The sequence below is a fragment of the Monodelphis domestica genome, chromosome 4 (genome assembly GCF_027887165.1).
Source record: "Monodelphis domestica isolate mMonDom1 chromosome 4, mMonDom1.pri, whole genome shotgun sequence".
Lineage (NCBI taxonomy): Eukaryota > Metazoa > Chordata > Mammalia > Didelphimorphia > Didelphidae > Monodelphis > Monodelphis domestica.
In genome coordinates, this window is record NC_077230.1 from 155,056,110 (window position 1) to 156,209,542 (window position 1,153,433).

At 36.9% G+C, this 1,153,433-nt stretch overlaps 4 protein-coding genes, 1 long non-coding RNA gene, 1 other non-coding gene and 1 pseudogene across 24 annotated transcripts; 3 read left to right on the forward strand and 4 right to left on the reverse strand.

Moving 5' to 3' along the window:
- Positions 1–1,267: 1,267 nt before the first annotated feature.
- Positions 1,268–52,541, reverse strand: STAM2 (signal transducing adaptor molecule 2). Of its 2 annotated transcripts, none has more exons than XM_007494158.3 (14): positions 49,471–52,541; positions 30,334–30,418; positions 25,997–26,072; positions 25,779–25,877; positions 24,599–24,745; positions 20,560–20,629; positions 19,546–19,735; positions 18,178–18,272; positions 16,179–16,258; positions 16,009–16,096; positions 14,645–14,699; positions 9,991–10,144; positions 7,308–7,477; positions 1,268–4,094 (listed from the first exon to the last, which is right to left on the reverse strand). In XM_007494158.3, the coding sequence occupies exons 1-14, from the start codon at positions 49,508–49,510 to the stop codon at positions 3,866–3,868; spliced, it is 1,578 nt and encodes a 525-aa protein (XP_007494220.1). In that variant the 5' UTR covers positions 49,511–52,541; the 3' UTR covers positions 1,268–3,865. The 2 variants fall into 2 exon arrangements, with proteins under 2 accessions (XP_007494220.1, XP_001372712.2); XM_001372675.5 differs by having other exon boundaries at positions 16,179–16,261.
- Positions 52,542–252,620: 200,079 nt separating this feature from the next.
- On the forward strand, positions 252,621–652,032 carry FMNL2 (formin like 2). 6 transcript variants are annotated; one of them, XR_001629939.2, is made up of 28 exons: positions 252,621–252,752; positions 457,854–457,937; positions 511,348–511,428; positions 517,072–517,148; positions 532,264–532,347; positions 535,638–535,790; positions 569,030–569,138; positions 571,713–571,789; positions 573,962–574,055; positions 606,490–606,564; positions 609,582–609,692; positions 613,096–613,245; positions 617,482–617,583; positions 619,258–619,576; positions 622,166–622,357; positions 628,157–628,281; positions 629,048–629,250; positions 630,150–630,384; positions 632,612–632,680; positions 632,826–632,906; positions 633,897–634,026; positions 636,309–636,472; positions 637,819–637,920; positions 640,815–640,913; positions 641,745–641,868; positions 644,969–645,094; positions 647,409–647,455; positions 649,813–649,828. XR_001629939.2 is itself a non-coding variant. In XM_007494168.3 (27 exons), exons 1-27 carry the CDS (start codon positions 252,636–252,638, stop codon positions 649,849–649,851), a joined length of 3,243 nt encoding a protein of 1,080 aa, XP_007494230.2. In that variant the 5' UTR covers positions 252,621–252,635; the 3' UTR covers positions 649,852–652,032. The 6 variants fall into 6 exon arrangements, 5 of the variants coding, with proteins under 5 accessions (XP_007494230.2, XP_007494228.2, XP_016289117.2 ...); XM_007494168.3 differs by lacking the exon at positions 644,969–645,094 and having other exon boundaries at positions 649,813–652,032; XM_007494166.3 differs by lacking the exon at positions 644,969–645,094 and having other exon boundaries at positions 647,409–647,502; positions 649,813–650,637.
- LOC103094525 (uncharacterized) lies at positions 439,313–449,647 on the reverse strand. The gene is made up of 3 exons (XR_001629938.2): positions 449,436–449,647; positions 441,765–441,923; positions 439,313–440,203 (listed from the first exon to the last, which is right to left on the reverse strand). It is a non-coding gene; the product is annotated as an uncharacterized LOC103094525 (long non-coding RNA).
- On the forward strand, positions 542,587–542,690 carry LOC130454141 (U6 spliceosomal RNA). Its single transcript, XR_008911822.1, has one exon. It is a non-coding gene; the product is annotated as a U6 spliceosomal RNA (small nuclear RNA).
- A 6,899-nt stretch (positions 652,033–658,931) lies between the features above and the next one.
- PRPF40A (pre-mRNA processing factor 40 homolog A) lies at positions 658,932–716,629 on the reverse strand. Of its 9 annotated transcripts, none has more exons than XM_016433633.2 (26): positions 715,967–716,629; positions 714,784–714,915; positions 696,532–696,612; positions 694,750–694,780; positions 693,027–693,046; positions 688,173–688,283; positions 686,851–686,971; positions 686,575–686,628; positions 684,014–684,038; positions 682,869–683,246; positions 681,309–681,417; positions 680,817–680,881; positions 680,262–680,426; positions 679,847–679,955; positions 675,649–675,799; positions 673,526–673,659; positions 669,854–669,968; positions 669,605–669,708; positions 669,369–669,485; positions 668,906–669,043; positions 668,099–668,194; positions 665,734–665,820; positions 665,548–665,644; positions 665,382–665,443; positions 662,114–662,245; positions 658,932–660,076 (listed from the first exon to the last, which is right to left on the reverse strand). In XM_016433633.2, the coding sequence occupies exons 1-26, from the start codon at positions 716,366–716,368 to the stop codon at positions 659,984–659,986; spliced, it is 3,129 nt and encodes a 1,042-aa protein (XP_016289119.1). In that variant the 5' UTR covers positions 716,369–716,629; the 3' UTR covers positions 658,932–659,983. The 9 variants fall into 9 exon arrangements, with proteins under 9 accessions (XP_016289119.1, XP_016289121.1, XP_001365479.2 ...); XM_016433635.2 differs by having other exon boundaries at positions 716,093–716,628; XM_001365442.5 differs by having other exon boundaries at positions 669,605–669,696; positions 715,967–716,628.
- A 218-nt stretch (positions 716,630–716,847) lies between these two features.
- Positions 716,848–817,379, forward strand: ARL6IP6 (ADP ribosylation factor like GTPase 6 interacting protein 6). 5 transcript variants are annotated; one of them, XM_007494169.3, is made up of 4 exons: positions 717,019–717,813; positions 720,589–720,642; positions 736,582–736,714; positions 816,992–817,379. In XM_007494169.3, the coding sequence occupies exons 1-4, from the start codon at positions 717,453–717,455 to the stop codon at positions 817,053–817,055; spliced, it is 612 nt and encodes a 203-aa protein (XP_007494231.1). In that variant the 5' UTR covers positions 717,019–717,452; the 3' UTR covers positions 817,056–817,379. The 5 variants fall into 5 exon arrangements, with proteins under 5 accessions (XP_056649853.1, XP_007494231.1, XP_016289123.1 ...); XM_016433637.2 differs by lacking the exon at positions 816,992–817,379 and adding an exon at positions 738,041–738,101; XM_007494171.3 differs by lacking the exon at positions 816,992–817,379 and adding an exon at positions 737,650–737,903 and having other exon boundaries at positions 717,021–717,813.
- A 54,507-nt stretch (positions 817,380–871,886) lies between these two features.
- LOC100617562 (allograft inflammatory factor 1-like) lies at positions 871,887–872,587 on the reverse strand (annotated as a pseudogene).
- Positions 872,588–1,153,433: the final 280,846 nt, after the last annotated feature.

The following is a 1,153,433-nucleotide window of genomic DNA, read 5'->3' on the forward strand; positions in this document are numbered from 1 at the left end:
AATATTACTTAAAATGGTATTGAACTAGGACTTTGAGAACTCTTTCTGGGTTTTTCTGTTTTGTTTTCTCCTATCCCTAAAATTAGTGTTTATTCAGTATGTATTTTACACATACTTCCTCTTGCACATGCTGTTTTCTGTGAGTAGAAATGTAAGCTCTTTCAGGACAGAGGCCTATTTCATTTTCTACTTATATCTTCAGTGACCATAACATGTTCAATAATTATTCAATAAATGAGTGTTTAAATGAATGCTGCCTTTTATCCATTGGCTAAAATAACAGATTTGGTAGTTTACTGCTTCTCTCATAGTATTCTATGAGGAATAATAAAAATAAAATCTTTTTTAAGAAATGGATGGTACCTAGAACCCAAGGCCCTCTAGATGCCATACATTATAAGCACTGTTGCCTTTATTTTTGTCCTAATTCAACTTTCAAAATTTCCAAATTCAAATTTAGCTTACTTAAATTCATGTAAACCATTTTTCTTGGGGGCAGCTAGATGGCTCAGTGGATTGAGAACCAGGCCTAGAGATGGGAAGTCCTAGGTTCAAATCTGATCTCAGACACTTGGTAGCCATGTGACTCTGGGCAAGTCACTTGACCCCCATTGCCTAGCCCTTACCACTCTTCTGCCTTGGAACCAATACAAAGTATTGATTCCAAGATGAAAGGTAAGGGCCCCCAAACTAAATGAATGAATCAATTAATTAAAAAGAACCATTTTTCTTATGCTCTACTTCCTGAAAAGGAAAAAAATACTAATTCTTAGTAGAAAAAAAAATACAAAACCCTCTCCATCGCTCCCATGCCATGTCTTTAACAACACACTACAAATGTATTAGTACAAGGAAACATCAAGAAATAGCCCTCCTGTAAAAACCATATCATGGCAGATTAGTTTTGAATTTATTTATAAAAATAAACTTTCCCACCATAAATGACAGTGCCAAAAATTACTCCCTTGGTTGTTTTAGAAATTTGACTTATGAAATGAAAACTTGGAAACAAAAAGATTTTTTTAAGTCCACACCAAACAATTGACCTTAAAGAATCTGAATTCTATCAGAAATTCCAGAATTTCTATCTATATATAACATAATATATAAGTATAATTATAATGATCAAATAGAATAAATTGACTTGCAAAAATAGTACTTTAGGTTCAAAACTGTGAATATCACAGGTGTTTAAGATTTTATAAGCTGCCAAATTAACATTTTCAGTAAACTTCAAATTACCCAAACTGAAAGAACACATACCCAATTTTAATTATTTTAATATCCAGCAATAAATTATATACATTAATAATAAAATTAATTTTATTATAAAGTTTCAAGAATTCTTTCTAAAGTAACAAGGTTGCATATGAAAAAGCAGAAGCGATTTATTTACTCCTGATATAAAACAGTAGGTATGTACTTAATGTAGAAATCTTATTAGACAATTCCTTTGGCAGCAAACATTTAATTATGAACGAGACTTAAAATAAATACAATACATAAGATTATGAAGGGGAAAAAATCCCTCTAACTCCTATAAACACCAAAAAAATCATGTAAAGACATAGATTTAACTTTTTTTACACTAATAACTTTACACTATCTACAATCTGGATAACTTGATTACACAATGCACATTATAAGAAAGAAAAATGGTATATGCCCAATATAAAATTGTTATTTTTAATTTAAGAGGAAGTAAATACATCTGCACATATATAAAATCCCACAGACATATGCCCATATACAATATTTATATACATTTCACATGTTATAAAGAACTAAATTAGTCCAAAATTGCATTAGTTTAACTCTTACTTGAATGATCCAAATTTAATGGATAGAGTGATTTATACTGGCTCAAAGACTATATTCAATTAAGCTTTATTCAGATATTCCAAATCACAATCATACATGGAGAACTTACATACAAACATTAAAATAACTTCTATTAAATATAGTTTGGAAAAGTATAAGTTCTTCCACGTTTTCAAATAGTAACTATTAAGAACAGCAGCTTTTCAAATAAACTGTTTATTTGTTTAAACAGAAAAAATGTTAACAAAAAAATTAAGGTGCCATTTTAGGATACATGTGTGTATGTTCACACACATATATTTAACTTCACATGGACAGAAAATATGGAATAAAAATCAGAATATGGGGCAGCAAACTAAACATTTCTTTCCAGTTATGTGTACCTGAAATAAGACAATGATTTGGAGTAGGCTTTCAAATACTAGTTTGCTTTTTTTTTTTCCTTTTGAACGTAACCCAGTATTGATCCCTTTTGTTCCAGGATATAGTCACTTTGAAAAAGGAGCACATTACTAAATAATTCCTTTAATTAGATAAACAACAAAAAATTTGGTGAATTACTACCTCTTCCTCCAAGTAATTTTTGGTAGAAAGGATTATGTATGTAAAAATCACATGTAGAAATCTTGCTTCCATGCAAATAACTATTTTTATTACTAAAGTTATGACCATTATTTTTCCCCAGTGTAAACATCAGTTATTCATAATCATATTTATGAGTATTTTCAATTTTGAGTCATGTGAAGAAGCTGGTAAATGAGGAAGTAGTGTGCAAATTTTTAGAAGGGACAACAAACCCCACATTCTTGAAATATATTACCCAACTCCTACAGTCTATAAGAACTATGAACACTATAAAACCACCTAAAATTTAGGTTTCCAGAAAACTGTCTTGGTAGATTATTTGTCGATCCATTGCATGCTATCACTCCAGATGTTCAGAATGATGAGTTAAAAGTTAATGTCCAGTATTTTAAATGAGGTGACACATCAATGATACTCAAACCACATTTTGAAAGGTTAAACACATTAAACAGAGGGCACATGCCAGGCCTACACACAATACATCAAATGATCAGGGTCCCTTGACCCTAAGACAGTTAATAATGAGCCTGATTTTTCTCCCCTTAAGAAGTTTCTAATCCATGTCAAGCTCCTTTTTAAGGACTCATGGACACTTAACATGCAAGAGAAATCCATATGTCAGAGAGGGAATAAAATTAGACCAGGTCTTCACTAGGGAATGGCCTATTGGGCAAAAGAGTCATTAATAAAAATTCTCCGCTTGATGGACCCCAGAAGAAAATGAAATGCTTCTTTTCCCTAACAAGGAGAAACAAGATTATGGGGCACTCTTTAACCTACTCTTGGAAGGACTTTTTTTAGAACTAGCTAAATGTTGCTTCCACATTTTTCTATTCTTCATACTGGAAATAATTTTCACCTCCCAATTCATGTCTGCTTCAATAGATAATAATGCTTGTAGTAGAGTTAAAGCCAATTGTCAGTAACACAAACAAAACTGCAATTTAGCTAACCAAAAAAGAATCTATTAGTAAGGTAGAGAGGTTTTAAATGAAAAGATGTTTAAACTTTGAAACAAAAATGTGGAAAATGCTAAAACACAATATGCAGACAAAATGTTTAAATAGATGAAAGTGCCCTCCCAAATACATTTTGAAAAGTATTTTTAAAAGCATGTCAAAAACTGACAATGCTTTAAAAAACAAAAAAAGGTTGGATAATATTCAAAAGACAACTTAGTACTTGTCCAAAAGTTCTATATGGAACTCTTTAAGTCAGAGTAAACTAACTTATAAGTCACCTCTGAAAACAATAGTCTAACATAACTAGTTACTTCAAAAATTGCTTCATGGTCTAGGGGAGTAAGCAAGGTTTTTTTTTTTGTGCTTTACTCATGATCCTTCTGAGTTGAGAGAAAAATGGTTGTATTCTTATATCATTCTAAGATGACTCAAATCACAAGGGCTGAGCAATATACTAATGAATGTTTTGAAGACTATGTCTGATCTCTTTTTCTTTTTTAAAGAAGAGGTTGCTGATGATAATTTGCTTGCTGTTGTGCAACTGAATGAGCTGGAACTGTCACAGGGAAGCCTGCTACTTGAGGCAAACTGGATGCAGTGTTCTGATAAGATGACATATCCATAGACATTCCCATTTGCTGTGTGTAAGATGCTGGAAGAGTAGCTGATTGAAGGGTAGAGTTCTGGTTCATATATGTGGGATTGGAAACTGTATCTACTCCAGTGCTGAAAACAAAGCAAAGGAAAATCTCATGTCAACAATTAGCCGTTTTACTAAGACCAAATTGTTAGTTGGAGGAGCTCTAGGTCTAGTGCCAACTCAGGTATACGCTAGGGAAGGGACCTTGGGCAAACCACTTCCCCATTCTAGACTTAAATTTTCACATCTATAATGAAGGCTAAACAGGGTAGATGCTTTCCAAGGAATTCTAAAGTTTCTTCCAATTTATGTATTCATATATTTCATATATTTTCAATAATTTAGCTTTCAAAAATCAACAAGTATTTTGTTTTAAAAGTTAATTATTCCTACATGAAAACAACAGATTCTTTATTCTAGATGCCAGCTACTAAAAAACAGTTATCTATCTTCAAAATGTAGAATTAGGAAATGACAAAAAGGTATATTTTAAATTTTCTTTCTCCAATGATTTTAATAACTTAGAAAGCAAGGCCATAAAACTAAGGTGTCATTCTACTAGCTCTGATTTTGGTTGCATGAGGTAGCTGGCCTGTTGATTCTTGAAAAACAAAAAACAAAAAAAACATTAAAAAAACCCTTAAAATCTTAAATAACAATCAGTTCACAAAGTTTCCTCCATTCCTACTTGCCACAGTAAAGAAGGCACCAGACAATACATCAAGGTCACTTTATCTCTATTTCTCTGGTAGAATGTGTTCAGAGGTAGTTTAAAAGGCTTTATTTAATATCTGCTCTTAGCACCAAACCACTTAGACAGTTCTAAGTCTCACAATCTTCTAAGGATGGCCATGACCAGCAGATTTATAGATTAGACAGTGATCATACCAAAAATAATTATTACAATCAAACCACTCTTAAAACTAGAATATGGGCTTATTCTCAGTTTTCCTGTGGCATATGTTTCACAGAATCATTCCCTTTTAAGAGCTAGGGCTTTATACAACTAGTCCAACTCCATAATATCACAGATGAGAGCGAGCTCTGAAAAGGTAAAGTGGATTGCTTGGATCTACAACTAGTTAAAGGCAGAGCCAATATTATTTCCTACATCCCTAACTTTATCTAATTTGATGCTTTTTACATTACTGCACCTTGTCTACTTTAAAAATAATTCTCATTTGTCCAACCCAAGATGGAAGCTTCCTTCCTATGATCTACTATAGCACCTTTTTTTGCATCAGTGTATTGGCACTTATCACAATCTATGTTACATTAGTACAGGTATAGTTATAGATCTTAGCTCCTATATAGTCCCTGAGGGCAGAGACTAGTACTTGGTATAGCTCCCTATTCCATATAGCTTCTAGGCACAATACTCTGGATATAGTAGGTGCTCAATAAATGTTTATTTGATTTATAAATTATATTACATATGTAATATCATGTATGTGTGTGCATACACACACACAATCAATTTACAATTGATTCAACAAAAGCAGTTATTGGAGCTAATTATAAGGAAGGCAATGTGCAAGGTCCTAAGGAGACAAAGACAAAAACAAAAGGTGCCTGTTCTCATGTAGCTTATGTCTGCCTGGGAAAGGGACATTAAGGAGAAGGATTCAATATACTTCAGTAAGTACAAAATAATTTCCCCAAGCAGAGTGAGTGTCACGGGAGGCATAGTAGGAGATTGTGAAATCAAGAATGGTGTCATGAAGGGGATAATGTCTGGACTGTGCTTTGAAAGACGTTAGTTAGGGCACCCTTTGAGGTGTATGGCGACCCAAATGTGCAAAGACACAACAAAAGTGGGAAAAGAGCTTTGTGAACAATAAAAATGGCTTAAAAGGACTATTTGACTGCAACAGTAAATAATATGAAATAAGATAGGAAAGGTAGACAGGAATCAGATCATGGATACCTTTAAATACCAAGCTAATTTTTTTTAGAGGCAATTGAGAATCAATGAAATTTTCTGAGTTGGGGACAGATGGAGCAATGATATGATCAAATCTGGGTTTGAGGAGTTTTAATTTGGGTGCTGTGTACATAGATATATTGCAAAGATCAAAGAATGTTAGCAGAGAACCCAATTAAGAGGCTATTGAAATAGCAGAAGTGACAGATAATAAGGGACTAACATGGGTTAGAGGCTATATGAATTAAGAGAGGCTATGAATTCAAGCAATGTTAGGAGGGCAGAGTTGATGATGCATGGCAATTGGCTGCAGAGGAAAACTGATAGATACTGAAGAGTTGGATTTGAGTAGGTTGCAAACATAGATGACTAGAGAGGTAATGGTACCCCTAAAGCAAATAGGGAAGTTTTGGCAGAAAATAGAATGAATTCCAATTTGGACATGCTGAATCTTAGATTCTATGGGACTTCCAGGTGAAGATATTCAATAGATAGTGATGCAATTATAACTCAGAATAAAGATTATGATTGGAAACATGAACCTTGGGAATACCTATGAGTGAAAAATTCTAAAACTAAATAAACTTTTCTACTCCTGGCTATACTTCACACTTTTATTTATTTATTTTTTCAAATTCAGAAGGCTTCCAATGATGCCTAAAATTATGAAAGTTAATCTTAAGACTCAATCTCAAATAGATATTGGATCATTTAAAGTAACACCAAAAATTCATTTATAATAATCAGTCAGGGAACATCATATTTTACAATTTTAAAGAAGGAAAGAGCCTTAAGATAATCTACACAAATAACTTCACACAATAAATATTTTGGTAATAATTTAGACAATTCTCTCATTTAAGGAATCAAGACACTGATTTTTAGGATACTATATAAGAAAGGCAAATTTATCATCAAGATTTTGCCTAAAAAAAATGTGAACAATTTTGGACTGAAATAGAAGAAAAGGTGATTTAACTTTATGATTGGCTTCTAATAAAACAGCCATTTATAGATACTTGATTACTTAGTATGGTTAAAGAATAGTACCGAAAAGGACATGGTCATGGCTTGATGTGAATAGGGACATTTCACTTTGTTGTGTTCTAGGACTATATACTGACCAAGGGTAGCCATCTCACCAAAAATAAGAATAATAACAATAATGAGATGATCATGATAATAATCTGCCTAAATGAACACAAATCGACAATTCCTGTATAAAAAGCTTCCCAAGGGGGGGAAACCACAAACAATTGGGCTGTATCAAAGAATGGCACTGTGATTATAAAAAGGGAGCTAAAAAATTCAATTCTGACAGTTTGATAGAAATTAATCCATTTGAGGAGAAAAACCAATCTTATAAAAAACTCACCTTAAATATGGAGTATGAGCAGGCTGTGTTGTTACTGAAGAATTTATATTTGGAGGCAGAGATCTCAAGGGGCCAATGTGATCTGGCCCCAGATTATATCCTTGGGGTATGGTGACTTGATGAATGCCCCGAACCATGTAGTTTCCACCATGATGTTGGCCAGGATATGCCTATTAACCAAAACAAAAAAACTTCATTCAATGGCTTCCAGGATTGTAATTTAAACACTGCCCCCCCCCCCAACTTAAATGAAACAAAAATATTGTAGTAATGTAGGTAGTTCAAGTCTCTTCTACCAGCCTTCCTACTGTGAAGCGGATGGTATTGGATTTTTGTAGGCCCCCTCATGGAGAGCTTCCAAGTCCTAGTGCCAAGCCCATGCCTAATTTTACTCTAAGTGGAGGGCTGGAAGGTATTTTCTGCTGGAGTCCATCCAAGCTGCCTCTTGTTAGAAAAAAGACTTGCTGACAAGCCACACAAAACTGTGCACTCCTTCAAAAGGAAGGAAGCATACTATCACTTCTTTTCAGTCTTCATGCCACTAGAACTGAATGCCTCTGCTGTGACTCACACAGCCCCTCCCTACATATGACAGCTTCCAAAGAAAAAGCCAACAGTTATGGTGTCAGTTATAGATAGAGATAAGCAAGGCACTGTGCAAGGAGACAAAGACAAGATGGTTTCTCTCTAACCCTTTCCTTTTTTTCTTCAACTAGCTAGAAACCTAATCTAGAACAAAGATAACCAGCATAGTAATAGTTGAAAGAGAAGCTATCTAAAAGTATTCAAACTAATGATAATTAAGGCATAAGATATCTTTGGCTAAACAGTTTTTGGGGGGATTTGTGTTGTTTAACCTAATTTCAGAGGCAATTCCTGGAAGAAAAAGATTATCCGTGCATACAACATTCAGCAAAAATATCTGTGTGTAGCAAGCAAGTGATGACTATTTTCTCTTCAATCCTAAATTTGCCTGTTTTTGCTACAATCAATCACACCTATAAAATACTTCTAATTTAAAATATTATTGTTGGTTTAAATTATGCTTTTATACCAAACTCATCAAGAACAAGCTAAGATTGTACAAAATGTATTTCTTCCACACTACTGCATATATAGAATATATATATACTACATATATATAACATGTATATCTACACACACACACACACACACACACATACATCATACAGAACTAAGAGTGTTACTGTAACTGCTTTCCATAAATAAAGGCCCCTTTATCTGTAGTTTCACTTTCCACAATTTCAGTTATCTGTGATCAACCATAAAAGTGCTGGAGGATCCCTGGTTTTCAGTTACCCCTGAACAAGAAGCTCCAGAAGTCCTACTCACAGTTTCAGGTATCCTGACCACAAAGCACTGGAGGCCTTGACCCACAATCCAGTGGGGGGGTAAGGGAACAGTTATCTAATCTGCTTTCATTTTCACTTTTGGGGGTGGGGAGGATAAAGATTGAGCAAGAGAGCACATATGTCTGGAGTTAGCAGGTGTTCACTTTGTCACAATTTCAGCCATCCATGGCAGGTCTCCCACCTTACAGGCTCTACACTGTATGTGTGCATGTGTTTATAGCTAAAGTAGTCAAATAACAGAACTCTTTGAGCATCTTTGATACCCTTTTGCAGGAACACTTGTGGAATGCATTATGAAAGAGGAACAGCACCTTTTACAGGGTAATGTGGCAAATCAAATTCATAGAAGGCTTTCTTTAAAAAAAATGATTTGTACTTAGGAAAGTCTAGAAACAGAAATAGTACTATAGCTGAACACAAAAGGTAGATATGAGATTAGAAAACATTCCTTTTCAGGGATTGATGGTTATAAAAATGATACAGTTTTATCCAACAACAGTGTAGACAACTCCATTCTGTTTCATTTTTCTAATAGCAACAAACATCATCTTTGAGAGACAATTGTAACACTGAATAAGTTCCAGATGTCTTTTGCACTTAGAACTCTTTTCCACCCACAAATGTAATGAATCTTTTCATCATTTTCAAAAATTCAGGGCATGACATATTGGTTAAGTGCATCTTTTATGATGTGGCAGTTACCATAGTTACTATTCTTTTTTCACTAAACAATTAACAGTCATGTAAAATGCACCTATATTATGTAACTACATTCTACCTTTTCTCCTTAGTGTCTGAAGATTTCCATTTTTGTTTTAGTAAAATAACATGTATTTTTGTCTCTGAGCTCACTCTGAATGCAATAACTAATTCTATTTGCTTGAAAATCTTTACAAGGGGATTACTTATGAAATTCATGTAGCTAGTGACATTTTAAAGTCTCACAACTTGTTTCTTTACTCCAAGTTGTGTTAACAAGTCTAATAACTTTAAATTTTTATTGTTTATTTGAGTGTTTATTTATTTGCAAAGTTGACAATTTACCCTGGTCCATCAGTACATTTACAAATACCCGAAAACTGTTTGTGCAGCAGTTATATTTAGTAAATCAAAGGAATCCTTTCCACATTTTAAGTTTTTTTAAATTCAGAAATCTAATAAGCACTAATAAAATCTTACTATCTAGCTCTAAATTTTAAAAAATGCATCCAGTCAATACAATTTAACACTGCATAGTCTTAAAAACTGGCCTGCCTTTAAAGCAAAAACAAAACAGATAAATAAGTGACCCCCTCCCAAGGTATACTCACTTGTACTGGAACCCCAGCTGATGTAGGTGGATAATGTGTTGGAGGATGAAGCTTTGAGTACACTGAATACACAGGTGTTTCATTCACCAACTTATTGTATAGTTCCAAAGCTTCTAGAACTTTTACATTTAATTCAGATAATTCTGAATGTTTCCTATTTTAGAAAAAAAAAAGGAAAAAAAGGTGCTGTATGAATCTCCTTAATCTGCTACATAATTTATTTTTAAAACTTAGTACAGTTAAAAAAGTCTTAAGTCAGTAAGAAAATAAGGAGAAAAAAATAACTCATCGACAATTTTCAGTTCTTAAAATATCTAATTCTGGAGAGTATTTTGTGCCTTAAAAACTATAGTCTCTCATAACATAATAATTAGGTGGAGATATGATTTAATAGTATGGCAAATTCCTAAGCGACCATAATCAATTTATTCTTCTGTTATCACAAATATTTTATATTATTTATAACAAGTTTTAGATGACAATTCTGTTAGGAACAATCATTTGATGGTTTAATAAACGCTTCCTTTTCTTTATTACAATCCCAAAACAAGGTAGAACAGGATGAGCCTTGGCCCCTGGTATGAAATGAAATACATGTAAAATGAAAACATACTTATGAAATACAAATACGTTTTCATTTATTAACTATTAGTGGTTCATCTATTAGTGTATTATCACATCTGAAATAAGGGATTAATTCTAATAATGAAGGTGAAAACAAGACCCTAATTAAGTGAATCTGCTATCTGTTTTTTTGTTACTGTGTGAGAAGTTTCTTTTTTTATTTCTTTCATCTGGTGAAGAATTAAGAATGCATAAAAAATTCCTACTGTAATCAAATCCTCAAATGTAGGCAGTTTTTATTCCACAGTCAAATCCAGTCTTGTCAATTTATATGAAGGGTAGATTCTCCTCTTACTCGAGGGCAAATAGCAACAGCTCCCTTTTAGCATTCATTAAGTGTAAAAGTGGGATAATGTTATATTTATTATTTTAACTTAAATAGTCCAAAAAAAATTTCAGTTCTGGATTTATCTAATCTTAGATGAATAGCCCAATTTCAGTGTAAATTTTGAGCAAAATCAGGATATGACTAGACATATACATGTAGAGACACACCCATATCACAATAAGCAAATAATGTGGTCTATTTTCTCCCAAAACAAAGAGAAAAATGATTTAGGTACCCTATGAAGTTAAATGGCTTCATTCAAGGCATTAGTGTCTATCACAGTTCATGTGCCTGAATTTCCACAAGTATATGTGAATTTCATAGATTGCAAGAATTTCAGGGGGTTCTTTTGCAACTAACCCATAAGGCTACTTTCTCACCTTCAGAAATCTTAATGAGAATCATCTATAACTAAGCAGGAAAAATAATAATCATTTATGTCTGCAAAGAACTTCCCTTATAATAACTTAGAAGGTATATCAAATGAGATCACCAATATAACATGTTTTGCAAACCTTAGCTATTATTTTTGTTGATGGATTTTAAGGAAAGTTTTTGACTCAGTAATATAAAAGGAAGCTTCACAGATTCTCTTTCTCTTCCATAAATATATTATTGAAATTTTACAGTTTAATTTGTAGACATCAAGCAATCTGTTAATATTTGTATGTCAAAAGTATTCAAAAGAGCATCATGAAAGATGTCGAGCATAAGTTCTAAATGGGGGAAATAAAAAACAGAGTTCCTTTTGATGACCTGGTTTTCCAAATTGTCCTATATGCAAATGATATATACAAATGATAACCGCCCTGAAAACTACCATAATTCCTTATGAAAATTTACACTATTGTAAAAGAACTTTTTCTAACCACCTGCATATAAAAAAACACAAAGTAGATAAGAAATGTATAGTGTCCAAATTACAATATGTAGTAGTAAGGGAATACTTCATGGAGGTAGGACATGAGCTGTCTACTAAAGGATGGTTAAGCCTTTGGATAGAAGGTAAAGAAATGAAAATGGTGTGTGTCAGTGAGGTGAGGGACTCAAGTAAAATCAAGGGTAAAAGTGGAGGAGCAGTGGCAAAGATGTATGGCAGAGTTGAACTAATTGCTTTCTTTCTTATCCAATTTAGCTAAATCTTGATTGATTTTTTTTAGCCTATACCATTTTAAATTATTAACATTATTTCTCCTTCTTGCTCATATCCTATAATTACATCATATAGGACCCCAATATCTCCCCAGGGCTAAAACCCCACATTTTTAACCTTCTTCTGGTTGGCTTATTTTTGATTCCCTTCCTGCTAGTACCTCAAATTCAACAAATCCAAAATGAAGCTTCTAAAATATAAGGCTTGTTTTGATTCTTTTAATTGAATCATGGTCCTTCCAATCATGCAGTTTCAAATCTCAATACTCATCTTTTAACATCTCCCTCTTCCTCATTCCTACATTTAGTCAGTCAGCATATCTTGTTGATTCCTCACTATCACTTTCATCTAAGCCTGACTCATCATTTCCACTACTTAGTTACATTATCTCTTCTGTAAACTATTATAGAAGGGAAATTCAACTCAATTACAAGGAAGAACTTTTATAAAAATTAAGAGCTGTCCCAAGAGAGAATGATCTGCTTTTAGAGGTAGTATTCCTCTTCCTTTACTGCAAATCCTAGGCTGGGATAGTATAGATCAATGATTTCTGGAGAGACTCAAGCTTTAGAATGGCATTAGATAACATTTGAGGTCTCATCTATTTCTGAGAATCTATGATTCGAAAGTCTCCTAAACTGGTCTCTTTGACTCTTTCCCCTCCAATCTAGCTTGTATATTGCTGCTTAAATAACCTTTCTAAAGCACAGAACTGATTGAATGTTTGTATTGGAAAACCTTCAAGGGTTCTTATGATTTACCTTTTAAGTGTTATCTCCCAGGACTCCCATTCATATACTCCAGCCAAACCAATTTACTTAAGGGTTCTCTCTCATCCTGCTTCCATGCCTTGGCTAACAAACACCATTCCTTCTGTATAGAATGTCCTTTCTCTCCCATTTTTTGTGAGGAGAATCCAAATTCTACTCATCTTCTCAGGCCAAGTCTGAATACCACTTTCTCCATAAAATCCTCTCCATTTTTCCCAGAAATGTAATTTTTCTGCCTAAGGAGCTCATACAGTACTATACCTATGGTACTATTTACCTTGTATAACAACTATTTGTAAACAAATTATCTCTCCTGCTAGAATGTCAGTGTCTGATGACCAGAGTTAACCAATGCTTATCTTTATATTCCCCATAGCAATATAATAAAAATTTTAAATTAACACTTAATACTCTCAATAGAAATAATTGATCATCACTATATACATTTTATATTCTTTCTTTTAGAAGTTGGGAGAGATTGTTTTCTCATTTAGTAATCTCTTGTAAAGCAAATATTTTGAATTAGTAACCTCTTGTAAAGCAAACATTTTGAGGAGACTGGTTGTGAAAGAAAGAACTGTTAACTGGTCTAAAAGGACCATGATAGTGAGCTGATTGAAATCTGTACTTTATAACAGCTCTTATCCAAGAAATTAAAACTTTAGAACTATTCACTAATTGAATCTTAATTATCAATTACATGCAAGTAAACAATCAATACTTGCTTCTAAATGGTAACAATGTTAAAACTGGCAGATAACAACACTACCAGTTTATAAAGAAAAGTATAGGACTTCCAAAGCCATTGGTTTTCCAATATTACAGAAAATCCAAAGAAAAATTTTCACTGCCCTTGTAGCAAAGTCTACCTTCAGCATTCAGAATTTTGTTACTATATTTTATTGTCAATATTAATAATGTACTGGAAAATTGAAATTGCTAAGGATTGAGTCAATTCTTGTTTATTCCATTTTTAAACCATCATAAGATCACAGATCTAGGGCTGTAAAGGTTCTTATCTAGTCCCACACCCTCATTTTAAAGACAAGGGAACTAAAGCCTAAAAAAAATCACAGAGGTATGTCAAAGGCAGAATGTGAACCTATATCCTTTAATTTTATCCTTCTGCTTATGCAACTTTCTTTGAAGTTTTTTTCATCCCCAATTTTGCACCTTTAATGGAACAATTATAATATTCTCCACACTGTAAGACAAAGTAGAATGCAGGAGGGACTACAAGGGATAATGCCGTGAGATAAAATCAATGAAGAGGAATAACAACAGGGAATGAATAGGATTTTACTTTTTCCCTGGATTTTATAAAATCTCTCTTATCACTATAAAAATTGGCAAAATGTAGGAAAATGCTAACTGAAACTTAAGTACTATATAACAAACCAGTGTCTACCTAACTTCTCATTATAATTCCTTTGTCTACTACTAATTTTTACGAGTCCCCTCTTTATCCTTCACTGCTCATTACCCATTTCTACCCCAGTACCAAAAAAGAACACAAGGAACAGTGTTATCCTAATTGTGCTCTTTTTTAATTAGCAAGATAACAAAGATTCCTGATTCTAATCACAATGGAAAGAATCAATGAAAAGTTTTGACAGAATCAAAGGGTTCTATGTTTATATACCCTCACATAAATATGGCTAACTGAAAGATGACTTTAGAAATGCATTTTTCTCAGTTGAATGTTCTGCCAAATACCAATGAAACAAAAAAATTATGCTTTCAATTTTGACAGGACAGATTCCAATAAGTGTGGCTTACCTATCAATCTCTTCAAGTTTTTCATCTATCATAGGGCCCATCTGTTGACAGACATCTGTAAATAGAAGGACACTTATAAATCTTTGAATGTGCCCAAGTCAAACAAGTTTTCAAACTTTTTTGATAATAGACTATAAAATACACACAGAATTAAACTTGTCTTCCAATTCTAAATTCAAGAAAAGATTACAGAACAACTAATTAATTCTTATGTTCCTCCAATATCTATACAGTATGACACAAAAGCCAGGCCAGAATTAAAAGTAAAATATCACCACCTTATAATTTAATTTAGTTAAGGATTATTAACTGGTCTTATAAAATGTAAAATTTGGAATCATCCCCAAATTTCAAAAACATTTTGGAAGACATTCTATCTAAGTAAATGAAGAAACCTGAGTCACAGTGCAAAAACAAACAAAAACACAATCATGAAGGCAAACTTGTTCAGTTGAGCTACAAAATTCTTTTACTATCACATTTATGAATAATACTGATTATTCAAACAATTTCACATTTCTCCAATAACTGAAACAATATTCTGTTACTCATAAGGAGAGTTCCAGCTACTAAAAAAACTGCTCATTTATATATACACCATAGATTATTTTTTTCCAAAAGAAAATTAAAATGAGCTTACAAAATACCATATGCCAAAATCAAAATGTAATTTATCTCACACATTCACTACTTCCCAACCTCTACCCCTCAAAAAATTTTGTAAAGTAAAGCATGAAGTTTTCCTAAGGAAATGACAGAATTTGAAATGGATCAAGTACTTCTTTGACCTTCAAGTTCTTGGCTATAAAAGGACCAACATTTCATTTTTCCCTTCCTTTTAAACCCTTACCTTCCGTCTTACACTCAATACTGTGCATTGGTTCTAAGGCAGAGGAGCGGTAAGGGCTAGGCAATGGGAGTTAAATGACTTGCCCAGGTCCATATAGCTATAGCTAGGAACTATATGAGGTCACATTTGAACCCATTTGAACTCCCATCTCTGAGTCTGGTTCTAATCCACTGAGCCATCCAGCTGCCCTCAGGTCCAAGAGTTCTTAAAACTATCTCCCCTTCAATCACTCCTTTCTCTACTCTTTTATGACATCCAATCTCTCTAGGAAAACTTACTGAAAGGTCAAAGGGCAAGTATAAGTTAGTCCTTCTTCTTGAGTATATCTACATATGATGGTTACCTCAGAGTGATGTTGGTGTTATTATGCTACCCTATTCTCATCATCCCCATCTTTGAAAGTTAACTCATATCTCTAGTAGCATACACAAATAAGAAAAAACAAGACACCATAACACTCAATATCCAAGCTCTTTTTCTCAAGCTAAATTCTTTTCTAATATTTATTAAATACCTTCTAAGTCCAGCAAGTCTTGGGAATCTGGTTTTGAATCTGTAGGATCTTTACTCTGAAGTAGCTGCAGTGCTTTATCCATCTTATCCTTAAAAACAGAAAGATGATGCTTTAAGGGAATTTAAGCGATAGAAAACACATATAAAAAATGATGATTAGAAAGACTCTACCTCATCTATATGAACTGGTTCAGGTTCCGATTTTCTAATTTCTTCTGCAGTATCATCAATTACATTTGTTCTGTCCACAGCTGCTACAGAAAAATGAATCAATTTTTTATTTCTTTAAAATTAATTTTGGTAATTATATTCATTAATTTATTCCTATAAAAACTAAATTTCTAAAAGTGGAAACCAAAGAAATTTTATTTCCCAATCAATACTGGTTAATGTGTATATGAAATAAGTTAATACTGATATGGGCAGTAATTTGGATTCTTTTTATACAACTGAAAATGTTACAATTGTGTAGTTGGAATTTTGTACCCCAGGACTACATTCCCCAGAATTCCTCTACTATTTCCCAGAATTCCTTTCCTCTGCATCCTCAAGTAGGTGTCTATGTTTTATTGTTAAGTTTCTGTAACCATGGCCTTGGGGGTCTTTTTTTCCCACGCTCTCTCACTTTAATTCCCTTTACTTTGAATTATTATTATTAATAAATCTTATTAAAAATACTTAGAGTATTTGGATATTTAATTTTAATCTTACACAATTTAATCTTAGCCCTTCTCAAGCCCTTTTAATTCCAATGCCTTTTATTGCCAATTCATCCTGTATATAATATGTCTGTACATATTTGTTTGCTTTTGTTTCTGGACTGTGAACTCCTTGAGGATTCTCTTTTGCCTTTCTTGCATTCTCTAGCACAGAGCCTAACATGTAAGGAGTCTAATAAATGCTTATTGACTGATGATTGATAGCAGCAAATATTTATCAAGCACCTACATGGCCAAACATGAGATTTAAAAACAAATAATAAATGTTCTTGAAATGAATGTATTCTAACAGGGGAAAAATTAAGTAAATATAGAAACATATGTAGCACAAACACAGTCAAAATACAAACACACACACACACACACAAATTAAATACAAAGTAGTTAAAGAGGAAGAAAATTAACAATTAGGGAATCAGGAAAGGCTTCATGTAGCAGATGATGCCTGGACTGTACCTTAAGAGAAAGGTTCCTCTGTGAGGCACAAAGAGTACATTCTAGGCATGGTACAGAGAAAGGGGGCAGTACTGAATGTGAGAAACAGAGAGAAGTCTAATTTGCCTAGAATGAAGAATAAGAGATGGAAAATGATGTACACTGGGGCTGGAAAGGTAAGTTGGGTTTGGCTCGTGAAGGAATTTGAAAGATGAACAGAGGAGTTTATATTTCATCTAAGAACAAACAGGAAGTCGCTTAGAGCTAATTGAGTGAGGGAGTTGCATGGTTTGCACTTGAAAGTTACTTGAAGACATGGTAAAGGTTTGTTAAAATTAGGGAAAGATTTGCGCATGTTTGAAGGCATAAGAGAAGTAGTTTGTTAATAGTGAGAAGTTGAAGATTCAAAAGAGTAGGGGATAATCAAGACTTCTTTACATCCACAAATTTATTTACTATAAGTGAGGCTAGCCAAAAGTTAAAAAATTAACTCATACAAATTATCCAGGGCAAAAATTTACAATAAATAAGCTATTCAAATAACATTTAATCTATTTATTTAAAGTTATATCTGTCCATTTCTAAGGAAAGTCTAAAATACAACCATTACCAAATTTTTCTTTATTTACTTATTCATTTATTTACATACATATAAATCAGTCTTATTATAACATACTGTGCTCTTCTATAGTTAAATCCTGATATAGATACCTTTACAATTAAAAATTCTGCATAATTTTCAATCCTTAACATATATGCTTTAAAAAATTAATGTCTGAACAAAATTCTAAGAGAACTATAAAAACAAAGATAGTCTATTGTGAGTTCATCCTAACAAAAACTGAGCTAGGATAGTAGCAATCCCTAGATAATAATTAGATCAAATTTTAATGTCTGAAATGTTAGATTTAAAAGATATCAAATACTAATATACTTCATAATAAAAACTATAGTGGCAATTAACAATATTAAAAAAAGAAACAGAGTTAAAATTTTTTTTATAACATTTAACTTACCTATCTCAGATTCTATGTTTAAATTAGGTGATACAAAATTTGATGGAAATAGTCCTACTCCCCTATGATTTTCTCCTTTCCACCAATTGGCATCGCTAAAAATAAAATAGTAAAAACAAGGAATGTTACTAGTGCTTTGCCCTAATTTGTTCATAATAACATTAAGTAGAATTGAAATATAATTATTTTTTAAAAATCTATTGGAAATAGTGATTTACATACTATGATACTAGATTTAGTGGATACTGTTAACATATACCAACTTTCAATACAATGAAAGAGAATTTCACCTAAAAAATTCTAAAGATGAATGTAAAATAGTCAAATTCTATTTATCCCTTCATTAAACATTAGAATTATTTCTCAACATACTCTTCCTCCCCCAAATGAATCTTTCCTTGTAACAGAGAAAATTTTGAACAAAACTCAAATAAGATGATGCATAAAATATTCCATATTCTGTAGGTGCCTCATCTGTTCCCTGACTTTTTTTTTTCTGGGCTTGATTGGTCTTTGAAATCAAGCAGCATTTGAATGTTACTCATTTTTGAAGAGAAATTCAAAATGATTGGGCAGGTAATTGTCAATTTTTATTTTTAAGATTAGTTAAAATTTCCTCAAGGACACAATGATAACTTGAATATATTATTCCACAATTACAGATGTTAAAATACAGCATTTATTTTTTAGGATCTTGTATGCTAGATAAGAGAACATTTTACACATATGGAAAAATGATTAAGTTGTGTGAAGAAAATACTGTACATTCAAGGACAGCTCATATAAAGTTATTCCTCAACTCAAAACTATCTACTAAATAAAATCCAAATTCCTCATTCTGGCATCTAGAACCTTTAAACCTCCCTTTTAGTCAAACTAACTATGCTCTTCTGTCGAAATTCAACCCATCGTTAAAAGTAGATCATTTTCACTATTTAATGTTAGGAGATAAAATCATGTTCCTACTAAAATATATATTCCCAAAGCAAAAATAAACAATGGAATTTGTTCCAATATACATCAATTTCTCCATCTACACTTCCTTTTCTTAAGTTTTCTGCCAAGTATTTTTGACTGCAGAATTCCCAATATATATGTAGTTGGTCCATATCTTTGCACTTTTGTAGCCACAAATTACTTCATATTTACATTCTATTTTTTCATTCAACAACTAAAAATGTTTTACAAGGACATTATTGTTTGTAAGAGAGAAATGCATCATTAGATCCCCTTTTCTTAAAAAGAAACTAAAATAGAGCCTGCAACTTGCTAAACTGTTATATCCAAATTCAGAGAACTGAAAACCCAAGTTTTCTGTCTTACAAATGCTTCTACACAATTCAGAAATAAAAAGGATTTAAAACATACCTGTCATCCAAAACAATAATAATTTCACCACTTTTAAAGGTGAGTTCATTGTCTTCAACTGCTTCAAAATCATATAAGGCTCTGACTTTTTTGGAAACTTTATGATTATTCAACTGAATTTCTGCAGATGGATATAAGGATTTTGTTTCTGTGTGCTGTTGCTTCTGCTCTTGCAAAGATAATTCAATAGCTAGTTTGGAAAACGTAAAATAAAAAACAATTAACATTCTGTAATTCACGAACACAATGAAGTCTAAAAATAAAAACTAGGTGGTTTCACACACCTTTTATGTTTAACCAGAATCATGCTGTGTTTCTGGGTCTAGCTAACTAACAATGAAGTTTCAGACAGAGAAACTACTAAAAGAATCACTTGATGATAACTGGCTTAACAAGTAAGATCCCAATTTTTAAAAATGAGATGGATTTTGTTACTGTGAGTCCAAATAATTTTCCATACAATAGATATCCATTGGCAGCTCATAAAGCTGAAAACTGTTACTCATTTTATCGGAAATAAAATGCTGGTGTTGATAAAATCAGGAATAAAGTGATAACAAAGACACTAACATATTAGGCATACTGGAATATAATGAGTAAAATGTAAGCTATCTGAAGGTACCACACTAAACAATGAAATCAACCTTGCTGACAAATATAATGGGGCTCAATTTTTTATTCAAGTCATTTCTCTTTCCAGCTGTAGAGATCACTATTTTTGGGTCCATGTGCAGCTTTATTAAAACTACCATTTTGTAGATTTCTAGACTTAAAAGAGGAAGTTAAAGAATAACACCTACAACTATTTCTTTTTTACAGAAGAAAACTGAGGCATAGAAAGGTTAGGTAACTTGACCAGGGTCACACAGCTGTCTTGTATCTGAGCAAGATTTGAACCCCATATTCTTTATTCTAAGTCCAATGACCTATTTATGCTGTCTCAAAGAAAACAGGAACTTTAAAACAGCAAAAATGAAAATGTTAATAAAGAATCATACATTCCTATTAATTCACCTTTGGCTATATCTTCATCTTCTTTATTTTTGTTGGATGATGTACCATTCTTGGCAGCATTTGAAAGTGTCTATAAAGACAAAGGCAAAATAAACACAGCTACTTTTAAAACAAAAATCAAAGACCCATAAATTACTCGCATCTATTGCTTTTTTTTAATTTGCCATTCCTAAATCATTTTTTCATTACAAATTAAATCCTTGACAATGACATTTTCCAGTACAACTCTAAAACATGATCAATAATCCAAATTGCTACCCTATAATAATAAGTAAAAATTTTCAATTAGAAAACTAATTTCCTGGAGGGAAGAGACTTTGTATTATACTCCATATATACTTAATATGCTTTGCATGAAGTTAGCATTCAGGATATGTCCCAGTGGTGAGATCAGAAAGAAGTTACAAAACTACCAGAAAAAGTCCACTGAAGCAGTAGCAGACAGTCTTAGAAAGAAAGAGAAAGAATAAAAAACAAACATGAGGCAAAAACCAACCCAGCTGGAGTCACTTGGATAACAGCAAACAACTGTAAATCTCAATAGTTCCTAGGGACTCATTGTACAACAATTCATATTCATAATGATGTCTCTGAGTTAGTTTGAAAAGATTCCATTATTTTCTCTTTAAGAAGACAAAAAGTTATATATTTTTGGGAATATTTTGATAGTAGATGACTAAAATAAACATAATTTGAGCCTTAATGAAGTAAAGCTTCCATGATATGAAAAATTCAAATACATGGAATACCTTATAACATATAACTATATCTTTGTGCATTTCAAATGTCTGCATTTGCAGAATGTCTAAAATTTTAACACCATTTGTTTATAATTCCTTAATTCTAAAATGGTATTATATAGTCCATGAAGTCCTAAAATAATATCTATACTAGAATGTCCTACCTTCAATGTACTTGAAAATGTGGAAAGATGAGTGGGTGAGAAGATAGAACTTAATACATGGGAAGAGCACAAAGCAACACAACAGTCTGTAGAATCAGGCTTCAAACCAAGCCTGAAGTCAGAAAGAAGATGCTTCCTCAAACATCCTGGACTCCTGTTCACCAAACTTTTAAATCCCAAGATATCCACAGACACATACTCAAAAGGACCATATCTCACCATCACTCATAATTTTGGTACGTCAGAACTCTAAAATTGCTGTTTATAATCTCCTGTTCTTTCACCTCTCCCTCTAACCTCATTCCTTTTATTTATTTTTTTAATTCTTACCTTCTGTTTACAATCAATACTAAGCATCATATCCCTACAAGAAAGAGGATATTGGAAACTCTTAAAAATTGTTATCACCTGGGGAGCTAGAAGAATTATACTTAGAGGGAACATTGACAAACTGTATAGGATGAAATGCAAAGACATAAATATGTATATTAAATATATGTATGCATAAATATATATAAAACTAGAGGTAAAAAGAAAAGAGGTTAATACTAAGAAATGGGAAAAGAAACAAAATGGGGTAAATTTATATATCATAAAGAAGCACATGGTAGGAGTGGGGGAGAACACCAATACACTGGAAAGGTAAAGAGATTGGAGATAGGAAATACTTAATTCTTATGTGCACTGAAATTGACTCAAAGAGGAGAGAACAATCAAATCCATTGAGGCAGAGAAGTAGAAGGGTAACAAACCGACTGGTGGGGAGGGAAGCAATACAAAGGACGGAGAGGGTAGGGGTTGGGGGGTAGTTTAAAAAGACCATAAAGAAAATAAAGAGGGGAATAAGAAAGGACTAAAAGGAATAAGAAAGGGGGGGGGGGTAGAAAGGGAAGTAAAATAAGTGTGGGAATTAGGGGGACTGAATAAAAACAAAACACTGGTATAGAAGGAAATAGTGAAAGAAGAAGGGCAGGACCAGGAGTGGAAATCAAAATGTAAGGAAATACACAGCTAGTAATCATAACTCTGAATGTGAATGGAATGAACTCACCCATAAAATGCAAGCAAATAGCAGAATGGATTAGAAACCAAGATCCTACCATATGTTGTCTACAAGAAACACATACAAGGAAGGTAGATACATATAGGGTAAAGGTAAGGGGATGGAGCAAAATCTATTGGGCATCAACTGAGAAAAAAGAAGGCAGGATTTGCAATTATGATATCTGACAAAGCCAAAGTAAAAATAGATCTAGTCAAAGGAGATAGGGAAGGTAATTACATCATGATAAAAGGCAGTATAAAGAATGAGAAAATCAGTACTCAACATGTATGCACCAAATGACATAGCATCCAAATTTCTAAAGGAGAAACTAGTGGAGCTCAAGAAATAGACAGAAAAATTATACTAGTGGGAGACCTGAACCTCCTCTATCAGAACTAGAGAAATCAAACCAAAAAATAAATAAGAGGTAAGAGAAGTGAATGAAATCTTAGAAAAATTAGAGTTATGGAGAAAAATAAACAGGGACAAAAAGGAATACACCGTCTTTTCAGCAGCACATGGTACATTCACAAAGATTGACCATGTACTAGGGCATAAAAACACTGCAAACAAGTGCAAAAGAGCAGAAATAATAAATGCCACCTTTTCAGATCACAATGCATTGAAAATAATTAGTAAGGGTACATGGAGAGGCAAATCAAAAATTACTTAGAAATTAAATAATACAATTCTCCAAAATGAGTTAAAGAACAAATCACAGAAACAATAATTCCATTGAAGAAAATGATAATGATGAGATATCCTTTCAAAAACTATGGGATACAGCCAAAGCAGTATTTAGTGGGAAATTTATATCCTTGAGTTCATATATTAACAAATTAGGGAGGGCAGAGGTCAATAAATTGGGCATGCAAATTAAAAAACTAGAAAGTGAACAAATTAAAAATCCTCAGATAATCCTAAAAATTAAAGGAGAAATTATTAAAACTGAAATTCAAAGAACTAACAAACAAGACTAGAAGCTGATACTTTGAAAAAACAAATAAAATAGACAAAGTACTAGTCAATCTAATTTTAAAAAATAAAGAAAACCAAAGTAACAATATCCAAGATGAAAAGGGAGACCTCACCTCTAATGAAGAGGAAATTAAGGCAATCATTAAAAACTATTATGCCCAATTATATGGCAATAAATACGGCAAGCTTGGTGACATGGATATTTGCAAAAATATAAATTGCTTAGAGATCATCCTAGTGCAAACATCAACAACATGAATACAGGTTTTGATTAAGGACACATGTAAAACCCAGGGGAATTGTGCATCAGCTATGGGAAGCGGTGGGGAGAGGGGAGGGAAAGAATATGATTCTTGTAGCCAAGGAATAATGTTCTAAATTGACTAAATAAAACTTTAAAAAAAATACTAAGTATCACTTCCAAGGCAAGAAAAGTGGGAAGGGCTAGGAAATTGGGGTTGATAAATTTACCCACGTGATTGAGGTCAGATTTAAACCCAGCACCTCTCTTCTATAGGCCTGACTCTATATCCACTGAGTCACCTAGTTGTCCCCATCCGCATTCCCTCTAGGATTGTCTCTGTTCACACTTACTGTCAGTTCTTCTATCCTTTCTGTTCTTCCAATTCATCATAACTACTGTCTTTACTTTTCTCTGTTCTATCTTGACAGTTCACTCATCAACTGTACACACTGCACACTGACTTGGCTGCCAACCAGCCATGTCTGATATAGCAATGTTCATACAATTCTTTCACCAAATAAAATCCTTTGTGAAATTTTCCTGGAGTATCAGTTTGAAGTGTTCTTACTCTTTAAATCGAACATAATCTACGGCTCTAATTCATTGTAGTATACTTATTTATATCATTAGTTATCTTTTCATATGACTATAACCTCTCTCCCAATCAGATCACAAACTCTGTGAAATCAGGGCTATCTTAAATTTTCTTTTTATCATATGTAGCATTTTAAACATAGTTGTCATTTATAAATATTAATTGGGGTTTTTTCCCAAAAAAATTAACACATTTTTCCAATTCCTCTAAACTATTTTTATGCTTTTACATGAGACAGGTTCTTTAACTCACTAAAGCAAGTTTTGGATTTACCTGTGATCCTGCTGAAGGAAAAGTAATTCCTTCTTCTTTCATGGATTTAATAGTTGCAGATATGAGGCTAAACTGTGGGTCTTTCTGAAATTCTTCTGACCACTCCACCATTAGAGATTTCAGCTTTTCACATACTTTTGGATGGGCCTTTTATGTGATAGGAAAGCAAAGATTAAAAACAAAAGCATATATATATATATATATGCATATATATATACCTAAATTACAAATGATAAAATGAATCATATAACGTTAAATAAGTTTCTAAGTCTACATTCTCTGTACATCAAATCATTATGCTAAAAATCAAACAACTGAAAATAACAGTTGTTGTACCTATCAAAATTACATGAATTCTTAAGTTTCATTACAAGAAATCTGCATCTTTTATGGTAATCTCCTTATAATTACACTTTACATTCACATTACCAGAAAAAATACTTAATATATATGATGTTACTGGGCTGTATTATATTAATATGAGAAAAATTTTTGGTGTTTGCCCAAAACAATTATGGAACAATTTCTCTGCACCATTACCATTAGATATGTTAAGAGGTAGGATTAAAACAAGGACTCTGACTGATATGTCCAGTTTGGTACATACAAACAGGCCATTCTTCATGTCTGGTACTTATTCTCTCTTTAGTTCTATCCGATGCGACTTCTCTCTTCTTCAAAGTCAAGCTCAGGAGTTACCTCCTCTACACAGAGTCTTTCTTAATACCACTAGTTGAAAGTGATCAGTCCTTTGGCAAATGCTCCCAGAGCTCTGTGTCTAGACACTCCTCATATTCCATCAGATTTCTTAGTATATATCTAGCATTTGCTTCATACTCAAATTAGATTGTTTCATCAGAGAAGGGACGATGAAGATTTTCATCTTTGTAATTCAGTATGCATAGTACAATGTTTTGCACATAGTAGGTGCTTAATTAATGTTTGCTAAGGAATTACTAAAACATACTATTTTTTTACTCACTGATGGAAATAAACTTAAAGTCTTTGACACAGATAAATATTAAGAGGCTTCTTGTTGTGTATCTATGGCATGTGAAAATTACCTTAATGATGGTATGCACCAAATGTGTAGAAGTTATGAGATTTAAATGTTTTTTGGGTGGTGGAGAAAATTGATTTTACTTCAGTGTCTTTAAGCCTTGTTTCTTAAAAAAATTACCTTGTTTTTTATCACACCACGTACTTCAGTTGCAAAATCACGAGAACATACTTCTAAATGAAATATCTTTCCACAATTTGATACACAGGCTCCAAGAAGCTGTTAAAAAGAAATATAATATTCAAAATATAACTTTAAAATAGCAATTTAATTTCTAAAATTTAAAGAAATATACACATTTAACATCCACATCAAATAATGAACTAGTTTCAACTTACAGTCAGTGCTTGCAAAGCAACATGAGGGACCTTATGATTTACTCTTTTCATTATGGCTTTCAGACAATCTTTTGCTCTAGAAAGAAATGGAAAAAACTTTAATTCAGTAAATTCAGTATTTCTGACCAAGCATGTTATTGTACATATTGCATATCTTTAAGCTTAATCCAGAGCACCCATCCCAATGTTGGGCAATGATCATCTTTAACAAGAGCAGACAAAAAATTAATCCATAAACATTTATTAGGTTCCTACTACATGCCAGAAACTACGTTAGGTACCAGGGATAAAAATGCAAAAAATGAGAAAATATGTTCTCTCAAGGAGTTTACAATTTATTAGCAAACAATATATACATAACGACAATAAATAGCTAACATTAACATTGCCATGTGCCAAGCACTGTGCTAAACACTTTACAATCACTAAACTGTAAATGATCATTGTATTGTTATTAGCTCATTTGATCCTCACAATAACTCTGGGAGGTAGGTGCTATTATTATGCCCATTTTATAGATGAGGAAGGAAACTTAGGCAAACAAAGGTTAAATGACTTGCCCAAAGTCATACATCTATTAAGTGAGACCAGATGTGAACTCAGGTCTTCCTGACTCCATGCCCAGTAGTTTATCCACTGTGCTAGCAATTAGGAGAATAAGGAATTGCTTTGGAAGAAGGTCGAATTTGAACTGCTACTGAAAAGATAAGAGTAAGTCTATGAAATAGACATCAAGAGATAAAAATACACTGAAGTTGTGGAGGTTGGGAAGTATAAAGGCCCAGGGATAGGAGATAAAGTGCCAGGTATGAGGAACAAAGAGAATGTCACTTTGGCTATAAAGTACTGGGGAGGGAATAATACATAATGAGGTTGGAAAGACAGTTTGAATACAGTTATGATGGGCTCTAACAGTCAAACGAATTTATTGATTAGAGAATGACACAGACTGACCAACACTTGAGGAAAATCATTTTGGCAGTTATGTGTAGACCATGTGGATTCAAGTAGGGATCCTGGAGGCAAGGAGAAGCCACTGCAATATTCTAGGAAGGAGCTGACAAACATCTGATGTATGATGGTGGCTGTCTAAAGGGTAATATATTTGTGATGTTTTCAAGACAGATAGTTTCAAATGTCCAAGAGGGAGTTGGTGCCACAGAACTGAAATTCTCGAAAAAGACTAAGACTGAATATATAGATGTTAAGTGACTTGAATAAGGATAATAAATTTTGATGAATTTAGCAAGAGAAAGAATATAGAAAGAAAGGGTCCAGAACAGAGCTGTGGAGAACATCCACACTTGGGTATGACATGAGTCATGAGCTGACAAGCAAGACAAAGAAAGAAAAGCAATGTCAAAAAAAACCCCTCAGAATAACAAGGAAGAGTTGCTTAACAGTGCCACATGCAGTAGAGAAGTCAAGAAGGATGAAGGTTGAGAAAAGACCAAAGTTAGAAAAGTTGAGATCACTGGTAACTGGTAAAAAGTGGTTTCAGTTGAGAAGATACACTGCAGGAGGTTGAAGAACAGAGAGGCAAGAGTACAAGCAGTAAAAAAAGGGAGACATATAGGATAATATTGCTGGAAGGTATAGTTGTAAAATGAAGTTTTTTAAAGATGAAGGAGATGAATATATAATATAAATAGGGAAGAAACAAACTGACTGAGAAAAATTGAAGATTAGAGAGATCAGAAGATGACTGAGGGGGTAATCTGCTAGAGACAGCAGGAGGGAAGAAGAGATTAACAGAGCAAAAAGAGAAGAGTCATTTCATTAGCAGAGACTAGAGGAAAGGAGAGAGTGAAGGATAATATCAAGAGGTTTTGAGTTAATTATAAGGAAGAGGAAATTTAGTGCTAATGGCCTCAATTTTCTCAGTAAAGTAAGAGGCAAGCTCTACAGCTGAGAGAGTAGGGAAGGAGAGAGAGGAGATTTAAATGAAAAAAGTTTAGGAATGATTCCTTGGGGAGTGAGATTGGAATTCAATTAGGTATGAATATAAGGCTTGCCTTGCTGGAGGGAGAGCCCAATTGAAGAAAAATAAGAATAATGCAAGGTAGATAGACTCAGTCAGAACAGTGATGTGACTCCCTCTGACTCCATTCAATAGCATGTTTATAGGAGTGGAGGAGCAGAAGGGATGATCTAGGGAAATGGTTTGGTAAGTGATAAATGGCAAGAATACAGAGAAGAGGAATTTGAACAAGACAGTATAGAGTTAAACTGAGTGGAGAATAGGAAGGAAGGAGAAAAGTGAAATGACAGCAGAGGTAACAGGCTAAGAAAGTACTATGGAGCAGAGCAATTAGATGTCATGATGAAGATAAAGAATAAAGAAGGCTTTGACCTGACCAAAGCATGACTTATGGAATAATGTTAACTGTTTGACATTCCTCAGGTAGAAGTCAAAGTTTAAGCTCCCCAAAATGAGGTCACCCTAGTACAAATATTAATATGGAAACAGATCTTGATCAATGGCACATGTTGAACCCAGGGAGGGGGAGGGGAAGAGGGAAGGGAAAGAACATGAGTCTTGTAACCATGGAATAATATTCTAAATCATCTAATTAAATAAAATTTAAAAAAAATAAGCATAGCAGCAAAAAAATGAACAAAAAAAAAGAGTTAGTTGTCCCCCTAGCTAGAGTAAGGGGAGAGTTCCCTGACTTTAGTTTTCTTCATGACAGGTAGATCTCCTCTTTCAATAAATCCACTGTGAATTCTCCAAATATAGTTTAATCTGTAACCTGACTTAAGTTTACCTCTGAAGTCTGTTTAACAAAGTTCATCTCCTTATGGGACATATGAGATTATGATTCTACTTAACTACGTTTGTTCAATTTTGATGACCCTGAAGGAAAAGTGAAATTATGTTTTTGGGGATACTTATGGCCAAAATACACTTGTTTCCTAGTTCAATTCCTCTGATTTGCAGCCCCTGAGACTCAAACCTCTAACCACGAGACTTTGAGAGAAGTCTGTCACCAATCCAGCCACCCTAAATTCCTGCCACCAATCTCCTTAAAAGAATTCTAACAAGCTCTAGATGATCTATGTAGTGAGAACACAACTGAGTTAGGTTATTTTAATGAACTCCTTTTGAAATCATAACCCACCTTTTTACTTCTGTAGTTAGGTTTTCATTGGTATGAGAAAGCTGGGATTTGAGCCCAAAAGTGGGGATTGTGGAGAAAATGTTTATTAATTCTTTATTAATATTATTAAACCAGGCTTTACGTGACTAGAAAATTATCTAATCCAAAAGTTTACTGTAGAGGACAAGTTGACCTCAGAGATACTCTAAGGAAGTCAGATGGTTATAAGGAATGTTTAGATCCTACCCACAATGCTTGTTTTGGGTGAGTTCAAGTCTTGTTTTGGGTCCATCCAAAGTTTGTGTTTCACAAATGAGACTGACTCACCTGCTGACATACATCTCAAACTGCCCTTCTTCTGGAGACTACCTACTACTGCCTACCAGGCAAATGTCCTTCAAGTCCTTATTTGTACTCTATATAATATAATAACCTCACAAAGACTCCTGGACGGAAACACTTTTTTCCCCCAGCTCTCTTCAAATGACTTAATAAATTTATAAAATAAACAAACAAAAAAACAGTAAGGAAGGTTGTGGCATTGAAAGAGATAGAATGATAGGAAGTTTTAGTCAGAAAGCACTGTCAGTTTTTGATCAAAGAAGTAGAACACTTGTGGGTAGATGCTGAGATCTTGTCAAAACAGAGAAACATAAGGAATATAAAATGAAAACATTATCTGGTGGTTGGTATGCCTATGCTACCCCCCCCCCCCCTCCGAACAGCTAACTTTGAGATGGAAAATCATGTATTATACAAAATTATGTATTATACAAATTTCATCCAAGTAGCAAGTACACTAAGTTAATTGGTCGTCAATGCTATGTCTAATACTTGCTATCATCCAGTTAGCCAAAGGCAAGGCTACTAGGAATGTCCAACTTAAGAAGAGATTACCTAAATAATAAATTCTACCCTTTGTTAAAGACTATTCTGTATTTGGACAACGAATTCCTAAGGTCAGATTTCAACTGTCTGCAAGTTTCCTCCACCCTCCAAAAGCAGAGCTGAAGGAACAAACCTGCAGGCTCAGCTCTTTCCCATTTGCTCTAAACTTCAAGACAGTCATCTCACCCCAGTCAGCACTTTACCTTCATCTCTACTCTCTCTTCACTCTCCAGCCCTTCATAATCTCTCCTTTTCCATACATTTAGTTACAACAAGTCACAAGAGACATACTATATACATCAGAGAGAAAAGTATTTAGACATACCCAACTATGAACAATCATCTTACCCATTTGGAGTACTTCCAACTTTGTCACATATATCCATAATAAGTCCCCAGTCTTCACTGGTATTGTATTCATTTGTAGCCTTTTCTACAAGAAAAAAGAAAGTACTTTACAGAACACCAAAGTATATATAAAGAAGCCATTTAAAGACTAAAGCAGCATAGAGAAATTTTATAATATTAAGTAATTTCTATTCATCCTGACATTAAATTTTAAGCAGAATATTGTAAAAAAAAAAAGGTTAAAGAAATACAACTGTTAAACTAAATAAATTGAAACTACACAAATGACACAATATGTACACTCCTATCAAATACTAGTGGGGGGGAATGTTTTAGAAAATATTCAAGATTTTAAGCATGAAAGGATATAGTATTACAATCACATGGCTTTTACACAATGTCAATGTCAGGGGAAAAAAAATTACACGATTTTCTCCTGATGTTAAGGACAGTGAACACAAAAACTATCACATCAGTAAACACTAATCTCTGTCTTGTTTCTCTAAAACCATAAAATACATTGCATTTTTTCCTTATAAAGTAAAAGGAGGATAATTACAAGATATAGTAGGAAAACAAGTAATAATTTAAAGCTATCCCCTCATCATTAAAAACAAGTCTACTCCAGTAAATATGGAACAAAAAAATAAACACCAGATCCCTAAGTGTGTTAATCTAATTTAAATACTATCTTTGAAAAATATTAAAGGCCCTACAAATATACTTTGCTTAAAGGCTGAACTCTGCAGTTTTGACAAGGTTATAGAATGGTATCTTTGAAGCCTCTAGGTAAGTAATATACATACTGAATAATATCATATTCTAATGAAAATGAAAATTAAAAAAAAGCACAAGTAACTGGGTATATACAGTACAGCAAATGTTACTCTATGAGAAAAAAAAGAACATTGGTTTGTAAACTGTATCTGGCACAAATGTCTGGCTCTCTACAACAACCAGAATAAGAGTTACAAAAAATCTCAAACCAATCCTATGAAATCTGAAGGCTTTATTATAATGGACTGCTAAAAGGAAGCCTCATTCTGGTGAGTTGAACAACTGAATATGCACTTGGGGCTATTTCAAACTAAGGGGAAAATTTAAATATTATCATTAAGAAATCATTCTTTTATTGCATGTCACATTGCCTGGTGATAGGACCATTCACCCCATGTATTTCCCCTCACCTACTCTCACATGCACAGAAGGAGACAGCATTAAGAGATTTCCTGGGGATTTAAACTATGAATTTCCAAGAGTTTGGTGGGTGTAAGTCATAACATTTCATTATCACCTTTTGATTACTGAATATAGAGAACCTTGAACAAGCAGTGAGATACTTTTAAATATTATAAAGAAACACTTTGTCAATATCCATGAGTCACCAAAAAGCTCTCAAGAGTCCATTATGTTTTAAAATACAGATTTAATAAGAATCTGAGCCCATCTATTAAAACACTGGTAAAAAATACACACTCTTAGTTGTAAAGAATATCCAATTCGCAGGGGCAGCTGGGTAGCTCAGTGGATTGAGAGCTAGCCCTAGAGACGGGAGGTCCTAGGTTCAAATCTGGCCTCAGACACTTCCCAGCTGTGTGAGCCTGGGCAACTCACTTGACCCCCATTGCCTAGCCCTTACCACTCTTCTGCCTTGGAGCCAATACATAGTATTGACTCCAAGACGGAAGGTAAGGGTTAAAAAAAAAAAGAATATCCAATTCTGAGAATAGACCAACCACATTTAGTATTTTCTATAGCCTTCTCCAACTATATTTCACAATGAATTTATAGTAGCCTTTGAGATCAATTATCTAAGATAGAACTCAGACTGAAGTCTGGAGCTGCTCTAACATGGTTCCAAATAAAAGTTCTCATGCTCTTTCTATTTATGACAAACCTTGTTGTAAGAACAACAAAAAAAATTAAAAACCCACCTTATTTAAAACTGTTTAAAATATTATAAATTTCATTTTCTTAATCTTTGAATATGATGCCACTGTTTCAGCATGGCTAAAAAGATTTCTGTTTCAGTCAGTTTTTGTAATATGTGATTCAATCACTTGATTTTGTTAATGGTTAAATTTGTTGTACTTTTAAAAACAATTTGGTCTACTCATTTGGAATTAAATTACTAATTTGGAATTTATTTCTCAGCCAAGGGTCTGAACTGAGTATTACCTTAATTAATGAATTAGCATTCATTAGAAATGTAAATATGATAAGAATTAAAGTTCAGTATACTTGAGAATTGCCCAGTTTATTAAATGACTTTGGAAGTGGATACAAGCACAATTGATTTGTAGTCTAGTGAAAAAAGTATGGAATGAACTAATCTAAGACCCTGAGGTGCTAGCCAGTCCTTCCACTGGCTACAGGAACATGGCCAAAATCGTTCCACCTCACTGGACATCAGTTTTGTATCTGAAAAATTAGAATTAAACTAGATGATCTCAAAAGTGTCTTTTAATGCTAACCTGTGATTGTTAAATGTTTACAGATTATTCTTCTTTTTAGTCTGGTCCATAGTAAGCTAATCAACTTGACTAGTCATTAAAGTGGACTTCCTAAGTTATTTTATGTGGCTGTTCTCAATTAAGATGGGCTTTTAAAAATTAATATTTAGTTTTTTAAAGATTTGAAAATACACACCCTATTGTATTGCAATGATGTCTCACTGTGTGGTGTGGAGGCTTTGCCAGAAACACAAGCTGTGGCAGGTCATAATAACCTGCAAAGACTTTGAGTATGGGCCACTAGCAACAGAAAAAAAAAAGTATATATATTTAATATAAAGGTCTGCCTGGTTAAGTTATAAAAAACTTAATGGTCACCAAGGAATGTGTTATTTCAGCCACAGTACTTCTAAAACCTGCAAAGTTATTGCAATCTACACCAGCAAAGAAAGTACCTATAACAAAGAAACTACAGATCTTAAGATACATTTTGATACACATGTATGTATATTTGTATGCACATATAAGTTTTTATATTTAATAATCCTTATAAAAATTTGTAAAGACAGTTTCCATTGACTATATCTAAAGGTTCAAAGATAATGGAATTCTAAAATTGGGATTATACAAATTGAATCAGATGGAGTGATCAGGGAATGGAGTGCCAAGTTTAACTGCTTTTTTCTAATAAGAATTAATAAAATAAATTATTGACAACTGATCTGTAGAATCAATATCTATTGATCTCTATCAATATCTGATCTCTAAGTTTTCCTCTAGTTCTATGATACTGTACTAAATGGATAAATGAATAAAGGATATATCATTGTCAAAATATTACATATGTAGAAGGATTTTAAAAAATGGGTATAGACATAATCTTTCTGACTAAAACTAGAGGTACTGATTCTCCAAAATGTTTTTTTTTAAATAAATTACTCCTAAGAGCTTATTTTCTTTCACTGTGTATATTTCTTTTATCATGAATTGGTAAAACCAACTGGTTCAATGAAGGTTCAAATTAGTTGGGTTTCTATTTAATCAAGTTATAGGATACAGTGTCCCAAAAGTTTTAGTGTTGTTTCAAGCTTTAATGAACTATTAATTTTGGGACATCTTACATATATAAATAAGAAATATGGACAATTTTCTATGACAGTATAGTAGTGACAGTAAAGAGTCACATAATCTCAAACTAAATAGAGAACTCAAAAAACCAACACAGATCCATCCGTAAAGAAGGAATTAAGAGTGAGTAATAGTATGAATATAAAAGTTATAGTTCTTTAGCAATATTGGATACACAGTAGTCCAGAATTAACTGATAAAGGAATGTTATGAACAACAAAAAGAATATTTTTAGTTATGGGAAAGAGGAAGATCAAAGAAGAGATAGGACCAATCCTAGTGGAATAGCCAACAAAAAGGGAAAGGTTGAATTGTTCAAATCATCTCATTTTTTTTCTCTCTCAAGAATAATCTTTTTTAGAAATAAAAAACAGAAATCTGGCCTTAGACACTTCCTAACTGTGACCCTGGGCAATTCACTTGAAACCAATTCCCTTGCCCTTTCCACTTTCCTGCCTTAAAACCAAGTTAGAATTAACATCTAAGTCAACTGAAGTAGGTCTAAAACAACCCCAGATTAACTGTATTCAAGGGTCAAAGAGAACTCGCACATCTTGCTGAGCTAGAAAACTGTAGCAAACCAAAATATTCAAGGCCCTAGAGGTGTCCTCACAAATTGCAAAATGGAAAAGACCATAGATTTCCAAATGTATCTATGGTCACTTAATTTCCATTCTTTGCAAAATTTTTTAATAATTATTAAGGAAACTGTCCTTCAGAAAACATTACAAAGGGATTTATTCACAAACACATGAGACAGGGAAGAGAAAGAAATGTGGTTAATGTGGTCCTAACACCAGACAATGTGATATGATATAGAATAATAGTTTTTTAATTATAATATTTACATTTCCTTCTGAGTTTCAAATACTTTCTCCTTTAAAATACTCACAAATGTACAGTCAGTTTTTTTGTTCACCGAAGAACGAGATATCTCACAATAGGTCATGATAAAATCTTCTGAGTTCAGGTGTTTTGCGTTTCCTTTTGTTATTTCAGTGTGTATATTTATAGAGTCAAGCATTTATATTACAGTTTAAAACCAATATTCTTTTATTTTTCTCATTAAAATTCAGTATAGTGAGCAATATAAATTGAATATGTTGAGCAATTTTCTATATCGTGTTTAGTCTAGCATAAACAAGTAATAAAAATAAAACTGAAGTTAAATACAACATATACTGCTCACATGTTAAAACACACTTCCTTTCTGATAATAAGTGGTAAACTATAATACAGCCACCAAGAGCAAATCTTTCACCAAAAACAAATTGTGGTGTGAGGCCCTTGCATGTATACCAGTTTCCCCTCATTTCATCTGAAAATAAAAACAAATAAAAATTCAAAAAACAAATGTACTATCAGCCCTAACCATGTTATCACGGTGGATTTGCTTGACTGTTTTTTTTTGTTTGTTTATTTTTTTAAAACCCTTACCTTCTGTCAATACTGTGTATTGGCTCCAAGGCAGAAGATTGGTAAGGGCTAGGCAATGGGGGTTAAGTGACTTGCCCACAGGGTCACACAGCTAGCTGGGAGTGTCTGAGGCCAGATTTGAACCTAGGACCTCCCATCTCTAAGGCCTGGTTCTCAATTCACTGAGCTACCCAGCTGCCTCTTGCTTAACTGTTTTTTAAGGAATAAACTTGGAAAAGAGTCAGTTTCTGCTGAGAAAGTACCTATTGTATCAAATCAAAATATATAAAATTAACACGCACACATGAAAATTATACCATTCCCAAAATTGGGACATTAATGCACTGATGGTGGAGTTGTGAATTGATCCAACCATTCTAGAAGGCAATTTGAACTATACCCAAAGGGCATTCAAAGACTGCCTGCCCTTTGATCCAGACATAGCACTGCTGGGTTTGTACCCCAAAAAGATAATAAGGAAAAAGACTCATACAAAAATATTTATAGCCACCTCTTTGTGGTGGCAAAAAATTGGAAAATGAGGTGATGCCCTTCAATTGGGGAATGGCTGAACAAATTGTGGTATCTGTTGATGATGGAATACTATTATGCTAAAAGGAATAATGAACTGAAGGAATTCCAGGTTAACTGGAACGATCTCAAGGAAGTGATGCAGAGTGAAAGGAGAAGAACCAGGAGGACGTTGTACACAGAAACTGATACACTGTGGCACAACTGAATATAATAGACTTCTCTACTAGCAGCAATGCAATGATCCAGTACAAAAATGAAAGAACGCTATCCACATCCAGAGGAAGAACCTTGGGAGTAGAAACACAGAAGAAAAAAAACTAACTGCTTGATCATGTGGGTCAATGGGGATATGATTGGGGATGTAGACTCTAAACAATCACCCTAGGACAAATATTAACAATATGGAAATAGGTCTTGATCCATGACACATGTAAAACCCTGTGGAATTGCTTGTTGGCTACAGGATTGGGGTGGGAGGAGAGAAGGGAAAAAACATGATTCATGTAACCATGGAAAAATATTCTAAATTAATTAAATAAACTTAAATTCTTAAAAAAAAAAAAGTTGTGCCATTCTAATTTAGTTTCCTTTTTAAAAAAAAAAAACAGGTTCTCTAAACTGGAAGATCAATAAGATATCATAGATACCACATATCTAGTTTTCAGCAAGACATTTGGCACAATTTGCAGTAGTATTCTTATGGAAAAGTTAGAGGACATAAAATAAATAATAAGTGAGATAGGTTCAGAACTATTTTAGTGACCAAATCCAAAGAATAGTGATCAAATCATTTAACATTGACCTGAGGAAGGGCTACAGGCTTCTATTGTTGGTCTTGTGCTGATCAACATTTTTATTAGTAACCTGAGTAACCAGTAAAGCCAGAATAAGCAAGTATACACAAAGCTGGGAGGATTGTTAGTAAGTGGATGAAAGAATCAGGATCCAATAAGCTCCCAAAAGTCTAGAAGAAAAGACTGAATCTAATAAAAGGGGATAAAGCACTTAATTTTAAGTACAGGACAATGGACATGTGGCTAAGACAATAACTGTGGTAGGTCTGGAGATTTTAATGTACTGCAAACTTTTTTGTGAGTCAACAGTTTGACATGGCAACCAAAAAGTTTAATTTGATTTGAGGCTGCTTTAACAGAAGGATACCCTCCAGAATGACTGGGATTAAAATTCCCTAGTGCTTTTCCTCAGATCATATTTGTGTTAATTATATTCAATTCTCCCACATTATTTGGAAGAATAATGACAAAATGAAAGCTGCCCAGAAGTGTGAAATGATAAGATGATGTGAAAGTGTGCCAGAAGAAAATCAATTGAAGGAACTGAAAATATTTAGTACAATGAAAGGACAATTTGGGAAATACATAGTATCTGTTTGTAAATATGTTTTAAGGAAAAAAAAGATTTTTTGCTAGCTTCTATGGGGAAAATTATGAAGTATGCTTAAAAGGCAACCTAGATCAATCTGAGGAAAAACTTTCTAACAATTAAAGCTGTCTACAAGTAGAATGGGCTGCTTGCTGGTAATAATAGGGGGAATGCTGTCACTGTTGTAAAGAACACTACTAACCCAGGTATGGTGTCATAGGATAACAGATTTGAAGCTAGAAACTCATCAAATTCAATTCTCTCATTTTTGAAGATGATAAAACTGATGGGCAAAGAAGGGACTTACTAAGGGCCCATATAATTAGCATTTGAACCTATATCCTTTCACTCCAAATCCAGGGTTCTTTCCACTGTATCATATTAGATGACATATGGCCTCATTTTAAATTCTGAAGTCCTATGATATCGCAGACATTCTTTCTATGTCTGAAATTCTATTATTTGGAAAATTGATAAAAGTCATTTCATCAGAGCCTAATGAAGTAGTAGACCAGAAACTTCTGCTAAGCATATAAAAAGAATAATTTTTTCCTTCTGACAAAGTCACTTTAAGAAATCAAGTAAAAATATGGGGAAATGTATATATCTTTGTGGTCTGCAACATAAAAAATAGAAGGTAAGAAATGAGTTAAGTTACATAAACAAAATATTTTAAGTCACAACAAGCTCATAAAAACAGTCTAATTTTTGTTAAAGTTTTAAAATTGAATTCAAAATGGTTGAGTGACTTAAACATAAAGAAGGAAACCATAAGTAAACTGGGTAAACACAGAATAGTATACATGTCAGACCTTTGGGAGGGGAAAGGCTTTAAAACCAAGCAAGATATAGAAAGAATCACAAAATGTAAAATAAATAATTTTGACTACATCAAACTAAAAAGCTTTTGTACAAACAAAACCAATATAACTAAAATCAGAAGGGAAACAACAAATTGGGAAAAAATCTTCATAGAAACCTCTGACAAAGGTTTAATTACTCATATTTATAATGAGCTAAAACAATTGTACAAAAAATCTAGCCATTCTCCAATTGATAAATGGGCAAGGGAAATGGATAGGCAGTTCTCAGATAAAGAAATCAAAACTATTAACAAGCACATGAAGAAGTGTTCTACATCTCTTATAATCAGAGAGATGCAAATCAAAACAACTCTGAGGTATCACCTCACACCTAGCAGATTGGCTAACATAACAGCAAAGGAAAGTAATGAATGCTGGAGGGGATGTGGCAAAGTAAGGACATTAATTCATTGCTGGTGGAGTTGTGAATTGATCCAACCATTCTGGAGGGCAATTTGGAACTATGCCCAAAGGGCAACAAAAGAATATCTACCCTTTGACCCAGCCATAGCACTGCTGGGTCTGTACCCCAAAGAGATAATGGACACAAAGACTTGTACAAAAATATTCATAGCTGCGCTCTTTGTGGTGACCCAAAACTGGAAAATGAGGGGATGCCCATCAATTGGGGAATGGCTGAACAAACTGTGGTATATGTTGGTGATGGAGTACTATTGTGCTAAAAGGAATAATAAAGTGGAGAAGTTCCATGGAGACTGGAACAACCTCCAGGAAGTGATGCAGAGCGAGAGGAGCAGAACCAGGAGAACATTGTATACAGAGACTAATACACTGTGGTATAATCGAACGTAATGGACTTCTCCATTAGTAGCGGTGTAATGTCCCTGAACAACTTGCAGGGATCCAGGAGAAAAAAACACCATTCATAAGCAAAGGATAAACTATGGGAGTGGAAACACCGAGAAAAAGCAACTGCCTGAATACAGAGGTTGAGGGGACATGACAGAGGATAGACTCTAAATGAACACTCTAATGCAAATACTATCAACAAAGCAATGGGTTCAAATCAAGAAAACATCTAATGCCCAGTGGACTTACGCGTCGGCTATGGGGGGTGGGGGGGAGGAAAAGAAAATGATCTATGTCTTTAACGAATAATGCTTGGAAATGATCAAATAAAATATATTTTAAAAAAAAAAGAAAAAAAGTTTTAAAATTGAAGATAAAGTACATGAAAAACTGTCATTTAGCCAAGGGTTATATCTGAAACGCTCAAATTAAATGTCTTCATTATTTTAAATAATTTAAATATTTAATGCCTCAACTAACCCGATAAGTTAGAAATAGTTGAAAAGACCAACCCCTCCCAGTCTCTTCCTTTCTCCCCATTAAATGACTATAAACACTGGATTTGACTGCAAGTTAAATTGGCAAATAAACTTTGTAATTCATTCAGCTTTCAATATAAGTCTCAAATTTACTACAGAGAAAGTTTTTTTTTTATATTTAAGTATAAAGTATCTTCTAAAATTGAAATAAGTATTTAAACACATATAAATCTGAATTTTAAAATTATTAAAATAACAAACAATAAGAATGCTTTTTTAAAAAAACCCTTACCTTCTGTCTTGGAATCAATACAATACATTGGTTCCAAAGCAGAAGAGTTGTAAGGGCTAGGAAATGGGGGTTGTGACTTGCCCAGGGTCACACAGCTAGGAAGTGTCTGAGGCCAGATTTGAAACTGGGACCTCCTGTCTCTAGGCCTGACTCTCAGTCCCTTGAGTCACCCAGCTGTCCCCCAAAATGCATATTTTTAAAGAAAATAATGATTAAATCAAGTCCTCTTAATATTGTAATTGGAACATAATGGGGTAGTATGGTACAAAAAGAGTTAAGTTAAAATTCTGACTTCCACTTAATAACCCAAACTTAGGGAAGACTCAGAACCTACTGGCCTCATATTCCTTTTCTATAAAAATAAGGAGGGTGGGGTAGTGCAGGGGTTCTTAATTTTTTTTATATCTCCGGGAACCTTTTGGCAAGTAAAGCTTATAGAATTCCTGTCAGAAGATTACAAAAGGAAACCATTGTATTAAAAATTACCAAAATAATATACAAACCCTATAACAGTGATGGAGAACCTTTTAGAGATGGAGTGCTTGGCTCTGCTTCCATCCCACCCCCCCAGACTGAGTGCTGCCCCCACACACAAACTCTGGGTGAACCCTGTCCCAACCTTACCCACACAGGGGAGGGGAAAAGCACTCCCACTGGGTTGCTGGGTGAAAGGGGGGGGGGGTGTGAAGAAAGGAATGTCCTCAGCCAGTGGGGGGGTTGGGGGGGGAAGAGCAGCTTTACCTTTCTGGTAATGAACTCTGGGGATGGGAGGTTGGAAGGGAGGGTGGTTCTGCATGCCATTTGGCACCCATGCTATTGGTTTGCCATCACTGTCTATAAGAACCCCAAGGACTAGATGATTTCTTAAGTACCTTCTAGTTCTATTCTTCTATGGTCCTATTTATGATCATGGAACCTGCCCAAATAAGAAGCAAGATAGACGGTCCCCTCTTCCATATCCTATTACTTCATTTTTTAATGAGGAAAGAACTGGGCAGTATGGCATTGGTTCTAAAACACCACACAAAGTACACAATGCAATAAAAATCTCATCATAAAACCAATTAATTTATCTGTAATACAAAGAGAAAGAATAGAAGTAGAAAGGCTCATAGTCAAAATAAATCACTCAAAACTTGTGTACTTTGCCCTGAAGTAATCTTTCAGACCTAGTTGCCATTACTTTATACATAATGCTATAAGCTTGCCAAGTGGAAAGAGAGTATACCTGGCAGTGAAGGTAAAGACTTGAAAGTGACAGCTGATAGGAGAGAGCCAGAAAACCTATTTAAAAAAAAAAAGATGCAAAACTTCAAAAAAGCAACGATGTCTTGAGTCATTAAAAAGAATAAACGGTATTTATATAACCTGAAAAGACCCTGAGGACAATAATATTTGTAAACAGCACAAAATGGATATTCATAAAGATTACTCTATGATTAAAAAAAAGGTAAAATCATATTCAACATATTTTTGGTAATGTAGTTACTGTCATGAGAAGTGAACACAAGGCTTACCTCTCAGTTAAGATGACCCATGTTAAAGGCTTGGCTATGGCACACAGTAACAGTGATTTCCCCAAATAGATAAAAGGAAAGAATTCTTCCCCACACAACCCAGGGGGGAAAAAAAAGAATTGGAAAGTGCTTGCACAGTTATATTTCTTCCTTCCTTCCTTTCTTTTAAAGGAACTGTACCTTTAAGAAAACCTACTATAACTGAACCAACAATTCTGGGGCATTGAATTGGAATTATTCAGGAAAAGTTCCCTAAACCACCATCACGACCTTTAACCAATCAATCCTATTACTAGGCACATATACACAAGGAAGTCGAAGGCAGAAATAAAGGTCTAAGGGATAACTAGAATATTCATCAAAACAGTCACTCTAATATCAAATAACTGGAAATACAATGGATGTCTAATGAAAACTACAGTATTAGAATACCATGGAGTATTGTTGTGTAGAAATAAATTAACAAATATGAAAAATTCAGAAACACATGGAGGATTTCTTTGAATAGAAGCAGAGTAAAATAAGCAGAATTAAAAGAACAACATATGTGGCTACAATAATATTAGTAAAAAAGAGTGCTTAAAAGGAAGGCAGGCTCTGAATAACTGAAATACCAAGTTGGTCTCAGAAAAAAAGATCATAAAACATACCTCCTTCTTCACCAAAAAGAAGAACATTTTATACATAGTTATATTCTGTCACTGTTTTGAGTATTTTTGCATAATTATCTTTGTTATGAGGGAAGGTTCAATTCAGAGGTTAAGTGGAAAAGATTCCCCTCTTCCAAACTCCAACAAATGACTATGACATGAAGAGAGAAAAGTCTATATAGAACAGGAAATTAGCAAGAAAACTAAAATAGCTAATATAATAGTGATTAGACTTTCTGGACACCTGCACATATAAATAGCCTCTGCCATGAAGCCACTCAAAAGCTGAATGAGAAAAGAGAAACTTGGTTTTATTAGCTGAGCAAGAGAAGACTTGTGTTGACCAGCAACAGTGGATGACCATTTCCAAGTGGGCAATATTTTCTGGGGATAATGAAAATTTCTTTTTTGGCTAAGACTACCAACCTTCTCAGTTTAAATATCTATTTTAAAGGCAATTCTATTCAATATAATTCAATATAATTTAAACTCTCCTAATACAGCCACTACCACACAAAATAAATTGTATTTTTATAATACTTGTAAGATAGCAAAATATTACAAATGACAGAATTTCTCTCTAAACAGCTAGAATTAATTAAAATGTGGAAAATTATTTAGTTCAGACCTTCTCATCTTGTGGTATTTGAAAGCAAAGTAAATTGCTTCAAACTAAATAATTACTGAAAGCTTAGATGTAAGTAATCCAAACTTTGAAAAGATTTCTAAAAATGCATTTAAATATTTAAATTCAAAACAGCAATGTTGAGAATGGTTCCCCTGAAAGCATATTAGGGATTTTTTAAATCACTTGACTTAGACATTTCTAACAAGAACTCCTTTTAATTTTATGCTATGAAAGAACATAAAGTAGTAGGCTGGAGGGGAGAAAAGAGGGATTGTTTTATAAAAAGTCCAAAAATTTTTTTTAGCAGTTTCTAACATTTTATTGTATTATGTCTATGAAGACTAGTAAAGGTATCTATCTTAATTGTCAATTAGACCCTACAACAAACTACTTCAGGGTAACTGAAACTAAGTATGACATTTTAATGGGCCTTCTTATTATTAGGTATGACTCGCTAAAGACCTTACCTTAGGGAACATTTAAAAGCCCAGTCTAGAGACCAGAGATCCTGGTTTCAAATATTTCCTCAAACACTTCCTAACTGTGTGATCCTGGTGAGTCACTTAATAGCCTAGCCCTTACCATTCTTCTGCCTTGGAACCAATACCCTGTATTAATTGTAAAGCAGAAGGTAAATGTTTGAGAAAAAAAGACCTTACTGTATTGGTAAAGGAAAAATGAATTAAGGATAGTTTTTCCCAAAAAATATTGAAGAAAAACTATCCGATTATCCTTCCAAAGTAGATAGCAACAGCACTCCACAAAAACATCCTGTTACTATAATCCAGAAAATATGCTACTAAGTACCATAAGGAAGGTCTGGAGATTCTAGGTAGACAAGGTGAAACTAGATACAAAAGAATGCAGAAAAGCAAAGGAATTGCAGCTAATGCCAAACTATCTGAAGGCCATAACAAGAGTTTTTCTATATAGCAGGCCATTCAACATATGATGAACATTTGGAAACAGTAAAGAGAGAGAAATTCAAATGGCATTACTAAATAACTAGGGGATGTGTATAAATGAACACCAAAACCATTTCAGTAATGTAGGGAATAAAACAAAGTGGAGTATGTGATTATGGGAGAAGCTATAAACCTCAGAAGGAGGGATGATATAATTTATACATGTGCAATGTTTTGATATCAAGATGAAAAAAATGTTAGAATTAATAGCCATTGAGTAAGTCAGACAGTTGCATTATATATAATAAAAAGCACAATGCTTACTATACTGTAATACCTTAAATAGTCTATTTTATTATCTAGGATGCTTCAGTATTTAACTTTTTTGCCTCTTTTCCTAGTTAAGTCAATTCCGGCTAAAAAGACACTGTTTTCTTCCTTTGATTCATTCGCCTCCTTTTCCAGATAACCTATTTTGTTTTTTAAATTTGTCTTTTTCTCATTTTTATTCAACCTGTCTTATTTGATTTTTTAAAATTCCTTTTGGGCTCTTCAAGAGCCTGAGTCTAGTTCCCAGGGTTTTGGTTTTTTTTATTTTTTTTTTAGGTTTTGCTTGAAGTTCCTTGGATCTCTGTTGGTTCTATTCTTTGATCTTTATCCCCATTGAAGTTTTCCATGGTTACCTTCTTTTCCTGTTGATTACTCATTTTCTCTTTTTTCTCCTGTGGACTATAAACTAACCCCTCCCTTGGTTTATTGGAGCTGCTCTGCCCTGAGGATGAGTCTTCAATCTTCTCTTGGCTCCCCTGGTATACTGGGATTAAGCAGGTAGAACTAACCTGCCCTAGGGCCAAATCCAGCTACAGAGGCCAAGATGTCCAGCCCCCCACCTCATTCCTCCCTGCCAGCTTCAGAGCCCAGAACATCAAGAAATGGGTCTGAGAGGCTCCTTTGTGGTTGCAGCCCCCAACCAGTAAGCCCAAAGTCAGCCCATGTCTAATCATAGGTCTCATAGCAGTATGTATATTGGGAGGGGGGTGGGCAGCCCAGTCTTGTTCCCAATTTTCCCTTTATACCATGGAAATCAACTCTCTGCCTACCTTTCAAGTTGTATTCGGCAGGGGAGCCCTGTGACTCCATCTTGTTGGGTTTGGAAGGACTGTCAGAGTGGTTTGGGCTTTTGCTGCTCCTATGCCGCCATCTTGATTCCACCTTGCATCAGTTCATCATCTAAGATGATTCTGAGCTTGTTTAGGCATAATAGGAAAGGAGTCATGCAGCTGCCTCTGTCTAACCTACTGAGGATGGTATGAACTTCTAATCATTGATAAAACATACTACTCTTGCCACCTCAAATTTGATTAAGCTAAAAGAGCCATTTTCCCCTCTATTAACTTTAAAGTCTGATGTTAAAGAAAAGCTATTTCACATTAAGATTTTTTTTAATTTAAAAAATTTTTTATTATTTACCTAAAATCTATGGCAAAACTACTGTTCTTGTTTTGTTTGATGACATTTTAAGTAAATAAGACAAACTAAAAGTTTCAAGGGAGCCACTAAGTAATTTGGGGATGAAGGCATGTTGTTTTTTAGGGTGCTTGAATGATTGCATATATTTAGTTTCTTTGGTAAAAGTGAGCTATAAACCTATCATCCTCAGCATACAATAGCTATTAACTATCTGTTTCATGCATTTGATGAAATTAAACAACCACCAACCAGATTATCAATATATTTATCAACAGAAGATAAAGACAATAATCAAATTATACCTTACACATCCTACATTTGGCACCCTCCTCTCCTTCAAATGTTATGGACAAATTTATAAAAATCTCCAGTTGTGTGGGCACAAAATTTTTGAAGTGCAAATAGAATATGAACTAGATTTTGCAGGATAGAGGAAAGTATCAATTTACAGCTGAAGACTAAGTTTAGGATGCAAGTAATTATCAAAGGCTTCAAAGAAGGGGATATATGTGCAAAGAATAGTAAGTTTATCTGGAGCAAATTGAGTAAAAGCAAGGGAATAGAAGCTGGGTAGCAAAAAGAAACAAAACAAAACTCAATGCAAGCAAATGGGGGGAAAATGTGGGATAGGTGTTTTGAAAGGGAGAAAGGGGAAGAACTGCTGGGAATTTATATCTGACAATTATTTTTCTTCAAAGGCAGCCAGAATTCTTGGGCACAGCATCCTGGAAGGGAAATAATAGCTGACATTTCATAGCACTTTAATGTTTACAAAGCACTTTAACAGCATTACTTGTTTGTAAAATTGGGATATCTTTAGTACTTAATATTATATTATATAAAAAGGTAAGCCGATGTTACAATGATATGAAATGATTATGTTACTCGCTAAATTACTACATATTAATCTGGGAAGCCTTTCTGAAGGAAGATTTGAAAATAACTTTAAAGAAAAAGGCAGCAGTTTATATGTCAGCTAGTATTGGTATTAGAGATGGTCATAAAAACACAAAGGAGAAATTAAAATTTTATGTAACTGAACCAAAGAGAATTGATTTAAAAAGATATTTATGAATATTTTCTGATATTCTAAAACAACCTAAAAGACATGACAAAAGCAATGTTAAAGCCGGATAATTTCAATTACTTTGCTACATTTATATGCTTTAAATTAAAATGAAGTAGAGAACAAGAACTAGCTAAGTACTCTCTTTTATTAAGTAGCTATGGAACTTCATGTATTTATATTGCTAAATATCTTCTCCCACTCTCCATGTACAAAAGATACAAGGGTTTTAAGATAACACAGCTTCCTTCCTACTCTACTGAGAAGACTGATGCCATCCCTATAGAGAACTCTCATATCCTCATCTCCATTCCCTAATAATACAAATTTACATTTATAATGTTAACATTTTCAGGGTACTTTAGATTTGAAGTATGTAATAGACGTTATTTTCCCCCTTTCTAAAAGTAAAGCATCTGGGCTTTAGTCTTGGTACTCCCATCTCATCACTAATCTCAGTGTCTCTGATGGGAGACTATGAACTCCAAACCTCCATTTAAGGAGGGAGCTCAGCTCAGAACCTCTCATTTCTCACCTGGTTGTATATACTACTCTGGGACTCCTCTGACTTTTACAATATTCTTCCCCAAGTTGGGTACTTTCTCCTCCCCTATTCCTACTTTTCAGTTTCTTTTTTTTTTCTGTGTTCTTTTCCCTCATAGGTTTGTAAGTTGCTTGAGGGCAGACTCTCTTTTTTTTTGTATTTATATTCCAAGCACTTAGCACAGTATCTGCTACTCAGTAAATATTGATTTATTGAAAAGAAAAATTAAATTTCACCTGACCCCACTTGCTCAAATTAAGCCCTGTAACAGTCACTATTTCATGTTGCCTTTATTGCCTGTACTTCTTTAAATCCCATTGAACTCTTTTTTTTTTTAACCTTATCTTCTAAGTATCAATTCTAAGACAGAAGAACAGTAAGGGCTAGGCAATCAGGGTTAAAGTGACCTGCCCAGCTTCACACAGCTAGGATGTATCTGAGGCCACATTCCAATCTCAGTCCTCCTATTCCAGGCCTGACTATCCATTGTGCCACCTAGCTGCTTCCATCCTACTTACTCTTAAACTTCTATCCCCAATCTTCTACTGGAACAATTCTCTATTAATTTATCCAGAAGCCCTATTGACTATGTAATATTTCTTAGCCCTCTCCTTGAAATCAGAGTCTCTCCTAATTTTCCAGTCTTAAACACTACTGAACTAAGAAGGGCTTTTACAGGTCATTTTACTGATGAGGAAAATTAGGTGCAGAGATGTTAACTGATATGCCCATAGTCATATAGATGATGTAGAAGTAAGACTAGAACCTAGGTCTTCTGATTCCATTTCATTCTACTTCACTTCATACATTCTAATGACAGCAAATTATTCATTCCTCATCTTGCCCTCTCTTTATTTTTCATGCATTGTAGACTCTCATCCCCTTATCTAGAAATTCCTCCTATAATATTTCTACCTGTGAAATTATTCTCAAACTTTAAGGCCCATCATAAGAATTGCCATTTCTCTGAAGTGATATTTTTTCCTCAGATTTCTTAATGTCTCAATCTGCTGCCTCCCACTTAGCAAATTCTACCCTGATTCTCTTTATGTACCTATCCCCCCTAAAAGTTCCTTAAGAGCGGGGAATATGCTTTTTTTCCATCTTTGTCATCACAAGTACTGTTACAATATTTTACACATAGAATCAGAGTAGAAAGATGCCATTAAGATCATGGAGTCAAAGGGGCATCTGGGTACCTCAGTGACTTGAGAACCAGGCCTAGAGATGGGAGGCCCTAGGTTCAAATCTGACCTCAGACACTTCCCAGCTGTGTGACCCTGGACAAGTCACTTAACCCTCATTGCCTAGCTCTTACCACTCTTCTGCCTTGGAACCAATATACAGTGTTGATTCCAAGACCAAAGGTAAGGGTTTATTAAAAAACAAACAAACAAAACTGAAGCACAGAAAAAATTTTTCCCAGAGATCCAGAAAGACTTTCCTAAAGTCACAAAGTACTAAGTATCAAGCTCAATATCTGAGCTCCTCTGACTACATCTGGAATTCCTTTTATTACACAAATAAAAGGGTTTCAATACTAGTTGACTTGGATCAGGAGATCCATTACAGTACTGGCTTTATCACAAATCAGTGAGGTGTCACTGCATGAGTCACTGGATCTCTACACTCCTGTTACTCATATGCAAAATGGAGAAATATTTTATCCTATATCACAGGATTGTTATAATAAAGAAAACAACTGGAAAGAACTAAAAAGTACTACAAATGTAAAATAGTTGCTACAGGTTATAAACAATTATTGGTTTTCAAATAAGAAAATCTTAATTACTAAAACAAGTGCATAATTATGAAATTTCCCATGGCTTGGGTATGCTTTCCTTCATTTTAGGGCATATTCCCCTTACTACAAGACTGACAGCCTTCTATAGTTTTTAGTAAGCAAATCATGTCAATAAGCATCTATGAAGCTTCCTCTGTGCCAGTGTGCACAAAAAAAAAGCAAACAGCAGCCCTTGCCTTCAAGTTCAAAATCTAACGGGGTAGGGGAACGGAGAACATGCAAACTATGTGTGAATAAGACACCGTATAAATTATTCATAGGAAAGACAATGACATTTATGAAACCTGGGAAAGACCTCTTGAAGGAGATTAAATTTTAGGGGAGTGTCTTGAAGGAAGTCAGGGAGAGCAGAGATGAAGAGGAAGAGGATATCAGGCAGTGGGGATAACCAGTGAAAATGTACAGAGTTGGGAGATAGAGTGTCTTGTGTGAAGATGTCATTTTAGAGGTTCGGAGAACTTAATTTTTTTTCCCCCGCTGTTCCATTAGTACTTTAAAACAATTTAGTTCCAGCCCCATCTAATGTCATTCTATTAGAACCTGTAATCTTGGGAAGGCCAAAGATCTCAAGACCCTATTAACAAAATCCACCCCCATCCTAGGACACCAGATCTGTTACTTCATTCTATATTATTTAAGCGACTAGAAGGCAGCTCTCTATCCGTATTTGTACAGAACGAACAGGAACGATCAGCAGAAGAACTAAGGTTCTTCGATCAGGACCCGGGTCAGGGAGTGGGTAAAAAGTTGTCAAAGAAGCTTTCATTCCACGACTGGAGAAACCTGGTCGGAAAGAACCAGGCTGCCCTATGGGGGTACGCCTCAAACTGCTGCATCATATCCTTAGATAGGCTGGCAAGAGGTGGGCTCGGGGGGCTAGTACTGCACTACAGACACGGGGGCAACTGACACCCCCATATCTACTTTAGCCACTTCCTTCGGGCAGAGGGAAGAGAAGCCCAGGAGTGGGGAGGGGAAGAGCGTTCGCTTACAGCCCGCCTCACTCCAAAGAAGAAAGGGAAGGGGCACAGAGAAAGAGGGACAGGGTGGTAGAGGAACCAGTGTCCAGAGAGGTGCGGCCATCAGGCCCTTCCTTAGCTCCCCAGAGCGGCACCACCGCCGCCCCTTCCTCTCACCCCGATCCTGTCTCCAGGGGAACAGCCCTAATAACCCGGAGCCTGCACCGGTGACTCACCAACATCCTGCTCAAAAGGATTAGGCGTGAATAAGGGCATCTTGCTGCTACCAGGTCCGCTCCAGACGAAGCGAGATAAGGACGACAAGAGCCAGTAGCAGCGGCGACAGAGACTGCCCCCACCTCAACCCAGTAGCCGCCGCTTCCTCGACGGTCCTCCGACCCAGCCTCAGACTTCCGCAAATGCAGCTGCCTCGGCTCGTGCCTGATTCCCAAGGAGCCGAGACCCCTTCCTGAGGCTCCTCCGCTACACCTTCCCTCGGTTTAGGCCCAGATCAGCTGTCAGCGTCTTTCTCCTTCTTCCTTCTCTATAAATAGGTTCAAGGGATGGCGACTACCTTGACCCAGGGTCACGCGATCCTCAGGCGTTAGCCTTAACCACCTCCCGATCTCGAGGTCCCCTTCCGGAATGAGGACCTTCGAAGCCCGGAAGTTGTGACAGGAGCCTATTAGCGGAGCGTCAGATTGGCGAGAGCTTAGCACAAAAAACGATTGGTGGCAGCAGGAGGCGCCCATGTCCTGGCTTCACACTGCATTCTTGCGTCCTCCCGGGAACCTACCTGGGAAGCATCGCTCCTTAGGCGGATGAAACGACTCATCAGAATTTCATCACTGCTCGGCCTCCTCCACAGACCTCGGGTTCCTGAGAAATGGGAATGAAAACAGGCTTTGGTGCCCAGGCTTGGTTCTCTCAGCATGACGGATGTAGTAGGAAGAGTAATGCCTAATGAGACCCAGGTTGAAATTCTTGTTAAGTGACATTTGATTATTTGTGCAATCCGTTAACATTTTGAAGCCTCTAATTCTTCCTCCGGGAAATTAAGAAATGTCACTTAACTTGCAGGGTTGTGAGGAAATCTTTAAGTGTAGCTGGCAGGCTTTCGATCATACATCTCCAGGTTAGAGGTGTGTCTTCCAGGACTCGCTGTGGGGACTTCTGGGAAATGTAGTTCAGGGATGTTCCTTACCCTCTTGGGAGAGAAGATTATTACCTTTTAGTCTCTGTCCGGGTGGGGCAGGACTGGATCCCCAGAACTCGGATATTTTGTTTTCTGTGTCTAATTTGGGGAGCGAAAGTGTACTCCGAAAGTGTTTAGAAGGAGAACGGATCAGGCACCAAGCAGATTTCCAATTGAAGTCCAGAAAGAGAGAGTGAAAGGGACTCCAGTTTACATTTTTGCAATGCCAGGTCTAGAAATTGGGAAGCTAAACGTCAAGAGTCACCAGCCATGAGGGGACTGCTGTCTGGGCCCCAAGTGCTGGAGCTGCCTCCACTTTCAGCAGCCAAAATAGGGACAGTTAGAGGTCACTGACGAATTAATTAAACATTTATTAAGTACATACAATGTGCACCAAGCTCTGCTAAATGCAGGGGATGCAAAAAAAGGCAAAAGGACTTTTGGAGAAGACATGAACAATTAAACTGGAAAAAAACACCTATTAAATAGTCAGAAAACCCATTCTTTAATGAAGGAAAGGGGGTTCAGTGCTTTTCTCAAGACCTCCACGCAGAGTCCCAAAACTCTGGTTGTTCTGGTCACTGACCCCTGGGAGTGCCACAGCTAGATGACAACTCCAAAGGACAAAGAATTTGGGGAACAAACAAAGGATTGGGAAATATGACTGATTTGATATTGCCATGGCTACAAGGAAATGGGAGTGCTCAAACTACACAAAGAGGATACCATCAAGCTTGGGAAAGAAACCATAGGCAAATGCTAGGGTGCCTACCTTACAATGGATACTAAAAGAATGGTCCCTGCCCTGGTGTGGGTCATCTGGGGAAAGGATACCTGATGCAATGGGATAAGTTACTGGGATAAAAGGATATTTTAGCATTTGATTGAAATCTGTTAACTCTATCTAGCTAAGCCCATTAAAATATCTTAAGGTCTCTTGTTCAGTCTGAAACTACTAGTCTGAGATTACCTTCTGGGTGGATTCTCCAGGGAACAAGGACCAGCTTTAAGGTCTGGTTAACCAGCTTTAAAGCTGGTTAAACTTGGGATTCATCAGATCTTACTAGTTTACAAGTTTGGGAGTTTCTAGATTCCACCTCAACAACAGGAAAGGGCCCGAGGGGACATAGAAGAGGTAGCATCCAGACCAGAAACTAGAGTCAGAATAACAGACAATGGTAACTGGGAAATACTAGAGGAAGGAAAAGGATGGTAGTGTTGAGTAGCATTATGACTGGGAACATCCAGTCAACCACATAGATCTTGACAAGGAATCTGGAGCCAGCTAGAATTCTGAGCACTCAAGTGAAAGTAGAAACTTATGGCAAGAACTAAAGAAATCAAATTCAAGACCAAAAAGGATCCAACCACCTCCAAGAATGAGGAAGGGGCCTGAGCCTGGCCCTGAAACAAATCTTAAAATGGGAACTGAGGGTGGAGATCAAAGACAAAAGAGAATAATAGAAGACACCAAATTATATAAAGATATATGGACTCCAGAAGAACTATAAGCAGGGCCTCAAAGGGGAAAAAAATGGCTATGCAACAAGAACTACAAGAATACCTAAGGAAAAGAAATGGGGGGAAATGCTATGGGATGGGGTGGGGAGGGATCAAAGATAAATAACTTTAAATGGTTGAAAACATGCAAGTAATGAATTCTCTGAATATTAGGATGAACCATAAAAAACTCAATGATTCCATTAGATAATTAAAAATGAAAGGTATTTCAAATTTGGTGTAGTTTAATGTATAAAAGTCATAAACTACATTAAGACTTTGGGGACATTCTATATTGAAACAAAAGTTTAAAATGTAAAAAATAAGATACATACTATCAAAAACAATTAACCTGAAAAACTGAACAAGAAGAGACAATTTAAGAATCTCTCTGAAAACAATGAAAAAAAAACCCATCATGGATACCAAATGTCATGAAATCAGAAATGTAAATTGCCCAAACTGATTGGAAACAGAAGGCAAAATAGAAACAAAAGGAATCCACTAGTTACTTACAGAAAGAAACAGTACTAGCTCCTAGGAAACCTTCCAAACTCTCCTGAAAATTTCCAGGAATGTCATAGCTAAAATCCAAAGCTTCCAGATCAAAAAAAGAAAGTGTTGCAAGCAGCCAGAAAGGAGTTCAAATACCAAGGTACTAGACTCAAGCTACTAAGTCTTGGAATATGATATTCCAGAGGTAAAGAAGAGACTTAAAATTGGATTGCTGGGACAGCTAGGTGGCTCAATGGATCAAGAATCAGGCCTAAAGATAGAAGGTCCTTACTTCAAATATGACCTCAGACACTTCCTAGCTGTGTGGCCTAGGGAAGACAGTTATTCCCAGTTGCTTATCCATCACTGCCTTTCAGCCATGGAGCTGATATTAGTATTGATTCTGTCAACTGTGTTTTTAGGAACTCCAAGTTTATCCCTATCCCTTGGAAACTTACCTTAAAAGGGGAATCCCATACAGACTTTATTCCGGACTGGACAATAGACCTTAAAGTACTTAATGATCCCAGTTTAGGTGAGACTAATAGATATAATCAAATGTTAAGTACACTTTTTGTCTTAGAAGTTTCTCCCATTGTATCAAAGTCCTCTCCTAAGTAGCCCAGTCCTTGGCTGGATCCTTTAGTATCCATTGTAAAGCATCTCTCCCTGTCTTGGACTTCTCATTTCCTTGTAACCATTGTAAAGCCAATCAATCCTATTGCTCTGTCTCTAGTTCTCCCAAAGATAAGATATAATATATAAGATCCACAGATATTTCACAATGTGTGAAAGCTGCCACTCTATAGTGGAGCTTCTACTCCATATTATCAAGTTCAAAGTAGCTACTTTATTAGATCCTGGACTTACTCATCAGCTTTAGGGCTATTCCACCAGCTATCAGGCTATTATACCACCATAAGCTATTTCTTCAAATAAAATTATTTTCTTCTGGATTGAACACAGTTTGAGTCTCCCATTCTTGGAGTGAGACAGTGCTACAAACTTGGGTGTGTTTCTTCCACATCAGTAATATTTTAAAAGAAAATGGTCAGGGATAGGGGAAGAAGAGATTTGTGGAGGAAATGATGGCTGTGTAGCCACACATCTTGCATTTAAGTTGATTGGTTAAGTAGTTCTGCCTTTCTGTTAACTGCTATCATCTTCAACTCCAACAGTAGTCCTTTCCCTTTAATATTTCTGCTGGCCTTAATGTAATTTTAAACATCATTCTTTGTTTTTCTTAGTATTCTTCATAAGCTTCAACTCCTAAGGTTTATTGTTCTTAAGAATGTGTCATGGAGACTAGGCCATTCTCCTGTTTTTGTCTTCCTGTATTTGTTCTTTTTGTCATCTTCCATATTTCATGCACATTTTTTTCAAACTACAAGTCAATACATCTTCATCATTCCTCTCTAGATGGATACTCTCTCGTTTCCTTGTCAGAACAACTTGTTTACACCATCACAGTTTCATTCTTGAGAGCTTCCCATGCTTCTTGATCATTTTTCATTAACCCCCAAATTCTCCAATCTGTAAATAAAGTCTCCGAGAGTTCTGAGCCAATAACAATTAAAGGAACCTGTCCCCTTCAACAAATAGGATCCCAGACCTTCCTCACCCACCCCACCCTTCATCCCCACATCTCCCAGGCACATACCCTACCCCACATACACATACTTTGTTCCTAGGCACAACTTGTATAGTCTTTAAGTACAAACAACAGCCTATCAATGCAGTCCCTTCTGAACTGATACAACTCAAAACATACATTTTTCAATGGTGAATTAAAATTAGACAGGAGCAGGGGTGATCTCTACCAACTCATTTCTCTGGAAATGAGGCAGGGTCACCAGGGTTAGAACATGTTGTAAAACATCTTTGTCATCTTTGTCAGTTGAGAAAGTCATGCTCTTCCTAAGGCTAACCTATCAAGTGAAGGGGCTACAGAGGACTCCCAAAATAGCCAAGGACTTTCCACCTAACATCATGATATCTTGTGCCATGAAGAATAACCCCGTGACACCCTGAGCCATGAGGAACTTGGGTGGTCAAAACTAGTCAAAACAAAAAATCCTTTTATTATGGTCAAGCAAAGGGCATTTCCTAAAATTCTTCATAGTCTAACATGAAGTAAGCTGCTGCCTCAGATAATCACTCATACTTGTATTGTGAAATTGGGGTTAGTTGGATGTCCTTTACTCACTATATATATATATATATATATGTATATATCTCAATGTCTGTGATAGCTGTGGATTGGATTATTGGACCTATCTCTTTCCTGATTAACAACTTGGTTTTTTCTGACTAGTTTTCTCTGTGTTTTTCCAAGTTGACAGTACTTCCTTGAAGACCAGAATTTCATCCAGGTTAGCAATTCCCTTTCTCTCATTCACTTTTCAAGGAAGGAAATGATCATTAAGTCAAGTTTTAAAATTTTCAGCTATTCTGCCTTTGACAGAGAGTGAGTTCCTGCATAGATAATTTTAAGTTTCTTTAAGAGTGTTAGATTTTTTTTTTTTGAAGCTTGAAATAAAAAAGATTCAGCTTGGAGGGAAATTGCATTAGAGAATAATATACTTTGGGGCAGCTAGATGGCCCAGTGAATAGAGATGGCCAGGTATGGAGTCCAAGACTGGGTCTCAGACACTTAACTAGCTAGATAACCTTCCGAAAGTCACTTTACCATGTTTGCCTCAGTTTACTTATCTGTAAAATATACTGAAGAAAGAATCAGGAAATCATTCCAGTTCTCTGCCAGAAATCCCAAATTTCTGGGGTTAGAAATAATAGTACATAACTAAAGCAAACAACCCAACTGAATAACAACAAAACACTTCCACTTCCATGGTTTAAGGGGATGTAGTGGAGGCAGGTATTTTTAATTGCATTTTATGGTCTTGTTAGGTGGTTGGGATAAAATATGAATTGACATTTTGAGAAAAAAGTGGAAAGTCTGAACTATTCACAATGGGAGGTATTTACCACCTTAAAGTATTTTGTTGTTGTTTAGCTGCCCTAAGGAAACATTTAGTGCAGAATAAAAGGAATGCTATGTAGCAGTAAGAAACACTTGAGGTGTGTTATAATGGGAGCAAGGAGGTAACAGATGAATAGCTTGAGTTTTGTGCTGGTATTCAGATTCCTCCCTCATAGTGCAGCTCCTAACTGGAAACATCTTTTTGTATGCAGTGTAAAGCATTAGTACTTTCTTGTTAATCAAGCCCTGAGCTCATGATTTCCTTTTGCTAATTAGAACTAATCAATCTTACTTCCCTTCCTTCGGTCCCCAGAGGGTAGACCCCAAGTTCTGTCACTCTTTGAGGAATCATCTTTGGGTGCATTCTCCCAGAGACACTATTCCCAGAGTGGCTTTTAAGTGCTTGTGTGGCTTTTAAGTGCTTGACTCTGTGTGGTGAATATTAAGAACTTGTCTCTTGCCTGATTAAAGATTTGATTATTTTCTGGCTATTTTAGTGGTTCTGTGTTTTTCCCAGTAGACTCCTCCCTCCACTGATTTTTCTCCTATTTATCCTGTGTAGATTTTATTTGTTGTACATGGTTGTTTTCATGGTGTTTCCTTCATTAGACTGTGAGCTGCTCCAGAGCAGGGACTCCCTTTTTTGCCAGACTTTGTATCCCTAGTGCTTAGCATAGTACCTGGCACATAGCAGGTATTTAATAAATACTTATTAATTAATTTATTGATCCAAAAAATAGAATTTTTATGGGATAGATTCTCTGTGGAAGAATTATGGAAAAAGCAAGAAACGTATAGTATGAGAAGTTATAGGTGTAGAAAAAAACAAACTGGTAACATAACAAATCCATGAAAGTAAGACTAACTTAGTTATACAATCAAATACATATATTTTTCAAGGTAGGTATTACAAGCATGGTCATCCTTATTTCTCTCTTCATTTTTCACATTTCACTCCTCCTGACTTTTCCTCTCACCAAGACACAGGAACCTCTTCAGCCTGGAAGATGACCTCAGCCCTAGAATTTGCAGTTTTCTAAATGCTTGCTCCCCCCCCCCCACCCCTTTCCCTCTTTAGAATGTAGGGTAAAAACTGTATATCTTTTTGTTTGTATTTGTATTCCTAGCTCCTTGAAGAGTGCTTTTACAAAGTAAATGCATAGCAAATGCTTGTTGACTGCCTATTTTATAGACAAGAAAATTCAATGTCAGAGTAGGGGACTTGCCCAGGGTCACACTGTAGGTTTTAGAACTGGAACTCAAAAACATTCAGATCATGTCTCCAAAATCAGTGCTCTTTCTACAGTACTATAGGATAACCAAGGAATTAAGGGTTTTAAAATATATGTTACATTTAATTATATTAAATTATAATATAAACATTGTATATTTATATGATGTATAATAATATGCCTCATAATACATTGTATGTTTTACATGTCATATAAACATTAACTTATAATTAAAATATATTAATAAAGGTAGAGAAGAAACATGTTTGCAGAACTCCAACTTTTTAGGTCTACTGGAAGATTTTTCTGTCCCTGAAAACACTCATTTCACTGTCCATGAAGATAAAAAGCCCTATAATTTGTGCTTAACAATTAGCTTTATTTAAACTTTCTTTTATCTTATTTGGAAGTTAATTTTTTTTTTAGTTGACATCTTTCAGATCTACCCACTAGATGGCAACCTTGCTTCATTATCAAACTAACTGCATTTAGCACATAGAACAAAATGAAAAGATATTTTCAAAGAATTTTTCAGGGTCATGACTTGGACAAAATGAACAAAACAAAATAAAACCGGCACTCCTTGTCCTCCATATAGAATTACGTTGTTAATAAAAGTCAAGTTAACAAGTATTTATTAAGAGCCTACTTGTGTACTTTGCCAAGCCCTGGAATAACAAAAGCAAAAAGATGGTCTCCACCATCATTGATAAGTTCATATTCTGTAGGGGAAAACAACTTGCAAAAAAATCATACATAGATGAGAGCTACAGTACAAAAAGAAGGTAATCTCAGAGAGAAGGCCCTACTGGGAAAGGCCTCTTGAATAAGGTAGAATTTGAGCTGTCTTTAAAGGAACTGGGAGGTAGAGGTAGGGAAGAACATACTAGGGATGGAAGATTGCCAGTGAAAATGCATGTAGAAGAGATATGGAGTGTCAGGTGAGAGGCAGTAATAAGTCCAATATTTCTGGGTACAAAGAAAAGAGTAATATCCAGTGAGACTGGAACGATAAGTTGGGACTCAGTTGTAAAGAGTTTTAAAAGCCAGAGTGGAGGGGTGACCCAAATTACTTTAGCTCTGGAGTGAGGAACTGGAAGACAAATCAGAAGGTATTGCAATAGTCCAGGCATGAGGTGATAGAGGCCTATACCTGGTTGGCAACTGTGCAAGTGGAAGACATTCAGGAGATGTAAAAATAGAAAAAATAGGACTTGGCAACAAATTGGATGTGCATGATGAGTGCAAACAAAGAAATTTAGATGACACTAAAATTATGACACTGAGAAGATAGTGATATCCTTGAGAGTAAAAGGGAATTTCAGAAAGGGGGAGGATTTGGGGGGAAATATGAGTTCAGTTTTGGACATAGTGAGTTTGAGTATATTTAAAGGACATAATCCTTTTATTAGAGTATGACTGCTGTGAATGCTATAGCTTCTTGGAGCCACAGGTGAAAATTGGGTGAAAGGTAGATACTGAGCAGCCCTAGAAAGTGCTTAGCAAGCCCTTACACCAGAGGTGCTAAGTCTTCCCTGCACACCCCATATACCCAAACTTGGCAGATGGGCTAAACTAGATTGAGGGTAACTGACAGGTCTCAAACCCATAAGCCACTTAGGGAGGTCTACTCCCAAACATGCGACGACTTTCCCAACAGGAGAGATGGATGAGAACAATTTGCTTCATGAAAACAGCTGAAGCAAAGCTTGGTCAAACCTCAAAGATGCCAAGGTCATCCATTATATCCCAGATTAACTACAATCATCTTAACCTTGGTCTTCCCATGACTTCAGTGACACTGGAAGAAAGAATGAGGTTGATGACTTTGCAGAAATACTTTAATAAAACCTAAATCTTCCCCCCCCCCACTATTTATAATTGGTACCCTTCAAAAACAAAGTATAAAAAATGGGACATACAGTTCAAGGTGTCTAAGAAGTTATTGGCAAGATGAGACTGGAGGTCATCAGAGAAATTAGGGCTCAATAAGGATCATCTGAATAAAGATGATAATTGAACCCATGGCACCTAGCCATACATATATCTATATAGATAGCTCTGCTCTCACCAAGCAAGATAGTATAGAAATAAAAGAAGAGGATTCTGGATAGATCTTAGAGGACACCCACAGTTAGTGGCTAATAAATCTGAATACTGAATAATATTAATACACTCTAAGAATTCCATATAAATTTCTGCTTTGATAATTGCCATTTTGTAAGTTCTTTACTCAATGCTACTTATTGAAATAAGATGAAATAACTTATTTTATTCTATTAAATATCAATGTAAACATGGGTTAGAAAGTGAGATGACCAAAACTTAAATACCATATATATTCTTAATAAAGCAATCAATAAGCATTTAATAAACATACTATAAGCTAGGAACTATAGTAGGTACTGGGGGTACAAAGTTAAGAAATGAAACAATCCTTACTCTAAAGAAATTTAAATTCTTATTTCATATCTCTTCCATTATTTTGGTACAAGGATTCTCAACCTAGGTGGGACCTGTGAACTTATTTTTAAAAATATTTTGATAACTACATTTCACTATAAGTATCTTCCTTTTTAGTTCTGTGTAATTTTATTCATTTAAATACATTATTCTGAAAAGGGATCCATAGACTTCATCAGATTGCCAATGGGTTCCTTGACACAAAAGTACTAAGAACCTCCCTCCAAAAGGTAGAGTTCAGGGAGGAACAGCCACTTAGGGCCTTATGGGACTGCTAGATGTCATTTAGAACCGAAATTGCTAATTTCAGTTGAAAAGCTAACTGTGTCTTGGCTTTCTTATTACTCAGAACTTTTAAAAGGACTGCCTTAAGTTAATGCATAATTGTTTATGACACATGACATATAATCTTTCAGTCTGCTGGTGAGTGGGCATTTTAGTCATTCATAGTATAGGTTCATTGTATTTAAGGTTTCAAACTTAATTTCCTTAATGTAATCTGCTTGATATAAATTCTCTATTATATGGGTTTTATAGTCTTGTTTTTTACTTTAATCTTGATGACATTTTCAAAAGCCTCAAATCCTTAGCTCATATTGCTACAACTGTTGCATGAAATAATGATTTATTTTGGGAAGCTAAATACTGAGAGAGTTGATACTTTTACTATCCTAAAGTATTTATGCCATTTGTTTATAATCACAAGTTCATGATTCTTCTGTTGGTTGTATGTTTCTCTCTCAACTAAGAGTTGTAAACTAAACAGAAGGAAATATTTGATTCATAGTCAAGAGTACTGACTTAAAAAAAGGACAAGTATTTAGCCATATGGGTAACTAGGTGGTAAAGTGGATAGAGTACCAGTCTTGCCATCAGAAAGATTTATCTCTGTAGTCTCAAACTCTTACTAGCTATGTGACCCTGGGCAAAGAGAAGGAAGGAAAGAGGGTTCTTTCCTTAGAAAGAGAACCTTGGGAAGGAAAATGCAAACCATTCTAATAACTTTGCTTAGAGAACCCCCAATGGGGTTATGATGAATCAGACATGCCTGAAAACAACATTTAGCCATGCAGTTAGCATATGGAGATCTTTCTTTCCTAAGCTTTTGTTAATTTAAAGTTTGCTTTAACTTCAAGCCATGTATGGAATAAAATACAAATCCAGTAGTTGCAGTGTTAAGAGCATAGATTTGGAGAATGTTGCTTCATATTCCACCTCTGTCATTAACTACTTTTTTGTTCTTGGGCCAGTCATTTCTTCAAGCCTCAGTTTCCTTATTTGCAGAATGAAGAAGTTGGGCTAGATAATCTCTAAGGTTCCTTTTAAATCTTCATCTGTGAACCTGTGACATATTTGTTGTCTAATGACCAATTTAATTGAATAAATTTGGAGTTCATCCATCTATCCATCAACATGCACTGATTAAGCACCTGCTATGGACCAGGAACTGTGCTAAGGGATGAGAATTCAAAGATAAAAGTAAATCTACTATCAAGGGTCTGGCATTCTAATGGAGAAGACAATAAGTACATATATAGTTATATACAAGACCCATACAAATCAAAATACAAGGGAGTCAGCAGAGAAGTGGCTAGGAACTGGGAGCATCAAAAAAGCCTCCCACAAAGGGTGGCACGAGCTGAGTTTTGAAGGTTACCAATAGGCAATTAAATCCAGTAAACATTTATTAAGTGACTGCTATGTGCCAGGCATCATGCTAAGCAATGGGGATACAAAAGAGGCAAAAGACAATGCCTATCCTCAAGGAATTTATAATCTTAATGAATGCCTTAAGTCAGTGGGTAGTATAGCGAATAGAATGCTGTTTTTAATAATTTACTCATTTTAGCCAATGTTTCTATATTCTCATCATTCTGTTCCTCTAAAAGTCATAGGAGAATGACATCCAGCTCCAGAGAGCTCATTCCCATCTATTCTTTTGATTTAATCTAGAAAATCCTATCTACCTAGCACATTCTAAGTATTTATCTGCTCTTCTGACCTTAATCCATATGCATCAAAGATTTGAAAGTAGAAATAGCCTGAGTAAAGATGAAGACAAAGAACCAATTTAGCCTCTATGCTTTCTCCTTTTTACCACCTCATCCATAAAGATTTGTTAAGTATTTTTGCAGGCAAAAGTCATTGGGGAAAAAAAGCTAGAAAAAAAAGAGGAAATCCTTAAGAACGGTAGTTCTGGGTAGTTGGGAATCCCAAATGGAAAAGTATATTCCATAAGAAGTATAGTTAAATCCTGTACATGAAATCTTCCTCTAGGTTGCCCTCAGGGATATAGTTATGCTATTATAGAAAAAATGGAAGCATAAAGGAAGTACTGCCTTTGCCCAGTAGACTATAAACTTATGAAACTCCAGCTTCAGAGCCAGTAGGGATTTAAAAAATATAAACAGCTTCAAATAAAGTTGACATAAACTCGCAGATGACAAATCTATAATTCTGGATTAAAGCCAATTGTGAGGGCCACTATATCTTTTCACAAAAATAACCCTTGCTACCACAAACAGAAATAGAATGTTGAGCTGAACTGACACCCTTCTCTAGATAGAAACTATGTCGATATGACAATTTGATATCTTTCCAAATGTCCCAAATTTTCAGCTACTTTTCACAAAACTTCCATTATCTGCTCAATAAAATTGCAAACAATTCTTGCTTTCTTTATAGGTTGATTTCAAACTAGTCAAGAAGATACAACTTAATCTGAAGTAGCAGAATAAAAACCCTTGTATAATATGCAATTGACTTTGCCAACTGAACCCTGATCCCATATATTTTACATTTGTCACCATTACAAAACAAAATGTTCTTGACCTTTGCATTCTGAGGAAGACCCAGAGCTTTAAATAAAGTCCCCAGTGAAAAAGGTATCTTCATCCCATTTAGCCCCTAAAAATCATTTTCACCTCTACTGTGGTATAAAGCAGGCTATAATATTCAGTCAGAAGTGCATACTACATCACCTTCATCAGAGGTGATGAAAAGAAACTAGAATTCCTGTATCTTTGTCCTACCAACTTGTTTCAAGGCACTGTGACTCATGTCTACCAATTGTCTAGGAGCTTATTGATGCAGAAATTCCTCTATAGTACAGATCTTGGCTCATTCACATTTGCCCAAGATGATGACAATATTTAGGCATTAGTATTCATTTCATGATGATAATTGTACTCTAATAATCATTCCAGTATAAATGCTTCAGCTAAATCATAGAGAAGTTAAGGCAATTTTCCTGATAATCCAGATACTACAAAAACATTTGCTAGAAATATTCAAAAGATTCAAGAGAAAAAGGATTGTGTATTTATTTGTGTGTTTGTTTTTTAAACCCTTACCTTCTGTCTTGGAATCAATACTGTGTGTTGGTTCCTAGGCAGAAGAATGGTAAGGGCTAGGCAATGGGGATCAAGTGACTTGCCCAGGATCATACAGCTGGGAAGTGTCTGAGGCCAAATTTGAACCTAGGACCTCCCATCTCTAGGCCTGACTCTCAATCCACTGAGCTACCCAGCTGCCCCCAGGATTGTATATGTTAAAATGTGTCTGTTTTCCATGAAATGTTTCCAGATTCTATTTAATATAAAAGAAATAAGACAAGATAGTTGTAGAAAAAGCTGAAAGAGCTTTGGGAAGCTATTTTGATGACTGAGTGGTTTACATGGGACAAATCACACACGAAATGGTAAAACATACTGAAAAGGATGTAATTCAAAGGATCTTCCCTTGGAATTTCACATTTATTCAACAAATGAATCCAGGTCTTTTAAAAGTTGTTGTTCAGTCATTTTTTCAGTCATGTTTCTCCATAAAAACCTATTTGAGGTTTTCTTGGCAGAGACACTGGAGTGATTTGCCATTTCCTTCTCCAGCTCATTTTATAGATGAGGAACTGAGACAAACAGGATTAAGTGACTTGTCCAGGATCACACTAAGTGATCTGATGACAGATTTGAACTCATAAAGATGAGTCTTCCTGATTCCAAATCCAGTGCTCTATCTAATACACCACCTAGCTGCCCCCACTGATCAAATCAAGCATTTTACTAAATGCTACTTGAGGTAAAAAAAGATCCCTGCCCTTACAGAATTGGCAACTATTTGGAGAGAAAAGACATATACACATACAAAGATAAATAAGAAAATAAAAATGCAAGCAATGTTATAGTGTAAAATGTAATTAAATGACAAGTGAATAGTACCAATTGAAGGAATGGAATTTTACACAGAGAAGCCATGAAGGCCGGAGGACAGTGACAAGAGGCCAAAGCTCCTTTAGAATTCTGAAGCAAGGGGCTATTGGGAAATCTAATGGACCTTTGTGGGGAGTTTGGTCTTGGACTCTGAAAGAGCGTGAGCTCCAATAGAGACTTCTGGAGACTGCATCCATTATTCCCAATTCTACAGAGAAGCCATCAGCTCTGAATCATCCTGCTGTTCTGAACTGAGAGGAAACCTATGTAAACTTGACCAACTGCCAATTATCTCAAAGGGGTCACCATGAGAGGCCCTGGGTCAAGCCTGAAGATCATCCCTTGTCCCAGTTAAACCTGGAAATCTTCATTATAGATAGCCAAAATAGGTCCATCAGTAGACAGAGAGGCTCAAACCAGCTCAGCTTTTAGTCAGGGCTGTAAAGACTTGAACTATTGATCATCATCTTCAAATAGGGACCTCCTATTTCCCTCTTTCCCAAACATCAACCCTTGTTCCCCTTTAATTAACATCTTCAAACTTTAGGCAAGCAGTCAGATTAATTTACAAAGAAGAGTAAAGGGAGATTGGTGGGTGAAGGTATTATTTGGAGGGAGAGCTTTCTCGTGCCCAGGTTAAGCCAAGCCCTGGGTCTTACATTACTTTTCTCCCTCTGGCAGATCTGTTCAAAAAAGGAGTTCACCAAAGGAAAGCTAGGTTGAGTAAAACTTCCTAGCCAAAAGTCTATTCCTTCCTTCCTGAGGTGTTCTCTATTCTGGTACAGACTGCAGCATCTTCCCACCATTCTGATTTGGCCAGGGAGAGAGAGCAGCCATTTGTTCTCTGTCTAAAGGGAAAGCTCCCCGACAGTTAATTTACCCAAATCAACTGATCACTCATTTAAACTAACAATCTGGGGGTTTATTACTTCACAAGGAACAAATTCTAATTTGGAGAATAGAGGGGGATTGTTATTCAGCCAAAAAGAAAAGAAGGCCTCAAGGAATCTGGGACAGAAGTATAGGGCTTCAAAAGCCCAGTTTAAGCACTAGAAAAAGGATAAATTTTGCCCAATAATAATAGTAGCTTATATCTATATAATCCTTAAGTTTTAGGAAATGCTTTCCTTTTAACAACTTTTTCAGGTAAGCAGAGAAATAGTGTTTCTCCATTTTGGAAAAAAAAACTAAGAAATTATGTGATTTTTTCCATGTGTGAATTTTAGATTTACTTCACCCTGCTTAGTCTTTAGAATTTTAGCAACCAGAAATATATACACCCCCACTTAAGGATTAACTATGGGGGAGGATGGTCTATGACCTGAGCATGCTAGCAAGTGACAAATCAGAACAACTGACTGACCCACTGGGTTGTCCAAAGAAAAGTTTAAGCCACCATTGGTACATGTGAGACACAGGAAGCGATGTAAAGAACTGCCTTTATATTTAGCTTAACTTCCTGTGAGAGGAACTTTTTGGTGGACTTTGGTGGTGGAACTTGACTTAGTGGAGCTCTACCATGGGACTTCAGTTTGCTTCCCTGAACAACCATATGGTGAGTTATAAAACTGACTCCCCTTTCCCTTGACCTTTCTGAAGGAACCAGCCTCCAAGGAGACCCTTCCTCTTGGAGGAGGCCTCCTGGGTGAAAGCTAAGCTAGATTTAATCTTCTGGAAAAGCCCCTTGTCTGAGGCCTCTGAACTCCCCCTGGCTCAGTCAGACCAGAGTAGATCTTCTACCCTTTTCCCTCTTTCAAGATCCTTTGACTCCAAGGTCAATACTCTTCCACTATTCCTGACTGCCTGCTTGGGAAGGTAAATTGGGTCCAATCTGTGGAGGGACTTGGAGATCAGGCTAAGGTTTTTAGATTTTATTCCATAGGAAACTGGGAATCATTAAAATTTTTTGATCAGGAAGAGGTTTAATGAAAGCAGTATTTTAGCAAGACTAATAGGGCAATAGTGTGCAGAACAGAGTATAGGAAGAATGCAAAGGAAAGGGACCCATTTTAAGGCAACTGGTAAGTTTCAGAGATGAGATGATAAAGGACTGAAGGAATTATAGGACAGAGAATGGAAATGAAGTAATGGCTGAAGAAGCATCCAAGTCAGCAAGAAAATATATAGTTCGTTTAAAGATACTCTTTGGGATTCTATTCTTTTTTTCATAGTGTGAATTTGAATGGGAGAAACAGACATACATGAGTATATATAGAATAAATACAAAGGAGGAAGGGCTCTAGTATTTGAGATGATCAGGAAAGGTTTCTTATAGAAGGTGGTGCTTAATTTATGACTTGAAAGAAGAGAATCAGAGGTTAGGAGGGATTAAATACCAAGCATGGGAGACAATCAGGATGGAACTACACAGGAAAGAGGTGAAGTGTGAGGGAAAGAAGGCCAGTTTGGCTAAATTCCAGATTGTGAGAGGAAAAGAAATGTCAGAGTATTTCTTCTGAGCTCTAATGTGTGCCTGCACTTGTTATTTAAAATTTAATTTCACCCTTTTGAGTGATCAAAATTTTTTCTTCCTCCTACTTTCCCCCACCCAGCTTCTCCAATGTATTTCTTCCTTCCTTCCTTTGTTCCTTCCTTCCTTCCTTCCTTCCTTCCTTCCTTCCTTCTTCTCCATCCCTTCCTCCCCGTCCCTCCCTCCCTCCCTCTCTTTTCTTTCTTTCTTTCTTTCTTTCTTTCTTTCTTTCTTTCTTTCTTTCTTTCTTTCTTTCTTTCTTTCTTTCTTTCTTTCTTTCTTTCTTTCTTTCTTTCTTTCTTTCTTTCTTTCTTTCTTTCTTTCTTTCTTTCTTTCTTTCTTTCTTTCTTTCTTTCTTTCTTTCTTTCTTTCTTTCCTTTCTCTTCCTAGCACAACATATATAACATTTAAAAGTTGTTTTTACAGGCCTAGAGACTGGAGGTCCTAGATTCAAATCTAGCCTCAGACACTTCCCAGCTGTATGACCCTGGGAAAGTCACTTGACCCCCATTGCCTAGCCCTTACCACTCTTCTGCCTTGGAGCCAATACACAGTATTGACTCCAAGACAGAAGGTAAGGGTTTAATTAAAAAAAAAGTTGTTTCTCTACTAGAAGTATTATATTTTATGAGGTTTATTAAAAATTAAGAATTTAAGAATATACAAGTAAGAAAGCACGTGCCTAGGAGGGCTGAAAGGCCCATTCAATTTCACTTACATCATGAGAGACTTATCTGCTTGGAAGTGGAAGTAGGAAGAGAGCCCGAGCCGTAGGCAGAGACCCTTTAAATAATAATTTGTTCTCTGCTCAGGTGGGAATTCAGGTGAGGTTACAAAGCATTCTGGGAAGTGGCCAAGGACTTTTGGGGATTGATGTCCGGGGTTCAAATCTCCATGAAAACATAATCAATTTAAAGATTACAATAATTTGAGGATAAGAGGGAAAAAAAACTAAACTAATAATTGCTGGATGCATTAGCAAAAAGCCAGTTAGGGGGCAGTCCCCTTTGGCATGAAAGTATAGATACAAATAAATGAATGTTCAATCAACCACACCCAAAATTCATTCTTGATCTTCTTGTGCAGCTTGTGGTCTGGAGGCTTCTTCATGGTGTCTTCTCTAACAGTTCAGTTTCTGGATTCAGAGAGATCTTTACCTAAAATTCTTCTTAAAAAGAATTAAAACTTTGCAATTTAAAATAATAATATTTTTATATTTCCCCATTAAAAGGGTGATTGAAAAACACAAGATCACTTAGGGATGCATGGCTGAGTTACGAGGTATATGAATCAATTGGTAAGAGAAATTAAAAAGGCATCAGAAAAATCCAAATTAAAAAAAATTACTGGATGAAAATAGACTATCAAAGTCTTATGTGTAAAAATTCTAAGTAAAGGAAAAACAAATCTATAACAGGTCCTTGAATCAGGGCCCAATTAAAATGATCTAAGCAATGATACATTTATCCAGTCAGTAGCCAGGACTACAGAAAGTTATCACATTATGAAAGACAGAAAAGGGACTAGATTATAGGAGCCAGGTAGGAGCCAAGTTCGGGGATACTTGTCTGTAAGTATTTTCAGAGTGAGTGTGGACACAAGGAAGGCCTATGTCATAACAAATGTTAAACATAGCAACCTTGAGTCTTCACACTAGGTTCAAGACCTCCATATTGGCTTAGAAGTGCATCAATCCATCCTGGATTGGTTTATCTTTGGCCCTATGCAATGGCTCTTTTGTGTATATCTTGTCCTGGAATCAGACAGAATCATTAAGCAAAGTCCCATAATTTTTTTAAACAATTAGTGGCATCATTTTTATAGTCTTAAGCTTTTAGGGCATGCATTAGGAAATGTATTTTAAACTTATATTACTGCTAAATCAAAACGTTAAAGAAAATATTAATGCTGGTGACATGTGCTTCAAATATAAAAAGGAGAGAAAAAATTTAAAAAACTGAAATAGTTTATTGCACATGCAAGAAAAATGTAATAAGAGTTTTAAAAATTCAAAAATATAGCTTATAATCATTGACAGACTGTGTCAGCTAAGAAAATATAGAATGCAAGGCTTTCTCACCAAAAATGAGATCCATTACCTCTTCATACCTGGCCATGATCCACTGTGAGTAAAGGCAAATGAATTTTGCAAGGTAACATTTTTCATTTTTAAAAAAACATTAGTACAAATATGTAGTTATCAATATCCCCAAAATTCTAAATAGCCCAATTAATTACAATAGCAAGCAAACCCACTATCATATTTCACATAAGTTGCTGTATGGCATTTTAAAAAACCTATGAACTGATTGATATTTGTCATAATTTTTACAAATATAGCAAATCTTTCAACCTTGGTAAAAATATTTTTAAGCAAAGTAAAACTCATTTTGGGTTTAGAACATCATCAAGAAATCTAGATATCATTCTGGTGGAACTTAAGTAGTGAGCTGAAGAGTTATGAATGAGAGATGCTCCTTTTTTGGAGGCTTTTTTAGGGGTACAAATGCCCTGAGATTAACTGCCCAACTTCCATTCACGTTTTTTTTTTTAATGTGGGAGGTGGGGGTTATAAAATGTATTTCACTTCAGCTGTTAAAATGGGCCTTACCTTGTGGTAGGGGCAGGCAAAAATGACCAGAGATTGTTAAAAAAAAATTCTAAAAATCATGTCTAAAAAACCCTTAAAATCAATTGAGATATTTAGCACATTAATTTTTCAAAGGTTGTTATAGCAAATTTCTGATGGAGTCCATCTATTCTCTATGTGACAATTTACAAAGTCAAAAATAGAAAAGCTGTTTTTTATATGGGCTTACTCAATGTTTGTTCATTCAGTATGGTTATAGGGGAAAAGCAACAGAATACAACAGTAGTTAAAACTCAGTACATTAAAATGAACAGTATGGACTTCAAAGCCACATGAGGGTACACGATAGATGAAACTGCACAAAGACAATAGTCATACTCGATCACCGAGAGACTACCACTACTATAACAGAATAGTATGGAATGCAGTAATATATGAACTTAAATCACAAAGTTAAATCTTAAACAAAGCACTCAGTAGAATGCAATAGAATACAGAGATTTTTATAAACCATTGGAGTCTGAAATGCCTTAAAAATATAACCTCCAGTCTCTTTAAAGTTCCTTGGGTTTTTATTCATTTAGATGCCTATTGTCAGAAGGCAGATTGGTCATGGTTAGACAATGGGGTTTAAATGATCCGCTCAGGGCCACACTGCCAGCAAGTGTCTGAGACCAGATTCCAACCCAGGACCTCCCGTCTCTAGGCCTGGCTCTCAATCCACTGAGATACCCAGCTGCCCCTCCAAAGTTGAAGTTGCAGGGAGCCGAATTTTTCCCCTGGCATGCAGGTGAAATAAATGAAATAACCAGAACAGTTAAAAGATATCCTTTTAAATAGCCCATTGCTTGTAAGTTCCTGTTTGGAAAAGTCTCTTTCTTCTTTTCCTTTCTTTCTCCCCTCCTGTGATCCCCTGCCCCCAGTCCACATGGAGGCTAATCGTAGTCTAAGGGAAAACTACCTCCCTGTCTTTACCAGCTGGTAGAAATGAGTCCTGGACCTGGGGCAATGAGTGGTCTGCTCTGAGGCTGGAGTTTGCTGGCATTCACCAGGTGATCAAGATTTGGGTCAAACAGGTCTGGATGCTGGGAACAGGAGCTGAGCCAGCCAGGCTGGTGGGAAGGGCTCAAGAAAGTTCGAAGCAGATGGCTGCAGGCCAGAGCTGATCATGATGATTTTCTAAAAAAGCATCTTGGAGAAACGTGGCTTAAAAAAAAATTCTAGGCACTAGCTATGAAAATCTGAACTTAGTAACAGTAGATCAGAAGGTTGAAGGTATTTCATTTTCCCAAAGTGGTTACGCCAAACTGTAGCATTTAAAATTTGTTTCTCTACTAGAAGTATTATATTTTATGAGGTTTATTAAAGATTAAGAATTTAAGAAAATACAAGTAAGAAAGCACGTGCCTAGGAGAGCCAAAAGGCCCATTCAATTTAACTTACATTAGTAGAGACGCATCTGCTTGGAAGCAGAAGTAGGAAGAGAGCCTGATCCCTAGGTGGAGACCCTTTAAATAATAATTTGTTCTCAGCCCAGGTGGGAATTCAGGTGAGGTTACAAAGCATTCTGGGAAGTGGCCAAGGACTTCTGGGGATTGAAGTCCGGGGTTCAAATCTCCATTTTTACACATATGAGCAACAGAGTAACAGACAGTGAATTGGGAGAGATTTGATATTAATGAAAAAGTAATTATAAGAAAAGGGGTAATCTACTGAGGAAGACTGATAGGAATTGTATCACTTTTGCATGTAGAAAGGTTTGCCTTGGCAAAGAAAAGGGCTGTTTCTTTATGTGAAACGAGTGTGAAAGAGGAGATAGTGAGGGAAGACATTCAAGTTATATGAGATGAGAAGAGCAAAAGAAAGCGCTATTAGCAGATGGTCTGGTTTTTTTTTTTTTTCAGTAAAATCTAAGGTTAAGGTTCTCAGTTGAGAGGGAAGGTTCTCAGTTGAGAGGGTAAGGGATCCAGGAGTCATGGGAGACTTGAGAGGGTATAAAAAGAGTCAGAATAGCCACTGGTGATTAGGAGAGTGAATTAATTAGTGAGGCATAAAAGAACTGTCTTGCTATATGAGATTATTTAACTATATGAGCTATATTTAACTATATAAGCTATATGAGATTATTAGTTTTTAGGGTACCTCATTGGCACTGGCATGATTTTCTGTTTCCATTTAGCAATGTATGAATAGGAGTGAAGGAAGCATATGGTAGAAATAATCTGATGTTGGGTCTTAGCAAAGCACAGGACAAGGGGACAGGGGCTTGAGTATAGAGGAAAATATAAAGTTCAACTGGTTCAATAGAGGGCCAAGATAAGATATAATCCTTGCAGAGGTGATTTCCCAGGAAAGAACTGAAGAGTCTTAGAAGTCATGCCAAGTAGAAAGAAGAGGATTAGGATCTCAAAAGAAATAGAGAGAAATATAGAATGAAAAGAATAAGGCAGAGGGAAATATAAAATGGTAAAGGATTATTATCAGAGAAAGGAATTTTAGAGATCATGAATATGGATATAGAATATTTATGGGTAATGGCAAAATCAAGGTAGGACCATCTGTGTATAATTGGAGTATAGTGAAGTGAAATAGTATGTCATAGGAAATGAGAACGAGGAAGTAAAAAGTCATAGTGTTCAAAGGAGTATCAACATGTATGGTAAAGTCCCCTAGTATAGGTCAGGAATAGGGCTGGAAAGAAAGAAAATGAGGTAGAAAATGAATTCATTCATTCAGGAAGATATCTTGGGCATGAGTAGATAGCAACTACCAGAATCGTGATTGTGTGATAAATATGAATTGAATGCTCGTCAAACGAGGAGAGGGTACTGAGTGATGATGGTAGAGGGAGAATATGGAAATAGCAACTGGAAACAAGAAGTATATTATAACTCTCTCACCATGATAGAGTATTCATGAAAATGAAACTTATAGTAGAAAGGATAGCCGGGAGTACATTGTCATCAGGAGGGAACCACATCTCAGTGAATGCCAGAAGATGGGAGAAATGTAAAAGGAAAAGCTTTATGATGAAACCAAGTTTGTTAACTATGGAGCCAAATTTCCAAAGAGCATCATGAAAGAAAGGGTTGGTAGATCTGGAGTGGGATATTGGTGTGTGAGTGGAGTAAAGAGAAGAGGAATAAGAGAATAGGCAATGAGGAAGCTTAGGAAGAAGGGTTTGTATAAAGACAACCAGAAGTTCAGAATCAATGGGATGGAGGAGAATATAGTGGAATGAATTTGCTAACTAATGAGGACTATATTCAGGCTGATTAGCAATGATTGGAGAGAAGACTATTGGGGAAAACAGGCATTTAGACTGTTCAGAATCCTCCATCAGTGTCCAACTTTGTGACCAGTGATGCTGAGTCCTGTGAGGCCCAGGGGCCCCAACTCACAGCAGGCAGAAGTAGGTGAAGGTATGAAGGTGGAGGAGTCCAGACAAAAGACTCAGGAGCTGGCAATCAGCTGGTAGTCTGATTTGGAATAACCTTCAGAGCACCAGAGAAAGCCCTGGGACAATTCCAGGGCTTATTTTGAATTCTTAATTTATTCCTTCCTTCTGGACAAGTGATCTATAGCATGCATCTGCTACAATATTGTTTCTGTATCTCCTTTCATTGATCACGACTCAAATATTTTCCACTCTGCTTTCCCTCCCCTTCCATTCCATGCTTCTGTTTCAGATATTTTCTCACAGAAGTAAATTTTATTGATATTTAGTGCTTTACTACCACTTTCATTTATTAATTTTAAATGAGGGATACCAGGGCCTTTTAATGAAGATAGGAATCACCTAAACACACAAATTTTGTACTACCTATGGATCCTTAAACATGCCTCTCTACTACTTAGCCCCTTTTCTAATGGCCATGAAGGAAGCTGAAGCCAGCATTGTGGAGTGCCCAGAGCTTGGTAATCAAAGACACCATCATTTACTGCACCCTGGGTTGTGGTTGGTCAACTTAACTTGACTCCTCTAGTCTTCAATGACTAGAAGAGAGAACAAGGCACATCGTTTTGTTCAATTCTGCCTCAATTCACAGGCAAGTCAATGTCTTCACCTTGAAGACATCATTGACCCATTGGTCCCAGAAAGTATGGTAGGTAATAATCAAAATCAGAGTTGCCATTTTTATCTGTAGCCTTCTCAGTATTGTTTTCCTTTCAAATGGATTCACCCTTGACCTCTTAAGTTTATTGAATAGATTAGTGCTGCTTTCTCTCTTTTTCCCAATAGTAAGTAAAATTCTTTGTTGAGTCTTTTGTGTTTTATGATGATTACATTGATACATTAAAGAGTCCCTCTGGTAATTAATAATAGCTAACATTTAAATAGTGTTTACTATATGATAAGCACTGTACTAAGTGCTTTATAAATATTAAATTATTTGATCCTTACAATAACTGGGAAGAAAGTGCTGCTATTATCCCCATTGAACAGGTAAGGAAACTGAGGCAAATGGAGGTTAAGTGACTTGCTGAGGTACGGAAGTAGTTAGTAAGAGTTTGAGCGTCCTGACTCCAGGGCCAGGGCTCTCACCATTGTGTCACCTAGCTGCCCCTGCTGTTAGCTTTATTCAACATTCCTCTGTTCTTAACAGTTTTCTCTTTGAAAGCTAATTGTTCTGTCAGTTTTTGTATGCTTAGCATACAAAGTCCATATGACAACATTGTTTTTTCAGAGTTGTAATTTTAAAGTTGGAACTAAATTTTCATGAACTGATTGTAGTAAATAAAACCCTAAGCCTGAAATCAGAAAGACGCAAGTTCAACTTTTGCTTCAGATCCTATGAACAAGCTCTGTGACCTTGGGTAAGTCACAGTCTCTATATCAGTTTCTTCAGCTGTAAAATGGGGGAGGAGGGGCTGCTAGCATTTTCTTCACAGGGCTGTTGTGAAAGTTCAAATGAGATAACATTTGTAAAATGCTTAATAAATGCTTATTCCCTTCTCTTTCTCTTCCTTTTCTTCCCTTCCCCAAGCAATTGGCAAACATTTTTTAAGAGCTTACTATGTGGGGCAGCTAGGTGGCTTGGTGGCTAGAGAACCAGACCTGGAAACAGGAGGTCCTGGGTTCAAGTCTACCCTGTGATATTGAAATCATTCTAAAAGACTGATATATATTAATTTAATGTTGCCAAGGAATTCACTTATGTAATTCCTAAATGAAACACTCAAGTCAGCTGCCAAATTTTTATGGTGTTTTAATTACAACAGGAGGAAGAAAGTATTGGAGAGAGGGAGAGAGAGAAGGAAAAGGGAGAGAAGGAAAGAAGTTTAACTCAGATCCATTCTGGCTCAGGCTGAGCCAAAGTGGGCTTTAAGGCCTTGGAAAGCCAAGGCAGAGAAAGGGGTCAGTCCTTATCACTCACGTGACTGGTCTGAAGGAAAGCTGTCTGCGGGGCTACTCCACCTCAAGCTCCAGCCTCCCTCTGCACTCTAGCCCTCCTCCCAGGAAGTCCCAAGAACTCCAGAGGCTTTTCTCTACCTCACTTCTTACATTTCACATGTGCCAATGGTGGCTCTAGCTTGACCTAGGACCACCCAGAGGTCTGTCCTTTTTTTGCACATGTCTGTTGAAGGCCATATTCTCAAATAATTAAATCTTGAGTTTGCTGCAGCCCTTCCTAATCTTATTACACTGAGTAGGGTGGAGAATGTAGTTTCTAAGACCTGATTCTGTCATTCCAAGTATCTCTATTGTTATTGATCAGGAAATAGCTAAATCAGATCTTCTAAAGAATGGTCTGAATAGGGTGCAGTAGTTTTGAAATTCACAACTCTACATACTCCTTAGCTCTCTGACTGGGCAAATCACCTAACCCCAATTACCTAGCCCTTCCCACTTTTCTCAAAACGTACTTAGAATGGATTCTAAGAGAGAAGGTAAGAATTTGAAGAAAAAATAAAGTTCACTGTATGCCAGACCCTATACTAAATGCTGAAGATGGGCAGCTGGGTGGTTCAGTGGATTGAGAGTCAGACCTAGAGATAGGAGGTCCTAGGTTCAAATTTGGCTTCAGACAATTCTTATCTGTGAGACTCTGGGCAAGTCACTTAACCCCCATTGCCTATCCCTTAATACTTTTCTGTCTTGGAACCAATATATAGTATTGATTCTAAGAAAGGAGGTAAGAGTTTAAAAAAATTAAAAAATAATCTTTAAATGCCAAAGTTACAAAGAAAAAATAAGGATCTCACACTCCACTAGAAATCCACCTAGAACTTTAAACACAGATTGTGAAGACAAATTCATATAAAAGTGGCTTTTTCTTTATGCCCAAAGTATTTTACTGAAGTATGAGCAGAAGGAAGCAGTGTGGTAGAGCAGATATGTTATAGAATTAGGAAGACCTGGATTCAAATTCTGCCTCTAACCCTTACAGCTTGACAAATCACTCCATCTCTAAGTGTCTCAGACAATTCTGTAGCCCTTATCTGTGAAGTCATTGATGAGTTGTGACCTGTACTGGAAGATGGTCTACATATATACCACACACTTTCCCACTCAGTTTCCCATACTGACTTACATTGGAACAAAAATCCTTGCGTTTTCCCTAACATTTCTGTGCTTCCCTTCATGTTCTCCATCTAGGCTTTCCCATCCCAATTTGGGGTCCTTTAGCTTTTCTCCTGGTTCATGTGACCAGCCTTCTTTTCTTCCTTAAAGCAATTCCACTTCTGATCTCTTGCTGCTGTCTTCCCAAATTCTATACCTGTTAATTAAATGGGAACCCCTACCCTAGTCTGTCTGTGGGCATGATCTTCCTACCCATACTTGCCAGTTTTCATGGAATAGCAGCAGCTCTTCCCCATTATACTTCCAATTCTATCACAGTCATGTTCACAGAATCATGGAACCTCAAATTTAGAAGGTTGCTCAGTGGATAGAGCACTGGGACTGGAATTAGAAAGACCTGAAATCCAATATAGCCTCAAAAACTCCCTAGCTGTGTACCTCTGGGCAAGTCACTTAACCTCTGATTGACCAAAAAAAAAAATCTACTGGATCCGCTGGTGAAAGAAATGGTATCTTTATCAAGAAAACTTCAAGAACAGCTATGGTCTATGGGACCACAAAGAGTCAGACACCCCAAGCAACAATAAGAAGTCGGCTACTCCAACCCAAAACCGAACAGTAATCCCCTGTATAATGCTCCTTACAAACAGTTCATCATCCAGCCTCTACTTGAAGATTCCCAGTAATGAGGAACTCATAGTCTCCCAAAATTGTAGGAGACTGCTTTGGCATTTTACTTTTGGACAGTTCTAATCTCTCCAAAACTCTCCATCTTTTTTTAAGTTATAGATATACAACATTATATTACATTAGCATAATTTATTAATTCTGTAAAAATGCATTTGGATTAATGATAATAAATGTTTCTTTAATTGAACTGAACAATTTCACATGTGATTAGAGACTTAACAGCACCAGATTGTAAGCATAAATTTTCTAGGAATAAAATGCCTGCATGCACAAAATGCTTAACTCCTTCAAAAGGGTATATGTCATTTTGTCATTACCTCCTTTGGAAACTAAGCAAGCAGCATGATGTTTTCATTTACTTCTTTCTCCACCTCTCCCCTTGTTATTATAAATTCAGCAATCACCAAATAGAATGAGCTTTTCCATATATATTGTGGAAGAGAGACTTAGGCTGAAAATGCAAATATATATGATGTGAAGCTTGATCTCTTAAAGAATATAATAAATTTGACATATAACTTCCAAAATTGTCCTTTTCTATGATTCCATCTGGGTTCTTTCTGTTCTCTTTTCATTTTTTTTATTTAATATATTTTATTTGATCATTTCCAAGCATTATTCGTTAAAGACATAGATCATTTTCTTTTCCTCCCCCCCACCCCCCATAGCCAACGCGTAAGTCCACTGGGCATTAGATGTTTTCTTGATTTGAACCCATTCCTTTGTTGATAGTATTTGCATTAGAGTGTTCATTTAGAGTCTATCCTCTGTCATGTCCCCTCAACCTCTGTATTCAGGCAGTTGCTTTTTCTCGGTGTTTCCACTCCCATAGTTTATCCTTTGCTTATGAATGGTGTTTTTTTCTCCTGGATCCCTGCAAGTTGTTCAGGGACATTACACCACCACTAATGGAGAAGTCCATTACGTTCGATTATACCACAGTGTATTAGTCTCTGTGTACAATGTTCTCCTGGTTCTGCTCCTCTCGCTCTGCATCACTTCCTGGAGGTTGTTCCAGTCTCCATGGAACTCCTCCACTTTATTATTCCTTTTAGCACAATAGTATTCCATCACCAACATATACCACAGTTTGTTCAGCCATTCCCCAATTGATGGACATCCCCTCGTTTTCCAGTTTTGGGCCACCACAAAGAGCGCAGCTATGAATATTTTTGTACAAGTCTTTGTGTCCATTATCTCTTTGGGGTACAGACCCAGCAGTGCTATGGCTGGGTCAAAGGGTAGATATTCTTTTGTCGCCCTTTGGGCATAGTTCCAAATTGCCCTCCAGAATGGTTGGATCAGTTCACAGCTCCACCAGCAATGAATTAATGTCCCTACTTTGCCACATCCCCTCCAGCATTCATTACTTTCCTTTGCTGTTATGTTAGCCAATCTGCTAGGTGTGAGGTGATACCTCAGAGTTGTTTTGATTTGCATCTCTCTGATTATAAGAGATTTAGAACACTTCTTCATGTGCTTGTTAATAGTTTTGATTTCTTTATCTGAGAACTGCCTATCCATTTCCCTTGCCCATTTATCAATTGGAGAATGGCTTGATTTTTTGTACAATTGATTTAGCTCATTATAAATATGAGTAATTAAACCTTTGTCAGAGGTTTCTATGAAGATTTTTTCCCAAGTTGTTGTTTCCCTTCTGATTTTAGTTATATTGGTTTTGTTTGTACAAAAGCTTTTTAGTTTGATGTAATCAAAATTATTTATTTTTCATTTTGTGATTCTTTCTATATCTTGCTTGGTTTTAAAGCCTTTCCCCTCCCAAAGGTCTGACATGTATACTATTCTGTGTTTACCCAATTTACTTATGGTTTCCTTCTTTATGTTTAAGTCACTCACCCATTTTGAATTTATCTTGGTGTAGGGTGTGAGGTGTTGATCTATTCCTAGTCTCTCCCACACTGTCTTCCAATTTTCCCAGCAGTTTTTATCGAATAGTGGATTTTTGTCCCCAAAGCTGGGATCTTTGGGTTTATCGTATACTGTCTTACTGGAGTCGCTTTCCCCCAGTCTATTCCACTGATCTTCCTTTCTGTTTCTTAGCCAGTACCAAATTGTTTTGATGACTGCTGCTTTGTAATATAGTTTTAGGTCAGGGACTGCAAGGCCCCCATCATATGTGTTTTTTTTCATTATTTCCCTGGATATCCTTGATCTTTTGTTCTTCCAAATGAACTTTGTTATGGTTTTTTCTAAATCAGTGAAGAAGTATTTTGGTAGTTCAATGGGTATGGCACTAAATAGATAAATAAGTTTGGGTAGGATGGTCATTTTTATTATATTGGCTCATCCTATCCATGAGCAGTTAATGTTTTTCCATTTGTTCAAGTCTAGTTTTAGTTGTGTGAAGAGTGTTTTGTAGTTGTGTTCATATAGTTCCTGTGTTTGTCTTGGGAGGTAGATTCCTAGGTATTTTATTTTGTCTAAGGTGGTTTTGAATGGGATTTCTCTTTCTAGTTCTTGCTGCTGAGCTGTGTTGGAGATATATAGAAAAGTTGATGATTTATGTGGGTTTATTTTGTATCCTGCAACTTTGCTAAAGTTGTTGATTATTTCAATTAGCTTTTTGGTTGAATCTCTAGGATTCTTTAAGTAGACCATCATGTCATCTGCAAAGAGTGATAACTTGGTCTCCTCCTTGCCTATTTTGATGCCTTCAATTCCTTTATCTTCTCTAATTGCTACTGCTAGTGTTTCTAGTACAATGTCAAATAGTAGAGGTGATAATGGGCATCCTTGTTTCACTCCTGATCTTATTGGGAATGCATCTAGTTTATCCCCATTGCAGATGATATTAGCTGTTGGTTTTAGATATATACTGTTTATTATTTTTAGGAATGACCCTTCTATTCCTATGCTTTCTAGTGTTTTTAATAGGAATGGGTGTTGTATTTTATCAAAGGCTTTTTCTGCATCTATTGAGATAATCATGTGGTTCTTGCTAGTTTGCTTGTTGATGTGATCAATTATGTGGATGGTTTTCCTAATGTTGAACCAGCCCTGCATCCCTGGTATGAATCCTACTTGATCATGGTGAATGATCCTTCTGATCACTTGCTGGAGTCTTTTTGCTAGTATCCTATTTAAGATTTTTGCATCTATATTCATTAGGGAGATTGGCCTATAGTTTTCTTTCTCTGTTTTTGACCTGCCTGGTTTTGGAATCAGTACCATGTTTGTGTCGTAAAAGGAGTTTGGTAGAACTCCCTCTTTGCTTATTATGTCAAATAGTTTGTATAGTATTGGGATTAACTGTTCTCTGAATGTTTGATAGAATTCACAGGTGAATCCATCAGGCCCTGGAGATTTTTTCTTAGGAAGTTCTTTGATGGCTTGTTGTATTTCAATTTCTGATATGGGATTATTTAAGAATTCTATTTCCTCTTCTGTTAGTCTAGGCAGTTTGTATTTTTGTATATATTCATCCATTTCTCCTAAATTGGTGTATTTATTGCCATATAATTGGGCAAAGTAATTTCTAATGATTGCCTTAATTTCATCTTCATCGGAGGTGCTGTCCCCCTTTTCATCTTTAATGCTGTGAATTTGCTTTTCTTCCTTCCTTTTTTAAATTAGATTGACCAGTACTTTGTCTATTTTGTTTGTTTTTTTCAAAGTACCAGCTTCTTGTCTTATTTATTAAATCAATAGTTCTATCACTTTTGATTTTATTAATTTCTCCCTTAATTTTTAGGATTTCTAATTTGGTTTTCTGCTGGGGGTTTTTAATTTGATCACTTTCGAGTTTTTTCATTTGCATTTCCATTTGATTGATCTCTGCTCTCCCTTGTTTGTTAATATAAGCATTCAGGGATATGAATTTACCTCTGATTACCGCTTTGGCTGCATCCCAAAAGGTTTGAAAGGATGTTTCACCATTGTCATTTTCCTCGATGAAATTATTAATTGTTTCTATGATTTCTTCTTTAACTAAACGGTTTTGGAGTATCATATTGTTTAATTTCCAGTTGGTTTTAGATTTGGTTTTCCATGTACCATTACTAATCATTATTTTTATTGCCTTGTGATCTGAGAATGCTGCGTTCATTATTTCTGCTTTTTTGCATTTGTGTGCTATGTTTCTGTGACCTAATGTATGGTCAATTTTTGTGAATGTGCCATGTGGTGCTGAGAAGAAGGTGTATTCCTTTTTATCCCTATTTATTTTTCTCCATATGTCTATTAATTCTAATTTTTCTAAGATTTCATTCACTTCTTTTACCTCTTTCTTATTTATTTTTTGATTTGATTTATCTAAATTTGATAATGGTTGGTTTAAGTCTCCCACTAGTATGGTTTTATTGTCTATTTCTTCCTTCAATTCTCCTAGTTTCTCCATTAGAAATTTGGGTGCTATATTATTTGGTGCATACATGTTGATTAATGATATTTCCTCATTGTCTACAGTCCCTTTTAACAAAATATAATTACCTTCCCTATCCCTTTTGATCAGGTCTATTTTTGCATTGGCTTTATCAGATATCATGATTACCACTCCTGCCTTCTTTCTATCAGTTGAGGCCCAGAAGGTCTTACTCCATCCTTTAATTCTGACCTTGTGGGTGTCAACCCGCCTCATGTGTGTTTCTTGAAGACAACATATGGTAGGGTTTTGGATTCTAATCCATTTTGCTATTCGTCTATGTTTTATGGGTGAGTTCATCCCATTCACGTTCAAAGTTATGATTGTCACTTGTGGACTCCCTGGCATTTTGATTGCCTTCCCTAATTCTAACCTTTTCTTCTTTGGCTCTACCTTTTAGTCCAGTAATTTACTTTGAATCAGGCCCCCTTGTCCCCTCCCTTGATGTTTCCCTTTTTAGTCCCTCCCTTTTTTCTTCCCTCCCCCCCCTCTCTTTCCCTCCCTTTTTGTTCTCCCTCTCCCCCTCCTCCCCTTGGTTTTCCCTTCTCCTTACCCTTGTTGGGTAAGATAGAATTCAAGATCCCAATGGATCTGGATGTTTTTCCCTCTCAGAGTTGATTTCCCTGAGATTGAGGTTTAAGTAAACCCCCCTCCTCCCTCTCTTCCTCTCCTTCTTATAGGAGTTTTCTTCCTCTCCCCTTCCCATGTGAATCTTTGTGTGAGAACAATTATTCTATTTGGTCTTTCTTTACCCCCTATTTATACATTACATTTTCCCCACATATTAGTATACATAGATTGATACAAATGTAGTCCTTATAGAAGAGAGTTTGAGTAAAAGAAGATAACATTTTTCCCCTTTCCTTAATATTTACCTTTTCAGGTATTCCTTTCTCTTTGATTTTCGGTATCAAACTTTCCACAGAGCTCTGGTCTTTTCTTTGCAAAAAGTTGGAAGTCTTCTATTTTGTTGAATGCCCATACTTTCCCTTGGAAGTATATAGTCAGTTTTGCTGGGTAGCTGATTCTTGGTTGGAGACCCAGCTCTCTTGCCTTTCTGAAGATCATGTTCCATGCCTTACGATCATTCAGAGTAGAACTTGCAAGGTCTTGTGTGACCCTGATTGGCATTCCTTTATATCTAAATTGTCTTTTTCTGGCTTCCTGTAGGATTTTTTCTTTTGTTTGATAGCTTTGGAATTTGGCAATTACATTCCAGGGAGTTGTCTTTTGGGGGTTTAGTGTAGAAGGTGTTCTGTGAGCTCTGTCAGTGGCTGTATTGCCCCCTTGTTCTAGAATCTCTGGGCAATTTTCTTTGATTATATCTTGTATCACCATGTCCAGTTTGGTGTTTATTTCTGGCTTTTCTGGGAGTCCAATTATTCTTAAATTCTCTCTTCTCCCTCTATTTTCCAGATCTATCACCTTGTCGGTGAGATATTTTATGTTCTCTTCTAATTTCTTGGTGTTTTGGCTTTGCTTTATTAGTTCTTGCTTTAAAGCCTGGTTTTCTTTTACAGTTTGGTCAAACTGGTTTTGTAGATGCGTGAATTTGTTTTGCATTATTTCCCACTTTTCCTCCCAGAGGGCTTCCATCTTTTTGGTCATTTCTGATTCAAATTCTTCATGGGTTTGTGGAGAGTTGCAATTTCCTTTGGAAGATTTTGGAGCATTTTCTTGTATATCTTCTTCTATCTGCTCTGTATTTTGTATTTTGGCTCCATAGAATGTGTCCAAAGTCGCCCCTTTCTTCTTATTTTTCTTGGTATTTTGGGGCTTCTGTGCTTCTGTGGAGTTTGCCATCTCTGAATGTGGAGGATTAGCTTTTCTTATCTCTGTCTGGTGTTCAGAGGCTTTAGTCCTGGGCAGATTGTCGGTTCTATGAGCTTTCCCTGGGTTAAACTGAATATGCCTCACTGGAACTGGAATGGAAGGGTCGGACCACAAGGCCACACTCTCCCCCCGGCTCTCTGGGTCGGGTTGTTTTCCGGAAGTTGCCTTCAGAATCACTGGCTGTGAGGCTGTTTCATTGGCCTGCGGGGGGGATGGGCTGCAGCTTCCCCAAGCTCCGAGGGCAGGGACTTTCACTGAGACTTGGATAGCAGGATCCAGCCCCTGAGGCTGTCTTGCCCTCCCTGAGGGTTGCTGTTGTTTCGACCCTGCTCTCTGCAGCGGGAGCTCCAGGCAGTGACTTTCACTGGGACTCGGATAGAAGGCCCTGAGGGTTGTTGTTCCGAGGACCCTGCTCTCTGAGCCGGGCCGGGCTGCGGCTTCCCGGAGCCTTGGACTCTGCGCTCCTACCCCTTAGGTCCGAGTGATCTCGGGTTCTGGCTTTTGAGGGGAGCCGTACCTTTTGATCCGGGTCCAGGTCCAGGAGGAGGGTTCCCAGGGTCTGTGCTGTTGATCGTTTTGAATTTCGGCGCCTTAGGAGCTTAGAGTTTGAGATCGGTCGGGAAGGGTTTTCCGGAGATCTGAACTTTAGCTTTCTCTAAGCCGCCATCTTAACCGGAAGCTCCCTCTTTTCATTTTTGCAGGAAGAGGTACCCTTATCCCTTGCCACCTTCTCCCTCCCATAGTTAAAGATAGAAAAAGAAAACCCTTGAAACAAATATGCGTAGTCAATTGAAACAAATTCCCGCATTGGCCATGCCCCAAAATATCTTGAGTGAATTACTTGCTTTAAATAAGTACTGAAGACATCTGAATCATTTTAATGTTGGTTCTGTAAAATGCTAGGGAAAACATTGAATACTAACTGACAGTTATATATTGCTTACTTCCAAAGTATTTTATATATAAGATTTCATTTGAGCCTCCCCATCACCTATGACATGATTTTTTTTTAATTTTGGGCCTGAAAAAGGTGATTTCCCTGCTATTCACCAATTCATAATTCTTCAGAGTTGCTAAAGAGGTTAAATGACTTGCCTGACCATCATCTTTAGAAGCAGGATGTGAACTCAGGTCTTTCTGGATAGACCACTGGGCTTGAAGCCAGGAATACCTGAGTTCAAATCCAGCCTCAAATACTTCCTTGCTGTGTGATCCTGGGCAAGTTGTTAACTTCATTTGCCTCAGTTTCCTCATCTATAAAATGAATTGGAGAAGGAAATGGCAAACCACTCCAGTGTCTTTGCCGAGAAAATCCAAAATGTGATCTTGAAAAGGGGAACATGACTGAAACAACTGAACAACAACAAATGCTATCCATTATTTCATGCAACCCAAGATGCTTTAAGCATAAATGTACACCATTTTATTTAAAACAGCTCTCTGGCTTTCATATGTAATTCACTGTCCACTTAAAATGGGCACATTTCTTTCTTAGGTAACAGAGGATAACTCAGAATTGCTGATTTATCACTCCTATCCCTAATGTTTCTTTTTGTTTCTCTACTGGCCTAATCATTCTTTATAGCATGTTTTGCTCTTCTAGTAACCCCATGAAGATATTCCAGATGGAAAAAATTTTAGTCATATTTTTAATTGATGAAAGAGTGGGTAGACAGGGGAGAGGCATTTTTAAGAACAACGTTTTGTGATCCATGGGCCTCCCTTTAAGTAAAGTATTTAAACTCTCCCCTCCCCATTGCAGAAATGAATCCAAGATTCAAAGGATCTCATTCTCTTTCTTTAACCCTGATTCACCAGATTCCACTCAGGGCTTAAAGTAAATCTCAGGTGGAAATTGTGGAACTTTATGAGATAAGTTAAAAAATTTAAAAGACCATTAAACAATGTGGTATGAGGGAGGCAGCATGTGTAGTTGAAAGAATGCCAATATAGAAGTCAAGGAGGTCTTGACAATCGGTGGTTGTCCCAAAGTCAGTTCATACAAACTTGTGAGAGTCAATTGTTAAAATTTTACTATGAGCATTTACACTTTGGAAACCAGCAAATGGTACAATCAGAACTTGATTTATTGTCTTGTTAATTGTCTAGACTTAAGAAAGGGATAGAGAAAATGCTAATAATGCAGATTAAACTTAAAGTGTGTTGTGGGTAATTTTCCCCCCATGGAGAAACATTTATTAAACATTTGCCAGCACATAGTTGATTGTATTAGAGAACTGGCTTTGCCACCAATATCCTGTGTTACCTTAACCAAGACACTTCATCTCTCTAAGGTCTCAGTTTCTTCATCTGTAAAATAAGATAAAGTCTGTAGATGTTATGTTTGTCACACTTGACTTATGACATTTATGCTGTTGCTGCAGATAAAACAGGAAGTTTTCCTATATGAAATGAAAGTATTTTCCTATATGCAATAAAAGTATCCGTTGCCTCTTGTACTGGAAAATACAAGATAGAAAGACAGATGGGTGAGTATTAATGCCCAAGATTCCTCTGTATCCTGTACTCTGCTACTGTGGTCTGGGTTCATCTTGACTTGCTCCATAGTCTGAAGTATAGAATTAATTACACATGATATTTCATGTAAATTGACTTATTTGACCCACCTAGAGTTTAAGCTCTGAGGAAATCTTCAAATATAGCTTGTTGTCCTTTCCACATTTAGATTTTCTCTCTGTGTTCAAGACCTAAAAGGAAAATATATGTACATACATTATACTTTAAAATACATCTACTATTTGGAATATAAAACTTTAAGTTCCCTCTTTTGTTCCATCTGGGCAGTTAGGTAGTATAGTAGATAGAATGCCAGGCCTGGAGTTAGGAAGACTCATCTCCCTGAGTTCAAATCTGGCCTAAGACACGTATAAGCTGTGAAACTTTGGGCAAGTCACTGAATTTGCCTCAGTTCCTCATCTGTTAAATGAGCTAGAGAAGGATATGGCAAGTCACTCCCGTATCTTTGACAAGAAAACCTCAAATGGGGTCACAAAGAATCAGACATGACTAAAAATAACTAAAAAGCCACAGATGTACCAGGTACTATGCTAAGTCCTAGAGATACAAAGGAAGTCAAATGACAGACAGCTATGGGTAAATATGACTTATACAGGATAAAATGGAAATAATTAATAGAGCAAAGGTAGTAGAATTGAGGGAAATCAGGAAAGGCCTTTTGAAGAAGATAAAGATTTTATCTGAGACTTGAAGGAGACCAGAGAATTCAGGAGGCAGTGATAAAGATGAAGAGAATTCCAGGCATGAAGAAAAGCCAGTGAAAATGCCTGGAATTAAGAGCCAGTCCACTCAATCCACTGAGCCTCCACCTGCCCCCACAAGAAAGACAACACTGATGTAGCACAGCCTACCTGTAGGGGAGTAAAGGATAAGACTGGAAAGGTAGGAATGGGTCAGGTGGTGAAGAGCTTTAAAAACTTAATTGTGGGGACAACTAGGTGGCTCAATAAAAAGATAGCCAGTCTAAGAGATGGGAGACCCAGGGTTCAAATCTGACCTCAGACACATCCTAGCTGTGTGACCCTGGACCAGTTACTTAATCCCATTTGCCTAGCTCTTATCAATATTTTGCCTTGGAACCAAGTTTTATTATTATTTTTAAGACAGAAGGTAAGGGTTTAAAAGAGAAAAAAACTTAATTGTGGATTTTATTTTTGTTCCTAGAGGTGATAGTGAACCATTGGTGTTAATTGAATAGGTGGGGTGACATGGTGATAACTGTGATTTAGAATGATCATTTTATCTTCTGAATGGGGGATGGACTATGGTGGAGTGAGAGTTGAGGCTAACTAGCAGGCTACTTCAATAGTCCAGGTATGAAGTGGTAGGGGCCTTCGCCAGACTGATGAGAAGAAAAGGAGACATATTTGAAAGTTGTTATTAAGGTAGAAATGACAGGATGTGCAATAGATTGGATATCAATGGTAAGAGAGAATGAGTGAGTTGCAGATGACTCCTGAATTATGAGGTTGTGTGAATCAGAGGATGGTAGAGCTCTTGTAAATAAGACAGAAATCAAGGAGAGGGGAAGGTTTGCAAGATTTAGATATGTTGAGTTTAAAGTATCTACATTATGTTCAGTTTGTGATGTCAAATAGGCAATTGAAGATGTAAGACTAGAGGACAAAAGAGGTTGACAAAAAGACAAAAGAGGACAAAAAAAAGGTTGATGATCTGAGGATCATCAACATAGAGATAATAATTAAATCTATGGGAGGTAATGAAATCACCAAATGGAATAGACTAGAGAATAGACTAAGATTCAGAACACACGAGGCTATTGGATGTGACCTGGATAAAGATCTAGAGGAAAGAGACTAAGAAAGAGAAGTCAGATAGCTGGAGCCACTACCTAAAGTGACAGACAAAATGGTAGACTAGGAGATGGGAGAAACAGTGTTCAAATCTGTAAAAATTAAATGATTTCTCTAAAAATAAAAATATTATATTTTAATGAAGTTTATTAAGGATCATTAGAAATCAAGGAATAAAGAAGATACAAAATTAAAAAATCATGTTCCCATGGTTGATTAGCCCATTTAAAAAAACCATGCTTAGCTTACAACTATACTTGCTACATCATTGCAAAGGAAGAGAATGTGGGAGGCATTACTGCCAGTTAAATACCAATTGTGATCTCGCCAATATGGAGACTCAGGAGAGATTATAGGGAATTCTGGGAAATACCAAGGACTTCTGGGGAATGAAGTCTAGGGTTCAAAATCTCCATTTATACATTCCCCCCTGAGAACCGAGGAAGACTAGTCTCTCTGATGGGTCTTGTAAACATATCAATTTTGAAATTACAATAATTTGAGGATAAGAGGAAAAGAGAACAAAACCAATAATTTCTAGGCACATTGACAAAAAAGCCAGTTAGGGGGCAGTCCCCTTTGGCATAAGAGTATACATACAAAACAAATGCATTCAAACCCCACGAAGTTCAAATCACCACATCCCACAGTTTACTCTGGATATTCTGGTGCAGCTTGTGATCTGTGGAGGCATCTTCATGGTGTCTTCTCCAAACAGTTCTCTTTCTGGATTCAGAGAGGTATCATGTTTCTTAACCTAAAATTACTCTCAAAAGGAATTTAGACTTTGCAATTTAAAATAATAATAATTATACAAATCCTGCATCCAGAGGTGGAAGACTATGGCTTATTGTCCTCTTGTTTCTCTTGAAATGAAATAAGGTATAATAAAATGCAAAATTCCTGTTATGCTCAAATTGTTCTTTAATAAAGTAGTTGTGCTGAGATAAAGTCATGTTTAAAAAAAAAGCATTATAGTAGAACTGACTATAATTCATCTGGAATAAGTAGTGACAATGGCCACTTAAGCTACTCTTTACCCTTGTGACTTCCCAGATCAGAACTCCCTCTCTTACCCTCCCACTCCATTATTTCCCTGAAGACGAAGAATGTCTCTTTTTTGTATTTGTATCCCCAGTGATTAGCCTAGTTTTCATTCATTCATTTATTCATTCCTGATTCCAAGTCTAGCCATTTACACTATGGCATGTTTCTTCTTAGATTTGCTCACAGTAAACATTTAATAAATGTTTGTAGAATTCAATTGAGTTATTGAATACAAAAGCCTACTACTTGAATACTTCAAAAGATATTTTATTTTGTTGGTATGAACATTCCTTCAAACAATGCAGAATGAAATCCTTCCTACTTCTTAGTAGCCAATTTCATTAAGCTGAAGGAGCCAAAAAAAAATAAGGAATGGGGGTGTCACTTGGAAGCCAACTTGTCTGGACATACTGGTCTCTGGAAGACTGACCAAGTCAATCACTACAGCTGTGGTGCTCAAAGCATTTTCAGCTTGGAACCTGCAAGAGCTTGTGCCCTGTTGACATAGCCTTAGAGAACCTAGGGGGCCCCTCTACCCCATAATGAGGAATGGAAATAAGTATTTAGTAGAAGCAGACAGCCAACTTTATTGAAACTAATATGTTTCTGTCTTATTCAAAGAAGAAAATCATTGAATAGTCATCACTATAATGAATCAAGCTATTCATCCTGAATGTCTAAGGGAATAAATTCACTCAAAACATTTGGCAAGGAATCAAGTCTAATTGGTCTAAGGCCAGGCAGAGTATTAGGACTCCTGGGTTCTTTCCATAACTCTGCTATACAAGTTGAAATTAGTAGAGTATTACACTCAAGGAGAGGTAGTGAAATTCTGGGAATTCATGTGAGTGGAAACAGTTGATGAGAATGGTTATGCAAAGTACACCAAGTTGCTTTGCAAAATGTCTTTCTAAAAGCTTGTGTCAACAGAGGTTTGAAAGCCACAAGCCACAAGGAAAAACACATATCCTAGGAAATTAAAGTAGAAAAACTGAAGTTCTTCCAAAAGAATGCAACTAGAAATTTGATCACCTCCTGGAGTGTAACATTTTTGACATACTACCAAGTGCTACTATAAATAATTTAATTTTTGCAAAGATATTTCCAAGGTAATTAGGTTGCAAAGCCTATATTCTGGATTTATTGCTTTTTAAATTTACATTATTTTCCCCAGATTTTAGGGCTAGAAAAGCCACCAGAAAGCATCTAGTTATAAATCCTTAAAAAAAAAAAACCCTACCTTCTGTCTTGGAATCAATACTGTGTATTAGTTCTAAGGCTAGAAGAGTAGTAAGGGCTAGGCAATGGGGGTTAAGTGACTTGCCAAGGGTCACATAGGTAGGAAGTGTTTGAGGTCAAATTTGAACTCAGGACTCCCCATCTCTGGGTCTGGTTCTCAATTCACTGAGTCACCCAGTTGCCCCCCTAAATCCTTCTTTTACAGATAAGGAAACTAAGGCCCAAGAAACTTTAAGACTTCTCCAAAGTCATACAGATAATAACATCAGAATCTGAACCTGGCCAGAACTCCAAATTCCATCTTGCTACTATGCCATTCTACAGTCCCAACCTTCCCTTCCAAGTTTTTTATTCTCCTCCTGGGCTCAGCAAACACTTATTATTATCATAAAGATAAAGAGGTTCTCATACCAGTGAAACAAACAAAAAATACAGGTACTATAAAATTAGAGCGATTAGAGTAAGATAAGTCATATTCCAATTGTTTACTCTCTTGTGGTCAAGACAAGACACATTTCAAATACTGTGTTTGGTTTTGAGCATTATATTTTAAGAAGTCAGTGACTACCTCGACTACATCCAAGATAACTCAAGACTAAGCCAGCTGAAAGTAAGTATATTTAGCCAACAAAAGGCTTCATAGGACTGTGACAACTGACTTAAAATACACAAAGGGATAGAGATTAAAATTATTCTGTTTAGTCCCAATGAACAGAATTTGAACCAATGGATGGAAGTTCCTTGAAGGCAGATTATAGCTTAAAATAAGAAAGTATGTTCCAACACTTCTAGGGACAGACCAAGACTCAGAAAATAAGAAAAGACCTTCTGAGGGACCTGGAAGATGGAGGAGTTGTTTAATTGATTCCTCTGAAGTGTAATACAGGCATCTTGAAATTAGGAGAAAGCCAGAACAATAGCAACATGACAAAACAAAAGAAAAACCAGCCACTAACCACTATCAAAAAGAAAAACAAAGAATTAGAATATATTACAAAATGTAAAATAAATAATTTTATTGCATTAAATTAAAAAGGTTTTGTATAAACAAAATCAATATAGTCAAAATTAGAAGAGAAGTAACAAATGGGGGGGGATCTTTATAACAAAAATCTCCAATAAAAGTCTAATTACTCAAATTTATAAGAAGCTAAAACAAGTGTACAAAAAAGAAACCATTCCCCAGTTGATAAGTGGGCAGGGGACATGAATAGGCAATTTTCAGATAAAGAAATCTAAACTATCAATAAGCACATGAAAAAGTGTTCTAAATCTCTTATAATTAGAGAGATGCAAATCAAAACAACTCTGAGGTATCACCTCATACCTAGCAGATTGGCTAACATGACAGCAAAGGAAAGTAATGAATGCTGGAGGGGATGTGGCAAAATTAGGACATTAATGTACTGCTGGTGGAGTGGTAAATTGATCCAACCATTCTGGATGGCAATTTGGAACTATGCCCAAAGGGTGATAAAAGACTGTTTGCCCTTTGATCCAGCAATAGTGCTGCTGGGTTTATACCCCAAAGAGATAATAAGGAAAAAGACCTGTACAAAAATATTTATAGCCTCACTCTTTGTAGTGGCAAAAAAAAAAATTGAAAACGAGGGAATGCCCTTCGATTAGGGAATGGCTGAACACATTGTAGTATATGTTGGTGATGGAATACTATTGTGCTGAAAGAAATAATGAACTGGAGGAATTCCATGTGAACTGGAACAACCTCCAGGAATTGATACAGAGTGAAAGAAGCAGAACCAGGAGAAACTTATACACAGAGACTGATACATTGTAGCACAATCAAATGTAATGGACTTCTCTACTAGCAGCAAAGCAATGATCCAGGACAATTCTGATGTACTTATGAGAAAGAACCCTATCCACATCCAGAGGAAGAACTGTGGGAATAGAAACACAGCAGAAAAACAACTGCTTGATCACATGGGTCGAGGGGGATATGATGAGGGATGTAGCCTCTAAATGATTACCCTAGTGCAGTTATCAATAATATGGAAATAGGTCTTGATCAATGACACATATAAAACCCAGTGGAATTGCTCGTTGACTACAGGTGTAGGAGGATGGGAGGGAAAGAACATGAATCATGTAACCATGGAAAAATATTCTAAATTAATTAAATAAAGATTTTCAAATCTAAAAAAAGACAAAGAAAAATAGCTTGTCATCTATAAGACAAAATAAGGACTAGAGTCCTAAAGACTGCAAACGTGTAATTTTTACTGATGAAACTCACTTTCTCATTTAAGACTATACCAATATTGTTGTCAGAAGTTCAAGTGAACCTATAAGGAAGGAAGAGAGGAAGCAAACATTAAGAGCCTCCTATATGCCAAGCCCTGTGTTAAGCCCTTTACCAATATCACATTTGATCCTTGCAATGACCCTAGGAAATAGATGATACTACTTTTCCCATTTTACAGTTGAGAAAACTAAGGCAGGGAGAGGTTAAGTGACTGAGCCATAGGTTACACAGTAAGTGTCTGAGGCTAAATTTGAACTCAGGTTTTATTGAGGCTAGACCCAGTACTCTGTCACTTGTACCACCGAGCTATAAGATCTAATATCTTCATCAAACTGCAAAAAGCTCTACTCAGAAAAGGTTTGGGTGATTTTTTTACTTCCAGTGCTCCTGGAAGTCTTGTCCTCATTGAGGCAATGATGAACTCCAATAAATATGTAAATATACTGAGAAGATGAATTGTTCCTGAATTATAGAAATTTACAGATGGAGGACTAATTAAATACTACTCTATACTAGGCTAAACATAATGAAGGTTAAGAATTTTATTCAAGAAAAGAGATATTCATGTTTCAATGGCATAGGGACAGACTTGGGTGGGAATTTGTTGAAGAGTCAATCAATTCAGAACAAGAAGCTTACTTCCCCTAGAGGTCAGGCTTCTTGAACTAAACTCAATCCATAAACCACAATGGTGCAGTGAGTGAGGACAATGAGGGGAAAAGCCCCCAGTGCCTATGGGTTCAGTTTAGTGGTTCTATATTAGACTGAGAAAATGGAAGCCACACAATGTCAGCTTCCTTTTCTCACCTAATCCTTACCTTAAACTTGTCCACATCTTTTTCCATTTTCTCTTCCTTTGATCCAGTCTTTGAGGAAGAAATGACCTTGCAAAAGTCAACTCCTCTACTTGTACTCCAGATCTCATTCCTTCTGGTTAATTAAGGAACTTGGTTCCTTAATTATTCCCTCTGGGCTTCAGTCTCTCCCTTTCTACTAGCAAGTTCACCACTGCTTCCTAGCATATCATCCAGCAAAATTCGTCAAACTGATCCAGCTCTTTCATGTCGACATGACAGGGGAAGTCCTATCTGGTGGAGAGACTTCCGATCACTTCAACATCTCCAATGGCGTGAAACCAGGCTGTGTCCTCACTCGGTTACTATTCAACCATTTTTCACCCAAGTATTACGACATGCTATGATGGATCTAGACCTGGGTGTCTACATCAAATACCAGCTGGATGGCTCACTATTCGACCTTCGCCGCCTGACTGCAGAAACAAAGACAACAGAGAGACTCATCCTGGAAGCTCTCTTCGCAGATGACTGTGCTCTCATGGCCCACCAAGGAAATCATCTCCAAACCATTGTGGACAGGTTCTCCACCGCAACAAAACTGTTTGGCCTGACTATCAGCCTCAGCAAAACAGAGGTGCTGTTCCAACCTGCACCAGGGAGGCCAACGAACCAGCCGTGCATTACAATCGACGGCACGCAGCTTTCTAACGTCAACACCTTCAAGTACCTGGGCAGCACCATCGCCAACGACGGGTCCCTAGACCACGAGATCAATGCCAGGATCCAAAAGGCCAGCCAGGCACTCGGGCGGCTGTGCTCCAAAGTCCTCCAACACAGCGATGTAAGCACTGCGACGAAGCTCAAAGTGTACAACGCAGTGGTCCTCAGCTCGCTCCTGTACAGTTGTGAGACATGGACACTGTACCGGAAGCACATGAAACAGCTGGAGCAATTCCACCAATGCTCTCTCCAGTCAATCATGAGGATCCGATGGCAGGACCGAATCACCAACCAGGAAGTCCTCGACAGAGCCAACTCCACCAGCATCGAAGTCATGGTCCTCAAAGCCCAGCTACGATGGTCTGGACACGTCATCCACATGGACCCACAGCGAATACCAAGACAGGTATTCTACGGTGAACTGTCAGCTGGACTCAGGAAACAAGGCCGACCAAGGAAAAGATTCAAGGATCAGCTAAAGTCAAACCTGAAGTGGGCTGGCATTACACCAAAGCAACTAGAACTTGCTGCCTCTGACAGAAGCAGCTGGCGAACCCACATTCACCATGCCGCCACCACCTTTGAAGATGAGCAACGTCGACGTCTTGCCGCTGCACGTGAACGCCAACACCAGGCCACAGCCGCACCTCCCATAACAACTGGCGTCCCATGCCCCATGTGCCACCAACTGTGCGCCTCAGCCTTTGGACTCCAAAGCCACATGAGTGTACACTGTAGATGATAATGCACAAAGACAATCGTCATTCTTGGTCACCGAGAGACTACCACTAACCTACATATCAGCTGTTTACCTTCCTTAAAATACTTTAACTTGAATCTGCAACCCCATAAGCGATCAGGTTCCGTCTTTTCTCCCTCTCACAGCCAAATTAAAAATAAAGATGTGTATAGTTGTTGTTTCACCATTCTGCCTCCTGCTCCCTTTATAAAACCCTAAAAATCTGGCTTTTCTCCCAATCAGTTGACTGAACCTGCTTCCTCCAAGATTACCTCTGATCTCAAATGCCAAATCAAATGATATTTACACAGTACTAATCTTCTCTAAGCTTTCTGCAGCTTTTGACACTGTCAAACACCCCCTCTGCCTGAATGTTCTATCATTCCTCCTCTGATATTGCTCTCCCTGGATTCCATTCCTACTTAACTGACTGTTCTTTCTCACTTTCCTAGATCATTATCCATTTACCATACTTAAGGCAGCTAGATGAGACAATGGATAAAATGCTTGGCTTATCTAGCCTCAGATACTTACTAGTTGTATAAAGCTGGACAAGTCACTTAAATGCTGCCTGCCTCAGTTTCCTCAACTGTAAAATGGGAACAATGAGAGTGCCTACCTCCCGGAATTGTTGTGAGGATCAAATAAGATAATAACTGTAAAAGGTTTAGCACAATGCTTAGTCTATAGTAGGCACTTATTTAATAAGACCTTCCTTCCTTCTTTCTTTCCTTCTTCCTTCCTTCTCTCTCATATCCTAAGAGTATCTCCCAAGCCTTTCTTCTAGCCCCTCTTCACTTTTTTCTTGATAATCTCATCAACTCCAATAGAATCAATTACTGTTTCTATTTAGTCAACTCTCAAATCTATTTATTCAGCTTTTATCCCTCTCGTGATTTCTACAAACTCAATATATCCAAAACAATAGTCATAATCTTCCTCTCTAAAACTGCTTCTTCTCCAACATTCCCTAATTCTGTTAGGGATACTGGCATGCTTCTAGTCACTCAGGTTCACAACCTTGGAGTCATCCTTTACTATTTCTTTTCCTAACCCCATATCCAATCGATTTCCTGGATTTGTTGATTCTACTGTGTAACCTCTCATATCCATCCTTTTTACTCCATTCATATAGCCACCAGACTCATCCAAGCCCTCATCACTGTAGCAAGGTAAATTACAGGGTGCAAAGAGTTTGAGTGGCAAGCCTTCAAGACTCAGAATTCTCCCAGGGCTGCCAGGGTTCCAAACTGTTGAAGAGACAGTTTTCCCAACAGCAATCTGGACCTGAGAGAGGGAGGAGACAGGTGTATGTGTGAATCATCTTGAAACCCATCCATCAAAATACTGGCCTTTTTAATACCTACTGATTGTGGTGTGGAGTCAGTCTTCAGTCTTCTGCTGAACAGTGATTGAAGAGTGGAATATCTACTTGGAAGAGACCATTTGTGGACATTACACCTAGGATTCCTGTTTCTGGCTCACCAAGTACTCTTTGTAAGATACTGATCCCCTGTTGGACTTGCCTTTAGATAACTTAGGTTTTAGTCTAGTGTAAGTCAGATATTGTTTAGTTAGTGGGTAAAAGAATTCAAATTTCACCTATTTCCCTATCCTTCATCCATTCTATGTTTAATAAATTCAATATTTATATGTTTCCCCCTCTGTATTACTTTTCTTCCCCCTATCAAAATTATATATACTTTTAACAGTTGGCAGAGCTAGCTAGGTTTAAGGAAATCAAAGGAAATTAAGTTTTATTTATTAAAAAAAAGTTTCTATAGGGAAATCAGTTAAGCTAAGGTTGGAATATTCCATCTGCACTCTGAGAATGGTATATTCCAAAGGTGGGGGTGGGCAGAATTCTTAGACTCCAGCTAAGCAGGTAGAGGTATTTAATAATTAAACACCTTTTGCCACATGGAATAAGTGGCCATATTGATGGCCATATTGGAATTTTTTTTTCCTTTCAAGTTTTTCACTTTTAGTAATTGTTTGTAAATGTTATTCATAGTGGATTATAACAACTCAAATTCACTTGGATATACTTTATTATCCTTAAATGTAAACATGTCTGGAAACATGGTAATGGATGCTTTGATGGTATTGTGGGAATACATTTCGCATATCCCATACATTGTGTTTGTTTTGTTCCCTAATGTTTGTTATGTAGGATTGGATTATAGATGGATGAAACATTTTATGGATATCACAATGCAAACTGTCCTGTCTCATGTCCCCATAGTTCGTATCTGTCTTTGTGTCCTGTATAAATGTCGACTGGCATTCTTTCTCACTGGTAAATGGTTTAAAGCAATTGTGATTTAGTTAACAAAGGTTTCAGAACTCAAACTAATGGCGAAACATATGAAAAAACAACTGGATCAAGTGAAACTATATATAAAAGATAAGTTTATAAACACAGAATATGGGTATGGGAAAAATGTAAACACTAGTGCAAAGGAAAATCTAAACAGGTTTCAACAAGAAGAGGCTAGAAGGATGGTTACTCTATTTCCTCTAAGACATCTTCCTGTAGTTCAAAGAATGAAATATTCCAGGCCAAGACACACAAAAGATTCACCCCAGAGGACTTGGAGTCCATAAAGAAAAGAACCCCAGCCTTTGTGGATGAACCCAATTGTGTAATCAAAGAGATGAAGAGTGCTATAGTCATATTTGACCCTGATTATAATGATTTTGCACTATTAATGAAGGAACTATTAACAAAGAGGGAACATAATAAATTTATAGAGCAGACAAGATCAGATCCTCTATTAGTACTCTGGCCAGAAAGATATGACATGGACATGAATGATAGAGCTTAATATGATGTAATGAAGGAATTTAGGCAAGCAATTTTGGAGGTCATGGGTCAGTATGCCAAAAGACTAAATGCTTGGTCAGAATTTGAAGGAATAAAGCAAAAGCCCACAGAAACAACAACATCATTTTTAGATCGTATCACTGAGGCTGCCGAGACATATATTAATATTCATTTCCTTGAAGAGGGGACAATTTCCCATATAAAAAGAGTCTTTGTAAAAAATGCCATACCAAAAATTAAATGTCTATCCTTATTGGGAGGAAATGGAGCTGGAAGACATTAGGCAAAAGGCAACATATTTGACCATGGATAGTGGTGAAAAATATGAAGATAGAGATATAGCAATTGAAGATCTTAAACGAAAGCTTAGGGAAGAAGAACTTAAAGCTAAAGGAAGTGAAATAAAAGAGGTTAAGGAAGTGGCTGCATTAAGATCAATGAAGCCTAATAATAATTTTTGTAAGCTGAGAGATAGACAATCAGGTCCACAATGTTGTTTCCTCTGTAACAGGTAACATTTTGTAAAAGAATGCAGGCATAGAGACCAGTTTGCAAGGCAAATGAACATATATGGAAGATTTAATAGGAATAATAATTGGAATAATAACTGGAATAATAATTATAATAATAACAATAATGGATGGAATAATACCTACTCAAGAAAAAATAATGGAAATGTGTATCAAAATGCCTGTTGCTAAGGACCACAAGCACCAGACCTCAACACTATGCAGGACTGGGTTGTCTGGAGAAAGGCCTAAATATAGTCAGGTGGTTAAGGGTGATCAGAGCAAGGGTGCATATTCCTTATAAAGGTTTTCCCAATGTACAGATTCTGTAATTAAATCAAGGGATAATGAATGGAGAGTAAATGAAAAAGAGTGTAATGGTAATAAGATTAATGAAGATATAGATGAATTGATTGAATCATATGATAATATAATTAGTGTTAATAATTGTAAGGAAAAAGGAAATTGTAATATAAATTTAGTAGACAATTCTAATGAATGAAAAATAAGGGAAAATAGTGAAGAATATAAACTGGAAAACGATAATGAAATTGTAAATGAGAACAATGATACCAAGATGAAAAATATAAGGACCAAAGGGAGTAATGAAAAAGATGATGATGGAGTTAACGATGCAAAATCCTGGGAATATCATGTAGTTCAAATGACTGAACTTTGTTCTGATGTTACTGCGCTAGCACCAGTATTAGAAACATTTTAACCTCCAAACAGTACAGAACCATATATATCTGTGACTATAGGAGATCAGATATATGATCTTTTGGTTGATACTGGAGCCAGTAAATCAGTTTTTCAAAGTCTTCCTAAGAATTGTAGAGCTGTGGGTACAATGGAAGTAATAGGAGCTACTGGAAAACCAGAGAGAGTAGCAAAATTACAACATAAAATGATTACTTTAGATCCTTTATCTGTGGAGCATGCATTTCTTTGTATTCCAGATTGTCCCATGAATCTTCTAGGTAGGGATTTATTATGTAAATTACAGGCAACAATCCAATGTACTGATACATCTTCTTGTTTGGATTATTGCAATAGTTTTGTAATTGGTCTCTAGACTTCAAATCTTTCCTCCATTATACACTCTACTCAACTGACAAAATGATCTTATGGAATATCTGGCTATGTCACTCCTGTGCTGAGAAGACTTCTATGGGTCCCTATTGACTGTAGGATAAAATATAAACTCTCTTTGGGGGGTATTTATTTACTTATTTAATTTTTTTTACATTTCAGGGGCTTTAATTTTTGTTTTTGCCATCCCCAGCACAAACCACAATTTCCTTCTTTCTAAATTTGTTATCAGATATGTGTATTGATACCTAGTGGTTTTTTATCTCCCTTTTAAACATTATTTTATTTGGTCATTTTCAAACATTATTCATTGGGGAAAAAAAGATCATTTTCTTTTCCTCCCCCCACCCTCCCACTACCCCTCCTATAGCCGATGCATGATTCCACTGGGTATCACATGTGTCCTTGATCCAAACGCATTTCCATATTGTTAGTATTTGCATTAGGTGTTCATTTAGAGTCTCTCCTCAATCATATCCCCTCAACCCCTGTAGTCAAGCAATTGCCTTTCCTCAGTGTTTTTACTCCCACAGTTTGCCCTCTGCTTGTGCATAGTGTTTTTTCTCATAGATCCCTGCAGATTGTTTAGGGATATTGCATTGACACTAATGGAGAAGTCCATTATGTTTGATTTTACCACAGTGTATCAGTCTCTGTGTACAATGTTGTCCTGGTTCTGTTCCTTTTGCTCTGCATCACTTCCTGGAGGTTGTTCCAGTCTCCATGGAATTCCTCCACTTTATTATTCCTTTGAGCACAATAGTATTCCATCACCAACATATTCCACAATTTGTTCAGCCATTCCCCAATTGAAGGGCATCCCCTCATTTTCCAATTTTTTGCCACCACAAAGAGAACAGCTATGAATATTCTTGTACAAGTCTTTTTCCCTTATTATCTCTTTGGGGTACAAACCCAGCAGTGCTATGGCTGGATCAAAGGGCAGGCAGTCTTTTATTGCCCTTTGGGCATAGTTACAAATTGCCCTCCAGAATGGTTGGATCAATTCACAACTCCACCAGCAATGCATTAATGTCCCAACTTTGCCACACCCCCTCCAGCATTCATTACTTTCCATTGCTGTCATGTTAGCCAATCTGCTAGGTATGAGGTAATACCTCAGAGTTGTTTTGATTTGCATCTCTCTGATTATAAGAGATTTAGAACACTTTTTTCATGTGCTTATTAATAGTTTTGATTTCTTTAACTGAAAATTGCCTATTCATGTCCCTTGCCCATTTTTCAATTGGAGAATGGCTTGATTTTTTTTGTACAACTGGTTTAGCTCTTTATAAATTTGAGTAATTAGACCTTTGTCAGAGGTTTTTGTAATGAAGATTGTTTCTCAATTTGTTGCTTCCCTTCTAATTTTGGATGCATTAATTTTGTTTGTACAAAAACTTTTAAATTTGATATAATCAAAAGTATTGATTTTACATTTTGTGATTTTTTTCTAGCTCTTGCTTGGTTTTAAAGTCTTTCCTTTCCCAAAGATCTGACAAGTATACTATTCTGTGTTCACCTAATTTGCTTATAGTTTCCTTCATTATATTCAGGTCATTCACCCATTCTGAGTTTATCTTGGTGTAGGGTGTGAGGTGTTGGTCCAAGCCTAATCTCTCCCATACTGTCTTACAATTTTCCCAGCAGTTTTTATCAAAAAGTGGGATTTGGTCCCCAAAACTGGGATCTTTGGGTTTATCATAGACTGTCCTGCTGAGGTCATTTACCCCAAATCTATTCCACTGATCCTCCTTTCTATCTCTTAGCCAGTACCAAATTATTTTGATGACCACTACTTTATAGTATAGTTTGAGATCTGGAAATGCAACTCCTCCTTCCTTTGCATTTTTTTTTCATGATTTCCCTGGATATCCTTGATCTTTTGTTCTTCCAAATGAACTTTGTTATGGTTTTTTTTCTATGTCAGTAAAGAAGTTTTTTGGTAGTTCAATAGGTATGGCACTAAATAAGTAAATTATTTTGGGTAAGATTATCATTTTTATTATGTTAGCTTGTCCCATCCATGAGCAATCAATGTTTTTCCAATTGTTTAGATCTAGTTCTAATTGTGTGGAGAGTGTTTTGTAGTTGTGTTCATATAATTTCTGTGTTTGTCTCGGCAGATAGATTCCTAAGTATTTTATATTGTCTAGGGTGATTTTAAATGGTATTTCTCTTTCTAATTCTTGCTGCTGAAATGGGTTAGAGATATATAGAAATGCTGATGACTTATGCAGTTTTATTTTGTATCTTGCAACTTTGCTAAAGTTGTTGATTATTTCCACTAGCTTTTTAGTTGATTCTCTAGGATTCTTTAAGTAAACCATCAAATCATCCACAAAGAGTAATGGCTTGGTCTCCTCATTGCCAATTTTAATACCTTCAATTTCTTTTTCTTCTCTAATTGCTACTGCTAGTGTATCTAGTACAATGTTAAATAATAGAGATGATAATGGGCATCCTTGTTTTACTCCTGATATTATTGGAAATGCTTCTAGTTTATCCCCATTGCAGATGATGTTTGCTGATGATTTTAGATATATACTGTTTATTATTTTTAGGAAAGGCCCTTCAATTCCTATACTTTCTAATGTTTTCTCTTTTGGGGGTATTTAAAGGTCTCCATAATCTATCTCTACCTACCTTTCCAGATTTATTTTGTATTACTCTACATTTCAGGTGAACTAGTCTTTTTTAAAAATTAATTTATTTAGAACATTATTCCTTGGTTACAAGAATCACATTATTTCTCTCCCTCCCCTCAACCACCCTTCCTGCAGCCGATGTGCAATTTCATTGGGTATTATATGTGTCTTTGATCAGAACCTATTTCCATGTTGTTGGTATTTGCATTAGGATGTTCATTTACAGTCTACATCCCCAACCATATCCCCTCGACCCATGTATTCAAGCAATTGTTTTTCTTCTGTGTTTCTACTCCCACAGTTTTTCTCTGAATGTGGATGATGTTTTTTCTTGTAGATCCCTCCAAGTTGTTCAGGATCACTGCATTGCCACTAATGGAGAAGTCCATTACGTTCGATTGTACCACAGTGTATCAGTCTCTGTGTACAATGTTTTCCTGGTTCTGCTCCTTTTGCTCTGCATCACTTCCTGGAGATTGCTCCAGTTTCCATGGAATTCCTCCACTTTATTATTCCTTTGAGCACAATAGTATTCAATCACCAACATATACCACAATTTGTTCAGCCATTCCCCAATTGATGGGCATCCCTCATTTTCCAATTTTTGGCCACCACAAAGAGCGCAGCTATGAATATTTTTGTACAAGTCTTTTTGTCCATTATCTCTTTGGGGTACAAGCCCAGCAGTGCTATGGCTGGATCAAAGGGCAGACAGTCTTTTAGCACCCTTTGGGCATAGGTCTGAACTAGTCTTTTAAATAGATATCCTCAGAATCTGTAAGTCGATGTCCTATCTCCTTCACATTTATAATAACCCCCATGGCAGGAATGCATTTTCTCCTCATATTCACCACTTACTATTTATGTCTTCAAGTCCTAGCTCATGTATCATCTTTTAAGGTAGGACCTTTTCTAAGAATCTTTGCATTAGTGCTGTCTCTCCCTTCCAATTATCTTACATATTTATTCTCATTTATCCTTATTAGAATGTAAACTCCTTGTAGCAAAGGGCTACTTTCATATAAGATTTGCATTTTTGTAGGCCTTGCATTTAGAAGGTGTAAGGGACACTCTCTGGGAGAGGAAGACAAGATATATTGGGAAATAAAAGTGATATAAAAAAGAAAAAATATCACCAATTTTTTAAAGAAAGAAATCCTGTGGTTCTATAAAATTTCTAGATCAACTATAATTTGCAGGATTACAACAGAAGACGGGGGAGAAGATGAGGTTCTACTGCTCTATATGGGAACAAGGCTGAAGTAGATAGAGGTCAGACCATATTCTAAAGCTCAAATATCAAACCTGGGACCAGTCTCTGAACCAGATTAAAACATAATTGGTAAATACAAATAATAAAAAGACTATACAACATAGATAATGTTGTTCATGGTTTCCTAAGTTAACCTACAGCACAGAAATTTCTATTTAAAACCAACTGTCTCAGAGTGTGACTAAATCCATGGACTCACTGCCCTGGTGGGACCTTCTTTTCTAGGAAACTTCTGACTTAGGAGAACTAAGGAAAGGAATATATTGGTACAATAGAAGAAGAAACAGTACACCCTCTCCCCCCATCTTTTCTCACAAAGAATGTTGCTTTATTTTTCATTGATTAGTTGTTCATGTAATGCTTATCTGGTTCAAAAGCTGTAGGGAAATGTAATATTTACAATGTACTCTTTTGATATTGGAAAGACATGATGAAATTTAAGCATACTATTGCTTGATAAACTACAGGCAAAAACCAAAGGCATTGAGTTAGTTTTGGTTTCTTGTGTTTTTAAATTGTGGGTCTGAATGAGCAAGGGGAATTTTAATGGAAAAATATATACTTTCGGAGTATTTGGATAAACAAAACCTCAGACAACTGGCTTTTATTTCTAGCACTAGTCTTCTTTTATAACTTATTATACCTTTCCATCACAATCTCAACCTAGTCAATTATTTTTAAAAGATTTGTTTAAAAATATTAAATTTCACGCATTTTGTCCTTAACCAAAAACAAGATTGAACATGTGCAAGATGACAGAATGTCAAGTAACCCATTCTACAACCAGCTCATTTACACCGAATTAGTAATTTACTCAGTCTGCAATTTATGTTAATTGAGGAAAGTCTATCTTATGTTATACATTATGTAATGACACAAATGCCTCATTCTCGGTACCACAAAGGTTGTTATTATCTAAGTTGTCAATTCTTTTTTCATCATTAACCTCTTAGAGTAATTCCATATCAGCTCTTTATTTTCATTAAACTTTTGTTGGCACCATTATTGGGAAGAATATCGGGCTTAATGAAGGCTGAAGCCTAAAAATCTATCAGGTTTCCCTGGAATCCTCAAATAGTCTGACAATCAGCATGATATGACAAGTTCACAAAGATTAGAGGGAAACTAGGTTGCTTTTTTATGTTGACACAGTTGAATGTGCTTCTCTTCTTTATGAACACTTCAATCCTTTTGTTTTAAGAACTTGTTCAAAGGAAAGTCAGGAAAGGAGAAAACTTTCAAAAATGATTTTAAAACTTCAGATAGAAGAAATAATGGCCTGTTTCTGTGCATCTGTTCTTAGGCTCCCTGTAGCCAGTCACACTTATCTAAATAATAATCACTGCTTCCCACCCCACAACTCTGCATTTCCCTGATTTATTCTACTCATACAGGGGAGAAAGGAGTATATAGGGATGTGAATCATCGAGATTGGTTATCTTACACTCTAATAATACTCCAGTGGATCTGTTATCTTACCAATTTGCATACTCTCTTCAAGGATGCATATGGCAACCTATCTATGCTGCCCATCTTGAGCAACTCTTGTTTGTGTCCTCCCACAAATTTGCCATGGAGGATCTACCAAATGGCAGCCTTTCTGACATTTTTTTTAAAACCCATACATTCATCCTTAGAATCAATATTGTATATTGGTTCCAAGGCAGAAGAGTAGTAAGGGTAAGGCAATGAGTGGTTAAATACCCAGGGTCATTCAACTAGGAAGTGTCTGAGGTCAAATTTGAACCCAGGACCTTCCTTCTCTAGACCTGGCTTCACATTTTTCTTGATGTTATGTGACTACTATTAGAATACACAGGCTTTCAGTCAGTTATTCTTAATTCTTGCTACATTATTGGCCCATTTTCTTCTCTGGGCATACATTTCTCTGATGAGAGACATGTTACCACTTGCCCTATCCAATACCTGTTTTGTAATGTGTTATAGACTCTTCATGCACTGCCCCCCCTTCCTGTCATGTACCCCTTTGCTACTTTTTTGAGTGAACCTTAAGTTTATTTCTTTATCAACACTAGAATTTCATGACATAAGCTCATGATATCATCAGAACAGTGTTGTTATAAACATGCATTTCTGGTTATCTGCAAAAATTCATGAAGTAATTGTTGACTCCTTGGAAGAAATCTATACCTAATGTCATGTCTCCACCTGACTTATTGTTTAATGTTGGCTAATATCTTACCTCTGATAGTGACAGAATACTTTTGAGGTATGAGATAGAGCAAAATGGAGATCACAATGGCTAACTATCTGCTTAGAAAGAGCATAGTAGCATGACATTGGGGTCTTGAGGGGGAAAAAAAAGAAAGCTTGAAGCAGACTCTGAGAAGAGCATTAAGAGGAGTTCATCAAGAAAGAAGAAAAGGATCACAAAGCAGTGAGAAGGGTTTGGAACAGATTAGAAAAGGCACAGTATTACTCGACTTTGTCCATTGGGATTCACCACTTTCAGAGTAAGAAGGTGGATGATAGGAATGCCTTTAGGTTGAGGGCTGAGAGCACATAAATGGTGGCAGATCAAGAAGGCAAATTAAACCTCTTAACTAAAGAATGAAGAGTTTGGAGGGAGGAATAGTATATTTTAGGTATTTAATTGAGGGGATTCAGAAACAAGGAACTAATCTTCCAAGTCTATAAAACTACTCTTTAAAGAGATAAATTTGAACTTGTGCTTGCATGATAAGGTACTCAATTTTCAAACCTTATCAGGGAAGCACAAACACTTTAATCCTGCTCTTAGACACAAAAAGAAAGGAGTGAAGTAGAAATTCATATCTGTCCAACACCTGCTTTGCCACTATAATTCACAAGAGGCTTTGAACATTGATCACATCCTAGAATTTTGCGTACTTGTTCATATATGTATTGTCCATCTATGAATGATGATGGCTTCCAATAAAAATGCAGAGTGCCTACTAAAAGTTCGCTTTTTAAAAAAAGACTTAAAAAAAAATCAAGCCTATCTTAAAATCAGATGATAGACTGAAGATACTTCAATATCTTAGAAATGGATATTCTGGAATCCCCTGCTGGGAACACAACTCTACCCATCAGAGAATCATTGTTCCAGTTGGTTCCTAGGCACCTCACAGTCTGACCTGCTTCATTTGAGAGAATCATCCCAACAATACTCAAGGCAGATTGGCTCAGTTCTCCTAGTCCACTACCAAAGGAACTTGGTCTTCATCCAGTTCTTAGTATAATAGTTCTTGGCCTATTCCCATTTACATTGTTTTTTAAACACCCCAGCACTCTCTCTCTCTCTCTCTCTCTCTCTCTCTCTCTCTCTCTCTCTCTCTCTCTCTCTCTCTCTCTCTCTGTCACACACAAACACACACACACACACACACACACACACTCAAAACCAAACCCAAAAGAAATCACATGAAAAATTATTTTTTTTAAATAATAGATTTGAAGTCTTTTTATAGTGTTATTCCTGGGGTCAGTGCCATGGAATTGCCTTAGGAGTGAAACTACCCCATGATGAGTTCCTTTTAATACTTTAGTCATTGAATCACTTGGATGAGATACAAAAAAATCTACTCTTCTTCCTGAATTGAAGTCTAGAACAAATTATAATACAGTTCCAGCAAAAAACTAAAAGAGATTCTTTCCCTTATCATATTTCCTTTAAAAGTTAGCTTTTCCCCCATCATTCTGTTACAGTTCAAGGAATATTAATACAGTTATAAAATTTGGTTGAATATAGTTTTGCTTTTATTTATTTTCATTGGCTTCAAATCAATTCCACTCTCCTCTCTCTCTTTTCTATACTCCAAAATTCACCCATCTTCTCCAATGAGGATATTTTATAACCCCAGCTGTCTCTTACCAGTCTGACATCATAGCATCAAAGAATTCTGGAGTTGGAAGAGATTTCAGGAGTCATCCTGGCCAGCCAATACCTGAAAAAGAACCCCCACTCAAATCCATCCAACAAATGGTCAACAATCCAGCCTTTGTTTGAAGTTCTTCCAAGAGAAGGAAACCACTGCCTCTCTAGGCAATCTATTCTATTCTGGAATAACTTTAATTTTCAGGAAGTTTCTCTTGACACCAAGAATGAATTTATCTCTTTGAAACTAATACCCATTTCTCCTAGTTCCCCCTTTTGGAACCAAGCACAACAAATATTATCCTTCTTCCACATGACAGACTTTCAAGTATAACTTAAAGATAGCTTAGGGCCAGGTCCTATCATGGAAGGGAAGCAATACTATATTTGGAGTCATAGAATCTAGGTTCAAATTCCAGTTCTGCTACTTACTAACTGTGGGGTGCCTTTTGGGAGGACCCCAATTCTTCAATTTTAAAATGAAGAAATTTGATTAGATGACCTCTAATGTACCCTTCCTGCTATGAATCTATTAATCTATAACCCCATGATCTCTTGAGTCTTTTCTTCTCTAAGCTAAATATCTCCGGTATCTTCTACAGTGCTAGTAAGACACATACTCAAAGCCCTATTCATTATTGTTTACCCTCCTCTCTATGTTTTCCTGTTTATTAATATGCTTCCTAAAATATGGTTCCCAGATCTGAACAAAATACTCCCAGTTATAGGCAGCTGAATCACACTCTGGATAAAGCACAGAATCTAGAGTTCAAATCTGGCCTCAGACAATAAACTAGCTGTGTAAACCTGGACAGGTCATTTAACCTCTCTGTAAGTTTCAATTTCTTCATCTGCAAAATGGGGATTTAAAGACCACCTCCTTCCCAGGGTTATTGGATAAAATATTTATAAAGTACTTTATAAGATTAAAACCATTATTGTTATTATTATATGCTCTAAAAATGATCTAAGGTGAAGTATGAAGGGACTATTACCTATTTACTTTAAAATTAGTTTATTTGTTTGTTTGTTATATTGAAATTTCCAGGTATTTCTTTCCGTCTCTTCTCTTCCCACACTAGATAAGGCATCACATGACCAAAAAATGTACATATGAACTATGCTTTTTGTGTTCCCATTCATCAGTTCTTTCTCTGGAGGCAGACATTCACAAGTTATTCTTCAAACATTAATTCTCTAGCTTTATATAATATCTCTTATTTTTTTCATTTTTCGTTAAAAAACTAATCTGTTTGTCATTTCTTATGGTACAATAGTATCCATCACAAATATATGCCACTAGTTCAGTCATTCCCCAAATGATGGGCAGTTCTCCAATTTCCAGTCTTTGTCACCACAAAGAAAGCTACTACAAATATTTTGGAGCATCCAGGTTTTTTCCTTTTCCTCTGATTTTCTTGGGAAACAGACCCAACAGTGGTATTTCTGAGGCTGTATACAAATTTTATAATTCTCTGGGCATAATTCCAGATTATTCTCCAAAAAGTTCACAGTTCCCCCAACAGTGTCTCAATGTCCCCATTTTTCCATTTTCCCTCTACTGTTTGCTATTTTTCCTTTCATCATTTTAACCAATCTGTTAGATGTGAGATGCTATCTCAGAGTTTTTTGATCTGCTTTTCTCTAATCAGTAATGATTTGGAGGATTTTTTTCATATACCTACATATGGTTTTGGTTTCTTTATCCAAAAACTATCTGTTCATCTTTTGATATCTTTTGAACATTTATCAGTTGGCAAATGGTTCATATTCTTATAAGTTTGATAAAGTCATCTATATATTTTGGATATGGGGCCTCTATCTGAGAAACTGTCTATAATCCTATTTGCTTTTTAACTGCCTTTTTTACCCCCTCACTCATATTGAGCTTGTCTTCTATCCATTAAAACCCACAGATCTTTTTCAGACGAAATGCTATTTGACCAGAGTTAAGGGAATTAGTGTTCCTAACCTTGACCTTCCCTTACCACCTTCCAAGTACCTTGTATTTACTTCATGCATATTTTATATTTGCTTATCAAAGTGCATATTGTTTCTTCCTTTCCCCTAGTAGAATATAAATGAGAGGAGCTATTTAATTTTTGGCTTTCTTACTTAATCCCTAGTAAAATACCTGGAACATGAAGGGCATTTTATAAGTGCTCACTGAGTTGAACTAAATTGAATTGGAAGATTTATGTCTTCTGCTTTGGACAGGTTATGAGCATGTAGTGGATGGCGTTCCAAACCTGGAGTCAGTAAGACCTGAATTCAAATATAGCTTCAAACATTTACTAGCTGTGTCGCCTGGGGTGGATGTCACTTAACCATTATCTACCCAAGTTTTCCCAAGAAAATGAGGGTTGTGGTAGCACCTATCCACCCAAGGTTGTTTTGAGAATAAAATTAGATATTAACTCTAAAGCACTAAATATTAAGTAGTCAAGTGTGTCATAAACCTCATTTAGCACTTAAATGGTATTTTATTATTATATTTAAATATGCTTTATTATATTATTTATTATTTAAGTTATTGATTATTATAGCTGTCATTATTATGAGTCAACCACATTGTTACTCCCTCTCATAATACAGCTATTCTTATTCCCCCGGTTCCCATTTGAGGCTTCTCCAAAATTAAGGGTTAGCTATCTTACTCGGGGCCAGCAAACTTTGACTCCCTTGTTTTTGTACAACCTATGAACTAAGAATGGTTTTTATACTTTTAAATAAAGTTTTATTGTATATAAAACTGTACTTTGCTCCAGCCATACAAAACAAATCAGACACAGTCAGCTGGGTGGTTCAGTGGATTGAGAGTCAGGCCTAGAGATGGGGAGGTCTTAGGTTCAAATCTGGCCTCAGATACTTCCCAGCTGTGTGACCCTGGGCAAGTCACTTAACCTCCATTGCCTAGCATTTACTGCTCTTCTGACTTGGATATTGAATTTAAGATGGAAAAGAAAGGTTTTTATAAAAAAAAAATTTTTTTAAGTCGGTCAAATTGGCCTTGGGACTCTATAGTTTGCAGACCCCTAATTTTACTAATCACAATGGTGTAGCAAACTTTCTTTTGGGTAGAGCTGGAAGAATATCCATTTCCTCTTAGCTCTACCCAATTTCATGAGTCATGTTTCATATAAGAAGCAGCATGGTATATTAAAAATAGCATTGGCCTGTGAGTCAGGTGAGCTACAATTCTATTCTCAGGTCTATTAACAAGGTGTGTGATGTTTGACAAGTTACTTACACAACTTTAGGCCCAAGTATCTAACACACAAAGTGAATTAATTATACTATATGAGTCTTAAGAAGCCTTTTACCTATAATACAATAATTTGCATTATAAAAATGCCTTTACTTTCTAAAGACTTTTATATTTTATTTACCAAAACAACTACATGAGATTAAACGGGACAGCTATTTTAAAAGCTAGGGATTTGGGGGCACGGGTGAAGAATTCAGGGGTTTGACCAGTTTATTTTCAGTGAAACAGGCTAGAATCTCACAGTTATGACTCCTACTCAGATTTTTTTTCATCAGATTATGCTGTATTAGAATGACCAAGTATTGTCACGATAATATTCCTTTTCCATGCTTCAGGAAAAAGAAATGAAAGATGCTCAACATAGGAGTTTCCCAAATCCATCAGCCATCAAGAAAGGTGGTGTGTAAGGAGTAAGCTGAAGATCCTTTTAGAATATATGCTACAAGTCTGAACCCATTTATTGTTATGTATGCAGAATAGTATACTGGAGTTATTCAGATTTTCACTCATCAAAGCATAAAAGTTTATTCATCTAGATTATTCAATTAGCTATTCAACAATGCAAGCATCAACTCCTGCCAATCTGATCCTTAGGGGTGCTGGAGTCTTGTACTAGGGCTCATCACAAGGTCTGTTCTCTGCCACCTGGGTGAGGTGACCTTTTGTGCTATTATCAATGCTGCTATTGTGAACCTTAAAAATTCCCAGACCCTACTTTATAAGATTGGATTAAGACCATTCCCCATTTGGGCAGTGAACTCTACTTAGATCAGGAATGTGAGAACTCTACTTCACCTACTTAAGTCTGCCCTAGGGGAAGATAAAGTTGTAAACTCCTTGCTGAACAATGAAAAGTACTTAAACCCATACTTAAGCCATGCCTATTTTAGGACTGATACAAAGGGGTGCTAAGTACCTATAAAGGTCAGGCAACTTGTGAACTTACAAGGAGCAAAGAGGAAAAAACTTACTCAGAGATCCTAGTCTACTTAGGTGTGAATTACTCAAAAGATTAGTCTACTCAGGTGTGAACTAAGAATGGTCTACTGTGATTGGTAGATATAAGGACTTAGGATAGGTGACATAGGAGAAACTGCCCTTTAAATAGGAGCTCAGATTCATTCAGAGAACATTCAGATTGAGGATTGAGCTGGTGAAGGCAGCTGAGATGATGCTGGCCTGGTGTCTATATTCTTGCTTGGACAGATCTTGTGGTGAGTGATTAAGGACTGACTGATCTCTCTCTTAAGACTCAGGTCTAGGCCATGTTGGCTTAAGGCCCTTCATACTTATTCCTTTCTTACTCTTTCTCTCTTTCTTTAATTCCTCATTATATTAATTAATTAAATTCTCTATAAAACCCAGTTGACTTGGGTATATTCATAATTGGAAATATTTCCCTGGCGACCACCTTATATATTGATTTAAAAACAAGGCACTGTAGTGAAAACATTTTCTGCGGTCACAATTTACTCATCCACTCTTATATCTACTACAATTTAAGTCTTCCAACTATTTTAATTATTACAGTTTATGGCAACCAACCAGTGACCATTCAGGGATGCCTGAATTTTTAAATGTGAAGAACATGGAAGTTTGTTGTATTCCAGTCCAGAAGCAAGTTATGACTCTGGTGGGTTTTTGTGGCTCTGGATTAGGGCTTTTAAAAATTGCATCGAAGTTCTGAATGGTCACCTTTTACTTGAGCTTATGATGAAAGGAAACTATTCATCAAAACTTTAGATTTCTAATGTCAGTATAACTGTTTACCAATTGGCAGATTTGGAGTCTACGTATCAGCAGGTATTGGAGGGGCACCCCACATTGTTAGTTGGTTGTTTATAAAAGTTGGAGTACACACACATCATTACCAAACTATGCCAATCAATGACTATCATATTATAAAAAACAGATTATAAAACCACTTAGTCACAAAATGAAGGCTTAAAACAAAATAGAATCACTCACCCTAAGTTAGCATATTCATTCCCACTATGGTCTCCTCTAATTTAAATTTCTTGTAATGGTTTTGTTCAAACATTTATTGTACTGAATTTATTATAAAACCCTAAAACTACCCTTACCCAAACTTTCCTGCATAGAATTCCTTAGAGTAGATTTAGTAAATTGGTAACTATAATAAAAATAAGTGACCTTGGGAAGGTCACAACAACAAAAGGGGATGATTGTGGAAAGGAAACTAGAACAAGTTCTGTACTTTCTGCCACTGTGTTGGAACAGGCAAACATGGGAATATTAGAGAGAGAAGAAATTGACAAGATTGACAATTGGTGGGGGAAGGGGCAACTGGGAGTGGCAGTTGGTCTTGTGACTTGAGCATTTCCTTCCTGGATTTGGAAGTGGGACAATCTTGGGCTTCCCAGTCTCTGGATTGAGGTGACTCTACTTTCTTCAGCCCGAAGAGACAGGTCCAACCAGCTCTGAAAGTCAGAACTTTTCTTGTTGGTTGCTGTCTACTGCTATGATTTTGAAATTAAGAAAACTAGCACAGATATTGTGTAGACAGGAAAAAGAGAAACCCTCCACCAGCCTGTGAGGCCTGGCCTCAGCTCCAATGCTGAGAAAGACACCAACCTTATTTAGGGACATCCCTCTTTCCTTTTCCCTGATACCTCTCCAATCTGAATTGGTTATTAAAATTTCTTATTTGAATATCATAGTCAGATAAGTGGACTATCTTTTCTGGGGCACAGAGGGAGCTGAACCTCAGTTCAGTCATCCAATTACAAACGTTCCTTATTGAACCCCTGCTGGGTGACCAAATTCTGGGGAAAGGCTTGTCCCTCAGGAGGGTCCATGTTTACCTGCTCTGGGGCAACTTTGGCAGCAATCCATCGAGAAGACATCCCCGCAGGCTATCATAAGTGGCTCATTTCTTGGACACCCCATTTTGGTAAAAAAATAGCCTCTCGGCATGGGGCATCTCTCTCCTTTGCCTCACTGGCAGTCATATTCCCTCTCTCCCTTCAACTCCTTCATTCCCTGCTGCAAACCTTCCATATCCCCTGTTTTTTCAATCCCTCAATCTTTCCCTATAAATATTACAAGGAAGAATTAATTTTGATAAGATTCCTTTTAGTTAAACATAAATATTTATTGGGCATATATTGGGGACAAGTCCTAATGCTGAATGTTTTGGTTGAGTTATCAAAGAATAAAATATAACCATTTGCCCTCATGGTGGGGCAGGTAGGTGGTACAATGAAGAGTGTCAGGCCTGGATTCAGGAAAAATCCTCTCCCTGAGTCCAAATCTGGCCTTAGACCCTTATTAGCTATTTGATCCTGGGCAAGTCAGTTAACCCTCTTGGCTTCAGTTTCCTCATTTGTTAAATGAGCTAGAGAAAGGAATGGCAAACCACTCCAGTATCTTTGCCCAAAAAACTCCAAACAGGATCACAAAGAGTTGGACATAACTGGCACAAATGAATGACAACAAAACCCTCATGGAGTTTATATTTAGGTGGGAAAATAAGGTATATGTAAATAACCCTAATACAAGACATAATTGAAAAGTGAAAGAAGTAGAGAAATAGGTATAAGTATTATTACAATACAAAAAAAGGAAATTACATTTTTGACTAGTTGAAGAGGGTAAGAGGGACAGAGATAAAAGAAGACATTGAATTGATCCTCAAAGGCCTTAGTTACTTCATTTTTTTAAAACCTTTCCCTTCCATCTTGGAATCAATACTGTATGTTGGTTCCAAGGCAGAAGAGTGGTAAGGGCTAGGCAATGGGGGTTAAGTAACTTGCCCAGGAACACACATCTGGGAAGTGTCTGAGGCCAGATTTGAACCCAGGACCTCCCATCTCTAGGTCTGGTTCTCAATCCACTGAGCCACCCAGCTGCCCCCAGTTACTTCATTTTTAAAAAGAATGGGTAAGGGGAGCAGCTATGTGGTTTCAGTGGATAGAGCACCAGGTCTAAAAATGGAAGGTCCCAGGTTCAAATATGGCCTCAAACACTTCTTAGCTACATGACCCTGGGAAAGTCATTTAATCCATATTGACTAGTCCTTTCCCCTTTTCTGCCTAGGAACTAGTACACAGAATTGACTCTTAGACTGAATGTAAGGATTTAAAAAAAGGGAGAGAATAGGTTAGATTTGATCTTTTCTAAGGACCTTTTCAGCTCTAAAACTTGCTGTTTCTACATTGTCATTCCTTGTTAGAGAAATTAAGAATGAAGAAGAATTGATGGGGGAGGAAGTTGAGGAACTTAACACTCCAGGCACTGTTCCTGAAAACTCCTTTTAAAATGCAAATATATTGCCTGGCAGATGTAACATGACCCAATTTCCACGAATTAACACATTAACTTGGATTAGTTGATCAAATTGGCAAAGAGGATCTGTGTGCCCAAGGAAGGGCAGGACACAAGCAAATGCTGAGAAAGGGTGAGGAAATAAAAAAAAAATCAGAGGGCAGGTCAAGGGGATTGAATCAAAGGATCATAAGATCAACAAGACAATAGTAGCTAATACTTATATAAGGCTTTCAGGTTAGTAAAGTCCTTTATACATATTATCTTCCTTGATCTTCAAAATTCTGAAAGGTAGGTGTTATTATTATCCCCATTTTGCTGATGAGGTTAAGTTAGGTTAAGTACTGAATGCAATATGAGGTGACCTTAAAGGTCCAGCCTTCTTTCCACCATACCAGAAAGTGTACTCATTACAATGATTGCATTTGTATAACCTTTGAAGCTTGCAAGTGCTTTTAGATTAGGGGTCCTTTGGTTACTGGTGAGAATAAGGGAAGTCCTGGGAGGCTGACAGGTCAGAAGAGGCAGAAAGGAAAAATAAGCAGTACTATTTACTTCACAATATGGAATTTTATCTGGTCAAGATCTCCAGGGTATATGTGGGTTAGGGGACCAAATGTTTGGGGCCTCTCAAGCTTTAGAAAAGCAAAGACTTGTATTCCAAAGGGGAGGACCATTCCTCCCTCTGGCTACAACCACATTGTTGACTTTCTCCCTACCAAGCCTGGCATCATTCAACAGAATAAGGATGATAAAATGCACTAGAAGAATGCGAACCTTGGATAGGCACTAATATTTTTAAGAGATAACCTTGTATTTCTTCATATTATTTCTTTGCAGTGACAAAGACAAGCCTTTAGAATTAAAATCATCATTAACTTTTTCAATGATCCATAATTATTTCATTCAAGAGCCTGGAGGAGATAGAAATAAGTTTATGTTTAGCATTTTAGCTCATGAGTCAAGAGAAAAAGAACATTCTTGACATGGCTCTCGTCAGTCAACCTTTTCCCATTTGTAGAATGATCCTAAGTGAATGGGAATAATTCTTAGAGGACAAGAACTCTAAATAGGTACAGAAGGTGAATGAAAAGGAGAATTTCCTGAGAGTAAAGAATGACAAATGCTATGAATTTCTTTTTAAGAAATACTCTTAAACTGAGGGGTGTGGAGTCAAGATGGTGGCTTAGAAGCAGCAAAAGTTCAGACTTCTGAAAACCCTTCCTTACCGATCACAAACTGAATGCTCCTATGAGATTGAAATTCAAATTTACCAACAGGGCAGAGGCGGGGAATCCTACTGCTGGGCTCAATTCAAAAGGTACACCTCCTGAAAAGCTGGAATCCGAGAACACTCGGGTCTAAGGGGAAGGCAGAGGGAAGGTTCCAGGACCCCTCCCCCCCAGCCCAGAGCACTGAGACCCCAGCGGCAGCAGGAACCTCTGGGCAGGCAAAGGTGCTTGTCTGGAGGATGTACCATGTGAGCAGGGCTGTGCCAGACTCAGAGTGTCCAACACAGGTGGCAGGGAAGCAGCCAGAGAGAGAGCGAAGAGCTGGAAGCCCCGGTGGCTGGATCCTTCAATTTGGCTCCAGTCTCCCCGAAGGTTTTTGCCTCAGGACACATCCAGACCAACCCAGTTGAACATAATCCCATCAGGAGTCCTCAGAGCTCAGGGAGGCCAGGACCCCTTCCCTCCTAGAGTATAGGGCATCCCACAAGGACAGGAACCTCTGGGCCAGCAAAGGCACTGGTCTAGAGGGTGTACCTTGTAGACAGCTCAGGGGGAGGGATCAGCAAAGGAAAAATCAGAAATCCCAGTGAATTGGATACAGGCTTTGGAAGAACTTAAAATGCAATTCAAAACACAATTAAGAGAGGCTGAAGACAATTGGAAAAAGAACTTAAAAACTAAGATAAGTCATCTGGAAACAGAAAATAGTGTCTTGAAAGCCAAAATCAACCAGCTGGAAAATGAGGCAAAGGAGATGAAAGATGAAGTGAAGATGAAAGATGAGAAAAAGGAGATGAAAGACGAGGTAAAGAGTATGAAAGATGACTTCTAAAGAAAATCAGACCAGAAGGAAAAGGATGACCAAAAAGCCAGGGATGAAATCCAGTCTTTAAGAACTAGAATACAACAACTAAAATTAAGTGACCTCACAAGTCAGCAGGACACTAAAAAACAAAACCAAAAGAATGAAAAAATTGAGGAAAATATGAATCTTTTTTTCACAAAACAGAGGATTTAGAAAATCATTCAAGGAGAGACAATTTAAGAATCATTGGTCTACCAGAAGACCATGACAAAAGAAAAAGCATAGACATCATACTACAGGAAATTATCAAAGAAAACTACCCCGATATCCCATAACAAGAGGGAAAAGTGGAGATTGAAAGAATCCACAGTTCACCTCCTGTACTTAATCCCCAACTGACAACACCCAGGAATGTTATAGCCAAATTCAAGAACTATCAAAACAAAGAAAAGATATTACAAGCTGCCAAGAAGAAGTCATTCTGGTACCACGGAACCACAGTGAGGATAATGCAGGATCTGGCTGCATCCACATTGAAGGACCGAAAGGCATGGAATATGATATTCTGGAAAGCAAGGGAACTAGGTCTACAACCAAGAATCAACTACTCAGCAAAACTAAATATGTTCTTACAGGGAAAAGTATGGTCATTCAACAAAATAGAAGAATTCCAAGAATTCGTAAAGAAAAGACCAGACCTGAAGAGTAAATTTGATGTCCAAGCACAGAACTCAAGAAAATCATCAAAAGGTAATTTAAAAAGAGGGGGAAAAGAAAAATAAAATAAAACAACACCAAAAAAAAATTTTTAAAGACACTTAATAAGTTAAAATGATATGTATTCTTATAAGAAAAGAGGGCATTGGTAACTCTTAAAAACTGTTGTTATTACCTGGGAAGTTAAAAGAAGTACACTTAGAGGGAACAGTGACAAACTGTATAGGATGAAAGGACAAGACATAAATAAGTATATAGATATATGCATGCATAAATACATACACATATGTATGTATATATATATGTATATGCATATATATATAACTAGAGCTAAAATAGGTTAATATTAAAAGAAATGGGAAAAGAAACAAATGGGGGTAAATTTATATGTCACAAAGAAGCTCATGGTGGGAGGGGGGAGAACATCAATACACTGGAAGGGTAAAGAGGTCAGAGATAGGAAATACTCAACTCTTATGTGCTTTGAAATTGACCCAAAGAGGGAAGAACAATCCAATCCATTGGGGCAGAGAATAGATTTGTGCCCTATAGTGGAGTAGAAGGTTAACAAACGGACTGGTGGGGAGGGAAGCAGTACAAGAAAGGGAGGGGGTGGGGGGTTAATTTTAGAAAGACTACAGGGGAAATAAGGGGGGAGGACAATAAGAGAGGGGGGTAGAAAGGGAAGTAAAATAAGAGTGGGAACTAGGGGGACTGATTAAAAACAAACATTGGTATATGTGGGGTTTTCCTTAATGGACTTCCCTGACCAGCAGGGTCCCACAAGGGAAGGGGCTCACCTTTGTGATGGGACCCGAGGAGAGGTAGGTGAAAGACACGGACAAGTCAGTGGTTGGATAGGGCAGGCAACCCCTATGATACTTCCTTGATAGGAAAGTATGAGTACAAAGGAACATGAGGTGGAGGAGATTAAGATAGGAAATGCAGGCCGAGATGGTTACAGCCTCGGGGAAGGAGAAGGTTAAGAGGAGAGAGAGACAGTCATTGAGGAGCCCAGTGGAGCTCCATGAAAGGGAGAAAGGCCAAGAGGAAGTTCATGGGATTGCCTCTGGATTTTATTCCTGTCCTGCTTGGGCGGTACTCCCAAGCACGTAGTAACCACATCACAAAGTATAGACAATTAAGATTGGGTGGCAAGTTGGAGGGAACACCTTTGGGCGTGTAGATTGCAAACTGTGGTGCTTTCCCGGGGAATTGAGTCCGAGCATGTTAATGAGTTTGTCTTAGCCAAGGGCCGCATGGCCAGTTCAAGGTTACATTCACAAGCCTCATTGGTATAACCTTATGCTTGGAGACACAGTAGTAATACAGTCATCTATATTTCATAGATGTGAATATGCTTGGGATGCTACAGTATAGAAGGAAATAGAGAAAGAAGAAAAGGCAGGACCTGGAGTAGAAATCAAAATGCTGGGAAATACAGAGCTGGTAATCATAACTCTGAATGTGAATGGAATGGACTCACCCATAAAATGCAAGTGAATATCAGAGTAGAATAGAAACCAAAACCCTACCATATACTGTCTACAAGAAACACACATGAGGAAGGTAGATATGCATAGGGTGAAAATAAGAGGGTGGAGTCAAATCTATTGGGCATCAACTGATAAAAAGAAGGCAGAAGTGGCAATCATGATATCTGATAAAGCCAAAGTAAAAATAAATCTAGTTAAAAGAGATCGGGAAGGTAATTACATCCTGATAAAAGGCAGTATAGACAATGAGGAAATATCTGTACTCAACATGTATGCACCAAATGGCATAGCATCCAAATTTCTAAAGGAGAAACTAGAGGAGCTCAAGGATGAAATAGACAGAAAAACTATACTAGTGGGAGACCTGAACCTTCCTCTATCTGAACTAGATAAATCAAATAAAAAAATAAATAAGAAAGAGGTAAGAGAAGTGAATGAAATCTTAGAAAAATTAGAGTAAGTAGACATGTGGAGAAAAATAAATAGGGACAAAAAGGAATACACCTTCTTTTCAGGAGCACATGGTACATTCACAAAAATTGACCATGTATTAGGGAATAAAAACATTGCAAACAAGTGCAAAAGAGCAGAAATAAGAAATTCAACCTTCTCAGACCACAATGCAATGAAAATAATAATTAGTAAGGGAACATGGAGAAGTAAATCAAAAATTAATTGGAAATTGATCAATACAATTCTCCAAAACCGATTAGTTAAAGAACAAATCCTAGAAACAATTAATAACTTCATTGAAGAAAATGACAATGATGAGACATCCTTTTAAAACTTATGGGATGCAGCCAAAGAAGTACTCAGGGGGAAATTTATATCCATGAGTTCATATATTAACAGATTAAAAAGGTCGGAGGTCAATGAATTGGGCATGCAAATTAAAAAACCAGAAAGTGAAAAAATTAAAAATCCTCAGATGAAGACTAAATTAGAGATCCTAAAACTGAAAGGAGAAATTAATAAAATTGAAGGTCAAAGAACTATTGATTTAATAAATAAGACTAGAAGCTGGCACTCTGAAAAAACAAATAAAATAGTCAAAGTACCAGTCAGTCTAATTAAAAAAAGTAAAGAAAAAACCAAATTGACAGTATCCAAGATGAAAAGGGAGACCTCACCTCCAATGAAGAGGAAATTAAGGCAATCATTAAAAACTACTATGCCCAATTATATGGCAACAAATATGGCAATCTAGGTGATATGGATGAATATTTAAAAAATATATAAATTGTCTAGACTAAAAGAGGAAGAAATAAATTGCCTAAACAACCCCATATCAGAAAAAGAAATTGAACAAGCCATCAAAGAACTCCCTAAGAAAAAATCCCCAGGTCCAGATGGATTCACAAATAAATTCTATCAAACATTCAAAGAACAACTAATCCAAATATTATACAAACTATTTGACAGAATAAGCCAAGAAGGAGTTCTACCAAATTCATTTTATGACACAAACATGGTACTGATCCCAAAGCCAGGCAGGTCAAAAACAGAGAAAGAAAACTATATACCAATCTCCCTAATGAATATAGATGCAAAAATCTTAAATAGGATACTAGCAAAAAGACTCCAGCAAGTCATCTCAAGGGTTATCCACTATGAACAGTCAGGATTCATACCAGGAATGCAAGGATGGTTCAATATTAGAAAAACCATCCACATAACTGATCATATTAACAAGCAAACCAACAAAAATCACATGATTATCTCAAGAGATGCAGAAAAAGCCTTTGATAAAATACAACACCCATTCCTATTGAAAACACTAGAAAGTATAGGAATAGAAGGGCCTTTCCTAAAAATAATAAACAGTATATATCTAAAATCATCAGCAAACATCATTTGCAATGGGCATAAACTAGAAGCATTTCCAATGAGATCAGGAGTAAAACAAGGATGCCCATTATCACCTCTATTATTTAACATTGTACTAGAAACACTAGCAGCAGCAATTAGAGAAGAAAAAGAAATTGAAGGTATTAAAATTGGCAATGAGGAGACCAAGCCATTACTCTTTGTGGATGATATGATGGTTTGCTTAAAGAATCCTAGAGAATCAACCAAAAAGCTAGTGGAAATAATCAACAACTTTAGCAAAGTTGCAGGATACAAAATAAACCCACATAAGTCATCAGCATTTCTATATATCTCTAACCCATTTCAGCAGCAAGAACTAGAAAGAGAAATACCATTTAAAATAACCCTAGACTAAAATACTTAGGAATCTATCTGCTGAGACAAACACAGGAACTATATGAACACAACTACAAAACACTCTCCACACAATTAGAACTAGACCTAAACAATTGGAAAAACATTGATTGCTCATGGATGGGACGAGCTAACATAATAAAAATGACAATCCTACCCAAATTAATTTACTTATTTAGTGCCATACCCATTGAACTACCAAAAAACTTCTTTACTTAATTAGAAAAAACCATAACAAAGTTCATTTGAAAGAAGAAAACATCAATGATATCCAGGGAAATCATGAAAAAAAAATGCAAAGGAAGGAGGAATTGCAGTCGCATATCTCCAGCTATACTATAAAGCAGTGGTCATCAAAACAATTTGGTACTGGCTAAGAGACAGAAAGGAGGATCAGTGGAATAGACTTGGCATAAATTACCTCAGCAAGACAGTCTATGACAAACCTAAAGACCCCAGCTTTTGGGACAAAAATCCACTATTTGATAAAAAAAAAACTGGTGGGAAAATTGGAAAACAGTGTGGGAGAGATTAGGTTTGGATCAACACCTCACACCCTACTCCAAGATAAACTCAGAATGGGTGAATGACTTGAACATAAAGAAGGAAACTATTAAGAAAATTAGGGGAACACAGAATAGTATACATGTCAGACCTTTGGGAAGGGAAAGATTTTAAAACCAAGCAAGACTTAGAAAGAATCATAAAATGTAAAATCAATAATTTTGACTACATCAAATTTAAAAGTTTTTGTACAAACAAAACCAATGTAACTAAAATCAGAAGGGATGCAACAAATTGGGAAACAATCTTCATAACAAAATCCTCTGACAAAAGTTTAATTACTCAAATTTACAAAGAGCTAAATCAATTGTACAAAAAATCAAGCCATTCTCCAATTGATAAATGGGACATGAATAGGCAATTTTCAGTTAAAGAAATCAAAACTATTAATAAGCACATGAAAAAGTGTTTTAAATCTCTTATAATCAGAGAGATGTAAATCAAGACAACGCTGAGGTATTACCTCACACCTAGCAGATTGGCTAACATGACAGCAAAGGAAAGTAATGAATGCTGGAGGGGATGTGGCAAAGTAGGGACATTAATGCATTGCTGGTGGAGTTATGAATTGATCCAACCATTCTGGATGGCAATTTGGAAGTATGCCCAAAGGGCAATAAAAGACTGTCTACCCTTTGATCCAGCCATAGCACTGCTGGGTTTGTACCCCAAAGAGATAATAAGGAAAAAGACATGTACAAGAATATGCATAGTTGCGCTCTTTGTGGTAACCAAAAATTGGAAAATGAGGGGATGCCCTTCAATAGGGGAATGGCTGAACAAATTGTGGAATATGTTGGTGATGGAATACTATTGTGCTCAAAGGAATAATAAAGTGGAGGAATTCCATGGAGACTGGAACAACCTCCAGGAAGTGATGCAGAGCGAAAGGAACAGAACCAGGAAAACACTGTACACAGAGACTGATACACTGTGGTACAATTGAATGTAATGGACTTCTCCATTAGTGTCAATGCAGTGTCCTTGAACAATCTGCAGAGATCTAGAAGAAAAAACACTATCCACAAGCAGAGGACAAACTGTGGGAGTAAAAACTCCGAGGAAAAGCAACTGCTTGACTACAGGGGTGGAGGGGATATGATTGAGGAGAGACTTTAAATGAACACCCCAATGCAAATACTCACAACATGGAAATGGGTTCAGATCAGGAACACATGTAATACCCAGTGGAATCGCGTGTCGCCTATGGGAGGGATGGCAGGAGGGTGGAGGGAGGTAAAGAAAATGATCTTTGTTTCCAATGAATAATGTTTGAAAATTACCAAATAAAATAATGTTTAAAATTTTAAAAATACTCTTTATTGATATATTTTGACTAAATTTCTTCTTACATCCCTTCCCTCACCTTTTTAAAAATTCATATGATATAGCAATGAATATTTTTAGAGAAAAAGATAAAGAGAAAAAAATGAACTCAATAAGTATATATTAAAAAAATCCAACAACACATGCAATTCTATACTCATAGACCATCATTCTCCATAGCAAATGGGTGCAAAGTGTTTCCTCATACTCTTCTTTTGGGGCTTCATTGAGTATCTGAAAGAGGTTGTGAAGTGTTTATTTTGGCAGCTCTTTTAAAAACAATATCAATTCTAATCTCTCTGGGATAGTTTGACTGGCTCTAGAACTTGAAAGAGGGACCAACCTAATGATTCTAACCTCTGTAGAAAAAAAATTCATTGCTTATGTTTTATATACTTAGAAGAGTCGAGAGAAAGAGCATTAGATTTGGATTCAGGAAACTTGCATCCAAATCTGACTCTGCTACTTGTAAGCAACGTGATCTTGATCAAATTACTTAATTTTCTATGCATCAATTTCTTTAGTTATGAAATGAGCAGGTTGGATTCAGTGCTCACAAAGATTTTCAGCTCTGACATTTTAAATACTGTGGCTATAGATTTTGCTTTTGAATCAATAATTTAACCTATGAGAGCTATAATATCATAAATATGTATGTGCTCCATATAAAATAAAAACTTAAAGCATAAAAGACTCATATTCATAAATTAACAAAGACTTAAAACATAAAACAATAAGTCATTACTTCCATTGTACTCTCCCTGGAGGTTGATACTTAAAATATCAAAGCTTAAAACATTTTTTAAGACTGCTGAATAGATATTTCAGCTTTACTTTGGCTCTGCCTGGTCTGAACAACTACCTGAGGATTTAGTTTCTAGAAAGTCATGCCAGAACTTGGCTTTTTATCCAGTCAGAAGTCATCTTCCTGTGGATGCAGTTGCAGAAAATAACTCCACTTGTCAGGAAGCACTGACTGAGGGACATAGAAACTTCCAATATGTTAACTTGCACGATTTGACCTCTAAGGCTATAGAAATGTCCAGTCCAGTCCAGAAATGCTAAGGAACAAAACTAAAATAAAACAAACACTTAGAACAAAAATAAAGTAGAAGAAACAGCCAGGGCTTTGAGATCTCTATGGAGATTCTGTTAGTTGAGCACATGCTATAGTTGTCATATGTAAGCAACTATCATAGGTGGAAGTGTAGGGGAGGATGGAGGAATAATGGAGAATATCCTCTCACAGGAAACCCAAGAAAGAGCCTCGTATAGATCCCACATATTCTAGAGGAGTGGAAAGAGAATAAGAATAAAGAAAGAAAATAAGAATAAATTATCTCTTCCATTAAGGTCTACTGAGTGGAGGATTCTTATTGGCTCAGTGGTCAATAGCCTTTGTTGACCTTCCCCCTCAGCTGCTGCCATCATGAAGATGAAGAGGGTATTGTATCATCCCAAAGTGCCAAGGAGTTCATTTGTCTTGTCAGATTACCAGGAAAGCTTCTCTTAGTTCTACATATGATCCATGGGACATACTATAGTCAGATCACTGGGGCTAGGGACCAGATCCCAATTACCCGCATAACTTATTATTTGTAGGTATGTGCATCATATATATGTATATATATATATATATATATATATATATATATGTACATCTATGTGCAGAATACTTAGTCTTCACCAAATAAATTAATTGTTCCATGAACATGTATAGTTTTCATTCACTACCTTATCTCAACATTTGTTTAGTCTTCTTTTAAGTCAGTTACTTTATATGTGCTTATGTGACATACATTTTTAAATACTAAAGAAGAGTAGACTATAAGTGAAGTTATAGTCAGAATTTTTTTAAAAATACTGCTCTGTTCTTTCAAGATGATGGTTTCTTATTTTAGCAACTGACACTCTAAAAAGGAGAATGAACCTTTTCAATTCCTTTTGATTAAAGGAGTATTATGCATATTTCTCAGACTGTGATCAAGGTTGTTTTATACCATTCTATAAAACCTTGATCCATTTGTGAAAATGAGGTTAAATCTGAGGTATTAAGGACAATGTAATTCCTTTTATCTGTGAAACACTCGCTTTCTTAGCAGCATAAGAAATGTCAGTAATCCAATCATCCCAATGGTGAACTATATTAATTACATCTATAAACAACTTCATGTTATTAGTTACTAATCTTTTTTTATTAAAACCCAACTTTAGTGATTGAATTTGGAAAGACCCTTTTCAAATGTCTTATCTATTATGTCTGCTTAACTTTTTATCACTTAACATTTCTTAAAGAAATAGGAAAAACAGATTGAATTCTGAGAATTAAGTACTTTGGTTGAGAAGATTCTGCAACTTAATTAATTTAATGAATTTATAATTTGATGAAGATAGAGGTTCTTTTTAATATAAGAAATATATATATTGGCATAATAATATGGCTCAATGTAGACAAATGAATATAGATATACACTAAAGACTACACCTTTGAAGGAAAGTTATAAAATTCATGAATTAGAATCCTGTTTATACCTTACCATTCATTAGTTTTAGTAAGGTCCTATATATATAGCAGATATCAAAACAGGAATCAAAACAAGAGCATCTGTCCCTGGCATGAAATATTTTCTATTTTTAGAGTTTGAACATATTTGTAAAATTTAAGTCAATTCAAGTAAAAAAATTGTATCTACTATGTGAGGAATGCAGAAGTGTGGAATCAGTCAAATTATCATTCACATTCATTACTATTTGCTAAAGAGGATTAAGTAAATCAGAATAGCTGATTAATGTAACCATTAATTTTGGACAACAAATGTGTAAAGATGATTCTAATGAATGAATTGTTCAAATTGATCTATCTTGCTAGGACTTCAGCCCAATTTACAACTGGTGGCAGAAGTTCTAAAAATTAGGAATTTTGCTATTGGATTAGGTTTTTAAAGATAATCCTTATTATTCTTATTTTTCAATTAAGATTTAAAGATTAATCTGTCCCTACTACACTCTATTCCAATGAGCAAATTTTAAAAAAAAAAAAGCAATTTGTAAAACAAATCTGTCAACACATACCTAAATTTGAATTAGGGTTTTTTTTTGTTGTTGTAAATTTTTTCTTTAAGCTCTTAAGGGAGAGAATTTGAACCTCTCTAGATAATCTGTTAAAGATTCATAGTTGAATCTCTTAAAAATCATGTTTGATTGCCTCTGGAAACAGCGGACAAATCCCTATCTCAACCTTTTTTCTTCTCCTCCCCAGTTATCATTCTTCCTGAATTGCCTGCACTCAAGAGTCTAGAAAAACATATGAGTAAATCCAAGAGGCAATTTAATAGGCAGAATCTTATCATAGAAACCATCCTGGATTTGGAGCCGGTGGATATGGCTTCAGATCCCAGTACTTTTGATCAGTATGACCTTGATTAAATTGCTTAACATGAATCTCAGTTCCTTCATCTAGTGAACAAGGATAGACTAAACACTATCTAAAGCCTCTTCCTGCTCTTACTTCCCAAGTTTCCTGTTTGTATATGCCCATCTGTAATGAGTAAGCTACTTTTCTGGAGAAACAATGAAGAAACAAAGTGGCAGGGGAAATCTCGATGAGAATCATGTATCCAAGTAGTAAGAGTATAAAAGAGTTAGTAAAGGTGAATTATGAGAAAACATCTCTTTAAGGTTGAAGAGCTGAACTATTAAATCAGGAAAGCCTGGGTTCAAGTTCTTTGCTACATACTGCTGTGCAAGTCATTTAACCTTTCAGTGCCCTGAACAGTTGTCCCACTACTTCCATTGATCAAATTTTCAAAAAAGCAAGCTAAAAAACAAATCTTTCAACACATATCTACATTAGAATTAGCTTTTGTTTTTGTTTTTATTTTGTAAAATGTTACCACAAGTTTTTGTTTTTGTACTGATATAGATCAGTAGAGGAAATTCCTTTTCCTCTTAAGTGAAGTCTTAAGTGAAAGTGGGAAAAAAGGAAGGAGTGGGAGGCAAGAAGTGATGTACTTTAATGTAATGTAAAGTTGAAGAAGTGCACTTTTGATACACCTTAAGTAAGGTACCCTTAAGTAGGGTTCAAGAGAAACAAGAGAATACTCAGTATGACCTGAATAGTTTTAGGACATGGAGAAACCAGTTCATAGGACTACCCTTTTCCTCATTGGCCAGAAGAACTAAAAAGTCATTAACTTTTTGTGGGTGTGAAGGGTGGTGGATGATAGAGGAGAATGGAACAATGAAGAAGAGACAGATTTTGACACCATAGGTACCTAGGCTAAGGAAGAACTCCTCCAGGGGAATAAGCCAGGTATAGTGGCTCCAAGATGCTGTAGCATCCGCATGACCACACTCCTGTAAAACTCTCTTAGCTGTCAGGCTAAACCAGGTTGAAGGTAACTGGCAGTAATTTAGGAATGTCTATCTGAAGTGAAGACTTCCCAGCAGAATGGACAGACCAGAATTATTTGCTCCAATAGTCATAAATGCAGTATATCCCAGATCATAGTCAACCATCCAGACCTTTGTCTTTCTACTGGCCTTTGATAACTGAAAGAAAGTGAGACTAACAACTTCTTGAAACTCAACCTCACTTAAATCCAATTCATTCACAAGCCAAGACATCACCCTGTGATGTCATTGGTCCTCTTTAGAACTAGGACAAACAGTAGTGTACCAGGTAAGCTCAAGTGAAACCAAAAATTGCTAAGGTTTCCCCCTAAATTGGATTCTATAACTACACTATATATCTTCAGTTACCTACCTGTATATAGTTATACTTTAATTAAGGGCAACACTTGCAATAAGATAATCTTTAAGTAATCAAAACCATACTTTTTTTTTGAAGCTACTAAACATAAAATTTATTATAATTATTATTTTATATGTAGACATCATTTTAGATGAATAAGTTGCTTTGAAATATTGGAAATTGTTCTTTTCTTTTTTAGTAACACTTTTTTAAATCAATATTTTTTTTCACTTTAAACATTATTTTATTTGGTCATTTCCAAACATTATTCATTGGAAACAAAGATCATTTTCTTCCCCCCCTCCCCTTCCCACCACCTCTCCCTCTCCCATAGCCAACGCATGATTCCACAGGCTATCACATGTGTTCTTGGTTCGAACCCATTTCCATGTTGTTGTTATTTGCTTTAGAGTGTTCATTTAGAGTCTCTCCTCAGTCATATCCCCTTCCCCCCTGTAGTCAAGCAGTTGCTTTTCCTGGGTGTTTTTACTCCCACAGTTTGTCCTCTGCTTGTGGATAGTGTTTTTTAGATCCCTGCAGATTGTTCAGGGAAAACCATACTTTTAAAGTCAGTTTGTGCTTTTATTACTAAAAGAGGATAGAGAATAATTTTGGGGAAAAAGAAAATAACAGTGCCAAGGCTTTACAACAAGAGATCTCTCAATCTTCAAATGGTATTCATAAGCCTACTGTTTCATTCCAAACTGATTCCAAAGCCTACATTAAGTGAATTAATTTCCATTTATTCTGCTTCATTGATCACTTATTTATCAGTAGAAGAATACTATTGAGGACTGATTCCCTTAGATCATGCCTAAGTTATTTATAAACAAGAAGATCCTCAGATTATAAGACAGTGAGAAATCCTTTGAAAAACTGTTGAAATGTGTGTTATATGTGGGAAAAAAAGCCAGCCAAAATCTCTCATCTCTCTCTCTCTCTCTCTCTCTCTGTCTGTCTGTCTGTCTGTCAGTCTGTCTCTCTCTCTCTCTCTTCCTCCTTCCCTCCCTTCTTGTCTCTCCTTTTTTTCTCCTTTACCCCTTCCCCTTTTCTCCTTCTCCTTCCCCCCCCTTCCTTTTTCTTCCTGACTTCAGAGCAAAGACACTTCTGACGAATTATAACCTCTACCAGTGTTTCTACTAAGGGGTTATTGTAGCTGGCTCAGGGTGTGACCTTGTGAGGTTTCTAGTCTATTCTTCTCTCCAGGAGGTAAAGAAAAAAAAAACACAAGTGCCACAGGTACAAAGAAACCCATTCCTTGGAGATGATGAGCTCATGAGCATTTTAGTCTAGGGTCGTGATGGTGAACCTATGGCACATGTGCTAGGGAGGGCAGGCAGAACACTCTCTGTGGGCACATGCACCATTTCAGAGTCCATTCATTACTAAAAAGGCAGAGGGACTCACATCACCCTCCTCACTGCTCAGAAACCCAATGGGAACATTTTCTCCCTCCCCTGTGTGTGGTAGGGGAAGCAAGGCATGGCACACAGCTTCTAAAAGGCTCACCATCACTGTCTAGGGAACAGGTTCTAGTTTTTTCTCTATAAAACTATAAAACTAATAAAAATTAAATAAAAACCTTAAAAATTCAAATAAAAAATTCTTATGATTCTCTGAGCCACCTGGCAATGTGTTGATTATCAGGCCAGAATGGTGATAATTCTGCCAGTTATATTTGGGTCTTTCCTGTTTCCAAGATACCTCAGGATACCACTAAACTTATCTTTATCAAAACATTGTTAAAGAATAAATAAAGAACATAAATATAAACGCAGCCCTTAGTGATCACCCACTTAAGGTAATAAGACAAAGTATAGAAACAGAATTGAGTAAACTCACCAAGGTTACAGAGGTTTCTGTAAAAAGTCAAAATTAAATCACTCTCTTCTAGATGCTCTTAAATTCAGCTGAAGCTGCTAATCTAGGAAAGGAAAAGAATTCAGACGCTAAGGAGTCTTTAAGTCCCCTCAGAAAAGTCCTCTGCTGCCATGCATTCTGTCTCCACTGTCTCTTCAAAGAGCTTTTTAAAACATCCACTGTCCCACAAAGCATCATACTCCAAGTTTGATCCTGGAATAAAAGTCCTCTCTTCTCAGCTAAGAAGAAATACACCTCCCAAGGTATTTAGTGACTTAGGCTTCCTTGGAGGGAAGTAGTAGAACCTTGCCAGAAGAACTGTTACACCACATCTTCCACAAACTTCACCCCAATCTGCCAATGTCTAAAATTCTATAGTGCCCTGCAAAGTAATTTTTGATAAACTGGGCTTTGGGAAAGCAATAAAGCAGCCCTTAATAGAACAAGAAAGATTACTCAGTATCCTAGGGTTGATGGCACCAATGACATCACACATAGAAAGAGCACAATACAAAGCATAACTTGATAGTGTCTTTCAGTGACTAGAAGTATAAATTACACAGAGAATATATCACATGTATTCATCACAGTAGTGCTATTGTAGTGAAAATTTCACCTTTGAAGATTGTTATAATATTAAAACTATGGCCACCAAGGAATTTACTTATGAAATTCCTAAAATGAAACACTCAAGTCAGAATGGAATTTATGGTGGTTTAATCACAATGGGAGTAAGAAAAGGGAGAGGGAGAGAAGGAGAGAGGAGAAAAAGAGAAAGGGGTTACTCAACCTCTGGCAGGAGCCAGAGGGAGTTAGGCCCAAAAGGCCAAGATAGAGAAGGAATCAGTCCTTGACTCACGTGACCGATCTGAAGGGAAGCTGTCTATGGGCCTCCACCTTGCTCAAGCTTCTAGCACGAACTGGCATCTAGCCCTATCCACAGAAAGTGAGCGAATTCCAGAGGCTGCTTTCTCTGTCACTTCCTGTGCCTCACAAGTGCCAATGGTGGCTCAAGCTTGGCTTAGGACAGCCCAGGTGCACTTAGTTATTTCTGATTTGTCATTGACTAGCACATGCCCGTGTAGTGTGGGTTTGCACAATTTTTTGGGTGCTAGACCAAGCAAGATGGAGATTTTAAAATTCACAGTACATGCATATCCATTTAACACAGTCAAATATCCATAGTAGCAAGTAAAATTAGAAGAAGAAGAATTTTAATAGACACACCAAAAATAACAAAATATACAACAAGATCAAAAGATAAAAACTGAGCAAAAATCTGCATAGTTAACAGATCCATGAATATAAAATATATACATCAATGCATGTAATTACATGCAAATCATATATTTTTTGAATAAACATTATCATTGTCATCTAACTATATTTATAACTATTTCAACAGTTTCAATTGAGATATCATAAAATTAGCTTAATTCCTGTTCAGATAATTCTACCTTTTACCTTTTTCATGACCTTTTTTTAAAACTCTTACTGTACTAGAAACTCTGCCCTCCAGCCTTGACCCTATGATGAGTCCTCTTTTTCTTGACTTGGAAGAAATACAATTCCCAGTGTTTTATGCCTCTTTAAAAAGAGTCCGGCCTTGCCAGAAGACCTGTTACAACACTAATAAAAAAGCAATTTTTTTTACAAGAAAAAAATCTCTTTTTGTGACTCTTTGTGATCTCATTTGGAGTTTTCATGGCAAAGATTTTGGAGTAGTTTACCATTTCCTCCTCCAGTTCATTTGACAGATGAGGAAAATGAAACAAACAGGATTAAGTGACTTGCCCAGGGTTACAGAACTAATAAGTGTCTGAGACCCAATTTGAACTCAGGAAGATGAGTCTTTCTGATCGTAGGTCTGGCACTCTATGTGACACCTAACTGTCCCCATATGTCTTCAAAGGATCCTTAATATTCTATTTATTAATGAAAGGCAAGTATAATCTTCCCACCATGTCACTTTTTGCTCAAATGAAGTTTCTCTGAATGTTCAGCCTTGCCAAACACCAACTGAGATTACCCTCTGTAATGTTAGAAATTTTAGGCTTCTGGGAGAGGTTACAATATTGTAATGGCTAAAAATGTGGCTACAGGATTTATGTAATATTGAACAATGGCCGCCAAGGAATTTACTTATGAAATTCCTAAAATGAAACACTCAAGTCAGAATGGAGTTTATGGAGGTTTAATCACACTGGAAGTAGAGAAAGGAGAGGGAGAGAAGGAGAGAAGATCAAAGGGAAAGGGGCTACTCAACCTCACTTTCTCCATTCCTATTTCAATACTACTGAATATTATTGGGGGAAATCTTGGAACTAAGTCCAACTGGGTTCAATACAAATTCATTTCATTTCATTTCAATTTCACTGTCACTGTATGGTCATAGTTTTATTCTTCCTTAATTGACTTGATCATGCCCACTAGAAGGGCAGTTGAAACTTGATTCCTGAAGTCCTCTATATTAGTCATATCCCTTTGCAAAAGATGACCTTGCCTCTTCTCTTTAACTAAGAAAACTAGGGGCGTTTTTGTGAGCTCTAGTTTATCCCCTTCTCAACATTTTAAAACCCCTTTATGTCTTTCCCTACTTTCTCTCTTTGGGCAGCTTGTTGGTATAGTGGTTAGAGTACTGAGCCTGAAGTCAGGAAGACATCTTTCTGAGTTCAAATGTGGCCTCATATACTTACTAGCTATGTGACCCTGAGCAAATAACAACCTGTTTGTTGGAAACCACTCCAGTATCTTTGCCAAGAAGACCCCAAATTGTTTCAGAAAGAGTCAGACACAACAGAAAACAACAAAACAATAATTTTCCCTCTTAGTTCTAGCCACTAAGGAACAGATCTCTCTTTCCTTGCCAACACTAATCTCTCTACTTGTATTCTTTACACCAACGCCTCCAGTTTTCTCTTTCTCTAATTTTCAATCTCCTCCTACCTACTAGATCATTCCTTGCTTCCTACAGATATTTCCATATCTGGTATCAGGGCATACACTTTGGGCCAAAGAAAGGGATGCCTCTGACACTGCAGGGCCCTGATGTCCTTTCTCTTCTTGAAATCCTTACTCATCTTGTGGGGTCTTCATGCTATTTCCTCTTTGATGTAGCATTTCTGCTGGGTGGATCAGTTAGATGAGTTTCTTCAGTCTTCTCTCTAGGCAGCTTAACTCTCTATCAAAGTACTCTGAGTTTGTGCCTATTCTTCTTACTAATTGGAGGAATGTTGTATAGTTTCTGTTCTTTACTAAAACCTATACTATATTGCTTTTGAATTGAGCAAATCATGGTTAATAGTTATTAAAGGTAAGTGTACCAGGTAATGCTTATGAGCTATAGTTTTCAAAGTAAAGATGCACAGAACCTGAGATAGTCTTTGCTCCCTGGGAGACCTAACTTATAGTCATGAATGAGTTGGAGACACTCTCCCTGAATGGGTGGTATTTTAGCATTCCATCTTCTTTATGCCTCCCTCCCTCTCCCTCCCTCCCTCTCTCTCTCTCTCTCTCTCTCTCTCTCTCTCTCTCTCTCTCTCTCTCTCTCTCTCTCTCTCTGTCCATTTTTATGCTTTTACCTAGGCTTACCTTCTTGTCTAGAATCTATTATTATTTTCCTCATCTTCATCTTCCTTAAAGGCTTAGCTTAGATGCCTCTTCCTCTGTGACATCCTTCCTTCTTCCTTCACCCAACTGTTGATGTCTCCTTCCTCAAATTACCTCATATTTATCTGTGTGCATGTTGTACCCCATCTCTTCCCTATAGGAATTTGAATTCTTTTGAAAGAAGGACTGTTCTGGCCTTGCATCTCCAGTGCATGCATTAAAATATTTAGTTCATTCCTTTCCTCTTCTCTCTGTCCATTAGTGAAGGCATCATTTGACAAAAAGATATTTATATATAAAACTGTGTCTTATTTATTTCTGTTTTCAGTGGTATCATAGTAATTATTTACTAAAGATCTGTACCATCTTATACTTTATATTGCCTTGGATTTTTTTCCTCTAGATCTTTCATGAATTTCTGCTTATTTCCTGCTTTGTGAATGAAGCAATCTGATTTATACAGAATCTAAAAGTCTAATGACTTCCAATGAATGGTAGGAAATGTTTCATTGATGAGATTCAGATGGTGAATCTAATATTTTCTTTTTCATGAAGATCTTGAGCATTACACCATTTATAATCTCCCTCAAAGGGGAGTATTTATATAGCACCTACTATATGCCAAACACTGTGCTAATCAATTAAGATCCTTGACCCAATATTGGGACTAGACTGGATTCAAGAACTGGCAAGGATTGAGTAATGCCCTTTCCTCAGTGCTGACTAAAAGGGGGCACCAGGGAGAGCTTTCTACGTGGAATTTCTAGCAAAGGGAAGAAAAGAAATGAGGTACAATCATAATATAAATAATTGGATATCATGGTACAAGTCATAGAATCAAAAGGGCCAGAAGGGATAGTTAAGTTGCACTATGTCTTACATGAAGTCTTACTTGCTTATCTCAACTACTCCCCTCCCTCCCAAACTACCTTGTATTGAACTACCATAGCTTGTGTTTGAATTTCTTAGTTTTACATTTAGTTTGCATATATGTACACATGTAATTGTCATCTCCCCAGTTAGAATATAAATTCCTTGCTAGTAGGAATGTTTTATATACATATATATGTTGCCCACCCTAGCATAATGCACTTAATATGTTCTTGTTTACTAATTGGTTAGTTGATTGAACCCCAAATCTATTGCTGTTACAAATTTACTGAGATCAAAAGGCCATGAGGACTAGGGGTAATAGAAGAATCTGAAGCAAGAACCAGGAGCAAAAACAAGACTATAGAAGGATCTAAGATGGTGAGTAGCAGGTAAGATTCTGAGTTCAGGAGTGCAGAGTAAGCGATATGGTACTAAGCAAGACAAGAGCATTCCAGAGTGCCATAGTTGTTAATCAATATGGTACATACATATCTTAAAGCCCAGCATTAGTGGACAAATTCTATTTTCCAGCTTTGAATTTGCCTCAGCAGGAAAGGCTCTTTAACAACTGACTGACTCTCTTATTATTCCTGAGCCTTTTCACAACCACCCTTCTCCAATTGCTTTTTATATATTATTTTCCCTAATTGTGGACACTTAGAACTTGGACAGACATTGAAGATGCCAAGACCATCCATTGCATTCCACATTGCTAGGTGTCCTGTCTTATATAACTCTTCCTCACTTAAATCCAGTTCCTATATAAGTCAAGACACTACTTGTGCCTTGTGTCAATGGCTGTGATGCCATTGGTCCCATTCAAAACAAAGGATGAAAATCATCTTCCCCAATTAGAATATGAGGTCCTTGAAAACAAGTAAGGTTGTTTTTTAATTTTTATCCTCAGGTACATAATAAGTGTATAACAAATGCTTTTTTATTTACAGAGATGATCAACTCTACACAGTTAGATGGTTCAGTGCTGGCCTTAGGGGCAGGAAGATGAGTTCAGATCTTCCTAACTAGCTGTGTGATCCTGAGTAAGTCATTTAATCCTATTTGTTTCAGTTTTCTCATCTGTAAAATGACTTGGAGAAAGAAATAGCAAACCATTCCAGTATCTTTGCCAAGAAAACCCCAAATGGCTCCATGAAGAGTCAGACATGACTAAAATCACTAACAACAAACCTCAATATTCAGCCCCAAATCAAAGACCTATTATTTGACTCTACAATCATAAAACTTTAGAACCTAAAGAGCCCTTACAGATCCTCTAGCCATGGCCTCCTGCATACATGTATACATACACACACACACACACACACACACACACACACACACACACCAATTTCATAGTTGAAGTAACTTGAGATCCAGAGAGGTGAGGGGGTGCTCTAACAGCCTTCTTTGGGGTATGCAGTCAATAAACCAAAACATGTCAGTACAAACATGGTGGAGAGGAACCAGGGGTAATTTAAGTTCACAACCTAAGTATAAGACCTAGATGTTTGAGTTAACTTAATATGTCTTCTATAGCTATAATTCAGTTTTCACCATTGTTTGTGTGTGTGTGTGTGTGTGTGTGTGTGTGTGTGTGATGGAACATGCCAGATACCTTGATAAAGAAGGTCTGGTTTGAATCTCAGCTCTTGTCATTAATTACCATGTGATCTTAGAGACATCAAAACCTTGCATTGAGACTCAGTTTCTTCTTTTGTCAAAGACCTAAGAGGCAGAATGTTGGCATAGAATATATTAGACCTAGATTCAGGAGACTCAGGTTCAAATTCTGCCTTGGAAGATTACTTACTGCCTGTGTGACCCCTGACAAATCACATTCTTTTAGCCTCCATCCCCTCCCCCCCCCAACAAATTAGAGATAATAATACATTCCCTGGTTATTTCACAGGATTTTTGTGAGGAATGCTCTTTGTATAGCTCAAAATCCCAAATAAATATAGTGGGGTAGATTAAGGGAACATGTGAGTTAACATCTAAAGCTAATATTATACTACTTGCATTATCTGTTTTACAGAATTGCGTGAATTGCATGAGAGAATGTTATTCATGTAGCATTTTGTAACCATGAGGCACAGTCCAAATGTGAATTATTGTTATTATTTCCACTGTTTTGCAGTTAGTATCAAAGATTAAGGACTGAAAGAGGCCTTACTATCTAAGCTAACCCCTTCATCTTATTTTTTAATCAAATATCTCACCATATGTAATTGCATTTAAAAAGAATTTGTCACATACAGCTTTTTAAAAAATACCCCTCAATTTATAGATGAGGAAACTGAGGTTGAAGGAAGTCAAATGACTTGTCTGAGTCAATCACACAGGGCAGCTAGGTGGTACAGTGGAGAGAGTTTTAGACCTGGAGTCAGAAAGATTTATCTCCCTGAGATCAAATCTGGCCTCAGACACTTATTAACTGGGTGACCCTGGACAAGTCACTTAATCTTGTTTGTCTCAGTTTTCCCATCTGTAAAATGTGCTATAGAAAGAAAGAGCAAACTACTTCAGTATCTCTGCCAAGAAATTCCCAAATGGAGTCACAAAGAGTCAGAAATGGCTGAACAAACAATGAGATCACACAGGTGGTTAATAACAGAAGCAGCAGTTGGACCCCGGTTCTCTGATTTCTGCAGTCAAGTTCTTATTCAAATGAACAGACTAGAGAATAATTAGTGGCAGAGAAATGGAGCTGTAAAATTAAAGACTTTAAAAATCAGCAGAGAGGGAATTTGCTTCAACATCCCTTTGACTTCTCGGCACTAATATTTCATGTGTTTCTGATATGGCATTTGATGCAGAAAGACATTTGGACCTTAGTGGGCTGCCTTTGAGTTATTTGTCTTCTGTAGTTTTCACATTAAGCATTTGTAGTTGTTACTTTAAAGCCTTGTAATCAGCACATAGAGTACATGTGCACTGAATATGCAGAGATCTCTTTTTTAAAGTACTTTAAAAAAAAACAAACTGTAATTACACTTAGAAACAAAGACACTGATCAGAATAGCCAAAAAGATAGTCATTAAAATCAGAGCCCAGGGAAGTTGTAACACCAGCTGTATTTATAAAAGAAAGCAGGAGGATCTCCTGATTACTACCAAAACTAGATGCTGGGCTTCAGGGCGCTGGTTTCCTTCTCTGTTCCTCTTTCTGGGTGACAAATAGTCAGATGGGATCCTTCAGTTTTTGGAGCCCTACCCCCACAAAGATAACTGTGCAAAACCATTGGAAACAACTCTATATGATTGAGCAAAAAGGCAAATAAGCACACTCAAAATCAGACTTCCCTGTCTGTTAGTGCTGCTGTAGAAAGAATACTGGATATGGTCTTTGAGTGGTTGTGACTCTTGATCCAGTGACGATGGTTATTCCTCACACATAACACTGTCTCCTGTCTCCCAGATCTCTCAGATGACTCTTTCCCAGGTCAGGAAATCTCTCCTTCTCCTCCTTGGGAATTCCTCCAAGTATCAGCTTAAGTTTCACCTTTTACAAAAAAGTCTTTTCTATCATCCTTAGTCTTTATCTAGGACCCCAATTTACCCTGTATTAACTCTGTTTGCACATAATTGTTTCCATTAGACTATAAGCTCCTTGAAGGCAAGCATTTGTGTGTGTGTGTGTGTGTGTGTGTGTCTCTATCCCCAATGCTTAGCACAGTGCTGACACATAGTAAGCACTTAATAAGTACCAGTTGCTGGAATTCTGACATTCAATTACTTTGTGATCAAGGACAAATCACTTAATTTCTCTGAACTTCAATTTCTTCATCAGTTCAAAAAAAAAAAAGGAATAGTCATACTTGAACTACCTCCTTTACATGATTATTGTTGTGAGCAATGTGCTTTCTAAACCTTAGAGTACCCAATAAATATTGGTTATTATTCTTTTTTTCTATGGCTCTGGAGTCAGAAGGCCTGGGTTCAGATTTTGCCTCTAATGCTTTCTACTTGTATGACCTTGAGAAAATCACACTTAACCTCTCTATACCTCAGTTTTCACATCTGTAAAATGATGGAGTTGGTTAGATGACCTCTGAGGTCCCTTCAGCTCTAGATCTCTAATCTTTGACCTGTCTTCCATTTTCCATATTTCAGGTGGGATTATTTATAGTAAGTAGTCCTTAGAGGCACAAAGAGTAAATGAAATGTGCTCTGAATTTCTCAGGTTTCTCAACTCGATTAATATTTTTTGAGCAAAGTTGTTCAGTCATATCCATCTCTTTGTGATCCCATGGACACACCAGGACCTTCTGTCCTCTAACCTCTTAAGTTTATTCATACTCATGTTCATTGCTTCCATGACAATATCTATTCATTCCATACTCTTTGGTCCCCTTCTCCTTTTGCCTTCACTTTTTCCCATCATCAGAATCTTTTCTTTTTTTTTCTTTTTTTTTTTTTAATTTTAATATTATTTTATTTGGTCGTTTTCATACATTATTCACTGGAAACAAAGATCGTTTTCTTTTCCTCCCCTCCCCTTCCCCCCCCCCCCCCGCCTTTCCCTCTCCCATAGCCGACGCATGATTCCACTGGTTATCACATGTGTTCTTGACTCGAACCCATTTCCCTGTTGTTGGAGTTTGCATTATAGTGTTCATTTAGAGTCTCTCCTCAGTCTTATCTCCTCCAACCCTGTAGTCAAGCAGTTGCTTTTCAGCGGTGTTTTTACTCCCACAGTTTATCCTCTGCTTGTGGGTAGTATTTTTTTTTAGATCCCTGCAGTTTTTGTACAAACAAAACCAATGTAACCAAAATCAGAAGGGTAGCAACAAATTGGGAAACAATCTTCATAAAAACCTCTGACAAGGGTTTAATTACTAAAATTTATAAAGAACTAAATCAATTGTACAAAAAATCAAGCCATTCTCCAATTGACAAATGGGCAAGGGACATGAACAGGCAATTCTCAGCCAAAGAAATCAAAACTATTAATAAGCACATGAAAAAGTGCTCTACATCTCTTATAATCAGAGAGATGCAAATCAAAACAACTCTGAGGTATCATCTCACACCTAGCAGATTGGCTAACATGACAGCTATGCAAAGTAATGAATGCTGGAGGGGATGTGGCAAAGTGGGGACATTAATTCATTGCTGGTGGAGTTGTGAATTGATCCAACCATTCTGGAGGGCAATTTGGAACTATGTCCAAAGGGCAATAAAAGACTGTCTGCCCTTTGATCCAGCCATAGCACTGCTGGGCTTGTACCCCAAAGAGATAATGGACAAAAAGACTTGTACAAAAATATTCATAGCTGCGCTCTTTGTGGTGGCCAAAAATTGGAAAATGAGGGGATGCCCCTCAATTGGGGAACGGCTGAACAAATTGTGGTATATGTTGGTGATGGAATACTATTGTGCTAAAAGGAATAATAAAGTGGAGAAGTTCCATGGAGACTGGAACAACCTCCAGGAAGTAATGCAGAGCGAGAGGAGCAGAACCAGGAAAACATTGTACACAGAGACTGATACATTGTGGTACAATCGAAGGTGATGGACTTCTCCATTAGCATCAGAATCTTTTTCTAATGAATCCTGGCTTTATTATATGGCCAAAGTATTCGGGCTGCTTCAGAATTTGTCCTTTCACTGGATAGTCTGAATTAATTTCAACTATTGACTGTTTTGATCTCCTTGCTGTCCAAGGAACTCTCAAAAGTCTTTTCCAGCACCACAATTCAAAAGCATCAATTCAGTTGCCCTCAGATTTCCTGATATTCCAACTTTCATAGCTCTACAGCATTACTGGAAAAACTATAGCTTTGACTATATAGACCTTTGTTGGCAAGGCAATGTCTGATTTTTACTAAGATTTCCAGATTTGCCATAGCTTACCTTCCAAGGAGTGTTACAAGGGAATCACTTTAAAAGACTGATATATATTAATTTAAGGTCGCCAAGGAATCAGCTATGTAATTCCTAAATGAAAACTTAAGTCAGCCGTCAATCTTTTATGGAGTTTAATTACAATAGGAGGAAGTAATTAGAGATAGAGAGAGAGAAAAGGGAGAGAAGGAAATAGGGCTTAAATACCCCTTCTGTTTAGGCTGGGCCAAAAGGCCCAAGCCCTTAGATAGCTGGGGCAAAGAAAAGAGATCAGTCCCTACTCACATGACCAAAATGGAGAAACAGTCTCAGAGGTCCCCACCTTCAGCTTCCTTCAGAGCAAGCTTCTCAGAGCCCCCACGAACCACACCGACCAACTACTCCCACTTTCATTGGAGTCTTCAGACCCCCTATCTTTAAGGAAACCCTCCAAGTTGCCTCCCCTCAGTCCTCACATCTACCAATCACTCTTCATCAATTTCCCTGTGCCAATGGAGGCTCTAGCTTAACCCAGGACCGCCCAGAGGTTTCTGGCTTTTGCACATGTCTGTTGAAGGTCATATTTTCAAATGATTAAATCTTTGCTCCTTTGCTACAGCCCTTTCTAAATCCTGTTAACCTAAGTAGGGTAGAGATTGGAATAATTAAATTTTGATCTAGGCTGCAGCCCTTACTCAATCCTGTTAGGACTGAATAGGGTGGAGATTTATTCCAAGTATCTCCATTGTATCAATTCTAAAATCAATCATGACTCAAAGAAATTCCTGTTCTATGCTTAAGCATAGGTCAAAGTCCTTTCCATTGTTCAGCAAAAGGTTTCTGTCCTAAAGTAATCTTAAGAAGGGAAGAGAAGGAACCTCCCATGCCAATGGGGTTCCCATTCCAATAGACTATCAGTAAGAAATTTTCCAAGTATGAAATATCCCAATGGTGAAATTTCCAACATTTATAACTCTAAGGAAATTTGAGGTTTACAGGAGCAAGTGTCTTTTAATTTAATGACTACAGTCACCATCTGCAGTGATCTTTGAGCCCAAGCACATAAAATCTGGTGCTGCCTCCATTTCTTCTCCTTCTCTTTGTCAGGAAGTAATGGGATCAAATGCCATGACCATGTTTTGTTTTGTTTTGTTTTTTATATTAAGCTTCAAGCCACCTTTTATACTCTCCTCTTTCGCCTTCATCAAGAGGCTTCTTAATTCTTCACTCTCTGACCTACATGAACTGATAAACCAGGAGAGCATCATACACAGCAACTGAAACATTATGGCATGATCAAATGTAATAGACTTTGCTACTAGTAGCAAAGCAATGGTCCAGGACAATTCTGAGAGACTTACAAGAAAGAATGCTATCCACATCTAGAGAAAGAACTGTAGAAGTAGAAGAAGAAAACATATGATTTATCACTTATTTATATGAGTGTATGATTTGAGGTTTTGGTTTTAAAAGATCAGTACATTACAAAAATGAATAATAAGGAAATAGGATTTGAGTGATAAAATATGTATAACTCAGTGGAATTGCTTGTCAATTCTGGGGGTGTAGGTAGGAAGAAGTGGGGGAGACAACATGAATCATGTAACCATGGAAAAATTTTTTAAATTAAATTTTAATTTTAAAAAAATCTTTGCTTTCTGTCATCAGAGTAGTATCATCCGCATATCTAAGATTGTTGATATTTTTCATAGCAACCTTAATTCTGACTTCTGATTCATCTAGTCTGGCATCTCACATGATATATTTGGCATATAAGTTAAATAAATAAGGTGAAAATATACAGCCTTGCCATATTCCTTTCCCACTCTTGAACTAATCATTTTTTCCATATGAGGTTCTAACTATTGCATCTTGACCTGCCTAAGCTTCCTCAGGCAAGAAGTAACTGACATTTTATTGCTATTCCCATTGGAACTCTTGTGTTAGAGAATTTCATTACTCAGGGAAGATCCCTGATATACTCTGAAGGATTTTCCCTAAGTTTTAGTAAACCCTCAGGGAAACTGTGGGAGGTAAACACATGTACATACCCCTTCCCAGTATCCTGAAACCTCCTTCCTACTTTCAAGCATTTAATTCACAGTATTACAAAACAAAACTTTATTAAAAGAATAAAAACAAAACAGAAAGTCTCAAAAAAAATCCTATCTTTAATCCCAAAGATATATGTAAATCTGCAAAGTCACCTATAGTTTCAAATATGAGGATTTCTCTGGCCCACTACCACATCAAGTCCTATCTTGGTTCAAAACTGGGGGGCAAGAATTCTCTTCCTCTCCCTCCATTTTCTCCTCACATTTTCTTGCCATTCTTTCTTTGAAACATAGCCACTTGATCCACCAGTTTTTCAGTTAAGTGACAAAGAATTTCTAAAATTCTCTCATTCATGTTACCAGAGTAGCACCTCTAAGTAGTTTAGATGAAACTCACTTTCCCTATAAGTCAGAGGAAATGGTTACAAATGCCTTATGCCATGTGCTTAAATGAAGGCGGTATTTTCTTTATCTTTCTTTACACACTGGAGATCTGATAATACCTACCTGAGTCATACAGCAATTTTTGCACCTGGGATAAGTGTGAAGAGAGAGAAAGGCTTGCCTTGAGTGTAGCTGCCAGGTAGAAGAAGCAGGGCCAGGAAACAACACTTCAACTCTTCTGTTTGCCTCTGGGGTATGGAGTAGAAGTGCCAGGGATTAGACTATCAGGGATATGACAAGGAAAAGGAGAAGTAGACAAGGCTAGCACTCTCCCTGGCAATCCTGTCACCATGTTCTGAATTTCCTGCCTTAGTGATCCTGCCCTAGTCATGGCTGATGTCCACTGAGAAAATCCAATAGCCACTGACTACCTTCTGGAGGGTTGGACTAGATGCCTTCTAGCTCTAAATCTGTGATCAGATAGCAAGTCAATGGTAGGGGTTGACAACAAGCTAGAGAACTGAGCAGTTTCTTAGGTAAAAGCCCAGACTTCATGATGTCAGGTTATGGAATACTGATTGAAATCCTCTAAGTTGATTGAAGACTTTTCATTTCAATTTAAGACCTCCAGATTTAAGCACCTGAAATTCATGAAGGAAATAGAAGTCAACATATCCAAAACTGAACTCATTATATGTTTTCCCCCAAACCTCTTCTCTTCTTATCTTCCCTAATACTGTTAAGGACACTATAGTCCTTCTACTCAGTCACCCCAGTTCATAATCTGAATATCATCCTTGATTTCTCATTCTCTCTCACTTCTGATATTCAATCAGTTGTTAATTCTTATCTTTATAACATCTCTCATGTAAGTTCTCTTCTCTCTGACACTGTAACCACTACAGTATAGAGCTTTATCATCTCATATCTGATCTTTTGTAATAAGATGGTGTCAGTGCCTTAAGTCTCTCCATTCTCCAGTCCGTCTTCCATTCTGCTGTCAATATGATCTTCCCAAAACCACATCTCTGCCACTCCAATTCAACAGACTCCAGTGACTCCCTGTTTCTTCCAGGATCAAATATAAAATCCCTTCTTTTGGCTTTGAAAGGCCTTCATTACTTAGTCCCTAGTCCTTACCTTTCTAGTCATCTTACATTTGCCTCCTCTCCAGGTCCTCTACAATCCAGTGACACTGACTCTTTGCTGTTCCTCCTACAAGACACCCCATTTCCCAAATATAAGCATCCTCACTCACTGCCTCTCATGCCCACAACTCTCTCTCTTCATCTCTGCTTCTTGGCATTGGTGGATTCCTTAAAATTTCATCCGAAGTCTCCCCTTCTTCAAGAAGGCTTTCCCCATCCTTCTTCATCTTAGTGCTTTACCTCTGGTGATTATTTCCCTTTTATCCTGGAGATATATCTTGTTTATATCCAGTTTTTGCAGTAACCAACTGAATAAGGTTTTGGGCATCAGCATGATACAGTACAATGGTGTCAAACACAAATAAAAAATGGGGTCCCTAGACCACATATAAGGATTCTGCCAGGCCATATGTTGACTTAGAAATCCACCTATGAATGTTATCTATGCTCTATTGCATTTAAAAATTTTGTTAAATATAATGTAATTATATCGTTTAAAATCTTTACTTTCTGTCTTAGAACTGAGACCAAGTACTGGTTCTAAGACAGAAAAGTGGTAAGGGCAGGGCAATGAGGGTTAAGTGACTTACCCAGGGTCACACAGCTAGACAGTGTCAGAGGTCAGATTTGGACCCAAGACTTCCTGTCTTCAGGTCTGCTGCTCCATCCACTAAGCCACGTAGCTATCTCTTCCAAATATATTTTAATCTGCTTCAGCTTCATTTAGGAGTGTCATGGGCCAAGTATTTTATTTTTCTAGTATAGTGGATGAAGCTAGATTTGGAGTCAGTAAAACTTGACATCAATCCTGTTTCAGATAATAATTAGCTCTATGGCTCTGAACTTCTCTGGACCTTGGTTTCCCCATATATAAAATGAGAGGACTGAACTAAATGATCTTTAAGGTTCCTTATGGCAAGCCAATGACATAACTTGATTCATAACTCAGAACACTCAGTTTTTTCTGAGCAGCTATTTAGCTGTGGGAATGGCTCCCCCTAGCCTCTTTATGATTTATCAATCTGTATCTGATACCGACTTGGTTGCTGACTTTGTTGTTTGGCTCTTTCCTTAAATTTTGTCCCTTTGTCCAGATCCTGAAAACTCTAGTCACAATTAAGGCTAATTAGTAGGCTCAGCAGAGAGACTGAGGGTTGAATGGTCACAGAAAACAAAACTAGCTGTTCTCCATGGACTTGAACCCCCAGTGAAATCATGTGAGTAGAGAGGGTGGGAAAGGTCACTCTGCTGTCTGTACTAAACCTCTTCTGTGGGACAGAAAGTCTCAGCCAGCACCCCTCTCAGCCACCCTGAATACATCTTAAAAGAAATCACATTAAGAATAATTTTCTCTTGGGACATTTGATGATGATATGGATCCCAGTTGGAAAAAAAACAAAACCAAAAACAACTAAGTAAAAATAAAATTATGCACACAAGTAACTACACATTCCAAGGTCACCAAAGACTTCCTAGCTGGCATTTCCAATGGCCTCTTTTCAACTCTCATCATCCTTGACTTCCCAGGATCATTTGACATTGTCAGTGGCCCTCTCCTGGATTCCTTTGGTTTCTATTACATTATTTATTCCTGGCTTTCCTTTTACCTGTATAACTAATCATTCTCATTCTTCTTGGCTAGATAATTATTTGACTCTTACACCCTAAAGATAGTTGTCCCATTTATTTACAACAGTAAAATTATCACTTTATATAGAAGAATCTCAAATCTGCATGCTTTGTCCCAATATGTATCATGAAGTTCAGTCCTGTATCTTTAAAATACTTATGGAGAATCTCAACCTGAATGTCCCAAAATTCAATATATCCAACCAAACTTGACCTTCCTCAATTCCATTTTTCTTGTGAGACTGAAGCTCCATTCTCCCAGACATTCAGAATGTGTAATTCCAAAGTAATCCTTGATTATTATTCTCTCTCTCTTGCCCTATATCATAACTCATTGAATCAGTCACCTGTCTCTGAAATAACTCCCACTGACTCACCTCCTTTCCATTCACACTGCTATTACTTGTGTTTGGTTCAGCTAGATCTTTTGTCTAAACTATTATAGTGGTCTACTACTTGGTCTATCAACCTCCAATCTCTCTTTAATCTATCCTTTATATATATATATATATATATATATATATATATATATATATATATTCATATATATATGTAAAAGAAAGCCCAAATCTTCTTTCTGGTAACTTCAACACATTCTAGGTCCTTTTTTCCCCTCTAAAACAAATATTCTGATCCTTTTTATGACAAGGACCCTTTCTCAGAACAATGTTTTTAAGTGCATAAAGCAAAATACATAGAATTACAAATTGAACTAATTATATTAAAATAGATTTATTAAAATACATAAAAAAGAAAACAAGTTCACAGACACACTCTATAGAAGCATAAAGAATTTATATTCCCTCTTCCACTAGTCTAGTATTCAAATTTTTTGAAGAAAGTTATCATGTTGTCTTTTTTTTTCTAGGCAAAAAATCATTACATAGACTCTTAGAAACAGCTTCAGAGTCCAATTGGTTTAACTTATACCTGACCAAAAAAATCTACTCACCAATATCCCTAAGTTCTCATTCATTTGGCCCCAGATGACTAGAAGCTGTGTGACCCCCTGTCTTCCTCAATTTCCTCATCCACAAATGGGAATAGTAATAGTATCTACCTCTCAAGGTAGTATCAAAAGAGGCAATAATTGAAAGGTGCTTAGCACAGTGCCTTACACATAGTAAGCATGATATAAATGTTAGCAACAATGATTATTCAATCTCTACTTAAATACCTATAGTGATGAGGAATTCACTGCCTCTGAAGGCAACCTATTCCACATTGGATCACTTCTTATCATTACTCATTTTCCCCTTATAGCAAGCCTAAATTTGCCTGTTGCATGTTCCACAGATTGCTCCCTCTTTTTTTGCCCTCTGGGGTCAAGAAGATCAAGTGAAATCCCTTTCAGGGACAGCTAGATGGTTCAGTGGATAGAAAGCCAGTCCTGAAGATGGGACATCCTGGATTCAAATCTGGCCTCAGATACTGCCTATATGAACCTGAGCAAGTTACTTAACCCCAATAGTCTAGCCTTTACCACTCTTCCTCCTTGGAACCAAAACTTAGTATTGATTCTAAAACAGAGATCAAGTGTTTTTTTAAAAATTAAAAACATTTTAAAATCTCTCTTTTGAATGAGGTTTTCCTTTAAAGGAGGTGGAGCACTCCTATAATCTCAGTTACTAGGGAGTCTGAGATTTGTGGATCTTTAGAGTTCAGGAGTTCTGAACTTCAGTGGACTAACTGTTTAAAATATAACCAGTATGAATATAGTTAGTCTCTGGGATTAGGTCACCAAGTTGAGGGAGAGGGAATGAAATAGCCCAGGTCAGAAACAAAGCAAATCAGGGGTTTTTGGTAATCAAAGTAGAATCAGATCTATGAATAGCACTTCAAGTCTGGATGGGCTGTAGTGTTGGTGAACCTTTTAGAGATCACATGCCCAAACTGCACCATCAAGCCACCTATGAGCCCTCCTCACCCCCGCCCCCCATATTACCCCAGACAGCGGAGAGAAGAAGTGCTAATATTGTGCTGCTGGGCTGAGAGGCAGGGCATGTCAAAAATATCCTTGAAAGAGAGCAGCCCCCCTGGCACATAGAGGTACTTGTGCCATGTGTTCGCCAATACAGGTAGGGAGATCAGTCTTAATTAAAAAAAAAAAAAAGTAAAATTAGGATCTTTACTTGAAGACAACCAACTCATGGACCATAAGTCCTCTCTTTTTTAAGCCAAAAATCCATCATTTCAACTGATCTCAAATGACAGTATGTACATTCCTCTCATCATCCTTCTACTGGAAAGCTCCAGCTTTTCTATGAAACACCTAGGTTTCATAATGAATAAGAGGGTTAGATTTACTAGTCCTGTTTTCAAATCTTGCCTGAGGCACTTATAAAAGTTGTGTGACCCTGGGTAAGTCACTTAACCTCTCATCCTCAGTTTTCTAATCTAATTTCCTAATAACTGAGAATAATAATAGTCTCTACCTTCAGAGTTGCTGGGAGGACAGGATGAAATTAAATATGGAAAATGCTTTGCAAACCTCAAAACATTAAATAAATGTTTGCTATTACTGAGTATGTCCTTCCTGAAATGTGGTACCCAAATATGGACATTGTAGGATTTAAATTAACATCTAATATTTCAAGTATTATATTTTATAAAGTTTATTACCTACAAAATAGAACCATGTGACTAAGTTTTTCTATCTTCTCAAAAAGCCTGCTCCACCAAAGCCACAACAGGAAGACAAGAGAGCCAATACTACACCCAATTTATATCCTGTCTACTTCAGCACATAAGGACAGGAAGTGTGTAGGGTGCTGGGAATTGTAGTTTTTAGGGTAACAGATGCTAATTACACAACATAAAACACCAAATGTGGTCTGATGAGGGCAGAGTGTATCACATCTAACATGTGCCTCTGTTTGGGAATAACAAGAATCTACTTCATTGCCCCTGGGTGTCAAGCAAGCACTATATTTCTACTCTGGCAAGGTGAGAACTTGAAATTGACTCAGGAAAAACCAAAACCAAAACCTCTGTGCTTTCTTCCTTAGAATGAAAATAATATAAATCCCTCATCCCCACTTCAATAAACACAATGTTGGTTCAATATATGTTCGGTGATATCTATAAGAATACATGCTTCAAAGCCATCCAATCACTTTCACTGGCTTCCATCATCCAATATGTACCAGAGGACCTCTCTCCAGAACCCTTGTAGATGCCAGTTATTTATATGGTAAAATGTCTCTGTAAGGGGAAAAGGAAATTTGAGGCTAATTATTCATCTGTTACTTATACTTCATTTTGGGATGCTCTGATCCAGCCTCCTTAATTTCTATATTAGAATTTCTAGTGTTTTAATCAACATGGAAAGAAAATTGACAAGACTTGGCAATTGATTGGATATAACAGGATGAGGATGAATGAAGGGTAATGGTCATGAACCTGATGACTACAAAGATGTCTACCTATTAGAGAGAAATATGGAAGTTAGGCATTATCTTCTATTGTATCTAAATTGGTAAATGTAGATATGTGATATCTTTCTTTCTTTTTCAGATTCGGATCATCTTGATTAGATTTTCAAGACTCAAGACAATTTTTTTTTTACCATTTCTCATTAAATGAACTCCCATCCCTGTCCAAGAAACCATGTTTCAAGTTACAATTCCTAAATCTAAATCTCATTCTTCGACAATCTTCTCAACCAGCAGTTAATTTTCCAAATCTTTCTCTCTTTAACAAAATCATTGCATTTAATTGCCAATAATTAGAGAAGGAAGGGAATGAGTACTTTTAAAATGCCTACGAGGTGCCAGGTGTTGTGCTAAGCACCTTACAAATATCATCCCACTTGATCCTTCAAGGTTGGTGTCATTACTATCCTCACTTTTTCTTGTGGTTGTTCAGTCATTTCAGTCATTTCTGCCTCTTTGTGACCCCACTTGGGGTTATCTAGGCAAAGGTACTGGAGTGGTTTGCCATTTCCTTTTCTAGTTCATTCTACAGATGAGGAAATGAGGCAAATAAGGTTAAGTGACTTGCTCAGGGTTACAAAGATAGTGTCTGTGAGGCTGAGTTTGAATTCAGATCTTCCTGAATCCAGGCCTGGTAACCTAACTGTCCTTATTCTAACTTTAAAATTGTAGAAATTGAGACAAACAGAAGTTCAGTGACTTGTCCAGGGCCACACAACTATTAAGTGCCTGAGAATGGATGTGAACTTGTTAATGATCCTTAGGAAAAACAAAAACCATGATGATGACAGAAGATAATATTTATATAGTACTTTAAGATTTGTACTATGCTCTCTAAAATGTCTGTTTCATAGATAACAAAACTGCCCTCATCGTAAATCTTTTTCTTTTCCATTCCTTCCATCTTTGGACTATTACTAAGACCTGATTCACTTCAGATGGCAGTCTCCCTGGTTGCCCTTTACAAGCATTGGTTACACTTTCACTCATTCCTTCTCAAAATACTCTGCATTCTGGCTTCTGACCTTATAATTCAGTCAGAATTGCTGTCTCCAAAGTTAGTAATGGCTTCTTAATTGCTGTGTCTAATGACCTTTTCTTTTATTTTTTAAGAACCCTTACCTTCTGTCTTGGAACCAATACTGTATATTGGCTGCAAGGCAGAAGAGCAATAAGGGCTAGGCAATGGGGGTTAAGTGACTTGACCAGGGTCACACAGCTGGGAAGTATCTGAGGCCAGATTTGATGACCTTTTCTTAATTCTTATCCTTCCTGACTTCTCTGCAGACTTTGACACCATCAATGATACTCTTCTAAATATTCTCTTCCCACTAGGTTTATGCAACACTACTCTATCCTTGTTCTACTTCTTTTTCTCTTGGGCTCTCTCTTTTGTTCTCCCTCTCTTCTATTTCTTATGATGAGCCAATTATCATGCCTATGCTGATGATTTTCAGTTCTACTTATCCAGACTTAACCTTTCTTCTTCCTTTTAAAAAAAGTTACTTAATTAATTAAATTAGAACTTAACCTTTTCTCTGATCTCTACTCTTGAATCTACAATTGTCTACTGGACATCTTACCCTGGATGTTACATAGACATTTAAAATATGATGTGTCCAAAAGAGAACTCATTATTCTCCCAAAACTCTCCCCTCTTCCTAACTTCCTTATTAATTTTGAGGGCACCACTACCCTCCCAGTCATTGAGCTTCAGATGTAGGTGTCATCCTCAACTTCTCAATTACTCTCACTCCAATACTCAATCCATGTCAAGTCCTATTATTTTCCCTTTCCAATGTTTTACATATATGTCCTCTACTTTCCTTTGATACTACAACAACCCTGATGAAGCCAATCATCTCCTTATGCCTGGATTATGTCACTAGGGTATTAGATGGTCTCTTTACCTTAAGTCTCCCCACTCTAGTCTATACCCCTTGTCTCCTTATTGTTCAGTCATTTTTAGTCATGTATAGATCTTCATGACCCATTTGGAGTTTTCTTGGCAGAGATACTGGAGTGACTTACCATTTCCTTTGCTAGTTAATTTGATGAGGAAACTGAGGCAAACAGAGCAAAGTGCCTTGACCAGGGTCACACAATTTAGTATTTGAGGTCAGATTTGAACTCAGGAAGATGTGTCTTCTTGATTCCAGACCTGGTACTCTATTCTCTCCATCACCTAGCTGCTCATTCAGCTATAAATTGTTCTGACCACATCACTCCCATTCAATAAACACTGGTATCACCCTTTTATCTACAGCATCAGATCTAAAATCCTTTATTTGCTATTCAAAGCCATTTTTAACTTATCCCTCTCATAACTGCCTACTCTTCTTACACCTTATTCATCCCCATGAACTCTATGACCCAGGGACATTGGACTCTGCTGTTCCTTACTCTTCCCCCTCTTTCTCTCTACTTTGAGCATCTTCACAGGCTGGTGCCTTTGCCTGGAATATTTTCACTCTACATCTCCATCTCCTGTTTTCTTTGTTTTCCTTCAAGTCCCAGAAGAAAAATCCCACCTTCTACTAGAATTCTTACCAACCTTAAGGAGAGAAACAGTATACAAAATGGGCCTGGGAACATATAACTCCTCAGTGTGAGATTGAAGTAATAGGTTTGTGTAATGATGCTTCCCTTGAAGAAAGAAGAGGATGAGGTTCACTAGTTTTAAGCATAGTTAGTAATTTCTGGAAATAGGTTTGGACAGGATGCACTTAAAGTTTTTTCCACCACTGAAATTTTTCCCCCTGTGTCAATTAAAAGTGAATGACCAAAAAAAAATGTTTTTAAGTAAATGACCAGTGATCATCTGTACATAAACTGAATTTTTATTTCACTTGTATCAGTCTGATCTTTTTAATGCTATATATTCCAGACTATTCCCCTTATTTCAGACACCAAAACTAGATAATGCTGGTTAAGTCATTAGTGGCAAAGAATTGAGTTGTCTTTGGGGCTTCTGCTAAGTGAGGAAATAGGAGTATAAGCAGAGCTTTCCAACATGTCTTTAACATGACTAACAACATTTCTTCCAGAAGAAGGAAATATTTCTGAGAATTTTCTGGAGGTTTTAGTTGGGTTTTTGTTGTTGTTGTTGTTTTATTGTTGGTTTTTTGTTTTGTTGCTGGAAGTTAGATAAGGGATTGTTAAAAGTTTGTCCAGTATCAGTAATATGTGTTCAGACTCCCAAACCACAACAGACTTTCTCTTTGACTGATCCAAGGGAAATGTGGTCATTGTTTGAGGAAAAGATTATAGGATTATAGTTGCTAAGTCTTTTCCTCTGGGAATAGACTGGACACTCAGAAGGTTGTGTCATTCAGTCACAGCCCTTTGCGTTAACATCATACCAGGGTGGAGACTCACAGTGATTCAAGGCCATGAAAAATCAATGAGGGAGAAACTGATTTCTTTTTTCCTTCTTTGCTTAAAAAAAATTTACAATGTAAACTATTCAGCTTGTAAAAAGTCCATTTTATGCTGACTCAATGTCTCTTTCCTTTGTTTCTTCTTTGGAACTCCAGCAGAGATGTGGTAGTGCATGACTGGGTGGGTGATCTCAGCCACAACGCCAAAAGGATGACTAAAATGAATACAGAAAACACAAACTACTGTCTTCAGCCTCAAATGTGGGCTTTGTTAAGGATAGACCTTTGGATTTCTTTTTTGGAGATCTTTCAGTGCAATACCCAGATGTTGCCATCAAAGCCTTTTATATTTTTTATTTTTTTTCCTCCTGGTTCCCACCCCACCATGATCTATGTCATATGTTCTGAGGGTCAAAGAGAAACTCCCTTTATTGGCTGCAAACTATAGAAAGAACAGGAAGAAAGTATGTGTATACAAGTTTAGAGACTGATCTGCAAAAGACTTTTAACGAATAGAAAGTAAAAATCACTGACCTCCTTAAATGAATGCTTGCATACTCTACTCACAATATACAGACCCATATCCTTTCCTTACTGAGGTTGGAGGAAAAGAGAGACAGGTATGATGGGTTCAGTACTACATTTACAGTTGTGGAAACTGAGGCAGAGCTTCATTTGTTCAGCCTTGCTAGAGAAAGAATACAAAACAATAGAACCAAGTTTTTTCAATAACAGTAGATCTTCTCCCACTGAGCAGTGTCACTTAAGAGTCTCTCTAAGACCTAGACCCATATCATTTTCTTCATCCTGCTTCCTTAGAAATCTAATTCTTCCTTGGTTGTAGGTAGGGTAGACTGGCTCCATGGCACCTAAGAATGCTGTGGTAGTCTCTGATTGCTTTTCTATAGAAGACACAAGTGTTATGTAAAATTGGGACTCATTTTTGTTGCTTTTCCCCTTCCTTCTTACCTTCTTTCTGAAATAGAAGGGTAAATCTGTGGGACACTATTACTTGTTGCAATGACTGAATGCTCTGGCTTAAGACTAGAGAGCAGCTGCTACAGGGGAACCTGATGCTGCCACACAAGGGAACTGCTACACAGGGGAACTGCTCTGGGGAATGCTTCGGTGTTTGCCTACTGATCCCTACTGATGGCTGATGGATCAGTATATCTTTCTAACCTCCTCCTCCCTTTCACTCCCTCCCTTCTTCAACCCTCTGCTACCTGCCCCTCTTCACCTCCCAATTCTTCTTGAAGTCTTTGGCTTCTTCCTTCCCCCCCCCCCCACCACCACCACGTGAACTATAAAGATCTTTTCTTTTCCTTTTTCAAGTAGGGGTTTATTGGGATAATAGGATGGGAAAGTGAGGAAAGTGGGATGAGGGTTTCCCTAATCTATAAAGGGAATTTGAGAGGATTATGGAAATAGTCCAGTAACAAAGGGGAGAAGAGGAACAGTTAGATAAATGGAGGACAACAGCTAAGATCTTCTTTCTTCTTTTACAACACCATCAAGGTCTTGCAGTTTCTCCTGGCCAGCTTAAACTCTCAGAGAGAGACAACCAACTCAAAAGCCAAGTTTCTCCTTCTTCTTCTCTCTCTGTGGCCAGAAAAACCCCAACTCTTGGTCAGTTAAAATCTCAGAGAGCGCAGGGGTCTCCCCTTGATCATAAAGCCCCAAAAAACAAGCCAGCACAATCAGGTTCTTCAGCCAGCCTCAACTGCCAGCCTCAACTGCCAGAGAGAGAGTAGTCCCCTCCCCCTCATCATCTCAACTGAATCTTCGTCTTGATTGACAAGACAGGTCCCCAGCTTAGTCTTTTGCATCTTGGTTTGTCCTTCAAAACCTTTCTCTCTTCATGCCTCTTCCACATTTTCAAGTTCAAGTCTCTGAACTAACACCTCCATCACTTTTATTTGTATCTTCTCCCCTTAGCCCCCTTGGGGGCTTCAGAACTAGCAAACCAAATAGGGATGGCTTTAGGCTAAACTGTATCACATCCTCTCTGACTTCAAACTTCTTATATTCAGTTGGATCCTCAAGGAGTGGGTGGTATCTCTGGTTTTAAGGGTAGCCTATATTCTGTTACTTGGTTACGATACTTTAGTTGATCTTTAGTTGATTTAACTTTAGTTAAAGTATTTAGATACTTTAGTTTAGATACTCCCCCTGGTATGCTTCCCATTAACAGTCAGTAGATACAATTTACTCTAAAACAGAGGTATTACTAAGATGGAAAAATAAAAACAGTATCTCTAAAACATAACCTCATAAACCTGGGCTACACTGTCCTACACAGAGTTCAACAGCAAGAGGAGGCTCAAACTTCAAGCAGAACAGTAGCAAGGTATACTTATAGGTAAGTGTATAGAAAGACACCTAAAAAAAATCTGCTCTAAAACAAACTGGAAGTCAATTTTCTCTTCCAAGTTCTCACACAGTTCCCCTTGTATGCACTGTCTCTGCTTCAAGGATTGATGCTCTGATCTAGGTCTGACTCAGGCCAGTCACCTAGTAGTTTAAGTCTGACACTGAAACAAAATGAGACATTTGTCTCTTTGATAGGTAAAAAAAAAAAAGAAAATTTACTTAGCCAGAGCAGAAGAAGGATATGGAGCAAAAACAGAAAATGTGAAGCCCCTTGAATTGATTTAGCTGAGAGTGACCCACCAGCCAAACATCTGAGAACCTCTCTAGCTCCTTGTGGCTGCTTCATGATTAGGTGGTGAGGAAGTGATGTCAAAAGACTGAGCCCTTAGTCCTCTGAGCCAACCAAATATCCAGGGATGTGTGAATTTTAAAACTACTCCACCCTACTCAGACCATACTTTAGAAGATCTGATTTAGCTATTTCCTGATTAGTAATAATAGAGATACTTGCTTTAATAGAATCAGGTCTTGGGAACTATACATTGCTCCACCCTACTTAGTTTAACAAGGTCAAGAATGCCTGCACCATACTCAAGGATTAATTATCTGAGGAAATGGCCTTCAGCAGACATGTGCAAAAACAGCAGACAGACCCCTGGGGTGTCCTAAGTCAAGCTAAGCTATCATTGGTACAGATGAGATGCAGGAAAGTGATGTAAAACCGTCTATATAAGACACGCCACTTCCTCTCTTCTCTCTCTTTCCCCAGAGAGGCGACTCTGGCTGACAGCGTGCTAAGAGTTCTGACATCTTGGTGTGGTGGCAGCTATTTGTCTGGGTTTGGTGGTGAGTTTACCCTTGAGCTGATTCAGGGTCAGGTATCTTGGCTGAGCCCTTTTTGGAATTCAGGCTAATTCCTCACTCCTTACTCTCCAAACCCTTACCTTCCTAGAGCCTCTGGTCTTCCTCCTGGCACTAGCCAGGTGGGAGAAATCCTACACCCTTTCCTTCTTCCTTCTTAATTTCTTTCCAATATATCAATTAAATCACCATAAATTTCCAGCTGACTTGGTTATATATTTTTTATATTTGGGATATCCAAATAATTGACAACAAAATAATTAACATAATTTAGGTCACAATGCTAAAATTATCCTTGACAGATGTCTTGATAACTGAAGGAAAAATATGCCTAACTTGCACAGAGTTTAGTCAATGCACATGTAAGCATACATAGTTATGCACCAAGTGTACACATAATGCTCATGTAAACACACACATAATGTACACAAGTGCAGGCACATACATACCCATTCATATGAACCTTCATACTCTCAAGGACATATATGTGCATGCCTGTGCACATGCCCACATGCACACCCCCATACATTTTTATGCACAAATGAACACACACTTAGATGATGTATTCTTGTGTGTGTATATTTGAATACCCACAACAACATGAAGACATGTATGCTGAATACATGCTTGTATATACACATCTATAGGTTTTACAAGTATTATGACATCTGAAATGGGAAAAAGTCTCAGGGATCATTAAAGTACAAGACCATCATCTTACATATGAGGAAACTGAGACACAGAGAGAAAAATAGACTTTTTAAGGTACACATATATATGTATGTATATTAACACACATGCTTATTCAATGTACATGTAAACATACATAGTTATACACCAAGTATACACATAATGCTTTGGTATGCCCTCTTTTTCTCTGTGTAAACAAATATTATAAAATTGACTCAAACAACCTCATTAATATCTCACTTTTATCAGAGAGGTTGAGGTAGATCTCTGCCTAGAGATAACAGGAACCGTACATCTTAGTGGCCTGTTGAATGCCAGCTCTCTATCTGCTGCAGGATGCCATTAGAAGCAACTCCAAATCCTTGCCTGGATCACCCATGATCTTGGCTCTAGTTGTTTCCAGGATCTACTTCTCTTGGTGGCCAGAGCTAGCTTTCTCTTGAGTTCAAAGTTGGATCTCTTCTCTACTGGCCAGGGGTCCTCTTCCTCAAAGCTGCTTTACAGATATAAACAATTGGAAAAACATTAACCGCTCATGGGTAGGACAAGCTAACATAATAAAAATGACAATCCTACCCAAATTTATTTACTTATTTAGTGCCATACCCATTGAACTACCAAAACACTTTTTTACTGAATTAGAAAAAAACCCATAACAAAGTCCATTTGGAAGAACAAAAGATCAAGGATATCCAGGGAAATAATAAAAAAAATGCAAAGGAAGGTGGCCTTGCAGGCCCAGATCTCAAACTATACTATAAAGCAGTGGTCATCAAAATAATATGGTACTGGCTAAGAGAGAGAAAGGAGGATTAGTGGAATAGACTTGGAGTAAGTGACCTCAGCAAGACATTCTATGATAAGCTCAAAGATCCCAGCTTTGGGGACCAAAATCCACTATTTGATAAAAACTGCTGGGAAAATTGGAAGGCAGTATGGGAAAGATTAGGTTTGGATCAACATCTCACACTCTACAACAAGATAAACTCAGAATGGGTGAATGACTTGAATATAAAGAAGGAAACTATAAGTAAATTAGGTGAACACTGAATAGTATACATGTCAGACCTTTTGGAAAGGAAAGATTTTAAAACCAAGCAAGACAGAAAAAAATCACAAAATGTAAAATCAATACTTTTGATTACAGCAAATTAAAAATATTTTCTACAAACAAAACCAATGTAACTAAAATCAGAAGGGAAGTAACAAATTGGGAAACAATCTTCATAACAAAAACCTCTGACAAAGGTCTAATTACTCAAATTTATAAAGAGCTAAATCAATTGTACAAAAAATCAAGTTATTCTCCAATTGATAAATGGGCAAGGGACATGAATAGGCAATTCTCAGCCAAAGAAATCAAAACTATTAATAAATGTTCTAAATCTCTTATAATCAGAGAGAGGCAAATCAAAACGACTCTGAGGTATCACCTCACACCTAGCAGATTGGCTAACATGATAGCAAAGGAAAGTGATGAATGCTGTAGGGTATGAGGCAAAATCAGGACACTAATGCATTGCTGGTGGAGTTGTGAATTGATCCAACCATTCTGGAGGGCAATTTGGAACTATGCCCAAAGAGTGCTAAAAGACTGTCTGCCTTTTGATCCAGCCAAAGCACTAGTGGGTTTGTACCCCAAAGAGACAATAAGGAAAAATACATGTACAAGAATATTTATAGCTGCGCTCTTTGTGGTGGCAAAAAATTGGAAAATGAGGGGATGCCCTTCAATTGGGCAATGGCTGAACAAATTGTGGTATATGTTAGTGATGGAATACTATTGTGCTGAAAGGAATAAAGTAGAGGAAATGCATGGGAACTGGAACAACCTCCAGGAAGTGATGCAGAGCGAAAGGAGCAGAACCAGGAGAGCATTGTACACAGATTGATACACTGTGGTACAATTGAATGTAATGGACTTCTCCATTAGTGGCAATGCAGTGATCCTGAACAACTCAGGGGGATTTATGAGAAAGAATGCTATCCACATTCAGGGAAAAACTGGGAGTAGAAACACTGAAGAAAAATAACTACTGATTACATGGGTCAAGGGGGATATGATTGGGGATGTAGACCTTAAATGAACATCCTAGTGCAAACATCAACAACATGGAAATAGGTTCTGATCAAAGTTACATGTAATACCCAGTGGAATTGCTCATCGGCTTTAGGAATGGGGGAGGGGAGGGAGGGAAAGAATATGATTCTTGTAACCAAGGAATAATATTTGAAATTGACCAATTTAAAAAAATGAATAAAAAGAAAACACAAGGTACAGCCTCCTGGGAAAATGCATATACCCTAGAAATGAGTGGAAGAATGTGCACTAACTTCCTATTTTACCTAATATTCCTGCTAACTAGGTGCTAAGCTCAGTTGTTTCTATGCTACTACAGGTTCAAAAAAGTTTCCAGCACCCTCGAAGTCTGTCATTATCTATGTTCTAGTCATCTCACCCTAGTTATGACTCTACCACATCTATCAGTGACCTTAATAATGAATTATACACCTCGGTTGGGATCCCGTCTTTACCAGGTGCCTTGCCTGCACTCATTTGTTTAATGGCTTTTTGGACTTCCTCTATTGAAGGAGGGTCATCAAGCTGTTCAATGGTGCGGTTTTGGGGGATCTGGTCAAGAGCACTTTGGTAGACTGAAGAGGGTCGGTTGAGAAGCTGACTGAAGTGTTCTTTCCACCTGTTGCTGATGCCTTTTTTATCTTTTATGAGAGTGTCACCGTCAGAGGATAGCAAGGGAGTGGTAGTGGGTTTTAATGGCCCATAGACAGTCTTGAGGGCACTGAAAAATTGAGTGAATAATTCCCACCTGAGCAGAGAACAAATTATTATTTAAAGGGTCTCTGCCTACGGCTCGGGCTCTCTTCCTACTTCCGCTTCCAAGCAGATAAGTCTCTCATGATGTAAGTGAAATTGAATGGGCCTTTCAGCCCTCCTAGGCACGTGCTTTCTTACTTGTATATTCTTAAATTCTTAATTTTTAATAAACCTCATAAAATATAATACTTCTAGTAGAGAAACAACTTTTTTTTTAAAATTAAACCCTTACCTTCTATCTTGGAGTCAATACTGTGTATTGGCTCCAAGGCATAAGAGTGGTAAAGGCTAGGCAATGGGGGTCAAGTGACTTGCCCAGGGTCACACAGCTGGGAAGTGTCTGAGGCTAGATTTGAATCTAGGACCTCCAGTCTCTAGGCCTGTAGAAACAACTTTTAAATGCTATATAGGTTGTGCTAGGAAGAGAAAGGAAAGAAAGAAAGAAAGAAAGAAAGAAAGAAAGAAAGAAAGAAAGAAAGAAAGAAAGAAAGAAAGAAAGAAAGAAAGAAAGAAAGAAAGAAAGAAAGAAAGAAAGAAAGAAAGAAAGAAAGAAAGAAAGAAAGAAAGAAAGAAAGAAAGAAAGAAAGAAAGAAAGAAAGAAAGGAAGGAAGAAAGAAAGGAAGGAAGAAAGAAAGAAAGGAAGGAAGAAAGAAAGAAAGAAAGAAAGAAAGAAAGAAAGAAAGAAAGAAAGAAAGAAAGAAAGAAAGAAAGAAAGAAAGAAAGAAAGAAAGAAAGAAAGAAAGAAAGAAAGAAAGAAAGAAAGAAAGAAAGAAAGAAAGAAAGAAAGAAAGAAAGAAAGAAAGAAAGAAAGAAAGAAAGAAAGAAAGAAAGAAAGAAAGAAAGAAAGAAAGAAAGAAAGAAAGAAAGAAAGAAAGAAAGAAAGAAAGAAAGAAAGAAAGAAAGAAAGAAAGAAAGAAAGAAAGAAAAAGAAAGAAAGCAGGAAGGAAGAAAGGAAGTACTTATTGCCTACTATTAATAGTAGTAGTCTCTCAGTGACTGAGAATGACAATTGTCTTTGTGCGTTTTCATCTACGGTGTACCCTCATATGGCTTTGAAGTCCAAAGACTGAGGCGCAAAGTTTGTGGCACATGGGGCATGGGATGCCAGTTGTTATGGGAGGTGCAGTTGTGGCCTGGTGTCGGTGTTCATGCGCAGCACCAAGACGTCGACGTCGCTCATCTTCAAAGGTGGTGGCGGCATGGTTAATGTGGGTTCACCAGCTGCTTCTGTCAGAGGCAGCAAGTTCTAGTTGCTTTGGTGTAATGCCAGCCCACTTCAAGTTGGACTTTAGCTGATCCTTGAATCTTTTCTTTGGTCGACCTTGTTTCCTGAGTCTAGCTGACCGTTCACCATAGAATACCCGTCTTGGTATTCGCTGTGGGTCCATGCGGATGACGTGTCCAGACCATCGTAGCTAGGTTTTGAGGACCATTACTTTGATGCTGGTGGAGTTGGCTCTGTCGAGGACTTCCTGGTTGGTGATTCAGTCCTGCCATCAGATCCTCATGATTGACCGGAGGGAGCGTTGGTGGAATTGCTCCAGCTGTTTCATGTGCTTCCGGTACAGTGTCTATGTCTTGCAACTGTACAGGAGTGAGCTAAGGACCACTGCGTTATACACTTTGAGCTTCGTCACAGTGCTTACACTGCTGTGTTGGAGGACTTTGCAGCGCAGCCGCCCGAGTGCCTGGCTGGCCTTTTGGATCCTGGCATTGATCTCATGGTCTAGGGACCCATCGTTGGTGATGGTGCTGCCCAGGTACTTGAAAATGTTGACGTTAGAAAGCTGCGTGCTGTCGATTGTAATCCACGGCTGGTTAGTTGGCCTCCCTGGTGTAGGTTGGAACAGCACCTCTGTTTTGCTGAGGCTGATAGTCAGGCCAAACAGTTTTGTTGCGGTAGAGAACATGTCCACAATGGTTTGAAGATGATTTTCTTGGTGGGCCATGAGAGCACAGTCATCTGTGAAGAGAGCTTCCAGGATGAGTCTCTCTGTTGTCTTTGTTTTTGCAGTCAAGAAGCGAAGGTCAAATAGTGAGCCATCCAGTCAGTATTTGATGTAGACACCCAGATTTAGATCCATCACAGCATGTTGTAATACTTGGGTGAAGAATAGTTTGAATAGCACTGGAGCGAGGACACAGCATTGTTTCACGCCATTGTAGATGTTGAAGCGATTGGAAGTCTCTCCACCAGATAGGACTTCCCCTGTCATGTCGACATGAAAGAGCTGGATCAGTTTGACAAATTTTGCTGGGCAACCGAGCTTGCTAAGTAAGGATCACCCACAATGCATCCCTGTTCACTGTGTTGAACGCCTTCGTCAGGTCTATGAAGATAACGTAGAGACTCAGGTTCTGCTCAAGGCATTTTTCCTGCATTTGCCTCACCGTGAAGACCATGTCGATGGTGCTGCGATCTGGTCGGAAGCCACATTGTGATTCAGGCAGGTTCTGCTCTGAAACAGATGACAGGAGCCTGTTGAGTATAACACGGGCGAGGATCTTTCCGGCAGTGGAGAGTAGTGAGATGCCTCTATAGTTGTCACTGGCTGATCATGAGCCTTTGTTCTTGTATAGGGCTATGATGGAGGCATCTCTGAATTCTGGGGGCATGTCTTCCTCTTCTCATATGCTGGTCAGCATTATGTGGAATGCCTGAAGTGCCTTTCCATTTAAGACCTTGTACACCTCGGTTGGGATCCCGTCTTTACCAGGTGCCTTGCCTGCACTCATTTGTTTAATGGCTTTTTGGACTTCCTCTATTGAAGGAGGGTCATCAAGCTGTTCAATGGTGCGGTTTTGGGGGATCTGGTCAAGGGCACTTTGGTAGACTGAAGAGGGTCGGTTGAGAAGCTGACTGAAGTGTTCTTTCCACCTGTTGCTGATGCCTTTTTTATCTTTTATGAGAGTGTCACCGTCAGAGGATAGCAAGGGAGTGGCGGTGGGTTTTAATGGCCCATAGACAGTCTTGAGGGCACTGAAAAATTGTTTGTAGTTTTTCGTATCAGCAAAGCACTGGATTTCTGCCTTTTTTCCCCACCATCGGTCTTGCATTTTCCTGATCTCACACTGCGCTGTGACTTGGAGAGACTTGAATCTGTTCTTTTTAGAAGCAGAGTTTGGGTTATTGCCTACTATTATAACAGCAATAACAGGGAAAGAGGGAAGAAATGGAAGGGAAGGGAATCACAACAATATTATTAACTGTTGGTTGACTCGAACCGAGGATGATGATTGTCTTTGTGCGTTTTTGTGCACAAAGACACCTGTGCATGAAGATTTAAGTGGAAAAGTCGATGTACAGAGACAGTCCCACTCTCTCGGCGTTGGAAGCCTGGGTCCATTGGCACGAAAAGTTGTTACACTTGGAGACTTCCTCAGCTGCATTGGATGGCCATGTTGTCTTTTGTGCTCCATCACACCCTAAGCACTCCACAGTGCCTTGCTGCATCGCCATCTCAGCCATTGAACCTTCTTGTTGGTTTCTTCTGCCTGTTCCGCTGAAGCAGTCTTCACATGCTGGGTGAGCAAAGCCCTAGTTCACCAGGGGTCGACGTCGACCCGATGGCTACCCTCACAAGGTTTAGCCGGCCTGCCCGGGGTGTGGCCACTGCCACATACTAGGAGCCACAAGTGAGAGCTGGGTGTCAGGTGAGGGTCAGAGGCTGGAGAGCTGCCCTAGGAGGGCACGACAAGCCCTCCATACCAGAGATACTACCCCTCCCTGAACACCCCAGTATTTCATAATGAGGTTATCATCCAAATAGAACTATAACCAGCATAAGTTTATAGTAGGAATTTAATAAACATTTATTTGTGTAAATATTTTATTTAACATGACCATAGTGTCAAGATCTCCTTTATATGGATAATACACCCTCTCTCTGAAGTTCTTATTAACCCAGAGAAAAATATTCAAATGGCTAAAGCTAATTCTATTCTCAATTGGGTTTGTGAGTTTATTAATATGTATCTTCCATCCAGTGATGCATAGTACATTTAATTCATTCCTATGCAGGATGTGTGGTGCTTGTCTAAGTCCTTCCATAGGTTCATCATCCAACTATATTCTATGGACCTTTCTTAAATTCCTAAGAATAAGCAAAAAGTGTAGACTGCTCAGTGGTTATCTCTTCCTCTTGTCAAATAGTTAACCTATTTTCTGTTTTAGATAGCTTTCTTTCAGATATCATATCTTTCTTTGATGATATTCTTTACTCCAGTTTTTTGTAGTGCCTTATTATTAGTTGCAGCCCACTCACACCCACCTTATGCCTTTCCATTACCCTGAGTAATACTTATTTTTAATTCTTGGAAAACTGGTATTGCTTGACTTGAACCAATATAATGATGTTGTAGTATACTAAAATTATATATACTATAGTATACACTGCATAGGTATTATACAGTCTAAAAATAATATATCAGAATCAGAATCTAAAAGGCTGCTTTTGAACTAAAGTGCTGCCATGCTTCTCTCTTTCTCATTACTAAGTGGCTTCTCTCAATAGCAAACTATTTCACATAGTTTGTGGACCTGATTAGAACAGGTTCATTCCGAGGGCGGATCCTGGACACTGAAAAGGGTCCAGGCCCATTTTCACACCCTTTGCCACTTTGCTTTCCCATCCTTGGGAAAATTACTTAAACCTGAAGTTTAATTCCTGTCTAGGGCCTTCTCAAAACCAGGAAAAAGAGAAGAAAAGGACAGTGTAAATCAGGTATAAGATGGCTATTTGTTTCTTTTACACAAAAGAAAACTTAAAGACTAAAGACTCACAGCACACTTTGCAAAAAAAAACCCTAAAAACTTAAATAATCAGCAGCAGTAATTATTTTTTATTTGAAGATATTTGATTTTCCCAATTACATGTAATAACAATTTTCAACATATGTTCTCTGAAATTATAAACTATCTCCTCCCTCACTTCCCTCCCCCACCTTCAGAGATGGTAAACAATTTATTCTGGATTAAACATGTATTATCATTCAAAACTTACTTCCATATTGGTCATTGTAGTAAGAGAATACTCATACAGAACCAAAACCCCAAAATAATACAGTTTAAGATCTGGTAATGCTAGGCCACCTTCCTTCACATTTTTTTCATTATTTCCCTTGATATTCTTGATCTTTTGTTCTTCCAGATGAACTTTGTTATAATTTTTTTCTAATTCTATAAAAAAGTTTCTTAGTAGTTAGATGGGTATGGCACTAAATAAGTAAATTAATTGGGTAGGATTGGCATTTTTATTATGTTAGCTCATCCTACCCACAAGCAATTAATGTTTCTCCAATTGTTTAGATCTAGTTTTAATTGTGTGGAGAGTGTTTTGTAGTTGTGTTCATATAGTTCCTGTGTTTGTCTTGGTAGATAGATTCCTAAGTATTTTATATTGTCTAGGGTGATTTTAAATGGAGTTTCTCTTTTTAACTCCTACTGCTGAGTTTTGTTGGAAATACAAAGACATGCTGATGATTTATGTGGTTAAAACCCCCAAATAAAACCATAAATAGACTAACGTGCATTCTGACTCCAAAAGTTCTTTCTCTGGAGGGGGATAGCATTCTTTGTCGTAAGTCCTTCAGAATTGTCCTGGATCATTGTTTTGCTGAGTCTAGCTAAGTCTATCACAGTTGATCATGATACAATATTGCTGTTACTATGTACAATGACAGAACTATTTAACAAAAATAAACCCCTCTTACCTTCTCTTTTAGAATACATACCAAGTATTGGTTGCAAGGTAGAAGAGTAATAAGGGCCAGGTAACTGGTGTTAGGTGACGTGCCCCAGGACACAGAGCTAAGAAGTATCTGAGGTCACATTTCTGGCTCCATCACTGAGCTACCTAATTGCCCCTAACATAACTATTATTTAAACATCTAGAGTTGCTTCTTGATGTTTGCGACCCAGGAAGTTCCCCCTTCCTAGATGTCAGGATGGCCAAGGAGTCTTGAAATTCCTCTCTGCCTTTCTTCAATAAACTCTGCTCATTATTTGGAACACATTGAATTTATCAGACATACTAAACCCACTCAGGTATCACTCAAGTCTGTGGAGCCAGGTGAACACATTTGAGCTGTTCAATGTTTTGTTTTGTTTTGTTTTCCTTTATGCTTAATACTATGTGGATGGGCGTTGACACACCCGAAGCACTGCAGAAGACACTACGTTTGGGAGAAACTACCAATATTCCTTTTCCTCATACTTTTTTTTTAAAGCATCATGTTCCAAGCAAAGTAAAAGGTTTTGGTTGCTGACAACCACTCTAGGTTTAAAACTTTAAAACATATTTTCTACTGAATGTTTTGGACAATTGGTATTGATATTTTTACTCTATTTCTTGTTAAATAAAATATTTTTTAAAGAAACCAATATTCAAAAAAAAATTTAAGAGATTAAAACATTTAAACCTGAAGCAGTTTGCAGGACTACTGAATGGGCATTTTCTATTTCACCTTGGTTCTGCCATGTCAAAACAATTAAGGTCCATCCCTACTAGCAAGCCTAGTCAGGCAGTGGGTTTGTCCTATTGGTATCTCTCTTCTCTAAGTAGGATATAGTTCCCACTTCCAGTCAACCCTGAGGAACTAAAGATCTCTGGACCTCTCAAACTTATGCCTCTTCCCCATGCTGCTGAGTTGGAGAAAAATCCCCAGCTCCCAGACCAACCTTCTAGGGAGAGGCTCAAATAGAGGAAGAAAGTGGGATCCGAGGCAGAGTCATGGTTTTTTTCAAAGCCCAATGAGTTAGCAGTTCTTCCTACTCAGGACTCCATGGGGGGACTGAAGTGCACGTTCCATTGGATGGCTTCTATATATTTTCTTCCATGTATGCTCCATGGAGACCAACTTCTGCTTCAATAAAGATCCGAAATCTAGAACTGGAAGGAATTTCAGAAAAGGTCCAATCAAATACTCTTATTTTACACATGAGGAAATTAAGCATGGGGTGTTTAAGTGACTTGATCAAGGCTACACAGACAAAGGCATCAGAACTGGGATTTAAATATAAATTTATTGTCTCCTGAGCCAGTGTGGTGCAGTCTACAAACTGCCTCAATATAGTAATTTTAAAAAAGGCTTTGGAGAGAAACTGACATTCATTAAAAGAGGTTTGACATTTCCCAAAAGACAATTGAATCTGCTCTCCTGCTCCTATATATTTCTTTCTTTTAAAAAAAAAAACCTTTACCTTCTGTCTTAGAATCAATATGGTGTATTGGCATAAGAGTGGTAAGGGCTAGGCAATGGGGGGGGGGGGGAGTTAAGTGACCTGCCCAAGGTCACACAGCTAGGAAGTGTCTGAGGTCAGAATTGAGATCTGGCTCTCAATCCACTGAGCCAACCAACTGCCCCTGATCCTATATATTTCTGTACCAAACTAGCTATACATTTCCAACATCTATTCAAGATACATACACATGCACATACACACATATGTATATGTATGCATGTATGTATATGGTATCCCAAAAATCTTAGTATAGTTTTTACTCTATTAGGGACTTGAGGACATTACATACCTATGTGGACAATCTTTGTAGGTGATCTATTTAACTGTATGTCATAATTTGGATGATAGATATTATTCATTCTCTTGGTTCTTACTTTGGGGATGGTTAGACCAAACTCTTGGATCTTTATAGCTCTTGTGCAGGAAGTTCTATGATGTTCTTAGACAACCAGTACAATTTGATCTGCAAATAGTAGTATCTGGAGGACCTCACTGTCTGCATTGGATCTCTGCCATGAATAGCGATGAATACCTTTTGTGAATATATCTTTCTGTTTTATGCCTTGATTGACAGTCTTGATCAGAGGGCATTTTTTTCTGTGTTTAAATGTTACCTACATAAATAATGTAAATCAAAGAATGTTAGATGGGCATAAATTTAGGGATTTAGGAATACATAAAAAAGTTCCCATTGATTTTAATGGTAATTAATTTAACTGAGGAGAACAAGAGCATCTGTGTTATATTTTTCATGTACCTTTGAATAAATTTGATTTATGAAAAATACCTTGTTGGAAGAGAATCTTTAAGGCTATTTTACTGTCCTGAATCTAATGCTTTTTTATAGTCAACAAACAATAAGCAGAGAGGTATCTTTTATCTTTCAGTTGTGTGGTGGTGAAGATGTGGCCTGCTATGGAACACTGCTTACAAAAAACCCTCCAATTCCCTACTCACACTCTTAGTGAGGGTGGTCTTGAGGCCTTGTTGCTTTTAGATAGATTATTCTCATAAAAGTTTTAAAGAAAATAATAAGGGCATATAGGCTGGGAATTGTTGATTCTCTTTTGGTCACCAATTATTGGGGTTAATAATCTTATTAAATAATTTTATTAAAATTTATTTATTTTTATTTTATATTTACTTATTTTTCTTTATTAAATAATTTGTTTATATTATTAATATATTATTAATTAATATATTTAATTATATATGATTAATATAACTGATATATTTATATTATATTAAAATAAGACTGTTTTCCTTACTTTCAGTATCTTCCCTGCATTAAACAAATTGAACTGAGCAAACTGAACAAAATTAAACTGACCATAATCAGAGAATTATGATGAAAACCTGATCTCTAGTACCTATTGTGTAACCTTGAATAAATTACTTAACATTCATTATGTGTAAAATGGGAGAACAGAATTAGATCACTTCTGAGGTCCCTTTCAGATATACATCTATATTCTATGGTTTTTATATTTATAGATCTATGTCTATAGATCCTAGATCTTGTGGTTTTTAAGGTTCTTTCTAGCTCAAAATCTCCGAGTGTTAATGCATAAGCTGTGATTAGTTTTTGCTTTGTTTTTTTTTTGCAAACTGTCATTTCCAGCATTTCAAAGGTAATTCATTAAGGAAAATCACCTTCTGGATGGAATTCTTGTAAACTGAAAGGGCAATTACCATTATATTTAGTAGGACAAATATTTATCTGTTCTTAAATCCCAAGACTAAAACCCATTTAACATTCTTTGATATATATTGTTTATATAATTGACAGTTAAACACACAGATACATACGCGCAACCAACTTAGCAGAACAGTAAAGCTTAAAAGAAAATAAATGAAAACAATAAAAATGAAAGTATACTTACCAAAAACATTGACATCATGTTGATAGTGGATGGACAAGATGAGAAGGTAGGGAAGACAGTGTCAGGTCCTGACACTGTTGAACACATGCCTTGTTTTAGGAAACCTGGCGCATGAGGTTATCACATCTATAAACTAACAAACTACATGAGCATTTGGCCTGTGTGGAATAACCTTGTCTGGCAATGTATGAGTTACTTTTGAAACTTTTCTACGAAAGAGAACCTCAGAAATGAGACAACATGATAGGATGGAAAGATTGCTATACTTGGAGGTAGGAGATCTGAATTCAATTCTTGCCTGAGAGATAGCTATGGAGAAGTCATTTAACTACTCTGCCTCCTTCATTTGTAAAAGAGTGGTAAAACTACTTGACCTACCTACTTTATAGTATTGTTATAAGGAAAAAATTTTTGGTACACCCTCCACTAGGGCAATATGATATCATTATGGGGGAAGAAACTCTTCCATGCAACTTGGCATTGTAGTAATATACCCTGCCTGCTGTCTGATTTTTGGAAGTTGTTCTTAATACACTATGATTTGTTTAGAAGTCTTGGGCAGCTATTATGGAGAACTGTTTCAACATCAAATTAGCATTGAAGGCTAACATAAGGGAATGGAAAAGCCTTTTTTTTTTTAAATTACTGTCTACCTCTGATTATGGGTGGGAAGGGGATAACAGTGAGTTAATAGAAAAGGCATATGCAGGAAATTCACTCAGTATCTAGTTAAAAGGATCACACTTTTAACATGAATTAAACATTTTAACCCCAGTCGACTTCAGACCCTTAAAACAAAAACCCTCAACAACTTCAAATTCCATTTTTAGCAGACAGTAAATGGAATTCTCTAGATTGAAGCTTTTCTTTCTGAGCCTTTAGAGAATACACCTTGCTTGATGTGTCTAAAAGCCAAAATGTTGTGATTTTCAGGAGTAGTAAAAGCTTTCTCAGCTTCATCATTCTGACGGGAGAAGCACATGTGTTACAATCAAATAAGTCACCATGAAGTTGTTGAAATGGGCCTTTCCTTTCTTTAAAATGTATTTGTTAAAGCAGAAATTACAGCAGAATGAGCAAGATTTCCAGTTACTTCTGTAAAATGGAAGCAATATTGAAATAAAGCATTTTTTTAAGGAAGAAAATTCCAGGTCAGATGCTCGTTGTCCTCCATGATTCTCCCAGGGAGTTCCTTTATGTCAAGACTATACATAACATTGTTTCTTCAGAGCTCCCAGGGATTCTTTATAGTGATGTATATCTTTTTTTTTTAAACCCTTACCTTCCATCTAAGGATCAATACTGTGTATTGGCTCCCATGGCAGAAGAGTGGTAAGGGCTAGGCAATGGGGGTCAAGTGACTTGCCCAGGGTCACACAGCTGGGAAGAGTCTGAGGTCAGATTCGAACCTAGGAACTCCCGTCTCAAGGCCTGGCTCTCAGTACACTGAGCTACCCAGCTGCCCCCTAGTGATGTACATCTTAGGGGGCAAATGATTTATATTGTTAAATGCACAGGGAAGGCAGCTTGGCACAGTGGACAAAGTATAGTCTTAGTGTCAGAAAGATTCAGGTTCAAATACTGTCTAACACAAAATGGCTATGTGCGCATGGGCCAATACTTCTTAGTGTCCCAAGTGAATTGCTAAAATTATAAATTGAAAATCAGTTTCTGATCTATGTCTGTGGGAGGATTTTCCTCATAGGGATTGCCCTACACAGATGAAACCCATTTCCAGACAATAGCCAAACACAAATGCATATATACATGACATACATAATGATAATAATAGCTAGCATTTATATAGCACTTTAAGCTTACTAAGTGCTTTACAAATAAGATCCTACTTGATATTTGCAACAATCCTAGGAGATAATGGATATCATTTCCTAAATAAGGCAACTAAGACAGATCGAAGTTAAATGACTTGCTCAAGGTCACATAGACAGTGTCTGAGGCAGGTTTTGAATTAAGGTCTTCCTGACTCCAAGCCTGGCATTCTATCCATTTTGTTCTCTCTCTGTCTCTCTGTCTCTGTCTCTCTCTCTCTGTCTCTGTTGGTCTCTGTCTGTTTCTGTTTCTCAGTCTCTTTCTGTCTCTCTCATCTTCTCTCTCTTAGAAATCTGTTCAATTTGCAATAAAACAACTGAGGTGGAGCTTCAAGTCAATAAAGATTTATTAGAGGGACCTGGCCCCCTCCAAAAAAGCCTTCCTCATGGTCTAAGACCCTTATTTTCTCTAGTGTACCCTTTAGGGTCCAACTCAGTTTTAATGTACCTGCACAGAACAGGCAGCATTAGTACAAAGTATGCATTTTCACTGGTGGACTCTAAACTCTTAGAACTGCCCTGGCCTAATAGGGCCAACTGAGGTAACCATGTTTTGGGTCCAACCCCTTGCCCAGGCCTGCCCTGAATGGGTCACAAGAAGGAAGTGATACAACATGGAGGCACTCTTAATTTATCTCGGGGCTTTCCACCAAAACTTAGGACAGCCCTATCATACAGTGCCTAAACATTTAGGTATAGAGTGAAGGTTTCTTTCTAAAATCTTGCAAGTCATGCTAACTAGTTAAAGTTTAACATACGTTTAAGAGAGAGGAAAGAACCTATGCAACTATAACCTACATCTAATTACTCATAATTATATTATACTTTAAGAATAGTTGACAATCCTTAAAAGAAATAGCTAGAAATTCATCACTACCACAATGGAATCACATTAAACTGGATAATGATGATAAAATCATTGCTCTAGGATGGGCAGGGGTCTACTAAAGTAAGGTAGGGGTCAAATTATCATTCATTCTCTCTCTCTCTCTCTCTATATATATATATATATATATATGCATAGATATATGCATTTGCATGTATACATATGTTATTGTTGTTCAGTCATTTCAGTCATGTCCAATTCTTGGTGATTCCCATTTGGCATTTTCTTGGCAAAGATACTAGAGTGGTTTGCCATTGACTTTTCTAGCTCATCTTACAGATGAAGAAACTGAGGCAAACAAGATTCAATTACTTCCCAGTGTCACACAGATATGAACTTGGGTCCTCCTGACTCCATATCCAACGTCCTATCTAATGCACCACTTAACTATGTCTGTATATATGTATATATGTTATATATATATATATATACATATATATATATAGGGGTGTATGGGGTGCTCAGGGAGGAGTAGTATCTCTGATATGGAGGGCTTGTCGTGCCCTCCTAGGGCAGCTCTCCAGCCTCTGACCCTCACCTGACACCCAGCTCTCACTTGTGGCTCCCAGTAGCTGCTAGCATGCGGCAGCGGCCACACCCCGGGCAACGGCTTTGACAGGCCAGCTAAACCTTGTGAGGGTAGCCATCGGGTCATCGACCTCTGGTGAACCAGGGCTTTGCTCACCCAGCATGTGAAGACTGCTTCAGCGGAACAGGCGGAAGAAACCAATAAGAAGGTTCAACCGCTGAGAGGGCGACGCAGCAAAGCACTGTGGAGTGCTTAGGGTGTGTTGGAGCACAAAGGACAACACGGCCATCCAGTGCAGCTGAGGAAGTCTCCAGGTGTAACGATTTTTCATGCCACTGGACCCAGGCTTCCATCGCTGAGAGAGTGGGACTGTCTCTGTGCAATGACTTTTCCACTTAAATCTCCTTCACGTACAAGTGTCTTTGTGCACACTCATCTATCATAGATGAAAACACACAAAGACAATCGTCATCCTCGGTTACCGAGAGACTACTACTATACTACATATATACAACACATAGAGATAAGTATGTATAGACATGAGCATATATGTATATACGCATATGTATTGTATAGCACATAAATAATGAATATAATACACCCATATATTCTGCACACCAGTATACACATAAGCACTTGATACTTTTTAAAACCTGAGTTAATCTCATACCTTTGAAACAAAAGCAGTGGCCCAGAGGGTTAGGGCTCAATCAAATGTTTGGCATATGATGTCCCTTTGTTGATTCTCTTTGAAAATTCCTTCCTGTTCAACTAATCTCACAGCTGGAGAGAGATTATGCTTGAAAAGTGAGAAGTTAATAAAGAAAGTAAAAGGCGCTGATAACTCCAGCTTGCTTAGCAGAGCAGTGAGGCTCCAAATTGCTAATGACAAGTGCCCTCTCCTGGGTCCTCCATCTTCAACCACAAACCCTAGTAGATTTCCTATTTTGGGTAAATTTAGGGGCTGGGGATGTACTATATAAATATATATATGTACTATATAAAGGTCATCTTGTTTAACAGTCTGACTATGGCTCAGGAAACTTTAATTCTATTCTTAGTTCTGCTACCACTCTATGAGCTTGCGAGGTCAATTAACCTCTTCCGGCCTCAGTTTCCTCATTTGAAAAGAGAAAGTGGTGGGGTTAAGTGATCACTAGTTTTTGGATCTAACATTATATGATTATAATGTGAAATCTTCATCCCAAATTGCTTCAAATGTGTTAAATCCCTTGTCCTCAATGATCTTAGGCTAGTGGAAAGACAGAAGTTGGCAGAAGTTTGCTAGACTCATGATCTCATTAACCCCAGCATTTTCACTTTTCATGTGGAAAGGGCAGACAGGTCTATGAGATGGCCATTCAGCTAGATAATAGGTATCTTTCATCCCCTAGATTTTTTTCCTAACTGGTTAGTTAAGCTGAACTCCCATAAGTGATTATGGATCATATTTAAGAGGCTATGCACTGTTACAGGATTTAATGCAATTATTACAATGTCCACTTCAAAAAGACAACTAATTGTTTTGCTACTTACTCTCCATTAGCACCAGATGAGAACATGAACATCAAATTGCTATGGGGCCACATATCTCCAAAGAATCGAAATTGTGGGTGACCCAAAAGACAATAGAGAGGTGTAGAGTGGGTTATAGTAGGCTGAAACACCTTCTTAATGTTTTGGCTTGAAAAAGGAACATAAAAGACATCATTGAGAGCATGTATGAGAATTTGCTACATCTTTTTCTCTCTGTGAGAGATTTTCTAGGCCTAAGGAAATACTTCAGAAAGGGAAACTTGTGGGAAAAGTGCCAGGATTCTAACACAAAAAGATTGCCTCTCCTCCATAGGGACACAATTCCTTGTATAACAGGAATGGGAGCAAGAGCTACATGAAAAAATAAATAAGGGACTTACTACACATTTTTTTCTTTTTTTTTTATCACTTCAAATTGCCAAGGGTGCATCCAGTAGCTCCAGGGCCAATCTGGGAAGGCAGGAGGAGCAGATGTCACACCATGACTAGTGTTGCCCAGAATTGGTCATGCTGAATCCTGAATGCCAGCAGGCTGATAAGCTTGGACAAACATTACCTTTTCCAATTTTCTTTAATCCATGAGCCTGAGAAAAGGGGTAAATTAAAAATATTCTTTCCCCCCTATTTCTCTTTGTGAGTCCTAGAAAAAAAAATTTCCCATTCTCACCAAGGATCTGGGAGGGAAAGCAGGTATGATGGAGAAAATTTATAATTTCTTTTGCATTTTAATTATATGTCATTAAAATTGTGTGATCACAAACTAATTTTGTCCTCTTGCTGAGAAAAGACTTGAGAAAGTGAAATACCCCTGCCTGGTGTGGAATAATGAGCCAAATATATACATGATAACACTTATATTTTAATATTTAACTAAGACTTCATCTCCCAGGCTAAGAAATGAGGGAAGTGAATGAGGAGAGAAAAGTACTATATATGCTCAGAAAAATTACCTATGTCTTTGAGCAGCTGGACTGGAAGGGCATTTAGTCAAAACACAGGCATGGCAGATGTGGATAGAGGTAGGTAGAAGTAGAAGAGCTCATGTAAAATGTTACCTGGCAGTGAGATCACGTATCGTATTTTGGAGCTAAATTAAAACCCTTTGCTAGATTTTTTTTAACTCGTGATGTGAAGATTCAATTTAACTCTCCCCTGATTGTGAAAATTAAATTAATTAACTCTCCCCTGATTGTGAAAATGAAATTAACTCCCCTGTCCATTTTTAGATCTAATCATCAAAAGTATAAACATCCCTCTCAATCATTAAGTGGGGAGGTCTGTGACTCACATGTGTGATAGTGGGTGATGAATCAGAATCAAACTGACTGTCCCTAGGCAATCCTAAAGCAAGACTTCAACAGTAATTGGTAGACCTAAAAATCGGAGGAAGGCACATGAAGTGATGCAAAAGAAAGTGTCTTTAAAAGAGAAATATAACTTCCTGTGAGGGAGAATCATCTGAGATTTGTGGAAGAATTGTCTGAGATCTTCAGGGAGTGCAATTTGGACTTTGGCTTCTTCTGAAGTTCTGAGTTCAAGTTGGGGACTGGTGAAGAATCTGCTAACTGGGAATGAGACCCTGTTCCTAATGAGACTGTCCTTGAATCTCTCCCCTTTGGACTCACAGGTGCTGAGTGAAAAAAGCTTACTCCTTTCCTGGGTTTTCAGAAGAGTCTAGTCTCAGGAAAGACCTACCTCTTGAGAGAGACATCCCCAGGTCCTTGGCTTTGCCGAGGCCTCTCTGACTAAGGACTAACTCTCCCTGCCTGGGTTGGGCTAGTGGCTGGGAGTAAATTACTTAGTGCTTAGGCTAGATATCTTATCCTATCCTCTCTGATTTTCTTATTTCACTCTTTCCATATTTTGTAAACAAATCTATTTGGAATAAATTCAATTCCTGGTGACTCTATTCTAAAATAATCCAGTCTAACCTTTTTATAAAATCAACCCCTTTTTCCAACGTATACATAGAAGCTCAAACTCTAAGTGAATACTAGGCCACCCTCATATGTTTCTCTTCCCTGGGGATGCTGGCTACAAGGTTAAATATATGACAGAAAATTGAGATATCATAAGGGTAAGGGATAACAGATGGACACCCTGAATGGCCACACTGTACCGAAAGGTCTCCAGCAGGTTGAGTAGGTTTTCTTGGGAGTATAAGAAGACATGAACAAGAAACATATGGGATTAGGAGGCATGGATTCCTTTTAATCCATACTAATGAAGAGAGTACCCATATCAATAAAATCATTGATCCATTGAAGTATTAGCAGGCCTGAGCTCACTGACTGAATATGGTGTCAGAACTTTTTGCTATTTCCAATTATTTGCACCATTGCTCAAGTCCATTACATTATAGAGCTGCTGGCAGCTGTCTGAAATCCTTATCCCTTTTTGATAATCTTACACTGGTTCTACTATACTAACAATAAGCCACTATATAAATCTGTGTAGCTGGACATTTGAGGTTAAGTTGTTAGAAACCTTATAGCATATATTGAATCTGTCGCAGTCAAGTGTAACCGCATGAAATTGCTCCAGACTGAACACTGAAATGCAATCACATAAACCCACCATATGGAGCCAATAAGGGCTTGTTTGTTTTTTTTAAATAAGAGGAGAAAGTTACTAGTCAAAAGTGTGCTTGCTACAAAAGGGTTGCAATCAGGAATTGTTTTTAAGAATTCAAATATAACTTAGGTTGTCTTTCTATTTAACTTCAAATAAAATAAGTTAAATATAAATCTATTTAGCAACATTTGTAAGACATAAAGAAGGGTATCACAGATGTAAATATAGTATGTAGGATCACTCAGGGGAGATCTGTGGTGATCTTTGGAGGGTAATCCTTGTGTCAGAGATCCATGACACGAAGGGTCCTTGATAGATTGGAATTTACCATACATACATTTTTCTAGGAAAAAAGTACCCTTTCCACATACCTACTGTAATGAAGTTACTATAATACATACTATAATGGACTTACTTTCAGGTCTCAGTACTACTGAATGAAGCTTTCTTTAAATGAAGAAAGCAAAAGATTGAAGAAGTAGTCATTATTCTCAAAGATGTGTAAATCACTGGAGAGACTTCCAGTCCTGAATATGAGGGCTTCTCTGACAGAGGTCCCTCTCCCAGGAAATTCTGCCTGTTGGTTAACGATGGCAAAAGTGGGAAAGGTGGTTTAATTTTCTCTGACTTCAACTTCTACCCATTCCCAAAGACAATCCCAGCTGTGGCCAGTGCGTCAAATAAGTGGCTTAAGCAGGATGAGAATGAGCCTCATCTTTCTGTTATCTGCCCATACAAAATATATGAGTCTTCAGAGTCATCTTTTCTCTCCTCTGGGTGCCATTGCTCTTAATAAACCCTTACTAGTCATCAAGCCTGTCCTCTCCTTTCTCCTCAGTTATCTTTCCTCAATCATCATCCCCACCTATAACCAAGCCTACCTGGGGGATAGGTTTGAGACCCTACTCTATTTTAGAAAATTGGAGAGGGGGGACAGAATATCTTAGCACTTAACTGTTGCTTATACAAAGGCCTTATTTCTGTTGTAGTCCTCTGAACTGCTTGAGCCTGAAATATGATCTAGCTCTACCTGACACATTGAATTTATATTTCACTTTCCCCCAAGATTAATTTTACCCACCACACATATACACTAGAGAAAAGGGCTGAGTCTGTTCCATAGCCTTTCCATGAATTGCCTCGTCGGGTTTATGTTCCTCCCCTGTGATTCTTCTTCCTTCATAATGCTTCTCTTATGTTCATTTTAATCTAATTTCATATAAAGAAAAAAAAGTTGGAAGAGGACACTTGTATCCCCACATATGTATTTCCCTGGGACCTCAACACCCCTAGAAAGCTTCCCAAATGGTAAAATGATAAAAAAAAAGTAATGTTTCCAAAAAATTGACCATGCCATTTGGCCTCTTTGCAAATATAAGTCCAGTAATTTTAAATGTTTGGCTCCCTGTCCTTTTCTATGTGTAAGTCACTTCTAAGTAGTAAATGAAGAAGTTACAAAGCCTCAGGAACTGATTAAAACTGCTTGGGATGGATATTATCATCATTTCTCAGGCCATTTTTGAAACTACCCTATTCTCTCTATTTTTTCTTATAATTAAAAACAACAACCCAGATCTAGTGAAATAAGAACCAGTTGACACACTTAGCTCAAGCAAAAGGCATTTACTAAAATGACATAGTGAGAAGAGTTGCTACAAAATATCACACATGTGTCTGTGGGAAGAATAGACACAAATATAGCACATTAATAGAGAAGCACATACCATAGGGCAGAGTATGCTCATGGTCAAAGAGTCTTAGACCTCTGGCATTAACAGTTCCTAATGTCTTTTCCTCTTCTCTTGGTGTTGTCACACTGCTCCTCCTCTTTACAGAATCTCTTCTGGGCATGTCCCACTTGCGTCTGCTCCTCAACCCAGGTCAACTCATCTCTGCAGTCAGTCTTTAAAAAACCTCCTCTCTAGTGAGTATACAGTCTCTGACAAGTCACCTTTTTCCATCTTTAACAAATGGAAAGGGAATAGAAATCCTTTTCCTCTCCCTACTCTGGAAGAGGCACAAGGGAAAAAAAAAGGTAAGAACCATTCTCTCTCAAGAACTGAGTTCTTCCTCTATGGCTGACTGTTCAATTGCCAGAGATGATTCCCTCAGCTTAACTAAAGGGATGACTTCCTCTGAGTATCAGAGATGATTCTCTTCATGAAGTTTTAAGGCCACCTAGCTTGTCCTTCAGCCAGGCAATGCCTTTGCCCCCAAATTCTATCAATTTGACTGAGCCATTTCTTTACATCTCTTATTTTATATCTTCTTCCCTGACCAAATCTGAAAGGGGAACATTTCTTACAAGATTCAAATGAGTCATTCCCAATTCTGTACCCTACATAATCTAAGAGCAGGTTACAAAAGAGTCTGTGGTTCCATGTATTTCACTAGCTGTGTAGAAGTCACTCAAAAGTCTTTAAGGGATGAAAGCTTAATTAATAAATAATAATAAAAATTCATGGTACCTTTGGGCTCATTTGATTAATGGTTCTTGAATTACCTCTACTCCCAATGTAGATATATACTCATACATACAACCTCTCCTCCCCCCCCAAAAAAATTAGTAAACAAATAGTCAAATAGAAAAGAATTCCTACTAGCTCTATATGTTCCCCAAGGCTCTGGCCTGGCTTATCTACTCTTTCTTCTCTATATTATTTCATGTGGTGATCTCATCAAACTCCCCTGGAATTAACTATCATCTTTATGTAGATCATTCTTAGATCTTTTTGTCTAGCCCTTATTTCTCTATTGACATCTAGTCTCAACTTTTACTGGATATCTCAACTGCATCTCATAAATATCTTAAACACAATATGATCCTTCTCAAACCTTCCTAATGTGCCTCTCACTATTTTCCCATTTATCTGAGTTTGTAACCAAGGTGTTGCCCTAGACTCCTTTCTCTCTATCTCTGTCTCTGTCTCTATCTCCCTCCTCCATATTATGGAAAGGAAAACTGAATCAAGCTCTGGATTTTCTGCCACCAAGGTGGAACAAATAGCAGTTGGAATGTTAGAGTGAAGATTGATGGACAGCGGATGACAGTTGGTGGGGGGGGGAGGGACAACTGGGAGAGTGACAGTTGCTCTTGAGGTCACTCTTTCCTGACCCCTGTCTCTGGATAGAAGTACCTCCATTCCTGGATTTTTCCCAACTGTATGCTCTGACCTGGATTCCTGTGATCTTGTCATTGAACAAAAGGATTTAAGGAGTGCAGTTTGAACTATAAGGCAGGTCTTTAGGGCGTTAGCCTGAAGAGACAGGCCCATCCAGCTCTGAAGGTCAGATTCTCTTTTTCAGCTTGCTGTCTACTGATAAAGCCTTTGAACTTAATAAAGCTAGCATAGATTAGCATAGACAGGAATAAAAGAAACCCTCCACCAGCCTGAGAGTCCTGGCCTCAGCTCAAAAGCTGAGAGAGACTCAAACCCAGTCTGGGACTGGGTTTCCCTCTCCCCTGATACCTCCCAATCCAAACTTGTTATTAAATTCATCTTTAGTTAAATAATCCACAGTCAGATAAGAGGAATATCATTTCAGGGATACATAGAGGGAGCAGAACCTATGGATAGCCATTCAACCATAAACAGACCCTTGCCAGGTGACCTTGGGGGGGAGGCTTGTCCCTCAGGAGAATCCATGCTTACCTGTCCTGGGATATCTTCAACATCAATCAATAGAGAAGACATCCCCTCAGGCTATCATAGTTGGCCCATTTCTTGGGAACCCCATTTTTTAAAGACAGCCTCTCAAGTATCACCTCACACCTAGCAGATTGGCTAACATGACAGCAAAGGAATGTAATAAATGTTGGAGGGGATGTGGCAAAGTCGGGACATTAATGCATTGCTGGTGGAGTTGTGAATTGATCCAACCATTCTGGAGGGCAATTTGGAACTATGCCCAAAGGGCATTAAAAGACTGTCTGTCCTTTGATCCAGCCATAGCGCTGCTGGGTTTGTACCCCAAAGAGATAATAAGGAAAAAGACTTGTACAAGAATATTCATAGGGAGGGGGAGGGGAGGAAAAGAAAATGAGCTTTGTTTCTAATGAATAATGTTTGAAAATGACCAAATAAAATAATGTATAAAAGGGAAAAAAGAATATTCATAGCTGCACTCTTTGTGGTGGCAAAAAAATTGGAAAATAAAGGGATGCCTTCCAGTTGGGGAATGGCTGAACAAATTGTGATATATGTTGGTGATGGAATACTATTGTGCTCAAAGGAATAATGAACTGGAGGAATTCCATGTGAACTAGAATAACCTCCAGGAATTGATGGCAAGTGAAAGGAGCAGAACCAGGAGAACATTGCACACAGAGACTGATACACTGTGGTACAATCAAATGTAATGTACTTCTCCATTAGTGGCAATGCAGTGATCCAGAACAACTTGGAAGGATTTACAAGAAAGAACACTATACACATTCAGAGGAAAAATGGTGGGAGTAGAAACACAGAAGAAAAACAACTGTTTGATTACATGGGTTGAGGGGATATAGCTGGGGATGTAGACTCTAAATGATCATCCTAGTGCAAATATCAACAACATGGAAATAGATTTTAATCAAGGACATATGGAAAACCCAGTAGAATTGTGTGTGGGTTATGGGAAGGGGTGGGGGAGGGGAGGGAGGGATAGAATATGATTATTATAACCAAGGAATAATGTTCTAAATTGACTAAGTAAAAAAAATTTTCATAAAAAAAAATAACTGCCTCTCAGCAAGGGGTACCTCTCTCCTTTTACCTCACGAGCATCCATATTCCCTCTATCCCTTCAACATCTCCATTCCCTGTTACAAACCCTTCCTTATTCCCTGTGCCTCTTCAAATCTCAACAATTCCTTTAATTATTACAATATCCAGTTGAGTTTACCTTCATAACATCTCTCCTATATGCTCCCTTCTCTCTTCTGACAACCCTGGTGCAGGATCTCAACACATTATGCCTAGATCATTATAGTAGCCTTCTGGTTGTTCTCCAGTTCATTTTCCACTCAACTGTCAAACTGATTTTCCTAAAGTGTAGATCTGAGAATGTTCCCCCATTTCCCATTCAATAAACTCCAGGGGCTTCCTATCATCTCCAAGATCAACTACAAAGGATTTTAGGATTCAAAGTCCTTCATAACCTAGAGTTGTCCCATCTTTCCAATCTTCTTACATATAGTCCCCCTAACAGCCTCTTGAATCCAGTGACACTGGCCTCTTTGCTGATACACTTAGAAGAAATTCCATCTCCCCATTCTGACTATTTTCATTAGCTCTTCTTCATACTTGTAATTCTCTCCATCATTTCCATTTTCTGGATTCTCTGGTTCCTTTAAAATCTCAGCTAGAGTCCTACCTTATACCAGAGACGTTCTTCAAGAAAATTTTCCCAGTTATCTTAATGCCTCTTCTTTGAGACATTTGCATAGAATTATCAGACTGTGAACTTATTGAGAGCACGAAATGTTTTTGTGGGGATTGGTGTATCCCCATGGCACAGAGCCCAACACTTAGTAGACATTTAATAAATGCTAGTTGTTGTCAAGTGCTAAATTGTTAATTGTAGCATCTGGAATCAGGGAAGGGGTCAATGTTACCCAGACCTAATAGGTTAATGGAATTAAATGTACTTAAAGCCATAGGATTTTGAGCCAACTCCCTATTTTACTGATGAGGAAAATGAGGACTAGAGATTAAATGACTTGCTCAAAGGTTGAGTTGAGGAGAGGAAGCAGATACAGTCCTCCTTGGTCTGCTTTGTCCAAAACACACCCCATGAGAGTCCAGAGCCTGGCCCTGACCCAGTGCCTGGGAAACATGTGGCTCAAAGCTGAAAACAAGCACTTTCCTAAGGCATAGCAAATCCTGGGTGGTCCTTTGGTCCTTCCCCACCCAGAGAGAAAAGCAAGGAGAAGGCAAGGTGCTGCATTTTAAAAAGATAATCTAGCTAGCTGTCTTCAGCTCTTCTTACATGATAAGATGCTCACCCTCACTGGACTATCTGTACTGAGTTAGGGGAAGGTTGGCACCCCAATCATTTTTAGCCAAAATAGGGCCCAAGCTAAAGGACAACAGAGCACCTGGAGTTTGCTAGATCATACCAAAGGGCCAAGTCCATTTGGCACGGAGTTGCATGTTTCCTAAGAAATGGTCATTGTGCAAGTTCAGCACTCCATAGGGCATGCTTTTATCAAAGTAGACCAGATGAGTCTGATTGTTTATTCTCCCTATTAAATCAATAACAGAGAAAGGGCTTTGAGAGCCACAGTCATTTCTGCTGCCCTTCAACCTAAACACTTCCTTAGCCAGGAGGGGATGTGCTGGTAGGTATTTAACAACTGGTTCTCTAGGGGTGAGGGACAGATGTACAAAATATTTTAAAGTTTAATTTTCATTGTTAACATTTTCTCCATTATTTCCTTAAGTCTAGACAATTAAACAATAAAGAAAGCCTTGATTTGTAGCATTTGCAGAGGTATAAAAGCCCATACTGGAAATTTAATAATCATCTCTATCAAGCAGATAAGAGCTGGCTCCAGCATTTTACCCCTGCTCAGCACAGAGTATGTGTGAGTGATTTGTGGGCTTGTTTCATTGCCCACGTGTATATATAGGCTATGAAGGATAATACCTTTTTAATGATTATGTGTTTTTTTTTTAAGTTTATAGTCTAGTCTACAAAACTTGAGGAATGCAAAGTTAATCTGAAAATTCCCTCTGGAGAGCTCATCTTTAGACACAAATTTGCCCACATGTTTTTTTTTTTCTTTAAAAATAACACCCAAACTAAACACCTCATCCATTCAGCCTGTTGACTGAAGTTTTCACCCCACTCCCTCTCTCCACTCTCTTCTCCACAACCCCCACACATATTCTACATATCTCATTACACTTCACAGAGAAACTATGGTTTGGCAACTCTGTACACATGTTCATGGGATAATCACTAAATCTGACACTGTTTAAAAAAAGAAAAAGAAAATAGATAGGATACTTCTGGGTGAGGCTGGGAGAATGAGAAGCAGCTTGCTTGAAGGATGCTGAGGTGTTCCCATGAAGTCAAAAGAGTCATGCCAAACTTATCATATTTCTTCTCTCACCCTTCTTTAACTCCTCTTTTTATTCTCTCTCTTACTTCTAAAGTGGGGAGGGGAGGAGAGGGATTTTATAGGAGGGTTGGTACTTTTGTCATTGTCAATAAGGTTCTGGTTGGTTGGTTGTTTTCTTCCTACTGAATGAGGACCAAAATGACATTATTGGTGACAGCTTTTGGCTAGAGCATATATTTGATTTAAGCAAGACAGAGTTGCGCAAGTCAGCCTCACTCTTTTCCAGAATCGTTGAAGTCTAGTGGTAAGACAAAGGTCAAGAAGACTGGTGATGGCCCAGGATCCAGTGGATGATCTTTTCTTCTTTGATATCTAACCAAACTCTAAGAATTCCATGATACCTGATGCTGCTGCTTTCATGGCCATTGGACAAATTGTTCTCATCTATCCCTTCCACCAAAGAAAGTCTTTACATGCCTGGGGTGGACATCTCCCTAACTTACCACTGGGTTTGAGGCCTATTAGTTATCCCCAATCTGATTTAGCCCATCTGCTGAGGCTGTTTATAGGGTTTTGTATTATAGGCATATATGGAGTCCTCAAGGATGATTAGCATCTCTGGGATGAGGACTTGCCTAGCTCTTTTCATAGCTGCTTTTTTCCTTTGGTGTTCCTCTGCCACTTAGCTCTCACCTGTGCCTCCAAGAAGTTATAGAATATACAGAGTGTTATGGTTCTACTATTAAAAGGAACTGATTTAACTAAAATGTGACTTTATCAGTGGAGAATGGCAAAAGAACCAAACAAAACCCCTCTAAATGTGATAGAATTTTACTACATAGTAAAAAAAATGATGACCATTAGGAATAAACATGGAAGGATTTGTATGAACTGAAGCAGAATGAAATAAGCAGAATCAAGAGAACAATGACTACAACAATGATAATGAAAGGAAGTTGAAATCTGAGTAATAGAGAACCAGTGAAAGTCCTGGAAAAGTGATAGCAAAGCATACACTTTCCCTCTCAGCAGACAGGTATGACATTATTTGAATAGCAAATTCTGTATGTTGTCAGACAAATTTTCTTTTATCAAAAGCTTTTGCTTAATTGTTGGTTGTTTGTTTTACAATGAGGGGAGTCATTCAGGAGGGAGGATGGAAAAAGACTAATGTAAAGGCTAAATATATCAATAAAATGTATTTTTTAACAGAAAAATGTGAATGGTCAAAAGAAACGTGACAAAAGTGAAGTAAAAGCCACTACTTCTTCACACTTCACTGAATACCTTTACATTTAATTTAACTTTATTTTGGAAGGGGAGAAAACAAAGGGGATGGGGTGGCAAAAAGTGAAATTTTAGAATTTATTAGATAATCAGGTCAGGAAGATGGGACAAGACATACTCTCAAAGAATGTACTTTTAACACTTCAGATATTTTTCACATTGAAGCTCCTACTTCTTTAAGAAGGTCTTTTCCTATTAGGTCTATAAAGATCTGATATAGACCATGACTAGGTTGAATTACCTGAAAAGTTTAATGAACACATCCTTGCCTAAGATGTTGTCTGACCTGTAAAGACTTTTTAGGCTTTTAAATTGAAAGTTAGGTGATACCTGAGGCCTAATTGGTGTAACTAAAGGAATGACATCATCTGGAGTAATGGTGGCTGTTTCAACCTTTTTTTACAGATGTATGGCCCATGAGAGATAGCTCCTGTGTTGTAGACTGGGAGCTTTCACAACTAGAGCTTCAAAAGCAGTGCAAAGAATCAGTTCACTTCTGAAATTCAGCTTTTTTCTCTGCCTGGAATGCTGACCACACACACCCTTCCCATCAATCCTGTCAAAGTTGTCCTTCAAGGTCTACCTTGAGCCCCCCTCCATGAGTCTTACTTGGTCACTTAGTGTCAACCAGGGGTGAGCCAGGCAGGTAATTCATCATAGATTTAGTGTGGGATAGTACCTGACTGATTACTAGTCTAAACCTCTCATTTTACAGTTAAGGAAAGGGAGACCCAGAGAGGGAAATTATTTTCCCTTGGGGTCACACAACAAGTAAGCAGAAGAGATGGGATTCAAACTCAGATCTTCTTGTCTCCAAACCTAAGGATTTTTCATTCTTTCCATATTACTTAGGGTGTAATTTATTGAGGTTAGGGAAAGAGAATACAAAAAGGTGGAAAGGGACATTTTTAGATATTTTTATATATGTTTATATTTAATACCATGAAATTCTTGTCTTGGCATATTTATTTTATGAGTTAAGCTATCATAATAAAAGCTTAAAAACTCTAGTAAACAGAAATATAGGAACCACAGGTCTACAATGACTCAGACATACAAATGCTTCCTTAATGCTCTATTCAGCCCACACGATCTCTCCTTTGAAACCCCTGTTCTATTAGGGTGTATAACAATTCATTTTGATACAACTGATGCTACTTTATATACTACTTCCACCTAGACCAGAGCAAGGTATTTTCCACCTCTTGCTGCCAGGCCTAATCTCCCAACTAGGATGTGGAAAACCTCCAGGGCAAAGAAAAGTAATCCTTTCTTCAACTTCAGGCCTCCTCTCAAGACCTTGCTGCATTTGTCTTTGGGGAGTATGGCATGCTCCACTCAGTAATGAGCATATCTGGTCATGCCCTTCACATCCCAGTGACTCTGAACTTCAAATAGATCATTATCCAAATCCTATTCTTTGCCCTCTACCACCTGATTCCTTATTTCCATCTCCCTCAAAATTTCAATCCCAAAATGTTATCCTAACTTCACCCAGCTCTTCCACTGTGACCTCTGAAATTCCTGTTCCATAGGCAACAAATTTTCCTTCATTTTAAATCTATTCCTTTTTTTTGCTCCTTCCATCTACTAGTGCTTACTAAAACCTGACTTCTGATGATACGGTTTCTCTGGCCCCTCTTCTCAATACTGTTAGCATTTTCACTCATTCTCCTCAGCTCACCAATTGAGATGGGAGAACTGGAATACTCTCCTTCTTGTTGCTGCTTCCTTCAATCATTCAGCAACCTTTTTTTCTTTAAAGTTCATGTTATCCACATCTGTCACTCAATCAAAGTTCTACTAACTGTTGTCTACACATCCCAGGTCACTCCTCTTCCTCCCTTTAGGATACCACTCTTTACTGATTTTCCTCCTCCCTATCTGACTACTCCTACTCTGTCTCCTGTGCTAAATTCTCTTCCATATCATACCCCCTAACTGTAAGAGTCTCTCAAAGCTTTGATTCAGGCCCTCTAGACTATTTCAGTTGATGATATCAACTCACAGGGACTCAATTACCACATATATCTTCTGATGATTCTCAAATCTATGTCCTAATCTCTGCTGACTTCCAATTTCATATCTCCAATTGCCTTTCAGACATCTTTAACTAAATGTTCAGGAGACATCTGAAACTCAATATATCCAAAACAGAACACATTATCCTTTCCCCTAAACTCTCCCCTACTTTTAGCTTCAACTCTTTCTCCACCCTAATTCATTCTCCGTTGTTACTAAAGTGGTTTTCCTAAAATGAGAACCCAATCATGTCACATCCTCGCCTTCAACACACATACTCAGTAAATTCTAGTGGCTTTCCTTTGCTTCTAAGATCAAATACAAAATGTTTTGTTTGACATTTAAAATCCTTCATAACATATTCCCCTATTATCTTTCCAGTCTTCTTACACCTTGCTTCCCAACATAGACACTTCAATTTAGTGACATTGGCCCCCTGGCTGTCCCCACAAACAAGATATTCCATCTCTCACTTCTGAGCATTTTCTTTGGGCATCTCAGTTGCCTGGAATGCTCTCTATCCTCTGCTCTAACTATTGATTTCCCTGGCTTCTTTTAAGTCTGAACTAAAAGCCCCTTCTACAGGAAGCCTTCCCTAACCTGTCTTAATTCCAGTGCTTTACTTCTTTTATTATCTTCTATTTATCCTGCATATAGTTTGCTTTATATACATTTATTTGTGTGCTGTCTCCCCCATTAGACCATAGACTCCTTGAGGGCGGGGATAGTCTTTTGGTCCTTCATGTATCCCCAGAAGTTAGCACAGTGCCTAGAACACAGTAGACACTTAATAAATGTTTATGGATTGATTGACAAAAGTTTGTGAATTGATTGACAGGAGTTATCCTCTTAATGCCTATGTGCACTAGTAGTCTGGGTGCCCATAGCAAGGCTATCTCCTCAGAGTCTAGGGATAGTGGATTGGCAGTGGTTTTCTAATGCTATGTACTTCATAACCCATATGCTTCCCCCGTTATGATAATTTGATATCAATTAATTGGTCAAATCTTAATGAACTCATATAATGAAAGGATAGAGCTTTTAGCTCTTAGAAGTCCTTTGGCTAGAATCCTCAAGATTTCCCCCCTTAATATAGGTGTCCTGTGAAATTTTCAAAATGCAAAGCTAAAACGTTTATATTTGACTCTATAGCTAGAACCCAGGTTTCTTGACTCCCATTCCAACCTTCTTGTCAAAAACCAGGCCACCTTTCTATTCCCTAAGCATTTAACCCGATGTCCTACACATTTCATTCAGGGTGCAGGTGGGATCAGACCTTTGATTCCATTGTGGGGGACTACCAATATGAACACTCTCTCCACTGATGCAGATGAGCAACTTTTCTGTCATTTAGATTTATATAGTTGCCTGGGTCACTGAAAGGTTAAGTCATTTCTCAAGTGGCATACAGGTAATATATGTCAAAATTTGAACCCGAGTCTTTTGTTTATTACAAGGCCAGTCTTTTGTACTCTATACATATCAAACAATAAATAAAAAGTTGTTGATTATGAAGGGGACATATGAAGAACATTGCTACTGATATGGTATCTCATTTCTCTCCTATTGACTCTGTTGACTTAGTTCCTGACTTGTCAAATCCAGTCCCTACATGGCTCCAAAGACCAGCTGAGCAGGAAAGGAGAAAGAATTGCTAAAGACAGTCAGCCAAAGGAACATAACATATCAAAAAGTTTTACCATAGCCCTCCAGGCAAATACTTTTGATTCCAAGGAACTTATATTCATGAGATTAAAAGTTTGAGAAAAACATTTATTATTTCCCCATGTTCAAAGACCCCCAGGAGGGGTGCTTGGGACAGTAGGCACTGCGGGCAAAAAGATGAAAAATGGCACAGTTCCTGCCCACAAGAAATTTAAAATTCATGACATTAATAAAATACATATACGGATAAATCCTATATAATATAGAATGTCATAGGGTCAAAGCATGTGTCCAGATAATATGAGAAATATGAAAGAGAAATCATTTTTAGCAGAGGGGCTCAAGGAAGGCTTCATAGAATCAGTGGCACCAGAGATAGCCCTTAAAAGAAGAAGGAAAAAAAGTTTCTTCAAATCACCTGAGGAAAACATCAAAACCTCAGCCTTATGGAATTATTGACACCAGTCACTATGAGGAGCCCAGGACCATACCTCAAGCACTAAACCTCTTACTGCCAGGACCTTGTCCAGAAGTACAGCTTCAGACACCAGGCACTTTGGGAGCTAAGTCCACATACCATCCAGATTGTTTCTCTCTCTCCAAAGTCATTTTCTGGCAGAGTATTATCCTCTACCATCTTGAGATGCGGCAAGGGAAACTGGCACTGGCATTCACATCAGACATTTACTTACCCAAAAGTTTTCTTGATCTCTCTTCATTCTTTGTGTTTGAGAAAGAATGCAATGCCTACTCTCAATCATCATAGTAGTCTTGGAGGTAAGGAGTCTATCTAAAATGCATCTAAAATGATACTTTTGATCCTATGATGAACAACTTGCCACCTTCTTCTGTAGTACTAGTAATTCAGAGTCACATATTGCCATAGTTAAAATTCTTCCCTTGCTAGTAATACCTACTTTCTGATTCCTTATTCACCTCTTCTCTACTTCCAAGCCCTTCTCTGTCTTCATATTCTTTTTTCCCCCTGACGTTACATTCAATTGTCCTTCTGTATTTTCATTCTGGCCTTAACAAAACTTCCCATTATGACTGTTTTTCTCTTATATTTTTTCTAGAATTTTACATTCATGGAAATCTTTATCCTTCCCTTAGACATCGCATCCCTGGCCATCCACTACAGTACAGTCATCCCTCGCTATATCGCAGTTCATTTATCCTGGCTTCACTGTATTGCAGGCTTTAAAAAAAACCACATCTAATTCTGCATCGCAGAGTTTTCACTATATCAAGGTATTTTGCAGATGAATACCATACTGTACATGATGGAAATGCAGTACACCACTACCGCTTGTGCAAGTTTGCCAGTGTGAGATTATACACAGCACACTATTGACTGAAAGGCAACCAACCACAATGCTGTATTCTGTATCCTGGATGCTGATTGCCTTAGTGTTTATAAGAGTATGGGAAAGGTTAATAAGAATGTAGAAAAAGGTTTATAGGACAGTGGGAAGAGTTTATAAAGCCTTAAAATATATATAAGTATAAAATAAATATAATGTCACTAGTTCATGGATTTTCACCTATCACAGGGATCTTTGGAACATAACTCCGGAGATATGTGAGGGATCACTGTACTAGATTTGCTCTCTCTCATCCTACCTCCAACAGATACAAGGAAATATTTTTAAACTCCTCATTTCCACTTCCAGATCTCTCCTTTACAACCATCACTCAGTGCCCTCTCTTTCTTCAGAGTTTATCCAGCTCCTTCATACAGTCAATAGACTGACCTCTCTATTTCCTATCCCCTAGCCATTCTCTCTCCCTTTTATCCCCTGCTCCCCCATCACTTTTCAAAGAGTTCAGCATCTGACGTGGTCTTCCCCTCCACCCTAATCTTTGCTTTTAATCTTAGGGACTTCAATATGCATATTGATGTATCCAAAATACCCTGGGGAACCAATTAATTAATTCCCTAAATCCCATCTTCCCTCCACCTGAAGGCCATAAGATGGCACAGTAAAAGCAGGCCTAGAGTCAGGAAGACCTGAGTTCATATCTGAACATTTAACTAGCTGTGCTACCCTGGTTAAATCATTTACTCTGTAATGATGGGTGCATGAAAGAAGATTTTTGAAACCTTGACATCAGGGTTGACAGAGAGAAGTGTCTGTTAAGGAGCAAAGGATTCTGGGAAAGCAAACTGACCTGAGAAAGATCTACAGGGAATTCTTGGCTTTTTGAGCTGAGTCCTTGACCTGACAAGACCTGTTCCTGGGCTGAAGATTTCACTGAGAGCCACCAGAGAATATCTTGTTCCTGCATTCAAGTTCTTCCACAAACCTATCATCTATCTGATACCTCCAACCACCTCTCAACTGAGGAGAAGGATACCTCAGATCCCAAAGGGGAGCTGTGGACTCACGGAGGAGGGAGTCAAGCTCCCTTTCCCCTTCCTGCCTTCTTGCATCTATCTCTTTATAGTTTCTTAGGCCAAATAGATATATAAATTAACAGTGGGATTGTTTAGTTGATGGGACAGGTCGGTGAAACCTAAGTCTGTGAAAACATGCTGTTCAGGTGAGAGACCATGTAGGAAAAATATTAGAGTAACCAAACCCCACTTTCCATTACCCAATCTACCTATAGATCCTTCATTAAATCTTACAATAGCAGTCAGATTTTGCCAAGCCTCTTGATTATTTCTAAATAGGTACATGATCCAAGACCAAGAGAGAGCCAGTGACCAGGACCATGTGCCTCTGAGGCAAAGCCTCCACAGGGGCTTGTCTCCAAAGCCTCTCTATGCCAAAGGAACTGAGGCCATCCTTGGGTTTAGTTGATAAGGGGTGACCTGTCTTCCATTCTTGACCACCCCTTTCCTCAAGGAACCTCAATATACCTTGTATAGTAACTTACAACTGCCCCTCTCTTAAGAGAGGTGCGAGGAGGGCAGAGGCTAGTTCATTCAAGCCTTAGCTCTTCCTCTCATATACAGATCCTTCTCCAGAAGCACTCTGATTACTCCACTAATATACCATCAAAATCACTGGACTGAACCTCTATTTTTACCTCAGGAACCTCCATTTTTACAAATCTCAGTTTCCTCAATTGTAAAATGTTCTATGTCCTAGGATCTATCACAATGATGTAGTTAAATGTTTGAATGGATCAGCCAACAGAATTAGGGAACAGATAGTAATCTGGACTGGATGAAAAGTAGAGTATGTATTTGGGAGGCACATGAAATAAGGAAGGTAAGACAAGCAAGAGTCACATCACGGATATGATACAAGGATAAGGAATATTAACTTACCTTCTAGGCAAAAATGAGTCCTTGATTCTTAGAGAGGAGTATGAGGCATTGTCAGATCTGACCATTAGGAAAATTCTTTAGGTATTTATGTGAAGGAGAGACTCTTAGGAGAAGGGAGAAACTAAAATCACAACCACAGCATGGCCTGAGTAGATCAGCATTCAGATGAAAAATGATGAGGGTAGGGTGAGTAAAGAGCAGGGAACATGTGTGAGAAGTATTATGGAGGTTAAGTCAATAGAACTTAGAAGCTAAAGGAATATTGTAGTAGGACATTTATTAATTAAGACTTAATTAAGAGTATATTAGAAAATATTTTTACATAGCATAATTTATGGATAAATGCATACATAAAGTTTAAGTTAAGGCTTTTAAAAATGGAATCTCAGAAATGAATTGTGGGTAAGAGAATTTTCCCAGAATGCCTTGAGTTACAGTTACCCAACTGTCTGCACTTTGGGGTTGATCTTGTGAGGATAGGAGATCTTGATAGAGGCTCGGCTAGAGTGGGAAATTTCTCAACTGCTTCCTACATAAAATTTCATCTAGCAGACCAAAATCAGTGAAGTAGATCACTGGGTGAATTATCATTTCAAGCCCAGTTGGTTTGCTGTGAGTGTGGAGGAAAACCTTAGAGATTCTGAGCTGGTTTTTTCCAACTATATAGCTAAAAAGAAAAACCTAACTTACTCTTTTTTGTGTATTAGATAAGAATTTAGATAGAATAGATAGATTAAGGTTTATTTGGGATTTCGATTGAATAAGTAGAGAGTGTAGCCCCGACTTTGTTGGGGACTGAAAAGACTCTTGTGAGTTAGATTTATTTGGGTGGTTAGATAATATTTATTAGCATAGGATAAATATATTATAAGAATTATTATCCACTTATTTCCTTTTTCTACCCTTTTTCTTTAGTCCTTTTTTATCATAATAATATATGTATATGTATACTCTTGACCAAGTTAGAATTATTGAGACTGCTCTGAGAACCATCTTGTCTCAACAGTCATAACTTATCAGCTTATCCATAACATAACAGCTTATCCATATAGGATAAATTATTGATAAAAAGACACTATACCAATAATCTAGTAAGGGGTAGTAAACTCTTACAACAATATAGAGGATGAGGTTGAAGAAAGAGTCAATGTGGACTAAGATTTTGAACCTAGGCTATTAGAAAGACAATGCCTTTCAAATGAATAGGGAAGTTGGATGAAGGGATAGACATTGGGATTAAAGATGACAAATGAATTTCATTTTGAACATATTGAAGCTGAGATGTTGGAGATATAGATAGCTAGAAGTCAATTAGAAATGTGAAATTAGAATTTAGAAATGAAATCAGGAATGGATATATATAGATAGATAGATAAGCTTAATTGGGTTTTTAATTATTTGGAAAAATATTCTGTGCTAGCTTTTCCCTATTTTAAATATAGTTGTTGGTAGGGGCAGCTGGGTGGTTCAGTAGATAGAGAGCCAGGCCCAGAGATGGAGATCTTAAGTTCAAATCTGGCCTCAGACACTTGCTAGCTGGGTAACCCTGGGCAAGACACTTAACCTTCATTACCTAGACCTTACAATTACCTAGACCAAGAAGGTAAGGTCTTGAAACCAATACATAATATTGATTCTAAGATGGAAGGTAAGGGTTTTTTAAATATATATATATATATATATACATATATATATAATTGTTGTTCAGTCATTTTGGACATGACCAACTCTTTATGATGCCATTTTCAGTTTTCCTGGCAAAGTTTGCCATTTGTAGTTTGTCACTTTTTTGATTTTGTGAAAAAAAGATTTTGTAAAGCAACAAATTGGGAAACAATTTTCATAACAAAAACCTCTGACAAAGGTCTAGTTACTCAAATTTACAAAGAGCTAAATCAATTGTACAAAAAATCAAGTCATTCTCCAATTGACAAATGGGCAAGGGAAATGAATAAGCAATTTTCAGATAAGGAAATCAAAACTATTAATAAGCACATGAAGTGTTCTAAATCTCTTATAATCAGAGAGATGCAAATCAAAACAACTCTGAGGTATCACCTCACACCTAGCAGATTGGCTAACATGACAGCAAAGGAGAGTAATAAATGTTGGAGGGGATGTGGCAAAGTCAGGATATTAATGCATTGCTGGTAGAGTTGTGAATTAATCCAACCATTCTGGAGGGTAATTTGGAACTATGCCCAAAGGGCACTAAAAGACTGTCTGCCCTTTTGATCCAGCCATAGCACTGCTGGGTCTGTACCCCAAAGAGATAATAAGGAAAAAGAGTTGTACAAGAATATTCATAGCTGTGCTCTTTGTGGTGGCAAAAAAATGGAAAATGAAAAAAAATACTATTTTTTTTACTATCTCCATTTTAATTAAACTAAATTGTTAATTGTTAAAAGCTGCAAAAAGTTTTCTTTTCTCTGGCTTAAAGGGATAATATTAATTTACAACTCTATTCTCATTAAAACTTAAATTATTAAAAGCTTTTCTCTTGTTTTGTCAAAACCCCTATTTTAACCTTTACAGTATTAAAGTAGAGGGGAAAACTTCCATTTTAGAGAAGTGGTCATAAGCTTTAATCAGCAACTTGATCAATGAGTGTGTGAAAGTCTTCGCTTCTAACCCAGAGCACTTTCCTACAGAATAGGGATTTTTAATTTGTTGGTGTCATGGACCTCTTTAGGTAAAGAAAGGAAGTCAATAAATGTGTACATAGTGCAGACTTTTCGGGTCAGGCACTGAGCTAAGCACTTTACAAATATTATCTCATTTGAACCACACAGTAGTGTTATTATTATCCTCATATTATAGTTGAGAAAATTGAGGCTAAGTGATTTGCATAAGGACATGATACATTTAGGTTGTAAAAATATGAGGGTTATAAAACTGTGTATAACCTTTGATCTGGTAATGCTACTACTGGGTCTGTATCCCAAAGAAATAAACGGAAAAAAGAAATTGAGAGGATGTCCATCAATAGGGGAATGGCTGAACAAAATGTCATATATATTGGTAATAGAATACTATTGTGCTATAAGACATGATAAACAAGATGATTTTAGAAAAAGCTCAGAAGAGGAGAACTTTGTACACAATAACAGCAATAATGGACAACAATTAGCATGGCTACTCTCAAACATGCACTGATCTGGGATAATCCTGAAAGATTTGAGATGGTGAATGCTGTTCACTTCTAGAGAAAGAACTGTTAGCATCATTTTTTACATCAGTGTATCACTGGTTTTATTTGGGGGTTTTGATTATGTATGAGAGTATTCTTACAATAATAACCAATATGGAAGTGTTTTTTGTATGACAATAAAAAAGTGAAGAAAAAAAAGTATGAGGCTGAATTTGAACTCTGGTCTTCCAGACTTCAGATCCAGTACTTTATCCATTGTCCTACTTAGCTGCCTTTGGCAGTCTTCTCAAGCCTAGAAATGCATTCTCAGAATAACCTTTTTAAATAATTGAAAGAAAATTGTCAGAAAACAAATGTTAAAAATTGTTTCTGCATGTAATTGTAAAAAACACAATAAAATGTTGTTGTAGGAAAAAAATTGAAAAATTAAATACTGTATGACATTACTTTTAATTTTAATTAAAGCAAATGTTGAGGATTGCCATACTCTGAGAGAAAACCAAATACATCTTAAAAATTTGGAATCACTTTCCTAGAATATCCTATATGAAGCCAAAGTAAAAGATTCCCTTAAAAAAATGAGGTAAAGAATCTGGATCTCATTCTGTCAATATAAGCAAAAAAAATATCCTGGATTCATCTAAATGAGAGGTTGCTGGATAAAGGGAGTCACTTATTAAGTATGATCAATGAAAGGAGACCCTTGATAAGAATTATCTTTAATTAGTTCCCCTTTTCTATCCAGGGGAACTTCTTTATCTGCCCTCACCTATATACTCTGAGCTATCTACAGTATTTCATTGGTTCTTGTTGCTATTGTTTGTCCTTTGCTTTTTTTTTTTAATCCCTTACCTTCCATCTTAGAATTAATACTGTGTATTGGTTCCAAGGCAGAAGAGTGGTAAGGGCTAGGCAATGGGGGTTAAGTGACTTGCCCAGGATCACATAGCTCGGAAGCGTCTGAGGCCAGATTTGAACGCAGGATCTCCCATCTCTGGGTCTGGCTCTCAATCCACTGAGCCACCCAGCTACCCCCCCCCTTGTCCTTTGCTTTTGAAGAGGACCAAAGATATACGGGGTTATGTCTTGATTTGCGCTTCACTTGAATTTAAGTGAGAAAGAGTTGTACAAAGTTATCAGCTTCACTTTCTCTTCCAGAGTCATCCAAGATCAGTGGGAAGACAAAAAAAGACAGGACGACTGGTGATGGCCTGGGATCCAGTGGATGACCTCGGCATCTTCAATGTCTGACCAAGCTCTGAGTACTCTACAGGGCTTGCTTCACCTGTCTTGATGGTTGTTGGAACAAAGTATTGTCATCTGATGGTCAGAAATATACATGATTCTCCTGGGAAAGGCAGAACTTTGTTAAGAATTCTAGAACAGTAGAGCTCTGATGGACCTTAGATATAATTTAATTGACCTACTTTACAAATGAAAAAAGCGAGGAGAAATCTGAGTGATATGTCAAGAATCATATAACCAGCAGTAGCAAGGTCTAGACTTGAGGCAAATGTTCTCTTCACTTCTGTAGCATATTCACTGGTTTTCTGGGAGTTGGTGCCTCATTGTGGCTTTTTCTGCATGCCATTCCTTGTCTCTGAATCTGCCTCCCCACTCCTACCTTCCCACCTCCCTCTGCTAACAACCTGGCCCTTAATTCTTGTCAGGCAGGACTTTGGGTAATTTACCCATTCTATGAAATATTCATTTCTTCTGTCCGTAAGCTTATCAAATGCCAGTTGATTTCAGACTCCTGAAACAGGTCTTGACCTCTGGTATCCACAATGCCTGATGGTAATTTTGTCCCTGCTATGACTCTCCTAAATCAGCATCCTGCCCTGTCTGCATGCTGCAGTACTGTTTATTGGACTGACATGGCATTATCTTCTTATCAATAGGAAGGCAGAATGAAAATGCCACCTTGCACTTCCCTAATTTCTTTTTAACATATTTTGTTCTAGTTTTTTTAATGGATTGTTAGATAAGTCTCAATATAAACAAGCCCAAAAAGGTCTAAAGCTGTTATACTATGATCCAACAACTGGCAAAAGCAAAATTCAAATTTACTATGCTTAGAAATCTTCATATAAAAGGAATAATGCAAAAAAGTAATCATCACTAAGTAGATGTTTTTATTTCATTTATCTTGCTGGGATGATTAATAATATCAGACAGTGATAGAAATGACCTTAATCCAATCACTTCATTTTACAGACCAGGAAACTGAGACCCAAAAAAGTTAATTAACTTGACAAGGCAGCAAATGGCAGATTCTCTAGGGTTTTTGACTTCCAATCTACTGCTTTTTCCACTGAACAAGGAAATCTAAAAACATCAGAATGTTCCTGATGAATGAGGATGAGGCTTATTACAGTATTACTAGCTAAAAGATGACATAGTGGATAGAGCACCAGACCTGGAACCAGGAAGATTCGTCTTCTTGAATTCAAATCTGTCCCTAGACACTTACTAGCTGCGTGACTCACGACAAGTCAATTTACCCTGTGTGGTAGAGACATGAAGAGAAGAGTCCATCTTACTTCCATGCAAAAGTAACTTTTCACTCTTATTTACACACACACACATGTGAAAATCTCACACATATACACTGTGTGTTCCAGGTTCCTGAGTGTACCGGTGGATCATGATTGGAAGACCACATCTTCAATCGAGACTGGACAATGGCAAATGTCACCTCCAATACTCTAAATAGGATAATTATTGTGTTCAAAAGTAATGTCAGCTCCGTTTTCAGTTAATATTTAATAGTTAATAGTTATATATAATAATATATGATAGTTATATATTATTCTATATAATATTCTATATAATAATATAATAAAATAATAGTTAATAGTTAATAATATCTATATCACTCACTGCTGGATGAAAGGTACTAGCTTCTGGATTCAAACTAGATATAGTTCCTAAGGGTATCTCTGCCATAAAACTCTTGGGAGAATTATCTAAGTCTGGTGGGATGTCATCTGTAAATGTTTTTAGAGCCTTGACATCTTTAACAATAGTAATCTTTAGGGAATTGAAATTATGTGTCTCTGTCTCTGTCACAAACTCTTGTTTGAGTTCTTGTGACTCTTTCTTTCTTTTTCTTTTGCGTAATTCAATCCTATTACCCACTCTACCCTGGAAAAAGTTCTCTAGGAATGATTTGATTCCTTTACAGACTTTTCCTGTGTGTTGACTGTACAACGCATTTCAAAATCTTTCATCTCATTCACTATTTGAGATGTTATTTCCTTAGTTTCTGCCTCATTTTCTTTAATCTGTCTCAGTCTTTCTCTTGCTTTATTGCAATGGCTATCATTCACAGATTCACCTTCTTGCACCAATTTTATACTATTTCCCAATTTTTTTTCTATTATTTTCAACTGCAGCCTCTTTGTCACTATTTCTTCTACCTCCAAGTGTCACACTATACAACTTATGGGCCTGGCTTCATAACTCTCTTCTAACTATATCAGAATATTTTGGCTTAGCTCCAGTTTTTATGGCCAGTTGCATTTCATTCAAGTCTGGAGCTTGCTATGAGGACTTTAACTTGCAATGTGAACAACAAGAGGACTTCTTGTACCTAGTTTGTGCATCATGTTTGTCTTTGCTATTATTCTCATGTTTCTTCTTTAAAAAGCAGTTTCTAATCAAGTGACCCTTTCTGTGACAAAAGAAACATTCCCTAGTCTCTTCCTGCACTGGTTTATCCATATATCTAGGTTTTTTTGTAGGTAGGTTTTGTGTAAGTCCTAACCATGTTCAGATTTTTTATTTCCTCAATTTCCTTTTGTTTCAAATCCTTTTCAAATCTAACTTATCTTTCAGGTCTTGAACTTCCTTACTTTGATCTGAATTGTTTTCAAATAGATAACCTGTAGCCTCTCTCAATTCAATTGGGGAAACTGAGTAGTATTTAGGGAAATAATTTTTGAAAAGGGTTCTCAAATTAGGTGTGCATCCCCTCAGAAATTGTCTATAGACGTGTCCAGCTGTCTCTTCAGTATTGGCTTCTAGACCTAAGATTGACTCTGCCATCTCTGACAGATGATCTATGTATATGGCAGGATGTTCCCCTTTATCCTGCCTGACCTTGTCAAACTTGGCCCATGCATTTGGCTTGGAACAGCATAATTTAATGGCCTGCGGCAAGCCTCCCTGCACCTTTTCAGGTAGGACATGCTAGTTAGATTGGCAAAGTCCATGTCCCCTCTTTGTTCAACAGTTGGCCAGCTAGTTGAATTGCTGTCAGATCTAGTTTTCTCCAGAAATTGCCTCTGTTCATGGGGGCTGAACAGTTCTGACAACAGGAACTGAACATCTTCAAAATCTGGATCAAAGATCCTGAAAGCTCTCTTCAGCTCCTTTTGGGATTTAAAAGGATTGTCCACAAATTTTGGGAAACGGCACTTTATGGACACACGTTCCTGTGTGGAGAATTGTCTATGGGCTTTTAAATGTATCACACCAGCATTAGTAGTTAGCATGGTGACCTCTTTCAAAGGACAGATTTTTCTCAGGATCACTAGGTTTGTTCTCAGTTTCATTGTCATTGCCACCTTCAGTTTCAGAGGAGAGGTTTTGCAGGTTTGCAGAAGAGAAAGAGGTTTCCAAATACAATGTTCTCAGGAGGAGAGGCGGTTGATGCTGGCTGAAGGACCCTTGGGGAGATGGCTTGGCTTTGGGGCTCTAACCAAAGGAGGATCTGTTTCTCTCTCTCTGGGAGTTGAGCTGGCCAGAAGAAACTGAGAAACTTCTGACTCAGTCTCTCTCTTTGAGATTTGATTGACCAAGAGTTGGAGGAAAGCCAGGCTGAAGGAGAGACTTTTCTTGGTGGTTGGCTGAAGGAAAGAAGCCCTGAACTAATCTTGTTAGTTTTGTCCCAGGCTGAAGGACCCTTGAGGGGGGATTCTGAAATTAGCTGAGAGACCTTGGTGGCTTTGTGAAGAAGAAAGAAGATTTTAAACAGTTGTCCTCCATCTCTTTGAATGTCCCTCTGTCACAGTTGTTACTGAACTGATTTCCCAAACCCTCAAATTCTCCTTATAGATAACAGAAACCCTCATCCCTCTTTCCTCATTTTCCCATCCTGTTGTTTTCCAATAAACCCCTTACCTGAGAAATAAAAGTAGAGTATTTTATAGTCCACTCAAGGGGGAGGGAGGAAGCCAAAAGGCTTCAAGAAACGGGTGCTTAAGGGAGGGAGGGAGGGAGGGAGGAAGAGGGTAGGAGGAGATTAAGAAATAGATTGATCCATTAACCTTCAAATAGGGATCAATAGGCAAACACCAGAGCATTCCCCTGTAGCAGTATATCTCAGTGTCTCTCTATCTCTGTAGTACTTCTATCCCACAGATTAACCATTTCTATTTCACCTGTTTGTCTCAATTCCTCATCTGCAAAATGAGCTGGAGAAGGAAATGGCAAACCACTCCAGTATCTTTGCTAAGAAAATCCCAAGTGGAGTCATGGAGAGTCAGATACAACTGAAAAGACTAAAGAACAACAAATTAACTAAATGATCCAAGCATTTGTTTCACCTACCTACTATGGAAGAGGCAGAAACTGCAGATTTAGGAGGCAACTTGATCTGTATTTTATTGTCAACTTATTCTTTTCTGCAAGTTATAAAAATAATTTTTTAATTGTGTTATAGCTCCCTAGGTAGCAAATATTGGTTCAAATCACAGGTATGAAGAAAGGGGAGAAATACATTCTCTGAAGCTGTGAAACTGGAGAGTCTATGGAGGAATAACACTGGTTTCCTCCTTTGTAATAAAGACTGTTGGTTATGTGCCAGCTTTCAGCTTCAGATCTGTTTGTCTGGAAATCTTATAAGCAGAATATAAAACATTGTGATAAAGTCATGCCCATCTAAATACAGTTTCTACTGGCATAGATCACTATCGATAGTTAGAAGCTCCTTAGTGCAGCTGATAAATGTGCTAAGGACTACTCTGAATGCTTTTAAAAGTCAATGAGCAAAACCCACAATATCACCACTAATGCCAAAGGGTCCCTCTCTCTTCAGATGCCCGGAATCTGTTTGGGAAAGACTCAAGACAGGTTTGACTGCATGTGAGGTATTAGGTAATGCGTTGCCAAGAAAGCCTGAGGATATGACTTCTCTATTAAGAAGAGGGAGGAAAGCCAGCTGCAAAATATGACTATATATGAGAGAAATTAAACTCTTATATCTATAAAATAGCTCTCCCTCAGAGTTGGATCCTTTTCTCTTTTGTTTACACACATACCCAGGTATTTTCTATACTAAAACAAAACAAAATTCATACCAAACAGTCCAAAAAATCCTACAACAAACTTTCTCTAACTCTGCTACTATCCTCAGTCTCTTCTCTCTTTTTATACCTTGATGGTTACTTTTATATCATGAAGTACACTATTACACTTCTCAGAAAAAGTCTCTAGTTCATTCACTTTCTCACTTCAAGCCTCTCCTTAATCCCTTGAAATATGGCTCTCATTCTCCCCATCCTACTGTAATGTTTTCCTGAATCTAACAACCTTTTTTTTTTCATTTTTCATTTTCTTAAACTCTGTAGCATTTTGGCACTGTTAGCCTCCCCCTTCCTTTCTGAAAATCATTCCTCTACTAGACTCCATGATACTATATTAAACTTAGTCCAACTCTTTCTCTGACAACTCTGTTTTCTCTACTATTACTTCTTTTCCTTTGTACTCTGCTATGTCAGAATACCCCAAGTTTCTGTCTTTGATCCTCTCTTCTCTTTCATCATGTTCTCCCTTGATTTATCATCTCATCCACTCCTATATCTTCAGTTCTTATGGTTCTCTACTGACAATTCCCAAATCTTTGTTTCTTCCATGTTCCATTCTTTCTATTCCCAACTCCTTGCTAGCCGTGTTCTATCTAGATGCTTTACTTGTACTTTGTTTCTCAAATTCAACCAATCATTCCTGTACAAACTAGGTTCGCCTCACTTGTCTATCCTCAACAATAGTAAATCATCAAGTCTTCAATTGTAAAACTGGAATATTTCCTAAATCTCTCCCCTTTCGAACCCCCATTACTTTGACTACTGAAATAGTCTTTTAAATGGACTTCCCACATCCATTCTCTCCCCATGGAATCTATTGTATTGCTATTTATAAATCCCTGGGGGGGAAAGCCTTTGGCAAAATACAACACAGATTCCTATTGAAAACACTAGAAAGTATAGGAATAGAAGGGCCTTTCCTAAAAATAATAAACAGTATATACCTAAAACCATCAGCAAACATCATCTGCAATGGGGAAAAACTCAAAGCCTTCCCAATAAGATCAGCAGTCAAACAAGGATGCCCATTATCACCTTTATTATTTAATATTGTACTAGAAACACTAGCAGTAGCAGTCAGAGAAGAAAAAGAAATTGAAGGTATTAAAATTGGCAATGAGGAGACCAAGCTGTCACTCTTTGTGGATAATATGATGATTTACTTAAAGAATCCTAGGGAATCAACCAAAAAGCTAATTGAAATAATCAACAACTTTAGCAAAGTCGCAGGATACAAAATAAACCCACATAAGTCATCAGCATTTCTATATATCTCCAACCCAGTTCAGCAGCAAGAATTAGAAAGAGAAATTCCATTTAAAGTCACCCGAGACAATATAAAATACTTAGGAATCTATCTGCCGAGACAAACACAGGAACTATATGAACACAACTACAAAACACTCTCCACACAACTAAAACTAGACTTGAGCAATTGGAAAAACATTAATTGCTCATGGGTAGGATGAGCTAACATAATAAAAATGACCATCCTACCCAAACTTATATATATCTATTTAGTGCCATATCCATTGAACTACCAAAAAACTATTTTACTGAATTAGAGAAAACCATAACAAAGTTCATTTGGAAGAATACAGGATCAAGGATATCCAGGAAAATAATGAAAAAAAAATACAAAGGAAGGTGGCCTTGCAGTCCCAGATCTCAAACTATATTACAAAGCAGTAGTTATCAAAACAATTTGGTACTGGCTAAGAGACAGAAAGGATGATCAGTGGAATAGACTTGGGGTAAATGACCTCAGCAGGACAGTCTATGACAAACCCAAAGATCCCAGATTTTGGGACAAAAATCCAGTATTTGATAAAAACTGCTGGGAAAATTGGAAGACTGTGTAGGAGAGATTAGGTTTGGATAAACACCTCACACCCTACACCAAGATAAACTCAGAATGGGCGAATGATTTGAATATAAAGAAGGAAACTATAAGTAAATTAGATGACCACAGAATAGTATACATGCCAGACCTTTGGGAAGGGAAAGATTTTAAAATCAAGCAAGACTTAGGAAGTGTCACAAAATGCAAAATAAATAATTTTGACTACATCAAATTAAAAAGGTTTTGTACAAACAAAACCAATGTAACTAAAATTAGAAGAAAAGCAACAAATTGGGAAACAATCTTCATAACAAAAAGCTCTGACAAAGGTCTAATTACTCAAATCTATAAAGAGCTAAACCAATTGTACAAAAAATCAAGCCATTCTCCAATTGAAAAATGGGCAAGGGACATGAATAGGCAATTTTCAGATAAAGAAATCAAAACAATTAATAAGCACATGAAAAAGTGCCCTAGATCTCTTATAATCAGAGAGATGCAAATCAAAACAACTCTGAGGTATCACCTCACACCTAGCAGATTCTTCAACATGACAGCAAAGGAAAGTAATGAATGATGGAGGGGGTGTGGCAAGGTAGGGACATTAATGCATTGCTGGTGGAGTTGTGAATTGATCCAACCATTCTGGAGGACAATTTGGAACTATACCCAAAGGGTGATAAAAGACTGTCTACCCTTTGATCCAGCCATAGACCTGCTGGGTTTGTACCCCAAAGAGATAATAAGGAAAAAGACTTCTACAAGAATATTCATAGCTGCGCTCTTTGTGGTGGCCAAAAACTGGAAAATGAGGGGATGCCCTTCAATTGGAGAATGGCTGAACAAATTGTGGTATATGTTGGTGATGGAATACTATTGTGCTAAAAGGAATAATAAAGTGGAGGAATTCCATGGAGACTGGAACAACCTCCAGGAAGTGATTCAGAGTGAGAGGAACAGAACCAGGAGAACATTGTACACAGAGACTGACACATTGTGGTACAATCTAACGTAATGGACTTCTCTAGTAATGGCTTTACAATGTCCCTGAACAACCTGCAGTGATCTACGAGAAAAAAAAAAAAGCTATCCTTAAGCAGAAGACAAACTGAGGGAGTAAAAACATCGAGGGAAAGCAACTTCTTGACTACAGAGGTTGAGGGGACATGATGGAGGATCATGAGCACCCTAATGCAAATACCAACAACAAGGAAATGGGTTCAGAGCAAGGACACATGTGATACCCAGAGGAATCGCGAGTCAGCTAGGGAAGGGGTGGCAGGAGGGTGGGGAGGAGGAAAAGAAAATATCTGTTTCCAATGAACAATGTATGAAAATGACCAAATAAAATAATGTTTTAAAAACTAAAAAAAAAAAATCCCTGGGGGGTGGGGGGGGGGGAAGTCACTTGCTCATTATTATTTATCAAATAAATTCTAAATTTCTTAGCCTGGCATTCAAAGCCTGGCATTCTCCACATTCTGGCCATGACCTCCCTTTTTTATTAAGTTTAGCAAAGTACCTTCTTTAAAACTTTAAAACTTTAAAATTTTTTAAACTTCTCAGGTTTTTTTTTTAATACCATAGATATTTCCAGATATTTCACTGACCCACCTCAATCCTTTTTTTTATTTGCCACAAAACAAGATTTACTCAAGCAAAATTAATAGCAACCATTTTCATATGTAACTTTTAGTACTCATAGTCTCCCTTCTCTCTATGGAAGTAAAGGAAGTGTTCCAATCTATCTTTCCAATATTGTCTTATCAATCCCCTCCCAACATGTATAATCAGGTCACACTTGATTACTTACCATTCCCCAAACATTTGTTGGACTTCCCAAACTACAGACCCTTAATCTACAAACAGAAAGCCCTTTCTAATTATTGTCTGTGCCCAAAAACATATGTTCCATTCTGCCCCTTGAGTTCAGGCCTGGAGTCAGGAAAACTCATCATCCTGGGTTCAAATTTGTCTTTAGACATTTTTTAGCTTGTATCCCTGGGCAAGTCACTTAACCCTATTTACTTCTGTTTCCTCACCTATAAAAATGCATTGAAGAAGGAAATAGCAAACCACTCCAGTATCTTTGCCAAGAAAACCTAAAAAGGAGTCACAAAGTATCTGACATGACTGAAACACTGAACAAGAAACAAACCATTTTTTTCCCCTAAGCATTCATAGAGTCAAGACGGGAACATGGTAAGTACAGAGGAGTTATAAAACTTTTCTTAGAAAAAAATTGCAGCTTTCTTCTAAAATATGTTGAATTTTTCTTTTTACATTTCTTTATTTCTGAATATACCTCTCCCAGTACCCTATCTAGTGATTCATCCCTTGTAACAAAAAATAAAAAGATAAAATGCAGTTCAGCAAAATCTGGTGGCATATAGTAGTAGTAGTCTCTTGGTAACCGAGGATGATGATTGTTTTTGTGCATTTTCATCTATGATAGATGAGTGTGCACAAAGACACTTGTGCAGGAAGGAGATTTAAGTAGAAAAGTCGATGCACAGAGATAATCCCACTCTCTCGGCATTGGAAGCCTGAGTCCAGTGGTATGAAAAGTCGTTACACCTGGAGACTTCCTCAGCTGCATTGGATGGCCATGTTGTCTTTTGTGCTCTAACACACCCTAAGCACTCCACAGTGCTTTGCTGCATCACCATCTCAGCCGTTGAACCTTCTTATTGGTGGCATATGCAATATTAATATTCCATACCTACAACCCCCTGCCTGTGTAAAGTAGGGAAGAATTATATTTTGATTAAAACATATTCACTTTTCAGTATAATATTTTGGGGACTCTTTAGTGTACCCCCTACAAGCTTCTTGTCCAAGGAGACTAAAGTTCACAACAAATAAGTAATTACATTATGCATAATAATTCTGAAACCTCTTCTTGGTGTGGAGGAGACCCTGGATTCTCACAGCTTGTGACAACAAAATGTAAACTTTGGGAAGTTCCTACCCAGCCACGAAGGCTTTGAGGAGGAATCTGGTGATAGAAGTTATATTTTTATCATCCTAGCTAAAAGGTTAGTTTGTTCACATGGTGATGAAGTTTGGACCTCAAAAACTCTCAAATACCACCAGTCATAGAGGGGTTGTATGACTCATGCAAGTGGAAATAATATCTGTATTGAAGAAATTGAAGATTAATGACTATTATGACTGTACTTTATATTAAACCCAGAGGCAGGGAGCTAGTTTTAGTGAAAACTCAAGGTCTATAGTGTTAAAAATTTCTATGGTTGGTTGGACTTCATATTTAATAGGTGGTCACCAGGGATTTCATTTCTAAATCCCAAATGAATTACTAAAGTAAATGGAATTTATGGTATTTTATTTACAATAGAGAGAAGATATTAAGGAAGTGAGAAAAGGGTAGAGAGGGAGAGAGCTTTGGCTTCCTCAGAGCCAGGCAGAAATTCTAAGCCCCAGCCAGGGGAAAGGAGTCTCAAGACAATGGGCCTTTCTCAGAGGTTCACACCTCCAGAAAGGTAGGGTCACTAAGTCAGCCTTTCATTCACAAATGGTGACCTTCTCAAAGGAAAGCAGTCTGAGGTCTCCTGCATGAACTCCTCTAGGGGTCCAGTTCTACAGCCAAGTCCAAATGTTTGTCTTCCAGTCTCCCCTCAAGTGTCTGATGATCCTCCAGTCCAACTCTGAGTCAGAGTCCTTCCATCTATCTCCAATCTCGAATCAAATATCGAATGACCCTTCTGGCCTCTGTGGTCCTCTTTTTAAAGATCTTTTTCCCTTGTGTCACCTCCCCTAAATTTCACATCTACCAATCACAGCAGACACTCTTCTCCAGAACTGACCACTCTTTAGTTCATGCCTTCTTTTCGTTAGATTATACCTTTTTTGGTGATATCACACCTTTACTAGTTAGTTCGTACCCTTTTGTGGTTAAAATGGGTAGGTCTACTTCAAATACTGAGTTACCACCTTTTGGGGATTAAAATCTAAAAATAGATTGTGGATTACAATTCAATCTTCCCAATAAAGGAAGAGGTAAGTACCTTCATTGTTACAATCAGGGGATTACAATTTTATCTTCACAATAAAGGAAGAGGTAAGTATCTTCATTGTTACAATCAGGAGATAGTCAAATCCAATCTTCACAATAACTACTGCCAGTGAAGAATAACCATCTAAAACTCTGAAAGGACATGGAAGGGAACACATCCATATCATCTGGTCACATAGTAACTGTAGAATCATGGGGCTCCATGCTCATTAGGACTGGGCTTTCTTACAGGTGGCAATATTCCATAACAAGTTACAGCTCACTCTTCATTTCTACTATTGAAATATCAATCTGGCAAGCAGTCTTTTCAAAAGATGTAACAGCCCCACATCATACTGAATGGCACATACTGGAAGTCATAACTCAAAACTTTTGTAAACTGTTTGAAGAACTGGGAAACATTTTTTAAAAGGCACTTTACAAAGAGTAGCTTGTTCCCCTTTGCAACTAGAATCATTTCATCCTGGGAGAAACAAGCCCATAGTGAAATACCCTGGGAAAATATTGTACTCTGTCTGCTACTCATTCTGATGATATTGATAAGGAAAATTCAATTTTTCCCCAGACCAGAGAAGGTGACTGACTCATCACTACCACTTTAGGTGTGGAATAAAGAGTTCTGTGATTTTGCTTTGAGCAAAGTTGGGGTTTCCAAAACTTTTTACCTTCTTTTAATTTGTCTTCCTTCTAGAATATCACTTTACTCATATGCGAAACATGGAATGAGGTGGTGACCTTCCACATAAAGATGTTTTATGGTGTATGATAATTATCATAATACAGTATATTTTTATAGAGAGCTTTTACAACTTATGCTCACTACATTCCTATAAAGCAGAGATTGTCACTAGCCCAGAATCACATTATGATCAAGAACAGGGTCTAGACTCTCACTTCTGAGCTGTTACTACAAGACTAGAGTACTTTGCAAACAAGAAGTGTTGTACAATTTCTGGGTACTTGGGAAAGAGTCAGGGTGCTTAAGGTGCCTTCATCTACAAAGGGCTTCATTACGGTGACTTTGGAGTATTTTAACATGTAACTTAGAAAGGGTGTGATAGAGCCAGCTGAACTGGTTTGAGAAATTTTCACTTTCATATTGGAAATTAGCAAATGCTACAAATCAAGATTTGATTTATGGTTGTGTTGATGGTTAGACTTTAAGAGACAGAGAAAATGTTAAGTGCAGAAGATATGTAAATGTGTGTCACATCACACATGTATGTACATATATACACATATCTGTATTTATAGGTATATGTATGTGCAGTTAGTTATTGTGCTAAGATAGTATGTATATCCAATACATACATACTATCTTAGCAAAAAGTCACTTTTGATTCTAGACTTAAGCAAGAGTTATTTGGATCATGGTAATTTAAAACAATTCAATGGCGCTCCCAAGATTCAAAATTAAAATTAATATTTTATAACTAAATATTATATGCATATAAAAATGCAATATTTTTGTGTGTTGTTAATCCTTTACCAGCATCTCTTTATATGTGAGCATTCCCTTGGCTCTTTAATTTGGCATTGTAAATTCATTGTTGGAATGGAAGCAACAGGTAGGGGATAGAGTGCTACCCCCAGGGTCAAGGAGATCTGGAGTCGGGTCCCATACATGACACAAACTGGCCATATGGCCCTGAGTGAATTCCTTGTTCTCCTGGCGACCCAGGGAAAGACTCAAAGTTGCTAAGTACATTCCTCATAAAAGAAAACTCAGATCTTTAAGAACATTTATAATGATAACAACAATAATAAAGCACCTAGCAAAACACTTTACTTATAGTAGCATTCAATATTTGATATTTAAATAATTACATTGCATCTACCAATTGAACATAATCTCTTTGAGAGAGGAGACTGCAATTTCTGTTTTTGTATCCTGATCACTAAGGCTAGTGCCTGGCACAAAGGAACACATGTTCAAGGGAGGGACTGAATAATGAACTCCTGAGAGTGTATCTATTGATTTGCTTGGCAGAGTTTCGGGGGCTCTGGTCATCAAAAGAGCCATTGATCAATGAAACTTTATTGGTATGATGCTGGCCTAATAAAAAAAAAACTAACAGTCTTAGCCAAAAATCAGCCTTTGAAGATCACTTTAACCCTTACATTTTTTGGAAACCCTCACCTTCCGTCTTAGAATCAATACTGTGTGTTGGTTCCAAGGCAGAAGAGTGGTAAGTGCTAGGCAATCGGGGTTAAAGTGACTTGCCCAGGGTCACACAGCTGGGAAGAGTCTGAGGCCAGATTTGAACCTAGCACCTCCTAGGTTCCTCCCATCTCTAGACTTGGCTTTCAATACACTAAGCCACCCCACTGCCCCAATCCTTTCACTTTCAAAGTGATCACAAGGAACCTCATCAAGCATTTGTTTTCTAGGGGTATTTCCCTGGTTTTCCAAATACACATCCAATGGTGCTGTTTTGAAAGATATCAAGCTAACATGCTGTCACATGTCAGATTAAGTAATATTCCAGAAATCTCTTTAGTATTGTGAAGATGGGATTAACTCTTCCCTGCTCATTTTTAGATTTAATCAGAATCCACTGACTGCCCCTTGGGCAGTCTTAAGCAAAGCTTTAGCTGTAATTGGTACACATAAAAGTAGGGAAGGCATAGGAAATGACACAAAAGAAGCATCTTTTAAAAGGAGTTATGGGGGAAGCTGGGTAACTCAGTGGATTGAGAGCCAGGTCTAGAGACAGGAGGTCCCAGGTTCAAATTTGACCTCAGACACTTCCCAGCTGTGTGACCCTGGGCAAGTCACTTGACCCCCATTGCCTAGCCCATACCACTCTTCTGCCTTGGAGTCAATACACAGTGTTGATTCCAAGATGGAAGGTAAGGGTTTAAATAAATGAATGAATGAATGAATGAATGAATAAACAAACAAATAAATAGGCAGATAGATAGATAGATAGATAGATAGATAGATAGATAGATAGATAGATAGATAGATAGATAGATAGATAGATAGATAGATAGATAGAGAAGAGTTACAACTTCTTGTGGGCAGTTCTTTGTTCTTTGGAGTTCCGAGTTCGAATTGGAGGCTGGTGAAGAATCTGCTTACTAGGACTTGGTGAGACTGTTCTTAAATCTCTCCCTTTGAACTACCATGTGGTGAGTGAAAAAGGCTGACTCCTTTCCTGGATTTTCTGAAGGGACTACCCTCAGGAGAGGCTTCCCCTCTTGAGAGAGACTTCTTGACCCAAGCCCTTGCTTTATTCATCTCCAGACCCTCAGTTCTAGGCTGAGGCCTCTCTGGCTGAGGACTAATTAGCCTTGCCTGGGTTGAGCCAGGGGCTGGAGCAAAATACTTAGTGTGTAGCCTAGATATCTTACCCTATACTCTCTCTGATTTTCTTACTTTCACTCTTTCTATATTTTATAAATAAATTGCTAAACAAATCATTTGGAATCAATTAAGTTCCTAGCAGCCACACTCTGATAAATTCAATCCAACCATAATGTTACCCCTTACAGTATGTAGGAAAAAGCAACTGAGGTGACCACCTGATCCTGGTTCTTCCTTCCATACCTCACAACATTTCTCAATGGGATAATGTTGTTATAAAACAGGAATCCTTAAATGCTTATTCATGAAGGGAGGTGGGCACAGGATTGAAACCAGGAAACTAGCCATGGTTCTACTAAGGAAATAGGTGAGAATTTCTGCCTGGGTAAGTAGATATTCTGGGCTAAGTGAAGGTGAACAAGCCAGCTGCTGCCGGATGTCTGCATCTGATTTGTATAGTAGTAGTAGTAGTCTCTTGGTAACTGAGGATGACGATTGTCTTTGTGCATTTTCATCTATGGTGTATAGATGAGTGTGCACAAAGACACTTGTGCATGAAGGAGATTTAAGTGGAAAAGTCATTGCACAGAGACAGTCCCACTCTCTCGGCGTTGGAAGCCTGGGTCCATTGGCATGAAAAATCATTACACCTGGAGACTTCCTCAGCTGCATTGGATGGCCGTGTTGTCTTTTGTGCTCTAACACACCCTAAGCACTCCACAGTGCTTTGCTGCATCGCCCTCTCAGCCATTGAACCTTCTTATTGGTTTCTTCCGTCTGCCAAAGCAGTCTTCACATGCTGGGTGAGCAAAGCCCTGGTTCACCGGGGGTCGACAACGACCGGATGGCAGGTACTGGGAGCCACAAGTGAGAGCTGGGTGTCAGGTGAGGGTCAGAGGCTGGAGAGCTGCCCTAGGAGGGCACGACAAGCCCTCCATTCCAGAGATACTACTCCTCCTGAGCACCCCATACACCCCTGATTTGTATATGAATCCATTAACACGAGAATGGGCAAATTCAGGTTTCCTCCAACACAAACCAGAAATCAAGCCAGGCCATTCCACACACATCTTCACCCCCCACCCCCCAGGCGCAGTTAAATTTCAGTATGGCACATTTACCCAATTTATTTCCTAATAACATGGGTTTTGGGTAGCGCAGTGGAGAGAGAGCCTGGTCTGTTGGCAGGAAGATTTGATTTCAAATTAAGCTTCCGATAGTATGACCCTAGCAAGTTGCTTAACACTGTTTGCCTCAGTTTCCTTATCTGTAAAATGAGCTGGAGAAGGAAATGGCAAATCACTCCAGTATCTTTGCCAAGAAAATTCCATGGACAAAGTTCAAGGGGCCAAATAGATTTGGACATGACTAAACAATAATAATTAGGTTCACCAGACTAAGGTGCTATGTATATATGCATGTATATTAACACACATGCTTATTCAACTCACATGTAAACATACATAGGTATACACCAAGTGTGCACATAATGCTCATGTAAACACACATAATGTACACAAGTGCAGGCACATACGTACCCACTCATACAAGCATGCACACTCTCAAGGACATATATGTACATGCCTGTACACATGCCCACATGCACATCCCCATACATTTTTATGCACAAATGAACACACACTTACATGATGTATACTTGCGTGTATATATTTGAATACCTACAACAACATGAAGACATGTATGCTGAATATATGCTTGTGTATACACATCCATCGGTTTTACAAGTATTATGGCATCTGAAATAGGAAGAAGTCTCAGGGATCATTAAAGTACAAGACCATCATCTTACCGATGAAAAAACTGAGGCACAGAGAAAAATAGACTTTTTCAGGTCACACAGAATGAATAGAAGAGCTGAGATTTGAACTTAAGTTCTCTGACCTCATGTCACACCTCCATATGTTCTGGTAAGAAGGGAGGCAAAGAGCCTCTTCTCAACTGAAGCCAAGATCATGGGTGATCCAGGCAGGGATTTGGAGTTGCTTCCAATGGCATCCTGCTACACATAAGGAGACAGCATTCAGCAAGCAGTTAAGATGTGCAATTCCTATTATCTCTAGGCAGAGAGCTCCTCCAGTCTTTCTGATAGAGTGAAATACTAATGAAGTTGTTCGAGTCAATTTTACAGATTTGTTTTCATACAGAAAAACCTATTTCTGCCTTCCTTTATTAATTATTTGGATCTTTCAGGTGAAGGGCTTGAGGGAGTTTTGGACCTAAATTATATGGACAGTTGCCCAAGTTTTTCCCTTCATGTATAGACACAGCCATGTTGACATTGTGTGGGTTATTCACTCGTCCTCCCTAGCCCTTCACTCCCTTTCATTCACTTTTCATTATTTAGCTAAGCTGGAAAATCCTGCTGCAGGTTTTGTTCCTGCCAACGTGGCTGGAGGGGTAAGGAGAAAGAATATCTTCAATCCTGTAACAGAGATGTCAGGAAGGATTTTCCTTTAGCTTTTTCTAATTGTGACATTAAAACAATATCTCCAGCCTCTCTGCAATGCAGAGGCTACATGAATATTTGAGTCTATAGAAAGAGAGGACCTACAATTGGGATTTCCCCCCCCTTGTTTCTACTTAAGTAGGCTCACCATTGTGTTTTACTAAGCTTGAGGTACTTAAGTAATTCCCTAAGTTGAATAATAGTTTATATCATGTGTGGAATAATGACATCCGTTCCCTGATTCCTCTGCTTAGTCTCCCAACCTATTTCTTTTCTTTTTAAACCCTTACCTTCAGTCTTAGAATCAAAGGCAGAAGAGTGGTAAGGGCTAGGCAATGGGGGTTAAGTGACTTGACCAAGGTCACACAGCTAGGAAGCATCTGAGGCCAGATTTGAACCCAGGACCTCTTGTCTCTGGGCCTGACTCTCAATCCACTGAACCACTCAGTTGCCCCCTCCCAACCTATTTCCAGTATAGAAGTGATTTTCATTTTGACAACCAAACCCTTCCTTTAGTTTCTGTCTCTACCCACCCCATCCAGGATCCTCCTTGGTCCATAACACTTCTGAAAGAATCACCCATTTATTTTGGGATAAATAAATCTGCTTTGGTCTCATCTGTATATTTGAAGCAAAATGGTGTTTATGCCTGAATTATCAAACAATCGCCCCAATTTTCCACATTATTGGAATTGACTGGCAACTTTGAAACTTTAGTGAAAATATACAGAATCAGAGAATCCATTGGCTGGAAAGTATCTGGGGAGATCTAACTTGGATCATCCCACTGACTTCAAGAATGCACCTAAATACTAGCCTGTCCAAATAAAATGGGTTTAGGATCTGAACTGTACCTCTTAGTGGCCTGCTGAATGCCATCTCTCTATCTACTGCAGGATGCCATTAGAAGCAACTCCATATTGTTGCTTGGATTACCCATGACCTTGGCTCTGGTTGAGAAGAGGCTCTTTGCTTCTCTGCCCACTAGAACTCTGTGCCCACACCTCAGGCCAAACATAGCAAAAGACACTAGAAGTCAGCTTCATTTTTGGAAGATGTCATTGGATGTATTTTCTTCATGGAAGAATTGTTGGTTCTGTCCCTCAAGAAAAGAACTTCATGGGATCCAATGAATAATAAAAGACCCATTACCCAAAACAATGCCTTTTATTCTTCAATGCTGCTTTCAAGTTACCAACCGTGGGCAAGCTAATAGATTCAAACCCACAAGGTGAAGCCAAGAATGCTTCATCATTGCAGCAGGTAATTATCCCATTGGCAAAATCCCAGAGCAGGACCTAGTGTTGACTTGGCAAATCAGTCTCTCTTTTCCAAGAACTCATTAAAAACATACTTTAAGAAATAATTTGCTCAGTACATTGACCACATAGGAATAAGTCACGGAATTAATGGCAAAGCAAAATGGGCAGTATAGCAATGATAATAATAGCTCACATTTATAAAGAAGGTCCCCAAAGTATGAATGTAATTTAAAGCTTTTTCGCCTTACAAAAGTGTTTTCTTTATGATTTGCTTCTGCAGGAGATAATACTTCCTGCTCACTTTCTACCTCTACCCTGGTTTGGGCCCCTACTTTCTAACTCCCTCTTAAAAAATTGTCTTCCCCTATTAAAATGTAAACTCCTTAAAAATAGGGACTCTTTTGTTTTCTTGGGTTTATGTCCCTTACTTATACTTAGTATAGTACCTGGCACATGAGTGCTTATAAGTACTTTACCTATTTATCTGCTCAAAAATATGATTATTGCTACAGAGGATGAAACAGATTCAGAGCAATTACTTGGTTAGAAATGGCTTGACTAAAGTCCAAGTCTCCCGACTCCAGGTCTAGGGTAGGAAATAGGAAGTAGGAAGCGTGATATATGATGCTCAGTGGCGCTTACTATCAGGATTGCTTTAATAGCTGTAATGCTAGAGATCTTTTTATGTTTTTTTTTAAAGCATAGCTAATACCACATATAGGCCATGAATAGATTTATTTATTCGTCAGCTAAGAAAATTTAGAATTTTCTCTTTCTTTTCCTTTAGCCACTCAATTTTGCCTCAGGTTATCTCAGGTTTGAGACCTGAGAGAGATATAAAGTGACACATTAAGAAGGAAGCAAGATGGGGCAGCTGGATGGCTGAGTGGATAGAGAGCCAGGCCCAGAGATAGAAGGTCCTGGATTCAAATCCAGACCCAGATACTTCTTAGCTGTGTGACCCTGGGTAAGTCACTTAACCCCCATTGCCTAGCCCTTTCTGTTCTTCTGCTTTAGAACCAAAACACAATATTGATTCTAAGATGGAAGAAAAGGGATATAAAAAAGAAGCAAGAAGATTAACTATTAAATGAAAGATAACTTACCTAAATTAATTTTTTCAAATAATCATTAAACAGAGGGATATATTTTCCTGAAAGTTATTCAATTTTCACCTAAAAGTCACAAAATCTAATTAGAGAAAGGGCAGCTAAAGAGAACCAGGTTTGGAGATGGGAGGTCCTGGCTTCAAATGTGACCTCAGATACTTCCTAGCTTTGTGACTCTGGGCAAGTTATTTAAGCCACACTGCCTAGTCCTTACTTCTCTTCTGCCTTGAGAATGATACATAGTATTAGTTCTAAGACAAAATGTAAAGGTGTTTTTTTTTCTAAATATGATTAGAGGAAAGTGGCATTTATAAAAAAAAGCTACAAGGGGAACCCTGAAGATCCCTCTTCAAAGTTCTATGATAACCCATCATTCTAGGAAATAGTTGTTATGATAGATATTATGTATGAAGACAAGAAGGTGCTAGTAAATGTTTAACAATTGACTCTCTGGGGAAAAATATTTTCATGAGGCATTGTTAAGTTGAATCTGCATTGATATTTTTTAACTCCTTATCTTCTTAGCATGGATACTAAGTATTAGTTCTAAAGCAGAAGAGTGGTAAGGACTAAGCAGGTGGGGTTAAGTGATTTGCCTAGGGTCATACAACTAGTGTTCTGCGTTAACATTTTCTCCATCAGTTTCTTAAGATTAGACAATAAATAAAATAACTAATCATAAGCACTGATTTATAGATGATTTCTGGGATATCAATGTAAACATTGAAAATTTAACACTCTACTCTTGTGAGGCAGTTTGAAATGGCCCCAGCACATCATCATACACAGATGACTAAACATAATAATAATGTGGAAGCTAAAGATAGGACTTGAACTAAAGGTAACCAGAGAAGAGCTATTAGATATTCATGGATTAGCGGTCTCTTTTTATTTTGTTTTTGAAAGACAAGATCCTATTTTTTTTTATTAAAACCCTTACCTTCCATCTTGGAGTCAATACTGTGTTTTGGCTCCAAGGCAGAAGAGTGGTAAGGGCTAGGCAATGGGGGTCAAGTGACTTGCCCAGGGTCACACAACTTGGAAGTATATGAGGCCAAATTTGAACCTAGGACCTCCTGTTTCTAGGCTTGGCTCTCAAACCACTGAGCCACCCAGCTGCCCCTGATCCTATTCTTTCTAAAAGACTAACATCAGTTTAAACATATTATGGGTTCAGTGACCTCAAAGAATTAATTTGATTTGGGTTATAATCTATTACAGGGTATTAGCTTGAGTTCGGACTTAGCCTCCAGATTTCTGATCCTCAGTTTCTTCACTGTAAAACGAACAGGTTGGAATAGATGTCTGTTTTTTCTCAGCTCTAAATATATAAGTTGTGTGTGTGTGTGTGTGTGTGTGTGTGTGTGTGTGTGTGTGTAAATACATTTTACTAGAGAAAATAAAATTATCATGTGTTTGTAGATAATCTTTGCAGCTGTTTTTAAAGAACAATGGTACTATTTAGTCAGTGACTATTTTGGTGTATTGGGAGAAGTTCAGGTCAGTTGGAGAATGGAATAATGAGGCCAAAGGACATAATTCAATTAATCCAACCCTACCCAGAAAATCTTATACTGCAAAAGAGTTCTGTGTCATTGCCATGGGTTTCATCCTCCACAGCCATTTTTATAAATGTAGTTCAGAACACTGAATGAACTGACTGAAAACATATGAATGATCAGAAGAAAACTATAGCCACTCCTTTAAATATGGGAGGTTGCACTAAACAATCTTTAAGGTCCCTTATTATTCACTTAGTCTATCCCAGAGAGTCAAGTCATGAAACATCATGCTGAAAACATGCTATTATTATATTATTGTTTTGTTATGCAAGATGGCACGGTACTATAATGGCCAGTAATGGTTAAAGCAGTTCCCAATGATTCTTAACATCCTGGCTGAGCCTGTGTTTAGAAGCTCAATGGCTCATTATGAGTTCTATTTGTGATAAGCTCAAAGCGTAGGTGCTCAATCAATATTTGTTCAGTGAATAAATAATATTCTTAAACACTTCTCTCTTTATGATATGCTTACATCAGTGTTTACCTGTATTACTAATGTTTTGTTATTCAGTTGCAATTGGCAAACAGGAGGAAATTTCTCCACCTTAGATGATAATCAATGGCGCCCGAGGCATATGCTAAAAAAACTCCTGGGAAGTTTTATATTTATTACTCTAATTTGATGAACTTTCATTTCTCCTAACAGGTTAAAAAACATGCCCAAAGAGAAATCCTCAAGAAGATTTTTAGCAGTATATCAAAGTGTGATTATAATTAGACTAATTAAAAGAAAACTGGGCTCACATTCAGAAGACAGGGTTTCAAGTCCTGACTCTTCCACTTACTACTATTACGACCTCATATAAGAAACTCATTCTGTCAGGGCCTCAGTTTCTCTAATTGTAAAGGGGAGACAATTAATATTTTTACTACCTAGTTCACAAGGCTGTTGTGAAGATCAAAATAAATAATGTATGTCAAAGTCCTTGACATAAAAATGATATAAAAATTATTATGGACTTGTTCAGTATAAATTACAATAGTTCATCAGACTATCCATCTCTCTTTAATTATCTTAAAGTTAAATTTTTAATTCTGTAATTTGACAAGCAGTTATTGAGACCTACCTGTGTGCTATGGGCTGGTTCATTCGTTCATTCAACAAACATTCACTAAAGACCTACTAAGTATAAAGTGGGACTACAAAGATTAAAATGGACACAATCCCTGGTCTAAATCACACTGGACACTGGGAAATGCAAATGAAAAGACAAAAACAAAACATGATATGTGAGCTCCAGATACTTTAAGTTAGTTAGAGAAGCACCATTGAGAATAGCAGAAAAAAAAGCAATAAGTATTTTCAAATCATATTTTAAATTAATTAATTATTTTTAAAAACCCTTATCTTATGTCTTAGAATCAATACTATGTTTAGTCTTTAGTCTTGGTTCCAAGGAAGAACAGTAGGGACTAGACAAGGTTAAGTGACTTCTCCAGGGTCACACAGCTAGGAAGTGTCTGAGATCAGATTTGAACCTAGGACCTTCCATCTATAGGCATGGTTCTCAATCCACTGAGTCATCTGCCCCCAAATTAATTAATTCTAATATCCCCCTCAAAAGTTCTACTTTAGCCAGGCATGGTGGTCCATTCTTGTGGCTCCTGCTAATGAGACGCTGGACCTTGCAGATAGCTTAGCTAGAGAGTTTGAGATGAAATGAATTAAGCTGATAGAATGTCTTCACTAAGTCATCATTAATATGATGAACCCCTGTAATCAGGGGCTTCCAGGTTGTCTAAGAAAGGGCGATGAAGCTCAGGTTAGAAACAGAGCAAGTCAAAATTCCTAGGCCAGGCAGAGTGAGTCTGGATCTGGGAGCAACCCCTGTATTCTGAGGCTGAGACAGGAAATAATTTTTTTAAAAGTTCCATTATCATTACTTACTATGACATAGAAATAATACCAAGTGCTCAAAAACTATATTGGCCGATCACAAACTTTGGCCAGTCCTCCCAAACAGGAAAGATTTTGACTATGATTTTGGTGAAAGGTTGTGTCTAGTTTCTAAGGACTAGTCTAGCTAAGTATACACAGCTTTGGTAGGCTGGCCACTTAGAATGGATTATTTGACTACAACAATGCATGAAAACATTGGCAGAGCTATGGGGGAAGTGGGGTAGAAAGTGTGAAGAACCACATTTTTCTTTACGATCTTTCAATGTCAATTTAACTATTGGTTTTCTATATGTGAAATCCTTGTCTAAAGAGCAATGAGTTGAATTACTGCCATAGGCATAGAACTAGTATATGTATCACGGCTGTAAATTCACTAGAAAATATAAGGAAATTCAGCTAACTGAAAAAAGGATATTTCATATGGTGTTTTTGGAGGATCACTGGCGTTGGTAGTGTTAGTTTCACCTTGTGTCTAAAGAGAACAAGAAATATTTTAAAGTTTTCATATTGATTATTTTAATCATTTCCAAATATATTCATCTTCAATTTCCTGTTCAATGACTCATCCATTATAATAAAGCCATTTTGAAAAAGATGAAAGTTTGAGAGTGCAGTTCAGCAAAACTAGCATATCAACAGAACCTGACAATTGTGTGTATTCCATAGTATTCCACCTTGCTGAAGTAGGGAAGAAGTATATTTTCTTCACTTATTCATCATTACAAAATATTCAATTTTAGGATTTTTCTATCTTTCCATTTACATTGGTGGAATCATATATATTGTTTTCCTGATTCATCTTTCACTCTATATCAGTTCATATATGCATTTTCTAATATTTCTCTACATTTTTATATTCATTATTTCTAACAGCACAATATTATATTACATTAATAATATTACATTACATTGATAATATATACATCATAATTTATTTAGTCTTTTCCCAATAGATAGCAGATACTTTATTTTCATTTCTTGGCAATCACAAAAAGTGCTGTGAAAATGATTGCAATTTATGCCCTACCTGCGGATGTCCAGGATGAGATAGTGGAAAAATTATGTAAATAACCTGACGGCATCTTCCAAACTAGGTCATCATTTATTTATTTATTTGTTTGTTTATTTCGATACAAAGGTACATGTAGGGAACAGTAATGAAAAGTTTTGTAAAACAAGGACAAGATTCAAGAACCAAAGGGTTAAAGCCTTGAAGTTAATACCAAAGCCTCATGCCTCTATATGTTGAATACTTTATTTAAAAAGATATCCTTTCCTCTAAGTTGGCAAAGATTTAATAACATAAAAATGAAGTTGACTAAGTCTTAACAGACAGGATATGATTCATTACCCATATGGGAACCATTTCCACATCAGTTATCAATCCACAGACCATGAATTCATTAGAGCAAATGTCAAAATCAATGCCAAATTAGAAGAAAGGACAAAGATTAAAACACTATTAATCTAATTATTATAATTTCTGCCTGACCTATTGAAACATGCTATTGACTCTGAAAAATAGGAAATAGATCAAAGGAAATAGATCAATATGGATTATTATAATTTCTTAGAGAAATTTAATTCCTCAAAGAAAATATCCCAGACTTCCAGTCAAGATGGCAGCTTAGAGGCAGCAAAAGTTCAGACCTCTGAAAACTGTTCCTTACCGATCACAAACTGAATGCTCCTAGGGGACTGAAATTCAGACTTAACAACAGGACAGAGCCGGGGAACCCTCCTTCTGGACTTGGATCAAAAGGTACGCCCCCCAAAAGCCAGAATCCTAGAGCACTCGGGTCTAAGGGGAAGGCAGAAGGAAGGTTCCAGGACCCCTCCCCCCCACCCAGAGCTCTGAGACCGTGGCAGCAGTGGGAACCTCAGGGCTGGCAAAAGGGCCTCAGGGCCGGCTGTTGTGAAGGGCACACCTTGAAATCAACCTGAGCCAGTCTCTGGGGCATCCAATACAGATGGCAGGGAAACAGAGTGAGACAGGGGGGAGGGGAGCTCCATTTGAGTCTCACCAGAGGTTTTTGCTTTGGGGCACATCCAGCCCAACACAGCTGAACCTAATCCCATCAGGGGCCCTCAGAGCTCAGGGAGGACAGGACCCCTCCCCCCTTAAAGGGCAGGGTCTTCTGAAAGGACAGAAACCTCAGGGCTGGCAAAGGCACTGAGGTACCTTGCAGACAGTGCTGTGCCAGGCTCAGAGCATGGAAGTAAGGCAGCAGAGAAGCTACTAGAGGGAATTGAGAGCAGTAACACCTGAAACACCAGCAGGCAGGGGAGGCAGACCCTGGGCTTCCCCGGGAAGACAGCGCAGCAGTGGAGAATGGACAATTTGCCTGGGGCTAAAGCCTCAGACCATCAGACAGATACACTAAGAGCCAGTCCTCCTCACTCAGATAGAGATGGCAAACAGTACAGAAGTGCAAAAGCCTCCAAACACCAAGAAAAGCAAGAAGAAGGGGGTGACTTTGGACACATTTTATGGAGCAAAAATACAAAATACAGAGGAGATAGAAAAAGAAACACAAACAAATGCTCCAAAACCTTCCAAAGGAGATGGAAATTCCCCACAAACTCTTGAAGAACTTAAATAGGAAATTATCAAAAAGATGGAAGCCTTCTGGCAGGAAAAATGGGAAACAATGCAAAAGGAGCTCAGCAATATGAGAGACCAAAATATGCAAATGCGGAAAGAGCTCGAAGCCTCAAAAAGCAGGGCAGACCAAACTGTAAAGGAAAACCAGTCTTTAAAGGTCAGAATCAGGCAACTGGAAGATAATGATCTTCCAAGATTTATAAGAATTAATAAAGCAAAGTCAAAAGACTAAAGAATTAGAAGACAACATAAAATATCTCATTGACAAGGTGACAGACCTGGAAAACAGAGGAAGGAGAGACAACTTAAGAATCATTGGTCTGCCTGAAAAACCAGAGATAAACAGTAATATTGATATCATAATACATGATATCAAAGAAAACTGCCCAGAGATTCTAGAAAAAGGGGACAAAATATGCATTGAAAGAGTTCACAGAACACCATCTACACTAAATCCCCAAAAGACAACTCCCAGGAATGTAATTGCCAAATTCCAAAGCTTCTAAGCAAAAGAAGAAATCTTATAAGAAGCCAAAAAAAGATAATTTAAATATAAAGGAACACCAATCAGGGTTACACAGGACCTAGCAATTTCCACTCTGAACGACCATAAGGCATGGAACATGATATTCAGAAAAGCAAGAGAGCTGGGTCTTCAACCAAATTCAACATTCAGCATTCAACAAAATACAAGATTTCCAAACATTTGTAAAGAAAAGACCAGAACTCTGTGGAGAGTTTGATATCCAAACACAAAGAGCAAGAGAAACATGAAAAGGTAAATATGAAGGAAAGGGAAAAGGAGAAAAATGTTATCTTTTTCTTTTATTCAAACTCTCTTCTATAAGGACTACATTTATATCGATTTATATATTAATATGTGGGGGAAATGTAATGTGTAACCCTAAAAAATTGTATGCATCATTAGAGTATTAAGAAGAATCATGCATAGGGAAAGTTTGGGGCATCAAGAAGATATGGAGAAAGGGGGGGATAGAAAGAAAAAGGGAGGGGGAAATTGTTGATGGTACTAAGATATACACCAAGAAATAGGGAAAAAAACTAAATAGAATAATCTTTCTCACACAAAGATACACATGGGGAGGGGAGGGGAGGGGAAGAATTCTCCTATAAGAAGGAGAGGAAAAGAGTTTTTACTTAAACTTTACTCTCAGTGAAATCAACTCTGAGAGGGAAGAACATCCAGATCCATTGCGATCTTGAATTTTATCTTATCCCATGGGGTAAGGGAGAAGGGAAAACCAAGGGGGGGTATGAGGGGAGGGAACACAAAAAGGGAAGGAAGGAGAGGGTGGAGGGGAAGGGAACAAAAAGGGAGGGGCTAGGAAGGGAAACATATCAAGGGAAGGGGTCAAGGGGGACTGATTTAAAGTAAATCACTGGCTTAAAAGGTTATAGCTAAAGAAGAAAGGTCAGAATTAGGGGAGGATATCAAAATGCCAGGGAGTCCACAAGTGACAATCATAACTTTGAACATGAATGGGATGAACTCACCCATAAAACGTAGATGAATAGCAGAATGTATTAGAATCCAAAACACTACCATATGTTATCTTCAAGAAACACACATGAGGCGGGTAGACACTTACAAGGTCAGAATTAAAGGATGGAGTAAGACCTTCTGGGCCTCAACTGATAGAAAGAAGGCAGGAGTTGCAATCATGATATCTGACAAAGCCACAGCAAAAATAGACCTGATTAAAAGGGATAGGGAAGGTAAATATATTTTCTTAAAAGGGACTTTAGATAATGAGGAAATATCACTAATCAACATGTATGCACCAAATAGTATAGCAACCAAATTTCTAATGGAGAAACTAGGAGAATTGAAGGAGGAAATAGACAGTAAAACCATATTAGTAGGAGATTTGAACCAACCACTATCAAATTTAGATAAATCAAATCAAAAAATAAATAAGAAAGAGGTAAAAGAAGTGAATGAAATCTTAAACACATGGAGAAAAATAAATAGGGACAAAAAAGAAAACACCTTCTTCTCAGCACCACATGGCACATTCACAAAGATTGACCATACACTAGGTCACATAAACATGGCATAAAAATGCAGAAAAGCAGAAATAATAAATACAGCCTTTTCAGATCATAAGGCAAAAAAAAAATAATGATCAGTAAGAGTATATGGAGAACCAAATCAAAAATCAATTGGAAATTAAATAATATGATGCTCCAAAATTGGTTAGTTAGAGAACAAATCATAGAAACAATAATTTCATCGAGGAAAATGACAATGGTGAGACATCCTTTCAAACCTTATGGGATGCAGTCAAAGCAGTAATCAGAGGAAAATTCATATCCCTGGGTGCATATTTTAACAAACTAGGGAGGGCAGAGATCAATTAATTTGAAATGCAAATTAAAAAAAAACTTGAAAGCAAACAAATTAAAAACCCCCAGAAGAAAACCAAACTAGAGATCCTAAAAATTAAGGGAGAAATTAATAAAATTGAAAGTGATAGAACTATTAAACTAATAAATAAGACTAGAAGCTGGTACTTTGAAAAAACAAACAAAATAGACAAAGTACTGGTTAATCTAATTAAAAAAGGAAAGAAGAAAAGCAAATTAACAGCATAAAAGATGAAAAGGGGGACATCACCTCCAATGAAGAGGAAATTAAGGTAATCATTAAAAATTACTTTGCCCAATTATATGGCAATAAATACACCAATTTAGGTGATATGGATGAATATATACAAAAATACAAACTGCCTAGACTAAAAGAAGAAGAAATAGAATTCTTAAATAATCCGATATCAGAAAAAGAAATCCAACAGGCCATCAAAGAACTCCCTAAGAAAAAATCCCTAGGGCCAGATGGATTCACAAGTGAATTCTATCAAACATTCAGAGAACAGTTAATCCCAAAACTATACAAACTATTTGACATAATAAGCAAAGATAGAGTTCTACCAAACTCCTTTTATGACACAAACATGGTACTGATTCCAAAACCAGGCAGGTCAAAAACAGAGAAATAAAATTATAGACCAATGTCCCTAATGAATATAGATGCAAAAATCTTAAATAGGATACTAGCAAAAAGACTCCAGCAAGTGATCAGAAGGGTCATTCACCATGATCAAGTAGGATTTATACCAGGGATACAGGGCTGGTTCAATATTAGGAAAACCATCCACATAATTGACCATATCAACAAGCAAACCAACAAAAATCACATGATTATTTCAATAGACGCAGAAAAAGCCTTTGATAAAATACAATGCCCATTCCTATTAAAAACACTAGAAAGCATAGGACTAGAAGGGTCGTTCCTAAAAATAATAAACAGTATATATCTAAAACCATCAGCTAATATCATCTGCAATGGGGATAAACTTAGATGCATTCCCAATAAGATCAGGAGTGAAACAAGGATGCCCATTATCAACTCTATTATTTGACATTGTACTAGAAACACTAGCAGTAGCAATTAGAGAAGAAAAAGAAATTGAAGGCATTAAAATAGGCAAGGAGGAGACCAAGTTATCGCTCTTTGTGGATGGCATGATGGTCTACTTGAAGAATCCTAGAGATTCAACCAAAAAGCTAATCGAAATAATCAACAACTTTAGCAAAGTTGCAGGATACAAAATAAACCTACATAAGTCATCAGCATTTCTATATATTTCCAACACAATTCAGCAGCAAGAACTAGAAAGAGAAATCCCATTCAAAATCACCTTAGACAAAATAAAATACCTAGGAATCTATCTCCCAAGACAAACACAGGAACTATATGAACACAACTACAAAACACTCTTCACACAACTAAAACTAGACTTGAGCAATTGGAAAAAACATTAACTGCTCATGGGTAGGACAAGCCAATATAATAAAAATGACCATCCTACCCAAACTTATTTATCTATTTAGTGCCATACCCATTGAACTTCAAAAAAATTTCTTTACTGATTTAGAAAAAAGCATAACAAAGTTCATTTGGAAGAACAAAGGATCAAGGATATCCAGGGAAATAATGAAAAAAAAATACAAAGGAAGGTGACCTTGCAGTCCCAGATCTCAAACTTTATTAGATTTGAACCCAGCACCTCCCGTGTTTAGGTCTGGATCTCTATCCATTGAACCACCTAGCTGTCCTGCCCATCCCCAAACCCCATGCTGTGCTTTCTTGAAAAAGATCAAGAGTAAGTCCAAGTAAGTTTCATATACTTACAAGCACCGGTCATCAAAACAATTTGGTACTGGCTAAGAGACAGAAAGGAGGGTCATTGGAATAGACTTGGGGCAAGTGACCTCAGCAAGACAGTATATGATAAAACCAAAGATCCCAGCTTTTGGGACAAAAATCCACTATTTGATAAAATTTTTGAATTGTGGGATTTATTGCTCCTAATTATTTTTAGGACAGTATTTTTCTTCTAATATTTGTCTTTATGTAGCCCACATATGGCACCAATCCCCAAGTCCTCAGGTTGGCTATCTGGGCTGGGACTAAATCTTTGATCCCTCCTATACCTACCTCAGTCTGGTTCAGGATGGTTCCCTAGAGAGGCAGCTAGGAAGATACTATTCTAAGTCTCTGAGCCCTAGGATTAATCCTTGTGGGTTGAATATTCTCTCCAATGTTACAGTTCATGAGCAAACACCATTGTACTTTCCATCAACAAGTCAGCTCAATGGGGGTCAGCTGGGTAGCACAGTGGATTGAGAGTCAGGCCTAGAGACAGGAGGTCCTAGGTTCAAATCTGGCCTCAGACACTTCTTAACTGTGTGACCCTGGGCAAGTCACTTGACCCCCATTGCCTAGCCCTTACCGCTCTTCTGCCTTGGAGCCAATGCACAGTATTGACTCCAAGATGGAAGGTAAGGTTTTAAAAAAAAAAAGTCAGTTCAATGGCCTGCTCAATCTTGATAAAAATATTTAATGAAAAGAAAAAAGCAGCATATAATAGTATATATATAACAATCTATTCATAAACCATAGTTATACTGACTCATTAATGCACGTAGTGACCATGGGGAATATGGGTTCACAATTAAATCCCCAGAGCATTAAAGCACAAATGTAGGAAATAAATGTGGCCAGAGAAACTCATAACTCTGGAAGTGTAGACTTAAATGTCTTTTTTTTTTTATAACCCTTACCTTCCATCTTAGAATCGATACTGTGTATTGGTTCTAAGGCAGAAGAGCAGTAAAGGCTAGACAATGGGGCTAAGAGACTTGCCCAGGTTCACACAGCTAGGAAGTGTCTGGGACTAGATTTGAACCCAGCACCTCCCGTGTTTAGGTCTGGATCTCTATCCATTGAACCACCTAGCTGCCCTGCCCATCCCCAAACCCCATGCTGTGCTTTCTTGAAAAAGATCAAGAGTAAGTCCAAGTAAGTTTCATATACTTACAAGCTATGTGACCCTGGGTGAGTCACTTAACCTCTGTTTGCCTCAGTTTCCTCAAATGCAAATGGGGGCAATAATAATGCCTACTACATAGGGTTGTTGAGAGGATCAAATAAAACAATGTTTGTAAAGGGCTGAGCATAGTGCCTGGCATATAGAAACCTCAATCCCTTCTCTTCTCTTCTCCCCAGTAGGGCATATCGGTGTCTCTGATCCTTTGTTTCCAAGTTGTTCTTCTACACATCTGATCTGACCTCTTGACAGTAACTACAGAATCTATCACTTCCAGCCTCAGGCTTAGATGATGCCTTCAGCTAAAAGAGTCCTATGTTCTTCTAGGAAAAGCAATTGCCTTCATTCTAAAGTTAACAAAAGGCTTTCCAACTCTGCTCTTCTGTTGGTGCAATGCAAAAAATGTCTTATGTCTTCTCTTCTTCTCAGCATCAAATCATACTAGAAAGAAGCATACGTATTTGTTCTTCTTTCATTCTTCTCTTCAACCCAAGAGGCTAATCTCTCTTCCTTCTCATTCTTCTTCTCAGCAGCAGGTGGCAGTGTAAAGCTCTTCAGCCTCTCATTGGCCAACAGGTGGCAGGGCAAAGAGGGGTTCAGGCTCTCTTTGAAAAAGTCTCAAATCCAGCCTTTCACTTATTTCATTCCCCTCCTAAGCTTCTTGGTTCAGCAACTGGGTCCTTTCTATGAATAACCACACCTAAATCTATGGTTAGTAACTAGATTCTCATCCTCAATTTGTAACCAAGTGAATTACGTTTGTCATATATAACCAGAGCACAATTTCATGGCCATTTCCCCCCTATTATTAATCTAAAAGTTCTCTAATGCAAATCACTGAAGCAGATTGTGTTTTTCATTCATTCAGTGTTTTACCACTTGTCATATGTAAATAAGCAACTACAGCCTCAAGATTCTGAATCAGAATTAACTCAGAAACTGCTTTTCTTAGATTCCCAAGGCATAACTTTGTCCCATACAAGTGAACTGCCAAGGCAAAAAACTCAGCAACATCTTTTTTCAGAAGGGAATTTATGTCTCAGAAAAGCAAACTGTCATCAGTCCCTCCCTTACACCCCATTACTTTGCTTCTATCTCTTTAACACATCTTATAAAAACCTGTATTGAGGAGTTTGTTTCCTATGCAGTGACATCAGTCTCTTTAAGGAGATGCTTCTTTTCTGATTCATCACATTTCTATTTGTACCTTTAGAATTTAATTCTTAAGAGGTTCTCATTGCTCTTGAACTTACCTTTTGCAGGGAGTTAATCTGACCATAGGTACCAGTTACAAAATTGTAACATCCCTTTTTCTTTATGAAATGGAAAAATCATGAGGCAGATACATACGAGGGAACATGATGTTAATAAACTTTTAAAATCCATAAATACTAACACAGTAACAACATAGCATAGGAATTTGAGTAGTAGGCATGGAATTGGGAAAAATCTGGGCTCAAATCTGACCTCCAAAACTTACTAATTTTATGTGACCTGGAGTAAGTCACTTTATTTTTGTGAGCCTCAAGCAACTCCCTAGAATTTACCTATTAAATTATAACCTGGTTGTGCTCTGTAAATTTATGTTGGTTGAAGAAGTTTGTACACTGAGATTTTTTTCCACACAAAATTACAGATCCTTGTATTCAATCATGATTAGTCTACCCATAAGCAACTAGATATTTGATTTTAAGACAAATGACAGGAAAGCTCATTAGGTTTCCTCAGCTTTGTATGTTCTCAAAAAATATGGGACATTAAAGCAGTACAGCTTCGTTTTTTCTTTTAAACAAATATATAATATATTACACATCATATTAATGTGGTCTTCTTGGGAAGCTAGAAAATTATTCTAATGATGCAATTTGTTCCAAACATTGCCAGAAATGTTCTTTGGGGATCATTTTCTTCTTCACCAAAACAATAAGATTTTGACTAAATAAGTTTTATATTTCTTTTTAACTCTGAAATTATATTTTGAGTCATTCAAATCACATACACATACAGAATTATCATTTTAATTTTTTTAATTGTATTTAATTAGTCAATTTATAACATTTTCCCTTGGTTACAAGAATCATATTCTTTCCCTTCCCCAATCCCTTCCCAATTCCACTGGGTTTTACAAGTATCCTTGGTCAAAACCTATTTCCAAGTTCTTGATGTTGGCACTAGGGTGATTATTTAGAGTCTACATTCCCAGCTATATCCCCTCAACCCATGTAATCAAGCAGTTGTTTTTCTTCTGTGTTTCTACTCCCACCGTTTTTCCTCTGAATGTGGATAAGTGATTTTTCTCATAGATTCCTCCAAGTTATTCTGGATCACTGTATTGCCACTAATGGAGAAGTCCATTATATTTAACTGTACCACAGTGTATCAGTCTCTGTATATAATGTTCTCCTGGTTCTGCTCCTCTCACTCTGTATCAATTCCTGGAGGTCATTCCAGTTCACATGGAATTCCTCCAGTTCATTATTCTTTTGAGCACAATAGTATTCCATCACCTACATATATCACATTCTTTTTCCTTATTATCTCTTTGGGGCTATGGCTAGATCAAAGGGCAGACAGTGTTTTAGCACCCTTTGGGCATAGTTCCAAATTGCCCTCCAGAATGGTTGGATCAATTCACAACTCTACCAGCAATGCATTAATGTCCCAACTTTGCCACATCGCCTCCAACATGCTTTAGTTTCCTTTGCTGTCATGTTAGCCAATCTGCTAGGTATGAGGTGGTACCTCAGAGTTGTTTTGATTTGCATCTCTCTAATTATAAGAGATTTAGAACATTTTTTCATGTGCTTATTAATAGTTTAGATTTCTTTATCTGAAAATTGCCCATTCATGTCCCTTGCCCATTTATCAATTGATTTTTTGTACAATTAATTTAGGTTCTTATAAATTTGAGTAATTAAACCTTTGTCAGAGGTTTTTGTTAGGAAGATTTTTTCCCAATTTGTTGTTTCCCTTCTCATTTTGGTTGCATTGGAGTTGTTTGTACAAATACTTTTTTAATTTAAAGTAATAATAATTATATATTTTATAATTTTTTCAAACTCTTGCTTGATCTTAAAATATTTCCTTTCCCAGAGATCTGACAAGTAGACTAATCTGTGTTCACCTAATTTACTTATCGTTTCTTCTTTATAATCAAGTCATTCACCCATTCTTAGTTTATCTTGGTGTAGGGTATGAGATGTTGATCCAAACCCAATATCCCCCCATACTATCTTCCAATTTTCCCAGCAGTTTTTATCAAATAGTGGATTTTGGTCCCCAAAGCTGGGATCTTTAGGCTTATCATAGACTGTCTTGCTGAGGTCACTTACCTCAAGTCTATTCCACTGATCCTCTTTTCTGTGTTTTAGCCAATACTATATTGTTTTGATGACCACTGCTTAATAGAATAGTTTGAGATCTAGTACTGCTAGGCCCCCTTCCTTCACATTTCCCCCCCTTTATTTCCCTGGATATCCTTGATCTTTTGTTCTTCCAAATGAACTTTGTTATGTTTTTTTTTCTAATTCAATAAAAAAGTTGTTAGTAGTTTGATGGGTATAGCACTAAATAAATAAATTAGTTTGGGTAGGTAGAATTGTCATTTTTATTATGTTAGCTCATCCTACCCATGAGCAATTAATGTTTTTCCAATTATTTAGATCTAGTTTTAATTGTCAGGTGTTTTGTAGTTGTGTTCATATCGTTCCTGTGTTTGTCTTGGCAGACAGATTCCCAAGTATTTTATATTTTCTAGGGTGATTTTAAATAGGATTTCTCTTTCTAATTCTTGCTGCTGAGATGTGTTGGAAATATATAGAAATGATGATGACTTATGTGGGTTTATTTTGTATCCTACAACTTTGCTAAAGTTGTTGATTATTTCCACTAGCTTTTGAGTTGATTCTCTAGGATTCTTTAAGTAGACCATCATATCATCTGCAAAGAGTGATAGCTTGGTCTCCTCATTGCCTATTTTAATACCTACAATTTCTTTTTTTTCTCTAATTGCTTCTGCTAGTGTTTCTAGTACAATGTTAAATAGTAGACGTGATAATGGGCATCCTTGTTTCACTTCTGATCTTATTTTTATTTATATATATATATATATATATATATATATATATATAATTTATTATTTTTAGGAAAGGCCCTTCTATTCCTATACTTGCTAGTGTTTTCAATAGGAATGAGTATTTTATTTTGTCAAAGGCTTTTTCTGCATCTCTTGAGATAATCCTGGGATTTTTTATTTTTGTTGGTTTGCTTGTTGATATGGTCAATTATGTGGATGGTTTTCCTAATATTGAACCATCCTTGCATTCCTGGTATAAATCCCACCTGATCATAATGAATAACCCTTGTGATAACTTGCTGGAGTCTTTTTTGCTAGTATCCTATTTAAAATTTTTGCATCTATATTCATTAAGGAGATTGGTCTATAGTTTTCTTTTTCTGTTTTTGACCTGCCTGGCTTTGGAATCAATACCATATTGGGGTCATAAAAGGAATTTGGTAGAACTTCTTCTTTGCTTATTCTGTCAAATAACTTGTATAATATTGGGATTAGTTATTCTTTGAATTTTTGATAGAATTCATTTGTAAACCCATCTGGTCACGGGGATTTTTTCTTAGGGAGTTTTTTGATGGATTGTTCAATTTCTTTTTCTGATATGGGGTTATTTAGGTATTCTATTTCTTCTTCTGTTAAGAGTTTTCATTTTAAACCAAAGATGTTATCATTCAGAATAATCATCTACCCTATTCACCAGATTTAATTCTAAATGACCTTCAGCTGCTTTTTATAGATTAAAATTACCCTCATTTCCAACATATTCAGTTTAACAGTTGTTTATCCAGAGCCTATTGTGATCAGAAGAATCTTAGATCATGAAGGTAATATAAAGTTTGGGTCAGTGTGGCTTCTGTCTTGATAGTATTTATATAGTTAGTTGAAAGAGAGGGAGTTACATGATAGCTATGATTTTTAAAATATATGATCAGTGCATAAGAAAGAAGCAAAGTGTTACATGAGCTTCTTAGGGGGAAATATCATTCCAGATATTTTCAGGTGGCAGGAATCAAGGATAACTTTCAATAAAAGAGGTGATATTTGAACTGGATTATAAAGGATGGGTAAAATTTCCACATGTAATGTTAGAGAGTGGGAAGAATGAAGGAACAGTAAAGAATAGGAAGAAACATTTGGAGATGGGAAAAATAGAGTGCATATAATGGATAAATAGTTCAGTTTGACTAGAGGATGAAGCAGGTGCAGAGGAGTGGTGCATCATAAGGCTAGGAAGCTGGGCTCACACCAAATTTTGGAGATCTTTAAATAGCAGGCTAAAGACTTGGAACATTATTCATTACACAGTAGGGATACATTGAAGGATTTTGAGAGAAAAGAAACATAAATAGATCTGAGCATAAGGAAGATTAATGTGGTAGTGGTGTTAAATTTGGATTGACTGGAGGACTAAGAATGTAGACACAGAAATATCTCTTTAGAGATTAGTAAAAGAGAACAGGCAAAGAAGGTATGGATAGTAATAGAAAGAGAGAGGAAGTGTTAGAAATAACATTGCAGGGAAAGAATCAAAAGAATCTGGTAATTGACCATTCATGAAAGGTAAGAATGAGTCACATGTCAAAATAGCATAAGTTTCAAATGTGGGATGACATAGACAGAGTGAAATCATAATGGGAAGAAGGTTTAGGGAAAATATAAAAAGTTCAAGTTTTGCTCATAATAAATTTAAGATATTTGTTTAACACCTGGTTGTATATGTTTGCAGGTGACTGGAGGAACAAATTTAGGCAATGGTATAGGGGTCAGGGCTTAAAGAACAGGTGCCAAATCATCCATATAGACGTGCTATTTAAAACTACAGAAATATATAGTATTACTAAAGGGTAGAGAAAAAAAGAGTTGAGGAAAGATCTTTGGGAAACACCAACCCTAAAGTGTGAGGAAGATAAGGTAGGAAAGGAATGAGAGGCTGGAGAAGAACCAGCAGAGTGTGATTTCGCCAGTCAGAGATGGACAGGAGAGAGAATATAGGAGGATGTGGTCCATAGGATCAAATAATAAAGAGGTCAAGGAGGAAGGTCAAAGGACAAAAATTTGTCACAGAGGATTTTCAAAGAATCCCCAAAATCCTAGAGTTGAAAAGGTCATTTAGCCTACCTATCCTTCTCTTCTCAAACATTAATCCCTTTTACAACTTGAATCAATAAACATTTGTTCAAATAAGAACACAAACAAAAAAACCAAAACTATCTCTAAGAAACACATTATACAAGAAGAGACAAAGGTTTATATAGGAGATATGGAGAATAAATATAGTAAAAATAAAAGTTAAATAAGTCCAAGGTATTTAAATCCAAGTTGGAAAAGGAAGACACTAGTAAAGGAGATAAGCAGGAAGAATCATGAAAGACTTAATTTAGAAGGTGGTACTTGAAGTAAAGGGGTGTGGGGGGTGTTCAGGGAGGGGTAGTATCTCTGGAATGGAGGGCTTGTCATGCCCTCCTAGGGCAGCTCTTCAGCCTCTGAAGTCACCTGACACCCAGCTCTCACTTGTGGCTCCTAGTAGCTGCCATTGGGTCGTTGTCGACCCCCGGTGAACCAGGGCTTTGCTCACCCAGCATGTGAAGACTGCTTCGGCCGAACAGATGGAAGAAACCAATAAGAAGTTTCAACAGCTGAGCACTGTGGAGTGCTTAGGGCGTGTTGGAGCACAAAAGACAAGGCCATCCAATGCAGCTGAGGAAGTCTCCAGGTGTAACGACTTTTCGTGCCAATGGACCCAGGCTGGACTTTATAATACTGAGGTAACAGGCCTTCAAGAATGGAATGGAATACTATCTGACTCTGTTCTTGAACACTTATTAGCACTATAGTTAGAGAAGCTTCATGGAGGGAACAGGTGAATTATGACCAATTTACCAGTTATACCAATGCTCTGGCAAGTGAGAGTGTCATTAGCTAATATATGTAAGAAGAAGGCCAGTTTAACAGTTCATTTTAATTCAATTCAACAAATATTTATAAAATACTATAGTTTAAGGCTTTAGGGATATAAAGGCAAAATGAAAAAAAAGTCCCTATATTCAATGCATACATTATTGGGGAACAAGTGGTTTATGACATATACATAGATAAATACATGCATAATAATTTGAGAACTCGAAGAGCACAACCTACTGGAGAAATAAGAAACATTTTTCTGAGCAGGTAGAATTTAAAGTGATTTGGGGAAAAGCTGGGTAACTTGGTAGATAGTCTGAAGACAGGAGATTCTGGGTTCAAATGTGTCCTCAAAAAGAGAATAATAGTGAGGAAACAACATATCAAAATTTATTAGATATATCTAATGCAAGGGAAAATGTATATTTCTGAATACTTATATCAGTAAAATAGAGGAAAAGCAGATCAATGAATTGGGCCTACACCTAAAAAAAAACTATAAAAAGAACAAATTAAAAATCAGCAACTAAAGACTAAATTGAAATCATAAAAACCAAAGGAGAAATTAATAAATGGAAGGTAAGAGAACTATTGAACTAATACATATGACTAGGAGCTGGTTTTACAAAAAAAAAAAAGCAAATAAAATAGATAGAACATTGGATCATTTAATTTAAAAAAAGGAAAGAAGAGAATCAAATTACCAGTATCAAAAATGACAGTTGTGAAATCACCACCAATGAAAAGGAAATTGAAGCAATCATTAGGAGCTATTTTTGTCTATATGAAAATAAATCTGAAATCTATATGAAATAGATGAATATTTACAAAAATACAAATTGCCCAGATTAACAGAAAAGGAAATAGAATCCATAAATAATCCCACCTCAGAAAAAGTAATTGAACAAACTGTCAATGAACTCCCTTAGAAAAAATCTCCAGGGCCATATGGATTTATGAATGAGTTCTATCAAACATTTAAAGAACAATTAATCCAGTGCTATGTCAAGTATTTGGGAAAATAAACAAAGAAATAGTCCTATCAAAATTCTTTTTATGATACAAATCTGGTGTTGATAACTAAGTCAATAAGACCAAAAACAGGGAAAGAAAATTAAAGTCCAAATTCCATAATGAATATCAGCTTAAAAATATTAAATAAAATACTAGCAGAAAGACTACAGCAATATATCACAGGGATTATTCACTATAACAAGGTGGAATTATACCAGGAATTAGGAAGACTATCAGCATAATTGACTATATCAGTAACCAAACTATCAGAAATCAATGATTATCTCAAAAGATGCAGAAAAAGCCTTCAACAAAATACAACATCCATTCCTATTTAAAAAAAAAAAGAAACACTAGAAAATATAGGAATAAAAAAGCCTTTCCTTAAAATAATATTGTTTTGGAAATGTTAGCTTTAGCAATAAGAGATGAAAAAGAAATGGAAAGAATTAAAGTAGGCAATGAGGAAACTAAACTATCACTCCACAGATGATATGATGGTATACTTAGAAGATCCTAAAGAATCAACCAAAAAAAATAGTTGAAATAATAACTTTAGCAAAGTTGCAGGATACAAAATTAACCCTTGTAAATCATAAGCATTTCTATATATTACAACAAAACCCAGCAAACTCTAGACAACATAAAATATTTGGAACTCTATTTATCAAGACAAACATAGGAATTATATGAACACAATTACAAAACACTTTTCAACCAAATAAAGTTAGATCTAAACAATTGGAAAAAAACATTAATTGCTCACTTGTAGGTTGGCCTAATATGATAAAAATGACAATATTACATAAACTAATTTAGTGGTATTCCAATCAAGTGATACCAAAAAAACTATTTTACGGAATTAGAAAAAAACAATAAAATTCATCTGGAAGAACAAAAGATCAAGAATATCAAAGGAATTAATGAAAAAAATTTAAAGGATGGTGGTTTAGCAGTACCAGATCTCAAACTGTACTATGAAGCAATAATCCTCAAAACATTCAGGTAGTGGCTAAGATATAGAATAGTAGATCAATGGATTAGAATGGGATAAATTATTTTAGCAATCTAGTGTCTGATAAACCCAAAGATCCTAGCTTTGGGGATAAGAATTCAATATTTGACAAAAATTGCTGGGAAAGCTTGAAAACAGTATGGCAGAAAATACATATAGACTGTAAAGATGGCAAAGAGACCCTGGATAAGATCCTGCTGTTTGATGGGCAGCTAGCTGGTGGTAGTTGAGAACAAGCAAAGCATTCTGAGAGAGAACTGGGAGCTGAGGAGGATTCTGACCAGTTTAATACTTCCAGCCTTGGAAGGAAAATGGAAAGGAGCTTTTCCTGTGTGATGGAGGAGATCTAAAGCCACAAAAGGGAGAAGAAACTGACTTTCCCTCTTATTGGTGTACCTGCTTCCTTCTAGAAATCCTTCCACAACTACCCAATATGCAGAAGGAGTTTGGTTGGACTCTTTGACCAGAGCCAACCTGCCCTTTTCCCTTTTGGGTCTTTCTCTCCTGCCTTTCCTTGAACTGATTGTAGAGTTTAGGTCAAGTTATAATAGTGTAGAGAGTATAAGAAACAGTCAGTTGGGAAGGGGACTGAGGCCCAGAAGCCTCAAGCCTGAGCCCTTGAGGTCCAACTGCTGTGAAAATAGTTTTGAGGGCATTCTCTCTCACCATCCTTCTCCCTTATTCCTCAAACCCTACCATTCCCCTTCCCTTCAATAAAACCTTTAGTATAAGTCAGATCTGGGTTTGGTTCTGTCTTTATAATAAGGGAAAGGATTAGACAAATTGGAGACAGGATTCGGAGCTAAATCTTGCCCAACTCTATGGCAAACCAAACCTGGGTTGTCACAACTCTCCATAGAAAAGGGTTTGGTTGCAAACCTTTTGCTCAGAACTGCTGGCAAAGGAACCTGACATCTTTCCTTCCATTTTGTGCCAATACATATTGTGCTCAAAGGAAACAGCCAATTAAATTATCCTTTGGGAAGAGAGTTAGAGAACTTCTTCCTGACTCTCTAAGGTTGCCACAAGCCCTGGTGTCAACTAATATTGAGGAGGGAGAGATACTGCCATCTTTTCCTCAACCTTTCTGCTTCTTCACATTTCCCTTCAACTTCTTATTGGAGTTACATCTTTCCAGTTGGGGCATAACCTTCACCTCTCTCCATTTTAAAGAGAAGGAAAGAAGTCTATTTCCTCTCCTTTACAAGACCAGTATCTCACACCCTATACCAAGATCAGGTCAAAATGGATATTGTGAATGAGAGTTAATGAATGTGAATGAGTTACAGACTGCATTGCAAGGATCTGGTTTTCAGGAAAACCTCAGGCAGGAAGAGAATGGAATTTTGCTGTCAATGGGGGATGGGGCTAGAACATCTAGCTAAGAAAAGCAGATCAGCAGTTGGAGAGGGAGTTCTTCTCTTTTTGAACTTGAAAAGAGAGGAGCATCTTGCTGAGCTCAACCTCACCTATCTGAAGAAATCAGATTAGCCATCCTTCCTCAGTAGTGGTGGATAGAGACTTTTTCCCTTTGGGGAAGAAAAGAGACTAACCACTCAAGAATATTTTCAATTGATCTCTTTAACAACTGTACATCTCTCTATATCAGAAAATACAACAGCCTGACTCCACAATCTCAACAGGGACTCAGGTCCCCAGACCTGAATTTAGGGGAATTTAGGACAAAAATAGAAATTAAGGATTTCCTAATTTTTCCTCTACCCAAAACCTACCAATCCTAAATACCAAAAAGAATAAATAGATCATATTGCTCCAGAAGAAAATGAACATCTTATACTAAGGGGATCAGGATAATATCTATCAAGAGAAGAAGCAAGAAACTAGAGACTGAAAGGAATTTCCTCCTTATCTTTCAGCTTTGGAACTTGATCAAATCTCCCCCTTTCCCTTATATAGCTCTAAGAGAGAAAGTAGTGCTTCTTTTTATCTGTCCCCTTCTCTCTTAGATCTTTCAAACTTTAGTTCCTGACCCCAGCTAGTACAATATAGATAGATAGATACATAGATACATAGATACATAGATAGATATAGATATGTGACTTAGATATTATAATTAAATTAGAGGAACAAAGAATAATTTACCTGTCAGATCTATGGAGAAGGGAAAAATTTGTGATGAAACAAGAGATAGAAAACATTATAATATATGAAATGAATAATTTTGACTATATTAAATTCAAAAGTTTTCATACAAACCAAACCAATGCAACCAAGATTAGAAGGGAAACAGCAAACTGGGGGAAAAAAAACTTTTATAACATATTTCAATGATAAAGTATATACTTTAAATTATATAAAGCATATCAAATATATAGAGAACTAAGTCAAATTTCTAAGAATTTCATTCCTCAATTGACAAATGGTCAAAGGATATGAATAAGCAATTTTCGATGAAGAAACCAAATCTATCAATAATCATATGAAAAAAGAGTTCTAACCACTCCTTAATTAGAGGATTGCAAATGAAAACAACTCTGAGGTTCCACCTCATACCTATCAGACTGATCAATATGACAGTAGAGGAAAGTGACAAATGTTGGAGGAGATGTGGCAAAACTGGGACACTAATGCATTGTTGGTGTTGTGAATTGATCCAACCATTTTGGAGGGCAATTTGGAACTGTGCCCAAAGGGCTATAAAGCAATGCAAACTCTTTGATCCAGTAATAACTACTAGCTCTGTCTCCCAAAGAGATTAAAAAATAGGGGAAAGGACCTACTTATGCCAAAAAAATGGCAGTAAAGAATTGGAAATTGAAGAGATGCCCATCAATTGGGGAATGGCTGAACAAATTGTGGTATAAGATGGTGATGGAATTATTGTGCTATAAGAAATGATGAACAGGATGATTTCTGAAAGAGCTGGAAAAATATACATGAAATGAAGCAGAATAAAATAAGCAGAATCAGGAAAACATTGTACACAATAATAGCAATATTGCAGAATCATCAACTGCGATAGACATAGCTATTATCAGCAATAAGATGATCCAGGACAATGCTGAGGATCTTATGACAAAGAATACTATCCACTTCCAGAGAAGAACTGTTGGAGTCAGAATGCAAATCAAAGCACATGATTTTTCACTTTAGTTTATTTGGGTTTTTATTTTTTATTTTGGGATTTTGGTTTTATGTGATTATTCTCTTACAGAAATGAACAATATAGCAATATGTTTTGCATGATAATACATGTATAACCCATATCAAATTGCTTGCCAGCTCTAGGAGGGGAGAGGAAAGGGAGAGAAGGAGACAATTCAGATCATATAACTTTGGAAAACTTATGTGGAAATTTATTACATGTAATTGGTAAAATAAAATAATCACACCTTGAGTCATTAAGACCAGCTGTTAAAGTTAGTTTGATAACAAAATGCAACTTACAGAAATCATAGATTTAAAGCTAGAGGAGATCATAAGACTATATAATTAGAACCAAAAAGACCCAGAGGTAATCTAGCCCAAGCTCATGATTTTAAGTATGAAGAAATAGAGACACATACAGGTTAAGTGATTTGCCCTATGTCACACAGGGCCAAAAATAAGCTTGCATATCAGAAAAAAAAAACTGAAAAATACTATGACTTTTGGTATTCTGTCTCATTCACAGTGACAATAAATTATAATCATCTGTGAACAATTTAAGTAACTGTTTTTTTTTATTTTCAAATTATAAAAAGGCTTAATAAATATGGATTTATCATCTGTATGATCCTAAGAAAATCACTTCATAAACTGAGTTTGAAAAGTCTTCATCTGTAAAATGAGGGGGTTGGATTTATTTTTTTAAACTCTATGGTCCTTACATTCCAGGATTCTAAGAATCTCTAAAATCTAAAACTTATGATGTGAAAAATGAAGAAAATACTGCTTTTAAAACCCAACAAAAGAAACTCACGATATTTCTGTTAATGGATAAATATATGTCTCATAGAGTACAATATTGCAATTTTCAATTGATATATTTTTTAAATTTGGTATGTCTCTTCTCTTTAAGTAGGAATATTTCTTACATAATAGTAATTAAGCCATTCTCCCAGGTATAAGCTATTTTTTCTATTGCACCAAGCTTTGAAAATTGCATTAACTTTTAAAAATCACTATGGTACCTTCAACTAAGGCTCCTTCAGACATTAGGAAATTGCTGCCAATGAGAGAACCTGACCACTGTGCATCAATGATGATATATTTTAAGATGTCTTTAAGATCTGACTAGCATCTTAAAAACACCATAGGATAGTATTTTTTCTTCTTTTCATCATTAAGGCAAAGCAATAGGCTCTCTCTTCTTTTAATGACAAGCCCTAAACTTTTTTCTTTGATATTCCCATCCCCCACCCCCAAGAGGAAAAAAAAAGACCAGAAAAAAAGGTTTGAAGGTTAAAAGATCCAAGTTAACAATATGGAAGAATGAGCAAGAGTTATTTACCATTTGAAGAAAGTTTTAAAATGAGGACAATTTTTCAACTGTCAAGAACTGATTGTGTTACAGAGGCAGGGGAATGGATTAGAAGACTTCTCAATTTTCCTCCCTTGTGATTCTATGAACTACACATTCCTTTTCCCTTTGTTAAAAAAGAAATCTGTTTTTTTTCCTTGAAGTACAATACACCAAAGGCCATATTAAGTCAAATTTCATTTCCCAAATGAAGAAATGTATATACATCCTATATTTATGTTTGGCAGCTTCTGTTTCAATTACATCCTTTGCTTGTTACCCATATGTTGTTTATTCTGGCTGAAATATTTGGAGGTAGGAGGATAAAAACCCATTCCTTGGATTTTCTCCTTTTTTAAGCCCTTTAAAAAAAGATTTGTTTTCTTAGTCTTGGGAACTAGTGGAAAGTACCAGATGGATAGCCTGTTAGTTCTGTTTTTATCTACAGAGAAGGCAAGTATGGACAGGGGCAGACTGAGCATCCTTATACAACTCAACTTTGAAGCCTTTAAGCCATTGGAAAGGAGATAATGTTAAATTGTGAACTTAAAGGTGCTCACTGAAATAAAAGAGGTCATCTTTTGAGGCTACTAGAAAACTCCTTTACTGTTGTTTTGCTATAGACTCAAGATGCTGTTATCCTGTAATTTTTAAAGTAGGCCATTAAGGTGTATTTTTCAGGGGAGTAGAATAGTTTAAATAGCTACTTAGGGGAAGGAAAGGAAACCACAATAAATAGCTAAATGGAAGAGTACCAGGTAAGGGTTTAATTTACTAGACAAGCACTTTTCTTTTTGCTTCCTACATTTAATGTGGGAAAAAAAAACCCTTGGGAATTATATCCAAATCACATCAGGCAGATTGTATCTGTTCTAATCTGTCTAAATTTAAACTGATATATTTGTGGTTCAAGCCAGTGTTTCTAATCACACCCATGGTACACATATGGAATATCTTTTTTTGTGCTACTTCCTTTATCTGATATCACTAATTTTTATATAAAATACTGGTTCAGAGAGATCTATATGTCACATCAGCTATTTGGAGAAAAGACTTCATTGTATACATCACAAATAAGAGATGCATATAATCATAGGATCATAGTTTAAGAGCTAAAGGGATCTTAGATATCATTAAGTTCAATGCCTTCATTGTATAGTGTGACATTTAAAAAAGTGGTATGGGCATAAACTGTTACAGATAAAAGAGTGGTTGCCTTAAATTGTGACTGCGGAAATATGGTTTCAAGATATTGTCTTGAGTTAAATCAAATATAAAGTGGTCGCCAGGGGAAAATTCACAAATATTAAATATACCCAAGTCAGCTGGGTTTTATAGAGATTTTAATTAATACAAATTAAGGAATTAATGAAAGAGAGAGAGAGTAAGAGGAAAAAATGAGAAAAGGGCTGGGCCAGCCCAGGCCAGCCCAGGCCAGCCTAGGCCCAAGCCCTAAGAGAGAGATCAGTCAGTCTTTTATCTACTCACCACAAGATTTGTCCCAAGCAAGATTCTAGTGTTTAGAGAGACACCAATTCAGTTTTGGCCAGCTGTCTCCAGAGAGAGTTCTCTGAGAGAGTCCCATGCTCTCAGCTTCTCATCTTCTTTTAAAGAGAATTTTCTCCTATGTCACCTCCCCTAAATTCTCACATCTACCAATCACAGTAGACGTTTTCCAAAGGGCAGACCATTCTTAATTCACACCTGAGTAGGCTAAACTTTTGAGTAATTCACACCTGAGTAGACTAAAATCTCTGAGTAAGTTCTCACCTCTTTGCCACTTGTAAGTTTACATACAAGTTGCCTGACCTTTATAGGTACTTAGCACCCTTTTGTATTAGATCTAAAAATAGGCCCAGCTTAAGAGCTTTTGCCTTACTATAAGTATGGATTAAGTATTTTTCATTGTTCAGCAAGGAGTTTACAATTTTATCTTCCCCTAAGGCATGCTTAAGTATGGGTGAAGTAGAATTCCCACATTCCTGATCAAGTACCTTCATTGTTTAAAATGGGGAATGGTCTTAACCAAGTGTTCTGAAGTAGGGTCTGAGAATTTTTAAGATTCACAATAGGAAATTGAGGCTGAAAGATGTTAAGTGACTTGCCCAAGATTATTCAGATAGTAAAAGTTGATACAAGATTTGAACTCATTCTTCTATACATACACATGCACAGAATCCAGGAAGATCTTAGTGAAACAACCACTAACTGACTGTGTGCTACTATCCAAGTCACATTCTCAATGTTCTAATGACTTCTTGAGACTGTAAGTTGCAAGAAAGGTGCTGACCTGGATTGATAGGAGTTTCCTCATTTGGGGAGTTCCTTATGTCAATAGTATCACAGTTCTAGTTCCTATACACACATACACACACGTATATGCAAACACATTCCTATGCATATATATGCAATATAAGTATCCTCCTTGCATTTAAAGACAATATAAAAGAATCACAAATCTGAAAATAAAGGAAATTTTTCTTCTGAATCTAGCAAATAGACAATATTGAAGAATAAGTGTAACTTACATTTACATAATGCCTTAAGATTTTCAAAGTACTCTCTTCAAAACATTCTGTGAAGTCTTTGATCAAAGTAGAGAATCTTTCCTTTTCTACACTAAAAAATACTACAATATCGAGAGGGCCAGTAGTAATTTTAGCAAATAAGCTTGGGGGTGGGGGGGGGTGTTATGGGAACAAAATGGTGAATATAGGAAACAAAAACTCATGGCATCATAAAAATGAATAGAATCAGGAATCTTTCAAAGCTTTATAAAGGAATACATTAAACTAATTGGAATGATACTATAAATGTCATGAGATCTGATTTAATATAGAACTATAAATAATAACATGCCCTATTTATATGGTAGCTAACAGACTACAAGGAACTTTCTTCATAACAACCTTGTGATGTAAGTGGTTCATGGACTACTATCTCCATTTTGTTGTGGTTCCATGGTGTCCTATTCTTTGTGACCCCAAGGACCATGTCTATCTATGGAATTTCCTTGGCAAGGATACTAGAGTGATTTGTCATTTCCTTCTCCAGAGGATCTAGTATATTCTTTTGTCAGGCAACTGGAGGTTAAGTGACTTCCCCAGGGTCACACAGGTAGGAAGTGCCTGAGGCTAGATTTGAACTTAAGTCTTCCAGATTCTAAGTCCAGCACCATGGCCACTGAGCTACCTACTTGCCTTCTATCTCCTTTTTTATAGATGAGCAAACTTTATCAGAGAAGTTAAGGATCTGGAACCTAATATCACACAACTAGTTATATAAGAGCTAGGACCCAAACCCAACTTTTATACTACCAGGTATTGATTCTGTCTAATTGGATACATCATTCACCCTTCAAAAAACTCAGAGAAAGAGCAGGGAAGGACACATACCCTAATTTACATGAGTCTGCATATGTTTTTCTATCCACATTTGGAAATGAGGAAATAGATCACTTATTGGCCATTAATTGAGGCAAAACCTCCTCTGATATCACTTAGACTACTCTCTATAGTAGATTGTGGGAAGATAGGCAAGAAAGCTTCATGTCCTTCTAACACTCCCTACAAACAAACAAAAATAACTCCACAGAATCAGAGCTAAAAGTGGCAAAAACAGATAGGAGTTTGGAGTGAAGTTGAACAGCCTAGGAAAACTAGGGAGGAAGGTTTCCGACTTCCCTGGCCTCAGTCCCACTGCAGTAGGTCCTGGGAGCAGGTGTATACACATGGTCCTTATTTTGTATCCCTCTTATTCCTTTATTTCAAATGATCATTAATATATCTCCCAAAATGTAATATTTTTATATTTGAGATTTAATTTTAATTTTTACACAGGAGCAGAGCAAACAGAATGGAACCAACAAGGTAACCCCCTGAGAGCAGGATTAACAACCTCACCTTGTTTGCTGAGCCCATAGAGCCTGCATCACCAAGGCAGAACACCCTGGGAGTGGCTGTGTCTGCTGGAGCCTCATTTCCAGATACCCCCCACTGCTCACAGCTGGGGATTGAAGGAGAGGCCACTATGTAATCTTCCAGCTCTAAGCCCAGAGGGTAAGCACTCAAGCATTACTGATAGCAAACAAAGGATATTGAAGGCCCAAGTGGCATTGAGTGGACACCTGTTCTGTCCAGAGCTGCTATAGTAGGAGAGGAGGACTGAGGAAGAAGTGCTCACAGGTGAGTGTGGTTGTTGAGGGACTGGGACTCTGTCAGCTATGGCTATTCCGGGGAAAGTGGAATTGCTGGCTACTGCCAAAGGGAGAGGTGAACTGGCTGCTTGTAGAGGCAGTGGCAGAACTGTCTGTGGGCCCTGATTGGAATACCTGAGGGCAATCACAGACTGAGGCTTGAACAAAGGACTGGGGATTACATCAGACCTTGGACTATTAAAAAAACTGGAATAACAAAATAGGACCCAGGTAAAAAACAGACACAAAAACATTTTGAAACCTGAGGTAGCATACCTCAACACCTTAGGAACCCTGGGAGTCCAATGAAAAGCCAATAATTAAATCTATTGGCCTGGCTGCTAAAATTAAAAAAAAAAAAGAGTAATCAAAGTAAAAAGGACCCAACTATTGATAGCTATTATGGGACAGAGAAGAACTCAGTTCAAACTCAGAGGTTAGTGAAGTAAAAACACCTAATTCAAAAACAACAAAGAAATACAATAAATGGCCACAAGTGCAAAAAGAATTTTTGGAAGAGCTTTAAAAAAGCCTCAAAATCCAACCATCTGAAGGGCAATTTGGAACTGTGCCCAAAGGGTGCTAAAAGACTGTCTGCCCTTTGATCCAGCCATAGCACTGCTTATCAAAGAGATAATAAGGGAAAACACATGTTCAAAAATATTCATAGCTGCACTCTTTGTGGTGGCAAAAAAATTGGAAAATGAGGGGATGCCCTTCAATTGGGGAATGGCTGAACAAATTGTGGTATATGTTGGTGATGGAATACTATTGTGCTAAAAGGAATAATAAAGTGGAGGAATTCCATGGGGACTGGAACAGTCCTGGAACTCCAGGAATTGAAGCAGAATGAGAGGAGCAGAACTAGGAGAACATTGTACACAGAGACTGATACACTGTGGTACAATCAAATGTAATGGACTGCTCCATTAGTGGCAATGCAGTGATCCTGAACAACTAGGAGGAATCTATGAGAAAAACCAATATCAGAGAAAAACTATGGGAGTAGAAACACAGAAGAAAAACAATTGCTTGAATACATGGGTCGAGGGGATATGTTTGGGGATGTAGACTCTAAATGAACATCCTAGTGCAAACATCAACAGCATGGAAATAGGTTCTGATCAAGGACACAAGGAATACCCAATGAAATTGCATGTCGGTTGTGGGAAGGGTGGGGGGAGGGTAGGGAGGGAAATATTGTGATTAGTGTAACCAAGGAATAATAATAGAAATTTTCTGACATATTCTCCCCCACTGAACCTTCTCTTGTAACAAATAGCTTGGCAAACCCACATCATCTGACTGTACCCTCCTGTATTGAAAGGATGGAAATGTGTTTTATCATCTGTTCTTTTGGACTAAGATTGGCTGTTTCGATTAATCTGAGTTTTGTTGCCTTCTAGTGTTTTCATTTACATTTTTTACATTTTGATAGCCATGGTGAACATTATTCTGGTCCTGCTCATTTCATCCTATACTGGTTTATTTAGCTATTCTTTTAATCCCTTGAATTTTTCATATTCATCATTTTTTGCCATTCAATGATATTCCATTATATTCACATACCACCATTTTTGTTCCTCAAATGATGGGCACTTGCTTTGTATGAGATATCATTTAGTCCATTCAATTGGTACCTACCTTAATAGTTTATAGTTTACTGTTTACTTTTTAAAATTAATTTAATTAATAGTTTAATAATAGTTTACTGAAAGGCTATAATGCAAACTAGTTATTTGCCTCATTTTTTGGATCCTAGTAGATAAGGACATGCCTAGAAATATGGACTCCTGAAGCAAAATTGGCTTCTATAATAAATAACTCAAATTTATAAAATGCTTTCAGGTTTATGAAGAGTTTCAATCATAATAGTCCTATAAAGTGATTAGTATAGAGGACTTTATCTCCATTTAACAAATGAGGGAATAGGTTTGGAAGTGTTGTGATTTGCCAAAGGGTCATAGAGTTATTAGGTGTCTTGGTTCCAAGTTTATTGTTCTTTTCAAAGTAAAACACCATTCTCTACACTGGAAGCAGTGTGTTCTACCTAAGGAGTCCAAAGGACGTGAGTTCAAATTCCACTTCTGATACTTAGTACCTTAGTGTGACTTTGGACAAATAACTTCCTTGAGTCTAAAGATCCTATAAAGTCCCTTATAGATTGAGGATCCCATGCATTATTTATCAATAGAAATGTCTTATCTTGTAAGTTTTCCTTTTTGGTATATACATTTCTTTGTCCATAGAAACCCTAAGGATTTGCTTTATGAGAATATATGATCTTTTACATTCTGGGTTGCCAAAGAATACTAATTAGGTGGCAGTAAGTTTCTTGAGAGTAGGGACAGTATTCTGCAGTGTGTACTCTAAATATGTGACAGAAGACACTTTGTCAACATTCATTAATCATTTGTTGACAATTGGATGTGGTGATTTTCCCCTAGGTACCTCTTTTCTACTACAAACATAGCAATTTCTAATGTCACATATACATACACACAAAGTGGATTAATGAAGTTATTATTGCTGGTTAATTTAATTTTTAAAATTACCTATAGTTGTATATAGCAGTTTCTTTAAGACTTTGTTCAAAGGGCCCTTTGAGATTGTTTAATACATCTGCCCCCAACTCTGTAAAAATAAAAGGTGAACTGTAAAACTAATACAGAAATGGATTGATTATTGGTTATAAACTGATTTCAGATACTCAGCTTGCTGTGCTTACAAAGTATCCTCAGTTTATATCAGTGAAGTGAAGCTCATAAATGAACTTCTCTTCAGGGCCGGGGGTAAGGACACTAAAGAGACTCTGGTTACAAAAAATAAAATATTTATTGAAATATATAAGGTTAAAAGAGGATTTCTAACTCTAAGGGATTCTAACTCCACCCAAATAAAACTCCCTGGTTCCACAAGGAACCACTTCTCCTGTTCCATAGGCTATTCTGATCCTTTCTGATTTCACTAACCCAAATTTTCCCAATTCTACAATAAACTACACTATTATACTTATTCTTAACTTTGCCTCCAAGTTATAGAAATAACAAAGGCTAACTGGCTGAGTCTCAACAAGAATCATGTTAGGATTCTGAGCCTTAGCAGACTCAGAGTCCAAACCAAAGACCAGATCTTTCTTTGGTCTTCTCAGAGTTAAACAATCTATAAAGATAATAGTCAATATTCCAAGTTGGAAAAAAGAAAACAGTTAACTCCTTTAGGTCTTTACCTCAGACAGAGAGAGAGAAGAGAGGGAAAGCTATTACCTCCTCAAATCCCTCAGAGAAAGAGTCTCTGTGTATGACTCTGCCCACTGCCAGAGACCAACTCCCAAGAAAAACCATTACAACTGTCACCTTTTGAAATTGACACTCTCAGCTCTGCTTGAAACTCCAATTCTTTCTCTCAAGTCAGCTTCTCTACTTCTTATCTCTAAACTAATATAACAAGACCCAATTTCTAATATCATCCATATAACTCCCACTGTATTTAATATCCCCCCTTTTTTTAACAGATAAAGATTCTGAACTTCAGAAATGAGCGTTTACTTTTCCAGTAATTTAGACCCAAGTTCTCTCATTCTAAATCCTTACCACACTGTCTTGCCAACTGTATCTATCATCTGTCTGAGTCTGCTATAGAATTTTATAGGAACTAGTAGAATCTTTATCTTTGTTATGTGTAACATACACTCATTTAATCCTCCTAATTTCAAAACACTTTTATAGATTCCCTCTTATCATATCTCTAAGACAGAAAGAGAAAAAATAATTATTTTTCCATTTACAGACAAAATTTGAGCATAGAGTAGTTTGGTGACTTGTACAATATCCTAAAAAGTTTGCATCTATTTAAATTGTGCATTGACTAAAAAAGTTCCCTATGTATGTCAGCAATCAATGAACTTGATTTTCTTATATCAAAGATAAATAATGCTGGATAAATGAGGTCATGTGAGTCAAAAGTGGTACAACTTCTTCCTGGTTTGTAAATGCGTATGATAGTTACTCAGCAACTAAACACATGCTTAATATACAATATATGAATTAGGCTTGTGAATAGAGTAAACTTTATCTTACTGAGGAACAAACTTCATATTTGTTGTATGGACTTACTGCTATACTTTGAGTGGTTAGTACAACCTCCCTCCACCATAGAGGTGCAGGAAGAAGATGTAGACAGTAACTCCACTAGATGTTTTCATCCTTTGTAACAAGTGTCTTTTGTTTTACCATAAAATCTCCAGAAAGGATATAGACAGAATCCTTGAGGTTTTCTTCTTGATATTTTTTAACTTAATACCCGTGTGCCACTCAGTTTGACTATCTGTCATTTCTCATCCTATGTGACTATTAGAGGAACTTGGTTTGAATCTCAGTTCTGTGTTGTAAGATTTAAATTAATGTCCAATACTTCAAGTATTGTTTTTATAAAGCTGATTATCTGACAAACAGAATCATGTGACTAATTTTTTCTACCCACTCAAAAATCCCTGCTCTATCAAAAGCCAAGACAGGAAGGAAAGACCCAGAGAAACAGAACTCCACTCAATTTATATCTGTTTATATCAGCATGTAACATCAGGAAATGAGTAGGGTGCTGGGAATCGTAGTTTTGCTGGGGATCTTAGTTTTTAGGGTAACAGATTCTAATTACACAATCACCCCTGAGATCCTTTGGAAGACTAGTCTCTCCAATGGATTTTGTAAACATAACCAACTTATAAATTACAATAATTTGGGGGAAAAGGAAAGAGAAAAAAAACAATGATTGCTAAGCATATTGACAAAAAGCAAATTAGGGGGCAGTCCCCTTTGGCATAAGAATATATATACAAAAGAAATGTTTTACAACTACCCACAGTTCAACCAATTACACTACATGGTTCATTCTAGATCTTCTGATGCTGTGGAGATTTCTTCAGGAATCTTCATGATGCCTTCTTCAAACAATTCATCTTCTAAATTCAAAGAGTTATTGAGTTCCCTTTCCTGAAATGTTTCTCTCTTAAAAGATTTTTTAGTTTTATGTCAGTTATACAATCCCTAGGACAATTATGCAATCCACCCCAAGGAGGGTGTTGACCAACATTCAGATCCACTCAGGTAGTCACTGAACCTCATGATTGAAATATTCCTTCTTGAGGGCCATTTAGGGGTACCCTGTCCCTAGGAAAACTTTATAAGACTATAACCCATCATGGGGGTAACCAACCCCTTGGATTTGCTCCCTCCTTTGGCATGGGACTGTAACAGCTCTAAATGCATGTCTTTTATATGTCCCATCCATTGTTCTGTGGAGGTGACACATTTAGGGGTACCATGCCCCTTAGAAAAACTTCCACCTTCTGGATGAGACATTTATATATCTCATTCACTATATTTTTACAAATGCAGAGGTGGGGAATATAATAGGCACTTTATTCCAGAAGGCCCTTTAAAATAAATTTAAATTTTTTTGATCATTAAATTTTCCTGTACTTTTTCAGTGGTATTTTCTTCAGTCCAGTCATATGAGGAGGTACAAATACAGACGATGTAACAGCACATCTAGCTAATTGTCAAAACACTTTAACTTAAAGTGACATAGGGTAACAGAACTTAACAAACAAAATTAAATCTTAAAAAAAGCAATTAGAAAATATAATATATGTGACAGGATACAGGCACTGAATTCAAAAGTCTTTTTTCCAATTCTGATACAGAGACTTCCATAAAACAACGGAGTCTGGAAAGGCTTAAAAATCCACCAATGTGGGGGCAGCTGGGTAGCTCAGTGGATTGAGAGCCAGGCCCAGAGACAGGAGGTCCAAGGTTCAAATCTGGCCTCAGACACTTCCCATCTGTGTGAATCTGGGCAAGTCATTTAACCCCCATTGCCTAGCCCTTACCACTCTTCTGCCTTGGGACCAATACACAGTATTGATTCCAAGATGGAAGGTAAGGTTTAAAAAAAATACATCTCCAGACTCTTTAAGATTCCTTCCCTTCCTCAGGGTCATTATCCATTTAGGTTCCTTTTGTCATACCTCTAGGATCTCCCATAGTGAGGGAGAATTCTGAGTTGAACATAGTGTGGAGGAATCTCATGTTGTATGTATTGAAGAGACTGGGCAGGCCAGAATGGCAAGGGGATATAGGGAGATGAATCTCTCCTCAAAATTGCAAGGACACCAAGGAACAATAGGAGGAAAAGACATCCTAAAATTGGGAGCTGTTTGAGATAGGTAATGTATTGCTCTTTTATAGAGTGAGCCATGCTTGCAATTCTACTTCCTGTTTGGAAGAGTAACCTTCCTTCCCATTCCCCCTAAGGGTAAAACACCAGGGAGCAGCTTGCTACTCCTGCCACCAGTTAATAGTGTGGAAGCTCTCCTCAGGTAAAAGCTCTTTAGGAGGCTAATTATTGCCTAAGGGAAACACCCCTAGGTTTCCAAGTCAAGTAGCAAGCAAACACTCAGCTGTTGACAATGTAAGGGAAAGAGGGATTTATACTTTCCAAGCCTCTGGAGAGTGGCTCCAGCAGCAGCAGCAGCGACCACCCAAGGAGTTAGTAGTAGGAGGCAGCTCTGAAGAGAGTTGGGGGAGAAGGAGAGGCAAAAAGCTGTAGCAGGAGAAACGTGGTTTCTTTTTAAACTAATCTACTCATAGAGAACTTGGGGTTCTGAACCCCACTTCTGGTTGCCATAAATATAAGATTTAAATTAATGTTCAATACTTCAAGTATTGTTTTTTATAAAGTTTATTATCTGACAAAAATAGAACCATGTGACTAAGTTTTTCTACCTGCTCAAAAATCCCCCCTCCACCAAAAGCCGAGACAGGAAAAAAGACCCAAAGAGGCAGAATTCCACCCAATTTATATCCTGTCTATGTCAGCACATAATGACAGGAAGTGAATAGGGTGCTGGGAATTGTAGTTTTTAGGGTAACAGGTTCTAATTACATAGTGCCTTACTACCTGTTTGACCTTAACCTAGTCAGTTAAGTAATATCTGATTAGATGATTTCTAAGATCCTTTGTACTTCAAAATCTTTGAGTCTATGATCCTTTCATAAATGCTCTTAGCCACATCATAAATGAAAGTGATCAAGTGTTCTAAGCACTATCACTATTAGCAAAATACAATACCTTGCTTATGGAAATCAAAGAGATAGGCTGAATGTGAAAGCAGCAATTTGGAAGGTGTTTCTACCTTTTAACCATTTAAAAACAACTAAATCTAGCATTTAGAAAGGATAGTTAATGAACTATTCATAACTTTTGATGCAGTGATATTTTGATATCTCAGTTAAATATATATGCCTAAAGACATCAAAGAAGAGGGAAATGATAGCCTTTTTCATAATAGCAAAATTCTAGAGACTAAGAGATATCTGCCTATTGGGGAATAGTTAAAACATTATGGTATATGAATGTAATGGAATATTATTGCACCATAAGAAATGATGAAATGGATAGACTCAGAGGAAACAGGAAGATTTGTCTGAACTAATGCAGTATGAAATGAGTAGAATCAGGAAAACAATGATAGCATTATAAAGAAAAACAACTTTGAAAGACTTTCAAACTCTGATCTATAAATAAACCATGAGTCCAGACAGAAAAATCATATTCCACCTCCTGACAAAGAGCTGCTGAACTTAAAATGTAGGATGGGATAAGACCAATATGGAAATTAATTTTGTTTGACTATGCATATTTATTATGGGTTTTCTTTTCTTTTTTTTTTTAAGTTAACTAAGAGAAGGGAGTGAGAGAAGAAAAATACTTGTTTATCAGAAAAAAGTAATAAATTTAAATTTGGGGAAAAATAATTGTTTGAAATGGGAAACTAATGGGCTTCTTCCTCTGGCCCCAGTGATCACAGCCCAGGAGTTCTCCCCAGTCTGGCCCCTCTGTTTTACCATATCCAAAATTAAATTTATCTTTCAAAGTTCATTTGAGGAAATGTTTCCTGATGCTTGTCTCCAGTGCAAAAATTGCTAGTTACTCTTCTCATATCCATGAGGTCCCATATTTTGCTGCCATGTGTAGCTTTACCTGATAAACAAAACTGGTGGTAAAAAGATGGATTTTTGTAGCAAAGAGAAGTTTGAAGTCATTGAAAGCACTTTATACTTTCCCAAATACATCCAATATTCTCTTTTTACTCAATCCTGGGCCAAGCTTAAAATCCATTATCAACTCTTGTCAATGATATACATGTATAAATATATTAAATTAAAACCTCAGAGGGTCATTCCTTTGACTCATTAGAAAGTTGCTCAGTCTTCATAATTGATGAACAATATTTTCTTATGTAAAAAACTGAACCGATACAGACCATACTAGAGCCTAAATGCCTCTAGAGGCTACTCTTGTGGAAACTTTTGTTATGCATGAGGGAGAATTTCTTTGAAAGCAACTATACCATTTTGTGGGGTCTCCAAGCTGACTTCCTCTGACATAGTTTGCTAGAGGTTAGGGAGGTGGTAAACAAATGATTCAGCATTTCATTTTCACTGGTAATCAGTCCAAGGAACAACTTATTGAGAAAGCTGGTCCTCTGGGAAATTTTCTTATTTTTCTTCATTTTGTAACATCATCTACAACATAGCAGACATGGCTATACTGTAGTGCTCAGGAAAAGAATACTTTGTAAGATCTTTGTTGCTTGGTTTTAGTTGAGGGAAAGCTACTATGTAACTATATAATGAAAGTAATTTTTTCTTCTTCCCATTTTGCTCCCCATATTGTATCTGAGTATATTTTATTTATTATTTTATTTATGTATGTATAAATATTCTCCCACCTATTTGACTGTATTATAATCTCAGGAATTCACACAATTTTTATAATTCTTGTAAGCTTTAATATGCTTCCTGTTAGAGCAATCTGAATTTTTCTATGTTCTGTATGTTCTAGTTTAATAAGCCATAAATTTAAAAACTGACTATTAAAGGTTACAAGCCTCTCAATCATATCAAACTTCCACTGGAAAAAAAAAAACTGCATTTGCACACTTTGTCCTTGGTGAACTTGTGTGAAAGACTAAATGTGATAAGACTTAAGGGAGAAAAAAAGGCCTGGTCACTGCCAGAAAAAGGACTGGAGGAAGTCATAAATGTAACAAACTAGGATTTCTCAACTGTTGAAAATCATTCCTACCATTCCACTGAGATGGATGAACCCTTAGGCAAATGCAATCTTGTTCTGCAAGTCAGACATTGTGTATATATCTAAAACTTATAGCTATAGCAATATGTGTTACAGGACACATGCGTTTAGAGATAGGATCCAAATCTGAGGTTCATTTTTTTAATAAAAAATGTTTAATTCAGTCTAAACTAAGTTCCTAATTTTAAAATTCACTTTACTTATTCTTCTTTCTCTCAGTTCTTTAAATGAGAAATCTATTTCTTCCATCACCTGCCATCCTAAATTTATGGTTTCCTTTAATTGGAAACAATGTTAATACTGCTTTTTAAAGTGAATCAGGAATTTGTAGTTCATATAATAATATGTTCATACAATACATACATACATACAATAATATGTAGTTCATATAATAATATAATAGTAATAATAATAATATTCAGTAATAAGACCCTAAGCCTCTTCTTGATCAAAATCTGCTTTCAAGAAAGGGTTCAATAAAGTTATTTAGAATGAAGTGTAAATGAATGGTAAGATTTAAAGTCCTACTTTTATTTTTACCAAGGACAATCTCTTTTCAACCATAGGGCCAATGCTTTAATAGGATTCAGAAAGCATTTAACTACCTATTCTCTGTAAAGTGCTATTCTAGCAACTGAGGATAAGACTACAAAGGAAAAAAAAACGAACTAAAAGGATACAGTAAAAATTTTTCAGAGGAAAGTCAGATTAATCACTGTTGATAAGGCTGACCCCTAATCTTCAACACATTTCACTGGCTCAGTATTGCCTATTTTTAGATTGTGAAATCAAAACTGTGTGTGAGGCAAAGAGCTGACTGGCCTTGAAGTTAGATGAGATGATCTGGGGTTCATGTTCAGCACCTAAGGTCTCTGAACTTTGATTTCATTATCTCTAAAACAGGGATAATACTTCTAGCGTCGTCCACTTCACAAAATAGTTGCGAGGAAAGTGCTTCCAGAAACTTAATGCCCAATATCATTATTATATTGTTATATAGTGTCATTGACAGGTTTGTGACCTTTAATAGTCAGTTTTAAAATTTCCAGGCATATTATTGAGTGATAGGACATACAGGTCATAGGAGAGCACAGGTAGCTAATTATCTTTGAGAAGGCACATTTGAAAGCCCTATAAAATGTTATTATAAGAGAACTGGGACTGTGCCTTAATATACCTGAGGGAGCACCTGGAATAAAAGTCGCATTCAGGGTGCCACTTACAATTCTACAAAGACAGAGCTGGAGACTGCATTCCCAAATCATCTGGTCCAGCCTCCGCCTAATGCACTTAATTCTTTTTGTCAGTGAGGATCTCCAGACGCTTCAGCCATCAGCGGAGATGTCCTTGACTGTTGTAACAATCATTTCCTCTGTTACGAGAAGAGATTGTAAGGGAAACTGCAGTTAGTGCAAGTTGACTCTCCAGAGGTGGGCTCATTCAGACTATGTGGAGGCGTTGACTCTCCGACAGGGGGCGTGGTTACCGGGCGCCATAGCTGGCCGGAACTACGAATCCCAGCGTACCCTGGGGCTAGAAGGCGGAGTCTAGTGATTTGGGGGGCAGGGCCTTGGAGAAAGGGGGCATTGTGCTGGGAGCGAGGTGCTGCCGCGGCTGCTGCTGCTGCTGCTGCATTTGTCTGGTTTCCCAGTCGCTCGCGGATCTTTGTGGAATCTTTGGCCCGGGGAGCTCGGATGTGAATGTGTCAACGGCGGCTGCAGTAACCGCAGCGGGGGACTGATTAGTTGGGGTCGGAGTAGGTGGGGAGGGTGTGTGAAGGAATCGGAGGACCACGCGCGCCCGTGGCCATGCGTGTGTCCGCTCCCGCGGTTTGCTAGCAGGGTTTGGGCGTGGAGAATGGTGCACCATGCCGAGAGGATCCAGGCGCCTTAACGACACCTCCCGAAGAAAAGAGGTCCAGGTTGTGCATGGGAGGAGGGAGAACCAAAGGCGAAAGCATGAAGGTGGAAGGAGGCTGGCTCCACTTTGAGCGCTGCTAGAGGGAGACCTCGCTCTTCGACCAGCACGTTCGCCTCTCTCCTCTCTCGGGCGGGCAGAGGGTGGGCTTGAAGCTAGAGGATATCTGGGGGTGGGCTACGGAGGAGGTGGGATAGGGAGGTGCGGAGGAGGGAGGATAACGGGGATAGGGAGAGAAAGAAGGAGAAGCGAGAGAGTGAGGGCTCGTGCGGAGCATTTCTGATCTCATCCACGGACAAGAAGAGGGGCTGCAGGAGAAATCTTCCCCCATCTCCGAAAAGCGACTCACCATGGGGAATGCAGGGAGCATGGATTCTCAGCAGACTGATTTCAGGGCGCACAATATGCCTCTGAAGCTGCCGATGCCTGAGCCAGGTGAACTGGAGGAGAGATTTGCGGTGGTCTTGGTAAGTCAGAGAGCTGGCCGGATGTGTTATACACTTAACAATGCCCATTTACCCCTCTGGTGAAGCAGAGCCCTTTCCTCTTCGCCTTCAGTACTGCCCCCTTCTTTCCTCCTCTTTCCTTTGGAAAAAAAAATTGGGGGCTGGGGGAATGGACAGAAGCCAGGGGGAGATTCCTTGGCTTCTACCTTCCCTGATATCTTACCATCTCTTCCCTTACTCCTCCTTCCCCGCCCCTGGACCCAGACCCATCTCCCCGTGGACCGAGACCCCCTAGGGATGGGTCAGGGTGGCACTGCCAGGGCTTCGTAGTCCCGGGCGCTTTTCTCTTGGTCTCACTCCTGAGAGCCTCTTTTCCCCCCATTGTCTGAAGAAAGGGAGGCAGCTTGCGGATCGTGCGCCTCTGTGTGTGTGTGTCGGATAGGGGCCCACTGGCATAAGGAGAAGGGGGGGCGCCGTTGTCCTTTGGAGCTCTTTTTCTTTTTAAACAGCCGCAAAACCCAGACAGCACCCACAAATGCCACTGTCTGTACCATCAACCACTTTGCCCTGGCCGAAAGGGTCCCCGCCCAAGCCCGCTGGGCTGTCTGGCTTTGTAGTGGGGAAGATGCGGCCCATGTGGCTGTGGAAACGCGGATGGGGGGCCACCCGGGAGAAGCAAAGTTATTCCGACTCGGCCTTTCCGCAGCTGTGGCCAAGCCCCCTGCCGCTCGTTCTCCTCATCTCGGAGGAAGAGTGGTCTGCATCTCGTTTGCCAAATGGAAAACGAAAGGGACAAATCTTAAGCACAGTCCCTCTGAAAGTTAGGAGTGGCTGACCCGAAATAAGGAACAAATGATGAGGGAGAAGCTTTTCTTTGAATGGACATTTTTTGGTTTTAAGTTTTCGGAGTTCAAAAAATGTGTAGTTTTGGGGGAAGCTGCTTCAGGTTACTCTGTGTCTTAACTCTGTAGGCAGCCTGTCCCCTCCCCCTCTCATCATTCCCTTTCAACTCCTTTTCTTTCTAACTCTTTTCCTCAGCTGTCTAGCATCTTGGAATCTTTCCTCTCTTTGGCAAAGGGCTTTCCTTCTCTTTTGCTTATTGGCATCAGTTTCTCCTGCTATAGGCCTAGGAGAGAACAGATTATGGCAACACTTTCCTTCTTTCCATTCAGAGATCTAGAGATGAACTGACCCCAAGTACTTGAAGCAGTCAGGTGCTTCAAAGACATCCAGGTCTTTTGGGGAGGGGCTAAAGAGGGTAGAGGGTACAAGCAGGTTTTCCTTTCAACTCTAGGTGCTCTCTTTTTGCTTCTGCCATCTTACTTATTTGGAAAATTTTAAACTACAGAGAATCTAGCTTTTGAGAAAAACTTGGCCAAAGGCAGGTGATAGATTGATTTGCTGTTTTACCTCAGACAACTGGGGGAAAAGAAGTATCTGCTGTGGAGAAAGATTTGAGAGAAACCACTGGAGATAAAACCGCATTTTCTGGGGTGTGGGATTGCCATGTTCTGGACTTGGTTGCCTGTGACCTTCTAGTCCCATTCCACTGGCCATTCGAAAGGGTACCATTTGCTATGGGGATCAGCATTCTGAACTGTAGCTTTCCTCTGCCTTGCATGTACAGCCACACAGGAGAATGCTGTTTAACACTACCTAGAAACTGTAATGAGTCCGTGAGAAAGCAGACTACTTTGCCTCTGTCTTGCCTCCTACCTTCTGTGATTTCCTGCAGCTGCTCACACAGTTGTATAAGATGGGATACTTGGAAATGAAACAGCAAAGGCTTAATTACCTCTCTGGGAAGCCTAGACACATTCTTGACCTGCCTTTTGGGAGAGAAGCATGTTCTTTGTAGACAACTTTTTTCTTGAACAAATATGTGGTCCCTATATCACCTCTTGGTCTTATCTAGTCTGCCCATCCCCACTGTGGGTTCATGTGGGTGTGTGTGGATGTTTGTGGTTGAAGGAGCAGTGACAGGCAAATCAGTGAATGTAGCAGTCATAATAATAACAACAATTTAATTAAGGTTGGCTCAACTGGACAGCTATTTTTTTATATGAGCCTTCAGCATTTCTGTTGATTAATAACATATGGCATGGATTAATCTTAAGGAAACAAATGACCAGGAAGTCCCAGGACTGAGGTTCTGTGTGACTTCCCAGAATAATCTTTCTACCTTGATTAAAGACCATTTATAAAAAAAAAAAAAGAAAGAAAATGACCGTTGGTCAAGTAGTGGTTTTTTGCTAATTTTATCTCTAACAGTCAGAAATTCTGCATGTGATCACTCATTTTTTATGTTCAAAGTGCCTCAGGGCATAGTTATTTGCTGTGACTACTTTTACTGTACAATGTGTCATGCACAGTCGCTGGATACATTTTCTTTCTTAGTTGTTTATAACATCTTTAGCCTCTAAAGTAAAATACAGCCAATCTGACCCTCTTGTTAGGAGGAAAACAAAACTTTCAGAAGTCTTGGTTTGTGGGGCCTCTTGTAGAGATGTACTTGGACCACTGGAGTCATGCTTAATGGTCTAAGCAAATCTGGCAGACTGCTTTCTGAGAAAATAGCATGAGAGGAGGCAGCACTTAGAGCTCTAAAGACACTGAGGGAGGTCCCAAGTACAATAGTTTTCCTCCCAGTGATTGTTTTTTTTTTTGAAAATTCTATGTATGACCCCATATACTCTGCAAAGGCAAATGTTTGAGAACAGCTCAGTTATACTATTTTAATCTTTGGCATCAAATTGGGAGGACAAAGGCTCAGATGGAATCTTTGTAGAGAGACTGCCAAGGGATTGTATTGGCGTATCAGCATAACTTTTTTAGCATCCATGTTAAATGTTAATAAAACTTAACAAAAACCTGTGATGCAAAAAACAAGCTTGTAATACTGTACAAAAATCTACAGTAAAACCTTTGTAAAATTGGGTCACATCAGCACTTGAGGCAATCCTGCCATAGAAAAGAGTTCCCTTTTTCCTCTGGGCTTTGGAGTATTTGCCGTCTTGGAGAAGGGAGAATAAAAAACAAGATGACAAATATATAGGGTATTTCTGGTTAGATGCAGTTAATGTTATCAAATAATAAAAGAGAATGAGATCTCAGTGAATAATCCACCAGCCTTCCTCAGAGAATGATATTATGATTGTATGTATTAATTGAATTAATGTATTTTGAATTGGATGGTATGGTGGAAGGAGAAGTAGAGTGAAGAGTATACTCAAATTAAGAGCAGTGAACTTTATGGGAAGGCCAAATTTGTAAGGAACTTCTTATAAATGGACTACTATTACTGGTTTTTTAAGGTAAAGGACAAGAGTTCAAGTAAAGGTAAAAATTTTAAAGATTAATGGGCTAGAGAAGGAAGTCACCATTTTCACTCAACTCTCCTCAACTTTATTTTAAGTGTGATTTGGACCTAAATTTGGACCTAAAATATTAGTACTGTCCATATTCTCCAGTGTCCCTAGTTTAAAAAAAATAGATTGTATATGACTTTACATGTGTAAGGTTTGAGAATTCCATCCAGTGAATTAATTTCTGTTCTCCCCTTTCCATTAGTAAGAGAGAAGAGTTCTCTCTTCCTTTTTCCTCCTCTTTTACACATGACAGTCTGACTTTACAGGCATCTGTAAAATGTAAATAATGGCTATCTAATACTATCAATTATATCACAAGGTTGTTGGGAGTATCAAATGCGATACTATATAAAGTGCTTGCAAACTTTAAAGCATTAAATAAATATTAGCTATTATCATTGTTAGGCATCAAATATATTTCTTTCAGTGCTATGAAGTGATAACGCTATTCTATATTTTTAAGTAGGCTATTAAAGGTGGTAACACATATCTAATTATGGCAATGTGACTGAAAAGACAAATGCTTAACTTTCCTTTCTGCATATATTGGGCACTTTTTACTGAGCCTGGGCACTGTTTGTCACTTTGTTCACTCAGTGCATCTCTACTCAATGCAGTCCTCAAAGTCTTTGTCCAGAAAGAGCCATCTCCAAATATTCTGTCCTTTCTGAGTTTCAGAAAGAAGGATCATTTGTTTTTATGTCTCCATTCTTATAGCACAAAAAGTAGAGCAGCAGCTCATGCAAGCAGATCTAAAATTATAGGTTAAGAGGTACAAGATAGCTTAGGGAATTGGCTTTCTAATGTTGGATAATGAGAACTGCTTTTATTTTCAATGAAATATACCAGGCTTCCTTTTTAATTTTTATCTTTAACCTGCTAATAGTAAATTGAGGTTGTCAATCTTAGATTGCTAAAGAAAAGACATCTTGGAGGAGGCCTAGGAATCCTATGATTTGCCCTTTGAGAAACTAAGGGTTCAGGAAACTAAGACACAGGACACAGGACACAAAGCCTTTAATCAACAAGGCTTAAGTTAGAACTGTGTCTAAGGTTGTTAAGGATTTTTTTTTAAAGTTGATTTTGTTGATGACCTAAATAAAATGTTTTTTGATTTTTTTTTTACCTAAGATCTTAGAAGACACAATAAGCAATTTATAATGGGTTTTATTTCATTTGCAACTTTCACTATGAAACTAGTACAGTGTCCTAGTCTAAAGATTATTCTGCAATGACAATGTCAAAGAACCTTGTTTGGGAAACTTCCCTGTCCTTTCTGGGATGAATCTTCTAAATGAAAGTGATGAGAAATCTCTCGGCATTGGGTTTGTCATTCAGACACCTAAACTCCAGATACTGATTACTTGTGAAAGGAACAAGGAAGGTCAAGTTTGAACATTTGTTGAGTTTTCCTCTCTGAAATTACTCCCTTTCAACACCTTCCAAGGAAAGCAACTGCCATGAAGTCTGTTTAGCAGATGGATTGGCAGGGACTCATTGAACCATCAGCTTATGCTTGCTGATTTTTTGGATGAGGCATACCCTGGAAGAGAGTGGCATCTCACTTCATCCAATTTTGATCTTTCTAGATAGTATCAAGCAGAGCTATCTTTCCCTGGGAGATATAAGTATAATATGTTAGGGAATATAAAATGTTATCTAAAAGCCTTCCAAATGAGATCTATTTATTATTTTTTCCACTTGTCTTTCAAAAGCCAGATCAAATGCTGCTGCTTCTAGGAAGCATTTCCTCATCCATGCCTACTGAAGGGGAGCTCTTTCTCCTTTCAAATAACAGATTTCATTTGTTCCTTCTCCTATGGCATTTACCATATCATTCCTTGTGTTATAATTATTTGTATTCCTCCCCTACCTTCTTTCTGCATCTTAGATCAAATGAGATTTTGGATAAAATACTTTGCAAACCTTAAAGTGCTATATAAATGTTAGCCATCATCATCATTTTTAACCCTTTTAGCATCTAACATGGTACATAGCAGAACCCCTTCACCCCTTTTTTCCAACATTATCTGCTGTCTTAGAGTTGAATTCTTGAAGCTAGGAAGTATCTGAGGTCAAATTTGAATCCAGGACCTTCTTCTAGATCTAGCTCTCCATCCACTGAACCATCCAGCTTCCCTCAGGCTTTTAATACATATCTGTTAAATTGAGTTAGTGAACTCCTGTGATAATATCATTAAAAACTGTAATCTGTGAATATAGACAAGCTATGAGATGATCTAATAACTTCCACTAGAAAAAAGTGATTGAAGGTTTTTATATCACTTTAGGAAAGAGAAAAGAGGCCAGTATCTAAGCAAGAGTCAAGAAACTCCGGTTCTGATTTCCTAACTGCTATTAATTTGATGTAACCTTTTTGCAAATGACAACTTTATCAACAGTAAATAGGGATGTGAGAGCTATGTTGGCATATTAGAGAGGACTGCTTTTGGAGTCAGGAAAACATGGGTTCAAATTCTGCCTCTGACACATTCTAGCTCAGTGATGTTGGGCAAGTTACTTAATTACACTCGCTGCCCTGGACAATAATGCTGCTGTAAGTTATAGATAGATTGTCATGCTACAGGCTGGAGATATCCCCACACTGACAAACTTACAGATATAGGCTAAAAAAAGTTGATGTTAGTACTTACTTGTTTACTCCTAGAATTACTGAGTTTCAAATGAACTCAAATGATTATGAAGGCATTTTAAAGCATATGAAACACTATACAAAATGTAAGGAAGTTTTAATTAATTAACTTTTCCCAAATATTTGAAAGATTGCCCTGTGGAGTAAATAATAGACTTATTTGTTTTTGAGGCTAGAACTAAGGCCATTTTGGAAATTGTTTTTGAGTAAGTATGACAAAAAACTTTGTAACTTTGTAAAATATAATTCCCCCACCAAACTATAGGTATAAGGATGGATACTCATCTTTCAGTCCACTTTCAACTAAAACACCATATACTTACTTAAAATAAGTTGATGATGGAATATAGAGAAAGAATGACTTCCAAAATTCTCACAAAAGTTGTAACATCTTAGATGTCATCTGAAGAGTTATCTATCAGAAGGGAGGAAAAAAATGTCAATAAATAACTTGTAAAGACTAACAGCCAAAAAAACAAAAAACACAAACTTTCTCCCCAATCACTTGATTCTAATGAATACCTCCCGAAAAAAAAAAGTGAAGTTGTCCATAGTTGAGGTTTTTCTTGACTTTTAGGTTGAATAAGTAATGTTTATATAGTAAATGTGGCAGCAAAAATGGAAGACTTAATCATCTCTGAATTTCCAAGTAGACAATGGGTAAACATGAGGAGCAAGAAGACTAAAGGAGTAAGGTGTGAATGAAAAGCTATTTGGTTGCTTTAGGAAATCCTCTTAAGTAATTAAACAAATGTAGGAAAACCTCAAATAGGTTCTCTCCTGCCAAGGCTTTTCTTCTATTAGATATTAGGACATTTCTGGCTTTCACTTTATAGATGAGTATGACCACAAGCTTTAGGTTCTTATTTTTTATAGTCACTTATACGTCTACTCCAGCAGGCTATAAGTCCATGTATGCCTCTATCCATTCAAAGTCTAAGATTATTGTTTTGTTACTCGCCTTTTCCTGCTATTTGAAATGTGTGTCCTCTCCTAATGTAGGGTGGTCCCTTCTCTCCTTTTGTCAAAATACTTAACCAAATACTGTGTTCTTCTCTTCTGATACCCTAGTTTGAAGATGTTATCTGGGATGAACTGCCTGGCTGGAGTATTGCCTAATGAGCTGCCATTGACTTAAATGTCCCTCCATGACCGACCATGGGCCTAAAAATGTATACTGAAATGACCCTGAAACCTTGGGATGTGAGATTCCATGTTTGTTCCTGTTTGGAATATAACTTGATAAAGTTAAATATTGTTCTGAACTTTTTTTTTAAGGAGTATGAAAAGAAATTTGGACCATGGGTGGCCACCATTATGGCAAACTTTATGTGCTTTTGTGGAAATTTTTAATGTGTTTCCCTTGATCGGATCTATAGTGTTCCTCTGTTATTTGAGTGACTTTGGTTTCAGGAGTATCCAAACCCTCTCTGCTTCTATTTGTATTATAAAAGCTTTTTGTTCAGCAGGGCTAAAGGGGCCACAGCATCCTGTTTAAAATCTTTATCCCTGGAATATGTCCTTGAAGGGAGAATTGTAAGAGGTTAAGGATGGAACAGTTCCTGTCTCTCTTCCTTAACACTGTACATATAGATCCCTGCGGCTGTTGGTTTTTGGAAGCAATAATGTTTAGATAAATTTATCTCAAGGAGTAATCTTACTCAATTTGCTTTTATGCAGTAGATGGTGCCAATGACTTGGTTTATCTTAAGTTTTTGACTGTGGAAAAGTTATCAAATTGTTGACATTTTTGGCTCTGTGCCCTGTGCAGAGGTACTCAGGTATGACAGTTGCTGCTCAAAATAACTAAGATTCTGAACTTCTCCATGGGACTAGGTGTGTGATTCTAGAGTTTGACTCCTCCCCCCTTTTTATTTAACTTTCTGTTGTTTTTTTTTTTCATATAAGTTAAATATCAGCCAAAATAGAGACTACTTGTATAAAATAAGATAATGAAAGGGATGCATGGGAGGAAAGGCTTTTTAAAAGATCCCCACAACATTTTTGAACCTAAATGAAAAGGTCAAATTAAGAAATTAGAGAATTAGAAAAAAATGAAAGTGAAATTAAAGATGAGAATCCCTTCCCCTTAAAAAAATTATGGCCATTAGAATCAAGAGACCTTAGAGACTATTAAGTGCAACTCTTGTATTTTACTGATAAGAAAACTGAAACCCAGAGAGATTAAATGACTTCCTTGTGAGGTCACCCCACTAATTTGAAGCAGAGCCAGGACCAGAACCCAAGAATCTTAGTTCTCTGCTCAGTGTTTTTGTTGTTATTGTTGTTGTTTTTGTTTTTGCTATAAAAAGTTCAAGTCCTTATCTATCTGTGCTATTATCTGTGTGACCTTTATTCAGTCACTTACCTTCCTTGGAGCTGTTTTCCTTTTGTAAAATAAATTTGGCCTAGAAGTTCATTAAAATTCTATCAGTTCAAATATTCAGTGATCCAAAGAACTAATTCTAAAAGAGACTAGCCAAGCTAGCTGCCATGCAAAGCTGATTGGACTTAGTCTTTCTTCCATTTACAATCTAAAGTAGAGAGGACTAACATAAACATCTAATAAAAGTTCATTTTATTATGGCTAAAGACTAAGTGTTGGCTTACTGGCCGCAGCAGGAAAAAAATAAGTAACAAATGAATTAATTATACTTTGGAATTTATTCCTATTTCCAAAGCTAATTATTTGTTGATTTTTATTCAGACTTTTTGTGTAATTTGAGGCTTTGTCAATTTGACAATATTTGAGTCAGCTTCTTGGTTTGAAATATAAGGCCTGTGAAATGCAAACAGTTTTGTTTTTAGTAGGGGCATGTAATAATAGACAAATATTCCTACTTAGAGAAATAATTATCTTTTTCATTACCTTTCATTCTACAGATAAGCCCATGGAAAAGAGGTGATTTGCTCAAAGTTATCTAGCTGGTTAGTGTTTCAGCTGGATGTACAATGTGGGTCTCTTGACTTCCAGCCTAGTGTCTTTCCACTGTACCATATTGCCTCATTAGTCAGCTCTCATTAGCTAGTATGATATGTTGGCAAATATCTGTTTCTATAATTCATTCTTTTTAGTGGTTTGGGCATTATAGGTAGTCTGTGCTTGGCAAAAACATAGAGGGAGAGAAAATCACAGCCTCGTTTCTCCTTAGAGAGTTCAGTAAATCCTTGAAGAATGGTGCTTGGGTATATGATAAAAGAAGATTCTTCTTTAATAGGTGATAGAATGATAAAAGGTGTGGAATTAGGAGTGGAAAAAATTTTATAATGGACTATAGATTCTGTATTCAGTTTTGTGGGGAATGGGTGAAGGGAGATGGGTGGCAGAGGAGGATGAGTAAGAGAGTGTAAATGTCTACCCTTATAAGCAGAGAGAATTATGGGACATATCTTCTGCCATCCATGGACAGTGATATCATTTAGCTTTGGGGCATCAGAAAACGAAGCATTATGGGAACTAATAGCAAGAAAAATTAAATGTAGGCAACAGGATTAGACTTGTACTCAAATAGTGCTCTTACATGTTATATACAGTTTGTTCATTTAGTTAGAATTTGCTTTGAATTATTTATTAATGACAGCATGAAGACTCATTCATTTAGAGCTAAATGTAGCAAGGGAAATTCAGAGGAATCTATTCCAACTCTTTATTCTATACATGGGGAAGTTGAACTCCAGAGAGAAAGGAAGGGTTGCAGCCAACCAACTGCTGCAAATCTGGATTGCCTTGAGACATGTTCAAGAGAGCCTCTCCTTGGGATAGAAAAAGTGGAAGGTCCTGACTGGTTCTTGATCACCTTTAAATCTGATGATTTTTGATTAGTGGATTTGATAGATTCTATATTTTCATGTAAAACCCCAGCACATTTGAATTCTGAATTCTGCTAATGAAATATTTTGATTAATCTGGGGATCTTTAGTCTTCTATAAGGAATAATTTCTAAACTATTAGAGCTATCCAGAAGAGAAAATGGCTGCCTTAGAAGGTCATGGAACTTATTGAAGAGCTCTCCAAGAAGCAGCTATGGATGACTGTCATCAGCCACCTTTTTTCAGACATGAGTTATACTCTATAATCACTGGAATACTTTCCCATTCTGAAATTCTGTGATTCCACTGAAAAGATTCTTTCTGAGACCACCTTCAACTGAACCTGGCTCAGCTTTGGGCCTATGAGAAGTCATTTATTATTGATTGATTATCTTAGAAATACACTCTAAGTTTTCTTTCTGGACAGACTTAATTTTTGTTGGAAAAGGATTAAAAAAAGTAATACTCATTATATTGTTGTCTTCTCTTCCTTTAAAGGTAGGGGGGAAAATCTGGATCTTTTTTTTTTTTTTGCATTGGTTTGCATTTAGGAGGCAACTAGATAGATAGTAAAGATCTAAGTTTGAAACCTGCCTCAGATACTTGCTATTCTCTGTGTGATTCTGGGCAAATCATTCAATCTTTCACACTTAGTACACATTGCTTTGAGGATCAAGTGACATAGTATATATAAAAGGACTTAAAAGCTGTAAAGTATTTCATAAATATTAGCTATTATTATTTCTTACCTTGCCCTAATCCACATTTAAAATAAATAAATTAATTTTATAAAATGCCTATAGTTTTTTTTATCGTATCCAAAATGATAATCCACAATTTCTTAGACTGCTTTTTCCTATTTTTTAATTGTAGAAGTGAAAAAATTTAAAGATTATTTTTTTCTATTTTCTAGAAAATAAATTTCTCTATTTTTTCTTACAACGTTGTGGAATAAGACAGCTTCTTATCTTTAATGCAATTTATAAATCACTTGAATTCACTTTTTTGGATGAACAGACATATAAAAGGAAAAAAATTGCCATAGCATTGTTCCTAATGCTCCTCTTCTTAATAATTCATGCAATGAAATTTCCACTACTTTGACAGAGATTTGCAAACTTAACTAACCCTCACTATTAGAAAATGCTAACATCCAAACTCAATTTTCCTTTGCTCATTGTCTTCCTATTGCATCCAATTATATCACGGTTGAAAGTCAACTTACTGGACAAGCTTACTTTATTCATTCCTTTAGTCTTATTCTAAGCTGTATACTAGTTGGGTCATCAGAAAGCAAGTTATATGTACCATATTGCTGATTTTTAGTACAGTTCAGGAACCCATCCTAGGGTATTCTAAGAGAATGAATAGCCTTTATATGTCTTTTAAGTGTCTAATTGGAATTCAATATGATCTCAGGAACAATTTGCTAGTGCCAGTACCTAATAAATCCTTTCCCTTTGTGTATCACATGGCTACCTCTTTTTTTTTATCTGAAGGCTATTTGCTGGTCATCACCATCAAGGCTATAAACAATTGCTATTGTTTCCCACAGGACTCATTTCTAGTCCTGAACTCAGTATTCTGCATACATCAGGTGCCTAATAAATGTTTGTCAAATAAATGGGTCTATCATTTCCATTAGCTTTCTATCTTCCTCTCCTAGTACTCACACTTGGACAAAGGAATCTGTGGGTTCCAACCAGCAAGGTAGAGTTAAAGAATATGAAGTTCTAAAAGTCAGGAGATTTGAATGAGTTTGCCATCAAGTTAATTCCTTTCTATTGCTGTACTTTGTTTTTCATATGTTATATGAAGGCAATGAATAAGACTTTTGAAATCCCATTTTTACTCTAATATTCTGTATATTTTAGATATCTTTGATTGCACCACTACTGTTTTCAGAATCTCTCCATGGATGTCATTGACCATTTCAACCTTATCTTTTACTAATTCTTTACATTAACCTCCACTTCAGCCAAATTGGTCTCTTTGTTGCCTCTAGTATATGTCTAATTAAATAACCAACTAGCATTTAATTCTGGGCTCATAAAGGCAAGAGTGAAAAAGGGTTTTTATTTTTAAAAAACCTTCAAAGAGTTTTTATTCTGAGGGAAATAATATGTACAGATTATACAAAAAATGAGTATGAGGTAGTCCCTCTTCCAGCCCTTTTGCTAGCACCAAGTCTTTTGCTTGGAGTGCCAAATATTTGCTTTCTGCTGATTGAGACTCGTAGCCATTCTTCATGGTCCAGTTCTAATCCCTGCTTATGAACATCATGAAATTTATATTTATGGCTAGGAGTGACAGTTCCTGATCATTATAGTCCATAGTGATCTTTCCCTTTGTTTCACCTGTAAATCAAATTGTATCATAATCAGCACACATTGTACTTGATACTTATAATTTATAGTCTAAGGATGAACAGTGATTGTAAAATAATGGGACTGGATTTGTGCAGTTTTCAAATGGGCCCATTATGCTTCATATATGTCATCTCTTCACAGTATGCCTGTGTGTTAATTTGACCATTTAGAGATTAGAAGTCCTTTGCAGGCAAGGATTCAGTCTTATGTTTCTTTATGTTTACCTATTTATCTGCTGTATAACCATGCAAGTACCAGGTCTTTATATATCTAACATTAAATTGGATTTTAAACGAGTAAAGAGTAGCTCCAAGATGTATGAAAAAAAACCCCACCTCTTCCACCCCACTGGACTACTTGTTGCTAAACGTGCATAATATGTCATTGTTTTGAAATGAAACTTTGTTTTAGAGTGATAGTTCAGTGACAGTAAACTGGAGGTCATGCCTCATTGTCATTTACAGGAAGACCAGGGAAATTGGAGAAGAGGGAAGCTGGAAGGCCCAGAAAACATCAGTGGTTTTGTAGTCTTGCCAGATTGGTAGGCTGTGTTGTAATGTGGTGAAACCAGTGGCTAGTGTACTGGGGAAGACTTTCATAAAGGAAAAAAGTATTCCTCCAAGCATTTTTATGGTTTGGCCATGGAATGTTGATAAAAGTTTTAGTCTTGTATCTATCTTCTGAGTTAATTGAAATGTCATTGAAATTTTATGCTCAGTGTATTTGGTAGGAATATATTTATTCATTCAATAGACATTTATTGAATACATCTTACTGAATACAAAAAGTATTATGCATATATCTATGTTTTTGCAGATAGATATAGATATATATGCGGTCATATATATCTGTAGACTCAGATATAGACACATATCATTGCTTGTCTATCTATATCTCTATATACACCTGTGCCTCTGCTTACATCTTATAGCATTTAGTAAAGAATTATAAACCTGATCTAGAGGAATTTTAAGTTAACTATAAAACAGTAGAAGTTTTAAGTTAACTATAAAACAGTAGAAGAAGGAAAATCATAAATGCTAAATGGGTACTACATTATAAGAAATATTTGGGGCTCAGAGAGAGTTATCACTGGCTCCCAGGGAAGGCTTGATTAAGGTGGTGGGTCTTAAACTTGAGTCTGGCTTTAGAATCCTGAGATGGCAAATGGTTCCAAATACAAGTGGTCCACATATTTCACTATGTTGTATTTTGTTGCTCACTTCATATAATGTAAAGACCTATGCTCTGCTTCTAAGAATCCACTTCTTCTTCTCCACCACTTAGAATCCTTAGCATCTTTCAAGGTTCAGGTCAGGGACTGCCTCCTGCTCTGAGCCTTTCTTGATCTCATCCATTTTTTTTAAAGCATTTTCTTGCTTTTAAAAGTTTCTTGTATTTACTTATAATAACAATGATTACTAACTGGCATTTGCTGAGTGCTTAAGATTTTTTATCTCATTTGAGTATCATAAAACACAATGGGATCAATTATAGATAACATTTTAATTCTATAGGTAAAACTCACTTTGAGTGGCTTGACTCTCAGAGCTTGTAAATTAGAGGCAAGATTTGAATCTAGTTCATCCTGACTTTAAATCCAATATGCTATCCATGATATGATATAGGAATGTGATATTCCCCTCTTTGAATATAAGCCTCTTAAAAACAGGGGGTGTTTTTTGTTTTTATCACTGTATCTTCTGCCCCTAGCACCTGCCTTGAACATAGTAGGTACTCAGTAAATGTTTTATATCCTTGCCTCTTCATTAACTCATTTGATGGTTTATGCTGTAATCTCTACAAGGGTACCAGCATGTGCAGGGCCTGCTTTTTTTTTTCCCTTTCTTTTAAACCTGATGGCAATCTATTTTAATAATCTGTCTCCAGGAGCACATTATAAAGTCATTACTAGGAAGTGATATCATGCAATAGTACTTCTGCCACTGGGTTAGAATTCAAACACATTTTTAAAAGAATTCTTTATTTCAAGATTTTAATGATTTCAGGTCCAGAAACTTTCCTGACTCCTAGGATTAGAAAACTGAATATAGAGATTTCTCTTGGGATCACTTACCCCTGTCTGTTTTATAGTATTTTGGCACGCTAGTTTTTGATCTGTTTGAAACCCACAGGCAGTGCTTAAGGCAGACATTGGATAAAGGTAACATTCTTCAGTGAATATTACTTATTTTTTTTTAAATGAAAGTTTTTTTTCTCCCAGTTTTCTTTGAAAAGGTATAGTGGTGATATGGTTTCAAGAGAAAAACAAATGCTAAACTCCATGAGGGCAAGGCTCATGTCTTCTCTGTAAATCTTTTGTTCCTTGTGAAATTTAGTACAAAGGTAGATATTAATTCTCTATTCATCAGAAGGAGAGGTCGTTTTGCTTTATTAGGCATATTATCCATTTCAGTCAAATGGCAAAGGCGAAACAAGCTTGTGATCAGACCAGCTCTTTTCTATACCATTCTTAGAAGCTGTCATATTGAGACACTTTTTCAATCAGTTGTTTCTGAACCCTTATTTGACTTCATCAAGGGACTGTTAATGTTTTTTAAAAAGTTGCTGTATTCACTTGAAGAGAAATACTATGAAATAAATAATTTAAATGTTTTAATGACATACTATATAAAAATTCCATGTGTCTAGTAACTGCCCTGCTTGTTATTTTAAGAGTAGGCAGACCAAAATCCTTAGAAACTACCTAGTTTGTTCATTGTCTTAGCGAAATGCATGATCCAGTAATCATTTTAGCAAGTATTTATTGTGTGTTGTAATTGAAATGTATTATCCTGAGGGTGCTAGGGAATAAACAGATATGTAAGCTATGGTATTTGTCCTCAAGAAGCTTATGATCTAGGAGGGTAATAAGACATGGACATAGAAGAATAATTTAGGGTGAGATCGATTGTGACATGCTGATATGCTCGAAGCCAAAAGAAGAAACCTGAAAGAATCTGGATAAAAGTTGTAGATAGTTCCCTAGGAAAATATTCTAGAATACATGATTCTGTTCTGGACTTCAAAATTGCTTTGGGGTTTACTGTGATGGAACCAATATATTCAAGTGATTCTGGCTTTATAGAAATACTATGAGGGCCAGTTGATGCTTCATGCTATATCAAAACTTAGTTTATCATCTTAAAGACAATAGTAGCCCACATTTTTATAGCATTTTAAGATTCAAAAAGCACTTTTCTCAAAAAAAACATTGTCGGGGGCAGCTGGGTGGCTCAGTGGATTGAGAGCCAAGCCTAGAGACAGGAGGTCCTAGGTTCAAATCTAGCCTCAGACACTTCCCAGCTGTGTGACCCTGGGCAAGTCACTTGACCCCTATTGCCTAGCCCTTACCACTCTTCTGCCTTGGAGCCAATACAGTGTATTGACTCCAAGACGAAGGTAAGGGTTTTAAAAAAACAAAAACAAAAACATTGTAGGTAGGTAGTCCAAGCATTCCCATTTTGTAGATGATAATACTGAGCCCTTGTAAGGTTAAGGGATTTGACCAATGGTCATAGGTAGAATGCAAAAGGAAGGGGTATGACTAGATACTGTGATGATCCTTGGTTTAGAATTCGAAACCTAGTATCCTCTGTGTTCAGAATCAGAATTCAGATCTAGCCTCTTCCCTCTCCAAGTTCTATGATATTTTCCTATGTGCTTTTTGATCAGATCTTTTAGATTTTTACTAAATTCTAAAACTATTCCCAGTGTCCATGTGAGGCGCTACAGTTTTGATGTGAACATAGTAACTTTGAGGTTACACTACGTTCCAGCTGAACAGGTCTAAACCCTGTTCCTTGTATGTGACATTCCATGTCTTGTCCCTGTACCTTTGAATAGTCTTCTCCATGTAAAGAATGCTTTTTCTTCTTATCTTACTATTGGAACCTATAGCTCCATTGAAGGCTTACCACAAATGCCATCTTCTAAAAGAAATCTTTCCTGATTCCTTCTAGATGTTAGTGAAATGATTTGGTAGTAATCTTTTGTACGAAATTGTACTTATTGATCTCTGTGTATGTTATTTTACTCCTTTCTTCCTTCCTTTGACCCCAGGAGAAAGTATACTCCTTGGGGGCAAGCCTTTGTCTTTTGTCTTTTTTCCTAAAAATTGTCACAGTGCCCCAAACATATGAGACAATGTAATAAAAGCTCATTAAATTGAGTGGAATCAGCTTTACATATGAAGGATGTTCAGGGAAGAATAATCATGATATAAATCATGAATTATACCTAGTGATTATTGCTCTTGCCACATTTACCTGTAATTGAGCATTTTTAATATGCCAGTGTTAGAGAGGTAGGAATCATATAAATGGAATCTACTTGCAAGTTTTACTCTATATGCTTTATGTATTTTCATTATATAAAACAAACATAACTATTTCAAGGCATTAGCCCATCCTATTCTGTCTACCAGTGGAAGGCTGTTTTCTTAATTGGAGCATACGGGCATGTAACATTGTGACCACTAAGGGATCAATTCTGACAAGGAATTATTTTTAAGGTTGTAGTATTTGAGTATTAATATACTTGTTTTCCCACTATCCTTTCCATATTTGTCATTTTCCCTTTTTGTCAATTTTAGCAATCTGATGAGTATGAGGTGAAAGTTGCATTAAATTATATTTCTCTGTTTATTGGTGATTTAGAACACTTTTTCCCATGCCTATGGATAGCTTGGATTTCTTCCTCTGAAAATTGCTTATTCATATCCACTGATCATTTATCATTTGGGGAATGGCTTTTATTCCTACAAATTTGAATCATTTCCCTAGATACTTTCTATGGATTTTGATTCATAGGTTAGTAGAAACTCAGAATTGTATATGTTGTACATTGTTTCCCTTTGCTTAGAAAACACTGTTGCTATTTGATAATGTCATTATTTGAAATCAATAATACCATATCTTCTGACATAACCTAGAGCTAGAAGCTAGCTATTTCATCCATGGCCATAATAGTCTGCATTTTCTTAGTAGTTCATTGTGTGGTTCTCTTCCAGGATGTTGTTAATTTGGACTTGGGTAACATACAAGGTCTGTCTTATGGAGCAGGATAGAAAGATTATTTAATTCTTTTTTCTTATTCTTCACTGAATGCAATTGATCATTACTCCTCCCATCAAGAAAGAAAACTGGTAAATGTCATGTTTGCCCTGAATTTTAAAGTAACAATAAAGTGTTTGGAGTTTTTGAAATAAAAGAATATTTGATAGGGAAAATAATATACTTCTGAATGGTAGACTTCAAAAAAAAAAAAACCTAGGCTTTAAAAAGACTTCAAAACCAGATGAAGCTCTAGTTTTCAGAGAACTTTGAAGTATTTTTAAATTGTGAAGACTGATGCTTGCATATTTTTTTTTTGTGGCCTGTTTTCATATTTTTAAAATTGCCTTAATTTATTGCATTTTAGTGATGAAGGTATGAACCCATTCTGTCAAACTGCATATTTCATTGGCTGTAGTCTTTTACTCAGCTTAGCATTGCATGAAAGGAAGTAATAAGCATGCTTTAAAAAGACCCAGATGAAAAGGATTATAATATAGTGAAGAAGTATTAGCAGGATCCAGTCTATGCATGCGAGCCATTTCTTTTGAAGTATCCTTTCTGACAGCCTTTTAGAATGAAACTCCAAGCTCAGTGCTAATATTCTTGGTTGGGTGCTAGACTTTATCCTAATGTTCAAGGCAATATATTGTTGCCAAAAGTGAATGAAGAGGCTAATTATAAAAATAGCACACAATAACATCACAAACATTTTATTTTCATTTGATCAAAAACAATTTTGGAATTAGAAGATGTAATTTCACAATGTCCCAGAAAGTCATCACTGTTTTCTAGCTTCTAAGATATAGTGAAAAATAGTATGCAACAGTTTTCAATTTCCCCAGATCTTTGACTAAATGAACCTAACTCTCCAAGTTTGTTTTGTCTTCTTCCTTTTCCTATTCCTTCTCTTTCTTCTCCTCTATTCTCTGGAGAAATCAAAACTAAATGGATTTTTCATTTGAAAGATGTTTGTTATACCCTCCTAAGCTCTGAAGCCTTTTTTAACTCCTTTCCTTTATATGTAACTATTCTGTGTGTAAGAACTCCCTTTAACTTCAAAGGAAGAGATACTCTAGGTTCTACTGGAAATAAAAATTTGACTCTTTGTCACTTCTTTTTCATCTTCCCTTGTGCTGGCATTACAGGCATTATCCCCTTCTTTGTAAAGAAGGACTTGTAATACATTATGTGCCTTGTTATGTTGTTTAAATGATCTGAAGCAGCATTCCAAATTTAGGTTAGCTATAGTTTTGTCATTTAGATTTTTCTCCATTCACTTATGTACTAAGAAGCATGAGGATGCAAACAAACTCTGGACCTGGAGTTAGAATGCCCATATTTTAACTCATTGTCTCTGTGACTTTAAACAAATTGCTTCTCTCTAGGTGTCAATTTCTTCATCTGTAAAATTCAGGTCAGAGATTCAGTTAAACATGGATTATGAGGCAGAATGTAAGGCCTCTTGTTTTGTGGACTCAAAGAATAAAATGGCACAGTTTCTGCCTTCAAGGAGCTTACATTCTATCAGGGTGGGAGGTGGTGGATGAAGAGAACAACTGGATGTGTTATCTAATAATGGAATTAGACTAGATTATCTCCAAGCTTTTTTTCAGCTGTAAATCAATGTTCCTACCATTTCTTGGTATTTATATATGGTTTAGAGATATCTTGAAGATGTAAGAAAAGGTTCCAAAGGATATATTCCTTTCAAGTTGGTTCATATCTAGCTAGAATAAATTAAACATTAGGAAACAAATATTTGCTTTGTATTTCATTTTATATAATTCTCATTCTGTTTATTCATGTGACATTCTGCTTGGGTGCTATGGAGAATAGCAAATCCAAAGAGAGGACTTGGTTCCTGACCCTCAAGGAGCATACGGTACAGTACAAGCAAGACACATACATGTGAAGCAAAAAAAAAGAGCATTGAACTGTGTGGTGCAGAATAAGTGCCAGAGGAGTTTGAAGAAAAGAAAGATGATTATGTGCTGGAGCAGTCAGGAAGCCTTTATATGCAAAGCAAAATGGAAAATCGAAGTGATTGTCTGCATCATTCAAGTCAAAAAGATCCTCTTGCCCCAACTTGTATTTTAAATGAAAGTCTTTATTTGATGTGATAGCTACATAGCATTGCCCCAGGTCTTCACATGTATTACACAAATTAAGACTGAATCTTTATGTGTGTGTATATATATATACACATATATATATATAATAAAATTTTATAGGAATTGTAGATTCATGCAGTGGGAAATAAAAATTTATTAAACATTTTTGTAAATGGGGTACAAATTAATAAGATAGTCCTTAAGGCAGAGGCCATTATTATTTTGGCACTTTAATCCAGTCCTTTAGATCTTCTGGGACAGGAATAAGTCTACTTTTTTTTTTTTATCAGATTATAACATTCTTCAATTGTAAAGATTTAGGAAAAAAATTTTTTTTTTTAATTTTCTCAGCACCAGTGGAGAGGTTTCTTTCTTCCACAATGAAAATGTGATGAAACTGGTGGGTATGGGTTGGCAGAATTAGGAAGCTGAGGTGGGGGGGGAGAAGAATAGTTTGTGATTTATAGACTATACATTCAGAATTATCTCTTCACATGATTGTCTATAAAGCAGATGTCCTTACTTATCCCATAAGATTATTTTGAGAATCATATAAAAAGGTAGAAGTGAAAATGCTTTGTTAATAAAAATGGTACAAGATAAGGGATTGTCAGTTGGTGAAATATCAGAGAGGAAGTTACCAAAGCCACTTCTTTTTTTTAGAAGTTCTGGCTTTTCAAAGGCATATGGGACAATAGATATAGCATGGTTATTTGGTACTGAGACTGCTTTTACTGGTCTATAGTCGCACATTTCTTTTATTAAATATTTAAGTTATCAAGTTATTTGGAGGCAGCTAGGTGGCTCAGTTAATAGAGCAGGGTCCTGAAGTCAGGAAGACTCATCTTAATGAGTTCAAATCTGACCTTAGACACTTACTAGCTTTGTGAATCTGAGCAAGTCTGTTTGCCTCTGTTTCCTTATTTGTAAAATGGGCTAGAGAAGGAAATGGTAAACACTTGGCAGATCTTTGCCAAGAAAACTACAAATGGGGTCAGAGTGAAATGAATCGCAACAAAAATTAGGTTACATATTCATCTGGTTAGTGATGTTCAATTGTTTCCTCAGAATTCCAGTGGCATTTCGCTTCTCTGTGAGTGGCTTGTGTATATGTTAACCCTTGAAGAAAATAAATGTTAAATAGTATAAGAGAATCCAAAGTATTGATGTGATAAGTAGAAAAGATACAAAATTATAATTAAGCCTTTGAAATTGGCTGCAGTTCATTACAGCAGCCCTAGGGATGTCATTTTAAGCTTTGGTAGGTGGGAGAAGGCTACTGAAGGGAAGTTTACTCTTGTGATTTATAGGTAAGATTCCTGCTTAGTGTTCTCTGGAATTACAAATGTACTTTGCTCTGTGGCTTGCTAAGATTCAAAGCATTGGCTTTCTCCAATTTCTCCCTATGGAGCAAAGGGAATACGAGAGAAGGTAAGAAAAGTTTGGAAGCAATGACTGAATTGAAAGTAAAAACTACATTGAAGTAATAGTGTTCCTACACCTGAGATGGGGATAAAGGATCTTTTTAGAAAATTTTCTCCTAAAATTTTTTTATAACGAGGGCTGTGAGGTGGCTTAGTGGATTAAGAGTCAGGCCTCAAAATGGGAGGTCTTGGATTCAAATGTGGCCTGAGAACTTTCTAGCAAGTTGCCTAACTCTCATTGCCGCTTACTGCTTACCACTCTTCTGCCTTGGAATCAATACACAGTATTGATTCTAAGATAGAAGTAAGGGTTTTAAAAATATATATTTTATTACCTGAGAAAAACTTTTAAATGAAAAAGTCAGAAATATAAATCTTCTCTATTTAGGAACCCAAATTTACTTGTAGTACTTTTCAGTGAAATTTAGAAATATGGAATCTATATTAGTTAACTTCAGTGAATACATTTTTGATGACTTTCTAGTCAAAATGAATTTTACTGATTTTTTTATTTTAGAAATAGTTATGATAGTAATAATCGCCAGCATTTAGGTGTTCATTTAAGGTTTGCAAAAAGCTTTACAAATATCTCATTTTATCTTCACCACAACCCAAGGTCCATTATTATCTCCATTTTGTAGATGAGGAAACTGAGACTGAGAGATATTAAATGACTTACCCTAAGTCATACAGCCAGTAAGTATTTAACATTGAATTTTAGCTAAGGTCTTCCTGTCTCTGCATCTAGGACTCTATCCACTGTGCCACCTACCTTCTTATAAATTTGGATTTGTCTAAAAAAGTCATCTAGAATGGAAATGCAGAAATTCAGTGCGTAGAAATGACGCTTCCTGGGTTGTTTTAGCTTTGCTTCAGTTATTTCTTTATCCCAGGATGACTGTAGGGATAACTAACTTAATACAAATGTCTTCCTACTCTCTTTCATTACTGAAATTTGTTGCTCCTTACTTTGTATGATCACTAGTTAGGAGTCATTCCTTTTAAACTATGAATTACTTTAACAAAAAAATGTTCTTGAACTTTTTGGTTGTATGTATTAAATATTTATAAGCATACAAAATTAGCATCATTCATTTTCTAATTCATCTCTTCTTAAGCTTTCTTGTTTTTGATTTATGGTTTAATCATGGGATTTGGATATCTTTTGATCAAGAGAGTTTTAATTATAGATTCTGAGAACTAGAGGGGAACTTACAGATCATTTAGCTCAACCCCTTTATTTTATAGATGAAGAAGCTGACTGAGATAGATGAACTTACTTGCTTGAGGGTCTGCATCTAGTTGATAGCAGAACTCTCATTAAAGCCTAATTCATTTTTTCTATTTAAAAAAACCTGATAAGATATTTATGATATACATAATCACACAGTAATATGCATGCATAAACCATTGAAGATTCACACAAAAGAATGAATTGAATATTATTTTGTGAGAGTCATTGTGACATAATAGGAATGTTGGGCTCTTTGAACATTAGACCTGGGTTCAAATTCTGACTTCAGGATAGCTAGGTCTTGGGAAACTGTTTATATTGACTTGTTATATGTAGAATATTATGTTTAGGGGACACCTAGTAGTCCAGTTTTGCTAGAATATGAGTTCATCAAGGGAAGAAATGTGAAATAAAGCTAGAAATGTAGAAATGAGTCTTCTTTTTTAGGATTTCCCCTCCTTTCATGCCTTTGATGCAGCCCAGGATATACTTTAACCATCCACAAATGAGGATTTCTGAAGCTAGATTTGAATTCAGGAAGTCTCCTCTTCCTGACTCTTCAGCCCAGAACTGAAGATTGCACATCCTTTCCCACCCTCATTAGGGCTCTTCTGTAGGCAGAAATCAGGTGTTCTTGGGGCCTGGCTTAGTTCTGAGTAAAAAGGTGTCTGTTGTCAGTCCCAATTCAGTTCTCATTTCTTTGAGCCTCATGCACTTGATTGATGACTCCTCTGTATGCACAAACATTCTTTGATTTCCTCTTACTGGCCAGAGTGTGAAATAATTATTTAAAAAGAACTCCCTAATTATTTGGACAAAAATCTAGTTAATATGTTAATGTGAAATAAACCCTTTTGCACCTTAGGGCAAAAATCTATTGCACTACCTAACTATTTAAAAAGAAATAGAATTTTTAAAGAAGAAAGAGAATATAATAAAATGCTCACAGCATTAAGCCAAGTGGGCAAATTAAAAAGTGGTAGAAAAAACTGTGGACTAGAATTCAGGAAACCTGGCATTTAAAGTTCTACTGCTGACTATGTCACCTTAAAAAAGTCTCTTTATCTCTCTAAGCACAGGTTTCTTCATTTATAATGTGAGTAGGTTTAATTAAATAATCTTTAAGTTCCCTTCCAGCTCAAAAATTCAAAGACTATGTCTCTGATCTTTTGGGATAAATTAGATGGCATTTCATGATCCTCCAGGGCCTCTGGATCATATTTATGAGGATTAATAATGCATTCACATATTCGTGGCATTTCACAAAACACTTTCCTTAGGTTGAATTCTATTTTACAGAAGCAGAAACCCAAGAAGCCAAGTGATTAAATGGCTTGCCCAGAGCTATATACTTAGTTGGTGTCTGAGTTTAGAATAGAACCCAAGACATAGCCTTCATTGGGGGGGGGGGGGAAGAAGGGGGGAAGAAAACCAAATAAACCTGGCATAGTATCTTGTTTACTTATTATTTGTCTTTCCTTTTAAAATCTAGTGTGGGGAAAAAAATCCCTCTGTTAGTTCAGCTTCCTACTTGTTTGAATTATACCTAAATATGCATTTGTTCCAGGAGGCTCCTTTTAATGCCAAATATCTTTACTTTTTAATATTCGCTATTATTTGCCTTATTTATTTCCTCAAATTTGCCTTAATTATAATATCAATGGGATGAAGAAATAGTCAACATAGGGAAGGCACCAGAATTAGATGGATTGAGAAAGGACCACACTAGATATTTTCATTGCTTATTTATGTTCAGTACAGCTTCCTGTTAACTGTTAATAAGTCAATCGGTATTTTGTGCAGTCATTTACACAGTCTTGGGTTGTCAATAGTGTCTAGTGACTCTCCAAGCCCTAATTGCCTGGGAGAGGTTATAGTAGTCAAGAATAAATGATTCATTCTTTCGTAAGATAGTTGACCCTGGAGTTCCAGATATTAAGAAGCTAAAAATGTAGCCTCATGCATTGGACCTTTCTCTGGTAAGGCATTTCTCCTATTTGGCTATTTCAATTACTGCAAAAGAAGTTCAGGGTCTGGGACTCTTGTGGGGCAACTAGGTGACACAGTGGATAGAGTGCTGACACTAGAGTCAGAAGGATCTGAGTTCAAATTCTGCCTCAGATACCCATTAGCTGTGTGATCCTGGGGAAATCATTTAACCCTGTTTGCCTCAATTTCCTGCTCTGGAAAATGAGCTGGAGAAGGAAATGGCAAACTACTTCTATGTCTTTACCAAGAAAACCCCAAATGGGATCTCAAAAAATGAGATATGACTAAAATAACTGAATAACATCAAGGACCTTTAGGAATTTACAGGATTTAAAAAGATATTGTATTAATATTCAACCATTTAAAAAAAAGTTGATGGGAGCAGATAGGTGTCTCAGGGAAGTGAAAGTCATACCTAGAGATTAAAGGTCCTGGCTTCAAGTTTGGCCCGAGATACTTCCTAGCTGTATGACCCTGAACAAGTCATTTAACCCCTGTTGCTTAATCCTTACCAATCTTCTGCCTTGGAACCAATACACAGTATTGATTTTAAGTTGGAACATAAGGGCTTAAAAAAAAGGTTAATGCTTTGTTTTCTCACAACAAACACTTTTCAAAAAAATGCTCAAATGAAACCTCCTTTAAAGTATTGTCTTTGAAAGCATCATTAGTTTATTTGAAGGCATCCTTTCATAGTCTTTATAACATTTTATGGGCTATATGAAAATAAAAGCTTAGATTAATCAGAGCTTCCTTATTACTTGTTCTCTCCCTTTAATTGCAATGATTTACAGAGTGTGTTCTGAAAAATCAAAATAAAGAACTTTGTTGACAGTGAGGTAATGAGAAAAATGCTGTCAATATGTTATGGTTTCTTTCTTGTGGTTTTTATGTTGGCATAAGGTTACCAGGTGTGAAGTTCATAATGGTAAAGTAAAAAATATAAACTGTGAAGGGAGGCATCTCATTGTATTAGAAAAAGCATTGAATGAGGAATCAGAAGACCTGATTTTCAACCCCTCTTCTGTTATGTTTTGTAAGTCCTTTTAACTTCCCTAGATCTCAGTTTCCCATTTGTCAAACCAGGGAGTTGGATTGGATTAGTGTGTTAAAATTTCAATAGAAATAAGGGCCACTAATCCATACATAAGGATCGCTAATGGCCTTACATTGACCTGGTTTTAAAATGTAATGTTTTCTATGTTTTGTTGTATTTTTATTTATCTTGTTCAGTATTTTCCAATTACACTTTAATCATATTTGGGTGGATGTGTTTGATACCTTTTGATTAGACAGATGATCTCTAAGATCTTACTCAAAACTTTTGATCACTTTAAACCTAGTGACAAATAAAAATCTTTTCATTGAGTCTTCAGAAATACCAAGTACTCTAAGTTAGTCTTTCAAAGAAATTACTTTTAATATGGACTTTTGATTACATTGGTGGAAGGAACTCTTGGTGAAAGACCTCCCTTTAGCCATGCTGTTAATCTGTTCATCAACAGTCAGGTTGAGAGGACTGCCTAGTATGGAGGTAAGGAGTAATTCATTTTAAAGTGATTTGTCTCTGGTTGTTCAGAGAGTGATTGGCATTTGAACCCAGGTCTTCCTGACTCTGAAGCTGACTCTATCCACTATATCACATTTTTAAAATTAGCTTTTAAAAACATCAACAACAACAAATCTTTGCTTTCTTAGAATCAGCACTAAGTATCTCTTGCAATATGGAAGAGTGGTAAGGTCTAGGCAGTGGGGATTAAGTGACTTGCCCAGGGTCACCCAGCTAGGAAGTGTCTGAGGCCAGATTTGACCTTCTAGGCTTGGCACTCAATCCACTGAGCCTAGCTGTCCCCTGATAAAAAGTGAATGAATTAAGAAAAAGCCCATCTGAAACTTATAGCATTGGTCCTACTTTGCTGTACTGGAGCCAAACAGAATGAGACTTACTTCTCCTTCAATAGGAAAATGCTACAGAAATTTGAAGACAGTTATCAAAGAATCAGTTATAAAGCTCTAAGGTACCTCACCTTTCTAAAGAAAAGGATATCACCTCACACCTAGCAGATTGTTCAACATGACAGCAAAGGAAAGTAATGAATGCTGGAGGGAATGTGGCAAAGTAGGGACATTAATTCATTGCTGGTGGAGTTGTGAATTGATCTAGCCATTCTGGAGGGCAATTTGGAACTATGCCCAAAGGGTGCTAAAAGACTGTCTCCTCTTTGATCTAGTCATAGCACTGCTGGGTTTGTACCCCAAAGAGATAATAAGGAAAAAGACTTGTACAAGAATATTCATAGCTGTGCTCTTTGTGGTGGCAAAAAAATTGGAAAATGAGGGGATGCCCTTCAATTGGGGAATGGCTGAACAAATTGTGGTATATGTTGGTGATGGAATACTATTGTGCTCAAAGGAATAACAAACTGGAGGAATTCCATGGAGACTGGAACAACCTCCAGGAAGTGATGCAGAGCGAAAGGAGCAGAACCAGGAGGACATTGTACACAGAGACTGACACACTGTGGTACAATCGAATGTAATGGACTCCTCCATTAGTGGTAATGCATTGATCCTGAACAACTAGGAGGAATCTACCAGAAAAACCACTATCCACATTCAGAGGAAACACTTTGAGAGTAAAAACACCAAATAAAAACAACTGCTTGAATACATGGATCAAAGGGATATGGTTGGGGATGTAGAACATCCTAGTGCAAACATCAACAACATGGAAATAGGTTCTGATCAAGGACACAAGTAATACCCAATGATGCACATCGGCTGCAGGAAGGGTGGGGGAGGGGAGGGAGAGAAATAATGTGATTATTTTAACCAAGGAATAATGTTCAAAATTGATTAAATAATTCAAATAGAAAAAAAAAGAAAAGGAACTAAGTCCCGGAGGGTCAAATTAAAAATGGTGCTAAGTGATGGGGTGAAAAAAGAAAAGGAAAAAAAACTAGTCCTGACATCCAAGGAATTTGAATTTTAGTAGGGCAGACAACTGCAAGCAAACAACCATGTAAATGACCTAACCAGTGTCACTCAGTGTGTGATCAATCAGTTTGTGATCAATCAGCAGAACTGGAATTAGGACCCAAGTCTTCTGATTGCATCCAGAGCCCTTTTCTTCCTTACCGTACTGTATCCCATCACCTCTATGCTATTCCCTCAACTCTTCTCTTCAGGCTTAATTTCCCAAGTACCTTCAACTCATCCTTATGTACTTTAGCTTTGGGCCCTTCATGATTATGGGTTACTCTTCTCTGAGCTTCCTTGTCAGTGCCCTTATTTTGGATTCATTTAATCATTTTGTAAAACTTTTCAGAATAACACATTGTTTGGTGTAGAGGTATCAGATTCTCAGCCAGCAGGTTAAAAGGGACTACAAAACTCTAGCATATGGCCTGACAAAATGTATTTGTTAAATGCTTAACAAAAATAAATAAATAAACACAATATGATATAATGTTAATTTGTGTTTTTCTAAGTTAATATGTCATTGGCAGTTATCCATTTCTGTTTGAGCTTGGTTATACTGTTTAGTGAATATTCATCTTGTGATTCTTAAATTCAGTTATGAATCATTTATTAATCATTTAATTTTTAAAATCTTTTAATAATTTTATTGTAATGCCAATAACTACAAATGGTGTTAAATATTTTCCATGTTCTTCTAAGTATTCAATTTCTGTCAGTATTTAACTTGTTTTGAAACTTAAAAGTTCTCAGATAAAAAATATCAGGATGCAGCTTTTTGATTTATTAGTATTGGCCGAATTTAAGAGCAAGAGCAACTCTTTTAAAGCTCTGCAGCTGTTTTCCTACATGCTCTTATGCTCCACCCTTCCTTATGAAACCATTCACCATCTTGGTGACTTCTGAGACCATATTACCATCATCACATACTCCCCTTTATGTGTTATCTTTCCCCTATTAGAATATAAACTCCTCAAGAAATTATTTTTGCTTTTTGAATTTGTATTCCCAGTGCTTAGCATAGTGCCTGACACATAGTAAGTGCTTAATAAATTCTTTTCTATCCATTCTTGCCAGTTAAAATATTAGACCACAGTGAAAATTTACTAATTGACATCTGTCATTTTAAAATAGAAGATCTTATATTTTAATAGCCTAATGAAACAGTGTTTCCTGTACCACCTGTCACCTTAAAAATGGTTGTATGAGATATTGAATCTTACAACTGGTATTAGGCTATAAAAATATTGTGTATATTTCAGGCCAAATGAAAAGAAATGTATAAATTGGCAAGTTATCTGAAAGCAGTAATTAAAATGGAGGAAAAAAATCCCAAGCCAGTCAGTAATTTTATGTTCTTTTAGTTTTCTGGCAATGTCTATAGCCTGTTCATTTCTCCTGGTACGATCCTGCAGGTAAAGCAATCCTTATCAGAGTCTAGCTGGATGCACAAGGGTTTTTAAGGAAAACATTATTGAACAGTGACATAGTTCTTGAGACACTCTAACTAAAACAATAAAAAGAAAGTTTGGCAGAATTTCTGAAGCAGTTCTCTGACCAGCATTCCCAATAAATGTAATTGGGAATGCTTCAAAGAATTTTCCTGCCAAGATTGTGAACTTTGCAAATAGAAGAGATCAAATATCTAATCCAAATACTTGAGTTAAAGTGTGTAACTTTGATTAAACATAAATGAGTTTCCTCATTACTGCTTCAGTTTAGTTTCTGAAATAAACTCAGCAGAGTTCAAGAAAATCAGATTCTCATTTTACTAGGATCCCTACCACCACCACTGTTTTATAGGGGAGGAAACTGAAACCCAGATTTAAATGACTCCATCATGGTCACATACGTAAGAGGGATCAGAGCCATTAGCTCATGTCCTGTGACTCCAAGTTCTGTGCACTTTCCACTGTACCCAGCTGTACCTACTACTTAAATTGTGGTTAGAGCCAAAAGCAGTATTAATTATTTTTGGTAACTTAATTTTTTTTTCCTGTGCTAGATTGTCCTTTCCTCAGAAATCTGTAGTATTGGACCAGACTTAACAGCTTCACATAGCTGCCACATTTCTATTGCAAAAGCAGAAGAATGACCCATGCCATTGCCTTGCTCAAGAAACTTCAGAGGTTCCAGATTGCTTTTCTACAAAAATTTCAAGCTTCTTTCTTTGACATCCTTTGCAGTCTGTCTCCCATTGGGTCTGATCTTACATTTTTCCTCTCTTGTACTATATCTTCCTGCCAAACTGAACTAGTTACTGTTATATACAACTGTAGCATTCCAGACATATAAGCATCTAAGACATATGATTGATGTATGTATATTGTATCACCAGGCACATGGTCAAACTTCTTGATAGTCAGTGTATGATTCCTTAGCTGGCTCTTGACTTGGCCATGCTCCCTTTGTCCACGGCAAACTCATTAACATAGCGTGGGGAGCCAAACTCATCTGCAGGTTAGATTCTCCACACAAGCCTCAGTTGTTGGCATCATTACCATTTCAACCAATGTCAATCACCTATGCTTTGTTGTATTCATTGAAAGCCTCCCAATCCACATCTGAATAAAGGTGAGGAAGGGGGCTCTGTTCCTTCTCTTGATTCCTATTCTCCTGTTTGATCACCTTGATTCTCTTTTCCTCATCCCTATCTAGGAATTCTTATTTCCACCTGTTCTCTTGTTTCTCATATTTTCTTTTAACTAATTTCCAAAGGAAAATATTATCAGGAGCAAGCACTGCTCCTCATATCAATTAACTTGTCTGTGTGTCTTGATTTATCACCCATTTTTCTCAGATTCCTTTCTCCTTCTCAAGTTAAAACCTATTAAGGAAAAACTTTATGTAGCAACTGCTGGTTGGACTGCTATAACAACATTCCATCTCCTATGTTGGTACCTTTGCCCATACTGTTCGCCAGGTATTAAAATACTTTCCTTTCTCATTTTAGAATCTCTGGCTTCCTTCATGGATCAACACAAGTATTTATTGGAAGGCTTTCCTGATTTCCACAGTTGTTGGGGTTGGTCCCCACCCCCACTCTCCAAATTATGTCCATTATGTATGTGTATATGAACATACAAGTATGAACATCCTTATTTGTTTTGCTATGTTCTCATAGAATGAATTGTCCTTAGATACAGTGACTGTTTTGTTTATATCCATGGTGCCTGGCACCCAATAGTCGATTCATAGATACTTGTTGAATGGATTGAATCAAGTATTTATAGAATACCTACTATGTTCCCAATGCTGTGGTAGGTGCCAGAGATGATGAGGCAAGGTCTTTCCTCTTTAAGAATCTTATTATTAAAAAAAAAAACTAAAGGAATACATCAAAGAATTAGAATTGGGTGCTAAACTATTATACTTTCCATAGTATAATTAAGAATTCAAAGAATGAGAGTAGGTTGAAGTAGCTGGGAAAGGCTTCATGGAAGAAGTGGGACTTCAGTTGTATCTTGAAGGATCAGTAGGGTTTGGATAAGCAGAGGGAGGATGAAAGTACATTATAAGAAAAAGGTGGGAATTAGCTCTGTGTGTGTATATATGTGAGTGTGTGAGTGATGAGTGGACCAATCCACTAACGTATAGAGTTCAGGTTGTGGGAATCATGGGATATTAGGTTAGTTAAGGAGAGATGAAACAGATGATGGATATAAAGGGGTCATACAGGGTCTTGAAAGGCAATCAGAGGAATTTGGATTGAATAGGATAAGGTAAGAGGCTTGGTGGTATAGTTTTTTGTTTGTTGAAACACTATGCAGGGTGGTTTGGAGTGAAGAGAAAATGCTAGAGGACCTGGGCACCTGTTGTATTCATCTATACATTAGATAATAGAGAGAGAGAATAGGTGGTGGAAATGGAATGGAAAAGAAAAAGAACATGAAGCAACAGACCTTGGTGGCTGATCTATTATAGGGGATAACGGAGAGAAAAGAATCAAAGATGTTCCCAGGACTGATAGCCTTGGAAACTGGAAGAATTATGGCACACTAATAGAAATAGAGAACTTTCAATGGGAGAATCTTTATTGTTTGGAGAAAATATATGTTTTATTTGGACAGGCTGAGTTCCTGAAATAGGAAAGGCTTCAAATACAGGTAGTATATGGACTCTTTTAAAATATCAGTTTAGCTAATCAGATAGACTTCTTATCAGTTTGGCAGCAAGGGACAAATTTTTAGGGTACAGCAGCAACACTTGAAAGTCAGATACTTATTATAGAAGGGCTATGATCTGCATAAGTGAAGGAAGTAGCCACACTGAAGAAATGACTAATTGTTGAAATATTGAAGCAAACATAAGAGTTTGGCTGATGGGGAGAGAATATGTTCTAAGTGCCTTTGTTGTGTTCATGTAAAATTTGCTGGGTGACTTCAGATCTGTATTCTTATAATAGAAATCAACTGAGTGACCCTGCTATATCTTCAAAAGGCACAGTACAACATACTGGGAACTCATTCCAGTGGCTCTCTTTTCCTTATTCAGTACAGAAGACTCTACTCTAGGAGGAATATATTCCAGTCTGGATTTCAAAAATCCATGTCCATATTCTCTCACTGTATTTACAAAGCAATTGGACAAGGGCTAAGTGTAGTACAAGTCCTGGAGTCTGTTTTTCAGCATGATACACAAATACTGATGGGATTTAATTTAAACAAGTTCTCTTCTAGAACTATATATCTTTACATTCAGATGTTCCATGTTTGAACTGACATAAAAAACCTCAAAACTGTTTTGTAAAGACTGTCTAAAAGGACAATGGTAAATTTCTAGATTCTGAGAACAGAAAGAAATTTACCATTAGAAAAAAAAATTGAAATGAGATTATTAAATCTCTAAGTCATCTACCCTACAGTGCACCCAAATGGTGTTCTGACCTCTTCATAAAGCTCCAACTCTGAGAAGTAGCTGAAAGCTCTTGGGGTTATAGGAATAGGTGACCCAGAGCTATTGATTTGATCCATCTACCTAATCTGTCCCAGTCCTGGGTAAAGTACTGATGTAATGATGCATATTAACTATAGGGGTCTTGAGGCTATATGATATAAGAATTGGCTGAGGGAGCCAACTGGGCATGTTTAAGTCAGAGAAGAGAAGGTTCAGGGGAGGGCAGAATAGTGTTTGAAGGGTTCTCGTGGGGAAAAAGGATTAGATTTGTTCTGTTAAGTCTGAGTACAAGAAAAGAAGTGAATGACTGGACATTATGAAGAGGCAAATTGAGCCTTGAGGTCAGGAAAAATATAGTGACAATTAGAACTATTGAAAGTGGAAGACTACCTGGTAAGGAGGTGAGTTTCTCATCCTTGAATGCCTTCAAGCTGTCTGGATGACCATTTGGATATGTTATTGTGGGCATTCCTTTTTTGCATGGGTTGAGATTGTTTTGCTCTTTAGATTCCTTCCCTCTCACAAATTCTGTAATTGGTGATTTTATATTGATGACAACACCCAGAATGAGTAGGTGGGCAGACTGCACTGGGATCTGGTGCTGGAACCTGGCATAGGAAGGGTATGTGTTGAGGTTTAAGTCCATTTCCCTATTATTCTTTCCTTAGTAGTACCACAGTTGCTATCTTCTTTTTTAATAAATGGCTCTGTAGACTTAAAGATGATGAAGAAGTCACTCCTTCTTCAGGCTAAATTGCTCAATCTTACATTGTCTTCTCTCCCAAGGAAGACTAATTGTTGAAATATATAACCTTTCAAACCTTAACCATTATGGTAACTAATCTCAGGATTCTGTAGTGTGTTTATATCCCTTCTGGAATGAACAAAATATTATTAATAAGAATCTCATAACTGTTCAGTAAACAGAATGACTTCTGAATCCTCTTTCATGCCTCTATTAATATACTCTAAGGTCACTTGGTTATGTTCTTTTGGTTTCATTTTGTTAATTTTTTTTCTATCCTTGGTATCATTTTATAGTCCTATGTAATCTAGTTTCTAGTACTGAACCCATCAGTCAGGTAGTTGCTTCATTATTTGTTCCCAGGTTTTTTAACCTCTCAGGGTCTTATCTGCAAAACTTGAAATTTGAATTAAAAATTTTCTGGTATTAATATTCATAATAGGTGTGGTTTTTCATTTTCTTGTATTCCTTTGCCATTTCATGTATTTTTTTCTTCTAACAACCGTTGATCCTGTCTTTTTAATGGTGTGCAAAGGACTGAGGGTTTATTCTGAAGTTTAAGGATGGGAAAGCATTGCTTATTTTGAAAAATATCATTCAGTCCAATTGAATTAAAGAGCATAGTTGTGTTCATCTAACCCTTCAAAATACCCATGAAGTCTTTTGCATTTTGAAGGAGGAAGTAGGCTATTTGGAAAACAACTTAAAGTGGTTTCTGTGAAATAAGAATGGAGGTCAGCAGGTGGATTGAGGAAAGGCAAACTGAATCATGCCATCCGCATGGAGCAGGTTAAAGCTTCTGTGTCCATCAGTGCTGGGATGAGGCCTGTTAGTGGCCAACTGCACTTGCTGTCTGGGTGAAGATAGTCACAGTCTCCAAAAACACTAAAAAACAAAACATAAAGAAATAAGAATGCTTCCAGGGGCTTTTGATTTATGAGGAGGATATTCCTCAAATAAAGGTTAGTCATGATTCCTAAAGGTAATGATGAACTTTCTACAGAAGATTTCAGTTCAAACATATATATATATATATATATATATATATATATATATATGTTTTATATTTTAGATATATATATACAAAATAAAATATATATATAAAAAATTTTATATATATATGTAAAAGAATCCTAAAATGTTTATGAAATGCTTACCATTTATCAGGTACTATGTTATGCTTTGGGGATACCAAGAAAGGTAAAAATAGGGTTCTTGTCCTGAAGCATCTCACCAACTGAGGAACAACATGTAAATAACTACATAGGTATATATATTAGTACATTAAATATCCTAGACATTATAAATAGGAGATAATCTAGGAGGGAAGGCACTAATAGTGCCTGGAACAGGGAAGAGCCACTTGCAGAAGATGAAATTTGATTGGAGTCTCAAAGGAAGCCAGAGAAGCCAGGAGGTAGAGGGGAGAGAAAGCACTCCAGGCATGGAGGACAGCCAGTGTGAAAAGCCATGGAGATTGAGAAGGACTGTCATTAAGGAAGAGGAGTGATGCTAGTCATTGTAGACTGGCAGAATTAATCAAATATATTATGCCTTCTCTTGGAAAGAACCGAAAATTTTAGTGCATCTTGAAATAGGAGAAGTACTATATTTTGTATGTTAAAGAACTTAAAGGAAAAAAATGAGAAAATTTCCCTGTATGTCTTGTGTAATGTGATGAAATAAATTGGGGAACACAAATTTAGAGCTTTCCTGACTTGAAATAGAAGTTTATGCATATACCAAGAGAAGAGGAGCCTCAGCTTAGGTAGAAAAATATTACACACCTTGGGAAAACATTCACCAGCTGCCAGTAACATTATTTTACCCAATGCAAATTATTATATTAATTGAATCACCTATAAGTTTGTTGCATTTGTTGAGTCTGGTAAGCATTCAGGCTATTTTGGGCTTGATCACAGTAGCATTTCAGGCTAATTTAAATTATCTTAATACTTAACAATTTCATATAGTCAACACTTTTTCAAATATTCCTATGGCCAAGTTCACACATACTCTTCAAGGTACACATTATGTGAACACACACTGATTTTCTGGCTTAGTATGGTTAATTTAAGCCTTTCCTCTTACCATTTTTACCATGTCAGTCTATGGGGAAGGATGAACACTAGTTTTTATAAATTGTTAGAGCTTAGTCATAATCTAGTTAACCAACCCATTTTTATGGATGAGGAAACAGAACTATAGATGGGAAATAACTTTTATAAAATCATACATGTTTGAGTGAGGTCAGGATCTATCCATGTATTAGGACCTGATTTTGGTTTTCCTTGTCCATTGAACATAAAATAACTTTATTATTGAATCATAATTCACTTAGCTCTGATAAAGGCCTTGAACTTCTCTGTTTTTTCACTTTGGCAAAGTATGCTTAGCTGGCCTTGGGCTTTTGAGATTTCCTCTGTGCACCCTAAACAATAGCTGCTCACTATCAATTGGAGGCACGTGTTTTTATTTTTTTCTCAATGGATTGTTTTAAAATTTATAGCTTGTATTCTAGTCATTGGAGATGGTTGCTGTCTCCATTTTCATTGAAGATTATTTTAGCTCTTTCTCCTCTCTCAGTGATTAAATAACCAACTGATGGAGTCTGAGAAAGAAGCCAGCATCCCTCTTGAGAGCAGGACCATGTTCTGAGGCAGAGTAATTCAATGCCTGTCATGTTCTGATGCCCATCACCAGGCAAATGTTCCCTAGGGATGGGGAATGGAAAAGAGGTTCATCCGGTATGATTCAGGCAGACAGTTCTCACCTTGATGTGAAACAGCTTCATCACGTATCCTGCTAATTCTCATTTGTGTAGCATGTGAACGATGGAGTAGCATGAATCTTGAACAGAGGCAACACAGACATCTATGAACACCCCCATTAACCATGATAAAGACAAAAGGAGAGAAAGAGCCAGGTTCTAATCTAAAAGTCACTGCACTTGGCCTTTTCCTTATTCCCCTCATTCTTGGTTGACAACTTGCTCCCTCTTCTAGTGTTTCAGTTTGTCCTGAGGCAGACGAACATTTGGATCTGCAAAGTAATTTGGACATGGAGACTCCCTGTCAATTATTTGTGAGGTTCAATTTTAAAAAAGTTTTATTGACTTTTATTTTTTTAAACTTATTTTTTTTTAACTCTTACCTTCCATCTTGGAATCAATACTGTGTATTGGTTCCAAGGCAGATAAGGGCTAGGCAATGGGGGTCAAGTAACTTGCCCAGGGTCACATAGCTAGGAAGTGTCTGAGGTAAGATTTGAACCCATGACCTCGCATCTCTAGAACTGGCTCTCAATCCACTGAGCCACCCAGCTGCCCCTGACTTTTATTTTTCTAACAATCATTTCCCAATATTCAACTCTTCCCTACCCACAAACCCTTATTGTTTATAAAGAAAAGGAGTTAACCACAACCAATAAGCAGTGAGCACATGCTAGTGTGTGCCATATTATCCTTCTATAAATCAGGCAAAGAGCTTGTATTAAACCTTTGCTATGGGCCAGATGCTGCCCTAAGCCCTGGGGATACAAATACAAGCAAAGAGATAGACAAGTCCATGCCCTAAAGGAATTCATCATCTAAAGGGGAAGACAACACATAGACTTGAAGCTGGAAAGTGAAGAGACTTGAAATCAGAAAGTCAGAAGCATAGCTGGGAAGGGAGTGAAGGTTGGCCAGCCTGGACCCCCCTCCAAACTGGAAGCCCCAGAGGAAATCCCCTGTAGGAGGAGACGGGCAGAGCAGAGGGATGTTTCAGGGTGAGACTGCCATTGAGATGTGGTGTTGAAGTCTGGAAAGTTAGGAGCACAGCTGAGACATGGTGGAAGCATTGGAGTCCCTTATTTAACCTCTAATTAGGATGTCTATCAGTTATATCTCTTCTCAGACTATCCCCTACGCTTAGGACGTCCATTCTCATATTGTGCTCTGCTTATCACTTCAGAACAGAGCAGTCTGATTCAAGATGTACCAGCTATATTGCTGTTAGCTGGCTGAATGCAGCATCTTGGTGGAAGTACCACTGTAGTCACTGGATATTCCGGCGGTTTCCTATAGTTTGGGTGCCAAAGCACCATCGCAGTGGAACTCTTCTGTGGTATATGAAGTGTTACATGCACCTTCTTGTGCTTTGTAACATCCAATTTTCCTTATTGTGATAGTTCAAAAATTGGGGAGTGGGGTGAGAAACAGCTCTCTTCTTGCACTTCCCATCATTTTGTTCTGAGTGGCTTTGAATTAGGCTCAGATGGTGCTTTAAGTTTACATCTCTGTAAAAGAGAAATATCAATGGGTTCTTTTTTTCTTGCTTGTTCAGAAGTTGTAAACATGCCATGCTTGATTATCTGGGTATATCTGTTTGTCTCATGAAGAAAGGGGAGACCTGAATTGAAGGAAAAACTCAGATGAGAAAACCTTCGGGCGATCGAGTGAGAATGAGAATCTAGTTCCTTCAACTACAGATGAAGTCAGCTGAGGATTTTCTTCCTCCCCCTTCCAAAACTTTTGGGAAGTTTGATTTTTGGTTGGGTGTGGCTGGAGTAGTAGAATTTGAATCTTAGTTTGTAAAGCACTTTGAACTTTACAGATAATGAAAGAGAACCACCTTGTAAGGGATGTTTTCAATAACTACAAATGTGAGTTGTGGGAATTTAATTCAAGGATCAAGGTCTTTGGGAACATATAATGTCAGTCAGTTAACCAGCATTTATTTCTCACACATCGTGTGCCAGGCACTGTGCTATATTCCTTGTCTGTCCTCAGATTACCTCTTCACTACTGACAGAAGAAAAGGCTTAATGTTGTGAGTGTACTAGACACTCATTAAGGTTTGTTGAATGAACAAAAGAAAGAATAAAAAGACTTGGTAACATGTTTAAGCTGCTGAGGTGAGGTGTCTTAAAAGGAAAGCCCTTCGGGCCAGAAGAATGAACAGACTAAGCCCATAAGGTTGGAGACTTCATTTATTTTCTCAAGTGGATTTTGACCAAAGGGGTAATTGATAATTACCAGTATAATACTAATCATGGTGCTTGTCTTTTATTATTTTTTTTGTAGGAGGTTAGTTAAGAGATCTGTTAGCAGAGGGTTAGGAAGATGTAGAAGGTAAATGCCATTTGAAATGTTCTCTATACATATGCCCAGAGATTTTCTTTGTGAGTTTCCTTTCTTAAAAAAAAAAAAAGAACAATTAATAATAGTCTCATGTCGGTTGTAAAAACCCATTAGGATATGTCTGATGTGAACATAAAAGTCACCATTGCTTCTGCCTTATTTTTTAATTCAATAATTATAGCTCATGGTTTTGAAAATGAGATAGATGTATTTTATCTTTATAATCTTGAGAGATTCTTTCACTACCTTTAATAGCTTTCTTGGCTTATTGAATATCCTGAATTAGACCTCAGTAATTACAAACATAGATTAGACAGACTATGTCAGAGAGTTCTAATTATACACTCTACTGAGTCAATCAACAGCTATTCATTAAACACCTAGTATGGACCAGACACTCTGCTAGACACTGGGGACACAAAGATAAAAATGAAACAATCTGCCCTCAAGGAACTCACATTCTATTGAGGTATATATATATTTAAATATATAGGAATTTATTCAATTAAATCATTCAAGGCAGAGGGGACAAGCTACGAAAATGCTCAGTCAGGATGAGAGTAAGGGGGGAGAAAACTAGAAAGGGAGGAAGGTTCCAGGTTGTAAAGGGTTTAGCAGCTGGAGTAGTGGTGGTGAGAAAGATAGGAAAAGTGGGGATTGAGCTAAACTTTCGAGAAACTTGGATTTTGTTGGTGCTCTCTCTTCAGATTAGTCCTGCAAACCTTATTTCATCAGGGTACCTTCTTTATACTTTGTCTTTGACTATCTCATTTACATCCAGAGCTTCAACTATCACCTGTTCCCAGCTGACTTCTAAATCTATATTTTCATTCCTGACCTTTCTTTCCAGTTCCACGTCCTCCTCTCTATCTGCCTACATGACATCTTCATCCGAATGATCCCATAGGCCTTTCAAACACAAAATATCAAAATTGAATGTATGATTTTTTCTTCTAAAACCTTTTCTATTTTACACTTATTTTTGTCTATTGAACCATTACTTGGCCTCTCGAGTTCAAAATCTTGGTGTTTAATTTTAACCCTTTTTCTTCTCCCACACTGCTCAGAGCCCAACAGTTTACCATGTCCTGTCAGTTCTACATATGAAATACCTCTTGCATCCTTATCCCCTTCTCCAGTCCCACTGTTACCATCCCACCATGCTACCTGACTTGAACTATCGCAAAAGTCTTCTAAAAGTTCTAAGTGGGGCCAGCTAGCTAGCACCGTGGATAGAGTGCTAGGCCTGGAGTTGAGAGGACCTGGGTTCAAATTTGGCCTCTGACATTTCCTTGCTGTGTGACCTTAGCAAATCCTTAATCCCAGTTGCCTAGCCCTTAACCCTTTTGTGTTTTAGAATCAATTCTAAGACAAAAGTTAAGGGCAAAAAAAGGGGGGGGGGGCTGTGTTAATTCTGTCTTTCTCCTGTTTGCTCTTGCCTTCACATTGTTCCAGATTAATTATCTTCATTTATTCATTTTTAAACCCTTATTGTGTACAGAGCTAAGTGCTAAGGAAATAGAAAAATTATGTAAGAGAAGTTCTCTGACATCATAAAGCTCATTTTCTAGTAGGGAGTCAAAACAAGTACAGATAATTATATGGCTTATCATATGATAAATGCTTTAGAGTCATAAAAGAAATTCCTGTGCATTCATCTTGTCCTATCACTCTACTGAAAAGCTTTTGATCATTCCATCATCTACTGAGTAAAGATTCAATTCATTAGTCTGGTATTCAAAGCCCACTAAGTTTCTAATTAATCTAGGATTTTTAATCTTCTTTGCTCCACCCATACCAGACTATTTATTATGCCTGCTTCATGCCCTCTTGTTTTCCTGACTCCATGACTTGGTTAACTAGAGTATACTTTATTCTCTCCTTTCTTACCTGTTAAATTCCATCTTTTCCATTAAAGCTTAGTTGATATGCTATCTCTTTAGAAAGCTTTCACCTTCCATCATCTGATGGTGAAATTATCCGCCTTTTTCCTCTCCTCCTTGTTTTTTCTTATGGATTCATAGTTATAGTGATTGTGTTGTATTTCCTGATGAGGCTGTGATGGCCTCCATGATTCTGTGCCATTCTCTTTATCCAACAGATGTTTAATAAATGTTAATTGAGTCAAATTCTGAGACTCCTTTTTTAATTATCGTGTGTAGTTCATTTAATGTCTAATGTGTTTAGATCTTGTATGGTTTCCTCATCTTTAGAAAAGGGACAATCATAGACATTCCTTTCTCAATTTCTGTTCTAGGAGGTTCCCAAGTGTTAATGAAAGGACATTTATGAAGTGTTTCTGAAATGGGTGGAAGAAAGGCTTATGTAAATACCAAGGAGTTATCTCATTTTAATAAACAGCAGAGTTTCAACAAAGGGCCAAACTGAGTTGTATCCCTGCTGGGCTCATGTCATCGCTTTGTTATGATTATGTGGTTATCTTGGGAGTTGTTTTCACTTTGTTTCCAGCTGAGGCTTTAAACCCTCTGATCCTTCCTGCTCTGGTGTGCACCCAGAAAACGCCAGTGGAAATGTCAGAGGAGAAAAAGTTGACTCTGAATTCTGAGGCAAGAGAGAACCACTCCTCTCCCTATCCTTGGGATGCAGACAGCTGTGGGGAGATAGAGGGAGTATGCTACTGAGGGCCAAGAATGTCTGAGGACTGAGCTCATTGTAGCTACAACCCTACAGTGTGGCCTTGGGCACTTAACCTGTCCTTCTGCCTTATCTGTTGTAGAGTAGGGTTCCATGCTGATATATACCAAACTACCCTCCCATTATAAACTCCCTCCTTGCAAAATATTGTTGTGGAGTTTAAAGAATAAATGTTAACTAAGGGTTTCCACACACACCTAACTTCCTTCCACAACACATGTGAGTGGTTTCATGGTAGCCACTAAAGGCAGTATAATACCTTTCTACTAAATGCACTTTAATAAATATCTTTTGAATACCTATTAGAGAGTACTGGTGCTAAGTTAGAGCTTAGCTTTGGAAGGAAATCCTACATAGAAATGTTAGTGATTATTGCTGTTTGGGGATTGTGGTTTCCCATGTGCTTTGTTAAGGAGGACATTATCTAATTCAATCAATCAAGAAGAATTTATTAATGTTTATGCCTTGTGTCAGGCATACACATACCCGGGAGTTTTCTTGTGAATTACTGTGTTTTCTCCTGTGCTAAAAGAAGACCTATATAAAAAATACTTTCAGACACTAGTTGCATACCTTGTGCAAAGTACTTAACCTCTGTGCCTTAGTTTCTTCATCTAAAATGAAGTGGTACTACTCCATGACCTCTAAGGGACTTTCCACCTCTGTCTGTGATCTCATATTCTTATAATCCAATCACAAATATATTTTGAGAGTTGCAAAGAATCAAGGGGCTGGCAGGGAACTCTGGAGTTCATTGCCTAGCTGTACCAAGCAAACTTTCACCTAAGCTATCCTGGAAGCTGCATTAAATATGTAGGGAGAGGCAATGGGATCAGAAGTAAGAAAGCTGAGTTCTATTTCTGACTTTGTATCCTGGATAAAATCAGTTCATCTCTTTGATCCACAGTTTCTTCATCTATAGAATGGGAAGAGAAGTCTTTGTATATTTATTTACCTTTGTAACTCTCTGTCAGGGATCACTTCCCATTGCCTCTAGCATTGATGGGTTGGGTACCAGAAGGCAGTTGTCTTTCTTGGGGCAGTCCTTAGTGTTTGATTATTGTTCCACATTGTTGTACTACCTATTAATTATGAATTAGGCAGAGGTTGCTGATTAACCTTTAATTAAGGATACTAAGATGGTATAAGAACAGTTGTTACAAAACATAACCCCCTATAATCTGGGACAGACTCTCACCGATACTGAGTCCAGGAGGAAAGAAGGCAGAAACCTAGAGAGAGCATGCACCCCCCACCCCTTCCCCCAGCTCTTAACTGAAGGAAATCCTACCTGCTGAAGCCCCAAGCATTGGGATTCTGGTAAGGTTCTAAAGCTGCCCTTACCATGTTTAGTTTGTCTTTTCATCATTCCCTGTTCTGGTTCTACTCTCCCATGTCAGAGTGGAGAGGAAGGAGAGTATAGCACTCCTTGAGCTCATCCCTCTCTCACCAGTGCTGCTCTCTTGGTATAAACTTCCTCATCTAATTTGTCTTTGATTGATAGATTGATTCAATAAAAGTGTTTAGAAATTGTTCATACCTGTTTTACATCTTTGATTTTCTAACTGAATCTATCAGGTGTTCTTATTTAATACAGGTGTTTGGGTATATAATACATATGGCATTTTACATTGAGATTCATCCTGTTTATATCCCACAAGGTTCATGGGATCAAACATCTAGATAGCTGGAAAGGATCTTAGAATTCATTTAGTCCATCCCCTCAACCCCAACAACCCATTTACTTTACATATGAGAAAATGAGTGCCCAGAATGGTTCGGTAGTAATAATAATAGCTGATAGCACTTTAAGTATATTCCAATATATTTAAATAAATATATTCTGATATATTTAAATAAATATGATAATATAAATAAATAATATTTAGCACTTAAGAATTAGAAAAACATTTTACAAATATTATTTCACTTTATCTTCACAAAAGTCCTGAGAAGTAGGCCCTTTTATTATCCAAATTTACAGATGAGGAAACTGGGGCAGACAGAAATTAAGTGACTTGTGGAGGGTCACATAGCTCGTAAGATTTGAATTAAAGGCTTCCTCCCTCCAGATCCAGGGCTCTACCTACTTCACCACCTATCTGCTTGTGACTTATTCATGGTTATACAGGTAGGAAATGAACTGGGGTAGGATTTGAACTGAAGTCTCTTGACTTCAGAGCCTACATACTTTCCCTAGCACCACCAGTTGTAATTTGTAATTTGTAAATTGTACTAAATAAATAGGAATTGAGATGCCATGAATTATTGTGCTGGGGGACCTTCAAGGTTCTTCCATACTCAAAATAGGAACAGCATTTTAAGACTTTGAGAGTTGAATATTTACTCATGTTGAACAGCCTTCTCTTGGTAGTTAATGCATTTTCCCCCTCAGTTCAATTTAGCAAACATTTAGTAATACCTCTCTACTGAACTTTATACTACTGGGTTAGGGGAATGTATACACAAACAAATAAGACAAGGTATTTGCTCCTATGATTTTTGATGTGAGAACTTCACCATTGGATCTGGCTATGGGGAAATAAAGCCCATTCCTTCCATTCTTTTTGGTGAATCTTCTTGTGGCTTGTCTTTTCTTATCTTGCCTCTTAGAATTACAAACTACATCTAATCTGTAAATCCTGCACTAAAGGTTTGTGCTGTTTTATCCTACAATTAGATTTGTTTTCAGACATTTGTTCTTTACATCCCTTTAAAGTTCCCAACTAATAGAAATAGGCTAGCTTCAAACTTCGATTTGTATTATGGTGTCAGTTTGAATGGATGTATCTCATCAGCTAAAGAGATTTCCTTCTTTGAGTTTACTTATGTTAAAGGAGGAATTGAAATGTAAACAGGACATCTATCTCACTAGGCGTTTCCAAGATGAGATTTGTATAGGGAGAGACTGGTTTTTGTTGTTTTGTTTTGTTTTTTGAAGAGGAATGGGTGGCATTTTGGATTTGTGATTTCAGTAGTGATGGGAAATTTTTGGATTACTATAAAGTCTTTGAGTATCTTCCATTTATTCAGACATCTCTGCATTAGCAACTTTGGATCCCAGATAACCAAAGTTTACTGTCTTAGCTGAACAAGCATGAGGGAGGGCTACTCAAGAGAGATACTATTATCTTGGCCCTTAGAGCCTCCACCTTACAGTAATTTTACGGAAGCAATAAGTATACTTCTAATACCATCCCAACCTCTCCTTTTACTGATAACTAGCAAAGAGTAAGCAATATATATTTATTCACATGTAGAGAGCCACCAATAAATGCTTTTGGGATTTAAGTGATTTTTAAAATTACTTTTAATACCATGAATAAGATTTAATGATGTAGATAGACTTCTTCCATGTTACAACTATGCTGAGTCTTTATGTCCTTTGTAAAATGGATAAAATAATACCTGTCTTGTCTACCTTGTAGAATTGTTTTAAAGGCTCAAACAATATAATGCATGAGGAAACCAGCTATAAATCAGTAATCAAATATATTGTGGCATGCCCAACATCATGGGCAGAATATGGCTATCAGCAGAAAATCTTGAGGGAGTGAGTTGTCCAGATGGGATTTGGAAACATACATGGATGCCTGTGCATGTGTGCAAATGGACAAAACAATCCAGGTGCACAGGCAAAAGTGAGGGTCAGGAGAAAGAAGAAATAAAGAGAGCAGATGTGAAACAGGTCTAGGCAGAACATAGGCAGTGAGTTCTTTTTGTCTGCCAGTTTATGCATTTCCAAAGTCTGGATGCTGGTGAAATGAAAACAGTAGTGTGGAGGAAGCATGGTGATCCTGAGGCTGGAAGTTGAAATAAGGAGGATTGTTTAGACCATTGATTTAAAATGCTCTTTTAAAAAAAAAAAAAGCTGTGTTGCATGTCTGGAAGTTAGACAGGTATAATTTCATTCAGAAACTTTTTTCCTGCATTGGGACATGATCTTGAAAGTAGAGCGTTCATTTTTGTTCATTTTGTTCACTTTATTGTACAGTTCTTAATAAAGAAAAATTTCTTTGTTACAAAACTATGGGAGTCATTAATAACAAACTTTGAATAATCATTTTGCAGGAAGTTCTTCAATATCTTGTTGTTTGGGTTTGGAATTAAATGGATTTTGGTCAATTAAAGGGGCTTACAGTTAGAGAGCTAAGCCTTTAGTAAGTGATCTAGATTGACTGTTGACTGGATGCAGTCATTGTTGTCATAGCCTGACAACTATTGTTTTCTAAGGCTTTTCTGTACTTTGGCTTATCCCCTGGCATATTTTGCTTTCAGGTTAATTGGCTGCCTACACCTAACATATTTAATTATTTTAACATGTCATCTATTTACTTTGTATACAGAAAGAGCTACTGAAACCCAAATATTTGACCATTTTTTCCTTCTACAAAGAAGGCTCTTGGGGAAGGGGTATAAATGCAAAAATTAAAAATTATTTGTTGAATATGCTAGGAAAAGAATTCTTTTGGGGGGAAGATTTGACACTAAGTTCCATTCTGGATGGCTACCGAAGTAATTTCCAATTCTGAATAATTTTGCATCAGTTTGAGAGATAATCATCTATTCCCTGGATGGAGATAAGTTTTGTTTTATAGTTTGTAAGATGGATGTACTAATAACGGCCCTTTGCTGTACCAAGATTTGGGAAAAAACAGGTTTATTTGGATGGAAAATTATTAAAACCTCTTGGAAAACAAGATTTGTAAATATTTAGTGTCATGGTTAATTGTTAATTCTGAGATCTTTAGGACTCTAGAATATTGAACTAATTCTTGCATGGAGCTAGTATGACAGGTGCTATGAGTTTATCAACAGAGTTTGATTGGGAAGAAGTTATTTCACTAATTATACTTCAACTTGACTCTATTCTCTTATTTGATCCCAGTCAAAATTAATCTTAGTAATCATTAAGACTTTGCAAAAATGAGAAATGTAAAAAATGTACAGGTAGATATGAATAGGTAGCTTTTTGGAAATCTAAGAAATGAATATTCTAGAAAGAAGTGCAATGCAAAATATATTTGGGGAGAAAATTTTGGAATCAATCTAAACAGGATTTCATTGAGATGCCATTTAGAATTGCAAATTTGGGGGAGAAGATGGTTAAAAGTGGTCTGAAGAGGTATTAACTAATTTTTTAAAAATCCTTACTTTCTGTCCTAGTAACAACTCTAAGACAGAAGGGTAAGGGCTAGTCAAGTAGAGCTAAACTACTTGCTCAGGGTCACACAGCTAGAAGATTTCTGAGGTGATATGAGGCCAGGTCCTCCCAATTCCACTCTATCCACTGAGCCACCTAGTGCCTCAAGAGATAGTCACTATTGAACCTCATTACATGCAAAAAATATAGCATAGGATTTAAAGCAAAAAAATACCTCATGGATATCTCCACCAACCATGCCATTTCTACTGATGTGAGAACTGTTGCTCAGAGAGAGGAAGCAGATTTCTTACATCACACAAAAAAAGAGTAAGAATCTGAGTTCTGGTTTTCTGACTCCCATCTTTTCATTACATTATACTGCCTGCCTTTGTGTTTTACTTAAGCAGATTGTGACTTTGATTCACAAAATATTTGTAAAGTTGTTAGCTTGAGGCAACTGGTATGAGATAGAAGGATTTTTTTTTATTCTTCTATTAGAGGTCCAAGGTTCAAATTCTATTTCCACCCCCTTAATCCATGTGTGTCATTTCATCACTTACTTCCCTTGGCAACAGTTTTCTCCTTTTGTAAAGGAGGATTTGGTTTGGATGGCTTCTGAGAGCACCTTCCAGCTCTCTGTTGCTTCAGCATCTTGTTGGAAGATGTTATATAAAAAGGGAGAGTTTAACCTTTAAATTGATCACTAAAGCTCATTGGTGTAGTTATTTATTGTAGTCAATACTCAATACTATATTCTTACAGTAGCTTAACTTTAGTTTTCTTAGAACCTGTAACTTATAATGTATCCAGACACTGCTAATGAAAGCTAAAGAATATGATAAAACATAACTATATTAAAATAGTCCCAGTAGAAAAGTAAAATTATTTTGATATAGCTAGAGAAAGGAGGTGTAAGAAAGGATGAGGCTGGCAAAAGACAAAAATTATTGTCTCAGTTGAGGTTGGTGAAGTACATTTTCTGAGGGAAAGAAAGGAAGGAAGGTGTTATGTGTCAGGCAAGTTAAACCACCTGGACATTGCCTTCCTCAGAGTCTGGTTCAAAATAGTTGTGGGTTCTCAGAACAAGAGTCCCACTAGTACTACATGTAGTAAGACTCTCACAGCCATAGTTCAGGGAATCAGCTTTGTGGTGGGTTGACAAATTCTACTTTAGTTGTTAGAGCTTTTAAAGAAGACCAAAAAAGTAAAATTCTCACCTACAAAGCCCTTGAGGCTGCCAAATGATTCCATTCCATTATTTTCATGTACCACAATTTATTTAGCCATTCTCTATATTGTTTACGGTTATTTACTGCCACAAGAAATGCCACTCTCACTATACTGGTATTTAAGGGATCTTTCTTTCTGCTTGGACCTCCTTAGATTTCATTCCAGCAGTGGGATCTTTGAGTCATTTATCATTCTTATAGCATAATTTGAAATTACTTGCCACAATGGTCAGACCGGTTCTCATTTCTATCATTTTCTCATTTGTATATTTACCTTTCTTCAGCTTCTTCATCACTGATTTTCTTTTGCCATCTTTGCCTACTTGTTGGTGTTAGGTTAAATGTCACAGTTCCTTTGATTTGCATTTCTTTGATTGGTTTGCTTGATATTATTGTTCTTGGTTTATGAAAAGTAGAGAAACTGTTAAAGCAAAAAGCATGATGAAAATTACAATCATCACACATTAGATAAATATAGAACCCTTAGGGCCAAGCTTTCCCTTAGGAAGGTCATATATGAGCACATGCAGATCTCATCTTTTTTATTTATTACTTCATTTTGAAAGAGAAGCCAGACATCCAGGGATTCTGCCCTGCTGAAATGCTGAAATGAAACAGTGAGAAAAGCATGATATTCCTCTCTGCTTGTTCACAGCAGAAATCTCATTTGAAGTTCTCTTTAACAAAAGAGCAGAATGGGAAATGGTTTACTGTTGCTGCCTTTGAGACTTCTACTCTGCATGATGTCACTAGAAGCAGGAGTCATCCTGGAAATGGAGATAACCAGTGCCTTATTTTTAAAGAACACATTTCACACTTTCATTAGGGTGAGAAATACTTTCTTTAAACTCCCAGACTGCTTTGACCCAGTCCAGTGGCTCTTAGAAGAGATTTCATTAAAGTACAGTTACATTCTAAATGTGCAAATAGTCTGTGAAACTATAGGACTCCTGGGTAAGTTAGCATAATAAAAACTGAACTCTATATTAATTGTAATTACTTTATAACAATTGATTGAAGAATCTAATAAGAGCAAGAGCTGAAATAATGCTGTATTGAGCTCATGCAAGAAGGTAACCCTTACTACTTCATTTTGTACCTGAAAAATAGAAACTTTTTATTAAGTTTTTCTTTTGAATGGAACAAGAGTTTTAATTTTTACAAGTATAAAATAGGAGAATGACATTAATGGAAGCCTGTCTATGTCCCAGCATCGTTTGGTTGTCATGGTAGAGAGCCATGAATTAGCTTGGATAGTGTCATGAAGCTGTCTCAATCTTCAGGATAAATTTTGGGTAGATTATAAGAAGAGAGTTAATGCATTATGGGAGATCTTTTGTAAAGTTGCTTTAGTGCAGGCCTAAGTCCAAGGAAGATCACACAACAGAGCCTAAAGGTTCCATTTCCTGCACCTAGTGCCAGACTGCTAGCAGTCTGAGTGATGAAAGGAGGTTTGATTAACTTCAACCTTGATTGCTCTTTCATCATCTCATAAAAGGGAGGATAAGAGAAAAAAGAAATAATAAAAAACAGATAGATAATTAGAAGTTGTCATTTATTGAATCAACAGATCTGACATAAAAACTCTTCTTTATTTTAATTTTTTACTTTATTTAATTAATTTAGAGTATTTTTCCCAGATTACAAAAATCATGTTCTTTCCCTCCCCCCAACTCCCTCCCATAGCCGACGCACAATTCCACTGAGTTTTATGTGTAAAGCCTCTTCTTTAGAAATATTTTGTTGAGGGGCAGCGGGATGGCTAGAACTTCAAGCCTAGGTTCAAATATGGCCTCAGACACTTCCTAGCTATGTGACTCTAGGCAAGTCACTTAACTCTGATTGCCTAGCTCTTACTACTCTTCTGCCTACTTAATATTGTTTCTTAGACATAAGGTAAGAGTTTGAGGAGGGAAAACAAAAAGAAACACTGTGTTTAAATCTGTGACCTCTTAGGGAGTTAGGTTATCCTCCTTGTGGGTTCTTTGTCCATTAATGCCACTGTTTGTCCATTAAAGCCTGAAGGGATTCCAGAAGTCATCTAGCTCAATCATTTCATTTCTACAAATTAGTTGTGGAATAGAGAAATTGTGGGTAGGCGTACAGGTAGTAAGTGCCACAGTTAGTGTTTATACCCAGACTTCCTTAATACAAATCCATTAAATTATTCTTCCCAAATGTCATGGGATTAAAAAAAATTATTGAAATTTTTTCATTTTAACATAATCACATCTAAATATTGTTCTATCCTCTGTCTGGAAAAACTACTTTTGTTGCAATGAATTTTTTGAAAAGGGTTTGAAAAAAAGCAATTAAAATTAACCAACACAAAGAAAATCCAGCAGTAATTGCAATGCTTTGGAATATCATGCTTATTTTGATTTGCATATTGACTTTTTAGTCTGGAAGTCAGAGAACTCTGGTTCACAGGAAAAATAAGGCCTGTCCCTGATTTTATTCAGCCTGTAAGCTAAGCATTTTTTTTAACATTCATAAGTAAAATGGCAGCAGGATTTAGCCCTCCAACTACAATTTCCCAACTTCTGCTTTAGATGATTTAAAGATTTACACTAGGAAAACAAAATCATCACCAGGTGGCTAAGTCTCAAGTTGAGCCTTTCTGAAATTAGTTGGGCTGGTTCTTGACTGACAGACATATAGTTGGGCACCAGAACTACACTTACATCTATTCCAGGTTCCTAAGACCAAGGCCAAGCTTAGGCTCTGGTAGTGTTGCCTTTCAGAGAGTGATTAAGCATTAGGGTTGAAGTGGGATGAAGAGTCTCTAATGGAATGCCATTTTAACTAATGTGTTATCAACAGTTCTCATTGGATATGATGCTTTGATCTGTTATGTAGATTGTATTGAGATAAATTTGACAATTGGAGACAACTAGGAGTTGCAAAAGTTTGAGCAATAGATCTGGAGTCAGTAACATGAGTTCAAATTTGGCCTCAATGTGTGAGTCTGGACAGATCATTTAAGCTCTCTCAGCTTCAGTTTCTGCAACTGGATCTGTGAGAATAAAATGAAATAATATCTGTAAATATTTGCAAACCTTTTCCCCCTGCAGGGTTTTACTCAAATTTAAGTTCTTGTTCCTTTGTCTTTTGGAATTATTTTGTATTTTCTGCTCTCCATTTTATAGAACTAGCTGCTAAATTATGCATTATTCAAACTATGGCTCTTCAGTACTTGAATTCTTTCTGTCTGTGTTTTGTCTTTAATTTAGAAACTCTGGATTTTACTCATAACATTTCAGGGAGTTTTCTTTTTGGGGATTCTTTCCGGAAGTAACTAGTGGATTCTTTCTATTTCAATTTTGCCCTCTAGTTCTTTCTTATTTTCTTTAAACCTCTACCTTCTCTCTTAAAATCAATACTGTGTATTGGTTCCAAGGCAGAAGAGTGGTAAGGGCTAGGCAACGGGGGTCAAGTGACTCTTATGGATTTTTTAAGAATGGGTGCCTTAGGCATCCCTATCAGGGGATATGGTCCTTCACTCAATACAGACTGGCTGATGATATAAGAATGGCTACTTGAATATGGAGCTAAGTGGCACTGGTGCCAGTGCATTAAAACTGTCTAATACATAAAGCCTAATAAGGGAATGAAGTGATTTGATCTTGGCTGCACCTTGGGGGTACAAGGCCTTCTGCAGATTAAAGGCAGGCAAGATAAAACCCTTCAGTCTGAAGAAGGCAAGAGTTGACTGGGGAGGTTGAGAAAAAGAAATGTGCCCAGTGGTTTCTAGAGGTTCTTGTGGCTTTGTAGCTTAAGCCGAAGCTTTTTACTTGTCTTGTTGCTCTCAAAAATATGCTTCTAATAAAAACAGCTTAAAAGGCAAAAGAAAAATTCTTCCATTAATAGGAGCACCTTGCTGAGATCTATCATGGCTGCTTAAAATATGTCTTTTGATTAGAACCATACTCTGAATCTGTAATATATATTGTCAGACCAGATGGTAATATAATATTCACTGTCCTGATGAGTTTAAATTAAAAAAAAAAAAGACAACCCCAAGCCCACCCCTCCCCCCAAAAAACAACAACAGCCCCACAACAATCCTTGACCTTTCCTTGTGTACACAATGGAAGAATAAGACACTGGTATACCTCTTCTTTCCTTTCTTTAGTGGTTTACTTGATCTGTTTGGAAATGACTAAATGGTATTCAACTGATTTGGTCAATGTGCAGATTTACTGCAGTGGTCTGTCAGTATTCATTGCATTTCTCCGTTAGTTGGGGTTTTATTTGTAGGCTTTGTGGTCTTGTTCATGAGGTTTTTATTTAATTGACTCTTACAGGAGCTATCACAATGGATGCACTGCAGTTTTTTAGAAGTTTGTTCTCATGCTACAAATCTTTCTCAAGTGATCAATGTTACCATTTCTGACTGAAAATGCTTTAATGGGTCTGCTGCCAGAGCATGAAGAAGGTAACTGTCAGCTCCTCCTTGATTTTCCTTTTGGGCTCTGTTTGAAACCTAGGTATGATACACTGGATTTTTGTTCTCATTATTTTTAATTCCAAGTTGAGGAAGCCAAAATGTCTCCCCTTTCTTACACAAGAGGGAAAATCTTTATTTGAACATTATATTTCACTTGAACTAACGAACATTGCAGATAAACAACAAATTCATTTGGACAAGCCTATATTTAGCATCTTTTGTGTATATGCAGTACTGTGAAAAGGCCTAGAAATATAAAGATGAATAATCATCTCTGCCATTAGAGAGCCTTTACTACAGAGGGTAGAGGGTAGATAGGTCAGATATACAAATAAATGTCATCTACAATATGATGCAGCAAGTACAAAGGAGACATCTTTGAAAGGAACTAAGAAGCTTTCAAGAGGTGGAAATCATTTTCAGCTGGTGGAGAAAGAAGAGGATTCATGGAGGAGGAGGTACCTGAACTAGACCTCGAAAGAAGAGAATTTCAAAAGTCAAGGATATAGAGGGAGTGCATTCCATGTGAATGCTCAGAGATGGGTGAAGAGGGGAGAGGAGCAATCCAGGGAACAATTTTTAGTTTCCTGAAACTGAGTGTCTCCCAAAAGTTGGAATATATAATTTCAGATGAATATGGCTGGGAAAAAAAAAAAGGTTGACAAGAGTTTGTAAAGGACTTTGACTGTTAGGCTAAGTAGTTTGTATTTTATCCTGTAATGAATAGGGAGTTGCTTACAATATTTGACTAGGGGGATAACATGGTGATTCTTGTATATTAGGGAAATAATTTTATATGCTGCAGCCATCTTGAACACACAGATTGCTACATTCTCAGTGGATGTCTTTACATCATAGAAATCAGGACTTGATTGATTATTTTGGTGATTAGATCTAAGAAAGTGGTGTACAAAATGTTAATAAAACAGATTAAATTAAAAAATATGTCTGGCTTGCATCTCTTCCTTTCCCCCCTGAGCTGTTAAACTTTACCAGCATACCACTGTGGACTAATGTGTGAAGGACAGGTTAGAAAGGGGAGGGAGTGGAATAATGAAGATGGACATCGTGTCCTGGAAATAGTGCTGGATTTGGAATCAGAGGAAGTAGGTTCATATCATAGCTCTGCTGCTTTACTGCCTTTGTTAAAAACAAAGTCGTTTCAGCTAGTAGGGCATCAGTCTTTATCTGTAAAATAAAAGGACCAGACCAGAAAGCTTCTGATTCTAGAACCCTTCTTGCCCTCAATCCTAGAATCAAGTTAGGAAGCTAATAATATAGGTAGTGATTGTGTGACTGAAAGAGAAGCCTGGGAAAGATCATGGAAGTAGATTTAATAGGACTTGATAATTGTTTGACTATTTGGTATTCAGTTTAGATTGTCCCTTACCTACTCAGTTGTCAGTCAACTGGAAATTCTTATTGTGGAAGATCAGTAGAATGCGAAGTGATTAACAGTGGAAAAAAAATCATAGTGGATAGCAATGGAGGATAGAGAAGATAATATAGGGAACAGAGTGAAACAAGCTGGCATTTCCTAACATTTCTTCTTATATCATCTTGTGTTTTTTTTTTTTATATAAAAGAATGCATTGTAATCCCAGAAGAGCTATGTCCTACCTCTATCTATGTCTGTACAATGGGAGGACACCTTGTGCTTTGTCTGTTCTTTGACTTCCCAGAGATGTGCATTTAGCTTCCCCTCTCCCTGTATTCCTCTTCTCCCTAACCCCTTCTCCCCTTTCTTGGTACTTGACAGAGACTTGGACTAAGACACTTGTGTCTGACCTAATTGCTTAGAGTCCTTTAGGCAAGTTATGAATTTCATTTGAGGTCCTGGGTTCAACTCTGGCCTCAGACACTTCCCATCTGTGTGACCCTGGACAAGTCACTTGACCCCCATTGCTTAGCCCTTACCACTCTTCTGCCCTGGAACCAATATACTATTGATTCCAAGATGCAAGGTAAGGGTTAAAAAAAAAAAAAGAATTAAGGGAGGACTACTGCAGTTCACATGATTCTTTTTCTTTTAAACCCTTACCTTCCATCAGTAAGGGCTAGGCAATGGGGATTAAGTGATTTGCCCAGGGTCACACAGCTAGGAAATATGAGGTCAAATTTGAACCAAGGATCTTCTATCTCTAAGCCTGGCTCTCACTCCACTTAGCCACCTACCCTATGCCACTCCCCACCTCCACTGCATTCACATGATTTTAAAGTGCTGTGAGATTAGAAGCATCATGTTAAGTGGTAAATAGTGTGATATTTATTTTTTCTCCTTCTATATATCACATATCAGTTTAAGATTGGGAGATTTCCTTACTTTTGCAGAGTTATTTTTCACTTAATTAGATGAGTTCAGATCAATTTCTACTCTTTCTCAGGTAGTATTTAGTTTTACAAGATCTTTGATTTTTTTGTTGTTGTCCAGACCTGAGATTTCAGTCTTCAAAGGAACTCCATTGTTCAGAAGCTTCTTTTACCTTGTGTAAATATTAAAAAAATTTTTTTAAAAAATCCATTGCCTTCTGTCTTCGAATTGATACTGGTAATAGCTTTTATGGTTCTTCTGTCTTAGAACAAAGCTAGGCAGTTGGGGTTAAGTAACTTGCTCAGGATCCCACAGCTAGGATGTAAGTCAAATTTAAACCTAAGACCTCCAAACCTGGCTATCTATCCACTGTTCCAACTAGCTGTTTTTTAAATTAAAAACAAACATATACACACTCTTATCTTCTATCTTAGTATCACTTCTAAGACAGAAGAGTGGCAAGAGCTGGGCATTTGAGATTAAGTGACTTGCCCAGGGTCACATAGTTTCTGTATCTGAGGTCATATTTGAACCCAGGTCTTGAGTTCTGTGCTACCTAACTGCCTAACCTAGTGAAAGTGTTTTTCAATTTAGAGTTTGAGAGAGTTGCAGGGGGCACTCAGATTTGAAGTGATTTACCCTGAGTCATAAAACTAGGATGTGTCAGGGAGAGTCTATGAATCCAGATATTTCTTCACCAGTGTTTGATTTTTACCACATAGTAGGAAAAGACAAACTGTATGGGCTTGTGGGCACTGCAGTAGTGAAGTTTGTAGTTGTCTGACCTTTCCCCCTTTTTTAGAGAGTCTTGAGGAAGAGAACCTTATTGAAATGAAGCAAGACTCTGCCTCACAGATGTTTACATTGAATGGTGCTGCTTGTCCTCATGTCTCAGTTGGGGATAAGCCCAGACTATGGAAAAGAAATGGTCTCTTTTCTGCCCTGGAGGTTAGTTACATTGTTGGGTCAATGCCATGAAAGCTGTGTGTTGAGTATCCTAGACTGCTGACTCTAAAGAGCTTTATGTTATGATAGCACATTTCTACATTACCAATTGAATTGGAAGTGGGTATTTAACATTAGGCTATTTTAATTGAAAATTTATCCCTATCTCTTCTCTGGAACAGCACTTATTTATATGATCTTCCTTCCTTCCTTCCTTCCTTCCTTCCTTCCTTCCTTCCTTCCTTCCTTCCTTCCTTCCTTCCTTCCTTCCTTCCTTCCTTCCTTCCTTCCTTCCTTCCTTCCTTCCTTCCTTCCTTCCTTCCTTCCTTCCTTCCTTCCTTCCTTCCTTCCTTCCTTCCTTCCTTCCTTCCTTCCTTCCTTCCTTCCTTCCTTCCTTCCTTCCTTCCTTCCTTCCTTCCTTCCTTCCTTCCTTCCTTCCTTCCTTCCTTCCTTCCTTCCTTCTTTCCTTCCTTCCTCATATTAGACACACAGTGGATGTTTTATAAAATGTTGAATTGAATGGAATCCTTTAACCAGTTAAGTGCTAAGTACAGTTCCTTGCTGAAAATTAAGTACTCAGTAAGTATTTATTGCATTTCATATTTTTGAGCATGTAGTCAGGGTCTACAAAAATTAAGCTCCTTGAGTTGGACTTGAACTCTCTGGACTTGAAAGCTCTGCCTGGAAAACTTTACTCTTTGTATTGTTAGCAAGAGACAAAACAAATGAATAAAAATTTAGTGAGGAAGATTATGATGTGAGGGGTGGAAACTTTTATGCCTTTCATTTATGAAGCATTCAGACAGATTAACTTTCAACTCAATTTAAAATTTACAGATTTTAAACCAAATGTATTATTAGTAATAAGGTGCTATGGAATGAAAGATGGCATCATAGACCAACGCTCATTGTTTCCAAGATGAATATATTTTACTTGGCATATTATAATTTCTAGATATGCTTTGGAAAAAATTCTCATTGGGTATTCTATTAAAGTTGGGGAATGATTATAAATAGCAATTTTGTAAGTAGATTTGCTCTCTTGTGTAGAAAAAAAATTGGTAAATTTCTATTTTATTTGATATTTTAAAAAATATTTGGCACACTTGTTTTTGAGGATGCTAAAGATAAACCTGTGCTGAGAGCTAATCCTACCTAAAATACTAAGTAAATATTATGAAATCTTAGTTTAGGCAAATTACTTGACTTCTACAACTCTTATTTCATCAATTATAAAAAGAGGGGATTGGATTTGAGAAAAATGATCTCTGATACCTCTTTCATAACTATGAAAGAGGATTTTTATTTTTATTTGTTTAATTTTAATAATATTTTAAAAATATTAATTTAAAATTTTAATTAAATATAAATATACATTTTATAAAAATGATTATTTCTAGGATTTTTATTTTTATTATTATAGTTTCAGATGTTCCTGCTTTTAAGGAAATATTCTTTTGCTTAACCAATATCTTGTGCTCAGTAGGTGCTTATTATATTGACTAAATTGGGTTAATTAAAAAAATCTGAATATATTAAAATGAGAAATTTATCTCTTTGCAAAAGGATTCACCCAAAATTTTCCTTGACTAGCCAATTCCGCTAGTGCATAATACACTTTTGTGTGAAGAAGTTTTATTTACGTATAATCTTATCATTCAGATCTATTGTCTAAAATGTCACACTTGTGTTAAACTGTATATAATTATTACAATTTGATGAAGTGGAAAGATGAAGCTATGGCCTGGAGGTGCATTCTAGTTTCCTAATTTGTATGAACTAATGATATATGTGACAACATGCATGTAAATAATTTGTTCTTCATGTCTAGGTAGTAAGCCTCGTTAATTAATCAATGAGTATTTATTAAATACCACGTATATTCCAGGAAATGTGCTCCAAAACAATCCCTATACTCAAGGGCAGAGACCATACCTAAATTATCTGTGATTTTCCTCTAAATTCCAATATGGTGTTCTGTACATAATAATTACTAAATAGGTACTGAATGAATAAATAAATGGATTATTTTGTACTTCCCTAATTAATTACTAGCTTTTTTACATCCAAATCATGGTACAACGGTTAATGATAATTCTCCTAAAGTAGTCCAAACCTCTAGTATCACTTTGGTATATCACATTTAGTAGAAATATTTTAAGAATTATATAACTTTGAATTCAAGGTACTGAAATATTTGGGGATAAGTATTAGGTACTCATTTTGTTATTTTTGACAGTTGACCTTCAAGGTATTTGTGGAAACAGTGGCACATACTGCTTCAACTGAATCTGGTTGCTAAAGTCTGAAGTCGTTTAATAGCCAATTGGAAGAATGAGTTGAGAGAAAATGAGATACAAAGAAAAAAACTATGGGTCGAAATAACGTCTCAGGCTTCTTTGATGACTTAAAATGCAGCTCTTACTTTAAAAATTGTGCTGTTGAGTAATAAGAAAAAACATTTTCAGAAAAGGCTATGACAGAGACTTGGACTAAGATACTTGTGTCTGACCTAATTGCCTAGAGTCCTTTAGCGAAGTTATGAATTTCATTTGATCACACATTACTATTGCTCAATGGTCATCATCAAAGTAATTGTTGCTTGACTAACGTTTGAAGTGAGATGACATTTCTGAACTGCACTAAGGCAGATCCAGCCTTCTTGTGAGTATATCGGGTTCTGAAGGATTGGTGCTTTCTTGGCTAGGTCCCTAGCATGAGTTCTAGGAGGATATTAACCACACCCAACGTTTTTTGCTTGTGTGAACCATCTGTTCTTCAGACTATAGCTTAAGCATAGACACCTTCTCCATTCTGTCTGGCTCAATGTGCTTTGATAAATGGCACATATTTTTTTTTCAAGTACCCTATTGTGTGCTGAACAAATTGGCCAGGCAGGATGTGAGGATAATAACAACAACAAAAGGAAATAATGTATTCCTCAGAGTTAATAATACAATTAAGGATTCATTATATTTTCACATGAAAGAGACATTTAGAGATCATTTAAAAAGTAAAATGTGAGTGCAAAAAAGACTTTGGATCTGGTTCTTATAAATGACCAACTAGTTATATGACCTTGGGCAAATCATGTCACCTCTCTGGAGCCTCAGTTTCTTCATATGAAAAATGCAAATAATAATAAACTATAATAAATTAACTTAAATGTCAAAGTTTCTAGAGGATCAAATCTGTTATTAGATATCAAAGTTCTGTGATATTATAAAGCACTGTATAATTATAAACTGCTGTATTAGTGAGACAAAAGCATTGAACCAGACTTTAAAGGAAGAGTGAGAAAATGGAGCAAATGTGTAAAACCATAGACATAGAAATGAACTTTATCTAGTCAGTGGATTTGTTTGGTGCCAAGAATTACTCTAGGGAGGAAAGTGGAAATGATTGAATGAAAAAAAAGCATTTATTTTGCACTTTCTGTGTGCAAAGCCCTGTGCTAAGCATTGGGGATACAAACTGAAAAACATGACAGTCCCTTTTCTCAAGGATCTCATGTACTAATTGTAGGGAACCATTAGCTATAAACTTTTCATCTAAAGGTCCTGTGGTCCTTAGGGTTCAGTGGTAAAGGCAGTGGTAGTATAGCCTGTTTAATTTCCACTGATAAAACCAAATATGTTTCTGATGTTGAACCATTTGACAATGCCAAGGTCTTGGGTGCTGAGTTTTCTAGGTCTTCAGTAGCTGTGACTGCCCAGGAGGCAGAGACTACAGTGCCTGCAGAAACAATTGTTGGATCACATCATCAAATGAAGTTCATATGTTCAGGAAACATTTACTTAGTGCATACCCATTTGATATAAGTTATAGGAAGCCAACCTTACAGATGGGTTTTCTTTTTAGTCCATCATCACCTTTCCTTCTTGGGGGTCCCAGTGTAACAGCATGTGGTGGTAGTGAATACTGGTAGTTTTGAGAAATACTCTCACTCTGGCTCATGCTATTGATTAGACTTAGAGTATTCTTGCTTGATGTTTTGCCTTGGCTTAATTTTTGTTTAGCGGAAGGGGAAGTGCTTTAGGTGGAATAAAACTAGAAAAATAGGTCCAAAAAAGTCACAGAAGACTGTATCAATCCATAATCAGTAAATATTTATTAGTCAATTACTCTGTGCCAGACTCTGAGCTAAAAGCTAGGGATAATGAAATAGTACCTATCCTCAAGGAACTTAAAATCTAGCAGGGGGAAACAACATGAAAACTAATAGATACAAAGCAAGGTATATGTGTAGGATAAATAGGAAATAATTAACAAAGGGATGATAGAGGGATTGGGAAAGGCTTCTTCTAGAAAATAGGACTTGAGGAAAGGCCAGGAGGTCACTAGTTGGAATGGAAAACAGGATGATATGTGTGTTTCCATACTTATGCTTCAGTCTTGCATTTGTTTTTAAATTTATCACCCCAGATGCTCCAGTTTCATCTTCTTTATCACTTGTGCCTTCCTCACACTCCCTCCTTCCCCCCCCCCCCCCACTTACACAAAGCTTATATAAGATTGCCTTTGAATCAGACCTACAGCTGAGAAACTGTTTGGATAACTTGATGACTACCTAAATGTTGTGGGAAATCCTTTGTTTCTCTTGCTTATCAAAGCAAAGCTAGTCATGTCTTATTTTCTAAATCCCTGTTTATATGACCTGTTTTTGCTTATGTGATGTTTGGAGAGGCTTTTAGTCTCTGACTTATTGTATAATTTATAGTAAAATCATCCAACTCTTCAGGGCCTTGTGCTTTTATTAATTGTAATAAATGGAAACCACCATTCCTGTAAGTTCTCTTCTAGCTCTAAATCTATAATTCTCTGTTCTTGGCATGGACTGCCACCTCCTCTCTCTTACTTCATTCAGAGCTCTACTCAAGTTTCCTATATTAATTTAGGATGTATGGACCTGTTGTATCCCAATGGTAGAATGTATAAGCTCCTAGATATCAATGACCGTCTCATTTTTGTCTTCATATATCCAGCTCAGTGCTTGAAAAATAGGAATAGGAATAGAGACTAGGACTTCTTAATGATAGCAATAAAAATAACAATAGTTGAAACATATAGAGCTTTAAGGTTTGCAAATATTATGTCATTCATCCCCCAACCCTGGAAGGTAGGTGTCATTTTATTGCTATCTATTTTACGGATGAGGAAACTGAGGTAAGCAGAAGTTAAGTCATTTGTTCAAGGTCACAACTAAATAAATGTCTAAGGCAACATTTGAACTTGTGTCTCCCTGACTCCAAGTCCTAAATTCTGTCTCCTGTGCCACTGAGCTGCCTTGTTGAGCAAATTTCATCTACTAATGCAGGTTGAGACTTTTTGTGCAACCTTTTGGCTTAGAAAGTTGCCTAGAACACTGAGAGTTTAATTTTTTGCATTTGTCTTTGTGGTCACCAAGAATTGGGACTTGAACCCAAGTCTTCTTGACTGACATTCTTTATTATGACAGACCACCTCTCTCCTGGTAAATAGTATGCATCTAAAAAATGCTTTTTGATCAGACCAATCTTACCCACGTAAGTTGTGGGGAAGAAGAATGATTGCAAATGTAAACTGCTATGAAAATTACTTTCATAAAAAATTTACCAAACTTCCTATTCTTCTATCTGCTACAGTGTGGAATTTAAGTGGCGATTCTAGCAGTTGAGTTATAGAGACAAATGGCCAAAACCCATGACCACATTCATTGAAGCAAAATTGGTATGGGAAAAGAATTTAGGTAAATTTTTCCATTTTTGCTTCAGGCTTCTTTTTTTTTCAAATCATTAAGTGGTAAAAATATGTAGCCAGTTTGGTCTTTTTAAAGTATCAGTATAACTTTTCCTTTTACTGGGATTTAATAACTATGAGTTAATAAAATTATATTGGAAGCTTTGGTCTCCAACACTGCTGTTAGTTCAGTAAATCACATGTTTTTCATCAGTGAAGGAGGAGGACTAGAAAACAATCACAGTGTTTTGTGATATAGTGGAAAGTATACTGGATTTGGAATCAGGACCTGGAATTTAAATCTTGGTTCTCTTCTTACTATCCAAGTGACCTTCAGCAAGAAGTTGCTTCATTTTTCTGAGTTAGAATTTTCTATAAAATGTGTAATGGTTGGGTTGATTGAGTAGCTCCCAACCATATCAAGCATGGGATTTTTCCCTTCTCCCTCATTTAACATAAAATGAATGAATAGATATCATCCATGATAGTGGTACTATTAAGTTCTCTTTAGAGAGAAAAGATATGATGACAAAAAGCTACTCTGAATTTTTGTTTTCTTAATCATATTAGCATATATACACATTTGAAAAATAGTAATGCACATATTGTGAGATTATAGAAATATTTATTATTCTTGACTCACTCTGCATGTTTTTGTTAGTGCTAGAAAAGATTAGAATAACAACATACTCCATCTCTTATAAGAAAGATTTTAAAAAGAGGAAAAATGGCAAGTTAACAAAACTAGGTAAGACATTGACTATATCTGATGAATATGTTCAATACAATGTAGCACCTTATGTCATTCCTTCATCTCTGCAATGAAGACAAGGAATTATTGTTTCTCAAAACTCTTCTCTTGGTCATCATAATTATACAGAATTTACTGTCCTTTTTATTTTTGTTTTATTGTCCTCTTTACATCATAATCCATATGCAGATTGTTTTTCTGGTTCTACTTATTCACTCTTATCAGATCCTATATGTTTTCCTATATTTTTTGAAATTCTTCATATTTGTCATTTTAATGGTATGATAATATTTCTCTATAGTTATGTATCACAACACTTTGTTTAGCCATTGCCTCATCAGTGAGTCTGTGACCTTTATAGTGGTTCTGGAAAAGGCAATCACAATAACTAGAATCATCATAATGTAGTTGACTTGTTTAATGTAGTATTGGCTTAATCAGTACTGGCTCTAGCATCAGAAAACGTGGGTTCAAATCCCACATCTGATGTTGCTGCCTTTATGACCATGGATGGTTCACTTAACTTCTCTGGGTCTCAGTTTTCTCATCTGTAAAATGAAGGGACAGGACTAGTTGACCTCTCATGTCCCTTCTACCTCTCATCTGATAACCTATGTGATCCTTTGACTTTGAGTCTAAGATTTAATCAGTGCAAGATGTATCTACTCAGTGTACTAAAACCTTCCATTTGCAGACTCAGATGTACATCTGTTGTCTCTCATTTTTAACATGTGACCCACCCACATTGTTTTCTGGTCAGATGTGTGTTCAATAGTGGTTTTTATAACTTAATATTGGGGACATATTGTAGCCCACTTATTCTCTCTGTGTCCCCCCCCCCCGTTATCCTGTGGGGTATTGCCTTTTTTTGTAATGGGTTCTTTTGAGATAATGGTATTCCCTAACTACATTATTGGCGTTAGAGATGAACCTTTGGGTACAAAAGCAGTTTGAGAGCCGTGCTGCCCAAATGTGAGTTATTCGGATGTACAAGGAGCTTACTCTGCTTCTGGCTCAATCCATTGTCCATCTGCAGGGTCTTCCCAGGATACACATGTTGATATACTAATAGCCTGGGCAATGTTTGGTTTTCTATCCATTTTGTTTTAAAAAATGTATTGTTAGGCTAATTTCTTTCACATGCCATAGATTTCACTGAAGAAGGTTTGTAGTATTCTGGAGTTTGATGCAATTAGTTCAGTGCCATCTGTGATTAGGGAATCCTTTTTCTTGGAGTTTTTGTAGAATGTCTTTCACACTGGTGAATGAATACTTTAAGTTTAAAAAAGTCTCTAACACCTCACTTGAAATCAAAACTCACAGGATTGTTGAATTATGTTATAGAACTCTTATAGAACCTTGTTTGAGTTTTACTCACCCTCAGTTTTCTCTTAAATAAAATGGGACTAAATACTTGCACTAAAATAACTCTGAGTTGCCTTGAGGCTCTCATGTGATAATGCATATATATACCTTTGTAAATTTAAGTTCCAGCTATACTAATTTCATAAATTTAAGCTATATTATCATGATTCTAGTTATCATTATTGAGTTTTCAAACCTTTACCTTTTGTCTTAGAATCAATACTAGGTATCAGTTCCAAGGCCAAAGGGAGTAGGGAGTAGGCATTTGGGGTCAAGTGACTTGCCCAGGTTCACAAATCTAGGAAGTGTCTGAGGTCAGATTTGAACCCCAGGACTTCCTGTCTTCAGGCCTGACTCTCTATTTAACCATAACATTATTAATTTTTGGGAGGGATTCTATGTCACAGGTTGGCATAGGGGATATCTTGTTTACAGAAGGACCAAGTGATATACCGCCTTAAAAATGACCAACATGAATGAGTCTTATATAATTCATACAATTTGTCTGTTGTATGTTGTCATTTACATAAAGGTTAATATTATAAAGGATGGTTGACCTATTTGGCTTATGTTTCATCTTTACTGAGAGATAGCATTGTGCTCCATTGTAGGTGGAAATCAATCTTTTTATGACTACAAACATGAATTTAAATTATAAAGAATTTAGATTAAATACAAGGATGGATTTATTTAGTGTAAGAGTTGATAAGCATTGGTGTGGGTGCCTAAGGATGGTTGTTTTCTGTAAATGTAAAGCCTTTAAGAGCAATCTAGAATTCTAATCTGTCTACTGGAATGTGGGTGTAGTCATGCCTGAAAGTGAAGAGATGGATTAAATAACTATTCAAGGTTGCTTACTGGCCCAGCAGCCATTAAAGAATACTGAGTAAAGAAAATGATGTGAATGCTTTTTCATCTTATTGGTGAATATTTTCAAATGTAATGACAGGCTAGGAATGATGTCTCATCTTTACATTGTGTACTGGATAATTGCTGGAAGTTGGAGCACTCCTTTGTGGTATACAAGAACTGTGTCCAAAGCCAAGACAAAGGGGAAAGTAGTAGAATTTATTGTTTTCATTCATGAATGACATTCTTGTGTATTTAAGTCAGTTGGATGACCAAAAAGATGTCTTGCAAAGGTAGAAATGGACCATCATTTTAGTATCATGAGTTATGTTCTTGAAGTCAAAATGAAGCCATTCTTACAATTTAGAAATTCAGAGATTCCAAAAGCTTTGTTATTTCCTCCAACTGATCTGTCTTTTTTCTCCCTGTAATTTCTCCCATGATGTGGCTCAGGAAATGGATATAGATGCTGTTTAGTATGTCCACTGGTATTGTGGCTCTGAGAGCACAGTGGTTCATTGAATTTGAAGTAAGTGATGGCCTTCATGAGCCAATTTTCAAGGAATTCAAATGGGGAGCAGCTAACAAACTGGTCCCTACTTTGGAAATTTTATATCCTTAAAGGGAGGTACTCAATCAGGTCACAAGGGATATTTGGTTATGGCAAAGGAAAGGGGGATGAAAGACACAGGAAGCCTGGATGCCTTCCACAACATGGTGCATAGCCAGTTAAGTTCTCCTAGAGTCTGGGACAGTTTTTGGAACCCTTGAAGTCTCAGGACCACCCTGGGAGTCTGGAAATACCCTCAGAAGTTTGTTCTGGGCCTAGGTCCAAAGCACCTCTAAGTGGGAGGTTTGGTTCCAGAGATTCTGATCCATATAGTGGGAAACACTGGTTTATTTTTTCTACACCAGATCAACATGCCCTGATATGTGCCAATGTTCCATTGATTAGATCCCTAAGTTAAGTCAGGGACTGCCAGTAGTTTACCAGTATCTTCTGTTCAGTTTTGTATTTTTAATGTTTACAAAAGCCGATGCTTTTGTTTCTGGAATGAATTAATTTATTTTTAATATCCATCAGAGTGTCAGGGTGTGGCTCACCATTGTCTCATTAATACCAACACTGATCCCTCCTGTAAATCCTGGCATGAGTTTAGGCATTTTTTTGGCAAGGGTAATCTGGAATCAAGTGAAGGGGTCAACTTGGAGTAGGGTAGATGTCAAGGGTTCTAGAGGAAGCACTGTCCTAAAGAAGGTCAGAATGTGACAGACTCCTCTTTGAAAACTCTGAAAATGAGCACTGACAGATTCTGCATGTTTGGGAAAGTAGTTTTGGTTTATCCCCATTGCCTGGTATTGTCTTATGATAATTTTTTTTGCTTGTCATTTATGCATTAGAAATATAGCAGTGGCATTCAGGAGGTAGGGATGGATCATTTATTCTTTTTTTGACTTGTTTATTCTAATTTAGTCTGGCATGCACAGAATAGTCATTTGGAAATTTGTTGATTTTTTTTCAGGGTTGTGCTTGCGGGTAATTATGCTTTAGGTAATGATAGAACTAGGCAACCTTAATTTAAGGTCTATTCTAGCTCTAAGATTCTGTGATTGAATCAATTAAAAAACAATTTAAGTGCTTACTCTGTGCCTAGGTGCTGTGTTCAATCAATTTGGTTCTAATAAATACCTATGGAATGGTTTATCTTTATAAACTGGTTTATTTCATGTTCATATATATTTTTAATAAGAAGTGTCAAATTTCCATCCCTCATTTCATATGATAGGTAATCTCTTATTATGGAACATTCCCACATCAATTGGCACATGGGAAAACACTGTACTCTAAAATTTTAAATATAGTTATCTTTGCAGGTGATTTTAAAATGAAATACAAAGAATATTAAAAATAATTTTACAGGAACTATCAGTTTTGCTAAGCTGTTTGCTAGATGTACTTTGAGCTGAATTGCCTCACTGCAATTTGAGAAAAAAGCAAAAAGCAGTTGTAGTGAAAATTACAGAAATCATTTTGCCAGGAATATCTGTTTTTCCCTTTAAAATCTTTGAAAATGTCTGCTTTTCCCAAATCAGTTGCCCCTGAAGTATAATATACTTTTATATTCAGATGACACCGAAACCCATCTTTCTCAGTTAACAGAATAGCTGTTAGCAAAGAGTTTCCACCTCTTGTAAAAAACTATTATGTCAGCACCGGACTTGCCTAAACACATTTTTGTACCTCAAAGCTGTGATTTTTTTTTAATCTGTTGAAATTTCTGCTATTAAAAAACTACTTCTGGTCAGCCTGTTTGTAGTTATTGTGCTTTCAAATTCAAGCATGCTTTTATGTCCAACCTGTGTTGCCATGGTACCTGATGACATGAGTTGGTGAAGCCAGTAGAAGAGCAAAGGGACAATTAGTGCAGGAGGTATGGACCATGAGGCCTACCATTTGCCAACAGCTTTTGGGCAAGAGTATGAAGTAGATGTCTCAATTCAAAATGGAATATGCCTGGGTAACTTCAGTTTAGGTAGGATCTGCTGCCCTGTGGCTCAGCAACAAATGGGCCATGAACTCACTTGGAAAATGAGCTCCAACTTTGAAGTCTTCTTCACTAGTTGTTAGTTATCACTAACAACCATCCGGACTGATCTTGGAGTATAAAAATAAAATTTAATATAATCAGTTGAATTGAGCTATTCAATGTGTGCTTATATTAAAGCTAAGTTATTGTCATCTGATACTTCTAGCTTAACATGTATTAATAGAGGAGAATAGCAATACTATAAGGATCATTGGCATTATATAAAGCTAAAGACAATGTGGAAATCTTTGAATTCCTCTTGGCAAGCCAGGTTTATTATTATTTTTTAAATTTTTGGGGGAGAGAGACAATATGTTTTTCTTTAAGTAGTTGGCTCCAGTATTTTATTCCCTCTTCACATATGTTTCACCAGAAGAACCTACTGTGAAATGAACACTTTAAAGCACAATTGAAATTAGGAGGGCCAACAAAAGAAAAGTGGAGAAAACTTGAAAGAAAAGTGGACCCCTTTGTGGCTGCTAATTCTGAAAGGCTGTTGCCTTTTGAAAGCCTCTGCTTAAGCATGTTTATCACTCTAGAGCATTAATGGGCTGGATGGAGGAGGGTTTGGAGCTTCTTTAATGTGGTAATGTAAATGTAAGCCTTCCTGTTAAATTGTGGCATTTCTATAGAAATGGACTTGGGCTCCCATCTTGCTCTCCTCTGTGGCTTATGTTTAGATTTAGTATTTGAACAGCTCTCATTAAGTATTTCCACATTGGACTGCAAGATGTACTTGGCTAAATATGTTTCTGATTTTTCTGGGAGAGGTTCTCCTCTCTCCCCTCTCCTCTCTCCTCTCTCCTCTTTCCTCTCCTCTCCTCTTCTCTCCTTTCTCCTCTTTCCTCTCTTCCCCTCTCCTCTCATTTCTGTTTCTATCTCTTCTCCCACGCCTTTGGAAGGCATACTTGCATACTGGTCACTTTGGCTCCACTGAGTAGGAAAGGCAGATGAAAATGATTCTGGTTGTTGATATCAGGCAGCTGATTCATAATTACTTGATCCAAAAAAGTGGGCAGGGTTTTCGTTGACCATTTGATTGTTTTTACTGACTATCAAATTTCAAAAGCGAATTGAAGGACTTTCGCTTAACTAGTTCAAGCCTGATGTCTTACTTGACAAGAATGACAACTTAGTTCTTATTACTAACAATCTGTTGAAGGAGATTTGCTGTATTGATCCTGACATAAGTAAGCAGTCATATCAGTTCAAGTTTTCATTGCTATTCATTCTTCAAATGAAGTTTTTTCTTAAAAAGACATTTTAACTCCTTGAATTATAGGAATTGGTAAATTTGTTTTCATTTAACTGGGCCTTTCTCCCTTCTGTCCTATTAATGTTTTCTAGGCATATCTTTAACCTAGACAAAGGTAGACCAAAAAGAGCTGGTAAATTGCTATTTGTGTAAATGTTCCGTTGTTTCAGAACATCCTCACCTAGAAGACCTACTTGCTGTTTGTAATAAGTTATTTAAAAAGCGTGTTACCTTGATTAAGCTATTCAGTATAACTGCCCCCATCATTATCTGCAACTCTCCAAATGTTTAGCCTCCTTAAAAGTTCACTGGATCATGGAAATAGAATGAATTGGGCATGTTATACAGCAAGCCAAGTATTTGAGGAGTAAGTCTATTTATTATTCTTTATTTGCCTCATATATAAGCCAGAAAACTTCATTATCCTTGAAATTACTATTTGTACTGTTGTAAAACTGGCTGATTACATTGTAATATTTGCAGGTTGTTCATGCATTCTATTTAAGGCTACTTTGTAGAAGAAATGTCAAGTTAGAGTTAACCTAATCTTGCCTTACCTGGGCTCTTCAGAAGGATAAAAGGAGAAGAAATCATTGCAAAAGAATGAAAGTGCTGGTGAGGGAATTTACTTATTGGATATTTGAATACAATCATAAGACATAAAAACAGCTCATGTAAGGTTTTAATAAACTTTTAATAAACCAACTTCTAGTGGAATCTAGCTTTTAATAACCATATAAAGGGGAGCACTTTGAACATTATCTAAATAGTTCAGCCAAACCCTGACTTGTTATTTGGAATAAAGTAGGGTTGGTTGTTTGGTTTTGTTTTTTGAAGATTGAAATTACCTGGTGGAACTGGCTGCAAATTATTGCTACTTTCCAGAATAAATATAAGAAAAAGGGAGAAATTAACTTTTTAATATGATTCAAAAGGGGTAAAAGTAGTTAAATAAGAATGATGAAGAAAAAGAAACCTTTTAAGCAATTTCCTGGCTGTGAAATTATTTTTAGAGAAATGATCAAAACTCTAATACTATTGAACCAGTGATCTTCACTAGTATGTTCCTTGGGTTTTGAAATAATTAATATAGTTTTGATGCTTTCAGATAACATATTGTAATCACCTCTCAAACTCCATCCTTCCCAAAGAACAAAAATGATCAGCCAATTAAAGCATTTATGCCTGAAAGCCTATGCATGATTCTGGATCTATACTGGATCGACTGAGAGGAAGAAAGCTTGTTTCTTCATTTGTCCTCTTGAACCAAAATTGATCATTGCACTTAATTAAATTCTGATATAATTTTAGTGTTGTCTTCATTTATGCAATTGGAATTACCATTATTATTCTTATGCTTCTATTTTCTTTGCACTGAATCTTTCCATATAGTGTTTTCCATTTGTTATCTCATATTTATTTGTTTTTCTTTAAACCAGGCCAAGACACTCTATCTCTAGGCTCTGGGCATTTTCTTTGATTGTCCTTCATGCCTAGAGATATATGCTTAGAAATGCTTTCTTTCTTTATCTCTAAGTTTTTGCTTCCCTGATTTCTTTCAAGTCCCAACTATAATCCTATCTTGTACAAGAATCCTTACTCATCCCCTCTTAATTCTAGTACCTTCCATTTTTTTTAGCTATTTCCTACTTATCCTAAATATAGTTTGTATATTTTTGTTTGTCTCCCTAATTAGATTGTGAGGTTCTTGAAAGCAGGGACTGTCTTGTGTCTCTTTTTGTATCCCTAGCACTTAACACTAAGCCTGACACATAGTTGATGCTTATCAGCTGATTTAACTTCATTTATTGTACTGAAGAACCAATGAGGAAATTCCTTCTCCTAAAGCATATTGTCTAAAAAATTGATGCTGGTATATATGAGAAGTAGGACTGCCTAGGTTTTCCAGACTCAGAGACCCAACTTAGTTGGCAATGCTGCCTTTCTAGTACCATTGTTTCTCATTACTCAATTATATTTCATTATGTTCACGTACCACAGTTTGTTAGGCTACTTATAGGAAATGGGCATATATATTGTTTCTAAAGGTTGTTGGGCTTTTTTTTGTTTGTTTGTTTTTTTGCTTTTGCAAAAAATTCATAGTATATTTTGGTAAATATAGAACTTTTATGTTACACTGACATTTTTGGCAAAAGTGAGGTTGCTAGGGTAAAGGGTATGAAAAGTTTAGGAAGTCTTCTCATATAGCTCCAAAATTTTTTTTTAAGAATAGTCAGACTAATTTTTATTTCCACTAATGTGCTACCTTCCCCCAAACCCCTCCAAAATGGACTATTATGATCTTTTATCATCTTTATCATTTTGATGAGTATGAAGTGAAACTTAATTTGAAATTTTCATTCAGTGGTAAATTTGTATTTATATTCTTAGGATTTATTAGCATTTGGAGTATATTCTTCATATTGTTGTTTATGGTTCATTTTTCAAACTTTGTTCATATCCTTTGGCCACTTATTGACTGAAGAATAGCTCTTAATCGCATGTAGTGCATAGGAACTGGCCTTGTTTTTTATTGATATAACTCCCTATTAATGAAGCACCTTCTGCCAACACAGTCCAGCACCTTTTGTACTGCTCAGATGTCATTGAGGAAGAAAGGAAACAGTGGCATTTATTAAGGGCCTATATTATGTGCCAGGCACTGTGCTAAATGCTTCATAAATATCACCTTATTTGATTCTCAAAACAACCCTGGAAAGTAGGTGCTATGATTATGCCTATTTTAACAGTTGGGAAAACTGAGGTAAATAGAATATAAGTGACTTGGCCAAGGTCACATAGCTAGTAAATACCAGAGGCTAACTCTCTACTGCAATACCTAGCAACTTTTAATATAACATAGCTGTAAAGTGAATAACTCAGAACTTGAGCTGAAGTAATCTCATAGCTAGCTGCAGCACGTTATGCTGGTTAGAGACTTGGGACTTGGGACAGTGATGCTCAAAACCTATATCCTTGGGTTGCTAGCTGTGTGACCTCAGGCAAGTCATTTTCCCTTTTTCAGACTCATTTTCATTGTTTGTAAAAGAATAATAATTTGCACAAATTACCTTGACAGTTGTTAATTATAACACTTCAAAGGGGAAAAAAAAATCATTTTTCAAAGTGTTGTAGAAGAGTGACTCATATTTCTTGTTGTTATTATTATTGTTGTTGTTTTAAATATTCCATATGACCAAACATAAAAGAAGACAGAGCATAGGGATCATCCAAAATCTTTGCAGCACTGTACTAATTGGGTAAAGTCTGGGCATCTGACTAGATTACCTTCTCCTTTTGGATACTTGCTCTTTTCTGGGATTTCATGACCCTGCTACCTGTCTAAGTGCACCTCCATTTTCTTTTCTGGTTCATCATTCACATTATGCTCCTAATTGTGAGTGCTCCTCAAGACTGTGTCCTTGGCCCCTAACTCTTCCTTGATGATCTCATCAAGTTTCATTGGTTCATTTCTCCATTAAGTGTTTACTACATGCCAAGCAGGCAGTTACATGGCACAATGGATAGAGTGCTGAGTCTAGAGTAGGGAAGACTCATCTTCCTGACTTCAAATTGGGCCTCAATCTTTATCTGGGTGCCCCTGGGCAAGATACTTCTCCCTGTTTGCCTCAGTTTCTTCATCTGTAAAATGATCTGGAGAAGGAAATCACAAGCCACTACAGTATCTTTGTCAAAAAAAACAAACAAACCCAAATGAGTCACAGACATAACCAAAATGACTGAACAATGACAAAATATGCCAAGCACTGTATTAAGTGCTTACATTACAAATACAAGCCAAAAAATAGTTCCTATCAGCAAGGATTTCGTATTCTCATAGGGGAAGATAACATATAAAAGGGAGATGGCAAGGGAGGTGAAGTCTGGAGAGTGAGGGGTTCAGGGGGGTGAGGCATTAATAAGTGCCCACTTTACATTTCAAACTGGGCATCCTGGAGATATCTAAACACATATAACATCAGCTTCAGGATGTCCACACGGAACACAGACCCATCTCTCTTCCAATTTTTCCTGTTTCCGTGGAAGGCAACACCATTCTTGTCTCCTCCCAGGTCTGGGATGTTGGTGTCCTTACTACTTGCTCTTCCTCACTCTATCCAGTCAGTTGCCAATCTTGCCATTTCTACCCTCCCAACATTTCTTGGGCCCCACTGCTTCTTTCTCCTCCCAGCTGTCACTTTAGCATAGGCCCTCCTCACTTCTCACCTAGATAATGCAATGGCCTTTTAGCTTGTCTCCTCCTTGCCTTGTGCCTTTCTCCACTTCAGTCCATCCTTTACACAGCTACCAGTGATTTTCCTTAAGTGCAGATTTGACCAGATCACTCTTCTACTAAATTAACCTTCTTTCGTTTCTTATGAACTAAAAAAACAACAACTCCTTTTTAGCTTTTAAACTCTTTGATAACTTTGTCCTGCCTTATCTCTTTGGCCTCATTGTACATTAATTGACTGCAATGTAACCAGATGGACTTTCTCTCTTCTTCACCTATAATATTCTCCTTCCTATCTTGGTGCTTCTGCATTGCCTATCATGCATGACTGAAAGGTTTTCTCTCATCTCTTCCTCAGAGAATTCTTCTCTTTCTTCAAAACACAGCTAAAGTACCACTCTCTACATTTAATATTTCCTGATCCCCTCCACTGCTAGTGCCTTCTCTCTAAAATTACCTTGTATTTATTCTGTATATATTTTTCAATGCCCTTATTGACTCCCAGCTCAGATTGTAAACTCATTTTAAGTCGAGATTGTCTAATTTTTTATATTTGTATGTCCAGAACCTATCACAATTCTTGATACAAAGTAGGCAATTAATAAATGATTATTGATTAACTGATTGGCCAAGTATTGGAAAAGTCTACTGTGAGGCTTCACTTGTGGAATGTTAGAGATAGAAAAGACTTTGTCCTGTTCTAGGGAAGGGTGGAATTTAACCAGTCCTTGTAAAATATAAATTAATATCCAATAACTCCAAGTATTATATTTTGTAAGACTTATTAATAATCACTTGAAGTAGAAGAAATAAAAGAATAAAAATATGAAAACCTAAGAAAAGTTACATGAGTGTAATTCCCCTGCTTGGCCCTCACCCAACCACCACAGCTGCCTTCCCAAGAAAAAAGAGTGAGGGTCAAGTTATAAAACTTATACCTTCTCTATGTTAATAAATTAGAGTAAATATACAAATAGAATTTGGGAGAGAGAGTCCCTGGGGAACAAATTCTAATTATACAACTTCTTATATCATTTCACCTACTTGGTAGTTAACAGGGTTGTGCTCAGCTTTCCTTATCCTGTGGCAAAAGTGAATTTATTGGAGGCAACTGGGTGGCTTGGTGGACTTGAGAGCCAGACCTAGAGACTGGAGGTCCTGGGTTGAAATCTGACCTTAGACACTTCCTAGTTGTGTGACCTGGGCAAGTCACTTAACCCCCATTGCCTAGCCTTTACTGCTCTTCTGCCTTGGAACCAATACACCGTATTGATTCTTAGAAAGAAGATAAGGGTTTTTTTTTTTTAAGTAGATTTATGGACAATTATGGGTAAGAGAATAAAGGGGAAACTTCAGCTCTGAAACTTTGGGCCTTTTATATATTTACATGATACTGAATATTCTAGAGAAGTGTGTTTGCTTTCAGATAGCCCTTGTACATGTTTTGCTGGGCTCCTTTTTGGGTGAGCTATTAATGAAAACAAGCACTTTATCATGTACCAATTCAATGATTACTGAGCTTTATGTTCCCCCAAAGTCCCCGAAAGCTTGTGGTAACCATCCTAGTGCACAAAATTGGGTTGACAGAAGCCACCTATGATAACCCAAGGCTTTTTTGCTACCAGCTCAGAATGAATAATTCCTTTTTTCATCTTGAAAGGGAAAAGAGGAGCTGGGCTGGAGGCAAAAGCTTTAGCTTAAATCTGGGCAGCATTTCAAAGGAAAGGATGGGTTAGTCACTACATTAGTAGTGCTCCCAATTTCAGTTGAAATATACCCTTTATAAACATGAATTTTGAGAGGAACTTGTGAAGTCAGTGGGGGAGGAAGTTGGTACAGGTTGGGACATTTTCCCTATTTTCAGGGCCCCAGGTGCTTTTTTGCCCTTAAGCCTGAAGGTAATTTTTTTTTTGACAGGAGCTTGATAGAGAATAAGTTAAGTAGAATTGGGTTCATACTTCAAACTCTTAATAAGGTCTAACAGTATTTGAAAAAGTTAAAAGGAATTAAAATTGTTTCAAATAAATGTTTTCCTTCAGCATTTTTCCTCTTCAAAGCCTTTCTGTTAGTTAATATTATTCTTTCATGAGGGTACCAATAAGTGAAATAGCTTAGTCAAGGTCAGAGGGAGATAAAGCCAGAGTAAGAGATGAAAGCCACCTATGTAAAGGGAGTTGGATGGATCCCATTGTGCCAGGTAGAGTTTATAAGAACTGCTGCTTCCTGTCCTGAAGAAGAGCAAGAAGTGCTAACTATGCCACAAAACCCCAAATGACCTCAATGAAGTATCCACCCTGGGTTAGAACTAGCATTTCTTTTGAACAGTGACCTTAAGGCAGAAACTATTAATATTGTTAAGCATTTTAATTCAGATCCAGTGACAAAAAGCTGAGATGGTCAAAGTAGGAGCATGTAGGGGATGAGAAAGGAAACTGTAGAGAAGGGACAAAGCAAAAGCTTTTAAAGTGACTCTGACCATCTTCATCTTTGTGCTGTTCCTTATGCACAGCATAGGTGAAACACAAGCTTGCTTTCTTGCTTTTAATTGCTTGGTGGTCATTGCCTTTTCTAAAGCCTGTCTCAGAACATCCTTCTAGGAAGTCCTCCTTGAGGCACCACACCTCTTATTACTCTTTGCTCTGCTATAGTAATAGATGTGTAAGTTGCTTTCTAAGTAGTCCTAAGAATTTAGTTGTATGCATGTTGTGTCCCCTCAGAATGTAAACTTCTTTGGGGTTTTTTATGCTCTTTATCATTCTTCAGCACCGATTATAGAGGTCAATGCATAGAAGACAATAGATGTAATTGCTAAATAATAGTTATAATAGTGACACATTTGTTTAGTGCTTTAAGGTCTACAAAGAATTTTTTTTCTCACAACAGTTAGGCAGTTAGATGGCTCATTTTATAGTACTCTGGTTCAGATCTAGATGCTTAACTAACTCTGTGCCCTGAGCAAGTCATTTAACCTCAGTTTGCCTCAGTTTCCTCAACTATAAAATGGAATAAGAGTACCTAACTTGCAGGGATGCTGTGAGGAACAAATGAAATAATATTTATAAAGCATTTTAGTACAATGGCCAGCATATAGTACTTATTGTATAAATGCCATATGGAACATTTCTATCCCCTTTCTTCCCCTCTTCTCTCCTTCCCTCCTTCCCTCTCATTCTTCTTTCCCTTCTCTTTTGAGGTAGAAGCTGGATTATATATATAATAATGGATTATTATTGATGTACACATTTTATAAATAAGGAAGCTAGAGTTCCAAGAGTCACACAGAAAGTGACCACTTAAGATTGTAACTGAAGTTTAAATCTGAGTCCAATCTAGACCTCTTTCCATCTAATATCTCACTGACTCTAAAAGGGGCACAAATACTAGAAGAAATAGCCAAGAGATAGAATGGAATCCAGCCTTGAATAAAGAACTGGAAACAAGAGGAAGCTGGGGAATAAAATGACTCTTTTCCCTTCCCACCTCAATCATACAGATTCCTTTTCTTTTTTGGTAATTGAGTGTTTGCACAAAATAAGTATTTGAAAGAATGAATGCATGCATGATGAGTGTTTGGAATGTAAGGAATTCTGGCCAGTGAAAGACAGTCCCAAGAATTACCTGTTGAGCTCAACTCAACAGGAACTATTCTTCAGATAGTTCAAGGTGATTCATGAATCAAAACAGTGTCATAGTAGTGAATGCATGAAAGAGAATGTGTTTTTATGCAAGCTTTGTTAACTTAGCCAATTCCACTTAGGGCTGGGGTTGAATGCTCTCAGCTATGTAAACAGATGCAGGCTTTTTGAATAGAGGGATGTTCAAATATAATATTTTCTATCATCTAAAAATAACATGAATATATTCTAAGAATATTATGCATTTTTGTCTTTGGAAGAGTTTCATTCAAAATATCAATATGATCAGTGGCCATTATTGGACAGAAGCATGAATGAATGAAACAGTGCTACTTATATCTTATCTTTTATTCTTTTTCTTCCCATTTTAACTTGTTGACTGTTCAAACACATTAATACATGCAACATTTATTAAGCACTTACCATGTGCCAGGCCCTATGCTAAGCCCTCGTTGTATAAATATAAGCAAGAAAGACAGCCCTTGACTTCAAGTTTACATTCTAGTGTGGAAAGGCTATAGAGGAGAGATAAGCAGGGAGGGGGCATTCTAGGGACAGCATGGTGTGGAGGCCTGGTTCTGACTAAGATAAGGCAAAAGCTCACCTACCAGAGATGAGTATCTATAAGTATCTATAGATGCTATCTATAAGCAGAGTCCAAGGTTGCTGTAAGGGTGGAGGTTGGGGGGAGGACAAGATCAGGATTATTGAATACCTGCTTTTGTTTAAGGTGATGGTTTGTGAAGAGTTATGCACACGTAACCTCATTTCCAAATAGTTTGATATGTGGAGGAAGACTTTATGAATGATGACTATCACTGAGTTGTTAACTCCTGTTATTGAGGGTCTGGGCTAGTTGCTAAGGAAGGATAATTTTGAGAAACATTTAAAATTCTCCTATTCAAAATAAGAGTGAAGCATTAATTCCTGGGTTGAAAGGTTTGGTTGAGGGAAGAAATAGGATCCGAGAAAAGAATATCCTTAAAGTAGGTAGGCGTTTCATAAAAGAAAAAGTGCTGAGATCCTGAGGTCAGTTGAAAACTGGCCTTGGATTCAGACAGATCTGGGTTGTGATGCATATTGGTTCTGTAATTCTGAGTGAATTCACTTAACCCCTCAGTGCAGGCAACCCTCTAAGACTTTTAAAGCAGCTGCAGCTAGATCTGCTTGGCTGGAGTATTTCTTCCCTCGGAGCTCCCTAAACTAATAAAACCACTTGTCTGGTGGAGGAGAAAAGCTGTCTAAAAGTGATTTAATATTTGGGTGTTCTGCACATTTCCATGGGCATTTGATCTATGCGAGAGGAGTCAGATCTAGGGGAGCATGTCAGCAGGTAAAGAAACAAGATGTTCCTTCTATCCTCTCTAGGAAACTGGTCTCGCCCCTCCCTGCCCTCCCAGTGACACAAAACCAGTGCCCGGAATGTCAGTGCTATGACTCACATTCCCAGCATCCGGTCCTTATCTCAGGGAAAGAGAATTGTTTTTCCCCCTGAACCCCCACCCTTGTAGCCCCTACTGGAGTATTTTGTGTTTTTCTTTCTTTTCTTTTATTCCCCCAAGCCTTACCTTCTGTCTTAGAATTCATGTTAAGTATTGGTTCCACCCAGAAAAGCAGTAAGGGCTAGGTAATGGGGGTTAAGTGACTTGCCCAGGGTAACACACCTAGGAAGTGTCTGAGTCTAGTTTTGAGCCCAGGACCTCTTGTTGCCAGGCTTGGTTCTTTATCCACTGAGTTACCTAGCTGCCTTACAGACTGTTTTTCAAAGGGAAAGGGAACATTTTTTTTCCAAGTTCATTAATACTTACTTATTGTCTTCTGATTTTCAGTGGAAGCATCTCAAGTATTCTAGTTGGCTCTCTACTTGCCAAGAGTTTGAGATTTTATTTTATTCAGTTTTTAAAGGCCTTAAGTTGTTTGGTTGCCTGATCAAATAGGTGGATGAGTTTTAGATCTGTCAATATAGATAAAAATTTATATTAGTGATTAATTAAAACTACATATGGTATAGCAAAAATCATGTAAAGCCAATATGGGCTATATTATTTTCAGTGATATTAATGTTAATATAAACTAATTAAACACAATTATTATAATTTTATTACTTTAAAATTAAACACAGAATTATAAATATATAATATATATATATATATATATATATATGACAGAAAGATGATCATTGGAAGGGACCTTAGAGATGGTTTAGTCCAACCCTTTCATTTTCTAGACTGAAGGAAATTGAGGATCAGAGAGATTAAGTAATTTACTCAAGGTCACATAGCTAGTATAGTGTCTCAATAGCAAGTTCAATGAAATCTCAGTGAATCATTTTCCCTCTACCCCTATAGAGAAGATACCTATCTCACAGTGATTTCATAAATGTAAAATGAGGAAGCTATTATTGTTTTCCTGTACCATTCTTTAATATAAAGTTTCACTGGTATTTATAAGGAAGTTGTTTTGTTATAATTACATGGAATTGAGCCTCTTGTCCAAAAGAAAATACCCTCATGAACCAAAGTTCCTGTATTCAATGACCCTCACGGTGAAAGGGCTGTCTAGTATTAGGTTGCATCCTGGTTGTTACTGAGATCCCTGGAGCCTGGAGGCAGTTAGAATGGTTAGGAAAGAACAGTAATGGAAGGGTGGGAGTCAAGTCTCAAACTTCTGTGGATCTTATTTTAGAGTTAAATGATCTGAGGGGCCTCCACAGGAAGGAAGAAATATGGCAAACCTCTTAGAGATGATTCTGCAGATTCTCCAATTTTTCTTCTTTCTTAGAGCATCAATTTTTTGGTGAAGACTGAAAAAGAAGAATTGAATGGTTATTCTCCCCCTCCTCCTCCATTGGGCACCTATTACCAATGGTAATACCAGTAGTAATGATTATGATGGCCCGATTTTCCTCTTGAACAGTATATTGTAGAGATGTGTTTGAAATCATAAGATCCTAATATCATAGAATTTGGGGTCAAAGGGGAATTTCAGAGGTCATTTAGTTACAACTTCCCATTTTATAGATTAAAAAACTGAGGTCCAAGTAGTCTAAATAATTTGAATGAGGACACACACTCATAAGAACTGAGACTTGAATACAAGTCCCCTGACTTGATAGCAGTTCTCTCTCCACTGTATTTTTCTGATTGCTGCATTTGCAAAAACTTAGTTATAGACATGGAACATATTTTTAAACTGCTCTCTATTATTTCGCTTACTTCACTGTGAAATGTGGGAAAATCTTGCTCTCGCAGAAACTGACATCCTTTGTGTTTTTTGTTTGTTTATTTTGAAGGTAATTCAAATCATTTATTTTAGGACTAAGGGTACAGAGGCTCAGAGACATTGTGACTTTCTCAAGGTTACAGAAAATTAGTGACATATGGACATTAGAATATAGGACTTTTAGTCCATATACTTTTCACTATATCATGCCAGTATTCTTGCCTCTTAGGTCAAGCCATCTATGTCTTCTTCCATAGTGATTTCATGAACAAATTTCTAATTATTTCCAAGATTATTCCATAAATCCATAATTATTTCCAATTATTACAATTATTTCCAAGTCAGGCCTTTTAAAGAAATAACAGTTAAATCTTAGTTATGTTTGCAAAGAGAGAATGATTTAATATTTCAATGGACATCCTTTGTTTTAAAAGGGGTAACTGAGAGTAGAGATTGCCTCATCTTATTTGTCTCATTTATTTTCTTTATAAGATTGTAAACGTCTGGTCTCTTATCTTGAAATTTTCCCCAGTGCTCTAAACAGGGATAAAAGGGATTTTCTAAATGTTTCTTAAATGATCATTGAATGAATGAAAAGAAAACATTTCAAACTTTTGTATATAGGTTTTTGTAGGATAGAGCTTGCCCTAAGTTTTCTACCTATGTGAAATTCTCAATTGGATTTTCATCAATAAGGGAAGCTCATTAATGTTTTAAGTTCTCATTTTTTTCCATCCTTTCTCCCTTATTTTCTCCAGAAGAGTCCTGCCTGGAGTAAGAGACTATAAGTTGAGGTGGAGGCTTAGTGGATATTTGCCATAAGGAAGTGAGGTGGAGATTGCATGTTAATTAGCATTTTTCTTTCTTTCTCTTTCCTCCCTGCTCCTCTCTGTTTACTGGAAAAGTCCCCAAATCTTTTCTTTCACTGAATTCTGCCTTGTTTTAAATTTTTTTTTTTAGTTTCATATTCTATTATTTTCCTGCTTTGGGGCATTAAAATTTTTTTTGGCTATGAAAGCAGATGTTGGTAGATTCCCAGAGTATCTTTGGGGCGGTCCTGCTGACTCCTTTTGCTAATGTTCTGCCTCCAAGTTGTTCAGATAATTTTATTTTCATAGAACATAGATTAGTATATCCCAGATCAATTCTTTAGCCATTTCCTGGCAGTGTACTACTTCCTCTATAATTTTTGAAGAGTTCCCAAGTGAAGAAGAGAAGGAAACAAATTTTTATTGTTGTTGTTTTTCAGTCATGTCCAACTCTTTGTGACCCCATTTGGAATTTTCTTGGCAAAGAAGGGTTTATCATTTCCTTCTCCAGCTCATTTTACAGATGAAGAAATTGAGGCAGAGCTAAGTGACTTGTCCAGGGGCTAGTAAGTGTCTGAGGTAAGATTTGAATTCAGGAAAATGAATCTTCTTGACTCCAGGTGGGAAACTTTAATACTGGGCCATTGTTTATTAAATACCCACCACAATCTTCCTGACTCTAGGCAAAATTCTCTAGCCATTGCACCACCTCACTGTCTCTGGCCATCAGTGGTGATGGTAAAAATAGTTGCCATCATTCCTGGCACATAGCACTTAATAAATTCTTGATGATTAAATGGTTGGTTGATATAACAATAAGGAGCTTCAATCTAAGTAGCCTCAACAAAATCTTTAGTGGCTCAGAGAGACAGATTAAAGGATCCTTATGTGAGAATGAGGACCAAATACAAAGGCTTTGTGAAAGACAAGTTCTTTCCAATTCTTCCAATAAGCACATGAGTTGCAGCTAAGAGCCCTGGAAATACAGGGTTTTCTAAATGGATAGCTCAATGCAACTCAGCACTACTTTGCCAAAATTGAGGTATTGGTGTGTCTCCCCATTTATAACACTGCATCCTTATGCCAAACTACACAGAAATTAGTGATGATTCTTGGAGAAAACAAGAGGAAACTGCTATGGAGAACTGTTGATAATAATAAAATAATATTAATTACTACTGGCAAACACCTAGTAATTGTGAAAATTAAAAAAATTTTTAAATCATTTAAGTTCTCTTTATTAAAAGAAAATGCTTTAAATGAAATGACCAAACCCACTTTTCATTTTCATTATAAAATGTTGTATGCCTTATCTCTGATCTTTTGTGTCTCCTGGGATGACCAAGGTTGACATTTGTGTTTGTTTATAAAACCTTTATGGAATATCAGCTCTTTGGGAGCTGAGACATATAGTCCTTCTAGTGGCTGGTAAATGAGTGGACCAGAATCATTTTCAAGTTCTGGAACTTAAAGCACCAGGAGTCAGGTGCAAATGCAGGAGTGATTTACTCCTCTCCTACCTGGAACAGTGCGATGGAGAAGAGGCAGTTCAGGTGCATGCTGCACACAGTCATACTGACTTTCTTACTGACAAGACTTAGACATTCAAAAGACAGCTTGGAAGGTTCATTGGTTAGAGACAAAGGCTGACACTGCGCATTTAGAGCCAGCCTTAGAGTCCAGAAGACTTGGCTTCATTTCTCACCTATGCCAGATTCAGCACTAGTTTGTGTGACTCTGGATTGGTCTTTACCCAGACTTTAAGTTGCAGAATAGGTTGCTGATCTTAAGTGATAAAGGGAGAAAGTTCTTAGAACTGTCAAACCAGATCTGATCCACAAGAGAAAAATGTTCACTCATCTGAAAGGCAAGAAGGTTTTGGAATTTGCTTGATTTGCTTTTCCATGGGTTTTAATACATAACTGAATGACATACAAATGTAATTTGATAAAATATCAAGCAGAATCTATTGCATTTCCTCCCTGAAGGATGTGTTTTTCTATTTATAATATTGTTTCTGTTAAGATATGACCCCATTTAGGGTCTTCTTGGCAAAGATATTGGAGTGGTTGGTCATTTTCTTCTTCAGCTGATTTACAAATGAGTAAACTGAGGCAAACAGGGTGAAGTGAATTGCCCAAGATCACATAGCTAGTAAGTGCCAGATTTGAACTCAAGAAGTTGAGTCTTCTTGACTTCAGGTTCAGCATTCTATATACTTTCCCATCTAGCCACCCTTGTTTATATTGTTAGATGAAAAGAAAACAGAATCATTCAAAAGGCTCATCTGAGCCTTGCTGCCCAATATATCATGTGGAACTTTGGATGAAAACTGAAGTATATTGGGAAAGTATGGCAGTAATGAGTGGTCTAGCTCCTCTGTAAGCTGTTAATATCACTTATTCAATTTACCCCTCATGTATGGCATTATGCTGGGCCCTGGATGGGAGGACAGAAGATTCAGAAGTAGATATTATGGTTCCTGAAGACTTTAAGGACATTGTACACAGATTTAACATACATTGTATTAATTTTTTTGTTTAATTCTGAATTAAACCACCTAAAATGAGCATTTCTGTTATAAAATGTTATAGAAATATAGGATTACACATGAAACAGAATCTTTTCTGTACAGCCAGTTTTCCCTTTAAATACATATACATATAATTTTCCAGAGAAAGAATTCTGTTCTGAGATGTCTGCATTAAGACAAATACATATAAAGGTTTTTTTTGTTTGTTTGTTTTGTTTTTTGTTTTTGAATTCTGTTTTTGAGGGTATAGTGATAAACACTAGATTTGGAGTATAATGATCTGGATTCAAATTAAATTTCAGTGCCACTGATTGGGATATTAGCAGCTAGGGTGCATCAGGGTTCATAGATAGACCCCCTGGATTGGAGTCAGAAAGACCTGAGTACAAATCTAGCTTCAGATGCGTAGTAACTAGCTAAGTCATCCTGGGCAAGTCACTTAACCCCCTTTTGCCTCAGTTTCCTCATCTTTTAAAACATAAATGATAATTTCATCTCCCAACTTAATTTTAAAACATGTAGTACAGTGTTTGGCACATAGTAAACACCATATAAATATTAGCTATTATTCTCATCTTGGGCCTATCACTTCATCTATTTGAGTTGCTTCTACTTCTTCATCTTTAATATGAAACAATTGGACTAGATAATCTCTGAAGTTCTTTCCAGTGCAATTCCTTATGCTCTAGAATGACTATGGGAGTTCATACAGAGCGAGGAAGGTTGAATAGAATTTAGGAGTACAGAAATGGAGTTTGGCACAGAGTGGGAAGGACATTCCAAGAAAGGAAGTGTTGCCTGGGATGTTTTTTACAGGCTGCAAAAGACTGAGCAGGAAACAACAGGCTGGCTAGAAGAAGGATATATATAGGGGACTGATGTCAGGCAATGGGGAAGGCAGTTGGTGGAGTACTTTTGAAGTCCATTGTATAAAGTTTATCCTTTTGTTAAATGCTCTTTTGTGGGGGGAGTGGGATGCTTTTGCCTTTACATCATTATCATTTCTAGGGGGGAAAAAAAGATTCCCTTCCCCCTTTCCTCATAATGAAGAAAACAATGAAGTGAAAACCTCCTATATGGGAACCACTTCTGACAGTGTATGTGGCGTTGTTCCCTCATATGTTCATCATCTTTTCTAATTTTTCCATCTACTCTGAATCTGCTTTCTTTAAATGATTACATATCTGTGATTGGGGTCATTGTATATCTTTATTGCCATTCCATTGATTTTGCTCTGCAGCAGTTGAAGCTATTCTTCACACATTTCTGTGAATTCTTCATATTTACTTCTTTTATTGCACAATAATATTAAATTACAGTCACATACCACTTATTTTTCAATTCCCCTCTCAGTGAGGCAGCTAGATGGTGCAGTGGATAGAGCACTAGACCTAGGTTCAGGACAAGTAACCTAACCTCCATTTATCTCAGTTTCTGCAACTGGAAAATGGGCCTCTCAACAGCACCTATATCACAGGGTAGTTTCAAGGAATAAATGCGATAATATTTGGAAAATGCTTGACACAGTGACTGGTGTATAGTAGGTGCCACGTAAGTCCTGATTACCTTCCCACTACCTTGTCCCAAAGATTACCCACTTTTAAGTTCCTTGCTACTACTGAGAGTGCTGCTTTGAATATTTTGGCATATATAAGACATTTGTTTATGTCTTTTACTTCCTTGAGGACTATTCCTAGCAGTGGGAATAAAGTTAGACAGGTAGTAGTAGCTAGATTATTTAAATTTTTAAAAAAAATTTTTTTCCATGATAACATAATTTTTTTTATGGTTATGATTCTTATTGTTTCCCTCTCCTCTTCCCTCCCCCTTCCTGGAGATCATAGGCAATTTCACTGGGTTATATATATATATATTTTTTTAATTTAAATTTAATTTTTTAATTCAGTAGTAGCTAGATTAAAGGACTAAACAATTTAGTCACCTTTCTTGCATAATTCCAAATCCATATTCAGACTAAAATTCTCAGGTCCTCCAACAGTGTATTAGTGCTCCTATCTTTCATAGCATTGATTTTAGCTATTTTTTTTTATTATTGGCCAATTTGTAGGGTGTGAGATGAAACCCCAACATTATTTTGATTTGCATTTTTCTAGAGATTTGGATCATGTTTTCAAATAATGATGTATAATTTCCAGTTTTTTTTTAAAGACTACTCCTATCATTTAGTTACTTATCCATTAGGGAAGTCATAGTGCCATATATCTATTTGTAACAATTCTCTCTGTATATTATGCCTATTAGACTTTCATTAGCAGTATAAATATTTTTTCCTACCCTATAGTTTCTCTTTTCTCTTTATTGATTTTATTTGTTCAAAGACTTTTAAATTTTATGTACTCTAAATGATTTTGTCTTTTGTGATATCCTTTATGCATTGCATAAGAAGTTTACTTCTGGCTACAGTTGTATAATATTCTTTTTTTAATGATGTAGCTTTTCAATAGTTGGATCACATGTCCATTTTGAACCCATTGTGATATATGGTACAAACAGTTCATGTAAGCCTTTCTGCTCAGCTGCTTTTTCCCACTAGCACGTGTTAGAAAGGGAATCCTCTCCCCAGTAATTTATGTTCTTGAATTTACCAAACCCTGGGCTACTAATTTAGATTATTTCTATTTCTTGATTATCTACTGTGTTCCACTGATTAGTTTTTGTGTTTTTTAATCTAAGGGTCAATATTTTTTATAATTACTGCTTAAGAATGTAATTTAATGGCTTATTTTTCATTCACATACAGTTTCTGTTTGATGTTGGAAATAATTGGAAACTGCTAAAGTTTTCTGAACAGAGCAGTAGGATTGAGGAAGGATATCCTCCCTTGCTGTAAAATGCTAGATGGATTAGAAAGGAGAGGGTTGTAGGCTAGCCAGGAGTCAGTTGCCAAAGGCCAGGAATGTGATAATTGGGACCCAGAGAAAGGCTTAATTATTGGAATGGAGAAGCAGTGGAAAACTGGAGAAATACTGAGGAAGTAAAAGCATTTCTGAAGGCTTCCTTGAAACACAGAGTCTTCAAGTGGAGTCTGGATAGCCGCTTTTTGGGTATATTTTAGAGAAGGTCCCTATTTTACTGATGTTTTGAACTGGATGACCCTCACTGGTCCATAACAATTCTAGAATTCTGTGATCCTCTGAAAACTGAGACAATGATCTACAGCTGGAGCTGGAATAGCAGAGGCCATTTAGTTTCCATTAGGTCATTAACACTCCCCCTCCCCCCCCAAACAAATTCTTATCTATTGTCTTAGAATTGATACTAAGATCAACACTAAGCAATCAATTCTAGCCCAAAAGAATGGTAGGTACCGACCTGACTCTATCCACTGAGCCATCTAAATGCCTCATTCAAAGTTCTTTCTACCTAATAAGATAATGAATTTTGCCTTGGTCATACTCTGATCTCATTCCATCCTCACTTGGAAAATGTATTTAGGAGCAAGTGGATATGCATTTCTTCTGACTGTCAAAATAGGGTCATCAGGAATGCAGAATGCTTTCTGCAGACATGGAACACATGTTTTCAACAGATTGTATTGAGGCATCTAGTTTGAGCCACATATACGGGGTGGGGGGTGGCAGGGGTGGTCTAGGTTAGTGGAAGATTATTAAGATTATTAACTCAGTTTCAAAACAATTAACTGTTCCAGAGCTAGCTATCAGGAACCTAGCAAACCAGCCAATACATATTCACACTCCAGGCTTCTCAGATTGTTCCTTAATTTATCAATGACAAAATTGTGGTTCTTTAGCAAAACAATACATTGAATTTGCCATTCATTTGACATACAACATAGATGGGATATAAATTCATTCTTTCCATGCCAAATAATTCTACTGTGAGCAGTGAAGATCCAGCATTTTCATGATATCCAAAGACATGGACAAGACCTTATTATTGGGTTTACCTCGCTTTCTAAAAAGCTTACTGCAGCAGAGAACTCTAGACTCATGTTTGGGAACAACTAATAATCAGACTTTTTACAAACTGAAGGGGAATTGAGTTAAATGTTGAGTCTTGTGATTATCCTGCAGCACTGAACCAGCTAATGGAAGCCAACCTCCATGAACCCAAATGTCTTCGATGTCTCTTTATGTATAGAAAGACAACATAATGTAATGGAAAGATGACTTACTTTGGCACCACAGGATATATGTGATTTTGGACTATTTATTTCCCTTTTGGTCCTCAGTTTTATTCATCTGTAAAATAAAGTGGGACTAGATGATAAAGAAGATACCCGGTAACTATCCTATTAATCCTTCCTTATACCTAAATTTATGCCTATACAGCTAAGTTCCATTGGTGAATTTGGTTGTATATATTCAGGTTCCCAGTATTTGAAATAATTATGTACTATAAAATTATGTAGCCAAATGAAATATGCAATATGTATTCAAATAATGTGACCCCTTTATGTTATTCATTATTCATATTTATCAGGACCTAGCTGTAGGGACAACTTGTATGCATCTATAGAGGGTCTGTCTTATAGTAGAATGGCAGACTTGTTTAGAGTCAGCAGATTTTGGTTTAGGACTGACCTTTTGGACCAAACTTTGGCCCTAGGAGAGAGTAACTCTCAACCATTATTGTCTCAGAAAAATGATTAGTTTATTAAGTAAATTATAGTTTATTATACATCTAATAGAGCTGTTGTCACTTCCACCCCCAGACCTCCATACTTAAAGGTAACACAATTTCAGTTTTCTTCAAGCTAATTTTATTTGCTTTGATATGTTCTAGAGATGAAAAAGTAAATCCTCATTGAAACTGCTCTTTGTCAAAGTGAATGGTGTGCAAACCTGTGTTGTGGGTATAGAAGCTTTGCTCAGGGCAAACATAATGGGAGGTGCAGTGAAAAAAAAAATAAATCTCTGCTCAAAAAACGTGTCCTCCAGATAGCCACAGTATCTGAAATTTTAGTATTGGACAAGGGAGAGGAGAAGAAAATAAACATATGTAATACCTATTATGTGCCAGGTACTTTGCTAAGTACTTTACAGCTATCTCATTTGATTTTTAAAGAAATAATATTTTCTCCCAATTACATATTAAAAATAAATTTTAGCATTCATTTATAAACTTGTTTTGACTTCCAAATTCTCTCTCCTTTGGACCTTTTTTACTCGCCTCCCTCCCTGGGACAGTAAGCAATCTGATATAAATTTTACATGTGCGATTATATAAAACATTTTTCCATATTAGTCACTTTGTGGAAGAGATCTCAAACCAAAAAAAAAAGAAAGAAAAGAAAAGGAAAATAAAGTGAAATATAATGTATTTTGATCTGCATTCAGAATCCATCCGTTCTTCCTCTGTAGATGATGGTATTTTTCATCCTGAGTCTTTAGAATGCTCTTGACTCATTGTATTGCTGAGAAGAGCTGTGTCGTTCCCATTTGTTCATCAAACAATATTGCTGTTATTGTGTAGAGTGTTCATCTGATTCTAATCACTTCACTCTGTATTATTTCATGTAAGCCTTTCCAGATTTTTCCAAAATCATCCTGCTTGTCATTTCTTATGACACAATCACAGTTACCCTTTGAGATAAGTTTTACATTGGAGCAAAACTGTGGCAAACAGCTGTTAAATGACTTGCTCAGGGTCACACAGCTAGGAAGTATGTAAGGCCAGGTTCCAATTCAAATCTATCTGACTATAAGCTCAGTGCTCTATCCACTAAACCACCAAGCTTCCTCAGTATTACTGATTCATTCATTTATGTGAAGCATTATATTTAACTGATTCTTCTCTCTTAAAAAGTAAACACTTCCAGGTGAGATGCTGTGTAAAGGAAAGTATTATTTTCCATAAGCACCTTGGAAATTATTTTCTAAAGGATAGTTTGCTAAATGCAAAGGTTCTGTGATTTTCATTAACTGCATTTCCAGTGAGTGAGTTTGAAGAGGAAAGAAAAAGGCTTTGAGAACTTGAGAAGAGTATGCCTGATGAACAAAAGGCAGAACTCTGGTCTGCCAGAAAGTATCCAAGGGTATTTCTGGGTGACTAGAGCATGGAAAAATTGGAAAGGGGGGTCCTTGGCAAATAATAGGAACTTTAAATTCATTTATTTATTTAAAATATTTTTCTATGTTTACATGATTCATTTTCTTTCCCTCCCCTCTTCCTCACTCCCAGAACCAACAAGCAATTCCACTGGGTTGTACAAATGTTATCACTTCATACCTATTTCCATATTATTCATATAAGAGCTTTAAAATACTTGTTGATTGATTGAAAAGTCATAGGAGCTAACTCATTCCTTTCACAGTTCTGTCCATGATATACCTTGCCCATACTCTGCCCAAGTATGGGACTCTAGTATCAGGGTGCAAATGTAGGGGAGGGGGTGAGAGGAGGGACAATGTGGATGCCAGTCCCAAGAGGGAGCCCCTCTGTTTTAAACAATGACAGCTGTGGCTATATAGCATGTAGCCTCAGGAGAAAAGAACTATGAAGCTATTTATTCTAATATCCTAAGTGGGATTAAAACCACATCCGTATTGGTAAAAAGCTTGTTCATTAAGCCATGATTGCAGCTTAACCCCATACAATCCCTCCCTCCTCCTTCCCATCCATCTCATTCACTGTAAAGCTCAGCGATTCTCCAATCTCTCTCTGAGAAGGATAGCTTATTCATTTGAATGGCCCTCCTGTGCTTAAAGTGAGCACATGGTAGCTGTTTTATTTAGCTGTGTGAGATGACCTGGACACTCTTTGTGAACTTTGAGCTTTCAACAGAAATTATAACTAATTCCCTAGTGACTGTTGTGTTGGTAAGGGGTAACATCTGTCAGCTCTGTAGTCCAGGCACTCTAGTTCCAGTGCTGATGACCCCATTACCCTCATAGCCACAGCTGAGATCATAGGGAAACTTTAAATGTTATTTTGTAGTCAAATACTACATCTTGGGGGGGGGCTATTCCTCCCCGTCCTCTTTTAAGTTTCTTTGCTGAAGTGTTTAATACTCGGTACACTAAAATGATGAAGAGTTGTGAAATCTGGGTTTTCAGGCTGTGAGAAGCTCACTCTTGGTAGAGCAGAACCATCTCAGGACGAGATTATGAAATTAGGACTAGACTAGGAAATGGGTTTTAGTCTTGGCTTTTCCATTATCTGACTGTGTAAACCATGGGCAATTCATTTTAAGACTTCTTTCAAATCTAATATTCCATGATTTTGTGAATGCTCTCTCTCACTAATTTAATTCTTTTCTATTAAATGATTTGAATACATGAAATTTACCTTTATTTTATAATCATTTGAGTCTAGTAGTTTGTGGTGTGTGAGGGTCCCCAGGTCACTGTGGATTTTTTTACAACCAGAAAGAGTAGTCTAGATAAAAAGAAAATGAACAATTTCACCAAGAAGTAACTAAAACCTGCAAAACAACATCTGACTCTTGGTTAAACTTCTTTGTGTAGTGTGGAGATTATTTCACCACTGTTATTTTATTTTTACGTGACTTTGCCCTTTCTTCTCCCCTTTCCCTATTCATGTGTGTTAAGCAATGGCAATCATATAAATAAAGTTAGAGTTGAAAGATACCTTAGGGATCATCTAATCCAATTTATTATCATCTATGTATATGAAAAAAACAGAGATTCAGAGAGGAGAAAGAACACTCAGGACTCAATTAGATTTAGAATGACTTTTTTCTTTGAAAGGAAGGGGCAATGGCAATAACAAATTATTACTGGTTTGTTACTGAATTTATTACAATTTAATTATGCTAAAGTATTTTAGAACTAAGATATATATTTTTGATGATGGTATTGCAAAGGTTCTTATGAGGAAAATAATTTTCACTTATTTAATTCTTAATGCCATGTTTATCAGAATAGGATATTTACTCTTTCTGTGAATAAAGGTACAGGTGTGCAGGTAATACAAGTAATTACCTAATCCTCAGGCATCAATTTCAAAATAGGGATTTGTGACATTCAATATGCAAAAAAACAAAACAAAACAGAAGAACCTAGGGATATTTTACAGAAAGCCATTTACTTACATCTTTCCTTTTCATTTTTTTCTCTCTCATTTCTTCCTAAAGTATTTCTAAGTTTACCCAAGTCCTTCTCCATTTCAAGTTCTGTTGCTCTTTCTCTTTCTTCCATCTTTCCCATCTTTTCTCCTTTCCATTTCTTAATTTTTCTTTCCCTTTGTGTAGAAACCAAGGGAGAGTATGACAACTTGATAATGACATCAAAATTCTTATTAACTTTTCTGGATTGTTTCTTCATATGAAAAGATACAAACTTTACCTCATAAAGCAGTGGAAACTCAATGAGCCTTATAAGTAAAGGGAAAGTCTTTTGTCAAGCATGCTTTACTAACAAGCATTTTTTCTGAAAAAGTGTGCTGAAATCTTTCAGATCATTAATGGGTTACTTTAGTCCCATATTTTTCAAGTAATTCTATTTACCTATTTATAAAGTAGAATTTCAATGCTGGAAAGGATTCTTAGTGACCATCTAGTGATCACAGAATCACAGAATGTTAATAACTTGCTCCCTGAAACCTTTTTGTCTTTAAATATATTGGCAGAATGTTGGCTGAGCAGTGGTTCTCAACCTCTCAATTTGTAGCAATGAGAATACATAATGCATATCAAGTATTTACATTCTGAATCATAACTGTAGCAAAATTGCAGTTTTGAAATAGCCACCAAAATAATTTTTTTGTTTGGGGTCACTGCAACATGAGGAACTGTATTGTGGGGTCACGGCATTAGAAAGGTTGAGAACCACTGACTTAGAGGATGCTGGGAGTTTTGAATACTATCAGTATAAAGGGGAAGACTGGGAAATTTTGGAGCAGAATAGAGGAAATGTAGTCTATTTCCATAATGAAAAGTTACTACATATAGTAAATGTTTTTGCTATCCACATGATTTTATTTTAGCAGGAAAAATATGGCTAGTATTAACATTCCTCATGGAACCTCTATTCTCATAGACACAAGTCTTGGATAAGAGTTGAGGAGTGCTAATCTAGGCCAACCCCCATCAGCAAAAGGAAACAAACCCTAAGAGGTTAATGGGATTTTTACTTAGGCAATAAAATCCTCACTTTTACCTCAACCCTTCAAATGAAGCAAATAGAAAATTAAGACTAAAATATTTTGCTTCATTTCTTTCTCTTCCTTGTCTTTTTCTATGATAATTTGGCTATTTTAAAGGATTCTTTTCTAGTTGAGCAATCCACCAAATGCAGGTGACTGTTCAAGGTGGTTCAAAGAGGCTCACTGATTGTAGTTCTCTTTTTCTTTGGAAGAAAAATTAATTATAGCCTTATTTTTAGGCCAAGGGTGAAGTAGAACCAGCCTCCACTGAAATAAGTGAATTTATTTTCTGGGTATTTTGGTTGGTTTTCTGAACTGCTTCCAGCTGTCCTTGAGGAGCATGGATTATGACATTTTTCATTGCATTCCTGACATGTTAAAAAAAAGGCTGCCACAATTTACTGTAGTTGATTGATGCTGGAAAAGTTTGCCGTGCCTGACAATAGTTGTTCTCCATGAAACAGTCCATTGATAGAACCCTTCGAGCAAGCCAAACAGTGGTTGTTTTATTGCTGTATTAATGGAGCCTGGTACTTGGGTAGAAGGCTGGGGCAATGGTGGGAGGGTGGGGGGTGGCAAGAACAGAGGAAGAAAAGTTTGATCAAACTCTCTAACCAGTTATTAAGGTGGAGTGCTCATGATCAGCCTTCTCTTAAAGTTTGTCAGCCCCTCCCCCCCAATGCAATAATCCCAATGAGAAGAGGAGCTAATGTGCTTATGCAATGATGTACTAAATGAATTATTCCTAGCCGAGAGGAACAAGTGCCTTCTCCGGAAGAATCAGCAAGTGTGCTGTGTTTTCTATGGCTGTCTCCCATCAAGTTATTTGCTTTCCTAACGTGCATGGAGGGGGAACAAATCAGTTGTAAAAGATATGTATGTGGGCTGACTGGGGGGATGTGATACACTTGGCAGGCTCCTCATCACTGCCAGCAAGAGGAGGAAGCCAAAGGGCTGTTTTTCTGGCTACCCCCTACCTTTTTTTGTAATGTAATTAGCTTTTTTCCCCTTGTAGTTTATTGCTTTCAGTTGGGGAGGAAAATTGTATTTTTGGGCTTCACAGACTGATGGAATGCATTTTACCTTTATCATTTCTTACTTGAGGTCCTCCCATACAAAGCCACTAACATTTTGTTAGCTTGCTTATGGGTTTCAGGTTGAAACTTAGAAGCCAGTGCCTTTCTTCCCAAAGCTTAGGGTCAGATTTGGCTTACTTCTTGGAGAAGAGAGTCAAGCCTAGAGCTTTGGGCTGAGGGATTATTGGCAGCTTGTGATTTGGTTTCCTTTTAGTGACACAGCAAAGGAAGCATCTTGAATGTAATGAGAAGAGTTCTAGACTTTCCAGTTCTTGTGTTTGTGACCATGAACAAACTACTTCATTTACCTTTTGGAGCTTCTATGAACTAGTTAGATGGAACAATGGATTTAGTGTTGGGTGTGGAGTCTTGGAAAACCTGAGTTCAAATTTTAACTAGTTTTGTGACCCTGGGCAAGTCACCTAATCGCTATCTGTTTCTTCCTCTATAAATGGGGATAATTATAGTACCTACTTCCCAAGGTTGTGAGTATAAAATAAGATGTCTTGTAAAGTGCTTCACAAACCTTAAAGTGCTATTTAGATGTTGTTATTGTCATTGTTCTCTTGCCAACCTTCCTAGGGAATGAGATCTTTTGATTTTGTATTTATATATTTTTTAAGCATGTGACTTTGGGCTTTAAATTCACTATGGCTTTACTTTTACTGTATTACTGATGAGGCTTCCTTCAAGGCCTGTGACTTAGTTGAATAAGGAGACCGATAACCTGGTTAGAGCCAGATAGGTTTAATACAAATTCCATTCACTCCCATCCACCCAAAATTTTATAAATGCATCTCAGCTATAATCTTCTAAAACTTGGCTTCTGGCTCCCTATTAGGACTTCTAGTCATGCCAAATTGAGTGGTACTTTTGTGATTTGGATGAAGATTTAAACAGATTCGTTTTTAGCTGCTATATATAACTTTTAATCATACCCTATTTGGGATAAGCTTCAATTTTTCAAGTGTTGCAGTCAAGATATGCAAATGTTGACCAAATAGGCTAGTTCTATTTAAAAAACCCTTGATACCTTAGTGTTCAAACTTCCTTTGAAGTAGCTGTTAGTCAAGCTAGGTGTCTTCTCATTTTTATTTTTGAAGGATAACCAGCTGTTCCCTCAGTACCATCTATATGTTCCTGGGAGCCCTGAATACCACTGTTAAGCTTATATGACTAAAAGATGTCCAGGGTATTTTCTCCATGCATATGAGGGCCTTCTGTTCCCATCTGATTTTTGCCTGTTCCTTTGTCTAAGTGCTACATGGAGGATATGTCCACCCATGTACTAGAAGCCCTCATTTTTAGGATGATGTGTCTATCCTGTCCTCTTCTTGGTGTGTTTCCATTATACTTCATTGTCTGGTCAAAATGTTCTCAATAGTGTCTTTAATGCCTTTCTCCTATGTGGGTTGCCTTTGATAACATACTGCAACTTATGGGCACTCACCCTATGATTATCCATTGTTCTTTGGATCACTTGAGAAACTAGGTGGCACAATGGGTAGGGCACAGGGCATAATCATCCTGGAAGTTCTGAGTTCAAATCCATCCCAAGGCACTTACTAGCTATGTGATCCTGAGAAAGTCATTTATCCTCTGGCTCCATTTCCTCAACTATAAATATGAGAATGATAATAATAACTCCTACTTCCCAGGGTTGTTACAGTCAAGTGAAATATCTTTAAAGTGCCTAGCACATTGCTTCATGTATAATAGGTACTTACTAAATGCTTATCTCTTTCCCTCTCCTATTGCCCCTATTTGCAATTTGGACTTTTATGAGATCTTGGCATTTTATCATTGACATCTAGAGTGTATTGATGTTTAAGATTGGCTTTCTTTTTTTTTAAAGCAGGGATAGGTTTTTTTAAAAGTAGTTTTTTGGTCATGTCACTTCATGATTCCTTTAAAAAATATATTTCTTTGCAAAGATACTGAAGTAGTTTCCTATTTCCTTTTCCAGCTTATTTTATAGAAGGGGAAAATGAGGCAGACAGGACTAAATGACTTGCCCAGGATCACACAGCTAGGATGTATATGAGGCCAGATTTGAACTTGGGAAGATGAGTCTTCTTGACTTCTGGTTCAGTGCTTTATCCACTGTGCCACCTCATTGCTGTAGGATAGGTTGGGATCATTGGAAAAATGACCCAATATCCCAGGTGTGATACAGCCCAATCTCTTCCTTCTATTCAATCCAATAACACTAACACAAATGGTACAGTATTTTGGGAACTATGGGATATGGTAGGGTACAAACTAGTGATTTCATCCATGTAGGGAATTTCTAATGTGGAAATCCTCTCCATTGATACCACAGATCATTTCCTAAGTGATAGAGTAGATTGCTGGGCTTGGAGTTAGGAAACAAATACAGCCTCAGATGCTTAATTGGTTTGTGACCCTGGGCAAGTCACTTAACCTGTTTGCCTCAGTTCCCTGATCTCTAAAATGGTAATAATAAGAGCAGTTTGCCTCCCAGGATTGTTGTAAACATCAAATGAAATAAATTATTGTAAAGTGCTTTGCACAGTACTTGGCACATAGTAAGCATCATCCAAGTGTTAGCTGTTTTTATTATTATATAGTTGCCTTGGGTTCTGAGAAGTTAAATCACTTGTCAGGGTCATACAGCTAATGAGTCTAAGAGGAATACTTGAGGCAGGCATCTATTCAGTATGCCTGGCTCTTTCTCTTTGTAATGTGCCAAATTCTCTTGCCTCTTTAAAGCCAAATGGAAGAAGAGATGTGAGATCCATGGTTTAGGATAATCTCCATTGCTCTTCTGCCCCATTAGAACAGATGCTTTAAGAACTGACTGTCCTGTGCTTGGTTCCACATTGAACCCCTCTAGATAGGAAAGGCTCCTTTGCAGCCATATTTTATCTTTTTTTTGTTCTTGTTGTGCTGAACAAACATGAAGAAACAAATGTTTCTGAGTAACTTTGACATGCATAGAAAATTATTTTTCTTCCTGCCAGCTGGATCAGCTGACAGGTATTGGATGCTTCATAAAGGAAAATAATATTCTGCTATTGTTATCATATGGTATGGTGCTGTGAATGCTGGGCAATGATATGATTGGGTGGTATAGCAAGGAGGAGCTGCTGGAAGAGCTGTGTAAATTTGATATTACCTGGAATCACAATTCTGCCCTGGCAGCCAAGTAGTGCCTCCATTCTTGAACTTTCTGGTAGATTTTGAAGATTGTCGAAGTCTAGGAAGTAATTTGGATTGGGAAGTTGTTTTACAGTGAGGCCAGAAGATCATGTCTTTAATTCAGTGGAGACTCACTATGACTGTACCACAAACTCACAGGAAATGACTGAATTATTTCTTTTTTTTTTAGTCAAGCTTTCAGAATTAGAGCCTGTTTGGAAAAGTTATCTTCATCCTTTTGCAACAAGCAAAAGAAAGTATGACAAATTCAAGAAAGTTTTGTTTTTTCAGGGAAGAGCCATTGAGCCCTTCTTTTGCCTGAGGTTCCAGAAGTGGTTTTGAGATTCTGATTTTGTTGTCTTTGATGAATAGTTCAATTAAATCGTGGATATATTTAAAGAATGTATTAATTTAGGAGCACAATGGAGAGAATGCCAGACCTGGAATCAAGAGGATCTGAGTTCAAATATGGTCTCTGACATTTCCTAGCTGTATAACCTTGGGCAAGTCACTCAACTCCATTTATCCAGCCTTTGCTCTTCTTAGAGTTTTTTACTAAGATAGAAAGTACAGGTTTAAAAACACATTCATTTAAATTCAATAGATATTTATTAATCAACTTTGTGCCAGAAACTGTGTGCTAAGTGCTGAAAATAAAGATGGATATTGAGTAGCATTATGGATTTAAGATATTTAGAAGTAATAGTTGTTAGGTAAAATGAAGTGGATGACAAGCTTATAGAGAGGCTGCTCAGGAAAGCCACATCTATGACCTCAGGAAACACCAGACTGTGTGTGGCATAGTCAGTTACAGTGTATAGGTTGCTACTTGCTCAACCAGATTGTGTGGCAAAATATCTTTTTAAAAGATATTTTGAAGCTAGTGTTGGAAGACATCTAGATTAGATTGCTCTGTACTGTTGTAGAATAATAGACATCCTGACTGAGCAGAAAAGGTACTTGATTAGAAGATTTTGGTTATATTTCTGGCTATGCTTCTTGTTAATTATAAAGCCACTTGAATTGGACATTTTCCTATAATATAATAATAATGTCAGTCCTATAGGATTGTTGTGAAGCTCCAATGCACTAATGTTTGTGAAAATGTTTGATAAGGATCAAGTCCAATTCAAATAAAAATTATTGTAATGGCCGAAATGCTGGTAAAAACTTAAATTATATAACTACTCCCCTTCCCAGGTATTCCTAAACAACTAGATTGATTTAGCACCACTCTTTAGTATTGTTTAATAAGTGCTTGTTGGCTTATTATTAGTGGGGAGGTGTTCATGGATGAGAAATCTCTTGTGCAAGTTAGTGTAAACCTTTAAATGGCTTTGATACTGCAGAATTCCAAGCTAAACAAAGAAGTACCTGAGATTTTAGCAGTGTGGTCTAATGAAAGAGTGGAATTTGGAGTCTGAAGACCTGGCTCCACTACTTACAAGACATTTGAACAATCCTTATTCCCCGTGAGTGTCACAATGTTAGAATTGCAAGTGCAACTCAAATGGCGTTGTATTGAGTCACAGTTTCCTTGCAATTAACAATGTGCAACCAAGTTGAGACAACTGATCCCTGGTAATGAGTATGGGGAAATTGACCTAAAATTTGAAAACCTATATTACTTATCAGTGGCATCTTAATTGAAATCTGTAGACTCTGTTGGTAGGAAATAGCTAGTTAAAGGAAAACTTTGCAGATTAATTGATGTCTTTGATAAGGAGTGGAATCTTTTCCTGAAATTACTCCCTTCCATTATCTCTCAGAAGAATATTGAAGTCTTTTAGAAGCCTTTAGAAACATGAAGTGGTGCATAAATGTACACTGAAATTTGAGTTGTTGAAATTTTCAGAAGGATTTTTTGGAGGGGGACCTCATTTTCCTTTAATTGGAGCCATATACAGTGTTTATTAAGTTGATAGTTTATGCTATATAAAGGGTATAAAGTCTAGATCAAATGAATAATACTAGTCACAGAAGGTTAGACTGCAATATAGTAATCAGGGTTTAGGGTGAGAAGGGGAAAGAATTTGAACATGTCATCTTATTTCTTTTCATGAAGGAGATTCATTTAAGGGAAAGCATTTTCCTTTTAAAATGGATTGACAGTCACCTAGCTATTAACTGATTTTTTTTAAAAGGAAACTGGGAATATAAAAGGCATGCAATTTTTTGTACCATTTCTTTTTTTCTGACCAAACTGCATCACAGCTTCCAGATTCTCCTAGGTTTCAGGTGGTGATAACAATTCTCAGTTGAGCATTAGTTTCATTTCTCTCATGAGTTGTGCCATGAGTTGAGGGTAAAGTGTACAAGGGGATTTTTCATGATGTTGGCCAGGTCGATAAATATTTGATAATATTTGTAAGTCACTTAACACAGTGCTTGGCTCTTAATATACACTTCTACCCTTTCTCTTTTCATAACTCATTGTCTGGGGGTTTTGGCAATAAAAAGCAATAGACTAGCCTCAGACATGTCTTATCAGTGTGATCCTAGGCAAATCACTTAACCCTAATTGCTTAGTCCTTACTGTTCTTCTGCCTTGGAACTGATGCTAATACAGAAGGCAAACTCATCTTGAACTCAAATCTGATTTCATGTACTTACTAGCTGGGGAAGTAACAACCATTTTTTTTTGCCTCAGTTTCTTATCTGTAAAATAAGTTGGAAAAGGAAATGAAAAACTTCTCCAGTATCTTTGCCTAGAAAATCCAAATGAGGTTATGAGGAGTTGGATCCACTGAAAAGGCTGAACAACAGAGGAGTCAAGAAACCTCATTTCTAAGTCCTAGTTTTAGGGCTTCATATCACAGATATGAAAGGTGTAGTGTTGTGAGGAACAGAGAAAAAATAAATTTTGTTGGATGGCAGAGATGAGGGGAAAGGAGTAGAGATAATGTTTAGGTGTGTAGTGTTAGGCACTTGACAAATGCTTGTTAAGTTGGGCCAGATTGTGGAAGATATGGATAAATGGAGGATTTTATTCTACAAGCAGTAAGGAGCTACTATAGTTTACTGAGTATAGGAGTAATGTAGTCACATCTGCATTTAAGGAAAATCATTTTGGTTGCTGTGGGAAGGGTAGATTGGAGTGAGGAGAAACTTGAGGGGCAGGGGGGGCAAATTAGGAGGCTCTTGTGATAATCTAGACAAGTGGGTAATGAATACCTAAACAATAGTGCTACATAAATGGAAGCTATCATTAACTATGTTGTTATAAGTAACAGAGGGTATTCTCTAGCCTTGGACTGCCAATTTACATCCACTTTGGGAAATATGTGAATTTTGTTATAGGAGTCCTTTTTCCAAGATTGAAGAGTAGTGTTTCATTCCAGAAATGCTAATTGAGGGAAGAGAGAATCTCGAAAATGGACAAATAGTTGAGAGAACACAGTGAGCTCATTGTTTACATGGGGACAGTATCTTTTATTCTTACACTGGAGGTCATTTATGGCTTTTGGTGTACACCTGTTGTTCTAGAGGAGGGCATCATATTACTTCTTGTTTGTCATCCCCATTTCTTTTAAATGGTTCCAGAGCAACTATCTGGGCCTTCTTAAAGGTTTATCTACTTTCACTTGAGTTCTGTTTTACTTAAGGTAAGCATTGTTTTTCATTCCCTCCAGATGCTGGGGGACTAGGGGAAGAGGTGGATTCTAGATATGGCAGTTAAGATGGTGTCCTGACTGTACATAGCTATCCCTAGAATTCCCAAAAGGTGGGAGAAACCCCTGCTTTGTGGAACTTTTCCTCCAATCCAAACCCAAAAGGAGAATCATCAAAGCCTGAGTTTTCCCTTTCATGTCCATAATTAGTGATTCCCTGTAAGGATATTTTCTCCATTATAGTTAGTCCAAAAAATGTTATTTCCCTAGATCGAATGAGGAAAATTAGATTCTGTAATAGAACATCTTTATGTTTATATAGTACTGAGGCAGAAGTGTTGTGCAGTCTATTGATAGGGTGCTAGACCTACAGTCAGGAAGACCCAAGTTCAGATCCACCCTCAGATACTAGCATTCATGTCCCTGGACAAGTCATTTAACCTTTCTGAGTCTTTGTTGTTTCCTCAGGTGGATAATAATAGCATCTACCTCACAGGTTTGTTGTGAGGACCAAATGAGATAACATATGTAAAGTCCCTGGCAAATCCAGTTCAGTAAACATTTATTATATGCCAGGCACTGTGCTAACTACTGGGGATACAAAAAAGGCAAAAGACAGTCTCTGACTTTAATGAGCTTGTAATTTAATGACACACTGTTAAACAACTTTGTTAGAATATGTGCTGCTGACATGAGTACTACAGCACTTAATTTTTTTTTTTTAAAGTTGGTGTTCAATGTGTTTTTTACTATCATAAAACATTGTAATTTCCTTCACATCTCTGATAGCAGCTGAGTAGTCCTTTCTTTCCATTTAAATAATATTACATTTAAGTAGTGAGTTTTACTAATTTAATACTTTAAATAGAGTTTTATAGACATAATCTAATTTGATCCCCACAACAACCTTGTCAAGTAGATAGTGCATCTATTATATTATCTCCATTTTTTCAGAAGATTAAATTGTGCAGAGAGGTTTTGATTTGCATCTTCTTCCTTCTGACTGATTTAGGTTAAACTAAAGCTCCTCTTATGTAATTTGCTAAAGATTATTACTGAATGGCCAAGAGCCACCAAAGACAGTGGGCTTCAGGAGTCATGTTGGATGTGATATACTTATTCCACTGAGACCAAGAGGGTATTTTATAATCAGAAAATTGCTAGCTACAAAAGTATATTTCCTAATTAAAAACATTATCCTTCACATTAATTTGTTACTATTGAGTTATTTAAAGTTGCTATTTCTTAAATTTATTTTTAAAAAGTTATTTATAGCATACATCTAAGCTAATACTTTTAACTCTTACACCATTACTGAGGTTTTTTTTTATAGGGAATGAAAAATTGAGGTCCCTCTATTCTTTATGGCACAGAATGCTCAGAGTTTCATTGTAAATCAGTGAAATAATTTGGCATAAAACATTCTCTTTTTCTTCCAGATGGGTGTTCCTTCCAATATGCTGCACAAAGTCAAAGGAGAGCACGTGTCTTTGTTCTGATTGAATCCTTTGGCTCGATCCCCTGTTTGTTAGCAAAACATTTTCCCTGACTCTTGTTAATGAACTTCTCCCTATTTGACTCCGCTGTACCCCATATATTTTTGGGCTTCATTTGGGATATTTAACATATGTGAGCAATGAAATTTTTGTATGAAGAGAATTCTTTTATATTTTTTCATACTTATGCATAATTTTTGCTGGAAGAATTAAAATTTATTAGTACCTAATAGAATGCCGTACACTTAGGAGTTACTTAATAAATATTTGTTAAATAAGTGGTCAGATGATTAAAGATGTAGACTGGTTGCATTGTCTCCCTCTGGCATAAGGGAATTTGTGGTTTTATCTTGGTTCATCTTTAACTTAATAAAGTGCCAATTTTCTGATTGTAAAGTGAGACCATAAAGCTTGAAATGTTGGACCTGAAAGGAATCTTAGAAATAATTGAACCTAACTTTTTATTTTATAGATAAGGAAATGGAGACCCATGTAGATTAAGTGACATTCCCAGGGTCACACAAATAATAAGTAGCAGAGCTTTTCCTATTACATCACACTCTTGAAGACTCACTTTCTACATCTGTAAAAAAGGAATAGTAATCTTTGTAATACCAGCCTAATTAGGGTCATTATGAGGATCAAATGGGAGAGGAAAGTAAAGCAAAGTACTTGTTAATTATAATTTTTTTGTAAGTAAGTTGATATTATAACTAAATTCTCCTTCTATCCCTAATAGCTACCCTCCCATATAGCTTATCATTGTCCCATGTGAAGTTGTCTTTATGTTATTTATAAATGGCAGTGTGTATACTATATAAATTTTGGAAACTTAAAAATTCTGGAAATTTAAAAAAAATTCATTTTGTTTTTTTCTGATATTGATATTCTTTTTGTGCTTTGCCAGTAAATAGTGGTTTAAGCTTCTAAACTGAAGCCATAATTAAAAGTGAATAACAAGAAGCACTAATTATATTTGTGTCAGCCACTGTACTTTTTATGGTCAAAATAGAATGGTAGGATTCCAGTTCTGTCCAAACATGCTAACAATTCTAATTAAAATAAACAGTCTATATACTACACTTAGCATTTTATTGTGGAATACATGACCACAATCAACTCCTGAGCAAAAGTTTTTCATTTTTGTGTTCTCTGTGGCACAGTGCATGAATCAAACCCTCTAAAGGTAAATCCAGATAATAATTTTCCATGCTACTGATTGATATCTCTCTGTTATCTTCAGATGATTTTACCTAATTACATTGCTGCTCCCAAAAACCAGTAGTATTAGTTTGGGGTACAATATGTAGACAGGCTTTCTGGGCCACTTACATCTTAACAGAATCTCATTAGTGGCTTCTTGGATTGCACTGGGTCTGAGTATATAGTCTTTATCAGCTTTTGGTAATGCACTTTGGCAGATATAGGGTAAGGACAGATAATTTCTGAGATGTTTAAAATATTTTTCATTTGTGTTTTTGAAGTTATACTGAAATATTTATTCATCCTGGCATCTAACTAGATGTGGAAGCCAGAGATAGAGGAGAAAAGAGGAAGAGCTCACAGTTCCTTTACATTTCTTAGCAGTAGTTTTTTTACCTAGGGCTCATTGTAGTTTATTTTATGGTGGCATTAGGCTGTGACTTCCCTACAAAAGAGCCCTTGACCAGTGTTGGTGAAGGGTTTCAAGTTCACATGCCCAAATTGCAGCTTCAAATTGACTGTGAGCCTCCACATTACCCTGGAGAGTGGAGGGAGGAAGTACTCACTTTGGGTGACTGAACCAAGGGCTGGGGCATGCAAAAGATGTCCTCAGACTCTGGGAAGAGGGGGAGCAGAGTAGTCTTCCTCCACCCTCTCCTTCCCACCCCCAGTTTAGCACATATGTGAAAACTTCAACATTGCCCTAGACTATGGGGATTACAAGATGAAATTCCCCAGATTATACTCCAAAGAAATGAAAATCAGAAATACTTAAATCAACAAGCATTTATTAAGAATTATAATGTACCAGGCATTGTACTATGTATGGGTTGGGAGAATTGGGCATGTAGAGATGAGTCAGCAATGCACTTGTGGGGGAGCAATGAAGACCTGGTTGAAGAGGACACCTTTAAAATAGAAGTTCTTGGAGGAATCAGCCAGTGAGAGAGGCCGCAAGGGTGGAGGGTATTTCCAGTATAAGATCTAGACCAGGGATGGAGTGAACTTTTAGGTGAGGAGTCTTCTATGATTAGTAGAGAATGTCCTGTGGAGATAGATGAATTAGCAATGCAGTCTGGAGAGGGGAAGATCATGACAGCAAGCAGGAATAACCAAGAGAATCATCATTTGAATCTATTGTCTGGGCTACATTTAGAATTAGCTTTAGTTTCCAAACCACACAACTAAATGAATCTATTTTTTCTAAAAAAGAATGAATATATATATATATATATATATATATATATATATATATATATATATATATATATATATATATATATATATATATATATATATATCCTGGATTGAGAGTCAGAAGAGCAGGTTCAAGTCTCTCCTGAACCCTCTGGAGCAATGGCTTCCTCTGCTACTAACTTGTTTTGTATGCCCTTGAAAAAAGTTAAATCTTCATCTATAAAATGAAGGGCATGAAGTAAAAGATTCATTCTGTCTAGTTTGAACATTTTATAATTCCATGAAATCCCTGTTCAAAAAAGAGTATGATGGGAATAGAGTGTTTAAATGTGAATTTGGTCTTTCCCCATCTTAGCTAAGTACACATATATTGGGAAACAAAGTAATAAATGACTGGCTAATAATAAACATAGTTCATATTTATAGAGCACATTATTATATATAAAAACTATGTGAGGTAAGGGAAGTATTCCTATGTCTGCTTTAGAGATGAGGAAACCTAGCTGTAGAGAACTATGTATACAGCTTACATGTATCAATAAGTACTTAACCAACTAGTTCATCTTAATCTAGTGTAGTGCCCATTCCACTACATTTTTTGGTACATTTTACTTGTTTTTTTCCTTTAAAAATTTCTTTTTGTTCATGTACTTATTATTTTTATTTTATTTTTATTTTTTTGGTGCATGTACTTCTAGGATTTTCAGAGGTTTATCAATAGTATAATCTTAAATGTGCAGAAATTTAGTTATAAAATGTGTAGCAATATAGTTGCAACAATATAGTGTATTAATCCAGGGTCTTACTTTGATGTTTTATTATGCTGTGCCTTAGATCTTGAATATGTAACATAAACTCTAGCAGGTTTTACTAAATTGGAAAGGCAAAGTGTAAGATGCTGTGAATAGACTATGACTGCTGTCCAGGGTTCAACTTCACTAAGTATGGAAGAGTTCATCTGCAACAGGTTGGCCATGTGGGATTGTGTTTTCAATTCTGTTAATTTAGAAATCTATAGTTTACTAATGGATGGAACTGGGAATGTTTAGTTTGGATAGGAAGAGACTTAGAGGAATATATGATGGTTGTTTTAATATCTGAAAGTTTTTATTTGGAATAAGGGATAAGATTTCTTGAAGCACAAAGGGCAGAATAAGGAACAATGGGTAGAAGTTGCAAAAAGGAAAAATTTATATTTTATGGCAGAACATTCTGCAATTTGAGGTAGCCCAGACTAGCATGAATTTGAGAGGTAGTGGGATTTCTTTTACTTCAGACCTTCAAGCAGAGTCTAGTTGATTACTTTGGGGAATGTTTTATTGGAAATTCCTTTGATTCTGAATTGTTCACCAATATAAATTGCATTTATTCATAATAGTTATAGGTTATACTTATAACATTATTAACCTTAAAAATCTGCATTTAGTTTACCAGTTTGTTTCCAAGGAACAAATGAAATGTAGCCTTTTCTCAGAAGAGAGATGTCAGATGTTTTATACTCTCAGGGCAGTTGCTTCACTGATTAAAACCAAGGGAACATTTCATGGGAGAGAGAGGATATAAGGAAAACTTTGTGACATTAAAAATCAAAAAGATAGTATCAACTTTTTTTTTAATCATCATTTAAGAGACTAAGAAGATAGTTGGAGGAAAGGTGATTTTTAAGGATAGCTGTATAAATAGAAGGTAAATTGTCAATCAAAAAGGTATAAGTTCATAATAAAATAGTATACAGTGCACATTCTACTTTCATCTCATTGTCATTTTACAAATGTGATTACCATAGTACAGACTTAATTTCTACAGTTGACTTCTCTCCTTGGATATGTAAATAAAATACATTAAACTAGAATATTTCTTCTTGTAGTAGAAATGATCTTGCCCCTGGCTTCCATGGCATTTGGGGGGGGCAGGGTGTTGGAGGAGCAAGTTAATTTATTTTTTGAGGCAATGACTGTTGTTAAATTTCTATTGTAGTATACTTTCTCATTTGTAATTGTGGTAAATGTGTACATATTTTATGATGTAACCTCATAAGAGGGAGGCTGAAATCAAGAAAGTGATAGCTGGGCCAAAAAAGTGGATAAAAACATATGGAGAAGTAACATAGGAGTGAAGGTTTATAATAAGGGAGAAAAGTTAGCTGGGAAGGAAAGGGCATGCTGTGAATAAAGTGGAATTCCAGATCCAGAAATGCCAGTTACTCTGAAAAGGAGCTCAAGGTCAGTGGTAGAGTATCCTTGGGAAAGGCAGTTTCAACATTAAGAGCCAAATTAGCTGAAGTGATTGGATTAGTAGAATTTACTTCAGGTGGACCAGCAAGAAATGAAAGAGCCATTTCTAGGAGTCAGGGCCTAGAGATTTTCAAATATGAGATAAGGGAAGGGACAAGACCTGAGTGGCCTGGGGAAAGAAGCATCTTTTTTTTTCTTCTGAGAGTTAGGAAAGCATTGGAATTACTCAAGTCAGTGTCACTTGGGTGAAGTATCCCAAGTCATTCTAAACATTTTTCCTGGATCTAGAATCTTTTATTCATAATCAAATACTAGAGAAACAGATTCTGAAAAGGAATAATATAACATCCTGAGCAATCAAATCCACAGTAAGAGAATTGGAACAGAGTTAATGTCAAAGCCAGAACCATGTAGGAGGTTTGTCAGTCAATAAATATTTATTAAATGCCTCCTCTGCTCCAGGGACAGAGCTAAGGCTACAAAGAAAAGATAAAAGATAGTCTGTCTTTGCCCAATCTAAAGGTTAGACAATACTAGACCTAGTGTTCTGTAGTAATATTTGTGAACTTGTGAGTTTTGTCCATTATCATATCCTAGCCCTCCTCTCTTGGGTGTTTTCTCTTGAATACTTTATTAGTAAGTACCCTTTAAAACGCCAAAGTAGGACACTTGCTTCGAGGGAATGAGGTGGGGAGGAGAAGAAAGCCCTGTGGTCTGTCTTCCTCTGGAGCTCAGGAAACTATTGATGTCAAGAACCTAAATGAAGGTGCCATTTGTTCAGGTGCCTGACTGACTGTGGTAAGAGTGAATCAGTATTATCATAGGGTTTTGAGGGGGATAGGGCACAGTATAGGTAGTCAGTGCCCTTTGATTTTTAAGCCCTGGCTCTGTGGAGCCACAGTCCCACTTAGAAGTTATTAAGAAACTTTAATTCAGGAGAAGGGAAGCTATACTGATTAAATCTAAAAGAAGAGGAAGAAAAGAAACTGATGTTTTAATCACAGATTTCTAGAGGACATGAAAGAGAGAAACCTTTTTGAGGAGGGACATGGAAAATGTTTTTAAAAGGTATTTTCTTTTCTATCATTTTAAAATATGAAACCCCCTAGAATTCCTTCAATCCTATGGATGTATTTTCTGAATTTGATTTTCTTTGCTTGTTATTAAGTGTTTTCTTTTAAAATGATCAAATCTGACAATAATTACTTCTCTCTGGCTTGAAATGCTCATTAGCTCCACTGCAGTTGCTGTTCATTCATTTGCTCATTCATTCTGTCAGTCAAACATTTATGATGTGCTTACCATAGAAAAAGCACTGTGCTAGAGAAGCTATAAAGATAATTAAGACATGTTCAAATTCTGTTGCATTTTAAAGTAGTTAAACAAATGTATTACTTATATTGTGAAATTAAGAAGAAAACATTTCATTTAATAGTATTTCTTGTGGTTGTTTTTTTCTCTTAATTCTAATATTTGTCCTCCTGCCACCTGTGATCTCTTTTGATTCAGGGATTCTAGAGGTCTTAAGTATACATAAAAATTTTTGACTCTGTAAAGATTGCCATTTCAAAACAACTGAAATAACACCTTTTTCCTTATCTCTGGCTCCTTTGCAACTTCTTCGAGGTGGGGGAGAAGATGACTAAATTCTTCAGGGTAAGAGTATGTAGGAAAAGTACTGTATTTAATTAAGTTATTTTGTACTTTTATTCTGTAACTTTCACCTATTAGTCATCAGATCATTCCACTTGGATGAAAATAGATCAAGATTTTGGGGAGTAAATGTTCCTCATAGTCACAATTAGCTTTTTCCTCTTTAGACTGTTATTTCACATATTTGGTGCACTTCCTCTAGTCTGTCTGGAAATTCACCCAACATAACTGTCTGAAAATGACTAAAGCAGAAAATTCATTGTGTTTCATCTGAATATATTTAACACAAGCACAAGTTGATTCTTCTTTATTCACCCATGCCCAGGTTCTTGTTTCATACCAAAACATTCGGGTATGTAACAATTCTGAGGATTAAGTTTGTGACCCTCCAATAGACTAGGGCTTGGGATGTATGAACCAGCCAATAAGAGTTTCTTGCTGATGGTGATTCATTTTTCTTTTCTCTCTTTATTGGTGCTGACTTATATGTTTTTTGGAATTATAAAGGGAGAAAGGCATACTTTTGGATATTTTGGTAGCTTTTATAAGACAATAATCTAGCCTAGTTAATGTGGGTAGATTATAGTAGTAGTGAAGCTAGGATTCATATAGTGCTTTAATATTTGTAAAACATATATGTGTATGTTAGTTGGTATATTATCTTATTTGATCCTCACCAGAGCTCTATAATATAGATGCTAATATTTCCATTTTACAGATAGGGAAACTTGGGCTGAGAGTGAGTAAGTGACTTGCTCTGGATCACATAGCTAGAAAATATCTGAGGCAGGCTTTAGGCTTAGGCATTCATGAATTCAAGTTTCACAACATTTTATCCACTGTACTCCCCAGATGTCTCTGTTCTAGACCTCTGGATTTGGGAGTATTGACTATGAACTCTTTCAAGTGTCATGTATCTTTGAGGTATCCCAAGTCTAGATAGATTTAATCTTTATGCCCTTTCTTTTCCAACAGTCTAGTTGAATCTTAGAGCTGGCATCAGGGCTACTACTTTGATGGCCCAAGTTGGTTCCAGAGCTGTGGGACTGGCTTTGATATTATAGGACAGTATAAGAACGATACTTCTCCAGCTCATACCAATCTCTGGATGGCCTTGAAAACAACTAGAGCTGAAGTAGGTAGATTTATCCAGGACTGAATCTCTAGGAAAATCTAAGAGGTCCTAAAAAAAATGGCTTAGATATTGGGAATTGTGTATGGGTATGTCCCATGCTCCAGAAGATGGCCAATGAGACTTGCTAGGGAAATACCAGTAATGATGTTTTTCATTCTCATATTTGCTGAAGACCATTGAAATGATATGCCTCTTTTCCCATTAAGGGAATTTTAGCTCTTAATCTTCAGCCTTATTTTGAATGAGGAAATCTGATTTAGAGGTAGAAGGGATCTTAGACATCATCTTCCCATATCCTTTTATTTTTTTGGTTCAGGGGACTAAGGCAGAGAGTGGTACAGGGATTTGCCCAGATTCAAAGAAATGACCCAGTTCCTCTGACTCCGAATCTAATGTTCTTTTCCTTATGCTGCTTTTTAACATCTTGATAGCCTTTGTGTGTGTGTATGTGTGTGTGTGTGTGTGTGTGTGTGTGTGTGTGTGTGTGTGTGTATGTGTAAAAATCAGACATTTCTTAAATGCAATTCAAGCAGCTAGTGTTTAATGGCTGTGGTAACATCAGGGCTTGCAGTGGCAGGATGTTGAAAGAACAATGCCTGATGCATCAGAAGGCTGGTTTCTAGCCTAACTAGTTGGGATTATGGACAAGGGGAAGTCACATATCCTGTCTAGGTTCCAGTTTTCTCATCTATAAAATGACAAAGTTGATCTTTATAATAATACCAACAGTAGCTGATATTTATGTAGACCTCTAATATTTGCAAAATATTTTCTATACATTCTTATTTGAATCTCACAACAGCCCTGGGAGACTGATTATCCTCATTTTATGGGTAAGGAAATTAAGATCAACAAGTGAGTGTCAACTCTATTATTCTGTAGGTCTATGTGTGCTTTTCCTCTGTGTTGTTGCATTAAAAAAAAGTGGCTGAAAGTGAATACTCTAGGAGCAATTATAGTGTTTTCCCTCCAATTTAAAGTTCTGATTTACCAAACAATGCTTAATAATCTTTCTCTTGCCACAGATTTAGTGGCCTAATATGGTGACTTCCAGTTTCTCTGAGGAAATTAAGAAATCGTGACCTATCCACTCAAGGTCAGAAGATGAATTTTCAGGTCAGCTTGGTTTAGAACTCCTTCTAAATATGATTATCAGGCTTTTATTTAGAAAGATCCAGGCTCTTCTCCCTTCCAGTGTTTTCTCTTGTTTTGGTTCTGCTGGCCTTCAGCTAAGGTCATTCTCAAGTGGAACATTTTGCTCAATTCAAATAATTGGGCCAAATCCCAAATGGACCCCATAGAATCCAGTGACATAAGTTGTTGTCAGAAGTGACCCTGTATTGCAAGTAACTGTTCATACCCCCTCTCCCCCCAATCCTCCCAGGCCTCCATCCTTTCCTTAGGCTTTTGAATTAGCCATTGTTTTCAAAAACAGTAGTACATCAGAACACATGATTTTTGTTGAGATGATGGAATAAAATCACTCCAAAGATGAAATTCCTAGACTGCTTTGCCGTTTATTTTGGATGGTTATGTTTTGTTTCTCAAGGCCCATAGTGACCCTTGGGACTGAGTGGTTGATTTACCTGATCCTATAGTGCTGGTGGGATAAGTTGATTCACCAGGGTTCCATAGAACAATGGTTCTTCTTAGGTTCCTTTTTGCTTTCCCAACTATGGGAGGACAAGGACCCAAAAACAAAAATCAGGATTGCTACTTCTTGTCTTATAAGGGACATTTTACATATAAAATGAGCTTATACATTAGAAGATATGAGTATGGGAGAGGTCACTGATCCCAAACCCATCTTGGCTGCTCATTTTATATAATTCTTGTATATACATTCCTGCCTGTCCTTCACAAAGTATTTACTGAAAGCCATGAGACCTTCCTCTTGTTCTTTTTTGTATTTGGGGATATTCTTGCACTGCCTATCTCTAATTTCTCATTCTAGTTACGTGATTTTTTGGTCTTCTTTTCCAATTGTATGTGTCCATGATAATGTCTTTATATCCCTCTTCAAATATGTTATTAATAACATGTTGAAATCCACTATTTATCTTTCCTTTCCTATTATGGTTAATTGTACTTTTATTTCTTATGGTATTCTGATATTCCTTATTTCCATCCATGCAAAATCATTAGGAAAAGATTGTTTTTAAAAAAAAAGGGGGTTTTGGAGTGGTCAATAGACTGGGATATTTGAAAACACTGTCTGAAATACAGTCTATCAAGAGTCAGTTTTTAAAAATTTATAAACATTTCTAAAGTAATATTTGTTAATTCTTAGTCCAAATGGTAAAGCATTTTGTTTTCAATCTTTTAAAAAAAGCAATGTGGTGTCTTGGAGAGATTCTTAGACCCATCTTGGGTTCCTACTTTGCCACTGATTTGCAGTATGAATTTGTACAATCTCTTCATCTTTGTTAACTGTTTTTCTTCTGTAAAAGAGAAATAATAATGCTTGTCCTAAAAGAAATCTTATAACCACCTAATGAGTTCATGAATGTGAAAATCACTTTGAAAAAAGTAGTTGGTATGATCAGATGTCTATTTAACTTTCATTTTTCAGGATATGTCAAAACATAAAGTTATTCAAGATATAGTTTGTCCATGGATTCTTACTAGGTACCAGAGCTTTGGGGGTGAGGGATGGAGATAGTGGGGGGCAGGGTCCACTTGGGTGAGGAGATTATAAGACCTTCTTTTAATGTTGAAATACATGGATTTTCTCTAGTCATGAGGAATCAGCAATAAATTTTAGGAAGTAATGTAACTTAAACTGAACCTTGCTTAAATAGGAATAATGATATTTTTAGGGTCCAGTGTCAGTTTCCTTATACGAAACTTTAAACACCTTGTACTGTACTTCTCTAAATGAACAGAAACTCACATGCTAAAAGTCTAAATTTTTTAAGACTGCCTGAAAGACGAGATCTAAGGGTCTTTAATGCAAAGAACTATATAAATGTGTCACAATCTAATTGTCTGCTTCTAATTGTTGTCAGTTTGAATTTGTTTAACAAGAATGATGATAGCCAGCATTTATATAAAAGATTTGCAAGGTGCCTTATTATATTTTATTCTCATAACAATTCTGTGAAGGTAGGTGCTTATATTCCCTTTTACAGATAAGGAAACTGAGACATACAACAGTTAAATGACTGCCCAGGGTCACATAGAGCTAGTAAGTGTCTGATCTTAGATTTGAACTCAGGTTTTCCCTACCCAAGATCTAGTGCTCTAAACACTGTATCACTTGACTGCCATTAGTTAACAAATGTTCTTTAAGTGCTTACTATATGCAAAATGTATTGAAAAGCTCTTTATTTTTAATCATTGCTTCTTAGGTTAATCCACAGAAGGAGAGAATGCTTAATTTATTCCAAATATTCATATATATTGATATGAAGCTTTTTTTTCCTGTGGTATACAATGGCTACTATTAATCAGCCAGTTGCATTTTTGTGGGTATGTTTCATAAGAGCCGACCTTCTGTTCCCCCTGACTCTCATGCTTTTAGATTGCCCATGTTTCCTGAGCATGTTACTGCTTGACATGCTGATTCAATCACTGTCTGATTTTGCAATAATTCATATTGGAGTGGAAGCATCATAAGAGAATTTTGCCAAATTTCTCAAGGCCCCAAACACACCCATCTTAATTTATAGTATTGTTTTAAGGATGCACCAGGAAACATACACATACTATACCAATACCAGATTTGGGAGGAGTTGGCTGCCTCTTGTCATTTTTCCTTCTACTCCCTTTGTTTTCTGGATGCATTAGCAGAATGACTGTAAGGGTCCTAAATCTGTATGTTGGGTGACCTTTAACATGGAAGAAAGCAAATGTCCTCTGGCAGAGGACTCCTCAGACATCCTGACACCCATATCTTTTGTACTTGATGTAAATAAATCAGATCATTGCTAAATTTTTGGATGTCACTTTGAAAGTTTTAATTAACAGTTGAAGGCATTCTTGGAAGAGTAGAAATCTTCAGATGGTCATAATTTCATTAAACAGAAAAACAGCAGAGAGATTCAGCAACAGGTTCATGACATTGCAGATGCTGATAGGAAAAAGGAGGCAATTTAACAGTTGGAGTGTTGGAGTCTGGGTTGCAGATTTCAATTTTTTTATAGTTACTCTTAATTTTTTTTTTCAGTCTGTGTTCAAAGATAGTAAGGAGAAGACTCATCAAGGGAGAAGAGAAAAAAAGGTGCTAACTGAAAAGGGTAACAAAGGAAATTATATAATTCTTAGGTGTTAGTCTATATAGAACGTCACTTGAGCACATTTTATTTATACTGCAAAGTCCTGGGGAGCTACTTTTTAAAGAGAAACCATGTCAGTTGTCTTAAGTCACCTTGTAGAGGGAGTCATGATGGTTCACATGTGCTGTGTTCAGGTCCAAGAAGATATTTGGTTGAAATAAATAAATTTTCTCACTAGCATTTATATGAGCACTTTAAGGTTTGCAAAATGCTTCATATACATTAACTCTTTTGATCCTCCCAGAAACCCTCTGAGATAAGTGCTATTATCCCCATTTTACAGATGAGGAAACTGAGATGGACAGAGATTAAATGATTTGCCCATGATCAAACAGCTATTAACAGTCTGAGGCAGGATTTGAATTCAAATCTTTCTGAGTCCAAGCCTAGCACTTTATCTAGCTGCATAATATTTAGATATCATTTCTAAAGAAAGTGTAAGTATCAGTTGAAGGAACAAAGCCTCAAACATGCTATGCAGGAAAACAGGTACTATGAGATTGTGTTAAGGGGGAGGGGATGTTCATTTTGATCTAAACAGAAGGATATTTTATAAGGAAGAAAGAAGCAAATTTGAGCAATAGGAAATTTAGCAATAATTATTCCATTGATTAAGAAAAAAGTTTCTCAAGATGTTGGAAAGTGGTTAGTAATTAACATAGTAACCATTAATAAAAGTACTCTTGGACCTAGAGCAACTTTTACAGGAAACACCCAGAGAAGCTCATTTTATTTTAAACTGTGCTATGTGCCAAGAAAGTGGAGCAGTTTGCTTCTCCATGAGAACAACTCTGCGAAAAATTTGCAAGTGTGGAGTAAGAGAGTTGGATGCAGTATTATATGATATCAGGTAATCTTGTGGCCTTTGCCAGCTGAATGACTGGATTTTAGGTTTTCTGTTTTAGGTGTAACAGGATCTGGATGTCAAAGATTTTCATTTCTTTAGATACCATAGATGTACCTAAGAATTAGATACTTGAGAGTGTGTAATGTATACACATATGCACATGTATATAGACCTTCTAATTTATAGTATGCAGAAAAATTAGGATGACACCTTAACTAAGATATAATGATAAAAAAAGTAAGAACTGAGTTTAGTTTGTGCTCTATGACTCAAGCATACTCAGTAAAGATAAACTATAGTAGCAGGGGGTCTGTAGTGGCTATGTTAATCAGACTGGGCTCGAAGAAGGCTTTTTGTTGAATTTAAAAACAAAAGAAAACTGTAATTAGACAGGTGTGATCCCTTTGATTATTAAATATCATTTGGGAGAAAAATCTAATCTAGCTCCGAATTCCACAGACCTCATACTTGATTCCCCTGGACTCCAGTGGGAGTTACTTGGCCAGGCCAGCTGCAGGATTAGAGTTAATGTGATACTAATCCCTGAGACAGTCCCTCAGAGCAGTGCATTGGCATGTTTGTTTTTCACATCCAGAGTCCACAAACACATGCCCATTAATGCTGAACAGGCTCCAACTCACCACTCTGAGACTGGACATCTCAGGTCCAAGCGAGTTTTGAACTTTTGCCAAAACCATAAATAATAGTTGAACATTGAGATCTTTAGACTAGGAGCTGATGTGTAAATGGATGATGCATTGGTGGTGTACCTTTTTCACAGAGAAAGGGTCTTTTTACATGAAAAGGGTAATGGGTTCATGCTCTATGGCCTTGTAACAGTGCCCATTTCTCAGAAACCCTTCATAGGACCTGGTGCAGAAAATGAGATGATAAACGGGAAAGAAAGTTCTTTGGAAAGCGGTAGTATAATAATCTATAGTACTTTGACTATCAGCTCTCTCTTAGATCGGTCACTCAAGGGATGCAAGAACACTAGCTAGCTAGAGAACCTTGGTATATTTTCATATTTCATCATTCATTCATCATATTCAGAGTTTGGCACAATGCATGGGAAATGTGGGGTGTGGTGCTAGAGGATAAATGATTTTTCATACAAGTTCCTTAAATCTTGAGGTGATGCAATCCAGGACCTCAGGGAGACCAAACATAAAAAGTTAAAAATGCAGAGAGGTGGAGATAAGGATGGATCTGCATAGAAGTGATGAAAAGGTGATGATGCATTTGCAACCCTGAAAGGCAGCAGAAGAAACAAATGAAAGAATCAAGGTCTTCTGGGTAGTTGTAAAGTTTATGCCAAAAGATCCTTATCTCTCATGGATGCATTTGGGAATCAGGAAGAAAAGAAAAGAATTCCACCTTTCTTTAGCTGAAATTTGATGTCAGATAAGTGAAAAGTGATTAAAATGATTTTTTTTTCTGGTGTCACAAGTGTCTGGAGCCCAGGACTGGAGTCAGAAAGACTTCACTTCAAATCCAGACTCGCACACTAATAAAGTTGTGTGATCCTAGACAAGTCACTTAACTTTTGTCTGCTTCAATTCTTTCATCTGTAAAATGGAGATGATAATAATAGTGCCTACCTTCCAGGGTTGTTGCGAAGGACAAATGCTATAATCTTTGCAAAGTGCTTTCCAATCCTTGAAGTGCTGTATAAATACTAACTCTAAGCAATGAGGATGATGAGGATCATTGTGTGAGTTTTCCTTGTTTGGCACAGATGCATCCTAATGGTTCCAATTCTTGAAATGTATAGGTATGTACAGGTGTTTTTGGTTATGGTTAGGCCACAAGCATTCATGAAGTGCTTGCTATGTACTAGGTACTATTGATAGACACTAGGGATCTAAAGAGAAACAAAAAAATAGTCCCTGTTCAAAAGGAGATCCCATTCTAAGCACAGAAACAACTAGGAAAATACAGGATACATACAGAGTAGATAGAAGGGTATCTAAAGGGAATTTACTAGCAACTGGGAAAGGCCTTGAGAAAGTAGAATTTGAATGGAATCTTTAAGGAAGCCAGGGTAGGTGAGCAGGTCTGAGCATTTCGTGTTTGGGGGACTTTCACTGAAAAGGCAGAATCTGGAAATATATGAAGGGATTTTGTTTTTTTCAAGGGATTGTAAATAAGCCAGTGGAAGGGAAGAGAATGTAAGAAGCCTGGAAAGGTAGGAGGGGCCAGGTTATGAAGAGCTTTAAATAACAAACAAAGGAATTCAAGTGGTCTATTTACTACATTGCCTCCTGTGAGTTTCTGAAATTTCATAGTTTTGTAAGGTGGAAAAAAAATCTGTATTTGTGAAGTTTTAGGTTGCAAAATCCTGTGGTCTTCACCTGGGGAATTTTCTGTCATCAACCTTTCCACTAAAATTCCTCCTGACAGCATAGCCATGTCTGTGTATGAGGGGCACATGTCTGCTTTTGTTTGTAGTTTCCTTCATGATGGGGATATCATAAAGATATAATTGATGAATTTCATGGGTAATGAATTAACCCATTTCTGTCTTCCCTACCAAGAAAGGGGATAAATTGTGAAGAGGCTCAAGTATCATTCAGCACAAGACAGATATATATGGCTCTTGATTGGAAAGGTAATGGATATAGTGTTTCAAAAAGGGCTATCTCTTTGTAAAGCTTATTTTGGTGTTATGGAAGGATTCTACAACTTTCCTCTTCAGTCAGGGTGCTGTACTCTGTTCTGGACAGGGAAAAAGAGATATGCCAATAGTGTGGTCTAGTGAGATGATCAGGGAACTAAGTTCCATCCTTAGGAAATGGTATGATTTTGGATAAATCATTCAACTTTCCAGTGTCTGCTTGCTCATCTAGAAAGTGGAGATTAATAGAGATCAAATTGGTCATGATTTGAAAGCTCTTTTTACATGTGTAAATACTTCCCTTTTGTCTCAGGCCTTTAGCACCAACTTTACCAATTCCTGATCATTCTAAGTTTTCCTTCCATCCAGGAATAAAAGAATAAAAGACAGATGCTTAATGAAGGTGGGATGGGGGTGGGGGGGCTGGAGTATTCCACTAAAGAAAGCCTCTTTATGCTTCTGTGAAAGAAAACACCAACAAGTATTAAAATAATGCTAAGAATGATAATGACTTCATTTTACTGGTACAATCTATTTAGAAAAAGTTGGAATCACTAAATAAAAAAAAAATAACATGTATTAGCTTTTCCATTTGACTTACTAAACATCCAAACCATATTTAATTATTTCTCACATAATCAACCCTCGAAATAAGGCAGTTCTTTTCCCCCTCTTTACCATTATACAACTCAAAAGTTGTACTTAGTAAATCAGTAACTACAACTCATTTTCATTTTCTTTTTTTCTTTTGGTCATGAGCTACCTGTTCTACTACTCTCACACACACCCGCTTTTTTTTTTTTTAACAAATCTAGATTTTTGAAATAACTTCTTTTCCCCTCTAGGCTTTGTAACCAGTCACTGATGTAGAATTTTGGGGGTTACCTGTTAGCTGCAACTTTTTCTTGCTGTTACTCCTATCACACCTATCACCAGGATACCAAGTCCTTTGGACAAAAATGCTAGATATTCACAATGGCCCAAACAGAAGGGACACTGTGTAGCCCCTCATCTGTACTCTGAGCCACAGCTAGATTTAAAATTGAAACCACTAAGCTTATTAGAGATCTGCTGCATTGGCCCTAGAATATCATTGCCTTTTTACTGTTTCTCTGATTATTTACCTAATCAACATGAACATTTTAAAACTGTTTATTCAGCTCTACACACCACTCACATCAATCTGAAAGGATATACTAAAATGCTGAGGGAAGACAAAAAAGAGTGATTGGGAAATGTGTGCTGTGAACAAGAAAGATGTTTGACTTAGCCTCAGTATGACAAACAAAATAAAAGACTTACATGGCAACTTTGGTTGGTAGTTGTTTTGGGTGAATTTTGCCCTCACGGCCGGTTGTTTTTCTCTCCTGAATGCCAAAGAGAGTGGGCAAAATGCCTAAATGCTAGCATTTGAAAAGTTGGAAAAAGGGAAGTTTGGGGAAAAAGAGAGGGGGTGGGAGGATGTGGTAATATGTGCTCAACCCTTTCCATTATTTAGAATAGAGACATTTTAGTAGTATAAAAATGGAACACTTGTTGAGATTCATTTCACAAATAGAAATGCCTTCTTCTTACATGAATTAAGTAGCATATGTTGATATCCCATTTCTCAGTGATTCAAAAATGAAAAACATTTGGCCTCATTCTGTTGCTTTTCTTTCCAATCAGAAAGCTTCATCAGCAAATGAGGAACGTGATTGCTGTCCCTCTATGGTTGAGGATAGAATCCCAGATATTGTGTTGAAAGCATTTGATTTTACTCCAGAGGCCCTGGCTTTCAGTACTAATTCAGCCTCACTTTCCTGTACATTACTTTTCTGATATATAAAATCAGGGGCAACATATCAGAAAAAGAAATTGAATAAGCCATCAAGAAATTCCCTAAGAAAAAAATCCACAGGGCTAGATAGATTCGCAAGTGAATTCTATCAAACATTTAAAGAACAACTAATCCTAATAGTATATAAACTATTTGACAAAATAAACAAAGGAGTCTAATCAAATTCTTTTTATGACACAAATATGGTACTGATTCCCAAGCCAGGAAGACCAAAAATGAGAAAGAAAACTGTACACCAATCTCCTTAATGAACATAGATGCAAAAATCTTAAATAAAATACTAGCTACAAGGCTACAGCAAGTTATTGCAAGAATTATTCACTATGACCAGGTGGAATTTATACTAGGAATACAAGGCTGGTTCAATATTAAGAAAACTATCTGCATAATTGCCCATATCATCAACCTAACTAATAGAAATCACATGATTATCTCAATAGACGCAGGAAAAGCATTTGACAAACTACAACACCTGTTTTTTATAGGAAAAGTAGGGCCTTTTCTCAAAATAATAAGCAGTATTTACTTAAAAACACAGCAAGTGTTTCATATCATCTGCAATGGGGATATGTTAGAAGTCTTCCCGGTAATACCAGGAGTGAAGCAGGAATGCCCATTATCACCACTACTATTTAATATTGTGCTATAAATGCTAGCAGTAGCAATTTCAGAAGAAAAAGAAATTGAAGGGATCAAAGTAGGCAATGAGGAAACTAAACTATCACTCTTTGCAGATGATATGAGGGCATATATAGAGAATCCTAGAAAATCAACTAAAAGGCAGAAAGAGAAACTCCATTTAAAATCACTCTAGACAGTATAAAATATTTGGAAATTTATTTGCCAAGGCAAACTCAGGTATTATATGAATGCAACTATAAAATCAGGGTGGGATAGATGATGTGATCTCAAAGATTTTTGAGTGGGAAATAGGACTAATTTTTTAGTTGTGTACTCAGGAGGCAATTTTCAACTTTTGCGAGGTTTTTGTTGTATACAGAAAAATCTAGTGATTTTGATGTCTTGAGATTTGAGTTTGTAAACCTGGTCAGTTGCTTGTTAGCTTTGACACTAGGCAAATCACTTAACCTTCACTTACCCACCTCATAAGTGATTTTGAGAACCAAATGAGCTGACCTATATAAAAGTGCTCTGTAATTCTAAAGTCTTATAAATGTATGCTGTTATCATCATCATCTTTAGTTTCTGGGTTGTCTGATTGAAGAACATCACATATTAGCTTAAGTGTCTGTTCTTCTATAGTCCAAAGTGATGTTCCAGAATAGTTGCAGAATTTAATATTTACTGATTCAACTAACTCCATAACCCAAGATTTCCACATTGGTCATTTATTCCAATTGTAGACTATTCCAAGCATAGAATAAAGAGCAGAAGTCAGGTCTCTAGCCAAATGTCTTTTTTTGATCCTAACAACTACAGTGTTTGTAGTGGTAGTAATTATTTTGCTGCCCTTACCTATTCATCTAGACACTCTTGAAATTCTAGTAGTGGATCAGATGTCAAAGATAGCTTTTCCATTCCTAAACTTTCACAAAGTTTTCCTGGAAAGTAGTTTTTGACTTGCAGTAGCAGGCAGGTGAAGACTTCACATCTTTTGTTGAACTGATGACCTTTTTGAAGTTAATGAGACCCCATGGGTAAGCCACAGGATGAAAAATGAACCCAGAGAGCTCCGTGCCAACTCAGCTCTGCCAAATGGAAGTGCATTCAAATTTTCTTGGATATTTCCTTGGCACCAAAACAGCTACTATCTCAGCTCCTGTGAAAAGGAACAGAGAAAAAATAAGCCTGATAAATGTGTGTGTGTGTGTGTGGGGGGGTATGATTTCATATGCATGAAATGCAAAATCTTTTTGTTGCTAGCATTAAGAACATTTTTTTATTTGTTTCCTTTGGGGAGCACCCCACTTTCTAAATTTCACACACATTATTGATGAGGGGAAAAAATGAGATGAGATCTACTAGTGACCAGATTAGAATATGAGGTAATTGTTCTTTCATTTAGTCCCAGAATAACAGCATTTTTTTCTTGGGATATTAAATTGAGCTTGTAGTACTGCCTTATGTTTGTGTATGGGTTTTTTTTTCTCAATTGTTAACTTTCTGCTGTAGGCTGGACTAACTAACTGGATATAAAAATTTCTCAGTCATAGTTTGATATCCTCTACCACCTCAAAATTTATGCATGGGGTCTCCGGAGGTTATTGGTTAGCACAGTGGCTGTTGCTACTGAAAGTTGTTGCAGATTACATATTAACACTAAGGTAGTCCCCTTTCTTGCTTGCTAGATGGTCAGGGGAGCTTAATCTCCCCTTTATCCTTCTCAAAGAAGGGGCAAGGTCAGCATCTTGGCAAGCTACTCTTCAAGGTTTGCTGACTCCTGCTTTTCAGTGTGCTTACCCTGTAGGACTAATGGATTCACAGATGTTTGAAAGAAAAAAAAAAGGGCAGATTTTGGCTTAGTGAGTTTTTTTCCCCTAATCTAAACAATTTTCCCAAAGTTCCTCCCACCAAAATATAAGGATCCAGCAGGAGAGCTGCAGGTTATCATTAACCAGCAGTCAAGGTCTGATATACAAGTAAACCCTTCAAATATATATGACACATTTGGATATAGCCATTATGGTGAGGATATGAGAAAATATTTTCTATGAAATCTGTGAAATCCATGAAAGATTTTCTCATACCTTTAGCTACAGAGGAGAATTTGCTTCCTTTCTTGTCTTTGATTAAAAAGTAGGTGTTTTGAAGGGCAGAATCCATATTATGGTCTTTTTTCATTTTAGGAATTCTCTAGCAAATCAAGTCAGTCAACAAACATTTATGAAGTGCTAGGCACTGTATTCATCATTGGAGGTACAAAGAAAGGCAAAAGACAAGGAGCTTTCAAGGAGCTTTCAAGGAGCTCATGGACTAGTGAGGGACAACAGATAGATAACTATGTACAAACAAGCTGTAGACAGGATAAAAAGGAAATAGTCAACAAAAGGGAGGGAGGGACTAGCATTAAGGGGGATTGGAAAAGACATGTTATAGAAGTTAAGGTTTTAGCTGGGACTTGAAGGAAGCCAGAAGTCTAAATTCTTCATCTTCTACATCTGAGGAACTGAAAAAGAAATAGATCCATTTTTGACCTTGAGGGGGTTAAAAATTGAGAGGATCAGACACATACACAGTATGACTTGCAAAAGCTATGCATATGAAATAAATATTCTTCAAACAAATGCTGAGAACCTGAGAAATAATGGATAAGTGTGCTGATGCAGGATTAAGTGGGGAGAAGTGTTTTTGAGAGATTAAGTTTTGAAAAAGATCAGAGACTTGGAATAATAAGACATAAGGTGGGTGTGAGCAGTTGGTTGAGGTCTTCAAAGGACAATTTGAGAAATCTGGAAAAAATTTTAATTCCCTTAAATGGAACAACCAATTACTGGTTGTATAAGCTGTGATTTCCTTAATGCTTTAAAATGGAAAGTATTTGTTTTGCAGTGTCTTAAGATTTCAGAATTTCCTATAGTACTGTAGTGTTTTGTTTTTTTGGATAAAGTTGAAAATAATGGAAGACTGAGATATCAGAAGTGATACAAATGTAATTCTTATGGAGAGAGACAAATAGAGATATAAACAGAATTGGAAGATTGTTTTTAAAATAGTTTTATGAATTTGTTGTTGACTTGTTTCAGTTGCATACAACTCTTTGTGATCCCATTTGGATTTTTCTTGACAAAGATATTCAAGTAGTTTGCCATTTCCTTCTCTGGCTCATTTTACATATTAGGAAACTGAGGCACACATTGTTAAGAGCCTTGCTCAGGATCACTCAGCTGTTAAGTGTCTGAGACCAGGTTTGAATTCAGAAAAATGTGTTTTCCTCATCAGGTCCTAGATACTCTATTCACTATGTCACCTAGCTGCACATATCATAAATATTAGAAGATGGTAATTTCATAGAAGCTTGATGAAGTGAAAGGAGTGCTAGATCTCCCCCCCCCCCATTTTGCCTTTTAGAGTATTTGTGACTTTGGACATCATATATAAATTCCTTGGGCCAAGGTAGTTGAAATAGAAGACCTGAGGTTCATTCTAGTTGTAGCAAGCCTTGCTTACCAGAGTGTGAATTCAATCAGCAAACTTTCAATGAACACCTACTATGTGCATGGAATTGTTAGTACTGCATGACTATACTCTCTGGGTTTTCAGTATAGTTTTAAAAACAACAGGTAATAAATTCCCTTATTTCCTGAAATTGTTAAGGCATCTAATAAGAGCATCCTCAACCTCTTTCCTTTCTTCTACCTCAATATTTCTTTGTCTCTGTATTCCCTTAAGTTTCTCTTGTTTCAGTTGAAAATGTATATTGCGTCTTTACTCAGGTTAAGGTTGCTACATATATCTTTGATCTTCTTTTCTATCTCCTTAAGGATCTCCATCAATCATCATCCTGTTCTCATAGCTTCAGTCCCTCCTTTCCTCTTTTATCAGTCTTTAAATGAGCTCAAAACAAAAATAAAACAAAAACAGCAAAGTTTTTGGATTTTCTACTCTGGAGCTACTAGCCTGTCTCTTCTCTTTTTCTCACCATCAGATTTCTCTCAGGATGTCTATGTGTGCCAATTCTCCTACCTTTCTTTCCACTCATTCCTCAACTCCTTCCTACTTTCCAACCTAACCTTGTAGATCTATTTACAAAGTAATTGGTAAAATCTTGTCAGATCCAGTAACCTTCCATAAGCCCCCAGACTTCGCAGGCCTCTGGTACTATCATTTTTCTTGAGATATCAAATCCTGCTGCTTTTGATTTTTTGCCATTGTATTGCAATACAATACATTTTCTATATATTTTTTTGCTTTGAGAACCCTTTTCGCAATCTATTGAAACCTATGGACACATCAGAATAATGTTTTTAGGTGAATAAAATGAATAAAATTACAAAGAAAAACAATTATATTGAAATGCAGCTATCAAAATATTTTAAAAATTTAAGACAAAAAATACCTTGTTCTAAACATTCATTATCCTTCAATGGGGATGTTTTCTTTCTGTTTTCTTTTCTTCTTCTTTTGAAAATTTTATTTAATCAATTTAGAACATTATTCCTTAGTTACAAGAATCATATTCTTTCCTTCCCTCCCTTCCCCCTCCCCCTTCCCATAGCTGACACACAATTCCTCTGGGTTTTACATGTCTTTGATCGGAACCTACTTCCATGTTGTTGATGCTTGCACTAGGATAATCATTTAGAGTCTACATCCTCAATCATATCCCCCTTAATGGGAATGTTTTCTAAAAATCTATAGCTTTAGTCAGTATCTTTTTTTCAAGAATTCTAGTCTTTCATTCCTTACCACTTACTGGACATCTTTTTTTGGAAGGTCCTTTTGCAGTTTGAACTTAACTTGCCTAAAGTCTCCCCCATACCAAGAATAGTTTTCTGATCTTTCTTAGTTTTGTTAATGTAACAACATAACTAATCAGTCACCAAATCCAGTCTCCCTCTGACACTTTCCCTTCCCATACCTCCCTCCTTCCCTCTGCTCATCTCTGTTTCATTCTCACCACTCCCACTCATGTTCAGACCCTTATTACTTCTTACCTCAGTTACTGGTTCCTCCTCTTTATTTTACCCCTCTTATTCCAATTTCCCTATATATCATCGGTAGATAAATCTCACAAATGTACAGCTCTCATGTTCAGAAACTATCAGAGGTTCCCCACAGTCTACAAAGTCAATTTCAACCTCAATATTAGGTCTAGCATACTTTTCAAACTTATCTTAGATTACTCACTTTTCTCCCTTTGCTTTACATTTCTCTCTGCCCTTCTCCATCTACCCCAATCTCTGATGACTGAAATGCTGTCCTTTAAGGCTCCTGCACCAGACCCACTCCCTCTGTGAACCTTCCACATTTTCTGGAAACCTCTCCTTTCTCTTAACTTTGCTTATCCTTTTCTTATGGCTTTTAATTATGTTTTGCTTTGGAAACAGTCAAGCTGGTTAAGTGATTTGCCAAAGGTAGTAAAATCAGAGGATAGATTTGAACTCAGTCCTCTGAATCCAGAGCTTTACCCACTGAGTCACACTGCCCCTCAATATTAACTTATGTTAGCAACTTGTTAATAATTAAACCATTTACAATTTCTTATTAATAATCTGAGTATTAGTAACTTGTTAGGTCCCCATTTCTTGGTAGTATGAGACAATGAAATTGCTTCCTTTGGAAATGGAAAAGAAGAACTTTTAGAAAAAGGAAGTGAGAGGCAATGAAGAAAAACTTTTGCCTCTCTCATGGTTCTCCTATGAGAGTCAGCATTGTTTAAGTTAACCTCAGAGACCAGTGGGTTAAAATGATCTTTCAAATGTCTTCTCATTTAACATGAGTCAGCTACAGTGATATGATTAAAGTATGCAATGGTCCAGAGAATCAAGACACATTTCCTCATCTTTTTATTTCTCTGTCCCAATATTGTAGGAATTTTGTTGTTAATGACAGCTTCAATAGCCTGAAAAAATGTTGTTATAGAAGATAATTTTTGTTTAAATTGAAATTTTCAGATTTTTTTTGTCTTGCTTAGCTAGTTATTGAAGCCAGGAATAGTCTACTAATACATAGGTTTGCTTCAAGTAGATGTACATAATTTTATCAAGTCCTTATTTATTATTCTTTGGAAAAATCTTGAAGTCTGTTCCAGATCTTTTCTTCCAAAACCCCACATTTACCCCTTATAGCTGAGAAAGAGGGATTTTGTTTCAGGTACAGCATTGATTTTATATATAATCCATCACTGTTATCACCTGGGATTGAATCTAGATTTGAACATTTTATGCTTAATTTTTTTTCTCTTTGGGCTCAGTTTCAGGATGTAGTCTAAAGTATAGAGCTGTAGAATTTAGAACTTCAAAAGGCCCATTTGAGATCTTCCAGTCCAAACCCATTTTTAAAAAGATGAGGCAATTGAGGTAGGGAAATGAAACATATAATCTAAGGTACTACAGTTTATTCTTAGCTTCCCCATTAGAAAATATTGGTCACTTTAATGACAATAATCAGATCTGTTAAAACTAGATTATCTAGGGAGCACCTAGTAACTCAGTGAGCCAGGCCTAGAGTTGAGGAGGGGAGAGCCTTGAATTCAGATTTGATCTCAAACTTTTCCTAGCTATGTGACACTGGGAAAGTTACTCACCCACAATGCCTAATCCTAACTGCTCTTTCTTCCCTGGAACCAATACACAGTATTGATTCTAACTCATTCAGTACTTCATTTTGCATATTTAAAAATAAGGCCTGATAGATAAAAGAAGTAGCTTACCAACTCACAGAATGAGTTAATGGCCAGGTTGGAAATAAAACCCACATGATCACTCATTCATTTATTGATTAATAATCTAGGTTCCCTACTTTCCTGACCCATGCACCTTCTGCTTGTACCAACCTACAATTTTCATCTCAATAGGAGATCTTCAGGCATGAAAAGGCACTATTAATGGAATTTAAAAAGGAGTAAATTTTGTATGTGTGCGTATTTTCTTTTAAGACTTTCTATGCAGGTATTATTTCCTTTTGACAAGGTTATATGTCGCAAATGACAATGCTCAGCTTTAAATGTACCTAAAAGATATTTTCCTTTTTTTAAGTAAAAGCTCCCAATTAAGAAAAAAATAGATTATTCCTATTCTGATCACCTGCTGGAGAAAGCTGAGTGATTTGTACTACTTATTCAAGGTACTTATTGGAAAAAAAACAAAAACAACAAAAACAGGTTTTATTTCTCCAGTCCAGTTGAGATACCCAAGAGCAAAGTAAAGAAAGCTTTTGAAGGATCTTCTGAGGGTCACATGAATTTCAACACATATTTCACCCTGGGAGAGGGTGCTGTTCAGTTTTGCCTCAATTACAGAAGGAATCTTTTGAAAGGGATTCAGTGTTATTCAGTGATGACAAAAGAAGAGAGACAAATGGATTCAATAGGAACAATGAACCACAGAATAATTTACAAGTCAGGGTCATCATTCCCCCTAGAAATTCTCCATCTGTTATCAAATCTTACCATTTTTCCTTTAAAGTATTTCTCACATTTACACTTTATTCTCCTTTTCTCAGTGCTATCACCTTAGTCTGTGACCTTATCACATGTCTCAATTACTGCAATTATTTCCTGTACTATCTCCCTGTCCTGCTTTCCATCTTCTATTTGATTTCAGACACTGCAGCCATAGTGATCTTCCTAAAATGCTGTTTTTATCATGTCATTTTCCTGTTTAAGAACCTGTAGTGGCTCCTTGTTACCCAACTCATAAAGTCCATCTTCTGCCAAATTTTCTTAGTTCACAGTGTGATCTCATCATAACTATCCAATTTATGCTTTCTGCTGCTCCCAAATATTTAACTATTTAAGTGACTCTAGTCAGGTCGGATCACCTATTGTTACCCATTTGGGATATGCCCATTCCTGCCTCTGTGATTTGCTTGTGCTACTTATTCCTTCCTATCTGGATTGCTCTTTTCTTGTTCTTCTCTATTGGCATAAATTCTATGTATCCCTAAGATCTGTTTCAAATCCTACCTCCCTCATTAAATTTTCTGACTTCTCCAATCCATATTCTTTCTATGACAGTTAGAATGCATAATTTTATAATCTAGAAAAATAATATTAGTTCTGTTACAGAGACCATTCAATTAAATTCAACACACATTTATTATGCACCTATAATGTGTAAGGCATTGTGATGGTCAGTCATTTTAGTTATGTCTGACTCTTCATGACTCCATCTGGAGTTTTATTGGAGTGGTTTGCCATTTCCTTCTCCACTAATTTTACAGATGAAGAAACTGAGGAAAACAGGGATATATGTCTTGCCCAGAGTCACACAGCTGGTAGGTGTCTGAGGCCTGATTAATTTACAAGGAAAGTTAAGTCTTTTTGACTCCAGGTCTGGTGCTCTATCTATTGCTCCACCTAGGTGCTCTAAGGTATCTAATAAGCGAGAATAGAAAAGTTTTGAAATGGTCTCTGTCCTTAAGGAACTTACATTCTGCTGGAATATAATAATATCATGTTTTATATTTGTTTTGATTCTGTCACAGTACCTCACATAGCTCTTGGCACACGAAACAAGGAATATCTGTTAAATGATTGCTACCAAAAGAGACAAGGCTGACCAGTTCCATTTAATTTTATTAGTCATCTTAAGTCTTATAATAAAGAAATTCATATAATATGCCATTCTGGTCCCTATAATGAATTGTCTCAAACCTGTAGTGCTTGTTCTGCTTTACATGAGTTTCTAAGCATTTCATATTGGAGACAATGAAGTCATTGAAACATGTCCTACCTGCAATTCCATACCAGGCAAAATAATACTTTATTAAAACTATTTTAGGTAATATATGTTTTGTTTTTGCTCTTCGGTCCCTACTTTTAAGGCATATCTTAATGGTATGTTAAAAACACTTGCAATTTTCTTCTCTCCTGCTAAGCTTTGACTTGGGAGTTTTCTTGCCAAGGAGGATAGATGGTATCTGTGATTCTTGAATCAAGTTTTGGACAATGTGCAAAAAAACACATAAAATAATCTTCAGGAAGTTCTTTTCCCTGGAAGGGAAATATTTCCTAGGCAATACCTCCTGAAGTATTTTCTTGTCCAAACAACCTGGACTGCCTCACTGTTCATAATGATAAGACACATAAACTTTCTGATAAGGTCTCCTTTGACTAACCTTGGAGTATATTTAAATAGATAGGGTTTCTTCTCATAAGGCTTCAGGGTAAAAACTGGGTTTCTTCTCATAGGGCTTCAGAGTGATATAAGTTAACTTCATCACACCACTGGAGTTTATTCATTCAAGAAACATTAAGGATACTTGTAACATAGTAATGTGCACATAGTAGTCCTCCCACCTTCCCTAATGATATGATACCTTTTTTTTTTCCTACTAACATTATTACAATGAATCAATGCCGAGTATCAATTCCAAGGCAGAAGAGTGGTAAGAGGTAGGCAATTAAGGTTACGTGATTTGCCAAGCATCACACAGGTAGGAAGGGAAGTGTCAAATTTGAACCCAGGTCCTCCTATCTTCAGATCTGGCTTTCTATTCATTGAGCCTCTTAGCCATTTCTTCATCATGCCAATTTAAATTGCTTGGATAAGGTAGGAGGGAGTATAAATAATAAAATGCCCACAATTGAACTGCTTTCCTATGGTATATAAGCCTTTCCCAAAGTTGTGTGTATCTCAAAAGGAGACTTTTTTTAAAAAAGCCTATTTATTTAATTAATTTAGAATATTTTCCATGGTTATATGAATCATGTTCTTTTCCTCACCCCTCCTATCCCCTTCCCATAGCCAATGAGCAATTCCACTGGGTTTTACATGTGTCACTGATCAAGACCTATTTCAATATTATTAATATTTGCACTAGGGTGATTGTTTAGAATCTATATCCCCAATCACATCCCCATCGACCAATATAATCAAGCAGTTCTTTCTCTTAATTCTCTCAGAATTGTCCAAGGTCATTGCATTGCTACCAGTAGAGAAGTTCATTACATTTGATTGTACCACAGTGTATCAGTCTGTGTGTACAATGTTCTCCTGGTTCTGCTCCTTTCACTCTGCATCAATTCCTGGAGGTCATTTCAGTTCACATGGAATTTCTCCAGTTCATTAATCCTTTTAGCACAATATTATTCCATCAACACCATAACACAGTTTGTTTAGCCATTCCCCAATCGAAGGGCATCCCCTCATTTTCCAATTTTTTGCCACTACAAAGAGAGCAGCCATAAATATCAAGTGAAGACTTTTAACCTACTGTCCTTTGAGGATATTTAAAAAATAGGAATATGTGTAGTCTTTTTAAAAAGGAGAATTTTTAGCTGTATATACTTTACCTTTTAAGAGAAAAAAGGATTGCTAATTGAAGCATTAATAAAAGATTAGATCTACAAAAGAAAACTTGTAATGTTCTCTGGTTAAGTTGGCATTCATTTGTCATGTCTAACAGCATCAGCTTCACCCAGCAAGGGCACAGGGGCTATGTCAGCATTTCCCATGTTGGAAACCTAATGAAGCACATGTGCCCTGTGCCTCTGAGCAGCTCCCAAGGATTTGTGAACTGGAGAGTTTCCATTTCACACACATGCAGAGTTTTCTCCTCTGTTCTTTTTACCATCGGTTCCCCATTTCTTTCTGGTCTTTATTCATTGGTAACTTTTTAGATGTGTGACCTTCAAGTTTTAATCAGTAGCTACATGAAAGGGGGAACAGATTGAATGCAAAGATGTCATTTTCTTTACTCTTGGGCTATGAGAAAGTATCTATTTTCAATTTTTCCTACCTTCTGATGGATTTCTGTAAAATTAATTAACAGTATAGAATTTCTTCCCTTTTTTTCCCCATGACTTCTCCCCCCTGAAATAATCTGTTGTTTTATAGCTAGAGCAGCATGGCTCCTGCCTTTGCAGGGAAGGGACTAGTCAAAGTTTCCATAGCAAATCCTTTTCTTTTCAAAGGTTTAAAATTTCCTTCTCACAATTTACTTCTGGCTAAAAATGCATAGACCAAGTCTGTATTGTTTGGGAAGAAATTTTCATTGGAGTAGACTAAATATTCCAACTTAGAGTCACTTCCTTACTTGAGGTTCTGATGATTCAGTAGGTTTATGTGATATTTGGAGGACCTCTGGCTTCTGACTTTTTTTTAATTGACAAGCTTTCTTGGGTCCTTTGATGGGTCTGTGGTCTTATTGGTATAGATATTTTCCCTAGCAGTTAGATAAAAACCTACCCATGCTTTTTTAACTTTATAAACTCCTTGAATAATAAGATCATAGATATGGAGCTAGAAGGGACTTTTAAGGTCTTCTAATTATAGTTTCCTGATTTTGCTGATGAGGAAATTGAGGCTCCAAGAGATTAGATGATTTGCCCAAAATCATACAAAAAGTTGAAGATAGAAATGGGATTCAAATTCTGATCCTTTTGAGTCTGGATATTTTTTTCCTGCATTTTCTTCTAAATCAAAAGAGAATGTCCTGAAAGGCTTCCTATTCATATCTACTGTGTTTTTCTACATTCCCATTTCAATGACTTACAATATTTTTTTTTGGTAGAGAATGTTTTGGAGCCATATAGCATCAACAGATGAATATTACTGATGGAAAGAAGTTTTTTTTTTTTTTCAGGGAAAAGCTTGGAGTCATTGAACAGTCCAACATAAATTTGTGAAATGCAGTCCAGCCCATTCTCTTCCTTTTACTTAATTCTGGTCTCATGTGCAATTGCTAAGTTTCATTTAAAATTCATTTAAAAATAACTAAAGAACTCAACTAAAACCACAAATCTTTCTTCAGAATTGAAAAAAAGTAGATTTGTTGTGTTTTTAGAAAGGAAGACTTCATTCAACCCTCTTATTTTCCCTCAAGCATAATTGCTAAATTTTTGATATGATAATGGTTGACAAATAAATTACATAAAATATCAGTAAAAGTATAGTGCAGTATCATCTGTATGCATTTCTTTATATCTCACTAATGAACTCCTGCTCTGATTTTACTACCAGATAAGGATTTTCAATGATTTCAACCGATTTAAAGGGTCACAGTCTTAGCAAGACCTATTTTACTTCTTCCTGTTATTACTTTTTCTCCCTTTTCTCCCACCTACTTACAAAATATTCTACTATACTATGTTATATATATGTATATATATAATAGCACTATATACTACATTTATTGTTTGTTGTTCAGTTGTTTTGGTAATGTTTAACTTTTCATGATTCCATTTCGGGTTTTATTGGCAGAAATACTGTAATGATTTACCATGTCCTACTCCAGCTCATTTTACAGATGAGGACTTGAGGTAGTCAAGATAAAGTGACTTGCACAGGGTCACAGCTCGTAAGTACCTGAGGCCAGATTTGAACTCAGGAAGATAAGTCTTCTTGACTTCAAGGGGCAGTACTCTATCCACTGCCCACCTAGCTTCCTATGTATTTATTATACTACTCTTCCATAGAAAATATAATCTCCTTTAATCATCAAAATGTAGATTATTCACTTTGTAGGTAACTGCAACATATTTTAAATCCTAGACTGTCTTCCCACTGTCACTCATCATACTTCCAGTTGGATCTCAGTGGGGGTATATACAGAAGTATATGTTTTCCATTATCCACAGCAGTACTTTCCTCCATTAGCAGAGGTAATCAAAGTTGGCTATTCACTTTCTATTTTAATTACTGTCACTCTTTGAAGTTTAACGACTATTTTTAAGGCCAATAGGCTACCAAGTATTTAATCTTAGAGATTCTAATTATCAAATGACTTAAAAAATTTAGAACTGATAGGGATATTTTAGACATGGAAGCATAGTCCTAGAATGATAAATAACTAACCCAAGGTCACCACGGTAATAAGTCATGTATCTGACATTCCATCCTAGGTTTTCTTATGTCAAATTCAGTTATCTTTCAGTGTACCATGCTTTTTTTTGGGGGGGGGGGAGGTTCTATGTTGATTAATATAGGTTATTTAATCAAGGCACACTAGAGAAAATACTTTGAATTATTGAAGGTTTTTTCACAACACTAATGATCTAATGAGACTACATCATATGTAGACTCTTCCAAAATTCCTTTTGACCAAGAATTCCATGTCCAGTGGTTAGTTAGAGTTAGAATTGTTTCCTGTGAATGTGAAATATGCTAAAGCTGATAGTTGAATATAAGCACTGAACTAGTTACTCATCTTAGTTTCCTTAGCACCTGACCTCAAGTAGTTCTAGCCACAGCTCAGTCCTCTTCGACAAGCACTGATTAAGTGTGTACTGTATTGAGGTACTGATATAGGTGATTAAAGCAGAGGCCCAGAATCTGAGTAGATAGAAGCCACAGAATCTTTATCAGAACAAGAATCCCTTTCAAATCAACCCCAAGAAAGAGTTATCCTCATCATTTGAAGTCTAAGGGGAACTCAAGACATTATTATACCAGCCTCTTTGACTTTTGTATAGTCTTTCAGTTTTTCCACATGATTCAAAACATGCCCCTTTGTAAATCCAGTTCCTTGCTCTTAATTCTACCCTTTTAAGCCAATATGGAATAAGTCTAATCTCTCTTCCAGTCTTCTTCAGGTGGAACTTCTCCATTTCCTTCCAATGGTCTTCTTGGTTTCTTGAGCTTTTTTTGGATCTGTGATCACTTCATCCTTTTTGACATAGTCAAAAACAAGTCATTCTGTCAAAAGAGAGACATTCAGTGTTGAAAATGGAAGGGAATCTTCCTGGGAACACCTTCTTTAGAATGGAGGACAGATGAGTTTTGGAGGAAGCCAAGGAGTCAAGGAGGCAGACATGAAAAAGGAAAGCATTTCAGGTGTGGGGAAAAGCTAATAAGAATGTTGTGGTCTTTAAAAACCAGGCTCCTAGGCTATATAGTCTCCTTTTATTATTTATTTATGTATTTTTAAAATCCCTTACCTTCTGTCTTAGAATTAGTACTAAGTATCAGTTCTAGGTCAGAAGATCAATAACAGTTAGGAAGTGTCTGAGGCAGGATTTGGACAGAAGTCCTCCCATCTCCAAGGGCTGACTTTCTATCCATTGAGCCACTTAAGCACCCCAAGCTCCTCTAAAAAAATGAGATTAGTGTTGTGATTCTATTCTTACTGAAGAATTTGAGGTCTTGCTATCCTATTCAACCTTTCTCTGAACTCTTTGAAATTTGTTTTCCTAAAATCTAGGTTGTGTGTGATGCTTTTTCTGACTTTTCTCCACTCCAAAATTCCCAACCATACTCCCTTCTGGGAAGGTGGTACAGAAATAAATGTGAGACAAGGGGAGATTAAGTTAAGTGCAAAAGTGTGATCCAAGCAAATTGCTATGAAACATTTGAGAAGGGAAAGATCACTTGAAACTAGGGACATCAGAGAAATCTTCATTGAATGTATTCTTGATCTCTGAGTTGGGCTTTAACGAGAAGAGGATGTATGCAGGTGGAGACAGAGTAGGGGAGAAGGGTTGGGAAATAGCATGTCAGATCTGGGAGAGAATAGAATGAGACTATGAGGTTAGTATTTGGATCAAAAAAATTTATTTTTTGGACTTCTATCAGCAAAATTTTCTTTCCATGACTTTATTTATCTGCACAATAGTTTCATTTGGGTCAGTTCATTCTGCTTGAGATTGTTGCATAGAATGTAAATTTGGTACAAAGTGTTCAATTGGAGAAAAATGTATACAACTGTTAACTTTGAATATTTACTATGCTACTGGATGGAGAGGGCTTTTTCTAGAGTAATTAGAAATGGATATCTGAATGGATATCAAATGGGTGTAGGGAACATCCATAATAAATACATCTAACAAACAGAGAAGTCTTAATGGGCCCCCATGTTTAAGGATTCAGATAAATAAGCTCATATACTGCCCTATATCTAGCTAGAAATAGCTAACTTTGAGTTTCTTTCTGCATTTCACTATTGTTTCAGATTTTTAGCATTGGTCCAGCATATTTTGTGTGTGTGTTTGTGTTCAAATCCCTCACAGTTGTTTTACGATTCATGGAACTGAAAGGCTTTTTTGTAGAATCTATACAACTGCTATATTCAGCCCATAAAAAAAAAAATGACTTGTCAAAGTAGAATCCAAGGCTGCTGGTGCCACCCCCATCTCCATGCCTCTCTGTTTACTCCAAACAGAATTAGTTACTTCAGTGACTAGTGGTAGAGAACTTCTAGGACACTTCTAGGACCAAAGACTTTGCGGAAATTTTCCAATCTCTTCTCACTAATTCCTCCAATGGAAAGATAGAGTTTGAGGAAATTAAGAAGGAAAATATTCACTGGATCAAATAGATCAGGGTTTTAACCACAAGCCATGCTCAGCCTACAGAGGTTCCCTTAAATAACTGGACAAAAAACCGACTGGCCTTGTATTCATTTGTTGTTGGTGGCTTTTCAAAGCAACAAAAGCATGCCTGTGTTTTGCTCACATGGAAGTTTGGCCTTATGATTCACCATTGGAGAGGGTGAAGGCCTGACACATTCTAGTGGGTTGAGACCACTGAGTGGGGAGTGGGGAGCCATGGCCTCTGTGCAAAGACAAATGTGGGTTGTAAGAATTTGCAAGTAAAATAAATAAATAATTCATTACAAGGACATTTTTGTAATGGAAGAAATATGACTACATTGACCATTCCTCACCTTCCCTGGGATGCTTGTTTTGGGGGTATTTTGGCAGTGTATAGTCAAGTCATTTGGGAAATGAGTAGGCAGTTAAGATTTTTACTGGGAAAGTAAGGAAGCAACTCCTTTAACTACAGGCAAGATTATAGCTGGAAGCTGTGTTTACTTTTATAGAAAGTGAATAGCTCCTCTTTTTCTTTCCTCTCTTGGGACATTCTGACATTTCTTTAGGTGAAATTTGTAGTTAATTGAGCACCCCCATATTCTGGCCCTCCAACCCAACTCTCCGCATTTGCCAATGAGTGAGAAACTGCATACTATTTGGAAAGATGGTAGATGAAGTTACATCACTAATTTAATTAAACAACTGTAGCACCAATTCAATACTAGGGCTTTTTCCTCCGAGTTTAACTAAGAAATAGATGTCTGTCACATATATGAGATAGAGAGGTTGATAGAGAGTTATAAAAGACACAGCTAACTATGGATTGTTGAAGGGATCAAGTTCAAAGGTTACATGCTTTTGTTTTAACTCTTCTCCTTCCTAAATTTCCAGCTATTTCATTAATCACTGTTTCTCTTAGAATATGAGAAAAGGAGGTAAAAGAAGTTAAATGTCAATTATCCCCAATTTTATTCCTTTATTAGCAGCACTCCTTTAGCAGTTAGGATGTCACTGCTGAAAGAAGCAAGCCAAAGAAAGGGAAGATCCTGGATTTAAATTGTTCATATTTTTCTATCTTTTGTTATGAAGATTAATTGAGCATAGTTAGAGCACTTAAAAAAAAAACAGAGGATGCAGCAAGTTGCTCTTAATATTTTAGCATCAATCAAGAGGGCTTGTAGAGTACCTACATACATACCTCTTGAAAGAGCATTAGAAAGTAGGCTGTATAAGAATGATTCTAGTTACAAAACTAACAGAAGAAGGAAATGGTATCCCTCTTCTCTGACACATCATGGTCTAGCTAGACAGAGTAAATGCCTTTCAAAAGTTGGGTTATTTTACATTTGTGGAATTTGAGCAATGTTACTTGATCAAGACACACAGCTTGTAATTGCTCAAGTATGTATTTGAATTCAAACCTTCCTGACTTCAGACCCCGCTCTCTGTCCACTCTACTTTCTACCAGAGGCTTCACTTATGCTTATATAATTCTGCTAAATTCAGCATATAATCAACTAGATTCAGCCAAGTCATGATCCTCCTGGGGAAAGCCCTTCTAAATATAAAGGCAGAATCATATGTTGAACATCATTGTTTTTTAAGACAACTTATGACAGTGGTTAGCTCCAGTTTGGGGACCAGGGCCAGAGGATGTTTTATGGGAGAGGATTGACCTCATTGTGGGATTCTATAGCTGCTGTAGAGAAGAGGTCAAACTAATGGGAAGTCAAAGTTTATTAAGGAACAGGGTGGCTCTTTTAAAAATAAGTAAACATTTTAAAGTCCCAGGATGGTGATTGCTTTTGTATTATTGCACTAATTGTTGAATGGAAAGAAAAATACCACACACTTTCTAACCTTTAAAATGTTTGGATTTTGTATTACAGTGGATTTTAAAGTTATGCTTTAGAGCAGTTTTGAAGTTGAGATGAAGTTGTGTTGGTTAAACAGTGAAATGCTATATAGGTTGCTACGTCTAATTACTATGATTTTTTCTCTTAGTGTCATGTTAAATTTAGTTGCTCCCTAGAGATATCTAGGTGCAAATCCTCACACATGAAATTTGAAGCATCTATCTTTTGGGAAATGTGTGAGTATATCATTTGAAAATTAACTACTGTTAGAAAAATCTTGCTACCTCTTAGGCAAAGAAAATGAAGAGCTGTAGGGGGAAAGCTTCCATTTAAAGAGAAGGGAAATTTTGAGCATATGTATGGCTATGAACTTGGCTTTGAATGGAATACTCCAGAATATTTGAATTCAAAATATTTGAATATGGAATGTCTTGTAAAAGCTTGTTGATGGTGAGATCCCTGTGGTAGATCACTCAACTCAGGCTTTGCCCCTTGGGGTGCTTTACTTCTGGGAGCCTTGTAAAAACCTATCTTAGGTTTCTTTCTGCCTTTGATGATATGACTAAGAAGAATCTCAGACCTTACTGTGATTTTCCTTCAGCTTGCATTCAAAATCCTCTGTAAAGGTCTTCTCTCATGCTCTTTCCCACTTTTCTTTCAATTGTTCAGAGGAACTCTCCATTTTAGCTAGATTAGGTTTGAAGACAGCTAGGTGGCTAGACAATGAATAGAACACTAAACCTGGTGGCAGGAAATGCTGAGTTCAAATCCAGCCTCAAAACACTTACTAGCTGTGTGATCCTGGGCAAAACACTTAACCTCCATTTGCCCCACTTTCTAATAATAATGGCACCTACCTCTTAGAGTTCTGAGCATTGAATGAAATAATTGTAAAGTTCTTAGCACAGTGCTTGGCACATAGTAAGCACTATTTAAATGTTAGCTGTTATTAACTATTTGAGCATGGTATTCATTATTTCTGTAACATATAATTTATGTATCCATCTGGATACCTTTTGCTCAGGCAATTCTTTCCCTCCAGAACATCTTCCTCCTTCCCCTGCACTTACCTATTAAACATACTCATTCTTTAGAATCCAGTTGAAGTTCTTTTTCTTCTTTGAAACTTTCCATGACAATTATTTGCAGTCAGTGATATTTTCTCCCAATATTCAGCTGCTATAAATCCCTTAGATTATAAATCTCTTGCAAGCCAAACCTATGTTTCACTCATCTTGGCACAAGCAACTTATACAGTTTAGTCACATAGAAAAATCAGTTTGTTATATATCATTCATTAAGTCATCCTTATTGACTTAATCTTTCATGTTTGTCTATCTTGTGTAACATAAACTCTATGAAGACAGAAATTATATGGATTTGTATTCTCTAGCAGACTATTACAATGTGCATTTAGTAGTATCTTTGTTTTTGATGAATGAAATGTACTAAAGCTTTTCAGAAGGCTGGTTTAAGTCATTTCCATGAACACTTCCCCACCCCTAAATTAGGTTGAATTGTAAAACAGAGGGAACAAAATAACCTACCAGGAGTTTATAACAAAAAGTTAGAAGAGATAACCTGTTTAGTTTATCCTCTGGATTCTTAGAACATATTGCTGTTGGTACCATGGAAAGTATAGAGTGCAACTCAGTCTGTGGTTCTGAGTAAAGCAAACCATATAGTTTAGACTTTGGAAAACACCTGTCTGGGAGGTGAAATCTCTGAGGCACTGGGTTTGCTGCTCTTTTTCTCCCTTTTCATTTTCATCTGAATTGTAGGACTCCTGTTGGGAGGATTTGAAGACTAGAAAAGGAAGACTATTGTTTCTTAGGTGCCTTCAGAAGGAACTTTGTACTTTTAAATTTTGTTATGATCCTTTTACTAGTTCTTTGTGATGACTGGAATGCAAAGAAAAGCAGAAAGTCTGAATTCCCATTGAACCAAGGCAGTTTTTGGAAGGCAGCCTTTCCTAAATACTCCATACTTTTTATTTTTCTTGTTAAGCTTGAAATTGTTACCATTATTTTCCAGACACCTTAGGGGTTTAGGCTCAACTGGTTAACTTTCTGAAAACTTAGTATTGTTTTTTTTTTAATTTGTGAGAATCTTATACAATATATATGAAATTCTACTGAAAAAAAAAGGCCTTTTGGAGAAGTAATTTGGACTTTATTCTTTTATATTTTAAAAGTTTTCATTCTTTTTAACAATCAGTTTTAAAGGAGATAGGTAGATCACATAATATGTTTTCATTAGGAGAGAAGGTTTGTTTTTTATGACTGAAGTTCTACATATTTTAAATTATTAAAAGTATGAAGTCTGGGCCAGAAGAAAAGGCTAGCTTAAGAATAACAGGTGTTTCTCCTAAGTAGAAAGCTATCACCATGGAAACACTATGTGAATTGGAAAGCACCAAAGTTTCCTTCTAACACCCTAACCACCAAACAAAACAAAGTCATGTTTTATAGAAGAGATTATTCTGGTTGTCCAAAGGGAAGGATCTAGGAGGAGATGAAGTGCTTGGCAATTTAAAAATAGCTTTCACTTTCATTCAACTTGTTGGTATTCTCCACAATGATGACTAGCAATATGCTAGCTATCAAGTAACCAATTAAATGTATATTTTTCACTAGGCCCATTGCTAGTTAAGGCCATATAAAACAGGAATTAATATAACCCAATGCAGCACCAACAGGGTCTAAGTATTACTCTATGCACAAATGACTTGCAATTAATTCATACTTTTATTCTTTGTAATTTTATTTTTATTATCAGGCAAAACACACTTCCATATTAGTCATTGTTGTAAGTGCACATTCATACAACCCCAAAATAAAACTGTAAATACACCAATGTGAAAGATAGTATTCTTTATTCCACATCCATCTGACTCCAACAGCTCGTTCTCTGGAGCTGGATAGCATTCCCTGTCATAAGTCTTTCAGTAATCTATACTTCTAAAGAGTAAACTTATTGATTTTAATGATTAAAATAATTCTTTAGTTTCCTATGCTTGCTCCTTTTAACAACCATCATGTGATGTAATATCCTGCCAAATTAAATAAATTCTGAGAAAAAAGGAACCATTGAAACTGTTACTACAGTTGAGCATTTATTTCCCCTGGATGGAAATCCACAATTTGTTCTAGGACTCCAAATCAGTAATTTAGTTTTGTGTGCTCACTCAGGAGCCATTGAGGTTATCTTGGCCCAGTCATTAAGTTCAAGAGTATATATTGAGCATGTATGCTGTGCCTAGCGATCTCTTAAATATTTTGAAGGAATACAAGAGAAATATTTCATGTTTATTATCCTCTAGGAAATGAAAGTGTTTGTAGATGAGGCAGTCATTCATCAAAAATACCTGCTGCACAATGAAAGGTCCACCTATTACTGAATTGTGTGATGGAGTCTAAAAGTGCTTTAGAAGTTTGGAGAAGGTAGAGGTAAAGCTAGGCTATCGTGCGTGACCCACAAGGTTTTAATGGAGGAGGGAGAACATAAGCTAATGCTTAAAGGATTGAGAGGCGATAGACAGGTGGGGAAGATTTTTAAGAAGGCCATTTCAACATAGAAGAATAGCAGGAACAAAACCAGTTCCCAGCTCAAATGATCAAGAATCTATTTTTGGTAAGATAAATTACCTCCTAAAAAAAACACAAAAGAAGAAGGAAACAAATAAAGCTTTGGAGATGCCATAACAGCAGTATTAATGACCAGCCTCTGATTGTGGCACCCTCCCCCACCCCCATTCACAATAGAGCCCCTGTCCTGACAATCAAAGAATGCTTCTTTTGTTGTTGTTGTTATTGGTGTAGATATTTAGTAGAGAGCCCACTAACAATTTAATGTCTGTAGTCAAAAAGATTAATGGTCTGAGAGGACACTGTTAAGGTTTGGGAGACCTGGGCTCCTGTCCTGCCAGCTGTTGCTGAGCTATAATATCATTTAATATCATTTGTTAGCTTCAAAAGATGTGGAATAAGTATGTTAAATCTCTTCGAAAGGAAAGAGAGCAGTTTCTCTTTCCTTGGAGAAAGATCTCACCCCTGTGTCCCCTTAAAGATCTTTCCAAATCTTACCTTCCAAAATAGTTGTGCATGTGGAATCATGTTTTTTTGTCTTTGCTCTCATGATGTTAAAAAGGTAAGATGTAAATTTCCATGAAAAGGCTCTTTATTAAAGATGTTTAAAACTTAGATGTTTGCATTGGTCATCTCCCATTAATAAGCTATTAAAGCTTAAAACTGCTCTGAGACTTTTGGGATATCCTATACAGGTGTATCCAGAATAATTATATGTAGAATAAGTACAGGGTAGCTAAATGCAAGGTTAGGAAGGGCACAAGTCTTTGAAGGAGCAGCAGTGTCTTTGAGTGGAAGATGCTTGGGTTGTGTGTGTGTTGAAAGAATGAGGGATTCTGTGCTATGAATAGACAATAGAGTGGCTTAGTTTGACTAGACCTGAGAGTGCAAGAGGAATAACATATGATGAAGCTGCAAAGATAGATTTTGTAAAAAATTAAGGGAAATATTTGTAAAGTGCTTTGTAAACCTTAAAGAGCTATATAAATGCTCTTTTTGTTGTTATTAAATCCTTAAATTCTGTGATATTAAAAAAAATCCTCTTCAAAACCTTTCAGAATCACAGAATCTTAGAGTTGGAAAGAACCTTGGATATCATCTAGTCTTTACTTCCTCTTTTTAAAATGCAAAGGGAAAGGGACTTACCCACAGTCACAAAATATTTTAGTGACAGAGCTGATACTTGTACTAAATTGCCTCCAGAATGCTTAGTAAATTTTTTACCCTAGTTGGTGGCCAAGTATGTTTACACACACAAATATACAAGCACACACCACTATAATGATTATTTAAATCAGAAAATAGTGAAGCATGGAGAAGAAATGTATGATGTGATCCTTGACTTCAGTAGACTTAAACTCTAGTTAGAGAAATGTTAATATAGTCCCACAGATAATAAACAGCATATTTGTTCAGAAAAAAAAAGAGGAATCAGTAATGGGTGGAATGTTACCCCAATGTATTAGAACCTATAGTAAAAGTACAGACACTTATTTGTATTTTGATGTTTCCTCAGGAGCTTTCAGGGAAGACTTCATGGAGAAAGGAGGGCCTTCAGCAAAGCCACAAATAAAATAGGTGAATCGGCAGGAATTCTATGTTAAAATATAATAATAACTAACATTTATGTAATGCTTTACAATTGCAAGGTTTTTTTACATATATTAGCCATTTGATTCTCACTATGAGAATCGAAGTAGCTGGTATTATTATCCTTATTTTTAAAATGGGGGAATTGAAAATTAAGTATTCTGTACTCCCTGCTGCACTGAAGAAAGCAAAGAAATACTGACTTTAACATAGGGAATAACTTGTTTTTAAATCCTGCCTCTGACAATTGTTAGTTCAGTGACCACAAGGAAGTCATTCATTTTTTCTGAACCTGGTTCCCCAATTCATAAAATTAGGTTTATATTATTTTGTAGAAATGTGGCAAGGATCAAGTGTGATGTTTCATGTAAAAACTACTTTATAAACCTTAAAGTGCTGTGTAAAGGCTACCATTATTATAATAATCAAACAAAATTAAATGTGAGTAAAGTTTTGCCAGACCAAGCTGAAGATTTTTTTTGGCAACAACTGAAGATAGAATATTGTGGTTTTTTCCTGCACCAGTGCCCAGCAGGATGTGTTACTATTAGGTATCTCACCTTGGACCCCAGTACTACTCTCTGACGTTGGCAGCAGTGTGCCCCAGGCTAGACAGTTGGTGTAGGTTGAGAACAGATGGTTCAGTAGCTCCGTGTTATTGACAGAATTGCTTTCTTCCTGGGGCATTTCTTGAGAACAGTCCCATCTACTTCCTTGGGAAAGTGATGTCAGCAGACTTTTTCCAGAGTACAAGTCTTAATGCTTTGTACCTGTATAGCAAAGGAGGTGAACACATTTATATTCCAGGATTATTTAAGACCATTTGGGAGAGGTGAGAGTTTGGTTGATCAGAGTACAAGTTTTTGCTGAACTTGAGAGTTATCTGTCATTGAGGGTTGTCATATGGGGGAAAAAAAACTCTACTTGTTTTCCTTAGGTTGGGTGCAAAGTGTGGAAGGAGGGAGGTAGAAAATGAGAAATGAAAAATGAGAACTGGATTAAAGAGATGCCCTTTGTTTTTTACTCAAGAAAAGGAAAACTTCCTAATGATTAGAGCGGTCTTTCTTTCCCTTGCCTCCAAAAAAAAAATTGGAAATGGGTTGCCTCAGTGAATAGTAAGTTATTTGTCACTGGAGATCATTAAGCAAAAATTGGATGGCCTTTCTTCTAAGACATTCTAGAGGGAATTCATGGACAGAGGTGGAGTTTGGTGACCTGATGATCCTTCTAACTTTCCAATTCTAGGATTCTTTTTTTTTTTAAACACTTACCTTCTGTCTTGGAATAAATACTGTGCATTGGTTCCAAGGCAGAAGAGTGGTAAGGGTTAGGCAGTGGGGGTTAAGTGACTTGCCCAGGGTCACACAGCTGGGAAGTGTCTGAGGTTAGATTTGAACCTAGGACCTCTTGTCTTTAGGCCTGGCTCTCAATCCACTGAACTACCTAGCTGCCCCCCAATTCTAGGATTCTAAGTATAAGTTTCACATAATTTGTGGTTCCTTGGTTTTGAGCAATTAATTCATGAGTCTGTGGGCTTTCTTATTAGCTATAATAGGACTGAGAAACCCAGAGCATAATGGCAAAGAGTCCCAAGGATGTAGGTCTGATTCCTTGCTCTGCTAATCACCACCTTTGTGACTTGATGCAAGTTTTATTTAATCTCTATCTCAGTTTCCTTATCTATAAAATGAAGGTGCTGGACTGTGTGATCTCTTAAGGTTTCTTCCAGTTCTGATGATGAATCCCACGTGACTTTTTTTCTTGTTCCCAGAGGCAGAGTCATAAAGTCATCCTTGAAAGAAGAGCAACAAACAAGGCTCCTGCCCCTGCTGAGGCTCTCTTCACCTTGGGAGAAGTGCAATAACAACACTCTACCTGGTTTTTGGTTGGTGCCACAGAGGCTGATTCTGGGCCAAAAGAGCACCCAAGCTGGTCAGAGTGTTCTGGCTTGAAGCTTTTACTGTGTAGATTATTATTTATTCTCCTCCCTCCTCCAGAAATGTAGGTTTGCAATAGCCTAAGGGACAGTGTGAGGCAGGAATATTGCATTCAGGAAATCTGCCCTGTGCAATAAATAAACTCTTGGCCTTGCCCCATATTTCTATAAGGCGGGTTGAGACTCTGTTGCTCTTAGGCAGAATGATAGTTTGGCCTCCTTTTTTCATGAGAGTTTAGGTTTTGGATTCATGTGTATTTCTGTCTTTTTTTTTTTTACCAAAAGTGCCAACAAATTTCTCTACACGAATAACCAACTTATCTGTACTTTCTAATCGATGGTCACTCCTTTTGGAAAAACAAAACAAAATAAAACACCAACTTCTCAAAATAGATGGAAACAGAGCCTTCACTCTTAATAAATACCACATGTGCTTATACTGAGAACTTAGTTTATCCTATTTTGTATTACTTTCCCTCTCTCCCCTTATTTCTTATGACCCTACATTCTATAAATAAACTGTTATAATCGTATTTCTCTTGTGAACATTATTAGCCTTTCTGGTTGCATTTGCATGGGTGATGATGATCTTTATAAAGCTGGCCATCCTTTCACACGATGTGAGCTGTTTATTGAGCTGTCTTGTCTGCAAATGTTTTCTTTAGTTCTGTTTTGGGGCTGAGGTGCTCACAACCGTGATCTTGATGTAGGATTTATTCTGCTTGTCATCTTGATAATGGGCTGCCTGAGTTTTTTCACCCCTCTGTGTCTGTCTGTCTGAGTGTGTCCTGGAGGGGTTGGGGGCGAGGTAACAGGGAAGGGAAAGGAGGGGAGGGAAAGCCAGCCTGCACAACTCATTCTCATGCCATACCATACTTTGCTTCTGAGCAGGTCTGATGAAACTATTTAACCTAATTACCATCTCAGGGATTTATTTAACTCTCAACCAAGGAAGCCCAGAGAAACAATAACTTTGATTTAACCAGAGATATCTTCATTTTAACCATTCTGAAGAATTCTGACTTCATTATTTCCCTTGAGGCCTATTCATTAAAAATAAAATCTTTCTGGTTTATCCAATGAGATTCTTGTATCTAGTGTTGGTCACTTGGGAGTCCAGATTTGTATTGCTCCCCGAGTGTAGACAAATAGGGGTCTAACTTAACTCTGCTCTCCTTGCCTTGGAGGTGAAGTCTATTATGTAAGATTGGCTAGAAGGCAAACCCTATGGAAAGAGCTGTTGGAGCCTAGTTACTTTTTGGGAAAGGCAGGGTCACATTTTAGTGTGTTAAAAATTGGCAATAAACCATATTTGTAGAGGATGTGTATATGGAGGTGTGTATGATTTTTATTAGTTTCTCACAATAACCTCAAGTGCTAATAGGTACAGCTCTCCCCTACCCCCACCCCCACCCCCAGCAACTCATTCCTTAAATAGAATTTTATATAGTACTTTTCAGTTTGTGAAGTGTTTTACATTCATTATCTCATTTGATCCTTGCAACAATCCTGTGAAGGAGGTTGTATAATAAACATTGTCCTATTTTTTTTTAAACCCTTATTCTTAGTATCAATTCTAAGACTGAAGAGTGGCAAGACTAGGCAATTGGAATTAAATGATTTGCCCAGGATCACATAGCTAGGAATTTGAGGTCATATTTGAACCCATGGCCTCCCAAATCCAGGCCTGGCCCTCTATCTGCTATTTGGCTGCCCCATATTATCCCCATTTTACAAATGGCAAAATTAGAGTTCATAAAGGAAAAGGGAGTTGCTCTGATGGGTTGGGCTATGATTTGAGCCAAAGTTCTGAAACAATGTGCCATACATCCTAACACTGTACTCTTTGGTCCCCAGGTCCTTGCCATCCACCTTGTTACCGACCCTCATCTGTGCTCTCTTCCACTATTAGATTATACACTTCTTGAGGGTAGCTTCCTGTCTTACTTTTCTTTTTGTGTTCCCAGCACTTATCGGCTTGTTTTAGGGTTTAATAAATGCTTTTCCATTCATTTTTCATGTTGAGTATTCACAATTATATAGCTTAATAAAATAACAGTTACATTTGATCTCTTCCTTCTAACAATTTCGGAGTACTTTAAAAGCACTGTCTTCTGTATGCTATGGTTGTGAGTTAGGATTCCTGAATTCTATTTTTTTTCCTCTTCTTTTAATTACTAACATAACTTTCTGCAAATCCCTTTACCTCCATTTACTCATCTTTTTTAAAAAATCAGCAGACTGGAACTAATGGCTTTCCAAAGCCTGTCCAGATTTTAAAATCTCATCTATATATTAGGTGATAAAATGAAGATAATAGAAGGCTTAAGGGAATATGACATAGTAAGTTAATTGATCATTGGCTTGGGTTGTTTTTTTAGCAGGCAAGCGGCTCTTTCTACCAACAGTGAGATGATAATGTACTGGATTCATTTTAGCTACAGAATTGTAGGATGTGACCATTAAACATTCTGTGAGCACGTTGGATATCCTGAGCATCCATGAAGAGTCTTTGGGGTGCAACAAAATGGAAGACCGTTCTAGGGACCCCAAATTCCAGTTTGGAGAATATGAGTTATATTCTCTGACTGAAACACTGTATTCAAACATGAGCTATACTATTTATATACTAACAGTTAAAAGTGGAATAAAGTACAAAATCTGTGATATCCTATGATGTCTGGCAACCTTATCTAGTTTGCTAAGTCTTTTTACGTTGCCTTTGCCAGAAGTAACTCACATCATTCCTTAAGGTAGCTAAAACAGGAATCATTAGCTTCTTTAGTTACAGGAGCAAGCAGATCACTGTGAGGGTTAGAATGACCTGCCAAGCTCTCCAGAATAAGGCTACAGCTGCCACAGGTGGTCCCTCAAATCTTCTTGTTTTAGTGAGCTTGCCAGGCTTTGAAATATTGGTTGATACCAGGTGTTAAAAGATAGATTTTTTTTTCTGCTTTCTGAAATGAGGAATATTTTTTGTAATCTCTTAACTGCACCATTTTGCTTCATTGAGTGTCATAGATAGGGAGAAGTATGTGCAACAGATGCACTTGAAATAGCATGCAAAAGTTTCAGAAAAGTGATTAGTTTAATTGGGCTCAGGTCTGAATACCTCTAGCTGCCTGGGAAAAAAGATGGATTTTAATGTAATAAAAATCTATTGTTTTGGATCTTTTTACTAGTAATTAAAGAAGCACTATCCAAAGATTTTAATCCATTAGTCCTGGATTACCAAATAGATATCCTATGTGCATATCAACATTTCCTTGGAATTACCAAGTGGTAATTACCAAATTAGGTCTGGTCATACCATAAAGTCCTTCTGTATGGTCTGAGTTTCAAACCCTTTGTTTTGTGTGTTGAGCACATCTCTGCCTGGTACCTAGTTCTTGATTAAGGTTTATTGACTTCTTTCACTGTCTCCTTCTACCACAGCAGTGGAGTGTTAGCTTCTGGGATCTGACATGGTGCTCTTGGACATCATAGCCCTTGATCTCTCCCCTCTCCAGCCTTTTATAGCCAATGCCACTTGTAGAGCTCCAAAGCTCAGACTTGCCACTTATGGCCATGTAGGTTTGGCTCTCCCTGTTCTTTTCCTACCACTCTTCTAAACTCTGCCTTTTGATGGGATACTAGCTCTCGTAAGTATGGCTTCATTCAAGAAACCTTACAGTCCAACTCCTTCCTTTTGTAAGGAAGGAATTTCCATTTAAAAATCATCTTGTTCAACCCTCTGATTTATAGATAAGAGAATCAGTTTCAAAGAGGTTAAAAGACTTCTTCACAAGCACACGTTAAGTTAGTCACAGACTAACTTAAAAAACTGCTGAAGGAATAAAGAAATATGAGGACATATGTAGCCCAGTAAATTTGGCCACCCATTGTTATGTCACTGAGTTAATCCCTGTTGTTGTTGGGGTTTTTAAAAAACCCTTACCTTCCAGATATGGTTGGGGATGGAGACTCTAAATGAACATCCTAGTACAAACACCAACAACATGAAAATAGGTTCTGACCAAGGACACAAGTAATACCCAATGAAATTGTGCATTGGCTGCAGGAAGGGTGGGTGGGGGGAAGGGAGGGAAATAATGTGATTCTTGTAACCAAGGAATAATGTTCTAAATTGACTAACTATACTAATTCAAATAAAAAAAAAAACCTTACCTTCCCTCTTGGAGTCAATACTGTGTATTGACTCCAAGGCAGAAGAGTGGTAAGGGCTAGGCAGTGGGGTTCAAGTGACTTGCCCAGGGTCACACAGCTGGGAAGTGTCTGAGGTCAGATTTGAACCTAGGACCTCTTGTCTCTAGGCCTGGCTTTCAATTCACTGAGCTATACAGCTGCCCCATCCCTGTTTTTTTTTTTTAAGGAGAACCGAAGTCACAAAGATGTATAAAGATGGAAGTAGAGCGGAATCCACATTCTCATAGAATTTTTGTTTTTTCAAAAATTATAATAGCAATTGAGGAAACAGGCCCAGAGTGGTCTATATAGTAGCAGATTCATAAGATTCAAGCAACTAGAAGCATTTAAATTTATGGAGTTCTAACAATATCCTAGGCTCCAAACTGAACCTCAGATTAATTGCCATTTCTACCCCTAGGCTCATCTTCTAAATTTCACAGATGTGCTAGATTTGCAAACATGAAGAGAGGAAGGGATCACACTCGGGGGATTTAATTCTTGGTAAAGTTCTTTGAAGATGAATCACTTATCTGAGAGCCAAGTATGATTATAAGGTCAGCATCTTGACCCAGATTTTCTTTTCATAACTAGTACAGTGTGATTCTTATCTCTCCCCAACTCTCATCTTTTGTGGCTGCATTTTTTCTCCCTAATTTTTCAATTTCCTCTTCTAGAGACTTCCAACCTTCTTCCAGTTTTTATGGAGAACATACAGCATTGACTGTTTACCAATCCAGGGACTTTTTCTGTTCTCTTTTCTCTTGTCAATCTCCAGGACCCTCCATGCCCTATCTGAAATTATCATCAGTGGAGGGTTTATGGTGACATGGTTCTTATAACCAACTGACTTTGTATAGAGCAGCTGGTGTATCCCATATAGTACTGTCAGCATTCATGTTGACAGCAGAGACATCACTGAACTTTTGAAGTATAGTGGCTCATGAGTATTGTTGGGTGTTTATTGATCATGAGTATTTAACTAGACATATACACAATACTACAAATTTGTCTGCATGCAAATATTCGTATTACATATGCATCCACAGATGTGTATATATGCATGCATGCACATGTTTTATGTGCATATACATATAGACCCAAACACACATGTGCTAAATATACACACACATATAACTTTCCTTCCTAGAAATTTTTCTGCCCAACAAGGAGTGAGGTGATAATTTTGGAAGTAATGATGGCAACTTCCATCATTGTCATTTGTAAGAGTCTTGAGTATGATCCTGTCCCTGCCATTGGCTTGCGATGTGACTTTTGATAAATACTAAATTTCACCAGCTATAAACTGGGGGGAGTTGGGTTAGATGGTTTCTAAGGTCCCTTGGGATGCTGTGACTTTAAAGCATTCAGGAAGCAGATCACTAACTCTGAAGCCGGTTTGGCCAACAGGAGGCATGAACCACCTGGCTCTAAGATGCAGCAGGGAGCAGCTTAGTGGAAAAGCCCTAACTAAGGAAGTCAGAATTTGGGCTTGAATACCATTCAGGCTACCACTAACTTAACGTGTGCTTGTGAACAAGTCTTTAACCTCTTTGAAACGGATTCTCTTATCTATAAGTTAGGGGGTTGAACAAGGTGATTTTTAATGGCATCTCATTATTCATTCCTCTCATAATTCCATGATTCTAATTACACTATTTTATTTTATTTTTACCTTGATTTGGAATTTTACTGTGATAAGGAACTCTGAGATCAGCGATGGTACTATAATTTAGTATTAGAGTTGTCTCGGTTGTTCAAAAGAACAGTGACCTGCCCTCCAGTAGTCCCACAGTCAGTACATGACAGATGGGTCTTTTTTAACTCTGGGGGGTGGGAGGGGGGAGGGGGGATAGCTGTTTAGCCACACAGTCTTTCTTAGTTCATACCTAGTATAATTTGTTACTTATCTCAGTTGGTATCACTGGAAAAGCATTTGAATTTGGAATTAGAAAGTCTTCATTTGAGTCTGGCCCTTGCAGTTATTAATTTTATGAGTTATGGAATTATGTGGTGGGGGATAATAATACTTATAATCCCCATCTACTAGGGTATATAAACTCTAAAGCACAAATTGTTATTACATTATCTCTTACATCAGTTTTCCATGATTCTAGGACTTCTATGTCTTAGTAGAGAAGTCTTGAGTTTGGGAATTTTAAAAAATGGATCATAAGTCAATCTTCTGATGCTGAACCTCTTAAAAATTAGGCTTTTCCTCAAATGGCAGATATACAATACATCCCACCATAGTTCTATACTTAGAGGCTTTTGAGTTTGATAAGATCTTTCAGAATTTGTGTACTGCTAGGATAATGCTTTATCTAGAATCTCTTTGACCAGGGTAAATCATTAGATTGGGATTTTAATAAAGGATTAAAACAACCCTCATTATTATTACTAATTGGGAAATAAGAAAAAGAGTAGAGAAGTTGGATAGATTATTTCTATTACATGCACAAATCTGTCACTCTTAGTCATTGGGTTCTTAACCTTTTTTTTTTTTTTGTCCTGGGACCCCTTTGCCAGTCTCTAGCTTATGGAGGCTCATCTTCAAAAAATATTTTGTTGCCAACATTAATAATTGAAGTAAATGCTAAATTTCAACTAAATAAAGACATAATTTTAAAAAATCTTAAGTTCATAGAACTTCTATAATCTAGTTCCAGACCCTAGGTTAAGACGCCTTTTAGTTCAATTGTTTTTTAGTCATACCCAACTCTTTTTGACCTCCTTTTGGATTTTTTTGGCTTGGAAGCTGAGGCAAATAGAGCTAAGTGACTTGCTCAGGATCCCACTTCCAGTAAGTAGGTGAGGCTACATTTGAACTTAAGTAAATGAGTCTTTCTGATTGGAGGCCCAACACTTTATCTACTCAGCCACCTAGCTGGCCCCTAAGAATCCCTTTTCTGGGTCTTTAAGAACTGATTGCAAATGACTTACCCAGTTGTAAATAATGTTTATACAAATCACCTCTTTTCCCCCCTTACTTTAATGGGAAAAGGGGAAGCGAAAACAAACATTGCCCTTGCTTTGATTAAGAAAAAGTAAAATGAAAACTTAAAAGCCTGTAGAGGTTACCAGTGAGCAAACAATATCCCTTTTTGTCTTCAACTTCCCTTGGCCAAGGACCTCATATATAGTGCAAAGTGATGAAGCTTAAATCTTTGATTCCCTTTGCATTGTTAATGCCAGACAATGTTTAGAGTTTGGCTGATGCTGTAAGAATCAAGCCAAAACTAATCATCACAGTCAATTCCAGGAACAAGTGATCATCCATTCTGATTGTTTATGTGAATAGGATAAAGAGCCCAGTCAGCCAACCTGTCAGTCTAATCATAGAAACTGAAACTTAGAGAAAGTACAGACTAGCCATTTAAAAGTGGGCATCAGTTGGGGCTTCCAAAGATAGTGTGTGTATGTGCAGCTTAATAAAAAATAAGCTATCTAAAAAGTAAGAATGAGAGAAATTCTCATTATTGAATGTTCTGATGAGATGGCCAACCCCAGTTCTGTAGAAGTATTAGAGAATCTTTGGCATGAGCTAAGATACCTCCCTTTCCTGATAAAAAGGGACAAAGAAAGTGGTATCTTAGTATTATTTGAGTTTTCATTTTCAAAACTATGTTGTGAAAATAAAAGCAAAAAGGGTTTTTTTCTGAACTACTTCTAGTAGAAGTAGGCTGGAAATCTATTTGACTCCTTCCTTCCTTCCTTCCTTCCTTCCTTCCTTCCTTCCTTCCTTCCTTCCTTCCTTCCTTCCTTCCTTCCTTCCTTCCTTCCTTCCTTCCTTCCTTCCTTCCTTCCTTCCTTCCTTCCTTCCTTCCTTCCTTCCTTCCTTCCTTCCTTCCTTCCTTCCTTCCTTCCTTCCTTCCTTCCTTCCTCCCTCCCTCCCTCCCTCCCTCCCTCCCTTCCTCCCTCTCTTCCTCCCTCCCTCTCTCTCTATCTCTTTAAACCCATATTTTCTGTCTTAGAAGCTACTTTGTAACAGAATGGCAATTGGGGTCAAGTGTCTTGCCCAGGATCACACAGCTAGGAAATCTCTGAGATCAGAATTGAATGCAGGACCTCCTGTCTCCAGGCCCAGCACTATATCAATTGTACTGCTTAGCTCCCTGTTATATTTGCCATTGAGTTTGCCAATTAGGATCTACCAATGGCACCTTTTGAGAGAATGGTGAAATACTAGCTTAAACTGGTAAAATACTTTGAGGCATGGTTCTTTCTTCTTGAAAATGTATATATTACCAAAAGAGAGAGAGAGAAAAAAAGGTTTGTTCAGATTCTTTGTTAGAAGTAAAGGATGGTCTGGATGTTTCAAATAAGACATGTTTAGTCCTAATAAGGAAAGCTAAATTATTTACCAATTCAGTCAGAAAGTTCTTCAGTTTGCTCTGCCCAGCACTTGTCTGCAGGGTGCCTAATATAAGCAAGGCACCCAAAATAAGCAAGAAAATCAGTTCTCACTGTGACCCTTCAGCTGAATTTCAGAAGATGGGGATTTCCATCCCTCTAGTAGGATTGAAATGGAAAGGGAAGTGGACCAGTTCTCAGCAGCCTAATGCACCAGAGGAGGCTGGAATTAATTCTGATTTTGTTGTGGTTGGATTTAGAAACTCTTAACCCTGTCTCCTCCCACTTCAGCCCTTAAATAGTACTCAGTGATTAAATGAGATCAATTGGAATCTTACTTATTTGGCTAATTTAGGACTTCTGCCTACTGTGATCTTTGTGAAATTGTGCTCCTTTTTTCACTGGGCAGTTAGTAGGATATCTGATTTAGGGAAGTGAGGAAGGGCAGCAAGTGTCTTTGTTAACATTCTGTAGTTGAAGCAGATTAAGTAGACTCACAACTACTGTAAAGAAAGGAAAGGAGATAATTAACCTTTTAGATTTAAATGAGTAGCCCTGTATCAGCAATTGTTTTCATTAAGTTATTAGCCAGGGAAGTGATGATTTTATTGCTCACTTTAGTCTGGCTCAAGCACATTATAATAGTGTGGCATTATTAGCCAGGTACATTGTAATTATCCCTTGGTATAGAAATCTTTTGATATGAGAAGCATCTTAGAGTAGTACATTCTGAATTTGAAGCAATAATATGAAATAATTTCTCTATCATAAAGATGTCTAGGTAATAATGGGGTACTCCTCTTTTCACTATTCTTTAAGAGGTTCCTTAATCTGCCTGCTTGTTAGCATGGTCACTGAATCAGTCCTTATAGGTGCCCATTTCTCTTCTTCTCTTTTATTCAGTCCCTCCCTCTTTCCTCCTCTCTTCCTTTTTTCTCCTTCTCTCCCAGCTGTGGTGTGTATGCCTTTTCCTTTATTAAGCCTAATGTGGGAGAGGAGTAATATGAGTAGCTTTCATGAACTAGGAGAGATTGTTTTTGTGTTAGGAAGGTTCACAGCTATCCTTTAGATACAGGGGCCCACTCTGGGGGCACCCATAATATGCTCTGGAGTTGAGATACCAGAGAGAGAGAGAGAGAGAGAGAGAGAGAGAGAGAGAGAGAGAGAGAGAGAGAGAGAGAGAGAGAGAGAGAGAGAGAGAGAGAGAGGGGAAGTGAAAATGGATAGTTATCTAATTTGTGCAAAACAAAACAAACCTACCTTTTGGCTATAACATTCAGGGAGTTAAGAACAGCAATTTCATTTTGGTTCTAATTATCTGAGTGGTTGACTCAACTCTCTACTTCATATTTCATATGGAGGCACAGTCTAAATCTGTCCATAGAAAACACTGACAATGCCCTTCTGTTGGAAAAGCCTGGCTGAAAGAAAGGCTCATATTGAATTTCATGGAACATGGAACATTTGTACAACTCCTTGCAGTGGAACCTTCCCCTTCTAACCCCCCTATCCCCCCTAACTTCTCTTCTCCCTCTTTCCCCTCCTCCAGTTTAATCCTAGGCCAAAATTTACTTAAACTCTACTGAAGAAGTGACATATAATTTGCTGTCAGTGGTCTCCACCCTTTGCCTTGAAGGCAGGGCAATTATCAAATGATGTGGACTCCATACTACTGTGCTTTGACTTCAGGAAAACTCATTAGCTCCATTGGTGAGAATTGCTTCTAGAGCTGTGCCCTAAACATAAAGCATTTTAATTAATTGGAAAAGGAGATAAGTAACTTTCAATATTTAACTCAGATGCAGTCAGATGTCATTCTATATGTACCTTCTTTGCTTTAAGGCTTAGTCAGATTCAGATGATTAGAGCCTTTGTGATAGGAATTCATGTTTGTAATGTGGATCAGAAAGATCACTACAAGCTTAACAACCATCAGCACCCAGTATTTCTTCAGCTCATTGTTGGGGAACAGGGGAAACTTTGGGAAAAAGAACTTTTCATGCCCTATCCTCCATGCCTGGAACTCTCACCTCTGTCTCATAGAATCCCTCTATATGTTTATGTATAAACCCTCTATGTAGCATAATTACCACTCTCTAGGTGAAGCCTTTTTTGAACCTCCCTCTACACACATGTGCACACACAAATTGTATTTGTTCTCTATGTGCTTGCATATATTTTATTGAATGTATACTTATGTATGCCCTGGTTACTTTACAATTAGTAAGAATTTAGTAAGCTCTTTGTGAGTAGGAAATATTTGATGAGATCATATTTGTAGACTATCCAGCAGGCTTTAAAACACTATATAAATGCCTAATCATCATCATCACCAAGTTTACTGACTGAACTTGTATCCCTTGTGCTTAGCACAGGGCCTGGCATGCAGTAGACAGTGAATAAATTTTTGTTGATTGATCAACTTGGTACATAGCAGTAGATAGATACGAGCACTGGGAAGCGCCTGCTGAACAAAAAAGCAACAATACTTTGTCTATTTTAAATGCTCTAAGTATTCTTTAATTATATATTCATAGGAGATGTAATTGGTGACCATTTAATCTAAAAGGCCATTATTCCACTGCTGATGAGAAATAAAGACAAATGGGAGCCACACAGGAGGCTGAGGTGCGGAACACCTGCTATTTGCTTCCATGTCCCAAACACATTAGAGTAAATTTTCTTACCCAGAGTAGCCATACATGATCCATCTGCCTTCTTATCTTCTAGAGTTTCTGTGTAAGATTGTAAAAGTTTGTAAAGTCTCAGAAGGATAGAAGTGCTTTCTATTCTGGTCCTGACCTTTGACCCTGAACTTTGGGATTCATTTAACATTTACTTTTTTTGGTGGGGAGTGATATGCTTGGGCTGATACTTTAAGAAAGTTTTTTTGATGACTTCATTGAGAATGGCTTGAAATTGGGAGAGACTTGAAATAGATAGACCCACAAGCAAGCAACACAGTGAATGAAATGCACTTAACATGAAGCCTTTTAAGTTGGAAAAAGTATAGAATTGCCTTTAAAACAAGAGCATAATGAGTTAATGTTTCCTTATGATTCTTAAGAGCTAAAAAATGTTGAGTTGGACTGTAAAGATGTTTGAGTATATCTTACGAGTTTATTTTTGGGGAACTGGCTATTGCTGGATCTTTAGGAAAAAAAGTCATCAAAGACTATTACTTATTTTGGGGCTGAACTTAAACTATTCATAGCAGATTATTGCCAAGCCATGTCTATATTCAAGCCTAGACATTAAACAGAAGGCTGAAAAAGATCATGCCAGTATTTTTTGGCAGTTCAAATAACCGAGTTACCTACCTTATAGACAGTTTGATTAATTTCCAGGAAAGCATTTGAGATAGATTGGGGAAAAATCAATATAAATTGAATCTAGATGGCTTTGGAGGTTCTGTCCAATTCAGACTTTCTGTGATTTAGTCCATTTTAATGCTCATCAACATAGCCCAAGTCTTTTTTTAATAAATTATCCAGATGACGTAGAAAAAAAGAGGAAATAATAGAGCTGATTGGACTCATTAGCGAAAGGGCTAGTTTATGGAGTGACTCCATGAATGTATCTTAGTCAATCCACAAGCATCTGTTAAATTCCTACTATGTGCCAGATCCTGTGCTGGGTACAGGGGATACCATGACAAAATTAAATTAGTTTCTACTCTCAAGGAATGTTCTAAGCATTAACATATCCACCAATCAATGGAAAGATATAAGCCATTATATTTGTTGGCATGGCAGAGAGCATCTGATTGCTGCAACTCATATACCACAATTGCCTGACTATTATTTTATTTTTCCTTCTCAGAATCAGCAAAAACAGTAGCGACACCAAGACAGATTACATAGACAAGATCTGCTTTAAGAGTAATTTTTGGGAATAGTAAGAAGTACCCAAAGGCTAAATGGCCCCAGCAGTAACCCAGCATTCTCTACAGTAGGCATTCTCATGAGCACGACTTTCACGGAAACCAGATGTGGGCAGTAAAAAACTTATCACCAGTCTAGCACGAACTATTCATTTTCCAGTGAGACCACCATAGAGACTGTGAATAGAAGGCCTGTGTTTTCTTACTGGATGACTCATTCTTGAACTACAGTAGGAACAAAATTTGGACCTCTTGGTAGGAATATTTTAAAAAAATATATACAATTCTTTCTCTGTAGGTGGACATACACAATTTATTCTTCAAACAATATTTCTGTTCCTGTATAGAATGTTCTCTTGGTTCTGCTCATTTCAGTCTTCATAATTTCATGGCTTTCCATGGTTTTTTTTTTTTAATTAACTTGTTTTTTCTTATGGTACAGAAATATTCCATCACAATCATATGCCACAACTTGTTTAGCCATTTCCTAGTTTCAGCTTTTTGCCAGCACAGAGAGAACTGCTGTCATTATTTTAAAACATATATGTTCTTTTCCTTTTCCCTTGATCACTTTAGGAAACAAATCTAATAGTGGTATTGCTGGGTCAAAGAGTATACACAGTTTTATAAGTCATAATTCCAGTCCATATGAACATAATTCCAGATTTTTCTCCTATATGGAAACAAGACAACATTATATACAGCAATAGAAATATTGTTTGAAGAATTACTGGTTTGTATCTACCTCCAGAGAAAGGATTGAGAAGCAATTAAGACATAAGTTTTCTATATACATGTATCTTTTTGTCAAATAATCACTTCTCTAGAACAGTGAAGGGGAGGAAGGAAATACCTGGGAACTTTAGTATAGCAAACTACTAATTAAAAAAAATGTATATATTCACACATACCAGTTATATGTTTGCATGTGGATGTTAAATATATGTGTCTAATTAGTTTCTTTGTATACATATATTATATATGTCTACACACCCCTTGCTTGGAATGCTTTACCTCTTGCTTATGTTGATTCCCTTGCAGTCCCAACTACACATCCCATCTCCTGTGAGAAGCTTTTCCTTCTATTATTCTCTTGTTTTTACATATTTTTTTGCATGGTGTCTCCCTAATTGGATCATTTTGATTACCATTAGGGCTTGAAGTGTTTTTGCATTTCCTTCTATCTCCACAGTTTAATGTAGCACATGATAGGTGATTTTAAAATGCTTGTTGACTTGTATATGGGTTATAAACATGTATTCTGTATTGTATTCTATATGTGAATAAGAATTTTTTATATTATATATTGCTAAGCATATATACATATATTCACACATAAATATTTTGCATGCTATCTTGTCGCTATTGGGAAGCATAAATACAGAATATATGTATGATCTCACATTTTGGTATCTTCTTCATAGTAGATGAGATCAGAATTGAAGACTGTCTAAAAACACCTCACATTTAAATATTATATCATAGATCATGGCACAGATCCAGAATTGGAAAGATCTCAGGCCAACTCTCTCCTTTTGCGAAGGAAAACTAAGGACAAGAGAAGTTAAATGACTTGCCCAGGGTCTCATAGGAAGACTTCGAATTTGGTCCTTTGAAATTCTAGAGCTAGTGAACTTTCCACTGTATTTTAAGGTTTAGAAAACACTTTTCTAAATACAGGCAATGATAGTAGTAAGTTTTTTTTTATTCCCATTTTACAGATAAGGAATTTTAGGCTCAGATCAGTTGACTTGCTTGTGCTCATATGGTAAGTTTTGCAATCAGGATTTAAACTCAAACCTTCTGATGCAGTTGCTATGCTCTTTTCACAGTGCTTAGTTCCCTTTTCAAGACAGAGAAAATGAATTGTAGCTGTTAGAAACATGAACTGGATGTTGATTTTGTTTTTTTCCATCATACTGTCACAGCCCCAGTATAGTTGCAGTTATCTGAACTTGATAATTAAGACTCCAAATAAAAATTTACCTTCAGTCCAGAAAGATCCACTTATGTACATTGATAAAAAGGATCGAATAGTGAAAAATGTCTGTTGTATTTTTCACCTTATAAGATAGTCTTTATTGCCTGCTTTCATTGAACTATTTTAGCATCTTTTTCTTTGGGTTAATGAAAAAAATAGTATTAGTTCCATAAATAAAACCTTAATGCTAGCCTTGAAATGACCTTCTTCCAAATGACTCTAGCCATTTGGAGAATGCTCTTAAATCACAGTGTCTCAGTCAACTTTATAAAAACTTTCAAGTTAAATTGCTGTGAACTTTCCCCCACTCTGGGGACTGTCCCAGTGGATTTGTACCAGTGACCTCAGTAACACTGAACACAGTGGAGTCTTGTTAAGGAGTCAAGAAGTAACTTTCTCTTACCTTTCTTTGCCAGATGTCTGTGTAAATAGTTTTTGACAGGTAAATATTTCAAATAAAAGGATATTAAGTTTTAATACTGAGAAGACACCAAACATGAAAATGTGTATTATTTCATGTAATTATTTAAATAGAGCATAAAGATTTTATCTTTTCCCTCCATTTTGCAAGAGGGACTCAAGTTTAGTTTCTTCCCTTTATGACTTATATAAGAACAGAGAATATATGAAGTATATTTGTTGTTCAGACCCTCAACTTGCCCTTGACTATTCTGAGTAAGCTGTGTAATCGTCATCATTGATCATTGTGATGCATTTATAGCATGCTTTATATATATATATATATATATATGCTTTAACATCTGTGCAAATATAATTTATTCTTCACAGTAGCTCTGTAGCATAAGTGCTATTATTATCCCCATTTTATAGATGAAAAAACTGAGCCTGAGAGGTTAAATGACTTACCCAGAGCCACATTGTTTATAAGTGTCTGGGGCAAGGCTTTGAGCAGGTCTTCCTGACTCAAAGACCAGGGCTGTATCCAATAGCTTCAACAACAGATTAGTGTACTAAAGCAGTAGAGGACAGAGCACTTAAATTGGTATTGGAGTGAAAAAGAAGAATACCCTCTTAGTTGTTTTTCTGTCATGCCCAACTCTTTGTGACCCACTTTGGAGTTTTCTTGGCCAAGATACCGGAGTGGTATGCTATTTCCTTTTCTAACTTATTTTGCAAATGAGGAAACTGAGGCAATAGGGTTAATTAATTGACTTGTCCAGGGTTACCTAGCTATTAAGTATCTGAGACCATATTTGAATTAAGGTCTTCCTGATTTCAAGCCTGGCATTCTATCCACTGTGCCACCTAGTTACCCAAACTCTCTTGGTTAGAAGACACGAAAACATACTGAGCAGAATACCAGATTCATCTCAATGACAGACATTTGGAAAGGGCATCCAGATGGTTGGTAGAGAAAGAACAGAGAGGTGTTTGCTTCTCTTATGGAATAGATGCTTACTGAAGTGTTTGTGGAATTGAGTCAAATCCCTTCTTCCCCATTGCTGCCATCCCTATACACATACTAACAGGGCTTGGGTGTGATACCTTGAAACTAAAAAGGGCTAGCCCACCATCTTCTTCTGAAATCAGCTTCATCTGGTTGGACTGCTCATTAGTTCCGGCTGTAGGGAGATAGAGAGTTCTCTGAGACCCTCCCTGTCTGGGACAGAGCCTGCCAGAGTTCCTCTGAAACTCTGGATGTAACTCTACACGCATGTTTATAAAATGATGTATTTCTCTTTCCAAGCCATTGGGTTATGACTAATCAGTAGCATTCTCCTCCTCAAAAAAATGGAAACACACCCACAAATGGCCAGTGTTAAAAATAAAAAGTGTAATCCTCAGAATGGTTATTTTTGTGGAAGGAAACTATGAAATGGACAAAAAGCCCATTTGTATCAGGTACAACTCTCTTTTGGGTAATATGTGGTGATGATTTCTTATGTAGCCTGTGAAGATTATAAATACTTTACATGAACTTTTTTTTTAACATGATATATCATAGAATCACCAAATCTGAGTCAGAGGAGACCTCATCAGCTATCTAGTTTTGTTCCTCCTGCTACTATTATTACTCTTATAGCTCTCTAACGTTAGCACAGTGCTTTGCAAATATTCTCATTTGATCCTCACAACAACCTAAAGAAGTAGGTGCTATAATAATAGCGGAGGAGCAAGGTTAAATGACTTGCTTAGGGTCACTATAAACATACCCACTAAGTGATTGTCCACTCTCAACTTGAAGATCTCAAGTGAAGGAGAATCTACTACCTTTTCAGGCAGCCCATTCCACTTTTAGACAGTTTGAATTTTAGGAAGTTTTTCTTGATATCAAATCTTAATTTGCTTCTCTGAAAATTCTGACCATCACTCCTGGTTCAGACATCCAGGTCTAAACAGAGCATGTCTAATCCCTCTGCCACATGACAGCCCTTGAACCCAGCTATCATTTCCCCCCTGAGTTTTCCCTTCTCCAAATTAAACATTTCCTTTAACCATTCCTCATATGCCATAGACTGTCAGTCCTTCACAGCCCTAGTTACCCTCTTTTGGACATTCTTTAAGCTATCAATGCCCTTCTTAAACCCTGGTCCCAAGAACAAAACATAGTACTCAAGAAGAGGCTGCATATTGCAGTGGGACCATCACTTCCTTATTCCTGGAAATCATGCTCCTCTTAATGCAATCCAAATGCACGTTTTATTTTTTGGCTGCCATATCATACTACTGACGTTTTGAGCTTATAGTCCCTGAAAAACTTAAAGATCCTTTTAGAAATTGTCGTCTAGCCGTGTCTCCTCCCCTGCCCCTTATGAAATGTTCAAGTCATTTAAAAAAAAATCAATAATTTGGGTATTTGGTCCTTAACCAATTTGTAAAGTAGATGGTACAAATGATGTCACTCCTATTTTATAGATAAGACTGAGGCACATTAAGAGGGTGATCTGATTGAATCACAGAGCTAATTGGACTTCCAAGTCTAATATTGTTTCTGCAAACAGACCTGGCCTAAAACAAGGAGCTTTTTTTTTTTTAAGATTTGGATTCAGTGAAAAAAAGTCAGACTGCCACCAGAAGCTCCCACTTAAGGAGAATTTTCAGCAGGATGGCCAAAGCACTTCATGTGTGGTTTCCTTTAACCTTTCCTCCCTCAAGCCTTGGCTTCTAACAGGGTCTGTCAGTGGCTGAAGGATCCTGCCAGTATTTCCTTTTGAAACCTCAGGTTTGTAATTTGGCTACAATGTTCACTTAAGCTTGGAGTGTGGTAGCAAATTTATTAATCCTCTCTTTAACATTTAAATAATATCTGTCACTATTTGTTGCAATGTGTAAACATGAGAGAAGTATGAATGGTTTAGTAAAGGAGAAAGAAATAGGTGTTCTTGAGCTGTTTGGTCTGTCAAATAACTCAACAAAAAAAATAATAATTTAAAAATAGCTAACATTTATAGAGTACCTACTATTCCAGCTACATTACATAGATAGTATCTCATTTGGTCCTCATAACACCCATGGGATTATTACCTCCATTTTACAAGTGAGGAAATTGAGGCAAACAGATGGTAAGTGACTTGCTCAGGGTCACAGAACTAGTAAATATCTGAAGCTAGATTGGAACTTAGGTTTTCCTGATTGCAGGTCCAGATATAACTGTTTTGTTTATGAAAAGAAGGTTATCTGTTTTTTAGTGGATCGAAAGAGATTGATATTGTGTGACATGCTCTGAAACCTTTGAAATATAGTCATTTGGCAAGAATATTTACCAACTATTCAGTAAGCAGAATACTGATATTAATTGAAAAGGATTCTTGCTTTTCAATGAGCAATAAATAATATCTTGGACTTACCATGTGTCTGATATAGGTAGCTCCAATATAAAAATGAGCTGTTTCAAAAGTTCATTTGTAAGTCAATTGTTTGAACCTTTTCCCACAGAAAAACAAAATACTTAAAAAAAATTGTTCTTTCATTCCCAGTTTAATTGGCAAAACACAAGTTGCTTAACCTATAATGTAGATGAAATACATCTTTGTTTTCTCTGTAAAATGGAGTATTCTTTCTTCTCAACCTGCCTTCCCATCCTCAATAAAACGGTTATTGTATGTCAAGAAATAAGATTTCTTTCTCCTGTTAAAATATGTTAGCTCCCTTAATTTAACCCCCACTCCAAAGAAGGTCAGAGGATTTTTTTTTTGTTTTTGGTTATTCAGGGTTCAAGGAATCCCCACCCCATACCCTGCTCATTCCAAAAGCTTGTGTGTTTAGGACACACTGGATTTGATTCACACCAGAGCAGTAAAGATTACCAAAGATCACCAAAAAGTGATCTTTCTCAGCACATTGATTCAAATGCACTGGACAGGAGAAAGGATTCCCCTGCCATGGAACCTCTCTCCAGGGGGTCACCAGAGGTCAGACCTCTGCTGTGCTTCTGCCATCATACCCTTTCCTTCCTCACCAGCTGTCCCCAGGGCCACCCTTTTCCCAAACACCCCAAGTAAAAGAATTTCTAGTTCGAATTCTATACAGCTTTATAGGTGTTCGAACTATAAGAGACCTTAGATCTAGTCCAAAGCTCTCCTTTTATAGGATGAGAAAACTGAGATTCAGAGAGATTCCATGACTTGCTTAAGTTCACACAGGTGGTGAGTAAGAAAGACAGGAAGCCAGAATGTCTGCCTTTGGGGTTTATTCTTTTGCTTTATGAAAATCAAGACTCTAAATAAATCTCTTTGAACAACAACAGAAAAAATTCCAAATTTGGTGCTCTTTTGCCCCTCCAACCTGCCTTCTATGTAACTTAAGAGAGCCAAGAACTGAATTTATCAAGGTCATTAGCTCCATGTCTCAAACGCAACTTCTGTTTGGGTACGGAAGTTTGTTACCTGTTTGGAGTGATATGTGCTCTGACTGCTTTTAATATACAATTAGTAATCAGATGTTTTATATACTTGTTTTCAGGTTTCAACAAACTAATATTATAACTAAAGCTATTAGAACAAAACCTTTAAAATATTCAAGGAAGAAAAAGAGAGGACATGTAAAGGTATTGGTTATGTGCTTACTTTTGCATTCTCCCCTCAAAGCCAGCCTTTGCTAAAGAGGAAGAGGAGATAAGCTAGCTGTCTCTGTGAATCATGTTTCTACATGGTCATTGAGAGGAAATTTCTCTTAATACTCTTCTCAGGTCCTTGTATACATTTTCTTTTTTAAATCCTTGCCTTTCCTCTGAGAATTGAAACTAAGTATCAGTTCCACTATGCAATTGGGGTTAAATGATTTGCCCAAGGTCACACAGGTAGGCATTGTCTGAAGCCAGATTTAAATTTAAATTTAGGTAGATGAGTCTTTCCAACTCTAAGCCTGGCACTCCATCCACCTAGCTGCCATCTTATATTTGACCAAATGCAAATAGTTAACATTTATTTAATACTTTAAGTTTAGCAAAAGAATTTACCTATATCATCTCATTTGAGATTCACAAAAACTTGGTAAGGTAGGTATTACAATATGATTCTCTTCTCTCTAGAGAGAGAGGGTTATATATGTATAGAGAGGAGAATTATACACACACACACAGATGACTTAACTGCCTCTCTTCTTGACATCAAGTTCAGCATGTGATCTCTACAAAAAATTAATCATAACTAATTACCCATTTTTAAAAGTAGAAAACAGTGTGTTTAATTTGGGGGAATATATAGGGAAGAACTATATAGAAAAAGATTAATTATTTTTTTTTAATTTTGTTTTTTAAAAAACCTTTACCTTCTGTCTTGGATGGGTTCCAAGGCAGAAGAGTGATAAAAGCTAGGCAATTGGAGCTAAATGACTTCCCCAGAGGTCCATCCAACAAGGAAGTTTCCAAAGTGTAATTGAACCCAGCACCTCCTGTCTTCAGGTGAGGCTCTCTTTCCACTGATCCATCTAGCTCTGATTCCTCTCTCTAAGCTAAATTGGTAAACTAGCATTAGAACTAAAAGAAACAAATGGAAAGGGGAATTTTGTTCCTTAAAGGGATCCTGAAGTAATTAATTATTCATGAGGGGGGGTGGGAGAAGATCCTTGAAATGTGAATGGTTTCCTAATATTTTATAAATGTAGATCTGCATAAATTTGTTTTCTTTCAAATGGTCACACCTGTTTGTATGTATGTTGATAGCAGAGTTCCAGTTTGACGTATTGCTCTACCTTTAGAAGAATAAATGGTATCTGTCAAACCCTAGCATGCTGTGTCAGTGTTTGTACTTGTGAGGGATTTACATTTGGGGTCTGGGCCTGAGGGAGAAGATTGGAGGCAGGTTTCTTTTGCATATTTGGAAAACTCTTTATCTCTGTTAGTAATTGCACAATTTTGAAGCTTGTAAGGACTGTACATGGATAACTGGGAGCCCTGAGGATAAATATATATCAAAGCATTGTGCTGGTCCCCATGGTTACCACTGTCACACTCATAATGTCAAACTCAAGTCATTTTCCTGAGACCCATGTCAGGCTGTAGTAAGGATCCTCCTGTGTCATATTTCATTTTGTTTCCATCTCTTGTTTCTGTAAGAAACACTTGTAAAATTAAAATAACCTGCAGGATATTCAGCTGCTGTGCCATGCTTACAATAATGTCTTTGGTGTAGTTGTAATGCCCTTCAGGATCTGTCTCCAGCCCATTTTTCCAAGACTGTTACACATAGAGCCATGGGGGCTTCCTAGCTTGTCCCTATATGTGACAATCACCTCCCACCTATGTACCTCTGCCTAGCCTCTCCCGCTGTACTCTTCCCTGCCTTGTAGAACAAGTAATTTCCTTCAAAACTTAAATTAAATGCCATCCTACAAAAAGCTTAAACCAATTTCCTCAAGTGTTAATTTTCCCTAGTCTGAAAATGCCTAGTATTTGCTTTGCATATTATATTTTTTGTTTATTTACTTGTATTCATATTGCTTTTTGTCAAAAGAGTGTCAATCAAACATTTTTAAGTGCCTGTGATATGCTACTGTCTCTTAGCAATACAAACACAAAAAAGATGTCTGGCTTCAAAGAACTGATAATCTAAAAGGCTGAAAAGGGTAGGCAGGAGAAGGAAGGTGCCCATCAGGAGGAGCAAGGGGAGGGTACTGATGGAAAAATCCAGAGGCATCCAGCTGAGTGGAAAAAGAAGAGGTGACTGGCCTGGGCTCTTTCTTTAAACAGAGGTTCTATTTGGAACTTTCCAATTTCCAAATTGGAGGGAAGGACTGCAGGAAAGAAGTGTTTTGTTTTGTTTTGTTTTTTTAATAAAAAAAATTTTTTTTAAGTTAATTTAGTCAATTTAGAACATTATTCCTTGGTTACAAGAATTATATTATTTCCCTCCCTCTCCTCCCCCCCCCCCCCACACTTCCTGCTCCCCACCCTTCCCACAGCTGACATTCAATTTCATTGGGTATTACTTGTGTCCTTGATCAAAACCTATTTCCATGTTGTTGATGTTTGCACTAGGATATTCTTTTAGAGTCTGTGTCCCCAGCCATATCCCTATAGAGCCATGTATTGAAGCAGTTGTTTTTTCTTTGGTGTATTTACTCCCACAGTTTTTCCTCTGAATGGATAGTATTCTTTCTCATAGATTACTCCAGGTTGTTCAGGGTCACTGCATTGCATAATAATGGAGAAGTCCATTACATTCCATTGTACCACAGTGTATCAGTCTCTGTACAACGTTCTCCTGGTTCTGCTCCTCTCACTCTGCATCACTTCCTGGAGGTTGTTCCAGTCCCCATGGAATCCCTCCACTTTATTATTCCTTTGGGCAAAATAGTATTCCATCACCAACATATACCACAATTTGTTCAGCCATTCCCCAATTGGAGGGCAACCCCTCATTTTCCAATTTTTGGCCACCACAAAGAGTGCAGCTATGAATATTCTTGTACAGGTCTTTTACCTTATTATCTCTTTGGGGTACAAACCCAGCAGTGCAATGACTGGATCAAAGGACAGTCTTTTAGTGCCCTTTGGGCATAGTTCCAAATTGATCTCCAGAATGGTTGGATTAATTCACAACTCCACCAGCAATGCATTAATGTCCCCACTTTGCCACATCCCCTCCAGCATTCATTACTAGGAAAGGAGTTTTTAATCAGGTGTGAGTTTGAGGGTTGAAATGATTTTACAGGATGAAAAGGTTTTTGGGGCGTGATGGAGTGGTCTAGAATTAGGGAGAAAAGTCAAGGGAATAAATATTTATATTACCTACTGTCAACTAGAAAAAACACAGAACTATTAAATAGTCAAAAATCACTCTTTAATCAAGGGAAAAGGGGTTAGCACTACTAATATGACAACAGAGCTGCTTTCCAAGACTGCACAGAGTCAAGAGGCCCTAGTCACCAGCCCCTGGGAGTGCCAGGGACTCAGGATGGACTCCGAGGAACAAAAGAACTTGGGGAACCTATATACCACTCTAGGTGACCTGGGGGCTTTAGGATTAGAGGGACAGTTGGTTGACTTTACAATGGTAAGAAAGGAAAATGAAGTTCCAGACAGGAATAATAGTGAGGGGCTGATGCCCTACAATGGACACAAAAGGGAAAGACTCAGTTTAGGGCTGGGTCACCTTGGTCATGGCCTAGGGGGAGAAACCATTGGGACAAAAGGGATGCTTAATATTGGATGGGATTAGCTGTTCCCACCCAGACTACCAGGAAGTTCACTGTCTGGTGAAGAGGGACCTTCCCTCAGGGGGAAACCTCTCCTGTGACAAGGTCAAAACCTGGGGTTTCTACACTCAAACTAAACTGAGGATCTCTATATTTCCATGTTGACCCTACTATGTGCTCAGGCACTGTGCTTAATGCTTTACAAACATTCTCTCATTTGATCCCCACAGCAACTCTGCAAAGATAATTGCTGTTATTATCTCTATTTTAGGTTGAAAAAAAATTGGAGCAAACAGAAATTGTGACTTGCTCAGGGTTACAAAGCTAGTAAGTGTCTGAGCCTGGATTTGAACTTAGATCTTCCTTACTTTGCTTGATACTCTATTAACTGTGCCACCCGGGTGCCTCTGTATAGTACAATGGGTTAGGAAAACGAAATTCTTTGATTCAGGGGATCATTTCCTTGATGTCTGTATTCCCATGGCCTTTCACATATATCCTTAATAAATATTTGTTGACTCAATCAATCACAGTTGACTAGCTCTCTTTCCTTCACTGCCATTGCAAATAGAGGGAAAACTTTTCATGATTCAAAAGACTGATCTTTTTGAAAATTTTTGTAGCTTAGTCTTGAAACTACTTTATTATAACAGAGCCCTGGAGGACTGGGCTGTATAGATTTACTAAACTACACCAGAAATCTTGGCTTTTTAAGTAGTTGTAGGCTTCTGATAAATATGTATTTATGACACAGAAGAATAAAAAAAGATAATATGTAATAAGGAATAAAACTTCTTTTAATCAGAATGTTCAAGAAAATGGGATGTTCAGATTAAGTGAATTTTCTAGCAAAATGAAGTTTAACCATTGCAATGCTCCCCCCCCACCCCCAATCTCAACCATTGTTAAAAATTATTTTGAAATGTCTTCTTACTTTACAACCTCAGGCAAATCTTATGCAGAGAGTGGACAATTCCATGTTTATCTGATGAATGTGGATCTTCTAGTGGCTTAAGGGCATCCTTTGGAATGTCAGCTCTCCTTGAATAGAACTACCCTTGTAAATAGAAGGTGTAGGATGTTTGGATGATGGAGTACTAACCCCTGAGTAGAGTCTAGAAGTTTTGTTGTCATTGTATCCCAATACCAAATTGTTTTCTTGCTAGTTGTATATTTCTTACACAATTAGATGGATGATGATTGTTGTCATTCAGTTGTCCAGTCATATTCAACTCTTAACGACCTTGGGGACCATACTGTGCCAATGCTGACAAATGAGGTTTTCTCGGCAAAAATATAGGAGTAGTTTGCCATTTCCTTCTAGTAGGTTAAGGCAAACAGATTAAAGAATTTGCCCAGAGTCCTATAGTAAGTGTCTGAGGCTAGATTTGAGCTCCAATCTTCCTGCCTCCAGATCCTCCAAGGTAAGCAAAGGTTAACTGAGTCACACAGCTAATAACTATGAGAACAGATTTGAACTCAGATCTTTCTGATGCCAGATCCAGTGTTCTCTGTCACTCATGTGGATGATAATACCCCTTCCATATATCTCTACCCAGAGTCCTCAGCAATTAAAACTTCACTGTTTGAACCAAATAAATCATCACAAAATAAAATGGACCATTAATTCAGTTAATTGCTTAGATGAGCAGTAATTTATATCTTTCTTTTTTTTTGTGCCTCCCAATGACTATTTTATTTAGAGTTTTGTTTTTTTTAAATGTTTAAACATTATTTTATTTGGTCGTTTTCATACATTATTCACTGGAAACAAAGATCATTTTCTCCCTCCCTCCCCCCCCCCTTTCCCTCTCCCATAGCCGACACATGATTCCACTGGACTGGAACCCATTTCCCTGTTGTTGGTATTTGCATTAGAGTGTTCATTTAGAGTCTCTCCTCAGTCTTATCTCCTCCAACCCTGTAGTCAAGCAGTTGCTTTTCAGTGGTGTTTTTACTCCCACAGTTTTTAGATCCCTGCAGATTGTTCAGGGACATTGCATTGATAATTTATATTTTTCAATATAGTCATGGGGTGTTCCTTTAGTAGGTCTTTGTGTAGTACATCTGTGTTTTAATTTGATAATATTAGTTGGTAAAGTTGGGGTTCTACCTTCTATAAATTGCATTACTCTTTCCATGATAGTTTTGCTGTCATCCCCAGAATATCTCACTCTCCCATACCCTGTGCATACATAGCTTGCTTTTCTGAAAGAGAAATTTGTCTCTCATGGAATTAGAAGTAATAGTAGGGAAAGTAACATGAATTTATTTCCTTTTGAAATATTTTTTATCTATTTGTAGGCTTAAAATATTTTTCCAAATCTATACACTTAGGAATATTAATCCATAGGATAGTTTCATCTTAGTTTTCTTAACAAAACATATAGAGGCTTGGGAATTTGGGTATATTACCTTAATGTTAATTAGGGACTTGTGTGAGATTTCAGTTGTTTTCCCTTAAAATTAGTTATTATCTGGTCCCAAATTCCAGAAATGTCAATGAGATCTTTTTGTCTTTATCCAAGGAGAGAATTTGCAACGTGTCTTCTACCAGTGGTATATAGCATTGAGAGCTGAGATTGTTGAGCTATTTTAATAAATGAATGACATGTCTTCTTGGCCTCTGTTTTAAGTACACATAGAACTGATTTCTAACTTTTCTCTCCCTTGTTTCTTGGTTTAATGACATCTAGGTGGTACAGTAGATGCATTGAACCTGACGTCAGAGAGACTTGAGTTCAAATTTTGCCTCATTTACTAGCTCTGTGACTACGAGCAAGTCACTTACTTAACCTTTGTCTACGTCAGTTTCCTCATTTGTTAAATTGGGATAATAATGTTTTGCCAATAGAATGAGATAATATTTGTAAAGTGTTTGGTGTGTATATATACATATTTATACAAATATATATGTTTATATGGTAATAGTAATAAAAGCTAGGATAGATATACTATATATAACAGTAATAATAGCTAGGATGGATACATACTAGATGCTATATATAATATCATAGTAGATATCCTATATATATCATAGTATATATGACATATCTTAGCTCTTATTACTTATTTATATAAACATTAATATTAAATAATTAAATTAATATAAATAATAATGAATATAAAAATATCATTATTAATTATTATTAAAGCTTTGTGGTAGAGTGGGAAGAATATTAGATTTGGAGTTCAAAGGAACTCTCTTGAATCCAGCTTCTTCTACCTTCTGCGTGACCATGAACAAATAATTTAATGTCTATGGTCTCCAATTCCTTAGATGAAAAATGAAGAGGATTGGATTAGAGGATCTCCAACTTCCCTTCTAGCTAGAAATATTATATTCTTCTGTATCTTTATGTATGACTTTACAAAGGACAAAAGTGGCCAACACATAGGGAATATCAAGTTCAGTATCGTGAACTTCTGTGAAAATGGAGGAGACCAGAAGCTCATGTGCTCCATAGATGACAGGATGTTAATTAAAAGCAGCATAGTCATGGAAGTGCCTGCCCTGAAAGAAGTTGAGAGGGTGTGAACTGGTCAGAGACTCACAGGTTGGCCCAGGGAACAGATTGATGGTAGCTCCATAAACCCAGTTTCCTGTTGAATGAAGTATTCCAGGTGTCAGTGGTTCCTAAAGCTCCCTCTTCACCCAATGAAGACATTGCACTAGCTGTGTGACCCTAAGCAAATCATTTAATTCCAATTGCCTAGCCTGTACCACTCTTCTGCCTTGGAGATGATGGTTCTGTTAACATCAATGAAAGATTCAAAGGTTTACAGGAAAAATAATGTGGAGAATTTTAAATAAAGTGACTTATTTCGTTTGGGTTACTGTGAGATATGACCTGATGCGGCCAGAGGAGAATTTCTTTTGGACAAATTGCACTTATTTTTACTTAGTTCTTTTTGCGGATGAAGGAATGGAACTCGAGCATCTCTTTGATGGCATTTGTGTCATCTGACTATGTGACAACTGAAATTTCATTTTGACATGCTCCAACTAAAATATATACTGCAGACTAACTCTGTGCATACTTTGGTTTACTGCCCTAGCAGTCGATCCTGTATACACTGAACTTAACTTTCCTGGAAGATCTTGGCCTCCATTCTGACTATGTTCCCTTGTGTGTGAGCCAAGATTTTAACAACCCTCCTGCATGCAGAGACTACAGATGCTTCTCTTCACTCTTTGCTGTCCCCCATTTAAAAAAAAATTCTAACTGATGAACAGAAAATCAGTTTAAAATAATGCAACTCGGTAGTGACTTCTAACCAAATGAATGATGTGGGAACCAGGCTAATAACCTTACCTTTTCCATCAATTAAAAAAAACAAAACAAAACGTTAGTTTTAGGAAATACCCCATAGCCATGGCTAAATCAAGCAGCTCCCTCCTAACTCTCCTGCTTGGCATTGCATGGTATCAGTCTCAGAGCAAGTCTGTTAGAAAGCAGTGTGTGTGTGAGCAAACTATCTGATGGAAAAAGATTTACAGATGGGCCAGAATGTCTAGGCAAATCCTGGGATAAACAGTCTGCCAAACAATGCCTGGCTGTGTGGAGGGGGAAAAAAAAGGAGAAAAATAATCATCTCAAAGGCAGCTATGTGCCTTTCCTTCCCCACCCCTTTGCACCCTCCCTAGAACAGTGTCATCTTCTTCTTGAGCACCCCATCTTCCCCCTGACCTATCCAATGGGCGCTTATGTTTTCAGCCCTCCTAACTTTGGGGATGGGAGACATTTAAGGACATCTTGAAGGGTGGGGTGTAGAATGGAGGGGGTCTTGTTGAAATCCCATTTTGACTTTGATTTGATCCTTTGTTTCACTGAACAAATTCCTTGAATTGAGTTTCTGGGCTATCCTAGATAGTGTTCTCAGCCCTTGTTCCATTGTTATGCGAAGAAAAATAACAACCCTTTCTAAATGAACATCTGGTCAAGGAACTATCCTGATTTAAGAGGAAATTCACTGAATTTATGATCTTTTTGCTCAGATGTAAACTGGAGACTGGCTCTGGAGATGTTGTGGAGCTGTGTTGTTTCGGGGTCAGGGTACATGGGGTGGGGAGAGGCCCACCCTGGGCCTGCTGCCTAGGCCAGAAAAACAGTTCCAATCAGCAGTGGCAGCCGCCAGGGATGCTGTTGTTTTCTGTCCTAATGCAATTTTCTGAAAGAACAGTGGGTGTGAATTGTTGGCTCAAAGCAGTGGTGCTTATAAGGGTTAATCCAAACTGCTGATTTGGCCAAAAATTACTTTACTCTGTTTTTTTCTGGTTGTTTCCTCTGCCTACCCTTCAAAAAAAAATCCTCTTTTATATGATTTCCACTTGGTAAAGCTTTTGTGATACACGTGTATTATACATCCATACGGAGAAAAACTGGTTTAGAATTTTTGACCACGTTGCTGGAGTAGGGATTAAGCTACTGAGTCAAAAAGGAAGGAAAATTTTGAATCTTCTGAAGCTTGATTGTTTTAAAAATAAAGTCTTAAGTATGCTCAGAGTCTGAAATATTTGAAATAGATTTGGTTTTGTATTCTAAAAAATCTCTAACTGGGTTCCCAAGCATAAATTATTTTCTAAAAAGTGATCTCTACTGTGTTGTCTATGACATAGCATTAAAGAGCTGTTTTATTTATAGTCTCTATTAGCATTCTAAATACTACTACTACTAGCAGTTCAGTGGGTCAATGGATAGAGTGCTGGACCTGGGGTCAGGAGGAACTTGAGTTCAGATCTTCAGACAGTTGCTAGCCCTATGACCCTGTGTAACCCTACTTGCCTCAGTTTGCTCCTATGTAAAATGAGCTGGAAAATGAAATGGCAAACCTTTCCAACATCTTTGCCAAGAAAACCCCAAATGGAGTTGTGAAGAGTTGGACATGACTGGAGCAACTGAACCACAACAATACTGGGGATAATAATAGACTACCGACTAATGTTTCTGTGAAGATAGAATGAGATATTTGGTTTTCTTAAAATTTGATTTCTTAATATTTTTATTTTTATTGCCAGTTATATGTAATAAATTTCCACACAAGTTTTCCTAAGTTATATGTTCAAACTTATCTTCCTTCCACCCTTCCCTTCCTCCTCCGAATGCTGATAAGTGATTCAATCTGGGTTATACATGTATTATCATGCAACAAATATTTCCATATTGTAGGAGTTGATATTTGTAAAGCGCTTTGCAAACCTTAAAGTGATATATAAATATTTACTGCTACTATTATTATCACTAAGGATTATTGATGATGAGAGGCTGATCCTCTTCCTATTGAGGACAGGAAGAGAGGAGATTGAGTTAAGCTGAAATAATAGATATTTTGGTTACTTATTAAGAAGAATTTAGAGCTGTCAGACATTGATAAATACCTCTCCAAGAGCTGCTCTGGATAGGGAAGTAAACTGACTTTTTGCACTGGATCTCTTCCTGATTATAACCTCAAGGTTTCCTCCTAATTCTGGGATTCTATGATGAGATAATGTACATTAAAAATTCATTTCCCTCATCTCACATGTAGTTTCTGTTTCCAATTTTTTTGCCCCGGGATGGATTAAAAACTGTCTATAAAAATAATTGTCTCTAAGGAACGGTTTGGAAGGGATTATTTTTCCCCAGTGAAATAATAATATCAATACATATCTTTTTAGGAGAGTTCTCTGCCTAAGAAAAATTGGTTCAATATTTTTGGCTTTATCATCTTTGAACATCCAGTACTAGATATGTAGTATGGCCATTACAGCTTTAGCTTTTATCAGTTAGTGGCAGTCTTAGGTCAAATGCTTTGGAATTCTTCCTCCCACCTGGTCTCCTTCCACTTTTAGTAAATGAGAATCCTTAGAAGGGCATAAAACCTATGACATCCACTTTGGATTGCTTTTCCTATTTTTTTTTTTATCATTTTCTTCAATGTTTGTAATGGGCATAATTATATGAACTGGTGCTCATTGATGGGTCATTGAGAAAATGTAGTGCCCACTTATCTTCCTGGTTAATCTTTTGCTTGACTTTTGTTAAAACTACTTCCTTTTCCCCTCCCTTCCTCCAAGTAATAAATAGAATAAGGAAAGGACCTACCTGTACTTGGCTTGGGTTGACCTTTCTAGCTGATATAGCCCTAAGCAGTGCTGATATATTTGTTTATACACTGTCAACTCTTTAGCCTTTTCAGAATCCCAGGCTCTGTCTATCTGTGATCACTGATAAAGGTGCTTCCTTCCCATTAGCATCAGTGGGAGAGAATTGGTGTTAAAAAGATGGGTTTTTATGTCACAGAGCATCTTGGATTGCCAAAAATGCCTTCCACTTTCCCCGATATGATCCAGTCCCACTTTTCCTCTTCTATTTAATTCTGGCACAAGTTTATGATATTCTTGCAGTGCCTGTCCAAGATATATTATTGCATATAAACTATATAGATCTTGTGCAGTTGGCATTTAAGTTATCATTTTTCTTTAAGAGGCAGCATGTTGTAGTCAATTAAGGGGACTGACTTGGGAGTCAGGCAACACAGATTTAAATTCTGCCTCAGACTCTTATTAGCTGTGTGATCCTGGGCAAGTCAAGTAATCAAAGCATCCCAGCTACTTCTTTATCACTCTTTTAAGTTACAGACATACGGTGGATGTATTCTGGGAGGAAATTTTCATACTAGGAGATTCTGCCCAACAGTGAACTTACAGGATGTAAACACAGCAACAAAAATTCGTTTTGTTATCTCTATTTATGCAAGTTCTTTCCCACCCCCTTTTGGCTTACCCTATAAATTTCATAGTAAATGCCAAAACATATTTGTCAGTCATCTGTTATGCTCTGCTTAGCTCTATGCTAGAGGCAATATGAATACAGATATAGATAAGATATTCAAGAAACATACACACATGAAACCTAAGGACAGGTAAAATAATGCTTTTAAGAACTAAACCATGAAGTATAATTGGATAATCACCTAAATACTTAAGAGATAGGAAAAAGTTCAGAGAAGCAGGCAGGAGTAATGAGAGAAGGCTTCATGAAGGCAGGGTTGGTTAAGATTCAGTCTGAAAAATAAAAAATCATTTCCCCACTAGAATCCATTTTTATTTTAGGAATGAGACAATAGTTTATGGTATCTTTAATCAATTTCTCTCTCTCTCTCTCTCTCTCTCTCTCTCTCTCTCTCTCTCTCTCTCTCTCTGTGTGTGTGTGTGTGTATATATATATATTTGGAATAACTATAATCAATAATTCTATATTAAAATTATAGTATCTTATGAGCTTCTCTGTGCAAATATGGAACTATGGAAATAGGAATTAAATTGTCCCTTGTCTGAACTGTATTGGTTGTTAACTATTTTTGAAGAGAATGATGCTTTCTTTGTTATTTCTTTTCAATATTTGTTGGAATTGTAATTCTCCTACCCTTCATCCAGCATTTTGTTGGGTCATGGACATGGAAACTATGGTTTGATTGTAGATGGTTAATTTGGGATGAAGTGTTTGTTTTCATGTAATATGACAAATGGTGGAATAGTGAATGTAGGGAGCTGATTATTTTTTCTAAACAGTGAGCTCCTCCTTTTATATGGTGAGTTTTTTGTTGAACTCAAACTCTAAAAAAGCCTTTGACCTGTGTGTTAGTGTATTTCATATTTCAGCCTTGGGGTCTGACCTAAAGTATAAAGTAGCTTTTGAATAACTAAGGACACAACTGATGAAAAGCTATTCAATGAAAAAGGAGTCTAATTACGCAGTTTATAGGCCTGTACCTCCCAGAAAATGAGATGGGAGTATAGTTAGAAGAAAAATATAATCTTAGCATCAGGATCCTACAATGCTGTTAATATAATGAGATATTTATTTATATTTACACTTAACTTTTGTTTCATAAGCATAGAAAATTGAGTCAAGGTGGACTTTTAAAGAGGTTTTCTAAATAAATATCCTTGGATATAAGGATCTTAATTTGTCCAGAGGGTTTGCTATAGAATTAAGTTATGATTTCATGTAAGATCCATGAACCAACTTAATTTTACATAATTGGCTATGATTACTACATAATTATTCCAATTAGCAGTTTACATATATTTTGGCATAGGGAGCCTCTTAAAAGTGACAAGATACTATGGAGAGCTATATTAGCTACCTGGGGCTCTGTCTTTCTGTTCTTGTTTTTTTTTTCCCTGAGAAAATCTCACTTGCTTTTTGTCAGTTAGAGGAATGACCTGAGAGCTCTTGACTTCTCTGGCATGAATTTACATAGATGTTACCTTGAAGATATGAAAGTTCATGGAGGGAGGAAAGGGGTGTTTACTAATTTTTGAATCTAGTAGCAAAACTGTTAACATATTCTTTTTTTGGCCACAGTTCTTTACTAATAGGAACAAAAAATCTTGAGCCATAGATATTTGCTATTGTCTGCCAGATCCCAGATCAGACCTTCTTTGATTTCCTTACCATGCCCTTGCTCTTTCCTTACCCCACTTTACAGCTTCCCCAGATTCTGGGCCAAATTGGAGAGAGTATTTGATTGCCATACCAGGAATATTAAAAAATGGAAAAACATAGTCCTTATCTTTAAGGAGTTTGCAGTGTAGTACAGGAAATATTATAGGAAAGCACATTTGTTAACCAGCAAGCATTTGGAATGAAATAAAAATGAATAGTGATACCTCAAATTTGCATAGAACTTATAGCTTAAGAATTATCATACTCATTTTATAAACGTGGGTGCCAACTCTTAGATTTAGATGATTTGCCAGTTGTCACACAGCTAAGTGTTAGAGCTGGGAATGGAACCCAGATTCCCTATTTTTTCTCTTAAGTTAATAGAATAGATAATAAGTGCTGTAAGAAGTTAATTTCAAATGGGCTGATGAACTTATTACAGGCATGGATAAATGGATGTAGTACTCTTCTAAAGCCTGTGATAGCAGTAGGCTGTCTCCCTAGCTGTGATTTCATCTCCATGAAAATTATTAACTACTCACTTCCAGACCTGTGGATAAATCCATACTTGCTACATGGGCCAAAAGTAGGATGGGATATAGGATGTGCTTGTTTGTATTAAATTCTAGCTTTAGGTTTTGAAGTTCATGTCTCTGAGAAATCATTGATGTGCTGATGTTTTAAGAAGTAAAATGCTTTCAGAAATCTTTTAAAAAATTGAGCAAGCTGAATTTTAGCCCATTCAGATTTTCTTAAACTTTGAGAGCCTTTCTAAACATGTGAGGACTGTTGAGAAATAGCAACAGTTTCTGTATATGATTACTTAGAGGTTTTGAAATCTTAATAAAAGGGGAGATTTCATATATATCTATACACATATACACATATAGGCACACACATGTTAGAAGTACACATTACTATCAATAGATGTAATGTGTATTGAAGGAAAAGGTACCTAGGGGAATTAGGTGGATCAATGGATAGAGAGCTAGTTTTGGAGACTGGAGGTCCTGGGTTCAAATATGGCCTTGGATAATTCTTAGCTGTGTGACCCTAGGCAAGTCATTTAACTCCAGTTGCCTAGTCCTTATTGCTATTCTGTTTTGGAACCTTTATTTGGATCAATTCTAAGGTAGAAGGTAAAGGTTAAAAAAAAAAGATACCTAGAGATTCCTTATTATAACTGGATAGGATTCATGTTATTGGGGGTAGAAGCAGTAAGTTCAGAAAATTATATATAAAGTCTTTCTCCTTTTTGCATTTTGAGTTGTGACCTCAGATGAAAAGGAATAAGAGATTAGATAATATATTTTGTATATTAGTCTATGGCTAAAGTAGAATAGGTACAGATATTTTAGATGTTAGAAAACCCACTTCTAAGAATTCTTTTGTGGGGGGAGAGACAGAGACAGAGAGACACCCCCTCAAGTGCTCTACCAGGGATATATTGAACACATGCCATGTATTCTTACTTTAGTACAGCACTAAGATACACTATCAGAAAATATGGACTCCTTACTCTTCAATTTTCATACTTTCTACTCTTGGAATTAGTTGCATGCTCTAATTGCTGAGGTGACTGACTTCTAAGACTTTTTATAAATAAGTTGTGGGATGTTTCATAAATACTGCAGACATCCATAGGAACTGTAGTCCAAAGAAGCAATCAATCTCTAAAACAAATATAAAACATTACAAAAGAAAGAAAAGAGAAAAGAACTTCAGCTGGTTTTAGGCTAGACATCTGGAAGACTTTTCCTGGCAGTGTTGCTAATTACTGGAATGGATTACCATTGGAGTTATAAGCTTTAAAAAAAAATACTGGGGTGGAGGTCTTTAAAAGTAGACTCAAGCCTCATTAAATATGATAGATTTGTTTGGGTTTCTGTTGAGAGGTTAATAGATAGAATAAGTGATTGCTCTTTTAGTCCTTTAATTTTAAAAAGATTAAGGGATATTTATTCCTTCCTTCCTTTCCTCCCTCCTTCTATAAATAATGTACTATGCTTGGTTCTAAGGATGGAATAAAGAAAAATAAGACATGGTTCCTGTCCTCAAGAAACTTAGACTCTATAAGCAGATATTATATGGGTACAAATAGCTAGCTATAATTAAAATATAATTCAAAGATTCAAATGCATAAAAAGATACAAGTACGATAATAGTTCAAAGAACAGGGTGGTCACTTCTTATGAGAGTACTAGACAGAACTCTTTACTGGGCCCTCTTCTCTATATATCACTTGTTGATCTCATCATTTCTAATGGATTTAATTACTATATGCTATTGATTCTCAGATCTACCTATCCTGCCATGACTTCTCTAGTGATTTCCAAGTTTACATCTTCAACTGTCTTTCAGACACCTCAAACTGTCCAGTAGACATCTTCAATTCATTATGTCCAAATTGAACTCATTATCTTTCCTCCAAATCCTCTTTCCCTCCTACTAAACCCTAATACCATAGTAGACCACACCATTCTTCCAGCTGCTAGGAGTCATCCTTGATCCCTCACCAATCTTCACCATTTTCCCTCTCCATATCCAGTCTGTTCTTAAAGCCTATTGGTTTCATCTTTGCAAAATCTCTCAAATATGCCCCCTTCTCTCTTCTGACATTGTCTGGCACTCTGGTGGAAGTCCTCATCACTTCATATCTTGACTGTTTCAATAATCTGCTGGTGGGTTTTGCTGCCTCAAATCCCTCCACACTATGATTCCATATTCTATTAGGTCACCAAAGTAGTCAATCATGTTCTCCACCCTGCCTCCCCTCAATTTCTCAGTACACTCCAGTGGCTCTTTCACCTCTAGGGTCAAATACAAAATATCTGCTTGGCATTCAAAGTCCTTTATAAAAGACCTGGCCTCCTCACCATTCTAATTTTCTTATAGTTTACTTCCCAACAGGTACTCTTTGATACAGTGACACTTGCCTCCCAGCTGTTCCATGAACAAGACACTTCATCTATCAGCTTGGGCATTTTCTCTGACTGTCTACCATGTTTGGAATACTCTCCCTCCTTATCTCTGCCTACTGACTTCCTCTGTATCCCAACTAATATCCCATCTTTTATAGAAAGTCTAGCCCAGATCCCTTTCATTCATGTCTTCCCTTCACTTTCTGTTTATCCTGGATGCAGCTTATTTTTCAATATATCTTCTTGTTGTCGCCTCCATTCGATTTTAAGCTTCTTTTGAAGGGAGAGACTACCTTCAAAAAATTACAATTCCTACTTAATAAAGCCTACATAATAGGCACTTAATAAATGTTTGCTGTCAGATTGATACTGAAGAAAAGTAGTAAGGGGTGTTTGAGGAAGGCTTTATGGATGAGAGAGAATTTAAGCTGGACCTTGAAAGGTGAACTGTCATTAGGTAGATAAAGGGTTGGGGAACTGAGGTAGGACCACATTCCAGATATAAGAAAAATATGAGTAAAAAACAATAGGAGAACTTAATATGTGTTCAAGGGCTATAGAAGAGTGTCATTGGAGCAAACAATATATGAATAAAGCTAATATGAAGTAAGTTTGGTAAATTATATTGGGGCCAGGTCATGGAGGTCTTTGAATGTCTGATTAAGGAGTTCAGACTTTATTCTTTAGGAAGTTCAGAGTATGTATATCTGTGGAAATAAAGAGAGAGATAAACAGCTATTAGTACATTCAGTTTCAAGTTCCTGTTTTTGTTATTTTGGGAATTTGATGTTTGGCTTTCCCAATGCTGGTTTCTGGAAAGACTGAGGCAATTATGTTGCCAAAAAATAAACCTGGATCCACTAAAGAGTTTGTCTGAATTTCAGTCTCGGGCTTCTTCCAGCCAGGAGAAGAGCTTTTTTGTCTGCTTTCACTTTCACAGGGCTGAGAGTTACAAAATTGACTTCTGAGGCAATGTTCGATTGAATTTTTAAGCGTTCACTCCATGTTAAAAATCACCTGAATGTTGAATCAAGCTGTGCTGACTACATTGTGGAACAAGTTAGGTGAGGGCTGAGAACCCTGAAGATAGAAAACATTATTATTGTCAATACCCAGAGATGAAATGAAAAGCAAGATAAGTATTAAATTCTTAGGCATCACTAAGGGAGCAAGTTGGTCCTCTCCAAGCCCCCAAAGACTAAGATTAATAGTTCTGTCTCTTTGTATGGGAAGGTTTTAGTTGGTCTAAAGCAGAGCAGAGCTGTCCCTCAGAGGAGTTTTGAAATTAGGTGATTGGCTGGTTCTTTCAGGTTTGCTTTGTGGCTCCTCTTCCACCTCACCTTATTCACACTAACATTTCTCTCCCCTTGGTCAAGTATCTCTGGGTAGGGATACAAGGAGTTGAGGAGTGAACTCCATCATGGGTACACATGACTGATGTGCTTGGGAAAGAAAAATGATCTCGTCTCACCATTTTCTAAATACTGGCTGACTGGGTTTTCCAGGTCACTCCTTCCCCTTCTATCCCCCACTCTCCTAATTTATGGAGCTTAAGTCTCCCTAGTTAAAGCTTTGTGGTTGACAAATTTGAATCTAATTTAGAGTTCAAGAATGCTTACTTTATTCTCATCAAAGTCCTCTTCTATTTCAATAGGGGATGGTAGAACAAAAAAAAACTAACTAAAAAACGTCAGGGTCTAGAATGTGTGTCAGTCTTTCCAAACTGAGTTAACTATTTATACTGTGATGTTCCACCCCCACCCCACCCAACCCAATGTGAAATGGCTAGTATCTATATGTGATAGGACAAATGATGCCTCACTTTGTTTCCTATCCTTCAATTTGATATGATTATGATCTAAATTTTGTTGTTTAGTTGTTTTTTCAATTATGTCCAACTTCTAGATATCCTTTTTTTTTTTTTTGGCAAAGATACTGGAGTGGTTTGCCATTTCCTTCTCTAATTTCTTTTATAAATGAGGAAATGGAGACCAAAAGGATGAAGTGACTTGGTCAGGGTCACACATCTAGAAATGCCAGAGAGTGGATTTAAGCTCAGGAAGATGTCTTCCTGACTCCTGATACAGTGCTCTATTTACTGCACCACCTTCCTATCCATTACCTAAATTACAAATCTTAATTACACTAAAAAATGTGGCTAGGGAATGAAGAGTTGGGTTAGATGAGGAGTCAGGGATGCTGGATTCAAATCCTACCTCACACATAATGATTTTGTGGCCCTGGGCAAGACATTTAATCTCAGTGGTTCCAGACAATGGCACATAGTAGTCACATAATACTAGTTGACTGACTGAAATGATGTATGTAAAGAACTTTGTAATGAATAAATGAATTAAAGCATTTATTAAATGATTACTGTATGACAAGTATTGTGCTTTGGGATACAAATAGAAAAAGTCATACTTAAGGAGTTCCTTATTTTAATTGAAGAAGCCAGCATGAAAAAGAAAGCTAAACTGCAGTGAATTATAAGACCCTAAAACATTGAGTCCTCAGTGGGAAGGCTGATGGCATGGCTTAGAGATCCTTAAACTACATCCCTATGTTAGACAGGTGCTCTGGGGTTTGCTGGATGTAAAGACTGTGAAGATGGTCAGAACTTCAGAGGACTTTAGGATTCAATGGCACAGCAAATGGTAAACATTATTAGTCCTCTGTCACATAAGAAGGATTAGAATTTGTGACCCTAAACTTATTCAGAGTGGTATGTAAGCAGTCATGTTCCTCTTTGTAACCTGTAGCTCCACTGAATCTGGGCTGTTCCCTTGGAAGGAGATATTGGTGAGGAAGGTCAGGTTGGTAGACTTCCCTGGTGGTTGGTCTTCTTGCCAACCAGTTTACTGATGGGATCTTGGTAACTCGACTATTACCATTATCTCACCTAGAAGAGGCTTTGTGTGATAATTAGATTGACTGTATACTAAATTCATCATGTTTCTGATGTATGTTATTCAACAAAAGGCTCTGAAGGATACTCCATAGGGAGCTGCTCTTAATTGCAATCTTTTCTATTTTGGAATTTCCCCCCTTAACATTTCCATATGCTTTATATCATAGAAAATGTATTTCTGACTTATGGAAAGAGTATGGTAGGAGAAATCAGCCTGTATCCAACTCACTTTTCCTCAGTGTCTAGACCCAAGTCCAGGTGGCAGCCTTACTTGGCAGGATGTGGTCCTCTTTCCAGCTACGTGACAGCTTTGTTCAAATGAACCACTTTTTGAACAATTGTTCCACACCAGCAGGATGTTTCTGCTATTCTTAGCAGTTCAGAGTCCAACTGGTCATCATTAATGTGCATTCTTCAGTTTAATACACTAGGAAAATAAGTATCTTAGCAAGCTTAATATTTGATCAGGGATTAGATGAAGATTTTTTTGTCCTCGAAGTAGAAACTAATATTTGTTTTAAAGATTGCATCATTAATTATTTAATGAATTCACCTCATTGTTTTTGTTTTGTAAACCATGATTTTAATCTATGAAGGAAGCTATATAACTTTTAAACTCATACATATAAATTTGTAAGATATCTGCTTAAAACAACTCCAGAAATGTGCCTCAGTTTTACAAGAGATTTTTCTTGTGCCGTGAAAACAGATTTCCATGCTAATCCAGTTCTGCTGAGCTAGTATCAGGAAGAGCTCAAGAGAGCTTCATGGAAAGTAAGGCTATCTAAAACTAACTATTCACTTTCTGTTACTTCCAGTGAACAGCCAGTGTAGGAAATATAGTTTAGGTTGCATCAAACTGATGGCTGAAGAAATTTCCATAAACACTAAAGGAATGAAAGTATTTCCTTGGATTAGTAGTAATTATGTGTGAAATAATGAGGCATGATGCAAAAAAAAAAAAAATTGAGTTATGCCCATGACTTAACCTACTTAGATAATGTGTTTTATCAGGTGTGTTTTTTGTTTATTAAGATTAAAAAAAATCCTCGGGTGTATGATGGCTCATACCAATAGTCTCTGCTCCTGGAGAGGCTGAGGCTAGTGACTGGTTGAGCTATGGAGTTCTGAGGTGCAATGAGCTAAGCTGACTTGGTGTCCTCACTAGACCTAATACTATTGTAGTGTGGCCCCTACAGGCTGTCTAAGGAAGGTAGAACCAAGCCCCAATTTTTGAACAGATCATATCAATGCTCCTTAGCCCATGAGGGTCCACTGCATTTCTAGCCAGGAGGAGGTAGGAAGACAAAAACCTTTTTTTTTTAATGAGTTTTTTAATGAGATTATTAAACTGCTGCCAAAGTGCAATTTTATGCCTCCCCTGTCTTGAGATATGGTAACATACCCATGTTTCCAGGTATATTACCTTGGACATGATGCAAACATTTCAGCTTATGACAGCTGCACTTGTCACGAAGTTCCTGGAAAATAAATTGGTAATGGACCATATAATAATAAAGGAATAAAGATAAAAAAGAGTACATTTCACACTGTCATTCCTTTCCCTAGAGAAAGTACTATAGAATAATTTTCTATACTAGTGATGTTAAAAACAAAAGCACAAATGCCTCAATAATTCACTTATAGTTTAATTTATTCTGAATTATGATGTAGTTTTTTTTTTAATTGTGGAAATAAAGTTCATCAACACATTCCAGATCCCTGGTGTATGAGTTTGTATATCTATCTAAAGATATGGCTGCACTGCAAATGTATGCAATCATGTAGACAATCTATGAAGGGATGCCATATTTTTGCAAATGATCATAGATAGGATCATAGTGTATTGGAAGCTATACTTTGTACCTATCAGTATTCATATCAGAGGTGTCCACTATTTTGACTTACAGGCTGACGAAGTCAAGAGAAGGGCATGAGGAAGTTAATATTTCTCTCTCAGTGGCACAAAACTACTTTTTATCCTCCTTTCTATGCTCTTTGCCTTGATTTAATGCCTATTTTAGGGTGGTATGCTATGATTTGCTGATCAAACACATCAATGAGCCTGATCAAAGCCCTGGACCACTAGCTGCAGCTAACTTACCTTTGCTGCCCAAACCTTTCATATATGTTTACTTTTCTCATACCTGGAGGGACTGCTCATCCTCCTTTAGTGTCCACCCGCCACCCAGCTCTCCCTTGTGGCTTCACAAGACTGTAGTATTCAGGTTAACCCTGGGAAACTGAAAGACTTCAAACCTGTCAGTGAATTAGAAGGGATGTCTACCCCAAGCATGGAAAATCTCCCTCCAGGTAGAATGGGTGGATGAGGACAATTTGCTCCAAAGGCCATGAAAGTGGCAGAAGCAGGCTCTGTGGAATGCTTAAAGCCCAGTTAGACATGGAAGAAGCTGAGGTCATCTGCTGCATCTTGAGCCATCGTTGATTGTGCTGATTGATTTGACATTTGTCTTGACACTGAACTTTGATGGCTCTGAAAGAGAGAGTAAGGCTTGGTGCAACTCTGCCTCACTTAAATCCAATTTATGTGCCAGTCAAAAGACATTACCAGTGATGTCATTTTTGTCCTTTTGGAATACAAAGGACAGCAACCAATCACCTTTCAGGTGGCTGTGTACAGTCTAGATGTCAAGCCATAGAGTATGTTTGGTTCAGACTTGTTACAAATTAGATCTCTAAGGAACTTAATTTTTTGTAAAGAACTACATTTAAATGAGTGATATAGTCAGGAGCTTAGATTGAGAAGCTTGTTTGTAAAAGAGTCACTTCAGAGAATATCTTTCAACCACAATTTGATTTTTTTTGTACAGATCTTTAATTTCTAGGGGAGGCAACAGCTGGTGCAAATCATGCAGATATCATTCAGGCTTTTCTCTCTTCTTCCTCCTCCTTCCTCTTGTTACTCCTGTCTCTCTTCTACCTCTCATTCCTTGAACTTTATCTCTATCTTTTTGCCTGTATCTTGGTTTCTTCTCTTAAAGAACCTAAACTGTCCTGAATTGAAACCCCAAAATTCATTCTCTCCTGCGATGTTATTGTGTTGACAGTAATCCAGAGTTGTATGTAAGAGGTCCATTCTGTTCATGACCATATCATATGTGCTGATATCTACTTTTTTTTAAACCACAATTATTTCTGTGTCATGACTAGTCATATAAGATTAGGCAAAAACATCTTTATTCTTTTTTCCTTAAACTCCTGAATTTTGCTGAGCCAGCAGAACACATTTCTTTCCTCCTTTCATTGTCACATGACCTGGGGACTTTGTGAGAAGGAAATCTTTGTGTGATTTTTTTCTTCAGAAGGGAGATTGATGTTGGATTTGAGAAAACAGGCCAGGAACTGAGTTTCTTAGGAAGAAAGTACAGTATTGTTAAATATTAAGTGTATGTTGAATGAAGAAAGGAATAAAAATTTCCCACTTTCACTAGGAAATAAACAGTAGAGAGGTAGAAGTAAAATCCTTTAAGAAATAATAAAATGTCAGAATGGTCAAATATTTTAAATGAATCACCAAAAAAAGTTAGCTTTTTCCTCCCCTTTTAGACTTATAAACCAAGGAAGCCACTTTCAATTCAACCTGCTTTTCTTGCTTAATTTGAACCCTTTTGTGAAATATACAATCATGTAGTTAACACATTAATTCTAATTTGGTATGCAAATTGCTACTCAGATGACTCTTAAAGTTCTTGAAAAAAATTAATTTCATTTCACTGTAAAGTAGCAGACAACACTCCTTTTTTTCTCCAAGACTGTTTATATAGTAGCTTTGAAGTCACTAAAGTTACTGAGGTAAATATCATCCTGGCATTAGGTGCTAATTATGGATCATTCTTATCTACTGAACACATTTATAAGAATCTCAGAAATGTAGAGCCAGCTTATTTTCTCCATTCTTGACTTGACCCTTGTTGCTCACATCCTGAGCATACAAACTCTCACTTTGGCTTATCTGACAGTGTACTCATTGAAATGCAAGTTTTGAATAACTGGTTTCCAAATTAATGAGGTTTTGCAAAAATACAAGTTTGAGATCTTTTATTTTTCACAAAACTGAACATGATAATGATATTTTGGTGTGTATATATATATATATACAACAAACTACTGGGTGTGCACACCCAGTAGTTTGTTTTCAAGAGGCTAAAGTTGGTGACGTTGTGACATCAAATATTTGCTTGCAACAACAGCAAAAAAAAAATCAAGATGATGCTTGAGAACTTAAAATAAGTTTTCTAATAAATTTTAGTCTTCTAGTTTGGAATAGGAACCATTTGACTTATTAATAGTTATGAATTAAAATAAAAACATAAAGAGAAATTGTATTTGAAGAGTTTAGTAAGAAATAAATGTTCATTAGAAGAAAAGTCTACTTTCAGACACATGAGAACTTCATAGCTATCTGTTAGATTTCAAGAAAAAATTATTTACTTGTAAAGAGAATATTAGGTTAATACTCTGTTGATATGTTGAGATTAAATTTCTTTTAAGTCTAAGCTTCTGATTCATATGACTTGGTTGCATCCAAGTGTTGTTTGTGCTTGAAACATGAGTGTACCCTTTAAGTGTTTAGGCTTGAAGATTTTGATTTGGAGTACTTCAACAAATTACAGAAAATTACTCTGCGTTTACAGACTACTTGAAGAAAAATCTAACTACCTTTGCACATTTAGTTGACGGTGCTATTACATGTATTGATGATATTTTTGTTTCTGGGAAATGCTTAGAAAGATATCATTGGTCTTTTATGACAAGTGTAATCATATATACATATATACATTTATTTACTTCTTCCTACTAACTGGCTATATTACTTTTAGGCAAATTATCTGTACTGCTGGGCCTTAATTGCTTCATCTCTATGATAAAGGGGTTATGGCTAGATAACCTCTAAGATCTTTTTTGGTTGTCATTTTATATGATTCAGGAATTGCATATATATGAAGACTATAATCAGTTTTATTAGCAAGCTCTAATATATATATATATATATATATATTTTTCATATACTGACTTAAGTTTAAGTTTAGTGTATTGTTAAAAAGTATTTTACTTAAAACCTCTTCCTGAAAGTCAGCTAGGTGGGTAAGTGGACAGAGATACTTCTGTGTGACCTTGAGGAAGACACTTTACTCCAACTTCCTGGCCCTTACCAATTTTCCACCTTAGAATTAATACTTCTTAGAGATTCTAAAGCAAAAGGAAAGGAAGACAGTAAGATCAGAAGAAGAGACAGGGTATTAGGATCATAGACTTAGAACTGGTCAAGTTGATATAAATAATCATTTGTTTTTCCTTTTAATGAAGGCCTGCTCTCCTATCTCTGTCTTTTCCCTCATTTCCTTAATGAACTGTTATTTTTATTTTTATTATAAGGGCATACACATCTTCCCTGTGTAGTCTTAAGGGAAGCTCAAAACTACTCTCTCAGACAAGGGTAGGACCACTTTTATCTCTCTAATATCCCAGTCCAGTCTCATCAGTTGAGGCTTGTTCCTTTGACCTACTCACAGAACAAAGCAGTGGGTCAAACAATTTAGTTACTTTGCTTTGCATAATTCCAAATTGATGTCTTGAATGGTTGAACTACCTCCTACCTCTCTCTACAATCTACTATTGTTTCTCTGCTGATACCTTTCTTATTGTTCCAAACTACACCTTTGTATTAATTGTTCATTACCCATCTTTGCTTTCATTATCTGTATATGTCTTCCAAAATCAAAGTTGGTTCTTTACACCAGTCCCTCTAGAAAAGCTTCCCCATTTCTTATTGGAATTGTTTCTGTCTTCATAATTTCATCCTTGAGAGTTTCCCATCCTTAATGGTCTGAATTTTGTAAAATGTAGTCCATGGGATCCAATTCTTCTTCTGAACCCTTTGAAAGATTCTATTTCAAATCTAGAGTCCATGTCAAAGTATGTCTGGCTTGCTTCTTAAGAACTCTGTCAGGAACTCTAAGATAGTGTCCATTTCCCCCCAAGGTTCCCATTGTTTCTATTTCAGCTATCATTTCCTCCTTGTTTGTCAATCAGGTCAAGAATAGCCTTTTTTCTTGCTGCTTCCTCTGCCTTTTGAAGGTTGAATTTATCATCAAAGTAAGCCAATAATTTATTAGCTGCTCTGTTTTGGTTAGAGACCAAACTCAGCAGATGTTCAGATAATTGAAGGCCATTGTTACTGTTATGTCATGTTTTCATACCTGACTTGTGATGTTTTCTGAACTCACCTGTCTCCTCTTCATCTATTCAGACTATTCCCATGACAGTCTTGCTTCTTTTTTTCCTTATACTGATTTTCATTCATGATTTTTGCTATGGGTTCTTCCTCAGATTTCAGAAATTTTCTCATTTGTCTTTCTCATTGTCTGTTTTAATATAATATGCTTCTCTTTTGAATAGTGTATGCCCTTCTGGACCCATATTCTGATCATAAATCTCATCTCACTAAGTTCCAGTTTTTCCTGTGAGGTCAAATTTGCTTTCTTGCATTAGATTCTTTAGCTTTACTGGTGTCAAACTCAAATAGAATTTTAAGAAAGCAAAAATTAACATTTATCTGTGTTATATTGTATTTTTATTTGTTTTGTTTACTATAAATCAATTATTTTCATCTGGGCCTCCAGGTACTGTGGGACAGCTAGGTAGTGCACTGAATGGAGTGTTGGACCTAGAGCAAGGGTTCAAATCTGGCCGCAGATATTCACTAACTTAGCTGGGTGACCCTGGGCAAATCACTTAACCCTGTTTTCTTCAGTTTCCTCATCTGTAAAAGTAGCTGAAGAAGGAAATGACAAACCATTCCAGGACTTTGCCAAGACAAACCCAAATGGGGGTCACAATGAGACGGATATGACTGAAATGATAAAAGCAAATCTTCAGGTGTTCCCAGAGTTTTGCTGGCCAGAGAACCCCCGTATTGGTTTGATATCTCTGCATTCATATTTTGCACATTTGTCTATAAACATTTGAGACTTTAATGGATCATTGTTTTCTATAGAAATACATTTGTACTGTTTATATTTTTACTTTTGAGTGTAACATCTCTACAACAAAGAATACACATTGATAGATATAAAGGCAGTTTTATCTCTTTCTTAATGGAGGATTCAAATGAACAAGACATTATGCTCACTTTTAAAGAATTTCTAGAATAATACAGTAGATGAGGCATGTATTAACATGTGGTGTGCACACATAACTATAACAGATTTTGCAAAGTAATAAGGGAACCAGCCTTTATGGAGTTGCAGCCTAGCACCTGCCCCTGCAGGTGCTACAACCACAGCTTTTGAAGACACAGAAAAAAAAGTTCATCCCAGATGTCCCTGGAACTGTCAAATAGTTCAACATCAAGAAACTTACAGAAGGGGCAGCTAGGCATTTCAGCGGATTGAGAGACATTTCGTAGCCCTTAGTGCTCTTCTGTCTTGGATTCAATACTTCATATCAATTCTAAGAGAGAAAGTAAGGGTTAAAAAAAAGACATTTAACTTCTTTAGCACATAATATATTTATTACACATGAGGGGTCTGGCTTGGCCAAATCATAGAGGGTATTGAGGACCTGAATTTGGACAATGGCAATAGGAATGAAGAGGAGGAGATATGGCAGAAACATTTTGCATAGAAATTCATTGGTGACTGAATATGGAAGATGAGGGAAGGGGGGGAAGCTTTGAAGTTGGTTCCAAGGTTATGGCTTGAAAGTACTGATGATTTTGCTTGAGACATGAGGCACAGTGATGTTATGGAAAGAGCTAGATTTTGAGTCAGAGGTGTGTGTTTCAAATTTCAGCCCTACTACTCAATACTTATATGACTGTAACCTCTTTGAGTGTTAGAATTTCCTCCTCTTTAAAATGAAGAGGTTGGGTTAACTGTCCTCTAAGTAGCCTCCTAGATCTAAATCTATGATCCTTTGAACTTAATGTATTTGTGGTATCTAGTTAGAGATGTCTAGAAAGCAGTTAGAAAGAGATTTAAGAGTCTTTCTTTCCGAGATGATAGTCAAAGACATGGGACTATATGGAATCACCATAGAAGAGATGATATATAGTGAGTAAAAGAAGAGTGACAAGAGGAGAGAGGTTAAAGAGAGGTTGAACCAAGGTACATCCCTTTTCAGTAGAAGACTTTCATTTCTCAACTCTGCTAGATAAATGAGTTAACTATAGTTTTTAATTTATTTTCTTCTCAAGAAAAACAAACTTGTTTGTCAACATTTGCTGATGACGATCTCTCTCTATAACTAAAGTCAACCAAAGAATGTATAAGGTGGAATGGAAAGAGAAGTAAACTTAGGTTAGGGTCAGGTTTCAAAGTTGCTTTTAGGAGAACAGCTCTTACTCTCCCCCCCCCCTCAACCCCCAACCCCAATCATAAAGTCTTTGTCACTCTCTCTTTTTCATGGGACCTTTAGCTATTTCTAAATTTTGTTTTGCTTGCACCTTGTAGTGCAAGGAAAAAGACAGATTTGAGTTAGGGAGTTACACTTCAGATTGCCTAAAGCCTTAAAGAAACAAAACAAGCTGTAGGTAGGTGGGACTTGGCTGAGTTGTCCTGCATGACATTAGACTGCAATAGGACTTGATACTTTCCTTGCCTGGCAGAAAGTTTATTTAGTTTGGGTGTTTTGTCTCTCCCCTTGAGCAGGGATGGGAAAATGAAGGAGTGGAAGGGCATCAGAATGCAATAATTAAGTGGCCACTGGAGTATTTTGGGCATCTCTCCAAATATATAACTCCCTTGGAGGACAACTAATACTACTTTGTTGAAAACAGAACAAGTTTTTCCATCTGAGTGCACTGAGTGGGTGGACTAATTTTACCTTTAGTAGCCCAGGGCCATGTCCCCATGGCCCACTGTCCGGGGTTTACCCATCTAAGAAGCAAAGGGATTGGATAACAGCAGAACTATCTTCCTTTGCACATTGCCAAAGCTTGATCTGAAGGATTCACAGCTCAGGGCTTGCTTCTGAGAAGCTTGGCTGCCTGCAAATATAGGTGTGCACTTACCCTGGAAAAGGATTTGTTTTTTTGTTCCTTTCTGTGGTTATTTTCCTGTTGCCCTTTGGTGGCCCCTGCAATACAAATGTGACCATCCTTCCTTGTCTCTAGGCCAGCAACAGAACACGTACTTTTGTAGGGTTTTGGTCAGTGGAAAGAACAGTCTAGCTGGGAAAACATAAAACACAGAAGTGACTTAAGTGACATTCACTTGATTTCCTGTGGATCCTAGCACAACAGGGTGGGTGCAATCAACAAAGGCCAAACCCAAGACAAACAAGCTTTCTTTTTCTCACTAAGTTGTCTAAGGGTTTAAGTCCAGCAATAAAGCAATTAGTTGCCTGAGAAAATTAGCTTTCACATTTTACTCACAGTATTTGTCAACTATCTAAAACAAGTGTTGAAAATGAAGGTTTTTCTTTGCCAGTATTCTACAGTTTATTGTTAAGTTATTTAATTCAACAAGTTTTTACTAAGTACCTATTCCATCTGCTACAGTGATCCCATGTATTTTATTTTATGCATGTGAAAACATTATTTTGAAGAGTCTAGAGGGTTCTTCATCAGTCTACCAAGGTAGAAGGAGCATGATGTACACAAAAGGTTAAGAAACCTTACCCTGAGGTTCTTTTGAATTCTAAATCAGTGATCCTGAGCAGGGGAATGATTTATAATTTCATTGAGGAGCTACTATATGTAAATGAAATAGTGAGAGAGCAATAGATTATCTGATCACATCATAGGAGTTGAAAAATTGGTTGTTGAATCAAATCTGTTGAAGGTCAGAGAATATAAGAGTCATGCGTGGCAGAGTAACCTACTCTGAAAGCAGGGAGAAACAAATTCAGCCTTTAATGATGAGTTTTGGATGGGGTTGGGTAGATAATGTGTAGGTATTTTAGAAAGTGCTTTTTATTACCACTAATGTCAAGGAAGAAAAGTCAGAAGTAATGCTGAAGTGTGGGCTGATTTATCTGTCAACCACTAGCCAAGTAGTAGATTATACTTATAATGACACTTCTATTAACAACTTAATGATTTGTCTATTTAAAGCGCCACCAGGATTATTAAAAGATAATAATAATATCTAGCATCTATATAGTGCTTTAAGGTTTGCAAAGTGCTTTTCATAAGAAAAAAAATCTCCTTTAATTATATAACAATGGTCTTAATCATAAAAGCACTGCTAGTGATAGACCATTTGTGGTCCCCAAGGTAAATTATAGGTAAAGGTGTGTAGGCTTTATTGTTGTTTTTAATTGAGGAGGAAGGCTTAATTGCCTTCCCAAGAGGCCAGTGAAATAAATCCTTTGATTGGGATCAGAAATACCAACTTCTATTCAATTGCTGATTGCCAACTGTGTGTTTCTGAAGCAGTAGTGCTTCTAACACCATCCATCGTTTATTACACAGCAAAGCAGGTGACAGATTTTAGCTTTTTAATCCCTTTCACCAATGGATCAAAATGTTTTGCTCTGGGTTAGAGTTTGGAAAAGTAGAAAACAGACATAAATGATTAGTCAGGCCCTATAGTGTAGCAGTGCCCTGAGGCTGAGGTGTCAAGAGAGCTGGACTTTTGTCTTTTCTGCCACTAGTACACTTCTGTCAAGTTCCTTAATTGCTTTGGACTTGTGTCCATACCTGTAAAATGAAGGGGTTTGAGAAGATGTCAAAGGTCTCTTCTAGTTTCTGGCATTCTGTCTCCTTTGAGTATTAAGATGGTGAAATGAGCAAGCAGAGCTAACTACTCTGACATTCTTGCTTCTTTTCTACTTGCATTTGTTCATGATCACAAACTGCATTTCATGGCACGGTATCCACCAAGCCAAGAGGGTGCAGGTAAATGTTTAACAATCATATTTAGGGGAAGGGCATGCATGTGCATAATTTACAATGGTGTACTTTTAAGTTTAATCTGTATCCATTTTTCATCATTTTCTTAAGTCTAGACAATTGATAAAACAAGAAACCCAATTCCTGATTTGTAATGTTTGTTGATTTTTGAGATACTCACACTGAGAATTTAACATTTTACAAAGGCTGGACCAAACTGGCTCTAGCACCATTCCTGTTTCCATTCATAGCCCAACAAATTGAAGTTCGGAAATGGAAGCCTTAAAATGTTTAAGCACCTATTATATAATGGGTGCTGTGCTAATCTCTGAGCCTACAAAGAAGGCAAAAGTATTCCTTGCTCTAAAGGAGCTCACCTTCTAGTTAAGGGGGGAATATATAAACACTATATACAAACAATATTCCCATCTCCCCCTAATAAAAAGAACCCAGAGGATAAATTGGAGATAATCTCAGAGATAAGGCATTAAAATTTAAAAGGAGTAGGAAAGGTGTCTCCCAGAAGATGGGACTTTAGCTGACACTGGAAGGAAGAAAAGGAGCTGGATATGAGGAGAGAGAGAATTCCAAACATGGGAAACAGGTATTGAAAAAGAGACAGGGAATTTATTGCATCAGGAACAGCAGGAACCATTGATACTGACTTACTCAAGAGGCAAGAAAGGAGAGAAGAGTGTTGTTAGAAGAGTGGAAAAGTTGGAAGGAGACAGATTTTGTGAAGAGCTTTTTGTGAAGGGCTTTAAAAGCCAGACACAAGATATTACATTGGATCCTGGAGGAGTGAGGAGATAACACTAGAATTTATTGTATGGAGGGCAGCATTTGTGATGTGGTCAGACTTGCACTTTAAGAAGGTAATTTTTTTTTCATTTTAAATTTATTTATTTATTTTAGATTATTTCCCCATGGTTATGTGATTCATATTCTTTCCCTTCCCTCCTCTCTCCCCCCTCCCGTAGCCAACAAGCAATTCAACTGGGTTTTACGTGTATCATTGATCAAGACCTATTTCCATATTATTAATATTTGCAATAGAATGATCATTTAGTCTACATCCCTGATCATATCCCCATCAAACTATATGATCAAGGAAATGCTTTTCTTAAGAGGGTCATTTTGACAGCTTAGTGAAGGATGGACTACAGTGGGTAGAAACTTGAGGCAGAGGAGACAACCAGAATGCTATTTCAGTAGTCCAGGTATGAAACTATGAGGGTCTAAATCAGGGTGTTGGCACTATCAGAGTAGAGAAAAGTTGTTCCAATATTAGTATGTTGCTTTAGATAAAATAGAACTTTATTTTGTAATGTATCTCTTTGATGAGCTCTCCAATTTTCAGTAATTTAATCTTTTGGTATCTAACACTTTCCCCATATTTCCATCTGCTACTATAATTAAATTTATAATAAATAAAAATTCATTATAGCATAATTAAGATCTAGATTTGTTGTGAATCTAGGGAATGTGAAGTGGAAAGCATGCCTGCTTTTTTTCTTTTTTTGCAATAAGAAGCAGAGTTGAATAATTTTGGAATCTAGGATAGGGCAGAGGAGGGACATGTATGTTATGAGCCAGATGATGAGCAAATCTTCTTATTTAAATTTGAATTTGCAATCATTTTCAAACTAAGAGCTCTAGAAATTAGATTGGAGGGGATACTTGGATCTAAGATAAAAAAAAAGTCTTGGACATACCAAGGTTAAATTTTATCTTAAATTACATTTTGCCTATTTCTTTGGTGAAAGGACTGTCAAATGAACCAGAAGGAATAAAGAGTTTTGATGGTAGTAGAAAGTTAGTCAAATGGAGACCAGTAGAAATAGCCCTCATGACTCAAGGAGGATTCTTGAGGGGTTGTTTTTTAGAAGATGTACTATGATGGAGTGAAGTGAATACTGGACTTGGAATACTCATTTCTAATCCTGACCTTGCTACTTGTCAGCTTTGTGACCTTCGGCAGGCTATAATTTTCCTGGGCCTCCCTACCTCTGAAAGATGGGAGGTTTGAACTAGATTATCTCTGTTAAGACTTCCAACTCTACAATTCCATGATTTTGAGATCTTGATCATGGCAGAATCAGACAATCTAGATAGTGGTACAGAGTATGGGCTCTGCAGTTTGAGGACTTGGGTCCAAACTCTACCCATTACTTTACCTTAGGTTACCTCTAAGGTTGCCTAAATGTAAACTTATTCTTTTTTTTTTTAATAAACCAATAAGCATTTATTAAGCATCTACTATGTGTCAGGCACTATTCTAAATGCTGGGGTACAAATTCAGGGAAAAGGCAGTCCTTGCTCTCAAAGAGCTCACAGTTTAATGGAGGAGAACCAAACTCGAACCCCTCCTCCACAGTGGAGGCATAGGGCTGTGTGACCCTGGATAAGTCACATAGCCTCTCAGTGTCCCCAGACCATTTTCAGACCAAGTGGCAGAACAGATGCTGATCTGCCTTGATACAGAGAGATTACTCACCCAGAATTTCACTTAACTTGTGAAATCACAAAATCAGTCCAAAAGTGAGGCAACCCTAAAAGGGTAACCAAGAACCATGTTATGAAGCCAGACAAGAGCACATCTTTGAATGATATGCCAGAGTGATAGAAAGTAGAGAAATCTAAAATTGTAAACTTCTTAGTATGCATAATTAGTTTGGTTACTTTTATCTTCAAAAAGACATTTATCATCATCATGATCATAATGATAATTTTCTCATAATACTCATTTCTATATAGCTCCAAAGTGCATTCCTTATTTCATTTGATCGTCACAACAACTCTATAGAAGGTAGTTCCTAAGGGTATTTATTGCCTGTGTAAAGAGGAGGGAACTGAGGGTCAGGCTAGTTACTTGCCCAAGATGACCCAGCTAGTGATTATGGGAATTGGGACTCAAATCTAGGTTTTCTGACTAGTGATCCAATGTTTTGTCTATTATACCACCCTTTCTTCTTCTCATGGAACCACTTGATTACTATTAAAATAAACATCTACATCTACAAATCTTTTTCTCTGAATTCCTGCATGTGCAGTTTCAGCAACGAGCATGACATGAGCATATTATAATGTTAAGAGAGGCATTTGGAGTAAGAGGGTTTAAGTTCAAATCTTAGCTCTTCTTAAGGGGTTTGTGACTTCAGGCTAAACATCAACTTCCTTGGATCTTATTGTTCTCAACTGTAAGTTGAGGGGTTTATATTACATGACCTTGAAGTTCTCTTTTAGCTCTGAATCTTGCTATCAAGTTAAATACTTATGTGTAAGACATTGAGTTATTCTTTATTACTCTCTAGTAGCTTTTATTTCTTCATCTCCTTCATCCCTTGTCCCCTATCCTATCCTCAATAGATAGGGGCTCCAAAGGAAAGGTTTTCTCCTCCTTTCCATATATACTCCTCAATGGTCACTATAATAATGAGTAAATAGTAGGCACTTAAATACTTATTGTTTGAGATCTTGAGCCAAAAAAAATTTTTTTTAAAGCCCAATGAAAATAAGAGAGTAAGGTTTCAAAGAAACTGAGCGTGTAATGTCTCATTTCTGCTCCAATCTTGTTTGTGGTTAATTGCAATCTCTTGGTAAATCAGGCAGCAGTGGAATGCTTTTGGTGTGGGTGGGCATATTCTTTTAGCTTGGTAACATGGAGAACAAGTGTAGGAGAAAAAAGCTCTAGCACTGATCAGAAAGAGGGAGAATAATGCAAACTCTGTGATCCTATTTTATAAATGAGGAAATTGAAATGCTGAGTGTTTTTGTAACTGGTTTCAAAGATTTTGACATTTTTTTAACTAATTGTGACACTTCTATACACCTCAAGGGCATTTAACTCAAAGGAGAGATATTTGATCTCTTTGATTCAAAATGAAAGATTCAGTGTCTCTTATTAATAATTATAATAATATAGTATTATAAATATTATAATATATAATATATTATTTATTTAATTGCTGATTATTAGGGTCAATAGCTAAAAATGCTAGAGGTATTATGGTGAATTGCTTAAAATGGAATAGAAATGCATAAACTTAGTGACCGAATGTCTGCATGTCAAATGTAAAAAAGCCTTTAAATTAATAGTAACAATAATACTGTATAAATAAAGTATCCTAAACATCAAAGATATACTGTAAAATTTTTAAACTTAAAAGTGTAATTTGTTTAGGATACTTCTATAACATATGTGTATAGTAAATATATTTCTGTGTTTATATTTATATGCACATATATCTGTGTGTGTGTCTGTATCAATATGAGAGACGACATGACCTAGTGGATAGAGGGATGGTCTTATAGTTGGAATGCCAAGTTTTAGAGTCCTTTTTGTACCACATTGTGGCTGTGTAACCTGGTTCTCCACACTTGTCCTACCACAGGCCAGAATTTGGATTTATTAGTTAATTGTATATTTAAGAGATTTTGGAAGAGTAGCCTTTTCTCTGGGACAACAGTTGTATTAGTCTGTAGTATAACAAATTGAAGTCACTGTAGTCATTTTTCCTCAATAAGATGCATAAGATTGTCCCTTCGTATTAAAAATAGGCTTTTTTTCTAATTTCATGAAATGTGGGGTACAACTCCTAAATAGAACAGATATGCTTCAAATCACTTAAATTTGGATTTGAAGCACTTACTTGTTTTAAACATGGGACCAGATTTAGGTGTAGGAAAATTGTCGAGCTTTAAATTTTTGGGGGGAAGAATTAGGATAAGTAATGAAAATTGGAGGTTAAGGAGTTTTAATCAAGTGGAAAACAGTGTGATGTAGAAGGACAACTAGATTGGGGCTCAGGAGGCTGTAGACACAACTTTAGGCTTCACTTCATCAGGAGTGTCTCTTCATCAGGCAAATAGGTCTCCTAATTTCAGAGGGTTGTTTTGAGGATTAAATAAGATTTAATGTTTATTATAGCATCATAATTCTTGGAATGGAAGGGATCTCAGAGGCCATCTATTCTAACTCCATCATTTTAGAGATGGGAAAGCCATGATCCAAAGAGTTTGTGATTTATTAAGTTCACAAAGGTAGTAAACATTGAAGATGTAACTTGACAGATTATTTTGTTTCTGCTAATAGTTATCATAGTAACTGAGGTAAAGATTGGGTGCTATAATATATTTATTAAGTAAAAGTGATAGGGAAAATAAAGATTTTTATTTCCAGTCTTAAAGAGACTGTTTGATAGCTAGAATCTCAAATTGGAAAAGAAACTTTGGCTCACACTTGATTGATGATATGGAACCTTGAAGTTGTAAGTGGTGTCTGATTTCAAGATATTAGTAAGGTAAGTGGAACACTAAATATATGAGTCATGTAAGTGGCTGCTAGGGTTAGGTCATAAAGTCAAAATGGACAGATTATTCTGCCAAATTGCCCATTCCTCCTTAAAATGCAACCAATGACTACAGGACCAGTTACTTCTAAAAGGCAGGATATAACCTCATTTGCATTGATGTTTAAACAGCTCTTTCCCCATAGGGTGCTGACAAACTTACCTTTCACAAAATACCTCCTTACTTGTTCCTGAATTTCCTACAGTTGTTGTCATTTCTTTGGGTTAAAACTGCTATTAATATGCCAGTGTGCCATTTGAGAGGGTCTAATGTATTATTATCACCTATGATTAGTTGTTGTCTTTCATACTGTTAGGATAGGATTTTGGATAAGGGAAACACAAGAGGAAAAAATGTAAAAATCTACTTTATTGTTTTGTAAGGGAAAGGAATAAGGGCTTAGGGATTTACTTATGCTTATTCTTATTTAAGAAACTAACTAACTATGCTAACTAGGTTACTAAACTAAAACTTAACCAAGTTCCCAAATCTTACTCAGCAGGGGTCCAAAAAAACAGAGCCAGGATCTTTTGTTGTTAGATGTCCAAGCAAGTCCTGATGTCTAAGTGAGATTGAATGCTGCCAGCAGCTAGATACAGGAATCCTTCCTCAGTTCAACACGGAAAATCCTCTTTAGACCTTCCTCTTGACTTCCTCAGGAGACCAGAAGAAAAGTCCGTTGGGTCAAAATGGAGTCTTCCCAGATCCTCCAGCTCAGGCTTCCATGTGACCTTTGGTCACATGCCACTGTCAATCATACCTAGGTTTGCACTTTTCAGTTCTTGCACAGTTTTGCAAATTGCAAACCTTTCCATCCTTTATCACAATACTTGAAGGGAACCAAAATGACATTACAATGTTGGGTCAATGTACAAGGTATTCCACTGTGACTAATCAGACCTACATGAGCTTGGAAGGCTCTACTTAACCACACAGGTCAAACATAAATAGTCCATATGACCATTTAGGATGGAGATGTCTAAATTTGCAGATCTCACATTTCTTTTGAACTACTGCAATTTTCTGCTTTGCTCATTAGAGCACAATGCCTCATTTTGATGCAAGTATTCCATTCTGGATGGTTTGATGCCAATGTTTCCCATGTCTCACAATTGTCACCGAAGTTCTTCAGAGAAACCTTAAGAGTGCTCTTGTATCTCTTTTTCAGACCTGTGAGGGCTTGCCTTATGTGAGTTCTCTGTAAAATAGTCTTTTAGGCAAATATGTGTTTGGCATTCAAACAACATGGCCAGTCCATTGGAGTTGTATCTTCTGCAGTAGAGTTTGAATGCTTGACTGTTCAGTTCAAGAAAAGACCTTAGTGTCTGGAATCTTATCTTGCTAGGTGATTTTTAGAGCCTTTCCAAGATATTCAATTCAATGGAATTCCAATTCAAATGGCACTGGTATGTTTGCTGGAATACTGTCCTGGCTTCCCAGGTCTACAACAATGAGGTCAATACAATGGCTCTCATCACCTAAGTATAACACCTAGCAGATCTCTGAAGCAACAGTGCCTAGGATATGTAGATTTTGATTGAGGGAATAGGGTCAGGGAAACTTTGGAGAAATGAAAGCAGATCTAGGTAGAGTGCTATAAAGGCTTAATGATATCCAAAAGGTGTAAACTGTGTGGCCACTGGCACAGAAAAGTAAATGGAGAAGCTCTAAGAAACAAGTATTCTTTTTGTAGAGTAGTTTTGTCTAAGACTGGCCCTTTACAAAAGATACTTATTAGCCCCATTGAGTGACAAAAGGGATTTTAGTTGGTAGGGGTAGTATAAGAATCTGATATGCTGATCTGTTATCCTTTAAGAGTTATGATCCTCTTTCTTGCTTCACTCAGTAGAGTATTCTTAGTTCATGACATGAGACTTTTTGCTTACATGGAGGGTTCCTATTGGCCCAGCCTCCAGAGACATCAGGAAAGTACTTTATTTAGCTTTAAGACAAAATATTTTAGATCAAAACATTACCCTTATTTAACTTAAAATGAGACTTGATGCTGACCATGAGTGTCTATATTTAGTACACACTTGACTAGCCCCAACTTATGAATAGCTTCCTTTAGTGTAGTGCAGAATGGGTAAAGGTGTGGCTTTTTACCAGAATTTTTTTTTTTTGCAAGAATTTTCTTCTATGGCATGGAGTTTGCCTTAACTTATCAGTCAGTATTCTTTGAAAGCTTTCCATCCTTCCTTTTTTTTTCTGAACAGGTAGCCAGGTAGAAGAACTCCTGTTGCAGAAATTGATGACTTAATGTTTAAAAGTTGGAAATGAGGGATTATGAACAGAAAGGCATTTTTGCATCATATGTGCTTTGACAATTTATTCACTTTTGTTGTTGCTACTCAACATTATTGTGAAGTTCTGTGATAAAAGGGAACCAGGGTACAATCTTCAGTGTTCCCATGACTATATATATTTAGACTATTCTCCTTGTGCAGCAAGCTTCAATCTGAAAAGAATGCTCTGATTAATGTAGTAACTCTGAGTAATGGAGTCAAGGTTATGGGCTTGATCCTCTTTGGACCTGATAATGTCATTCTATTGTGTCTTCCTTAAATTAAATCTGTAATACCGGATGGATAATTTGTGTCATTGGTCCCAAGAGAAACTGGACAAAAGAGTCTGGATTAATCTGTATAAAGTATAGTATTGCTAATGGAAAAATAGCTCAGAAAACATTCATTTCCAATAGTAACACATCATCATCTTCCAGTTGGAAGGAGAAAGCAAATGCATATAGGAAGTCTTAAACTTTGAAAGAGACAAAATTCCATTTGTTTAGTGGTTTAGAACTCAGAACATATTTTCTCTGGAAGACAGAATTATTAATAGTGGTTAGGCTCTCAGGCCAATGCCCAAGTTTGTTTACCTTGTAATATTGCTGAAACTTTTGAACTCTAAATAAGCCATATTTATTTCAAATCATACCTTCTAGTAGCATCAAGTATCCAAAGTGACTTCATTTTTGCAAGTAAGCAAATAAAGGTGTTTGGTGAAGAAGTAGTCATAGAGTAGCCATCACAACAATAAGACCAAAAGACCTCAGAATTGTGACTGATTCCCTTACCAGAAAGAAATGTTTCCTAAAAACTTGTTAACAGTCAAATCATTTTACAGAAACTGAGAAGTAACTTAACAGAGGAAAGACAAGAAAAAAAGAAGAGGAGTTCTGTGGTATTGGTGGGGAGGAGGATAGGCAGAGAGCCCATAGTTTCCTTGGCCTTAGTAGTCTTTAGGGTCATCAATATAACAGGCAGAGACTCTAGAACCTGGAACTAATCCATCTCAACATACTAACCAGAACACCAGATTTATAAAAACTGCTTCACATGTGGAGATTATCCTTTTGCTTTAACTGCTGGGGAGTGCTAAATTTAGTGTCCCAGCTTTAGTAAGCAATTAGCTCATCCCATACAAGAGCTTCTCTTTCTACTTCTTTTTAGATGATTCATATGTTTTGTTTTTTTGCTTTCTATCCAGTTCTATCCATTACTTATTCTTGTAAGTCATTTCAAAATCTTTTAGAAGTAAGATTATAAAGTAAAAACAAATAATAGCTGACCTTCAATTATCCAAATTTCTGGATAACACAAAGAGAATATAATTATGGCAAAAGAAAAAGGATGAAGAGCTTGTTTCTGGAACTAAGTTCAAGGAGGAAATTTACCACCTGCTTCCTCAAATAGGAACTTTGGTTAATGTTGTGGACATCTTTAAGTATGGTTTTGAAAAAGTCATGAAATATTATTTCAATGCATATTTCATATATATATATATAAATATATATTTGAAATCTGTTATATATATGTGTGTATGTAAATACACACACACACACACACACACACACACACACATATATATATATTCCCTAAAGGCATAACATTAAAACAGTACTCAGTGAGAAATTTATGTGAGGGGGCTAGGTTAATTTGGTCATAGTATTTTTTTTTTCTTTTTGGTGTTCTAACTTAATTAAGATTATGGCTTAGAGAATCTAGAGTAGTGGGTCTCAAAACTCTTGTCTCAGGATCTCTTTGCCATCTTAAAAATTATTGAGGACTTCAAGGAGCATTTGTTCATGCAGGTTATAGCTATCAATATTTTTATATTAGAAATTAAAACTCAAAAGTTTAAAATGTTTAATTCATTTAAAAAACAATGAGATTGTTATACATCAACAGAAATAACATAATTTTATGAAAAAATTTTCCAAAACAAAAAATTAGTGAGAAAATGGGTATTATTTTACATATTTTGTGAATGTCTCTAATGTTTGGCTTAATAGAAAACAGATGAATTCTCATATCTGCTTCTGCATGCAATCTGTTGCAATCTGTTATTTTGGTTTAAGTATATAAGATAATCTGGCCTGACACAGATATTTGGTTTAGAAAGGGAGCAGTATTTTAGTAGGAAAATAACATCTTAACTTTATGATATAAATAGCTTTGACTTCATGGATCCTTTAGAAGAGTCTTGGGGTCTCTGAGAGGTCCTTAGACCAAAGTTTAAAAAGATCTGATCTGGAAGAATGCGCCCATTAGATAATCTCTCAATTATCATGCACCTCCTGTAACAACTGGAGTCCTATGCCCCATGTGCCACAAACTCTGCACCTCAGTCTTTGGACTTAAAAGTCACATCAGGGTACATCAATAGATGATAATGCACAAAGACAATTGTCATTCTCGGTCACTGAGAGACTACCACTATACTATATCAATTAGATAAAATAAGTTTTTGGCAGATGATGGATCTTACTCTTTTAATGACTTAGTTTCCCCTCTCTTTAGATTAGGTACTCTTAGTTACTGGTTAAAAGGAGAACCAAATGATTTAGATGCGAGTCATGAGTAAACAGATGTCATTAAGTTTTGAAATTTTAAAAGTATAGCTAGTATTCTTGTCCATAGAGAGGGGCAAACTACTTAATTTGACCATGGGAGCAGGCAAGATGAAGGGGCTAAAGGGGTGACCTTTTAGGTTGAATTTATTTTTCCCTACAAAAAAAGATCTTTGAATCTTTTTAAGTCGTTATGTTATAATTGGTTGGGTACTCCAAGCCCCACAAGATAAAAGAAAAACTAGAAGTATTAAGGATAAGAATTATCAATAGATTACCCAATCTATAACGGAACCTTAGTATCATACACTAGGAGCATCTGCTTCTAAGTGCAATGGCATCCTGATTGGCTCTTCCTGACAATCTGGAATTAGCTAATGATTGTGATCCAGGGTAAACTTTGTTTAAATACCAAAAACTTCTTCCAAGTACAACAATTTTCCTTTGGATGTAAATGTTGATGAACTGTTGAAAATATCTAAACTACAAGTTTGATTGAATCTTCAGTCATATTCTAATAATAATTGACATTTTAAAAGCCCTAGCAAGTGTACAAAGCCTTTTAATGACAGGTCTCTTGAACCTCACAAAAAACTCTGTGAGGGGGTGGTACCATATAGGTCTAATGAGGAAGCTGAGGTCAACTTGCCCATGGTTAAATAGCTGGTGAGAGCCGAAAGCAGAATTCACATTCAGGCCTTCCTGAGTCCAAGTCCAACACTATTCCTTCGCTGGGCCAGGTTGCTGTTTCTCCTTGTAAAATTGTCAGAATATTAAAGGAGTATCATTATCTTCCTTTTTGCTATAGTGGGGGAAAAAAACTACATGCTTTGAATTATTCTGAAAGCTAATTGTTTAGATAAAAGTTAAGAGACAGGGAACTAGGGAATGGCACTGTTTGGCACCATTTATAAATGGATATTCTATCAGTCATAAGACCTTTCTTGCCAAGTCCGATTTAGCATTGTTAGGCAGTGTTCAAAGAAGCTTTAAGAAGAAGCCTAGGACATATATTGAGATTCTGTACTTTTGCCCAGTAATCACAGATTTAGAATTGAGAGGGACCTCAGAAATCATCTAGCTTTGCCTTCATTTTGTAAATTAGGAAACTGAGGGTCAGAGAAAGTAAGTGATTTGCCCAAGCTCACACAAGTAGTAAGTGGTGTTGTGGGAAATCTGAGCATAGGTTATATTACTCCAAGTCAGGCATTTTCTGCACTCCATCTTCTTTCTTTTTTTCTTTTGTATAGAATCAGCTATATACTGTACAAAGGGTGAGTTCTTAATTGTTTTCTCAATGAAAACAGAAAATGATTATGTAAATGATTAGTCCTTGAGCATGGAATTATGTATTTCATGATAGCACATTTGCAGTCTATATCATATTACTTATTGCTTAGGGAGAAGGGAGGAGTGAGAAGAAGGGTAGAGAAAATAAATTGCAAAATGTCAGAAAACAATTATTAAATTTATGTCTACGTATAATTTGGGAAAACATAAAAAACAAAACATGAGATGACTCTAATATACTGTTGTTGGAATTCTGAACTGATCCACCATTTGGAGAGCAATTTGGAATTATTCCCAAAGAATTATACAACTGTGTATACACTGAACATACCAATACCATTACTGGATCTGTTTTCCAAGGATTTCAGGGGAACAGGCAAAGAACCTATGAGTACCAACACATTTATAGCAGCTCTCTTTGAGGTGGCAAAAAACTGGAAATTGAGAGGATGTCCATCATTTGGGGAATAGCTGAACAAATTGTGGTATATAATTGTAATGGAATACTACTGTGCTGTAAGAAATGGTGAGCAGATATATTTTTATAAAACTTGGTGGGAACTATATGAAATGATGAAGAGGGAAATGAATAAAATCAAGAGAACATTATATACAGCTACAGAATTAACATTTGAAGAATAATTTATGAATGTCCACCTCCAGAGAAAGAATGGATAAATTGAAACACAAGACACAATTTTTGTTGGTTGTCATACCTTCTATTGTGGGAGAAGGGAGGGACCAAGATACCTGAGTATAAATTCTATTTAAAGGAAAAACAATAAACAACCATGGGGGGGAAAAAACAGTGTGAAATTGGCAATGGCCCAAACCTGAGTGTTCTTCAGTCAAGATGGAAAATGGCAGTTCTGCATTTTGAAGGGGGCAGGGGGAGGGAGAGAAAGTTAGCATAATATATTAAAAGAATAACTAATAAATCATTCGGTCTTTAATTAGAGGAGGAGTTACATTTTTAAAGATAATATAGACCACCTTTGTGTCTATTCTAGGGGGAAGTATATTTTTTAATTTTTTGAGGTAAATTGTTTGGTAAAGATTGGAGTACATTTTTTACACAGGACAATTTCATATAGTTCTGTAAATCTCCTGGCAAGATATCTCTTAGATAAAATATATATTTTTAAAGTTACCAGTTATTTGTTGATTAAAGCTACAGGCTTCCATTTGGGAGGGCTTTGGGATCTACAAAACATAGATGAACCACCATTATAGATTTATATATTTATAATATATATAAAATTATATATTATTTATATAGACTATAGATTTGACAGAAATAATTTCTCAGTAGAGGTAGATGCTTTAGTTGTTATTACAAAGATGCTGCCTTTGGCAACATTTGAATAAGACAACCTATGCTACCTACTTTAGAGTGTTCTTGTGAGGAACATATTATTATTAGCAACATATCAGAACTTGCATTCATTGTTGTCCATTATAGTTATCCCCCAGTTGCCCATTAGGATTTATTTTCATGCCATTTTCTTTTTACAGTTTGAATTATTCTCAGCATAATGTTTTCCAGTGTGTAAAATAAAATACCTAAGATTACAGAGAAAAATAATTATTAAAATATAGTTATCAAAATAAATTATCAAGTCAATTAGTAGACTCTACTATAAATTCAAATTCACCTTCATTTTACAGATAAGAATCTAAATCAGAGAAAGATAAAGTGATTGAGCTTTTCTATGTCTGGCCAGAGACTGCAGTTCCAGTATGATCCTGCTATTTTGAAAATATGTGAAAAGGACTAGGCCAAGTTATGAGTGGATCTGTGCCAAGCTGTTACTACCATTAGAAAACATCAATCTGACTTATAGAGGTAGAGGGGTGGGAGGTTGCATCAATATCATCGCATAAAAGCAATATTTGTGTACATTTCTTTAAGTATGTAGACTGATTCCCAGTGTAAGCCCTCCTCATTAATGAAGCAGAGAATAGTACCAGTTTCTTTTGGCATCCATCCTAAAGGAAATATTTTCATTCATCAATGACTTTGTGATCTCAGTGCTGTGGATACTTTCACCAAATGATACTCAACTTGTGCAACCCTTCTCCATGTTTTTCCATAAATCTATGACTGGGATTCCATCCAGCATTCTGAGGATTTCCTTTCATTCCCTTGACATTGTATAAATTTCAGTGGAGCCTGTCCATCAATTCGACTGCCCATCAGTTATCCCTCATTCTCCCTTTAGCCCATGTATTTTATTTAATACCAAAATTTTCATGTATGTGGGAGATGATACATTTTCAGTAATTTCCTTAATGTCATATTTTATGTTTCTCTTTAAATGTTACATTATTATTTTTTTTAATTGCTATATCTTCCTTAAGGATTCTGCGCCTTTGAATTTCCTTTAGTGATTGCCTTTATGTGTGGTAGTCACATTCTCACTGTACTGGACTTATTCCATTAGCAAGACAAAGGTTAACATTCTAATGACCAGTGGCAAATCTAACTGTTTAAAAAGTTTTTCATTTCCATTATATGAAACATCTGGCTCTTTCTCCAAACCAGTTCTCCTCAAATGTCCTAACATTGCGTTTCTGGGATCTCTTTGTCTCCCTTTGAGGCCACTTGATGCTTAAATGGCTCCTTGTCAGGGCAGGGTGCTTTGGGTAGACTCAGTTGCCAGGAATTCAAAGGAAAAAAATTAAACAACCGCAGTCATGTTATTTTGGTCTGCACGTCTGACCTTTTAGTCTGTTGTGGTATCTAAAGCATGTTTTCCCTTTCTTTGCAGAATGCAATGAACCTACCTCCTGACAAAGCCAGGTTACTACGCCAATATGACAACGAGAAGAAATGGGAACTGATTTGTGATCAGGTAAGGAACAGCTTTTTGTTTTCTTGTCAGGAAAAGAAGAGAAAGGGGAAAGCCAGGTTCCCTTATTGTTTACATATATCAATGATACATCAAGAGAAACATGGATTCTTGTTATGACTTTTTGTCTCTTCGTTGGTCTTGACTTGTGAAAATCAGGAAGATAACATTTCTTTTCTGCCTGGCTTTAGTTTTTCTAGACATTTTAACTTGTTACTTACTTCCTGGGTAACCTGAGCTAGTGATTATGTCAGCTTTTCAGTAACCACCCTGTTATGCAGTTTCCTCATCTGTGAAATGAGAGGACTGGACAAGTTGCTCTCTAAGGGCTCTGACAGTCCCTGTTGTGTGAGTCTATAGTTCTACAGAGCTAATAGAGTTATTTATGCTGTATGAATAGAATAAGTCTTTACTGCCAATATTTCTTCACCACCAACTCAAGTAAGTTTTGGCACTTTGTAGACCTGGTCATTGTTGGATTGTTAAAAAGCTTTCTGGAGGAAATTGTCTTAACCCATCAACTTGAAATAGGAAGTACCACTCTAAAACTGGATAGCTCTGTTACAAGAGGTACTCACACTCTGCCTGGGGAGCAAAAATGATAGTCCCCTAAAGCTCCCTAGATCATTTCCCTGAGTTTTTCTTTTGAGAATTGAATGACAAAGGAAAGTTAATAATAATAATAATAATAAAGGTTTCATGTTTCATGAGTGGGAATCATGCATTCTCTGGTATATAGGAGAGACTTACATAACATATAAATCTGAATAGATAATTCCTATGACATTCTTCCTTTGAAAAGCTCCCAAAAGTTTTTTTTTTCCTGCCTCCATGTGTGTGATAAAGGTAGTATTTAATAAGGGGAAAGAGTGAAAATATACATACTCTGCTTTTGAATCATCTGGTACTTATCATGCAAAAATAGAAGTTCTTTGAGGGAAGGGGATTTATTTATTTATTTTTATTACTGTATCACTAGTGCTTAGCACAATATTAATGTTTGTTCAGTTGAATTTCCATAGTATATATTTCTACAGTATTACTGGGTAAAGAGCTGGCCTTGGGGACAAGAAGAATTAGGCTCAAATGCCATCTATTACACATATAAGCTATGTGACACTGAGCAAGTCACTCAACCTCATAGTTTACCTGACAGCACCTTCCACTGATAAATAAAAATTTAAAAAAATTTTTTAGATTTATTATACACCTACTTTGTGAACTTCCTACCTCTCATCTGATATTTATCTCAAACTTTCTTTATGTTATTGTTAGATGGTTCTAGTGTTGAGTTAGGTAATGAAGTGGAGAGAGTGCCAGCCATGGAGTCAGGAAGGTCTGAGTTCAAATACCTCCATAGATATTTTCTAGCTGTGTTATCTAATCAAGTAATTTAGCCTGTGTTTACATTAGCTTTCTCATCTGTAAAAAGGGAGAATAATAGCTTCTAGGAAGATTATTGTGAGTATAAAAGAATATATTTGAAAAGAACATTACAAACCATAAGATGCTATATGATTGCTAGCTGCTGCTTCTCCTTCTTCTCTTCCTCCTCCTCCTCCTCCTCTATGCCCCTCCTCCTTTTTTTCTCTTCTTCCCCCTTTTTCCTATGAATTCGTATTTCCCATCTTAAACGATAAGCCATTTTGGAGAAAAGACCATCTTATTCACCTTTCATGGCCACTTGGGCCTATCAGGCAATAGTACCTCAGTTATCGAAAGAAAGACATTAGTAAATGTTGGTTGGTGGATGAACTAAGTAGAAGATCAATAAGAGCTAGGCAATTAAGGTTAAGTGACTTCCCCAGAATCACACTTTTAGGAAGGGTCTGGAACCCAGGACTTCTCATCGCTAAGTCTGACTCTAAAAACATCTAGCTGTTCCTAATGTTCTTTTTAAAAAACTAACAATCTTTTACCTTTTAAAAACTATACTAAAAAGCTGTGAGTGATACACTGGAGAAGATCCTGAGCCAACAGTTTTATCTCTTTTTTTCTATATTGTCTGTTTTTCTCCCATAATTGTCAGTAAAAGGAATTTTTCATGCACAGCTGAATTCCCGAGATTGACCTTGTGATATAGTCAGCCTAGATACTTACTTAGAAAAGTTATTATATGATCCAGGATAATTCTGTGGGACTTATGAAAAGAATGCTTTCCACATCTAGAGAAAGAACTGTGGGAGTAGAAATCCAGAAGAAACCATGTGATTTATCATTTGTTTATTTGGGTAGGTGATTTGGGATTTGGGTTTTAAAGAATTATTCTTTTACAAAAATAAATAATATGGAACTGGGTTTGAGTGATTTTTACACACACACACACACACACACACACACACACACACACACACACACACATATGTATTACCCAGTGGAATTGCTTGTCATCTCAAGGAGTTGGGAGTGTGAGGGGAGGGAGAAATCATGAATCAGGTAACCATGGAAAAAAATTAAAAAAATTTTTTTAATTAAAAAAAAAGAAAAGTTATTGTATCTTGGATGTAGTAGGTATTTAAAGATTATTGTTCTTTAGTTGTTTTTGGTTGTGTGTGACTCTTTCATAACCCCTTCATGAGGTATTTTCTTGGCAAAGATATTGGAGTGGTTTACCATTTCCTTCTCCAGCTCATTTTATAGATAAAGAAACTAAGGCAAACAGGGAGAAGTGACTTTTCCAGGGTCATGTAGCTAGGAATTATCTGAGACCAGATTCAAACTCGAGCATTCCTGGTTCCAGACCCAGCCCTCCATCCATTGTAACATCTAGTTGCTCATTTGTATGGCTAATGAACTGAATTAATTAAGGACAAACAGAGCTTAAAAGTACAAGCACAAACATTCAGGTCTATAAAACTTTATAATAAATGGTATATATTCTTATCTATTTCCTTAGGAGAAAAAATAGACCATGCTTTTTACTTGTAATTTATATGAGGGACCCTATATTGGTTCCTTTTTGTTGGTTGGTACACAAGTATTTGGCTTATTTATTTACTTGGCAGATGATAAAATTAAATCCAGATCTAATGTATAGAGTGTGTATTACATGCAAGGTAAACATATACAAAATATGACATTCTGTTAAAGGATATTTGATTTTCAGACAACAACATTGTAATCTGAGGGCAGAAGTGAATCTGTAGGGTGCCTATGTTATTTGAGTGCTTTAGAAATTAGATGAATGAATTGCAATGACCTTGACATTCTTTTCTCTGAGAAGACATAGAATAGCCAAAATAAAAAAAAAGAAACCCAACATATATGAAATAGCAAAATCAAAAGGTTTAATATAAATATGATACATTATGGGACCAACATAGTCATGTCCTTTATTTCAAATGGACATCTTGATAATGAATTTTCCATAAAAATATTTTTCCTCTGTCACTTGCATAAAAAAACTCTGTATTACTGCTAGTTGTTCTTTGAGCTTTCATAACAATCCAGTCATTTTAGGATCATGGATTCAGAGTTGAAAGGGACAATAGAAAGGGCAACTAGATAGTGCAGAGGGTAGATCAGGTCTGGTCTTGCTAGGGCCAGGATTCAAATCCAGCCTCAGATATTTCTAGCAGTTGTAAAGTAAATTTGAGGGTTGTGACTTAAAATCTAGATTTAATTGGCCACCAGGGAAATCCCAAATAAAATACCCAAGTCAGTATGGAAATTTATGGTAATTTAATTAATATAGAGGGAAGGAATTTAAGGTGAAGGAGGAAAGAGGATATAGGATTTCTCCTGCCTGGCCTGTACCAAAGGAGTTTAAAATCCCCTCCTCTAGGTCTCTGAAGAAGATTAGAGGTTTCTAAGAGGATAAAGATGGAAAAACAAAGGAGGAAAAATCAGCCAGAAACTCACCACCAAACTGGACAATAGCTTGTAGCCACGCTAAGATGCCGAAAGGCCCAGCATGCCTTTTGGTTGCCAACTCTCCTCCACAAAAGGTATCGGAGAGAGGAAGTGAGCCAATATATAGACCTTTCACCCTTGTGTCTTTATATATATAGACCTTTCACCCTCCTCTAAATGTCTATTCTTTAGTTCTCATCTTCTTTGATTAGATTATATCTATAGAGTTACTTAACACTTCTTTGGTAAGTTCACCTTTTGTTATTACTTGACATTTTGTGATTAATTTAACCTTTATAGTTACTTAACATCTTTTTGTATTAAGATACTTGACATTTTTGTGATTAATTTAACCTTTATAGTTACTTAACACATTTTTGTATGAAGATCTAAAAATAGACTTGGCTTAAAGTTGTAGCTTCACTATAAGGCTAGAGCTAAGTATCTTCATTGTTCAATTAGGAGTTTACAACTTTATCTTCCCATAAAGTAAGATCTATGTGGGGTGGAGTAATTTAAAGTTCACACAGTGTAATCCTGGGCAAGTCACTTATTCCTAATTGCTTAGCCCTTCCCTCTCTTTTGTCTTAGAACTGATACTAAGGTAAGGATTAAAAAAAAAAAAGATTTAGGAGCAGCCAGATGGTTTACTGTATAGAAAATCAGACCTAGAAATAGTAGATCCTTGGTTGAAATCTCACCCCACACCATTCCTAAATGTGTAATCCTAGGTAAGTCACCTAACCTTACTGACCTTTTGTCTTTGAACTAATACTTAGTGTCGATTTTAAGAGAGAAGATAAAGGGTTGTTTGTTTGTTTTTTTTAAGTGAGAAAAAGAAGGGAAGGAAGGAGGGAAGAAAGAAAGAAAGAAATGAAAAAACCATAGAGAACATCTTGTCTGACCTTGCCTTCTCATTTTACAGATAGTAAGTGGTTGAACTGGATTGTAAAGTGAGGTCCTTTAATGCCAAATTCTAACTATTCTCTTAATAAACCATGCTATCTACTCTGTAAGATCTTATAACCAAGTTGGAGAAAGAAAGTAAGATATAAATTTTAGAAAAGAGTTTGTTCTTTAGAAGAGAGAAGGATAGGGGAATGGATTTCCTTATTGTTTATAATAATAATAATAATAATAATAATAATAATAATAATATATAAATGAGGAATTCTGCCTAGGCAGATCAGTGAATACTCTGCAATTTAAAGTATTTGTAATATAGTGGCCTGAAGGGCATTGAGATATTAGGTGACTTGTCTAGGGTTCATATAGACAATGTTTGTTGATCCTCTAACTTATATAAGGTGTTTCTGACAACTCTATTTTCTTCCACACTTCTCTGCTGCCTTTCCAAAACATAAGTAATTCATGATTAATGCATTAAATGTCAATATGAGTGGTACATGTAATATAGCCATCATGGAAGAGTTATTACACAAGGTTGGATTTCGGGCTGTTGGACTTAATATGCAGAGGGAAAGGGAAAGAAAGAAATATAGAAAATGTGTCAATCAAAAAACAACTGTATATTATTAAATACATAATTTTCTTTTAGGGAAAAAACACTCAGGTTTCACTTCAGAAAAATAATATTTAATCTACTTCTTGCCATTTGTGGATTTTTCACTTAAAAAAAATTAGAGACATATGAATAAGTGTTGGTAAGGTGCCTCTCGTTGTCAATTAATGCTTTTATTGAATTCTAGATACCGTGGACCATTCTGAGAGCTCTTACATGCCTAGAAAATGTTGTCATGGATAGTTTATTGTAGCTAGATTCCATTCTGTAAATTCCACATTGCACATACTAATCTTAGACAATCTTTAGTCCCTACTTTTGAAAATTAATGTAAAAGAGTAAGCTATCTAATATTTCAGTGGGTTTAACTGCTCATATTTCTTAAGACTTCAGTGAATAGTTGGGTCAGGATACATCACTGGAGTTTTCATTTTCCACACTGTTGTGTCATCTTCAGACTTGGACAGAACAAGAATCAGAAAAGAATGCTTTTTCTTTCACTCTCTCATCAGCAGCCTTGTTGACACACACAGCATCAGTTGAGCAGTTTTCCTTGGTTTGGAGACTGCTGTTCCAGCCTCCTGTCATCTGACAGTGATTACTGGTGCTCAGTCACGATGAAAACATGCTGTGGGTATCTGCTTTTGTGTTTTCATTGCCTATAATCTCTTTGTGGCAGTGGCCTCAGCAGGCATTTCTGTTGTTTTCTCCCCTCCATGTCTTACCTTAGTTTATATCTGTAACAATACCATAATATACCTATAATCAGTTTGCTCATTCTGTTTCATTAACTCAGTTTAGTTCAGTTCCATCTATCAACATTTATTAGTCACCTATGTAACAGTTAAAACTTAGGGGAACTGAGGCAGGTAGAAATTTGTAACTGTAACAGTTAAAACTTAGGGGAACTGGCGCAGGTAGAAATTTGTTTCTGCAAGGAGTATGATATTTTTTGAGGTTTATTAAAGGTTGAGAATTTAAGAAAAATACAAGTAAGAAAGGCATGTGCCAGGTAGGCCGAGAGCCCCAATTCAACTTCACTCACATCATGAGACGTGTCTGCTTGCCAGCAGAGACAGGAAGAGAAGAGAGGCCCAGAAGCCTTTCCAATCAGGTTAAATACCCTATTTCAATCTTAGCCCAGGTGAGAATTCAGTGATATTACAAAGCATTCTGGGGGAGTGGAGCAAGGACTTCTGGGGATTGCTGTCCTGGATTCAAGTCTCCATTTTTAAATACGCCCGTTTGATCCTCTGGGAAGAACTTCCCCAAAGGATCATAAAAACATAATTAGTTTTAAAATTACAACAATTTGAGGATGAGGGGGAAAAAAAACAATAATAGCTGAAAGCATTGACAAAAAGCCAGTTAGGAGGCAGTCCCCTTTGGCATGAAAGTATACATACAGATAAATGTTCAATCAACCACACCCAAAGTTCGTTTTTGAGCAGCTTGTGGTCTGGAGGCTTCTTCATGGTATCTTCTCCAACAGTTCAGTTTCTGGATTCAGAGAGGTAGCATCTTTCTTTACCTAAAATTCTTCTAAAAAGGAATTTAAACTTTGCAATTTAATGATATTTTTTACATTCCCCCTTTAAGAGGGTGATTGAAAAAGAAAAAAACAAAACAAAGGATCACTTAGGGATGCATGGCTGCGGTATGAGGTATATGAATCAATTCGCAAGAGAAATTAAAAAGATATCAGAAAAATCCAAATAAAAAAGGAAAATACTGGATGAAAATATAGACTTATCAAAGTCTTATGTGTAAAAGTTCTAAGTAAAAGAAAAATAATCTCTAACAGGTCCTTGAATCAGGGCCCAATCAAAATGATCTAAGCAATGATGCATTTACCCAGTCAGTAGCCAGGACTACAGAAAGGTACCACATTATGAAAGACAGAAAAGGGACCAGATTATAGGAGCCAAGTAGGAGACAAGTTTGAGATACTTGCTAGAATGAGGAACAAGGAAGACCTGCCTTTAACTCATGTTAAACAGCCGCAACCTCGAACCCCAAACACGTTCAAGTCCTCTTTTCTAGGCTCAAAGTTACATCAATCCCACCAGGATTGGTTGGTCTCTTTGACCTTGTACTCGATTGGCACTATGCAGTTAGTTTTGTGCTTCTTTGGCACTGTGAAATGGCTCTTTTGTGTATATCTTGTCCTGGAATCAGACAGAATCATTAAGCAAAGACCCTTTATTTTTTAAATAATTAGTGGCATCATTTTTATAGTCTCTAGCTTTTGGGGCATGAATTGACAAATGTATTTTAAACTTATAGTACTGAAAAGTAAAAAAGTTAAAGAAAATCTTAATGCTGGTGACATGTGCTTCAAATATAAAAAGGAGAGAAAAAATTAAAAAAACTGAAAAAGTATATTGCACATGCAAGAAAAATATAATAATAAAAGAGTTTTTAAAAATTGAAAAATATACCTTATAATCATTGATACACTGTGTCAGCTGAGAAAATGTAGAATACAAGACTTTCTCACCAAAAATGACATGAATTTCCTCTTCATTTCTGGCCATGATCCACTATGAGTATGAGCAAATGAATCGAGCAAGGTAACATTTTTCATTGTTAAAGATGTAGTTATCAAAATCCCCAAAATTCTCAATAGCCTAATTAATTATGATAGCAAACAAATACACTATCATATTTCACATAAGTTGCTGTATGGCATTTTTAAAAAAACCTATGAATTGATGGATATTTGTCACAAGTTTTTACAAATGTAGCAAATCTTTCAACCCTGGTAATAAACATATTTTTAAAACAAAGTAAAACTCATCTTGGGTTTAGAACATCAAGAAATCTAGATATCATTCTAGTGGAAGTAAAGTAGTGAGCTGAAGAGTTTATGAGAGGTGCTCCTTTTTTTGGAGGCTTTTTAGGGATACATGCCCTGAGATTAACTGCCCCAACTTCCATTCACATATTTAGAAATGCGGGAAGGTTGGGGGTTATAATTGTATTTCACTTCAGCTACTAGAATGGATCTTACCTTGTGGTAGGGGCAGGCAAAATGACCAGAGATTGTTAAAAAAAAAAATTCTAAAAATCATGTTTAAAAAACCCTTAAAATCAATTGAGATATTTAGCACATTAAATTTTCCAAAGGTTGTTATAGCAATTGTAACCAGTTCTGAAGTCCATCTGTTCTCTATGTGACAATTTACAAAGTCAAAATAGAAAAGCTGTTTTTTTCATATATTGGCTTTATTACAATGATATTTGTTCAATATAGTTACAGGGAAAAACAACAGAATTTAACAGTTAAACTCGGTACATTAAAATGATTCAGTGTAACAGAATAATATTGAATGCAGTAATATATGAACTTAAAATCACAAAGTTAAACCTTAAACAAAGCAAACAGTAAAATACAATAGAATACAGAGATTTTTTTATAAACCATTGGAGTCTGAAATGCCTTAAAATATATAACCTCCAGTCTTTAAAGTTCCTTGGGTTTGTTATCCATTTAGATGTCTGTTGTCCGAAGGCAAATTGATAAGGGCTAAGCAATGGGGTGACCCATCCAGGGCTACACAGCTGGGAAGTATCTGAGGCCAGATTTCAACTGAGAACCTCCTGTCTCTAGGCTTGGCTCTCTGTTCGCTGAGACACCCAACTGCCTCCCCAAAGTTAGCTAAAAGGTTGTACAGAGCTGAATATTTTCCCTGACAAGCAGGTGAAGTCAATAAAAGGATCAATGCAATTAAAAGGTATCCTTGTAAAATAGCCATGCTTTTAAGTTCCTGTTCGTAAGTCTCTTTCTTCTTCTCTCCCTTTTCTCTCTCCCCTCCAATGATCCACCCACATGGTCAATACCCCTGTCCACGCAGAGGCTTAGCCTAAGGGAAAATTAGCCAGTTTGTTACCAGCTGGTTTTTGATCATGAAGAAACTGGGTCTGCTACCAGCAGCCTGGGTGATGAGCCGGCTGGGGTCGCGTGCGTGGGTCTGGGGCGCAGAAACAGGCAAGCAGCGGCCAGCAGATGGTTGCAGGTAGGAACACAGGCAGGCAGGGCTGGGAGAGTGGGTACCAGGTGAGAACGGAGAGGCCAGGAGCAGGAGCCAGAGCTGGAGCGGGACGCTGGGATGGGTAGGACCAGGTGAGCGATATCAATCAAACAGGTCCCGATTACAGGCAACATTAACCGGCCGGAAGAGATTTCTACAGGTGTAGAGTATATTCTGAGAGAGATGGGGGGAGAGGGGGGCAAAGGAGAGGAGGAAGGGAGGAGAAGAAGAAAGGTAAAGAAGGAAGGGGAAGGGAGATGAGAGGAGGAGAGAAGACTAGCACAAATGCCTGGAGGTAGAGTCTTTAGAACAAGATTAGATGACAGCTAGTAGTTGAGTTTTTCTGGAATGTAAAATATGAGTGGACCTAGAGAAGTAAGACTGGGAAAATAGATTGGAGCCAGATTATAGAGGGCTAGAGGAGTTCATATTTTGTCCTGGAGATAATAGTGAACTACTGAAGATTTTTGAGTAGGAAGAGTAAGCCAGTGATTTTGGGAGCCTAACTTGTCTGTTTAAAGTAGAGGCAGTCAATATAGAAATTAGAATTAAGGTTCTATTGAATTTGAGAAGTTAAAAACATGAAATTTGGTCAGTTTCCTCTATCCATTTCAGTTTCTTCATTTGGAGTTAAGTGATTCTTCCAGAGTGATTATGTGGTGACTATCTGGACTTGAGAGGACAAAAGAAAGACTGCAAGCAAGACCTTAATATCCAAGAGAAAATGTATTAAAAAATTAAAAAATATTATGTTTATTTGACTAGAAATAGGAATGAGGTGCTTTAGGCTGGCCTATATTGTGGGGTGTCAGTGTGGCAGCTTACCAGATAGGGAGGATGGAGCTGCAAGTCTGAAAATGGTTTATCATTCTTCTATTCTTTATAAAGTTATCTGTTTACTCACACTTGATTCATAGTTTGGGGAAAAGATAACTATTTTAATGTCAATTAAATCAGGGTAAAACAAAGAATAACTGGCAGGGAAAAGAATGCAAAAGGAAAGTGGGTCCCTATCTCTATCTAAAACCCTTTTTCCTCCCGCCTTGAGTTTGGGGGGGCAACTGAGGCTTTGGCAGCCTAAGCCCCCTGAGAGATAGTCAGGCTGACCCTGGGTTTGGCCTCTTGGCCACAGTTCAGACCCTGGGCAACAGGAGCTGAGGTAAAGTCTGACAGATTTAAAATGCCGTTTCTCTTCAGTGAGTCTCTTCAGTTGGGAAATGTTGTGGGGAAAGATTTCCAGTCACAAGCAGGAAAAAGTGGGTAACTCTCAAGAGAAAGTCTCATCCAACCTTCTCTCTTAGGCTTCTCTCGACTGAGAGACCAACTGCTCTCCTAGCCAGAATCTTATGCCTCCTCAAGATTACAATAACTTGGGGCCCCTCCCACATCAAGGTGATCAGATCCACACACTCTTCAGCCTGGCACTTTTCTTTAGTGCCAGCCTCTGTCACAACAACTTTTAAGTCTCTGAGGTCAAATTTGAACTCAGGCCTTCTTGCCTCCAGGCCCAGTGTTCTATTCACTGAAACAACCAAGGATCTTTGTTATCTCTTATTAAAAGTGTTGTGGGGACATTTGGACTCAGATGTTCAGTTATTTATGAAATTATTATTGGAAAAACAGAAGGGAGCCCTTAGGAGGTGTTGGAGATGAAAGCCAGAGTCAATTAACACTTAATGCATTCTAGTCAATTGCTGTTTGGGAGGCAGTGTAATGTAATGGATAGCGCTGGACTTGGAATCAGGAATACTTGGGTGCAAATCCATCTTCAAGATACTTATTATCTGTGTAAACCTGCGTGACATCTAAGGTCCCTCCTAACCTAGAAGATATAATGAAGTTAAGGGGTGCCAGGAGTCTAGCTTTTGGCATATTTTCTCAAGTGAGAATCAAAGGTATTTATACATTTTCTCCTACATTGAAATGCTAATTCAAATTCTGTGAGATGTAGGGCATAACCTCTCAGTGCATAAAGATCTTAATAGGAAGGAAATGCTCTTAATAATTAATGTAGCTATTTATGAAATGTGTTTATATGTATATGTTTCTATAGCAGTATATAACAGTATCGATTCATTTACATTCCATGTAGTGAAGATGATACTTGAAGTTAAGCAAATGTATCATTGTCCATACCATGAGAAGGACCATATAAGCCACAAGCCCTAGATACAATGAAACGAATCATCAAAGTAATAGTTTAACACAAACTGATAACTTCGTGAATTAAGACAATACAGACATGACTGAACATCTACCTTTGTCACTAATCTTGATCAAATTTACCTATAACCGATGTTACTATATCATTGTTATCTATCCATCTATCTATCTTTCCCATACCTTTTGTTTTAGAATCAATAGTATTTGTTCAAAGGCAGAAGAGTGTTAAGGACTAGGAAATGAGGGTTAAGTGACTTGCCCAGGATCCCACAGCTAGGATGTGTCTGAAGCCAAATTTGAACCCAGGTCCTCCCATTCCCAGGCCTGGCTCTCAGTCCACTGAGTCTTTAGCTGCCTCATGCTCCTATATTATTGAATGAATGTAAAGATTTTATAAGTTTTCAGCAAGGAAATCTAAGAAATACCTGTGAATATCAGACTACGGGGGAAGTACTACTACATTCTTCATCATCAATAGCAGCAAACATTGAATGTATGCTTGGTTCAGGACACTGCTAGGACTGAGGATTTTAAAAAATTCCATTCTAATAGTCCATTTGACAAGGTGTTTTAAGAAACTTTGTTTTATGAAACTTTGTTGGAGGCACCCCTTGGCTTAGAGATGCAACAAATTAAATTTGATATGCATTTATTAATTATCTTGTTACATGTTAGGCACTGTGATTGCAAAGTTTTTAAATGTCAGAAGCTCTCTTTGCAGAATAAAATTTCTACTGAATTCCTAGCAAGAAGTCCCTACCTCTGCCTTCATTCCAGGTCTCCCATTTCTCAATAACCTTTTCTCAACTTTTATTTTTAGACCTTAGAGTTATAACAGATCCTCTATGAGAAAAAGTTAGGGGCACATGAATCCTGGAAAAACTCCATTGATTTATAATAGGTCAATTCTTCTGTTATTGTGTCCAAATAGCCTTCAATGTGACCTCTATGTATAATGGAACTCATCAGGTTAGAACTTGTAAAACAATCACATTCCCTTTCCCTTATATTTATATGCATATTTTCCTTTGTATTGATCTATATCTTTATCTTAAATTGTAAACTCCTAATTCTTTGGCCTTGTCTTCTTGTATTATTTATTCATCCATCCATCCATCCATCCATCCATCCATTTATTTGTTTTTGTTTATTTATTTTGGTTGGGGAGTTTGCAGTGGAGGGAAAGGACTAATACAGAATTTAAATTTAGCTAAGTACTATGTGTGTCTAAAGGAGCTACAATGGACACTGATTACTGGGCAGCCACTAAATAGTCAAGGGGACTATGATGAGAAGAAAAGAAAAACATGTGTCCCTTTCACTTTCTCTTTCCTTCTGCTCAGAGGCTAATCCCAGCAATATTGCCCTCCTACTTCTATTCCATTTTATTTAGCTAACCAGAAACCTGGTCACACTAGAGAGGCTTTTATTTTTCTTGGATTACTTTTGAGTAATGCACTGAATCCTGAAACCATGCCAAATTAATGTATTTAGTCAATCAATAGCCCAGTGTTCTTTAAGCCACTCTTGTGTTCCCAGAACTGTATAAAAGACAAGTTCCTGCCCTCAAGAAGATTCTAAGTTTGTAATAGATACAATATTTTAACAATTGAATAATTAGAGACAAAGGAGGGCAATGTATAATCAAATGCTAAGTGGTGTACAAGTGCTTGAGAGCTGGAGTTAAAGCAAAGGAGAAATCACTGGCAGGATTTGAAGAGTGAAAAAGCATTTTATGAATAGAGGAATAATATGTAGAAAGAAATAGTAAAAATCAGTGTCTGATAGTTAGGACTTTGTGAGATTATGGTGAACTTTGAAATCCATCTAGAGTTTGGCCTTCATGGCATTTTTCTCTCCCTTTTTTGTCTTCTCTGACTTTCTCTTCTTCCCAGCTTTCCTTTCACTCTTTCTTCCTCATAGGTTTACTTTATCATTAGCAAGCTGTTCCAATTCATACCATTCTGTTTTGGTGATCAAATGATGACATAGAGAAAATAATTTGCCATTCTTAAAATGATATATGCTATTTAAGGTTTTTTTTAAATAGGGTAAACCATTTATGAAAATTGGCAAAGCATTCTTTGTGGGTATTATGAAATTGCACTTTGAAATTAATTGAGAAAGGCAGATCTGTCTGCTTTTAAAGATAATACCCCAAAAGCCCCAAAATTGTTTATAATGAAGAAATTTTATTCACAGAAAACATGTTGAGGTCAATACTTGGATCTTTGCATAAGAGTGAAGATCATATGTAAAATTTTAGCAAGTCTGGAACTTTGTAGCCAATTAGTTAATCTACAGGATAGAAAGATGTTTTAATGGAAAATACTGTGTGGTAGTGAGGACTTAGCTGATTTACCAGAATGAGAAAGTGAGGGAAGATTTGTAGGCAAGGGGATCTCAGGGATAGGAATAAGTTTGGTTTATGTGGTAGGTCCTTGGTGGTAATGAGAGGAGAGCTTAGGTTAGCATGGCATCTGTGGAGAAAGTTAAACAATTGATATGAAGAAATGTGGTTATCAATCTGAAAATTGTAATGGAAGCAGACAAGTTCTGGGATGGAAGCAAAAATAGAAAGTAGTTATAATTCTTAGGGTATAAGGAAGATAATATTTCCAACTACAGTAGGAATAGGGACTTGCAGGTAGAGCAGTCTATTTGCTGATGTTATAGTTGGCAACTGCACCTTTGTGGATTCAATTTGTCCATTAATAAACATTTACAAAATGCTCAGCATTGTACAAAGTGCTGTAAAGAGATACAAAAGATTCTGACTTTCAGGAGTTTCTTTTCTAGTTTACTTTTTCAGGCAAATTGCACATGTGAAAATTCCCAAGAGACTAATGAAAGATATCAATAAAAGATTCTTTGGTAGAGACTATAAAAGACATAGAAATTCAGAGAAAGAATATGTTGTCCTTCAATTGGATAGGTGCATGTATCTTAATTAGTTAATAGGTATGTAGTATATGTGCTGAGTATTGTAAGGTCTGGGGATACAAATAAAAAAAACAAGAAAGATCCTGACTTTAAGGAGCTAATGGAGTAGACAACACATTGAGGAATGGCCAGAGAAGGGTGTTTTTGTTTGGGAAATCACAGGAATGGTGACTAGAGCCAAAAGGGAGTCTACTGACACACCCTTATTCCTTTTCTAGAAGTCTTGAAATGAGGTGGAAAAGGGGAAGAGAGGGACTATGGCAGGAAGGATGGCAAGAAAATAAAAAGGAGGGAGGATGTTATGAAGTATGGTCTGTTGAGTTTATTGCTTGCAATCAGTTTCCTGATTTCTGGTGCATTTATTGATGCTACTAATATATAATGTTGCATATGGAGAGAGCCCTTGTGAGTCTTATGGTACTGACTCAACAATCAGGACAGTTCAGCCTGTAGTCACCGAGGCCCTCAGCTTTGACCCTAAACCTCAGTCCTTAACTTTATTCTTACTTACCCAAAATATTCAATCTGTTTTGCAAATCTTGTAATTTCTGCTTTCATACTATCCTTTATGGGTTTCTTTTCTTTTTCCTCACTCCACTGACATCCTAGTTCAAGCCATCATTACCACTTGCCTAGATAATTGCAATAGTCTAACTGGGAGTCTCTCCCCAGTCCAATTCATCTCTCACTTAGCTGCTAAAAGTGGTTTTCCTAAACTATAAGGCTCATTGTGTCAAAATCCCCCTCGCCCCCAATGAGATCCTGTGGCTTCCTATTACTTTGAGGATTAAATATATTTTTAAAAAACTGTTTGGCATTTAAAACTTTTCATAATCTCACCCCTTCCTATCTTTATCATCTTCTGCTTTATTCCTTTCCTCTGTATTCTTCTGTGATTTAGCTGTACTGGCCTTCTTGCATTTCCTTAAACACATCTCCTGTTGCTTTCCCTGGGTGTGGAAGGCTCTGCCTTCTCACCTCTGCCCTTTAGTTTCCCTCAATTCCTTTGAGAATCAATTCAAATCCTACTTTCTCTGTCAGAGGATTTTCCTGGTCCTCACAGACTTCTCCCTGACTCAGAGCAATTTTCACATACTCTGTATATTTTATGTAATTAGTTTTATACATGTTATATCTCCCATTAGAATATAAATTCTTGAGGTCAGAGAATCCTTTCCCTCCTCCCCCACTTTCTTTCTATTTATAGTCCTTAGCATAGTACCTAGAATATTTTTATTGCTGTTTAGTAGTTTTGTTATCTATAACTCTTCATGACTCTATTTGGCATCTTCTTGGCAAAGATACTGGAGTGGTTTGCCATTTCCTTCTCCAACTCATTTTATAGCTGAGTAAATTGAGGCAAACAGGGTAAGGTAAAGTGAGTCACCTAGGGTCTTAAAGCTAGCAGTCAGGAGTCCAAGACCAGATTTGAATACAGGGAGATGATTCTTTGTGACTTCACTATGGGTACTCTATCCACCATGTCATGTGGTAAGTACTTAAATGCTTGTTTGACTGATATACAATGTAGGAATTCCCAAACTGAGTATATCAAGTCTCCAAAACAAAGACTTTGGAGTCCTATATGTTTTCCTTCTCCCCTCCCCCTCAGTTAGCTAACATTTCTTGAGAGGCTACTCCCCCACCTTTCCCTACCCCTGAAAAAAGCTAAGCAAAACTCTTGTAATAAATATGTTTGGTCAAGCAGAATCAAATTCACACATTAGCATGACCAAAAATGTATCTCATTGTTCATCTTTAATATATCATCTCTTGTCAGAAAGTGACAGCAAGGAACATCACTGATCCCCTGAAATTGTAGTTGAATATTTTAATGATAAGAGTTCTTTGGTCTTTCAAATTTGTTTGGGGCATGCTTGTTATTGAATAAATTGTTCTGCTAGTTCTGTTCACTTTCCTTCCCTTTATACAAATCTTCCTAGGTTTTTCTGAAACTTATCTCGTTCATCATTTCTTATTGCACAATAGTATTCCATCACAATCACATGCCATAATTTGTTTGGCTCTTTGGCACTACAAATAGAATAGCTAAAACTTTTTTTTTTTGCACATTAGGCCATTTTCATTTCCATTTTACCTTTTTTAGGATGCAGTCACAGTATTTCCACAATGAAAAATATTGTAGAGTGAGATTAGGCAGGTCTTCATAGGTCTTCATTTTTGTTCAACAGACATTTATTAGACATCTTTGTGTGAGGCACTGTGCTAGGTGCTGGGAATAATGCAACAATAAATAAGGCAGAATCCCTTCTCTCAAGAACTCTATAAACCAGTATGTAGATCAGGAAATCCAGTTTCCTGATTTCTAGCCCACTGCTGTTTCTAATATATCATGTTGCATATGAAGAGATCTTTTGTTCAATAAGAAGAATTCAAGCATAAATACTTATTTTAAACAATATTATTCCACAAACCCTTTACCATGATTTCTGGATTGGTTTTTTAGGACCTCATTAACCTCTATTTCATAGGATTCTCCCAAATTATTTAACTACTACCCTACCTGTGCTAAGAGGTAAAGCTAAAAAGATGAGCCATGTGGGGAGAGGAGGCAGCACTGAATCAGAAGATTTTAAGTTGAAGGATGTGACAAATTAACCAGTTTTTGATGTTATTTGTAGTAGTCTCTGATGACTTGAGTTTTAATGATTCAATCTGAAACCAGGAAACCTATGTTTTGGATTTTAAGTAATCAAGAGTTGGAGTTGTGTCTTACCTACCTTGCAATTAGAAGTAAGTGTGTTGAATGAACGAATGAGAAAGTTCCTGTCTCAGAAATCATGTCTTTCCAGACTGGGGGGTGGGGGTGGGGGTAAGTCTTCTATGGGGGTGTCCCTCACATGGCTCTCTCTTGCCCTCTAATGGCTGGCTGTGACATTGCATAGCAGCCTGGGTGGAGGATGTTAGAGAGGTATGTTAGCTGTGGGAGAGGGGAGGAATGTATTTCACTTCACTTCCATGGAATGATTTAGAGGAAAAAAGAGAATAAAAAAGGCCCAGGATGAAGAGTTGGCTTGATGCCATACCCATTCAGATTTTGTTTCCTGTATCAAACCCTTCAGAGATATTGGATTCCTGCCCCTCTAGGCTTGGCTTTCTGCCTGCAGGGAGAAAGGTGAGAATCCCTGCTGCCATTTGAGTGCAATGAGGAGTGAGCCTGGGGGTTAAATTGTATAAATGTCAGGATACTCTCTAACAAAGAGTTTATCTCCCCTTTGGGACCAAGACTGACCCATGTCCTTTTAATGACTTAATCATCAAGATTATAATTAAATATTAAACTCTTTATTGTCTGGCAGTGGCAGATAACCAATCCATTTTCCAATCTGTATCATTTCCATATATTTATATTACAATAACAATATTGCCTTGGTTTTCCTGTCTCTCAGTGCTTAGAGTATTGGCCTTATGGTCAGAAGACTTGAATTTGAATCCTTCTTCTGACCCTGGACAAGTCACCTGGTATTTCTCAGTGTCAGTTTCTTTGGGTGTGAATTGAGAATAAGAATAGTACCTTTTCCCACAGGATTGCTTTGAGAATCAAATGAGTTAATATATGCAAAGCATTTTGTAAACCTTAAAGCACTTTTAGAATTGCTAGCCATTGTTGTTGCTTGGCCAGATTATTTTTTCATTTGGGAATTTGAGATAGAAAACTTCAGGAGAGTGGGTGAGTGTTTGAAAACCAGAAGTTAGATCCATTTTTGAATAAGATCTTTGGAGACTGCAGACAAAGACTCAATAATTTTTATCATTAACATTTTATTAAGCTTATTTAGGACCTTGTGCTTTTTTAGGTAAAGTTAGGAATATTAACTACAAATATGGAAGACCAGTCAATACTCATGGAAGATGATTCTAAAGAAAACTCTATACTTTTAGTTTACTGCTTCATTGAGATGAAGATCAAGGCTTGTAAAGAAATACTGACCTAAGTCTTTACCCTGCTGAGGAGAAAAGCTAGAGCACAGTTTCTTGAGAGAGGGTAGTTTATTGATTATTTGAAACAGTAGATGAGGTCAGAGAGGGCCATTAGGTTCAAGAAAAGATAAGACAGGAGGCTGACTTCTTGCTCAGAAGGTCACCATCTGGGACCTTAAACTCTTTTGCAGACATGCTTACAATTGTCTTGTAATAGTTGTAATAATAATAGCTAGCACTATATATATATATATATGCATATAGATAGATAGATAGATAGATAGATATAAACTCATTTGCTTAATAGTCATGAAGAGTTCTCTCATTTCCTATAGGCACTAGAAAAAGCTTGTGGATGGTCTCTATTTACAGTTAATCTAGATTTGCCATTGAAAGTCTCATCCACAAGATTTTATTACAAGTAAATCTTATAGTTATAAAAAAAAAAAGTCTGAGTATTTTCATGGTCCAGCTGCTGTCACTGAACTATAATAATAGTAGACTTTGGTAATTTTATTTTTAGTTGTCTCCGTTATTGTGATCTGGGCCAAGCTATAAAGGTTACTGAGAGAGCATAAGTGAAGACAAACCATGTTGTAATGGAAAGAGCATGGAATTGGCAGTCATAAGACTTGGGTTTTGTATGCTGACTCTTATTACCACTGTCTGACATTGGATTGATCACTTCTCTTCATTAAGCCTTGGTTTTCTCATGTGTAAAGTGAGGGGGTTGGAGGACATGATCACTAATGAGATCCTGTAACAGCTCTAAAACTTGTGACTTTGTCTAAAGCTTCTATTTGACCTGAACACCACTCTTCTCTCCTGTTTTCAACTATGCTCCCATCTTTGGCTCTGCTTATAGCCTCAATGTTTAGCTCTGATTTTTCTTTTAAACACAACTACCTCCAGACTCTCAGACTCTGACTTCATATAAATCTGTTCTCTTTGTTTCCAGCTGTTGGTACAGATAATTTTTTCCTCCTCGTGTTCTTTACTAACTGTTGTTTTTAATATTTGAATTTGTTTCATATTATATTATTTAAGAGTGAATAAAATCAATTCTATATTTTTTAGATGAGGTTTTTCTTTTTTTGATATCTCCCTGCTTTGGGGGATCTGTTTAAATTTGCCCCTTCCTGTCTCTCACCTTTGCTGTCCTATTAACAAATACGTGAGTATTTAATAACCATATTCCTGACTTAGAATCAGGATTGTCTTGAATTCTTTATGGCTACAGAAAGAGAAAAATTGGACAAGTAATAAAATTCTATATGTCTATATGTCCATATCTATATCTATCTATAGTGATATCCATTCCTATAGCTCTATCTTTTCCTTTCATAATGTAAACTTCTGGGGTATGACGGGAAGTGGATTTTCCATTTCCCCCCCCTTCTTTATAGCAGTAATGCTCTCCATACTCCCTAGCATGTAGTAAGTGCTTTATAAATGCTCATTAATTAATTTGATTGTATTGGGGTGAGCTTAGGGAAAGCCTGGGAGGAGAGGATACCTCTGAGCTATTTTTATTTATGAATCTGCTTATAAATTTTTGATATAAGTATATCTAGATATTTGGAACTTGACAGCACTGTACCTTGGATATAAGAGCATATTGTTGTCCTTATTGTTCAATCATATCTGACTCTTGGTGATCCCATTTGATATTTTCTTGGCAAGGATACTAGAGTGGTTTGTTATCTCCTTTTCCATCTTGTTTTACAGATAAGGAAATAGGTAAACAAGGTTAAGTGACTTGCCCAGGGTGACATAGCCACCAAGTATCTGAGTTTGGATTTGAACACAAATTTTCCTGTCTCTAGGGCCTGTGCTCTGTGCTTTATGATACCACCTAGTTCCCCAGAACAGGTAGATCTAGATCTAAAAGGAATATTAGAGATTGATGTAAACTAATTTCTCCATTTTACAGTTGAGGAAATTGAGGTCTTAGAGAACTGATAGTTCGTTCATCCAGGTTCATGTGTCCAGGATCACAGTGTAATGGTATTGGAATTTGAACCCAGGTTTCTCAAAATCATGTGCTATTTTTCATTGTGCCATGCTGGGAGAGACTAGGAAACTGGTGGGGGAAAAATGCCATTTTTGAAAAAAAAAAACAAAAACAAAACACAAAAACCCTAACACTATTCACAACACTTTGCTTAGTTCAAAGAGTATTTACTCTATAATCAGTATTCTGAAGGGAACATCTTCTTTTCCTTGTTAAATGGTGGTGAGTAAGGTATGGAGAATAGAAGGTTACCAGTCTAGAAAAATTATTGAGAGTTGTCTATTAAGGAAGGAGCAGCGCTACCTAGCATAGATAAGAGAGCTCTGGACTTGAAGTCAGGAAGACTCGTCTTTCTGAATTCAAATCCAGCCTCAGATACTTATTAACTTGGAGACCTTGGGTAAATCATTTTACTCACTCTATTTGCCTCAGTTTCCTCATTTGTAAATGAGCCAGAGAAGGAAATGGCAAACAACTCCAGTGTTTTTGCCAAGCAAACTCCAAATGGGGTCTTGAAAGGTCAAACAGGTGAAAACAACTGAACGATAAATATTAAAGGGAAGGCTCTGATCCCCAAACATGGAAGTGAGACTCCATTGGACACCAGTCCCAGGCCTATAATTCATTCTTCTAATCGTCAAAATGATACTTGACTACTCTGCTCAACTATCTAAGCTATGTTTTATTTGTGGTCTGCAGAGTGTTGGAAAGTTAATTCTAAATCTCAAAAAGCATACTTATTTTACATATTTCAGCTTTTACTGATTCCCATTGCCATGCAACCTTTAGAGTAGAAATAGAACTAGACTGTCAGTACTACAGAGAGGAAAAGAGAAAACTGAAGACACAAAGCGATAGAGGGAGAAATAAGTGTTCTCTTTTTAATTCATTTTTGGCAGCCAAAAGTAAGTGGTCTGTCAAACGTACTTCTTAACGACAGCCAGACTGAGCAGAAGCCCAGAACTCAGTCAAATTCTGTGTCTTTCAGGCAATGTGTTGTGTTTGCCAAAGTGCCTGCCCATCTGGCCCTGGAAGCAGAAACTGAGTTTTTTTTCCCTTTAAAGAAATACACACGTGCCCACACGCACACATATATGCAGCCAAATGCGCTGAGTTGTACGGCCATCAAAAGAAACTGGAGGTTTTAGCAGAAGTGGAAAAATAAGAGCTATTCCTGGCAGGTTGGGAACTCTACTAGTGAAATAAAGAGAAAATATGTCTAATTAAAGTAGATCTTGCTAATTCTGAATTTGTCAGCATTTAGGCTGGGCTAGTTTACTTTGCTCTGTCTGTGAAGAACTTATTTGCTAAGCAAATTAAAAGTGTAAACAATATTTTGGATAAGAGAACTGTAACTGTTTAGAGAACATACCTTTTCAAGCACCCTTCAGCCCTTAGAAGTATGTTTGTATACAATCAATATGCTAATTGCAACTCTATCTCTGAGATCTTGGAGAAGTTAAAGAAGTGTGCAAAAGTGCTCCTATTACTGTCCCAGATTAGGAAAGGCAAGAAGAGATGATATCTGAATGATAGTTTTTCTAATCATATCAATTATGGCTTATTAAGAATGGCTGTGATTGTGCTGTGCTGTTTGGTATAGTAATGTTTTAGAAACATTATCCTGGGGACCCAGGAAGTTTGCTGCTAAATGACAAGATAGACATAAATGTCCTATGCAGGATGTGCCATTTTATTGTTGTATGAAATCCTTCCTTACAGGCTACTCTCTAAAAAGAACTGTCAGAGACTCAGGTCACCACAGGGCTAGAGGAAGCATCAAAGGAAGGATTTGATTACAGGTTTTCCTAACTGCAAGGTCATCACTCTCTACCACTCTGTTGCTGCCCAACAGAGGATAATTATGGATGTCACTTGATGATCCATGGTCATCAACATATTCTTGGTGATCAGTTTAGTATTTCAGAGGTGAATTATTAGAGAAAAATAATTTTCAAAGATTTGCCTTGCAGGACCATTGATTTAGACATGTTCTAGGTTATTTATCAGTAACCACTTGATTATTTTTTTTTTTAATAAGATGAGTGATGTGCCCAAGGTCACTCTGTTAGCAGAGATGGGATTTGAACCCACACCTGCAAATGCTTAATCCAAAGCTCTTTCCAGTGCCCCAAGAGCTAGATGATGCTAAGAAGGAATCTTGTCAAAGAATTGGAAATTGACAGGATGCATGTCATTTGGGGAATGGATGAACATGTTGTAAATGATTTTGATGAATAGATGGCTTCAGGGGGAAAAAAAGAATGACATGAGCTGATGCAAAGTGAAGTTAAAAAAATAAGGAGAATACTCTACAGAGAAACAAATATTTTGCCAATAATCAACAGTGAAAGACAGCTACTCTGATTAATACAATAATCCATGATAATTCAAAGAACTCGTGGAAAATGCTATTCACTTCTAGAATGAACTCTGAGATCAGCTGGTAACATTCCCCCCCCCCCCTTTCCAGCCTTGGTGGGGGCAACCTGGCTAACATGGGGGTGAAAATCCTGCCAGTTCATCCCTCTGATGATTGCCCTCCTTTTTCAACCACTCCATAGTAAGTGATGAAACAGATGGCACTTCTTACCCTCCATCGCTTTTCTCTATTCCCTTCTGCAGTCCCTCCCAGCATCTTTATAGTCTGCTATGTTGTATTTATCCTGCCATCTCCATCATGGGTTTGGCAAATTCCTGGCCTATAGGGCCAACTGTAACCATCTACTCTCTTCTTCCAAGTAGTACTAATCTCCATATACTCCTTCTTAGTCTCAGCTGGTATCTCGGCTCTTAGTGAATTTTTTTTAACTTAAAAAAGATTCTTAACTTTAATACCAAGTGAAAGCATTTCCGTGTCATTACAGAACAGAAGGAAGTTGTTGGTACACAAACCTGTAAATATCTATTAAGTAAAACTTGTTTTTCTATTCTATTTGAGGACATTGGGCCAATTAAAAGCTCCCTGTTTCCATATGAATTTTGGAGTTGGAAAGTATTTGGATTCCAGAATTTCTATCAGCTTTTCAGGACTGAGGAGAAAGAAGTCCGAGACCAGCACAGATAGTCTTATGTGCCCTCCTTGTCCTTCTCCCTTCCTTGGCTCCATTCCTGGGACAGTCACTCATTTATTACAAAGCTTGGAAACCTTTCTACTCCAAAGGATTCACTATACCTCTCTCCCACCCCCAAACCCCTTTACTTTTCCATAATGACCTCTAAGGAACTGCCTCTACAGCTGTGAGCATCTGTATATTAAGAGGCCAATTATAGTAGGCACTCAGGTTTCATACAAGCCAGATTTGAAGGGGGTGGGGGCAGTTAGGAGCTGGAAACATGGTCTGTGTTACAACCATTTCAGTAATTCTTGTTTCCTGAAGGGATGAGAAGAGATGAAAGAGTAGAAGATCAGTTACCATGATTTAGATTTCTATTGAAGTTGTAAAGCAGTAATTTATTCATTTCAAAACTGGAAACCAACAATGTAGTATCATAGGTTGATGATTTCCTCAATGGTTTTTTTCCTACCAAAACATTATTGAGATAGCTATGCAAGTAGTAGGAAAACACCACAGAAGAAGTCAGGAGATCTATTCTAATCATGGTTTTGCCATCAAGTATCTGAATCCTTGAACAAAATCATTTATCTTCTTGTCTAAGTATCTGTTTTTATAAAATGAAGGGGCTACACTGGATGACTCTAAGGTCTATTCTAGCCCCAACTTTCTTGATTTTATGAGTCTAAATAAATAATGGCTATGTGAGGGGGCAGCTAGGTGACTCGGTGGATTGAGAGCTAGGCCTAAAAACAAAGGTCCTGGGTTCAAATTTGGCCTCAGACACTTCCTAACTGTCATTTAATCAAAATTGCCTAGCCCTTATACTCTCCTGCTTTGCAACCAATACTTAGTATTGATTCTAAGAGAGCAGGTTAGGGTTTTCAAAAGCATATATATATATATACTTATATATATATATATATATATATATATATACTTATATATATACTTATATATGTATATAAGTGTGTGTATATATATATATATATACATATATATATATATAAATTTAAAAAATAAGTAATGCATGTATGATTTGGGCCTTGTAACAACTTAATGTTGCAAATGTTGAGTATATTCTGTGAGGTTTATAGTAATCACTATAAGCATGAGGTGTAGGTAGGCACAAATAGAATGTTAAATTTCATTTGACTTGAAGAACAATGGAAAGATCCAGGATTGGTTTCTAAGTAAACTGCAGAATATATACAAGTGTGTATGTGTGTGTGTGTGGGGGGGAGAATTGAACAGGTCTTGTAAAGAGAACAAGGAATAACAGCTGGACAGCCAGAGAGTCACCCTGCTACCTGTAAAATGTTAAGAGCCAGAGGAAGACCTCCAGGATTTGGGATAGATGATCTGTGGAGGTCTTGCCGGAGCATTATCCAAAATTCACAGAAGATAAGAAGATGAGGATGTCTCTTGATTTGCATGCATTCAGAGAAGGCTTACATAGATGAGGCATGGAGTGGCAGGAAAGGAAAGATCTGAAAGTCACCCAGCTTCGAAGTAGTAACACTTGCATATACAGGGCAGATTCAAATAGAAATGCTGGAATTGGTACATGGGACAGATGTTTTCCTTATAGACAAACCAGGTTATTGAGGTACAGAGAGTTTTTTCTACTTCCAGGGACATAATTTTAAAGCTGGAACATCTGTATTTCTGTATTTATTAGTTATTAAGAATTTATTAACCTTATGCTATGTGCCAGATGCTAGTACAAAAACAGGGGGGAAAGGACAAAAATGAAACAATCTTTATCCCCATAGACTTTACATTCGAATGGGGGAGCTAACTTGTTCAAATACCAGAAAATTTAGAAAAATACAGGATAAATATATGGGAGGCACTAACTAACAGTAACCGATATTAGGAAACACTTCTTTTACAGGATCTTTTTAAGAAAAGGTTTTGTAGGAGGTGGATGTGAAGAGACAAGATATTTAGGCATGGGGAAATAACCAATGTAGGCACATGGAAACAGGAGATGAGATGTCATGTATGGGGAATATTGAGAAGTTCAGTTTAACTGAAACCTTAGTTCCTGTGAAGAAGAGTAATACAAAATGCCTGGAAATATAGATTAGTGCCAGATTGTAAAGGGTTTAAATGCCTTTTTAAAAAAAGGTTCTGTTTGAACATAGAGGTAATAGGGAGCCAGAAGAGTTTATTGAGCAGAAGAATGACATGGTCAGACCTTTGCTTTAGGAATAAGGCAGTTATGTGGAGGATGTACTGGAGAGGGAAGAGATTTAAGGTGGGAGAATCCATAAGGAGGCTATTTCAGTAGTGCTGGCCAGAAGTGCTAGGGACTGAATTATGGCTGTGGTCATGTGAGTGCTGAGAAAAGGATGTATAAGAGAGGTGTATAAGGAACATGTGAAAGGATTTCTATACCTCATTTGGTGGCTATTATTAGCTTATACATATCACACTTGAAAATGCCCCTATACTTATTTAAAAAATTATTGCCATTTCAGTTTGCTGCTTAGTGGCATATCGGTCTCTTTGGTGTCTATTGGGAGTTCTTTTAGTCTGTAAAAAGAGGTGTTTGGAAATCAGCCTTGGGAACAACAACAACAACAAAAAGTACTTTTCTAGTTTCAGTAAATAACATTTGATTTACATTATGCCAGTCAGTAAGTTAACGACCTTTTATTAAGATCTTATTATATTCCAGCCACTGTGAGAAGCCAATTGATCACCAAAATTTAGATTCCAGTTAGTAGCTTCCTGATTTTTTTAGGTTTTATTCAGCAACATGTGAGTAGGATCAAAGGATGCAAGTGATGGGAATAAGGCAGGTTCTGAGTGTGTGGTGTTGTGCTCCACACATAAAAGATATTCAATAAATGTTAAATTTGTTAACTGCTAACGATGACCCATTCTATTTTCTTAAGCTGGTGACATAGGATAAGGAATTGTAGAAAGGAGAGGTTTGGGACAAGTGAGGCATCATGATGTAGTGAATAGAATTGATAGTTTTGGAATGAGAATAGCTATGTTTGTGTCTTGGCAGTAAAACTATCTGTGTGACAACTTGTGTGGGCAAATCAGTTAACCAGTCTGGGACTTGTTGCCCTTTTCTCTAAACTGGGGTTGATGATAGTATTTTCACTATCTATTGTAAAGGCTTGTTGTGAAGAAAGTGCTTTGTAAACCTTAAAGCACTATATAAAATGCTATTCTTATTACTGGTAAAGGCTGATTAAAAAGTTTATAGTCTAAAGAAAAGTTTCATGATCCTATTTGCATATGTCTGAAATAGAATATCATGAATAAATTACTCACTATGCAAAAGTTTCATAAGGATGTGAAAACAAAAAGAATTTGTGGAAACATTTGGTGGGGGATATTTATTATTAGTTTAACTTTGAATGGCAGTTTGGCTTGTATTTGGCCATTTTATTTTTAATTGTGCCACGTTAAGCCAAGAATAAGATCAAGATAGACTTTTGTTAAACTTAACCACACTCTCAGTTACAATGCATGTAATATAATTTGACCAAAACAATTATTTTATAGAGTGTTGATTGTATCTGAATGATCTCATTCTTTATTAATCTTAGCATGGTGGAGGATGGGCTAACTATGTAAAGAACTCTGATCTGCCACCAGATGCCTTTATGTAGCTTTCGTGGTTAACAAGAATCATTGAAAAGACTCAGAGTTCAGTACTAATCCTATGTCACAATAATAAATCATAGTTAGTAGCAATGGCATGTTTAGAAGATGACCTTTAGGCAGAGTCAAGATGGGGGCTTAGAGACAGCAACAGTTCAGACCTCCATTAATCTTTCCTCACTGATCAAAAACACAATCCTTCGAGGGGACTAAAAACCAAATCTAACAACAGGACAGAGCTAGGCAATCCTCCTGCTTGACCCAATTTAAAAGGTGTTTCCCTCAAAAAGCCTGAATTCTAGAACACCTGGGTTTAAGGGGAAGGTAGAAGGAAGGTTCCAGGACCCCTCCCCAACCTACAGCAGTAGCTGGAATCTCTCGGTGGGTAAGGACCCTAATCTGGAGGGAGTACCTTGAGGGCAAAGCTGTATCAGGCTCAGGGCTTTAAACACAGGTGGTGGGGAGGCAGCTGGAGGAGAACCTCAAAGAAGGCAGCCCAATTGCAACTGAGACACTCCATACTGCACCCTCTCCCCCCTCCCCCCAGGTTTTGGCCTCAGGGCAAATACAGCAAGTTCAGCTGGGCTTTATCTTATCAAGTCTTCAGAGGGCAGGGAAACTCAAGCTCCCCCACCCCTCCCCCACAGACTGCTCCAAGAGACTTGCTATGCTCCAAGGGTGAAGGTTGACAGAAAAGTCCAAACCCACAGATCCAGCACATAATGAGAGGAACAAGGCTACAGGCAACTACAGGAGGAAAAGCAGGGGCAAATATGAGCAAACAACAGAAAAAGAAATTACATCCACAGCTTCCATCCAGGCAATGAACAAAGAACAAATGTAACAGAGGAAGATCAAGGAATACGAAGCAAAAACACAGAAACTTTGGCAAATTGGACACGGGCTTTGGAAGAACTCAAAATACAATTCAAAACACAATTAAGAGATGCTGAAGACAACTGGGAAAAGAACTTAAAAAGCAAGAGAAGTCATCTGGAAACAGAGACACTTGAATTAAAATGATAAAATATTGTCTTGAAAGCCAAAATTAATCAGCTTGAAAATGAGGCAAAGGAGATGAAAAATGACCTCCAAAGAAAATCAAACCAGAAGGAGGATGACCAAAAATCAGGGATGAAATTCAGTCTTTAAAAACCAGAATGCAACAATTAGAAGCAAGCAACCTCACAAGGCAGCAGGAAACTATAAAACAAAATCAAAAGAATGAAAAAATTGAGGAAAATATGAAACACCTCATTCACAAGATAGAAGATTTAGAAAATCAGTCCAGGAGAGACAACTTAAGAATCAATGACCTACCAGAAGACCATGACAAAAGAAAACGCGTGGACATCATCCTGCAGGAAATTATCCAAGAAAACCACCTTGACATTCTAGAAGAAGAGGGAAAAGTGGGGATTGGAAGAATCCACAGATCACCTCCTGTACTTATTCCTCAACTGACAACAGCCAAGAATGTTGTAGCCAAATTCAAGAACTACCAGACCAAGGAAAAAATATTACAAGCTGCTAAGAAGAAGCCATTCAGATACCATGGAACTACAGTGAGGATAACACAGGATCTGGCTGCATCTACACTGAAGGACCACAAGGCTAGGAATACGATATTCTGGGAAGCAAGGGGGCTAGGTCTACAATCAAGAATCAATTATCCAGCAAAATTGGATATATTTTTGCAGGTGAAAGTATGGTCATTTAATAAGATAGAAGACTTCCAGGAATTCATAAAGAAAAGACCAGACTTGAACAAAAAATTTGATGCCCAAACACAGAGCCTAAAAGAATCACCAAAAGGTAAATGAGAAAAGAGGAAAAAGCAAAAAAACCAAAAAATACCCCTTTTTTTAAGAGACCCAATAAGTTAAAATGATTGGTTTACCTACAAGAAAAGAGGATATTGGTAACTCTTAAAAATTGCTATTATCACCTGAGTAGCTAGAAGAACTATACTTAGAGGGAATAGTGAGAAACTGTATAGGATGAAATGCCAAGACATACGTGTGTGTGTGTGTGTGTGTGTGTGTGTGTGTGTGTGTGTGTGTGTGTGTAATATATACACGGCAATGGCTTTGACAGAGGCCGGCTAAACCTTGTGAGAGTAGCCATCGGGTCGTAGACCCCGGGTGAACCAGGGCCTTGCTCACCCAGCATGTGAAGACTGCTTCGGCTGAACAGATGGAAGAAACCAATAGGAAGGTTCAACAGCTGAGATGGTGACGCAGCAAAGCACTGTGGAGTGCTTAGGGCATGTTGGAGCACAAAAGACAATACGGCCATCCAATGCATCTGAGGAAGTCTCCAGGTGTAATGACTTATCGTGCCACTGGACTCAGGCTTCCAACGCCAAGATAGTGGGACTGTCTCTGGGCATCGACTATTCCACTTAAATCTCCTTCACGCACAAGTGTCTTTGTGCACACTCATTCATCATAGATGAAAACACACAAAGACAATTGTCATCCTCGGTTACCGAGAGACTACTACTATTATCTATCTATCTATCTATCTATCTATCTATCTATCTATCTATCTATCTATCTAAAACTAGAGGTAAAAAAAAGAGGTTCATATTAAGAGAAATGGGAAAAGAAGCAAAATGGGGTAAATTTATATGTCATAAAGAAGCACATGGCAGGAGTTGCGGAGAACACCAATACACTTGGTAAAGAGGTTGGAGACAGGAAATACTTATTTCTTTCGTGCATTGAACTTGACTGAAAGAGGGAAGAACAATCAAATCCATTGGGGCAGAGAATTGATTTGTGCCCTATAGAGAAGTAGAAGGGTAACAAATGGACTGATATGGAGGGAAGCAATACAAGGAAGGGGGAGACTATAAAGAAAATAAGAGGAGAATAAGAAGGGGTGGGTAGAAAGGGAAGTAAAATAAGGGTGGAAATTAGGGAACTGATTAAAAACAAAACACTGGTGTAGAAGGAAATAGTGAAAAGAGAAAGAGTAGGGCTAGGAGTGGGAATCAAAATGTTGGGAAATACACAGCTGGTAATCATAACTCTAAATGTGAATGGAATGAAATCACCCATAAAATGCAAGAAAATAGCAGAGTTAATTAGAAACCAAAATATGTTGTCTACAAGAAATGTACATGAGAAAGGTAGTTGCATGTGGATCCAATGAATGGAGCAAAATCTTTTGGGCATCAACTGAGAAAATGAAGGCAGGAGTCGCAATCATGATATCTGACAAAGCTAAAGTAAAAATAGATCTAGTGAAAAGAAATAGGGAAGGTAATTACATCTTGATAAAAGGCAGTATATACATTGAGGAAATATCTGTACTCGTGTGTGTGCACAAAATGGCATAGCATCCAAATTTCTAAAGGGGAAACTAGTGGAGCTCAAGGATGAAATACATATAAACATTATACTGATGGGAGACCTGAACCTTCTTCTATCAGATCTAGATAAATCAAACCAAAAAATAAGTAAGAAAGAGGTAAGATAAGTGAATGAAAAATTGTGAGTTAGTAGGTATGTGGAGAAAAATAAAAAGGTACAAAAAGGAATATATCTTATTTTCAGCAGCACATGGTACATTCACAAAGATTGACCATGTACTAGGGCATAAAATCATTGGAAACAAGTGCAAAGGAGCAGAAATAATAAATGCAGCCTTTTCAGATCACAATGCAATAAAAGAAATAATTATCAAGGCTACATGGAGAGGCAAATCAAAAATTAACTCGAAATTAAATAATATGATTCTCCAAAATTGGTTAGTTTACAAAACAAATCATAGAAAAAATAATTACATTGGAGAAAATGACAATGATGAGACATCCTTTCAAAATCTATGGGATTCAGTCAAAGTGGTACTTAGTGAGAAATTTATATCCCTGAGTTCATATATTAACAAAATAGGGAAAGCAGAGGTCAAAGAATTGGGCATGCAAATTAAAAAAACTAGAAAGTGAACAAATTAAAAATCCTCAGATGAAGATTAAATTAGAGATCCTAAAAATCAAAGGAGAAATTAATAAAATTGAACATCAAAGAACTTTCGATTTGATTAAAAAGACTAGAAGCTGGTACTTTGAAAAAAAAAACAAATAAAATAGACAATGTACTGGTCAATCTAATTAAAAAAAGTTAAGAAGAAAATCAAATTAAAAGTATCCAAGATGAAAGGGGAGACCTCACCTCTAATGATGAGGAAATTAACTCAATCATTTAAAATGATTATGCTCAATTATATGGCAATGAATGTGGCAATCTAAGTGATATGGACGACTATTTACAAAAATATTAATTGCCTAGATTAACAGAAAAAGAAATAGAATACCTAAATTACCCCATATCAGAAAAAGAAATTGAACAAGCCATCAAAGAACTCCCTAAGAAAAAAATCCCCAGGACCAGATTCATTTACAAATGAATTCTATCAAATATTCAAAGAACAGCTAATCCAAATATTATACAAACTACTTGACAGAATAAGCAAAGAAGGAATTCTACCAAATTCCTTTTATGACACAAATATGGTAGTGATTCTAAAGCCAGGCAGGTCAAAAACAGAAAGAGAGAAAGAAAACTACAGATCACTCTCCTTAATAGATACAAATATATTAAATAGAATACTAGCAAAAAGACTCCAGCAAGTGATCATGAGGGTTATTCATTATGACTAGGTGGGATTTATACCAGGAATGCAAGGATGGTTCAATATTAGGAAAACCATCCACCTAATTGACCACATCAACAAGCAAACCAACAAAAATCACATGGTTATTTCAATAGATGCAGAAAAAGTCTTTGACAAAATAGAACACTTATTCCTATTGAAAACACTAGAAAGTATAGGAATAGAAGGGTCTTTCCTAAAAATAATAAACAGCATATATTTAAAGCCATCAGCAAACATCATCTGCAATGGGGATAAACTAGAAGTCTTCCCAGTAAGATCAGGAGTGAAACAAGGATGCCCATTATCACCTCTATTATTTAACATTGTCCTAGAGACACTAGCAGTAGCAATTAGAGAAGAAAAAGAAATTGTAGGTATTAAAATGGGCAATGAGGAGACCAAGCTAACACTCTTTATAGATGATATGATGGTCTACTTAAAGAATCCTAGAGAATCCATTAAAAAGCTAGTGGAAATAATCAACAACTTTAGCAAAGTTGCAGGATACAAAATAAACCCACATAAGTCATCAGCATTTCTATATATTTTCAACACATCTCAGCAGCAAGAATTAGAAAGAGAAATTCCATTTAAAATCACCCTTAGCAATAGAAAATACTTATGATTCTGTCTGCCAAGACAAACACAGGAACTATATGAGCACAACTACAAAACAATCTCCACACAATTAAAACTAGATCTAAATAATCACCAACCAGGAAGTCCTTGACAGAGACAACTCCACCAGCATCGAAGTCATAGTCCTCAGAACCCAGTTATGATGGTCTGGACACGTCATCCTCATGGACCCACAGCGAATACCAAGACAGGTATTCTATGGTGAACTGTCAGCTGGATTCAGGAAACAAGGCCGACCAAAGAAAAGATTCAAGGATCAGCTAAAGTCAAACTTGAAGTGGGCTGGCATTACACCAAAGCAACTAGAACTCGCTGCCTCTGACAGAAGCAGCTGGCGAACCCACATTAACCATGCCGCCGCCACCTTTGAGGATGAGCGACGTCGACGTCTTGCTGCTGTGCGTGAACGCCGACACCAGGCCACAACTGCACCTCCTGTAACAACTGGCGTCCCAGGCCCCATGTGCCACAAACTCTGCGCCTCAGCCTTTGAACTCCAAAGCCACACGAGGGTACATCACCAGATGATAATGCACAAAGACAATTGTCATTCTCGGTCACCGAGAGACTACCACTAACTAGAATACTGTTGTGCTCAAAGGAATAATTAACTGGAGGAATTCAGTGTGAACTGGAATGACCTCTAGGAATTGATGCAGAGTGAAAGGAGCAGAACCAGGAGAACATTGTACACAGCGACTGATACACTGTGGTACAATTGAATGTAATGGACTTCTCCATTAGTGACAATGCAGGGATCCAGAACAACTTGGAGGGATTTAAGAGAAAGAACATTATCCACATTCAGAGGAAAAACTGTGGGAGTAGAAACACAGAAGAAAAACAACTGTTTGATTACATAGGTTAGTGGGGATATGATTGGGGATGTTGACTCTCAATGATCACCCTTGTGCAAACATCAACAAAATGGAAATGGATTTTGATCAAGGACATTTGTAAAATCCTGTGGAATTGTGTGTCGGCTACAGGAAGGGTTGAGGGTAGTGAAGGAAAGAATATGATTCTTGTAACCAAGGGAAAATGTTCCAAATTGACTAAATAAAATAAAAGATGACCTTTATTTTTTTAACTTCAGAGATGTCTTCATTTCATATTTTAGATTGATTGCTAACATTAGTGGGAGTTTGCTGATTGTTATACAGCAATGATGTGGGTTTTAAAGTCAGCTTCTTCACTCTAATCTCTCTAAGCCTATTTTTAGAGGTATTTGGTAAAAAAAGATGCTAACAGAAAATTTCTGAGTTTTCCCATTTAATACTGAATTTTAATTAATAACTACCTCTGAATTTGTGCTTACATGAATTTTTAAAAGATCTTTTATTTTCACATTATTTTGATTTCTCAAAGTATTCATTCAAATCTTCCCCAGAAATCCATCCTTTGTAATAGAGTAAAAAATTGTGAGAAAAAGTAGCTCAACAAAATAATTATGATATCAATATAGTCTAGCAGAATTTGGAGCATCCTTCAAAACCATAGTTTTCTACTTCTGCTAGAAAGGAGGAAGGTTTATTTTCTTATCTGTTTAAATGAGTTTGATCGCCATAATTATACAATGTTCAGATTTTTTCTCTGACTTTTTGTCATTGCATATGTTCTTTTCCTGATTATTTTAATTCAACAGATAATATAAATCTTCATGTTCTCTGAATTTTTCATGCTCATCATTTCTTACTCATTCTCTATACATTCATTTATCACAATTTGTTTATTCAGTCCCAACCTGATGGACATCAACTGTGTTTTCAATTCTTTATTCCTTCAAAATGATCTGCTAGGAATATTTTGGTATATATGAGCTAAATAGAGAAGATTTCATATAGATGTGCACAATATCAACCTACTTATTTTTCTCTATCTAATAAGAATTATAAAACAAATAAAAGGTAATTTGGCAAGTAGGAGGCTCTAGTATCAAGGACAATAGGAGGTGGTATTTCATCTGATCTTTGAAGGAAATCAAGGATTGCAAGGGATGGAGGTGAAGAGTGTTTGTCTTCTTGTCATGAAGGACAATCTTGGCAAAGGCATGAAATAAGCAAATGGAACTGCCAGTGTGAGGAGAAGCAAGAATGAAGAAAGCATTATAAAATAAGGCTAAAAAGTTAGGGTGGAATTAGGTTGTGAATATCTTTTAGCTGTGAAATAGGTGAGTTTATAATTGATCTAGTCAATTAGTTACTGAGTGACATGGTAAGAGTTCTACTTTCAGAAAATCTCCTAAAACTGTATGATGGTATGATTGTGACTCTGTGACTTGTAATAAAAGGGTAATATGGAAATATATCTAAAGGAGATACTTGAAATACTTCTAGTTATAAAAAATGGTAAGAAATATAATAATAAATATAATATAATAATTGGGGATACTGGGGATTGCCTATGGATCAATAGTAGAGATGGCTAATGGATCTATATTAGATGGCTTATGGATCAAGATATTGCCTACCCTCCTCCCTCAAAATGCCACCCGTTTTTCCACCCACTGCCTCCTGCCTCCCTTCCTCTCCCCCCTGTTAGTCAGCCACCTTTCTATGTAACTCAAGGTGAACTGTCAGATTTAGAGAAGATACTTTTTCTCTATTTCTCAAGTAAGGGGGTTTGTTAGGCAAGACGGGACAGAATGGAAGATGAGGTAAGAGGGATGGATTTTCCCTAGTTTATAATGAGGGTTAGGAGGGTTTTGGGAAATATCAGTCCTGTTACAGCTGTGACACAAACGGCTTTCAGCAAGATGGGAGGACAACTGTTTAATCTTCTTTCTTCTTCCTTCAAACTCAATTCTCAGAGACACCAATATCTTCTTCACCACACTCAGCCACCAGCCAAAAGTTAATTCACAAATTTCTCCCTAAGCTTCAAAGCCATACCAGTCCCTCAGCCTAGGACAGAAGCTAACAGGGGTCCTGTTCAGAGCTTCTTCCCCGTTTAACCTGGCTTGGCTCTCCAACTTTCTTTCTTGAGAACATTCTATTCTTTTTTGATTGACAGCTGATGTCCTTTACTTTGTTTTGCATGCTTGTCTTGTCTTGTAAATCCTGGCTGACTAATAGAGGGGAAGGGAAGGGAGGCAGGAGGGAGCGGGTGGAAAAACGGGTGGCATTTGAGGGAGGAGGGTTGGCAATATCTTGATCCATAAGCCATCTACTATAGATCTATTAGCCATCCAGTAGTGTAATCAATAGGAATCCCTTATGGTAGAATCTCTCTAGCTCTCAGAAGTATTTCTATCTCCTAGTATCCATTTATTACAACTGAAACCCCCAGTATCTTTTTATTACAATCTTCAAAGATTTTCTTATCTTCTAAGTAAGATTAAAAAAAAACAATCCTATCATCCACTTACTAAGTATGAATAACATTTCATTTATATATTGCACTTTGAGGTGCAATTTCCAAAATGATCTCCTTACAATAATCTTTTGAAAAGAGCAAATCCAATGTTGGTAGTCATGCTTTACAGATTTGGAAACTGATTAGTGAAGGGAATGATCATTTAAATAGGTCTTGCTATGTGCCAAGCTCTGTGCTAAACAATTTACAAATATTATCTCATTTGATCCTCCTAATAAACCTGAGAGGGAGGTGTTATTATTATCCCTATTTTGGAATTGAAGAAAACTGATGTAAAAAGGTGAAATGACTTTATCAGGATCATATAGTTAGTAAGTGTCTGAGCTGGATTTGAACTTGGGTGTTCCTTACTACAGGTCCAGTACTCTGTTGCCACCCAGTTGACCCAAGTATAAGTTATTTGCCCACAGTCTCATAACCTATAAATCTCAGGACTAAAATTTAAATCTTGGTCTTCTTGCTCTAAGTCAAGCACTATTTACATTGCTTTTCCATGCTTTTGGAGATTGAAGAAAGTGATTCATATACCCAAAAATGGAAAGTTTAACCTAAAGGGATAAAAATCTTTACTGGATGGCAAGGGGTTGAAAGCTGAGGCTTAAAAAGTTTTCATGAAATAATGAAATACTATATTGTTGATACAATGTTTTCTTCAAGATTAAATTAAACATGTTTCTATTTTGGAAAATTTTCAAAGCTATTCCTGGGATTAGAGAACTCAAGTTAATATACTACTTCACTTGAAAATGAGTTGGAGGATGTTTTGATCAGAAAAGACTGCTTAACTAGAAGATATTCTTCCTAGTCTAAATAGAAAGAAATAATTTGGAAAAGTTTGTCCAAAAGCTATTTTCAGTCTGAGAATTGTAATGGAACACTTGGAAGTTTTCATCTTTTCCCTGAATAGGAAAAGTGTTTTATTTTCAGAGCTGAAGAATGCTACATGATGTTCCAAAAAATCTGTGCCCGTGGAATAGATCTGATGTGCTAAATTTTTTTAGAGGAAGCACAGTTTAGTACAGGAATGGCCAACTGGCCAACTTTTAAAGATAGAAACGAGGGAAGGGAAATGCAGATGTACTGTAGCATATACCTTGTTGGAGCAGAAATTTATAATGGCAGTGGCCTTGGTTAGGCAACACAGCAATGAAAAATTCAGTGAGAATTATATGATTTAAGTTTTGTAGAGTCAAAGCTCTATTTATTCAAAGAACCATTTTTATACAGTAATGGCACTAGATGAACACCTGGTTAGATATTAAGGTCTCCCCTGGCTTTCTCTGATTACTGGAATGATAAACTGTTTTCTTGCTTCTGCCTTTCTTACTTCCTGATATCATACACATAGGATTGTAGGGTTTACATCTAGAAGGAATTTTTGTTGTCTTCTAGTCCAACTGCTCATTTTATATATGAGAAAACAGAAGTCCAGGGCAAAAGAATTTGGGATTTGAATCCAAGCCATTAAATACATAACTTCCCACTAGTCACAGAAGAAGAAATCCCCTCTGTTTACCTTTATACTTTTTATATTTATATGTATTTGCTACCTCATTCACTATATAACATATACTTTTTTTTTTTAAACCCTTCCCTTCCATCTTGGAATCAATACTGTGTATTGGTTCCAAGGCAGAAGAGTGGTAAGGGCTAGGTAATGGGGGTTAAGGAACTTGCCCAGGGTCACACAGCTGGAAAGTGTCTGAGGCCAGATTTAAACTTAGGACCTCCTGTCTCTAGACCCAGTTCACAATCCACTGGGCTACCCAGCTGCCCCCTAGTATATGCTTTTTTAGAATAGGATTCTTTTTTTCTTTCTTTGTATTTACATCCCCAGCCTAGCATATGCCTGGGACATGATAGGTACCTAATAAATTCTTGTTGATTGAGTTATCTCAAGTGTTACTGAGGATTAAAAATTCCCCTTGACCTACTTTTGAGATTTGGTCATTATCTTTTCATAACATAGGACATTGTTAATTATTCACTTCTTCTGGCTATTCTGCCTTCTCTTGGCTTCAGGGACACTAATTTAATGAAATTCAACAAAACAGTTATTAACCCACTACTATAAGCATGGCACTGTACAAGGGACCATGGATACAAAGAAAAACAAAGCAGTCTTTGCCCTCAAAAGAGTTTATATCCTATTATTACTACTAATTGAATTTATTCTCATCTCTCTTTATACAAAGAATTTTCCAGGATTCACTATCTGTAGATTTAATTGATCTTCTAGGTTTTTGTATATAGGTCTTCTTCACATCTATCTGTGGCAATATTTTCTTCGAGATTGTTGACTTCTTTAGTGTAGAATTTGTTTAACATTTACTATGAAGAGCCTGTGATGCCATGAAAAATAAATGTTTATTATGGGTATTTTCTTCTCTATGATGCTCATGATGATCAATCATTTCAACTACTGTTTTACTTACTTATTTCTTGGAAAACAAACCCAATTAGTTCACTTCTTTAAATGCATTTCATGCAAGCTGAACAAAATCATTAAACATTCATAATGAGGGCAGCTAGGTACTCAGTGGTTTGAGAGCCATGCTTAGAGACAGCATGTCCTAGGTTCAAATCTGGCCTCAGATACTTCTTAGCTGTGTGACCCTGAATAAGTCACTTAATACCCATTGGCTCCCCCTTACTGTTCTTCTGCTTTAGAACCAATACACAATATTAATTCTAAGACAAAAGGTAAGGTTTTTTAAAAAAATTCATCATGGTAGAGCGAGGGTGGTCTATTTTAGCCCTGAGGATGTCAAAGCAGTTTTCCCAGTTCAGTGTAAGCATGGCTGAAATGCAGAACAATTTAAACAGGGTGTGTGGGGGTGTGTGTGGGTGTGTGTGTGGGTAGAATCGGAAATGTTGTGGGGCCCCAGAAGTCAAAATTTCCTGTGTTCCCTTCTCTTGGATTCTTTTCTCTCCAGTTTGTAGGATTTGAACACCAGAATTCTAAAGCTCATTTGAATGAGTCTAAAAGTATTCATTTCCCTTCAGAGTTAGGGGGCTGCCTGTCTGGAGGTTCTGTTAGTGGCATAAATAAGTCTAGGATCTAAGATCCTTACTTTCCTTTGCAGCTTAGCCTTGCTTATTTCAATGTGTTAGCAGAAGTTCCAATTAACATCAAATTAACCTCAATTAAGCAATTTCCCATGTAAGTAGATACATACATATAGTTGATTCAGAGGTTTTAGAAGGGGGTGGGGTGTTGGATGAATGGATAAGTTCACAAGTAGCCGCAGGAAGCTCTTGATTCACATGATCTACTTTCTTTATTTAAAAAGAAGCCAATGCTTTGTTTCTCTGCCAGAGATAAGTTGCATTATGTAATAACTAATGGTTTGGGTGCCCTATGTCCTATTCATTTAAGCCAGCCACATTTGGCCACTTTTAAGAGCACTATATTTCTGAAACAATGGTCAAAATAGATTTTAAGACTATATTCATTAGGGTCAGCCCCTCTAACTCCTGTTTTCTCCTGCTACCTCATTAAAAGCCATGTTTATGTAGATAGCCTCCTTTGCTCATGATGTGATGTGTGTGGGGAACCTTTCAAGCACTATTCTCTTTTTTCTACCCATCTGAGAACCCCCAGCCTAAAGCTACAAGAATAGTATTGGTCTCTCAGAACTATAAAGTTATGTACATAGCTCAGATACCTCAGGACTTAATACCAATGGGTCCATTCATTTTTAAATCTAAAAGCTTCTGTTAGGGTCCTTGGCCTAGGGAAGGGTGCTTATCTATGCCAGGTTCCTTGGCCTAGTTCCCTTTCACTTCAAAATCTGTCTCTTCATGGGTAAGTTGAAATTACACTTTAAGTCAATGAGAATAAACACTAACTCTATTTCTCAAATTGAGAACATATTACTGAATGGAATGAATTTTGTGCTTTCTTATCTCTCCCTCTTTTTTTTTTCTCTCAACAGAAATTAAATTGTTAAGATAGAAGTATATGTAAACAGATTTTTAAAAATGTAAGTGAACTTTTGTTAGTCAACAAAAATTTGCTTTCTCTCTTTCCTACTGTACCCCCAAATAAAAAAGAAAGCACAAAACCGCTATTACAAACATCAATAATCAAGGAAAATAAATTTCTGCATTGGTTATATCAAAATATTAAAACATAACAAAACAAAAAACCTCATTTTCCACTGTTTCATCTTTATATCAGGAGGTAGGTAGTATGTTTCCATTGCTTTTTTATTAGTTCTCTGGAATCATAGTTGGTTATTATGTTGAACAAAGTTCCTGAGTTTTTGAAGTTGTGTGTGTGTGTGTGTGTGTGTGTGTGTGTGTGTGTGTGTGTGTGTGATACTATTATCTTTGGATAAAATTTTCTCCTAGTTTTACTAATTTTACTCCTACATCAGTTCATATAAGTCTTCCCAGGTTTCTCTGAAACCATCCTCTCCATTTCCTTTTAAAATTTCTCTTGACTTCTGAACCAATTTTATTCAGTGTAAGATAGTGGCAAAAAAAAATGCATTAAATGGCCTACATAATAACTATAAATTGTAAATTTTATTAAGAGCAATTCATTAATTTGAGTAATTTCAGTTTTTTATAAAGAGATGGGGTCTGAATCATATAGACTCTGTCTACTTTTGAATGCTGAAGTAGTTTGTCCTTTGAGAGGTAACATTTTGAAAGCAGTATTTGGAGTATATAAGAAGTTGAAACATTTTTGTAATGGAAAGATTTAAGATTTATGATGAAAACAATGGTAAAGATTTTGCTTTTATTGAATACTTTTTCAATATAATTGAATCAGATATGCTTCTACAGGACTTTGACTACAGTTTTAAATTTTGTGATAAAATCTGTATATATAAAAATTTTGAAAATTGGTAGAAGTGTACACAAAGAATAATGATCAAATGTACAATGGAAAGAGCATGGACTCCCTACCCAAGGGCGCATGATCAGATGCCCTCTCTGATAGTTACTTTTTTAATAACCTGAGGCAGTTAAAAAACAAAACAAAACAACCTTTCTGACCCATATGCCATCCATAAAATGAGAGAATTGGATATCCATGTCTTCATAAAGTGAAGATTTTCATTTAATTTTATTTATTTTATTTCATCCATAAAATGATGGAATTAGATTTAGGTCCATTTCAGCTCTAAATCTTATGTTACTCTTTTGCTATGAGTCCTCAAACTCATCACACTTGAGTATGGGAAGCAGCCAAACTGTTATTTGTGATCATTTGAACACATTTTAATCCACATTAACTATGTTCTATCAGAAACAGAAGAAATTTGTGGATTGTTTAATCACCAAAATAACACAATTATTGACATTGGAGAAGAAAAATTTATGTAACAGCCTCCAAATTTAGAATTGTGAGCAGTATTTAATTGAATAAAAACCATTCATTTTTAATAAAAAAGAAACCACATATGTAACTCCATAAAAAGGCAATGAAAATATTGTTCCCTTTTTCACTTATGTCAATTAAGATGGCTATCCCTCTATACTTTCTCAATGTTGTATAAATTTCATTCATTTCTTCCCACAAATCCTCCACAGAAGGGTCATACAATGCTCTGAGGCCCTTTTTTTTCTTCTGGTTTTTGTATCATTTAAAGGATAACAATAAAGTCTTTTGACCATCCACCTGTTCTGTCATCATTCTCATTATGTGGACAATCCCCTTTGATGAAGACTTTTATTTTTCATGTGCAACGGTCCTAAGTTGTTGATTTATTTCCATTTTTGTATTAGTCAGCAACAATGATAGAATTATTGGTAATATTTGAAGGGTGAGTATGTACCTTGAACAAATATAGTCGTTGTAATTCTCTTATCCCTTAATAGATGACCATTGGGAATTGCTTTTGCCAAAAGTTCAATCACCTGGTGTCCCATCTCCTGGTGGTGAGGCTCTCTGAATTTATCTAGGCTATTATTTATATGACAGGGACATAGTAGATCAATGGTGGGGCAGTGACTAGACTATTGGACATGAGTCAGAAAAGCTTTCCTCTATTAATGTGTGACCCTGAGCAAATCACATTATTTCCTCAATGCCTCAGTTTCTACAAGTCTACAAGGATGAGACTGGATCCATAAACTAGATCCCATAGGTCCCTTTGATATATATAAATCTATGATTCTGTCTTTATCGGGCTGTATTCAAAGCCTATGCCAGCACTTGAACTTCATTACCATAGCCTCTGAGAATCCAGCCACCCAAAAAGCCTCCATAATAGGATTTAATCAGAAAAATAATCACAACTCCCTCTGAATATACTACTTAATAGTAACAAAACACTTTCCTCATGATAGTCCTGTAAGCTGAATTGTACAAATGTTCCTTCTTTCCATTTTCCAATTGAGAAAATAGATTCAGGATACACATGCTCCTACTAACCCAGTTATTAAGTGTTTGAGTTGGGAATGAAATCTAGTTTTTCTGATTAAATCCAATGTTTATTTCCCTCCTTGAAAGTAGAAGTTGTCTTGTTATTGGTATTTGTATTTCTAATGCCTAGCACAAGACCTGGCAGAAGTTCAGAGACTGATTTCATCTGATGTAGAATATTGGAGCCAGGTAGATGGCTCAATGGATAGAGTACTGAGCCTTAAAAACTCAAGTTCAGAAAGACCAGAGTTCAAATTTGGCTTTAGACACTCACTAGCTTTGTCATCCTGGGCAAGTCACTTAAACTCTGTTTACCTTAATCCACTAAACAAAGAAATGGTAATGCACTTTGGTATCTTTGCTAATAAAACCCCATTCTATGTTATGAAGAATCTGACATTACTGAGCAACAACACAACAAAATTCAGAATGTCAGAGTGGTTTAGCTGGTCAGATTTACTATGGAAATTTTCATTTAAAAGTCTTTTACAATAATGTATTTATACATGTTGGAAAATATCATTATGCTATTACATTATTAGTACAGCTAATTGTCTAACAGCCCATGGTGGAGTATGGTGGAATTTGCTTTGGGACCTAGCCTTAGGATGATAATGATATTGCTTAATAATAAGGATAACAAGAAGGGTGACTTCCAAGTGTTCAAAAGTGCAGTGTGGCAAGATAGTAAGAGATGTTTGTTGTGGAGCTCCTTTTTTTTTTTTAAGAAAGAATGGTCAAAAAGTCATAGCAGAAAGTGCCAGTTTCGAATTTCAGCAGAGAAACCTGAACCTTAGGAACTGAGTTAAAACTTTTATCACTTTGAATAAGAAGAACAAAGCCTAAAATCCCCCAAGAATTTCTTCAAGATAACTGTGTTTAGGAGTAGTGTGTTATTCTCCAAACATTAACCATTTAACTGAAATAAATTTGGTATACATTGGCTCTGTTCACACTACTCAGAAAAAAGTAATTCTATTTACAAGGGGTGAAGGAGCAGGATGGAAAGTACCAGGAACAGGGGCATTGACTGCTTGGCAATCAGCAAGATAAAGCAGGGTGTTTCAATGGGTCCCAAGGCCATTTCCATTGCTTTGGGACTGCTCCGGGCTAATGTGACAAGGTTCTTATGTAGGAACAGTTACTAGATCAATTATACAGCATGCATCATTGTTTTATCAGTGTAATCCTGATGTTTCTTATCAAGACCTAGAAACCAAGGCAGTTCTAAACAACACAAAGCCTTGAGAAACTGAGTCACTTTGACAGGTTTGTCATGTCAGGTGCTATGCTTATAACCAAATTGAAGCTTCATCCAAGATAAGCTAAACAATCTTAAGCAATAAGAAAATTCTTGGAGTTTTGCATTCTTTTCCTCAGATAGCCATATTTGATTCTCATGAGAGAAGCATGTCATAATGATTAGAAGATTTGGTAGTAAATATATACCTTTAAACTCTCAACAACATTCATTTTCTAGGTCTTAGAAATGAATTTTCAAAAATTCAAAACCAGTTAAAGAAATATGCTCTTGACAATTCAAATTCCAGACATTTTGTAATTTTTAATTTTTTTTTCAATTAACAATCTATTTTTAGTCTTTCCTCCCTTTTCCTTCCTTCATTAAAAAAAAAAGACATACAACTCTGGTAAAAAAAAATATGTATAGTCCAATAAAACATTCCTATATTTGGCATTTATTTAAAAAAAATTATTTCGAGAGTCCATCCATCAGTCCAACCATCACCTCTCTGTCAGAAGTCCAAGTTTGATCATGTCCCCATAGCCTCTCTTGCATTTGTTATTTTCCATTTTTTAAAAAACTTTGCCAATCTTATCTGTGTGAAATTGCTTTAATTTGAATTCCTCTAATTACTGGGGACTTGGGAATTTTTTTGAAAGTGGTTATTTGTCACTTTGATTTATAGTTTGGTTCCTCTAAAATTGTAATTATTCATTGCATAGAAGAGTTCTGACAGCTTTCAAAATTGTTTTGTTGTTATTATATAACTTGTTCTCTGGGTTCTGCTCAATTCATTCTACATCAGTTCATAAAATTTTCCTGGTTTCTCTGAAACCTTCTGAAAAGCATCATTTTAGTACAATAGTATTAGTATTCCAATACATTGATATACCATAATTTGTTTAATCATTCCCCAATTGATGGAAACCCCCCCAACCCCTGCTCCCTTTTCTGGTTCTTTAACACAAGGAAAAGAGATGCTATAAATTGTTTTGTACATGTGGGTCCAATTTCTCTTTCATTGATCTATTTGGAATTTAAGTCTAGCAGTAGTATCACTGAGTTAAAGGGCATGCATAATTTATTGACTTTTGGATCATAGTTCCAAACTGATTTCCAGCATAACTGGAACAATTTTCATAGTTCCACCAATAATACTTTAACATGTCAGTTTACCAACACAGGCCCTTTGGCATTACTGATTTTCATTTTTTTGTCAACTTTGCCAATCTGATGGGTGTGAAGTTGTTTTGACTTGCATTTCTCTCATTATTGGTGATTTGGAGAATTTTCTTCAAATGGCATTTATAGCTTAGATTTATTTCTTTAAAAGCTTCCTAGTCAAATCCTTTGACTAATCAATAGGGGAATGACTTCTAAGACTGCATGAAATACATCTGTTCCTCTTAAGTATCTTTGTCAATATATTCCCTTTGTAGATTTTTAAAATTAATTTAATAGTTTCTTAAGTGTTTACTAAGAGCTACTGTTTGAAAAAAGAAGATCAGCAGTGTGGTGAGCTCTAAAGTGAATAAATTCCAGATGGCCTACTCTAACTTGCAGAGAGCCAATATGGAGGGGCTAAAGAAGAGAGACAAAGAGAGCAAAGCTACACAATGAGGAGCACTTAGATTCCTGTTTTATTTCACCATTTAAATAGAACTCTGAAGATGCTTGACTGGGGACAGTTGCTTTAAGGATGAATGGCTTCATGTGAGGTAGAGGGGATGTTATTTGAATGGCAGATCATCATTCGATCCTATTTCAGTTAATTGCAGATTTAATGTTTACAGGGGAAGCTATGATTAAAAAAGAACAACTACTCCAGTTATGTATGTATTATATTATATGTTCCCTCTACACTTTGTAGTATACCTGGTCTATGTTTTGTTGAAGTTGCTTTAGCAGTGAAGAGAGTAATGTGTTATTAAATCTGTTGATATAACTTTAAATTGTTTTAATTAATTTATTAATTTATCTTATTAATAGTATACTAATTAGTTTATTAAATTTAAAGGCATCCCTGAAAGACTTTAAGGACTTAAGATGTAACTGAAAGTATTGTTTTCAAAGAAGTCAACATAATCCATATTCCCAACTCTTCCCTCTCAGTCAGTGACCAAATTCTATTGATTTTAAATTTTCACTTTGTCTTGTATAAATTATCTTCTTTTTTTTTCCCAGCCAAGTACCAAAGCCCTCATTATTACCACACTTTGACTGTTTTAATATTTTGTGTAATGGAATTTTTTTAAAAGCCTCTATTCTTATTCTCTCCCTGAACCCACCAACCCTTTACAGCATTGCCAGGTATATCTTCTTTATGATTAGGTTTCAGTGTATCTTTCTGTCCAGCAATTGTTGTTGGCTTCCTATTGCATACCTACTGAAGTTCATAGTCCTCTTCATGACACTCAAATTACCTTCTACAACTTGGCACCATCTCACGTTTTTAGCATTGTCTCATTTGGCTCTGACCAGATGTCATTCCTCTCTGCCACTCAGCGAAGCCATGATATTCTTTTGGGTCCATGCCTTTTGTTGTTCCCTATCTATGCCTGAACTGTCCTCACTCCACTTATTTCCCCATGAATTCTAACTTACCCATGAAAGCTGCCCCAACCCTGCCATCCAACCTAGTCCAAGAATCCTTTCTTTGGACTGTTCCCTTGGTAATGACCTTCCCAGTCAGACTTCTTTCAGCATTTGCCTTGCAACTACTGTGAAATATTGTACATTATAGTTATTTGTTTTTGTGTCCCTCTGATACTGTAACTAATGACCATGCCCTATCCAGACTCTACCTTTCCCCAGTGTATAGAATACTTAAAAAAAAATATTTGTGTTTTTTTTTTGTTGTTGTTGTTGAGAGTATCTTCAAATTCTCTGAAATATGTAGAGAAAAAGTGATATTAGTCGATTATTTGACTACTTTTTGGCAAATAAAGAAAAAAAACCAGAGCATTCAATGAGATCTTTTATTTAGTGTTAGAACAAAAAAATTATTGAATTTTCAATAGAATTCTTCAGATTTTTTTGATCAGAGAATTTTTTAGTGCCAAACTTTTCAGTTTTAGCTAAGAACACTGAAGTTGAAAAAGGGTCTGTAATTCCTCGAAGGGTAGAGAGCTAGTTGTCAGAGAATTAATGTTCTCTCCAGTGGGCTGTGTTTTAGCCTCCTATGAGCAAGTTATTTCCATTTAGCCAACAGTTACTGAGTTCCTACTGTGTATGATGCTAACCACATGATTCACAAAGATAAAAATATAAATAATGCTTGTGCCCAGGGAGGAAATAGTCTAAACAGATGATCAATATCAGATCATTCAAGTAGAGAGAGAAAACACACTTTTGTAATTACAATAATAATAATAGCTAGCATGTATATAGTGCTTATGTGCCAGGCACTGTTAGAATTGCTTTTTAATTATTATTTCCTTCAGGCAAACCTTGGAGGAAAGTGTTATTATTATCCCCAATTTGCAGATAAGGAAACTAAGACTGACAGGTTGAGTAACTCAGCTAAGGTCATACAGCCAGTAAATGTCTGAGACTGGATTTGAACTCCTGTCTTTCTTCTCCACATCCAGTGCTCTGCCCATTGTACCACCACCAAAGTCACATTGTCATATTTTATATCCCCATGCAGATACTTGAATAGACTTTAGTACAGTGGACAGAGTTTGCCATTAGATCAGGTGCTGCTTTTGTCACATACTAGTCCTGTCTACTGTGATTAAGTCACTTCAACTTTTTTAGGCTGTCATATATTACTTGGTAAAAGAAGTGACTCCCAGGAAACTTTTCACATGGATGAAAATCGGGTCTGGATCCCTTTTCTTACCTCCTCTATCCCTTGCCTCTAAAATGAAGATTAAAAATACCAGATTTACTCCATTATCCAGAAAAGGATGCTCTTTGTGTACATGTGAATATCATTCTGTTAGAAAGTGTTTACTGCATTAATGGTCTCCTCTGCCCTTCTGTGATCTGGCAGTGACCCTTGGCTCCCATGGCCTCTGTCAATAGAATGCATGTTATATTAAGTCCTACCTACATAGGAAGGCTTGAAGTTTAGCCTGGGTGATGGACTAAGTGTTTGTTGTTTATGAGTACTAGCCTGAAAGTTAGCCACTAGGCAATAATTTGGGTGGGGTTGTCTAGCAAGCTATTAAATCATTTACTTTGATATGGAAAGGTTGGAACTGGCATTAGAGAAAAGAATACCCAAACCACTAAAACCACATCATTTTGGAGAATTGACAAATAGTAATAGTGTAAACTGAGTTTTATGACTAGTTAACTAGCATTAGTCATAAAAACAAAATTGAAATTGTGTTATATGAAACCTTTTTAAGTTGGGAAAATTGGAATTTGCATTTTACAATCATAGGGTTAGAACTGGAAGGGACCTTGAGACTATTTATTTAGACCAGAATTCTTAATCTGAGGTCCACAGACTACCCCCACCACTACCACCACCACCACCAAGGATACATACATAGATTTCAAGGAGTCCATTAGCTAGGTAGTTTTAAAAATATATACTTTTATTTCCACTGGCCTCCAACTAAAAACAGCATTTCTTTCAGTTACTTAATAACATAATGATGAGTCTATAGACTTTATCAGACAGGTAAAGCAGTCTTTAATGTGCCCCTTTTCCCACCCAAAAAAGCAGTAACCCTTGATTTAGTTCAACCTTCTTAGATGAGAGCGTAGGAAACTGAGGCACAGATAAAATGACTTATCCAAGGTCATGCTGTTTTCAAGTAACAAAATCAAAATCCAAACCCAAGTAAGTCTTCTGATTGTATTCTACTATACTTTTATTTCTTCATCATGTATAGCATGTGACTGATACTACTAAGTCAGGATAGAAACAATAAAAGTGATGAAAAAATGGTTTTTTTTTTAAAGATGGTGAACAGTAATTGTTAATTCCACTGAGTTTCATGCAATTATTTTACCCCTGGGCAGGTAATTCTATGGCTGTAATGATAGTAATTCTATCTAATCTTTTTTGAGATTTAATTGATTCTAAATATGAATTTATACTACAGAGATGAAAATGCAATGGAGCAGTATATACCTGTGAAAAATTAACAACTAAAAGTCTCCAAGTGAAAATTCTTAAAGTACAATTGATTCATCATAGGGAAAAAGTGGTGTTGTTAAAAAAAAAAAGTGGTGTTGCTGTTCTTACCTTCAAATTATATTTCTTTTAAAATAATTTTAAAAATCGCACTCAGTCCAGTATAAAAATTTCAATTATTTTCTATCCTGATAATACTATTAAAAATCAAAGTGGTAATCGCAATAGCTCTTTAACCTACAGATATTTAGGTTATCAATAGATTGCGAAGAAAGATGATGTTTTTAGTGTTAATAGAATACAAAATTTCATAGAGTAAACAGAGATTCAGACATGCTCTGTAATTACCAGTCATGTCTGAAACACCAAAACACTGTGATAAACAGATTATGAGAAATAAATATTGGGGAAATTTTCAATTTATGGGAGGAAAATGAACTTGTTAATAATTTTTTTTGAGAAATTTAGTACTTAAAAGGACCTTAGAGACCATTTAGCCCAGCCTTCCTCATTTGCATGGATTAGGTCTGGGGCCTCAACTTGCCCAAGGTCACACAGATAGAAAATTAAAGAAGTAGAGGGGGCAGTTAGGTGGCTCAGTGGATAGATAGCCAAGCCTATAGATGAGAGATCCTAGGTTCAAATTTGATCTCCTATACTTACTAGCTGTATGACCCTGGGCAAGTCACTTGACCCTTATTGCCTAGCCCATATCACTCATTTAGCTTTGGGGAAAAAAAATGCTTAGAATCAATTCTAAGATGCAAAGTAAAGGTTGTAAAAAGAAAAAAGAAAAATGAAATCAAAGAAGCAGGATATATACTCAGACCTTGTAATTTCATATGCCACTTCAGTTACTCCTTGGACTTTACCTGAACTTTGTGAATGATAATAGAAACACAAATTTATGTAACTTCTAAGTATTAATATAGTTCTTTTGCCATAACCATTGCCATTTTCTGAGCTTCAGAGAGGTGAAGTTACTTGTTCATTGCTACAGGAGGAAGCAGCAGTGCTGTAATTCAAAACCCATGCTTTGCCTTTAGGTCTTGTTGTCTTTCCAAAACAAAATGCCAAGGGAATAATAATAGGTCCTAGCATATATTCCCTTCATTTTAATTTCTATTGCTAATCAGCTTTACACTTCTAGAATTGACACAGACACTTGCAGCAGTGTATGCCTTAGTGGATGTAAGACAACATGGCAGTTTAAAAATGTTTTTTAATTTAATTTTTAATTTTTTCCCATGGTTACATGCTTCTTATTGTCTTCCTCTCCTCTTCCCTCCTCCATCCTGGAGCTGATAAGCAGTTTCGCTGGTTTATACATATTATATTATCACTCATCTTATTTCCATATTATTCATTTTTATAATAATCTTTTAAAACCAAAACCACAAATCATATGTCCATATAAACAGCTGATAAATAATATATTTTCTTCTGGAATTCTACTCACTCTTCTTTCTCTAGGTGTGGGTAGTATTCTTTCTCCTAAATTCCTCAGAATTGTCATGGATCATTCCATTGCTATCACATTTGATCCCACAATGTTTTAGTTATTGTGTACAAAATTCTCCTGTTGGGGTGTTCAGGGAGGGGTAGTATCTCTGGTATGGAGGGCTTGTCATGCCCTCCTAGGGCAGCTCTCCAGCCTCTGACCCTCACCTGACACCCAGCTCTCACTTGTGGCTCCCAGTAGCTGCTAGCATGAGGCTGTGGCCACACCCCGGGCAACGGCTTCCACAGGCTGGCCAAACCTTGTGAGGGTAGCCATCGGGTCGACGTCGACCCCTGGTGAACCAGGGCTTTGCTCACCCAGCATGTGAAGACTGCTTCGGCGGAACAGGCGGAAGAAACCAACAAGAAGGTTCAACGGCTGAGATGGCGATGCAGCAAAGCACTGTGGAGTGCTTAGGGCGTGTTGGAGCACAAAAGACAACACGGCCATCCAATGCAGCTGAGGAAGCCTCCAGGTGTAACGACTTTTCGTGCCACTGGACCCAGGCTTCCAACACCGAGAGAGTGGGACTATCTCTGTGCATCGACTTTTCCACTTAAATCTCCTTCACGCACAAGTATCTTTGTGCACACTCATCTATCATAGAGGAAAACGCACAAAGACAATCGTCATCCTCTGTTACCGAGAGACTACTAACTAACTAACAAAATTCCCCTGTTTCTGCTTATTTCACTCTGCATCAGTTCCTTGGAGATCTTTCCAGTTCATTTAGAAATACCATGGCAGCTTTCTTGATTGATCTGTAGTAGTAAAGAATGGTTGCTATATGATGGGGCTAGATTTCGTATGGATGAATAATGAAGTCATAGAAATAGAACTCTCTTTGATATTGTTAAGTAGAAAGTTTTGTGTGAAGCATGAAAATTCCCTTTAATTGGAATTTTAATGTATATCTTGAAACTTTATTTTCCTCTTCAACAAAACACACTACTCTGGTTTTCAAATAATGTTATCTTTCACCTCTATTTTATAAAAGAGGCAAAAACATTCCTGAGTATTAATGTCTGTCTCTTATTTTGAGTCATTTGGTTTTTTTCACATCTGTCAGAAATCCTGAATCTGTGTGATAAAGACTCAATTTATACAACATCTCAAATAAATATGGCAGAACCTTCTATCAAGAGGCTGTTGGAAGACTGTGCTAATGTCTATATAGAATAGCATTGTGTAGTAGAATGAGTCCTGGATATATGGTCAAGTGAGAAAGACTTAGGTTTAAATTTTTTCACTTGTGTGACCGTGGGCAAATCTTGACTTTTTTTGTGCATTACTTCCTTATCTGTAAAATGGGAACAGTTGGGGGTAGGTAAGTGACTCAAAGGATAGAGAACCAGATCTGGAGATAGGAGGGAGATGGGAGGTCCTAGGTTCAAATGTGGCATCAAATACTTCCTAGCTCTGTGACCTTGGAAAATCTTTTAACCTCATTGCCTACTTCTTACTTCTTTTCTGTCTTAGAATCAATATCTGGTTGTAGTTCTAAGATAAAGGTAAGGGTTTTAAAAAATATAGGTACAGTTACAATGATATCTGTATTCCAGGATTGTTGTGAAGATAAATGAGTTAATTATTTAATTCAATTTGTAAAGCAATTTTCAAGGCTTCAGTTTTTGTTGATGTTAGTTGTCTTTTTCTTCATCCAGAGTATTTATTGCAAAGTAAGAGCGAATTAAAAAACTAAAATCAAAATAGAACAAGTCTTTTGAGGCATTCATCTTAGGATTTATTGTAACTTTTCTAAATAGGGGGCTTTTTTGGAGGGAGGGATATCTCTTTTGGAAATACCTTTAGAGTCTGTAGTGTTTTTTTGAACATCTCAAGGGGGGTGGTGGCACATTTAACCTGTGAGTGCAATTTTGACTTTTAAAAACATCCTCAGGGCATTTCAAACAATGTCTGGTGAAGAAGGTAAATATTGTCTGGAGGTGGAAAAAAAATTAGGTGTGACTAGCAAGGAAAAATGCGTGATTTTGTGTCTCATAACTAACTCAAGGGGCATTTCTATAAGAGAAGCTCCAGAATGATTTGTTTGTTTTTTAATGGAAGACTTTTAGAACATATGACTTCAGAGGTCACTACTTTGAAGAGAATGGAACACCTCTAGATATGGAATTTCTGACATGTCTATTTTCTAATCAGTCTCATTGTTTTCAAGGTCATATTTGGTGTCCTAGCCATGGATATAGTTAGGTAGGTAGGGGACATAATTTATCTTGAGGTATATTGAAAGATGTTTATTAGATGTTATCTCTCCCATTTGCCTGTGAGCTCGTTCAGAGCAGGGACTGTTTTTTGTCTTTCAATCAATAAACATTTATTAAATACATTCTATGTGTCAGACACTGTGCTAAGAGTTGGGATGCAGGAAGAAGCACAAGGCAATCCTTGCCCTCAAGGAGCTTTCAATTTAATGGGGTCCATAACTTGTAAATATACCTACAAAATGAGCAATATACAGGCTAAACAGAAAATAATTAACAGAGGGAAGACATTGGAGCACTTTTAGCATAGTGCCAGACACCTAGTATATCTTTAATAAATGTTTATTAATCGATTGACTGAAAATGTATTCATATATAAGTTTCACATATACATGTAAGCATATAGTATAAGAGGTATGTGTATATGTATCTACTCGTATATATGTATAATGTTATACTAAAATTTGAAAGGCTTTTTAAAGTTTTTTTGTTGTTGAGTCATTTTTCAGTTGTGTATGATTTTTTTTATGACCCCATTCGGAGTTTCCTTGGCAAAGAAACTGGAGTGGTTTGCCATTTCTTTCTCCAGCTCTTTTTACAGATGTGGAAACTGAGGCAAATAGGGTTACATTACATATTTAAGTTACCCAACTAGAAAATGTCTGAGGCTAGATTTGAACTCATTAAGATGAGTCATCCTGATTCCAAGCCTTGTGCTCTATCTACTGTGCCATCTAGCTACTCATATAGTAAGTATATGTGTTATAAAGTGAGTTCTGCAATGAACATTGACGCTGAAATCATGAACCTTAATATCTGATTGGAGGTCTACCACTTATTAGCTTGGACGAAGTCACCTACTTCCTTAGATCTCTTTTCTTCATCTACAAGATGAAAGAATTGGAACAAGAATATCTCTAGAGCCTTTTTCCAGTAATCTGATCCTCAAATGAAAGCTTTAGTTCACATCAAACAAAAAAATGCTTCTCACATTTGCCAGTTGCCTTGTTGAAGGGCGGCTTCCATAGATATTTTTCTGGCATTGATCTGGGATATTTACCCTTTATAAATATAACAGGATATGTCATTCTTCACAGCTTAAATTGTTTTCTCATTTCTTTTATATTCTCTGCAGGAAAGATTTCAAGTCAAGAATCCTCCCCACACATACATCCAGAAGCTGAAAGGCTATCTTGATCCTGCTGTAACCAGGAAGGTAAGATGAATTTGGTTGTTTATATGGCCCATCCTCACCAGTAGATAGAATCCACTTGTATTTGAAGATGCCTTCCTTTCTCATCACAAATCGTCTGTCAGATCCACCAGGAAATACAGCTTTTTGAGATTTGAAAAAATGAGAAGATAGCAAAGAGAGAAGAATCCTCCTTCCTTGACAATCCTTATCACCTTAGAAGTTTGGCTTTTGAGGAGTACTTAGTGGAGAAGGAAAGGAGCTGGGCAGAAGGACTATTCAGGTTTGCAATTTGTTACCATGTCAGTGAGCAAAAGGCAGAGCCCAAAGGTATAGCAAAACATGAGAAAAACATACTTCACAGAAAGGAAAAATGCTTGTCATGTTCTGGTATTCTTCCAGAGACCTTGAAAATTACTGGACTTTGTCAGCCCAGCTGCATGTTCATATCCTGTGTTGTTGCTTTTAACAGCCTCTTCCTCCCTCAAGAAGGTGAAAAGAGAATGGCTGATTCCATTCTCAAATCGCTCTCTTTCTTTCCAAACAAGCCCTGCTTTGTTGCAGCCACACACTTAGTTTGGGCAGATGCCTTGTGGTAAAGTATGTAGCCTGGCACAGCCCTTGGGGCCCTGGTTCAATCTTTGGCTGTCTCAGGGAAAGCTGGCCTCCATCAAGATGGGCAAAAAGGCTTTACACCAGATAATGCTTGTTTTCCTGTTGACCTGCTGCCCCTCCTTTTTGTCAAGGCTACAGTGAAAATATCTTCAGCTACAATCCCTCTGTTGCTGCCACATGTGACCCAGGAGAAAAAAAGAGGAAAACCTCACTTGTTAGTTATTGGCTTGAAGCTCGTTGTCTCTGTGGATTATTGTTCTTGTGCTTTTTTTAATTTAAAAAAAAAAAAAAGGAAATCAAATGAGAACAGAGTTTGCTCCCTTCTAAATTTTTTCTGAACTTTTATTTAGAGTAGCTTGTGGTTAGTAATGGGGTGGGAGGAAACTATGGGTGCTTTTAAAAATTCATTCAGTGCCTATAATATACTAAATGCTATTCTTAAGAGACTCCTGGCACAGTGCCTCCCCTCTAAGAGATTATGTTCTGAGGCAGCTGAATGGCATGTAGGTGACACCGTGGATCGATTGCTGGTCCTGGTACTGGAGTTAGCAATACTTCAAGCCCAAATATAGTCTCATACTCTTGCTAGCTCTGTGACCTTGGGCAAGTCATGTTGCCTCTGCCTCGATTTCCTTAATAGGAATTAAATAGGTCTCATAATAGCATTGGTTTCCTGAGGTTTTTGTGAAAAACAAATGAGATAATATTTGTAAAGCATTTAGCCCAATGCCTGGCACATACTAGGCACTGCAGAAATGCTATCTACTTGTTGTTGCATAGAAATCACCTATCCTTTAGAGCAATTCAAGTAGAAAGACAAAGCTGATTTGATTCCTTAAAGGACTGGGGACAGCAAAGTGGAAGCTGACCAGGTCTTAAACTGATTGGCTGTGTACTTGTGTGCCTTCTTCCCAAGGGACGGAGCTGGGTGAATTCAGACAGCTTAGAAAGTTAAAATTAAAAGTATTTTAAAGGAAAGCAACTTTGAAACACTCAAGAACTCTGATCAATGCCGTGCCATGGCTCCAGAATATTGATGTCCCCGTCTTCAGCATGCTGTCCAAGTCTTGATGATGAAGAGATTGATTGTAGGAGTAGTACAAGAGACACGTTTTTGGATACAACTAGTACAAATCAAATGAGTTTTGTTTGACTATACTTATTTGTTACTAAGGAATACTTTTACTGGGAAGGAGAGAGTATAGAAGAGTGGAGGGGGTAGTGATCTGTATGTTAAGAAAGAGATGAGCAATAGGGAAGCATTTAATACATGTAGAAGAGATCAAAAGGAAGTCTCAAGAAGAGATGTACAAACAGGGCAATGCTGATTCCACCTTGTTTATTTATTTTTAAGAAGCTCTATGTTAATAAAAATTGATTAAGGCCACAAATAAAACACACATTGGCCGAGTACAGTTTTTCTTTTGAAAGTTGTTAGTAGCATTTTCTTAGAGCCAAAAGTCTCAAATGTGTTGCAAACAACACCTAAGTTACAGTTCACGAGGGTTGACTCTTTTGAGCCCAGTATCTGGGACTGAAATTTGGGTACTTTGAGCAAGATGTCAGGTTACTGTGGGCAAAATTGAGCCTTGTCCTCCAAGAAGTCTTGACTGTGTTCTTTCCAAGGCAGTGAATGGCCCTGGATCACAGTAAATCAAATCTCAGAACTAATAATTGAGTGGTTTGCAAATTTCACAAAGTGAAAACATTTTTATACCCTTGCAACATTCGAATTGAAAACCTATTAAGAAGCACTTGGCTCCCTACCCAGAACCATCATAGGGAGGAAGAAGCTAGGAGGGGTGGGGCTATTCCCATCTGGCTCCCAGCCTCATCATGGGACACTCCTTGAGATGGTTGCTTCCTGCCTGTACTGTAAAACAAAACATAGCAAACAAAACAAATAACAAAGTTTTCCTCTCTAACAAATAAAATCCAGAAGTCAACAACAAAGAAGGTTTGTTTGAACTGACCTTTGCTCCTGAATTTACCTCCTTGGATAGTGGCTGTTCATTCTGAAATGCTTTGTGGCTATTGGTCTGTGTTCCATTTTCCCTGTTCATTAATTCAGTGAAAAAAAAATTAAATAGACATTGAATCAAACCTCCTTGGTTTTAGTAAGATTTCTGTCAGGATCTGGCAGCAAGGGACACTCAGTTCCACACAACCTAATTGTAATGCTTAAAGCCAGGAAAGAAGGAGATTTTGTTTGGAATAAGGCATGGTTTGCACTTAAAATGAGTTTAAGATTCTCAGCTGGGTTATAGAGAGAAGGAGAAAAAAAAACAAAGAAAAAGATTTCAAACCAGGGCTTTAAATCCTAGCCAGACAGTCTAGGCTGAGCTGCCTCCATTTAACTGTCCTTGGAGTCAGAGAATATTTCATTCATTAATCTTTGGTTCAAATCAAATAGAAGATACTTAATTCTCTTTAGAAAAAATGTGTCTAAGCAAGTTTTGTTTAGATATTTTTCTGTAATTTATTTTGATGGCTTCAAATGAAACCCACTGAAGTAGAGTAGGAAAAGGCCAAATTAAATATCTCAGTGACCAGAATTTGCTAAGCCAGCTTCCCCACGCACTAGGCAGTATGTGTGCATTGAGGTTTGTGCTGATGTCTGGCACCAAAAAAAGACCACAAACCGCAGACCAGTGGAGTCTGGTTCTCTAAGGGCAGCTGCAGTTTTGGGGGTGGTGAAATAAAACCTGTTATCTCTGCCCTCCAGTACCTTGCTCTTTGCCACAAAATGATCCCAGTGGACCTTCCTTTTACAAGGGCAGTTATAGAGTATGTCGGAGGGAGTTTATGTCTCCTGCCTGCTTTCCTAATCCTCTTGCCAACCCGGAGACATACTTCACACTTCTACACCCCTGTGCCATTCACTATTTGTCATTTGAGTACTTTAGGTTTTACTAGAAAGAATGAGTTATAGAAATGGAATGCATTATGGTTTGCTCTTTATTTAATGGACAAGTGGTTCCTGAGGCTGACTCTTTACAGCACAAAGTCTAGGCAAAGACTGAGCTTGAGAACACAGAGAAATCACTCATCAAGTAGCACCTACTCTGTACTGAGCTAGATGTTGGGGATACTTAAAAAAAAAAAAGACAATCCCTGCCCTCACCAGGTTTGTATTCTGTTAATTGGGGGAAGAGAGTCAAGTAATTGATCATAGACAAGTAAATGTTCATAGATACACCAAAGTTACAAATCAAGAAATACAAAGTGATTTTTTGGGGAGGGAGGAGACTACTACTATGAAGGAAGGATATGAAAATGACATAACAGATTTACAAATGAATAAATGCAAAATATACAAAATAATGCAAAGATTTTTTCAAGAGTTCAGAGGTAACAAGTAGGGGATGAGGAAAGGTCTTGTGTATCTGCTGTACTTGAGATGGCTCTAGAACAGGAGTTCTTAATCTTGAATCTGTGAATTTGTCTTTAAAATTATTTTGATAATTGAACTTTGGTATAATTGATTTCATTTGTAATGTATATTCACTTTAAAACATCATTCTGAGGTAGAGTCCATAGGTTTCACTAGTTGAAGGTTATCATATAAAACAGCTACATCAACATATTTATAGAATTGATAGTGAAAAGGCAGCACATCATAGACATAGTGGAACATGAGATGAGTATGGAGGCAAGGGACTGATATCGTGTAAAGGGAACAAATGAACTACTTTATCTGGATTGTAGAGTGTGTGAGGAAGAGTAATGTGTGATCAGCCCAGAAAGAGTAACTTGAAGCCAGACTATGAAGGGCTCTAAATAACAAATAGAGGAGTTTATCTTTTCTTAGAGGCAACAGGATGCCATTAAAGTTTCTTGACTAAGTGGGTTTTAGTAATATCAGTTTCATAGCTGTGTGGAAGATGGACAAAACTCAACTTTTCAAGGACCAGGCAGTTGACCCAGCCCCAAAATTTGTTTGTACAACTAACTGGTTTATACCACAATAACAATAAAATCAGCACATGAGCACATGCTCATGCACAGACACACACATTCACACACAAAATGAAATGTCAGATGATTTTCTGTTGAATCTTAGGGGAAAAATAAAAGCATGGCAAAAATACAGCACAGTAGCTAATTTAATATGAATTTATATGGCACTGGCAGTGTAAGAGTCCTTAGAAGATGAGCTCAGTAATCACAAATTACTTCATGAAAGTGCTATGATTTGAACTGGTCCTTGAAAGGTTAGGTAAAACATTGGATAGTGTTAGGGGAAATAGAGTATATTCCAGGCAAGGAACCAACTACAGTGTATAAAATCAGATAAGAATGAATATAGTGTATTTTTTGGAACATTAAGGTAGGAAAGAAAATGTGCATTATAGGGATTTAAAAAAATTGTATATAAATACAACTTTTACTTTTTCATGAATTCTAGCTTTTAGATAATTTATCTTTTTATGCCTTCCATTTTTGCAGATGCAATTTTTAAAAAATTAAAGCTCTTTAAAACAATTTAAAAAATTTTCCTTATTTTATTCCAGTAACAAATCTACACATGAGTTTTCCAAGGTTGTATGATTCATGTTGTCCACCTCCCCTCTCCCATAGTTGACAAGCAGTTCCACTGGGTTTTACATGTATTATCACTCAAAACCCATTTTCATATTGTTCAGTTTTGTAATAGAGTATTCTTAAAACCAAAACACCAAGCCATATACTCAAATAAACAAGTGATAAATCATGTTTTTGTCTGTATTTCTACTTAAACAGTTATTTCTCTAGATATGGAAAGCGTTCTTCTCCTAAGTCCCTCAGAATTGTCCTGGATCATTGTTTTGCTGTTAGTTAGAAGTCTATTCCCCCCACCCTTAACAGTAACAAATGGATACATAGTCATGTAATACAAATTCTTGTATTGTGTTTTTGGTTTAGTATACTGTTGGCACAAAATGAAAGTTGAGAAAATCCACTTTAGAAGTGGTAATGTTTTTCATACTGCATCAATCTTATTATACAAAGCTGTCTGCATAAGTATATGTCTGTTTCTTCAGGATTTTTTTTTCCTTTCTTGAATTGTAGAAATTCAGGAGACGAGTCCAAGAATCTACGCAAGTGCTAAGAGAACTGGAAATTTCTTTAAGAACCAATCACATTGGGTAAGTGTTATGTTTTTAGCTTGTGGCTCTGAGGTCTGCCTGTGATGAATCTTCATTATGTAAAAATGGTACCATCAGTTCTAAGGAATGAAATAGTTTCCTTTTTGGTCATTCAAACAAAAAAAGCTGAGATCAGGTGGTAAGTGTTCCAACAGTTTATTTTGCAGAAATGAGCTCTTTCTTGTTCCCTTTAAAAGTACCAAGAGAAGAAGCAGGATTCAGTGACTGGGGATGATCATCTTGATTCCACAGTCCCTTGTCAGGGTGCTCTGAATAAAGCCAAATAAAAACAAGTTAGGTAGAAATGAGTGTATGCTGAATTGCAGTGGTGGCCCCACATCTGCAGACTGACTCATCTAGTTGTCAGTGACATATGTGTGCTGTGCTACCCCCTTCCTCAGTTTGTTGAAGTCCCAGTATGATGGGGAGAAGACATTGGTAGGCATACTGTGTTCTTGCTGCTGCTTATAAACTTATAAACTATAAGAACCTACCCTACTTTGATACCAAAGGATATGATCCCTCCTTAAAGAAGTATTGGGGTAGATACAGCTAAATGGCTCTGTGAATAGAGCGCCAGGCCTAAAAGGGTTCAAATTTGGTCTCAGACACTTACTAACAGTGTGACCCTGGGCAAGTCACTTGACCCAAATTGTCTAGCCCTTGCACTTCTGTCTTAGCTTTCTTACTCATAAAGAAAGTAAAGGTTTAAAAAACAAACAAAGGATTAGGGACCTCTAAGTTAAACAACATAGAACATTTCTTTTTTTATCATCTAACAGCATAATTACTTTCCTCTAGCAAATAGGCTATTGTATACTTGTTCTTAGAATATATTGATTGACTAGTAATTTAAAGACTGAGTCAATAAGGTGTCATGGTGTAGTTGAAAGAGTACTGACTTAAAAGTTAAGAAATCTGGATTCTAAACCTGACTTTGCCTCCCAAGATCTTTAGCTTAGGGATCTGAATCAATTCTGGCAGATGACAGGTTTTTAGGAATCAATTTTATCTGTAAAGTAAAAGATTTTAGTTAGATTTTTCTCCATGGACCCATTCACCTCCTGAATTCAAAATTCAGTATTTTTATATTTTACTAATTGTTTTAGTTGAAAATTTTGTTACAGGTTAACATCTATTAACATTCTATTCTCAAAATCTCAGTGTTTCTATTCTACCTGAAAAGACAGATGTTTCAATTGTTGACATTTTTTTCTAATCGGCTTGAGATAGGCTTAAGTCTTACTATGCCTCTGTTTCCACATGTGCAAAAAAGAGGAACTTATACTCCCAAACCTCAAAAATCCCTTTTATCACTAAACCCATGAACCTGTGAAATTACAAATGATTCAACTATATAGACATTTTAAAAGATACACCTTTATAATAAACTTCCCTAAACTACTACCATGAAAGACAATAGTTGTTTGTTTGTTTTTTTAAAGTGATGGAGGAAAAAAAAATGCCTACCTTCTCAGTGTATCATTTGCTGAGCTGTTCAGAAGCCTGGTTGACTCTGTTTCACCTCTGACTTGAGAGACTATGACAAAGGAATGGAAGTATATTCATGCTCTAAGGTCTTTTTCTAAAAAAGAATGAGAGACCTAGGATTGAGGAACAAATAAGATGAGGTGTATTTGTGGGGTGATGGTGGTGATAAGTTGATGTATCCAGTAGTCCAAATTCAGGAAATTCATATGCTTTTTGCTCTTTGTGGATTGGGATCCACAATTCACTCTGAGGGCCATGCCTGAGAAGTTGGCCTCTTTCCTTGACAGAGAATGAGGGAGTAAGTTGAGTCCAGGATTTCCACAAAATGTCAGAATGCATTTCTTGAACATTGCTAAAATCAAATGAAATTGACCATCACTTTCCAAGGCAAGACCATCATTTCTAATGCAGAATTAGCAGAATGGAAGAGGCTCTGTTTGGAAAGAAGCTGGGATAATCTGCTAGCAATTGGGATGGTTGGTTATTTAAAATAGTGCTGGAATTTCAGAAGTATAGACTTTGTCCTTGCAATTTTCTCTCAGTCTTCAACCTCATGAAATAACCCTCCAAAGTTTCAACTGTAGTTGAAAAGAAATCGATGAGGGGGAATTAAAGGACTGTGCTGAGGCAAGTATAGGAATATCTATATATAAAAAGTTGGCTTAACATACAATGACTTAAGCATTTCACTTTCTACTCCAGTAGATAATTCTTTTGAATTAGACCATAAAGGAAAAAGAAAATATTCACTCATATGGTAACACAGCTAATGAGAGCTGGATTTTTGATGTCTAATTTGGAAGATTAAAAAGTTTTTTGTCATTGCCTCCTTTTTCAGTACCATCATCTGGCATTATGCTACAAGTATTAGCATAGTACAGTTGTCCCAAAGAACTTCCCAGGATCAAGAAAGTTGTCAGCTACGTTGAAGTTAGAGGGAGCAGGACTCTCTTAGAATAGACTTTCTTAGTTATATCAGATATGCCAGAGAGATTATGGTTCTCCAAAGAAGAAATCAAAAGACACCTTTCTAGGACACTTGTTTTGGAAGAGTTATTCTTGGCATAGAGCAATGGTTCTCAACCTTTCTAATGCCGTGACCCCACAATACAGTTCCTCATGTTGCAGTGACCCCAAACTAAAAAATTATTTTGGTGGCTACTTCAAAACTGTAACAGTTATGATTCGGAATGTAAATACCTGATATGCATTATGTATTCTCATTGCTACAAATTAAGAGGTTGAGAACTGCTGGCATAGAGGAATTGTGTGCTGCTGTATAAAGTGCTGCACTTGAGTCATGGAGACTTGGATACAGATCCTCTCAATTACCTGTGTGTTCCTGGGCAAGTCACTAAACCTATATGTAGGTTCATTGGACAATTTTCTTGTATTTATCTGCTAAACCATCAATGGATTCCTTCTACTGTGTACTTTCCCTACAGCGATAAATCACAGATCTTTTAGTATTCCTGTTGTGCTTCAAACCCATGAAGAGGGAAGATTTTTGAGGTTGGTGGTATGAGACTTTGGGAGAGATAACAGCCTAAGTTGCAGATTTTTAAAAGAGAGGATCCCTTTGGTGATTATTTTTAAACCTGAGACTCTACATTTTAGGGATTAGGAGAGATTTGATTCTTGAGAAAGGAAATCATTTTCCCTTTTGATAAATCACATTGGTAGAAGTTGGGTTAGAAATAATGCCAGTTTCTTTTTTTGGGGGCCTAGAATATTAGAAAAGAAAAGGATTCAAATTCATAAAAATATTTAAAATGTCTTAAAATTACCCTTAAGCCAAACCAAAAGGCATTACATGAATGCCTTACCACATAAATAAATAGATGTGATGATGGCAGATATCATGATGATATAATAAAACAGCTAACATTAATATCACCATAATTTTTCCCGATCACTATGCCTATATTATTACATTTGATATCCTAAACAACCCTATTAAGGCTCTACCTACCCACTTGTATACTTTTCAGCTGTCTTCTACATGTTACCACCCCCTACTATTGTATAACTTCCTTGAGGACAGGGACTTTTTTTGGGGAGGGAGACTAAGTAGAGGCTTATATTTGTATCCCCACTGGTTGGCACCATGCCTGCCACATAATAATTGCTTTATAAGTTTTTATTGTCTATCTGCCAGTTTACAGATGAGGAAACTGAGGCAAACAGGGCTTAATGGCTTGTCCAAGATCAGAAACTGTTTGAGGCAACATACAAACTCCCCAGTACTGTCTTCTCTCCACGAGGCCATTTTACTATCTGATATGATTCTTCCATTGTGATGCTGAAACTATTCTCCTGGGGAGATTTTTTTAAAAAACAGGTTGTCTCCCACAACAGAGAAGGGAAATTCATTTTATAGAAACTTAGGTTAACAAATGAGGATGTTCTAGAAGCCACTAACATTACTTTCTGGCCCCTCTTCCTTATTTAGAGCACACAGCTGGGGTGACAGTACAATGAAGAAAGAGAGGGGAAAGGCATTTATATAATGTTTACTGTGTGCCAGACACTATGCTAAGTACTTTTACAAATATTATCTGATTTGAGCCTCGCAACAGTGCTGTTATTATCTTCATTTTACATGTGAAGAAACTGAGGAAAATAGAGGTTGAGTTGGCCAATACATACATAGCCAGTAAGTGTCTGAGGCTGGATTTGAACTTGAGTCTTCCTGATTTCAGATCCAGGGCTCTATTTACTGAGCCATCAACTGCCTCTTTTGTAGGGAAATCTAGCAAACAGCTAAAGGGAAACAAGGGTAGTTAAAGGAGGAGCAAGCCCAAGAAGATAACCTTTCAGTCTGTTCCTGTCTTCCTTGACAGATTGTAGGCAGCAGAGAGAGTTATAGGTAGGACAGAAGAGCAAGGCAGAGTAATAGCCAAAGTTGTTCAGCAATATGGTAATAATATTACTTAGGCTCATGTCTTTTCAGCAAACTTGCTTCCCATTGGTGTATGTAGAGGCTTGGATGAAGGTGAATATGTTCTGAATTGTGAGGAAGGAGGATATGTCCCAAATCTACCCTCAGCACTGTGCTATCCTAGCCAAGTCACACAGAGAGCAACATAGGAATAATGGACTAAACATTGCAGAAACAATGACTAGTGGCAGCTGTTCTTAGCTCCCATTCCTACTTTTTATCCCAGCTCTTTTTTAAAATCTCTGTTTCCCTTACTACCCCTACTATTTCCTTGACATTCCCTCTTTTGGTTGGGACATGCCCAAATGCAAATTTATGACATAAGATAATTGCCCTGAAGCTGTGAGGTATCGAATAAATAATGTGCGCTGTCAGAGCCAGGAATAATTCTACTTTCCAAAATGTATAATTACCTAATTTGAATCCTTTTGTAAAGGGAGATGTATAGGAAAATGTGTGGAACATGCACAGTGGTTTAAAAAAAAAAGAAAAAGGAATTGCTTGTTGTGGGAACTCTGATTTTATGGCTAAGTCATTTGCATGATTATTTACATATTTCGGTACTTCAAGGATGTGTGATTTCATCCATGTGGTTATGACTCCACCAATGTAGATGACAGCCCCTCCACCCACCAAGCCTTGGTAGACATTTAATGAGTTGCTTGGGCTAAAGAAAATGAATCACTTGGTGGCCATCCCTGTGATGAGTTTCTCTGAACTTGGCTTGGCTACTATTTAGAAACAAACCTGCAACTTAGTAGAGCCTGCCTGAACTTGGTCCCCTCTGGCATAGCCTTCCTTCTTCCCTCCTGCCCAGGTTAACATGAATTAGACTAGAATGTTAGTAGAAGAGGGATCATTGTTTCTGCAGAAAGGAGGCATCTTCTCATATATTTATATTTAATAAGATAGCGTATGACTCCTTGGTGTCTTTTTTTTTTGGCCCTGGTTGATGTCTTATTTCTTTCATTCCTTTTTTTCTTCTCACCTCCATAACTTAAATACTTTAGTACATCTTGACTTTTATCTAAGTGTGGGTACTTTCTGCAGCCTTTCAGATCACAACTAATCCACATCTTTTGAATCTATGTGAGTCTTGCTTATGTCCTCTCTAATTTTTCTGTAGGAGTTCAAAGGTCTCTTGACATTGCATGAAGACAAGTTGAGGATGTAAAAGCATCCAGGAAAGGCTACTATCACCATTTCCCATGTTTGCCTAATGACAAACTCTTCTGTATCTTCAAGCTACTCTGAAACTGTCTAACACTTACTAAAAAAAACCCAAAACTCTATCTGACTACAACCTAACTATAATCCTTATTAAAATTAACTTTATATTATTAAAGATGACTCCAAGTAAACACAGAGTCAGTCAGCCCAATATGGCAGAGGCTAGCTGACCAGAGGATAACTCTGAGATGGCCCAGAGTCCAGGGAAACAGGCCCTTGATCTTTCTTCTCTCAAAACTTTTCTCCAACATAGCAGATATAGATTCTTCTCCAAAATGATTTCTCATGGTAGAGGGTAGGAAATCCTCCTAAGATGGTTTAGAGTTTTCTCTCCCCTATATACAGCAAAGAGCAAGGTCTGAGTTGTCTGTCTTCACCAGAAGCCAGAGAGAGAATCTCTCAGAAGCTCTAATCAATTGTCAGAATCTGTCCTGTTTCCTTCCTTCCAAGTTCTGATCTCAAGCACAGTGCTCTGCCTTGCCTACATCCTCAGAGACTCCTTTCTCAAAATTCTTATCTCATCAATACCTAATCAATATATTTCCTAATCTATTTCTACAATACTGAGATAAGATCAAATAGACACATGATCTAGGTATAAAGAAAGAAAATATAAGCTGATTGGAGGAACAGGGAACATATCACCTATTAGATTTATGTATAGAAAAAAGACTTTAGGAATAAACATGAGATAGAAAGCATTGTGAGATATAAAATGCATAATTTTGAATACATTAAATTAAAAAGATTTTTCACAAAGAAAACTAACATAGCCAAGAGTAGAAGGAAAGCAGTAAAATGAGAAGAAATTGTTATAGTTTCCCAGATAGAGATCTCATATCTAAATATATAGCAAATTTTGTCAAATATATAAGAGTGTGATCCATTTCCCAATAAACAAATAGTAAAAAGATATGAAAAGACAGTTTTGGATGAAGAAATCACAGCTATATATAACTATATAAAAATTCTCTGAATCGTTATTAATTAGAGAATTACAAATCAAAACAACTCTTGATAACATCTCACCTATTAGACTGGCTAAAATGCTAATAGGGGAAAATGACAGATCTTGGAAGATGTGTGGAAAAATGAGAACCCTAACAGTGGTTGGTGGAACTGTGAATTGATCCAACTATTTGGAGAGCAATCTGGAATTATGCTCAAAGGATTATAAAACTGTGTACACCTTTTGATCCCCAAAGTATAACTATTTAATTTTTTTCCTTAAGGTGATCTAGGAAAACAGAAAATAAACTATATGTTCTAAAATAAACTATATGTTCATTGCATCTCTCTCTGTGGTGGCAAAGAACTGGAAAAATGAAGGGATGTCCATAAATTGTGGAATGGCTGATCAAGCTGTGGCATATGATTATGATGGAATACTACTGTGCTGTAAGAAATGACAAACAGGTTTATTGTGGAAAACCATGGAAAGATAATATATAAATGAAATTATGAAGAGTGAAATGAGCAGAACCAAGAGAACATTATACAGTAATGAAAATATTGTTTGAAGAATGAGTTGTGCTATGCCTACACCCAGAGAAAGAACTGATAATAGAAATAAGTAAGATCTAGTTATACGCACACACACACACACACACACACACACACACACACATACATACATATATTTTCATCCAATGATGCCTTCTGTAGTGGGGAGATAGGAGGAAGGGAATTATATAGGTATTTTATTTTTTATTTCTTATGACAAGAATTTTAATTAATTTACAAATTTACTCATTTTTTTGGTAAAAATAATAAATGCTGAGTTACTGAAATATATAATGATAAAAAAGGATTTTTAATTCTAAGGGATTCTCAATCCACTCAAATAAACTCCCTGGTTCCACAAGAAACTGCTTTTCCTATGTTTCACAGGCTACACTAATCTTCCCAGATCTGACTAACCCAAATTTATACTATCTAAATAAAAACTACCACTACTAACCTTATAATTCTTAACTTCAACTTCAAGTTATAAAATAACAAAGGCTAGCTGGTTGAGTCTCAAGAAGAATCAAGTTAGGACTCTGAGCCTTAACAGACTCAGAGTCCAACTAAAGATCAGGTTTTTCTTTGGTCTTCTCAGAGTTTTAATCAATCTGTAAAAACCACAATAGATAGTCAATAGTGTTTTCCTAGTGGGGAAAAAAAGCAAGAAGCTCCTTCAGGTCTTTCCCTCAGACAGAAAGGGAGACAAAGATGTTACCTCCTCCAGCCCTGAGAGAGTGTCTGAGAGTGTGTCTTTGTCAACTGCCAGAGAACAACTCCCAACTTCCAGAGAGTAATTGACATAGAAAAAACAGTTATAAGTGTCACCAGTTGAAATTAACATGCTCTCTCAGCTCTGCTTCAAACCCCAATTCTTTTCTCAAGCCAATCACTTTACTTCTTATCTCTAAACTAATAAAACAATGCTTATTTTCTAATATAATTTTTACAGTATTTATTTTTAAATTTTTTCTTGTGATAACAATTTTAATTAATATGCAAATTTACTAATTTTTTGGTTACATGTAGAAACAATTTTTTCTCACTCCCTCTCTTCCCCCCATTCCCAAGTTGGTCATAGGTTATACAAAGCTTTTATGCAATACATATCTCCGTATTGCTCATGCCTTGACAGAAGACACATATCACACTTAAATTAAAAAAAAAAATCATGAAGAAAATAAAGTGGAAGATGAAATGCCTTGATCTGCCATCAGACTCCAATGATTTCTTCTTTTGATGTAGATAGCATTTTTCATTATATGTCTGTGATGAGATTTTTAATCCATTGCTACAATTTTATTTTTTTGATATTGGATTGAAAACCATTCTAACTTGATACTGAACTGAAAGTTTGCAATACCTTAATGTTACCTCTATATCACTATGACATATTAAAATAAGACTTGAAGTTTACAGAAGGATATAGGAGAGCCAACACAGCATAAAGCACAAAGTGCTAAACAGATATTACTAAGAATCATGATCAAATCTTTCCTCAGACACTTAGTTACTATGTGACATAGGGAAGTTCACTTAACCTTCTACTGTTTCAATTCCTCATTTGTAAAATGAGGGGTTTGGGACTTCATGGCCCCTAAGTTGTTTCCATCTTTAAAACTACAGTCCTGGGTGAAATATCATATATACAAAATTCAACCTCCTCCTTACCTCACTGTTAGAAGAAGCAACAGCCCTGTCACTTCTCCAGAATTCTGGAACCTTCCTGTTTCTGCCTTGTAGCATCTTCTGCTCCTGCCTTTGCATTTTCTTATCTGGATCTTTTACAAATGACCATTTTTTTCAATATTAACTTTAAATTTTTTTAAATTTATTTGTTTATTTAGATTATATTTCCATAGTTACATGATTCATTATTTTTCCCATGTTTCTTCCCTCCTCACTCCCTGTTAGTTGGATATTTAAATGCAACAAACTAATTAAAAGAAATCGGATAGGATCTACATTTTAATGTAGTTTGGGCTAATTGATGAATGGTCTTGGGCCACATGTTTGACACCTCTGGTCTACATAGAATGAATTGATGAATTCCCCATTAGAAGTATAAGAACTTGGGGGTGACTACTCAGTTCTTTCAGGCTTAGACTTTGGATGCTCAAGGACAGGAAAGGTCCATGAAGGTAGTGTAATTAACTCTTATTTTATAAGAGTTCAAGCTTTAGGACACAGATGTATATAAAATTGCTGCAAATTGGAATTTTGAGGCAACGATTGTATCTATTTGTGTTTCTCTGTCAGCCTGCCCTGCATCTTTTCACCCTGAGGCTCATAAAGATAGAAACTTTAAGGAACCTTGGAGATCATTTAGTCCAACATCAATTTACTGAAGAGTGAAGTGATTTGTCCTACGTTACATAAGAATCAGAAGTAGAGCTGGGAAATAAAACTCAGATCCTCTGACCCCAACTACACTTTTTTTTCTACTGTATTCCACTGCACCCTTGTACTATCTTTTCTGCTCTCTGGCTATATCTCTATGTTCTAGATACCCTCCTAAGAGAAATTCAGAAAATGGCATGGTAACAGTCAATTGGCCAGCATTTCTTAAGCACTTAGAATATGCCAGGTGCTGCGCTAAGGATAGAAAAGCAAAAATGTGTTTCCTGCCTGTCAAGAAGCTCATATTCCAATGTTGGTGACAATATGCAAATAACTTTATATTGTTTTTTAGTTGTTTTTCAGCCTCTTCGTGACTCCATTTGAGATTTTCTTGGCAAGGATACTAGTAGTTTGCCATTTCCTTCTCCAGCTCATTTTAGGATCACTGCATTGCCACTAATAGAGAAATCCATTACTTTCGATTGTACCACAGTGTATCAGTTTCTGTGTACAATGTTCTCCTGGTTCTGCTCCTTTCGCTCTACATCAATTTTTTTTTTTGCCACCACACAGAGCACAGCTATGAATATTCTTATACAAGTCTTTTTTCTTATTATCTCTTTGGGGTACAAACCCAGAAGTGCTATGGCTGGATAAAAGTGTAGACAGTTTTTTAGTGCCCTTTGGGCATAGTTCCAAATTGCCCTCCAGAATGGTTGGATCAATTCACAAATCCACCAGCAATGCATTAATGTCGTGACTTTGCCACATCCCCATCCAGCATTCATTACTTTCCATTGATGTTATGTTAGCCAATCTGCTAGGTGTGGGGTGATACCTCAGAGTTGTTTTGATTTGCATCTCTCTGATTATAAGAGATTTCGAAAACTTTTTGATGTGCTTACTAAAAGTTTTGATTTCTTTAACTGAATATTGCCTATTCATGTCCCTTGCCCATTTATCAATTGGAGAATGGCTTGGTTTTTTGTACAATTGATTTAGCTCCTTATAAATTTGAGTAATTAGACCAGAAGTTTTTGTTATGAAGATTGTTTACTAATTTGTTGCTTCCATTCTAATTTTGGTTGCATTAGTTTTGTTTGTACAAAAAGCTTTTTAATTTAATGGAATCAAAATTATTTATTTTATATTTTGTGATTTTTTTTCTAGCTCTTGCTTGGTTTTAAAATCTTTCCTTTCCCAAAGATCTGACATGTATACTATTCTGTGTTCATCTAATTTAGTTATAGTTTCCTTCTTTATATTCAAGTCATTCACCCATTCTGAGTTTATCTTGGTGTATCTTGAGACGTTGATCCAAATCTAATCTCTCCCATACTGTCTTCCAATTTTCCCAGCAGTTTTTATCAAATAGTGGATTTTGGTCCCAAAAGCTGGGATCTTTGGGCTTATCATAGACTTTCTTACTGAGGTCACTTCACTCAAGTCTATTCCACTGATCCTCCTTTCTGTCTCCAAGCCAGTACCAAATTGTTTTGATGACCACTGCTTTATAGTATAGTTTGAGATATGTGACTGCAAGGCCACCTTCCTTCACATTTTTTTTTCATTATTTCCTTGGATATCCTTGATCTTTTGTTCTTCCAAATGAACTTTATGGTTTTTTCTAATTCAGTAAAAAAGATTTTTGGTGGGTCAATGGGTATGGCACTAAATAAGTAAATTAACTTGGGTAGAATTGTCATTTTTATTATGTTACCTCATCCTACCCAGGAGCAATCGATGTTTTTCCCATTGTTTAGATCTAGTTTTAATTGCGTGGAGAGTGTTTTGTAGTTGTGTTCATATAGTTCCTGTGTTTGTGTTGGGAGATAAATTCCCAAGTATTTTATATTGTCTAGAGTGATTTTAAATGGAATTTCTGTTTCTAATTCTTGCTGCTGAGATTTGTTGGAAATATATAGAAATGCTGATGACTTATGTGGGTTTATTTTGTATCCTGCAGCTTTGCTAAAGTTGTTGATTATTTCCACTAGCTTTTGAGTTGATTCTCTAGAATTCTTTAAGTAGATCATCGTATCATCTGCAAAGAGTGATAGCTTGGTCTCCTCATTACCTATTTTAATACCTTCAATTTCTTTTTCTTCTCTAATTGCTACTGCTAGTGTTTCTAGTACAATGTTAAATAGTAGAGGTGATAATGGGCATCCTTGTTTCACTCCTGATCTTATTGGGAAGGCTTCTAGTTTATCCCCATTGCATATGATGTTTGCTGATGGTTTTAGATATATACTGTTTATTATTTTGAGGAAAGGCCCTTCTATTCCTATGCTTTCTGGTGTTTTCAGTAGAAATGAGTGTTGTATTTTGTCAAAAGAATTTTTCTGCATCTTTTGATATAATCATGTGATTTTTGTCAGTTTGCTTGTTAATATGGTCAAATATATGTGGATGGTTTTCCTAATAATGAATCATCCTTGAATTCCTGATATAAATCCTACCTGGTTATAATGAATAACTCTCATGATGACTTGCTGGATTCTTTTTGCTAGTATCCTATTTAAGATTTTTGCATCTATGTTCATTAAGGAGATTGGTCTGTATTTTTCTTTCTCTGTTTTTGACCTGCCTAGCTTTAGAATCAGTACCATATTTGTGTTGTAAAAGGAATTTGGTAGAATTCCTTCTTTGCTTATCCTGTCATATAGTTCTTATAATGTTTGGATTAGTTTTTCTTTGAATGTTTGATAGAATTCAAATTTAAATCCATCTGGTCCTAGGGATTTTTTCTTAGGGCGTTCTTTGATGGCTTGTTCAATTTCTTTTTCTGATATGGGGTTGTTTAGGTATTCTATTTCTTCCTCTGGTGGTCTAGGCAATTTGTCTTTTTGGAAATAATCATCCATATCACCTAGATTGCCATATTTATTGCCATATAATCTGACATAATCATTTTTAATGATTGCGTTAATTTCCTCTTCATTAGAGGTGAGGTCTCCCTTTTCTTCTTGAATACTGTCAATTTGGTTTTCTTCTTTCCGTTTTTTAATTAGATTGATCAGTACTTTATTTAATTTAATTAATTTCCAATTAATTTTTGATTTGCCTCTCCATGTCCCCTTACTCATTATTATTTTCATTGAATTGTGGTCTGAGAAGGTTTCATTTATTATTTCTGCTTTTTTGCCCTTGTTTACAATGTTTTTATACCCTAATACATGGTCAATGTTTGTGAATGTACCATGTGCTGCTGAAAAGAAAGTGTATTAGTTTTCGTCCCTATTTATTTTTCTCCACATATCTACTACCTCTAATTTTTCTAAGATTTCATTCACTTCTCTTACCTCTTTCTTATTTATTATTTGGTTTGATTCATCTAGTTCTGATAGATGAAGGTTCAGGTCTCCCACTAGTATAGTTTTTCTGTCTATTGCATCCTTGAGCTCCCCTAACTTCTCCTTCAGAAATTTGGATGCTATGCCATTTGGTGCATACACGTTGAGTACTGATATTTCCTCATTGTCTATACTGCCTTTTATCAGGAAGTAATTACCCAAGGAATATTTATTTAAAGGGCACCTGAGAATCAGATTTTGACTGTCTCTCCAGTTTCTGCATACTAGTTTTTTTTATTTTTGCTATTTCTAAGCCTTTAATTATCAAAATTTTTTAAATGTCAATATGTCCCAAGGCAATCATTAACTATAAATCAAATTTTTAATAAATCTAGGAACAGAAACTGTCAGATTAACTCTGTGGTGGACTCCCAACTCACTCTGGGTTGTTTTGGGGTCATTATCCTGATAAAAATATATTGTTAGTCATAACTTATGGTGTGACTAGTTAAAGTGGAAAATAAGAAGCAAGTTTAACTCTTCTTCTTCCAGGAGTCTCTTTAGGCCTGGATCCAGTCAATGGACAGAATAGAATCAGATGGACCAGATCCAAAGACTAGTAATAAAAATTGTGAAGGGCAGATTCCTGGATTTCTCTATCCCCTTTTCCGCTCAGCAGACATAAATGGAAGACTTTCCATATACGAAGCCCATCATTTTGTTAGTCATCTATACTCATCATATCACTTTTTTTTTTTAACAAGATTACAAGTGTCAGGCACTTGATTTCACCTTCAGCCAATGACAGGTTTTATTGAGCAGCATGAAAACCATTGTGGGAACACACACTGATGAGTTAGATGGGCCCTCTGCCTCATTGCTTCACTGCCTTCTCAAGCCCCTGTTTTAATCTGTTTTGGGGAGTTGAAGCCACAGATGTCTAGCCAGAGTCCTTGCAATCAACTCAGTTCAGGTTACTGACTGGTTCTGGAAGGCCAATAGAAGTTAGAGGCTATGGGACATCTGTACCAAGGCAGACAAAAGCACCTTTACCCTTTAATTCTAGTTACTCCTGAATACTCCATGCAAGGTTAAATAGAGAACTTGGAAGAATTCCTTTTGAGGCAAAGCCTGCACTCATGAATATCCATCAGTCATTTTAGCTATCTCTCTATGTTTTTGTCTTTACTCCCATTCTGGATGAATGAAAGGACTTGATATAGTTGGCCTTGCATCATCTACAAGAAATATCATCTGTGTAATTAGGGACAACTGCCTTGATTTTTTTGGAAGATTAAAAGCAAGGGGAATACAATTGCATTGGAACACATTTTGTCTTAATGATTTCTATCTATCATTTCAGTAGAGATATTTGATTAGTTAATCTTTGTGGTCTGGTTTTTGGCAGAGGTTCATCTAAGCATCCCAAGTTGTCCACTTTCTAGAGATGAAGACAGTGATATAATAAATATGTGGAACTCCTAAGCAGATTCTCCAGGATTTAACCTAAAGCTAGCAACACAGGGATGATTGGAGCGCTGGACCACAATGGTCCTGCTGTATTTGTCTTTTGCCTAGTTACTTAATCATTACTTCCCTTTCCCCTTGAATAATGATCACATCAACTTATACTAATCAATTCAGTGCAGTCTTTTGGAAAAGAAATAATGTGAACTTGAAAATATATTTTATAAAAGAAAAATTATATTTGTCACAATCTGGCAAATATTATGTGGTGACTGTAATTTTTTCAAAACTCTTCATGTTCATGGAAAAAATTAAGTCAAATCATTATGCCTATTGAATTTCAAGAAGCCCATAAACACTGGCCTGACTGACGTTGGCGAGTTTGGTGGTTTCTACAGCTTGTTGTGCCAGAAAGGAGATGAGTGTGGATTTGGAATGAGGCCTGAACATCAGTGGTTGTGTCGTCATGTTACCCGCTTGCTGAGTTCCCCATATAATCTTGGCCCCCTTCACCAAGTTCATTGCTGATCAATTTGTGGTGGAAAAAAGTACAACACTGTTAGGTTACTTTTTTTAGAAAGTTCCATCAAGGTTTCCTGAAGCCTTCCAAATAGTAAAATGTATGCATGGCATGAGTGTAAATTTACACTCCATCTTTCCATGTGTAATGATTTGGTTGCCTTAGTTTCCATATGTAAAAGGCTACTTTTAACTCAAGTGAAAGATGAAAAGTTTTATTCCACATTTCCTTTCATACAATGACTGTTTCTGAGAAAATATTTCCACTGTCCCCTTCCTTCAGGAGAACACCGTAAAGTAAACTGGTCTCTATTGATTTTTCTAACAGATGGGTCAGAGAGTTTTTGAATGAAGAGAACAAAGGCCTTGATGTTCTGGTGGAATATTTGTCATTTGCACAGTACGCAGTAACGTAAGTACAACTAAGCTTGCATGCATTGGGATTTCATGTGGTTACTGAGTGATACTCAGTGGTACAATTCAAGACTGCATTAAAAGTAGGAAATGCAGGAGCAGATATTATGTTACTTTAAAAGGTTTATTATATCTGGAACAAATTATATAATTGGAATTATAGGTGGCATTAAGGCAGGGATCTAACAGGTGATAAAATGGCCTTGGAGGATAATCCATTCCTTCTCAAGAATTTTTTAAAACTCACAACTAAATATGTTGTCTTTTAGTTCCTAGATTGATGCTGTTACCTGAACTTTTGGTAAAATTTGCACTAAGTCTACATTTGAAGGAGAAACTATCTTTTTCTTTATGGTTTCTCCTCAGAAGAAAACATTCAGAGATTAAGGAGGATATGTAGTGGTAGTTTGTTTTTCCCTAATGCTACCTTTTTAATAACAATACCTGATATTATCTCTTTAATCTTCCCAATTTCTCTGGGAAGCAGTCAGGAGAAAGCTATAATTATTCCTACCTGCAAGATGAAGAAACTGAAATTCCAAAACTTGCTGAGTGAGTTTCAGCTTTGATGCCTCCCACGAATCATATGGGACAGACCAAGAAAAACAAATGAGCAAATCATAACTCTCTTGAGAAATTATCCTATAAAATATAAGCTATGGTTCATAGTTTTCATTTCTAAAGGTTGTTTTCTCATCAACTTCCATCGTATCCAACTGCTTTTACTTCCTCTTCTCTCACTCCATGTCTTTGTCAAAATAACATTGCCCTCTTATGTATAGTCCATATTTTTTTTTTAATTAAGGGTTATCTTTATAGAATAGAAGAATGGGCTAAGTTGATCCAGGTACATTTTTTAAAATGTCTTACTGTCTACTGTGTACACATTTTGTTTAATTCTATATGTGTATAATAGTTCTTCACTAACAGCCTTACATGATTTATCCTCACAAATATTTCCATCCTTTTTCTTTGGAACATGAACAGAGATTTCATAAACATAAAGAGATACTGAGGGCATCTAGGTAGCACAGGGGATAGAATGCCAGACCTCGAGTTGGTAGAACCCAAATTCAAATTTGATCTCAGACACTTTTAGCTGTGTGATCCTGGGCAAGTCATTTAATTCTCTTTACCTATTCCTTGCCACTCTTCCACTCTTCTTTCTTAGAATTGATACTTAAGACAGAAGGAGAGAGAGAGAGAGAGAGAGAGAGAGAGAGAGAGAGAGAGAGAGAGAGAGAGAGAGAGAGAGAGAGAGAGAGAGAGAGAGAGAGAGAGAGAGAGAGAGAAATGATCTAGATATAAAGGGAAATATAAGTAAACTAGAAGAACTTGAAACATAATCCCTATTAGATTTGTAGATAGGAGAAAGATTAATGAATAAATAAAAGGTAAAGAGCATCGTGTGATATAAAATGGATAATTTTTATTACATTAAATTTAAAGGGTTTTGTACAAATAAAACTAAAGTAGCCAAGAGAGAGATATTAGCAGATGCTCTACAACTTCTAGTCTTAGTTACCCTCCTTCAAGGACCAGTTCTCTATCCACTCTGCTATGCTTTCTTCTTGAACATATTCCTTTACATATGACAGATGGGGCATCTAGAACCACAGTTCCAAGTTATTTATTGAGTTTATTGCAGAGAAAATAATAGAATTTGATGTCTTGGTTTCCTATCCCATATTCTCATTTTTATAATAATTTAGCTAAAAATATTCTCCTCTTACATTCAATTAAATTTAACAACCATTTATTAAATGCCTCCTGAATACCTTTGTGCATGGTGCTATATACTGAGGATAAAAAGACAAAAAGCAAATCCGCTGATGCCCCAAAAGAACTTACATGCTATGCATTGTGGACATTTTATTGTTCATGGGGTCTTTCTATTTTATTCATATTAAATATAAAAGGCACTATTTTAGCTTCTTCCTTAAAATATGGATAATAAGAAAAATCTGAGTATATGTGGCACATCCCAATTTTTTCTTTTTGGAGGTAAAAGAGATTCTTTGAACTTGGTGTATGTGGCTTCTTTAGTTGGCTCATTTTACTATCTTTGTGTAACAGTGAAGAACTAACTGAAAGGAACTCATAAAGAGGTCTTTGCAGTATAAGGGTCTTAGAGGAACTATATCTGTGGTCTTATGAAAGGTCATAAAGTACTCCATCCTTTTTGAGCTCTGAGTATACTGCCTGAGAGTTCTGTCAGTTCAATTCAGACAGTTTCTCCCATTCATTTAAGGGCTCTAGTAAATAAAAGACAATCACTTTTTTTTTACTAGTTCGACCATTCTAGAAAAATTAAAACTACATACCGAAACGCTTAATGAAACAAAATTTAGAAAATGTACATGAGATACAAAATACTGCCTTAAGAAAAATTGTTCCTAAAATAGAATAAGTGTGAAGCAAGTTAACTTGCCATTCATTCCAACATGATGAACATGAAGAAAGACCTCAAAAAATGTCAAGGAAACAATAGTCTCTTACTTTAAACAGTAACATATTGGGAGGAGAGTTTTAAAAACATCAAAGGGAATCTATAACTATAATGGTAATGTTTCACACATGGTTGGAGAGTCCTCTTGCCAGCACACCAGGAGAAATACTCAGTCACATTTGATGGGTAGGAATAAATTAGTACGAATGCAAAGTATCGATTTGTTAAAGCAAAATGAAGACAGCTGTAAGATCTATATTTTCCCTCTCCACTATACAGAGTTATGAATTGGCAAATTAGAATTTTGTTATATGCATACATAAAAATAATACATGAGTGTTTAATTGGTCCTATATCATAACCTTGGATTGTTCATTTATCCTTTTGTCCAGGTACATTATTTACCACAATATGTTATTTAAACTAGTTCCCAATTCCAATTCCTATGAAATCCCTTTAGATGTGTTATTTTACTCTTCTGGGATTTACTGTATAAAGAAAGCTAGTTGAAATAGAAAGTGTTGTAGACTTTGAATTAGGACCACTGGGTTTGAAACTTCTTTATGACTGTAGACAAGTCAGCCTGTCTGAAAGGCAGTTTTCTTATATTTAAAATGGAATGATGAGATTTGTCCTACTTACCCCAAAGTATTGTAAGAATTCCTTATACTTTAAAATGCTTTATAAATATTAACATTATTACTATCAAAATGTATGGAAAGAAGGAAGGAAGGAAGGAAGGAAGGAAGGAAAGATTTTTAAGAAAAAGGAGTAAGTTGTACATATGTGTGTATTTGAGTGTTGCTTTGCGAACACTTAGGAAATGTGTTTCTTTTCAGTTTTGACTTTGAAAGTTTGGAGAACAATGTGGAAAACTCAGTGGACAAATCAAAACCGTGGAGTAGATCCATTGAAGACCTGCACAGAGGAAGCAACTTACCCTCACCTGTTGGAAATAGCATTTCTCGCTCTGGAAGGCATTCAACCTTACGGTAAGACCTTTTAATCAGGCAGCAACATAGGAACAGTATGCGGACAGGCAGGCCATTTCTCTGCTTTTGTGGTTTCACTCAACAAATATTCATTAAAAGCCTACTGTGTATGCAGAATACTTGTTGTCAGATTTTTTTTTAATGTATATGTTATTTTTGTAAAATAGTACCTTCTATTTTATTGAAGTCCTTTTTCTTACTACAGATATCTGCCATTCCAGGGACTCACATTATGAAGCATAGTGAGCTACCACTCTTTATCAGCTTTTTGGAAATCCATCAACAAAAAAGAAATGAGATAAGAATCTGAAACCAAACCATAGATCAGACTTGGCATTTGTTGATCAGTCAACAAGCATTTATAAATCAACTAATTTATACCAGGGTACTGTGGTAGGAAATGGAGATACAAAGACCTCCTCAAGGAAAAAAAAAAGAAATAGGTTCTTTCCCCAAAGAAGTTACAAACCATTGATAGAGACAACATATATCTATGTAGTAATGTGCAAAACAAGTATATAATTAATTCATGAATACAGAATGAGTACATAATTCACAAAAGAATTAAATAATTAACCAGCATTATGGGGGATCAGAAATATTGAAGATGATAACTCGGACATCTGAAAGGTGGAAATAAGAATGGAATCCATCCCAGAGATGAAAGACAGCATGTGAAAAGTCACAGAGATGGTGGCTGGAGTGGTATGTTTGAGGGACAACAAAAAGTACAGTTTGGAGATCTATAGAGTCAGGAGAGGGGAAGGAAGGTATAATAAAACTGAAAAGGTAGGTTGGAACCAGATTTCGAAAGGCTATAAATACCAAACTGAGGAGTTGGAGTTGGAGCATTATAGGAAGCCACTAGAGTTTAATGAGTAGTGAAATGATATGATCAGACTTGTGCTTTAGGACAGTCATTTGGGGAACTATGTGAAAGATGGAAGATGGGTTAGATGAATGGTGTACAATATTAAGCTAGCATTACATCAGTTCAACACTTTAATCTTTCTGAAGTAGTTACTCAAGACCCTGGACAAAAAGGAAATAAAGGGTGATAGGTGAGAGAATGAAGGGGCTTATGATAAAAAAGTAAAATAAATTATCTATTGGGGAATTTTGGAAATACCTTGAGAGTTGAGCCCTTTCTGCTTCCACTTTCAGCTTTTCTTGATGAGAGAGAGAGAGAGAGAGAGAGAGAGAGAGAGAGAGAGAGAGAGAGAGAGAGAGAGAGAGAGAGAGAGAGGTGAAACAAGTGAGTTCATGAGACATGTCAGTTTTGGATAATGAACACCATGGAATGATCTTCTTTAGGGGATAACTTTTAGCATTGGGTGACTTTATGTCCTTAATGATAAGGAATGCTGTGCTCCTTTATGGTTCTTCTGAAAGAAACCAGTTCTAAAATCCCTTTGCTGAAGAAACTTCAGATCAAACTAATGACTAATATCTCTCCTTCTCTTTCTTACAAAAAAAGAATTCTGATGACCAGTACCAGTAACTACAATATTTACCTCATTCATTTTGGTTCTCAAGTTCATTGTGTTTACTAAAAATCTTTATTAACCAGTCCTATGTCATCTAACTTGTGAGGGCTGATAAACTAGCATGACTGGACACTGTTATAGATGTGGTCATATTTAGGATATAGTTTCACAAAATACTGCAAAGTCAAGATGATTAATTTCAGTGGTATATGGATTTTAACTCTTTGATGTTCATTGTTCTATTAATTTGTCCTTTTTTCTCTTTTGTCTTTTTTTCCTTTTTCTTGATTTATTTTGGTTAGGTATAGGAAGAGGATTTTAATAATTAATTCCAGATCTTGATTTTTGACATTAAAGTTAATAGTGTCCATTATAATGTGTATAATATAATTAAAAGATTCAAATGAGGTAAAATCTAAGCCCAAAGTAAAGTTGTAGGTCTATATGGACCACATTGAATCTTGAAGGCATCTTAGTAATAATCTTTGTTTTCACTGCCATTTTGGCAGGAAAGTAGCATAGTGCAAAAACCCCTGGGCCTGGATTTAGGAAAACTTTAATTCAAATCTAGCCTTAGTCTCTTGCTAGTCATGTCACCTTGAATGAGTTACTTCATCTTCATCTGCCTCAGTTTCTTCAACTGAGTATTTTCATAGCACCTACTTCTTGGGGTTGTTGTGAAGATCAAATGAGGTAATATTTGTACAACATTTAGCACAAGCACCAGGTTCATAGGTGGGCACTTACTTGATAGATAGTTTTTCTGTTTCTCCTTTGCTTTCCCTTTTCTTCATGCCCAAATTTAGGGTTTCCCCCTGAGAATATCCGAATTTGTCTCATGTACTTTAGCATACCAAAAAAAGTCAAAGTGCTATTAGATCCCATGTAAGTGCCTAGTCTAAGAAAACATTTTTTTTGGAGACCCTTATCTTTTGTCTTACTTTCAATTCAAAGACAGAAGAGCAGCAAGGGCTAGACAATCAGGGTTGCCCAAGCTCACACAGCTTAGAAAATGTCTGAGGCCAGATTTGAATTTCAGTTCCTCCCAATTCCAGGCCTGGGAGGACCTAGCTGCCCCTCTATCAAAATAACGAATGTTGGTCAGGCTTTATTTGGCCCAGTCACAAATTTTCCTAAGGCTAGATCTGGTACTAGTTAACAGTTTAAGTCAGAAAAAAGAGTGAGGTGATTACCAGAGATGTTTAATTCAATCTACTGACTTTCTAGAGAAGGGAAATGCGGCCTAGAGAGGCAAAATAATATTATTAATATCTAACATTTATTTAGTACTTTACAGTGTGCAGAAGTGCTTTACAAAATCATGGAACTATGGGAATTTTTTTTTAATTTAAAAACAAACAAAAAAAGTGCTTTACAAATTAACTGATTTGAACCTCTCAATAAACCTGGGAGGTGGATACTATTTTCTCATTTTTCAGATAAGGAAACTGGCCAACAAGGAGTCACACAGTTGGAAAGTGTCTGAGGCAATGCTTGAACTCAGATTTTCTTGGGTTTAAGCCTTGTGTACATTCTAATTAGGTGTTCTGGTTCTGCTTTCAGTACTCTTTCTGCTTATAAATGAAGTGTAATATAAATACAGTTTAGTTGAGAAGAGTTAGCACATAGGAAAAACAGGATGTTGTTCTCATTAGGCAGTTGTACTTGAAGTTAACAAACTAATAAAACCAATTAAGTTTCATTTTTTTCAAAAATGTGTTTGCAAAAAAGACTCAGGGATGACTCTTCTTGAATTTACTTTAAAACTGTATCATAAATCCTTAAAATGCAAATGAGGATTGCTATAAGCAGACACACTTCCTGATTTACATGATAAACTTCTAAACAATATATCTACATTAGAGTCCAGGCCAAAAATTGTGATTCTCAGATATTTACCTGGATGTCAATTTTGGACTTTTGAAAGCATTTGAGATTGAAAGGGAAGGCATCAGAATTGTAGAAATATTCCATGTTCAATTTTACATAAGAAGAAACTGATTTGTATTGAATCTTCTTCATCTTCCTTTTCCTCTTTTCTTTGTCCTCTGTACTTCTTAGATACTTCCATGATTTCTTTTTATAGCCTTCTCTCCTTTTACACAATTGCCTCATTTTTGATTGTCTTCACCTTTTTGCTCTCTTAACCCTCGTATTTCCAATTCCTCCATTGGGATTCCTTTTTTATGCCACCACCAGGTTGTATTCACTGCCTGGTTATTTTTAGTTAAAATGCTACAAGTGCTGCTTTTGACCTTCTGCTTCTGAAGCAGATTCAGTTCAAAAGGTGTATATGAAGCTTCAAATTAAAATAAAAACTCATTAATCAGGATTATAAAATTCTGCTGAGAAGAGTTATAGTACAAGGGTATTTTAGTTCATTCCACACCCAATTAAAATATAAAAATCACTTGACTTGGGTTTATCACCCTAAGAGTCACCATCTGACAGATGAAAGATGCATCATTTAGAGACTAGGTATATACTTATTAGTTATAACAATTTTTTATAAACATTTCAGCTTATGTTATAAAACACTTTAATAAATCAAGTGACTAGCCTAAGCATTAATTTATTTTTTAAACATGTTTTATTGTCTTTGTTTCTTTTATATCCAAAAACATTGCTAGGATTCAAGAGACAATGGCATTTCATTATATTTTAGTCTCCAATTGAATTTCTGATCTACACCAAAGAATAATATTACATTCAAATATGGCTTGTGAATGTTTTGTGTCATGAGACTGATATGACTTGGAATAAGGGGCCAGAAATCAAGATAATTCAAAAATTTTTAAATTGAGGTTTGAAGGAAATGGTAATATGAAAGAGAATTTTGTCTTATAACACCAGACACTTCTATTATATGGATTCCTGAAGCATAAATTAATATTTATATTTATTAGTACCTATGATTATATTTTTATATCATAAACACATTAAATCTACTTTATTTTTGCCTTAAAATGTGGAATCATTTCTATTGAAAATGTGGATTGGCCCTGTCATGATGTTTGGAGTATGTTTTAGCTTTACATAAAATTCCTTTCTGATTAATAAATAACAGTGCATAAAACCAAGTAGTCTCATCAAATCCATTAAAATATATATGAAGGATAAGCTTACACATACATATAACATGGAAACAAGCTTTATTACAAAAATATGAAAGTAGAAAGGTGCTACTTCTCTCTCAGATATTCAAATGGACCATGGTCTCATGAATTCAGGAGTTCCTACTGAAGATGCAATTTCTAACACATTCATTTAATTCCTTTGTGACTCTTGTTTAAGCCCTTCCAAAAGTGGTGTCCTCCACTCAGTGTTATAGAGTGCTTTCTTGCTTTCTCCCAACATCACAAAGATACCAATGGAATGAAGACTTTGGTCATCCCTTACTTTTACATCTTCTCTATTATAAAATTCTTTAATGACATCCTATTTACTCTTGTTCTTCTTTAAAATTCCTTGTTGATTGTACTGCAGCCTGCTTAGACCCACATGCTACTTTGAGGTTGTGTAATCTTGTTCAGTCTTGTCTGATTCTTTTTGATCCCATCTTGGATTTTTTTGACAAAGATACTAGAAGTCATGTGCTTCCCCTGCTCATTTTATAGATGAGGAAGCTGAGTCAAATAGGGTTAAATGACATGTCCAGGTTCCTATAGCTAAGAAGTATCTGAGGCTAGATTTGTACTCAAGAAGATGAGTTTTCCTGATTCCAGAACTAGCAATTTATCTATTGTGCCACCTAACCAGCATGTGTTGCTCATATTTAATTCTTCAGAGGTAGTGGTGTTTCAAGACTTGGTGACATTATGGCAATAGCACCAACATGTTTATGTCAAAAAGTCTTGACAGTTTGGGGAAACATCAGATCAGTAAAAGTGCTTTGCAACTTTCCAAAAGCAATCTAGCCCATTCTTCTTATTTTTTAAGGCTAAGGTTTGCTACATTGTCCTTCTTTAATTATTGTTCCAAATATACATACTATTGGACAAACTCTCTAGGGTTCTCTTTAAGACACACCTCAATCTGGGCAGCAGACATCCCTTATCCATTTGATTCTTCCTTTATTTGGATGCCCCAAAGTCCTTTGAGTGATTATAGATCTCTTCCAAGAAGGCTGTACAATGTCTTGAGATTTCATGTAGTCAATGTAATGTCCATCAAAATCAGCAACTGAGTTCTAATTCTAAGGTTAAATTCTATTATAGCATAATAAACATACATATTTGAATTTAGTTCAGATTAGTTTTTGAAGAAGAAATTTGGATGGAAAAGAGGAAAGAGCAATGACAAATCACATAACTTCTCTTGGCCTTCCTTAGTATTCTTTTCTGGGAAATGGAGATAATAATAGTATCTACTTCTCAAATGTGGTTACATATGAAAGTTCTTTCAAAACCTTAACATACTTCATAAATGCTAGTTATGGTTATAATACAATTGGTGGTAGTGAGAATGGTGAGGAAGAAATAGATGTGAGGGTTGTTTCAAATGAACAGGACTTATTAAATGATTTGCCTTAGGGAATAAAGAAAAGGGAAGAAGTCTAGAGTATAGATGATTTGGAAAATACTGTTCCCTTATTAAGAATGTGACAGTTATCAGGGACATTTGCCAGTACACAAGTGGTCAAAAGAAATAAACAGCCAGTTTTCAAATGAATAAATATAAGCTATTGAAAACCATATGAATAACCTCTCTAATTTATTGATAAACGGGGAAATGAAAGTGAAAAGAGCTATGAGGTTCTTTCTCATAGGTACCAGATATTCAACAATGACAGAAGAGAAATGTTGCAGTTATTAGAGGAATCCTGTCAGAACAAAACAACTAGTGCATTTTTGGTTTATGCGATGGATTTGTTTAACCATATTAGAACATGATTTATATATAATACTTCCCTCTTATCCCTAAACTGCACATGCTTTTTGAGTCTTCTATCAGCACTAGAAGGTCAAGGATAAAAGAAGAGGATCCATTTGTATGGGAATATTTTTGGCAACAATTTTTTTGTTGCCATAAAAAGAACTGAAAGCATAATAGGTGTCCATCAGTTTGGGGATGGCTGGATAGATTGTGGTGTGTGCATGAAAGAATTTTATTGCCCCATAAGAAACGAGGGATATGATATACTAACATAAATATGGAGAGACTTATGTGAATTTATTAAGAATAAATTCAGCAGAACCTGGAAAACAATTTATGCAATAATTACAAGAATGTGAAAGGAAACAACTCTAAGAGACCTAAATTCTGACAAAAATTGTGACCAATCATGACTTAAAAAAAATAAGGGTAGCTCTTGCTTCAGCAGCACATAACCAAAGTTGGAAAAATCCAGAGGAGATTAGCCTGGCTCCTGTTCAAGAATGATATGCAAGTTTATGAGGCATTCCATATTTAAGGAAAAATAAAGACTAAGGATGAAATATCTTCACTCCTTAGTAGAGAAATAATAAGACTATAAGTACAGAAATGGCATATATACTCTGGCAGGGTTAGTGCATTTTGGTTTCTTGCTTTTTTTCTCCTGATTATACATATTTATTAATAAAACATTTCTAATTGGTGTAGTGGGAAAGGAAATAAGGAGATTTGGTGACTAGTAACAGATATAGAAAAAAGTAATGCTGTGAATAGAGGCACAGTGAATAGAGTACCAAAACTGGGGTCAGGAGGACCTTGGTTCAAATCTGGCCTCCGACACTTACCAGCTGTGTAATTCTGGCAAGTCATTTAAAACTGTCCGCCTAACTCGTGTCCTTCTGTTTTAGAGTTGTTCATTAAGACAGAAAGTAAGGGTTAAAAAATGATGATGTTTTGTTGGTTGAAATTTGGCTATAAGCAGTCATCAAGCAAATTTAGGTGATTATACTGATGTCCAGTATTAAATTTTCAAGAGGATCCTGTTCCTTAGTGTAGAGAACACTAGTGAGAAACCATGCCTTGGAGGACTATCTCTTCTAGAATTTCTGTCCTTGGGGCTCTACTGTTATGATAGGCCTTTGCCTCCATTTACTATGTATCTAGACTTGGCTTCAGTCATGCCTCTCTCTACTTCCAGACCATCTTTTTGCCAGTTGCATTGTTACTAAACTTATACCCTTCCATTTCCCTTCCTCTTTCTAGTTCTTGAATCTTAAACAAAACAAATGTCATTTCTTCTAAAAAGTTATGTCAATTTACTTTCCTATGGTTCTGTTCACTATCCTAATAACTTGGGGAAAAAAAAACAACCTAAAATAACCCTTCAGTTAAGCACGGTGCATGGAAGCACATTGTAGGTGCTAGAACAATCCTTTTTTTTTTCCACCCCATTTATTTGTAAATGACAGAGAAAGGCATAAATGACAATGATTCACAAAATTTGGATATCTATTCAAGCAGTGCAATGTTAGGTCCTATAATGTTTTCATTGACCCTGAGTTATGAAAATGAGAGTAAAATGATATAAGAGGAGGTGAGAGAAAAAGAAAAAGATGAACAGAAGAAAATATTGTAAGCAATATATAAAAGTTATTTCTTTCTTCTTGGGGGAGTAAGATGATGGAGCTAAAGAGCCTAAAGATTTATGTCTCAGAAAAAAAAATAATAACCATCTACAAAAAAAAGTTTTTCTAAATTGCAAGAACTTCCCCATAATGGGTCGTCTAAGTTATAACCTTCTGGTTTTCTTTTTAGCAGATCTATAACAAGAAACACAACTGAAAGTGTTGAGGGTTTTGTATATACTTTTTTTGTCTACGAGTTGTAAAAAGGAAAAAATGCATTCAGCCCAAAAATGTACATTCCAAGGTTTCGGGCCAGAGCATATTTTTACAGCCCAGTTAGAATGAAAATGATGATATGCTTTAATTATAGCCTCCTTGTGGGTACCACATACTCAACAGGTTTTCATAACTTCTCAGAATGAGAAAGGTTGCCTTAATTTGTTCCAAACTCTTACAGTTCCCCTCCCAGGACTGTCTGCAGAACTGCCTGTGATCAGATAGGAGAGACACTAATCTAGTAGATTAAAAAAAAAACAAAACACAACTACTCTATACATTGCATTACTTGCAATCCTCATAAATCGTTTAGAGCAGTTTGAAATCCTTCATGTTGGGGGCACCTTGTAGAGGTACTAGAAAGGTTTCAAAAAGTTGAGGATTTTTACATTGTTGGTCTGCCAAGGGCACCAGGAGAAGAAACTTCCACGGGAGAAAGAGGATATTCTGAGAATGAATTAAACTCAAAAATGATAACTGATGGATCTCAATGAAGGACTTTTCCCCCAGAATGATTTTATAATGGAGCCCCTGTGTGATTAGGCAGAGGTACAAGTCTGATTTGGAATGACTGTGGAAACTTGTACCTTTGGCTGAACTCATCCCCACAGGTGGGATGGGAAATGTGTCAGAGGGGTCGAGTCAGTAAATTCTTTTTGTTGAAGCCTGCAGATTCTTTGTTCTAATAAGATCATAGATTAGGGTTGGGGGCGTGTGCAGCTAGGTAGCTCTGTGGATTGAGAGTCAGGCCTAGAGATGGGAGGTCCTAGGTTCAAATCTAGCCTCAGACACTTCCCACACTTAACTCCCATTGCCTAGCCCTTACCACTCTTCTGCCTTGGAACCAATGCACAGTATTGATTCTAAGATGGAAGGGAAGGGTTTTTTTTTTTAAAAAAAAAAAAGGTCATAGATTTGGCATTGGAGGGACCTCATAGGCCACTTTACAGAAGAAGAAACTGAGACCCAACAAGATGAAGTGATTTTTTCCAAAGAATTAAACGCTGGTCCTTTGATTCCAAATCAAATACTCTTTCCTCCACACCATTTATTGCTGTTGTTCAGTCATTTTACAGTCATTTCTGACTCCATCTTGGCAAACCTTTGCCATCTTTTTCTCAAACCTATTTTATAGATGAAGAAACTGAAGCAAACTGAGTTGAGTGACTTGCCCAGGGTCACGCAGTTAGGACGTATCTGATGCCAGATTTGAACTCAGGAAGATAACTCTTCTTGACTTCTGGCCTAATACTAAGCTGCACCATGTAGCTGTCCCATGCTCATTGCCAGGCATTCAATCATTGCTTAACTGTATACAAGACCAAAGAAGTATAAGACATTTATCAAAAAGAAGTATTGTTTCAAAAATAAATTCCAAAATTCAAAATATTCAAATACATTGTTTCGAATTACAAGCAGTGTCTGGGTAAATCATTTAACCTCCATAGGCTTTTTTCCCTCATCTGTAAAATGTGATTTTTGGATAAAATAGTGTTTTAGTAAGGGTGTTGGATTGGGAAATGGGAAGTGGATTTTAGCCCTGCCTGTCACTAACTATCCGTTTTTGTTGAAGAAGTGCCTTAACTTTTTTGGATTTCTAGCATTTCATATCTACAATGGTAGAGTTGGACAAGATCATTTCTAAGGTTTCTGGACCTAACATTTTGTGATTCTAAACTAGTATATACTAACTTCCAAACCAAAGATAGTAAAGGATACAAGGTTGTAGAGGAGGAAGCAATTGTAAAGATTAATCTGCTAATGCTATATTGAAGGATATCTTCTTTTGATTCTTTTATGTATAGCTTAACTAATATATGTGTTCTAAGCACAGGTTTCTATAACAATAGCAACAATAATAATAATAAGCTGGCATAATAATGAGCACTTTGTGGTTTGCAAAGTGCTTTACAAGTGTCTCTGATTCTCAGAACAACCTTATGGGGAAGACGTGATTATTACTCCCATTTTATAGATGAAGAAAATGAGGCAGAGAGAAATTAAGATGTTGGCTCAGTGTCACACATCCAGTAAGTGTAGGAGTCAAGAATTGAACTCAGGTCATCCTCACATTTTTCTGAGGCTATCAATCCAACTCCCTTGTTTTTACAACTTAGGAAAATGGGAGTCAGGGACTTAGACAGGGTCACATAGCTAAGAAGTGTCAGAGATAGGATTCAAATCTAGATCTTCCTGACTTGAGTTCTAGTGATTGATAGATCATTATGCCATACTTCCTCCAACAAATGTATGGAGAAAAGCATCTAAAAGGCCACCTGATAAATAACATACCATTTGTGTACTATGAAAACAAGACCAAATCTTGAAGTTTTTTTTGCTTTGTTAGTACTCTGCATGGCGCCTTGAACATATTAGGTACCAAAGTAATGTGGGGTAAGTGCTTTGATTATCTGATTTTTTAAGATGAAAACAGAAAAACAAAGAGATTAAGCAATCAGGTATTCCCAGTTCCAGGTACCAATTACTTAGCCATAAAGAAGGTATTCACTGTTCTGGAAAAGATGTGACTACTTCTAATCTCCTCAAAGTAAATGTTAACTTTAATTTACCTGTGTAATGAAATCAGGTCCCCAATGACCTGATAACAGGTCATTGATACCAAGTCAATTTAATTCAGACAAAAATTTAGACCTATTTTTTACCCAAATGATCTTTGTAGAAATTTAGATAAGAATGTTTTAGAGTATTCTCCCCAACTAAATTATCTGGATTCACCCACTACTCCAATTTTGTTTCCTTTGGCTTGTAGAGACAGTAAAAAAGTTCAGAGCTCATTTTGTAGGATCAGATCTTTTATGAGTTTAATTGATAGACTAAATATGGCTTAGGTGACATAATGTCTACAGGGTAGGAGAAGGAAAGCCCAGTCCAAAATCCTTAAGGAAATTCCTCTCAGCCTAGACATTGGCAACAAAAAAGGAATACTAACACAATCCAGTCTAATTATGAAGTCTTCTCTTAATGTGGGTCAGGTACCTAATTTGGCTGGACCAGAAACATCATCTTCCATAGGAATTTTTAAGGTTTACACCTAATTATTGGTTGCTCGTTGCCTGATTTTCTCTCTCTCTCTCTCTCTCTCTCTCACACACACACAAACACACACACACACACACACACACACACACACGCGCGCGCGCGCGCATGGGCACACAAATTCTGAAATCATTTTATTGGACTATTTTATTTTACGGTGTATGTTGAAAATACAATTTTCCTTCCATCTTTATTAGTACCTTTAAGATCCAGACAGTGAAAATTCAAAGACTATTATGTAAAGAAAATTTTGTTATAAAGGTATAAAGACAGCTATGTGGTAAAGTGGATAGATTACTGGATTTGGAATCAGGAAGACTCATCCTAAGACTCTTCTTTCTGATTTCAAATCTGGTCTCTGGTACTTCCTAGTTATGTGACCCTGGGCAAGTCACTTAACCCTGTCTGCCTTGTTTTCCCCATCTGTAAAATGAATTGGAGGAGGAAATGGCAAATCACTCCAGTATCTTTGCCAAGAAAGCTCCAAATGGAGTCATGAAGAGTTGAAAGTCTGGACAACATAATTTACTTATCTCGATTAAAGAAAATCAGTGATCCCAACTAAAAGTGAAAAGACCTAGATATAAGCCACAAAATAGCATAATGGAAACAAAATATCTCCCCCAAAGTCTGAGATATACTCTCCCACCAATATATACAGAGTTTAGGGCAAAGTAGGCTCAGGCTTAGAGAGCCCATGTGGCAAATAGGTATTACACAGTGTCTGATTCCTGGAAGCCTATTTTTTTGTTCTTTGTGGAGTCTGCAAGAAGCCCCCATTGGGCATGATCCAGCTTCTCTACTGGTTTCTTTCTAGGTCTATGAATCTGTGTCTAGTCTACCTTTGGCTCCTGGGATAGACACTGCTGCCTGCTGCTGTCCTACAAGACACTGTTAGGATGCTGATGGGAAGCCCTGTGGACTTCCAGAGTTCACTGAGTCCTCTTTCTCAAACCAAGAGTAGGGTGAGATGGGAGGAGACCAAGGCTAATGCCGAGGTGATGTCTTCTTCCAAAAAACTCCCTCTCACAGGTTTGGCTAGATAGAATACATTCTTCTCATTAACTACGGCTAAAATTCAAATCACTCTAAGACCTTTTGATTCCCTACTGATTTAATATGCTGTAGGTAACCTTTCAGATATGACTAAATTTCCCTAGCCTATATTAAAATGATCACCGTGCAATATCATTTCAGGTTATTTTGTCGCTTACATTTAGGTCTTTTCACTCTTAGTTGGAATCACTTTGATTTTATTCAATGAGATCCATTTCTGCTCTGATCAGGGTATAACATTTTATCACTTAACTTTAAGTTGATAGGGTGATTTGATTGAATTAGTTTATTCTATCTTTATATATGAACTTTGTATACACAACATCAGATTAATTTAAGCAGCATAAATCAACAACATAGAACCCTCATGCCCTCCATTAATTTTTTCCTTTGGACAACTTATTGAAATAAGAAATTAAGATCAGTTTATCTGAATTATCTGAATAATTTTCATCTGTCTTGACAACCAGACAGTGTTTTCAAAAATCTAATCTTCACCAGATAAATGAGAGAATAAGGTTCTCTTAATTTTGTGCAAAATGGCAGCCATTGCAAGTATTGTGGGAGGACTAGTACTTTTAGTACTAGAGTTTGCCAAGCCCTTTTCAGGGCTCCTTATCTAATTTGGTGTATGCCTTTTACCCAACTCTCACATGAGTCTCCAAGAAACTGTAGCATTTGCAGTAGATGCACCCTGGTCAAATTGATTTAGCAGATGAACTAAATCTGGTTGAGGGTAACCAACAGGCCTCAAACCTGTTGTTGAGATGGGAGATGCCAGCCCTAAGATGCGAAGGCTTCTCCCAGTGGAATGGGTGGATGAGAATTATTTATTCTAATAACCATGAAAGTGGCTGAAGTAGGCACCATGAAACAGTTAGAGCTTGGAAGAGGCCACGATCACATTGCATCTGGGGCCATTGCCAGTCATTCTGGCTTTTGTCTTGCCCAGGACTTCAGTGATCCTAGAAGAGAGAGTGAGGGGGATGACTGTTCAACTCTGCCTCACTTAAATCCAGTTCATAAGCAAGTTAAAACATCACACTATGATGTTTTTGATCCTCTTTAACAATGGATAAACAACAATACACACACATGTATATATAATGTATGTATAAATTTGTGTCTTTACCAAGATGAGGACAGAACTAAATTTCATACTAGTATTCTGTACTGCTTATTTAGTCCTTTCTTTACATGACTTTACTTGTTGTCCATTCATGTTTCTGATGATAAAGAATCCACAGCAAAGATCAGATAAGTGTTTTTACTTTAGGAGAAGAAAAATGCTCAGGGTGAAATTAAACAAAAGTTTATCTTCAGTAACTTACTTTTAAAGCTTCGGAGTTTTGGAAGATTTCTGGTCATGAAGGGAAAGGGAATAAGGGACCCACTTCCAGACCCACTGCTTCCATAATTCTGTGGTTCTCAGAAAAATGTACCTTGTCAAGGGGCCTTCCACTTCCAATTCTGCTTGGTATAAAGTCAAGTTCTGACACATTTACCTGTTGTTGCCTGCAGCTGTCGACTTCCAATGAAAACTTCTCCATTCTCTGGGAAAGCCCAGTGAACATTTAAAGGCTATTTCAACCACAGATAACTTGAACCCTGAGCTGTTCTTAACAGAGCTTACTAATATTCAGATTTTATTATGCCTTTGGAAAGGTACATGAGTAATTAAGACAGCAGGTGAGCTAATAGCCTGAGTAAATTTCTTTTTTGGGAGTCTCTTAGTGGATATCAAGTAGATACAATCTGTAGACAACCAGAACCCAAAGTCTGAGGGAGAGTAGCTAAGTGTCAGAAACATTTTCCTTCATATTTTGTTTATTTTTCATTTCCTAATCAGTTCTTTGTGTGGAATTCAGGATTTTTCTATGTCATCATTTCATCCAAATGCTTTATCCTTGGTTGTATCCGCTTCTAATAATATATCATTGAAAGGACTTCAAAATGGATGTAAATTGTGTTACTAAATAATAGCTTATTAGAAAATGGATTCTTAAAAGCTATATGTAACGATCACATGGCAACATCTTTTGGATAAAACTGTATTATTTTTGTACAACCCTTATTGAATAGTGTAGTGTTGATCACGTAGCAGGAGGATTCAGTAATTATAACACTAACCACATTATTGCCCTACTCAGAAACTTTCTGAAGCTCCAGTTACCTACATAATCAAGTCCAGGTGGCATTCAAAACCATCCACTTAGCAGCATAAGGAACATTGGACGCTCATGCTCTGATGGTAGGAAATTATACATTGGTATTGATTGAGAAGCTACCTTGAAAGAAGCTTATGGTGAGCAGAGGGCACTATTTAATTAATGCATTAGGTAATTAATCAAGATAACTAGGTGTTACATTAGATATAGTGCTGGGTGTGGAGTCAAGGAGACCTGAATTTAAATTTGACTTAAAACACTTAAATTAGAATCATGAAAAGTCACATCATTTCAATTTGCCCAAGTTTCCCCAACTATAAAATGGAGGTAATAATAGTGCCTACCTCCCAGAGTTGGTGTGAGAATCAAATGAGATATTTTTAAGGCACAATGCCCGGTAATGTAGGCACTTCTTAAATGCTTATTCCCTTCTCCTCCCTTCCCTCATGGCAAAGTATAGAGCCCTCAACAGGATAAAGGTGCTAACTTAGAAATAACTTACCATTGTTTGTTCAAGATTTGGGGGTACAGTCTCTGACCCAGAGTATTATCATAGCTGCAATGTATGAATGGATTTCTTGGTGCCTTCTCCTGTGAATGATTTTTCTATAACTTTTAAAAGGATTTAATCAACTCTATCAGGCATCTAGAAGATATGCTACCTATGTGTGTTTCCAGATTGAAGTGATCTGGTGGGATGTGGTGTGGGACTTTGGGAGAGGTCAGCATGGAAACTACATCACTAGAAGAGAGGCCAATGACAAAAAAAAGTTGTCTGCAGAGCCAGCTGCATGCTATACAGCTGATATAGCCAGATAACCATCTAGGCACTCCCCCAATTGCTCCTGAAGCCATCATCATAAGCCTGAACTAGCCTATCTTTGAGCTTTATCTCATGCCTCTTGTCATTCAGGACAATTCACACATTCCATTCTCTTCTGCCTCTCTGGATACCATTTTCTGCTTTTGGAATTCTTTCCTTCTTTTGACCCTCATCTTCTACTTGTTGAAATTCTAAGGATCCTCAGCTAAAATACTATTTCCCTACACTATTTCCAATGACTGTCCTCTATGCTTGGGATGCTCTTTGATTCCCCTTTCTTTGCTTCTTTGAAGTTCCAGCCAAAATCTCATTTTCTGCAAGAAGCATCTATTAGTCTCCCTTTTTACCAATGCCTTCCTTCTGAAATCAACTCTAATTTTTCCCGTATCTCATATGGGTCAGCTAGATGGTACAGTAGATAGAGAGTTTGGCTTAGAGTTGACAAGATCTGAGTTCAAATTTGGCTTTGGACATTTACTACCTCTGTGATCTTGGGCAAATCATTTAACCCTGTTTGCCTCATTTTCCCTGTCTATAAAATGAACTGGAGAAGGAAATGACAAATCACTCCAATATACAGAAAACTCCAAATGGGACCACACAAAGAGTCAGACATGACTGAAATGACTGAACTACAAAATATCTTATATGTCCATAGTTGTTTGCATATTTTCTTCTCCACTGGAGTAAAAATCCATAAGGTCAAGGTCGGTGTTTTTGCCTAGAAAACATCAATAAATACTGATTGATTGATTGATTGCTGTCTAGGCCAAAGTACTAATTCCTACTATGAACTCATGGAACTTTGTACATTTCTTATGCAGTTAGAATATTTTCTTTTGTCTTAAGTAGGTGGCATGTGAGCATATGTATTAACCCTTAGGTGAAGGAACTATATTTTATTATCTTTATTTCACTTAGTATCTTGGACATATCAATCTTTCAGTCAGTAAATATTTAACTACCCACTATGTGCCAGACTTTGGGGGATCTGAAACAGAAGTAAATCAGTCAACGTGCTTATAATCTATCAAGGAGGAGAAAACATGAATGTATTTACATATGTAAAAATATTTACAAAATATAAGGTCATTTTGGGGGGAAGGCACTTCTAGCTCTGGGGAACCAGGAAAAGCCTCATGTAGAAAGATGGCACCTGACCTGAGCCTTAAAGAAAACAAGAGTTGTCAGTGGTGCAGGTAAGGAGCCTAGCTATAAGGGTACTTTGAGTGTGTGTGTACACGCATATGTGGTTGGAAGGAAACAAGCAATTATTAAGCAACTATGTTAAGTTCTTATTAAGTTATCTCATTTTATCCTCAACAATCCTGGGAGATAGGTGCTATTGTTATCCTCCTTTTATGGTAGAGGAAACTGAGGCAGACAGAGGTTAAGTGATTTTCCCAGGGTCACATAACTAGGAAGTGTCTCAGTCCGGATTTGATCTTATTTAATAAATTCTTGAGTACTGAATATGTGAATTGACATAGGGCAGGGAGAAAGGAAAGGAGAATGAATAAATTTATAAGACCTCAGAAGTAACATGAGGCAGGCCCATTCAGGCAATCAGCAATTTTCTTTTCAGGCAAATCACTCCTTAAGCAGATCAGCAAGGCAAACAAAAATCCAAATGCTCACCATTATAGTTGATTCTTATAGTCAATCAGCACCCTTCTCTGTTCCATTGGCTTCCATCCCTCATTCATGCTCCTTTCTTTAGGGCTTCAGAGTTCCTGGCTTCTACCTCTCATGATCCTTTAACCTCTTCTTCCATCTGAGTAAACTCTTACTTCTTAGTGGCCTCCGTGATTGTGATAAGGGTTAAATATGCAAATTGTTTATTAGGAAAGAGATGCTTTTAAAAGCTTTGTGTATTTTTATGTACATATATGTATGTACAAAGTGTGTGTGTATATATGGAAGAGGGGGGGGTGGGAGAAGGAGGGAGGGGGAGAGAGAGAGAAGGAGGGAGGGGGAGAGAGAGAGAGCATATTTCTAAGGTTTCATTCCCAAGGAGTGTATTCCTACTTTTAAATTCCCAAACCACAGGGACTCCCATGACTGTCAGCTCTGCATTTCCCCCTTGCTTTCCTTAGCACATAGAGTAGACTGGGGAGTCCAGTTATTCTTCTAAAAATGAACTGCATGAAGCTTAACTGAAGGGAATCAGTAGCCCAAAGGATGCAGGATGACTTTTGAGAGCTCTCTGCACAGTTTTTATAAAACATTCATAATAACCTGAGGAATTCCTATCCCTTTCCTACTCCCACACCTCAATTTGGGATTGTGTGTTGAATTCTCTTGGACTAATCACTATGGAAACTTAGTTCTTCAACCTCTAGGTTTGATTCCTAGGGTTACTGTGGCAAGAGATCTCCCATATCTGTCTCAGTTATCTGTCCGGTCAGCTCTTGACATTTTAATCAGTGACTTGATAAAAGTTCCAGATGACATGCTCATCAAATATGGACATGACAGAATGGCTAACATTTTGCATTAATAGGTTAGAATCCAAAAAGGTCTTGACAAATTAGAACATTGATCTGAATCTAATAAGATGAAATTCAGCAGAATTGGTACAAATTTTTTCACTTGACTTCTAATGATCAGCTTTGCAAGGACTAGCCTGGTGCGATGTGATTAACAAGCAGTTAATTTGGAAAGAGATCTTGGGGGTTTTAATGGATGGTAAGTATAAACTAATGCAGTGGGAATGTTTAGCTTTAAGAAGAAAAGAATGAAGGAGAAGTGGAAACAGAGAGAAGATAGCTAAATCTAAGTATTCTAAGGGTTTTCATGTGGAAAAGGGATTCGATTTTCTCTGCTTCACCCAGAAAGCAGAACCAGAAGCAGTGTGGAAACTTCCAAGAGTCACATTTGAGTGTCATGTCTACAAAAATGCTCTGATTAATAAAAGTAGAATGAACTGCTTCAAGGGTTGGCAGATTTGCCGTCTTTGCAGATCTTCAGGCAGAGGGTAAAGCCTTCTGAATGAATATCTTATATGGGGGGCTTCCTTTGTGTGGCTTGCTTGGACCAGTTTTATTACTGAGATTATTTCCAATTCTAGAATTTTGTGATTCTTTTTAGATTACTTGAATTTGATCATGTGAAACGTCTATAACAACATCTCAATTAGTACCTCCTCACTTTTCTTTTATTTTCCATATTTATTCAGATATTTCCCTATTAATATAGTTTTGGTCAATGTGTACTCTATTCTTGTTCTTTTCCCCATTTTATAATATTTTATTCATAAGATTATTTCTAAAGGCTTATCTTTTGTAAAGAAATTTATTCATGGCCAGACCTTGAACATCTATACTACAAAAGGAATCACACTAGCTGATTCAGGCCACTAGAGAACCATCTTATTTCCATAAGGCATCCAAAGAATGACTACAATTAAAATTATTTTCCCTTAAACACTTGCTGGAAGTGCAGAGGAGAGGGGGGAATGGTGGCACTCCAAAGCAGTAAATGGAACCTATTGTGCTCTTTTTTTTTCTTGTTCTAACTAAATGTCAAACCCGAAACTTCTGGAGCCATATGGGGAAAATGACACGGTTAGATTATGTGCCACTTCCCTTTACAAGCGAGTAAGCTATAGTGAACATTGCCAGCATGTTATCTAATTAAGCTAAAGGTGAGCATTTAAAAACTAACTGCTGCTGCCCCTTAATGAAGAATGGCCATTTGGAGAAACTGAGTTTTTTGGCTTTGCTTAACTAGATTCTGTGGAAATTAGTGAATAGCTCCTAGGAAGGACATATTATAGATAATTTCACTTTAAACAATATGGTAACAGAACATAAACCAAGGTGAATAGCTTACAACTCCTAGGCATTAATACTATGTACTGAGTCACCAACATTATTTCCTGCAGAGCTCAAGGCTTATTATTCAAATATTTAACTTAGTCTCATCATTACTTATAAAAAGTGATGATGGTACAGCCTAAAGAGCAGGAGCATAAAGCCCAATCTTATGTCTCCTTTAGAAGAAAGTATATACTCATTTTATTTGGCTATGATGGCCTGTGGCTTTCAGAACAAAAATGGCTTTAACATATTTGGCCTGGAGTGATGGGTGTGATTTGATCCTTAGGCAAATTTCTAATCATTTATGGATAACTGTCGTGATTTCCAGTCCTTCCTTGATGACACAGAATGACTCATATCCTTCATAAGGTATGAAACAGCTAAACAGCAATTCTCAGCCTGTTTCTTAGAAACTCATTTTTAAAATTGCTAACTATTACGTAAAGCCCTGGGGGAGAATCCACACATAAGTCTGCAGGTTCAGTGTATGAGATTTTTTTGAGGCAAGGTCTTGGATCTGCAGTCATTTAGGTATTTTGGACAGTAGTTATTTTGGTAAGGTTTGCTACTGAATTACTCCCAAAATTTTATCAGCTCACCAGCATTGCTTTGTCTGGGTACATCAGGATCAACTCCTGATCCATGCCTTCTTGGAAACACTTTAAAAGTTTGGGGGGAGGGGTCATTACATTAAATATCTCAAGGGAAAAAAAGTCTTAAAATCAAAACTCATAAGGAATTAATACAAATTTATAAGAGTAACCCATCTTCCAATAAATAAGTGAGTAAAGTATAAGAGTAGTTTGCCAAAAAAAGAGGAAGAAATAAAAAGTAAGGCAAGACTATCATTGAATCACTTAAGAAGTAAACAAGAAAGCAGAAGTTCAGAAGTGGGGGGTTATAGGTAAGCAGAGGACTGTTAGAATTACAATGGTAAATTTGAATGTTATAAAATACCCACATTTTTATATAGTGAAGGGAAAAATAAACTGCATCACAGAAATTGCAAGTTCAATAATTCCTTTTAATTTTTCCCTTTAAATTTTCAAATGGTCATGTTAATGTTAGGTTTATAATAAAAAAGGAAAAAAAAACATTTTGAAAAAGATTTTAAACTGTTAATCACAACTGTTCAAAATCAATAATATTCAGAAAAATGAAAGTTAAAGCAACTCAGATGAATCACTTCATATCCATTAAATTGATAAGATGGTAAAAGACAGGAAAATTTCTATGTTGGGGGTGCTGTGGGAAGACAGACATGCTAATCCATTGTTGCTATAGCTGTGAATTGGCCCAACTATTCTGGGAAATAATTTATAATTATGTTGGGAAAAAATAAACTGCTCTATTTCTTTGACCTAGAGCTTCCAATACCGAGACTATACCTTGAGGAGCCAGAAAAGATGCACAACGTACCAATGTGTTCATAGCAGTATTGTTAGTGATAGCAAAAATCTGGGAATAAGTACATGCCTAACAGTTGAGTAACAATTAAATATACTATACTATATGTCAAAAGTGATTGCATTATAGTTGTCCCTTGCTATATCACATTGCACTTATCCTGGCTTCACTGTATCAATGTTGTTGTTTTTTTTAAATTTATAAGTATATATCTAATTGTAAAGTTACACTTATCATGGCACACTATTTCTGATGGAATGAAAGGCAATCAACCACAGCTCTATGTTCTGTATCCGGGTGCTGTTTGGCTCAGTGACTGTAGGTTAATAAGAGTATGGAAAAGGTTTATAGGAGAACGGGAAGGATTTAGAAAGCCTTTATATGTATATATAATAAAAGAAATATAACACCACAGCTTCGCAGATTTTCATCTATTTCAGGGGTCTCTGGTACATAACCCCTGCAATAGGTGAGGATCCACTTTATTAGGAAGGACTCTTGAAAGGAGGTAACACTTGATCTGAACCTGAATGTGTGCTGAGGATTTCAAGAGGTAAAGATGTGGAAATGCATTTCAGGGATAGTGGGACAGTCTGGGAAAAGGCACAGAAATGGAATGGAGATGTAATGTCCATCACATATAGGAAACAATAAACAAGACATCTTGTCTGTAGCAGTGAAGGCATGAATGTAGTAATGTATAAATAAGCCTGCAAAGATAAACTGCAACAAGATTTTTGAAGGACTTTAAATGCCAGGCAAAGGATTTTTAAATATCATGATTCAAAGGAGTATTTTTACTATTCATCACTTTAGCTACCAAGAATCCTCTACTATGTTTTAATTTTACTCAAATTCAATCACCATGACATTATTGGCTCTTAAATACGAAATATTTACTCAATGATAACAGCAAAAGAAATAATAATTATAACATCACACTTCCTCAATATAAAGCAAATGCAGTAATAATCAAAATGTCACATTCTATACATAAACCTAGGTCACACTTATCCACCAATAAATTCAGCGTCTCTAGGAGAAAATTAGGACACATATAAGAAACTCATTTCTTCAGGGCAACTCAACTAGCAAATTCAGACCTTGATAACTCTTAGTCTCTTCAGTAACAGAATATCACACACAAACTGTTTGCTAACTGCTCTCCTTCTGATCGTCTTCACTGCCCTGAGTAAATATGTTATTTTTTCTGTTTTTGAACTAATGAAACAGTGACAAGCCCTTTCAGCTCAAAATTACCCATTTAAAAGGTCCTGAAATCATGTTTCTGTATTCTAATGAGAACCAGTTCCCTTAAACTAGAGAACATTAAAGCTTTTCCAGTTGGTTCTCTGTATAAGCCAGGTAAGTCCTGCCAGTGTTTCACATAGCAAGTTTCTGGACAGCCCATTTAGCTCTTAACATCTTGTTATATAGCAAAGAAGAGCTCATAGCAAAACTCATGGTTGACTTACTGAGCAGTGGAAACAAGCTGAGCCAACTCTTTATTCTACAGGGTTCTTCATTGTCCAATAAGATGCAAGTCTTGATGTGTGGCAAAACAAATGAGAAGCCTACTGTCTCTTTTCCCCCTCTGATACCTCAGGGGGCTAGTAGAGAGCAATGACACAAACTAAGGCGAGTTTCACTGTCTTCTAGCATGATCTATGCCTTTTACTCCACTAATATGACAAGGAATGCCTCCCTTCCTATCAGCCTCCCACAAACATAGCAGCTGAAACTTTTCTGTCTGCTTATTCTCCTTGTTTTTGAAATTAGCTCCATCACAGCTGTCTCTTCTGCTGGCTGGTTCCTTCCCTCTTAATGCCTCAAATCAAAGATTCTGAGAGCCTCCCTTGTGAGGTAAAACTGATGAAATCCAACTGTCAATTATGAGACCTATAGTCTTTATTAAATCTTCCATAGTCTCCAACATTATTTAATTTACCACTTTGTTACTCTTGATCTCTCAAGAAAGACATGACATATAAATGAGCCAAAGGACTATAGTGGGGGGCAGCTGGGTAGCTCAGTGGATTGAGAGCCAGGCCTAGAGATGGGAGGTCCTAAGTTCAAATCTGGCCTCAGACACTTCCCAGCTGTGTGACCCTGGGCAAATCACTTGACCCCCATTGCCTAGGCAAGACGGAAGGTAAGGGTTTAAAAAAAAAAAGACTATAGTGCCCTACAGCCTGGGTTATTTCTCTGTGCTCAAATAGTTCCTCCCAGTGTATTCATCTGAGGGACAATTCTCTATTCCTCCTACTAATTTGTTTCTTTACATGTAGATTTTGTTAGGATTTCATATACAGAAGTTCTTTTTCTGCCCCTTTTCAACAACCAAACTATTCACATATGAAAGGGACAGTGCTGAACACTAGAAAATTCTAACATTATGTTTCATTATTTTAGAACAGGGATTTTGTGTCATGGATTCTTTTGATAATCTAGTGAGTCCCCTCAATCCCATTCCAGAATGGTTTCATAAAACACATAGGATTACAAATGAAACCAATCATAATGAAATATGATTTCCCCCTTTTAACAAAAGTTTATAGACCCCACCTGAAATGTGTCCCTTATAAAAACAACATTTGTCTATAAATTTAGGCCAATATAGATTAATGTAGGATTATAAATAGATGAATTAAATAATTCTTGTAATATTGATGTTTAAAGGTATTCTAAGGTACTAACTACAATGTATTAGGGCAATAATGAGAAAACAAAAGGATCCTGTTCTACCACTATTTATATGTAAGTCTGATGAAAGTAGGGATATGTTGGAACCGGCTTGATTATTAAATTTTCAGTGTGAGCATTTACACCACAGAAACTGGCATATGCTACAAATCAAGACTTGACTTATTGTTTTGGTAATTATGCAGACTTCAGGAAGTGATGGAGAAAATTTTAATAATGTAAATCATGCTTAAAAGTATATCATATATACCCTGCTTTCCTTCTCTCCCACCCAAGCTGATTGTTAAACATTTGCCCACATCCCTCTGTACAAAAATCAAGAAATTTTAATTAGAATTTGAGCAAAATGGGATATGCTTTCTTCCCTCTCTTCCTGGTAAGTCTTCCCCCTCCCCTCTACAAGTACGACATCCCCATTAATCTCGATATATTAATCATTTCTATCATATTTCATACCCCTACACATAGTTGGAATATCTTTGACCAGTCTAGATCCTCTACTTTCTTCAAGCCTCAGAACCATTTCTTCCATGAAGTCTTTGACACATTTAGTTTGTAATTTTCTCTTCTTCATATTCCTATAGTACTCATAATCACATGATTTCAAATTTAATTTGTGTCCATCCTTCTGTCATTCTACCTCTTATCTTCTCTTGCCATTCTCTAGCTTGTTCATTAATTCTACCATTGTTTTGTTTATAAAACCCTATCTGCTTAGGCATAGTAGGGATTGATGAAGACTCTTAAATCTGGAGGTCCATTTTGTCTCTACATTAGACTGTAAATATCTTGAAGGCAAAAATTATGTGTTCTATGTCTTTCCAACTTCCCTCAGAGTTCAGCAAAGTGTTGGGTCATGATAAATGCTTAATGCATACTCATAGGACTTGCTTACTTGATCAAAACCTTTGATGGTTGTGATTCTGCCACTGCTGTTGGAAGCTGGCATAAAAAGAGTAGATAATGGTGCTTCTGGGTTCCCTGTCTACATAGATAGATGCTTGGTTGCAGTGAATTGTTCCCATTGAGTATTTCACAAAATCCCGATTCTGCTAAAGCATGTGGAGGGCTACCTATTATAAACCATTGGTATAGTGAAACATGAGGACAATGGAGCATGAGGACATTATGCAAGAAAATTGAAATGAAAATATTGTTATTAAAAAAATCCAGAATAATCTTAAAGAGAGCAGTTAATTAAAAGAAATAAACAAAATACACAAAGGTTGTCACTGAAGAAACTGTGCCCTCTGAGTAAAAGTGATATATATTCCTCATACCTTTGCAATAGTCTGTGAAATCTAGCTTGCTGGATTTAATGAGGTCCCAATTAAGTGTCCCCTGGAGACAATTTGTCCAGAAAGAAAGATTAGTGGCATTTAAATGAGATACTTTTCTCTGGGTTGGGGGTGGTGGATGATGCTTTTAGAATAAGAATTTCCAAATATAATTCAGATTTTCTACTGATTAGATTAGTATTGATTCTCATAAGAAAAGATAGCTTGTTGTACTAGATATGAAACTGGCCTTGAAGCCAGAAGGACCTGAGTTCAAGTCCTAAGTCCAACACATACTAGATGTGTGACTGTGCAGGGGACTTTCTTCATTCAGAAATTCCTTATACTGAAGAAATCAAATATCCAGTCCCTGTCCTATTCTTTGTCATATGATTAGTGAGAAACAATTTACTGGAAAAGATCTTTTAAGATAACATTTTATATCATTAATGTGAGATTTAAAATGGTTGAGGTCTTAAACTGTAGTGATTAAAATAGTGGAAGATATAAATTGTGATAGATATAAGAGAGGGTGAGTAATTTTGACCTCAGAAATATGTTTCACTACAGTGTCTTGGGTTTAAAATCAAATATAAGGTGGTCGCCAGGGAAATATTCCCAATTATTCCAATACCCAAGTCAATTGGATTTTATAGAGATTTTAATTAACAATACAATGAGTAATCAAAGAAAGAGAGGGAGAGTAAGAAAGGAATAAGTATGAAGGGCCTCAAGCCAATATGGCCTAGACCTGAGTCTTTTTTTTATTTGATCATTTCGAAGCATTATTCATTAAAGACATAGATCATTTTCTTTTCCTCCCCCCCACCCCCCATAGCCGACAGGTAAATCCACTGGGCATTACATGTTTTCTTGATTTGAACCCATTGCTATGTTGATAATATTTGCATTAGAGTGTTCATTTAGAGCCTCTCTGTCATGTCCCCTCAACCGCTGTATTCAGGCAGTTGCTTTTCCTCGGTGTTTCTACTCCCACAGTTTATCCTCTGCTTATGAATGGTGTTTTTTTCTCTTAGATCCCTGCAAATTGTTCAGGGATATTACACCACCATTAATGGAGAAGTCCATTACATTCGATTATACCACAGTGTATTAGTCTCTGTGTACAATGTTCTCCTGGTTCTGCTCCTCTCGCTCTGCATCACTTCCTGGAGGTTGTTCCAGTCTCCATGGAACTCCTCCACTTTATTATTTCTTTTAGCACAATAGTATTCCATCACCAACATATACCACAATTTGCTCAGCCATTCCCCAATTGATGGGCATCCCCTCGTTTTCCAGTTTTGGGCCACCACAAAGAGCGCAGCTATGAATATTTTTGTACAAGTCTTTTTGTCCATTATCTCTTTGGGGTACAGACCCAGCAGTGCTATGGCTGGATCAAAGGGTAGATATTCTTTTGTTGCCCTTTGGGCATAGTTCCAAATTGCCCTCCAGAATGGTTGGTTCAGTTCACAACTCCACCAGCAATGAATTAATGTCCCTACTTAGCCACATCCCCTCCAGCATTCATTACTTTCCTTTGCTGTTATGTTAGCCAATCTGCTAGGTGTGAGGTGATACCTCAGAGTTGTTTTGATTTGCAACTCTCTGATTATAAGAGATTTAGAACACTTTATGTGCTTATTAATAGTTTTGATTTCTTTATCTGAGAACTGCCTATCCATGTCCCTTGCCCATTTATCAATTGGAGAATGGCTTGATTTTTTGTACAGTTGATTTAGCTCTTTATAAATTTGAGTAATTAAACCTTTGTCAGAGGTTTCTATGAAGATTTTTTCCCAGTTTGTTGTTTCCCTTCTGATTTTAGTTACATTGGTTTTGTTTGTGCAAAAGCTTTTTAATTTGATGTAGTCAAAATTATTTATTTTACATTTTGTGATTCTTTCTATGTCTTGCTTGGTTTTAAAGTCTTTCCCCTCCCAAAGGTCTGACATGTATACTATTCTGTGTTTACCCAATTTACTTATGGTTTCCTTCTTTATGTTTAAGTCACTCACCCATTTTGAATTTATCTTGGTGTACGGTGTGAGGTGTTGATCTATTCCTAGTCTCTCCCACACTGTCTTCCAATTTTCCCAACAGTTTTTATCGAATAGTGGATTTTTGTCCCAAAAGCTAGGATCTTTGGGTTTATCGTATACTGTCTTGCTGAGGTCGCTTTCCCCCAGTCTATTCCACTGATCTTCCTTTCTGTTTCTTAGCCAGTACCAAATTGTTTTGATGACTGCTGCTTTGTAATATAGTTTAAGGTCAGGGACTGCAAGGCCCCCATCATATGTGTTGTTTTTTTTTTTTCATTATTTCCCTGGATATCCTTGATCTTTTGTTCTTCCAAATGAACTTTGTTATGGTTTTTTCTAAATCAGTGAAGAAGTATTTTGGTAGTTCAATGGGTATGGCACTAAATAGATAAATAAGTTTGGGTAGGATGGTCATTTTTATTATATTGGCTCGTCCTATCCATGAGCAGTTAATGTTTTTCCAATTGTAGACCTGAGTCTTAAAAGAGAAATCAGTCAGTTTTTTAACACTCACCACAAGGTCTGACTAAACAAGGATTTTAGTAACACCAGGCCAGCATCCTTCCTGAAAGAGTCTTCCAGCCAGAGATTGTTTCAAAGGGCCTCTCTCAAGAGCTTCCAGAGCTCCTACCCCAGAGGGACAGAGCCCCTCAGAGGAGCTCCTCAAGGAGCTCTCCTTCAGAATGAGAGTCAGAAATTGAGATTCTCAGAATGAGTCTTCTCAAAATGAGCTCCCTCAGAATCAGATCCAGCTCTTCTCTGAGCTCTTATTTTTAAGGGCAAAATCTCCTGTCACCTCCCCTAAGTCCTTACATCTACCAATCACTGTAGATGTTTCTAAAGGACCGCCCATTTTGAATTCACAGCTGAGTAGTTTTAATCTCTTTAGTAAGTCAAAAAAAATGCTGCTGTGTCGACAAATTTCATTAAGAAAATAACCTCTGAATAAGTCATCACCCTTTTAGGTTTAAGTAGTTTACAAGTTGCCCCACCTTTATAGGTACTTAGTATCCCATTGTATCAATTCTAAAACAGTCATGACTCAAAGAACTTCCTGTCCCTTCCATAAGCATGGATCAAAGTACTTCCATTGTTCTCAAGGAGCTCTCTGTCCTAAAGCAGTCCCAAGTAGGGTGGAGTAGGGATATTCCCAAGGCAAGGAGCCCCCACGCTCAAGTAGCTTTCTCACCATCTGCTAGGGAATTTTTTTTTTAAGTAAAAGATTCCCCAATGGGGGAAACCCCTAACATTCATAAGTCTGAGAAATTGTTAGATTCACATTAAGAAGAAACAAGATTATTGGGTCTGATCAGAAACAAATAGCTTCCTCTCTAGTGGGAAAGTCACAAAGGAGGGCCCTTTGTGTTTCATATATAAAATGGTCCCTCAGAGCTAATAAGTAAATGCATCTTTCTGCCTTCTGACACCAAATACAGAAAAACTGTTACTACTGGCAAACCAAGCTTCCATAGTGGTAGAAATAATCAGTGGCCAGAAAAGAAAATGATACCCATAAATAGCTAAAGAAAACAGCTATTTCTATATGGCTGGAAATAAACACTTTAGAAAGGAATATGTTAGTTCATGTAATTGCAGGCAGCAAGGTTTTAACTCGAGAACTTGATTGGCTACTAGCAAGTCAAGTTCCTATCCTGCTTCCCCCACCACCAAATCCTGCATTCTGCCTAACTCAGTATAGACCAACAATCGGAGAGGAGAAATATTCTCATCTAAATAGTACAGTACACTTTGAAAATACTTGGCCTTGGTGTTTTGTTTTTGTTTTCTGGGGGGAGTTTTTTTTTTGTATTTAAGTGTCATTTGTAAGTAAACTGCTATTTATTGATATTTTTAATTTTATTTGCTCTGTCCTTTTCCACTCCTTCTCTTCCTCTAAAGCTTTAATTCCTTTTGATTTCACTCAAGTGTCATTTTTCCTGATATCTAGCTGTTCATAACTTCTCTCTGCCCTACAAATAATTTGGGTTGGCTTTGTATATACATATATGTCCTTTCCTTCTACTGGACTCTAGGCTTCTTGAGGGCAGTGATTGTTTTCCTCGTTTCTTTGTTTCTCTGTTGCTTGTTCAATGAGGTTAACTTCCCATCTTCACATAACTGGTATGTTTCTGAAACTATCCTAACTCTACTTGACTCCAAGACTAACACTGTATCCATTATGTCAGATTTCCTTTCTCCATTGTGTACCTGCCTGCTCTATTCATTGATGTACATACACACACCTGCACAAACACATACACGTCAGGGAGAGCGGATGAATGAAGTAATGAAACTGATTTGTCTGACTGGATAATAGGATCAACTTTTATTATTTAATAGTTATGTTTTGGACATATAGGTTGTAGTAACCTCTTAAATATTTACATTAGCAATTATTCATATGTTTAACATATAGAACATTTTAGAAAATTACTTTTTTAGAAATTTTTGTTTTTCAGTTCAAAATTTTCTTCCTCTTTCTAGCCCTTCCACTATCTATTGAGGATGCAAATAATATGATACTCAATATACATGAAGTAATGTAAAACATTATCCATGTAGGAAAAAAAGAAGAAAAATAAAGAAAGTGTAAATAGTATACAAATAGGTATCAAGTGATAACACTTGTATAACCCAGTGGAATTGCTAGTCAGCTCTGGGAGTGAGGAGGGAAAGAAAGTGAATCACATTAAATATTTTAAAATTAAAAAAATAGAGCTTAAAACAAGAAAAATAAAGTGGTTAAAAATTTGTTTCAATTTGTACTTAGAGTTCATCATCTATCTTTGGAAATTGATCACATTATCATCGTGTGTCCTTTGGAATTGTCATGTATCATTGTAGTGAAGCCAAGTCTTACACTTGATTATTGTTACAGTATTGCTGTTACTTATACAGTTCGGTGTTCTCCTGATTGTGCTCACTTCATTTTGCATCAGTTTTTGTCTTCCCAATTTTTTTCTGAAACCATCCTTTTCATCACATCTTACAATACAATAGTATTTCATCACAATCATAAATTATAACTGGTTCAGCCATTCCCCAATTACTAGGTATCCCCTCAATTACCACTAAAAGAGTTGCTATAAGTATTTTTGTATATGTGTCTCCTTTTCCTTTTCTTTTGACCTCTTTGGAATATAGGCCTAGTTCATATCCTGAGTCAAAGCATAGGCATAATTTTATAGCCTTTGGGGCTGAGTTTAAAATTGTTTTTCATAATGGTTGAGCCTGTGCTACTTGAGAGTCTAAAAAATTTGCATGGAAGTTAGGTGACTTGTCCCAGATCACATAGAGAGTATGTGTCAAAATTGGGATTTGAACTAAGGTCAACTTGGCTTCAAGACCAGTTCTCCATCAGCCACATGACAATCTCTATTTTGAATAATATAAGAAATATAATTTGGAATAGCTGACTACTGATATCAATGGAAGTATTTTATTTAAATGTAATTTTTATGGGATTATACTGGTCAAGTAGTTTTGTAAGAGTTTTCATCATTACATAAATTATAGAAATTTTTATTTTGACCATATAAATTATGAGGCCATGCAGGTATGACTTATAAATCCTTTTGCATCATTACAAACACATTGTGACTCTATAAAAAAGGTTCTTATTGCATATATATCCCAACTACTGGGTAGATGGAACTGTAATAAAGAAGGGAAAGAAAATACTACAGCCCTTGTAGTTATTAGTTTAATTGCTTAATTGTTGGGGAAAACCACAAAATATACTAGCTTGTTCCATTTGCTAAAATAACTAATTTTATATAGAAGGACTGTAAATGAAACTTTCTAGGGTGGTATATCTTGGATTTCTAGATGAGTTTTTATATACTGTTAAATTCATTTTCAGCTTTAATGGCTGAAAATGGAAGAGTTTCAAAATTGGAAGTGACTTTTATTGAAAATGTATTTTTGGAGGCCTTTTGTTAAAGTGGCAAGAAGTACTTTCAATCAGAAAAATGAAGACAATCTCACTAGTACATTGTTTATTATGTACTTAAGGATCGAGTATAACTAGGAAATAAATATTGAGGGAAACAAACAAAAAAAAAACCAACAGAATGAAAGTAGGGAAAAAGGGAAACCTAACTTGTAAGCTATGTAGATTAAACATGACTGGATCAGACTGGCAACATGGATATTGTTTAAAGAAGTAATAGTTTCTGTGAGTCTTCTAAGAAATATGTTATCAGTTGTACTATGGTTTTGTTACAGTGAAATGATACTTGAACTTTAATATTAAATATTGAATTCGAGTTTGTTAATATACAAATTAAAACTTAAATCACAGTAAACACATTAAATAAATCATAATCTAATAGGTGAAATCTGGAAATTCTATTTTCAAATGCAAACAAACTGGGAAGTCTTGAAATAGAGCTACCTTTTTATACCTAGCACAATAAGGATATTCTGATGGCAAATTTTACCATCTAAAAATGGGTATTTTATTGCAATTCTTTCCAGATATTAATTTTGACAAATAGTAGGCTTTTTTATTTATAAAAAAGCCTACTCTTTTATAAAAAAAAAAGCCTCTCTCCCATACTCCCTTCAGTAGTTTTTGAAGATTAATAGAAATCAATTGTAATGGTCAGTAAGAGAATTTTAGATAATCATGTACCTGTCAAAATAACCAAGTCCATTTTAAATCATTAACCAATCTGTTCAGTTTTTCAAAAAAATACATTAATAACAAATTGCAAAGTGTTTCATCTCCATTCATAATTTAGTACACTAGTAGAAGGTGGGAATATAGCTTGAGGACATTTCTACCATTGGCTTTCTTCTTGGGAATTTTTTTCCAATTTTTAAATTTATTTTTGTCTTGGACTTGGAAAGAAAACAAAATCCTATGTTTCCATCCTGGGCCCCTCTGTGTACACTTAGCATTTACATGATTCATGTTCTTTCTCTCCCCTCCTTCCCTCTCCCCCCACTGGAGCTAATAAGCAATTCCATTGGGTTATACATGTATCATTGTTCAAAACCTATTTCTGTATTATTCATATTTGCAAAGAGTGATCATTTAAAGCCAAAATCCCCAATCATATACCCATTGAACCATGTGATCAATCATATTGGCTAATATAGGTGTGAGGTGGTACCTGAATACTTTTTCATTTGCTTGTTGATAGTTTTGATTTCTTCATCTGAAAACTGCCTATTCATGTCCTTTGACCACTTATCAACTGGGGAATGGTTTGATTTTTTTGTACAATTGACTTTGCTCCTTATAAAACTGAGAAATGAGACCTTTGTTAGAGGTTTTTGTTATAAAGATTTTTACCCAATTTGTTGCTTCCCTTCTAATTTTGGTTGCATTGCTTTTTTTGGTACAAAACCTTTTTAATTTAATGTAATAAAAATTATTCATTTTACATTGTGTAATATTTTCTGTCTCCTGTTGGTCTTAAATTCTTTCCTTTCCCATAGATTTGACAGGTATACTATTCTATGTTCACCTAATTTACTTATAATTTCCCTCTTTATATTTAAGTCATTTACTCTTTCTGAATTTATCTTGGTATAGGGTACACCTAGCATTTAAACTGGGTAATTGTGACACATGGTACCTGCAGAATTCTGTTTGTCCTACAGCTTCAACAAGATTCTTGCCGTGGCTATTTTTCTCTAAAGTGTCCAAATGATCAAAACTTTCTCTTGTAAATGATAAAGAGTAAAATATAATATTAAAACATCTTAACTTAGTATTAAAAAGCATGGGCAAATCAATCTCTCTCTCTCTCTCTCTCTCTCTCTCTCTCTCTCTCTCTCTCTCTCTCTCTCTCTCTCTCTCTCTCCCCACTGCTTCTTTTCCTCCCCTTCCCCTCCCTCTTTTCCTGTTCTCTCTCTTCTTTTCCCTTTCTCCTTCTCCCTCTCTCTCACACATACATATTCCATATTTCATCCAAGATTCTGCTACTGTACCTGGCTTTAGGTGAGTGTCTGCCCCAAGAATCATTTGCACAGTTTTAAGAATTCAGGGGCCTGGCATCATTAAGTGTTTGGTCCTGCCTGAATGTGCTGTTTTGCTTAGGTATGCAGTAGCACAGCAGGAGCTTCTGGATGGCACGGATGGCAAGTTTGGATGTGAATGCCGGGTTCAAGATGTGCCATGTGTTCAAAGAGTGATAGAGTCACAAAGCTATGGCTTTTACTGCCTCTCACATCTTTGCTGCATTTAAGATGGCATGCATCTTGCCTCAATTCACTTCTGCAAAGCTAATGTGTAGTCTTTTCATTAGGAACCAATAGCTGTCAAACATTTCTCATGTGGGTCTTTAGGCTTCTTGCATCCATTGAATGTGTACCATCAGTGTAGCATCCTTGTGCATAACCAACTGAGCATGTCAAGGTGTTGAGCCATTGTCAAACAACACTGGTGTTACAGTTTGAAAGAAGGCTTTGTGATGACCATTCTTGCATTGGTATTTTTGCACTTGGTACTTGTTTTGCACTGGGCACTGGGAGAATCCTATAATTCTGTTATGAAAACTAGTCATTAGCTGGCAAAAGGTAGGGAAAAATTCACTTTTGAAGTCTCATATCCCCCAGCTATTAGAAATGGTCTATTGTTTATAAAAGTTGTCTTTTTCAATTGCAGCTATAATACTTTGCCAAGCAGAAGAACTCTGAAAAATTCAAGATTAGTGAGTAAAAAAGATGATGTTCACGTCTGTATCATGTGTTTACGTGCCATCATGAATTACCAGGTATGTATTCCCATTTTAGGAACTCTTGCTATGTTAGTTTGTTTGCCCCTTCTCCAAAAGTTCTCTTTGATCATGTAAATAAATTAGGCCCAAACCATATTTTCATTTTCTTATATTATCTCCATTTTAATGTCTCCAAATTCCCAATTTGATATTATGATCAGAAAGAAAATTCTAAAGACTTAAGAGGTTAAAATTTGGTGTGTTTCCCCTGCTACTGTGGGAGAGGGGGATAAGTAATAGGGAACATTTTTTTTCTTCATAGCAATAAATTGGTTTTCCTTGTCTCCAGTTTTGGAGAATATTTTGTCCATAGAAGATTGTTTCATTGTCAGGACATAGGCAGCAATAGGAAAGGGCAGGACAGGAGACTATCAGTAGGAATTTACTAAGTGCCTACAATGCACCTGGTGCTGGGCTAAGCAGTGGAGACACTTAAAAAATCAAAAGACAGTCCTGGCCTCAAAGACTCACAGTATAATAATGGAGGGGTCAAAATGAAACAATTACATACAAATAAGATACACCCAGAATAAATTGGATATCATCAAAAAAAGGGAAGGCACCAGTATTAGGTAAATTAGGAAAGACTTTTCATAGAAGAAACTAGTGAAACTGGGAGGTAGAGATGAGAAGGAAGATTATCCCAGGAATGGGGAACAATAGCCAGGGAAAATGCTCAGTGCTGGAAGATGAAGTGTCTTATGCAAGAAATTTCAAAGAGCCTGGGGTTACTGGATCACAGAGTGCTTGGAGGGTGGAGGATTAATAGGAAATAAGACTCAAAAAGTAAAGAGGGGCAAGGCTTTAAATGACACTGAATGCCAAACAGAATAGTTAGCACAAAAAATTCAGACTCTATTAGTGGGACTAATAGAAAGTGTGATGTAAAACCAAGAACTCAAATCCAGCAGCTGAGGTAATATAAACCTGAGTATGAGGAATGGGAATACTAATACCATTAATGTGGACCAAGCAGATATTAGAGTACAGTAGATTAGGCACTCCTGGAAGAACTAAGCAAGTGTCAGTATTAAGTAGATGCTTCAGGGTGAGTATCTAAAGATACAAACTGGGCAGGGGAACCTAGTTGGAGTGCATAAGCAGGTTCAATTTTTTTTTTTAAATCCTTACCTTCCGTCTTGGAATCAATACTGCATATTTGCTCCAAGGCAGAAGAGTGGTATGGGCTAGGCAATGAGGATTAAGTGACTTGCCCAGGGTCACACAGCTGGGAAGTGTCTGAGGCCACAGGTTCAATTTTTATAACTATAGGGGCACTGGCCGAAATGAGATCCAAAAATTGGACATCAGCTGCAGGATGGGTGGGTGAAGGGGAGGGAAGGAAATAAAGTGAGTATTGTAACCAAAAAAATTAAATTAAATTAAAATTTAAAAAAAGAAAAGAAAAGAGATCCAAGTAGAAGGACAGAGGTTTAGCACTGTTTAGCACAGAGGATTTAAGTCAGGCATAAGAGAACAGGCAATGAAGTGTGCTGGCACAGGGATGCTGTAAACATATGAATCCAGAAGCAATGTATTCACCTTCATACCTGTGCTGAAAGGCACTACTGCTCCCTAATCAAGGGAAGGTTTTCCATAGATGCTTGTAGCTACATCCTCAGCAACCCTCCACACTTCTAATAGGCAGAAACAAAATGCTATGTCGTCCTAAAAGGTATGAGTAAAATCTTTTAGTAATACGGAGCTAAGCTTATCTAATTTTTTTCTGGCTTATACAGTGATATGATATAGTCAATCAGTGGTTGTTTAGAAATATGTAATTGTCATTAATGAAAAACTGATGGCATCAAATTGAAACTCTACTGAAAGGTAAATATGAAAGATTTATTGGGAAGCAAGTTAAACACTTATTCATGACTAGCAAAGATGAAAACAAAGGGGGGAAAAAGAAGGCATTTTGATAAAATGAAGAAAGATAAAATACCTGTGACAAAAAATTAGCACTGATGTCATTAGCTGTTTATAGAACATCTTTTTGCCTTAATTTATCCAAGTATACTAAAAAGTGATGCTCAAAACCATGTTATTATAATTACTCTAAAGAATGACTATATGAGGAATTGATGTCTACATGATGACAAAAGGGGTTACAGCTAGGCAGCACAGTAGATAGAGCACCAGGCCTGGAATGGAGAGCACCTAGCTTCATAACTGACTTCAAATGCTTTCTAGATGTGTGTTAGTTACCTTGCACAAGTGACTTAAGCTGTATTGCCTAGCGGCTCTTCCGACTTAGAATTGATACTGAGATAAGAGGTAAGAGTTTAAAAAAAATAAAATTCAACAATCTATGTCTATGATTAACTAGTGATAACTTCCCAATTCCCTGGGTAATTATGTGATTTGGCCAGAATATTATTAATCATCCGAAAGTTAAAGATGTTACAAAATGTTTATAGAAAGTTTTAAAAGTTGCCAGATCCAGTGTTTAGATATTCTGGTTGTGGTTTCCTTGGAAATTGATAAGACTTTAAATTTTTAAATAAAAAAAAAAACATTTGGCAACCCTTAAACTGAACTACAATTATTCTGTTTTTCTGTTGATTTCAGTATGGCTTCAACATGGTCATGTCACATCCACACGCTGTTAATGAAATTGCACTAAGTTTGAACAACAAAAACCCCAGGTAAGATTATTTTATGATATAGAAAACTAATGCAAACTAATTAAGTCACAGACTTAAAGTCAATTTCATCTGGTTAGATTATGGCACCCACCTAGGTTTCTCTCAAAAATGAAACAAGAATTTTTATTGTAGCAATTTCTTATCACACATGAAGGGTTGCATGCTAACTTTTAGATCTCCTTAGTTTTCATTGCTTGATAGGCCTGCCTTCTATTATTTTCATCTTCAAGTCTGTTGAATGAGGTGGAGATAGCTAAGAATAATACACTGATAGAATCGTGGGAACTTCTATTACCTACCTTTAATATATGCCTTCACTCAATAGCAAAAACTGAATAATAGGAATATTTTTACTCTCTTCCTCCTACTATATCACCTGGAGACTTGATTTTTAATATTTAAGTTATTCAAGAAAATCTGTGTGTGATAATTTTTATTAGGATTGGAAACTAGAATTATGTGTCTTAAAGTTTTGAATCTTGAAAAGCAGAAGGAAGATATATCCTTCTAGTTTGTCTTCAAAGTGCATGTGTATGTATTTGTGTCAAGATGTATAACATTAACATATAAGTATATATCTATCCATAGAGAGAAATATCATTATATGCTTTATTGATCAGTGATCATTGCTATGCATATTCTTTTCATCAGTAAACATAAGTATGTATGCATGTATATTTTGATAAAAAGCAGCATAACATAATGGCCTTGAAGCAAAGAAAACTGGGGTTCAAGTCCCTCCTTTGAAATTTAGTGGCTATATGACCCTGGGCACATCATTCAATCTGAGTTGTGCTTTTGGCAACTCTTGAAAACAGTAAATGTAGAGAAGGTGTTAATGTGCATTAGTAGTGAGAACACCTTAGCATTCTCTATATAAATGAAATCAGAGCTCCATTTGCTCTCCTTTATCCCTATGTGTGTTATGCACAATGCATGGATGTGTGTTCATATGTATGCAGGTATATATATATATCCTACATATGTTTGAAATTCATATGAATGTGTTCTTAAATCACAGATTATATCGAGAAGTTTCTTTATTATTTACTTCAAAGTTGCCCAAGCTGAATAGTTTGTTTCCTAGTTACAGTCTATTTGTTGTCACTTTTCTAAAAACAGACAGACAGAAAAATAGACAGATGTATGATATCTAGATATTTGATAGATATGATGGATAGATAATGTTAGATAAATAGACAGACAGACAGACAAATCTTATGCCTAAGAACTCTTCTGCCCCCTGGAAAATCTAATTTGAAATGATATCCTTTCCAATTGGATCACCTTTTTTTTTTTTAAATTTTAAGGAATGGGAGCTCTGATAGTTGGCAGACTAACTTCCTTGGTCTATATGAGTATAATCCTGTTACATACTTAGCTTCCATGCCCAAAATTCCTTTGTTGTTGTTCAGGACTTTTTGTCAAAAAGTGCTATGCTGAGGCCTTTCTCTAAGGGACACTCTGCTAGACTATACCCTGACAATAACAGCTGTTGTATTTTACTTTGAAAGCTTAGAAATCTTTCATCCCAAGTTTTTCTTCCAATAATATTTTCAGATGAAATTTTTATTTTTGTTTCTGGGGAACAGTTAAAATATCCCTATATTAGCACAGCTGTTATTCTGCTAGTTCCAGATCTCCTACATAGAGAGGGAGAGTATGCTTGTTACAAACATTGTCACAGAGGATTTATTCAGAGCCATCAGCAAATGAGCACGTTTTAAACATGAGGGCATTTATTTAATTTGATTTTGAACTATTTAGACAAATGAAATGGTTTTGTTTCCATAGCATGGAGAAAATATTTAACCAATGATCTATTATCCTAATGTTTCCAAATTTCCTACTTCATTCAATTCATATTTTTTTAAAGCCAAGCAGAACCGTTATCACTAAGCATCAAAGGTGGTAAATAATGTCCTTCCCCAGAACTTAATAGTGTAACTCTTTTCTTAATTTTTCATTAGCATTTAATTTCTATATTAGTGAAAATGGGGGGAGAGCCTGTCAAATGTGCCATAAATTTTCTGTCTTAGACAAATCATAGAGAGAGTTGTAAACTAGTGAAAATTTAAAATATATGCAGGGCACAAAAATGTATTTCTCACCACTGCCTCCATTTTTCCAAGGAGGATCTAATTTATCATGTTCTTATTCTTGTTTTGACAGAACGAAAGCCCTGGTCTTAGAATTGTTGGCAGCTGTTTGTCTAGTAAGAGGAGGGCATGAAATCATTTTATCAGCATTTGATAACTTTAAGGAGGTAAGAGATTCCAAATTTGAAGTACAGAATGTGTTTGCAACAGTTTCTTTTACATATGAACAGTCCTAAACAGTTTTTTCTTTTTCCTGCTCTGGAAATTAAAGAATATGATAATTAATTTTTTATAGTATTCCTCAGAAGAAAAAGACATCTTGGGATAGAGCAATGGAAGGTTTTTGGTTCCTAGTTTTTAGACTTCAGATGTGATTCAAAATGTTTGTATTATTAACATAATTTCAGGTGGCATGAGAATGAATTAACCCATTCAATGTAGGTGACTTTCCATAGGACCCATATTGGTGGCTCACTCTAAAATTTTACAAGCCCTTTTCATCATTGCTAACATTATCAGATAGTAATATTATTATGTGCTCTTGCTGAGTATTGGTCAAAACAAATAAAATAAACAGTTCCTGTTTTTTGGAGCTTATAATTTAAAACAGGTGACCTTTTCATGAGCAAGCCATAAGAAAGTGGGCATGTATGAGCAAGACTTAGAAAACTAGTTCAATGCAGAAGACTTCATACTAAGAAAGACCTTAGGAAGTAGCATGGTTTATATTCCTCATAGATAATTGCAAATAAAAGCGGCATTCATAATCATAGTATTAGTATTTGGTAATATAAGTTCATGAGTATGACTCAATCACTGCAAGTTCAGACTAAGAGTGCACCTTGAGGACCCAAATCAGTCTAGAGTTTCCCCTTTTGCTCCATTAAGCCTTGTCAGAACTAGGATATGCCAATGATGGCCCCAGAAAACAGAAATCACCTTTAGCTAGAAGGTTTCACATTGGCTTCATCTCTTTCCTGTGTCAAAGGTACTCATTGGTCTACTCTGAAAAATTTTGGATGAAGACCTAATCTGAAAAACAAAACAATACAAAACCCTAATCTGAATGGATCATAAATCCTGAGTATTATGTCATAAACCCAGAAGGAGTCATCTATCGAGAACTTCCTTGGAATGGAAATTGGTCTTAGCTTGGACCTGACTTTCCAGCCTAGATGAAGACCACTGGGGTCTCCCTAGTTTGGCCTTATATAAAAATGCATGAGCATATATTAAGAATATGATACAGTCTGTGACAATCACTGTGCTTAGTTCTGGATACAGATACATGCCCTCAGGAAACTCACATTCTGATAAGAGAAGGCTAGTAAGGGGGGATACATGCATGGTTTGGGAATGTCATGGAAGTGAGATGGAGACCTGGTTCTGGTCAGAATAAAGTGAAAACTCACCTATAATAGCCCAAGTTTCCAGTGACAGAAGTTCCAAGTTCTAAAAGCAAGCAAGCATTTATTAAACGCCTTCTTATTGTCTACGTGCTGAGGATGTAAAGACAAAGCATTCCCAGACCCTAATGAGCTTACATGTCCTTAGAGCACTGAGATATTGGACTTGAGAACGTCACAGTTAATGGTTGATATTAAGGCTTCATCGTAGAAGAAGAGTAGGAGTACAAAGGGGGCCAAATGACACAGTGCTATTCACAGTGATAAAATATGACTGACCATTCTGCTTTTTAAATGGTTAGCTTGGTGTATTGCTTTTCTTGGGTGGAGATGTAGAAATAAAGAGTATGCTTCACCTGTACTTTCCAGTGCTTCAAGAATCCAAGTGAGGTTCAAATAGCAAACCTGTCTCAGGAAGTAACCACTGAATTGAACTTAGCTCTAGAATAGCCTTAGGAATAATGAAGAAAACTCCCATTTTCCAATATAGAATCACAAAAACATCCTTAAACTCATACCTCAGCTTCTAACAAAACATTCATAGCCCAGAATATATATGTGGAGAAAGAAGGTAGCATGTATACCTAACATAGCTCCTCAATTCTTGAAAAATTAGGAAAAAAATGAGGCTTTAAAATATCATAAACCAAGTACATTCCACTCTGGAAACACTTGCTACATAACTACTTTAGGTCCATGTCATGATTCTCTTTATTGCATGAGTTTTGATATACAATAGGGCAAATTGTGGTTTGCAAACATAGTAAATACATTAAGGAAATATTGTTGACGTGATATTGCTAACTTAGAAAGAAGCAGTTAATCCTGTCCTGATGTGAACATTATAAAGGATTTCCACTGTATATTATCTAACTTTAAAGTCTAACCCTATAGGATAGATTATATTCTTAGATAAGAAAATAATTCTAAAAACCCATGTGGATTTTAAGATATTGAATTAAATCCACATCTTCTATTGGGCAGTCTGGGTGTTATTTGTTTGTTTGTTTTGGAATCATACACTCAATTACATTATGACTCATTTCAATAATCACATGTAAATGCAGATTTTTGGATACTGATCTTCCTTGGACTAAGTATTTGAATCTAAAAGAAGCTATTCCATCCAAGAGAAAAGACATGGACTGAACTTAATTCTGTAGTTCTTAGCTTCCATTAACTGAACTTTTGTAGACGTGTGCACCAAGAAAAAGAATAATGTTGACTTTTAAGAATGAAGGCAGAAAACAAAGCATTTCATTAAGGAACTTTGCATGGGGATATAAGTGAGATGCCCATTTCATTTCAGGCCATTTTTTCTAGTTTTTTATTTATTTATTTTTATTTATTGGTTTTTCATTTGAAAATAAGTCTGTGCTATTTCCAAAACTTTTCAAAGAATGTTTATATCATTCTTTAAAGTATCTTTCATACAGGTAATGAAGTGTTTATTAGGCCTTTTTAACAAAAGGATGACATATATCTGGCATTGATGGGCTTTAAGTGCTAGACCCAAGTCATTCCTTATCAGCAAAAGTTATATAGCAGTATTTCCTAACCCAGCTCAGTATTTTGGTAAAATGAAGTTCTGAGTAGGGACCCAGAACTTAGGAGAAGAAAGGAGGCTATGAGGGAGAGAAACAGGATACAGAGAAGAGTACTCAGAGGTGGTGTTGATTTTTTTTTTGAGGGGGTGGTATTGTTTTTAGTTTCTTTAGTTTATCATTATTTTGAAAAATTTGAAGATTAGTTAAAAATATGCCTTAGTTGTTGGTCTCCTGGTGGTTGAGAAACCCGGTTCTATAAGGCCCATTGCATCTCTATACACAGGAACTTTTGATTCACATTTTTTCCTTGGCTGTCATGTCTCATTATTATGGAGATGTCAAGAAAAGAAACAGCTCTCTTAAGAAACTTAATTTTGAAAGTCCTTGGTTCCTCCTTTTTTTTTTTACCTCTTCCACTCTGATGAAACTCTATTTACCTGGCTCAGAAATATGAAGGCTTAATTATCCTTGGTCACATTTGAACCTGAGCCTCAACAGAAATAGCCGCCCAATTTACCCAAGAAGGCAATGTTTTCAAGTCACTGAAACTGTAATAATCAGAAGAACATACTGCTGACATTTGGTGCCAGATGCTAAAAGTAAATTAAAGACTCTGGATCTTAAATAAGCATCTAGCAATTATTTCAGCATTTCTCTTAGCAAAGCCAACAAGCCAATCATTCTTGTCTAATTTGACCCACCACTAATTATTTCAGAATGTAACATTAAAGGAGGCATCTTCCAGTTCTTACAGAGATGGTCTTCTGTACTAGACTGCATCATCCTCATGTAGGTATTTAATTTTCAGAGTCAAAATTGGCATAATCTTCTGTTGTTTCAAAGAGTCTTTCTTAAACAAGAGTTTTTACCATATCTGTAGCAATCCTTATTTTAATAATGTAGTATTCTCCCAGAACAGTGTCTGTTGACATTTTGAAGATTACTAAACTTGGGCCTCACTTTTGGGGGTATGATATTCCTTGCTTAGTCTTAGTGAACTCTGTTTCACTAATGTACATTATAGCAAATGAAATTTAATTATACTGATTCAGATGGAAAAACCTATAGTCAGCACTGCGTGCCACAAAGGCATTTCTCAAGACTTAGGGACCATCTGAATGTCCTGGCAAATATTGGTTGTCTCAAAAAGTCTTAGTACAATTTTAAGCTTTAATAACTTGAGAAGCATAAATCCTATAAACTTTTTAAAGACAATATTTAAAAAGTTATTTAACATTTTAAAACACCAATATGATTATTACAATTTAGAATGATGGCCACTGTAAAAGATAATTTTAGTGTTTTGACTTAAAATCTAAATAATTGGTCACCATGGGAAATTCCCAAATATGAAAATACCCAAGTTATCTGGGGATTTCTGGAGATTTTAATTAATAAAGAGAGAAGGAATTAAGGGAAGGGAGGGGGGAGGGGGAGAGAGAGAGAGAGAGAGAGAGAGAGAGAGAGAGAGAGAGAGAGAGAGAGAGAGAAAGAGAGAGAGAGAGAGAGAGAGAGAGAGAGAGAATTAATTAATTAATTTAAACTACTCTGGCTCAGGCTGAGCCAAGCAGTAGTTAAAGGCCTTGGCCAAAGTGGTCTCCCTGAGCCTAAGGGAAAGAGGAGTCAGTCTTATAACTTACCACGAGACCTCCTCCATGCTGGGTTCCAGTCCTCCACTGAACTCAGTTTCCTGAACTGAGTTCAGAATCTAACTCTACCCCGAAGTCAATTACTCAATTGCCTTTTTACCCCTTTCCTTTTAAAGAGAATTTTCTTTTATGTCACCTCCCCTAAATTTTCACATCTACCAATCACAGTAAATGTTTTTTTCCAGGACTGACCATTCTTAGTTCTCATCTTCTTTGGTTCTCACCTTTTCTGGTTACATTATATCTTCTGAGTACTGTAATAAAAAATAAACTGACAGGAACTACTACTTCTTGAGATAGAGATGGTAAATTGAGGGGAAACCTGTTTCTTCACAATAGCTGTTGTTCTATTCTCTGGCCGGCTGTGACTAGAGAGGCTGCTACAGGGACCTGAAATTTCTGAGGGAAACTGAGGCTGCTTATTGGTAATGGAGGACAGAGAAATGCTGCTGGGGGATGCTCACACACACACACACACACACACACACACACACACACACACACACACGCAGATACTGATACACAGGGGACACTGCTCTGGGGAATTTGCCTAGTGATCTCTACTATGGCCGATCTATTTCCTAACCTCCTTCCTCCCTCCTCCCTGCTTCAACTGCCACCCTTCTCCCAATTTTCCCTCCCCCCTGATTGAATTATAAAATAGTCCAAGTTTCTTTCTCAGGTAAGGGGTTTATTGGGATAACAGGATGGGAAACTGAGGTAAGGGGTATGAGGAAGTCCCTAATCTAAATGAATTATTTTAGAAAGGTTTGAGGGAGTACTCAAGTCACAAACTGTGACATAGGGAGATGGAGGACAATGACTTTTCAAGATCCTCTTTTTTCTTCTTCTGTTAGATTTCTCCTTCTTGTCAATTTCAACTGTCCAAAGTTAGAGAACTTCAAGTAACCAAGTCAGCCCCACCAGAGTCCAAAAGCCAAGTCAGCTTCACAAAAGTCTCTCAGCCAACTTCAAACTCCAGAGAGCAAATGTGTGCCCCCCAGTCAGAGACCCAGAGACCAAAAAGCCCCCTGGTCAACTCCAACTGTTCAGAGCCAGAAAGCCAGAGACCAAGTTCAAAGGCCCAGTTTCTCTTTTTAGTGTGGCTAGCCCAAAAGCCTCCAGGGAAAAGTGTGTATCTTCAGTCCCAGATACAGAGACACAAAAGCCCCTCCCTCAGCTCCAACTGCCCAGAGCCAGAGAGACAAAGTTCAAAAGCCAAGTTTCATCTCTCATTGTGTGGCCAGCAAAACCCCCAACTCCGCTCCAACTGCCAACAACCCAGGGACATTCTGATGGAATCCTGGGTTTTGCATTTTAGAGCTAGATCTCCAGTCCTGCATCTTGGTTCACAGGTCCTGCAAAAACTTTTCTCTCTCATATCGCTATCACCTCCCCCCCCTTTTATTAACCCTAAAATGCAACATGCATTTTATTTTCATGATACCTCATTAATAATTCTTAACTCTTTGCTATCTGAAATATATTCTAACACCCCCTCCACCAAAATAACAAATCTAAACTCATCTTAGCTGTTCTGTCTATCTAAATACTAAGCTAAGAATAGGTCATAGGAAAATGGTTTAGGTAAGGGAATTACATGAACATATTTTTCATAACAATAAATAACATTTTCCAAATCATTACAACAATTCCAGTAACATGTTGAACATGCAAACATTCTAATTCCTAATGTCTATATAATCACTAAGTAAAATCTCCTATCACTAACAAATTCTAACCTACAATCAAAATACAATCTAACTTCTATACTACTATGTCTCTATTTCCTAAGCCTTAGACCAATTCACTAGACTATTACTATTGTTAGTAGTTAGATTGTTAATAAACTTACTCTAAAAAGTTAGCTTATTAGTAACTTAGTACATCTATGTAAATTTACATATGTAAATCCTTGTAGATTTCTGTGCAAACTCATGCAGAAAAGTCTGTTTGGATTTTCCACAGAAATTTAATGTTCGTGTGTTCATTTGTTGTTGTGCATGTTATATACTTACCCATTCCATGAATTATTTTATTATGCTATGTAGGATATGTGTGCAAATGTATATGTGATGTTCACTTGTACAACGAATCCTTACATAACCTTCATGGCCAAAAGTTACAAATTTCACAGTTCCAAAGTCTTTCCATGTTCAGTCATTTTGCTTAAAGAAATTTTCTTCCTTTCCACTCTGGTCTTTCGTCTGGTCTGCATGCCATTCGCCATCATCCAGACCTGATTGAAGACTTGTGTTCTTTCAATCAGGATCCATTGCAATAATCATGAACCCTGGAACACACGAACAAACCACGAACATGAGTGCAAGTTAGGTTTTTTACGTATGTGTGCCAATATGAGTGAAATGTTACTTTTGCATGGAATTGAGTTGAAATCTTCATGCATGCAGAATTTATTGATCTTTCTTTATGGGTGGGGTAATCATTTGCATTTGTGTACCTCTTTGTGCTTATAGGTAAGATTAACTTGTGTTTTCTTCTTTCATGGATGTATGCATTATGCCTAAGAGTATATTTTTCAAGACTTTAGATTTCAAGTTTTCTTTTTTCTTCTTCAAGGAGGTCTAATGTTTACTGTATATAGTTTTTTGACTGGTTATTGTATGTATTACTTGGAGATAGTTCTTTTTGTTTGTTATGTTAGGCAGATAATTGTGGCTGCTACTCTTTCAAATGCAAGGTTTTGCTTTTGTTTTCTGTGTTAATGCCTGTATATCTTCAGAGACTGTACTATAGATTTCGGCTTTAGGTGCTTTTCTATTCTGTAATCAATTCAACTTGTGCAGGGCTCTCATTTTCTGTGTTATCATTGCTGAATATCTTCATGGGTGCTAGATTTTCATTATTTTAACTTGTGCAGTGCTCTCTATTGTATTCTGGTGGCTAGTACTCAGGTGCTTTCCTGTGATTCTGGTAGGGACTGTCTTTTCCTATCAATTACTTTCCTAGGGCTACTCAATATTATGGGTGTGATGCAATTTCACATGTGAAGCATGGAACCATGGATCTCTTTGATCAACCTTTATGGACGTTGGGGTTGTCATCATGACCATAGTAGGTCTGATCCATTTTGGTTCTATAGGAGATTCTCTATTAAAGTTCTTGTCATAGACTTTATCACCAGGTTTTGTTTTGTGTAATGAAAAATCTAGTGGTATCCTTTGCACAAGTAAACCCAGTTTCCTTAGTTCTTCAGTCCTACATTGTATCTGTTTTAAGTATTCATGAAGAACACATTCCCCTCATAACATGGACAAGTAAGGTGGCTTTACTGTCCTACCATGCCAAAGAGCAAGAACATACAGCATTTCAAAAGGTGATATGTGCAGGTCCTAGGCCTGGTTCTAATGTTGAACAAAGCAAGAGGCAAAATATCTGTCCATTTTAAATGTGTTTCTGAACAGAGTTTACCTATTTGTGTTTTTAACTCTTTGTTCATCCTTTCAACCTGCCCAGAACTCTGGGGCTGATAGATTGAATGGTAATTACACTTAATCCCCAAGTTCTTATAGATTTCTTGTAGAACCTGGGAAGTGAAGTGGGACCCCTTGTCTGAGTCGATGGTATCGGGAATGCCATGTCTAGGTATAATCTCCTTCAATAGAAATTTCACTAAGGTGGCAGTGTCACTTTTCTCTCTCTCATATCTCTATCACAGTACTTCACACCTCTTTGTTAAGCTTGCCTTTTGTAACCTCTTTGTTAAGCTTGCCTTATTTGACCTTTTTGTGATTAATTTAACCTTTATAGTGTGATATTGAAATCACTTTAAAAGACTGATATATATATATGTATATATATATATATATATATATTAATTTAAGATCAACAAGGAATTCACTTATGTAATTCCAAAATGAAACACTCAAGCCAGCTGCCAAATTTTTATGGTGTTTTTAATTATAACAGGAGGGAGGGAGGGAGGGAGGGAGGGAGGGAGGGAGGGAGGGAGGGAGGGAGGAGAGAGAGAGAGAGAGAGAGAGAGAGAGAGAGAGAGAGAGAGAGAGAGAGAGAGAGAGAGAGAGAGAGGAAAGGAGAGAGGAGACAGGGAGAGGGGAGAGGGGAGAGGGGAGAGGAGACAGGGAGAGGGGAGAGGGGAGAGAGGAGAAGGAATGAGGTTTAACTCAGACCCCACTCTGGCTCAGGCTGAGCCAAAGCTGGCTTTAAGGCCTTGGATAGCCAAGGTAGAGAAAGGGGATCAGTCCTTATCACTTATGTGATAATCTGAACGAAAGCAGTAGGAGGGGCTCCTCCAACTCCAAGCACCAGCCTCAAACTCTAGCCCTCCTCACAGGAAGTCCCCAGAACTCCAGAGGCTGTTCTCTACCTCACTTCCTGCATCTCACATGTGCCAATGGTGGCTCTAGCTTGACCTAGGACCTCCCAGAGGTCTGTCCTTTTTTTTTGCACATGTCTGTTGAAGGCCATATTCTCAAATAATTAAATCTTGAGTTTGCTACAGCCCTTCCTAATCTTGTTACACTGAGTAGGGTGGAGAATGTAGTTACTAAGACCTGATTCTGTTATTCCAAGTATCTCTATTGTTATTGATCAGGAAATAGCTAAACTGGATCTTCTAAAGAATAGTCTGAATAGGATGGAGTAGTTTGAAATTCACAATAGGTACTTAACACCTTTTTGTATAAGATCTAAAAATAGACCTATCTTAAGGTTCTAGCTTCACTATAAGGTATGAGTTAAGTACCTTCATTGTTCAAAGTGGAGTTTACAACTTTTATCTTCCCCTAAAGTATGTCTAATTAAGGTGGAGTAATTTTAAATGTCCCCAATACATTCCTGATTCTTGTTAGACCAAGTATCTCCATTGTTACAATAAGGGAATAGCTAAACCAAATCTTCTAAGGTACAGTCTGAGTAGTTTTTAAGATTCACACCTTGCACTATATATTGGTCTCATCAATTTTCAAACTTTATATAGAATCTTTCACCAGCGGCTGCTCAAAGAATGAAAGGGTTTCCATTTGTAATCCTAGCCTAATGAAGCCTGATGAAGCTGCTCTCAGTGCTAGGATAAGGTCAGTGTTGTGCATTGGAATTCAGTGGAAATTCCTACATGATTTGATTTGGGTATCAGAAAGCACTTAAAAATTTTTTTTTAATTTTATTTAGAATGTTTTCCCATGGTTACATGATTCATAAACCCCCCTCCCCCCTTCTCTCCTCCCTTGCAAATCCGAAAAGCAGTTCCACTAGGTTATACATGCATCATTGTTCAAAACCTTTTTCCATGTTATTCATATTTGCAGCAGAGTGATCTTTTAACATCAAAACCCTAATCATATCCCTATTGCAGTATGTGATTGAGCATATAGTTTCTAATACATTTCTGGTTCCACAGTTCTTTTCCTGGATGTGGATTGCGTTCTTTCTCCTAAGTTCCTCTGCATTGTCCTGGGTCATTGCGTTGCTGCTGGGAGAAAAGTCAATTCGATTGTGCAATAATGTATCAGTGTCTGTGTACAGTGTTCTCCTGGTTCTGCTCCTTTTGCTCTGCATCCAGAAAGCACTTTTTAAAAGTTCTCCCTTTTCTCCCTCATTCCATTATTATTTGTGTTCCTGAAAGCAAGGCTTTCCCTTCTCTTTACTTTTTCTTTCTTCTAGTTTCCCTTCTTTCTTGAGTTAGTTTGCAGTGCTGAAGTTTTAGGGCATTTAGCTCCAAATATATGGAGTTGATCTTAAAGAGAGTTTCTCAGTCACTGTTGGTTTCATTTTTTCTGTATGTGACTAAGGTGCCTTCAGCTATCATAACAATTAAAAAATCAAATATATACCTACACATACCACCATGAAACATACCAGCCTTTCCCTACAGTTTTTAATTGTTTGTTTGGTTTTTATGAAAGAAAAAAAAAGCCATATTCCACTCATTCTAAGATATATCTTAGGCTTGGGAAGAGCAAAAGGGCATGTTAATCTGTAAAGATGAACAATGAAAATATTTTTCATAAAATTGACAAATTTTCTGGACATACCATTTTAAACTTTAAGCTATTAGTATCACTCTTTCTATGGAATTATAAATGGTTTTCCTAAATAGATTTTATGGATGTCCATAGTTTTGTATAAAATCTAACTTCCCCATAGGGTAATTGGGTATTTGCCAAGTGATCCGTAGGGCATTTTGTACTTATTCTTCTTTTCAGAGAGAATGGGGGCCCTCCTGCTTCTGAAAACTCAGCCTAGAAACAAATTTTGACATTTTGCAGATCAGATGCTCTCCCAAGGTGGTAAATAGTCTGATATAGGTTATATCAGTGCTTTCATGCAGTACATATTTCCAAATTCCCCAAGCCATGACTGATGAAACATATCACATATACTTAAAAAACTCATGAAGAATAGTGTGCTTTAAGCTGTAATCAGATTTCAATAGTTCATAGAGTTTCTGATTTTTTAAAAACTCACAAATGCCTTGAGGTTATCTTGGACTTTGCTTTACTGATAATAGTTTAGTTTTTCACAATTGATCATCATAAAGTATTTCTTTTCCTGTATACACTGTTCTCTTGTTTCTGCTTACTTCACTGCATCAGTCATACCAGTCTAGCTTTGGTAAAGTCATTCATTGAGAGCTGGATGGCATAGAACTTTTTCTGACCATTTTGTCTTTTAAAAAACTATGATAGAGAAATGTCTTGATAATAAACATTTTCTCTTCTGATAATAGCATTATAAAAAAAAAGTTACAAAATTCCTAATTGTACATACTGTTTTGGGTATGAAAGGAATTGCTTAGATAATATCAAGTGGGAGTATACTTCTCTCTTTTTTGGAAAGCTTTCCAGTTTCATACCTCATTTGACCCTCCCCAAAACCTGCTAAATAGTACAGATTTTTAAACTCATATTTCACTTATAAAGAAATTGAGACTCAAACTTTAGTGATTCATCTCTTACCAAACAGTGAATTAGCTTAAGAATGTCAAGCAAAACTTCTGATCCTCTGCTTCATGCACAAGGCTGTTTCCTTCAAACAAGTACTTCAGAATCTTATTCATAAAATAATAGCTAACATTTATTTAGATCTTTATGGTTTGCAAAGTACTTTACATACATCATCCCATTTGAGTCTTAGAGTAAGATTATTATTACACCTATTTTACAGATAAAGAGACTGAAGCTATGAGGGTAAACGGCATTACCCTGGGTCATATAGCTATTAAGGATCTGAGGCAGAATTCAAACTCAGGTCTCCATGGACTCAAGTCCAGCCTATCTGGACTATGCCATTTTGCTACCTCATCATGTTAACATGAAGTCAACAAAGCTAGTGATCTGTTTCCTCCATTTACCAATTTAAATACTAGTAGAGTTGAGTTTTCCTCCCCATGCCATCCACATTATAAATCAAACCATGGTGAAACTAAAATAAACCCCAAAACATCTTCTTCATAGTCTTTCATTTAGTTCTTGGAGTGTCACCTGTTGTAATTTTGCCCAATTCTTATAGGGTCTCTCAAATGTCTTCTTTGTCCTAAAAGACACAATACTATTCCCCAGCAGTCTTCAGGGTGGTTCTCTAGGATTATGGTCATAATATGCTCCCTCTTCTTTCTAAAACAACTTGACCTAAATTAATAGTCTTACTTATTCAATGCTTTGAATTTATAAATGTTTCAGTTTCCTTCAAGTACAAAAAAGCCCCAACTCTGGGCTTATTTCTGTCCATCTCTCATTTAGCCTATCCTAGTCTCTTCTTTCCTGTAGGTGGAAAAATCTCATATCTTGTTTTTTTCCTACTCTTCCTATAGACCAAGGTGGGCTAGGGTGGTAGAGAATCTCAGTGAGGAAAAATCATTTGGGGCTTAATAGTCTGGGCACCAAATTGTGTCCTGTGACACCAGTCATTTCTTCAGGAAACTCCCAAGTCATCTGATTGCTCAGATTGCTTGAGGAAGCACTTGGAATCTATCACACCACCAGTACAATTCAATGTATTATTTTGGTTCCAGAATGCTAATATCTGGCCTTAAAGTAAAATACTGAGTTCAGTTTTTAAAGGCTTACCTCCCTTCTCCTTTTGATTTGTTAGTAGAATCAGTGAAACTTTTGAAATCTGCCTCCTAAAGTTACAATTTTCCTTGCCAGCCATGGTACCTCTCAGCAGGGACCTTCTTCCTTCCATGGACAGAAGATTTCTTTGGGAATTTCTACTTGTTTTGGCAATTGGGCATCAGAAACTGCTTGTGCTACACTTTCTTAACTGGATTACTGAAGGCCTGTAAAGTTTTATTTACAATAGGCTAAATTGGGCAAGAGAAAGAACAGACATTGTGGTTTGGTCCCAATATCCCTCTGCATGTAATCCCACCTAATCCAGTCTCTCTAATGTTTCAGGATAGCAGGATTACATGTCTTGCAAAAACAGTCCTGCCAGCTGCTTCAGCGTCACGCATGATTTTCAATAGAAAAAGCGTGAAGAACAATTTTCACATATTTTTATAGAACTTCATCAGTTCAAGGATTCCCATTCTCAAAATCACACCAGTAGGGCAACTAGGTGGCATGGTGGAACATCAGGAGTCAGGAAGACCTGGATTCATATTGGGTCAGAGACATTTCTCCTTGCTATGTGACCCTGGATGGGTCACTTAACCCTATTTGCCTAGCCTTACTCTTCTGTCTTAGAGTTGTTACTAAGACAGAAAGTAAGGATTTAACACACGCACACATGCACGCGCGCAAACGCGAGCACACACACACACACACACCTATTTAGTAGATAAAGTTCTCTTAAGAGATGAATTGAGTTCTTATAACTGCTGCCAATTTGGATTGGATTGGTTGCTTTTACCATGGCTCATTAAACATCAGGTCTGGTATTTTGATGGTGTTAAGGAAGTTCCTAAAGAAGCTTTTATTGGTTTCCATCTAATTTTTCCCTTTTGGTTAGATCTGGCCAGAATCTAATTTTTCTTCTACTCCTCTCTGTTCTCTCTTCCTTCACCTTTTCCTTACTTCAAAATTTCTTAAAATTTCTCCTCATCCCTCAAAGCTTTTGAACTTAACCTTCTTTGTTAGGATTGACACTAGGTATCAGTTCCAAGGCACAGGAGTGGTGAGGGCTAGGCAATGGGGATTAAGTGACTTGCCCAGGGTCACACAGTTAAGAAATCTCTGAGGCCAAATTTGAACCCATGACTTCCCCTCTCTGCACCTGGTTCTCAATCCACTGAACCACTCAGCTACCCCCTGAACTTACTATTAAGATAATTCTCTTATGGTTCAAAAAGTACTCATTGGGCAAATAGAATATTTGATTTTAATTAAGATCTCAGGGAGATTTCTCTTATTATTTCAATAGTGAGGAAAATTAAAATGTTTGGCTACTAAATGACAAAGGTTTGGGTCTTTTTAAATGAATCTATATTATTAAAATAAGACTTCTTTTCATCAAATAGACTCATAGATAGGATACCTATAAATATGCAAGTCCATGAAGGGAATTTGTTATTTATGAAAGTGAAAACAAAAGCTATGGTTTTCAAGCCTTTGTCATTATATTTAAGAAATAAGAGATCATTTCAGGGATTAAGGTGGTTAATTCATGTTTGTATTCTATGTGCTTTATATGATTTAAATACACAGTGTGGAATCTGAATTGGACTGTTCATACTTTCTTTCTAAACAGTAATAGACAACTCCAAGGCAGGAAGTGCTAGAGGTAAATAGGAATAAAGGGCTCCCTTGTGCTTCATCCCTTCAAATCTAGAGCAGGGCTCCTTGTAATATTTCACGAAACACCACTCCCAGGCCCCAAAAAGATAAACCACTTTTGAAAAGCTGGAGTAAATTTAACAAGCATTTATTAAGTGTCTTCTGTGTGCCAGGCAGAGCACCAAGTACTGTGGATGTAAATGTAAAAAATGAATCTTCTCTAGGAGGATACAATTATAACAGGGATGTCAAACGTGTATACACACACATACGTACACACAGAATAAGAGAAGGGAAAATAATGCATATAAATAAATACAATGTAGTTGAAAAAAAACAAGGTAGTCATGGAGGGAGGAGATGAAGGAACAAAAAAAAGCTTCATGTCGGAAGTGGTATTTGAATTGCATCTTGAAAAAAAGATGGGAACTCTGTTAGGCAGAGGTAGGGAAGGGGGGAATACATTCTAGGCATGGGAGGGCCAGTGAAAAGTGTTAGTGATGATACTTACAATTAGGATTCCTAATCTAGCTTCTGTCATCATCAAAAAATCATTTATGTGACATAAAGAGTGAAACAAATAAATCCAAGTGAACTTTGTACATAGTTATAGACTTGATATCTGAAGAGTAATGTGTACATGTTCACCTCCAGAGAATGAACTGAAAAATGGAAACATGAAAGATACAATCTATGTGTATATATCTGTTGGCCGGATGATGCTTTTTATGATGTGGAGAAGGGAGGGAGGGGCTGAAATCAAAGTAAGAAAGGAAAAAAGAAAGGAAGGAAGAAAGAAATCACTTATGTGCTTAGATATAAGGTGATGATCAATAGAAAAATTTAGATGAATATCTGTTGTGTATATAAATAAACTATGAGGGAAACTGTTCTACTCCTCTTGGTAAATGAGCTGCTCAGAAATCCTAAACATTTAACCATCAAAGGGAGAGATTTGAGTTGGGAAGAGGTAGAGCAGGATAAGCATCAATTAGTCAGATGACCTTCAGGATCCCCAACTTTCTCTAGGAGCATTGTAGCTATGCTTTTAAAAAAAAACAACAAAACAACGTAAAACCAAGCTGTACTTACAGTTACTGTGAAATCAATAATATGACCAAAAGCACACGGCAGGATAGATGTCAAGGAACTGGGCAACTTGTAGAAGAATCCCTCCTTTCCTGCAGAAACTGAATTTTTCCACCTTTCTGATTAGTAAGGAGAAAGTCAGGCTGATCCAATTGTAAGCAGCCTTCATGCCTCAGCCATGTGACTTCAAGATCTTAAGAAAAGCTAGTAGGAACTACACTCTCCAAACTTCTTAAAGCATCAGTCATTTAGATTTAGTCATCTCCATCAGGCATGAACTGGAGTAAATTTTGTTGCAGCCATTAGTTGTTAAATGGGCATAAAGTGACAGATGAGGGTATAAATAAGATGTTTTATCTTGATACTAATTTTACCATAAATTTGCAAAATTCCATTGGTACTCCTTCCTCTGCTGATTGTATTCTGCTCCATCAGCTGCTGTATTCACTTCTAATAACCTTCAGGGCCTTCTTTGATGTGGGGTTAAAAAAAAAAAAAAAAGCAGACTGTTCAAGGCCTGAAGGGATAATGGTCCCTTGCAAAAATATTACTTAGGAATAGATTAAATGATCATATTATCATCGTTTGCATCTGTGAGGGTACTTTGCTTTAATTATATCCCTCTCTCTGCCCTCAAGCCTGTGTGAAATTTTATATTACAAAGAGGTCCATTCTCTATCTTTTTCACAGCAGCCACTGTTTTTTCCAGAAGGTGCTTCCTTTGTCATCCTGTTTCATTTTTGTATATATAAAAAGAATGTTTTAAAAACCGTAGCTTTTTGCCAACTGCAAAATAAGGAGCTAGAAGAATATTCCTTTTATCTGGTGTCTGCTGGTTCCTTTCTATCCTTAAGAGATGACAAAGGAAAAGTAAAACATTGAAGAGAATGAAAAGAAAAAGCTCTGTGTTCTTTCTATAAGCCCTGGAGGATCTGAAATAGAGATGTGGCACTGAGCCTCAGATTAGGAATTATCTTTCAGGAAGCTGTTGTCTTCATCATTTAGCTATATTTTGAAGATTATAAGGCACATGAGGATGATATGAAACACTCTGCTATGGGGTGGAACTGGAGAAAAAACAGTAATCATGGCAATGCCATTACCAAGATGAAAAAATAAAAGCCCATAAAGAGGGACATTTTAAGTGTCTAGTTTTGGATTACAGATTGAAGTTTTTAAGTCCTCTTCATATATTCATTGTTTATGTTGAAGACCTGTGTAGACATCTCCTTGATTTCTGCATCCTGTTTTGGAAGAACCCATTCTCTACTCTCTTTTACCTGCCTCCAGCTGACCTCACAAAGGATACTGTGTAAAGTAGAGGCTATACTTTGGGAGACAGGGACTCATTTGGGTCATGTATTTTGCTTTATCAGTCTTGTTAAGTAGTCAAAATGAAGACTTTTGGAGGCCAATGAATAAATCAAGGAATTAGAGATTCACAAAATTGGAAGGTCAGCTAGTGTAATCTGTCTCAAAGACAGGTTTGATATTAATTGTTTCAGAAAGCTAATTATCTGTTCCACAAAATGTTTTTAGGGTGGAAGACTTCTAGCTTCATTCACACAGTGCATTCAAGTGTATTACCCAATTCAAAGGGTCAGGAGGTATTTGGTACAGGTAGAAAGGTATAGGTACAGGAAGTAGAAAGGTACAAGTACATTCCCCCCTATTTTATGTATATTTAGCATCTTTTATACAATATCCCTTCACCAGGGAAGACATTTATTTAATCATTTAACCCTCTCTTTTCCAGGTAAAAAAAAAAATCTCAATCTTCCTGACTTCTTAATTAGCTTATTGGGAGTCCATAATAAGATCACATATTAAGAATTTTTCAAAAGAATATATGCTATCTTTGTCTTTAACAGGTTTATTGGTTAATGAGGGAAAATGAATGGAGCACCCTCTTTAGGGCCACTTTTATAACTTGCAGAGTTATTTTAAGTTTGAATCCCCAGAGGGATGTTATCTACTCTTGGATTTCTAAAGACAATCTTGAGAGGCTGGGGTTTCAACTGCCAGAGTATGTAAGCTGTTCGCATTGATGTGTTCTCCATTACTATCAGCCAGCTAGACTTAAGAGTTTCCTCAGAGAACTTCAAATCCTACTTCTATTTTTTTTTTTTACAAACTTTGTGACCTTGAGCAAGTCACTTAACCTCCCTGGGCCTCAGATTCCTCTGTAGTAAAATGACAAAATTGAAACAGATGACTTCTGAGATCTCTTCCATTTCTATATTTATGAACCTAAATTATAGGAAATTCAGTTCTCCTTTATGCACCTATGATTATACATAGAAGTATATACTTTTGTATAAATAGGTAACTTTAAGAAAGGTGGTTGCTATTTTAATCATTTGCAGATCAACTACCTGAAGGATATAGAGGGAAAATACCTCAGATCTAGGTGATTGGTGCCCTATGATCACCAGAGTATCATTGCCAAAGTCTATTTCATCAAATAATGCTGATTGTTTTGATTCATAGCTCAAAGTTGTTAAATTCGAATTCAGTTTAATAAGCCCTTATTAAGTGACTGCTAGGTACTGAGATTTGGGCTAGGTGCTGGGTACACAAAGATAAAAATTGAAGACTTCTTAACCTCATAGAACTTATATATTACTAATAAGATACAACAGATTCACCAATAAATAAATGAGAGTACACTATGTAGAGTACCAAGCAATTTCAAGAACCAATGCATTTTAAAGACTGAGAGGATCAAGAAAGATATTTAGGGAAGCTAGGTGTCTTGGTGGATAGAGAGCCAGGCGTGTAGATGGGAGGTCATGGATTCAAATTTGACCTCAGTTAATCAATCTGGGAGGAAGTAGTTCCTGACTTGGGCTTTGAAAGGAGCTAAGGATTTTAAAAGTTGGAAATGGGGAGTAGATTCTGGATACAAGGAATCACTTATGCAACAACAATAAAGAAAATGGAGATAGAATGTTGTTTATGGGGAATGGCTAATTGTCCACTTTGACTGGAATGAAGAATGGGTCAAGGGGATTAATATAAAACAAGACTGAATAGGTGTTGAGGACAGATTATAAAAAATCTTAAATTAAGAATTTTATATTTCATATTAGAGACAATAAGGAATTATTGATGATTTTAAAGTAAGGGGGTATGACATCATCCAATATATATTTAGTTACATCCTTTTTGTGCTTATATGGAAATTAATTTTTAAAAATTCTTACCTTCCAAGTAATCAGTTCAAAGACATAAGAGTGGTAAGGGCTAGGCAATCAGGGTTATGTGACTTACCCAGAGTCACACAGCTAGGAAATGCCTTTAGCCCAGTATTCCCAATTCCAGACTGGGCTCTTCTACCATTCTACCTAGCCACCTCAAGTAGGAGAATTTGAAATTGCTTAGAAGGAATCAATCAAAGAGGATTGACTACATACTAACTGTGTGTTGTGCACTGTGTTAGGCACTAAAGATAAAGGGCCAAAAAAAAAATAAAGAAGACTCAAGGAATAAGAAGCTTCCATTTCACTTTGAAGACCACAAGATCACATATTTAAAGATATAGAATATAAAGCGATCAAGGCAAATCATAGGCAAAGTAGTCCAATCTGAGGTGGTTTGGGAAGGAGGACACTAGTAGTGGGGAGGATTGGGAAAATCTTTATGCAGAAGATAATGTTTGGTTTGGATTTTAAAGGAAGAGAGAAGGACTCTTTGAAGAGGAGGCAAAGAGGTAATATATTTCAGGCATGAAAAGGCATTAAGGGGGAGATAAAATATCATGTGTGAAGAACAGAAAGAAAGCCAGTTTGGCTTGTTCTCATCGAATGAGGTCAGGCTGTGGGGAGCTTTAAAAGCTGTATATGGGAGTTATATTTGATCTTAGAGGTGATAGGAAGCCTCTGGAGTTGGTTGAGTAGTAGCGTCACATGAATAAGTCTGTACTTCAGGAAAATTGCTTTCGTGGCAGGGCGCAGGACAGATGGAAGCAGTGAGAGATTCCTGATAGGGGACTGGTTAGGAGACTATTGTAATGATCCAGGATGCAAACCAGAGCTAAGGGAATAGCTATGTGGCAGAAAAGTAAGGAGGGAGTAAGGGCTGTGGGTATAAACTCAGGTGGAGGTTTTTAATACCTCTTAATCAAATAGAAAAAAGAAACCGTATAGGTAATCTTGCTTAGCCTTCTCATTTTACAGATCAGGAAACTATGGCCCAGTGAGGTTAAGTAATAACAATAGCTAGCCTTTATATAGTGCTTTAAGATTTGCAGCAAGTTTTACAAATCTCTCCTTTTATCCTTGTAACAACCTGAGAAGTAGGCTCTATTATTATCCCATTTTACAGATGAGGAAAATAAGGCTGTCAGAGGTTGTGACTTTCCTAAGTCGTACATCTAGTTAAGTGTCTGAACCAGGATTTGAATTTATATCTTCCTAATCCCAAATACAGTGTTCTATTCACTACATTGCCTGGCTGTGTTAAGTGAATTATTCAGTGCTATACAGATAGTAGGTGACAAAGCTGAGACTTGAACTCAGGTCCCCAAATTCTAAATCCAGCACTCTTTCTACTGCAACACATTGCCTCCAAAGTCAATTAAATCAAGCTATTTTCCTAAGTATCTTTCTTTCTGTTTCCCTTAAAGTGTATTCCCTCTCATCATCCAAGTTTTCTGCATTTTGTAGGTAGGATAAGAAAGTAAGTTGAAAAGGTAGGAGCCAAATTCCTTGGCAGGTGTTTGATAGCCAGCAAATCCACATTTATTTAGGAGCAAGCCTGGTTTATGCAGGGTTTGGAACACTGAGCTTTTATATTCAGTATTTAGATTCCCCATTCCACTCTCCTCTGATAGATCCCAACATGACTATGGCCATGGTGTTTACTATTATTCATTCTTTTGATCTTCATTCTTTTCTCTCTTCCTATCTGTGTCTACTTATATATGCCCAGAGGAATGAATGTTGCTCATTCCATGTTCCTTCCTTTTATATTCTACCCTGTTAATCATATAGAATAATGTTTACCTTTTGTTCCCAGTGACATACTCAAGTACAGTGCATAGCAGTGGCATAGAAGCTCCTGGTTGTTTCTAGTTGCCTATCATCTTGGAGTTGAACTGTCTGACAGCCTTTTTCCTTAAAGAATGAAAATGGCCATTGTAACTGGGAGTGTTCAGCTCTACTGGATTTTGACTGTTGCCAATGGGGGCTCCTTTCCTATCAATTTTCTGGTAATTCATTAATAGCATAAGAGGCCTCTAGATTTATTGATACCCTGCTTAATGGTTCCAGAATCTTCCATATCAGAGGGTTTTCTATGAATAGCTATGTAACTAATAAATGTTGTGTTCTCTGTGGTGGACATCCAGTGTTATATTTTAGTGTATTTGGAAAATTCACTGTTATGAAGTTGCTTTTCCCCTCTTTTGTCTGGTTATATAGTCCTATAAACTATTAAGCCTGATAGTTTTGAGTCATTGGCTCTCAATATCTCCTCAGCCTTCTCCTTATTGTTTCCAAATTCTTTCTTGGACCTGAACCTTCTGGAGGGAGATTGGTGGACCTCATAATCATGATCCTAAATATTGTATATAGCTCCCTACATCCTAAATATGGCAGATATTTCTGTATATGTTTCTTAATCACAAAAAAGCATTTTATGCTTTTATTATTATTTGTATATTCTTTAATGTGACTAATGACTCTATGCCCTGTTTAAAAACAAGGATTAGATATAGCCCCATAACACCTAGCATAGAAGCAGAATAGATTATTCTTACCTGATGGGGAAAGATTTTTCTCCACTGCCTAGTATAATCACGTAGAAAGTTTCTTTTTATAGTGAGAGTTAAGCCAAGTCTTTATCTGAGGTAGTATGGTGTGATGAAAATGGCACTTCATTTGAAGTCAAATGACTTGCATTTAAGTCAAGGCTTTTTATATTTAAACTGTGATGATGGACAAGTCATCTCAATTTTCTGGGCCCCATTTTCTTCATCTGTGTTGCAGCTGGACTAGACAATCTTTAGGAGGCTTTTCAGTTCTCATATTCTGTCATTTCTTTCCCTATGACCCTTCAGTCATAGAATTAGCATGTAATACACCTCAGTGATAAAAGCCAAACTGGAATTATTGAATAGTGTAAAAATAATATATGGTGAGTTACATAAAATAGATGGGAGACTTGCCAATACAGGTTCAAAACTGTTCTGATACTTTTGATAGATGTACTCAAAAGTATCTTCAGTGATGAAGTGAAACTCAAATGTGAACTTCCCTTCAGGGGTAGGCTCTTATTATAAAAATAATAATATAAATATAAAATATATTTTAAATATATAAATAAAATATAAATGAAATATAAATAAATATAATTTAAATATATAAATATATATATAAAAATAAAAGAGACTCTTATTATAAAAATAAAATATTTATTGAAATATATAAGGATAAAAAGGGATTTCTAATTCTAAGGGATTCTAAATTCACCCAAATAAACTCCATGGTTCTACAAGGAACCGCTTCTCCTTTGTTTCACAGGCTACACTAATCCTCCCTTATCTGACGTAACCCAAATTTATACTTTCTAAATAAAACTACTGCTAGTATCCTTATAAATCTTAATTTTGCCTTCAAATTATAAAATAGCAAAGGCTAGCTGGTTAAGTCTCAACAAGAACCAAGTTAGGACTCTGAGCCTTAACAGACTCAGAGTCCAACTAAAGACCAGGTTTTTCTTTGGTCTTTTCAGAGTTAAATCAATCTATAAAAACCACAATAGATAGTCAATACTGTTTCCCAAATTGGGAAAGGAAAACATAAAGCTCCTACAGATCTTTCCCTCAGACAGACAGAGAAGCAAAGATGTTACTTCCTCTAGGCCTGAGAGAGAGTCTCTGAGAGTGTGTCTCTGCCAAATGCCAGAGAGCAACTCTCAGCTGCCAGAGAGAGTAATTGACACAGAAAAATGGTTATATCTGTCAACAATTGAAATTAACATGCTCTCTCAGCTCTGCTTCAAACTCCAATTCTTTTCTCAAGTCAGTCACTTTACTTCTTATCCCTAAACTAATAAAACAATGCTTATTTTCTGATATCATCCTTACAATAGACTGACCACCTGTGTGTGATGTTAATTTTTCTCCAATTTATTTTGATCTTTGAGGAGGGTTTTTTTGGTCAAGAAAGAACTAAGTCCTAAGAGCTACCTGAGGTGCTGGAATGTTTCGACTTGCCTAGAGTCCTTCAGCAAGTATGTATTAAAGGTGGGTCTTGACCTCTGGCTATCTTGACTCCTAAGCCAGGCACCCTGATGCACTCAGTATTCCATGTTGGCTCTTAGTCTACTACTACAAATTCATTTCTTTAGGTCTTGAACGCTTTTGGTATCAAGAAATACTCCTGAAGAATTAAAATACAACTGTGCTCAGGAAAATATTGTCCCCATCTGTTGAAGCTGGTTTGAGAAATGTAGAAGTTCTCAGGGAGGAACTATGTCAACAATGCAAGGAGACATTATTCAATGTATTTTAACTTATGCAAAAGAAGACATAAGGCCCAACTTAAAACATCCAGTGGCAAGAGGAAAGAGGCATAGAACAATGGGCTCTGGGTCAAGGTTTTCTCTGAATCACTCTCTCTGGAAAGAAACCAACTTAATTGAGTTGATTTTTTTAGGAAAAGGAAGAGGAGAGAGCTCAGGAGAGACATCCTCCCTATCTTAATAAACCAGACTGTGATTGCACTTTTCAATTAGGATGGTACATTTGGGTTCCATCTTATACTATAGAACAGATAGGCAATGCATGCAATAGCCAAGGATTTTATAGCAAGGGAGGAAAGGAAGAAAAGAAAGGATTATAAAATGCCTACTATATGCTGGGCATTGTATTGAGTGTTTTATAATTTTTATCTTATTTGGTCCTCATAATAACCCTGGAAGGTAGATACTGTTATTATCCCCATTTTATAGTTGAAGAAATGAGGCAAACAGATTGTGTCTGAGGTCAGATTTGAAGCCTTCCTGACTCCAGGACCAGTCCTCAATCGATTTATACTATTTCACTGTTTCTATGAGGAAAGGGCAGAAATAACCCCTTATTGTAAAAACTAGGTCCATATAACCAGGAGTTTTTGTTGCTGTTGTTGTTTTAACTATTCCACTCTATATTTAAGACACCAAAACCAACTTCATTTCTTGGGCACTTCTAAGAGCCTAGATCTCTGCCATAAAGGCACTCAGTGTCTGTTGGAAATGATCTGAATGGAATAGGATTTTTTACTTTCATGATGCCAAACATCTGGATATTTTGAAACAGCTGCATGAATTATTTTTTTCATTAAATAGCTTGGCATTGTGTAGTTTACGACCTTTGTGGCTTAATTGGATGCTTACTATGCCAGGATTGATCTGCATGTTCTATTTAATGAGGACTAAATGAGAATGGGATGTTGAATAAACCTTCATTGTTTACCTTTCATTAATATTTGCTTCGTTGAAGCAAGATAAGGTTATTTAGCCTTTGCCTCTAAATGCTTCATTAAGATTAGAATGCCTGCTTTTAAATCACAGGGAGACTTTACTGTCAGCATTTAGTTCTGAGGATGCCCTTCTGTCACTCCAGCCATTTATTTTTGTAAGAACTGCAGGAAAGCTTGAGGAGAAAATACTAACAACTCCTCTGTGTACATAAAGCTTTCCCCACTCTTCTCTAGCCCAAATGGGTTTATGATGGTGTCAGTAATCCTCATGTTGCTAGTTTTCTCAGCAAAAGGTAAAAGATGTAGTTGGGGGTTTTGTGTGTGTGTGGAGGGGGTGGTTTGGGTTTTTTTTTTTACTAGAACTAAATATGAAATAGTTATTTACTTAAGTAGGCCATCACAAGAAAATTGAACTTTTGTTCTCCAGCATATCCTAAGAAGGGCAGCCTAAGCAATCCAAACAGAGTAGGCCACTAAAACAGTGCCTTCCTGCCGGGAGCCCTGCTGATCACAGGAGCCTATTGTGGGAGAGAGAGAAAAAGAGCATTGTGGCAGGAGAGCTGGGGAGCCCAGCAAAGAGGCAACATTTATGCGAGAGGCCTCTTTAATTTTTATATAACTGACCCAGCAGCGTATTTCTAAAGCACCTCATGAGAGATAGCCTTCAGCCCAGCAGTCCACTTTTGGTGGGGCCATGGGTTGCTGCTCTGCCCAGGGAAGAGCCTAGAAAGCCCAACGCCTGAAATGTGTTTGAGGGAAGGAGTGGCCGAGGCACTAAGCACTGTTGTTCATTTTCACATCTGGCCAGTGAGATGATAGTCTTTAAGAGGGCACCTTGTAAAACAGACACATCCTGGCTTTAGGAAGATTCATCTTCTGAACTTTGTCTATGGGTTAGCGGCACTTTAAAACATTGCCTCGTCTTCAGGCAGGGCCCTGGGTTGATCCAAAATGGTTTGGGAGACTTTTCAGAAATTTCTTCCACAGATGTTGGAGAACATAGTTCAGTTGCTTTTTGGCAGCAGTCACACTTTTTACTTCAGTTCTCCTTTAAGTGAAAATATATTTTGTTTTTCCTAGGAGTGGGTCTTTTTATCTGGGCAGGGCTGAATTTCCCAGCTTTATAAGCATGAGAGTCCCAGATGTAAAGGAGATAGTGGTTTGGCAGCCGTGTTCTGTACCCTTAGCCAGCATGGTTAAACGTCTTTCTTGAGTTGGGTTTGTATGGTACTTTTTTTTTGTTGTTTGTTTTTCTGCGTGGGTCTGTTGGGAGGTACTCTGGTGCATTTCCATGCCTGTGTGGAGACATGAGCATATTATTCAACTCTTTTTTCTCTTCATTGGAATATCTGGTATTAACTGTATGCTATTAACACTCATTTGATTTCTGGTCATCTCCCTACCAGCAGCGTAAGTTTTAACTATAGAAAAATAATTGCATTTGTATTGCATTTTATTTTTTACATACTATTATCTCTTTCTTCACAATTCCTGGAGGTAGATGCTCTTATTGTTGTCCCCATTTTATTTAGTCCTCAACTAAGAGGGGGAAAAAATGGTTATGTAACTTACTCAGGAATATACGTCTGAGACAAAATTCCATCTCAGGTCTGATCTATTCCAGGTCCAACACTATTCACTGTGCCATGTAGCTGGATCTCAAATTTTGCAAATAAATTGATCTGAACAAAGAGGAGACATCTTTTTTGTGAGGAATTCCAGCACTTTCAGGGTCATTTTGGGCAAAAGCTATACCCTCTAACCTTCCATTGTCTGTTCGCCACTCGGAGGTACTCGAGTGCTATATGGGAATCTGGAGCAATGATTAGAAGAAGATTAAAGAGTAGAAAATGACTAAGTTCAGTAGTAGTAGTAGTAAAATTTCCATTTAAAAACTGAGAAGAGGTGGTAGGACCTGTGATGGTAGGGATAAATAATTTATTAAATATGTGGAAATATATTTTTGGCTTCACTGATCATATTAAATACTTTGAGGAGAGCTTTAGAAAAACCCTACTGAGGATCACTGATTAAATATTTCTCCGATTCCAAAAATAACTTAAAATCCATGTTTTTTTATTCCTTTCATTCTGACCAGTTTTTAAGAACTTACTCAATTTCAAAAGTAAAAAAGAGGCACTTCAATCATTCCTGCTTTATTTTCACTCTGTGTGGTGGTAGGGATCCAGATGTGAGCTAATACTGCTTCCTTTTGATGTGGGATATGTCTTTTACCAACCTTCACTAAACATATCTTGCCATTTCCTGTAGTATTCCAGAATATAATTGTCTAATGAACACTGAGGTAATATGGATATAAATGTGAATCTTGTTAAGGTAATTCTTTGCCTCAAGAAGTGGTGAGTAGCTCTTAAAACTGGGTTATTCTTATGGATGATCACAAGCAAGCAGAGCCCTTGAATGCTTAGTTACTTACAATTGAATGCACAGCAAAATGAAATTTTGTGTAGACAAGCAGTTTGGAGAGCTGATTAGGACCCCTTTAACCTTTTCATAGTGCAAAGCCGTAATGATAGTAGTCAATTAGATTCTTCTTTCATTCACCTGAGCCCATAATTACATTCATCTAAATGACAACATATGGTTTCACGCAGTGAGGATTCATTTCATCAAATCTAGATCATCTGTAAATCTATGACTATTTGAAACAATCTAATTTATTTTGGAAGATTAAAGGCATTTCTCTGCCTTTTGTAACATGCATGTTCCTAACACTGATTCATCTGATGACAGAAAGAGATTTGTGAAGAAGTATTGACAGCCAAGAGTTTTCTAAATACCAGCTTCACTTCACTAGGCTAGCATCAATGATTTATTGCCTTCACCCAGTGTGAACTGTTCCTGTATCATTTGCCCTGGGTTTGGATGATTTCTTATTTGATTAGCAGGCTATAAATAGTTTGTTGCTTTTCTTTTGTGTACATTTTCTTTGACTATCCATATGGAATCAGTTTTATGAACACTTCTAGACAGAATCTTTGATTATTTGTGAGTTTCCCCATTGCCTGTATACTTAGACATTAGAGTTGTCAGTTTCCATTGAATTCTTAGGATACCAATTTTAACTAATTACAGTTCTGAGAGAGGAATCAAGTGAACTGTCTTACAGTTGATGAGCAAAAAGACCAGTAGAAATATAGATAATCTTTTGTGGGTTGTTTTAAGTTTGTTTTTGGTCTATACAAATAATTTCATAGACATAGGGAATGCATGATAAGAAAAATCCCTCCACAAGCTAACCAATGCACAATGACCTCAGGCAAGTTACTTCTTGAACTCTTAAGATCATTTCTTCATTTGTAAAATAGAGATGTATTTAAATAATGTATTTATAAAACACTGTTTAAAGTTAAAAAGTTAAAGTTAAAAAGACTAAGTTGGTTTGTCCATGGCTTGTAGTTATTGGAACAAGGATATGAATTTATCTCACCTAATTTCAAATCCTTTGTCTTTTCTAGTACAACAGCTTGAACCTATGCCGATATAATAAGCTTATTCAATGAAATAATGAAAGGGAAAACTGCTACTATGTTTATGTAAATATGATTGATAATCATTATTATTATCTACTTTCCAGATGAAAACAGTATCCTTACCTTACATAGATGTCCTTACCCTTGGAAATAAAACCAAAGGAATCCTTTGATGGAGCCCAGGGGAATTTGTTCATTAGTGGCATTAGAAGAGAGCATGAGTTTAAATCAACAAAAGCAGCATGCAATTGAAATGAAGTCGTGCTTCGTAGAATTATTGACCTGGAAAAGATGTACAGACAAAACAACACTTAAACTGGTTGCATATTCTGCTTTTAATTAGACCACCAGCAAAAATGATTAGTTATTCATTTAACAATCAGTCATTTTTATACCTAAGCTAAATTAGCTAGTGCTAATTGGTAAATAAGTTGACATTTTAACATTTGTAGGATTAGAGTGTCATAAGTTATTTCAATGCTAGGAATGGATCTAATTTAGACTAAAAGCATGAGATTCATTGAAAAAGATAATTGGTCTTCTTCCTCTCTCACTGTAAGCTGGTTAAGGCAGATTATATCCCAGGGAAATTTGCAATAATTTGCCATCACTGTGTGATGTTGAGGATGGTAATAATCACTGCCATTCAGTTGACAACCATGCTGTGGGATAGATGGAGCAAATATTATTACTCTCATTCTATAGAGGAAGGCATTGAGGTTTAAAGTGGGTAATAGCTTGTCCAGGATCACACAGATGGTAAGTGGCAGAATCAGCACTTGAAACATAGGTCTTCTACACCCAAGTCTTGTGCTCTTTCCACTAAATCATGCAATCTCACATTGGAATACAAAACTTTTTATTGGAGTGTTTATATTTTAAATTTATCAGATCACAGGCATGCTAATGGAGAAAACTGGAACTTATCCAATATATCACAGACTATAAAGCATTATTTTCTACTGGGAATAATTACCTTTGATAATAAATTTTGCTTAGTTTTTGGGGGGAGATCAGGATGACAGTCTCTGTCTGGCTTGGACCTTGTGCTTTTCTTTATTCTTCATTGGGATTGATGACAGAGTCGCTGTATAAGTGTGCCTGTATTAGTTTTATTTATTTTTTAAATTAAACCCTTGCTTTCTGTCTTAATAACAACTCTAAGACAGAAGGGCAAGTGCCATGCAAACAAGGTTAAGTGACTTGCACAGGATCACACAGCTGAGAAGTATCTGAGACCAGATTTGAAGCAAGGTTCTCCTGGCTCCAGGCCTGGCCCTATTCACTGTTCCACCTACCTTTCCCTGTGTATTAGCCCTTTAGATGAACCCTATTGTATATTATCCTCATACTCTTTTCTTATTTCATTTGAGGGCTGTTTTCTTTGAACTGCAGAGATTGGAAACTGATGGTCAGAAAAAAATTACCAAAACACATGCTGCATGTCATTGGCTACAGAGTGGAAGAATGAGTCTTGGATTTAGGGTCAGGGAGTTGGGTTTGAATCTCACTTTGGTCATTCAACATTTGTGTGACCCTGAGCAAGTTATTTGACTTCTCTGGGCCTCCGCTTCTTCATCAGTTAAAGTGGGGGAGAGAAAGTATTGGACTAGATAAATGCTAAGATCCTAGTAAATTGACGATACTATGATCAGTAGAATGAGGAGGCTGGACTTAATAACTCACATTTATATAGCCCTTTTAAGCTTTATAAGTGCTTTCATTCCCCTAATCCTAATAATTTAAGGGGTAGTAATATTGTTCTCTTTTTAAAGGTGGAAAAAATGAGTCTTTGAGAAGGTCAGTGATTTTGTCTGTGATTTCCTAACTAGTAAATATCTGTGTCCACATTCAAACTCTCCTCTCTTGATTGCAAGTCCAGTAATTTATCCACATAAATATTTTTCCTCTAAATGAGTTATTTCCTTTATCCTGAGTCCTTAGGTGTTCATGGACCCCAAGATGTTTGTGGTACAAGATGTGCCATGGAAATATAGGCATTAGAACATGAGGGTACTTTATGTATCATTTAGTACAGTTTCTCATTTTACTGAGGCTAAACTCCCTGAAGGTTGATCCTATTTCATTTAAAAATTTTTATCCCCAGTTCCTGGCACTGTCTCTGGCACATAGTAGTAAATACATTTTTGTTGATTGGTTAGTTGAGTCAGTTAACATATACCTATAATGCTACAATTTTCTGGATTTTGCCATAGATTGATACCACTAAATTTCTAGTACTAGTGGAAGTGATGATGAGGTTTATAAATGGAGATGAGAAAGAATTGGTTATAAATGAATATTTGAGTGTAGCTGACACCATCTTGCAACTATAAACTATGGGTGGTACCTGGGTACTTGGCTTATATCCTCATAGACAGGAAAAAGGTAGTTGGATTCTGTGCAGAGAACATGAAATATCTGCTTTAGAACCTTTTACAGTAGGGTTCTATTATTTCAGTCCCCCCTCCAGTTCTCTCCTAAATGGGGTCCCTGATTTTTTTTTTTTAGTTACAAAACTGGAGTTTGCTTTAACTTTACTAAGTTATATGTTATATAAATAGTGAATATTTAGTGAATGGTGGTGCCATTGTGTAGAGCAAATATAACTTTTTGGGTAAGGACAGGTGGGACAATTTTAGAGCTAGAACTCCCTCCCTCAGGAATTAAATAATCAATATTAGACCACTCTTGAACTAATTTAGATGCATGGGCTTACCTGTTCTTAAATATAAATAGTCTTTGAGGTCCCTTCTTGACCTATGATCCTTTGGTCCTGTGACCTGCTCCGGTAACTCATTCCTTGTTAAGTGGTCTTCATGCCGATTTTATCCTTATTGAAATTTAAGCATTGCTGCATCCTTAGAAAGGATGGAGAATAGCAGTTCTTTCTTTTCCAATATAATAAATCCTTCATACATTTTAAGGTAATTCTCTGAGCTCCATAACTTCACTTCCTTTAAATTGCTTAAATAAATAGCAATAAAGTATCACTGAAGAATTAATATTCAGTGGAGAATTCTTCAGGGATAGCTTTTTAAAATACATTATCAGGAGCAACTAGATAGCTCAGTGGATAGAAAACCAGACCTGGAGACAGGAGGACCTGGCTTCAAATCTGACCTGAGACACTTCCTAGATGTGTAACCCTAGACAAGTCCCTTAAACCCATTTGCCTGGTCCTTACTACTCTTCTGCCTTGGAACTGACATTTAGTATCAATTCTAAGATGAAAGGTAAAGATAAAAATAAAATAATAAAACAGTATCCCTAAGGCTTCTTTTCTAAAGGCTTTCTATAATGACCTTAGGTTCTATAAGGTCCATTAATTGTGGTAGACCTTATCAAGTGGGACAGGTTTCAAATCTAGGCCCCACATTTTACATCAAAGGGCCATTCTTTCAAGCAACAAATGTATATTAAACATTTACTACATTCATTGTGCTATACCAGTCATTAAGGTAGAAGAGGGATAAGTAAGACATAGTCTTTACCTTAAAGAAATAGATCATCTAGACAATTAATAATCCAGGAGCATCAAACCCAAAGATCCCAAGTTTTATGTAAATGAAAATTTGGGGGAGTTTAAAAAGGAAATATCCTGCAAAGAAGACACATATAGATAATAATGCTTTGACTACATCTCTCTCCTAAAGTATGGAAGGGTCAAAATCTTCATCAGTGGAAGGGGTATCCTTATACAAATAAAATTAGAGCTTTTATAAGAATTGAAGAAACAGGCCACTATAACCAGAATCGCTTGTTTTTCTATCACATAACAATTTTCGAGGATTTGGGCATCCATTTAACATAAACAGATGATAAAGGTCAGGGAGAGCTTGGAGGTCCCCTTCATTGTATACAGTTAAAACCATTTGGATTAACTCAGCAATGTATTTGACTATCATTCAGCCTTTAGAAGTGAGATATGGGTAGAAGAAGGAGAGATGAGGAAGACAACAACAAAAAAGAATCTTTACATTTCATTTGAATTTTTAAAGAGGTTCTTTGATTCCTGGATTAGGTTACAGTGCAAACCATTTACTCTCTCATCTTGTTGCTCATGTGCTAAAATAGCAGTCCCACACTTCACTTCCCTCCATATGTTCTAGGATCTGGCCAGAATGCTCTCATTTGTCTTATTTAAGCCCTTCCGACTGCAGGGGGCTTTCCCTGGTCCTCTCAAATGCTGGAACCTCTTTCTGAAATCACTTTCCCCCTATTCTCTACATATCTTAGATAAGTGATTTATGTGATGTTACACTCATTAGATTATAAGCTCCTTAAGGGCAGGAACTATTTTTCCTTTTCTTATATCCCTGATGTTTAGCCTGATATATAGTGTTTAATAAATATTTGATGGTTAGAATCAATATTTCCAGCTAGAACCAGACCCATAGCTGCTGTGAAGAAGGTAATGATGTGTCTGCCATCCAGTGGTACAGTGTGTCTATTCATCTCTCTGTGTCTATGTCTTATCATAGGTGATTATTTGAAATGATCTCAGAGCAGGAGATACCTTCCCTGGGAAGATCTGAGCTGCTCCCTCTTCCTCCTTTAGTCCTCACTCTAATGTCTGGGGCTTGGATCTTTTTTTCCCTCAGAGTGTAGGAAATGTCATATGTGGCTACTTCTGCCCTGAAGGGCCTGAATCATGTTAAATAAACTGTTGGAATTTAAATAAAAATGCCATGTTCATATTGAGTTCCATGTACACATTTCAAACTCCTATGGTTTAGGGATAATACTTAGTTGATACTACTCTCTTGGGACTGCAGTGCCTCTGTGGACTAAAAGGGTTAATATAATTTCAAGTATGCCTAGCTGACTTCTCCCAGGAGAATCCATCTCAGTTATCCCAAATAATCTGTGCATTTTGAAAGGCAAGAATTTTAGAAACAACTTCACAAACATTTCTTCCCTTTGTTTTTCTGCCACGTAACAATTTTCTAGGGTCTAGGCACATATTTCAGAATTAGGTGGCACAAGCAGCTACACAGAGGGAAAAAGGGCTTTGGGATATCAAGGCAACATTCAGTGAAAGCCTACTACTACTTTATTATCCTTTTAAGCTGGTCCACATTCAGATCTGAGAGTTAGGGTAACCTACAGGAGAATTATGCCCTATGAGAAAGGAGAAAAAATACTGACTTTGTGGAAAGGCCTGTTAATTCTAATTGTTTCTGAATATGATTTTGGAACTCTGCAGAAAGGAATTTTACATGTTTGATGAAAATATGTGTGTATTTTCAGGTTTGTGGCGAAAAACAGCGTTTTGAGAAGCTAATGGAACATTTCAGAAATGAAGATAATAACATAGATTTTATGGTAAGTTATTTTAGCAGCAAATTGAATGTATTGTTACACAAAGTTTCTGCATTGGGGAAACATGTAGAAGATGTATTATTCAAAGTAAACAGAATGAAACAAGAGTGCAACTTGTTATTGTTAGACCCCCAAAGTCTATTTTAATTTATCAGTTTGGTTCATGGGGATGTTTTGCTCTAATGCATATATTACATGTTATCATGTAAAGGACTATAGGAACAACTTCATGGAATATCAGGGAAATGTTCACAGTTAGGAAAAAGAAAGTGCTTTTTGCCTACAAAGGCACGCACATTTGTCATGGTATGGCACTTAGAGCTAGAGCTGGCAATGTCTAAAAACATCTGTATTCTTTGGTTGGTACCAGCCAAGCTGACAGCACACAGTATAAACTGTTGAAATCCTGAGGTGCCACAAGATAGGGAGAATGATTTACTGGCAGATAAAGTGAATATGTTGATAAACATTTCAAATGGAGGTGCTTTAGGGGATGGGGGATGCATTTTTTTAACTTGAGCTTTGGATAAATACCTATTAATATTCTGATGCCTAGAGTTTTATTGGAGTGATTGTAAGAATTTAAATAGCTTCATTTTGCTTCCCTTTTCCCCTCACCCTCTTTTTCCATACAGGTAGGACAGTTTCTCTCAGGCATCAGTCATTTGCCAGGCTTCTCTAGCTAGCCACTACACCTGAAAGAACAGATAATGCAATACTAGCCAAGGCTCCAGTAGGCAGTAAAAGTATAGGATGGCACATTAATTAATGGCTTGATCTTCATAAGTTAACCACTAGATAGAAAATCTAGCTTAATACAATTTTTTGAAGTAAAGGGTCTCCAAGTAGAAGTAGACTCAGATTGCCAGATTCTCCCTAACTTAACTCAGTTTCCTCTGAGGATCTCTTTTGGACCAGACATGACATTGTCTGGGCTTGACTTCCCAAGTCAGTCCTAGCCTGCAGCTGACCCTTCTGGGGTCACTCATGTGGAAAGTTGGCACTTCGTTCATCCCTGAAATGGGACATCAGACAAAGAACTAATTCACCTTGGTGAAATTTCTTGTGCTTTGGACTGTTAACAGCAAAATATGGAAAAGATGCATCACAGATGTGTAACCACAAGAATAATATAGTTTTATTTTTGCCACTCATAGTTCCTCCAAGAAACCAAAACTTTCTAAAGCATTATACTACAAATCAATAGACATGGAGCTTCTTTGTTGATTTGTGGAAATTACTGCGATGCCCTAATATTTTTCAGTGAAATTTTAACATTGATAATTGTTTCTAAAGAGGTATAGAGTTCACATTCTTTTTTGTCTTTTGAGTCTTCCTAAGTGACCTGAAATTGCTAATTATATTAAGGATGTTGAGACATCCACATTTTGGTTATCTCACTTGCCAAAAAAAAAAAAAGTGTTCACCCCCTCTTCATTGTGTATATATGGAGGCATTGTATGAGTTAAAGCTGCTAACATAAAGCTATGAAATATGTCTCTCTAAATCAAACTCACACCTTCACTCACAAATGAATTTATGTTTTGCATTCTACTCTTTAGTGAGGTTTCTTCTTTTGGTCCTTGAGCTTATTAGAAACATGGCAGCTCTTCTGTGCAGAACAGTACATGGGTAATAGCAAATAAGTGAACATTTGCAATCCTGCTACCACCATCTGGTATTAACTAGAGCTACATGTTATTTAAAATAGTATGTAACAAATCACTTTAGAAGAGAAAACAGCCCAAGTCCTACAGTGAAGGAAAGTCGAGAGTGCCCATGAATGTGACTGGATTCTTCTTTTCCTTTTGCCTCATGGGTCAGCTGGAACGAAGTGTCCTTCACAGGTCATTTAGACTTGCTTATGAAAAGAGGGAAGGAATAAATTCATGGAACAAGCAAATAAACCCCAAACCTACTGACCCTTTTCTTTAAAATCTCCTGAAAAAAGATACTGTATGACTCCCTTGGTGATGAGATTGGTTAAATAAACCCTTAGCACTAGAAAGTTCTTCATACAAGGTATAATGCAAACACTATATAGAACAGCATGATATCTTGGAAAGAGCATGGGATTTGAACTCAGAAGAATCCTAACTTTGCTCTTTGCTACTTTTAAGACCTTGGTCAAATTGATCCTCCCCTCTGATCATCAGTTTTCTCACTTATAAAATGAAGGATTTGGATTAAATCATCTCCAAGTTACCTTTTAGCTCTAATTCATGTAAGGGGAGGAAGATTCTGCTGGTTTGTCTATATTCAGCCTGGAAACATGGAATAAAAAAAAAAGTTTGGGGATCTTTATAAATAGCCTAGAAATACAGACTATCAGAGCTGGAAGGAATCTTAGAGGTTATGTGGTCCAATCCCTTCATTTTGCAGGTGGGGAGACTAGACTCTCCTGGGGCCTGTGGTTACTGTGTAGTATTCTATACAACTAATAAGTACCTTTGTGGCCAGAGAGGCTATTTATGTATCTTAAAGGAATAAGCAGCCCTACGGGATGAATATGTACCAATGAAAACAATAATAAAATACATCAAGTGGGAATCATTCTTAGAGGAAAAATAAATGAAGTTCTCCTCGAGGGCTTGAACTTTCTTGGTAGAAAAGAATGACATGAAAACCTTGAGAAAAATAGTTGTTGAGTTATCTTTAATTATGTTTTTATAATTACAAAAGAAAAATGGAATTGATTATACTATGTTCTAGTATTTTCTACAGTGGGAATCTAGTTAATTCTGAAAGGATTTTAGGGTTAGAAGGTATCTAGAGGGATGGGAAATTTGGGGATACAATCATTACTTGTATAGAGTTGTAGCTAGAGGTCAATTAGAGAGGGGAAGCTAGTTTAAAGGTAACACATTGGCAAGGATGAGAAGGAAATGGAAGTAGGATTGCAAAATTATCAGGTGGGAAACTGTTTTCCTGCAGAAACTTCCACACAGGATTGGGAGGAGGAAGGCATACAATGAGGCCAAAGCAGGACTGCTTCTAATCTCTAATATATTTTCTTTCAGGTGGCATCTATGCAGTTCATTAACATTGTAGTCCATTCAGTTGAAGACATGAATTTCAGAGTTCATCTCCAGTATGAATTCACCAAATTAGGCCTGGATGAATACTTGGATGTGAGTATCACTCAGACCATAGGCTGTACTATGGTATTTGATTTATGTGACCAGCTCTAATTAGTGTATTTCCATCATGAAAAAAATTTGATGGCTTCAATTCTTAATCAACCAATCAGGACCTCAATATGGTCCAACAAACTATTGCCATGTTGGCTAATGGGCTCAAATCAGGATATTGCACTATCTTCTGCTTCTGTGAGCTTCTCTGCCAATAAAGCTGGATTCTTTTCAGAGCTTCTGAGACCTCAGCCTGTCTCCTGCCAGCAGCAGCCTCTCTCTTAGTAGCAGAGTCAGCTAATCCCACAAATGCGCCAAGCTGCTCCAGCTGCTTGTGAGAGCCCAGTGCAGCCTCTGTTCTCACTCTTAGCCTAGGCTACTGGACTGTGAAGGCTATGAGCTATACCAGAACACCTTCTGGGCAGTAAAAGTCAAAGACCATGACTACTGCAAGTGAAGGGTAAATCTTTGTACCATGAAGATAACACTGGGAAGGACTTGGGAAACCTACCTAGCAAATGACACATTTTGTTTTAAATGGCCATTATTGCTTTGGATGTTTTTAGTTCTTGGAGTAGGAGGGTGTGAAGAGGCCTAGCACCATATCTCTTACTTCATGCTCTCTTTCAAAGTACCCGCCTTATTTCTGGAGTTCCTCTGCCTTGGTTTAGACTTGAGATTCCACCATAATCTGATGTAGAATGTTTGGTTAAAACTTACCAAATGGGCTGAGATCGTAAAGCTAAGTGCCCTAGGGACATCTATTGGTTATAATTTTGCAGAATCTGCTTATAAAACATACTGTATTGTGCTGTCAGCTTATTTCCACCAATAGTTGTATTGACCTCTTATTGATGGATAGTCTGAATTTTTTCAATCAAATCTTTTTGATTTCTTGTCTGTCTGCAACTGTCTAAATCTTGGTTGTTAGAGACACACTTATTAATCTGATTACATAGTTCCTATACAAAGGGACAGAGGGATGCAAGATAGGCCAATGAAGGTTTGTAAGCAACCCAGTCCAGAGAGATCACCAATCTTGGTCCTTTTCATCATGTATATTTTTCACACATGAAATTGAATTTGGAAAATCTCCAGGAGCTAATTTAGAAAATTTTCTATCCCAGGTTGTAAGACTAGAACCTACTCACACTCAAAGAACAAAAGAAATGCTTGCAGTAGCCATTCCCTCAATTTAATGTCTCCCTTGTCCTTAAAAACAAAATGAAGGTTTTTGTGGGCCCAAAGAATTAATTTTTTTTAGAATATGAGCTCCTATCTCATTCTATAGCTGAGGATTTTGGTGCCTTTAGGTAGAATGATGTGCTCAGTCTGGAATTGTCTAAATTTTCTCACAAAGTAGCATGTAACTTTTCCTTTGTTCCTCAGTCAATAAACATTTATTAAGCACCTACTATTTGCCAGGCACTGTACTAAGTACTGAAGATACAAAAAGATGCAGAAGACATTCCCTTCCTTCAAGGAATTTAAAATACAAACAAATATATACAAAGTGATCTAGAAACAAAATAAATAGAAAATAATTAACAGAGGGAAGGAACTTAATAGGAGTTCAGAAGGGCTTCCTGTAGAAGGTGTGATTTTAGTTGGAACTTCAAGGAAGTTTAGGAGGTCTGTTTATCTCTTATGTCTAGAACAGTCTTCTCCCTTAACTAATCAGACAAAATTCCAGGAGCTGAGAGATGGACATGTGCCTCCAGGAGGCTAGTGCCACTGGCTTCAAAGAGTATGTTTTGCAGCACAAGATGTTAGAAGACTGGAAGATAGGAGGGGACTAGGTCCTGAAGGGCAAGAATGCTCTGTAGCATTGTCTTTGCTCCTAGAGGCAATAGGGAGCCACTAGAGTTTAGACTCATGCCTGTGCTGGCAAACACACGGGGATTATTGTGAGCCTCAAACAAGGTAATATATGAGAAGTACATCACCAGCCATGAAGTACTATGTAAACATGTTGTTTTTCTTAGCAGGTATTAGAAAGCCCACCAGGTACCTTTGTAGGAAGTGTTAGTGCCTTAAAACTAGAAGAGAAACGGTTGTTATGAAGATTAGATATATGTCTTCCTGCTAATTTGGAGTTCAGTTTTGAGACAGCTGCCACTTGCTTTCTCTTTTCAACTTGACACTTGTTACTTGAGGTAACAGAACTTTTCTCTTCCGTTTCCTCTTCTCATTTCAGGAATCGGTTTTCTTTGATCTAGTTTGTACTCTGTTTTGTGTTTAAAGAAATTTAAAGTTGTTTTTTTTCCTGACTCAAAGTCCATGGCTATATCTACAATGCCACTTCATTGAGATCTACAACCTTAGATGGCTTTGGAAATGATCCTCTTGATTCCAGGAGATAATCGAATTCTCATAAAGTAGAATTTCTTTTTAAAACTTAGGATTATTTTGGAATTCTGAATTTCTGTTCACTTCATACTTTTGGTCTCCACTCTGATATGGAAGAAGAGAAAAGTCTTAAGATGGCAATATCACTAGGTGCATTTGAACAAATCCTTTGTCTAGTTTTGGTAATTCCATCTTGGAAATAATAATAATAATAGAATTATATAATACTTTTAAAAGTCTGTGAAGTGCTTTACATGTATTCTCTCATTTGATCTTAAAAACAACTATATGAATTGGGGGCTATTATTATTCTTATTTTACCAATGAGAAAAATGACACGGAGAAATTAAGTAACATGCCCAGAGTCACCTTGTTGGCTCCTGTATAGACAGTACTTTAATTTGGATCTTTCTGCCTCCAAGTCTATCGTTATCAAGGAATAGTTTACATTGGATATAGGAGAGAATGGCCAATTTTTTTCCTTTTTGTTCTTATTGTAATCTTAGAATCATCCTTTGGTTCTGGTGAATTCTGGCAGCAATTAGGAACCATAATTTGAGGGACCATAGTGGTGGATAGCCTATGTTGATTCATGGCGGTGGGGGGGGGGGGGTAATTAAGGAAATGGCAAAGATCAGTAAGTGCTAGAAAAGATCTCCATCTACCACAGAGTCAAACCATCCAACTTCCCACCTTTTACTGAGCTAGAAACCCTGCCCAGTCCAATAATCCCTTTAGATTTCAGGTTATCCTTGGTGGTGTCTTTTTTTCCTCTCAACTACATTTTAACTCATTTTCACCTCATTTTATGTATATAAAATATTCCAGATTGGGGGGAGGGCACTGATTCACTAGGCCCTAGATCCCAATGGGAATGAACCTGGGCTCCACATGACCTTGGAGATTACCCTCTGGAACTCTCATGGAGGGGTTGAGAGAGGGCTAGGCATGTAAAAAAAATTCCACAAAACACATGAAATGTATGGAATGGATGGCCACTGTTTGCTTCCTCTTTCCCAGCCTGCACCAATTGATTTTGTGCTTTGAATTTCAGAAGCTGAAACATACAGAAAGTGACAAACTGCAGGTGCAAATTCAGGCTTACCTGGACAATGTATTTGATGTGGGAGCTTTGCTTGAAGATGCAGAAACCAAGAATGCAGCCTTGGAGAGGGTTGAAGAACTGGAAGAAAACATTTCTCACGTAAACACACCCCTGCAAACCCCCCCCTCCCCCCCCAAAAAAACCCCCAGGGTTTAGGCATGTCCTACTGTACAGAAAACTAGGAATAAGCTGGATCTTCCAAGAAATAAACATGCAGAGTTGGGGAAGAGTAGAAGGGTAATTAGAGCCTAGGACCATCTGAGGGGGAACACTGAAAAACATCCTCCTGCATTTCATTCAAAGAAGACAGCTTTTCTTATCCTGAACTGACTTACTGTGAAGATTGAAGACCAGGGAAGCACTGTTGTTTAGAAAGTAAGAAGAGCTTTGGCTCTAATGGCAGAGGATCTGGGTTCAAATACCACCTCAGATGTGTACTATCTTTGTGATCATGGGTGTAAATTCACTTAATTTTCTCATGGGACTCATTTTCCTCAAAATGTGGAGGTTAGGCTAGATCACCTCTGAGGTGATTTCCCAGCTCTAGATCTATGGTTTTCATTCTTTGATAGCAGCTATAAGAGAGGTAGATGATAGAATCCAGAAGACTAAAAAAATTATTGTATGAACTATTTGTATATGTATGAACTATTCAATCCTAAATAGTATAAATTATATTACCATGAATTTATACATTAGAGCCAAGGAAGAAAATTCCATGAGACATAAAGAATAGGATTCTGGATTTGGAGTCTAGGGACTTGGGTGTAAATCATATCTCTGCTACATGCCACCTGTCATTTAATTTATCTGGACCTGAGATGCCTTTTTTCTAAAATAAAGGCCTTCTTATAAAGACCCCTGTGGCCCCTTTTGGTTCTGAATCTCTGATGTCTGATTCTATACATATCATATTTCTGTACCATATCGCATATCTCCACATTTCTGCCAAATACTCTTAAGATCTATAGTTTTACTTTAACCAGATCTAAATGGATTTCGTGTAATGATGTAAATTTTCAAAGAAATCAATGAGTCTCCCTCTTTATCCTTTTCTTTGAATAAAATTGGCCTGTTTCCATTCATGATTGTGTAAACAGTCAATCAGTAAACATTTATTAAGTATCTATTATGTACCAGGCACTAGAATAAATGGGGGAGAGAGAGTGCAAAAAAAAATAAAAGACAAAAGACATTTCCTGCCCTTAAAGAACTCACAATTTACTGGGGGGGAAGACAGCATATAAAAAGAAGCTAAAAGGGTGAATGAGTGGGAAGGATAAAGGAAAGGGGAAAAGGTACCTGGCAAGGGGGGCATGAGAGAGTCCAGGAGAGTAGTCTAGGAAGAACAGATAAGATGACTGCTCCCTTATGATGATCCCCTCCTTAAAGGGGAGCTCTCCACTGCCCTCTCCTTTCTCTCCAACTAGAAGAAAGGGGACACACCAGGGATAGAGCTAATATATCTTGTAGGATGAAGAGATTTCAGAGGGCATGATGATGAAGTCCAGAAGTGCAGTCTGTGGGGAATGATGAGATAAGGTCCTCTCCCTCTTCAGAGGCAGGGAGTTTTCACTTAAAACAATGTTGCAAGTAATTAAAGTTAACTTGATGAGAATGTAACTAGCCCCCAAATTCTTTGATTCAATTCATTTGAAACTCCAGCTGGAATCACTTGGTAACCTGAGCCACAACGTGTTGTCTTATGCACCAGAAATTCTTGTTTGTGTAGAAATTACAAATTCCTTGTAGCAGGGCAGAGTCCCATTTATTGTTGTTATACAAATGGATTTGATTGTGCCTTCTTGAATGAACATGTGCACTAAAACAGAAACAGTTTGAGAAAGTCTAGGTGGCTTTTCATTCCAATGTAGGCAAATTGAAGAGTCAAAGTAGGAGCTCTGAAAAATGAGGTGAAGAGTATTTTTGAGAAGCAATGTATTTTTATATAATGAATCTTGGAACCCTGGGCTCAATGTCAAAAGACCTGAATTTGAATCTAGTTCTTGTGTTCACAGCTTCTCTGAGTCTCAGTTTCCTTGTCTGTAAAATGAGAATGAGAAATAAAAAGTGGCATAGTCAACAATGGGCTAGCCTTTGAATTGGGAAAAGCTAAATTGAATATCTAACTCAAACATTAACTGCTTAACCCTGGACTAGGTAATCTGTTAGTACCCCCAGGAAACTTGAAAATTCTTAAATTTCCTGCAAATTGCCTAAGTGAATTTGCTATAACAATGAAATCACAGTCTAATCCCATCTCTCCCATCTTCCATTAGCATAATCAGTACTTGTAATATGAATATTTCACAAGATTGTTGTGAGAGCAGCATTTTATGAAGTATAAGGCATTAAGTAAGTGTGCAATATTTCAGAGATTGGCCTTGAAGTTAGGAAGATTTCATCTATAGACACTGTCTGACCCTGGTTCCAACTTCTATTTACCTTAAGTTTCCTCATTTGTAAAATGACGGGATTGGAATTGATGGCTTCTAAGGCCCTCTCTGTCTCTAAATCTATTATTCTATCATGGTATGTGTTTTTGGTTACTTCAAAATAAGGAAGAAATATCCTTTAAAATGAGGGAGGAGAGCAGCTTGCCCCATAACTCCAAATTAGGGAAAAATTAGAATCTCACTAAAAGTCTTAAAAGACACTCATGAATAAATATGAGCTGTTGACCAGAAACAAAGTAGCTTTGAACATTATGCAAATTAAAATTCTATTTTCTTGCTCCCGAAGACATTTTTCCCCCTTTACAAGAATGTTACCTCCTTCGAGAAGTAATCTTTCAGCTCCCTGATTCCTTAAGAAAATTATACTACAAGTAGTTGAGTCAGTAACACCTCTTCATCTATCTAAAAATGATACAATCCCTAAATCTGCACATCCTCCTCAGGCTGTGAATTCAGTTCCACAATTTCTTCCAAATAGCAACACTAAATTCTCATTTTCTCTCTTCCTTCTCTCCCTCCTTTCCCCATTTCCCTCTTTTTCTTTGGTTTTCTATGTCTCTGGGTCTCTCAAATACATCTTTTTCATTTGTGTCTTTTCCCATTGATATTTTCCATACTTAATTTTCTGGTTGTAAGTTAGAGTATGAAGTCTAAGAAGAGAGGTAGCATACTTTTCATTTTCAGGGAGACCTAGGAAATTGAAAGATGCTATCAATGCTTCAATTTAAAGCAATTCCTTGACAGACGTAATCTCCTACCTTCCTATAAAACTGCCACCAGCATCCACTTACTCTATATGTTTAGGGTAACCCACAGCCCTCTATATTTTATACAAAATACCCTTCTTGGTTTTCTGTGTGTTTGGCATTCCATATCCTGCCTCCTTAGCTTTACCTAGTTCCCATCCCTGGAATGTTTTCTCTATGCACCTCGACTTCTTGGAATCCCATCTTCCATTCAAGCCATAGTTCAAATGCCATCTCATATGTCCTTTTTAATTGTTAACATCCTCCTACACCAGAATTACTTGATGCATATTTTGTATTCGATCACCTGGGCATATTTTGTTCCCCATAAGATAAAAAGCTTATTGTGCCTCCAGTGCCTATCACAGAGCCTAGCACATAATGGTATTAAGGAATACTTATTCAACTGAATTGGAGAACCCACATCTGTTGTTAGACTCATCAAGTTATCCCTTTATTGGAAGTGTGACTCTAGTTTTTGCCTAGATCCCAAGCTACAATAATTGTTATGATAACTGTATATCATGGCTGAACAAAGGTTTCGCAAATCAACAGTTAATTGTATTTAGTTCTTGACCCACTTTGATAGGGGCAGAAAACCCCAGAGGTCATTGGTCTTCACCAGAATATATAGAAAGTTTTGATGAGATACACATGAACTAATTTCTTTTTTTTTTTAAGTAGTCCTTTCCTTCTGTCTTAGAACAAATAGTAAGTAGTCATTCCAAGGCAAAAGAGCAGTAAGGGGTAGGCATTTGGGATTAAAATTACTTACCTATGGTCACACAACTAAGAAGTATCTAAACCCAGATTTGAACACAGGACTTCCCTTCTCCAGACCTGGTCTTCTAGCCACTAAGCCACTTAGCTATCCCCTAATTTCAGTTTATAATTATCATAATTTATTCTTGCCCAAAGAAAAAATAAAATTGGTTAGTCTATAAATCTTAATCTATGATACTCCAGAGATAGATAGCTTGGGACATCCTCATGGTGCACTGATCATACTTTTTCAGAGCCATTTTCCTGATCAGGATAATATAGTCAGAAGGGTTTTCTGGACCTTAGAAGTAGGTAACTGTATGGGTCTTGACCATGTTGTATAGTGACAGCTCTTTTTCAAACTCTTATAGTTGTCTGAAAAGCTTCAAGACACTGAGAATGAAGCTATGGCCAAGATTGTGGAACTGGAAAAACAGCTTATGCAGAGGAACAAGGAGCTGGATGTCGTCCGAGTAAGTGTGGCAATGACAATTTGCCCAGATGCAAAATTCCAGAAAGTGATTTCAAGCTTTCCTCTGGTTGGAAGTGGAATAAATTATTATCAAGAGAATAAATTGATATAATGTGTTGATGAGATGATACCTAGGTAAGTGAACAAGTAGAGCAAAAGCTGATATACGTAACTATGTGAAACATGGTACTAGTTTAGTATTTCTTATCACAGAGTTGGGTCTAGCCATACTTTCACATCTGGCAATGGCATGAGTCAGTTTGTGTGGAGTATTGCTTTTGGTTGGAAATATAAACACAATATGAGTCTAGTTCGTGCCGCTTGTTTTTTATTAGGATTTAGGTTTCTTTGCATTTCTTTTCTTTAATTCCATTTGAAACCAGATTTCTTGGCTTCCATGGAAACAGTGAAATCATAACATAGAAAGGACTCAATGGCATCTACCAAAAAAATTCAAAATAAATCCATTTTATTATCAACAAGCTCAGATATTTTATTTGGCATTGCTTTTGTTCTCAGGATGATTTAAGTTGTTCAGAAGTGCCAGCCATGTGCCTGGGGCTATGCTTAGCATAAAAGGACAGAGGTCATCAAAGACTTCTACTCCAATGGCTTGCCTTCATACACATTGCTGTTAATGAAATGACACGCATTTTATGTGATACTTATATCTAGGTACATTGCTAGATAGTTTTATACATCCTGCAGTTAACTCCATTGAATATTTTCTGGCTCACCATAGAAACCAAGTTGTAACATATGGACTTAATTCACATTGAGATCCGCACATTGTTAATAGTAGACAGGGTGTGAAGAATGTTTGACTGTCTGCTGGAGGTCTAGGCTAAGAGATCACACACACGAATCCTTGCAAGTACAATCTGTACATGGGATGAACTTTCTCCCAGGCCCCCTTAGATGGGACCAAGGTTGGGGGAGGAGGTTTGTATTTGCTTAAAGCGGTAGTAGCTTTCTTTTCTGCTTCAAATCTGGGCTCTAGAATTGATCACTTGGTGATACACTCTTTGGATGACTTTATTATCCATATAACCCTCTAGAAAAGGAGGATGAGCAGCAGTAAGCCCCTTATCTTGGCCAAGGAGAAATTATAAGGCTCTCTGCAGCAAAGCAAGTGCAGTCAACCTTTGATTATTCATGAACAGATGATCCGTTTTGTGCATTAGCCCTGGGTATATTTTGAATCCAAATTGGCCTCCCTCCAGAATGCTTCTTGGGCCGTCTTCTTCCTTTTTCACCTGGTACATGCCTGGGAAAGGAAGCTAATTTTATAATTAACTTATACAAGCCACAATTAGGAAAGGCAATTAGCTATTGAAAAAAGAAAAGCATATGATAAAATTTTTCATTATTTTTGGATGATCTCTGCCCCTCGTCTTTTCTAACTCATGGCTAATTGGCAGTTAACTATTGTAGTGTAAAGTGCTAATATATACAAATTAACACTTAATTAAGAGATGGTGTGTACTATATAGCAGTAATAAGCACTTTTCTTTTTCTTATAGAGCTCTACATAATTTATATTGACATCTCTATCTTCACCTTCAGATTTTAGAAATGTTCCTTTCCCAGGGGCCACCTCCAAACGTTTTCCAGTACAGTGCCACTAGCAGTCCCCATTCTCCTGTCATAGGTTCTTGACTGAGTTCTTTTGCAGGAAATCTACAAAGACGCAAACACTCAAGTCCACACACTGAGGAAAATGGTCAAAGAAAAAGAAGAAGCCATTCAAAGACAGTCTACCCTGGAAAAAAAGATTCACGAACTGGAGAAACAAGGGACCATTAAAATCCAGAAGAAAGGGGATGGGGACATTTCCATTCTGCCAGTTGTGGCCTCTGGGACATTACCAGCAGGGACAGAGGCAACAGTCAATCCAAATGCCTTTGTAGGACAAGTCCCAGGAACCCCATCCTCAGTACCATCGCCACCACCTCCCCCACCACTACCTCCATCTACAGCAGCCTCTGAAACAGGTAAGAGGCCTGGAGAACTGAAATTGGAAGCAGGAGTGGGAAGGTCATTACCAGTGTGTAAATTTCTTCCCAGCTGGGATAGTCTGACAGTTTGTAGTCTGATTTTTGGCAAGCCTCCAAAGGGCAAACAACTGAAGAGGTAAGCCCCATTTTTAAAATTCAGTCTATATTTTTACTATTGCCTTCTCACATCAAGAATGCTTGGAAAAGAAAATCTTGTGCAGCATTTATTTGAATGTCCACATTGCTCTGAGTGCTATGCAACTCATATAAGCTAACACTGGTAAAGGTAAAATAATATGACTGATTTAAAAAACAAACAAACAACTTAGCAGATCAAAACCATCTAACTGGGACAGGTGGGTGGCAAAGCGGATAGAATGCTGGGCTGAGCTAGGAAGATTCATATCCTTGAGTTCAAATCTGGCCTCAGACTCTAATTCTGTGTCTCTGGGCAAGTCATTTAGCCTTGCATCTGTAAAATGAGCTGGAGAAGGAAATGGCAAACTACTCTAGTGTCTTTGCCAAGAGAACCCCAAATGGGGTCACAAAGAATCAGATATGACTTGAAATAGCAATGGAACAACAAAAACCATCTAATCATTGTTCCAATGTTCCAATCACAGAAGTCACCTTTTGGTAATTAAAGAACCCTATAGAGAAGTAGTGGGGGAATAAGAGGAGTGGTGGTAGGAAGGGGACTACTATAAGGGAGGAGGAATGGAGGAAGTGATTAAAAGCACAGGAGTCACCTTTCAAATTCCTCTTCTACAGTTATTTTCAGAATGGGCTGTGTGGTGTGCTAGTCAAAAGAGCTCTGGTTTGGGAGTAAGAGGGACCTATATGTGACACCTGGTATGACCACTTAGTGCCAGTATGACCTTGAACAAAAAGGTTAAATTCTCAGAACATCAATTTTCTCCTATTTAAAATGAGTCTTCATAAACTTGAAAATACCATGTAAATATGTGTGCATTGGAAAATATGTTTCTGTTATTTTGAATATCCCCTTCATTGGTAACAGATTTGTCTTAAAATATATTTGATTTATTTTTAGAAATAGCCAAAGAATATATCAGAGCCAAGTCCAATAAATAACATAATACCCAAGGTTGCTATACAATTTTAGGTTAAAAAAAAAAAAGAAGCAGCTGGGTGGTCAAATGGGTCAGGGATGTAGAGTCAGGATAAACCCAAGTTCAAATCCAGCCCCAGATGCTTACTAACCCCCTTTAGCTTCAGTTTCCATATCAGTCTGATAGAAATAATTTTTATTTCCCAGGGTTGTTGTGTGGCTCAAAAGAGATAACACTTGAAAAGCTACGTAGGGGCAACTAAGTGGCTCAGTGGATAAAGCACTAGGTCTGGAGATAGGAAGTCCTGGGTTCAAGTTTGGCCTTAGACACTTCCTCGATATGTAACTTTAGTCAGCTCACTTATTCACAATTGCCTAGCAAGCCCTTGCCTTCTGTCTTGGAACTGAAACTGTATCAATTCTAAGACAGAAAGATAAGGGTATCAAAAAAAAAAAAAAAAACCCTGTGTAAAAAGTACTAACTATTATTCCAAAGTCATAAGAGAATGTATGAAAGTGGGAGAGTTGCAAACTGATTCTGGAAGCAACTTCCAAAGGAAGTTTCAAGGATTTTTTTTTTTTTATTTTGGTGGGTTTTTTGTTTGTGTGTTTGTGTTTGTTTTTTTTTTTTAAATGAGAAGGTGGGAGAGTGAACAGTGACTGGTCCATTGCAGTATGTAGCCCTGGAAGGATTCATGAGCTCTCGTTTGGATAGAGAAGTTCTGGTATATTTGGTCAAATTTTCAAAAGCTTCATCGCTGTGGGAAATCTTTTCAGCCATGAAGACCATAATTCCCTCCACAACCCAGTAGACAGATGATGGCAATGAGTTGTTTGGTCAGGACAGCTCACTGGGTAATTACCAGGGGATGTGCCTCTCTGAATTTGGCCTGGCTGGTCCTTGGACAGTAGACAAATCAGTGCCACTGGGCCCACCCTGAAATGTTTCCTGCTTTCTAGGGCCTGTTGGTTTACACTCCATCATTCACACGTCACAAGGAAACGTAAAAGTTGGGCTCAAATGGTCCTGGAAGTGGCAGGGTGTGGTAAAGAGAAATAAACCATCTCGATGCTTACCACATATGGGTCTTACATTTGAAGGATCTAAAAGGCTTATATAATTCATCTTTTCTTGTTACTCTTTGAGTTCAGAAGTTTTAATGCAGTGATTGGAAACCTGCTGTCTTCCTTAGATCAATTGTTTTACCCTGGAGGCCATGGATTTCAGGGGACCTGTGAACCTCATTAGGGAAAAAAATTATATCTTTGTTTTCTCTAATTTTTAACTGTTCTTTCAATTATTTAAAAATATTCTACTGAGAAGGGTTCATAGGCTTCACTAGAATGCCAAAGGGCTTTGAACAGAAAGAAAATTAAGAAATCCTGCCTTAGATGTTTGCTTTCAGTCAGGCTGAGACAAGATTCTAAAGAGTATTAACAAGATAATGAAGATTGAAACTCCTCATCACTCTGTCACCTTCTCATTCAAATCGTTTCTTTTTTGCCCTTGCTAGTGCAAAATGGCCCAGTAACATCGCCTGTGCCACCACCGCCTCCTCCACCACCCCCACCACCTCCACCACCTCCACTACCAGGACCAGCCACTGACACTCCACCAGCTCCTCTACCACCCCCACCTCCTCCATCGGCACCCCCACTGCCTGGCACAGCTTCCCCCACAGTGGTTTTCAACTCAGGATTAGCAGGTAAGATTGTGGAATTAATCCAAAGGAGCATTTCATTGCTGTTTTTCTGACATGTACAATCCCTTCTCCCACAGGACAGATATCGTATTTGAAGGAACCTTGGGAGTTCATGGCTTGGACTGAAAATGCCTCCTGTTAGAATCTGTCATTAGCCATTGTTTTGTCCATTCCCAAGCAATACTCTTCTCCCTAGGGCCAAAGTTGTTTTCTAGGTTGTCCACAAACTCCCATAAATCTCCCTCCCAGATATTGTTCAAGTTCTCCCCCACTGTTATGGCCAACGCCAATGGAAGGGGATGAAGTTGGGGTTCAGAAGTGAATACGCTTTTGTTCATTCACGTAGCAAATATTTTTGAGTGGTTACTTCCCCTAAAGCCCTGTCTAGGTGCTTTCAGAGAAGCAAGTGCTTCCTGTTAGGTTTATTAAGGATAATGGGGATCTCATTTGTAAAAGGGAGGATGCTTCTTTCCTCACAGTAATTGCCTATTGTAAGCCCTTAGGCATCACATGAGTTTATTTGAGTGTTAGCATTAGCTCTGTGGATCAGGGATACACAATGGAAAAAAAAAGTAGAATCTATGCTGCTTTCTGTATCAGAAATAATTTATGTAGCTCGCCCATAACCTTTGAAATATAAATCCTTAATTTTGAATCATAGGACTAAGTTTTTCTTCTAGGAAATGGAATCTACTCAACCAACCAGCACTCCTTTCACAGGTGCACACATATCTGGGTGTTCAAACTGAGCTTAAGCTACTGTGTAGAATAAAGTCAGCTTCATGAGGTTGGAGGTTATTTTGACAAACAGACCAGTCTCTCTTGGCTCTGGTGGGGCATTTCTACCTAGCCATCTGCACCTGTTTTGGGTGGGCTTTTTTCCATAGAATAAAATTTCCCTGTATTTTCTTCTATCTCTGAAGATCCTTTATGGACTTTGTGTGGTTTCAAATTTTCCTGTCCAAAGCCCACATAGCAACCTTCTTCTAGATAAGCCATGCATGTGACATTGCATTTCAATCTCCTAATCCCTTGAAGAGTGCTTAGCCATGCCTACTTAGCCTATACCTTTTGGTAGCACAGATTTGCTGACACCAAATTCTTTTTATGAAGCCTTTCTGAAAGAGGCAAGTGGAGGACCTTTCCCAAAATCTTCAGAAGAAATAAATAACTTATTTCTTATCTTTCTGTTGTTCCAATCTTTCACTTTCTTCTAGATTTTTATTTCTTCTGAAAAAGAAAAGAATGGAGAAGCTGATTCATCTTAGAAGTGTAGAATAATGGAATATTTTTTAAGAATGACAATCCAATGGGTGGCTAAGTGGATTGAGAACCAGGTCTAGAAATGGGTAGTCTTAGGTTCAGAACTGAACTCAGACACTTCTTAGTTCTTATGACTCTGGGCAAGTCACTTAACTCTTGTTGCCTAGCCCTTACCACTAGTATTGGTTCCAAGATGGAAGATATAGGTATTTTTAAAAATGACTACCCGAAAAAACCAACCCTCTGGAATCCATTCAACTGACAGGTCTGTCTTAGTGATCACATATGAAATACTTTAATCCTTCATGCATATCTGAGCTCCCTAATTAGGCTTTCCATTACAGCATTATAAAAAGAGTACCCAAGTTGTGAGTTGCATCTGGTATTGAATTGCTGATTTGGCTCTGCTTCTCTTCTGGCTGATACAGTGTGATGCAGTACCATATGTGCTGACATTCACCTCTTTTTCCTCCTGAGTTTGTCTTAAATTATCACTCAGTCCTGCAGTGACAGATGTAAAAATTAAATCAGAATCTCTATAATAAAAATTTTATTATTTTCAATAGTTTAATTGAGGATTATTACAAATCAGGGATACAAAATAAAAACCACACGTGCCCATGGCTGATTAGCCCATTCATAATACCCACGCTTATCTTACCACTATACTTCCTACATCATTGCAATGGCAGAGATGAAAGCGTGGTAGGTGTTACTGCCAGTTAAATACCAATTGTGATCTCACCTAGGTGAAGACTCAGGTGAGATTATAGGGAATTCTGGGAAATACCAAGGACTTCTGGGGATTGAAGTCTAGGGTTCAAAATCTCCATTTATACACAGAACAAATGAGCTTGGTGGCTGGGAGGGTCAGATGTAAGATCCCCTTTTGTTAGCCAGTGGTTTAGCAAATAGCTTAATAAATTATCTCTTATCTTCCTATGATTAAAAAAAAAATCAAGCCAGTCTTGGTTTGCTTGATGCTACCATGGAGTACAAATGCTTCTATGAGTTCAATTCTCACTCAGCTGTTTACTTATCTGGGCACAGCTATTTTCAAAACTGCTGCAATTAATCTTGTTTCCTCCCTGCCAGTTGTCATTTAGAGTGATATGCAACAGGCAGAAGAACCTCCAAATTATGGGTCACTAGCTTGTGGAACTGGGAGATTGCTTTAAGAATCTGATTAACTCCTGAGTGCCCATACCCATACCCAGTGCCCCGGTGGGTAATGCGCTGGTAACATATTATCAGATTTGCAATATCTGTGACTTGAATTTTTATTAACTATTCCTCTCCGTGTGTCTTGGAGGACTATCAGAATAAGACTTTCTTAATCATGAGAGGGAGTGAGGTTGGACAGTTTGGCATAGACCTGCCCCACCTGAGTTTAATGGCAGTTCAGAATTCATTAGGCCTTTCATAGACTGAGCAACAGCAGGCTCTGTAGACATATGTAGCAGCAATGGAGTGTTTTCCTTTTACATAAAGGGGGAGTTGGGTTGAAGATGAAGTCTATTAAAATTCCATGCATGGAGTATTTCATTGTATTTACAGAAAGAGTACTACTACTACTACTACTTGTGTCTAAGCAGAAGACTTATTCCACAAATCTGGAAATTTTTGAGGGTACGAGGAACTTCCATTGGCTTTTGGGCATCACATACCAAACATTTCTGGCTTTTTGTTACAAGTTGAGGTATATGCATTGAAGCTATATTAATGTTCTGGCCTAGATAAGCCATCCAGTTTGGCACTTTCCAGTTGCTTTTAAAGTTAAACATCTCTGTTCATGTATACATAAATGTACTACATGATTCTTGTGTGAAATATGAGCTTGACGTCAATTGAATTCTTTGTTTGGAAAAAAAAGAGACTATTTATATCCTATAGGATTGGATAGCAATCCCTCTCCCTCACCCAACTGCAGATTTTGTAGTCTGATAGCTGTTGGGGTCCTTGCTGTGAAATACAATTAAGTGTTTGGTCAGTTTGTTTTCTACTGAGTCAAATAAAGAAAAGATAAAAATAGCTTTGATACTGGATTACATAGATTTTGGCTCAGTCAGCAATCAATTATGAAGTGCTGTGTCAGGATAAGCATGGTGTACAATACTGAGTACAATGCTAAGAATGCATGAACTGATAAACTGGATGACTCTAACCATGTCTAATTTTTGTTTTATTTCCTTTGTCCTCTGCTTCCACAAAAGATGGGCCAATCAAGCTTTTCTGTAGGTTCCTTCTTACTGAGTGTTTTTAAGTATTTACCCACGTCTTCCTGTCAATTGCTCTGTGCCTTGACATCTTTTCACTCCATGTTATTTTAAGGACAGACTCATTACATTCTGACATTGTGTCTGAGGGGCTTCGTGATGTTGGCATTCTGTCACCACAGTTTTGCCCCAGATTTCTTTAGCTTAATTGGTAGACAAGATTTTTCTTTTCTTTTTTTTTCTTTGTTTTAGAGCTATTTGTCTTGATTTTTTTTTTAGGCAGACTCTCTTCCTCATGAGAAAAGGAAATGTTTGTAGTTTTGTGTAACTAGAATCCCTGAACTTCCAGGCCTCTGATTTCTGGGAGAGTCACACACCTAGCATAGAAGAAAACTTGCTAGCAATGGCAAGAGATGCTGACACATCAAAGTATACACTTATTGCCACCCTTCTATCCCTTACTTCTCACTCTGTTTGGGGCAGGGGCAGACTTTATTTCTTTGTGGCTAAGCCCTACTCCCCAACCCCATGTCAGCTCTATCAGAAATTACATTTGTCATGACAAAAGTGTGGTTTCTTTAAGTTCTTTAAAGATCTAGTCATGGAGAGGACCACCATGAGGAATAAGAGATTTAAGACCAATGCTGACTTTCCTTCACTGGTCATTCAAGGAAGTAAGGTAAAAATAGTATTGTTTCTGAAACTGAAGCACCAACAAAAAGGCCTGAATGGAGGGAGCCAATATTTCTTAGGTTGTTAAAATTCAAATGCCAAAGAAGAGACAAAGGAGAACTTGAGTGGAATTGCCATCTCTGTTCCCTTCCTCCCAACCACTACACTGCCCTCATTCAGTGCCTGAATTCTCCTGGCCCTGAAGTAAGGAGAACTGAAGTTCACAGGATTTAGAACTAGTGGAAAATAGTGATAGATTTTGTGGTATAAAGGCCTGATTTGGCAAAGGCCGTGTCTGTGTTCCTGCATGCTTTTGTATGGATATATAAAATACATTCCTGCTGTTTATATGGCCTTTGTGACACTGGAGGATTGAGAGGCAATATTTTTTCACCCCCTTTCTATTAGCTAAAAGTCAGGAAAATAGCTAATAAGGGAAAAAAAAAACTTTCAAATGTCTATATATGGCATTTTCTCTCCTGAAACATTCAAGTTTGTCAACCTTGCCTTATGAACAATAACAAATGGTAAAATGTGCCTCAGATGACACTCTTGAGAAGACAGTATATGAATGTCTTCATGTTTTTTCATTAACAAGTGGACTTTTGGTGGGTCACCTAGTTTATTCTTATTTGAAAAAAACTAACTGGATTTCCTCTGGATCAGCCTCTTACCTTCTCATGAGAAGAAATCAAAACCAATATTTTAATTAAAACTATATAGTCACATGTGAAAAATAACTGACTTCCTTCTGAAAATTTACTCTTCAGAAAGGGGAGGGGGTATGGAATCCCTGAGAACCTAGCACATCTCTTGATTTCTGACGATCATTGGATCTTAGAGAGGTAGACATCTAATACAACCTTTCCCTAACCCCTGTTTTACAAATGAAGAAAACCCAGGTCCAAAAAATTTATGATCACTTGGGTTTTTTTTATCTACTTAAATATTTTCTTCAGTTCATCATAGGGCTTATTCTGTTCAAGCTGACTAAGTTTGCCCTGAATTGAGTTCTCAGCAACAAAACTAATCTTTCCATCATTATAATCCAAATTATGCAAACCACACATAGGAATTTATGGCTTAGCCCAAAGGTTTGGCCTTCCTAAGTGTACATCCTTGGCATTTTGAACAGCTTTATCTGCAATATTTAATGAAAGCTTTTAAAGATTAGTCTGGAAACTTGAACCTTGGAAAGAAAGATTTAGGAAGTTAACACTACAAATCAGTTTACATTTGGCAAGGCAAAGCTCAGGAACATAGAGGGCTTGCTCACATTTTCTGCTGTCCATGAATTTTGGCAATAATTTTCACACACAAAAAAGGGTTCTTTGTTCTGTTTTTATTCTGAATATATTCACAATATAATGAAATAAACCCATTGCCTATATTGAAAGGAGAGGGAAAATCAGCAACTCTTTAGTTTCTAGTCAGTTTTAGAGTCCATTAGCCAACTGAAAACTGAACTAAAGACCCCTCTGGTTTTTGTCCACTGAGGCCACATACTATTTTCTAGATTTAAAGCTTTGGATGACTCTTGCCCATTTTCCTCCAGTGATGAAGTGTCATCTGCAAGGATTGTTGTTTGATTGTTCCATATGGTCCCAGTTTCTTTGCAGTATTTTAATTTTGTTCCTTCTAATGTCTTTAGCCGTGAAAATCAAGAAGCCAATCAAGACAAAGTTCCGTATGCCTGTTTTTAATTGGGTTGCTCTAAAACCCAATCAGATCAATGGAACAGTCTTCAATGAAATTGATGATGAAAGAATTCTGGAGGTAATCATGCCCATAGTGAGCAGAGCTTTACTTTCTGATCTGTCCAGCAAAGGTAATTTGGCTCAGCCATGATAAATCTCACCTTGGGTGTGATTAATATTAATATTTCCAGTTACACAGAGGGAAACTACATCTGTAGATCCTGGGCTAGAATAGACCTCAGAAGCCATCTGGTTCAACCTCTTCATTTTACAGTTGTGGAAATTGAGATCCAATGAGATTAACCAATTTACCTAAGGACGTCCAGGTGATAATTGTCTGAGGCAGGAATATAACCCAATCCTTGACTGCAGAGCTAGTGTTCTTTCATGTGAGAGGTTGTAATATTCATTAAGCTCCTGAAATGTACTGTGTTAGGCATAAATATGACACAATCCTTGCTCTTCATATATTGTAGGATTACATGAAAATCTTCTATTATCCATGCTGCAAATGCATAAGGATCCAAATATCACATGAAATGAACCAATTACTTTGGATAATCAAAATTCATAGCTTTGGCCATCTTAAGCCAGTTTAATTAGCTTTTTAAAAATAATCACTTTTTACCTGCAAATAGTCATTATTTTTAATGCACTCAGGATTGAAGTCTCATTCCAATTAAACTAGGAAAAGATCCAAGGCCTTGGACTGGGGCAAAATATTAAACAGAAACTTCTAGATCTCTGATAAGCATAGTGCTTAATACTTGAAAAACTCTCCAGGGGTTTTCTAAGTAAATTATAAACAGAGAACCAATTTTCCAATTTAACTTTTCTTCCTTCAGGATTTAAATGTGGATGAATTTGAGGAAATATTCAAGACAAAAGCCCAGGGTCCTGCTATTGATCTTACTTCAAGCAAACAGAAGATAACCCAGAAAGGATCAAACAAAGTAACATTACTAGAAGCAAATAGGGCCAAAAATCTTGCCATTACATTGAGAAAAGCTGGAAAGACTGCAGATGAGATATGCAAAGCAATTCACATGTAAGTTAAAGGCTTATTACGGCAAAAACTGAGTCAGGTATAGGGAAATAAAAAGCTATATAAAGCAGTTATGACTTGGCATAAAACAGAATTGATTCCTCAGGGATAAAAAAGTCCAATTATTCATGATATCTATAAGCAACAGATTTCCTTTAAACAGAAAAAGTTAGCTCTGAGTTCTATCACATACTAATGCTAACACAAAAATTATCTTAGAATTCAAATGAGGAGTTAATGTATCTTATTTTATCTTTTAGTGTATTAAGTGACTCTCTTATGTTGTCATGGTACAGTAGTTCTACAAATATATCCAATATGAGATTTACATGTGTTAGGAAAAATGCGAGATGGTCAATTGTCTACAGAGTATCTGAATTTAAGCCACATTTGTTGGACATAAGCTACATAGTATCTTTGGAGTGATCTAATTGAATGTTGGATACAAATATGACTTGAGCATATCTGAAAATTCATAAGAAGAGGAATGTGTTTTCTGATTTCCTTCAGCATATTTTAGACTGATCTTGAACTCAGCTCACTTTCAACCTTAGATTGTATTGACTATGTCACATTAATTTAATTGCTTACTAACAGCATCAAACCAATTATTTGAACTATGGTGACCTTAATATGGGAAAAGAACACTATTGAAAGTGTTTTGTGTGCTAAAAAAGCCTCAGGATTTGGACTATATGATGCCAAAATAATATCCTATTGGCATATCGCTATTTGTTTTATTTAGAGATGCAGAAGTCTCAGACTTCTAGGAATACTTAAAGATGAACCCATTTAGGAGTCCGGGGGGATAGGGTTAGTGGATGCCACTAAATAAGAAATAGGTTCCCCCCACTCCCCCACCCCGGCCACCTCTTGCAGCACTACCCTGTCTTATTCCTCAGATTTGACTTAAAGACCTTGCCGGTGGACTTTGTGGAGTGTTTGATGAGGTTCCTGCCAACCGAGAATGAGGTGAAAGTGTTGCGGCTCTATGAGAGGGAAAGGAAACCTCTGGAGAACTTGTCGGATGAAGATCGGTTCATGATGCAGTTCAGCAAAATTGAAAGGCTCATGCAGAAGATGACCATCATGGCCTTCATTGGGAACTTCTCTGAAAGCATCCAGATGCTGACACCTGTAAGTGGGGGGCAGCAAGCTGAGTACCAGCCCCAAACAGTAGAATTTCTCTGAAATGCACATGTTTACTACAACTTTTTTTGAGCCTCTTGCCTATTTGTTCAATCAGATTTCAGTTCAATCAGTTAATTCAATCTACAAACATTTAAGTGTTCACTGTGTGTCAGGCGTACACTAGATGCCAAAATAGAGATACAAAAATGAAACAGTCCTTGCCCTCAAGGAGCTTACATTTCACTGGCAGCTTACATGTTCACAGATTAATAGGTCCCATATACAAAGTAGAGCTTAATGTCCAAGACGAAGAATGCCAGATGGAGGAACCAGCACAGGAAGTGGCAGCTGAACTGAGCCTTACTGGCAGCTAATTCCAAGAGATGGAGGTGGGAGATGGAATGTTCTATGTGGGGAACTGCAAGTAGGACAATGTAGCTGAAGCACAGAGTTCTTGAAAGGGAATAATATGCTACTAGTCTGGGAAAATAGGCTGAAGCTAAGTTTTGTAGGGCTTTACTGTGCCAATAAAAGGTTTGTTTGTTTGTTTGTTTTTAATCCCAAAGGCAATGGGGAACCATTGAAGCTTCTTGAGTAAGGAAGTGATATGGTCTGACTTGTACTTTAGAAATATCAGTTTGGCATCTGTATGGTGGATGGATTGGAGGAGGAGAAGACTAGATTACAATTAGTTAGAATCCTCTCTAAAGGCATTGCTCCAAATGCTTAAGTTGTGTATTGATTACTGTAAACTCCCTTTGAGCCTGGAAAGTTCATCTGCAATAACCAGGATTCCATTGCTCATTGATGATGAAAATGTCAGTTTTCTTGGAGGAGGGAGGTTCTTTGTGGTCACAAGCATCCCTTAGGCATAGCTCTAAAAATAGTAGGAAGGAGGATATGGAAATTGGACTTCCCAATCACTGTCAAACCTGGTCCCCACCAAAACAACCATGTCTTCTGATGGGATTTTCTCCCAAAGTCCCTGTTTCTATTAAAAATAGGCATTTTATTTGCAATTCTATAAAAAAAAATTACTCTTATGAGAATTTGTCAAGTTCTCTTTGTGGCTAGTTAAAATTAGCCATTAATCTCTTAGCCAACTCAGAAAGTCTAGCATAAAGTAATTTAACTCAGACAGGTCATTTGTAAACTATTAGTTATTTTCCAGTTCAAAACTGAATGCTTCTTGCTTATCCAGGGAACTTTTTTGTTGAAAAAGAATAAAAGTTGACAATTATGCAATGTTTTGAGATTTGCAAAGGGCTTGATATACAGCATTTTCATCAACAACCCTGTGCTGTAATTACTTTAAGTATCATTATCTCCATTTCACAGTTAAGGAAACTGAGGCTCAGAAAGAGTATGACTTTTCTATAATCAAACTAGTTGTATGGCAGGATTTGAGCATAGATCTTACCAATTCTCAGACCAAATCTTCATCTACTACATGACAACTTTTTTTTTTAAAACCCTTACTTTCTGTCATAATAACAACTCTAAGGGCAAAGGTTAGGTAGAGGGGTTAAGTGACTTGCCTAGAGTCACACAGCTAGCAAGTGTTTAAGGCCAAATTTGAACCCACGTCTTCCCAACTCCAGGCTGGTGCTCTATTCATTGAACCACTTAGCTGCTCCATAACTCTATCTCTTTTTTTTTCTTTTTTTATAGTATTTTATTTGATCATTTCCATGCATTTTTCATTAAAGACAAAGATCATTTTCTTTTCCTCCCTCCCACCGCCCGTGGCCGACGTGTGATTCCACTGGTATCATATGTGTTCTTGACTTGAACCCATTGCCATGTTGTTACATAACTCTATCTCTTAAGGATAATCATACCTATCTTACCTCCCTTCCTTTTTTTTTTTATCCTTCCCTGTAGATTAAAAAGTGGAAATATTATTGCACAATGAAATGGTGAGCTGGGAAGATAAGAGCTCCCTGGATGGTGCTATTGGCTTTTTACTATGGGGAATGTTTGAGTAGCTAGGTATATATTTTGAGAAAATTCAGTTTTAAAAATAATTACCTAAAGTAGTGTTTATATATAATGACATTGCGACTATAGACATATGTGTAGGTTGAAATTACTGTGTTCAGATACAGTGGCAGTTCAGGATTGAGAATCCAAGAGCTGGATAGAAGTCCAGTTTTTTGTTTCAAATGCTAGTCTCTAGTTTTGCAAATGTTAACGTGTCTCTTTTTTGCTCCTTTTTTTGATGTTAATCTAGCAACTGCATGCAATAATAGCAGCGTCTGTCTCAATAAAGTCATCTCAAAAACTCAAGAAAATTTTGGAGGCAAGTGAAAGTTTTTTCCCCCTCTTTTTTTTAATATACATCTAAAAAGTTGCCTTTCAGTCACATTCTTTCATGCGCCTATATATAGCAACACCTGGGGCACCAAATCAACATGCTTCTCTTTTGTTTTTTATTCACCATACAGATTATCTTGGCTCTTGGTAACTATATGAATAGCAGTAAACGGGGAGCAGTTTATGGGTTTAAGCTCCAGAGTTTGGATCTGGTAAGTGAAATGGAAGAAAACAAATAATCTGAAAGAGAAGATATGAGAGAGACAGAGAGAGACAGAGTGAGAGAGAGAGGGAGAGAGGGAGACAGAGAGAGACAGAGAGGGAGGAGGAAGGGAAAGAAAGGAGAGAGACAAAGACAGAGTTCAGAGGGGGGGGAGAGGAGGGAGTGGAAGAGAAGGGAGAGAAAGAAGGTGAGAGACAAAGACAGAGTTGAGAGAGAGAGAATGAGAACTTAGTTATTGAGTGGTACAAAGAAAGGTTTCATGTGATGTACTCTCCAGTGGGATCATGAGATGAACTCCAGGCAAACAGAATTTAGCAGCAGGCTGAATTATCATCAAAAGCAACATTGATAGATATGTCAGTTTGAAAATGAGATGCTAGAACCCAAGAACCTCTTCTTCCTCCAACCTCACCTTGTTATGGACCATTGAGTTTACCAGCCTTAAATCAAAGGAGGTCAAGGCTGTTTGGAAGGTCAGAACCAAGGGATGCTAAAGCACAGCTGGATTGGAGAAGCTTGCACAACACCTTTCTCCCTGATCTACTTTTGAAACAGGGTCGTCACCTGGCTGTTGATGGGGGGTGGTTGAGGTACAAAACTGACCTTAGATCATTTCAATTTTTAACCTAGATGAGTGGGGAAAAAAATCAGTCTCGTCAGAACAAAGCAAAGGGGTGTGAAATACAAGTAGGGGAGTTAAAACTCACTGGCTGGGGAAGTCCAGTGCATTAAAACACCAATGGATTAATTTACCAAAAAGTTTTTGACTTCCATCTGGAGTCTTAACTATTAGGTCCTTACCAGATTTCATCTGGGAATTCCTGAGAAAGTGGCCATCCTGTGGTGTTGCTGTTTTCTCCTTTTTCTTCTCTTGTGTTTATCCCAATTATAAAAGAACAACACTGGTGCTGAATTATTCAAATCTTGTGGTCCATATTTTCTATGCCTGAACCTAAACTCCCTTCTCTTTGACTCACAGCTTCTAGATACCAAGTCGACGGACCGAAAGCAAACCCTGTTGCACTATATATCCAATGTTGTACGAGAGAAATATCACCAAGTGTCCCTCTTTTATAATGAACTTCACTATGTGGAGAAAGCTGCTGCAGGTAAATGATATTGCTTGGTTGTGTTCTCAGTTTATGATGTGGTGCAATCTGGCTTCTGGAATTATCTGGGTGTTGGTCAGTGCTCAGCCAGCTAGCTAATCAGGGCTCAGTTAGCCAAAGCCTTAAACAACAGAATTTTCAAATACGTTCTCTTATTTGAGAGGGCAAATTCAGAAGGGGAAGAGAAGAGAACAAGCATTTGTTAAATGCCTACTATGTGCCAGCCACATGCTTTACAAATAGTCCTTATCAATATTTCATTAATCCTCCTAAATCACCCTGGGAGAGAGGCGCTATTTTTAAATTTCCTTTTTACAATTGAGAAAACTGAGGTAGAAGTTAAGTGACTTTCCCAGTCACATGGAAAAGGAGCAAGCATTTATTAAGCATCTACTATGTGTCAGGAACTCTGGTGAGGACATTACAGATATCTTATTTGCTCTTCCTGTCAATCCCAGGAAGTGTTTTAGTATCCATTTTGCAGATGAGGAAATTGAGGCAGAGATTAAGCAGTTTACCCAGGGTTATTCAGCCAATAAGTGTCAAAGGAGGACTTGAACTCAGGTCTTCCTGAGTCTAGGCCAAGCACCTGCATCATGCTACCTGGTATCAGAATGTTTTTAGGACATTCTGATGAACATTCTAATGAAAAATGGTATCTTTCTGAGGTCATACCTATGAAGCTTACAGAATCTTGGAGTTAACAGGACATATCTAATCCAACCAATCTGAGGTTTATGTCTCATTTACTTTTTCATCCAATTAACAGGCTCCCGTTTTGTTCTTTGCTGGTCTTTGAAATTTTCTAGCAAGAAAAAGAACCTCTTAGTTATTTTTCTTGCATCTTAGGATCATAGATCTAAAGCTAACAGGAATCTTGAAGGCCATCTAATCAAATTCTCCCATTTTATAAATATGGAAACTGAGTTTCAGGGAAGTAACAGTGACTTGCGCAAGGTCACATAGGTTGTGAGTGTCGGGGTTGATAGCTGAATTCATGTCCTCTTACTCAAAAGTCATTATTTGTTTCACTGGACTGAGCCCTGTTCTTTAGAGCCAGTGCTAGGAGTATGTGTTAGAAAGCAGATGATTGTTCAGTTCAGTATTTCAGAAGACGGAGAGGGATTATAACCCAGAAATGTAGCCAACTAGTTGGAGCAATCAGCATTTGTGTTCCTTCAGCAAATAAAAACAATTATGACTACCACCTAGTTAGCAAGAATAAGTCATCAAAATAAAAAGCTACCCAATGTGGCCTTCTTCCTAGGAGCCACACTGCAAACAGACTTCTCAGGGTAGGATCTTGGTGTCCCATGTATCCTCCATGCATGTGGCCTTTTCTCCTGAGTTCTCTTCACAAAGATTTTCAATTCAGCAAGCAAGTAACAATTACCTGCTATGTGCCAGGCCTTGGTGGTACTGGAGATGGGGAGAGGATTTGTGATTTTATTGATTTAGGGAACATCTCTATTAGGACACTCCTTGTATCCAGTATAGGTTGGCATCCTCTCTGCTACTTATGGTCTTAGTTGCTTAGGGCATTGCAAGGTTAAAGAACTTGTCCAGCATCATACTGGATAGAGTCGATATGTGTTTAAGATAGGACTTGAACTCAGTTCTTCCTGTTTTTCAGGGTCAGCCATCTACAATTCTAGGTGTCAGATATATAAATAGAAAATGAAGTAGTCTACATTTTTAGGGAGCTCAAATTTTAGGTGGTCACTAATTAGGAAACAAAGAGAAAGAAGGAAGAAAGGAAGGAAGAAAATTCAAAATAAATATATACTCTTAGACTTAGACTTCCCTCCATGCTGAGTAGCATAGGCTTGATCTAATCTCAAGTTTACCCAAAAGGCTCTTTATGTCCCTTTTCATGTCTTAGAAAAAAAATCACCAATATTGTTTATGTCTCAGTTTCAAAAACTATGGGAACAACCGAATCCCTTGGGCCAGGTTTAAGCCTGTCTTAATTAGGGTACCTTTCAACCAGTTACAGATGATCTAGAAAGAAATGCTGCCTAGGAAGCCAGTGCACTGGATTTTAGAGATCTTAACATGGATTAGGGGGAGGGGGATGTAAAAGTTTTAAAAACATATATTATTTTGATAACTATTTTGGTATAATTTGTTTCTTCTGTAATAGTCTATGTATTTTATTTTGTGCATTTAAAAAACATGATTTTGAGGAGGAATGCATACTCTTGTCATTGAGAACCTTTGAGGGAAGGGTTTTTTGCTGGTCTCAATTGATGATCTCTTTCAATTTTTTTTCCTTGATTCAGTGTCTCTGGAAAATGTCCTCCTGGATGTCAAGGAGCTCCAGAGAGGCATGGACTTGACCAAGCGAGAGTATACAATGCATGACCACAACACCATGCTGAAAGACTTTATCCATAACAATGAAGGGAAGCTCAAGAAGCTACAAGATGATGCTAAGATTGCACAGGCATGCAATGTGACCCCTAACTCATCCCCCAAATAATGTTTCCCTTAGAATGTGGAGGACTCTTTTTACATAGCTTCCCACTATCTTCTGGTCCCTGTCTTTATGTCTTTGCCCAGTGGCTAAACTACTTGAATAGCTATGCGAGTCAGATAGACTGGATGGTGTTGCCCAAAGTAGTCCTGGTTATCAGTAGATTATAATCAACACCACCATAACATTGCAGAGTCCCACTGTGAAGTCATTCCCCTAATCAATTGCCAGAGACACACCTGGAAATGTTGAAGGATCTTTTGGTAAAAGGATTTTTTCTACCCTTTGAACTTTCAGTTGAACAACTTTGTTGTGGTCTGCCTATGACCATTCACTGTTGTCCCCTTGATAAATCCTTCCAGGAAGTTGGTCACTACATCCAGCTTCCTATAACACCTAACATGGTACAATCTCACAGATGCCGCCAATCTGGCTCCCTTATTATTTCTGCTGCTCCCTGTCCCCAGAGGTAGAAGGATAACATAACAAGACATTAGCCCTTAAATACAGCTACCTAAGTGGCTTTGGTTCATTGAGAGCTTGCTGCAGTAACAGCGCCAATATCTGCCTACTGCCTCCTTCCCCCATTGATTCCAATCTCTGTTCCACTCAGAACAACCCTTGGGACTTTTATTCCCTGCAGGAGTCCATCCTCTAAAAGACTATTTAGAATTTATAGTTTATGAATTTTGACTGCCTAGGAACATAACTCCCACATACCTTTTTTGTTCCAATAGAACAAATTGCCCCTGTACCATTTTTTCAAGAGTGTTTTCTCAGACTCAATTCATATTAGGCTATATGGGGAAAGTTTAGGTCATAATCCTCATGTGATTTATCCATTTCCTTCTTTTCCTAGCAACTAATAGTTTTCCATTTATTTAAGTTTGTCTTTTTTTCTCTAAAGAAAATGCTTTCTTCTCCTTTTCTTATATTTCATGCATGTGTCTTAGTAGATAGACTTTCAAGTTTTTCTATCTCTTTTTGCTATGGTATTTATCTATTTAACTATTATCTATTTATATTAAATTATATTTTACTTTCTCCTATTGGGTTTTGTCCCCGTTTTTGCTTTGTTCAGTCTGTTTTGATGGAAAACTCTGGATGCATCTTTGAGAAAACGAGATTAAGTGACTTTCCCAGGGTCACACAGCTAGGAAGTATCTGAGGCCAGATGTGAACCCAGGACCTCCAGTCTCTAGGCCTGTCTCTCAATCCTTTTAACCACCTAGCTGCCCCCTAGAATAAATAATTTTTTAAAAAACAAAAGCAAATCCTGGAATTTATGAAGCTTAGGAATGTGTCCTCCTTTGCAGGATGCCTTTGATGATGCTGTAAAATATTTTGGAGAAAATCCCAAGACGACGCCACCCTCTGTCTTCTTTCCAGTCTTTGTCCGGTTTGTTAAAGCTTATAAGGTAAACAGGAACACTTTCTGTTTCCCCCTGTACAGCCTGTCTGATTGACAGCTAGATGGGCCACAAGAATAGCCAGTGTCCTATCATGAGGCAAATCTTCTGGCTTCAGTAGAGACTTTCCCACCTTGACTCATGGGGTTTCATTGTTCCTGAGCATTTCCACTTCCTTTTGCTGGACTGAATGCCTGCTTGCTGTTAGCAAAGTGTGGGTGACATCCTCCTAACTGATGGATCCAAGGGTATACTGGGTATCAGACAGTCTTGGTCTATCTTTGGGTAACAGACATCATGCTAAGGACCAGCATCATTTTATCATAGTCATGGTGACACCTTGTGGCCACTCTTGTAGCTCAGCCTCAAACAATCCATAACTCCCTATCGCTCTAATGATGGAAAGCATTTGAACTTGTCCAATGCCAAATAGAATATGTGCACTGTAGTGAAGGAAATTTTTTTCTGCTAATCCAGGAAAAGGCCTTGAGGCTAGTTGTCATTTTAAGGCAAAGAGAAAATATTCTGATGGCATTTTCACTTTCTAAAGTATTCTCATCCCAGTGCAATTGCTTCTGGGAAGTGGAAGGAGAAGAAAGGGAAGGGAATAACCATTTGCTGAGTACTTACCAGGTACTTGATACTGTGCTTAGCTTTTTTTTTAACTGCATTACTTCATTTAATCCCCACAACACCCTTGTGAGGTAAGTGCTATTATTGTCCCAGTTTTACAAATGAGGGAGCATGAGGCACACAGAGATTAAGTGACTTGCCCAAAGTCATATAGCTAATAATAATGATGATGATGATGAAATCTATTTGATCCTCTACAATAGTGCTGGGAGTTAGGTGCTATGGTTATCTCTGTTTTACAGATGGGGAACTGTGAAATAGAGATATTAAGTGATTTACCTGTTGTCACACTATAGGAAATGTCTAAAGCCAGATTTGAACTAAGGTTTTTTCTTATTCCAGGCTCCGCTGCCTCTAAAGTTGTTTTCTGGCAACTTCATGACATATGTTAGGATGATGTTTATCTTGTGCTGTTAATAGGGGGTTCCTATTACTTGTCCAAGGTGTAAGTCACAGACTCAGAATTAGAAGGGATTGCAATGACCACTTAGGTAAACTGGTCCCTGTGGCACCTCTGCCACATCCCAAATGAGTGATCAGCCACTTTTTGCTGGAATTCAAACTTCCTGAGAGGTGGAAACCCAGTGTTGGTCCATTCCACTTGGAATTAACTCTGTTAGGAGGCTTTTTCCTACATCAAACCCAAATCTGCCTCTCTGGAGCTTCTACTACTTATTGCTCCCACTTCTGTGGTCTGGGACCAAGTAGAAAAGAAAAGTCTAGTCCCTATTCATGATAACCCTTTAAATGCTTGAGGTCAGCTATCCTGCTTCCCCCATTTTCCACCGCCAACCCCTGCAAAAAACCCCCACAAAACAAACTTCTCTGTAGCTCATCATGTGTTTATTGAATGTTTACTATATGCCAAGCACTTCTCTAGGGGCTGGGAACACAGAGATAATTCCAGTTCTTTCAGTTCTCTTCTGGCAGAATCCTAAGGCCTCTCGCCATTCTGACTGCCCTTCAGAATATCTTCACAAGAATTTAGATAGCAACTATAGTAGACCTAGTACTTTTCTAGGGACTGCAAGGGTGGGCACAAAGGAAATAGAAGAACATTCCTCTTCCCTTTAAGGGAGCTTATCATCTACCTGGGGAACCTAACAGGCTTCATAGAATTGTCATAGTCCAGGCCTCAGAAGTACTTAAAGATCATCTAGTTTATCTGCCCTTGTTTTATAGATAAATTGAGGCACAGAAAAAAGAAGTTGACGGTCACACAGAACTTTAATGACGAATTGGAACTTGAACTAGATTTACTGATTCTGTGCATTCAAATTCACATTCACAGACACAGACAGACAGACAGACAGACATACGCACACATATGTACTGATCTCCTTTATATATAAGGTATCATGCTGGGTCCTGTGAAAAATACAGAGAATAGACCCTGGCCTTCCCTGCCAGTAGTTTATAATCTAGTGGAGGAAATATGACAAAGATACAAAGAACTTTAACTCAAGGTGGAATGGGATAAATGCTAGAAGACAGATTCAAAGAGCTTGGGGAGGGCAACTTTTAAACTGGGGCATCAGGAGGATGAGAGGTAGCATTTGACCTGGGTCTTGGTACTACATAGGGTTTGACTAGATTAGAATGGAGGAAAAGAACATTCTAGGCAGAACAAATATAGTCAAGGACATCGCAGGGGACTTGGAAGAACCCAGGTTTAAATCTGACCTCAAACACTTATTACCTGTGTGACCATGGGCACATCACTTAATCGACTTCTGCCTCAGTTTCTTCATATGTAAAGTGAGGTGGGGCCTGACGACCTCTCAGGGCCTTGCCAACTCTAACTCTACTATACTTTGATCCTATAAATAACAGGTTATGGAACCAGGAAACTCTATGGTCTTGGTGTGGAGTCCAAGCTAGATGAAAGATCAGACTCCTTGACTCTAAAATGACTTAAGAATCTGCCAAACCACAAACTATAAGTTCAGGAGAATGCACAGAAGGACAAAATACAAATATGAATGCTAAGGAGTTTCAGAGTAAAGGAGTGATTAGAGCAGACTGGAGCTAAACCCAGACGGCTTCCTAGAAGCCATGGAGTTTGAGTTCGGCTTTAAAAGTGAATGATCTGGCCTGGAGATTCCTAAAAGGGCAGTGGCAAATCTTGATTTAAAAGTTTGGAACCTGCTAAAACTCCATTTGTGCTTTTGGTTTCTTCACTGGGCTACTCTTAAATCATTACCTACCCAAACCTAACCCCTCGTCATGGACTATTTAAACCCAATTCCCTTGTCCCTTTCTTTCAACAGCAAGCTGAGGAGGAAAATGAACTGAGGAAGAAGCAGGAGCAGGCCCTCATGGAAAAACTCTTGGAACAGGAAGCGCTGATGGAGCAACAGGACCCAAAGGTATGAAATCTCTTCAGGAACTACTCACTAGTTGGTGCCCAAAGAGTAGGGAGGACGCCTTGTTGCCACTAGTGGTAGGTGATAGAAAAGCTTGCCCTGAATCTCCTGGGTACCAATCCTGGCTCTGATGAGGAGAGCAGGGAGAGATCATCTCATCCACCCACCATGAGAAATGAGCCGTGAAGACCACTTACCAGGTCTCTCTCCTGTCATTCCTAATTGGGAAAAAGGTTGTTTAATCCTTCTGCACAACTATGCCACTGTCTAAAAACCTTGCAGCTGGATGGATTGAGCAAATATCTATTAAGTGCCTGCTTTATGCAAGGGATTTTGCTAAGTCTTACAGGAAGACAGGGGTAAAAAGTATAAGACATGAGTCCTACTTACAGCAAAATGAGACTTCTATACTCATAACTACAGTGCAATGCAAGGCAATGTGAGGCATGAAGAGCAGGGAAGACATTCCAATCAGAGAGAACAAAAAGCAACACTATGGAGGCAAAACTAATGCTCATAGCTCTCTGAAGTCCTCCAGTATAAGAAATTAATAGTTGGTATCTCTTTTGTGCAAGCCTGTTCCTTGACACCAGGTTGGTATTTCATGCCTTTAAAAAAAATAATCCAGAATTGTAGTTTTCCTTCCCCTCTCTTAAAACATCCTCTTGATGCCATTTCATTTCAGTAATCCAGTGAGGTTTCTTTTACTTGAGTTCTAGATGATAGAACAGGGCTGTTTGCCTTCTGTTTAGCAAAGCAATCCTTTATGTGTTTAGTTTCCTGGAATTTCCAGAAGGTTGATGGGCATCACTGATCTCTTTCCTTTTATTCCAGTCTCCTTCTCATAAAACCAAGAGGCAGCAACAGGAGTTAATTGCCGAATTAAGAAGGCGGCAAGTGAAGGATAACAGACATGTATATGAGGGGAAAGATGGTGCTATTGAGGATATTATTACAGGTAAATGAGCCTTTTTATCCTAAACCAATGGAGATTCCCCACTGACTCCCACCTACACTTGACTGCATGCAACAGACCTTGCCATATGTGCCCAGTGTTTGCCCAGTAAGTCTGATTCTGTTCCAGTGCTGGAACACTGTTCCAGTGTCCAGTGTGGACAGTGGCTCCTCAGGTGTGCAGCAGTGTTGCCATGATGTGAATCTCAAGCTACAGTGTGTTGCCCACCTATCTAAACCCAACAGACTTTCTCCCAAACTACTTTGACCCTTTCTTTCTGACACCTCTTATCTCTGAATCCTTAAGGGGGCTCTTTCACTTAGACAATGATTTTCTGTTTCTTTCATTGAGTTCCCATGACCACTCTCCCCTCCACCACCTAATAAGTTTAAGTAGAGAAAACCGATTATACCTCAGCATCCCAGCATGCCTTTCCAGACATTCTCAGGAAGTCTCACTCCTCTTGGAAGTCTGCTGTCAATGGCAGAGAAGCTTATGCTGTCATTAAAACAGACTTAATAGATTGAACCCTATATATTAATCCATACTCTGCCTGTTGCCCCCAGTTTTTAGAAATTCTCAGTTTTCCCTGTGCCCATTTTTATGGCAGTGGCAAGAGTCTTTCCTTGCCTTCCTACTCCACAGTTTAGCAACTCTTTGGCTTTTGCTTCTCTGATATTGAAAATTCAGCCTTGTAGATAAGCATCTCTAACTAACAGACTTATAAAAGCTGGTCACTTCAGAACCTGTACTTCCTGCCTCCAAATTCTTGCAGAAAAGGAAGCAAAGGAATCAATTGGCTTGACTCCTCCTCCAAGCAAAAGTACCTCAATAGAAGACTTATGCAAAATATCCCAGAAGTCTTAGTGCAGTATAAACTTTTTACTTTTGAAAACTACACTAATATTTTTGGAAAAACCCACATATAGATATTTATTAAGCATCTTAGAGTTTCCCTGAATTTCCAGTAGGTTGTGATGTGTCATTGATCTCTTTCCTTTTATTCTAGTATCCTCATAGAACCAAGCAAGCATCATGCTTAGGTGCCAGAAATGCAAAGACAGAAACAAAATGGCCCTGCCTTCAAGGAGCTTGTGTTCTGTTGGAATATGTAGTATGTACATAGTGTTGTATAACAAAGTCTTGAACTTGGAGTCAGAACATCCAGATTTAGAATTGGAAGGATCCTTAGAAAACTTCTCATCTATCCTCCCCCAGCCCCATTTTACAGATGAGAACTCAGAGCTCAGCACTCTATTCACTGTACCACCTAGCTACACACACACACATACACACACACACACATACACACACACACACACACACACATTCAAATTTTGTCAGGTGACTTGGGTAACCTTACCTCTTTGAGGATCTGAGTTTGTCAAATGGGAAGCTTAGACTTTATTTTGTTAAATGTTCCTTCCTACCTCCCAAAATCTCACGAAATATGGACAGACAGAGATGTACATGTACACAAAACCATTCATTATGGAATAGCACCAGGTCTCAAAAGCCATCAAAAATGATTTGCTGCAGGCTAAGCATAGAGAGCTCATTTGGAACATATTAGGTATTTTCTATATAGAATCAAAAGAACACCAAAGCCTCATGTTTGATACAAAGACCGCAGCTACTGAGTGAGGTAAGAATTTGCGAGTCAATAAAAACTATTAGGAGAAATGGAAAACAGTCTGGCACAAACTTGGTACAGTCTAACATCTCACACCCCATGTAAAGAGAAGGTCTAAAAGGATACGTGGCTTAGACATAAAAGGTGACATCATAAAACAGATTAGAGGAACAAGGGTCTAAGGAAGGGGGAATGGTTCCTGACCAAACAAGGGATAGAGACAATCAAGAAGATGAAATGGGCAATTTTGATTACATAAAATTTTAAAGTTTCTCCACAAAAACAACAACAACAACAACAACAAAACTGAAATTTAAAAGGAAATAGATAATGGAAAAAATTATCTCTGTAGCAAGTTTCTCTGATTAGGGCTTCATTTATGAGATATGTATGAAACTGATTCAAATTCAGAAGAATAAATGCTATTCTCTAGTTGATGAGTGGTTAAAGAATATGAACAGGTGATTTTCTAAGGAAAAAATTCAAATTCTCAATTCTCCATGTCATATTTAAAATATTTAAATCATTTCTTTGAGGCAGCTAAGGTGGCTCAGTGGATAGTCAGGCATAGAGATTAGAAGCTGTAGGTTCACGTCTGGCCTCAGATATTTCCTGGCTATGTGACCCTGGGCAAGTCACTTAATGCCAGTTTCCTAGCCCTTACCACTCTTCTGTCTTGGAAACAATTCATTGTATTGATTCTAAGACAGAAGGTAAAAGTTTTTTAAAAGCTTCAAATCATTAGTGAAATATAGAAAATGAAAATGAAAATAACCCCAAGGTTCCACTTCACACACATTTACCGAATAGTACTATAAATATCTCCAAATTTTAAAGCCCAGATTTTTTTCCCCCTTTAATTCTTTGGTGCTCTCTACCTCAGCCCTGGGGGGGAAGTAGAACTTGAAACTTATAGAATGTAAACTCCTTGATGACAGGGACAATTTTATTTTGGTCTTTATAACCCATTCCCTAGCACAGTGCCTCACCCTCTGTTTGGTAAATGCTTGACTAAGACAGGGGGAACTTTTTTCTTCACTGTAAGAACATCTTAACTTGGGCTCCAACATGCAGTAGCTTTGTACATTCACTAGCCCTTTGGTCCTTCATTTTACCAGCTTGCCTTTCCAGAAGGGTGTCTGTATAGTTATTGAAATGAATCAAATGTACATTTGTGATTCACCTGTGGCATAATCATTCACCAAGCTGAAGAGGTTGGATCCCTGCCCTCTCCCTTCCCCTAATGCTCTGGTTATAATAGCTGCCTTTTTAACTACCTCTTTATCCCAGGGCAGAATTTGCAAATCTTCTAGTCTCTAAGTAGCTGACCACTGGCCCTTGGTGATCCCTGTCCTCCTTGCCTCCCCACCCCGACCCGATCATTAACAAAGCACTAACGAATGCAGTCAATCTCTGCTTCTTACTCTGTTCTATTTTGTTTGTCTTGTTTGGCTGTTATTTTCCATGCAGTGCTGAAGACTGTGCCCTTTACAGCCCGTACGGCCAAGCGTGGCTCTCGGTTTTTCTGCGAACCTGTACTCACTGAGGAATTCCATTACTAAACTATTACTTTTTCACACCTGATGCTCTTAAAAGGTTGCTGTAGATTTTTGACCCATTATCTCTATCTGTGTGGATATCGAACAGGGTCCGATGAATTGTAAATGGATAGCATGTTTCTGGTGTCCATGTGGAATTCTGTTTCATGTTGTTCCTATGTTGCACGGATTTGCATTCAGTCACCTCCGAAATCCTCATCACCACCCTCATGATGACCTTATTCATCTTCATGTTCCAGAGATGTCTCTGGTCTGTGTGAGAGAGCCACGGAATAGCAAGTTTTGAAAGAGTCAAATGTTTCTATTGGGGGAAGGGGAAACCAGGATCATAACTTGTGGGAATCAGTTTTATACATCATTAGAAATGAAAAGGACCTTGCTAGCTGTGTGACCCTGGGCAAGTCACATAACCCCCATTGCCTAGCCCTTCTGCCTTAGAACCAATACATAGTATTGATTCTAAGATGGAAGGTAAGGGTTTAAAAAAGAAAGAAAGAAAGAAATGGAAGGGACCTTACCTTGAAAATCCCCTATTCTAGGCTCAGCTAGGTAGCTCAGTGGATAGAGAGCCAGGTCTGGGAGTGGAAGGACCTGGCTTCAAATTTGGCCCCAGTCACTTCCTAGGTGTGTGACCCTGGGCAAGTCACTTAACCCCAATTGCCTATCCCTTACTGCTTTCTTGCCTTAGAATGGATTCTTAGTACCCATTCTAAGACAGAAGGTAAGGGTATAAAAGAAATCCTCTCTTCTACCGTTCTCAGTTCATAGCTAAAAACACTTGAGAGCTAGAAAGATAGTAAGAACATTTAGCTTCAAATCAGGGATCTAGTTTTAATACTGATTAAACTAAAACTTTGGCACAATTACTTGACCTTTTACTATTTGACTGTCCCCCTAAATAAAATGGGAATAATATTAGCTACTTCACTCTTTATTTAGGATATCTTGGCAGTAAAAAATACTTTTCTATTGTAGACAAAGTATTCTGGAGCCATCGAATATGTTGTTTTTTCCTCACTTCCAAAAGGGGCCACAGCCAGTTCAGAATTGTGACAGTTTACTTGCTTTCCTAGGCTACTTCACTCAGTCTTTAGATATTTAATACTGTGTAGTAAAACTGGTAGAGCATGGAATAAATGAGTCTCCTCCACCTGAAGTGTGCATGGACTGTAAGAGACAACATCCAGGTTCCCTTTTTGCCTTGTGAGAATCATTCAAGACCTTTCCCATTCATCAGTGTCGTGTGTGCCGTCTTGCCTGGCTAACCAGCATGTGCATGTAAGATCGTCCTTAGAAGAAGGGGAATCAGACTGATGTCTTGGTTATGTCATTCATCATGCCATCATTTGTGCCCAGTCCCATGCCACATCCAGAATACTTCTTCCAAGTCAACTTCATGGTTATTTCTTGGGTTACTCTGCTGAGTCTCATCACCAGAAAATTGGCCATTGGGTGATTAAATTTTCTGGCTCTAGTCAGTCATGAAGACTGTTTACAAAGAGTGCAAAGGGCTCGATTTCTAAATTTGTTGATACCAAATGAGACCGCATACATAAAGTGCTTTGCAAACTTTGAAAATACTAAACAAGCCTTAGTTATTCTTCATTCCAGTGAAATCACTGCTCTTCTCTGAAGTACTGAAGAAAACAGTGGTAAGGGGCGGATGAACTGCCAGTGCATCCCAGGAAACGTCAGTGTTGTGAAAGTCTCTAGAAATGATTCAACATTTCCAAACCATGAACTAGTCCACTGTAGGGTCCGGCCACAGAAGAGACTAAGTTCTTTGGGATGCCAGATAATGTAGGTCATGGACAGTGGATAAAACAGATGAGCTGAGAAAGAGAAATGGTGACTTTCATTCATTTTCAGTATACATGTCTGTAGGGGATGCACCCTACTGAAAAGGACTTGGAGCTGGGCACATGTGTATCAGGCGGCATTAACTGTTAGAAGAATGCACTTTAACCAGTGAGGGGTGGGGGTGGAATCTAAAAATGAATGTGTTCTTGCTCCGTAGCGAACTTAACTCAGCAGTGCTAATTAATCATGTTGTGGATCCTAATCTGCTTGGCCATTGTTTGCTCTGTCAAGTGAATTTGTTGGATTATCTTCCTGGAGCCAATCTTCAAAGCAGCTTGGAACTGGGTAGTCAGAGACCAAGGGGGAGGGAAGACCATCTCACTCTTTTCTTGCACATCTAACCCCAACTCCTAGTGGTGACTTTCCGCTCTCTTGTTTTGTTGGCTAACCTGCCTGGGATTTTTAAACATTGAGTTGAGTTGCTCTTCATTTTCATCCCATTTTTACTTAACCATCATTTTGTGTTTTGTTTTGTTTTTTTTTCTGTTTAGCCTTAAAGAAGAATAATATCACTAAATTTCCAAATGTTCACTCGAGGGTAAGGATTTCTTCTAGCACACCGGTGGTGGAGGATACACAGAGCTGGCAAGCATTACTTTTTACTTAGCTTCCTCCTCTCTCTGTATATGCCAGACCAATGACTGTTAATGTGACTGAGGGAAATACTGGGGAGTCTGTCTCATGAGAATTCATTCCATCTCACATTCTAAAGATGTGGCCTTTATTCACTCCTTTACTTAAATACTTATTATGGAGGTTGTACCCTCTATAATATGGTGGCTTGGCTGAGGGTGTTCTGTGGTAGTTTCACTTGCTTTGGGTACAGGGGTTCCACTTTTTCTCTGCCACGTGATTTATGCTCCTGATTTTTCTTCGCTCCCAACCTCCTAATTTCAGTTAATAAAGAAAATATCAGGACTGGGGGGATTCACCTCCAACCTTTTACATTACAAGGGCCTCTGAGAACTTGGGTGGTTTGGGCATTAAAAGTTAGACCCATCCCGGACAAAGAAAGGAGTCGACTGTCTTTCCATTCTCATTCCACACAATGAAGCTTGAAAACCACTCATTCTGTATGCGTTTACTCTTGTTGGGCTATGAAAGTAGAACCAGTTTTCAGTGAGTGGAGGTGGAGGGAGAGAGAGAGGGAGAGGGAGAGGGAGAGGGGAGACAGAAAGAGAGAATTTATGTGAGAGTGAATTTATTGCTTGCATAACTCCAGGGGACAGACAGGTAGGTGGTGGGATACAAAAGCCCCATTGAAGTTTTCTTCTAGTTTGGATTTTTTTCTCCTTTGGAGGAATAGTCTTAACTAACCACACTAGCCACTAGTGCAAGTTACCAGTAAAGCAGTGGAAGTAGAAGATGGAAATCTGAAACCTGCTTCCTTCATTTCCCTGATTCTTGTCCCCTTCCAAAGGTGGTGGCCTCAATACAGAACCTTTTTTGTCACATTATCTACTTCTGAGCATGCTCCCATGAATTCCTCTAATTCAGCCTGAGGGCTAGGACCAATCATACTTTGGCAGAAAGATATAGAACTCTATATATAGTGAAGTAGATATTGATGACTGGCATGTTGTCCCCTATGGCAAACCACTGATTAACCAGAATGCTCCCTAAGGGGTGGAAGTATTCGATGAAATTTTCTGGGCACCTGAGAACTGACACCCCTACCCCAAACTTTTTTGATATCAAGTTTGATTATTGCATGTCTTCATAATGTGAATTTCCTACCTTAGTTATAATATCACAAAGACAATGGAATCTTTCTTTGCTGCTTGAAGACACTATGGTGCAATGGATGACCACTGTATAGTTAATAACAAGAGTGGTGACGATGATGCCAATGAGAGCTAACATTTATAGAGTGCTTACTGTGTGCCAGGAACTGAGCTAAACACTTTAGAATTATTTTCCCATTTGATCCTTACAACAACTGGAAGGTAGCTTCAGTTATTATTCCCACTTTTTAGATGGGGAAACTAAGGCAAACAGAGGCTCTGTTGTTTTCAAGGAAGTAGCACTTTGGGCTAAATGTGTACCAACTCCAGGCCATACTTTGACAGTTGCATTTTAAAATACATCCCTGCCTGGTATGAGTTCATTTTCTTCTCATTAGCCTTTATATTCTCCTAAAATCAAGCACAAAAAGAAAATTCATAAAGCATAAAAAGCATGAAAAGAAAATTTTAATCCAAGGTTCTAGTTAATCAAGATTTTGCTAAATGTGGTCATCATAAAGTTTCAGGGCTGACCAGCTTAAGGAGATTTGAATCCCTCCTTCTCCGAAAGGGTAGGCTATAGAATTGGGGCAGATTTCAAGCCTTGAAAATCAGATTCTACCATGTGACATCCATTTCCAAAGCAGAAGTTGCCCCTTAGAATAGGGAGCAGTTTCTTTGTCCAGTGATCTCTGGCAGCTTGGGAAACTCAAGTATATCACATCCATGAGGGACTGCCATTGACTCTCATCTTAAAGGGGAAAATTAACAGTTTTTCTGTTTCTTTTTTGGTCACCATGAAACTCATTACAATGGCTTGTGATCAAATTATCTGTTTCTGGATTATTAAAGTCTCAACTGTTTCCAGTTGTTGTTCCATTTCAAACTAGAAAGTTAGACTTTCCAACCAGTAACTAAAATCCCCTTTAAAAAGTATTTTTCCCCTAGAAGCCCACAACCCTGCCAGCATCCTAGCCCATTTGGGGGGAATAAAGAAACTAGAACCCGTTCATTTTGTCATTGGCCTCACTTTTGAGCTCAGTGACTTTAAGGCCCTTTGTCTAATCTTCCTACACAAGCTGCTTTGATTGGCTGCCAGCAGGACTTTGTTTTGTCTAGACACATGGCATGAAGAGCCACGTCCCTCTGACTGCCTTTTCCCCTCTTACAGATCTTAGAAACCAGCCATACAGACGAGCCGATGCGGTGAGGAGAAGTGTCCGGCGACGTTTTGATGATCAGAATTTGCGCCCTGTTAATGGTGCTGAGATAACCATGTGAGCCAGACCCGCCTGCATGTGTAAAGTGGAGGGTGGACTTCGATGAGAACCATGTCTGTGGGAACTCTGCCGGCTACCATTTAAAGCAGCCTTGAATACAGCTACATTCTGAAGGGCCACCATGAGGCCTCAAAATTGCATAGGAACTTTAAAAAGAAGTAAAAAAGATGGGCTCTCCATTCAACCATAGTTAACAAGTGCCTAAGATGAAAGTACCTGCTCAAATTAATCAAAGCAATAGGACTTGATTTGATTGGGTATCTTTTTACACCAATATGTTATTCAGTGTTTTTAACCAAAATGTAAATGTCACGTTATCTTTTTGTTACCTGCAACTTACTGATTGTCTTATGGCCCACCTTGGTTTCTTGACAGGCTGTAAATAACAAATCTTGGGGCGAGATCTGCTGTGGATCCCTTTTGGCTTTTCCATATGTCTCTGTGCTGTCTAATAAGGAATTTATCTTGCGCTTCAAATAGCAATTCTCTCTAGGTTGTGTATCAGAGGGTCTGGGCTGCACGAGGGGAGCCATTCTCAGAGGGACTTTTCCTTCTAGACACAGCCAAGCCCTGGTCAAGTCTAAAGAGGATGTGAGGATATGTGGTTTCACGAACACACACACGAAGAGGCACCCAGTCTTCATTTTCACATGACTTTTTCTGTGTGCAATGCCCTACATGGGACAGTTTGAAGGGTTAGACTGCAACACTACCCCAAAATGCAAGATGTATTTATGATACCGTGTTCTTCTGAGAGAGGCAGCTTATAGTATATTTATTAATTAGCATTAAGCTATTAACATCTCAGTAATCAGTATTAGGATTTCCAAGGACCATTATAGTTCAGTTCTGAGCACCGTGGACAGTCACGTGCCTTGGCAGGAAGAAGGTTGCTGGACCCACCGCCAACAAGCGTTTGGATTGCATCTTCCATCAGCAGAGTGGGGCTGAGTTGACTAGGTCTTGTTCTCTTTTGACAATCGTGTTTGATTTTTTTTTTTTAACAGAGATGAGGGTGCATTTGACTGCTAGACCTAAAGAGATTCCAAAGGCTAGTCTCATGCTCCTTCTCCAGAGTATTTCAGGGGGAATTGGGGATTAATGTGTTGGGGGTACATGTATTTGGATGAAGTGAGGGAAAGGCATATGCAAAATGAGAATGAAACGCAAGACAAGCTCACTCTGCAGGGGCAGGGCAAGCCATTGTTTTACTTTGGCTCCTTTTGGGGCAGGGCACTTGATCTAGTTCAATGGCCAAACCTGGGGGGGACTGAAGCTAAAAATTGAAATTTTGGAAGATAAATTCTGCTTCTGGCTTATGGTAGCATTTCATCAATATGTTAATTGTAAAATTTATTGTATAGTATTTAACCACTGAGTTCTTTTTCTTTTATGTTGTGCTTAAGTGAACCCCGGTGAAGGTCTCATTTTCCTTGGATGATGTGTAGTTATATGATAATCTGTTTTTAAATGTACAGATATTTTGCTACAAAATTGGTGCCGTTTTTTATGGTTTTTACACCTCTCTTAATTCCCACTTTAGCCTTTGGGTAATAATGTAAATATTGTTTAAAAAACTGCATCAACCTGTGCTATACAATCTGAATGTTATTTTAACTTATAGTTTGTTTTTTATATTTAACTTCAAGGGCAGTTGAGGGATCAAAGTTGTCACAATTTTTGCTTATCATATTTACTGAAAGTTTCATTTCAAACTTCGCCCTGCTAGCACATCTCCAGAAATGTGTACTCTACATGCTCTCAAAAGAACATGCCAAGATTATGTCTCTGCTGACATAAATTGGATATCGGGCCTATGAAGCAATGATTTTAACTATGAAATGGAATTCAATTTATTGGTTTATATTTAAACACACCAGTGTTTCAAAGCTCAGTGCTCACAAGCATCCAAAAGCATTGCCATACCACATGTATTTATTATTCTCCATTTAGAATGGACCATAACATTGGCATGTTCTTTTCATTTCATTTTGTTTTCTTGTAATGGGCCTGCTTCTTAGCAATATTAGAAGTGTTTTATAAAAGCAGTTCATGTTCCTTTTCTGGTCTGTTCATGGCATATGAGCAAATAAACTATTTACACTACTATACAGCAATGCACTGATTTTTATTGGTCAGAATATCGGAGCAGGTGTTTCTCATTAGCGAATCCTCTAGCCCTTTCAGTGTCGTACTGCTAGCCGTACCTTATGGAGAAACAACTAATTCAGAATGTTGCTAATCTCTTGCCTGACTTCCTGGGTCTGGTGCTAGTTTGTAACCTCACATTTAAAGTTTGTTTCTACTCTTTCATCTGCCGTCCTCTCTCAAATGGAGACACGAGAAGTATTGAGGTGTTCTACACAAATGGGGAACGTGAGCCAGAAAGCAATTTATCCCTGGAAATTGTTACAAAGTAGAAAGGGAGCTGATCAAGACTCCATTTAAGAAGTTATTGGTTCATCATCTAAGTGAAAGGCACTGTATTTGGTGCTGGGGGCATACAAAAGGAAAAAATGAATCCTTTCAAGGATTTTCTACTCTCCAGATACAATGCATGTATGAAACAAGTTAGACTGAGGTGGAAACAAATTCAAAATCTAAGAAAACTCAAGGAGGCAAAGAACCCATTCATCTATGAGATTTGAGGCTTTTGGGAGGATGTGAAGAGAAAGATTTGGACATGTAAAGACAATGCATTTGGGGAACAGATTTTTTTATTCCCACTGAGCCATTGAAAAATTTTCAGTTGTGACATGATCAAACCTAAGCATTAAATTTAAAGATTTTGGCAGCTTTGGGGTGGGGGGATGGAACACTGGACATTTGAGCTATCTCAGTATTTGGGCAGACATGATGAGGATCTCAGTAGAGTGGATTAGATAAGTTCTGTTTTGTACATAGAATCAACAGGTTGTGTGGAAAAGACTGGATACTAGAGGTGAGGGAAAGGAAGGGTTCAAGGATAACTGATTTTTGAAGCTGGGTCACTGAAAGCAATAGTACCATCACTAGTAACGGGGAAGGTGAAGAGATAGGTTGAGAGGGGAACGTGCATTCATTTGTGTGCATGTAATGGGCAATTTGGAGTTAATGGAGCTCAGAGAAAAGATATAAGCTAATTGTGGGAGAAATTGGAACCACCAAAGGGGGGTGGGGGGACTAAAGAAAATAAAGCAAAGAAGGAGCTCTGGGCAAGATCCACTTTAGGGTATTGGGAAGAGGAGCTGTCCAACAGGACAGAAAAGCTGTCCAGAAATAGGACTCTCAGCATAATGCTTCTGAAGCCAAGGGGAGATTGTCCCAATCATAGTGGTAATTGTTCTAAACCATGCACAAAGGCCAATATATTTGGCAATTTAAGGGGATCATAGGTGAAATTGGAGAAAAATGTTAGTTGTGCAGTTGGAAGCTATGTAGAAGCCACATAGCAACGATTTAAGGAGAATGGGGTGGTGAGTGATAAAATGGAAAAGAGGTTGCTGAATGAGAATAAGGCTTGCTTGTGATGAACTTAAACAGTCCAAAAAGGTTTGTGTGAGGTAAATATTTAGCAACTCCTAGTTCAGCCCATCTCAAAGACTCAACATAGGATCAGAGTCCCATGGCAGCAGACTGGCAGCCTGGAGTGTCCCAGCATGTGTAACATTCATGATGTTTGAAAACCACTGGCCTATGGTTCCGGGGCTGGGACGAGCTATAGATGGGGGAAAAAAAAAGCGAGCCAGAAGCTGAGAGATATCTCCTTTGGGACCTGAACTAATTCACTTCTTGCCCTCTTATCTGCTCCATTATCTTGCCAGGTCATCTTTGACCAGCAGCAATGGAAGACTGAATCTTTACCCAGTTAGAAAGGCTAAGAAATGGCACATCTGGAAAATTCAAGTGTAACTTTGCTGAACAAGAAAAGCATTATTTTTATCAGAGAAAAGGAGTGGAGAGATATGAGAGGGTAAATGGTAAATGTGGAATCAAAGGATCCTTCCACATCAGAGATATGGGAGAAGTGCCAATAGAGGGTCAGGGAGACAGTAGCAAAGGGGGAAACTCAAGCCAAAGACCCTGTGAAGAAACTGGGATCGTGGCTGTAGCATGCTGGTTTAATGGCCATTGTTTGCTTCTTTAATTTTAAAAAAGTACACCCGAATCCAGTAGTCCCTACTAACCTTTCCTACTTCCCATTTCTCTTGCCCATAGGAAACAGGAACTTTTATGCCTAGACATTGTACCCTGCATGGCTGGTGTATGCTGACCTTTTCTATTGGCAAGCTATTCCATTTTTTTCCTCACTATAGTTTTTAGATATATTTTTTTCACTGCAAGGTTCCTTCAGTTTTTCTAAAGGTCATGGATCTAAAAGGATATGATTATAATATTTGCTTCAAGGCCAGTCAGGCTGGAATTCATCTATTCCTATAGAGGCAACTAAACTTCAATCAAAACTTCATTTTGCATTTGAGTAGTTCTGACCCATTAACCCTTTGCCCAAATGTACTTATTTGATGATGCTAGCTAAACTATACTTAAATTTTATTTCATTTACTCATGCATTCAGTTCATGCTTGTTTGGAGGTCAGCTTTTTGCACTTACTAGTTCAGTTCCTTTGCATAATGTAATGGAAGAAGTGGGAGACTAACCCCAGTTCCCCACAGAGGTTGCTATTTCAGCATTCTATGGCCAAGTTTTCTCCTCTAAAAAATCCATTTCTAATAGTCACAGGAACACAACTGATCTTTTTTTGTTCAGAATAGCTGCATTCAACAAGCAAAAAGCAAATTCAACTAGAAGGGTACAGAATAACTGGAGAAATGGCTATCGTTCTGGAAAGGCCTTTGAGGGGGAAAACAAGACGCATATCCACTTTATTTAGTAAAAGCTGCAATACCTTTTTCTAATAAATTATTTTTATTTACAAAAGGTCTAATTTTATTTAACAACTATGAGGCTTAAATTAATTACATCAGAACAATATATAAACAGAAAATTTGGCAATTACAAACACAGAAAATAGAAACCACTCTTTCCCATTAACTCAGCCTTTTCGTTAAAGCAAGTCCTCAATTTAATCAGGTGAGACTACCAGCTATCTAAAGCAGGGGTTTTGCAAAACAGGTTTAGACATCACATTCAGATTCCCTGGGGGAACAACAAAGTAGAGACTGGTAGCAAGAAATGGCTCAGTTTGCTTTTTATAGGGTCTTTTGGAATCTGGTCCTGTTTAGTAGCGAAAGGCAGCTACCCAAGTCATCCTGGCTGCTTGGCTGATTTCTACAAAGCTACCTCACATTCTGCCTTGACAGGTCAGCCATTGTATTGGCAGTCAATTCATTACCAATACTTTGTTGTTTATGCAGCACTGTACTGGGTCCTATCAAAAATCACAAAAGACAAATACCTTTTTTTTAACAATAGATTATGAATGTAAAAGGACTCCTGATAGCATCATTATTTCATATCAATACAGGGGAAATCAAGTGGATAAAAGAGTATAGTAATGGGAGAATGGCAACATAAACTTTCCGTAAAATAGTCTTGTGAAATGGGCAGGTTAAATTTTGACTTTTAATTTGTTCTGGTTTTTTCCGCTTCTGTTGATGTCTTGGAAAAAAACATTGAATAGTTCTGAAGTTCAAACCCTGTTGGGTGGAATTTGAGACCTGCCTGGGCTGGTCCATTGCAATAATATCCACCTAAAAAATGACTTGCCTTCTACTTCTCTGGTCTGATACACAGTACAAAAGAAAGATCACTATGGTATTCTGAGATTCCAAGCATGTTCATGAAGTTTTAAATGCATTCCTATCTTCTTTATTAAGGTAGCGGGAGCCAAACAATTTATTCCCATCAACTGACTTAACAGTCCAGAAGAGGGTAGAACAAGTTGACCATCTCTCTCAGGGATTGCTCTACAAACTTAGGCCAATGCGCCTAATGCAGATAGTATATATATCTATATCTATACATATAGATATATAGAGTAGTGCATATGTGGGCAGAAGTAAGTTTAAGCTTTTTAACCTTTATGAACATGGCTTATTACACTAATGGTTTTTAAGCCCTTCAACAACTTAAGTTATTGAGCAACATAAATAATGAAGATGAAAAAAAGATGAAGATACTGAAAAAGATTTGCTTCATTTTCTGAAACCAACACATTGGCATAAATAAATTCAAACCAAGCCAAGAGTTTATTTTAATGAGAAAGACTGCATACATACTAAGTTAATCATAGTTTGAAATGAGGCATTACTAAGCGGCATGATGGATGATTTTAACAACTTTCTGAACACAGAAATGGCATACTTGTTTGATTTATTGTTCCCTTCTGCAAAATAATTGTCTCCTATTCCAGTAAATGATAAACATGATAGGAACACATATTAGAATATGCTTTAAGATCTCTGTATTGCTGGTATTGGAGAAGCATCCCTGGTGGGGGAGGGGGGAGAGGATTTATATTCAGGCGAATGAAAATTTCCACATCAAGTTGGAACCAGGAAGAATTAATGTGCTTCATCCTACCTTGCTTTTATTTTGTTGCAAAATCTTGTTTCATAAATTACACAATTCTTATTTTACTTACATTATATACTTTAAAAATTGTATTTTAAAATCATTCAAAACTTTGTCCTGCCTCCATCATTTGATAAAGAAAATTATTTTCTTATCAAGTTTTACTGTTAAAAATAGTCAAGACTCAGTCACTATGTGAAAAGTCTTTTCCCTTTTCATATTCAGTTATAAAATTACCTAGCCAGCACTCAAAACTCACAGAATCTTAATAGCTGGAAGGAACTTTTAAAAATATCAGAAGTTCAGCTTCTTCCTCCCCTCCCCCTCCATTTTATAGTTGAGGAACCTGAGGCCTGGAGAAAGTGATTTGCACAAAATCACACAGCTAACTAGTGGCAGTGCATCCTTTTCAGAATGAAAAAAAGGTTAAATCGGTTTGATTCAAGGGGGAGGGGAGCATTGGTTTTTTATTCAATGCTAAGAAATTCCTAACTGAGCAAAGAGAGAATAATGTATCTGCAGCCATTTTAAGAAAGGAAAATGAAATGTTGCCTAGGGCTTTTATAAACTTCAGTTCCTAGCACTTATTGAAGAATTTGAAGGAGTTATAGTAAATCAAATAAGTTTAGATAAAGTCTTTCTTAAACAGATTGTATGGCAATTTTTGGTCTTACCATGTTTCTAGAGGAAACAAAGTGATTCAGTCTTCCTACAAAAGATCTGTATTTAATGACAAAGAGGGAGGGTCATCTTGCTCAAGAACAAAAAAATTCTAACTCTTTGTAATGGGAGAGGTAGATCAAATAAATAAGCATTCAGTATTTTATAAGCTACAGTAAATTTAAACCCTCCAAACAATAGTCCCAGATTCCCATAAAGGTAAGATTACAAAGGTAAATTGAAGAGCTTAAATTCCCACACTCATAATTTCACTGTTGAGCATATTGGTCGAAAACCAGCGTGAGTTTTGGCTTCTCTGAATAACTATTTCCAAGGACTAGAGTCAACCCAGGGCTTTACCTAATTTCTGGTCATTAAAACTTTTGTGCTACATAATGGAATAGTGAGGCTCCAGTGTATTAATGCTGGGTGCAGGGGAATCATTTTCAATTAGAATGTTGCTTTTAATTACTCAAAGCTATTATTTTTAAGCCTGAGATAATTTCCATGGCTGATATAAGCTGCAAAGAGAAACTGGGTAACAGTTCCCATTTTAGAAAATTCCATACAGATTGTCTAGCAGGGATATAGTGAGTTAAGTATATGCAAAATATCCTTGAGAAATTCAGAAAAATACATAAGAACATGCTAAAACACATATATACAGCTTTTATTTTTAATGGAAAAATAAAGACAAAACTTTTAAAGTAATATTTACTTTAAAAAAATCTTCCTCATTCATGGAAATTATAAAAGCAAAATGTTTTACATAAATTCTAAATTATCTTGTGAAACATTGCTACCTTTGTCAAAATCATAAGCTTATCTTAAAAGATTTCCCACTTCTACTTCCATGTCAAATAAGCATTTGACATGATTAGTACTATTAACTATATATATTTATATATATATATATTTATATATATATACCATAAACACAAATGGAGTTTCTCTGAAGGTAAACTAAAGTAAAAATAAGCCCCTGCCGCCAAAGCTTTTACAATTCTTTTTGGTTCTAGATACAACAGTAGAGTAAAACCTTAAGCAACTCAATTTGATTGCTTCACATTTTCTCATACATAGACAGTTTGATTCTCATACCTTCTGCAGAGCCAAGTATCACCTTAATGCTGTGCAGAAAAATGACTATTTGGGAAGAAGAAAAGTTGGGAATAGTCACAAAGCTTTTCATGGCTTTGTTGTATGATAACATTAGTTAGTGATGTCTCAGTAACATTTTTCCTGGTTAACACTAACCACTTTCAACTTTTTTAAGATGGTGAACACGGGGGTAAAATAGTCTCTTAATTTTTGTAACACAACTCAAAATAAGGGTCCACAAAATGACCAAAATTAATGAATAAAATAATGACTGATGGGTACCTAATATATACTTTAACACCAGATGTGGGGTATGCTTTATTTAATGTGAAACAATTTCTTGTACAAGAAGTGCTCCCTGATAACAACAACAAAAAAAAATATGCTATAGCCAGTTTTATCTTTCAAGTGACAAATACCAACTTCTAGAAGCAAGCATGTAAAATGTTGCCTCTAGCTTTGCTTAAACCAACTTCTCACAAAAAAATTATGTATGAACATTTTAGATTGAAGCACAAATAAAGGGGCCTCATATGCACTGATTTATGTATAAGTACTCTTATAAGTATCATTAGAAAAGAGAAGTAAACTACATGGGAAAGGAAGATGAATTATTAAGTGAAACTTCGACGGGCTTAGAGTAAATACATCACATTGTTGCTTAACTGAATCATAAAATATCCATATTTCTGTTAGAGCTGTACAGCGTATTTCAAGTAGAAATAAATACTAGTACACGCTAGAAGAGAAGGTTTAATAATCGATAAAAATGTACAAAAATATTCAAATCAGAAATGCTTTAGAATGTGTACCACAGAAGTCAATACTTCTCACTGAGTAGGGAAAAGTTTTCCTCAATGAAAAACTGGACAGAGGATATTAAAAAAAAAAAAAGACAGTGAGAGAGAGAAAGCAAGAGAAAGAGAGAAAGACGGAAAGAGATCTGATTTTTTTGTTTTAAATCAAGACAACTTTTGTTAAAGAAAATGTTTAAGTCGACATTGATTTTTTTTTAGACAAGGATATTGCAACTGTCACTTAAAATTTGGTGGCACATTCTTTAGTAGGTCCTTAAGGCAACATATTTAAATTAATTTACAATCTGATTTGATGTTAATTTTTTTTAAACATCGCCTCAAAATAGATGTTCAAATAATGCCCTCACAATAGCCTTTTGTTTTATTCATCCAGATGCTCTTAAAATTAACAATGGTGGCTATGATACAGCAGTGCCCATTAGCACTACTCTAGTTAAGGGTTTCCATCAAAAAACACCTATTTTTTTAGTTCACCATAAAAATTCACATCAGTTAAACCAGTTAGGAAGTGCACAAAAAAGCATTTTGATCAGTTGCTGGTGCTTTTTTTGTACCACTATGCATCAAAAAAGGTTTCATTATATCTTCAAAATCCAACTTCTGCAAATTTCAAACCACCTCAAAAATCTATCGTTGTGGCATTGACTTTAGAACACAAAAGTAGGGACATCTGTGGTCATCAAGAAATCACCATCTCTAATCCATTTTGCTGTACCCTAAAAAGGGGCTTCAGAGTGATGATATGAAAATGATTCTCTATACAGAATCAAAAGTTTTTGTGTTCACTTTTGAATTTCCTTCTCTTTTGCAGATTTAAAGTCAACTCCACTGTAACATTACTTAGATGCACGACTTCCTGTGATATAATTAAAACCCAGTGTTGCTTCAATGGAATTTAAAACATCAGAATCCCTGTCCTGAACTAGACATTTTTAATTATACTGTAAACATATATTTGGTATAATTAATTTATTGATCATCATCCAGTTGTTCCAAGAGGGTCCTTCTCCGTTTTTCTAATTCCCCTTCACTCAGTTCACTGCCAGAAGTATCCCAATTACCCTGGAAAGACATTGAGAATTAACAGCATTTTTTAAAAATCTTGAAGTAACATGAAAATGTTACCTATGGTGAAAATTATATGATATTAAGAAACTCATTAATCCCTGAGAAGAGAAGTTATTGTGTGGTATCAGTTTTGTGCCACAAACTGATAAAGCTGTTTTCCAAAAGACTCTAACTTCACATTATTGTCTACCTACCTTTTCTTGTTGCTTCAGAGGAAGAACAGGAAAACTCTACACAAACCACACAATGGATTATAGGATGGATATAGGATCATTGGTGAACTCAAGTTATGCAGTACTTACATTCTTTTTTTCAAATCCACTAAACAAGTCTAACCCATTTGATAGATTTTACCATGATTTATTAAATATATATCATAACTATGTTCTGAGACCCATTAAAAAAAGTCATGCTTTGAGATTAGCGAACCAGGCCTAGAGACAGGAGGTCCTGGGCTGATATTTGACTTCAGATGATTCTTAGCTGTTCGACCCTGGACAAGTCACTTAACCAACCTCCACTGCCTATTCCTTACTGGTCTTCCATCTTAGAATCAGACATCAGGAAAGGTTTTGGTTTTGTTTTTTTTTTAAGTTGTGCATAAAATACAGTACTAAATGCTTTGACTTGGAAAACATCATAGAGATATTCCCAATCTTTAATTTTTAGGCCCCACACATAAAATCCACTTATCAATCCAAAGTATGATGCAAAAACCTATTTCACTAGATGAGAATTTTATACACTATGATAAAGACCTAGAGCTGAAAGGCTATCAACCTCACTCATCATTCATAAAACAGGCAAGTTCTACTTGACTTGCCCAAGGACACTCACATACACACAGAGTAAGCATCAACTATTGTATCATTCAGTATTTCTTGGATATTCATTTTTATGTGTACATATGCATATTTATCTTTCCTGTTTTTGAAATCACAAAGTTCATTTTGCTTTTTATTCTGATTAAAGTTCTAAATAGGATGCTATTTCTCCAGAAATAAAGCAAGCCCCATGTCTAGTATAAACAGAATGCTTCAGAAGTTTTTGCATCAACTTCACTGCTTAACTTCTCATCCCACCTTGTTCCTCAAATAGAGAAACTTGAGAGAAAACTCCAAAAGGAATTAGGCCTTTTGTCTCAAAACCAGACCTGGTGTCCTTCTTGGGTGCTTTTGGTTCTGCTGTCAGATGGATTATCACTTTATGCAACCTTTCAAAAGATACTCAACAGTCTCCAGCACCCTGTAGGTTTCCTTAGTTTTCTTTCCCTAGGCTCCTTTAGAAGATTACACCTGAGGGTCTAGCATTTAAGAGTAACTACTGGAAATGTCTGAAAAGGTGATTTTAAGAATTGGATTATTTTTGATAATCCATTGTTCTTTCTTTTGAAAGACAGCGATCTCAATTTATAAGACTGTATCTTTAGTTCCAAGTGAATAAGTAATAGCCCCCATTCCACTTCTCTTCCCTGAAATTCATACTCCCCTCATCCAAGACACAAAAGAAGAAACACATTGGAATTTAAAGTAAGGGGGCAGATAGGTATATCAGTGGACTGAGAACCAAGTCTAGAGATAAGAGTTCAAATCTAACCTCAGACACTTCCTAGTTGTGTAATCCCTGGCAATTAGCTTAACTCAGATTACTTAGACATTTACCACCCTTCTGCCTTGGAACCAATATACAGTATAAATTCTAAGACAGAAGATAAAGGTCTTAAAAAAAGTTTTTTAATAAGCAACCACTTAATATTTTATAGGTAAGAATAGCAGTGTTTAGCTCTGAAGACTGACTTTGGTACAGTACATCTTGATATACTTCAGTTTCTTCATAAGTATTATAAATTTTCTAGTTTTGGATTTATGTAGAATAGAAAAATATTTTTTAAGAGGGACTTGATTAGATGGGGGTAAGGGGGGAGTATTGAGTTGTTTCTCTTAACCTTTAAATATTACTGTAGTTAATGAAGTACATACATTTTTGCATAAAGGATAAACATATAACCGAGGCAATATTAAAAATACTTACAGAATCCTTTCCAGTCTTTTTTTTGGGTGATTTGTGTTTTGATTCTGATCTCTGCCTAGTTCTATCCTTTTCATTTTCTCGTTCTTTTTCTTTTTTATCCTTCTCTCGATCAGCATCAGACTCTGGAGAATCCTAAAAAAGACATACAATTTTTAAAAATTATATTTTATTTTCTTCCAATTTTTAAATTCATTAAAACATTTTTTGAATTCCATTTCACTCCTTTCTTCCCTGCCTTTGTCCTACCTCTCCCCCATCCATGATAGGGTAAGCAATGATAGAATTTCACATTTGCAATAAAAATTACTATTTTAAAAGTTTATTAGGGTAATATTTAAGATAATTTTCACACAAAGCAGCACTGTAGTTTTCTTGCAATAAAGAAAAATTTGTCTATTGTTGGAAGCTCATACTGTGAACAGAGCATTCCAATACCACTAAGAAATGTTTCTCTGCCTACAGAGAAACAGGCACACTAAAAAACACTGTTGGTGGAGACTCTATATAATTTAGTTATTCTGGAAAACAACCTCAAATTAATAAAAATGTCCATGGTTTTTTACTTTGACCTACTATTAAAATGTAAAATAATTTTACCCTGAAGAGGTAAAATAAAGGCCAAATATTTATCAAGCTACTTATAATTGCAAATAACTGGTAACAAGTAAATGATCATTAATTGTATTATGTGAATGTAATGGACTACTTCAGGATAAGAAATTATGAATTACAGGGAGATACTGAATAATTTACATGAACTGATGCAAAGTAAAGAAATGATACAATGAAATTAAAGGAGATAACAAAAAACAAAAAACTGAGCCAGAACCTTGAGCCTGAAAAAAAGTTACAAGGAAGTACTCCCCTCCCTTCCTTGAATAGAGGTGGAAGATTATGGATATACAGACTATTACACACTTGATCAGACTTAACTGACATTGGTTAATTTAACTAAATTGCTTTTTTCATCCTCTTTGTTTCTTTTCGTTAGGAGTTAGGAAAGTTGAGGAAAAAAAGGTTTTTTTTTTTCCTTTTTAAGTGCCTCTCTAAAACTATGTTTCAGATTATAACAGATACCCTTGCCATATCTCCATCTCTCACAATGAAATGTGTTACAGTTAAGAGTGGTTGCCTTAAACTGTGACCGCGAAAATGTGGTTTCAAATAAAAAATATAGTGGTGGTCATAGGAAAAATTCCCAAATATGAAATACCCAAGTCAGCTGGGTTTTATGGAGATTTTAATTAATACAAATTAAGGAATTAATGAAAGGGAGAGAGAGAGTAAGAGGAAATAATGAGAAAAGGGCTAGGCCAGCCTAGGCCAAAGCTTTAAGAGAGAGATCAGTCAGTCTTTTATCCACTCACCACAAGATTTTTCCAAGCAAAACTCTAGTGTTAAGAGACCCTCCAGTATAATTCCTGAGCTCCACTTCAGCTTCCAAGGCTGAATTATTCTGAACCACTGAGAGACTCCAGCCTCCAATTCAGCTCCATTAGCTGAATTAACTTCAGAGGCCTTTCCTATGTCAACTCCCCTAAGTTTTCACATCTACCAATCACAATAGATGTTTTCACAGGACTGACCATTCTTAATTCACACCTTCTTTAGTTCTCAACTTCTCTGGGTAGACTAAAACTTCACACCTCTTTTGTTAAGCTTGTCCCTTGCAAGTTGCCTGACCTTTTAGTGATTAATTTGACCTTCATAGGTACTTAGCACCTTTTTGTATTAGATCTAAAAATAGACTTAGCTTAAGGGCTTTTGCCTTACTATAAGTATGGGTTAAGTACTTTTCATTGTTCAGTAAGGAGTTTTACAACTTTATCTTCCTCTAAAGTATGCTTAAGTATGGGTGGAGTAATGTTAAGAGTTTTCACATTCCTGATCAAGTACCTTCATTGTTTAAAATGGGGAATGGTCTTAACCAAATGTTCTAAGGTAGAGCCTGAGGATTTTTAACACTCACAAGTCTGAGAAATTTTAAGATTCACAAATGGAATACTTACAATCTATACAATATTCTTATTACCAGATGTCAGAATTTCTTTTTGTTTTTAAAACTCCTTACCTTCTAGTATGAGTTTTCAGACAGAAGAGGGGCAAAAGCTAGGCAACTAAGGGTTAAGTGACTTCCCAGGGTCACACAGCTAAGAAGGATCTAAGGCCACTTGAACCCAAGTCCTGACTCCAAGCTTGATGCTTTATTCAATGTTTACACCTAACCTAGCTATTTCCAAAATATGCTTTTGATAGTTAAGCATACTGGGTTCCTTAGCAGCCAGGTAAATATTTCTCATATACTAGGCACAGGAATTTCAACCTTCCCAAAAAGTGAATGTGAATTAAAAAGGAGCAAATGTGATTATATATTAGGAATCTGTAAATATAGTGTAAAACACACTGAATTTGGAGGCAAAGGAGGACCTGGGTTTAGTTTTTGGCTCTAACACTACCCTACTGGAACTTGGGTAAGATGTTTCACTGTTTTGGTCCTATAGCTTATCTACAAAATGAAGGTGGTCAGAGTCAATTATCTCTAAAGTCCCCACCAGCTCCCAAATTGTCTGAGGGGTAAATTTAAGAGGTATGGGAACCATAGACAGAAAAATTGCTTAAGAGACTATAATCTTTAAGACCTTGTGGCTGGCACTGTGTAATTTCTCACATGACATCCCCATCATCTCTGTGCCTTTGAGAAAGGTGATGAACATGTTTTACTTATAATCTCTGCCTCTTAGATTTTCTGGTTTTCTCAAAAATTTCACTGGGCCCCTAGTGGTTGGTACCTGCCCCTTTAAAGTTAATTTGTATCTTCATATCTACTTAGTGTATATCTTGCAAATACCTATATATAAACATATTTCATCCTGATCTTGGTCCACGTGACAACTACTTTTTTGTTGAGACTGGATCTCTGTTCTATCTAGGCTAGAACTGTAGCTACCACTCATGGACCTGATATGAATACTGATTAGCAGGTAAGCTTTAACCTGTACTGTTTTTCCTATCTGGCCTGGTTTGTCCCCTCCTCTGTTAACCTAGTCTTGGGGACTCACCATATTGATGTGAGACTTAGCCTGAACAGCTAATTGGCTTTAGCTTTATTTCAGCTGAGAACTCTTGAACTCACATGAACCACTAGCTTCAGCCTTTCCAGGGGTAGAGACTATTACACATGTGCCACATCCTTTCATTTTTTCCTCTATATTTTTAAGACTTATCAATATGTGTTTGGTGAGTCACCAGATGAAGATGGTTAACTTACAGATTTATGTCTCCTCTTCTTGCTTTTCTTCTTATGCTTTTTTGATTTCTTGTAACTTCTCTCTAAAAAAGATTGGGGGGAGAGGAGGGAAGGAGAAATAAACAACGTTACACTTTAAGGCACCAAAAGTTCTAGTCATTTTAATAAGACAAAGAGAAAAGCTCACCAGACTCAGCACTAGAAGAACGTTCTGAAGCAGATCGGGACTCTGACCGCTGCCTCTTTTTCTTTGAATGGCTGTCATCATCATCTGAATCTGAGCCCTAGGGGCAGAAATCATTTGAGATACAAATTGGGTGATGATTCTGAGAAAAACACCCTGATGGTAATCTTCTATGAACAAGAGCCTTACCGATCGAGAACGGGAACGTTTCCTGTGATGTTTTTTAGATTTTTTAGAATGTTTCTTGTTCTTTGAATGATGGTGCTGACATTCATGCTACAGTTTAAAGAAAAAACAAAGAGATAGTTTTGTTTTAGAAAGCACTTTGCACCCATTCCCAATGATCTACCAGATGTATGTAGAAGAATTAGAGAAACATGTCTAAATAAGTAGTTGAAGGCCTCAAAACAGGTATTCAAAGATAACAAGTCATAAATGTTCGCCAAGGCAATTTCAAACTTAAATTTTCAATACTATCCAAAAGGTTGCACCCCCACCTCCTGCCACTAGCTCTTTCATACCCAGTGACCTAGAAAATGTGCATCTATAGCATGATAGAATGGAGGCAGTGGGCCAAGTGCAGGAGAGGAATGGCATAAATTATTTGCTAATGGCCACTGCCAAAGTTGAAAAAGTACAATGACAAGAAGAGTATTTGATCAAGGGTACTCTGACTAATTCAGTTCCCTGAGGCTCTATGTCAATAACTTCCCAGGATAGTCCTCTATAAAAAATATTCAGTAGCAAAAATTCTAAAAGTCTATTATACTTTTTTTCCCTTCCTCCTAACATGTTAATAAAGGGCTTTATAATTCATAAGCCTTGAAAAGTTGCTGGGGGACCAACAGGAGGCTATCTCCTTGCCTCATAAATCATATTCTGCCTGAGATAAACCAAATTTACTTTTTAATTAGAAGGCTAAATCAGAAGGATTTCTCTAATAGTACACTAAGACATTAAAAAGTGTAAGAACCAAAAATCTATTTTCACTATTCTCTCTACTCTCCTTTGCTGTCACGAATTGTTTTTATTATACTACACATATTTTCTTTCTTATTTCATAGCTTCATGTCTCAAAGCTCAAAAAGACAAACAAATAAACAAAAACAAAAAACAGGAAGCAGGGGCCCAAAGAACAGGTGTTCAAGGAACTCCTGATGTGGTAAGGATACAGTGAGATGGAATCATTTGGATTGTCAAACTCTTGATTTCCACTATTCCCCTCATATCATCATCTCATGCCCAAATTGCTGGTGATAAGTTGCTCTGTATTTAGCTAAGTTGGTCATAGACAGGAGACTATCACCATGATGATTATACCAACAGGAAAAACTAGACAACTTCTAAAGTAATTGTGGGTGGAGAAATAAAAGTGAAAAAAAAAAGTGGAAACTTTTGTTTAATATCTGTTATAGTAATTTCCTGGAAATTTTTATCCAATAAAGTTGAATTACCAATATAACAAAATTATGTGTTATACTGAAAAATTTAAGAATAAATTTGCTTTTTTAAGTCTGATAACAGTAGTGACATGGTAAATTATATTCTGCATTATCTAGTTAGGTCAATTATAGGCAACATTTCTGAGACTTGAACTGCAAGCTAGGAAACTGAAGCAAACAATGAAGAGTGAAGTGAATTGCCTAAATAAAGCCTATAGAAAAATTTACTCTTTTAGCCAAAAGGTCCCAGGGCAACATAAAAGTAGCTGGGCATAATCATGTTTATATTATTTATATATATTTATATTATATTATATTATTTATATTAAAGAGTATTTTCCAACTGTCTCATTTTTCAGAAATTTTTTCTAGTTTAAAAACATGTAATTAAGACACATAATAATGTTCCACAATGACAAGGTATGAGAGGAAGCTCCTCACATGTAGTATAGATAAAAATTTATCTTGGAGGCTAGAATTTTAAGCATTTTAAAAAAAGAGAAAGAGAAAAAAGTAGGTTTCAGTCTTTCTAACTTTCAATCCTCTTCTGCTTGCTAGAGATGACCAGTTGAGATAAAGAGAGTAAGCCCACAGAGAAAGATAGTTCAGGGATCAGACCAGAAGAACCCCAACAGCTTCCCACACTGGCTTTTCAACTGTAGGCTCCTGCCCCCCAGATTCTTTTCATTGGCTAAAGCTTGCCATCTGGCTTCCTTTGTGTACCCTCATAAATATTTAAATATTTAGGGGACCTCTAACTCAGTCCAACTCAGAAAGATTCAACATCAGGAAGTCTACCAGGGGACACATGACAGTTGACTCTAATGCTGAATCTTTCTGAGATGGACTGAGTTAGAGGTTCCCTAAATATTTACCTCAAATACATGTCATTCAGGAGATGGTGGTGGTACTTAAATCCAAATTGGGCTGATTTAATAAATCTATTTAACATGAAGAAACCCAATGGTACTATAATCTTAAATGTCTGAATTAGATTTTAGATTAAGCATTCAAAAACAAAAGATACAATAGATCTAAAACAAAAATCTTCTGTGCTGAAAATACATTAACTGTGAGATAAAAGATAATTACTTGAACTAGATTAAAATTACCTCAAGCACATGCATGAAATCCTTAAATATCCTTTTTCGTTCAGACTCTAGAGTGATATCCTCAAATGCTGGTTCCTTTACAAATCTTTCCCGGATCTGTATGAAAAGTCCACAATGACATTACTAAATAAACATTATAAATGAGTCCATAATCTTCAATATTAAAAATAAGTCAAGGTATTCTTCAGCTCCCTCCCATGTTTATGCCTCAAAAAAGACAGTTTAGTAATCCCCAAAATGTCTAAGGTAAAAAACAAGTGATGTTAGAAGTCTGAGCAACCTATACTTTTTTCTCATATTAAGTTGAACACCAACTGCCCCCTCCTTCTACTTTGGTCTAGCTTGTTAATAAATAGTTTGATCTAGTTCATCAACTAGAGTTAAATAATTTACCATCAACATGGAAGTTGATTGTGATGCCTTTTTTTGTCCTTTTTGAAGGTGTCTGACAACAGAGGAAAATATGCTTAAGAGCATGGGAGTACAATGAAAAAAAACACTGTATCTGGTGTCAAGAATTCACCATACATAGTGAACATAGTGAATTACTGTGTTCAAATAGTAGCTCTGTCCTTCACTACCTATGTGGTCTCAGAAAGGGCTCTATCTAGGGTTTAATCTATGATCCTCTGATCTCTATGGGCCTCAATATTCTTATTGGTAAAATGAGGAAAGTGAACCTTGAAGAACCCTTTTATAAAAACCTCTGACCTATGATGTATGGTTTTGCAATACATAAAACAAAGTTATTAATGAAATATCTATAGAGAATGGTACAAATAATAATAAAAAAAAATAAATACATACATCTTCCCAGACTGCATCCAATTCTATTGGAGGAGCAGCCTGTTTCAACATACTCTTAAATGCAGACTCTTTTCGTTTCATCTTTCGCGCCTCCTCCTTTTCTCGTTCCCTCTCACGGGCTTCTGCCTTTTCTAACAACTAAAGGAAAAAAAATATTTGTCTTAGCAGTGGATACAGTAGCAAAATCAATAAAACTTTTTAAAATTCTAATTTGTGACATTCTGAAATCAACAACAAAATAATAACAGAAAAAATTTAATTGATGCATCTTTAATATTGGTTGATACATGCAAATGTGACATTCCAAGGGATTTTATTTTCTCTACCCTGCAAAATATAACTGTCAATTCTACCTGATGCCCCTTACTCTCAATAACATTAAAACGGAACTATTATTTCACTGAGCATATTTTCATGTTAACTTTATTAATAGTAAGTTCTGCATAGTAAGACAATAACTTACACTATTAAAAGCCAATTTGATGTTTCCAGCATCTAATGTTGTCGATCTTTTGGTTGAACTTATTACTGCAACAAAATCTTCAAAAGTAGTATTTACTTCAACCAGAAATCCTTTATCCTATAAAACAAATACCTCATTTATGAGAAATTTATGAAATCCCAGTACAGAGTTCTTAAATACAGTTAAGTTGTTTACCATTGTTAAGCCACTCAAGTAAACACATCTTATTTCTTTACCTTTAGGATGTCTTTTATTATCTTCTTTTCATCATGATAACGTGCTTTTAGATCTTCAACATAAAACTTGAAAAGATCAAGTGCAGTTGATCCTAATGAAAAAACTAGAGAAGTCAAAAGCTAGCTCTAACCAAAGAGCTGCAATTACTTTTTTCATTTAGAAAAAAAAATCCCCACCCACAATGCCGCCCCCCATCTGTCAATTCCATATATGATCATATTATAAGTTAGGAAGGAAAATAACCTTACCAGGCTGACCGAGCATGTTGGTGAATCTAATATCAGAACTAATTGTTGGATATAACTCCATCCAAGATGACATAGAATGCAGCTGTCCATGTTCATGCAACTCATCTAAAAATATCTGAAAAATATTCATATTTAGATAAAAACAATCAGCTACTCAAACATAAGATACATGATATTTTAAATTTGCTGAAGAAAACCCTATATATATATATATATATATATATATATATATATATATATATATATATATATGTTCATCTTAGGCATCTTTAATCAGAGTTATATTAAATTGCTAAGTTTTTTTTTAAAAATACTCCCTAAAGTGTTGCTAGTCAAATCGAGTATTTAACAACTTATGTCACTGTCAAAATTCTGCACTAATAATGTCTTTGCATGGAACAGCTGTGTAGTAAGGGCTTATTTAATTATATCCCATAATCTCAAAAATTCCTTTTCATTACACATTTCTCTGAGCACACTTGTATACCACTTATCTTTGCTACCTACTCATACCTACTATTTACCTCTCCAAGTCCCTCTGGATGACCAGCACTTTGAATTCATCATAGTATAGTATTCTATGACTTAGTCATATATTCCTACCAAGTTCACAAGCATTTATTAAGAATATATTGTATACCAAGTGCTGAGTAGACAAAAAGCAGGCAAAAAAATCGAGAACTGTAACTGTAACTGTAACTGACAGGATTTGTCAATAAAATAGTTGTAGGAGGTAGAGGTGAGAGAGGTGTGAGAATGAGAAGTTGAGGACACCACGTAGGTCCGTGCTGGCAAAGACATGGTAGGTGTGCTGCTTCATTCCCCTTCTTCACTACACCTAAGAACATGTTCAAATGCCTGGCCCCTCTGCCCAGCAGCCCAACATAAGCAAGCAATTCCTCCCACTGCTCTCTGGGGTAATGCAGAGGGCTCAAAGGCAGCTTGAAGGTGCACTTTGGGCACACAATCTCTAAAAGGTTTGCCAATACTGATCTAGGTTACAGGCCTGGGTGATTGGGAGGATGGTGGTGCCCTCTAGATCAATGGTAAGCTAAGAATGGCTTTTACATTTTGTTGTGTTCAAAAATATAAAAAAAATTCTCATAGTTCCATAAAACAACAAAGGCCATTCCATCAGTTTACTGACTTACACTCTAGTTAGGAATAGGAAAGCAAGAGTTTAGTGGGATAGTTAATGGGTTCACTTTTGGACATGTTGGATTTAAAATGTCTATAGAACATATAGGGGTAAGGGGGGGGAGGGGTGGCTAGATGGTATAGTACATAGAGCCCTGGGCTTGGAATCAGAAAGACTCATCTTTCTAGGTTCAAAGCTGGCCTCTGACACTTACTAGCTCTGTGACCCTGAAAGTTGCTTATCCAGATTTGCCTCAAATGAACTAGAGAAAAGAAATTGCAAACCACCCCAGTATCTTTGCCAAGAAAATGCCAATGGAGTAGTAGAGTCAGACACAACTGAAATGACTGAACAATTACAACAATAGAGCATTCAGTTTAAGAAGTTTAAGAGGAATACTAAGACTGGAGGTCAAGCAAAAAGTTAAATTAGATGAGTAAATTTGAGAATCATCTATGTAGAAAAAATGACTGAATTCATAGGAGCTGATGAGATTAGCAAAGGAAGAAAAGAAAAGGGCTGAGGACAGTGCTTTTGGAACACCCAAGCTTAGTGAACATGACCCTAGAAGATTTAGAAAAGGAGGAGCAGTCAGGTAGGTGGGAGAACCAGGATAGAAGGGTATCAAAAAAGCCCAGAGAGGACAGAGTATCAGTATCAAAAGATGCAGTGAAGACAAGGACAGGGATTAAGAAAAGGCCATTAAATTTGGCAATTTAGAGATCATTAGTACCTTGGAAACGGCATTTTTAGTTGAATCTTATTAGAAGGGAACAGAAGTGGAGGTGCTAACTATATAAGAGCTTTTTCAAAGAGTATAAACTTTGGAGGGGCGGAGAGAAAAATACATAAAAGATGATTTTATTAGGGAAGACATGGTTTTGTGTAGGGAAGCAACCTGCAAACAGGGAGAAATTGTAGAGAACAAAGAAGATAGGGAAGATATTCTGCTGGAGAATGTGGGACAAAATGGGATCACATGGAGATGTATAGGGTTTGCCTTGATGAGAAGGCCACCAAAATTTTTCACCAAAAACTTTGGGTCATAAAAGATAATGCATAAGGCAATCCAACTTGTTCTAATCATTTCTGGGCTTATGTTCTCTATTCATTTGTCCTGTCTAAACTATATGCACAAGCGGATCAGTTTTATTGGTATTCTATCCAAATACATGACAAATCAGACAATAGGCATCCTTCGCCTAAGGTGGAGACTCTTAGTACATTTTGAAGATTCTGCAATATTCTAAGGGATGATGTAATCAGTAGTGTCACTTGCCAAAAAGAATGCACAAAAGATCTCATTGTCTTTGGGATCTTTCCTTTTCCATCTAGATCATATGTTTCATTTGACAGTGGCAGGGACCAAAGTTTGACAAGCATGTCTTTCTATTATTATATTACTGCTTAATATTAATCAAAGGATCAATGTCACAGACTTTTATGCATCTTGTACTTGTATTCTAATATAAACAGGAGACACATTTTGCTGGAGGAACCTGTTTCTTGGCCTTCTGAATCAACTGCTTTTTTATACTACCAGATCCTAATTAGTACAAATAAGAAAGATTAAATAATTGCTCATGTGAAACAGTTGCATTATTATAATTCAAGCTGCACATTTGCAATAGACTGGAACCAATTGCCAGTGAAAGTAATTACCAGAAATTATGAGTGGGATTATTTACCTTCTCTGCTCCTTTTTTTAAAATGTGATGATAAAGACATGATTTGTTAGAGATTATCATTTGCAAATGCCCATCTGTTCCCTTTTGATATTTTCATCAAGGATGCCCTCAATACATGTATAAATTACTCTAAGATTTTACATAAATGGGGGAAAAAGACAATGTACCAGCAGTCGATATTTTCAATTCCATTCCATGAGATTATAACAATCTATGAGCTATTGTATCACATGTGGAAACAAGTAAGTATAGTGTTTGGTTTGGACTCAGAAGACATCGGTTCAAATCTTGGCAGATAACTCTGGACAATTCACTTAAAACTCTCTGGCCTTAGTCTCCCCATCTCTAAAATAAGGTGTTGATGGAAATTTGGACTAGACTAGACTACATCCTTCTGCATTCTGGTTTCAGTCAGAGTGAGAATATAAACACGGCCATGATTAAATCTTTCTATAAAAGCATGTGATCTTCCTGGTCAATAGACAAGGACTTTATATTTAGAATATACCAATAACTAGGTCTATGGTTGGCCTAAAAATCTGTCTGTTCTTTAATATCCTCTATTGCTTTTCTTCTAGTCACTACAGAAGCAAATGGTGTCCCTTCTAGATGATGACTGACAGTCATTTTATACTTTTTGTTTCATAAACTAGAAAGGCCAAAGACTGCAAGAAGTGCAACCTGTGATGAATTTCTCTATTCTAGCTAGGTTGATCCTCAGAAAGTCTGTTGAGAAAACATCTGAGGACTTTACAGCATGACAGAAGGTATCAAAGCTTTCATCCTGCAGAAAGCCTTCTAGATGTCAGGGTCATCTCCATAACATGGGGAAGGTAAAGTATTCACCTGAAAAGATTCTCTATTTTTACGTTGACGCCTTCTTTCTCTTAACAAACTCTTCTGTTTTTCTTCTTCCTCTTCTTTTTCTAAAGCCCGGATATGTTCTTCAAAACATATCAATGCATCTTCTTTGTCCATGTCTAATTGGGAAAAAAATATGCACTTCAGTAAGGAAAGATTTAACTGAATATCAATAAAAGTAACAATACGCTATAAGAGTTTGCTTTAAAAAAATGACCTGTTTGACAAAACAAAATTTAAGGGTATGGACATCAAAACTGTATGATAATGAATGTGATTTCAATTATTAATGAAATTTATCTACAACTGAAAAGGTTTGTTTTAGTTAATTTCACGGTTTGGTCATCTCTTGGGAAGTTTCTGTATTAGGAATAATTAACACATTTTCTAGAAAAGGACATTCCAGTAAGTGTGCAAATTATTTCCAACAATGATTTTGAAACAGTTTTATCAGTTATAGTAATGGTCATAACTAAGTGCTTCTAACACAAGGCTGACTCAGAATATTTTGCATTGACCAAATGAAACTTGTTCAAGTTGGATTCCCCACATTTAGTCAGCTCTGTCAGTTGAGTGATGAATTTTGTACCATACAGACATGTTTCACTGCTGTCTTTTATTGTTTTTAATTATGTGATATTAAAAAATGGATAATATTCTAATGAAATGTGCTAAGTTTGAAGCTCTAATGAGCACACTTAAGGACTACTAGGGATATTACAGAGCTTTTTGTAAGGAGAAATATGTCAATAAATGGGATGTCACTACTATACTATACAATATGGTCTACCAAATTATTAGCAAAAAAGAAAAACACCTTAAGAGGAATCTAGCTACTATAGAACTAGAAGATGAGTAAAAACAGATACTAAAAGCTATTTTGAATTTTAAAAATTGTCAGTGAATAAGACAATGCAAAGAATAGAGAAATGAAGATTAGAAAAAATTTACTTATGAAAGTCACTATTTCAAGAATATATCAAAATCATTTTCAGAAATCTATATAAATCTGTAAGATCTGAGCATCTTATTACATTGTAAAATATACCCTTCCCCCAAATACTCAGGGATTTTTAAATTTTTAAAAAAGTTTTCAGTAACTGAAATATTTGTACACAGAAGGAATCATTAATAGAATATACTAAGAAACAAGTGTCCAAAATTATAAAATTTCAAATGAAAATAGAATACTACAAGATGACTTTGTATCCCATCTTAGGTAAAAGAAAGCTTACGATGTATATCCAAGAAAAGACAATGGCTGGGAAACTTGTCTAATTTAAACCTATGCAGACTAGACTTAGAAAAATGGAATGTCTGCAAAAGGAATAATTAATATTCAGATGATAAAAATGTTTTTATGATGAAGAATTAAGGATATGATATAATCCTGTGAAGTCAATGAAGCAATTGTTTTCGAAAGCTATAAAAGTTGAAGCTTACTATCTAACCCAATAAATATAAATTTCTTCATTGTTCTCATTAATTTGTATGCCACTGTATATCAGGCATTAAAATTAAAAATCCCTCATGCCTGTGAATCTCAAAACTGCTCGGACTCTACTTGAGAAGATTTGGTTAAGCAAATTCCTATATTGTAACAATGGAGGTACTTGGTCAGGAATGTATTGAGAACTTTAAAATTACTCTACCCTACAGCTCTCTGAACTCAGTTCAGGAGTTGAGGATTTCAGTGATGGACTGGAGTTTGCTTGGGATGATCTTGTGGTGAGTGATAAAATAAAGACTGACTCTCTCTCCCTTAAGGCTCAAGCCTAGGCCATTTGGCCTAGGCCCTTTCTACTATTTTCTCTTTCTCTCTTCCCTTAATTCCTTCATTTGTATTAATTAAAATCTCCATAAAACCCAGCTCACTTGAGTATTTTCATATTTGGGAATTTTCCCATGGCGACCACTTATTTTTAATATAAATCAAGACACTAAAAATTATCTTTACAGTTTGGCCAAAACCTTTACAGTTTTGGCAATTCACAGTCTTGACAAACTACATTTTTCACGGTTACATGCCAAATATAAATAATTGCCGAGTTAAAAAAATTAAGTGTGTATCTATATGTGTGTTTGTGTATTTTTCTTATTTTCCTTACTTTGTAGTTCCTCATCTTCGGCAAAGGTAGGGTTATCCATCAGGTATTGCTGGGCTTCAGACCATGTAGTGGAATAGGTAACATTAGCCATGTTGTCAAGTATATTTTTTAAGGCTTCCCAATTTCTCTTTCGCAGTTGCTTTGCTTGTTCCTACAACAGCATCAAAACACATAAGTGGAAACAAATGCTACCTGGAGATCAAATGTAACTTGGCAAATACAATTAAAAAAATGTTTTTAGGTTGGGTTTGGGAGTAAATTTGGAATGTTTACAATAAGGGGAAAGGTTACATTATCTCTTACCTGGAGTCAGGATGCTATGGATTCAAATGTAGCCCCAGACAACTTAATAGCTATGTTACCCTGGGCAAGTGACACTTTTTGCCTGAGTGTAGTTCCCTAATGGGGACATTAATATCTAACAGAACTGTTGTGAGAATTAAATCACTTAATGCTTTGCAAACTTTAAGAGCTATCTATCTAAGTGCTTGTATTATCATCTAGGCAGTAACAGTATTTATCACACTTAAATTAACTTGCTCTACAGATTCTTCAGGTAATACTAAGTATCATTAATGCAGTCTCTCACTTTGTCTTATTTGAGCTACTCAATCTCTTTAACCTCATTCATGCCAATGATTATATAAAAGTATCATCTTAAAACTGTAGTCTGGAAGTCCAGTTTCTTAGACTGTAACTTCATATGTAGTCATTAAAGTTCTTAAATTTTTCCTTATTTGCAGGAAAACCAAATAGTGCACCATGACTATCCTTAAAGCAAATGCCTAAAAACTTTGTGTATGTAATTACTACTTAGAAGTAGGTTAAATTTTTAATGTGTGGACTGAGCTACATAAAGGACTATGTACAATTTTCAAAAAACTAATCCATTTTGTTATTCAAAAAACATTACCTGAAATGTGCAAAAAGACCCCTGCAACTACTAAGATACAAGAACAATTTTTATACAGTTCATTGATAACATTTTGTTTTACACAATCACTACATCTCCTTGTCAATGAACCTTCTCATATAAACAAAGCAACTGACATATCAGCCACAAAGAATTTCCTTTAAAATCCAGATCCTCCATAACTATCAGACTATCCAGCATAATAACCATTAAGTTTTTTCTGACTCCATTATTCCTTTGAAATAACATAAAGCATTATTCTGCCTGAGGTGTAAACAAGCAAAAATCTTAGAATAAAATGTTCTGAGGAAAAATTATTTCCTTATCTTCAAGAACAACCCATTATTGGCTTAGTTAAAATAAAGTCATCTCACAATCATCTGATTATACCAGAGTTTTTTCTAATTTACTGTTTTCATAGGATTGAACTATGTCTATATCCCTGGTAAAATACTAGTCTCTTTCTCTTTGGTTTATCCTTCTCTGGCAATGTATCTCATTAAATTTAGCAGGTGTATTTTTCTTTCTCAATTTGACAATAAATCAGTATAAATACTAATTTTTCTTTAAAAATCTGGGAGAATCCTGTAAATATTACCACTGGTAACACCTTTACCATTATTTCAACTTCCTTTCTGAAACTGGATTACATTTTCTAATTGTTATCTTGCTAATTATAATTAGTATTTTATAGTTTTGTAAAGTAATTATTTTACAAAAATTAAGTTTTATCAGTATATAACTTTGAACAGAAGGTTCTGATTTTTAAAATTCCTTTGTTGTTTTGATTTCATCTTGTTCATTTTTGGATTGTTTGTTGTTAATGGATTTTGCTCCCTCTTCTTTTTTGGATGGTTCAGAACCATAATGCCAAAAATGGCATGCAGAGCCCTCCCTGTGGGCACTTCCATCTTCCACCAGAGAAGCCAGAGGGACTCAGAGTGGAGCTGCTCCCCCTCTCCCTCTCTTCAAGTCCCATTTCTCAAATCACCCATCCTTCTGCCTAGCAGACAATGGGAGGACTTCCTCCCTCCTGTCTGGGGTAAGGCACTGGTGGAGGAGGGGGTTCACTTGCTGTGGGAAGGTGCAGGGCAGAGAGCAGCCTATTCAGTCTATGGTTAAGATGATTCCAGTGGTGGGGCTGGAGAAGAGCTAGGTTTAAGGGGAGCATAGCTTACAGCATGGCATATAGCTGAAGGGGAGGAGAGTGCTTGGGGCTATTCTCCCCCTCTCCATATGCACTGCTCATCACCCACACCTCTGCCATCAGCCCAATGAACTTGCTTCCTCCTTCCCCTGTCTGGGGTAAGAAGGATGGGGTGCAGGCCCAACATTTGGTCTGGGGAGAAGGCTAGAATAGAGACTTGTCAATTTTCAACAATCATTTGAAAGAAGCAGATTTTTTGAACATCACTAGTTTTTTCCCCCTAACTTATGCTTCTTTTCTTCCTAATTTTCAACTTTTATGCTCATTTTACATTCAGGTAAGCCAACTTGTCTTAGCTATTCCTGAGTTGACAGGCACCTTGGGCATCTACTTTGTTTTTAGTTCTTTGCTAATACAAAGTATTATTATGAATATTTTTGTATGTGTAAAAAATCAAAAATAATAATTTCTGTGTCCTATCACATAGGTCTCACATGAGGCTGAGAAATAGAAATTATCAGCCAGAATATTAGTGAGGTGGCACAATGGAGTCAAGAAAACCTAAATTCAAATTGAGCTTTAGACACTTAAATGAGCACGGGCGAGTCGTTTAAAACTGTTTGTCTCAGTTTGCTCATCTGTAAAAGGGGAATTATAGTAAATCACAAGGTTGTCACAAAGATCAAACACAATCTTTGTGAAAAGCTTCACAAAATGTTTGACACATAACAGGCACTATATAAATGATTATTCCCTTCTCTGCCTTTCTCTTCTAAGCAATTTACAATTATGATAAAGTGACAGAAATACCTTTTAACCTAGAAATTCATAAAGTATATGCTTGCAGGAGGTCAATGTTAAATAGGCCCTATGTAAACTACAAATTGTTTTTTGCAGCTAAGAATTGGAAACAGTAGATGTCAATTGATTGGTGAATAAAAAAGTTATGCTATATGAATGTAATGTAATATTATTTCTGTAAGGAATGATGACTATGATGAATACAAAGAAATAAAGTAGAATTATAGGAACTGGTACTAAAAAATAGGTAGAACAAGGAAAATGCATATACACAATGTAGCAAAAGTAAAACAGTGACAAAAATCAAAGCTTAAGGCTGTGCAATTATGATTACTTAGACTGGCCTTTAAAAAGATACAAAAAAGGTATCTGCCATATTTTAGTGACATTGGGGACTAAAGCAGTGAAACTATAGATAGATAGACAGATAGTATAGGCAATACCGTAAAAATGTTAGATTTGAATGATCTTTTTGGGTAGTTTTACTGTTTTTGTTCCTCTTTTTACTTATTTCTTATGATAGATGGAGTTCTAGTTAGGGAAATGAGGTGAAAGAATATACTAGGAAAATAGATGTTAAAACAACATAGTAATGTTTTTAGTTTCATCTGATTCTTCATGACCCCATTTGGGGTTTTCTTGGCAAAGATATTGGACTGATTGGCAATTTCCTTGATAAGGAAACAAAAACAAACAAAAAAGTCTAGTGAATTGCCCAGGGTCAAACAGCTAGTGTCTTGAGGCCAAAATTGGACTCAGGAAGTTCAACCTTCCTGACTCCAAGCCCAGTACTCTATCCACTATGCCACCTAGCTCCTCCAATAAAAAATTAAAAATCATTAATAATAATATTAATAACAAAAGAACAAGTTCCTCAAATGCAAGAAGTAACTCCCTTTCTATTTGTATCACCAGTTATTGGCATATAGAAAGCATTTTAGCCTATTTTTAGGGGGAGGGGAACAGGAGCCTTTTTTCAGTGTTCTATTTCTTTTCTTTTTCATAAATTCTTACCTTCTGTCTTAGAATCATTACTGTGCATTGGTTCCAAGGCAGAAGAGCAGTAATGGCTGGCAATGAGATTTAAGTGACTTGCCCAGGATCATATATTTGAAGCATTTGAGACCAGATGTGAACCCAGGAGCTCCTATCTAAGCCTGGCTTGGGATCCATTGAGCCACTTAGCTGCCCCAGAGTGATCTATTTTCTAAAAGGCCAAAATCTCAGTATTAATTGAAAAACAAAACCCTGAAACCCTGCAAAAGAAATATTATTTCATCCTCCAGGATTGAGGTTTGAGGATTCAGGGAATTCTAGATTGGAGTAAAGAGAATTACCTTTTCTTTTTTTGAAAGAAAAAACAAGACATCTTCATAAATTTCAAGACGATCTCGCTCTGATATTGCATTCCATACTTCCATCTCTCCAAACATTTGTTCAGCTTTTCTAAATATCAAAATAAAAAATTACTTTTTTTACAGCAAATGTTTTTTAATGTAAAATTCTACAGGGCCTTTTTGTCATCTGATTGTCTATTAATATGCTGCCATAATCTGTACAACTTCTTAAAGTAATGTTTTGATTAATAATGGTGTTATTTGGGCAATTTTTAAATTTAATATTAGTATAATTTATATACATCCACATGCAAATTTCTACAACTAAATGTGCTTAAAGATTATATTCCCTGAGAACAAAAACACATATGAAATAAGAAAAAAATGAAATTGGAAAAAAAATCTCAAAAATTACTTATATCTGGTCGTGGAAGTCATCTTTTCATGGTTTTCAAGAAACCGTTGAAAGGATTCCTTAGCTTCCTTATATTTTGATCTTGCTTCTTCTTTTTCTTCTTTCTCTGTTTGGACTTTATATGCATTAAAGGCTTGCTTTTTTTCACTAAGTTTTGCCAGGGCACTGAAAAGGAAAAATAGATTCCATCATGTTAACTCCAGACAGGAAAATATGGCCTATGCTTCACCAAATACCCTAAAATTTAAGGGAAGAAATAAGTAATTACTGCTATGAAAAAGAAAATATGAAGAATCTTTCTATTATGAAAAAACAAAACCCAAATCAATACTTGTAGCTAGTTCTCTTTAAAAAAATACAAAAAAACTCAACATGAAGTATTAAGCATAGAGTGGTTAATCCAATTAAATTTGTAGAAAGGAACTTCTGCTATAGCCCATACTACATTCCAAAAGGGTTAAATCAGGTTCTATTAATGAATGATTAAATTTTCAAGAACAATAACCCAAAGTACTCTAAAAATGAATATGAAATGTGGAAAAGGGGAAATATTACCTGTATCGGGGATCATTAATAATCATTTTCATTGCTTGCTCCCATGAGGCATTAGATGGTACTCTCTGGTAAGACAAATTATATAATTTAAGTAGACATTTTAATAGCCATAACATGAATTTTAAAATATCTAGGCGTTTTTTTCTTAAGTGGAAATAATTTTCTTCATATATACTTAAAATAGAAACAGAAGCATATTACATGTCTTCAAAATAACAGTCATAAAGCTACTCTATTTTCTAATGTTTTTAATTATAAATTAATGTGTTCAAACAGGCACCATTTTTTAAACCTGTGTAGGGAAGATAACGTCTCGGACATGGAGTACACACTACAATGTACGTTAAGTATTTCAAAAGGACAAAGAAATAGTCATATTTTGAGGCTTATTTTATTACTATTATGTTGTTAAATAGCTTTTTTATGTGTTAAGAAATCTGTAATTTATCATGCAAAAAAAATTATCAAAATATTCAAATAGACATCAAATACCTTTTCTTTTAACAATTCTTTAAAAGCTTGCTTTGCTTCTTCTTTTGTATTCCAAGTATATGTTTTTTTAGCAGGTTGACTATCTTCTTCCTCCTTTTTGGGAGTGAAACTGAAATCATAAACAAAACAAAAACATTACTTTTCGGTAATATCACTATCATCAAGGAAAGCACTAGCCATTTCATTAACAAATACGTGGTTGTTGTTGGTTGTTTTTTTTTTGTAAACCCTTAACTTCCATCTTATTCTAAGGCAAAAGAGTGGTATGGGTTAGGCAATGGGGGTTAAGTGACTTGCCCAGGGTCACATAGCTGGGAAGTGTCTGGGGCCAAATTTGAATCTAGGACCTCCTGTCTCCAGGCCTGGCTCTCAAGCCACTGAGCTACCCAGCTTTCCCCAAATGTATGGTTTTTAATTCTTTGTTCTAGGCCTTTTGATTTTATTGTTGCTAAGGAAATTCCCATCTGTGAGTTTTCTGCAATTTATAGTTCTAAGAGTTGTTTGGGGCACCAAAAGATTCAATGCCATTAGATGGCTAAGATGCAACAAACTTCAAACCAGGTGTTCCCAATACCAAGACTGGCTCTCCAGCCACTATACACCAAGTTGTTTTTCATTTTGGGGTGATGGTTATTATTATGGATTTTAAAGGTAGAAAGACCATAAAAGCTATCATGAACAACTCCACCTTTTTCCTGAAGAAAATGAAGCAAACTCTATTCCCTAACCCCCTACTAAAACATGAGTGTTTGCTCACTGTCGTAGCTAATAGCTGAAGGACTTTGAACACAGGTTTTCAGAATTCTAAGTCCAATCCTCTATCCATTATGCCACACTACCTCCAAAGGGCAATAATGGCCTTGGTATTGTAAATTTTCAAATGTATATGTACTTTTTTTTTCTGTCATTAAATATAAACATATAAACATAATTTTTTTCCCTGAACCTTACATTTGAGTATACCATTATATAAAGTAACACTCACTGGGTAATACTATAGTTGGTACAAGAGAAATTTGGGCATGCCCTGATGCCATAACCATATAAGCAAATTGTTTTTTGTAAAGACCAATTCTTAGGATAGTTCCTTGCCATTTGCCTGTTTCTCTTACTCTCTCAATCCCATTCTCTATACCATTTCCTTTCTCCTTATTTCAAATTTCTCTTCCATTCATCTAGCATGTTTTTAGATCATCAGCTTTTATAGTTCATTTCATCCTTAGAATTTAAATAATCACATTCCACTTACTAATTTTGTTGTTTTAAACCCTTACCTTCTGTCTTAGAATTGGGCTAGGCAACTGAGGTTAAGTGATTTGTCCAGGGTCACACAGATAGGAAGTGTATGAGGTCAAATTAAACCCCCAAGTCATCCCAAACTCCTGGTGCTCTATCTAATGTGATACCTAGCTGCTGATCAAGGTTTTAACAGAAACCTTTTTTTTTTTGGGGGGGGGGGGGAGAAAGGAAGGTTTTAAAAATTGAAATGCTAGAATTTCGTTCTGCTACTTCTGGTACAGTCATAATGAATACTGCTGTTATCATATAAAGCCAACTTACTCTACTGAAGCCTCCTGCTTTGAAGTTTCTTCTGGCACATTGCTAGATACTTCTACACTTTGTTCATGAACAATAGGTGTAACAAGTTGTGCTTGTTCCTCAGTTGAAATAGTTACTGTATTGTCATTATCTATGACAGTAGCAACAATGGAAGTAACTTCAGGCTCAGTGACAATTGGTGTAGTTGAAGCAACAATGGAGGAAGGAGTCGAAATGGTAGCATTAGCACTGGCATTGGCTGCAGCAGCAGCGGCTGCTGCAGCAGCTGCAGCCGCGACAACAGCAGCTGCAGCTTCAGCAGCAGCCATTGTACTCATTGTAGTTGTAATTTCTGTTGTAGGAACTGGGGCAGCCGATGTTGTGGTAGATTCTTCTTTACTATTGAGTATATTAAGGAAGATAAAAAGAGGCATGATTATTTCAATAGTATAAGTCAAATAATAAGTAAATCAATAATGATTTGCAGCAGAAGGCTGAGACTTGGGAATAGAAGGGGGAAGAAAATGGGAGTAAGGGCAATAATACAAAATTCACAAAAGTGAGGTTCTCAAGAGTTCACCAAATCACCTTCATTCACAAAATAATGCATCACACTTTTGATAACCAGGAAATATAATCTAAAATCCTGAATGATCTGATAAATTCTCTAAGAGAACTAGGAGTCTAAAAATTTATAATATATTTGTAATATGATAGAAATGTCATTTTCAAGGCTATTCAAAAGCATATTTATTTAAAGTCCCAAAACTTGTTATCTATAATTTATATGGTATGCTAGCAAGACTATTAAGCTCTTCAGAAATATCTTCTAGCAGAATTGCCATTTGAAAATCCAATAAATATATTTCCCAAAGAATTTAAAGTGACTTATTTTGGCAAAGCTAATTAACTTTTCATTCCTTTCAATCATGTCTGACTCTTGAGTTTTCTTGACAAAGATCCTACAGTTCAGTTCATTTTACAAATTGAGGGAACAGACAAACAGGGTTAAATGATTTGCCCAGGGTCACTCAGCTAGTTAAGTGTCTGTAGCCAAATTTGAACTCGGGAAGAGGAGTCTTCCTGACTCCATGTCAAGCTTATATTATATATGTTTATACTCTTATCTGTAATATGCCCACATATTAACATTACTGAGTACTTACCTGCTTTCTTCAGCTTTGATCATAGCTGTTTGAAAAAGAAAAAGATAATTAATCCACTCATGGGTACACTGAATATTACTGAAAGACTTTAAAGAGAAAGGAACAAAGAAGTCCCACTATATCAACTATACTACTTTCATCAACAGCTGCGTCACCATGAAATTCCAATGTAGAAATTTAATTTATAATCCAGTAAGGGCTTCTTCAAACCCTAGTGATTTCCCAATCTCTTTGTTTCTATTGCCCATAAACCAGCTAAATTATGTCCTAACCTGCATATGCAGGACAAGAGAAGTAGTATTTTCCTAAGGATCAAGGAATTGATTGCTTACCCTAACCCAACCTACTATGAAATCTGGAACTCACACACTAGGACTACTGGAGCTCACACACTAGGACTAGCTAGCAGACAGATAGGTTAGAACTCAAGAGATCTAAGACCTAAATAATGCCACTCAGGTTAAAGTTGTTAGAAATTAGCTTTCTTCTTTTTAAATACCATGAGAATCATAGATCTAGCAACCAATAAGGCAATTTAGACCAATCAAAAACATTTATGTTTAATGGAAATTTTGTCTTTTTAACTTCTGCTCTTTCTCTACAATTAAAATTCTACAGTAATGCCTCATTTATCCAGTATCAGTCCCTACATAATATTCCTTAATGCAAATTTTCTACACAGAATTTTAAATTTTAATAGAATTTTTAAAAAGTGTATCCTTTCTGAAATAGTGTATGGAAACACAGTAATGGCTCAGGATCATAACTATGAATTTCAGTTGATTACTATGCTATAATAGAGGCAGATACTCAAAAGCTACTAAGGGATAAAGGGCTATTCACTAAGAGATTTTAGAATTATATAGTTTTAGTACACGTCTGCTTTTTCATTCATGTCTCTTCCTTTTCTGTTATCTACCTGATGTGTTTGCCTCTAGTAGCCACTTCCCCAATTAATTTAACTCAATTCAACAATCATTTGCCAAGGAGGCTCTGTGGATAGAGAACCAGGCCTGGAGATAGGAGGTCCTGGGTTCAAATCTGCCCCCTGACACTTCTAGTTGTATGACCCTGGGCAAGTCACTTAACCACAACTGCCCAGCCTCAAAGCTCATCTGCCTTGGAAGCAATACTTGATATCTGTTCTAAGACAGAAGGTAAGGGTTTAGGAAAAAAACAAAACAAAATCCAATCATTTGCTGAGTGACTCCTAAGTGCCAAGCACTAGGACACTAGGGATACTAAGACAAAAATGAAATGGTACTCTCTTCATTGAATAGGATTAGGTTCCACTGAAAGGAAAGGAAGTTTACAAAGAAACAAAATATATGTAAATTAGTTGGAGGAAAGAAGAAGGGCTAGTAATGATAACTGAAAAATCAGAAAAAGCCTTTTGTAGGCAGTAGCTCTTAAGCAAAGTCTTGATGGGTTCCAAGAGGTAATGATAAGGAAGGGAAGAATTCCACAAACAGGGAACAGCTTATGCAATACAATTGGGGCAGGAGATGAAGGAGGCATTAAGCAAGTAGGACAGTTTGGAAGTAGAGTAACATGTATAAAGGAGGGAAAGCAATATGTCATCATCCTGAATAAAGGTACTGCTAAGGTTTATAAAGATAGAGGCAATAAACTAGACATATGATATGCTCAATAGTTCTTTGAATCTGCAATAAATGGGAAAAATGTTTAAGGAGACCAATGTCCTCTCTTGGACACACATCAGCTAGCTGAATTTTCCACACTGGATGTTTCCTACATAAATAATTCCTTTTTCCTTCTTTCCTGACCTACCTACCCACATGCCTCTTCCTTTATCCACACCAAAGGAAGAAAGAAGAAAATGACATGTCTAAGTTTGCTTGAAATACATTCAAATAAGAATGAATAAGATCTCTTTTCCTATAATTGAAATAAATAAGCTTTAGTGAATAGACCCCTATTCTGCTTGTTTAGGTTAAATTCTGAACATCTGAAGTGGCTGGATAAGTGAGGTATTACTGCGCTTTGCTTTTTGACTGTTCTTTTATGACTTTATAAAATGCTCAAATGATGTCTGGAAACATGTTAGAAGTAAGGGCATCTAATTTCAAATATTATATATGTTATGTCTTACAATATTCCTAGAGAATAAAAGAGATTTAGTTTCTTTTACTCTGGTTTGTTAATATCATTACTGGAAAAAAAATGGACTGGATTTCATAGTGAAAATATCATATTAAGATGAGACAAGTCTTAAAATACCATCAGTCATAGTCAATTTGACCAGAGAAATTTGTCCAATAATAGAAAATGATCTCAAAATCAACATGAATTTAGCCTTGACTTGTAAGATATTAACAGATACCTTCAGCAAATCTAAGAGCATATTATTACCAAAAGGACACAGAAAACTAATTTCAACTGCTAAAGAATTTCAAAAGAAATAAGCTCATTTCTAATATAACTCTAATGGGAATGGTATTATTTAAGTTTTGGATTTTTACTGTGTATTCAAATCATGGTTAGTGAAAAACTATAGAAAAGTAAGTAATGACAAAAAGTGAATTATCAAAGCAGCTCACCATGCAGGTTTGATTTTGTAATAAGACTCCCAGCAACAATGGTATTCTGGTATCCTAGTTTCAGTGGAATCAAATAAAAATCTATTTAATCTACAGAACTGGGATCTTCAGCAACAACAAAAATAATATCCCACAAAACTGTTAACATCATTTAAAATAATTCCAATCACTTGGTTTTTAACATAATTGCCTTGTACAATCCTACATAGGGGATGATTCATTGTGAATGACATATCTGAAAAGAAAATTTAGAAAAGTTATTGTTCTATATATTACCTTCAAGATCCTCGAGTTCCTTGGGTTTGGCCCAACGAGATTCTTTTGTTTGAGAATTGTAATAATAAGGCTTTCCAGAGTCAGATTTGTACTCCTTCCAGGGGCATTTAGATAATAATTGCTAATGGGAAATAAACATTTTTGGTCAACAATAAGCTTACAACACACAATTAACATTTAAAGCCACCACTTTCATTAAAACATTCTAACTTTTAAAATATTAATTTTAATACATCTCAGGTAAAAAATAGAAGTTAAAGACTTGCCAAACATCAGTGATGTGGAGGCATGAAGAACATATTCAAAATATTGATATCTGAAATAGCGGAAGCAAATTTGTTTTAACCGTGCTTGTAGTTTTCACTTTGAGATTGAGAAACCAATGAATCTGAACTACTCTGTGTATAAAAAAGAAATCGTTCTGATTTGTTTATAAGAAAACACCATTTCTATCAGTTCTTTTGATATGGTGTATGCATGTTTTCTGAATTATGTTCAACTATTCCTTATCAGTGACAAAGTAAAGTGAAGTCTAACTGAAGATTATTAATGCCCCTATTTCTAAATGATAACCTTGTACTTTTTTTAAGTTACAGAGTTCATTGATTAAAGTAAATAATTTATTGACTGAGGCCCCCTTTACTTTTTTTTTTAAACCCTTACCTTCCGTCTTGGAGTCAATACTGTGCATTGGCTCCAAGGCAGAAGAGCGGAAAGGGTTAGGCAAAGGGGGTTAAGTGATTTGCCCAGGGTCACACAGCTGGGAAGTGTCTGAGGCCAGGTTTGAACCTAGGATCTCCCATCTCTAGGCCTGACTCTCAATCCACTGAACCACCCAGATGCCCCCACCCCTTTACTTTTAACAGTCTTAAGTGTTTTTCGATTTATAAAGAAACCTAGCACAAACAAGAATATACTATCAGATCTTGTTATGTAAAATTGCTAAAAATTCTACTTTGCATCCTCATCTCTTTCATTTTTAATTTCTTGCTTTGGAAAGGGTAGTATTCAACTCTGAAGCTCAATGGTATATAAGGAAACAAATATACCCCATCTTGTGGTCATTTCAAATTCAAGTTTACCTCTATAATATGCCTCTAATTGTGAAAACACAGAGGGTTTATTAGTAGAAATAACAGTTAATAGAGTTCATATTGGTAAGGATGCTAGATAAACATTCTTAGAAGGATATATAAGAAATCTATTATTTCCCACCTCCACCCCATCATATGCCAAAATATGATAAACTACCATAAACGATATCTTACTAAGGTCTCCAGGATGTCATATGTGATGCCAAACTAAAAGGATTCGATATTTACCTCAGCAGGTGTTTTGAGATCATCAGGTTTTTCCCAGGTAGATTGCTTTGTTTCTGTGTTATAATAGTAAGTCCTTCCATCAGGAGATTTATGTTCAGTCCACATTGATTTCTGAATGGGGGGGAAAAATCAACATGAAACAACTAAATTCAAATAAGACATTTAAAAAAAGATTAATATTCTTCTTCATTATGCTGAGCCTGACAATGTAAAATGGAGTTAATTAAATGCCATTTTATATATGTGCATACACAGAATATTTCCAAAGAGCTATTTTTAAAATGTTAAGTTAACCCCGAGTAAATAACTTTTCCCAACAAAAAAAATTAGCACTGATAAATCTAAATACATCAAATCAATTATACAATAGCCTAGAATATATTTTGCATTATGTTAAAAAATACTTTAAGAATTGTGTTGGTAATTCAGGATACTAATATTCAATGACTAGGACCTGTCACAGAATAACAAATGTGCAAAGGAGAAACTGATGATTATATGAAGTAATTGAAACCTGTGAAGGCTGTGTTTTAGCACTAAATAAGATGATTGACTTTTACCATCATGTGTCAAACAATAGTCAATAACGTGAAAAATACCCAACAAATACTTATCAATGAGTCAATGTAAACTAGGGGATACAAATCACTAATGAAATGCCATAAAGCTCTGTTATGTCTAATACTTTAATCAAATATTCATATGAAGTCACAGAAAGCAAGCTAATCAATAATCAAATACACACATGACTAGGGACACATAAGAGAATAAGGATTCAAAAGTTTCTGGCTGAATTAAAAACCAGCAATTTGTTCACTTTTAAGTTCAAAATGATGATATATGATAAGAAGTAGGGCAAAATCTTTCCTGATTATCAGTCCATATGAAAAAGACCTACGGAATTTTAAATGACTACAGTCTCAGTATGTACTAATGTGACATGACTTAAGGTAATCTTATGTACTATGACCCCTAATACAGTGAAAACATCTATGCAGAAATTAGATGCGTATAAAAACCAATTATACACTTTGAATTCTTTTTCTAAATATTTTTAATAAGTTTCTTGTTCTATTGAAGTAATTCTCCCATTCATACTTCTTTGCTGTTCTGGTGAAATAATGAAATAATTTTTCTATAGGAAAGTGAATCAATGTAGAATATTTCATGATTAAAAAACCCTTAACAAGTTAAACTTCTTTATAGTAAGTCAACTGCTTTAAATATTAGCACCAGAGGCATGAATTTTAAAACAGACTATTGCATTCTCATTTCTCAAAGGAAATTTAGCATTTGATCAGCCATTTTAGTAATCAATTAGTAATTTCTTAGCATTGAGTTTTAAGTGGTTGGTTTACACTCTAATTAATTTAACATTTTCTATTTGAAAAGAATGCCCTGATAATACCTAGCTATGTGACTTGGGGGAAATTTCTTTCTCTGGTTTTCAGTTCCCTAATCTGCAAAGAAGGGGACTGAATAAGATTACTTCAAAGAAAAAGTAAAGGAGGAAGAGCAAGAGGAAACTTCATCTGACATCAAATCAATCCATAAGAGACTTGAGAATTATAACTGACTCTTAAGATTAGTTCATGGTAACAGTTATTAAATTTACTCCTCAGGTCACATTTGGAGTACTTTATCTACTGGACACAACAAAATAAGAGGACTAACTTAGAACAGATTCTAGATCTTAATTCAATCAAGCTCAATAGCCAATAAGGCATTTACAGAAAGAGGTCAACTATGGTTGTCACCAGGGACAAATCAGCTCAAAACAAATTAAGCAAATATGATGAAAAGATAGAGATGCCAACAGGTTGAGATGAAGTGGTATCAGGGAAAGACTATTATACTAATCTTAGATTCATTATCATACTATTTTACCTTGAAATATTAAGGAGATAAGTTTAAGTTACATACACTCTTAACCTCAGTTTCCTCACTGGCAAATATGAAAAAAAAATATGAAGAGGGAACAGATTGCCTCTCTAATCTCTTTTGAATCAAACCCTAGGAATTTAAGATGTTTCACTCGAAAACTAATATTAAACTAAGATGGAATAATGTTGGATGCAAATATCAGCATGTAACAGTTATATCGAGTAAGAGTTACATTAAACTAGACATAGTTTATATATCTTTATATAAATTCATATCCAGGTGTGGCCTTTATATTATACAAATATTACACAATCCCATAAAAACATTTGTGCCTAAGAACAATGTTGAAACTATGATGAATAATTCTTTGTTATACAAACTCTTTTAACCTATGCTCTCCTCAGGAATGCATCAAATTTGCAAAGTGACATCAAGATATAATTCAATGGCTATTCCCAAAAACAAATAAGGCTCCATTACAAATATTCAAATCTGTAATTATCAGCAATATTTGCTATCAAAGAACATTTTACATTATCAACAAGTGACATAACTAAATGTTCCAAAAATTAAAAGTGAAAATTCATAGAACTGACATCTTAAAAGTTGAAAAGCAAATAGGAATTACTATGGAATTATAACACATTTATCTAAATTGACCAAAACTGGGCATGGTCCCCAAAACTTGTGTTAGTCACATAGAGAATCTTGATTTATAAACTTATACTTCAAAACCTCTCCATTTTAGGTCAATAAGATTAGTTCACATGAAGAGTTTAAATGTTTCTGTTAATATTTTATAATACCTACTGTTGTTATTCTTGAAGCTATCTACTGTGACACCTTACTAGAGTCATTTTGGCTTCAAATCTCAGAGACATTAAGAGACAAACTTTCTTTTAATTTGGGCTCATGTATAACATAAACTTCAGCTTTACTCTGGGCCTCTCAACTTTTACTCTGTTTCTGATCCAGCCATATAAAAAACAAAAGGCAAAAAGTTTGAGATGTTTGTTACCTTCAACTAAAGGTTTGTGTATTATGGACCCTTGTAGCCTATGGATTCCCTTTCTCAGAATGCTGTATTTAAATGCATAAAAATGAAATATGCAGCATTACAAAGGAAATAAATTATACTGAAATAATTGTCAAAATGCTTTTAAGAGTTTCAGGTCCTAGGTTGAGAACTTTTGCCACAATGTTTAGAAGAGTAAAAAAGAGAAAACATAACACTTATATTAACAATATATTTGTATATATGTTTTAGATTCAAATTTCAAAGAAAATAAAAATATGTAAATGTTTAAGAGCTCAAGAGGGAAATTGAAAAAATGTTTCCTATCTAACCCCAATATGAAAATGACAAAATTTAAAATACTGTATGTAACTTTTTAAACAAATCCAACTAACTTTTTCTGTTGAAGTCTATCATTATCCTTGCCAACAACGGAAATCTGATATTTGAACACTAATAAAAATTCTGTAGAATTTGGTAAGAGCTACAATGATAAGACCTCATAGATCATTTAATTCAAATCCTTTCATTTTACAGATGAGAAAACTAAGACCCAGTCTAATAAATTTCCTGAAGTCATAAAGTAAATGGTACAAACCATCACCTCAAACCCAAGTTTTTCTAACTCCAAGTCTAATGATCTTGTCACTATACCACACTGTTCTTTGCAAAGGTTTTTGAATGCCAATAGAACCAGTAAACTCTCTATTAGTCTGCTAGTCTGTTGCTAAAAACCCTATTATTCTATTAATTATGAGTACCAAGTTACTATAGAAAGTATAAGAAACAAACATGCTCAAAAGAAATAATTTTTTTCCAGTAAGAACAAATCAGTTATGACATTAGGCAAACTATTCCCTCAACCCAGACAATGATTGAGAGCATCTAAGAATTTTTTCTCAGTAGTCTTTTTATCACTGGGAGAAAATTTAAAAATTTGGTTGTATTTTAAACTACTATGATGGGAATAAAACTGAGGAACTTAACAGAGGCATATATTACAAATATTGTATGTCAAGTAACTAGATAATGAGCCTACTATCTCATAACTAACAACTAATAAATGCCATAGACTACAAAAGAGAAAAAAAAATTTTAAACCAAACCTCAGGGAAGAAAACCTAGGCACAAAGAATAAAAAAAGCCAAAAAGAACCAAATATGGTCCCAATCTCTTAAAACTGTCAACTCAACCACATACTACGTTGTTATTTTTGTCTAGCCAAATGTCTTTACTAGTATAAATAATTTCATTGGTATATGGAACTCCCAGTGTAGAAACTTCCTCCAGTACTATCGGCAACCTTTCTGAAAAATGTTAAAAAGCAATGAGGCACAGAATAATCAAGTGACTTACCCAGGGTCTCACATCTAGTATGTATCAGAGGCAGTACAACTTAGGTCTTCATGATGCCAAGACAGGCTCTCCACACACTATGCCACGCTGCCTCTCTACCACTTCTTTAGGGCATAAAAATCAACCTAGTATATAGGCTGATCAATTTTTTTCGATCTAATGATCATCTAATTTAATGTGAAAACAGGAATTGTCTCATACCCTCCTGCATCCTAACAAGTTGATAGTTATAGGAGGGGAAATTCTGATTATATAAATTAGGCCCAATCACAGTCTTAAAAGGCCAATTTATATACACTAATAAATGGTAGCAATTAAAAAGATTCCTATTCATCAAATAAACTTTCTATTATTTAACCTATTATTTTCTCTCTAACCAATCTCAATCTTAAAGTTAAACAAAAATAACTTAAAGAGTTAATAATACAATTTTTAAATGGTTCTTAAACCTTTTGCTCTAAAAAAGTTGACTTACACATCTTAGGAGTAAAATCTAGTCTTCTAAAGGGGGACAAGAAATGAGTAGTAAAATGAAATTGAAATATCTAGGCACAGCAGCTAGTTTAAATGAAATCCCAAAGCCTTAGATTTTTACTTACTTGTGTGCCAGATGTTGCACCTAAAAAACAAAAAATGGATATTTATCAAGTGATTAAAATAAATCTCTTAAACAATTAACATCCATTAAGATCAAAAGCATTATTGATATAAATAGAATCATGCACAAGCCAGAGACCATCTCTAAATTCAACTTCTTATAATTGGTCAAAATAATTTTCTAAATATTACCTCACATTTTAAAGTTATTTTTCCTTCCAATTTGTTCTCTTCTCCCCCAATACTATAAACCATGGCATTTTTCTTTTTTTCCCTCCTTTCTCTCCTTCCAAAATAAAACCCTGTAGTTTTAAGGAATTCCAGCAACTGAATTTATTCTAGAAATTTTCCATTAACTACCCATGAGCACTGAACAATTACTATTAATATTTCTTTCTTTCTTCTTTCTTCTTTCTAGCACTGTCTACCTTTGGCTAATTTGTTGCTCTCCAGAATACATTCAAACAACTGACAAGAAAAGTAAATACAACCTCACTTGTCCAACACAACAAAGTAAAGGTTTCTAGAAGCCGTTAAAATCACCCATGCAATTTACTTCACAGTAGAGGCAGCATGGCATAGTGGAAAGAGTGGTGAATCTGGAATCATCAGATCCAAGTTTAGTCCAAGCTCTGTAATTTAAAAGCTGTGTGATCAAGGTAAAGTCAACCACTTTAAATCTAGGTTTCTATACTATGCCTAAAAAGGGGTGGGAGGAAACTACATTGTAAACTCTGAAGCATTTTATAATTGTGAGCTAGTATATCATTAGAGGCATCTTGCCCAGAGTCTAACAACTCAGAATTATGAATTTTGAGTAAATATGATTATTTTCTATAGGTTATAGCAGATTAGGGCAGGGAGATTATCTTGCTGCTAAATGTAGATACAATGACAAGAAGAAACAGAAAAACTACAAAAGCATGGCAGTTAAACATTACTATTTGGTAATATTTTTTGTAAAAGGAGGAGATTGATACTGTTGAATAAAACGAGGCTTGGGAGTTTCCATTACCAATGTCATCCTAAATTCTTATTTCCACAGATGATCAAACACTGGCAATAATGGCTGGAAGTTACTCTTCTCCCATACTGTGCAGTTACTACATTCACTACCATGTGGCAGAAATACTACTCAGAGTACAATGTGAATTTATGTCCACTGTTACACTTTAATTAATTCCATATTTCTCTCCCATTTTTTGCACTTCAATTCCCTCTCTGAGCTTCAACGAAATAAAAAATGAACATTTTTATAAAAATGATGGAACAAAGATGTCCTTAGCTGTAGACATATTCCCTCATCTCAAAATCCTTATTAAAGTCCATCTTAAAATTCAGCAGAATGAACATGCTATCCTTTAGATGAAATATTATTGCTAATTTTTGTTCCATGGTTCTACATTTGCTACATTGACAAAAAATAGAACCCATTTAATACAACATTTTAACTTCTGACAAAATATTTTGAAGTCTGCAAAGGAGAAGCCTCTCACTACATGTCCTCCTTCAAGTCCCAAAACAGAATACCTTAAGTTACCTATTTTTTACATAATACAGTGTTATGTTAATAATTGCTGCAAAAAACTTGTGACAAGGGATGAAATTTTCCTTTTTACTAAAAATATTGAAAAAACCTATTCCTTTTTGAAAAAATCATTTACAAAATTGGGTCAAGAATCTCATAAATTATATCTTTCCCATTAATAAGCCGATGTTACATACCTACTGCTACATCCATATTGTTTACTCCTGGCTGTAAGAATAAAAGATAAAATTGATAAAGCGTAATATTTGTTTGCATTTTATGCATTACTAACAAGAATACTGGATCAGCTCCTACTGAATATAGGTTTCCAAGGTAAACTCTAAAAAATGCCACCAAATCAAACAATTCAACAATTAAAACTTTTTGATGCCAACACATACAGTAGGAATACAAATATTTTTTTAAGTTTTAAATTTAAAAATTTTTTTTAATTTGAAAATTAAAGTTGTTTTGTTCCCTCCCACACCCAAAGTAAAGACTTCACTTACCTGGGCCTTTCAAGTTTTTTACATAAGGATGAGCTGAGTGAGGTATACATTTAAGCATTTTGCAAAAGTAGTGTTTTATAAAAACTATTAATCACATTTAGAAATATATGTCCCCATAGTTAGACATGGTAATCAGTAGCTAATGTTGTAAAGAATAAGAGGACAAAATAATTTGATTCTAGTGTGGTAGAGTGCAGTGGTATCAAAAGTTGGGCCATAGAAGGAACCAGTTTAAAATATGATTGGGAAATTGTTTCTAAAAATAAATTAAAATGCAATACAACATATTTATGGTTTTCTAATTTAATATGCAGCCCACAGGAAGCATTGTTTCTAGAAACAAAACCTCAGGTCAAATCCTGAATGAAACTGCCTATGTGAAGGTAACCCCTCCAGGTTAATTGCTAGATTAGATAACCTCTGAGGTTCCTTTCAGCTGTAGAAGCTAGACCTAGAAATGGAATATTAGATAATAATGCTAGGCCTGAAAGTCAAGAATATATGAATTCAAATTCAGCCTTAGAAACTAGTTGTGCAATCTTTTTGCCTCAATTTTCTCATTTTAAAAATGGGGATAATAAAAATACCTACTTCCAGGTTGCTGTGAAGATCAAATAAGATAACATTTGTAAAGTGCTTAGCCAAGTGTCTGGCACATGTTAGGTATTCAATAAATGTTCATTTCTTTCTTTCCTAAATCTGATATATTGATATATTTTTAATTCTTACTTCACCTACCACAGCTTCTGAGAAAGGAAATACTGTAATTTTCTACTTAGGTAAATTCATTTAACACTTCTGAGGTTTCATCTCCCATTCTATAAAATGAAAACTTGCATTATCCAACCTCAAAAGTTTAGGACATACTCTTTTAAAGTTGTTATGTGATATGTGTATGTGCTTATCATTACCACTTTTTCCAATTTAATCTATATTTCCCTTCCAACTTTGGTTTTAAAATCTTTCAGAAGTAGGGAAAAAGGCAATGGGTTTTCCTGACCAATTTATAGAAAAGGAATTCATACATAGCAATCTGTATTACAATTCAAAGCTTTTGATTACAAGGCCTTATTTGATGTCCTGGTACTTTCATTTGTTCTACTCTCCTGGGTAGGAATGCTATTAACTGAATAAAACTGTCAGGAGGGAATCTAAATGATTTACTTAATTTGGTTTAAATGGTGAAGTACACTTTAAAAGAAAAAGCTCAAGAAATACAATTTAGTTCTAATATTGGTGGAAACTTTATTGCCTATTAAACATTTTAGTTCACCTTAATTGTCATACTATACTAGTTCACACTAGAATTTGGACATACTTTTTTAAAAAAAGGTTAATAAATTATCAGCAAAATCTGACATTAAACTTGTTTTTAGTGTACATATCTAGAAATATGCACTCCAAAATATTGTTTTTTAAAACAAACTTCTTTTTTAAAATACCAAATCAAGTAAACTTTCAAAAGATTACCGGTAAAGCAGGCTGTATGCTAGCCTGAGACATATGAGTCATCATCATCCCAGGCATGACTGAAGACATCATTCCAGGCATCTAGAATAAAAGTAATAAGGTATTATTACACAGTACAGAGGTATTATCAATATAGCACTAAAATTTGATCATAAAGCCAATAAAATATAACATTTATCATGAAAATAACCTAGGTTTGGGCTTAATAAAGATTAAAAAGATAAATTCCTCTGTGAATTATTTTCATATTTATACCATGTATATAGGTCATGTGTAAGTGAAACTTTTACACTTAAGAAAAAAAATCATAAACTTTTTTATATGTTGCTTTAGATCCCCTCAACCAAGGGTTTAACTGAATATATATATATTTTCATTGAACATCAGGAAAATTTTATCCATGTATACCCCCCTTCCCAACATTTTGAGAAAAAGAACCAAAAAAAAAAGTTTCTCCTATTAAACTTTAATATAACCCTCATCCTTCCCCATTTTAAAAGGGCTCCAAGCAGTAGTCTGGTCCTTCTTTCTAGCATATCAAAAGTGCTTTATGCCCCAAAAAAGAAACTTGTAAAAAATCAGTAACTATAAATACCAGTTTTAAATGACTTGCAAATCAACCTTTCTTCCTACCCCCTCCACCCAGCCTTCCAGTACTTCCTGATTTCCAGGAAACCTGTTAGTAAATTAGTCTTCTGTTTTAAGGGTCAAGAAAACACTTCAGGAAAAAATGTTAGCTTAAGGTCCCAGTTAAATTTGATATTAATTTCTGTATAATTCTTGGTGAGTTACTGTACTCTAGTAAATATGAGCAAGAACTGCAAAGATTAAAAAAGGCAGTCAAAGGTAGCAGGAGACAATGTCCCAAATAAACTAGTATTAATTATACCCCCCCCCCTTAAATTGCAAATACAAAAATAGCTGGGGAAAAGGAGGGGAGCTTATTCAATTAAATATAGCAATAAATTTTAAAAATTAATAATCATCTAAAACACTCACTTGAAGAGTTTCAAGTAAACAGAAAAAAAGGGAGGAATGAAATGGAAAATCTTGGTGATAGGGTAATAGGCTATTATGCAAGGAAGATAAAAGCCCTTTAACTGAGAAAAGCTTAGTAATTAGGATAACCTCTACCACTGAATTCCAATCCCTGTTCATGTCAGTTTATTTTATCTGAAAGGAAAAGATAAAATAAATCATTTTATGAAATGATGGGATGAATAAGTAACTGAAGAGAAGGTATTCTCAAAGAGCATAAATTTCTATTTCAAATGATTATATAAAGCATTAATATTTATTTTAAAGAATTTCTGTCCATCAATAAAAAAAGTCAGCCCATCAATTTTTAATCAGGTAGATGTGGTCAAGTGAAACTTTTTTAAAAGCTCTATATTTAGTAGATTTGAATACATTTGGAAACACAGGCAACTCTTAAATGTCCAGGCAAAAAAAGGATATTGTAGAAAATAACTGCAAATCAAGTATTAGTATATATGTGAATACCCTCCCCCTCCACTAAATAAATGAATAAACAAACAAACAAATAAATACATGAACAGAAACAAACAAACCAAAAAACCCAACAAAACTTTGACTTTATTAGATTTTGGTTGTCCTATCCAAGGATGGGAGGAGGAGGAGGAAGAGAGTCAGACCTAATTTCATACTTAAATTAAAAGCATTAAGCTGAAATTCCCTAAATGAATAGCAATTGAACACTTTAGAGGGAAAATGGAAAATGCAGAAACAACACTTAGCAGGCAAAAACCGGCCTAGGAATAAAACAGCTTTAAAAGATAAATAAGAGTTGATGATACAACAAAAAATCCAAAAAGTTCTAAAGTCAAAATTTTAGAAGGGAGTTTACTAAAATTTTTAAATGACTAAAACCAGTTTTCAACAAGACTTATCACAGAAACTTTGAGGAAGTACATGTTAAAATTCCTCAAAATAGCCCAACATATCCAAAATCATGGATACATTCAGTCAATACTCTTAAAATGAAAATAACCTTAGCCAGGCATACTGATGTCAAAATAAGGCATGAACACAGGTTAAGTTCCATTACATAAAAATTAATACAAGGCCTAAGTATAATAAAGAAAAAAAAAACCTTCAAGTCAATAATCTATCCATCAATACTGAATACAACAGCATTTGATTATAGTATAGAAATATAAATTACATCTCAATTTAACAAAATTGGATTTAACGTGTGATAATTCTTCCAAATTCTTGATTTTTCCAAATTTCTTCTGCTAATTTTTGGCTTTGTTTCGTCATATGCATGGAACATTAGAGTTACCTACTTGGTTCCAAATGAGTAACTTTTGTGCTAAGAAAATAGAAAATACAATTTACCATTTAAGAATTACTGTTACTCTCTTATGACAATAGTGTCAAACTCAGAGAGAAAAAATCTGCAGGCTATATGACTCTGAAAAGCTCAAACTAACTTTATATCTCCATTTTACTTTATTTTTATTTGTTAAGCATCTCCTAATTATATCTGGTTTGGGAAACACTTGAGAATTTCCAATATCTCCGTTTTAAGTAAAAGACATTTCTAATCTAAGAGATTTCCTTAAGTCTACTGAATAACCTTGGAAAAGACAATTATTCAAACTAGGAGATATCTAAGCTAGATAGAATTGTTCTAAAAAAACTTTTAATGTAATATAATCATTTTAAATTCAAAAGCATTATCTTTCTTAAAAAGTAAAAATGGGCAATTAATAAGTTTAAGAATAAACAAAAGTACAGCACATTATGCCTGTGAAATTGAACTTTAAATTATGTAGCAAAAATTTATTTTTATCAATTTGTATGACCCCCAAAAAACAAACACTACTGTACTATTACTTACATTCTCAGTAAAAATTCCTGCAAGGATCATTTATGCAAGTCTCTATACCAGTCATCTTTAAAACTAAATATTGACAAAATCCAGATATGTTAGCTAACATTTATAAGAAAACCTATAATAAAACACAGAAGTTATCTGCCACTATTAAGAGATTATGTGTTCACATATAATTGATGACAAGCAAATAGCTCCTTTGTTCTAGTAAGGATTTCTTTATTAATTTTGTAAGATTTATTTATATGTTAAGATCTTTTAAGTCAATACTGATCATGGTATAAATAATTTTTTAATATCAACTAACAGAACACAGTCTGTTAGAAAATACTCTATCACAGTCATTTGTAAAGTTCAACACAACTGTGTTGAAGCCTGAAGATTTGCTCTTAATGCTAACATTTTTAAATGTATATAAAACAGTACTGAGATCTCTACTTTCTTTATAAGTGGAGGGTCATTTTGTCATTCTGAGTTCAATTTGGTGATAAAGCTCCCAAAATTTAGCTAGACTGATTCTTAGAATAGATATAGAGATGGACATTGGTCCCACACCTAAAATCTTTCTGGCTAAGTAGGAATTAGCAGAGTCCCTTGGCAGAGTCTTTAGGAAAGCAGATTCACTACCAGAACACACTGAGGAATTAAGAGTAGGGCTTGAGTGGAAAATGTGAATAAGAATTCACTACTATATAACAGGGAAAGAATAAGGGAGGAGAGGCTTCTTTTAAGTGTTTCTATCCTGTCAGAAAAGGGAAGTTTTTCTAAGAAAAAGCTTCAGTACAGTAGAAAATAAATTAGAACAAAATTTAAAGAAGCCAAGGGTAATCATAGTAATGAGTCTTGAAGTGACCATCACTTCACAATTCTTATCCTATTTTATAATTGTTTAAAAGAAATCACACCTAAATTTGTCTAATTCTAGAGAAAAAACAATATTTCATCTTTGCAAATATTTTTGTGACCAATATTCAAGTTGGCCTTGAAAGCCTACATGTCTTCATGCATCTTTTTTCCTTTTGAACAAAATCCAACAAACTAGAAAAGAGTGCTTTACTACACAAGGATAATGAAAACTAGTGCATGATTCCATGTACTATATTAATAATACATTTAAAATGCAAAAACTTATTCCTAAAACACAAATGGGCTCAAGCTGAAGAGGAAAAGATGACTGATGAGCAATCCTCAATATACCTGTATATTATATGGGGGAAAACTAGTTAATCTTTAGGCTCATTAGATTCACTCTCCTCTAAAAGCAAAATAAAATTTAGGTGTCTGGTGGCAAAAAATATTTAGACTAAGATGATAACATCTCATATTCTGAATATAAGACTTTATTTCCTCAATCTTCCCACCTCCAATCTGCCTTATTTAAAATAAGCATAACAGCAGCAGCTGGTAGCACAGTAAATATAGAGCATCAGGCCTGGAGTCAGAAGGACCTGGGTTCACATCTGGCCTCAGACACTTCCTAGCTGTGTGACCCTGGGCAAGTCACTTAACCTTAACTGCCTAGCCCTTGCCACTCTTCTGTCTTAGAACTGATACTAAGACAGAAGGTAAGGATTCAAAAACAAAAATAAATAAATAAATAAATGAAATGAGTGTGGCTAATAATCAATGCTATTCTTCAGTATATACCTACATTTTTATGCCCATAAGGAAATGGCCTGTATTTGGAAAGAAAAAACTTTACTTACTTCACTGGATCTGTGATCGATGTGAGGACTCCCTCCAAAAGTGTAGATCACAACCCATTCACATATTTTCATCCTGAACGACTTGTCCATGTCCTCCTGTAAATCCGCTATAGAAGTTCCACCCATATATGCTGGGAAGGTTTCCTCTAGAAACTCCTGACATTGCATTGATACCAACGGAGGATACATTTGGTTATCCCTTGCTCTCATTACATGAATGAATGGCCCACCTTTTCCAATCATACATCTCTCTGATGATATCCTTTATACCACTTCTGTGAAAATCTTCTTTGGAAATGAATGTCTTGTAGCCTACTTATCCCACCATATACCTCTCCACTGCCTTCAGGTGATCCTTCAACTTAAATTCTTCAAAAATAGTACTATTCCACAAGTCACAGCCACATAGTATCACTAAAAGATGATTATTTTTAAAAAGAAGAACCTTTGTTTCAGGAAGAAGTTTTGGAGTCATTAAAAGTAATGTGCAACATCCCAGAGGCAATTCAGCTTGCTCTGTTCCTTCTGTACAATTCTAGGCCCAGCTCATTGTCCATAGGTAGTACTGTCCAAGATGTATCCTGACTTGAGATGTACTAACTTTATGGGCTGTCCATTCAAAAATATATAATAGTCAGGACATGCAGTATTCTTCAGCAAGTTCAATTAAACCACCATTTATCAAGTGTCAACAATGTACACTTGATTTTCCCTGTATGGATAGTTATACCAAACTCAAGCAATCATGGATTTCATTTATGAGGCTCTGCAATATTCTTCGGGTTGATGTCATCAGCATGTCATCTGTAAAAAGGAACATCTGGAGGATCTCACTATGTGTAGGGAAATCTCTCTTCCATTTGGATTCTGCCCTGAATAAGTTATCTTCCACGACAGTGGCATGTCTCCCTGTTTAATATCTTGCTTAACATTAATCATAGTCACTGTTACCGCAAACAAAATTACCTCAATTATTGTCACTATTCTCAAGGAATAACATGAGAAACATCTTGTTGGAGGAGTCTTGAAAGAGCATTTTGCTCTACTAAATGAAATGATTTTCCATAGGTCAATAGAACTATAGTTATAGTAATGAAGAAAATTCTGGAAATATAACACAGGCATACCAAAGCCATTTTGTAATTATGGCATTAATACATTAAAATGAAATCCCACAGTATATTACACAACCCAACTGCAATAATATTCAGCTGACTTCCTAAGAAGCAAATTGGATGGACGGTGACTAGCAGAGATAAACCACGAATGTGAAATTAGCCTGTTTAATATCCTACATATAAATATGTTCCTATGGAAAAACTCCCATGTAACACTATAAAGTGGTTTCCAAATTTTTTGGATAGATCCCTTTTAACATCAAATTTTACAGATGCCCATGACAGTAGTTATCTCAATTAATTAAGAAAATATGAGAAAAACAGTGTGGCATAGCAAATAAAGAGCTTGGAATAAGTAAAATGTGGGCTCAAATCCCACTTCCAACATTTACTAGCTACATAATCATGGACAAATCACTTAAAACTCTTTGAGCCTCAGTTTTCTCATCTACAAGATGAGGATAATAATGTGGTATTTAATTCGAAAGGCTCAAATGATAATGCTTTGCTTCTAATTTTCCAAAAGATTGGTGCTCTCAATGATAGAGGCCCTCCCTTCAATGATGAAGATTGTTTTAGACCACTCATTGGTATCTTCATCAATAACATTTGAGAGGTACTATATGTTGGTTGGGGGGGGGGGGGGGGGAGGTTGGCTCTGATTGATGTTAGAAAGGTTAGGTTCAAGTCCCTTCTCTTAAATATACCATGATCCTTAGCAACTCACATCCTCTTAGGACATCAGTTAACTCTCTAAGACCCAAATAGCAGAACACTTGCCAGATCTGCACTGATAAAAAGGGATTCCCTAAAGGGAGCCCTCTTTGTAAGTAAAATCACAAATCCATACTAAGCTCTCCTATTAAAAAAAAACCCAACAAAATCAAAACCAACAAAAAAACTTTGCAGTTTTACAAAGACATTTTATAATTATGGCATTAAAACATTAAAATAATGACAGGTTCCTTCCTACTATTCATTTCTCACCATCCATCTACAATGTATGTCCAAAGCATACATGTACTAAGGGACAACCTCTAGGGGTTGCCTTTCTTTGTCTTATTTTGACAGCGGTAGAAGAGCTACTACTAGTGTATGAATTTCTCCCTGAACTAAACTAAGTGATGAATCTGTTAGTATTCATGAACCACTAAAACTTCATATTCAACTTCATTTGAAGATCCTTTCCTATACAGAAAAACACTTTTATTTGTATTAAGTATGACATATTATAATCCTTTTCACTTGCAGAGTTAAGAGTTAAGAGTTGTTTAAAAGACACTCATAAATATGAAAATCAAAAGTTGAACAGTTTCCCATCTTCCTCTCTCTTGTAATTTATGCAAAAAGCTACCTCCTAACCATAACCAAGAGTAGCTTCTAGAAGAGTCATTCCCAGGATGCTTGTTAGTTTTCCAAGTAAAACTGATTCCCCATCCTGAGATAACCAATTCTTAATATCACTGAATATATATTATCCTAAGCTAATTATGAGAAGCAGTACACCAGATATCTATCTCCCTTTGGACTACATGCACATAGATCTAAGTTTAATGAAACTCTGGAGTGTATGCCAAGGCCAACTTGCTTCTATGACCAATTATTATTAGTGTGAAAAAGATTGTCTATGAGCTAGACATTTTACCCTGGCCAGTTAGCACTCTTAAATCTTCAAATACCTGAAGAGGAGGGGAATCTTAAAGATAAGGAGTGAGGTCAGTGATTTCTCTTTATAAGCAAAAGCAATCCAACTTCAAATTGCATCATTGCTGAAGAACTGTCACTTGATCATACAGAACACAGATGCTTCTATATCAGTGAAGAAAAGGAACAGAAAATCTAAAGGCTCAGAGGAGTGTACCCATTACCCGAAAGTATAAGCCAAAGGAGTCCTGGCAACTTTTTTGCTCCTTGCACATATCATTCATGAGATTTGGCTAACTGTAGTTCCTATACTTCCATAAATTCTAGTGAAATATCTGAGATGCGTTATTAGGTTCTATTTTTTACCTTTTTAGTGGCAAGGAAGTAATTTATTCCATTACTATGTACTTGGAGGATGTCTGCTACTAAATACTTGAGAATCCTGAATAACTTTCCAACCTATGAAATTCATCTCAAAATCTAGAACAATCATCTTATTTTAGAGAAATCCTTCCTCCATTTGGATAGTACTAGAAATTTTCAATATTAAGGTAAATATCTTCAGCAAGTATATCTTTGTTTTATGCCTTGCTTGAAATTAATATTTAATAGATTATGAAACAAAGTTATCTTTTAAAGAACATATATGATTTTCACATTATGTAGAGAAGATACATTGTTGGAGAAGTCTTTAAGGCAGAATTTTGTTTTTAATCAAATACAATTTTATATTTAATCATATGCATTTATATGTTGTTTATAAAAGGCTGCCTATTCCCTTCTAATACTTTTCTCAAGGACATCCTTATCAACTTTGTAGATAATGGGATCATAGACTTACAGATGGAAAGGCCCTTAAAAGCCATGGAGTTTGACCCCTTCATTTTAAAGATGAGGAAACTGAAACACTAAGTGGTTAAGAGACTTGTTCAGAATCACATAGCAAGTAAGTGTCTGTGGCAGGATTGGAACTCAGGTTAAGGCTAGCACACTCATTTATAGATTATGCTCAGGAAAGTTCTAAATATATGGGAATATAGGCATACAGGTTAAAGTACTGGTATTTTCTCAGTTGCTTTCTTTTGGTGATAAAGTACATAATTTCCCCAAGATTTCCTATACATCATTTTTTCAGATATGTTAAGAATTGATCTTTCAATGTCCCCCAAATTATGGCATCTTCAGTGTTAACCTCCTCTTTGTATACTTGGAATGGTCCGGCTGTTCTTCCCATTGTTATTTTTTCTTTTATGCCATTTCTCCTTCCTCAGGTGGCACATTGGGGACTATGATGTTAAGAGTAAAAAGTAGTACTCAACTGTCATTGATGGTTAAGTTTGTCCTAAAAAGCTCTGCTAATCTTTTCTTTTTGTCTTACTTCTCTTGTTCACCTTCCAGTTTGACTCTTAAATGTCCACAGGTTACTTTTAAGTTGAAATTCTTGACAAGTTTTCTTTAAAATTTCCTTCAGTGAAGCAATATTCATCATAATTTTCCAATCATTCTCTTCTGTAAGGTATCTAAACTGGTGTTGCCCTTGGCTATAATGTCCACTTACAAAGAGGGCAAATTTTCTGGATGAGGCAGTTTACAGGTCCTTAAGATGTCCATTATGGGGACTGATTTAGAATGGTTACACTACCTGAGAAAAATGGTGATAGCTGATGTAGATGTTTACTGTTACCTTATGATATCAAGTTAAAATAAGTTAGGTTGGGGATGTATATACCATGAGTCATTTCTGTATTTTCTATTTTTCTTGAAATGTAGTCAGAGAAGACAATTCAGAAATAACTCCTTCTTGGATGGTAGAACAGTTCCTATCTGTTCAGATACAATCAGTTTTAAAGAGGAAACACAGTACAGTGGATAGAAAACTGGCCTCTAAGTCAGAAGACCTGGGTTCAAGTCCTGCTTGACATGTACTGGCTTTATGGATCTAGAAAAAGCCATTTAACTTCTCAGTGCTCTAGGCAACTAAAAGCTTAAGTTGCAAAGAAGGTGCTAAAACATGCTTTGGAACCAAGTTTCCTCACCTTGGAATTCCCTATTCTAGTGAAAAGGTCCAGTTGCTATCCCTTTACTCTATTTAATTTTTGGTGATATAGTTTGGTCCCTATTATGTCAAGCACCACTCAACAATTTTCAAAGAAAGTAGAATATGATATGGAATTTCTGTATAGCTTACATATCTTATGATATCTTAACCTCCCTCCCTTGATGCATGCTTTCCATTATTTTTTTGCTTTCCTCTGGTATGTTTATCTTTGCATTAGGATCACTGATAAAGTATATGTGCAAATTTAAAATGGAGAATGTTACTGAGTTCTATGTAGAATTTCTTTACTTCCTCATTCTCTGTAAGAGATCATGGTACATTAAATGTAATTACATTCACAGTAATATAAGATAAACCAAAAGTCCCATGAAATATTTCTTGCTGCTCTTGGATCCAAGATTTAAAAACAAACAAAAAAAAACCTCTGCCAATTCCTTTATTTGCAATCTTTCCAAGAGAATCTGTGAGTTTTCCTTTCATTTAGATGCAACTTTTTTTTTGTCTTCTGCTATCATTTATACTGAGAATATTAATACTGATGTGACTCAGATTCTCTAAGATTATTTCTACTTGCTGGTCATTTTGAATTTTTCTTATTTCATGGGCTTTGTGATGATGAAGTGGCTCTTTATATAGAAAGGCTGATGTTTAGCAAAGGCTACCACAGCACAACCTATCAGAGCCTGCACTTGGCCTGATCTTTCAGTAACCAAGGTCGCTTCCATTCCACAATATGGTTTAGGATAGAAATTGGAATTGCAATTTTTGTTGATTAAAAACTTCTGGAGGAGGAAACTCTTATCAATACAAATTGGCATCTTCTTCATAACTTAGTCTTAGAAAGTTGCCTACCAAATTGAGAGGTTAAGTCATTTGCTCAAGGTCATCCAGGCCTTATGTGTCAGGGCTAGACCTCCAATAAAAGGTGTTTGTGATCAGCTCTCTATCCAATATGCCATGCTACTTCTCTGAAAAGTAGGACCAATGTAAAGAGTGAAATCTACATCAAGCACTATAATAAATGAAATGTACTAATAGAAATACACTAGTATTTTTCTAATGGAATCCTGTCACATTAATACTGTTATACAAAAAATTAGATTATCATGTTTCTCAAGCTGGAGGGTTGTGACTTGAGGTAAAGTTTAAGAAATTTATGACATGTCAGTTCAACAGCATAACCAAATATACCTAATATCACCAGAGAAACCTAGATATGGATCTATTGCTGTCTTCTTTACCTAGTCTGTAAAAGCAATACCTTATATTGACCCCTTTTACTACTTTATACTTTGCTTATTTATTCCTATTAGATATTTCTCTCCTAGAAGAAATAAACTCTTAAGATTACAAAGAATCACAGGATGAATCACTTCAGTCATGAACCAATAATTACTAGACAATGAGACTTGGCTACCTACTACTCAATAAATATACTTCTGAAAAAAGTCATGTCAAGAATTTCTATCCAAGAGCTAAACACAAAAGAATTTTTTGAATAAAGTTGCCACTGAAAGTTATAAATCTAACATAATGAAGACTGATTTAGAAAAAAGCATCCTTCTGGTCACTGAATTTAGGCAGTGGTTCTCATATTTAGAAGTACTAACAAAGAAATGAGGATACAATACTATCAAATACATTAATATTTAAATAGAGGATGATTTTCTTTTTAAAAAATGGCAAAGTAGAGGGAGAGAGAAGTTTAAATGGGAAGATTTCTAGATGTAAACGCCTGGGATGAAGAATTTAAAAGATAAACTTGATAAGGCAAAGGAAATGTACAAATTATAGCAGGGTTTTTATATTCAACTACAGTATTACTGTGCAACATTCCAAAGGAATATTATAAATGACTATATCAATCTTCTAAAAGGACGTTGAGGCCATGTACTACTACTCCCACCAAGAACTATTTTATAAAGAATCCTGCACAGACTGTTTAATGTACTCTGAACACCCTCCAAAAAGTAGATAAAAAATACAACACTATCTGTGTAAATGTTAGGAAGTCATTTTCATCAACTTATAGCCTTCCTACTGGAAATAAGGTCAGTTATCTTCAAGAAGGTGATCACGGTCCTCTGTACAAAATCCCTGTTTACAAAGATAAAGACTAAAATTCATGAAAAAGCAACCTTTCATAAAAGCAACATGTTTCTCTGATTATTTGATAGCTCAACCCACACACAAGCCATATGTAGAAAGTCACTTAACATTTATTCCCATAAGCTAAAAGAAAGTTTGTAATACAAATAGACACAAGAAGAGTAGAATGTAACATTCATTGAGACCAGCAACAAAAGCTAAACAAGGAGGATCAAAGGCTAAGATCAAGAAAAATTCTGTTCTGGCTCCAATGAAGTCATATTTCTGCATATTTCTCTCTCTCTCTCTCTCTCTCTCTCTCTCTCTCTCTCTCTCTCTCTCTCTCTCTCTCTCTCTCTCTCTCTCTCACGCATACACACATCTACCCTATGTACAATTATTAAAAATTAGCAGGAACAAGTCCATGAATTTTAAGCCCACTATTGCAACAATCTTCATGTTCAGTGACCACAATAATTTTTCTCAACCAAGAATAAAGAAAGAGGTTTTGTTCACAAAGGAATCTTGGTATAGACATTAGGCTATAGATAATACTTCCCAAACATGCAAATATGGGATTCACTGTCATCAAACAGAAAAAAATATCTTAGCTGCCACCTTAGTAATAAAGGCATAGTTAAGTCTGAAAGGAGGATGGGAAAAGGGAGGGATTAATATTAACAATAAAAACTTCTAGTTATGGATTTCCTAAATTATTCATATTTTTATCTGTCACAGTCTGACTCCATCTTTGCAAAGCATAAAAGATCATTTGGATATGAGGAACAGTGAATCTCATGTGGAAGTGTCCACAAAATCTTAACATCCATAAAATGCTTCATGAAGTTACAGGTAGTAAGTAACAAGTGACCCAGTCTTCACTGAAATCTTAATTTATTAATTATGGGGGCAGCTGAGTAGCTCAGTGGATTGAGAGTCAGGCCTAGAGACAGGATGTCCTAGGTTCAAATCTGGCCTCTGACACTTCCTAGCTGTGTGACCCTGGGCAAGTCACTTAACCCCCATTGCCTAGCCCTTAGCACTCTTCTGCCTTGGAGCCAATACACAGTATTGATTACAAGACAGAAGGTAAGTATTTTTAAAAAATAATAATTAAATAAATTAATTATTCTCACCATCCACAATAATAACTGTCTTTTATTTTCTGTATAAAAATTTTTTTCTATCTGCCATTTTTGCCCAGTTTCTATTTCTGCTCTCCTCTACTTCCCAAATCAATTCCTTCTCCTATAATGATGACAAACCTTTTAAAGACAGAGTGCCCTACCCCACCCTTACCCTACACAGGAGAGAGAGAAAGTATTCCCACTGGGCTGCTGGATAGAGAGGCAGGTGAAGTAAAGAATGTCCTCAGCTAGTGTAGAGAGGGGGAAGGGAGGCTCTACAGCTAGAGAGTCACCCACCTTAACCCACCCCTCCAGCCTCTGAGCACTCCCATTGGCTACTAGACAGAGGGGGTGGGTGATGTGAAAAAATGTAGTCAGACACCATGGAGAGGGGAAGGGGAGCACCTCTGCCCAAATCTCTCTGCCTTTCTAGTAACAAACTGGGAATGGGGGGTGGGGAGGGAGGGTGTCAAGTGCCCACAGAGACTGCTCTGTATGCCACCTTTGGCACCCGTGCCATAGGTTCGCTATCACTGTCCTAGAACCTCCCTGCCTGGAGACTGTTCCAGTGAAGCACAGATGCACTTTTATGTCAATATAACTGTATAGATGGCTATGTATATATTTGCAATTCTTACTCTACCCTTTATCTTTCACAGCCTTCCTATTCCTATGGCCACAACTTTTCCCCTGCCCTCCCTTTCCCCATATATCTAACACAGTACTGCCAGAGTAATCATTCTAAAAGCAGCTTTAATGATAGCAAACCTGCTCAAAAACCTTTAGTAGTTTAAAAACCACCTTCCACCCATGCCCCCCCCATTCTAACTCCTTAGCTTAGAATTGATAGATTTCAAATTCTGACTCCCCCACCTATTTTTCTAGCCCATTTTTCCTATTTTCCTACCTAAACCTTATACAGGGAAAAAACAATTCCAGGTAATAGAGGGCTGTGGTTAAGGATTCTAGTTTTATTATGCACCTAAGTGAGGAAAAGAATCTTCTGACTTATATTAAAAATGTTTATGACACTAATAGTATTTATTGCACTACGGAGAAGTTCACAATGAAGATTATGCCAAGATAAAGACAATTCTTTTCTAACTGATGAATTTATTTGCTGGTATCCTTTGTTCCTATGGATGTATCTGTAGTGACCTTTGTACTATTAAAGCTGTGAACACACATTAAATCTAAATGATCTTCATACATATTAGGACAACAGATTAAATGATTTGAGCCAATCATCTATACAAATTATTCACCACTTAAATATTTTTTCAGGATATCTTAGAGTTAAGATTTTGAGCACACAAACTGATAACTAATGCCACTCTTTACTACTAAGTAGTGTCTGGGCTCAATGACATGATTTTGTGGATACTTGAATATTAAAACCAATGTGAATAGAAGAGTAATAGTCTTTCTCAGTATAATTTCTCCCAAGTTGTTTAAAGTGTCATATGAACTCAAGGTGCTAGTACTTCTGAATTAAGCAGTATATGTCCTAGCTAAGTATATGTCTGCCTTGATTAGTATCTGAGCATCTACTACATTTAAATCACTGAGGAAGAGAATATTGACAAAAGAAGTAAGTCAGAGAATCACAAATTTAGAACTGAAGGGATTAGAGACCATCTAGCCCAATCCGCTCATTTTATAGATGAGGAAGCTAAGGTCACATGATTTGTCCAAGGTTACACTAAGTAGTAGAGATAGGTTTTGAATTCATTGCTGACTCAAAATCTAGTGTTTTTTTTCTAATTCACCAACCTGCCTACCTTCTGAAACCTCAATTAAACTGCAGGATAAAATAAAACTGAATAAATAATAATATATGCATTAAAATCAAAATGAATGACAAATGTGGGACAATCATGGAAAGCCTCTTAGAGGAGATGGAACTTGAGCTGTGTGTTTCAAACAAGCAGAGACACTCAAGTTGTATGTTATGAGAGAGAAGAGAAAAGAGAGACAAACTAAGGGTCATAGTCTGAAGGAGACCAAAGCTAGGCTAGGTTGGGTTGGGCAGCCATAAAAGATAAAGCCAGACACAGAAGTTGAGATCAGAATGTTGAAGACCTTAATTATTAAAAGAGTTTGGCTTTTATCATAAAAGCACATGGGAACCACTGGGGGGAGACTAGAGCAAAGCAGTGAAATATAATGAAAGGAGTGCTTTACAGAAAGAAGGTTTATCTGGTAGTAGTAGTTTACAATCTAAGATGGGATGAACTGTTGAGCTTATAGGCAGGAAGTTCAGTTATGAGGCTATTTTAATAGTCCAGTAAAGTTTTGATGATTATCTAAAGAAAAGAGTTTCAAGACAAGACCTCAGCTTCCCTTCTTGGTATAAAACTAAAGAGTAGAAAACTGATGCATATAGTACACATTTCATTTGCAACAAGTTATATAATCAAGGCAAAAATCCATTACTAAAAAAGCTATTCTTTTTCCCCCCTTCCATACCAAGTAACAAATTTTTTTATAAATTATCCGGACACTGTATTAGAATAAAAATCTTAAGAGCTAAGAACCAGGCAATATCACATACTCTGAAACCATTTTACAGAGCAAAAAAAAAGCAAGGAACAGAGGTTAAATGACTTGCCAAAGGTCACACAGCTTCCTAAAGAATAAGTAGAAAAGGTGTGAGATAAACTGTGGGGAAAAGGGAAGAAACTACATAAAATAGACACTTAAAATGTTTGATTTGTAAATTATTCATGGAGGAAAGAACAAGACAAATACATTCTAAAAGCAAAGAATTATTAACAATGGGCATAGAACAAAATAGCCTGGCCAATTCAATCACATTAAAAGCCTATGAAGCATTATTCCAATATAATTTGAACAGGGACAGAATAGGGTTTCTTTAGCTACTTCTTCTCAAATTCAGTACCTGTGGTCCTTAGAACCCTCTGTATTATATTCACAATGCTTACTTAATTTATTAATTCCCTTCAGACTTTAAAAATGTGAATCTGTGTAGAAACACAACTTCTAATAACAACCAATCACATAGCTATTTTAGTTGGTAGTAGGAAAGAGCCATTAGGGTGACCTGAGAAACAGTGACAATAGCAAACATGGGAAAACCAAAACCAAACTAGCTCAATGTATTTCAGTCGTTAGTATCTGGGAACAGATAATTGAGATTATTTTTCTTATGAATATTAAAAAGGGCAAGAATTGATGTTTTAAAGTGTAGCTAGCATATGAAATCATATGAACCTGAGCGTCCTCCCCACAATTTTTGTTTGGCAAATAGAGACTAAGTTGCTATGACAATCTGTTATTTTCTCTCAACCAATTTTAAGGATTTTGCAAATAAAAAAAATGATAAAAAGTTTACTTCATAAATCACATTTACTTTTGAGTGTCAAGAAGCCCAAAACAAAGACTGACATTAACTTGCTCTTTATTCACCTACGTCAGCCCTAGAATAAAATGAGGACTCGCTATCATAAAAGCCTTCAAGCTCCCCAAATTCTAAGTCCCAAAGACACAGTAAACATCAGAATTGGTTCAACTATATGGTAGAAAAACTCCACCAACTGTTGGCATTTTGATGCAATATACAGGTCTTTTGCTTTTGCTTCTTAATGACTTCCAGCCATTTCACTGCTCATGAATACCTCTATCAGAGGGTGGGCAAGTGAAATGAAAGAAGATGAAAAGTGAAACAATTTGCTATTTGTTAGTAGTTCTTTGGTGGTTTGTGAGTGTGTGGGTTTAAATGGGGTTTTTGATTCATCCATGGATTTTAATTATCCATGCTGTTTCTGTCTCCTGTTACCATTGATAACCAAATATTGGCTGTGCCAAGATCCAAGGCTTCATTTTTAGGTTCTAAAGACCCCAATAAAAAAAGGAGTATCTATAAATATCTAGCGCAAGCATTGGAATGAGATTGTCTCTGAGGATCAGAGTTGAAGATTCCTGAGACAGTCACTTGTTATATTTACAGGAGTCAGTAGAGAAATGGACTCCTCAAAACTTGCGCAATCAAGTGAATGTGAACATATTTTGGCTTTTGCAAGAGAATGTAGGAAAAAGCCCAACTGCCCAATATCTGAATGGATGTGCAATTAACTGGGAAATAAACCCAAAGGAAAATGGTCACTACAGCACCTAAACCAGAAGGGTCTTAAGGTAAACTGTGACCAGTTGACAGCACACTAAGACAAATCAAAACAAATATAAAAAAAGTAAAGTCTTTGCATGTAATTAGAAAATTACTAATTGATGTCTTGGTTTTGAAAAATAGTGCCATGGCACCATAGCAAGGGTAAAAGCAGGTCAATCCCTTGCATAACTTACCTTGATTGGCCCAATGGAAACAGAAGGCCCCAGAAAAGAGAGAAGCATCTGGCAGTAGCAAATTGTTTTATTTTATCTTTCTGTGGAAAGAAACTAATTTTAAATAAGAACCAGAGCATTTAAAGAATAAATATTTTTTTAAAAGCTCAATATCTAGGTAAGAGCAACTCAGCTCTATCAAGAAACCAAGAGCTCTTTGCTGTTTGGAGACTGTAAGAAATAGAAGAAGGATCACAGAATTGTTTCTCCACCACCAAGAAAGTTTTGAAACTTGTGTTGTCCCTAGATCAAAAGGTCAATGGCTCAGTTATTTAAAGAGCTCCTATAGGCAGAGCCAATATCTTGGGCCAGACACTTCTGAATAGTTTAAAACTACTGATTTTACTATAGAAAATAAAGAAGAAAAGTATTTGTGATAAATCTTTCTATTCTTAATTAAAAGACTCCTCCTTTCCCTTCCTGACTTCCATAGATTCTGAACTCAATGATTTTTTAACAGTTATCAAACTAAACAAAACTAATTAAAGAAAGATGATATTCAGTACTCTTGATTACCTCCATGTAATATACATCTAGATTTCTGATGACTTATCAAGACTATTATGGAGAAAAACCCGCTAATTAAATTTCACATAGTGACTTAGTTACTCTCCCTGATTAGAACACTAGGAACTTAGCTCTAACAAGGTCACTGAGTTAGCACTCCTGAAGCTTTTTGAAACAATCACTCCTATTCACAACTTATATAGAAAGAGAAGGGACAGTTCATCAGTAGGAGTGAAGAAAATCAACAAGCACTTTCTCAATTCAAAATAAAAGTGTCCTATAGAAAATTAGGAACGTGGAACAGGAAAATGCAAGAAGCCTGTTTTGGTATCAAAAAAATGTATAACACTCAATTTCTAAGGCAAACACTTAAAGCTGCTGATGTAAGGTTTACTGTTCTTACATGGATTTACTTCAGTTGGGTAACCCACAAAAGACATGGTGAAATGAAGAGAGTTTCTAGATTTACAACTAGGGCATAAGACCAAATTGACTAGCTTGAAAAGATCAAATAAGTCAACTGAAAACATAACCTTTAAGCTACCAAAAAACTGCTATTCAAGTGTATTTTGTCAAAGCAGAAGTGATGAGCATTCTTATGTGGACCACAGCCTCAATACAGTCAAAACTCTGGTTACTGTCATAATTCAATGTTTCATTTCACTTGAAACCTTTGAATACATTTTTTGGGGGGAGTATGATTCCTTGACTTATTTACTAACATTTATGCATAATTTAAATGATCACAGTAATTCAAATATAATTTTAAAATCCGTCTTACTTGTCCCATTGGAGGACCTCCCATAGGGGGCATCATTTGCTGCATCATTCCATGAGGTACAGGTTGCATATTTCCTCTCTGACCCATAGGGTGCATTCCCATGGGTGGATAATGCATGCCAGGGTGTCCCATCTGAAAAATAGTGTTAGTAAAGAAAATATCAATTAACAATAAAGTCTTCCCACTCCCAAACCACTAAGAATGATATCATTTAAGTGAAGTGGTATATTAGGTGAGAATGAAGACCTTTTAGAGAGATTTGCCCATTTACACAATGTGGACTTTGCAAAGAAGCAGAGTTTAGAGAAAAAAAATCGCCTACTCTTTATGGATGATAAAAAATGACGACAAATAATTAATACTTTAGTTAAATTACTGTACTAAAATATAACTTGCCAAGGAAATGAATAACCCATTTTAAGTTCAGTTCCGGGGAGAGAGAATTATTTTGCCTGCATACCAAGACCGGCTTCTAAATTTTAAACCAAATTATTCTGTCTTTACAAAAAGAGTTACTTTCAAAGATTCAATGAATACTACAAAGATTACCTGTGGAAGCTGCTCTAGCGGCAAACCTGTCATTCCCCCCCCAAAATCTTACAAATGTTGATCAAAAACATCTGTCTCTGACAAGCTATTGAACATCACTTCCAGCTCTAAAAATCAATGTCTATGATTGGCTGGTCACTGGGCAAGCTAATATACAGTAAGTCCAATAAAACAGTGCTTGCTTTCCCAAAGTTCATAAAATCAAAATTATTTATTTAGGTCACGAAAGTGCCCAATGCCTAAATTATCGAAAGTAACCATATACTTGGCAACTCTACCCAGCCTTGCTCACTCCTTTCCTTTCTTTCATCTCAAGTCACATTCCTCCCTTCTCTACTCTGGCAAAATCAGGCCTGCACTCCCAAAGCCGATTTCATCGCCCTGATGCCAACACCCAGCCGCCGGTTCTACCCAAAGCTCTCTCCTCCATCATCGCCACAGTTATACCCACCTCCCAGGGACCCACATCCTTTCCTTTGTGCTAGTCCGCCCTCCATTTCCCTCCCTCAGAACCAGATCCCGCCACCTCAGGCCTCCTCCTCTGTCCACCTTTTTTTTTTCTTCCCCATTGGGAGAAGGCTTCCTGTCTCTTTTTTCATTGTGCCGCTTTTCCCCCGCCCCACCGCTCCCTTACCGAGGGCCGTCTCCTCAGGTAGCCGTCCGCAGAGGCCCATGGGCTGGAGCAGAGGCTTGAGCTGGACAGTCTCCGCTCCCCGTTCCCGGGACCCCGCGGTGGAGGGCGGTTCTCCATTTCACTCACCATGAGGCCTCCACGCTCGGCTCCCGTCCCCGGCCTCATCGTCGGGCTGAGGCTGCTCCGGCGGCGGCCGCTGCCGCTACACATTCCAACAAGGAGCGATCTGAGTGGCTGGCGCCCGCTGGGGCCAAAGGGTAGAGGCTGCCCGGAGCTGCGGGGCGGGATCAGCGGGGCCAATAAGCTGACTGGCTTCCCCGCCGTCCAATCAGAGCGCGCCGCTTGCACGCAGCTCTGCGGCGATTCGCCCCCGGCCTCGGCCTCGCTCGGCGTCGCCTGCATGGAGGGGGGGAGGGGGACGGAGGAAGTTTCTGCGCCGAGTCCCCCGCCGGGAAAACTCCACCAACTTCCCCCGGGGAAGACAAGAGTACGTAGGCCCCAGCCTCCCGGGCTTAAAAGCCACCTCACCCCGTAGGGGGAGGGGCAGTGGGGGGGCTGCCGCCTTTACCCCCCACCCGAGTTACGCACGCCCCACAAACCTGAGGCCGCCTGGGAGCCAGGAGGGGGGGAAGCAGCTTCTAGCGTTAGCGGTGGCTGGGACAGGATGCGCGCGCGCGACGCTCGAGGTTGGGCGGGGGAGGGGGGGAGGTGAAGGGGAGGGAGGAGGGAAGAGGAGGGGGCTCGAGGACGCGGAAGGCACCGGGTGAGAAAGCGCGAGACTCGCGGAGCGCGCGATGGCCGGGGTAAAGAGGGGGAGCATGACGCTGTGCTGCGCGAGAAGGGAAATGTGGCAGTAGGGAGAAGATTGTAAGCTAAGTAGAGGGGTGGGGAGAAGCGGTTTGACAAAGGAAGAACCGAAGTTCGTGCGCTTAAGATGCCTTTTAGGCGGAAAACGGAGAAAGTTCTCTCGCGTAGTCAGGAGGGGAGGACGGGAGAAAAGCTGACTGGCTGGGGAAGGGGTTTCGGGGGGGGGGGGGTGCGGGACGGTAGCAATGGCGGCGGGCGCTAGGACCAAACGCCAGGATTGCGGCGTGGGACGGGCCGTCGAGCAGGGACGCGCGCGGCTTGCCTGTAGGCTACGCGGCGCCAGTGGAGGTGGAGGTCTTGGGGCTGGGACCCGGTACTACGAGGGGAGGGGATTGTATTCTGCGAGGTGCTCGCCTTCCCCATACTCTCCCCCGCCTTCTCCCACTTCTCATGTTTCCCTCGCCCACCCTTCTCTCGCACTCCCCGGGTCGAATTCATCCTCTGATGTACTTTTTCCGAGCGCTTCTGCCGTCTGCTACCCTCCCTGGGGGTGCACCCCCCCCCCCTTCCTCGGCCTCCGTTGGTAGACACCCAGGAGCCTTCGGGGCGCTAATTGGTCTAGGGGAAGGGAAGGGAGGAAATCCCTGAGCTTCCGGGTTCCGTTGCCCGTTTTCCCGCCATGTCGTTCCTGGCTAGCGGGAGCAGCTCAATTCGCCTCCGCCGCGTCGGCCCTCCTTCCACCCTAGTCCTTCCTGCCATTGCCTCTCCCTCCCAGGGTGGAGGCAGTTGGGGGGAAGGAGAAGAAGACTACGAGGATGATGGGGGAGACGAGGTGGTCCGGGATCTCCGAGCGGAGTTCTTCGCCAACACGCCACCGCCTCAGCCCCACAAACACAATGGGGTCACTCCAGGGTTGCCCGAAGCCTCTGGAGCTCCTCTGGGCAGGCAGTGGCCAGTGCAGATCCTCTCTGTGGTTTGTTCTCTTCTCTTCGCCGCCCTCCTTGCTTTCCTCCTAGCTATCGTCTACATGATCGTGAAAGGTACTATAGCTGCAGAACTGGGGAGGAGGAGGGCTGGGGTGAGGGGGGTGGTAGGTGTAGAGGAGTGGGGTGCAGGCCTTGGGTAAAGGGCAGGTTAGGATTTCGTTTTACCACTTAGCCAACTTGAGCAGGTGGTAACTAAGAAGGCAAAAGACAGCCCCTGCTTTCCAGGACATTCGTTTCGTGCAGCAAAACAACATGGAAACAATTAGATACAAACAAGTCCATACAGGTTAAAGGAGGAGGGGGTTGTTGTGGCTCTGAGCGAACTGATAAAAGACTTTTTGTCGAAGGGGTGATGTGGGGTCTTATGCTTGGATATCCTACAGTGATTGGCATGATGATTTAATTCTTCTGAACCTGCTGCTATCTCTATTACTTGTAGCTGCTGTTTTTATTTTTTAAGGAAATAAAGGAGCTTTATTTTTCTGGTCACCTTTTTTTCTTTTATATAAGGCAGAAAACCAGTCAAATGGAAGTGCTTGAGTCCGGCCTCTTTCAAGTGGCTATTTATTATTGACTCTAACAGAGAACACTTTGACCCATTCCGGATAAAATTAGCAGTGGAGATTAAGTAGAAGTAGATTGATAATGTCTCACTCCACTTCAAAATCATTCCTCTCTCTAGGATTGTTTCCAACACAAACATACTATCCCTACTTAATCCATTACTGCCTAACATCCATCTAATTTTGCTTCCTTCCAGATGCATTCTCCCAGTCTCTTCCCCTTTGTTTGGTTATGGACCTGTTAGGACAGTTATTAGCTGAGACCTGGACTCTACATCAGTTACAACTGTACCCTTCTCTTTACTTCTAGCCACCACCATACCCTAACAAATTTAGAGTTGCTTCCTTTTTTTATCTATTTCTGTCTTAGTTATAACTCTAAGAAGGACAAGGACTAGTTAAACAGTTAAATGACTTGCCTAAAGTCACACATCTAGGACATGTCTGAGGCCAAATTTGAACCTAGGTTTGTAGTGCTCTAACCATTATGCAACCTACCTGCCCCTGAAGTAAGATCCAAATTGGTTTTCCTGATATATTTTCTCCTGTCCTTTCTACACACAAGTGCCAAAATGATTATCCTGAAGTGCTAGACTGACCATGCATGTTACTTCCCTACAAAAAGTCTTTGTAATTCCCCATTAGTTATAATAACAAATTCTATTTCATCATATTCTTTTTGTGGAAGTTTTGTAATATAACAAGTATATCTGTTTAGCTTATAAGAAAATGTACATGTTAGAGATAGGTGCTCAAATTTTTTTATTGATAAAAGTTGTAGGATCAAACACAGTTGGAGGCCCTGATCTGAACTTAGGCAATTTATCTTATCAATGTCTTTTTCATCAAGTGAAGGTACTACCCTATTTAGAAGAACCCTTACAGGAATATTTATAGATATATAATTTATGTTTTTAAATGTGAAATAGTGTATGTGTATATCACTGTAAATCAAGTCAATAGTTTCTGTCATGTGCCATGGATAAATATATGTGACCAAAAACAGCATGTTCTCTCAAAGAGTTCATAGTCAATTGATGGAGACAGCATACAAACAGCTATGTATTAACAGAATATATACAAGATAAATAGGAAGGGAAACCTTAAAATTGAAAAATTGTGAAAGGCTCCTTCTAGAAAATGAGACTTTAACTGATACCTGAGGGAAGTTAGGAGGCAAAGATGTAATAAAAATTAGGAAAATGCTGTTAGGAACCCGATCCAAGATCCACTTTTTCCTCTCTTTTTCCATGATACCAGATGGAAGACATTGCTCTCTGATATCCTGCCATTTGCCATATAGAAAAGACAATTTAGCAGACTGGTTGAAATTTTCTCAATCACCAAATAACCCTTTAATGTGATTTTTCAGTGCTTATTAATTTCCTGACTTAGGTTAAAAGTTATCCTTATCCTGAGAGTTCAATTTTTTAAAAGTTACTCTAACTCATCCTCATCTAATCAGTTAAGAAGTTGTGAGAGCTTGCAGAGGCAGAATTTTGTCATCTGTATGCTTCCCTTTTCCAGTCACAGCTATTCACCTCTCACCTGCAGTTTCTCACCTCTTGATCTTTCACACTGAAGCCAAAGTGATGGTCCTGAAGCACAGGTCTGATCATGTTACTCAAAAAGTCTATGCCTCCTTTCTCTAGGATAGAATAAAAATGTCTCTAACTTCAGCTGAGCTTCCAAAAATATTACATATCCTGTCCTCAACTTTTTTTTTTTAAACCCTCACCTTCCATCTTAGAATCAGTACTATGAATTGGTTCCTAGACAGAAGAGTGATACAGGCTAAGCAGTGGGGGTTAAGTGACTTAAGTCACAACTAGGAAGTATCTGATGCTGGATTTGAACCCAGGACTTCCCATCTCTATGCCTAGTTCTCTATCCCCTGAGGCAGGCAGCTGTCCCTATACCCCTTCATTTTTTTTTTTTATCTAGCCAAACTGACCTCTTAACTGTCCTTTACATGTGACATTCTATCTGAGCCTTTGAGGAGACTTTCCCTTATATCTGGAATGGAGTTTCTGTTCCTTTGCTTCTCAGAAGGCTTTTTCTGATCAGCCCCCCAATATTACATTGTATTTGTGTATACATATTTTTCTTACTAGAATGTAAAGTCATTGAGGGCTAGGATTTTTTTTTTCTAATTCCAGGTTTCAAAAAAAATATCCAGGTTCCTTGTTCATTTGGTGAATAAATGTTTGTTGATTGATTAGGAATGAATTTTTTTTTCAATCTAAGCCTTCTTTTGTATTTACAGAATTGCATGCTGAAAATTTGAAGACTGAAGATGGTGTAGAGACTGGTTTATTAGGTATGAACAAAATAGGCAATTAGCGTACTTGATTTTTTGCTTTTTCCCCAGGCATGAAGTTTCCTGTGCAAATAAATCAAGGTTGGGGGACTGCACCAAATGAAAAAACAAACAAACATAAAATAAGTTCTAAAGAGTAGTGGTGGAATTTAATCCTAACTTATTTCCTTCATTTCCTATTTACCTTGTATTTTAAAGGCATTTTATATTCATCATTTACTGTAAATGGACACATTTCTCCTTCCCTAACAGCAGAAAAATCCATTACTATTATGTCACTGCGAAGTAGAAAAATTATTCCATATGTTTTTGTTAAGCAGTATTAAGAATAATGAAATAAAATCATTTGAGAGAGTAGTCTAGGTAATCAAAGTGCACAGCTGTTCCTACCATTTCCTCGAATGAGTTGGCTTTTTATCTGCTCTAGCTCCATGAGCTCTTTTCTTTCTAGGCCGTTGAACTGCTGAATTTGGCCAACACTGAAATTGGAGGAGTTTGGTTACTTTAAGGGGAGGATATTCCTTACCTTAATCTATCCTGAATGTGATATGGAAAAATTGATTTAGAGCCAAGACAGGGTCCTCTCCAGACCATAGAAACATTTTACTAGTGTTACCATATAAAATTCATCTACACAAGCATAGATTATGAGGTACCAACCCTCTTCTGAACCTCAACCTTGAATACCATACAAAAGAAAAAGATGTAACTTACTATCTTGTGGGAAATTTAGACTAAATGCTTACCAGAACTTGCAAAAAAACAAACTTTAATCCTTCCCTGAATCATCTTGGCCTATTTCTAAGGATTTCCTTTGGTTTTGAGCTAAGCTGCTCCAGCTCTAGGCATTAAGGCTGTTTTGCTATATTATTAAATATATCTTTACACTTCTACAAATTTCTGGAAATGCTGACATAGTAAAAGTGGTCTGAAGCATATTTACTAGCCATTTAAGTCTTATTCTATCTTTGGGAGAAGTTGGTTTTCTGCCATAGTGAACTGATAGCACACCTTTGTGACTTCTGGCTAGTGCCACCTTTCTCTGGGACCTGTTTTTATTACATTACTAATCTCTAATAGCTGGTCCTTTGTCTTCCTTTTTTAAAACCCTGCCTCTTTTCAGTTGTCCACCAAATTCTTTTATGTTGACTGCTACTTTTTAAGTCATTTATAGTATCAGACCAGTTTAGCCACACCCTGACAGTAAGAAATAATTAAGCCTCTTATCTGTGGCCCATTTCCCATGTATCTTTACTTAGGTCTAGATCCAGGAAGTGGTCTTTCAAAATCTTACTGTCACTATTTCGTAAGTAGTAACATAACGGTAAAAAAAGTAAAAGCAAAAAAAAACCCAGGAAGTTTATTTAGAAAAAAATTTTTATGACAAACTCGGAAGAAAATGGGCTAGAATGCTGATTTTGGACGTTATTAGAGTTACAATTAAGTTTTCTTTAAATTATCTCAATAATTGTATTTATATAGCACTTTGAAGGTTTGCAAAGTATTACATATTTATCATTTAGTCCTCACAGCACCTCTTATGAAATGTTGGTACTGTTATCCTCACTTTTCACATTAGGAAAGTGAGTCTACAAGAAGTTTAATGATTTGTCTGATGTTCATTCAGCTTTTATATAACTTGTCTTCTTGACCTCCAAATCTAGCATACGAAGATGCCACTTAGCTATGTGACTATGTACTAGACTTGTTAATAGGACAAAATAGATATTGGGAAATGCAACTCTGGAGGATTATAAAATGACTGGAAAAAAGTAGTGAAAACAATTTACCTTCTAAATAGTATTAAATTAGAATATATGGAATTAAAAGGTTATTAGAGATGTGTGGGTGTGGGTGTTTATATGTACAGCTGAAGCTTGGGAGGATGTATGGGGCCCAAAGAGAGAAGGAATAAATTGTTAATAAATATGTATCTATGGGTTTGTACGTTGTTCCTTCAAGAAGGCATAGCACTTTGGAACCAGAACTTCAGTCATCAAAAAGCTATGACACTTCTAATCATTTATGATTTATGACACATAATCATTCTAATCAATGCCATTTATTTGTTTTTGGTGGATTTTTCCAAAAGACTTCTTACAGTTTATATCACAGTGCAAAACTTAATAAAATATCTGTTAGTGTGCAAAATTGGTGTCCTTCAGTCTCTAGTATTTTTTCTGCTTTGTAAAAGCAAATAATTAGTCTTTGAAATAGCTACTTAAAGATAGGCTATTGCTTATAGAGGTGTGTTAGATATTTCTGGAAAGAGAACAAAGGATTTTGCCTATCAGAACTTTTGTTTTTTTATTAAATAAATTGGCATATTCCTTTTTATATTTTTGCTTTTAAAACTTAGCAACTACGGGGCAGCTAGGAGGCTTAATGTATTGAGAGTCAGGTCTAGCAACCTGGGTTCAAATCTAGTGTCAGACATTTCTAGCTGTGATTCTGAGCAAGTCACTTAACCCACATTGCCTAGCTCTTATAGCTCTAAAGCCTTGGAATCAAAACACAATATTGTATTGAGTATTGAGATGGAAGGTAAGGGTTTTTTGTTTTGTTTTTAATTAAGAAAAAAAAAACACCTTAGTATGTACTTTGCCTTTTGATAAGGCAGGAAGCACCCTTAAAAGGCTTTCGACATGGTGCGTGATATATGTTAAATTTCTATGATATTCCATGACAGGTGCAACCACAAAGATGAGATTATTCATCAGTCATCCCTGTATTAGCATCAATCAAGGTATAAGATTTATTCAGAAATGTTTACTGTTATTGAGGCTGTCCAGAGAAAAATGCAGATAGGATTTTTCCTCTAAATATTAAGGTCCTCCGACTGATCCTATTTGTAGACCTCTGCAGTAAGACCCATGGTCATCCCAGAAACTGATATATAACTTACATAGGGTAACCCAAATAGATGAAGAATACCATCTCAAATGAATCAAAATGATAGCAACCAATAAATGGTCTATGATCTGTTACCAAAAGTGAATGATACTTAGGAAATGGTATAAAGGGGCTAGGGCATGTGTAATAGGAAGAAGAGTGGGAAGACAAATGAACATCTTAAATTGTGGTAACTTAATTAACTTTATTAATGATAATTTTTTAGAATTTAAGGAAGACTGCATATTAGATGATTTGTGAAAGTACAGGCAAAAATCATAGGAAAAGACAAAAAAGCTATTATGCATTAGTGGAAGTAATTTCTGCATTGACAAGATCAAGGATACCAGGCCTTATCACCTTAATACATGTAATCTTGGTCTCTTCCCCAAGAAAGGGTGCCCTTCTGTTTTTGTAATCTTGAGAAATAGTTTTTGGTCTTCGTTCCCATTGAGAAATTTCTCACTACAAAGAAAGTCAGATTCTTCAAAAAGGTTCTCTGCTGAGTTGCAAGGTCACGATTTTAAATACCATGTATTCAGAGAGAATTTAAACTATGGCTCTTTAAAAGCAATTTCATCTGTATACTTAATTGTATTGTGTCAGGGACTCCTTTAATTGCAAATATAATTAAGCATATAGGTGAAATGTTAATGATTCTATATAAACTATCTGTATTCTAAGGAAATGTATTCATATGGAAATAATTGTGGGAATATCCAAATGATTAAACATAGCCATCTATACTATTTATTACTATGTGACTACTTTTTTCCCCCATGAGTTGATAAGATTTAAAGATTAGATGTATATTTTTTCACAAGTTACATAATTTTCCAAATTCTTTTACTATTTAAAGACCACGACGTCATACATTTTAGTCTATAACTACTGCTTGAGTTCCTCAAACCTCAAATTAAAACAAAGTAATTATATTTTTAAAGAATGTATTTTTTTAAATGACCTAGTATTCAATGAAGCTCTTTTTTCCCCTCTAGAGAGCTTGAAGGTATGTCCCATTGTTGGGTATCTAAAGTGTTACCTCTACTACAGTTCTGCTACCTAAACTCATAATTGTTTTCTCCTTCCTTTAGAATCAAACAGGTTAGAGATGAATCAAGTCATAAACCTCTAGTTTTATTTTACAGCAAAAGTTCCAGACCAGAGAATTTAAGTGATTTGTCTGAGGTCACTTAGAAAGAGTCCACGTGTGAATTAAATCTAGTGCCTCTCCAAATCAGGAGCCCTTTCTGATATGTCACTGCCTCTAAATTTGTAGGGTCTCCTGAGATTCATACCTAAGTTTTCTAATAGGCAAGACAAGATTTGTCAAGTGTATCATACATGAACAATAATTGATATTATTTTTGGTTTGGCCAAGTATCACAATTTTAAGCTACAGCTATCAAAAAGTGAAGTATTATGTAGAGATCTGTCTTTTAACATTCCAAAGTAGTTTGTCTGAAAATGCTGTATTTCCAATACTGATGACGTGACAACTTTTAGAAATTATATGTATATGACATTATCGTGTCTTATGTGATATGTAAGATAGTATTGTATAATACTTAAAGTAGTGCCCTCTTAGTGATAAAGTATTTTTCCAAATAGAAATTGCCCTCACAACATGAATGCAAAAACCAAGGATTCAAAAGGTAGGGCCATATTGGAATCAGGGGAACTTAAGTGTTTTTCTTGTATTTGTAACCTACACTTTGCTTATCATTTCTTAGAACTGGCACCAAGGGCAAGGAAATGTTTACAAAATAATTATAAAAGATAGTTCCTGCCCTCAGTAGTCTTAGAAAGCAGTCATTAACAACAGCACATATTTACATATTGATATAAAGTATATGAAGTGTAACTCAAAAGTTTCAAAGTTTGGTAGTGTAAAAGAAAAGTCACTTTATAACACTATGCCTTTAAAAATGTACAAATTGTTAAAATCACATAGGTACCCTGGGAACTATATATTAGCCTTTATATTTTCACATATAAGATGGGCCTAGTACTTGAACTCTAAAGAATTGTATAAATGAATTGCCAATATTTGTGATCATTAGAAAATAAGGCTAAATTGCTTAGCCCTGAGCAGTCAGGGAAAGTTTCCCTGAGCAGAGAAACTTGAATTCCACCTTGAAGAACATGCAGGTTTTAAATGAGCAGAATTAAAGGGAAAGTGAACATGTAGTCTAGCACATGAAGAAATAATACAAGTAGGCATCTGAAGAGTTAGCCAAGGTTGTCAAGATATTTTATTTACTCAAATTCTCATTTCTGGATTCTATAAAAATTGACTACAAGATATGATTGAACAGATCCCATATACTACAAACCTAAAAGCCCAAATACTGAAATCTTTTCAGAGACATATTAATTATATTAATTGGTAAAAGTTCAATCCTTAACCACTATTCAAAGCAGAAAGGGAGCTATGAGAAACATCAAGGGACTTGGTAAAAAAATGTAGTGATAAATGGAGTTTGATGGGTTGAATTGATCCAGATTATAGAAGGCATTAAAAACAGTATAGAAAAATTTCGGCTGTCCTATAGGAAGCTATTTTAGATTCTTTATGAATTAGGTTGAAACAATGTTTCAGGATTGTATGGGAGTGATAGGAGACTGTTAGTCTAATTATGAGTGGAGGTATTATCATTTTAGAGTAATAGAAGTAGGAACTGAGTGAAGAGTAAATCCAAGATATATTTCAGAGGAAGAAGCCAGACTTGGTGACAGAAGGGAGTTAATAGTTTGTGTCCAATGACTGTGAATCAGTGTTTCTAACTAGCTTCCCAATTTAATTGGATAGTTTTTGTATTCCAGAAATCTAGTAAGCCTCCTGTTCCAATTTAAGGAGGTCTGTATTGTGTGGTTATGGAATAGAAAGTTAAAATTTCATTTCAAGAAATGAAAGTAAGTCATATTGAGGTTAACTATTTGGAGTTGAAAAAATTAAATCTTGTCTTTCATATAGTTGGAAGGACCGAAATTCTTGCAGTATATGTTAAGTGACCCAAATAAAAATTAATCCAAATAACATAACTTCCATGTACTGGTAGGGTAAGCACTGAAAGTTTCCTGAGGATGTCAGTGAGATGATTGAGAGATGGTGAGATGCAATGGAGCTCAGTGAATAAATTTCTGGATTTAGGAAAGGAAATGAGGGCTGGGGTTAAAAATAGGCTGAGTAAATAAAAATGTGAAAGCAACTAAATTGAACAAAATCTACCCAAACTTTTTTTTATCCGTTAGCTAGGCAACTGAGAAGAGGTATTGATTAACTTTTTGCTATTTTTAATGCTAATTACTGGCAGATGGGGTTTGTTAGATTCTTTTTCTAAATTTGTCTTTTTTTTTTTTTGCCAATTGGCAAAAAAGTCAAGTGTATTGTAGGGAAGTTCTTGGAGATAGAAAAAAATGAAAATTTAAGAAGTACGAGGTAGAAAAAAAGTCAAATGAAAATACAAGTTATTGGCATTGAGATAATAGTTTTTTAGAACAAGAAAGTGACCTTAGAAAGTTATAGAACCTAATCCCTTCATTTTATACATAGGGATGTAAGATCGAGAGAGATTGTCACTCCCATTGTCACAAGAAGATAGAAATGAAATTAGGATTTAACCCACTGTATCTCACTTTGTCAAATCAATATATGTCAAATTAATTTGATAAATCTATGGAAAATAAGTTGAGGAAAGGATCCATTTAAGAAATAAAGTTGGAAAAATGTGCTAATATAGAATAAGCTTAGGCTCTCACTTTTGATGTGTTAAATTTCATCTTCTTGATAGTGTTAACTTATGGAAGAGAAGATAATCTGTCAAATACTGTGAATGAGGTAAATCCAAGATGCTGTATTTAATAAAAATTAAATTTCTGTAGAGTAACGATCAGCATTAAAAATGGTGTAATATTGCAAATATAACAAAAACAAAATCATGAGACTGGTAAAAATAGTAAAAGGCAATCTATAGTTCTTAAGGAACTATTTTCAATTTACAAAAGGGAACAAAATCATTTTTTAAAACATTCTACCTCATAAAATGGGAATAAGTATTATATGATAATTTTTATGGGGCAGGTCACCAATATACTCCCTAGTCCAATAATGTCATTATTTGGAATATGCCTAAACTATCATAGAAAAGAGAGAAAAAAGTTATAGCAACATTGTTACTACAAAAACTGGAAACAGCTAATATTCCAATGTTAAATAATTGAGTAATGGCTGAACAGATAGTTATAATTAAATATGATCTATATGTGAGATGGGTTTTTTTGTTTTGTTTTTGTAAATAGCCACATAAAATTGATGACTAAAAAGAAATGAACCAAATTTATTTAATTTGTTATCTCTTAATACCTAGCACAGTACCTTGCACTTAGTCAATTAATGATCAATGAACATTAAGTGTTTGTGTGCTAGGTATTGTGAAGGACTGGGAATACAATGAGGAACAAAAGAATCCCTGCTCTCAAGGAGCTAACAGTCTAATGATAGAGATAACAACGTAAACAACTGTACAAACATTACAAAATAATCTGTCCACTGATAAGAGAATACACTGACTACAACTATTTTTTAAATGGATATGCTTTATATAGAGATGAATAAGTATTTGGGGCCTTTTATGAATTAATTCAACAATAGAATATAGTAATAAATATCTGTTAGCATTTAATTGTAATTGAAAATTCCTGCAAAAGCAGTCTTCAGTTACCAAATTTAGACTAAATAGGAGATGGGACTAGATATGTGATTTCATTGGTGGAGGAAATTTTAAGTCTCCTTTTTGCCTGACACAGATACAAAAAAAAAAAGGAAAAAGATAGTTACTGCCTTTGAGGAGTTTAGGATCCCATGGAGGAGGCAAAAGGCAAACAACTGTACCAACAGGCTATCTATATACAGAACAAATGAGAAACACAGATGGAGAATGACTTCCTGTAGAAGGCCTAAGCTTGATCCTTAAGGAAGCTAGGATGTGGAGATGATGGAGAGCCCTCCATATATGGGAACAGCCAGAAAAAAAGGCCCAGAGTAGAAATGGAGTGCTTTGAGGAAAGAGACCAGTATTACCGGATGAAAAAGTGTAAGACAGGTAGGCTATGAAGGACATGACAATAAAGGATCTTGTGTTTTAACCTGTAAATTATAGGGAGCTATTGGAATTTATTGAGGAGGTATGATAGGGAGGTATGCTCATATATGCTGTTGAGGAAAATCACCTGTGGTGGCTGAATGGAGGATGAACTAGAGTGATTAGAGATATAAACCTCAAATTTCCTTAGACTTATAAATGTTGGAAATTTCACCATTGGGATATTTCATACTTGGAAAATTTCTTACTGATAGTCTATTGGAATGGGAACCCCATTGGCATGGGAGGTTCCTTCTCTTCCCTTCTTAAGATTACTTTAGGACAGAAACCCTTTGCTGAACAATGGAAAGGACTTTGACCTATGCTTAAGCATAGAACAGGAATTTCTTTGAGTCTTGATTGATTTTAGAATTGATACAATGGAGATACTTGGAATAAATCTCCACCCTATTCAGTCCTAATAGGATTGAGTAAGGGCTGCAGCCTAGATCAAAATTTAATTATTCCAATCTCTACCATACTCAAGTTAACAGGATTTAGAAAGGGCTGTAACAAAGGAGTAAAGATTTAATCATTTGAAAAATATGACCTTCAACAGACATGTGCAAAAGCCAGAAACCTCTGGGCGGTCCTGGGTTAAGCGAGAGCCTCCATTGACAGGGAAATTGATGAAGAGTGATTGGTAGATGTGAGGACTGAGGGGAGGCAACTTGGATGGTGTCCTTAAAGATAGGAGGGTCTGGAGACTGGAGGGGGTTGAGTTTTTTGGTCGGGGTGGTTCCTGGGCTCTGAGGAAGCTTGCTCTGAAGGAAGCTGAAGGTGGGGGCCTCTGAGACTGTTTCTCCATTTTGGACACGTGAGTAATAGGGACTGATCTCTTTCTTTGCCCCAGCTATCTAAGGGCTTGGGCCTTTTGGCCCAGCCTAAACAGAAGGGGTATTTAAGCCCTATTCCCTTCTCTCCCCTTTCTCTCTATATATATATCTCTAATTCCTTTCTTGCTCCTATTGTAATTAAACTCCAAAAAAAGCTGACGGCTGACTTGAGTTTTTCATTTAGGAATTACATAGCTGATTCCTTGGCGACCTTAAATTAATATATATCAGTCTTTTAAAGTGATTCCCTTGTAACAGAGACTTGTGACAAGCAGATTATTTCAGTGACCCAACTATGAGAAAGTGAGGGCCTGCACCCAAGTGCAGTATCAAATATTGAGGAGGAGATGAGTCTTGGAAGGAATGTTTAGGTGAAATCAACAAGCCTTGGCAATAGTTTGAAAGCCTCAACAGTAATAGGAAATTTGGAAGAAGGGAAGGTTTAGGGGAAAAGAAAGCAACTTCCATTTTGAGGTTAAGATATCTACCGAACAAACAGTTGGAGATGTGAGGCTAGAGATCTAGAGATCCAGAGAGACTAGGACTGAATAGATTTAAGAATCATCAGCATAAAGATAATGGATCAGCAGTTTCTCTGCAACTTGTAATCTTAAAAGAATTTGTGGTAGGGATAGCTAGGTAGCTCTGGATAGAGAGGCAGACCTGGAAATGAGCTCCGGGATTCAAATGTGGCCTCATTCCCTTCTAGCTATGTGACTGGGCAGGTCACTTAACTCCTTTATACTCTTCTCCCATGAAACTGACATTTGGTAATGATTGTAAGACTGAAGGTAAAGGTTTAAACAGAATTTGTGGGGTATTGAAACCCTAGTTTTTAGCTAATTTGGGTCAGAACCCAGCTGACTTTGATTTTGATTAATTGATGCCACATCTGTCCACCAGACCACCTGCTTCTTTATTGAATTCATATAGTCCCAAACTTAAAAAAGAATCCATACATTCAAATTATTGTTCCAAAAGCTGCTTTCCCTTTTTGCCACAATCCTACTCCATGGTGGAGAGAGTGAGGTGGGACTGTGGGGGTGTGGACCAAATCTGGTACTGAAAATGTGGGGGGGGGGGGCAGCAAGGGAAATTAAATAACTTATGGTTGATACTAGGAGATTCTTTCGGCTGAGGTAACCTGGTGCTTCTCATACCTGGTAATCCTGTCCACCTAAATTATAGAATTATGCCAGGAAGAAATACTCTTTTTAGGAAGTCCCTAAAGCTCCAAGATGATTAAGCAGTGTTTGTTGTTCAGATATCAATAATTCCTACCTAAGGAATGGATGTTTTGATCGGGGAGTGGGGGAAATCATTTTGCAACAGATAAAGAGCAAATCTTAAGTATCTTGCAAGCCTTAATGGAGAGAGGGGAAAAGAAAGAGAAGGTAGTTAAAAAACAAAAATTATTTAACAAGCCAAGGGCTATCTCCAGTTGCATTAATTGTTTAATAAATTCCTTTTTCCAGAAACTATAAGCCAATTAGGTGAACACAGAATAGTATACATGTCAGATCTTTGGGAAAGGAAAGACTTTAAAACCAAGCAAGAGCTAGAAAAAAAAATCACAAAATATAAAATCAATAATTTTACATCAAATTTAAAAGGTTTTGTGCAAACAAAACCAATGCAACCAAAATTAGATGGGAAACAACCATTTGGGAAAATCTTCATTACAAAAACCTCTGACAAAAGTCTTAATTACTCAAATTTATAAAGAGCTAAACCAATTGTACAAAAAATCAAGCCATTCTCCAATTGACAAAAGGGCAAGGGACATGAATAGTCAATTTTCAATTAAAGAAATCAAAACTATTAATAAGCACATCAAAAAGTGTTCTAAATCTCTTATAAGCAGAGAGATACAAATCAAAACGACTCTGAGGTACCACCTCACACCTACCAGATTGGCTAACATGACAGCAAGGGAAAGTAATGAATGCTGGAGGGGATGTGGCAAAGTGGGGACATTAATGCATTGCTGGTGGAGTTGTGAATTGATCCAGCCATAGTACTGCTGGGTTTGTACCCCAAAGAGATAATAAGGAAAAATACATGTACAAGAATATTCAGAGCTGTGCTCTTTGTGGTGGCCAAAAATTGGAAAACGAGGGGATGCCCATCAATTGGGAAATGGCTGAACAAACTGTGGTATATGTTGGTGATGGAATACTATGGTGCTCAAAGGAATAATAAAGTGGAGGAATTCCATGGGGACCGGAATGACCTCCAGGAATTAATTCAGAGCGAAAGGAGCAGAACTAGGAGAACATTGTACACAGAGACTGATGCACCTGTGGTACAATTGAATGTAATGGACTTCTCCTTTAGTGGCAATGCAGTGATCCTGAACAACTTGGAGGCATCTACGAGAGAGAAAAATACTATCTACATTCAGAGAAAAAACTGTGGGAGTAGAAACAGAAGAAAAACAACTGCTTGACTACATGGGTCGATGGGGATATGGTTGGGGACGTAGACTCTAAATGAACATCCTAATGCAAACACCAACATGGAAATAGATTCTGATCAAGGACACGTGTAATACCCAATGAAATTGTGCATCAGATGCGGAAAGGGTGGGGTGAGGGGAAGGAGGGAAATAATGTGATTTTTGTAACCAAGGAATAATGTTCTAAATTGACAAAATAAATTAATAAAGAAGAAAAAATAAATAAAATTTTAAAAAATTTACTTTTTCCATTGGCACTGTATCCATCCCCTTCCCCTTTTCAGAACTCAGGTAATTAGCTATGAGTATCTTAACCCAGTTGTATTAACAATAAGTTTTTAACATTGTTTCTTTGGGGAAAGATTCTGAATTATAGACCTGTATTTCCAAAAGTTGTTTTGAAATGATTTATAGATTGGTGATTGCTTTTTCAAATATGGAGCAAAGTTCAATAAGCAAAAGATCTCTCATAGATACTCAGCTATTAGGATCAAGATCTGAAGAGGGGAAAAGGAATTAGGATGTTAAGTACAATGTATAGGAATGATATATAAGGTTTCAGAAGAGTTCATATTACATCACTTTCATTTTGTGCTGTTTTTATATATAGAATATCGTATTTTAAGTCTGCTGTTGCTGGTTTCTGCTAGTTTTGATTTACTTCTCTCTACCTTAGTAAGTTTTATTTCCCCATTTCTTTCACTTCGATTAAATTTTATGTTGACATGTAGGTCAGAAGAAAGAAAACTTTTGAACTGGATACAGATTTGAGTGTTGTGTCAGGCTCTGGGGTCCACTTGGTTGGGGGTCTTGAGGGGCAAGAATGCAGACCCAGGAGGGCTGGGCGGTGACTTAGTTTATTGATTTAAGGTGCACAGTTTATAGGGAAAATGACATAGGCTAAGAAATTAGGTAAACCTTTTGCCAGAACAATGATTGGCAGTGATTTACAAGATGGAAACAATGGCTGCAGATTGCCTTAGTGACTCTTAAGCAGTGTTTTCTATAGTATAATAAATCACAGGTATGTTCTTTTCACAGAACTTCTATATTATTATTTTCTTGGCTGGACATTAGTAACTTGGAGAGGAGAATGGACTGGGTTTGAGCAAAGGGAGAAGACTATGGCATACTGCTCCTAAGTTAATGGCTACTCAGAGGCCTTGCAATCTGGGGTGAACTGGGCTTGTTTCCAGATCCTTGCTGAATGGAAAGCCCCTGACTTCCTTACTACCTGGAAATTTTATGTCCTGGGGTGCATTGAGCATGGAAAACCTTGATCTTCTTGAGTTGCTCCCATATCTGCTCCTTTTTTATTTAAATTAGACAAATAAAGCTGCAGTATTATATCCTTGATATCAGTTTTTGCTTTCTGAAGTGGATGCCCTTGATGCCTGATTGTTAGCATCCAATTCTTGGTTCCATAAGCCAAGCAAATACTGACTTCTCTTTTACTTATCAGTCAAATTTGTTTAATTAATTAATTTCTAAGTGCCCATGCTATTATGCTGCAAAGGTTATGTCCTGTTATAGGGTAATATACTAGGGTTTGGTATATATATTTTCTTCCTAATCAATTCTGCAATAAGTGTTTGGTGTAAGATATTTTGTGTTGTCTTGATCTGTTATGCTATGCTATCTTCTAGTGGAATAAGAGTAAGTTTATATTTAGACACATTTTCAGTTTTTATAGAATAATGTACATATTTTGAGGACTTAAACACTTTGACTTCATTATTTTTTCCTTTTGAATGGTGGATACAATTCAATGGTCTATCAGACAACTATACCTGAATTCAAAACTCAAAATTAATGATAGCTGCAATTCCAATGACTTTTACCTCAAACAATAAATCTACATAATTAATTACATTTCACCAATTATTCTGATTTAACATTTTTATGTATTTTGCACTAGATTTTTACAGTATAATTTACACATTGACAACTTGTATTTTAATGCATGTTAATCTTCATTGGCATTTCACAATAACATATTACCAATTTTTTAATTTAAACAAATTCTTTTTGATGTTTTACATTTTTTGACATTTATTATTAATATCTCTTTCCCCCCTTTTATATATAACTTGCATTCCTGCCTTTTTTGAGCAATATTATGGATGTTATATAAAATTTATATTATTAATTTTTACACTTTACAGAGCTTGAGTGGTCACTGTACTCCCTGTGAATCAGTGATTTAAAGGTGACTGTTTGAAGTCTGTTCAGCTGGTTTGCTAGACGGCATTCTAAAATCCTTTGTGATTTTCGTAAAATATATATATCGGTATTTAACCTGTTGATATAATTCAATGGTGGTATCAATTTGTCCCTTTTTCTTTTAGATTTCTACATTCCCTCTCTCATGGCCATTGAGAAATGGAAGGAGAAATGTTTGACAAATTATTGATGTGACCCTTGCTTTAATGAGATCATAGAATAAGATTTCTTTTAACCATTTAAATTATCTTAAGATTTTAGGAGATTCAAAAATCCATAAAAAATATTTCCCGAATTTCCCAAATGGCCTCTGTCTCCTCCATTCTTCTAGAAAAAATGGAAAAGGGAGAAAGAGATTTATTTTTCCCAAAATGTAACCCTCCCATTGTGGTCACAGGCACAACATATAGACAACACAGACATATCACAGAACATAGAACATAGACTGATTATAGACAACATCTCCCAGGTATTTCATGCATACTGACAACATAGAACATAAAATTATGGACTAGACTCTTCTTTTTATCCTGGTAACCCTCAGCTGCTGGTCCATTAAAGTTTGGTGCATCTTCTGCCAGTCACAGACATACTGTGCTTTGCTTCTGAGTCTGACTGGTGATGGAAAGTCTATGCCAGGTCTGCAATGATATGACTTTAATTTACTGGTATGCTAGTGAATTATAAGTCAACTGATTTTGAACTGTAGCATAAACTCCTTGCCCAGTAAGCATGTCATAGTTAATTCTAAGCTGACTAGACTTTTTTTTTCATTCTGGCATAAAGATCAATTGTTATAAATCATATCTGCATGACTAAAGAAATCTGTGGGAAAAGGGAGGGAGGCTCAATAATGAAGGAAGAAAAAAAATAAAAGAATGCAATGTAGTTACCTAATTAACAGTCTTTTTACCTTTCAAAAGTTAGTCAGAAAAGGGGTTAACTTTTCATGAGGAGTTAAGGCTTGTAACAATTAAAAGAGTGTTTGTCATAAACTGTTACAGATAAAAGAGTGGTTGCCTTAAATTGTGACCGTGTAAATATGGTTTCAAATCAAAAATATAGTGGTCGCCAGGGAAAAATTCCCAAATATGAAATATACCCAAATCAGCTGGGTTTTATGGAGATTTTAATTAACACAAATGAAGGAATTAAAGAGAGAGAGAGGAAACAATGAGAAAAGGACTAGGCCAGCCTAGGCCCAAGCCCTAAGAGAAAGATCAGTCAGTCTTTTATCAACTCACCACAAGATCTTTCCAAAGCAAGATTTTAGTGTTCAGAGAGACACCAGTTCAGCTTTGGCCAGCTCAATCTTATTCAGCCTCTTTCTCTCAGAGAGAGTCCTTTTTTCTCCTATGTCACCTCCCCTAAGTTCTCACATCTACCAATCACAGTAGACGTTTTCCAAAGGACAGACCATTCTTAATTCACACCTGAGTAGACTAAACTTTTGAGTAATTCACACCTGAGTAGACTAAAACCTCTGAGTAAGTTCTCACCTCTTTGCCACTTGCAAGTTTACAAGTTGCCTAACCTTTATAGGTACTTAGCACCCTTTTGTATTAGATTTAAAAATAGGCACAGCTTAAGAGCTTTTGCCTTACTATAAGTATGGGTTAAGTATTTTTCATTGTTCAGCAAGGAGTTTACAACTTTATCTTCCCATAAGGCATGCTTAAGTATGGGTGAAGTAGAGTTTAAATGGGGAATGGTCTTAACCAAGTGTTCTGAAGTAGGGTCTGAGAATTTTTAAGATTCACAGGCTGACATTTGACAAATCTTAGCTCTAAATTACTTTTCATGCTCCAATAGATTTCCTAAAACAAACATGCTTCTGCACTTTTCTTCTGCTCATTACTATGAAGTGGCTCTGATACCTGCCTGAATAATTCCCATGCATGCCACATTGCTGGAGAAATTGTTTGTTTGATAATATGTCTATCTTGTGGACCTGAGCTTTAGCAAGAGTTCGATTTAACTTAAGTGCAGGGCTTGTTGATTTTTGAAAATTGTTAAGACTTTTTAAATGGTCTATAGTTATTACTAAATGGACTCTTTCCAAAGGGGAAAAAAAACTGGGCAGAACTGGTTTTTCTGCCTGAAAAAAAAAATTGTGGAGTAGTTAGCCACTTCTGGAAGAGGGGGGCGGTGGGGAGAAAAACTTTGGTTGTTTTGAATTTTGCTGTTTCTGAGACACTGCCTTATCTTCGTTTAGTTTTAAATCTTTCTGATTTCTTAAAGGGTCGAAAGGCAGTGTTTTTATAGATCCCATAGTTTTACTCCTAGGTGTAATTCTCTTCTTGAATTCTAAAGAAGAGTTTCTCAGTAATTGCCAGTGTTTTGAAACTTACAAGACTTTTTTTCCCCCTCTTTCTCTCTTATTAAGGATTCTGGACTCTGCTTGTTATATCCATAACAGCAGGGTTTTCATGTTGCAGTTTTTCTTGGACAGTGACTTATTTTGATTCTTTTGAACCTGGAATGTTCCCTCCTACTCCTCTTTCACCAGCCAAGTTCAAGTAAGTATTTTTGTCTTTACATGTTGCCGCTTTAGTCCTTTTCTGTCTGTGAAAAAAATTAAATAGCAATAAATAGAAATGTGCATTATTTTTGAAGTGATTCATAGGTCCAAATTGTCCATAAAATAGACACAGAGCAAGTTTTTTAGTTCACATGCTTTAGTTTTGCCTTTAAAAGTGAAAATGAATATAGTGTAGACCCTGGGTCTATCTAATTTTTGGCTCTGCTGCATTATTTAGTATGTAATTTTCATAACAAATCCAAAGAATTAGACAAGAGTGACTATGTTATACAGTTTCGTGTGTGTGTGTGTGTGTGTGTGTGTGTGTGTGTGTGTGTGTTAAAATACTTCCATCCTGATGCACTGCAGTGGTGGGACACAGGTGTCACAGAGTCATATGTCTGATGCCCTGACACTGTATCCTTTGCTACACCAGCATCTGCGTGAGTGTCCTGAGTGGTCATTGTGCTAGAGCCAGTGCAGTGTCATCATGGGGAGAAGTATGTTCAATTTACAAAGCGAGCTCAGGAAGGAGAGTGGACCTTTTTACTCCCTCTCTGGAACTAAGTGGTTCCTTGAGCTGGTGCTTTGCTCTCTTATCTGACCATCACTGGCAAGCCTGGGCCTCAGTCATCTAGCTGAAATGGAGTATTTCTCTCTCTTTACTAATAAATGCTTATAAATCTGGCAATAAGCCTTCAGATGAATTTTTACTTATAACAGTATATAATTATTGCTAGGAATCTGAAACTTCAAGATACTTTTATGATTCATCAGGTTTTTTAAAAGTTATGTTAGCAATTCATATTTGGATTTTTATTACTAGTTAAGCATTATATAAAGAAGCTTAAATAAGCATTTCTTGAACACATATTATATGTCTACCACTATGCTAGATGCTATTCTTGGTAAAGATTTATTACATTTCTGTAGGTGGCTGTGATGTGATCAAAACAGGTCTCAGATTACTTCTGGAAGCTTTCAAATCAAGCATGCCATAAGTGGCAGTTTCATTCATATGAAAGTATGGATAAATGATTTTATTGCTTATGATAGAAATACTATTTAAACTAAGTGTCTTACTGGGATGTTGAATTATAATGTGAGAGTTTGTGTTGCTATTATTATTATATCATCAGTCCAGCCTACTTCATAGAATGTTCATAAAAATGAAGTGACAAAATGTATATAATGTCCTACTGTATTATTTAATGGTTATTGCTTGGGATAGGGAAGAGTACTTAATGACTAAATGAACACTAATCTATTTATTTCAGAATTATGAACTGTACATCTGTCCTTTCTACCTTCTCCTTTTTTTCAGCTTCTCTCTATTTATCACTTCCTTCAAACTTCCCAAATCTTTCTGATCTTAAAAATCTATTGTCCTGGGGGCAGGTAGGTAGCACTATGGATAAAGTGGGGTTGGGAGGGCATTGGGATACAGACACTTGGGTTCAAATATGGCTTCAGACACTACCTAACTGTGATTCTAAGAAAGTATGGGTTTAAAAAAAAAAAAAAAGCTATCTATAGCCCTGTTGATAATAGAGGCAGCTAAGGGATGATAGAGAATTGGGCCTGAAGTCAAGAAGACAAAAGTTCAAATCTAATCCCAGACTATTTAGCTGTGTCACCTTAAGCAAATCACTTAACCCTTGTCTGCCTCAGTTTCTTAAATTTTTAAATGAGAAAATAATAATACCTACTTTCCTGGTTGTTTGAGGACAAATGAGATAAAAAATTTTAAAGACCTTAGCATACTTCCTGACATGCAATAGGTAGTACTTAATAAATGCTTGTTCCCTTCCTTTCCCTATGGATTTCCTCCTTTTGTTTATTTATTTAATTAAACCCTTACTTTCTATCTTAGAATTTATTCAACTGCCAAGCAGTTGGGATTAAGTGACTTGCCCAAGGTTCATGAAACTAGGGCATAGCTGAGGCCATATTTGAACCCATGACTCCTTTCTCCAGGCCTGGCACTTTATCCCCTGAGGCACTTAGTTGCCCCCCTCCCCATTTAAAAAAAAACTTATTATTTTTAACATGAATTTTTAATTATTCTAATATAGTTTATCCCACCCTATTTAAATAATAAACCCTCACCAAATGAAAAAACAATACTTTCATCATAAACATGCATAGCCCTACATATGTCTGCATTTTAAGTTCATGACTTACAGAGCAGGAAGTGAGTGGCATGTTTCAATTTTAGTCTTATGGTCTCATGGTTTATCACTGAATTCATTGAGTTCTGAAGTCTTTCAAAATTATTTTTCTCTACAGTGTTACTGTTGTACAAATTTTTCTCCTAGTTCTTCTCACTTTGATCTATATTAGTTTATGGATGTCTTTCCATTATCCTCTTAAACTGATCATTTTCTTTTCTTGTGTTACAATAATGTTCCATTATTCCCATATAACATAATCTCTTTAGTTATTAATCAATTGCTTTCCTTCCTTAGCCAGATACATAGGAAATTCTTTCGAGACTTGTTGCCTTCATTATCAACTTCTCCTTGGTTCTTTGTAGACGGGGTTCAAAGTCTCCATCCAAAGTTACCAGTAACTGCTCAATTGCATGTAACGATCTTTTACTCAGACCTCATTCTCTGACCTCTCTGCTTCATTTGACACTGTTGACCATCCTATCCTCTTAGATACTTTCTCTTCTCTGGGTTTTTACAACTGTATTTTCTCCTAATTTGCTTCCTCCCTATATAAGAGTTCATTCTTCATCTCTTTTGCTGCTTATCTTCCATATTAAGCCTTCTAACTGTGAGTGTTCCTGAGATTTTGTCCTGGGTTTCCTTCCTTTCTTTTTTTATACTTTTCCTTAGTGACTGTAGCAACTACCATGGATTTAATTATTATATTTATACACATACCTCCCAGACCTATTTACCATTAATTTCCATGGCTTCAGTCCTATATCACTAATAGCCTACTAGAAATTTTAAACTGGATGTCCTGGTGACATCTCAGACTTAACATGTCCAAAAAGAGAACTTATTTTTTTTCTCCCCAAATTCACCCTCCTTCTAAACTTATTTTTATTGAATGTACTATCATCCTTCCAGTTTCCCAGGTTTGTAACCTTAGTGTTATCTTAATTGTTCATTCTCCTTTACTCCAAATGTCCAGACAATGCCAATGTTGCCATTCTATCCATATAACATCTCTTAAATCCATTCTCATTCCTCTGACCATGCCAACTCACTTTTCTTATTGGTAAGTTATAAGACTTTCATTTTGAGATGACTGCAGGGTAGCAATCCTTTTTACACCCTTAACTAATCAGAGGTTTGTAGACCTTTACTTTTGTCTTCACCTTTCATTAGAATTATCCATGACTGACTATATAATTATAATTTCACTTTACAGAACCTTCTGTACTGAATTAAAGTAAAGCTTACTTTTTAAGATTTAAGTTACTGAAATGGAATTTATTATAAGAAGATTGGAAATATTTTTAGGGAGAAGATAGAAGCAGATGAACAAACCGCAGTTCCTCTGCTAATAGTAATTTTTAAATAGACCCCACCCTAAGTATTGATTGAGTATTCTTAGGAGGTCCTGAATAACCCTGGCATTGTTTAAGGCTTTTCTTCTTCCCCATATCATCTGGGGCATCTATTCTAAACTCGGTCCAGCCCCCAAAATATAATCCACAGAGGTACTGAGCTGTTCTGAAAAGTTTGATTAGAACTATATAATTGTATAAACCCATTTTCCTTCTGTAATTTTACCTTCTGCTATTCTGTAAAAGCTGTGTGTGTGTCTCTTTCTCCTCTCTCTCCCTCTCCCTGTCCCTCTCCATCCCCCTCCTAGATTTCCACAGCTGAACACTTACTCAATTTGTTCAACTTTCTCTAAACTATAATTCTGTATGTTCCTTTTCATGGCCACAAGAGGGGGATATTTAATAATTTTTCTTTTTCTTTTTTCTTTTTACCTTTCCTAACCTTACTTCAGCAAGGAAAGTGGGAGTTTTTGAAATTTCTTTTCTTGGTACAGCTAATCTTTAGGCATTTAGAGAGGAAAATGCCTTATTCAAAAGTGTTCAACAGAGAATATTCTATATGTACACCAGTTCTGTGCAAATACAACCAAATAACATATTCAATCCCTTTTTTTTTTTTTCATTTTAAAAATCCTTTTATAGCCTTCAGCTACTAACTTAGTTGTATAGGAGGTATGGAAAAAGTTTAACTGATGACATTTTTTCCCTGAAGGGTAAGTTGGAAGAGAATTGCCCAACCTTTACATCAAAATGTTATATCAAGGGTTCACTTGGGATTTGTGGTGAGTCCAATAAAAAAAAAACAATGCAAGAAAGTAATAAAGACATTTATTTGGGATATATCCCAAAATTATTCCAGGTATTTTTACAAGCACAGATGTCATAAGTTTTATGTAGGACAATAACCCTCCTCCATACCAGAGATAGCCTTTCTTTGATAATTTCAAAACTCTTAACCGTTCCTTCTTTCCTATCTGTTCTTTAAGGATCAGTGCTCAAAATGCTCTTGAATTTAAATTCAGATCCTATATCTCCTTTTGGTAACTGAAAAGAAACAATATTTGTGGTTTGGTACCACCTTGGTTGGGTTTGCTTTTCATCAGCTTTGTCATCTTCTTAGGTAATAATAAAATAATAACAATATACAAGCAGATATTATTAACCATCTGTTTTTTTCTGGGCCCAAGGAATACAAATAACAGACCTATATTGTATATGTAAATGCTTATTTTATTTGGTATTAAATTCAGTATAAAAAGAAAATAAAATCAAAAAAGGAAAAGATAGGAGCCAGACTACAAAAGACTATACCAAACAGAGGAGAGAGGAGGGACAAGTCTGTCCATGTAGATCCTCCAAGTAAGAGCTTCTAGGAAGAAGCCACAGTAAAAGAAAAAGAAATTCATAGAAGGCAAAATTCAAGCAGAGAGCTAGTAGTGAAATTCATACCTTCAAACGTCTACACAACCATGCCTAAAGCTTAGGCAGGAAACAAGAGGAGGTAGAAATACTTATACCAGGAGGTAAATTTAACTTTATAGATAGATAGATAGATAGATAGATAGATAGATAGATAGATAGATAGATAGATAGATAGATAGATGTGCTGGAATGAAACCCATGACTAGACTATGGCTTGTAAAAATTAAAATTAATGTCAATAATAAAAATATTATATTTTAGGAGGTTTATTAATGATCATTCAAAATCAAAGAATAAGGAAGATACAAAATAAAGACCACATGCCCATGACTGATTAGCCCATTTAAAATCCCTGTGCTTAGCTTACCATTGCCACCATACTGGCTACAAGCCCAAGAGGACAGGACCATGCACTCACTAATATCCTTTGTCTACAAGAAGTACTTAATAACAGGAAGTCAGTGGGCTTCTGGTATATGTAGTTCTTTTTTTAGGGTAACAGATTTTCAATTATACATTCCCCCCTGAAATCTGTGGAAACCTACTTTGAAATTACAATAATTTGGGGATAAAAGGAAAAGAGAACAAAACCAATGGTTGTTATAGGTGCATTGACAAAAAGCCAGTTAGGGGGCAGTTCCCTTTACATATGAATATACATACAAAACAAATGCATTCAACCCCACACAATTCAAATCCCCCCATCCTAAAGTTCACTCTGGATCTTCTGGTGCATAATGTGGTCTGTGGAGGCATCTTCATGGTTCCTTCTCCAAACAGTTCACTTTCTGGATTCGGAGAGGTAGCATGTTTCCTATCCCAAAATTACTCTCAAAAAAGAATTTAAACTTTGCATTTTAGAATAATTATACATTCAAAACAAAGGCATTTCAACCCCCCCTCCCTCTCACAGTTCAATTCAATTCCCAAAATTCACTCTGGATCTTCTGGTGCAGCATGTGGTCTCTGCAGGCATCTATTTTCATGGCACATTCTGGATTCTGGGAGGTAGCAAGTTTTTTATCCTAAAATTCCTCAAATTTCAATCAAAGTTCACAACAATAACTTGGTCTTCCTGAGTTGAATAATAACAAACACAGGGATTACTTGGGGATGCAAGGCTGAGTTATGAGGTATATGAATCAATTTGCAAAAGAAAATCAAAAACGTGAAAAAATCCAAATAAAAGAGAAAAATAACTTGTGGATGAAATACAAAATGTAAAAGTCTTATGTCTAAACAATCTAAGTAAAGGAAAAACAAATCTATATCAGGGCCCAATTAAAATGACTTAAGCAATTATGCATTTACCCAATCAGTAGCTAGACCTGTAAAAAGTTTGCCACACCATGAAAGACAGAAAAGGGACTAGATTTCAGCAGCAAATGGAAGCCTAGATGGCAGTGAAAAGAAGATGCTTGATAGAATGTGGCTCAAGGAAGTCCTGCATTTAACATATGTTAACCTCAACCTCGAACCCCAAACAAGTTCAAGTCCTCTTGTCTTGGCTCACAATTACATCCATCCCACTGGAATCTGGTCTCTTTGACCTTGTGGCCCATTGGCTAATTATGCAGGTGCTCTTTGCTTCTTTAGCACTGTACAATGGCTCTTTTGTATATTCCCTTCTTCTGGAATCAGACAAAATCATGAAGCAAAATCCCATAATTCTTTTAAACAATGGCATCATTTTTAGAGTCTAAAGCTTTTTGGGTATGTATTAATATTAGAACAAATGTATTTTAAACTTATATTACTGCAAAATAAAAAAGTTAAAGAAAAATCTTCTCAATACTGTTGACATGCTTCAAATACAATGCCATGTGGTGAGTGAAAAGGCTGATTCCCTTTCCCTTGGCTTTCTGGAGTCACTAGCCTCTGGAGAGACTCTCATCTTGGAGAAGGGCTCGTGGCAGTCCAAGGGGAAGCAGTCTGAGATCTCAAGCCCGAGCTCCTCCATGGTCAAGTTCCAAGGCGAAGACCTCCTCACAGAAAGTGACTGTGAAATATAAAGGCAGTTCTTTGTGTCACTTCCTGTGTCTTACATGTACCAATGGTGGCTTAAACTTCTTTGGACTGGCCAGGGGAGCAGTCAGTTGTTTCTGATTTGTCACTTGCTAGCACGTGTGTCATAGACCTTCCTCCCCACACTTAATCTTTAAGTGGAGGTGTATACCTTCTTGGTGACTAAAATTTCAAAGAATAAGTAGAGTGGAGTGAATCCCAATTTCACAGGCTCAAGTTGGGCAGGTGGAGGATAATTATGAAGGAATACTCAAGTGAAGAAATCCAGGAACTAGAGTGGAGAAAATAGGACAGCAATTGGTGAATGCAAAGGAGAGAGAAACAGGAGCAATTTTTGTCATTAGACTATACTTCAGAATACTTGTCCAAAGAAAGGAAATAGATGAGGACTTTGGTAAGCAACTCTTTATAATTCTGTTACAAAAGCAATTGTAAATAATGTTGGGAGATTTCAATTATCCAGACATCTGCTGGAGTGTTCTCTCTGCCAAAAATGGAGGAGCAAATAACTGTTTGTTTTGCTTTAGTGATTTCATCTTTCAGCAAAGGTAAATTCTTCTCAAGAGCCGATTCTCACTAACAGAAAGGAACTAATTACTGGGGTGCAAATGATTGGAACCCTGAGAGGTAATGGCCACTCTTTGTGATAGAGAAGTAGAATAAATCTGATCATAGTCTGGAATGTACTGTAAATTTGGGGGAAACAGATTTTTTTTAAAGTGTTGGAGAAAAGATAGTAGGATCCCATGAAGCAAAAGGTGACAGAAGTCATTTTAGGAATAAGGGAGTTGTTCAAACATAAAATTCTGAAGACACGAAGGGAAATAGTCCAGTGAGAAAAAAATGGGATTTTTCCTGAGGCAACCAATATAGATATATAAGGAATTCACCATTTAACTTAGATTTGTAATAGAAATGTAAATAATTGTATAGTCCTGTAAAAATATTGTCAGGCAGGAAGCGGAGAGGAGAGGGTTTAAATACCTGGGAATTCTAATATAACAACAAACAAAATATTTTTTTGATAGTGTCAAGAATGCTAAAGTTGATTTTTGGATTATATGATCTACAAGCTGGATTGCCGTACATTTTCTCTGATCTCCATGACATCTCATACCTCTCCATATCAGAAATTATGTGCCTAAGATAAAGCAACTTCAACTATCTCTATAGTCTAGTCTAGGACATTTGTTATCCAAAAGGTCAGGAAAATATCGGGTCATAAATTAATACCCTCCCTCATCACCCACACACTAACAACATTGAGACTGTACAAGTCAGAGGAGGCAATACCTGGGCCTACCTAACCCCACACCTCAGTCTTCCCTCCTTTCTAGGGCCATGGAGATCCTAGCTTTGTAAACTTGCTGTGGCTGTGATAGACAACCAGTGTTATAGCAATGCTCTGGGCTATAGAGGTTTATTGGGGTCATGACATTGAGCCAGCACGTCAGTGGCAGCATTCTGTGCTATAAAAGATCACTTCAACAGAGATGAGGGGAGAACAGGGTTTTGGCCTGAAACAGAACTCAAACCCACATTCTGACCTACCTTCTTCCTAAAGCTTCAGGATACAGAAATCAACCACATAGCACAGGGAGCAAGCCCCCTAAATTGCCATTGTTGGACCATAGAATTGAGGAGTAGGGAGAGGACATTCTAGGAAGGGGTGAAAGGGAGCAACTAAGGGAAGGTGGCATGCTACATTCTGCAAAGACTGAGGGGGAAAGCCTAGCGTCTGGCTAGGACCAATTCTGCTGCCACAGGTCAGTTTGGGCAGAAGGCTAAACTCATAAACTTTGAATTGTTCTGTGTAAGAAAAGACTGAAATCCTTTTGAGATCTAGCCTCCAGAAAACATGCCATCAGAAGGGAGAGAAAGGGAAAGTGAATATTATCATAAATAGGAAAAAACAAAATGGAAATTACCAAAATCTCAGAAAGAAGAAAACTAATATATAAAGCTGAATCTGTAATAACAGCAGAGGTTGTGCTGTTAATGTGGTTGATATGACCCCCAGATTTAGTAAATTAGTATAGGCATCTATGAATAAATACTGCAGAACAAAGGAAAATAATCTTAACATTTAATCAGACCCTTTGGAATTTGAGGAGAACATGGAACTACAAAACACTTTCCTGAGTGGCTTAAAGGAAAAGTAAAAATTATAAGAGCAGATTTTATGGTCTGCACAGTAAATATAATAGTCAGAGTTGAAAATTTTAAATTGTGATGGCAGATCTTGCTAAAGAAACAAAAAAGTAGATTAATACAAATACACACAAGTGAAAAACCATCCAGAAGAGAATAAAAAAACAAAAGAAAATGTGTTTATTATCCAGATAAACATACTCAGCTTAAAGATAATCTGTATCCAGAGACAACCTAAGGATCATAGGTCTCCCAGAAAAACATGAAAGATGAAAAACTTAAACACCATAATGCAGGAAATAATAAATGAGAACTTCTAAGAATTTCTAAACACAGAAAATAAAATACTAATTAAAACAATTCATATGTCTCCACCAGAGGAAAAAAAAATTCAAGGACACAAACTCCAAGAAATAGAGTGGTTAAATTTAACAATTCAATTCAAAACAAGTTCTACAAGTGATCAGGAGAAACACTTTCAAATGCCAAGGAAATTCAAGGATTCTGCACTTTCCAGATAATACAGGAGAGAATGGAATGTGTTCCAGAGAGCAATGGAGCTCAAGCCGAAACCTTGTGTACTACCTGCAAATCTAAGTATAACATTAATGAAAAAGATGAATTTTTGGCAAGAGAGGTATTTGAAACATTCTTAGAAAGAAAACCAAACCTGAAGAAATTATTTGCTTCTTAAAAACCCCAGACTCCCAAAATGCTAAAAGGGTGAACTAATACAGCAGCCAGCCATAACAATAACAACAGCATTGATAGCAGAGAGATAAGAACTTCCTTTTGAATGTGCACAAGGAGAAAGGAAAAGGAGTAAAGGTGGAAATGGAAGTTATAGTAAAGAGGTAGGCTTGAGTAATTATGAACATGGTAACTTCTTGCCTTGAATCATTTTTTTAGTTTTTGGTAAGACTATAATACAGAATGGGAGAGTACATAAGAGTGGGGGAAGAACTGGAGAATGGAGAGAATGCATAATGTGCCTAGGTCAAATCAAGAGCCATTAATGAGCAGGAATAGACTTCTATAGACTCTCAGGAAGAGAAGATCCTATAGAGGAGTGGGTGAGGAGAAGAGAGAAAGGATTAATATGGTGGAAGGTAGAAGGCCTGAATTTGGTAGTGGGAAGGAGTTTTTATTGATTAATGCTTTTGTGGATAGAGAGGTTTTATAATGGGAAATGGAAACCTTGTGCTAGGTATGGTCTGGGGAATTTAGTGCTTCAAAAGACCACTTGTACTAACTTGGAAGAGAAAAATCTAGCTTCTGGGGCAGTGATGGAGAACCCTTCCAGAGGGGCAGGTGATGTGAGAGATGTCCTCAGGCACCTGTGGAGAAAGGAAGGGGAGCAGCCTAGTCACATGTCCCTTCTGCTTTCTGGTGAACTCTGTACTGTGGTGACAGCGAGTATGCCCACAGAGAGGGTTCTGAGTGCCCCCTTTGGCACATGTACCACCACTATGGTTCTGGAGTGTATTAGCAGTTGGAGGAATGGAAGGGCATAGACTTGCAGAGAAGATTTTTTGAGGCAAATGGAGAAAAGAAGGCAACCCAAGAGGATTATAGATCAATGGTAGGTTGCATCATCTGTGTGAGGGGAGGGAGGGTGTCCTACCGTGAGGCAGTAATCTCTCTATCACTGGAAAAAATTGACATCTGGGAGTGAGGTACAATGGAAAAGGGACTCTCTTAGATAAACTCTGCAAGGCAGTGTCAGAAACTCCATAGGAAATAAAGCCCAGAATGGATTCCTCAGGAGTTTTGAGAGCCCAGATACTTTATAAGACTCATGGCCCAGAGAAAAGGGTCTAGAGAAGACAGGGTAGATAAATGAAGAGAGTGGAAATCCTCTCTGGAAAGAGACAAAAAACGAAATGTAAAAAAATAATGAATAGTACTAGTTGAAGGAAAGGGGAATCTATTTGACTGTGAGGAGAAAAAGAGAGGAAAGTTTAAATAGATAAGATCAGGAAAGAAAAGTATCAGAGTCAGAAAATTAGCTAGAAAAAAAAAATTCTAGCTCTTTGGGCATAGTTCCAAATTGCTCTCCAAAATGGTTGGATTAGTTCACAACTCTACTAAATGTATTCATTTAGTGTCCCAGTTCTGCCACATCCCCTCCAATATTTATCACTTTGCTTTACTGTCATATTGGTTGATCTGAAAAGTATAAGGTGGTACCTCAGAGTTGTTTTAATTTACATTTTTATGATCGAGTGATTTACAACCTTGCTTCATATGATTATCGATAGCTTTGATTTCTTAATCTGAAATTTACTTGTTCCTTTGACTATTTGTCAATTGGGAAATGACTAGTATTCTTACAAATTTAACTATATATTTGAGAAATGAGACCTTTCTATCATAGAAATTTGTTGTAAACTTTTCCCCCAGTTTCCCTTTGGTTTGTTTACATTGGTTTTGTGTGTGTACACACAAAATTTTTTAAATTTAATTTCAAAATTATTCATTTAAGTCTTGTAATGTTCTTTGTTTCTCGTTTGGTCATAAATTCTTCCCTTCTCTATAGATCTGATAGGCAAACTATCCTATGGTCCTTAGGGTATTTGAAGAAAAGTAATTAAAAAAGGCAAGAAATATGTGTTGGGGGCAGGTCATAAAGGGACTTATGTTCCAGGAAGAGGAGTTTGTTTTTGGTTCTAAAGGTAGTAAGGAACAACTGAAGTTTATTAAGCAGGGGAGTGACATGTTCCAAACAATGGCAATGATATGCCAAGATCACCTTGGCAGAAGGGTAGAAGATGAGATTGGAAAGGGGTGGACTTAAGTTTGGGGGACCAATTTGGATGCTGTTATAGTCTTAAGTGAAAGACGTTGAGATCCTGAACTCAGTTGGTGATGAAAGAGAGGGACCCAAGTGATGTTGTGAGAGTGAAACTGTCAACATGTGACAACTAGTTGGACATATGAGAGAGTGAGGTGTAAAAGGTGTGAATTTGGCTACCCTCAACAGGTGTGCTAGGTAGTTTTGGTCAGAAAGATAATGAGTTCTGTTTTGGACATGTCATTTGAGAAGATATCCAGTTGGAAATGTCTCATAGAAAGTTAGTCATATGGGACTAGAACTCAGGAGACACACTAGGGATGATAGATCTGGAAGTCATCTGTTTAGAGATGATAATTGAACTCATGGGAACTGGTAAAGTCATCGAGGGAGAGTCTAGACAGAAAACAGAAGGCACAGAACAGGGCCCTGGAATATATTTACATTTAGATGGAGTGATATGAATGATAGTCTAACAAAGTGCCTGAGAAGTAGTGGTCAGACAAATAGGAGATACACCTAGACAGCATGAAAACCTGGAAAGGAGAAACTTTCCAGTTGGGAAGGATTGGTTAATGTATTAGATCTCACAGAAAGGTCAAGAAAGTTGGTGACTGAGATAATCCATTATATTTGGCAATTAAGCAATCAAATGATCATGAATTAAAGCAGAATGTGATAACTGTAAAGGAAAGGTAAATTGCTATGAGAAATTTTAAATGGTCCTGATGATTTTCTTTTGGAAGTTAAAGAAGGATTCACATGAAAGAATAATTTTGTGCTGATTCTACTCTTTTAGAAATCATTACCATGGTTCGTGGGATGTATTCAGTATAACTTTCTTTCATCCCATACTCAAAACATTAAGAAGTTGTACTGCTGTTCTTCACTGCTCCTGGGAAATAAGAGATAACTTTGAATAAAATTTAAGTTGATATCGTTCTCATTACACTGTAGAAGCATGCACATTTTTGTAAGGTTAAATTTGTAACTTTCTGCATACTTTTATTCCTAATAATAGGAATCATTCCATGTTAATATATTTCTTTTTAATATGAGAATGAGTCAAATTGAAAAAATGTTCTGACCCAATTAAAATCATGTTATTAAATTCCTTTCAAAATACAGTAAAATAGTTTTAATCATAGAAAAGAAACTATTTGCTTTATATATCGGGCTGAAATTTTGAATGATTATAAACAGTAGAAAGCAAATATATGTAATTAGCCCTTCAGATGGAACACAAAAGTCATATGTGATACTTTTTTTGGGTTGTGTAGCAAGTGCAGTTTCAGATTAGGTTGGGAAAATTCTGCCATCTCTTGTCCTTTGTGGGAAATACATGGTTATTCAAAAAATGTCAAGTAAAGAAGAATATACTATATAATACCAGCAGGGTGAGTACTTGCACAGGGAAAGAACTTTTATGGTTTTTTATAGATATAGGCTTTAGACTTTATTTTCTTTGATTCTGATTGGTGTATTATATAAAAACTTTTTATTGATGCTTAAACCCAGACTTCCATATGAAAATCATCAACTTCTTTTAAAATGTACATCAAATACATTTTCATTTTTTAAGCATTCTAGATTCTATGTCCTACAACCAGCTATAATTTACTTATAAGTAGAAAAAAAATTTAAGTTAGGGCCTTTTGCAAAAACTTTTCTTCTGCTTCCATAAATATGACATTCATAGCAAAGACAGGCATGCCTAATTGATCTGAGAACAATTGGTATGGTGTTCAGACAGTCTATTAGAGGGTATATATAATTTATAACTTGTATACTTTTCTTTACAGTATTCCCTCTATTTGTGAAAAATTTAAGAGCATGTTTAGTATATTAACCCAGTGACTACTAAATTATATCCCTATAGAAACTTGAAAACTCCTAGAGTAAGAGTCTAACACATACTGTGTAAATCCATTATAACTAGGCCAAGGCTGTTTAAATAACTGTGGTTAAAGATTGCTGCTGCTAATGCACAGTGTTCTTCCTGGAGAGTCAGGGCATGGACAGTCTTAAAAAGAGAGAAATAGTTATTCCCTGAGAAAAGGTGAATCATTGCCTAGTCTCAGGAAAAAAGAAACTTATAAACTAATATGAGGTAATAAATACATTAAACAAATTTGCCTACCAGTGTTAGATAGTTGATATTAAATGTGAAACAATTTTTATTACTTTTTTGACATTCTAGTATAGCATCTTTGCTTTTCTATACTTATTAAGACTATATGGTGGCGGTGGGGGGGGGGGGGGGTGGCAGCTGGGTAGCTCAGTATATTGAGAGCCAGGCCTAGAGATGGAAGGTCCTAGGTTCAAATTTGACCTCAGACACGTCCCAGCTGTGTGGCCCTGGGCAAGTCACTTAATCCCCACTGCCTAGCTCTTACCACTCTTCTATCTTTAAAAAAAAAAAAGACTATACGGTGGTACTTTGAACAGATATTTAAGTATAGTACTTTTAGGAAATATAAAAGAAAAGAAAAAAATTTGTGGCTAATACATTTTAGTATATAGTGTATGTGTTTTTCAGACATATCTTCTCAATCAGTTATTTATTTTTTCCCCTCATAGAGATAGTTGTCATATTCATATATATAGCAAAATTTTCTGTTGCAGAGAAGAGCATTTGAATGTCATTCTGTAAACTTCCTTTTCAAAGAACAGTGACTTTTCTTCTTTTTGGAGGGGGGTCCCTAATATCTACTGTGTTATCATGTCAGGCTTTGGAAATTTATACGAGTTGAGTGTAAGCTCCAGGAAGCACTTGATAAATAGAAAAGGTTGTGGATGTGAACAAGCAGTGAACTCTTACCAGAAGACTACTACTAAATGGAGAATTTTGTCAACCATAGCAATTCATGAAGAGAGGAATCTACTATGATTTACAAGATTTGTGATTTGTTGGTAAAGGAGTGCTTAGGTCAATGAAATCACAAAATTTTAAAATACTTAGTTTTTGTCATGTGTCAGATGAGTAATAATACTATCCTTGATTTTGTTATTATTTAAAGTTGCTAAAATGTTATAAGCAGGGAAAATATTAGTTTCCATGGAGATACAGACAATTCTTGCTTTTCAGATTATGAAAATGTCCATTATTCTGGGTGGGTGGATTTAATTTTTTTAAAGGCAGCTGTTTATCTTTTCATACCTTCATCAAGTACAAATAGAACCACAGGATTAAGGCTGAATGACCTTAAAAGCTATATAATTTAATACACACTCTTCCTCCCATATTTCATAGATGAAGAATTGAGACCAAGAGTGATAAAGTAATTTGCTTAAGGTACAAAGTACTGGGTTCAAATTAGATCTCTTTGTCTTGTACCATTCTGGGGTATGTATTGATATGTATATCAAGACATATAAAAATTTTATAGCAATACAAGAAAAAATCATATGGGTTGGTAATTATTGATATATTCTTTTCACTTTTTTTATAACAAAAAAGGTCTCCAACTTTTTATTTTCCTTTGGCATCCTTCCAACTTTCAGATAATCTTGAAAATCAAACCATTAAAACCTCAAAAGTATTATATTCCAGAACAGTCCTTCTTTGCTTTGTATAGTTTAGGCCTATTGCTTTTCCTATCTTTGTATTTTAAATGGCATTTTAAATTCCTCACATAGTACTTTGGAGTCTCTGGTGTTAGAATCCAGATTTACATTTCTCATAAATCTGTTATCCTGCTAGTCTCATCCTTAAATGCCCTCAGGATGACTTTTTTTTTTTAAGTTGGATCTATTGTTAAGCTTTCTGTGAACTTATTTCTTTCTCCACTACTTTTTGTTGTATTACATGATGCTACTTATAATCTTCCCATTTCATCTTCTATGAGATCTCAGAAATGAGTTTGTACTCTTAACTGGAATTGTCTTGGCTGCAATGAAGTGGTTTCTAAACTCTTTTAGTCTCCTTATTAAAATGATGGATTAAGTAATTGACTAAACTTATTAAGGAAGTGATAATAGTCATTACCAATCCTTGGCATTATATATGTTTTCCATTTTTCTTCATCAAATTATTTGTGATATTTATTTGTGAGATATCTAGGTAGTCTCCAGTCATTGACCAATATCATTTCTTTATCCTTAATCATGCTTTCCAATGTATTTTTGCTTCTGCCTGCCTATATCCTCTGAGCTGTCAACTTTTGCTTTTTTCCTTGGCCCAGCACAAAAGTCTTTTTAATGGAGCAAAGACCAACTATTCAAGTTATAGGAAACTTCTTTATACTCTTCTGATTCCTTTTTGGAAATTACAATATCCCCTTTACATTCTACTGTGGGTTTATTTCCTACATGGTATGAAGGACATTTTTAAAAATTAGGATCTTATATCCACCTTAAATTTCAGGGTTTAAAAAACAAAACTATAATAATATAAATGGAACTATGAATTAGAATTGAAAGAAAAATGTGACTGGTCTTTAAAAGGATGACATGTCCCAGAGCATAAAAATTATTTTAATATTAACTTAGAAATTTCTTTTTCACACTACGCTAGATTTGACACTGAGTACAATGCATTGTATCTACTACCCTTTTTATAGCACTTTTGGAGAATTGTCTTTTTGTAGAATCAGATTCTTTTTTGCTATGAACTAATGAAACAGATGTCAGATGGCTAATTGCAGTAGGAAAAAAAAGCTGCTGACAAAAAGAAGATAGATTTAAAAAAAAAACTTGGCCTTGGTGTTTGAATAGCATGAACTTTTCATTATCTAGTAACTATCTTTGGAGCTTTAGTTCTAGTGTTGGCAACATTTAAATTTGAGTGGTATGATCTTATACACACACACCACATATATAGTGATGTATTTAAGTAGTGTATATGTAATATGCCACATGGAACAGAGAGGCAGGCAAAACCTAATTCTGGTTTTCCTTTTTTTTTTTTTTGTAAATGTCTTCAGATAATGAAAGTTTGATTTTCTTCCTGTTTGCAATAACTCTTTACTATAGATTGGTAACCTAAATAGGAGCATTTGGGATTTTTCCACAAGATATCAAATTTAGAGGGTTTTGATCATACTCATAGTCATATTCTATGTGTAAAAACAACAAAGTTTAGCTCTTGGTTAACAGGAATAACTTGTTAAAGCAGGAAATTACCAGATGGCAGGTTGAAAGTAAGTTTTACCCTCTTCCATTACAGCATTGATATTCTAGAACCTTTTGTCTTTGCCTCCAAAAGCTTTGGTCCTGTCCTCCTCCCTTCCCTGCTCATCTATGTACACATTTAATATTGCTTGACCAGATGTACAAATCCTGAGTCCTACTTCAGCCTAACCATGTTAATTAATAATGGAAAGAGTGAATGAGTGTATCTAAGAACATCTGGAAGGTCCAAAAGAGTGTCACTGCTTTGATATTCTTTGCTACTGGAGGGGGAGCAGTACTGCTGGATAGGTAACATTAGCATTTTCCTGTTTTTGAATTTATTTGTGTGGGTTCTTGGGTTTTGAGTCCATACAGGGTTAAAGAGTAATAGAGCCATAATTTTTCTTCCTATGATATGTATGTATGTATAGAATGTATGTATGTAAAGAAAAAAACTAAAATGAGGGTTATTTTACTTTCTTGCCTATCTATTTCTGCATAGATATCTTTTGAATAGCTTGTCATTATACAAGTTTACTGTTTGCTGTTATTCAGAAAGCTCCTGAAATCTCATTTTATGCATACAGTCTTTGCAACCAAATTTAAAGAGATTTAAGAGGCAGCTAGGAGATACAGTGGATAGAACTCTGGGCTTGCAATCAAGAAGACCTGAGTTCATACCCTGCCTCAGACAGTAAAAGCACCTTCCCCCTGCCTGTCACTCCCACCCCTTTCCAGGGCTCTTGTGAGGATCAAATAAAATAACATTAGCACTTGGCAAACTTTAAATTGCTATATAAATGCTATTATGAATATCACAAATAACAAACAGTCTGACAAGAAACTCATTACTTCTACATTTCACTATCTTGAGAATGAACAAGTGGATAAATCAATCAATCAGAAACATTTTTAAACACTCATAAAAACTATACTAAATGTTTTTTTCTTCTGGGTAAACATGGCGGCAGTGAAGACCCAGGACTCTTCCTCTCTTCACCACCTAACGATATAGACTACCTCAAAAGGCCAAAAAAAAAACAAATTTATATGCATGAAAGGACGCTACAGTAGTACGCAACATTGAAGGCACATGGGATTTGGGCATTTCCTCACTATAAAAAGGTGAAATAGCTTCCACCAAAATGGGAGCTGATCAACCAACCCTCCCCCATCCCACCTACAGAGCCAAAGTCAGAGCCAGTGTGCTAGAATCAGTGAGTGAGCGAGGGGCACCTCTAGAGCAAGCAAGGGCACCTCTAGGTCCTTGGCAGCTGACTAAGACCACCAAAGACCTACCCCTGAGAGCAGCTAGACCTGAGACCCCAGCAGGCTGAAGAGTGCAGACCTTGGGTGCCCGCACAGAGATAGTGCAGAGAAGGGCAGTAAACAGTAGAAGCTGCAGAGACTGGAGAGGTCGCCTCAGGCAAAAAACATGCTCCTTAGATCTATACACAGACTTATGATTGGATAGGTATGATCTAGAGAAATGGGCACAGACAGAAAAAATGAAATGCAAAGAACAAAACTCAAGAGAGCACTTAGAATCCAGACCCATCAGGGGAGGGGAAAAGGTTCTATGGAAGGTTGAGAAGGAGAAACAGTTGGCCAAAGCTGATCTTCTGGACACACTTCTGCTTGGAGTGGTCTGATCTCCACATCACTTCACTTCTCTCTGTCCAACCTCTCTGAAGAGGAAGGCTGAAGAAATTCTTGGCGCTTACCTTTCTCTACCTGTTTTGAGTTGAAGAAAAGAGAGTCTTGCCCATTAAAGACCCCAACTGATTCATTATTATTTTCCCTCAGGGGAAGCCAAATATTCTTTTTTGAAGAGACTTGAACCAAAGCCTTCAATAAATAAGAATTAGAATTACAGAAATCCTATCTCCTTCTCTCTCATTTCCCTCTAATTTCCTTTCCCCCAAGAAAATAAAAAGGTAACCCCAGAAATTGTCCTCAGTAATTTGTAATCAGAAAAAGGGACTGACTCACCGTGAGTCTGTTAGGCAAACTCCATTAGGCTGCTTAGGAGGGAGAACAGGAAGGAAAGGTATCCTCTGAAATCAGCTCCCTTCTTTCAAAACTGTTTCCTGGAGTAACATCTATTTAGTTCCCCCCTCATCTTCCAATATCACCCTCTAATACAACTTGGCACCCAGAAATAGCCTAAACCCACCCCAGAATAGTGGACAGAAAAAAATTGAATAGGGAAGGAATAAGGTAGAAGATAAAAAATGATGCTACAAATATTATTCTGGGCATCTGTACTGGCCATTATAACTTTCTATTGGATTTATAATATATACAACATAGTTACAGGAGTGGTGTTGGATACAATGGGTTTTATAGGCAACTCCACTTCATTTTGAAGACACAGATCTTATTTTGTCTGAAGTTTTTAGCCCTCAGGAACACAGAAAATTCATAGACAAAACCAGGCAGTATGCTTCCCTGACAAGTTGGCTAAAAGCAGGTGAGAGGGTGGATTTTGATTTTGCCAGTCCATCAAGTTTAGCCTATCTCAGAAAGTGAAGAGAAGACCTTCTGCAGGCTGTTAAATCATTTTGTTCTAAGCCTAATGCTTGGAGAAATTTTGATAAAATGAATCAAGATAAGGATAAAGCAACCTTTATTGATAGACTATCCGAGACCATTGAGTCTATCATGGGATTGAATCAAGATTCTCAGGAATCTGTGGCACATGAAAGAAGACAATTTCTTAGCGGCTGCAATACAGATTTAAAGAATTTTTCAGGAATTTTCCCCCTAAATATGACAATTAAACAGGAACTGAACCGAGGGACATTGCAACATACCTACATGATAACCAAAAGGAACAAGAAAAGCGGGAATTAAAGCAGAAATTACACCACACTGAGGAATCTTTAAAGCAAAAAGAGATTGAAGAAATTAAAATTTTACAAACGATTAGAACATACTCTAGACTCTCCTACCAACAACAGAGACGTCAAAAAGAAAGTAGGAAGTGCTTTTTGTGTTGCAGAGTAGGCCACATAGTAAAAGATTGTTATTTAAAGAAAAAAATATGAGAAAAACAACAAAAATACCAGAAATCAGAGAAGAACTTATAATAGATCCAATGCAAACAGATGCTGTGATCATAGCACCCTAAGGAGCTCTGGAACTCCAGACCTTAAGATTATGCAATTGGCCATACAATCTGGAGCTAAGCCTAAATACTCAGATGTAGTAACTAAGGGGAAATATTCAGCAGGAATCCAGGACCTTAAAATAATTGAGAATAAAAATGGGCATGGGAGAAAGAATTGGCAGAGTGTGAAACATAATAAGGGACTTACAGAATTGAAACTTTAAAAGGGAGAAGAAATTACATGGGTGATACCTAAAAATGAATTCATAGAGTCTGTGAGAGTTTCCAATGAAGGATCAAACCAAAACATGAGTGAAAGGCAGAGACAATTTAAGGAGACAGAAAAACAGACCAAACATAGTAGCAGAAATAAGACAAGACATTAGAGATTCACACAGAAGGAGCATAGTACCCAGTCAAGAGAAAACTAAAGAACAAATCAAAACATATCTGAAAATTTTCTTTGAGTTTAGATTGAGTTCAGGGATTGAACAGGAGAGAAAGGAAATTTATAGAAATTTACATCATCAATAAAATCACAAGTTGATGACGAAAACCAAGAAACAAAATTTCAATTCCCTGCATTAAAACAATTATGTGAATGCACAGACTAGTGTTGATATTGCAGATGTAGCTTTAAAAACTACATATAATGTAGACAAACACATGACATGGATAAATCCCCACTTGGACTAATTAAAATTTCAAAAAGCTGTTTAGTACAAAATCCTTTAGAAAAAAGACCTAGCTTGAATGTGGAAGCTAAAATTTTTCACCCTATACAATACAATGTGGAAAATTCAAATCTAAATGGTTGTAAAGCTAAAAATACAGTTGACCATATTCAAAATATTGAAAATATAACATCAGTTAGATTTGAAAATATTGGAATGCAGGGCACAACAGCTGCCATGATGGCCAAGGGTTCAAGAAACTTCCATGAAGCCAACACTCTGAATACAAGAAGGAGGTCTAACCAAGTCAAAGGATGTATACAAACAGCTGTGGTTTAGATTCATGTTCCCAGAAAGAGAAAGACACTATAGACCTAAGTGCTAATAAAGATCAGTCAGGAAATGAATTAAACCAAGAAATGTGAATTGGTCCAACCATACAGTCAGCTAATGATGAAAGTGCAGTACAAAGTGACAGCATGACAATTGGTTCATTGACAACAGATAAACCTGAACCATATATATGGATTAAGGTGGGGGAAAAGCAATACAAAGCTCTTGTGGATACTGGTGCTTCCAAGACCATCCTAAAGACATTCCCAGGAGATACCACCATAGGAGCTATGGTTTCAATGGCAGGAGCTACTGGGGAAATATAGCAGGTCCCAGAGCTCAAAAGCACAATGCTTATACTAGGTCCTCTCACCATTGACCATACATTTCTCCTAATTCCTGGATGTCCGAATAACCTTTTAGGACAGGATTTTTTTATGTAGAATCGGGGCAGCTCTGCAATGTGAATGTCATTCCTGATGACATACCACGAGGGTTTTTTGTTAAACATCAGATTGATGTGAGTAGAATAAAATCTGCAGCACGAGTAAAAATAAAAGTCATGGATGTTGTGCCTCCTAAGATATCTCAATACAAACTTAGCAAAGAAGCTATCCAGGGCATAACACCAATCATTAACAGTTTACTAGAGCAAGGCTTTTTTTTTTAACATTATTTTATCTGGTCATTTTAATACATTATTCATTGGAAACATAGATCATTTTCTTTTCCTCCCCACCTCCTCCCGCCACGCCTCCCCTAACCAATGTGCGATTCCACTGGGTATCACATGTGTCCTTGCTCTGAACCCATTTCCTTATTGTTGGTATTTGCATTAGGATGCTCATCTAGCATCTCTCCCCAATCATATCCCCTCCACCCCTGTAGTCAAACAGTTGCTTTTCCTTGGTGTTTTTACTCCCACATTTTGTCCTCTGCTTGAGGATAGTTTTTTTTTTCTTTTCTCATAGATCCCTGCAGATTGTTCAGGGACATTGTAAAGCCATTAATAGAGAAGTCCATTACATTCAATTAAACCACAGTGTATCAGTCTCTGTGTACAACGTTCTCCTGGTTCTGTTCCTTTCACTCTGAATCACTTCCTGGAGGTTATTCCAGTTTCCATGGAATTCCTCCACTTTATTATTCCTTTTAGCGCAATAGTATTCCATCACCAACATATACCATAGTTTGTTCAGCCATTCCCCAATTGAGGGGCATCCCCTCATTTTCCAATTTTTGGCCACCACAAAGAGCACAGCTATTAATATTCTTGTACAAGTCTTTTTCCTTATTATTTCTTTGGGGTACAAACCCAGCAATACTATGGCAGGATCAAAGGGCAGACAGTCTTTTATCGCCCTTTGGGCATAGTTCCAAATTGCCCTCCAGAATGGTTGGATCAATTCACAACTCCACCAGCAATGAATTAGTGTTCCCACTTTGCTACATCCCCTCTAGCATTTATTACTTTCCTTTGCTGTCATGTTGGCCAATCTGCTAGATGTAAGGTGATACCTCAGAGTTGTTTTGATTTGCATGTCTCTGATTATAAGAGATTTAGAACATTTTTTCATGTGCTTATTAATAGTTTTGATTTTTTTAACCGAAAACTGCCTATTCATGTCCCGTACCCATTTTTCAATTAGAAAATGGCTTGATTTTTTTGTACAACTGGTTTAACTCTTTATAAATTTGAGTAATTAAGACCTTTGTCAGAGGTTTTTGTTAAGATTGTTTCCCAATTTGTTGCCTCCCTTCTAATTTTAGTTACATTGGTTTTGTTTGTACAGAAACTTTTTAATTTGATGTAGTCAAAATTATTTATTTTACATTTTGTGACTCTAAGTCTTGCTTGGGTTTTAAAATCTTTCCCTTCCCAAAGGTCTGACATGTATACTATTCTGTGTTAACCTAATTTACTTATAGTTTCCTTCTTTATGTTCAGGTCATTCACCCATTCTGAGTTTATCTTGGTGTAGGGTATGAGGTGCTGATCCAAAACTAATCTCTCCCACACTGTCTTCCAATTTTCCCAGCAGTTTTGATTAAATAGTGGATTTTTGTCCCAAAAGCCGGGGTCTTTGGGTTTGTCATAGACTGTCTTGCTGAGGTCTTTACGCCAGTCTTTTACGCCAAGTCTATTCCACTGATCCTCCTTTCTGTCTCTTAGCCAGTACCAAATTGTTTTGATGACCACTGCTTTGTAATATAGTTTGAGATCTGGGACTGCAAGGCCACCTTCCTTTGTATTTTTTTTTTCATTATTTCCCTGGATATCCTTGATTCTTTGTTCTTCGAAATGAACTTTGTTATGGTTTTCTCTAATTCAGTAAAAAAGTTTTTTGGAAGTTCAATGGGTATAGCATAGAGCAAGGCTTTTTAAGACCAACAGTGTCTGAATTTAATAGTCCAATTTTAGCTATTAAGAAGAGCAAGTTAAATGCAGATGGGACCCAGTCATGGAGATTTGAGGAGGATTTTAGGGCAGTGAATAACTTTATAAAAAAGAATCATACCGTTACACCTTCTACAAATGATATCATTACACAAATTCCACCCAGTGCCCGGAGGTACACCTCGATAGATCTGAGCAATGCACATTCACAATACTATTGCAACCTGACTCCCGAAACATTTTTGCTTTCCAATGGGGACAAAATCAGCTCTGCTGGACTATACTTGTCCAGGGATGTTGTGAATCAGCCTCTATCTTTCAATTACTTCAGAGAGATATAGCAAGTTGGTGTACTATGTGGATAATTTACTTTTAGCATCACCAGATCCAAAGACATGCTTAGAAGACTCAAAAAGACTACTGATAGAGCTTTATAATAGAGGACATAAGGTCTCTAAGAAGAAGATTCGGTGGCTACTCCCGAAAGTAAATTATCTAGGATTTATCCTGGAAGAGGGCACCAGAAAAATCTCTAGCCAAAGAATAGATGATATACAGAAGCTAGGCATCTCTAGGACTAAGAAACAACTCAGAGCATTCCTAGAGGTTGCTGGCTTCTCATGACAGTATATCATAGGATATTCCCATATTTCAAAATGTTTGACTGACTTGACAAAGAATGAGATTAAAGAACCATTACAATTGACTAAGGAAAAAACCATCATAGTGATAGCAAACAATGCCCAAGAAAAACAATTTCCTCACACACACACACACACACACACACACACACACACACACACACACACAAGAAGACATTGATCCTGGATAATTTTTATGGAGGAAAAATCCAGACTTCAAAAAGGGAGCTAGCTTAACAGTGGCAATCATAACTCTGAATGTGAATGGGATGAACTCACCCATAAAACAAAAGCAAATAGCAGAGTGGATTAGAAACCAAAATCCTACCATATGTTATCTGTAAGAAACACAAATAAGGCAGATAGACTCAGGGTTAGAATTAAAGGTTGGAGCAAAATCTATTGGGCCTCAATTGAGAAAAAGAAGGCAGGAGCTGCAATCATTATATCTGACAAAGCCAAAGTAAAAGTAGATCTGATTAAAAGAAATAGGAAAGGTAATTACGTCCTGATAAAAGTCAGTATAGACAACGAAGAAATATCAGTACACAACATGCATGCACCAAATGGCATAGCATCCAAATTTCTAAAGGAGAAACTAGTAGAGTTGAAGGAGGAAATAGATAGTAAAACTGTACTAGTGGGATACCTGAACTTTATTAAATCTAGATAAATCAAACCAAAAAATAAATAAGGTAAGAGATAAGAATGAAATCTTAGAAAAATTAAGAGTTAATAGATATATGGAGAAAAATAGGGACAAAAAAACAAATAAAATAGACAAAGTACTGGTCAATCTTATTTTTTAAAAAAAGGAATGAAGAAAACCAAATTAACAGTATCAAAAATGAAATGGGAGAACTCACCCTTAATGAAGAGGAAATTAAGGCAATCATTAGAAACTATTTTACCCAATATATGGCAACAAATATGACAATAGAGGTGATATGGATAAATATTTACAAAATTATAATATTTACAAAATAAATACAAATATCTACAAAATATAAATTAAATTCTTATAAATTGCTTAGATTAACAGAAGAAAGAGAATACTTAAATTATCCTGTATCAAAAAAAAGAAAGAAAGAAATTGAATAAGCCATCAAAGAACTCCCTAAGAAAAAAACCCCAGGGCCTGATGAATTCACAAGTGAATTCTATCAAACATTCAAAGAACAACTAATCCCAGTATTATACAAACTATTTGACAGAATAGCCAAAGAAGGAGTTCTACCAAATTCCTTTTATAACACAAATATGGTACTGATTCCAAAACCAGGCAGGTCAAAAACAGAGAAAGAAAACTATAAACCAATTTCCTTAATGAATCTGGATGCAAAAATCTTAAATAGAATGCTAGCAAAAAGACTCCAGCAAGTGATTACGAGAGTCATGCATTATGATCAAGTGGGATTCATACCAGGAATGCAAGGATGGTTCAATATTAGGAAAACCATCCACATAATTGACCATATCAACAAACAAACCAACAAAAATCACATAACTATCTCAATAGATACAGATAAAGCCTTTGAAAAAATACAACACTCATTCCTATTGAAAACACTAGAAAGTATAAGAATAGAAGGGCCTTTCCTAAAAATAATAAGCAGTATATATCTAAAACCATCAGCAAACATCATCTGCAATGGGGATTAATTAGAAGCATTCCCATTAACATCATTAGTGAAACAAGGATGCCCATTATCACCTCTATTATTTAAAATTGTACTAGAAAGACCAGCAGATGCAATTAGAGAAGAAAAAGAAATTGAAGGGATTAAAATAGGCAATGAGGAGACCAAGCTATCACTCTTTGCACATGATATGATGGTTTACTTAAAGAATCCTAGAGAATCAACTAAAAATCTAGTTTATAATATGGAAATAATCAACAACTTCAGCAAAGTCTCAGGATACAAAATAAGCCCACATAAGTCATCAGCATTTCTATATATCTCCAACACATTTCAGCAGCAAGAATTAGAAAGAGAAATTCCATTTAAAATTACCCTAGACAATATAAAATACTTAGGAATCTATCTGCCAAGACAAACACAGAAACTATATGAACACAACTACAAAACACTTTCCACACAATTAAAACTAGATATAAATAATTGGAAAAACAGTAATTGCTCATGGGTAGGACAAGCTAACATAATAAAAATGACAATCCTACCCAAACTTAATTACTTATTTCGTTCCAAACCCATCAAACTACCAAGAAACTTTTTTACTGAATTAGAAAAAACGGTAACAAAGTTCATTTGGAACAACAAAAGATCAAGGGAAATAATGAAAAAAATGAGAAGGAAGGTGGCCTAACTGTACCAGATCTCAAACTATACTATAAATCAGTGGTCATCAAAATAATATGGTACTGGATAAGAGACAGAAAGGAGGATCAGTGGAATAGATTTGGGATTGGGGACAAAAATCCACTATTTGACAAAAACTACTGTGAAATTGGAAGACAATATGGGAGAGATTGGGTTTGGATCAACATCTCACACCCTACACCAAGATAAATTCAGAGTGGGTGAATGACATGAATATAAAGAAGTAAACTATAAGTAAATTAGGTGAACATAGAATAGTAAACTTGTTAGATCTTTGGGAAAGGAAAGATTTTAAGACCAAGCAAGAATTAGAAAAAGCACAAAATTTAAAATAAATAATTTTGATTACCTTAAATTAAAAAGTTTCTGTACAAACAAAATCATTGCAATCAAAATAAGGGAAGCAACAAACTGGGGAAAAAATTTCATAACAATAACCTCTGACAAAGGTCTAATTACTCAAATTTATAAAGAGCTGAATCAATTGTACAAAAAATCAAGCCATTCCTGAATTGATAAATGGGCAAGGGACATGAATAGGCAATTTTCAGATTAAGAAATCAAAACTATTAATAAGCACATGAAAAAATGTTCTAAATGTCTTATAATCAGAGAGATGCAAATCAAAACAACTTTGAGGTACTACTTCATACCCAGCAGATTGGCTAAAATGACAGTAAAGGAAAGTAATGAATGCTGGAGGGGATGTGGCAAAATTGGGACATTAATGCATTGCTGGAGGAGTTGTGAATTGATACAGCCATTTTGGAGGGCAACTTGGAACTATGCCCAAAAGGCTTTAAAAATCTGTCTGCCCTTTGATTCAGCCATAGTGCTACTGTGTTTATACCCCAAAGAGATAATAAGGAAAAAGACGTACAAGGATATCATAGTTGCACTCTTTGTGGTGGCAAAAAATTGGAAAATGAGGGGATGCCCTCCAATTGGGGAATAGCTGAACAAATTGTGGTATATGTTGGTGATGGAATACTATTGTGCCCAAAAGAATAATTAACTGGAGGAATTCCTGTGAACTGGAACGACCTCCAGGAATTGATAGAGTGAAAGGAGCAGAACCAGGAGAACATTGTACACAGAGACTGATACACTGTGGTACAATCGAATGTAATGGACTTCTCTAGTAGTAGCAATGATCCAGAACAAATCGGAGGAATTTATGAGCAAAAACACTATTCACATCCAAAGGAAGAACTGTGGGAGCAGTAACACAGAAGAAAAACAACTGCTTGATCAGGTGGGTCAATGGGGATATGATTGGGGATATATACTCTAAATGATCACCCTAATGCAACCATCAACAGTATGGAAATAAGTTTTGATGACACATGTAAAACCCAATGGAATTGCACATTGGCTATTGGAGGGGTTGGGGGGAGGGGAGGGAAAGAACATGATGTAACCAAGGAAAAATATTCTAAATTAAGTAATTAAATAAAACTTTCAAAAAAATAAATACAACTGAAATTTTTAAAAAAGGAAAACTATACTAAATACTGGTGATAATAACACAATAGCAAAATAATTCTTGCTCTCAAGGAGCTCACATTCCAAGGGGAAAAGCAACGTATATAGGAGGTTTTAGCAGCAAAGTAGCCCAAATGGCCTCATGTTTATTAGGGATCAAAGAAAATGATAATGCGTCTTTCTTAGTGTTATTTCACTGACAACCATATCTATTTCTGATGTGGAAACTGGCATTTGGTCATGCCAGGGACTTTTGTGGCAAGAACTTTATTTTCTGGATTTTCAGTAGCTATAGCTGGTGAGGAATTGGGCAGCAGAACCTACAGAAGCAATTATCAAACCCCCAACTCCACAAGAGTTGATTTGCTGGTAATAACATCCAGTCCTAATCTCTGAAAGCAAGTTTGGTAGTCTACAAGTTGTTGCTATCCACAAGGATCTTGTGCTCATGCTTAGAGCCCTAGGGCTTCTCTCCAGTGATCTGGGTGGTACCAGTGGTTTAACTTTCCTATAGCATGACCCTTGTGGGGTGCATTGCTGCTTCAGCTTGGCTGGCTTGCCTACCCTTTGGGTAGTAGTTAGTGGGTATGACTGGCTCCTTCTCCACAAGATTTGCTCCCTAGGACAATCTTAGGGATGGCTGATCTGAAACAGGACCAGTGATCTGGGAGATGCTGCTGTTTCATGGGTGCTTAGGTTTGCTTCACTGTCAATGGAAATTGATAAGCAGTCTATAATGGCATTTGAGACAATGATGGGTCCATTTCCCATAGAGTTTGCTTCTAAAGGAGTTGCTTCTTAATTCTTTTGTGTGTGTAAAACAACATGTCTAGTAGAAATCTAATATGAGGTAGCTCTCTTTTTTTTTTAGACAGCTTCAGGTATAGTATGAGGTCATGTCACTTCCATAAAACCTAGATACCTTTTCCTGGTACCAGCATTCTGAAGTGGCACCTTTCCTAGTATTTTCAACCCAATAGATTCTTTTGATGTCTCTTTTCTTGATATTCTATATAAGAGCTGAACAACTTTTCCAAAAAACTAGAGGTATAGGTAATTGATTAAATACACATTTGAGCACCATCAACATGCTTATCATCATGGGGAAATTTTTATTTTTTGGAAAATTTTTAAATGTTTGATTTCTCTTCCCTAGAAGTCCAACATTAGAATTAAATACTTTTGACAAATGGGTCATTTTTAGTTTTATGGAGAGTATATAAACTTATAGTGTATTTTTGTTATCAGTGGCTAAGGAAAATCAGAAGCCCTAACCAGTAACATGATCTTTTCTCTATTTCATTGGAGCAGGTTTCTGAAGATATGAAATATTTACAAAATACTGTTGGATAATTTCTGCACAATTTTTTGCTTATTTTTTCAAAAAATTTTTGTTGTTGTTCAGGTGTTTTCAGTTGTTACTACTCTTTGTGATGCCATTTGGGGTTTTCTGAGCAAAGATAATGGAGGGGTTTATCATTTCCTTGATTAGGGAGCAGGGGCAAGTAAAGTTAACAAACTTTCCCAGGTTCACACAGCTAGTAATTACCTGAGACCAGAAGACTCGGGTCTTCTTGACTCCAGGTACCATGCACTTTATCCATTATGCCACCTAGCTATCTCATTGTTTCAAATAGCAGACATTTAATTGTCTCATACTTTTAGCTAAATAAAGTTTAAATTAGATGTTGTCATTATTCTTAATAAAAACTGCCAATATTTTTCTTTCTCAGCACAAAATTCACCTGAGAAACCTACCAAGTAATTTCCATTTTACCTCTTTTGTGAAGGGCAAGTGTTTATTTTCACTATAATTTGAGTGGTCATATCTTTGCTGTCCTATACAATATTACTTAGTTTTAGTAGTTATTTAATTTTAATTACCTTTTTTTTTTGCTGATAGATAAAGCAAAAAAGTACCTACAAGCAATGGGGGAAAAATGTGTATTTGCTAAAATGGGTCTATCTTTTAAGGCTTTTTTCATGTCCTTTTATATAGTAAACGATAGTTTAAAAAGTTAAGTTAGTAAAATTAGTTTTACTTACTAAGAGAAAATCAGTTATTTAACACTTAAGTTATCTGTCTTAGCCATCAATTTCGCCAATATTTGAGTAAAAGGGTAAAGAATGATGTGATAATATTATACCAAATAATACCTGAAAAGGCAGGTGAAACATAAATATGTTTAAAATGATTAGAAAATAACTGAAGATTTACAAATAAAATATATGTAGTTTTTCAGGACTCCTTATGTATTACATTCTTAATGTTATTTCTTTCCACTTCAATTCTTAGAAAATGCTTTTCCAAACTAAGAAACCACAAATAAGGAAAAGCAAAAATTACAGACAAGAAGATTTAAGACTTTGAATTAAGAAACTTCAGCTTAAGGAAATAAAGAAGTTTTGTTGTGAGGGTTGGCAAATGAGTTTTGCTAGGACTTTTATAATTTGAGGGAATAAAAGATAATCTGAACTATAGAAGAGTTAGTTAAAAAAAATTGATGAGAAACCAGAACAAAGCTTATAATAGTTCTTTTCATAGTATAAAGCCTCAAGACCTACTTGTATTCAGAATGAGAGTTGTAGTAAGTAATTGTCTTAATAAGTGGTAGAAAGTAAAAATATACTATACATGTTAAAGCCTGTATAAATGAGACTTAAGGGACATATACAGAAACATCTATGAAGTTCAAAGTAAGAAAAAAATAAATACATTGGGTGGTCACTTAATTTACTTCTCCTTGTCTTTGTAAACCTCAAAATTTCTCAGACTTATGAATGTTAGGAGTTTCCCCCATTGGGGAATCTTCTACTTAAAAAAATTCCCTAGCAAATGGTGAGAACTCTACTTGAGTGTGGGGGCTCCTTGCCTTGGGAATGTCCGTACTCCACCCTACTTAGGACTGCTTTAGGACAGAAAGCTCCTTGAGAACAATGAAAAGTACTTTGATCCATGCTTATGGAAGGGACAGGAAGTTCTTTGAGTCATGACTGTTTTAGAATTGATACAATGGGATACTAAGTACCTATAAAGGTGGGGCAACTTGTAAACTACTTAAACCTAAAAGGGTGATAACTTATTCAGAGGTTTTTTCTAATGAAATTTGTTGACACAGCAGCATTTTTTTCCTGACTTACTAAAGAGATTAAAACTACTCAGCTGTGAATTCAAAATGGGCGGTCCTTTAGAAACATCTACAGTGATTGGTAGATGTAAGGACTTAGGGGAGGTGACAGAGAAGATTTTGCCCTTAAAAATAAGAGCTCAGGGAAGAGCTGGGAAGTCATTCTGAAACATTCAGATTGGAGAGACTCATTCTGAAGAGACTGATTCTGAAACATTCAGATGGAGGAGGGAGCTGGTGAAAGCAGCTGAGATGCTGCTGAGATGCTGCTGGCCTGGTGCCATTAGAAATCCTTACTTAGACAGATCTTATGGTGAGTTATAAAAAACTGACTGATTTCTCTTTTAAGACTCAGGTCTAGGCCATATTGGCTTGAAGCCCTTCATACTTATTCCTTTCTTACTCTCTCTCTCTTTCTTTGATTACTCATTGTATTGTTAATTAAAATCTCTATAAAACCCAATTGACTTGGGTATTTGAATAATTGGGAATATTTCCCTGGCGACCACCTTATATTTGATTTTAAAACCCAAGACACTGTAGTGAAACATATTTCTGCGGTCAAATTTACTCACCCTCTCTTATATCTATCACAATTTATATCTTCCACTATTTTAATCACTACAGTTTAAGACCTCAACCATTTTAAATCTCACATCTTCCCCTATCCTCCCTGTATCCCCTCTTTATATTTTCACTCAAAACAAGTATTTGGTTATGAAGGAATGTTGGAGGTGATAAAATTCTCTTCATCATCACATTGAGCATCCTTTTTTAAACTTTGAGATTATCAACCTAATTAAAATCAATTGAATGAAACTTCTCACATTTCTTCTTTAGCAGTTTTTCTGATCTCTTGAAAAGTAATACCTATACGAGACTTATCACATTGGAGTCTTGCAATCAAATAATTAAACAAAACTTTGTACCCGGTAGGAACCCAGACATGTCAGATAATTAAGCTGCCTATTGAAGTTTGCTTTTGTTACCTGGTGGGGTGGGGGCTAGGGAGCAGTGTTGGAGTACTTGCTTTCAACCTCAAGACCTCAGGCCCTTTTATCAGCTCAGTACTCATACATGTAAAGAATGGGTTCAGCCCTGGAGTATCCTGGCCAATACAGAGAGGAGTCAGGCACTTGTCTGCTTCAATTTCCAATACTGGAGCCCCAAGGAAAATTATATTTGGTATGGCATCCCCTCTAAGAGAAAGAGTAAAAAGGTATTCAGTGTATGATGTAAATTAGGTATCGGACAGCAATTTTTTTCCCTCTCTACACAGAAGAAATGTCCATTACTCACTAAGCACACTGACAGAAAAACTTAAACAGCAGTAGTAATTTATAAGTGCTATTATGCACTCCCAGGAAGTCGATACTTAAAACATTATGACATTAAGGAATTCTAAGGACTGCTAAAACAGCATTTCACATTTCATTTCTCTCCACAATCCAAAACTTTCTCCCTAAGCCCATGTCTTTTGGTAAGCCAGGCCATAGACTCATCCTGTCAGAGATTATCCTCCCTGATGTAGCAACTTCTTTTTTATTTATTTATTTATTTATTTATTTATTTATTCATTTATTCATTCATTTATTTATTTATTTATTTTAAGCCCTTGCCTTCCATCTTGGAGTTAATACTGTGTATTGGCTCCAAGGCAGAAGAGTGGTAAGAGCTAGGCAATGGGGGTCAAGTTACTTGCCCAGGGTCATACAGCTGGGAAGTGTCTGAGGCCAGATTTGACTCTAGGACCTCCCATCTCTAGACCTGGATCTCCATCCACTGAGCTACCCCACTGCCCCCTCATGTAGCAATTTCTAAGAGTTCCCTTTCTCACACTTCCAGTTTTTCCTAGATCAAAGTGTTCTTTACCTCAGATTTCCCTAGAGTACTTTGTCTAGATTATTCTTTTCTCTCATCATGCATTTTTTTCTCCCTTAATTCCCTCTAACATTTGTAGAATGCTTTTTACTTTTTGGAAGATTTTCATATATGTATATCATTTGTTAGTAATCATAGAAAAGAAACTATTACCAATAAAATTGAGAAGGGGAAATCGAGGTATAGAAGTATTGTTATTTTTTATCCTAATTTACTGAGTCACAGAGTTGAGACTTAAGCCCAGATCTTCATAATTTCTAGCTCACTATTCTTTTTCACAGAATATATGACTTTAAATTTCAATATCAGGTTAACAAATGATAGAATGGAAGTCATTCTTTTTTTTTCCTTCTCTGTACTACTGTTGAAAATAATATTTTGTAAGTCCTTTACTCCATGGTTCCTGAAAAATTATGTCATTTACATGCATAACAAAACAATTAACTTGAAGAAATCTGGTTCTACTAAAACAAACCATATTTCTAACCAAGACCCATCTTCCAAACATGCTTTGGTTATTGTAAAAATAACTGATATCCAAATGCTTGCCTAATTACTATTCTAGTAGTCAAGCAGTAGTCCAGTAGTATTTGGGAACTGACTCCAGGGTCAGGAGTACAGCCTGTACTTACGGAAGTGACTTCTTTTCTAAAAGTTAAAGGTTGAAACGTCCAAGCTGGGCTTTTTTTCTGTGGAGGGCACTGCAGTTCTTACAATGACCTGGACTTGCCACCTTGGATTCGTCCATGGCTTTATTTACTTCACTCTCATAGATCACTATCCTAGATGGTCCTATGACCATAAGAACTTCTTTTGTGCTAGAAATGTGCTAAAACAGTGAGGATACAAATACAAGAAAAAAGGAAGACATTGCCAGACTTCAAGGAACTTAAATTCTAATAGGGGGAAAACAACCCATGTAAAGGAGCTAAGAAGTTGAAGAGAAGATATTCATAAGAAACATGGAGGCAGAATCTCAAAGTCAGAAGGATAGCCAAGAGGATAATGAAGGATACTGTAAAGATTAAAATTAATATTCAATACTCCAAGTATTAATTTAGTACTATTCATTAAAATCCACTTTGAACAAAGGAATTTAAAAAACCAGAGAAGGGGAAAAAAAAACCTCTGCCTTCCTCCAAGCTGGTACAAGCCAAAGAGAGAGCTTCTGGGAGAGCACCAGCATGAAAGAAGTTGAAACTGAATACCAAATTAACCAATGATGCACAACAGGAAAGGGAAATGGGAATTGTGGGAAATATAGTCTCTAGGGTTCAAGATTCTAAATCAATACATTCCCTTCTCCCTGTGATCCTTTGGGAGACCAGACTCCCCAATGGATCATGAAAACATAACTAACTTAACTTGAACTAGAGATATATAAAATATTACAGTTTTTAAAGGAAAATTACAATAATTTGGGGATAAGAGGAAAATAAAAAGGAAAGGAACAAAACCAAAAATAGGTGCACTGACAAGAATTCAATTAGGGGGAAGTCCCCTTTGGCATAAGAGGGTACATTCAAAACAAAAGCATTTCAACCCCCACAAAGTTCAAATTTGTCATATCTCAAAGTTCAATCTGGATCTTCTGATGCAGTATGTTTTCTTCAGACAAACTGTCTAACCATGGCTCCCATAATCTATTCCCTCCTCCTTTCATGAATGCCAGCCAGATTGTGAATCCATATGGTATGACAAAGAAAATGGAATCATTTTGATAGTGCCCAGTATTAGCTTTCTATTGGCCAGAATTTGGCATTATTCAGCATTAGATATGATTGAAATACTTTTGTCTATTATTCAGTAGAAATATATATATATATATATATATATATATATATATGTAATTTCAGTCAAACTTGAAAGATAAAAAAAGTTTCTTCATCTGAGTCACCTTTTTAGAGAGCTAGATCATCTTCCTCTTAGAGAGAAATACTCCCCTTGGGTAGTAACTGTATTTTTTCTTGGGATAAGTATCTTTTGTTCAAATATTTCATATATTCCTAGCCATTGTCCTCACAGAGGTATAAATGAACCATTGAACAACATTTTTTTTACTCTTCTAACCTTCCCCATTTTCCCATCATCATTTGCTTTTCCTTTTATCTTTTTTTAATTGACATTCTATAGAAATTAAAGAAAAGAATGTTTTAATGTAACTTGCCTTACCTACATACCCATGTTTGTTTGTTTTTTATAAGAAGTATTTTAATGGAAAGAGAATGCAACCTATGAATGATCAAGACTTAAGTTGCCCTCTTGAACAGCTGTTGCTGCTATAACAATGTTTGGAAAATCATTGATGTTTGTTTTTGGATGATTTAAATTAGTAAGTAAATGAAGGTAACCTTGACAGTAACTTTTTATGTTTTCTGTATTTTATAGAGCAGTTCTATAATATATTTTCTCCTCAGAAAGTATTAGAAAAAATATTCCCTGTAGGAATTCCTTGGAATTCCTTGGAAACAGTTGAGAAAACCTCAGGCATTAAATGGCAGTTCTCTTCATTTGGTGCCACTTGGATAAGTGCTTAGCCAAGGAAGGAAAGAAGGAACAAAATGTAAGTCAGCAGCAGCTGTCTCAGTACCATAAGAGTTGAGAGCCTTTTTTAATTATCTGTACCTATGTCCTACTTCCACTATTTCCATTATGATTATAAGTGGAGGACAAGAAGGGATGATACTTATATGCAAAAGGAAATCTCAGTATTTTTTCTACTGTCCATAGTATTGCTAGCTATTGTCCCCAATTTTGGTTATTTGTTTTTATTTCTTTTTTTAAAAAAAACCTTATAGATTTTGTGGACTTAAAATCAGAACCATTTCCATTTAGACTTCAATTTAAGATGTACAGTACAGTATGTTGTATTACATGCTATCCTAATTTAAGGTATAAAACTTTTAACAAAAATTGAATCATTTCTTCTTTACCAGGAGTAAATCAAAGAACTGAACATTTGAGATTCTAGTTCAGTTTTCGTTTATCTCATCATTTTGATAGGTATCAGGAGATATAAATTCCTGGAATCAAAGGAACTTGTAGGAAGTCTGTTCCTTCTTCTCTACTAAAAAAGATAATTGAAGGGGGCAAATAAGTGGTTTCTGGGTTCAAATTTGACTTAAGGCACGTCCTAGCTGTGTGATCCTGGGCAAGTCACTTAAATCCTATTGCCTAGCCCTTACTACTCTCCTGCCTTGGAATCAATAGACACTATTGTTTCTAAGTCAAAAAGTAAAGGTTTTTTTTTTTTTAAGATAATTGATAAGTATTTTTAAAATAAGTTGTGGGGCATAATGAGTTAAAAAATTGAAAAAGATCTTATCGGAGGAGAGCATTGGGCTGAATTCAGTAAGATTAACTTTAGTAGGGATAGTTTTAGACTTGAGTTTTTAAAAAGTTTTTCTCAAGTATAGATTATGGGAACCATGGTTAGACAGTTTGTCTGAAGAAAACATTTTGGGTCTTTTAATGAACGTGAAGGTCAATATGAGTCAACAGAGTGATACAGCAGCCAAAAAAAGCTTCCAGAAATAAGGAAGAGGTGGTGACTTTGTACTTTACTCTGATCAAACAGCATAAGGAGTATTGAGTTACATTATTGGCACCACAATTTAAGAAGGATAATGATAAGCTAGCTAATGTCCAGAGGAGAGTAACTAGGATGGTGAAGGGTCTTGGGTCCTTGTCAAAATCCTTGTTAAAGATTAATTCAAGGAACTGTACATATTTAGTACACAGAGAACTTAGATTGAACATTTAGCTGGAAAAGAGAAAGTATGATTGCTGCCTTCAAATGAAGGGCTGTCATTTGGAGGAGGGAATAGACTTGTTCTGTATGGCTTCAGAAGGCAGAATCAGGAACACTGGGTGGACATTACAAAGAGATAAATTTAGGCTTGATGTCAGGAAAAACGATTAGAACTGTCCAAAATTGGAATAGACTGTCATGAGATTTGGTGCGTTCTCTTTTATTACAAATCTTTAAGTAGATGTTGGAGGGACTACTGGTTAGGGTATTGGAGAGACTGTGTAATAATAGGTATTCTCTTCAGGTATAGCTGGAACTAGACGGCCACTTTGGTTTCTTCCAGCTTTAAATTATCTGATGTAAGGCAGGCAGGGCCACTGAGCTTGTTGTTGTGGAGCATGATCCTGTTGTCCTTAGCTTTGAGTTTCTTTCCCAAGCTCTTGCTTCATTTTGCCCAAAGGGAGAAGCACAAGTTCTGGGCTAGTGTTATTCTAGTTCATGCTGCTACTCTTGCAGAGCAGATTTTTGTCAGAAGTTAAGAAAGAGCCAGTTGAGACTTTTTGGTGCCAGAACAATATATATTCCTTTGAGGTTGTATTGTTCTTGGGTAGTTTTTCTAGTGTAGTTCCCCTGTATGTAATTCTGTGTTCCTGGGATAATTTTGTGTGCCTTGACTATTACAAGGTTTTTCAAATCTGGGACACTGAAAACACCACAGCAATTGGTAGTGTGATATCTCTGTCAAAAGATCACTGACCACTGTCTTCTTGACAGTTCCTACTAATAATGATCCAGTGTACATTTGATGAAGTATGCTTATGTCAGGTCAAAAGACCCTGCCCAATCTGTTTTATTTTTACTTTTTTTTTTAAATAAGCTGGTGAAAAATGAACAGTAATGCCTACAGTTCTTTTCCATGGTTAACTTCATTTTGTGACTGCTAATATAAATTTATCTAAGCCATTACTATGTCTGTGCTACAGTAGATGACAGTACTGATATTTCAAATTTATTATTAGATTAAAATAGGTTTGTGTTCATTGTTCCATGAAGACTTGAGAAGTTGCCACTTTTAAAAAAGTGAGAATATTAATGGAACTATTTTATTGAGTAATGTGTAATCTAGTCATGCAAGTTAGAACTTATCCACACTGCAGAAACATCTAAAAATTGACCTAGATCAGTGAGCAAGGTCTGGGTTGGTCAACAAATAGAACAAAAGTTCTTCTTTCTGTGTTTGTCTGGAACAACTTATCTAGATTTCAAAGAATGGAGAATAACTATTCGTTAAGCACTTTTTCTTTTCCTATGCCATAGAATCCCAATGAACCAGGATCATAATACTATATATAGTTCATTGAAAACATTTGGCATTACTCAAGACCCAAACACATCATCTAACCCCAAGGCTTTGCAGAAGAAAAATATAATAGTAATCATAGGGATTTTAAAACTGGAAAGGAGGGGAGACAGGTAGCTTAGTGTATAGAGAGCTAAGATAGAGATAGGAGGTGGTCCTGGGTTTGAATCTGGCCTTAGACGCTTCCTAGCTGTGTAACCCTGGGCAAGTCACTGAACTCCAGTAAACTTGCCCTTACCACTCTTCTGACTTAGAACCAAAAGGATGATATTAGAAAATAAGTATTGCTTTATTAGTTTAGAGATAAAAAAAGTAGAATGCTGGCTTGAGAAAAGAACTGGAGTTTGAAGTTTGAAGTAGATCTGAGAGTGCATGTTAATTTCAGATGTTGACAGTTATAACCATTTTTCTGTGTCAGTTACTCTCTCTGGCAGATGGGAGTTGGTCTCTGGCAGTTGGCATAGACATACTCTTAGAGACTGTCAGGGCTGGAGGAGGTAACATCTTTGCTTTGCTCTGTCTGAAGGAAAGATCTGAAGCTCAGTGTTTTTCTTTCCCAAGTTGGGAAACACTATTGACTATCTATTGCAGTTTATATAGATTGATTAAGCTCTGAGAAGACCAAAGAAAAATATGGTCTTTGGTTGGGACTCTGAATCTGTTAAGGCTCAGAGGCCTAACTTGATTCTTGTTGAGACTCAACTAGCTAGCCTTTGCCATTATATAATTTGAAGGCAAAGTTAAGATTTATAAAGATAATAGTGGTAGTTTTATTTAGATAGTATAAATTTGGGTTAGTGAGATCAGGGAGGATTAGTGTAGCCTGTGAAACACAGGAGAAGCAGTTCCTTATGTAACCAGGGAGTTTATTTGGGTGGATTTAGAATCCCTTAGAATTAAAAATCCTGTTTTATCCTTATGTATTTCAATAAATATTTTATTTTTATAATGAGAATCTCTTTAGTGTCCCTGTGCCTGGCCCTGAAGGGAAGTTTATCTTTGAGCTTCACTTCATCACTGAGGACACTTTTGATTACCTCTATCAAAAGTATCGATATAAGTTTTGAACTTATTTTGAACAGTTTTTCTATCTAAATATTTTATTTTTATAACTCGCCAATTTATTTTTACAGAACCAATACTTATTATTGTGATGATAGAAGTCATTCCTTAGTTTGTCTTATCCCACATCCCATATTTTGCATGTGTACCGAGTACCGAGCGGGACGTAGGGGCAGGGTGCTCTCTCTCTCTCTCTCTCTCTCTCACTCTCTCTCTCTGCTAGAGGGCTTTTGGTGGGCTTAGCAGAATTGGGACTTCATTTCTCTTTTTCATATATCTCCATTTTTATTTAAATTACATTGTTAAGAGCTACTAATGGACTCCTAAGTTTCGAGTTGATTTTATAATGGAGACCACAATATTTTTATTAATATTACATTTAAAAGTTTTATTTTCATTTATTACATTATCAATCCTAAGACAGAAGGCAAGAGTTAAAAAAAAAAACCTAGAAGGGAAGATTCTCTGGCCTTGCTTTAGTTCCTCTATTTCTCCACATTTGTTGTCCAACAGTGCAGATCTTGACTCTTAGTTAAAGTGGTCTGATGGCCTGTATAACCAACAGGAATCTGTTCTGCTTTCTATGAACTATGGTACTATAAGTATTATTCTTTTTTAATTAAAATTTATTTTATTTGTTTAACAAAAATATGCCTTATCTATTCTCCTTTCTCCCTCCTGTCATTGAGAAAGAAAAAAACTAGACTCCTGTTACAAACATATAATCAAGCAAAACAATTTCCTGCATTGATCATATCTTTTAAAAGTCTCAATCTGTACTCTAAGTACATCATCTCTCCATCAGGTAGACAACAGATTTCAGTATAATGCTCTGAAATCCTTTGCATTGCAAGCTCCTAAATCTTTCACAAAGTTGTTTGCCTTTAAATGCTATTGTATGATTTTTCTCCCAGTTCCACTTACTTTGCTATGCTTCCGTTCATAAAAGTCTTTCCTGGTTTAGCTGAAATAATAATAACTTAAGATTTATATAGCACTATGCTATTAAGCACCTCAAAAATATCTCATTTGATCCTCATAACAATTCTTTTGTTATTATGTCCATTTTACAGTTGAGGAAACTGAGACAGAGGTTAAGTAACTTACCTAGGGACACATAGCTAGTAAGTATCTGAGGCTGGATTTGAATACAGGTCCTCCTGACTCTAGGCATAGAATTCTAGTGTTCTATCACAAATACCACTATTATATATAAATTATGTGTGTATTGTAATATTTAAAGGGATTATAGAGGATACGGGGAAAGGAAGGTTTTATAACAGGGAATGGAGGAGTTGAAGGCATAGAGGGAATATGAATCCTGGTGAGGTAAAAGGAGAGAGGCACCCCCTATTGAGAGGCTGTCTTTGAAAAATGAGGGTCCCGAGAAATGGGCCAACTATGATAGCCTGAGGGGATGTCTTCTCTATTGATTGATGTTGAAGATACCCCAGAGCAGGTAAGCATGAAACCCCCTGAGGGACAAGCTTTCCCCTGGACCAAGGACACCTGGCCGGGGTCCGATCAGGACTGTTTATTGTTGAGTGGCTGTCCTTAGCTTTAGCTCCCTCTATGTTCCCCTGAAATGAGAGTCCTCTTATCTGACTGCGTGTTATTTAACTCAAGATGAAGTTTAATAACAGGAAGATATCAGGGAAGAGGGAATTGGGATTTCCCTAGAATGGGTTTGAGTCTCTCTCAGCTTTTGAACTGAGGCCAGGCCTCGCAGACTTGTGGAGGGTTTCTTTTATTCCTGTCTAAGCTAATCTATGCTAGTTTCTTAAGTTCAAAGTCTTTAGCAGTAGACAACAAGAGGAAGAAAAGGTTCTGACCTTCAGAGCTGGTTGGACCTGTTTCTTTGGGCTGATGCCCCTAATGACTGGCCTTACAGTTCAAACCACTCCCCTTAAATCCTTTTGTTCTGTGACATGATCACAGGAATCCAGGTAGAGCACGCAGTTGGAAAAGTCCAGGAATAGAGGTACTTCTATCCCGACACAGAGAGAGAACACTCCTTCCAGTCCAAGGGCCAGGAAAGAGAGTGCCACGAGACCAACTGTCACTCTCCAAGTTCCCCTTCCCCCCCACCAACTGTCATTCTTGTCAATATCTTCTAACATTCCAACTGCTCTTTGTTCCACCTGAGTGGCAGAAAGTCCAAAACTTGCTTCAGTTTTCCTTCCCACACTATGTGTGTATGTATACACACATGCACACACAAATCATGTCACTATAACTTGTTCAGCTATTCCCTTATTTATAGGCACCACTTTAGTTTACAGTTCTTTGCCATTGAGAAAAGAGCTACTATAAATATTACTATATTGTTAGTTAGAATTTCAGTACATTGTTAGTTAGAATTTATTTTGCTTAGCACTAATTTCTCCTTCTTATTTTGTTTTATTTCTTATTTCTTTTCCCTCTTATTTCCCTGTCTCTTCTCTTCTTTCCCTCCTGTTTCCCTAGCAAATGAAATTTGTTTCTGTACTCAGCTCTTTGTATATTCTTCCTTCTTTTCACCAGTTCAGATGAGAGTGAGTTTTGAGGGTTACACATTCCCCCAATTCACTTTTTCCCTGTTTGTATAGGCTTCTATTTTATTATAGGAGATAATTTTTTTTTTAATTTTTTAAATTTAGAGTATTTTTCCATTGTTACATAATTCATGATCCCTCCCTCATTTCCTCCTCCCTCCCAGAACTGACAAGCAGTTCCACTTGGTTATACATGTTTCATTGTTCAAAACCTACTTCCACGTTATTCATATTTGCAATAGAGTGATTTTTTAATATCAAAACCCTAATCATATCCCCATCGAACCATGTAATCAATCATGTTTTTCTTTTGCATTTCTGCTCCCACAGTTCTTTCCCCGGATGTGGATAGCATTCTATCTCATAAGTTCCTCTGGATTGTCCTGGATCATTGCATTGCTGCTATTAGAAAAGTCTGTTACATTTGATTGTGCCATAATGTATCAATCTCTGTACAGTGGTTCTGCTGGTTCTGCTCCTTTCACTCTGCATCAATTCCTGTAGGTCTTTCTAGTTTACATGGAATTCTTCCAGTTAATCATTGCTTTCAGCACAGATACCACAATTTGTTCAGCCATTCCCTATTCGATGGACACCCCCTAATTTTCCAATTTTTTGCCACCACAAAGAGGGCGACTAAATATTTTTGTACAAGTATTTTTCCTTATTATCTCCTTGGAGTACAAACCCAGGAGTGGTTTGGCTTCATCAAAGGGGCAAGCATTCTTTTAAATCTATCTCTTTGCACATAGTTCTAAATTGCCATCAAGAATGGTTGGACCAATTCACATCTCCACCAGCAGTCTAATAGTGTCCCAATTTTGCCACATCCCCTCCAACATTTATCACTTTCCTTTGCTGATATATTGACCAATATGCTAGGTATAAGGTAGTACCTCAGAGTTGTTTTGATTTGCATTTAGAGAATCAAGAGGGATTTAGAATACTTTTTCATGTGCTTATTGATAGTTTTGATTTCATCATGTGAAAACTGCCTATTCATATCCCTTTACCATTTGTCAGTTGGGGAATGGCTTGATTTTTCATAAATTTGACTTAGTTCCTTATGTATTTGGGAAATTAAACCTTTGTCAAAGAATTTTCTTATAAAAATGTTTTCCTGGGGACAGCTGGATAGCTCAGTGGATTGAGAGCCAGGCCTAGAGACGGGAGGTCCTAGGTTCAAATGTGGCTCCACACTTCCCAGCTGTGTGACCCTAGGCAAGTCACTTGACCCCCATTGCCTAGCCCTTACTACTCTTCTGCCTTGGAGCCAATACACAGTATTGACTTCAAGACAGAAGGTAGGGTTTAAAAAAAAATGTTTTCCTAGTATCTTGCTTTCCTTCTAATTTTGGTTTTTTAATTTGATATAATGAAAGTCATTTATTTTACATTTTGCAATGTTCTCTATCTCTTTGCTTGGTCTTAAATTCCTTCCTTTCCCACAGATCTAACATGTATACCATTCTATGTTCATCTAATTTATTTATGATTTAACTTTTTATATTTAAGCCATTTACCTATTTTGAATTTATCTTGGTATAGGGTGTAAGATATTGATCTAAACCTAATTTTTTACATATTGTGTTCCAATTTTCCCAGCAGTTTTTATCAAATAGAGTTCTTGTCCCCAAAACTGGGTTTATCAAACACTAGCTTGCTGAGGTCAGTTACCTCTAATCTATTCCATTGATCTACCTTTCTGTCTCTTAACCCAGACCATATCGTTTTGATGACCACCGCTTTATAGTACAATTTAAGATCTGATACTGCTAGTCCCCCATCCTTCACACTTTTTTTTATTATTTCCCTTGATATTCTTGATCTTTTGTTCTTCCAGATGAACTTTGTTGTTAATTTTTTCTAATTCAGTAAAAAAGTTTCTCAGTAGTTTGATAGGTATGGCACTGAATAAGTAGATTAATTTCGGTTGTATTGTCATTTTTATTATGTTAGCTCATCCTATCCATGAGCAATTGGTATTTTTCCAGATATTTAGATCTAGTTTTAATTGTGTGAAAAGTGTTTTGTAGTTGTGTTCATATAATTCCTGTGTTTGTCTTGGTAGGTGGATTCCTAAATATTTAATATTGTCTAGTGATTTTAAATGGAGTTTCTCTTTCTAACTCCTGCTACTGAGTTTTGTTGGAAATACATAGAAATGCTGATGATCTATGTGGGTTTTATCTTGTATCCTGAAACTTTGCTAAAGTTGTTTAATTATTTCCTTTAGACTTTTAGTTGATTTTCTAGGATTCTTTAAGCATACCATCACATCATCTGCAAAAGGTGATAGTTTAATTTTCTCATTGCTTACTTTAATCCCTTCAATTTCTTTTTCGTCTCTAATTGCTACTGCTAGCATTTACAACAGTAAATAAGAGGTGATAATGGTCATCCTTGATTCACTCCTGATCTTATTGGGAAGGCTTCTAACTTGTCCCCATTGCAGATGATAATTGCTGATGGTTCTAAATATATAATGTTTATTATTTTGAGGGATGGCCCTTCTGTTTCTATACTTTCTAGTGTTTTCAGTAAGAATGTGTATTGTATTTTGTCAAGGGCTTTTTCTGCATTTATTGAGATTTTCATGTGATTTCTATTGGTTGGTTGGTTTGTTGATATGGTCAATTATGTGGATACTTTTCCTAATAGTAAACCGTGCTTGCATTCTTGATATGTCCCACCTGGTCATAGTAAAAAATCCTTGTGATAACTTGCTGGAGTCTTTTTGCAAGTATTTCATTTAAGATTTTTGCATCTATATTCATTAAGGAGATTGGTCTGTAGTTTTTGTTCTCTGTTTTTGGTCTGCCTTGCTTTGGAATCGGTGACATAATTTTGTCATAAAAAGAATTTGATAAGATTCCTTCTTTGCTTTTCTAATTTTTTAAGTTGCAAGCCCAATTCATTGATCTCTTCCCTCTTGATTTTGTTGCTATAAGCAGTCAGAGATAAAAATGTTCCCCTGAGTACGGCTTTGGCCGTATTTCATAGTTTTGTTTGGTTTTTGATGTTTTGATATGTTGTTTCCTCACTGTCATTCTCTTTAATGAAGTCTGTAATTGTTTCTATCATTTCTTTTTGACCCACTAGTTTTGAAGAATTAAGATTATTTAGTTGCCAATTAATTTTAAATTTGCCTTTCCATGGACTCTTGTTAATTATAGTTTTTATTGCATTATGATCTGATAAAGTTGCATTTATTATTTCTGCATTTGTTTGCAATATTTCTGTGCCCTAGTACACGGTGGATCTTTGTATATATACTGCTGAGAAGAAGGTATATTCTTTTTTTATTCCTGTTCAGTTTTCTTCAGATATCTATTAATTCTAATTTTTCTAGCATTTCATTCACTTCCCTTACTTCTTTCTTGTTTATTTTTTGGTTCGATTTATCTAGTTCTGAAAGGGGAAGGTTGAGATCCCCTACTAGTATGGTCTTACTATCTACTTCTTTCTTGATCTCCTTTCATTTTTCCTTTAGAAATCTAGATTCTATACCATTTGGTGCATAAATGTTTAGAAATTATATTACTTCTTTGTTTATAGTACCCTTTAACAAAATTAACTTCCTTATCTCTTTTAATCAGATCAATTTCTACTTTGGTTTTGTCTGGTATCATGATTGCTACTCCTGCTTTTTTTTTACTTTAGATGATACATAATAAATTTTGCTCCAGCCTTTTACCTTGGATCTGTGTGTCACCCTGCCTTAAATGTGTTTCTTATAAACAACATATAGTAGGATTCTGGTTTTTAATCCACTCTGCTATCCACTTCCCTTTAATGGAATGGATGAGTTCATCTCATTCCCATTCAGTAAGGATTACTACCTGTACATTGCTCTTCAGCCTGTTATCCTCTTTAGAACCTGCTCTATTCCCTTTCTCTCTGTTCCTCCTCATCAGTATTTTGCTTTTTGTCTCTCCCCAACTCCTCACTTCCATTTCCCTCCAATTACCTCCCTCTTCCCATCTCTTATTCCCCTTCTACTTCTTTGTAGGGTAAGATACCCACTGAGTTGGGTAAGATAGAATTCAATACCCTACTGAGTATACTTGTTTTTCCATCTCTGAGCCAGTTAAGATGAGAGTAGTTTAAGCATTACCTGTCACCACCCTTATCCTCCCCTCTCTTTAATGATTCTTCATTCCTCTTTATATTATATAATTTACCCCATTCTGTCTCTCCCTTCCCTTTTTTCTCAGTGCAACCTTCTCTTTCATCCTTGTTTTTTTACATATCATTCCTATGTATACATACCTATCATATCACATATACATATCATTCCATATCATCACATTTACATACACATCATATCATCATAATCAACTTCTCCACCCTCTTTCTGATTAAATTCCTTCTATCTTCTCTACTACTAAGATTAATTTTTGAGAATTACAGAAATCTTCTTTCCATGTAGACAAATAAACATTTGACCTTAATGAGTCCTTTAAATTTTCTCTTTCTTCACTTTTTTGGACTTTTCTTGTGTCTCATGTTTTGGACTTCACATTTTTTTGTTTAGGTCTATTTTATTCTTCAGGAATGCTTGGAAATCTTCTATCTTATTGAATGTCCATTATTTCCCCTGGAAAAATATACTCAGTTTTGCTGGATAAGTGACTCTGATTGTGAATATCATATCCCATGCCTTTCAGTCCTTTAATGTACAAGCTGCTAGGTCCTGTGTGATCCTGATTGTAGCTCCATGGTATTTGACTGGTTTCTTTCTGGCTGTTTGAAGTATTTTGTCCTTGTCTTGGTGGCTCTTGAATTTAGCTATTATATTCCTGGAAGTTGTCACTTGAGGATTTCTTTCTGCAGGTAATCTGTAAATTCTTTCAATTTCAATTTCATTTTCTTGTTTGAGGATCTCTGGACAGTTATTTTTTTCTTGCAATATGATAATTTCTTGTAATATGATGTCCAAAGTTTTTTCTTCATCGTGGCTTTCAGGTAGTCCAGTAATTCTCAAATTGTCTCTTAGATCTATATTCTATGTCAATTGTTTTTTCAATAAGATATTTCCTGTTTTCCTCTTTTTTATTTTCATTCCTTTGCTTCTGCTTTATTGTTTCTTGATTTCTCATGAAATCATTAGTTTGTGGATGGTCAGTTCTGATTTTTAAGACCTGATTTTCCTCTGTCAGTTTTTGGTTCTCCTTTTTCAGTTGTCACATTTCTTCTTGTATCACATTCGTTTCTCTTTCCCACTTTTCCTCTGCTTCTCTTAGTTGTTTTTTGAAGTCTTTTTTGAGTTCTTCCAGAATCTGTCCAATCCATATTTTTCTGTTGTACTTTGTGTGTGTTTTCTTTGGTTTCACTGTCCCGTTCTGTGTCTGTGCCTTGTTCTCTATCTCTATAAAAATTCTTTAGAGTTGGTTGCTTTTTTTGTTGTTGTTTCCTCATTTTTCCTGTCTAATTATAGGTAGGCTTTGGGGGGATTATGTGATGGTTTAAGGACTGTGAGCTCTTGAGAGCCTCCTCCCCCTGCTGATTCAATTGACCCTTGAGATACTGATAGCTTAAAATTTTGCCTCAGGCTTAGGTGTAAGCTTCTGATATAACTCTAATCTTGTTCAGGTTAGGGGCTGTGTACTTGATCCAATCAAGCACATTCTTCATTGTCCTGTCTTGGTGCTCTGCCCTGAGCTTTAGGCAAAAAGATCAGTACTTAGTACTATCAACCACCCCAAAATGTGAATTCACTCTTTGTCCCAAGCCTAGACTAGAATTGCCTGGGCTAGTTCGTTCCAGACTCCACAGGTTTGAAATTTCGAGGGATTTGGGTTGGCTTGTACCACTGTTTGCTCAGGCAGGATCTCAAGGTCTGGATGTTGGTTTGGACATAAGTTCCTGAACCTCAGACAGTGAATGTGGGGGTGGGGATGGGGGTGGCTTGCTCTTCCCGCCTTGTTATAGCTTCTTCCTGGCTCTGCCCTCCTCTCACCCTAGTGCCCCAGATGTTCTTTGCTTACCTTTTGGGTTTTTCTTTTCTTGAAAGTTGTTTCATTCTGTCTTCTTATTGGTTCTTTCACTCATGTATTTGTTTTGTGGTGATATTTTAATCTTGGTTATAGAGGATTCTCATGATGGCACAGAGCTGCTCTGGATTACTCCACCATCTTGGCTCCACCCCTGGAAGTCTATATTAAAAAATGTTTGCCTATCTTTGTATCCCTTTTCCTCTAATGTATTACTCTTTCCCTTCCTCTTCATTCTTCTTTTATGATCAAAATCTAACAACCCATCTTAAGTGTTACAGACAAAAGAGTGGTTGCCATAAACTGTGACCGCGAAAATATGGTTTCAAGACTTTGAATTGCCCAAACTGAAAGATAATTTTAGCGTCTTGATTTTATATCAGAAATAAGTGGTCACCATGGGGAAAATTCCCAAATATGAAATACCCAAGTCAGCTGGGTTTTATGGAGATTTTAATTCATATAAATGAAGGAATTAAGAAAAGGGAAAGAGAAAGAGTAAAAGGAAATAGTAGGAAAAGGAGCCTAGGCCAGCCTAGGACTAGGCTTTAAGAGAGAACTAGTCAGGCTTTTATCACTCACCATAAGATTTCGTCTCAAGCAAGTTCTAGTGTTCAGAGACAGCCTCCAGTTCAGCTTCTGAGCTCAACTAAGTTCAGCCACCGAGAGCCACCAAGAGAGCCCTGAGAGACCCAGAGAGCTCGAGAGAGACCCCCCCCCCCCTGCTCTCAGCTCCTGACTTCCTTTTTAAGAAAATTTTCTCCTATGTCACCTCCCCTAAATTTTCACATCTACCAATCGCAGTAGATACTTTCCACAGGACTGAGGACTGACCATTCTTAATTCACACCCGAGTAGACTAAAACTTCACACCTCTTTGCTAAACTTGCCCCTTGCAAGTTGCCTGACCTTTTAGTGATTAATTTGACCTTCATAGGTACTAAGCACCCTTTTGTATTAGATCTAAAAACAGACCTAGCTTAAGGGCTTTTGCCTTAATATAAGTATGGGTTAAGTACTTTTCATTGTTCAGTAAGGAGTTTACAACCTTATCTTCCCCTAAAGTATGCGTAAGTATGGGTGGAGTAATTTTAAAGTTCCCAATACATTCCTGATCAAGTACCTCCATTGTTTAAAATGGGGAATAGCTTTAACCAAATGTTTTAAGGTAGAGTTTGAGCAGTTTTAAGATTCACATAAGCCACCTGGCTAATTAGACTACCTTGATGACCTCTTATGATATATCTAGCACCTTCCAATATTAGAATACAAAGTTTATCCTTATTTAGTCCTTCGTGATTGTTTGTTCATGTTAATCTTTTTATGTTTCTCTTGATATTTGTGTATGTAAGTGAATGTTTTATGCCTCTCTGATTTTTTTCATCAGGAATACTTAGAAATCTTTTATTTCATTAATGATCCATTTTTTCCTCTATGGGAGTATATTAAGTTTTTTTGGTTATGTTACTCTTGCCTGTCAGCCCATATCTTTGCCTTCTATAAAAATATATTCCATTTTGCTTCTTTGTGATGGTGACTGACAAATGTGTGATCTTGACCATGCTCTTTTTAGGACTTGAATTCTTTTTGACTGCTTGGAACCTTTTTAGTTCTGAACTAAAACCCCTGGATTTGGGGGACCATAATGTTCCTGGGAGTTTTAAATTGGGAATTTCTATCAGGAATTAATTGGTAAATTCTTTCTCTTTCCACTTTCTCCCCTGGTTCTAAGATCTGGCAGTTTTCTCTCATGATTTCTTGAAATATATTTTGCATCTCTATTTTTTAGTCATGACTTTTAGGTAGTTCAGTGATTCTAAAATAACCTCTTTCTATTCTGTTTTCCAGGTGAGTTTTTACTATGAGTCACCTAGAATAGTCTTCTCTCTTTTTTAATCTTTCAGCACTATTTAGTTATTAGTTATTATTCTTCTGGAGTTGTTGGCTTCGATTTATTTGGTCCATTCTTAGTTTTAGGAAGTTTGTTGCTCAGGCAAGGTTTTCTACGTCTTGTGCTGGAGTTAATTTTTTTCTTTTTTGTAGCTTTTATTTCATTTCCATTTTCTCCTTTAGTGTTCTCATCTCATTTACCCAAAAAAAATTTTTTTTTAGCTCCTTTTTTTAAACACTTATTCCAAAAATTCTAGCCAAACTTATGCTCAAGCTCTGGTTTTCTTTGAGGCTTTACATATGGGTGTCTTGGAGTTATGCTTTTCCTCTGCTTTTGTGTCTTTGAACCTCCTTATGACCATAACAGATTATTATGGTAGGGCTTTGTCTTCTGTTTGCCATTTTTTCCCATCAACTTTCTGGACTCCGCCACATTTATGGAAAGAGGGTCTGGACTGAATCTATTGCTGCTTTTTTTAAGGTAGTGTGTTATTTCAGCATCTCAGGAACAAGTTGTAGAGCTGCAAACTCTGCTCTCAGAGTGATCTGATCCAGGACAAAGTCTGGTAACTGTCTCCTTGGAATGAGCTTTGCAGGTTGCTTCCCAGGGTTTGTGTCTGTGCAAGAGGAGGCTGTTATTGAATTCCACATCTGTCAGGTAGCTTGAAAGCTCAGCTGGTTTGTAATAATAGCAGGATCATAGGCTCCCCTTTGGTTTGTGATTGCTATGTTAGTTATTTGTCTGCAGGCTTCAAATTGGGCTAAAGGCTGAAACTAAAACCCTCCTCAAATCCCATGGTCAGGGCCAAAAGCTGCTGATTCCTTTGGAACTTGCTCCATGGGTACACAGTCTAGGTTCACACATGACTCCTTCAACCTAGAATACTACTCCAACGCAAAGATACCCTCCTCACTCTATCCTGGATCTGGGATGCAGTACTTGGCAGTAAGTTATAGAGCTGCCAGTTAGCACCTATTCCTTCATCCTGCAATAAGTCCTGACCCGCCCCCCCATGTTAGGTCTCTCACTTCTTGCACTGAAATGCTCCATGGAACCATTTCTGTCTAGACTCCTTCCCCAGTGTTTGTAGACCTTGATCTTGTCTGCTATTGCAGACCTGGGTTGGGAAAATTACTGCCTGTGACTTTTTTTCTTGGATTTCCCAATCAGATCTTGGCCTGGTGGGTTTTCTTTCATTATATGGAGGAGTTCTTCCTGTTTCTCTGTTATTTTCGCTCCTCCCCCTGAGAATCATACTCCAAACACCTTAGGCCAACTGCTATAGAACCTGGTTGTTTTTTTTTCTTTTTTTTTTAACCCTTAAGTTCCATCTTAGAATCAATACTATGTTTTGGATCCAAGGCAGAAGAGTACTAAGGGCTAGGCAATGGACATTAAGTGACTTACCCTGGGTCACACAGTTAGGAAGTATCTGAGGCCAGATTTGAACCCAGGACCTCCCAATTCTAGGTCTGGCTCTCAATCCACTGAGCTTCTCAGATGCCCCATCGAACCTTTTAGAGACTAAGTGCCCAAATTACACCCTTATGCCACATGTCAGCTGTCCCCTTACCCCAGACAAGGAAAGGAGGAAGAGCTCCCATTGGCTCCTGGGCAGGGGGGCAGGGCATGTGAGAAATGTCCTCAGGGATGCTTGGAGAGTGGGAGAGGAGCAGTCCCCCTCTGGCACATGTATCATAGGTTCATCAACACAACCCTATTGCTTTTTTTTTTAATTCCTTTTCCTGTCTTAGAGGAGAAAGGATATCAAGAATATTGCTGTATTGGAGGTAGAGGGGTAGGCTAAAAACAATAGTTAAGAATTCTGCCCAATGGGAAGAAAAAATTTCAGAGTAAGTCTAAATATAACAGAGATAATATTTGTTTGCTTTGGTTACCATTAAATGTAAAAATGTGCCTTTGTTGATAATAGTATAAGTTGTGATAAAAGAATCCTCAGGTATTTATTTATTAGCAAAAAAAAAAAAGAGGAGAGAGTTTATTTAAGAAACTGCTGTGACTAGTGAGTCTATTAATTATCATCTGTCAAAAAATTGGAATGAAAGTAAATGTTAGGAAAAAAATCTTATTTCCTAAGTATTGTTGTTGAGTTATTTTCAATTGCATACAATTCTCTGTGACCCCATTTGGGGTTTTGTTGGCAAAAATACTTGAGTGGTTTGCTATTTGCTTCTCCAGCTCATTTTACAGGTGAGAAAACTGAGGCCAGATTTGGATTTAGGAAAATAAGTCTTCCTGATACCCAACTTGATGATGGACCAAATACTTTATATAAAATATGTACTTATAGTTGGATCAAAGTAAGAAAAAGGAGAGGGCAGAGAAACACAATTTTAACAAGGGTCGAATGGATAAACAAGATCCAACACAGTAATATAATATATTAGTAATGTGTCTGATCTAGGCAAAATTCTGTGGCCATGAAACAAGAATAAAACCATAATGCTGAAATAAAACCCTAATGTTGTTCATGCTTCAAGTTAACTGGCCAAGAAATTGAAGTTTTATTATCAATGTAGGCTAGTTATGAACTAAAGGTACAGAAATTAAAAGATCAATATTCAATTACTAATTCTTTTAAGTAACCAATTTTACTAACAACTATATTATAATTTCTAGAAAAGGTTTGGAGAACTAATTCCCAGGTTTTAAGACTTTTAAATGAATAATTATAATGTCTTGTTCCACTAACTGACATTTTGGGTTGTTTCTTCCCATAGGAGATTGACAGGCCATTCCTTTCACATGGGCTACAGCATGGCAATTTTGAATGGCATTGTGGCTGCTCTCACTGTAGCATGGTGCCTCATGTGAGTCCACACTGGATCCCTGGCAAAACCATTTTCTACAGGTTGCAGAACATCTGATTCATTTTTTTTTAATGACACTGAAGAACCTAACTTCCCATTTCAAAAGACTCCGTGATATATGCTATTCATTGAATGATTCAAATTCATCGTCATCATTATCAACAACAAACCATATAGCTTTTTGAGTGCTGTCATTTTGTGTAAGTCACTGTGCTAGACAAGAGGAATCTTCAACTTTTTTTAAGTTTCAGGTGCTTTCTACATGGAATTCGAGAGTTTTACCTCATTTTAAAAGATTTGTATGTTTATATGTTTTTTGAAAACAGTAATCCTAAAACTTGAATGGAGGGCCTAAATTTGATAGTATCCTTCAGTATAAGTATACTGCCCTTACATTAAGGAACATCAGAATTACTGAAGTAGTATAAGTATGATTCTCATTTTTATATTGTTAAATTACTGTTATTGGATTAGATTAGAAAAGGAAACACATGCTTCCTATTTTTTACATTTTATACTTTAAAAATTATTGGTACCCTGCGTAATAAAAATTTTTAGATTTTGAAAAATTACATTTATAAGATATATTTCTATTTCAGTATATGTTTGTATAATGGTTTTTGTATTCTTTTAAATTTATATTTTGAATTAGCTCTTTTGATATCAATGCCAATTAAAGGAGTTTTCCAAATTAATAACTTTAGAATGTCATTAATTAGTTCATATCTAGTGTTCCCTACTCTCATCGCACATTTTTTTCTTTTTCTTTTAAGGAAAAAAGCATATGCTAAAACTCTAGATTTTTTTAAATAACCTGTTTTATTTATAATAAATTTTAGAAGTATTGAGATTAGAAAATTATCTTAATTCTAGAATATGGAAGTTAAAATAAGCTATTCTTTCTAACATTTAAGTTAGATTAGGAAAATTTGTGTGGTTGATTTTCTTGCATAAGTATCCTATAATAGAGAATTTTTGTTATATTTCCCCAATTTGTTAAGTATTTTGCTGTGTGAAGTGATTTAATGAATAAGCTTTCAAATAGCATGGAATTTGTGTTCTCAAAGAGAACAAAGAATTCCTTTTTGAGAACTGACTGCTGTGACTGGTATCTAAAGCCACTTTGTTGGCTTAAGTCAGAGCAGAGCCATAGAAGCAGATATGAACAGTTATCAAAAAGGGAAAGTGCTTAAAGAAATTTACTTATTCTCAAACTATTAGAGGTTTAGCCTGGAAAAGTTTGTTATAAATAATAACTCTTAGGCTTCAAGTGTTTTCTACTTTCATCCTGTCAGTAGGAGCAATTCATATACAGAAGCATAATTCTTTTCCCCCTAGATAGGAACAAAATTGCCCGATTATAATTATGATGTATGATCTATAGCTTTAGCATGGTCTTAACAGAAAGATTGTCTTCAGCCTCTATTCTTGTTTCATTTGTGGTTGTTTACATCCTTAAAGATCTGATTTTATATGTTTAACAATTTCTTTAAGAGACTGGCTTTGTAATTTCTTAATATCTACTCTAATCATATTGAACTAAAGCTATTTACATTCGTAATATAAAGTTTTAACATTGTTCAACTGCCTTTTCCTTTATTGTGTTTGCAATATTAAAATAAACTTTCACAATCCATATTTTGAATTTGCTCATACCATTTCTTTATAAATAACTCTTTATGTCTATGAAGATTTGAACTCATATAAATATTTCCATGTAATTTGATTCTTGAGAATTTTTCTTTCCCCTTGAATTAATTACCACTGAAGAATTTTAAGGTGCCAATAACACCTTTTCCTTTTTCTGAACCTATTGTTATACTGTAAGAATTGAATTTTAATGGTTGACTAAAATATATGAAAATTATAAATAATATGGTAGTCGCCAATTCAAAGTATTGTTCAAAGTCAAAATGACCTTTAATAGTTTTTATTTACAAAAGAAGTGGAAAGCTTGAAAACAGAAAAATTCAAAAGAGTAGAAAAGACATTAGCCTATGTAACTAAATATTGCTCTGGTGCTTAACTCAACAAGAACTTGTTGACCTTCAACAGGAATTAAACTCCAGAAGACAGGAAGGAAAAGCCAGTTATCCACTCACCCAAGTTCCCTCCAAGAGACAGGTAAAGACAGTAACTCGAGCTGAAGGTGATTCCTGAGGCCAACTTTCTTTTTAAAGCTGACTTCCTTCTTGGAGTCAACTTCTTTAGCCCCAGAAATTCGGGGCCTTTTATATTGGCTCCTTGTCCCTGCCCCCTCTTCACAGGGGCCAGTCACAGTTTCCAGGGGCAGTGTTTGTGGGAACTAGTTCTCACCTTCTGGAGGGGTGACTACTCATCAAAAGAGTCACAGAATCCTGCCTAAGTTTCTGAGTGTGTGAATCCTCTAAGTGGTTTGTGAACTCCTCCACTTAGTTCAAGCTTTTGTCCATTCAATCACAATCTAGAGAGGTACTAACCAGGGGTACTTAAGTTACTGTTAACTAAAGTGTAAACTCCAACTAGGCAAAGAGAATAAAGGATTCCCTTTCACAAGTGTAAACTCAAAGAGAACAAAGAATTCCTTTTTAAAGTGCTCTGAAAATCTAAATATCAATTCTCCAAACCACTAATAAGAGAAATACAAATTAAAGAAATTCATTATTTTACTTGATACCCAGTCAGTTGGTAATGCAACACTTAGAGGAACTGTGGGAAGAAAGGCACACTGAGGCACTATTGATGAACCCTTGAAGTGGTCCAACTCCAGGAAAACATTTTAAAATTATTCAAAGAAACTGATTACCTATTCATGTTTTTTGATCTAGTAATCCCACTCAGTCCCTTAACCTACTAAATTCTCATGATTTACTCTTCCACCCTACTTCAGCTGTACCCAAAGATGGTCATTCCCTTGATCTTGCCATTACCCACAGATTCACCATGACCATGTTCAAAAATTCTGAAATCCAGAAGGTAATAATTAAGATATTTTAGCTATCTATGATACTCGAAATACTTAAAAGTAGTGAAGATACTTAACTTTCATTCGATAATGAAAGTTATTCATTAATAGGCCACAAAGAAGAGCATACTTGACAAGAGAGGGTAAGTTGAATGTGATGGATGATAATATCAAAAAAACCAAAAGGGGTAAAAAAAGAACACACTAGAAAAAAGAGAAGAGAAATTGGGGGTAAATTATCTCACATTAGGAGGTACATAAGAATCAGTACAATAGAAGGGAATATTGGGGGGGGCAAGAGGTGACAATACTTGAACTGTACTCTCAGAATTGGCACAAAGCAGCAATAAAAATTCCAAAATTCCTCTATTGGTTCATAATCTATTGACTTTCCACCTCTCTTGCCTTTCCTTATCAAATCCTCCTTCATGTCCTTCATACTATGTCCTTCAATCAGTCAACCTCCTTCAGCTCTCCTCCAAGCCCTCTCTCCCACAGTAGCCACTCTCTTCTGTTATTTATCTTGACCCTTTCTTGAACCAGTTCAACTCTTCTGTCATTTTTAATCCCATTGCCTTATATTGCTGATTGATTCCTGTCCGTCCCATTGGGCATAGTATTTACTAGGAAGTCAAAGACAGAAAAATATAACCTAACACACATATGTGTGCATTTAATATAAATTGTATCCCTCTTAAAAAGAGAAGTTTTGAAAATCCATTTTGGTCAGTATCAGCCCCACCCTGGGTACTTTTGAGAGACCCCAGAGGTCTCATGCTCCCTGCTATCCCAGAAGATGTTTGCCTCTTGTCCCAGTCACTCCTGGCACCTAGAAGACTGGCCTTTGATCCGAATTGAGATCAAGCCTGTCCAACCAGAGAAACTCAATGGCTTCGTAAGAGAGGGGATTGAGGAAGCAAGAAGGGCTTTTTAGCTGTGACTCTTGGCTCTCTCTTGGTTTGGAAACTGCCAGTGGGGCCACTTGAGCAGGACTTTGGCTCCGAAGCAGCATGTAGTCCTTTTGGCTTTTGATGGTAGCTTTTAGATACTGAATGGAGACAAGCACAGCAAACTACAGATTAGCTAAGCACAACCAGGTAATTATGTGATTCTAACTCCAACTTTTACTATGTAATAATTATAAATTAATGTAGTCTCCAGAGAATTTTAATCAACACATAGCTGCACTTTTTGTGCTAGCAAAAGAACTGGAGACAAAGTGAGTGCTCATCGATTGGCCAACAGATGGAAAATTATGGTATAAAAATGTAATAAAATATTATTGGTCAATAAGAAATGACAAGTGCAGGCCATTCAGAACATTCATCAGAAGTGACGAATAATGCTGAGTGAAATCAACAGGACCAGAAGAATGATCACACACTGACTTGTTATTCAGTCAGGACCCCATGGACAATGCTATCCATGGAGTTTTCTTGGCCAGGATACTGGAGTGATTTGCCATTTCTTTCTCCCACACACTAACTATGATATTGTAAATGAAAATTAACACTAAAAGAGGCCAAATTCTGAGCAAGTGCAAAAAACCATGTGGTCCCAGAAAACAGATAATCAATAAATTCCCTCCCTGTGGCAGGGAGGCAGGGGATTATACATGCACAGGATGATATATATGTTCAAATATAAGATTGCTATCAGCTGGTTTTATATAATAAGTTTTAATGGTTTCCATTCCAGGGCATAGGTATATAGACAAAAATATGTTCATGCATTCTTTTAAAAGGGCATGAAAATTTAAAATCTAATGTTCCATGTAAAATTTATATCAAATTGTTTATTGTCTTCTGGGAAAGGGAAGCAGAAAGAAAGTGAGGAGGGGGGGGGGGGGAGGAGAGAGTTTGGAACTCAAAAAAAATTTTTAATGAATGTTAAATTGGTTTTACATATAATAAGGGAAAATAAATATATATATATATATTTTTAATCTAGTGTTTGTGTTAAATTAGACCAGCTCATATGGCCTCTGTCATAAATTCTAAGATCTCACATTCCTTCAAAGTTCCTTTCTAAGTTCATCTAGTTTTTCATTTGGTGCAATCAGATCTAGGATATCCAAAATACTTTCCATTTGGTTCACCTTTTAAATAAAGAAATTATCAGTGTGTTAGCAGAAATTTAGAAGTCAGTCTACTATTGGCAAAGAACTCCAATAAATCTGGATCTGGGTTTGCATTCTGACTCTGCAACTATGTGATAGATAAGTTATTTAATATTTCTGGGCCTCAGTTTCCTAAAATTTTGGGATGGTTCTCAATGACTTCAAAGGTTGCACACATCTAGCCTTAAGTCTATATGTTTCAGCATAGAATAATACAAAAGGTTACTAAAAAATTTTTTTCCCTATTTCACATTCTCAACAGAAATATAGCAAGAGACTAGAACTTAATGGGAATTGTCATGTGCTAGAACGAGTTGATTTGCTTTGAGTCCCTAAGAGTGCCAGAATTTTCAAAGATTTCCAACCTTTGTTCCAGCTCTGCTGAAATCCACCAATTCTAGGAAGTTACGTTTTTAAGCATTTTTGTGAAATTGCAAGGTTTGGGAGTTTTTATGTTTAAAGTATGACTTAGGATATTTACAAATCTAGTTTAATTTTTTTTTCTTCATGTTCTCTTCCTTCTTTACCTGACCATTTGTTGTTTTCAAATGAAATTGCAAATGATGATAGAAAGTTAATAGTAGAACTAACTTGATATGTTATTAGACATGACATAGCAAGGAGACAGGGCTAGACTCGGCCTCAAGAAGACTTGAGCTACAATCTTACTTTTGACTCTAAGTGTGTGACCTTGGAGAAGTCATTCTCTAAGATTTATGAATCTTTTAAGACTATAAATGGTTAGTAATCTGAATGAGTTGGAGGAGTTCTCACAATGGTTTTACACATCCCTGACCAAGGTTTCATAGTTTTTAGTGAAATATGAAGAACCTACCATTTTTTAAACTATATGGTTTGAGGTCTCTTAAGGACCTCCCCAGTCCTATTGTAGAACTGAAGGGTAGATTAGTAGAATAATTTTCAAGGTGACAAGTGCCACATGGATGGACAGTCACTCAGGGTGTGATGGCATTGCAAGCAAGCTATTTATGCCTACGACCAGCTGTTCAGAAATACCTGTTCATGGACCCTTGGTAGTTTGATTAACCAACACAGAGTGGAACCTGAGAGTTTCACATTTAGTGAAGAAAAACTAAAGTCATGGGGAACATAGGAAAGGTAAGTCATAGTAACATAATAATTCAAAGTATATTGAAAGAGGGGAAAGTCCTCAGAACTTTCCACATAGCAAACTACAAACAGGCCCTCTCTTTATATTAATAATGATTTGCATCCTTGTCAGATTTGGCTGCCCTTGGACTGCCCTGTGATCACTTTCTGAAATTTCTCTAAGAATGATTTGCCTTTTAATTGTCTCTGAATCAGCTTTAATGCCTCCTTTGGGTTTCAATCTGAAAGTCACACAACCATGCTGAGTGTGTACATTGAAAATGTATGCTCTTAAGTATATGTAAAGGGAAACCTCGTATGGGCAAACACATCCTGATGTTTTCCCTAGAAATAATATTTTGCTTCTGTTTTTGTTTGTATTTTGAAATTAAGTTTTGAAATTAAGTTTTTATTTTATTTTTAGTTTGATGAATAAAAAACAGAAAGAATTTCCTGCTTAAGTATTGTGATAGAGGCTGGCACTAGAGGAAAAGTACCAGACTGAAGAGTATGTGAAATTGATCACCTTGATGGGGGAGGGGCCCCAGGAGGGGAATCCTGAGGGGAGAAGACTCTGGCTGAGAGAGCAGTGAGGGTCTCTTCGACTTGAGACATCAAAGAGAGAAGGTGGATAAAGACTTTCTCTTGAGGGTTACCCACTTTTCCTGCTGGTGACTGGAAATCTTTCCCCCCCAACACTTCCCAATTGAAGGGACTTTCTGAAGAGAAACCTGAGCTGACTTTACCTCAACTCCTGTTGCCCAGGGGTGAGTCAACCTGACTTTCTCTCAGGGGGCTCAGGCTGCCAAGGCCTGAGTTCCCCCCAGACTCAAGGAGGGAGGGAAAAAGGTTTAGATAGAGAGACAGGGACCCCCTTTCCCCACCTTTCCTTTTCCCATTCTTCCTTGCTCGTTATTCCTTTTGTATTACCTGATTGAGTTAACATTAAAAGTTATCTGTTCCCCAAGCTGAGTGTGAGTGAACGGATCAAGGGGAGACCTTTTGGTCTCGAGTAGTGGAGGGGGGACAAGAGGGACAAGAGCGAATTGGGGAGAGCAGCTTTAGCTAAGGAGGGAAGGCAGAAGGGGGAAAATCGTCAAACCCCCTCTCCTCTCTCCGAGTCAACCCATTACAGCTGCTGTCTCCCCTGAACCCTGCTTTGTAGAAGGGGGGGTTTCCTCTCTTTTCCTCCCTCTCCACACAAAAAACCCAAACCTCCCTTTTGGGGCACATCCCTTCCCTCTTTTCATCTCTATCTTTTTCACTAGATAATGCTAGAGCCTAGCATCATGCGGTATAATGCTTATTTCTCGTTACAACTTCTGAATAACGGGGTTTTGCTCCAGAAGCTATTGCTGCATTCATGGATTTCAGGTTTGGGGTCTCCTTGATGAGAACACAAAAAACAAGTCCTGGTATCTCTTTGCACCCATTGTTGACCTTGGGGTGTCTGTCTATACTGTGTGGTTTGTTTGTTAAATGTCTTAATTGTAGCCAGGTTCTTAACCTCCTCTAATTCTTTCTGCCTTAATATTTTGAGGTCTCTTGGAGCTTTTTCTTTAGATCATTCTTTTCTTTTTCTTGATCTACATTGTTATCATGAAGATAGGTAGGAGTATCTCTAAGTTCATTAAGTGAGATGGTGTCAAACTTAGGTTAATAGTTCCTGAAGAAATTCCTCCAGTGCTTATCACAGCCCTTGAGAAATTGCCTCATGTGTACTTCTGCTTCTTTTGAATTAGGGCTAAAGCCTAACAGTCCCACAGTTTTTTCAATAAGGCGATTGATAAATGTACTTGAATGTTCATTCTTTTCTTGGGATAATCTGTCAAATTTTCCCCATGCATTGGGTCTTTCTGATAACTGCTTCATTCCCTGCAATAGATCCTTACAGAATTTTCTTAGATAAGCCATTGACCTTGGATTAGAAAAATCCAGATCCTCAAAAACTTCCAGCCAGCTTGTGAATGAAGAATCTTTTCTACTTTGCTCAACAAAATTTTTATGTTCCTGGGGTATAAAAAGTTCAGATAAAAGAATTTCTACATCCTCAAAATCTGGTTCATAGAGGCGAAATGCTCTCTTTAATTCTTTAATTACGAGATACGGTTCTAATAATTAGGCATACGTTTATGTAAAGACTCTAAGTCATGGGTGGTAAATGACTTATGAACCTTTGCATGTAAAATGCCAGCCATCAGTGACCTTAGCTATATCACACAAAGGCATAATCTTTTGAGCCTTTGATGCATTCACAAGATTGTTAGCAGATGCAGTAATTGGTGCCTGTACATTATTGGCAAGGTCATTTCCCCCTACTGCACCTAATGGTGTCCCAGTATTAGTATTAGTAACTATATCATCCATATTAGTCTGTCCTGTCACGTCCACAGTCACCTCATCGGTTCCCTTACCCATGCTTTGTTTTCTCTGCACATAATCCTGGCATATTTCAGTTATAATGGGGATCTGACCAAGCAATGCCTCTAATCTATTATCAATGACTAGAGCATGTACAGTTTTCTTTTGGAAGATCAGGGTGGCAGCAACTTTGATATTCTTTAAGATGTTAATCACTACCAAGAAGAACACAACATAGACTTGGGGTATGATTTGCCAGAGGTAATTTACATCTAGATAATTCACTGGCAACTGTTGTCCATCCCATAGTCATATTGGTTAATATCCCCAGAACATTGTCTATCATCCCTGCCACTGTATTATAAATGATAGAGTAGCCCCAATAAATGGCAATTACTCCTAGCACAGTCGACCAAAGTATTCGTTGTAACATGTTTCCCATTAGATCTTTTCTAGGCTCTAACTCTCAGGAGGTAACAGTTAGAAAATGGTTATAATTCCCACAAGCTTTGCTTCTAGCTAGATAGGATCCAAAATGTCCAGATCCTATTGCTGACAGCTCTAGTACCGCCTCTCCCTCAATATTCTAAATGACTAAAGTGGCAGTTGGTGACTGACTTGTTCTCCACCCCACAAGGAATCAAGATGTTTTTGATCCTGTGTGGAATCGGCTAGGCAGAGTCAGTGACAAAGGCTACTCGCCTCAGGAGTTGTAATTGACAAACTTCACAACGGACAGTTGAAGGCAGTCGGTAACAGTTAGACACTAAAGTTTTTTGTTTTTTAACTGTTTAAAAAAAATTTTTTTTAAATGAAGGGATGTGAAGTACCCTGAAGGGAGGCTTGGGCTTTGGTATGGAGAGGGAGGGGAAAGAGAGGAGAACCCCCTCTTGCAAAGCAGGGTACAAAGGAGACAGCAGATGTAACAGTTTGGCTCAGAGAGAGGAGAGGGGGGTTGAAGATTTTCCCCCTTCTGCCTTCCCTCCTTAGCTAAAACTGCTCTCCCCAATTCCCTCTTGTCCCTCTTGTCCCCCTTCTACTACTCAAGACCGAAGGGACTCCCCTCGATTCCTTTCACTCACACTCAGCTTGGGGAACAGATAACTTTTAATGTTAACTCAATCAGATAATACAAAGGGAATAACAGGCAGGGAAGAATGGGAAAGGAATGTGGGAAAAGGGGGTCCCTGTCTATCTAAACCCTTTCCCCTCCCTCCTTGAGTCTGGGGGGAACTCAGGCCTTGGCAGCCTGAGCCCCCTGAGAGAAAGTCAGGTTGACTCACCCCTGGGCAACAGGAGCTGAGATAAAGTCTGCTCAGGTTTCTCTTCAGAAAGTCCCTTCAAGAGACGGGAGGTCCTAGGTTCAAATCCGGCCTCAGCCACTTCCTAGCTGTGTGACCCTGGGCAAGTCACTTGACCCCCATTGCCTAGCCCTTACCACTCTTCTGCCTTGGAGCCAATACACAGTATTGACTCCAAGACAGAAGGTAAGGGTTTAAAAAAAAAAAAGAAAGTCCCTTCAATTGGGAAGTGTTGGGGGGAAAGATTTCCAGTCACCAGCAGGAAAAGTGGGTAACCCTCAGGAGAAAGTCTTTATCCACCTTCTCTCTTCAACGTCTCCAGACAGAGACCTCACTGCTCTCCCAACCAGAGTCTTCTCTACTCTGGATTTTACTCCTAGGCCCTCCCCCATTGAGGTGATCAATTTCACATACTCTTCAGTCTGGTACTTTTTCTCTAGTGCCAGCCCCTATCACAGTATGTATGTTCTAAAAAAATGAAACTCCCAGGGTATATACATCTATGTTATCTAATCTCTTGCAGCCCTTACTACTTACTACAAGACAGTCTTCTCTAATTGATTCTCCACCATATTTCCTATTGCAGCTGTTCCCACCAAGCCTCAGCTTTGAATCATTCCCACCATCCGTCACCTTCATTTCTCTACACATGCTGTTGAACAAAGGTAGAGAAAATCATTCAAGTATTCTGATCTTATCCACTATAAATTTATGTTAAACAGCCTCAACTGGACCCTCATTGATGCTAGACAATGTCTATACCCTCCCTTGGCTCATTATCCCACTCTCCAAAACAGCTCTTCTTGATCTTTTCATTCCTCCTCAAATCTCTCCATATTTCTTCTTCCCCCAATACTTTCAGCTAAGAATCTTGCCTCATATTTTACAGAAAAAAAAATGAGGTCATTTTCTGTGATCTCTCTCTTCATCTCATATCACTGAGATACCTTTTGCCATTATCTCCTCCACCTCTGCCTCCCACAAAGAGGTGGCCTTACTCTTTACAAGGCAACAACGCATACACTTGCACAGGCAATCCCATTCCATCCAATCACGTCCAACATATTGCCTCCTCTGTTATTCCCCACTCTTGTGAATGTGAAATCATCTAGCCCCAATGGTTCCTTTTAATATTAAGGACCAGTACAGATTCAGTCATTTTGTTCTGCTAATGTTCTGTCATGTCGATGTGCTTGAAAATTTTAAGTATGGGTGTATACAAATTATACTGCATACACTCTGCTGACTTCCCCTGTATGTCCTCCACCCTATATGTAAAACCCCTATACACATATCTGCTAACTTCGGGTTTAATGGCAAAATTTCCTTTATAAGGGGTCTGATATCAAGGTCTTCAGGTCTTGGCCTTATTGGGAGCCAGGATCCCTCTAAATAAACCTATTTCTTTTTGGCTTGGAGACTTGGTTTTTGGTTTTTGTGTCACAGCTAATGAATTTTCATCATACTCATCACTTACCTTTAATCTCTCTCTGTCTACTGGCTCCTTCCCTACTGTCTACAAACATACTCCTGTCTTTTCTATCCTTGAAAACTCTCACTTGATCTTTCCATCCTCCCCAACATACCTCTTCTGCCCTTAGTGGCTCAAATTCCTGAGAAGGCTGTCTGTAAGCGGTGCCTCCACTTTCTCTCCTCATTCTTTTAACCCCTTACAATCTGGCTTCCATCCTCATCATTCCACTAAAACTGCTGTCTCCAAAGTTACAAATTATTTCTTAATGGCCAAATCCAACAATCTTTTCTCAGTCATTTTTTTTAAATCTCTGTCCCTCCTTGAATATTGTTTATCACCTGTCCTTGATGCCTCCTTCTCTCTAGGTTTTTGGGGCATCATTTTCTCCTTGTTCTCCTATTAGACCACTTCCTCTCAGCCACCTTTGCTAGGTCCTCATCCAGGTCACACTCTCTAATGATAGAACTCTATTCTGGGTTCTCTTCTTTTTTCAGTTTTCTGTCTTTTTTTGAAGTCCTAGTTAAAATTATATCTTCTATAGGAAATATTTCCTATCCCTTTTGATTCTGGTGCCTACTCTTTTTAAAAATGATTTCCATTGTCCTCTATATAATTTGTTGTATATTTTTGATAGGATGTTGATTGGGAGCTCCTTGAGCTAGAAATTGTCTTTTGTCACTTTTTTGTACTTGTGCATAACAAAATGCAGGGCACAAAGCAGGCACTTAATAAATGCATGTTGATAGACTGACATGTTAAACAACAATCAAGATGTAAAAATAGAATTATAGCTTGAATTTAAGATGAAATTTAGTAGAAATAAATGTAAATTCTTACAGTTAGGTTAAAAAAATCATTGTCACATGTATAAGAATGGATAGACTTCCTTAAATAAAATTTCATTTTTAATATTTAGGGAGTCTATGAGGTGGAGGGTGCTTAGGAAGGAAGAACTGCTATATGCTTGAGACTGAAAGCTTACACCCTCAGTTATTTCCAGATTGTTTTGTTTGATCTATCAATTGGCATAGCAAAGCATGTGGTCTTAATGCCCATATAGAGAGGCACTGTGGATTGGTTGGGAACTGTCCATGTTGTAGGGAATGATGAATTGGGAACTAAGAGCCTACTCTATTGTGGTAGAATAAGCTAATGAATTAAGTATCTGAGAAAGCATTTGTATTGAGTGCTTAGAAAATCATGAATTGGTGCTTGAGAAAAACAATCATACAAATGAATTAATCTGAAGTAAAACCATTAATTGAGTTGGAAAGGATGGTGAGGGAGTATTGGGGTATGAGTTGCCCAGGTCTAGCTGTGCATTGAAACTCTGTGGTAATTTAGACCTTTTACCATTTGCCTATACAGCATATGAAAGGGCAATAATATGAGTTTTTTTTTTAAATCAGATTTATTCTTACATCATTTATCTATCTTGAATTTTCTGATGCTCTCCTGGTCTGTTTTGTAAAAAAAAAAAAAGCACAGTGGAGTTCAGGGTAACCAAGGCCAAGGGCATGCATGAACAAGAATGAAAGGTTCATTGCAGCAACTCACTAGTACTCCCATATAATTCCTAAAGAGCCAGTGGATAGATTTCAGCATGAATTACAACTGCATTTTCATTTACCTCCAACTACAACTTCAAGTTTCTTTCTATTTTGAATATAGGTGACAAATATTTTTCTGAGAAAGGATCCATAGACTTTCCCAGACTACCAAAGAAGTCCAGGAGTCACACACACAAAAAAGGTTAAGAATATCTGTTCCAAGGGGGCAGCTGGGTAGCTCAGTGGATTGAGAACCAGGCCTAGAGACGGGAGGTCCTAGGTTCAAATCTGGCCTCAGCCACTTCCTAGCTGTGTGACCCTGGGCAAGTCACTTGACCCCCATTGCCTAACCCTTACCACTCTTCTGCCTTGGAACCAATACATAGTATTGACTCTAAGAAGGAAGGTAAGGGTTTAAAAAATATGTATATATCTGTTCCACTATGCCCAAAGGGTGGTAAAAGACTGTCTGCCTTTTGATCCAGCCATAGCACTGCTGGGTTTGTACCCCAAAGAGATAATAAGGAAAAAGACTTATACAAGAATACTCATAGCTGCACTCTTTGTGGTGACCAAAAATTGGAAAATGAGGGGATGCCCTTCAATTGGGGAATGGCTGAACAAATTGTGGTATATGTTGGTGATGGAATACTATTGTGCTAAATAAGGAATCATAAAGTAGAGAAATTCCATGGAGACTGGAACAACCTCCAGGAAGTGATGCAGAGCGAGAGGAGCAGAACCAGGAGAACATTGTACACAGAGACTGACACACTGTGGCACAATTGAATGTAATGGACTTCTGTATTGGGAGCAATGCAGTGATCCTGAACAACTTGGAAGGATCTATTAAAAAGAGCATTATCCACATTCAGAGGAAACACTGCAAGAATAAAAACACCGAAGAAAAACAACTGCTTGATTACATGGGTTGAGGGGATATGATTGGGGATGTAGACTCTAAATGAACATCCTAGTGTAAACACCAACATGGAAACAGGTTCTGATCAAGGACACAAGTAATACCCAATGAAATTGAGCATCAGCTATGGGAAGGTGGGGGGAGGGGAGGGAAAGAACATGATTCTTGTAACCAAGCAATAATCTTCTAAATTGACTAAATACAATTAAAAAAAAAAGAATACCTGTTCCATAAGAAGTTGATCAGAGACAATACAGAGCTTAGGGAAGGAACCCCAAATGTTACAATCTTGGCTTTACAGAATCATCTGATAGGTCACGTTGTCTGCTGTCTCAACCCCCATAGTTATACTTAAGCAAATGGTTTGCAATCTGTTTTCTAAGAGAATTGGGAGTACACCAGCATTTTGAAGTTAGTTGTATCATCTGGTCTTTATTGTAGCTCTTCACATTTGCATCTGAACATGTCTCTGTAGCCCTAATTGTACAGTGTGTGGGAAAATGAGGGTTTTTCGCGTTCAGGAATTTTTAATAAGCTACAAGTTAAATATGAGTCAACATTATGACACAGTGGCCAAAAAAGCTAGTGCAATCTTACACTGCATTTAGAGACATAATGTACAGGGAACAAGAAATACTGTCATCAATCTTGGTTTGACCACAACTGATATATTGTGCTGAGTTCTCTGCAGATCATTCGACTATTGCTAAGATGCATTGAAAGGAGAGTGACCAGGAGAGTGGGAGGCCTGAAGATCAAGTTATCCAAGGTTCATTTGAAGATGTGATAACCATCTTCAAGCATTCAAAGGTCTATTATGTGAAAGAAGTTTGGACTATCTCACACCAGAGATTAGAACTAAAGGCAGTGGGCAGAAGTTGAAGCATATGTACTGTGAAAGGAATACTAGAACTGACCACATTGGAAAGTACCATTTTCCCCTCACAAGAGATTTAGAGGAAAGGGAATAGTAATTAAAAACCAGCATGTATCATGTGTTGAGTTTTATTCACAAATAATATCTCATTCTTCCTTATACCAACTGTGAATTTCAAAACTATTCCACCCTAATCAGACCATTCTTTAGAAGATCTAATTTAGCTATTTCCCCAATCAATAACAATGGAGATACTTGGAATAAGAGAATCAGGTCTTGGAAATTTCACATTCTCCACCCTACTCAGTTTAACAAGATTTTGAAAGGTCAAGATTTAATTATCTGAGGGGATGGCCTTCAACAGACATGTGCAAAAAAGGACAGACCTCTGGGCTGTCCTAACTCAAGCTAAGTCCTCATTGGTACAGATGAGATGCAGAAAAGTGATGTAAAAACATCCATATAAGGCATATCAGTTTCTGCCTCTTTCTCTTTCCCTAGAGAGACAACTCTGGCTGGCAGTGTGCTAAGCGTTCATCTTGGAGTGTTGGGTGGTGAGTTTTTCCCAGGAGCTGATTTCAGGTTCGGGCATCTTAGCTAAGCCTCTTTGGAGGTCAGGCTGATTCTTTCCTCCTTCACACTCAAAACCTTACTTTCTAGATCTCCTATCTTCCTGCCCGGTACTAGCTCTTTCCTTCCTCCTTCTTCTTAAAATCTTCTCTACTATATCAATTAAATCACCATAAAATTTGGCAGCTGACTTGGGTATTTTATTATTTGGGGTTTCTCTTGGCAACCACTTAAATTTAGATTTTTTTTCAGTCTCAACCATAATTTCACCCTTTACACAGCCCTGAGAAGTGAGTACTCTTATTGTCTCTATCCTACAGATGAGGAAACTAAGGTAGATAGAGGTTAAATGACTTGTCCAGGGTCACCCAACCAGGAAGGGTTTGAGGTTGGATTTGAAATCAAGTCTATCTGACTTTAGGTCCAGCACTATCTGTTGTACTATCTGACAAGTTGTTTTATGAAACCCACAGGCACCCCTGGATCACCCTAGATAGGAGTGGTAGGTTTGTCCTACAAACCTTCAAGTACCTAGTGATCTCATTCTAGATAGAATTAACAGACATCATTTAATCTTACCCTTTTGTCTTAGAAGTTTCTCCCATTATAGCTAGGCTTCTCCCAGGTAGTCTAACCCTTGGCTGACCTTCCCTTGTCTCCACATAAGCCAATCATTTGTCCTTCCTTCCCTTTTATTCTCCAAGGTGTATGTTAGACCCAAGTTCTTCAGTTCCTTGGAATTTTCCTTAACAGACATTCCCTTTGAGGTGCATTTTTCCTAGAGACGTTGTTCCCAGAGTCCCAGAGCTTAGCTCTGTGTGGTGTTATATATGACTCTATATGGCGGTCATAAGAGCATTGTCTCCCTTGTTCTGATCAAAGACTTATTCTTTTTAACTTCTCTAATTATTCTGTGTTTTTCAAGGTTGACATATTTAATTTTCTCTGGTGAAAGTTGGATAACCACTGGTTGAGTCCTTTGTAGAAGTTCTTGTTCAGGTTTGAGTTGTATTAGATGGCCTCTGAGGTTCCTTCTAACTTTGAGATTATGAGATTTGGGCTTTTGCTCATGATCTTCATCCCTCTGGAACTCCTTCCTCCCATCTTTTCTACTTAGAGTTAAAAATCTGATTTAAGTTTCTCCTTTTTCACAAAACTTTTCTAGGCCACCACAGCCCATGGTGATGTCCCCTTCCTTTGAACTCATGTACATATTGCCTACCACTTTTTTTCACAATCAATTATATGCTTTTTTTTGTGGTGTCCCTTAATACTTGGAGGTAATGTGGTAATCAGGGAAAATGTTAAGTTTGGTTCAGAACGATCAAACCTAATTTGGGATCCTGAATCTCCCACGTATCTGTATGCCCTTGACCAAATGTCTTGACCTCTCTGGGTTTCAATTTTCTCATTTGTAAAATGAAGGAATTGGACTAAAGGACCTCTAAAGTATTTTTGAGCTCTCTATGAACTCATCTAAGAACCTTCTTGAGCTGCTCTTTTGCTGCCCCACTTATCACATTTGCAGCAGTAGAATAGCAACTGTGGTAATAAGTTGATATAAATCATTTTTCTTCATGAAATAAACTACATAAAGTTTTGCAAACCTGGATAAATTCTATCCAATAATCTATAGGAAGAATATCTTGTGTCTTCCTTTGTTAAGAAGGAAAAAATGCTAAGTACAACAGTGAAGTCCTTGGAGCTGATTCATCTCCATAAGAGAAAGCAAAGTTATCACTTTGAGGAATCAGTGATTTTTACCTGTTCAGTACAAATGCATTTCTAAGTAGAGGATAGGTAGTACAGCAGAAAGGGAAAACTAAGGAAGGGCTCTACTGCAGAATAACAGCAATGTGAAAATTTGAAAAGGTTAAAGAAAAATCTAATAGATGGAGAAAATGCACAAAGTCTTGTAACTATAGAGAAATAAATTAGAGCACGTAACTGAAATGTTAAAGCCCACCAAACTATACCTCTTGCCCTTTCATACATTTTACTAAGGTTAATTACGTTTCTACTTCCAGGAGCCATCATGATACTTCCTCACTTTTTCTCCAGCCATGTGCCTCCTTCCACCAATGTAAATCCTAACTCTTTCCATCTCTTAGTAGCTAGTCTTCGTTACATTGTTGTGACTGAAAAATCATTTTTTTGGAGGCCAAAGAGCTAATCATGAGTCTTTCAAAAGGTAATTAATTCTTAGTGTATGTGTGGGGAGGTGATCTGGACTTATTTTATCAAAGTAAGAAACTCCCAAATGTTAAGGAAAGTCCTTATGCTAGTGCAAGTTGGGAACTGTTCTTCAATTTAATCCCCTTAAAGAGTTGCTTTAGCTAATGATAAGGGGTGAATTTCTCCTGGAATCCTCTTTGTGGTTCAGTCATTTCAGTTGTGTCTGATTCTTTGTGGTCCCATACTGAGTTTTCTTTCTTTTCTTAAACCCTTACCTTCTGTCTTGGAGTCAATACTGTGTATTGGCTCCAAGTCAGAAGAGTGGTAAGGGCTAGGCAATGGGGGTCAAGTGACTTTCCCAGGGTCACACAGCTGGGAAGTGTCTGAGGCCAGATTTGAATCTAGGACCTTCCATCTCTAGGCCTGGCTCTCAATCCACTAAGCCACCCAGCTGCACCCCCCCATACTGAGTTTTCTTGGCAGTAATATCAGAGTGGTTTGCCATTTTCTTTTCCAGATTATTTTACAGATGAGGAATTGAGGCAAATACAGTTGAGTGACTTGCTCAAGATCACATAACTAATAAATGTCTGAGGATGAATTTGAATTCAGATCTTCCAGACTCCAACTCTGTCTATTGTGTCACCTATCTGCCCAACCTCTTACTCAAACTCTAATCAAGGTCAAATGACTCTGGATTCTAAAAGGCTCTGACAACAGAATGTAGTCTCTGGAAGATCCTTCCAGGTTAGAAAGATCTCACCTGAAGACCACCCTGGCTAGATCTGGTTTGGTTCATTCTCAGTGGGTTGGCCACCAGGTGATGATAATGTTGTAGCCACAATAACTCTTAAATGACATACACTATAGAGGAACTCTGATATGTGTGGGTGATGGGAATGGCTCCATCATTGAAATCACAGATCTTGTGAAATAGTTTCTGGCAAATGGCCTTTAATAAATGATTTTTTCTATCATGTATTCACTCATTTGTTCCTTGACTTTTTCAATCATCATAAGGCTGTGTGGTAAAAAAAAGAAGAGTCAGAAGGCCTGATTTCTAATCCCAGCTTTCTGTCACTTATGACTTATGAAGCCATGGGTAAGTCACTTTACTTACCTAAGCCTCAATTTCCTTATCTTCAAAATGAGGGGACTGGATGTTTGTACCTGGGTCCTTTCTAGTTCTAAATGCTATGATCCTATATGACAGTAAAAAGGTGGAATCAACAGAAATGTGATGATTGATTGAATGTGAGAAGTGAGAGAAAGGGAAGAAAGGAAGGAAACAAGAATTGGTTAAGCTCCTACTGGTGTAGTGGATAGAATGTTGGGCTTGGTCTCTGGAAGACTCATCTTCATGAGTCCAAAGACATTAACTGTGTGACGGGGCAAGTCACTTAACCCTATTTGTCTCAGTTCTTACCTATAAATGTACTGGAAAGGGAAATAACAAACCATTTCAGTGTCTGCCAGGAAAACCCAAAATGGGAGTTTAGAAGAGTCAGAAGACAACTGAATAACAAAAATGTGCCATGTACTATGCTAAGCACTTTACCGATATATCATTTGATCCTCCCAGCTACTCTGGAAAGTAGGTACAGCTATTATTCCCATTTTATAGTTGAGGAAGTGAGACAGAAAGAGGTTAAGTGACTTGCCAGGGTCACACAGCTAGGAAGTATCTGTGGCTGGATTTAAACTCGGTTTTTCCTGACTCTAGGTGCAAGAGATTTTATTATTGCACCATCTAACTACCTCCAAGACAAAGACATCACAAGTTTTAAGCATTAAGCAGGCAGAAGTGATAAGATCACATAATTCTTTTGAAATTCCTGGAAATTTTTTCCTTCACTAAATACACATGTTTTAGTCTATGGCATGCTTTGTCAGATACAAATTGTGACCCTGAAAATAAAACAGAGATTGATTTAATCTATATCACTTCTTAAAGACCTTCCCTTACACTTTTTTATTTGACCCAGAAAGAAAGGACATTTTCAGTAGCTTCCTATGATTCATTCAGACCCTAGCAGCATATGACACTCTCCCTTGACTTTGGCAAGTTTCAAATGCCCTGGAGCAACATCAAACCTTAAATACTCATTTAACATTTCTTTAGGTTGTGGTCTGACATATGAGCAAGTCATTTTGGAAATCATTCTCACTACATGTTTCCTAAAAATCTTTTTTCTTTGGTCATTTTTTCCCCTCAGTTAGTAATAAGTCCTTACTCGGTTCTGTTCTGTGTTTTTTTTTTTACTTTTCAATTTTTTTTCAGATTACATATTGGTACAAGTTTCAATAATCATTTTTTGACATTTTACAGTCCATGTTCTCTTCTTCCCTCTCACCCCTCTCCTTCCCCAAGAGCACAGGGAATAAGATATAGATTGTACATGTGTTAAATATACAGTACATATTTCACTATTTGTAATATAAAAGAAGATACTTGTTTATACTTGAGAAAGATTCGTGGAGGAAATAAAGTGAAAAATGGCATGCTTCCATATGCATTCAGAATTTGTCAGTTCTTTTTATGGCAGCGGATAGCCTTTTTTGTCATAAATCATATCTTGGATCCTTGCATTACTGATAATAGTTAAGCCGTTCACAGTTGATCATTATACGTTATTGCTATTACTGTGTACAGTGTTCTCCTGGTTCTGCTCTCTTCACTTTGTATCACTTCATATAAATCTTTCCAGGATTTTTTGTGATCATCTTTTTTTGTCATTTCTTATGATGCAATAGTATTCCATTACAATCACATACACAGCTTGTTTAGTCTTTCCCCAGTTCATGGATATCCTTTCAGTTTCTTGTAGACAAAATATTATGGGATTCTAACTTTTAATCCACTCTGCTATTCTCTTCTGTTTTATGAGTCAGTTCATTCTATTCACATTCACAGTTATGATTGCTGTTCCCCTCCATCTTATTTTCCCCCATTTATCTTTCTTTTCCTCTCCTTTCAACCTTTTTCTCTGTTCAAAAAATATTTTTGTTTCTGACAAACTCCTCCCCAAGTTCACCCTTCCTTTTATCCATCTACCTTTTTTTTATTCCCCTCCCCTTCTTCCTTCCCTATAGGGTAAAATGGTTTAAAAAAAACAAAACCTTACTTTCCATTTTAGAATCAATACTCTATATTGGTTCCAAGTCAGAAGAGTGGTAAGGGCTAGGCAATGAGGGTTAAGTGACTTGTCACACAGCTAGGAAGTGTCTGAGACCAGATTTGAACCCAGGATCTCCTGACTCTAGGCCTGGCTCTATTCACTGAGCCACCTAGTTGCCCCTGTAAAATAGATTTCGATAGCTAACTGCATGCCACTGTTCTCACTTGCTGTCAATTCTGATGAGAGTAAATAAGGTTCAAGCATTGCTCACCCCCCAATCTCTCCCTCCACTGCATTGATTCTTACATGCTTCCTCATGTGAGATAATTTACCCCAAATTTTCTTTCTGTTTCTCTTCCCTTCCACCCCATGCATTCTTCTTTTTTATTCCTTGATTTTGTTTTGCTTTAGTTTTTTTTTCCCATTTTGGATACCATCCCATCATATTCAATTTACTCCCTGTTCTCTATATATGCTCTTATTAATTGCAGAAATGGTGATAAAATTCTTAAATATGTTCCATACCTTAAGTATCCTATATAATTTAGGTACCTTAGGTACTTCAAGTATTATAGCTATCTCAAGTATCTTAATTATCACCTTATATAGTGATTGATCCCATCTGTTAAACCCTAGTTTAACCCCATCTGTTTCCCTTGTTTACCTTTAGTACCTTAAATAACTCAAGTATATCTTGTATCATAAATATTTTAAATATCTTAGTTACCACCTTATGTAATAATGCAATCAGTGTAACTCATTGTTTCTCTTGATTACCATAAGTATCTCTTGTATCACAGATGTCTTAAGTATCCTAGTTAATACTTTTCCATGTAGAAATGTGATCAATTTAACCCTATTGAGTCTCTTGACTTTTTCCTTTAGTTTTACCTTTTTATAATTCTCTTAAGTATCAAATTTGATTGAATTTTCTTTTCAACTCTGGTCATTTCATAAGGAAAGCCTGGAAGTTCCCTGTTTCATTTAATATGTATTTTTCCCCTAGAGTATTATGCTCAGTTTCTCTGGGTTGGTGATTCTTGGTGATAGTCCTACTTACTTTTCTGGTTCTTTAACGTAGAAGCTGCTAGGTCTGTGTATTCCAGACTGCATCTCCATGACATTCAAATTGTATTTTTCTCATTGTTTGCAGTATCTTCCCCTGGCCTGGGAGTTCTGGAATTTGGCTATAATAGCCATGGATTTGTTAAATTATGATCACTTTCAGACAGTGATGGGTGGATTCTTTCCATTTCTATTTTCCCTTCTTGTTCAAGAACATTGGGACTATCCTCTCTGATAATTTCTAGCAATATGGTGTCCAGGCCCTTTTATTTATCATGGATTTTGGGTAAAATAGAATATCTAAGTGACCTCCATTCCAGCTTTGATCCTGCACACCCTACTGGTGGGACAAAGAAATCAGAGTCATGTATCATTTCTGATGGCCTTAGGCTGACATCTCTTGGTGTCCCCTTGGACACCTTGGGTCAGCAGGAGTATCCTGAAAATCAATGTGCCAGAGCCAGTGCAATGTCACCATGGAGGAAAGAGCTAGTGGGGTTTAAAAAGAGAGCTTGGGGAAGGGGTGTAGCCTTTTTTTTACTTCCACTCTGGACTTCCTTACCAGTCTCCGCACTGATGTTTCTCTCTGAACTTTTTCTTATCTGATTTGACCATCTCTGGCAAGTGGGGGCCTCAGCCATCCAGCTAAATGGAGAATCAGATTTACCCATAACATTAGGAAGGTTGAGATCTCTCTCCCTCCCCCATTTATTCCTCTGTCTTTTCTAATAAATGCTTATAAATCTGGCAATAAGTCTCCAGATTAATTTTTATTTCTAAAACTTTTAGTCTGTCCAATGGTCCTTATTAGGTTATCTCTCTTAGATCTAATTTCGAGGTCAATTATTTTTTCCAGTAAGAGATTTCATTTCTTTCTATTTGTCCAATTCTAATTTTTAAGAAGCCATTTGAGACTTCTTTTTGGGAGAGTTATTTTCCTGTTTGAGGTTTTGTATTTCCTTTTTTAGGAATCTGTTTTCTTCAGAGAGTTTTTGCTTTAAGCAGTTGCCTGTTTTTTTTATAATTTTCTTTTTTTAGTTTTTCTTTTAGGTCTCTTATTATTATTATTTTTGTATCCTATTTTGAAACTCTTCCGGTAGTTCATTTTGACCTTTACATCCTTTCACATTTGCTTTTAAGGCTTCACACATTTCCATTTTGGCATTGCTGTTCTTTTCTGAGCTTGCATTTTGGTCTTCCCTTTTGCTGAAATAGCTCTCCAGAGTCAGGATTTTTTTTTTGTCTTTTAATCATGGGTGGGACTTAAAAAATTTTTTTTTTATCTTCCTTACATGTTGAGACTCAGCTCCACTTCCTGGGTAGAGGAACTACTATCCCCCGGTTCCCTCAAGTGCTATATGCAATGGATTTAGCTGGGTTCTGCTCCTCAGAGTGCCAGGGTTGTTCCTTTTACTGAGGGTTCCCCCAGATGTGCTTATACCAGGCTACTCTTCAAGATCATCAGCACATGCTTGCACTGAGTCAGTCCTCATGCTGGTGGATTCTATTGCTTTCACATCTTACTCCAATGATATGGATCCTTCCTTCTCCCTCTTTACATTTCCTTTGTCTGAAACCTTGCTTCACTCTTTCTTCTGTTTGGTTATGCTGCTCCAAAATTTGTTTTGAGAATTTTTTTTTCTTTTGTGGTTGTTTGGAGGTCAGTTTGAGTGATCTCAGGAATGTTCCTTACTCCACCCTTTTTACTGTAGGAAGTAGAAGTCCCTTTATTCAGTTCTAGGAGGGATAAATCCAAACAAAAGCCTGAAAAGATTTGAGTTCTCAAGGTAGGGTGTATTTACCTAACAAAGTTGTTGAAGTCCCTTATGCTACTCTTCACTTTAGCTAGCCTAGTTCCCTGTAAAATTGAGAAATGGATAGATTTATTCCTCAACATATTCCCCTGGTTCTGTATGTTGGCATCTTTCTCCTTTTTCTCAGAGCGTTTTCTCCCTTTCTCTCTGTGAATTTCAAAACTATTCCACCCTAATCAGACCATTCTTTAGAAGATGTGATTTAGCTATTTCCTGATTAGTAACAATGGAGATACTTGGAATAACAGAATCAGGTCTTGGAAACTCTACATTCTTCACCCTACTCAGTTTAACAAGATTTTGAAGGTCTGCATTAAACTCAAGATTTAATTATCTGAGGAGATGGCCTTCAACAGACATGTGCAAAAAAAAGGACAGACCTCTGGGCTGTCCTAACTCAAGCTAAGTCCTCATTGGTACAGATGAGACACAGAAAAATGATGTAAAAACATCCATATAAGGCATGGCATTTCCTGGCCCCTCTCTCTTTCCCTGGAGAGATGACTCTGACTGGCAGCGTGCTAAGCATTCTGACATCTTGGAGTGTTAGGTGGTGAGTTTTATCCTGGAGCTGATTTCAGGTTCCGGCATCTTAGCTGTAAACCTCAAAATTTCTTAGACTTATAAATGTTGGAAATTTCACCATTGGGAAATTTCATACTTGAAAAATTTCCTATTGATAGTGGGTCTTGGCTATTGGAATGTGAACCCCATTGGCATGAGAGTTTCCTCCTCCTCCCTTCTTAAGATTACTTTAGGACAGAAACCTTTTGCTGAACAATGGAAAGGACTTTGACCTATGCTTAAGCATAGAACAGGAATTTCTTTGAGTCATGATTGATTTTAGAATTGATACAATGGAGATACTTGGAATCAATCTCCACCCTACTCAGTCCTAACAGGATTGAGGAAGGGCTGCAGCATAGATCAAAATTTAATTATTCCAATCTCTACCCTACTCAGGTTAACAGGATTTAGGAAGGGCTGTAGCAAAGGATCAAAGATTTAATTATTTGAAAATATGACCTTCAACAGACATGTGCAAAGCCAGAGACCTCTGGGTGGTCCTGGGTTAAGCTAGAGCCTCCATTGGCACAGGGAAATTGATGGACAGTGATTGGTAGATGTGAGAACTGAGGGGAGGGAACTTGGATGGTTTCCTTAAAGATAGAGGGGTCTGAGGGCTGAGAGGGGGGTTGGAGAGTTTTGGCTCTGAGTGGTTGGAGAGGTTCTCTGAGAAGCTTGCTCTGAAGGAAGCTGGAGGTGGGGGCCCTGAGACTGTTTCTCCATTTTGGTCACGTGAGTAATAGGGACTGATCTCTTTTCTTTGCCCCAGCTATCTAAGGGCTTGGGCCTTTTGGCCCAGCCTAAACAGAAGGGGTATTTAAGCCCTATTCCCTTCTCTCCCTTTTCTCTCTCTCTTTCTCTAATTCCTTTCTTCCTCCTGTTGTAATTAAACTCCATAAAAGATTGACTGCTGACTTGAGTTTTCATTTAGGAATTACATAGCTGAATTCCTTGGCGACCTTAAATTAATATATATATCAGTCTTTTAAAGTGATTTCCTTGTCACATAGCTAAGCCTCTTTGGAGGTCAGGCTGATTCTTTCCTCCTTCACACTCAAAACCTTACTTTCTAGATCTCCTATCTTTCTGCCCGGTACTAGCCCCTTCCTTCCTCCTTCTTCCTAAAATCTTCTCTACTATATGAATTAAATCACCATAAAATTTGGCAGCTGACTTGGGTATTTTATTCTTTGGGGTTTCTCTTGGCAACCACTTAAATTTAGATTTTTTTTTCAGTCTCAACCATAATTTCACCCTTTATAATTCCCCATATCCGAGGATCTGGTGTCTTCATGATGCCTCCCATTTGGCTAACTATTTAGTATAGAAGTCTACAAAGGACTCAAGTAATCCTCTATGAACTCCATGGAGCCTTTTCTACCCCATCATAACTCAATGTACCTTTCTCATGGTTACACCCCTTTCTGTTAATATGATAATAGGTAATCATGTATGAAACTTGAATGCCAGTTTTAACTATGTTATTAGCTAGAAGTGGGGACTCTGCCCAGTAACTTATTCTCTATGGTCCTATTGGTGAATGGCATGTGTGCCAGAGCATGCTGGAGGGGGCTGCTCCCTTCCCCCTCTCTATGGGCTCCTGAGGACATTTCTCACATAACTCAACCCTTTGCCTAGCAGCCCAATGGAAGTACTTCCTTCCTCCTCTGTCTGGGGTAAAGAGGGGGATGGGGGCTCACATGTGGCATGAGGGTTGAAGTTTGGTCCCTCAGTCTCAGAAAGGTTTGCCTTCACTGCTCTATGGGCTTAAAGCTTAAAGCTGGATTAAAGCAATAGTTCTCTTGGGGGTTTTTGCTCACTGTACCCTATTACTCTTTGCCATGAGGAATCTGGGCACAGTAGAAGAAAGACTGGAGAGTGTGTGTGTGTGTGTGTGTGTGTGTGTGTGTGTGTGTGTGTGAGAGAGAGAGAGAGAGAGAGAGAGAGAGAGAGAGAGAGACAAAGAGAGAGAGAGAGACAGACAGAGAGAGACACAGAGAGAGAGAGACAGAGAGAGAGAGAGAAATTGTACCAGTTAGTTCTTTGCAATCCCAATATACCTAGTCAAAATGTTCCATGGCACATCCTTTGAAGAATCACTGGATTAGAGGATCTCTAAGATCCCTTCCAATTTGAACATTTTATGCTTCTAAACCTCAGATCTATTGTTACTTTTTCCAGCTAGTACAGAATTTGAAGGTACCTTAAAAGCCACCTAGTCTAACCTGTACCTGAAATTGACATTATTTGCATAATGGTGCCTTCCAAAGTCAATATTTAACCCAAAGGAATGATGCCAGGATTGCAGTTATTATAGTATTTAGATGGAGATGAGATTGTAGAAAAAGTATGCCCTCTTTTGTTCCTAAAATGACATCACATCAAGGACACATGTAATACCCAGTGAAATTGTGCATCAGCTATGGGAAGGGTGAGTGGAGGGGAGGGAGGGAAATAATATGATTCTTGTAACCAAGGAATAATATTCTAAATTGACTAAATAAATTAATTTAAATTTTAAAAAATAAAATAAAATGACATCACATAGGTAGCTAATGCTAGAAACAGTTTAAAAATAGTTATTTATTCCTTCAACAAATATTGAGTAAGCAATTACTTTGAGCAAATATATGCTTTGAATTTAAGAACATAAAGATTCTTATGAATATAAGCCTATTCTCAAGAAGCTTATAATCTAATGGGCAAAGAACAAATAACTAAAATATTGAAAAGGTGAGATAGGTACAAAGGAGAGCCATTAAAAATCTTTTTTTTTTTTAAACTGGATCTCTCCAACCCCTCCCAGGTTGAAATGTGGAGGCTATTCCCAGGCTGATCCCATCACTGACTAACACTTTTACTTATTCCATTTGTGTATTCCTGATTATGGAGGTAGGGTCATTATATTGTACTGAACTTAATGAAGACCAGAACACCTGAGTTCAAGAGTTAGTTCCAGCCTTCCTAATAGCTGGAATTATAGGAATATGCTATCACACTGAGCAGGTACTCACATTCTTGAATGAATAAAAATAGAATAAATGTTGACCCTAATAATTTTATTTTATTTCATTAAACAATTGATTATTTTACTAGAACTCTGTGTCTGGGTTCTTAAGGAGACCTGATTCTAACTCTACTAGCTTAAATGCTGAACCACTTTTCTAAATCTCCCCCCTCCTTGAAAGTTACTTGATTAAAATTATTATTGTTCATCCTAAATTTTAAAGTTCAGTGGCATCATGGGGTAATGTCTTGGATTTAAATGAGGACCTTGGTATCTTCAATATCTGGCCTAGCTCAAAGTGCTCCACAGTGCCTGTTCTTCTGCCTTCATTGCTGCTGGAACAAATTGCTCTCATCTACCCATTTCACTGGGGGAAGTCTTCATATATCTGGGGTAGACATCTCTCTAACTCACTGAAGTGTTTGAATGAAGTCTATCAGTTATCCTCAGCCTGCTTTAGACTTTCTGCCAACATGGTTTTGCCATGGTGTGACTCCTGTACATGTTAAAGCTTTTGGGAGTTACAGAATTAGGTGAACTGTGAACATTAAGGGTGGGTAACTGGGTCTGAAAAGGGCTCAGCAAGTCCTCACACCAGAGGTGCTAGTCTTCCCTGAACATCTCATATACCCCAAAGATAGGGTAGAACAAAATAAACACTATGAAGAAATGTAGAAAAAGTCTAACCAGAAAAAAATTGAAAGTATAACTCCTTTTTATTGTTGTCTATTTGGGGCCTAAAATGAGATGGTTTTATGTCATCTGTGCTATAAAATCCCTTAATTCAAATGGCAATTTCTGGTAAATTAAGTATGTTTATCTTTTATTGATATATGATTTATTCACAGATATTCATCCTTCTCTACTATACTACAAGAAGTTCATTGTTGGGATAACCTTATCATAATGTAAGATCTCATCAACCTTCAGATTCTACCTTATCACCTCAGAGTGGAGAATGGGGTGATGAACTCTAAACATCTGTTTAAAGAGAAAACTGAACACAGAAAATCTCATTTCTCCGGGAATTATCTGACTTTTCCACTAGGATATCTTCTATGATCAAATTTACTTCCCCCTTTCCTCTTCCAGCTTCCTTTTATGCTTTATCTTCCTTCATCAGATTGTAAGGTCCTTGAGGGCAGGAACTCTCTCCCCCCACCCCCATATTTGTATCCCCAGCACTTAACCCAGTGGCTGACAAATAATTGATGTTTAATAAAATTTTATAGACTATTCAATGATTGACATTATTAAAGTGTGCCAGAAATGTTTAAATACAAGTGAAAATTTTTAAATATTCTCAACTTCCCCCTGGAGCACCTATTTACATATAAATCATATGCCAATTACAAATTTTTTGTGTCTATTAATAAGAACAAATGCCCTAAAAAATCTCTTCTCCAAAGCACTTTTCTCAGCCTCATTTAAATTAATATAACTACTTGAAAGTAATGAAAATTAATTTATTTAAAGATTTTCTATTCCTTAGATTTTTCAGCAATCCTTCCTCCTCAGTTGTTAATGATAGAAAACTAGATTGGAAGGTCATCTAGTCAATGAAGAAATACTTTATATAGTATCCCTTGACAAATATTTGGGTATCTCAGTGGAACACTGCATAGAATGCTGGACCTGGAGTCAGAAATACTGATGTTTGGAGGCAGCTGGATGGCTCAGTGGATTGAGAGCCAGACCTAGAGATGGGAGGTCCTGGGTTCAAATCCAGCCTCAGACACTTTCTAGCTGTGTGACCCTGAGCAAGTCACTTAACCCCCATTGCCTCGCCCTTACCACTCTTCTGCCTTAGATCCAAAACATAGTATTGATTGTAAGATGGAAGGTGTAAAGGTTAAAAATATATATATAGATTATATTAAATTAAAAAGCTTTTCCACAAACAAAACCAATGTAACCAAGATTAAGAAGGGAAATGACAAACTGGAGAGAAATTCTCATAACAGATTTCTCTGATAAAGGTCTCATTTCTCAAATCTATAGACAACTAAGTCAAATTTATAAGACTACAAGCCATTCCCCAATTGACAAATGGTCAAAGGATGTGAACAAACAATTTTCAGATGAAGAAATCAAAGCTATCAATCACAAAATATTAGAACATAAAAAAATGTTCTAAATCATTCTTGATTAGAGACGTGCAAATTAAAACAACTCTGAGGTATGTAAACCTTAAAATTTCTTAGACTTATGAATGTTGGAAATTTCCCCATTGGGAAATTTCATACTTGAAAAAATTTCCTACTGATAGTAAGAACTCTTTTGGAATATGAAACTCCTTGGCATGGGAGGATCCTTCTCCTCCCTACTTAAGACTACTTTAGGACAGAAACCTTTTGCTAATCAATGGAAAGGGCTTTGACCTATGCTTAAGCATAGAACAGGAAGTTCTTTGAGTCATGATTGATTTTAGAATTGATACAACAGAGATACTTGGAATGACAGAACCAGATCTTGGAAACTACAATCTCCACCCTACTCAGAGTAACAGGATTTAGGAAGGGCTACAGCAAAGATCAAAATTTAATTATTTGAGAATATGACCTTCAACAGACATGTGCAAAGAGGACAGACCTCTGGGCGGTCCTGGGTTAAGCTAGAGCCACCATTGGCACAGGGGAGACATCGACAGTGATTGGTAAATGTGAGAACTGAGGGGAGGGAACTTAGATTGTGGGCTTAAAGATAGCGGGGTCTGAGGACTATAGGGGTCCTCTGAAGGAGGTCCGAGAGGAGAGAGGTCCTGGAGGGAGAGCTCCTGGAGAGGTCTTGAAGGAGGCTGTGGAAGGAGAACTCAGGAGGAGAATTCTCTGGAAACATTTCTTGAAAGGAGGCTCTCTTGAAGGTGGAGCCTGAGGTTGGCATGAGAAGCCTTACCTAGAGAGATCTTGGGTGAGTGATAAAACCAACTGAATGATTTATCTCTTAGGACTGAGGTCTAGGCCTTATTGGCTTGAGGCCCTTCATTCTTAATCCTTTTCTTACTTTCTCTCTTTTTCTATTGATTAATCAGTGTATTATAAATTAAATTTCTCTATAAAACCCAGCTGGCTTGGGCATATTCATAAATTGGGAATATATTCCCTGGCGACCATCTTATATTTATATAAAACCAAGACACAGTAGAAACATATTTCAGCGGTCATAATTGTTATATATTTCCCTTGCTCCCAAACATTTTAATTATCACAGTTTATGGCTCCCACTCTCTTATCTACAACTATTTAACGCTCAAAACTATTTTAAATCTAAGTTTATGGCTGACCATGAATTTGGTGAGAAAACCCTCAAAATATTTCTGTGAAATCTCTTTCCTTTATTTTTTTTTTTGCTTTATTACTTGCATATCAGTCAGTTTTGTTTTCTTTTTTTAACTTGACTTCAAATTTACAGCTGCAAGAACGGGTGAGTAAAAAGCCTTTTTTCTCCTTAAATTAAGCTGTTTTAGATCTTAACAACAGGGCCCTAAGGTCCTGGCTAGCAATTGCCTAAATTAAGACTAGAAAAACCTGGGAAAACTTCTTTGGCTTTGTCCTGCTTCCCACGTTTTATACTTTAGAAATATGGAGTCACAGACAGTTCAGAACTTAGTTAACAACTGGAGTTGCAGTAAATACTTTGTTCTTTTCTTAATACAAACATTGGTCTGCAACTTACTTAGCAACTGGCTCAGCAGCCCCATGACCAATCTTATAAATACAGAATTCCTTGTCTCTCTGAAAGGGCTCATCTCATGGAACTTATGGAAAAAACTAATCAACATACTACTTTCCCTTGAGTTTTTGATTATTGTAATTTTAATATTGTATTTCCTTAAAGAACTCAATTCTCAGTCAAACCAACCAATTGCTTCCCCTGCCCCCTTAGTCTCAGAAAACTCTAATTCTAATCAATCAACTCTAAGTCCATACCCCACCCACACAACACAACACAATCAACTTTAAGTACACACCTACCTCTGAATTTTCTGGCACAATGGGATTACAACAAACCCCTCCTTTTAATGTGCCCAACCATTCTATGTCTCAGACTTACCCAATTGAAAATGGAGCAAGATGCCTAGAAACAGGAGTACCAAATAATTCAGATAGCTTATTTCGTTTAAGGGAAGTACCCACTTTTAATAAAAATGGAAACTTAATATCTGTAAGGCATCATACACCTTTTAGCCCTGAGGATTTAAAAAAATGGAAGGAAGAAATACCATCATTTCAGGATGAACCAATAATAATTATAAAAAAATTAGAGAACATATTCAGAACTTTTGACCCCACTTGGTTGGATGTTGAGAATATATTAGATGAATTATTAACAAAGAGAGAGAAAAATAATATCGTCTCTCTGGCTAATAAAAAACAAGGTAGAAGAGGACATTATTGGCCAACTGAAGATCCACATTGGAACCCAAATGTTGAATTAGATTACACAAAACTAAACCAGGCCAGAGAAGCATTATTGACAGCCATGAGAGCTTGCTCTGATAGACCTGAAAAATGGTCAAAATTTGAAAAAACCCGACAACATATTGATGAAATAGCCTCCCAGTTTATGGACAGGCTTATTGACGTAGGGAATACATATATGGACCTTGATTTGTCCAGAGAAAGAGACATTAGACAACTACGTAGACGATTTGTTAAGAATTGTTGTTCAGTGGTAAAGGACTACTTTAAAACTAGCTGCCCTAATTGGGACTCTATGGACCTAGATGAACTAAGGAGAGTAGCAACCTATGTTTATAAAGGTCATGTAAAAAGACCTGAGGAAGATGATACATCAGTGGAAGATTTAAAGAAAGAAATTGAAATGTTAAAGAGACAATTGAAAAATAAGGGAGAGACTATAGCCCCTTTACGGGAATTCACAAATAAATCAGTAACTTGCCACTTCTGTGAGAAGAAGGGCCACAAAATGATGGAATGTAGAACCTTTCTTAAGATAATTGGAAGGAATACACAGTTTAATAATAGCTTTAGAAATAATAACTATAGAAATGATGATAATGGTCATAGAAACCAGAATAACTATAATGATGATAATGGTCATAGAAACCAGAATTCTAGAGATTCTAGAAATTATAATAATGACTACAGAAATAACTATAATGAATATAGAAATAAGAACTTTAGGAACCAGAATTATAGAAATAGGAATTGGGAAAATAATGACAATGCTCCAAATGAAGAAAATGATAATACTCAACAACAATATATGAGAAATGGTGCTCGTCCAAAAAATACTCGAGGCGCAAATGCCCCTGGGGGGGGTACTCCTCAGGGGGGCGCTTTTCAGGGGGGTGCCCAAGGAATATCCCAAACACAATGAAGGTGTGTGTGTGGGGGGGAGGCCTGGGGCACAGGAACCAGAGAATACAACCTTTGATTTCCCGGACCCTGATGTCCTACTACCCGTTGTCCCTATCCACTGCCCTCCCCATACTAATGAACCCCATGTTACCTTGAAGGTGGGTAACACTTATTATGATTGCCTATTACACACTGGAGCTACCAGGTCTGTATTGAAGAATGTACCAGATTTAAATTGTTATTCCGTTGATTCACAAAGTGTAATGGGAGTATCAGGAATACCCCAAAGAGTTGATAAACTTGCCCCTAGAATGGTGTCTGTAGGACCCCTAGAGGTACAACATTCCTTTCTTTTGATGCCTGACTCCCCTTTAAATTTGCTGGGGAGGGACCTTCTATGCAAACTCAGAGCCACAATAACTTGTTCACCAGATGGTTCTTTATCATTGGAAGTACCAGAGGAATCTTTAAATGTACTCCCTGTACTTCTCTCGGAAAACCAGGAGGCAAAAGAGCCTTCTACTTTTGAAATACCTAAAGATATACCGGAGTCTCTTTGGGCCACATCTTCTTCCAATGTAGGCTTACTTAAATCTGCTGTTCCTGTGCAGATAAAAACTAAATCTAGCCCACCTCCTTCTATCCCTCAGTATCCCCTCTCAAAGGAGGCAATTGAGGGTATTACACCAGTTATTAACTCATTAATAGAACAGGGAATAATAATCCCTTGCAAATCTGAATACAACAAGCCCATCCTGCCAATTAAAAAACCAAAAAGAGGGCCTGATGGCAAGCACCTCTATAGATTCGTACAGGATCTAAGGGCAGTGAATAATCACGTTATAAAGAGACACTCCGTAGTTTCTAACATACATACTATTATTTCATCAAGTTCAAAACTATTTTAAATCTAACAGGTACCACCTCACACTTTTCAGATCAACCAATATGACAGTAAAAGAAATGATAAATGCTGGAGGAGGGGTGTTAGAATTGGGACACAATGCATTATTAGTGAAGTTGTGAACTGATATTCTGGAAAGCAAATAGGGCTTTAAAACTGTGTATAGCCTTTGATCCAGTAATACTGCTGTTGGGCTTATATACCAAATATACCATAAAAAAGGAGAAAGGACCTACTCATACAAAAATATTTATAGCAGCTCTTTCTGTGGTGGCAAAGAACTGGAAATTGAGGGAATTCCATCAATTGGGGAATGGCTGAACAAATTGTTACATATTGGTGATGGAATACTGATGTGCTATAAGAAGTGATAAGCAAGATGATTTCAGAAAAAGCTGAAAAGATCTTCATGAATTGATGCAGAATGAAATTAGTAGAACCAGGAGAACATTGCACATAGTAACAATAATATTGTGGAATGGTCAACTGTGAAAGACTAGCTACTCTCAGCATGGGATTTTCTGGCAAATCACTGTCAATGACCTGCCTCTTGGGTGCTCAATGGATGAGACTTTTCAGCTAGTGCAAGCATTCCAATACAATAATGTAGCACAGAAAAGTATATCCCACAGGCTGGAAGCCTGGAGGAGACACTATCAAGTCCATTGTGGAAGATAGCAAGGAGTATTTCTCTAAGAACCTCAAGGCAAGCAGAGCTGTTGTTTTCTTTGCTCCAGTGGCAAACCTCAATATGGTGAAGGAGGCTTCTCCCCTCCTGGGTAATGGCCCTTATCCCACATCCCATCTTAATCTCTTTCCCCTTATGAAGGGGGCATGTATGGGATGGGATGTCTAATAAATTCTCTGGGAAAATTAAAAAACAAAACAAAAAACATTGTGAAGGAATTATGACAGAGAATGCTATCTACCTCCAAAGAAATAACTGTTGGAGTTAGATGCACAAGAAAGCATACTATCCTTTATATTTGTTTAAGATTCAATTTTCCAGTTTTGGTTTTATATGATTATTTTCTTACAACAATAATCAATATGGAATGTGTTTTGCATGATAATACATCTAGAAACCAAATCAAATTGCTTACCATTTCCGAGAATGGGGGGAAAAGAAGAGAGGGAAGGAGCCAATATGGATACAATAATAATTTCAGAAAATGTATGTTGAAAATTGTTATTACATGAATTTGGGAAAATAAAATATCTTTGAATGAAAATAGATCATTCTCTGACTCAATTAGGTTGCAATTCAACCCCATCCTTTGATTGAATTAAGAACAAAAGCTGATGTTTTATCTGTCAATAGCCAATTAAGATAAGGGGGACATATACTTACACTCTGGGAGGACACCAGAGACTTTGTGTCTCCCTGGTTCCAGAAGACATTTGCCTCTTGTCCCATATGACTACTGACACTCAGAAAACTCCCCTTTGATCTGTCCTGAAGTCCAAGGCCTCTGAAACCAGAAGTGATGGCACAAAAGAAACATAAAATTGGACTGGGGAAAACTTTGGCCTCAAAATTGTGGTGACCCCACAGCTGGCTTGGGGAAGGTGGCTAGGAGAATTCCATAGCAGGTAAGTGCTGACTGGGGGAGGGGGCTTGTGAAGCCACATGTGAGTGGTGCTTTTTCTTTCCTGAACCTGCTTTTTAAATTACTTACTAAATACATATAAATGAAGATAGTCTCCAGAGATTTTTAGTCTTAATAATAAGCTCCACAGGATATTGATAGTCTCTATAGCCCAGATAAATTTTGTTTTTTGTTATATGAATTAAATATTGACTTGCTAACTTTATTAATTTTTCTGAGTTAAGAGACCCTCAAAGTTATTTCAGGATAACTTATGGTATTAGGTGGTTTCATGGAATTTCCTTTTTTAGTAACATCTGAACTAAACTTGAGTTAACTAAATTTGCCATATTAAATACAACCATGGTTGAAAGTTGAGTGTTCAACCAAAATGAATTTCAAAAGAAGTTAAAAGGTGCTGTCACTTATTTTGACTGGGGTTGATGTATTCAATATTTGCATCTTATGTGTGGAGTTGAAATCACCTCATTTGGTCCTAGAAACTTTTGTTTAGGTATGTGTTGTGGGAGAGCTTTAAGGTAAAACCCTGGATCTGGACAGGTTGCCCTTGTCAAGAATGACAGACTCCAATAGTTATCTTAAAAATTAAAGAGATGTATTCATTTGAATGTAAGTCAAATGGGATGGCTAAGGGAGGCAAAGCGAGTAGAATGCTGCCTCCTAGAGGAGATGTGTTCTGGGCTTTTTATACCCTTTTGACAACAGGGTCTACATGACTAGATGGGATGATGATGGCATGTTACTGGATCTCTGGAACCCAAACTAGTTCCATGGTTATGTCCAATGCCTCAAAGTCAAAAGGGGGTTAAGTATCCAATTTAGAGGATAATCAGATATCTGGGATATAAAGTAGATGTTTATCAGGAGCAAGCTTGGAGGTTCCTATCTGTGCTCATCAAGAATGAGGGGAGAAGCCAGAGGGGATCTTCTTCTTAGATCAGCCACCTTCCCTCAGCACTGCAGGAATGCTGGGGGGCCATCAAGCCACAATGTCTTGACACAGTCATACATGGAGGCCAAGAGGTCACAAAGTGACTCCTTGGCAGGATGGAGACATCCACTCAGCCCTCCTCTGTGTGACTTCTCTCATTCATCCCTTACTAACGGAATTGCTATGATTATTGTTCTCTCCCTAGCTTCAGGAAAAATAATGAGAGCAAAATACTTGCACATTATTCTCCCCCCCCACCCCCCCAGAATACCACCAAAAGATCATAATTACAAAAACAAACCCAAAAGACTATCATGGGTTAACTTCTGCTTATGCATATAACTTCTAACAAAGCTGTGTTCAGAAATTCCCTATTCCCATGCACAGAACAAATTCTCCTAAGCCAGTACATCAGTCATCCTAAGGAGAGGCTTGTCAATCATGCCTTAGTATACCATGCCTCTGTGACTTGATTTACCAACCAAAATTCATCTTGGAAACTCCCCATGAAACACTGAGACAAGATTAACCTAATATTAAAACTGAGTTGTGTTTCTATTATCCCTCTGATCCCTCAACTTGGCAACAATGTTTGTTGATTGTCTTCTAGAACTTCTGATTGATTATCTATTTTTATTAAAAATAACAAATTATTTTCTTTGATTGTATGCAAGTCCAAGTACCTCACAGGTTAATGAAAAAATGAACTCTAGCTATACCTCCTGTGATAATTTATCTTTTACAAAAGCTTTGTGTACATTGTCAGAATCAACAGTAAGAATATAAGTATATAGAATGATCACAGTATGTTAACCAAACAATTTGTTAAAAGTTAATGTATCACTTATCCAAATATATGCCTTGAACATGTATGTTGAACAATGTAGCTGTGTGCCAAGAAAATATGTATTCATTGGGGTATAAAAATAAAAGCTAATCCTGGACCTGGTGGAGCAGTTCCATGCAAAGCTTGGTCCCAGGCTGGCACATATAGCTGTCTTCCATCACTCATTTACACCTTTGCCACCACACCTAACTGAGGACCCTTGAAGCTGTGAGCATGGCTGGCCCTGAACTCACAGCAATTACCAATGATAACTTGCAGGCAAAGAAAGAAAAAATATATCTGGAAAATGTACATCATGAGGAAAAGGAGTGGACTGGTCACAGAGCCTGAGTGAAGAATAACAGACCTACAGTCTTAAGTGTTGAACTGATACCACTACAATATTAAAAAAAAAAAAAGACCCAGAGGAAAGGATCTAGCATGTTAGATAGATCCTCCTTAGAGAACAAAAATAGGAGTCACATAGATGAAAAAGTGTAAATTAGTTGCACTTTGTAACCCTCAGCAATTCTATTAACATTGGAGAGAATATCCTTACGAGGATTATAAAGCTACTAAAATATTCTAAATTCAAATTGCAAATTTCAATATGTCTCAGAAAAGAAGTCACTTAAAAATCTAAAGAAAAAAAATGTTATTGTAACCCAGTGGTTTCAATTGTGTTGCAATATTTATTCTTTGGGACTTTGTTTCCTTGTCCTACAGCAAAGGAAAGGAAATCAGTGGGTTGGACTAGAAGACTAAGTTGGACTAGATCTCTTCCTACTCTAACCTGCTAGGATCATAAAAACTATAATTTGTATTTTGACAAAGATCCTATATAGCCATTTTTTTGGTCATATGAGTAGGTAGGGTTCATGAACAACTTTTAGATGCCATTTTCCATCTACCACCCGGTATACTCTCTGCCCACTTTTAGAAAAATTTTGTTCAGAGAATGGACAGGAATTTCAATATTTGGTTAAGTAGAAAGGTTTATCTGCTGGGAAAAAAATACTTGAGTATATTACCTAGCCAAGTGTAGGTAATTTTGAAGTATTTTTTAAAAATCATTTATCACAGGGGGCAGCTGGGTAGCTCAGTGGATTGAGAACGGGGCCTAGAGATGGGAGGTCCTAGGTTGAAATCTGGCCTCAGCCACTTCCTAGCTGTGTGACCCTGGGCAAGTCACTTGACCCCCATTGCCTAGCCCTTATCACTCTTCTGCCTTGGAGCCAATACACAGTATTGACTCTAAGACAGAAGGTAAGGGTTTTTATTTAAAAAAAAAAAATCATTTATCACTGTTTTCTCTGGGAAAGTGGCTTAAAAGTCCAAAATTGGACCCTAAATGTGTTAGTATAGGAACTGGTGCCAAGGGCAGTAATTGGATTTCATACTTCTCCATGGATTACACCAACTGAGCATGATAGGGAATAACTGGATAGAGCTGACAACTCCAATTCTTCTTAGGTCCCTAAACAGTATTTTTTTTTTAAATCAGCCAAGGCTTAACAGCCTATCCTATGGTTTTTTATATAGCAGGGAATAGGTATAGGATGGTATAGGTAGAGGAAAATGGTATAGGATGAACTATTTGGTGCTTTGACCTTGCAAGTATTTCAATGATTAGCTCATTTTAAGTAGAGGAAAACATAATGGCCCCTAAGGTTCACTTGATTTTCCTTCTCTTCAGCTTTAGGGAGTTTACTTTAGATGGAAAGTTCTAACTTTAGTCATTATGGCTTCCAAACCCTGAGGAAAAGTTTCTAACTCCCAGGCAGAGATGGAGTTTCTTGCCTAATTTATTTTCTGCTTAGTCCCAGTTCTTGTCTCATTGTGGTTCAGAGAAAATTCATGTTATTAGAAACATCTGAGTAATAAAACAAGCAGATCATTTTATAGAGTCTGTATATAAATAGGTATTGGGAAGGGAAATGCAATCCCTACCTTCAAGGAGTTTATGCTCTCATGACAGAGATAACTTACAAATAAATAGAGTAGGGTCCCCTTATCCTCAGGAGATATGTTCTAAGACCTGTACCTGCTGACCCTCATATATATGTTCTCTCTCTCCCTATTCCTCCTCCTTGGCTCTGAGCCTCCTACTCTACAAAAACAACAACAACAACAGCAACAACAATAAAAACAAACATCCACAAAAAAAAAAGAAACAAAACCAAACAAAAAAGCTTTAAAAAAGTGAACATGGAAGCCAAAGATCCTGCCACCAGAAAGACAGACTGTGGGCTAGACATCCAATGATTAGTGTTGACCTTGGATAACTGAAATGGAAGCCTTGGACGAATTTTTGACCATGTGCCCCCAAATGTGTATATTGACCTGTTTACAAATTATATATGTATGCTAATAATATGCATACTATAAAAATTATACAAAATATAAATTAAAAAAGAATGAGCTAAAGGTGAAAAGGCATTTTAGAGACAAGAGGGAACCAATGGAGTTTTTTAATTAGGAGGTGACATCCTTGTTTTATGGAACCCCAAATTTTCCAGGTAGACAGAGGCTATTACAATAATCTAGATCAGAGGTAATGAATTTAAAGAAAGAAAAAGAGAGACTCTGTTCTTTACTCTTTGGACTTCAAAACAATCCTTCTACTCCTGGTTCTTCTTTGAACTTTTCTCAGCACCCAAGGACAGGGACTCAACTTGCCCATTTACTACAGAATTTCCTTCCACAAGTACTTGAATTCCCTGCTCCTTACTCCTATTAGTGAGTCTGTCCTGGAACCTCCAGGCTAACTTGCTTTCATTTGCACCCTGGCCCTGTTCCTCACTTCCTCTGAACTTCAAAACCCTGGCTTGTATCAGGCTTCTCTGTCACATCTTTCTGGAAGCAGGAGCACCAAGGTAACATAGTAAATAGATCACCAGGACTGGAATGATGAGGACCTAGGTTCAAATATAACTTCAAATACTTCCCACCTGTGTGACCCTGGGCAAGTCACTTAACCTTGCCACTTTTCTGTCTTAGATTTGATACTAAGATAGAAGGTTTAAAAAAATGAAAAAAAATTATATTCTATAATATAATTACTCTCTTATTTTTAACATTGAATTTTTTGATAACTTTTATGGCTCAATGACTTTATTTTTTAATGTTAAATTCAGACATTAATTGTCAAATTATTCAGCAATATTTTTAAGACAGGCACACATGCTAATGATTAGACAATTGCTACAAGCATGTAGACAGCTTGTGGATTGAACCTAGATGAAGCCCCCCTGAGAGTGTCCATTGATGTCAGAACTGAGAATAGAGTATGAGTGTGAGTATATAATGAATCCCACAGAGCATCAGCAACCACTAGAGCATAAATGTTGGCCATGACACAATCTCCTGTTCTAATAATTCTTTGATTGGCTTTATAGTACATTCTACACTTTCCACAGTGACTTCCAAATCTTCCCTCTCCTCAAGCCCCAGTTTACTTCTCTTCCAATCCCTTCCCCAATACATGTGCTTCCTACATTGTTGAGGGGAAAAAAGATCTCCCTAGTTTCCTCAGCTTCTCTTTATGTCTTCATCTACCCTTCTTTCCTGTTTGATCTCAGAGGGAGGCCACCATTCTACTTGTGAAGCCTAACCCCCTGCAAACCTCTCCCACTTTCATCAGTTTCCCCCAATCACTGGAGCTTTTCGCTCAAATCTGGGTAGAATCCTCAAAATGACATTTATGTTGGCACAACAAAATTTGATGACAATTTTACAACCTTATTTTGTGCTTTTTGAAAAAAGTTACTAGAACACACTTCTGTGTAGAAGTTGTTCTAAAAGCACATTCAGTGCTAAAGTTACCATCTTGCTGTTCTTTTATCTTCTACACAGCCTCCTTTCCCTTTTCTCAGTAAATCCAAACAAACAAAACCCTTCCTTTCCCCTAAATATTCGGGCTTCCAGATTTGTGGAGGAGAGGAGACAATGGAAAGGTGAGAAATGCCTGGAAGACATTCATAAAGCCTCTTGGAGATAGCAGGTGTTCTCTGCTACTGTTTTCATTAGGGGATTTGAAGGAATCTACTAATTGCAGACTAAATGCACCTGAGCACCTGAGCAGGTAGCATTGTATATTGTGAGAAAAGTTAGGGACAGGCTGGCACAACTATGAATCAAGCTTCCCTCAGAAGCCCATAGCAACAGCACCCTGCATGGCAGATGGGATAGGCTGCAGAAAATTAGCTTGGGAGCTAACTGTAAGAGAGACAAAGACTTAGAGATTTCTATTTCAGCAATTATGGAGGGTGAAGGAATTATTCTACTGATTGGTAGAAAATTTATCATGTTAATATCTGTTCCAGTTCTAAGTTCCAGTTCTTTTGACTTTCCACAAAACATAGGTTCACTTACCCACTAGAAAAGGTGTATGTGTGTGTGTATATATATTTGAAAAATGCAAAAAAAAAAACCAAAAACAAACCACAACACAAAGAAACTCAAACCAAAGAGGATAAAGACCCCCAAATGGCAAAGGAGACTATTGATCATAGAAGAATGTGAGACAGAGGAGGCAGAAGTCCTGTTGTGTTTCTGGAATTATATATAACTTCAAGCATCTTTTGACAGAAGAAAAAGATCAACTCATTGAGAAGCAAGCAAATAATTGTACTCCAGGGAGTAACAAATTCCATCAGGAGAAAGGGTATCCAGGACTGGGCAAGGAAGAAAAGACAGGTCTTGTTGGTTGGTGGTCCACTGATGGAATGGTACTACAATAGATATAGGCTGAGCTTATCTGAACAATCAAGATGTATATGCTGTCTTTCTAAGATGTGTTTTCAGGACTCTCCAGATATGTATTAAACTGCATAATCCTTATCAACTTCTGGTGATTCATTTTTAGATATAAAGTATAAAGAGAGAGTTTGAAGTCCTGCATTTCCAATTAAAGCTATGTTCTTTAGAAGAAAAGCAGATCTGGAAAATGGACAGCTTATTTAAGAGGAAATGATTGAGGGGGCAGCTGGGTAGCTCAGTGGATTGAGAGCTAGGCCTAGAGATGGGAGATCCTAGGTTCAAATCTAGCCTCAGACACTTCCCAGCTGTGTGACCCTGGGCAAGTCATGTGACCTCCATTGCCTAGCCCTTACCACTGTGCCAATACACAGTATTGACTCCAAGACTGAAGGTAAGGGTTTAAAAAAAAAAAAGGAAATGAGTGGGATTTAGATTTTTGGAACAAGATCCTAGATACAAGAATAATGAGCTGCCTTTTACCTGGCGTCTTCCCAAAGCTACAGAATCTCTGACTCAAATATCTCTGTCATTCCATCACACACACACACAATGGTATATTCCAATTCAGTCCATCTGTGAAAAGGAAATGAACTGGAGCTCTTTGGGGAGGGGGAGGAGGAGGGGGAAGGAGAGGAAGAAGGGGAGGGGAGGGGGGGGAGGGGGGGAGGAGTGAGAAGAAAGGAGAGAGGAGTGAGCAAGAGTGAGGGGGATTTGGGGAGAGTGCTGCAGAATACAAGGCTGTCCTGGGCCTGTAGGAATGGGAATTGACATCTAGCTGAGGAAAGTACCTCTCCCTTTGGAGGGTACCCAGGGTAGGGATCCAAACAAGTGAATCCTTTGAGAAGGCTTAAATAGCTATACAGAATGAAAGGGGAATACTTTTTTTGAAAGCTTAAACACCAAAGTTTTCTAGGGACAAACTGTCAGTAAAGAACCTAGAACTTTTAGAGACCTAGAAACCTATTAGGGAGTGGGGAAATGAAAAACAAAGCTATCAAAATAGATAAACGGATACAAAGGGATAAAGATATATACATAAATTAAAGAAATGAAAAAATGGAGTTGGAGGAGATGAAATAAGATATCATGAACTAACCTTGTGATCCCACATTCCACAGGTGGATCATATAATTAAATTTCTAGTTCAGAATGGACTAGAAGAGAATTAATGAAGAGAACAAAACAAAGGAAAAGAGACAGAAAAAGAAAATTAATAACCATAAGATTTTGGAGGAAGGAGAGAAGGGAAGATTATTAAATAACCATTTAACTGAGAGGGTTTAGAAAAAAAAAAGAAAAGAGGACAAAAAAGACAATGAAAAAATCATTAAGTAAAACTTCAAACTCAGAAAAAGGTAGGTAAATGGGATGAAGAAATGTTGAGAAAGCCTATGGGAATGGAGTTGCATCAAAATATTTAAACAACACAAATAATCACTGTGGTAAAGTATATACTTCAAAGAGGAAAAATTAACCTGTTGATTGTTTCTTATGGTGCAGTAATATTCCATCACAATCATATGCCACAACTTTTTTAGCCATTTCCCAATTGATGGGCATCCCTTCAATTTCCAGATCTTTGTCACCACAAAGAGAGATAAAAAATTGTTTAGAATATATAGGCTTCTTTCTTTCCCCCCTGATTTCTGTTAAAGGTTTATTAAAGCATAAAATTCTCCTTTTCATTGGCCAATGATGTGGCCAATATTTTTTTGGGTGAACCAATTCACAGCTTCAAGCAGCATTATAGCAGTCATTGTTCTAGTATTTCCAAGGATATTCTATCTAACATTGACTTTTATTGTCTTTTACTATCTTTGCCAAATGAATTGAGGGAAGGTGGTAGAACAGAGTTGTTTTACAGGAAATATCTCTGGTTATTACGGTTTGAAAATTTTTCTTAAGGTAACTGATCACTTATGATCATTTATTTGTTTTTTTCCAAGAGCTGTCCCTAAATATCTTTGATTATTTATTGCTTGGAGAACAGTTTTTACCCTTGTACACTTATGTAAATCCCTTAAAGAATTTATATGTTTGACTAAGTTTTCTGTAAAGTTTTTTTTTTCTCTTGATCAGTTTTGTTCTTTCTTATTTTGCATAGATTGCTTTTTGTTATGAGAAAAAAAAATTATTTTATATATTAATCTATTTTACCTCATAATAGCTTTGAATTAATGGATGATTAAGAATTTTTCAGTTTTCTACAGATGTGAAAGATATATTTTATTTTATTTTTATGATTTTTTCTATAATTGATCCATTTATAATAAATTATGGCATTTGAAGTGAGTAGTAAATTTACTGTCATTTTTTTTTCACTAAACAGCTATCAATTTCACTAAGTAATTGTTGAATATTAAATTCCTTCCCTACTGTTTCATGATCTTGGATTTATTGAACAGTAAGCTAAATTTTTCATTTCTTTCCAGATCATGACTCTTTAGGCTAATCCTTTGTTCTCTTTTTTGATCCAGCACCAAATAGTTTTGAAATTACTGATTGATAGTATACTTTGAAATCATAGGATCAAAAGATTTAGAGATGGAAGAATCATAATCTAGCCCTTAATCTTCTTATGTTATAGGGAGGCTGCTGAGGCTCAGAGAGTTTAAGTGATTTGCTTAGGTTTAAACAGCTAGAGGTGAGATTTAAAGTCAGCTCTTCCTAGATCCAACTCCATAATATCATTGTGTCACCCTTCCTCTCTTGCTGACTCCCGACCCCATCTCCACTGGATGAAATACTTCCATTCTTTCAAGTAATCAGTTACCAGTTTCTCAGGATTCCTGCCTCTTCTCTTTCCCTAGCTGGAACTAGTCATTCTCTTCAATTTCTCATTGCATGGTAGATAGACCTCATTTTGGCATTTATTGGAGACAACTTGGTGGCACAATGGATAACACAATAAGCCTAAACTCAGGAAGTCCTGAATTCAAATCTCTCCTGAGACACCTAGCAACTGTGTGACTCTGGACAAATAACTTAAACTCTACCTGCCTCAGTTTCCTTGATTATAATATTAGAAATAAAAGCATGTATCTACCAGGGTGCATCAAATGCGAGATTTAAGGTATTTTATAAAATATATTGCAAAAAGTACCATGAAATACTTTGTACAGTTCCTGAGACATAGTAAAAATATTATAAATGCCTTTTTTCCTTCCTTATTATCTAATTTATGTTCCTTAGTTATCTCCCCTACCAGATTTTAAACTTTCAAATAATTATTGTGTTTGATTTCTTCTTTGTATTTTCAGAATACAAAGTAGCATTACTTTTACTTTATACTTAATGAATGTTTGCAGATTTTGAATATACATTGTGGAAAAACTGCTTTTTCATTGAAAATGAGTGGCTTGTTTTCCCAGAAATATTTTTAAAACCTTAAAAACAGATAAGCCTTTATTACAGAATATTGTATTTTTGTTCAGAAATTTGGTTTAAGATTCTTTTGTCACTCCTTCATTTCTTGTGTGTCTCTGTATCTATATCTGCCTATTTCTCTTATATTTAACACAAGAGAGCATATATATATAAGTAACCCTTTATGAGCTGAAAATATGATTATTTTTCATCTCTTTTCCTTTGAATATAATAAAAACATTCTTATTGTCTCTGCTATTTTTAAAAGTGTATGTCCTAAGAGACAGAAAGGAGGATCAGTGGAATAGACTGGAGGAAAGCTACCTCAGCAAGACAGTATACGATAAACCCAAAGATCCCAGCTTTTGGGACAAAAATCCACTATTTCATAAAAACTGCTGGGAAAACTGGAAGACAGTGTGGGAGAGATTAGGAATTGATCAATACCTCACACCCTACACGAAGATAAATTCAAAATGGGTGAATGACTTAAACATAAAGAAGGAAACCATAAGTAAATTGGGTAAACACAGAATAGTATACATGTCAGACCTTTGGGAGGGGAAAGACTTTAAAACCAAGCAAGACAAAGAAAGAATCACAAAATGTAAAATAACTAACTTTGACTACATCAAATTAAAAAGCTTTAGTACAAACAAAACCAATGTAACTAAAATCAGAAGGGAAACAACAAATTGGGAAAAAATCTTCATAACAAAAACCTCTGACAAAGGTCTAGTTACTCATATTTATAATGAGCTAAATCAATTGTACCAAAAATCAAGGCATTCTCCAATTGATAAATGGGCAAGGAACATGGATAGGCAGTTCTCAGTTAAAGAAATCAAAACTATTAATAAGCACATGAAAAAGTGCTCTAAATCTCTTATAATCAGAGAGATGCAAATCAAAACAACTCTGAGGTATCACCTCACACCTAGCAGATTGGCTAACATGATAGCAAAGGAAAGTAATGAATGCTGGAGGGGATGTGGCAAAGTAGGGACATTAATTCATTGCTCCTGGAGTTGTGAACTGATCCAACCATTCTGGAGGGCAATTTGGAACTATGCCCAAAGGGTGACAAAAGAATGTCTACCCTTTGATCCAGCCATAGCACTGCTGGGTCTGTACCCCAAAGAGATAATGGAGAAAAAGACTTGTACAAGAATATTAATAGCTGTGCTCTTTGTGGTGGTCAAAAATTGGAAAATGAGGGGATGCCCATCAATTGGGGAATGGCTGAACAAATTGTGGTATATGTTGGTGATGGAATACTATTGTGCTGAAAGGAATAATAAAGTGGAGGAGTTCCATGGAGACTGGAACGACCTCCAGGAAGTGATGCAGAGCGAGAGGAGCAGAACCAGGAGAACATTGTACACAGAGACTAATACACTGTAGTATAATCGAACGTAATGGACTTCTCCATTAGAGGCGGTGTAATGTACCTGAACAATCTGCAGGGATCTAGGAGAAAAAACACTATTCATAAGCAGAGGATAAACTGTGGGAATAGAAACACCAAGGAAAAGCAACTGCCTGACTACAGCGATTGAGGGGACATGACAGAGGAGAGACTCTAAACGAACACTCTAATGCAAATATTAACAACATGGCAATGGGTTCGAATCAAGAACACATGTGATAACCGGTGGAATCATGCGTCGGCTTTGGGGGGTGGGGAGAGAGGAAAAGAAAATTATCTTTGTCTTTAATGAATAATGCTTGGAAACGATCAAATAAAATATTATAAAATTTTTAAAAAGTATATGTCCTACTTAAAGATCCATATAAATATAGAAATCTTAAGTGAAATGCAAACTTTTATATATGCAATGTGAACAAAAGAAAAAAAGGAACCATTATTTAAAAATCTCTAGCCAATTACTTTAGTTCTGTGGCTGTTTCTGGAGCTGCAGCTATGTTTTGCTTCAATCACAAAGCTTTACAATTTGTTTAAATTCATCAATATTAACAATTGCCCAAGAAAAAGATGCAACTTTAAGATTGAGGTGTATGTAGGGAACAGTCTTTAGAAGACTATTGTGAAGAGTGAATCAAACTCTCTTTGTCTATCAATCATCATCTTTTAAGTTAATCAATCAAAAACTTAAGTACCCCTACTTAGTACCTTACCAGTCACTAAGTAAGAGAGTTCACAAGTCACTTGCTAGAGTGGGTGACAACTCCAGAGGCCACTGCCCTGCCCCTTGGTCAGTGCTAAGCAAATTGAAAGACTATGATTGGTTCCCATAAAGTGGGGGCATGACAGAAAGTGGCATAGAGAAAACTGCTTTAAAAAGGCCAGCTCAAGGATTCATGAGTCTCTCTGTATTGGTGAGCCGAACTGGAGGAGGAGACTTTTTCCTTGGATCCTGTGGCAGTGAATAGAGTGATTCCTTCCTTGGTTCTTCAGTGAGGAGATCCTCTCTGCTCACTGGTGCTTCAGTTGGGACTATAATGGAGGAGGTTTGTGGGTGGTAAAAGAAACAGGATCTAGGAGAGACAGCTGATATTTAAGGTTGGCTCAGAGAGAGGAGAGGGGGTTTGAAGAATTTCCCCCTTCAGCCTTCTCTCCTCAGATATGGCTGCTCTCCCAGATTGACTCTTGTCCCCCACAACTACTAGAGCCTAAAATGTTTCTTCACAGGAAGATGTCCCTCCCCTTTTAAGCTGTTCCACTCACACTTGATTCAAATTTGGGAAAGGAAAACCACTTTAATGTAATGTACCTCTTTCCCTCCCTCCTCAAATTTGGGGAAACTCAGGCTTTGGCATCCTGAGTCCCCTGAGAAATAGGCAGGTTGACTGACCCTGAGTTTGGCCCCCTGGCCACAGTTCAGACCCAGGGCACCAGGAGCTGTGAGGTAAAGTTTTGCCAAAGGCTCAAAATGTTTTCTTCAAGGTGGTCCTCTAGTTTGGGAAGTAGAGGGTGTATGTAAAAGTTAAAATTAAATCTCAATAATAATATTATATTTTAAGAGATTTATTAATTATCATTAGAAATCAAGGAATAAAGAAGATACAAAAAAAAGACCACATGCCCATGGCTGGTTAGCCATTTTTTAGTCAACCCCACTCAACACCATCAATGCTGATTCTACATCAGAGAGATGGAGCCTCCAAAGCCCACGCCCTTTATCTTCTGTCTATAGGAAGTACGTAATGACAGGAAGTCAGTGCTCTCTTGGGATATGTAGTTCTTTATTAGGGTAAGAGATTTTCAATCATACATTACCCCCTGAGACCCATGGAAGACTAGTCTCTCCAGTGGGTCTTGTAAACATACCAACTTTGAAATTGCAATAATTTGAGGATAAGAGGAAAAGAGAACAAAATCAATAATTGCTAGGCGCATTAACAAAAAGTCAAGACTATACATTCAAATTAAATGTTCAATCAACCTTAAGTTCAATCTACCACACCCAAAGTTCATTCTGGATCTTCTTGATGTAGCTTGTGGTCTGTGGAGGCATCTTCATGGTGCCTTCTAAGAAGAGTTCATTTTCTGGATTTGGAGAGGTAGCATGTTTCTTAACCCAAAATTACTCTCAAAAAGAATTTAAAATGTGCAATTTAAAATAATAATAATACATCCCCCCCCCCAAGAGGGTGTTGAAAAACACAGGGATCACTTAGGGATGTGTGGCTGAGTTATGAGGTATATGAATCAATTGGCAAGAGAAATAAAAAATATTTAAAAAAAACAAATTAAAAAAATAATTTGTGGATAAAATATAGACTATCAAAGTCTTATGTGTAAAAATTCTTAGTAAAGGAAAAATAAATCCATAACAGGTCCTTGAATCAGGGCCCGATTAAAATGATTTAAGCAATTATACATTTACCCAATCAGTAGCCAGGACTGTAGAAAGTTTGCCACACCATGAAAGACAGAAAAGGGACTAGATTACAGGAGGCAGGTAGGAGCCAATTTAAGATACTTGGTAGAATGTGTGACAAGGAAGACCTGCCTTTAACACATGTTAAATAACTGCAACCTCGAACTCCAAACAAGTTTGAGTCCTCTTGTCTTGGCTCAAAATTTTCTTGAATCCCATTGTGACTGGTAGGCCTCTTTGACCTTGTGCTTGAGAGGTACTATGTAGTTTAGCTTTGTGCTTCTTTGGCACTGTGTACTGGCTCTTTTTGTATTCTCTTGTCCTGTAATCATACAGAACCATTAAGCAAAACACCATAATTCTTTTTTAAACAATCAGTGGCATCATTTTTATAGTCTCAAGCTTTTGGGGCATGCATTGACATTATAGCAAATATATTTTAAACTTATATTACTGCAAAATCAAAAAAGTGAAAGAAAATCTCAGTACTGGTGAGATGTGCTTAAAATACAAAAAGGAAAGAAAAAAATAAAACTGAAATAGTATGTTGCACATGCAAGAAAAAACAATAATAAAAGAGTTTTAAAAACCAAACATATGTAGCTTATAATCATTGACACTCTGTCAGCTAAGGAAATGTAGAATACCAAAATGAGATCCATTTCCTCTTCAAACCTGACCATGATCCACTGTGAGTACAAGCAAATTATTTTCACAATGTAACAGTTTTTTTATAAAGAACAATAGTAGAACATGTTATGCACATTCAAAAAGTATCAAAATCCCCAAAATTTTAATAGCCCATTTAATGACAATAGCAAACAAACCCACTATCATATTTCATATAAGTTGCTGTATGACAAAAAAAAACAAAAAAAAAAACAACCTATGTACTGATGGATATTTGTCACAATTTTGACAGATGTAACAAATATTTAAACCTTGGCAAGTATATTTTTAAACAAAGTAAAACTTATTTGGTTCTAGAACATCACCAAGAAATCTAGATTGTTCTGGTGGAAGTAAATTAAACTGAAGAATTTTGCAGGAGCTCTTTTTGTCTTCCTGCTTCATAGAAATACCTTGGTAGGAACACTTCTTTGTTTCTCTATCTTTAATACGATATTCTTTAAAATATAAATATAAAAAAACTTCATCCATTCAGAAACCACTAGTTAAAATTATTTCTGAAGACCCCTTTACATTACAATTAAATTCTTAGCTTATTAAATTCTCTAAAGGATGTTAGCAAGGTTGAGTCCATCCATCATCTATGTAACAATTAAGAAATGCAAAATGGAAAAAAAAGGCTATTTATGGGCTTTTACAATATTTTGTTCAGTAGTCATAAGGGAAATGTAACAGAACATATCTAATAGTTAAAACACAGTAGATTAAAATAATTCAGTGTAACAGAAGAGTATTGAATACATTTAACATATGAACTTAAAATAATAAAATGAAATCTTAAGACAATTAGCAAAACACAATAAGATACAGAGACTTTCATTTAAAAAAATGGAGTCTGAAAAGGCTTAAAATTTCAGATCTCTACTGTTAGCACTTTGGTATATCCCATAGTGAGGGAGAACATGGGTTTTAGGAATCTCAAACTGGGCAGGCCCAAATGGCAAAGGGTTGTAAGGGGCATGAATTTCTCCCCTGAATCTCAGGCAAGATAATTGAAAGGAGCAGTGGTAGAAAGAAAAAACATCCTAAAGCTGGAAGCTGTTTGAAATAGGTAATGCACTGTTCTTTCATAGAGTACGCCATGCTTGGAATCAACTTCCTGTTTGGAAGAGTCCCTTCCTTCTCCCCTTCCCCCCTGAGGTAAAATGCTAGTTTCCCTAGAGGGAGTTAGAAGGCTAATCCTTGCCTAAGGGGAAAAAACACTCTGGTTTTTGTTTTTGTTTTTGTTTTACATCTTCCCTGAGGAGAGACTCCAAGGACTCCTAGCTTCTTGGTGGCAGCAATCAGCCCAGGAGAGGCAATAACAGCAAACAGGGTCAGGGCAGAGGCTGATTTAGGATCAGAGCTGGAGATTAGGAGGAGGATTTCTGGAGGACAGGGGCTGGGGGTGAGTGATCTGGGTCCAGAAGATCAGGAGGAAGCAGTATCAGCAATGCCAGAGTCAGCAGTGAGGAGGAACAAAAGAGGAACGAGGAAGAGGACTGAAGGGCTCAAGCAGTTGGAGGAGAGAAGTGGTTTATTTCTTCTTTGTCAAAAGTCCTCCCGATAAAAATAGCCCAGCCAGTAGGGAGAGCAAGCAAAGGGGCAAAAAGTAGTAAAAGAAAAATGTAGCAGCTCCAAAGAGAGTTGGAGTTTGTGAGGGTGGGTAGGGTGGGCAAAAAGCCTTGGCTGGATAAATGTGGCTTAAAAAAAATTTTTAGCTAGGCTATCATAAAAATTTGAGAGGTTCTCCAACTAGTGGTTGCCATCATGTAAAAGGTAAAATTAAATCTCAATAATAATATTATATTTTAAGAGATTTATTAATTATCATTAGAAATCAAGGAATAAAGAAGATACAAAAATAAAGACCACATACCCATGTCTGGTTAGCCATTTTTTAGTCAACCCCACTCAACACCATCAATGCTGATTCTACATCAGAGAGAGGGAGCCTCCAAAGCCCACGCCCTTTATCCTCTGTCTACAGGAAGTACGTAATGACAGGAAGTCAGTGGGCTCTTGGGATATGTAGATCTTTTTTAGGGTAACAGATTTTCAAGCATACAGAGGAGGGGGGAGAATGTCCAGTTCCCAGGAGCAAGGCTTGACCAGACCTCTCCTTCTAGGCTTCTCAAGGTTGAGAGATCTACCCAACTGAAATCCCAGACAGAATCTTCTGTCTCCTCAACATTCCAGACCTCCTGGGACCTCTCCCCCATTGAGGTGAGTAGATCCACAAACTCCAGCTTGACACTTTTTCTCATGTGCAAATCCTCTGTCACAGGATAATCCCTTCAGCCTGAGTTTTGGAGAGATTCTTGGTGGTCTTATCCTCTTGTGCACTGAAGGTTCCCAGGGGATTCTTCAGTCTCCTGGCTCTTTGGATTCTGGCTTCCTAATTAGGACTTTGAATTTTGGTGAGATTCACTTTTGGATTCACATTTGCAGCCTGGAAACATTAGAATTAAACTCAGGGTGTTTTGTAGCTAGGCAGTACTTTCTGTCTCTTTATCTACATTTTTACACTTTCACTCTTTCCACCTCTTTGTAAATAAAGCTGCTAAATTCATTTTGACTTAAGTTGTAATATTTTTAAATTGGTGATCACAATATTACTTTAGAATTCTCATATTTAGCATAAAACCTAAATTTAAATTTAAATTCTTACACTATGCAAGATTAGTAGACCTAACACAAAGAATTCAGTGGTTCATACATTGTCCTTGGTCAAAAGCAGCATGAGTTGTTTTTCTTTTTTGCTCCCAAGTGTTAAAAAACCTCAAGAGTATGGGAACTTTCAAATGGTGTCTAGTGGAACACTGCCCAACTGCACCAATGGTTAAGGTCATGATGGCATAGAAAATGAAATGAAGTTTTTAAATGTCATGACCTTGAAGTAGGGAAAGTCACTGTGGATAGGGCTTCAATCCAGGAGATAGTTCAATTCCTAAGATGAGCTCAAGTGGTATCTTTGACACTAACTAGAATAAGGACACAACTATATGGTGCAGTGCTGGGCTGGGAGTCAAGAAGATATGAATTTAAATTTGGGCTCAGAAACTTACTAGCTGTGTGACTGTGGACAAGTTGCTTCACCTTTTTGCCAGTTTCCTCTTCTGTAAAATGCTGGAGAAGAGCTGGAGAAGGAAATGACAAACCACTCCAGATCTCTGCCAAGAAAACCACAAATTGGGTCACAAAGAGTCAGGCATGACTAAAAAACAATAGAATAGGATAGTAGTGGCAAACCTATGTCATGGGTGCCAAAGATGGCACTCAGTGCTCTCTGTGGGTACTCAACTGCCCCTCTCCCCAACAGTTTGTTACTAGAAAGACAGAGGGACTTGGGCAGAGTTGTACCCCTCCCCCTCTCCACCATGGGGGAGGACTTTTTCCCATCTCACACCCCTCTGCCCAGCAGCCCAATGGGAGAGCTTCCTCCCTACCCTGGGGTAAGGGGTGTGGGGGCAGGGCACTCCATCTCTAAAAGATTCTCCATCACTGGGATAGGGATTGGTGTAAGGATAGGGATAGGCATAGGGAGAGAACTAGGGACTGTGATTTCATTTTATATAGGGAACTTCAGGTTGAGAAAACACCTTCTACCTAATGCAAGCAGCTCCTTCTCTTTCATTAGATATCTTCCAGGACTAATAGCTCCCAAAGTAGGGTCTAAAGATCCTTGGGGTCCCTGAGATATCCAAGGTAAAAATTATTTAAGATGCTATTTGCCTCTTAAAATACCCCTTCCTTTTCCAACTACATATCTGCGTGGGATCAGATTTTCTTCTTATATTTCAGCCAAAACAAACATATGGTCAAAATGAATGCAAAAGTAGATGAGAATCCAGCTGGCTTCCGTTAAGCCAGACATTAAGGAGATTTGCAAAAATTCGTAAAACAATATTACTTTTTTTATTAGATTTTTTTTGAAAAGTTATTTTTTCACAAAAAATGTTGTTTATATTAATGTTATAGGTTTATTATTATTGTTTTAAATAATTTAATGTTTTTGTCAGTCTTATTTTTTAATGTTTTAAATATAAATAGACAGACCCCACATAAACAAAAGTTCTTTAGGAGTACTCAATAATTTTTTAGAGTATAAAGTGTTCCTCAATACTTTTTTTAAGAGTATATAGGGATCTCACAACCAAAAAGTTTGAGAACTCCTAGCACAGAGGACTGAGAAGTGTGAATTTTAAAACTACTCCACCCTACTCAGACTGTACTTTAGAAGATTTGATTTAGCTATTTCCTGATTTGTAACAATGGAGATACTTGGTCTAACAGAATCAGGTCTTTGGAACTCTACATTTCTCCACCCTACTTAGTTTAACAAGGTCAGGAATGTCTGCACCCATACTCAAGGATTAAGTATCTAAGAAGATGGCCTTCAACAGACATGTGCAGAAACAGCTGACAGACCCCTGGGCTGTCCTAAATCAAGCTAAGCTAATATTGGTACAGATGAGATGCAGGAAAGTGACGTAAAACCATCTATATAGGGCACGTCACTTCCTCTCTTTGGCTTTTTCCCTGGAAAGAAAGGCGGCTCTGGCTGGCAGCGTGCTAAGCATTCTGATGTCTTGGTGTGGTGGCAGCTATTTGTCTGGGTTTTGGCGGTGAGTTTGCCCTTGAGCTAATTCAGGTTCAGGCATCTTGACTGAGCCCTCTTGGAGTTCAGGCTGATTCCTTCCTCTTTTACTCTCCAAAACCTTACCTTCCTAAAGCCTCTAATCTTCCCCCTGGCACAAGTCAGGCAGGAGAAATCCTACACCCTTTCCTTCTCCCTTCTTAATTTCCTTCCACTATATTAATTAAATCAACATAAATTTCCAGCTGACTTGGGTATTTTTTTTATTTGGGATATACATGGCAACCAATAATAGTTTAGGTCACAATGCTAAAATTATCCTTTACAGAAGTTAATTGACTTCCTCTGAGTCTTACAGTGGGTATATGTTAGATACATTGATATGATCACCACCCATACACACACACCTGAAAAAAAGTATTATGATCAGATCATGAGAATTTGCCATTTATCTACTAATATGTGATAGAAATATCTATCTGCCATATTTAGTCCATATGTGTTATTTAGTTTCCACTTATACTTTTCTATGTCTAATTCCCTTTTCTATCTGAAAAGGCTAGGTGAATGTATCAATCAAATATAAAGGAGAGAGAATTGTTTTCCCTTCTATCTGAACCTGCTTATGAATGCCTATGTATTGTTTTCAACAATATGGAATAAACCCTGGGTAAGGGAAGCCAGATCACACCAACAAAGTACATTCTGAAGAATTTCTAATGGTTGTGTTTTGGGCCTTAACTCACTTAATCCTTCCTCTTAAATCTATGAACCTGTGACTGCGTGGTCACAGAAGGGAAGAAGGAGTCCTTCAATGCTTTAGAGGGGAGAACTAAGGACAAAGACTGCCCTACTGAATGTTTACCATAACTGTTCTCTTTTGGTTAGAGGAAGTATCCAGTTTATTAAATGCTGAACATAGGATTTGGAGAATACAGGAAAGACAGAGTCCTTGACCTTGAAGTCATCTGTTCAGTTATCTCAGACATCCTTGTTTCTATTTAGAGAACAATAAAAGATAAACAGTAAGATTGGCTAAGGCATAAAGTTATTATTTCAGGAAGTGGCTTACAAAATACAGGTGAAAATTTGGTCCTTCAGCCTTTCTATGTGTGAGATAGGTAAGAGAACACTATTTGTACTAGAACTGAAAGCAGGACATTTCTAGAACAAGTGACTGTGGCTAATTAAATCCATTTTTCAGAATGCAAGGGACTTGTTCATTTCCAACATGGAGAGAAAGCTAAAGAAAGTGACTTCAATTTTTTTGTTGTGAAGCAAAAAGCCTACTGAGTGGTTTTAGTCTAAGACTAATTGGAGGTTATTAATGCTTTTACTTAACTCATAATCACCAGGCCTTAGCAGGGCTTATTGGTCCAGGGTAAAATATATGAAACCATTGCCTTTTTCTTCCCTCCCCCTCTCCATTTCTATACAGGTGGAACAAATTTTAAATGATCAAATAGAGTCTTGAAGGGGGAAATCCAGAGTTGAGCAGTGATTTAGCAGAAATTCAGATCAAGCTCAATGTCTAAGAGTAGTTTATGGATTTTAAAAGGAAGTGCAGTCTAAGGATTTGTCTCAGTGGAAATACATTATGGGGGATGTGGGAAGGGTGATTCCCCCCCCAAATAAAATGATACCCAGTCAAGGTAAGGAATCTGGAATCTGTTGCCACTCACTCAGCAACCACCCCAGGTTAGCATGGTGTAGTGGACAGTAATGGACCTTTGGTGTCGGGAGGATCAGGGTTAAAATCCTGCCTCTGAAGCAACTCCAAGAAACTTTGAATGAAAAAGGCTATATATTGCCACAGAAAGAGCTGACAATCTGAATGCAGATTGAAGCATACTATTCTTTACTTTGTTTCCTTCATGAATTATTTTCTTGTATAAGAGATATGACTTCTTTCACACAATGAACATGGGAATATGAATTATATGATAGCACATGTTGCATATTACTTGCCATCTTGGGGAGGGGAGAGATATAATAGAAAGAATATAGATCACAGAATGTCGGAAAACAATCATTAAAAATTGTATCTATATTTAACTGGAAAAGAAAAATGTAATAAAAACATTTTTTTAAAAATCCTGCCTCTGACACTAGTTGTTTGATTGTTGGGTAAGTTGCTTTACTTTTTAAACTTTCCATTTCATTATAAAATGAGGATATAAGACCTGCGATTTGTTTGACTTCCTCACAGGTTGTTATGAACCTCAACAATACATAGGTAAAGTATATTTATAAAGCATTGTGCACATTACAAAGCAATAGATAAAAACCATCATCATTAATATTGTATTGTAACCTTGGTCCGTATCTCTGAGGTAAATTTATACAATAGGTCATTTCTGGTCTTCAATTTGCTTATCGTTTCATTTTATTTCTGGGCTTCTTTTTCCAAGTGGGAGATTCTGTCTTTTAAACTGTTATTTTCTTTTTGAACTATTTCCCACTTTTCTTGCCAAGTTTCTTCTATCTTTTTCACTTGGTTAATCATCTCAAATCTGAGCTCGTCAAGACCTTGTGACCAATTTCCATTTTTTTTTTGGAAGGTTTAGATGTGTTTGCTTGTTTGTCATCCTCTGCCATCTCTTCTGTAGTCTAGGGTTTTCCTGCATAGAAATTATCCAGGGTCAGATGTTTTTTCTTGTTTTTTTTTTTGTTTTTGGGTTTTATTTATTTTTTTTTTTTGGAGTTGTAGATTGTAGTTCTTGGGTGTTGGTGGCCATTGCTTTGTTAGTTTTTTCTTCCCTTTCCAGTCAGAAGTCTGAGTGAGGAGGGCAGGCTGTGTATCGAGCTATAGAACAATGTTTGCCCTGTGCAGTCCCTCTCTTTGCCCAATCTTCACGTTCCTAAGCCTCCTGGGGTCCCAAGTCTCACTGCTCTCTGGGGTAAGTCTGTGGTGTCCTCAGCCAGCCCCTGAGAACCTAGAGTTTGCTCTGTACTCACTCTGACTGGCACTGTAGGTGGGATGGGGAGGGGTGATCAGCTCATGCTTTGGTAGGAGTAATTTTACCCCATTATAGCATGGAAATACCCAAACCCTGCCTATCTTCAAGGTTGTACACTATGGATAAGCCCCTTCACTCATCTGATTTTGGTTTTTGTCCTTTTGAGGTGCTTTATATGGGTAGGTGGTTAGGAAAGGAAGTTCCTTGTTTCTACTCTGTGGCCATGTTAGCCTGGAAGTCTCAAATTTATATAATAGGGCTGGATTTGTAGCAATTATGAAATGACTGGTGCTTAGGCCACTAACTAGAAATCAGGATTCTCTACTAATAGGCTAGGGTTTTCAGCTTCTAGCCCTGTACTTTAAAAAGGCCCCTCTTAGATGCCCTTTGATTGGGGAATGGCTGAACAAATTACGGTATCTGTTGGGGATGAAATACTATTGCGCTAAAAGGAATGATGGACTGGAGGAATTCCATATGAACTGGAACAACCTCCAGGAAGTGATGCAGAGTGAAAGGAACAGAACCAGGAGAACATTGTACATAGAGACTGATACACTATAGTACAATCAAATATAACAGACTTCTCTACTAGTAGCAATGCAATGATCCGTGAAAATTCTGAGGGACATATGAGAACGAAGACTATCCACACTGAAAGGAAAAACTGTGGGAATAGAAAAACAGAAGAAAAACAACTACTTGATCACATGGTTTGATGGGGATATGGTTGGGGATGTAGACTCGAAATGATCACCCTAGTGCAAATATTAATAATATGGAAGTAAGTTTTGATCAATGACACATGTAAAACCCAGTGGAATTGCTCATTGGCTACAGGAGGAGGATGGGAAGAGGGGAGGGAAAGAACATGAATCATGTAACAAGGGGAGAATGTTCTAATTTAATTAATTAAATAAATAAACTTAAATTCTTTTTAAAAAAAAAGGGCCCCATTTTCTTGAGCAGCTCCCAATGTTCTGCCATAGTCTCATGTCACAAACAAAAGACAATAGACAACTCAAAGGGTTTATAAAATTAATATAAAAATCTAAGAAAGGCCATCTTCTAACAATGAAAAAAACGCAATTAAGTGGAAGTAAGGCAGAGGAGGGGTAGAGACCATTTTTTTCTCCTATCTGGTTTTCCCTCAGAACTCCTATTACTGGAATGGATGCCTGATAGTACCCCTGCAAAGTCATACAAGTGGTTTCCATAAAATGCCCACCACTTCTCCACTGTTTTCTTTTCTTCTCTCTTCACATTCTTCATAATTCATTTCCATGTGTGAAACCTCTCCCATAGCCACATTTAAAGGCTGATCTCTAGATTTCCAGGTTTCTGATTTCTAGAATGTATGTGAAAAAAATCCAAATAATATTAAATGTATATAGGAAAAGAAATATCCAAATGTTACCTTCTGTCATGTAAATATAAGGCAGAGTTCAGATGAAAGTTATACTGGAATGAGTTAGAATATTTTTTTGGTACCCAAGCCAAGAATAATATAGGAGGGTGTAGCAATTCAATCCTGCCACACTTGTCCCCACAGTTCCCTGTGGTAACATGTTATGGATGGGTGGTGGCATGGATGAGAAATGGATATACTCTTTTGTCAAAAGCACAGAGCTTCTCCAGTCATGGGTCTTCATAGACCCATAGACTTGTAAGGGGTAAATTTAGGTGTTTTGACTAATATATTATCCCTATGGTCGCCAGGGATTAATTCAAATCCCAAATAAAATACTCAGTCAGTTTGGAAATTTTATGGTGGTTTAATTAATATAGAAGGAAGGAATTAAGAAGAAGAGAGAGGGAAAAGGGTATAAGATTTCTCCGGCCTAGCTTGAGCCAAGGGGAGTTCAGAGACCTTCCAGCCGGGAGGCCTCCTCAGAGATGAGGGGCTTCCTAGGAGGATGGCTTCTGCCAAACCCAGACAATAGCTGCAGCCACACCACAATGCCAAGACGCTTAGCATGCTGCCACCAGCTACCTCTCTGCCACAAGACCCAGAGCCATCTCTCCACCAAAAGATCCCCAGAGAGAGGAAGTGATGTGAAATATATAGACTGTTTTTACATCACTTCCTGCATCTCACATGTACAAATGGTAGCTTAATCTTGATTTAGGACAGCCCAGGGGGTCTGTCAGTTGTTTCTGATTTGTCATTTTATAGCACATGTCTGTCATAGGCCATCCTCAACACTTAATCCTTAAGTAGGGGTATAGACATTCCTGTTTTCTTAGACTAAGCAGGGTGGAGTAAATCTAAAATTCACAGACTTCATAGACATCTACAATGGCAGCTGTCACATCACTGGTGGAATGATGGGGTCAAGAAACATAGACAGCATCAAAAGAGAGGTTTCTAAAAATTAACCAGAAAAACCTACTCATATTGAGATTTGGTGGGATTATTATGCCAAATCAATAAGTTTGAGTTTCAGTAGCTAGTTCTATCTAGACTTGGATATGGTTTAAACTTTAAACATACCAGAGTAATGTAACAGGGACAATCTTAAAAGAATAGGACCATATTCTACTCTGTTTATAAAATTCACCTCCTGGTTCCACTACCTAGTCTACCCCAACACAAGCTGAGCAAGAGATTCACTTCAATCAACCAGACACCAAATAACTGAGGAAGTATTTGTTAAATTCAGCTCAGGACATATTGGACCAACATCAATACTATGACATGTGATAAGGATGAGGGTAGTTAATTGTAGAAAGTCTCTCAGCTACCCTCCCCAAAATTAGCCCAGATCACAAGGAGAAATCCCATGGCTCCACCTGCTGGACCTTGGAAAGCCAGGTGGCTTGCTCCAGGGATTATTCTACTTCTCCTCTAGTACTCACTCACCTCAAATCAACAAGGGCAAAGACACCTCTTTCACTAGCTATCAAAATTATACTTTCACCTAAAACCATCAGTCCCATGGAATGAAATCTTCTTTCTAAGGTATGCATGGCCTTATCTATTCTGTTAGCTTTAGTAGTAAAGCTTATAAATTAGTTGATACTTTGAGGATCATGCATTCTACTCTATGTTCCATTCTCCTATCCAGGGTAGAAGACCCTTACAAATCTGGGGAACCTATTGTCTGAAACATCTTACTAGGATATACTGACAGACTGAGTCAGCCAATATAATAAGGATTCAGGGGTCCCTTGTGTATGGTAAATGACCTAGCCATTGCACCTAAGGGTCTGATCCTTATTAGAGACTATGTGGGTGAGACTATGACATTATAGAGAAACATACATCCTTTATTCACTTGCTAGGATAGAGAACTTGCATTAAAACTAATGTTCTAAAAGAGGCATGCCCAAGTTGTTAAGAGAAATGCTTTCCCTGTTCAAAAAGTCTGAGACTTAACAGTTAGAAAATTGGGAGAACTTGGTTGCATAGACAAAAGGACAATGGTTTCATTTCTGAAGCTAGTTTCCTCCAAAGCTGAAGAGGACACATAAGTGGCAGGAGGAACCACACTGGCCAGCAACAATGCTTAGTATAGTCTCCAGGAAGATGCAGTAGCATTGTTATATTGAATGCCATACTAATGGTGACCTGAAGATGTGGTCACAAGTGAACCAGTGTGTGAATTTTAGATTTATTCCACCCTGTTTAGTCTAGAAATAAGGAATGTCTACACCCCTACTTTAAATGTGTTGAGAAGGATGGCCTATGACAGACATGTGCTAGCAAGTGACAAATCAGAAACAACTGACAGACCCCCTGGGCTGTCCTAAGTCAAGCTTAAGCTACCATTGGTACATGTGAGATGCAGGAAGTGATGTTAAAAAAACGGTCTATATATTTTGCATCACTTCCTCTCTCCGACCTCTATTCGTGAGAGAGAGAGGTGGCTCTCTCTCTCTTTGGAAGCGGAGGAGTTGAGCTTGATCTCTCTCTCTCTCTCTCTCTTTCTCTCTCTCTCTCTCTCTCTTTCTCTCTCTCTCTCTCTCTTTCTCTCTCTCTCTCTCTCTCTCTCTCTCTGAGGCGTTGGGTTCAACTAGTGGTTTGGCTCATGGCAGTGTTTTGGCATCTTGGCGTGGGTCAGGTGAGGCGTCTTCCCTGAGCTCTCTCAGAGTTTAGGCTGATTTCTTTTTTTCCTTTACCTTTCCTAAAATGCTATCCTCCTAGGAGGCCCCTCATCTCAGAGGAGGCCTTGTGGCTGGAAGGTCTCTGAATTCCCCTTGGCTCAGACTATGCCGGAGACATCTTATACCCTTTTCCCTCTCTCTTCTTCTTAATTCTTTCCCTCTATATTAATTAAACCACCATGAAATTCTCAAACTGACTTGTGTATTTTATTTGGGATTTAGAAATTAAATCCCTGACAACCAACTAAATTTATATTCAGTCTCAACCCTAAATTTACCCCTTACAAGTGGAATAGGCTACAAATCAGATAAAACCAAGAAAACACTCACAATAAATAGGAGACATCCATATCTTCCTATTCGTAGTCAGGTCCAGTGTGTGTTACCTATAAGGAGACACAAGCTAAAAAACAGACATAGACAAATCTTACTGCTCTCTTACCTAATTTTTTTTGACTCACGTTTGAAATCTAAAGGCTTCTAATTACACCAATCTGTTCATCTCCTCTCCTTTCATTATCCACAGGGTTTTGCCTGTCCTCTGATCCACCATTTCCATAGGAACCCACCTATCATTCCTTGTAGCTCTCTCCTCTTACTCCCCTCTAATCAAAATAGGATCTGATTTACTAGTTACAGGTTCCCTGTAGGTCCACCCCCCCCCCCCCCCACCAGTTGCAGATGAGATGCTTAGGGAAAAATCTACAACTCTGGAGAAAGAAAATGCTGCAGATGCTTGCCCTGTAGAAAGGTGACCAGGTGAATTCATAGCATATAGATGGGGGTCAGTACTCTCAGTATTTGTGGGATCTATCATAAACAAAGTCCCACAGCTTACTGTTGTTTTGATGGAAAGAAAGAGGGCATCTGGATGTGTATCCATGCAACCAAGAATAGCTGCCCTCCTAACTATGAGTTTTTAGCATTGGTTTCATGAGTTTATCCCCCTCCATTCCCTCTTGTGAGTTTGCAAGAGCCATGAGGGGGACACAGCCTCTCCTGCAATTGCTATGCTGAGAATGAAGAAGTTTTGCTTAGAGTTCATTGTCTCTAAGGCTTGTTTGAGGTGACCATTCCATTATTCCAAAATCTTGACTGCTTTTGGAGCCTAAGGAACATGGAATGCTCATATACCTTGTTGTTTTAACCCATGGGTCCCCAAACTTTTTACCCAGGAGATCAGTTCACTGTCCCTCAGACCGCTGGAGGGCCAGACTATTCAAAAAACTATGAACAAATCTGTATAGCGCTGCCTGGGATAACAGAGGCTGCAGCTCTGGCTGTGATGGGCCTGTCACACCTTGTATAGGCCCATCACTGCCACCACTATACCGGGCAGCAGCATACACAGGGCAGAATCCCCTCCCCCAGATCACCACTCACCATGCTGACATCTTCCATTGTGCAGCCACATAATCCTTTGCCTTGTTCTTGTTCAGCTACTCTCAGAACAAGGCACCACACAAAAGATTATGTCACCAGAAGTAGTCCTGTACATGAGCAACACTGTGCTTTGCGGTGCCTCCACACACAGTGCTTCTCTCACTGACCACCAATGACAGAGGTGCCCCTTTTGGAAGTACAGTGGGGGCTGGATACATGGCCTCAGGGGGCTGCATGTGGCCCAAAGGCTGTAGTTTGGGGACCCCTGTTTTAACCATTTCTGAGTAGCTGCCAATGTAAAAGGGGTGTTACTGTTACTGGATATAGTCAGGCCATCCCAGCCTGAAGCAGATGTCATTGCTTAAGGCACTGATGGAGAATTTAGCATCAGAATGGACTACAGCCATGTCATCCCCATATCTTGAATAGTCAGTTGATCAATAAACATAAAATGCCTACTATATGCCAGGCCCTGTGCTAAGTGCTGGAGATACAAAGACAAAAATAGTTTCTGCTTTCAAGGTCTAATGGGGGAGACAACATGCAATCATGTACAAATAATCTATACATAAGATAAATTGAGGATAATCAACAGAGAAAAAAAATGCTAGAATTAAAGAGAAAAGGGAAAGCACTTCATAGAAGGTAAGATTTTAGCTGGAGCTTAAAAGGAAGACAGGAAGTAGTGAGGCAAAAAAGCATTCAAGGAATAGAGAATAGCTAACAAGAAAAGGTCACTTTGAGGAGATGGAACATCTTGTTTGAGGAAGAGTAAGGAGGCCATTGTCAATGGATTGTTAAGTGGGGAGAAGGAAAGGGATGTGGGAAGATGTTGGGTGTAGGAAGCCTGGAAATAGGGGTGGGCAGGTTCTGAAGAGCTTTGAATGCCAAACAGAAAATATTATATTTGATCTTACAAATGATAGGGAGTCACTGAAGTTTTTTATTTGGGGAATGATATGGTCAGACCTGAACTTTAGGATGATCACTTTGGCAGCTAAGTGGTAGATGGACTACACTGGTTTCCACAGATATTTAAAAATACCAAAGACCTCTCCTCAAGCTATTGAGGATTCAAAGGGTCCCTCTTCTTTGAGTTAAAGCTACTACACAGTCTTTTCCCAGTAGGAGAAGGACTCTCAGTTCTTTTAGCTCCTAGCCCCAGTGGCTATCACAGTTCTTTAGAATTCAAGACTCATAGGCAGCCAATTAGAGAAGTACTTCAACAAAGTATCTTTTTGAAGATTTTTTTTTCCTGTTTGTGCTGACTCTCCTTTGATTCTCTTCCTTTGAAATGCTTTCAATTCCCCTCAGATTCTAGGTCTATGCAAATCTTAGGAACTTCACCTAGCAAGACTAAAAGGGGTAACATGGAACTAGAAATTTTTTCTAGTTTTCTTTCTAGTAACTAAATGGCTGTCATATAAACTGCATAGATTATAATCTAGATCAGGTTAGATTCTGAAAAAGAGTGGACAAGGATTACACAAAACCAGGCCAATAGACCAAATCCCAAAGAATAATGCAAAGACTGAGGATATTGGGGGAAATGTTATGAGGTTTTTTGTTGTTTTTGTTTTGAAAGTTACAGAATCTCTATTTTAAAAGTAAGTTTAAAAAATTTAAATTAAACTTTAAAACTTAGAACGAACAATGGAATGGAAGTGGTCAAGTATGCAAGATGGCCCACATGGAGACAAATTAAGGAAACTCATGGAGAGGGAGGGAGTCTTGTTAAAATTGATTAAGATTTCTTGTGAAGAATTTCTGCACAAAGAGAAAGTGAGGTTAAAAAAAGTGAAGGCATGATAATTTGATACAGAAAAACAATACAGCACAGTGGGAAATACATAGAGGACCTAGAATCGAGGCCTGGGTTTGAATCCCATTTGGGTCTTTTTTTAAATGTGAATATAGTAAAGTTACTGTGGAGAAATTTTTATTGATACTGTTCAAATATAGCTTTTTGTGACTAGAAAATGTTTAACACAGAATGTGAGGTATGGGTGAAAACTCAGTAAGGAATGCTTCAACCTCACCTTGGTATTGTTTCATTATTGTACAGTTGGTCAGTCCTTTCTGCCTCTTTGTGACCACAGCATGTCAGGCCCTTCTATCCTTTACTATCTCCTGAAACCTGTGCAAGCTTATGTTCTATGACACTTTCCATCCATCTCATCCTTTGCTTCTTCTTTTCCTTTTGCCTTAAATCTTTTCAAATGTCAGTCTTTTCCAAACAGTCCTGTTTTTTCGTTATATGTCCAAAGAAATTAAGTTTCAGCTTCATTATTTGACCTTCTAATGAATAGTCTGATTTAATTTCTTTATTCATTGACTGATTTGATCTCCTTGCTGATCAAGGGGCTGTCAAAAGTCTTCTGCAGCACCACAATTCAAAAGCATTTTTTCCACCCTCACATCTATACAATATTACTGGAAAAATCATAGCTTTGACTATATATGTGGATCTTTGTCAGCAAGAAAATGGCTTTGATTTTTAGTATGCTATCCAGATTTGCCATAACTTTCCTTCCAAGGAGCAAGAGTCTTTTGACCACAATCTGCAGTGATCTTTGAGCCCAAGAATATAAAATCTGACATTAATTCTATCTCTTCTCCCTGTTTGCCAGGAAGTTTGGGATCAGTTGCCAAGATCTTGTTTGTTTGTTTGTTTTAATGTTAAGCTTCCAGCTAGCTTTCACCCTTTCCTCCTTTATCCTCATCAAGAGCCTTCTTAATTCTTCATACTTTCTGCCATGAGAATAGTGTCATCTGCATATCTGAGATTATTGTTTCTCTTGGTGACCTTAATTGTGGCTTTTGATTCATCCATCTGGCCATTTCACATAATTGTACTCTGCATATAAATTAAAGAAATAAGGTGACAAATAGCCTTATTGTATCCCTTTCCCAACAGTAAACCAATCATTTATTTCATATTCTGTTCTAACTATTGCTTCTAGATCCTTATACAAAAGACAAGTAAGATGAGTTGGTACTCCCATTTCTTTGAAGACTTGCCACATTTTGCTGTGATCCATATAGTCAAAGGTGTTAGTGTAGACAACAAAGCAGAGTTGGTGATTTTCTGGAACTCTTGCTTTCTTCATAATCTGGTGGATTTAGGCAATTTGAACTCTAGTTTTTCTTCTTTAAAAACAAGCCTGCTCTTCTGGTGATTCTTGGTTCACATGTTACAGCTGAAGACTATCTTGCAGAATCTTAAGTATAATCTTGCTGGCATATGAGATTAGTGTAACTGGTATTTAGGATTGGGAGACAACTGATCTTTTCCAGTCCAATGACCAGTAATGAGTTTTCCCGAATTTGTTAACTTATTGTGTGCAGCGCTTCAATAGCATCATCTTTTACGATTTTAAAAAGCTCAGTTGGAATTCCATCATCTTGATTAGCCTTATTAGCAATGCTTTCTGAGGCCCATTTGACTTCTTGTTCTCCAGGTTGACTCTAGATCAGTAATTACACTGTTGGTTGTCAGTGATGCTAAGATGTTTCTTATATAGTTCTGTGTATTCTTGCCACCTCTTTTTATTCTCTTATACTTTTGTTAAGTCTCTACTATTTTTATCTTTTATCATGTCCATTTTTGCATGAAACCTTCCCTTGATATCTTTAATTTTCTAAAGAGACCGCTTGTCTTTCTTCTATAGATTTCTATTTCTATTTTATTGATTTCTTCTATTTCTTTACATTGCTCATTTAAGCAAACTTTATCTCTCAGTTACTCTTTGGAATTCTCTATTCATTTAGGTCTATCTTTCCATTTCTCATTTTCTTTTTACTTTCCTTCTTTCCTCAATTATTTATAAAGTCTCATCAGATAGCCATTTTGCTCTCTTATTTGAGTTCACCCAGAAAACTTGCATTTTGGTTTTATCCAAGTTTCATTTATATTATATATATTATGTATTATAACTGCCTGCTCATGTACATCTCAAGCAACAAGTGTAAACTATCCTCTTTGGAAACTACCTACATTCTGGCCTCTCAGATTTGTACTCTTGTTTGAACTCTATAGAACATAAAACTCGCAGAGACTTGAGAGGAGCCATACTTTTTTCTGGTTCTCTCCTTTGCCAAATGACTTATTAAAATTCTTTCTATGACAACTGGGTGGCTCAGTGGATAGAGAACCAGGCTGATAGGAGGTCCTGAATTCAAATCTGCCCTCAGATATTTCCTAGATGTATGACCTAAAATAAGTTACTTAACTCCAATTGCCTCGTTTTTCTGCCTTGGAACCAATACTTAGTATAGAGTCTAATACAGAAGATAAAGTTAAAAAAAATTATTACTAAAGCCTTTTTTTAAGATTGGAGTTTGTTCTCAATTGATATTCATCTACCCAAGTCTCCGATCATAGTTATATTACTTTATATGACTTTATTATAACTATATATTAATTTATAACATTTATTATAATGAAAAGTTCTATGTGTTCTTTTTATTATTATCTAGTGACTGGCCTAATAAACTTGGCTTATTTACTTAATATCTGAAGCTAAATATAGTCCAAGCAGACAAAGCACCACAACTGCCTGGTTTAGGGCCCCTCTATCTCTTGCTTGTGCAATTATTTTTAAGAGCCCCTAATTGGTCTCCTGGCATCCAGTCTCCCACTACTATAATTCATCCTCCACAAAATTGCCAAACTGATATTTCTAAAGAGTAGTTCTGATCATGCCACTTCTCTGCTCAAGAAGATTAGTGGTTCCCTATCACCTTGAGGACAAAATACAAACTGTTGTTTTTGTCACTTAAAGTCCTTTACAATATGTCTCTAACTACTTTTCCAGGCTAATTATAAATCACTATCCCTCATGCATAATAATCTCCAGCCACAACAGGCAGCTTGTTGCTTCCTTGGCATGATATTTCATCTTCTATTTCTATGCTTTCCAGGCTACCTTCTATGTATGGAAAGAATTCCTTCATCACTTTTGCCCCTTTAAAATTCTGGATCACTTCAAAGTTCAGTTTAAGTGATATCTCCTTTAAGAGACCTTCAGGATTCCTCATAGTTATTAGTATCCTGTTGCAAATTATTGATTATTTATTATGCATTTATTTCTGAATATAAGCTCTTTGAGGTCAGGGACTAGGCTTTATTTTTCTGTTTGTATCTCCTGTGACTACTAGCACAACACCCAGCACACCATATGCATTTAATACAATAAATGCTCATTAATTTGTGACAATATTCTGGGATCTGGGGTCTGCTTGAGTCATCCAGCTGGAGGAAGGAAATGAGTAGTGTCTCCCATATTCTCACTTACATGGAAAGAAAGAGAGTTTCAGTTACCTATAATGCCAAGAATATTGCTTTACTCTGAATTTGATGTTGTAATTAAGCTATTGTCTTTATAAAATAACCTACTTAAGTTATATTTACATACTTAGAAACTTTAATGTAACTTAAAACAGAAATATTTTGATTCCTGCAACTTTGACATCTGAATAAAAATTGATTGCCAGTAAACTGAGGAAAGCTTGCACTCCCTATAGAGAATATTCAAAACTTGAATTATAGCATTTAGATTAGAGAATTTCTGAAGACAAAGGTGCATCAAAATGTTTCCAACTAAGTTAGGTAAGGTTTGGGATAAATCACTTAGTGATTTAAAAGTAGTCAAAACATTTTATGGTTCATAAATCTGCATAGTAGTACTCAGATGAATCTGGAATCTTGCTAATAGGAATATTGTCTCCAACAACAATTCAGATCACAACTCATCTCTGTCTGCCCATATTGTGTGACAACAGAAAACAAACTCCAGTTCTTTTATTTGAGCAGAATTCAATCCCAACCTTTTAACTTATACATAAAATTGAATCTTCATTTAATAATAAAGAACTTATTTAATAATTAAAAATAGACAAACTGGTTTTCCCTTTCCACTGAAGAGCCCTTCTCAGCTCTGAAATCATAAAAGTGCACTCCTGGGAAAGCTGGACTATGTAAAAGAAAGGTCACGCTTTCTTTTTCATTCACTTTGGTCCTTTACTTGCTCACCTGGCTATTCTGGGGAAAATTACTTAAAATTTAGTATTGGCTTTAGGGTTTCCCCAAAGAGGGCAGGGAACCAACACATTTGTAAATTAAGGACGAGTCAGTTATAATTTCCTCTACACAAAGTAAAAGTTTGATACTAAAACTTATGAATAACTATTAACAAAATAATGATTTCATGAAATTATATTTTATTTTCAAAATCAGCCTTTCTCTCTCTCTCTCTCTCTCTCTCTCTCTCTCTCTCTCTCTCTCTCTCTCTCTCTCTCTCTCTCTCTTTCATATATATATATATTTCCCTTCCCTTCTCCTCTCTCACCATATAGGAAAATCAAGAAAAATAAAATCTGTTACAAATATGGATAGTCAAACAAAACAAATTTTTCCATTGATCATGTCTAAAAAATATGCCTCCTTTCAGGAGATGGACAGCATGTTTCATCATGAGTACTCAGGAATCAAGGTTGACCATTGTGTTGATCAGAGTTCCCAAGTTTTCTTTTTAAAATATATCTATATTTATATGTAAAATTATTTTTAAATTAGTCTATCCCTCCTATCCTACACCTCCCCTCTACTCTGAGGACACAAAGAAAACAAAACCCATTACAAACATATATAGGTACTCAGAACAAATTTACATATTGAAAAAGTCCTAAAAATAAATAATTTATCTCCTTTACATTTTGTGTCCTTTAACTATCAGGAGGTGGATAGCATGCTTTGTTATTAGACTTCTGGAATTCTAGTAAATCATTACATTGGTATGTGTTCAACATAATAGTATCCCATCATATTGATACACCATACCTTGTCTATCCACTCCCATTTTTATGGGCAACCCTCAGATTCCCATTCTTTGGCCCCTCAAAAAGAGCTATAAATATTTTATATATTCTTAGAATTTATTTTCCTCAGGAATTAATCTACCCCCCCCCAATAATTCCCTTTTCTTCTCCCTCCTATTTTCCTGTTGAGTGAAATGTATTTCTGTATCCAACTCTTTCTACCTGTTTCTCTTTGTCACCATGTGTCTGTATGTGTGTGTGTATGAGAGTGAGGTTCAAGTGTTAGCCAATCCCTTTACCCCCTTCTTGTATGTGTGGATGTCTACTTGTACATCCTGATTGTATGAGATAATTTCCCCTAACCTTTCCCTTCCCATCCAGTGCATTCTTTTTCTTCTTTCCTTTCTTTTCTTAAGATCACAAGAAAACCTCTCTCAGGTCTTGTCTAATTGAACTTCTCCTATGAACACTGAAGATAATAGACTTCCAAAGTAGTGTATACATTATCTCCTTATATTTGAAGGTAAGCAGTTTCATCTTATTTAGTCCTTTGTCATTGTTCATTCATGTTTACCTTTTATGCTTCTCTTTATTCTTGTATTGAACTTCAAAGTTTCTACTCAGCTCTGGTCTTTTCATCAGGACTAGTTGGAAGTCTCATTAAAGCTCCATCTTTTCCCTCAAGAGCCTTACACTTAGTTTTTCTGGGTACATTATTCTTGGTTATAAGCCTACATCCTTTGCCTTCTGGAATGTCATATGGGATGCAACTCTTCTTATTTTTAAAATAGCTTTAAAAATGCATGTAATTTCCCTCTTCATTGGTTTGTAGAATTAATGGGAACAAGTTTCTGTATTTAGGTTGTTAATGCACTGACTAATACTATAACACATGGTAAAGGCTGACTCCACTGTATTCCTTATATAAGGCAGATATGCCATCCTTTACAAATCTAATGCTTTCCAGTAAAGCTCACTATAAAATTTCACCAGAATGAATTCTCATGTAGCATTTGGGTTCAGTCTGCAAAGTATTTTGTGAAACTGATTTATTCCTTTAATACTATCAAGTTGAAATTTTCTGTGTTGAGGATATTTAGATTGAGCTATTCTTCAGAGTATGACCTAGACAGAATCAAAATAGCTAACCTCCTAGTTTAAACATGTGAAGGCAAGTAGGGACCCATAAACACATACTTATGTACAAGGTTTTATAAACTATAAATATATGAATATATATATACACATATCTTAAATTAGCTTAATATTTTTCATTAGGAACTAGAAAAGCATCCATAGAAATGAACATTTTCACAAGAAATTCAGAAAATAAGGATTTTATATTAAACTGTGACTATTACATGCGGCTTATAATTTGGAGGGAGTATGAAATTTGGTAATAGTAATATTAACACTGTCCAATTTCTCTATAGCCAAGTGGGAATGATTTTTAACACTGAAAAAAATGCTCCTATTTTCAATATAAGATCATTCTATTCCCCAAGCCATAAAAGCTATTGATTTTGTGACAAATCTTTGCATATTACAATGAAGTTTCAGTTTCTCGTAAACAGTGACACAATGTGGGGATTTAACATTTTAAGCTGGGGTGAAGGGTTGGGAGATATAATTTTCAAACCTTTCCTCAAACACTTAAATACCTTGTCCTTGTACTACTGTTGCATCAAAACAACATTCACTTCCAAAGTACCTGTCTTTCTAACCAAGAGGGTTATTGTAAGTGAAGCACTTTTTAAACCTTCTTAGAAAATTGGAGAAATATTATTCCATTGACTTTAGAGCCTAGCCTTCAGATATTTCCTAATAGTGTGATCCTACAGCAAATCACTTTACTTCTGACTGCCTCAGTTTCTTTATCTGTAAAAAGGGAATAAAAATTGCACCTACCTCCCAGAGTTGCTTTGAGGATCAAACGAGATACTATTTGTAAAATAATATTTTTATAAGCACTTTGCAAATTTTAAAGTTCCATATAAATGTGAGCTATTATTGCTAGCTCTTATTAGACGATTAGAAATACCCAGTCAGGTCTCTTGATTGCTACATGGACAAAGCATCTAAATAACTGATTGAAAATTTTTACTTAAGTTCAAGACTATATAGGTACTTCCCCCTGGAAGTTTGTTTATTATAAAGTTACCACCCCCTGTAAACCCAAAAATTCAGATAAAAAAACAAGAACGAAAACAAAAGTATATGTATGATTATGGTTTGTTTCCTTAAAAGTATTGTTGCATGAATATCTTTGGAACCTGATAAGCTACTGCCAATAAATAAGCTAGCCCAGTATACAGAGGGGCATCTAGGTGGTGCAGTGGAGAGAGTGTTGGGACTGAAATCAAGAAGACACCTTTGTACTTTCAAATCTGGTCTTAGATAGTAACTAGTCATGTGATCCTGGGCAAGTCACTTAACCCTCTTTGCTTTAGTCCTTCATCAGTAAAATGAGCTGAAGAAGAAAATGGCAAGCCACTCCAGGATCTCTGCCAAGAGAACCCCAAAGAAGGTCACAGAGAGTTGTACATGCCTGAAAAATGACTTAACAACAACAGAATATAGATATAGGGATACTTCAGTTTATTGAATCAAGAGTACAATACATAACATCAGTAGGTGATGGACACATGTGTCTGATAATTCAACACAGAGTAAATTGTCTTTGTTCTCCACAGTTCTATAAAGTCACCAGGAACACTGAATTAGTGAATACTGAACATTGTTCCTGGGAGAAATATAGGGTTAGGATCCTGTGAACCTCTGGTCTCATTTACTTTACCAATTTCTGGAGGGACCTCATATATACAGATTGATGAATTTCCTCTTCCTTTTTTTCTGTATGTATCATATTGTTGATTCTCTTAATACTGAATTCTTGGTATAATAACTGAACAAAGCTTGTCTAACGTATTTTCTCTGCAAGCCTTCTTGTGCTTAGGAACACTAGACTATGCTTTTAGTGCATTACTTGGTATCATTTTAAACAGAGAAATCACTAATAAAAGCACAAATGTACAACAAAAATATGAAAAAAATGTGCCAGTAAGTAGACTGTGACAGGGACGTTGCCAGACATTTCCCAGCTATATGACCCTGGGCAAGTCATTTAACCTCCATTGCCTAGTATATTATTATTATTTTAAATTGCAAATTTTAAATTCTTTTTGAGAGTAATTTTAGGTTAAGAAACATGATATCTCTCCGAATCCAGAAAATGAACTCTTCTTAGAAGAGTTCTTCTTAGAACTTCTTAAGAAGTTCTTCTTAGAAGGCACCATGAAGATGCCTCCACAGACCACAAGCTACATCAAGAAGATCCAGAATGAACTTTGGGTGTGGTTGATTGAACTAAAGGTTGATTAAACATTTAATTTGAATGTATACTCTTATGCCAAAAGGGGACTGCCCCCTAACTGGGGCATTTTGTCAATGTGCCTAGCAATTATTGGTTTTGTTCTCTTTTCCTCTTATCCTCAAAATATTGTAATTTCAAAATTGGTATGTTTAAAAGACCCACTGGAGAGACTAGTCTTCCACAGGTCTCAGGGGGTAATGTATGATTGAAAATGTTACCCTAAAAAAGAACTACATATCCCAAGAGCCCACTGACTTCCTGTTATTAGTACTTCCTGTAGACAGAGGATAAAGGGCATGAGTTTTGGAGGCTCCCTCTCTCTGATTAGCATTGATGGTGGTGAGTAGGGTTGACTAAAAAATGGCTAACCAGCCATGGGCACATGGTCTTTATTTTTGTATCTTCTTTATTCCTTGATTTCTAGTGATCATTATAAATCTCTTAAAATATATTATTATTGAGATTTAATTTTAACTTTTACGCTAGCCCTTACCACACTTCTGCCTTGGAACCAATACACAATATTGATTCTAGGATGGAAGGTAAGGGCTTAAAAAAAAACACAAGAGAGAGAAAAGCTATTTATTACTACTAGAGAGCATGTTTATCACTTGCTACAAAGGAAAGATCCCTGGCCTGATTAGCATACACTTTTACACTAGACAAAGGAAACAATATCTTCTTTATGAGTCATTTGTTTATTTTATTTATATAATGTATATGTTATATATATTTACATAAGCTTATGTAAATATATATTTATAGTCATTTGTTTAAATTATTTATATAATTTATATTATATCCTATAGGATAAAGAGAAGGGGAAAACTTCCTTGAATTAAAGTCCTGTAGAATCTCCTTTTGTAAAGTGATTAGGAGGAAGGGAGATATTGAAAGAAAGAGAGATATTTTGTTTTTAAGCTTTGAGAATTAATATTAATATACAATAACCGAAGTATTATAAGATTTATTAAAATTAAAAAATAGCGTTAAAAGGGAACTAACTTAAGTCGTAAGAAAGAAAGAGAGCAAACGGGAGGAGTTACAACAAACTTATAACCAATCATGTAACCAAGCAAACATGAGGATGCAGGGAAAGGGATGCTGGGAGATACAATAGGAATTCTGGGAAACGTAGTCCTGGGGTTTAAGATTTTCCAACTATACAAAGCTATCCCTGAGATATTTCATAAAAAATAGCAAACATGGAATAAAATGGAATTAGTTGTATCAACTATTAATTGACCACTTTTAGTTCAATAGCATATATGAATTTTATCAAGGTAGTAAAGAAGTTTTACCATTTGTTTCCACATCCCTCTCTGGATTCTTTTCCTTCTGTGTATCCTTCTGTTTTTATTATGATTTACATAGAAAACCACAATTTCAGAGATACTTTCCTGTGCAATTTATGACAATGCTATGGTGTAGAGAAAGCATTAGATTTAGAGTCAGAGGACCAGAGTTCAATTCCCAGCTCTCCTGTTTGTTGCTGGTATGATTATTCCCTCTCTAGACCTTGATTTCTTTATTTGCAAACTGAAGTGTTTTGAGTAGTTAATTTCTATGGTTCTTTTCAGCTCTAAATCTTATGATTTATCAGGATATTTAAGAGTAGTCTGGGGCTTCCAAGATTCAGCCAGAGGAGCTATTATGCCAATGAAAATAATATTCTTCCACCTTTAAAGATTTACAATAATAATATGAACTTACAAGTGTAAAAGATTTTTACATACAAGTCTATATGCATTGGCATTTGTATTATTTAGATAATTCCCTGATATAGATTAATTCCCTGATATAACTCAAACTAATAAATTTTATGATGTTTTTCATTATTCACACAAAAAAGAAATAAGAGTAGATTGTATTTTCGATAAGAGTACAATGTCGGTTGTCTGAACTTAATTAAGAGTCTGAGTAGATAGGTTCTTAATTAGATTTCCAGAAATGATCTATCTTGTGACTTTACCTACAAAGATGAAAGAAACACCAAGAAGTGACAAAGTATTACAGAAGGCTGTGACCTCAACCAGCTGAATAAGGAGGCAATTGTAGAAAACACAGGAGAGTATTTAAAAACGAATGATAATCACTTTCTAATGACAAGTAGTTTCCTAACTAATTAGGAGAAAAACTTAGTCAACTAATTTTACTCCTTTAGTAGCTAAATTCATCTTCATAATATAAAACAATATTATTTCTCTTTATGTATTCTACATTCTAGCCAAAATGGATTTTATTCCTTGGTCCCTGAACTTTTATGCCAGAGCCCTCTTATTCAGTTTACTTGCATATTTAATTTCTACCTATCTATTAAACCACAATTTAAAGACTGCCTGGTCCATGAAATCTTCTCTGATTCCCTTTTATATATAATAAATTTTCATCCAATTCATTCAGTCTATTCATTAATTCTCAAATATTTATATGTGCTTTTGGGTAGCTAGGTGTCACAATAGATAGAGTGCCAGACCTAAAGTCAGGAATACTGATCTTCCCAATTCAAATCTGGCCCCAGCTTTTAGCTATGTGGCCCTGGCCTGGGTAAGTCACTTAACTCTGTTTGCCTCAGTTTCCTCATCTATAAAATGAGCTGGAGAAAGAAATGGCAAACCACTCCAGTATTTCTGCCAAGAAAACCCCAAATGATATAGAGTAGGACATGATTGAAATTACTGAACAGCGACAAAAACTATGATGAAAAGATGAAGATACAATGATGAGCATTTAATCCAGTAGGTATGTCTATTTATAAAATAAAAATTTGTGAAAAATTATCCCTGAAAGGGACTTAGGAGTTCAACCCCGACTTTAATAGCACTTTAAAAAGGAGAGAAGAGATAACAAAGGCTTTCAGGTGAGGGGATTTGCTCAAGGACACATAGTAAGTAAGCAGAAGATTCAAAACGTTAATTATAGCTTTCTTTCCACTATACCAATAATTGTGGGGGATGCACACATGAGTAAGACAGGCCTCATCTTCAAAGAGTTAATCATATAGTAGAGTAGTTTTATGGGAGAAAAACCTTTTTAAGTTCCTGTGGTAGGTTACTCTCACTGATTAAGCCTACCACAACACAGAATTATAGCAGTTAATTATGCTTAAGCACAGGTTCAATAAGTAGAAAACAATCCTGAACAAAAATTAGGATTCTGATGAGGCTATTTCTAGACAAAATTCTGTTAGAGAGACAGACATATATTTTTGACTTGCAGCAATCTTCTTAGGTCATAAAAGTTCAACACAGTTACGAAGAATCATAATCTCGTATATCCTCTAGGGGAAAAAAATCTAATTAAGTAGACCCTATAGGTAAAGTAGGTCAGGTTACAGATTAAATTATATATAAAGGGTTGAAAGGGGGAGATTTACATGCATCAAAGATAACTCCAGACTCAAAGCAAGGAGAATTCCTTCACAAATAGCTAGCTACATCATTTGGGTGAATTCAAAACTCCCTTTTGCCTTCTAATCTTTGGAAAATTATCATTCCAGGAGTCAGATTTTAATTAGGTCAGAAACAAACAGAAAACAGAATTCAGTTAGCCATAATGTTCCAGGAGGAATGTCATGGTAAAAATTAATAAGAGGAAATTAAAAATTAATCCTCATAGTAGCTAAAACGGAGGCAAATAACCCCAACACAATGCAGTATCAGTTTATAATAGAGCATCCTTCCCCGCTTACCACTCTCCTAATCACATTCATATAGATGTATAGGCCTATGCACAAATCCCATCTCACTCTTGTCTCTGTTACGCTTTAATGAGAACACTGGCAAACTGAAGTGCATGCAGAGAAGGATAACGAGGATAGCAGAGGATCAGAGACCATCCCATGTTAAGATTCTGTTAAAGGAACTGAAAGTATTTAGCTTAGAGAATCAATCGATCCTTCTCCAACCTCATTTTTTAGTTCTAAATGTTTCTTTTCAGAAGAAGAAAGTGGGCCCCAGAGAGGGTGAATGATCTGTTTAAAGTCACTAGCATTTTTTACTCTTTCAAGCTATAATTCTCTAATATGCAGGTCTGTATGGGATAGATTCAAGAACAGATATCTCTCCTCTGCAACTCCTCAGGGTACAACTCCTCGGAACCCTGAAGACATACACAACCAACTGTGGGAGAAGGCTTTGATCATACTCACTCCATGTAGGAGGTCAGCCAGGAAAACACCCGAACCCTTCATATTTAAGTGGACTTCTGGAAAGATTGTCCACTGTTTGGTAGAAATTAAACTGAGAAATAAGACTCAAAATATGATCAACTTATTAAATTAGCTAGCAGTAACCAATAAATTGAGTCAGGGACTTCCTCCATTATCTGAAGATGTTGAGTTAGGGCTGACGGGTCTTTTATAATGTTTGGCAAGATGGCAGAGCAAAATCTCTAGGGGCTATAAATGCTTCTTCTGATTGGCCACAAGGCTAGTCACCTCAGCCCTTCCCCATTACTTCCTGGTGTAAAGATTAAAATTTAGGGGAGACTGAGGCAGGTAGAAATTAGTTTCTCTCTTCAAGGAGTAATATATTTTTAGAGGCCTATTAAAGAGTAAAGATTAAAGAAAATACAGGATAAGAAAAAACAAGTGCCTAGGCCAGAGGCCTAGACAAGATTACCTCACATCATGGAAGAGTCGCCTCTGCTCCAAAATGGAAAAAAAGTCCAAAAAAGTCCAAAAGTCCAAAAAAAAGACACAAAAGCCTTTGCAATCAGCTTAAATCCCTTCTCGATCTCGCCCACCTCAGAATTCCGTGAGATTACAAAGCATCTTGGGGAAGTGGAGCAAGGGCTTGTGGGGATTGAAGTCCAGAGTTCGAGTCTATTTTTACACTGGTTGGAAGTTGGGAATAATAAACCTCAAGTGAAGGGATTAGTTTGTACACATGGATGTAGTCTGCAAAGACTTTGACTGAATTTGAATTTGAGTTTAGTTGGTGATGAGTAAGATTACAAAGGAACTTGGATTTCAGATAAGTGGGTAGGGGATGAAGTTAAAAGGTAGACAATCCTTTGTAAGGATGGAGACTATATTCACAGAAGAATTGAGTCCTGTGTGGAGGTAATTATAAGACAAAACCCTGACTTTTAAGGAAGTTTCTCTGGGATAGAGGTGAAAAGTAGAGTTACAATTGTAAGGAAGTATTAAACTCATGCCAGCTTGATTAAGTCTTAAAAACAGAAAATTTTATACTATCCAGAATTGTAGTTATTAAATAACTTAAATTTCTGGATCTTAGAGAAACTGGCAATTTCCCCCTCTTTTTGATTTAGTCTATAATTCTATGTTATTAACTTGGAAAATAAATCTTTAAAAAATATTTATTTGTTTATTTATAGTTTTGCTATGATTACGTGATTCATGTTATCTCCCTCTCCTCTCCCTGAGCTGACAAGCAATTCCACTGGGGTATACATGTGTTATCACTTGTGTCAACATGGAATCTAGGAACCCCAAACTTGTGGCCTGGTGGGATCTGATGAACCCCAAGTTTCAGGACTAGCTTATAGTTTGGAGACCCCAAAGCTTGTCCTTCTTCCCTTTTCCCATGAGAATCCACCCTGAGGAGAATCTCAGATTTAACAATCCATTTCAGACAGGGACTAAGCCAAAGCCGAAGTCCAGTGACCAGTGACTCTTTGGTGCAGTAGGTAGTGCCTCAGTCTCGCAAGCTGAAGGTCCCGAGTTCGATCCAATCCTCAGAAAAAGGGTATGATTTAATGTCAACTAGAAAAAACACAGAACTATTAAATAATCAAAAATCACTCTTTAATCAAGGGGAAAGGGGTTGGCGCTACTAATACGACAACAGAGCTGCTTTCCAAGACTGCACAGAGTCAAGACACCCTGGTCACCAGCCCCTGGGAGTGCTCCGAGGAACAGAAGAACTTGGGGAACCTATATACCACTCTAGGTGACCTGGGGGCTTTAGGATTAGAGGGACATTTGATTGACTTTACAATGGTAAGAAAGGAAAATGAAGAGTTCCAGACAGGAATAATAGTGAGGGGCTGGGGCCCTACAATGGACACAAAAGGGAAAGACTTAGCCCAGGGCTGGGTCACCTTGGTCATGGACCTTAGCTAGGGGGAGAAATCATTGGGACAAAAGGGATGTTCAATATTGGATGGGATTAGCTGTTCCCACCCAAACTACCACACCAAACTACTGTCTGGTGAAGAGGGACCTTCCCTCAGGGGGAAACCTCTCCTGTGACAAGGTCAAAACCTAGGGTTTCTATACTCAAACTAAATAAACTGGGAATCTCTATATTTCCATGTTGACAATACTGAGAGAGGCTTCAGAAGATGAAGTCAAGGGACTTGGATCCCTGTCCAAAGTAGATTGTTGTCCAAGATTCCCTTGGGGTGGATTCTCATAGCAAAAGGGAACAAGGACAAGCTTTGGGGTCTCTAACCTATAAGCTAGTCCTGAAACCTGGGATTCATCAGATCCCACCAGGCCACAAGCTTGGGGTCCCTAGATTCCATGTTGACACTTGATACTGTCAATTGGAATCTAGAAGCCCCCGAACTTGTAGCCTGGTGAGATCTGATGACCCCAGTTTAGTTAGCTTGAAGGTGAAAGCCTCAAGTTTGACCTTGTCACATGAGAGTCTCTTCCAGAGTAAAAGTCTGATTTCAGAGTCTCAGACTAACAATAGACCTTAAAGGAGTTTAAATGGGGATGGCTAATCAGGCCTTAAGTATCTCTTTTGTCCCAATGGTTTCTTCCCTTAGGTTAAAGTTTTTTACCTAGGTGGCCCAGCCTTTGACTGGGTCTTTCCCTTTTGTGTCTATTATAAAGCATCAGCCCCTCACTGTTATTCTTGTTACCATTGTAAAGCTAATCATCTATCCTTTCTCATCCTCAGTCCCCAAGTTCCCCTAAAAAGGTATTTAAGTTTCCCAACTTTAATGGCTCTTTGGAATTGTCTGGATCTAGCGGGTTGGCATTCCCAGGGGTCAGCAACCAGAGCAATCAGAGTAACCAGAGTCTAGTTTTAGGAGACTATCTGGGTGTGTAGCTCAAAGCTCTGTGTGGAGGCCTTGAGGAAAGCACTGAACCCCTTTCCTTAATGACAGGGTGATTTTTCTGACTATTTAATAGTTCTGTATTTTTTCCAATTAACAATGCCTATTTCCATATTGTTCATTTTTGTAATAGAGTAATCTTTCAAAACCAAAACCCCACTGCTAAAAACTTCTTTATAGAATTAGAAACAATTACAACAAAATTCTAAAAGAACAAAAGATAAAGGATATCAAGGGAATTAAGGAAAAAAAAATATGAAGGATGGGGGTCTAGCAGTACCAAGTTTTAAACTGTACTATAAAGCAGAGATCATCAAAACAATCTGGTACTGACTAAGCCCTACTCAGAATGGGGGACATTCAGTTATTTCATCCTAATATTCATAGATAGGACTACTTATATTTTCCAGAGCCTCTCTCCCTCTCATATAATCATTGTTAACAATGCCAAATAATCCATTAAAAGTCACCCCTACCCTACCAGGGGGACCTAGCCCCTGACAAAGTCCATATCTGCTCTACAGTTTCGTGGTAAAGTCTACTAAGCTGGCATTCTGAAATGGCTGCTGCCCTGGGGCTTGGATAGACATCCTGTCATACTGTTGATGGTGTGTTAATTCTATGTAATATAAGTCCCTTCCACAGACCCATTGGAATTCTGCTTCCAGAGGGGAATTGCATAAGGCCAGGCAGCTTAGATTTAAGGGCACTCACTGCCTGCTAACCATGGGTGAAGAGACCAATGTTTCAATTTTCTGCAAGAATTTCAAAGATTTAGCTTTCAGAATCTTAGGAGGGCAGGAGGCAGAAGTCTTGGGAGTAAGTTGGATAGCCCAGACAAATGGATTGCTCATGCTAATGCAGACCATAAAGGTAGGTACTGAGGTTCTCAGTCATCCTTATCTAGTGTAGAATTTACATATACAAAACATCTTTAGAATTTCCTTCTGGCTACCTGTTTCTCTCCTTTCCTTTCAGAAGAGATAGTACCAGTCTCAGCTTTTCTAATAATGCAGCAAGTCCAGAGGGTCTTCAGTTCTAATATTCTATGTTCCACAATCCCTTAGAGCTAAAATTCCAAAATTCTGTTTCTAGGATATGACACCGAAGGGATGCCTCACAGATCTCTTGCTCAGAGAAAGCTGAGGGGCAATTTGAAAACAAAGCCCAGCTGAGGTTTGCCAGACACTAGGCCTTTGCTATCAAGAGACATTAAAGCTTTCCACAGGGAATAAAAAACCATCAGGTCATGACCAGAAGAGCTGACTCCTCTTCCCTAGGGTCCCAGTGCTAGTTCTTCATCTGGAGTCAGGAATGACATTTTGGTACTGGGGTTTCTCAGTTCCCCCACTGGCTTGTGATGCTGTTCTCAAGATCCTCTCTTGAAATGAGTCTGAGATTGTGCTGACTCCCCATGAGGGTCACAGATCTAGAGTTGGAAGGGAGGCCTCTAAAAGCCCCTCCTCTTTTTCTCATATCTTTTTTGAACCAGGAAAAGATAGCATCTGGCCTGGTCTAACAGTTTACCTTCACATTTCAGCCACTGAGGAGTTAGCTTCAAGGGTCATCATTGGCCCCAAGAGTTGTAACTTTCTCATGATTGGCTCAACTTTTTGGCTCTTTCTTCCGCTTTCTTTCCTTCCCAATTCTGGTGGCATGGGCATTGTACCCCTAGAAACTCAGGCAAACTATTATCAGGGAAATTCCTTTGCTCCCTTATACCCTCTGAACCCCAACCCAAAACATCTGACCCTGAGGGGATTATCCTCCTTTGATTGTCCCATTGATTTGAGATGGACAAAGACATACCTCATACATCTGTCTTCCAAATCATGAGAACCACCCCCATGCCTTCAGGGAAACCTCCTCCTCAACCCCTGGCCCCAGAGTCATGTCCTCATTGCTGTAAAAGAATATAAAACCCCCAGAACTGAGGCACTCATGCTGTCATGCTGGCTGAAAATTCAACATTACTAATAAATCTCTCTTGAAAGTTGTTTTGGTGTCTTGCTTTCTTGCAAAAGGTATCCTTCCTGAACCCCAGGGGTATACCTCTACACCTCAGAACACTGGCAGCTTGATTTTAGCACCTCTACCTCCCTTCATGCATGATGACAGAACCAGAGCTAGCAAAAGAAAACAGGAGACTTGGATCATACCAAATTGAAAGGCTGAATGGCAGGAGCTCTTGAAGGCAGAGAAGTATAGGAGCATCAGAGACTGCAGAGCAGATGGGGAAAACCTTAGTGGTAGCCAGCTGTTTTGCCTATGCTCCAGGACTCCTACTATGATGTTCAAAAAGAAGGCAAATCATCAGGAAGCCAAAGATTCCTGATGGTGACATTAAGAGGCAGGTACAGTGAAAATCTGGCTCAAACCATTCCAAAAGCTACTAGAAGAAGTGGGAAGGTATCTACAGGTCATAAATCCAAGACCCTTAGCTCACAATGGAGTTTAGAGTACATCCAATTTCACTCATAGACCTTATGGAAGAAAAGAAATAGTGGTCTCAAAGGGTGGGTATTTGGTTTTGTTATGGGGTTCAGATGTGTAACCTTGGGGTTCGAGAAGGATACCTTTTGCAATAATGCAAGACTCCAAAACTTAGCTTAAAAACAAAAAGAGAAATTTATTAATTTAGGGAGTAATGTTGAGAATGGCCAGGAGGATAGCAAGGTGGGATAGCAAGATGGGGAGCAGTTCCTGGGAAGACAGCATGAATGGAAAGGCTGTTCCTCCATGGGGACAGCATGGGTGGAAAGACATCAGCTCTGGGGATTTTATACTCTTTACAACAGATGCTATGTCATGGTGTGGACATGACCTATAGAGTGTTAGTCCCTCAGGCATTTGGTGAGGTGGGGTGGTCATCTGACAGGGGTCTGCCTGGAGGCCTAAAGATTCATCTCTTTGTCCATCTTAAATCTAGAGGACAAAAGAGGATAAACATCTCAGGACCCTAGGGGGGTCATTGGGTATTTCTAGGTTAAGAGTCAGAGGATGCAAAGGCAAGGGAGTTTCCCTGATAATAGTTCGCCTGAGTTTCTGGGGTACAGTGCCCATGTCAGTTTGACATCAGTGATACCCCAATATTTATCTCAAGTTAGATGAGACCTTCTGCAAAAGAAGGGAGGGGTCCAGGCACAGGATGCCTCCCATTCCTCACTCCCCTAAGGCAGATTAGTTTGTGCCTTAAAAAAAAAAAATCACTAAAACTCTCTAAAGTAAACAATGAAGGGAAAACAAACCAACAAGGAGCAAACAAAAACCACAAAGCAATAAGGAATAAACAAGAAAAGTCTTAAAATGACTTAAGAAATACAGCTGAGTGTTGGGTGGGGAAGCAGGCAGGCAGGCAGGCAGAGCAGGGGCTTCAGGACAGACTGGCAATGTCTCTCTCAGGAGGGGGGTCGACAGGCTTGGGGACACTCTCATTGGCTTTTCCTTCAAACATCATGACTAGCTTGAGGACTGCTGAATGTTTTCCAAGCATCATCGTCACAAAGTCCCTGTAGGAAATGGTATCACTGACTCCACCTGCCAACTCAGAGATTATCTTCTTCAACTCTAGGTGGGTTCTTGGGACACCCAACTTGTCCATCATCTGCTTCAGGGACACCAAGTCAATTTCTCCTTCAGGTCAAATTCCATATACTTCTCCTTGAAGGCTGTGAGCTTTTCCACCAGCTTTTTTCATCACTGTACTTTTGACCACAGAGAAATTTCCTGTTAATTTCCTCTAGCCTTCTCCCCTACCCGGCTTTCAGCAAGCAGAGTGCTTTCACTCCTTGGAATCTCTTGCTCAGTGCAACAAACAAGCCAAAATCCATCTTTCTGGTTCCCTGGTGTGAAAGATCCAAAGGAGTCAGTGGAGTGGGCTGTGGACTTCTTTGGCCAGAGGTGGCAGTGGATGGGGGCAGCAGAAGTCCCTGCATCTTTTAAAGGAAAATAATTTTGAAGACAATCTGTCTTAAAATCAGAGGAATTCATTGAAAGTGTCAGCTTGGAATCTAGAAGTCCCCAGTTTATTTAGTTTGGAGGTAGAAAGCGCAGTTAGTTCTGGGGGGGGTGGGGGTGGCTAATCCCATTATATGCCTCTTTTTGCCTACTACCACATCCCTTTTGAGAACTCAGGACCTTCCAGCTAATGAGACTGACAGGCTACCTACTGCATTATAACTCAAGGCCTATTGTTAGCATGAGACCAGTGAAATAGGATCTTCCCTCAGGGTAAAAACTACTGAGACAAGGTCAAAACCTGGAATTTCTACCTCCCAACTAAATAAACTGGGGACTTCTAGATTCCACGTTGACAAAAGAGAAAAAGTAAGCATGGATATTGTTGTGGGGTTCAGAGCATGAACCCCTGAGGTTCGGGAAGGAACCTTTCATAAGAATGCAAGACTTGGAAACTTAGCTTAAAAGTAAAGAGAGATTTATTAGTAATGTTGAATTTTCGGCCAGCAAGATAGCAAGAGTGGAGAAACCTGGGGGGTTGCTCCCAGAATGCCTCAATTCTGGGGCTTATATTATTTTCTTTTCAACTGTGAGGGCAAGATTCTGGAGCTAGGGTTGGGAGGTTAGCCTGAGGGGATGGGGGTGGTTCTCTTGATTTGTAGGATGAATGAATGAGGTGTGTCTCTTTGTCATGTACTTTATCTCAATTCAAGGGGGGGGTGGCAATCAAAGGAGGGTAATCCAGTGTTTTGGGTTGGGAGTCACGGAATTTCCCTGATAATAGTTTGTCTGAGTTTCTGTGGGTACAATGCCCATGCCAATATAGGGCTAAGTTCCTCCCAGTAGTAGAAATTGCCAGCTAATGGGGCTGTGAGCCCTTTTTTTTTTTTTTAAGGATTTTTAAAGGTTAAAAACACAAGCAGGAATGGTGATCAGACCAGCTAGTGAAGAACAGCAAGGGCAGGATGTCCTTAGGGTTTCCTTTGTGAATTTCAAAACTACTCAACCCTGTTCAAACCATTCTTTAGAGGATGGGATTTGGCTATTTCCTGATCAATAACAATGGAGATACTTGGAATGACAGAATCAGGTCTTGGAAACTATAATCTCCACCCTACTCAGGGTAACAGGATTTAGGAAGGGCTGCAGCAAAGCTCAAGGTTTAATTATTTGAGAATATGACCTTCAACAGACATGTGCAAAGGGGACAGACCTCTGGGCGGTCCTGGGTGAAGCTAGAGCCACCATTGGCACAGGTGAGACACAGGAAGTGAGGTAGAGGACAGCTGAGGAGTTCTGGGGACTTCCTGTGTGAAGGAGAGGAGGTAGTTGGAGCCTGGTGCTTAGAGTGGAGACCCTCAGACTGTTTCTCCATGTTGGTCACGTGAGTGATAGGGACTGATCTCTTTTCTTTGCCTCGGCTATCCAAGGCCTTGGGCCTTTGGCCCAGCCTAAGCAGAGTGGGTATTTAAGCCCTATTCCCTTCTCTCCCCTTTCTCTCTCTCTCTCTCTCTCTCTCTCTCTCTCATACCTTTCTTCCTCCTGTTAGTAATTAAAAACTCCATAAGAGGTTGACTGCTGACTTGAGTTTTCATTTAGGAATTACATAGCTGAATTCCTTGGCTACCTTAAATTAATATATATCAATCTTTTAAAGTGATTTCCATATCACACCTTCATTAGAATATCTGATTAGTCTTTACCTATTTATCTGGTCTCTTCTGGGCTCCCAGTAGTTTTGGTTTGGGAGTTTTGAAAAGTCAGAAGAACCAGCTTCCAGGCATTAGCAGTATGGGGGACTAGTTATCTGGGAGTTCAGGAACCACCAGAGATTCAGAGTTCTTGGAGTATGAGTCCATTCTAAGACCATCAATCAATCTACTAAGCACTAATGCTATGCATTATTATGCATCCCCCAAGGGATGTACAAATCTAATACAGGTGATAATATGCAAACAAATCTATGCAAAGCAAACTATATAAAGGATAACTAGGAAGTAATAGAGAAAAGGCTTTGGATTTAAGAGTTAGGGAAGGTTTCCTGAAGAAAGGGGCGTTTTAGTTGAGTTTTAATATGGGGTGCTCAGGGAGGGGTAGTATCTCTGGTATGGAGGGCTTGTCGTGCCCTCCTAGGGCAGCTCTCCAACCTCTGACTCTCACCTGACACCCAGCTCTCACTTGTGGCTCCCAGTAGCTGCTAGCATGTGGCAGCGGCCACAACCCGGGCAACGGCTTCGACAGGCCAGATAAACCTTGTGAGGGTAGCCATCGGGTCATCGACCACTGGTGAACCAGGGCTTTGCTCACCCAGCATGTGAAGACTGCTTCGGCGGAACAGGCAGAAGAAACCAATAAGAAGGTTCAACGGCTGAGATGGCGATGCAGCAAAGCATTGTGGAGTGCTTAGGGCGTATTGGAGCACAAAAGACAACTCGGCCATCCAATGCAGCTGAGGAAGTCTCCAAACGTAACAATTTTTCATGCCACTGGACCCAGGCTTCCAATGCCGAAAGAGTGGGACTGTCTCTGTGCATCGACTTTTCCACTCAAATCTCTTTCATGCACAAGTATCTTTGTGCACACTCATCTATCCTAACCCCGTCCACCCTCTTCAAGACCTGCGGCAATGGGGGAGTGGTGACGCAATAGGTGGAGGTGACCACTGGCAGTTGTAGTCACAATCCTGTACGTAAGGCAGCCCACGGACCAGTGGTCGCTCAGCTCTGTAGGGCAGCAGAGAAGTTCGGCAGCATCCTGGGCGACTGAGCAGCCCTCTCTAGGACAGCATTGCTCACCCTAATCAAGGGAGGGGACTAGAAAAGGTGTCCCAAACATTGCCTGCCCTACAAACACCTGGTCAGCACACTGCAGCTGGCGGGTCATCCCTTTAAGCGGTTGAAATCAAAAGAAACAAAATACAAAGAAACTCCTACTAGGAGCATGGAACATCAGAACATTACTTGATAGAGAGAATACCCCAAGACCTGAGAGAAGAACAGCTCTAATCAGTAAAGAACTGGCGTGATATAACATCGACATCGCAGCCTTAAGTGAAACACGCTTACCAGAAGAGGGATCACTCAGTGAACCCACCACTGGATACACCTTCTTCTGGAAAGGTAGAGCCACAAATGAAGACAGAATTCACAGTGTTGGCCTGGCTATCAAGACCAGTTAGCTCAAACAGCTGCCAGACTTGCCTGTGGCCATCAGCGAGAGGCTCAAGAAGATCCGTTTACCTCTCAGCAAAGACCAGTATGCCACAATCATCAGCGCACATGCCCCAACACTGACCAGCACAGAGGAGACCATCGAGCAGTTCTACTCTGACCTGAGTGCTGTCCTGCACTCAGTGCCCACAAATGACAAGCTGATACTACTGGGAGACTTCAACACCCGCATTGGCCAGGACCATGAAAGATGGAAAGGAGTGCTGGGCAAACACGGCGTGAGAAAAATGAACAACAACGGCCTACTGCTACTCAGCAAATGCTTGAACTCACCACCACAAACACTGTGTTCAGAATGGCGAACAAATATAAAACAACGTGGATGCACCCGCGATCAAAACAGTGGCATCTCATTGACTACATCATTGTACGCCGGCGAGACATCCAGGATGTAAAGATCACCAGAGCCATGAGAGGAGCTGAATGCTGGACAGACCACCGATTGGTTAGAGAGACTCTTTAAATGCACATTGCGCCTCGCCATCCAAAATGTGCCCAGACAGTTTGCGCATTTTATAACGTGAGTCGTCTTAGAGATCCATCTTATTTGCAAACATTCCAGTCCTGCCTGGACAACAAGCTGTCTGCCAAGGGACCACTCACTGGAAGCTCAACCGAGAAATGGAACCAGTTCAGAGACGCAGTGAAGGAAACATCAAAGTTAGTCCTAGGCCCCAAACAACGCAACCACCAGGACTGGTTCGACGAGAACAACACTGCTCTTGAAGACCTATTGAGCAAAAAGAACAAAGCCTTTATGGAGTGGCAAAATAACCCAAACTCTGCTCCTAAAAAGGACAGATTCAAGTCTCTCCAAGCCACGGCACAGAGTGAGATCAGGAAGATGCAAGACCGATGGTGGGAAAAAAAGGCAGTAGAAATCCAGCGTTTTGCTGATATGAAAAACTACAAACAATTTTTCAGTGCCCTCAAGACTGTCTATGGGCCATTAAAACCCACCACCACTCCCTTGCTATCCTCTGACGGTGACACTCTCATGAAAGATAAAAAAGGCATCAGCAACAGGTGGAAAGAACACTTCATTCAGCTTCTCAACTGACCCTCTTCAGTCGACCAAAGCGCCCTTGACCAGATCCCCCAAAACTGCTCCATTGAACAACTTGATGTACCTCCTTCAATAGAGGAAGTCCAAAAAGCCATTAAACAAATGAGTGCAGGCAAGGCACCCGGCAAAGAAGGGATCCCAACCAAGGTGTACAAGGCCTTAAATGGAAAGGCGCTCCAGGCATTCCACATAGTGCTGACCAGCATATGGGAAGAGGAAGACATGCCCCCAGAACTCAGAGATGCCTCCATCGTAGCCCTATACAAGAACAAAGGCTCATGAGCAGCCTGTGACAACTACAGAGGCACCTCACTACTCTCCACTGCTGGAAAGATCCTCACCCGTATTATACTCAACAGACTCCTGTCATCTGTTTCAGAGCAGAACCTGCCTGAATCACAATGTGGCTTCCGACCTGATCGCAGCACCATCGACATAGTCTTCATGGTGAGGCAAATGCAGGAAAAATGCCTTGAGCAGAACCTGAGTCTCTACATTGTCTTCATAGACCTGACAAAGGCGTTCAACACAGTGAACAGGGACGCATTGTGGGTGATACTCAGCAAGCTCGGTTGCCCAGCAAAATTTGTCAAACTGATCCAGCTCTTTCATATCGACATGACAGGGGAAGTCCTATCTGGTGGAAAGACTTCTGATCGCTTCAACATCTCCAATGGCGTGAAACAAGGCTGTGTCCTCACTCCGGTACTATTCAACCTATACTTCACCCAAGTATTACGACATGCTGTGATGGATCTAGACCTGGGTGTCTATATCAAATATCTGCTGGATGGCTCACTATTCGACCTTCGCCGCCTGACTGCAAAAACAAAGACAACAGAGAGACTCATCCTGGAAGCTCTCTTTGCAGATGACTGTGCTCTCATGGCCCACCAAGAAAATCATCTCCAAACCATTGTGGACAGGTTCTCCACCGCAACAAAACTGTTTGGCCTGACTATCAGCCTCAGCAAAACAGAGGTGCTGTACCAACCTGCACCAGGGAGGCCAACGAACCAGCTGTGCATTACAATCGATGGCACACAACTTTCTAATGTCAACACTTTCAAGTACCTGGGCAGCACCATTGCCAATGACGGGTCCCTAGACCATGAGATTAATGCCAGGATCCAAAAGGCCAGCCAGGCACTCGGGCGGCTGTGCTGCAAAGTCCTCCAACACAGAGGTGTAAGCACTGCGACGAAGTTCAAAGTGTACAACGCAGTGATCCTCAGCTCGCTCCTGTACGGTTGTGAGACATGGACACTGTACTGGAAGCACATGAAGCAGTTGGAGCAATTCCACCAATGCTCTCTCCAGTCAATCATGAGGATCTGATGGCAGGACCGAATCACCAACCAGGAAGTCCTCAACAGAGCCAACTCCACCATCATCGAAGTCCTGGTCCTCAAAACCCAGCTACGATGGTCTGGACACGTCATCCGCATGGACCCACAGCGAATACCAAGACAGGTATTCTATGGTGAACTGTCACCTGGACTCAGGAAACAAGGCCGACCAAAGAAAAGATTCAAGGATCAGCTAAAGTCCAACTTGAAGTGGGCTGGTATTACACCAAAGCAACTAGAACTCGCTGCCTCTGAAAGAAGCAGCTGGCGAGCCCACATTCACCATGCCGCCACCACCTTTGAAGATGAGCGACGTCGACGTCTTGCCGCTGCGCGTGAACGCTGACACCAAGCCACAACCGCACCTCCCGTAACAACTGGCATCCCATGCCCCACGTGCCACAAACTGTGTGCCTCAGTCTTTGGAATCCAAAGCCACATGAGGGTACATCAATAGATGAAACTGCACAAAGACAATCGTCATTCTCAGTCACCGTGAGACTACCACTGTAATGAAGCTAGAGAGATCAGCAGAAAGGGGAGCGAGCATTCCAGGAATGAATGACACCCAGAGAAAATGGATGCAAGAATGAAGTATCCCTGGATCAAAGGTGTTTGGTGGTAAGGTATAAGAAACCTGGAGAGGTAGGAAGGGTTCTGTAGCGCTTTGAATGCACTTTGTATTTGCTCCTGGAAGCAAAATAAAATCACTGTAGTTTATTTGATCAGACCTATGTTTTAGGAAAATCACTTTATGTAGCTAAATGGAGGATGGTTTGGAGTGGGGAGAGACTTGAGTCAGACAGACCCTCCAGTAGGCTAATGCAATAATCAAGGCATGAGGTGATGAGGGCCTGCACTAGAGTGGTGGCTATGTCTGAGGAGAAAAGGAGGCATATACTAAAGATGTTGCAGAGGAGAAATACACAAGTTTTGGCAAAAAATTGGAAATGGTGGGCAAGATAAGTACTTACCCAGCAGGCATTCTACTGTTAGATGTAAACTTGGTAGAACCAGTGTTTTATAGTATTGACTGGGAAAAAACAGAACTATTAAATAGTCAAAATCATTCTTTAATCAAGGACCAAAGGGGTTCAGGACTAGTAGACCTCGACAACAGGGCTGCGGGCACACACGACTGCACAGAGTCCGAGGATTGTCTGGTTGCTCTGGCCACTGACCCCTGGGAGTGCCACCATGCTTGATGATGACTCCAAGGAATAAAAGAATTTGGGGAACCTCTATACCATTTGGGGAGTCCAGAGACAAGGAAATCTGATTGACATCACTATAGTTACAAAGAAAACAGGAGTGTTCAAACTACACTGACAGGATGCAATCAAGCTGGGGAAAGGAATCATAGCTAGAGGCTAGGGTGTAAGAGAAAGGGCTGCTTACCATGGATACTAAAGGATGGTTCCTGCCCAGGCATGGATCTTCTTGGGAAAGGATTTGATACAATTAGGGAGACTACCTAAAATAAGGAGGGTCCTTAGCATATGCTTAGTCCCACCCAAATAGGATTGTCATTCCCCTGAGGGCCCCCCACTCAGTCTGAAACTGCCAGCTTGGAATTCCCATCAGGGTAGATTCCCACAGAACAGGGAACAAGTACAAGCTTTGGGGTCTCCAACCTATAAGGTAGTCCTGAAACCTGGGGTTCACCAGATCCCACTAGGCCACAAGTTTGGGGTTCCTAGATTCCATGTTGACAATAGAAATGCTGTTGGCTCAGCTCACTTTCCCCAGAGACCATGGTGGAATATGAGAAAGTGAGCCTCCAAAGCGCTGGAGGAGGAAATGTTTTTGTTTTTTAACTGCGATGTCCTTGAAGTAAATATCCCTTATAAGAAGCTAATTGACATTAAGTAGTTAAATGAAGCTAAGGTGCTAGTCAGTCACTGAAATTAAAAAAAAAAAAAGATTTATTAATAGAATTTATCCACAAATGTCCTAGCCCCTCTCCACATCATAGAAGATATTGTCTGGGAAACAGACATATTCATACAAATTAAGTCTTTCATGTTTTTACCTCAGTTCACTCTCTGGAGGTAACAGTCACAATTTATTCTTCCAGCATTAATTCTGTAACTGTGTATCATGTGATGTTCTCTTGGATTTACTCATTTCACTGTTCTTTATCCTATGTAGGTCTTTCCAAGTTTTTAAAAAATTGGCCTGCTCCTCGTTTCTTAAGGCGCAGCAGTATTCCATCACAATTGTATACCAAAATTTGTTTGGTCGTTCCGCTACTGATGGGCATCCCCTCAATTTCCAATTCTTTGCGGCAACAAAGAGCACTAGAAATATTTTGGAACATATAAGTTCTTTTCCTTTTCCCCTGATCTCTTTGGGATACAGACCTAGCAATGGTATTGCTGGGTCTAAGGGAAAACAGTTTTATAACTCTCTGGGTGTAATTCCAAATTGCTCTCCAAAATGGTTGGATCAGTTCACAGTTCCACCAACGGCATAGTAGTATGCATACTTCCATATCCGTGCAGCATTTGTCATTTTGTCCTTTTGTCATTTTAGCCAGTCTGATGGGTGAGTCACTGACATTTAATGGTGTGTGTGTGTGACACAACAGGTGAAGGTTGATGCCAATAACATTTAAGATACATATATAACTCCTCAGGATCCACCAACAGCTTTGAGCAAAGGAGATGTAACAGCCTGTTGCCAGGATGGTTAGTCAGAACATACTCTTTACAGACATTTTGAACCACATTATTTCTCTAGTCTTTAAAGCCCAACAAAAATGGCAAGTCTTCCTTTTAAGCCTTCCCTGATTTCCTGTCATTCATTACCTTCTACATAACAGTGGAGTTAAATAGAGGGTCAAGTTCACCCCCTTAAAGAAGGGACACCTCTCCAACCCCGTAGGGTAAGATGTGGGGGGAAAGTCCATTCTAGGCAAAAGGCATGAGTAAAGAGATTCCTGAGAGCTTAGTGTATTTTTAGGAGAAAAAGCTGTACAATTTGTTTGGAGCATAGAATATATATGGAGAAGTAATCAAAGATAAGGCTCCGGGGCTAAGAAACTTCTTTTCTGTCTGCCCATGTGTAGTTTAATTAATGTGAATGCTACTGTCTCCCCAAGCACCCTTCCGTTATCTCCTTTGCCATCTATCTGTCAGGACAATACTTCTGGGTTTTGTGATATCCTTGGTGTGGGAATTCTTTCTACTAAGGTAGACCCTATTCCTTCCCAAATTTTATTGTTGTTCAGTTGTTTCATGTGTCTGACTTTTTGTGACCCCATTTGGGGTTTTCTTGGCAAAAACACTGCAGCGGTTTACTATTTCCCTCTCCAGCTCATTTTTGAGATGAGGAAATGGGCAATCAGGGTTGTGATTTACCCAGGATCACAGAACTAGTAAGTGTCTGAAGACAGATTTGAACACACTAAGATGAGTCCTCTTGACTTCAGACCTGGTACTACTTACTTGCCCATGTCTATGAAATTATTAAATTCAATAGGCAGTTAATATTAGGTGCCTGATGCTCAGAAAAATCAAACGATTTGCTGATGGTCATGCTACTAGCAAATATCAGAAGCAGTATTTGAACCCAGTTGTTCCTGGTTCCCAGTCCAAAATTCTATTTACAAAGAAAACAGGAGTGTTCAAACTACACTGACAGGATGCAATCAAGCTGGGGAAAGGAATCATAGCTAGAGGCTAGGGTGTAAGAGAAAGGGCTGCTTACCATGGATACTAAAGGATGGTTCCTGCCCAGGCATGGATCTTCTTGGGAAAGGGTTTGATACAATTAGGGAGACTACCTAAAATAAGGAGGGTCCTTAGCATATGCTTAGTCCCACCCAAATAGGATTGTCATTCCCCTGAGGGCCCCCCACTCAGTCTGAAACTGCCAGCTTGGAATTCCCATCAGGGTAGATTCCCACAGAACAGGGAACAAGTACAAGCTTTGGGGTCTCCAACCTATAAGGTAGTCCTGAAACCTGGGGTTCACCAGATCCCACTAGGCCACAAGTTTGGGGTTCCTAGATTCCATGTTGACAATAGAAATGCTGTTGGCTTAGCTCACTTTCCCCAGAGACCATGGTGGAATATGAGAAAGTGAGCCTCCAAAGCGCTGGAGGAGGAAATGTTTTTGTTTTTTAACTGGGATGTCCTTTGTTGCTTCATTTATGATGAAAAGATAAGAAAGAAAAGGACAATAAGACTGACTCTGAACGATGCTTCAATCTTTCTAAATCACCTTATCCACAAACCTGACAGACTTCACTAAAACAAGCTAATTTTATCTTCTTCAAAGAGAGGTTTAAGAGTCATTAGCTATAATGAGATCTTACACTAATAAAGCTTTATTGCACTTATAAAATACATACTTTATTAGTTTGTTAAAAAGTATTTTCTACTAAATGAGAGAAACTAAATTTTACCTATCTGAATAAATCAAGAAGGCACATTTTGCTTGCAGCATCTTTCATGTTTATGTTGTTTGTTGACATACTCAATTTCTGAATTGCATAGCACTTTATTATCATTAAGGAGTGTGATGGCTTGCTAATTTTTGCAATCATACTTAGCATTAATGTAGCACTTTTAAATATTAATTGATCCATATTGATGTTTCACAACAATCCTGGCAGGTAGAAAAGTAGTTTGTTTCTGGAATATCATGGTTACCTTAAGAGAGGGTACTTGAATATTTTCAAGATGGAGTAAGAGGGAATAGTTATTAGAGAAATGCAGCTAGGTGGCACAAAGGATAGAACACTGGACTGAAGTCAGGAAGATCTGAATTTTAAATCTGATCTCAGATACTTATTAGCTGTGTGACCCTTGGTAAGTCACTTGATATCTCTCAGCCTCAGTTTCCTCAGCTGTAAAATGAGGATAGGAGCGCCTACCTGCCAAGGTATTTTTAACAATAAAGCAAGAAAATATTTTAAACTACTGGTGAAACTTGAAATGCTATATAAAGGCTACCTATTTCAATCGGTTTCTTCTTTTTTTATACCTCTATGGTCACTGTGCAAAATATGAATAGGCAGGTTTGCTCATCTAGTTAAAAACAATACTTTCACTCATTTGAAATTTTCACCACTATTGCTCTAACAACTCACTCTTCCCTAAATCTTCATTGTATATGTACTAACATATGTTCATGTTTTCTCTCCGTTAGAATGTAACCTCTTTGAGGATAAGGCATATTTTACTTTATCTTTGTACCCTCAGTGTTTAGTATCCTGATATATAAAAATTGCTTAATAATTTATGAGAAAGAATGCTATCCACATTGAGAGAAAGAACTATGTGTAAGATTTAGAATTGGTTTGACTAAATATAGGAATTAAAATAATTGACTTGTGGTTGCTGTTTATAAAAATAATTAACTTCTCCAGTCAAAATGACTGTAAGCGGCTTTTATTTACAACAAGGTAGAGATATGAAATATAGGAAAGAGGTAGAAAAAAATCATGTAGCTACAAATACCCTAAATCCTAGACTGCGAATGCGGATCTGAAAGCGAGTCTCACCAGAATCCAAAGTCCTAATTAGGAAGCTGAAATCTGAAGAGCCAGGGGATGCTGAAAAGTCCACTGAGTGACACACTGAAGGACAGAGAGAGAGAGAGAGAGAGAGAGAGAGAGAGAGAGAGAGAGAGAGAGAGAGGGAAGGGGCAGTGTTTGTGGCCTTTCTAGTAAGTGACTTGTAAATTCTCTTACCTAGTGACCTACCAAGTGCTGAGTAGGGGCACTTCAAATTCTTGATTGATTAATTTAAAGGTTGCTGACTGATTACATTAAAAATAAACAGGAGAGTTTGAATTCTCTTTCTCATAGGGGAGTAGAAACATAAAAGAAAAACTTATGACTTATGACTTGTTTATATGGATATATGATTTGGGGTTTCAGTTTTATGGTAAAAATCAGTAATATGGAAATAAATATCAAGTGCTAACATCTGTACAACCCAGTGGAAGTGCTTATCGGCTCTGGGAGGGGGGAAGGAAGCATAGAGGGAATGAAAATGAATCATGTAAACATGGAAAAACATTTTTTAAAAATAAAATTAAAAAATAAAAAAGAAATCTCTGAATAAACATTTCTTGATTGATGGATGGAGGAAGCATTACTTTCTAAAGTTCACTTTGGAAATGCAAATATGTGACTGGCAAGAGTTTGACACAGAAAATGGGGCATTAGGTAAGTTTTGAAGAGGAGGAGGTAGAGAAAAGTCTCAAGTTTGGGGCAACACCTTGAAAATGTTTGTTTAATAATATTATTTTAATGGATAACTTTATTGAATGAAGCTATTTCTGTACCTCTGAGATGGAACAGATTAAATGTTTTGCTATATTAAGAGTGAATAAAAATTTGTGCAGAATGCACAACTGTGTATATTCCTCTACATATAGCATTTAATTTCTATATTAGGAATGTTGCTGTAATTATTTAGTGCTTTTTTGTTTTACCAAAGGTGTAATTGTCATCAATGGGGAATGCTGGGATTCACAATTTCTTGAGATTATTTAAGGGAATCAGGAAGTAGCATTTAGGAATGCTGCTGGTCCTATACCTTTTGTGCTTTTTTAGGTTAAGTAAATTAAACATTCCTTTCTTCCTTCCATGCTTTAATCCTCCTAGGTACAGAAAGCTAAGAGTCCAGTCTATCTCAATGGCCAAATAATTTCAAGAAACAGGCAGTTTTCTATGGTAGCTGGCTCCAAAGATTAGCTAAGAGACTACCAACAGATAGACTAGAATCCTGTCTAAAGCTAGTATAGGGAAAAAGGTGAAATTCTGAGTGACTTAAAGAGAATATGTTATGTTTTATATTCCTGTTAGTACTAAGGCTTATATATGCTGATAGTTAAAAGTTGTCTCTGTTCTGGGGAAGAAAGTTGAAGGCTAGAGGAATGCCGTCTTACTATTCAAGTTAGAGAGAATTAAGTTTTTCTTGAAAGAATGGAAGAAATCCTACAAGAAAAGAACAGAAGAAAAAGAATAGAAAGCAGCAGAGGAACGTTTTCACCTTCATTAAGAGGATGGGGTGGAAAAATGTAAAACAAAAAAAAAAAGGAAGGAAAGAGAAGGAAGCAATCAAGCAAGCAAAGATTTGCCTGGAGGATTCAACTCCTCCTAGTCCCAGATGTGAGAACTATATGTATATTATTCTTGAAAAGACCACAGAGCTGAATAATCAAACAGTTATAACAGAAGCAGATCAAATGAGAATTTCACTTAAGTTCTCAAGATATATATTTCAGCTCTTCAACTTGCATCGAACAAAAAGAATAATGAAATGGAGAATGGTGTTGAAACCCAGAAGGGGTTGCCATTCTTCTATTTGATATGACCTTACCTCTCTAGGACTTCAATGAGTAGGTAAAACTCTTCAAACTATGGTAGATAAAAAGACAGCAGTTTGGGAAAAGTAAGGAAATACTGTACTTAAAAACTCTCCTATTCTTTTCAAAGTATGCATGTGTAAAGAATAAAATATAAGAGGTCTTTGGTCTGAGATAGAAAGAAAAACAGAATGCTTGGTTAAGAAATTATACAAAATAGATAATAATAAGCCACGAGAAAGCAATAAGGTGAAGCTAGGGAAAAAAGTTAAATTGGAATTGAGAGAGACTGAATCTGATACTTTTTAGTTTATTAGCTTAATGGACAGCAAGGTAGCCTAGTGGATAGAGTGCTATGCCTGCAGCCAAGAAGACACAACTTCCTGAGTACAAATCTGGTTTCAGATCCTTACTAGATGTGTGACCCTGGGGAAATTACTTAAATTAACACTGTTTGCCTTAGTCCCTCAGCTCTAAAATGAGTTGAAGAAGGAAATGGCAAACCAATCCAGTATCTTTGCCAAGAAAACCCTTAAGTGGAGTCGCTGAAGAGTCAGACACAACTGAATGACAACAACAAATAGTTTCAACTTTCCTTATTTATAAAATGGGAATAATAATACCTGTGCTCTTTATCTCACAGAACTGATGATAGAAAAGGGTTTTATGGCACAACATTCTAGGTCAATATGAATAACAGTTTTCAACAAACATTTATCAAATGCTTACTTTGGGGCAGTCATTGTGTTAATTACCAGGGATGCAAAGGCAACAAATGAAATAATATTAGGCTCAAAGAGCATACATGTGAATGGGATAAAGAAGTACATGCAGAATAAATATAAAGAAATTTAAAAAAGTTGAATGCATATATAAAGGAGTTGAGGTGTGGTGGCAGACACTAGATGTTGGAAGGATCTAGAAAAGCTTCATGTAGAAAATAGTACATGAGTGATATCTTAAAGGGAAAGATTCTATGAGGTGTAAGTGAAGAGGGAGTATATGCAAAAATTGGTAGATAGTCTGTGAAGGCATGAAGATAGAAGATGGGGCATTATTTGTGAGGAATATAATGACCAGGTTGCTGGAATGCAGAATATGGTATAGGGTTGCTATTTATAGTAGAGCCAGAAAGGTAGTTTGGGGTCAGGCTGTGAAGGGTGCAAGAACTAAATTTTGTAGTTAAGTCATTTCAGTTTTTTCTAACTCTTTATGATCCATTTTGGGATTTTCTTGGTAGGTACGAGAGTGGTTTGCCATTTTCTTTTCTAGCTCATTTTTTAGATGAGGAAACTGAGGCCAACAGGATTAAGTGACTTACCCAGGGTCACAAAGCTGATAAAGGTCTGAAGCCAGATTTGAATTTAGAAAGAGGAAACTTCCTGATCTCCAGGCACCATGCTTTTATCCCCTGTGCCACTTAGCTGCTAGAGTTTATATTTAGATAAGAATAGGAGACTTGAGGCAGGATACCAAATGAGGAGGCTACTACAATAATAAGAATGAGGGCCTGAACTCAGGTGGTAGAGGTGTTTGTGCAGAGAGTCAGTGGGAGAGATTGTGGAGTTAGAAATAATAACATTTGGTAACTGATTGAATATGTGTAGTTTGTATTGAGTGAGAAGTACAGGATATCATCATCATCATCATCATCATCTTCTTCTTCTTCTTCTTCTTCTTCTTCTTCTTCTTCTTCTTCTTCTTCTTCTTCTTCTTCTTCTTCTTCTTCTTCTTCTTCTTCTTCTTCTTCTTCTTCCTTCTTTCCTCAACTCCTCATTCTTCCTCACCTTTTCTATCTAGTAAATTACCAGATCATGATAATCTCTGCTGAAAAGGTAGTTCTTACCAATGTTGACCTCACTGACATTCTCACTGTTTTTCAAATCTTCATTCTTCCTACCTACTGGCTTCTTCTCTAATGCTTACAAATATGTCCATATTTCTTTCTATCCTCATAAACCTCTAGTGATTGGATTTGTGCTGACTGCTCCGAGTAGCGACAATGCTTTCTCTCTTTACCTCCACTCCTGGAATTCCCTACATCTTTTAAAATTCATCTCAAATATCACCTTCTGCTGGGGCCTTTTATGGTTTACCTATCCACTTGGGCCTTTTTTAAAGATTTTATTGTTGTTGAATTGTTTTTCAGTTATATCCCACTCTCTGTGACTCCCTCTTTGGGAGGTTTTCTTAGCAAAAATACTAGAATGGTTTGCTATTTTCTTTTTTAGCTGATTTTATAGATGAAATAACTGAGGTAGAGTTAAGTGACTTGCACAGGGTCACACAGCTAGATTCTGAGGCTGAATGAGCTCAGGTCTTCTTGACTCCAGATTTAGCATTCTATCACTGTGCCAAGCTCTTTAACATTACCTCTCTTCTGTATTCCTCATGTATGTACTTATTTAATTACATGTATTGGCCATTAGTGTATGATCTCTTTGAAGAGTTAATGTTTTTGTGTTTTTTACTTTCTCTGTATTCTCTAGTTCTTAGTCCAATACTTAGAAAATAGTACGCTCTTAATAAATCTTTGTTGATTGATGTAATATGGTGGAAGTAGCATTAAAGAAGCCAGGAATCCAGATATGTGGCCAAAATTTTTTCCTGGAAAATTAAAAAGTGACTTCCATTAAAAATAAGTGATAAAAATTAAAATTCAGAGAAAATGGATGTCTCTGGAGCAATAAAGTGATTTGTTCTTGGTTTATTATGTTTTTATAATATACTTCTATTCTACTGACAAAGATGTGTGAGTATTGGACTCAAATTTGAAGAAAATAAAGTGGAAGAAACTTGGGAATATGTTAATTGATCATAAACCAAATTGATTTTCTAATGGAAAGAACATTGAATCTGATCAGTAACTTTCACATCTTGGCTTTATTACTTATTAGATGTTGACCTTGGCCACTATACTTTAACTCCCTTTAGTTGTTTCCTGGTATCTAAAATGAGAGCATGGGACCAGATGCTCCCTATAGTCCTGACTAGTTTTCCATTTTATACTTTTTTGACCTTGGGGAAACTTAGGTTTTATTTATTATTAATTCAGTCAGTCAATAAGCATTTGTTAAGTGCCAAGTATGTGCCAGCCCCTGTGCTCAGCTAAAGAAAATCAAAGGAAGGCAAAATATAGAACTTATTCTTGAGGGCTTCATAATCTAATGGGAGACACAACATGCAAACCACTATGTGCAAATAAGCTACATACAGGATAAATTTGAGATAATCAATAGGAGGAAAGTCCTGGAGTTAAGTGGGGAAGTCAGGAAAAGTTTTCTATAGAAGATGGGATTTATCTGGGACATGAACAAAAACCAAGGAAGCTAAAGGAGGAATTACAGAGTGGAGAACTTTTCAGGCCCAGGATACAGTGGGTGAATATGCTTGGTGCCAGGAGATGGAGGAACAGCAAGGCATTGTACATCATACACTATGTAGTGGGCTTTTTAAATCATCAAATTAATGTAATTTTTTTTATCCCAGATCAATAACCATCATAGAAATAGGAGGATTCCTAATACCACCAGATGAGGCAGAATTGTTAAATAAACGATATTCCTAGGCTTTTTTCTTTTGGCATTCTGCCCTGATGTCTTGTCAAACTCTCCCTATACTTGCTCTGAACCAAAGTTTGCCCTCAGAAAAGAATCTGATAAACTCATTCATCGATGTGGTGTTACCTTTCCCAGATATGCACTTAGCAAGGGACAAAGCCTCTCTTTTAATTAGTCAAGGGAGGGAAGCATTCATGCTAAAAGGCAGCCAACCCCTAGAAATAGGAATGGTGGGATATTGAAAAAAAAATTGCTATGCATTGGGAAAGAGAAGAGAAAATTCCCTGCAGAATGTGACAAAAACACTAGGTTTGTGGTAAATGGTCATTAGAGTGTTCAGGAAAAGGAAAGACTAGATCCCAAGGCCTAAAGTGCAAAAGGGAACATTATCCTAAGACATTTGGGAAGCTCTTAAGAATGAAATATTGAAAGAATACCTCCAAGAGCAGTAGTAAAGAGAAATGATAATGGTACTTATAACTAATTATATCTGGATTTCTACTTATAAATCAGTTTTTATTTCTTTGTTAGGGAAGAATATAATACCTTGCAATTAGGAATAGCTAAATGGATAGCAAAGATTTTATCTCAGAAGAGACAATTTTCCTATAGACAATAAGATTTTCCCTTTCCTACCTTCCAAGTAGAGGGAAAGGGAAAATCAAGTATATCTCAGTGCCCTGGCAGTTAGACATAAAAGTTAAACAAAATTATTAACTGAAACTTTGATTCCAACTTCAAACAAGTAGGTTGCCCAAACAGAATTTTACAGAGATTTCAAGAATCTATTTATCTAGCAATATCAGACAATTTTCATGTACTCAGAAAGTGAAAGTGGTTTCTACTCCAAGGGAAAGGGTGAAGAAATCTGGGAGAACACAGAACTTCTCCAGAGTTCTTTGAAAGAATGAAAGAAGTGCTTCAGGGAGGAGATCAGTTAGAAAAAGGATGTGAAATGACCCAAGTGAATTTCCACCTATATCAGGAAGTTAGAAAGTGGAAAAATGTGAGAAAGGAACTAAAAAGGAAGGAAAACGTAACAGCTGGAGCCACGTAATAAGTACGAGGCTTTTGTTTTTAGACAGGGAGAGCTGGATCATTTCAGGAGGGAACAGTTTCTTATACTCCAAGAAGTGATGATGATTCTTTTTTTAGATTTTAATTAATTAGCAAATTAATTAATTGTGGTTTAAAAATATTTTCCCATGGTTACATGATTCATTTTTTCTCCCTCCCCTCTCAGAATTGATAAGCAATTGTACTGGGTTATACATGTATTAAGTGATGATGATTCTTTAGAATCTAGGTGAGAGATCATCATTACTAATCCAGAGAAGAAGAAGATATATGATATGAGCTCTGGTGATACCCTGGTGAAGGACAACTAATTGGAGATCTTATGTAAGGAAGCAAGGGAAAAGTCTGTTTTCTGGAACATGTATTTGTGGATGCGATGAAGGACACTTGTCAAACCTGAGAACTATTATTCCCATCTGGTGATTCATGGAGTTGTGAATGATGCCACCAAAAGAAACCTAGAGAGCACGGCTAAGAATTACAAAGTCGAGGGCAAATTAAAACATCTTCCAGTATAGATGGCATTTTCAACATTCTTGACCATAGTTGGGGCTTCAGAAGAGAAAGGCAGATTTAGTAGGTGCATATATGACTAGAAAGATAGTATTTGAGGGATTTGGGTTTTCTGGACCATTGCTTATTATACAGAAAAGATGAGTTCTTTTCTGGAGATAAATTGTTGCTGTTTGGTCATCTCAATCACAGCAAACTCTATAACTCCATTTGGGTTTTTTGTAGCAAAGATACTGGAATGGTTTGCTGTTTCCTTTTCCACTTCATTTTACAGATAAGGAAATTGAAGCAAACAGGGTGAAGTGACTTGGCCAGAGTCACACAGATAGTAAGAATTTGAGACTAGATTTGAATTCAGAAATGTGAAACTGTAGTAAGGAAATTAGGAAATAAGTAATATATTGATAAGATATGGAATTTTTCAAAACTTGGTGACTTCAGGCCGGGCACTCTATCCACTCTGCCACCTAGCTGCTATTAGGGATAAATTATACCTCAGAAAGACTGATAAGATTTCTTGTTGAGATGCATTTTAGAGATATATCTTAATGCTGTAATTCTGATCAAGGGAGCTCTTACTTGAAAAGGGAGGCGAGAGAACTGTCCATTCAGTTCCAACATATTTTGCAGTGTAACACAGGAGGAAGAAATAGCAGAAGAGAAGACTACAATTTCATGTAAGACAAAATCTGATAAGAAAACTACTAATACAATTCATTGCCTCGGATGTCTATTAATGCAAAATGTTAATGCTTAGTATAGCATGAACCTAATTTAAGGAGAAAAAATGGATGGATCTCAGTCCCATTGGCTTAGTAATATTTAAATGTGTTTTTAATTTTTTATTTTTGCTATTCTGAACTTGACAAACATCAACAAAAATGAACATTTCTAAAAACAAACAAGGGTTAAAAATATTGTATATAAAACTGAATGTCAAATTTTTCAACAAGATAAGAAATTTGAACTTAAGTTTCAAAGCTCTCCTGATGGTCTGGTACTTCTCTGAAATTCTTTGCATTGAAAATGCTGCACTGAAACTTTCTTCATTCTTTTTTTCTTGTTCATCATTATTATAACTTCCTCTCCTCCCTAATTTCTGCCCCTGCTCAGAACAAAATGCTTCTTTTGTAACAAATAAGTAGAGTTAAGCCAAACAGATTTATACATTTATCATGCTGGGAGCCACCAGACCATGACACCTTGACAGAGCCACACGTGGTAGCTGGGGAGACCACAGAGTGGTCCTTGGCGAGATGTGATTGCCCACACAACCCCCTTTTACATGACTTCTTTCATCAATGCCCCTTACCTATGAATTGACATGATTATTATTCCCCCTAGTCTCAAAAGAAATAATGCAAGAGCAAAACATCTGTACCCTAATTCTCCAAAACATCACCAAAAGACCAGACCCTTACACTCAATCCCAAAAGACTATCATGGGTTAACTTTTACTTAGGTACATAATTCCCAGCAAAACCACAGCTACAGGACAACCCAAAAACTTTCCCACATACAGAAGCCTATTCTCATGAAGTCGGCACACAAATCAATCATAGAGGCCCAAGCAATAAGTACAAGTACATCAAGCTTCAGTATGCCTCAGTGACTCGATCATACAAATCAGTAACTCCCTAGAAGCCACCAGTCTAAATTTGAATTGTGTTCCCAGACCCCTCAGCCTCCATGATATGATTGTTGAATTGTCTTCTAAGAACTGCTAATTAATTATTCCATTTTATTAAAAATTTCCTTGATTGTTTGTAAGCTCAAAACTTCTCACAGGATAATGAGAACATTAAGCCATCTGTGACAAAAATCATTTATCTTGTGTGCAACCTTTATTCTGTCTGTAATCACAATACAAGAATATAGAATGTTAATCTAGTGATTTGTTAAAAGTTGATGTATCACTTTTCCAATTATCTCTCTTTGATTTTGTGTATATGCGTGCCAAGAGAATGGGTATAAAAATAAAGATCAGACATTGGAAAGTGGAGCAGCTGTCAGATGCCAAGCAATCCCATGGTTGTTATGATTGAGCTGTCTTCCGTTTGTTATTTTTGTTGACTGATAATTTGCCACCAGTCGGGATACCCTGGAGTCTCTGGCAAGGGTGGACTTTGCCCATGACATTATCATGTATGAAAAATGTGTGCCTGATTCTTGTCAATCATTCTTCTAGTGGCAGGTGGACATGAGCTTCATCATTTGTCCTTTGGACCAACTAACATTGGTCATTGCATTGTTCAGAGTTCTTAAACTCTTAAAAACTCTTTTTTAAAAGTTAAAAAAACTCAAAACCAGTTCAAAACTGTTTTTCTTTACTTCGTTGTATATGAATTGTTTTCCTGGTTCAGTTCACTTAACTTTGAAGCAGTTTATACTAGTATTCTCAGTTTTTTTTAATCCATCTCTTTCACCATGTTTTATGATTCTATAACATTCAAGTGCAATACTCACTTGTTCACTTATTCCCCAATAGATAAGCATTTCCTTAATTTCTAGTTCTATGCTACCACAAAAAGTATTGCTATGCTGTTTTGGTACATTGGTCTTTTCAATCATTCTTTAATCACTTTTTTAGAGGAGTGTTATGTGACCAGTGGTGGTCTTACTGAGTTGGAAGGGTATGCACAGTTTAGTAACTGTAGGTTGTAATAAAGGGAGAAGGAGTTGATGTTGGTGTTAGACCAAGGGGTAGAAGGAGGATGAGTCTGTTCTTTCCCCCTTTCAGTTCTCTTTAGTTATGGCCCCTCACTAAGTCTTCCTGTTTACTTCCCACTGCTAGGCTCTTTCTAAATAGCAAGCTTCTTATTCTAGGGAAAGAGAGATCGCTTCTCTCCCCCCCTCAGCTATAACTGCCCTTCACTCAGACTTGAATCAGTTAGAGTTTGGTAACAAGTTTATTCTAAACAAGAGGGATGAAGGATAAGGTTGAAATGGCTGGTAGACTGGGGTCAGGAGGGAAGAGGGAAAAGGGGATCCCTAGCTTACTAAACCCTTCCCACCAAAGTTAGGTAACCCACATTTGGTGGCCTGAGCCCTTGAGGGGTTCAGAGTGATGAGCCCTGGCTTTTGGCACAGCATAGCAGGTGTCTCAAGTCAAGGTGAAAGGGAGATTGTGATAAATCTTCTTGTGTACTCCTTTTCTCTCCATTTCTCTGTCCACTCATTGGGGAGGATTGTGATCAGGTTCAGGGAAAGAAAGATTTCTTGGATTGGAATCTAGTCAGAGATTGACCTTCTCCTTGGCAGTCTCAAACAGAGAGAACAGACCAACTGACTCCTGGATTGTTCCCTTTCCCAAGATTCCAAACCTTCTCAGCCCATCCCCCTACTGCTGATAGACTCTTTGCAGTCTCTCCAGGCTTTTCCATTTCAAAAGTCTCTGGATTTCTCTCTCTCACAGAGTACAGTTTCAAATTGCTTTCCAGAATAGCAAGACCAATTCATAGCTCTTTCAGCAGCATATTAGTATGTCTATCCTCCTATATCTCTTCTATTAATTGTGATTTTTTCCCTTTTTTTTCTTTTTGCCATGAATGTGATAGGAAACCTCAGAATTGTTTTAATTTGCAATTCTCTTAACAATGGGGGCATCTTATAAATTTCTGGTAGCTTGTATTTCTTCTCTTGAAAACTGCCTATTTATATCTTTTGATCATTTATTTATTGGGGAATGGCTCTTGTTCTTATATATCTGAATTAATTCCCTACATATCTTTGATGTTAGACTTTTATTAGAGAAACTTATTGCAAACATTTCTCTCAGTTAACTGTTTTCCTTCTAATTTAAAAGCATTTACTTTGTTTAAATATAATCTTTTCAATAGTATATATATTTAAAAATTCATTTTGTTTTCTGTGACTTTCTCTATCCCTTATTTGATCAAGAATGCTTCCCTTATCCATTGTTATGAAATCTATGTCTCCCTTCCTTTTTTCCTCTACTCTTAATTGTGAAAGGTATTTTCTTTCCTATTGGCTAATAAGACTACACACACACACACACACACACACATATCCAATTCAATTCTATTTTGTATGTGGCATGAGATGGCAGCCTATTTCAAATTACTGTCAGTTGCTCTTCAACTTTCCCAATAATTTTTTGTCAAATAGTGTGTCTATATTTCAACAATCAAGGTCTTTCTGTTTATTGAACATTGTAGTACTGTTTTCATTTGTTTCTTTATGCCAGGTTGGTAATACGGCAATTTCATTGATGAACTTTTATACTTTTTAACTAGTACCAAAATAATTTTGATGATCACTGCTTTCTAGTACACTTTAAGAGACAGCAAAATTAGATCAGAAGGAAATACATTCTAGGCCAATGCAACCTGGTAGTGCAAACGCCTAAAGAGAGTAGATGTGGCATCATGTTTGAAAAACAGAAATAAGAACTGTTTAGCTGCACTATAAAATCAAGGAAGTAAATAATGCTTAAAGAAGTTAGACAGGTTGGAGAGAGAACATGAAGTGAAATAACAGACAAACAGAAAAGTTTATATTTTATCCTAGAGTTGATAGAGAACTATTAGTGTTTATTAAGTAAGAAAGCAAAATGATCAAATCTATATTTTAGGAAAATCACCTTGATAGTTGTGTCAACGTCAAAATAGAATAGGCAGGAGGAAGGCAGGGAAAACAATTAGGTGAACCTACCTAGAGACCAACCTAGGTAAGAGATAAAGTCAGCCTACAGCCTAAAAAGAGATTGAATGTGAGAAATGTGGAGGTAGAAAGAACAAGATTTAACAACTGATTGGATATGTGATATGAAAGAGTGAGTAGCTGAGGATAATACCAATACTGGAAGACTGGAAGAATAATGATGTCTTCAAATGAAATAGGGAGGTTTGATAGAGGGGAAGGGGAAAAGGAATAAGCTTTTAAGTGCAACTATTCACCAGGCATAGTACTAAGAACTTTACAAATAGCTCAGTAATCTCATTGACCACTTCTTTCCATATCCAAGGATGCAATTTATATGGGCAAAGTGACTTGAACTCATCAGAAACATCTAGAATTCATTTCATTGTTTCCTATTTATCCTGGGTATCAACTTCATATTAGTAATTTTTAGTTACTAAAGTTTTTCCTAACATCTCTGAAACATCACTAAGTTTTGCTCTTTCCAGTCTCTGCTATTTTCCTTGGCAGAGAAAACATGCAAAGTAAAAATCCAACAGCCCTATCTTCTCTCTGTCATCAACGATATTATTATATATCCCAAGCTGCCCTCTTATCCTTTCTTTGATCCTCCTTTCACTAAAGTTTTAAACCCCTCATTTGCTATCCTTAATTTCTTGTCTGTCTCCACTTCTGAGCTTTTCCTGACACTTCTTAGAGTATTGTGTCACTTTTTGTATGCATCCTCCTTTACTTTGAATTTGCTTTCAGTTTTTGTAAACAGCTTTTATAAAGCTGAAATTGGTGAATTCCTTGTGAATCTATATTAATGAATTTAGACAACTCCATTTTTTTTATCTTTGTCAGAATTGTTTCTCTTCGTGTCTTCAGAATTTAGTTCTTTGGAACATCTGTGAGTTAATATGGCCTCCACAGGAATACTGTAATGGTTCAAGTAGTAAAAACTTGGCTTTGAACAGAACTCAGTCAATGTTGATATAATATCTCTGAATATAGTTCACAGGGGGTAAGTGCTTCCCAAGACTCCACTGTAACAGCTAGAGTCTATTGAACAGCAGAAGTAACTCAGGGGGAAAGGGCCAATCAATAGCTTCCTAACTGTGAACAGGACAGGCTAATCTATCTTGTTTACAGAGGTGAGAAGAAGCCCCTGGTGGGCAGGGAATTTAAATTCAAGCTTCTTCCTTAGTCAAAAAACCATCAGGAAGAAAAGGTGTGGGGTCTAGTAATTGCCTCTCTTGTATAAATACTAAAATTACAAACAGAGAAAAGGTTATGAGGCAAATTCATTAAAAGAGCACTGACTATGGGGACACAGAGATGAAATTTACAGGGCCGACTTTTACTTGTGTTGAATAGTCAGCTCTAAGAAGGGAAGGAAACCACAGAATGTTGTAGGGATATTGACAATCACATAATATGCTAGAAAATGGCAGAAGCATATCTTTGCCCTGCTAGTGTGAGTAAATTCTTCTGGGCCTTTTGGGAGGAAGTCAAATTATATTCTTCTTTTTAGGAAGAGAAAAGAACTGTTGAAGGCAAGATAACTTTAGTTAGTATAGATGTAGTTTAGCACCATGGCTAGCAACAGTGACTCATGATCATCATTAAGGTGGAGGAACGCACATCAATGGGTTGGCATGGGATGGCTTGGGGATGACATTATTGAGGATTTTTAAAGAAGGGGGATGTTCCACAACCATATTCCCCAATTACTGCAGAGAAGGGAGTAGAGAGAATGCTTTCTCCTATCTCTTCTTTGGGACCAAACTTAATCATCATAATTTTATAACATTTATTTTTCATTTGGGGGGTATTATTTTTTTTTCTTTTAACTGCTATAGCATTATTTACATTATTTTCATGGTTCTCCTTATAGTTCATATTAGTCTTTCAATCTTCAATATTCATCATAGTCATCATTTCTTACCTTGCAGGACTTATTTGATCTGTTTAGTTTTTCAGAAGTGTTTCTCTCCACTTTCTCCATCTTTTTATTCTTTAAGAGATAGTTCTCTGGGAGGCCAAAGAAAGAAATATAAAATTAAAAGATGTAAACAACAATTTTTTCTTTAAAAGAAGAGAATGAGCTGCTAAAGATGCTGGAAGGCTAACTTTTATTACTTTGGGAAATTTGGGTTATTTGCAAAAACAGGATACACGTGAACCTCTAATGTGTGGGAAGGAAGGTGCTGCATTTTCTTGTTTTTGTGAGCATTAATGTCCATCTCTTTCATGGTATATTATGTAGCAAGGTAACAGCCAGGAGGAGTGTATATCTGTGTGCCCCTATTCTGGAAATCTGCTCTTTTGTGACAATAAACACTTGGTAGCATCTTTGCATTGGTAAAGGGTCAGTTCCAATAAGAATTTGAGCCTGAGGTAAGAAGGCATTTCAAGGATAGTTTGGGATGGATTTCTAATACCAGTGCTAGGAAACCAGAGGACCTATTTAGGGGCACAGATCAGTGGAATCTTCATTGTGCCCCGGGATATCCATCTCTAGTTAGGAAAGGAGTTGAAATGAGATGTGTGCAAGCAAAATAACAGTTAAAAGGAATGGCCAAAGGGGGCAGCTAGGTAGCTCAGGAGATTGGGAACCAGGCCTAGAGACAGGAGATCCTGGATATAAATCTGGCCTCAGACACTTTCTAGTTGTGTGACCCTAGGCAAGTCACTTCACCCCCATTGTCTAGCCCTCTTCTGCTTGAAAGCAATATGCAGCATTGATTCTAAAATGGAAGGTTAAAGTTTAAAAAAGAGAGAGACACATAGCCAAAACTTGAAAAAAATCAAGATCATTTAAGACTGCAGAGAAGGCTCCTTTAGATTAGAAGCTCTATTTCAGCTCCAGGAATTCAATATCAAGGTCAGTAGTAGGATTCTCTGGTGAAGATGGGAGAAAGGGGAAAGAGTACTGAGTAGTTAAAAAATAGTGCTGGTAACAGGCAAGAAGAAAAGAAAATTGTACCAAAGCAAGTTTACCAAAATCTGTTCAGGAAATGGGCCTACATGTATCAAGGATATAGGGAAAAGAGAAATTCACATGACTTACTAATTTATTTGGGGGGAGTTCTGTAATGTTTTTGACTCCTTAAATTTAATAGAGATAAATATGTCATATTTGAGTCCAAAAAGTTTCACAAATGCAGAATGGAAGAAGCATGGTTAGATCAGTTCATCTGAAAAAGACTGCAAGCTCAATATGAGCTCACAGTGGATACAGAACCCAAGATAGTGGACTCAAGTTTTTGGTTGCATTAAGGGATGCAGAGTATTCAGGATTAAGAAAGTGACAATCTCATTGTCCTCTGTTTTGGTTAGGTATCTGAATTATTGTGTTCAATTTTGGCCACCATATTTTAAAGACTCTGATAAGTTAGAGCAGGAATTCCTAAACTTTTTTTTTTAAACCCTTATCTTCCACCTTGGAATCAACATTGTATATTGGTTCCAAGGCAGAAGAGTGGTGAGGGCTAGGCAATGGGGGTTCAGAGACTTGCCAGGCATCACACAGCTAGGAAGTATCTGAGGCCAGACTTGAACCTGAGACCTCCTTTCTTTAGACCTGGCTGAGGCACCCAGCTGCCCCCATTTCCTAAACTTTTTGTCATAGATCACAATGGCATTCCGTGAAACCTGTGGTGAATCAAACTTTGTCTATCAATCAGCAACTTTTAAATTAATCAATCAAAAACTTAAGCACCCTTACTTAACACTTAGTAAGAGAGTTCACAAGTCACTTGCTAAAGTGGGTCACAACTCCAGAGGCCACTTCCCTGCCCTTGGGCAGTGCTAGGCAAATTAAAAAACTGCAATTGGTTCCCATAAAGTAGAAGAAGGGACAGAAAGTGACATGGAAAAAGGACTAGAAAAAGTCCTGAACTTCCTGTCCCAGGAGCTTCTCTTTGGGACTGCTTCTTTGGAGGTGGCAACATGGAAATCTAGAAATCCCCAGCTTATTTAGTTTGAGGGTAGAAACCCCAGGTTTTGACCTTGCCACAGGAGAGGTTTCCCCCCTGAGGGAAGGTCCTACTTCACCAGACAATGGACATCCTGGTAGTTTGGGTGGGAACAGCTAATCCCATCCAATGTTAAGTATCTCTTTTGTCCCTGTGGTTTCTCCCCCTAGGCTAAGGTCCATTACCAAGGTGGCCCAACCCTGGGCTGGGTCTTTTCCTTTTGTGTCCATTGTAGGGCATCAGCCCCTCACTGTCATTCCTGTCTGGAACTCCTCATTTTCCTTTCTTACCATTGTGAAATCTATCAACTGTCCCTCTCACTCCAAGCCCCCAGGGCATCTAGAGTGGTATAGAGGTTCCCCAAGTTCTTTTGTCCCTCAGAGTCCATCCTGAGTCAGTTGGTGGCACTCTCAGGGGTCAGTGACCAGGGCATCCAGACTCTGTGCAGTCTGGGGGAGCAGCTCTGTTGTCGGTCCCTATTAGCACTGAACACCTTTTCCCCTTGATTAAAGAATGATTTTTACTATTTAATAGTTCTGTGTTTTTTCTAGTTAATATTTATGGAGGTTCCACCAAGATCCGAAGTCCCGGCTGCCTCCCGCTAACAAGGACCCCGAGACTTGAGGTGCCTCACACAATCTGTTTGGGGTTGGGTCAGGAGTCCGGTTAGCTGAGGGCCAGGTAAGTGGCTCTCAGAGGGCATCTCGTGTTTGGGAGTGACTCGCTCTTTAATTAAGGGATTGTTAGTTGGGTGTCTGTGGGGTACACAGTCGAATCCTCCATCACCACCAGGGCGCTATTCGACATGGGTAACATCTTTTCTGTTTTCCCAAAAAAAGGTGGGGGCAGTCAGCAGCCCGAAGATCCACCTAGAAATACAGCTGCAAGTCACATGGTTTGGAAGTATGGACCTGATGGAGGCAAGTGTTTAGATAAATGGCAAACAGTGACAAAGGCCAATCCAAAGGTAAGCTGGCCAAGGTGGGGTTCATTTAATGAGGAAAAGATATTGTCTCTACAGTCTGTTTTAAGCGAAGCAGGTTGAGAGATTGAAGAAGACCAAAGAGAAGTCTTCAACCCATGGCCCAAGGAATGCACCCAAAGAAAAACCAGGTCAGAACAGACCACAAACCAGGAGAAGGGTAAGAACAAGAGAGGTGAGGGCCAGGAGAGTAGGTCAGAGGGGTGAAAGGTTGGCTGAAAGCTTTGAATGGGAAACTCGAGTTGGAGTAAGAGAGCCTGAGTGTTCAACTGAGAGTCTGAGTAACTGCTTTAAGTTGATTAAAAGAGAGAAAGTTTCTTCTTGAATTGAGATGCCATGGCTTAAGGCTTAAATAGTTATAAAGTTTGTGAAAGAGCTTCTCATAGAAGCTTAAGAACTTAAGTTCTGGGTTTCTTATCCATTTTCCTGTGGGCTTTTGCTTATATTGTATCATCTAATGGATTTCTTAGGTGGAGACTTCTAATAATTTCAAATTTTTGTGATTTAAACATTAGCAAATAATGTCTGAAAGTTGTTAACAATAAATTCCTCCCAAAAGTTGAAAAGACAAGACTGGAGCTGGCCATCTGGATATGTGAATATCCAGCAGGAGGCAAAAGGAGGCAGAAATTCTTAACTTTAAGGTCTAATTTTTCTTCCCAAAGTTTTGGTCTTATTAATGTGTGAAATATTTTGTATCAAGTGCAGTTAATATTGGCAGTAAGATGCATTTTATTCTAGGTATTAACTTGGTTATTTGAGTGCTATAATTTCACATTTTTTTTCAAGCTGTTAATTGGAGATAGAAGGTTTTCCTGAAATGCATGTATGTGAGTTCTGGAGTAAAAAAAATTTATTTTAGGATGGTCAACTACAGACCTGACTGATCGTTGAATTGTTGTAAATGATAAGAAATATTGGGGAAAAGGCATTGTTTTAAATGGTAATGAAACCCTGAACATTTTAAAACTGACCAACAAATTTCCTCTCTAGGAGCGGCTTTAGCTTTAGGCCAAAGTGGTTTTTGAGGCAAGGCTAAAAGAAAGGCAAATTTGAAGACAAAAGTAAATTAGAGTTAAGGTAAAAAAGCGAAAGGAATTGTAGAGGTATTCATAGCTAAGGTAATTTTAAAGCTTTCCTTAGTAATCCTAAATTTTGTGTTTGGGGGAAAAATGTTATGGGTTTTAGTTTTTGAAAAAGTAAAAGAATCATGAACTATAACCTGATTTTTGGAATTTTTAAGGTAAATTTCCAGAGTGCAGCCATTATAATAGATAATTTTTTATTTTAAAAGACCAGTGAATACTGCTAACTATTTCCTTTTTAAGTGGAGAGAACTAATGGTTTTGTGAGCATTATTTCTGATGATCATTGGCACATAACCACTAACAGAAAAGGGAATTCCATGAAATTTCTAGGAATGTCCTGTATTTTAGCACCCCAGTTCTGCAGTGTGGGTGAAGTGATTAAAACCTATTGAAGTTAAGTTTTACCTCAAGACGTTTCTTAGGAGCCAAAAGCCTGGACCAGATTTTCCTGCATCCTAGAATCTGAAAAATTCCTCAAGAAGACATCTCTAGGAGAAATCCGAAGGAGTCCCAAGATACTGAATCTAGATAAGTATTGTTTCTCATCATTTTCATTGACTTTAGAAACATTTCTGTAGCAGACATAAAACTGGCCATTTTATTTCCCCTGAGAATCTTATTTACTCTGAGCAAAGTCCCTTTCAAGTACAGCTTTGAGACTTCTATGTCAGTGAGCTGGACTGAAGGAGGAGACTCTTTCCCTGAATCCTGTGTTGGCTTGCTGGGTGAGTAGCTTTCTTACCTTTCCTGGCTTCTGGAGAGACCTTCTTTTCCTGGAGGAGGCTGCACTGATGTAACCTTTGCTGAAGATATCGCTGGGTCCTCTGGCTGCAGGTTACCCAGTCCTGCCAGGGCTGAGCTGAACACCAGAGCAACATTTAGGGTTTGGCTAGACATTTCTCTGCTCTCTTCTTATATTTCTCCACTTTCACTCTTTTCACCTCTTTGTAAATAAAGCTACTAAAAGTCATTTTGACTTAAGCTATAATATTTTTAAATTGGCAACCACAGTATTACTTTAGAACTCTCATATAGTTATCAGAATAGTTTTTTAAAATGAAGAAAGAAAACAAATTTACAGATCCAGCTTAAGAATCCTTGAAAGAGAAAGAATTAGGGGTGCAACTAGTATAGTAAAGAGTCTTGAGATTTCATCTAACAAGGATTAGTTGAAGGAACTGGGAATGTTTAGCCTAGAAAACAGATTTGTCTGTGTGTAGGGAGCAGGATAACTGTCTTCAAAAATCTGAAAAACTTATATAGAAGAAGCATTTGAATTGTCTTCCCCCTTGCCTCTGTCCACTCATCTGTGGCCTGCTTTGGGATTTGGGAGGTAGTGGGTTTCCCCTGAATAACCTATTACCCATTCTATTGTAGAGTAACTCCTAAACCACTCAAAATAGAGATTAAAAGGGCCCTCATTTAGAATGAGTGAAAGCTAATAGGAAGGGTTTGAATTTCAAAGGCAAAAGGAAGGATAAGGTTAAAGGCTTGATTTATTCAAATAAATACAATTAATAAAACATTTCCACTCTACTTTTAGCAATAAGTATACTCTTAAACAAATTTCTCACAGTGCTTTGCTTGGATTTCTTCTTTGAACTTATCTCAGCTTTCAGGATTGAAGTTATTTATGTATTTGTCCATTCCCTTACTTCCCAGTTAAATTACAAAGTTCCTTTATAGCAAGGCCAATGGTGTACCTATCTATCAATCATTATATTCCTAATGCCTAGTGTAGTCTTTTGCACTTATTAGATGTTTCACATATATTTGTTCAGCAAATTGAATTAAGGAGAATTTATTGGAATTGTTGTAGTCAGAATTTCTTCCCAAATTTTAGGAGACTGGTAAGTACTTCTCGATAAACCTACAATTCATTTTGATTCCCGTACTGCTGACAGAGCCTTGTTAGCTTACATTAATAGTAAAGAAGTTTGGTTAGAGAAAAACAGGTTCTTTCCATTCCAAGAAGATGCCTAAAAGGTTAGGGTGGGCCAAATTGTTTCAGGAGGAAAAGCAGTATGTTTTAAGCTGTATAATTGTTTTTATTCTAAATTGCAAAGTTTAGATTATTTTTGAGAGTAATTTGAGGATAAGAAACACGCTACCTCTCCGAATCTAGAAAGTGAACTGTTTTGAGAAGGCATCATTAAGATGCCTGCGCAGATCACATGCTATACCAGAAGATCTTTGAGATGTGGTGATTTGAACTATGTGGGGTTGAATGCATTTGTTTTGTATGTATACTCTTATGCCAAAGGGCACTGCCCCCTAACTGACTTTGTATTAATGTGCCTAGCAAAACATTGGTTTTGTTTTCTCTCTCTCTCTTCTATTTCCATCTTATCTCCAACTATTGTAGTTTCCTCATAGAAGGTGAAATAGTGTATATATCTGTAGTTAAAAATTTTTAGGGGTACAAAATGATTATGCTAAATGATCAATGGGGCAACTAGTCTCCCAATGATCATCAGGGGGGGGATTGTGAAGATTAAAATAAACTCTCCCCTGATTGTCAAGATTAAAATGGTAACCCCTGCCTATTTTTAGAACACCCTACTTAAAGTTGAGTGGGAAGATCTCCCCATTTTTATATCTAATCACCAAAAGTGTAAACATCCCACTTAATCATTAAGTGGGAGGTCTATGACCCACGTGTGCAATAGTGGGTGACAAATCAGAATTGACTGATTGCCTCCTGGCAGTCCTAAAGCTGGGCTTCAATTGTGATTGCTAGTTGTAGAATTAGGGGAAGGCACAGGAAGTGACACAAGAGAAAGTGTCTTTAAAAGGGAGTGACAACTTCCTGAAGGGTTCTACTTGGAGCTCTTCATTCTTTGGAGTGGAAACTGTAGACAATTCTTCATTTTTGGAGTGGAGGCTGAACCTGAGACTCTGTCCTGGTGAGGCTGTTCTAAAATCTCTTCCTTTGAACTGACACGTGGTGAGTGAAAAGCTGACTCTTTACTGCTGGATTTTCTGAAAAAATTAACCTTAGGAGAGACTTACCTTATCCTCTCTGATTTTCTTATTTTACTCTTTCTACATTTTGTAAATAAATTGTAAATAAAATCTCTTTAGAATAAATTAAATTCCTGGTAACCACACTCTTAAATAATCCAGTCCAACCCTTTAAAAATTAACCCCTTTTCCCCCTTCAAGCTGATGTTGAAACTGATGCCAAGTACTCCTCTTAGCTACTGTGCTGTTTGCCTCTGGAAACCTTATTGTCTTCATCTTTCTGACCCAGTTCCTGATTTTATCCAGTGGATTCTTTGATCACTGTTTCAGACTTCTTGGACTATCATTACCTTCTTTCCCTGTGACCCTGACTAACTTGACTACTTGAACTTGAATAAATTATTGTTTCCTGAACAAACCCTAGTGACAGTGAAGACTGTTAACTTCTCTGATCACTAGTCAGCTCTGCCAGCTGTCCTGGGAGAGAGAGAATTAGAATTTAATGAAGCAATTTTGGCATATTTTCTGTCAGATTTGTTTATGTAAGATTTTACCTTCTTAATTAGCTTTTATTAAAATGTTCCATTTTGATATTGGTTCTGTTCAAGATCAATTTTTCATAAACTTTTATATTAATGCTATGCTTTCAAAATTTTCATGTTTTTTTCACTAACAATATCTTTTTTTCAGTCTCATAACAATCCTGTTTTTTATGGTGCTATAATTCTCATTTTTACAGATGAGGAAACTGAGCTTCAGTGAAGTAAAATGATTTTCTAAAAGTTGTATAGTTACTAATTGGTGTTGCAGGAAATGAATATTTATATGAAGGTCAATGAGTTTAGAAATAGAAGTGATATTGTCAACAGAATATATTATAAACAACTTGACTAGAACGGGGAATTGAATGAGGATTTTTTTTTTTTTTGCACAAAGGCATGATCATCATCTTTACCCTTAAACTACCCGATTTCTCAACTTTCCTATTACTATTGTGGGTACAACTATCCTTCTACTTCTTCATACCCAAACCTTGATTTTATCATTGGCTGCACTCTTGGTCATCTCACATATTCAAGCAGTTTCCAGATCTTATCTCCTCCCTCCCCCCCTACTTTAGAACATTTCTATCAGATATGCTCTTCTCTCCACTTAAATAGTCACTATCCTGGTTCAGGCCTTCATCATCTCATTCCTAGACTATTGATAGAATCATTGGCCATCCAGCTGCCAAAGTTATATTCCTGAAGTCTAAATCTCACCATGTTGTCCTGCTCCACTCAATAAATTCCAGTGGCTCCCTGTTGCCTTTGATATTAAATGTAAACTCCTCTGTTTGTCATTTAAAATGTTACATACCTTTTCCCCTTTCTATCTTTCTAAACTTTTAACATATTCCCCTCCCAACATATACTGTGGTCCAGCCACGTAGGCCTACTTGTTGTTTCTCATTCTCTGTCTTCTGCTTCCTGTGCCTTTACACTGACTTTGCCCCATTCCTGGAATGCCCTCCCCCCTTAATCTGTGCTTTTTTGGAATACCTGGCACCTTTTAAAATTCAGCTCAACCATCATATACAGAAAGCCTTTCCCAAACCCTCCTGCTCCTAGTGCCTTCCCCTCTAGTGCTGCTTTCTATCTATTTACTTGGTATTTATCTACTGATTTCTGTACTTGTTTTAGCCTCCATTGATATATAAACTTACTGAGAACATGGGCTGTTTTTGCTTCTTCTCTGTAACTCTAGTAGTTTTCACAGTGACTGGAATATGGTAAGAACTTAATAAATGCTTTTACTTGTTTAATTGCTGGATAACTTCATCTAGATGTCTATAGGAATTTTCTTAGTGCTAAAATCAGAGGAGTTAACTCACAACTTGTCTTAAAGAAAACTTAATTCTTCAAAAGACAGAGAAAACAACAACAGGAACTACTATTCTGGATCTGTCTCACCAACAAGGAGAAATTATTTGCTATAATGTGAATAATGGGAACCTTATAGACAAAGAAACTCATTATAACTTTTGCTAGAGGAGAGAAAAGCCAGGTATAATGTAAAATACACTGTAGGGTTCAAGAGAGAAAATTTCAGATGATTCCGAGAAATAATAGGCAAAATTCTACAGTCTAGAAATTCAATAGGGGAAGTCAGTCCAGGAAGAATATAATTCTCTCAAAAATGAAATTTAGAAGACACAAAGAGAAAATATTTCAATGAGGAGGAAGGGGGGAAAGGAAACTTGTCTAAAGAGATTGATATAGACACAGAGGGAGCTCATCAACTCACATAAATTTTCAAAAGCTATTTCCAGAAGACAGAAAGAGGTAATAGGCAGGCAATGGAGGATGAGTACAAAAGCTTTATATGGTACATAAGAATGACATTAGGAGCACTGAAGTTGGGAAGGAAAATTAAGGACAACAAACAGTGCTATTTTAAGTTATATCTGGGGGAAAGAGGTGGATTAAAAAAAAGGAATGCAGTGAGGGGTGGTTGAGACAATAATGACAGAAAATAGTGAATAGATACTGTGCGATTCTTTTTCTCTGCCAAGGAGAACAACTTTTGGGACTAGAAAGGACAGAATAGAAATAGCTAATAGGGTGTTAAATCTTAATATAAGTAGGGGAATAGCTGAGGAGCATCTAGCTTTCCTTGATGAGGTCAAGTTACCAGGCCCAGATGAACAATATCTTTAAGTAAGGAAAGAACTCATAGAAGTTAACTGCTGCTCCAAAATCTGTGATCACAGAAAATGGAGAGATATCATAGCACTAGAGAAGGGCAAATGTTATTTTGGTTGTCAAAAAGAAGAAGAGAATGGAGTCTGCAAAACCCTAAGCCAAAGAACTTGTCTTAAATTGCAAGCAAAACTATAAAATTTTTTTTAAAAGAGAGGACTTGTGAGCATCTAGGAGAGAAATCAGTGGGCCCAAAAACCCATCATGGCTTCACTGAAGACAGTTCATGCTTGACTTGGTCCATTTACTTTTGGAGGAGAAAGGATTACTAGCTTGGTAGATCAGAGAATTCTATAAATAAAGTTTACCTGGATTAGAGTAAAGCATTTTGCAAAAGTCATTTATGCTTTACTTGAGGAAGTGGGGAAGAACTTGTGAACTTGACTACATCAGGTGGATTTTTAGGACTGCCTGAATGGTTGCATCCAAAAATAAATACTCATTAATGGATCAGAGTCAGCTGTCGAAGCAGTCCTTCAGGCATCTGTACTTAGATCTATGTGGTTTAATATTTTATTCAGTGACTTAGATAAAGTTGTAGATGATATGCCTACCAAATGCATAAAACAGAGATGGAAGGTTAGCTAGTACGTTAGAAGACAGAGTGGGATCCAAAAAAGATTCTGGCAGACTAAAATGTTGGCCTAAATCTAATGTGATGGTATTTACTAAGATACATGTAAATTCTGTTCCTCAAATGAACTTCACAAACACAAGACGGAGGAGGAATAACTCTCCAGAAATTTGTCTGAAAAAAGAGTAGAGAGTTTTAATTGCCTAAAAGCTCATTATGAGCCAATGGTATGATATAACAGAAATGCTAATAGTCTCTTGGGCTGCAGGAAGTGTAATGTATAGGATTAGAGAAACCATAGTACCATTGAATTCTGATGTATACTGTAGCTGGAACTTTTAATTTAGTTCCTGGCACTTTTTTAGGTGGGGTACACTGATAATCTGGTACAGAAAAGAACAATCAACATACTGAAGAACATTGATATCATGCAATACGACTTTTGGGAGGAATTGGAATGTTTGGCTTAGAAAACTAAGAGGGGGCTTTGAAGGTTTTGAAGAGTTGTCATATAGAAAAAGGATTAGATTTGTCCTACACTGGCCCAAAATAGAGAAGGAAGAGCAACATATGGAACTGCAAAAAAGACGACTTTGTTCTGGATTTAGGAGAGAACGCCATCACAATTAGAGCAGCCCAAAAGTGGTAGGGGACTACTTGGGAAAGTGGGTTCTCCCTCATTGGGAGAACCTTCAAGTAAGGCTGGATGATGCCCTGTCAGCTCTGCTGTAGAGTCATTTGTTTATACATGATCTGGCTTCAATGACCTCCGAGATCCCTTTTATTTGTGAGATTTTGTGATCCAGAAAAGCTAATCATTTTGCTCCCTACCACTTCAATGAAGTCCTGCAAGTTATGGAGACTGTGTATGCCTCTGCAAGGGTAGTTTTGAGTTATTTCTCTATATACTAACTTGCAAATGAAACCATTCTATGTTTTGAACTTTGTGAGCCTAAGGGAAACCTCTGGCTACTTTTGGGGACAAAAAAGGAAGGAAAGAAGAAAACAAGTATATACTAAGTGCCTAATTTGTCAGTAAACACCGAGTGCCAACTATGTGCCAGTCTCTGTGCTGATTACTTTACAAATATTATCTCATTTTATCACCACAACTATCCTGGAAAGTATGTGGTGCTATTATCATCCATATTTTATAGTTGAGAAAACCGAGATAAAAGAAGTTAAGTAACTTGTCCAGGGTCATACTTTTAGAAAGTATCTAAGGTTGAATCTGAATTAAAGTCTTCTTGACCTCAGTGTTCTAAACACTTAGCCACCTAGCTATCTCTATTGCTAGGTACTAATTATCTGACCTCATCTGGAAGGGGACCCCCCTGACTGCTTAATTACAAGAGGCAGTCTCTGACATAAAGGTTTTCTCTGGTTCTTGACCCAGGCCTTATCCAGTTTATACAGTTCTATCGCTTTGGACCTTGTATCTTTAACCTTACAAGGATTTTTCCTTGTAGGTTGACTGACTAATAATTGGCACATATTTATCACTATTGGGGGGAATTCTTTAGTTCTCCTTAAGTCTGAAGAACTCTTGTTTAGGCTTTGCTTTTCATTATTTCTTTTTCTTGCTCCTTTCATTACTCAATCTTTTTGGTGTCTTTACCATCCACTGCCCTCCATCCTCATGTGAAACTATATATTTCATATTAATTTGTCCTTGTATATGTTGCTTTGTATATAATTATCTTTGAAAATTCTAACCATTTTAATGACCAACAATGATACCATAGGATTGATAATGAAGCATGCTACCTATCTCTTAGAGAGATTAAAAATTAAATTTTCAAAATTAAAATAAAAAATAAATAGAATTGTCATTTGAAAAGATATGTGTATAAGTTAGATACATTCAGCTAGAGTTCCTCAAGAAGACAAAATCATCTACTTTTATTCCTTCCCATAGTGCCTTGAATATTCCATAGTGCCTAGGGAGTTCTCAACCAATTTTCATATTCTCATGGAATTTTAGAGTTCATAGGGACTTTAGTCCAATACTTCAATTTTACAGATGAAGAAACTGAGACAGAAAGAAATGAAATTATCTGTTCAATAGCATATAGTGCATTAGTGTCAAAATCAGTACTTGAATAAGATTTTTTGATTGACAGTATGTGTGAACTGGAAGATCCTTTTTTTGACACGTTGCACAGATAAATGCCTTGATTTTAAGGAAACCAACTTCTCATTCATATTAATGAAATATAAGTAGAGCTCATGATTTTATAAAAGCAGTTGTCCCCCTTTTTTTTAGACATGGACAAGTTTTTGGTACATTGAAGGTAAATGGAGCAAGCTAGACAATGCAGTTAGCTTATCTGCTTTTCCTTTTTTTTCTCAATTAACTTTCTTTTATTCCCCCCTCCCCCATTGAAAAAGAAAAACAAAACACTATAATGAATTTGAAGAGTCAAGCAAGTAGCTTCTAGTATTGGCCAGGTCAAGGGTGGGTAGGAGTTCTGAGCAACAGTAGGGCTAAAGGGTGATTGGGTGTCTGGGGGAGGTGGGAATGAGAAAATACCAGGATGTTGAAGGAAGAACAAATGGATCCAGATTGGAAACATGCAGCATATATTAGCTTTTGTGTCAATCAGTGCTAGGATCAGACCCATGAGCTGCCACTGCATATCCAGTAAGATAGAGAAGCCCAGTTTTGTTTGTGCACTCTCTCTCCCTCCCTCTGTTTCTATCTTTTCTTTTTTCATGTATACATTATATATGTTCACATGTGTATGTATATACATTAACAGATACAGACACAGACTCTGAGTCTGTTCATTTATTCTGTCAGGAGCAAGGCAGCATATTTCCTCATGAATCCTCCAGAATCATGGCTTTACATGCCCTTTCCATTAAACCAGGGTGCCTTTTCTTAAGTAAGAATTTAAGAAGATACCAATGACTTTTTGCATGATCATATTATATATATGTGATTTTTTCCCCAAGCAAATAGATTTTATCTGCTTTCTATAATGCCATTAATGGCTTTTGTGTCATACCCTATAGATGCCTTATACAATTCTGTCTTCATGACTTTATATGCCAAGCTTTCAGAGCATCTCAGTTTCACAAACATAACCCACAGACATGTCTGTCCTGAGATGCCATGACTTATTTTTTTAGATTGCTATGAGATCCTCCATTAATCAGCTCCTTAGCCTGAGACATCATGTGAGCCTCTTTGAAGTAAGAAAAATCCTGCTAGCCACCATTGTGGCTACACCTTCCTGGGAAATAAACAGGGTGTCCTTTGGATGGTGCCAGGCTTGTTGTCTTGGGGGCTCATAGTGGATGATAAAGGGTTTAAAGTGAAGGAGAGGTGATTATGAAGTCTTGGGAAACAGACTTGGAAGCCATTTATATCAGCAGAAAAATTGCTGCTGAAATGGCCTTAGCTGAGCACAGAGAAAGATTGTATATGTGATTTACAAGCTTCATGTTCAGGTTGAAAAATAAACAGTTTTCTAGTTCATTTTTACAAAACATTTAACATTGTAACAGCCTACTGTGGATCTGATAGTTCTGGACAGGTAAAGCTGAAATAAACTCCATTTCAAAAAGCATAGTCTAGGGCAGTTAGTTGGCTCAGGGGATAGTGTCAGCTCTGGAGACTAAAGGTCCTCTGTTCAAATTTGCCTTGTTTGGATACTTGTTATCGGTTTTAAGAGAGAAGGTAAGGGCTCAAAAAAAATTAAATCAATAAATAAAATACTATAAACTCAAGGAAGTAGTTCACATGAGGATTTTCTCTCTCTTTTTTCTTTATCCCATTGTGACAAGGAAATCACTTTAAAAGACTGATATATATTAATTTAAGGTCGCCAAGGAATTCAGCTATGTAATTCCTAAATGAAAACTCAAGTCAGCAGTCAACCTTTTATAGAGTTTAACTACAAACAGGAGGAAGAAAGGAATTAGAAATAGAGAGAGAGGGAGAGAGAAAGGGGAGAGAAGGGAATAGGGCTTAAATACCCCTTCTGTTTAGGCTGGGCCAAAAGGCCCAAGCCCTTAGATAGTTGAGGCAAAGAAAAGAGATCAGTCCCTATCACTCACGTGACCAAAATGGAGAAACAGTCTCAGGGGCCTCCACCTCCAGCTTCCTTCAGAGCCAACTCCCAAAGCACCACCTCTCCAACCAACCACCCCTCAGTCCTCAGACCCCTCTATCTTTAAGGAAACCATCCAAGTTCCCTCCCCTCAGTTCTCACATCTACCAATCACTGTCCATATCTTCCCTGTGCCAATGGTGGCTCTAGCTTAACCTAGGACCGCCCAGAGGTCTGTGGCTTTGCACATGTCTGTTGAAGGTCATATTCTCAAATAATTAAATCTTGATCCTTTGCTGCAGCCCTTCCTGAATCCTGTTAGGACTGAGTGGGGTGGAAATTGTATTTCCAAGACCTGGTTCTGTCATTCCAAGTATCTCTATTGTATCAATTCTAAAATCAATCATGACTCAAAGAAATTCCTGTTCTATGCTTAAGCATAGGTCAAAGCCCTTTCCATTGTTCAGCAAAAGGTTTCTGTCCTAAAGTAATCTTAAGAAGGGAGGAGGAGGAACCTCCCATGCCAATGGGGTTCACATTCCAATAGAGTTCCCACTATCAATAGGGAATTTTTCAAGTATGAAATTTCCCAATGGTGAAATTTCCAACATTTATAAGTCTAAGAAATTTTAAGGTTTACACCATGAAGACTTATTTGTTTGTTTAGAGCCATGTCTTTTTTTTTTTAATCATTCCTTAATAATATTGCCCACTACAGAGTAGCCATTTAGTCTTTATAACCTATTCATCAGTCACTGGATTCCGCAAATAAATTGATTTTAATTAATAAAATACATTCTGCTTTTTCTCCTTTCCCTATTTGCTCAGCTTCCACTTAAGATATATTCAATTCTAATTATCTCTTCTAAAAATATACTTTTAAAGGGACTTTATGTCTGGGGACTATTAATAGCGTAACAACTCCCTTACTTTTCAGTCAGCAATATGAATCTGCCATAAACCAGCCCTGAATACATAGACATAGACATATCTCCTCACTGCTGATTGACCTGAATGATATGAACCAATAGCTTGCTTTCCAGTTCCACTTTGGTCTGAAAGGCCAATCCCAGTCTGAAGTGTCCATTCCCATTGTGAAGGGACAGAACAAAACTTATTCCTGATTGGTAGACTGGCACAGGAGCCAAGAACAAACAAATGCAATTGTTACTTGCTCTTCACTTAGTGAATCCTGATACTAGCTTCTCTGCTAAATGATCTATAGAGCCAAGTCTCCCTCCCCAAGTATTGTAACCTGGAAATGGTCATTGAAAATGAGACCCAACATTTTGACGTTGATGCATCATTTGGAAAGGCAGTTACGACAGGACAGAATTCCTTTATCCTCATTTTTCTATGAGAGAATGGAAATTTGTAAAGAAGGGAACAAGTATGAAAAATAGCAAATATCTGTTAAGATTTCTACAACAAACAATTTATCTGTCAGTGATGGTGGAGATACTACTTCTGGATTCTAACATCGCATTCCCCAAGGGATGCATGAGGAAGTAGAAATAACACTAAAGAAAACAAAGACAGGCAGATCAACTTTATCAGATCAAGAATACATTGAGGAGGTCTGTGCTTGAGGCAACACTGAGAGCACTGAGGGATCAAATCTCATGATATATTGCTACAGACAAAAGAGTGGTTGCCATAAACTGTGACATATAAAAAGTGGTTGTTAAAAACTGTGACCGCGGAAATATGGTTTCAAATAAAAAATATAGTGGTCACCATGGGAAAATTCCCAAATATTAAATATACCCAAGTCAGCTGGGTTTTTATGGAGATTTTAATTAATACAAATAAGGAATTAAGGAAAGGTAGAGAGAGAGTAAGAGGAAATAATGGGAAAAGGGGCCAGGCCAGCCTAGGCTTAAGCCTTAAGAGAGAGATCAGTCAGTCTTTTATCAACTCACCACAAGATCCTTCCAAGCAAAACTCTAGTGTTTAGAGAGACCCTCCAGTATAGCTCAGGAAGCTGAACTAAGCTCAGCCACTGAAAGAGAGACCAGCCTCCAATTCAGCTCCATAGCTGAATTAAGTTCAGAGGCTTTCTGACCTCCTTTTAAAGAGAATTTTCTCCTATGTCACCTCCCCTAAGTTTTCACATCTACCAATCACAGTAGACGTTTTCACAGGACTAACAGTTCTTAATTCACACCTTGTTATCACCTTCTCTGGGTAGACTAAAACCTCACACCTCTTGCTAAGCTTGCTTGAACTTTTTTAGTGATTAATTTGACCTTCATAGGTACTTAGTACCTTTTTGTATTAGATCTAAAAATAGACCCAGCTTAAGGGTTTTAGCTTTACTTTAATTATGGGTTAAGTACTTTTCATTGTTCAGTAAGGAGTTTACAACTTTATCTTCCTTTAAAGTATGCTTAAGCATGGGTGGCGTAATGTTAGAATTCTCACATTCCTGACTAAGTCCCTTCATTGTTTAAAATGGGGAATGGTCTTAACCAAATGTTCTAAGGTAGAGTCTGAGAATTTTTAACATTCACAAGTCTGAGAAATTTTAAGATTCACAATATGAAATAGGGAAAAGTATGAAACTGGAAAAAAGCTTAGATCTTATTAATACTGAAAAAAAATGATTGTGTGAAGCTATCACCATTAACCCAATATGCCTTGCTATAATTTCTATGCATACCCAAAAGCTTTAAACTGTGGAAATCTGCCATTTATTGATAAAATGTTATGGGACTTTGATTAATGTTTGTGTCTGATTCCAGGAAATGGGATAAAAACAAGGAGCACAGACTTAACCTGAATAGTGCTAAAAAGAGCACACAGGAAATACTAATGTGGTCTTGAGGTTGCGACTCTTGACATATGTTAAGTCATAGGACTTCCTTGTATCTACACTCTTTGTGAAGTACTCATACAAGTATCAAAATTTGACTATAGAATTCTAGTTCCTTTCCTTCTTATAGTATGGCAACTTCCTGTAGTCTTGGCTGTGAATGGGTAAATGAACTATTACTGCATTCTGTCTTATAGACCTGTGGGATAGAAATTACTTTAAATTGGACCTGTACAAGGGTGTATTATGAATTTATTCTTGCTTACTCAACATTTTATTTGATATTTTTATTCTGATTTTGAATTTTTTTCTCTTTCTCCCAAAAGTTTAAGTTTTTTCCATATTTTTTTCCCTTCATATATATATTTTATGTTTTGTTTGTATTGTTTTTGAATTCTTTTAATAATTGACTCATACACCCCCATAACTCAACAATGCATCCTGAGCTGAACTGGATGTTTTTTTTTTAACACCTTCTTCGGGGGGGGGGGTGTGATTGTATTTTAATAAAAATCCAAGATTTTGAATTTTTTTTTTGTTCAAGAAAGATCTTCAAAGAAGAAGCTTGCTAACTCCTGAATCCAGAGAGTGAACTGTTGCAGAAAGATGCCAGAAAAACTATATTACATCAAGATCAAGAATGAACCTTGCAGTGTGGTTGTTTGAACTGAAGGTTGATTGAACATTTATTTTGAATGTACATTCTTCTGCCAAAGGGGAGTGCCCCCAATTGGCTTTTGTCAATGTGCCCAGTAAAACACTGGTTTTGCTCTCTCTCTCTCTCTCTCTCTCTCTCTCTCTCTCTCTCTCTCTCTCTCTCTCTCTCTCTCTCTCTCTCTCTCCCGTATTTCCCCCTTATCTCTAACTATTGTGATTTCATAGCTGATATGTTTACAAGACCCATTGGAGAGACTAGTCTTCCTTGGGCCTCAGGGAGGGGATTGTGAATTTTAAAACTATTCCATCTTAATCAGACCATTCTTTAGAAGATCTGATTTAGCTATTTCCTGAAAAATGAGGGGTGCCCTTCAATTGGGGAATGGCTGAACAAACTGTGGTATATGTTGGTGATGGAATACTATTGTGCTCAAAGGAGTAATAAAGTGGAGGAATTCCATGGAGACTGGAACAACCTCTAGGAAGTGATGCAGAGCGAGAGGAGCAGAACTAGGAGAACATTGTACACAGAGACTGATACACTGTGGTACAATTGAATGTAATGGACTTCTCTATTGGTGACAATGCAGAACAACCCAGAGGGATCTATGAGAAAGAATGCTATCCACATTCAGAGGGAAAAACTGTGGGAGTAGAAACACATAAGAAAAACAAGTGCTTGATGACACGGGTCGAAGGGATATGGTTGGGGATGTAGACTCTAAATGAACATTCTAGTGCAAACATCAACAACATGGAAATAGGTTCTGATCAAGGACACAAGAAGTACCCAGTGGAATTGTGTGTGGCCTATGGGAAGGGTGGGTGGAGGGGCGGACTGGATAGAATATGATTCTAGTAACCAAGGAATAATGTTCTAAATTGACTAAAGAAAATTAAAAAAAAAATTGAGTTCTGTTTTCTCTCCCTCCTTCTCACCTTAAGACAGCAAGTAACTTGATATATAGATTATATGAGTGTAGTCATACAAAACATTTCCTTATTTGCCATGTTATAAAAGGCAATGCAAAGATTTGGTTTGTGTAACTTTTCAGGCCTACTAATCAGTAGCATTCTCTGGCAATTTAGGGGAAATAACTAACCCCTTTTCCAGGAGAGGAAGGAAGAATCATTTAAGGAAGAAAAGTAAAGGGTATTTAGAATGCAAATGGTAGCATTTATTGGGGAAAAAAATGCTCTTTCCAAGGGGAAGTAAAAAGTGAATATGATCAAATACTTTTACCACTGTTAGAGATATCTGTTTAATTTAAGAAAGCAAGGATGAGGTAACCATTAAGAGAAAGCCTCAGGCATCTCTTATCTAAGAACTACAAATAGTTTTCTATCAGTGTATGAGATCATCTTCCTTACCAGGTCCTTGTGTAGTTAGTCTGTCATATTTTTGTTTCTCATTCTGTGTGAACCAGGAGACATCTGCTCACCAAAGGTGTTTGTCCCTGTCAAAGAGGAGGCTGAACACAGAATCCAAGTGGAAGAAAAAAATTTTAAATATAAGATCCTTCAGATTTTCCTTTGTATGGATGAAATTTGATTGTACCAGGCTGTTGCGTACTGTAGATTCCCCCAAAATCAATGCAAAAGGCTTGGACCCAACAGTCTACATTAAGAACTAAGTGTAATTAGGTGTGCAGTCCGCAGAGCTTGAACAAACTTTTATATAGATATTGAAAATGCATAATGTACTGGGTTCAGAATTAAAAAAGAGAAAGAGAGTGGGTTATATTTCATTTGGTAAAATATATAGCATTTTCTTTAAATTTTTATTAATCTTTTCTTTTAGCATTACCTAAATTTCTCTTTGTATCCCATGACATTCCATATATGCAGCAGTGTCAACAATAATCCATCTTTCTAACACAAAATTTCTTTAGATGATTTAATACCAATATTCACATCATCAGAACATTAGTAGATAAAAAATGAATTTTCGATTCAAGGAAAAGTTTCAGTTAATTTAATTCATTCTATTTCCTATATGCAATTTAGTTCACTTTCTTCTCACATTTTTTTTTCTTGATCTAACTCATTATTTATCTGCCAGTGTCTGTTCATAATTTATGTAATTATGGATGACAGTGTACCATTAAGTACAGTAATTGAGTGGCATAGCACTAAATTTTAGAAGGAGGGGGAGCCCTTGAGCAAAGCAAAGTAATATTCTAACATTCACAAGGGCTAGAGGAGTGCCTCAAATGTACTGTCTAAGAATGTAAAACAAGTTAATGGGGACCAGTGAGAACCCAGTAGCCAGTGCACTGAAACTAATTTGTGACTGTCAGACTGTAGTCAGATCTTAGTTTATTTTAGAGTCACTCTATACTTGCATTTTTAGGTCTCCTATTTTCCACTTGCACATACTCATTTCCATATCTGATTCTCTATTCATGTTGACCCACTCTCTAAGCCTCTCCCAGTATATCACACCCTCCTCCCGAGTATCTTCAGATTCTGAGACTGACTGCACTGCCTAATGCACCAAAAAGTCCCTGTCTTCGGTTTGGGCTTAGTCCTCATCTGAAATGGATTGTTAAGCCTGAGATTGCCCTCAGGGTGAATTCTCACAGGAACAGGGTCAAACTTGAGGCTTTCACCTTGAAGTTAAGTAAATTGGGGTTCATTAAATCTTTCTAGGCTAAAGTTTGGGGGCTTCTAGATTCCACATTGAGAAATTGAATAAAGAAGACTGTCAACAAGCCTGCTTATCAGCTTGGCATCCCTAGTTCAATTATTTTTCAGAATCATGAGCAATTAATTCACAGCAAGTCTTTTTTTTAAAAAGGGTAAACAAATCTCTCCAGAAGCTAATAATGTTCTTCATTGAGGTCTTCTTGATGCCACACTAGGTTACCATCTCTGACTTATGAATGACCTAAATATATATTTTCCAAAGAGAATGGAACAGATCTGATTTAATGGGTAATTGCTCTGTGGTTTATATTTCACCCAAGGAAGTTTATTTTAAAGGAATCCTCTTAAAGAATTTCAAATTTTCTTGTAATGAAAAAAAAAAGAAATTATAATATGTAATTATAATCCTAAGCTTTTTAGGAAAGGGCTAGGAATTTCATTGTCATAAATCTCAGCCTATAAGTTCCTAGAAAAAGAAGACTTTTGATTCCATTCAGCAAGCATTTTTATCATGTGCCTGTGTGCTAGACCCTGGGGTTAGGTGCTAGGAATAAAGTAAAACTCAAATTAAAAAAAAGGAACATTCCCTGGCCTCAAAAGTTGATAGTCTGGAGGAAATAATTTTTTGTGAGATAGGGGCTAAGAAAATTGGTTAAAACTGAAGAGAATGGCAAAGGCCTCATGTTGAAAGTGGTAAGCTAATTGAACCTTGAAGGAAGCTAAGGTAGGATGGTATACTGGATAGAACCCAAGACTTGAATTCAGGAATCTCTGGATTTGAATCTTACTTCAGACACTTGCTAGCTGTGTGACCTTGGGCAAATCACCCAAATTCTCTGGGCCTCAATTTCCTCATCTAAAAAATAAAATGCAGTGAGACTTGATGACCTCTAAGATACTTCCAAGGCCTAATGCTATGATCCAATGATTCTTTGAGGGGATGGTAAGGAGGGAAAGTATTACAGTCATAGGGAGTAGATAGCTCATGAAATGACAAAGTGGGAGGAGAGATGGAATATTTTTGGTGAAGAAGGAAGAGGAAAAACAGGTAGGCCAGTATATCTATCATATAGAGTATGTGAAGAGGCATTGTTAGAAGTAGATATTGTCTTAATTTTATTTGTTGGAGAATGATCCATTTAAAAAAATCAATTAATTAATTTAGAATATTTTCCTTGGTCTCATGGTTCATGTTCTTTCCCTCTCCTCTTCCCTACTTCCTCCCAGAACTGATAAGCAATTCCACTGGGTTATACATGTGTCATTGGTCAGGACCTGTTTCTATATTAACATTTGCAATAGAATGATCATTTAAGAGTCTACGACCCGAATCATGTCCCCATCGAACCATGTAATAATTAAAGTAGTGGTTAGCATGTCACCATAAACTGTTACAGATAAAAGAGTGGTTGGCATAAACTGTGACTGCAGAAATATGGTTTCAAGACATTGTCTTGAGTTAAATCAAATATAAAGTGGTTGCCAGGGAAAAATTCCCAAATATGAAATATACCCAAGTCAGCTGGGTTTTATAGAGATTTAATCAATACAAATCAAGGAATTAATGAAAGAGAGAGAGAGTAAGAGGAAACAATGAAAAAAGGGCTAGGCCAGCCCAGGTCAGCCTAGGCCCAAGTCCTAAGAGAGAGATCAGTCAGTCTTTAATCCACTCACCACGAGATTTGTCCCAAGCAAGATTCTAGTATTCAGAGAGACCCAGCTCCTCCAACTAGTCCGAGCTCCCCTCCAGCTTTGGCAAACTGACTTCCTTTTAAAGAGAATTTTCTCCTATGTCACCTCCCCTAAGTTCTCACATCTACTAATCACAGTAGATGTTTTCCAAAGGACAGACCATTCTTAATTCACACCTGAGTAGACTAAACTTTTGATTAATTCACACCTGAGTAGACTAAACTTTTCTGGGAAGACTAAAACTTCTGAGTAAGTTCACACCTCTTTGCAACTTGCAAGTTTGCAAGTTGCCTGACCTTCATAGGTACTTAGCACCTTCCTAAAAATAGATTTAGCTTAAGGTTTTTTAGCTTTACTTTAAGTATGGGTTAAGTACTTTTCATTGTTCAGTAAAGATTTTACAACTTTATCTTCCCCTAAAGTATGCTTAAGTATGGGTGGAGTAGAGTTCTCACATTCCTAAGATTTCATTCACCTCTTTTACCTCTTTCTTGTTTATTTTTTGGTTTGATTTATCTAAATTTGATAGTGGTTGGTTCAAGTCTCCCACTAATACGGTTTTACTGTCTATTTCCTCTTTCAATTCTCCTAGTTTCTCTATTAAAAATTTGGATGCTATACCATTTGGTGCATACATGTTGATTAGTGATATTTCCTCATTTATATGTTTACCTTCCCTATCCCTTTTGATCAGGTCTATTTTTGCTTTGGCTTTGTCAGATATCATGATTGCAACTCCTGCCTTCTTTCTATCAGTTGAGGCCCAAAAGATCTTATTCCAACCTTTAATTCTAACCTTGTGAGTGTCAACCCACCTCATATGTGTTTCTTGAAGACAACAAATGGTAGGGTTTTGGGTTCTAATCCAATCTGCTATTTGTCTACGTTTTATGGGTGAGTTCATCCCATTCACGTTCAAAGTTATGATTGTCATTTGTGGATTCGCTGGCATTTTGATATCTTCCCCTAGTTCTGACCTTTCTTCTTTAGCTATCTCCTTTTGAACCAGTGATTTACTTTAGGTCAGTCCCCCTAGTCCCCTCCCTTGAGATGCTTCCCTTTCTAGCCCCTCCCTTTTTATGCTCCCTTCCCCTCCCCCCTCTCATTCCCTCCCTTTTTATACTCCCTCCCCCCACCCCCTCCTTAATTTTCCTTTCTTTCTTGCCCTAATGGATAAGATAGAATTCAGGATTCCACTGGATCTAGATGTTCTTCCCTCTCAGATTTGATTTCACTGAGAGTAAGGTTTAAGTAATTCCACTTCACACTCTCTTCCTCTCCTTCTCATATGAGAGTTCTTCCCCTCCCCTTCCCATGTGTATCTTTATATGGGAAAGATTATTCTATTAAGTCCCCCCCCCCTATTTCTTTAAGTAAATCTTAGTATTATCGACGGTTCCCCCCTCCCTTTTCCTTTCTTTGCCCCCACTTTCCCCAAATCTTCTTAATGCCCCAATCTTTCCCTATGCATGTTTCTTCTAATTACTCTTATGATTCTACAATTTTTGAGAGTTACACAAAACATTTTCCCCACATATTAATATATATATAATTTGATTTAAATGTAGTCCTTATAGAAGAGAGTTTGACTTAAAGAAAAAGATAAGATTTATCTCCTTTTCCCTTTCTTTCATATTTACCTTTTCATGTTTCTCTTGCTTTCTGTGCTTGGATATCAAATTTTCCACTAAGTTCTGGTCTTTTCTTAGCAAATGCTTGGAAATCTTCTATTTTGTTGAATGCCCATACTTTCTCCTGGAAGTATATAGTCAGTTTTGCTGGGTAGTTGATTCTTGGTTGGAGACCGAGCTCTCTTGCCTTTCTAAATATCGTGTTCCATGCTTTGCAGTCTCTTAGTGTGTTAGCCGCTAAGTCATGTGTGATCCTTATGGGAGCCCCCTTATATCTGAAGCTCCTCTTCTTGACTTCTTGTAGGATTTTCTCCTTTTCTTGGAAGCTCTTGAATTTGGCAATTACATTACTAGGGGTTGTCTTTTGGGGATTTAGTATAGAGGGTGTTCTATGAACCCTTTCTATTTCTATTTTGCCCCCTTGCTCCAGAACGTGGGGGCAATTTTCTTTTATAACCTCCTGTAGAATAATATAGAGTCTATTGTTTATCTCTGGTTTTTCTGGGAGACCGAAAATTTGGAGGTTGTCTCTTCTCCCTCTGTTTTCCAGATCTGTGACCTTCTCAGTGAGATATTTTATGTTTTCTTCTAATTCATTAATTTTTTGGGTTTACTTTATTGATTCTTGATGTTTTATGATCTCACTTTCTTCGAGTTGCTTAATTCTGGTCATTAGGGACTGGTTTTGCTTTTCAGCTTTGTCTGCCCTTCTATTGGATGCTTTGAGCTCTTTTTCCAATTGAGTAGTCTTATCTGTCAGACTGCTGATCTCTTTCTCCCATTTTTCTTTCCAGGTTTCCATCTTTTGGTTAAGTTCCAGTTTGAGATCTTCCAGAGCTTGTTGATAGTTTCCATTTTGGGAGGCATGTTCTGATTTTTTTTTGGATTTCCTCCTCATTCTCTTCTTTTCCTTGGGTACTTCCACCATAAAAGTTTTCAATAGTCACCTTTTTTTCCCTTTCTTCCTGGAGGCTTGATTTTGGGCCATGTGAGCCATCCCTTTGGTGGTTTTATTCCCTTTTCCTTTTTGGTCTGGGGTCTGGGTGATATGGGCGGGTTTTCTGTGAATTTAGGTTGCCTCAGACTAGTTCTTCCCAGCCTCTGAGGTTTCTTAGAGCGCTGGGGCCCTGATCAAAGCCAAACTGCCCAAGTGTTCACCTGCGCCCAGATAATCAGCTTGTGGTCCGCCCCTTGTGTTTAGCTCCGGCCAGATGTTCAGCGCAAGCACCCCAGGTACAGCTCCACGGACCCCCTTGCTCAGTGCCGGGTTCTCCCGTGAAACCGCCCTGAGACGTTTTTTCCTGGCAGTCCCCAGATCCCAAGGACCCTGGAGTGCCCCCCCCCCCCCGACAGAGACGTTCTCCACTCACTCGCTGTCCCGGTGAGCGCTCAGGTAGCTCACTCTGGTTTGGTGGGGGAGGGGGGGAAGGGCGGCTCAGTTCACGTTTCTGTGAAAGCTTTTCCTCCTTCTTATTATAGTGTCGAAATGTTCAAACCCCAAGTACCTTCGCCTCTGTGGGGTACTGGGGAATCCTGTTCTGCCAAAGGTGATTTTTATGCTCCTTTGATGTAGTCTATTTTGTTCGGTGCTGGGGAGAGGAAGCGTGTGGCGTCTAGATTGTAGCCATGATTACCCAGAAGTCGAGTTCTCACATTCCTAAGACCCTTCATTGTTTAAAATGGGGAATGGTCTTAACCAAATCTTCTGAAGTAGGGTCTGAGAATTTTTAAGATTCACAATCTGAGAAATTTTAAGCTTCACAACCATGTGATCAATCCTATATTTTTCTTCTGTGTTTCTGCTCCCACAGTTCTTTCTTTTTTTTCCTTTTTTTATTTGTTCTTTTTTTTATAGTATTTTATTTGATCATTTCCATGCATTTTTCATTAAAGACAAAGATCATTTTCTTTTCCTCCCTCCCACCCCCCGTGGCCGACGTGTGATTCCACTGGTATCATATGTGTTCTTGACTTGAACCCATTGCCATGTTGTTAGTATTTGCATCAGAGTGTTCGCTCCGAGTCTTTCCTCTGTCATGTCCCCTCAGCCATTGTAGTCAGGCAGTTGCTTTTCCTTGGTGTTTCTATTCCCTCAGTTTGTCCTCTGCTTTTGGATAGTGTTTTTTTCTCCTTGATCCCTGCAGATTGTGCAGGGACATTACACCACCACTAATGGAGAAGTCCATTACGTTCGATGATACCACAGTGTGTTTGTCTCTGTGTACAATGTTCTCCTGGTTCTGCTCCTCTCGCTCTGCATCACTTCCTGGAGGTTGTTCCAGTTCACATGGAAATCCTCCACTTTATTATTCCTTTGAGCACAATAGTATTCCATCACCAACATATACCACAATTTGTTCAGCCATTCCCCAATTGATGGGCATCCCCTCATTTTCCAATTTTTGGCCACCACAAAGAGCGCAGCTATGAATATTTTTGTACAAGTCTTTTCCCCACAGTTCTTTCTCTGGATGTGGATAGCTTTCTTTCTCATAAGTTCCTCAGAATTGCCTTGGATCATAGCATTGCTGCTAGTAGAAAAGTTTATTACATTTGATTGTGTCACAATGTTTCAGTCTCTGTATACAACATTCTCCTGGTTGTGCTCATTTTGCTCTGCATCAATTCCTGGAGGTCTTTTCAGTTCACATAGAAATCCTCCAGTTCATCAGGGAATGATGCATTTTAAGAGCACAGATTTAGAGGCCATATAGTCCAATTCCCTTATTTTATAGATGAGAAAATGGGCCCAGAGAGATTGTTAGTTGCACAGGGTCACACAGCTAATAAATGGCAGAGGTCGAATTTGAACCCAGTGATCTTTCTATTTTGCCACTGCTTCTTATTCCAGGCAACTTTAATTTGAAACCCTCTTTAAGTCTCAAATAAAAAACAAACAAGCAACAGTCAAATGTTATGGAGATTTAAAATTCCCTTTTATTAATTTATATTATCTAAGCTCACAACCATTCCTCCAGCAACTTTTGGTTAACTAAAAGTCTATCTTCTGTTAATATTAACTTCACCTAATCAAAACCTACCTCATAGAATAATAGTGTTAAGGGAAGATTGACATTCCTTTCATTAAAGCCAAACACCAATTTTAGCCCCACAAAGTGATTTAGCTATTTGTCAAATCCTAGTTAAATGTAATTTCCCCGATGCCAGTTTTCTTGATTATCTTGGTGACGTGCAAATTGTTTCCTTCAATCAGCCTATTGTGAACCAATTACACACAGTCTAATATGTAACTTTAGTTTATCCTGTTGTAGGGGTCAATGTATACCCCTGGGGTTCAGGAAGGATACCTTTTGCAAGAATGCAAGACTCCAAAAGTTAGCTTAAAAACAAAAAAGAGATTTATTAATTTAGAAAGTAGTGTTGAGAGTGGCCAGGAGGATAGTAAGGCGGGACAACAAGATGGGGAGCAGTTCCTTGGGAGAACAGCATGAAAGGAAAGGCTGTTTCCCCCCCACCCCCCCAAATGACATCAGTTCTGAGGTTTTTATACTTTTTTACAATAAATGCTATGCCCTGGTGGGGACATGACTTAGAATGGTAAGTCCTCAGGCTTTGGTGGGGTGAGGTGGTCATCTGACTAGGGTCTGCCTGGAGACATAAAGATTCATCTCTTTGTCCATCTTAAATCTAGAGGATGTTCAAAGGTAGATAGTCATCTCAAGATCCTAGAAGGGAGTCATTGGGTGTTTCCAGGTTCAGAGTCAGGAGGATGGAAGAGAGTGAGGGAGTTTCCCTGATAATAGTCCGCCTGCGTTTCTGGGGTACAGTGCCCATGTCAATTCTTGGTATCTATTTATCTAGGGTTTTTTTCCTTAGAAGATATATGAGATTATTATTTTGCCCAAAAGGGAGCATCTCTCTTAGAAACTTCTCTCATCACATGGTGCTCAAAAACACCTTTCTTTGGCTAGCACTGTAAGAAAGAGGAATATCTGTATTATGGCAGATATATTTTTATAATCGTTACCACATGAATTAAAAAAGTAGATATTTCTCTTGTAACACAGGTTTCTCTCTTTTTCTAATAGTTTGTCTGAACTATTACTTTCATTCATTCTCACCTCTAGGCTTTTCTTCTGAAATCTCTTTTCGTTTTTATAGGTAGCCAAAGCAGGATTGGTGCCAGTCTTTTCAGTTGAGAGTTACTGCTTTTTTCAGCCTGTCTTCTTGTGCAAATGGTCTCTTACTGTGCTTAGTCTTTATTTTAATACCTTTGGTAACAGCTCACTGTTGTTTTTCTGGTATTCATAGAAATGCAAAAAAGTAATATATTTTCCCAAGCCAATGAAGTTAATTTGTTACTCATTCTCCCCCTACTAGAATTTAGGTTGAATATATTTTAAAATGGACTCTATGAGTATACTTCTTTGTTAGAAAATGGCTTCTTACTTAAAACATATTTTACCAAAGTCAGGCCCAGCATTCTCATATTTTAGCCCAGAGCTCTCTGCTGGGACTCTAGATGAGGTAAAGCAGTCTGGAAAGCATTTAGTCTATTGTATTAAAATGCTTTGGTCTATAAGGCACTGACTAAGATAAGATAGCAAAGAAGGGAAGGTGTACCAAACAGAAGAAATCCCACTGAATGTATCAACTTGAAAATAATGATATTGATGCAAAAAAAGGGATCGTAAGAGTTGTAATCATAAATTCTTTATTTCAGGTGTCATTCTCTTTGTCATCAGCACAGAGTATAAGTATCTTCTAGTTACATGAAAAAATAACCATTTATTTGGTCACTGTCCTTTAAATAGTAGCCTGAGAAGCCTGGCTTTCATCAGTGAGATAAATAAGAACACTCCCCCATCCTCCAGCCACTGGGAGTTCCTAGTTAGCTATTGACTCAGTATTACACAGCTGTAAAAGACCTATTTATTCAGTTTTACCTTTAATGCAAAGACTCTTGGATTTGCAGAAACCTGAAAGACAATGAAAGCCTTTGGTATTAATGGAATCTCTCCTTTCCCCATGCCATTCTCCAACCATTAACAAAAAAGAAATTGGAAATTGTCTGTGTTGGGATTTCACTTCAATATGACTGTGCTAGTTTTTGTTTGTGTCATTCTTCAATCTAATAAACTCTCCACCAGTCTCCAGGAAATATGCAATTGGAATACTGGTGCTTTGCTCTGCAGCAGCAAGGAAAACTAATTGACAAGACAATATGACCCTCTTTTGTTTAGGCAGGCTTTTTTCTTTCTTATACACAATGGTTTATCTAGGAAAGAAATACTTTTAAAACCCCTTCCTTCTAAAACAAAAAAGTACCTTTCCTTGAATTGGCCCTTTAATTATAGGGGGCATGAATTTGCTGATTCTCTAAGAGTTGTGGAGTCCTAGGGCAGGAATCTCCCAGGAAAGGTCAGCCCCAGGCAAAACTGTGAAGTAACTGAAGTTTTCTTTTGGATCCCTGCCCAGCTCTCTGGATTTGACATACTCCACCTTCTATAAAACTGGTGCCATAATATGGCATCTGAAAATCCAGAGCCAACACCCAAGATATCTAACTGGTTGTGAAGATAGGATTAATTCTCCCCTTATCTATTTTTATCTAATCAAACCAAGAACTTAAAGTATCCCTACTTAACACTAAGGTCTTAAATCTTCCCTTGGAGCTTTGGCTGCTGACATGCCTCTTGGAGGTGGACTTGGACCTACCTTGCTTCAACTTGGGACCTTGGCTCTTGGACTGCTTCTTGGGTGAGTGAATAGCTGGCCTTCCTTTCCTGGCTTCTGGAGAGATTAGTACTGAAGAGACCTCCTTCTTCTGGAGAAGGCTGAGTTGGTGGAACCTTTGTATAAGACATCATGAGGTCCTCTGGCTGAGGGTTAACGAGCCCTACAGGGGCTGAGCCGGACACTGGAGCAACATTTAGTGTGATAGGTTATACATTTTCTCAGCCCTCTTCTTACATTTCTCTGCTTTCACTTGCCTCCTCTAAGCCAGAGCAAGAATCTCTGCCAGTCTCCCCAAAGTCCATGCTGGTCTCTACTTTTTATGCTCCTTTTTCCACATCACTTCTTGTCACTCCCCCTTCTTCACAGAAAACCAACTGTAGTCTTTCAATTTGCCTAGCATGACCCAAGGGGTGGGGGGGGGCAGTGACCTTTGGAGGTGTGAGCTTACTCTAGTAAGTGACTTGTAAACTCTCTTACTTAGTGTTAAGTAGGGGTACTTTAAATTATTGATTTGATTAGTTAAAAATAGACAAGGGGAGAGTTAATCCTATCTTCACATGATAATCTAGATCTTTCCTTCCTTCCTCAATTAGTTTAACAGCTTTCCCTATGTTCAGTTTAATTCAAACACATGTTAATAGCTCATTAAGGACCAGATGGTTTCCTAAGCACTGGGGAGATCCAGACAAAAAGTAAAATTATCCCTGCCCTCAGGGAGTATAAGTCTACTGAGGGGAAACAACTTGTACCTAGATAAGGAAATGAAATATCTCTATCTCCTGACAAACCACTCAGGATCTTGGTTGAGAAAACTCCAGCCAGGCATGACTAAACATGACTGAACAGCAACAAATACACACACACTTGTGTATATGTACACATGCAAATGTGCATATATACACACATAATATGTTTCTATTATATGTGTACATGAGTACACACAATATCTGAGTGTGTGAAGCAGAAATTTAAGGGGATCTTGAAATAACAAGCTGTACTCTTTTTAGCCACTTTCTGGAGAGACCAGGGAAACCCATCTTTAAAATCAAATTTATTTTATTAGGAGAGAGAGAAAAATGTAGAGCAATGCCTCACACCATAGACCTGAGACAATGTTCCAAGATTTACAGAGACACTCAACTTATAAGAAAATACAATAGACTTATTTTACACATTCAATCTTTCCTGAAGAGAGTATCCTTCAAATTAACATCTTTAAGAAATTGTCGGAAGTTTTAATCCATAAATAAAGGACATGTATGTTAAATCAGTTAGCTTTACAATGGATACAAAGGGAGGAGGAGTTCAGGACTGAATTACCTGGGAGAGACTGATGTTTTAAAATAGATACAAAAGGATGAATCCATCCATGGACTTGACTACCTGGGAGTGGCCTCTAACAAGTTCCGTAAAGTCTGGGTATGTTTTTGCCTTTTTGTATCCCCAGCATTTAGCACTGTGCCTGGCACATTGATGCTTAATAAATTCTTATTGATTGATTAATAGTGTCTGGCAGGATTCAAAGCCTTCCTGATCTCTCAGATCTGGGTAAGAGGTTAGAGCAGAGGAAACACAGCTGTAGAATCATCCAAGTGATTGGGAAATACATGTCGTATAAAGAGCATTTTGTCCCTGCCCACTTTGAGTGCTTATTGGCATGGTAACTGCCACAATCAAGGATAATAGGAAAGGGTATGAAGGATGAAAAAAACCTAAACCAAACTATACCTTGTTATCAGAATATGCAGTTTGACAGAATTACTTCTTGTCCCTCCCCCCCTTCTGTGGAAGGTGGAATAATTAAACCTGACCTAATCTCTACCTCTTCCTTCCCACCCCCAACCCCACGGTGATGCAGACTCAATAATAAAACCTTACTTTCCTTCAGTTTGGGCTGAATCCTCTAAACCCTGCTGCTCTTAGAGTTCTTGAGCTACACAAGAAATCACAAATATTTCCCTCAACACAAAAGAGGGTCTTTCCAACCAGCTTTTCTATCCTATTGGTCTAGTCAAATGCCACAGTATTTTGCTGATTGGTTGAGCATGCTAACTAGGTCTGAAAAAAAACACACTGTATAAACCAAATCTGTACCCTAGGAGAAGGAAAGTGCTGCCAGCAATATTTCTTCTTTAGTGGTAATACATTTCTTTTCCTTTCATTTTTGATACTCATTTTATTTGACCCTCATACATGTGGACTTGATGGTTCCTCTTGATGAAATCCTCTAACCTGAAGGATGATGGATACATCATCTATAGCAAAATACTTGACTAAAGGAGTCCGTTACAGTGTAGCCTATTATTCAGAATCCTTCTATCTATACATTGCTTAGACCATTTTCTTGGCTATTCCTGGTAAACTCAGACTATAGAAATCTGCCTCTTAATCCTTCTCTTCTGAATAGGCTTCTGTTTTAGCTGATTGCTAAACTGATGTGAATTTTCTGTGCTCTACCCACTTAGGTTAATTTCTTTGGGAGAATTGCCTACCTCCATAGGTACACAAGGAACAGGATAATCACTTATGTACAATCCAATTCAATAGGCACTTATTAAATATTTAGAGCACTATGTTGGGTGGGAGCTATGAGACTTTTTTTTTTTTGTCTCCTGATCTGTGATTTCAGGTTAGATATTTCTTCATAATTATCACCAAAGAATTGTTGGGGAAGAAGAGGTAGGGGGAAGGCATACATTTGGGAGGTTGTTATTTACCCATGATTACCAGGATGTGCTGGAGCCAGCTTTAGCTAGTACCCACAATTGTTAAATTTTCAATGTGGACATTAATGTCTCTTTGAAATCCATAAATCAGGGTTTGATTTTTTTGATTAATTACTCTTAGGAAGATGGAGAAAATGTTACTAATGGGGAGGTTAAACTTAAAAGTGTATCAGGCATACATTTTCCCCTTTTCCCCTTTACCCCATCAAGCCTGTTAGACTTTTACCAGCATACCACTGTTTTCAGTCCTTCAAAGGCAGGACTTGGGGAAAAAATTAAAGTTTTTCTGACTCAGTCCAGCTCTTTACCTCAGAGATAAAAAGATTAAATAAAATATTGTTTATGGCTTAATGTAGTTTGTAATTCAACTTAAAATTGGCAAATTTAGTTCTGGAGCAAGGGCCCAGTTTGGTCCAGCTTAGTATTTGTTATCCTTCACATTGTGGGAAGGCAACTCTTTCCAATTCCATTAGTTTAGGAGATGATGAACTTAGATTATAGTTGTTGATTGCTCTCACCTCTTTCTACCACATCATACTTCCTGATGTTATAAGATCAGAGACTTAGATCCTGTAGTCCAACTCTCTCATTTTATGGATGAACAGATTGAGGTCCAAGGTCACATTGGTAGTGAGTCAGTTCACACTGGTTGTAATAGGAAGCCAAGGTCTCTGATTTGGAAACCAGTCTTTCTAGGGTGACAAGCAGCAATAGAGAAAAACAGGTAAGAAAATAATACATTGAGGAAACAAAGGCAAAATACAATAGAAATAGTACAAAAGTAAACAGCTCACATTTGAGGATAAAAGCTCTAAATTGACTATATTTTTATTTTTTAATTGAATTGAAAATTTTTATTTAATTAACTAATTTAGAATATTTTTCCATGGTTACATGATTCATGTTCTTTCCCTCCCCTCCCCACTTCCCCGCTCATAGCTGGCTCACAATTCCACTGGGTTTACATGTGTCATTGATCAAGAGCTATTTCCATATTATTGATATTTGCATCAAGGTGATCATTTAGAGTTTACATCTCCAATCATATCCCCATTGAACCATGTGATCAAGTAGTTGTTTTTCTTCTGTGTTCTTTCTCTGGATGTGGGTGGATAGCGTTCTTTCTCATAAGTCCCTCAGAATTGTCCTGGATCATTGCATTGCTGCTAGTAGAGAAGTTCATTACGTTTGATTGTATCACAGTGTAGAAGTCTCTGTGTATAATGTTCTAAATTGACTATATTTAAACAATGATGAAACTGACTAGGAATTACTGCAGTTCCATCACCTTTTGCTCATAATGCAATATTTTATCTGCTAAAACTTCCCACTTCGAAGAAGAGAAAAAATGGCTCTAAGTGTGTGGGTCTCGGCATCCAAAAGCAAGACAAGTATAAGGTTTCATATCTGGCCTAGGTGAATCTATCATATGGGATATTTTGTTGGAAATGGAAGAAAGCAAAGTAAACTGTCATTTTCTATCCCCTGTTCATAGGGATTTAGAGTTGGAAGGGGCCTTAGAAATCATCTAATCCTACCTATTCATTTTATAGATAAGGAAACTGAATCCAAGAGAGGTCATAGGATGATTGAATCATAGACATAGGACCTGAAGGGACTCCAGAGGCCACTGAGTCCAACTCCCTTATTTTATAGATGAGGAAATTAGGACTCACTTAAGTCATACACCTAGAAAGTATCTGAAATGGGATATGAACCCAGGTCTTCCTGATTTCAGTCTTCCCATACCTTATTCCTAGACACATATTCTTCAATCTAGTGAAACTGGCCTTGTAGGTATTCCTTGAATAAGATTTTCTATCTCTAGACTTGAATTATTTTGCTTTGTTTTCCCCATATCTAGAATGCTTTCTCTCCTCATCTCTCTGCCTCCTTCAAGTCCCAGCTAAAATCTTACCTTTTACAGGATACCTATCCCAAACCCTTTAAAATTGATTGCTTTGCTTCTGTTGATTATTTCCATTTTATCCTGTTTATAACTTGTTTTTATATAATTGTTTGCATATTGTGTTCCCCCCCATTAAACTGTGAGCTTCTTGAGAGCAGACACTATCTTTTTGCTTTCTTTGTATTCCTAGAACATAGTAGATGATTAATAACTGTTCACTGATTGCTAACTGATTCCAAGTCTAATACCTATTCAATAGATTATGCTCACATAAATAGTAGTAGTTGTTTGTCCTTTGTTTTACAAAAGCACCAATGACATCATCATGTGATGCTTTTCATTAACATTATGTTGGTATATACCTTTCATCTAACTCTTACCTGTATCTCTAAGGACTGTAATATGTGTAGCAGCTACAGCCAAGTAAAACTATCTTTACAGATGGGCTAAACCAATTAGAGGATAACCAATAGCCATCAAACCCATCTATGAGTTAGAGAGATGCCTTCCCCAAGAATGTGAAGACGTCCTCCAGTAAAATGGGTGGATGAGAACAATGTGTTATCAATGGCCATTAAGGTAGCTGAAGTAGTCATGGTGGAGTGCTTAGAGCATAGTAATACATAGAAGATGCCACAGTCATCCACTTCATCCGGGGCCATTGTCAGTCATCATAAGTTTTGCTTTGTCACTAGACTTCAGATACTCAAGAAGAGGGAATGAGTTTGACTACTGTGCAACTCTGCCTCTCTTAGATCCAATTCACTCAAGAGTTAAGACATTATCCTGGATGTCATCAGTCCTCTTCAACACAAAGGACAAACAATACACAGACAAGACTTCCTTGTGCTTGTTGTTTATGACTATAAAACATCATCCTAAAGCTTTTCTTCTACTCATATATCTCCTATGCATAAATCAAAATTATATGATTCCTTTAAAAAGTTAGAAAATAGGGAACTTGGACAAAATTTTAATTATTAACACCAAGCAAGATATACAACAGGAAAACATGCTTATTAAATATATTTGCCTTGGCATGGAGTAGTTCCAACAGAGTCTAAATTGAAGAGGGATTCCCTGTGAACATTGAGAGTATACTTCCATTTATGGCTGACATTGTATTGGTTAGCATCAAGTCTTGGAAGATGATATATTCTCCAAAATTCATTAAAAAACAATTGCCCTAATTTTTCAAACAATCAAAAAACCCAACTGTTTGAAGAATGTTTATTATGTAAGTCAGGTAATCCATGGAGTTTGTATCAGTATATTTGTGGTGGGATACCACAAATGGACAATGAACTTGGACCAGAATTAAAGAGAGGTGAGGGATTGCTAGGCTAGATTGGATTCAGAAAAATTTACCATTCTTTTTAAAAAGTTTTTAATTTTATAGTTACACATTTATTTAGTATTAGGGCATGTAAAACATCTTATCATTAACTACCCATGGATGAAGTTGTATTTTGCATATACTTTGTTTGGGATTTGAGAGGAGAGAAGGCTTGGATAAATGGTAGTGGAAATGTGAATATAGGCCCAAGACTCATCTTTTTTAATAACAGTGTTCTTCCAATGATGTATGGCTGAAAGTCATGGAATTCCACTATCTCTGAAAAATTAAAGCTGAGGAACACTCAAATGGTAATGGAGAGGTGCATAATGGCTGTGAGCAGACTGTAACATATTGTAAATGAGAAATTGTGGAGGAAAAAATTGTAAAAGGATTACACCATTAGACAAATATATGACTGGAGAGAAAAGATCAGCTAATCATGTAGTAAGAACAAGGAATAACTTATGGATGTTCTTCATGTTTCATTTATATCACCACAATGTTAAGAAAAGTACTGGAAGGCCTCTAGCAAATTGAGAAGATCCCTGTAGCAAATTTATAGCAGAACATACTACCTACCTCACAGAGTAAGCAAGTGTATTATTCGATTGAATCCCTATATCAGGGAGATCACAGACCCTTTAAATGCTCCCATTTGCATCATCAATATCTTTTTAACCCTTAATTTATTTCCAAAATTGTTTGGTCAGGTTGCAAATGTTTAGAACCCTAAACTAAGTACATGTGGTACTTATGAGAGTGTCCAAAATGAAGTTATTAATAATTATATATATTTTCTAATATATCAAGAAAGTTTGTGGTGTGCTTCACTGGCTTCCGGTAGGCTTTGTAAGGAAATATGAGACCAGCATCCAACAGAAAGTATGATTTTGTAATTGTTTCCATATTGGTAATGGTTGTTCTAACATTGACAAATGAAAACTTTTCTAAATTAAAAAAAAATGTGGGTAAGGGTTGTGAAGATTAAGTTTAACTATTCCCTGATTACAACAATGAAATTAATTAACTCTCCCATGATTGTGAAGATTAAATTGTAACCCCTGCCTATTTTGAGATTTTAATCACCAAAAGTATAAACACCCTACTTAAAGGTGAGTAGGGAGACCTGCCTATTTTTAGATTTAATCACCAAAAATATAAACACCCTACTTTCAGTAGTGGGGAGATCTGCCCATTTTTTAGATTTAATCACCAAAGGTGTAAACACCCCATTTCACACATTAAGTGGGAGGTCTGTGACCCACATGTGAAATAGTGGGTGATGAATCAAAATCAACTAATTGCCCCTGGGTAGTCCTAAAAGCAAAAGCTTTGGTAGATGTAAAAATTAAGGGAAGTGGTGCAAAAGAAAGTGCCTTTAAAAGGGAGTGACAACTACCTGAGTGTAGTTTGACTTGGAACTCTCACTTGGAGTGGAACCTCCTGTGAAAGAGAGTTCTGTTGGGAGCTCTACTGGGAGTTCGACTTGGAGTAGAGACTGCTAAAGAATCTTCTGACTGGACTGACACATGGTGAGTGAAAGAGCTGACTCCTTTCCTGGATATTTTCTGAAGAAACTAGCCTCAGGAGAGACTAGCCTCTTGAGAGTTTTCCCCAGATCCTTGGCTTTGCCGAGGCCAGCTTAGAACCAATCTCCCTGTCCTGGTTGGGCTAGGGGCCTGAAGTAAATTATTTAGTACTTAGGCTAGATATCTTACCCTATCCTCTCTCTGATTTTCCTTACTTCACTCTTTCTATATTTTGTAAATAAATTGTAAATATCTTTGAAACTAATATAAATTCCTGGCAACCACACTCTTAAGTAATCCACTCCAACCCATTTAAAACTTTTCCCCCTTACAGTGAGAAAGATGAAGAATGATGCAAGAACCTTACATTGATCCTGAATAGAATAATTTAGATCAGCTTTTCTGAAACCTTTGGATGGAAGACAATAATCATTTATATAGTTGCTGCTATGTGCCATGCACTGTGCTAAAGGCTTTATAAGTATTATCTCACTCAATCCTCAAAACCACTCTAAAAACAGACTTGGCCATGGCCACATGACTAAGATGTATTTGAGAGTAGCTTAAGTTTTCCTGACTCCAAATCCAGGACTCTAAGCACTGTACCATCTAGCTGCCTTTGGTTCAATCTGATGTTTAGTTCTTGCTTTAGTTTTTACTTGTGTTTCAAATTCATTTTACTTCATCCATTATTCATTAATGTCTCTGTTAGTAGAAAAGGTTCCATTGTGAGAAATGACACTGGCTGGTTTTCTTTTTTGACCCTACAGTTTTAAGAGACTCGTAGTTATTGTTGTTGTTCAGTCATTTCAGTTGTGTCAGACTCTTCATGATCCCATTTGGAATTTTCTTGACAAAGATACTGGAGTAATTTGCTAATTCTCCTGCTCATTTTATATATGAGGAAACTGTGGCAAGTAGGGTTAAGAGGCTTATATAGGTCAACCAGCTTATATGTGTCTGAGGCAATATTTGAACTCCTGAAGATGTCTTTTTTGACTTTAGACTTGGCACTCTATCACCATCTAGATATAAAAAAATGACCAGTTCTTGTATTTGCCTATTTAGAAGTTCTTTTTCTTTTTTCCACTTGTTTATTGTCATGCAAAACACAATTCCATATTGGCCACTTTTGGAAGAGATAACTCATACATAACCAAAAGCCAAATATAATGTCATAAATACACTGATGTGAAAGATGACTCCAACAGTTCTTTCTCTGGAAGTGAATAGCATTCCTCATCTTAAGCCTTTCAGGATTATCCAAGATCCTACTGCTGAGAGTAGTCAAATTTTCACAGATGATCATAATCCAATATTGCTGTTACTATGTAAAATGTTATCCTAGATCTGCTTATTTCTGCTTTAGTTCATGTAGCTCTTTCCAGCTTTTTCTAAATCATCTTGCTTATCATTCTTTATAGTGCAATAGTATTCCATCACCAACATGTACCAAAATTTGTTCTGCCATTCCCTGATTGATGGACATTCCCTCAATTTCCAATTATTTGCCACTACAAAAAGAGCACCTATAAATATGTTTGTGCATATCTAGAAGTTCTTAGCCCACACATAAATTCTTAGAGGCTTGTCTAAAAATATGTCCTCCTTGATTTCCTTCAGTCTCAAGTTGAGCTACTACTTAATTTATGACAACTTTCCTAAGCTCTCCAGATATTAAAATTCTCTCTGTCCTAGAGATTATTTTATGTTTGCTTTGTTCACAAACATATACATGTCTATCTCTCCATTGATCTGGATATTTGTTTCTATCTATATATCTATCTGTCAACAGCACCCCTCCCTTCTTATCTATCTCTCACATTTTTAGGTACATTTTGTTTTCTACCAGCAATAAATAAATAAATTTTTTGAGGACAAGGACCATTTTAGAAAAAAAGTCTTTTGGATTTCTATTGCTTAGTGTGACAGAGGCTGGCACTAAAGAAAAAGTGCCAGGCTGAAGAGTGTGTGAAACTGATCACCTCAATGGGGGAGGGGCCCCAGGAGTTTGGAATCTTGGAGCGGAGAAGACGGAGGTGCTCTCTTAGTCTTGAGAAACTGAAGAGATAATGTAGAAAAAGACTTTCTCCTGAGTGTTACCCACTTTTCCTGCTAGTGACTGGACATCTTTTCCCCCAACATTTCCCAATTGAAAAGACTATTGAAGAAGAAACCAGAGAAAGACATTTTAAATCTCTGTTCAACTTTACTTCAGATCCTGTTGCCCTGAGTCTGAACTGTGGTCAAGGGTTCAAACCCAGGGTGAGTCAACATGACTTTCTTTCAGGGGACTCAGGTTACCAAAGCCCACTTTCCTCTCCTATTCTTTCCTTGATTGTTTTTCCTTTGTATTATCCTAATTGAATTAAGTTGACATTAAATAGTTATCTTTTCCCCAAGCTGTGAATCAAGTGTGAGTGAACAGATGAAAGGGAGACCCTTTGGTCTCGAGTAGTGGAGGGGGGACAAGAGGGACAAGAGGGACAAGAGAGAATCTGGGAGAGAAGCCTTAGCTAAGGAGGGAAGGCAGAAGTGGGAAAATCTTCAAATCCCCTCTCCTGTCTCTGGGCCAACCCATTACATCTGTAGTCTCCCCTGAACCCTGCTTTGAGAAGGGGGGGATCTCCTCTCTTTCCCCCTCTCTATACTGAATGACTGAATCCCTCTAATACAAATAATCAACCCCTCAAATACACTAGTATAATGTCTGGTAAATAATAAGTGCTTAAAATTTTCTTTCTGAGTTGCATTGCCAAACTACCTCATTCTCCTTTCCAAAAGCCAAATATAATTTTTCCTTTCTATTTGTAGAACTTAGCTATATGGATGGCTTGTTAAACTCAACCTACCTGACTATACCTGACACCAAGAATAAAGCATAGATTGCTATCAGCTTTTGAGGTCCCTAGTATTTTAAAAAGGTACATAAAAAAGAATAGACTTTTCCCTTCATGACCTGATCCCAGGAGACAAAGTATATATTAAAAATTTCAAGCATACTGGAGCAACTCAGCATTCGTGGGAAGGACCATTCCAAATATTGTTAACTACTCCAACATCTATAAAGGTTGGAGAAAAGGACTCTTGGATTCATTGCTCACATGTGAAGAAAGCATCTTCTGTTGGGACTGATTGACTGGACCCTATCATATTCATTAGAGATAATAATCCATAGACAAATGGATGTGTTTTTTGAGAACACATTGAATTCCTGATTTTTTCCTTATTTTTATTATTGCTTTTCTTTTCTTTTGATTAGAATATTTGATTTTTTCTCATTTCTTGTACTGAAGGTACATATAATTAATGTTATTTTTCTGCAGTAATAGAAGTTTAATACATATATATATTCTTGCTATAACACCAATGCATACCCAAAAGCTTTAAACTATGGGAACCTGCCATTTATTGATAAAATGTTATGGGACTGTGATTAATGTTTGTATCTGATTCCAGGAAAAGGGATAAAAATCAAGGAGCACAGACTTAACCTGAAAAGTGCCAAAAAGAGCACACAGGTCAAAATAAAACCAATCCATGTGGGATTGATGAACTTCTACGCCAATATGGAAGGAGTTGAAATACTAATGTGGACTCAAGGTTGCGACGCTTGACATATGTTAAGTCGTAGGACTTCCTTGTACCTACACTCTTTGTGAAGTACTCATACAAGTACAAAATTTGAATATCATGCTGGCTCCCTATATCCCTGAGAATGTAAAAAATCTGATGAGGGAATGACACTTCCCTATCAAAATAGAATTCTAGATTTTTTTCTTCTTATAGTATGGCAACTTCCTGTAGTCATGGCTGCAAATGGGTAAATGTAATATTACTGCATTCTGTCCTACAGACTTGTGAGACAGAAATTACTTTAAATTGGACCTATACAAGGGCCTATTTTGAATTTTTTTCCTTATGTTTTTGGTTTTGTTTTTCTCTTCTTTTGATAATTGACTCATACATCCCCATAACTCAACATTGCATCCTGAGCTGAACTGGATGTTTTTTTAACACCTACTTCAGAGGGGATTGTATTTTAATTTAAAATCCAAGATTTTTGATTTTTGGTTTGAGATTGTATTTTTATAAAAATCCAAGATTTTGATTTTGTTTGAGAAAAGATCTTCAAGGGAGAAGCTTGCTAACTCCTAAATCCAAAGAATGAACTGTTGCCGAAAGATGCTAGAAAACCTACACAACAGCAAGAAGATCAAGAATGAACTTTGGGTGTGGTTGATTGAACTGAAGTTTGATTGGACATTTATTGTCGCAGAAACATGTCAGGAAGATAGTAAACACTCTTTAAACTGTTACAGTATTTTCTTATGAACTTTTGTCTATTCTTTCTCATGAATTTAAAAAATGTTCCAATGGTTTTCCCCCCATCATTATTGCTAACCTCTACTTCTTTCCCTCAAGCCTCTCTAAAAAAATTGAGACAAAGAAAGAAGAAACATTCATCATTAAGCATAGTCAAGCAAAGTGAATGCATACAAAAGCCATATCCAAAAACATATGTCCTTTTCTGCATCTTGAGTCCATTATCTATTTCTCTGTCAGAAGATAGATAAATGGAGATATAGTTTGTGTTGCATTGATCACAATTTCCAAGTCTTTCAAGGTTATTTGTCTTTGCAATGTTGTACATATATAAAATGCTTTACACTTTTGGCCCACTTCACTCACTGTATTAGTTCATTTTTCATCATAATAATGGCTTTATAATATTCTATTATACCATATTTACATAAGTTGTTCTGGCATTTCCCAATGGACAGAAAGCTTGTTTTGCTTTCCTGGTGCTATTTTTCCTCTTAACCTTCTCCTTCCTCATTCCCACTTATTTCTTTGAATTGAGTTTGCCGTATTACTATACCATACCAAATGGTTTGTACTTTGTCTGGGTTGTAGGCAGGTCCTTAATAAATTCTTGTGGACTATTAAATAACTTGACTGAATACGTTCTACTATCTAAACATTTCAGATGAGAATGATGTTCATTTGATACCTACTCCTCTCACCTCTTTTCCCATATTTATATATTCTTCTTTTCACATGCCTTATGATTAATAAATTACATCTTATTTTTCCTTTCTGAGTGTATTATTTTTATTCTAAGATCTCCTTCCTCTCTTAAAGTCTTTGCACTAGCCCATCCCTAAGACTCTCTTTTTCTTATTTAACTACTTCAATATCCTTTACAGATATAGAGGTTCTGTAGATATTTATTTCATTATCCTGTTGGAATGTAAGTACTATATCATCATATATTCTTTTCCAAGTGGTCAGACAAATATATTTTTAAGGTTTCTCTAGACTATTATGTCTATATATCAGAGTTTTTATTAAGCTATTCTTTTTTTTTTCCATCAGAAATCCTTGAAAATCCTCTATTCTATTAAAGGTCCATTGCATACCCCATTCTCCCCATAGGATTATACTCAGCTTTGCTGGATAAATTGTTTTTGGTTGTAAGCCTATGTCTTTTGCTTTTGAAATGTGTTTCAAAACCGCTCATTTGCAGGAGAAGCTGAGAAATTGTATGTGATCCTGAATGTGGTTCCTTGGTACTTGGTACTGCCCCTCAGGCAGGTAAAAGTATTTTTCTTTGGCATGAGAGCTCTGGATTTTGGCTATGACATTACTGGAACTTTTCCTTTATTTTCCCTTTAGGAGATGATCAGTGGATTCTTTTTGTGCTCATTTTGCTCTTTGGTTCTAATGCATGTGGTCAGTTTGTATTCCTTGAAATATACTGTCCAAATTTTTCTCCCAAAGGAGTTTAGTGATTTTTAAACTGTTACACTTTGACTTGTTTTCCAGGTCAGTGGCATTTGAAATTAGAAAGCTTACATTTTCTTATAATTTTTCAATCTTATGATTTTGTTCCAATATATCTTATTTTCTCATAAAGTCATTGATTTCTATTTCTTCTAATTCTAATTTTCTGAGAGTTCATTTCTTGGATAAAGTTTACTACTTTCTTTTCCAAGTCACTCATTTTCCTTGCAATTTTTTCCCCTTAATAACTTTTATTTCATTTTTTAATCTCCTGTTTCATTGTTTTCTAGTTAGGTACTCTCGTAGATCATGTGGAAAATCCATTTTTGTTTTAAGTTTTGTTAAGTTAGAGTTACTCTTTTTTTTGTGGAGCAATTTAGATCTATAATAATTTTTATACTGGTCATTTTAAAAAATTTGATTAATCAGTAAACCATTATGCACATTCAAGATATCAGTGTATAGAAGGTAATCCCTGAGGAATATAAAAGAAGTTGGGAGGACCAGGAAATGCCTTTCATAGAAATGAAGAAAGAGGTAGAGTTAAGCAGGGAGAGTATTTTTGCCATAGGGGATAGCCAGTGAAAAAGGCACCCAGGGGCAGCTAAATGGTTCAGTAAAAAAGTCAGTTGAGAAGACTTGGGTTCAAATGTGACAGCAGACACTTCCTAGCTGTATGACCCTGGGCAAGTCACTTAATCCCAAATGCCTATCTCTTACCACTCTTCTGCCTCATAATCAGTACAAAGTAACAATTCTAAGACAGAAGGTAAGGTTTTTAACAACAACAACAACAAAGAAAGAAAGAGGCACCAAGTTGTTGAATGCAAGGAGTTACCGGATCATACATATGAGAATTGGAGTGAAGCGTAAAAAGACTAGAAATGTAGGAAGGGCTAAATTGTTTTTAAAAAAAGTAAATTTTTTATTGTCATGCAAAACACATTTCCATTTTGATCATTGTTGTAAGAGCACACTCATACATAACCAAAACCCCCAAATAAAACCAAAGATACACTGATATGAAAGAGGACTTCAACAGTTCTTTCTCTGGAGGGGGAGATCATTCCCTGTCATAAGTCTTTCGGGATTGTCCCAGATCAGTGCATTGCTGAGAGTAGCCACTTTTTCACAGATGATCATCATCATCCAATATTGCTGTCATTGCGTACAATGTTCTCCTAATTCTGCTAATTTCGCTTTGCACTAGCTCCCGCAGATCTTTCCAGCTGTTTCTGAAATCATTTTGTTTATCATTTCTTATAGCACAATAGTATTCCATCACCAACATGTGTCATAATTTGTTCAGCCCTTCCCCAACTGATGGACATCTTATGAAGTTCTTAAAGAGCCCAATAGAGGGTTTTATATTTGACCCTGGAAGTAAAGAGGAGTGTTATGGTTAGCTCTATGCTTTAGGAAGAGGAGTTTAACAGCTGAGTGGATGAAGGACTGAATGGGGGAAGAGGCTTGACATCGGGAGATGCACCAGCAAACTATGGTAATAATGAAGATTTGTGGTGGTGAAGGTCTGCACTAGGATGGTGGCAGTGCCAAAGGAGAGAAGGGGATAATATATAGGAGAGATGTACAAAAGGAAAAAAGAGAGAAACTGATAATCCATTCTATCCTTAGGAATAAGATGGAAACGTGTGGGTCTAATGATACTATTATCAGATAGATTCAGAGCTCATTGATGGTTGACCCTACAGAGTAGACATTTATGAACTGATAGCAAATTCAAGGTTTCCGTAGAATATTAGAATATATATTTGGACTTGTGCTGTGTAAGATTTTTATCAATCACTTAAGTGTAGACACGGATAGCATGCCTATGAATTTGCCTATGAAGTGGAGCAGAGAGAAATAGTGAACATTTTGGACAACAACCAGGATTCAAAAATAGTTTAATGAGCTAGAATTATAGTCTGAATAATGCCTGTAATATGGGTGGTTGCTGTGCAAGTAGAGAAAAGAGTATGTATAGATTTAACAAGCATTTTTAAAGCACCTTCTGTGTGCCAGACACTGTACTAAATGTTTTATAACAATCTCGTTTGTTGCTCACAACAACCCTGAAAGGTAGTTGCTATGATAATACCATTTTACAGATGATGAAATTGATGTTAAATGACTTGCTCAGGGTCACACAGTAGGTATCTGAGACCAGATTTGAACTCCATTCTTCCTAACTTCAGACCCAGTGCTCTACTGACTGCACCATCTATCTGCCTCATACGCAGCATGTTGTGAAGGGAGAAATGATCAGATTTGGGAACAAATTGGATAAGTGGAGGTTTTCTGAGACAAAAATCAAGGGCAATAATGAGGTTGTGAAGGTGATTGAGAAGATGATGGGCGTCCTCACAGTAATAGGGAAGTTGGGAAGGGGATCATGTTTTATTTGATTTTTCTCCTTTTTCTAGTTTTAGTTCCTGAATTGAAAGATTGTGCCAGGATTAGGATCTAGCCATTCCTGTGCTTTTGGATGGCTGGTTAGCCTTATTTGGTCTTGTTTTGGGATCCTGGGTTTGTGACATTGAAAATTAATTTAAAATTTTATTTTGTTAAGGCTTAATCCCCCTAGATTTAAAATTTTCTCTTACTGTTCCTTACCCTTGTAAGGTTACTCAGGTAACCTCAGTTATTACAGTCATGTGCTACTCTTTATGATCCCATTTGGGGTTTTCTTGGCAAAGATACTGGAATAGTTTGCCATTTCCTTCTCCAGCCCATTTTCTTCTTGACTCCAGGCTTAGCACTTTTATCCACCAAGAAACTTGGGTCATCTGGCCCACAAGTTTATTCTTTTTTTAAAAATTATTTATTTAATATTTATTTATTCTCTCATGGTTACATGATTCATGTTATCTCCCTCCTTCTGGAGTTGACAAGCAATTCTACTGGGTTATACATGTGTTATTACTCAAAACTTATTTACATGTTATTCATTTTTGCAATAGAGTAATCTAAAACCAAAAACCTAAAACATAAACCCAAATAAACAAGTGATAAATCATGTGATAAATCATTCTGGATTTCTACTCCCACAATTCTTTCTCCAAATGTGGATAGCAGTCTTTCTCATAAGTCTCTCAGAATTGTTCTGGATCATTGCAACACAATTCTATTCTTGCACCTTGTATCATGAATTTTGATTTGTACCTCCACTCATAACTTCAGCCCTCACTCATTTTCCAGAGAAACTTGATTAATCTAAAGGTCAATTTCATCAATTTAAAACTGTTACTGGTACTCCCATCACCTGTGGACTAATCTCTTCACTTGAGGACTACTCCTGAGAACTGATCTCATCTCCTAAAAATATAATAGCGAGGAACTGAGATGACACTCATCCCACCATTAAAATTTCTAGCCAATCAGAAGAAGACACATGCTCTAAATTTTGCTCTGTCATCTTGTTAATAACTACTAAAGATTCTATCATCATCCTATCATCACTGATTCATGGTCTTTGACTACTGTGGAGTCATTGACCCAATTTATTGGCTATTGCTAGCCTGGAAGGAGGTGATCAGTGCTGGATGGCACAAACACCTGTGTAACCCAGGGCAAGAAGAAAATCCAGTTATCTTTGCCAGGAAAACCTCAAATGGGATCACAAAGGGTAGGACATGACTGAAATGACTGAACAAGGAAATTTAGCTAATAAATTAATTTTATTCAGATCTTTACTGCCTCAGTCTACCTTTATTTCAATCACATTCGGTGTCTTAATTGGTCTGCACCTCCTGGGGTTAGGTGCCCAAGGTCCTTGAAGTTGGTCACCCTCTGTGGTGTCTCAGGAAGAGACTTAGGGTTATCAGAGTCCCAAGATACCTGGACTGTCACTGTCTGAGAGCTGCCATGTCTCTAGTCTCTGCTGTTCTGGCCTTCTATGCCCCACACCCTGGGACTTTTTTAGAGATGGACTTTCCATTTTTAACACCTCCAGACTGAGGACCTTGTTGATTACACATGTCTTTGGTCCGTTGCAATTGCTATACTGGGAAGCTGGGCTTTTTAAAAATATGTTGATATTGGCTTTTTGGAAGACTTTTTCTTAAGCCTGTGGGTTTCTCACTGACTTTTTACATAGTTCTTTGGTTGGAGTGGGGGGCAGAAAGTGGGGTTACTAGAATGTCACCATGGTACAGTGGATTTAGAGTCAGGCCTGGGGTCAGGAAGACTCATCTTCTCAAGTTCAAATCTGGTTTTAGATACTAGCTGTGTCAACCCAGGCAAGTCACTTAACCCTGTTGGCCTCAGTGTCTTCATCTGTAAAATGATCTGTGACCCAAATGGGGTCACAAAGAATCAGATGGGGCTGAAAAATAATAAAAAACAACAATTTTTTAAAAAAATTTGTGCTTTTTTTTCTTATTTATGTAAAAAAATCTCTTCTAGATTGAAAAGTTTATGAGAATAGGTAATGTCTTCCCCAGTCCTTAGCACATTGTTCTGCACATATTAGGTTTTTGATATATACATATTGATAGGGGAAAGAGAGATGGACTTTCTATCAGCTCTCAGGACAAGGGAGTGATTGAGAGGAGAATTTTTCTTTGGTTAAATAATTTTCTACCAGTCCTGAAGGCATAAAAGGAAATGCTTGGGATTAAGGTGTGAACTAGGTTCATCTTCATTGTTACATGGTCAAATAAATCTATATTTGCTTTTCCATGAATCTTATCTCTGCTCTAATGTGGATTGCTTTGCATGCTGTAATAATCTTGATTTATAATAATGCCTCCTATCTCTGTATTATTGCCATTCTAAGAAAATGTCACATTTTCTTCACTTTCAAAAGAGAAATACAGAGATCAGAGAGAGCCTACATTGGATCCTAGGTGTTAGAGAAAACAGAATTTACATGTAGCAATCCAGGAAGTTTCCAAGGCAACACCAGCTTCTTATGACATCCTAAGAGAGGTCATAATTGTGGCAGGCATGTCAACATTGCTGGTTAAGCCTGTAACACCCTTTTTGGTTAGGATGTGAACATCATGGCCTCACCTTTGGATTCCAAAGCAGATTCGACACAAGAGTTCTTAAAAAAACAGTACTTTTATTGGCTTCTCATCCTTTGGCAACAGCACACTCATATGCAGCTTGTTGATTTGGCTGAATCCTTCATTCAGGAGCTTGGTAAGTAATCCAGTCCTCAGGGATTATGGCTCTCTATGGGAGAGAATTATGTGTACGCCTTACCTCTTGGCTTATGGTCAGGAGGAAGGGAAAGGAGTTTTCTTTCTCAACTGGGACAACCTCTTCTTGTTGCTGACCTAATTGACATTCACAAATTGAGTGCTGACTTTTCTCTCTAAGGTTTTCTATCAAAGGGACCCAGAAAAAAAAAAGGATTCTTAGGAGTTAAAAGTGTCTAGAATATTAGGGCTAATACTTTTTTAAAAGTACATTAAGATTATTCCATTAAATTTTTTTTTTATGTTTTTTAGAGTTGTATAGAATCTTTGATGCTAGGGTATATTTAAAATATTTTGAAAAATGTTTTAAACAAAATGGTCTTGAGAAAAAATAATCCTAGAATATGGGTATTCACATATGGTCTTAATGCCCATATAGGGATATGAATGGTGGGAGTAACTTTGGAAAAACAATCAGTTTGGTGGAAGGGAAGGGAAAGTATAATTCTATGAAGAATTTGAAGTGATGAAATGGAAATAAACCGTAAGATAATCAAGGATCATGAGATGACTATTTTCATTGTAAATTTCCCCCCTCTCCCTCCAAGTTTAAAGATAATTATGCTGAAGTAGAAAGGAAGATGAGAGCAATGGATACTTTAATGAGGAAGAGGCTCTGGTTTAGGAGGTGTTCAACTTTAAGAAAGAAAAAGATGGAAGAAAGAATTTTAGTGAGAAGGAAACAAGTTGTGAGAATATGAATAAAATGACAGTGCCAACTGTCATGGTAGGATTTGGGGTAAGGAAAAATCAAGAGGAAAACATAAATAAATTCAAGGAGGAAGAGAGCAAAAATCTCAATTAGTATCTAGATTGATCCTGTAGACAGGAGTTCTTAACTTTCATGTGTCCTGGTTCCCTATGGCAGTCCTAGGCAGCCTATGGACCTCTTTTTACAGTAAGGTTTTAAAATTGGTAAAATGCACAGGATCATCCAGGAAATCAATTATATTGAAATATAGTTATCAACAAATATATTTTTAAAAGTTCATACGACCTAGGTCAAAAATTCTTGCTCTAGAAAAAGAAAAATATATTTTTGAATGAGAAGATAAAGATTGAATTTTGTAAATAATTTTTGTAAGCATTTTATTTTTAAATAATGCTTCCTCCAATTATATGTAAAAACAGTTTTTAACATTTATTTAAAAAATTTTTAAATTCCAAATTCTCTTCCTCCCTCCTCTTCCCCCTTCCCTGAGACAGCAAGCAATTTGATATTGGTAGTTTTATAAGTATTTTAGAGAAGAAAAGGAGATTCTTCTCATGGAAATAATATGAGATGACATGGAAGCTGATTGTTATTTTTAATTTTTTTTTTTATCTCCAGTTGCCTCAATGACTTCTTATTCCCAGTGGTTTTCATCCCGTGTTTTTGTCATATGTTCCCCACATGCATCCAACTTCATAATCCAATTGCCTGATATATAAATCACTAAAAGTAGAACTTTCTTTTATTAATCCTTGTGACAACTAATGAAGACTAATGAGGATGAATGAAGATAGTGTTCTGTGGAGGAGGAAAACTCATTTCCAACTGTGTTGTATAAAGGCAAATTTGTAAGGGAAAGAAGTAAGGAAAAATAGAATCATCTAATTAAGTAATTTGTGTTGAAAACTAACAGCAGTGAGCTAACTCAAATGTAGACTTCTAGCTAACTCAAATGTAGACTTCTGGTTAGAAAGGAAATATATGTACACAAACTGGATTGATTTTTCTCTTAGAAATTCACTTGTAACAAAGACTAATTTTTCAGTCTGAAAAAAATGTTCTGAGTTTATTATTGACTGACAAAACCCTTCAAGCCCTTATGAAATGATAACTGACTTCAGGGGCACAGAAATTTTGGATTCTCCAGAAATTCTGAGATAGGGATCTCTTCAATGCTGCCAGGGGTAAAAATGGCAATGCTGGGACTGATCTCTCAGAACTGCAGGCTTCCCCCATCCCTCAAACCTTCCAGTTAGTTAAAGTGCTTGAGGTAGCCAGTAGGTCAGTTGTCTGTGTTGATGCTCCATATTATCTTCGTTTCAATTCAACATGAATCTGGAAGAGACATTCAGTGATAGGTTACACATTTTTTAAAATCCCTAAGCTTTAGAAAAAAAAAAAATATAAGTGTAATCCTTTTATCCAAGGGCTTTCACAACATGAAGGACCCAGGATCATTTTGGAGGAACCCCATTTTTCTGGCTCCATCTACTTCCACCCCCTAACTCTGGAAATATTACTTTGAGTCATCATTGTGCATACTGATAAAAACTCCCACGGCAAGCATGAAACTCATGATATTAAAGAAGGAACATCAATTAAAAAAATAATATAGCTACCATCTAGTTAGAATGTGAGCTCTTTGAGACTTAGGAGTGTCATACTTTTCTATTTCTATAACCAGTTTAGCACTGTGCTTTGCATATAGCAAGCAATTAATAAATATGTTTTCCATTCATTCATTTATTCTCTAGCTCTTTAAGGTTTGCAAATAAATTTCTGTATATTATTATCTCATTTGATCTTCACAATAAATTTATATGCAATTTTTATCTCCATTTTACAGATGAGGAAATGGAGGGTTTTAAGAGAAGTTAGATGACTGCCCAGGATTACACAGCTAGCTATTTAAATGACAAAGGTGGTATTTGAACTCAGGACTTTCTAATTTGAAGTCAAGAAAAGATAAAGATAAAGTCTAGTACTCAATCCAGTGCACCACCAAGCTTCCCCAAACTAGGAATGTTTTATTAGGAATTTGGAGGAAACAAAATTGAAGACAAGATAGAACCTTTGGAAAATAAATTGAAATCCTTTTGCCTGTTCTCAGGTGTTGCTCTCTGTGTGGCTCCTCCTGCAGTTCTTGGCTTCCAGAAGTCAACTCTAGGCAGTGCTCTCAGGTAAGTTAAAGACTAGTTAAAGAGAATTTTGATAATTGGGTAAGTCAGAGAAGGCCTCCAGAATATTTCACTGTATGACAGAAGACCCAAGACTCCTTCTAGTGACTATACACACACATAGACACACACACACACATATACAAATCAGGAAAACAAATGGGGAAAACATTTATTGATCCAACTTCTATTTTTTAAAATTTTTATCCGACTATAAGTATAAAGCTAAATAAATAAAAATTTGCTTTATTTTAATGGAGAATGAATACAATCTATCTTATACCAGACCTAGATGACTTTTCATTTGAGTTAGACATGAATTTTAGTAGAAGTTATGACACTATTTGGATAAGAGGAGAAATAATTATTTGAAAAATCAAACATGTGAACTTAAATAATTAACATAATAAGGTAATTGGATTCAGATATGTTTCCTTTAAAATGTTAAGGGTATATGTATTTCTAATCTATATTTGCACATTTAATTTTGTAAATGATGAGAAATGTGTAAGAGTTGGATTTGTAAATATCCTTTGCAACCATATGAAGTATTTATTTTTAAAAGAAAGGGAACAATTGTTGATTTGTATATAATGAAAATATAGATATTATGTACATATTTTTCCTCATTGACACTGTCAATCACCATATTAAGTATATTTTTATATGTAAAATATATTGGTTAGCTATTATAGATTGTTTATTCAAAGAATACTACCTCTACTGTAGCTATTATTTATTCTGCATTATTCATACTATTAATATTTTAGCCTTCTTTCAATTTGTTTTATGAGATAGAACCTATATATGTGTTGTAAAGTAGATATTTATTTTTATATATAACAAATATATAACAACAATATAATACATGTAATGTTATAAATATGCAATAAATTACAATAAATATCTTATTTAAGTTTATCTAAGAAAAACACATTCTCCCAGGAAGGCAGATAATATTCTATAGGCCATATATATATTATCATATAATACATATTTCTCTGGTCATCAAGTGGTGAAATGAGATATTGCTTACACTGGTTATATTTGTATCTCTCTCTCTCTCTCTCTCTCTCTCAATCTCTCTATCTCTTTCTCTATCTATCTATCTATGTCTATCTGTCTATCTCTCTCTATCTATCTATGTCTCTCTCTCTCTATCTATCTATCTGTCTATTTGTCTATATATCTATCTCTTTCTGCCTGTCTCTCTCTCTCTCTGTGTCTGTCTGTCTGTCTATCTATCTATGTATCCATGTATCTATCTATGTATCTATGTATCTATCTGTCTGTCTGTCTGTCTGTCTGTCTGTCTGTCTGTCTGTCTGTCTATCTATCTATCTATCTATCTATCTATCTATCTATCTATCTATCTATCTATCTATCTATCTATCTATCTATCATCTATCCAAGGCCTATAGGCTGTCCATCCAGTCTTCTACCTCCGACCCTAGGATATTTTCCGAAGTAAGATATCCTCCCCTTTTGATTCAGGGCTGTAGAATTTCCTCTGCATGTTCCTTGACTGCTCTCAGAAGAACTCTGAGAAGTGTTTCAGGACCACATCATGATGGTTAAAGTTACAAGCTATGGAGAAATAGATGTAGCTAGCATGCAATATCATAGTTATTGTCTTATTGGTAGAAAATTTCACATTCTGGGTGGAAATTCTGAGACACAAAAGATTTCATTTTAATAATAGCAAAGTTTAGGTTTTAGGAAGATGTATAAACAGAGTCACTTTGCTGCATCAACTCAAAATTCCTATTGTATTATCATTTGCACCCTCTCACATTAAACCTATTTGGCCCACGTAGGTAAAGTTCAGAGTGGAGGGCAGCTGCTATCCTCCCCCAACCCTAAGTTAAATGATTATTTATTTTTCAGGTTAAACATTGTGAGAATGCATATGTACAAGATAAATACAAATTACATTCAGAGAATGATTCTACTGTCATATATATAAATATACAAGGCTTATTTTATAAAGGAAAAATCATTGTGCATTTTCATCAAAGACTATAAAACCATCCAAAAGAAGTAGGCCCAATCAGAACTCCTGACATAAATGGACTAGAGTTATAATAAATGAAAAAAATCTAGTGTATTTTAGATTGAGTTTTTCCCCCACTGAAGCCAATTCTCTTTTACCCATTAATTCTGGTTTTCTCTGGTCTCATGAAATCTTGTTTAAGGAGAAGATGAACTCACCTTGTTGCTTTCAAGCTTGAAAAGGGTCTGTGTCTCCAAATCCATATTTATATGCAATAACTATAAATTGTGATATCTTTTCTTCATTCCTGATGGAGAACATCTTACCTAGTTAGGAATTAATGGCATATTCCTTGAGTAAGAATCTCTTTTACTCAACTGTGTGGGATTATCCATTCATCCTAGGAAAGAAAGATGGGGGACATTTGACTTTGAGAGAGGAAGAGAGGTGAAGGTAGAGAAAAGATTTTGGCACTGACTACATAAACTAAGTATTCTTTTTCTTCTCTAATTGCTACTGCTAGTGTTTCTAATACAATGTCAAATAATAAAAGTGATAATGGGCATCCTTATTTCACTTCTGATCTTATTGGGAATGGATTTAGTTTATCCCCATTGCAGATGATATTAGTTGGTGGTTTTAGATATATACTGTTTATTATTTTTAGGAAAGACCCTTCTATTCCTATGCTTTCTAGTGTTTTTAATAGGAATGGGTGTTGTATTTTATCAAAGGCTTTTTCTGTGTCTATTGAAATAATCATGTGATTTTTGTTGGTTTGCTTGTTGATGTGGTCAATTATGTGGATGGTTAAACTAAGTATTCTTTAAAAATGCAAGTAATCAAGAATACTTTGTTGAGTGTTTTAGCTAGAAGAGAACTTAGAACTAGAAGAGATCTTTCTCAATACCTTCACTTTCCAGAGGAGAAAACTGAGTTCAAAAAAGTTAAGGGACTTGCTAATGGAGGCCATGCTACTAATAAACGGAAGTGCTGGACTCAAATCCAGATTTCTGGCTATGAGTCCATTCCTCAGAAACTACCTATTTTCATTTTAGTTTAAAAAAAAAACCACAGGAAAAATATTATTTGATTAAAATTTATTTTCTACATTTTTCTTAACATTAATAGAATGGTAATAATAACAATTTATCTGCTATTTTTCATTAGTGAAAATGTTTTGTTGTTGGACTTTTAAAAAAACAGTTGTCAATATGTGTATTCTTCTAATTTTACTGCCATCACTTGACATTTCTACATATATTTCTTTGGACTTCTTATAATATAATATTATAATGTATTGATATGTTACAATTTAATCATCCATTTCTGAATCTTTGGTCATATATATTGATTAAAGCATTTAAATATTACTAAAAAAGCCACTACAATCAATAGCATGGAAATAGGTTCTGATCAAGGACACAAGTAATACCCAATAAAATTGCGTGTGGGCTGCAGGAAGGGTGGGTGGAGGGGAGGGAGGGAAATATTGTGATTATTGTAACCAAGGAATAATGTTCTAAATTGGCTAAATAAATTAATTTTTAAAAAGCCACTACAAATATCTCTATATAGCTCTACCTCCACCTCCATTGTATAATAGCCTTAGGATGTATTTGTAATAATGGGATCACTTAATCCAAAACATATGATCAGTTTTATAATTCTTATTGCATATTTTCAGGTTACTCTTCAGAAAGCTTATATCACTTTGGAAGTTTACTAACAACATAATAGAAAATATTTTTCACTCCAGCTGTATTTACCACCATTTAATTTTATCTTTTTAAGCCATTTTTGCCAACTTGAGGACATATCCTGAGCAATATTTTTGGTTCAAATTAACCAAGTTTCTATTGGGGAATATATATTATTCTTACAGGTTTCTACCAGCTTCTCATAGTTTATGAATGTCAAATTTTGTCATATATTTACTGCAATGATTTTTCCTCAATCTATTTATTTTATTTCTGTCTTGAAAACCTCTTTACTTATACTATCTTCTAATTTGTCTCTGTATAATCAAATATGTCCATTTTACCTCCAATATTTCTTCCACTTTTGGATACATAAAAAATGTTCTTTCCACAATGAAGGGAAACATATTCCTTTCTAGTTTTTTATGTTCCTAAAATATTTAGATGATTGATCCACTTGGGATTTATTGTAGCATATGCCGAGTTGTCAGTTTAAGAGAATTTGTTTTGAAATTTTATTTTCAAATTTTCACAACAATTCGTACTGAATGATTCCCATGTCACCATGTTTTGTTATCTTAAATTTATCCAACACCAGTCTCTTATGTTCATTAGGATCAATTTCTGGATTCTCTAAACTCTATTCCAGAGTTTTACTTTTCTTTCTTTCTCTTTCTTTGGTTCTTTCTCACAAAAACATGTAAAGGTAGGTCATGCAAATATTATTATCCTAATTTCAGAGATATAAAATTTTACAGGTATGGAAACTGATGTTCTGAGAGGAACTTGTTAATGGCCATAAAGCTAAGTAGGTATGTCTGAGGCTGGATTCATATTTAGACATCCTGACTACAAATGCAGTGTTCTCTTTACTACACTATGCAATCTTCATTTTGATTCATCATTTTTTTCAAACCTTGATATTTTTGTTTGCTTTTTATAGGATTTTAAAATATTTCATTCTAAATAGCAGACCAGTAAAATATTAATAGCAGTAGTTGAACTGATACTGCATGAACTTTAATTTGTGGAATACTGACATTAAACACTCCCCCCCCCCAACAAATTAACCCCTAATATCCATCTTACAATCAATACTGTGTATTGGTTCCAAAGCAGATGAGTGTAGGAAGGGGTAGGCAATGGGGGTTAAGTGACTTGCCCAGGTCATATAGCTAGAAAGTGTCTGAGGCCAGATTTGAACCCAGGACCTCCCATCTCTAGGTCTGGCTCTCAATCCACTTAGCCATCCAGCTGCTCCCCCATATAACATTGTTCTCTTCACAAATGCCATATTTTTGAGAGCATTGAATCTTCCAGTACCTCCCTAGGACTGATTCCTTATGGCTTCTTGGCAGCAATCACCTCTTGGTTTATGGGGCTGCTATTGCTGACGTATTTGGCCACATGGTTTCTTTCTCTCTGTGATGCCTACTGCTTGGTTGAAAACATGTGGCTCTGGTGATGCCTTGTCTCTAGGCAGCCATTAATATGTTGTTGCTGGTTCCCCGGTCCCTAGTCCCATTTTATCTCTGCTAAGAAGCAAAAGGGAAAAAGACAAAATGTGTTCTGTCTGCTTCCTTTTATAGGCCACCATAAATGATGTTTCCTTTGTTAGTGTCTATCTCACAGAAGATTTAGCCAGCCAGTTCACTTCACTTAGCCTTAATTAGAAGATTCCAGTCCTTTCAATGAGATGCTAATAGCCATTTCCACACCTTTTGCTGCAGAGATGACTTGGGTGGGCAACTCACCTAACCTCTTCTGCATCAGTTTCATCAACTGTTAAATGGAAGAAACTAATAACACCAGATTTTGTGAGGATAAGATATGACAGCTTAAGCACTTAGTATAGTGTCTGGCACATAGTGGGTGCTTAATAAATAAACATTTATGCCTTTAGACAACTAGTCGGTGCAGCGGATAGAATGCTGGGCTTAGAGTCAGAAACATCTGAGTTCAAAACCAGCTTCAGTCACTTACTAGCTGTGTGACCCTGGGCAAGCCACTTAAAACTTTGCCTCAGTTTCCTCAACTGTAGAAAAGGATAATAATAATACTTCCCTCCTAGGGCTGTTGCGAGGATCAAATGAGATAATTATTATAAGTGCATAGCATGTAGTAAAAAGGTAACCATTTTTGCTCTGTAGGGACATAAACAATTTGTCCTAAACAAAGGACAGATCAATCTGTTTTATCAAGTGGATTATGCAGTTAAATCACCTAAGAAGGACATGAAGTCTTTGAGGCACAGGCATACTGCAAATGAAGTTGGGGGTAGGGAATTACTTTGATAAATCCAGTTGGGATATATTGAATTTGAGATGCTAAAGGGACATCCAGTTGGAGATGTCAAATATGAAGTCTGTGATGTGGGGTTAGAATTTAAGAATGATAAGGTCTTGATACATAAAATTAAGTATAAAGTGTAAATTTCTGTGTAAAGATGATAATTACTCATTGGTGATGAAGAGATCACCAGAAGAAATTGTGTATAGAGAAGAAAGGATAGACCGAGCCTTGGGTAAAGTTCAATTAAAGATTAGAAGATGGATGATGATGCCTTCCTGAAAACTTTGGGAGCAGTCTTTGGTTAGCTTGGTCTGCATACATCATACTCCTGCTCAGAAAACTCCAGTGGTTCCCTGATTCAGATATATGCCTTTTTTTTTTTGACATTTAAAGCCTTCCACACACTGACACCAACTTCTTCTCTTCCTTCTGAATTATAATAAATGCTTGTTGAATGAGTGACAAGACAGAGGAAACTGAAGAGGAAGGAGATGGAGAGGAGGGAAACCCAGGAGAGGAAAAGTGATCTGGAAGCCTAGGAAGGAGATTTGTGCTAGTATCTAGGAGGTCATTAATGGGGTTAGAAGGCATGAAAAGATTTTTCTTCCAATTACATTTTCCTTTATTTTCTGTCGAATAATTTTGATATAGATCTTGTATGGAAAAATTATATTTAAAGAGTCAAAGGTATCTACTATTTGTAAAAAATTGCTGGTAAAGAAAGTAAAAGACAACTAGCTAGTTGGCTGGTACACAGTGAATAGTGTATTGGGCTTGAATAAAGAACTGAGTTTAATATGGCCTCTGACATCTACTGGTTTGTGTGATTATGGGCAAGTCACTTCACCTCAATTTTCTCATCTATAAAATAGGGATAATAATAGCATCTATCTCCCAGGGCTGTTGTGAGGATAAAATGAGATAATATTTATAAAACATTTTGCAAATCTTAAAATGCTATATATAAATGCTAGCTATTATTATTTAAATAAATTCCTACCCAGGTGAGCAATTTATATTCAAGGATAGTGGTTATTGGAGTTGAGAATTTGATCCTTCTAAATGGTTTCTAAGAGATGTAAAACATGATGATTAGGCAAAAAGAAGAATGTCATAGAGTTTGGGAGCTTATTGGGTCTAGAAATTACCACTAAATTAGACTTCATGATACAGTACACTATCCTGAGAATCAGGATTCTTGAATTTGACTACTTTCTCTGATACTAACTAAATATATTACTCTGGGTTACCTTTCAGAGGCTTAGTTTCCAAAGCTGAAAAATAAAGGAGTATAGAATCATTCAATTTTAGGTCAGGAAAGACTTCAGAGATAATCTAGTTAGGTATCCTGAATCCAAGTGCATTTTCCTATTTTCTTGCCAATTAAATTTGAAAGGGAAGAATCATGAAATCAGAGTGTTTGATCTGAGTCTTTAGAATATGTTAACAAAGCAGGATGTAGAAGCATCTACTGGGCAATTCTGAGAAAAGGCAGAAAACTGACAGCCATTATTTCTTTTTGCTTGGGGTGGCAGCTGTTCCTGGTTTCTTATGTATATAATAATTTTAATGAGAACCATCTATGTAAGAATTGAGGGTATTCTTGATGAGAAAATTAAGGGAAGCAGACTAGTCTTCATACATTATTTTTTAAAAAACATGTCCTTCATGTTCAGGCTAAAGCCTCACCTTCAAGAAGTGTTATCTAGGAGTTGTGAATTTATCCAACCATTCTGGAAGGCAATTTGGAATTATGCCCAAAGGACTTTAAAAGAATGCATACCCTTTGATGCAGCAATCCCATCACTGGGTTTGTACCTCAAAGAGATAATAAGGAAAAGTGTTTGTACACAAATATTCATAGCCATGATCTTTGTAGTGACAAAAAATTGGAAAATGAGGGGGTGTCCCTCTGTTGGGGAATGGCTGGACAAATCATGATATCTGATGATGATGGAATACCATTGTGCTGTAAGAAATGATGAACTGCTTGATTTCTATAAGAACTGGAAAGACCTCCATGAACTGATGGGGAGCGAACTGAGCAGAACCAGGAGAACACTGTACACAGATACTGAAGCATTGTGGGATAATCATATGTAACTCATTTTGCTACTAATAGAAATGCAATGATCCAGGACAATTCTGAGGGACTTATGAGAAAGGACACTATCCACATCCAGAGAAAGAACTGTGGGAGTAGAAACACAGAAGAAAAACATGTGACATCACTTGTTTATATGGATGTTAGGATATGGGGTTTTGGTTTTTAAAAGATAACTCTATTACAAAAATGAATAACATGGAAATAGATATTGAGTGATGATACATGTGTGACCCAGTGGAATTGTTTGTTGACTCCAGGAAGGGGAAGGGAAAGAATATAAATCATGTAACTATGAAAAAAATACTTAAAAATAAATAAATTAATTAAAAAAATAAAAAAAAGAATCCTAACCCAATCTGCTTTAGTGCTGGTACCTTCCCCCCATTGATTATCTCCAATTATTTTGTGACTTATCTTGGGAAAAACAAAATCTTCTTATCCTTATGCTTATGGAATTATATATTGGCAATGAAAAGATTATCTAGTAATGTTCTTCATTTCATAGGTGAAGAAATCAAAGCCCTTAGAAGTTAATTTCCTTAAGGTTTATACAAGTGGCAGATAGGGTAGCTGGAATTTGGACACGGATCCCCTGACCCCAAATCCAGCATATTTTTTTTTACTATGCAGTCCTATTTATTGGTTTGAAAAATACAAACATGTGATGCAAGTATACAATTCAATCTCATGAATTCTTTTGCAACAAGTTGTCTCTTTTGCTCATTTACTAAAGACACACTTACAAGCCTAACTTTGCTCAGAGCTTGGCTAAGTATTTGTAGTATATGGTTTTGATGCCTGTATCTCAGGGAAATTCATGTTTACAATTGTTACCCAAGTTATCTTGAGTAAAATCCAAATCAAAGGAAGAAACTATCGAAGGCTAGTTAGGTTCTCTTACTGTTCCTGTTCGAAGATGATAAATTTCAGCATTAAAGAACCCTTCAAAGCCTCTTCAGGGAAACCTGAGAAGAAAGAGCCTAACCATTCCCACTGGAAAAATGAAACAAAAACCACATATTTCCCTCAAGGAACTTACATTCTACTCAGTAGGAATGGAGGGAAACATAACTACCTTTCAGAAATAAAGTGCCATTCAATTGATCAGCCTGATGAGGGAGAGCTGGGGTAGGTATCAAGGAATGGGAGAATAAGGAGAAATTGAAGGATTGAAAGTGGGAAATGGGGATGTGAGAAATCTACTAGATGTGCATATAATACCTGACACTTGGCAGATGTTTAATAAATGCTTATTGACTGACAAGGAAAAGATACTAATATGGATTATTATCATTTCCTATAGAAGTTTAACTGAATTGATTACCGAAATGAAGAGCCCAAGAATCCAGAAACTGCCATCCCCGCAAACATTTGATCTCTTTGCCAAGTAGAGAGACACTGCAATTAAGGGCATTATGGGTTTAAAATGTAAACTTTTTTGTAAAAACTTTACAATGGAAGATTATATGCAATATCACCCCCATAAAACATCAAGAAGTGCTGGAGAGTGGGAGTAGTGAAGTATGGAACAAGGGTACAGAAAGCCTAGTATAAGACCCACTTAAGCTACATCAAGAACTGAGATTGGTTATTAATTAAAGTTCAGCTTTTTTTCATTTACATGAGAAAAAAATCTGCTAGAGGTGAATGGAGAAGATGGAATTAAGGACACAAGTCAAGAGAAGGGCCATTTATCTTCATCAGGGGCTGGAGTAAACAGGAAATGAGAGTGAAGAAATCATGTCAATGATTTTTTTGAGTATGGGAGATGAGGGATTTGACAGTCAAGAACCTCTCTTCAGTTATGAGACAAGCAGGTGGGAGGAAAGGGGGGTAGTCTTTTATAGGAGTCTGGAGGAGGGACAAAAAAAATCCTGAAACTGCAGCTCTCTGGATAGAATATGACTTAGGTCCATTTTTTCTGAGGTTATGGCCAACACTGATCCTCAGCATCAACAGTAAGTGTCAGGACACATTTTCTCCTCTTGAGGGCACTCTCAGCTGTGTCCTTAATCCCACACCCCAACAACATCCCTGTAGTAAGGTAGAAAACCTCATGGTGGATGGCTCTTCCCCCTGAAGCCCCAATCGAGCTGAATTTCTACCACGGGTGCATTGCTCCTCAGATTCTCTTGATTCAGGCACAAAAATTCCTAGTTACTGTTCTGATTGGATTGATCCTGAGTGGAAGGATTACTTTCTGGCTCTTTTCATATATTTTAAATGGTTTAATCCATTGAAAATAGGAAATCCTTAGTCTAGGCATTTGTGAAGTAGGCAATACTTTTATGTTTTAAAAATTTTAATGTATCAAGTCTGAGATTACAAATGCACTTTGTTCAATGAAGCACAATGCATTCTGGGCTTATGCAAACATAATTATGAGAATCTGCCAGTGTATCTCAATACAAAGCTTCCACACTCCTTTTTTAATTCTTTGGCCTCTTGTGAACTGTGTTTATCCCTTGTGCTGAATTGAACCAATTTATTTAATGGTTTTAAGAGTGAGGCAAATAGGATGAGATTCATTAGTGTTGAAGTGATCTGGACTCAGGGGAAATTTTTTTGACAGCTTAGCCACCTAGGCCCCATGGCACCAGTTAATAGAAAATACTCCATCAATGGTGAATTTATTTGTTATTGAAGTGGGTACATTATTATCCAGCCTCCATCTACAGCAATATTTGGTGTGGTGCTTAAAGCAGTAATGCTTTAAAGGTATTATGTGTGCTTAAAGAAACTACTTTTCTCCTATTCACTGAAGAAAACCAAAGGGCCTTGCTAGTCTGAGAACCGATGTAGGATAAAATTGTTTTGCCACTCACTAGAGTATGGAGTAAGTATATGATGGCGCACCTACTGCAACAGTTAGACTGTGAAGTTGCAGTTTATTTGGTACACAGTAGGAGGAATCTGACCTTTGGTTTGTGCAAAGAGCAACAAAGTGTGCTGTCACCATGCCAGATCTCAATATTCTGATCTCTGGTGCTCAGTGATTAGCAAAGGTGTGAGGGTAAGGCAAACTTGGCTTGCTATGAGTTAGTGCTGGATTCTTCGGCTCTGTCTTTGTGATACCAAATAAATGTTTGATACAATTAAAAAAATCTCACTCATATCATAGACTAGGAGTAGAATACACTACTTGGTAGATTTAATTTTTCCTTTTTTAAGCTATTGATTTTATCATTTTGCAAATGTGGGGGGATATTCTCCTTGGGAACTACATCTCCAAAAGTCTCTGAGATGTGGCAGAAGGTAGCAGTAATTAGAGGCCAGCTTCCTTTTCATGTTCTTTTTCCCTTCTGCCTTCTGGTGCCCTGTTCATACTCTGTCTAGTTATTTTTGTGGGAATTTTTGCCCAATCTGTTAAATAATGAGAATGTGCATTGGAATGAAGACATAAACAAATATTAAACTCTATGGAAATAAAGATAAATTATAGTCAAACTTGGAGAAGAAGAAGAAACAAAAGTACTGAGTTTGGAACTATTTTCTTTCTTAAATGGTATACTTCAAGAATCGACTCAAATTTATTTTAAATTTTAAATTTTAAAAAAATTAAATTTTACTTCTTCCTATTTTATTCTAATATAAAACCAGAGGACCATATCTACTTAATAGTTCTGTGAGGTCAATCATTCAATCATTTGGTGTTCTATCCTTCTTACTCAGAAACCAGTGTTTGTTCTAGAACCCATTAATTCAAAACAATTTGAGTTTCTGGGAAAGCAATGGTACCACCTCTAGGGATGTTATGTTGGAGTCGACAGTTATTAGAGCTCATTTTGCATAAGCACAAGCAGTAAAAGGGCTGAAATTTTCTCTGAAAGAAAACAGACGCAAAAAAGAAATTCTAGCTACAGATCTCCTTATCAGTCACTGTGGGCAGAGCTGTAGGTAGGGATTTCTAAACTTCAAGGTCAGCATCATGAGGCCTCCTCTCAGTAGCTGAGTTGTGGTGGAAGGGAAGAGGGTAGAGCACAGGGTGGGATGGAGAATGGAGAATGGAGAAAAGTGAGAAAGCAGAGGAGGGGAGGAAAGAACTCACCTGAGGCCCCATCCTTTTAAAACTATTCTTGCTTAGTAAGTGCTAATCTCTGTCATTTCTAAACAGCCAAAGCACAGAAGGTGCCATCAGCATCTTCTAAAGCTGATGCCCTTCATATCCCAGATTCTCTGGACCCAGACTCCAGTAACCTTATACTAGTTGTAATTTTGATGAAAGCCAATCAGCAAAAATACAAGGACAAAGTAAAAGTGGCACACGCTCAGAAAAGATTGAACAATTTATAACTGTCGATAGGCAGGGAATCTCTCATTTTGTTTGGTTAGAATCTTTTAGATTAAGTGTCCAATTTAATCTTTTAAGTCATACCACACCAGCATTGATCAACTCTTTCAATTCTTCTGGTCAAAAAAGGACTATTAGTTTCACTTAAAAAAATAACTAATTGATGAATATTCTGTTTCAAAATATATTTCTAAGGTTTTTGTATTTTTAGGATTTATTCTGGCACAATACATCTGAACAAAGGGCAAGTCTATTTAATGAATTACTGTATTCTAAGGACTTCATTTTCATGGCAATGTCATTTTTGGGTCTTTATATTTGGCAGTATTATTTTTGATTCTGAATATTTTTAGGAGTACCATTATAATGCATACCTTCTGAAAAGCTAATACAAATTAAATTGTAGTAAATCAAATCACATTTTAAAATGTCTTTTGTGAGCTCTTTTTAATAAAGAAAATCTTATATTGAATTGTCCTAGTACAAGTATTTATCTTTTTTGTGTCTTGAACATCTTTGGTGGTCTAATCAAGTACCATGGATCCATCAACCTCTTTCACGGTCTAGTCAAGCGTATGGACCCTTTCTCAGACTTTGTTATTATTTTTATTTTAAATTTTTATTAAAAACCTTTATTTTCTGGCCTTAGAATCAATACTCTGTATTGGTTCCAAGGCAGAAGAACAGTACGGGGTAGGCAATGGGGGTTAAATGACTTGCCCAGAGTCACACAACTAGGAAGTATCTGAGGTCAATTTGAACTGAGGATTTCCCATCTCTAGATTTAGCTCTTAGTCCACTGAGCCACCTAGCTGGTGCCTCTCCCCACACCACCCCTTTCCCCACCTCAGTGTGTGTTTTAAATGTGTAAAATAAAATACAAAGGATTGCAAAAGAAATCAATTATGTCGAAATTCAGGTATCACTAGAAAGTGGTTAAGAGAAAGAGTAAGTATAAGAAAAGGTAAAACTGGGTACATGATTTAGACTTCAAGGGTAATATAAGCAAACTAAGAGAGCATGGAAAATTTTACTTGTTAGGTCTATGGATAAGGGGAGAGTTTGTGATCAAAGAAGAGAGAGAGATATGGAGTATTATATGATAGAAAATGGACAATTTTGATTAAATTTAGAAGTTTTTACACAAACAAAACCAATGCTGCCAAGATTACAAGGAAAGTAGGAAACTGGGGAAAATTTTTTAAAGCAAATATATAGAGAACTAAGTAGAATTTAAAAGAATACAAGCTATTGTTCAGTTGATAAATGACCAGAGGAAATGAACAGGTAGTTTTCAGAAGGAAAGATAGTCATATAAAACATTTCTCTAAATCACTATTGGTTAAAGAAATGCAAATGAAAACAACTTTGAGGTTCCACCTGACACCTATCATATAGGCTAATATGATAGAAATGGAAAATGACAAATGTTGGAGATGTGGGAAAATTGGGTCACTAAAGCACTTTTGGTGGAGTTGTGAACCAATCCAGTCATTCTGGAAACAATTTGGAACTGTGTCCAAAGGGCTACAGAATCATGCATTCCCTTTGACTCAGTAATACCACTACTGGGTCTGTACCCCAAAGAGATAAAATTAAAAGAAGACCTACATATACAAAAATATTTATAGAAATTCTTTCTGTGGTAGTGAAGAATTAGAAATTAGGGGAATGCCCATTGACTAGGGAATGGCTAAACAAGATGTAGGATGTGATTTGAATGGGATACTATCATGATATGAGAAATGACAAGCAGAATGCTTTCAGAAAAGCCTGGGATGATTCATATTAACTGATGCAAAGTGAAGTGACTAGGACCAGGAGAACATTGTGCATAGTTGCAGCAATATCAAATAATGATTTATAATGTATGATGACTGACTTATTTTCAGCAATATAATGAGCCCAGATAATTCCAAAGGACTTAACGATGAAAAATGCTATCCATCTCCAGAGAAAGAACTGATGGAGTCTAAATGCAGATTGGAGCATATTTTTAAACTTTTCCTTTTTGGGGGGAATGTTTTCTTTTGCAACATGGCAAAATATGTTTTATATGACTTCACATATATAATCTATACCAAATTGCTTGCTTTCTCAAGGAAAGGGAAGGAGAGAGAGATGGAGAGAATTTGAAACTCAAAATTTTAGAAAAGAATGTTAAAAATTTTTTTGCATGTAATTGAGAAAAATATCAAATAAGAGAGGGATAAAAAGGAAACCCAGTTATCAAAGTAATTAAAAAATAAGTAAAAAACCTGAGATTAAGAGCCTCTGCTTAGTAATCAAATGTTAGCCCATAATTCTAATTATTTTATCTGTTTTGTGAATTCCAAATTCTGTAGATGGTACCTTTAGCTCCCTCCTTTACATGGTTCCAATTCAACAAAATCTAATTCAAAAAGCATTATTAAGCACCAGGTACTTAGATACAAAGACAAAAATGACCCAGTCCCTTCCCTTAGGGAGCTTACGTTTTACTGGATTGGGGGTGAGGTGGTATACAACATGTAATAGAGGCATGAATAGAAAATCATTTTAGGACGGGGAAGCTTGGCACACAGCCAATGCTCATATTTTTGTTGATGTTATTGTTGATCAGGAAAGCCGTGCTGAGGAGGAAACAATGCTATTTGGAGGGATCCCCTGTTTCCATGTAAGACTTGCCAGTTTTTCGTCACGAACTAGTTTTGCCCAGAGCTTGGTGCTGTTCCAGGGAAACATAACTCCCCAGGAGGCAAGAGGGATCAGGTAATTCCCATGCTTTTCTAGGGAGGGAATGACTGAAAAGATTAAGATTTGCTAGCCCTTTAATTCAAGAAACAAATAGCATTTTAGCCTTCCCAGTTCTCTGGAGAAAGTGAAATTTAAGAAGCCAAGATTCCTTGATGCTATAGACTTTTGGGGGAAAAATGAAACCATAAAAGTATTCTTTGTCTATTTTTTCCCTTTATGTATCTATTGACCTTCTTACCATTTCTCATTTGTATCCCAGCACCCAGCTCAATGAGCCACACACAGAGAAATGTGTGCTTTGATGAATGCTTCTTGAATTGAATTGCTGGATTAGATAAGCTTTTGGAAAAGTTGTCTGCAAGTTGAGTTTGAGTAAAATACATCACATTTTAAATTTTCAGGTGGTGAGGATACAGCAAGCATCAGGAAAGTTATTTTTGCTAAAGCGAAGACCTTCTGCCACCTCCAGCCCTTTTGGGCTTTGTAAACCCTAGAGCTGTATAAATGTCAGCTGCAGCTGCTGTTGCTATTAGCTTAACCTCCAGCTCTGCCCAGCTTCAATCAAGCCCGTGAGGTTCACCTGGGAGACAGGATCTAGGAAGTCTCCAACACACCAACTTTCTAATTAAAGTCTTGGGGCTGATTAATTATGGAAGCTTCTGTTATTTGTTACGCTACCTTCTGTATGGCTAGCAAATCTCAGTTTCTTGCTTTCCTAATTCCTGACATATCCTGAACATTCAACTATCTGAAGAATCCCTTTCCCTTATGATTTTCCCCTGTGTGAATTTACTTTAGCCCTATCTTTCCTTATCTTTAGTCTTGGCCTTTCTTCATTCTTTTCCTCCTGGCATTTATGCCCTATATGTATACTCCCCTTATGCCTCTTTCTCCTTCTCACTGGGATCTGGTTTTACCCAGATGATTCCACATCTTTCTCTTTCTTTAGAGCTGCCTTTTCTTTTTCTCATGAGCCCAGACTCAGAAGACTTGGAATTGCCAAGAGATTTCACATTTTCCTCTGCTATTATGGTTTAGACTCTTGGTCTGTCCTCATTATACCACCTCTCTTTTGAGTTCATGCCACCCTTTTCTATTACCTCATTCAGATCTTTGTAATTTCAACACCTACTTCAATTTTTCTCTTCACCCCAACCATTGCCCTCATTCTCAATGACTCCAATATTCACAATGATGATTTTTAAACTAAAACCCCACTCTCTCCTTTTATTAGCCTCCTTAATTCCCACGACCACAATGACCATTTCAAAAATAATAATAATAGCTAATATTTATATAGCAGCAACTATGTGCTAGGCACTGAACTGAGTATTTTACAATCATTATATCATTTGATCCTCACAACAACCCTGGGAGGTAGGTGCTTTGATTATCCTCATTTTATAGATTAGGAAAATGAAGTGAAGTGATTTGCCCTAAGATCATACCACTGATATATGAAGCTGGACTTTAACTTGTCTTCCTGACCCAAGTCCCAGCTCTTTCTCCTTAGTACCACCTAGCTGTCCCCTAAAGCTTTATGGTTTTCAAAATGTTTTCTCACAAAAAAACTTTTGAATTGTGTAATGCAACAGGATCATTCTTATTTTCCAGAGTAGGAAACTGAAACTTATAAAAGCTCAGAGCTTTGCTGAGGGTCACACAATTATTATGGGTCAGAGAAAACTGGAATCCAATATTCTTTTCCCCTAGACCATACCACCTCTAAAACTGACTTATAATAGGTTTCAATTAAAATCACTTATGAAGTATATTCTTTATTCCCTATCTACAAATGAAGATGAATTCTGATCATCATTTGCTTTTTTAGACATATTTTCTCCATTTTCCATCTTTGAATCTTCCCTGGGTTCCTGACAGCTCCAACAGAGGCATTGTTGATGAGTTATGGGTGAGTTCAGACATTTGTCTTCTAAATGTTCAATTTCTACCTGAAAGCCACACACAAAAAAGCTGGGACACCATATTTATAATATTTGGAATTATCAAGGAAAACTACCCTGATATTCTCAAACAAGGAAAATAGAAAGAATCAGTAGGTCACCTCTAGAAAGAGATCCCCAAATAAGTGTTCAAGTTACACTGGTATTATTTGTTTATTTTTCTCCCTTCAAAGTGAGTTGAGTCCACTATATTAGATCCAGTCTGTCATGGGATAAGGGGGAAGCAGGTAGTCGTCAACCTCAAATGTGACCTTTTAAAACCAAGGAACAAAATTAAAAGAATCAATGTGTACTGGGACCAGGTCTATTTTCCAAAGCTGGAAAAAAGGTTTTTCTTTCCTGATGTCCTTATTTTTCAGAGACTTGAAAAATCAAAGTTTTATAAATCTAGAGTTAGATAGCATTAGGGAGGGAAAAAACAGGGAAAAAACAATCCTTTGAGGAAAATGTACTTCTCTTTCCCTTGGATAAAGTGGTGATTTCTTAAACACCTAAAAGACAAGAAAAATTGGTTAAGGATGATAGAAAGGAAGTACCCTCTCTGCTATTATTATTGCTCTCATCTTTTTTGGGCCAAGCCTGGTAAATTATCTTTTCGTAATCTGTTCTCATAGCGTAATTTGTTCTATCCATTTTCTTAATATCTATGGAGAATAATATTGTGGTACAAAAGGGGGGGATATGGATTCAAATCTAGGATCTGTCACTTGCTACCTTGGGCAAGTTGTTCAAATCTTCTAGAAGAGTTTTGGTTTCCTTATCTGTAAAATAAAGGGGTTGGGAGTAGTATTGGACTAAATGATCTTTTAGCTCCCTTCCAGTTCTAAATCTACAATACTATGAATCACCAACTCTGGAGATGTATGTCCTAGGGATGAAGAGGTAGAGACGGGGAAGGACATTTGGATACTTATATGCCCATGTCTTGGAGTTCATCTAACTCAGCAGATATTGTGAAAAGAGAACTCTTCTTTGAGTTGGGAAACCTGGGTGTGCATCTCAGGTCACATCCTAGTTATGTGACCTTGGAAAAGCCATTGAACCTCTTTAAACCTCAGTTTCCTCATCTATAAAACAGAGACAATGCTTCTTTTACTACCCACCTCCCTCTAATGGTGTTATGAGGAAAGTATAATGTAGTTCTAAAGCTTTCTTTGAAGGTGAGTTTTATTATTCATAACAAATAGAATGCTAATAACAATACATGGGTAGGACACAAAATGGAACTATATCTTATGAAAGGGCATTGGAGTACCACAATTAGTGTAGCAAGGTAGCTCATGTCTGGAGACAAGAAGACATTATTTACTCCAAAGAGTCCAAGTTAGGATTAGTCTCTTTCTACTATGTTGTGGTTATGTATACTATGTGTGTGTGTGTGTGTGTCTGTGTGTGTATGTGAGTGAGAGAGAGAGAGAGAGAGAGAGAGAGAGAGAGAGAGAGAGAGAGAGAGAGAGAGGGAGAGAGAGAGAGGGAGAGAGGGAGGGAGAAAATGGGAGAGAGAAAGACAGAGAGAAAGAGAAGAGGAAGACAGAGACAGAGACAGAGATGGGGAGAGGAAGAGGGTATAATGGAGACAGATGAGTGCTAGAATAGAATGAAGCCTATTCATGGCAGAGCAGTGTAGCTATGGTGGGTGGGGGCAAGAAAGGGGAAGTGGGGTTGGTATTCCTTATTCATATATCTCCATTTGAATTTCGTTGTTTTGGCTGCATCACCAAGGAAGTCTTGTTTTTTGGGCCATGGTTTCTGCTCTCTTAGTTTGTGGCTCAGAAACTACTCAATGGTTTAGGAATGATAGATACTAAGCAATCTTAGAGGTGAAGGTACTAGCATCTGGGGAGGATAGGGACAAACTTCCTGCATATGAGCAAGTCTTGAAGGAAATCAGGTATTCTTAGGAGTTGGAGCTAGGTGAGGAGGGAGAGAGCATTCCAGACCTGGGAGACTAAAAGAACAGTGAAAACCTGGTTCTTGTAAGCATCCCCATAAGTTTGTCATACAAGCATCAGAGATTCAGTTTGGAGATACCAGAAAGAGGGGTGGATTATTTTGGCTTAGCAAGATCTAGATTGTAGTTTGTGTTAATGGAGAAAGTGTCCAAGGTAGCAAAAATACAAATCTTTTGAAATATTGAAGTTTTAGCACTCTAATATCAGCAGGACATACGTTTAAATTTCATCTGCATTATTCATATTCTCTCTATTACTAAAGTCTAGACAATCAACAAAACATTAAGCCAGATCTTTAATTTCTGTGTTTGCTAGTTTCTGAGATGTAAATGCTCATAATCTGCCAGCCTTTGGAAGCTGGCTCCAGCACACACCCTGGCTACGTATTATCTAGAGTACTTGGCTGCTTAGAATATACTGGGGTTCTCTTGAGAGGACCTCATTCTGCCATTTATTTTCTGTTTGACCTTTGGACAAGACACTTTTCTTCTCCAAGCTTCAGTTTCCTCATCTTTTACAAGAGGAGGTTGCACTAGGTGATGTCCAAGGTCCAGTTGAGTTTGAAATGTATTATTCTTTTACTCAAATGGATTTGTGGTCACATCAATTTGACTATTCCCTCTAATGATGTTGATCTTACTGTAATGACCCAGGATTGGTAGGGGGCAGACTATCCTGCCAGCTATGCCAGATGTAAAGGAGCAGATCTATTCTACACTGGTTATACCAACTGTAGGTTGGCATAACCTCCAAGATACCAAAGAAAAAAAAGGGGCCATGCCAGTTTGGTTATTAATAGGCTTAGGTTTTTTAAGGTTAATTAGGATAATTGGGAGAATTGACTCACAAGAAGCCAGTCATCCTGGGTGGCAAGAGGACAAAGTAACATGATGGATCCCTGTCCTAAGCCCAGGTCATGTCATATATTTTGAAGAAATAGAAGAAAGAAAGCATAGTGCCAGGGATAGCCCAACATCACATGCAGTTTTTCCATGGGCTAGTTGGAGCTTTGTTTACTGTTTACATTTACTCAAGATATGTTAAGGTTACATTTTAGGGTTGAGACTGAATATATTTTTTTAGTTGGTCACCAGAGATTTAAATTCTAAATCCCAATGAAATACTCTAGTCAGATGGAATTTTATGGTGGTTTATTTATAATAGAAGTAAGAAATTAAGAATGAGGGGGAGAGAGAGAGAAAGGGAATATCTACTCCGGCCTGGTCTGAGCCAGGGGGAGTTCAGAGGCCTCAGCCAAGGGGCCTTCCCAGAAGATTAAATCTAGCTTGGCTTCCAGTCACAACACCTCCTCCAAGATGAGAGGCCTCCTTGGAAGCTAATGCCTCCAGAAAGAGCCAAGGAAAAGGGGAATCAGCCTTAACACTCACTATGTGGTCATCTAAGGGAAGCAGTCTGAGGTCCTATGCTTCAACCAAGTTCCACCTGCCTAAGTCCCTCCACAGGAAGTGATGCAAAATATAAAGGCAGTTCTTTACATCACTTCCTGTGTCTCACATGTACCAATGGTAGCTTAAACTTGGCTTTGGACAGCCCAGGGGGTCAGTCAGTTGTTTCTGATTTGTCACTTGCTAGTACACATGGGTCATAGACCTTCCTCCCCCACAGTTAATCCTTAAGTGGGGGTGTATACATTCCTGGTTGCTAAAATTCTAAAGACTAAGCAGGGTAGAGTAAATTTAAAATTCCCAGATAGTACCACCATCTGTCCATTCCATCCTTCCAGGCAGTCCTGCCCATTTGATGAGACTCCTGCACATGTCTTCCCCATAAGTTTAATGTCCTTCCGCCTTCTTTCCTGACTACCCTATATAATTCATATAACTCACATGCATTTGCCTGCCATATGTGCTATTTAAGCACAATGATTTGCTCAGTCATATCAATATATATTGTCTTTGATTCTAGGCATGTTATCCTACTCTTCCTTGTCCAGCAATGTTGCTTTGCTTGTTTGAGATTTTTATTGGCTTGGTGAAGATTGATTATTTTACAACACATACCCAAGTGCAAATCCAGAATTCTCTTGTATTAGAATGTTGGCTGGTGTCCAGCTCAGGGGGCCTCTTGTTATTACCTTCTTCATGAACTTATTTACTATGTATTTAAAATTTTAATATGATTTTAAATTAAATTTTCTTCTCCATAGCTCTTCAAAGATGCATTTCTTCATTTATATTTGATATGATCATTTGATTATGTAATAATTATAGACTACAATATGGCCCAAGTGATATGGTTATATATCATATTTATATTATTATTTTCACTGATGCAGTTCACAACCCCTCTGTGTCTTAGTAGATCATCTTTATGAGCTGCTGAGGAAAAAAAAAATATTCATCATCTGGTGGTCAGTCCTCTCGCAGTGAGCCTTGTGGAAATGATTTAGCTTGTTAACTCTGATGATATATATATATATATATATATATATATATATATATATATATATATAGACTGTCATCAAGCCCATTTTTGAAACCTTTTGCCAGTGTGTTTTTGTCTTTGGTATATTCAATAGGAACCTATCAGAGGTAGGACATTAGTGTGGGACCATTGAACATCTTCATTAATTAGAATTATCTATAAGCCATAATACTTTTCATGCAATGTGGAGATGATGATAAAATGAAATGGTTGGGCTTCCAATGCCTAACTAGACAGAGGGGAAAATGCAAGTCAACTTAAATTTAAAAATAATGGAAAATGAGTGGGAGGGTAAAACAATGGTTATCTTTTAAAAAATGGAAAGGTGACATTTCTGGTCATCAATAACAAAATTTAATTTAATCAGTGAGAGAGAGAAATTCTGGACAACAATCAGTAACAAATGATCATCTGCAAGTGGAAAGAAAATTGAAAAGTTATCACTATTAAATGTTGTAATCTTCACATGAAATTTTTATTGTAATTGCAAAAGAATCAATTTCTTCTATAGTAGTCTATTTGATGGCTAATATCATGGCAAAACCGTTTTATCATTTACTAAACAACCCGTTTTTATTGATCATTACTGCAATCATTTTTTCATTTTTTTAATATTCTGAATATAGTTAAATTGAATATAAAGGATGCATGGTCCCTATCTGGTACAATGACAATGTAAGTATACTTTGGGGTTGTTTTCTTTCAAAGTAAGTTTTATTTTCCTTTTATTAACTATGGAATTCTTTCCACATTTTTCTCCTCATCATTGCCCATTTCTAAATAAATGGGGTTAAAAAGGAATGATCACCAGTATGATTTCAGAAAGAACTGGAAAGACCTATATGAACTGATGTCCAGTGAAATACGCAGAACCAGGAAAACATTGTACATAGTAACAGCAATATTGTGGAATGATCAAATGTGATAGACTGTGTGGCTTTTAAAAGCCTTCACAACCTGGTCTTTTCCTAGCCTCCCAGTTTTCTTACATGTCAGACTCCTCTTTTATACATTTTATGATCCAGCTGGCCTATCTGTTTCCTTCTCTCCATCTTGATTCCATACCTTTGCCATCTCTATGTCTCATGATTGGAATGCTCTGCCCCCTCACTTCTGCCCCTTAGTTTTTTTTACTTCCATGAAGACTTAGCTTAAATCCTGCCTTCTGTAGGAAGACTAACTTCTGCTCTTTTTCCTCTCTCCTCTACCCTCAACCCAAGTGCCTCCCCTCTGAGATTATCTTCCAGTTACTCTATCTAATATCTACAGTTATTTGTTGTTGTTATCCTTCAGTCAATCAGACTTGTCCAACTCTCCATGACCCCATGGACCATAGCTATCCATGAGGTTTTCTTGGCAAGGATACTGGGATGTTTTGCCATTACCTTTTCCAGTGGATCAATCAGGCAATCAGAGGTTAAGTGACTTACCCCAGGCCACACAATAAGGAAGTGTCTGAGGAAGGACTTGAACTCAGATCTTCATGACCCAGTGCTTTGACCACAGATGCTTCTACGTAGGTATTTACAAATTGTAAATAATATCATGTTTTCTCATGCTAACCACTTTTAAATTATTGTTATTGCAATCATTTTTTAAACTGCAACCATCCACCTATTAGAATGTGAACTCTTTTGAGTGTAAGGGACACTGTTTTTTGTTTTTCTTATATTCCTAGCTATGTTGAGCTTAGTACAAAAGAAGTGCTCAAATGCCTGTTGACTGACCCTTCCAACAACCTATCATTTGTAATTTCTTCTTTCATTTCTAAAAGGATCCATGGTGTACATCAAGTAGTGTACTCTTTCCATAAATGCAGATTGCAGACCACTCTGCTTTAGATCAGTGGTGTCAAACTCAGAGAGAGGGGCCACTAAGTACATAAGGATTCCTGCAGGCAGTGTGTATTGCATTCCAAGCTTTCATTTAAGGAAATCTACTCAGGCTAAGAGACAGATAACCTTAAGCAAGCCTGGCATGTAGACTGATCTGATTTCTAGTCCAATATTCTTGGAAGAGGACTTCATGAAGCACAGAATTTACCATTCATCCTTAGTCCCATTCCGGGAAGATATGGGTAAAGAGTAGAGTGAGAAAGGGAGAAGACCAAACTGCTGAAGCATTTCCTTTAAAGAAAATAGAAATTTGTTTAATAAGGAGATAGAAAAATGTGAAAGAAATGGGTAGGTAACTTGACATTCTGGAAGGACAGTCAGTCTTAGAATCCAAGAAGACCTGGATTCACAATCTACCTTTGTCAGCTATTGGCTGGGTAACCCTGGGAAAGTCACACAAACTCTTAGAGTGCCAGTCAACTGTCCAAGGTAACTAGGTCCAGAGAATGTTTCTTTAAGCCAGTGCTTATTGTTGTTTAGTAGTGCTAATTTTTCTTTAGACTTTTTAATTGTGTCCAACTCTTTGTGACCCTATTTGGGGTTTTAACTGGAGTTAAACTCCAGTTTAACTGGAGTTTTGCCATATCCTTCTCCAGTTCATTTTACAGATGAAGAAACTGAGGCACTTTGTTAAGTAACTACCCCACTATTCCATCCCAGCTGCTCTTCTGGGCTGGTTAGCATAGCACTTATTTTATGTTTCAGAAATGGAGTCTGAAGACCTGGGCCTCAGTTTCTTTAAATGAAGAAGTTGAACTAACTAGCCTCTAAGGTATTTTGCAGTTCTAAAACTAGGACCTTACAATGATTAGCCAAAAGCAGGTCTCAGTATTTTCAAGAAGATGCTAAACTCACATTTACTAGCTATGTTATCCTGAGCAAGTTGCCTAACTTCTGTTTGCTTCAATTTCCTAAACTTTAAAGTGAATAATAGAATAAAAGAGAATAATAACAGCATCTGCCTTCAAAAGGTGACAATAAATCAAATGAGTTGATATTTGTAAAGTGCTATGCATAGATCCTGGCATGTGGTAGGTGTTATATAAATACTTATTTCCTTCCCTTTCTCAACTCTACTTCCCTCCCTCCCTCCATAGAATAACTCAGATATCACTTCCCAGTTTGTCTTTAGGGATACCTAAACCAGAATCCACCAAGGCTAGTGCCATCTACTTTTAAATGCATTTGCAGAGAATATCTAGATCTACTGGAATCTTCTGTTGAACAGCAAATTGGGGGGCAGTTAAGTTAGGTAGTATAGTGGACTTGGGGTTAGGAGGACCTGGGTTCAAATCTATCCTCAAATACTTCTTAGGTATGTGACCCTGGGCAATTCACTTAACCCTAAGGACTTAGTTCCTACCATTCTTTTGTCTTCTAATTGATACACGTACAAATAGGCAAGGAGATTCTGAGTTTCTAAATTTGGAGCCCACACTAGTAAGTACTGGAGGAAACTGGGCATGGGATCAAAAGGGAACAATGTTAGACTAGACCAGTCCCAGAACATTGGTGGAGCTGGGGGAAGAGAAGGTAGGAAGAAACAACTTATCTTCAGACCTTTCCCTCTTTAGAAAATCAGCCCAAGGCCAAGGTAGGAGTAAATGTCAAAGATGATACCTTGAAGACAGATTGTGGTAGTCCAGAACCAGAGACAGTAGCTGAGTTTCTCTTGTATTTTAACTACTTGATTTTCTTGCAGCAGGTCTAGCCTGGAGTTGCAGAAGAAGACTTGGAAGTGGTGGTTGAATGAGAGCTGTGTAACCAGGACCATGGAGAGCCAAACAGTCTACCTTTTAGCTATGATCTTTGTTTCTGTTCTTATGTCACCCTCCTCATATCTGCTTCCCGTACTTACCCTTCTCATTGTCCCTTTAAGCTCTTTTCTTAGTCTTCTCTTCATTGAATATAACCTTCATTTTTCATAGTAACTTACTCTGTCTCTATAAATGTGAAAAGAAAACACAACTCCTTCCCTTCCCTTCACAAACACCCCATACAATAAAAAATCTTTGTAGGTTGTATGCTTTTTAACTCTTCTGAGTTCTAGTGACACATATACCTCTTGTAGAGGAAGCCAACAAGCCATACCTTTTAGCTACATACAGCAGCTATCAGTCAGTCAATAAGCTTTTAAGTACCTATTATATACCAAAGGGACAGCTAGGTAGCGCAGTGGATAGTGTCAGGACTGGAGTCAAGAAGACTCATTTTGAGTTCAAATCTGGCCTCAGACTCTTATAAGCTGTGTGACCTAGGTAGGTTATTTGAATACTGTTTGCCTCAGTTTCCTCATCTGTAAAATAAGCTGGAGAAGGAAATGGCAAACCAGTCTAGTATCTTTGCCAAGAAAACACCAAATGGGAGAAGAGTCAGATATAACTCAAAACAACTGAAGAACAACAACAAATATACTAGGCACAGTGCTAAATTGTGGGGCTTCAAATTAAAAAAAATGAAGATAGTCACTGCCCTCAAGGAATTGATAATCTTATTGGGGAAAGGAAGCTGAAAAGGGATTGAGGTGGGAGTATAAAAAAGTGCCTAAGAGAGTTCCAAAGAAGTACAAAAGTTGAATTGCTGGTGGGAAATGGGCAGAAAACTTGTGCCGAGTCCTTTAAATTGAGGCCTTGGAGGGGGGCAGCTGGGTAGCTCAGTGGATTGAGAACCAGGCCTAGAGACGGGAGGTCCTAGGTTCAGGTCCGGCCTCAGCCACTTCCTAGCTGTGTGACCCTGGGCAAGTCACTTGACCCCCATTGCCTAGCCCTTACCACTCTTCTGCCTTGGAGCCAATACACAGTATTGACTCCAGGACGGAAGGTAAGGGTTTAAAAAAAAAATTGAGGCCTTGGAGACCATAGCCCTTCCCTCTAAGAAAAGGGTCCAAACAGAGGAGAAGAGGGTTATGATGAATTGTGAGTACTAAGTAGATTCAATATTACAGCATAATGAGATAGCATAATCATAGTCAAAAAGGCAATTTGCCATTCAACTGAATTTATGTGATGCTTTAGGGCAATGGTTCTCAACCTTTCTGATGCTGTGACCCCGCAATATAGTTTCTCATGTTGCAGTGACCCCAAACCAAACATTATTTTGGTGGCTACTTCAAAACTGTAATTTTGCTACAGTTTTGATTCAGAATGTAAATACCTGATATGCATTATTATTCTCATTGCTACAAATTGAGAGGTTGAGAACCACTGCTTTAGGGTTTTCAAAACATTTTTACCTGCATTATCTAATTGATAACCATAGTTTTGCAAGGTAATTTCCATGGCTATTTTACAAATGAAAAAGATTCAAAGTGATTAAATGGATCTTTCCCAATAGTCACAATTTAAGTGTCATGAATAGGATTTGAATCTAGTCCACCAGTTCAGTTTTCAGCACGTAGAGTTAAAGCTATTTAGATATCTTTGAGATTGGAAGTCAGCAGAAAGTTAAGAGCTGGAAAAATAAAAGAATCATCTTCATAGAGATGATAATTGAATTCATGGGAGTTGATGAGAGAAAAGTAGTATGAGGGAGAAGAGAAGGCCCAGCACAGAACAGAACATCTATTGTTAATTGGTATGACTTGGATGAAGATCTAGCAAAGGAGATTGATGGATGGTCAGTTGTGTAAGAGGAAACCAGAGAAAGTCATGAAAACCTAGAGAAATGAAAATATCAAAGAGAAAGAAGGCCATTGACTATCAAAGGCTGCAGAGGTTAAAAAGATAAAGACTGAGAAGACTATTAGATATCATTAAGATATCAGTGATAACTTTGGGAAAGAATGATTTCAGTTGAATGAGATGGAAGCTAGGAGTTTAGCCACAAAAGGGAGGAGATAAGATAGCTAATAGGGATGAAGGCTCAAGTTAAGGGATTTTTTGAGGATAAGAGAGACATAGGAATGTTTGTAGGTAGTAGGGAAGCAGCAAAGATTAAAAAATAGGAGAAAAGGGACGAATGAATCCAATCTGCTAGAGAAGACTAAATGGAATGAGACCACTTGTGCATGTAGAGGAAGTTGGCTAGGTTTGGAGAAGTGCTTATTTCTTCATGGGAAATGGATGAATGGAGGATAGAATAGTGGAAAACATGTGAATGATAAAAAATGAAAAGAAGAGAAAGCTTTTGGAGAATGGTCTCATTTTTTTTTCATTGAATTATGAGATAAAATTCTAAGAGGATTTAGATGGCACAGTAGATAGAAAGACAAATTTGGAGTCAGGAGCACATGGAGTCAAAACTAGCCTCAGACTCTTCTTAGTTGTGTAACCCTGGGCAAGTAACTTTCCATTTATCCAGCCCTTGACCTTCTGTCTTGAGTTATCACTATGAGTTGTTAGTAAGAGAAAGTAAGGTTTACAAATAAAAATAAGGTTTTTAAAGATAATATGGGAGGAAAAGAAGCTATGAAGGTTTGAAGAGGGATGAGAACTTTTGGAAAAACTACTATGGTGAGTGGGATAGTAAATTTTTAGGTTTAAAAGGATTATATTGTTACAGTGAGGGCCCAGTTGCATTTATATAACATAAACCTATAGTGAACTCATAGTTTCATGATTTTCTCCAGTTATATTTAGCAGTATATGCTAGGAGTGACTAAAAGAGGTCTTGAGAGGAGGGGAAGTTCTAGGAAGAGTCTGATATCTCAGATATCATACAATCCAGGTCTCCTTCATTTCTTGTCCCCCCGCCCCACTTTATTACCTTTTGATGATTCTCTTGAGTTCTGTGTTTGGGCATCAAATTTTCTGGTCTGTTTTTTTCTTTACAAATGCTTGGAATTCTTCTATTTTATTGAATGACCATACGTTCTCCTGTAAGAATATAGTCATTGTTGCTGGGTAGTTGATTCTTGGTTGTAGACTTAGTTCCCTTGCTTTCTGGAATATCATATTCCATGCCTTTTGGTCATTTAGTATAGATGCAGCCAGATCCTGTATTATCCTTACTGTAGTTGCATGGTATCTGAATGACTTATTCTTAACAGCTTGTAATATTTTTTCCTTGGTCTGGTAGTTCTTGAATTTGGCTATAACATTCCTGGGTGTTGTCAGTTGGGGATTAAGTACAGGAGGTGATCTGTGGATTCTTTCAATCTCCACTTTCCCCTCTTGTTCTAGAATGTTGGGGCAGTTTTCTTGGATAATTTCCTGTAGGATGATGTCCAGGCTTTTTCTTTTGTCATGGTCTTCTGGTAGACTAATGATTCTTAAGTTGTCTCTCCTGGAATGATTTTCTAGATCTTCTGTTTTCTGAATGAAATGTTTCATATTTTCCTCAATTTTTTCATTCTTTTGGTATTGCTTTATAATTTCCTGCTGCCTTGTGAGGTCATTTGCTTCTAATTGTTGTATTCTGGTTTTTAAAGACTGAATTTCATCCCTGACTTTTTGGTCATCCTTCTCCTTCTGGTCTGATTTTCTTTGGAGATCATCTTTTGTCTCCTTTGCCTCATTTTCAAGCTGATTAATTTTGGCTTTTGAGTCACTATTTTTCTCATTTTAGTTCAAGTGCCTCTGTTTCCAGATGACTTATCTTGTTTTTTAAGTTCTTTTCCCAGTTGTCTTCAGTCTCTCTTAATTGTGTTTTGAATTGTATTTTGAGTTCTTCCAAAGCCTGTGTCCAATTTGCTGGAGTTTCTGTGTTTTTGCTTGACATTCCTTGATCCTCCTCTGTTACATTTGCTCTTTGTTCATTGCCTGGATAGAAGCTGTCGATTGTAATTTCTTTTTTCTTTTTCTGTTGTTTGTTCATATTTTGCCCTTCTTTCCCCCTGTAATTTCCTGCACTCTTGCTCCTCTCATTTGTGTGCTGGATCTGTGGATTTGGGCTTTTCTGTCAGCCTTCACCCTGGGAGCTTAGCAAGGCACTCAGAGCAGTCTGTGGGGGAGAGGTGTTGGAATTTGAGCTTCCTTGCCCTCAGAAGGCTTGTTGCGATTAAGCCCAGCTGAGTTGAACTTGAAGAGCTGGATGTGCCCTGAGGCCAAAACCTTGAGAATTGGGGTGCAATATGGAGTGTCTCTGCTGCTGCAACTGGGCTGCATCCTCTGTTTTTCTCCTCAAACTGCCTCCCAGCTGCCCATATTTGAAGCCCTGAACCTGGCCCAGTTTTGTCCTCAAAGTACTTCCTCCAGACTAGTGCCTTTTCCTGCCCAGAGATTCCAGCCACTACTGTAGGCTCAGTACTCTGCGTGGGGGAGGGGTCCTAGGACCTTCCTTCTTCCTTCCCCTTAAATACGAGTGTTCTTGAATTCAGATTTTTTTTGGGGGGGGGGCTTTACCTTTTGAGTCCAGCAGGAGGATTCCTTAGCTCTGTCCTGTTATTAGATTTGGTTTTCAGTCCCCTAGGAGCATTTGATTTTTAATTGGTGAGAAAGGGTTTTCAGAGGTCTGAACTTTCGCTGCCTCTATGCTACCATCTTGACTCTGCCTTCCATCTCTCCTTCATTTCTTAACTATTGGGTGGTTTGAAATATTTCCTTCCATATAGATATCACTGGGTAAAACTGGGTAGTTAAGGCAAGGAAGTTAGGGATATCTAATAGGATGCTTACTTTTATGGAAAATTAGTGTATAGTCAAACTTCTTTTTGGTGTTGAAGAATCCAGACGAAGTATTAGGTAGTATCTGGCTATAAGTAAGTCATAGCTACAACTAGTAAATTTGGCATATGTGGCAAATTTCAGTTGAGTAGGAATGGGAAATTGGAGGACACAGAAATTCCAATGATGCTGCTGAGGATGTTTCTCCCAGTGTTCCTGATCCTGGTCATAGAGAGTGGTGCAAATATGTAGATCTGACAGGATAACTAGTACAGACTGCCCTAGTAGGATTCCACTGGTGCAGTGATAAGGAAAGATCAGCCTTTGCAGAATGACCAAGGGAATCTCATCAACTGAGGGGCCAGGTGAAGGTGTGGTAGGTGGCAAGGATTCCAAAGATCCAAGAGACATGGAGGGATGCCAGAAATATATGTAGTCTCACATATTGGCATATCTGGGTTACCTAGTTGTCCCATACTATTTAAGACTCCAGTAGTGCAGCATTAAAGTATCAGGTGGTGATGAAACATTGTGTGCTAATTGCTAGAGACTCTTCTCAAGAAGGATTCCTATCCTGATGGTACATTGGGACTTGTTCAATAAGCTAATTATGAGAAAGAAGAAAGGGAAGAGATGCTGCTGAAGTGAAATGAAGTGAAATGAGTTGAGAGGTTGGACTCTAAAATCCTCCTGGACACTTCAACTATTAAAATGAAATTGCCTGTTATTTCAATATGTGATCAATATTAAAGTCTCATAAGAAGATAAAATAGATAAATCTATAAAGATATCTAAAAAAGATAAAACACTTGCTAAATGTACTAGTGAAAAAGGTCAGAGACCTTTGTCACAGTAGCAGGGATGCTAGGCAAAGTTTTCCTATTCCTTTCCCTCTCCAGTGTTGAAAATGTCCCCTGCAAACTTGTCAGACTCAAAGGTAATTTGCATGATACATCTAATATAAGACAGAAGGATAACAGAAGTCACCCTAACCCAACTAAGGGACTTTCTGTTGGGAGGAATTAGAAAAAGTCTTGACAGTTTTCTGAATGGCCCCTTTAACTATTCACAATATATCTGTGAGTCCTTTCCAAGTAAAGGCCAAAAAATGTATTGATTAGCTCCTGGGGAATATTGACTTACAAAGGGGCAACAGCTCCTTTACATACTCCCCCTTCCCCCAATTCATACACCCCCAACCCCAGAAAGAAGCTGCTGCAACTCCAATAGATATTGATATCAAATGGGCAAGCAGGCAGCTTGAGCAATGACAGTGGAAGGGGAACTTCAGGACTATATTAGTGGAGAGGTCCCATAAAGCAGATTGCTTAGAGTTGGAGCAATAAAATATGTTCTCTTATAATGCTGTGGAAATCTTTGGGAGACTGTAATTCCAATATGTGCATATAATTGAGAATGATTTTCTGTTACTTTTCTATTTGCCCCAATATTTTGCTATTTAATTTGTGGTTCCTCTTTGCCCAAAGGACACTAAAAGATTGCCTGCCCTTTGATCCAGCCATAGCACTGCTGGGTTTGTACCCCAAAGAGATAATAAAGAAAAAGACTTGTACAAGAATATTCATAGCTGCGCTCCTTGTGGTGGCAAAAAATTGGAAAATGAGGGGATGCCCTCAGATTGGAGAATGGCTGAAAAAATTGTGGTATATGTTAGTGATGGAATACTATTGTGCTCAAAGGAATAATAAACTAGAGGAATTCCATGCGAACTGGAATGACCTCCAGGAACTGATGCAGCGAAAAGGAGCAAAACCAGGAGAACATTGTACACAGAGACTGATACACTGTGGCACAATGGAATGTAATGGACTTCTCCATTAGTGGCAATGCAGTGATCCTGAACAACTTGGAGGGATCTACTAGAAAGAATATCCACATGCAGAGGTAGAACTGTGGGAGTAGAAACACAGAAGAAAAACAATTGCTCAATTACATGGGTCGATGGGGATATGATTGGGAATATAAACTCAAAACTATCACCCTAGTTCAAATATCAATAATATGGAAATAGGTCTTGATCTATGATACATGTAAAACCCAGTAGAATTTTGGGTCAGCTATGGGAGGGGTGTAACAGTTAAATTAGTTTCTCTACTAAAAGTATTATATTTTAGAGGTTTATTAAAGAGTATTAGAAATCAAGGATGAAGAAATACAAAATAAGAAAAGCCTAGGGCTGGTAAGCCTATTCAATTTCACTTAGATCTTGAGAGACGTGTGTGCTTAGAAGCAGAAGCAGAGAGCCCAAGTAGGTGGTAGGCCTAGGTGGGTATCTCAGGTGAGATTATAGGGCATTCTGGTAAGTGCCAAGGACTTCTGGGGATCGAAGTCTGGGGTTCAAATCTCTATTTTTACAGAGGGTTGTGGGGAGATGAGGGAAAGAACATGGATCTTGTAACTATGGAAAAGTATTCTAAATTAACTGAATAAAATTCCCCCCCACCAAAAAAAAAAAGAATAAGGAGCTGGAGTGAGGAAAATAAAAGGAGGGTTAAAATTAGAAAAGCAGGAGTGCATAGCTATTGTAGAGCTAATGACTTGGTCCGTCACTAATGTATGTAGATACTGGAAGTCATGGTAAGAACAAAAAGAGGACTTAAGAGCAGGACAACTTAAGAAGAGAAGTAATGAGACTACACGATCATGTACACATAAATATGGTGAGTAGTGGCAAAAATCAAGGGTATGATAATCACTTTGTATAGCTGAGGTAGATTAGAAAAGTTGATCATGGGCATTATATTGAAGAATTGGGAAATTGTAGGATTTAAGAGAATGCCAATATGTATTTGAAGACCTTAAGAATGAGGACTGGATTTGAGGCAAACATTTATTCAAAGAAGGTTAAGAACCACTGTACTGCCTCTCATTTGTACAGTGTTTATAATAAAGTGAACTTCATTTTATATTAAAAAAAATTTGTGGTTCCTTCCTGGTTTGTTCATAGAAGATGCAATAGAAGGGAGCTTGCATATTTATAATTAGTCAAATCACAACACACAACCTGTGGTATAAAGAATTTCCAAAATCATATGGGGTCCTATGATACACTATGTTAGAAGATGTTGTGGTTCCCTGCAGTTATATTGTCATTGGATATTGATAACCGACCTCCGATACAAAGAAATTGTGTGGCCTTGGGGAGATTTCTTTGCCTCTATGAGTTTCAAGTTCATCCACAAAATAAAGGGATCAGAATAGAATGAATGAACTCTTAGAATCTTTTCCATTTCTAAATTCTATGACCTTATAAACAGAACTTTACAGCCCTTTTATATAAACTCCATTCTAGAATCACACTGCAGCCTTCAAGGAGCATAAATCGAAAGATGTAAAACACTAGGGAAATAAAAAGGAACAAAACCATGACACTACATCTACCATATATCCTCTATAAAATGTCACTAGTCTTAATGAACACAAAACATGTTATCTATGACACCCAAAACTTTGGTCTATATTTTTTCCACTTTTACTTCTCTAATTTCCCTCTAAATACCTCCCTACAAATTGCCCAGTAACTTCTTTAGTGTAATTTCTAGGAGAGGTTGTGATGTCTCTTTGGTTACTTGAGAAAAAGAAGAGCAATTGTTTTTCAGGAAAAAAAATACAACAAACTTAATGTTGGTTAGTTTAAGCTCACAGGTTGGTGACTGATAATGAAGTCTTAGAAAATTAGGATCCAGCTGTTGAAACATCTGTTGAGAGATAGTTGGGGGTTGGGGGTAGATTCTGATTGTGGGTCTCAGTTTTTCTGATCTGAATATTTGTCATTATCCTCCTTCATTTTGTTCATTCCCAAGACAGAAGTATTTCTTTTGGTACCTCGATATTGGCAACCAAATGTATTTCTTTTTTTCTGAATCCTTTCCAATCTGTCTTGGCACTGCATTTGGGGGTTTTGAGGTACTAATTGCTGAATTCAGTCTTCTTACTGCAGTCGCATCAGCCTTGTAGAGAGAAATTATTGTCTTGTTCTATGACACACTGTCTTTTCCTACAAAGCCCAAAATAGCACTGACCTCTTTTTATTTTTTTCGGTATCATATCATGTCATACACTTATGTTGAATGTAACATCTGAACTGTCCTTTGCCAACAGAATACAATGTTTTTTTCTGACAGATTTCATGTGGCCATATTTACGTTTTATTCATTTAAGATGAAACGAACCAACTTTTACTACAGATGCTTTCATAACCTATTTCTTTTTGAGAGCTTTTTATTCTTTTTGTAAGGCTCCTTTCTCTTCTTCCAAAGGGACATTTCAATTATCAGAGCAAATGCATTCGTAATCATTTGTAATCTCTATCTATGGGAGATGGGAAAGTGGTGGAGGTTTTGTGAAGGATGGGAGACTTTTCTCTGGGCACTGGTGTGATTGAAATTGTCATGTTAGATGTTGTTCTGCATTTATAAATTGGAGACTTGGCAGCCACACCTTCCACCTCAGAAGGTGCCCTAGCTCCAGTGAGCTGTCAAGAGCATTAATGATAACTGACAGTTTCCTAGGAAAAGGGAAGAAGCTTTCTGAAAACACTGGTGGCCCTGTAATGTCAGTACAGCAGTCAGCTACTGCAAGTCTGCTTCTATCTCAGGCTTGAAGTGAAAGATGGGGATAGACACTAAATGAAGGGGTTTGGGTTTTGAAAGTGGTTACAATTTCTCTTTGTCATCTGAATAAAATAACAAGCAATATAGCTTAGGATCAGCAGTTCTGAATGCCTGAAGGCAGGGAAATAGACTTAATGGATTCTCAAGGTCTTCTCCAACTCTCAGCTTTTATGTTATAAAACAACACCAAATGCCATGTGTCTTGTTTCACACAGAAGCAAAACCATGTTCTTGCTCATATGAATGTAATGAAACAACTTTCTTGGGAATTCTATTACCAAATTTTTTCCTTGCCTTCAGTACCTCCAGGTGAGCATAGTAGGGCAGAAATTTTTTCATATTTCTGGGTGGGAGCTCACAAAAAGTGATCTGTATGCAGCATAAAATGAAATATATGCTCTACAGTATCTATCCTCCTTTTCTCTCCCCTCCCCCCCTTTCTCTCTCATTCTCTATGGATCTGAAATAATTTTGCTTGTTTAGAAAAACATTTATTATGAATGGGTTTTGGCTCATAAAGTTATCATTTGGTATATGAAAATCCTAGCTGATTAAACTACTTTAAAATTTACTAAATGAATTTACTTTTAGTGTTTTTAATTTTACTGAAAATGAAGTTACAAGTTATAACTTTAAGAATCCAGCTAATTACACTTAGATGATGTCAGTTTGTGAAAAGCAGTAAAAAATAGCTTCAAAAGAGACAGAATAGTGTTAGAGTAAAGCAAGTTTTTTTCTATATGTGCTACCTGTTGGAGTTTTAGTTAGATATAAAACGTAGCTGAGTGGTGGTCCAAGTCTGTAATCCGTACTACTGGGGTGGCTGGGGCTTGTTGATCATTCAAACTCAGGAGAGCTGAATTGCAATGGGTTAAAGCTGATCTGGTAGTTGGCATCAATATCTTGAGCCCCAGCAGTGTGGATAGCTTAACAACGACCTTGCTACCCAAAATGGGGCAAATCAAATCAGGTCAGAAATGGAGCCGGTCAAACGTCCTGTCCTGATTAATGGTGTGACTGGGTCTGAGTGGCTGCTTCTGACTTGGGCAAGACAGTGACAAAGAGAGGGAAGGAGGGAGAGAGGGAGAGAGAGATAGAGACAGACAGAGAAACAGAGATAGAGATAGAAAAGGTAGAAAGACAGAGATAGAGACAGACAAAGAGAAAGACATACAGACAGAGAGACAGAGAGAGACAGAGTCATAGACAGATAGACACACACAGGCAGAGACAGAGACAGAGACACAGAGACACAGAGACAAAAACAGAGAGAGAGGCGAGACAGAGGGGGTTGAGACAGATAGACAAAGGAAAAGAGAGACAGAGATAGAGACAGAAAGGGAGAGAGAGGAGACACACAGAGAAAGAGAGAGATAGAGACAGAAACAGAAAGAGAGGAGAGATACAGACAGACGTAGATAGAATGGGGAGGAGACAGACAGACAGTGACAAAGACAGAGACAAAGAAAGGGGACACACAGAGGGAGAGAGAAAGAAAGACAGAGACAGAGATAAAAAGACAGAGATACAGAGAGAGAGAGAGAAAGAAAGACAGAGAGAGAGAGAGAGAGAGAGAGAGAGAGAGAGAGAGAGAGAGAGAGAGAGCATTCATTTTAAGAAAAAGTGCTGAAGGTCAGGGAAAAGACCCATCATTAGTTCTCCTAGAGAAGGGCAGGCAGACAAAAAAGTTCTTGAGTGGTATTTGTCACAATGTTATCTTATTGGTTTTGTTTCTTGGGCTATCACTATCAGCAATTTTTGCTCCTGAATGTTAAAAGATTCAAGTCTTAAATATGGAGGATTTTCTTCTTCAAGATGTTTCTTCTCTATATAACATGTCCATTCATTTCTTGGTCTATGGAAGTATGTTTCCAAACATAATTTTCTTTCATTTGCTATGGAAGATGGGAGGTTGAAGTAGATAAGAATAAAGAACAATTTCATAGGCACACAAAAGTGAGGTAAGACCCATAGAATGGTTATTATTTGGTTCAGAATTGATTAGAAGAAACTTAAAAAAATGTATTTTGTAGGAAACTTTTAATATTCTTAACAAGAACCCAAGTGATAAGATGCTTAGTATATTTGTTTTTCGGGTGACATGATAAAGAAAGACATATCCAAAATTGAAAGAAATCTTAGTTGATTAGAGCAGTCGTATCTTGGGTTTTAAAAGCTGATGACAGGGAAAAATCAATAAAATATAGAAATCTTCAACTGAAAAATTAAGTCCCCCAGCTCCTTTAAGTTGGAAAAAATTAATTAAAAAAAATGAAGAATGAAATGTTTAAAATAAACTTGTTTTTACAAATTTATAACACAATGCATCTCTGGGGTTCAGTTTCCTCATTCAAAAACAAGGCATTTTTCTTAGGTGTCTTTTGGATTAGGATTCTGTATATTGTGATTCATTCAATCTTTATCCTCTCCTTGTGGTAGCAAAGTCTTTACATAGCATGGTTTCAGATTGATAGAATAACATTTAATTCAATTCAACAAACATTAATTGCCTACTATGTGTACACTCACAAAAACAAAATAGTCCTTGTCTTTGAATAGCTTACATTCTACTGTGACTAAATGGCTAAATTCTAAATATGGCTAAACATATATACAGAGCAACCCCTTACACATAAGGGGTGTCCAGGAAGGCCAAGCCCAGCCTACTCCACTCTGTAACCACAGAGGAACAAAAGCCAGATTTTCTTGTTCTAACTGTTGATCTTCTTTTCCCAGCTCTTCCCCCAAACTCCCAACTTTCTCTTCTTTCCAAAACTATCATCCGGTTCAAGGAATTCAGCAGAGCAAGAGACAGTTGGGCTTCACAGAACTTCCAGCTCCTCAGGTCTTGCAGAATTCCTAAGCAAGACCTTAGCTCCAGGTCCCACCCAAGACAGGATAAACACTCCTGTCACTAACTTACCAAAACCTAATATCTATTTTATCCCTAATACATTAGAAGAAAAAGAGAGTAAAGCTGATGACTTTGTATAACTCTGCTTCACATAAATCCAATTCACACTTGAGTCAGGATATCACAACATGATGGTATTGGTCCTCTTCAAAAGGGAAGATGAACAATAGTAACATAGATAAGAATTCTACAAAGTAGGAAAGTAAGTGAGCAAGGGAGAAATCAAATAGAGTGCTTGAGGAATATTTGAGAAGGGACAAGGGACTGACAAGGCAAAGCTTGTGGCTTTAGTGGTGCCTAAGCCAGATCTTTCAAGATTTAATTGATATGGCAAGTAATTGGGTTTGGGAAGGAAAGGAAAGGGAAGAATCTCAGAAGATTCTGAGGTTATGAGCCTGGGTGACTGAAAAAATAGGACTGCCATGAACAAAATCGTAGAATCATACAATTGGATGGGACTTCAGAGGCCATCTGAAATAACTTGAACTTGATTCACTCCTCCTTCTAGAACATCTCAAAAAGTGGTCAGTCTTTGTGTGAAGATCTCTCTAGGAAGGGCATTGCTGATTACTTCCTCCAGATTATTATATCTGTTCTAAAATGTGATGTCCACAATTGAACCTGCTTATCTTAATTTCATTATTTCTTTCTATGGTACTACCATTCACTCAGGTCAGTACATTTGAGGAGGGGAAAAAACCCTTGATGTTAAAGACTCAAAAATGTGTCGTTAATATTAATGTTGAGGTGCACTATGAATAGAGAGCCAGCCTGGAATTGAGAGGACTTGGGTTCAAATCTGGCCTCAGGCATCCTAGCTCTGTGACCCCAGACAAGTTACTTAATCTTGTTTGTCTAGTCCTTGCTTTCTTGTCCTAGAGTTGTTAATAGGAAGAAAGTAAGGGTTTAGATAAAAAAAAATGATATTGAAATAATTAAGGATGAAAATAAGGGATAAGGTGAAAAGGGAAAAATGTGATCCAAGTCATTCAGGTAGTTGGACATAGGTAACTTGTTAGAGGTAAGATTATACTTTAACTAAATTTTAAGTTTCTCCTGTATTTAGAGCAGTGCTACATTCACAAAACATACTTGATAAATTCTTATCGAACTAAACAGTGGAAGAACTCAATGACCATGTAGTTCTATTGTAGGGAAAAAATAGAAGACGATGACTATGGCATGACTTCAATTATGAGAAAAAGAGAGAGGTTGCAACTTGCCATGTTCACAAGTGATACTAGAGGTCAAGGAACGCTCCTTATCCTTCCATTCTCAAAACAAATATACTGATATATTTTTCTCCTGTTGAGTTATGGGAGTAGGAAAATATTGTTTTTCCATGCCAGAGAGGTGAGAGAAAACTGGATTTTAGGATATCTTTTGGAGACAGCTATGTTTCCACTAAGAAGAGAGATTTTATTAATTACTTGCAATGACATGTTAATATACCATTAGCTCATTACTCTAGGATATTAAATGCTTGAAAGAGTAAGTGTATAGCTGAGAGGATCTAACTTACTTTTAAAGGGAGGATCTTCTTTAATGCCATTTCAGTCCATTCTTCTTCTTCTTCTTCTTCTTCTTCTTCTTCTTCTTCTTCTTCTTCTTCTTCTTCTTTTTGGCAAATCTTTACCTTGTATCTCAGAATTAATACTAAATATTAGCTCCAAGGCAGAGGAGCTACAGGCCTAGGAAATTGAGGTTAAGTGATATGCTAAGGATCCCACATCTAGGGTATTGGAGATCAGATCTGAACCCAGGAACTCCCATCTCTTGGCCTGGCTCTTTATTCATTGAGCACCCAGCTGCTCCATCCCAGTCTATTGTTTTCAATGTATGATACCCGTCACAGTGCCATGTACAAGGAGCTTTTAGCCTTATCTAAAAGTAAGGCAGCAAGATAGTTCAGTGGTTAAAGCACTGTAGCTAGAATCACGAAGACCCCAATTAAAATCAGGCTGCAGACACTATCTGTGTGACCTTAGCAAGTCATTTTACATTTTTTTTGTCTCAATTTCTTCAACTGTGAAATAAGGATAATAATAATACCTGCCTTCCAGGGTTGTGATCAAATGAGATAATGTTTGTAACATGTTTATCATAGAGTAAGGCACATAGAAAGTACTTAATTAATGCTTATTTTTTCCATTTACCATTTGATCCTTCTATGTTGGTAAGATAGATTTTAGTAGTTGGGATTATAGTTCATTAGACTGAAACCTCCAAGTTTTGGAACCATATATTTCTTATGGTATCTGAATTTTTTCTAAATACTTTTTCCAACTTAGTTTCTCTGCTTTTTTATATATATCCTCTTGCTCTGGCTTGGTACCTTCTCCTTTTTTCTTGTATTTTCTATGTAGAGAACTTTCTATGCCAGAACCTTATACCTCCCATGTGTACACAATAGGCAGCTAGTAGCCACATACCCTGGACTTGCAGTCAGTAAAACTCATTTTCATAAGTTCAAATCTGGTATTCTAAGGGAATGTTCACCCCAAGCATATGAAGACTTCCTCTAGCAGAACGGACTGATGAGAACATTTTGTTCCATCGGCCATGAAGGTGGCTGTAGCAGGGGAGTGCTTAGGGCTTGGTCAAACATTGAAGATGCCAAGATTATCCACTGAATCCCAGGCCATCACCAGTCATCTTGACTTTTATCCTGCCACTGGACTTCAATGACTCTGGAAGAGAGAGTAAAGTTGAAGATTCTGCACAAGTCTACCTCACTTAAATCCAATTCAGGCACAAGTCAAGACATCATTCATTGTGGAATCATTGGTCTTCTCTGAAATAAAAGATGAACAAGAATCTTCCAAGAGTGTTAATAAAGCTACCTTCTTATGATGTGACCTGAAGATTATCATATCTGATGCTCTGGCAACATCCCAGTTGTCTCCATTTCCTGTTCTTCCCAAGCCCATCTGGGAGATGTTACTGGATGTTCCCCAGTTTGAGAGCTGCTTTTGTGTTGTGAAGACTGATTCCTCACCCAGACTGAGGTAATAGGTGCTTCTTTAGTGTCCTTGTCTTGTTACTATTAGGATTAACATTTTCTGGAGCTTGTATATTAATTTATAATTATTTATTAGGTAGTAAAAGTGGGTATGAGAGAGAAAAGGTACCTAATCAAATGATGGATTGCTTAGCTAACCTGAAGTCACAGCTCATCTGTTCCTCAGGTCAGGGAGCTGGATCCTAGGAAAGAGACCACAAACTTCTTCGATTCATAACTCATATGTCAGTGATGTCACTTTAAAAATATTTTATTTTTATTATCATGTAAAACACACTTCCATAATGATCATTGTTGTAAGAGCACACTCATATATAACCAAAACCCCAAAGTAAAACCAAGAATATACTGATGTGAAAGATAATTCTGTTTGGAGTGGTAATTTTTTTTGGAGGGGTCTTGAAATAGCAAGATTGTGAAGATAGGATTAACTCTCCCATTGTCTATTTTTAGCTAAATAAATCAAGAACTTGAAGTACCCCTACTTGACACTAAGTAAGAGAGTTCACAAGTCACTTACTATAGTAAACTCACATCTCCAAAGGTCACTGACCTGGGCACTCCTGGGCACACACACCAAAGGTCACACTCCCTGGGCAGTGCTAGGCAAATTGAAAGACTGATTGGTTCCTGTAAAGTGGGGGAGCTATAGGAAGTGATGTCAAGAAAACTGCTTTAAAAAGGCCAGCTTGAGGATTCAGTCTCTCATTTTCAGTATTGGTGAGCCAGACTGGAGGAGAAGACTCTTTCCCTAAATCCTGTGTTGGCCTGCGGTGTGAGTGGAATGATTCCTCCCTTGGTTCTTTGGTGAGGAGACCCTCTCTGCTCATTGGTGATTCTCAGAAGTCTTAGCCTCATGGGCACTGAAGGTTCTCCTCAGATTCTTCAGTGTCTCCTGGCTCTTCAGATTTTGGCTTCCTAATTAGGACTTTGGAATATGGTGAGATTTGTTTTTGAATTTGCATTTGTGCTCTGATGACATTAGGATTAAATTTAGGGTATTTGGTAGCTAGGCAGTACTTTCTGTCTCTACTCACTCTTTCCACCTCTTTGTAAATAAAACTGCTAAAAGTCATTTTGACTTAAGTTGTAATGTTTTTAAATCTGCGACCACAATATTACTTTAGAATTCTCACATTTAGCATAAAACCTAAATTTAAATTCTTACAGATGCATCCCCTTTAATCACTCATCTAATCTGAGAGGCCAGGTTAAGATGCAGACAAATGCAGCTTTATTGCTTATCATGCAAAGGACAGGGACATTGAGCTTAAGTCAGAGACTCAAAGGCAATGCCTGAAGATATACTGATGAACTCTCAATTTATAGAAAACTAATATAATGCCTGTGCATTATATTACCTGTGCATCACCTGTGCAAAAGAGTACTAATTAAAGGTTTATGTGAGAAACTGGGAGGGGGAAGAGGGAGGGGGAATGGGGAACGAAGCTGTATCTCATATTAAGCTAATGATTCAAACTTAACCTCTAGTTGGAGTTTCAGGAATATTCATCTAATATTGTTAACCAAAAAAAAAAATTGAGAATAAAACACTAATCTCTTGCCAATTTTTCACTTCATACAACTCCAAAAGTTCTTTCTCTGGAGGTGAATGACATATTTCCAAATTGTTCATTGTTGTAAGAGCAAACTTATACATAGCCATACTCTAAAACAAAATTGTAAATACGCTGATGTGAAACTCTGATGTGATATGATGACTCCAATAGTTCTTTCTCAGGAGGTGGATAGCATTCCCTGTCATAAGTCCTTCAGGATTGTTCCAGATCACTGCATTTGCTGAGAGTAGCCAAGTTTTCTTAGATAATCATCGCCCAATATTAATGTTATTGTGTACAATGCTCTCCTGGTTCTGCTTATTTCACTCTGTATCAGTTCCTGCAGATTGAAATCATCTTGCTTATCATTTCTTATAGTACAATAGTATTCTATCTCCAATATGTACCACAGTTTGTTCAGCCATTCCCCAGTTGATGGGCTTCCCCCTCAATTTCCAATTCTTTGCCAAAACAAAAAGAGGTGCTATCAATATTTTTGTACAAGTAGGTCCTTTCCTCTTTTTTGTTATCTCTTTGGGACACATACCTACTGGTGGTATTTCCAGACCAAAGGGTATGCTTAGTTTTATAGTCCTTTGGGTAGAGTTCCAAATTGGCCTCCACCATGGTTGGAACAGTAGTGGTCACTTTTTCTGCTTAATAATTTGTTTTATGTAACCCTCAGACACCCCTGAATCACCCTCAATAGGATTAGTAGGTTTGTCCTAGACTGAACAATAAAACTTCAAGTGCTCAATGTTCTCAGCTTAGACAGTAGTGGATATAATCTAAAGTACCTTTTTGTCTTAGAAGTTTCTCCCATTATATCTAGGCTTTTCCCAAGTTGTCTGGCCCCTGGCTGTAGCCTCCATGTAAGTCAATCAATTGTCTTTCCTTTTCTTTATTTCTCAAAGTATATATAAGATCCCAAGTTCTTCAGTTCCTTGGAAAATCTCATGGGGGAATTCCCACGATGAGCATTTCCATTCCTGGTGCATTTTCCTAGAGACATTGTTTCCAGAGTCCCAGAGCTTGGCTCTGTGTGGTGGCCATAGAAACTCTGTCTCCCTTGCCCCTGATTAAAGACTTGTTCTTTCTAATTGCTGTAGAGGTTCTGTGTTTTCCAGCTTGACATGGGTCTCCTTGGTTGGACAGATGACCTCAGTGCAGGTCAGAGGTCAGTCTTCTGGATGCCAGGGGTCTTGTGGGACTAAAGGCATCCTCCTATACTTTCATAGTACACTTGAGTGCCTTGTTCTTAACCCAATCGAAGGGTGTGAGGCTGAAATGGATTTTCAAAACTTTCCTTTTAAAAAAGGCAAGAGGGGTACAGATTTATATTAAATTCACACATTATCAGTGTTTCCTCCTCCCTGTTCCTTGTGTTGGGCTTTCCTTAGGAAACAAAATAGCCTTCCATTAAATGCTCCTCCAAGGACTACTACTTTCAACATAGAATGCCTCATCTAATTCTTTTGCGATACAGTATTAGACATTATCTGAGGAAATTAAGACCTGAGGAGCTTGGGCACAGAATGAATCAGAGATAGCATTGTAAAGTTCATGATTTCACAACTTTTATATGGCATTTCAGCCAAACAATCACTCTGAGAGCATAATTCCCTGTCACCCACAGGATCAAATATCAAACCCCTGCTTGGGTCCTCAAAGCCTTACATAACCTTACATAATCTTCCAGTTTTCTGACACCTGATTCCACTTAACAAACTCTGAAATCCAGTGTCACTGGGCTCCTTGCTGTTTCTTGCACGATACCTCATTTCTCTACTTCATGCACTTCTATTGGGTATCTCCCATGTATGGAATTCAATCCCTCATCTCTGTCCCTGACTTTCTTGGCTTCCTTCAAGACTCAGCTGAAATCTCATTTACTGCAGGAAGCCTTTCTCAGGCCTTCTTATTCTTAGCACCTTCCTTCAGGAAAGACCCCCAATTTCTCCTGCTTATAGTCTATTTGTACATAGTTGTTTGCATGTTGTCTCCTTCATTACACTGTGAACTTCTTGACAGCTCATTGTTCATTTGCTTCAGTCATACCCAACTCTTTATCACCCTATTTGGGGTTTTCTTGGCAAAAATACTGGATTGGTTTGCTATGTCCTTCTCCAGCTCATTTTATAGATGAGAAGACTGAGGCAAAGTGACTTGCCTAGGGTCACACAGCTAGTAAGTCTCTGAGATCAGATTTGAACTCAATAAGATGAGTCTTTCTGACTCTATAACTGTCACCCCATCCACTGTACCAGGTCGCTCCCCTTCCTTGACAGCTGAGACTGTCTTTTGCCACTTTATATCCCCAGCACTTAATACATAGTAAATATTTAAAAATGCTAATTAACTATTCCCTTTCACTTATACACACAATCCTTCAAACTGAATTTTGCCCTGAAAACTTGTTGGGGATTTTGGGATTAGGAGCTAAAGAAAAAGCTCCTTTTCTTTATGCTTACCTTCTACCTTAGAATCAGTACTAAGGTGGAGGAGCAGTAATGACTTGCTCAAAGTCACACAGCCAGGAAGTAGCTGAGCCTGGATTTGAACTTAGGTCCTCCTGACTCCAGGTCCAGTGTCATCTAGATGCCCTGAAAAAAACCCCCAGCCTTTTATCTATCTATCTATCTATCTATCTATCTATCTATCTATCTATCTATCCTTTTTTTATTTATTTGTTCATTCATTCATTCATTTATTTAGTCATTTATTCATTAAGTCAATTATTTGTTTATTCATTCATTCATTCCTTTGTTTATTCATTTATTCATTAATTCACTTATTTATTTATTTATTTGTTTGTTCATTTATTTATTTATTTTTAATTAGCCTTAGCTTGGAGGGGGGAAAAAGCAATTACAAGAAAGCTTGTTAGGAAATGAATGAAATGTGTGTTGTACATTGTGAACTCTACTTCCTGAATACTAGTAACCATCAGAGGAAAACCTGAATGGATGGATGCTGCTGGTGGCTTGAGGGATACCTAGAACAGATGCTTTGTAAGTGGGTTTTAATCCTACCTTTCAATAGACATGCTCCAACTGTTCCAACAGGCTCTTCAGACAAGAAAGTGACAGGTGTGCTAAAAATACTGTCATTTGGAGACGAGGCATTGGACAGAGGCCGCCAGCCTCTGTGCACTTGTGGACATTGTTTTCTTTCATTCATCTCAACATCTGCCCTACTTCACTGGCCAACCACCTTTTGATGTTCCTTTAAACAGGGGCTATTTACATCCTGCCTCTGCACACACACGAATCTCTTGCAGCCCTGTCTATTGACTCTTGTTTGTGATGGTGCTGAGCTAGGGACAATTTATCCACGCTATTCTCATTTAATTACAATGGAAACAGTAGCTCATGCTCATGTCACATGCCTGTGTATCCTGGCATTTTTAGCATCTGGCACTGCATGTGCTGCTGTTAGGCTCCTATGGCTGTGTCGCAGGAGAAAGATGCCCAAGGCAAACAGAAAATGAAAACAAGATGATAAATACAGCCCGACTCACTGCACATCATTTTGGAAACATTGAAATATGGAACAGAACCTTAATATGGGAAGCAGATTCTGCACATTCTTTCCCCTGCTGTTGCTGGTGAAGGCAACAATTTGCAAGGATAAGGAGACTGATAGGCAGAAGCAGCTCCAGGAAAGAGGCCAAAGAGTTTCTGGGAAAGGGAGAGGTTTGGGGACTTGGTTGTGGTTGTTGCTGTGCTCATACTGCAGTGCTGAGAAAGACCCTACTGTGGTATGGTGGGAATTACACTGTTTAGTGACTCAGGGGAACTGAGTTCATATCTTGCCTCTGATGCTCTCTGTAGGACTACAGGCAAATTGTTTTAACTTAATGGGCTTCTTTTTTTAATATTCGTAAAATAAGGAGATACAATAGTAGATGGCCTCTGAGGTCCCTTCCGGCATGATCCTTGTACCCCTTCTTCTTAACATACTAATACATAGAAACATGGATTTCCAGAATGGAAAGGAACCTCACAGATTCCTTACTCTGACTAGGGACCCACCACCCACTTCCTGACATATGAATTCTCTCTACGACATTCCTGCCGAGAGCTCATCTGGCTCTGACTTGAATATCTTCACTAGAAACTCATTACCACACAAGGCAGCTCATTCCTTTTTCAGACAACCCTAACTGCTGAAAAATTCTTCATATCTTAAGCTCAAACCTGCCTCAACCTAAAAGCTTAGTTTACATGAGCACTGGTTCTCCCATTAGGGTGTGCAGATTTATAAAAAGCAATAGCAACACTTAGAAATTCTACCTGACAAATGAAGAGAAATGGGACTAGGAGGGTAAATCAAAACAAATGCATTTTGCATTGCTCTTTTAGAAAAAAAGCCCCAAACTCATTTTCAAGTGGAAAATGCCAGGTAGGAGAGGATTTGGAGAAAGAGAGGAAAAGACTTTCTACCTAATCTTAAAGGGTTCTCAAATAGTACTCCCTTCGGAAAGGCTTCACTGCCTATTCTCTTAGACTTTTCTTCTCACAAAATGGTGCCAGAATTAAAGTTCCTTAAATTAACACCAACTTTTATCTGTAATCAAATCAACTGTTATTTATCAACAGCTAATAAAATAGCTTAATAAAAAGATATATATATACATACATGTCCTTTTTCCTGAGAGTGACTTCCTTGACGGTTGGAACTACTTATTTTCTGTGCTTTTTTATTTCCTGTAAAGAGTCGTCTTAGCCCTCTGTCTCAAGCCATATTCCTAGAAGGTGAACATCATGATGACTTTTCCCTCTGCCTTCATGAGCTCTAGAAATGATATAATTGGTATTTATAGTAAACATAAGGAGGGGATTTGGGTGTTAATAATGTTGTCTTGGATTTATTCTCATGGCAAGCAATGAGAGCTTTTATTAATTTACTTTATAGTACCCTGTTTCTATTGGCTTTTGAGAAAAGCTCCTCTAAGGACAATGTAGTTATTTTTTACTATATATATATATATATATATATATATATATATATATATATATCTGTGGATAGCACACTTGGGTCTAGAATCAAGAAGAGGGGTGTTGTTCAATCATTTCAGTTGTGTCTGACTCTTTGTGATCACATTTGGGGTTTTCTTGGCAAATATAATGGAATGGTTTGCTATTTCTTCTGCAACTCATTTTACAGATGAAGAAACTGAGGCAGAGTTAAGTGACTTGCCCAGGGTCATAGAGCTAGTGTCTGGGGCTCCATTTGAACTCAAATCTTCCAGACTCCAGACCCAGGGCTCTATTGCTCCACCTAGCTACATTGACAGCGAGACAGGCTAGTTCAAATCTAGCCTCAAATGCTTGCTAGTTGTGTGACCCTAGGCAAGTCTTAACTCTGTTTGCTTCCATTTTTGCAACTGTAAATGGCGGTAATAAAAGCACCTACCTCACAAGGTTAAATGAAATCATATTTGTAAAGCACTTAGTTTCACACAAGTGGAATGAGTGGAGGAGAACAATTTGCTACAACAATGATTGAAGCAGGCTCTATGAAGTGCTTAGAGCTTAGTCAGACATTGAAGATACCAAGGTCTTCTGTGCATCCTTTTTGCCAGTTGTCCTGACTTTTGTCTTGCCATTGAACTTTGTTTGATAACCCTGGAAGAGAGAGAGAGAGACTCCTGACTTAGTGCAACTCTGTTTCCCTTAAATCTAATTCATACACAAGTCAAGACATCATCCCACTATGCCATTGGTTGGCTTAGAAAATGAAGGACAAACAGCAACAACAAAACAATAGTCTGGTAAATAGCAGATACCATATAAATGTTCATTCTCTTCCTTCTCCCCCATTCATGTGTCAGAATTTTTTTTTTATTTCTACAACTATTTCCTGTTAAAGAACAACTAGAACTCCCCATTGAAGCACTAATTGTAACTCATGTACCAAGTGATGAGTACTAGTAAGCTTTCCAAACTGTGAAATGGTATTTTCTCCTTGTATCCTTCTGTTTATCATTTTCCCTCCCTCCATTTCTGTCTTACTCTCTTCAACATCCCTAACCTCAAAAGGAAAAAGAAAGCATTCCTCCTGAACTATGTTTGAAACCTAGAAGTCATCCTCAACTATTCCCCATCCCTTTCCACTCCCATATCCAATCTGTTGCCAAAACCTGTTGGTTCCACCTTTGTAATATCTTTCATGTGCCCTCCTTCTTTCCTCTAACACTACCATCATTCTGGTGAAGGACCTCCTCACCAGTAGCTAAACTTAAAATATCCTGCTAGTTGGTTTCTGTGCCACAAGTCTCTTCCCCTTTCCTGCCTGTCTTCCACCCTGTTGTCAATATGATCTTCTAAAGTCTGATCCTGCAACTAGCCCTTCCTTAATGAACTCCATATGAAATCTTCTGTTTGGCATTTAAATTCCTTCTCACTGGGATCAGGCATTCCTCCTGCCCCTTTTCCAGTCATATCTTGTTGTTCAGACCTTCAGTCATGTCTGACTTCATGACTCTATGCACCATAGCATGCCAATATTATCAATTGGGTTTTCTTGGAACAGATACTGGAGTGGTCTGCCATATACTCTTCAATCTTGTATTACTGGCCATCTTGCTATTTCTCACACAAGATATTTAATCTTTGGATTCCATGTATTTCTTTCTTTCTTTTTTATTAAAGAAGTTTTTGTAGATATTTTTTCCTTCTTACATTACCATAGAATCTCATTTATCTCTCTTACTCTCATTCTGCTCCCTTTCCTCTTCCCAGAGAACTGTCTTATAAGACAGATAGTATTTTTTTAGAGAGGAAAAAAGGTAGTACAACTGAAGAATAAATTGAAAAAGTCTGAAAACACAGGCAATGTGTAACTTCTTTAGACCTCCCATCTCTACCATGGAGTGGATTGAGGGTATCTTCTCATAACTCTTCAATCAAGTCCTGTTCCATTGTTATAATTTTTTAATGCTTTTAAAAAAATTATGGCATGTCATTGTTCTATTCATTTATTTTGTAGTTTTTGTGTATATTATTTTCTTGGCTCTGCTTACTTCACTCTGTAGCAATTCATGTAAGTCTCTCCATGTTTCTCAGTATTAATCATACATATTTTCTTATGACACAATAATATTTCATTACATTCCTGTACTGTAATTTGGTTAGCCTTTCTCCAAATGATGGGCATCTACTTTATTTCCAATTCTTAGCTACCACAAAAAATGCTGCTCTAAATATATCGGGATAGAGGGAGTCTTTTTGATTCCATGAATTTTCACAGATAACTTCCATGCCTCTCAAATCCTCCTTCCTCACCTTTGCCTCTTGGTTTCCCTTGCTTTCTTCAAGTCCCAGAAAATATCCCACTTTCTACAGGAGGCTTTTCTTGATTTTCCTTAATTCTAGCACCTTCCTGCTATTTATTCTTTTAAGGTTATCCTGTCTATAGCTTGTTTGCATGTAATTATTTGCATATTGTCTCCCCCATTAGTCTTTGAGATCAGGGAGTACTTTTTGCTTTTCTTTGTATCATCAGCATTTAGTATCTTATTGGCACATAGAAGGCACTTAAATATTTATTGACAGACTGAATGACAACTTTCCTCCTTTCTACATAAATGAAACAGAAAAATCTATACAAAGTTGTAGTCTGTACCTTACTCATACCATTTAGGCACATTATAGATAACTAGAAAAGAAAGTGTACTTAGTAGATAGACTATTGAATGAGTAATGTAAAAAGGATTTATTGATATGGCTTATTATATATCACGAAAAGTGCTTAGTGCTGAGGGTACTGGTGAAAAAAGAGAGAGTCCCTGCTTCAAGGAACTTACATTCTAATTGTAGAAGACAGTTATTTGTAGAGCAGAGGTGATGAAGAAAGGCAGTTTGTTCTGGGGAGCTTAAAGGCAGGAGGTAGCAGATGGCAACATAGTCTGGGTAAATGGCTGGATGGGCCTGGAAACTGAAGCATTGTCTGGTATCTAAGGCCAGCAGTAGTTATAAAAAACCAAGTGGGCTAGTTTGCACAGACTGAGGCAGTCATTAACTGGGCTGGGTCTAGGATGGGAATGCCAAATTCCACTTTGGTGGAATGTGGGGGCCTATAGATTCCGAAAGATTCAGATGTGCAGGTTCCCAATGCCTTATAAATGTTGAAACTAGATCTCTTAATGGTGAGAAGGCATGAAATTCATTGGTATCATCAGGAAATAAAAAAGCACCTGCTTTTCTGTCTCATAAAAGTGACTATAGAGTGTTTGATCACCAATGACTATAAAATGATCACATTTTCCTATGTTGATAGTCTTGCTTTATTTAGCTATTATTTTTCAGCCTTAATCCCTTCTTCCTCACAACAATCCTCAATAGAAGATCGAATACAATTTTGTAGTGTTTACTACTTTCAGTAAAGACAGCAACCATTTAACTGCTTTGTGTAAAACCTGCTAATATAGGTACAATGGGTTAATTTGCCAATTTTTGATGAATAAGATATTTCTGTTGGCAAAGGGTGGTGGCTCTGGATTTGTGACTTAATTGGTATAGGGAATTGACACTGAGAAAAGTCCCTCTACAAATGCAGATCATGAGGTTAATGGACTTGCCCAGGATTACCCAGTCAATATTGTCAGAAATAAGACTTGAATTCTGGTTATACTGACACCTAATCAACCCTCTTATCTACTGTTGAACTGCCTCATGCTGAACTACCTTAGTGCACAGACTTTATTTGCTGTGATATGTAAGAAAAAATACATGTGAAAGTAGTGCACATGTATGCACCACTATAGAAAAAGGGATAGAATAGATATATGGTTCTTTTGCAATGATGGTAACATGATGGAAAGAAAGAGTTATGGTGTAGCCCAGAAAATGATTGTATGATTATTATTCTGCCAAATTCCACCCATTTCCCCCAAATTCTATTTTTTATGGGTTTTCAAAACTTTTTTTTGACATGGATAATTTAGTGTACATTAAATAATATTAAAAGTGTATTGGAGGGGCAGAACCAAGATGGTGAATTAGAGGCAGCAACCTTGCAGAACTCTCTAAACATTCTCCTCCAAGTCACTTAAAAATAATGCTCAAGAGAAATTCTGTAGTGGCAGAGTCAACAAAAGACACTTTTCTTGTGTAAGAAAGCTTAGGAAGTTGGCAGGAGAGGTTTTTGACACCAGGGTGGATGCCTGTGTGCATGTGGTGGCAATGGCACTGGGTCTGGGAGGTGGCTGTCACATCAGTGGTGGCAGCAACTTTAGTGGCAGCACTAGTAGCAGTGGAGGCAGCAACATCTTTGGGTGTTCTTAGTTAAGGACATTAAAGGAGTTGGACAACTGGTCAGAAAGAGCTTTCAGGGGACCCTTTGCTGACCCTGAGTACAGCTGGCACTGATCATCAATTGGGAGCACTTGTGGCTGGCCACCAGAGAGCAGAGACCCTGGTCAGAGTTCCAGGGCTGAGAGGAGCACTTTTGCTTGGGGCTGTAGGGGCCAGGGGCCCTTCCTGGGTAAAGACCAGAGCTCAGAGCAGTGACAACACCTCCAACTGGATCACACCACCTTAGAAACATTGGAAACTTGCAGATCCCCAAAACTATCTCTGAAAACAGCAGCATGAAGAGCCCAAAACTTGAGTAGCACCTCCCTAACCTCAGGTGAAGTAGAGCTCAACTTTATACAAAATTCAAAGAGAGAGAAAAAGAGAGAATTTAGAACTCAAAAATTTTAAAACCATGTTAAAATACATAATAATAATAATAATAATTAAAAAAAGGAAAATGTACTGGAAAACTTACCTGGTTCTCCTGGGGCTTGACATAGTGGATTTAAATGCTAGACTTGGAATCAGGTGGTCTTGGGTCCAAGTTCTGCCTCTGACATACAGTAGTTGTATGACCTTGGATAAGTTATTTAACCTGTTTTCTTATCTGTAAAATGAGGAAACTAATAGCATATGCCAAAAAAGTTTGTTGTGAGAATCAAATGAGAGGAATAAAGAAAAAGAATCTATTAGGCATTTTTATTTCAAGAACTGTGTAAAAGTGTTGAGGGTTCAGAAACAAAAGAAAATAGAGTTCCTGATCATAATTGTCAATAAACATCTATTGAGTGGCACTGTTATGACTTCTGAGGATAAAAATACCAAAAAGAAAGTCACTGTCCTTGAGGTACTTAGAATCTGGTGGAAGAAGACAACACACAAAAGGAAGCAGAAAAAGGTTATCAGACGAAGGAGAAGATATGGAGAAAGCCATGGGAGTGCAGTTAAAGGAAAATGAAAAGATGGCTGGCCTGGGCTTCATCTGTAAATGGAGGTTTTGTGAGGAGTTTTTTTCTCCACTTCTCCAGTCACGGGGCAGAGGGTACTGATGAGGTGGAAGTACCAAAGTTGATGTGTTCTTGCAGGATAATTATATATATCAGTTTCTTTAGGAACCATTAAAATTTTTTTATATCTTTAGCACTTTGTATAGTACATATACACAATGTACATATTAATATATACATATTTAAACATGCATATATACATATATATGGAGAGAGAGAGGAGAGAGAGAGACAGAGAGACAGAGAGAGAAAGAGAGAGAAAGACACACAGAGAGAGAGAGAGAGAAAGCATTGTGAATCTTAAAGGACTAACTATATAGATATCTGGCACTATTCTTAAAACTTAAACAACAACAAAAAAAGAAATCCCTTCCTAGGGTGATTCATTTTGCAAGGCAAACAGTTTTTGGAAACTGTGTATAGTTGGATTTTTGTTGAGCAGATTTGCTTAAAGTACACCTGTATAGTCTCTTCTTCTTTTCAAAGTCCAATACAGTTCTTATTTTATAAATGTTCCCTTGCAAAGCTGACAGGCTCTAAAAAATGTTAGGAAATTATCTGCACATTTGAAGAAAAGTTAAGGAAACATTAACACCATGAAGTTTCATTAAAAATAAAATAGATTGGGAAATGTAATAAAAAATTGCTGCAAGGGCTAAGCTGTTTAGATGGAAGTTCTTTCCCTCCCTCTCTCCCCATTGTTAAAATTGAAAAAAAAAAGAAAGAATCCATCCACTCTTTGATAGAAAATGTAATTTCTGAAAGCAATAAATATACCACAAGGCATAAACTCTTAAAAATGGGGGACTAATTTTACCAAATTAAAAAGAAAAGAATGAGATGTATTTTCTTTGGCAGAGTAGGAAAGGGAGACAGTCATCAGTATGATTTGGGAATATCATTAAAACAAAAGTCAGACAGGAATATTTTTAAAAGCTGTGAATGATAACTTTCCATTTTCAAATTGAATGTCTAATAGTTTTCTAGTCTTCATAAAAGATAGGCACATTATTATGTTTATGCAAAGGGAGCAGCTGAGTCTCTTGAATGATAATCTGACTATCCAGAGATAAAGGCTCCCCACCTCCCAAATTATTTTATGGTCTGGCTCCTATTTTGCTTTAATATTAGAATTTATTGAGTTTAGTGCATCTGTGAAAAATGTTACGTCTTTTGGATCACACTGAGAGGCTCACTTAAAAGTGGATAATATAAACTTCATATCCATTATAAGCTAAGGTCAAAACTAGACACTTTAAAGAGAAGTGAAAATCCTGGTTTAAAATGCCAATGACAACAGGGCAAGACCATGAGGGATGGAATGTGTGGAGAGATCATTCTAAAGTGATTTCAAAACAGAGGATCTTATTGTTTCTGCATCATCTTTATTGGCTTTTGATCTATAGTGGGCTTTCCTGAGGTTCTATATTGGTATAAACTGCTCAAATCCCTAGAGATTTGCCAACTTCTTGTGTTATGTTTGATGTATACCTGGCTAAAGAAGTTTCTTTTTCCTACCTAGGAACTCAGAAGAAATAGGAGTTGGTTTTACCTTCATGCTCCTTGCTAGATAAGCTGTGGTCTTCCTACTCTTTCTTCTTTTCCATGGTGGTGGCCAAGGATGATAAGAAGAAAGTAGGTAGAGATTGGAAAGGCAGAGAACCATAGCTCATATATTGAGAGCTGCAAGGGAGCTGGAATTTATTTGCTCTAATCTCCTAATTTTCAAATTAGGAAAACCAAGACTTGGAGAGGAAAAATGACTTTTTCAAAGTAATAAAGACTTCCAAAACCAAGATTCAAACCGAGGCTCTTATTATAAATCTAGTACTGCCATTAATCTGCCCAGTATATATCATGGACCAGAAACCCTAAAAAGGAAATTTGTTTATTAGAAAACATAGATTCAATTGAATTCCTTTTCAGTTGGTTAAATGCCTCAAATTTAAACACATGTCAATGTTGGAGTCATTTCCCCCACTTACTCCAGTTTTTAACACACTCTTCTTCCTTGAATTGCCTTGTACTTTCTTTCCTGAGTCATAGGGGCTGGAGGATATCCAGAGAAAAGCTGGCATTCTCCTGCAGGATGGATTGAAAAGGGGATGGAGACCAGAGGATTTTGTAGGGACAGGATAGTAGAGGCCAAATATTCGAGGAGCTGTAACATGAAAGGAGTATTACTCTTGTTCTGTCCAAAGGGGTAGAATGAGCTGGAATGAATGGTAATTTCAGAGAGATTTTAGGCTTACTAGAAGGAAACATTTCAAAATACTTGGAGCTATCTAGTCTTGGACTCAAAGTGAGCGGCTGAGAGGAGGCAATATGACTTTCTTCTTCATTTGTGAAGTAGAAAAAGCTGTAAAAAAGCTCAAGGACCAATGTCAGTTATTGTTAACTAGAAGTTGGGGAATTTTCTAGAAGTTCTATATTAATGGGCCTTTGATTAGCATATCCATATGGATCATCTTATCTTTATTGGTTTGTCTACCCTCAGTCCCATTGAACAAAATTCTGCTAGAGGGCTGAAGAAAGGATTGTTTTGTGCTTGAACTAAAGAACTACTGCTGTGGGAACAGGATGCTGGAAAGCTATTGGGTGCCTAGAATTGGAGATTAATTTTTCCAACACAGTCTATCCTCCAATACAAATAAAGAAGTACTATCTCCAAACTTCCTTGCAGAAGTTTCATGTGAAAATTGGGGTGTATTCTAAATTTAGGGATATGTGGTTTTTGTATAGTAAAGAAAAAAACCTTTTCTCTAATTTTCTACTTTTATCTATCTCCCCAGTATTCAAGTGAGCCTCTTGAGGGTAGGGCCTGCTTTGTTTTTTGTATTTGCTTTTGCTTTGTTTTATGGGCTGAGCACATTGCCTCAACAGTACAGGTACTAAATAAATGCTTGTTGAATAAACGAGATTCTTAGAGAAGCAACCCATTTTTCATTCCTAGCAAATGAAGATTCTCAATCTATAACTTTTCTAGTCATAAAATTTTCATTTCAATTATTTATGTGAAAGCTCTCATACAAGCACTGATTCTTCTATTCCTTATTAGGTCTTGAATTTTAGAGGGGAAAAACTCTACCAAGTAAAATGTCTGATCTCAGCTATGCCACTCAGACAGCTCTTTAAAAACACAATTTTAATGAAGTTGTAACACCCCTGGGGTCCAATGATGACACCCTGAGGGCTGTGTCCCCTACCAGATGGTTTTGATGACTGATGTTTTATAATATAGTTTGAGATCTAAAATGTGATTACCCTTTATCTTTTTTCCTTTTCATAATTTTTGATATTCTTTATGTTTTATTTTTCCTAATGAGTTGTGATACTATTTTATCAAGTTCTATAAAATAATCATTTGGTAATTTGATTGGTATAGCATTAAAAGTCTAAATTGATTTTGATAGTATTGTCACTGGAAGTTCAGATATTTGCAGTTCCGATGAGAAAGGGCTGTGGTCCCTAGCAAGCTTTTGCTCCTGAGAGGCTTGGCTACTTTGACTTTTGTAGCCTCAGCAAATTTCTGCTGTCTAGAGCTGAGGTTTCCAAGGCACAAGAAAGAGTGAGGGGACCTCAGTTGTAAAGGCAGATATTGTTCTAAGCTTGTGTCATATCTTTGGGTCTGCTAGTGAGGCCTTGGAGTCAGTAGCTTGGGAGATTAGAGAGGGGTGCTGAGTAGGATCAGAGTTAGTGCCAATTCATAAGGGTTTTTTTGGCTTTTTTTTTTTTGGTCTTCTATCAGAATCGGATTGTCCCAGCCACATAAACACTTGAAGTTGCTTTATCTTTGATAAATAATTTTTGTTTGGAGTATAGAAAGGAGAAACTATTTAGTCCTCCATCTTCTTGCTAATGTGATTTGGAAGTTCCTCAATAAACTGTTTTTTTTTTTTTCTGTATTCCCAGAACTTAGCACAGTGTCTGGCACAAACTCTTTAATGAATGCTTGTTGACTGAAAGGAGATTTTGCCATGATGAAGAAGGGAGCAATAGTGTTGATGGTGGAGGTGGGGAGGGAACCTTACTTGCCCTTAGGCAAGTCAGTGAAATTTCTTGAAACTTAGACAGAAAAATATATCCTGCCAGGGTCAAGAGCCTGCTTGAGAAATACAATGCTGAAAAGATATTTTTTCCCTTATCATCCTCATTATAAACCTCAAAAATACCAGAGATTCGAATATAGCTGCCATTTCAACCTAAACCACCTCATTATGACACTTCAGTGCTAGAATATTCTTGCTGGATGGGTTTTGTTCCTCAGCAAAGCCCACTGATGCTGTGTTTAATTGGCTCAGCTCTTGTTCTTAACAGTAATTCATTCTGCATGCCAGGGTGTAGTGCCTGATTTTTTTGCAAAGGTTAATCTATAGGTGTAATGAGAGATAAAGATTAAACATCATTGACATTCTGCTTTCACATCCATTGTAGCTAAAATATTTATACTTGAACAGAAATCCATTTAAGAAGCAGGTGTTGCTTTGCAATTTGTCTCTTTAATCAGCAGTTTTAATTAAAAAATGCTTCTCCTGATAAATTGTTTTCAAATATACCATAGAATGGACATTTCCAAGATAACCACCTAGAAGATTTTCCTTTCATTTTGTTTTGGAGGGAGGTGGGGGTGAGAAGGTAGGGAGTAAAGGTGGGAGATTAGTTTCTGAAATGAAAAAAATGTTAAAAGCAACTACAAATCTATAGTTTGCAGATGTGGTTTTTCCTGTGGTGTGTGTGTGTGTGTGTGTGTGTGTGTGTGTGTGTGTGTGTGTGTGTGTGTGTGTGTGAGAGAGAGAGACAGAGAGAGAGAGAGAGAGAGAGAGAGAGAGAGAGAGAGAGAGAGAGAGAGAGAGAGAAACAGACAGACAGACAAAGAGAGACAGGGAGACAGAGAGAACATGGCATTAGGAATCAAGAGACCTGTCACAGTTCCTTGATTGATTTATATAATCAAAAACTATAAGCAAGTCACTTTAATGCTCTACTGTTTCACTTGTTAGATGATAATACTTTTTTCTTGTCTACCTAATGGAGGTGTTGTGATTATATTTTTCAGAAATCTTCTCAGAGGTCAATGAAGATGAATTAGATTTTTATCCCTGAGTTGTTTTCAGCTCCTGTGAGAAAGATCTGGAGAAAGGCAAATTGTTATTAAAATTGTTGTTCCACAAAATTCAGAAGATTTCTAAGATTTCTACTCACCTGTCATTGATGGCTGAAAATTTTTACCACCCCCAGGATGAGAACACAGCTATCATTTTGTTTATTTTTTTGAAGTGACTTTTGAAATCATTGGCTTTTTTTGCTTTCCCTTTAAAAGCATGAAAATTCTACCCCCCCTCCCCTTATTTTAATGTGGGAGGTAAAAACAGAAGTCTAAATTTTGAAATGTTGAAAGAAAGTAGGGAACTGTTTGGGGTTTTCATTTTTGAATGCCAAATTGGAAAATTTAGCCATTTTAGACTTTTGTGTGTGTATATGAATTAAAAGTACTTTCAAGTACTAGGGGTTCTCTTTCTCTTAATTTTTGAAAAATTTATTTAATTAGCCAATTTAGAACATTATTCCTTGGTTCCAAGAATCATATCCTTTCCCTCCCCTCGCCCCAACTTTCCCATAGCCAACATGTAATTCCACTAGGTATTACATGTGCCCTTGATCAGAATTTATTTCCATGTTGTTGATGTTTGCACTAGAATGATCATTTAGAGTCTACATCCTCAATCATATCCCCTTCGACCCATGTAATCAAGCAGTTGTTTTTATTCTGTGTTTCTACTCCCACAGTTCTTTCTCTGAATGTGGATAATGTTTTTTCTTGTAGATTCCTCTGAGTTGTTCAGGATCACTGCATTGCCACTAATGGAGAAGTCCATTACATTCGATTGTACCACAGTATATCCGTCTCTGTGTACAATGTTCTCCTGGTTCTGCTCCTCTCACTCTCCATCAATTCCTGGAGGTTGCTCCAGTCCCCACAGAATTCCTCCAGTTTGTTATTCCTTTGAGCACAATAGTATTCCATCACCAACATATACCACAATTTGTTCAGCCATTCCCCAATTGAAGGGCATCCTCTCATTATCCAGTTTTTTGCCACCACAAAGAGCACAGCTATGAATATTCTTGTACATGTCTTTTTCCTTATTATCTCCTTGGGGTACAAACCCAGCAATGCTATGACTGGATCAAAGAGGAGACAGTCTTTTAGCGCCCTTTGGGCATAGTTCCAAATTGCCCTCCAGAATGGTTGGATCAATTCACAACTCCACCAGCAATGCATTAATGACCCTACTTTGCCACATCCCCCTCTAGCATTCATTACTTTCCTTTGCTGTCATGTTAGCCAATCTGCTAGGTATGAGGTGGTACCTCAGAGTTGTTTTGATTTGCATCTCTCTGATTATTAAGAGATTTAGACCACTTTTCCATGTACTTATTAATAGTTTTGATTTCTTTGGCTGAAAACTGCCGATTCATGTCCCTTGCCCATTTATCAATTGGAGAATGGCTTGATTTTTTGTACAATTGGTTTAGCTCTTTATAAATTTGAGTAATTAGACCTTTGTCAGAAGTTTTGGTTAAGAATATTTTCCCCCAATTTGTTGCTTCCCTTCTAATTTTGGTTGCATAGGGGTTCTATTTCTCACCAATTCTTTTCCCCCTAATCTTTTTTTTAATGACAATGTAGGTGTTTTATGCAAGATCTTTAACTTTATCTCAATGTAGCAATCAAAGTTCAGCAATAGCTTTGTGTCTAACTTTGATAAACAATGTCCTATTTCTAACATTCCTTGGTAGCTTGTGTTGAGGTTAACTTTCCATTTGGGAAGGAGGTGCCAGCTATATCAGCTTATTTATTTTTCTTTAAGTATAACCCTCCCCCATCTGTCATCTTTGTATTGTATTGGCTCTTTCTCATGCCTGAAATACTCTTTATCCTACCCTCAGACTCATAATCCTTGTCATCTTTTAAGACTCAATTAAGGCAGCTAGGAGGTTCAGAAGATGGAGAGCCAGCCCTGGAAACAGGAGGTCCTGAGTACAGATCTGGCCTTGGGCACTTCCTGACTGAATGATGCTAGACAGGTTGCTTACCCTTAGTTGCCTAGCCCTCACATGTCTTCTGCTTTGGAACCAATGCTTACTATCTATTCTAGGGGAGATTGTGAGGGTTAAAAAAGACTCAATTCAAACATCATCTTCTATAGTAGATCTTCTCTGATTCCCCATAGTTGCTATCAACTTTTCCTTTAAGATTCCATTTACTCTATTTACCTCATATGAGCTTAGTTTTGTGTATATGTATATAGTGTCAACCAATAGAAAGAAAGATCCTTTAGGGCAGGAATTGGTCCCCCCCCCCCTTTACGTTCTCTGTTTAGTGCATTGTCTAACACAAAAGAAGCATATTAAATTTTAGGTGATATGATTACCTGGAGGAATCTAGGTGACACAGTGGATAGAGCTCTGACCCTGGACTCAGGAAGACTCATTTTCATGAATTCAAATGGCAGATTCTCCAATGCTTTGAAAACATGTAGATCAACAGGATACATCCTCTTAAGGTCAGCCTAAAGAAGTATTATATGTTTATCATCAGTAGGTTGGCCATTTGGTAATGGATTGTTTCAATCTATAGAACAAAGAAAAATTCCCAAATGGTCCTCATTTCAATACGTTGTGGCTCCCTTTTGTGTTGGAGGGGCAGGAAAGGGGATTAAAGGCTGCTAACAATGACCCAGTTTTTAGTTTGTCACTAAACTTAAAATTTTTCCTTATTGGTACTATAATAAATATGATATCACTGCACAATGATGAATAAGTGGCCACACTGCTTGAGGAGCTAAATCATATCAATCTTGACATTCTTGCTTTCACTGAAGCCTGAAAAAAAGAAATTGCAGTTAAATGGAAGAATTGCTTACAGGTACTTCTTGGAAAGGCAAAGAAAGGAGTTGGCAGATGAAAGGGGGTTCTATCTTTCAAATGTTAGGTCTTCAAATACTCAAAGATGGGTATTTTGTTCTTTTTTTCTGCCTTCTCAAACTAAACAATTCTAACTTTTTCAACTGATCCATTTGTGACATGGTCTCCATCATTCCTACCATCTGGTTCATCTCTTCTGGACTGATTCTACTTTGCCAAAATGCTTCCTCAAATGTGGCCCTCAGAACTACACACAATTTTATAGATGTTGACCAACCGAGTACAATGAAACTATTTATTGTCCTTGCTCTAAATTGTTGTTATTGTTTAGATGTTTAAATTGTGTTGGATTCCTTATGACTTTATTTGGAGTTTTCTTGGTAAACTGGAATCTTTTACCATTTCCTTCTCCAGCTCATTTTACAGGTGAGAAAACAGAGGCAAACTGGTTTAAGTGATTTGCCCAGGGTCTTAGAAGCAGCACATATGTGTGAGGCAGGATTTGAACTCAGGTCTGTGACTCTATCCACAACCACCATCTTGTTGCCTGTTATGAATTAGCATCCACAGTTAGTTCAAAGTAAGAATAAATTATCTTAGGGTTTGTGCAGCTAGGTGGTACAGTGGATAGAGAGAGCACTAAGGACCTGCATTCAAATCTAGCCTCATACACATTGATATTTAGTATTAATTCTCAGACAGAAGGTAAGGGTTAAAAAAAAAGAGAGTAAATTGTCTTTTCTCCTGACCATATCACAGAGCTTTCAATATGCCAAAAGCTTTAGGTCTTTTTTAGATGAAATGTTGGTATACTTCACCTCCCTAAGCCTATACCTGCAAAGTTGATTTTTTTTTAAACTAAGTAATAGAAAGCACTATTCCTCCTTGCCAAGTTTTACCTTATTCGATTTTGCCCTTTCCTTTAGCTTGTTGAGATCTTTTGGGAACTTAATTCTTTTTTCAGAAATGTTCCCTATTCCTCCCAGCTTTATATCATCTCCCTGCTCTCTATACCTTTTCCAAGTCGCCGATAACTCACAAGGTGAGATCTTCGACCTTATCCAATGGAAACGTCTCTACTGATCTGTTTATATTTTCTCTTTGGATCTGGGGTTAACAGTTCTGAACCCACCAAACTTTACTATCCTTTAATCCTCATTTCTCTATGTATAATAATAATGATGATGATGAAATTAATAATGATTAGCACTTACTTAGAGACTTAAGGTTTTTAAATTGCTTTACAAATATCGCCTCAGTTTTACCTTCACAACAATTCTGGAAGGTAGATACTATTATCCTCATCTTACAATTAGTTTTGTAGGGTCAAACATGTAGTAAATGTCTGAGTGTGAATTTGAACTCAGATCTTCCTGACTACAGGTTCAATATCCTCACTACTGTATCACCTAGCTGCTGCAAATTTCTTTTGTAACCATAAGAACAAAACTGTATCAAGGATTTTGCTCATTCCTTTCATTGATCAGACTAGCAACTCTGGGAAAGAAGTAAATGACTTTGTCTGACTTAATTTGTTCTTGGTGAAGCCAAACAGGCCCTTAATGATTACTTTTTCTCTTTCTCAATACTCACAAACCAGATCTTTAATGATATTCAGTATTTTTATGAGAAATAGAAGTCAAACTCATTTCTGTACATTTTTCAGTTTCTATCTTCTTCTTTCGAAGATCAGGACATTTCCCATGTTGTAACTAAAGACTGTATAAAATCTATGTGGGGAGTTTTTCCTATCTTTCTTCCTTTCCTGTACTTCAGGTAAGTATGAATTTTGTTTGTTTGTTTTTACCAGATTTTATTATTTGCCCTCATTTCCTGGCAATGAGCCCATCATTCCTGTATTTTAAACCATAGTCTAGTTATATAAATTCTCTTAGCAAATAGCATTGAATTAGCTGGTCACTTCTCAGTTATTTCTTTCTTTTCTGAATCCTTTTTTTTCTCCCCAGTTATCAGTAGTATGGATAATATCACTGGCATCTCTAAGGTCAATGGGGTTTTTTACCCAGGATTTTGTAATCCATATATTTTTTAGATACCTGGTGGCATCATTTGTTTCCATATAAATTACTCAAAATGGTAGTAGTTGTCAGGTTTAATGAGTCTTGAGATGTTCTCTGTCACATTCCAATACCTTCCTGGGGAAGATAGAAATCCTTTCTATTTTTTGTATGTGAGGTTGATGAATTGCTTCCTTGGTATCTCTTGACAGGGAGTGATTAACCCTTACTACTTGTCACTTCTCTTGTTGTTAAGAGATGACCTCTACAGGATGTCACCTGTAGAGTCAAATCATTGTTTGTAGCCTCAGAAACTTCCTTCTCCTGAGGTTTAACTCTGATTTATACAGGGAGAGCATCATAGCTATTACTTAGCCAAAGATGGCCAATGGTCTATTTTCCATTCTTTGTTGGATCACATCTTCCTATTGTCTGGCTTTGTGATGCAGATGAAATTCCTCTGTGCCTTTTCATATACTTATTTCTTCTTTGTTACTTTTCCTGAAATATTTCTTAAATTCCTCTAAAGGGTACTTTATTATTCTTGATAACCCTATGATCATCATTTATGTCTAAATAATATATCCACTTTGACCTTCTCTTGGTATAGGGTGGGAGATGTTACTCTAAACCTAAATATCTTCCATATTGGTTTTCAATTTTCCCAGCTGTTTTTGTCAAATAGTGAGATCTTAGCCCCAAAGCTAGGATCTCTGGGTTCATCAAATAGTAGGTTGCAAAGATCTTTTATCCCTAATCTCTTCCATTGATCTACCATTCTATTTCTTAGCCAGTACCAGACTCTTCTGATTTTTACTGCTTCATAGTACAGTTTAAGATCTGATATTGCTAGGCTACTATCCTTCATGTTTTTTCATGAATTCCTTTGATTTTCTTGATCTTTTGTTCTTCCAGATAAATTTTGTTATATTTTTTCTGGTTCCATAAAATAATTTTTTGGTAGTTTGGCATGGCACTGAATAAGTAAATCAATTGTCATTTTTATTATTTTAGCTTGGCCTATCCATGAGCAATTAATATCTTTCCAATTGTTTAGAACCGACTTTATTTGTATGAAAAGTATTTTGTAGTGGTGTTCATATAATTCCTGTGTTTGTCTTGGCAAATAGATCCCCAAGTATTTTATATTGTCTAGAATTATTTTAAATGGAATTTCTCTTTCTATCTCGCTAGTAATTAGTAATGGTAAAAATAATTTTTATCCTTTATTTCTCAAAAATTCTGAGTTCTAAGTTGTTTCTTTCTGAGGTTGTAAGCAATTTGATATTTTTTACTTCTGAAATCATACAGACCATTCATATTAGCCTTTTTGTGAAAGAAAACACAGACCAAAAGACACACACACAGAAAAAGTATGCTTTGATCTGTATTCAGGCTCCATTAGTTCTTTCTCTGGAAAAGAAGAGTATTTTTCATTATGAATTCTTTGGAATTGTTCAGATCCTTGTAATGCTGAAAATAGCTAAATCATTCAAAGTTGATAATTATAGAAGGTTGCTGTTACCATTGTTTCAACTTTTTTCAATGTGCCAAATAAATAAATAAACCTGTCTAAAAGCTACTAAAGGCTGCAATAGTAAATGATTCTCTATTATTAATTTTTTTGGGAGGAACAGACACATTGATGTTGGAACCAATTGCCTTAGAAAGCCACCCTAAGGAAAACATCCTACAGTCCCACATGATTACTAGTATCTTGAGGGGAGAGATATAGGCTGGATTAGGTGACCTGTCTTGCCAGGGGAAGCTGCTGTTGGAATAAAGGGCTTCAGAGCTTACGGGGCCTCGACATATAGGTATAGTATGATGCAGGCAGGAAAAAAAAAAGGATTCTGCAAGTTACTCTAAATTCTTATTTCTTTCCATACTTGCTTGAAACTGGCTAACTGTTCTTGCCAGTGATTTGGTCTTGTGGTCAGACTTACTCTCTTGGATAGTTCTCTACATTAAATTCTGTGGTTAATCTGAGCAAACTGCTCTTTCCTTTTCTGATAGTTTGGCTCTGTCCACATGGAATCTGGGAACCCCAAACTTGTGGCCTAGTGGGATCTGATGAACTCCAAGTTTCAGGACTAGCCTATAGGTTGGAGACCCCAAAGCTTGTACTTGTTCCCTGTTCCCCCATGGGAATCTACCCTTAATGGAATCCCAGGCTAGCAGTTTCAGACTGAGTGGGGGACCCTCTGGGGAAAGACAATCCACTTCAGGTGGGAGCTAAGCCCAAGCAGAAGTTGAGTGACTCTTTGGCTCAGTAGGTAGCACATCAGTCTTGCAAGGTGAAGGTCCCAAGTTCGATCATCAGAAGGAGGGTGTGATATACTGGGAAAAGGCTTCTGGAGACAAAGAGTCACTCGATTTAGGCTTGGGCTTAGCTCCTACCTGAAGTGGATTGTCTTTCCCCAGAGGGTCCCCCACTCAGTCTGAAACTGCTAGCCTGGGATTCCCTTCAGGGTAGATTCCCATGGGAATAGAAAACAAGTACAAACTTTGGGGTCTCCAACCTATAGGCTAGTCCTTAAACTTGGGGTTCATCAGATCCCACTAGGCCACAAGTTTGGGGTTCCTAGATTCCATGTTGACAGCTCTTTATTCCTATTGATATAATTGACTTAGGGCAAGCTTTTCCCATATAGTCTTTGCAAACATCTCATTCTACAGTAATAAGAACTCTGACTTATCAAAGAATATAAGAAATATCATCTCATGGAATATTTATTCCTCTTATATTACAAAGATCATTATAAATATTTGCAAAAATACCATTAAGAAAATAATAGCTATATATTAAAGGTTTCAGAGGATGAAACAGTAGACATTCCATCAGAAAGACCCTCCAAATTAAATCAATAAATCTTGCAATAGCTTGAGGCTTCAAAGCTAAGGTGGAAAGGAGTGAGAATGGCAAAAATGAAATCTAGGAATAAGGAATAAAAGAGGCCAGCAAGTAGTATACAGTATACAGAAGCCTCACATTTATATCTCCTTAATACTTTCTCTTAAGAATCCAAAGATTTTAAACATAATGAGCACTAAAAAAAAATCATTAAAAAGTATAATAATTATACATCTCTCTCGCTCTTGATTTATATTTCTTTTTAAACTTATACTTTTTGTCTTAGTTACAACTTTAAGACAGAAATAAAAGGGTCAGGCATATGGGATTAAGTGAGTTGCCCAGAATCCCATAGCTAGGAAGTGCCTAAAGCCAGATTTGTATTCAGGTCCTCCATCCTCCAGACCTGGTGCTCTATCCACTGAGTCACTTAGCTGTCCCTAATGATTATATTTTAATAAATAATAAGCCTCTTATGCAATTTGGAACTATGCCCAAAGGGCGACAAAGGAATATCTACCCTTTGATCCAGCCATAGCACTGCTGGGTCTGTACCCCAAAGAGATAATGGACAAAAAGACTTGTACAAAAATATTCATAGCTGCGCTCTTTGTGGTGGCCCAAAACTGGAAAACGAGGTGATGCCCATCAATTGGGGAATGGCTGAGCAAATTGTGGTATATGTTGGTGATGGAATACTATTGTGCTAAAAGGAATAATAAAGTGGAGGAGTTCCATGGAGACTGGAATGACCTCCAGGAAGTGATGCAGAGAGAGAGGAGCAGAACCAGGAAAACATTGTACACAGAGACTAATACACTGTGGTATAATCAAACGTAATGGACTTCTCCATTAGTGGCGGTGTAATGTCCCTAAACAATTTGCAGGGATCTAGGAGAAAAAAACACTATTCATAAGCAAAGGATAAACTATGGGAGTAGAAACACCGAGGAAAAGCAACTGCCTGACTACAGAGGTTGAGGGGACATGACAGAGGAGAGACTCTAAATGAACACTCTAATGCAAATATTATCAACATAGCAATGGGTTCAAATCAAGAAAACATGTAATGCCCAGTGGACTTATGTGTCGGCTATGGGGGGTGGGGGGGAGGAAAAGAAAATGATCTATGTCTTTAATGAATAATGCTTGGAAATGATCAAATAAAATATAAAAAAAATAATAAGCCTCTTATATCAGACCACCAACTTAAGAGAAGAATAAAATGAGAAAAGAAATAGGCATTCAGTTAAAACAACTTCTAACTGACCTATTTAAATGAGCTATTGATTATGAAAAATGGGAAATGGATGGAGGAAAGGACTTCAACACCAATTATGATGATTACATACAGACTCTTAACTGATGTTGATCAATTTCTTTAACAAGGAGACTTTAAAATGACTTAGTCAGCAGACATTTGACTTGCCAAATAAAGGCATATAGAAGTAAAAGGTAATAATAGATTAGAATGTTAATTCATTTGTAAATTCATATGAACAGTGATGGAAGACTGTAGTATTGTCTCATAAAAAACTAACACTCAGGAGAAGGGAAAAAACCACTATTTTAAACAAATCTTGGCAAGAGACCAAACTTAGCAAAGTCATTTTGAAGACATTAGAGCCAGAATATTTGGAAATGCTCATTGAGGAAGTGGAAATGGGACTGAAGAGCTCAAAGGAAGAGAAAGTAGTTACTTTAGACTAGTAACATATAGAGGACTATGCTAGAGGTGATCTAATTTTGAGGGTGTTGAGCAATTGATTATTTATATGAAGGAAAGAAAGGTAAGAACAAGGTGAAAAAAATCTTTGGTAATGATATTAACTAAAAAAGTACAGAAGAACACAATTAACTCCTGCTATATAACTTTTTGTTTGTTTGTTTGTGTGTGTGTGTGTGTGTGTGTGTGTGTGTGTGTGAACAATTCATATACATATCCAGGAAATTGTTTAAGGACATTTAGGGAACAAGAAGTTTTTCTTAAGTGAGAGTTCAGAATAGAGCACATCTCTTACATGATTGAGAGGTGTACACAATACAAGATCCCATTAATCTTATTTATTGACTATTTAAAAAAATTATTTTTCCATGGTTACATGATTCATGTTCTTTCCCTCTTCTCTTCCCTCCCCCTCCCAGAGCTGACAAGCAGTTTCACTGGATGATACATGTATCATTGTTCAAAACTTATTTTCATATTATTTATATTTGTAATAGAACAATCTTTTAAAGCCAAAACTCCAATCATATCCCCATTGAACCAAGTGATCAATTATATGTTTTTCTTCTAGGTTTCTACTCACTCAGTTCTTTTTTTGGATGTGGATAGTGTTCTTTCTCATAAATTCCTCTGTATTGTTCTGGATCATTGTATTGCTACTGGTAGAAAAGTCTGTTACATTTGATTGTGCCACACTGTTTCCGTCTCTGTGTACAGTGTTCTCCTGGTTCTGCTCATTTTACTCTGCATCAATTCCTGGAGGTCTTTCCAGTTCACACAGAAATCCTCCAGTTCATCATGTCTTACACGAATACAATAGTATTCCATCACCATCAGATACCACAATCTGTTCAGCTATTTCCCAATCGAGGGACACCCCTTCATTTTCCAATTTTTCAATACCACAAAGAATGTGACTATGAATATTTTTGAACAAGTCTTTTTCCTTATTATTTCCTTGGGACACAAATACAGCAGGGGTATGGATAGATCAAAGGGCAGGCATTCTTTTAAAGCCCTTTGGGCATAATACCAAATTGCCCTCCAATTTGTTGATTATTTAAAAAAATTTTTTTTATGATCATGCAAAACACACTTCCAAATCGGTCATTGTTGTAAGAGTAAACTCATACATAACCAAAATTCCAAAACAAAACTGTAAATACAGTGATGTGAAAGATGACTCCAACAGTTCTTTCTCTGGAGATGGATAACATTCCCCATCAAAAGTCTTTCAGAATTGTTATAGATGATTGCATTGCTGAGAGTAGACAAGTTTTCCCAGATAATTATCATTTAATATTGCTGTTATTGTTTATAATGTTCTCTTAGTTCTGCTTATTTCGCTCTGCATTAGTTCTTATAGATCTTTCCAGATTTTTCTGAAATATCTTGCTTATCATTTCTCATAGCACAATAATATTCCCATCACCAACATGTACTACAATTTGTTAAGCCATTCCCCAAATGATGGACTTCCCCTCAATTTTTATTTCTTTGCCACCACAAAAAAGATGCTATAAATATTTTTGAACAGGTAGGTCATTTCTCCTTTATTATGATCTCTTTGGTATTACCAGATCAAAGAGTATGGATACTTTTATAGCTCTTTGGGCATAACTTCAAATTGTCCTCAGAATGGTTGGATTAGTTCACAACTCCACCAACAATGCATTAGTTGTTGAGTATTAAAAAAAATCATTAGGTAGAGAAAATACTATCTTAAAGAATTGTTTTATTAAACTCTTGCATTCTGTCTTAGAATCAATACTAAGTATTGGTTCTAAGGCAGAAAAGTAGGGCTTGGAAAATTGAGGTTAATTGACTTGCCCAGGGTCACATAGCTAGGAAATATCTGAGGACATTAAAGTCTTTACCAAAGTATCTTCCATACATATATCAAAACTGTTGAGATTTCAACTGAGACCTCATTTGGTTACTTTTTTTCAATAAAATCAAGTGTGGTATAAACTAAAAAGATAAAAATTTGTCAAAAGGTGTTTGTCACTGTCCTAGAAACTATCCACTAATGTGACTTCCTATTTCCAAAGTAGCAAGTCATAGAATTTTAGTCATTTAACATAATCCCTTCATTAACCAATGAGAAAAGTAAGGATCAAGAACAACAAATGACTAATGGAATTAGAAATGGGATATGAACTCAGATCATCCACCACCAGAGTATGTGCTCTTCTCTGTCTCAATGCAGAAGCAAGGGTGAGGAGGGGAAACGCTCCAGGTTGCTCATGTTTACAATTGATATTGCATTGATTACATCAAGCCCTGAAATATTGAAGAGTCACCCAGATGAGATCCACAATTACTTTTAAGCAGTCAAACTCTTAAGTGTCAAAATCAGAAAGAATGGAGGACCACTAAAGCACACATATCCTTGAAGGCTCCAAATTGACTTAGAAAATCATGTTAACATTATTTGTGTGACTGGGATTTTTACTTATTTTGTTAAATATTTTCTGATTATATTCTAATTTGGTTAGGGTCCCCTTGGGATTATTGATGACCTCAAGTGATCTGCATAATTAATCTCTTTGCTCTAAAAAGTTTGATCTGATTATTTTCACAGGAAAGATAAAGAATGCCCATTGTCCAAACTCATGTACAGCTGAATAGGCAATATATATGTGTGTGCTTGCATATACAGACACATACACATACACACACACACATATACATAGAGGAAAACTGGCTAAATTTCTGTGGGAAGCTGCAAAGTTTCTTTAGTGGTGCCAAGATTTTCCTTAAAACAAAAGTGCATCTTTTTAATAGGAATATTCTTCTAGTTGTTGGGTGACTACAAGCCATGGAATATTCTAGTCTCCAAAGAAATAAAATTGAGGTTGCCTAAAGTGCAGAGTGGACTTACTTAGGGTAAGTAAAGTTTGCAAATTTCTTTACTTATGATATCTCTTATAATTCTCACAACAACCCTCTGAGGTAGGTGCTATTATGATTCCCATTTTACAGATGAGGAAACTTAGGCTGAAAAAGATTAAATGACTTGTCCAGACTCACACAGTTAGTAGATGTCTGAGCTTGAATTAAGATTCAGGTATTCCTGACTTCTACCCAGAATCCATTGAGCATTTGAGAACTTTCTCCACTTGACTTGAGATAGGAAGAAACTTTGTTTAATTAGCAGTTATTGCTCTTCCTTTCAGGGTCCAACTCTGAGACAAACAAAAGCTAGCAGAAATTCATATCCAAATAATTTTAATTGCTTTCCTTGTTTCTTCCTTAATCTCCAGGAATCTTCTTATATTTTCTTGGATATGTGACTTAGTTTCTTTAAAGTTACATTTTGGAAAGCTCATTTCTCTTGGAATAATCTGATGATGATTTGATGACTTTTTAAGTCATGCAATCTCACTTCTGTTTTCTCTGAACCCTTTGAAAACTGTTCTTCAAAGTTCTAAGGTATGTCAGACTCTGCCTTTCTTTTCCTTCTCTATTATAAATTCTGGGATAGAGAAAATCACTTTCCCCCAAGTTTCCCATAATTTCTTTATTATAGCTACCTTTCTTAATAAAAGTTTCAACCCAAGGAGAGACTCTGTTCTTTTTTAAATGTATTACCTGAGAAAGGGCAGTGAGTGAAGTAAGGCTTTATAAGGCAGTATAAATGAGCTTATTAGAATCTTTTCTGAGAGCAAGTTTTGATAGGAAGGAGCATAGAGAAATCATATGAAAACCCCATCAAGGCTATAGAAGAATGCCGAAAGGAAAGACAAGAAGGACAATGAGGGCTAATTCTGCTTATTTAATAATTTTGTCCCATATAGTGATATTAGAAATATCCCTGCTTGATGACCTGGGTCAATATTAGATTATATTTCCCCAGGTGATCAAAACTAATGATGAATGAATTTTAAAGAAAATAAAGCAATTTCCAATGTGCCAAATACTGTGTGAAGTTCCAGGGATACAAATACAAAACCAAGAATATTCATTGCCTTCAACAAACACATTCAAATGAGGCGAGACTACATCTGTAAGGGAGTGGTGGGTCTAGGGAGGAATATTTTGATTTCTAAAGTTATAGGAAGGTGATTAGAGCCATAAAGAGTTATGTTGAAACACCTCTCCTGGATCAATGACAAAGCTGATTTTATTAAAATTCTAGAGCTGGAAACTGTGTATGATTTTTTGGGGGGAGTAGTATTGGTAGTAGTAGTGATGGTGGCAGTGGTGGTACAGTGTGCATGGCAGTTAGTGGGATGATCTGGAAGCAAAGTGAAGTGTGGTAGTAGCCTATCCTAGATATAAGGGGCAATTGAGGCAACTGCCAATCTGCAATCATCTCCATGACTGGAGTTCCAGTCAAGAAAAGCTTAAGCCCCCTGAAAACTTGTAAAATAAGGCTCTTGTACTTATAGAAGCTTGTCTTTAGAGCTGAAAGGGACCTTCAGGGTTATCTAGTCCAAATTATTCACTACGACCATGAGGGAATTGAAGTCCGTAGATGTGATTTGAAATGAGAAAATGGTAAAGGGGGGACTAGAATCTAAGTGACAATATATTTTTCAAAATGATACCATGAATCAATCAATTACCAAAATCAATTTAAGCGGTTTTCTTTCCTTTTTGATAAAATCCAACACTCAGTCCTTTATAGAATAGGATTATGACAACCATAGGCTACCTTTTTAACTAAATTCAAACTTAGAACAAATAAATAATTAAAAAAAAAACCTCTATTTGCTCTAGAGCAGAACCTTTTAGACTGAGTGCCCAAACTACAACCCTCATGTGGCAGGTAAGCTACCCCTTTATCCCATCAGGGGAGGGCAAAAATGTTCCCATTGGGCTACTGAGCAGAGGGGTGGGTGATGTAAGAAATGTCCTCAGGAGTGGAGGAGAGGGGGAAGGAAGCAGCCCCCATCCAGCATGTGTTTACCAGAATAGCTCTAAAGGCTTCTCTTTGCTCTGAAGATATTTGTAATGAAAATGTAATAAAAAACCCCATTTCTATCTATCTATCTATCTATCTATCTATCTATCTATCTATCTATCTATCTATCTATCTATCTATCTATAGTTGTACTCCAGCATGCCACAGTCCTTTTATTTATTTTTTAAGTGACTTTTTAAAAATATTTTTTTTGGTTACAATAATCATATTATTTCCCTCCTTCCCCTTCACCCACCCTTCCTGAAGCCGGCGCAATTTCATTGCGTATTACTTGTGTCCCTGATCATAATCTATTGCCATGTTGTTGTTTGCACTAGGATGTTCATTTAGAGCCTATATCCCCAACCATATCCCTTCAACCCATGAATTCAAGCTGTTGTTTTTCTTCAGTGTTTTTACTCACACAGGTTTTCCTCTGAATGTGGATAGTGGTTTTTCTCGTAGATTCCACCAAGTTGTTCAGGATCACTGCATTGCCACTAATGGAGACGTCCATTACATTCGATTTTACGACGGTGTATCAGTCTCTGTGTACAATGTTCTCCTGGTTCTTCTTCTTTTGCTCTGCATCACTTCCTGGAGGTTGTTCCATTTCCCATGGAATTCCTCTACTTTATTATTTCTATCAGCACAATAGTATTCCATCACCAACATATTGTGACAAGGAAATCACTTTAAAAGACTGATATATATTAATTTAAGGTCGCCAAGGAATTCAGCTATGTAATTCCTAAATGAAAACTCAAGTCAGCCGTCAGCCTTTTATAGAGTTTAATTACAAACAGGAGGAAGAAAGGAATTAGAGATAGAGAGAGAGAGGGAGAGAGAAAGGGGAGAGAAGGGAATAGGGCTTAAATATCCCTTCTGTTTAGGCTGGGCCAAAAGGCCCAAGCCCTTAGATAGCTGGGGCAAAGAAAGGAGATCAGTCCCTATTACTCACATGACCAAAATGGAGAAACAGTCTCAGGGCCCCCACCTCCAGCTTCCTTCAGAGCAAGCTTCTCAGAGAACCTCTCCAACCACTCAGAGCCAAAACTCTCCAACCCCCTTCTCAGCCCTCAGACCCCTCTATCTTTAAGGAAACCATCCAAGTTCCCTCCCCTCAATTCTCACATCTACCAATCACTGTCCATCATTTTCCCTGTGCCAATGGTGGCTCTAGCTTAACCCAGGACCGCCCAGAGGTCTGTGGCTTTGCACATGTCTGTTGGAGTTCATATTCTCAAATAATTAAATCTTGATCTTTTGCTACAGCCCTTCCTAAATCCTGTTACCCTGAGTAGGGTAGAGATTGGAATAATTAAATTTTGATCTATGCTGCAGCCCTTCCTAAATCCTGTTAGGACTGAGTAGGGTGGAGATTGCAGTCTCCAAGACTTGGTTCTGTCATTCCAAGTATCTCCATTGTATCAATTCTAAAATCAATCATGACTCAAAGAAATTCCTGTTCTGTGCTTAAGCATAGGTCAAAGTCCTTTCCATTGTTCAGCAAAAGGTTTTTGTCCTAAAGTAATCTTAAGAAGGGAGGAGGAGGAACCTCCCATGCCAATGGGGTTCACATTCCAATAGCCAAGACCCACTATCAATAGGAAATTTTTCAAGTATGAAATTTCCCAATGGTGAAATTTCCAACATTTATAAGTCTAAGAAAATTTGAGGTTTACAATATACCACAATTTGTTCAGCCATTCCCCAACTGAAGGGCATCCCCTCATTTTCAAATTTTTTGCCACCACAAAGAGCTCAGCTATGAATATTCTTGTACATGTAATTTCCTTATTATCTCTTTGGGGTACAAACCCAGCAGTGCTATGGCTGGATCAAAGGGCAAGCAGTCTTTTATTGCCCTTTGGGCATAGTTCCAAATTGCCCTCTAGAATAGTTGGATCAATTCACAACTCCACCAGCAATGAATTAGTGTCCTGACTTTGCCACATCCCATCCAGCATTCATTACTGTCATGTTAGCCAATCTGCTAGGTGTGAGATGATACCTCAGAGTTGTTTTGATTTGCATCTCTCTGATTATAAGAGATTTAGAACATTTTTTCATGTGCTTATTAAAAGTTTTGATTTCTTTGACTGAAAATTGTCTATTCATGTCACTTGCCCATTTATCAATTGGAGAATGGCTTGATTTTTTGGTACAATTGATTTAGCTCTTTGTAGATTTGAGTAATTAGACCTTTGTCTGAGGTTTTTGTTATGAAGATTTTTTCCCAATTTGTTACTTCCCTTCTAATTTTGATGACATTGGTTTTGTTTGTACAAAACCTTTTTAATTTGATGTAATCAAAATGATTTATTTTATATTTTGTGACTTTTTCTATGTCTTGCTTGGTTTTAAAATCTTTCTTTTCCCAAAGGTGTAACATGTATACTATTCTGTGTTCACCTAATTTACTTATAGTTTCCTTCTTTATGTTCTAGTCTTTCACGAATTCTGAGCTTAACTTGGTGTAGGGTGTGAGGTGTTGATCCAAACCTAATTTCTCCCACACTGTCTTCCAATTTTACCAGCAGTTTTTATCAAATAGTGGACTTTAGTCCCAAAAGCTGGGATCTTTGGGCTTGTCATATACTGTCTTGCTGAGGTCACTTACTCCAAGTCTATTCCACTGATCTTTTCTGCCTCTTAGATGGTACCATATTGTTTTGATGACCACTGCTTTATAGTATACTTTGGGATCTGGTACTGCAAGGCCACCTACCTTTGAATTTTTTTTTTCATTATTTCCCTGGATATCCTTGTACATATTTGTTCTTCCAAACGAACTTTGTTATGTGTTTTTCTAATTCAGTAAAAAAAGTTTTTTTTTTTGTAGTTTAATGGGTATGGCACTAAATAAGTAAATAAGTTTGGGTATGATGGTCATTTTTATTATGATAGCTTGTCCTACCCATGAGCAGTTAATGTTTTTCCAATTGTTTAGATCTAGTTTTAATTGTGTGGAGAGTGTTTTGTAGTTGTGTTCATATAGTTCCTGTGTTTTCTTGGCAGATAGATTCCTAAGTATTTTATATTGTCTAGTGTGATTTTAAATGGAATTTCTCTTTCTAATTATTGCTGCTGAAATTGGTTGGAGACATATGGAAATGCTGATGACTTATGTGGGTTTATTTTGTATCCTGCAACTTTGCTAAATTTGTTGATCATTTCAACTATCTTTTTGGTTGATTCTCTAGGATTCTTTAAGTAGACCATCATATCATCTGCAAAGAGAGATAGATTGGTCTCCTCATTGCCAATTTTAATACCTTAAATTTCTTTTTCTTTTCTAATTGCTACTGCTAGTGTCTTCTAGTACAATGTTAAATAATAGAGATGATAATGGGCATTCTTGTTTCACTCCTGATCTTATTGGAAAGGCTTCCAGTTTATCTCCATTGCTGATGATGTTTTCTGATGGTTTTAGATAAATACTACTTGTTATTTTTAGGAAAGGACCTTCTATTCCTTTATTTTCTAGAGTTTTCAATAGGAATGGGTGTTGTATTTTATCAAAGGCTTTTTCTGCATCTATTGAGATAATCATGTGATTTTTGTCAGTTTGTTTGTTAATATGGTCAATTATGTGCATAGTTTTCCTAATATCGAACCATCCCTGCATTCCTGGTATGAATCCTATCTGGTCATAGTGAATAACCCTTGAGATGACTTGTTGGAGTCTTTTTGCTAGTATCCTATTTAAGATTTTTGCATCTATATTCATTAGGGAGATTGGTCTATAGTTTTCTTTCTCTGGTTTTGATCTGCCTGGTTTTGGGATCAGTACCATATTTGTGTTGTAAATGAATTTGGTAGAATTCCCTCTTTGCTTATTCTGTCAAGTACTTTGTATAATATTGGGACTACTTGTTCTTTGAATGTTTGATAGAATTCATTTGTGAATCCCTCTGGACCTGGGGATTTTTTCTTAGGGAGATCTTTGATGGCTTGTTCAATTTCTTTTTCTGATATGATCGAAGTTTTGATTACCAGCTGTGTATTTCCCAGCATTTTGATTTCTACTCCTAGTCCTGCCTTTTCTTTTTTCACTATTTCCTTCTATACCGATGTTTGTTTTTTTTTTCAGTCCCCCTAGTTCCCTCCCTTGTTTTACTTTCCTTTCTACCCCCCTTCCTTCTTATTTCCCCCCATATTTTCTTTGCAGTCTTTTTAAAACTACCCCCACCCTCTCCCTCCCTTATACTGCTTCCCTCCCCACCAGTCCGTTTGTTACCCTTCTACTCCCTTATAGTGCGCAAATCTATTCTCTGCCCCAATGGATTAGATTGTTCTTCCCTCTTTGGGTCAATTTCAATGCAAGTAAGAGTTGAGTATTTCCTATCTCCAACCTCTTTACCCTTCCAGTGTATTGATATTCTCCCCCCCCCTTTGCCATGAGCTTCTTTGTGACATATAAATTTACCCCCTTTTGTTTCTTTTCCCATTTCTTTTAGTATTAACCTCTTTTTTAGCTATAGTTGTATAAATATGCATATAAATATACATGTATATGTATTTATGCATACATATATCTATATACCTATTTATGTCTTAACCTTTCATCCTATACAGTTTGTCACTGTTCCCCCAAGTATAATTCTTTTAGCTGCCCAGGTGATAACAATAGTTTTTAAGAGTTACCAATGACCTCTTTTCTTATAGGTATATATATCATTTTAACTTATTGAGTCTCTTAAAAAAAGTTTTTGTTTTTGTTGTTGTTTTGTTCCCCCCCCCTCTTTTTTAATTACCTCTTGATGATTCTTTTGAGTTCTGTACTTGGGCATCAAATGCTTCATATTTTCCTCAAATTTTTCATTCTTTTGGTTTTGTTTTATAGTGTCCTGCTGCCTTGTGAGGTTACTTGCTTCTAGTTGTTACATTCTGATTCTTAAAGACTGGATTTCATCCCTGGCTTTTAGTGATCCTTCTCCTTCTGGTCTGATTTTTTTTCGAGGTCATCTTTCATCTCCTTTGCTTCATCTTTCATTTCCTTTGCCTCATTTTCAAGCTGGTTGATTTGGCTTTCAAGATACTATTTTCTGTTTTCAGATGACTTATCTTAATTTTTAAGTTCTATTCCCAATTGTCTTCAGCCTCTCTTAATTGTGTTTTGAATTGCATTTTGAGTTCTTCGAAAGCCTATATCCAATTTGCTGGGATTTCTGATTTATCCTTTGATGATACCTCCTCCTCTGTTCTGTTTGCTCTTTGATCATTGCCTGTATAGAAGCTGTCTATTGTAATTTCTTTCTTCTTTTTCTGTTGTCTGCCCTTATTTCCCCCTTTTTTGCTCCCTGTGTTTGTCTGTGCTCTTGCTCTTCTCATTTTTTTTGGTTTTTGGGTTTTCTGTCAGTCTCTCATCTTGGAGCTTTGACAGAAGATCTCTCCGTGCTGTCTGTGGGGGAGGGGTGTTGGAGCTTGGGCTTCCCTGACCTCTGAAGACTTTTGATGGGATTAAGTTCAGCTGGGCTGGACTGGATGTGCTCTGAGGCCAAAACCTCCCGGAAGGCTGGAGCAATATGGGGGGTCTCCACCTCTGTGACCAGGCTGCCTGTTCTGCGCTCTCTCTCCAGCTCCTTCCCCACCACCTGTATTCGATGCTCTGAGCCTGGCACCATCCTGCCCACAAGGTACACCCTCCAGACCAGTGCTTTTCCCTGTCCAGAGGTTCCCGCTACTGTTGGAGGCTTAGCACTCTAGGTGGGGGGGGAATGGTCCTGCCTTCCCCTTAAACCTGAGTGTTCTAAAATTCTGGCTTTTTGGGGCATACCTTTTGGATTTGAGTCCAGCAGGAGGATTCCTTGGCTCTGTCTTGTTGTTAGGTTTAATTTTCAGTCCCCTAGGAGCATTTAGTTTGTAATTGTTAAGGAACGGTATTCAGACGTCTGAACTTTTGCTGCTTCTATGCCACCATCTTGACTCTGCCTCCCACCATAGTCCTCCCCATATATTTTCAAAAGAATTTTTTTTAGTTTTATAGGAAAAGTTTTGTCTCTATGTCAGAAATTCTTGTATCTATAATTACATTTTTTTGGTCACATCTGAACTTGCCTTAGCTAAAACAAATTGGCTTTGTAAGACATTCCCATGAACCAGCATAAGAAATCAAATTGGTTAATTATTCTTGTTGAAATCCCAAGTCCCAACATTCTTGGAGTTTCCATCATCTATTAAATATCAGTTTAGATATCTTAGATCCAACAGGAAGGTAAGACCTTGGTATAGTCAATTCATATGTCAGTGCTAAAAGCTTCTATATGTTTTCTCTTTACATAAATGTAACTTTATTATAATAACAAAATTAATGTTGGTTAAATTATATCCTATATTTACCTATTAGTAGTATTATAAAATATCTAAATAAAGCTTAAAAGAAATAAATTGAATTAAAACCAAATAGCTGCATTTTGACTAATCGGAACTCTACACTAATGAGAACTTACATGGCCATTTTCTAGAGTTTAGAAGACTGGGTCTTACCCTGTGCAGAACTACTGAGAGCCATTCGTCTGACTTTTATTTATTTATTTTTTTTGAAATCCTGGCTGCTTGAGGCTGTAGGTGTTAGAGTTTGCCAAAGGAGTTTTTAATGATTTGCTAACTCTAATTGGTTATAGCTAGGATAATATCTATTCCTGTCTTCCAGACTGTTTTCCCTCATTTTAAGCCCTTGGGTTTCTTTCCATGGTCCCAGCAGGAAAGCTTCTTTAATATTCTCTTTCCCTGTGGCTTAAAAGTGAACTGAAACTCAAAGGACAACATGATGGCCAGGTACCAAGCACTGTCTGCATCATTTTTATGATGCTTTTTCTTTAGTTAGGAAAGGGTATTATGACATCTTCTTTCTGGTCTGTCACCCACTTCACTCTCAGCTCTGAAGTACAGATTATGAAATTCACCCATCTTAGTTTCTTTCTCCTTTTTTTAAAATTATAATTATATTTTATTTTATTTTTTATTTTATTTTTTTAAACATTATTTTATTTGGTCATTATCATACATTATTCATTGGAAACAGAGATCATTTTCTTTTCCTTCCCCCCTCCTCCCACCACTCCTACCCTAGCTAATGCGTGATTCCACTGGGTATCACATGTGTCCTTGCTCCAAACCAATTTCCTTGTTGTTGGTATTTGCATTAGGGTGCTCATTTAGCATCTCTCCTCAATCATATCCCCTCCACCCCTGTAGTCAAACAGTTGCTTTTCCTCAGTGTTTTTACTCCCACAGTTTGTTCTCTGCTTGAGGATAGTTTTTTTTTTTTCTCATAGATCCCTGCAGATTGTTCAGGGACATTGCATTGCCTTTAATGGAGAAGTCCATTACTTTTGATTGAACCACAGTGTATCAGTCTCTGTGTACAATGTTCTCCTGGTTCTCTCTCTCTCGCTCTGCATCACTTCCTGGAGGTTGTTCTAGTCTCCATGGAATTCCTCCACTTTATTATTCCTTTTAGCTCAATAGTATTCCATCACCAACATATACCATAATTTCTTCAGCCATTTCCCAATTGAAGGGCATCCCCTCTTTTTCCAATTTTTTGCCACCACAAAGAGTGAAGCTATGAATATTCTTGTACATGTAATTTCCTTATTATCTCTTTGGGGTACAAACCCAGCAGTGGGTTTGTACTGGATCAAAGGGCAGACAGTCTTTTATTGCCCTTTGGGCATAGTTCCAAATTGACCTCCAGAATGGTTGTATCAATTCACAACTCAACCAGCAATGAATTAGTGCTCCCACTTTGCCACATCCCCTCCAGCATTCATTACTGTCAGGTTAGCCAATCTGCTAGGTGTGAGGTGATACCTCAGCGTTGTTTTGATTTGAATCTCTCTGATTATAAGAGATTTAGAACATTTTTTCATGTGCTTATTAATAGTTTTGATTTCGTTATCTGAGAACTGCCTATCCATGTCCCTTGCACATTTGTCAATTGGAGAATGGCTTGATTTTTTGTACAACTCGTTTAACTCTTTATAAATTTGAGTAATTAGACCTTTGTCAGAGGTTTTTGTTATCAAGATTGTTTCCCAACTTGTTTCTTCCCTTCTAATTTTGGTTACATTGGTTTTGTTTGTACAGAAACTTTTTAATTTGATGTAATCAAAATTATTTATTTTATATTTTGTGTCTCTTTCTATGTCTTGCTTGGTTTTAAAATCTTTCCATTCCCATAGGTCTGACATGTATACTATTCTGTGTTCACGTAATTTACTTATAGTTTCCTTCTTTATGTTCAGGTCATTCACCCATTCTGAGTTTATCTTGGTGTAGGGTGTGAGGTGTTGATCCAAAACTAATCTCTCCCACACTGTCTTCCAATTTTCCCAGCAGTTTTGATCAAATAGTGGATTTTTGTCCCAAAAGCTGGGGTCTTTGGGTTTGTCATATACTGTCTTGCTGAGGTCATTTACGCCAAGTCTATTCCACTAGCCAGTACCAAATTGTTTTGATGACCAATGCTTTGTAATATAGTTTGAAATCTGGGACTGCAAGACCATCTTCCTTTGTATTTTTTTTTTCATTATTTCCCTGGATATCCTTGATCCTTTGTTCTTCCAAATGAACTTTATTATGGTTTTCTCTAATTCAGTAAAAAAGTTTTTTTGGAAGTTCAATGGGTATGGCACTAAATAGATAGATAAGTTTGGGTAGGGTGGTCTTTTTTATTATGTTAGCTCGTCCCCCCCATGAGCAATCAATGTTTTTCCAATTGTTTAGATCTAGTTTTAATTGTGTGGAGAGTGTTTTGTAGTTGTGTTCATATAGTTCCTGTGTTTGTCTTGGCAGATAGATTCCTAAGTATTTTATATTGTCTCGGGTGACTTTAAATGGAATTTCTCTTTCTAATCCTTGCTGCTGAACTGGGTTGGAGATATATAGAAATGCTGATGACTTATGTGGGTTTATTTTGTATCCTGCAACTTTGCTAAATTTGTTGATCATTTTGACTATCTTTTTGGTTGATTCTCTAGGATTCTTTAAGTAAATCATCATATCATCCGCAAAGAGTGACAACCTGCTCTCCTCATTGCCAATTTTAATACCTTAAATTTCTTTTTCTTCTCTAATTGCTACTACTAGTGTTTCTAGTACAATATTAAATAGTAAAGGCGATAATGGGCATCCTTGTTTTACTCCTGATTTTTTTGGGAAGGCTTTGAGTTTATCCCCATTGCAGATGATATTTGCTGATGGTTTTAGATAAATACTATTTATTATTTTTAGGAAAGGCTCTTCTACTCCTTTACTTTCTAGTGCTTAGGAATGGTTGTTGTATTTTATCAAAGGCTTTTTCTGCATCTTTTGAGATAATTGTGATTTTTGTCACTTTGCTTGTTAATATGGTCAATTTTGTGGATGGTTTTCTGGATATTGAACCATCGTTGCATTCATGGTATGAACCCTACCTGATCATAGTGTATAACCGTTGTGATGACTTGCTGGAGTTTTTTTGCTAGCATCCTATTTAAGATTTTTGCATCTATGTTCATTAGGGAGATTGGCCTATAGTTTTATTTCTCTGTTTTTAATCTGCCTGGCTTTGGGATCAGTACCATGTTTGTGTTGTAAAAAGAATTTGGTAGAACCCCTTCTTGGCTTATTCTGTCAAATAGTTTGTATAATATTGGGATTACTTGTTCTTTAAATGTTTGATAGAATTTATTTTCTAATCCATCTGGACCTGGGGATTTTTTCTTAGGGAGTTCTTTGATGACTTGTTCAATTTCTTTTTCTGATATGGGGTTGTTTAGGTAGTTTATTTCTTCCTCTTTTAGTCTAGACAATTTATATTTTTGTTAGTATTCATCCATATCACCTATATTGCCATATTTGTTGCCATATAATTAGGCATAGTAGTTTTTAATGATTGCCTTAATTTCCTCTTCATTACAGGTGGGGCCTCCCTTTTCATCTTGGATACTGTCAATTTGGTTTTTTCTTTCCTTTTTTTTTTAATTAGACTAACTAGGACTTTGTCTATTTTATTTGTTTTTTCAAAGTACCAGCTTCTATTCTTATTTATTAAATCAATAGTTCTTTGACTTTCAATTTTATTGATTTCTCCTTTGATTTTTAGGATCTCTAATTTAGTCTTCATCTGAGGATTTTTAATTTGTTCACTTTCTAGTTTTTTAATTTCCATGTCCAATTCATTGACCTCTGCCCTTCTTAATTTGTTTATATATGAACTCAAGGATATAAATTTCCCCCTGAGTACTGCTTTGGCTGCATCCCATAGGTTTTGAAAGGATGCTTCACAATTGTCGTTTTCTTCAATGAAGTTATTGATTGTTTCTACAATTTGTTCTTTAACTAGCCGGTTTTGGAGAATCATATCATTTAATTTCAAATTAATTTTTGATTTGCCTCTCCATGTACCCTTACTAATTATTATTTTCATTGCATTGTGATCTTAGAAGGTTGCATTTATTATTTCTGCCCTTTTGCACTTGTTTGCAATGTTTTTGTGCCCTAATACATGGTCAATTTTTGTGAATGTACCATGTGCTGCTGAAAAGAAGGTGTATTCTTTTGTCCCTATTTATTTTTCCCCACATGTCTACTAACTCTAATTTTTCTAAAATTTCATTTGCTTCTCTCACCTCTTTCTTATTTATTTTTTGTTTTGGTTTATCAAGTTTGGATTGAGGAAGCTTTAGATCTCCCACTAGTATAGTTTTTCTGTCTATTTCATCCTTGAGCTCCTCTAGTTTCTCCTTTAGAAATTTGGATGCTATGCCATTTGGTGCATACATATTGAGTACAGATATTTCCTCATTGTCTATATTGCCTTTTATCAGGATGTACTTACCTTCCCTATCTCTTTTAACTAGATTTATTTTTACTTTGGCTTTGTCAGATATCATGATTGCCACTCCTGCCTCCTTTTTATCAGTTGATGCCCAATAGATTTGACTCCATCCTCTTACTTTCACCCTATGCGTATCTACCGTCTTCATCTGTGTTTCCTGCAGACAGCATATAGTAGGGTTTTGGATTCTAATCCACTCTGCTATTCACTTGCGTTTTATGGGTGAGTTCATTCCATTCACATTCAGAGTTATGATTACTAGCTGTGTATTTCTCAGTATTTTGATTTCTACTCCTGGTCCTGCCTTTTCTTCTTCCACTATTTCCTTCTACATCAGTGTTTTTTATAATCAGTCCCCCTAGTTCCCACCCTTATTTTACTTCCCTTTCTACCCCCCCTTCCTTCTTATTCCCCCCCCCCCTTATTTTCCCTTGTATTCTTTTTAAAATTCCCCTCAACCCTCTCTCTCCCTTGTACTGCTTCCCTCCCCACCAGTATGCTTTTTACCCTTCTACTCCCCTATAGGGCGCAAATCTATTCTCTGCCCCAATGGATTAGATTGTTTTTCCCTCTTTGGGTCAGTTTCAAAGCATGTAAGAGTTGAGTATTTCCTATCTCCAACCTCTTTACCCTACCAGTTTATTGATGTTCTCCCCCCTCCTGCCATGAGCTACTTTGTGACACATCAATTTACCCCCATTTGTTTCTTTTCCCATTTCTTTTAGTATTAATCTCTTTTTTAAAAGTTCTAGTTCTATATAGATATACATACATATATAGACATATTTATACACACATGTATATGTATTTATGCATGCATATATCTATATACCTATTTATGTCTTGTCCTTTCTTCCTATACAGTTTGTCACTGTTCCCTCTAAGTGTAATTCTTCTAGCTTCCCAGGTGATAGCAACAGTTTTTAAGAGTTACCAATAACCTCTTTTCTTTTCTTTTTTTTTAATTTTATAGTATTTTATTTGATCATTTCTATGCATTTTTCATTGAATACAAAGATCATTTTCTTTTCCTCCCTCCCACCCCCCGTGGCCGAAGCGTGATTCCACTGGGTATCACATGTGTTCTTTATTCCAACCCATTGCCATGTTGTTAGTATTTGCACTAGAGTGTTCGTTTAGAGTCTCTCCTCTGTCATGTCCCCATAGCCATTGTAGTCAGGCAGTCGCTTTTCCTCGGTGTTTCTACTCCCTCAGTTTGTCCTCTGCTTATGGATAGTGTTTTTTCTCCTTGATCCTTGCAGATTGTGCAGGAACATTACACTGCCACTAATGGAGAAGTCCATTACGTTCGATTATACCACAGTGTGTCTCTGTGTACAATGTTCTCCTGGTTCTGCTCCTCTCGCTCTGCATCACTTCCTGGAGGTCGTTCCAGTCTCCATGGAACTTCTCCACTTTATTATTCCTTTTTGCACAATAATATTCCATCACCAACATATACCACAATTTGTTCAGCCATTCCCCAATCGATGGGCATCCCCTCGTTTTCCAATTTTTGGCCACCACAAAGAGCTCAGCTATGAATATTTTTGTACAAGTCTTTTTGTCCCTTATCTCTTTGGGGTACAGACCCAGCAGTGCTATGGCTGGATCAAAGGGTAGATATTCTTTTATCGCCCTTTGTGCATAGTTCCAAATTGCCCTCCAGAATGGCTGGATCAGTTCACAACTCCACCAGCAATGAATTAATGTCCCCACTTTGCCACATCCCCTCCAGCATTCATTACTTTCCATAACTGTCACGTTAGCCAATCTGCTAGGTGTGAGGTGATACCTCAGAGTTGTTTTGATTTGCATCTCTCTGATTATAAGAGATGTGGAGCACTTCTTCATGTGCTTATTAATAGTTTTGAATTCTTTATATGAAAACTGCCTATCCATGTCCCTTGCCCATTTATCAATTGGGGAATGGCTTGATTTTTTGTACAACTGATTTAGCTCTTTATAAATTTGAGTAATTAAACCTTTGTCAGAGGTTTTTTTTTAATATTATTTTATTTGGTCGTTTTCATACATTATTCACTGGAAACAAAGATCGTTTTTTTTTCCTCCCCTCCCCTACCCCCCCCCCGCCTTTCCCTCTCCCATAGCCGACGCATGATTCCACTGGTTATCACATGTGTTCTTGACTCGAACCCATTTCCCTGTTGTTGGAGTTTGCATTATAGTGTTCATTTAGAGTCTCTCTTCAGACTTATCTCCTCCAACCCTGTAGTCAAGCAGTTGCTTTTCAGCGGTGTTTTTACTCCCACAGTTTATCCTCTGCTTGTGGGTAGTATTTTTTTTTTAGATCCCTGCAGATTGTTCAGGGAAATTGCATTGATACTAATGGAGAAGTCCATCACCTTCGATTGTACCACAATGTATCAGTCTCTGTGTACAATGTTTTCCTGGTTCTGCTCCTTTCGCTCTGCATCACTTCCTGGAGGTTGTTCCAGTCTCCATGGAATTCCTCCACTTTATTATTCCTTTTAGCACAATAGTATTCCATCACCAACATATACCACAATTTGTTCAGCCATTCCCCAATTGAAGGGCATCCCCTCATTTTCCAATTTTTGGCCACCACAAAGAGCGCAGCTATGAATATTTTTGTACAAGTCTTTTTGTCCATTATCTCTTTGGGGTACAAGCCCAGCAGTGCTATGGCTGGATCAAAGGGCAGACAGTCTTTTATCGCCCTTTGGACATAGTTCCAAATTGCCCTCCAGAATGGTTGGATCAATTCACAACTCCACCAGCAATGAATTAATGTCCCCACTTTGCCACATCCCCTCTAGCATTCATTACTTTGCATAGCTGTCATGTTAGCCAATCTGCTAGGTGTGAGATGATACCTCAGAGTTGTTTTGATTTGCATCTCTCTGATTATAAGAGATGTAGAGCACTTTTTCATGTGCTTATTAATAGTTTTGATTTCTTTGGCTGAGAATTGCCTGTTCATGTCCCTTGCCCACTTGTCAATTGGAGAATGGCTTGATTTTTTGTGCAATTGATTTAGTTCTTTATAAATTTTAGTAATTAAACCTTTGTCAGAGGTTTTTATGAAGATTGTTTCCCAATTTGTTGCTACCCTTCTGATTTTGGTTACATTGGTTTTGTTTGTACAAAAACTTTTTAATTTGATGTAATCCAGATTATTTATTTTGCATTTTGTAACTCTTTCTAATTCTTGCTTGGTTTTGAAGTATTTCCCTTCCCAAAGGTCTGACATGTATACTATTCTGTGTTCGCCTAATTTTCTTATAGTTTCCTTCTTTATGTTCAAGTCATTCATCCATTTTGAATTTATCTTGGTGTAGGGTGTGAGGTGTTGATCTAAGCCTAATCTTTCCCATACTGTCCTCCAATTTTCCCAACAGTTTTTATGAAATAGTGGATTTTTGTCCCAAAAGCTGGGATCTTTGGGTTTGTCATATACTGTCTTGCTGAGGTTGCTTGCCCCCAGTCTATTCCACTGATCCTCCTTTCTGTCTCTTAGCCAGTACCAAATTGTTTTGAGGACCGCTGCTTTGTAATGTAGTCTGAGATCTGGGACTGCAAGACCCCCTTCCTTTGTATTTTTTTTCATTAATTCCCTGGATATCCTTGATCTTTTGTTCTTCCAAATGAACTTTGTTATGTTTTTTTCTAAATCAGTAAAAAAAATTTTTGGAAGGTCTATGGGTATGGCACTAAATAGATAGATGAGTTTGGGTAGGATGGTCATTTTTATTATATTGGCTCGTCCTACCCATGAGCAGTTAATGTTCTTCCAATTGTTCAAGTCTAGTTTTAGTTGTGTGGAAAGTGTTTTGTAGTTGTGTTCATATAGATCCTGTGTTTGTCTCGGGAGATAGATTCCTAAGTATTTTATTTTGTCTTGGGTAATTTTGAATGGTATTTCTCTTTCTAGTTCTTGCTGCTGAGCTGTGTTGGAGATATATAGAAAAGCTGATGATTTATGTGGGTTTATTTTGTATCCTGCAACTTTGCTAAAGTTGTTGATTATTTCAATTAGCTTTTTGGTTGAGTTGCTAGGATTCTTTAAGTAGACCATCATGTCATCTGCAAAGAGCGATAATTTGGTCTCCTCCTTGCCTATTTTGATGCCTTCAATTTCTTTTTCTTCTCTAATTGCTACTGCTAGTGTTTCTAATACAATGTCAAATAATAGAGGTGATAATGGGCATCCTTGTTTCACTCCTGATCTTAATGGAAATGGATTTAGTTTATCCCCATTGCAGATGATATTAGCTGATCGTTTTAGATATATACTGTTTATTATTTTTAGGAATGACCCTTCTATTCCTATGCTTTCTAGTGTTTTTAGTAGGAATGGGTGTTGTATTTTATCAAATGCTTTTTCTGCATCTATTGAGAAAATCATGTGGTTCTTGTTGGTTTGCTTGTTGATGTGGTCAATTATGTGGATAGTTTTCCTAATGTTGAACCAGCACTGCATCCCTGGTATAAATCCTACTTGATCATGGTGGATGACCCTTCTAATCACTTGCTGGAGTCTTTTTGCTAGTATCCTATTTAAGATTTTTGCATCTATATTCATTAGGGAGATTGGTCTATAATTTTCTTTCTCTGTTTTTGGCCTGCCTGGTTTTGGAATCAGTACCATGCTTGTGTCATAAAAGGAGTTTGGTAGGACTCCCTCTTTGCTTATTATGTCAAATAGTTTGTATAGTATTGGGGTTAACTCTTCTCTGAATGTTTGATAGAATTCGCTGGTGAATCCATCAGGCCCTGGGGATTTTTTCTTAGGAAGTTCTGTGATGGCCTGTTGGATTTCTTTTTCTGATATGGGATTATTTAAGAAAACTATTTCTTCTTCTGTTAGTCTAGGGAATTTATATTTTTGTAAATATTCATCCATATCACCTAGGTTGGTATATTTATTGCCATATAGTTGGGCAAAGTAGTTTTTAATGATTGCCTTAATTTCCTCTTCATTGGAGGTGAGATCCCCCTTTTCATCCTTGATGCTATTAATTTGCCTTTCTTCTTTCCTTTTTTTAATTAAATTAACCAGTACTTTGTCTATTTTGTCTGTTTTTTCAAAGTACCAGCTTCTAGTCTTGTTTATTAGCTCAATAGTTCTGTCACTTTCTATTTTATTAATTTCTCCCTTAATTTTTAGGATCTCTAGTACGGTTTTCTTCTGGGGGTTTTTAATTTGTTCATTCTTAAGTTTTTTGATTTTCATTTCCAATTCCTTGGTCTCTGTCCTCCCTAATTTGTTAATATATGCACTCAGGGATATGAATTTTCCTCTAAGTACTGCCTTGGCTGCATCCCATAAGGTTTGAAAGGATGTTTCGCCATTGTCATTTTCTTCAACAAAATTGTTAATTGTTTCTATGATTTCTTCTCTAACTATCCGATTTTGGAGTATCATGTTATTTAATTTCCAATTAATTTTTGATTTGGGTCTCCATGTACCCTTGCTGATTAATATTTTAATTGCCTTGTGATCTGAAAAGGCTGCAGTTAATATTTCTGCTTTTCTGCATTTGAGTGCCATGTTTCTATGACCTAGTGTATGATCTATTTTTGTGAATGTGCCATGTGGTGCTGAAAAGAAGGTGTATTCTTTTTTGTCCCTATTTATTTTTCTCCATATGTCTATTAATTCTAATTTTTCTAAGATTTCATTCACCTCTTTTACGTCTTTCTTATTTATTTTTTGGTTTGATTTATCTAAATTTGATAGTGGTTGGTTCAAGTCTCCCACTAATATGGTTTTACTGTCTATTTCCTCCTTCAATTCTCCTAGTTTCTCTATTAAAAACTTGGATGCTATACCATTTGGTGCATACATGTTGATTAGTGACATTTCCTCATTGTCTATACTTCCTTTCAGCAGAATATATTTACCTTCCCTATCCCTTTTGATCAGGTCTATTTGTACTTTGGCTTTGTCAGATATCATGATTGCAACTCCTGCCTTCTTTCTATCGGTTCAGGCCCAAAAGGTCTTACTCCAACCTTTAATTCTAACCTTGTGAGTGTTAACCCGTCTCATATGTGTTTCTTGAAGACAACATATGGTAGGGTTTTGGGTTCTAATCCAATCTGCTATTTGTCTACGTTTTATGGGTGAGTTCATCCCATTCACATTCAAAGTTATGATTGTTATTTGTGGATTCGCTGGCATTTTGATATCTTCCCCTAGTTCTGACCTTTCTCCTTTAGCTTTCTTCTTTTGAACCAGTGAGAAAGTGTCAGTCCCCCTAGTCCCCTCCCTTGAGATGCTTCCCTTTCTAGCCCCTCCCTTTTTATGCTCCCTTCCCCTCCCCCCTCTCCTTCCCTCCCTTTTTGTACTCCTTCCCTCCTCCCCCTCCTTGATTTTCCTTTCTTTCTTGCCCTAATGGATAAGATAGAATTCAGGATCCCACTGGATCTAGATGTTCTTCCTTCTCAGATTTGATTTCACTGAGAGTAAGGTTTAAGTAATTCCACTTCACGCTCTCTTCCTCTTCTTCTCATATGAGAGTTCTTCCCCTCCCCTTCCCATGTGTATCTTTATATGGGAAAGATTATTCTATTGATTCCCCCCCTATTTCTTGAAGTTAATCTTAGTATTATCGCGGTTCCCCCCTCCCTTTTCCTTTCTTTGCCCCAACTTTTCCCAAATCTTCTTAATGCCCCAATTTTTCCCTATGCATGTTTCTTCTAACTACTCTTATGGTGATACAATTTATGAGAGTTACACAAAACATTTTCCCCACATATTAATATATATAATTTGATGTAAATGTAGTCCTTATAGAAGAGAGTTTGACTTAAAGAAAAAGATAAGATTTATCTCCTTTTCCCTTTCTTTCATATTTACCTTTTCATGTTTCTCTTGCTTTCTGTGCTTGGATATCGAACTTTCCACAGAGCTCTGGTCTTTTCTTAGCAAATGCTTGGAAATCTTCTATTTTGTTGAATGCCCATACTTTCCCCTGGAAGTATATAGTCAGTTTTGCTGGGTAGTTGATTCTTGGTTGGAGACCCAGCTCTCTTGCCTTTCTAAATATCGTGTTCCATGCTTTGCGGTCTCTTAGTGTGTTAGCCGCTAAGTCATGTGTGATCCTTATGGGAGCCCCCTTATATCTGAAGCTCTTCTTCTTGGCTTCTTGTAGGATTTCCTCCTTTACTTGGAAGCTCTTGAATTTGGCAATTACATTCCTAGGCATTGTCTTTTGGGGATTTAGTATAGAAGGTGTTCTATGAATCCTTTCTATTTCTATTTTGCCCCCTTGCTCCAGAACGTGGGGGCAATTTTCTTTTATAATCTCCTGTAGAATAGTATCCAATTTGTTGTTTACCCCTGGTTTTTCTGGGAGACCGATAATACGGAGATTTTCTCGTCTTCCTCTGTTCTCCAGGTCTGTGACCTTCTCAGTGAGATATTTTATGTTTTCTTCCAATTCATTAATTATTTGGGTTTGCTTTATTGATTCTTGCTGTTTTATCATCTCACTTTCTTCGAGGTGCTTGATTCTGGTCGTTAGGGACTGGTTTTGCTTTTCAGCCTTGTCTGCCCTTCTATTGGATGCTTCGAGTTCTTTTTCCAATTGAGCATTCTTATCTGTCAGACAGCTGATCTCATTCTCCCATTTTTCTTTCCAGGTTTCCATCTTTTGGATAAGTTCCAGTTTGAGATCTTCCAGAGCTTGTTTTTAGTTTCCATTTTGGGAGGCGTGTTCTGAATTTTTTTGGATTTCCTCCTCATTCTCCTCTTTTCCTTGGGTACTTCCACCATAAAAGTTTTCAATAGTCACTTTTTTCCCTTTCTTCCTGGAGGCTTGATTTTGGGCTATGTGAGCCATCCCTTTGGTGGTTTTATTCCCCTTTCCTTTTTGGTCTGGGGTCTGGGTTATATGGGTGGTTTTTCTGTGAATTTAGGTTGCTTCAGACTAGTTCTTCCCAGCCTCCGAGCCCAGGTATTCAGCTCCGCCCAGATAATCAGCATTGTTCAGCGCAGCCCACCCCAAATACAGCTCCGCTGGATTCTCCAGTGAAAGCGCCCTGAGACGTTTTTTCCTGGCAGTCCCCAGGTCCCAAGGAGCCTGGAGTGCTCCCCCAGACAGAGACGCTCCCCAATCACTCGCTGTCCCGGTGAGCGCTCAGGTAGCTCACTCTGGTTTAGTGGGGGAGGTGGGGTGGGGGAAGGGTGGCTCAGTTCACTTTTCTGTGCAAGCTTTTTCTTCTTATTTTAGTGTGGAAATGTTCAAGCCCCACGTACCTTTGCCTCTGTGGGGTACTGGGGAGTCCTTCTGTTCCTCCAAAGGTGATTTTATGCTCCTTTGATGTAGTCTATTTCGTTCGGTGCCGGGGAGAGGAAGCGTGTGGCGTCTAGATTGCAGCCATGATTACCGGGAAGTCCCCTGTCAGAGGTTTTTATGAAGATTTTTTCCCAATTTGTTGTTTTCCTTCTGATTTTAGTTACATTGGTTTTGTTTTTTACAAAAGCCTTTTAATTTGATGTAGTCGAAATTATTTATTTTACATTTTGTGATTCTTTCTATGTCTTGCTTGGTTTTAAAGTCTTTCCCCTCCCAAAGGTCTGACATGTATACTATTCTGTGTTTACTCAATTTATTTATGGTTTCCTTCTTTATGTTTAAGTCACTCACCCATTTTGAATTTATCTTGGTGTAGGGTGTCAGGTGTTGATCAATTCCTAATCTCTCCCACACTGTCTTCCAATTTTCCCAGCAGTTCTTATCGAATAGTGGATTTTTGTCCCAAGACCTGGGATCTTTGGGTTTATCGTATACTATCTGGCTGAGGTCACTTGCCCCCAGTCTATTCCACTGATCCTCCTTTCTGTCTCTTAGCCAGTACCAAATTGTTTTGATGACTGCTGCTTTGTAATATAGTTTGAGGTCTGGGACTGCTAGGCCCCCCTCATTTGTGTTTTTTTTTCATTATTTCCCTGGATATCCTTGATCTTTTGTTATTCCAAATGAACTTTGTTATGTTTTTTTCCAAATCAGTAAAGAAATTTTTTGGGAGTTCCATGGGTATGGCACTAAATAGATAAATAAGTTTGGGTAGGATGGTCATTTTTATTATATTGGCTCGTCCTACCTATGAGCAGTTAATGTTTTTCCAATTGTTCAAGTCTAGTTTTAGTTGTGTGGTGAGTGTTTTGTAGTTGTGTTCATATAGTTCCTGTGTTTCTCTTGGGAGGTAGATTCCTAGGTATTTTATTTTGTTTAAGGTGATTTTGAATGGGATTTCTCTTTCTAGTTTTTGCTGCTGAGCTGTGTTGGAGATATATAGAAAAGCTGATGATTTATGTGGGTTTATTTTGTATCCTGCAACTTTGCTAAAGTTGTTGATTATTTCAATTAGTTTTTTGGTTTAATCTCTAGGATTCTTTAAGTAGACCATCATGTCATCTGCAAAGAGTGATAACTTGGTCTCCTCCTTGCCTATTTTGATGCCTTCAATTTCTTTTTCTTCTCTAATTGCTACTGCTAGTGTTTCTAGTAAGATGTCAAATAATAGAGGTGATGATGGGCATCCTTGTTTCACTCCTGATCTTATTGGGAATGCATCTAGTTTATCCCCATTGCAAATGATATTAGCTGATCGTTTTAGATATATACTGTTTATTATTTTTAGGAATGACCCTTGTATTCCTATACTTTCTAGTGTTTTTAATAGGAATGGGTGTTGTATTTTATCAAAGGCTTTTTCTGCATCTATTGAGATAATCATGTGGTTCTTGTTGGTTTGCTTGTTGATGTGGTCAATTATGTGGATGGTTTTCCTAATATTGAACCAGCACTGCATCCCTGGTATAAATCCTACTTGATCATGGTGGATGATCCTTCTGATCACTTGCTGGAGTCTTTTTGCTAGTATCCTATTTAAGATTTTTGCATCTATATTCATTAGGGAGATTGGTCTATAGTTTTCTTTCTCTGTTTTTGACCTACCTGGTTTTGGAATCAGTACATGTTTGTGTCATAAAAGGAGTTTGGTAGAACTCCCTCTTTGCTTATTATGTCAAATAGTTTGTATAGTATTGGGATTACCTGTTCTCTGGATATCTGATAGAATTCACTGGTGAATCCATCAGGCCCTGGGGATTTTTTCTTAGGGAGTTCTTTGATGGCCTGTTGGATTTCATTTTCTGATATGGGATTATTTAAGAATTCTATTTCCTCTTCTGTTAGTCTAGGCAGTTTGTATTTTTGTATATATTCATCCATGTCACTTAAATTGGTATATTTATTGCCATATAATTGGGCAAAGTAATTTTTAATGATTGCCTTAATTTCCTCTTCCTCAGAGGTGATGACCCCCTTTTCATCTTTGATGCTGTTAATTTGCTTTTCTTCCTTCCTTTTTTTAATTAGATTGACCAGTACTTTGTCTATTTTGTTTGTTTTTTCAAAGTACCAGCTTCTTGTCTTATTTATTAAATCAATCGTTCTATCACTTTCGATTTTATTAATTTCTCCCTTAATTTTTAGGATTCCTAGTTTGATTTTCTCCTGTGGGTTTTTAATTTGGTCACTTTCGAGTTTTTTTATTTGCATTTCCAATTGATTGATCTCTGCTCTCCCTAGTTTGTTAATATATGCACTCAGGGATATGAATTTACCTCTGATTACAGCTTTGGCTGCATCCCAAAAGGCTTGAAAGGATTTTCTTGCCATTGTCATTTTCCTCGATGAAATTATTAATTGTTTCTGTGATTTCTTCTCTAACTATCCGATTTTGGAGTATCATGTTATTTAATTTCCAATTAATTTTTGATTTGGGTCTCCATGTACCATTGTGGTCTGAAAAGGCTGCATTTATTATTTCTGCTTTTCTGCATTAGTGTGCCATGTTTCTGTGACCTAATGTATGGTCAATTTTTGTGAATGTGCCATGTGGTGCTGAGAAGAAGGTGTATTCCTTTTTATCCCTATTTATTTTTCTCCATATGTCTATTAATTCTAATTTTTCTAAGATTTCATTCACTTCTTTTACCTCTTTCTTATTTATTTTTTGATTTGATTTATCTAAATTTGATAATGGTTGGTTCAAGTCTCCCACTAATATGGTTTTACTGTCTATTTCTTCCTTCAATTCTCCTAGTTTCTCCATTAGAAATTTGGGTGCTATATTATTTGGTGCATATATGTTGATTAGTGATATTTCCTCATTATCTAAAGTCCCTTTTAACAAAATATAATTACCTTCCCTATCCCTTTTGAGCAGGTCTATTTTTGCTTTGGCTTTATCAGATATCATGATCGTCTCTCCTGCCTTCTTTCCTGTCTTTTGAGGCCCAGAAGATCTTACTCCATCCTTTAATTCTGACCTTGTGGGTGTCTACCCACCTCATGTGTGTTTCTTGGAGACAACATATGGTAGGGTTTTGGATTCTAATCCATTCTTCTATTCGTCTACGTTTTATGGGTGCGTTCATCCCATTCACGTTCAGTGTTATGACTGTCACTTGTGGACTCCCTGGCATTTTGATATCCTTCCCTAATTCTAACCTTTCTTCTTCAGCTCTACCTTTTAGTCCAGTGATTTACTTTAAATTAGTCCCCCTTGTATTTCCCTTTCTACCCCCCTCCCTTCTTATTCCCTCCCTTATTTTCCCCTGTAGTCTTTTTAAAAATTCCCCCCCCCTCCCTTGTACTGCTTCCCTCCCCACCAGTCTGTTTTTTACCCTTCTACTCCCCTATAGGGTGCAAATCTATTCTCTTCCCCAATGGATTGGATTGTTCTTACCTCTTTGGGTCAGTTTCAAAGTACGTAAGAGTTGAGTATTTCCTATCTCCAACCTCTTTACCCTTCCAGTGTATCGATGTTATCCCCCCTCCCGCCATGAGCTTCTTTGTGACATATAAATTTACCCCCATTTGTTTCTTTTCCCATTTCTTTTATTCATAACCTCTTTTCTTTTTTAGCTTTAGTCATGTATATATATATACTATATATATATACATACACATGTATATGTATTTATGCATGCATATATCTATATACCTATTTATGTCTTGTCCTTTCATCTTTTACATTTTGTCACTGTTCCCTCTGAGTGTAGTTCTTCTAGCTGCTTGGGTGATAGCAACAGTTTTTAAGAGTTGCCAATGACCTCTTTTCTTATAGGGATACATATCATTTTAACTTATTGAGTCTCTTAAAAAAAACCTTTTTTGTTGTTGTTGTTTTTCCCCTCTTTTTTAATTACCTTTTGATGATTCTCTTGAGTTCTGTGGTTGGACTTCGAATTTTCTGTTCAGGTCTGGTCTTTTATTTATGAATGCTTGGAACTCTTCTGTTGTGTTAAATGACCATACTTTCCCCTGTAAGAATATAGTCAGTTTTGATGGGCATTTTATTCTTGGCTGTAGGCCTAATTCCCTTGCTTTCCGGAATATCATATTCCATGCCTTTCGGTCCTTCAGTGTGGATGCAGATAAATCCTGTGTTATCCTCACCATGTTTCCATGGTATCTGAATGGTTTCTTCTTGGCAGCTTGTAATACCTGTTCTTTTATCTGATTGTTTTTGAATTTGGCTATAACATTTCTTGGTGTTGTCAGTTGGGGATTAAAAACAGGGGTTGATCTATGAATTCTTTCAATCTCCACTTTCCCCTCTTGTTCTAGGATTTCGGGACAGTTTTCCTGGATAATTTCCTCTAGTATTATGTCCAGGCTTTTTCTTTTGTGGTCTTCTGGTAGTCCAATTATTCTTAAATTGTCTCTTCTTGAATGATTTTCTAAATCGTCTGTTTTGTGAATGAGATGCTTCACATTTTCCTCAATTTTTTCATTCTTTTTGTTTTGTTTTATAGTGTCCTGCTGCCTTGTGAGGTCACTTGATTCTAGTTGTTTTACTCTGGTTCTTAAAGATTGGATTTCATCTTTGGCTTTTTGGTCGTCTTTTTCCTTCTGGTCTGAGTTTCTTTGAAGATTGTCTTTCATCCTCTTTATCTCGTCTTTCATCTCCTTTGCCTCATTTTCCAGCTGGATGATTTTGGCTTTCAGGACACTATTTTCTTATTTTAGTTCAAGTGCCTCTGTTTCCAGATGACTTATCTTAATTTTTAAGTTCTTTTCCCAATTGTCTTCAGCCTCTCTTAGTTGTGTTTTGAGTTCTTCCACAGCCTGTATCCAATTCGCAGGGATTTCTGGTTTATCGTTTGCTGATCTCTCCCCCTCTGTTCCATTTGTGAGTAGTAGCTGTCTATTGTAGTTTATTTCTTCTGTTTCTGTTGTTTGTTCAAATTCACCCCTTCTTTCCTCCCCGTGTTTGTCTGTGCTCTTGTTCCTCTCATTTTTTTTGTTTTTTAGGGACTTCTATCAGTCTCCCCTCTTGGAGCTTTAACAGGAGATCTCTTGGTGTAGTCTCTGGTGGAGGTTTGTTGGGGTTTGAGCTTCCATGTCCCTCTGGAGGCTTTTGATTGGATTAAAATCCAGCAGTCAATGAGGATGGGTGTGGAGCCTGGGCTTCCCTGAATTCTGGAGACTTTTGATGGAATTAAGTTCAGCTTAGTTGGGCTAGGTGTGCTCTGAGTTCAAAACTTCCTGGAAGGTTGGAGCAAATGTGGAGTATCTCCACAGCTCTGGCTTTTGGGGGGACGTATCTTTTAAATTAAGTCCAACAGGAGGGTTCCTTGGCTCTGTCTTGTTGTTAAATTTGTTTTTCAGTCCTCTGGGAGAATTCAGTTTATGATCGGTTAGGAAGGGTATTCAGAGGTCTGAATTTCTGCTCCTTCTAAGCCGCCATCTTCTCTTTCTCCTTTTTTAAGATTAATAGTCACAGATTACATTTATATAGCCCATTGAGGTTGTTGAGGTTCATAAAATGTTTTCCTTCAGAGAATGAGGTAGTTTGAAGCAGTATTTTTATTCTCATTTTACAGATGAGAAAACTGACGGTTTAGAAAATTTAAGTGACTTTTCCAGAATTACATAGGTAATAATTATTGCAGATAGGATTTGAAATTTCTCCTGACCTCAGGTCCAGTGCTTTGTCAACTATTCTGTCTCTCAGTGATGACTTCCCTAGATTCACAATGCAACATCTCTTATTCAAGCCAATCTCTTCTGTTTTCTTTCTGTTTCAAAGATGGATTCTTAAATTTTGCTTTTATTTAAAGACCATGTTTTTAACATTAGCAGTAGCAATTAGAGAAGAAAAGAAATTGAAGGCATTAAAATAGGCAATGAGGAGACCAAGTTATCACTCTTTGCAGATGATATGATGGTTTACTTAAAGAATCCTAGAGAATCAACAAAAAATCTAGTCAAAATAATGAACAACTTTAGCAATGTTGCAGGATACAAAATAAACCTGCATAAGTCATCAGAATTTCTATATATTTCCAATATATCTTAGTAGTAAGAATTAGAAAGAGAAATTCCTTTCAAAATCACCTTAGACAAAATAAAATACTTAGAAATCTATCTCCTGAGACAAACACAGGAATTACATGAACACAACTATAAAACACCCTCCACATAATTAAAACAAGACTTGAGCAAGTAGAAAAGCATTAACTGCTCATGGGTAGGACGAGCCAATGTAATAAAAATGAATGTCCTACCCAAACTTATCTACTTATTTAGTGCCATACCCATTGAACTTCCAAAATTATTTTTTACTGAATTAGAAAAAAACATAATAAAGTTCATTTGGAAGAACAAAGGATTAAGGATATGCAGGGAAATAATGAAAAAAATACAAAGGCAGGTGGCCGTGCAGAATTGGGGTAAGTGACCTCAGCAAGACAGTCTATGACAAACCCAAAGACCCCAGCTTTTGGGACAAAAATCCACTATTTGACAAAAAACTGCTGGGAAAACTGGAAGACAGTGTGGGAGAGATTAGTTTTGGATCAACACCTCACACCCTACACCAAGATAAACTCAGAATGGGTGAACGACCTGAACATAAAGAAGGAAACTATAAGTAAATTAGGTGAACATGCAATAGTATACATGTCAGACCTTTGGGAAGGGAAAGACTTTAAAACCAAGCAAGACATAGAAAGAGACACAAAATGTAAAATAAATAATTTTGACTACATCAAATTAAAAAGTTTTTGTACAAACGAAACCAATGTAACCAAAATTAGAAGGGAAGCAACAAATTGGGAAACAATCTTGATAACAAAAACCTCTGAAAAGGTCTAATTACTCAAATTTATAAAGAGCTAAATCAATTGTAAAAAAAAAAACCAAGCCATTCTCCAATTGATAAATGTGCTAGGGACATGAATAGGCAGTTTTCATATAAAGAAATCAAAACTACTAATAAGCATATGAAGAAGAGTTTTAAATCTCTGATAATCAGAGAGATGCAAATCAAAAGAACTCACACCTAGCAGATTGGCTAACATGACAGCAAAGGAAAGTAATGAATGCTGGAGGGGATGTGGAAAAGTGGGGACATTAATTCATTGCTGGTGGAGTTGTGATTTGATCCAACCACTCTGGTGGGCAATTTGAAACTATGCCTAAAAGGTTATAATGTAAAAAATAGACTCGAACTCTGGACTTCAATCCCCACAAGCCTTTGCTCCACTTCCCCAGAATGCTTTGTAATCTCACAGAATTCTGAGGTGGGCGAGATCGAGAAGGGATTTAAGCTGATTGCAAAAGCGTTTGGCGTCTCTCTCTTTTGGACTTCCATTTTGGAGCAGAGGCGTCTCTTCCATGATGTGAGATTATCTTGTCTAGGCCACTCTGGCCTAGGCACATGTTTCTTATCCTGTATTTTCTTAAATCCTTAATCTCTAATAAACCTCTAAAAATTATAATACTCCTTGCAGAGAGAAACTAATTTCTACCTGCCTCAGTCTCCCCTAAATTTTAACTGTTACAGTTTTTGGTGACCACTAGATTGGATGAGAACTTCTCAAATTTTTTAGCCTAGATAATGATTTTTTTTTAAGCCACGTTTCTCCAAGATGCTTTTTAGAAAACCATCTGGATTAGCTCCTGCCTGAGGCCCTCTCCGGTTTCTGCTTCTGCTCCTGGCCTCCCACCTGGTCCTTGAGCTCCCGGCCCTCCTTGTCTGAGCTCCGGCTCCTGGTCCTGCCCACCCCGGTGGTCTGTCTCTCGCCCATCTGGCCTCTGACCCAGACGGCTTATCACCCCAACCCCAGATCCATGAGGTAAGGCCCATTACAGTAGCTGAAGTGAAAAACATGTTATAAACCCCCAACCTTCCCGCATTTCTAAATATGTGAATGGAAGTTGGGGCTGTTAATCTCAGGGCATTTGTATCCCTAAAAAGCCTCCAAAAAAGGAGCATCCCTTTATTTATACTCTTCAGCTCACTACTTTACTTCTACCAGAATGATATATAGATTTCTTGATTATGTTCTTAACCCAAGATGAGTTTTACTTTGTTTAAAAATATGTTTAAATACCAAGGTTGAAAGATTGCTACGTTTGTAAAAACTGTGACAAATATCCATCAGTTCATAGGTCTTAAAAATGTCATACAGCAACTTATGTGAAATATGATAGTGTGTTTGTTTGCTATTGTAATTAATTGGGCTATTGAGAATTTTGGGGATATTGATATCTACATATTTGCACTACTGTATTTTTAAAAATGAAAAAATGTTACCTCTCTTAATTCATTTGCCTCATACTCACAGTGGAGCATGGCCAGATATTAAGAGGAAATGGATCACATTTTTGGTGAGAAAGCCTTGCATTTTATATTTTCTTAGCTGACACAGAGTGTCAATGATTATAAGCTATATTTTTGAACTTTTAAAGCTCTTTTATTAATATATTTTTCTTGCATGTGCAATATACTTTTTCAGTTTTTTTTCTTTTTTCTTTTTTATATTTGAAGCACATGTCACCAGCATTAAGATTTTCTTTAACCTTTTGATTTTTCAGTGCTACAAGTTTGAAATACATTTGCTAATGAATGCCCTAAAAAGCTTGTGACTATAAAAATGATGCCACTAATTATTTAAAAAAAAATTATGGGACTTTGCTTAATGATTCTGTCTGATTCCAGGACAATATATACACAAGAGCCATTGCACAGAGCCAAAGAAAAGCCAATATAGGATGGACTGATGCACTTCTAGGCCAATACAAAGATTTTGAACCTAGTGTGAAGACTCGAGGTTACTATGTTTAACATTGTCTAAATGAACACTCTAATGCAAAAACCAGTTACATGGAAATGAGCTTGGATTCAGGACACATGTGATACCCAGAGGAATCATGTATTGCCAATGGGAGGGGTGGTTGGAGGGGGGGAGGAAAAGAAAAAAGGATCTTTGTATGCAAGGAATAATGTCTGAAAATGACCAATAAAATAATGTTAAAAAATAAATTAAAATAACAAAAAAAAAATAAAGACCATTTTTAAAAGCTTAAAGACCATGAATAGTTTCCTATAAAAACCAGTTTTCTTACCTTTCACAACTCTGCATGATTTTAAATCAATATAGTTTACAAATATTTTGTTTTCTCAGTTATATGTAATAACAATTTTCAACATATATTTTCTGAAATTATAAGATCCAAATTATTTCCCTTCTTTCTGGAATTGTAGGCAATTTAATCTGAGTTATAGATGTTTTGTCATTGTTGTTAGAGAATATTCATATAAAATCCAAACTTCTTTTATAGGAGTTTTACCCACTTGTGGGAGATCCCATTTTGGTGAAGAGGATATGTCTTAGGGTCAGGTCATGTATAAAGAATGACAACTTCTCATAAATCTTAATAGATGCCTCAATTTCACTATTCTTTTTGTTTGATAGAGAAGGTTGAAATATATCTTTAGGGATTCAGTTCTTTTTATGCTTTCTTTTATTTTGTTGTGATTCTGTTGCACCATCCACCTTCACATTCTTCTACACTGAAGCCAGGAATAACATACTTTCCTCATCTTTCAATCATTCTCCAGGGGGTTGACTGCAAGAGGTAGTCGTAAGAAATGACAAAGACCTGAGGACCTTGCTTCCAGCAATAATAGATAGCAGGGTGATTTTTGCAGTCCTCTATGTGATTTTCTTTTTCTGCCTAGTGAAGGAAGGCCAGTTCAAAGTATTCAAAGGGCAGCTTGATCTTCTTATCCTCTCTTGGAGGAAAAGAAAGTAAAGAAAGGGACTTAAGGAATGTTTCTGCTTTTTAAGTTAAGAGGGAGAATGAAGTTTACCTTAAAAATCGAAATCTAGGGAACTGATAAGTATTTGTGAGCTATCAATTATTTAAAAGATAAAGGAAGGATATGATAATTTGATGACAAAATTGAATACTTGGATTTCATAAGAAGATGTTAAAAATTAAGTTGCTGTATTCTAAGAAGAGGTTTTGGATCACCTTTATATACTCAGTTTACCTAAAAATCATACATATTTTCTTTGGTCCTCTTTCATATATAATATGCCGGAGAGAGTTTGAAAATTTGAAGCTAATTCATTTAATTGGAAATGTTGGCCCTATTTAACACGTATGTGCTTTCATCTTTGTTCGTGGAATAATTACTGTGTGATATAAGAGTGTTGGACTTGGAGTTAGGAAGACCTGAATTTGAATCCTGCCTCTTCTACTTACTAGCTGTGAGACACTAGGCAATCTGTTAATGTCTTTTAGCCTCAGTTTCCTCAGCAATAAAATGGGACATATTGCTATTATTATCTGGATATCAGTGATGAAATTCCTCATTTCCATATGAATATACTCCCCATGAACATAATTAAAAAAAAGTAACAGAATCTCTATTTTTTACTTTTTGATCCAAGGTGTTGTTTAATTTAGATTTAACTTTTTGTTCTGAGACTGTTTAACTTAGTACACTTGTCTGTTTATGTTCTTATACAAGTTGTATGATTTGACTTAATATTTCAGTGCCCCATGTACTCTAAGAATCCAGGTAAATGGTTTTAACATATATCATCAGTAGAGTTTTCATACATGGCATTTCTTTAAAAAATTATGGGTCCACATTTCCTTTTCCTTTCCCCATAGAAAAGACTCTTAGAAGCATGCAAAAGATATCTTTGTATTCAGAGCAGTGTGGGCATTAGAGTATCTGGCTAAATATCATCATATACCTTTGAAAGGATAATATGGTAATGAATTAACACGTTTCTAGTTGTTGTCAGTTAGAAATCATTTTGATCTTTATGGCCTGCTTGCTTCATCAGCGTTTTCTAAATGATGAGATGAGTTAGAACCAACTTATTCTTTTTCCTGTCTGAAGTATTTGGTCTTGGTTAAGTAAATTATGATACATTGTCCAAGTTGTCAAGGAAACAGGATTAAAAGAATTCATTTTTTAGAAAGATACAAATGTGATACTTAAAAAATATCATTAGGGAGTATTTCAGAGAGGGAGACAGCTTAATAAAGGCTCTTTATTGAAACCCAACTGCCTGATTCTAATCGATGGCAAAGAATTGATTGCTCTGTAGTATTGTTGTCCTATTGAATAGAAGTCTATATTGTCAGATATGAGATTGGCATTTAGCCACTGTACAATAACAGTGGAGAGATGGACAGTAGGAAATGGTCAGCTTTCTGGAGTGATGGCTTTTTTTTTTGTATGTGTGGAGGCAGCTCATCTCAAAAGACATAGCATCAAGAGTAGCTTCTCCTAGCCTATTATGTGGGGGAAAGGGAGGGAAGATGATGGGGAGCCTATGGCAGAAAATTTTATAGGGCAGCTCTAAGCTTTATAAAAGATTTATCAATGTGGATGTTATTAATTACTTTTTTTTCCCCTACTGTAATCTATAGTCAAATGATGTGGTGCTTTGTCAGAACTCTCTAATCCAAAAAAATTGAGAGATATGATACTGGGATATTCAACTTTTTAAAAATATAGTTCATCTAATTTAAATTGTCAGGGAGATGAATTTATGACATTTTGGCTTCAACTAAATATGCATTTGTTATAAGAACAAGAAAGCACTCATTCAGCTTTCTTTTTAGGATATTGAGAAAATAAGTCTTGACAAGTAGAGATTCGGAAAGCATTATTTTTCTTGTTAATTTTGTTATTGATATAATTTAATGGACAGTTTAATTTTTATTCTTGACAATATTTTATGTACAATCTTTCGATTTTCTTATGCTGTGACTTCAAAGAAATAAATAATTGAATCAAACTGATAAAATGTCATTAATTGAAAAAAACTTGGATGCTGTATTAAAATTGTGGGCAAAGGACAATGATATCGTGTGGTCATTCTATTTGCCCTATAAGTCTTAGCTGTTGGACTGAAAATTATAATGGAAGAACAGCTAGGCGGCTCAGCAGATTGAGAGGCAGGCCTAGAGATAGGAAGTCCTTAGTTCAAGTTTGACCTCAGATACTTCCTAGCTGTGTGACTCTGCCAAGTCACTTGACCCCCATTGCCTATCCCTTACCACTCTTCTGCTTTGGAACTAATATACAGTATTGATTCTAAGATGGAAGGTAAGGGTTTGAAAAAGAAAAAGAAAGAAAATCACAATGGATTCTTTTAAAAACTACTCTGCTTGAATTTTTAGGGGGAAACTGGACTGCCAAGTGGGCACAGATGGTGCCTGAAGTACTCTGCACACTGAGCAGTAAAACTCAGATCCTGGTCTTTGCCTCATGCAGTAGGGCAAGGCAGATAGATAACCTCAAATGATGCCTTGAGGAACCTTGGATCTCTTCACCCCATCTCTAAGGGGAATCCACTCCTCTTTTCCCATGCAATGGTAGAGATCGGGGTATAGAGGAGGATGAAGCAATATTGGTGGCAGAGAAAGGAATAGAGACACAAAGGAAATCCCCCTGACAGTGGAGAAAAAGAAAACACCCACACTGCCAGTGATAACACCACCTTGGGCCACTAAGTTCAACACACTGACAGCTAGGATGATGGGAGCAACCGTGAGTATTAATGGCATGACTGCTCCCCATGGAATTGCCAGACAACAGTGTGTGCCATTAAGTGTGCCATTGACCCAGGAAAACCCACCCTGGACAACACCACCAAGATGCTCCAAGCAGGGATGGTAAGATTATGTCAGAAGAAATCCATGTATGTACCCCAATTTAGGGAAGGCAGAAAGCACTATGGAAAGTTTGACAGAAACTTCTTCACTGGTGGGACTGGACACTTAAGGACTTAATTGTGTTCTGTTAAAATCTCTACCAGCTGCTCTCCAGGACATCCTTCAGTGTATCAAAGCTCACAACAATTGGACTCATGCCCCAAAGGACAATGACTCCTGACTATCACTTCTTCAAATGGCTTCGAATGGTGACAGCAGCTGGAGACTCACCCAGAGAGAATCATCTGACATCTTGATCTGGGCCATACTCACCATGCCTCCTGCAGTGGCATGAGGAGTGCCACTAGCAGAAGGAAGAAGACCCTTAGAGATGATTATTGCCTCTTCCTGCAGACTTGCTCATAGGCGCTGTTGGAGGTATTGCAGGTAAAAGTAAAACAGCAAGAGCACCTCAGGGAGCAACAACAGAAACTCATTGGGTGGCTGAATGGGAAATTTTGAAGGAATATCCCTGGCAATATTGAGAGCCCCCACCAACCCAGAAGTCCTCCAAGTGCAGGGCCACCCAGAGTCAAGCCCCACGTTCCATCAAAATCTATGAGACTTCTATCTTTATGGGTCCGTGCTGCCTAGGCCTCTGAACTAGAATCTATATTTATATGAGTGATATTCTCTGTCTTTCCCTTTCCCTATCCCCTTCCCCATTCTTCCTTCAACATCCCATTCCTGTCACCATACCACCATCTGCCTCTGTACCACATTTTGGTACTTGTCTCTACCTTTATGGGCTTTTTACCCTTATGCCCTCCATGTTTCATTAAAGTAAGACTGCCACTCTGTTACCTGCTGTTAATTTTGGTCTTTCCTGGAGAGTACCAAAGAACCAGTATGCCTACTCCTATTTCATAATTTCATCAATCGAATATCACTTTAGTAGCATTCCAGAAAACTGTGGGGTCATTTGATTGTCCAAGACCAAAAGAGAAGTAAGAAAAAAATGGAACACTGAAGGTATTTGTTAGAATTCAGTTTATCTAATTAGTAGTATCATAGAAGAATCATCTAAAGTTAGCATCAGGTAGAAACTTAAAGATCATCTAATTGCTCTCTTTATGGTAATTTGTATGAAAATGCTTCTTTCCTGAAGGTAAAGTATGGAAGGTCACACTTCATACTAACACATTGTCCACTGCATATGAAAATGACTTTAGTGAATTATTGATACTAGGATAGCCCAAGTAGGATTAGAATTCTACTCTTAGAAATTCACTTCTTCGAGCTTCACAGGCTTTTTGATCTTTAAAGCCACACCTTTATCTGATTAAATCTTTACATTAGGTCCACAATTTCCTAATCTATTAGGTTTGCTCCTCTTTTATAATTTCATCATTAATATCCTCTTCATTCCCTTTTGTATTCCTAGTCAGTTATTCCTCTTTCTTATGAAATTTTATGAATCTCACATATGCTGAAGCTTTTCTTTATATTATATTTATTTTGAACCTATATCTTATTCAAATGTAAGCTGTAATAGAAGGGTGGAGATCAAATGTCATTCAGTTTCATGTCTAGCATATAGTATTATACATGGTGACTCTTAATACCTGAGTAAATGAATATGCAGTAACCCCTCACTCTGTCCCAATAACTTAAACCTGTGATTGCAAACCTATGGTATGGGTGCCAAAGATGGCATTCAGAGTACTCTCTGTGGCCATGTATGTCCCCCCCTCCCCCAGTTTGTTACTAGGAAGGCAGAGGGACTTGGGTGGAGTTGCTCCTTCCCTTTCTCTACCATGCCTCATGACATTTTTTCCACATCCCTTGCCCCTCTGCCTAGCAGCCCAATGGGAGGTCACAGGAGGTAAGATGGCCAGCTCAAAGGCATTAGAGTTGGAGTGGAGTGGAGTGGAGTACTCTGGCCACTCCCCTCCCCCTCTGTACACTTGCTAAGGACATTCCCCACTTTACCAGTCCCTCCGCTCAGTAGCCCAAGAGGAGCACTTCCTCCCTCCCTTATGTGTGGTAAAGGTGGGGGGTGGGTATGCCTAGCACTCAGTGGTAGTGGGACATGGCACATGGTCCCTAAAATGTTCACCATACTGCCTTATACAATTACAGAAAGAGTTTAGGAACCATCTGTGAGTAGTAGAGAAAGGGAACTGGATAGAGTGGATAGCGAGTCAGTCTCAATTATGAAGACTTGGATTTGAGTATGACCTCTCCTCTCCAACCCCCTAATCTTTCTGAAGTCATTAGACTATAAGTTCCTTGAGGGCAGAGACTTTTTGGCCTCTTTTGTATTCCTAGTGCTTAGTGTGGTGCCTGGTACAAGAAGAGTCCTTGAAAAACATTTATGGAATTAAATTATGAACTACAGAATCTATTATTGATAGAGGAATTTCCTTATAGAAAACTCCAACACTGATGAAATCACAGCTCTGGTGAAAAAAGAGAAAAAAATCAGGGGCTATTTTCTAATCTGATGCCTAGTTGAGACAATAGGTTCTTATATGAAATATGACACAGTTTGGGAGATGGGAGAGAATATTAGGATGAGCAGAAAGATTCTTGCTGGGGAAGGCAGGTACTAAGAAAAAAGTACTTACCTCACAAATTTGACTGGAAAAGACTTTAAGGGAGGGTAAAGAAAGAGAAAAGGTAGCCAACCAATCCTGAAAACAAACTCTTTTTTAAAAAAACTTTTGGCTGACTTGAAATTAATAGTCTGTACTTTAGATTTTTCTAGTTATGGTAATAATAGATTTACACACAATTTTGTGATCTCATTTTCAAGACACGTTTACAATTACAATCTGAGTTTATGCAAGGAAATGGAACTGATTGACATGAGAGTCTACCCTGACCTTGACTTAGAGCACAAACTTTTTTTTTTTTTTGAGAGGAGGAGCAAGGGAACAAACATATTTTTTCCTATTGGGAGAAAAATGTAAAATTTGTCTTCTATTAAAGATAAAGAATCATTTGATTTAAGGTCTGGAAGGGGCTTTAAAAATCAACTCGCTCAAGCAATGCTTAATTATTATTTTGCTTTCAGATATAAAGTAATTTTGTGAATTTAAGAACATAGGATTTGACTTATAAATCTTGGCCTTCAATATTATGGTTTTAACAGCATGGATAAGAGTCACTGATACAAACCACAATTATTTCACAGCATAGTATATAATTTTATAAATTGCTATGGTCAAAAAAACTCATCACCTTTGTAGGAATAAATTTAAAAAAATCAAGCACCTTGCTAGGTACTAAGGATGATAGTACAAAAATAAGATTGTGTCTGTGCTTGAGAAACTTACATTCTAATAGAAGGAGAGAACTCATCAGGGGAATGGTGACTAGGGAAGGGTGTTTTGGTCTAGGAAGTCACAAACATTGTGAATAGGTCAACAAGGTATTGCTTTACATGCTTTTTCTAGAATCAGTGGTAGCAGTGATTTGGTTTCTGTTCTTCAAATAAGAGGTGGTTAGGGCAGTTAGGTGGTTCAGTGGATAGAGCTTGGAGTCAGTAAGGCTTATTTTCCCAAGTTCAAATCTGGTTTTAAACACTTAGCTAGCTGTGTGATCCTGGGCAAGTCACTTAATCCTGTCTGCCTCAGTTTCCTCATTTGTAAAATGAGCTGGAGAAGGAAATGACAAACTATTCCAGTATCTTTGTCCCAAATGGGGTCACAAAGAGTCAGATACAAATGAAAGATGACTCAACAACCACAAAAAAATATTAGTAAGCCAATTCATGTAGTGATCAGGGTGAGTTCAGGAGAAAAACAAGTGTTAGACACTAATGTTCAAAAACAGAAATGAATTTCAAAACCCAGATTAATGAATCCTTAGTTCTACTAGCTTTCTACACTGGCTAGTTTTCTATACCCTAGGTGAAATTGAGGAGTATAACAGCCAGTTTGTTTCTGTTGGTCAACTGAATCTTCATCCTATGGGCAATTGACGCCTACTGATTTTTTTTATTTGTCACTGAAGAATCAATGTATATTATTACCTAGATAATTTTTCATTGAAGTATAACTTAGAGTATGATAGATTAGGTATAAATTTTTAGATCAAACAATTTCATATATATTTTAGACAAAACATATTTTGGGGGTGAAAAGATTGTTTTGAAGGTGACATTAAATATTTACCAGTGTCTGAAAAAATCATCCTAATACATTCAATATAATTTTATGCTCTCTAATTGTTTTTTCAATTTGCCCAATATTTACTCTATTTTTGAGTTAAACATACCTTTATGTAAATATTACACATGCCTTTGTTCCTTGCTATATAGAAATCTGGCAAATTTCTCAAATTTTGTGGACAAAATAATATTGAAGCCTGCTATTTAGCCTTTGGTGCCTTAGAGTTATTATAAATATAAATGACATATACATAATGTAAATTCTACCAAGAGATCACTGAGGTCGAATATTTTCTCTATTCACTTTTTACTGCTCCTGATTTCTATTGTTTGATTAGCCTCTTTGTAATGGTTTTGTAGTTCTAAAGCTGTAGCTATTGTAGTCACCAGTGGCTTAAAAAAGCTATAGCATGCACACATAGTGGCCATAACCTGGTAAAATCCATATTAAGAGCCAGGTTAAACTGGGGTGATGGTAAATCATCTGTGAGTTAGTAGGGCCTGTATATCCCAAGCATGTGAAGACTTCATCTGGTGGAATGGGCCGATGAAAATAATTTATTTAAATGGCTACAAAGATGGCTGAATAAGTTACCACCTGTGAAGCGCTTAGAACTTGTTCAGATATTAAAGATGCCAATGTCATCTTCTGTATTCCAGGTCATCATTGGTCATCTTCACTTTTGTCATTAGATTTTGATGACTTTGGAAGAGAGAGTGTGGCTCTTTAGTATCTTTGCCTCACTTAAATCCAATTCATGGGCAAGTCAAGATAATCATCCTGTGATATCATTGGTTGTCTTAAAAAATGAAGGACTAACAACATCAACAACTAATGAAAATGTTCATTTGTAATAAATTGGAATTTGTTAAAAAATAACAACAAAAAAGAAAAACAAACATTAGCGGGAATCACAATTCGTAAAGAAGGGTTCATTTTGGATAGATAATATCTGAATTATTACAGAACTCAGACAAATCTCTGAATTATTATTTTTAAAAAATCAACAGTAAGCAATAGCATGATCAGTAATCCTGAGTATAGGTGATCTAGTGCCAAATATACTGTTCCAGGGAACCAATGTTGGTCTTCCTGGAGATGATTGCCCCTCATTTCATTGTGCCCTCCACTTTGTGGAGATCCATTGTAGACTTGTCTTCATTCTATTATGTGCTTTAGCAACTTCAGTTATTCCTTCTAAAATTGATATTTCTCAGGACTTAGTATGAAAGAGAAGGCATCAGGGGAGAGACAAAGATGGATAAAAAGATAGAGATATAGAGACAAAGATATAGATGGAGCCAGAGTGAGACAGAGGCAGACATGGCCATCGAAAGAGGGTAACAGAGGAGATAATGTATGGTACAGTGATAAGAATATTGAAATTTAGGGTCAGAAAACATTCATTTGACAAATACTGGTTGATCTCAGTTTCCTCATTTGAAAAAGACACTAACCATTTCACAAGGCTGTTGTGAAAAAACTTTGTAAACTTTACAGAACTATAAAATGTGAAGTATTTTTTTTTATTCTGAAAGCTATTAAATTAGGAAATCAATCAGAGGAGGAATCTTTCAGAGGTTTAATTCGAACTGACCTAATAGTAACATCAAGATTTTTGGTAGACTGCTTTGTTGCATTGAAGTTTTATATAATTACATTAAGAATTAATTATGTAACTTTCATCCTTCAAAGAACTCTCAACAATTCGCACAGCTACATGGTATTTTTCGTATAGACCAAATCATACTTAGGAGGTATGAGTCCCAAGGCAAATTACATTGTATGATATCACTACTGTGTAACAACTGGTAGAAATAAATATCAAGGATAGCACTGTTCAAGAGAGCTAATAATATTAGGAAATATAACTCTCAGCAGATACAATTATTGTAAAGAAAAAGCAATGGCCAAAGGGGATGTGGTCTCACAGAAGGGCAAAGATGTAGTTTGAGAGGTAATTATGAAGGAGGTAAGGGGAATTATGCTCTGAAGTCAGTCCCACTTGTTCTTTGCTTTCCTGTGCAACACCCCTGCTTTTCAAACATCTTGGGGCCCAGAATGATTTCTCTGGATGTTACTTTGTTTTCTGGCACCAGCTCTGTAATTAGTATGGTTTAATAGAAAGAATGTATGCCTTGGTTTTAGAAGGCATAGAGTCTGATTCAAGTTTCAGTTCTGTCCATATGTGACTTTGGGCAGGTACATTATCAAGACTGACATGCCTCAAATCTGGAAAGGTCAGTGCTCTTAAAGTAGTCTTCAGCAATGGCAAATAACATTCCTAATTGGTTGAGTCCCAGTGAGTAAACAGGAGAGACAGTTAGATAGAAAGTTTTGTTGCCTTTTCAGGGAAAATAAATCCCTGTTATAGGAGGGAAGGAGGCGAAGTAGGACTAACTGAGGGGACAGAGGGGACAGAGGAAGACATGGACTTTGTTACTGTTATCAGAAAGAGCTAGTAGATATTCATGCTATCATGAAGAGAGATATATGTCAGGTATTAGGGATTTAGTAGAGAATAGCAAGTACATTAGGAATTATTCTCCCACATACCTAATTTTCCATCTGTATGAAATGCCTGTGAAGATGACCTCTCTCTGTCTCTCTGTCTCTCTGTCTCTCTGTCTCTGTCTCTCTCTGTCTCTGTCTCTCTGTCTCTGTCTCTGTCTCTCTCTCTGTCTCTCTCTCTCTCTCTCTCTCTCTCTCTCTCTCTCTCTCTCTCTCTCTCTCTCTCTCTCTCTCTCTCTCTCTCTCTCTCCCATCCTTGAAGAATTTATGAGAAGGGATGTTTCAGTTTGTCTGACTATTTGTGATGCCATTTGAGATTATCTTGGAAAAGATTCTGGAATGGGTTGCCATTTTCTTCTTCAGCTCGTTTTATAGTTGAGGAAACGAAGACAAACAGGATTAAGTGACTTGTCTAGGATCACACAGCTAGTCAGAGTCTTGAGGCTGGATCTGCACACATGAAGGTGAGTAGTCTTCTTGACTTTAGGTCCAGCACTCTATACACTGTGCTATCTAGCTGACAAATGGCATCTTTATAATCACCCAATTTGGCTGAAAGTCTGAGAGAATGCAAGATGCCACATATTTTTTTAAAGTTAGATTTATAATTTAGGCTTCAGTTTTTTGCTTTACTTCCCCCCTCCTTACTAGTATTATATTTTTTCCTCTCAATTACATTAAAAACAATTTTTCAACCTTAATTTTTTAAAACTTTGAGTCAAATTCTCACCTTTCCTCCCTCTTTCCCTTCCCCACCCCCTGAGATGGCAGGCAATCTGATACAGATTTTAAAGGTGTAATAGTGTAAAACATCTTTTCAGATGAGTCCTTTTGTGAAAGAAAACTTGAACAAACAAAAGAAAAGTGAAGAAATAAAGTGAAATAATGTTTGTCTCAGTCTCAGTCTGCATTCAGACTCCAACAGTTCTTTCTCTAGAGGCAGATGGCATTTTCATCATGAGTCCTTGAGGCTTTTCTTGGGTCACTGTATTGCTAGGAATAGCTAAGTCATTCACAAATATTCATCATATAATATTACTGTTGCTGTGTACAATGCTTTCCTGGTTCTGTTCACTTTGCTTTGCATCAGATGCCACTTATTATTATTGACTATAAAAAAGCCCCATACAACTTGGCAGAATGAAACTTCACCCTAAAGACACCTCTACAAAATGCTGACTCTCCTGGGAAAGGAGGTAGGCTAGTAAAGAAGTGAGACTAATAAACAACTACATTTTCCTTTGGTATCTCAACAATGATGAGAGACCTAAAGAAAGACCTTGGCATTTTGGGTAAGGGCTGGGCAATAAGTGACTTTTCCAGAGCCTCACAGCTAGGCAGTGTCTGAGGTCAAATTTGAACTCAGGACCTCTTATCTCTAGAAATGGCTTTCAATCCACTGAGCCACCCAGTCCAGTTCTTAAAAGAGGAGGGACAAACAACTAGATGTCTCTGTAATGAGATTTGAAATTTGCTAGTCCTTTCATTGTACAGATTATTAAAAACAAGAGGCCCAGGAAATAAAAGTGTTTTACCCAAAGTCATATAGTTAGTTGATGACAAAGTTGGAAGTAGAGCCTGAGTTTCTATGCTCATATCAAAAACACTTTCTATTCCATCATTATAATTTTCAGGGTGAAATGTGCCACATTTAAAAAAAATTGAAAGAATTAGCTAAAAAGCTGTACATATATTTATGTGTATATATTTATAGATATGTCTATGGATAGCTACTTATATCTATTGATATATATATATAGATTTCTCTCTATTATCTATCTATCTGTCTATCTATCTATCTATCTATCTATCTATCTATCTATCTATCTATCTATCTATCTATCTATCTCTGTCTCTTTCTCTGTATTTCTGTGTGTCTGTCTGCCTATCTTTGTCTGTCTGTCCATTGAGAGAGTTTCAGTATGTGTATAGATGTGAATAATGGCAGGCAAAGTTCTTTCACATCTCTCTTCTACACCTCCACCATAACATTGTGCCAAGTGCTAGACAAAGATACTTCTTTCTGTGATGCTGACAGGCCACTCTGTCTAGTGATAGATAGGGAGAAGCAGGCTCAATATTTATAGAGTGTAAAAAATACTTTCATCACATGTAGATTAGGCTCTTGACTCTCAGACTAAAGAAATTGATCTGGGCAGAAAGAGAATCTTTATTTCCCTGTTTAATAGAGAAGATGTGAATATGAAATGAAGAAATGAAATAAATACTGTCATTCATCTTGAAATGAAGCAAATGCAACCTGAAAATAAATTCCTTATGGTTCAAATGACAAAGTTTAAAAGGTAGAATTGGACTAAAAGCAAAATGTTGTTTAAAAGATGAGATCTGTGATAGGAGGGGGTCTTAGATAAGTAATCCCTCAAAGTGAATTTGGAGGCATGACAGTGTTTCTATCAAATGAACCAAAGAGAAAAGGAAGAACTTTTTAAAATATTTAAACATAATTGTCTTCATTTCGACAGAGTAGAATATTTTTGAAGTAAACTACTCTTTAAAGTAAAAAATATAAGGTCTATATTTTAAAAATAGGGACACTTAACGTTGACTTTAATATTCAGTCACCGAAATAAATATCTATTTAGTAATACACAGAGTGGTCCTTATAACTGATAATAAACTCTGTGATTTTTGTAATAGGTTCTAAGCACTTTCATTTGGTGGTGTGAAGCAGTATTCTCAAGTATCAGAAATGTACTGCTTTAATTTTTAATTCTCCAAGTTTTTAATGACCTTAATTATTATAATTTGGATAATTCTAGGCTACTTTCACTCAGATTTCAGCTTAATCAGTCTAGCATGTAATATAATTTTGCTGTTTTATCCAGAATTAGTTGAATCAATGGGATAGAAATATTCAACAAGCATTCAGTTAAAATGCACCCGTCTTGTGCTGAGGGCTTAACTTGTGAACTTGTCCTTGTCCTTTATGTTTTCTTTTTATCACACATTATGTACAACTCATCTCTGGTAACATGTTGCAATATACTTACATATATTAGATATTACTTTGTTATAGGGAAACAAAGTACAAAGATGGGGTCGCATATAGGGATGGTGTTAGGCAGATGATGAGTTTATCTGGGTGGATGACTAGAAAGGATGTGAAACTGAAATATTGTCTAGGATCAACCAGTAGATACAATGGGCATCATTTCAATTACCATCAACTTAGATTGGGTGTTAGGGTCTAAAGATGAGTGGCCAGACTTTTTTAGAGACTAAGGCAAACATCATGACTAGAATATTGTGATCAGTTTAGATGGTATATTTCAAGAAGGACATTAAAAATCTGGAAATCGTCTAGAGAAGGGCAACTAGAATAGGAAAGACTTTTGAGTTCATAGCATATGGAGAAGCAGGGATGTTTAGCAAATACAAGGTTTAGGATGGGCATATATTTAAGTAACTGAAGTTATATCATGGAAGAAGACTTGGGCTTCTGATTGCCCTCAGAGGACAGAACTAGGAACAATGAGATAAAAATTGCAAAGGGACATGCTTAGGTTTAATGCAACAAAAATTATTGGAATTTCTTAAAAGTGGAATTGGAGGGAGTGGACTTTCTCTCAATAAAGGTCTTTAGAACAAGGTTGAGTAATTCTTTACTCAGGTAGGTTGTAGAAGGGATTCTTGGGTTTGACAAATGTTGGATTAGTCAAATGTCTCTGAGGCTTCTTCTAACTTGAAAATTCTGTAATTTTGTGGAATATTACTTGTACTAAGAGTAGGAAAATGTAGCTAGTTATTTCTTAAAGCCTTTTTATTTTATTGTGGGGAAACTTGAAACTTGAAATACCACTCCCATCTCCGATAACAATTGTTATCTATTACAGAAATAGCAAGCAGAACATTTTAACAGTTTGAAATCTCAGGTGTTGTCCATCAAAATACCTTAAGGGCATAGAACAATAATTTCTGGTTCAGAGAAAAAACAGCTTTGATTAAAAAAATATACTTTAAACTAATAGTTCCATTAAAAGTATTACTTAAATCAAAATTACTTTCTGTGATATAGTTTGAGGAAGAAAAATTCAAGCACAACTGTCAATATGATATGGGATTTGGCTTTTAAAAAAATATTTTTCTTTTCTTGTTTGCTTTTTACTTTGTACTTGGAGTCAACCTAGTATGACTATTTTGTATTGCATTGTGTGTGTCTTACTTCCTTTTTGAAATGCTAGGATGAATAAGAAGAATAATCAATTAAAAACTTGTTTATCATACTCTATTAAACCAGTACTCTGTTGGAACTCATAAGGGAAGAATGCAAAATACACTTAGATGATGAGAATCGCATGATGAATTAAATTTGCCCTGGAATGTTAAATCTTTGGAAGGGTTGACAAAGAAGATGACTTTTGTGCAACATGAGCAGGATGTCTTTAAATAAACTGTAACTGAAATTGAAATATGAACGGAGTGGCATGCCAACAACTTAATGAAGGGAAGACAGCTGCAGTTCTACTTCATGAAACTTGTAAAAACAAATCTTTCTGTGTATGATGTAGAAATCAGAGATACTGCAAAGAGATTAGAGAAAATCTAAAGGATGTAACAAAAGCATCACAGCCAATACTGAACCTTCCTCTCTTCACAGTGCACAGAAGGTGACAGCTTAGAGGCAACTTATAGTTTTGTGAGTGTGGAAAAGTCAGAGGCCATATTGTTCTTAGGTACATTCATATCTATGTGTCCCCTCTTGAGTTATAAAAGATTTTGAGTAATCTTTGGAAGTGAAGAAACAGGGCTGAATCCAAGTCTTCTAGAATGACCCCTTCCCCCCTCTCTAGGCCTGGCTCTCTATCTATTGAGTCACCTAGCTGCCCTGACCCTTATATTTCTGATTGTCATGAACTGAGAAGCACATTTGGACACCATCATCAGGTGATTTCCTATAATAAGTGGGTGGACACCAAGACATACCTCAGAATATAGGAATGAGTCAGAGGAAGATTTTTCTTACTCTGAGGTGAAGAAGATAAATCTTTGATGTCCTTTTAGATTACAGAAGGAAGAAAAAAATGAACGGATATTTTCTACATCATGGCTATTCAAGTTCAAAAAAGATGGTAAGAATCCTAGTTGATTATGAAATGAACATAAGTTAGTATGTAGTGAGGCTGCATGAGTCTCAAAGAGGACATCCTAGAGAGTACATGTCCACAATTCCCCTGGAAACATTGGGAAACTCCAAGGACAAGATGACTTATTACTTAGATTTTTAGAGATAAATATTCTAGCTGCTCCTGGATATGTGGTAGAATAGCACTGAAAGGACTTTTTTGGTCCTTTAGAATGACAAGAATGACTTTTAAAAAGTGAATTTTATTTTTCTCAATTACATGTAGAAACAATTTTTGACAATTGTTTTCTGACATTTTGCAATTCAGATTCTCATCCACTCTCCAGGCAATAAATTGTCTGATATAGGTAATATGATATGATAGATCTTTAATGTCACCTTAGTAGTCTTCATCTCCCTATAAGATAAAAGAGGTAGAGTTCTGTACCTGAAAAAAGAAGACAGTTTCATCTAGTGGTGTTCTTGGTTGCAGCTTTCCACATGATAAAATGTGATTTCACTGAGGGGTGGAGGACAGTACTTTTCAATCCTGACAGAATGATGTCAGAGGCTTCCCACATTGAGTATGGTCCCATCTAATTGTGCTTGTATCAAAGCTCTTGGGTGCCTCTTGGCTTTCTTTAGCATTGACCTTTCAAACACTGAAAAATCCTGGAACACCTGAGAATGCTGGTGAGAAACAATAGTACCTACTGGTATGATTGTAATTGCTGAATTAGAAGCAAGAATGGTCTATTGCCAAGGAAAGGTTATCTTTGGAGAGAGGGAACCACTGGAAAGAAGACTATGCTGGACATTTGATTGGGGTGTGTGTGAAAAATATGATGCCTAATTAGTAGTCTCAACTGCAATGTTCCAACAAGTCTTTAATAAACTCTTAACTAAGTATATTATTGGTGATAAGTTACTAGACTCTGGTCAAATCATTCTGTAATATATATTATGATTTCTTTATGCTTATAATATCTTTTACTCAGTGGGAATAAATTTATTCCATACTTGATTCATATTTTATACTGAGTACCTTTGGCCTTTGGAAAATCCTAGACTATACAATTAGCAAGTCAAGGAAGGGATAACAAACCAATGAAAGTGAGAACTGGGGAGATTATATTACTTACTTACTTAGATTTTCACTAGAACTTAACATGGGACAGGCAGGTAAAGGACAGAGACTGACCCAGGTTACCAGCCCTTGTGGTATCAACCTATCTATGCCCAACTAGTCACTGGGCAATAGGTGATAATCCTAGGAACAAAAGTCCTAAACTTATAAATAACTTGGTAGGAAACTTCAAAGTAACTTTCTAATACTGGAAATTTCAAAATTCCCATTTAAGTTTAACAAGGAATTTTCTTCATAGTAACTCAGTGAGGTAGGTGAGGTAGATAATGTTATATACTTTAAAAGTATTTTGCATTATTTTAGGGTGTCTAAAGACATGAAAATCTTAGAGTTGACTTGAGAAATGGATGGAAATAATGAAACAGAATATAACCTAAGAGAAAGAGTTTATCAAGTTATTGATCTAGAACTAGAACTGATCCTAGAGACCTTCTAGACCCATTGTTTTATAGTAGAGAAAATTGAAGCCCAGGGAGATTAAATGAGAGACCATGAGCAGCAATGGTGGGACTGAAGCCCAGCTTTTCTGATGCCCAAGCTAGTGTTCTTTCTACTGTAGCAGGTAATCTTTCTCTAATAAAAGAGAAAAATAAAGAGTGACAACAGAATTCAAATATAGACCTTATAGTGATCTGTTACTTTTCTTTTGAATCAAATGGAAGGAAAATAAATGCTCGAATAAAAAGGCCAAGAGTTCAATAGTTAGATCTCTTATTTTAGGGCAAGATACCATAAAAGGTCATGAAATTTCTGTCCCTAGAAATTAAAGCTTTGCTCTTTTAAAATTATAGCCAATTTGATAGGAATGAGATGATGTACTATTGGGGAATCAGGAACCAAAGTTTTGACAGGTAATTGAGGGAGAGGGAACAGGTAAAGAGCAACAACACTTCTCCCTCCCCCCCAGGCAGAGCTGTATGGAAAATAGAGTTAGATCTGCCCAGAGCTGAAGGGTAGGAGAAAATCCCCCTCAATCTCTTTCTTCTTTAGTTGATTATATCTATTATTCCCCCTTTGTACATTTAAGATATCTGAATTCTCAATAAATTGAAAATATTTATTTATTAGATAAGGGTTTGGGTATAATAAATTAGGAAAGAGGAAACAGGAAGTTCTTGAATTATCTTCCTTCTATAGTTTTCTTCAGAGGTTTGAGGCTCAAGTCTAGGGACTAAGTCCCAAACAATTTTAATATCTTTGTAGGTTCAAGATGATGGTATTTCCTGGCACAGAGATACAGCTTTGAAGAAGTCTTATGAAGGATAGGCTATATCCTTCCATGAAGGGAAAAAATCTCTATCCAACCACTGTAAAACAGATGATTAGTCTGGATCTTTTTCTGCTCAACAAGGGATTTGAATCTAGGTAGGCTTAGTGAGGATTTTGCTCCTTCCCTCTTCAGTTCAAAAAGAGAAAAGCACTTCCCCAACTGCTCCTCTTCTTTTCTTAGCTGGAAGTTCCATTCCCATTTCCTGCTGGCAGCCAGAGTTCTATCTCCTTTTTTTCATAAGATAAACTTGCAAATCCAGTCTTTGCATTTACTTCAGCATTTCTCCCTTCCACAATGATATCTCAGAGTTGTTTTAATTTGTACTTTTCTAATCAATAGTGATTCAGAACATCTTTTCATATAGTTATATATAGCTTAGATTTCATCCAAAAAATCTCTGTTCACATTTTTTGACCATTTATCAATTGGGGAATGGCTCATATTAATGTAAATTTAAGTTCTTTCTCTATTTTAGATATGAGAACTCTAACTGAAAAACTGTCTATAAAAAATCTGCCCCCTCCCTCCAATTAACTGCTCTCCTAATTTTGGCTACATTTGTTTTATTTATATAAAACCTTTTAAATTTAATGTATTTTAAATTATTCATTTTTCTTTTCACAATGCTTTCTTTCTCTTGTTCATTCATATTTTTTTCTCCTATCTACAAATCTGATAAGTAATATGTTTCCTGTTCTTCTAATTTGCTTATGATATCTTCTTAGGTCATGTATCCATTTTGATCTTATCTTAATAGTGTAAGATGTATATCTATACCTAGTTTTATAAATAAAAAATTAATCTAGAAGCTTATCACTAGACTTATAAGCATTTATTAGTAAAGAGAAAAAAAAGATAGTCTAACTTTAGGTAAAAATATAGCTCTCAGGTTGAAGAAGCTTCTCAGAGATCACTAGATAAGATAAGAGAGGTGTCAGACCAGGGATCTAGTTCTTTCAAGAGTCCTGTCCAGAGAGAACTCTCTGCTCCCCCCTCCCCCTTTTCAAAACCTATACTCCTCCCAACCCTGGATCATAGGCCAATGCCTTGATACAATAGAGATACTTGGAATGACAGAACCAGGTCTTGGAACTTCCAATCTCCACCCTGCTCAGGGTAACAGGATTTAGGAAGGGCTGCAGCAAAGGATCAAGATTTAATTATTTGAGAATATGACCTCCAACAGACATGTGCAAAGCCACAGACCTCTGGGCGGTCCTGGGTTAAGCTAGAGCCACCATTGGCACAGGGAAGACATGGACAGTGATTGGTAGATGTGAGAACTGAGGGGAGGGAATTTGGATGGTTTCCTTAAAGATAGCGGGATCTGAGGACTGAAGAGGGTTGGAGAGGTTTTGCTCTGAGAGGTTGTGCTCTGAGAAGCTTGCTCTGAAGGAAGCTGGAGGTGGAGGCCCCTGAGACTGTTTCTCCATTTTGGTCATGTGAGTGATAGGGACTGATCTCTTTTCTTTGCCTCAGCTATCTAAGGGCTTGGGCCTTTTGGCCCAGCCTAAACAGAGGGGGTATTTAAGCCCTATTCCCTTCTCACCCCCCCCCCCCTCTAATACCTTTCTTCCTCCTGTTTGTAATTAAAAACTCCATAAAAGGTTGACGGCTGACTTGAGTTTCATTTAGGAATTACATAGTTGAATTCCTTGGCGACCTTAATTTAATATATATCAGTCTTTTAAAGTGATTTCCTTGTCACGGGACCCCAGAGTCAGGCCCTCAGAAATGCCATGTGACTCTGTGATTCTACGTACCACCACTGGGGTGCCATTGGGATAAAGGTCCCCTAAATATTTACCTTATGCATTAGTTTCTGTCAGATTACTTCCCAGTTTTCCCACCACTTTTTACCAAATAATGAATTCTTATCTGAAAACTGGAATCTTTACTTTTTTGTCAAAAACGATGTTTCCATAATGATTTACAAGTGTTTGCTGTATGTCTGTTCTTTTCCATTGATCCACTTTTCTATTTCTTAGTCAGTACCAGATATTTTTGATAATTATTTCTTTATAATATTATACATTTAAAATCTTGTACTGTTAAAAAACTCTTTCCTTTATATTTCTTTCATTAATTCATTTTTGTATTCTTATTCTTTTGTTTTTACAAACTAATTTTGTTATTGTTCTTTCTAGTTCAATAAAATAACTGCCCTTTAGGAATCAGAACTATTAACTTTTAGTTGAAGTCACTGCCAGATTCATTGCCATGTGGACGGTCTATGGCTGATCGATTTGTCCAAAGATGTATGAAGACCTAACACTCTTACAAGAAAAGAAATTTAAGAGTTGACAGCGCTCTGATATGATTTAAATAGTCTTTCCTCTAGACAGCAGGATGGGCCTAATTATATGTGGCAAAAATATCTGACTTGCATAATTTGCCATAGTGCATTAAGACAACCCTTCCTCTCAGTGGTGGGGCTTATATTTCTCTCTTCGTGACATGGATCACAGAGAATCACCTGGGATTGTATATTGAATACAACTGACATATTAAATTTATGTTGGAATGCATTTAACTCATGCTATATTACATTATGTATATATATGATATATGTTGAATATAATTGGCAATAATACAAAAGTCATCACTAAAGGGTGAATTCGGAGAACTTGACATTTGACAGTCAATGTGAGTATTTTCAATGATTAGATTATGGGCAGTGAGAACTGCTGAACATATTACAAATACAACATGAGCACTGAAACTAAATTACTGTGTTTGTCAGAGAAAAGTGACATTTTTCTGAGGAAACTGCTAGTTTGATTCATTCTTAGTAAAGAAAAGGCTGAATGCCAAGGATATAAAATATAAACAATGTTGATTGACAGAAAAATCTTTTATGCAATATACTACTTTGACTTTTTTGAAGTTTTATTATTGTTAGTAGCCACTCATTTATACTCATTTCTAAAGAAAGATCCTATTGCTTAGAAGGAGAAATCAAGGGAAAACATCTTAAAATTCTTTCCTAAAGGGAAATGGAAAATGGCTAAGGAATTTTGAACCTAGTAAAATCTCATTTGTAAACTAAGTCTCTTAGAATTTTTCACTGTAGTCACAAGGGGGAGATAGGAAATTTAAAAGGCAGATAAATTACAAAACATACATACATACATATATATATATGTATATATATATATATATATATACATATATATATATCTCAATGGAAAGAATACAGATCTTAGAAAGGAATTTCTATCCCTTGCCATTTTCTTGTCCTTGTCTCTTTGGTTCCTGAATCATAAAAACAGGTTCTATATTGACAAACATAACTTTTTTTTTCCATCATGGAAAGACACATGTAGGATTCTGGACCCAAGAACAAATAATTTCCTTGGAGAATGAAATTCAATTTCTGGAGAAATTTTTGTTCAGTCTGATAATCAGGTTACTAATATAGATAGACTTCTGGCCCAATAGGTTTGCTACTTAACATTTCCATCTTAAAGGTGCCATTTGGAGATAAATTAGTATTGCTTAGTTGTCGAGTGTCTGTCAAAAAGACTACCACACAATTTGCCTTCTCCATCTGTTTGTCCCAATGGAATCCCTTTTCAGATAAATAAATTCAGAAATGAGGATATGAAAATTCAATCATCAATTTCACATTCTTGATCTCTGAAATATCTTCTTAAATTATCTTGCTTACCTCTGAATTTCTAATATTAAGGAATCCTAAGTCCTAAGGTTTAGAAAAGATCTTCGAGCTCATGAATTTTCACTGGTGAAGAGATATCTTTTACAGGGCATTTTATTTAGGTATTTGCTTAATTTTTTTTTTTTGTGGTTGAAGCATGGGGTGGAGAATGGGAACAATTAGGTCTATACTAAAATGTTACAGGGTGGTACATATGAGGTAATAAAGAGACTTCACAAGTAAAATGAGAGTTTAAAGAAGTGTGAAAATTTCATCATTTGCAGATTAATCTTATTTTATTTTTATTATACTTTTAAGATTAGGCGGGATATCGGGGAATTCTTTTGCTTGTAGAGAGGGTATAACAAGGAATAAATTCCAGTAAGACATAGACTTCTAAGGGCTTGAATGGATGGTGAAGCCATGCTGTAGAAAGCATTATTCTCATGGTACTTAAAAACTATATAACTATCCTTGAAAGCCTTGTGCCAGGGGTTTGAAGCCCAGAGGGAATAAAAGCTTTCAGGCAACCTGTAATTGTTAACAATTAGTAGAAGCTTTCATGTCTGGTGACCCTTACTCATCCATATTAAAGGAATGGTTTGAGCATCTCATGATTTGGTCTATTTTGGGAGACCATGTGAATATTGATTAGCTTTACCACAGAGGCAATGGGAGAGACACATTGCAACTCTTCCTGTGCTCCCTGGTTACCATATGCCGTGCGATTTTCTTTCTCATTAGTAGGCATTTAAAGTCTGATCTATGATAATTAAATGTAGATTAAAATGTGACAGGATTTAATATAGACCTCCATGCTTCCAAGGTAACTACAATTAGAGGAGCTTACATTCTGGACACATTTTTTTTTCCCTCATAGCATTATGATCTGTGGTGTTTATTTCATCATTTGTCTAAAGGTGGCTGATTTATTCACTGCTTTTGAGATGGGGAGACATTGCCTATCCTCCTAGAAAAGGCTGGCAGTTTTCCTTTTTGAACAGATGGCAAGTTATTCCAAAGAGAACCATTTATCCCCATTGCAATGTTATGACTGAGAAGGCATTTGTAGATGTATTAAAGGTGGCTGAGGTATAAGAAGGCAAAGGAGTGAAACCCTGCTATCACTTGTGAAGTGCCACACAAACTCCTCCTCATCCCTCCAAAAGTATGAGAAAAGAAGTCAGAATAAAAACATCAAAAATAATGAAGGAAAGTGGAGAGAACCAACAGCAGACAGAGAGAGATTGAGGACAATTACTTTCCTGGAGGCCAGGCTGTCTGGTAACCCTGGAACTTAGGGCTCACTGTTGACCTAGTGTCCAGTTACTCTTTCTACATGTGCATCCACAGCCTTACAGATTCTCTCAGGATCAGGGTGGGAAGGAGAAGGTGCTGGGGTCCTTCCTCACCCCATCTCATCTCCTGGCCTGTGCTGATCTAAGCATATCAGATCTGGAGGTATGATCTTCTTCACTTGGGCAGGCAGAGATAGCAGAACCTGGGTTCTCTAGCTACTTGACCCATTTCCCTTATTAAATGAATCTTAGGTCCTTTCTGCTCTCCAACTTCACTTCTTCCCACCCAAGCAGGTCATCAGAGCCTTATTAAGGCCACAAGCACTACCCATCCTTAGGATTCAGGTACTCTCATCAACTGCCCAAAAGCCCAAAATACCAGATCTTTCTTGATTTATGTTGTTCCACCTGAGCCAAATGTGAGAGTGACTGCAAAGGTGAAATAACCAAAGGTAGGATGGAAGAAGTGCCAATGGAAAAATGAAAATGGATAATTATTGCTTTGAAGGTCTTAAAGCAAGAATCTAAAATAGTCTAGAAAATATAAGAGATGGATTAACAGTTATAAGATGATAACCAAGAAATAGAATCAGTGAAACCAAAGAAGGATCAAGATCAAGATAAATAAAATTTTAAAAAGCCCACAAAGCAATAGAATTGAAAGAGCAACTAAAATATGAAAGGAAAAATAATAATTTTGTAAGACAGATCAAGAAGACAGACATTACTCCAATTAAGCTCTCAGAAGATACTGGTGAGAAAAAAGGTAAGAGATGTAACTGAAGACTAAATTAGTGAAAAATGTTCATAGTGGCCTACAGAAGAAAACCATTCTATTTTTTAGAAACATTTTATTTCCCCCAATTACCTTTAAATAATTTTTTAACATTTGTTTTTTTTCTAAATTCTGAGTTCCAAATTCTTGCCCTCCCTTTTTGTCTCCCTCCCACCCCCATGGAAAACAATCTGATATAAATTTCACATGTGTGATCATATAAAACATTTTTCCATATTAGTAATTTTGAACCAGATCTCAAATTGGCTCAATGATCAAAGATGAAAGAGATCTCAACCCTCTCTCCCCCAAAAAAGAAGAAAGTGAAATATAATGTGTTTTGTTCTGTATTCAGACTCAATTAGTTCTTTCTCTGAGGCAAATGGTATTTTTCATCATGAATCTTTGTGATTGTCTTGGATCACTGTACTGTGAGAAGTTAGGTCATTCACAGTTACCATCATACATTATGCTGTTACTGTGTACAATAGTCTTCTGGTTCTGCTTACTTCACTTTACATCAATTCTTATAAATCATTCCAGATTTTTCTGAAATCATCCTCTTCATTTCTTATAGTACAATAATATTCCCTTATAATCATATAACACAATATGTTCAGCCATTCCCCAATTAATGGACATCTCATTTTCTTTTCTTTTCCTCCCTCCCTCCCTCCCTCCCTCCCTCCCTCCCTCCTTTCTTTCTTTCTTTCTTTCTTTCTTTCTTTCTTTCTTTCTTTCTTTCTTTCTTTCTTTCTTTCTTTCTTTCTTTCTTTCTTTCTTTCTTTCTTTCTTTCTTTCTTTCTTTCTTTCTTTCTTTCTTTCTTTCTTTCTTTCTTTCTTTCTTTCTTCCTTCCTTCCTTCCTTCCTTCCTTCCTTCCTTCCTTCCTTCCTTCCTTCCTTCCTTCCTTCCTTCCTTCCTTCCTTCCTTCCTTCCTTCCTTCTCTTCCTTCCTCTATCTCTCTCTCTCTCTCTCTCTCCAGTATCTTCTGAGAGGTTAATTGGAGTAATGTCTGTCTTCTTGATCTGTCTTACAAAATTATTTATTTATTTTTAAACTCTTACCTTCCATCTTGGAATCAATACTATGTATTGGTTCCAAGGCAGAAGAGTGGTAAGGAATAGGCAATGGGGGTTAAGTGATTTGCACAGGGTCACACAGCTGGGAAGTGTCTGTGGCCAGATTTGATCCTAGGACCTCTCCAGTCTCTAAGCCTGGCTCTCAATCCACTGAGCTACCCAGTTTGCCCTCCCCACCCATTTTCTAATTCTTGGTTAGCAAAAAAGAGTTGCTATGAATATTTTTATACAAATTTTTCTTCCCCCTTTTTTGGGGGGATATAGACCTAATAGTGGTATTGCTGGATCAAAGGATATGTAGACTTTTAAAGCCCTTTGGGCATAATTCCAAATTGCTCTCCAGAGTCATTGGATCAGATCACAACTCCACCTACAGTGGGTTAGTGTCTCAATTTTCCCACCACCCTTCACAATTTATCATTTTCCCTTTTTGTCATATTCAGACGGCACTCCAAAAGTAGAAAAAAATATATACAAGAAACCAAAAAGGAAAAATCCAGATCTTTACTTAGCAACATTCATAATGATGAAATTACAAGAAAAAAAAATCTTTTCAGGCTTTGAGAATGAAAAAATAAGTTAATTATAAATAAATAGAGTAATATCAGACTTTCCAAAAAACATCAAAGAGAATTTCAAAGTTTGAAATGTGTAAAAGTTTTAAAAATAGATTTGGAACTCCAAATTACATATCCTACAACTAAGACTATATTGTTTGAAAATTGAAGAAGTCATGATGTGAATAGGAATTAGTTTTGCTTGCTTGCATTTACTTGTTACAAGACAGGCCATTTATTTTAGAGGTAAAGAATAGAGAATGTTAACAGAGAAAAAATAAAAGGGTGTCGATGAAATATCCTAAAAGTACACTGAAGAGATAAGAGAGAAATTCAGAAAAGTCATGGACAAATAGGACAGTATTGGTAGTACTATATTAAATTTAGTATCTTAAAAAAAGAAATAGTTTATATGTAATAAAGATTGACAGTATTGATATGGCACTTTAAGTTTGAAAAGTACTTTACATTAGTTATCTAATTTGATCCCCGGAACTGTTCATGTTTGTTGATGTTTATCAAGTTCATAGTAAAAAATCAATGTAATTCACCTCAAAGACAAGTAAGTCCTGAAAGAATGTATTAATTAAAATCCAAAATTGGCAGAATTCTTAGTCACAGAAGTATGAACAATAAATGACAAACAAAAATAAAATATACTTGTCATAACTTGTTATAAACCTGCTTCTGCCTGATGATTAAATATAAATATAGATGTAAGGATAAGGTATATAATCTTTTCTAAATGTGATAGAAATAACAAAACTAGTGTTTGGGATAAAATATGTTTTATAATTGTAAACTTTGTCATATCTGGTGGTCTTTATTCTCTGCCCCCTTGCACTGATAGGTAGAGTTCCCAAAGCCTGATGATACCCACCCAATCCTACTCCAGAGTTCTAGGAGCATCACTGAAGGGTGGGGGGTTATTTTGAGCCAATGCTATTGGCTCAAGCTCCCATTCTGATATGTTTTCTCCCTACCATCAATCACCAGTTACAGTTTGCATTTCTCTTTAAAGCACTGATTGACCAAGTGACTAATGTCCCTGTATCAGTTACAAAGGGATATTTACTGAAAATATATATTAAGAACAGGTTCCTGTCCAACCTACCTCCCCTGGAACTGGGAACATTTTCTTCCCTATACCACTTTAAGTCTTGGGGACAGTGGAAAACTGAAAAACAATTTCACAACCAATGATAATTAGGGAAGAAATAAGAAAAAATGATTACAGGATATTTAAAATATAATTTACATACAATAAAATAAAATAAATAAAATACAACTAAATAAAAACACAAAATATGAATAAATAACATAAATAAATATAAAAATAAATGAAATATAAAAAATAAATAAAAGACAAGTAAAAAGCAAAAATACAGTTAAAATACAATGGCAACAAAACCTTTGGGATGCAGCCATAATTCTTCTTAGAGGCAAATTTATATTGCTAAATGCATAGGCAATCATGCAAGGTATGCTGTGTGATTGGAATGCCTAGTAACATATTAATGTCTTTAAAATGATATTTTACGTCTCATTTTTAAGGTTTATATTTTTAATTAAAGTTTATTATATTACAAAATTAACATAGTTAATTAACATAGTTTCCTTAGATTGATGAATAAAATGTCTCCTATGATTGAATATTCAATAAGTGTTCACTTTAAAAAGTAAAAATTTTCCAAGTACACTTCTAAATGAAATATCTTGTATATGCCTATGGCTAAGAAATAAAATGGAAAATAATGAACTTGAATTTAAAGGTCATAGAAAAGGGACAAAATAATAACACATAGGAAGGTGATAAAGTAGAGATAAAAAAGAACCAAAATAGATTTAAAAAGGAAGGAAAAACTGAAATAATAAATAAAACCAGTGGCTATTTAACACACATTCCTCCAACAGAATGAATCATTAGCAAATTTAATTTTATAAAGGAAAGAAAATATAAATCAGCAAAATTACAAATGATTCAATCATATGTAAACACAAAGAATGTTATGATTCCTACTCTGGAAATGATTATATTCTTATAATGGGGGAAAGAGATAATAGTACATATAAAATATATACAGATTAAATCTGAATTTAATTAAATTTAAATAATTTAAAATATAAAAATTTAATCTAAAATATATTCAAAATAGCTACATTTAAGGTAGTTTGGGAAGAAAGTTGCATTTGGAGAGGACCAGCAGGCTCCTCCTATTTATCTGGCCACTCCTCATTCTCCTTTCTTGTCTCATTATTCATATAAAAAAATGTGGGTGGTTTCGTGGTTTTGACCTAGACCCTTTTAGTTTCTTCTTCTACACCCTCTCTTAGTAACTTCCTTAACTCCCAAAAGGTTAACTATGTTGATGATTCCAAGACCTATATATTATGTTCCAGACTATCCCTTGAGCTTTCAAACTATATGTCAGAAAAATTTTACACTTAACATGTCCAAAATTCATTATTTTGCTATCCCCCAAATATTTTCCTCTTCTAAACTTTCCAGCTTCTGTAGAAGTTTCCATTTTACCAGGTTCATAGCCTCAATAATTACCTGGACTCCTCATCCTCTCACATCCCACAGATCTAATCAGTTGCCAAATCTTGCAATTTCCAGTATCTCTAGTATACAAAAACCCCTTCCCTACTAACTAGCTTCTTATCTTCTGGGTTTAGAACATTATAAATATGTATAAGGATTACCAAAAAGGTACTGGGCAAAAGGGACAGGCTGATTGTACAGGAAAAGATAAGTCCCTCCTAGGCATCCTTACACCGCCCCCCCCCCCCCAACTGATCCAATGGGAAGCATGGTTGTGACAAGCCTTGGACAGCTTGTCATAAAGTGGAGAAAGAAGATATCAGGTTAGGAATGAAAGGGCAGATTTTGGAAGGGGAAGATATGGGTGGTGAAATCAATCAGGATGTCTAATGGTGGTGACATTAAGACATCTGGCAGAAGGTAGGTCAACTACTTTAAATAGTGGTGCTTAATTGTGTCTACATGTGTTTTGGATCTCTTTGCTAGTGTGGTAAATCCTTCTCAGAGCAACGGTTTTTGACTAGGTTCATAACTGAAGGAAATTCTAAAATTTCATTTAGTGATTAGTACAAATAAAGATGTAATTTTTTTCTGATCTATTATTACAGACTTTCTAAAATTTATCATGAACCCAGGTTAACAATTCATATCTAAATGAAGTAGTTAAATTAGTTAGTTAAAAAAAAATCCACTGTTCATCTTGATGTTTTGGCATTAAGTCCCCAAACAAAGTCTTGCAATCTATAAACTTTTGTTGAAAGTTTGAACGTGTGAAGTAGATACCAGTTGTCAATTTTGAGAGTATATAGTTTCCTCCTTAGGGGTGATTAAAAACAGAATAGACACTTTAAGTGGTTTAGATGTGAAATTGGCTGGAGGCAGGATCAGGGACCAGAAAGGCTCTGAATTTTCTTCCCTGCCTATGATTTCATCATAGTATTTGATTAAAATAAGATTCAACTGTATTTCTGGGTTAAATTAGTTTTATTTGGCTTAATTTTTTCCTCCAAAGGAAATCTCACACTTTTTATTTCATCATGCTCCCTAAATTTAATAAAGGTGCGATAAGACTTTTTTTCTATTCTTTTTGTACGAATAAGTTGTTAACCCACTCCCACAATGACATTTCTGGGATGTTTTCCAATCCTTTTTTTTCTCTTTAAAGCAGCTAACACCTTATGTTACATATTGAAAAGCCTTGTATTTATTTGCAATTTGGCATTTGTACTCTCTATTTTCAGTGACACTGAAAAGTGTTTTGCTGAAAAGCAATATCGATATTGTAGTTTTATCTGCTTCAAATGGTTTCTTCTTTGAGCTTATAATTCTGTTTGTCACATCCACTGTTATCAGGTATGTCTTTGAAAATATTAAAATATCTGTGAAAATTGGATTTGGCTCTCCCCTGATTATAACAATGAAGGTATTTCGCTCTTCCCTGATTGTGAAGATTTAAATCAGGGGTCCCCAAACTACAGCCCATGGGCCATATGTGGCCCCTAAGGCCATGTATCTGGCCCCCACTGCACTTTTGAAGGGGCACCTCTTTCATTGGTGGTCAGTGAGAGGAGCGCTGTATGTGGTGGCACTGAAAACTGTGGCAAAACAGTACTACTTCCGGTGACATAATGCTTTGCATGGCACCTTAGATGAGCCGCTGGTATAAAGGATTGTGTTGCTGCACAATGGAAGACATCAGCATGGTGAGTGGCGATCTGGGGGAGGAGATTCTGTAGTGTGTATACTTTTGCCCCGTTAGGGTTAGGTTCTTATAGTCTGGCCCTCCAATGGTCTGAAAGACAGTGAACTGGCCTCCAATGTAAAAAGTTTGGGGTCCCCTGATTGAAATTGTAACTCATGTCTATTTTTAGATTTCAATCCCCATAAATGTAAACACCTTACTTAAAAGTTAAGTATGGAGACCTGCCTATTCTTAGATTCAATCACAAACAGTACAAACATGGTACTTAAAAGTTAAGTATGAGGGGGCAGCTGGGTAGCTCAGTGGTTGAGAGTCAGGCCTGGAGATAGGAGGTCCTGGGTTCAAATTTGGCCTCAGACATTTCCCAGCTGTGTGACCCTGAGCAAGTCACTTAAACCCCAGTGCCTAGGACTTACCACTCTTCTGCCTTGGAACCAATACACAGTATTCGTCTCCAGAAGCCTTTCCCTGTATATCACACCCTCCTTCCCAGGATGGAACTTGGGACCTTCAGCTTGTGAGACTGATGTGCTGCCTATGGCACCAAAGAGTCACTAGACTTGTGATTGGGCTTATCTCCCACCTGAAGTGGATATCTATTTGTCTGGTGAAGTAGGGCCTTCCCTCAGGGGGAAAACTCTCCTGTGACAAGGTCAAAACTTGGGGTTTCTACTTCCCAACTAAATAAACTGGGGACTTCTAGATTTCCACATTGACAGACTTTAGTAGGAGTTATTTAGAATAGTTATATAGAACTGTATATATATGTATATTTATATATGTAAATATATTTGTATAGACTAGTAACTGTAGAGATAACACACATTTGTAGAGTAAAATAGAATATGCATTAAACATCATATTTGTGGAAAATATAAAAAACTTACAATTTATTTTTTCTGCTTCTTAAAAAAGAAGTATATCAAAAACTTTTTTGTATATAAAAATCTTTAAGTTAAAAAAAAGATTTATTACATGTTAAAAACAGATTGTTCTTCCTAGAGGAAATTCTTAATTTCAAATATGGTCATTTTGATTGTAAAAGGACTTCAAAGGGGCAGCTAGGTGGTGCAGTGGATAGAGCATCAGGCCTGGAATCTGGAGGACCTTGGTTCAAATGTAACCTCAGACACTTCCTTACCTATGTGAGCTTGGGCACATCACTTAACCCAATGTGCCTTGCCCCTTGTCCTTCTATCTTAGAGTTGTTACTAGGGCAGATGGTAAGGGTTGCATAAGAAAGAAAGGGAAAAAAAAGGAATTTCAAAACTGTTGAGTAAAAAGTAAGAGGAAAAAACAACTTACTAGAACTCTAAAAAGTCCATTTTTACAAAAGTTCAGAAGCAGAAATATTTTTGTTCTCTTCTTTAGAACAGGAAAAAACCTTGGAGGCTGGGTTCAGTTCCTCTTATTTTATAAATGAAGAAACAGCCACAGTCAAGTTAAATGACTTTCTCAGGGTCACAAAGCTACTAAGCATTTGAGACACTATTTGACCTTAGGTCTTTCTGACTCCAGGTTTAACTATCTATTGACTGTTCTGCCTAGCTGCTTAACATTCCTACCTGAAGCATAGCATAAATATTTTCTAAAGTATCTTACACAATAACTTATTCTGATTCCACTTGAACAGTAATTCTTTAATATTCAAACAGTCCATTTTATTTCCAAATATCTATAAACCCTGGGAAATTCTGCCTTATCTTAACCAATAATTTGACTCCATATAAGAACTCTATATTCACATAGAACAAATCTATTTTATCTTCCACAGGACAACCTTTCAAATATTTGAAGACATCAGTTGTGTATCTGCTCTGTATCTTTCTTTCTCCAGGCTAAAAATCCCCAGTAATAAATTTCTTCTGACATGTTGGCATTTACCTCCCTTTCTCTCATTCTCTCTCTGTAGAAGGAATATCAATTCTCACTCAGAGGTCCCAAAGCATACATTCAGAAGTGTTCTCTTGACATTTCTATGGGTTCAGAGTTTCTCTCTAGCCCCTTTATTCTGTCTCACAGAAATCTTCTATTCTACAAACTCTTGATTCGAGATTCAACTTAATTCCTTTCACCATCTACCTTTTTTTGTGTTTTGCATAAAGGTTGTTGTTGTTCATCCTTCATTTTCAAAGAAGACCAATGGCATTAAAAGGTGATGTTTTGACTTGTGAGTGAATTGGATTTAAGGGAGGCAGTGCTGTCCAAAGTCTTTAGCTTTACTCTCTCTTCTGGAGTCATTGAAGTCCAGGGGCAAGACAAAAGTCAGGACAACTGGTGATATTCTGGCTCTTCAGTGAGCTTGAGGCTTGTTGGTTACCCTCAGTCTGTGTTCGTCCATTTACTATGATGGTTTTATGAGTGAGTGGCCAATGTGGGCTATAGCTTCTTGGAGCCATAAATGAGAGTTGGGTGAAAAGTGGACACCAAAGATGTATGATCATCCCTAAAAGGGCTCTGTGATCCCTCACACTAGAGATGTTAGTCCTCTCTGGACATCCCATACCTCTGCAAATAGTTATCTCAGAGTAAGGGAAAAGCTATAATGCTTTCTTAGATCCATAGTTGGTTAATAACTATAGTCTTTGGCTTTTTACTAGCTTGAGGTGCCAAACCTATTTGCCCACTTTTCCTGATTATGGGAACAAAAATGAAAATGATCTTTTAAAATTCAAATACTTTTGGTGGTGGTGATGAGAATAACTTCTTTTTTTCAATTGTCTCAATTTGTGAACCCATTTGGGGTTTTCTTGGCAGATACTGGGGTGTTCTGCCATTTCCTTTTCCAGCTCATTTTATAGATGAGGAAATTAAGGTAAACAGGTTAAGTGACTCACCCAGGGTCACATAGTTGGTAAGTGAATGAAGTCAGATTCCTGACTCTATGCTCAATACTCTATCCATTTCACCTCGTGGGAGCCCCTGGATAATGCCTTAAGCGTTATATTTTTGTGGGAATTAGTTAATGAATGGGTTTTTTCTATGATAGGAGGGCAAAAGGCACCTGTTAGGAAGAAGGGAGATAAAATGATGGATAAAAAGCATGGAAAGGAAAAGTGTGGTGGTGACAAAATAAATGTCAACTGCTTCAAAATTTTGCCTGTGGCCAACTTCTGCTGACATCCTTTTTTATGATTTTATAGACTTCCATTATAGTCTCCCTCAACCTTTCTATTTCCAGGCTGAATAGTTCTAGATGAAAAAAAAAAGCCTATCCTTGTATTTTATTTTTCCCCAGAGTAAAGGATAAGCAGAAGCAATACTGTCAACTAAATTCTTTTGGGCACTTTGAATCTTGAGAATCTTTAGGGGATATGCCCCAAGTCAGATGGCTAACTACTTTTTATTCAGATTATGCTTTTTTAAAAATTAAAGATGAGCATTTCAATCCTTCTCATAGAATAGAATATCAAATAAATTTTATTCCAAATTAGTTCTTTCCAATATTTTCTTTGAAGAAAAACTGCTTTTAATAAAAACAAAGGCCTGAATCCTTTCAACAATCTAAAAATCAATTTTCCATGTGAGCTAATAAGCCTCAGTCTTCCTCAGCCACTTCCTAGCTGTGTGACCCTGGGCAAGTCACTTGACCCCCATTGCCTAGCCCTTACCACTCTTCTGCCTTGGAGCCAATACACTATTGACTCCAAGACGGAAGGTAAGGGTTTAAAAAAAAAATAAGCCTCAGTCTTCGATTCCCATAGATTCCCGCTGCCTGGACCTTGTTTGTTTGTTGATCTGTCTTTGACATATCTACTTTATACCTCCTTGATATTAATACAGAATCTCTGCTAGTTCTGATTACTTTTCCCTCGGGTATAGCTCTAGTTGACCTTTTAATTAATGACCTCAGATATCCTTGACCCTGGTTTTGGATAATACTTTGGATAATAACTTCTTCACAGATGTATGGAATCTGAAACTTCCTGTCTATCTGGAAAGACTTCCTTGAGAATGGATAATGACAAACGAAAATTATTTACCAAATTTAGTGATACTAATGGTATCTGACTTTTGAAAGATACCGTTTTATGATAAATAACAGGAAATAGGTCTTTATGCAACAGGCAAATAATTAAAACTAGAGTGACTAGAGTATGAAATTAGAGTTAGGGAGACCCAGGTTTTAATCCTGCTTCTGGCACTTACTTTGTGACTTTGAGTAAGTCATTTAACCCCCTTAAGCCTCAGTTTCCTTATCTATAAAATGAGGGAGCTAGATTGATTGGTATCTGAGGACTTTCTGTCTCTAGATATAAGATCTTATGATCTAGTACTCTTTTAGGGGACAATTACATGTAGAAAATCAGTGCTTAATGATCTACAAGAATGTTTTAATTATAGGCGATAGTGTAGCAAAATAGAGAGTCAGTTGTAGATTCAAATTCTTCCTCTGAAGTTTATCTGTGTGATCTTCAACAAGTTACAACCACAGTGTCCTTAATCTGTAAAGTAAGGGAGGTTGAACTATAGGACCTCTAAAGTCCATTCAAAACCCAGATCTATGCTCCAAAGATTCAACCTTCTTAAAAAGTATATAAGGAAAAAAAAAGTTTAAGAAATTGTCAAAAGAATGCAAGGATCTCTGTAGTGGGTTATTTATTCTCTCACCTTTGGAGATAAAACAGGACTGTGTAGGATCCACTTTTGGTAAAATTTTCAGGGTGAGACTTTCTACCTCAGAAATCCCAGAATCACCACAAATCAAGGCTTGATTTATTGTTTTGTTGATTTTCTAGACTTAAGAGAGTGTTTATAATACAGCTTAAACTTTAAAGAGCATGAGCATATTTTGTCTTCCTAGAGAGTCTGGTCGTTAAATATTTATGAGTGCACCCTTTTATTGCTCTCAAAAAATACTTGAACTCAGAAAAACTTCAGTAGAAGGCTCAGGGCACAAATTCATCCCTAGACCACAATGATGATGATGATGATGACCATGTTGATGATAACTGCCCTGCACTTGCTATTTTGAGGTTGGTAAAGCACTTTATATCCAAGACCTCATTTGAGCCTCCTCACACCCTGAGGGGTATCTATCTTTAGAGACAGAGCATCTGGAGGCCAGCCCGTCCTTCCCACATACAGGTTTCAGCAGTCAGAGACAAACCTGGTCTGGATGGAACCCTGACTGAACGCTGCTGGGCCTTTCTCATGCAGCAAATGAAGATACATTGATCAATTACATATTGAGAAGGTTACAAGGCCCAGGGAAAAATCCTAACAGATTTATATTTATATATTAAGGGCCGCTATGCCAAAGCATATAATCTAGTTTTAATTTGTTAGGCTGTGATTCAGTATTTAACAGCAGGGCAGAGAAAAAAAGAAATGTTCATTATTTTTAGTACAATTTGTAAGCAATTCTTATGTAGCTGAGTTTCTTCTCCTGATGGTAACCAGGCAACAGGCACCACCAATAGCATGTGCTGCACCCACTGCCCTTTGTATAAATTTTTATTAAACCTTTAAAAATATTTGTCTATAATTAGCATTTCCAGTGTTACCCAAATCACTTATTATCAAAATCCTAGTACTTGGACTAAAATTAAAGTAGTTAATGATGAATAATATACTTTTAATCAGTTGTTATTTTAGTTGGTGTTTCATTTGAGTATCTGTTCTAGGCATCCTCTGCATTTGGGAAATATAATTTTTACTTTTTCAAAAAAACCCTCCCCTTTGACCCTTTTCTTTGATAGAAGGTGGGTCATGCAGAAAAAGCAGGTGTGGATTCCCCCCCCCTTTCTTTTTATTGTCAATGCAACCCTAAGAAAAGGGGGAGAAAATCCTCGATTCTCTGAATAATAAATATCAAATTCTGAAAAATGTGATTAGTGCCCTTGATCTAGAATAGACTTGAATGATACAGGGAGTTTTAAGGTTCTGTGGTGATATTATACTCTCCTTCCTTTTCTGAAGAGTGACTCAAGACTTGAAACAAATGAGTAAAATTTATACTACAAAAGGGCATTAAGGTTATATCATAATTTTTCAATTCTGTGAAATACAATTTTACAAATCTATAAAGTACTTTAAAGTTTATGAAGGACTGTTCTTAACAACAATCTCATCAGATAAACAGTGTAAGTATTATTAGGTACATTTTATAGATGAGGAAAGTGGGGTTGGGAGAGGTACAATGACTTGCCCAGGCTCACGACAGCTACTAAGTATTACAGACAGGAGTATATCTGAATAGTCTGTGTAGATCTTTCCACACTCAATATATATATATATATATATGCACATATATTTAGAGAAGCAGTATGTATCTATAAAATAATAAATATGTAATTGTATATATTATATGATATATAATAAACATATAAATAAAATATATTACCTTTACCTTCTGTCTTAGAATTATAATAACTCAATACTATTCCACCTTAGTATCATAATAACTCAACTTAGAATCAAAATAACTATATATTCATTCCAAGGCAGAGGAATAGACGATCATTAAGCACTCCTTTTCTTCATGCAATTGTCCCCTAAGAGAGTACTAGATCATAAGATCTTATATCTAGAGATAGGAAGTCCTCAGATGCCATCCATTCTGGCTCCCTCATTTTATAGATGAGGAAACTGAGGCTTAAAGGGGTTAAATGATTTACTCAATGACACACAGCTAGGATGTGTCTGAGGCCTGATTTAAACACAGGACCTCCTGCCTCCAGGCCTGGTTCTCAATCTGCTGAGCTACCTAGATGCTTCCTCTAAGTATGTATCTTAAAGGAGGCTCAGACAATTTATTTCCTTGTGAGATTATTTGTACCCATGAGCAAAGGAAGGATGGGATCTAACATGAATGCATTTTAATTGAGTGATGAATTTCAAAATATATGAGCCAAGGCAAAATTATGAGGTAGACAATCCCTTTCCCTCCTCCGCTAGTACATATTTATCCTGAAGAAATAGGATAATTAAGTACTAAACTGTAGCTGAAGTGGGCTAAATCAATGGAAAAGCAAAAATAAGAGTCTGACCATTGACTCTATACCCACAAGTGATGTCTGGTGTTAATCTTGCCCCATTCAAAGCATGATGGGGCTCAGAAACATCCTTAGGAATGAAGGTCCCCCTACTTATTGTCCATATTAACAAATATGGTGATTGGATCCTATGTGGGGTATATGCATAAGAAACTTTGCAGTTTTGACTGCCAGAGTTTCACCTAGCTCAAAACCTTACTCTGCTCTAGAGAAGGTGTGGTTTAGATGAAAAAAGTTTATAGATATCTTTTGTTTTAATATCAGAATAATTTCTGGAAATATTCCCCTCCCTGTCATTCATTTTCCCCCTTCCCATCACTTAACTGCCTCTAGTAAGCAAAACAATTAAGCTTTTTTACGCTGAGGAAGGAAGTCTATTTTCATTATCTGTTCTCTGGGATAATTAATTCATGGTTACAAGATTCATGTTCTTTCCCTCCCCTCCCCCCAACCCACTCCTGTGGCTGACATGCAATTCCACTGGGTTTTACATGTGTCATTGATCAAGACCCATTTCCATATTATTGATATTTGAACTAGGGTGATCATTTACAATGGTTTCTTCTTTGGTTGTGGCCAGCATTTTTTATCAAGAGTTCCTTGGGGTTATCTTTGGACCTTGTTTTTTTAATAATAATCCTTCATAATTGATCATTCATTGTACTGTGACTGTAAACAGTGGTCCCTCACCTATCATGGGAGTTACATTCCAGAGACCCCCAGGATAAGTGAAAATCCACAAAGTAGCAGCATTTTATTTATTTTATTGTTTTTATATATTTTAAGGCTTCATAAACCCTTCCAGCTCTCCTTTAAAAACTTTTCCACACTCTTATTAATCTACAGTCACTGAGCCAATCAGCACCCAGGATATAGAATGCTGCGCTGTGGTTGGTCACCTTTCATTCCATCAACCAATAGGGTGCCTTGATAAGTGTAAGTCCGAGATACAGAATTAGATGTATTTTTAAAAAATCCTCGATATAGTAAAGCCCTGAAAAGTAAACAGGGATATAGCGGAAGACAACTGTATACTGGGAACCTTCTACAATAAGCCCACTGCCATTCCGCGGCTTATAATGTTAGGGAGTAGACTGGGGGCATTTAAAGATTAGATTGCTCATAACCAGTTGGAGGTAGGATTTTGACTTTAGTCATCCTGACCCTCCAAGGCAGATTCCCCCAGCATGCCAACTGTCTCTGTGTGAGGCACTTTTTAGAAACTGCAAAGTTTAGAAATTGAAGATTTTAGTTGTAATAGTTTAGTATTTTTCACTTCTAGCTTCCTTGTCCAGGCAGCCTGTATACTCATTCTGCCCACTTCCAGACATAATGCGTGTCAAGTGCCAATCACACTCTAAACCACCCTATAAAGGGAATTGTGTTATCATTATCAGTATTGATTGATTGATTTTTTAATTTTTGATCATTATTGATTCTTTGTTTTCTGTTATTGAATGATTGATTATTGTTGGTTATCTTGAAATGATAGCTGTTCCAGTCTCACTTGGCTTAGCAAGAGTGCAGCCCTGATTAGCTGGCTAGGAAGCCTCTGTAGAATAAGTTGAAATAAGGCAGATGGAAGAAATGCAATGTGAGCTTAATGAATCACAACTTCAAAGAAATGGTTGTCACCTGTTGGGTAAAAGCAGCTGTGAGAGAGAAGGCTGGGGCTCTGCAACCTGGAATGAGGGATGGGGTGTGAATGGGAGAGAGGGGGCTTCTTTTGAAAAAAGTCATCAGCCATCCTGGGGAAGAGGCAGAGGTACAGACAGCAACAGGCAGGCCGTGGGAATGAGCAGATGGGCAGAACACAAGTGAGGTTGCTTATGATTCATGGGTCTTTTCAATGACCCTTGTTTACCTGGATAGCAATGCTGTTGGTATGAACATTGTCAGATATGAAGGAAAATGCCATATGCTGTTAACTCTCAGTTATCCATGTTTAGGGACGTGGCCAACTGTCCAGATAATCCCAAAGAGCAGATAACAACAGATAATTTATTTATATTTTTCTTTGGAATGCATAATTATTTTTCTAGCAGCTGTAGCTTTCCACATATTACTTCACTTACACTGATAGTACAATTAATTAGTTTGCTTTCCCTAAACACAATTAACAGATTGCAATGGAAGGAAGAAACACCAAAGTGTATAAAGATGTACAACCTCATGTCTTTAATTCTATATAAGTGTATCCCACCTCATGTCTTTAATTGGGTCCATGAAGATCTGATGTTAGGCAAGATGATTTTATAGAGGCCATTTAGTTCTAGGAAGAAAAATGTTGTAAATGTTATAAAGGAGGGATGGGCCAAGGAGCAAGATTTTGGGATTTTATAGTGGGGTATTGGTAATAATGAATGAATAAATAAGAGAAATATTTATTGTGCTCACCATATATCAAGCACTGTGCTAAGCACTGGGGTTACAATACAAAATTGAAGGGGGCAGCTGGATAGTTCAGTGGTTGAGAGCCAGGCTCAGAGATGGGAGGTCCTGGGTTCATCTCTGGCCTCAGACACTTCCTAGCTGGGTGAGCCTGGGCAAATAACTTAATCCCCATTGCCTACTCCTTACCACTCTTCTGCCTTATTCTAAGAAGAAAGGTAAGGGTTTTTTTTTTTTAATACAAAATTGAAAACAGTTCCTGACCCCAAGGAGCTTTCATTCTAATAGGAGGAGATAACACAAATTGGTGAAGGATAAGAAAGGGAAAAAATTGTCTATTATAGGATTGATAACCATAGAGGAGTTATTGATACAAATCGGACTCAAGAACACATACATCAATGGTTTATAAGTCAATGATACCATCCTCAATAAAGTTTAATGCTTATTATTGTTGTTCAGTGACTGCTCTAGGCACTAGGGAGATGAGGGCTAAAGACAAAAGATAAAAAAGTATGAAAAACCTTACTCTTAGAAAGTTTAACATTTAATTGGGTAAACAAAATATATAAAATAATAATATTCTAAGGGACCAATAGGCAAGTTGATAAATAAAAATGGTACATATATTAAATGGATTTCAGAAGAGAGAGGTGTTATTGAAAGCTGGGGTAGTTCAGCTTAAATTTCATAGATTGGATGGAACAAGCAGGGATATCATCAGTCCTTGTAGTATTAGAAGGAAGGAACCTAGAAATCTTCTTATTCAATTCATGCCTGAACAAGAAACTTCTATAAAATAACCATGAGGAAATCATCTCAGAAATCCATTGACTATTCCACTTTTGTGTCATTCTGTTAGGAAATATTTCCTTATTTCAAACTAAACCTACCCTCCTCTGATTTTCATGCTTTGTTCCTGGTTATGTACTCTAGTAGCAACAAAACAAACCAAATACCTATGTCTAATTGATCTTCCATAAGATGGTCCTTCAAATCCTTGAAGATGCTCATTGCATCCCTCTTAAATTTTCTTTAAGTTAGCCTAAACTTCCACAGTTTCTTCAGTCAATTCTCATATGACAAGGACTTAGGTTCTTTCCCATCTGGTCAGACTGCTTTGGGTGCTCTTCAGCTTATCAATGTTCTTCAAAAAGCATCCCTTCACAACTCGATGGAATATGCCAGATGCGTTCTGATAAGGGCTGAGCATAGCAAATTTGTCACTTACCTACACCTGTACTCTATGCCTTTTATAATGCAGCCCAAGACCACATTAACATTTTGTGCTGCTCTATCATATTGTTGACTCACTAAAACCTCCCAAGATTTTTTTTTCACATAAATGCATAAATGTGATAAAATGGGATGCACTCCCCATATTACATTTAGGAAGCTGCTCTTTAGGTCCTAAATTCAAGACTTTCTATTTGCATGTGAAAATGAATATTTGCTATTGAGACAAATATTCATTTTCACAGGGGGCTTTTTTGATTCAGACTGTATAATTCAGTGTGTTGTTCTGTTCCTCCAAGATTCATATTATTTGCAAATTTAGTTAGTTTATCAATTATGCATTTAACAAAAGCATTGATAAAACAGAGTTGGGAATGTTAACACATGCCTGTAAGCTTTGCTTTGAGGGCAGCTGTTGGATTATTTGTTGGATTGTTTGGATTTTTTGATTGTTGGATTTTTTGGATTGTTGGATTATTTGAGCTCTGGAGTTCTGAGTTGCAATAGGCTAAGCCAATCAGATCTCAGCACTAAGCCTGACGTACATGTGGGCAATGCCCAACTAAAAGCAGGGTATCACAGATTGTTTAAGGAAAGGTGAATTGAAACTAATCACTAATAGGCAAATGACAGCGCCTTTGTACACTGCACCAGTTAGAGCACATCTAAAGTGTTAAATTCTGTTCTGGGTACCACATTATAGGAATAACATGAAAAAGCAGGAGTGTTTCTAGAGAAGGGTCACAAGGTTGTTCAATCAAATAAGCAATCAATAGGTAGTAAGTGCTTACTATGTGCTAGGCACTCTGCTAAGTGCTAGAGATACAAGATATCTAGGGAATGGCTAAAGAAGTTGTGGCATATGATTGTGATGGAACATTACTGCTCCATAAGAAACAAGTGGATTAATTTTTAAAAATTATAAGTCTTGCCTGAAATTATGAAGAATGAAACAAGCAGAACCAAGAGAACATTATATACAGCAACAGGAATAGTTTGAAGAATACCCGGTGTATGTCCACTTCCAGAGAAACGATTGATAAATAGAAACAAAAGAATGACATAGTTGAAAAATACATATATCTTTTTGTCAGGTGATACCATCTCTAGTCAAGGGAGTGGAAGGAGGGAGAGAGAGAAAGTGGGAATTTTAATTTAACAAACAAATAAGTAATTTTAAAAAGAGTATAAGAATGAAACATTCCCTACTCACAGTGTTACATTCTAATCAGGAAGACATCTGTGTGTGTACACATACAGTGTAAATAGAAAGTTAATAAATGTAAGTATATAAAAAGTAATTAAATACAAGGTATTTTGTGGGGAAAGACACTTAGCAGTCAGGAACATCAGGGAAAACTTCATGGTGAAGGTGATGCCCGAGCTGTATCAAAAAGAAGAGAGAAACCTATAGAGGCCATTTTAGGTTGGATTTCATAGTGTAGAAAAAGTAGTGATGTCCAATAAAGTTGGAAAGATAGGTTAGAGCTGGATTGGGTAGGATTGAAAAGCTAAATAGGAAAATTCACATTTTTTCATCGAAGGAACTACTAGAATTAGTAGAATAGGAGAGTCACCTGGGCAAATATGCACTTGAGGATAATTCCCTTGCCAGTATTCTGTAGAATGAGGTGGAGTAGTGAGAGAGAAGCAGAGAGAACAATTTGGAGGTTCCAGGAAAAAGATAATGATGGTTTGAAAAAGAGGGGCAACTATGGGAGTGAAGAGAAGAGGTTGGACACATAAAATGTTATGAAGGTTGTTTGTCAACTGACTGGATATGTGTGGTGAAGAAGAATGAAGAGTCAATGGAAGGACAATATTACCTTCAACAGAAATAGGAATATTTGGAAGAGGACAGATTTTAAATGGAAACAGTAAGTTTAATTTTTTAAATGTTTACGATAGTTTAAGATGTTTCTGGGACATCTAGTTTGAAATATCTAATAGGAGGATGCATTTGAGATCATACTGTAGGAGGTTCTGTCAAAGGAAATGAAGTTGTTAAGCCTAGAGAATGGAAAATATAAAGGGGATATTTGATGGTTGCCTTCAAATATTTGGTTGACTAACTAATATAGAAGAGACATCCTATTTGATCTCAAGGATGAGAAGCAGGACAAATGGGTAGTAGAAGACATAAACATAAGCTTAATGTAAGAAAATACTTTCTACCAGTTAGGTCTATTCAATTAGAAGTATACTGGTTTCCTTTTTGGTGATAGGGAGTCCCTTATTAGAAGTCCTTGAAAAAAGGTTGATGGCCATTTGTCAGGTATGCTGTAGAGGGAATCCTAGTTCAAGTATGAGTTGAAATAGGTGATCTCTGAGGCCCCTTCAAACAAAGATTCTATGAAGGTCTCCAGTATATTGGTAAATCCTAAGTATTGTAAGAAGAGAAGTAGAATGGATTTGTTTCAAGACAAACCTTTCAATATACCAATGAAATAAGAGTGGAGCTTAAAAATTCTCAATTATTTATGGTAAATAAATGTGTTTCTTTTGGTGATATGGTCTATAAACCTGGTATATGTGGGATCTGATACTTCTAATACTTTTCATCATTGATTTCCTTCCTGTCTTCCATTTATTCTACTCATATTTTCTTCATTAGAGATACACAGATATAAACATTTTGGTTATCTTTCATAACACCTTGTAACCGGGGTGGGGGGTGTTGAACTTGGAATTTCAATAGAATGTCTGAGAATATTTCCATTTCCTTTGACAGATCCTTATATAGCATGATCTTAAATTAATTCTCCTTTTTGACATTTCAAGTTAAATGTTTCAGAAACATTAAAAAAAATCTTTATCTTAAAAAATGAGATTGGTGATATTCTGAACTTGAAATTTTAGAGGTCAATAATTATACTTGCCCATAAAATGTTTATTGATACCACTTTCAGAGATAGAATCTTTCCTAGCCCAGGTAAACTATGAAGGTGGCCTAATATTACATTTGTTGTTCTTAGATTTACAAGGGAATATAAATATTAATATAAATAATTTTCAGTGTTAACAGTTAAACTACTACAATTATTACAAAAGGTTATTTAAAAAACTAATGACTCATTTCTAGAATACACCATGGTTTTTAAAGCTTATGGCGTATTAATGGTTCCTTACTGAAGTTAAGCATTAGGGTGTACTTTGGAGAGCTATCACTTATCTGTTTTGCTGTCTCATAAGGGTGGATCATTAAAATATCTGTATATGCTACTCTCTCCCCAAGAGTAGCTACCTAATAAGCTCCCCTTATATGCAACCAGTTTCACAAGGCATATAGATTTTCTGTTTGCAATTAATGGATTCTAAAAGAATACTAATCCAAGCCCATAGAGACCCAAGAACCTTCTACCTCCCTGCACCTACTCCCTACAAATTTATAATACTTAACTGGATGAGGATCCTAAAAGAAGGAAAACTTAGTTTTTTTTTTTTCATTGTCCTCCTCTTTCAGCCTCACATGCTGGAGGCAGTGCAATCCCCTGGAAAAAAACCCAATGGATTCAGAATCAGAGTTCTCCATTCGAAATCATGACTTTTTTTTTTATCTTTTGCTACCTCTATTATTTACTCTTAGGCACATATATTGTAAGTTTTGTACATATCCAATCTGAGCTTTGGGGAGAAAGCCCTTGTTGTCAGGCTAAACATTTTACTATGCTTCCATACGTCACAAAAAAGAATGATAAAATTTTAGTGTTGGAAGGGACCACAATGATGATCTAATACAGCCTATGATCTCCCCAAATGCCCTACAAGTGGTTGTCTAGCCTCTGCTTGAAGACCTTCAGTGGGAATGAATCCATTACCTGTAATACAATTCATTCTTATATGTATACTTTCAGTCTGAAGATTTCTCCAGATACCAAACAATGTTTTTCTCTTTACAACTTCTACTCATTGTTTTTCTGGACTGTGGGCCAAATAGAATAAGCTTAATCCCAGTGACTCAGTAGATAGAATGCTAGGCCTGGAGTCAGAAAGATCTGAGTTCAAATTTGGCCTTAGACATTCACTAGCTATGTGACCCTGGGCAAGTCATTTAACTTCTATATGCCTTAATTCCATGGAGAAGGAAATGGAAAACCACTCTAATAATTTAACCACAAAAAACCCAGGGACAGTATGGTTCAGGGGGTCACAAAGAGTCAGAAATGACTGAACAATAACAACAATTCCTGTACCACCTATCTAGTACCTTTGCTGTCATGGAAAAATATTAAAAAGATGAGCCTTTGGTTTAGGGAGAAGCTAAGGGGTAATTAAAAATGCCTCCTGAATAAAGAACAAATTCTTAAGCCTGTCTTTCAGATCATCTAATATGGTTCCAATCTACTCTTCCAACATTATATCAATAGTAATCCCATAAAATATTTCTGTCAAATCAGATTACTCCATCCTACATTTTCGTTATGTCTTCTATGACAGATGATGCCATGTTCACCTCTGTCTGCTGATGACTCTCCTTTCCTTTTTTGGCAAGCGTTCTTAAACTTGGGTCTGGGAACTTGAATATCATTTTTGGGGGGATAATTTGATCTCAATACACTTGGTTTCCTTTATAATCCTATGTGTTTTATTTTTGTGTTTAAATACATCATTCTGAGAAATACTTATAGACTTCAAAAAACTGCCAAAAGAATTCTTGACATAAAGAAAGCCTAAGAAATGCTAATTTAGAGGCGTGACTCAAGTGATGACTCCTTCTAAAAGTCTTTCAATTAAAAGTGACATCTCCCTGTTCAAATTTCTTGTTGCATTTTGCCTAACCCATTTCTTTATATCTATTACATTTCCTTGTTTCATATATGTACATATATATTATATATATATATATTGTGTACCTATCTTTCTGCCTATTTATATTGTAAACTCCTTGAGGACAGGGCCTGTGTTCTAACCCTCTTTGTATCTTCAGGGTTCAGCACAATGGCTCATACAGAGCGATGCTTAGTAAATGTTTGACTAAGTCTGTGATGGCGAACCTATGACACATGTGTCAGCACTGACATGTGTAGCCATTTTCGATGACATGCAGTGTAAGGATAATTTTAGGGTTGTGACCTAACTAAATTAATTTTAGGTCGCCAGGGGATATCCCAAATAAAATACCTAAGTCAGCTGGAAATTTATGGTGTTTTTAATTAATATAGAGGAAGAAATTAAGAAATAGAGAGAGGAAAAGAGTTAATTTAAAGTGCTCTGGCAAAGGCTGAGCCAAGTAGGAGTTCAAGGCCTTGGCCAAGAGGGCATCCCCTGAGAACCAAGGGAAAAGGGAGTCAGTCTTATAACTCACCACGTGACCATCTCAAGGAAGCTGTCTGAGGGAGCTCCTCCAGGCTCGAGTTCCAGGATCGAACTGGTGCCCAGGCCTGCTCCCAGGAAGTGACCAGCCAGAGCCACCTCTCCAGGGAAAGAGGCTGAAGAGAGAAAGTGACGCCAAATATATAGACGGTTTTACATCACTTTCCTGTGTCTTATCTGAACCAATGGTAGTTTAAGCTTGACTTAGGACAGCTCAGGGGTCTGTCAGCTGTTTCTGCACATGTCTATCAAAGGCCATCCTCCTAGATACTTAATCCTTAAGTATGGGTATAGACATTCCTGATTTTATTAGACTAAGTAGGGTGGAGTAATGTAAAGTTCACAAAACATTCCTGATTTTGTTAGACTAAGTTTCTTCATTGTTACAATCAGGAGATAGCTAAATCCAATCTTCACAGTGGCCACATACAGAGAAGTATGGCTCTGCATTTCGAGAAGGGTATTTCATCCTTGGGTCCTGTACGGCCAGTTGCAGTTGCTGAGGATAAAATATTTGCTGGAGTGTAGTGTAGACACTCTATGTCTGAGGTCTGTAGGCCAAAACAACAGAATAATGGCACAGAGCGTCTAGTTCTTAGATTTCCAGTTAGGCCGTTAGGGGATCTTTGATCTCGCTTCTGGCTGACATAGCAGGGAGCAGTGGAATGCCATGGGGGCTCACCTCTGGGGTCCCTGAGATCATCATTACCAGCAAACACATAACCACAGCAACCATCATATGATCTATTGTTCTGGGGTATTGTGGATTTCTAATTGAACATCATTACTGAGATAAGTGAGGGGGAGGCTGGAAGAGGTGAGGGCCTGGGATTTGGGTGCTATTTCCCACCATAAGAAATAGAGACAGCCATATTAATTTACATAAGGAATGCCATCTTGCAGCATAGTGCAGACTCCATTTCACCACTATTACTGTTGTGCATCCTTATTAACCCCTATTTCTGCTTATTAACCCTGCCCTTTCCTAAAAGACAGTTGCATATGCCATCTTGTGGTCAGTTAGTCTAGTTAATTCCTAAGTACTTGCAGAGCTAACAGGCTATCTATAATTCTATCTTCTGTCACTGCCCTCCTGATGGAGACCCCTCCCCCCCAAAAAAAAAGCAAAATTAAGTAAAGGAAGTGGTAGTAGAAATAGCCTATCCTTTCAAGACACATGGACTGAGATGCATGGCATTATAGAAAAAAATGGCAGATCATTTGGCATTTTATGTACTGAAACGGTAGTAAGAAGAACATGGAATATTAATAGACATTTTGAAATTAATCATTCCCAGCTCTTGAAAAAAAGTGAGGATGAAAGGAAGGAGTACATTTCCAGGCAGCTACACCTTTATAAGAGCCAATCTAATTCTATCCTTAAATTTGTAAAAGGCTCTACAAATTTAACTTCTGAAAGTTTGAGCATGGCTCACTCCATAGCTCAGCATGGAAAAGCACTCAGTGAGGGAGAATTTATTAAAGAAACTCTCCTAAGATGTGCACCAATTCTATTTCACAATATGCAGAATAAAGATGCAATTATTAAGAGAATATTTGAGTTATGTAAAGATTAAATTAATTCTCCTCTGATTGTGAAGATTAAATTAACTCCCCTGCCCATTTTTAGATTTTATCACCAAAAGTGTAAACATCCCATTTAATTATTGAGAGGGGATGTCTGTGACCTACCTGTGTGATAGTGGGTAACAAATCAGAATCAAACTGACTGCCCCTTGGGCAGTCCTAAGCAAAGCTTCAACTGTAATTGGTAGACTTGAAAGTGGAGGAAGGTGGCACACAAAGTGACACAAAAGAAAGTATCTTTAAAAGGGAGTTACAACTTCCTGTGAAGGGATCTTTGGAGAGTCCTCTTCTCAAGTTCTTTGTGATTGGGACTTTTGACTGCTTTCATTCTTCAGAGTTCTGAGTTCAAATTGGGGGTTGGTGAAGAATCTGCTGACTGGACCTGAGACCCTATACTTTGTGAGACTGTTCTTAAATCTCTCCTTTGGACTGACACGTGGTGAGTGAAAAGAGATGATTCCTCTCCTGGATTTTTCTGAAGACACTAGCCTCAGGAGAGACCTACCCTCTTGAGAGAGGCTCCCTGCATCCCCATGTCCTCAGCTCAAGGCTAAAACTTCTCCGGCTAAGCCCTGCTTGGCTTGAGCCAGGGGTTGAAGCAAAATACATAGTGTGTAGACTAGATATCTTACCCAATCGTCTCTCCGATTTCTTACTTCACTCTATACATTGTAAATAAATTACTAAATAAATCTCTTTGGAATTTCATAAAATTCCTGGTGACCCTATTCATAAATAATCCAGTCCAACCTTTTATTAAAAATAAAACACCTTTTTCCCCCCTTACAGTTACCACTCAGTAGAAATATCATAAAAGACCAAATGATACTGAACATAAACATACATCAATTAAAGAGAGACATAAGTAATTGTAAATATTTTTTCAATATCTCTTGATGAAACTACTGATGTCACATCACATGATCACTTGGCCATTATTGGTCGATATTCTTATTGTCTCACAATGAGAGAAGAGTTTAGAAAGTTAGTATGAGTGTCAACAAGTACATCAGGAAGAGAAATATGTAAGGTTGTTATACAAACATTCTGTGACTTAAGCATTGATATCTCTAAAGTTGTGTCAGTAATGACAGATGGGACACCAAACATGGTGGGGAAAAAAGTCAGATTTGTCAAATTGTTTGTGGAAGCTATTTGACATCCAATTGTGCTTTTTCATTGTATTATAGGGGGTTTTATGTGCCAAGGCAGGATTCACCAACTTAAATGACTTAATATAAGTTGTTAAAAATAGTTAATTTAATAGCTGCTTGCCCCCTTCACAAGTGAGAATTTTCTGCACTTTTACTGGAGGTTGATTCCACCTACAGTGGACTGCTGATGTACAATAATGTAAGATGGCTGAGTTGAGGCAAAGTTATTGAGCACTTTGTGGAGTGCTTTGAAGAAATTAAAATATTTCTTGAGGATAAGAATCTGGGATACTTTCCTCAACTCAATGATGATAAGTGGGTCAACACCCTGATGTTTTTTACAGATCTCTCTGTTCATATTAGTGAACTGAACTTAAATTTACAAAGTTTTGGCAAAAGTATTGATGTTATGATGGATACATAAAAGCTTTTGAAAGTAAACTTAAAATTTTCAAGTGAGATGTAGAAAATAAAAAAAAAAACTTTTAAGTATTTTCCTCAAGTAACAAAGTATTTTGAGAAGGTCAGTGTAGCTGTACAAAATGAAATGGAACCCTTTCATATAAAGTACCAGCATGTTTTAGACTCATTACTTGACCAGTTCAGTGATAGATTTAATCAATTTAGAAGCCTAGAACAGACCATGAAAACAATTAAGTATCCTGATGTAGTAGTCTACAGAATCTTGGAATTAAATGGTTTCCAATGGATGCAAATTGATGATTTGGAGATGCAACTTGCAGAATTTCAAGACAGTATCTGGGCTCAGACATTTGTCGACTTGAGGTCAAAGCTTGAGAATCTGGAAAGAGGAGAATCAAGAGGAGTGCCACTATGAACAGGAAATTTGGAGTGCCTGGAACCAATTACCAGACATTTTTAGCATCCTGAAAAATATAGCAATGGCTTTACTCACAATTTCCCCCATTACGTACTTTTGTGAGATCTTATTCTCAGAGTTAATCAAAACCAACAGATTGATAGATGAAGTTAGTAGCTCTTGCTTGGGCTTGAAGTGTACAAAATACCAACCTTCAATTGAAGATTTAGCCAATGAAATTCAGCAACAAAAAAGTCACTAATAGGCAAGTTAGTTAAAGAATTCTCCATCCCCCTTCCTTATCTTAGTTCACAGCTCCCCACACAAATTAAATAATATCAAGATAAACAAAAGAAACTGATTGACAGATGAACAAAGAAGTCACTAAGCAGTTAAGTTAAATGATTAGTTTTTGGTTTGTTAAATACAGTTATATATTACAACTATACATTTTTGTTATTTAAACTATAAATATCATGAAATTGTTTTTTTTTCCTCAAAGTGACACACCACCTGAGTTATGCTCATTTTATGGGTGAATTTTGACATACCAAGCTCAAAAGGTTGCCCATCACTGTAAGTGAAGTTGGAAATTTCTGTCTAGTTGGAAAGACTATTCAGTTGCAGAATTGGAGGAAAAATCGATTATAAAAGGTATATTCAAAACCATCTTGAACTAACAGTTATGTTTCTGAGTCATGTTAGAATGAAGAAATGAAGATATGTTCTGTTCTCAGATTCATTTTGTGGCCTCTTTTCTCTGTATCCAACAACAGACCTTGTGATTCTGTGGGGCTTAACCTTATTTTTGCAAACTCTCACATTAAAAGTATTTTGGATGTGGAGTTCAAATTATGTCGTGGAAGATAAACCTGCTTTTCTGGCACATTTAGATCTTTTCCCAAAGGAAATTTAAAAATAAAATAAAAAATAACCTCATCATTTTGAGAATATTCACCTAACAATATTGAAGAAGAGGCACTTTCATTAATAACCTATCCACTTTTCAACCCCTTGGGCTACTTACATCTTCTCCCTTTTTTAGAGATTCATTTCTCTTTGTTTTAGAAATTTTAAAAATAAATGTGAACGCAGAATTTTCAACATCAATTGAGGAAGTGTCATCTAGTTGCTTTTCTCTCTAACACATTCCTTACAGTGTGGCTGTTTAAAACTTTCTCCTTTCCCCTGACACGCTGAGTGCATTTGCAATTCATTCTTTTTTTCCTCTCAATTTTTTTTAATTTTAATTTTTTGAAAATCTTATTTAATTAATCAATTTAGAACATTGGTTACAAGAATCATATTCTTTCCCTCTCCTCTCCCCAACCCTTCTCCTAGCCAACATGCAATTCCACTGGGTTTTACATGTGTACTTGATCAAAACCCATTTTCATGTTGTTGTTGTTTGCACTAAGATGATCATTTAGAGTACTCCAATCATATACCCTTCGACCCATGTAATCAAGCAGTTGTTTTTCTTCAGTGTTTCTGCTCCCACAGTTTTTCCTCTGAATGTGAATAGCATTTTTTCTTGTAGATCCCTCCAAGTTGTTCAGGATCACTGCATTGCCACTAATGGAGAAGTCCATTACATTAGATTGTACAACAGTGTATCAATCTCTGTGTACAATGTTCTCCTGGTTCTGCTCCTCTTACTCTGTATTAATTCCTGGAAGTCATTCCAGTTCACATGGAATTCCTCCAGTTCATTATTCCTTTAAGCACAATAGGATTCCATCACCAACATATACCACAATTTGTTCAGCCATTCCCCAATTGGAGGGCATCCCCTCATTTTCCATTTTTTTTTTTGCTATCACAAAGAGTGAGGCTATGAATATTTTGGTACAAGTCTTTCCCCCTATTATCTCTTTGGTGTACAAACCCAGCAGTGCTTTGTATAGTAGTCTCTTGGTGATCGAGAATGACTATTGTCTTTGTGCAGTTTCATCTACAGTGTACCCTCATGTGGCTTTGGAGTCCAAAGGCTGAGGCGCAGAGTTTGTGGCACATGGGGCCTGGGACGCCAGTTGTTACGGGAGGTGCGGTTGTGGCCTGGTGTCGGGGTTCATGCGCAGTGGCAAGACGTCGATGTCGCTCATCTTCAAAGGTGGTGGCGGCATGGTGAATGTGGGCTCGCCAGCTGCTTCTGTCAGAGGCAGCGAGTTCTAGTTGCTTTGGTGTCATGCCAGCCCACTTCAAGTTGGACTTTAGCTGATCCTTGAATCTTTTCTTTGGTCGGCCTTGTTTCCTGAGTCCAGCTGACAGTTCACCTTTTTTTTTTAAACCTTTACCTTCCATCTCGGAATCAATACTGTGTATTGGTTCCAAGGCAGATGAGTGGTAAGGGCTAGGCAATGGGGGTCAAGTGACTTTCCCAGGGTCACTCAGCTGGGAAGTATCTGAGGCCACATTTGAACCTAGGACCTCCTGTCTCTAGCCTTGGCTCTCAATACACTGAGCTACCCAGCTGCCCCCACACACAGTCTTTTAGTGCCTTTTGGGCATAGTTCCAAATTGCCATCCAGAATGTTTGAATCAATTCACAACTCTACCAGCAATGCATTAATGTCCTAACTTTGCCTCATCCCCTACAACATTCATTACTTTCCTTTGCTGTTATGCTGGTCAATTTTCTAGGTGTGAGGTGATACCTCAGAGTTGTTTTGATGTGCATCTCTCTGATTATAGGAGATTTAGAACACTTTTTCATGTGCTTATTAATAGTTTTGATTTTTTATCTGAAAACTTCCTATTCATGTCCCTAGCCCATTTATCAATTGGAGAATGGCTTGATTTTTTGTACAATTGATTCAGCTCTTTGTAAATTTGAGTAATTAGACCTTTGTCAGAGGTTTTTGTTATGAAGATTATTTCCCAATTTGTTGCTTCTCTTCTAATTTTGGTTGCATTGGTTTTGTTTGTATAAAACCTTTTAAATTTAATTTAATTGAAATTATTTATTTTAATTTTCTGTTTTTTTCTTTTCTTTTCTTTTTTTTTCTAAATCCTTACCTTCTATCTTGGAGTCAATACTGTATATTGGCTCCAAGGCAGAAGAGTGGTAAGGGCTAGGCAATGGGGGTCAAGTGACTTGCCCAGGGTCACACAGCTAGAAAGTGTCTGAGGCCAGATTTGAACCTAGGACCTCCCATCTCTAGGCCTGGCTCTCAATCCACTGAGCCACCCAGCTGCCCCCATTTGTGGTTTTTCCTAACTCTTGCTTGGTCTTAAAATCTTTTCCTTTCCCAAAGATCTAACAGGTATACTATTATGTGTTCACCTAATTTACTTGTAGTTTCCTTCTTTATATTCAAGTCATTCACCCATTCTGAGATTATCTTGGTGTATGGTGTGAGGTGTTGATCCAAATCTAATCTCTCCCACACTGTCTTCCAATTTTCCCAGTAGTTTTTATCAAATAGTGAATTTTTGTCCCCCAAAACTGGGATCTTTGGGCTTATTATAGACTGTCTTGCTGAGGTCACTTACCCTAAGCCTATTCCACTGATCCTTCTTTCTGTCTCTTAGTCAGTACCATATTGTTTTGATGACCACTGCTTTATAGTATAGTTTGAGATCTGGTACTGCAAGGCCACCTTCCTTCACAATTTTTTTTCATTACTTCCCTGGATATCCTTGATCTTTTGTTCTTCCAAATGAACTTTTTTCTGTTTTTTTCTAATTCAGAAAAAAAGTTTCTTGGTAGTTCGATAGGTATTGCACTAAATAAGTAAATAAGTTTGGATAGGATTGTCATTTTTATTATGTTAGCTCATCCTACCCATGAGCAATCAATGTTTTTCCAATTATTTAGATCTAATCTTAAGTGTGTGTAGAGTGTTTTGTAGTTGTGTTCATATAGTTCCTATGTTTGTCTTGGCAGATAGATTCCTAAGTACCTTATATTGTCTAGGGTGATTTTAAATGGAATTTCTCTTTATAATTCTTGCTGCTGAGATGTGTTGGAAATATATAGAAATCCTGATGACTTATGTGGGTTTATTTTGTATCCTGCAACTTTGCTAAAGTTGTTGATTATTTCTACCAGATTTTTAGTTGATTCTCTAGGATTCTTTAAGGAGACCATCATATCATCCATAAAGAGTGATAGCTTGGTCTCCTCATTGCTTATTTTAATACCTTCAATTTCTTTTTCTTCTCTAATTGCTACTGCTAGCGTTTCCAGTACAATGTTAAATAATAGAGGTGATAATGGGCATCCTTGTTTCACTCCTGATCTTATTGGGAAGGCTTCTAGTTTATCCCCATTACAGATGATGTTTGCTGATGGTTTTATATAAAAACTGTTTATTATTTTTAGGAAAGGACCTTCTATTCCTATGCTTTCTAGTGTTTTCAATAGGAATGAATGTTTATTTTGTCAAAGGCTTTTTCTGCATTTATTGAGATAATAATGTGATTTTTGACAGTTTGATTGTTAATATGGTCAATTATGTGGATGGTTTTCTGGATATTGAACCATCCTTGCATTCCTGGTATGAATCCTACCTGGTCATAATGAATAACCCTCATGATGACTTGTTGGAGTCTTTTTTCTAGTATTCTATTTACAATTCATTCTTTCTTGAGAAGTTAGAGGTCATTATCATGAGCTCCTCCAACTCTCCTTGTCCAGACCTCAAATTTATCACCATTTTTATGTCCCTCTTGTCTCCTTACTGTGTGTGCCCTGTCTCCATTTCTTCCCACTTCCTTTGTGATCCTGCTTTCTCAGACATTTATTTAGAAGTTTGCAAAACATATTGTCTCATCTGATCCTCACAACAACTCTAGGAGATAGGTTATTATTATCTCTTTTGTTGTTGAGTCATTTCAGTTGTGTCTGATTCTTTGGGATTCTATTTGGGGTTTTCCTGGCAAAGATACTAGAATGGTTTGCCATTTCCTTTTCTAGCTCATCTTACAGATGAGCAAACAGAGTTAAGTGACTTACCCAATGTCACACACCTACTAAATGTCTGAGTCCAAATTTGAACTCATGAAGATGAGTCTTCCTGATTCCCAAAACAGTGCACTACTTAGCTGCCTTATCCCCATTGAATAGATAAGGAAAGTGAGGCATGGAGGTAAAGTGACTTGACTAGGGTGACAAAGCTTGTAGGTCTCTTAGGTTGGATTTGCTCTTTGATCTTGACTTTAGGTCTAGTGTTCTACCCACTGCATTTTCTGGCTGCCTATATTAATCCTCATTCTTATTATATACATCTGCTGCATACACTTGATTTATTTTTTTAAACATGTACTTTCCATCTTGTAAATCTAAGGCAGAAGACTAGTAAGACCTAGGCAATGGGGGTTAAGTGATTTGCCCAGGGTCACCCAATTGGAAGTGTCTAAGGCTACATTTGAACCCAGGACCTCTAATTTCTAGGCCTGGCTCTCAAGTCCATTGAGCCACCTAAGGACCTCTAGCATACACTTTATTTAATTTTATTTTTAAAATGTTATTTAATTATCAACTTAGAACATTATTCCTTGGATAAAAGAATCATATTCTTTCCCTCCCCTCCCCCACCCCTTCCTGTAGCCAACACACAACTTCCTTGGGTATTACATGTGTCCTAATCAGAACCCATTTCCATGTTGTTGATGTTTGCACTCGGATGATCATTTAGAGTCTACATCCCCAGTCATGTCCCCTCAACCCTTGTAATCAAGCAGTTCCAGTATACATTTTAAATGATTTCTTCTTCATGACCTCTTTGAGTAACCATCTCTGTCTTTCATTGAAAACCTTTTCATTGCCATACTTCTGAATTTACATTCCTTGTTACCAATGCCACACTGTCCACTCTTTCCTTACCCCTTTGCAATCTGGCTTTCATTTCTGATGCTGCCACTGAAATTGCTCTCTCAAAATAAAACTTTCATCACTAAATTTGATGACCTTTCCTCAATTTCTATCTTTCCTCCTCTTTTTGTAATGAGTTGATACTTTGTACTAACCTTTCTTTTTGGGTAATTTCTCCTTCTCTAGTTCAGGAGACTTTCTCTTAACCTTTTCTTCTCTAATCTTTCAAACTTATCCTCTGTCTTCTCTGCTGATTTTTCTTCCTTCTCTCACTTTTTTAATGTAATCAGATTTCAAAATTCTTTTATTTTATCTCTAGATCTTCAACCTTAGTGATCTTACCCAATTGCTTGAACTCAATGGTCAATTCCATGTGAATAGTTCCTATGTTTCTACTTTTAGCTCCACCTTCTCCTGTGACTTCCAGCTATCTACCAGCTCTTCTTGGTTATTTCCTTGGCATCTCAAACTCAGTATGTCTTTGCCCTGAATTTGTCCGTCCTTTTGATTTTTCATAATGGTACCACCATTTTCCCAGGCACTCATGATTGAAACCTCGATTTTATCTTTGCCTCCACACTCTATTATAATTCCCAAATCTAATTCGTTGCCACCTTTTGACAATTCTACCATTGCAATATCTGTCCTATCCATCTCAGCCTTTTCGCCACCAGTGTTACTAACTTCAAGTATCTTATTACCTCTTACTTTGACTATTGCAATAGTTTCTTAATCAGTCTATTGCTTTTAGCTGCTCTCAGTTCCAAACCATACTGCCCTGCCAATTGAATCTTCCTCATTCAAGGGTTTAATGCCATGTGGCAACCAATTGCTCAAATCTCTTAAGGGATTCTCTATTACCAACTAAATGTAATTCAGTCTCCTAACTCTTGCATTCAAAGCCCACAATAATCAAACATCAATTTACCTTTTTAGCCTGATTTCCTACTTGTACCTTTCAGATATTTTATGCTTCCATCTAACTAGATTCCAGTTGTTTTTCACCTGTTTTTTTCTTTTGTTCATAAAAAGAATGTTTCCTTATGTTTGGAATTATCTTTTCCCCTGTCTCCCACATCTATCTCCAACCTCTGTTCATTCTTCAACTCTTCTGCCACCTTTGAGTCTTCCCTCTTGACATGAATTTTTCTCCCTGCCAACAATTAAAATTTTGCTTGTGTCTCTATTACATACTCATCACAGTCTATATTTTTTACCGATATCATATTTCTCCTGCTGTCCTGAAAGCTCTGAAAGGAACTATATGCTATTGATCTTTGGGTTTTCTTTAAATCCTAGTACAGTGTTTTGAATGTATTTGATGTTAACAAATGCTTGATGCATTAAGACCATAGAATCTATAGCTGAAAAGGCCTTAAAGGATAACTAGTCCATTTTTTTTTTCATTTTCTATTTGAGGCAGCTAAGGTCCAGAGAGTTTAAATGACTTATCCAAAGTCACACAGGCAAGTAACTAATGGTCTGGATTTAAATCCATATGCTTTGACTACAAAGTCATTGTTCTTTTCACTACATTATTTGGATTCTTGGAGAAGTCTTGTGAGGAAATCATTCTCCATCATATAGCATTTCTGAACTACCTAAATTGTTTTATAAAATATTCAGTCATTTAAAAATGTTCTCTAATTCAGACACTTTGCTTACATTCTGTGTACATTCTTTATACATAGGACAGTGCAATAACAATGTCTAAGCCTGTTGTTGACCTGCAAGCTACCTTCCTTCAAGCTACAAAAAGGCAATATGCTACTATGTTATTTATCCAGCAAGAGAGTTCAGTCTCAGGGTTGTTCACCAGCTAACATTCTCTCTGACTCACTAGCCCAGCAATCTCAAATTTTTTTGTGCTATAAGAAATAATAAGTAAGATGATTTCAGAAAAAGCTGGAACTATTTGCAGGAACTGATGCAAAGTGAAATAAGAAGAAATGGGAGAACATTATACACAGTAACAACAATATTGTATGATGATCAACTATGAAAACTTGGCTACTCTCAGCAATATGGGAATGCTAAACAGCTTCAGAGAAAGAACTGTTGGAGTTGGATGTATGTAGATCAAAGCAGTACATCTTTTACATTAGTGCATTTAGAGTTTTATTTTGAAGTTTTGGTTTGTATGAATGTGCTCTTACAGCAATGACCAATATAGAAGTGTGTTTTGCATGATAATAAAAAAATAAAATGTTAAAAAAAAGAAACCCCAGATTTCCTTAAGGCCCAATTTTGTTACTTTCTGCAGTTGGCCTTTTTTGATTACCCCAGTTACTCATGCTATTCCCTCTTAAGGTTACTTCGAATTTGTTTTATATGTATTTTTTATGTAATTGTATATGTAGAATATACTTTGAAGGCAAGGATTGCTCTGCTTTGTATGTCTAGTTAGCATAATGCCTGTCTCAAAGTAGGAACTTAATGCATATTGATTAATAGTAAGATATTAAGAGATAAAGTCCTGAGCAACTGGAGTAAAAAGGAAATTAAAGGATTTGATGACAAAAGAAAAGTTTCACATTGAACTTTGATGATCCAAAGCTATAATACTATGAAGCAGGAGAAATAGGCAAAAACCAAACCAAACAAAAATAACATCAACAAAAAAAAAACAAAACACCCCATGACTTTTATTCCTATATCCCTTAAAAGATTCAGAATATTTTAATCATCACAATCCTGTGAGGTAAGGTGTGCAAGTATCATAACCTTCATTTTCTAGCTGAGAATATGAGCCTCAAAGAGGTGAAATGTCTAAAGAGAGTGGCTGGTGGATAAATCACTAAACCTGGAATCAGGAGTCTTTGAGTTCAAGTTCTGCTTTAGATACTCACTGGGTGTCTTACCTTGGCAAATCACTTAACCTCTCAGGGTCTTAGTTCTCACATCTACAAATTGAGGGTTGGATTAAATTACTTAAGATCAAATGAGAAAATATTTGTGAAGTGCTTTGCACAGTGCTTAGAGTATAAGGTTGTTCAGTTGTTTTCAGTCATGGTGACCCTATTGGGGTTTTCTTGGTAAAGACATTGAACAGATTTTGCTGTTTCCTTTTCCAGCTCATTTTACAGATAAGGAAACTGAGGCACACAAAATTAAGTGACTCCTCCAGGGGCACACAGCTAGAAAGCATCTGAATCTATTTTTGAATTCAGATCTTGATTCTGGACTTGGCACTCTATCCACTGTGCCACCTAGATGCTTACTATGTGCTTAATAAATTCTTCTTTCCTCTTCTTCTCTTCCAGCTTTAAGTCTAATCCAAGTGTTGACTTTGGTTCACACAGTAAGTATATAAAACATGGACTCAGGCTGAAGTGCTAAATTATCAGAAATCTGTTCTCCAATTAAAAAATGATGATTGGGGTCAGAATGAACATCACTTAATAGCAGTTGGATTATTAGGTGAAAGTACTTAACTTGCATCTCAGGAACTTATACCATGCCTTATTTTTGTTACTTTTGCCCTAAATTGTGCATTTACTTAAAATCATTTTTCAAATTGTAGTAGACTCCAAGGTTCAATAATTAGTGAATTAAATATTAATACTTTTATATCCATAGAGAGATACATATTTATAGAGAAAGCATTACTGGTTGAATTGTATTTAAGTACTGCAATTGTGGACTTAGTCTATGTGTCTGAGCAACCTTATGTACACTTCCTGGTCACATGATCACAGATTTAAGCAGGGAAGGGAACTCAAAAGATATTGAGTCCAATCTCATTTTAAAAGGGCATGAGAGAAGTTGTCCAACCTTAGAGAGTTAGTAGGTTTCTGAAGCTGGATTTGAAATGCTTGGCTTTTGACTCCAAGGGCAGCATTCTACCTCTCCAAAGTGCAGCTAGTGGAGGAATAGTATTTCAATTTAGGAAGAGCTAAGACTTAGTTGGGACTATTTCAGGTTTCCAGTGCTATTAAGTGCCAATTGATATATCAGTCCTGTTACTCTGCATGGCAGGAGGAAACCTGAGAAGGGATGAGAGGGTGAGGCTGTAGCAGGGTGCTACATAGGTTTGCTTCTCCAGGCAGTTAGTTTCTACCAGAGTAATAGTAAGTCCTTGAAAAGACTATTAGTTCTGTGATGGATCATAGTATTTGACTGGTGCCTTTAGAGAACTGGTACCTCTAGAGAACAGGTCACTGTTAGAGGAGACTTGACTTGTACTGGAAGTTGGTAGTAGAAGGTTGTCACTGCTAAGGGAAATATTTTAAAGAAAGTTGTTGTCTACCACTGAGATATTTTTTTTAAAAGGCAATGGGGGTTGTGACTTGCCCAGGGTCACACAGCTGGGAAGTGTCCGAGGCAAGATTTGAACCTAGGACTTCCCATTTCTGGGCCTGGATCTCAATCCACTGAGCAACCCTACCACTGAGATTTTTATCTGAAGCAGAAAAGGGTCAATGGATAGACCTGGGATTTCCAAAAGCAGAGACCTTCTCTGAAAGCTGAGAGATGACCTATGGGCAATCTAAGATGCCGAAAGGCATAGACTGACTACAGATGATGACTACTAGGAAAGCAGGCTGCCTTAGTTTTGTGAATTTTAGATTTCTCTACCCTACTTAGTCTAACAAAATCAAGAATGTCTTGTGAACTTTAAATTACTCCACCCTACATTAGATATTACTTTATGGTGAAGATAAAGTTGTAATCTGATTGAACAATGAAGGTACTTAGTTCTTACTTTCTAGTGAAGCTAGAACTTTAAGTTAAGTCTATTTTTAAGATATTAATATAAAAAGGTATTAAGTAACTATAAAGGGTAAATTAATTACAAAAAGGTCAAATAACTAACAAAAGGTGAACTTAACAAAGAAGTGTTAAGTAACTCTAAAGATATAATCTAATCAAAGAAGATGGGAACTAAAGAATGGGCATTTAGAGGAGGGGACACAAGGGTAAAAGGTGTATATATCTGACTCACTTCCTCTCTCCTGGACCTTTTGGTGGAGGAAATTTGGCTGATAGCAGTGTGCTGGGCCTTTCAGAATCTTGGCGTGGCTACAAGCTATTGTCTGGTTTGGTGGTGAGTTTCTGGCTGAGTTTTTTCTCCTTTACTTTCCAAACTTATCCTCTTAGAAGCCTCTAATTTCCTTCAGAGACTTAGTGGTGGAAATCTTGAACTCCCCCTGGCACAGGCCAGGTGGAAGAAAACCTATACCCTCTTCCCTCTTTCTCCTTAAATCCTTTCCTCTATATTAATTAAAATTACCATAAATTTTCAGACTGACTTGGGTATTTTATTTGGGATTTTTCCCCTGGCGACCAATTAATTTAGATTTTAAGTCACAACCCTAAAATTATCTTTACAGTCTCAATCTTCCTACAAAGAGAGTTAATCTATTAATATGCTCTTATTGAGTTCCTATAATGTACCATGTTAAGCATGAAGGAAATATATCAGTCCTTCCCATGATTCTTAGAGGAAGTTACACATGCATGGATATGTATGTATGTATGTATGTATATATATATATATATATATATATATATATATATATATATATATATCGAACACGAACACTGTGTTCAGAATGCTGAACAAATATAAAACAACGTGGATGCACCTGCGATCAAAACAATGGCATCTCATTGACTACATCACTGTACGCCGGCGAGACATCCAGGATGTAAAGATCACCAGAGCCATGAGAGGAGCTGAATGCTGGACAGACCACTGATTGGTTAGAGAGACTCTTCAAATGCGCATTGCGCCTCGCCATCCAAAACGCGCCCAGACAGTTCGCGCATTTTACAACGTGAGTCGTCTTAGAGATCCATCTTATTTGCAAACATTCCAGTCCTGCCTGGACAACAAGCTGTTTGCCAAGGGACTCACTGGAAGCTCAACCGAGAAATGGAACCAGTTCAGAGATGCAGTGAAGGAAACATCAAAGGCAGTCCTAGGCCCAAAACAACACAACCACCAGGACTGGTTCAACGAGAACAACACTGCTATTGAAGACCTATTGAGCAAGAAGAACAAAGCCTTTATGGAGTGGCAAAATAACCCAAACTCTGCTCCTAAAAAGGACAGATTCAAGTCTCTCCAAGCCATGGCGCAGCATGAGATCAAGAAGATGCAAGACCGATGGTGGGAAAAAAAGGCAGAAGAAATCCAGTGGTTTGCTGATATGAAAAACTACAAACAATTTTTCAGAGACCTCAAGACTGTCTATGGGCCATTAAAACCCACCACCACTCCCTTGCTATCCTCTGATAGTGACACTCTCATAAAAGATAAAAAGGCATCAGCAACAAGTGGAAAGAACACTTCAGTCAGCTTCTCAACCGACCCTCTTCAGTCGACCAAAGCGCCCTTGACCAGATCCCCCAAAACCGCTCCATTGAACAACTTGACATCCCTCCTTCAATAGAGGAAGTCCAAAAAGCCATTAAACAAATGAGTGCAGGCAAGGCACCCGGCAAAGAAGGGATCCCAACCGAGGTGTACAAGGCCTTAAATGGAGAGGCACTCCAGGCATTCCACATAGTGCTGACCAGCATATGGGAAGAGGAAGACATGCCCCCAGAACTCAGAGATGCCTCCATCGTAGCCCTATACAAGAACAAAGGCTCACGAGCAGCCTGTGACAACTACAGAGGCATCTCACTACTCTCCACTGCTGGAAAGATCCTCGCCTGTGTTATACTCAACAGAGTCCTGTGATCTGTTTCAGAGCAGAACCTGCCTGAATCACAATGTGGCTTCCGACCAGATTGCAGCACCATCGATATGGTCTTCATGGTGAGGCAAATGCAGGAAAAATGCCTTGAGCAGAACCTGAGTCTCTACATTGTCTTCATAGATCTGACAAAGGCGTTCAACACAGTGAACAGGGACACATTGTGGGTGATACTCAGCAAGCTCTGTTGCCCAGCAAAATTTGTCAAACTGATCCAGCTCTTTCATGTTGACATAACAGGGGAAGTCCTATCTGGTGGAGAGATTTCCGATCGCTTCAACCTCTCCAATGGCATGAAACAAAGCTGTGTCCTCAGTCCGGTACTATTCAACCTGTTTTTCACCCAAGTATTACGACATGCTGTGATGGATCTAGACCTGGGCGTCTACATCAAATACCAACTGGATGGCTCACTATTTGACCTTCGCCGCCTGACTACAAAAACAAAGACAACAGAGAGACTCATCCTGGAAGTTCTCTTTGCAGATGACTGTGCTCTCATGGCCCACCAAGAAAATCATCTCTAAACCATTGTGGACAGGTTCTCCACCGCAACAAAACTGTTTGGCCTGACTATCAGCCTCAGCAAAACAGAGGTGCTGTTCCAACTTGCACCAGGGAGGCCAACGAACCAGCCGTGCATTACAATCGACATCACGCAACTTTCTAATGTCAACACTTTCAAGTACCTGAGCAGCACCATCGCCAACGACGGGTCCTTAGACCACGAGATCAATGCCAGGATCCAAAAGGCCAGCCAGGCACTTGGGCAGCTGCGCTGCAAAGTCCTCCAACACAGAGGTGTAAACACTGCGATGAAGCTCAAAGTGTATAACGCAGTGGTCCTCAGCTCGCTCCTGTACGGTTGTGAGACATGGACACTATACCGGAAGCACATGAAACAGCTGGAGCAATTCCGGTCAATCATGAGGATCCAATGGCAGGACTGAATCACCAATCAGGAAGTCCTCGACAGAGCCAACTCCACCAGCATCAAAGTCATGGTCCTCAAAACCCAGCTACGATGGTCTGGACATGTCATCCGCATGGACCCACAGCGAATACCAAGACAGGTATTCTACGGTGAACTGTCAGCTGGACTCAGGAAACAAGGCCGACCAAAGAGAAGATTCAAGGATCAGCTAAAGTCCAACTTGAAGTGGGCTGGCATTACACCAAAGCAACTAGAACTCGTTGCCTCTGACGAAGCAGCTGGCGAGCCCTCATTAACCATGCCACCACCACCTTTAAAGATGAGCGACATTGACGTCTTGCCACTGCGCGTGAATGCCGACATCAGGCCACAACTGCACCTCCCGTAACAACTGGCGTCCCAGGCCCCATGTGCCACAAACTTTGCGCCTCAGCCTTTGGACTCCAAAGCCACATGAGGGTACACTGTAGATGAAACTGCACAAAGACAATAGTCATTCTCGATCACTGAGAGACTACCACTAGAATATTTACACACATATATAAATATGTATTGGGAAAAAACAAAATGATGTTATAGAAATTTTTTCTTACTTGGCTTTATTACCACTATTTCCTTTTGACAATGGGTCATTTAAAAATTTATTATTATTATTTTTTGCTCTCAGCTTTTTATTTTTTTAAATTTTATTTAGTCAATTTAGAACATTATTCCTTGGTTACAGGAATCATATTCTTTCCCTCCCTCCCCTCCCCCCATCCTTCCCGTAGCTGACGGGCAATTCCACTGGATATTACATGTGTCCTTGATCAGAACCTATTTCCATGTTGTTGGTGTTTGCACTGGGATGTTCATTTAGAGTCTACATCCCCAGCCATATCCCCTTCGACCCATGTAATCAAGCAGTTGTTTTTCTTCTGTGTTTTTCCTCCCACAGTTTTTCCTCTGAATGTGGATAGCTTTCTTTCTCGTAGATCCCTCCAAGTTGTTCAGGATCACTGCATTGCCACTAATTGAGAAGTCCATTACATTCAATTGTACCACAGTGCATCAGTCTCTGTGTACAATGTTCTCCTGGTTTTGCTCCTTTCGCTGTATCAGTTCCTGGAGGTCATTCCACTTTGCATGGAATTCCTCTAGTTTATTATTCCTTTGAGTACAATAGTATTCCATTACCAACATGTACCACAATTTGTTCAGCCATTCCCCAATTGAAGGGCATCCCCTCATTTTCCAATTTTTGGCCACCACAAAGAGTGCAGCTATGAATATTCTTGTACAAGTCTTTTTCCTTATGATCTCTTTGGGGTACAAACCCAGCACTGCTATGACTGGATCAAATGACAGACAATCTTTGAGAGCCCTTTGGGCATAGTGACAATGGGTCATTTAATTAATTAGAGACTGAAGAATTTACCTGAGAATTCAAACTTTAACTCAGATAGTTAACTGGTTAGGGATAAAAGAATTTCTGGGTCAGTTATATTATCTCTATTTACTTAAATTGAGCATGCCAAGTTGCTAGCTATAGCTCCTGTGTTAATGGTTAGTCTACAAGTTCTATTCTTATCCCCAGTGTATTCTGACCCATTTATAATTTTATCTGGTACAAATCTTTGCCTTCTGCTGACTCTTCTTTGATGTGTAAATTTTTACCTTGTGTTTCAGTCTTCTGCAAAATTCCATTGTACCCATCTTGCCTATGTAACTAAGAACCATGTAAGGTTGCTGAATCTATTCTTTAGGGTCCTCTTATTTTTCTATAACATGAGGCTATGCTTTGAGTACATAATAAACCAGTTTTCCTTCTAGATCAATCAATAGAAATATTTATTAAGTGCCTATGATGTGACAGGGACTGGGCTAAGTGCTGGATTTCTGTATGTTGAGTGCTTTTGGTTAGCAATAGTACCTATCAAAGAATCATTGGACAATTTTTGTGTTCTTCCTTCCTTCCTTCCTTCCTTCCTTCCTTCCTTCCTTCCTTCCTTCCTTCCTTCCTTCCTTCCTTCCTTCCTTCCTTCCTTCCTTCCTTCCTTCCTTCCTTCCTTCCTTCCTTCCTTCCTTCCTTCCTTCCTTCCTGTTTTTTAAAAAAAGACAATAATGTACTTTGAAAATGCAATATCCACTTTTATCTATAATCTGATGAATTCTATTTTAGGCATTAAGATATTATTATGATAATGATTTCATGACTTAAAAAGAATACTTGCTAGAGGTGGTGAAAGTAGATGCTATTTTTTGTGGATGACATTGTTCCAGTTGCATTTAGTCTTTGGCTATTTCAAGACCTCTCCAATGAGAACCATGTTCATTCACATGAGATCTAACAATTCATATAAAATCATGGAATTTTAGATTTGAGGTGGGCTCTATGGTCATCTAGACTAACCCCCTTATTTTGTAGTTGAGAAAAATAAGGCCCAAATAGGATAAATGAGTTGTTCAAGGTCTTACAAGTAGAAAGTAGAAGAGCTGAGTTTGGAACTCAGTCTTCAGAGTCCAATATCAGAGTCTTTTTCCATTGCACTGAACTGATACAAGATGCATACAGTCCAGGTCACTGTGTTTCCAGGGCATCAAGTTGATATATCAGCCCACATATTTAGGATAGGCACTGCAGATTGATAATAAATTGGGTCCAGAATTGTGCAAAAGAAATCAAATCTTAGATCATATTTGGGAAAGGAATTGTGTTTTAATTTAAAAGATCTTAAGCTGCTTCTGGTTGGAAACACCCTTCTTTTCAACACAAATGAACTCCCTATCCTCATACATTGTTGTGAATCTTTAAATATATGTATCACAGTCTCTAAATTTGGGGCAAGAAAAGGCAATGGAGAGGGAAGCAATGCCTATATGGAAAGTCCAATTTTGTGTCTTTCAGTCACAGCTGAATTAACACAACTTACTTGGAGTCAAATGATATTGTACAGGGAATAGAACATTGGGCTGAGAGTCAGGAAGACTGGTTTTCATCTTGTCTCAGATACATACAAGTTGTATGACAATGGGTAAGTTACTTTCTCAGTTTCAGTGTCCTCATCCATAAAATGGGGATAATAATAGCACCTACCTCACAAGATGATTGTGAACACCAAATGAACTAACTTATAGAAAGTGCTTTGCAAACCTGGAAGCACTACATAAAATGCTATATATTATTATTGAATGTGATAGAAAATACACACGGTAGGAAATGGATTTGGCTTTAAAACTTGAAGCCTGGAAATTGGGGTGATGCCCATTAGCTGGGAACTGGCCAATCAAGTTGTAGCATATGATTGTGGTAGAATACTATTGAGCCAAAAGAAATGATGAGCAGGTTAATGAAAAAAAAAACATGGAAAAATCTACATGAAATTATGAAGAATTTTTATAAAAAATTAATATTGGATATTTCATATTAAATTTATAAGTATTTATTAATTAAGAAAAACAAAGTGAGAAGAAAGGTTTCCAGCCTTTCTCACTCAAAGTCAGTCCTTAGTTGGGTTACTTTTGCTTCATCAGATCTGAGATTCTCCATGGACCATGGTCTGTTTCATAAGCTGGACCCCATATGGTAAGATCAGACAAATTAAGGCCAACCAAGGAGTGGAGTTTGAGTTCAGGAAGGGACCAGAGCCCCCCAAGAGACTGAGTTCCTGTATTCCCAGTCTGGTGAGGTCCTGCTATGCCACATGCCAGAGATGGCTTACATAGATAAACTAGGATGCCTGAGAGAGGGCTCCTTTCTCAAGCCCAGAGGAATGAGAGAGAGAGAGAGAGAAAGAAAGAGATAGATAGATAGATAGATAGAAAGAGAGAGAGAGAGAGAGAGAGAGAGAGAGAGAGAGAGAGAGAGAGAGAGCGAGAGAGCAAGTGAGCTTCATCCTCTGGCTTTTCAAGCTCAGTATAAATCATCCCCCAGGATCCTTCATCCTTCATTTGGCCCAGGGTTTCACCTCAGCCCCTTTAAATCACATCCCCTTATGTAATAATTAAAATAGTTGTCTGCCATAAACTATAAGAGTTAAAATGGTTGAGGTCTTAAACTGTAGTGATTAAAATAACGGAAGATATAAATTGTAGTAGATATAGAGTGGGTGAGTAAATTGTGACCGCTGAAAATATGTTTCACTACAGTGTCTTGGTTTTAAATCAAATATAAGGTGGTTGCCAGGGAAATATTCCCAATTATGAATATACCCAAGTCAACTGGGTTTTATAGAGATTTTAATTAATAATACAATTAGGAATTAAAGAAAGAGAGAAAGAGTAAGAAAGGAATAAGTATGAAGGGCCTTAAGCCAACATGGCCTAGACCTGAGTCTTAAGAGAGAGAGATCAGTCAGTCTTTTATCACTCAGAACAACATCTGTCCAAGCAAGGAATCTAGTGACACCAGGCCAGTATCATCTCAGCTGCCTCCACTAGCTCAATCTTCAATCTTAATTGTCCCCGAGAGAGTCTCTAGAGAGACCCTTCAAGGCAGCCTTTCCCAGCTGACTCTTTTTTTACTCAGATTTCTCATCTCCTTATATAGGGCATTTTCTTCTTTGTCACCTCCCCTAAATTCTTACATCCACCAATCACAGTAGACGTTTTTCAAAGGACAGACCATTCTTAATTCACATTTTGTTATCACCTTCTTAATTCACATCTTGCTCTCACCTTTTCTGGGTAGACTAAAGCTTCTGAGTAATTCACATCAGGAAAGCTCTGGGTAAGTTTTCACCTCTTTGCTCCTTGTAAGTTCATAAGTTGCCTGATCTTTATAGGTACTTAGCACCCCTTTCTAAAAATAGGCATGGCTTAAGTATGGGTTTAAGTACTTTTCATTGTTCTGCAAGGAGTTTTTCTTCCCTAAAGCAGTCCTAAGTACAGGTGGAGTAGAAGTCTTCCCATTTCTGATCCAAGTAGAGTTCTCACATTTAAATGGGGAATGTTCCCAGTAGGGAATTGTTCCAATGGAGAATTCCCCAATGGGGAAATTTTTAACATTCACAAGTCTGAGAAATTTCAAGATTCACACTTACTTTTGTGACTTGTGGGAATCTCGCTTGACACACCATCAAGACACATGACTCTGGGATTCCTGTGGCTTAAGACTTCCAGGATCTAACGGTCTGATCCTTTGGGAAATTAATATGCCCATCTTTCCATTGAGTCATACCACATATGGAGTCTATACATTTAGGATTTTCTCACCAGGCTCCATAAGAGCACAAAAGATAGTGTACATTTCATGAAGGGAGTAACTACAATTTCAGTAATTAAAGGAAAGAGAAGAAGAAAAAGGAGATTGATAGGTACATTGTCAAATTAAGACACATGACACTGTGATTCCTATGGCTAAAAACTTGCAGGATCTTACAGTCTCCTAGATATAGAATCCACACAGAGTTTAAAAGGCAAAACCAAGAGAATATTATATATTGCTGCAGAAATACTGTTTGAAGAATATCTTGTATATGTTTACCTCCAGAGAGAGAAGTGATAAACAGAAATAAGCAAGACATAATTTTTGTATACATATATTTTTTTGTCAAATGATGCTTTCTGTAGTGTAGAGACAGGAGGGAGGGAGAAAGGGAAAGAAGGGGATACCTGGGAATTTTAATGTAACAAACAAGTAAAGTAAAAAATTTTTAAAAAGTAATGACAAGCAATTTTCCTACCTGGGAATATTGGGCATATCTTCCTTCAATCCTTTTTTTAGAGGGGGATGATACTTAAGTTTGAGGATAGTCATATATATAGAGATGTTTTACCTGTATTTAGCTACTGCTTTGGATGAACTTAACTTTAGATGCTTGAGTTCTCTGCTATGGTAATTCTGCTCTTTCCCCAGAGTGCCTTCTCATTTTTTCCATGTTCTTGTATCTTACTTGCCCATGAGTAAAAAAAAAAATCCTTTGGCAGAGACAGGATCTAATTCTATGTTCTGTATAGCATAAAGCAAGTTGTTGGCATTCCATCAACATTGAATCATCTCATATTGTTGACCTGCTACTTAGAAAATCGATGTAAGCCCAGAAGCCAGTTCCTTAAGGCTTTCAAAGTGTCCCAGAAATATTGACCTCAGACAGTATCTTGGGTCTTAATAAAAGTGCCAAGAGAAATTGAATATTCAAGTCTACTTGCCCTGAGATGCTGGTTTACTATTCAAAGCAGTGTGGTAGGCACTGGGCTGTGAAGGCTAGAAAGTAACAGTGACATAAAGATGACAAGACTCAGATTGAGTCAAAATCTGAAGGAGCCCATGAGGCCCAGAACAAAGGATGTTTGTTCTGCTATGTCTAATGACCAGAAAACACAGACACAGCCTACAGGCTGTGCATATATCAGACCTTCTAAGTCACACTAGGCACATAGCAGCAGCAGTAACTATATAAAAGATCCTGAGAGAGAATAATTGCATTAGGCCCACTTTATACTTTATACTATTTTTCCTCCCCTAATTTGCTTGCATTCTCACTGCATTCCTGGAAGCTATGGTTCCTTGATTTTATAGAAAAGCAATGGCATTAATCTAGGTAGTGGATTGCCTTTGGCCATGAGACAGAAAATGTGGTTTATGCCAACTAGTTTACAGAGATAAGATCCATCAAGAATTTTCTTAAGATATAACTTTATTTTTCAGTGGGCCATTAGGCTTAAACTTCGCTTTACCTGCTTCCTCACAAATTTACTCTTTTGGTTAACACTTGTAATGTTGTGGAGGAGAGAAAATGGGAAAAGTCTGCAGCAGAGCTGGAGAAGGTAGGACTGCTGAACTGTCAATCAAGGAGGACATTCTAATTGGAATGGTGACCAGGAAGGACCGTTAAAAAGGAATAGACAAGCTGAGGAACTTGGTCTCTTGCCATTGAGACAGAAAGGAAGAAGGACAGAAAAGTCCTGTTCTCTGGTTTCTCCCTACAATATACAAGTGACTGAATCTTCAAACTTGTTGGCCAATTTCCCCAAACCTAGACTCTATTCTACCATCCTCCAACTTAGGAATTATTTTAGGATTAGGGAAACATCAAACCCTCTCTCCCCTCAACTCCCCTACTTTCCCCTTCTCCTAAATAAACCCCTTTTGTTTAAAGTTATTAAAGAGAGAGTTATCTGTTTGTTATAAAAAGATACTCACTCAAAGCAGATTTCCAGTGCTACCAACTGGAGAACTAATTTGACCAGGGAATGGAGGAGGGAGGTAGGAGAGGGAAGAGGGAGAGAGCAGAGTGAGGAGGGAAGGAAGGGAGGAGGTTGACAGATCTGATCTTTAATTCATCATATCCTTCTCAGATTAATTCCCTAATACAATCTGGCACACCGAACAGACTATATCCATACTCTGTATACAGGAAACCAGAAGAGAAAAGACAAAATGTTCAAACAAATCGTATGTGGGATGATGGTGTTAGCCATAATTGCAGGCTATTAGGTATATAATATCCTGTATAGTACTATGACTACTATACTATTAGAGGCTATGGGGTACATAACAAATACCACCACATTTATAATGAATATACCATTTCAAAAAGATACTATCCTATGGCAAGTGCTGACTCAGGCTTACAGTTTTACCATGGCTGCTCACATACATGAAGAACATTTACAAGTTTTTAGTACCAAGGACAGCAACACAACTTATGGTGGTGGACACAAAATTGGAAGATCTTGTCAAGAACATATGTGAGGAAATTTTAAAGAAAAAAGGTTTAGATCAGATCAAAGATAAGGGAAATAGACAGGCTGACAATGTAACAAAAGATAAGGAAAAGAAGGCCAAGAAAAACAAGTCAGGTGCACAGGGAAATGATAAGGACAGGGGCACTGGTGCAAACAAAGATGCTGAGAAAATTTTGCCTTTAAAGGACATTACTAAGATCTCAGACTCAGCAGGAGTGTTATACTCCAAGGTCCATAAACAATTCACCACTCAGGAATTGGATTCCATCAAGAAAAGATTTCTAAAATTTTTCTCAGAGTAATTCCGTAATACACCCGTGCAGTCTGGCTTCTGCTTCATCTATTCACTCTGTTAAGACTGCCATCTCAAGAAACACCAGTGGCCTTACAAATGATAAATCCAAGTCTTTCTTAAATGCTCATCTTCCTTGACCTTTCTATAACATCTGGCACTATTGACCACCCCTCCTCCTGGATACTTTCATTTATCTAGGCTTAGAGATGACAAAATAGTCTTAACTATAGTCTAGGACTATATTTTGAATTACTTATATGACATTTCCATTTGGATAATCTATTAACATCTCAAACTCGGCATGTTAAAATCTGAACTTTTAAAGTTTTCTTCATAAATCATTGCCTTTCTCTTACTTTACTGTTTCTGTCAATGATGCCACTAGGTTTCCATATTAGTAACCTTAGTGTCAAAGCTATACTAGCCATTCTAGTTCTTGGACAACAATGTACAAAAAAAGACAAATGAAACAATGCATCCTCAAATAAGCTTTGTAATTCCACATGTAAAAATAATATAAAAGATAATTATATACTAGGCATTTAGTAAATACATCCTTAGTAAAAATAAAGAGAAATAATTGAGGCAAATTCAGTCATATGGAAAGGGAACTTAGTTACTGTAGCAGCCTTTATGTTGCTGAAAAAATGAATATTATTTTTTTTGTAACCTCCTCCAAATTTGGATGGACTAGCAAAGACATGGTTGCCCGACTCTAGTTACAACTCTGCTTGGTGTTACGCTTGCCTCTTCCCTCATTTTTATCTTATCCTATCCATTCCAAGTTCTTTTGATTCTATGTTCCCAATATCTCTTTCATCTACTCCTTACTCTTTTGCGCATTGCTTTCAATTTAGTTTAGCCTCTCATTCTCATCTACTTAGACTATCATGTAAGGGTTAAAAATTAAGGTTGGACTAAATTCATGAGAAATGTCAATGCCAAAATTAGTTACTCAAGTCAGAATGACTTTTTATGGTGAAATAGGTGGATAATATAATTTGTAGATGTTTGTAATATTCCAAGGATTAGCTGGTTCCTTGGTACTCTCACAAGGAAGGGCCTATAAGACTCTTCACTGTGTCAGTGCACAGTTCAAAATCACAGCCAGGTCTAAAAATAGGGCAGAGGTTTATTTAAATACAGAAAGATGGAGGGGAGGATCCAGGGTTTTCCTAATCACTAAGGGTCTAGCTATGTTATTTCCCTCTACGATCTCTGCAAAGAGATGTCTTCAATGTCTTCCAAGCTCCCTAAAACCCTACTCTGCTGTCTAGATATTCCCTAGCTATCTGACTATCCTGTCTCTATAGATCCTCCCAATTGAGTATTGATAAGTCATGAGTCTTTAGGATAGGTTCTGAGTGGCTCTTTATGACAGGGCTCACCCAAGCCAGACCAGGCCTCAGTTGTTAGGCCTTTCTACCACTGACAGTAGACAGGCTTGAGGGACACCGATCTCAGGGCAGCTGGAACACTTTTCTGTAGGCAGGTAACGAGTGGATTACAAAGTTGAAAAGATTTCTTCAAACTGGATACTGGAGTTGGTAGCTTTGGCTTCAAGGGGATAGGAATCAAAACTCCCCCTCAGCTCACAGAGATTGTAAGTAGGAGGAAGTCTTAGCTTCAGTCTTTCCCAGAAACAGGAAATCCCCACAGCCCCCAGTCCCTTCTTGTGTCCATTTTTATCTGTTTCCCACATTCCAGAACCCAGTCTGTGAGGTTCCTCAACATGTGGTGCACTTCATCAAAATCTTTCTTTGCAAACTCACTTTTCTGTTGCTTGCTTGAAACCAAAGCTTTCTTTTCCCTTCTATAATGATAGTTTATTTACAAAAGGAGAAGTGGAGTGGAAGAGAGTGGAAGTAAGGGAAATGTGAAAGAGGATAGAGTATGATATCTAACCTAACACACTAAGTATTTTTCCCCTGCCCTTGGCTCAACCCAGGCAGAACTAATTAGTTCTCAGCCAGAGTGCCCTCAGCCTTCAGCCAAGAGCCCAGTGATGAATAAAGCAAGGGCTCTAGCCTTGAAGCCTCTTCCAAGACAGGGGCCTCTCCAGAGGCTAGTCCCTTCAGAAAGCTAGGAAAAGGAGTCAGCTTTTTCACTCACCCATGTGGTAGTTCTAAGGGAAGGTCCAAGAGCTGCCTCACCAATGTCAGAGTTTCAGGTCCACAAAGCGAATCCTTCACCAGCCTCTACTGCAAAAAACAACTGGAACTCAAACTCTGAACTCCAAAGAATTCCCTCTCACAGGAAGTTACAACTGCTTTTAAAGACGCATCTTTGCATCACTTTCTCTGCCTTCCTCCACTTTATGTGGACCAATCACAGTCAGAATTTTCTTAGGACTGCCCAAGGAGCAGTCAGTCATTTCTGATTTGTCACCCACTTGTAGCATGTGTGGGTTATAGACCTCCCCCCACTCAAGCATAAAGTGGGATGTATACACTTCTGGTGATTAATTCTAAAAGTGGGCAGGGGAGAGTTTATTCCTTCTTCATAGTCATAACAGCCTACTAACAGGTCTTCTTGACTCTACTTTTGCTCTAAGACATCACTTTTATTACACCCAGATTAATCTTCTTCATTCATAGTTATAATGTAAAGAGAGTTAATCAGTGACTGATCAATTTGATGAGCTTATAGGATAGTTAGGTTTTGTCTGGTGAATTTGTCTGGTGCTCTTCATGAAGAGAAAAAAATAGGAGATGACTCCTTTTTGGGTTTCAAGGACTGGAGCTCTCTTTGCAATGATTTGCAAGGATTCTAGGAAGGACAGATTCTTGTGAAAGAAGCCACCTCTTTGCCTATAAAGATATATTAATACATAAATTTAGGTTTTTTAAAAAAAATCTTCCCTATTCAGAAGATAGACTAGGATATACCAGAATGAATTAATATGCTGAAATAGAGGAAAAAGAAAAAAGAAGCCTACACATGTTCATAGTCTCTTAAAGACCATTATTGGCTGCCTTTGGGCAGGAGTACATATGTTCATTCACAACTTTCTTGTCCATTCTTCTTGTGTGAGGAGGGTTCTTGATAGTGGGACTTTACCATCCTAAGAGATGGTAGCAGTTGAGGACACTGAAAAAGTTCCTTCAGAAGCATATCAAAAATGATTGTCTACCAAGAGAATTTAAGGGCTCTGAATCTCAGCCTCCTGTGCAGAGCAAACAAATTTCTTAGTCAATATTGTCTCAGAATCTCTCTCATTGAAGAGAAGAGATTTTTATTTGGGCAGTGCCAACCTTCACTTTATTCTTCTTGCCTCAATTTCCTCATCTGTAAAATGAGCTGGAGAACTACACTACAATCTTTGCCAAGAAAACTCCAAAGAGGATCATGAAGAATCAGACACAACTGAAATGACTGAATAATAAATTGAAAAGAGGTTGCCTGCCCAGTGGCAACAATCTATGTTTGACTTCTGGGAGAAGGACAAAATCATTGGGAGCATATGAGTTTGGGAAGAAGTCTGATGGAAGAGTAGGAATTCACCAAAAGGATGGTGTATTCTCCTCCAAGTGGAATTGAGTTCGGTTTCTCCTGAGAAAAAGGATTATGTGTGCTTTTATGTGTTTTTTAATATCTATTTGTGGGTTCTGAATTTGTGCTGGCTACATTTTTGATGGGGTAAGATAAAGGTTATCTTTTAACCCAACATTCATTTATTATTGTGAGTATTTGCATAGGAATTGGGAATCCCTTTAGTCTTAATCTGTGTAAATTTAGACAAGAGATGTTTAATGAGATTTGCCTGAAGTTAACTTCAGTTGGAGACAATGAGGCAAAAAGCAAAATGATTTTTGTGACTTCAGCTTTTTAAATGGTGCTCAATCTGTCTGAGCCTAAGGCATAAGAGACCCTTGGACCTATGCCATGAATATAATGGTAATATCAACTTTGACCAAAAATCTTTACTGACACCCTCTTCCTATTTGGTGCATTTTGGATCCCTTTACCTAGAAATCAGGCTTCCACAACTTGGTGCTATGTGATTGGCTCTGGATTAGAGGAGCTAGGTTCAAATCCCATCACTAACACATCATACATTTACTTGGTTTCTTTTTCTGCCAATTAGGACCATTGGAGTAAGTAGGTTAAAAACCCTTCTTTCTCTAGATTCATAATCCTTCCTTGCCAGCCTTTTCACATGTTTATTTAATTTGTTCTCTGATCCAGCCCAAGGAGTTTATTCTGTCTACCAAAATATCCCCTGTGCCTTCTTACCTCCATGTATTTGCTCATATATATTCCATATGCTTATGTTCTCCCTTCCATTTTTAACTTGTTGAGTTTCTGCCAAAACTTTAAAGCCCAACTGAAATAATAATCAAATGTCCAGGAAACCTTTTCTAATCTTTCCTACTCAGTAATGACCCTTTTCACCTTTAACTTTATATAGAATTTTCTTCTGCATCTTTCTAGTGCATTCACTCTGATGGATACTACCCATGTTGTCAACCAGTTCCTTCCCATTATGAGAATGCAAAAAATAAAACAAAGGAAATACAAAGGGGAAGACAAAGGTAGTAAGGGTCCCGTATAGGATTCTCTGGTTAAGTCTCTGGCCCTAGATACTAGATGGGGGGGGGGGGATACTGCAGGATTAGGAGAGATGCTCTCTTTCCCTCTCCTTCACTGGCATCATGACTTCTTGAGAGCTAAAATCATGTGGATATTGCCTAATCTTAAAAAGATTTCTTGGGTCCTTAATTCATCTGATTTGGCAGTCCATCGGGGACTCTTGGAGGATGACTCACATATTGCTGCTCCCCAAAGTTTCTTTAGGTTGAATGGTAATCCTGGCTATTCCTTCTCTGAGGTGAGGAAGGCACCTAGGATGTTTAAAGGAATGGAGTTTTTAAAATAAGTTCCCTCCAGAGAACTAAAGTCTATACAAACATGCCTTTTCACTTAAATTACAAAACAACAACAGAGAAAGGGCAGTTACACAGAATAAGCATTGTTATCAAAATTAGAACTTTATTCATTATGATTATTGAACAAATCAAAGCATTAGGTTTTAAGGGAAAAAATCCAGCTAGAACAGGGAAGTTTGAGAAAAATACATTACTAGTTGCAGGATAGAAGAAGAAATTAGAATTACTTTTTGAAGGTACACCTTGGGAAGAAAAGGGAACTGGAAGAATTGACAGAATTTCATTATCAAAGCACCTAGTGACTCCCTCTGGGGAAAGGCCTTGGGGGAAAGGTATTGTGTAGCTAGGTGGCAGAGTGGATTGAGTGCCAGGTTTAGAATCCTGAATTCTCATCTTGAGTTCAAATCTGGCCTCAGGCATTTGCTAACTGTGTCATGTTGGGAAAGTTACTTTACCTCTCATAGCCTCAGTTTCCCCATATTTACTTTTTTCCTTTTTAAAAACAATTAATTTATTTAGAATATTTTTCCATGGTTACAATAGTCATGATTTTTCCCACCCCTCTTCTGTCCCCCATACTGTAACTGACAAGCAATTCCACTAGTGTGGAAAGGAAACTAGACTAACAGTTGGTGGGGGAAGGGGCAACTGGGAGTGGCAGTTGGGTCTTGTGACTAGCACTTCCTTCCAGCCAGGTGGGGAGTTCCTTCCTGGTGTTGGAGGAGAGAGGAGCTTTTACAGCCCAGTCTGGTGTGGAGTGCCGCCTCTTCTTGGTTCAGCCCGAAGATTCAGGCCCAATCACTTCTGAAGCTTAGACCTGTTCTTGTTTGCTTTTGATCTACTGCTAAGATTCTGAATTAGGCAAAGCAGGGCTGATATAGAGTAGATGGGAGTGGGAGAATCCCTATGCCAGCCTCTGGGCCTGGCCTCAACTCTGAAGCTGAGGAAAAACTCCAATCCCAACTGGTTATAAAATTTTATATTATTTGAATTCGCAGTCAGATAAGTGGACTATCTTTTCTGGTCATAGAGGGAGCTGAACTTCAGTTCAGTCATTCAATAACAAACAGTTCTTATTGGACCCCTGCTGCTTCCTCTCAGCAGGGGGCATCTCCTTCCCTTGCCTCACCAAGCAATATACCCTCTCTCCCCTCTCTCCTCCATACTCTGCTACAAACCTCCCATTTATCCCCATTTTTCCAATCCCATTTCCTTTCCCAATAAATATTACACTAGGTTATACATATGTCATTGTTCAAAACCTATTTCCATGTTATTCATATTTTCTTTTTTTTGAAAATTTTGTTTAATTAATTTAGAATATTTTTCCATGGTTACAAGATTCTTGTTCTTTCTGTCTCCTACTGCCACCTCCCTCCCATAGCTGATGCACAATTCCACTGGGTTTTTACATGTGTCATTGATCAAGAACTATTTCCAAATTCTTGATATTTGCACTAGCATGATCATTTAGAGTCTATATCCCCAATCATATCCCCATCAACCCGTGTGATCAAGAAATGGTTTTTCTTCTGTTTTTCTATTCCCACAATTCTTCTTCTAAATGTGGATGATGTTCTTTCTCATAGGTCTCTCAGAATTGTCCTGGATCACTGTATTGCTGCTAGTAGATAAGTCCATTACATTCTATTGTACCACAGTGTATCAGTCTCTATATACAGTGTTCTCCTGGTTCTGCTCCTTTCACTCTGCATCAATTCCTGCTGGTCATTCCAGTTCGTATGAAATTCCTCCAGTTCATTATTCCTTTTAGCACAATAGTATTCCATTACCAACATGTACCAGAATTTGTTCAGCCATTCCCCAATCCAAGGGCATTCCCTCATTTTCCAATTTTCTGTCACCACAAAGAGCACAGCTATGAATATTCTTGTACAAGTCTTTTTCCTTATTATCTCTTTGGTGGTACAAACCCAGCGGTGCTATGGCTGGATCAAAGGGCAGACAGTCTTTTAGCACCCTTTGGGCATAGTTCCAAATTGCCCTCCAGAATGGTTGGATCAATTCACAACTCAACCAGTAATGCATTAATTTCCCAACTTTGCCACATCCCCTCCGACATTCATTACTTTCCTTTGCTGTCATGTTAGTCAATCTGTTAGGTCTGAGGTGATACCTCAGAGTCATTTTGATTTGCATCTCTCTGATTATAAGAGATCTAGAACACTTTCATGTGCTTATTAATAGTTTTGATTTTTTTATCTGAAATTGCCTATTCATGTCCCTTTGTGATAATTAAAATGTTTGAGCAAGATAAATATATATAACAATTATGACCGCAGAAATATGTTTTCTACTGTGTCTTGGTTTTATGTAAATATAAGATGGTCGCCAGGGAATATATTCCCAATTTATGAATATGCCCAAGCCAACTGGGTTTTATAGAGAAATTTAATTTATAATACACTGATTAAGCAATAGAAAAAGAGAGAAAGTAAGAAAGGAATAAGAATGAGAGGCCTCAAGCCAATAAGGCCTAGACCTCAGTCCTAAGAGATAAATCAGTCAGTTGGTTTTATCACTCACCCAAGATCTCTCTAGGTAAGGCTTCTCATGCCAACCTCAGGCTCCACCTTCAAGAGAGCCTCCTTTCAAGAAATGTTTCCAGAGAATTCTCCTCCTGATTCCTCCTGAATTCACCTTCCACAGCCTCCTTCAAAACCTCTCCAGGAATTCTCCCTCCAGGACCTCTCCTCTCAGACCTCCTTCAGAGCAACCACCTTCTAGTCCTCAGACCTTGCTATCTTTAAGGAAACCATCTAAGTTCCCTCCCCCCATTTCTCACATCTACCAATCACTGTCGATGTCTCCCCTGTGCCAATGGTGGCTCTAGCTTAACCCAGGACCGCCCAGAGGTCTGTCCCCTTTGCACATGTATATTGAAGGTCATATTCTCAAATAATTAAATCTTGATCTTTGCTGCAGCCCTTCCTAAATCCTGTTACTCTGAGTAGGGTGGAGATTGTAGTTTCCAAGACCTGGTTCTGTCATTCCAAGTATCTCTATTGTATCAATTCTAAAATCAATCATGACTCAAAGAACTTCCTGTTCTATGCTTAAGCATAGGTCAAAGCCCTTTCCATTTTTTAGCAAAAGGTTTCTGTCCTAAAGTAGTCTTAAGTAGGGAGGAGAAGGATCCTCCCATGCTAAGGAGTTTCACATTCCAATAGAGTTCTTACTATCAGTAGGAAATTTTTTCAAGTATGAAATTTCCCAATGGGGAAATTTCCAACATTCATAAGTCTAAGAAATTTTTTACACCTTGCCCATTTATCAATTGGAGAATGACTTGATTTTTTGTATAATTGATTTAGTTCCTTATAAATTTGAGTGATTAAACCTGTGTCAGAGGTTTTTGTTATAATGATTTTCCCCCCAATTTGTTGCTTCCCTTCTAATTTTGGTTGCATTGGTTTTGTTTATATAAAACCCTCTTAATTGAATGTGATAGAAATTGTTTATTTTATATTTTGTAATTTTTTTTCTAACTCTTGCTTGGTCTTAAAATCTTTCCTTTCCCAAAGATCTAACAGGTATACTATTATGTGTTCACCTAATTTACTTATGGTTCCTTCTTTAAATTCAATTTCAATTCAAATCATTGGCCCATTCTGAGTTTACAGTGGTGTAGGGTGTGAGATGTTGATCTAAACCTAATCTCTCCCATGCTGTTTTCCAATTTTCCCAGCAGTTTTTGTCAAACAGTGGATTTTTGTCCCCAAAGCTTGGATCTTTGGGTTTATCATAGAATATCTTGTTGAGGTCACTCACTCCAAGTCTATTCCACTGATCCCTCCTTCTGTCTCTTAGCCAGTACCATATTGACACTGAAACTGACACTGACAGATGGCCACTGGTTTATGGTACAATTTAAGATCTGATACTGCAAGGCCACCTTCCTTCACATTTTTTTCATTATTTCTCTTGATAGTCTTGATTTTTTGTTCTTCCAAATGAACTTTGTTATGTTTTTTTCTAATTCAGTAAGAAGTTTTTTGGTAGTTTTATGGATATGGCAATAAATAAGTAAATTAGTTTGGGTAGGATTGTCTTTTTTATTATGTTAGCTTGTCCTACCCACACAAGCAATTAATGGTTTTCCATTTATTTATATTTAGTTTTAATTGTATGGAAAGTGTTTTGTAGTTGTGTTCATATAGTTCCTGTGTTTGTCTCTGCAGATAGATTCCTAAGTATTTTATATTGTCTAGGGTGATTTTAAATGGAATTTCTCTTTCTAATTCTTGTTGCTGAGATGTGTTGGAGAATTATAGACATGCTGATGACTTATGTGGATTTATTTTGTATCCTGCAACTTTACTAAAGTTGTTGATTATTTCCACTACCTTTTTGGTTGGTTATCTAGGATTCTTTAAGTAGGCCATCATATCATCCATAAAGAGTGATAGCTTGGTCTCCTCATTGCCAATTTTAATACCTTCAATTTCTTTTTCTTCTCTAATTGCTACTGCTAGTGTTTCTAGTACAATGTTAAATAATAGAGGTTATAATGGGCATCCTTGTTTCACTCCTGATCTTAGCACTTACCTCACAAGGTTGCCATGAGGATCAAATGGGATAATATATGTAAAGCATCTTGTAGACCCTAAAGCAATATAAAGATATTAACTATTATTATTGATTTAAAAAAAAGCCAAAGGACCTATGGGTATTTGCAATAGTCTTATAATCACGCTACAAAAAGAGGGAGCATGATAGATTAGATAAATGACTTCCCTGTGTGATTTGGTACAATCATTTTATCTCTTGGCTTCAGTTTCCTCATCTATAAAATAAGATCATAATAGTACCTACCATACAGGGTTGTAGTACTATTCAAACAAGATAAGATATATAAAGTATTTTATAAAGTTAAATGCAACATTAATGTGACCTATTGTAATTATTATCACAAATAGCATCACTGAATGTCAGAGCCAGAATGGATTTTAGAGTCAATCAATCAACCAACAAGCATTTATTAAATACCTTCTAAAGGCTAGGTATTCTACTACATCCTGGACATACAAAGAGAAAGGATGAAATAATCCCTACTCCCAACAAATTACTTTTTTTTTTTAAACCCTTACCTTCCATCTTGGAATCAATACTGTGTATTGGCTCCAAGGCAGAAGTGGGGTAAGGGCTAGGCAATGGGGGTCAAGTGACTTGCCCAGGGTCATACAGCTGGGAAGTGTCTGAGGCCAGATTTGAACCTAGGACCTCCCATCTCTAGGCCTGGCTCTCAATCCACTGAGCATCCCAGCTGCTCCCCCCCAATAAATTACATTTTAACCTACTCTAATTATACAATTATGTCCTAATAGAACTATGAGCTTATTAATTAGGCATTTCCTCTAGTGATGTAAATCATACCCCATCTTCATCAGTCTACCCTGTGCAATTCTTGGCCATGTTCTCCTAAAAGTCTGCTGCAATGCATCCACTCAATGTTCTCATTGGGTTCCTTCATTTCTCCTGACATTGGTAGGGTACCAAGGGAGCTTTCTGACTATCTAACCTCCAACCTTTGCTCTTACTCTATGACCAAATCATGGTCCACTATCATCCACATAGGAACAAGTGAATGAAGATCATAATTGATATTTCAGTATGCATTTGGATGGACACTTTACAGAGCTGACTTAACAGTATTTCTATCTGAAAAAGATAGTACAGTTGGATAATAAATTGGCCCAAAAGTTGAAAAAGAGGAGGAAACTGGTAAGGATCAATTTAAGGGAACTGCAAAGCTCTTATTGACTCTAAACATCTCATGAAAGCAAAGGTCCATTTTATCACACTAGCATTTTACAAGTTAGCATATATCTGGGATCGAGACATAGAATACCACTCTTTCTGAAGAACTAAAGATAGTTTCACATAGGATAACGGAAAGGTATGTGGTGAAACCGAGCAGTTTGTAATACAGAAACAATAAGGAATTTTGAAGATAAATGGGAGTATAGGATATCATCAAGAATTTGTATGACAAGACAAAAATGCTTTCATTTTATAGAAAACTGTTTTCAGAAGATGTGACTTTGCTTAAGGTCATAGAGATGAATATTTACTTCTGCAAGTGTCAGATATAAATATTATTGAAAATCTCACAGAAGTATGTTGTGATAAGGGGGAAAGTATTTTGGTGGAGAAACTAAAGAAAGAGCTCAACATGGATGTGACATTTTTGCGAATTCATACATATCCTCAATTTTTTAAAAGAAATAAAAAAAATTCCCATTGTCTTAGATTGGTCATGATAAAATAGTTTTTATCACATAAAGTCTAGGGTTCAAGTCCCAATAAGAGACCATTCATTCAGTCTTTTCATATGTCTTTTTGAATAGTGGCTGCCCCACCCTCCCACCCCAACAACCATGACAAGTTCTCTGCAAGATAATTTTGTATAATTCACATGAAGATTTTACTAAACAAAAACAAAAAGGAAGCTCTGAGTAATTTTTTTCCTTTGAAAAGTGAACTGAGAAGAATCAAATTAGACAATATGAGAATATCAAATTGCATTATGTAAATCCAAATGAAATAAAATATATTAGCTATAAACTGCCACTGGGTATTCAGAAAAACCTAATGTGATTTACGTGGGTTCTCATAAATAAACTTCCTCAGGTTAGCTAAGTTCTTGATGTCTGGGTGCAGAGCACAGTAAACTGCTGTTTTTGAAATCCTGAAAATAAATACTATATCTTTTATTTGCTTCTTATGGACATCACTCAATATCACTTAGATGCTAGAAAAGTTTTAAAGATGAGGATGGTCTCAGCTGGCGAAGAACATTTGCCCATGCATATCTTATTTGACTCCAGTGTTGATGAGCTTCTGGATGGTATGGGTCACCTTGAGGTCAAGCCTTAGCTGTCAGATAGATGCCAGCCTGATGCCATTTGTAAATAAAGAACCATATCTTCTGATCCAATGGGAAACAAGGATAAAGTAGAGACCTTCCTCAAGCCATCATAATTAGAGTCTTCAAATAGTAGAACCATGAAATTGTTTTGCAGTTTTTTTGATATATCATTTTTCAGTAGGGTCTGACACTTTGTGATCCTTTTTCCTTTCCTTTCCCTTCCCTTCCTCTCCTCTCCTGTCCTCTCCTGTCCTCTCCTCTCCTCTCCTCTCCTCTCCTCTCCTGTCCTCTCCTCTCCTCTCCTGTCCTCTCCTGTCCTCTCCTGTCCTCTCCTGTCCTCTCCTGTCCTCCCCTGTCCTCTCCTGTCCTCTCCTCTCCTCTCCTGTCCTCTCCTCTCCTGTCCTCTCCTGTCCTCTCCTCTCCTCTCCTGTCCTCTCCTGTCCTCTCCTGTCCTCTCCTGTCCTCTCCTGTCCTCTCCTGACCTCTCCTCTCCTCTCCTGTCCTCTCCTGTCCTCTCCTGTCCTCTCCTGTCCTCTCCTGTCCTCTCCTCTCCTCTCCTGTCCTCTCCTCTCCTCTCCTGTCCTCCCCTGTCCTCTCCTGTCCTCTCCTCTTCTGTCCTCTCCTCTCCTCTCCTCTCCTGTCTTCTCCTGTCCTCTCCTGTCCTCTCCTGTCCTCTCCTCTCCTTTCCTCTCCTCTCCTCTCCTCTCCTGTCCTCTCCTCTCCTCTCCTCTCCTCTCCTCTCCTCTCCTCTCCTCTCCTGTCCTCTCCTCTCCTCTCCTCTCCTCTCCTCTCCTCTCCTGTCCTCTCCTCTCCTCTCCTGTCCTCTCCTCTCCTCTCCTCTCCTGTCCTCTCCTCTCCTCTCCTCTCCTCTCCTCTCCTCTCCTCTCCTCTCCTCTCCTCTCCTCTCCTCTCCTCTCCTCTCCTCTCCTCTCCTCTCCTCTCCTCTCCTCTCCTCTCCTCTCCTCTCCTCTCCTCTCCTCTCCTCTCCTCTCCTCTCATCTCCTGTCCTCTCCTCTCCTGTCCTCTCCTCTCCTCTCCTCTCCTGTCCTCTCCTCTCCTGTCCTCTCCTATCCTCTCCTGTCCTCCCCTCTCCTGTCCTCTCCTGTCCTCTCCTGTCCTGTCCTCTCCTCTCCTCTCCTCTCCTGTCCTCTCCTGTCCTCTCCTGTCCTCTCCTGTCCTCTCCTCTCCTCTCCTCTCCTCTCCTCTCCTCCCCTCTCCTGTCCTCTCCTGTCCTCTCCTGTCCTCTCCTGTCCTCTCCTCTCCTCTCCTCTCCTCTCCTCTCCTCTCCTCTCCTCTCCTCTCCTCTCCTCTCCTCTCCTCTCCTCTCCTCTCCTCCCCTCCTCTCCCCTCTCCTCTCCTCCCCTCCTCTCCCCTCTCCTCTCCTCTTCTCTCATCCCTTCTCATCCACTCTCCTCCCCTCCCATCTGTCTTAGAATCAATACTGTGTATTGGTTCTAAGGTAGAAGAGAGGTACAGGCTAGGCAGTGGGGGTTAAGTGACTTGCCCAGGGTTATACAGCTGGGAAGTATCTGAGACACCATATGAACCCAGGGCCTCCCATCTTTGGGCCTGGCTCTCAATCCACTGAGTCACCCTGGTGCCCCTTGGGTTTTCTTGGCAAAGATACTGAAGTGGTTTACCATTTCCCTCTCCAGTTCATTTTTTTATGGATGAGGAAACTGAGGCTAACAGGGATAAGTGACTTGCCCAGGTTCATACAGCTAATATCTAAGGTTGGATTTTGAATTTAGGTTCTCCTGACTCCAAGACTGGCACTCTATCCACTGTGTCATCCAGATGCCCTTTATGCAATATTATGATGCAAATATTATGTAAGATATAACAATTTGTACTCCCTCCCCTACTTCTAAGGAAACAGTACAACACTCCATGGATTATACTCCAATTCAGTTCCCATTGCACTACTATACTACAAATCCATGAGAAATGGAAAATGACATGATTTCAAGGAGGTTATGGAATGTTGGCAATGAGGATTTGTGTGCAATAAGAGGCACAGAAGATGCAATAGAAATATGGGGGTAACCAGAGTCATTTGAACTCCCCCAAATAGACAGTATAAAATTAATTGCCTTTGTGAAATGAATTTGGGATTCTTTGAATAGTGTGGAAAGGAAAATTAAAGCAAGTTTTGGACTTTCTGCCACTCAGGTGGAACAAATAGCAGTTAGAATGTTAGAAGGTATTGACAAGAATGACAGAATGGTGAGGGGAGGGGACTGGGAGAGAGACAGTTGGTCTTGTGGCACTCTCTTTCCTGGCCCTGTCTCAGGATAGAAGTACTTCTATTTCTGGATTTTTCCCAACTGTGTGCTCTACCTGGATTCCTGTTATCATGTCATTGGACAAAAGGATTTAAGGGGAGTGGTTTGAACTGTAAGCCCAGTCTTTAGGGGTGTCAGATTGAAGAGACAGGTCCAACCAGCTCTGAAGGTCAGTACCTTTTCTTCCTCTTGCTGTCTAGTGCTAAAGACTTTGAACTTAAGAAAGCTAGCATAGACTAGTTTAGACAGGAATAAAAGAAACCCTCCACCAGCCTGTGAGGCCTGGCCTCAGCTCAAAAGCTGAGAGACTCAAGCCCAACCTAGGGAAATCCCAATTCCCTCTTCCCTGATATCTTCCCAATCCAAACTTGTTATTAAACTTCATCTTGAGTTAAATAACCCGCAGTCAGATAAGAGGACTATCATTTCAGGGGGACATAGAGGGAGCTGAACCTAAGGACAGCTATTCAATCATAAACGGTCCTTATCAGACCCCTGCTGGGTGATGCTGGTCTGAGGGGAGACTTGTCCTTAAGGGGGGGGTCTGTGCTTACCTGCTCTGGGGTATCTTTAACATCAATCAATAGAGAAGATATCCCTCAGGCTATCATAGGTGGCCCATTTCTCGGGAACCCCAATTTTCAAAGATAGCCTCTCAGCAGGGCGTATCTTTCTCCTTTTACCTCACCAGCAGGCATATTGCCTCTATTCCTTCAACTCCTCCATTTCCTGTTACAAAACTTCCTTATCCCCTGTACTTCTTCAATTCCTCCCTACAATTCCTTTAATTATGACAATAGACAAGAGGCAGCATAGTGTCATGGAGAGAATATGGTTTCGGACTGAGAAAGATCTAAGTTCAAGTTTCGCCTCTGGTATGTACTAGCACAAACTATTTAACCTATCAGTACTAATACTAATTTGCAATGGTAAAGGAAGCATGTTGTTCAGAGTGCCTTACACCAAATAAGTCACAGTCTAGTCCCTTCCTCTGCCAGAGGCAATCTGGATAATTGGGCTCAAAGTTGACTGCAAATTTTGTTATTATTAGTACCTTTATTTTCTTTTTTGGAAATGCAGTTTCTAGTTTCAGATTTTCAGTTGAATACCTTGAACCCCCCCCCCCCCCCACCTTTCTAGCTTCTCACAACAATTCTTCATTCTCTAAGATCATAACATCAGAGATCTAGGGCTGGAAGAGCCCCCAGAGCCCATCTAGTACAACTTCCTTATTTTACAGATAAGGAAACAGGCTCAAGGATGTTAAAAGACTTCTCCAAAGCCTCATAGGTGCACACATATAGATGTTAATAGATTGTTTAGTATGTTTCCAGTGGCTTTATAACTCACCATATTCAGAGGGTCATAACTTTGGAAGTGGAAAGTACCTTACAGGGCATTGAATCTAAACCTCTCATTTTACAAATGAAGTCGGTTCATGATCACAAACACATAAAGTCATGCAGCAAGTGGATGACATAGATGAGATTTGAAACTAGCTACTCTGATTCCAAGACCAGATCTCCTTCTACTATGCTATATTGACCTTATCATACTTAAGGAATGATATTTAAGTCCCTAATACTTCACTAACCATATTATGCAATTTTAAATCTACTTCCAACTGCTTTACTTTCAATTAATAAATAAGCTTTGAATATATCAATAAGCATATTCCCTTTGGCAAGTATTGGCAGAAAAATGAATCAGATACAAAAAGAATATTCCTTTATCCTCTGAACTCTTACATCATTCCAGCTTGTGGTTGAGATACCCCCAAAGAAGGGTCCCTTCAAGTAAGAGAAATAAAAAAAAATTTTTTTCTTCTTTGACTAGGGAACTCTTAGATTGATTTTTCTGGCTGGCATTTGTGAGACATTCACCACATGGTGCCAAGAGTTGAACTGTCTCAACATCAACTTGAAATGAATTACTGTGCAAGTTAACTGTGCAAGTTAACGAGACAATGGTCCTCAATCCATCAGCTCCTAAGTTGACATTAAATCACTCTAGCCTTTAAAGTGAAGTCAGACAGCTTCAAGTCTTGGGCCTGAAATGTAACATTATTTTCCTCATAAAGGGCTTTAGAAGTTAATCTCCATTGTGGAAAGAATGACTGTCCTAATCTACTTCTCAGAGGAATTGGTTATATCCATTATGTGTCATAGAAAAGGTAAATAAGAGGATATTAAAGAAGATAATGAAAAAGATGAAATTTGGAATATAAAGGAACATCCAGATTCAGCCAAAAATAGACAACTGTCTTTAGGGTCTTATTTTTCAACCTCTCACTCATTTCTACTTTTTAGGGCAAAATAGTAAGGTATCATCATCACAGCTGTGAAGCAAATAAGTACCTCTCTCTTTTCTTTGAATATTAAATCATAGATTAAGAACTAGAAATAAATTTAAAGGCCAAAAAGTCCAACTATTTCATTTTTCAGATGAGGAAACTGAGGCTCTGAAAGATTAAGAGTCTTGTCTAGAGAAAAAGAACTAGTCATTATTTAGGGTGGATTTGAATCCTAGTCTTCAAACCAAAGTATTTAAAATGTCTACTATTAGTCATATAACTGTTTTAGCTGCGGTGGATACAAGCACAGATGAGCTGAATTCTCTATTCACTGTCAATACTATCTCTTTAAGGCTCCCAGGAGAATGTGGGTGATGTTGTAGGAGCACATTTTAGGCAACATTCTACTGCAAAATAATTAGGGTCAAAAGTTGGAGAAACATACAAAGGAAAGTTGCTTCCTTTATAGACTTTAGTTAAGATATTCCCATTTCTAAATGGGCAAAGATGATTCCATTTTTTAGTTTTTCAGTCTTTTTTCCTTTTCTTTCTCTTATTCTTGTCACTCTCACATGATGGCTGAGAGAAAAGCATAGTCAAGTGGAAAAATAAGAAGGGTAAGATGAGTGTAGTGTTCCCTAGTCAACCATGGCTTAGGTCATGCTCAGTCTGCATTCTAATCAAAGACATAGATGATTTCCTCCCACCCTGCTTCAGAGAGTGAACACCGTGACACCTTCCCATCAGTCATAATGACTTGGAGATCTGTACTGCAGATGAGTATTTTGATTGATTGCTGAGCTATAAAATGTAATGACATTGGGATGCCACCTGTGGCCTTTGAGTGGAGTTTGAGTTTGAGTGAGCTCTAGGCTGCTCCTAGACAATATTTGACTCAAGAAGATAATATATGACTCCACTCAGGGGTTGGATGAACTCTAGAATCACCAATGGCTAACTGAAAGCAATAAGAGGCTATCCGCTCAGATTTCAAAGGGATGTCAGGGAAGTCCATATGCATGATTGCCATAATATAGCTTGGCTGTGTATTTCCTAAGGAGGGGGCACCAGCTGAGGAGCTTATATCATAAGTCTTCTAGTTTTCTCTCTACTACCTTAAGTTATTTATACATGCTAATTCAGGAAGGCATTTAGGAATGTCTCTGCATGGGCATACCCTCATTTTATTTTAAGTTTAAGCCATGTATACTTGGATCACAGTCATATAACGATGAAGGGGAGTGTTGAATAAATTGTGAGGTGACTTGGGTGGAAATATAAGCAGCATAATTATACTGATTTAATCCTAATCAACTCAGTAAATATTTCCCAAGTGACTATTATATGTAAAGAAATGCCCTGTCCTACAGAAGCTTATAGTATCCATAGTGGATAAGATAACTTCTATGAAGAGAAGTAAGTATACAGCTTACTGAAAGTGCTATAAAGTGATATCAAGAGGTTGAGAGAATTAAGAAGTATGGAGTTGAGGAAAGACTCTGGGAGTCATATCTAAACAGTACTTTGAAAGAAGCTATGAATTCTACCAAAAGGAGGTAATGGAATGAGAAAGCCATTCACTCCAGAAATGGAGGACTGCGTATACAAAGGCCCAGATGGAATAAGGCAGGAAATAGAATGTTAGGTTTGTGGATAGCAAGATGGCCAGTTTGCCTGGAACCCAGACTGAATGAAGGAGAATAACGTAATGTGAAACTGGAAAAGTAAGTAGGAGCTGTATTTCAGAAGGTTTTAACTTTTAGGCTGCTTCAATTACATGAGAAATATGTTTTGTAGATCCATTGGATTACAAGATATTAGAGGTTGGATTTTATAAATCCATAATTAGATGAATAAAGTTTTGGAAAACTGATAATTTGAGAAGAATTACATGATATTATTAGCAAATATTATGAAGACAAATTTAAAAGACACTATATTTGAAATGTTTTATTGTGGTATACCTGAGGATCCATGATCTTCTAAGGTGTCAGAATTCCCTTCACCAAAATACATTGCAACCCATTTATAACTTAGTGGATAAATTTTAGAGCCTGATTTGAACCTCTAAAATACTGTGATTTTTCCATTATCTTGGAAAAGTGAATGATGGGATTAGAACTCAGGTTTTCTTGACTTCTCATATAGCATTAATTCAGTCAGTTCCCACTATGTTTTAGTTATTGTGCTAGTAGCCAAGGATGATAAAACAAAGATGAAATAATCTTCACCCTCAAAGAGTTCTCATTCTACCAAGGAAGATGAAGTGTGTAGATAAATATGTATAGAATATATGCAAAATACATTTAAGGCAGCTTTGGGGAGGGAGGATACTAGGAACTAAGTAAATCAGGAAAGGCTTAGTGGAGAAGGTGGTGTATGATATGAATCATGAAGGAAATAGAAGATTCCAAGAGGCAGAGGAAAGAAGTGAGAGTCATGATGGGTGCACAGAGATGAGACATAGAATGTAGTGTTTGAAGGAAATCGATAAGGCCAATTTGACAGAACCTAAGAGTTAAAGAAGAAAAGTAAGCTGCAATAATGTTAGGAAGGTAAATTGGGGCCAGACTGTAAAGAGTTTTAGGTGCCAAATAAAAGAGTTTATATTTTATCCTAGAGACAATAGGGATTCAATGGAGTTCAATGAATAGGGGAATGACATGGACAAACTTGCAGTTTGGTAAAATTATTTTGGCACATATGTATAGGATAGTTTGGAGAAGAGAAAGACAAGGCAGAAAGAACAACTGGGATACTATTTTTATTGTTCATTTGTTTCAATCATGTCCAACTCTTTGTGGCCCCAATCTGGGATTTTCTTGGCAAAGATACTGGAGTGGCTTGCCATTTCTTTCTCCAGCTCATTTTCCAGATGAAGAAACAGAGGTAAAAAGAGTTAAATGAACTTTCCCCAGTCATACAGATACTAGGTCAGATTAAAACTCAATCTTCCTAATTCCAGGACTGACATTTTATTCACTGCACCACCTTTCTCCCAGAGATTCCATTATTGGACTGATTCTCCAAGGAGAATATAAGAAGAAAGTCTACACATACACCAAAATATTTACAGAAGCACTTATTGTGATAGCAAAAAATTGGAAACAAAGTAGATATTCATTGACTGAGAGAATGGCTAAATGGTGCCTGAATATAATGGAATATTACTGTGTTATAAGAAATAATATATATGACAACTACAGAAAAGCATAGAAAGAATTACATAAACTGATGAAAAGTAAAACAAGCAGATCCAAGAGAACTCTATGCATAATGATTACAACAATAGAAAGAAAACCACAAAACAACAGAAACAGAACACTGTGAAGTTACAAAAGCAAACATAGTTGGAAAGAAAAGATAAGAGAACATCTTGTCTGATTCTTTAGAGAGGTTGGGGAAATTCCACAGGTGTGGAACATGGAATATAACAACAAGTTCTTTTGATTTTGCTAAACTTTTTTTCCTTCCTATCCCTTTTTTAATTCTTTGTTATAAGAAATAGATATCTGGGAGGGAAGAGGAAGACAGCTCCAGAGGGAAATCTGGGTAATGTAAATACAAAACATATCAAATATCAAATAAAATCTTTATTTTGCAAAAGAATCTATTCAAATCATAGTTTCTGCAGGACTTTCCCAGTCTACCTACTTGCTAGTGCCTTCCCCTCTGAGATTACTTTCCATCTAATCTGTAGGTATCTTATCTGTACCTAGTTATTTACATGTTGTCTTTGTAGAATGGGAGCTTCTTGAGGGGAAGGACTATTATATCCTTTTTTTCCAATCTTCATTTCTTAGCAAAGTGCCTTATAAGTAGTAAGCTCTTGGGCTATACTGGAAAGGAAACTGAAGCTGTCATGTTAAGTAAGTAAATGTCAGGGTTAAGTTTTGAATCCATGTGTTCTTATCTTCAGATTCAACTATCCATTAGACTATGCTGTCTCTCTAGAAATTAAAACTGAAATATCCCAAATCATACAACTAGAAAATTTCAGAGCCAGAACTAGAACTTTTAGTGCAGAATTCTTATAAGTAATTCTCTCCAAGAAGGAAACTTTAAAGGCTTGATGGTTCTCAACAAATAACATAGTACTAAATGAAAATTATACTATTTTTACATGTTCAAATGCAGCAGAGGATACTGAAGGAGTTGATATCATTGATCTCCATTTGTACAGCATGAATTTTGAGGTATCAGTAGCAGACATTGATTTATACAGATTCATCAATATCCTTGCCACCGAGGGCATGAATTTGCAAGATGATTGGTTGGTAAGTAGCATAGCATGTGGCTAATTAAAACCATAAACTTGATGTCACTGTGACTATTTGCTACTTGGATGATATTTGTTTAGTAACACCTATTTGTGGAAAAGTAGTTATTTGCATGGGTAATTTTGTCTCAATAGACTGTGGAGAAAACTTGTGAAAAAAATCTTCCTCTGACCTTAAGTAAGAATCAGGGGTAAGATTTGAACCCATGTATTCTCATCTTTAAGTTCAACCTCTTCTTTATGCCCATAAGTCTATTTTCTGATGGGTAGAAGAGATCCATCCAAATGATAGTCAGTTACTATTTTCTCACCAGTTTTGCTCTTTCCAGGTTAAGATAGAATTAAAAACAAAATTTGTAAATGTTTTTATTGATTCTTATGGTTCTGATGTGTACATACATACAGTATATTATGTTTAATATATTTATATATTTCAATTATATAGTGCTTTAAAGTTTGTAAAGCACTTTTATGAGCATAATATAATTTGTGCATCGTAAGAACCCTATTAGGCCAATATTATGGGTTTATTTTCTTTGTTTCACAAATGAAGAAGCAGAGAATCCAAATGGGTAAGTGACTTGCCCATGGCCACACAACCAGTAATTGTCATAGTTGTTATTTGAGCCTAGGTTTTCTAAGCCTCACACTCTTTTTGGGGGAGCAATGATGCAATCATAAAGATAGCAATGTCTTAAGTAAATAATTATTGTCAGAGGAAAGGGCTTGGAAGGGAGTGTGAGCTATAAATAGGTGTACACAATCACTGAAACTTCTTATTGTTTTCCATTCTTAGATAGTATCATCATTCAGAGTCTCTAGATCTCCATTTAGGGACTGATGCTGAGGAAAGCAGTAATTTTTAATGAATTTGTATAACATTCCTAAGGAGTTGACCCTTCCACATCTGGACGGAGGTCTTAATACCCCAGACAAGGTTGCAGTTGGACTAAAAGAACTGGCTTTCTCCGTAGAGATCAATAATAAAGGACCCTGTTTAGAGGAGGACTAGTTTTCTTTAAGAAAATGAAAGTTATCCTAGTCTTCCTTGCTTTCATGAGTTCTAGAATATTCTCTCTGGGTTTGGTTTCAAATTTGAAAAACTGAGCTTCTAAGAAACTTTTGTAGTGTGAGCAGCAACTCTCTTTGAGTGATCTGCTCCACCTATTTCTGGGTCATTTACTCATTCATTCTTCAAATTATTATGTATTATGTTTCGATATAGTCAAAGTCCTGACTTCAAGAAGCTTATAATTTCATAGACCACTCTGAAAGAAGCTTTTATTGCCAGTCTGTTGAATTGCTCATCTTTATTCCTACTCTACCTATTCCACATATGATGCCCTAATTGGTCCAGCTGATCTGAGAACAACCATTGTCAACATGATCACACTGTCTCATACCTCCCATAATAAATCCCATCTCCCTCTTCCTTGTCCCCACTTCCACTCCAATTTGATATCTAAGAAAGTGCAGGAAGACTTATAATATTCATCTGCAAATGTTCTGTCTGTTTTCAGCTACCTATTTGCAAATGGGCACGTCTCTGCAAATAGGCAGTATCATAATACATCTCTTTTATATTTATCTGCATCCATCTGCTGTCACTTAGTTCTGACTATTGCTATGCATATGGATATATATCCATGTCTATATAATGTAATGAGGAGGGAGGTTCCTTTCTGCTACTACTGTATCATAAAAGTAAGCTCCAATGAAGTCATTTGGGAGAAAATATAATTTTTCTATTAACAGATACATTTCCCTTTTGAGGGACCTATCCATCACATAGATAGATAGACAGACAGATAGACAGACACACAAACACACACACACCTGGAAGCTAGACCATCCCAAACTTCCATTTCCTTGGATGGAATGCTTACTCATTATGCTCCAAGGGAAGTAAATATTATAGAAGATTGGGATATGTGACCTTACAAGCATAAACGATGGGCTCAGTTCCAATGACACTGTAGTAGCATTAATGGGTTCATAATTTCTTCTTTGACAGCTTCATTGACTTTCTCCCTCATTCCCAGTACTACTTCTAACTTTGTACTGGGGATATGAATTCCATTCCAACTCTTGTCTAGTCCTTTGGATTTGTTTCTTCCTTGAACTTTGGCTTTACTCACTCTGAATTTGAGTAACCCTCCATGATTATAACTTGAACTTCCTTTCCAAGATTTTTTTCTTACTCCCTGTGTGTTAAATTCCCCTAATTACTGGTGAGGTAGAAGGAGATAAAAAAGGATAGTAGCAGAGTGGACTCTGGGAATGTGAGGTGTAGTTAAGCATGTGCCCATAGATCATTTCAATGCAACAGATTGAGAAAGCTCCTTGTCAAGCTTGACCCCTTGTTTAACTTTGTAATATATTACCATATCACAACTTTCTGGACTTTCTCTTTCCCTAGTCCCCTTGAATTTTGTTGTTATTCATTATTTTGACTCCACTTCTACTTCAGATGCCTTCTATCTCTCCACTTTCAGCTATGTGACATACAATTCGGCTTATTGATCTCATTTTGTTTCCATGATGATCCTGTTACCTAAATGTGTAGGAACTTCTTGATGGCAACCCCATTGCACAAACCAAGAAGGTTTTAATCAGCACCATGGCAACCTGTTGTGCTCAAGATCATAACATGTAATAGCACATCAGTCTTATCTTATAGGCAGTATATTCTATAGTGGATATGACATGGACTTGGATTTGGGAAGAACTGGTTTTTGTCTCACCTCCTGAAACTGACTAGCTGGGTGATCCTGGGTGAAGCTGCTTAATCTCTTTCCTCCTTAGTTTCTTTTCCTCTCAAATGGGAATAATACTGGAAGCACCAAAATGATTCTTGTGGTGTTCAAATGAGATGGACTGGCAAAACATTTATTAAGCTCCTGTGATGTTCAAAGCATTGTCCTAAGCTCTGGATAAACAATTAGAACAAGGCTGTCCTTGCTCTCAAGTTACTTTAAATTAGGATAGACAATACAAATAGGAGGGTTCAATTTCAGAGAAGATGGAAAGGCCTCTGCACCAATGTCAAATTAGAGGGAAATGGCCAGTGGGTGTTAGGAAGTAGTGACAGGGAGGATGGTGAGGCCCACAGGGATGTACTATTTTATTAGAAAGTTTGCAGTTGGTGATTCCCTCTTTATCCAAGAGGTTTGAACCATTATATCTCTGATCAACAACTGTTGGGAAGTAAATAGTGTCATGATGATCCTAAGTATGAAAGTGAAGTAGGATTACTCCTGAGAGAATGATGGGAATGGTGAGTTGGCCAGTCTCCAGTTGCAACTGGATAATCCAGCTCCTGGACAATATGATCTGGATGAAGGGAAGTGAAGAGCTCTCCATAGACTGTTCTGGTTAGATGTAGAGCCCAAAGTGCTCAACAGTAACACCTGCCTTATGGTATTACCTTCCAATTTTTGCCTTGGGCTTATTTGCTGGGAAACTGAGCAAAAAAACTTGGCTCAAGAATCCTCAAATGAGACAAACCTTTGGGCTCTTTCAGTTTTAATATGAGATTTTTCATGAAGATCTAAAAATACTGAAAAGCAGTTAGAGATGTGGTTTTTTTTTCCCAAGGAGGGGGAGGGAAGGATGTAATTTTTCCCCCTTCTAAAATAAAAATAATTAAGCAGCTGAAAAAAAATGGAAATAGCTAGGGTCAGGGAAAGAAAAGTCCCCTTGGACTCCTAGCTGGCTGGGCTCTCAAGCCACCCCTTGGGAATTGTGAATGCAGATTTTATGAATGTATATGATTTTTTAAAATCTGAAAGTACCATATAAATATCAGTTAGCAGCTGCAGTAGGAGCAATATCCTAACCTCATTTCTCATGCAAGTTAGGCTTAAAATTTATTGAGACCATCTTTGAGACGTAGGTTCAGAGGACTAAAGATTCAGACTAGTGACATCATTTTTTGATCATCTGAGTACAAAATGGCCATGTGGAGCTCCAGACCCTTACTAGTTTGGAGGTAACAGGCATGGATGGGTCATAGTAGTAGGCAGAAGACAGTAGGCAGAGAGACAGGCACTAATACCAATGGACGACAGTGATCAGAAGCACACCCAATGCAGACTATCATTTATTGTAATGTCAAATCAATTGATCTTTCTATATTTTACCCAGTGATCATTGTGTAAATCCTCCCCAGAGAGTCCTTCAAGGACTAAAAAGTTTCATTGTTGGGAGGGTTTATTTTCAGGCAAAAAAGGGATGATGAAAATATATAACTGACCTCCACAGAAGGGGAGAAGTGCCTCAGAGCTTTTTCATGGAGTAAAGATTTTGTATTTCCCTCACTCCCATTGGCCTACCAGGAAAGAGAAGGTCCTGCCTGATGGACCAGAGAACAGCAAGTAGTTAGTGGTGTAGGGTAATTCTCCCTGAAGTGTGATGAGGATTGTTGACAATGCAAGAAATGTTATCATTTTTGTTGTAGTCCTGATGCTCCTGGTGCTGCTGGTATTTACAGTTACCTTTTTACATTGAGAGTGCACCACGAAGTACAAAAATTTAGCATTATCCACAACATGAATCTGATCATTTAGACCTAGAACTTGATCCTTCTTGGGACTGTCGCAGATTCAATCACTTCTCCAGGGGTCTATTACAATTTTTTGTTCCTGTTTCTGTTTTAGTTTTCTTTTCTTCCTTTGGTATTGCCTACAGCAGTGATGGGCAACCTTTTGATCTTGGTGTGTCAAAATTCAGCAAAAAAACTGAGCATTACTTGGGTGGTGTGTCACTTCAAGAAAAAGACATAATTTTGGGATATTTATAGTTTAAATAACAAAAATGTATAATTGTAATATATAACTATATTTAATAAACCAAAAACATATTATTTAACTTAACCTGCTTAGTGACTTCTTTGTTCATCTGTCTGTCAGTTTTTTTTTTTTAGTCTTGATATTATTTAACTTGTGTGGGGTACTGTAAACTAAGAAAGTGAGGGGGAAGGGGAATTCTTTAACTAACTTGCCTATTAGTGACTTTTTTGTTGCTGAATTTCATTGGCTAAATCTTCAATTGTAGGTTGGTATGTTGTACACTTCAAGCCCAAGCAAGAGCTACTAACTTCATCTGTCAATCTGTTTCTTTTGTTGTTTTTGATATTATTTAATGCTAAGAATAAGGTCTCACAAAAGTATGTAGAGGGAAAAATTGTGAGTAAAGCCATTGCTATATTTTTCAGGGAGCCCCACAAGCCCCAGCCACCTGGAGCTTGTCACCTGCAGCTGGCCCCCACCAACTCCTGCATTCAGCAAGTGGAGCAGCTGTCCCCTCAGCCTGGCCTGGGTATAGTCATAGCCACAGCTGTGGGCACGCGGCTTCCTGGGTGGCTCTTAGGCCCTGAGGCACGCTGAGTCTGCATGTGGCCACATGTCATCAAAAGTGGCTACACGTGCCAATGCTGACATGCATGTCATAGGATGGCCATCATGGGCCTACTAAGCTTCTTAAATATCAAGTTACAGCTTAACTAGGTTAAGCTGTAAAAGCACAAAATAATTTCAGTGGTAGAAGGTCCTCTATAAGACATGAAGAACATTTCTACCAAAGGGTAGAGTACGCTAGTAGCAATATCTTAACCCTTGCTCTGATGCAAGTTAGACTGACTTTCCCTTAAAAGGTATTGATACTTTTTTTTTTGAAATTTGGTTGTTTAGGTGACTAAAAGCTCAAATTGTTGATATTTTCTGATGAATTCAATAGAAAATACTCCTAAGGAACTATAGGAACTCTCTCTGATGCTTTGACTACATCAACTCAAGGTGTCCTCATTGCCCAACTCTTATTTATTAAAGACTTTCACATTCTCATATCACTAGGATGGAGTATGAATTTCAAAACTACCCATGTTAGAAATATTGGGAACCTGCCTCTGTGAGAAAACATTCTCTGTTCCTTACTATGAGTGAGAATGAACCCCTTTCCATTGCCTATGTAACAGGGACTAGTTGAATCCTTAAATCTACCTAATAAAGGACCAGTTGTTCCCTTGCTGGAGGGGTCCAGAGATGAAAGTCTTGTTTACTCTTAGGACAGACACCATGCACCGAGCTGGTAAAGGAAGGGCTACTTTCTCCTTCCCCTTCCCCTTAGGGTCTGTAGTCCTGATTAATGAATGGGTTTGTGGATTTAGTTTTTGAATTTTTCAGTTCAAGGTGCTGGGAGTGTAGCTCCAGACTATGAGCTCAAGCTGTTGTGATACTGGATTCCAGTCCAGATGTTGCTGCCAGCCCAGCCTTCACAGCCTTTTCATGAGTCACTTTCCTATCTGAACATTTTCTAATCTTGGTTTCAGCCACTCAAGAGTGAATTTTAAAGGAAATGTGAAATTCAATGTCTCCAAATATGAGAATGAATGGGAAAGAAAAACCCATATCTGCAAATTCTTTTTCCTTTACCTTCACTAATAGATATTTTAGCATTCATGCATCATAAATATCTTTAGTCACACATCCAGTTTTTCATGGGAAAGGCCCTTGGAAGGATATTTGCTCTCTCAAATGAAATCAGAAGGAAGAAAAGACAATTCTGTTCACCTTGTACAAAATGCTATTGTGCCTCCTTGTATGTATAGCAATTCTCTTGACTGTAAAGAAGAGCTGGCAAATTCAGTTGATTGAAAAAAAAATCAAGCAGCAGCAACCTCTTACATTTTTGATTAGGTTTTAAGAGGTTCATTCTGGAAACATTATTGGTAGGGAGAAATAATTGCAACCAACTATACAATGCTTCTATTAGCCACTTTAAAAAGAATTCCCAAATACACTAATTGCAAGATTCCTGAGTGGTCCACCTTGAAACTGGTAATTGGCAAACATATCAGAAATATGGAAGGTGAAGTTATCAGAGCAAGGGTCACTGCCCTGCAATGCAAGCCAACAATTCTCTTAAATTTTGAGTTATGCTGATCAATAACCACTTGAGTAGTTCATCTTGTACAGGAATCTTATTAGCTTCTGTCTGTTTCGTTCGCCTACATACTAAGTAGAGCCTGAAGCCTTGAAATGATCACATTCACTGATTGCTGAAGGGTGGCTAGCCTTCTGTTTTTGCAAAAAGTGAGTCTTTTGGGCAAGAAATTTATAATTTAGAAAATGGAGTCTTGCCTAGACTCTTATAATTTCATATCTAGAATACTTTGTCAGCATGCTCAGATGATTTTTTCAAATTTAGCCTCCTGTTTCCAAACTATTTTACATATCATTGTGAGAATAATTGATCTCATATATATATATATATATATATATATATATATATTTAATTTCTCTTTTTAAGTTGGTGGCAAGTTTCTCCAAATTCATCTAGGATGGTCTTTGGAAAATCTATAAATAGCTGATTGTTCATAATTGAAGCCTTTGCAACTTATTAGGATCTCTCAAGGATTTTTGTTCCATTGACAGAGAAAGACTTTACTAGAAGAGACAGGACATTTAGTGAATAAGTGATAAAAGTATAAATATGCTAGTAGGCAATTCTGAAATACTCAAGGAGTTATGTAATTTTGTCAATTTGGATATCTCCTCCAGTGATGCAGAATGAAACCCATCCATGCCTTACCATAATTATTATTATAAATAATGCTCATTCATTTCTGTAATAAAGTCATCTACTTCTATAATAAAAGCTTATAATTACATAGTTTACTTCCTCTTAATTGAACACCAATTACTATAGTATAAGCTCCATGAAAGATGGTGTCTTACCTAAATCTTGTACATCCTGCAATGCCTAGCAGAGTGCTTTAGACAATATAAGTACTTAATAAATGTTTGTTAATTTAAATTACTTGTAAAAGGTCTTTACATTTATAATACTTTAATGCTGTTTTCCTCATATCTTTTGGGGTGTTTGGTCAATTAACTAGGTCTAGGATTGAATAGGAGATAGAAAGCAAATTAAATTGGATTTGGGATATTTTGCTATGACTTCAGTGATTCCAAGTAAATAATGAGAGATGATATAATGTGGGAATATTTAAGGATTAATTTGGAGCCAGGAAGACCTGGGTTCAGGTTCCTTTTCTAATATATACTGCCTATATGATTGTGGACAAGTCACTTAATCTTGAGGTGTTCCATACAACCCTCTAAGGCCATAAGCTTCATTGGAAGTAACTTAACATTGGTACAAGAAGGCTTCTCACCAGAAATATCCATATAAAAGTAGAAAATAGGTGCATTTCTTACTCCTATGTCTTCAGCAACCCCAAACTTTTCCCAATATAAAAATCCACTTTTTAAAGCATCAGTGGTAGTAGTCTCTCAGTAACCGAGACTGACGATTGTCTTTGTGAGTTTTGCACAAAGACACTTGTGCATGAAAGAGATTTAAGTGGAAGAGTTGATGCACAGAGACAGTCCCACTCTCTCGGCGTTGGAAGCCTGGGTCCAGTGGCACGAAAAATCATTACACCTGGAGACTTCAAAGCATCAGTATTCTCCTGCTAATGCTATATGGCTTTGCATTATAGAATAATAGTCCCTGAAGAATTAAAATTCCAGATTACTTTAAAGGCAACGAAAGGAAACATAATGGGCAGAAAATGATTGTTGTACTCTTGATGAATTGCATACAAAAGTATAAGAAAATATATCTTCAAAGAGACATGTGATCAGAAAGGAAATGCAATGTTCATATTTTAAGAGTATGTCCTACATTGAACTCACACTATCAGGAGATCTTGACAAAGGCCCCCAACATTTTGGGTGAAGCTTCCATCAGGATATATAAAAAACTTTGGGAAAGAGTTGTACAGATTCTGAGAGGATGAGAAGTTTGAGATTTATAGTACAGGTGGGAGAACCCAAATTAATGAGATCACGGATCCAAGGACATAATTCCATGGTTGAAATAACAAATATTGAATTTTTAAAATTTATAAATTGTTTCATGAAATAATTTTCTTCTTAAGGCAAAAATTAAGCATTTTGATAGTGAAGGAATAGGTTTTTTAAGTTTAATCTTATAAAATTTTAAGATGTTTTTCAAACTCAGATTTGCACTGCAAAAAAGGAATTTGGTTTATGAACAGCAGTTACTTTAGCCTCCAAAGCAAATGGTCCCTGAAGTCTACCTCAATGAAAAATACATGAAAAAAATGCTGTTGTTCAATGCCAGAGAGAATAATATAGTGGTTGTTACTTTATAGTTAGAATTTGTTCACCCATTTTCAGTCATGTCCAACTCTTTGTGACCCCATGAGGGGTTCTTTTAGCAAAAAAAAAATGCTGGAGTGGCTTGCCATTTCTTTCTTTGCCTCATTTTACAGATGGGGAAACTGAGGCAAAAAGGACAGTGACTTGTTCAGGGTCACATAGAAAGCATCTGAAGCCATATTTAAACTCAGGAAGATGAATCTTTTTGACTACAGACACAGTATTTTATTCCCTAAACAACCTGACTGTTCCATCAGCAGTAAGACTATCAGTATTAATATAGTTCAGTCTCTCTAGAAATATGTTAATTCAGTGGATACAATTCTTACATTTAGAGTACCAATAGGCAATTTGGCTTTATAGATAGTAAAAAATGTTTCCATTGTTATTATGCTTTATACTATTCTATCACTTTGCCATCTTCTCTGAAGAAATGAATGGAAAATGTTTAAGAATGGAAATAATTCTGCAGAATAATGACTACAAATGCAGTTACTAGTGGGTTTCAGCAATTATAATTATGATAAGAAGAGAAAAAAAGACTTCTTGTGCCATTACCTAAACTCAGCAAAGTCCCTGAAGACAAATCTAGTTCAGACAGTGTAAACTGTACTAGGAAGTGTGAGAATCATATTTGATATTTAGTGGAGTGGAGCACATGAAGTACATTTTCTTCATAATAAGTGATATGAGGGAATCTCCACCTAGGCTACTGCTGATTCCAACAAAAGGATAATTTTGACAACTATTTATTCTCCCTGATCTGAATCCTAGTTCTTGAATATTTGTGATCAACAGGGATAATACTATTGACTATCATATCTTTGTACCAATTGCCCAACTGACAATGGCCCCCTGAAGCCAAGCCTGTTCATTGCTTCTGCAAAGCATGAAGGATATTCTGGTATCTGGATCTGGTCAAAAGGCTATATTAGGGATTTTCAAAGATCATAACCTTAAAGTTGCAACTTTCCAGATACCTTAGAAGTCATCAAGTCTTGTAAAGGTTAAAAACTAAAGGGTTGGACTAAATGAATGAGAAATGTGGTCACCAGAAATTATTACTCAAGTCAGAATGACTTTATAGCAATTTATTTATAAAATAGAGGGAAAGAGTGAAAGTTAAGAAACAACCAAGGGGCCCCAGAAGTAAATTAAACAAGGGTTCTTGCCACAAGGCCTCCTCCAAGAGGAGGAGCCTCTCTGGAGGCCAGTACCTCCAGAAAAGCCAAGAAAGGGAGTCAGCCTTTTTCACTCACCCAAGTGGTAGTTCTAAGGGAAAACTGAAGAGCAGCCCAAGGTTCCAAACCTGAGCTCCTTCAAGGTTAAGTTCCAGGCAAAAGATCTGGTCATAGGAAGTTCTTGCCACTTTTAAAGACCCTTTCTTTTGTCACTTCCTGTGCCTTCCTTCCACTTTACATGGACCAGGGGGGTAGTTAGTGGGTTTTGATTCATCACTCAGTATATAGCACAGGTGGGTCACAGACCTCCCCATATTTAAGGATAACTGGGGTGTATACTCTTTTGGTGATTAAATCTAAAAATGAGCAGGGGAGAGTTAATCCCATCTTCACAGTCTAATGTCTCATTTTTCAGATAAGGGAACTGAGGTTTAGTGACTCACCTAAGGTCACACAAGTAGTAAGTGGAAGAGCTGGGTTTTCAACCTGGACATTTAGATTCTAAATTTGTGGAGTGTTTCAAAGAATCTCATTGTCCTTTTGGGTTGAGGAAGAGAGGACAAGTATAGATGAATTAGATTGGATCTGGAAAAGTCTCTCTTGCTGAGGGGTGAGTTAGTGGTGAGATCAATGGTCAGGGGATTTGGCTTCTAGTCACCAGTCTGCTGCTAACTTTCTGGGTAAGTGAGGGCACTTAATTCTCAACACAAGTTTCTTAATCTTCATTGAGAGGGTTGGATTATATTGACTTTACATTTCCTTCTGGGCTCTAGAATTCTAGGATTCCAAGTTATAGTACTATATAGGCTATAAAATCCATGTATTGCATATATTTTTATATTTCCCCAGAATGCTAAATCTCCTAAAAGAATGCCTTACCTTTACAGTAAACACTTAAACATGAGATAAATTGAATTGAATCAAACCCTACAGAATGAAGGACTTAAGGATGTTAGGTTGTGGGGTTTGTGTGTGTGTGTGTGTATGTGTGAGACAATTGGAGATCTTTACAAGAGCGAATTTCCAAAGACAGATCTAGTCTGATGCCTCACTGAAGTACAAGGATAACCTTTGGTTCGTGTGTGTGTGTGTGTGTGTGTGTGTGTGTGTGTGTGTGTGTGTATGGATGTTTGTATTGCTAGGATCTGGCACAGCATCTTATACAATGCAGGAATATAGTAAATGATTGTTAAATCAAGACCTCACAAATAAGTAAGAAAGATCTTGTAGCCAAAAGATTCTTCAAGTGAGTTGTTCAGGGTCACACAAATAAGTGTCTGAGGCCAGATTTGAGTTCAGGAAGATGAGTCTTCCTGACTCCAGGCATGATACTTTATTGTTCATGTAATTTATTTATTAGAACCCATTGACCTTCAATTAAGGCCTTTTGTTTCTATTTTTGATAGAATTATGACAGATTTAATTATTAGATTTCACCAATCACAGAAATCAGAAGCAACAGATCACCAGCCCTACCTACCTCCTTCATACTTGGGGAAAGGACAGTGATAATGGCAGCAGCAAGAAGTGACAACTATAGAGTCAGAATTTTAGAGCTGAATAGAACCTTAGAAATCATCCAGGTGGGGGATGGGGAGGGAAATAATGAATCATGTAAACATAGAAAAATATTCTAATTAATAAAGAAAGAAAAACAAAAGAAATCATCCCATCTAACCATTTCATATTATAGTGAGGAAACTGAGGTTGGAAATGTGCTTATTTATTTATTTATTTATCTATCTATTTATTTATTTATTTATTTTTAAGTTTCTTGTCAGGTAAGAGTTAGTCATCTTTCAATACTATCACCCTTTTGAAAAATGAAGAAGAAATCTTAAGAGTCATTCTTTTATTCTCCTGGTTTCTTCACATAGGAACTTCTTCGGTTTCTCCCAATTACCCAATCCCCAATTCTCCCATTCCCCAATCATCACATTTGAGAGGGAAGATATACCTTCTTTCCCAAAGCTGATTACATGGGATCTATTGAATATCTACTATGTGCCAGGCACTGGAACATTGGAAAGGAGAACTTGCTATCCCTACTGTGGTGAAAATTTATTAGCTGAGACACAAAAAAGCAAAAACCAAGTCTCCAAGTCAAAAAGAAAAGGTTTATTGAGAGAGGGTTGGCCTCACAATAAAGCCATAGTCTGGATAGTGACCAAAGACGCAGTCTTGTAAGTGGCCTCTTTATAAACCCCAAAACTTATACTATAGATACAATAATTTTTATAGGATATGATTGTAGCTTCCCAAGAATACAGATAGATTAATAGTTCCTTAAGAAACCAGACATCTCTACAGATATCTTTATACATCCTCAAGCATTGAGCAAAATCAGATTATGTGGGTGTATTTGAACCACAACTTTATATAATAGGGCAAAGGGAGGAGAGTTGACAGAAAACTCCATGCCTGCTATGTGATTTTTCTAAGTAATTCTTTCAGAATTATACTTACAAAAATGCCTACATGATTAAGATTCATAAAATCCTTCACAAAAATTGATTATTTTTAGAAAAGTTGAAGATCTATGATCACAGAATAGCTAAATTAAGAAAAATTGCTGATACTGATGTAATCATGAGTGGGTTAGGGGATTTCACATTCATGCTACCCTCCCTCCATCTTCAAATAGTGACTTTTAAATTGTGATGACTATTTGATCTGAATCAAGAAGTAGGATAAATCAAGAAATCTTCATTAGATTGTTTTCTTGGATCCACATTTTAAAAGAATATCAATTATAAAAAAATAAAAATGGAATAGAAAAATCATTGAATAAGTTTGTCTCCAGGGTCATGATGGCTCCTCAAGCTTTGGTCCAATGCTCTAAACCAACATTGCATGAAGGATTACAAAGTTAAAAAAAATTGGGACATTTAGTCAAGACTGCAGGCTAACCTGCAGTCATTCCCCCAAATGAAAGAGCTTAGCATGTGAGCTTTCAAGTCACTAAGCACACAGCATGTGTAGGCATGGTTTTTAGTCATGCTGCCAGAAGTGAATGGAAGCTAAGGAAAACATCCCATTCTTCATTTCTATGGACAGCTAACATACAGTGCCATTGACACTAGCAGATGTCACAGGCAACCTTTCAGTAGCCTAAGGAGTATGTAATGTATGTACCAGGAGGCTCACTCTGTAAATCTGGCATTTTGAAGATTGTGGACAGGAGACTGGTAGTTTCCTCCCCTCCCCAACACCCCAGATTAAGAGAATAGTATAAGCTAAGGTAGTATGGGCACCCTCAACCCATGCCCAGGAGGGTTCTGACCTTTAGCAGAACTCAGTGTCTTTGAAATCTTCTTTGAGATATTCACTGAGCTCCATCCCCCTCCTGTAAATCTGGAGGCTTTTTGAAGATTGTGGACTAGAGATGGGAAGTTTTCTCCCCCAAGTAACCCCCCCAAGTTGGGAGAACAGTGTAAGCTGAGGCACAGATGCAGGAGTATATTTGATGTGCTTAAAACGCAGTGAGAAAATATTGGTATGGTTCCAGAAGAAGAACCTTGAATTCCACAATTAGGTATTTGAGCTCTAGGCTTGGGAACAGGGAAATACTGATAATTTGTATTTGATGAAAATAATATTGGATAGAGTTCAGGGCCTATAGTCAGGAAGACCTGAATTCAAGACCAATCTCCAACACTTTCTGGCTATGTGACCCTGGGTAAATCATATAGCCCTGGTGCCCTACTTTCTACATCTATAAAATGAACTGGGGGAAGAAATGACAAACTATTCCTATATCTTTGCTAAGAAAACTCCTATTGGGGTCACTAAGGGTT

What these genes read in the sequence shown, in the direction of transcription:
- STAM2 (XM_001372675.5), bottom strand. Translation starts at nt 49,510, where the DNA reads ATGCCCTTATTCACGCCTAATCCTTTTGAGCAGGATGTTG. An exon ending in AACCAGTTCATATAGATGAG is followed by an intron (nt 16,097 to 16,178) that starts GTAGAGTCTTTC and finishes TCTGTTTTTAAG; the next exon opens with GATAAGATGGATAAAGCACT. An exon ending in GCTCATACTCCATATTTAAG is followed by an intron (nt 4,095 to 7,307) that starts GTGAGTTTTTTA and finishes CTTTGTTTTCAG; the next exon opens with CACTGGAGTAGATACAGTTT.
- FMNL2 (XM_007494164.3), top strand. Translation starts at nt 252,636, where the DNA reads ATGGGGAATGCAGGGAGCATGGATTCTCAGCAGACTGATTTCAGGGCG. An exon ending in GGAAGGCATTCAACCTTACG is followed by an intron (nt 535,791 to 569,029) that starts GTAAGACCTTTT and finishes TTTCAATTGCAG; the next exon opens with CTATAATACTTTGCCAAGCA. An exon ending in GCATCCAGATGCTGACACCT is followed by an intron (nt 630,385 to 632,611) that starts GTAAGTGGGGGG and finishes ATGTTAATCTAG; the next exon opens with CAACTGCATGCAATAATAGC.
- PRPF40A (XM_016433633.2), bottom strand. Translation starts at nt 716,368, where the DNA reads ATGCAGGCGACGCCGAGCGAGGCCGAGGCCGGGGGCGAATCGCCGCAG. An exon ending in GAGGTCCTCCAATGGGACAA is followed by an intron (nt 696,613 to 714,783) that starts GTAAGACGGATT and finishes CTTTTATTCTAG; the next exon opens with ATGCCTGGAATGATGTCTTC. An exon ending in CGAAGATGAGGAACTACAAA is followed by an intron (nt 673,660 to 675,648) that starts GTAAGGAAAATA and finishes TTTCCCAATTAG; the next exon opens with ACATGGACAAAGAAGATGCA.
- ARL6IP6 (XM_001372835.4), top strand. Translation starts at nt 717,453, where the DNA reads ATGTCGTTCCTGGCTAGCGGGAGCAGCTCAATTCGCCTCCGCCGCGTC. An exon ending in CGTCTACATGATCGTGAAAG is followed by an intron (nt 717,814 to 720,588) that starts GTACTATAGCTG and finishes TTGTATTTACAG; the next exon opens with AATTGCATGCTGAAAATTTG. An exon ending in CTTTCACCAGCCAAGTTCAA is followed by an intron (nt 736,715 to 789,078) that starts GTAAGTATTTTT and finishes TTCTTCCCATAG; the next exon opens with GAGATTGACAGGCCATTCCT.